Below are 1,088,577 nucleotides of genomic sequence, written 5' to 3'. Positions count from 1 at the left end.
ATGCTGTCAGGTCAGTTTAGCAAGAATCCCCCTACCCTTGAGATCTTCTCTGAGTTATTTATTTTCCATCCAATAACCGCTCATCCTTCTCATTGGCTGTAAGTCCCCAGGTGTCTTTACTGTATTCAGAGTTGAGCTTGACAAAGCTCCCCTATTGTGATTGTGTTGGCACCTATTACAATACTCCTGAATAAAGCCTGTCTTACTGTTTTAACTAGTGTCAGGATAATTTTTTTAACAATGTCTCCCTTTTTTATAAGTAAAAATATCCCAAATCCCTAAACAGACACCAGTACATCTCATTTGCCAGAACTGTTGCACAGTTATCTCTAGCTGCAAGGTAGGCTAGGATAGTAAACATTTACTTGGTGAACATATCACTGCCTTGAATAAAATTGGGTTTCTAATAGCAAGCAAAAGAGGGCAGTGGATATTTGGGATGCAGGTAACAGTGTCAGCCAGAGAGACCAGAATGCCATATAAACTAGTACAAGAGAGGATGGTAAAATGGGCATCTCCAATGTAGGGAAGCCTAAGGTGCTCCAGCAGTGGGAGTAGATAAGAGTTGCTTGGGGAATAATTTGAGATGAAAGTGTGAAAAAAGTTGTGAGTATGAACTGTCTGGAAGGGATTGAAAGGAAGAAACAGAATGAGCCAAGGCAGGAAGCAGCTAGGTGTTGGGAATGAAAAGAATCACAGGGGAGGAGTAAGAAGAAATGAAGTTGGAAAAGTTTCAGAAGATGAGAGGTGATATCAACTCAACAGGGCCACGACTGCTCTTTGAAAAGTACTTCTCATAGTAGAACGATACTAATAACAGTTTCAGAATATTTCATTAAAAATATTAGCTAAAAGGAATTATTAATAATTACCCTCAGTAGATAAAATAAGTATTAACTGAGTGAATCCTATAACCCAAACCCTATTCCAACTACTTTCTTTCCTATCATCCTAATGAGGAAACTGAAGCACACGAAAAGTAGTTTACTCAAAGGCACAGAGCCAGTAAATATCAAATCTTGGATTATAAACCCACATAGTTCCTATATTCTTTCTTTGTCCCCATATTCTTGATTCTATCTAATGCCTACTGCCTCTCTCCTCTGAAAGGAACTAATGGGAAGAGGTTGCTTGTTCAACAAGACATTCCTCTTTGTACTTCATTGAAACAAAGATTGAGTTAACTGTGGAAAAACTAGTAAACATTCACATATCAGATGCCACTGATTTGGTAGAGATTGCTAACCCCCTAGTATCCATTTTCTCCTTCCTTTTGTACTAGAATCCCTGTATTTTAGCTGGGCTCATGGCAGAGACTATTTCTCAGCTTCCCTTTAAACTGGGAATGGCCATGTGACTAAATTCAGGCCAATAGCAAGTGATCATAAGTGATGTATGCAAATTCTGGGACAACTCATAGCTGCTTGCCCTGCACTAAAGCCTTTTCCCCTCACTGCCAGCTGAAAATGAACTGCAGCTGTGGTCTTGGGCCTAGAGACAGAAGTTACACATTGAAGGCAGAGATAACTAGTTATGTAGCAGAGTCATTTACCCATCCTAGAACCTTTAAATTATTGTGTGTGTGGTAGGGGGAAGGACCTTCTATCAAATTTATTCTACAGTACTTAAGCAGTTTAGAATGAATCCTAACCACTGCATGTAGAATTTGAATTAGAAAATTGATGCAAGGCGTGTCAATAAAATTAAATCATGTTTGCAAGAACTTCTTTTTGGATTTTTGTGCCAGTAAGCTGTAGGTAGAAAATGATAAACCAACACACTTGGTATATTTTTACATATATATGAAAGAATATTTTCAGTGAGTGTTCTGTGCATTTATGTGCATGCACACGTGCATGTGTTGAAAATACTTAAGAATTACATGATGCCTTAAAAACATTTTTGAAGGCTATATTCTCCCAAAATATCTAAGGCTGATTAGATCAAATTCATGTCTTAAACCATCCAGGCCAAACATGCACATGTAAAAGTGATAGAAAATCAGGCCACGTGCAGTAGCTCACACCTGTAATCCTAGCACTTTGGGAGGCTGAGGCAGGCAGACCACCTGAGATTGGGAGTTCGAGACCAGGCTGACCAACATGGGGAAACCCCGTCTTTACTAAAAATACAAAATTAGCTGGGCGTGGTGGCACATGCCTGTAATCCCAGCTACTTGGGAGGCTGAGGCAGGAGAATCACTTAAACCCGGGAAGCAGAGGTTACGGTGAGCCGAGATTGCACCATTGCACTCCAGCCTGGGCAACAAGAGCAAAACTCCATCGCAAACAATAAATAAAATAAAAGTGATAGAAAATCAGGCCAGGTGCAGTGGCTCACGCCTGTAATCCCAGCACTTTGGGAGGCCAAGGCAGGTGGATTGCTTGAGGTGAGGAGTTCAAGGCCAGCCTGGCCAACATGGTGGAAACCCATCTCTACCAAAAATACAAAAATTAGCTGGGCATGGTGGTGGGCGCCTGTAATCCCAACTACTCGGGAGGTTGACATAAGAGAATCACTTGAACCTGGGAGGCAGAGGTTGTAGTAAGCCAAGATTGCACCACTGCACTCCAACCTGGGCAGCAAAACGAGACTTTGTCTCAAAAAAATAAGTAAATAAAAATAAATAAAAGTGATAGAAAATCAGATATGTGGATTTGATGTTGAATCTCTCACCTAGTCTAGAAAATTTTATCTGAAAATGTCTTTTAAAATAGACACAAAAATTTGACCATGTATGTAGGTAGCAGATTTTTGTGTTTTGGGGAAAGGGTATTACCCAGAATCCAATCCCCACTGCCATTTGAGGGAAGCTTCCATTGTGGGTTGTGTGGGGGAAGGTGATGCTTTTCCCACTTATAAGCCGAGAGTGCTAGACCTTGCTTCTCTTTGCTCCTTGGCAGTCAGAGGTCTCTAGCTGGCTATATCACCTCTGGACTTTGACTCTTGTTCTAGTGATGCAAAGACAAAGGATTGATAAGAATGTATTCCTGAGTCTTCACAAGATGGCTGAATAGGAGTAGCTCTGGTCTGCAGCTCCAAGCGAGACCAACGCAGAAGGTGGGTGATTTCTGCATTTCCAACTGAGGTACCTGGCTTATCTCATTGGGACTGGTTAGACGGTGGGTGTAGCCCACAGAGGGTGAGCTGAAGCAGGTTGGGGTGTCGCCTCACCCAGGAAGTGCAAGAGGTCAGGGAACTCCCTCTCCCAGCCAAGGGAAGCCATTAGGGACTGTACTGTGCACTCCAGCCCAGATTCTGCACTTTTCCCACGGTCTTGGCAACCCGCAGACCGGGAGATTCCCTTGGGTGACACCACCACCAGGGCCCTGGGTTTCAAGCACAAAACTGGGTGGCCTTTTGGGCAGACACCGAACTAGCTGCCAGGAGATTTTTTTTGTACCCCAGCAGTGCCCGGAACACCAGCGAGACAGAACTGTTCACTCCCCTGGAAAGGGTGCTGAAGCCCGGGAGCCAAGTGGTCTAGCTCAGCGGGTCCCACCTGCATGGAGCCCAGCAAGCTAAGATCCACTGGCTTGAAATTCAGACTGCTGTGCTGGCAGTGAGAAGTCTACCTGGGACACTGGAGCTTGGTGGGGGGAGGTGCACCCGCCATTACTGAGGCTTGAGTAGGGGTTTTCCCCTCACAGTGTAAATGAAGCCCCCAGGAAGTTTGAACTGGGCAGAACCCACTGCAGCACAGCAAAGCCACTGCAGCCAGACTGCCTCTCTAGATTCCTCCTCTCTAAGCAGGGCAACTCTGAAAGAAAGGCAGCAGTACCAGTCAGGGGCTTATAGATAAAACTCCCATCTCCCTAGGACAGAGCACCTGGGGGAAGGGGTGGCTGTGGGCGCAGCTTCAGCAGAGGTAAACATTCCTGCCTGCCAGCTCTGAAGAGAGCAGCAGATCTCCCAGCATGGCAATTGAGCTCTGCTAAGGGACAGACTGCCTCCTCAAGTGGGTCCCTGACCTCCATGCCTCCTGATGGGGAGACATTTCCCAGCAGGTGTCGAGAAACACCTCATATAGGAGAGCTCCGGCTGGCATCTGGCAGGTGTCCCTTTGGGACGAAGCTTCCAGAGGAAGGAGTAGGCAGCAATCTTTGCTGTTCTGCAGCTTCTGCTGGTGATACCCAGGCAAACAGGGTCTGGAGTGGATCTCCAGTGAACTCCAGTAGACCTGAAGCAGAGGGGCCTGTTAGAAGGAAAACTAACAAACAGAAAGCAATAACATCAACATCAACAAAAAGGATGCCAATGCAAAAACCCCATCCAAACGTCATCAGCATCAAAGATCAAAGGTAGATGAGGAAAAACCAGCACAAAAATGCTGACGAAAATTCCAAAAACCAAAATGCTTTTTCTCCTCCAAAAGAATCACAACTTCTTGCCAGCAAGGGAACAAAACTGGACAGGAGTATGAGTTTGATGAATTGACAGAAGTAGGCTTCAGAAAGTGGGTAACAACAAAATTCTCTGAACTAAAGGAGCATGTTCTAACCCAAAGCAAGGAAGCTAAGAACCTTGATAAAAGGTTACCAGAAATGCTAACTAAAATAACCAGTTTAGAGAACATAAATGACCTGATGGAGCTGAAAAACACATCACAAGAACTTCATGAAGCATACACAAATATTAATAGCTGAATCAATCAAGTGGAAGAAAGGATATCAGAGATTGAAGATCAACTTAATGAAATAAAGTGTGAAGACAAGATTAGAGAGAAAGGAATGAAAAGGAATGAACAAACCCTCCAAGAAATATGGGACTATGTGAAAAGACCAAATCTACATCTGATTGGTATACCTGAAAGTGATGGGGAGAATGGAACCAAGTTGGAAAACACTCTTCAGGATATTATCCAGGAGAACTTCCCCAAACTAGCAACACAGGCCAACATTCAAATTGAAGAAATACAGAGAACACCACAAAGATACTCCTTGAGAAGAGCAACTCCAAGACACATCATCATCAGATTCACCAAGGTTGAAATGAAGGAAAAAATCTTAAGGGCAGCCAGAGACAAAGGTTGGGTTGCCCACAAAGGGAAGCCCATCAGACTAACAGCAGACATCTCTGCAGAAACCCTACAAGCTATAAGAGAGTGGGGGCTAATATTCAACATTCTTAAAGAATTTTCAACCCAGAATTTCATATCCAGCCAAACTAAGTTTCATAAGCAAAGGAGAGATAAAATCCTTTACAGAGAAGCAAATGCTGAGAGATTCTGTCACCACCAGGCCTGCCTACAAGAGCACGTGAAGGAAGCATTAAATATGGAAAGGAAAAACTGGTATGAGCCACTGCAAAACCATAGCAAATTGTAAAGACCATCAACACTATTAAGAAAGTACATCAACTAATGGGCAAAATATCCAGGTAGCATCATAATGACAGGATCAAATTCACACCTAACAATATTAACCTTAAATATAAGTGGACTAAATGCCCCAATTAGAAGACACAGACTGGCAAACTGGATAAAAAGTCAAGACCCATTGGTGTGCTGTATTCAGGAGACCTATCTCATGTGCAAAGACACAGGTAGTCTCAAAATAAAGGGATGGAGGAATATTTACAAAGCAAATTAAAATGAAAAAAAAAAAAGCAGGGATTGCAATCCTAGTCTCTCATAAAACAGACTTTAAACCAACAAAGATCAAAAAAGACAAAGAAGGGCATTACATAATGGTAAAGGGATCAATGCAACAAGAAGGACTAACTATCCTAAATATATATGCATCAAATACAGGAACACCCAGATTCATAAAGCAAGTTCTTAGAGACCTACAAAGAGACTTAGACTCCCACACAATAATAGTGGGAGACTAACACCCCACTGTCAGTATCAGACAGATCAACAAGACAAAATTAACAAGGATATTCAGGACTTGAACTCAGCTCTGGACCAAGTGGACCTAACAGATATCTACAGAACTCTCCACCCCAAATCGATACATTCTTCTCAGCACCACATCACATTTATTCTAAAATTGACCACATAATTGGAAGTAAAACACTCCTCAGCAAGTGCAAAATAATGGAAATCATAACAGTCTCTCAGACCACAGTGCAATCAAAGTAGAACGCAGAATTAAGAAACTCACTCAAAACTGCACAACTACATTGAAACTGGATAACCTGCTCCTGAATGACTACTGAGTAAATAATGAAATGAAAGCACAAATAAAGATGTCCTTTGAAACCAATGAGAACAAAGACGCAACGTACCAGAATCTCTGGGACACATTTAAAGCAGTGTGTAGAGGGAAATTTGTAGCACTAAATGCCCACAGGAGAAAGTGGGAAAGATCTAAATTCAACACCCTAATTAAAAGAACTACAGAAGCAAGAGCAAACAAATTCAAAAGCTAGCAGAAGACAAGAAATCACTAAGATCAGAGCAGAACTGAGGGAGATAGAGACACAAAAAACCCTTCAAAAAATTAATGAATCCAGGGCCAGGCACGGTGCCTCACATCTGTAATCCCAGCACTTTGGGAGGCCAAGGCGGGTGGCTCACGAAGTCAGGAGATCAAGACCATTCTGGCTAACACAGTGAAACCTCAACTCTACTAAAAAATGTAAAAAATTAGTCAGGCGTGGTGGCAGGTACCCATAGTCCCAGCTACTCGGGAGGCTGAGGCAGGAGAATGGTGTGAACCCGGGAGGCAGACCTTGCAGTGAGCCGAGACCATGCCACTGCATTCCTGCCTGGGCAACAGAGTGAGACTCTGTCTCAAAAAAAAAAAAAAAAATTCATGAATCCAGGAGCTGGTTTTCTGAAAAGATTAACAAAATAGACTGCTAGCCAGACTAATGAAGAAAATAGAGAAGAATCAAATAGACACAATAAGAAATGATAAAGGGGATATCACCACCGATCCCACAGAAATACAAACTACCAGAGAATACTATAAACACCTCTATGCAATCTAGAAAATCTAGAAGAAATGAATAAATTCCTGGACACATACACCCTCCTAAGACTAAACCAGGAAGAAGTCGAATCCCTGAACAGACCAATAACAAGTTCTGAAATTGAGGCAGTAATAGCTTACCAACCTGAAAAAGCCCAGGACCAGACAGATTCCCAGCTGAATTCTACCAGAGGTTCAAAGAGGAGCTGGTACCATTCCTTCTGAAACTATTCCAAACAATAGAAAAAGAACTCCTCCCTAACTCATTTTATGAGGCCAACATCATACTGATAACAAAACCTGGCTGAGACAGTAAAAAAAAAAGAAAATTTCAGGCCATTGTCCCTAAAGAACATCGATGTGAAAATCCTCAATAAAATACTGGCAAACCAAATCAAGCAGCACATCAAAAAGCTTATCTACCATGATCTAGTCAGCTTCATCCCTGGGATGCAAGGCTGATGCAACACATGCAAATCAAGAAACGTAATGCATCACATAAACAGAACCAATGACAAAAACCACATGATTATCTCAATAGATGCAGAAAAGGCCTTTGATAAAATTCAACACCCTTCTTGCTGAAAACACTCAATAAACTAGCTATTGATGGAATGTATCTCAAAATAATAAGAGCTATTTATGACAAACCCACAGCCAATATTATATTGAATGGGCAAAAGCTGGAAGCATTCCCTTTGAAAGCTGGCACAAGACAAGGATGCCCTCTCTCACCTCTCCTATTCAACATAGCATTGGAAGTTCCAGCCAGGGCAATCAGGCAAGAGAAAGAAATAAAGCATATTCAGATAGGAAGAGAGGAAGTAAAACTGTCTCTGTTTGCAGATGACATGATTGTGTATTTAGAAAACTTCATCATCTCAGCCCAAAAACTCAAGCTGATAAGCAACTTCAGCAAAGTCTCAGGATACAAAATCAATGTGCAAAAATCACAAGCATTCCTTTACACCAATAACAGACAAACAGAGAGCCAAATCATGAGTGAACTCCCATTTACAATTGCTTCAAAGAGAATAAAATACCTAGGAATACAACTTACAAGGGATGTGAAGGACCTCTTCAAGGAGAACTACAAACCACTGCTCACAGAAATAAGAAAGGACACAAACAAATGGAAAAACATTCCATGCTCATGGATAGGAAGAATCAATATAGTGAAAATGACCATACTGCTCAAAGTAATTTATAGATTCAATGCTATTCCCATCAAGCTACCATTAACTTTCTTCACCGAATTAGAAAAAAATACTTCAAATTTTATATGGAACCAAAAAAGAGCCCATATAGCCAAAATAATCCCAAGCAAAAAGAACAAAGCTGGAGGCATCACGCTACCTGACTTCGAACTATAGTACAAGGCTACAGTAACAAAAACAGCTTGGTACTGGTACCAAAACAGATATATAGACCAATGGAACAGAACAGAGGCCTCAGAAATAACACATCTACAACCATCTGATCTTTGACAAACCTGACAAAAACAAGCAATGGGGAAACGATTCCTTATTTAATCAATGGGGTTGGGAAAACTGGCTAGCCATATGCAGAAAACAGGAACTGGACCCCTTCCTTACACCTTATACAAAAATTAACCCAAGATGGACTAAAGACTTAAACGTAAGACCTAAAACCATAAAAACCCTAGAAGAAAACCTAGGCAATACCATTCAGGACATGGGCATGTCCATGGGCAAAGACTTCATGACTAAAACACCAAAAGCAACAGCAACAAAAGCCAGAATTGACAAATGGGATCTAATTAAACTAAAGAGCTTTTGCACAGCAAAAGAAACTATCATCAGAGTGAATAGGCAACCTACAGAATGGGAGAAAATTTTTGCAATTTATCCATCTGACAAAGGGCTAATATCCAGAATCTGTAAAGAACTTAAACAAATTTACAAGAAAAACACAAACCACCCCATCAAAAATTGGGCAAAGGATATGAACAGACACTTCTCAAAAGACATTTATGTGGCCAACAAACATATGGAAAAAAGATCATCACTGGTCATTAGAGAAATGCAAATCAAAACCACAATGAGATACCATCTCATGCCATTTAGAAGGGCAATCATTAAAAAGTAAGGAAACAACAGATGCTACAGAGGATGTGGAGAAATAGGAACGCTTTTACACTGTTGGTGGGAGTGTAAATTAGTTCAACCATTGTGGAAGACAGTGTGGCAATTCCTCAAGGATCTAGAATCAGAAATACCATTTGACCCAGCAATCCCATTACTGGGTATATACCCAAAGGATTATAAATCATTCTACTATAAAGACACATGCACACGTATGTTTATTGCAGCACTATTTACAATAGCAAAGGCTTGGAACCAACCCAAATCCCCATCAATGATAGGCTGCATAAAGAAAATGTGGCACATATACACCATGGAATGCTATGCAGCCATAAGAAAGAATGAGTTCATGTCCTTTGCTGTGACATGTATGAAGCTGGAAACCATCATTCTCAGCAAAGTATCACAGGAACAGAAAACCAAACACTGCATGTTCTCACTCATAAGTGGGAGTTGAACAATGAGAACACATGGACACAGGGAGGGGAACATCACACACCGGATCCTGTCGGGGGGTGGGGGGCAAGGGGAGTAATAGCATTAGAAGAAATATCTAATGTAGATGACAGATTGATGGGTGCAGCAAACCACCATGGCACATGTATACCTGTGTAACAAACCTGCACGTTCTGCCCATGTATCCCAGAATTTAAAGTATTAAAAAAAAAAATGTATTCCCCTCCCTCGAAGTGACTCAATCTATCATACACCAGCTCCCCAACCCTTCCCTATACCTTCTCTGACTCCCAAACACTGATCACTCAACTATTCTGTCTTTAACCTCTTTTCTGAATATTCGTCTTACCTAAAAGCTCACATCCCCTGTGAACGCTTCCCATGCAAGTTGCAGCCCATTCCAATGGAGGCTGTGTTTTCTCTTAGACTCCATGTACCTCAGGTCCGAGAGTTGATTTATGTGTTCTCTTTAGGCCCTCATGATTCACTGCATTAGGAGTTCAACCCCAAAACTTTATAAATCTTCTTCCAGATCGTAAGTTACTTCCATCACCAAATTTGTCTTTGTTTCTCTGTCTTCACTTTACCCAGTCTTGCAGAATTCAAAGCAAAGTTGACCATGACACCAGAAGCACAGCAACAAAATTAAAAATAGATACCTTGCCCATCACCAAAATTAAGAACTTTTGTGCTTCAAAGTGCACCACTAAGAAAGTAAAAAGACAAGCCACAGAATGACAGAGAAATATTTGCAAATCATATCTCTGGCTAGGGACTTGAGTCTAGATTGTGTAGAGAGCTGAAAAACACACCACATAAAAACATATACACGAGCGGTCATAGCAGCATCATTTATAATAGCCCCAGAAGTAGAAACAACCCAAATGTTCACTGACTGATGAATAATAAGCAAAATGTGGTATATCTATGTAACAGAATATTATTTGGCAATAAAAGAGAAATGAAGTACGGGTAATGCTACAATACGGTAAATCTTGAAAATGTAAATGAAAGAAGCCAGCCACACAGGGCTACATATTGTATGACTTCATTTATGTGGGATATCCAGAAGAGACAAATCCACAGAGACAGAAAGTAGATTAGAGAATGCCAGGGGCTGGGGAGAGGGAGAATGGGGAAATGACTGCTAATGAATACGGGGTTTCTATTTCGACAAAGGAGGAATGCAAATGTTCTGAAATTAGATGCACAAGTCTTTGAATTCTACACTTTAAAAGGGTAAACTTTGTGGTATATGAGTTAGATTTCAATAAAGCCATCATTGAAAAGGAAAAATCACACAGTTGACAACCCCATCCTTCTTGAAGCACCCTGGCTCCCAGGATACCATACTGTCCTAGTTCTCTTTCTGGCTGCTCCTTCTCAGTCTCCTTTGTAGGTTCTATATCTTCTCCCAGGCCCCTAAGTTTGGTTTATCCAAGCTTACCCTAAACCCTCTTTTCTCTCTCCCTAGATGATCTCATCCTACTCTCGTGGTTTCTTATAGCAACTTTATGCTAACACTATTTCTTCTGAGTTCAAAATTTCATTATCAAGCAGCCAAATTGTTATCTTTGGTTGAATTTTTTTTTTTTTTTTTGAGATGGAGTCTCGCTCTGTCCCCCAGGCTGGAGTGCAGTGGTGCAATCTCGGCTCACTGCAAGCTCCACCTCCTGGGTTCACGCCATTCTCCTGCCTCAGTCTCCCAAGTAGCTGGGATTACAGGTGCCAGCCACCACGCCCAGCTAATTTTTGTATTTTTAGTAGAGATGGGGTTTCACCATGTTGGCCAGGCTGGTCTCGAACTCCTGACTTCAGATGATCCACCCTCCTCAGCCTCCCAAAGTGCTGGGATTACAAGTGTGAACCACTGTGCCCAGCCTAGTTGAATGTCTTATAAGCATCTCAATTTTAGCTTGCCCAAAACCAAACTCTTATGGTACACAAAGTAATTTGGGGGATAAACCTATAGCTTCTGAGAATAGCTAGGAGTTACAGTAGATGACCACTGTAGGGGAAGGAAATAGAAGAATGCTCCATCTAACTAGAGAAGATATGGACAGCAAGCATTGCTAAGTCAATTCAAAGTCAATTCATGCCCTGAAGCCCTTGACTGAATACATGAGTGTTTTAGGTATGTCTGATATGACAATACACACTGAAAAAGTATGTGTGAGTACTTCCAATGAAATGTAGCCTTTCCTATACTTTATCCATAATGAAGTGCGGGATAAAGCCACAGTCTCTCTCTTACTCATAGAAAAGACACATAGAAGTGTGAAATCAGTCTTAAGGCACAAAAATCAGTACAATCTTTGTTTGCAAGCAAGCTCTGTGTCATCAGTGTATGTTGTAGCTCGGGTGTCCAGGAAACAGACTCTGAGAAAGAGATTTGCTTGCAGAATGGTTCTTGGGGAACTCACAAACAGCATTTTGAGGGGTGAGGGGAAAAAAGAGTAGGTAGAGAGAAAAGGTAAATTGAGATATTCTTACCAAAGAAGCCTCAGTGATCCTGCAGCCAGCTTGGAGCACAGTTGGCCTCTCACAGTTGTCTCAGTTTGAGACAAGGGGTCAGGCCTTTCTACCCCTGCGTTGACCAATCATTAGATGGCAACTGCTGGGGCTCAGGGTGCAGCTAGGGTGATGTAGCCCAGAGTGAGGCAGCTCCCTGGGCTAAGGATAAATAATGGGGGTATGGGTGGGAGTGAGGACACATCTGTGAGTTATTTGTGCCCACACTGCCAGCAACAGATGGTTCAGTCCTGAAGGGGACCTGAGCCAGGCACAGCAGCTCCACTACTCTGCTTGTGTTTACCTGGGTCACTGGCATTATCACACCATGTCACTATAGCTGCCAACAATCATGACAGCAAAGCAAGCATTTCAGGCTCTAGACTTCCTTGATGTGAAGCCATTATTGACTGGACAAAAGAGAAAGGGGCCTAACTTTCTTTCTTTGGTTTGGAGCAAGAATGGGATTGTTTAGATCCTCAGCAACTGGTTTTGGAAAATTGTTTTTTGGTCATGGTGCTATCATGGACTATAAATAGGTACTCAACCACTGGCCATACTGACAGATGAATTGTAAGTTCTGTGCTGAGCAAATGAAAGGGGGCTGCAAGGAAGAGGACTCGTTCCTATGCAAGGAATGGAATGATCTACCCAGGAAGAGAAATAACAGCAGATGGTGAGGTCAGCTTGTTAGCTCTACTTATCTAATTAAAACCTTTGCACATATTGTCAGGTAAAAATCAGCTGTCAAAAAGTCCACCTGGTCATAATTGATCATCATTAATAAGTCTCTGCTAGCCACTGCTGCCAAAATCTTAGTTATAATCACATAATCTCAATTGATTAAGAATACAACTCCAACAACTGAACTTGGTATTCATTACTTCCCCAAAGTGAAATGCAATAATGATTGATGGCAAAGAGGGGAACAGAGCATGTTATATGAATATATCTCAACTCTAGAGCCAGGCACCACCATTATGGTTAGGCTTCTCTGTTCAGGCTGAATTTGATTATGACATATGTATCGTGGGTACAGTAAAATATTGATGAAAACAAATGAGTCTGGAATTCTTATTTGCCCTTTGAAACCAAATCCCATTTGGGACCTTCTCTTGACCTTTCCTTGAGACATCTTCATCTGAAATATCAATTTGCATAAATCTATTGAGTGAAATTAGCCTTGACTTGCCAAGAGAGAAAACCTGATTTCTGCTCATGCTTCAGAAAGGTAAGGAAGACTGGTTAAGCATTTTCATTGGAAAGGAACCAAAAGAGCTAATGGGCTGTATATCATCAATTTTTAAAAATATTAAATAATTGCTGAAGTTCTTTGGTATAGCTTCTCTACTTTTTTACATGACCCATACGCGCAATTAAAAAGTGCTTTCCTAGAGCAGCAGAGCAAAAACAATGTATGCATCTGTTCATCATGCCAGTGCTATGGACCATATACTGTCTTATAAAACACACTCCCTAGTATTTTAAATACATATTGATATATTTTTAAGATAATTATATCTATCACAATGTGCAATTTCTCAGGAGCATGCCAACATAATTTTTCTTAAAAGCTACTTAAATGACCTTGGGCAGTATGGCCATTTTCACGATATTGATTCTTCCTACCCATGAGCATGGAATGTTCTTCCAATTGTTTGTATCCTCTTTTATTTCCTTGAGCAGTGGTTTGTAGTTCTCCTTGAAGAGGTCCTTCACATCCCTTGTAAGTTGGATTCCTAGGTATTTTATTCTCTTTGAAGCAATTGTGAATGGGAGTTCACTCATGATTTGGCTCTCTGTTTGTCTGTTGTTGGTGTATAAGAATGCTTGTGATTTTTGTACATTGATTTTGTATCCTGAGACTTTGCTGAAGTTGCTTATCAGCTTAAGGAGATTTTGGGCTGAGACAATGGGGTTTTCTAGATAAACAATCATGTCGTCTGCAAACAGGGACAATTTGACTTCCTCTTTTCCTAATTGAAAACCTTTTATTTCCTTCTCCTGCCTAATTGCCCTGGCCAGAACTTCCAACACTATGTTGAATAGGAGTGGTGAGAGAGGGCATCCCTGTCTTGTGCCAGTTTTCAAAGGGAATGCTTCCAGTTTTTGCCCATTCAGTATGATATTGGCTGTGGGTTTGTCATAGATAGCTCTTATTATTTTGAAATACGTCCCATCAATATCAATGCCATCCCCATCAAGCTACCAATGACTTTCTTCACAGAATTGGAAAAAACTACTTTAAAGTTCATATGGAACCAAAAAAGAGCCCGCATCGCCAAGTCAATCCTAAGCCAAAAGAACAAAGCTGGAGGCATCACACTACCTGACTTCAAACTATACTACAAGGCTACAGTAACCAAAACAGCATGGTACTGGTACCAAAACAGAGATATAGATCAGTGGAACAGAACAGAGCCCTCAGAAATAACGCCGCATACCTACAACTATCTGATCTTTGACAAACCTGAGAAAAACAAGCAATGGGGAAAGGATTCCCTATTTAATAAATGGTGCTGGGAAAACTGGCTAGCCATATATAGAAAGCTGAAACTGGATCCCTTCCTTACACCTTATACAAAAATCAATTCAAGATGGATTAAAGATTTAAACGTTAGACCTAAAAGCATAAAAACCCTAGAAGAAAACCTAGGCATTACCATTCAGGACATAGGCGTGGGCAAGGACTTCATGTCCAAAACACCAAAAGCAATGGCAACAAAAGACAAAATTGACAAATGGGATCTAATTAAACTAAAGAGCTTCTGCACAGCAAAAGAAACTACCATCAGAGTGAACAGGCAACCTACAAAATGGGAGAAAATTTTCGCAACCTACTCATCTGACAAAGGGCTAATATCCAGAATCTACAATGAACTCAAACAAATTTACAAGAAAAAAACAAACAACCCCATCAAAAAGTGGGCGAAGGACATGAACAGACACTTCACAAAAGAAGACATTTATGCAGCCAAAAAACACATGAAAAAATGCTCATCATCACTGGCCATCAGAGAAATGCAAATCAAAACCACTATGAGATATCATCTCACACCAGTTAGAATGGCAATCATTAAAAAGTCAGGAAACAACGGGTGCTGGAGAGGATGTGGAGAAATAGGAACACTTTTACACTGTTGGTGGGACTGTAAACTAGTTCAACCATTGTGGAAGTCGGTGTGGCGATTCCTCAGGGATCTAGAACTAGAAATACCATTTGACCCAGCCATCCCATTACTGGGTATATACCCAAAGGACTATAAATCATGCTGCTATAAAGACACATGCACACGTATGTTTATTGCGGCATTATTCACAGTAGCAAAGACTTGGAACCAACCCAAATGTCCAACAATGATAGACTGGATTAAGAAAATGTGGCACATATACACCATGGAATACTATGCAGCCATAAAAAATGATGAGTTCATGTCCTTTGTAGGGACATGGATGAAATTGGAAACCATCATTCTCAGTAAACTATCACAAGAACAAAAAACCAAACACCGCATATTCTCACTCATAGGTGGGAATTGAACAATGAGATCACATGGACACAGGAAGGGGAATATCACACTCTGGGGACTGTTGTGGGGTTGGGGGAGGGGGGAGGGATAGCATTGGGAGATATACCTAATGCTAGATGACGAGTTAGTGGGTGCAGCACACCAGAATGGCACATGTATACATATGTAACTAACCTGCACAATGTGCACATGTACCCTAAAACTTAAAGTATAATAAAAAAATTAATAATAGTCAAAAAAAAAAAAAAATGTATAAAAAAAAAAAAAAAAAAAAAAAAGCTACTTAAACAGTTGAAGCGAAGGGGAGAGACATTAATGCAAACTAGCATGGAAGTCGCACCACTAATATCCATCAGAATTTTCAGACATCAAGGAACTCAAAAGTATAGAGAAAAAGGGGATCACATAAGGGTAATGTGACTAGAAACATAAACTGCTTCTAAAGGTAGGCAAAACTCCCTTTGAAGTCAAAAGAGAGTTCTCAAGGAGTATTATTTGAAATGATGTTAGTTTAAATTAGGTCTCAGTAAGTAGAGAGCAGTTATGGCTATAATTGGCTTTGTTATATAAAATCATACCAACTCAGACCTTAGAGCTCCCTAGATTATATTTTCTCATACAGCAAATTTCTCAGCCTCTGGACCCGTTTTAACTCCATTGGGATGGTTTTCACATTTCCAGTAAAGGATTTACTGAGAAGTGATGGATGATTTTAGGTAAAAATATCCAAGTTTACCTAATACTTTCCAAAAAGGGCTTCGAAGATGAAACGTGTTAAACAATTCTTTCTGTTTAAAAAAAAAAAAAATTTGTCACCATGTGGGAGCAAATTTAAAATGTTTAAGCAGCTTAGCCTATATTATTTGACCACAAATCAATGTTATATCTTGGGAACTGCATATTAAATCTTTGGCCTTTTTATTCCTTTTTTTTTTTTTAACAAGTGAGATGTTTGGGAGAGAAATATTGTGATTACAATAAAGTTCTGACATTACTGGGTTTGAAAATAATAATTTTGACTTATTGATCATGTCCCTAAAAGTTTGTGATAAAATTTGAAAGTTAGCTAAGACACAAATTTGAATTCTATGAACTTCAAGTCACCTTGCTAGCATATGAGCCTGCCACCCATCCCTAGGCAGAATGCGTATCTCGAGTCCAATATTTTGTTCTCTATAATTGTAATTAATTTAAATCTAACATTTATTTAGCAATCACTCTGTGCCAAGTAATGTGATAAAACTTACTAAGTCGGCCAGATGTGGTGGTTCATGCCTGTAATCCCAGCACTTTGAGAGGCTAAGGTGGGTGGATCACTTGAGGTCAGGAGTTCAAGACCAGCCTGGCCAACATGGTGAAATCCTGTCTCTACTGAAAATGCAAAAATTAGCCGGGTGTGGTGGCATATGCCTGTAATCCCAGCTACTGGGGAGACTGAGGCACAAGAATTGCTAGAATCTGGAAAGTGGAGGTTTCAATGGGCTGAGATTGTGCCACTGCACTCCAGCCTGGGTGACACAGTGAGGATCTTGTCTAAAAAAAAAAAACAAAACCACAAAACAAAACAAAGTCCTCTCAATAATGCCTTGAGGTAAGTTTTGTTATCCCTATTTTATAAATGAGAGAGAGGCAAGAAAAAGTCAGGGAACTTGCCCAACGTCACTAAGCTGTTAAAGAGAAAAGTCAGGATCCGATCCCAGCAACTGGCTCCAGGGCCTATGCTCTTCACCTCACCTCCACCTCCACACTACTGCATTCGGAATCACATATGACATGACTCATCCCATGCTACGAGTTGTACTTCTTTGCTCTCTCCATTATATGAGGACACAACATCAGTGAAAGTTAAAATTTGTGATAAATATAACCCATGAGAAAGTCAGGCCTCTGTCCAAACATTCCTGTAGCTTCAATCTTGAGGGCAGGCAAAGACCTCAGGAAAAGTCTTTACAAATACCAAGGGTGTGCTGTATTTAGATTAGGTTTTTTTTATTGCTTTAGATTTATGTGATACGTTTTTGAAACTGCCATCCAAAAGTAGTTAATTTTTTTCATGCCACTGAAGGAGGAAGGTGAAATTATCAGGGAAATCCACTTATGTACATTACCTCATTTCCAATAATGCCAATATAAAAACATTACTCAAGTTGTACATATTGATTAGGAATGGTAAAAAATACAGCACAGATTATGTTCATGGTTCTTGATTTTATTCAGTATTTTTATTGGGTTGAAGTCCTAGCAACTGACACTTCGGTCTGCATCTTATAATATGAATTAGTATATGTTATCAGTGTGACACTACCTGAAGACCTGAGTAGGGAGCATGTCTAATGCACACAGCTGAAGTAACAGTTTCCAGCCCCACCCCAGTTTATCTACAGAATGACTAAATAAGAAGTGGTCGGTCCAATTTAGTCATTAAGGTGGTTGAAATAGCAAAACAAGTATGATCAATTGCTTTCCAGTTGGTAGCTGATGTGAATGAAATAGCCAAAATTTCCAGAGTAGTCCTATTTGGCCATAGATATACGCACAGATGAACTTTCATTTTGTCTATTGATTTTGCTCCGTAGGTAAGGGCAAAGAAGATCAGGCAAAAAAAAAAAAAAAAAAAAAAAAAAAAACCTTTATAAATTGGACTGATTCAGACTTGAAAATTAGTAATTTGCTCTTACTAGGATCTGAACAATGACCACGCCAGACAGTGCATCTACATGATAGAAACTAGACAAACCCACAAAGGTAAGGCATGTAACAGGAGGAGACCAAAGATATGGTAGTAAAAGATCCAAGCCATCTGCCCCAGGGAACTCCAGCTGTGGATGCCTGGAGTTGCTAGAACGAAGTATAGGGAAGTAAATTATGACTCTATTTTACTTTTAAGTTTGCAAAGTCCTTTCACATATACTGATTCGGTTTGGCTCTGTATCCCCACCCAAATCTCACCTGGAATTGTAATCCCCATAATCCCCACGTGTCACAGGTGGGACCAGGAGAGGTAATTGAATCATGGGGGCAGTTTCCCCCATGCTGTTCTCATTATAGTGCGCAAGTTCTCCTGAGATCTAATGGTTTTATAAGTGTCTGGCATTTCCCCTGCTTGCACATCTCCTTCCTGCTGCCTTGTGAAGAAGGTGCCTTGCTTCCCCTTTGCCTTCCACCATGATTGTAAATTTCCTGAGGCCTCCCCAGTCATGCTGAACTGTGAGTCAATCAAACCTCTTTCCTTTACAAAATACCCAGTCTGAGGTATTTCTTCATAGCAGCAGGAGAACAGACTAATACATATACCATCTTTATGATTTTCACATACTAAATGAGTCATGATATTGTTTTCTAATTTACATAAAAAACTGAGGTTCAGAAATAAAGGAGAGGAAACTAACATTAACTGGATGTCTATGGGTCGCATGTTCTACGTACCTTACAATATGTGATCCTCATAACCCTGTGAGTTAGAGGTTTGCCTGAAAATGTTCAGAGTATCAGTTCAGTTCATTAGCTGCTCTGTTTCTCTGAGATCTACCTTCTACCTATAGAGACAAACCCTGAGACTACATTTCTACCTCCTGCCACTGGTAACTGGCCATGCACAGCAGGCATGGACACTTGATCCAAGCTCAGAGCATCAAGACACTCCACCAGGAATTTGGAAATGGCTTTAAGCATGCACATAGACCTGTGAGGCAGCACTGTATGTGGAAGAGCGAAGAAAACTCATCTGCAGAGAGAAGAATGAAGCTAATGGGCTGATTAAGAGTATTAAAAGAAACCATGTAGCCACAGAGATTGAGACATCCTGAGAGAGACAATGAGGTAGAGAGAAATCAAGAGTAGCTGCCTGATCACTTTCCCAGTCTGGATTCCATGTGGCTCGACTGTGCTTCCTGCCGTAGGATTTTGTGAAACAGCTCTGTTAAATCGTAAGATAAATTCCATAGTTTTTGCTTATTCTGGTTTGAAGTAGTTTTCTATGATTCATAGACATAAGAGCCTGGTTCTCCAAGCAGGAGGTTACATGGCCCCCGCTGCAGAGGCCAGAAAGCCGAAGTGTCAGGATACCATTTTGATTCTTACTCATAGATCTGTAAAGAAGGTTTAAATATTTTTCCCAAGTCTTGAGTCACAGCTAATATTCATCAAAGAGCAGAGAATAAATGGAGTCCTTGTTGAAGCTTCAGTGCTTAACCTAGATCACTTTAATTTAATTGATAAGCACTGTCACTGAGTCAGTGACTTTCAGAAGTGGAGGAGACTTTCCTATGACTTCCCTAGCAGATGGTCACCTTGCCACCATGTGATTCAACTCACCCCCACGTGAGACATCGTATTCTCTTCCAGAGGAGCCCTGGGATACTTTGATGGAGCCAAAGGCTTTTTTCCTGCAACATTAGCCCTCTGAAAAATCTAGCTCTTTGGAACATAATTCTCTCTCTTCCCAAGAACAACTTTTCCTATGTTTGAAGACAGCTTGGTCTGCTTTGTATCAGACTAAACATTCCTTCAAACATCCTATAGGCCACGGATTCAGGATCACTTACTACCCTGACACAGGGCATAGTAGTCGTTCTCCCCTGCAGTGTGCTCAGAACCAAAAGTGAGGCTCCAGTGTGCTGAGAGGATCCAGAGTATCTTATACAGTTGAGCACACTTTAGAGGGAGACTTATTTACAATGATCTGAACCCCAGACATACATGCAACTTATGGTGCCCTAACCACTCTTCTTTTTTTCAATGTGCTGAATTTACTGATTTATGTATTTTATTGTGTTAAAAACACATGAGATCCACCTTTTTGACAAAATGTTAAGTGTACAGTACAGTATTGTTAACTAGAAGCACAATTAGTTCTACAGCAGATCTCTAGAACTTTTTCATCTTACGCAACTGAAACTCTAGACCCGTTGAACAGCAGCTCCTCATTTCCCCCTCTCCCCCAGCAGCGGGCGACCACCATTTTCCTTTCCATTTCTAGGAGTTTGATTACTTTAGATGTATCATAGAAATGGAATCATGTGGTACATATACATGTAAGAAAATAATATTCAGCTATTTTAAAAAAGAAGGAAATCCTGTCATATGCTACAACACAGATGAAACTTGAGGGCATTATGCTAAGAAATAAGCCAGTCAAAAAAGGACAAATACTGCATGATTCCACTTAATGCACTGATTTTTAAAATTGTGAAGTAAATCCTAAATATAAAAGTGTATTTTTTATTTGCTTATTTTTAAGTTGTGAAACACATATACCAAAGAGTCTATGTTGCGTACTTTTGCTCTTATGAAATAAATAGGTTCACACTAGAATCCTCATTAACCAGCTTGTTGAGAAACAGAACACTTCTAACACCTTTGAAGCCAACTGTGAACCGCTTCCTGACTGCATCCACATTCTCCCCAGGGACACTGGGGAAGGAAGCCACTATTCTCAATTTTGTGTTTATCATTGCCTCGTGTTTGCTTACTACATAACATACATATCCTTAACAATATGTTGTATATATTATCCTGTTTTTAAACTTCCAATAAATAGACTCATGCTGTTTGTTTTCTGCTTTTTAAAGAATTCCGTGTTGTTTTAAAGATTCATTTATAACCCTGCATGTAGCTGTAGTTCATTAATTTTCACTGCTTCATTTATCCATTTCCCTGATTGAGGGTTTTTTAAGTTTGTTCTGGTTTCATGTCTTTAAGAAGTTTGTTATGGGTGGGCACGGTGGCTAACATTTGTAATCCCAGCACTGTGGGAGGCCAGGTGGGAGGATTGCATGAGCCCAGGAGTTCGAGACTAGCCTGGGCAACAAAACGAAACCCTTCCTCTACAAAAATAAAAATAAAACTAGCTGGGCATGGTGGTGCACACTGGTAGTCCTAGCTACATGGGAGGTTGAGGCAGGAGGATTGCTTGAGCCCAGGAGGTTGAGGCTACAGTGAGCCATGTTCACGCCACTGCATTCCAACCTGAGGGGCAGAGCTAGACCCTGTCTCAAAAAAAAATTTGTTATGAAGATTCTTGCACATGCCTCCTTACGCACATGTCCAAGAGTTTTTCTAAGGTGCGTACCTAAAGAGTCAGAGTATGCAGAATTTCATCTTTACTGGAAAATGCACACTTGTTTTCCAATGTCATTTTACCAGTATGCAATCTCATCAGCAGTAAGTGGTCTGTGGTTCCACATTCTTGCTATACTTAACATTGTAAGGCTAATTGATTTTTCTAGTCTAATGGGGATTAAAATGGTACCTCACTGTGATATTAATTTGTTTTTCCTTGATTACTAATGAGGCTGAACTTCATTTTATTTGTTTATTGGCTGTTCTATCTCCCCTGTGAAACTCTTCTTTATGCCTTTTCTATTGAGTTGAAATGTCTTTATTAATAAGTGGATTTATTTGCATATTCTGCGTATTAATCTGTCATTTTAATAAATTGCATATCTCTTCTTCCAGTGTGCACCTTTTATTTTTCAATCTCTTTAGGATGCTTTTGATCATTATAAATTTTAATTTCAGTATAGTCATATTTATCAGTCTTTTTCACAATGGCTTATACTTTTTAAAGTAAGTCTTTCCATATCTGTTACAGAATTATTCTTTTGTAGTGTTTCTAAAAAATTCACTTGTTTTTCACATTAAAATATTTGATCTATTTGGAATTGATTTTTCTATATAGGAGGAGGTAAGGATACATTTCCATTTTTTAATCCAGCTCACCAATTGTCCAACTAATAATGGTTTGATTTACAATTTTTCTACTTTACGATGGTGAGAAAGTGATATGCATTCAGTAGAAATCATACTTCAAGTACCCATACAACCATTCTGTTTTTCACTTTCAATAGGTTATTCAATAAATTACATTAGCTATTCAATACTTTATTATAAAATAGGCTTTGTGCTGATCTTGCCCAGCTGTATATGGGCAAACATACAGATGAGTTTGTTCTGTCTATGGATGGGCTTTTTCTGGACTGTCCAACTATTTGTCTCTCCTTGCCTATACCAATATTGTACTGTTTTGCTTAATATGGTTTTACAGTAAGTTTTTGTATCCAGTACTACAAGTAACCCCTTTCTATTTCTTCATTAATCATGTCAGGCATATATTTTTCTTGCAATTGCCTATTTTGAAAACTAAATGCAAAACTTTATCTTCATCCCTTTCAAAATTCCTTTTGTTCATTTAGACTATTACTACAGCACACTGAGAACATTTTAAATAATATTTTTGCCGTCTGATACATTATCTAGACCTCATCATTTTAATATATTCATCTCATTGATGAAAATTTGCAACAGGACAAAGTGCACTTTTCTGAGTCTCCGGTAGGGACATATCATTAAGAAATGTAATGGAAAACAAAACCATCACTAGTGAGAAACAGTAATAAAATAAGAAGACTCCTGGCTAGTGTCCAACCCTTCCAGGAACCTGTGGATGACCATTACCAGTTTAACCTCCCTGAGTTTCAGTCCCCGGTATCTAATATGAGCACTAGTGGTAATAGGAATTCAAACAAACGAAAAGGACAGAGGCAAATCTCTTGGAGAAAATAATGGGTGATGAATTTCAGGATCAAACCGAATGATTTATACAGTTTCTCATGTTTAAGGTTGATAATAAAAATAATTTTAATCTGAAAGTATAAAACAAATGAATTTATCATTGCCATAAAGGAAGAAAAGTATGTCTTGGAACTCTAAGTTTGTTGCTGGTCCTTGATGATCTTGCTCTACATTTGACAAGAAAATAGGGGCCAACCTTCAGCCCCATCCTCCTAAAGTTACCAGACCCTCTTCCCTATCTCAGTGGAAAATGTCTCTCTCCTCCTTTCAAAATCTGTTCTCTCAATTCCTTTCTTCTTAGAGACTTGCTATGTCATCAATCCCCATTTTTTCCAGAATCTTCTGTCTTTCCCATCTACTAGCCTGTTCCCATCAGCATCTAAATAAACTCAAATATTTCCCATCTTAAATAAGGAACACAAAACAAAAATGTCCTTAGCTCTTACATCAATGTGTAGCTATTAATATATTATTCAAATTGCTTTTGCATCTGATACATATTCTCAGTTTGCTTCCTGCAGTTAGAATTTCAGAATTTCAGAATAAAATGAAAGACCTCCTTTCATTTCATACTATTTCTGTCGCTTTTATTCAAAACTAATTTTTTGTTTGTTTGAGACAGTCTTACTCTGTTGCCCCGGCTCAAGTGCGGTGACATGATCTTGGCTCACTGCAACCTCTGCCTCCTGGGTTCCAACGATTCTTCTGCTTCAGCCTCCCAAGTAGTTGGGATTACAGGCATGCACCACCACACCCAGATAACTTTTGTATATTTAGTAGAGACGGGGTTTCACCAAGTTGGCCAGTCTGGTCTCAAATTCCTGACCTCAGGTGATCCGCCCACCTCAGCCTCCCAAAGTGCTGGGATTACAGGCATGAGCTACTGTGCCTTGCCAAAACTGATATAATTTTAAAAATATTATCCAAATTTAAAAAAAAAATCCAAAAAATTATAAACTTTTTTCTTTTTTTTTGAGACAGTCTTGCTCTGTTACCCAGGCTGGAGTGCAGTGATGCAGTCTCAGCTCACTGCAACCCCCGCCTCCCCAGTTCAAGTGATTCTCCTGTCTCAGCCTCCCAAGTAGCTGGGACTACAGGCGCCCACCACCACGCCAGGCTAATTTTTGTATTTTTAGTAGAGATGGGGTTTTACCATATTGGTCAGGCTAGTCTCGATCTTCTGACCTCAGGTGATCCAACCACCTCACCCTCCCAAAGTGCTGGGATTACAGATGTGAGCCACCATGCCTGGTCTATTTATGAACTTTTTATTAGACACACCTAGAAATCTCTCCTAGGAAGTCTTTCTCTCCCTTGGAACTCTTCCGAGGCTGCTATGGAACAATGCCCTTAAGGTTCTTATATTTGTTCGTTCATCTGTCTCTCTTGGAAAGCCTATGTTTAGGGCTGGCCACAGTGGCTCACGCCTGTAATCCCAGCACTTTGGGAGGCTGAGGCGGGTGGATCCCAAGGTCAGGAGATCGAGACCATCCTGGCCAACATGGTGAAACCCCATCTCTACTAAAAATACAAAAATTAGCCAGACGTGGCAGCTGGCGCCTGTAGTCCCAGCTACTTGGGAGGCTGAGGAAGGAGAATCGCTTGAACCAGGGAGGCGGAGGTTGTAGTGAACCGAGATCACGCCACTGCACTCCAGCCTGGTGACAGAGCAAGACTCCACCTCAAAAAAAGAAAAAGAAAAAAAGGCTATATTTAATGTTTAATGGAGAGTGTCTACACAGCACTTTTAAGATCCTTAGAAGACTCTCGTTTGTTTGAAGAGTCTGAGGCCCCACCTTAAAGCTTTGTGAGCTCTAAGTACAGGTTTATAAGTCACGCCCTAGACTCCATGTTTCCCTTGAGACTACATTTTCCTAACAGCAGCTAGGACTTGATCTTTACCCCAAGGTTCTTTCTTACTCTGAGATCTGTTTACTAGCTGGAAAAACTCACTTGTTCCCCCCTTTTTTTCCCCTAAGCTCTATGCTTTAGTGCCTTGCTCGCCCACATTTTATTATAGGCAGACAGAGAAAGCCGGGAGACACCTTCAATATTCTGCATAGAAATCTCTTATCTAGATCATTGAGTTCATTAGGTGTATTTCCTATTGTCCACATTATCACAGGTGACAGTGTTACCAAACTGTCCGCTAACACTAACAAGAGTCCTCTTTCCTCCAACTTCCCATAACATTTCTATTTCCTTCAGTACTTCACCTCATGTTCCCAAAGGTCCATCAGGCTCCCACCTGCTACCTGGCCCCCAAAATCAACACCACACGTTCTAGGTTATATTATGAAAGCACTCCTTTTTCAAGTGCCAAGTTATGTTCCAGGTATCTATTGCTGAATAATAAACAACTCCAAAACTGAGAAGCATGAAGCAACCACCATTTTATCATATTCATGGATTTTGTGGGTGATAAATTCAGACAGTGCATAGTGAGGATGGCTCATCTCTTCCATGATGTCTAGGGCTTCAGACATCAAGAAGTTGGGGGTGACTCAAAGGCCTCAATAATCTGATGGCATTTTATTTATGCTTGGTGCCTTGTAAGGATAGCAGGAAGCCTGACCTCAACCAGGAATGTCCACTGGACAACTTACATGGGGCCTTTCTAGCATGGTAACTTCCAGGCAGCTGAGCTTCTCACATGGTGGCTTAGGGCTCCAAGAGCAATTATTCCAGCCAACAAGCTGAGTGGTCCTTTGTGTCCTAGCATCATAGATCATTTAGCCTCACTTCTGCTAAGCCCTATTGTTGAAGGCTTCAAAACCTGCCCAGATTCAAAGGGAAGGGTAAAGACTTCACCTTTTAATGGAAAAAGTGTCAAAGAATATAAGGCCATGTTTTTCAAACAACCACACTTTTTTTTGTGTTATCAAGTTTGCCATATTCAGAAATAGAAGTCTTCTAAAATTTCTTCACTTAACTAGCACACGCTCTTCTTTTAAACCACAATATTTTAAAAAGTATATCCAGCTATGTATGAGTGGAGTAAGGCATGGTGAACTGAAATTTCAAATGAACAATAAGTATCATGTAGCTGGAGGAAACAGTTCAAATAACTTTAAGAAGCTGCTGAAATTAGATCTTGACTCAACATTAACCTCAATAAAAATGATATATAACTTGGGGAACAATTGTATTTAACCTTATGAAGTAAGATCAATGCAATTAAGATAAATATTCTCTAGAGGCTGCCATATGACTTGTGCTGTCTTATTTAATGTGCCTTAGGGTACTTGGGAGAAGTAAAATTCTGAAAGAAAATAATTTAATTTGAAGCAGGTAAATTCTGTTTCCAGAACCAACATTTTAAAATTAAGAGTCAGTATGCTAATGCTAAGCATAAAATATTCTAATTATGAATGACTCAATACATAAAATAGTTCTTAGAACTTCATCCTCTTAAGTTATTTTTTGTAGGAAAAAATTACTGTGACTTCCTTATTCTGCCTTCCTTATTCTAGAACACAATAAATCCAGAATTTTAATTATAACCTTAATACAGACGATCCCCAACTTTTTTTTTTTTTTTTTTTTTTTTGAGATGGAGTCTCACTGTCACCCAGGCTGTAGTGCAGTGGTGTGATCTCAGCTCACTGCAACCTCCACCTCCCAGGTTCAAGCAATTTTCCTGTCTCAGCCTCCCAAGTAGCTGGGACTACAGGGGTGCCCCAACACGCCCGGCTAATTTTTGTATTTTTGGTAGAGACAGGGTTTCACCATATTAGTCAGACTGATCTCCAACTCCTGACCTCAGGTGATCCACCCACCTTCGCATCCCAAAGTGTTGGGATTCGCAAGCATGAGCCACGATGCCCAGCCAACGATGGTTTGATTTACAATTTTTTGGCTTTACGATGGTGAGAAAGTGTTACCCCTTCAGTAAACACTGTACTTAAAGTACCATACAACCATTCTGTTTTTCACTTTCAACAGATTACTAAGTTACATGGAATATTCAACACTTTATCATGAAATAGCTGTGTTGATGATTTTGCCCAACTGTGGACAAGTGTAAGTATTCTCAGCATGTTTAAGGTAGGATAAGCTATGACGTTCCATAGGTTAGGTGTATTACATGCATTTTTGACTTATGATGCTTTCAACTTATGACAGGCTATCAAGACATAACCCTATCATAGGTACATAAGAGAATATGTAGGCCAGGCGCAGTGGCTCACGCCTGTAATCCAGGCACTTTGGGAGGCCAAGGCGGGCGGGATCACGAGGTCAGGAGATCAAGACCACGGTGAAACCCCGTCTCTACTAAAAATACAAAAAATTAGCCGGGCATGGTGGCAGGCGCCTGTAGTCCCAGCTACTCGGGAGGCTGAGGCAGGAGAATGGCGTGAACCCAGAAGGCGGAGCTTGCAGTAAGCCGAGATCATGCCACTGCACTCCAGCCTGGGTGACAGAGCGAGACTCCGTCTCAAAAAAAAAAAAAAAAAAAAGAATATGTACACGTTTTCACTCCTTTCTTGCTACATTCTATGCTTACATTTTTAAGTCATTTCAGGGAAAATGATTTAATAGTTTCTTTGTATAGCTATCAGAAAACATGTTCTTCTCAGAAGTCAATTTGTAAACTGGTATCTAAAGCATACGTAAATTTTAAAAAGTAACTGATTTTAGAGGGCCTGAAAGCCATAATTTTTTAAAAAATCACTTTTATTGAAATCTAGCCAATGAGTTAAACAGTGAAATTCTTATGACAAGCAACCTAGGTTGTTTTTAAACCCCTAAGCTAGTCTTCAAACTTGGGAAAATTTTACATACGAAATTGCAAATGGATTATATAACCTATTTAATATTGGACTTGTTTAGTCAGAGGCAAACAATTTCGTATTTAGCAATCACAAGCACAAAAATTGGCAAATCCTTATTGGATATCTTGTGAAATTTATTTTTAACAGATTATAAAATCTAATGCAGGGATAGTCCTACTGGTTGTTTCTGTGGAATACCTGTATTAGTTTATTTGATATCGCCTTCGGTATACAGATAATGTTTGATTACATGAAGAAGAGAAATAACTGGGTTTCCCAGTACATCCACACAATTGGATTCAAGTTTTTAAACTTGGATAGCCAAAGAAGTAATATGAAACCAAAAAGACCACTGCTAAGCCATAAATAGGAGAAAATGTAGCACATGTAAATGCTAACTGGGAAATGACTGACCCCATAAGTACAGCAGTGCTTCCTTATCCAAGAAGGATACATTCCAAGACTCCCAGTGGATGCCTGAAACCTCAGATAGTACCAAATTCTTTATATCCAATGTTTGCCCCTGTACACGTATACCTATGATAAAGTTTACTTTGTAAATTAGGCACATTAAGAAGTTAACAATAACTAATAATAAAATGGAACAATTATAATATGCCGGCATCACCACTCTTGTGCTTTAGGACCATTATTAAGTAAAATAAAGGTTACTTGAGCACAAGCACTGAAATACTGAGACAGTCGATCTGATAACCCAGACAGCTACTAAGCGACTAATGGGCAGGTAGTGTAGACAGTGTGGATACACTGGACAGAGGGATGATTCACATCCATGGAAAACAGAGTGGGACGCTGCAAGATTTCATCACACTATTCAGAATGGCATGCAACTTAAAATTTGTGAATTATTTCTTGAATTTTTTGACTTACTATTTTTGGACCACAGTTGACCATAGGTGATTAAAACCATGAATAAGTGGGGACAACTATAATTCCAGAAAAGATTACATCAAGCGTGGCAAATGTGTGATACTTGTGCTGTCACTCCCTGCTCCCGAACCTAGAGCAGACACTTCTAATTAATCACCTTTTTGTGCCAAGCCCAGAAACAGTCTCCCAGTGCAAAGGTCCAGGCAGCTTCTGCCTATTGTTTGGCATTAGAACACAGATGAAACCTATCTGCCAGCTCTGGATGAAATGGTCGTAGTGAACTGAAGATTAGTCATGGGCAGAGCTCATTTGATTTTATCACTGGGAATATAGCAAGTAAGAATTTTGAGACAATGCTGCTATGATACTCAGCCATGATGTGACAACCAAAAAAAAATTCCAGCAGATTCACGGAGCCAGCACAAAGTAGGGGTGTACAAATGAAAAATTTGAATCTTTACATCTATAACGTTAAGCAAAATTTTCACATCTGTAAAATAGGGATGATACCTATTTCTCAAGGTCGTCACAAAGATGAATACAGATAGACTGTATAAATTACCTTAAAGTAGGCGCTTGCTAAATGTCAGTTCCAAATTCTAGCTGTATGGTTTTTAAAGAGACATACAGAGGTTCCCAGAACAAAGTATCTGAGGTGGTTAAAAGGGTGGAAAAGTAAAATCAAGATGTTAATCAGAATTGTTTGTGGCATGTAAGTGAAAAATCAGGACTTCCTACTTGACAGAGGATGACCAACATAATAATAAGACACTTTTATCTATTTTGAGACTGGAAACTAGAGCAATGTTGCCCACAGTGCAGTGCAGGTATCAGTGGTGGTTCCTGGTGTTCACTACTGGGGACATATTGGCTGCCTGGCTTTAGATAGAGCTTGAATTGTACTGTAATTTCAAACACTGCCTTTCAACTCATACACAGCAGATCATCAAGAAGGAAGAGCCTCTAGAGGCCACCAGGTTCCAAAAGAACCCTTTTCAAATTCTTCTGCTCTGTAAGGGTGGGGCTGTTTTCCCGGCAGGCCAGAGGCCAAGAATTTCTCATTATTTATTTTTAAGGCAACCTTTGAAAAGTAATACTGGTTACTGCTTAAGGTAGTCATACAAAGTTTGCTTTTTGTGTACATGAATGAAAGAAACTATAAATTATATAGAACTATTAATGGTACATAGACATGGCAGGAATCATAAAAAACATCTTGTGTGGTAATGACCAAAAGTTGGGAATGAGGGAACTGAAGTGTGAAAGAAAAAGCGAAAAAGAAGGGTGGGTAACGAGGGAAAAGAAAGTAAGGAGGGATCCTTTCATTTAGGTAGCCTAAGGCTCCCTGCTCCAGGCCCTGCTTTTGCCCTTTTAATGCCTGCTCTGGGCTGTCATGCAGCATCCTATAGAGAAAGAAACTGAGGGGGATTCTAAGGATTCAGCATGGTCACTTTAAACAATTACCAGATCATATAGTTCAATTGCTCTCCTACTGTAATTAAAAGACAATTCACAGTTCACAATGTAGTCCCTTTTGACATTTAATTAGGGCTTCCAATCTGCAAAGGCTGAGTGCTTTCAATCAGATTGGAGCCAGCAGCAGCAGTGCTCGTTTCCACATAAACAGCAGAGAGGTGGTTGTTACCATACAAGGTCCCCTCTCAATCTATGATGATTAATCAGGCAGGTTTTTCCAGCAAACTTATTGAGAACCTTTTCCCCAACCACTGTGTAGCTCAGAGTCTAAAAGGGTTTTTACCTGTTTTAAGGTAAGCAGATGGGAGTTTTAACACAGTGTAGAAGCAAATAGATAACTTTTTCTCACCCATTTTGCAAGGGTCACTCCTATAAAAGAAGACAGATTAACAAGAGAAAAGCATAACAAATTGATAGATTGAGACAAGGTCTTGTTCTGTCACCCAGGCTAGAGTCCAGTGGGGTGATCATGGTTCACTGCAGCCTCAAACTCCTGGGCTCAAGCAATCCTCCCACTTCAGCCTCCCAAAGCACTGGAATAACTGGTATGAACCACCAGGCCTGGCCAACAAATTTATAATATTTAATCACAGTTTTATATGACACAGGAGTCTTCAGAAAGGAAGATCCAAACACCTAGGGAAAAATATTTTTATGCAAAATCTGATGAAGGAAGTGGATAGTTGTAGAGAAACATGATTGGACAAAAAGGTATGGTCTAATGAGGGAAAACCAAGTAAGGCTTACCTATTCAAAGGGTCTTATAACCTACTAAAGGGGAGGTAGGTCAGAGTGACCTTTCCAGGTTTTATGGTTTGCTTTAGGGGAGGAATGAGAGGAGGGAAGGAGAAAGACTTTCTTGCTTCTGAGGCCCTCTTGTCTCCTTCAGCTCAAAAATACTCAGCATACCAAGACGCCATACTTTGGGGTATCATGTTCTGACCCCCGAAAACTGTATACATAAACTGGTACAGCAAGTACTCTAATGACAGTAAACACAATGCTATGAGTCCCAGATGAGGCTGAGAAAGGCTTCCGAAAAGGGGATAGCTCAACTTAGTCTAGAAGGATGATTCAGGACTAGCTGGATAGAGAATGAGGGCAATGAGTTCTGCCCAGTGGGAGTAGCTTGTGCAAAGGCAGGGATACCCAGAAGAACTTGGAACTACTGGGGCTAGGAATACAATACCCCAAAGTACGGTACTTTGAAATGAAGGACTTTGGAAGGACTCAGAAGCAAGATCATTCTGACCACCTCCCACCCTCCTGGATCCTCCCTACTTTCTCCCCGAAAGCAAGTCATGGAAACCAGAATTTCTCTTCCCCAAAGGCAGGTCATAGACACTAGAACTCCTTTCCCCCAAAGCCAGCCATAAACCCTAGAGAAAGGTCACTCTCTGCTTTTGTCAGAGGCGTTTGAACCATACCATCTGCATCTTGAACAGGGGCTGGGCAAAATGAGGCTGAGACCTGCTGGGCCTCATTCCCAGCAAGTTAGCCATTCTTAGTCACGGGATGAGATAGGACATTGGCACAAGATACAGGTCACAAAGATCCCACTGATAAAACAATGCAGTAAAGGAGCCAGCCAAAACCTGCCAAAACCAAGATGGTGACGAAAGTGACCTCTGATTGTCCTCGCTGATCATTAAACACTAATTGTAATATGTTAGTATGCTAAAAGACACTCCCACCAGCTCCAGGATAGTTTACAAATGCTATGGCAAGGTCCAGAAGTTACCCTAGATGGTCTAAAAAGGGGAGAAATCCTCAACTCTGGGAATTGCTCATACCTTTCCCAGAAAACTCATGAATAATCCACCCCTTGTTTAGCATATCAAGAAATAACCATAAAAATATCCAACCAGCAGCCCTTGCAGCTGCTCTATGGAGTAGCCATTCTTTTATTCCTTTACTTTCTTAAAGAAACTTGCTCTCATTCTACTCTGTGGACTCACCCCAAATTCTTTCTTGCGTGAGATCTGAGAGCCATCTCTTGGTGTCTGGATTGGGACCCCTTCCAAGTAACACTTTCTCCCTTGAAGACCCTCATTCCAGCAGAGTCATGCCCTAAATTGGGGAGAAAGCAATGCTACACAGAGAGGCCAAGGAGAATCTGAACAGTCAGGCCTTGCTGGGTTTTCCCCCTCAGTTATTACCATTAGATAGTACCCTTTTGACCAATCATGTTTCTCCACAACTATTCACTTCTTTCATCAGACTTTGCATAAAAACAGTTCTCCTAGATCTTTGGGTCTTCATCTCTGAAGGCTCCCATGTCATATAAAATTGTGACTAAATAAATGTATTATGGCTTTCTCTTATGTGAAAGGAAAATAAATACTCAGGACCCCAATTCACTCTTCCGAAAGAAAAAACTAAGCTGAAAGCTGAGTCATGCAAGAAGCTGCCTTTCCTTTTGTTCCTAACTGGACAGCTACAGATAACAGGTTAAATATCTCCACAGATAGCTACTCTATGTTCTCCTTATCTTATGTAAAATGCTGCTTTACTGAACACCAGAAGAATACATAATTGGCTATTCCCCTACCTGCTCCTTTTCTCTTGCAACATGTGGATTACCATACCCTCCCACCCACTTTTCCCCTTTAAATATTGATACCCTTAAATTCATCTTTGGAGAAAGTCATAGACCACAGACTGTTTCTGTGATTTTCTATTTTTTTTTTCCATGCATTGTCCTTAACCTTGGCAAAACAAAGTTCTAAATTGAGACCTGTCTCAGATACTTTTTGGCTTATACTTGTTAATCTGTCTTTTGTCATAGGCTTGTCAGCTGAGACCTTTATGATAGGTGAGAAAAGATATCACACCTTTCCATCCTTACAGTACCAATGGTAAAATGCAAGTAGACTGTGAGGCTGGAGTACAGGGTTTGCTGGAGGGATGGCAAGAGGGTATCTGGAGATGTAGGCAGGAGTTAGACCATGATTAAATGTGTTTTTCTCAGCACACAAAAGGATCACAAAGGGTGGGATGGTACCTCTACCATTGCTGCTTTCCTTAGCTGAGATAAAGTTCAACATTCTCAGACTTTCTCGTTTGTGCCAAAGAAAACATTCAAGTTACTCATGATTTGTAAGCAGGGACAAGACCTAACCAGATGAGCACTGTAGAGCAACGGTACGTATTAGCCAGCTCCTGTCACTTGCTCCCATCCAAATAATTTGTCTCTGGGTTCTCATATGCCCCTGTTCCTTATTTCTTTGTTTCCATTCCTGGGTTCTCTGAATCCCAGTCTAAGGAACATGCCTTAGTTTGAAAATTGCAACGTCTCAAGTTTCTACCCTTTGCTCCGAGGATTGAACATAACTGAGACTGCAACTGCTAACAAGACCCCTTTTCTTGGAGAACCTTGTCTCTTTGCTCCCTTCCACCTGAGTCCTTAGATCTGACATCTGGCCACAGTCCTTAAACCACACTGAGAATGTCTGGAATGAACAGCCTTTCCTGGTAAAGAAAGTTATTGGCAAACCCTGGATTGCTGCAGCTATTACTCAATTCTCCCTACAGTCAGGTTCTGCCACAGCCTGGGCAAGGGTTGGTCCTTGTGATCTGGACTCTAGCTCCTGCAGATTAGGTGTATAACAGAACTGCTTTGGACCTGACAGCAAACTCAGCCCTGAGTTGAGCTGCTCGGCCCCCAGTTATTCAAGCCCTGAGCCACACAGTAACCCCTTGGTCAACTCTAATTGAGGTTTGCAAACCTTGGTGCCTATAAATTAGTTAGAATAATTATTCTACTTAACCCATTAGCCCTGAAATGTGGTAAGTTTAACATTGTACCAAAATATGTACTGGGAGAAAAAAAAAAAACAGTACAAATTACATGGTTATAAAATTACGTTATCAGATAAACAAGCTCAGCTCAGAAGTTCTGCTTCAGAAAAAAAAAAAACTAAGAAAATGCAAAACATTACCAATATTGCTGAAGTTTCCCAAGAAGTAATCCAACAAAGATAATATGCTGCTTTGACAAGGCATCCAAAAGCTATGGTTAAATGGAAACACCTCAAAGTAAATCCAGTTACCATCAAGGTGGCTAGGCTATCTTTTCTGGTTGAACTTCTTAGAAAACTAAGGATCCTTATATACTTGGGCTTTCTTAGGAGACAGATATACAAGCAGATTTTAGTCTCTGTAACAAATTAATGTAGTTGGTTAGGTTTGTAGTATTATGAATTCAAATGAAATTAAATTCAGCCATGAAACTTAATATCTTGAATTTATAGACCACCCAACATAACTTCCTTTATTTTTGGCACTTACAAAGTCAATTCACTTCTGTCTGATATAATTTTCAAAGTAAAGCATAAGACTTACCAATTAAATCCTCCTCCTCTCCCAGTAAGTTTTACTAGCATTTCCCTTCAATGATGTTTTGCAATTACATAGTAATTTCTATACAAGTTCCTCCACGTGTTTTGCAAACATTAATTAAGCTTTGCAATACCCCAGCAAGGGAGAAGACCAGCATTACACCCAGGAATCCTCCATGTGCTGTGATGGTGGTTGGAATGACATTTTTTCCTGTCACTCAGAATCAGCACATGGAGCTCCAACCCGTGGAAGGAGAGGATGTACTGATTCTGCCATAATTAAAAATGACACCATGATGCCTCTGATTGCTTTAAAAGAAAATGGGATGACTTTTCCTATCAAGAAGTTACTCTTTTAGAGTATGTGAAGATATTTTTATCTCTGACTCTGAATAATGGATCTGATTCTTATTAATGTTTTGAAATTAATTTAAGTTTAGTGTCCTATCTATCCAACATTCATACATGTTGTTTTAGTAACAGCTTTAAGTAACCAGTGAAAAATGAGAAATTATCATATAGAACATAGTTGGAGAGGTGTGCCCTTTTAGATACACATGGATCTCATCCCATCTTCTAAATGTACAAACATAACTTTAGCTTAACAACAGGCAAACAGAGAAATGGAGAAAAGAATGAACTAGCTGGGTAAACAGGCCATGACATATGGACTGGAAAGATCAAGATGCTTAAGGCTTAACAGATACTTAGTCTGTTAAACTAAGTTAAAACTTACATGGGATTTTTTAAAGCTCTTTCTTTAAAACATTATCTTATAAATTATGACAGCAGTCACTTCCGGCCTAGCAATGTAGGCTGCTGGCTTCTCAGCACACTGACAGCAAAGCTGGCCTAACCAAGCTACCAGCACTGTCTTAGCATTTAACCCTGAAGGAGTCTGTCACCATCCCTACCTCCTGCCCTTGCTGCCTAGTGCTGGGAGCTGTCTGCTGAGTATGATGCCTTCTTGGTTCTCAACCCTGACTACACCTCATAACTACTTGAGGAGCTATTTATTGCAGCAGGGCCCTATCCTACATGAATTAAAACACAGTTTCTGGGGATGAGGCTGGCTATGGGCATTTTAAATACCCCCAGGTGATGGCTACCTGCTGCCCTGGTTAATGCCACTCAGAGTGCAGTGGTGGAACACCCCACGAGTCAGTAAGAGCAGCCCAGCCTTTCTTGCAAGATAATGGCTGACCTCCAACTCTAAGGAAAGTCCTCCACGAAAACCTTATATGGTCTTTGTCCTTGCCATATTACCTTTTACCATTCCTATCTTTCTCATGTTGTAAGTACCTGGTTGCTGGCTTGATGCATTGGCCAGCAGTGGAGAGGGGCCAGCTGGGCGGAACTACTTCTCAACTTTGAGGTCAACGGATACTCCTACAGGGGTGTTATCGCATCTCACACTCTGCTGACCACTTCTATGATGATTTTCCATGCTTGGGTACCTAGAGCCTATGGTGAGCCAAAGTAATAGTGCAGAGGGAAATGAACTCACAATTGAAGAGAAGGCAGATGCTATACAAATATATGAGCCAGTGGGTCAAGGAATATACATCACAAATATAGTTTGCAGAAATATTGCAAAGCAGGTCAGTGGGGAGTATCCCAAAGATGTTACCTTGGTTAGCATTTAGCTTGGTTAGCATTTAGCAAAGACAGACATTTTATTTTTCATTCCTATCTTCTAACTACATTTTTTTGATAAGACAGATTTTTTTTTACATCAATCTAAAGGAAGACGACATGCAATATCAATCGTGTGGGAAAGAGAATTTATGCTTCAACTGTGTTTAATACTCTTGATGGTTTTAGGTGGTGCCACAGAAACTGCATTAAGTATATGTTGAATCACAATGAGGAAATAATTTTGTTTTTTTTAATCTTTTTTATTATACCAAGATAAAAGCCTCAGTTTGTCTTAAACACCTTTCTGGTACTTGATATCTCTTTTTAACACAGCATTTAGGGAACAATGGTAACCAGCTAGAATGTAAGAACATAGTTTAGTCTTCATTTGTATTTATTTATGTCTTATCTTTTATTCATAACAAGCAATGTTTTTTAATTTGCAGTAGTGATTTAAAGCTTCTTTTTAAATCACATTTGTTTAAAAGAACGTGAGTTGATTTAAAGAGATAATAAAACAGGTAGTGCACATATGTAGCATAAATTCTGAAGGGGATATACTATTATAGCTGAAAATTATTCCACTTTTTTTTTTAAAGATGAGCATATTCTTTAAATAGATCTCATTGCCAACTGAAGCTTAGGGCAAATGTAATAAGCATTGCGCCTGATTTTTTAAAGTGTTAATATTCTAAATCTAAATTTTTTAAAAATATTGTTTTAAATAATAAATTCTGAGGGGGATATACTACTATGCTGAAAATTATTCCACTTTTTTTTTAAGAGGTGAGCATATTCTCTAAACAGATCTCATCGCCAACTTCAGCTTAGGGCAAATGTAACAAGCATGGTGCCTAATTTTTAAAAATATTTTTAAAATAAATCTAAATGCATCTTTATTATGCACATCTATTCCTAACTTTGTTTTCAAATGGAAGTCCTTAATATGAAATTTAACCATTATCTATAATTATAATCTGTACTTTCCACTTGCTTTTAGTATTCACACTGCAACTATGAGTTTTTTAAAACTCCAAAATTGGTTTTCTAAAGCTGGTTCAGCTTTAGAAAATTGGTTTCTAATGGTAAGTGGGGAAAACTGTCTGCTTCATACCTATGTGGCACATTTGTAATTTGGGTTGTTTTGTTCTCAATTGATCCAGATGTTCTATATCTATATCATGCTTTTAGGTAACAGATTTTTGGCAGACCTGCTTGCTTCCCAAAGAAAACTGAGATTGGATAATCATCATGTAGATTTGCAAATATAGCATCTTCAACAAAGAAAAAAATAAATGTTTAGAGAAGTGGCAAGACAAAGGAGAAGGACTTTGAGTCTCTAGGGGTGGTAAATTGTAGGAAGGCAAATAAGTAGAATTTTGCTATACATGTTTCTCCGGGACTGATAAGTGTCTAAAGTTGCCTTTGGTGCTCAATCTTTGTTCTTCCTGGTAGAGAAGAGAGGAGGGACACCTTTACCTTCATAAGTTTATGCCCTGCTTTTAGACAAATGGGAGCAAGGAGAGAACATTTCTTCTATCCATTTCTTCAGTTGCCTTCAGCTCAAAATCATCCTTATGTCAAAATGGCATATTTGGGAGTGGCATATTCGGGTCTTCTACAGCACGTATTTTCCTTCTGTCTGTCCCTAACCCTCTTCCCTTCTTCTGTCATCTCTCCCATCCAATCTAATTGGCATCACACTTAAAGGTTTAGCTTAGATATCACTTTTTGTTTTCATGGTACCCATCACTCCTCTTCCCCAAAGACTGAGGAAATTGACCCCTGGTGCATTCCTACGGTGTCCTGTACTTACCCTGTGTTTCACTCCCTGTAGTGATTGTTAGTTTACCCATCTCTATCCATTCCCATCCTTTTGCCCGTAGCCCTTGGCACAGTGCTTGATAGATTTGCTGACTTAAAAACAAAACCAAAAAAAAGGTCTTAAATCACAGGGGAACACATCAAGGAAGCCTCTTGCCTTTTATTCCTGCCCCCTTTTGTCTTCCATTGCATTTCTCAGAATTCACTCCCAGGACAGTGGCTTTTTTATAATATATGTAATGTTTTTCTGCCCCTACTATGATACTTCTGCGTCCTCTTGGTAGTGAAACTTTGGAGCCAGCAGCTAAGCAGTTCACTGACAAGGGAATAACAGTAAAAAGGGGAAACTGGAGTCATAGGAAATAAGCGATGGTGAGAAAATCCATTTTCAAAATTTAAAGCTCTAGGAACGTGTCGCTATACATTGTGCCTACTTACAAAAAACTGTCCAGAACATCACTCTACAATGTGGAAGCCACTAGCCATGTGTGGCTACTAAATTAAAAATTCGGTTTCTCAGTCATACTATTTCAAGTACCTAGTAGCCACATACAGTTAGTGGGTAATACTTTACTAAACAGTGCAGATGTAGAATATTTTCATCATTACAGAAGGTTTTATCAGATAACGTGGGTTTAGAACACAGAAATTTCAACATAGTGATAAACTCCTTTCAGAAGGAATGCACATTAGAATACCTAAAGGCCGGCCAGGCGTGGTGGCTCACGCCAGGAATCCCAGCACTTTGGGAAGCCGAGGCAGTTGGGTCACCTGAGGTCAGGAGTTTGAGACCAGACTGGCCGACATGGTGATACCCCATCTCTACTAAAAATACAAAAAACCTAGTCAGGCATGGTGGTGTGTGCCTATAATCCCAGCTCCTCCGGAGTCTGAGACAGGAGAATCGCTTGAACCTGGGAGGTGAAGGTTGCAGTGAGCTGAGATCACGCCGCTGCACTCCAGCCTGGGCAATAGAGCAAGACTCCGTCTCAAAAAAAAAAAAAAAAAAAAAAAAAGAATACCTAAAGGCCAGTTCTACTAATTATTTCATAGGCACACCCTGGATTGGGGAATCAAGTTGCAACCATACTAATTGTCAGTAGTTTCTGGAAATTGCTGATTTATTCAATTTTCAAAGTCATACATAATTTTCAGAAGTTGTCAAAGGGAAGATTTACTTGGGTACTATTAGTTTTTCCTAAAGTCATTATTAATTCACTATCATAGATTGTTCACTTTTACTCTTAACTTCCTATAGTAAACTATTGATAAAACAAACCATGTTTTGACATTTTTCTTACAATTTAGTTGTATGTCATAGTTTAGATCGTATCTATGTGGAAAGGTGTCTTATTTAGAAATTTGAAAACAGCTGCTTAAATGCTTAAAATTTCAGGACTTGAGAATTAGGCAACAGGGATGAACAAGACATAGCCCTTCCTTGTGGAGGTGATAATTAGTGAGGATGACAGACTAAAAGAACAAGTAAATAAGATTTCAAGTAGTGGTATGTTCTATGAAACTGACACTTTGAGCAAAGACAACTATTGAGCAGGAAATAATGATGCAAAGATCTAGTAGCAACAAAACTCGACAGGTTAAAAAATTATAATTTTCCATTGGCACATTCATAGTCTACTATGCTAAGCACTTTATCTGCATCATCTCATTATCATTTGTGCATTTGGACGTTATTCTGATCACCCTATGCAGGCAGACTTCCTTTGTTTTGCTTAAGAATGGTTACTTTCTAACAGTAGATGTACTTGTGTGGATCAGTAACATCCAGCTACTAAAAGTGAATATTTATTGATGTATTAACAAGATTTTTTTTTGAGATGAAGTTTTACTCTTTTTGCCTAGGCTGGAGTGCAGTGGTGCAATCTCAGCTCACTGCAACCACCGCCCGCTGGGTTCAAGCAATTCTCCTGCCTCAGCCTCCTGAGCAGCTGGGATTACAGGCACCCGCCACCACACCCAGCTTATTTTTGTATTTTTAGTAGAGACGGGGTTTCACCATGTTGACCAAGCCGGTCTCAAAATCCCGACCTCAGGTGATCCACCTGTCTCAGCCTCCCAAAGTGCTAGGATTACAGGTGTGAGCCAACATTTCCGGCCAAAGTTTTTTTTTTTTTTTAAGGAAAGTTTGTTCTCATTTCTGTAGGGCAGTGTCTTAAACTTTGGCTGATGGATGACTAGATCCAAGACATCTGGGTTCTTGTTGAAAATACACCCTCCTGGACCCCATCCGTAATCAAAATCTCTTTGACACCTGGAATCTGCTATTGTAACCACCACCCTAGGTTTTTCTAATGCATACCAAAGAGTTCTGTGATGTGGAAGACATTGTTGATTGTCCACACAAGAGCCATTCTCTTCTTTGTCTTATTAATAGAATGCCGATTTTGTTGCTTTCCTGTTGGGAATGAGATGCTTAAGAAAATCGTGCTCAGGCTCAGTAAACTAATCAAGATCAATCTAAAGCAAACAAGGAAATCTCATCGTCTTTCCTGGGGCTGGTTTAGGGACTTATTTTGGCAAAAGACTTAAAAGGAGACTTCTCTGCTGGAACCAGCTGGGAAATAGTTTTCTTTCCTCCTAATAGGAGAAACACATAGCAGAAGTGGAACTTGGTTGTGTAAGGAGTGGATACCTAGAGCTATTGAAAACAAATATATAGAGGATACTGGAGCAAAAGGATAAGACTGCAGGCGTGGCTGAACCTCTCAATCCACCTGGAGTCAGCTCCCTCCAGATTTCCTGTTATGAGAGACAATAACCATCCCTATTATTTAAACCATTTTATTTGGATATTTTGATGTTTGCTGCTAAGAGAATGATAATTGCTACACTGGAGGAACACTAGGCAGAATTCTTTTTAAAAAGCATTATACCTTTGGTAGAAACTGAAGTTTAAAGTGCCAGGTTTTTGTGATATTAGACACTGAGTTGAAAAAAAAGTATACTTGACAAAAGTGTGAGAAAATCATCAACAGGCAAGGACCTGTGTTTAAAAAAAAAACTGTTTTGGGAGATGAGAAGAAAAGCCATTTTTAAGAGAGATAACAGAAATACTTGGCATGAGCATTAGGTTATAGGAGCTGGTCTCTAGTATACCTGCCACATTTGCAAAAAGGATACTTGTTACAAAAAGTTTTTGGAGAGATGAAGAAATGAAATATACACATAACATTGTTTTCAGAGAAAAATCAGTTGTCATAGGTTTCACTGCTCCTTTCTTCTGTGTAGGATACTCCTGAGGTCTGCTCCGATGGGGGTGCTACAATGTTGGCATAGGAGGGACACATTTGCCCTTTCTCCCTTGGGAAATTGACTACAATAAAAGATAAATAGGTGTCCACCACAATGAAATTTGAATCCCCTAACCCAGCGTAGCTGATTTTCCCCTCTGTGGCTTTCGTCTAATCAGCCATTCAGCATGTGCGTACTCTGAGATTGGAAATAGGCATTCCCATGCAGTGGCCCCCTCCCTCCCTTAACTCAAAGATTCTTTTCATCTAAAATCCTGGGACTTCAAACTCAGAGATCATGTCTGAAGTAGACATGACAAAGGAAGCTTAATACAAAGGCAAATTCTCATCCTCCTATGTGATGTCACTTGAAAAACAGAAGGAAGGATCTGGAAATGAGCTTTCTTCTGCAGGCTGAATAGTGCTTTGAAGGTTCTGCATTTGCCATAGCACAGGACCATCTTTGTGGTTATTATTAATACCTCCCAATACACTTGAGGGTCTAAGGGCTACCTTCACATATACATAATGAGAGAATTACAGTAAACACCTGCATAACTTGGTCTTCTCTAAACCCCTCTAATTATTTGTTCCCCTCAGGCACAGGTGGCTTGGGCTTAAACTCAATTTCCACTTCATGTATGGCTATATAAAGTAGTACTTACTTAGACTCATCTGGTATTTGAGGAACATTAGCACGTTATAAACTCCATGGTGAATACAAGTTGACCAGGAATCTCACAGACATTTTTGTGTGCAACCAGAACCATAAGTTGGGTACAGAATAACATACAGTATACTGAAGGCTCTGTGGTTGACTTGAAGGTTTTCAAAAACTTTTGGGGCCGGGTGCAGTGGCTCACGCCTGTAATCCCAGAACTTTGGGAGGCAGAGGTGGGCGGATCTCCTGAGGTTGGGAGTTTGAGACCAGTCTGACCAACATGGAGAAACCCCGTCTCTACTAAAAATAAGAACAAAAAACAAAAAAACAAATTATGTGCCACCATGCCTGGCTGTTTGTAATCCCAGCTGCTTGGGAGGCTGACGCAGAATTGCTTGAACCTGGGAGGCGGAGGTTGCGGTGAGCCAAGATTGCACCATTGCATTCCAGCCTGGGCAATAAGAGCGAAACCCCGTCCCAAAAAAAAAAACCAAAAACAAAAAAAACCAACTTTTGGTTCCCTACTTAGGCACGATCAGGAGGTAGGTTACTAGTTCTGGGATCTTTTCAAGGGCTATGCTCCCCTGACTGTTTTAATGATATCCAAGGCAAAACCTTTTTCTAGTGAAGAGGCAGAGTTATTTAAAAAAAATAAAAACAACAACAACAATGTGAAGCATCAGTCTACTCTCAAGTAACTCTGGTATGCAATTGAATAAAAAACTTCTATGCTAGAACTTGAATAGATTCAATGCTTAAAGATTGATGTTTGGAGCCTGTTGAACACTTCAGTGTCAGTCATCATATATCAAGAAATTTACATACTTAGGTGCTCTTGCCCTGAAACGAAAAGATGAAGAGGCTTGCATTCATTTTCCATTGCTACTGTAACAAACCACAACTTCAGTAGCTTAAAATAACACAAGGCCAAGTGCGGTGGCTCATGCCTGTAATCCCAGCACTTTTTTTTTTAGACGGAGTCCCGCTCTCTCACCCAGGCTGGAATGCAGTGGCGTGATCTCGGCTTACTGCAATCTCTACCTCCTGAGTTAAAGCGATTCTCCTGCCTCAGCCTCCCAAGTAGCTGAGATTACAGGAGCCCGCCATCATGCCCGACTAACTCTTTGTATTTTCAGTAGAGACGGGGTTTCGCCATGCTGACCAGGCTGATCCCAAACTCCTGACCTCAGGTGATCCACCCGCCTCGGCCTCCCAAAATCCTGGGATTACAGGTGTGAGCCACCGTGCCCGGCCTGTAATCCCAGCACTTTGTGAGGTTGAGTTGGGAGGATCGCTTGATCTCAAGAGTTCAAGACCAACCTGGGCAACACGGTGAGACCCCCATCTCTACAAAAAATACAAAAATTATCCAGGTGTGGTGGTGCATGCCAATAGTCCCAGCTCCTCAGGAGGTTGAGGTGGGAGGATCACCTGAGCCTGGGAAGGTTGAGGCTGCAATGAGCTGTGATTGCACCTCTGTACTCCAACCTGGGTGATAGAGGGAAACCCTGTCTCAAAAACAAAACAAAACAAAAAACAAAACTCACATAAATTTATTTTCTTACAGTTCTGTAGGTCAAATATCCAGCATAGGTGTCACTGGTGTGGAAGAAAGATGTTGGCAGGACTGCATTCTTTCCCAGAGGTTCTGGTGCAGAAGCTGTTTCCTTGCCTGTTCCACCTTCTAGAGGCTACTTGTATTTCCTGGCTCATGGCCTTTCTCCATCTTCAAAATCTGCTTCCATGCTGCTATATTTCCGGCTTTCTACAGCTGAGAATGGTTCTCTGCTTTTAAAGACTCATGTAGGTAGATTGGATTCACATGGGTAAACCAGCATAATCTTGCCCCATCTCAAGGCCCTTAACCTTAATCACATCTGTAGCCTTTCTTTGATCGTGTAAGGTAACATATTCACAGGCTCCAGCGATTCAGATATAGGCCTCTTTAGGAGGCCATTATTCTGCCCACCACAGGCCACTACACAGAAGTGTGCCAGACTTGTGGTATACAGCAGAATATGATCTGCTAGTGCTCCTGTTTTACCAAAACACAGATGATTGAGAGTTTAGGGGATTACTAAAGTCTGCTCTCATCAGCTCTCATTTCTCAGAGATTCACATTCTAAATTATGCACAGTCTGATGAAAGCTCTTTTGCGTCATTGACAAGGTTGTGGCCCTTCTTTCAGCATTACAACTTGGAGATTTTATGGGCTGTGTTGGGAAGCTCATGATGCACAATGGGAGGGGATGAGGGATTTACATTGATTAAGTTTCTACTCTGTGCCAGGCACTTCCACACTTCACAGTATTTGATTTTCCTGACCCCTACTCTAGTATTCCTTCCACTGTATCATGTTTATACAGCATCCCCCTTCTGTGGAAATTATCAACACACCTACCAAGGCAAGAGGATAGTGTGGTGGTCAAGGGCTTAGGCTCTGGATTCAGATGCACCTGGTATGTTGAATGGTCTGTTTCTCCTCCAGACCCACTCTCCAAACTTCTTTGTCCTACTCTGCCCAGGGAGGCTCACCTTTACAGAGTGGATCAGTCAGGCTTCTTTGCCCTCTGCCTTCTCATTGAGTTTGGTCAATAGGAGCCACTAGCAGGAGAAGAAAAGATGTGATGAGAAATTGCTCAGCAATGTAATCTGTCAGTTCTCTTTGGGCCATAGTATGGCACTGTCAGCTTTGCTCTACCTAAGACTACAGCTTCTGCCAGGCACAGTGGCTCATGCCTGTAATCCCAACACTTTGGGAGGCCAAGCAGGGTGGATCACTTGAGATCAGGAGCTTGAGAGCAGCCTGGCCAACATGGTGAGATCCCATCTCTACTAAAAATACAAAAATTAGCCAAATGGGGTGGCGCATGCCTATAATCCTATCTTCTCTGGAGGCTGAGGCAGGAGAGTCACTGGTATCCAAGAGAGGGAGGTTGCAGTGAGCTGAGATCGCGCCACTACACTCCAGCCTGGGTGACAGAGTAAGACTCTGTCTCAAACAAACAAAAAAAGATGACTACAGCTTCTGCAGGGTATCTCCTCTCCCATGGCTGCAGGTCTTTCCAGGTTCCAGTAAGTGCTCCTCCCTGTGCCCCTGGAGACCTGCTGCTAGCCCTTGTGTGTTTCACCATTCCTGGCTGATGCTACTTATTCCTTGATAAGTACTTCCTTCATTAAACTCTCCTCAGGTACCCTGTTGAAGTGTGCCAACTGTTTCTTGCCAGGCCCTATCTGATACACCTGGGTGTGCCAACATCTTGTGATCTTGGATGAGTTAGCTAACCTTAAACCTCAGTATTCTCGTATGTGAAATGGAGATAAAAATAGCTACCTCGTGGAGTCATGAGGAGGACTAAATTATTTAATTCATGTATAGCTTAACACAGTGTTTGTCACACAGTAAACACTTAAAGGAATCTTTGCCAAAATAAAGGAAATGAATTCTCTGAGATCTGATAGCTCCATCTGGATACAAATGTTCCACCAAGTAAAATGTACTTTTTGCTCCAACAAAAAAGAGTTATTTCAAACAACTATTTAATTGAGGTCTTTGGGTTTACCAATAACTAATTGTTAGTGATGTTGTTGAAGCTACCCAAATAGTCCTCACCTACTGAGGGACATTCCAATGGAAGCACCTTTAATTTAAACTTTGATGCCTCTGGAATTTTCCAACATACCTGAGACTTTACTTTCTAATTTTCTGGATATATAATAATTTAAGTAATGTAAGCAGAACATTTTTAACAATATTTTGGAATATTTTGGAAATATAAGTCTATCTATAAATCTACTTAGACACACTAATTGCTTCTTATTACAAATAACCTACACAATGATCCATTTAAATGCATAAAAATATTATGGTAGATTTTTTTTTTTTAAACAGGGTCTCACTGTTGCCCAGGCTGGAGCCAGTGGCATGATAGTGGCTCACTGCAGCCTCAACCTCCCAAGATCAAGGGATCCTCCTGCCTCACCCTCCTGAGTAGCTGGGACTTCAGGTGCACACCATCACACCCAGCTAATATTTTTATTTCTATTTTTAGTAGAGACAAGTCCTCACTATGTTGCCCAAGCTGGTCTCAAATTTCTGGCCTCAAGTAATCCTCCCACTTCAGCCTCCTAAAGTGCCAGAATTACAGGCGTGAGCCACCACACCCAGCCAATGGTAGAATTTTTAAAAGGACAGTCTTCAAAAGTGGATGCTTATGGTATCAGGGAAAAGATGAAATGCAAAAGAAAAAAAACAACAAAAAACACTACAGAAAATATTTCAGTATTTTGGTACATGAAGATCCATGTTGAGAGAGAAAGAAACAGAGAGTGAGAGAGAGACAGAGAGAGATTTGGAATAGAAACTTCCAATGTACTTTTCAGATACCAGATGAAAACACCATTTTAACAGCTGACAGTGTTGCTGTCACTGGCTTAAGTCTATACTTTGAAAGATCCCTTTCAGAGGGAAGATGAGGCCCAGAGGGTATAATCCGTAAGAAGACCACTCTTTATAAGAAATAATAGGAATTTGGTGGTGAGTTAAAGCAGAGAAGGGAAAGGAGCCATGCCATGGGTGAGGGATCCTAAAGGAAAAAGAGCTACGACAGACGGCTCCAGCCATGTATATTTAAGTTGTTTGCCTTGCTGTGATTTAACCACTCTGTTTCCCCACATCTTTTATAAAATCTGCTACACACTCAAATGCTTTATCTGCATGATTTTCCCCAGAAGGAAAGTGGACTATAGTCCATTTTGTCTGGGTCAGCACATGGCTGAGAAAAGACAAGAGCAGTGGTAAGGGTTGGGGGTGTGAGGGTTAATTTTAGTTGTCAACTTGTTCGGATTGAGGGATGCCCAGATAGCTAAGAAAGCATTATTTCTGGGCATGTCTGTGAGGGTGTCTCTGGAATAGATTAGCACTTGAATCAGTGGACTAAGTAAGGAAGTTCTACTTTCATCCAGTATGGGCAGGTACCGTCCAATCAGCTGAGGGCCTGGATAGAACAAAAAGGCAACAGAAATTGAATTCTGTCTCTCTTTTGGAGCTGGGACACTCTTCTTCTCCTGCCCTTAGACATCAGAACTCCAGGTTCTCTAGCCTTTGGGTTCCAGAACTTATACCAGCAGTCCCCATATTCTCAGGCTTTTGGCCTCAGACAGGAGGTTCCATCATTGGCTTTCCTGGTTTCTGAGGCCTTCAGACTTGAACTCAGCCATGTTACCAGCTTCCCTGGTTCTCCAGATTGCAGATAGTATATCATGGAACTTCTCAGTCTCCACAGTTGTGTGAGCCAATTTATCTAACAAATCGTGTCTCAAATATCTATATATATCCTATTAGTTCTGTCTCTCTAGAGAATCCTGTCCAGGACATCAGATGAAAGTGAACTAAGAGGTCACCAGAAGGGAGACTCTGAGCAGATATGTCCATAGAAACATGAGCTCGAAAAACTTCATGAAAATATCAGGGAGAGCATTATGCATCCCACAGGACAGAAGACAAAGAGACTGAAGCCAACTGTATTTAAATCTGAAAGGACAGGGTGACCTCAGCTGATATCTGATTTACAATTTATCAGAGATCTAAGTGAAAAGTAGAAATAGAAAATTAAAGCTACTGGTGTCAGTCTTTTAGGATAATCATGTTCTTATTGCTGGTATTTTCCTCACCCCATATTTCTATAGTTCTTGCGGAATCTACACTAAAACAGAATATTTAGTATCAACCTTTTCCTTGATAAAAGACAGCCATTGTTGAAACTCTGTATCAACTGCTGGGAAAATGCTGGCATTAGATTTTCCCACATGAGGGTTTTAAAATTTTTTATTTAGTTAGTCATTTACTGCCAGGCATTTACTGGCTTCCAAATCTATGTTGGCACATAAGTGACTATAAACCATTACCCTAGCCTATGACATCTCACCTTTTAGGGATTAGCTGCAAAATACTATGTGGTATCAAAGTTCACTATTCAAGAGCACAGTTTTCAATAAAATAGAAAGGCACATGTCCCACACACACAGACACGTATATAAATAAATACATATATCCCACATTTCCTTTTATTATGGGAATTTACATATTTTTCAATGATCTCCAAACCTATATGTTTGTATTATTGATCAGAACAGTTGCTAAACTTTCATGGTTTGCCACTGATATGGTTTGGCTGTGTCTCCACCCAAATCTCATCTTGAATCGTAATTCCCACAATTTCCTCATGCCATGGGAGGAGCCAGGTGGGAGGGGATTGAATTATGGGGGTGGGTCTTTCCTGCTCTGTTCTCGTGATAGTGAATGAGTCTCATGAGATCTGATGGTTTTAAAATGGGATGTTTCTCTGCATAAGCTCTCCTCTCTTGTCTGCTGATATGTGAGACATGACTTTCACCTTCTACTATGATTGTGAGACCTCCCCAGCCACATGGAACTGTGAGTCCAATAAACCTCTTTCTTTTGTAAATTGCCCAGTCTCAGTTATGTCTTTATCAGCAGCATGAAAACGGACTAATACAGCCATGATCACAAGACTCTTTGTAGAAGACTCTGTGTAGACTTTCTGTGAGGCTTGAGACTTTTGCCCAGTACTTACAGGTTTGTATTTTCCCCCCTGCCAAGAAAATTCATTTATAACATCAATGTTGTAGGCCATTGCCAATGCAAGTCCCCAAATTCTGTTAGGCAACCTCCAGTAAAAGTGCTATTGGAAGACCTTCCATACTCATCTCCTAGCTTATTTAAAGGGTATAAATAATCAAATATGACCCACTTTAGAAAATTAAGTAACTGAGCAATTTAGCATTTTTTTCAATATAATGGAGACCTTTAGTGGTGAGAATAATTTTTGGTTATCATGCATTATATTCCCTTGATCTTGCTATATGAAAATACGTCACATATTTACTGATCACCTACTCTCCTGCAAACCAGTGTACCCAAGGAACTTATAGATAAATAAGGAGACAAGTCAGGCAAATCCGAAATACATATTTGTAACAACCTACATGTAATAGCTCATTTTATGTGTCAACTTTGTTGAGCTATGGTGCCCAGATATTTGATCAAACATTACTCTGGATGTGTTTTTTGGATGAGATTAACATTTCAATCGGTGGACTTTGAGTGAAGTAGTTGCTCTCCATAGTGTGAGAGGGCCTCATGTAATCAGTTGTAAGCCTTAAGAGAATAAAGACTGACCACTCCCTGAGCAAAAAGGAATTCCGCCAGAGACTGCCTTTGGATTCAAATTGTAACCCTTTTCTGAGTCACCAGCTGGCCAGTCTGTACTGCAGATTTCAGACTCAGCAAGCCTCTACAATGCCATGAACCAATTCCTTAAAATAAATCTCTCTATACATACACACATCCTGTTGGTTTTGTTCTATGGAAGTCATATCCACAAAAAAAGTCTTGGTCAAGAATTTATACTTACTTTGCACATTCATTCTGTATTATTCCAGATATAAATTTGGGTGTTTTGGATTTATTTTAAAGTAATTCAAGTAATACTAGTTCCAGCTCAGTCTCCAGAAGCAAAGGTTGTAGCTCTAAGCAGTTGCAATAGGCAGCACTTATGCAACCTTCCATATCCAAAAAAAATTTTTTGAATACCTATTCTGTTCAATAAGTGCTGACATGATAAAGTGAATAAAAGAGACAACGATCCCTGCTTTCATGAAGTTTATATCCTAGTGGAAGAAGATAGACAACAAGCAAATAAACGTATGTTAGTCAGATGGTGATAAGTGCTAAGAATAAAACTAAAGCAGTTACCCTACCTTAGGATGGAGAATGATGAGATGAGGTAGATCTGAGCAATTTTATGTAGGGTGTTTGGAGTACGTAACATCTGAGCAGAGACCTAAATGAAGTGAAGTCATGCAGATTTATGAATGAAAAGAGTTCCAGGCACTCAGAGTAGCAAGGGCAAGGGTTTTGAGGCAGAAGTGTGTACAGGATGTTAGAGGAATACAAGGAGGGCAGTGTGTCTGGAGACACCAGAATGAGAGAGAGTGGTACCAGATGAAGCCAGAGATAAGTTCCCAGAACTGGACTGTGTGGATCAGGGCCTTGTGCATTAGGGAAAAGACAGAATTTTGTTCTGAATGAGATGGAAAGCAAATGGAGTGTTTTGAGCGGAAACTTTACATAATTTAACTTAAGTTTTAGTAGGTTTCCTTGGGGTACTCTGGAAACTAGAGTATGTGTGTTAGGGTTGGGGAGAGGTTGGTGCGGGGGTTAAAGAGAGAAACTGGTGGAAGACTACTGCAAAATTCTACCAGGAAATGATGATAGTGGGAGTAGTCAGGCTGGACATGTTTCAAAGGTAGAGCCGACATGGCTGAAAATAGAGAAGTCAAGGGTGACTCCATGCTTTTTTTTTTTTTTTTTTTTTGAGACAGAGTCTCGCTCTGTCACCCAGGCTGGAGTGCAGTGGCGCGATCTCGGCTCACTGCAAGCTCCGCCTCCCGGGTTCACGCCATTCTCCTGCCTCAGCCTCCTGAGTAGCTGGGACTACAGGCACCTGCCACCACGCCTGGCAATTTTTTTTTTTTTTTTTTTGGTATTTTTAGTAGAGACGGGGTTTCACCGTGTCAGCCAGGGTGGTCTCGATCTCCTGACCTCATGATCCACCCACCTCGGCCTCCCAAAGTGCTAGGATTGCAGGCGTGAGCCACCACGCCAGGCCAACTCCATGTTTTCTGACATGAACAACTAGAAGAATGAAGTTGACTTCATTGAGATGGAAAATTCTGGGAAAGAACAATTAGGGGTATGGGCCAAGGATCTAGTTCTGGACATGTTATGTTGCATGTCACTTAGACATCTAAATGGATATGTTAAGAAGGCAGTTAGATAGAGAGTTATGGAATTCAGGAGTGAGATCTGAGCTGATAATATGTATTTGGAAATTGTCAGTGAGTAGGTGGTTTATCAAATCATGAGACTGGATAAAATCCCCCAGAGGGTAATCACAGAGATTGAAAAGGAGACGTCTGAGGACAGTCTTAGGATGTACCAATGTTTAGAGGTCAAGAAGAGAAGCATCAAGCAAAGAAGACTGAGGAGGAGCTGCCAGTGAGAAAATGGGGTCTAGGAGGAAAAAAGAAGGAAGTGCTTCAAATAAGGGGAAGTGATCTATGAGCAGGTGAATTAGAACAAGGACTGAGAATCATTGGTGTTATCCATGTGGAGGTTGTTAGTATCTTGCTAATAGGAGTCTGAGTATAGCAGAGGGAAAAAAAGACTAATTACAGCACATTAAAGAGTGACACAGACAAGAGGAAATGTAGACAAAAATATAGGAAACTCAGGCCCCACATGGTGGCCCTCAGTTCTTTGGGAGGCTGAGGCAGGTGGATCACTGGAGGCCAGGAGTTTGAGACCAGCCTGGCCAATATGGCAAAACCCCATCTCTACTAAAAATACAAAAATTAGCCAGGCCTGGTGGCAGGCACCTGTAATCCCAGTGACTCCGGAGGCTGAGGCAGGAGAATCGCTTGAAATGGGGAGGTGGAGATTGCAGTGAGCCAAGATTGCACTACAGCCTGGGTGATAGAGCGAAACTCCATCTTGGGGACCATAGGCATGCGCCACCATACCTGACCAATTTTTGTGTTTTTAGTAGAGAGGGGGTTTCACCATGTTGGCCAGGCTGGTCTCCAGCTTCTGAGCTCAAGTGATCCACCCGCTTTGCTTTCCCAAAGTGCTGGGATTACAGGCGTGAGCCACCACGCCCAGCCTGGAAGCTCCCTTTTGATTAGTCAATGGGTTTCAGTGTAATAAAAGCAATAAGGTGAGTGTGAGGATGAAGGGAAAGAGTGTTAATAGGCTAGAAACTTCGTTCTCTGACTGTGGCTCTCTGTTTTCCTCAGTTCAGTTTAAGGAATTTGGAGCAGGATCCTTTTCACATCATCTTGTTCGGGCAGAAGATATTTACAACTAAGATATCTTTTAGTTTATTTTTGCAAGACATTGACCATGAACCTCAGCCAGCTTTCCCATTACTTAACCTGTCACTCTGCTGCTCCAAGTACCAGGGTCTGTCCAGTCACATTTACTAATGGGAAAACAACTTAAGACTTATCTTGCCTTTCTCTACCTAGACTTAGATAAGGACCTGTGAGTAAAACTGTGATCTAAACGTTGCACTGGCTTTTGTTTCTTGTTCTCAAAGGAATATCAAATTCCCAAAGGAGTTAAGAGCACCTGCTTTAGAGTTATTATCAAGTGCTGATACTTTTAATACATTTCTCTGACAACACACAGGGCAATAAAACAAGTAGCTATTGAGTGCCCATCATGCAGGAACTAACCTTTTTTAGGATCTACCATGTAAAAAAAGCAATAATTCTCCACCTTCTGTAATTACTGAAGGTGAACTTCTAGAAAATCTTATAACCACTAGTATAAATTTGAAATATCCTTTCAAACGTATTCTACTTGACGGTTAAACTGTTATGAATTAAGCAATAATATTTAGGTATGCCAGAGTGTGGTTTAAGGTTCAATGCCAATGTTTTTGTTTCTTTTGTTCTGTTTTTGTCTCTTTTTTTCTTTTGAATTTCTGTATTGTAGTTAGGGCTTTTTCTTCCCAGTGCTGGTCCCACTAGAACAGGGTGGGAAAATAGGGAAGAGGAAGGAAACTAACATTCAGCACTCAATATCTGTTAGGTACTTTCCAGAGATTATTTAACATTCAAAATAATATTGTGAGACAAGATTTTTGAGTCTCTACTTTGCAAATTGGGAAACTAGTATAATAAAAGTAATTCTAAACCACTTGGCATCATAGAGAATTGTTAATTAATTATAGTGCTTCAGAAAATTTTAGAAATAAAACACTGTCCAGTTTTACTGCAACATGCCATAAGTCTTCCTGCATAGAAAATCTGCCCACTGTGTCTTGGCCAGGTATCCTGGCTCTGAGACCGTCTCACTCTACCAGCCCAGCTTAATCAAGGTCATTGAAAGCTGTTCCCATCTTGCCAGGTGTAAGCAGCTGCTCCAGATTGGTGTTATCAGCAAATTTATTGAACTTGCTCTCACTTTCATCATCCTGTGGATAACTCTGGCCCACAACCAGCCCTTATGGATGGACATCCCCTGATAAATGTCCTCAGGATGACAAGAAGTCACTGATAGCTACTCTTTGATTGCAACTCTTCAGCCACTTGACAGCACTATGATCCAAGCTATGTATTACCAGCTTGTTGAAAAGAAATGTCATGTGAAATGGTTCAAAAGCCTTACTGAAGTCTGGAGATATTATATCTATTGCTTCCTCTTTGTCAGGGTGCCAAAGACAGAAATTAAATTTATTTAGCTGGATTCTTCCTCAAGGCATGTTGCTGACTTCCCAACTGCTCTTATTTTGTTAATTTTCTAATCGATGGGTCATTTGTATCTTCCCACAAGTTGAGATTTTTGCATTTCAACTAACAAGCATCCCTAACGCCATATTCTAAAAATATTAAGACACTTTTAGATTGTCTTTTCTTAGGTTCTATTCTGACTTTCTGAGGTATAGGAATATGCCTGTAGGATCTACAGTCATGGAAATATTCCCTTTTCCCATTCACAAGTACTGTATTTAAGCTCACTTCAAACAAATAACTAGATAACTAGATATATTCCAGTTCTGGCTCCAATATCTCAATGCAAATAAGTGTCATTATTCCCAGGATATCCACAGCTTTGTGTAATGAGGAGGATTGAATGTGTGACTATATGTGTATGGATGTGAAAGATGATACAGAGAAAGAGAGAGCCACTCTTTTCAAAGGTAAGGTGAGCTCTTTCCTACCACTATGCCTTCTTTCCTTCCCTTTAGTAAAGTCATACAGTTTTCTTCCAAATTTTTTTATATTCCCAATAAATATAATTCAATCCATAGAACAGAAAACTAAACTTAATATGCTTATATTTGTAATGATAGGTTTGGTTTTACAGGTTTTCAATGATTCCCAGTGACAATTCATCACTTTTCCCTGACATCACTTCCTGCATCCTTGCCACCAACTCTTTTTTTTTTTTTTTTTTTTTTTTTAAAGACAGGATCGGTCTCTCTGCCACCTAGGCTGGAGGGAAGTAGTGTGATATGATTCACTGCAGACCCAAACTCCTGGGCTCATGTAATACTTCTGCCTCAGCCTCCCAGATAGCTGCCACCAACTCTTTTGAAATACTATTCAATGTCTACTCATTCCTAGTTTTGATGCTGAATCTATTCTTTTACATCTCTATGTTCCATCATGCAGCTCTTACTTGGGGAAGGGGAAAAAGCAGGGCTGACAAATACATGGCACTCCTCCTCCATGAACATGGCAGACAGAAGAAAAATCAATCATAGCATGTGTTTTTTCTGAGATTAGTTGGGGCCTCAGCAGCCTGTCTAACCTAATATTTTAGACCTGGGGTCACAGCAAACACTTAATATAAAAAGTCAGATAGTAAACATTTTAGGCTTTGAAAACCACACAATGTTTGTTGCAACTACCCAACTGTGCTGTTACAGGGGAAGAACGGCCATAAACAATATGGAATGAATGACCATGGCTGTGTTCCAATAAAGTTTTGTTTATAGAACAAGTGACTGGCTGGATATGATCCAAAGACTTTAGTCTGTAGTTGCCTGCTGTGGATTGCAGACTCCTGCTTTAGACACGTAACCACCAATCAGAGTTGCCCTCTGAAGATGGAATCCTTCTGGAGTTCCTGGGCTAAAGAACAAGATGCAATGATGTTTCACTGTTGACTTTTAATTCACCTGTTGTTGATTTCCACCTGATAAACTGATGTAACTTAGTTTAGTGCCCTTACCTCTGGGTGTCCAGAAGAGTCACTTTGGGACCAAAGAAAGCAACTTTCAGGCCCTGCTCATTTTCATTCTCCTTAACGTTGTCCGTGGTGTGGCTAGCATGGGAACTTCACACATTCTTTTATTTGAAGATATGAAAAGAAACGGTATGAAATACCTCAAAGTCCTTGCCTGATAATAGGTACTATCAAATACAGCAATTCAATCATCAAAAACTTTTCCCTATAGGATTAAAAAGAAGCAAAGAAAAACAACCACTAAACAAACCTAAATTACATTATAATGGGATAGGATGAAATGGAATTCAACTGCAGCCTAGCGACCATCAACTGTATCTCAATTATTTATAAGATTTAAAATGCGTGAAGTAGTTTTAAATGTCCTATTCCTGATTCCTGTGGGCTGAATTCTTAGCCAAATGGACAGTTGAAGAGAAGGTAGATATTAGGCATTGAAAATGTAATGGGACACTTCAGGCTAAAATAAAACAAAATAAGAAAGGGAGAGACAGAGGTCCATTTTTCTCAGAAGAATATTGCTTGAGCAAAACTTATCTCTGTTGTCTTTGAGCAAGGATAATTAACAAACCTCTTAGGATTGTTAAATATTATTATATAATACATCTTTATACTTTCAAAAGAAAACTTCTGTGATTTAAATGATACAATGTTAACATGCACCTTCCCTTAGGAAGTTGTCCAGTGGAATCTATTCTCTTCTCTCAGCCTGGCACTATCATCTACATGCTTTTTACTATCCCTCTGATATCACTACCAGCAGAGATAATAAATGTCCTCTTCGCAGATTATTATCCAGAAGAAAAAGCACCAAATACTTTATTTGATCCTTTCAAGCCTGACTTTATATGAAATCTATTTTTATATGTAGTCATTACCTTCAAACTCTCTTTAAAGCAGCATTATCAATTTAGAAAACAAAATCTCATTAATTTGTATGTCATCACTTTAGAATTTGAGATAATTTGGGCAGGGAAAGATTAAAGATAATCAGTTCAATATATATAGGAAAATAGAATTATTCTTGATGATGATGAATGCAAACAACTTACCAAAGCAAGAGGTCACGTGGGATTATTAGAGTCTAAACTCATTGGTACACTTTTGAAGCCCTCCCTGTACTAGTGGGAACACATCTCTCCAGCTTTGTACACCAGCTACACGCAACCTCTGCCGTAGCCAAAGCCAAAGCCAAAGAACACCCTGTAGTTTCCTTTTTCTCTCCCCATTTGTACTGTTCTCTGTATTGGGAACACCCCTTTCTTCTTCCTCTAGTTCTGCCTTTCAAAATTATATTCCTTCTTGAAACGCCAAGCTGAAATGTCAACAGTGTTATGGAGCCTTCTCCAATACTGAAACCAAGACAAGCTCTTGATATGGTTTGGATGTTTGTCCCCTCCAAATCTCATGTTGAAATTTCATCCTCAGTGTTGGAAGTGGGACCTGGTGGGAAGTATTGGATCATAGGGCTAAATCACTCATGAATGTCTTAGTACCATTCCCTGGGTGATGAGTGAATTCTCACTCAGTTAATTCATGTGAGATCTGGTTCTTTAAAAGAGTCTAGGACCTCCCTCTTCTCTCTCTTACTCCCTCTCTCAACATGTGACATGCCAGCTTTCCTTTGCCTTCCACCATGAGTGGAAGGTTCCTGAGCCCCTCACCAAAAGCAGATGCCAGCACCATGCTTCCTGTAAAGGCTGCAGAACTGTTAGCCAAAATAAACCTCTTGTCTTTATAAATTACCCGGTCTCAGGTATTTCTTTATTGCAACACAAGAATGAACTAACACAGCTCTTTTCCAAGACTTTATGACATGCATTACAGAGGTGTGTTGATTTGCACCTGTGGTTGGGACACTAACAATGACTTCACATATAGGCAAACACATCTGACTTCTTCATTATGCCTTTATGTAGTCATGCCTGAACATTTATGTATTAATATATTTTGTCCTCAATTACTTTCCTTTTATTTATACTTTATCTTACTGTTGAGCTATTGTATTAAAGTTTTTAAAATATGTATACAAGTAGGTTATATTACCCATAAATTTTCACATTAGTTAAGGGAAAGTGATGATTTTTTTTGTGTGTGTAAGAGTGTTGCCTCTGATACGGTGGAGAACATCTAAAAGAGATTTTGGAAAGATCTGCTCCCCTTTCATTAATTCCTACTTCAAAGAATGATACTACCAGACATCCATTTCCCCAGTGTTGGCAATGTCATAAATTATTTCCCCCACCTCCCTTCACCATCCAATCAATGGCCAAGACGCTGTGAGTCTGCCTGTTAGGAGTCCTCTCATTTCCTGGCCTAGCCCCATAACTACTGGAGATCACCAGGTTCTCATTATCTGTGACGTAGATTATTTCAACTCCACCCAGTCTCCAGAGGGCTTTTTACAACGTGAATCTGATTATGTTAAATTTATATTCAAAATTCTTGGCTGCTCCCTATTGCTCACAGGATAAAAATCTCAGTTTTCTAGCATGCAAACGAAACCTTTCAGGATCTGGCCCTGTGTCCCTATCTAGCATCAGCTCCTGTTTAGCGACATCACCTCTCACTGCTGCAGTTCTCACCTTATGCTTTCCACTGTGGCAACACGAACTACATGTGGGCTTCTAACCCACTCTGCTCTTATATTCCTCAATGACGCAGCACATGTTACTTCTACCTTAGATGCAACTTGGAAACCCCTTCTTTGAAAACATCTTAGACTTTGTCAGGAACACTATTTTTCTGTTTTTTAAAAGCAATTGATTTTTTTTTTTGCATCTGTATTTCCATGAACAGTAAGCTCATTGAGGGTAGGAAATATGTCTTTCCTTCCCTATATCCTCAAACTTAGCACAGTGCCGAATGATAAATATTCATTGAGTAAATTAGTGCATGAACAAATGCATACACTGAATAACTTTGGTATGTTTGAAATAATCACTGCAGATTACTGTGTTGCAGATATAGTTTGGCTGTGTCCCCACCCAGATCTCATCTTGAATTCCCATGTGTTGTGGGAGGGACCCAGTGGGAAGTAATTGAATCCTGGGGGCAGGTCTTTCCCTTGCTGTTCTCATGATACTGAATAAAGTCTCCTGAGATCTGATGGTTTTTTTTTTTTTTTTTTTGAGATGGAATCTCGCTCTGTTGCCCAGGATGCAATGCAGTGGTGTGATCTCGGCTCACTGCAAGCAGGTTCAAGCGATTCTCCTGCCTCAGCCTCCCAAGTAGCTGGGACTACAGGTGTGAGCCACCACGCCCAGCTAATTTTTGTATTTTTAGTACAGGCGAGATTTCACCATGTTGGCCAGGATGGTCTTGATCTCTTGACCTCATGATCCGCCCACCTCGGCCTCTCAAAGTGCTGGGATTACAGACGTGAGCCACCACGCCTGGCTGAGATCTGATGGTTTTATAAGTGGGAATTCCCCCACACAAGCTCTCCCTTTGCCTACTGCCATCCATGTAAGATGTTACTTGCTCCTCCTTGCCTTCTGCCATGATTGCGAGGCCTCCCCAGCCATGAGGAACTGTAAGTCCATGAAACCTTTCTCTTATGTAAATTGCCCAATCTTGGGTATGTCTTTATCAGCAGCATGAAAATGAACTAGTACAGTTGCTTTTATAGTCTTCCTTCTAATAATCCTTTTTCTCAGTTAAATTTTACTTTCTGGATCTTCTCTAATCCTTTTTTTCTTAGAGTTTTGCTACATTTGCTCCATTTTCTTCCGTTTTGCCTTATTCCAATTAATTTTATTCATTCTTTTGCATTTGTAGTCCTCTTAAATTCATAAATGATAGGGTTCTCTGTGTTTCTACAATTAAGCCAACTCAAATAAAACACTAATTAGCTGCTTTAATATGAACTTTGGTAAGAAATTTTCTTTCCATTCTTGCAGAAATAAGTTTAAATGAAGGCTCTAGGCTTCTAGTAAACATAGATGTCTCTACTTAGGTAATTATAATACCCAATTCACACTTTTAAAGTGATAGCACAACCAAGAGAGATATCTATAGCTCTATATAAATATTCATGGAAACACTGTTTATAATAGTAAAAAAAAAACTGAAAGTAAGAAATAATTAAATTTTAGTACGTAGATTTAATGAAATATTATGCAGCAGTTTAAATGAATGAGTTAGGGTTTTATATGTCCTACATAGACAGATCTTGAGTCATATGTAGTAAGTTTTAAGATGCACAACAGTAAACATAGTATGATTCACTTGATACAAAGTATATCTACATAAATGCTGACATTTTCCTGGGGGGTAACAAGAAACTTAATCACAGTTATTTAGGGGTGAGGGAGATTTTGTGTGTGTGTGTGTGTGTGTGTGTGTGTGTGTGTGTGTGTTAGGATGAAGGGTGTGGCAAAGGGGGAGGCTTTACCTCTAACTTTTTGTTATACTTTAATTGTCTAATACACATTTTTATTTTTATGCCAAGAGGGGAAGCATGGGCCATTTTACTTATACTTTTCTATGTTAAAATATGTATACATTAGCTGAGTGTGGTGGCTCATGCCTGTAATCCCAGCACTTTGGGGGGCCAAGGTGGGTGAATCACCTGAGGTCAGGAGTTCGAGACCAGACCAGCCAACATGGCGAAACACCGTCTCTATCAAAAATACAAAAATTAGCTGGGTATGGTGGCACACGGCTGTAATCCCAGCTACTTGGGAGGCTAAGGCAGGAGAATTGCTTGAACCTGGGAGAAGGAGGTTGCAGTGAGCCGAGATCGTGCCACTGCACTTCAGCCTGCATGACAGAGCAAGACTCCGTTTAAAAAAAGAAAAGTATACAATTAATATTAACAATGAATATTCACAAGTGATCTCAAACTTTATTGTGTATCAGAATCACTCAAAGTGCTTCTTAAGTAAATTCCAGATTCCTACCTCAAACCTCTGAATTAGAATTTCTGAGTGTTGGGGACCTAAGAAAATGAATATCTAACAAGGGTCTCAGATGATTCTGGTGTAGGTGGTCTGAGCAATATTCACTGAGAAATACTGCAGAGTGACTCATTAGTACTTCAAATCCATACCTCTGTATGTCTTCTACATTTTCACCAGCAATAATAATAGTAAACTGTTGTAAGGATAAAACAGAACAATCTGTCTAGATCTCTTAGCATAGTGCTTTGCAGTAGAGCAAATTCTCAAATGGGGGTGGAGTCTGTCTGTCTGTTGTTTGGTTGGGTTTGGAGTTTTTGTGCTATTGTCAGCCATTATTAAATTTAGTTTAAAGATGCCTAGAAAAAGGCCAACCATAGGCCAGGCGCGGCGGCTCACACCTGTAATCCCAGCACTTTAGGAGGCCGAGGCAGGCGGATCACCTGACGTCAGGAGTTCAGGACCAGCCTGGCCAACATGGTGAAACCTCATCTCTATTAAAAATACAAAAATTAGCTGGGCGTGGTGGCAGGTGCCTATAATCCCAACTACTCGGGAGGCTGAGGCTGGAGAATTGCTTGAACCCAGGAGGCAGAGGTTGCAGTGAGCCAAGACCGCGCCATTGAACTTCAGCCTGGGGGACAAGAGCAAGACTTCGTCTCAAAAAAGAAAAGAAAAGAAAAGATAAGATAAGAAAAAAGCCAATATTTAAATAAACTGGGACAATAAATTGTACATTGAGAAAAATTGTTCTTTGAGAACATTTAAAAAACATGTGTTCTTTCCTATTCTTCACTGACAATAGCCACTTTTTCATTTGGTATAGCAATTGTGTTTTTTAAAATATTTTTAAAATATTTGCTGTTGCTGTTATTTTATTATAAAGTTTAATTTTTCTATTAAATATATAGATCTTCATAATGTTTTGAACATAAATCTCCAAGATTTATGTTGTATAGGACTATATATCTTAAAAAACCAAAAGTCAATGGCAGAATATTATTTGATTTAAAATAGTGTGGTTTTTGGAATTTTGAATGTGCCTTATTACACAAAGTAGGATACACAAGAATATGAGTTGGGCCTACCGTTGACTTTCTACATTGTGACTCATAACTGTGTTTGCCTTTTCTCTGCCAGATGTTTGTAAGTCCTGTAGTCGAAAGGAAGGCAGGAAATAACGCTGGCAAAAATGGAAGTCAGCCTTTCATGCCAGACATCTGCCAGAAAACAGACCTAGTGAAACACATCCAATAACACAAAAAGTAGCAGGCCAGATTTGTAATGAGTTATAAATCCATATCAGCTGGTTCCATTTACTCCGTCTCAGATGACTATTTTGGAGCCTCCAGGGAAAAGCAGAAAAGTCTGTCACATATAACTCAGTTAGTCCTTCAAGGCACTACACAAATGTCAAAGCTATAAAAGAAAACAAGGCACTCGCCACCCCTCTTTGGGGACTCCCCAGTCATCTTTCCATAGTTGCCTGGGACCCTCTCAGTGGTGCCTTATCTGAGGTAGCCCTCACCAAGCAGCCCTACCTGAGTTGTACCTTGGTTTTCTTTTCAAATGTGAACCGTACTAGGCATTTGGACCAATCTGATAAACATCTATAAAAGTACCAGTAGAATTACATTGAAACAGGATCCCTTTGTTGCCTTAATCCAAAGATTGAACTAATGTGGAAATGTCAGGTTCTAAAGTCAGTTAGTAGAGAGATGCTTGTCTTTTATCTTGTTTTATGTGGTGGGGGGGAGGGGATTTTGAAAAATGTATTTTATATTTAAAAAACACCTTCCTCGCCCCCACAAACCCTATCATTTTTGAAATGTAAACTACAGAAAATAAAAGCCTGGGCAACATGGTGAAATCTTGTCTCTACAAAAAAAAAAAAAATACAAAAATCAGCCAGGCATGGTGGCATGCGCCTATAGTCTCCTCTACTTGGGAGGCTGAGGTGGGAGGATCATTTGAGCCTGGGAGGTCGAGGCTGCAGTGAGCCGTGATTGCACCACTGCACTCCAGCCTGGGCAACAGAGGGAGACCCTGAAAAAAAAAAAAAGAAAAGAGAAAGAAAGAAAGAGAAAAGAAAACCAAATAAAATCCTCTCGTCTGGAAGTGACCGAAAAAAATACTTTATCTTCTTCATTTAGGAGATTCTCATTGAAAAAAGTGGAAGCTTCACCAGGTGACCAAATATTTTCATGGGAGTGGATGGGGGAGAAGATTTTAATGCTTTTTGAAAGATAGCGTGGGATTGAGGAAGTTGGCTACTCTAATTAGTTTGTATGTTGACCTAGGTGGCTGGGCTTGTCTATTGATATTCTCCTATCTTCTCTTCTTCCTCCTCCTCCTCCTAAAATGTTTAGTTCTGGTCTATAAAAATACATAAAACAAAATTTCCCAACAGAATCACCAAGCCCAGCCTGGTTAGTTGTAACCAGTGAAAACTGCCTCTGTATCCTAGGCCTTATCTCCACCCCATCCAAGTAACCCTAGAATTTTGGGATATAATATTTATATTACTCTTTTTAATAAGAATAGTCTCTGATACAAAGCTTTCTTTTCACTTTTAGAATGTTACTCAAAGGCGCCTTAACTGAGGAGATCTACTTTAAATAAAAAATAAAGCAATTTAATACACCATTTCAACTTTTCTTGGAAAAGAATCATATGCTTCTCACAAGAGAGCAATCTACTGGCTTCTTACAAGTAGGCTTTGGCTGAACTCACATTATCTTTTGAACCTGACAACCCAAAGTGAGTGATTTCTTGATTGATTTTTACACTTCTAACAATGTTCCTCAATGTTCCTGTTAACTCTCTGAAATGTCACTAACTTGTGTTCTAGGATCCTGGGGAAGTGTATTTGGAAAGGTAATCTAGAAAATAGGCTTCTCTTAGCCTAAAGGAGTTAAATTTAATTGTGTCTCATCTACAGGTGTTTTAAATTCTTAAACATTTCTCAAATTTTAGCCATCTGCCAATAAATAAAGATAGCAATAAACTAAGTAATCTGAACAATAGAGAAAATTTATTATATTATCAAGTAAAATTTATATCTTAGGATATGTATTAGATATAAAAAGGTTTAGGAAAACTTAAAAAATGATAGATAATCTAAAAGCCTTTTGCACTGACATTTTTTACCCGTTTATATATTTTACATTAGACAAGAAAATAAGTGAACAGTAATTATTTGATCATTTAGAAATGAAAGAAAACTGTTTTTTTTCTTGAACATTCTTGACAGAGTATGAAATAGTCTTGCAGAGAATAAATATTTTTTCTACCATTTCCAAAATGCATAGACAAATATAATCTAAACTTGCTCTCTAATCACTAAAATATTCTTTTTTTTTTTTTTTTTGAGACGGAGTCTTGCGCTGTTGCCCAGGCTGGAGTGCAGTAGCACGATCTTGGCTCACTGCAAGCTCCGCCTCCCGGGTTCACGCCATTCTCCTGCCTCAGCCTCCTGAGCAGCTGGGACTACAGGTGCCCACGACCACACCCGGCTAATGTTTTGTACTTTTTTATTAGAGACAGGGTTTCACTGTGTTAGCCAGGATGGTCTCGATCTCCTGACCTCATGATCTGCCTGCCTCGGCCTCCCAAAGTGCTGCGATTACAAGCGTGAGCCACCGCGCCCGGCCTAAAATATTCTTAATGTGTTTTGAGCTGCGTTGTTTCCATTAAAATGTGAAACTACACAACTGGAAGAATATGGAGTAGAATGCTTAAAAATAACTGCAGCAGAAAGTTAACCGAACACTCAGTTATGACCTCTTGATGACAGATACACAGCTTTCATATAATCAGGCACTTAAAGAAATCACTTCCCTCTTAAAATACTTCATGCAAAAAGAGATGTGATCACGTACTGCTGTGAGCACAAATGTCTGGGCATTTTCCCCCTTGGCTAAGATATTCAAGAATAAGAAACCAAAATGACATTGCAAATGAGAGCTTCTCTAACTGCTTCCAGGTGTCCAGGCCGCCCAGCATTCCTTATAGTCCAGAACCATTCTGATGCAATTTACAAACATTCCTTCCTGGGAGAAGATGAATTGAGGTTAGTATTGAGCAGCCTGAGATAAATGATAGCAATGCTGCACACCATCGTGTTTATAATGCCTTCATCTTTTCTTTTTCTTTCTTCTCTGGCATTTGGGCAAAGCTGGTGGGTGTGTTGGTAAAATATTTTGCAGATTCATTCTTTCTTTCCTTCTTTCTTTCTTTTCTTTTTTTTTCTAGAAATGGTCTCACTATGTTGCCCAGGCTGGTCTCAAATTCCTGGCCTCATGCAATCCTCCCACCTTGGCCTCCCAAAGTACTCAGATTACAGGCATTAGCCGCTGCACCTGGCCTTTTTGCAGATTTTGAACACACCATAAATGCTCTCAACAAGTCCATCACAATGTTCTAAACTGAAATTAGGGCTCTTGTCCTTAGCTGTACCTTAGTCTGCGGATACTTTTCTCCAGGTAGCCGATTCTTTCCAAGTCCCTATAAACCAGAACAGACTTTGTAAGAAGTATATCAAAAGACATATACAGAGAGCCACAAAAATATAAAGCGTTATTAAAAGAATAAATTGAAAGTCTCTAGAGAGATTGTTGATAAGAAAAAATAGTATTGTAAGTACATAATAATGAGAAAATTGCTAAGACTCAGGGATTCTTAAACTATCTTTTGAGCCACTGGTCCCTTTGGTAAAGCTTATGGACCTCCCTTCTCCAATGTAGGAAGATACAGGGTTTTTTTCTTTTTCTCCCTCATCTATGTTCACAGAACTGCTCTCTTCAGACTAAGAACACCCCTGGGAGTGAATAACACTGGCTCTTATTTAAAGTGTGAAGTGGACTGAGTTAATGTTGGATGTTCTGCAAAAGCCTTCTCTCTGCACGCACCACCCTCTCTAAGTGCCTCTCCTTTCCCAGGTGCCAGCGTTCATCAATCCCCCTTACTTCGATGTCCTGTCCAGCCTTAATGTATTTGAGCAACACCCTGTGTTAAAGCCCTTTCCCCATCTTCTCACCAACCCCAACCCACAGATTCCCCAATTCCATGTGCCCCTCTCTCAGGTTTTATTCACATAAATAGAAATTTATAAAAATGGGACCCATTTTCTGGCAAAGCATATCAGATTGGGGGCACAGCAGTTTTTTGAATCACCCATGTCACACACACGCCCATATGGTATGTCTCCATGGGAGCAGTGGAGAGAAGTGTCTTTGGCTTCCACTCCTGGCTTCCATTGAAAATTAGTGGGTACAATAAGAGTTGTGATGATTGCCTTGTGTGTGGGAACTAGGTGGAAGCAGAAACAAAGTCGTGTGGTCTTAGGAAAGTAACTGGGGCTTGTTAATGAATCAATGAATTTACACTAAGGTGTGTCCAAAGTGAAATCCATTTTACTTAAAACAGGATTACCTTTTAAAAATAAGATTTATTTCAATGTTAGGAATTAGGACAGCTTGAGTATGGTAACATTTTGAGGCACTTTTTCCATTTAATGTGAGGCATATGCCTCCTCCTGACATAAATCTGGATATTTGAATTTACCCAGTAACTATAGACTCACACGATGGACTAGGCTTCCCCTAAAGAGAAAAAAAAAAAAAAAACCCTGGAAAAGTAGGACTCACTTTTCCCCCTAAAATTATCCCACATAACAAGAAGCTCCAGAGCTGATATGTGTGCGGAGAACGTCTCTTTCCTGAAAGGAGTAGAGGTAGAATTTGGAGAGTTCCAGTCGATATGCTGATACTTACCTGCTTTAGATGCTATCCGAGGAGGAGGGAGAGGAGGGAACAGTGCAGTGATGCAACCTACTATTGACGCATCTTTGCCCTCCCCTTCCCCATCTTTCCACTCCTCAAATTGTAAACAAGGGCAATGGTTGGAAGATAAAGCTAGAAAAATAGGCTGACTCAGTTAAAACATTGTATTACTCATCTGAAATACTATGAGAAGCTATTTGAAGGATTTTAAACTATAGAGATGATATCAAGTTCAAATTTTGGAGATATCAAGATATTTAACATTCTAGTACTAACTACCAAAGTTCAAATGCTAACTGTTAAAGTTGGTCACTGGCCAGGTGCATTGGTGCCTATAATTCCAGTACTTTGGGAAGCCAGAGAGGATTATTTGAGGCCAGGAGTTTGAGACCAGCCTGGGCAACGTTAGCTGAAACACCAAAGTCTGTCAACACAATTGGATAGACTTTAGTCACAAGCCATTGTCTGCTCTGCAAACCCAACAAACTTTGTCTCAGACCATTGTATGTTCTTCAAGTTCATTGAATTCCCCTAAAAATTATTTGCTATTCTCCTAAAATTATCTATCTCCCTTCCCCTAAGAAAAACTGTATAACCATCCGTACCTCATTGTGTGATGGGGTAATCACGCTATGATTGTTCCCTCCATGCATATTAATAAATGTGTATGTCTTTTCTCCTGTTAATCTGGTTTTTGTCAGTTAATTTTTCACTGTACCTTCAGAGACCAGAGGGGAAGTTGTCCCTTGGTCCCTACACCTCTGTCACAAAATACAGATTCAGGAGAGAAATGTAGGGTCCAGCCCCACAGGGTTGGTGGGTTTTCTTCCTGTGTGCAGAGATGAGAGAGTGTAGAAATAAAGACACGAGACAAAGAGATAAAAGAAAAGACAGCTGGGCCCGGGGGACCACTACCACCAAGACGCAGAGACTGGTAGTGGCCCCGAATGCCAGGCTGCACTGATATTTAGTGGATACAAGATAAAGGGGCAGGGTAAGGAGTGTGAGCCATCTCCAATGATAGGTAAGGTCACGTGGGTCATGTGTCCATTGGACAGGGGGGCCCTTCCGTGCCTGGCAGCTGAGGCAGAGAGAGAGAGAGAGAGAGAGGAGAGAGAGACAGCTTACGCCATTATTTCTGCTTATCAGAGACTTTTAGTACTTTCACTAATTTGCTACTGCTATCTAAAAGGCAGAGCCAGGTGTACAGGATGGAACATGAAGGCGGACTAGGAGCATGACTACTGAAGCACAGCATCACAGGGAGACGGTTAGGCCTCCGGATAACTGTGGGTGGGCGGTGGAGGAGTAGAGTCTTCTCTAAACTCTCCCAGGGAAAGGGAGACTCCCTTTCCCGGTCTGCTAAGTAGTGGGTGTTTTTCCTTGACACTGACGCTACCGCTAGACCACGGTCCGCTTAGCAATGGGTGTCTTCCCAGATGCTGGCGTTACTGCTAAACCAAGGAGCCCTCTGGTGGCCCTGTCCGGGCATAACAGAAGGCTCGCACTGGTCTTCTGGTCACTTCTTACTATGTCCCCTCAGCTCCTATCTCTGTATGGCCTGGTTTTTCCTAGGTTATGATTGTAGAGCGAGGATTATTATAATATTGGAATAAAGAGTAATTGCTACAAACTAATGATTAATGATAGTCATATATAATCATATCTAAGATCTATATCTAGTATAACTTCTTATTTTATATATTTTATCATACTGGAACAGCTCGTGCCCTCGGTCTCTTGTCTCGGCACCTGAGTGGCTTGCCACCCACAGAGAAAAGCATAACAGATTTACTGTGTGCACAGGTATGCGTGGGAGTCATACAAAATATGAATTCGGGCTGGGCGCAGTAGCTCACGCCTGTAATCTCAGTACTTTGGGAGGATGAGGTATGCAGATTACCTGAGGTCAGGAGTTCGAAACCAGCCTGGCCAACATGGTGAAACCCTGTCTCTACTAAAAATACAAAAATTAGCCAGGCATGGTGGTGCATGCATGTAATCCCAGCTACTCAGGTGGCCGAGACAGGAGAGTCACTTGATCCCGGGAGGTAGAGGTTGCAGTGAACTGAGATCGCACCACTGCACTCCAGCCTGGGTGACAGGATGAGACTTTGTCTCAAAGAATTCAGAGCAGGGACAGATGTTTGATGTTTAAATATCTTCTTCACTGGGGAGAAGGGAGATGGGGAGGTATAGAAGTAAATATGATTTTGAGGGAAAATGAATGAGCCCAAAGACCAAGGGCCTGGGACCAAGTTTCTCCGGGCTCTGTGGAAGGTGGTGTCACAGGTTATGGGAGAATGAAGAGCGGAAAAGCATGTCAAGCAAAGGCTATCTTATGCAGGTGAAATATCTCAGGTAATTTTGGAGCTGCTTTCAGAAAGAATATTTGATAGCCTGTGGTTTGGTTCATCTGTCCTAGATCCTGAAAAGGGAGGGGAGCCTCGGAGAAAGCCTGGCTATTTCACCAATGTAAATTTTCTCCACAGATGCAAATCTCCTTTACAAAAGGCAGATTTCAGGTGTTAACAGAAAAACCAAAGTCTGTAAAATATTTTAAAGAGGTTTATTCTGGGCCAATAGGAATGACCATGGCCTGGGGAAAAACACAAACCCAAGAAGCTTTGAGTGAGCGGTCCTCACTCAAAGTGAGGTTACAACTCTGTTTATACATTTTAGGGAAGGAGAAGTCACAGGCAAAGTCATCAGTCCATAAATGGTTAGACACTGATTTGGCCCAAAAAGGTGGCATTATCTTGACATGGGGGTTTATAGGTCATAGGTGTGTTCAGAGAGTCTCCAATTTGCAATTGGTTAAAGAAGTAAAGTTTTGTCTAAAAATTTGGAGTCAACAGAAAGGAATATTTTAAGTTAAGATACTATTAACTGAAAGTCCATTTTGGGCTGGGTGTGGTGGCTCACGCCTGTAATCCCAGCACTTTGGGAGGCTGAGGTGGGTGGATCACGAGGTCAGGAGATCGAGACCATCTTGGCTAACACGGTGAAACCCTGTCTCTACTAAAAATGCAAAAAATCAGCCGGGCATGGTAGTGGGTGCCTGTAGTCCAAGCTACTTGGGAGGCTGAGGCAGGAGAATGGTGTGAACCCAGGAGGCAGAGTTTGCAATGAGCCGAGATCATGCCACTGCACTCCAGCCTGGGCAACAGAGTGAGACTCCGTCTCAAAAAAAAAAAAAAAAAGTCCATTTTGTTAGTGTTATAATGTCTATTTTAACACTAATGCTGCTCAGTTGTTTCTGAACTCCAAAGGAAGGAGGAGATAATGAGGCTTGCCTGACCTCTTGTTAGTGGTGGAAGAGATCTGAGTTACCCTGAGTTACCAGCAGCAAATCCCTACGCATCTGCAGCAACTTCAATTCTTGCCTCCTCAGAAGAAAGAATTCAACTGAGGGACATAAAGCAGAAAAAGAGACCAAGGCAAGTTTCAGAGCAGGAGTGGAAGTTTATTTAAAAGGCCTTAGAACAGGAAAGAAAGGAAAGTTCACTTGGAAGAGATCCAAGAGGGTGCATGAGGAGTAGAGAGAGGTCCAATGCCCTGTTTTAACTGTGATCCTAGGACTTTCATAGGCTCGCCTCTTTCTCATGATTCTTCCCTTAGGGTCGGCTGCCAGCATGTGCAGAGCCCTCCTTACCCTTGGGAAGTGAGCATGCGCAGTGTTTTTAGGAAGTTGTATGCATGCCATGTGAGGCTTTCTTCCCTTTTACAGTGAAGTGTACCCGGAAGATCATACTTCGCCATTTTTGACTCTTAATGTGCATGCCCAGGAAGTTTCTTCTCCCTGGGGTCTGCCTTTAATTAATACTTTAATGTTGACAGGTGTGGACCCTCAGGAACTAGTCAATTTATCGCTATTAGAGAGGCAATGTGATAATTGCCGAACCATCCGACATTTCTAATGGGTGCAGGGAAGAGGTCTCTCCTGCCCCACTCAGACCTAACTACCTGTAACACTCTCATCCCATTATGACCAGGAGCTCAGTTTTTCAGGCTTCTGTGGGGTCCCCTTGGCCAAGAGGTGGCCCACTCAGTCATTTGGTGAGGTTTAGGATTTTAGTTTAGTTTATGCTAGGCTATTCCTGTCTGCAGGGCCTCTGAATAACCATCTTGAAATATGTCAAAGAAGTATATTTTGGGGTAAAATGTTTTTGGTTTCCTTTACACACAAAAAATATTGTATCTTAAATAATCTTTGATCGACTAGATTGTTTCACAACCTATAGGGAAAATAGTTAAGTTGAAAAAACCTGGCGACAACCCAAATGTTTCTTGTCCGTAGTAATACAAAATATTTTTTCCATAAAAATGCAAATACACATGGCCGGGTGTGGTGGCTCACACCTGTAATCCCAGCACTTTGGAAGGCCGAGGTGGGCGGATCATGAAGTCAAGAGATCGAGACCATCTTGGTCAACCTGGTGAAACCCCGTCTCTACTAAAAATACAAAAATTAGCTGGGCATGGTGGCACGTGCCTGTAGTCCCAGCTGCTCAGGAGGCTGAGGCAGGAGAATCATTTGAACCCGGGAGGCGGAGGTTGCAGTGAGCCAAGATCGCACCAAAGCGCTCCAGCCTGGGTGACAGAGTGATACTCCGTCTCAAAAAAAAAAAAAAAAAAAATGCAAATACACTTTGGGAGGCCAAGGTGGGCAGATCACGAAGTCAGGAGATCAAGACCATCCTGGCCAACATGGTGAAACCCCATCTGCACTAAAAATACAAAACAAATTAGCCATGCGTGGTGGCGCGCGCCTGTAGTCCCAGCTATTCAGGAGACTGAGGCAGGAGAATCGCTTGAGCCCAGGAGGCAGAGGCTGCAGTGAGCCGAGATCACACCACTGCACTCCATCCTGGGCGACAGAATGAGACTCTAAGAAAAAAAAAATGCAAATAAAATTTTTTGTCTGGTAGAGTTACAATTGATTTCTACCTTTTAGAAGAGATAATCCCCAAACATGACATTTTAAGACCTATAAAATATTAACCAGTATGCACCTATTAAGTTCATTTCAGCATTTTTGGTATCCTACATACACACATACCTGTTATTCAAATTTTTATTTGAATTTTTTGTTTGTTTGTTTTTTGTTTTTTTAGACAGAGTCTCACTCTGTTGCCCTGGTTGTAGTACAGTGGTGTGATCTTGGCTCACTGCAACTTCCGCCTCCCAGGCTCAAGTGCTTCTCCTGCCTCAGCCTCCTAAGTAGCTGGGACTACAGGCAAGTGCCACCCCGGTCAGCTAATTTTTGTATTTTTAATAGAGATGGGGTACAGGGTTTTACCATGTTGGTCAGGCTGGTCTCAAACTCCTGACCTCAAGTGATCTGCCCACCTCGGCCTCCCAAAGTGTTGGGATTACAGGCGTTAAGTCATTGCACCCGGTCTGAACTGTTTTCAGTATCTTAATAGTTCTCTGATTAATTAATGAGTTAAAGGACAAAAAAGGAAATGTGTGACATGTCTATATTTTATATTTGGCAAGAGTCATAAATGTCCCTTTTTGAAAATTATAGTTTAGAAAGTATTATATAACGGTTCAGGCAAGGGGTCTTCCTGGTTTGACAATAATAAATGCAAACTTGTGATTACATTTCTGTGATCCTCCTCTATATAGCTGTCACGTGACAGGCAAATTAATCCTTTAAACTCTCACTCCAAAAATCCTGCTCCAAGAACTTTTATTAAGCTTGTTTTAATCCTAAAGAAAGTCTAAATTTAGCTTAAATCCAAGGGGGAAGGGGGACATAAACCAAAAAGAAAAAAAAAATTATGTAAAGAGACATGGAGTAAGCATAGAGGGAGGGCTTTAAACTCTCATAAATCTCAGTCAAATTTTTGCTAGGTTTGAGAGAAATTATTATTTGGCTCACTTCCCTTACATTCTCTTTCTCTCCAGGCACTTGTCCCCTGCCACAATCAACTTTTAGAATTTTAATGCAAAGCAGCTCACTGCCTGCCTTCCCCATTTGCTCGTAGCTAATTCTTCCTCTCCTGCCCTTCATGCCTTTCTGGGGTCAGATTGCATTCATGGGTTTACTCCCAATAGCATTTAAACAAAATAAAATTAAAAGGATCACTGAAAGTCCAGCCCAGTTCTGATTCATTGCTCATTGGAAGAAGATAATCTCAGCTTGTTTGTGGTTGCTCATTTTTTCATTTAATGAAAGACATCTGGATTTAAGACAAATAAAGCTGTGATGAAATACTTTGAACATCTGGAATCACAGAGAAGTTCCTGAATAGAGTGGGAAAAAAAGTAAGATAAAATATATCACTGTTGGCAAGGTGTGGCTCATGCCTGTAATCTTAGCATTTTGGGAGGCCAAGGCAGGAGGATCTCTTGAAGCCAGGAGTTCAAGACCAGCCTAGGCAACATAGTGAGATCCTGTCTCTACTAAATAAATAAAGAACACTATTGTCTTTGTCCCTGTGGGGACTTTTTATAAGGGCACTGAGTCTTATAAACAACAGAAATTTATTCTTCACAGTTCTGAAGGCTGGGTAATCCAAGATCAACATTATCAGTAGATTCAATGTCTGTGAAGTGCATTCTTCCTCTTTCAAAGATGGATGTCTTCTCACTGTGTCCTCACATGATGGAAGGGGTGAAGGATTTCTCCTGGCCTGTTTTATAGGGACACTAATCTTATTCATTAGGGCTCCCCCCTCATGACTTACTCACCTCCCAAATGCCCCACCACCTAATGCCATCACCTTGTGGGCCAGGATTTCAACATATGAATGGAGGGGGGCACAAACATTCAATCTGTAGCACCTTGTGTAAATTGTATATCTATGAACTACTTGTGTAAATAAAAAATGAAATAAAATATTAAAGGAATAAACTAGAAAAATAATGAGTAAGCATTTAAAATATTAATCAACAGTGCCCAACTTTGTTTTTTTGAGATGGGGGAGTCTCATATTTTGGGGCATCTGTTTCTGAGCACCCAAACTGGGGCATCAGCTATGATGCTTTATGATGGGGAGGAAAAGGATCACTCCTTTTCCACCTCTATGTGTGCTATCAAATGATATTATTTCATTCTGGCAGAATAAGTGTTCAAAGTGTGGCATTACTTTTTTTTTTTTTTTTTTTTTGGATGGAGTCTCGCTCTGTCACCCAGGCTGGAGTGCAGTGGTATGATCTCAGCTCACTGCAACCTCCACCTCCCAGGTTCAAGCGATTATCCTGCCTCGGCCTCCCCAGTAGCTGGGACTACAGGTACACACCACCACACCTGGCTAATTTTTGTATTTTTAGTAGAGACAGGGTTTTACCATGTTGGCCAGGCTGGTCTCAAACTCCTGATCTCGTGATCTGCCTGCCTCGGCCTCCCAAAGTGCTGGGATTACAGGCATGAGTCACTGTGCCCGGTAGCATTCCTACTTTTTAATTCTATTCCTCCCAATCTAATACCCCAAAGCTGGGACAACCGAAATGAGGCACAAATCTCAATCATCAAGGTTTATTAAGCCAGCTTTAAGCACTTCTGGGAAAAACACAAGCCACAGACACATCTGTGGCTGTTTTTTCCAAAGAGACTCTCAAGAGTTTTCGTATTTATACATTTTCTTAAAGTTGGGAAGGAGTGTAGGAAGAGGGGCAGGTAGGAGGTAGGGCAAATGGTTACATTCCCGGGGGACTTTGGTTAGTGCCTGGTCAATCTACATTTTACATAAGATAAGGTGAAGGTTTGAAGAGAAAAAGGGAGTAAAGGAAGATTCAGTTATGCAGGCATCTCTGGCTAGGTGGAGAAGTAAGTCTTGTCTTTGTTCTGCACCTGGGAAAATAAACTTGTACTACACTATCAGTGTGGAACTGAACAGACTTTTATTTTGGGAAGACCTTAAGTTAAATTGGCATGTCCTTGTTTATAGGAGACCGGCAAAGAACTTATGAATGATGTGTGGGGGCAGCCCTTCAGAGATGCTTGAGGCCTTTTATCTTTCCATGGGGATCTGGCTGATGCATGTTAGTAACAGCTGTTCATTTGGAAGAGGGTGTTGCCTAACTCAGCCTCGCAGCTTAACCTCTTTTGCAATAAGAAGTTTGGGGGTCCTGAGATTTTTTGTTTTCCTTTATACCTCAAATTATCCTTCTGTTATCTTCCTTTCTTCTTCATCAAAACTCCTATTTTTAACTTAAATAGCCCTCAAGACCACCTGGACTAGTTGAAATTCTCTCTTTAATATGCTCTCAAAACTCCTTATACTTTTCATTCTTCTCAGTTTTCATAATTTTGTTTGATAACCTTGAAGAACTATTTGTTTAATGTGAGTCTCTCCACCTAGACCCTAAGTTCCATGAGGGCAAAACTGTTGTCTGTTTTATTCATAATTATATCCTTAATAACTAGCAAAGTGCCTGGTACATAGTAGGTGCTCATTAAGTAAGTGTTGAGTGAATATATTAATTTCCTCAGTATATTGCCTCTGTTCAATGGCTTCCAAGTAGGAAGCTTACAAAGATAGCATAGCATAGGATTCTTAAAAAGGCTTTAAAGTGGCTGGGAGTGGTGGCTCATGTCTGTAATCCCAGCACTTTGGGAGGCCAAGATGGGTGGATCACTTGAGGTCAGGAGTTCGAGACCATCCTGGCCAACATGGTGAAACCCCGTCTCTACTAAAAATACAAAAGTTGGCCAGGTATGGTGGCACGTGCATGTGGTCCCAGCTATTCGGGAGGCTGAGAGGCAGGAGAATTGCTTGAACCCGGGAGGTGGAGGTGAGATCATGCCACTGTGTCCAGCCTGGGTGACAGAGCAAGACTCTGTCCCAAAAAAAAAAAAAAAAATTAAAGCTAGACTATCTTAAATCCTAACTCCACTACTTATTATCTGTTGTAAGGACAAATGCAAATTAAAAATAAGGCCAGATGCAGGGGCTCACGCCTGTAATCCCAACACTTTGGGAGGCTGAGGCAGGCAGATTGCTTGAAGCCAGGAGTTCAAGATCAGCCCGGGCAACATAGTGAGACCCTGTCTCTATGAAAAATACAAAAATTAGCTGGGTGTGGAGGCATGCACCTGTAGTCCCAGCTACTCGGGAGCCTGAGGTGGGAGAATCACTTGAATCTGAGGGGTTCGAGGCTGCTGTGAGCCATGATTGTGCCACTGTACTTCAGCCTGGGTGACAGAGTATGACCCTGTCTCAAAGAAACAAAACACACACACACACAAACACACACAGAGAGAGAAAAGAAAGAAAAAAATGAAAATAAAGGAAGAGATTTTTCATCCTCTCCTTCTTCTTAAAGCATTTATCTAAACAAAACAAAACAAAAACCCTTCTAATTGTAAGGACTTCCTCTTCTCTTTGAAATGCATAAAATTCCATTTGAAAATGATAGGCCTTTTGTCACTTTTAAGACCTAGGAATGTAAACATCAAAGGAATGTAAGACCTTTGAAATGTAAACATCAAAGGAGATAGTACCCCTATCTTCTGTGGGAAGGTAGGAGCCTAACTTTGGTAGATACCTTGCTCCAAGCTGCAAAACTACCTCCTATTATAAAGAGATGAGATGCTTGTTTTTTCTTCTGGATAAAGCCAATTAGCTAACACCACAAAATATCAAGTAAAATGAGGATAACTATGTGTGACAAATGGTGCTGACAGACCTCTTACTATAATTGTTTATCTTGAAAACATATATGTAGCTGGACGTGGTGGCTCATGCCTGTAATCCTGGCACTTTGGGAGGCCAAGGCGGGTGGATCACTTGAGGTCAGGAGTTCGAGACCAGCCTGGCCAACATGGTGAAACCCCATCTCTACTAAAAATACAAAAATTCGCTGAGTGTGGTGATGGGAGCCTGTAGTCTCAGCTACTTGAGAGGCTGAGGCAGAACAATCACTTGAACCCAGGGGGCAGAAGTTGCAGTGAGCCGAGATCGTGTCACTGCACTCCAGCCTGGACGACAGAGAGAGACTTCATCTCAAAAAAAAAAAAAAAAAAAAGAGAAAAGAAAACATGTATGTAATGGGTTGTATCTGGTATCTGCTTGGCTATGGAAAAGGCTGAGATTTCTTTCTGTCTTTGCAATCTCTTAGCATATTGCCTGTGATGGGCATCACATTCTGGTTTAGTGCTTATTCAATAATAAAACTGTTTCCTTTCTCTTCTTTCTTTGCTGAGAGATTGGGAAGAGATTTTGTTTTTAATTTCTCCAACACTATGTAACCTTAGCCAAATTACTTTTAACTGTAAAATTGGGCCTCAGTTCCCTTGTCTATAAAATAAGAATCCTAATAGGATTCTTAGAGTCCTAATGAGATTTATAGGATTGTTGTGAAGATTAAAGGAGTTAATACTACAAAGCACTTAAAACAGTGCCTGCCATAAATCAAAAACTCAGTGAGCATTGGTTATTACCATACAAAAGTGATCACCATAGCAACTTGTAGCATTGATGCTCTGAGACATATCTGCATTTGAAAATAGTATCCTGGAGGCCACAATGTTCTCGATGGAAGTATTAATGTAGGCTCTGACAGGTAGAAAGGAAAATGTTGCCACGTATCTAACATCTGTGCTTTGTTGCATGTTGGTTAACTGTCTATTTAAGGGTGAAGGGGAGTTCTGCATGATATATTCTTTACATATTCTGTAGCTTACTTTTGGTAATATTTTTAAAACTTCAAGAACAGAGTTTTTATTTTCATTTGTCTTATCAAACTCATCCAATAACTCAATATGCTCCCTGGTTTCAAATTACCCCTTTTGGTTACATACGAATTTTACATTTAGCCATTTCTGTTTCAGCTTCATTTTCAGTATTCTAGTGTGGTGTTTTTAATGATTCTCATTTCATTATGTTTCCATTTTAATTTCTTAAACTGATTTAAATTATATATATTATTAAGTAGGGGAAAAGGCAATTTGAAGGGGAAAGCAAACTATTTTACTGATAATACTATAATAATTTGGTAACAAATTATCCCTTTGGGGCATATGTTAAATTCTAAAGCAATAAAGTATGTTAGCTGCAAACATTTACAATAAAGTAATTGCCAACTGCATAGAGGTTATTTCATTTCAGAAGTTGTAGGTCAGTGTTAGGGCTGAGTTCAGTAAACTGGAGGCAAACGCTTAACATTATAGTTGAAATAGGGCCATATTAGAAGTGCTGTTGTGTGATCACATTTTAGTGTCTATTATGTCTTGATTAAGACTCCCTTGGAGATTCCTTTTTAATGGAATTTGAGGAATTAAAAATGGCTTCACAAATCACTTTTTAATCTGGTGAAGTAAGCAGGGAATGAAAAACATCATGCTGTCATCTTCAAGAGCAGGGAAAGTTGTAAATAAAGAAAACAAATTAGTGGCTACTTCACACCTCATCAGCTACCTAACAACCTGTTACCCGTTAATTACACACCTTTAAAATACATGTACAAGAGAAATTATTCAGAAATCAGTTTCTCTAAAGGGGAGGGTGGCAGACAAATAACAACTCAGAACAAGTTTCATTTAACTATTTCGATGTTATAACCAACCACGAGGGGGAAAAAATAAATTTTCTCAAGAATAGAGTCATATAAGTGCCACCTCTTAGTGTTCTAGCTTCAAGGGTATCCCTGCCTATACTTACTCTAGGTGGGTAAATCTTTGTTCAGGACCTCCTGGGAAATAGAGTCTCCTATATCTCTTTGTGAACTATTCCAATCTTTTTGGTCTCTCAGTAGCATACACTCACTGTTTATCATGTCAGAGTTCAATCCCAAGCTATTAGAGAATAATTACACCACAGAAGACAAAAGTCAAACACTACTACTCTCGAGAAGTTTGGGCCAGGTGTGGTGGCTCATGCCTGTTATCCCAGCACTGCAGGAGGCTGAGGTGGGAGGATTGCTTGAACCCAGGAGTTCAAGACCAACTTGCCTGGGCAACATAGCAAGATCCTGTCTCTATTTAAGAAAAAAAAAAAAAGAAGAAGTCTGAGCAGTGATGTTTTGAGATGACTGACTAGAGGCACAAGACACTCAGCTCCTCCACAAAGAACCAAAATAGTGAGTAGATATTCACACTTGGAACAGAACATCTAAGAGAGAAAGCTAGAATTTAACAAAGTGACAAGAAACACCTGAGGCACTGAAGGAGCCAGAGGTGAAACCGACAGCCCAGCCAGGATCAGCTGGGAGCTCAGAGAGGCTCCTCAGTGCAAGGAAAGGGGAAGTGCAAGATCCCCAGTGGTTCACATCCTTACCACAGATTCCTGTAATATTAGCCATGGGAGAGTTCCTCAAGCCCTGCAGGCCCTGAGACTGGCATGGGGAGCTCCCTAGAGTCCATGAGAGAGTTTTGCTCCAGAGAGGCAGCTCACAGTGGGTCTCACACCACCCCGTCCCCTAACTCCCAGGCAGCTGCAGCATGACACCATTTTGAGAGCCCAACCTCCACCAAGCTACATCCTGTCCCAGCGCCCCACAGCTCCTGCATCTCCACCTCCCTGGAGCCCCAGTGACATTTCCCCACATCCACCAGAAGGGCTACAGAGGTGAGATGCCAGTTGGAACCAGTAGAACAGCAGGGTCCCCAGCAATCTAGCCCATACAATGTCCTATATACTGGGGAGAGAGAGGTGCAGCACACCAGGGAGGAGGGAGCCAAAGTGCTTACGCCCCAGAGTCTGAAATCCATCTACCTTAAGCTGTGGTCACAGACAGCAACCCTAATGCTCTCCCCAGCAGCAGGGCTGCCATGCACTTGCATATGCCCAGAGTCCGGGCTATCCTTGCCAGCTGCTCCAGCCACTGCTGTTACTGGGAGCCAAAGTATATACTGTCCAGAGTCTGAACCCCACCTTCCTGGGATGGCTACCACAAATAGCACCCCCATCCCCAGCAGGGCTACTGCACACTTGCATATGCCTTCAGGATGGGTTTTTACTGCCCACTGCCACTGCTACTATCCCCGCCTGAGCACACTGCCCAAGAATTGGGGATCGACCCACAATGCTCACCACAGCCTATGGCCATACGCAACAATGGGGAGCTTAAGGATAGGCCCACCCAGACTGGAACCACACCCCCCAGTTCCCAAACCTTCCACCTGGGGACCCAGGGATTAGCCCATCCTATCAGTCACCCAGGTGAAGATGCAAACCAGCAGGGGGCCTAATAATAGCCTCAGAACACCTGCCACTGCTGGCACCCTATCATACCTTCCAGAGGTCTGGGGGCCTGCCCTGCCCCGCCCATTAAAGCCAACACTTAAGTGGACCAACAGGACACCTAAAAACAGACCCATCCTACCAGGCTTGGCCCCTCAGTGCCCCAAACACACCACCTGGGAGCCTGGGGCCACACCACCCCAACAGTTGCCCTGGGCGCACATGCACACAAGCAAAGGGCCTAACAACAGGCCTAGAAAACCAGCAACCAGCAACCAAGCATGCTGTCTGGAGGCCTGGGGATCTCCCTGCCTCATTCATAACTACTGGCATCTGGGAACTCCTCGTGGGGTCCTGAAGATGGGCCTGCCCAGCCTTCCATCACCACCACCACCAGCACACAACTGCATGTGCCACCCGGGGACCTAGGGAATGGCCTGCTTAGACCATCACAGACAAAAAAAAGAAAGAAAGAAGAAAGAAAGGAAAAGAAAGGAAGGAAGGAAGGGAAAGAAGGAAAGAGAGAAAGAGGAAGAGAAAGAAAAAGAAAGAAAGAGAAAGAAAGAAGGAAAGAAAGAAACAAAAAAGAAAAGAAAAGAAGGAAGGAAGGAAGAAAGGAAAGAAGGAAAGAAAGAAAGAAAGAAAGAAAAAGAAAGAAAGAAAGAAAGAAAGAAAGAAAGAAAGAAAGAAAGAGAAAGAAAGAGAAAGAAAGAAAGAAGCAAGACAGGCCAGCAAGTGCCACCTGGAAGCCTGAGGGTTGTCCTGTCCCCAGAAAAACCTCACCACAGCTTCCATTAACAACCAGAGCCCAAGCTACTGAGAAAATCACAAACACCACTGCCTGAGTTTATAGCCGAAGAACTCCTATGAGCCTACACTACTGCACACACCCAGAATCAAAGCAAAAGTGCCCTACCCAACCAACACCATAGATTCACCTGCAGGAAAAAGTCTTCCCCATGCAAAAGCCAATCCAAAAATAGAAGAAGAGACTGTTACACCTGATGTGCAAATGTCAATGGAAAGGAAATAGGAGGCTGGGCGTGGTGGCTTACGCCTGTGATCCCAGCACTTTGGGAAGCCGAGGCGGGTGGATCACCTGAGGTCAGGAGTTAGAGACCAGCATGGCCAACATGGTGAAACCCTGTCTGTACTAAAAATACAAAAAAATTATCCAGGTGTGGTGGTGGGCATCTGTAATTCCAGCTACTGCGGAGGCTGAGGAAGGAGAATTGCTTGAACCCGAGAGGCGGAGGTTGCAGTGAGCAGAGATCGCACCACTGTGCTCCAACCTGGGCAACAAGAGCAAGACTCCATCTAAAAAAAAAAAGGATATAGGAAACATGAAAAAGCAAGGAAATATGAAACCTCCAAAGGAACATAATAATTTTCCAACAACAGATTTCAAAAAATAGTAATTTATGAAATACTTGAGAAATTTATGAAATGCTTGAAATGCTTGAGAAATTAAAAATAACATTAAAGAAGCTCAGTGAGATACAAAAGAATGGAGATGAACAATACAAAGAAATCAAATCAGAAAAATAATTCACTATATGAATGAGAAATTCACCAAAGAGATAGACATTATAAAAAAGAACTAAACAAATCCTGGAACTGAAGAATTCAATAAATAAAATTTAAAAATATAATCAAGAGCTTCAGTGATAGACTAGATCAAGCCGAAGAAACCTGAAAAACTTGAAGAGAGGTCTTTTGAAATAATCCAATCAGACAAAAAAAAAAAAAAGAATACAAGAGAATGAGGAAAGGCTATCTGATATATGGGACATCATAAGTGACAAAATATCCAAATGTTTTGTGTCCCAGAAGGCAAGGAGAAGTTAATGCCATAGAAATGCCTATTTAACAAAATATTAGCTGAAAACTTCCCATTTCTAGCAAGAGATTTAGACATCCAAATACAGGAAGCTCAAAGATCCCCAAACAGATACAATCCAAAAAAAGGCTTTTTCCTGTCATATTGTAGCCAAACTTTTAAAAGTCAAAGACAAAGAAAGAATTTCAAAACAGCAAGAGAACAGTACCTAGTCACATATAAGAGAATCCTCATCAGACTAAAAATGGACTTCTCAGCAGAAACATGACAGGCCAAAAGAAAGCGGAATGATACATTCAAAGTGCTAAGTGAAAAAAATGGCTACTCAAGAATACTATACCCAGCTAAATTATCCTTCATAAATGAAGAAAAAGATAAAGACTTTCCCAGACAAGGAAAAGCTGAGGCAAATCATCTCTACTAGACCAGACCTACAAGAAATGCATAAAGGAGTTCTGTACTTGGAAGCAAAAAGGACCATATCTACTATCATGAAAACACATGAAAGTATAAAACTAATGAATAGAGAAAACACACACATGAGAAAGAGAAAGGACTCAAATGTTACCACTACAGAAAATCACCAAACCATAAAGATAAAAAATAAGAGAGGAAGAAAATAACAAAGGATATACAAAACAACCAGAGAACAATTAACAGAATGACAGGAATAAGTCCTCACATATCAACAGTTACCTTGAATGTAAACAAATTAAAATTTGCACTTAAAAGATATAGACTGGATGAATGGGTAAGAGAACATGACTTAACTATGTCTTATCTACAAGAAACTTATTTCACGTGTGAAGACATATATAGACTAAAAGCAAAGGGATGGAAAAAATATTCCACAAACAGAAACCAAAAATAAGCAGAATGTGCTATATTTATAGCATATAAAACAGACTTTAAGTGAAAAACAGCAAAAAGAGACAAAAGGTAATTATATAATGATAAAGATATCAATTCATTAAGAGGATATAAAAATCTTTTTTCTCTCTCTTTTTTATTTTGAGACAGAGCCTTGCTCTGTTGCTCTGTCACTCAAGCTGGAAGGCAATGGCACAACCATGGCTCACTCCAGCCTCAACCTCCTGGGCTCAAGCAATCCTCTCACCTCACCCTCAGGCACATACCCCGTACTTGGCTAATTTTTTAAAATTTTGTGTAAGATGGGGTCTCACTATGTTACTGAGGCTAGTCTGTAACTCCTAGCCTTGAGTGATCCTCTTGCCTTGGCCTCCCAAAGCTCTGGGGTTACAGGTGTGAGCCACCGTGCCTGGGCAAGAGGATTTAATAAGTCTAAATATATATGCACCCAACACAAGAGCACCTGGAAATGTAAAACAAATATTATTAGCTCTAAAGTGAGGAATAGGCTCCAATATAATAATGGTTGGGGACTTCAATACCCCATTGTCAGCAACTGATAGATTATCTACACAGAATATCAACAAAGGAATATTGGGTTTAAACTGCATATTTTAGATCGAATGGACCTAACAGACATTTACAGAACTTTTCATGTGACAGCTACAGAGTACACATTCATCAGCACATGGAATATTTTCAAAGATAGCCCATATGTTAGAATACAAAACAAGCCTCAACAAATGTTTAAACACTGAAATCATATCATGTATCTTCTCTGACCACAATGAAATAAAACTAGAAATAAAAAACAAGAGGGTTTCTGGAAACTGTACAAATACATGAAATTAAACAATATGCTCCTGAATGACCATTGGGTTAACGAAGAAATTAAGAAGCAAATCAGGCTGGGCATGGTGGCTCGTGCCTGTAATCCCAGCACTTTGGGAGGTTGAGGTGGGCAGGTCACTTGAGACCAGGAGTTCGAGACCAGCCTGGCCAACATGGTGAAACCCCATCTCTACTAAAAATACAAAAATTAGGCAGATGTGGTGATACATGACTTTAGTTTCAGCTACTCGGGAGGCTGAGACATGAGAATTGGTTGAACCTGGTAGGCGGAGGTTGCAGTGAGCCGAGATTGTGCCACTCCACTCCAGCCTGCGTAACAGAGTGAGAGTGTCTCAAAAAAAGAAAAAAGAAAGAAGGAAGGAAGGAAGGAAGGAAGGAAGGAAGGAAGGAAGGAAGGAAGGAAAGAAGCCAAAAATTTCTTGAAACAAATGAAAATGGAAACATAGCATACTAAAACCTATGGGACTAAAAATATACAAAAAAATCAGCAAACAAAAAGTGAGTTTTTTGAAAAGATAAATAATATTGGCAGACCACTAGCTAGACCAGCGAAGAAAGAGAGAAGACCCAAATAAAATTAGAAATAAAAAGGAGGCATTACAACTGATAACCACAGAAATACAAAAGATCATCAGATACTATTATGAACAACTACACACTAACAAACTGCAAAACCTAGAGAAAATGGATAAATCCCTGGAAACATGCAACCTACTAAGATCAAATCAGGAAGAAATAGAAAACCTGAACAGATCAATAAAGTGTAATGAGATTGAAAACAAATTTAAAAGTCTCCCAACAAAGAAAAGCTGAAAACATAATGGCTTTACTGCATAATTCTACCAAACTTATAAAGAAGAACTAATTTCAATTCTCCTCAAACTATTCTAAAAAAGAGAAGAGGTGGGAATTCGCCCTAACTCATTCTGTAAAACCAGTATTACCTTGGTACCAAAGCCAAACAAAAACACAACACAGAAAGAAAATGACAGGTCAATAAACTAATGAACGTAGATATAGAAATCCTCAACAAAATATTAGCAAACCAAATCTAGCAGCACCTCAAAAAGATAATATACCACAATCAAGTGGAATTTACCCCAGGATTGCAAGCATGGTTCTACATATGTAAACAGTAAATGTGATATATCACCTCAGCAGAACAAAAGACAAAAACTACATGATCATCTAATAGATGCAGAAAAAGCATTTGATAAAATTCAACATCCCTTCATGATAAACAACACTCAACAAACTCTGCACAGAAGGAACATACCTCAACATAATAAAGACCATGTATGACAAACCCACAGTTAACACACTGATGGGGAAAAGCTAAAACCCTTTCCCCTAAGAACTAAAACAAGCGAGGATGCCCACTTTTACCATTTCTATGCAACATACTACTGGAAGTCTTCGCCAGAGCAATCAAATAAGAGATTGAAATAAAAGGCATCCAAATAGAAAAAGAGGAAACCAAATTATCTCTGTTCACTGACAACATAATTCTATATCTAGAAAACCCTATAGATTCCTTCAAAAGACTCCTAGAGCAAATAAACAAATTCAGTAAAGTTTCAGAAAACAAAATCAACATATAAAAATCAGTAGCATTTCTATATACCAATAATGTCAATAATGAATTAGCTGAAAAATAAGAAAGAAATCCCATGTACAATGACAAAACAAAAAACAGAAAACAAAAAACAAAAACAAGAAAACTAGGAATAAATTTAACCAAGGAGGTGAAAGATCTCTACAAGGAAAACTACAAAACACTGGTGAAAGAAATTGCAAAGGTCACAAACAAATGTAAAGATATTCCATGTTCATGGATTGGAAGAATTAATATTGTAAAATGACCATACTACTAAAGCAATTCCTATCAAAATGCCAATGACATTCTTTACAGAAATAGAAAAAAATAAATCCTAAAATTTGTATGGAACCAAAAAAGAGGCTAAATATCCAAAGCAATTCTGAATAAAAATAACCAAGCTGGAGGCACCACACTACTTGACTTTAAAATATATTATCAGGCCATAGTAGCCAAATCAGCATGATATTGGTATAAAAAGAGAAACACAGACCAACGGAACAAAATAGAGAACAGAAATAAAGTTACATATTTATAGACAGCTGATTTTGGACAAATGTGCCAGGAACATGCACTGGGGGAAAGGACATCCTCTTCAATAAATGGTGCTGAGAAAACTGGATATTTATATGCAGAAGAATGAAATTAAATCCCTATCTCTCACCATATTCAAAAATCAAATCAAGATGGATTGAGGACTTCAACGTAAGACCCTAAACTATAAAACAACTAGAAAAAAAACATAGGGGGGAATACTCTAGCACTTTTGCCTAAGCAAAGATTTTATGGCTAAGACCCCAAAAATACAAGCAACAAAACCAAAACTTAACAAATGAAGTTATATTAAACTACAAAGCTTCCACACAGCAAAGGAAACAATCAACAGAGCAAAGAGATAACCTATTCAATGGAAGAAAATATTTGCAAGTTATTTATCTGACAAGGACTAATATCCAGAATATACAAGGAACTGAAACAACTCAACAGCAAAAACACAAACAACCCCATTTAAAAGTTGGGCAAGAATCTAAATAGACATTCCTCTAAGGAAGACCTACAAATGGCCAACAGGTATAATAAAAATGCTCAAAATCACTAATTATCAGGGAAATGCTAATCAAAACCACAATATCATCTTACCCCAGTAAAAATGACTATAAAAAGTACAAAAAATAACAGATGTTGGTGACAATGCAGAGAAAAGAAAACTCTCATACACTGTTGGTGGGAATGTAAGGTAGTACAGCCATTATGGAAAATGGTATGAAGATTATTCAAAAAACTGAAAATAGAACTACCATGTAGTCCAGCTATCCCACTACTGGCTATTTATCCAAAAGAAAGGAAATCAGCATATCAAAGGGATACATACTCCCCCGTGTTTATTGCTGCACTATTCACAATAGCAAAGATAGGGAATCAACCTAAGTGTCCACCAATGAATTAATGCATAAAGAAAATGTCATATATTTACACAGTAGTATGCTTTTCAGCCATAGAAAAGAATGAAATAATGTCATCTGCCGCAACATGGATGAAACTGGAGGTCATTATCTTAAGTTAAATAAGCCTGACACAGAAAGATAAATATGGCCAGGTGTGGTGGCTCATGCCTGTAATCCCAGCATTTTGGGAGGCCAAGGTGGGCTGATCACTTGAGCCCATGCGTTTGAGACCAGCCTGGACAACATGGCAAAACCCCATCTCTACAACAAAAATACAAAAATTAGACAGGCATGATGGCATGTGCCTGTAGCCCCAGCTAGTCAGGAGGTACAGGGGGGAAGATCACCTGAGCCCAGGGAGTTGGAAGCTGCAGTGAGCTGTGATAGTGCCACTAAACTCCAGCCTGGGCTACGGGGTGAGACCCTATCTCAAAACAAAAACAAAAACCAGAAAGACAAATATTATCACATGTACTCATATGCTCATAAAAATGTTGATTTCATGGAGGTAGTGAGTAGAATGACAGTTATCAGAGGCTGGGAACAATGTGTGAGTGTGCGTGGGGGGAAATAAAGCAGGATGGGTTAATGGGTACATACAGTTAGTTAGAATAAGTTCTAATATTTTATAGTGATATAGGTGACTATATTTAACAATTATATATCACACATTTCAAAATAGCCAGAAGTAAGGACTTGAAACATTCTCAACACATGGAAATGGTAAAATGCTGATGGTGATGGATATCCTAAATATCCTGACTTGATCATTACACATTCTATTCATGTAACAAAATATTACATGTATCCCATAAATATGTTCAAATATTACACATCAATAAAAACATTGAAAAGTAAAAATTTTAAAAAGACATTCAAACAGCTTCCTTGTGTGCTTTTTGTTCCACAATACATGTATTTCCTCTTTTAGCTTTATTGTGAATATAAATCAGAAATTATGAGGCCAGGTGCAGTGGCTCACATCTGTAATCCTAACATTTTGGGAGGCCAAGGTAGGAGAATCACTTGAGGCCAGAAGTCCAAGACCAGCCTGGACAACAAAGCAAAACCCTGTCTCCACAAAAATAAATAAATAAATAAATAAGATCCATGCACAGTGGCACATGCCTGTAGTCCCAGCTACTAAGGAGGCTGAGGTGGGAGGATCACTTGATCTCAGAAGGTCAAGGCTGCTGTGAGCTATGATTGTGCCACTGCACTCCAGCCTGGGTGACAGAGTAAGACTGTGTTTCAAAACAAAAACAAAGCTATCTATACTGGATAGCAAACAAATTTGGGATGGAAACTGTTGAATTTCTGTTATCTAGTCAATACACACAACCTCAATGAGGAATTTTGTTATGGTCTGAATATTTTTGTCCTCCCTTCCCAAATGCCTATGCAAAATTCTCACCTGAAATGTGATGGTGTTAGGAGGCAAGGTCTTTGGGATAGGACTGGGTCATGGAAATGGAATTTTCACGAATGGGATTGTACCCTTATAAAAGAGGCCCCAGAGAACTCCCTGGCCTCATTTTCTCCCTCCGTATCTTTAGTTAACTTCTGTTAAGCCAGGATAAATCATTACTTACATCACTGAGTTGCTTGGAGGCATAACTTACAGAAATTATTTCTATGCAATAAGTCTGTGGTAAATGTTAATCATTATTATTTGCCATGGTACTTACGAATAGTGACCCATGACATCGGTTTGGTTGCCCGATCAAATCTATTTCCTACAGCATTTTAGTGTAACATAAGATTTAAATTTTTAAAATCATAATATGCTACGCCCCTACTGAAGACTCTACTTCAAATCAGCCTATTTTGAAATTGGAAGTATATGCAGTTTAAAATCAATTAACTGCACAAATAGCTGTTTAAAGTAGATAAATTTCATTTGAATAATATTTATAAGTAATTATTTATATGATGTGTATCTGGATCACTTAGCATTAATTCATCATTTGGCAACTCTTCAGTGGGAACTACAGTCAAAAGACACACACATACACCTACATTCTATAGTTCATAAATTCTTCAGTCGTAGTTATTTTCCCTAAAACCTTCATTAGTTAATTGATTAGGTAAAGTGTTTCATTGGCTCAAGTAGCATGTGTGGATCTTGTTAAAATTCTTGTCTGGATATCATGCACATCCCATAGAAAATGTTCTTAGTGACTAGTGAGTAATGACTATGCCCTACTTCATGGAGGTCCAATTCAGAATGCTGTTCTACAACCCTCTCCACCTCCACTGAGAAGCTTCCATTGGTGCACTGAAAAAATGAGTTCATTTATATGATACTGTATCAAGTTTAAAAGATTGGATTCTCTTATAGGTATATTTTTACTTTTTAAAAAATAGGGCAAAAGTAATACAAACACGTAAAACAAAAAATGTGGAGTACAAAGTTTTATAGTCCCATCCCTCTAAGATGACCACTATATGCATATTTTTAAACAAAAAATGCACCATTCTAGATACAGAGTTCTGAAACAGTCCTTTATTGATGGAAATCTAGGGTGCTTCCAAGCTTTCTATTACAACAATATTGAAAATGAACATCCTTGAACATATATCATCACATACTTGTGCAAGCATTTCACCAATTAAACATCTAAAAGTAGAAATGCTGGTTTAAAGGATACCTGTATTTAAATATTATTAAATAGCCTCGTAAAGAGTGTCTCCTGCTCACTTATTCACAAAGCAGAAATGCGCCTATTCCTGCTACCTACTTACCAGCCCTGAATAGTACCACACTTCTATTTCTTTACCACTCTCTTAAATGAAAAATGATAGGTCTTTTTAAAAAAGGATTTGAGAGCATTATGGGATTGACCATTTATTCATATGTTTTGTGTCATTTTAATTTCTTTTCCATTAATTATTGTTTACCCTTCACCCTTATCTCACCCCCATTTCCTGGTTGTATCCTTCGGCAAATCAACTTCTTTGAGACTTTTGTTTCATTGTCTCTGCAGAGTCCAAATGAGGTACATCCTAAACCTATGCATTTTCATGGGTCTTTTTCTCTCTTATCTGATTTCATCTCTATCCCACTTTGTAATGTATTGTTAAAAGATAACTTTTGAAATAAAGGTAAAATCATGACTCTCATACAGACAAAAAATGAACATGTGTGAAAGATTTTACTTATTTGATGAGGGAAGCAGGCAAATGTTACACTGGATCAAAGGAAAAGTCAAAAGGTAAAGATTTATATGGAATAAAGGAGTGGAATTACAAATGGAGGCAAAGGTATTTTTTCCCTGAGAGGGGAGATAAGTTCATTGAAACCCTATCAGACAAGACAGAATGTGTAGTCTGTCTGTTTACAAAGAGTTGTAAAATAGCTCAGAGATTATAAAGGCTAAAATCTGACTGGCTGGGCACAGGGGCTCACAACCGTAATCCTAGCACTTTGGGAGGCTGAGGTGGGAGGATGAGTTGAGGCCAGGAGTTAACGACCAGCCTGGGCAACACAGAGAGGCCCCAGATCTACAAAACAAATAAACAAACACTTAGCTGGGCATAGTGACACATCCCTGTAGTCCTAGGGGAGGTGAGGTGGGAGGATCACTTGAGCCCAAGAGTTCAAGCTGCAGTGAGTGATGATCATGCCACTTGACTTCAGTCTGGGCAACAGAGCAAAGCCCTGTCTCTAAGAAAAATTAGAAAGTCTAGATTAGGTAACACAAGGTGTGTTGTATGTAGATAATCCATAGTTTTCCATTGAAACACAATTTTTTTTGTATAGTCTCTCCTCTTTTAATAAAAAATAATCCTTGAAAGATTATTCTTGATCACAAAGTAAAATACACATGGTTACAGTCTCCCCAGTGCACCACAATGTAGCAGTTTCTCATTGCCCAAAGTATCACCGGAAGTTCTTTGTGTAATGACCAAGAAAATTAAGGAGCGCAGACACCAAGGGTGAGGCTGGAGCAAAAGTTTAATAAGCGAAAAAAGAAAGCTCTCCGCTGCAGAGAGGGGGCCCGAAAGAGGATTGCTGTTTTCAAAGTTGAATACAAAGCCTTTTATAGGAACCGATGAGGGCTGGCCATTTTATTTCCATAAGGCACAAATTTCTGGTAGCCCCATTGCATCCTCCTAGTGTGCATGCGGGCCTTTAGCTTGAATTACTCCATATTGCTTTGTTCCCTTCACTGTGCATGTGTCAGAGGACGAAATTTTCCTTTGCGGGAATGTTTGGGCAAGTCACCTGTGTAGCCTTTCTTATCTGTGCAGCGGTGGGTATGTCTTAGGCAAGCCCCTGTGCAAGTTCCCTTATCTGTGCCTGCAGCTTGATTTTTCAGGCTGTTCTTTTGTTTAAAAGAATTCGACAGAGGACCCACCCTAACTGCTGCCTAACTGGTTTCTCCCTTCCTTCTCTCTCAACATTGACAGATCTGGCCTGATTATATATACAGGTGTAGCAAGAAAATTCCTTTACCATAGAGACCTTAAATTTGCTTCACTGGAAGTTTTTATAAGCAATCTCGGAATGGGCTTTTAAAACCTCTCAGTATTTACTATCATGAGGCTAAGAAACCAAGGTAAGAACTCATCATCAGATTTCCTTGCATTTCCTATAAATGAGACAAATTGCTTTCTTCTCCAGGTCCCCCAAAGATGCTAAGACTTTTGGACCTGCCAGAAAGTGACCTTCTAAACCTACCTGGAAGGCAGGGAAACCTATAAGCCAGGTACCAGGTGAGCTTACCCAACAGGACATTGCAAGCATTGGTTTCATGAAGTTTACAACCTTATTTACTTATAGGAACATGGTCATATTTGGTAAAATGAGCATCATTCTCAAATATGACAACTGGATATGCACATGCAAAAGAATAAAGATGAACTTCTTCCTCAAACCGTACACAAAAATTAACTAAAAATGGATCAGAGTCCTAAATGTAAGAGCTAAAACAATAAAACTCTTGGAATGAAATGTAGGGTATAAATCTTTGTGACCTTGGGTTAGGCAAAGCCTTTCTAGATGTAACACCAAAAACACAATTGACAAAAGAAAAGTTAGAAAATTGTGGACTTCACCACAGTCATGCTTCAAAGGACACCATCAAAAAAGTGAAGAGACAATCCACGAAATGGAGAAAATATTTGCAACTCACACATCTTATAAGGAACTTGTATCTAGTATATATAAAGAAGTCTTACAACTCAATAAAATAACCCAAGTACAAAATGGGCAAAGTATTCGAATTAACATTTCTCTAAAGAAGATACATAAATGGCCAATAAACACATGAAAAGATGTTTAACATCATTAGCTGTTAGGGAGAAAAGAAAACAAGTAAATCTCAAGGTGATAGGATAGCACTTCATACCCATTAAGATGCTGTAATCAAATAGACAGATAATAAGTGTTTTTGTTATTGGTTGTGGTGGTTTTTGGTTTTCGGTTTTTTTGAGACAGGGTCTCATTCTGTCATCCAGGCTAGAGTGCAGTGCTGTGATCACAACTCAACGTCCTGAGCTCAGGTGACCCTCCCACCTCAGCCTCCCAGGTAACTGGGACTCCAGGTGCATGACACCACACCTGGCTAGCTTTTTGTACTTTTAGTAGAAATGTGGTTTCGCCATGTTGCCCAGGCTGGTCTCAAACTCCTGTGCTCAAGAGATCCACCTGTCTCAGCCTCCCAAAGTGCTGGGATTACAGGCATGAGCCACTGTGCCTGGCCAAGTGTTGTTTAAGGTATAAAGATATTGAAACCCTCATACACTGCTAGTGGACTGAAAAATGGGGCAGCCACTTTGGAAAACAATCTGATAGTTAAACATAGGGTTGCCATAAAAATGATTAAACAAAGAATTACCATACGACCTAGAAAATCTACTTCTAAGTATATACCCAAGAGAAATGAAAACATGTTTACACAAAAACTTGTAAATGAATTTTTATAGCATCAGCATTCATAATAACCAAAGAGTGAAAACAATCTAAATGCCTATCAATTGATGAGTGGATAAATAAAAAGTTATATTTGTACAATGGAATAATATTTGCAAATAACAAGGAATGAAGTAATGATACATGGTAAAATATAAATGAACCTTAAAATGTTATGCTAAGGGAAAGAAGCCAGCTATAAAAGATCACATATGGCATGATTCCATCTATATGAAATGTCCCAAATAGGCAATTCTGGGTTGGTGTTTAGTGGGGAAATGCGGAATAACTGTTAATGGTTACAGGATTTCTTTTTGAAGTGAAGAATATGTTCTAAAATTGATTGTGGTGATGGTTGCATAACTGAATATACTAAGAACCATTGAATTATACACCTAATTATTATTATTATTATTATTTTTGAGACAAAGCCTCGATTTGTCTCCCAGGCTGGAGTGCAGTGGCATGATCATGGCTCACTTGCAGCCTTGATCTCCCAGGCTCAGGCAATCCCCCTATCAGCCTCCCAAGTAGCTGGGGCTATAGGCATGTACCACTACGCCTGGCTGATTTTTAAAAATTTTTAGTAGAGAGGAGGTCTCCCTATATTGCTTAGGCTTATGTCAAACTCCTGATCTCAAGCAATCCTCCCGCCTCAGCCTCCCAAAGTGCTGGGATTGCAGGCATGAGCCACCGTGCCTGGCTGAATTGTATAGTTTAAATGGTTAAATTGTGTTGTGTGTGAATTATATCTTAACAAAGCTGGCATGCCAAAAATAACTGAAATTATGACTGTCTACTGTATACTATTGTCTATTGTCTATTATCAGGCAGAGCTACACCTGAACTCTGATAAATAGAACAATGTCATAGGCAGTGAAGGCATTGACAAATCTCTAGGAACTTCACATATGGATTTTAGTTTGTAAAATGTTTGTGATGATTTTACCCATAAAAATTTAATCTAGGGAAGCATAAATATCTTTTTTAATTCTACAACTCTATGTAACTCATTAATAATAACACACTGTAGGGATGAAAGAAAGTTTTCTTCCACTCCCTGGGAGTTCAAGAATTTGAGCCTATAAAACAAAATGACAATAGACAGATCAACGGTAGAAAAGGCATACAAATTTATTAACGTGCAAGTGCACGGGAGTCACACAAAGTGTGATACTCAAAGAAGGGCCAGAAGGTTGAAGTTTAAATACTCTCTTCATAGGGGAGAAGGAGTGGGGGATGTATGCAATTTTAGAGGAAAAGTAAATGATTTTTAGGGGAGAAGAACAAACAACAGCCTGGGAGAAAGTCTGTCTGGGCTTTGGGTATGATGTCCAATCTAGTCATCATTCCAGCGAGTTAACCTTCTTTGTTTTCTGAGATTACAGGGAGAAGACCTAAGACAATTGCATTCTGTCTGGAGGAACTTCCTGCAGTCCCATAAATGAACTTGAGAGAAAGCCTCTCCGTGTGCTTTCAGAGAGGCAGAGGACTGAGATTGGGGGACAGAGGGTGAGGGTGGGAGAAGGTCAGAGAGACTTTGTTTCTGAGGCTGGTTTTTTAGTTCAAAGCATGTCAAGAGGCTGGGCATGGTGGGTCATGCCTATAATCCCAGCACTTTGGGAGGCCAAGTTGGGAAGATGCTTGAGCCCAGAGTTCAAGATCAGCCTGGGCAACATGGCAAAACCCCATCTCTACAAAAAATACAAAAATTAGCCAGGCATGGTGGCATGTGCCTATGGTCCCAGCTACTTGGGAGGCTGGAGTGGGAGGATGTCTTGAGCCTGGCAGGTCAGGCTGCAGTGAGCTGAGATCATGCCACTGCCCTCCAGCCTGGGTGACAGAGTGGACCTTGTCTCCAAAAAAAAAAAAAAAAAGACTTGTCAAGGCACCATATTTTACAGTATCGTTTTTTTGTTGTTAGCCCTAATAATGTTACATGAGCCTAATTATTTTTAACATCTGCCTTTTTAGAAGGTAAAAGAACAAATCTTTGTGACTTTATGGGAGTCCTTTGGGAAATCTCAAAGGCAGTTCTATTTCTTTGTGGTTCTCAATAAGCTTGAAGAGCACAAGGGGGTTTGGAGACCAAAAATACTCCACTCCTTTGGGACAAAATTACTCTTTTCCTCAAAAAATGGAAATACACAGCTGTATTTGTCAGAAACTATGGCTCCTAAATATAGCCAAAGCCACATATTTATTATAACTTTTAGCCAAAGTAACACACTTCTATTTCACAGAGAGACCTGGAGAGTGGATAATTGTTCACTGTCACACCAGCATTTTGCAGCAGACTAGCAGAACTTGTGAATACACACAATACAGCTTGCCTTAGCCACACATATCATTTTTATACACTCCCCAAAGTGGCAGAAATGAGCAGCACATTCAGTACAGACCCAAAGAGATAGTCTTATGAAAATAAGAAGTAAAGGGATATAAACTTGAAATTATGAGTAGTAATGAGTATTCTATCTTACTATCTTGAGATACTGTTTCACTGTCTATCTAATGATTCTCCATTAATTAACTCAACTTACCATTGGTCCAAGGTTTTAAGTTACTTACAGACCTTGAAAATTGTCCTGAAGCTGACATACACAAAACATAATTACTGTTGAAATAAAGTTTATCACAATAATGATTCAGTATGAGTAAATATAAATTTATATTTATAAACATCTTAAACATGAAGTAGAAGTAAGGCAAGCTTATTCAATCTATTAACCTGTTTAAGATTAGGAAAAACATATCCAAGTAGCATAGGCACCTACATTATATTATTCTCATTCTCTAGTAAATCAAAGAAGACATAGGTATTTTTTGTTAAACCAATAATATTAAGCTTGTATCATTTGCCAAAAATTTATCTAAATTATGTTAACTTGAATTCTTTTCTTTTTTTTTGAAACAGAGTTTCATTCTTGTCACCCAGGCTGGAGTGCAGTGGCCCAATCTCCATTCATTGCAACTGCTGCCTCCCAGGTTCAAGCTATTCTCCTGCATCAGCCTCCCCAGTAGCTGGGATTACAGGCACATGCCACCATGCCTGGCTAATTTTTTTTTTGTATTTTTAGTAGAGACGGGGTTTCGCCATGTTGGCCAGGATGGTCTCAAATTCCTGACCTCAGGCGATCCTCCCATCTCGGCCTCCCAAAGTGCTGGCATTACAGGCGTGAGCCACTGCACCCAGCTGAAATTGATTTCTTAAAACATTAATTTGGTTTCTGCAAGAGTTCAAAATAGAAAACAGATAAACAGAAAAGACTAACCCACTAGATTCTCTGCTATCTCTCACCTAGCAGAGATCTCTGTTAACTATTAATTCATTTACAGAGATCATCAAATAATCAGATCATAAAAGTGAATTCCCAACCATTACTTCCCGCAACGGGGAATAACTTACTGACAGTAAACAACCCAAAACCAAAAATGTAAAATTAGTATAGAGGAGAATTAGAATGAGAAAAACAGAGTGAGCAAGGTTTTCTTGCCACCTTGGATTCAATTCTGTGAGCCAAGAAAAGATCTACCTGGGCTTACACTGCCCATGAAGTGCATTTCTCTGCCTGCAAAGGTTACCTGGCTTTGGTAGGTAAATCCACTGGGCATTTCAGTGGAACTTCCAAAATTGTTAAAAGATAATTTTCTAGAAAAGGTAAGATCATGACTGTCATGTGGGCATACAAATAAGCATGTGTTAAAATGTTTATTTTACTCATTCAGTAAGGAAGGCAGGTAGATATTATAATTGGTTGAAAGGAAAATTCAAAGGCACACATTTCTATGAAGTAAAGAAATGGAATTACAAATAGAGGCAAAACTGGTTTTTTTCCCCCATAGGAGATGGGAAGGCGATTGAACTCCACTCTGTAAGACAGAATATGCATGTCTATTGTCAAAGCAAACCACAGCCAGACAGAAAGTTAAAGTGATAAAAGCAAATTTTATTCAGGAATTATTGCAATAGGGAAAAAGAGATCTCAGCATAGAATGAAATCCCATTCTTAATGCAACAAGAAAAAGTGGGGATTTATGGCCAAGGAAAAGGGCGGAGATCAGAGGATAGAAAATTACTAAGAGGAAACATCAAGACTATGGGAATTATGGCTACACTGACTTAGGATTCTTGCTGAAGGCAGCCCACTGTGATAAGATATAGAGGATGAAGGAAGAGGAACCTAATCAGTCATCAATAGTGATCACATGCCAAGGGCAGGGGATTTTTGCCATATTGATTCAACAGGATTCTTGCTAAAACTAGACTAGGTGGGGCAAGGATGAGACCAAGAGTGAGACTTAGTCAAAAAGAAGATTCAAAGGAGCCTAAGGGGAGGGTCTTTGTCACTTTTAACTTGCAAAGAGTCATAAAATAGTTCAAAGATCATGAAAGGCTAAAATCTAGTAACCCAGAGTGACCTGCTGTATGTGGATAATGCATTAAAGCACAATTTTTTTCTATAGTCTGTTATTAGGGATGTCTTTATATAGCATTTGTTCATATCTTCTGTAGACCCCATAAATGTTTAATTTCTTCTCAAATAAAACCTGGCTGTTAAGTGATTAGTTGAGAAAATATTTCCACTTATAGGGTAAATGTAAAGTGGCTTTATTAATACTGATAGATAATGCAGCAAGTGGCCCTAAGATTGTCTCTTGAGAAAAGAACTTTTATCTGAGGCCTTTTAATTATCAGGTCCTGGCCTGGTGTGATGGCCCATGCCTGTAATCCCAGCACTTTGGGAGGCTGAGGCAGGCAGATCGCTTGAGCTCAGGAGTTCAAGGCCAGCCTGAGCAACACGGGGAAACCTCATCTCTACAAAAAAATACAAAAATTTAGCACGGTATGGTAGTGCATGCCTATAGTCCCAGCTACTTGGGAGGCTGGGAGGTAGAGGTTGCAGTGAGCCGAGATGGTGCCATTGCACTCCAGTCTGGGTGACAGAGTGAGACCCTGTCTCAAAAAAGAAAAAAAAAAAAAAAGAAAAAAAAGAAGACAATACTTACCAGGCCCAAAGAGACATTAAAATGAGACTGCAATAATGTCCTATTTCCCACTTTGAGCTATATATTAATCTCTTGAAACTGCTTGCTATTGCTACAAGTAGCTATAAGTTAAGCTAATAATGCCACACCAGACACTATAACCCACACCCTATAGCCAAAAATGTATAGTCAATCACTACTCCATGTCATTTTCATGAAACAATGAGAATTCCTGACAAGCAACTTTGTATCAGCCCACTCTGTGTCTCCCCTTTTTGCCTTTAACTACTTTTTTTCACTTGTAACTACTGCTTGTTGAATTATATTCAGGGCAACTTGAATCTGTGCTCCTGTGTTGCAATCTGCAAGCTTGGCCCAAAGAAACTCTCTACATATGTTAATTTTCGTCAGCTTCTTCCTTTTAGGTTGACACTCTAAAGAAACAAAACAATAATGACAACATAAAGCTATATGTCTAATTTCAACCTGAAAAAAATTTTAAATCAAGTTAAGAAGATTTTTATATTGATGGGGTTCAGAACACGTCATCTCAAAGTGTGACTGTAAAAGACCAGAATACACCACCGCAAATAAGCCTCTTTGACATAGAATTTTTTGAATTGAATTATTTTGGGAAACATCAGACACAGGAGAAGCTCTGAAAACTAGAGTAGAAGGTACCCTTTTGTAAGAGAAATTTATGTCTATAAAGAAAATCTTTATTTGTAAGGGTGTCTCTCTCTCTCTTAGTACCAGGAAGAGAATGACTAAATCACAAGATACTCTTAATCAATGGAGAAGGGACTGACTTAAGTTTGCATAACAAACTGTTCTTGCATACTGTACTCTTCCTATCTCCCATAATCAGCCTTTCCCAATAAACTTCTCTTTTTGTTTCAACAAAGGATGGTATAAGCCTGAAGTTTAAACAACCCTTTTGAGATCTCTTGAGATTTAGCCTGGAGATTTTACTCTTTCAGATTTCGCTGAGTATGCCTTCCATGTATACTGGAGGTACACATGTTATTCAACTTTTATTTATTTTTCTCCTGTTAACCTGTCTGTTTTTTATAGAGTCTCAGCTACGAACTCTGAAGGGTAGAGAGACAATTATTTTTCCTCTTCTATGGTTTGATATTAAATTACCTGTTTAACTAATAATTTTTTTTCCTATTAGTTGTTTGGGTATCATTTATAGACAATATGCAAAAGAAAATAAATTGCCCATAGCTGGGAATAACTAAAGTTATATTCTGAGGTAGAAAGGCCAAAAGCTTATTAAAGACATTAAATAATTGATGGCTTCATTTAATAAGCATTAGGGATTATTCTCAATGTGCCAGATACCATGTGTTATCCAACCCAACTTTGGTCAGCCCACCTGGTGCAGCAAAGGCAAACATTGACACCAAGATTTGCAGTGAGAGAAAGTGAGGCATTTATGGCATGGCATTAAGCAAGGAGAATTGGGCAGCTAACACTTAAGACCCAAACTCTCCCACGGCTTACAAGCAAGAGTTTTTAAAGGGAGGGGTACATTTCAGGAAAGCAGAAGTTACAGGCAAAATCATATGTAATTCAATACATGGAGGTTACACATTGGTTTTGCCTCAAAAGGCAGAATATCTGGAAGTGGGGGCTTACAAGTCATAGAGAGGTTCACAGATTATTTGATTTACAATTGGTTAGGGAAGCAATGCTTTGTCTAAAAACTTGGGGTCAGAAGAAAGGAATGTTAAGGTTTGATCTATGGGCATGATGACCCTCTCCAGGCCCCTCATGAAGACATTTAGAACAAGGGACAACGATTAGAGTTCAGTCCTTAGCTCTCCCTTATTTGAGGTCTGTGTGACAGTGGTCAGCATTTTCCATCTTGTGGAGGTACAGGTTTCTGAAAAACAACTCAGGGAAATATGTCAAGATGTTATCTTTAGTTTTTATAGGGAACCAAATATTTTATGACTCTAGATTACTTGAGTGGCTATTGTTTAAGCTTATTATTACCTTATTGATTAGTGGGTTATTTATTTATTTCTCAAGGATAGTGGGGTGCCTGGAATTTTCCCCTAAAGGGAGTCAAGATTTTTTCTTTATTCCCATGCTCAGGGGATGGGGGAGCAGGACCCTAAGAGGGATATCATGTGCTTACAAGAAAATGCAGTTTCAGCTTTCAAGGATTTTAAATTTTTTATTTTTTATATATTTTTTGAGATGGAATCTCACTCTGTCACCCAGGCTGGAGTCTGGAGTGCAGTAGTACAATCTCAGCTCACTATAACCTCCACTCTCCCCACTACCACCCAGGGCTCAAGCAATCCTCCTACCTCAGCCTCTCAGGTAGCTGAGACCACAGACATGTGCCACCATGCCCGGCTAAGTTTTTGTATTTTTGGTAGAGATAGGGTTTAATCATGTTGCCCAGGCTAGTCTTGAACTCCTGAGCTCAAGCAATCCACCCACCTCGGCCTCCCAAAGTGCTGAGATTACAGGTGTGAGCCACCACACATGGCCAAGAAGAATTTTAAATTTATCTGCACCGGTAATCATCTGTAGATAGTGGTGAGAATATTATTATTATTATTATTATTATTAGACAAGATCTTGCTCTGTCACCCAGGCTGGAGTGCAGTGGTGCAATCACGAGTCACTGCAGCCTTGACATGCTGGGTTCAAGCGATTCTCCCATGTTAGCCTCCCAAGTAGCTGGCAGTACAGGCATGTACCACATGCCCAGCTAAGTTCTAATTTTTTGGTAGAGATGGGGTCTCACTATGTTGCCCAGGCTGTCTTGAATGCCTGGCTTCAAGCAATCCTCTTGCCTTGGCCTCCCGAAGTGCTGGGATTACAGGTGTGAGCAACCACACACAGCCAGCAGTAAAAATATTATAACGCAGGTATACAGAAGTGTCTGGGAGTTGAAGTCCTTAAGACACCTAAGCTCAGCCTTCAAGGAGTTGGCAAGGCCAAGGATGTGTGGAGAAGAGTGCTTCAAGGAGAATGAGTAACAAGTGTATGGGTTGGCTGGGCATGGTGGCTCACACCTGTAATCCCAGCACTTTGGGAGGCCAAGGCAGGCAGATTCCCTAAGATCAGGAGTTCGAGACCAGCCTGGCCAACATGGTGAGACCCCTTCTCTACTAAAACTACAAAAATTAGCCAGGTGTGGTGGTGGGTACCTGTAATCCCAGCTACTCAGGAGGCTGAGGCAGGACAATTGCTTGAACATGGGAGATGGAGGTTGTGGTGAGCCGAGATCGCGCCATTGCACTCCAGCCTGGGCGACAAGAGTGAAACTCCATCTAAGAAGAAAAAAAAAATAAGTGTATGGGTTGAAAGGCAAGGGAGCAGGTATCATTCTGGAAATTATAAGTCCTTCTATGTAGCTGAAGTATAGAATGTGAGAAGGAAGGGATGAGAAGAAATAAGGAGGGGAAGAAAGCAGGACCAGCCATAAATAAGCCTATTGTGAAAAACTAAAGAGCCAGGGCTTTCTGTTGCAGGTGAAGCCTTTTAAGCTAGGGAGCTGCAGGATCAAATTTGCATTTTTAGAAAGATGGCCCAGTAAGCAGGTTGGGGAATGGGTTGTTAACTGTGTTTCCCAATGTATATTTCAGTCATGATTTAGCACAAGTTTTAACTGATCCTCAAGTTCCCCGGAGGTATTTCTTTACAATGTTTGGTCTGTAGCTACAACTTGGCTACACTGTGAGTGCAAAGCTGTGACTCTGTGATAGAAGGTGAATGAAAGAAATGGGGGTGGGGGGGACATGATAATATGAAGTGGGGGTCAACAAACTGTGACCTGAAGCCAAAGTTTTATGCTGTTATTGTAAAGAAAATTTTATGAGAACACAGCCACCCCTATTTGTTTTTGTATTGTCTGTGGCTGCTTTTGTACTGCAACAGCAGAGTTGATTAGTTGTGTGAGAGTGTATGGAATGGAAAGCAGAACATATTTTACTCTCTGTTAATGAAAAAAGTTTGCTGACCTCTAATTTAAAGCGTTAAAATTTTGCATATTGGCCAGGCACAGTGTCTCACGCCTGTAATTCTAGCACTTTGGGAGTCCGAGGCAGGAGAATCACAAGGTCAGGGGTTCAAGACTAGCCTGGCCAACATGGTGAAACCCCATCTCTACTAAAAAATACAAAAAAATTAGCCGGGTGTGGTGGCAGGCACCTGCAATCCAGCTACTTGGGAGGCTGAGGCAAGAGAATTGCTTGAACCTGGGAGGCGGAGGTTGCAGTGAGTCAAGATGGTGCCACTGCACACCAGCCCAGGCGACAGTGTGAGACTCTGTCTCAAAAAAAAAAAATTGCATATTAACGTATTTTATTTTTAAATTTATTATTTATTCCCTATATTTAAAAAGGATTTGTCCAAATGTTAAGGCCAGCCCAATGCAAAATTTCAAACCTTGAAAGCTGTGCTGGTAATAATACTGGTAATAATATGTGAAGATGACAATATTAATGGCATGTAGATGATTGTCTCTATGACTTTAATTCTCCTAAAAATCTTCCAAGAAGGAGCAGAAAGATCTTGTTTACGTACTATTGAATTTGCTTCTTTTTTTGTTCAATGAAAGGCACCTGATAACAGATAAATTTTAAAATATGCTATATAACTTTTAGCACCTTGTATCTGAAAATCTCTAAGACAGTAAGTGAGTTGGGGGTTGGAGTACAATAAGCCTGGTTTTTACTGGATTCCTGGTTTAATGCTTAGAGGTTTAGGACAATCCCTTATTTGTGGGGAAAAATGCACAGAAGTATTTGTTTCTTTGACTTATATTAGCAGCTTCTGAGGGTCCCTATTCTAAATAAGACTGTCTTAGATTGCATCAAATAGGCACCTTACAGAGACTACAGGACTCAGAATAGGTCATTTTACTCCTGGCGTCTCCTGTAGCCTCCTATACTCCCACAAGCTGCCTGCTTAGCCACCATGAGCTAGGACACCTCCAGATATTTGAAATTTTGGTATAGAGACACAAAACCCTATTTCATGGTTCAATTTTCTGTAGTGTCTCCATACTCACCTCAGGAGACTGTGACTGGAACATACGCACCAGTAGCATTTATTTAATAAGAACCTCCTTTGACTTGTTTAAGGCCAGAGAACACTGACGCTTAAAAAGAAAAGAGTATATTTCAGTCCCTGATTGAAATTATCCAACATTTCGGGAAAAGTCAATTTGGATAACAGTTGGTGTTTCACCTCCTAGTGTTAAACCCATCTTCCCTATGCTGTCTTTTTGGATCTGTTAATCAAGTTTCCTGTCTTCTCCAGAAAGCAGCTTAATTGTTTATGTTCTGCAGAAACCCCTCACTGAGAAAGAGATTTAATTTGTATCTTAATCCAATATTTGTATGCAGTATGGTAAAACTCTATTACTTGTTACAGTATATTGTCAGCTTCATTATTAGTCTCCTGATAGAATTTCTTCCTTTGATTTTAATCTGACTTCTATTTTTCCGTTACCTCTGTCACAATTTTGGGTTATTTTTTGACCCAAAATACGCTTTTCTGCCAAAGAAAAACATCATCATCACCATAAGAACTATTGATTGCATGCCCACAGGTTGCATGTCATTGTACCTGGGGTTTTACCAGGTTTCATTAGCTTTCTTTCCTTCCTGGTGCAGCAAAATGGCACTCAAACAATAACAAAATGCAAAACCAAAAACAAACACAAAACCCACTAATCAACCTGCTTTGTGTCGTTCCTTCTGTCTGGAAGAATTGAAAACTGGTATTCTAAAGTGTGAACCAGGCACTAAGATGGATCTCAAAAATAGGTGCTTTAATTAGAAATATATTCAAGCCTATAAGGGTATTATTAGCATGACTTTGTTTGTTTCTTGCTGGAATAACTTTCTCTTCCATCCACCCTTTTCCCTTTTTGCCCCCATCTGCCCTTCTGACAGCAACAAAATGAGTGTTAGCAATGTACTATTATTTGACATCCTTCTTTTTATAAAATTGAATTTCTTTTGATAAATGTCAGAAGGGGACACACATTCTTCAGTAAAATGAGCTGAACCTAGAACAGATTTGTCACTGCCACCTCACCAGTCATCTCTTTTGCTTCTGACAAATACAGTATGTCCTGAGCTTGTCTGTCCTTGGTGACCTTAAGGAAATGGAAAAGTGATTCCATCCTTTCTAATTTCAGCAGAGTGAATTGTCACAGATGGCAAGTTAGAAATGATTAAAGTGTTTATATATTCTTTCCTTGTTGCTGTCCTCTCTGGGCAAATGTATAGAAGGATGGCAGAACAGAACAATATGAAAGACTTTATGTTAAATAGGACTATTTTGCATTTGGGTTTTGCAATGTTTAATGTTATAAAGATTATTCGTGTTCATTTCACAAATACCTTTTAGTACTCCAGTAGAGGGATCAATTTTAAAATAGCTGATTCTTCAACATTGACTCTCCCTCTTTATAAATCATATTAAAACAAAAAAGAATCACATAAAATAACCTTTAACCTGATTTCTGAGAGTGGATCAGTCTTTGTCTAAGAACATGATGTTATCATTATTATTCCAATGTCAAGACTGCCCTGAAGAGCTGACGGTATAGGAAGTCAAAGTCAGGAAAGAAGGTAGGAGATTTGAAGTTGTTACTCTCAGAAACAGGGGACAATAAAAATGAGTATATTAATGTAGTGATGCAAGGTATTATCCTATTTTCAGGTAGTTAGTCCTAGAATTAATAGGAAATCGGCCAGGTGCAGGGGCTCACGTCGGTAATCCCAGCACTTTGGGAGGCTGAGGCGGGTGGATAATGAGGTCAGGAGACCAGCCTGTCCAATATGGTGAAACCCCGTCTCTACTAAAAAATACAAAAATTAGCCAGGCGTGGTGGCACGTGCCTGTAGTCCCAGCTACTCGAGAGGCTGAGGTGGAAGAATCGCTTGAATCCGGGAGGCAGAGGTTGCAGTGAGCCGAGATTATGCCAGTGCACTGTAGCCTGGGCAACAGAGTGAGAATCTGTCTCAAAAATAAATAAATAAATAAATAAAAAATAATAGGGAATCTTTCTTTCCCAGATCTTCCTGAAACTCTGTTGTTACTGCGCCTTATCTTTTTTTTTAACTTTGAACCAGGAGGTTCAGTGTTAGCAATATAAGAAAGATTTAAATTGGTCTTTACAGAAGGTAAAAGTGGATCAATTTACTCCTTCAACAAACTGTTACTAATCTCTGCTGTGTGTAGATGCTGTGTTAGGCATGGAATGGGTAGAGAACTTCACAGAAAACGTTCTCACTCTCATGGGAGTAATTTGCCAGTAATCAAGTAAATGAATTTGTAGATTATTGTCTTAGTTCATTTATGTTGCTATAAAGGAATACCTGAGGCTGGGTAATTTAAAAATAAATTGGCTCATGGTTCTTCAGGCTGTATAGAAAGCATGGCTCCAGCATCTGTTTCTGATGAAGGCTTCAAGCTGCCTCCACTCATGGTGGAAGGCAAAGGGGAGATGGCATGTGTAGAGATCATATGGTGAAAGAGGAAGCAAGAGAGAATGCAGGGGGAGGTGCCAGGCTCTTTTTAACAACCAGCTCTCATGGGAGCTAATAGAGTTAAGACTCACTCATTACCAGAGGACAGTACCAAGATATTTGTGAGGGATCCACTCCCATGACCCAAACAGCTTTCATTAGGCCCTACCTCCAACAATGGGGATCAAATTTGAACATGAGATTTGGAGGGTCAAACAAAAAAAGCTATAGCAATTATGAAATTGCCACAAGGGAATTACACAGGAAGACATAAAATAAAATAACAATGAAGACAAAATTGAATAGCAGTAATGAATGCCAGAGGCATTATTCTATTTAATAATTCAATAACATATATGTGTGTATTGAGCACTTACTGTATGTCTAGCAATCTTCTAAGTGCTTTAAATAGATTAATTTATTTAATTATCACAACAATTTTTTGAGGAGGTTTGCTATGGACTGAATGTTTTTATGTCCTCAAAATTCAAATGCTAAAACCCTAATTTTAATGTGATGATATTTGAAGATGGATCCTCTGGAAGGTAATTAGGTCATGAGGGTGGAGCTTTCACTACGGGATTAGTGCCCTTATGAGAAGAGACACCAGAGAGATGACCTTTCTTTCTCTCAGCCATATGAGGATACAGAAAGAAGGAGGCTGTCTGCTAACCAGAAAAAGAGCCCTCACTGTATACTGAATATGCTGGCACCTTGATCTTGGACTTCCCAGCCACAGAACTACGAGAAATAAATGTTTGTTGTTTAAGCCAGTCGGTACATAATATTTTTGTTAGAACAGCCCAAATTGACCAAGACAAAGGTCTTATTATTATTTCACATTATGATGAAAAAACTGGGGCACAGAGAGGTTTAGTAATTTCACAAGGTCACAAAACAAATAAGCAGTAAAGCCAGGATTTATCCCAACTAAACTAGCTCTAGATCTGCATGCTTAACTATTATTGTTATTACAATCCATCCAGTAGTTATTACATAAATTGCTTAAGTGCTGAATATTGTGTCAAGTAATTGAAATACAAATATGAATAAAAATGGTGCATTACCTTTAAGAAGCTCACAGTCTAGTGGGGGAGACAGAACAATAACTAGAATGCAGTGAGATAAATGTAATACTAGAAATATGAAGAAATTATATTAGAAGCACTGAGGATACAACACTACCATGCATAGTGTTTACTGTTTTCTTATTAAAAAAAAAACTAATAGAGATAGTCATCCATGAGGCAGTTTAAAAAGTGCTGCTAAATTTGCTACTAAGGCAAATGGGAAATCAAAGTCCTGTTAATGACTCTTTCCAAACTTTGTTTGTAGATATTTATTATCCCTTACAGGCCAAATTCATTAACCTTCAATGATGCTGGCTTTTTCTTCTATTCCTGCCACACAGGAATAGAATTTGGAAATAAGAGGGAAAGAATTGTGTTCAAGTGGTCAATTAAATACTAACTTATACTTTATCTTATGTTATTAACTATTGCTTGGTGAAGTTTATTTTTCTTTTCCCTGCAGTTTCTTTATTCCTTACTTCATTCTTCAATTCTAAATCCGTAATCCCAATTCTTGCCTAACATCCTCATATGAATATTTCCTAAATATCTCACAGTCAACATGTTCTACTCATGGTATTAATATTGTAGGAGCAGAAAAGTGTGATACCTTCCCTCACCCATTGTAAGAGTCATGGCTGACACTCCTATAACAAAAGACACATTAACAAGATAAAAGGATAACAAACTTATTTAATCAAAGTTTTATGGTCCAGGCATGGTGGCTCATATTTGTAATCCCAGCACTTTGGGAGGCTGAGGCAGGTGGATCACCTGAGGTCGGGAGTTCGAGACCAGCCTGACCAACGTGGAGAAACCCCATCTCGACTAAAAATACAAAATTAGCCAGGTGTGGTGGTGCATACCTGTAATCCCGGCTACTTGGGAGGCTGAGGCAGGAGAATCACTTGAACCTGGGAGGCAGAGGTTGCAGTGAGCTGAGATCGTGCCATTGCACTCCAGCCCGGGCAACAAGAAATTCCGTCTCAAAGAAAAAGAAAGGTTTTACTTGACACAGGAGCCTTTAGAAATGAAGACCCAAAGACCAAGGAAAAAATTGTTTTTATGCTTGGATTCTATGAAGAATGGACAGCCATGTAGAAATGTTATTGGCCAAAAGGGTATGATGGAATGGTAATAGACTGAAGGGCAATACTCAGTAACACCTGTCTGTTTAGATTCTTCTTGGTCTCTCCATGTAGTATTCCTTCCTCCCAGAATGGAGCAAGTCCCTTGTTATCTTTCCAGGTTTTATGGCTTGTTTTGTGGGAGAGGGGTTCTAGTTTCTATGACCCATCTTGGGGAAGAGGGATTCTGATTTCTATGACTCACCTGGAGGAGAAAAAAGGATGAGAGACAGGAGAGTGAGAAATGTTTAGAGAGACTTGCTTCTGAGGACCTTCCAATGTCCTTCAGCTCAAAGTACTCAGCATCCCAGGGCGCCTTACTTTGGGGTATCATGTTCTGAACCCTGTCAATATCCTCTTCCAGGCTATTATGTTTAGATACCTCCCCCTCTCCTTCACCCCATGTAATAGATTCTTAGGGCTTCTATAACAAATTTTCATAAGCTGAGTGGCTTAAAATAGCAGAAATTTATTCTCTTACAGTTCAGGAGGCCAGAAATTAGAAATCAAGGTGCCACCAGAGCCACACTCCTTCCAAAGTTTCTAGAGGAGTATCCTTCCTTGTCTCTTCCAGCTTCTGATGACTTCTGGCATTTCTTGGTTTGTAGCAGCATAACTCCAATCTCTGCCTTCATTTTCACATAGGCTTCTTAACTTTGTCTCTTACAACAATGTCCCTCCATTCCATTCTCTCTTTCTCTCTCTCTTTTTTTTTTTTTTTTTTTGGAGATGGTGTCTCACTCTGGTACCCAGGCTGGATTGCAGTGGTGCAATCTCAGCTCACTGCAACCTCTGCCTCCCAGGTTCAAGCGATCCTCTCCTCTCAGCTTCCTGAGTAGCTGGGACCACAGGTACAGGTCATCACACCCAGCTAATTTTTATATTTTTCTTAGAGATGGGGTTTCACCATGTTGCCCATGCTGGTCTCAAACTCTTGGGCTCAAGCAATCCATCCGCCTTGGCCTCCCAAGGTGCTGGGATTACAGGTGTGAGCCTTCATGCCTGGCCTCCTCCTCCATTCTCATTAAAAGTCTGAACAAACATTAGCATAGTTTCTGACAGCTCAAGTTCCCATCCTTAGTATCACCACTCCAGTCTCTTTAAGTTCCTGCTTGGGAAAGCTCAAGGCTGCCCAAAAAACATATTGTTTGTTCTAGCCAACACCTGAAGATAGGGCCCCTGTCTTTTTGCCTCTTTGGGAGGGTAGGAGCCTAACTTTGACCAGTACCAGTTAGCAAACTCAGATGATTTTACATGGGCCAACTCACTGCTGTGGTTTAGATGTGTCCCCCAAAGTGCATGTGTTGGAAACTTAATCCCAATACAACAGTTTTGGGAGTTGGGGCCATATGGGGGTTATTTAAGTCATTGATACTCCACCTTCACTAATGGAATAATGTTGATTATTTAAATGGCTTGAAGTTGTACACAAACTCTCCTGCTTTCTTTCACCATGTGATACTTTCTACCATGTTATCATTCAGCATGAAGGCCCTTGCCAGATGCTGGCACCATGCTTTTAGACTTTTCACCTCCAGGTCACCTCCAGGACCATAAGCTAAATAAATTTCTTTTCTTTATAAATTACCTGGTCTGTGATATTTTGTTATAGCAACACAAAACAGACTAAGACACTCGTCTTCTCACTTTTTGTAAATTTCCACTCCCTGACTCTGGTCCCCACCATTCCCCTTTCCTATTCTCTCATTCTCTCTTTAAAACAAATCAAAGTTGAGTTCAGTTTATACTGGATTCTCTTCCCTTTTGCAATAGTTAATTACTAATTAAAACCTGTCTTTAGGCAGGGTGTGGTGGCTCATGCCTGTAATCCCAGCACTTTGGGAGGGTGAGACAGGTGGATCACCTGAGGTCAGGAGTTCTAGACCAGCCAGCATGACCAACATGGTGAAACCCCATCTCTACTAAAAATACAAAATTAGCCAAGTGTGGTGGTGCATGCCTGCAATCCCAGCTACTTGGGAGGCTGAGGCAGGAGAATCACTTGAACCTGGGAGGCAGAGGTTGCAGTGAGCCGAGATCGCACTATTGCACTCCAGCCTGGGCAACAAGAACAAAACTCTGTCTCAAAAAAAAAAGACAAAAAAAAAAAAAAACGAAAAAAAAAACCAAAACCTGTCTTTATCACTTTAATAGTATCTGTCTTTGTTTATCTTTGGTAATTATAAGACAGTCTTTTTGGATTTATGTTCCACCCTAATCCAGTATGATCTCATCATGATCCTTACTTTATTTGTATCTGCAACACACATTTTTAAATAATGTAGTGTTCTAATGTTCTGGGTGGACAGGAATTTTGGAAGGACACTATTCAACCCACTGCACTCCGATATCCAATTAGTTACTGTAGCAAACTCTATTAATTGTTCACCTAATATCCAATGCCCATGTACTCCATGCTAATAATGTTTTTTCAAAAGGACAGTGTGATCAGCCCATAGTTACAGACCATGATCAGTCTCAGGTGATCAAGACACTTCTATTCCCCACCTTCCTAGCCTCTACTGTAGCTAGAGGCTGCCATGTGACTCAGCTCCAGCCAATCACTCACCTAAAGTAGGCCGTGGAGGAGACTATTGTTCAACAACATGAAAGAAAAACCAAGAGAGCTGAGAAATGATGTCACTGATATTGTCAAGCCTCTGCACCAACACCAGCAGCATCTACTTGAATCTACTTGAATAAAGTAGATTCATCTGCATCTACTTAATCTATCTGCATCTATCTGCATCTACTTGAATAAAGTAAGGGTCTGTATGTTCAACTGTGTTCAAAAGAAATTCTGTTTCTTGCATCCAAAGGGATTTCTAATTGATTTATTCACCAAGCTCAGTTAATTTTTTTCAAAATGTCTCCTATTTATTGTTTCCTTGCCAGCCAATCAAGTCTTCATCTTTTCTTGCTAGACAATTATAACATCCTAATTAGCTTCCCTGCCTCATTCCAGTCTCATCTGCTCCCTATGGGCCCACCAGAGTAATTGTTCTGAAACACAAACCATGCCCTCTGCTCAAAAACTTTCCTCAGCTCTCAGTTACTTAGAGAATAAAGTCTAAATTTGTTAGTACTAATGATCTGGCCTCAATAATTTTTTCTAGTTTAATTTACTTCACTATCCCTTATGCACTCTATACTTTGCACTCCAAAATTACACTCCTAGATAGACCCTCTATTTGCACGTCTTAGCCTCTCTCCTCAGTCTGGAAAAATTTGTGGGAATCTTATTTATTCTTCAGAACCCAGCCCAATGTGTTCTCCAGGAAGGTTTCCAAAACCATCCGGTCAGAACTAATCCTTGAACTCTGATACTTTGTTATCTGTTGCTCTAGTTCAGGCAGTCCTAGGCTTTAGAATGCTTAACTTGCAAACAACTGGCACCTCCATCCAGTGTACATATACACATAACAATTTTCTTTCCTATGCTGAATTTAGACTTTCATCCTTCACCAATAACCAAGCATTTCACAGCATCACGGGGTGCTTCTGCCTGATGACCAGCTGGTTGATCTTGGCAATTTTATCATTTTTATTCCTTTGTAATGCCTGTGCAATTACTTAAATATTCTAATGCATTTTACCTGATACTTTAGACACATGAAAATGATACTACTAATGAAAATATAACTGAGACCAATATTAAAATCATGAAATAGGCTCAAATTTGCTATATCTTTAGCTTTACTTAAATTGTTCTACTGTGTTTAATTTTGAAGGAAAAGCACAAAATTAAGAATATATGTAGGGCTGGGCACGGTGGCTCACACCTGTAATTCCAACACTTTGGGAGGCTGAGGTCAGTGGATCACCTGAGGTTGGGAGTTCGAGACAAGCCTGGCCAACATGGCAAAACCCCGTCTCTACTAAAAATACAAAAATTAGCCAGGTGTGATGGTGCACATCTGTAATTCCAGCTACTTGGGAGGCTGAGGAAAGAGAATCATTTGAACAGGGGAGGTGGAGGTTGCAGTGAGCCAAGATCATGCCACTGCACTCCAGCCTGGGCAACAGAGTGAGACTCCATCTCAAAAAAAAAAAAAAAAAGGAATATATGGAGGATGCAGGAATACAGATGTACAGATGTTCATACAATGTGGGATATGTCCCAATAAATCTTCAACAGTTGAAAATATTGTAAGGCAAAAATGCATTATTATATCTAACATACCAAACATCACAATGTAGCCCAGCCTACCTTAAACATGCGCAGAACACTCACTTTAGTTTACAGTTGGGCAAAATCATCTAACACAAAGCCTGTTTTATAATACAGGATTTAATGTCTCACATAATTTACTGAATATTGTATACTAAAAGTGAAAAACAGAATGGTTGTATGGATACAACAGTATTTCTACTGAATGCATCTCACTTTTACATCATAATAATGTCAAAAAATCATAAGTCAAACCATCGTAAGTCAGGGATTGTCTGCATATTATTGTAGGTTGTGACTTAAAGTATAAGTTTAGTAATGGGAAAAATAGGGATGTTTAAACTTATGGAGTAAGAATTAACATCAAAAATCTGCAATTATGCAAAGGCAGAGAGAAAATCACAAGTCCTTAAAGCTATTGATTGGATACAATTTGGTAGGAATTCTTTTATCAAGAAAAGAATAAGGACTGGCATTATATGTTTCTTCTTATTAAAAATGCTCACAAGTTACATATCACAGTCAGCATCACAGTTTTCTGCAAAATCTCCATTAGCAAATCCTTCTCCCCAAAACAAGAATATCCCTTTTTCCAGAATAATAAATGCTATCTAAAGGAGAAAAAAAATGGTAAATTGAGGTAAGAAATTATAATGACTTTATTGTCTCTAATGTTTAATCTACATTTTTAAATTTAAAAATGCTTTTAAAATCATACTCACATTCTAGAACACATAGGGATAAAACAAAATACACATTTATACCATAATTACAGATTGTATAATACATTTAGCCCGGTATAAAAAGAATCCACTACATAGCTCAACTTCTGCAGCCACAGTACAAAGGCAGATGTTAATTAATTGGGCTCTGAGAGACAAAGAATTCTTGATTAAATAAGCTTAGGAATGCCACTTACTAAATCCAGTCTTGTAGATTCAAAAAATACATTAGCATTTTAAAGGTTATGGGAAGTCTTCACAATTAAAAAAATCCATTTAACTTTGTTTAATAATTAAACACTCATTTATTTACAAAGAGGAAAAATGTTTTTCCTTTCAGCACACCTATGAACAACCCATCCCAACAAAAAGAAACAAAACCATAAAAAAAGAAACAGCTTTCCTTAAATCCCAGTTTAGGAAGAGCTAAATGATGGACTTCAGAGAAAAAAAAGATCTTATTATTTTGAATTTTTTTGCTGTGCCTAGTACAGTGTTTAGCAAAAAAAGCTCTTAATAAATGCCTATTAATTAAATAAAATAATGAGAGAAAATTGAAATGGAAACCAGTTTGGAGTGCTTGTGTCAGAGGCATGTGAACCAGAGCAACTCCATCTTGAACAGGAGCTGGGTAAAATAAGGCTGAAACATGCTGGGCTGTATCGCAGAAAATTCAGCCAGATATTGGGCAAAATTCACCCCCAATATTTCACGTAGGTTCTTTTCTATTTTCCCTAAGTGTCAGCCAATTTGAGAAATAAAGGGACAGAGTACAAAAGAGAGAAATTTTAAAGCTGGGCATCCAGGGGAGACATCACATATTGGTGGGTTCCATGATGCCTCCTGAGCTGTAAAACCAGCAAGTTTTATTACTGATTTTCAAAGGGGAGGGAGTGTATGAATAGGGTGTGGGTCACAGAGATCACATGCTTTACAAGGTAATAGAATATCACAAGGCAAATGGAGGCAGGGCGAGATCACAGGACCACAGGACCAGGGCGAAATTAAAATTGCTAATGAAGTTTCGGGCACCATTGTCATTGATAACATCTTATCAGGAGACATGGTTTGAGAGCAACCAGTCTGACCAAAATTTATTAGGTGGGAATTTCCTCGTCCTAATAAGCCTGGGAGCGCTATGGGAGACTGGGACTTATTTCATCCCTACAGCTCGACCACAGAAGATGGCCACACCCAAGGGGGCCATTTTAGAGGCCCACCCTCAGGGGCGCGTTCTCTTTCTCAGGGATGTTCCTTGCTGAGAAAAAGAATTCAGCGATATTTCTCCCATTTGCTTTTGAAAGAAGAGAAATATGGCTCTGTTCCGCCCAGCTCACCGGTGGTGAGAGTTTAAGGTTATCTCTCTTATTCTCTGAACATTGCTGTTACCCTGTTCTTTTTTCAAGGTGCCCAGATTTCATATTGTTCAAACACACATGCTCTACAATTTGTGCAGTTAACGCAATTATCACAGGGTCCTGAGGCTACATACATCCTCCTCAGCTGACAGGATTAAGAGATTGAAGTAAAGACAAGCATAGGAAATCACAGGGTATTGACTGGGGAAGTGATAAGTGTCCATGAAATCTTCACAATTTATGTTCAGAGATTGCAGTAAAGACAGGCAAAAGAAATTACAAAAGTATTAATTTGGGGAACTAATAAATGTCCATGAAATCTTCACAATCCATGTTCTTCTGCCATGGCTTCAGCCAGTCCCTCTGTTCGGGGTCCCTGACTTCCCGCAACATCACTGCATTCCCAGATGGCTACGGCATTCTAAGTCGCAGGATAAGATAGGAGGATGGCACAGGATTGAGGTCATAAAAACCTTGCTGATAAAACAGGTTGCAGTAAAGAAGCCCACCAAAACCCACAAAAACCCACCAAAACCAAGATGGCAATGAGAGTGACCTCTGGTTGTCCTCACTGCTATACTCCCACCAGCACCATGACAGTTTACAAATACCATGGCAACATCTGGAAGTTACCCTGTATGGTCTAAAAAAGGGAGGCATGAATAATCCACTCTTTGTTTAGCATATCATCAAGAAATAATCATAAAAATGGGTAACCAGCAGCCATGGGGCTGCTCTGTCTATGGAGTAGCCATTCTTTTATTCCTCTACTTTCTTAATAAAACTTGCTTTCACTTTACTCTATGGACTCGCCCTGAATTATTTCTTGCCGGAGATCCAAGGACCCTCTCTTGGCATCTGGATCGGGATCCCTTTCCTGTAACACTTGGAGCTCTGAAAAAGCTTTAAAACATTCTTGACTTCCAACCAGTGATTTTTTTCCTCATTGTGGTAACATATACATAACATAAAATTTATCATTTTAACCTTTTTTAAGTGTACAGTTCAGTGGCATTATGTACATTTACATTGTTGTGCAACCATTACCACTCTCCATTTCCAAAACTTTTTCATCATCCCAGACAGAAACACTATGCCCATTAATCAATAACTCCCTATCCCTATTCCTCTCAGTCCCTGAAAACTTCTATTCTACTTTCTGTCTCTATGAATTTGACTATTTTAGGTACTTCATATAAGTGAAATTACACAATATTTGTCCCTTTGAGTCTGGCTTATTTCACTTAACACAATGTTTTCGTGGTTCATCCATGTTGTAGCATGTATCAAAATTTCATTCCTTTTTGAGGCTGAATAATATTTCATTATATGTATATGCCACATTTAGTTTATCCATTCATTTGTTGATGGACATTTGGGTTGTTTCTACCTGTTGCCTACTGCGATATAGGGGAAGAGAAGTATTTCCTCACTCATCCCAGGTTCATGGCTGAAATGCAGATCAACAAGAGAAAAGCATATGAATTTATTCAGTATAAGTTTTATGTGACATGGGAGCTGGCATAAGGTAATGAAGACCCAAAGAAGAAGATTAAATATGTGTACTTTTATGCCAAGTTTGATGAATAAATGGATAGATGTGGAGAAGTAGACTTGGACATAGTGGGTATAGTCTACCAGTAATGAATTTGGGGAAACTTAGCAAGGCCTGTCTGTTCAGATTCTTCGTGTCTCTGTCTTTTGCTGCTTTATCCAGGTATTAGAGAGGGCACCTCTCACATGAGGGTGCTATGACCTGCTTCAAGGGAATGTCAGAAAATCCTGCCTAAGTTTTATGACCTGCTTCAGGAAAGAAGGGTGGAGTAGAGTGAGGGTGACCTTCCTGATTCTGCTGTTTTCTCAAATTCTTTCAGCTTAAATAAGTATTTTGGGGTAGAGTGTCTTAAATTCTATAAGTGAATAATGCTGCTATGAACATTGCTGTACAAGCATCTGTTTGAGCCCCTACTTTTAATTATGTTAGGTATATACCTAGAAGTAGAATGCTAGATCATGTGGTAATTCTATGTTTAACTTTTTGAGGAGCTGCCATACTGTTTTCCATAGTGGCTGCACCATTTTACATTCTTACCAGCAATATGGGATGGTTCTAATTTTTCTACATCCTTATTGCTATGGTTTAAATGTTTTCGTCCACTCCAAAACTCATGTTGAAACTTAATCTCCAAGGCAACAGTGTTGGGAGATAGGGCGTGATGGAAGGTGTTTAAGTCACGAGGCTCCACCCTTATGAATGGATTAATGCTGCTATAAAACAGGCCTGCAGGAGTAGGTTCTCTCTCTCTCCTGCCTGTTTGTCAGTTGAGGAAACCACGTTTCTCCTCTCCAGAGAACTCAGCATTCCAGCCACTATCTTGGAAGCAGAGAGACCAGTTCCTAACTTGCCAGTCCCTCGATCATGAACTGCTCAGCCTCCAGAACTGTGAGAGAATAAATTTCTGTTCTTTATAAATTACCCAGTCTGTGGTATTTTATTACAGCAGCACAAAACGAAGTAAGACACTCACTAATGCCTAGTGTGTTCAATTTTTAAGAAACAATAGCCATTTTGATGGATGTAAAGTAGTGTCTTATTGTGATTTTGATTTGCATTTCCCTAATAACCAGTGATGTTGAACATCTATGTGCTTATTAGCCACTATTATATTTTCTTTGTCTATTTTTGAATCTCAATAAAAGATTTTTAAAAATTCTATATGACATTTTAATAGACAAGTTGCCACATTTTAAAATTACACTGATCTTTAGTCACACAGGGACTTTGGTTGGAAGAGAAGGTTATTCCTTGATTCTCAATTCTAGGATTTTCAGTGGAGAGCAATTGACTTTTAATTTCTTTTTTATGATCTCATAACAGAGTAAGGAGGATTCAGGACCTTCTGATTTGTCAATGCAGAGGACAGAGCTGACATAGAAATTCTCACCACTCTAAATACAAGGAAATGATAAATAAAATATTACTAGTTCATTCAATCAATGATTTTTTTAATTACAAATACGATCAGGGAAATTTTTTTCTTTGGCTTGTTAGCAATCATCTGAAAATATTAAGTATCATTAATTATATAACACTACTTTTAAATACAATTTTGGCAGACAAACGGGAGGGTATATTAAAAAACATTAATTTTTCCTTTTTTCAGTGTCCATCTGACCTTGTATATCATGATTAACAGTTTGTTTGAAGGATGTGACAAAAAAATTAAAAAAAAATAATTTCATGATTTTCCGGGATTATCTTTTTTCTCAAAGAGTCTCAAATAATGTGTTTTTAAAAAATTGTAAAATGTTTCAACCAGTGTACATTTTCATGTAATCAGCACTTCCCCCAGTTTTTCTCCTTGATGTTCTTCTAGAAACTTTGTCAGGAAGACTTGTGAAGAATTTTGAATGGGCACCATTCTGGGTGTTCTGGAATGTCTGACACTGTCTGGCTTATTCTCAAGGTAAGGTTATCTGATTCTGTTGGAACCTGTGCTTTGGACTGCCCTTGACTGAGCTATTTTACAACTCAGGAAGTTGTAAAAAATTGACTGACAGTAAAATGCAAATTATTCTTTTCCATAGACATGCAATGAATTTTATCATAGAGATACAATTGATTTCCTCTCTGTAGAAAAGATGATTCCAAACATTACAATTTAGTACCTATAGGATCTATTATTTTGCACATACTAGCACATTTACTTCAACATTCCTGCTTGCCTACATATGACTGTTTCTATTCTTTTTTGAATAGCTTGTAATATCTTACAGGGTCCTTCATTAATTAATGAGTTAAATAAAAATTTTCACATATGCTCATTTAATATTTGTATTTTGCCATTTTGAAAATCATCTTTTAACAAGTTTATTATCCTCAATAGGTATTATGTACTCAGTTCTCTCATCAGCTTAGGTAAACCTATAATATAAACAAAAGTTTACCTTTGAACAAATTAAATTTTTTCCAAATAGAAAGAAAGTCAACATTTACTAGGTTTTGCCTGCTTGCTTATTAATAAAATATAGGCTGATTAATTTTAAAAAGCATTATTTAATATTCCCTTACCTCCTCTCTCCCCTCTAAATTCTAATTGTCTGTTGCTTATTCAATCTAGGGCTCATTTCTTTTTTGACAAGATTACTAGGCTGATAGATAAAGGAAATGTTATAGACACAGTATATCTGGACTTAAACATTGTATTTATCCTAGGTTGGATAGTTTTCTGTATAATAGGATAGGTGCCAACTGGGTAAAACTGCAAATAATTATGGCCCTGCCTGGTTGAACATTTTATTTACGACTGTTATGCCTATTGTGGGGCTGACTTAGATTAATTTTTGTGGAACACATTCTGTTTGTCAGACACTTTTACTATATCATTTAATTTATGATTATTATCTTTATCCTGCATGTACTCAAGGGCCAAATTAAGATCAGTGATTAAAAGTTACAGAGAAAATCATTTCACTGAATATAAGAATAACTTCTTAGCAGTTAGAACTCTCTGAAAATGGAATAGTAAATTTCATGAAACAGAATATAACAGAATGGTTAAGAACATAAAGTTTAGTGTCAGGTAGACCTGCATTTGTGGGCTCCAGGTTCACCATACAGTAGCTTCTTGAGCTTGGGGAAATTCCTTCTTTGTTTCCTCATCTGTGAAATTAGGATATTAGTAGTACCTACCTCATAATGTTTTTGTGAGAAGTAAAGGAGATAACATTTTAAAGTGCTTTTAGCACATAATAAGCCTTCAACAAGCGAGAGCTTTAAAAAGTACTATTATTATTATTATTATTATTATTATTTTGTTTGTGGTTTATGGAGAATGAGAAACACATGGAACAGAATCACCCCAGATGAGCTCAGCCAACCCTTAGCTAATCTGTAGTTGCTTGAACAATAATAAATGTTTTAAACCACTGAGTTTTAGGAATGGCTTGTTATAGAGCAATAGCTTACCAATACATCAAGGTCCCTTTCACCTCCAAAATTTCATAATACTGTGGGATTATGCTATACATGTTGCCTCTTATTTGAAAGGTGAATTACAGGCACTTCTCAACCATGAAGTAAAGAGTAAAATGTATCTGTTTCTCATCACTGATGCTTGCCTAAGTTTCCACTTACCAGAGAATTGCTGTCTCAAGAAGCAATACAGGATTACTAATCATCTTTCTCATTTCTTCTACAATTCTTTCACATATTATCTCTCACTCAGAAGGATAGAAGTTGTCTGGCTTGTTACTACAAAAAAGTCCAAGTCTACATCACAAGTATAAAATGACTTATCAATTAATTTAAAAAGCATCGCTTGGTGTTTTCAAGGTATTCAAATATATATTCTTAAGCATTTAAACATTAATCTTTTATGAACTGTTCCTGACATTGCTAATGGATGAGTAGGAGAAAGAGAGTTCTAATAGCCTCATTCATGTCTTCAGAAGTCTAGGAATCCTCAGTTTATTTAAAATTCTGGTTAATTTTAGTTACTCATGCTCAAGGATACTCTCTGAGCATCATGTCCAATTTACTTTCAGTTTTTGAATTTACTCTTAGTTGTGTACAAGAAATGCAATTAGCAATTCTTATTTATTTGGGACTGATTATCCAAATTACTATTTCCGTTTCTATTTTGCTTAATTTCAAAGCTCTTTTACAGAAATTAAACAGGCCCATAAAAGGAGATAAAAACTCAAATCCCACAGTTTTTATTTTATTATGTGGTGAAAAGTATTAAAATGTTTTTGATATCATTTTCAATTAACTATGAATTTTATCAGTAATTCATTCCTCTGCCCCATCTTAGCATAGTAGTGTTTAAGATATGTTTACAAAGTTTAAGGCAATAGTGAGGTTTAATTAGGTAACCAGTTATTTTGAAAGAACCAGGTTGTTTAATTGAATTCAGCCTTTTCTTTTTTGAAATTGGTTTTTAAGTTTGGTGAAATAGCAAATTATTGAGATTGTGAAGGGCTTATGTTGGCCTTTCTATAATAACCTTAGGTATCCCCATCCATTATTAATTCAAGAATTAAAATTAATCCTTGGGACAAAGGAATAAATCCTATATTGAGTAGTGAGATGTGCAGATTCTTCTTAAAGTTCTGATATTCAGCTTTTCTATGGTCTTGGACAACTTTTCCAATATCAATGCAAAAAGACACTTATTGGGATGTCCACTGATTCTGTCTTCTCTGGGAACTGTTCTTCCTGTTCACAGGGGTAGACCTCTGACAATCAGGTTTGCTCTACAAGGCCCCTACCCACTGGTTTAGCTCATTGGAATATAGGCAAGTTCTTAGTTGTAAACAACATAAAATCATTCTGGTATATTTGAGGAAAAAAAAACAATTATTAGAAGAGTTTAGGAACGCTCACAGAATCAATGAGAAGAACTGAAGATTGGGCTTGGAAAGAAATGAGCAATAATTAAGGGAGGCCATAACTCAGGACATTTAAAATTATGCTGCAGAAAGAACCTGGTTAGGACATGACTGCTGTCTTTGCCGAGCAGTCACCACTGTATCATCAGATGCTGGAAGCCACTACTGCCACCAGAACCAGAAGCTACTGCCATTGGTGCCACAGCCATAGAAAAATTCCAAATTATGTGTATCACTTGATAAAGTTCCAGGCAAAAACATCATATTGGTGGGACTTGGGTCACATGTCTTTGTTTTAGGAACCAAAAGGTGGGGAGATGAAATATCTGCTCACCTAACTGAAGATTCTTTATAATTAGAAAGATGTTTTGATATTGAACACACACCACTGATGAAGGTTCACTATAAGGACAAACTGGTCAACTAGATTTTCTCCCTGGACATACCTGAAAAAAAACTAATAATGGTTTTAGCATACTACCCTTGGTTTCTCAAAGAAAAGACATATGAAGTTGGAAGCTGCTGAGTGACCATGATCTTACCTGGTATGTGGAAAGAGAAACAGAGAAAGCCTAACTTCAGAAAAAATAAATAAATAAAGCAAACATGCAGAGAGAAGAAGATATGAGAGATGAAGAAAGATCTGGTAACTTTTCTATCTCTTTCTTAGGCCTGAGTGCCCTTCTGAATTCTTAAATTCTTTTCTTGCTTAGGCTGGCTCGATACAGTTTCTGTTGCATACAGCTTAGGGCAACAGAGAATCTTATTTAATATACAAAGTGATACCTGTGATAGGGTTCGGAGTAACAGATTCTTATTCAGAAAATATAAAATGAGTGAAGTTAAGGCAGGTGTCAGATTGGGAGGAGCCTCACACTCCCACCTACCACCCCAATCTTAGGATAGAAATTTACAGTCTTTCTGCAATATTGAAGTAACTAAGAAAACCTGCTCATTGTCTCTTACATCTCAGATCATTCTCCACCAAGCCATGGGGGGCCTTGGTAGAAAATATTAGTATATATCTATTTTTTGTAGCTGTCAGTATAAGGTGCAGAAGAAAAAAACCAACTTAGATTTGCTTGACTGGAAGCACAGAGAGAAAATCTGAGCTTCTAAATAGATTGCTGGCCGGGTGCAGTGGCTCACGCCTGTAATCCCAGCACTTTGGGAGGCCAAGGCGGGCGGATCACTTGAGGTCAGGAGTTCAAGACCAAACTGGCCAACATGACGAAAGCCTGTCTCTCTTAAAAATACAAAAATTAGCTGGGCGTGGTGGCAGGCACCTGTAATTCCAGCTACTCGAGAGGCTGGGGAAGGGAGAATTGCTTGAACCTGGGAGGTGGAGGTTGCAGTGAGCAAAGATCATGCTACTGTACTCCAGTGAGCACAGCAAGACTGTCTCAATCAATTAATCAATCAATTGCTGAGGTACTGATGAAGAAATAAATCAAGGAAATGTGAATTGCAGTAGTCAAGTTCTGAGTTGATTCTCCTTTTTGTAGTTAAGATAAATAAATGTCTGGACCAAGAAAACGCAAGATCCTGGAAACAGGAATGGGAATATCCTGGAAGAAGCAGAAGAGTGGAGAAAGACTGACCATACTTCTACCTCCCACCCCCATCCTTCCAAAGTCCTTCTCACTAGCTAAAATAGGAGAATAGGGACAATATTTCCATAGCTGATAAGAAAGGAAGGAGTTCTGTTATGCTAGCTATCTCATATCAGGCCATAGTTTTTTTTGTTGTTGTTGTTTTAGAGATGGGGTCTTGCTATGTTGCCCAGATGGTCTTGAACTCCTGGGCTCAAGTGATCCTCCCACCTTGGCCTCCTAAAGTACTGGGATTACAGGCATGAGCCACTGCATCCGGCCAGGCTATAGTTTTTGTTTGTTTGTTTATTTTTTTGAGACAGAATCTTTCCTTGTCACCCAGGCTGGAGTGCAATGGTGCGATCTTGGCTCACTGCAACCTCCGCCTCCCAGGTTCAAAGGATTCTCCTGCCTCAGCCTCCTGAATGGCTGGGATTACAGGCCCCTGCTACCATGCCCAGCTAATTTTATAGTTTTTAATTCATGTATTAAAGAGCCATATGGATGGTGAAACCTTCGGACTTACTTCAAAAACAAACAAAACAGAACATAGGCCTGAGTAGAGTGAACAAGTCCTGGCTATTCAATTTGGAGCATGACCTAACAAGATTTGTGGTGCTGGATTTTAGCAAATGGAGTCCAAAATGGATGTGACAGCCAGCCAGAAAGGTTTTATAAGAATGAAAATGTCAGTGAAAAATACTAAATCTGGTGAAAGGGACCCATAGTTGACTCATACCAGAAGAGCCAATTCTTAGGAAATTTTCAGACACAATCCAAAGAAGAAATAACACGAACTGAAAGTTCACTATAGGGTCAAGAAACTTGCCAAACGAGTGAGTCAAAATTATGCCCAAATAAGTCACTTGTTCTTTCAAGCTTTTCAAACTGCCACTGTCCAGCAGAATAAATCACAGACCAGTGACCACTATGTGGAGCTTTCTTTCCGTCGCTATTGCTCTATATGGCCATTTCCCCAAGTGTTGTATATTAGATATATTGAGAGTGGTTAAGTTTGTAATTTAGTCTCTAAATTTTAAGAAAATGAGAACCAAATTAAAACTGGATTTGGGGAGGAAATGGACCTCATCCAGAAATTTTACACAGGAAGAGCAGTGACCTCAAGGCAACATCACTTCCGAATGTAATGGATTATCCATTCATTACTTGGGTAGTCCTCCATTGCAGAGCATGTGTGAATGAGAGTGTGTGTACTTGTGTGTATTTGCATTTGAACCTGAGGTAGCTGGATATTATGAGTCAAGAATAACTTTATAATGTAAACGAAGAAGTGTATGTGTTCTGAGTGTACTTATTCATGTATCTGTCTAGCCATCTTTTACCAAAAATTGCCTGTCCTATCTGTAATGGTTGTCCCCTGGCCATGCTGTTTATGCATCAAGAGACTCTCCTAAAACCATAATTGATTGGACGTAGATGAATAACTGGTTCAAAGTGGGCGAGTTAACTTCCCTATCTCCAGAAATAAGAATTGGTAATTGCGGGAAGGCTATTCTCTTCCCATCTGCACATTCCTACCTTAGTCCATCGGATAAAATATCTTTGAAAATGTTATGAGGAAAGTTTCTGCCCTTATCTCCATTTTTCAGCAACTCAACCCTGAGGGAGTTGGTGGAGTGACTTACTTAATTAGTAAGTTTCAGTAAAGGGTCATTGCACATGTCTGACCAGATCCTTTATTCTCCTTTTGCATATGTGCAAGTGCAATGTGCTCACCTCCTGGACGTCTTTCCCATCTGATAAGCTCGTCAGGTCAGGCCGCCAGATCAGGCCATCTCCTGAGATGCAATCTGGATATCTGCCTGGACTGGCTGAATTCAATTCAAAGGAAAGTTGCAGAAAAGTACATTTTGGCCTCAAGTTTAAGCCACATTATCCCATCCAGTTTTACTGTGGCTATTTCTTAATTGGCTTAGCATTCAGAAGGGAGAATAATGTGATTAATTGGCTGCATAAAGTCCAGAATAATTTAGGCACCCAATCATTCTGGACTGGTCCCTTGAATGATAGAGATGTAAATTGGGGATCTGCGGCATAAATATCTCCTACCCATTATGTGGTTGGGAAGCATAGAAAATACATCTGCAGAAATAGAGAACAAAGCAGTTGTTAGAGAGAAACAGGGTGAAGATACAGAGAGAGAGAGAGTTATGGCCTCAGTCCCACCCTGGAGACAGCTGCATTACACTGGCCTTAGGTTCTGTGAAATACCATTTATCCTTATACTGTATTTTGCTTTTGCTCAGGCTAGCTCAAATTGCTTTATAATTTACAAAGAATCCTAACTAATATACCCTCTGAACTTTACTATTTTCATTCATACATAGCCATTTAAATACATTTTCTATGTGTGTCACTTGGAGAACAAAATGAGATGATACACACCAAAAAAAAAAAAATCACAAACACTGAGTCTTTTTGATAATATCCCCAATAAATGGTCGTTCAGCCTTTTACCTTGACAAGAAATCACTATTGCTTGAGGGAGTCTGCTCTCATTTCAGAATTCTCTAGTTGCTAGAAAGTGGATATATATAGTAAGTCAAAATTTTCTTTCCTGTAACTTCATCTCATTTATCCTAATTCTTTCCTCTTGGGTCATACAGAGCAAATGCAGTCTCTCTTGTTCAGGAGAGCTCTCGAAGTTTATGAGGACAGCTATTAAATTCTCACCTAAGTCTTTTCTTTTATAGGCTGAATATTTTCAGGCTGTTTAGGTATAGGTCATGATTTCACTGCATCACTGTGCCTGTAATAACCAAGTAAGTCTGGACATATAAACTGAAGAGATAAAAACAATTTTGATTAAGTCTTGATCATTGAAAAAGAAAAAGGCTTTGTTAATAAGGTAATTGGGACAGTATTTGCCTTTTATAGTGTTTCTAAATCCCTGACAAATATCTTCAGGATTCAGGTTAAAAAAAAAATACAAATTCCTGGGAATTCTCAAAACAGAATTCATCCTATTTTTTTTTTTGTGATATTTACATGTTTTTATTATTTTTTTTAAAGACAGAGTCTTGCTCTGTTGCCCAGGCTGGAGCGCAGTGGCACGATCTTGCCTCACTGCAACCTCCACCTCCCAGGTTCAAGTGATTCTCCAGCCTCAGCCTCCTGAGTGGCTGGGATTACAGACAGGCACCAACGCGCCTGGCTAATTTTTGTATTTTTAGTAGACACGGGGTTTCACCATGTTGGCCAGGCTGGTCTCGAACTTCTGACGTCAAGTGATCCAGCCACCTCTGTCTCCCAAAGTGCTGGGATGACAGACGTGACCCACTGCGCTGAGCCTGTGTTTTCAAATTTTGATAAGTGACCACAGTAATAGTGGTGTGTCATTTTTGATGATAGAATTATGCTAAAAGTTTCAGAGGTTTTCTATAAAAATAAAAATACAATATTAACTGCATTTGATGAGATTATGTATTTTAATAACATGTAAAAATGATCTATACCTGATGATAGAGAAAACTAAAAAAGTATCACTAACACCAAATAAAATCAATTAAAAAATTGAAAGCTGTTGCAAATATTTAAAAGTTATTCTTAAAATAAAAATTTAAAACACACAAAACATGAATTGCCCTATCTGATAGTGTTGGTCTTTGTTTTGTGACAAATATTCCGAATGTAGAAAAATTTCTTTCCTTTTGTTTTGATGTTAGTTGAATTGAGCTCATCCAAAAGCATCTTAAAGTTGAGTATTACAGCACACATACCTTTATATAGCTCAGCTTTATTTTGTCAGCTTGCCCTGGTTTTAGAAATTGATATTCCTTTTGATAATTCAGGTTTTAGATCAGTTGCTGATTTTATGTTGGAATATTCCATAAAAATCCCTATCTTCTTTGCATTTCTTCTATTAAAGTGTTTATAAGGAGGACTTCTGGTTCTGGGCAAATGGAAGTAGCCTCATTCCTCCCAGACCCTCTTTCTTACAACTAAAAAAACCCTGCCCATAACTCAACAAACAAGCACAGGAAGACTCTAACACTGAAAAGAAGAAGGTGAACTACTTAGGAACCTGGGGACCCAAGGAATGACATGGCACTGAGTTCCCTGGATTTCCTTATTGCCTCTCATATATTCCAGACAGGGTCCTGCAGAAGCTTTCAACTTGGAGCCACTAACAAACATACACAAAAAGCCCCAAGATGAGCCTGTTCGTTCCCCGTAGCCAGAACTTTTTGGCGATACCTGCCCTACTCAGGGCAAATACCAGTGTAACAACTGCACCCTCCATTTCTCAAAGTTTGAGTAGAATAGGACAGGAGGCTGATTTTTTACTCCACTCACTGGAGACAGGCAGCAGCACTGTGATCCCACTCAGGGTGGCTTTGCCTGGCTGAGCAGGGATCTGGTTTTCTATCCCTCACCTCGTGTTGGCAGGGTGCAGCAATGAGCTGAGCTTGCACCCACAGTGAGATTCAAAGAGACGGTAGGATGCAGGGCTCATCACAGTTATGCTTCAGTCTAGTGTCAGTGGTAACCAACAGGAAGCTGAGACTCCACTCCCATCCAGCATCAACAACTGAACTCGGTCATGTGACACAAGTCTGGTCAGTACTCCACTTACCCCCACACCTCCATGTAGGCAGGGCCCAGTGGGTTGCTGAGTCTTCACTTCCACCTGGCATCAATGAGACAGAACAAAGCGGTAGAGGCAGGGATAGTTGGCACTTTGCTTGTCTCCCTCTCCTCCTCTGGCATCAGGGAGGCCCAGCAGAGAGTTGAGAACCTAATTTCCACCCCAATCCTGCTGTAATAAAATGGTGTAAATCAATCGTCTGCTTCCACCTTTCTAGTGGCACCTGAACTTAGAGGTGTGAGCGAATATGTCACTTTGACTGGGAAGGTGTCAACAGGGCAAGGGGTAGCTGAACTTCCAACTCACATGTTGTGGGCTGAATTGTGTTTCCCATCCTAAAGTCATATGTTGAAGCTCTAATCCCCAGTACCTCAGAATGTGAATGTATTTACAGATAGTTCCTAAAAGAAATATTAAATTAAAATGAGGTTATTAGGGTGGCCCTTAATCCAATCTGACTGGGGTCCTAATAAGAAGAGGAGATAAGAACACACATAGAGACACCAGTGGCATGTGTACCCAGAGGGGCAACTATGTGAGGATATGGTGAGTGGGTGGCCATCTGTAAGCCAAGGAGAGAGGCCTCAGAGGAAGCCAACCCTGTCAACACCTTGATCTTGGACTTCCAGCCTGCATAACTGTGAGAAAATAAATTTCTGCTTTTGGTTTGTTTGTTTTTGAGACGGAGTCTCACTCTGTTGCCCAGGCTGGAGGGCAGTGGCGCAATCTTGGCTCACCACAACTCTGCCTCCCGGGTTCAAGCAATTCTCCTGCTGCAGCCTCCCGAGTAGCTGGGACTACAGGCATACACCATCATGCCAGGCTAATTTTTATATTTTTAGTAGAGATGGGTTTCACTATGTTGGCCAGGCTGGTCTCAAACTCCTGAACTTGTGATCCGCCCACCTCAGCCTCACAAAGTGCTGGGATTACAGGTGTGAGCCACTGCGCCTGGTGAAATTTCTGTTTTTTAAGCCATCCAATCTGTCGCATTTTGTTATGGCAGCACTAGAAAATGAATACCCGCCCCCCCGCCCCCCCATAGACATCAAGACAGGATGAATAAGTACTCCAAGTTTGTCTGGAAGGTGTTGGTGGGCCCACTGGGAGACCAAACATACAAAATCACCTGCCTTCTTGCTACACCCCAACAGGAGGACTACCTGATTAAAAAAGATTAAATAGAATCCATAGTCTTATACTATAATATCCAAAATATCCAGAATATAATTGAACATCATTCCTCATACCAAGAACCAGGAAGATCACAATTTGAATGAGAAAAGAAAATCAACAGATGCTAAAATCAAGATGAATCAGATGTTGGAATGACCTAATATGGATTTTAAAGTAGTTATTATAAAAATGTTTTAACCAGCAATTACAAATTCTCTTGACACAAATAAAAAATAAAACATCTCAGCAAATAAATAAGTTAAAAAAGAACCAAATAGAAATTATAGAACTAAAAAATAAAGTAATGAAATAAAAAATTTGCTGGATGGGTTCAATAGTAGAGTCAAGATGACTAAAGATAGAATTGATGAACTTCAGGACACATCAATAGAATTTATCCAACCTGAGTGGGTGTGGTGGCTCATGTCTGTAATCCCAGCACTTTGGGAGGCTCAGGCAGGAGAATCCCTTGAGCCCGGGAGTTTTATACCAGCATGAGCAACATACAGAGACCCTGTCTCTACAATAATAATAACGATAATAACAATTTACCCAACCTGAACAATAGAGAAAATAGACTGGAACAAAAAATTGAACAGACTGAGGAACCTGTGGGACAATAACAAAAGAGCTAGCATTTGCATTATTGGAGTTTCAGAAGTACAGGAGAAAGAATGAGACTGAAAAGGTATTTGAAGAAATAATTTGTTAATATGTCCTAAATTTGGCAAAAGATAGAAACCTATAGATATAATGAGAGGTAACAGCGTGCTGGCAGTCCTCACGGCCCTTGCTCGCTCTCGGCACCTCCTCTGCCTGGGCTCCCACTTTGGCGGCACTTGAGGAGCCCTTCAGCCCACCGCTGCACTGTGGGAGCCCCTTTCTGGGCTGGCCAAGGCCGGAGCCCACTCCCTCAGCTTGCAGGGACGTGTGGAGGGAGAGGCGCGAGCGGGAACCGGGGCTGCATGCGGCCCTTGCGGGCCAGCTGGAGTTCCGGGTGGGCGTGGGCTTGGCGGGTCCCGCACTCGGAGCAGCCTGCCGGCCCTGCCGGCCCGGGGCAATGAGGGACTTAGCACCTGGGCCAGCGGCTGCGGAGGGTGTACTGGGTCCCCCAGCAGTGCCAGCTCACCGGCGCTGCGCTCGATTTCTCGCCGGGCCTTAGCTGCCTTCCCACTGGGCAGGCCTCGGGACTGCAGCACGCCATGCCTGAGCCTTCCCCCGCCTCCGTGGGCTCCTGTGCAGCCCCAGCCTCCCCGATGAGCACCACCCCCTGCTCCCCGGCGCCCAGTCCCATCCACCACCCAAGGGCCGAGGAGTGCTAGCGCATGGCGCGGGACTGGCAGGCAACTCCACCTGCATCCCCAGTGCGAGATCCACTGGTAAAGCCAGCTGGGCTCCTGAGTCTGGTGGGGCCTTGGAGAACCTTTATGACTAGATTAGGGATTGTAACTACACCAATCGGCACTCTGTATCTAGCTCAAGGTTTGTAAACACACCAATCAGCACCCTGTGTCTAGCTCAGGGTTTGTGAGTGCACCAATGGACACTCTGTATCTAGCTGCTCTGGTGGGGCCTTGGAGAACCTTTATGTCTAGCTCAGGGATTGTAAATACACCAATCGGCATTCTGTATCTAGCTCAAGGTTTGTAAACACACCAATCAGCACCCTGTGTCTAGCTCAGGGTTTGTGAATGCACCAATTGACACTCTGTATCTAGCTGCTCTGGTGGGGCCTTGGAGAAACTTTATGTCTAGCTCAGGGATTGTAAATACACCAATGGGCATTCTGTATCTAGCTCAAGGTTTGTAAACACACCAATCAGCACCCTGTGTCTAGCTCAGGGTTTGTGAGTGCACCAATCGACACTCTGTATCTAGCTGCTCTGGTGGGGCCTTGGAGAACTTTTGTGTGGATACTCTGTATCTAACTAATCCGATGGGTATGTGGAGAACATTTGTATCTAGCTCAGGGATTGTAAACGCACCAATCAGCGCCCTGTCAAAACAGACCACTAGGCTCTACCAATCAGCAGAATGTGGGTGGGGCCAGATAAGAGAATAAAAGCGGGCTGCCCAAGCCAGCAGTGGCAACCCGCTCAGGTCCCCTTCCACACTGTGGAAACTTTGTTCTTTTGCTTATTGCAATAAATCTTGCTACTGCTCACTCTTGGGTCCACACTGCTTTTATGAGCTGTAACACTGTGAACGTCTGCAGCTTCACTCCTGAAGCCAGCGAGACCACGAGCCCACTGGGAGAAACGAACAACTCCAGATGCGCCGCCTTAAGAGCTGTAACACTTACGGTGAAGGTCTGCAGCTTCACTCCTGAGCCAGCGAGACTACGAACCCACCAGAAGGAAGAAACTCTGAACACATCCGAACATCAGAAGGAACAAACTCCAGACACGCCACCTTAAGAGCTGTAACACTCACTGCGAGGGTCCGCGGCTTCATTCTTTGAGTCAGTAAGACCAAGAACTCACCAATTCCGGACACAATAGGAGATGGAGTGAACCCCAAATAGGAGAAATCCATGCCAAGACATTTCAATTAAACTTTCGAATAGTAAAGACAAATAAAGTACTGAAAGCATCCAGAGAGAAACAGCACATAACTTATAGAGGGGTACACCAATTTGAGTGAGAGCAGATTTCTCATCTGGAGGCCAAAAGGAAGTATTAATAACAAAACATTTTCAAGTACTGAAAGAAAAGAACTGTCAATTCTATTTCTGGTGAAAATATATTGCTTCAGAAATCAGTGGGAAATAAAGACATTCTCAGATGAATGAAAATAGAATTTGTTAACTGTAGTCAATAATATATTTTGATCATGTGCAGGCTTAGCCATTGCTTCATTATTTTGTGTTTATTATTCCAGCTAAATCTACTCTCTCAGTGTTTTGGTTTTTATAGTTATTAACAAGATATGAAGATATGAATCTTGGGTTGCTTTTTATTTCAACAAATTTTTACCATGTGTGGTTTTATTTTGAATTGTTTCTTCCATTACTAGTTACTATAAATTGCTTGTTTGTAATTGTTATCTGCCTAATTCATTAGATAATTTAAGGAATTCTTTCAGATATCTCAGGATTATCAATAAAAAGTCAATCAAAACCAATCCCCCCCGTTTTTTTCCCCCCACTGTGGAGTACCAGGAAATCCCTGGACAAAATGTGAGGCAGGCCCGGGTCTCCTACATAACTGCTTCCTTCATTCATGGATCTAAGGATTTGGTCAACTATTACTAGGATAGTCACTTAGCAAGGCTTATGTATTTCCATTACCAAGAGATAATCTACATATGTTGTGATAAAGAAAAGAAATGAAAAAGATGAGATATTCACTAGCTTTTATGTTTTGCCCTCACTTATTTTTGTTTTCTACTTTATTATAAGCTTATAAAAGAAGAGAGGAACCCTGCCTCTCAGTGTACCAAATAAGAAAGGCAAAGTTGTAATTGGTTAACATCATTATCAATCATCTTGTATATAAAAGACAGAGGCAGATCACCTACCTGTGAAAATCTGAGTAGGGCATGTCTATGGAGCTTGATCTTTGATGCGTCTCTTTTTTATTCTAGCTTTTCCTATCCTTTTTTGTTAGTTCAAAATTTGCTTTATTTATTCCTATAAACTTTTTGTATCCATCCCATCAAGTAGTTATCCTTTGAGCTACAATCTAATTATACTTTTTAAGTTACTTTAAAATATACAATTGTTTGTTATTATTGACTTAAGAGTCACTCTGTTGTGCTATCAAATAGTAGGTCTTATTCTTTTTCTTTTCTCTTTTTTTATTTTTATTTTTTATTTTATTATTATTACATTTTAAGGTTTAGGGTACTTTCTCTTTTTCTTTTTCTTTCTTTCTTTTTTTTTTTTTTTTTTTTGAGACAGAGTCTCCCTCTGTCACCAGGCTGGAATACAGTGAGTGATGCAATCTCAGTTCACTGCAACCTCCACCTCCTGGGTTCAAGTGATTCTCATGCCTCAGCCTCCTGAGTACCTGGGATTACAGTTGTGCACCACCACCCTGGCTAATTTTTGTATTTTTAGTAGAGACAGGGTTTTGCCATGATGGCCAGGCTGCTCTTGAACTCCTGGCCTCAAGTGATCTGCCCGCCTTGGCCTCCAAAAGTGCTGGGATTACAGGTGTGAGCCACTACACCCAGCCTTATTCATTCTTTCTAACTAATGTTTTTGGTACCCATTAACCATCCCCACCTCCCCCAACCCTCCCACTACACTTCCCAGCCTCTGGTAACCATCCTTCTACTCCTTATCTCCATGAGATCAATTATTTTGATTTTTAGATTCTACAAATAAGTGAGAACATGTGATGTTTGTCTTTCAGCGCCTAGCTTATTTCACTTCACATAATGATCTCCACTTCCATCCATATTGTTGCAAATGACTGGATTCCATTATTTTTTATGGCTGAATAGTATTTTCTTTATCCATTACTTGCTGATGAACACTTAAGTTGCTTCCAAATCTTAGCTGTTGTAAACAGTACTGCAACCAACATAGGAGTGCAGAGATCTCTTTGATGTATTGCTTTTCTTTCTTTTTGGTATATACCCAGCAGTGGGATTGCTGAATCACACAGTAGCTCAAGTTTTAGTTTTTTGAGGAACTTCCAAATTGTTCTCCACAGTGGTTGTACTAATTTACATTCCTAGAAACAGTGTATGAGGATTCCTATTTCTCCATATCCTCACCAGCATTTCTTATTGCCTGTCTTTTGGACGTAAGCTATTACAACTGTGATGATATTATATCTCATTGTAGTTTTGATTTCCATTTCTCTGATGATTAATTATGTTGAGCACCTTTTCATATGCCTGTTTGCTATTTGTATGTCTTCTTTTGAAAAATGTCTATTCACATTTATGCAGCTAATAGACACATGAAAAAATGCTCATCATCACTGGCCATCAGAGAAATGCAAATCAAAACCACAATGAGATACCATCTCACACCAGTTAGAATGGCAATCATTAAAAAGTCAGGAAACAACAGGTGCTGGAGAGGATGTGGAGAAATAGGAACACTTTTACACTGTTGGTGGGACTGTAAACCAGTTCAATCATTGTGGAAGACAGTGTGGCGATTCTTCAAGGATCTAGAACTAGAAATACCATTTGACCCAGCAATCCCATTACTGGGTATATACCCAAAGGATTATAAATCATACTGCTACAAAGACACATGTACACGTATGTTTATTGTGGCACTATTCACAATAGCAAAGACTTGGAGCCAACCCAAATGTCCATCAATGATAGATTGGATTAAGAAAAAGTGGCACATATACACCATGGAATACTATGCAGCCATAAAAAATGATGAGTTCATGTCCTTTGTAGGGACATGAATGAAGCTGGAAACTATCATTTTGAGCAAACTATCGCAAGGACAAAAAACCAAACACCGCATATTCTCACTCATAGGTGGGAATTGAACAATGAGAACACTTGGACATAAGAAGGGGAACACCACACACTGGGGCCTGTCGTGGTGTGGGGGGAGTGGGGAGGGTTAGCATTAGGAGATATACCTAATGTAAATGACGAGTTAATGGGTGCAGCACACCAACATGGCACATGTATACATATGTAACAAACCTGCACGTTGTACACACGTACCCTAGAACTTGAAGTATAATTTTTAAAAAAAGTAAAAAAATAAAAAATAAAGAAAAATGTCTATTCACATCTTTGGTCCATATTTTGATTGAATTATTAGATTTTTTTTTCTCCTATAGAGTTGTTGGAGGTCCTTATATATTCTGGGTACTAATCCCTTGTCAAATGGGTAGTTTGCAAATATTTATTCCCATTCTGTGGGTTGTCTCTTCACTCTGCTGATTTCCTTTGATGTGCAGAAGCTTTTTAACTTGATGTGATCCCTTTTGCCCATGTTTGCTTTGGTTGCCTGTTCTTGTGGAGTATGGCTCAAGAAATTTTTACACAACCCAATGTCCTGAAGATTTTCCCCACTGTCTTCTTGCAGTAGTTTCATAGTTTGAGGTCTTCAATTTAAGTCTTTAATCCATTTCAGTTTGATTTTTGTATACGGTGAGAGATAGGGGTCAAATTTCATTCTTCTGTATTTAAATATCCAGCTTTCCCAGTGCTATTTATCGAAGAGACTGTCTTTTCCTCAGTGTATGTTCTTGGCACCTTTGTCAAAAACGAGTTCACTGTAGATGTGTGGATTTTTTTCTAGGTTCTCTATTTTGTTCCATTGGTCTCTGTGTCTGTTTTCATGCCAGTACCATGCTGTTTTGGTTACTATAGCTCTGTAGTATAATTTGAAGTCAGGTAATGTGATTCCTCCAATTTTGTTCCTTTTGCTCAGGAGAGCTTTGGCTAACCTGGGTCTTTTGTGGTTCCATATAAATTTTAGGATTGTTTTTTCTATTTCTGTGAAGAATGCCATTGATATTTTGACAGGGATTGCATTGAACCTGTAATTCTTTGGGTAGTATGGGCCTTTTAACAATATTGATTCTTCAAATCCATGCATATGGAATATTTCTTCATTTTTTTGGTGTCCTCTTCAATTTCTTCAATCGGTGTTTTATCATTTTCATTATAGAGACTTTTCACTTCTTTGGTTAAATTAATTCCCAGGTATTTAATTTTATGTGTGGTTATTGTAAATGGGATTACTTTTTAAATTTGTTTTTCACATTGTTCACTGTTGGCATATAGAAATGCTACTGATTTTTGTATGTTGATTTTATATCCTGAAACTTCACTGAATTTGTTGATCATTTCTAATAGTTTTCTTGTGGAGTCTTTAGGTTTTTCCAAATATAATATCATCTGTAAACAAGAATAATTTGACTTCCTCCTTTCCTATTTGAATGTCCTTTACATCTTTCTCTAGCTTGATTGGTCTATCTAGGACTTCCAGTATAACTTGAATAACATTGTTGACAGCGGGTATCTTTGTCGTGTTCCAGACCTTAGAGGAGAGGCTTTCAGTTTTTCCTTATTCATTGTGATGCTTGCTGTGGGTCTGTCATATATAGCTTTTATTATGATGAGACATGTTCCTTCTATCCCCAGTTGTTTGAGGGTTTTTATCATAAAGGGATTTTGAATGTTATCAGATGCTTTCTCAACATGAATTGAAATGATCATGTGGTTTTTTTCCTTCATTCTGTTGATATGATGCATCACACTGGCTGATTTGCACATGCTGAACCATCCTTGCAACCCTGGAATAAATTCCACTTGGTCATGGAATTTATTGAGAATTTTTTCATCAATATTCATCAGATATTGGCTTATACTTATTTATTTATTTATTTATTTAAATGTGTCTTTGTCTACTTTTGGTATCAGGGTAATATTGGCCTTGTAGAATGAGGTTGGAAGTCTTCTCTCCTCCTCTATTTTATAGAATAGTTTGAGTAGGATTGGCATTAGTTCTTATTTAAAAGTTTCATAGAATTCAGTAGTGTAGCCATCAAGTCTCAGTCTTTTCTTTACTGGGAGACTTTTTATTATGGCTTCAATCTTGTTACTTGTTATTGGTCTGTTCAGGTTTTGGATGGCTTCCTGGTTCAGTCTTGGTAGGTTGTATGTATCTGGGAATTTGTTCATTTTGTCTATATTTTCCAATTCATTGACATCTGGTTGCTCATAGTAGCCACTAATGGGCCTTTGAATTTCTGTAGTATCAGTTTTAATGTCTCTTTTTTCATTTCTGATTTTATTTATTTGGATTTCTTTCTCTTTTTTTCTTAGTTTGGTTAAAGGTTTGTCGATTTTGTTAATCTTTTCAAAAAACCTACTTTTTATTTCATTGGTCTTTTGTATTTTTTTCATTTCAATTTTATTTATCTCTACTCTGATCTTTATTATTTCTTTTCTTCTACTAATTTTCTTCTACTAATTTTGGATTTGGCTTGCTTTTGCTTTTCTAGTTCTTTAAGAGGCATCCTTAGATTGCTTGTTTGAAGTTTTCCTGTTTTATGATTTAGGCACTTATAGTTATTAGGTTGGTGCAAACATAATTGTGGTTTTGCCATTACTTTTAATTACTTTTAATGGCAAAAACCACAATTACATTTGCACCAACATAAAAAAACTTCCCTCTTAGTACTGCTTTTGCTGTGTCCCATGGGTTTTGGTATGTCATATTTCCTTTATCATTTGTTTCAAGAAACTTTTCAATTTTCTTCTTAATTTCTTCATTGACCTGCTCATCATTCAGGAGCACATGCTCTAATTTCCATGTATTTGTATAGTTTTCAAAATTCTTCTTATTGATTTCTAGTTTTATTCCATTGTGGTCAGAGAAGATGCTTGATATTATTTCAATTTTTTCAATGTTTTAATATTTGTTTTATGACCTAACATATGGTCTATCTTTGAGAATGATCCATGTGCTGAGGAAATGAATGTGTATCTGCAGCTCGTGGATGGAATGGTCTGTAAATATCTATTAATCTGATGTTTCTTTGTTGATTTTTATCTGGAAGATCTGTCTTTCTGCTGAAAGTGGGGTGTAAAAGTCTTCAGCTATTATTGCCTTGGGGTCTATCTCTCTCTTTAGTGGTAATAATATTTCCTTTATGAATCTGGGTGCTCCACTGTTGGGTGCATATATATTTAAAACTGTTATGTCCTCTTGCTGAATTGACCCCTTTATGATTATATAGTGACCTTCTTTGTTTCTTCTAGGTTTTGTCTTGAAATATCCTTTGCCTGATATGAGTATAGCAACTCCTGTTCTTTTTTGGTTTTCATTGTCACAGAATATCTTTTTCCATCTCTTTATTTTTAGGCTATGTGTGTCTTTGTAGGTGAGTTGTGTTTATTGTAGGCAACAGATCAATGCGTCTTGTTTTTTCATCCATTCGGCCACTCTATGTTTTTCTATTGGAAAGTTTAGTCTATTACATACAATGTTAATTTTGATAAGTAAAGACTTACTCCTGCCCTTGTGTTATTTGTATTCTGGTGAAGGTGATTTTCTCTGGTGATATGATTTCTTGCCGTTTATTTTTTGTGTATCCATTGTATGCTTTTTGGCTTGAGGTTACTATGAGGCTTGCTAATACTATTTTATAACCCATTATGTTTAACCTGATAACAACTTAATACTATTTGCATAAACAAACAAAAAGAAAACTAATGAAAGCTCTATGACTTAACATTGTTTCGCCACTTATTAACTTTTTGCTCTTTCTATTTATATCTTATTGTACTTACTATGTCTTGAAAAGTTGTTATAGTTATTATTTTTGATTGGTTCATTGTTTAGTCTTCAATTACTTAGGGTAAGAGTAGTTTATATACCACAGTTACAGTTTTACAAAAATTTTTTTTGTGTCTGTACTTATTGTTACCAGTGAGTTTTGTATTTTCAGGTGATTATTTATTGTTCATTAATGTTCTTTCCTTTCTGATTGAAATAGTCTCTTTAGCATTTCATCTTGTCTTGTAGGACAGGGCTGGTATTGCTGAAATCCCTCAGCTTTTCTTTGTGTAGAAAAGTCTTTATTTCTCCTTCATGTTTGAAGGATATTTTCACTGAATATATTATTCTAGGTTTAAAGTTTTTTTCCTTCAGCACTTTAAATATGTCATGCCATTCTCTCCTGGCCTGCAAGGTTTCCATTGAAAAGTCTGCTGCCAGATGTATTGGAGCTCCGTCGTATGTTATTTGTTTCTTTTCTCTTGCTTTGTGTGTGTGTGTGTGTGTGTGTGTGTGTGTTTGTTTTGTTTTGAGATAGAGTCTTACTCTGTCACTCAGGCTGGAGAACAGTGGCATGATCTTGGCTCACTGCAACCTCCACTTCCGGGGTTTAAGTGATTCTTCTTGCCTTAGCCTCCCAAGTAGCTGGGATTACAGGTGCCCACCACAACGCCTGGCTAATTTTTTTTTTTTTAGTAGACACAGGGTTTCACCATATTGGCCAGGCTGATCTCAAACTCCTGACCTCAAGTGATATGCCTGCCTTGGCCTCCCAAAGTGCTGGGATTAGAGATGTGAGCCACCATGCAAAGCCACCAGTCTTTTAGGATTTGTTCTTTATCCTTGACGTTTGGGAGTTTGATTATTAAATTCCTTGAGGTAGTCTTCTTTGGGTTAAATCTGCTTAGTGTTCTATTACCTTCTTGTACATGGATGTTGTTACCTTTATCTAGGTTTGGGCTCTGTTATTATCCGTTTGAATAAGCTTTCTACGTGTATTCCCTTCTCTACCTCCTCTTTAAGAACAACAACTCTTAGAGTTGCCCTTTTGAAGCTGTTTTCTAGATCCTGTAGGCATGTTTCATTGGTTTTTCTTTTTTCTTTGGTCTCCTTTGGCTGTATTTTCAAATAGCCTGTCTTCAAGCTCCCTAAATCTTTCTTCTGCTTGATCAATTCTTGTTGCAGGAAGTCAGGGACCCCAAAAGGAGGGACCGGCTGAAGCCATGGCAGAAGAATGTGGATTGTGAAGATTTTATGGACATTTATTAGTTCCCCAAATTAATACTTTTATAATTTCTTATGCCTGTCTTTACTGCAATCTCTAAAAATAAATTGCAAAGATTTCATGGACACTTATCACTTCCCCAATCAACACCCTTGTGATTTCCTATGCCTGTCTTTACTTTAATCCCCTGATCCTGTCAGCTGAGGAGGATGTATGTCACCTCAGGACCATGTAATAATTGCATTAACTGCACAAATTGTAGAGCATGTGTGTTTGAGCAATATGAAATCTGGGCACCTTGAAAAAAGAACAAGATAACAGCAATGTTTAGGAAAAAAGAGAGATAACCTTAAATTCTGACCGCTGGTGAGCCGGGCAGAACAGAGCCATATTTCTCTTCTTTCAAAAGCAAATGGGAGAAATATCACTGAATTCTTTTTCTCAGCATGGAACATCCCTGAGAAAGAGAATACATGCCTGGAGGTGTAGGCTTATAAACAGCCCCTGCAAGGTGCACCTGTCTCTTACGGTCGAAACTGCAGAGATGAAATAAGCTCCAGTCTCCCATAGTGCTCCCAGGCTTATTAGGAAGATGAAATTCCCGCCTAATAAATTTTGGTCAGACCGGTTGATCTCAAAACCCTGTCTCCTGATAAGATGTTATCAATGACAATGGTGCCTGAAACTTCATTAGCAATTTTAATTTCACCTCGGTCCTGTGGTCCTGTGCTCTCGCCCTGCCTCCACTTGCTTTGTGACATTCTATTACCCTGTTAAGTACTTGATGTCTGTCACCCATACCTATTCGCACACTCCCTCCCCTTTCGAAAATCCCTAAAAAAAACTTGCTGGTTTTTGTGGCTTGTGGGGCATCACAGAACCTACCAACATGTGATGTCTCCCCTGGATGCCCAGCTTTACAATTTCTCTCTTTTGTACTCTGTCCCTTTATTTCTCAAACTGGCTGATACTTAGGAAAAATAGAAAAGAACCTACGTGAATATCAGGGCAAATTCCCCGATAAATTCTGCTATTAAAGTACTCTGATGGATTCTTTAGTCTGCCAATTGCATTTTTTAGTTCCAGAATTTCTGCTTGATTCCTCTTAATTATTTCAATCTTTTTCTTAAATTTATCTGATGGAATTCTGAATTCCTTCTCTGTGTTATCTTGAATGTTTTTGAGTTTCTTCAACCCAGCTATTCTGAATTCTCTGTCTGAAAGGTCACCTATCTCTGTTTCTCTAGGATTGATCCCTGGTGCATTATTCAGTTCATTTGATGAAGTCATGTTTTCCTGAATAGTGTTGATCCTAGTAGATGATCTTTGGTGTCTGGGCATTGAAGAGTGGGTATTTACTATAGTCTTCACTGTCTGGGCTTATTTATAGCCATCTTTGGGAAGGCTTTCCAGATATTTGAAAGGACTTGGGTGTTGTGATCTACAAGGACGTGAGTGTTGTGATGTACTTTAGGGAGCACCCCAAACCCAGTAATGCTATGATTCTTGAAGACTCACAGAGTACTGCTTTGATGGCCTTGGAAAAATCTGGGAGAATTCTCTAGATTACCAGGCAGAGAATCTTGTTCCTTTCTTCTTACTTTCTCCCAAACAGCCTCTGTCTTTGTTCTGAGCCACCTAAAGCTAGGGATGGAGTAACACAAACACCCCTGTGGCCACCACCACTAAGACCGTGCTGGGTTAGACCTGAAGCCAGCAGAGCACTGGTACTTGTCCAAGGCCTGCTATAACCACCCCCTGGCTACTGCCTATGTTTGCTGAAGACCCTGGGGCTCTACTATCACCAGATGGCAAAGCCAGCCAGGCCTGTGTCCTTCCCTTCAGGGAGGGAAGGTCCCCCAGCCCACCAGTGGGTACAGAAGTGCCATTGTCTAGGAGTCAGAGACTAGAGTGAAAAACCTTAGAAGTCTACCTGGTGTTCTATTGTATTGTGGCTGAGCTGGTAAACAAACCACAAGACACTGTCCTTCCCACTCTTCCCTCCTCTTTCCAAAGCAGAGGAGCCTTACCCTATAGCCACTGCCATCCCGGGCCATGAAGAGTACTGCCAGACTACCACTGATGTTCCCTTAATGCCCAACAGCTCTTAAGTCAGCTTGTCATGAATGCTGCCTGGCCTGGGACTCACCCTTCAGGGTAGTGGACACTCCTCTGGCCCAGGACAGGTCCGGAAATGCTGTTCAAGAGTAAAGTCCTGGAATCAGGGACCTCGAGAGCTTGCTTGATTTTCTACCCACTGTGGCTGGGCTGTTACCTGAAGCCATTCCCTTCTGGCCCAGGGTGTGTCTAGAAATGTTGTCTGGAAACTAGGGCCTGGAACAGGGGCCTTGCAAGTCTATCTGGTGCCCCATCCTGTTGTGGCTGAGCTTGTACCGTAGATGCAGGACAAAGTTCTCCTTGTTCTTCCCTCTCTTCTCTTCAAGTGGAAGAAGGTGTCTCTTTTGGAGCTGCAAACTGTGCAGCCTGAGGTTAGGAGAGGGGTGAGGCAAGCACTTCGTTGACTACCTATCCAGTGTCTCAGTATGTCACATGCCCCACCAGTCCACTGTCCTGGGCCTACTTCAGCACTAGGATATGCCTAAGAGTTGTAGTCCTTATGGCCTAGACTGCCTTTCAAGTTTACTTGGAGACAGAGAGCTGTAGCCCTGGGTGGCGAGGTTTGCAGGCACTCAAGTTCCCCTCTGGCTAGGGCTAGTTTAAATGCTTTCTCTGTGGGTGGACATCAGCTGAGTTTGGGGTTTCCTTTCTGCTCTAACAAGACAGCACCGAGTTCAATGCCGCACAATTGCTGTGTTCTCACTCCCCCAGCACCCAAGGACACTCTCCATACCATGCTGCTCCTGGGGTCGGGGAGGAATAGGGGGTGGCATTGGCAATTCAGTACTATTTTTTCTCTCTTTGTTGCCTCTTTCAGCACTATGAAGTTAAAGCAAGGTACTATGAGTGCTCACCTGATTTCTTGTTCTTATGAAGGTGTTTTTTTCCATGTAGATAGTTGTTAACTTGGTGTGGGTTAGTGGGAACGATCCGTGGAGCTTTGTATTTCACTATCTTGCTTCGTCTCCCTCTTTCCCAGACTTTTTGAACCCTACCAACCATAGTGTTTAAGTGTGAGTAGAAAATAAAGAGACTTTGTTGAAAATCCTTCTGGTTGGTGTTTATTTTTTAAGAGGACTGAATCTTGACCTGCCTTGTAAGAATAGCCTATTAATTAATTTGAAGGCAAGACCAGGAGAAGGAAGGCTCCTTTAACTGTTGGCCAAAAATTATCCTAAAATACTTAGAGAACAATTACTCTTTCTAAAAATGTGAATCTAAGTCTTTCATATTTTCATATCAGTTTGTATACTGGCTACTGACTTTGTAGGCTGAGCAAAATACAAAAAGGAAAGAGTAAAGGACCTCTTTAGCATTAAGCAAAGTGAAAATTTCTTGCCTAGAATTTGTCAAGGTAAGGCAAGGGTGATAGATTCAGCTAGTAAGAAAACAATGAGTTGCCATTTTTAGATTCAGACAGTTTATTACTTACTTGGACAGCAAAAGCAAGAGTAGCCAAAGATGCCAGCTCTGGTATCCCTTGCACAGGGTGACACTGATACAAAGGAGGCCAGATGACCACAACCTGGACGATAGGGCACCCTGTTCCTGAGGAACCAATGTCATGCTTCAGCTAAGCAGTTTTACAGCCTGAGGCTGTACGCTAGGGAGAATGAGGCAGAAAATCTCATAACCTCCTCAAAACACAGGAGGCAATGAGAAACTGGGAGGTGAATGAGAAATGGCCTTGGGGCAGCTCTTAACAAGCCTCTCATGATCTCATGTTGTAGGAGAATCAACAGAATTCCACCATGACTTAGATCAGCTGCAGTCAAGTCTTGCTGATGTGGCCTTTGTGGAGATGTGCAAGGGCGTATGCAAATGTTCAGGTCACTGTGGTAGAACCCTTCTCCTATATTTAGTTTCTGTAGCCATTTATGTGACTGATTTTTGTTAATCAAAAATAATGGCTTTGACCTGAATAAATTATTTACTGATGTAATAAGAAAGTCAAGCAGAATGATTATTCTAGTTCAAAAAGGCTAAAATTATAGGTAAGTCTTCACTAAACCCAAAAGTCACTGATTTGTTTAAATTCTACATTGTGAGATTAAACAAATCTCAGTCACTTCATAAAACCCATTTTCACTTCCCTGCCCCCAACCTTTTTTCCCCCACATGCTTGCCCTGCTTTACGGAACAAACATTGATGAATGAGAGACAGAAGGCAGGAAGAATCCAGTTTAAAAAAATGCCTTAACCTTTCCCCTCCTGAGGGAGGATTGTTACCCAGTGGTTTCACACAGCCTTCTTGAGATGTCCTGTGTGACTAAGCAACCAACTGCATGTACTGGGATGCTATAATCAGCTTGGAAGCATACCACTATGGATCTTCCTCCCTCTGTCCCTGCCTCTGTTCCCCCTTTTCCTTCATTATTGCTTTTCTAGTACTGCAACCCCCAAGAAAATTTTAACATGTGAGCTTGTCTCAGGCACTGTTTTCTAGAAAATCTGAGCTATGGCCGTCACTTATATTTTTAAATATTCATTATACAAAATTTCATACATATACGAAAACCATGGAAAAGTACAAAGAACTCCCCTCATCATCTAGATTCAATAATTATCCATTTTATTTTCACATTTATGCTATCTCTTTTTCTTCCTTCTTTTTTTTTTATGTTGAAGTATAAAGCAAATTCCAGAGAGTATGTCATTTAACTTCAACATACTTCAGAATGCCTCTCCAAAAATTATGGACATTTTCTTACATAATCACAATGCCATTATTACACCTAATAAAATAATATTTCTTTGGTATCATCTAACACCAGTCCATAGTTAAATGTCCGTGATTGTCTTACAAGTCTTTATAGTTGTGATGTTTCAATCAGGATCCAAATAAAGGTTCACATCTTACATTTCATGGCTGTATTTTTTTTTAACCTAGGCTTCTCCTGACCCATTCCCTCTCCTGTGTGTCCAGTTATTAACTTGTTGTAGAGACTACATCAATTGTCCTAGAGAGTGTCCTCCATTCTACTCCATTCTAGATTTACCTGTTTCCTTCTTTGTGGTGTCTTTTTTCTTTTTTTTTGAGACAGGGTCTCACCCTGTCATCCAGGCTGGAGTGCAGTGGTGCCATCTTGGCTCACTGTAACCTCCGCTTCCCGGGTTCAAGCGATTCTCCTCCCTCAGCCTCCTGAGTAGCTAGCTGGGATTATAGGCACGCACTTAATGCCTGGCTCATTGTTTATTTTTAGTAGAGACAGGGTTTCACCATGTTACCCAGGCTGGTCTTGAACTCCTGGCCCCAAGTGATCCACCTTCCTCGACCTCCCAAAGTGCTGGGATTATAGGTGCGAGCCACTGCGCCCAGCCTCTTTGTGGTGTCATTTAACTTATTCCTGTAACCCTCATGTTTTTTGTAAGCCTGTAAGTGAGAAGTCAGTTTTAAGGCTTGATTAGATTCCATTCATGTTTTTTGGGTGATAACATTTCATAGTTGTGCTGAGTGCTTCAGATGGCATTAGATCAGGAAGCACACAATGTCTGGAGTCCCACTTGTAATGACAGATTATTAGGCTGAGGTAGTGACGGTCTGATCTCCATTGTGAAGTTCCTCATGAACATTTCATCTGTTGGTTTGATCCATTGATGATGGTTGCCTGAATCATTTATTAAATGCAAGATTGCTAAATGGTGGGTTTCCAATTCTGTTGTTTCATATTTATTGTAAAAAACAACTTTCCCTCAACACCAATTTGGTTTTCTGATATATAGTTTAATCAGGAAAGATACATCAGAAAATTTGAATTATTTTCTTTTAATGGACAATTTTAGAATAAGGGCTTAGTACTAGCTACTTGCAATAGTGCCCAGTGGATTTTTATGTATTCAGTATGTTTCAAACAACTGCACCCATTAATTTTTTTGATGCTTAAATTGTCCATCTTTGGCCAAAGGAGCTATTTGATATTGGTTTCTGTGTCCCTTTGACACATTTTGTTGTTAATGGATTCCCGGCTTTGTGGGACAAGTTATCCTATGCTCATCTTGTGTATAACCTGACCCAGATCTGAAGTCAGACATTCCGTTGGTCAGCTCTAGTTTCTTTTAGTTGGAAATTGTATTAAAAAACCCCAAATTGGATGATTTACATTATTTTTATTTGTAATAAAAATGAAAGGTTATATATTTAAAATTTTATTCCAAGGTAGTAAGTTTAGAATCAAGTATTTAGTTAATAAATAAAACTGTAATTGCTTGTTTTGTTTTTGTTTTAAGCTCGCTTTTAAATTATTTTTATAAAAGGGGATATACCTTGTTATAAGCATACCTAAAATTGGATTAATAACTATATACCAATGTTACATTTTTTCCAGATGGTACAATTTATATTCAAAATTTTCCAAAAAGTTTGAGATGAAGGATATAAATGAAATCTCAAGTGTTTTCATATCAATTCAAATAATAATATCAATTTCATCAGAATTGCTATAGTAAAAGCTTTTAAAAACTTTATTGAAATGTCATGGTTTGATATGAGCTGACAAATATGAGTTTTAGCTTGAAATAAGTAAAGGGCTATAATTTCAGGTGTTAACAGAAGACTGTGTGGAAATACATGACATTCAAACAAATGAAATGCAAAATGCCATTTGGCAGTAATTCTGCAAGTGAGGTTTGAGAACACCTAGGGGCTACTGAAACCCTTCCAGGAGCTTTGTAAGGTCCTCTCTTTTTCAACTATGAATTTGTATGACAGTTAATTTTTTTCATATCTTAGGTATAACAACATATCACAACAGCCTGAATGCAGAGGCAGAATATGAGAATCCAGTGCTCTCCATTAAGCCAGATAATAAGAGATTTATAAAATGTTAAAAATGCCACTTTTCTCTAATTTTTTGGAAAAAAAGTAGTCATTATTTATAAAAATAACTTTTACAGTAACATGTAATGGGTTTAAATTAAGCAAACACATGTCTAACATTTTTCTATCTTAAATTTTAATACAGTAAATATGGACATATATAACCCACATAAACAACAGCTCTTTAAAGTTCTCAATCATTTTTAAGAACGTAAAGAGAACTTGAGACCAAAAAGAAGTTTGAGAACTGCTACTCTATGATACCTTCTATTATTTGCTTACTAATGGTAAGTATGTATAGATAGGAATAGATTTTAATATCTATATTTGTGGAATCTGTAAACTTAATTATTTTAACTTTGTTTAAATATCTCTTTGACCATTAGATTTGATGCCTAGCTATAGTTTAAATTTGTACCTTAGTTAGGACTTTATGATTCATTTTCCCCTGATGGTATTAACAACAAATAGAGGTCTGCTTTAATATATAAGGAGACAAAGCAAATCTATTCGAACTAGATACATAAAGCCAAATATTCAGCTTAGAATTTAATTGATAAATTAGAATCAAATAGGATGCTCTAACTGCTGCTTCTTTTTCTCATAAACTTTTTTCTCCCAAAGATCAGTTTCAGGTTCAGAGCAGAATTGAACAGGAAGTACAGAGTTCCTATGTATTCCTGTACCCCACATCTGCACAGCCTCCCTGACTATGAATATCCTGTACCACAGCAGTATATTTGTTACAACTGACGAACTTACATTGACATCATTATCACCCAAAGTTGAGATTTTATATTAAGGCTCCCTCTTTGGGTTGTATATTTTATGGGTTTGGACAAATGTATAATAACATGCATCACCATTATCATATCATACAGAATAGTTTCACTGCCCTAAAAATCTGTGCTTCATATCCCCCTCCTCTGTGACCTCTGGTAATCACTGATCTTTTTACTGTCTCCATATGTGATGGTTAATACTGAGTGTCAGCTTGATTGTATTGAAGGATAGAAAGTATTGATCCTGGGTGTGTCTATGAGGGTGTTGCCAAGGAGATTAACATTTGAGTCAGTGGGCTGGGAAAGGCAGACCCACCCTTAATTGGGTGGGCACCATCTAATAAGCTGCCAGTGAATATAAAGCAGGCAGAAAAACATGAAAAGGAGAGACTGGCCTAGTCTCTCAGCCTACAGCTTTCTCCTGTGCTGGACGCTTACTGCCCTCAAACATCGGATTCGAAGTTCTTCAATTTTGAGACTCTGACTGGCTCTCTTGCTCCTCAAGCTTGCAGACAGTCTATTGTGGGACTTTGTCATCATGTAAGTTAATACTTAATAAACTCCTCTTTATATTTATATGTCTATCCTATTAGTTCTGTCCCTCTAGGAAACCCTGACTAATATACCATAGTTCTGCCTTTTCCAGATATTAGCTTCTTTTTAAGTACACTTGATGAATCTTAGTGATAAAATCAGGCCGGACCTAGCAACTCTTTTTGTATGTTTATTGACTTCCCAATACAATAAAGGCCATAAACACCTGTCTTTGTTGTTTATTCACCTACATTCCATCCCAGACTGTCAGTTCCTAGTCACCAGGAGCTCCATTTAATTTGGGGTCATGGTACCAAATAGTTCTTGACTGCTATTTGATGAGGGTGGTCCTGTCACCTAAGTGCTCTTGAAATTAAGTCCTTAAGCACTGGCAGAAAAGAGCTTACTTTACAGTAATTATTTCAGTGACAAGTAAGAAAAACTGGCACATATCCCCTTCACAGGAGAGCAATTTTGCTCTCTTTAGGAGACTCTTGGAATTTTAGTTATCAGGCTATTTAAGACCCTGAGTAGATTCTTAAACCTTTAGAATAAATTTTGAACCAAGAGTGCCAGAATGTCTGTTATTTACATTAGTATTAAGTGATCTGAAAGTGCACAGAGTAGTTTGGCAGTATCTAGAAGGAGAATGGAGACAGAAATAGTGAAGATACAACTGGAGGAGTAAGAAAAGGAGAAAAAAAGTATTTTATGTCTGTTCAGTATTTCTAGGTGCCACTGCTGCTAAATGCCTGGGCTTCAGCCTAGGTTGGGTTGCTCCTAGCAAAGAAAACCAATCCCTGAGACAACGAGTATTGCCAGGGAAGACAGGCTTTAATGCAGGTGATGCTGGCAGGGAGACCAGTCTCAAACATGTCCTAGGGAGACTAAAGTTAGGGCTTTCTATAGCAGGGAATCATGGAGGGGTAAGGAAGAGGAGTTTGTGAACAGGCAGCAGATGCACCTCATTGTCCAGATGTAGTGTTCTGGAAAGTTTCAGTTCCTTGACACTATCTGGGAGGTCTGACAGTTTATCTGCTGAGAAAGGAACTCAGGTAAAATGCAAATTTCTCAAGTTTCACTTCGAAGGGAAAATTTGGCTCGTGTCGGTCTTCCCTTTGTATTTATCAATTCCTCAATCATGGGGAATCTGGTAGTTGATCTTTCTGGCTGCTTCACGTGAAGGAAGGGCATCTTGGGATGATATGGAATGAAAATATCGCACCTGTAATTGCAAGTACTTACGAGTACCTGGTTGGCATCCAGCTTGTTGGAGCACCATGATTTGGGTACTTTCATCAACATTTTAAACCACATTGAATTAGGATAATTAATAACATGGATAAGAAGGTTTCTTTGTAGGTTGTAATAACCCAGTTAAGAGTTTGTACCATTTGGCCGGGCGCAGTGGCTCACGCCTGTAATCCTAGCACTTTGGGAGGCCGAGGTGAGCGGATCACGAGGTCAGGAGACGGAGACCATCTTTGCTAACACAGTGAAATCCCGTCTCTACTAAAAATACAAAAAGATTAGCCGGGCATGGTGGCGAGGGCCTGTAGTCCCGGCTACTAGGGAGGCTGAGGCAGGAGAGTGGCGTGAACCCGGGAGGCGGAGCTTGCAGCGTCGCTCTGGCGACAGAGCGAGACTCCGTCTCAGAAAAAAAAAAAAAAGAGTTTGTACCCTTTGAGGGCAAAAGCTTCAGTATGAAATTCCCGTTTCTCTCAAGTAAACCGCCTGTTCTGTATTACTCACTTTGGTTTACCTGGAGGCAGCACAACTGAATAGTTTTCCTGAGTGCACATGAGTAGGAAAAAATGAAATGAAGAGTTGCCCAGAGATCGCTAGTGAGGTGCTTTGCCACTACTGCCCTGTACTTAAGTAACTGTGAGGGTTCTCTGTTTCCTGACTTCTAAAACAAGAGAAGAGCTGAAGACACAGTTTCATAGACTTTTCGGCTCTTTATTGTCCTCTCCCCCGTTAGTACGTTGCTGAGCTTAGGGCAAGTGCTCAATAATAGCTTGCTGAATTAGTGTTGTGTTTGATCCTTTCAGATCCACGCCGCATTTTGAGCCCGACCTGGGCGGGCGGTCCAGAGACCAGTTTTCCGCCGGGGGCGGAGCTTCGGGCGGCCAGCGCGCGCCGGGGCAGCGGGGCGGAGCTTGCCGCCGGCGGAGGGCGGGGTCTGCGCGGGGAGTTCCTCTGGGCTGAGCTGCGCAGCGGGTGCGGAGGGCGGGCGCCCGGCGTCCGGCGGCGGGTGGGGGGCTGTGAGGCTGGCAGGGGTCGGCGGGCGCGTAGCCGCCGACCCTTGGTGGTCTCTTGGGCTGGGGACCCTTCCCTGGGAGTCGGCCCCGGCCCCGGCGGGGCGGGCGTTGCCGGGAGGCGGAGGGGTGCGCGGCCGCGAGTCCTGCGTGATCGCGAGCATGTGTGCGTGCGCGTGTTTATCTGAGGCGCGTGCGGTGGCCACCCCAGCCTAGTACTCTTCTTGGTGCCACTGGCTAACTAGGTTGAGAAACCGGCGCCACAGGCGGCACACCTGGCCCGGAGCTGGCCCGCTCCTCCCCGCCGAGCCGGCGCCCCAAGAACGCGCCCTCTAGTCCGGCCCCCGGCCCTGGCCGTGAGGGAGCGCTGTGGGGGCGCGCTGCCTTCTGCCTGGAAGTGTTGGGCAGGTGGTGGGAGAGCCTCAGGCTTGAACAACATGATTTTAAAGCACGTGTCTGTCTGTCGTTTTTTACTTTTAGGGTTTTGGCCAAATTGGGCGAGGGCACAAAATAACCACTTACCCCTTCTCACCGAGGAAGAGCGGGAGAAAGGGTAAGTAAGGAATGGTCAGGGGTGGAAGGACCTAGGACTTTATCCTGAGAGCGACAGAGAGAGAGAGAAGGGCTAGATGTCCAGAACTGCTCCTGGGGAACTTGGGCCCAGATTCTACCTTTTCATCGGGAACTGGAGGACCCACCTTCAAAGTCACAGGCTCCAAGCCCCGGACTGTTTTCAGCCTCACACAGTCTATAGAGTTTAACAGCTTGGGCATATGGATCCCTTTTAGCCCCTTGACCCGACAGAAAACTGCACTTCCCTTTACCTGTTTTTACCTTGGAACACTGGTCCTCTCTAGTTGTCTGTCTCCGGCCCCTATCTTATTAGCCAGCTTTGACTAACCCCTGAGACCATAGCACTAAAGAATCCAGGTCCTGTTTGATAATGAACAGTAACCCCCCTAGGGATGTTTACATTTTAAAAGGGTACTCCTGAAAAAATCCTTTAGGACCCCAAAGCATAAAGTTAGTAACAAGATTACAAGTGTTGAAGTTCTTTGGGATCTCTCAAGCTTACAGAAAAAGATGTTTTGAGGGGAGAGAGCTGACCAGGCTGGGCCTTTTTCTCTGGACTTTCACTCTTGGTACCTCCTCGCAAGCATTCCATTCACTTTTGAAAAGTTGCCAAAAAGGACACTGAAGTTCCCTGAGGCTTACTGTGACTTTCAGTGTGATCTATTTCATTGGTTCTTCTGTGGGACTTTTCTATCACTTCTTTAATACACTGCTTCCCTCTCCCCTGTATGGTGAAATGAAACACAGCTCCTCTCACAAGGTTGGGAGCTCCTTATGCATCCTATATGTCACATATAAATAACCGTTTTAAATTAGTTGAAATTCACATTAGCTACAAGCAGGAATGTAGTAAAACTACATTTTTGGATTCTTACACAGGAAAAGTAGAATTGCCCTCTGTGATAGGCTGCCTATTCTGATACTGGCTGCCTGTGTCCTGAATGCACCTATTTGTTTGTGCTCAAGTGATAGGTGACCACATAATTTACTTTATGGAAAACCAGGAAGTGATTGTTTATTGATAATGGGTTCCTTCATTGATTCAATAGCTAATTCTCTCTTACCATGTGCTACGCACTTTTATCAGCACTTTGATAAAAGTAGGATGGTGAGAATGATGAGATTGTATTGGAGATGGCTGTTTTGGGGTAGGCCTTTCACCAGTTTTGTGGATTTTCTCAATAGTTACATGTTAATTTACAAGACTTTCCCTGTACTACTGATCATAGTGGTTTGCAGGTCTATACAGTGTTGTGGGAGAACAGAATTATTATTCCGCCTTTCTAGTACTTTCAGTAATAAACTTACAAGGATGGCTGACCTTGATGATTTGTTTCCTATAATGAATAATGTTATAGTCATTTTCCAGTGTACGAGTATAATAATTAGATGAGGATAACTTTTGTAGTTGTTCCATAAGAAGGACCTAATATTAGGAATCATGGAGAGTGTAAAGGATGATGTACTTAGAAAAATAAATTCGAAAGTAGACCATTATTAACTTGCGTGGGTTTCCGTGCATTTAGCCTCATTTAAAAGATCTAAGCTAGAATAGTTCTTTGTCTTTTTCTGGTTATAAGAGTAATAAAAAGTCAAAAAAAGTTATTTAGAATTAAATCTGGGAGGGTATAAAAGGCAATAAGTGAGTTTCCTATGAGTCCACTTTCAGATGACCACTTAACAATTTGATACTTGTTTCTTCAACTTTTTGTTCCATATATACACATACTAAATATGCAGCTTAAGTATATGTTAAACATGTATACATCTTAACTGTGTATTATATATGGAACATATGTGGAACATAATACATGTTTTATATATATATATTTCACTGTTATTTGATAAAATTATAAATTTCTTTCTTTTTCTCCTTCTTCTTGGCTATTTACCACCCCTCCTCACTCCATCCCAAAACTTCATGTAGAAGTAACATGACTTTTACAGTCTTTTGGACATGAGCTTGATTTCTGGCTCTTATTTTATTAGCTGTGTCACTTTGGGCCATTAAAATTTCTCTGCTGCTTGATTTCTTATCCATCAAAACAGAACAAAGAGTATATATAAAAGAATGTGTGAAAAAACAGTGCCTGGCATAGAAGTACTTACTTTTAAATTTCCCTCCCTGTTTTTCTATGTGGTCACCCATTACTTTCCTATGATCTTCCTTTTGATTGTGGAAAGCCAGGTAGTGCCTAACTTTCCTATAGCTGTTAAGCCTCCCTGGGATTTGCTTTTCACAGGGGTTCACCTGGTGTATCTGATCCTAGAATTTCTGGGACAAGGACTGACACCTGATGTGGCCTTATCAGATCATTCCACAGCCCTGGATAAAGAATGTCAGCTTGAAAAACGAAGGGAAAGAATTTCTATAATGTGTTTAAAAAGCCCTGACACTATTCTTAAAGTGAGAAAGACATATTACTGTATTTAGCTGAGTACTTAAACTTAGGATTTCCATTTCGGAAATGTCTTTGGTTTATAAGGATTACAATAAAAATGCTGATGCTTCATGTCCAAACTGTCATGATTTTGCCAAGTTGTGGATTTAATATACAGCTTAGCTGTGTATTTAGTATATCTGATACTGCTCTGGAAACTGAGAAAGACAAGTTCACAGACATCTGATTTCACACCAGACATCTGGTTTCACTTTACTGAGGAGTATGTTTTGTCAGTAGATTATAGGCATATTAACTGTACTGCTATAGTTTGTGGCATTTCTCTCATAAGCTGTGGTCTGTAGGGTTTAGTATGATGTTTTATTCAAATGACAGCCCACCGAAAATGAGCACCTGGTCAGATAAGCACATTTCCCATAGGTTTCTTCTAGTGTCATTGTTCTTACAAGTTAACAAGGCAAAATCATTCTATCCTTAGTGGCTTTTGTATTTTTTGTGGAAGCAAGAAAATATTCTTAAAGAAAAGCCTTACTTAAGAACCCATTGTATTCCCCAAGTTCATTTTCAAGTCTGTTGTTTGTAAAGTTAACAATGTACTTACAGGAATAAATAGCATTTAGATTTCCAGATCAGAACCCCAGGAAATCTAGTACTTACTTTCCTAAAGGTACTAAGGAAAGCTTTTTAAACTCATTGTGTGCCTATTATATATTAGTGGTACTGTAGACTCTAATCAACGTATATAATAGTGTTTTGGAGGTAAGTGTCTCCTGAGTGCCAACGTAGAATGGCTGGACCACGTCTCCCTCCATTTTGAGGTAGTGAGGGGTATAGAAAAAGCTCTGGAGGTTGTCATTCTTAGGTTTTCAGGCAGGGCCTGTTATTGCTTAACTGTTGACCTTGGACACAAATTCCTCATCTGTAAATGGGATAATTACTTATGATTACTGTGAAATTCAGTGAGTGAGTGTAATGTGGCACAGAATCTGCCGTAAAATAAATTCTCCGTAAATAGTTGTTTCATTTTTCCTCAAAGTCCTAGACACAAGAACAAAGATACCCTCCTACCCCTTGCCCTTGCATCCAGATTAAGTCACTGGCCTGGACCTGTGGCTCCATTGGAGGGGAACTACCCATGGTATTGGGGATTTGGTAGTGAGGACTCAGAAGGGGTCATGCAGAATAATGACAAAGGAGAGGGGTTGTGAACTGAGAGAAAGGTGGCAGTCTTTTGCTCAGTCCATGAATTTAGGTCAATGAATTACTTGGTTCCTAGAAAGAACCATCTTTTTCTCTGGCTTCTCTGTTGATCTTTGTCAACTGTTCCGCTGGAAACTCTTACCTTCTTAATGTCTACTTAGTCCAATAATAAGTTTTTTTCTTTGTCATCTTCATACTACCTGAATAACCATATTTTTCTATTTTTTTTAATGGTTAGGACTTAGTAATGGATATCTGTACTACAGTAACAGATGTCTGTACTAAAGATGTCTGTACGTTCTTAAGATCTGGTGTTTTTTTTTCTGTACTCAAAGTCCAGTTGATTTTCTTGTTCTTTCATTGACTCGTACCTTATTCATTAACCTCGCCCCTCCTTTTTTTAGTATATCTATCTGCATTGAACTAGTAATGTACATGGAACTAGTGACTGTGTGAATTGAACTAGTTAGGAGGATATAAAGATGAAAAGTCATCTTTGACCAAGGATCTTATAGTCTGTAGGACTACAGATATCTTGACCAATAGTTCAAATACTGTGTGCTATTTGCTATAACAGAGGTAGGTACAAGTACAAATGAAATCTAGCAAGAGCTCTTGATCTCTGCCTGGAATACCAGGTAAGGGTTTTAGTAGTGGTTGTGTTTGAGCTGAGACTTGAAAACTGAGTAGGAGTGGGCATGTTGACAAGCAACAGAAAGCATTTCTAGGTAAAGCTAACAGCATGAGTAGTTGTGTGGCATTACGAGAACATAGTGTGTACTGGGAACTATATGTAGGTCAGTTATATTAGAGTGTGAAGGACAAGGTCAGGAGTGAAAGGAGATGAAACTGGTTAGCCAGTTCAGGGTACACTTCCTAGATGAAACTGGATAGCCAGTTCAGGGTACACTTCCTATACCATGTTTAGGAGTGAGCCACTGAAGAATTGTGAGTGTCATGGAAGATCACTGAAAGCAGTGTGCTGGGTAGATTGAGGGTAGAGTGGGGTTGGGTGTGGGGTCATGGTAAGACTGGAAGCTTTCAAGGACAGTACATTAGTATGGATAAGAGAGGTTGAAAGCTTAGATAAAGGTGGAAGTAGTGGGAATAGAGAAGTGAGAATGTTTAGGAAAAGTAAGATGAGGGAGAATTTGCTGGTCTTTGTGACTGTTTGAATGTAAAAGATATGGGAGAGGGAGAATGTTAGAATGCTTCCTAGGTTTCTGGGTTGTGAGTGGGAAAAGAGAAGAGGAAGAAGGTATGAGGGAGAAGAGAATGAGTTCAACTTTGGACCTGTGTTTAACATGCTCGCAGGGCATATCATTGGCAAGTGTGAGATGTCTAGAAGGCAGTTGGATATAGGATCCTGGAACATCACAAGAGATTGCAAAGGCTGGAGAAACAGATTTGTGTGTTCTTACCATATGGAGAGTAACTGAAGTATCCATAGATACGGATAAAAGTATGTAGAGGAATTGTATAGAAAGAGAAGAGAAAAGGGCTAAAAATTAGTCTTAGAGAATGTAAAAATTTAAAGGAGAAACCATAAAAGAGAAAGATGTAAAGATGCTGAAGGAGAGCGGCCATTAAGTATGATGATGATTGTAAAGTTACAATCATCAATGACTGTTAGAAGTCACTGGTTTCATTGTAGTGGTGGAGGTAAAGCTATCGTGCTGTGGGTAAAGGACTGAATAGGAGATGAGGCTGAAGGGGGCTGGACATGAGAATAGAGAGTAGATATGCTTGGGTCCCTCTTAGGAGATAATTGTTCTTCAGTCAGAATATTTACTTAATACATTTTATTGTGTATATTTAAGGAAAATAACATGTTATGGAATACATGTAAATAGTAAAATGGTTACTGTAGTGAGACATAGTAACATCCATCATCTTACATAGTTATCCATTTTTGTGTGTATGACAAGAGTAGCTAAAATCTACTCATTTAGCAAAAGTCAGGAATACAATACAGTATTATATAGTACTGATGCTGTACGTGAGTTCCCAAACTCTTTCATTATACATGGCTGCTACTTTGTGTCCTTTGACCTACATCTCAATTTCCTTCCCCCTCCCCTGGGATCACTGTTTTATTCTCCATCTCTGTATGCACACATATTAGAATCCCCTAGAGAGCTTTTAAAAATTCCGACTGATATCTTTACAACGTTGCGGTTTCATTTTCTTTGGGTATATATATATATACACACAGAAGAGGGATGGCTAATTGGTACAAAATAGAAGTAATGGTAGTTCTATTTTTAATTTCTTTAGGAACCTCCCTACTTTTTCCATAATGGTTGTACCAATAGTATACAAGGGTTCTCTTTTCTGCACACCCTCGCCAACACTTATCTCTTGTTTTATTTGGTAGTAGCCATCTTGATGGGTGTGAATATATGGAAACAACCTAACTGTCCAACAAAAGACAACAGAAAATCAAACTGCAGTACATATATAGAATGGAATATTATTCAGCCTTAAAAAAGAAATAGATTCTGCTTTTTGCCATAAGATAGGTAAACCTAGGGGACATTATGCTAAGTGAAGTAAGCCAAATGCAGAAAGAAAAATATTGTATTATCTCACATGTGGAATCTTAAAGAAAAGTCAAATACATAGTGAAATCATATCACTGCTTCAGATTTTATTTTTTGAGAGAGAAACAACATGTCTGTATGCTGTGAGTTAGAAACACCATAGAAAGGGAGATGTTGAAAATACAGTTGCCTGTGTTCTTGATTCCTTGCTTGTCATATTTTTTTTTGTGAATGAAGATTAGGTTGTCTCTTTGTTTGCCTACTCCTTCCCGGCTTGCAAAATTCATATCTGACCCCAACTGTCAGATATGAATTTTAAATGTCCTTTCTACTCTATTCTTTCCTGCCCCACAGTTCACTGCTGTCTTGCTCTCACTACGTCTGGCCCTTTTGCATACATTATTCTCTAACCTAATCCAGCTGTGCGTAAAAACTCCATTTTCCTTTATTAAAAGTTGAAAAATTTCACAGGAGTGTCTGCTAGGAGAATGGAGGAAATAATGATAACAAACATAAAAATCATTCAGGATAGCCAACACGTATTAATATCTGCTATGGTTAAGGCCCTGGGTACAAAGATATATATGGCAGGAAGGATGAGTAACATAGGGATCTGATCTTAATGCATTTATGCCTAGTGCTCCATTATTGGAACGCTAAGCTAGTGGGAGTTATTTATATCCTACTTCTCAAGGTCATCGCCAAGGCCTGATTTTTCACAAAAAAAATTTGCAACCTCCAGTATAAATAGGTTAAGGAGCCCTCAGGGCAGTGAGAAAAATGGATATATAAATAAAGCAACACACTGGGTGCGGTGGCTCACAAAGTACTGTAATACCAGTACTTTGGGAGGCCGAGGTGGGTGGATCACCAGAGGTCAGGAGTTCGAGACTAGCCTGGCCAATATGGCAAAACCCCGTCTCTAGTAAAAATACAAAAATTAATCAGGCATACTGGCATGTACCTGTAATCCCAGAGGCTGAGGCAGGAGAATCACTTGAACCCAGGAGGTGGAGGTTGCAGTGAGCCGAGAATGTGGTACTGCACTCCAGCCTGGGTGACAGAACAAGACTCCATCTCAAATAATAATACTAATAATACTACTAATAATAAAATAAAAATAAAGCAATGCTTTGAGGGACAATATGTGCTATGATAGAGTTCAAGGTAAGATAGATGCAAAAAATGGACTTCATTATTTTTGTGATCCTGAAGGTCTCACAAAAGGTGATACCTGAGCTATAGCTTCTATAGCTTGAGATATGGCATGGTGAGGTTCGGGGAGTAAGATTAGGGGAATAAAATATTCCTTAATGGCCCCACTATAGCAGCAGAAGGGGCTTGGGTTTCTCATCTTCCCTTTCTTCTTGTTCTGCGTGATTTTATTGCAAGATATTTTTGTGTTTGAGGGAGTTCTTAGGGGGTTAATATGTTTCAGTTTACATATAGACGTATCAGCATTTTCTCCCTTGTGATATAAACTTTCTGTGAATTTACCAACACTGGTTTATTATATATTAGACAGCTAACACAAACCAGTGCAATTATATCAAGTATCTGGGGGATGAGGTCCAGGCAGTGATATTTTCAAAGCATCTTAGGTGTCCTCATGGCAGTCAGAGTGGAGAACCACTGGGCTAAAACATGGCTTAGAAGAAAAGGCTGGGATTTGGAGCTAAAAAATTGTAGATTAGATTCTTGAATTCCTTTTAATAGTTACGTATCCTTAGTTGAGTTACTGAGACTTCTCTAAGGCCATCATTGAAAAATAGGATGGTAGTATACCCATCCTGCCTACCTGTTTTGCAAAGTTATATGGCTCAAAAGAGGAGATTTTTGTGAAGGAACATTATATGCAGATGTGATTATAACAATAAAATGTTCTCTTGACCTTCTCCAGAAGTGGACAGGCTTAAGAGCTGGCTACCTTGTCCTGTAAGATAGGAACTACTTTATGGATTTTGATTTAATATTTTACCATCACGAGCATTTTGATGATATATTTTACTACATTTGTGTAATGCTACAAGGTTGAAGACCTAAAGCCAAAATGCAGAACCTTAAAGAAATAGCAGTTGAGCATTTCCTGTCTGATGTATTCTAATTGTTTAAAATTACACAGATGCTTATTGTAATTAAGATTTAAGTGTGTAGTCTCAGTGTCAGTAATATTTTAGTATTAAAATTCTCTAAATGTGTTAAGTGTTTATTTTCATGATATGCACATTAAAAATAGCCATTTTCCAGAAAATAGTAACAACTCCACAGAGCACAATGGAGCACCACAAATGGACTTATTTTGGAGATTCCCATTATATTCGTTAAGAATGCAGGGACATATACTGTGTCTCTGTACTGTAGGAAGCTTGACGTACTAGTATCAGTCATATAATCGTGTAGGAATGATCATCCTTACAGTATTATTATACCTTATTTTAGTTGAGAAGAAAGTGGTATTGTTTAATGACAAATTGAACCTAAAGCCTAAAGACTGGGTTCCAGATCTGTTTTCTCTACTCATTCCTATGTGATAATTGGTAAATTAACCTCTCTGAGCCTCATATGTAAAATTGGGTTCTCTGTTGTTTTGTAACATGAAAACCTTAGTGGCTGAAAACAACAATGATTGTTTGTTATCTCATGGTTGCTGTGGGTCAGCAATTTGAGGGTCTTTGCTTGGGTCTCTGGAGGTTGCTGTCAGATATCAGCAGGAGTGAAAGTTTTATAGGAGCATCACTGGAGCTAAAAGATTCACTTCCAAGGTGGCTTACTCACTTGGCTGGCCAGTTGGTGTTGGCAGGTTGGTTCCTTTCCACAATGGGCTTGCCGTGGGACTATTCTCATGAGATGGCAGATGACTTTCCCGAGATTCAAGCCGCCAAAGTAGAAACTGCATTGCCCTTTATGACTTACCTGTGGAAGTCATACACCATCATTTCAGATGTATTCAATTGGTTCTACAGACCAGCCCTGATTCAGTATGGGAGTGGATTACACAAGGACATGAGGCAAGGATCATTGCGGACTGTCTTGTGAGGGTAGGCTCTCTGAGAGGATAACAGTCTCTACCTGACATAGGATTGCTTTGAGTTTCATTGTAAGCATTTATGTGAGAGTCCTTTGTAAACCATTAAAGCAGCATATAAATGTGTTATAGAAGTGATGGTGGCTCACACCTGTAATCCCAGCACTTTGGGAGGCTGAGGCAGGTGGATCACTTGAGGTCAGGAGTTTGAGAACAGCCTGGCCAACATGGTGAAACTCTGTCTCTACTAAAAATACAAAAATTAGCCGGGTGTGATGATACATGCCTGTGATGCCAGTTCCTCAGGAGGCTGAGGCAGGAGGATCTCTTGAACCCTGGAGGTGGAAGTTGCAGTGGGCAGAGATTTTGCCTGTGCACTCCAGGCTGGGTGACAGAGTGAGACTCTGTCTCAAAACAAAACAAAACAAAACAAAAGTGATGCTATTCTTTTTGACCAGTAAAACTGAATGGAAGTTGAATTATTTTGCTTTGTGCCATGTTAGCATTATGACACACCTTGCTCCAAATCCTTTCCTGCTTGCTTTATCTTATATCTTACTTTATATTCAAGAATTCTCCCCCTTTAATAATCAGCTAGAACAAAATAGCCTTTTTCAAGTTTCTCACATCTCTGGTGTAGAAGTAGTACATTGAATGGGAGAAAATTATAAACGAGCAGTGGCTATAGCATGAACTTGTTGGTCATCTGAGTAATAGCCTCAGATTTCATTCTAGAGCATCTCCTTGAGGAAACCTCTGAATGCCTTCTTTGTATTTCTCTTTTAGTACTTGCTCTACCTTGCCTGGATTATAGTCTTACCATATTTTTTATTGGAAAATTCTTAAGATAGTAGGGGCTATATTTCCTCCTATTCAGTGTCTTTTATCACCTTTAACCTAATGCTTTGTACTTCACTGGTGCTTAATCAGTGTTTACTGAGCTGGACTGCTGGCAGAACTCGAGCCTTTGTGCTTCCCTGAAACTTCAGATGAAGAAGGTCGTATTTTGCTGAGGTGGTAGTGATGGTGGTGGTGGAGCCTGCCAGAACCATCTTTGAGCCTGTCTTATAGGTCCCTGATTTGCCACTGGGGCCCTTAGCCTCTCATAAATGACTCAGATATTTGGACTCTTTGTTAGTTGCTTAGCCTGGCTTCCTCACTGATGACCAAAGCAAGCAAGTGACCACACACACACACACACACCTCTAACAGTCATACCTAACATACCTAACATACTATTTGTTACTAAACATATTGTATGTTTTTGGTAATACATAGTACGTTAGGTATAACTTTCAGAGTCTCATTGAACTTTTGCCCAGTTTGGTAACACATAGTATGTTCTTGACTTCTTAGATTAAGAATACCCAGAATATAAAAGTGTACAACTTTCTTTCAGGCAATAAATCATAAAAATTTAATATTTGTACTTTTTTCCAAGTTATTCTGAGACATAGGTCTTTGTCACACACACTTTTATATATCTTTCCTTTGAAAAATGTAGCATTTACAGTCAACTTTTGAAAAATCATCTTGCTTGTCGCTGGGGGACACGTTGCAAACATTATCAAGTTCTAGTTATGGAATTGTATACAGCAAAGACTTTTTTTTAAAGAAGGGAAATGTTTGTAATGTCATCATGTTTTGTATTTTAGGATAATTTCATTTCATGTGATTTTCCCATTATGTAAACCAATAAACAAATTCGTATCAACTCAGGATTCTTTTCTCCTTGTTGCTGCAGATTTTCTCCTGCAGATTTATCTGCTGACTTCCCTCTTTAGCGGTTCTTTGCTTCCTTAGCCCCACTACCTGTCTTCTCCATCTCGTTTGTACCTGACTCCTTCCCTGTCTTTGGACTCAGTATACTGATGACCATTAGAGGATAAGCAGGCTACAGTGGGCAGAGCAGATGTTATGAGGAGCAATGTGTGTGTAAATAAGAGCTGTGCAGAAGGTTAGCATTGACAGCCAAGGATGCTTTCTACTAAATAGTTAACAGAGGACCTGTGAAGTAATAATTGATAGGAGAAGATTAAGATTGCCGCAGATATTTTGCCTTATTTAAAATAGACTTTTTTTTAGGGTCTTTTGGTTCACAGTAAAATTGAATGGAAGGTACAGAGATATCCCATTTACTCCCTGCCCTCACACATGCATAGCCTCCCCTGCATGATCAACATCCCCCACCAGAATGGTATGTTTGCTACAATTGATGAAACTACATGGACACATCATTATCCCCCAAAGTTCATTGTTTACATTAGGGTTCATTCTTGGTGTAGTGCATTTTGTGGGTTTGGACAAATGTGTAATGCCATGTATGTATGCTTATAGTATACAGAGTATTTTCACTGCCTAAAAATCTTGGGTTATGCTTATTCATCCCTCCCTTCTCCTAACCCCTGGTAACTTCTGATCTTTTCACTGTCTCCAATGTTTTTGCTTTTTCCATAATGTCATAGAGTTAGAATCATACAGTATGTAGCCTTTTTGGCCTTTATTTTTAGTTTTATTGGTATTGCAGATTATTTACTAAGGATCTTGGTATTTTCCCAGGAGCTTATTTGTTTAATAGTTGCTTGAATAAGAGTTTTTTTAGTGTCAGATTTAAATACTGAATAATTATTATTTAGTTTTGTTAAATATTAATAACTATTTAGCACTGTTATTATGTGAGGGCAGTTTGAATCAGTTTATAAATGAATTAGCTTGTGCTTTTTATGAGTCTCACTATGTTTTTTTTTTTTTTTTTTGACACGGAGTCTCGCTCTGTCATCCAGGCTGGAGTGCTACGACGTGATCTCGGCTCACCGCAACTTCTGCCTCCTAAGTTCAAGTGATTTTCGTGCCTCAGCCTCCCAAGTAGCTGGGATTACAGGCATGTGTTACCATGTCTGGCTAATTTTTGTATTTTTAGTAGAGATGGAGGTCTCACTATATTGGCCAGGCTGGTCTTGAACTCCTGACCTCAGATGATCCACCTGCCTTGGCCTCCCAAAGTGCTGGGATTACAGGTGTGAGCCACCACACGTGGCCAGAGTCTTACTATTTCTCATGTTTAAGAGACATCCTGTAGTCTGAGTATGTGGATTATGACAACATATTAGAAGATTTTTTGAGACCTGTCTGATGTATATGACTACATTATGCTAATACTCTAAACATTCAGTTAAAACTTCTATATTAAAAGTTAAAAAATAGGCTTTAAATATAAATATCCAGATGTTAAAGTGGTGATATATAGTGAAAAGGATATGTAAGATCTTTATTCAGGTGCTAGCTCTGTTATTACCTATGTGAACACGAACAAGTCACTTTTTGTCTGTGAACTTCATTTTCCTTCCGGGAAAGCAGAGATAACACATACTTCATAGGTTATTTTTGAGGACTTCATAAGCTGTTTGTAAGAATCCTATGTGAATTTAAACTCAGAGAAAAGTGGGGAATTGTTCAGTTAAAGAGTCAGACTTGGTTACTATCATAGACTTAAATTTTTTTGTTTTGAAGATTAATAGTAAAGAAGGGAAATAATGACTTGGGGCTAACAAGTCAATACTGCCAAAAAGATGGTTATTTAGGAGCATCTGAGAAAAAAATGACTGTATTTTTTGCTGAAAATGTCTCACTGATTAAGCCTTGTCTTCTTCTGAAAGGTATACCCTTTGGGATATTCTCATTGTGTGCTTGGGTCTTAATCATATTTATTACCTAGTTGTCAGCTTGAGATGTTAGTCTTCCTTCCAAAAGCATAAATTATATTGCCACATTTTTGGATAGTGTCAGAGACACATTATTTCCTGTTTGTAGGAAGAAAATGCTAGATTCTAAAGCGCTTATGACCAGTCTCTGTATGGGTTAAGCCACAAGGGCAAGGTAGAATTAGATGGAAAGATTCTTGGGAAGAGAATAGAAATAGGCTTGTAAAGTTAAATTCCTGAGGGAGGTGTTGTATTGAATACAATTCTAGTTTCAATCAAAATGTCCCTATAGTTTAAAATACTTAGAGAAAAATGGTAAGTGACATGATAATGAATTAAAATTATAAAAAAAACTATACACTTCTGAGTTTCAGAATGGTTGATGGTGATTACTTCGAGATAGAGGTGTAATTGTCATCTCCTGTTAGTACCATTGACATGCTTATTATATTGTAATATCAACTTTTTGTATTTATACTAATTTACTTTCTTCTGTTAACTTCAAAGTGTATCATATATCTAAAGACAGAACGGTGGAATATCCTATGACAAAAGATGTAAGAATGACTGTTAAACCACTAACCCCTAAAGTAGACATGGGGAATCAAAAAGGAATTGTCACCAGCAAATAAGAAATAGTACAGACAATTCCTGTTAGGTGTTACCTGATTTATGATATTGAGAATGGGGAGAAGAAAATTTTAAAAGCATTCTAGAGAAGCATGCAGTCAAACAAACTATATTTTTTGAATGTATTTGTTTGGAAGAACTTTTTTTTTTTGTAGCAAGCACATAGAAGGTCATTTTAGAGGATTGAATTGGGTGACAAGATAGATAATATTCTCTCCCTGAAACTGGTTTCTCACTACCCAGGCTAAACTTGGGGAAATTCAATGGTCATAACATCTCATGAATTCTTTCTGGACATTTAATGTCATCTGTTGAAAGCAGGATGGGCCAGGTGCAGTGGCTCACACCTGTAATCCCAGCACTTTGTGAGGCTGAGGCAGGAGGATCACTTGAGTCTGGGAGTTTGAGACCAGTGTGAACAACATGGTGAAACCCTGTGTCTCCCAAAAATACAAAAAATTAGCTGGACGTGGTGGCATGTGCCTCTGGTCCCAGCTCCTTGGGAGGCTGAGGTGGGAGGAGTGTTTGAGACTGGGAGGCAGAGGTTGCAGTAAGCCGTGATCATGCCACTGTACACCAGCCTGGGCAACACAGTGAGACCCTGTCTCAAAAAAAAAAAAAATTAGACTGGTGTGGTGGTGCCCATGGGTAGTCCCAGCTACTCAGGAGGCTGAGACAGGGGAATCTCTTGAGCCCAGGAGTTTGAGACTGCAGTGAGCCATAATCACACCACTGTACTCCAGCCTGGGTGACAGAACAAGGCCCTGTCTCCCCCAACCAAAATAAATAAATAAATAAATAAATAAATAAATAATTAAAAAAAAAAACAAGCAAAAAAGCAGGATAAAAAGGGGGGGGGGTATGACAGTTTGTTTAGCCTACAATGGAGAAGTAAGAGTACAGTTGTTGAGTGAACTGCATGAATTTGGGCCCATACTTGTCCGTTTTGGATTTTATGATAAAGTGACAATCAACTATGATTTTTTATTATTAGAGGTCTCATCTTTAACATGGTCTGATTGTCTGGTTGTTTAAATTGACTTGCAACGGTGATTGTTCCAAGCCGTCAGTTAAGGAAGTAGAGCAGCACAGTACCTTATTTCACCTTTCTGTAGCATTCTATTCCATAGTGGTTTAAAATTCACTTATTGAATAAATAAGAGTATATTTGATATTTGAATCAGTTTCAACTCTGTTCACTGAAGTGCTGGTTAAACTCAAGATTGCAGTCAGTGGTCTTTGTAAAATTCTTCTCTGACCAGCATTCTGCTGCTTAAAATGGTTCTGTGGCTTCTAGTTGCCCTTAGATTAAGAAAAACTTACTTAAATTGGCCTAAAAGACCTATCCTACCTGGCTCTGCTTGCCTCTTCAGCTTTTTCTCTTTTTCACTCCAACATTAGCATTCTGTACCCCAATGAGACTAATTTATAGACAATAAGTTCTCGTTACCTGGGCCTTTGTTTCATTTTTAAAATTTGGATCATATTTTCTCATTTTTTCAGATACAATTTAAATGTTTAGTGGCCTCTATAAATTTTCCTTGCTATGTGCTACTATATCACAAAATTCACTGGATTTACTTATTTGTAAATATAATGCAGTAGGCTCTCACTAAATAATTTTTGAATCAAGGTGATCTTGAGTGATTAGGGAGAGAGCAGAGACATCAACTTGAATTGACCTTTGAAGGAAGGGAAGAACATTCAAAATAAGGAATATAGTTGAACAAAGACATAGTGGAAGTACTTTTGTTCCTAAATTTGAGAATTAAGAAAACATAGTATATCAAAAAGCAAAGAAAAACTAGGAAAAAATGTTTGCAATTCATATCATAGGAAGACAGCTGATTTCATAAATATATAAAGAGCACGAACAACTCAATGGGAAGAAGACCAACAATTGGATAGAAAAATGGACAAAGATACAAAGAGTATTAATATTTCATAATAAGAGAAATGCAAAATTAAAACTCTAATGAGATGCCTTTTTTTAAAACCTAATTGGCAAAGAAACAAATTTTGAAAACACAAAGTGTCATTGAGGGTATAGGGAACTAGGCAAGTGTGATCATTGCTAATGGGAGTATGGATTTGTGCGATTTTCATTGAGGTCAGTTTGGAAAATTTGAAATATATATAGCATTTAAGTTTTCTATTAGATTGTATCCTATAGATCCTGTTAATTGTGTGAAATAATATATATTTAAGGATACTCTTGGCAATGACTGGAAACAAATGCCCATCCTTAGGGGACTGGATAAATAAATTATAGTATATATAATGAAATATTTATGTTGTTAAAAATAAGGCAGTTTATATATACTGAAATGTAATAATCTTCAGGATGTAGTAAGTCAAAAAGGAAAATGCAGAACAATGAATAGATTATTTTGGAGGAGACTTAAGAAATGTATTTTCTTATATATGCATAGAATATTTCTGGAGGGAATTATAAGAAGATGAAAAATGTCTCTGGGGATTGGAACTTCGTAGCTGAAGGACAGGGATGGAGGTTATTTTCCATTGTATTCCTCTTTTGAGTATTGTAAATTTTGTATTAGGTAAAACATAAAAACAAAGAAGAAATATATTCAACTCAAAATGTACTTCTGCATTACATATAGCCAACTCTGAGAAATTAGGGAATAGAGAAATGAATTTAAAAAGAATCCTGCAGTTCATGTATCTGATAAGGGGTTACTATCCACAGTATATAATTTGAGAGGCTAGGGCAGGTGGATCACCTGAGTTCAGGAGTTCAAGACTAGCCTGGCCAACATGGTGAAACCCCATCTCTACTAAAAATACAAAAAGTTAGCTGGGAATGGTGGCCTGTAATCCCAGCTACTCAGGAGGCTGAGGCAGGAGAATTGCTTGAACCTGGGAGGCAGAGGTTGCGGTGAGCTGAGATTGCGCCGCTGCACTCCAGCTGGGTGACAGAGCAAGATTCTGTCTCAAAAAACTCCGAACATCTCAACAAGAAAAATCAACAGGATTAAAACATGGGCAAATGGTTTGAATTGACATTTCTCCAAAGAAAATATACAAATGGCCAATAAGGGCATGAAAAGATACTCAACATCATTAATCATTAGGGAAATGCATATCAAAGGCCCAGTGAAATTGTGTCTCACATCCATTAGGATGACTGCTATGGAGTTTTTTGGAAGCATCTATGGGCAGAGCTGACCAACCTGTTCTTTCTCTTTTTTTTAAAAAATTAATATTTAAAAATATAATTGTACTAGTTTTATCTTAATATTGTAAAATATGTTGTCCTTTTGTTCTCCTGCTGCTCTGAGAGTATGTGTGTGTGAGTCTGACTTCTGGATGCAGATATTTTGTTCTTGATGTTGTCTTATTCTGCTTCTCTCAATGTAAGAGAGAGGATTGGGGTTTTTGTCTTAGTTTGGGTTTTGGTCTTTTTTCTACTTTGTCTCACTTTTGTTTTGTTTGGGGTATAAACCATTCTCAGGGATCCTTTAATTTTCTGCCTGTTTTGTTTCTTGCCATGCTGATTCTGCTTCATTCTTAGGGTAGCCAGTTACCTTCCTTCCCTCAGGAAAAAAAAAAGCCAATAACATTATTTTTATACATGTTGAATGTAAACCTCCCCTTCTCAGCTGCTTTTCTCTCACCTTATTTTGCTGCTCTGTTACACTAAGCCTGAGTTCTGTTTGTCCTCTGCTACAAAGGCCACCTTTTCGATTTTTCCCAGTCAATGGAATAGAACATGTCTAGAATACAAAAAGCAGATGACATATTATTCCAAAGGTAAATGTGTACATATAAATTCATTGGGCCTTATTGATTTTCTCTGTGATAGGTGAGGTATCTAATTTAGTTGCTTTGTTGATGTTTTACACTTTTATCTCTTCATTCAGTAACTTTGCTCTTTCTCTCTTTGCATTAAAGAAATATGAACTGAATTCATAGAGTCGGTAGGAGCCATACTTAATTTTTTTTATTATACTTTAAGTTCTAGGGTACATGTACACAATGTGCAGGTTTGTTACATGTGTATACATGTGCCATGTTGGTGTGCTGCACCCATTAACTCGTCATTTACATTAGGTATATCTCCTAATGCTATCCCACCCCATCCCCCCACCCCACGACAGGCCCCGGTGTGTGATGTTCCCCATCATGTGTCCAAGTGTTCTCATTGTTCAGTTCACACCTATGAGTGAGAACATGTGGTGTTTGGTTTCTGTCCTTGGGATAGTTTGCTCAGAATGATGGATTTCCAGCTTCATCCATGTCCCTACAAAGGACATAAACTCATCCTTTTTTAGAGCCATACTTAATTTTAAGTATAGAATTTGTCCTTCAGCCAGGTATTATGTTGGTCGCTTTATTTCCTTGATCTCTTTTTCTTCCTAATTTTTGGTATTAAAGCTATAAGATGGACACTGTCCACACCTTTTAATGATTCTGAGTTCATTTGTTTTGCTAATTTTTCTCTCCTGCTAGGAGATGTGCGGAAAAAAGTCTGAAGAAAAGTATTTTCTGTTCAGTTTCTTTTGGAAATACTTAAAGTAGTCAAAAGGGAATGAAAGGTATATTCTTAAGGATTGCTATTTGATTATGGAATAAAAAATATTTTGAGTAGTTTATCTGAAGTGTGATTCTCTCTTGGAAAATCTAACATCCTATTAGTGTTGTATTACATATCTTTTGCTTTTAACAAAGATGTGATTGGATCAGAAAATATAAAGGCTATACATTTGCTCTCATATAAAATTTAATTTTAGGGTAACATGATCTTCTAGCTAATTTTTATCTTTGTTTAAAGTATTTTTGACTGAGGATTCTGGTTGGTTAGAAGCCATGCTGTTGAGGCCAGTACGTTGGGGATTAATCAAGAGTGGTCTTGCTGGCTTACGGAGAAGGCTTATCTCATTTCTTTGCCCAATACATATTTTTGTTCTCAAGCAAACTAATATAGGGAAATTGGTGTCAGGGGAGGGGTTTGTTATACTAGCAGTCCCTACCAGGTACAGGAGGTGACTAGTACAGTGGTTAACATCAGCTTTGTATTTGAAAAGGAGAGCACACTAATATGGTTATGAATGTTTTAATAGATAGATAATGAACTACTGGAGAAAAAGTAGTAGTTTAAAATTAATTGTAGTTTTGGTTTAAAAATGTGGTTGACTTTGTTCTGTATTTGCTTTTATATTTGCCGAAAGTATTACACATAAAGATTATGCTTTAAATACTGTAAAATGTTTTTCTAGTATTAAGTAAATGATAGTGGAAAATGTTATATTTGAAAGGTCATGTTGATTTTCTGGCATTTCCAGTTTTACATTTTGTATATACAGTTGGATTGCTTTAGTTTCTAGTCGAGTGTTAGAAGATCCAGGTAATAAATGTAGAAGATAAATTGCAAAAGGGCAAAATTTTTTAGAATGCACATATATTTTATGTTTCTTTTGTTTCAACAGTGAAATTTCAAATTCTAAGAGGCAATTGAGAGTGCTGAAATGACAGCAAGATAATAAGGACCTTCAGTAATTGTGAAGTTTAAAGACAACCCTGATAATATTTTTTATTAATTGATGTTCCATATAGACTTTGTACTTTTCTTCCTTTTCTACCCCTTCTCCATTTGAATGAGACTTGAACATTTACCTTTTACATAGTGGATTGAATTAATTGTGTATTCAGAACACTTTTCCAAACAAGTAGTATCTGAATGCTGCAGTAGCAGTTATGAAATCAATAACTCATCGTGCCCTGTGTTTTATTGGGAGTGTTGAATATTTATTGGGAGTTATGAATAACTGGAGGCAATGTAGCATAGTGCTTAAATACCTAGTTTACAGGGTCAAATAATCTGGATTCAGCTCTGCTACTTACTGTTTCTTTGACCTTGGGAAGATTCCTTAAGCACTCTGAGCATCGGTTTATATCTTTTAAAATGGGGATAAAAATAAGGTTAATGTAGAGATTAAATGAGGTAATTAAAATAACAATTTTCAATATTACTGTGTTTAACACAGTGATATAAAATTTTAATCAACACAAAATTAATATTCTCTACTAGACTGAGGTTTTTATTTTATTAGTTTCACAATAAAAATATTTAGCTTTTTTCTTTTCCCAATTAATGCTTCATTCAGAGTTTGTATTTTTTTGTCATAATTTATGGAGGAGTAATATTGACTGATTTTTGTGAATGGCTAATCACTCTATTAAAAATGAAACAAAACCTTACTATACCATTAGCCAAATATTTTTATATTTTATATTTGATAATCTAATATTTGTACTGAGGTTAATATCCAAAATATACGAAAATGTTGATATGATTTTGGCTGAGGAAAACTAACCTTTTAAGTATTTCTTGGAGGATTCTGTTACCTACGTCTCACTTTTATTTTTAAAACTCACCTTTCATCAGGGATTTTATTATGGCTGGTTTTGCTTAACATGTATGAAGAGGTGAAATTTTCACTTTTCTTTTTAATTACTTGGATAACAGTTGGTTAGGGACAGGTCTTTTTAGGTGATATGCCTCGTCTTTTTTGCAGAAGAAAGCTACATTAGGTTCTGAGAAACTTTATTTTTCAAAACTGGTAGATATTAATTTAAATTGCATCAAATCTCTATATGGCTCATATATTTTTATCTAGCTCATATATTCCTTAAAACCTATCAAAATTGTTACTGAATTTTCTTTCTAAGCCATTTATTGTCACAGTCATTGTGAAACTCCCTAATATCATTTGATGTTGATGAGACAATAAAAATAAGTTTCTTATAAAATGGGAGAGATCAGATTTTTCTCAAGGCTACTAAGGTGCCGTTTAAGATGAAAACAACCTTCCTAGTGACCACTATAAAAATAATTTAGTTTTATTTACTATTATTGGTGCTTATTTGCAAATGGAGCCATAACTTATCTTTGCTGCTGAAAGCAGGAATGTTAGAAACTTCCCTAAATGAGTGTCTTTTCCCATGTTACCCAACTACCCACTTGTGTTTATTAAATGAACGCAGGTATGACGTAAAGATCAGACAAGAAATTTAACAGTGTTATCTTTAGAAGTGTAAATAATTTCATGAGTATGTTGACCTTGTAGCAGAAGTCAGAAATGGCCTTTGAACATGGGTGTAGTGATGATGATAATGGGACATATCATGGAAGATAAGTAATTTTAGTACTGTGAGGGAGGGGCCATTCTGATATTGGAAGGTAAAGGCCTGAAGTTAGAATCATAGAATCATAGATAATTGGAGCTAAGGCCATCTATTCAAATTGCTTACTCATTGGCATAGCTAAGACTTGAATCCAAATCTTATTTCTGACTTGGTACAAAGCATAGCAGGAACAGAAAACACTTAGCCCTAGAACAGAGTGGGCACTTGGTCTTTGGGAGGGACGCATGCATGGAGAGGTAGTATCAGATTAGTTGCATGGCTGTCAATACAGCCTGATCTGGCCGCTTATTTTCTCCATTACTCTCCTGACTGGCATTTAAAGGAGTGGAATGTCGTCTGACACAACCATATGAAACTATCAACATTGTAAACGGGTGGTAATATAAACCATATCTACAATTAAACAAACAGTCAAGATACATTTATTTAGCATCTGCAAATGCTTAGCAAAATTCTAAGAATTTTAGGATGTATAGAAAAGAGTGAGACATGACCTATGTATACCCTTTAGGGGCTTACAACTTAGTTGGGGAGTTACCTATAAAACGGTAACTAACACTCTTGGGTGCCAAATGAAGGTGTGGCTAGTGAATGCCAGAGGAGTTTGGAAGTGGAAGAGGGCCTTGTGGGTTACAGTGCTAATACAGGGTTTCCCAGAGAGATGAAAATCAAGTTTGGTTGCTTCTCACCTCGTTAGATCTTATGAATAATTTTATGTGTTCAGCTGTAAAGGTTTTGGATTCACTTAACTTGTTACAGAGCCTGGACTTGATTGCAAGTGTTTCCCTGACTTCCAGTCAAGTGCCATTCTGCAATTGCACAATGTTGTGCACAGGTTGGCAGGAGGTTTCTGTTGGAAGAAGCCCATTTTTGCTTATTAGTCTTCATTGTGTTCACCAGCAGATCAAATTCACCCCACTGGTCTTCTGGATGTTTTATGATGGAGCACTCCCAGTTTCAGTTACCCGGAGCCCCTGTTGTTTCTAGATTGTGAAAATAGCTAAAATTATTATTTAAATATGAGTTTGGTGGATCTTTTCCTTTAAGGTAATCTTTCTACTAAGAAACTATTAAAGTGAGGTGGGTATTTGTTTACGGTATATGAAACATAGCAGCAGCTGGCATTTACAGTGGGCTTCTGTTGTTCAATTAGATTATTTTGGTGTTCTGTTATGAATCATTAACTTGAAGATTGGTACATAAATAAAGCCATTAAAAATAATAAGTAAATTTAGAAATAGCTGCATCAGAGAATAAATATACTTATCAAAAACCCATTTTGTTTTCCCTCTACCTGGATATTTCTGTATTCAAATGGTATTTCTCATTTTAGCACAAAGAAAGGCCTATAAAGCTGACAGTTGAATTTAGTCTAACCAAGAAATATGAAATACATTAGAGCTTGAATTATATAGTGCAAACCTCAATCCACTGCTGATTCTTTAAGGCAGTGTTTTTTAACCTTTTTCTTTTTTTCTTTTATTCTTATTTTAATGTAGTGAACCCTTCTTCAAAGAAAATCTTGGTTGGAATTACATTATTGAAAAAAAAAAAAAGAAACAGATAAAAAGCAGAGTGGCTCTGATTGAGGCAGCTCAGAACTCTGTTCACTTAGCACCTGCTCCCCCTGGCCCTTGAGACTCCAGGGAATCATTAGGAGACCATGAAGCACAGACTGAAAAATAATTGCTTTGAAAGAAAATCTAACTAAACACTTCCTAAAAATCAGCTGTTAATTGGGAAAAAAATTCTTAATGCCTTATAGTTGGGTGGATTATGAAAGTTACTTGATCCTTCTTATCCATCTTTACTGCTTTTGGACAAGAGTGTTGTGTTATGATTTATTGAAGAAAAATACAGAAAAGTCAACTTCCTGAAGTTCAATATACAGATATATATGTAGTAATCGACGTATGTTCTTTTTCTTTTTCTTTCTTTCTTTCTTTCTTTCTTTCTTTCTTTCTTTCTTTCTTTCTTTTCTTTTCTTTCTTTCTTTCTTTCTTTCTTTCTTTCTTTCTTTCTCTTTCTTTCTCCTTCCTTCCTTCCTTCCTTCCTTCCTTCCTTCCTTCCTTCCTTCCTTCCTTCCTTCCTTCCTTCCTTCCTTCCTTCCTTTTTGTGAGATGGAGTCTTGTTCTGTCGCCAAGGCTGGAGTGCAGTGGCATGATCTGCTCACGGCAACCTCCGTCTCTCAGGTTCAAGCAATTCTGCCTTAGCCTCCCGAGTAGCTGGGACTACAGGCATGCGCCACCACACCTGGCTAATTTTTGTATTTTTAGTAGAGACGGGGTTTCACCATGTTGGCCAGGCTGGTCTTGAACATCCTGACCTTGTGATCTGCCCACCTCAGCCTCCCAAAATTCTGGGATTACAGGCGTGAGCCACTGTAGCCAGGCTTTTTTTTTTTTTTTTTTTTTTTTAAATGAGCCAGGGTCTCATTGCTCTGTCACCCAGGCTGGAGTGCAGTGGTGTGATCACAGCTCACTGCAGTCTCGATCTCCTTGGCTCAAGTGATCCTCCCACCTCAGCCTCCTGACTAGCTGGGAGCACAGGCATGTGCCACCATGACTGGCTATGTTAATTTTTTTTTTTTTTTTTTTTTGTAGAGACAGGGTCTTCCTATGCTGCTCAGGTTGGTTTCAAACTCCTGAGCTCAAGTGATCCTCCTGCCTTGGCCTCCAAAGTGCTGGGATTACAGGCATGAACCACTGTGTCCAGCCCACATATTTCTTTCTGTGTATATTTATACTTACAGCATAAGTATAATTTCTTTTAAAAACCACTTTCTCCATAAATATCTTCAGCTGTGAAGTAAAACTATCAGGTAAGAGATGGAGACAGTCATTTGTGTGTACATACACCACACACACAAACTAACACACACATACATAAAATTTATGGCATGTGGTTGTGCAGTGCTGTTCAATCAAGGCCTCCAGAACTTATATCACATTCTGAGTATGATGTAGTTTATATGGACAGCTAAGTGGTTTATTAATTTCTTCAATGAAACTGTATTGAACACTGAGCACTTAAGTGCAAAGCACTGAAGTATAGCAGTGAACAAGTGTTTCTGCTTGCACAGAACTCACAGCTGATTAGGGGTAAGGATGAGAAAATCAGGTGTGATAAATGCTGTGCTAGGGGGAGCATAGAGTTTTATGGGAACACATAGGAAGGGAATCTAAGTCAGATTTGGAGAGTCGGAGTGGACTTCCTGATAGTGACATCTAAGCTAACCTGAAGGATGGGTAAAGCTGGCCAAAACAAAGAAAGGTGGGAAGAGTGATGTAGACAGAAGGGAGAGATGTATAAGGCCCAGAGACAAGTAAAAGTGTGGCATATTCTAGAAATTGTATGGAGGTGGGTTTGGTTGAAGCATGATGTGCTGTGAAAGAGAGGAACTGGCCCAGCACGGTGGCTGGTACCTGTAATCCCAGCACTTTGGGAAGGTGGGTAGATCACTTGAGTGCAGGAGTTTGAGATTAGCCTGGGAAACATGATGAAACTCCATCTCTACAAAAAATACAAAAATTAGCCAGGTGTGGTGGCACATACCTGTGGTTCCCGCTACTTGGGAGGCTGAAGTGGGAGGATTGCTTGTGCCTGGGAGGCAGAGGTTGCAGTGAGCTGAGGTCGCACCACGGCACTCCAGCCTGGGTGACAGAGTGAGACCGTGTCTCAAAAAAAAAAAAAAAAAAAAAAAGTGGAAGTGATGAGACTAGGAATCTAATCATAATTAGCCTTATATGCTAAATCTAAGCAGCTTGATATTATCCTATAGAAAATGAGGAGTTATTGAACGATTTAAAGTAAGAGAAAGTTAGGATGATTTCTATTTTTTTCATGAATGCTCACTTTGGCTCACTGCCATGTTGACCTTTGGGCAGCTGTTTGGATGATAGAGTCATTCTCTGAAAGTAGAAGAACCAGAGAGTATAAAATGCTGTGTAGTTTGTCTTTCCATAACATCCCCAATTGCCTCTGTCCTTTATAAAATCCATCTTTCTTCATTTTATTTTTATGGCCCTTTTAGCCTTATCGCAAGGCTGGAATAATTCCAAAGAACAATGCTTAATGTTCAATATCTATATAGATACTATACAGAAACGTCTTTACTCTTTCGGTATAGAAACTGATATGATGCCTGGCACTTAGCAGATATTCAGTAAATGTTATTGATGTGAAAGGGGTAAATACCAAAAGAAGAGATGTTGATTCAATTTTTTTTTTTGGTAAGATTTCTCTGCTTTTCCTGACATGTCCTTTAGATGCAGACAATTTCAATGTCAGCTGTTTCTTAACAAACTTACAAGGGTACAACCATTGTATAATAGTACTACTAATGATAATTAATAAAACATTGTACATTTTAAATAGTCTTCAAAGTCACAAGCTTTTTTGCTTTACTAGTGGATCTCAAATTCAATTAACAGTTGGATATGCAGATATGATATTCAAAGAATAGTGAAAAGCTTTAACTCATCTCAACGATTATTCTTTGGAAATTAGTGTAGAAGGATAATTTATAAATTGAAAAATTTTTTTTTATATGTGCAAGGGAACTTCTTTTCTAACAAATTTCTTAGAATGATCATAAAGGGGACTTATTTTAAAACAATATTTTAGGCGGAGCACAGTGGCTCACGTCTGTAATCCCAGCACTTCCGGAGGCTGAGGCTGGTGGACCACTTGAATTCAGGAGTTTGTGACCAGCCTGGGCAACATGGTGAAACTCCATCTCTACAAAAAATACAAAAAATTAGCCAGGCCTGGTGGTGTGCATCTGTGGTCCTAGCTATTGGGAGGCAGAAGTGGGAGGATCACTTGAGCCTGGGAATTGAGGCTGCAGTGAGCCGTGATCATGCCACTGCACTCCGGTGTGGGCAACAGAGGGAGACCTTGTTTCAAAAAAACCCCAAAATACAACAAAAAACAACCCACCACCAATATTTCATATTGTATTTAACTTAGTAGTTTGTAACATTATTTTCATGGTATTACTTAAATAAAATGAAATTACCTGATTTACCTTTTGAAGCTAAAACCCATATTTTAAAGTATTGCTCAGATTCAGAAAATTAGCAAATTCAAAGCTGTTTTTCCAGTAGTTTAAACTCATTACTGACTTTATTTAATAAGTAATCAAATTTTTTTCGTATTTAGCCAGTGGGATCACCAGGCAAGCTCCCGTCTCCTTTTGATGTACTTCCATCTTTTTTCTAAGCACTTCTTAGTGGCCAAAGAAAATGTTTCAGGCTCATCTTAAACCTTCCCCACCACAGCCCCAGAATCAACCTTTACTCTGAAGAGTGCTGATTCTTTGGAGTAGGGAATGGTATTAGACCCTAAGAATTGAGTACTACATATACTCATTGCTACTTCTATATGGTTTTGCTTCCAGGGCCCCACAGCATTCTTCCCTGATTCCCACTGTGTATTTTTATCTCCCTTTTCCCACAGTCACCGCTGTTCTCCCAACTCATTTGCTGAGTCCTACAATGTATCTTAAGTAGTTTCACAATTGTTTCTCTCACTGTTTGCATTCCCCACCCCCCAACTTCGCAGCCCAAATACCGCCTATAGTATTTGACTCTATACCCTTGGGTTGGGTATAATTAAATAACTGTGTCCTGAAGTTAATTGGATTAGTCCCTTTTCCTGCCCCACCATAGTTGATGACTGTTTAATTCACTCCCTTGTTTAGATTTTAAGTGTCCGATGGGGCAAAGACCATTTCTTTAGATATATCTCATATAGAATCAAAATGTGTGGTATAAATCAAGAATATTAATGAGATTGTTTTGCCCTGCATTTAATATCTTTCATTAGACACTATTTTTTTTTTTTTTTTTGAGACAGAGTCTCGCGTTGTCGCTCAGGCTGGAGTGCAGTGGCGCGATCTTGGCTCACTGCAAGCTCCGCCTCCCGGGTTCATGCCATTCTCCTGCCTCAGCCTCCCGAGTAGCTGGGACTACAGGCGCCCGCCACCACGCCCGGCTAATTTTTTGTATATTTGGTAGAGATGGGGTTTCACCGTGTTAGCCAGGATGGTCTCGATCTCCTGACCACGTGATCCGCCTGCCTCGGCCTCCCAAAGTGCTGAGATTACAGGCGTGAGCCACCGCGCCCGGCTAGACACTCTCACTAAAACAAAGTGAAGTGTGCAGTTTTTTTCTTTCCTCTTGCTCTTTTTCCCCCTCTTTCTTTCCTTCCCTCCCTTCCTTCATTTCTCTTTTTTGCTTCCTTTTTTTGTTTTTTGTTTCTTTTTGATATGGAACATTTCTCTACCTTACTGCATTTTACTCAGAATAGTAGAGGCATTTCTGCTATTAATGACATACATGCATTCCTGAAAAATCTTTAATTCTGCAAAATTATACCATAAAATTTTAGGGCTTATAAAGAAAATAGGGCTAGGAACAGATCATTTGAAACCAGTGACATTTTGTAAACAGAGCTGGGAAAATAGAAGTTTTCATAAAAACAAGAGCACTATTAACTCCCTCCTTGCATTTGCACCCAGCATCACATCAGTCTTAGCTTGAAACCCTGGTTTTCTTCCTTTGTTGTAGGTCCTTAAAGTCATCTACTTCTAATAAAGACCAATTTCATCAAAGTTGAAAATCTGCTCTAGGATATTGATCTGTTGATTTTATTCTATTTTAAACACAGGGGAAAATGTCTTTGCATTTCTTCGTTGGTATGCTCAGCCTCCTTTAACAGTGGAAAGTCTTGAAGCCACCAAATGAGACTTTCACTTTAATTGGGAGAAGACTTGCTGTTGGTTGAATCAAAACCTTCATGTACTGGGGAAAATTGTGTATGAACCAGCATAGCTTTCACGTAAGACTGACGTCATTTTCCTATATATGAGCTAATTTACATTAAGAAATAGCTATTGTAGCAGAAAAGACTGTAATATTAATTTTGTTTTAGTATATAAAGATACTAAATACCTATTACTGAAGATTTAAGTAATATGGAAAAATATAAAGCATAAAGTGAAATTCCTTTCATTGCAAATAAATACTGTTATCATTTTGGTTCATATTCTTTATTATTTGACCTCTTTCTATGATGATGATAAGGATGACGATGAGGATGATGCTGTGTGTGTATAAAATTTCACATAAATGGGTTCATATTAAAAATGCAATTTTCCAACTTTTTTGGAGGAGAATCTCAAGCAATATAACGATATATTGTTCTTTTTAATGATTGCAAATTACTCTACTGTATGCATGTCATAATTTACATATTTGTGAACATTTGGTTGTTTTCATTTTTTCACTGCAATAAAAATGGTATGTTGAATATCGTTGATCATATCTTTGCATCCATAAAATAAATTCCTGGAGTGGTGTTTCTGCATCAGAAGGTATATTCATGTAACATTTTGGTACATATTACCATATTAAATCTGTCAGTTTGATAGACTAAACTAGTACTTTGTTTTTATTTATATTGATTTTATTATTAGTGTGTTTGTACATCTTTTTATGTCTTTATATACTGTCCATATTTTGTTTCAGTGAAATACCTTTCTCTCAAAATTATTGTCTTTTTTCTTATACTTTATAAGAATTGTGTAATTTTAGAGATACTGATATTATAATTTTTTATGTCCTGCTGATTGTCTTTTAACATTATTTATGGTATGTTTTGATTTTTATGTAGTGAAATCTATCAGTATTTATCTTTCATGTTTTCTGGATTTTGTAAAATGTTCAGAAAGACCTCTTTCTACCCTTAAAAGACTGTTGCCTTTATTTTCTCTTGTTATTTTTATATTTCTATTTATTACATTTAATGTTTGGCTTATCTGGAATATATTTTCTTATAATGAATTTAATAAATATCTAGCTTTGATTTTATTCTCCTTCCAAATTGTAGCTAATTGTTTCAACATAACTTGTTAATTCAACTTCTCTTCCCAATATGAATGTCGACTTTATCAAATACCAAGTTTCTTTGCGCCCTTGGGTCTTTTTGTGCATTTTGTATTTTATTAGTCATTTCTGCAAAACAAATAACCACCCAAATCAGTGGCTTAACACATTTATTATCTCACACAGTTTCCATGGATCATCAGAAATTTAGGAGCGGGTCAGCTTTGTAGTTCTGATTTAGTGTTTCTCTTAAGGTTGAAGTTAAGATTTCAACTCTAGCCACAGTTGATGAAATTTCACAGGTATCTTAAAACAATGTCTTCCAATTTATAGGCAAGTATGCAGAAATCAAAACAAGGCATATAAGAGTGGAGAATAATCTAAATGAGATCGCAGTTCCATTTGCTGTAATACCACAGGCTCGTTATAATACCTGGATTTTTTGTGCAACAGACACTTGAGTCTGGGTAATGCTGTGCTCCATCTGCTTTTATCTCCAGGCCACTCAGGATGAGCTTCTTTGTACTCTGGCCTCTTGGCTGTTTTATTTATTTATATATTTATTTTTACTTTTTCTTTTTTAACATATGCTGCTAACTTGGCCTTTGTTGCCATTTCAGCAAGTGTGCATGCATGTTTGTGGGTACACTTGCACTTATAAGCTAAAAGGACCATAAGCACTCATTCCAAGGGAGTTTATTTCTGTTGCTTTCACCTTAAATTGCATAAATCTTTTCCTCTGGCTTGCATCTTCAGTACTGAGTCTGCACTGTTGCTGTTTGAACTCCCCATGGACTTGCAGCTGCCATACATGGGCTGTGGGCACCTTTCCAAATCTTGAAGCCATAGTCTGAATGGATTTTATTTTTGACAGACTAATTGGAGCCTTAATGTGCTTTCCTGATGGGGGAGCCTGTGTTTCTAATTTTTTTGTATTTATCATTTTGTAAAGAGTAGTAATAGTCCCTGGGCTAGCTATAAGTTTGCTGGTTAAATTATATTTTTCAGTCCTACTTTTTTGTGACTTTCTCTTTCCATTTTTGTCCCTTGGGGTCTAGTGGCCTGGTTCTTTTGAGAAGCCTTCCTACTCCTTACTCCCAACCCTGATCAAAGGAAAAGCCATGTTGTAAGTATGACTTGAGTTGATATGGCATTCTAGTAAAGGCATTTGCATTCTAGTATAGATAGCAATATATTTGAGGCATGAAGAGTAGGGATCAGGATAGGATTTTCATGAGACCCAGAAACCATGTTCTTTAAAAAAGTTTTTCAATTCCGCTTATTGTTGAGCCCTAATAAGACCCTTGTACCATTCTAAAATAAGACCGAAGTAGGGCTGCAGTGTAAGAGAAGTGAATATGAAGCAGTGTCAGATAGTAGGAAAAAATGAGAGGTAGCAAAGTAGATAAGGAACAGCAAAGCTTGGTACTTGGATGACCGTGCTTTGGAAACTGGCTGTCACATGGTTTCTAGTGATACTTTTCCATTACTCATGTTATTGCCTAATGCCCACTTTCTAATATTTTGTACCCTTCTTTTTTTAGGTTCTGAGTGTTACTACCTTTTTCTTATTTCCTCTGTCTCACTTCTTCTAAGTTTTGATTTTCGAAAGGTTCTTGAGATTTTTTTTTTTCTAAAAAGAGTGCTTTTTCCATTTATAGGCCTTCTTAATTTTTTTAAAGCCAATTTTGAACACAGCCCAAATGCCAACTAATGCAGTATTTTCTTCTTAGCTATTCAGTAAGTATTCCTGATGCTGGTAATATATCCTTTTACTAACCCACTGTATTATTACTTCAAGAAAAAATGGACTTATGGTGAAAAGTAGCCTCTAATTGCTTTGCTTGGGTTATGGATAAGTAGCTGGTCTGTTTCATTTATATACATATTTAAGTCCTCACATTGTTAGCTTAAAATTCACGTTGCCTTTAGCTTCTACTTAATGATAGCAGTTATGCTTTTCTATTAAATTGGAAAAAAATAGAGTACAGTGTTGAAATCCAAATTTTGTGGTTATTAGGGTTTAAAGCTTACCAAGCTTCTCCTTGCTAATGGTTATCATTTAATAGGATTTTTCTCCTGTAAAAAGCTATTCACTGTCTTATTAATTTTTATGGTAAACTTTTTGCAGAATTTATTTCATTTTAATAACTGAAATTTGAGATTAGGCCTTGGTTGTAAATGCTGTTAAATGGTGTCTATTTGGAGTTACAGGATAAGGGTAATTTATAGGATTAGGATGGCCTGAGTCAGTTCTTAGAGAGTCCTAGATTATTGTTAAAGGATTTTGCTTTATATGGTTTCCAAAAATACTGGAGCCATGAAGATGTCCATATTGATGAGAAAAAAAAAAAAAAGAAAACAACTAAAACAAGAAAAATTCGTATTCAGGCCGGACGCAGTGGCTCATGCCTGTAATCCCAGCACTTTGGGAGGCCGAGGCAGGCGGATCACAAGGTCAGGAAATTGAGACCATCCTGGCTAACACGGTGAAACCCTGTCTCTACTAAAAATACCAAAACAAAATTAGCCGGGCGTGGTGGTGGGCGCCTGTAGTCCCAGCTACTGTGGAGGCTGAGACAGGAGGATGGCGTGAACCCGGGAGGCGGAGCTTGCAGTGAGCTGACACCACTGCACTCCAGCCTGGGCGACAGAGCAAGACTCTGCCTCAAAAAAAAAAAAATTAATATTCAGTCTTATGTCTCACTTGTCTTAATATATGTCCTGTTCGCTGATCTGGCCAGCATTCTTGCTATCTCAGATGGGCTGTATGCATCTTCATTCTAATTATATTTTTCTTTTATCTGAGTGACTTAACAGATGTAATTTATTCTTTTATTTCCAAAATTTTGAGGAAAAATTTTAAACATACAGAAACATTCTAAGAATTTTATAATGAACATTTTTAAACCCACCACCTACATTCTAATTCCTTTTTTTTTCTTTTTAGCCTTTCTCATCATGAATTTTTTTCCTGTAATTCCAGTTTTCTTCCTTTTTATTCTTTCCTCAATGAATATTATATAATCTATCCCTGTGGTCCAATTCTGGCACTAAGTCATATATTTCCTTTTATTTTGCTTTTAAAAAAATCTCAAGACACCTTAGACAGTGCTGAATACATTCTTGTTAACTGGTTAATATCAGTACATATGATTGCCCCTAACTGGTCAAATCTTAGAACAGCATGAGGTTCAAAGCAGAACAAAATGATTATGTATTAGGTGTCTTATCACCTAGAAGATGGGCTTTATTGGTTTATTGTCTGTAATGGACATCCTTAATTCTGTTATCCTTTTTTGATTTGTTATTACTAGTCCTCTTCCTTAGACATAGCTAGTGCTTTATCTGAAGAAATACCCTTTATTTGATGATCTAGTCATTTTCTTTACACAAATGCTTATGTAAACAAAACAAAACAAACACATATGAACATTTTGAACCTCTGGAAACCCTGCAAGGTTTCACAGATGAAAAATTTTGCTTACTGAGATGAAGTAATTTCCACACTGTTGAATCACGATTTGAACTGAGGTCTTGGATTCAAAGCCCACCAGGTTTTCACTGACTTTCCCTCTTTGCTGATGCTGCTTCTGAAGAGCACCTTGGATAGGATGGGGCCTGCTTTTCCACTGAATCAGAGGGAAGGGTGTGCATAAATGCATGATGTTTGCAAGTTGAAGGAGTCCTTACCAAAAATCAGGAAGCCTTTATGAATTTCTGTATCCTAGTTGTTTCCTGGTTGTATTTTCTCTCTACATCAGTTGTACTAGAGCATGACCTTCAAATTCATTTGTTTTTACATATTGCTGACTTAAAATTGAATACATCAGTTTTAACCTCTCTTCTCTTAGTATCCAGATGCTTATCAGTTTACCAACAGAAAGTCACAATTATCTCCATGAAAGAAGCAATTTTATAGGGCTTAGCTTCATCATTGTATCAGTGTTGACTTTTTTATTGGGTATCTTTGCCAAAAAATGACTAACTTTATGCCTTACATAATTACATTTCTCCTCCTTTATTATTTTTGGCTGGTTTTCCTCTTTCTTATTTCTTTTTTTGTGTATGTGCCATTTTGGTCTTTCCTGAGAATTTTCAAGTGAGAACTACTAGGTCAGACAAGACTAAAGATGAAGAATTTGATACTGGTATTCATGTTCTAAAGAGTACTAAGTGTCTGTTTATAAAATATTGTTTACTTATAATGTGAAAGGAGCAAGATAGTCCTGAAAAAATTTTTTAAATTGCTTTCTATAGATTACTTGCCAGGATCTGCTTCCAGTGGAACCAAAATTGTTGTAATTCATCAGTTTTTCTTTTTTATCCTTGTATTAGGCCACATGTATCCAAATGTCTCCTGATTTTTCACATGCTTAGGCTCTGTTTGCCGAGCCAGGTTATTGGTACCAGGGGCTGCTAGAAAGATCCATGGAGGATGATAGCTGGATTATGTATGGTCATATACTTGTTTCTTGTGATCTTGTCACAGGTCCCTCTGGGGAGGAAGTATGGCTTGGTCAATCTGGTGTCTTAACATAGTGTCTAGCACAAAGTAGGCACTTAATGTTGAAAGAATGAAAATGCAAACTCTACGTGGAGAGAGGACCATGCTGACCTTGTTCTATAACACATATTTATCTCTTAGCACAATTCCATGGTGCATGGTAGGTACACATACACTGACTGATTCAGGAATTGTGTGTCAGATTTGCTTGGATCCCTACTCTTGTGTTCTCTGATATTCATAGTTTGATGGTTTCCTCTTTATAAATAAAATCTTGATTTTGTGTAGGCTTATGATGATTGAAAGGTTACATTTTACGTAAGATACTGCTTTATAACTTATTATTTTCCTCTTACCTTCAAACCTCCCACACAACTTTTAAATAGTTTTTATAATTAGGATGACTTGTGGTGGATTTATCCACCTGGTTGCCATGGATGAGTGATTGGTGACTTTGTACAAGCTAAAATATAAGCAGGCTTAAGAACAATTTTAGACGAATTAATGCATGATCAAGCCACAAGTTGTTACGGGAAGGAGAGAAATTTACAGTGTGGGTTGTTATGTGGTTGAGGTCAGCATCACCAAGAAACTCTCACTTGTAAGTGCTGTATACCAGGTGGCAAATATGATTTCACTTGATTCTGAAAGCTTATTTAAAAAATATTCTCAGTTTAAGCACTTCAACAATGAACTGGGTGTACTTACAATTTTAAGCAATAATTTTCTCAGGAGCAGTGTTTTGAACCTCAGTGACTTCCATCGTTACAAGAAGAATGAGGTAACTGGTAACAATTATTCCCTTTTTGCTGGGGATGATTTTAGTACCTGATTGTTATTGCTTAGATGAAATTTTCCCAGAGGAAGTCAGGGCTAGGTACTTATTACTGTGGTGGTTTTAAACATTTAAGGTGTGAACAAAAGACCGGATCATCTGAATGATTCTTTGGCAATTTACATAGACAAGGAGGTGCATTAACTTTGCCAGTACGTGAATGCCATACTTTAAGAAAATTATTGGATATGACAACATAGAAATGTTGTGTTCATTTCTTCATGTATGAATGGCTTCTTTAGTATTTACATGATAGAAGCTTTTAACAGTGTTTTATTATTATGAAATATAGGTGCCCCTCACAATTCAGATAAAACAGGACTGAATTGAGCGTTTTCTTTTGAGCCTCTGAAAATAGCAACCACTTGTACCTTGTTTCCAGGGTAGCTTTTATTGCTCTTGCTTCCTTGGCTTGGAGCAGGATCAGCACATATCAGATTGAGACATCTCCCACATGCTCCTTTATAATCTCTCAGAAAAACACTTGCCCTGACTTTGTTGTGCAGGCGATGGTAGCAATGCTCTGGTCAGCAGTCAAGTTGTGGAAATGAGAAGTGAAAGAGCAACGGTGTTCAGGTCTTTATCTATATTTAAAATGTTCTTTTACATCATTTGCACTGGTTTCAGCTCCCTCACTGTTGGGTCTTTTAACCAGTTGTTTAAAAAAAGTTAATTCTTTTTTATTTTCAATACTTAAAAAAGTCTCAAACCATAAAGGCAACTCACTTTCTCTTAGTCAATAGTGATATCTGTGTTTGTTTTAGTATCTGCCAAAGTTCTTAAGAAACAGTTAAAAGACAATAAAAAGTTATAGAAATAAAGAATTCTGGCTTAGAAAGAACCTTAGATATTAAATCTACCCCCCCCCCCCTTTTTGGAGACAGGGTCTTGTTTGGTCACCTAGGCTGTAGTGTGGTGGCACAGTCATAGCTCACTGCAGTCTCAAACTCCTTAGCTCAAGCAGTCCTTCCACCTCAGCCTCCCAAGTAGATAGGACTACAGGTGTATGTTACCATGTCTGGCTAATTTTTAAATTTTTAGCAGATGGAAGTCTTGCTGTGTTGCTCAGGCTGGCCTCGAACTCCTGACCTGAAGTTACCCTCTTGCTTGGCCTCCCAAATAAGCCCCTTCTTGTTACACATGAGGAAACAGGCCAGAAGTGACTTGTTCAAAGTCATGGAGCTGGTTATAGACAGAGACAGATATCTACCTCAGGTCTCCTGAGTCTCATTACCATGTTCCTTTTTGGGGACCAGTGACTACATGGAGTAGAAGTAATGTAGGAGAGCATTACTGGAAAAGAGGAGGCTCACAATTCAGGAAATGTGAATTTAATGCAACTTTTATTAATGTTTCCCCCTTAATTTACATTTTAATCATGCATACTACCTTATAACTAAGATAGCTGTGGCATCATATTTGGAAGCATTCCGTTTCTGTCCTGCAGGTATCCTCAGCTGTTTTGTGAAGGTCCATGCATGCAGGGCATGATGAACAGCAAAGAGAAGACATGTGTCCATTCTGTGCCTCTTAAAATAAAAGTAGCGAATATTTGACAGAACTTTCCAGAAGTTTCCAGAAATATGATAGATAGCCTGCACTGGCTACATAAACAACACTATAGTCAGTTAAATATATTGATTGCTGCATAAACAGGAAAGAATCTTGCTCAGTGTTATTTGTACTACTTAGAGCAGCAGAGATTGGGGTGAGAGTGTGGTTTGTTCATTGTGATGGGATAGAGATTAACACTAGTGTTACCCCATGTTATCTGTATATCATAGTGACTTCCTAGGGCAGATACCATCTTTCTGTTTTAGAAACCAGCAAAAATTCAAAGAAGAAAATAGTAATCGTCTCCATTCCTAGCATATAGAATTAACCACTGCTAGCATTTTGATGCTGCTTTCTTCCCTCTTTTGGTATACTTTAATAATTACACAAGTAACATATGAGTGGTTATTAAACAATTAAAACAATATAAATATTCCATTTTAAATACTTTTATGTGCACATATAAATGTATGTAGAAATGTAAGGTATTGTTTAGTGAGAGTTTTTGAATGGTACTATACTGTATGCTTAGCCATCTTTATATCCTCTGTACTTAGCATTGCTGCTTGATAGCAAATAAATGCTTACTGAATTAAAAATTCACGTAATAAATTCTGTATATACTCTATCCAAACTGAACTTATTTTAGTTTCTTAAACAGCTACATTTTATTTTGCCCCTAGGCCTTCATATATGTTACTGCTTTTACCTGAAATGCCGAGGTCTTGCCTCAAATGCCATTTTTTGGGGGTGGGGGTGGAGTGGGGCAGGCCTTCCTTGATCATTTTCTGATGAATAGACAGCCTTGCTTCATGCTGTCATGCTTCAGGGCCATCGTCCCTTTTAATGCTCATCCATTGGAAATAATTGTTGAAGGGCAGTCTTCCTTGGTATATTGTAACTCCTTGAGGGCAGGGAGCACATCTGCTTGTTTGCCAAAAAAAAAGTTTGAGGAATAGAATTATGAGCATAATTTTAGTATTAAATATTTTGACATGTAATTCAAGAGAACAACAGAATAGCAGTGTTTTGACAGGCTACCACGGCCCCTTGACACTTTCTTATCTCCTTCCTTCTCCCACCATTGCCCATCTATTTCCAGATCCTGTCAGTTTAACTTCCAAAATATATACTTAAATCTGCCCATTTTAATCCATCTCCACTATCATGCTACTCCAACTATCATCTCTTGCCCTGGACCACTAGAATAATGTGGTTTCCCTATATCCATTTTTGTCCTATCCAGACTTTCAGATAGATGATTATTTCAAAATGCAGATAGGATCATTCACCTCAATTTTAGAACATTTCAGTTACTTCTCATTTGCTGCAAATCCTTACAGGGCCTGTGAGGTCTTAACTGCTCTGGGATTTACATTGCCTCCTCCCATTCATGTCCCACTGTGCTCTTCCACTTCCTGTGTGCTTTATCTGCACCAGCCTCCCTTCAGTTGTCCATCACAACATGGCCACTCCTGACCCAGGGACTTTGCATGTGACATGGCTGCTCTCTGGAATACCCTTGCCTACCCACAGTTCTTTATCTAGAGAAGTTCTCCTCATTTTTCAGTTCAGCCTCTTCCTCAAAGACCTTTCCTGACCTCTGTGTATCTCTCTCATAGCACTTATTACAACTCTTATGTATGTTTATGTGATTTTCAGATTGACCCTTATCACTCCATAGTTGATTGTAAAAACTTGATAAGATCAGGGACTGGGACTGGCCTTGTTCACTGTTTTATGATTCCCTGGTACCTAACACAGTGCTTGTGGAAGACCGTTAGTAAATACTGGTTGAAAGAATGAATGAGCCAGGTAGTAAGTGAGTGGGTAGATGAGTGGATGGATGATTGAACTGCCTTAGTGGGGCAAAGAGAAAATCCACTGGAAGTCATTTTCTGATGGAACCAGGTAGAGGTTACAAAGTAGGATCTGGTAGTGGTGTTCATTTTCTGTGCAATGTTTGTTCTGCAGATACTTTTTCTTAATCTAGTAAGGAGGTAAACTAAATGTGAGGAGACATTCAGGGTGATATTTCTTTGCTAACTTTTCCCCTGTTCTCATTTTCAGAAGGTAATAAACTTGAGGAGTGAGTAAACAGCTGACCTTTAAACACCCAAATATCAGTATTTTCCAGACTTGCTCTATTAAGGGAATCACCTGAAGTGTTTGATTTTGGAGGTCTGAGTCGGAGTGGGGATCTTCATTTTTAAGCATGTCAGTCAAGGCAAGCTTGGGGAACACTACCCTGGAATTATTATCTGGGAGTTGTATATGACTTAAACATAAGTGTAGACCACTTAAAATAACTTTGAAGCTATCAAACTGGTCAAAGAGGAATTATTTACTGTTGAGCCGTTTCCTTTCTCTTCTACATAGTAACTATTTTTTTTCCTATGTACATGGGAGCATTTTATAAATTATTTGTGGATTCAGATATTTTATAATCTGAAATCTTTGGATTTATTTATTTATTTATATATATTTTGGAAACAATAAAAAGAATAGATGTGGAGGTCATTCCGTTTTTAAATTTATTATAAGACTGATGTTTGTGTTGCTAAACCTGTGGTTAGAAGTGTTTTCAGAGAGACTGAGCTAATGAAATCTAATATTGAGGAAAATGCATCTTTTGCATCTTGAAGGTACTGATTTGATAAATATGTCAAGGTTATTCTTTTATATTAATGGAGGTAGTACATGATAAATGGGATCTTTGTAAAATAGTCCATTGGAAAAGTATATTAAATCTTTTGTAGAGATATATAAAAGGAGTTAGTAAAGGTGTTTTGATTCTAGGCAAAAGATGTCATTGAAGAGAAATTAGTTTCACTCAAGGGCTCACATTAAAGCTGGGTATGAATGAATGAAACATGTCAAGCAGGTTTACTCTTTTAGGAATATAGTGGTTAAGACTGCTCACAGAAACAATCAGTACCTTGGGCCAAACATGTTTCTTGAGTACCAGATGTGTGAACTCATAAGCAATTTAACTTAAGATTATAGTTGTTAGATGAGTTTGAATGAAAACATGTTTTTAAATTGCTTATATTCTAAAGTTAGTCTGAGTTACATTATTTTGATTAGGTATAAAAAGATTACTGGTTTGGGTGAATGTCATGTTATGTGCAATATATGTTGATAAAAGTATAAAAAACAAGAGTACTGGCCTTACTTACCATGCATACATATAGCCCTCACTGATGTCAGTTACAGTAGGTAATTCAGAATTAGCCAATTTAGATTATCATTCATCTTTTTCCTGTGACATGTTAAAGATTTGGGAGGGAATTAGTGGTTGAGTATTTTTATTTTTATTTATTTTATGAGTGAAGAGATAACATTGTGAGTTTTATTGTATACAACATAATGTTTTGAAGTACATGTACATTGTGGAATGGTTAAATCTAGCTAATTAATAAATGCATTACCTAACATATTTATCATTTTTGTGGTAAGAGCATATAACATCCACTCTGTTTACATTTTTCAAGAATACAATATCTTACCATTAACTGTACTCACCTTACTGAACAATAGATGTCCTGAAATGTATTCCTCCTAAATATAATTATATATCCTTTGAGCAACATCTCCCCAACCTCTCCTCCCCACTAACTACCCCACCTTCTGGTAACTACCCTTCTACTCTCTACTTTTATGAGTTTAACTATTTAGATTCTATATATGAGTGGTCGTGCAATATTGTCTTTCTGTGCCTGGGTTATTTTACTTAACTTAATGTCCTCCAGGTTTTTCCATGTTGTACCAGATGGCAGGATTTCATTCTTTTTTATGGCGAAATAATATACATATATATATATATATATGTATCTCACATCTTAAAGTTCATTCATCCATTGATGGACACTTAGATTAATTCCATACCTTGGCTATTGTGAATAGCGCTGTGATAAACATAAGAGTGCAAATATCTCTTCAATATACTGATTTCAGTTCCTTTGGATATATTCCTAAGAATAGGATTGCAGAATCACGTGGTAGTTCTATTTTTAACTTTTTGAGGAACATCCATACTCTTTTCAATAATGGCCATATTAATTTACATTCCCATAAACAGGTATAAGGGTTCCTTTTGCTCCACCTTTGCCAGCACTTGTTGCCTTTTGATAATGGCCATTCTAACTGGGGTGGAATGATATCCATGTGGTTTTGATTTGCATTTCCCTCATGACTGCGCATTCTTTTCATATACCTGTTGGCTATTTGTATGTCTTCTTTTGAGAAATTATTGTTAAGCTCTTTTGGCCATTTTTTAATTGGGTTATCTTTTTGCTATTGAATTGTTGGAGTTCCTTATGCGTTTTTGGATATTAGCCTCTTGTCAGAAGTATAGTTTCCGTATATTTTCTTCCATTCTGTAGGTTGTCTCTTCATTACATTGATTGTTTGCTGCACAGAAACTTTTTACCTTGATGTAATCTCCATTGTCTGTTTTTGCTATGATTGACTGTGCTTTTGAAGTCTTATCCAAAAAAGTCTTGCCAAGACTCCAGCTTGGGTGACAGAGTGAGACCCTGTCTAAAAACAACAATGACAACAACAACACCAACACCGCCACCACAAACAGCGCAAGTGATTTATCTGTGATTTAACAGTCCAAATGTAAGCAATGCAGGACAGTATGGTGCCTCCATGGTGTTGCGGACCTAGGATCCTTCCATTTTGTTGCTTTGTCATCTTTACTTGAAGCTTTTATCTCATAGTTTGAGATGGCCACCCCTGCTCCTACCACCAAATTGTTAGTATTACAGTTATAAAATGGGGAAGAAAAGGGAGGGCATCCTCCTTTTCAGGGTGCAACCAAGAATTATATCCTTTCTACTCATGCTGTTGATCAAATCCAGTGACATGGTCACAATTAGCTGCAAGGGAGGCTGGAAAACAGTCTTTAGTTGGGCAGCCACATGTTCCACTGAAACTTTTATTACTGTAGAAGAGAACAGATATCAGGGGTATAAGGAGTAACTTCATCATAATAGTCAGCAACAGAAAAGAATTTACTTCTGGAATGCTTATTTTTTTCTAACTTACTGTTTTGTTGGGAGAAATTTCCCACTGAAGTTAGCAAGTGGACTTGAGTTGTGGAAAAGCATTAACCTGAGTTCACGTATTTCACTTTAGGACTTTAAGTAAGTCAGATTTATTCTAATGGTTACAGGAATGAGTGTGTAATATATTAAGAGACAAGATTGCCCTTCGGTAACTCTTACTTTTCATGTACTGTTTTTATGTCTTCGTTTTTCACCTTTCTTGAGACTAATTTCATAGTTGTTTTCTTTGTATTTTTAGGTATGGCACAGTCACAAGGGTGGGTGAAAAGATACATCAAGGCCTTTTGTAAAGGCTTCTTTGTGGCGGTGCCTGTGGCAGTGACTTTCTTGGATCGGGTCGCCTGTGTGGCAAGAGTAGAAGGAGCATCGATGCAGGTGAAAATGATATAACTTCGTTCTTTAAAGCACATACTTCATTGTTTTTCAAGCACTGGAAATGAGAGTGCTAATTATTATTCCTATTCTGGGAACTGAAAGGTTATAAAAAGGCATTGAAATGAAATTTTACTTCACTGAATTTGTTCTTAAGGTCTTCTAATACAGTCGTATTATAATCAGAGGAGAGGTTAATAAAAGTAACTATCAGTTCTCTGGGTCTGTAGTTTAAATTTTTCTGAGAATTTTAAATGGAGATTCTTAAGAAATTATACTAAATGACACTGTTTTCTGTGAATATGGCTCTATTAGAATATCCTTTTAATGCCAAATTATTAGTGTAGTTGCAAGATGGGTTTGAGTCACAATCAGTTGCTCTCTTGTTATATAGGTATATGATTTCAGTTTGTAGAAATGTCTAGACCATTGATCCCAGATACTGTATTGTGTTCTTTAAGCATGTTGCTAATTGAAAAGATTAAGTGCAGTTTACAGTGGAAGAACTTTGGAGTGGAGATTTCCAAAAGTTTTATGCAAATAGTCTTCTGGAATAACTTAGAGAAAATTATGTTGTCCTAAAGTTGATGTGTAGAACCTAGCTTTTTTAGTAAGTTTATGCAGTTAGGCAGAATTTGCATTTTGTTATAGGATTTGGTTTCCTGTATTATCAATATGTATTAAGTTCATGCATTGTGGTAAATAGTTGTATAAAACAAATAACTAAAATGAATATATAAGCTTCTAAAAAATCAAAATTATACAGAGAATAACCAGCTTAATTTTTTTTCTTTTTGTTTTAGTTAGAACTAGTTAAGGGCATAGTTATCAGCTTTAAGGAGTTAGAATTAGTTTGCTTTATTTATTATAATTATGGTATTGAACTTCTCCCTGAGTTCTGGTAGTCAGATACAGAAGGTCAGGAAATCCTTTAGCTTCTTTGGGAAAAGCTACATTTTTAAAACAGGACTGCCTTTATATTCTACTTCCATCATTTGAGCATGGTTAGGGCCTTCTCTTGGGCAGAAGATTCTGCTCTCAACCCTGTCTTTCAGGTTCTCTCCATAGTGGATCACCAGCCCAAAGCAAACTGGTCACTTACTTTGAATGCCAAAATATCTTAATGTAGGGGTACAGTAAACATAGAAAGAAAGATTTACAGGCATATGGCTTTAAATACACTTTAATATGTTTAAGATAGAATGTATTTTACATTCGTTGCCTCTTTAATCTTGAATTCCTAGCAGTCTTGTCTTAGACTCAATCCTTAGGGAAACGTAGACTTTCTTTGCTGAGCTTTGGAGTCAGATTCTTCATTTCAGATTAAAACTGCCTTCTTCACAGCCACCCACATTCCTTTTTGGTCCCAAGGATCCCTTTGAATCCATTCACAAGCATGTATCTTTTGGTAACAAATAATCAGTTTAAGAATGATTTTTTTTCTCCCAATTTTGTTACTGCTGTCTTACTATACAACTATCACCATTCTAAGAAGGACTTTTCCAGAACACAAAATCTCCTTACTTTGGATCTGATGATATTCCAGAGGATCATGTGGCAATCATAATATCCCAATCTTCATATTTTTAGCCTAATATATTCCTACTGAACATCTATGTTCATGGCTTGTGCTGAGAGAGCAATTCATTGCAAAATATAAGATACAGGTCTTGCTCACAAGACCTTGACTGCCTTATGAAAGGACAAGGCTTATCCCCAGTGAAGAAGGCAGTGAAGAAAGTGTTAAATCATGTTATTTCTAAATGTCGGTTCATGGATTAAACCCAGGTTTGCATTAGATATATTTGAATTTGCAGAGGTATTAGGATGTCTTGCAGTATTCCTAGGCCCTACCCCTAAGAAGTCAAATGTATTATGTTAGAATTTGTTTGGTATATTGTGTAGAGTTTCCTTGGCTATTGGTAATAGGAAAATAGCTTGGTATAAAGGGGATTTATTGGAAGGCTTATTATATACACACAAGGAAGGCACGAGTGAGACAGTTGTCAGGGACAACTAGAGCCAGGACTTGAATGCCGCTGGAGTGCTCCGTCTTCTTTCTAAGTTCTTCTCTGCATCTTGGCTTAGTTCTCTCAGACCAGTTTTCTCTGCATAGCAGGGTACGTGGCTGCTGGCAGCTCGCATGCCCAGTTTCTTCACCGCCTGAGAGAGATTGCTCCTACTGCCTTGATTTCAGTGTGGAATATCTTGGGGAAGGACTGTGATGTATTCAGCTTGGGTCACATGCCCTTATCTATACAACTATACAGATCAACTTTGGCCACCAGGATGGGGAACTGTGATTGGTCCAGCTTTGAATAAGTACACACCCCAAGCCTGTGGCTAGGCCAAGTGATCTGTAAGAAAATGACGACATCTCTTTGAATCACATTGTTCTGTGGGAATTGGGGAGTGGAGTACAGGTGACATTTCCTAGAGGAAAGAGGATGCTATTTTCAGAATGAAAGTAGAATGGAATTCTAGGAAGAAAGGAAAATATGTTTTTACAATTGGGTCTATATTTCATGAATTTGAGACCAACTCTAGGTATAATAGATAATTTAATTTACAGTTTCACTAGATACCAGTAAATCATACTTTAAATTCTTTAAGAGCAGAAATTATAATAATGAGATTTAGGGATTAACTAATTCAACATATTTGAAGACATCTTTGCTACTATACAGCTTTGATCAACTAAACACTTTTATGTCATGGGGTTCAACAGAATTTTTGACAATTGGGATAAATTCTTCTCTTTAAACTTCTCTAATGACTCAAGGACTGAAATAGTTGGCATGGTGTGGAGATCTCTGGAAGTCACTGAGCATCCTGCAAGGAACACAGCTGTTTTTCTTTACTCTGGGAAAAGCCACTCTTGAAGGTCACTCAGCAACTGGTAGACACATTATTTAAGAAATATCCAAGGATTGAAAGATTAAATCTCATTAAAGGGAGGTGTAATACTAGTCTTTTGGGTTTATTGAATAAATACTGTTTTGGTAACACTGGAAATTCACTTTGAGTAACAAATTTTGCCGTAAGAATTGTTTTTCGGTCTTTCAAAAATTCTGTTGGTTTGTGATTAGGGGAAGCAAGTTTTTAAGATTCCCTCTATGAGAAATACTTATTTACTTTTTAAACACTACTCAGTGGTTCTTTTTTTAAGTTAGGATTTTCAGTATTAATTTGCAATTCATTAAGTATTTGACTAGAAAGATAAGGGTGATCAAACATGGGAAGTATCAGCTAATTAAAGGCAAGCCATAAATGAAAATAAAGTTTCTAATGATGCATTGGTAAATTCAATGGAAAATAGGATTTAGTTTATAAAATATTTGATTTTTATAAAGCCGTATAGCTACATTCATTTCATTATATGAGTTGTCCCTTTTGCAATGCTCGACACAATAAATGCTGGCACAAATTGTTGGTTAATGATTATTCATACTGACCTATTCCCCTCATGCACATGAATCACTTCTACTGGTTGCTGAAAGGTTACCTATGAAAGTAGATGTACTTCTTTTTTTAAAAAAGAAGCACCACATTACACGACATTAATTTAATTCAGGAAATGAAGACTGATATTGCATACAGTTGAAACTACAGAGGGAATTTATGTAGGTGGAATGTAATTATTCAAATTAGAACTTTAATCGCTTACAGAGGCTTTTAGCGTAAAAGGGTGCCCTAGGAATAGTTTAATGACCTCATGCCAAAGTTTTAGATTTTATTTGAGTGAGAATTCCTGCAGTGGGGTCACTGGTCCTGATAAAAGGTATATGCTTTCCACATTTAAAACTAAGATTCAAGACTTTAAAAAGTAAGTAAAAGAAATAATTTTGTGTCATTATCTTTTTTTTTTTTTTTGCAATTGATACATAATTTTTACATAGTATACCATTTTCCTTTTTTCATTTGCATGGCCAGAGGGCAAAAATACTTGAAAACACTACTACACAATACTGTCTCTCTAGGTCAGACTTCAGAGATATATGTATGCAGAATATATTAGGAAATTACAGAATATGAAGGAAAATGCAGTTTAATTAGCATTGAGGTCTTTGTTCATCAATAACATACATTTATGGGTTTGAAATTGTCTTGACTTTCAGCTACCTGTGATTATCTTGTTTCCTGCTGAGTTTGAAATTAAAAGTATCATCAAAAAGCAAGCTCTCTTTCAATCTATGTTTTTTTTTAAAAAAGTTTTAACCTACAGTCAGCTTAATAATACTCAACAGTCATTATTGGTTGTAACTTATTTTGAACTCTGAGAAGCTGGATACAGACTCTTAAGAAAAGAGATACATTGTGATTTATATACCAGCATTTAAGATAGAGTTATGGAGTTTTATGTTACCTGCTAAATTTACACTTCCAAGATACTGGGCACAAGCTGGCACACATTTCCTCCTGTGCTGACTTCTCTGTGTCGTCACTCACCTTGGTCTGCTGGGGCTGACGTCAAAGGAAGTCAGGATTTAATGTTGGAATGCTTTATTGGCTTACTTGCGTGCTTTCTGCCCAAATTACTTTTGGCTCAGAAATCTCACCTGATGTTTTACCCCTTAGGATGAGTTATGAGTTTTTACATAGTTCTGTAACCTGTCATTAATAGAGACTTTGTATTTATAGCAACAAACGTGTGATCCTGAAACAGTTGGTGAGTGATAAATTTGTAATGTCCCTTTGTGGATTTTTCTTCACTTCCCATGATAGAATAACTATGTGTTTCTGTTTTATATAGCCAGGGTTATATCTGTTATTTAAATACCAACTTTATTACACTTTTTAAAAACTTGTTGTAAATTTAGATTTACACAAAAGTTGCAAGAGTAGTGCGTAGAACTCCTATGGCTTCTCTACCCAGATACACCAGTTTCAATATTTTAGTATATTTATTTTATTATCTTTTTTCCCTCCCTCTTCTCTCTTCCTCCTCCTCCCCCTCCTCTTCCTCTCCCTCTGTATTTATGCGTGTATGAATATATACCCACAAAAAGTCTTATTAAACCATCTGAAAGTAGGTTGCATACATCATGCCCCTTTAATTCTTGATACTCTTGTACATTCTTCCTGAGTCATGATGCTTGCTGATTGGTATATTAATGCTTTTCTTTAGCTGATTTTAAAATTTAACACTTTATTCATAGTAGTATAGAGCTTTAAATACATTAAGAAATGACTCAAGTTCTAAATTTTACATTTGAAACAACTGAGGCTCAGACAGTTGAGGTACTTTACGTAAGCTCAGACAGTCATTGAATTTTGGAACTCTGGCTTGAACCAACTCTGACAGTGCTGTCCATTTCACTAAATAATAACTAATAAAAGTTGTGCCTTGTCACTGTTTTGGTGCCTGTTTATACTATTCCTTCTCACAGTGATGTTTTATTCCATTTTATTTTGGTTTATGGAATGATATACTTAGTAAGTTTTTTAATTTTGGTATGATTCTGTAGTACATTTAGGACTTAAATATAGAAATTAAGCTTTATGTTATAATGGGGGAAAAAGATTTTAAACTGTGCCGCTCAGGTTGATGGAAGATACTTTTCTCTTATAAAGTCTAAAGATTTTAAAGTTTATAAGAAGGGATTAGACTATCTGGAAATATAGCAGATGAGACATCTTGAAATATTCCCAATGAAAAACTCTTAAAAAATTAAAAACAAAACATTAAAAACTTTAAAAATGTGTAACTAACTTGCAGGGAAGCAAGGGAAATTCTCAGAGACCACAATAAGGGGGAATACATTTCCAGGGCAGTAAGTACACATTAAAGTCAGTAGCTGTCACATGGATATTTGTCAATTCCTGGTCATTTAGAGCTTTTGGTTTCGATGGCCACATGGGGATCAGAAGACAAGGCCATAGGCTCATACAAGGCAGGAAATTGGAACAGAAATTCTTAATAAAGTCAGGACCATAGAAGAGACACATCTTTAGGAAATGGGTAGACTAAAGCAAAAATCTGTTCTGTAAGAAAAATTGTCTAGGCTCTGAGAGAGAAAGCCCTGATGTGGAATTGAGGTTTGAATTCACATTCACTGCACCTGAAAAACCCTAAACTGAGATATTAATTTACAGTGGCCTGGCTTTAGAGCAGCCTCAGGCACCAAATTCCCTGGGCACATGCAGCTTGCAACAAGGCCTTATAGAATCCCAAAGATAAAGTTTGATGAACATTATATCCCAGTAAAAATATTGCATGAGAAAGTGAGCTCTGTAAGTGAGAGTCAGAAGCAACCATTAGCCGAACCAGACTTTAAAGGCTTTAGAAATTGGAGCTATCAGATATTAAATGTAGTTGAAAGAAAGAGAGGAGAATGAAAATAGCAGAAAGCAACAAGAGATTATCTAAAATGGTCAAGCAAAGCACTACTTATATCACTTGTGCTTTGATACATTGTTTTTTGGGGTGATAATGGTATTTACTGTGGTTATGTTAAAAAAACCCTTATCCTCATACTATGAATATTATAAAATTTGCAGTGAAATACATAATAGCTGAGATGTACTTTAAAATAATATAGCAAGAATAAAAGTGTAGAAGGGTTACAGATGAAACAAGATTGGCCATGAATCCATAATTGTTGGCTCTAGGTGATGGATTACATGGTGGTTCATTATGCCAGTCCATCTACTTTTTAAAACACATTTTTATTGAGGTATAATTTATATACCATTGAATTTACCCATTGTAAGTGATATAATGATGTTTACCAGCTTTATTGAGGTAAACTGGCAACAATTACATATATTTAAAGTATACATGATATATATATATATTTTTATTATACTTTAAGTTTTAGGGTACATGTGCACAATGTGCAGTTTTGTTACATATGTATACATGTGCCATGTTGGTGTGCTGCACCCATTAACTCGTCATTTACATTAGGTATATCTCCTAATGCTATCCCTCCCTCCTCCCCCAACCCCACCACAGGCCCCGGTGTGCGATGTTGCCCATTCTGTGTCCAAGTGTTCTCATTGTTCAGTTCCCACCTGTGAGTGAGAACAGTATACATGATATTTTGATATGTGTAGACATTATGAAATGATTACCACAAACTAATTAACATACCCATTACTTCATATAGTTACCTTCTTTTTGATGGTGAGAACATTTAAGATCTACTCTCTTAGTAAAATTCGAGTGTATAATACAGTATTGTTAGCTATAGTCACCTTGCTGTACATTAGACTTCCAGAAATTATTAATCCTATATAACTGAAACTTCGTATACTGTGACCAACATCTTCTCATTTTCCCTACTTCTCAGCTCTTTGCAACCACTATTCTACTCTCTGCTTCTGTGAGTCCAGCTTTTTTTGATTACCCATATAAGTGAGATCATGCAGTATTTGTCTTTCTGTGCCTGGCTTATTTCATTTAACATAATGTTCTCTAGGTTCATCCACACTGTCACAAATAACAAGATTTCCTTCTTTTTAAAAGCTGAATAATATTTCATAGTATATATACCACTGTGTGTGTGTATATATACACCTGCAGAAGAATATCCACACACACTCATATATATACAGAAACCCACACCCACACTGACCACTTTCTTTATCCCTTCATCCATTTATGAGCATTTAGGTTACTTCCATATCTTGGCTGTTTTGAATAATTCTGCAATGAAATGGGAGTGAAGATATTTCTTTGACTTACTGATTTCATTTCCTTTGGATACATATCCAGAAGTGAGAGTGGTAGATCATCTGGTAGTTCTGTTTTCAGTTCTTTGAGATATATCCCTATTTTTCATAATGGTTGAACTAATTTACATTCCTACCAATAGAGCACAAGGGTTCTCTTTTCTCCATATTCTCCCCAACACTTATCTCTTGACTTTCTGATAATAGCCTTCCTAACAGGTATGAGGTGACATCTCATTGCACATTTAATTAAATTTCCATTTCCCTGATAATTAGTGATATTGAATATTTTTTATATGCTTCTGGGCCATTTGTATGTCTTGAGAATTCTCTATACAGGTCTTTTTCCTATTTTAAAATCAAGTTGTTTTCTTGCTATAGAGTTGTGTACCTTATATTTTATATATTAACCCCTTATTAGATATATGGTTTGCAAATATTTTCTTCCATTCCATAGATTGTCTCTTTACCATGATGATTGTTTCCTTCTCTCTTCAGAAACTTTTCAGTTTGATATGAGCTCAGCTGTCTATTTTTGCTTTGTTGCTTGTGCTTTTGGGGTCATATCTAACAAATCATTGCTCAGATCAGTGTCATGGAGCTTTTCTCCCTATGTTTTCTTCTAGTAGTTTTACAGTTTCAGGTAGTTTTACAGTTTCAGGCATCATCTTTAAAAATCCATTTAGAGTTGATTTTTGTATATGGTGTGAGATAAGGGTCTGATTTTATTCTTCTTCATGTGGATATTCAGTTTTCCAAGCACCATTTATTGAAGAACCTATTCTTTCCTCATTGTATGTTCTTGGCATCTTTGTTGAAAATTGATTTTTCATAAATGTGTACATTTATTTCTGGATTCTCTATTCTATTACATTGGTCTATATGTCTGTTTTTATGCTAGTACCATACTGTTTTGATTACTATAATTTTGTATTTGAGTTAAGTAGTGTGATGCCTCCAGCTTTGTTCTTCTTGCTTAAGATTGTTTGGCTATTCAGGGTCTTTTGTGGTTCCATATGAATTTAGGATTGTGTTGTGTATTTCTGCGAAAAATGACATCAGAGTTTTAAAGATAGTGCAATTGAATCTGTAGAACGCTTTGGGATGACTTGAACATTTATTAAAAATTATGTTCTATTTTATATAATAAAATATCAATAAATAGTATTAAAAGTAATAAACTTATGGAGCCATGCAATCATTACCATAACCCAGTTTTAAAATATTTTCATCACCTGAGAAAGGGACCTTATGCTTGTTTGAAGTTAATCCTCACTCCCATCTCTTTCCTTAGGCAACTGCTGATCTGATTTATAGATTTGCCTTTTCTGAACCTTTCCTGTAAATAGAACCATACTAATCTGGTTTTTCCTGACTGGCTCTTTTACTTACTAGATTTTTTTGAGGTTTAGCCATGTTGTACTATGTATTAGCATTTTGTGTCTGTTTATTGCAAAAAGTATTCTCTGTATGAATATACCACATTTTGTTTCTCCACTCACCAGATGATAAATGTTTGGGTTTTGATATTTTCATTATCGTGAGTAATGCTGCTATAGATATTTGTGTACAGTTCCGTGTATATACATGATTTCATTTCTCTTGGGCAGATACCTAATAGTGGGGTTGCTGAGTGGCATGGTACATTTATGTTTAACTTCTAAAGAAATTGCTCAACTAACTGGGGTGGGGAAAGTGGGCTGCTGACTGGCACCACTTGCACTCTCATTCCACCTCTTTGACACCTGATACGGGGAAGTGAAGGGCCTACTTGCCCCATCTCCTTATTGCTGAGTGGGTTTAGAAGTCCAGCTCCTTGCTGGGCCTTGCTGACACCATGGTGTTGGGGGATGGGGCGGGGTAGTTTTTCCTTTGATGTTTGACTGGATTAGGATGGTTATTAGCAAAAATGTTTCTGTTCTGCTAGGTCTTCCTTTTCCTGGTCCTTTGGCTAGAGAGAGTAGGCTTTTCTTAAAGCCTTTTTTTTTTTTTTTTTGTTCGACAGAGCGAGACTCTGTTGCCCAGGCTGGAGTGCAGTGGCACGATCTCCGCTCACTGCAACCTCTGCCTCCCGGGCTTAAGACATTCTTGTGCCTCAGCCTCCTGAGTAGCTGGGATTACAGGCTTGCACCACCATGACTGGCTACTTTTATTTGGTATTTTTGGTAGAGATGGGGTTTCACCATGTTGCCCAGGCTGGTCTCAAACTCCTGAGCTCAAGCGATCTGCCCATTTCAGCCTCCCAAAGTGCTGGATTACAGGTGTTGGCCACCACGCCTTCCGGCCCTTTTTTTGCTTGGCCTGTTGGTAGCTACAGGTTGCGGGATTCTCTGGTGCCTGATCTAGGATATATGAGAAGCAAAAAGAAAGTCCAGGGGAGCGATGGTGTCATTTCTCAAGTCCTGTGGTTCCTAGCCTCTAGTTTATCTTCTTTCCACCTTGCAGATCTTCCTATATTTTTGTGTGTGGTGTTATGTTCAGGGTGTTTTAGTTGTAAGAGGGATGACTAATGATGAATGGATGAATTCTTGTCCTGTTTTTTAATCTTTCCTGATATCAGAGGTTACTGAGGTCTGGCCAGTGGAAAATGGGAGGAAGTGAAGTGCCATTTTTAGGCCTGGCCCATGAAAAATCTTTGTGATCCTCCATGCTCTCTCCTCTGTCTTCTAGCTGAAGGCAGATGTTTTGTATTCTTTTATGAGTTGGTTAGTTAGGTATGGCCACTAGAGCAGACAGAGGAGAGGCTCAGGAAAACAAAGTTTATTAGACTTACAGGTCCTAGAGACAGGAAGGTAAAGCACGGTATGTGGGGCCACATGGGAAAGACACCAGAGTGGTCAGGAAGCAGATGACAATAGCAGCTAGGCCAAAGCCTTTTTGGGGTTTCTGTGCATGAAAGGCAAGGCAAGGCATGGCAGGATGAACAGTTTAGGACTGGCTAGTTGGAATAATTTTGGCAGATTCTAAGCTGTAGGGGTGGTCCCTGGTTGCCTGGTACCTGGCCTTGGGAAGATGAAGGCAGAGGGAATTGTCTCCAGGGTTATGCTGGCTGGAGGAGGTATGGTTCTGGATTGGTTAGTTTGTATATGAAAGGCATGCTTCTGGTTGAGCTCTTGCTAGCTGGAAGAATTGGCTAGGTCTGGCAGAGGCAGTGTCTCCCCAGCTAGGAATGTTTTTTTAACGTGTCAAAACATCATAATATACAGGATATCTATACTGATTCTGATATCTGTATCAATATCTATATCTATATTTATGTATATGTATGTATATAATACAATACAGCAGAGGATCCAGTTGAGGACACGATGCCGCAGGGGATGGTAGATGTACAAGCTCGAAAAAACTGGGTTTCTGAATGATTGTGTGGAGTCAGTCCACTCACTATTGTGTTATACCACTGAGCTTTTGAAATTCTTTTTACAGGCATTTAGCCTATTCTGACTGTATAACACGACTCATTATTATACCTTTTCTCCTCTGCTTTTTCTGAAGTTCCCTTTAAGTCTAAACTCAAGCTCTATTTTCTTCATGCAACTTTCTTTAATTCTGTCATTCACTTATTAGAAATCCTACAGCATTGTAAGTTTAACGCATGATTATAAATCCTTTTGTACTGCCCTCTAATTATTAATTTCATGGGTTAATAATAACTCTACTTTGTAAGTTTCTAAAAGAAAGGGGACCATAATCCTCTCACCTGCTAGTTCAGAGGGATGCTGGAATAAATGCATATGAAATTTCTTCTTTGAAGCATTGATATGCCTGAATAATTAAACCCTACAGAAATATGATAAAATGAAATTATGATCATTAAAATTTTTTTTTTCTTAGACTTTGAGGGTGTTTCTGGTGAACTATTCTCCTAAAAAGTTTTTAGCTTCTTGACGAATTCATCATATTCTTTATGGCAGAGATTTTCAAACCTTTTTGCTCATGACTCATATTAAGTAATATATTTTGCACTATACACACATACATGCAACTGGAACAAAAGTTTCATGTAACAATACTTAAACTGTAATTACTATCATTATGTGCAATGCCCTCTGATATTTTCTGTTCTGGTCATAACCTATTAAATTGATGATTCTGACTCACTCATTGGTTGTGACCTGTAGTTTGCAAAATGCTGCTTTATTGCTGGAGGGAAGCTTACAAGGGTGAGACAGCTCAAACTGAGCTATAACTAAGGGAGTGGAGCATGTTAACTTTTGATTCTGAAATTTTAAATGTGGGCTTGTCATAAGCACTTCAAGCAATAAGTGCAACACGAAGGATAAGGAGCCCCATAGTCTGTCCCTTGTTTGAGAAAACCCTTTTGTAGCTGCTGTGGTCCTTGGGCCTTTTTTATTACATAATCTGGGGTACTTACTAATGAAGATTAATGAGCCCCATTTCAGACCTATGAAATTAGAATCGTTTTGTGAGGACCTTGGAATCTGCATTAACAAACTCTGTAAATACTAAACTTTGAGAACCGTTTTCTTAAGGAGAACTCCATGTCTTGGGTGAGGGCAAATTGTTGGGGGATTTGCTAGACATGGTAATTGCTTTTGCTTGGAAAATCCTGATTGCCTTTGTTTACTAAACTTTTGAATTCTTAGTCTTATACCTTTTAAAAAATTTGTTTTATTTCCCATCTCTTTGTCTGTTAAATTATTTATCATATATTTGTGCTAATTTTAGCTTATTGTTTCTAATATTGAGAGTGGCAGGAAGCAGCCAAATGCCTAGGCAGATAGGGCGGGTCCCCAGTGAAATCCCCCTTCCAAGCCCAAGACAGTTTAAAGCCTGAAAGCCAAGCTACAAGTTACATCCTCAGACTGGATTGAGAACTTGCCTGTTTGGCATGCTTTCCTCTGATAGATCCCCACCATTCACCTATTTTACATATACCTACCCTTTTCTAATTGGTTTTCTACTCTGTCGTGCCCACCTTTGAGTGGTGTCTTTGCTTTAACCTTTTTTGCGTACTCACAAACCAATCAACACACTCTCCCCATTCTGAATATATAAAAGGCCCTGGACCCAGCCACACTGGGGACTTTCCTGCCTTCAGATAGGGGAACCATACCCCTCCCACCCTCTGTGCCCTCTCTTTGCTGAAAGCTTTCCTTTTTCGCCTGTTAAATTCTACTTTACTGACTCTCTGGTGTCTGCATGCCTAATTCTTCCTGGTTGTGTGACAAGAACTCGGACCTAGCTGAGCTAAGGAGCAGAAAGACCGCAACAATATTATACCAATGGGTATATCATTTTATAATTATGTTCTTTTTTTAATTTTTAAGTTTTAATTAAAAATTTTTCTATTTTATGAACTTTATTTTTATTTCTTCATAAACTTTTTTAATTTTATTTTTTAAAATGCCTGTTTTATACTTTTTAGCTTGTCATTTGCTTTTAAGACTATTTAGTTTTCTTTAAAATTTTTATTTTTTTGTCAGTGAATTTTTTTCTTTCTTTTTAAAATATAAACTATCTTTTATTTCTGTAGCTTTTAAAATGATCAACAGAAAGCACAGTCACAAGATTGTCAGCTGAATGGATGGCCCATTCATTTAGCATGAGATATGTGTAGATTTTTATGGTAATGATTCCGTAGTGAATCAGGCTTCCCTCATTGATTTGTGTAGTTTCCTCCCACAATGACTCTGACCATGTGACTTGTTTTGGTCAGTAGGATATAAGCAAATACTGCTCAAGTAGGAGCTTGGTCAGTACTTGTGAGCTGGGTACATGTAAAAACTCAGGCTATCCTGATGATGGAGATTTTGAAGAATAAATGAAGCATCCTGGCCTTCCAGCCCCAGTTGAGTGCCTGACATGTCAATGAAGCCATCTTGAACTTTCCAGCTGAGGGAAGCCAAAATTGCAGGATCACAAGCAGATACATTTTGGTTGTTCTTTTTAGACATATAGTTTTGGAGTGGTTTGTTATGAAGCAAGAGATAACTGAAACAAAAATTGGTATTATTAGTGAAGTGATACTATAACAAAAACCTAAAATATGTACCATTGATTTGGGGACTGGGTGGCAGTTTGGGGCTGGTAATGTGGTGAGGGGAGTGTTGGCAGACGCTGGACAAATGGCAAACAACTGTTAATAGAAAACAGAAAGATAGTAAAGTGTCTGTTACTGGGGACTGGAATTACGATGATCTGTGTTTTATGATACTTAAACATTTTTTAAAAATGTGAACTGTAAGAACTTCAAAAATAGAAGATATACCTAATGCTCTTATAGATTTGGCTAAGGAGATTTCCAGGCAAAAATATTGAAATTGTCAGCTGGCTTCGTATAGCTTTATATAAGATATGGGAAGAGAGAAATGAACTTATAGCAGAAATTAGAGGAAATATAGGGTGCCCAGAACTTTTTTGGGTTGGAAAATAAAACTATTTTTCATTCCCAGTATCTAGCAGGCAAAAGATCCTCAAAGTAAGAAATAGCCTGGGGTAGAGATCAAATCAGGACTGGAAGACTCTTTATTAAGACCTCAGGGCTGGGTGTAGTGGCTCAGGCCTATAATCCCAGCACTTGGGGAGGCCAAGGCTTGAAGATCACTTGAGCCCAGGGGTTTGAGACCAACCTGGGCAACTGGCAAAACTCTGTCTCTACTAAAAATAGAAAACTTAGCTAGGCTTGGTGGCATGCGCCTGTAGTCCCAGCTACTTGGGAGGCTGAGGTGGGAGGATCACCAGAGCTCAGAAGGCAGAGGTTGCAATAAACCAAGATTGTGCCACTGCATTCCAGCCTGGGTGACAGAGTGAGACTCTGTCTCAAACAAAAACAAAAGCAAAAACAAAAAAAACCTCAGAAAGATATAAGGTGGTACTTAGTATATCTTTTTAATTAGACAAAATATATTGTAAACTCTTCAGGGCTTTGTGCCACAGCAGCCTGACACTTTCAAAGTAAAGAAAGATCTGGTTTGAAAAAAATTAAGGGTCGGGCATGGTGGCTCACGCCTGTAATCCCAGCACTTTGGGAGGCCAAGGCAGGTGGATCACGAGGTTAGGAGATTGAGACCATCCTGGCCAACATGGTAAAACCTGTCTCTACTAAAAATACAAAAACTAGCCTGGTGTGGTGGCGTGTGCCTGTAGTCCCAGCTACTCTGGAGGCTGAGGCAGGAGAATCGCTTGAACCTGGGAGGCGGAGGTTGCAGTGAGCCGAGATCACACCACTGCACTTCAGCCTGGGGTACAGAGCAAGAAAAAGAAAAAAGAAGGAAGTTATGGATGTAGTTTTGGGGGGAATGGAATGAGCCCCAACGAGATTAATGGGAAGTCTACAACATTTTAAGGCTGTTGAATTAACTTGTACTAAAATGGGGTCAATTTAGAAAGAGACCTCTGGGGTGTGTCCACCTTATTATGAAGGAGCATTTCTTTTTAAAAATTTATTATTTATTTTTATATTATTATTATTATTATTTTAAAGAGACAGGGTCTTGCTCTGTTGCCCAGGCTGGAGTGCGTTGGTGCAATCAGCCTTGAAGTCCTGGACAGCTAATTTTTAAAATTTTGGTGTGTGGAGACAGTCTCACTATGTTGCCCAGGTGGTCTCAAACTCTTGGCCTGGAGCCATCCTCCCGCCTCCCAAGAAGCTGGGGTTACAGCTGTGAGCCTGGCGTACTTTCTTTTTTTTTTTTAATTTTATTATTATTATACTTTAAGTTTTAGGGTACATGTGCACAATGTGCAGGTTTGTTACATATGTATACATGTGCCATGTTGGTGTGCTGCACCCATTAACTCGTCATTTAGCATTACATATATCTCCTAATGCTATCCCTCCCCCCTCCCCCCACCCCACAACTGTCCCCAGTGTGTGATGTTCCCCTTCCTGTGTCCATGTGTTCTCAATGTTCAATTCCCACCTATGAGTGAGAACATGTGGTGTTTGGTTTTTTGTCCTTGCAATAGTTTGCTGAGAATGATGGTTTCCAGTTTCATCCATGTCCCTACAAAGGACATGAACTCATCATTTTTTATGGCTGCATAGTATTCCATGGTGTATATGTGCCACATTTTCTTAATCTAGTCTATCATTGTTGGACATTTGGGTTGGTTCCAAGTCTTTGCTGTTGTGAATAGTGCCACAATAAACATACATGTTTGTGTGCCTTTACAGTAGCATGATTTATAATCCTTTGGGTATATACCCAGTAATGGGATGGCTGGGTCAAATGGTATTTCTAGTTCTAGATCCCTGAGGAATGGCCACACTGACTTCCACAATGGTTGAACTAGTTTACAGTCCCACCAACAGTGTAAAAGTGTTCCTATTTCTCCACATCCTCTCCAGCACCTGTTGTTTCCTGACTTTTTAATGATTGCCATTCTAACAGGTGTGAGATGGTATTTCATTGTGGTTTTGATTTGCATTTCTCTGATGGCCAGTGATGATGAACATTTTTTCACGTGTTTTTTGGCTGCATAAATGTCTTCTTTTGAGAAGTGTCTTTTCATATCCTTCGCCCACTTTTTGATGGGGTTGTTTTTTTCTTGTAAATTTGTTTGAGTTCATTGTAGATTCTGGATATTAGCCCTTTGTCAGATGAGTAGGTTGCAAAAATTTTCTCCCATTTTGTAGGTTGCCTGTTCACTCTGATGGTAGTTTCTTTTGCTGTGCAGAAGCTCTTTAGTTTAATTAGATCCCATTTGTCAATTTTGGCTTTTGTTGCCATTGCTTTTGGTGTTTTAGACATGAAGTCCTTGCCCATGCCTATGTCCTGAATGGTACTGCCTAGGTTTTCTTCTAGGGTTTTTATGGTTTTAGGTCTAATATGTAAGTCTTTAATCCATCTTGAATTAATTTTTGTATAAGGTGTAAGGAAGGGATCCAGTTTCAGCTTTCTACATATGGCTAGCCAGTTTTCCCAGCACCATTTATTAAATAGGAAATCCTTTCCCCATTTCTTGTTTTTGTCAGGTTTGTCAAAGATCAGATGGTTGTAGATATGCAGCATTATTTCTGAGGGCTCTGTTCTGTTCCATTGATCTATATCTCTGTTTTGGTACCAGTACCATGCTGTTTTGGTTACTGTAGCCTTGTAGTATAGTTTGAAGTCAGGTAGCATGATGCCTCCAGCTTTGTTCTTTTGGCTTAGGATTGACTTGGTGATGCAGGCTCTTTTTTGGTTCCATATGAACTTTAAAGTAGTTTTTTCCAATTCTGTGAAGAAAGTCATTGGTAGCTTGATGGGGATGGCATTGAATCTATAAATTACATTGGGCAGTATGGCCATTTTCACGATATTGATTCTTCCTACCCATGAGCATGGAATGTTCTTCCATTTGTTTGTATCCTCTTTTATTTCATTGGGCAGTGGTTTGTAGTTCTCCTTGAAGAAGTCCTTCACATCCCTTGTAAGTTGGATTCCTAGGTATTTTATTCTCTTTGAAGCAATTGTGAATGGTAGTTCTCTCATTATTTGGCTCTCTGTTTGTCTGTTATTGGTGTATAAGAATGCTTGTGATTTTTGTACATTGATTTTGTATCCTGAGACTTTGCTGATGTTGCTTATAAGCTTAAGGAGATTTTGGGCTGAGACAATAGGGTTTTCTAGATATACAATCATGTCATCTGCAAACAGGGACAATTTGACTTTCTCTTTTCCTAATTGAATACCCTTTATTTCCTTCTCCTGCCTGATTGCCCTGGCCACAACTTCCAACACTATGTTGAATAGGAGTGGTGAGAGAGGGCATCCCTGTCTTGTGCCAGTTTTCAAAGGGAATGCTTCCAGTTTTTGTCCATTCAGTATGATATTGGCTGTGGGTTTGTCATAGATAGCTCTTACTATTTTGAGATACGTCCCATCAATATCTAATTTATTGAGAGTTTTTAGCATGAAACGTTGTTGAATTTTGTCAAAGGTCTTTTCTGCATCTATTGAGATAATCATGAGGTTTTTGTCTTTGGTTCTGTTTATATGCTGGATTACATTTATTGATTTGTGTATGCTGAACTAGCCTTTCATCCCAGGGATGAAGCCCACTTGATCATGGTGGAAAACCTTTTGATGTGCTGCTGGATTTGGTTTGCCAGTATTTTATTGAGGATTTTTGCATCAATGTTCATCAAGGATATTGGTCTAAAATTCTCTTTTTTTTTTGTTGTGTCTCTGCCAGGCTTTGGTATTAGGATGATGCTGGCCTCCTAAAATGAGTTAGGGAGGATTCCCTCTTTTTCTATTGATTGGAATAGTTTCAGAAGGAATGGTACCAGCTCCTCCTTGTACCTCTGGTAGAATTCGGCTGTGAATCCATGTGGTCCTGGACTTTTTTTGGTTGGTAAGCTATTGATTATTGCCACAATTTCAGAGCCTGTTATTGTTCCATTCAGAGATTCAACTTCTTCCTGGTTTAGTCTTGGGAGGGTGTGTGTGTCGAGGAATTTATCCATTTCTTCTAGATTTTCTGGTTATTTGCGTAGCGGTGTTTATAGTATTCTCTGATGGTAGTTTGTATTTCTGTGGGATCGGTGGTGATATCCCCTTTATCATTTTTTATTGTGTCTATTTGATTCTTCTCTCTTTTTTTCTTTATTAGTCTTGCTAGTGGTCTATCGATTTTGTTGATCCTTTCAAAAAACCAGCTCCTGGATTCATTAATTTTTTGAAGGGTTTTTTGTGTCTCTATTTCCTTCAGTTCTGCTCTGATTTTAGTTATTTCTTGCCTTCTGCTAGCTTTTGAATGTGTTTGCTCTTGCTTTTCTAGTTCTTTTAATTGTGATGTTAAAGTGTCAATTTTGGATCTTTCCTGCTTTCTCTTGTGGGCATTTAGTGCTATAAATTTCCCTCTGCACACTGCTTTGAATGTGTCCCAGAGATTCTGGTATGTTGTGTCTTTGTTCTCGTTGGTTTCAGAGAACATCTTTATTTCTGCCTTCATTTCGTTATGTACCCAGTAGTCATTCAGAAGCAGGTTGTTCAGTTTCCATGTAGTTGAGCGGTTTTGAGTGAGTTTCTTAATCCTGAGTTCTAGTTTGATTGCACTGTGGTCTGAGAGACAGTTTGTTATAATTTCTGTTCTTTTACATCTGCTGAGGAGTGCTTTACTTCCAACTATGTGTTCAATTTTGGAATAGGTGTGGTGTGGTGCTGAAAAAAAATGTATATTCTGTTGATTTGGGGTGGAGAGTTCTGTAGATGTCTATTAGGTCTGCTTGGTGCAGAGCTGAGTTCAATTCCTGGGTATCCTTGTTAACTTTCTGTCTCCTTGATCTGTCTAATGTTGACAGTGGGGTGTTAAAGTCTCCCATTATTATTGTGTGGGAGTCTAAGTCTCTTTGTAGGTCACTAAGGACTTGCTTTATGAACCTGGGTGCTCCTGTATTTGGTGCATATATATTTAGGATAGTTAGCTCTTCTTGTTGAATTGATCCCTTTACCATTATGTAATGGCCTTCTTTGTCTCTTTTGATCTTTGTTGGTTTAAAGTCTGTTTTATCAGAGACTAGGATTGCAATCCCTGCCTTTTTTTGTTTTCCATTTGCTTGGTAGATCTTCCTCCATCCCTTTATTTTGTGCCTATGTGTGTCTCTGCACATGAGATGGGTTTCCTGAATACAGCACACTGATGGGTCTTGACTCTTTATCCAATTTGCCCGTCTGTGTCTTTTAATTGGAGCATTTACCCCATTTACATTTAAAGTTAATATTGTTATGTGTGAATTTGGTCCTGTTATTATGATGTTAGCTGGTTATTTTGCTCATTAGTTGATGCAGTTTCTTCCTAGCCTTGATGGTCTTTACATTTTGGCATGTTTTGCAGTGGTGGTACTGGTTGTTCCTTTCCATGTTTAGTGCTTCCTTCAGGAGCTCTTTTAGGGCAGGCCTGGTGGTGACAAAATCTCTCAGCATTTGCTTGTCTGTAAAGTATTTTATTTCTCCTTCACTTATGAAGCTTAGTTTAGCTGGATATGAAATTCCAGGTTGAAAATTCTTTTCTTTAAGAATGTTGAATATTGGCCCCCACTCTCTTCTGGCTTGTAGAGTTTCTGCTGAGAGATCCGCTGTTAGTCTAATGGGCTTCCCTTTGTGGGTAACCCGACCTTTCTCTCTGGCTGCCCTTAACATTTTTTCCTTCATTTCAACTTTGGTGAATCTGACAATTATGTGTCTTGGAGTTGCTCTTCTTGAGGAGTATCTTTGGGGCGTTCTCTGTATTTCCTGAATCTGAATGTTGGCCTGCCTTGCTAGACTGGGGAAGTTCTCCTGGATAATATCCTGCAGAGTGTTTTCCAACTTGGTTCCATTCTCCCCGTCACTTTCAGGTACACCAATCAGACGTAGATTTGGTCTTTTCACATAGTCCCATATTTCTTGGAGGCTTTGTTTGTTTCTTTTTATTCTTTTTTCTCTAAACTTCCCTTCTCGCTTCATTTCATTCATTTCGTCTTCCATCACTGATACCCTTTCTTCCAGTTGATCGCATCGGCTCCTGAGGCTTCTGCATTCTTCACGTAGTTCTCGAGCCTTGGCTTTCAGCTCCATCAGCTCCTTTAAGGACTTCTCTGCATTGGTTATTCTAGGTATCCATTCGTCTAATTTTTTTTCAAAGTTTTTAACTTCTTTGCCATTGGTTTGAATTTCCTCCTGTAGCTCGGAGTAGTTTGATCGTCTGAAGCCTTCTTCTCTCAACTCATCAAAGTCATTGTCCATCCAGCTTTGTTCCGTTGCTGGTGAGGAGCTGCGTTCCTTTGGAGGAGGAGAGGTGCTGTGCTTTTTAGAGTTTCCAGTTTTTCTGCTCTGTTTTTTCCCCATCTTTGTGGTTGTATCTACTTTTGGTCTTTGATGATGGTGACGTACAGATGGGTTTTTGTTGTGGATGTCCTTTCTTTTTGTTAGTTTTCCTTCTAACAGACAGGACCCTCAGCTGCAGGTCTGTTGGAGTTTGCTAGAGGTCCACTCCAGACCTTGTATGCCTGGGTATCAGCAGTGGTGGCTGCAGAACAGCGGTGGCTGTAGAAAAGTGGAAGTTGGTGGTTCGCAAATGCTGCTGCCTGATTGTTCCTCTGGAATTTTTGTCTCAGAGGAGTACCCGGCCATGTGAGGTGTCAGTCTGCCTGCCCTGGCGGGTGCCTCCCAGTTAGGCTGCATGGGAGTCAGGGACCCACTTGAGGAGGCAGTCTGCCTGTTCTCAGATCTCCAGCTGCATGCTGGGAGAGCCACTAGTCTCTTCAGAGCTGTCAGACAGGGACATTTAAGTCTGCAGAGGTTACTGCTGTCTTTTTGTTTGTCTGTGCCCTGACCCCAGAGGTGGAGCCTATAGAGGCAGGCAGGCCTCCTTGAGCTGTGGTGGTCTCCGCCTAGTTCGAGCTTCAGGGCTGCTTTGTTTACCTAATCGAGCCTCGGCAATGGCAGGCGTCCCTTCCCCAGCCTCGCTGCCGCCTTGCATTTTGATCTCAGACTGCTGTGCTAGCAATCAGCGAGACTCCGTGGGCATAGGACCCTCTGAGCCATGTGCGGGATATAATCTTCTGGTATGCCGTTTTTTTAAGCCTGTTGGAAAAGCGCAGTATTAGGGTGGGAGTGACCCGATTTTCCAGGTGCCGTCTGTCACCTCTTTCTTTGACTAGGAAAGGGAACTCCCTGACCCCTTGTGCTTCCCGAGTGAGGCAATGCCTCACCGTGCTTCGGCTCGTGCCCGGTGCTCTGCACCCACTGTCCTGCACCCGCTGTCTGGCACTCCCTAGTGAGATGAACCCGGTACCTCAGATGGAAATGCAGAAATCATCTGTCTTCTGTGTCGCTCATGGTGGGAGCTGTAGACCGGAGCTGTTCCTATTTGGCCATCTTCGCTCCACCGGGCCTCCTTTTTAAAAAAGAGCCCAAAGCCCAGAGGGCAGAGCTAAGAGCCATGCAGACAATAAATTAGGGAACCATTCCAGAGAACAGAAAAGAGTCTTAATTAAAGGACATTCCTCTCCATGAGATGGGAGGCCTTGACAACACATGCTGCTGGATTTTAAGCTTTCTATGGACAAGTGACTTCTATGCTTTTTTCATTGCTTTTTAAAATCCATGGTTATCTTCTTTCTGTGTTTCCATTATATGTTTGGTGTTTGGGGAACAGATAATTTATCTTTTCACTTCATAAGTCTCTGATTTGAGATGAGCTGCACCCTAGAGTCCTCATCCATACTGGGACCTGGGACCTGATGCATATCATGAATTAACAGATATGAATCCTATTGCAAACATCTGAGGAGACCTTGGGGCTCTTAGGAAGGGTTACATGTATTTTGTATATGTGAGGGATATGATTCATTGGAGCTAGAGGGCAGAGTTTTGGTAGATTATTACATTGATATTCCCTGTCTACCCCATCCCCCATGAGTCATGCTCCTCGGTACTGAGCTCTATGTCGTCCTCTCCTACGCTGATTCCTGACTTGGCCATATGACTCCTTTTGGCTGGTGGAATATCAGCAAATACGCAAACAGAGGCTTGGTAGATGCTTACACGAGGGAGTTTTTGCTCCTGGAACACTGCTGCCTCCATGGCTGCAGCTGCCTGAGTGATCACAGCCAGACAAGCTGGCTAATTGCATAGCTAAGCACAGCCTAAATTGTGGAATCATGAACCAATAAATGATTTTTGTTTTAAGTTTTGGAGTGGTTTGTTTTGTAGCAGTAGATAAATGATATAAGGTATATATCCTTTTTTCCCCCTTTTTATCTGCCAGAATGCTTTTCAGTTCCTTTTGATAAGCTGTTTCCTATGCATTTGAGCTCCTTTTTTCTTATAGCTTTGATCAATGTAATTTAGGGTACCCAGGTACCAAAATTTCTATTGATACACATTTGTAGTGTTAGGATGCTGACAGGTTCTTTTTTATTTTTTTCCTTATAATGCAGCATCAGGTTCAACAATGAAGAACTAAAGGATCTAAAATCCATGGTATTATCTTCGCAGATTTGTTCACAGATATTATATAAGCCATGTGAATAGATTGCTACACCATTGTATATGTTGGGGCATTTGGCCTCTTTGGAGTTACATGCTTCTGAGGGAATCATGTAGCCTCCTAAAATCTTTGTTATTTGTTGAATCACTTCCTTTCTGTGCTACACACCTTACTATGACCTTTTTTTTTTTAAATAGGTTAGGAGACAGAAAAGTGGTTCTGAGCAAGAAAAACTTAGCAATGAATAGGAAAGCCTTATTCAGTTTTATGAGGAAGTTAAAGATTCCTCATGTATCTTGCTGGGGTTTTTCCGTGTAGCTGGCTTATTTTATATATAGCAGTCTGTCTTCAGGTTAATATGCAGATATGTTTATATACATTTTATATTTCATTGACTATATGTGGTCTATTTCTGATATGGTTAATTAGAACTATAAATTAGAATAGCTATCTCAAAACATGTTTTATTAGCTAGGAAACACTATATACATATTTAATGGTAGTATTTTATAATTAGTGCATTGAAACAGAAACTTTGCAGATTTGAACCTTGCAATCTAGTTGTAGCGACCTGAATTAAAGAGATGCTTAAATACTGAAGAGCTTGTTTAAAGAACACAAACTTTAAAAATATTAGTAATAAGAGGATATAAAAATCAGATGCTTTCCCCTTCAAAAACAATTCATTGCTTAGTGGTCACATTAATATAAAAGCACTGCATATTGATTGGCAAAAAACTTAGAAAACATAGAAAAATGTGGAAAATAAATTATTGATACCACCTTTCAGAATTATTTATTTTAAATATATTATTATATACTAATAGTTAAAAATTATTGAATGATCACTATGTTCAAGTCATTACAGTATTGACTTTATATATATTAGTTTATTTAATATCACCCACAACTGTATGATGAAGTTACTATTGTTAGCCCACTTAACAGGTGAAGAAATACAATCAGAGAGATGGGATAACTTACTGAACATTGCATAGATTTAAACCCAGCTTCTGACTTCAAAGGTGCATTTCTAAACCATTATAAGTTACTCTCTTTCTTTTCTGCACAATTTCCTTCTTTACTTTATTCTCTTAATGTTCTTCCCTTTTTTCCTCCGTCCCATCTTTCCTGAAATTGGATCATAGCAGTTTGTTTTTTCTATGTCGCATTTTTCACTTATTTTCCAGACATATCCAAATATATATTTTTCCACAATGTAATTTTTACAATCATTTTTTATATCCATAAAGTTTAACCATTGCTAAACCAAGGTTTAATCAGTTTCCTATTATTGGTATTGAGCTTGGCTCAGTTATTCACTTGATTTTAGCTAAAAGACTGAGAAGCTATTCACTATTGTAAATAATGTATGATGAATATCTTTGTATATGTTCCTTTGCACATATGTCCAATTAGTTTCTTAGGACATCTTTTTAAATGGGACATTTTCAAGTCTAAGGACAAGATCACTTTTAAGACTTTAAATATATTTTGGCAAATTACCTTGTTGATAGTTTATAAAGATTTTCATTCCTACAGGTAGTATGTGAGCGTGCCTGTGACACTTTGATGGGGCGTTCTATAGTAGAACATGCAGTTAAGATTAGGAGAATGAAAAATTAACAACCTAGTGTAATTCTGAATTAAATCAATATGTTATTTGTTCACTTTTATTTTATTAATGTAGTTTTACAGGCTTGCTTTTAAAAGAAAAATTAAGAAATTATATTATAATTAGATCTCACCGGAGAGACAGAATGAATAGGATATTTATCTGTCTATCTATCTATCTATGTATCTATCTATCTATCTATCTATCTATCTATCTATCTATCTATCTATGTATGTATCTATCTATGAGAGGGAATTTATTAGGGGAATTGGGTCATGTGATCATGGAGGCTAAGAAGTTTCATTATAGGCTATCTGCAAGCTGGAGGTCCAGGTAGCTTGGCTCAGTCCAAGTCTGAAGGCCTCAGAACCACAGAAGCTGATGGTATAACTCTCAGTCCAAGGCCAAGGGCCTGAGACCTGGGGGCTGCTGGTTCAAGTCCCAGAGTCTAAAAGTCAGAGGACCTGGAGTTCTAAGATTTGCAATAGAAAGAGAAGAAGGTTGTCCCAGCGTCAGGAGAGAGAGAGAGAGAGAATATGAGAATGTTTACCTTTCCTCTTCCTTGTTCTTGTATCCAAGCCCTCAACTAATTGCATGGTGCCTGCCCATGTTGGGTGAGGGTGGATCTTTCTTACTCAATCCAGTGCCTCAAAGGCCAATCTCTCCTGGAAACACTCCCTCACAGATATACCCAGAATAATGCTTTCTTAGCATTCTGGGTAGCCTTAATCTAGTCAAGTTGACACCTAAAATTAACCATCAGAAGGGGTATGGGTAATAAGTACCCATGATATAAAAGGAATGTTCCATTTCTAACTTACAGCTTTGTACAGACCTGGGTACATTATAGTCTATTTTATTATGCACACCTAGTGAGACAAATCTGAGAATTCTAGAAGCCATGCAAATTATGGAGACCCCTGAATAGCAAGGGAAGAAAGATGGCATTGTAGACCATATTGTCCACATTCTTTCAAAGGTGTGACATCTAATAATTCTGTAATCAGAATGTACATTTACTTTAACTGTACTTACTTCATGCTTCTTGGCCAGTGCTGCAGTGTTAAAAAGTCGAAATCAACAGTACTATTTCAGTTTCTTCTGTTATTGCCCCCGCCTCCACAGATATGTCTTCAAAGTAATGGTTCTTCAAAAGAAGTCTGAGGGCTACTGTTGGGTCCTTGTGGCTGCAGCTGGGCTCCATCTCACTTAAAAGCACAAAGTTTGATATTTACCTGTTGTAGATTGTATGTAGCCAGTGTGAGTGGTGCTTTTTATAAGCCTGAAAAGGTTGAAAGCATTGTACCCAAAGAAGTAAGGTCAAAACCAGGCTTTCTTTATATCCTGGAGGCAGTGAATCATAGGCTGTAGATTCTTTAAAATTAAAAAATGAATAAAAAATTTATAGTAGAAAGCCAGAATAATATCATTTATTGATTGATGGCTTCAGTGAAGTCTTACAAAGCAAGAAGTGTACTGTGACTGTGCTTAATTCTCTAGGAGAATTTTATTTTCGTAAACCGAAAGATAAATTCTTCCAAACCTGTCATATGATTTGAGGTTAGACACAAGCTGAGGATTTAGGATACCTTGACAATAATGTTTGTTTGTAGGACAAATAAAAATCCTTCAGCATAGTCTTTGATCAGAGAAAAGATTAAAGCCTAACTTTTGTGTTATGCTTGTTCCAAAAGCAGATTTGATAGATATTGGCTATTTCTAGCTTTAGCATAACTTACTAACATCTGTTGAACTATGCTGACTTATATTGTATTTCTTAGAGTGAACTATATAGTACTTAGGTCAGAGCAAAGCATACAAACTAAATATGTGTTCATTATAAAAAACAATTTGTGAGATACAACTGAGCCAGAGGAAAACAAGGTGTGGGGAGGGGTAAGCAGTAGGGAAGGAGAAAATGGAAATCATTTCATCAACCAGAGCTAAGAACTGTTAGATTTTTAAATGCATATGTTTTTATATATATCTGTATGTGTGTATATGTTTTAAAAATAAGAATGTAAAACATAACGGGTGTAAAATTCTTTAGGTATTTTATAGGTATTCATAACTAATTATGCACATTAAATGTTTTTGGATTAATTTATAGAGGCAGAACAATTAAGGCCCCAAATAAAAGCATCCTAACTTTACTTGCTTTAAAAAAGTGAGGAAACAATCAACAAAGAATTTAGAAATGAGGGGTAGAATTTTCTGCCTGAATACTTTCAGTTTACTATGTAAAATGAGAAATGTGCAGGGTAATATTTAAATGTTTAATTTTTCTTAAATCTTATGGAAAGGATACTGTACCTCATATTGTTTCCCTTTATTTTGTTGTTGTTGCCATCATCATTAGTGTCCTATTTGTTGACTGCTGCTCTGTTTCATGACTGTAATGTTTTGTAGACTGTCTCATTTAATTCTTGTAGCAACCCCATGAGACCAGTGTTCCTGCAGTCAGTCCCCATTTTATAGATGAGGAAATGAGACAGGTTAAATAATCTGTTTAAAGTAATATGGTTAATAAGAAATGGAGACAAGATTTGAACATAGTTTTCTGTGTTTAGGGCAAGGACTATTCAAAACACTTCTCCAAGTTTGATTTTTAACTTTAGTGGTCCATGGTAGAAGCAGAGAAATAGATGAGTGTGAGAATGCAAGTTGTTGAGAGAGACAGAGAGAGAATATTTACCTTTCCTCTTCCTTGTTGTTGTTTCCAAGCCCTCAACTAATTGTATGGTGCCTGCCCACCTTGGGTGAGGGTGGGTCTTTCTTACTCAGTCCAGAGCAGATGTTTGGCTTTTTTTGTTCTTTGTTAGTGTTTTTCCTTTTGCTACTGGAAATCACTGTGACTACTAGCAGGAATATCTGATACAATCAAATACTTGGAGATACGTGGAAACTCCTAGATTAAATATTCTCTGAGATTTCTTCAAAAACTTTATTATTTTAAGTTAGTTATATTTTGATGTAGTCTCTTGGAATCTAGGATTTAAATATTAACAATATAACAAGAAAATACAGATTCTGTGGCCATATCAAATTATTATTTATGACTTTTAATTTCTACTTGATGTGTTTAACTTCATCGTTTTGAAAAAATTGCTTGCTCTATTTTTTTTTTTGAGACGGAGTCTTGCTCTGTCGCCCCAGGCTGGAGTGCAGTGGCGTGGTCTCGGCTCACTGCAAGCCCCGCCTCCTGGGTTCACGCCATTCTCCTGCCTCAGCCTCCCGAGTAGCTGGGACTACAGGGGCCCACCACTACACCCGGCTAATTTTTTTGGCAGAGACGGAGTTTCACCGTGTTGAGCCAGGATGGTCTCGATCTCCTGACCTCATGATCTGCCTGCCTCGGCCTCCCAAAGTGCTGGGATTACAGGCGTGAACCACCATCACCGGCCACTGTTTTTTCTTTTTTTTTTTGAGAGGGAGTCTTGCTCTGTTGCCCAGGCTGGAGTGCAGTGGCGCGTTCTCCGCTCACTGCAAGCTCCGCCTCCCGGGTTCACGCCGTTCTCCTGCCTCAGCCTCCCTAGTAGCTGGGACTACAGGCGCCCGCCCCCACGCCTGGCTAATTTTTTTTTGCATTTTTGGTAGAGACAGGGTTTCACCGTGTTAGCCAGGATGGTCTGGATCTCCTGACCTCGTGATCCACCCACCTTGGCCTCCCAAAGTGCTGGGATTACAGGCGTGAGCCACTGCGCCCGGCCTCTTTTTTTTCTTTTTAATAAAGCTTTTGTTTTTAGTGAAGTACAGAAAACTGTGGTTCTTATAGTGCCATAGGAACAACTTCCCAATTAAGGAAGGTTTTTCTTTATGATGTTTTGTTGATATTCATAAGTGTTAGATTAATAAATAAACAAGATAGTTTATTGTGTTGTGATTACCATTATTTCATTATGAATAATAAAGCCCTATTCAACTATTTCTAACTCTTAAATTGCCTAACTTGATAAGACACAAAAAATTTATTGCTATACTTATCTAGAATATGTTTTCATTGAAAGAGATGTATACATTATTTAGATAATGTATATTCTAGAAACTATCTGATTTAAATATGCTTTTAAAAACCTTTAATCTTTTAGACTTTATAGAAATATTATTTTCCAATCACTGTTCTGGGATTAGGTGTACAAAAATGGCTAAGACATGGTTTCAGCAGTTGAGAAACTTACACCTGAGTGGAAGAGTCTTATCTGTAGGCAAATACCTATTAAGTACCTGCATTGCTATGGGAGCGCACATGAGGGAGTAGCTAATTTAAACTTGTGGAGGAAAGAAAAGGTAAAAGAAAACTCTATTGCTTCCTTTATAAAATCAAGCAATGTCATTCAGGTGTTGACTGTTGATTCTAATACTTACTTCACTATTGGAAGTTAGACTTGCTTCCTTCTGTTTTCTTCCCTTGCATAAATCTTTTGTTTATAATGCTTTACCTTTTGGTTCTAACAATTACAATTAGAAAACTTGGGCATTTGAGTGATTCTATAAGGGAAAGATGAAGTTAAAATTTGGGTCAGTGGGGATTTTTCTATCCCCATTGTTGGAACACCAAGATATAATTTTCCAATTTCCTTAAGGGAACTGCAGCATGTTTTTTATTTTTTTAAAAGGCTTTACAGAGGAGTCCCCATCAGATAAGGACTTTGACAAATGACTAGAAGTTTCCAAGTGGAGAAAAAACATTCTTGACAGAGGGGAAGTCTGATAATGAGGCATCCAAAGAGCGGGTTAGAAACTGGACCTGACTTATGAGTCTTCCAGTATGGGGCACAGGGTAAATGGTACTACTGTTAAATAAGGAGGGGAAGTATATTTGGGGGCTGGAGTGGGCTGGAATAGGATCTTTGTTTTGACCTTGTTAATTTTGGAGATCTTTGGAAATTCCACTAATTGATTTTTTTAATTCTTTCCACTAAAATGTGTTAATTACCTGCAAAGTGCCCGATCTCAAAAATATAGGCATAGGAAATAATTTATTCTCAAAACTTAGAAAAAAAAAGAGCTTATAGACTCTTGGAAAGAGAGACAAGGGAGCGATTATAATGCACATTTAAATATTATTATAGAAATAATCATAGGCTGTGATGGTGAACTTGGGATTTTTGATCTTATGAGTTGTGGTCACAAACTTCAAAAAAAACACCAGTAAAAGAGACCAGGGAGAACAGTCAGAAATAATTAAATCACCTTTTGTTCCTTCACTATTATGGCAAGAAAAAAGAAAAAAAAAACCGAATGCAGTGAAAGTACAATAGGAATATTTTCTCTTTATGGTCCAGAGCCCAGATGGTCTCCCTCCAGGTCACCTTTACTGTGTCAGTTATATAGGAAAAAGAATACAAAGAAATTAGGGAAGAGGACCTGTGGATACTGAGGTCAAAGACAGAGAGGAAGAGGGAGATAGAGAATTTGAATGAGAAATATGAATGAGATAGAGAGCGTACCCTTGTGAAAGCTCACCTTTTAATAATCTGACCCACTGTTGTGATGACAAAAGCTCCATTCCCCAGCACCATGGCTCAGTAAAGCCCTTTGGACTTATGCTACCATATCAACTCTTCCTCACTAGAGATAGAGACATAGGAGGAACCTGGGGGTAGAGAGTACAGACCTGCCTAAAATTAAAATTGTGATGTAGAAATATCAATAATAGAAGTTACTGAGAGGTAACTATGGGCCAAGAACTACCATAAGCACTTTAAATGAATGATCTTACCAAATAAGGTAGTGCAGTTCACTCTTGAACAACGAGGGGGTGAGGGACCCAACTCCCATGCAGTTAAAAATTTGCATATAACTTTTGACTGCCACACACCCCACAACTTAACTACTAATAGTCTGCTCCTGACCAGAAGCCTTACTGTTAACATAAACAGTGAGATTAACACATATTTTTATATGCTATATGTATTATATACTATATTTTTACAATAAAGTAAGATAGGGAAAAGAAAATGTTATTAAGAACATCATAAGAAAGAGAAAAAGATATTTCTGTTTCTTAAGTGGAAGAGGATCATCGTAGAGGATTTCATCCTCACTGTCTTCATATTGAGTAGGCTAAGGAGGAGGAGGAGAAAGAAGAGGAGTTAGTCTTACTGTCTCAGGGGTGGCAGATGTAGAAGAGGTGGGAAAGGGAAGCAGGAGAGGCAGGCACACTCAGTGTAACTTTTATTGAAAAAAATCTGCGTATTGTTGGACCCATGCAGTTCAAACCTGTGTTATTCAAGGGTCAACTATATTTGTAAAGCTGTTAAACAGTGTCTTGCACATGGTAAGCACTTAACATGTCTGGCTATTATTATTAGACCAGGACACATGGTAAGTACTTCGTAGGTATTGGCTATTATTATTTAATTTTTAATTAGATAATAGTTATTATTCATCACCATTTTCCTAGTAATGAATGGCATAATGAAGTTAAGTAACTTGCTGAAGATCATATAACTAGAAAGAAATGGAATCATTTCTAAGTTGGAGGTGAGAGAATGATTAGTGTAGATATAGCATGAGTTACATAATGATTGGTGCTTGAAATATGATGATACTAGAGAGGAAAGAAAACGTGCCAGAAGTAGAAGACATTATGATTTAAAAAAGATCCCTTTAGCTTGCTGACTGGTTGGATGAGAAGTAAGAAGACAACTAAGATTTTTAAACTGGTCGACTGGGAAAAGGGTGACCCGGATGTAAGAAAATAAGAAAGGGCTGGGCATGGTGGCTCCTACCTGTAATCTCAGCGCTTTGGATGATAAGGCAGGAGGATTGCTTGAGGTCAGGAGTTCAAGACCATCCTGGTCAACATAGCAAGACCCTCCCATCTCTAAAAAAAAAAAAAGGAAAAAAAAAAAACCGACTTAGCTGGATGTGGTGGTATGCACTTGTAGACCTGTAGTCCTAGCTACCTGGGAACTGGGAGACTGAGCCCAGGAGTTCAAGGCTACAGTGAACTATGATCATGCCGGTGCACTCCAGCCTAAGTGACAGAGCGAGACCCTCTTAAAAAAAAAAAAAAAAAAAAAAGAGGGCAGGCGTGGTGGCTCACGTGTGTAATGCCAGCACTTTAGGAGGCTGAGGCGGGCGGATCACGAGATCAGGAGTTCGAGACCAGCCTGGCCAATATGGTGAAACCCCGTCTCTACTAAAAATACAAAATTAGCTGGGCATAGTGGCGCACACCTGTAGTCGCAGCTCTACTCAGGAGGCTGAGGCAGAAGAGCAGAAGAGACTGTCTCAAAAAAAAAATTATTTGTTGAAATGATAACAAATTCCATTTTAATCCTGTTGAATTTTTTGTCAGGTAGTTAAGTGAAATGATTAGCAGGGAATTTAAGTTAGGGATTTAGGTATTATCACTAAAGGAGTTGGTGAAAGTTCTGAAAGTGTTTGAGATGTTCAAGGATAACCAGTATTTTTCAGCTGCAAAACCCTGGATCAAAAATAGTGTCAAGATAATAGCCTCCATGCAGAATTTTGACATATTTGTCAACTCTTGCTTTGTAGAAAATCTGCAAATAATCCCAGGAATCTTTAACAAAAGGCACGTCATTACTGCTCCAGGGACTGGCTGTTGCCCTGCGTTCACTGTTTTCCTTGCTTCTGCCCTGGTTGCTGTTGTTGTGTCTCCACTGGCTGCTGTCATCAGCCCCTCAGTGAAGGCGGAGAGGAAGCTTGGCACCTTTCCTGTCACCACAGAAATGGCCACTTCCCATGGTAGCATTATTGGAGAGTCAGAACTGAAATCAGCAAGAAAGGACAACCGCAGCAAAAAGTGGGCTGAAGCCAGGCGTGGTGGCTCACGCCTGTAATCCCAGCATTTTGGGAGGCCAAGGCGGGCAGATCACAAGGTCAGGAGATCGAGACCATCCTGGCTAACACGGTGAAACCCCGTCTCTACTAAAAATACAAAAAATTAGCCGGGTGTGGTGGCAGGCACCTCTAGTCCCAGCTACTCGGGAGGCTGAGGCAGGAGAATGGCATGAACCCGGGAGGCGGAGCTTGCAGTGAGCGGAGATTGTGCCACTGCACTCCAGCCTGGGCTACGGTGTGAGACTCCATCTCAAAAAAAAAAAAAAAACGAAGTGGATTGAGGACATGAATAGACAATTCTCAAGAGAAGATACACAAATGGCCAATAAGCATATGAAAAAATCTTCAACATCTTTAATTATCAGGGAAGTGCAAATCAAAACCACAATGCAATACTACCTCACTCCTGCAAGAATGGCCATAATCAAAAAATCAAAGAATAATAGATGTTGATGTGTATGTGGTGAAAAGGAAACACTTTTACGCTGTTGGTGGCAATGTAAACTAGTACAACCACTATGGAAAACAGCATCGAGGTTCCTTAAATAATTAAAGTCGATCTACCGTTTGATCCAGCAGTCCCTAGCAATACTAGGTATCTACCCAGAGGAAAATAAACTCATTATATGAAAAAATAACTCATATATGAAAAAGTGTACTTGCACGCACGTTTATAGCAGCACAATTTACAGTTGCAAAAATATGGAACCAGCCCAAATGCCTATCAATCAACGAGTGGATAAAGAAAATGTGGTGTGTATAAATATTACTCAGCCATAAAAAGGAATGAAATAATGTTATTCACAGCAATCTGAAAGGAATTGGAGACTATTAATCTAAGTGAAGTAAGTCATGAATGGAAAACCAGACATTGTATGTTCTCACTGATATGTGGGAGCTAAGCTATGAGGGCACAAAGGCATAAGAATGACACATTAGTCTTTGGGGACTTGGGGGAAAATGTGGGTGGTGGTGAGGGATAAAAGCCTACACACTGGGTACAGTGTACGCTGCTCGGGTGATGGGTGCACCAGAATCTCAGAAATCACTGCTGAAGAACTTAACTCATGTAACCGAACACTGCCTTTTCTTACAAAACCTATTGAAATAACAAATGAAAAAAAATTTTAAAAACAGTGAAAAGGCTATCTTAGCTTTTCTAATTATTTTGTCCCCCTGTTCTTGCCTCAAGCTTGTTATTCATTGGCTTTGTCTGTACCCCTGTCCAAATGACAGGTATGCTGGTTTCATAGTTCCCCACTCAAATTTTTGTGCCTGTATGGTTCCTGACCTTTAGAAAAATTCTTATACAAAATGTTTCTCAGTTCTTGATCCATTAAGCCTCAGGCACAGTTAGACTTCTCTGAATCCTAGGATGAAAGCCCCTTATTAGGCTCAAACTGGGACCAGGACCCTTAGGACATGTGCTCTTTTGAGAAAAGAGAGGTCAAAGTGGGAAATCCATACATTTTATAATGATAATCCTATCACATCTTTCTTTTGCCCCCTTCAGTTTTTCATATGACTGTGAAGATTTGTGGACATGACTGTGATTTGGGATTATTTCTTCTTTTCCCCAGATGGAACAATGATGTGTACTACTGTGGAATTAGATCCTATCTGGATATTTTGTTAGGAGGTTTGACTCACTTCTTCCTCATGTTTTTATATTATTCTTAAGGCTTTTCATACCTCTTTATTGGAGTTTACTAAAGATTTTAATGTCTAGCACACTTTCCTATCAAATAAGCATTGGTAATTTATTTTTTTCTGGTTCATCTGTGAAGAATCCCAGTGAGCCTTTTTGAAAACTCATCATTTGCAGTTACCTTAGAACAGCAATTTATAGAAAGGTACTGTATTAGAAATGTTTTATTTCAGTCCATTCGAGCTGTGAAGTGCAAGAACCATGAAGATTGAAAAATACAAATGATAGATGTGTCTCTTTCTCCTTATTTTCTAGCCTTCTTTGAATCCTGGGGGGAGCCAGTCATCTGATGTGGTGCTTTTGAACCACTGGAAAGTGAGGAATTTTGAAGTACACCGTGGTGACATTGTATCATTGGTGTAAGTAACTCAGAAGCATACTATATTTGTATATAAAATTATTTATACTTACGCTGATTTAACTGGTAATCCACTGTTAATATCATATTGCCAATTATTAAATTGAATACATGTTAAATATAATGCATTTAAAAAAATCAATTTTGCAGTGTAACAATGCTATAAAAAGAATTTTTTGCATTTAAAATATGTTAGTTGACTAACATTTGGATTTGGTGAAATGTATTTAATGAAATGTTGATTAGAAATTATTAAAAATACATGCATTTGGTATTACTTTGGAATATTTTGAAATTTTGCATCTTGGTAAGCAACTTTTTTGTTACCCCAATGTTTTCTTGGTTTGTATGATTAAAAAGTATTCCTAGAAGGTGATAATTATGACATAAAAATCATTGACATTTATGTACATCAGGAGTTTAACTGAAAAAGGAAGTTTGAAAGACTAGTACAGGATGCTTCTGTTTGGGGCCAAAAGGTGGCACTCTTTCACTGTTATAATATGATGACTGGTCAGGATCAAAAATTTCATTCCAGTCTTAATGTAGAAAAGGAATGTCAAAGTGTGCATAACTGACACAATGATATAATACATAGTCCTAGGACAGGCTTAAATGGTTTGGAGATTTTTGTTTGTTTGCTTTAAAAGTAAATTTACACTAGGAAGACTGTAGCCAAACTTGTCTAATTTCTTCTGGTTTCAAATACTTATAAAAATGTTGTAGTATGATTCCCTGTTATGCCAGTTAGGGGTAGCAATTAAGGTAGCAGTGTTACTGCCATTTGATATGGAGACAGTTAAAAACCTGCTACTGGGTAAATACTTTTCCCATTTATATTTCTGATTCTTGAACTGGAAGGATTTTTTTCTTGTTGGATGGTAATTTATAATTGGTAGAAGCAAGACATCATCTGCTTATTTGTACTTACCTTTGGCTAGTGCTTTGTGGAAATAGATATTCTATAAATGTGTTTCTTTCAGACTATTCTACCAGTATTCATTTGAAAACATATTAACCAAATCTGGTTAGTGACTAATGAAATAAATTCAAGTGGAGTTTTTTATGGCAGACATCCAAGGAGGGGGATTAAATGCTTCTCAGGTTTTGAGTGCTTTTAAAAATATTAACCTGCTCTTTGAAGTGTACTTTTATTTTGTCATTCAGAGTACTATTTTTGCAACCTCCTAAACAACCTTTTCCATGCTGGGTTAGCCTGTCATATGCTTATTATTCTTTTGCCTTTGGTTTGACAAGGTTATATCCTCACTTAGTTGGTGATGGAAAGGATACCCACCCAAGTGAAAGAGGTCACACTATACACAGACAATTGTGCAGTATTTTTTTTTTCCCGTGAGAAACATGCTGACTATCTCTAACCAAGTGGACTTAAATAGATAATTGAAAAATAAAACAGGGCTGCTTGATATTCAGGGTTGCATGGGTCCATAAAAGTATCCTACCATATCATGGAGTATATTAAAAAGAGCACACTACTGTTTTATATAAATATTCATAGTGATTGATATTTATTATATACATTAACTTCAAAAATATTCTATTCAAATTGGGATTGATATATAAATTATAGCTATTCCAGTTGAACTGTGTTTTTTTTTTTTTTTTTTTTTGAGACAGAGTCTCGCTCTGTTGCCCAGGCTGGAGTGCAGTGGCGGGATCTCGGCTCACTGCAAGCCCCGCCTCCTGGGTTCAGGCCATTCTCCTGCCTCGGCCTCCCGAGTAGTTGGGACTACAGGCACCTGCCACCACGCCCAGCTAATTTTTTGTATTTTTAGTAGAGACGGGTTTCACCGTGTTAGCCACGATGGTCTTGATCTCCTGACCTCATAATCTATCCACCTCGGCCTCCCAAAGTGCTGGGATTACAGGCGTGAGCCACTGCGCCCGGCCTGAACTGTGTTTTTAATGACTCAGTTATGTGCTATATCTTTGTCAAGTACAAATAACACAAACTTTCATGTGCTTGTTCTTAGGAGGAGCCATTTACATAAGAGTGCTTAGTTACTAGTACTATATATTTAACAACAGATGATCGTGAAGCAATATTGTTGCTTTGAGAAAGAAACAAAAAATCTGATGCTAAATTCTTCTTTAGCATTATTTAAAGTTTTTTTTTAGGTCAGGGCCAGGTGGCTCAGGCCTGTAATCCTGGCACTTTGGGAGGGCAAGGTATGTGGATCCCTTAAGCCCAGGAGTTTGAGACCAGCCTGGGCAACACGGTGAAACCCTGTCTCTACAAAAAATACAAAAATTAGCCGGGTTTGGTGATGCGTGCCTGTAGTTCTTAGCTACCTGGGAGGCTGAGGTAGGAAGATCGATTGAGCCTGGGAGGTCGAGGCTGCAGTAATCTGTGATTGTGCCACTGCACTCCAGCCTGGGTGACAGTGAGACCCTGCCTAATAAAAAGTATCTTTTTAGTCTTATGATGAAACATGCTTTCTAGACCATATCCATGTATTTTCATACAATTTAGAAACTGCTTCATTTTAGAAGATTGATGTTGGTTTGATTGCAGTTCATAATATACATTTAATTTATATCAAATATTGAATATTTGCTTTTCTTACACAATGCATCAGTTTGTTTTTAACATAGATGATAATTTTTGTTACTACATTGGAACATCCTATTTATTTAAGAAATGTGTGACACATACAGAAGTGTATATTAAAATGTTCGATTTAAAGCTGATGATAAAATGCACTTCGTAATTTTGTTTAGAAATTGATATTAACAGTATACTTCATTGATAAATAAGTAATCTTTGAAAACAAACCAGTATAACCTTTATATTAAAAAAATCTTGAGACAATGTATTCAGAATGTGTGGTAATACACCATTTCTACTATAATATTATGTATGCTTTTCTGGAAAATTTGCAGTTTCCAAATTCTTACTTAAATCAGTAGGGCTTATTCAACTTTATAACCAGAGCACTGATGAAAACAATAACAATGTCAATAAAAATACTAACACAGTTTAAAAGACATGAAGTTTCTAATAATTAAACTGCAGTAAAAGTAGTATTTTACTTAAAACATAAAAGGTGAAGATAGCTTGGTGGTAGGTGGTATAAGGAAGGGTTGAGGCTGTCTGTGGATACAAGGGCAGAAAGACATTACCATTACAAGTCATAAATAGAGAAAAGCTTGTAAGCTTTGTACAAAATGTACTGATACCAGAGTTGTATGCTCTCCTCATTGTTTTGTGTTACTTTGTTTTATTTATTTAGTTATTTATAAACAAAGATCAGGGTTAACTTTGCAGTAGCACTTCTAAGAGAAAGGCTGAATGTATAATACTGATTCCTTCCTGGCTTGCTGCCATTAGTATACGTAGCCTTCAGTTGCCTGGACTAATAAGGCAAAACATTAATCATCTGGGAAAAAAATTACATATGAACCAATGTAACTTCTGCATTACACTGAAATCTTTTCTCCACTTACCAATTGTCTATGTTAATTCATGTTACAGAAACACATATATAGCAAAGCAGACTGTCCTTTCTATTGCAAGGGGTTTTGTTCAGAGTTGGTTGACCAGTGTTGTTTCCTAAAGCATGGGAGATCTGGCAGAGGGAGGTGGGTGCATATTATTTTTTGCATATCTTTCTTATTTTTCACTGTCTCTTTCTGTAAAAAGTTGGTCACAGTGGAGTTATTGTTTAAGTATGTTATTCAGTAGCTACATTTATTTAATAACATTATTGGTTGCACAAAATATAATTTGCTGTCATCAAGTCCTCACTATAGTATATGTAGGTGGCATCATACTCTCTTAGTGATTTACAAACTCATAGTGGTGATTAAGGTGAATTTTCTATACCTTGGAATTGACTTTTCGTTAACCTGTGTGATGGCCTTCCTGGCTTAACATAAGTTGCACTATTTCACAATAATATATCACTTAACAAGTCCGTCGGGACAGAGGTTCTTTCATAATAAAGTCCTAAATAATCACATTTAAAAGTGTTTTAACTTTATTTTACTTTTATTTGTTTTGAAGAAAAGTTGCAAAAATAGTATAGAGAGTTCCCACAAATCCCCTAATATTAACATTATATAGAACCGTAGTTCCAGTATTGAAACCAGGAAATTGACATCAGTAGAATATTATTAGATCTAATCTTATTAGACGAATAGGTCTAGACCTTATTCAAATTTCACCTGTTTTCCCACTAATGTCCTTTTTTTGGGCCAAGATCCTACTCAAGATCCCATATTTTCATTTTTTATTTTTTATGTCTGTTTAGTCACCTTCAGTATATGCCAGTTCCTTGATCTTTGTCTTTTATGCCATTGACACTTTTGAAAGGTACTGTCCAGTTATTTTGCAGAATGCTGCTCAGCCTCTTTAATGTTTGATGCCAGACTCTCTTTCAATAGAGAAGCACTAATGTTAATGGCAGTTGCTGAGGCTGAGGAAGCTGCAGCAGTGAGAACCCCTGAATAAAGGAGAAACTCTGTCTGACTAGGCAGTAGGGCCAGCTGGGGAGGTGGATACCACAGGGGCAGAGAAGAAAGAGATGGTAGGATTTCTCTTTCAGGCATGGGTTTTTTTTTTTAGTTTCTTGGAACCACATACTTGGGTCATGACTACAAGGGTTCAGGGGTTCTAGAAATAAGTCTACCGAGTCAAATTTATAGCTGCTAGGAAGCAAAGAAGGAGAGCTGTGTGAGTGGGAGAAATGGCCACAGTTTATAGAGAGCTAGAAAGGAAGGACGAAGGGGAGCTTCCTTTCTCTTCCTTTCCTCTTAATCTGGATCACAGATTTCACTGTATTGAGCCAGTGTTCAGTTCTATAGTAGAAGGTTGGTGTGAGGGAATTCTCATTGAATGAGCATGCCTGTAAGTAAGCATTGTACTAAGTGCTTTGAATATGCTGTTTTTATTTAATTCTCACAATATCTGGAGATAGTAATTTTTAACATAATGAAACAGATTTACAGCAAGTGCATGACAAGTAAAAAGCAGGGCCAGAATTTGAATCCACATTCATTTGACTCTAAGCCTGTACTGTCTAATATAGCAAGCACCTATGGTTACTGAACACTTGAAATGTGGTGATTGCTGCTTGTTAAAATCATAATAATTTGGATATATTCATGCAAATAAATATATTACTAAAATGCTACCTGTTTCTTTTTCCTCTTTTTCTTCTAGTTTTATTTTATGAGATTGGGTCTTGGTATGCTGCCCATGCTGGGCATGAACTCCTGGGCCTAAGTGATCCTCCTGCCTCAGCCTCCTGAGTGGCTGGGACTACAGGCATAAGCAGTGCATCTGGCTGATTCTTCCTTTTTAAATATGCCTAGTAGAAAATGTAAAATTACACATGTGACATACATTTTATTTCTATTTGATAACACTACGTATAAATCTTTTCCCATTGTACACTGCTGTATCCCTGGAGTATGTCTGAAGTGAACTAAGATAAAATCCCAAAGTCTGAGATGGAAAACACTAAGGTAGTTCCTATGAAGCAAAGGTAGACTTCTAAAGATAGGTAAACACCTGGTGTTGGTGAGAGTGTTGGAGTGATCAAGTCCAAAGGCAGAGAGAAAAAGACACATAATCTATGGAGAAAAAAAAAAAACATAATATTTTTAAAGTGTTTATTGACTGCTTATTTTTTTGTTAGCCACTGGGTTAGGAGTTCTAACTTCACTTTTATTTGATTCTTATTAAGAAAAACCAGTAAAGTAGGTATTGTTATCCCCGGTTTTATAGATGAGAACACTAAAGCATAGAGAGGCTAAATAACCTGCTTAAGGACATAGTAAATATTAATAAGTGGCAGAGCAAAGGCTTGAAGTGCCTCACATCAAAGCTGTGTCTTAACCATCATCCTATAATGTCTCCATATAATGTGGTACGATGCTATGGTTGAATAACATTGATTCTCACCAAAGAAGTCATTCTGGCCCTGGTATGTCTACATCTCTTATTTTACTCCCATTTCTGTAGTCGAATTTCTGGTACAGTGGTTCCTGAAATACATAGCAGTCTCTTCATTAATAGCAATATTACTGTATTATGAACATATAGTGTGCATACAGTTTCAACAGCTGGTTTTTGTCATGCTAAACTAATTGCCACTTTCTGATAGATGGCCAGTGTGGTGGCTGCTTCTCTATCGATAAGTATGAACAAAGAGTCATAAAGATTTGAGCAAGGGAAATAGATGAAATAGAATAGAGCATTTGAAAAAAGAAAAACGAAAGGTGCTTTGTGTCTTGAGTGCTTGTAAATCTTGAAAGGTTCCTTGAGCAACCAAGGAAATTAATTGGAACCTGCTAAAAATGGAATTTCATGTTTTGGCCACAGTAATAATAATACTGAATAATGACCCATAATTGTATTAAAAGCCAGTTATCAATTGAGCTGGGAAAATATAATTGTGTATACTTATCTGTTCTATCTGTACTCATTCCCAATTTTTAAAATCTATGGCCAAACATTTTTCTGAGTTTGTAGTTAATATAGTACATTTAGGAACCAAATGTAGAAAGACCATGACTTTTATGAAAGATTCTTTAGGGAGGATGAAGTACCTAGGTTTCTAGTTTTTTTTTTTTTTTTGACAGTAAAATGCTGGGGAGGGAAATCCTGTGTTGCAGTTTATTTTTGGTACTTTAAATTATCCATAGTAATTTGCAGTCATTACTAAGTATATGTACAAGTGACATTTTTAAAATAAATAAAATGAGATAGTATAGGTATTATTATTCTTATTATTTGATATAGATTAAACTGATTTTTAAATGCTGTTCCTAGCCATACAAAAAGTTGATATCCTTGGCCGGGAACAGTGGCTCATGCCTGTAATCTCAGCACTTTGGGAGGCTGAGGCGGGTGGATCACGAGGTCAGGAGATCGAGACCATCCTGGCTATGGTGAAACCCCGTCTCTACTAAAAATACAAAAAATTAGCCGGGCGTGGTGGCAGGCGCCTGTAGTCCCAGCTACTCGGCAGGCTGAGGCAGGAGAATGGCATGAACCTGGGAGGCGGAGCTTGCAGTGAGCCGAGATTGCGCCACTGCACTCCAGCCTGGGCAACAAAGTGAGACTCCATCTCAAAAAAAAAAAAAAGTTGGTATCCTTAAGACAGTCCTTAACAGCAATTTATTTTTTAAAGTAGGATAAACTGCCTTCACAATGCTTATACACTTAATTATGTAATAAGACATTTTCTTAGTTCAGAGACAAATTACATCTTAGAAATGTTTAATAAATTTCAATTTTGAATTACTGAGATTTTGTGTTAATGTAACCATAGGAGTTATACATAGCTTCTGCTCATCCTGTTTTATAAATTTTATATCCTTTGAGAGGTAACTATAAGTTTTCAAAGAACAAAATTATACAGGCAACATTCTATTAAATACTAGTGCTTATGTTTATAAATGTTTTCATTTTTACTCTGAAATAATCTAGTCTCTGAGAATGCTGTTTCTTATATTTAAAAAAATGAGTAAGTACAAGACGGCATTTACAAAGGACCTCCCAAATACACGTTAAATATTATATGTAAGTAGTCAGATTTAGCTATTGAGGAGAAGCATTTTGAATGTAAGTTTACATAATAATTACAACAAAATTAATTAGGATATTAGAGTAGTGAACAGTTTAGGTTTCAAGCAGGAAATAGAACACAAGGCAAATCAACCGTCATGTAAGTGTGTCAACTTATCTTAAATACTTTTGGAATTAATAAGATATAGAGGCATACATAAAGATAGGCCACAGATCAGTCAGTGGCTGATTTCTATTTCTGGCTGTAAATGGACTAGTTTATTTCAAACTAAGGCCTACACTGTGAATAATGAAAAAACTGGATTAGAAAAATATATATATCTAAAGGCATTGGAGCACTACCAAGAGCTAAAGATCTAAGAATGAAAGGAAACACACTGAAGTGAGCCCTGTATTTGGTGTCATTTTTCACCTTGGGTTCTGTCAATTTGCAAGCAACACAGGCCAAGCTGAGAAACCAAGCAGCAATAGCTAAGATGGTGACAGGATGAGCAGAACTTTTGGCAGTTTCACAGTGCCTGCAAGCTAAAATTCAGGAAGGAGGAAGAAGGACCCTGGTAAAACACTCTAAGCTTTTCATTGGGATCCTTGTGGGGCTATATCCTAGGAGTTAGGAAGAACTATAAATAGGCCACTACTTACAAAAATCAAAATGTATTCTTTGATAAACCCAATCTTGATTTTAAGGTGGTCTGCCTTTACTTCAACTGTCTGTCATTGCTGGAAGCAAGAGACATCATGCAGAGTTTCTATAATTTTTTTATACACAACACTTGGCATTTAATAAAAAATTATACCATGCATATTAGAAGCCAGGACCAAGAAAAACAATATAAAACAAGAAAGGATAGAAACAGTCTCACAGTAATCTAGATATTGGAATGATTAGACATGGACTATTAAATAACTGTAATTGGCCAGGTGTGGTGACTCATGTCTGTAATCCTAGCACTTTGGGAGGCCGAGGTGGGAGGATCACTTGAGCTCAGGAGTTTGAGACCAGCCTGGGTGACATAGCAAGACTTCCCTGGTCTCTACTTAACCAAAAACAAACAAACAAACAAACAAACAAACAAAAGCTGGGCATGGTGTTGCAGGCCTGTAGTCTCAGCTACTACAGAGGCTGAGATGGGAGGAAGGATAATGTGAGCCTGGGAGATCATGGCTGCAGTGAGCTGTGGTCTCACCACTGCATTCCAGTCTGGGTGACAGAGTAAGACCCTCTCTCCAAAAACAGAAAAAAATTATGATCAATATTTTTTAAAGTGATGAAAAGGTGGATAATTTCAGCACAGAATAAGAATCCATAAAAATAATTTAAAGAAATTCTAGAAATAAAAACTGTGACTGAAATAAAGAACTCAATAGATTAGTTTATTAGAAAATTAGACAGCTGAGGAAAGAATTAGTGAACTGGATGATGGGTCAATTAGAAAATATATAGAATAGTGCATGGGGGGAATAAAAGAATGGAACACACAATCAATAGTGTAAATAGTATAATAGTGAAAAAGGCTGACTACCATCTAATTGGAGTCCCAGGAGAATAGGAGAGTAGGAATTGAGGAAGAAGCATTATCTTAATAGATTCAGGCCGAGAGTTTTCTAAAATCAATGAAAGACATCAATCCACAGAATGAAAAAGCACTATTGGAATAAATACAATGAAAGCACATTTAGGGCACATGGCAGTCAAACCACTGAAAACCAAAGAAGATAAAAGTCTATTTTTTTTTGAGGCAGAATTTCACTCTTGTTGCCCAGGCTGGAGTGCAATAGCATGATCTTGGCTCACCACAACCTCCACCTCCAGCGTTCAAGCAATTCTCATGCCTCAGCCTCCCGAGTAGCTGGGATTATAGGCATGCACCACCACACTTGGTTAATTTTTTATTTTTAGTAGAGATGGGGTTTCTCTATGTTGGTCAGGCTGGTCTTGAACTCCTGCCTGCAGAGGTGATCTGCCTGCCTCGGCCTCCCATAGTGCTGAGATTACACGCATGAGCCACTGTGTCCGGCCGATAAAAGTCTTAAAAGGAAAAAAGACATTTCCTTCAAAGAAGCAAAAATATAGCCTACTTGTCGACTGATGGAAGACAGGAGATAACTGAATGACATCTCTATAAAGTGGTAAAACGAAAAAAAATGTCAATCTAGAATGTTGTACCTGTTGGAAATATTCTTAAAAAATGAAAGAGAAATGCATTCTTTTTCAGACAAACAAGCCCCTGGCACATGCTTAATTGTTCTATTGGACTTCATGTACAAAACAAATTCAAAGGGTTAAGAATTTCAAGTTGGTAGCTTCAGAGCATTAAGCCCCAAATGTGGGGTCCCTTCTGAGCCCAGGATTATGTGTGACTGCACTGGTCGCATTGCCATGAAGCCAGCCCTGGTGGTTGGTAGAGGGGTGGGCACTGGACCTAAGCAGGGCCAATCAGAGCCATTCCTGGAAATGGGTATATAAATATTAGGAATGCAAAGTTATTTATTTTGTTAGAGTTTGAACAACATGATCTGTAGAAAACCAGTCACATTTCCTTAAGGATACGTCAATAAATATGAGCTAAATGTAATAACTAGAACTTTGGTTTCCAAGCAGATTCCATGCTCTAATTCCTGGATAGTGAATATAATAAGATGATATATCCATGAATAAGTTACTTTACATTGCCAAAGGGACAGATGTAAATAAGGCTACTAATCAGTTGACCTTAAAATAAAGATTATCCTGGATTATCCATGTAGGTCCAGTGTAATCACATGAGCCCTTAGAAACAGGCAGAAGTAGTAGTTAGGGAAGTGCAGCATATAAAGTGAGAGATCCAAAGGACAAGAAGGATGCAACACATTGTTACAGCCTTTGAAGATTCAGGGGCCATGGGCAGAGGAAAGCAGGCTGCCTCTAGAAGCTAAGAATAACCTTCAATCAAAGATCAGCAAGGAAACAAGTACCTCGGTCTTACAACTACACAGAATTTTGCCAACAACTTAATGAGCCTGGAAATAGATTATCCTGGGATTTCTATAGAAGGACCTAGTCCCACTGACACCTTGATTTTGGCCTTGAAAGATCTTAAGAAGAGGATCTAGCCAAACCTACTAGGCTTCTGTCTTTGAGAGCTGTTAGATAATAAACAAATGTTATTTTAAACCGCCAAATTTGCTGTAATTTGTTACAGTGCCAATAGAAAATCATCTTAAGCAATAAAAAATACAAACAGTTCTAAAACCACCTTTACTATGTACAAGGAAATGTACTTTTACAAAAGATTATTAAGTGTTTGAAAACACCGATTTTATTTACATAATTGACTAATTTAAAAAGTATTATTTTCTTTTCTGTGAAACAAATCTGAAAGCCTCTATTTGCCAGTTCTTCAGTGCAAGACTATGGGACTAGGCTTTGGGAGATCTTGTTTCTACTTTGATTTGCATCATTTTTAATTGGCTGGGTGACCCTGGACAGGTTACTTTAACTGTTCCTTGGATCAATTGCATCATCTGCAGAATAAGAGGTACAGACTAATTGATCTTTAAGGTCTCTTTCATTTAAAAAATGCATGAAAATAGCTTTAGGGATCAAAATGGAATTGTTAGGAAGTTCAACATAAGAATTAATCCCTCAGGATATCAGAAAACTATGTTGCATAGTTTTAAAGTTGGAGTCAAAACTGACTTGAAATTTTTTAAAGAAGAGCTATATTGGCACATGAAATAGAAATTGTGGAACAGATAGGAGACTTGGAACACCAGGTCTTTATTGGTGAAAGACATCAAATGAATATATACTTATAAAGATTATGCCTGTAGTTGCAATTATTGAAAATTGCAAACATAAATGTTGGCAGGTAGACGTTTTACAGAAGGATGAGATCAAAATCCTTTCCTATTTATTTAAAATTACTCAAAATAAGATAGTGGTAGAAATCTTTGTTTCTTTGTTCCTTGTAATTTATTCTGGGAGTAGAGTTTTTAATATTCTAATGGTTAATTTTGTTCTGGTTATCTCCATATCTCTTGTCAACTTAAGATGTGTTTCCCACCGGTACACACAGTGTCCACTGGTTCTTGCTAAATAAAGATACCATAGTCTATATTCTGCTTCATATTTTAGGTCTTGGAAAAGTGGAAGAAATCTCTAAACTAAACTTAAACATAACCTTATTTGATCCAAGGTCAGTAGATACCTTTCATTTTTCTTTTCCTTTTAGGAAAAAAAAGGCACTGTTTTGGTGAGTAGCGGTGGCAAGGCTGGGAAATGTGTCGGTAGCTGATAAGAAAGGGAAAGGCCTTAAAATGACACCCACCAAATTTTATCAGTGCCTTGGAGCTCAGAAAAGTATTTCTTTCCAAGAAGAGAACAGGAATGCCTTTTAAAAAAATTGTTTATTTCCATTAAGGAGAAACCTCAAGGGCCCATGAAAGGTTATTCCTTTGCATAATCTAGTGACAGGTTTACTCATACTCAGAGGTTACATTAATATTTACTGATGGCACAAGTATAAGTTTCACTTTATTAAAAATTGTATGGATGTTGGAACTGCTGTTGAAGAAGCTGGCTTGGTTTGATTTGGCTATGGATATGATAATTATAATATGGCTTTCTGTACTTTTAGAAGTCATAAGTTATATTGCAAGGATTTGTGTATTTGGATTGCTAGAAAGTTACCGTATAGTATTATGACAGTACAGTAGGAAACATTTCAGTGTGAATAATAGTATGTCTCACATAAATTTTACCATAGAATTAAGTAAGAATCATTAAAATATTCCAAGTTTATTAAAAATTCATTATTCTACTAGATGATCTTTAAAGAGCAATAAGAACTTGAAGAAATAATAGGAAAGCTTTGGTAACAATGACACTGTGTTAATTGAGTTGCAAGAAGGTAAAGAATGTATTAACAGAATAGATCCAAATTTGGCAAAAAAGATTTGTAATAAATCAAGGGGGGAAATCAGTTAATAAAGAAAGAGGCCAATTATCAGTGAGGGGAGGGGAGTGTATTTAATGATTCTAAATGAAAGGTTAAACTGCTTGGGTGAATTTCAGTTTAACAAAAAGGAAGAAAAGCAATATGGATAATTAGGCAGTAATAAGAGCATACTGAAAAAAAAAGCGGAAAACTGCCTTAGGTGCTAGGGGAATATTGGCTGATGAACTTAACCTCCTGCAGTTATCTTTGAATATTCACTTTTGCTTTATAAATGGGAGAAGTGATGTTTTTAGTTATTTTCAAGGAGGTATGATTCCTTAGCACACTTTATCATATTGTGGACTTTAAAAAAAGTAATTTCAACTTTTATTTTAGATTCTGGGGGCACATGTGCAGTTTGTTACTTGGGTATATTGTGTGATGCTGAGGTTTAGGGTATGATTGATCCCGTCATCCAGGTAGTGAGTATAATAGCCAATAGTTAGTTTATCAACCTTTTTCCCCCTTTTTCCCTCCCCCCTCTAGTAGTCCCCAGTGTCTATTATTGCCATCTTTATGTTCATGAGTGACCAATGTTTAGCTCCCACTTTTAAGTGAGTACTTGCAATATTTGGTTCTCTGTTCCTGCATTAATTTATTCTTAGGATAATGGCCTCCATCTGCGTTCATGTTGTTGCAAAGGACATGGTTTCATCCTTTCTTATGGCTGTGTAGTACTCCATGGTGTATTTGTACCACATTTTCTTTATTCAGTCCACTGTTGATGGGCACCTAGGTTGATTCCATGTCTTGGCCATTGTGCATAGTGCTGTGATGAACATATGAGTGTGTGCATCTTTTTGGTAGAATGATTTATTTTCCTTTTGATATGTGCCCAGTAATGGGTTTGGTGGGTCAAATGATAGTTCTGTTTTAAGTTCTTTAAGAAATCTCCAAACTTCTTTCCACAGTGGCTGAACAAATGCTATTAAATGCTGCTTATTGCAAATATTCTCTAGAATATTGATATTGAATCTACCACAGATGTTTATGCAAGGTCATGACTATCAACTGTCAGTTATTCTTAACATGAAGTAGGTTGACATAAACACCAACAATGTGATTCAGTCTGCCAGTATTGAAGGAGCAGTGATTCTCTGTAGCTCCATGCTGGATTATGCCTTGCTAAGAACAGTCAACAGTGGGACACTTAGCATCTGCTATATAGTAAGCCGAAAAGGGACATACACAACCAAGGAAAACTTGAAAACTTTTAAGGATGTGGTAAAGCTCAGGTCTTAGTGACAGCTGGCTCTGTACTTTTGTATTTTTTTGTATTCTGTATTTTGGGGGAGGCTGCCACATAGGAGTCCAGATGGACACAGGAGTCCAGATGGAATAACTTTGGAATAGATGAATACACTAACTCCAGTTATGTGAAGAGGGGCCACAAACAGCCAGGCAAAGAAAAGAAGACATGCAGATCGCCATGGAAAGCTCCTCTTTGGAAGCATAGTCACCCTGTGCATAGCTAACTCTATTAGCTAGATTTTCACCATCCTTTTATCTATGTGATAACATTGAAATAACAGCAAATATTCAAGAAGTGGAGCTGATATTCTTTATTTTTATTATTTTTAATAATGTCATTTTGGAATGACAATAATAGTTTTATTTGTTAAAATAAATATAGGGTATACGTACAAAATTAAGCATGTTGCTTAATCAAATAATCTTTATTCATTTTTATCAGCACTATTTTGCATTTTTTTTCTTTTTTCTTTCTTTTTTTTTTTTTTAGTAGAGACTTGGTTTCGCCATGTTGGCCAGGCTGGTCTCGAAATCCTGGCCTCAAGTGATCCACCCACCTCAGCCTCCCAAAGTGCTGGAATTACAGGCATGAGCCACTGCACTCAGCATAGCACTATTTTTGGAACAGTATTTCTACAAAGGAAATAACTACCATGACTACAACAGTTATTAGCTTATTAAGATGTCTCATAAAATTAAGTTTTAAAGTTTCAAGTGATGTTTATTTTTCAATTTCACATGGAAAGTTAGCATGAAAAGACTAATTTTTTAAATAATTGTGTCTTTTCTTAATGAAAAGCATAGATACATTTATAGTTGTTGGAGTATTGAAGAAATTACAGCTAAATATTTTGGTTGGTTATAATTATTGGTGATTCTGGAACTGTGGTTTACCTACAACATAATGGTTGAGTGTCTTTGAAGATTTTACTGGGCAAAGCAGGATTTTAAATCTTGCCAGAATTTGAAATACAGTATATCATCATATACTATAGCTATATTTTGAATATAACTTTTAATTTTGTATGAATATTACATTAATGAGCAACATGATGCCTTAGTAAGTTACCACTATCAAATGGCAGATAATAATGGTTGAGAGTAATTTCTCTGAACTTTTCCAGATATGTTTTCTTAGAACTTTTTTTTAAAGAGATGTGTACTTGAAAGGAGGATATTCTCTTTAAAATTCACGTGGAATTGGTTGAAATAAATTCAGAGTATATATATACATGCCCAAAGTAAAACACAACAAAACTGAATCGTGAGTTGACATACCTTAACAATATTAGTTAAATTACAAGTTGACTGGTGAACAAAGGATACTCTTATGGAGATTATGATTTTAAGATTTTTTTACAAGTCATTTTATTGAATGTGGTATAGAATAAGATCGTATATAACAGTTAAATTTTCACTGACATTTCAAGTGGTGGAATAATAGAGGAAATACCCATGGCCTAGGTTCTAGTCTGGGTTTTGTTTCCAGTAGCTAGGTGACCTGAGTAAGCCACTTAATTAGTTAGGACTTTATTTTCTTAAACTATAAAGTCATGAAGTTGTCCTGGGTGTCCTCTTCATTAACTTTCACACTAATCTGATATATATAGGCTGGCTGTGATGGAACCTTTCTGAATCCTGTTCTTCCAGTTTAGTATTTATTCTAGAGGATAACATTTTGAATGTTCAGGGACGTTCAAAAGAAATATAATGTGAGCCATATATGTGATTTTAAATTGTCTACTAACACTTTGAAACAAGTGAAAAATGAAACAAGTGTAATTTTAATTTTAATATTTTCTAACCCAATAGATCTAAAATATTTCCACATGTAATTAATATTAAAGTATTAATGAGATATTTTACATTTTTCGAAATAAGGTCTTAAAAATCTGGTGTTGGTTTCATTTGGCACATCTCAGTTTGGACTAGTTGCATTTCAAGTGTTCAGCAACCACGTGTGGCTTTTGGCTACTGTATTGGACCTTGCTGCTAAAGTTATGGAATCTTTATATCTATACCCATGAATCAAATTTAGAGACTTTAGAGTCAGCTTTAATTACCTTTTGTTTTCTCCTCTCTTCTATACAATAATGACAGAGACTTGCATTCCCTAGAATCTGTCAAGATTTACAGGTAAATCAGTACATTTTGCTCTTATTTCCAAGCATCTGGAAAGAGTACTGATGTTTATTTCCAAACATCTGGAAAGAGATATTTCTGGGAAGAAATATCTGTGAGTCCTCTTCAATTCCTTAAGTCACTTACTGCCTTAGTTTAGTAAAATCAGACTTCTATCTCTAATATTCTACAAAAACTCTTTGGAAAAATTCTCAAATCTTCTCATTGCTAAATCCAATGGCCACGATACAAATGTTTCTTCATCTCTTAGCAGAAATGGACAGTATGAATACTTCCTCCTTGAAGTTTTCTGGCCCTTTGTTGTATATTACATCCTTTTTTCTTGGTTCTGTTTTAGCTTTGTATGCTTTGCTGGTTCCTTTTTTGGCCCTCTTCTCTTTATTTATTTATTTATTTATTTTATTATTATTATACTTTAAGTTTTAGGGTACATGAGCACAATGTTCAGGTTAGTTACATATGTATACATGTGCCATGCTGGTGTGCTGCACCCATTAACTCGTCATTTAGCATTAGGTATATCTCCTAATGCTATCCCTCACCCCTCCCCCCACCCCACAACAGTCCCCAGTGTGTGATGTTCCCCTTCCTGTGTCCATGTGTTCTCATTGTTCAATTCCCACCTATGAGTGAGAACATGCGGTGTTTGGTTTTTTTGTCCTTGGGATAGTTTACTGAGAATGATGATTTCCAGTTTCATCCATGTCCCTACAAAGGACATGAACTCATCATTTTTTATGGCTGCATAGTATTCCATGGTGTATATGTGCCACATTTTCTTAATCTAGTCTGTCATTGTTGGACATTTGGGTTGGTTCCAAGTCTTTGCTATTGTGAATAGTGCCACAATAAACATACGTGTGCATGTGTCTATAGCAGCATAATTTATAATCCTTTGGGTATATACCCAGTAATGGGATGGCTGGGTCAAATGGTATTTCTAGTTCTAGATCCCTGAGGAATCACCACACTGACTTCCACAATAGTTGAACTAGTTTACAGTCCCCCCAACAGTGTAAAAGTGTTCCTATTTCTCCACATCCTCTCCAGCACCTGTTGTTTCCTGACTTTTTAATCATTGCCATTCTAACTGGTGTGAGATGGTATCTCATTGTGGTTTTGATTTGCATTTCTCTGATGGCCAGTGATGATGAGCATTTTTTCATGTGTCTTTTGACTGCATAAATGTCTTCTTTTGAGAAGTGTCTGTTCATGTCCTTCGCCCACTTTTTGATGGGGTTGTTTGTTTTTTTCTTGTAAATTTGTTTGAGTTCATTGTAGATTCTGGATATTAGCCCTTTGTCAGATGAGTAGGTTGCAAAAATTTTCTCCCATTTTGTAGGTTGCCTGTTCACTCTGATGGTAGTTTCTTTTGCTGTGCAGAAGCTCTTTAGTTTAATTAGATCCCATTTGTCAATTTTGGCTTTTGTTGCCATTGCTTTTGGTGTTTTAGACATGAAGTCCTTGCCCATGCCTATGTCCTGAATTGTATTGCCTAGGTTTTCTTCTAGGGTTCTTATGGTTTTAGGTCTGACGTTTGAGTCTTTAATCCATCTTGAATTAATTTTTGTATAAGGTTTAAGGAAGGGATCCAGTTTCAGCTTTCTACATATGGCTAGCCAGTTTTCCCAGCACCATTTATTAAATAGGGAATCCTTTCCCCGTTGCTTGTTTTTGTCAGGTTTGTCAAAGATCAGATAGTTGTAGATATACACCAATAACAGACAAACAGAGAGCCAAATCATGAGTGAACTCCCATTCACAATTGCTTCAAAGAGAATAAAATACCTAGGAATCCAACTTACAAGGGACATGAAGGACCTCTTCAAGGAGAACTACAAACCACTGCTCAATGAAATAAAAGAGGATACAAAGAAATGGAAGAACATTCCATGCTCATGGGTAGGAAGAATCAATATCATGAAAACGGCCATACTGCCCAATGTAATTTGTAGATTCAATGCCATCCCCATCAAGCTACCAATGACTTTCTTCACAGAATTGGAAAAAACTACTTTAAAGTTCATATGGAACCAAAAAAGAGCCCGCATCGCCAAGTCAATCCTAAATCAAAAGAACAAAGCTGGAGGCATCACGCTACCTGACTTCAAACTATACTACAAGGCTACAGTAAACAAAACAGCATGGTACTGGTACCAAAACAGAGATATAGATCAGTGGAACAGAACAGAGCCCTCAGAAATGGCCCTCTTCTCTTTTCCCTTTGTCCACTGCTCTTGACTTCTTGCCTTCCTGATTTCTTTTTGAAGCATCATACCTGTAATTTTAGCTCTCCATTGCATATATGTGTATGATGATATTCCTCAGACTTCTCAAACCCAACCTAGCCCATACCAAACTTGTTTTCTTCTTCTGGTTACTATTTTGATTATTGCCATCATATTTAGTCACAAGTCAAAGTTAGAGTCACTTCCATCTTTAACTTCTAGGTTTTTCTTATCATCTGTATCCAGTTAGACACAGAGTCTTTTTGGGTCTACCTGAAAAATATCTATTGAATATTTTTCTTTTCTCCATTTACTAAGTCCAGGTGCCACATAGATCTCTCCTTCTTTGACTATGATATGTTTTCTCTAGTACATTTTCCACATTGCTAGCAGATTTATTTCCAACATGATTTGGATAATATCACTTTCCTGCTTAGAACTTCTGCTGATTCCATTTTATTCTTACATTGCATATGAGTCCTAGACTGCTGTTCTATCTTTAACTCTAGACATTCTCTTTTATAGTTCTCTCTCCTCTAAAAGTCAAGACTTAAAAATATTTCAAATGATGAAATTTTAGGCTTCTTGATGGCTACTGGGGGAAACTAGCCATCCAATATGGATAGTATGGCCCCTAGAGCCCTGCTATAATAATAATAAATGGGCAAATACGATGTATTTATGTGATACCCATAATTAGGTTAATAAGCATATTTCTTTTTTTTTTGTAAGTAAATCCCTGTATGGATATTTTAGTTCTTGGGAAGCAAGAGTTAATAACATCCAGATAACAATGAGGGATGTATATTTTATTTACACATATGCTTTCTATACTTGGAAAGTAATATAGCGGATTATCTTGGTTAAGCTGTACAGCTCAGCTGACTTTTATAGGAAAACAATAGATCCCCTGAGGTAATACTAATGTAAGTAAAAAGTAATTTTGGCCATTAGTATATCTAGTTGGCATGAGAAAGAATGACTTTAATTGTTACCTATTTACTAATATTTTTACAATTGGTTGTTTCCTGGCCTCTTTATTCTCCTAGCTTATTTCAGATGAGATGAGATGTTAGTTCTCTAAAGTGCAACATATTTTTCTTCTTAGCGAAATCCTGTTATTAACCTCATTTGCCTTAGCTGACAACAGGTTTCCCTTAGGCAGTGTAAGCATCGATGCTCTGAGGAAGAGGATAAATATTAATTGGAGTGTACCATTTCTTGGAGACTTTTAAGAAGTACTAAATAGTCTGAGAAAGTGATTTTTGCTTCTACTTCGGGAGTGTTTGTTTAAATACTTAATTACTTAATTTGAAAGAATACTAGAGGTCATAAACAGTAATGAATATATTGTCAACTGGAATATTTTTGCATATACTCAGAATGTTTTGTCCTTTTCTCAAAACTAAAGCAAGGTAATAAACAATGATCATAGTTAAAAGGGTAATTAACCTTACCGTCTCTGTAATCCCGAGGAAGTCTAGACATGAACTCAGGAGTTGGCATATTGTTTTCAATATACATACCAGCCATCTTTGAACATTTATTCTGTAAAATGACTTGTATTATGCTTAAGTGAGTATGAGCAGTGTGACTCACATAAGTAGGAGAAAAGAAGCCAAAAACTGCAACAAAATATTCCCTTTAAAATGAATACCATCTTTACAGAACTGAATATATTTCTGGACTGTATATAGAATTGGAAATTTTAGAACTAAAAGTTTTTAAGAGCTTACTGTGTATCAGGAATTGTTCTAAATACTTTACATATATTACCTCATTTAATCTTTCCAATAGCACTGTGAGGTAAGAACTGTTATTATACAGTGAGGAAACTGAGGCACATAGAGATTGGGTGACTTGCCCAAGGTCACCCAGTAGGTGCTGGGGTGAGGATTTACACCAGGGCCTTCTCGCCTCAGGGGCTGTGCTTTTGACCACTTGGGTCTTCTGCTAATCAGTGATTTAATCTGCTATTTGGTCAATCTGGTTTTTTACTTAAGAACTTTCCTGCTACTACTCTTAGCTCATACTTAGTACAGTTGTCCCTTCATATCCATGGGGAATTGGTTCCAGGACCTCTCAATTGTACCAAAATCCAAAGATGCTCAAGTCCCTGGTGTGAATGGTGTAGTATTTGCATATAACCTGTGGACATCATTTTGTATACTTTAAATTATCTCCAGATTACTTAGGACGCCTAATACAATGTAAATGCTGTGTAAATAGTTGTTACACTGTATTGTTTAGGGAATAATAAGAGGAAAAAAATGTCTGTACATGTTTAGTACAGACAGTTTTTTCCCAAATATGTTTGATCTGCTTTTGGCTGAATCCATGGATGTGGAACCCACAGATATGGATGGCCTACTGTACTCTTATTTCTAAGTTGAACCTTTCTTGAGATCTAGATATTTCTGATGTATTGATAAATGTACTTATATAAATACACAGATATAGTACATAACTACATCTCAGGGCCATTTTATACAGTAACAGTAATCACTTTTTGTTCATTATAGTTATCGTAACTGAGGTATATTTCTGCTAAGCCAAGTAAGGGAATTTTTTAAATAAGTTTTGTGTGTGTTTATTTTTACTTTAAAAAGATGATTTATAATTTGCAAAGATCAATGAGGATTTCTTTTCCCATGTTCTCTCCCCAACTCCTTACCCTTTCCTAAAAAGTGACTAAATTTGATAATTTCTTTTATTATACTTTAAGTTTTAGGGTACATGTGCACAATGTGCAGGTTAGTTACATATGTATACATGTGCCATGTTGGTGTGCTGCACCCATTAACTCATCATTTAACATTAGGTGTATCTCCTAATGCTATCCCTCCCCGCTCCTCCCACCCCACAACAGGCCCCAGTGTGTGATGTTCCCCTTCCTGTGTCCATGTGTTCTCATTGTTAAATTCCCACCTATGAGTGAGAACATGTGGTGTTTGGTTTTTTTGTCCTTGCGATAGTTTGCTGAGAATGGTGGTTTCCAGCTTCATCCATGTCCCTACAAAGGACACGAACTCATCATTTTTATGGCTGCATAGTATTCTATGGTGTATATGTGCCACATTTTCTTTATCCAATCTATCATTGTTGGACATTTGGCCTGGTTCCAAGTCTTTGCTATTGTGAATAGTGCCGCAATAAACATACGTGTGCATGTGTCTTTATAGCAGCATGATTTATAATCCTTTGGGTATATACCCAGTAATGGGATTGCTGGGTCAAATGGTATTTCTAGTTCTAGATCCCTGAGGAATCACCACACTGACTTCCACAATGGTTGAACTAGTTTACAGTCCCACCAACAGTGTAAAAGTGTTCCTATTTCTCCACATCCTCTCCAGCACCTGTTGTTTCCTGACTTTTTAATGATTGCCATTCTAACTGGTGTGAGATGGTACCTCATTGTGGTTTTGATTTGCATTTCTCTGATGGCCAGTGATGATGAGCATTTTTTCATGTTTCTTTTGGCTGCATAAATGTCTTCTTTTAATTTTTAATTTTTTTTTTTTTTTTTAGTGACGCCTGGTCTCAAACACTACTACCCCTCCCCATCCCCAAACAATTAAACAAAACTAAGTACACATATTTTGGGAGGAAAATCACTATTAAGGACTATTTCTTTGGCTGAAGTAGGGGTTTGAAAACTGTCTTTTAAAAGCGGGAATAGACCCCAGGAAGTGAGTGGGAGTGTAGTGTTTCACATATAGCTGAAATAGCCCAAGTAGGGGATTGATGATTTATCAGAATCTTGACTGAGAGCAGAATTATCAAAAATACGTTGTAAGCAAATAAAACACTTGAGGACTTAGGATGTACACCATATAGGGGTCAGAGAGCCCATTATGGCAGGAGTGACAGGTGTTACTGATTTTTTGGACAATGGGTAGTTTACATAGTAAAATTTAAAGAGTTGGCTGTGTTGGCCAGACGCGGTGGCTCACACCTGTAATTCCAGCACTTTGGGAGGCCAAGGCGGGTGGATCATGAGGTCAGAAGATGATCGAGACCATCCTGGCTAACACAGTGAAACCTTGTCTCTACTAAAAATACAAGAACAAAATTAGCCGGGCCTGGTGGCGGGCTCCTGTAGTCCCAGCTACTTGGGAGGCTGAGGCGAGAGAATGGCGTGAACCCGGGAGGCGGAGCTTGCAGTGAGGCGAGATCGCACCACTGCACTCCAGCCTGGGTGACAAGCTAGGCTCCGTCTCGGGAAAAAAAATAAATAAATAAAAAAGAGTTGGCTGTGTTTTTGTATATTCCCAGCATACATTTGATTGGTTGGGTAGGGTCCGTGTAAAAATGATTGAGGCTAGAGTGACTTAATGTGTAGGTCAAGGGAAAAACATCAGAGGAAAAATTAATCATAATAATAGCAGCTAATGCTCATAGAACACTTACTACAAGCCAGGTATTGTTCTAAGCACTTTATATAGATTAATTGATTTAATAGTTAAAAAATTAATGTAAGTAATTTGGCATATATTTCACATAGCTGTCCTGTGACTTGTAAACTTTACTTATTTATTTACTTATGAGGCATGGTTTTGCCGTGTTGCCCAGGCAGAGTGCAGTGGCATGGTCATAGCTCACTGTAATATTCAACTCCTGGGCTCAAGTAATCCTCCTGCCTTAGCTTCCCAAGTAGCTGTGACTGCAGGTCAACACCACCATCCATGGCTAATGTTTTCATTTTTAAATATTTTGCAGAGGCAAGGTAATTGCTATTTTTCTCAGGCTGGTCTTGAATTCCTGACTTCAAACGATTCTCCCACCTCGGCTTCCCAAAGTATTGGGATTACAGGTGTAAGCTATACCTGTAATCCTGGCCTTGTGTATTATTACCTTTATGCCCATTTTATTAGTGTACAGAGAGGTAAATTAACTGGACTTATGTAATCTAGTACGTGGTAGAGGCTAGATTCAAAGTGAAGCAGTCTGCCTTCACAATCCATGCTCCTGACCTCTGCCATATCCTTCTAGATTAAGATATAAGTGTGAAAGAGGAAAGGAGCAAAACAGTAGCAAATGTATATATGACAGAAAGTGATGTCTTTACTACCAATTATTTCAAATCTCAATTTGCGGCAGCCATGCTGAGGCTAAGCTACTTTTTAGAATTTTGATAAACAAATTAGGTAAATACTCTAAAGAATTGGCTTATCCCTGTGTACCAGATAGGGCCTTGGTGAGAAACAGACGGTACATTCAATGGGGACAGTGAAGAGAGTTTAATGAATGGACTTCATTATAGAGGGATGGGTGGTAGTGCAGAATGCAGCCATTGAACGATAGTGAAGTGCCCAGGGACTAGCAACAGTGGGATGTCATCATAGCCTGATGCCAGAAGGAAAACGAGGTGGGAATGGAATTACCCATTCTGGTGAGAGCTAGAATTATGGGAGCGGGGCTAGTGGACAGGCAATAGGACTGTGGATAGCTGAATGTAGTTGCTACCAAAAAAGTGGCCTGGTGGGGTTATGGAGTGGCAACAAATACCCTCCCTTCTCTCTTCTGTTGTCTTGTGATCTTGAACAGGTGCCTCCCATTTTCCAACCCCAACTTGAGGCTAGAAATTAAAGAAGCATGGATGGTGCAGTTCACAGAGGTTAGCCTCTGGGATATGGAGCAGAAAGGAGCAGGGAATGGATTTAGAGGGCAACAGAGATTAACCAGCATGCCACATGTTATGGGTTGAGTTGGATCCCCCCCAAAAAGGTTGAAGATCTGGGTCTTTACAGAAGTAATCAAGTTAAAATGAGGTGTCATTTGTATGGGTCCTAATCCAATATGACTGGTATCTTTATAAACAGGGGAAATTGGGACACACACACACACACGGAAGATGATGTGAAGAGATATAGGCAGAAGATGGCCATGTGCAAGTCAAGGAACACCTGAGGCTGCCAGAAACTAGGAGAAAGGCATGGAACAGATCCTTCCTTACTGCCTTCAGAGGGACATAGCCTTCCTGGCACCTCAATTTCAGATTTCTGGCCTCCGGAACTGTGAGAATACCTTTATGTTGTTGTAAGCCACCTCGTGTTTGGTATTATGTTATGGCAACCCTGCAGAATAACATACCATATGTCGTGAAAAAGTTCTTTATTGATCAGATTTGTTTTCAGTTTCTTTTTAAGTGTATATACAGCCACAGAGACACGAAGACCTTAGAAATCAACTGATGTAAAATACTGATTTTGGAGATGCATACCTTGCCGTCGGTCACACAAACTTAATGGCAGGGGCAGATCTAGGGCCCTATAGACGAACTGTATTAGAATTCTTATAGAGGTGGACATGATAGGGTTTTAGTTAGGTCCGTAAGCACATTTTGTCGTTGAACTTCTAGTTAAGAAAAGCTCTATCACACAAAGAAATGATAAATGTTTGAGATGATGGATATCCCAGTTACCCTGATTTGATGATTGCACATTGTATGCTTATATTATCACCCGTACCTCATAAATACAACTATTATGTATTCATAATAATTCAAAAAAAATTTTTAATAAAGGAAAACCATTATTTCCATATTTTCAAAGTTTTAATATCCTGATCATTAATTTCTGGATGTAATTAACTGTGTTTCATTGGTTCATTAATTTCCTAATCTCTACTTTGAACCAAAATTTTCTTGTTAATATGAGGCAGTTTTGGAAAACCATTGGGCACAAAGCTGTGTTTTGAAAATTTAGAAGAAAAATAATCTTATTCAGGTGATGATCATGTTGTCCATTACTTTGTTTAATGATTATAAATTCACTAAGATGTATCCAGTTGGGAGACTATTTATGTAAGCAAGCTGGAAATTGACATGTGTACATAATAAGTTGCTCAAACATTTACTGGTTATACTTTGAGTCTTACTTTGGTTGATGATTTAAAAATTATACATTTAGAATATTTATTATTAAAATAAAAATATATAAATAAGTATAAAGATGTTTGTAAAAATCACTTATCAACTCCCCAAGAAGATACTATAGTTCATACACATCCAGGTTTTTTTTATCTCTGTGTTTGTGCACGTGTGTGTGTATGATCTATATAAAATGGAATTGTGTCATACAAACAATCTTATAGCCTACTTTTAAAAACTCAACATTATAGTGGCAAATTATTTTTTTCCATGACAGTAAATACATTTTGAAGGAATGCTGTGACCCTGCAAGTGATACAGAAACAGTTGTTTCCAGTTTTTACTAAGCATTATGTTAAATGTATTTTTGCCTTGTAAACAATATGAAAAACATTCCTGTAGGTAAATCACTGTACTGTTATCCAACTCTTATTCTACATGGAATCAAGTTTGCATGATGAGCAAAGAGCATCATAAGAGCAATTTCCAGTCTCCAGAATAAAGTGAAAACTCAGGAACATATCTTAATAGGAAAAATTTGCAGTAGGTTGCAGAGACATGCCAAAGTCAATGTACAAAGACTTCAAAGGAAAGAGGAGTTAAAAAAGCCTTCACTGTAAACCTTAAGCTATATATTGGGAATAAAAATGATTACAACTCTTTAGGGAAGCAATTTGGCAATGTGTAACAAGAGCCATAAAAATACTTTCATCTTTGCTAGAATGTGTGTTCCTGTGCGTGTGTGTGTATGTGTGTGTGTATTTCAGGATGATTTTTTTTGCTTTTAATTTTTTGTTTGAATGTTTTATTTTGAAAAAAATTAAATGTGCTTCACTTGGAACTCCCATCTGCTTCCCCAATCTGTATTATTTTGTACCAAATCCCAGATATCATATTGGCTTTTAATTTTGATTTGATATATAGTAATTCAGTTGTGAGGAACGTATTTTAGGAAAAGAATTTGAAATATTGGAAAGGCTTATGTTTAATAAGTTCCTAACGGAATTATTTGTAATGGTACAAAAATTGAAAGCAACTATCCAACACTAAGACAAAATATAAATTGTGGAATGTACACTTGATGGAATACCATACCTAAAGTGAAGCCTGTGAAGAGTTTATGGTAACGTGGGAAAAAGATTATGCTGTTAAATAAATAAATGAATAAGATGGTTAAGCAAGTATGTAGAATCAAATAAGAAAGCAAAAACGTGGCTTGGAAACATATGAGAAGGAACTATACTAAAATGCTGATTAATGATTTACTTGTGTCATAGTCTTACAGTTTTGTGGGTGTATTTTTGCCTTTTGCCTGGTGTTCAATATAGTCCATATTTTTATATTGACCATTAATTAGTGTTATGGTAGGAAAAATGCAATAATCTTGAATTGTGATAAAAACATAGAACATCATGTTGGGCTTTAGATAATCATGCAACCTGACTGTAATCATTTTTTTTGGCAATTGTGGGAACAAATTATAAGGACAAATAATATCAAAGAAGGATTTTGATAGGATTTTCCTTGTGGAAAAATCTGCAAATAACTGCTGTCATTCCTATCTTCTCCTAGTTAACTTTTCTTCTTTAACCACTTTAAAAAAAAGACAAGGAAAACATTTATTAAAAAATCTCCCACAAATACCTTTGCTTATGAAGTATAAACAAAACAATAATAAAATAGCCTGACTCTTTTGTTCTTTCTTTCTAACTTTCTGAAAGGTTAATTTGTTGGCATTAAGTTAGCTTCTCATTTCTAATTTGTCTTCCTCTATTTTCTTTTAGTTCTTGGAATTTGCACTAAAACTCTTAAACATCAATGTGTTCAGCTGTATTTGTGAAAGAAATATTCCTTATCTAATAGCATTTAGATAATAACAGTTAAAATTTCTTAAAAAACTCAATTCTGAGTGCCCAAGTAGTTGTGTGCTTATTCTGTTTAGTTCGTTTATTGCATTTCAAATGAGTTTAAGTGTGAGTTACAATTTGTGTCTGACGCTCTGGCTACCCTCTCTCCCTGTACTCCTTTGACCCTCATGCTAAGGTGACATCTCAGCCCACACAGCTGAATTTCAAAATAAAGCATATTGCCTGGTTTTTAGTTGTCTTCTGGGGCCTCTAGAGGTGCAGTAATACAAAGAGCTACTCCATGAAGCATTTTTCTTTCATTGAAATCTAAGATAACTTTATTCAAATTCTCTGATTTTCCAAGTCAGCTTCATTTCAAAGCAGAAAGCCAAGAATGCTTTCCAGACTTTAGCAATTTCCTTTATTGCTCCATATTCTTTCTTATGAATGACAGTGCACACTTGTAATCCTCCTACCATAGGATCCCCCTGCACTGAAGAGGGAGTTCCCTGTGAATTTCTGATCAGTAAAAAGGATATGTTTTAAGGGAAAAGCTATATTTTACTATAAGAAATTATCGATGATATATAATAATACCAGAAACTTTTGCCTGTCATTTAGGTTGCTGTGACAGAGGGAAAGGACATGATAAATGGCACTTGAAACTTTTGACTAGAAGTATCACACACCACTTTTGCTTGTATTTCATTGCTTAAAGCAGTGACATGTTTACTCTTAAAGGGGGAGTAAGTAAATGTAGTATAATGATATAATAAAGATATAAAGGAATGTTTGTTTATTATTTGTAAGTACTTTCATAGATCTGATTGGTTGATTGATTAGTTTATTTAAATAAAATTTATTGAATGCTTACTGTTTATCATTGTTGTATTACTAGTGCCTATCATATGCACAAGGGACAAGATTCCTGCACTCATGGAACTAACATTGTTGTGATAATATTGTTTTGGAAATAAGCCTGTCAGTATTTATCAAGAACCTTAACAATTCTTTTATCTTTTTTCCCCATTAATTTCACTTCTGGACTGCTACACTAAGGAGATATTATTAAATATGAAAATATGTATAATGATAACAGTTTTCTTTGTAATATTGAAAAATCAGAAACAGATGTCTAGTAGGAAAACAGAGGGAACTCTATTATATTTACTCATAGAATATTATGAACTCATCAGTTTGTATTAGAAACATTTGCTACATTTTTTAGTGGCTATTTTCAGTAACATTTTAGCATCCTGTGGTGACATAAAGCAGATAACGTAGTTCATTCTGGGTGTAAGGACTAGCAAATGGTGAAGATTTTAGATTGTTAGGATTACATAGGATAATTATATGTCCCCAAGTATTGAGTTTATGTACAAGGAGATTAGGAGGATGTAGAGAAACTAGAAGTTTTGAATTCTAATAGTGTATCCAGTCATTCAAGGAGACATATCCTGAAGGAAACTGGAAATACAGAATCAGAGACTGGTTAAAAATAAAGGCTAAAAATGTTCTTTGGGGATTCATCAGTATGGAAATGTTAGTTGATCTTGTGGAAGCAGATGAGCTGTGAAGGAGTGAATCAAGATGAAGGAGAATATAGGCAGAGAATCAAAGGGGGATGCTGGTGGGATAGAAGAGGAAAAGGATCTTGAAGAGAGTGACAGAACAGAGGGATAGGAGAATCAGGAAAATTTTCTGTTTGGGGAAATTGTGGAGTAAAGAACTTTTTGAAGGAAAATAGAGCAGAGGCAGAGGAGAAAGATAGGAGGAACAATTTTATTGGTAATTTAGGGTAGTTTTCCTGGTAACTTAGGGTGGTACAATGGTAAGTTATTCATTTGTTAAAACAGAAAGCATATTATGTTTATTTTTAATAGAATGATAGCATTCCATAAGTTTTTTTTTTTCTTGAGATGGTGTCTTGTTCTGATGCCCAAGCTGGAGTGCAGTGGGATGATCTTGGCTCACTGCAACCTCTGCCTCCCAAGTTCAATTGATTCTCCTGCCTCAGCCTCCTGAGTAGCTGGGGAGTACAGGCGCATGCCACCACGCCTGGCTAAATTGTATTTTTTGGTGGAGATAGGGTTTCACCATGTTGCCCAGGCTAGTCACAAACTCCTGACCTCAAGTGACCCACCTGCCTCAGCCTCCCAGAGTGCTGGGATTACAGGCGTGAACCGCCGTGCCCTGGTGCATTCTATAAAAATTGATCAAAGTCTTTTGACTCTTTAAAAACCACTTTTAATTAAAGACTCGATAGAGTAAGCAGAAATTATTTACATTTTTAATAGAAATTTAGTCATACAATGAAAATGCACTCGAACATTTGTTGATACAAAGACAGGATTTATACTAAGAAGTAGTCAAAAATACCAATTTTATTTATTGATTTATTGGAAAAATAATGTATATCTTGGAGACTGGAGCAGGCTAAGTGACTTGAAAGCTGCAAGAGAGAAAAAAAGGTAGCACATTTAAGCTTTAAATCTTTTAGACAAAAATATCTAGATAGTATGGTTCTGTTTAGAAACTCAAAGATTTATATGCTATATCTTGAAGCAACTAAAGGACATGGTGAACATTTTTCATATGTCACAAAGTGTTTTATATTTTTGCTTTAAGGGACAAATTAGCAATATTTGGAGACTTCACAATAACTTTGTGGGGAGAGCTAGGGCATTTGTAATGAGAAAAATATAGTTTTGCCATGTATGAAAAAGTAAGTTATAGGCCAGTAAAATGTTTCAGTATCTTGTATACCTAGAAGGACTGCTGTGACAATTGTGCCTGTATAGATCTCATTTATCCTTAAAACCTTCTAGTTTTAAATTGGTACAGACAGTGTCCTTAGTCAAGTAGTATGGTTGGAATATATTTAAATTTCTGTTTATATATTCTGTTTTTGGCCCACTGCAGAATCTGACAGAGAGGTTTTTATAGTTTTCTTTCTTTTTTCAAGGCCAGTATTAAGTAAAATGTAGCAGGTGATCTGATTTGGTATAATTGATAAATATTTAGAATGTTAGGTTTTTAGTTGGGAAAAGACCTTGTTGATCATCTGCATTTCACCTGCTTTTGCAGATAAAGGACTTGAGACACAGGAAAATTAAATATTCTAGTCCCACTAGAAGTGAGCTATCTGACTGTCAATATGTGTATTTCCAATAATCTCTGCTGCACCTAATCTTACAGTATCCGTGCTAAAATGTAAATGTAACCAGGTAGAGAATTACCATTGACTCTCTGTTGATGTGGTTTCAGTAATTCAGCAAACCAGAATCCTGAGTCAAGTATCATGTAGTAGGTAAGAGAAGAGAGAGGGAAGGAAATCTAGGCATGGGATGTTCAGTCTGTTACTGTAAGAATTGCTCTGGTCTTGGAGACAAAGGGCCTGGGATTCAGTTTTGACAATGCCACTTATTAACTGTGATTTTAGAGCAAAACCCTAAATTCTCCAACCTTCAGTTTCTTTATATATGAAATGGGAATAAACATTGTTGCGGTACTTACTTCTAGGTTAACTGTGAGAATCAAGGCGACTGTGAGAGTCAATTTCTAGTTTACCAACATTTATTTGCTGTTACTATGTGCTAGGCAATATTGTAGCCTTCAACAATACAAAGACAATGGAAACTTTTATAACATATTACAAAAGGCTAAAAACTAAGAAGTAATATTTAGCAGGAAGTCTGATTGATATCGTTCATAAATATTTAGAATATTTTGTTTTTAATTTGGAAAAGACCTTAGTGTTGAAGAGAGACTTTTGTCTCCTTAGTCTTCAAAGAGATTACAACTTGGAGAGATGATCCTTTAGGCAAAAAGCCTTATGATATAGTTGATTGAGATTGTCATTATAATAACAGCAGTTTTACAAGCTGTTAACTAATCTAGGATTGAAGAGAGGAAAGGAATGTCAGCAGTACATCAAAAAGGAAGAATATAATTTTCTTAGAAGTAGAGGAATGAGTGTTTTTTCATTTTTATTATTTTGCTTTAAGCCAGCTCCATTATGCGATACCATCTTGTTTGCCCTTCTGCTAGAGACCAAACCACCCCTACCACTGTTTTAGTAAACAAGAGATAGAATAACCTTAGTTCAGTGAAGGATCTCACCTTTTCTTGCCCTAAAGAGTTAATTGGCTTCATTGAGATTTTGACTGTCAGTTTTAAGATTCATAAATTTCTAGCCATCTGTGTGGATTATTCTAGTGTTACTATTTAAGGAAATGATGACCCTCTAGTGACAGGTTTTCTGATTGTAAGCTATTTGCCATTTATAATCCTGCTATATGTTTTTGCACTTATATTTGTGGTGGTTTATGCATTCTGAGATGTCTATTTTTTCATATTTGAACATACCTGAAACTGGGATGCTTCTTTGAATTGATGGACTCAAAATCCATGTTGGGTAGGTGGTGGTTTTGATGGAGTTGTTATCTGTGCACGTGTGAATGTGGTCATAATGTCAAAGTTTAATTGAGTTATATGCACTTCAGGTATTCTGATGTGCCCAAATCCTATGATTTAGGATTGGAAGGGTAAGTTATATATACTCATCTATCTACATGAGAGGCATGGGGCAGAACAGTGGAATATATGATACAGATATCCAAAAAATGAAATCTAATTGATGAAAAAGCATTATGTCTTAGTTTAATTGGCAGCCTTTTTGCTTCTAGGGATATATAAATAGTAAACTTATCTCATATAATGATGGTGCTTTGGATTCATTCATATTTGGATTCAAAATATTGATGCTGCAGTATTTTATTTTGAGTAATTTGAATGGGATGACTTATGACTTAATGGAAATTTTAAGAAAGCCTGTTTATGGAAGGTGGATCAAAAGTCATACTTTTAATGATAGATTCTGTCAAGGGATACTTTTAAAGAAAGGTTAAAATCATGTATTTTATTCAAATGTAAAAAGAATGGGTATCAAAGACTTTATTAAGCTCATTAATTAATGAGGGGATCAGTAAGATGTTACAAATTATTCAAAGGAGAATTTTAAGAGCACACATATATGGGCAATCAAGGATGCTGAAATGAATGTGCAGCAGACGCAAAACTGGTTAATAGCCACAGGCCAATTATCCATTTCATTTCACTGGACACAATTTATTTGCATTTTTATGGAAAAGAATTGTTTGTATTATTCTGTGTCTTACAACTACATGGTTGTAAAGTAGCAGAAAGACAATGTGAGGCTCATATTCTGACTGACTCAGATAATCTGAAAGGATATACTAGATAGGACATCCACTAATATTTTGCATATTTCAGTGTTTCACAATTTTTCCTGACAAATCTTAAAGTTTAGAAGTTTTCCTGATAGACTTTGTATCAAATTTTAATTCCATGGGAAGGATTTCATTCAGACCATGCTAGAAAGATGATTACCTGATGTTTTCTTATGGTTTCTCCCTTAATCATTCATCATTCCATCTAGCTGTGTTAGAGTGTTAATGATTTTGAATTTCTCATTTATATCTTTGGGTCAGTAAATTGAATTTAATCCAGATTATATTTTTGGGTAAAGAGAAACTTAAAAAAAAGCTTTAAAACTAAGGGATCTACAAACACTTATTGATTATATACTTTATAAAAGCCCATCTAATTAAAATAAATTATCTCAATAATTCTTAATAATGAAACTATAAAAATTATAAGAGGAATCTTAGGAATATTTTTTAGTAATGTTTTTTGAAATGATACACAGGAAATATTAATGAAATTAGCTATATTTGAGTGGGTCTTTGTATTTAATTCCTTTTATACTTCCTTTAGTGAGTTGAGAATGAATAGTTTCCCATTTTTTAATGGGGTTAATCGCTTAAATATGGAGAAATGGAAAATTAAATGTATTTGATGGAGAGCAGAATCAAAGCTGTGATCACAGAATATATACTTTTTCAAAATTAAAATAAAAAATTTTAACTTTATTTTTAACCATGAATTTTGACTGAGAATAAGTTGTCACTTGATGAGCCACGTGTGGTGGCCTGCACCTGTGGTCCCAGCTATTCTGGAGGCAGAGATGGAGGATTACTTGAGACCTTCACGTTGAGGCTTCAGTTAGTTGCGATCACATCACTGCACTCCAGCCTAGCTGACAAAGCAAGACCCCGTCTCTAATAAAAAACAAAAACCAAAAATCCTCAAAAAGTCCAAAGTTTTTTATATGGTTTCAATTCACTGTTAGAAAGTTGTCTCACAATGCTTTGATGATGTATTAAATATATGAATGCATGAAGTTCTTACTGAGCCTGCAGATACAGTTATTTAAGTGTTATGTGTATCAGCTGGGTGAGGTATATTTTTGAGATGTAACCCTTTACATTTGAAAGTCTGGCATTTAATTGGGCTAAACTTCCCAAACCATAGGGAAATACTCATTGATTCATTAACTTATTCAGCAAATATTTATTGAGTGCTTATTATAAGGCAATCATTTTATAAATGCATTTTATTTTAGGGATCTTTCTCTTGCCACAAATAAAATAACAGGAAGGACTGAGTTTTGCTGTGTTAGAGTGATTCTTGGGTTGGATCAAGACATTGGTGAGGGATAACCAGACAATTACCTGGACTTCCCAAAATCATCCTTAAGTCTTTTTACTTTCCTGTCACTGACTCCCTATTAACCATAAAGATGATCTCTCAGTTTCATCCTCTTCTGTTGGTAGCATGTATCTTTACATGTGCTTAATCAGTTTAAAGCAAGATACCGATATCAAACAATGCTCCAATGATACTGATATGAAACAATGCTCCAATTTAAAATGAATGCTTTAAAAATAACACTTAAATTTGTTAAATAGCTTCACAAATGCGTCTCTCAATCTGTTTCTAACGGGCTTTTGTGAAGGTTTTTGAAGGGCTGTGCTGATCAGTGGAAAATCAGAAGAGGGAATCTGCTGTCATAGTGGGGAGAAGGCATCAAGGAAAATGTACACAGCAAAGAATTAAGGTGGTAAATGTATACAAGAGGTATTCAAGGCAGGAAACTGCGAAGACACTGCCTAAGTAAGAGTGAAGAAGCAAGCTATACGGTGGGATGCCATAAAAATGAGGTCAGCTACGAACAGAAGTATTATCTGGGTTTCATTGAAGGCTGCAGTGTGCACAGATTACTTCCAGTTGTAGCAATGGACACTTATCTATGATAATGACACGAAGATTAGAAAAATCACATGCAATTAGAATCGGAACAACATGTAGTTTAGGTAGTGCTACCTCAGGTGGGGAGTTTGATACTGGTAAAGTAATAGTTTATTTATTCAGTAGAGCTCCTACTATGTGTCAGACACTGTTCTAGGTATTTGAGACTGGCCAGTGAACAAAATGATGTAGATCCCTGCCCTTTGGAAGCTTACTTTCTAGCAACAAGTGACATAATAGGTATAGTAAATGTGTACTTTTTTTTGTTAGGAGATAAGTACTATAGAAAAGAGTACTGTAAAGAGGATCAGGAGTGTTGGAGGAGATTATAGTAGATTGCTGTATTAAATAGAGTACTAATTTGCTTTTGAATTGGAGAGTTATAGCAACCTGCTCCTTAGTTTTATTTCCTCTCCCTTGCGACTTCAGAGAATTGGAAGTTGGACCTCCCCGCAGAGATTTAGTGGCAGAGGAACAGGAAGTCAACGGATGTGTATTTTTCAAGATTGTAATAAAATTTGGATAGTTCACTCATGATCTTCTCTTTGTCCTTTAATTTCTTTTTTATTCAGCAGTAGAAAATGATAAAAACATGTTACTGGAAAATGGGCTGCAAATTATCAGAGTTCTAAAACAGAGATATGTAATTTGTTGGAAATAAATCTTACTTATGAAGGATTTTGGTAGCATTTGAGTCATATGCTTCATAGGAATCTCAGGACAATTTTGTGTAACTATGGTTTGCTTAGGGAATTCTAAGTTTTATCTACTTTTCAAAAGACCAGTGTAATCAATGTTTCTTTGGCAAAACTCTATATATCTTGACAGCTTGTTAAAATAATAGTTAGCTTCTGGCTTTCAATTTCACATATGGAGACTGTATCATAAATTGCTTTACTAAACCTGATGCATATGTATAGTCATGGTAGATTATACTAGATTGTTGCTGATAAAAACTAAAGTAAGGCTCAAAATTAGACTATAAACCTGCATCTTGATTAATATGTAACTGTTACTAGAAAAACATAAGTCTAAAGTATTTCATGTATCACTGAATAACGTAATGTCTCCAATAGATGCTACACTGAAGGACAGTAGGAAGGGAGATACCTTCCCCAGCCTTACTGCCCTTCAGTGACCGGAATTGTTTCAAGTCTGTGTGGAAAGGCACTATTAATTTTTTATTCCCTGTGACCTGTGTATCTTCTCTTATCTTCTACTTAATCCTTTCTTTTAAAAAAGTATATATTAATTTCTTGCATGTGCTTCTAGTGATATATCGAGAGAAAACGTAGGATTTCTTTGTTTGAAAGGGTTTCTTCCTTTCCTAATAAATCATTTTGCCTTGCCTTCTCTCTCCTTTTTTCCTTTATTCTCTTGTTCTTCCCTGTTCTTTAATTAATCCCATTTCCCAATCTCTGCCCTTTTAGCACTCCATAAAAGGGATCATGTAATCTGAAACCTAGAACATTAGAATATATTTGAGAATGCCCATGTCTTAGAGAACGTGCTTGAATTCTAATTCTCCATTAGTCCTTTCAAGTTTCATTATTCTCAGTCTTCACATTTATACTTCTTTATTATTCATCATGATCTTGTATGATTTTGTTCCTTTGAAGGCCAAACCAGTTTAAACTCATGTATGTATGTATTATGTATGTATGTATGTATGTTTGTGTCTATTTTTTTTTTCATTCTTCTAGGAAAGGGGGAATAAATTGCTAGGAAGGAGTAAAGATGGTAAGATGTTTTCTGACTTGGGGAGCTGGTCCTCACTTAAGCTGAGAGCACCTGTAGTGGAAAAATATATGAGATTTCATTTTTTTTTTGGCTCCCCACAGTTTGTCTGCCCAAAACAATGTCCTGTAGTATTCTTGGGGATGTGTAAGAGCACGACTTTTTTTTTTCCTATAAATCTAGAGAAGGATAATTGTGAGAAGAGAGATGGGAAAGGATATCATACTTGAGAGGCACTTTCTCACATAGGTCATTTTTAGGAAAAATTTTTATGGACGTTTAGATCTAGCAATTGATTTCCTTAAATATATTTATATGCCTAGCTGTTCCTTAGAAAAATCTTCTAAGGCTCAACATTAGACTATAAACCTGCATCTTGATTAATATATAACTGTTACTAGAAAAACGTAAGTCTAAAGTATTTCATGTATCACTGAATAATGTAATGTCTCCAATAGATATTACGCTGAAGGACAGTAGGAAGGGAGATACCTTCCCACTGTAATTAGAGGGGCATATCTACTCCAATTTGAAGACCACTGCATTATGCCATATAGTTTCTGTTCTTGCTTATCATTTTTGCTCTCTTACTTCTTTGTTTTAGGTATATTCATTATCATCAGGGTTGACAGTGTCCTGTTGTTTATTTTCTGAGTGTAGGAAGTATATAAATTTTGTCTGTATGGCTGGATTTGATGGTTAAGTACTTGATAAAGATGTAGCAGTAGAAGTGATGAGGAAAATGAAGAGAAGGAGAATGAAGAAAAGTAAAAAATAATTTAAAAAATTTCAACACTTATTTGCAGGCACTTAACAATGCTAGACGCTATTATAATCACCATAAATATTAAATCTTTATTTAGTCCTATTTGTACCCCTAGAGGCACTTACTGTTATTATCCCCATTTTATAGATAAGAAAATTATGGCACTGAGAGGTTAAGAAACTTGTCCGAGCTTGTAAGTGGTGGAAGCAGAATTTGAACCAAGCAGTCTTACTCTAGAAAGAGCCTTAACCACTGTGCCATCTTTCTTGTTATGTGCATGTGTGTGCATATACATATACATATACATCTATGTGAACATATTCACCAATGCATTAGCTGAGCTAGACCATAAATATATGTATCAGCAGATACATGAATATGCACAATATTTTAAACCATCAGAAAAAGGACAATGTAATTAATGAAGAAAAACATGAAGGATGTGAGAATGGGGAAAATAGAAAAAAAGTAACAACCTTATTTCTCTCAAGTGACAAAGTGATTTTTTAAAAATAGAAACACAACATTTAAAGATACTTGCATAGCAATTAAGCCTATACTTTTAATATTTTGTGATATTTGCAGAGAAATAATTTTAAAATCTATTTAAACATTTTTCGCCTTTTGAAATTATATACCCTGTCACGATGCACATACTGTATGCTTTACAGTTCAGTTTTCACATATAATAATGCCACCTAAACTTTTCCTTCCTTCTAATAGATAAAAAATCAAATTCTTTCTTTTTTAACTTTCCACCCCTTTAACTGTGGCTGTAGAGAAAAAAGTTGAAAATACACTAAGTTTAAAGATACTTAGTGATCCCCACATTTAAAAATAGGAAGAAGAATGAGTGGTAGCTGAACATACTTGAATTAATATAATAGTTTCCGATATTTTAATAATTGCACCTTTTCAGTGTTGTGTCAAAACATTTGAAAAAATGGATTCTGAAGTCCTTCTGGGATATTTTGAGGAGAGTTCTGTTCTGTGCAGTCTGGACTGGGAAGAAATGTAAAGCAGCACACTAGTATGTCCCCATATTTAGAACTCTTCAGAGGAGACTTGATAAATGTTTGAGCTCTTTGTGCTTAGCTGCACCAAGCTGCTTCAAGTTTACTAGGCATTCTGGAAATTAAGTTGATTTTGGGTCAAAGAGTGACTGTGATTTTATCCTCCTCTGCATCTTTAACCAGCCCACTCAGTTTTCCTTCTCTTAAGACAGTGGTCGTAGTACTCCGGTTGTCTTTAAAGTAGCAAGTTCCTTTGATAGGCTTGTAAAATAACTTATTGCATTTGAAAATTTGGATTACTGTATTGAACAGAGGTATAAGTAATTAAAAGAGAAATTATTATCTCTGATATATCATGTGGCCATGTGTGAATTACCTTTTTGGAGCTTTATTTTCTCATTTTTGAAATGAAGGGGATTGAATGAGATAACCTTAAAACCTTCATCTTAAAAAACATAAAATCAACCTATGCTATTGTGTGTGTGTATTTTTACTAATTTATCGTTGAAGTTTGTGATACATGCTCTGGAAAGAAAAACTCAAATGAAAAATCTTCAGTATGTCTGAAGCAAAGGTGAAATTGAGAGATTCTAGATGGTTGTATGAGGCCTGTGTTCCACTTTGGTGTTATCCCTGTCAACACAGAGGCTTTTGTTCTGTTCTGTTTAAATGGTATTTGTAACTAGGTCCAAACCAGCTCAATTTGGATTTTTTATTCACAGGACTTGCTGTGAAGTGGCAATGAACTATATGGGCAAATTTAATCTTAAAACCACTTACTCTCCTGTGATTTACAAAGGACCTCCTAGCAGAGAGTTGTAGAAAATTCTGTTAGTGTATGTATTTAACATTATAGTATCATGTGCTTTATTAGCTGCATCCAGTACTAGTTTATTTGTACCAGAGTGTTTTTTTTGTTAGTTGTTGTCACATTTGAGGTACCTATACAGACATATTGCAGTGGACACTTTGGCCTTCTCATTAGCACAGACCATTTTCTGAAGGTTAGAGATGTACCTTGTAGCCATCTTTGATATGATGGCTGATTTCATTCAATATTCTGGCATTGATGAAAGTTTATATAGGGAGCAAAGGGTCATGAAAGGGGTAAAATCCAGTATTTGGAAGGTCTAGAAAATCATTCAACTGTAAATGATGAAGTTCTCAAGTACATGTCTCTATAGCTACTTCCAATGATTGAAATGGCAAATAACCTGAAATAGTTTTTGGCTATAACTTCCTACAGTTCCACTAAGGAAGTAGAACTATACTTAGTGTAGTTACACTGAGACTATTGTGAGATCGATTTGTGGAGCATGGTAAGTGGCTCCCAAAAAGGAATCCCTACTTTGCAGTGAACACTTAACTGTATGGCTTTGGACATTCCTCTGATAAATATTTCAGACTATATTACCTGCAGAGCTTTTTTTTTTTTTTTTTTTTTTTTTTTTTTTTTTTTTTTGAGACGGAGTCTCGCTCTGTCAGCAGGCTGGAGTACCATTGGCATGATCTCTGCTCACTGCAATCTCCGCTTCCTGGGTTCAAGTGATTCTCCTGCCTCAGCCTCCTGAGAAGCTGGGATTACAGGGATGCACCACCACACCCAGCTAATTTTTGTATTTTTAGTAGAGACAGGGTTTCACCATGTTGGCCAGGGTGGTCTCGATCTACTGACCTTGTGATCTGCCTGCCTTGGCCTCCCAAAGTGCTGGGATTACAGGTGTGAGCCACAGTGCCCGGCCTACTTGCAGAGCTTTTCATGTGAGTTTTACACTGCCTTATTTTCCAGTTAGTTGTATACAAGAACACTTTTTTAAAAAATTGTGTTTCATCTCATCGCACTTTGCAGATACTGTGTTTTCTTTTTTCTTTTCTTTTTTTTTTTTTTTTAACAAATTGAAGGTTTGTGCCAGCTCTGTGTCAAGGAAGTCTGTTGGGACCATTTTTTCAACAGCATGTGCTCACTTCATGTCTCTGTGTTACATTGGTAATTTTCACAATATTTCAAACTTTTTTGTTATTATATCTGCTATGATTATCATAATCAGTGATTTCTGATGTCACCATTGTAACTGTTTTGAGGCACCATGACCCACACTCATATAACATGCCCGACCTAATCAGTAAGTGCTAGGTTCTGACTTGACTTCACCTCCACTGACCTGCAGTTCCTCCATCTCTCTCCCTCCCCTTGGGCTTACCTATTCCCTGAGACACAACAATATTGAAATTCGGCCAGTTAATAACCCTACAATGGCAAGTGTGCAAGTGAAAGGAAGAGTTGCATGTCTCTCACTTTAAATCAAAAGCTGGAAATTATTCAGCTTAGTGAGGAGGGCGTGTTGAAAGCCTAGATAGGCTGAAAGGTAGGCCTCTTGTGCTGAACAGTTAGCCAGGTTGTGAATGCAAAGCAAAAGTATTTGAATGAAGTGAAAAGTGCTACTCCAGTGAATAAATGGATGATGAGAAAGTGAAATAGCCTTATTGCTGTTATGGAGAAAGTTTTAGTGGTTGGATAGAAGATTAAGCCACAAAATTCTCTTAAGCCAAAGCTTAATGTAGAGCAAGGGCCTGACTTCCTTGAATTCTATGAAGGTTGAGAAAGGTGAGGAAGCTTCAGAAGAAAAGTTTGAAGCTAGCAGAGCTGAGTTCATGAGGCTTAAGGAAAGAAACCATTTTCATAACATGTAAGTACAAAGTGAAGCAGCAAGTGCTGATGTAGAAGCTGCAGCAAATTACCTAGAAGATCCAGCTAAGATAATTGACAAAGGCGCCTACACTACACAGCAGATTTTCAAGCTAGATGAAACAGCTTTATATAGGAAGAAGATACCATCTAGGAGTTATCTAGCTACAGAGGAGAAGTCAGTGCATGGCTTCAAAGTTTTGAAGGACAGTCTGACTTTGTTGTTAGGGGCTAATGTAGCTGTTCACTTTAAGTTGAAGCCAATGGTCCTTGACCACTCTGAAAATCCTAGGCCCCTTAAGCATTATGCTAAATATGCTCTGACTGTGCTCTATAAATGGAACAACAAAGCCTAGATGATAGCACATCTGTTCATAGCATAGATTGTGGAATATTTTAGGCTCATTCTTGAGACCTACTGCTCAGAAGCAAAGAATCCTTCCAAAATATTACTGCTCATTGACAATGCACCTGGTCACCCAAGAGCTCTGATGGAGATGTACAAGGCGATCAGTGTTTTCCTGCTTGCTAACAATATCCATCCTGTTGCCCAAGGATCATGGAATAATTTTGACTTTCTAGTCTTATTACTTAAGAAGTACATTTGTTAGGCTATAGCTGCCATAGATAACGATTCCTCTGATGGATCTAGTCAAATTAAGTTGAAAATTTCCTGAAAAGGATTCACCGTTCTATATGCCATTAAGAACTGATTCATGGGATTCATGATTCATGATTCATGGGAGGAGGTCAAAATACCAACATGAACAAAAGTTTGGAAGAAGTTGATTCTTTGAGGGTTTTAAGACTTCAGTGGAAGAAGTAACTGCAGATGTGGTGGAAACAGTAAAACAGTTTGAATTAGAAGTGGAGTCAGAAGATTTGATTGAATTGCTGCAATCTTGTGATAAATCTTGAGTGGATGAGGAGTTGCTTCTTATGGATCAGCAAAGAAAGTAGTTTCTTGAGATGGAATCTATGCCTGGTGAAGGTGCTATGAACATTGTTGAAACAACCACAAAGGATTTGGAATATCCCATAAACTTAGGCGGTAAAGCAGTGACAGGGTTTTAAAGGACTGACCCTAATTTTGAAAGAAGTTTTACTGTGGGTAAAATGCAGTCAAACAGCAATGCATGCTACAGAGAAATCTTTCATGAAGAGAAGAGCCAATTGATGCAGCAAGCTTCATTGTCTTAAGAAATTGCCACAACCACCTCACTCTTCAGCAACCACCACCCTGATCAGTCAGCAGCCATCAACATTAAGGCAAGACACTTCTACAGCTAAAAGATTACAACTTGCCAAAGGCTCAGATGATCATTAGCATTTTTATAGCAATGAAGTATTTTAAAAATAAAGTGTATACTTTTTTTCCATAATGCAATTGCACATCTAATAGATTACAGTTCAGTGTAAATGTAACTTTTATATACACTGTGAAACCAGAAAATTCGTGTGACTCACTTTATTGAGGTGATCTGGAACTGAACCTATGGTATCTCCACTGGTGTGTGTACCTCTGAGGTCTTTCCTTGATGTAATGTGTGAGTACCAGTTTCCCCTGCCTAGATCTTCAGGACTAGAATTGCAGCTTTGAGAAGGTATGAGAGCACTGGAGGGGAAGATGGAAGGGGAAGATGGAGGAGAAGGTATGAGAGCACTGGAGGGGAAGCTTGAGACTGGGCCACTAGAATTGTGGAGTAGAGATTGGAAGGGAGGATTGGAAAGAGCCATTTCTGAAAAGCAGAGAGGAAGGGATTAGCCGTGGAGTAGATGAGTGAAATAGCTAAGCAAGGATGTAAACTTCAGGGAGAAGCATTTCCAGAGGATAGCTGGATGCTGGGGTATAAGACAGAATGATTTGTAGTAGTCTGTCCCTGGTGTAGTCAAGGAAGGGCTGATTCTAACTGCTGGACCCCGGCTTGATTTCACATTGTGTCCACATTCTTTTGTTGCCAAGTAATGTTGTCATTTGCTTGCAAAGTTCCTCTGAGGCAAGAAGTGTTTCCTAGTCATTTTTTATCCTGCTAGTGTCTAGCACATAGTAGACAAAACTTTGTTGAATTTTAGTTCATATTTGTGAAGACCTGTGTATTTAAATTCAAGATACTTGACAAATGGAGATTGGAAGTTGTAATTTCTTTTTTAAGAGATTGTGTTGGGGTGCAGAATGAGAGGGCTATGTTTAGTAACTGATAGTCTTACTGGTCAACGTCTATCTTCTGGGAAGAAGCGTGACTAATCCTACACATTCCTTTCACATTGGCTTTCTCTGCTTTCTTTTGCCTATCAGCTTTGTCCAGATTGTAAACAATAACCTAGAAGAGAAAGGTTTTATATTTCATTATCATTTCTTCTAACAACACAGCTTTGTGTGAATAAGACAATATCAAGTAGATTGTTTACCTTGAATTAAATTTCCCAGGAAACAGTTCTAGCATTTAACTTTGATTAAAAGTGAATTTTTGTTCTCTAGAGGATTGTCAGAAGTTGTTATAAAAAGAGCTATGTTTGGAAACAGTGGGTGTGGGACTCCTGAATATAATAGTAATTTAAACTCAGAGGTTTTTCATAAAAATCTTTTTTTAATAAAAAAAGAGATGACAGTTTATAAAAAATGTAGTTCTATAATTTTAGATGTTTAAGAACATAAAAATGGATTATATTAATGATATATAGATTTACAGTATTCTTTAGACTGTCAGCATGTTATTTTAAAAATAATTGATATGTGTCTAATAGTAAACAATTTAGTATTTTTGGTGAAAAATACTTAAAAAATTTACTGCTATTATAATTCATTCATATTGGCCTTTAATAGATAACTCCGTTGAGTTGGTTTCTGCCTCAGAAATATTTTGCTGTTATAGATTTCATGGAATAGCAAAGAGCAAATAATTTGTACATGCTTATGTAACATAATGTTGAAGAATATTTAGGAATTGAAAATGTTGAGGAACAGCTTTTCCTGGCATGCATGCCTAGAGAGGGTTTGCATCACCACTAGGGATGACACAGAACTGTTAAGATCTCTGGCGTTTTATTACATGTCTGATAATTATTTGTTCACAGCCAGACCTACCATATTCAGTTCTGCAGGTTGTGCACTGCATAACTGTAATGATATTCACATGTGTAAAACCTACACATTTGTGTGTAGTGACTCTGGGTTTTGAACAAGATAAAAAAATTTCTTAAGGAGTTTACATTCCAGTGGGTCAGACAGATAATCAATAAATAAGATAGGAATATATCAGATAAAAATAAATACCATACATTGTAAGGTGAAAGCGGCCAGATGGCTGGTTTAGAAGAAATAGTAAAATGAAAAGAAGTGGTAATTTAAAAAATAAAATCTTTGGTAAATGGTATAATTAAAATTATTTTACATATATTTCTAGACATTATCGTTTTTGTGTTTTGTTGCTAAAGATAGTCTGACACAGTTATTTGTTTTCACTTTGGGTTTTTAAAAACTGTGATAGCAGTGGGATGCATTAATTTATTTTTTTTGAGACGGAGTTTCGCTCTTGTTGCCCAGGCTGTGGGGCAATGGCGTGATCTTGGCTCACTGCAACCTCTGTCTCCCGGGTTCAAGCGATTCTCTTGCCTCAGCCTCCTGAGTAGCTGGGATTACAGGCATGTGGCACCTTGCCTGGTTAATTTTGTATTTTTAGTAGAGATGGGGTTTTTCCATGTTGGTCAGGCTGGTCTCGAACTCATGACCTCAGGTGATCCACCCGCCTTGGCCTCCCAAAGTGCTGGGATTACAGGCACGAGCCACCGTGTCTGGCTGTGGATGTATTTTTTTAAAGATATATTTTGACTGATTTTCATTAAAAAAGAATAAGTGCGTTATATACAGTTTGGATGTTTGTCTGCTCCAAATCTCATGTTGAAATATAATCCCCAATGATGAAGGTAGGGGAGGTGGTTGGGTCATGGGGGTGGATCCCTAATGAAAAGCTTATTGCCTTCCTCATGATAATGAGTGAGTTCTTGCTCTAAGTTCATGCAAAATCTCTTTGTTTAAAAGAGTGTGGCGCCTCTCCACTCTTGCTTGCTCTCTTGCCATACCTGCACCCCCTTCACCTTCTGCCATGACTGGAAACTTCCTCAGGCCCTCACCAGGAGCAGATGCTAGCAATCTGCTTCCTGTACAGCCTGTAGAACTGTAAGCCAAAATAAACCTCTTCTTTATAAATTACCCAGTCTGAGGTATTGCTTTATAGCAGTGCAAACAGATTAACACAGTGCAGTTTTGTCTAATGACCTAATGTTAGATTCTTTGAGTTTAACTTAGTGACAGTATTACAAGTATAATAAAATATTTAGGGCTTAAAAATTTTTGAGTTACTTTATTTTGATTTTTTACATAATGAGAAAAAATGTTTAAAAAGTGTTCATATATGTGTGGGGTGTGTGTGTGTGTGTGTATGTGTGTGTGTAAGAAGAAAAGACTTGGGAGACAAGTCCGTACTGTCTTACTTAAGAATACATTTTTATGTAAGTTTTCTAGTTTATGAAATATTATGATGAGAAATTTTGTTTTTCTATTTGTACATTGTTTGGTTAAAAGTATACCTTTTTAGAGTGTAGTGTATTTCCTTCCAGCCCAATGTCATTTTTTTTGTAAACAAAGCTTTTCCATGTTGCCTGTTGGTTTTTATGTTTAATATCCTAATGGATTTTAAATAGAGGGCCAAGTGGATATGACATAATTTATGTAATAAATCCTTTATTTTAATATTTTTTGCTTTTTCTGGAGTTTTACTGGACAGGTTCTCCTGTCCAGCCTCCACCACTGGACTGCCCAGTACGTATGTTCCCTTAATAAACTCTGTTGTCTCTTTTACTAATTCTGGGTCTCTTCTTTGGCCTCTCAAACATAGTGCCATCTAATTGAAGTCCACAGAGGTCTGGCAGGACACCTGGTATGCATGGCAATAAGTTGAAGAAAATCCCATGAGTGCCAAGATGATGGGATTGGGAGAGAGGAAGTATGCGGAGGAAATTCTAGGCTGGCTGTCTACATCTATAGGGGGTCTGATAGCTGCTATCCTTGACGAATGGGGCCCACTGCAGGAGTATAGGGATGCCCCCAAAACACTGAAGGGTCTGGAAGAACTGTTGCCTGGGGTGGATCTAACTAAATGAAAGTGAGATGCCCAAGCTGTGGCAGCTGTGATTGGCTGGCTGCTTCTATAATTTGTAGCTCATAGTTTTTTTTCCTGTATTTTGGGATATTAAAATAGCTTGTCCAATTGTGAATTTCTTTAAAAATATATATAGTGGGGACAAGTGCAGGTTTCTTACATGTGTATATTACATAGTGGTGTAGTCTTGGCATTTAGTGTGCCCATCACCTGAATAGTGAACATTGCACCCAACAGGTAATTTTTAAACCCTTACCCGCCTCCCACCCTCCCACCTTTTGGAGTATGCAGTGTCCATTGTTCCACTCTGTATGTCCATGTGTACTCATTGTTTAGCCTCCACTTATAAGTGAGAATATGAAGTATTTGACTTTGTGGGTTATTTTACTAAGGTAATGGCCTCCAGTTCTATCCATGTTGCTGCCAAGGACATTATTTCATTCTTTTTTATGACTGCATAGTATTCTAAGTTGTATATATACCACATTTTCTTTATGAAATCCTCCATTGATGGACATTTAGGTTGATTCCATACCTTTGCTGTTGTGACTAGTGCAGAGATAAAGATATAATTTCAAGCATCTTTTTAATATGATGATTTCTTCCCTTTGGATAGATACCCAGAAGTGTGATCAGTAGATCTAATGGTAGTTTCACTTTTAATTCTTTGAGAAATCTCCATACAGTTTTCTATAGAGCTTGTACTAATTTACATTTTTACCAATAGTTTATAAGTGTTCACTTATCTGCATCCTTGCCAACATCTATTGTTTTTAGGGTTTTTAATGGTAGCCATTCTGACTGGTGAAAGATGGTATGAGAAATGTATGATTGTGCTTCTAATTTGAATTTCTCTGATGAATAGTGATGGTGAGCATTTTTCACCTTGTGTCATGACTGGCTGCTTGTTGGCTGCTTGTTTGTCTTCTTTTGAAAAATGGCTGTTCAGCCAGGCACAGTGGCTCATGCTTGTCATCCCAGCACTTTGGGAGGCCAAGGTGGGTGGATCACCGGAGGTCAAGAGTTTGAGACAAGCCTGACCAACATGGTAAAACCCTGTCTCTACTAAAAATACAAAAATTAGCTGGGCATGGTGGAAGGCACCTGTAATCCCAGCTGTAATCCTGGGTGGGAGGCTGAGGCAGGAGAATCTCTTGAATCCAAGAGGTGGAGGTTGCAGTGAGCCAAGATTGTGCCACTGCACTCCATCCTGTGCAACAGAGTGAGAGTCTGTCTCAAAAACAATAAAACAAAAAACAAAAAAACAAACAAGACAAAAAAACAAAAAGAAAAATGTTCATGTCCTTTGCCCACTTTTTAATGGGGTTGTTTTTTTTTCTTGTGGAAAACATTCTGTAGTTTGTCTGTTTACTCTGCTGATTGTGATTCTTTTGCTGTGCAGCAGCTTTTTACTGTATTTAATCCTCATTTGTCTATTTTTGTTTTTGTTGCATTGGCTTTTGAGGACTTGGTCATAAAATCATTGCCTAATCCAAAGACCAGAACATAAGACTTTGTGACAGGTATGGGTCCACTTTCATTCTTCTGCATATGGCTAGGCTATTCAGTTTTCCCAGCACTATGTATTAAATAGAATAGAACTTTTTCAGTGTATATTTTTGTTGACTTTGTTGAAGATTAGTTAGTTATATATATGTGGCATTGTTTCTGGGTTCTCTATTCTATACCGTGGACCTGTCTGTTTTTATGCCTGTACCATGCTGTTTTGGTTCCTGTAGCCTCGTAGTATAATTTAAAGTCAGGTAATGTGATGCCTCCAACATTGTTCTTTCTGCTTAGGATTGCTGTGGCTATTTGGGATCTTTTTTGGTTCCATGTGAATTTTAGGATTGTTTTCTCTAATTCTGTGAAAAATGATGTTAGTAATTTAATGGGGATTGTGTTGAACCTGTAGATTGCTCCATGTAGTATGGTCATTTTTAACAATATTTTTTCTTCCATTCCATGGTTATGGGATTTTTAAAAATTTGGTTGTGTCATCTACAGTTTCTTTCATCAGTATTTTGTAGTTCTTCTTAAAGAGATGATATGGTTTTGTTCTCTGTCCCCACCCAAATCTCACCTTGAATTATAATATCCTCACGTTTCAAGGGCAAGACCAGGTGGAGCTAATTGCATCATGGGGTCTGATATGGTTTGGCTCTGTGTCCCCACCCAAATCTCATCTTGAATTGTACTCCCATAATTCCCATGTGTTGTAGGAAGGACATGGTGGGAGACAATTGAATTATGGGAGCAGTTTCCCTCATGATTCAATTCTCATGGTAGTGAATAACTCTCACAGGATCTGATGGTTTGATAAGGGGTTTCTGCTTTTATGTCTTCCTCATCATTTCTCTCCTTGCCTGCTGCCATCCGTGTAAGATGGAACTTGTTCTTCCTTGCCTTACACCATGATTGTGAGGCTTCCCCAGCCATGTGGACCTTAAGTCCAATTAAATCTCTTTCTTTTGTAAATTGCCCAGTCTAGGGTATGTCTTTATCAGCAGCTTAAAAACGGACTAATACTGGGGTGGTTTCCCCCATTCTGTTCTCGTGATAGTGAGTGAGTTCTCATGAGATAAGCATCTGGCATTTCCCCTTCTGGCACTCATTCTGTCTCCTGCTGCCATGGGAAGAGGTGTCTTCTGCCATGATTGTAAGTATCCTGAGGCCTCCCCAGACATGCAAAACTGTGAGCCAATTGAACCTCTTTTCTTTATAAATTACCCAGTGTCAGGTTTCTTCATAGCAGCATGAGAATTGACTAATACAACACATAGTTCACCTTCTTTGCTAAATATATTCCCAGGTGTTTTTTTTTTTTTTTTTTTTTTGTGGCTGTTGGAAGTGGGATTGCCTCCTTGATTTGGTTCTTGGCTAGGTCGTTATTGGTGTATAGAAATGCTACTGATTTCTGTATATTAATTTTGTATCCTGAAACTTTACTGAATTCATTTATCAAATCTAAGGTTTTTTGGTGGAATCTTTAGGGTTCTCTAGATACTAGATCTTATCATCAGTGAAGAGGCATCCAATTTGGATGCCTTTGAATATTTTCTCTTGCCTGATTGCTCTAGTGAGAACTTCCAGTATGATATTGAGTAAGAGTGGTGAAAGTGGGAATTCTTGTCCTTTTCCAGTTCTGACAGGAAATGCTTTCAACTTTTCCATATTAAGTAAAATGTTGGCTGTGGGTTTGTCATATATGGCCTTTATTATGTTGAAGTATGTTCCTTCTATACCTAGTTTGTTGAGGATTTTTATCATGAAGCCATGCTGAATTTTACTGAAGGCATTTTCTGCATCTGTTGAGATGATCATATGGGTTTTGTCCTTAATTCTGTTTATGCAATGTATCACATTTATTAATTTGTGTCTTTTGAACCATCCTTGCTTCCCTAGGATAAATCCCACCTGATCATGGTGTTCCAGCTAATCTTGCTTCACTGACACCATTTGTTTAAGGAAAACTCTCTCTAACTGTGTTTTTCCTCTACTCTAACACCACAACAATCATCAACACAGAAGACTGCTGTGACCATATGTGTGGGTTTTTTTTCCCCCCACACTCCAAGCAGCAGACACCAGCTGGGTGTCCTCTAATTCAGTCCTGACACTACCTACCTGGAGATAGTGTCAGATCCCACAGGTTTAGGGCTTAGTTCCCAAGGCTGCACCTTTCCCTATTCCTCCTCTACCAGTCTCAAGTCTAGGTCTCTGGAACTTCTGATGAACTGGCTTCAAGTTGCAGTTCCCATGACCCCCTCTTTGGGTTCAATTAATTTACTGGAGTGGTTTACCAAATATGAATTTCTGAGTACTAACTTTTTGTTGTGCAAAGAATACAATTTTTTTTTTTAAATCTGAGGAAAGTTTGGAAAAAGTATAAATATCTTAAAATAGAAATTAGGAAAGGTTTGACTTCATTGTTTTTCCAATTATTAGACATTCAGCAAAGGTCTCAACTAGAAACAACAACAGCAGCAACAACAACAAAAGCCATTACTTCTGAAAGAGAAATTATACTTCTATGACTTTTTTATAAAGTTTAGAATTAGAGCTTTTGGTAGGGTTTTGGTAAAGTTTGATGGAGGCCACTTGAACGGTAGGAAATTGTTTCTTCTTTTGTGATCTTCAATTATTTCTACCACATTTTTGTGGCCCTAACCACCCTCTTTTTTGTTTTAATATGTATTATGGACCTATCCACCCAAATATTAGACTTAAAAAATTATGTAATTGAAGATAAAGTTGGCTGGAAAAAACCTGTGTGATCTTGCATTCTGCACATGCATATTTTTTGGCTGCCTATGTTGGGCGGGTGTTAGGGTACCATGATCCTTGCTTATAGAGTTTATAGATTGATAAAAGGAATGTGTAAAATACTTTATTATGTATGAGAAAACTGAGACCAAGCAAAGTGACTTGCTCATGAGCATACAACAATTTCTCTTTACACTGACTAGTGAAATACTGGGAAAGTCCGAAGTTCATTAATGATGGGTATTGTACCACAGGTTGCGTTTTCTCTCTGGATTTATCTGGATTTTGTTATCTAACAAAAGAGCTATAAATCCTGGGCATATGCCATGGAGGTACTGCAAGTATGATACCTGTTACTGAGATGGAGACCTTTTGTGGTCAAGATGAAAAAGGGCACAGTGTATTTAAGTTTTTGTGAGACAGAGTCTCACTCTTTGCCTAGGCTGGAGTGCAGTGGCGCGATCTTGGCTCACTGCAATCTCTGTCTCCTAGGTTCAAGCGATTCTCATGCCTCAGCCTCCCGAGTAGCTGGCCCTACAGGCTCTCACCACCACGTCTGACTAATTTTTGTATTTTTAGTAGAGATGGGGTTTTGCCATGTTGTCCAGGCTGGTCTCGAACTGCTGACCTCAAGTGATCCACCTCCCTTGGGCTTCCAAAGTTATGGGATTACAGATTTCAGCCACCATGCCCAGCCTATATTTAACTTTAATAGTGTCTTTTGTCTATTTCTCTCCCTGGGTAAAAGAGAAAACAATAAAAATATTCATGAACTGGTATAGGTTCTTATTTTGTGCACCCAGCATCCAGGACAATATTTGAGTGTACTACTTAGATCTTCTAAAAAGGCTTACTTTTAAAAAGATTAATAGTTTAAAATAGTTATCACACCACTTTTCTAAGTGATTGCTTATATTTGCTCTGCTTAATTAAGTAAGGATTTTGGTTTGAGGATGGAGAGTCTGATAAATCAAGGAAATACAGTAATTTTATTTATAATTATTTATCTCTTTTTAGGCTAACAGGATTATATAGTCTCACAACTATAGATCTATTATAAATTTAGATTTTTGAAAAGAAGTTGAAGGCTAAAAGGCATACTTGACATTTTTAGCTTTTCCTAAAAATGTATAAATTTATATGCTTTTTATTTTTTCTACCAGGAAGGAAAATAATAATATTCTGTTATTTTTAGATTCCATAGCTGTAGTTGTCAGACATATTTCAGTTAGGTTATTCAGGAGGCATATTGTAGAAATCGTGAAAAAATTCAATCGTATTTCTTTACTTTGTTATTAATTTTCAATATTCCTTACTTTATGTATTCTCTAATTTTGCTCTTTTCCCAATTTTAATATTATAATAAGAATTTCAAGTAGGACTTTGTAATTTATGAGATAAAACCAGTTGGATGAGAGGATGAGTATCTTAAGAATATGATGCATTTCCTTATGTTTGTTTTGTATACATGTGGCAATAGCCACTGAAAGAGAACTAAACTACATTATGATCATTCTTGCTCAGAAACTCATGTCTAGTTGGCTAATTTTAGAGCCAAACCCTAAGCCTTCTACTTTGATTTTTATCCAAGCATACTTGCTATATAATACTGTGTTGCCCTTTTCCAGCTCTGATTTTGATTTTTGGGTCTGCATTTGTGAAAGTACAGGCCAATATGTCCAATAAACAAACTAGTGAAATTATTTTGCCCACATGATAAGTGTTTGTAAAAATGTTCCCCAAAGGGATCTCTAGGAAGATATCATTTCTTCAAAATTCTTTTGCCTTTGAAAGGCAAAATTTAGTTGTGGGAGTCTCAATTTAAGAAACACAGGCTATTTTATCTGAGTTGGAGCTCAATTAGATGTGAATCTTTAAAATGTTTACTTAATTCTTCTGTGCTATTGTGAAAGGATGCTATTTCATAAATATGAAATCAGGAATTCTATGTTGATTTTTTTAAAGCTAACTTTTAGTGCCTTTATTACATAGTGGACAGGTATTATCCTGCTGTTGAATTCAGGAACCATGCCTAGCACCAGATGTGGGTGTGGAAGCTTCCCTGGTCTATGTGTGGAAAGCTTGTTTGTTTAGGCTGCCAAGCCAGAGGAGGCATCATACTTTTCACTTAGGCCTTGCCTCTTCTGCTGAAAGATGAAAGACTGGCAAAGTAGAGTTTTTAAAAAGAGCCGGTTAATTGTTTCTGGAGATTAGAAGAAGGGGCCTTTTTTTGTGTTGATGCCTATAGGCATGCTTACCCCCTTCCCCAGGCCCCACATGTATGTACCTATATCAACATGCATTTCCCTACATGCAGTTCCCAGAGATTCATGAAGCTGCTCTTGAAGCTCATGGGCAACACCTAGATTAATATACAAGTGTTACTTAATGAAAGAAGAAAAAAAGATTGCATGTTCTTTTATTTGATAGAAAGCACCATATTCATCCATTCATATGTCCTGAGCACCTATTCATCCAACTACTGATGTATCTATCCATCCACCCACCTCCCATCCATCTAGCCATCTAGGCTTCACTGTGTTTTATCTGATACTTTCTATTTGTCAAAACTCTGTGCATTTTATTTTTACACTTTTAAAATTGAATACTATACTGCTTTGTAAGTACTTATGGAGCTTTGTAAGTACTTATGGAAAATGAAAGAATGATTCACGGCAACTATGGAGATGTTCTAGTAGAGAGTATGTACATATTTGTTTGTGGTTGTATAATAATATAGTTTGAAGCATTAATAGGTTTGGAAAGGTGGTATAGATAGTCATTTCAGCTTTGCTTATCTTAGACTCATTTTATATTTCAGAAAGTCTTTTTGTGAACTTTTTGTACTGCTCTAGTTTTAAAATAAACTGCATTGTCAGTAAAGCAGAGTTAGATTTTTTTCGTGAAAGTAAAATTGATAGACACTTGAACATTTCTTTAGAAAGTTACTGTATCAAAGAAAATTTTAAAAGGTTTTTAAAAGATTTTACCCATTTTACTGAAAAAAGTTTCTCTTCTTTTGAATTGATTCTTAATTTATTTCACATATGAAGCATCTTGTAAAGGTTTTATTTAGGGCAGTAAGGAATCATTTTAGTATTTTTAATCATTCAATTTTTATATAGAATTTTTTTCTAGTCCTTATTACTTTAAAAAATTATGATTGAAATCCCCTATTTCTCTTGACATTTTTGGTATTCATTTTTCTACTGCTTTAGTCTTTATCATCTATATATGAAACAGAAAATATATTTTTTAGACAAAGAAGACAGAGTGACTTATTTGGAAAATAAGATTCTAATTACTCTATCATTTTCTGTAAGGGTGAAATACAATATAAGGGAACAATAAAGAAAATCACTCTCCTAGAATATTGCAAATTCTAAAAAAAGGAACATAAAGATTCAAATGCACACAATCTGCTGACAGGACTGAGCCAATGAAGTGTACGGCATGAGTGTGTTGCTACACAGACTACACTTGTATCAGGAGCATATCATGAAAGATGAAAAATTGAAAGTGGGTACTAATAGCACTCAGATTTTAAAATGAATATCATTAGTATTCCAGCAAAATTATATTCATAGCTGTATCTTAAATCCAATGTGTTTCATGGGAAGACAATGTCAGTGATATGAACTTACCTAATAGAACTGAGCCTGAGGCTCTGTATTTGCTCTTAATGACATTAAAGATGTAACTATTTTAAAATTTTTTGATATGTGGGGCTAGATTTATAATTTAATACTGTAGTAAATATTAAGAGTGCTTAATTTTTTGGCATAATGGAAACATAGCATGGAGATTAATATCTGATCGATAGTCAAGATCCTTTTCCAAGGTTGTTCCCAGATTCACACTGTTCTGGCACTCTGAATACAAACAGTCTTCTGTTTAAGGTTTATTGAGTTGGATCACTTAATTGCATCTCAAAGTTACAGCTTCAAATTCTCACTTCTTTCTATTTCAATATGGTAATGTAGTTTTCTGTTAAATAGTGACAGTCATTATTATTTGTACTAACAAATGAAATCAGGTTTTCTATTTATTTTTTGTTCTAGAAGTCTCTTTTCTCTTGGATCTCTGAATGTTCTTCATTTTCTTTTATGATGCACTGTCCAGTCCTAAGAAGTGCCCTAATATTAATCCTGCCTTTCTTAACTGATTTTTTCAGTCATTAGAACAAAGCATTTCATTTGGCTTAGGGATCATTTGATAGTACCTACAGAAAATAATTTGAAACAAATTACAAAGTATCTTGAGTCTGAACTTCTGGCCCAACTCAGTCGCTGGGAATTTTTTTAGAGGATTATTTGAGGTGAAGGTCCACTGATATTTCTATCCTCAGCCACTAACAGATAAATGATAAAAGAATTCTAAGGTCTTTGCTAGTGAACTCCGTAAAGAGTACCAGTCTTGGGTGATCAGTGAAGTAAGGAGTTTGGATCTGAAAGGGAGCAAATGAAAAATTATCATGACATTAAAGTGATCAGTAATGCAATGAGACTAAGAGTTAGGACTTTGTAACTATACTCATAAAATAAGATGAATTCTGGCTCACCTCAGTTCCTGGCTCAAATTTAAAAGCATGGTTGTACAATTGCCTGAATAGGTATATGGGTAAATATTTTTTATTATTAATTACTACTATTTGTTAAACACCAAATACTGACTTTCATTATTTAAAAAAATCTCATATAACCTTCACATTAAGCATGTGAGATACACAGTGATATCCACATCTTGCAGATCATAAAGAAATAATATTGCAGTAAACTCACATATGCCAGAATTTTGGTTAGGTTGCTTAGAAAGGCAAACTACTCATCAAAGGAAATGTGACCAGCCACATGCCTTAAAAAGGACAACATAACATATTTAAAGTCTCTAAATAGATTGTAGACAATTTACACAGTACTTTGATATTTGTCCTTTGTCAGTTTTTTGGGGGCAGAGTTGCTGTGTGAAAGATTTGCATTTTTATTTGCATCCTGGTCTAGGGAAACCTTTCTAATCCCTGAGTATGCACTCTTGGGATTTCAAGACTTTAGAGAATTGTTTCCCAAAGTGAGTTCCAGGGAAAACACGTTATTGCAAAAAACCTCTCAGTGGTAATACCATCAAATGTGAATGAACATACCTTTAATTATTATAAATGAAATACATGTTGCTGTGATTTAGTGGTGAATAAACAAAACCTAAATTATACTGGTGATTGAAAAGTTTGCAGACTCTTCTAAAATCAGTATGTAAGATACAAAAAGGAGGGATTAATGTACATATATTTATTTGAAATTATTTTGACATATTTGAGAAGCAACTACCAGAAATATATAATTTACCTTTTTTAGCTGTAAAACAAAGTGTATGTATTATAAGGTTACCTACATGATAGTCCATACCCTGGGATGAACTTTCTGCTCCCTGTACCCAATCTGGCAAAATTTTACTCACCCTTCATGGTCCCGAAAATGCCCTCCCTGTCGTATTTTTATAGCAGTTAATGTATATCACGTTGTATTACAATTCAGTTCTCTTTTTCTGTAGCATTTAGAAGAGACATCTGCTTCTTAGAGGTCTTTGACATGTATTTGTGGAATAAATGAAGGAGTAGATGAATAAACTATATGTTTGATTAATTTAGCAAGATTTTTATCGAGTCTTAATTATTTGGACCAGTTTTTCTGACTACTAAGAAATGATCTAAGAATGATCCAGCAGGTGGGTAACTAAGATTATGGTTCACAATGTTTGGGAACACTTGCTGATTCCTCTTTCTTTACTGAGTGAATTTGAAAATTAAAAGGATTTTGGAGAAATGACTTTTTAAATTTGAAAATGTATTTTATTATGGAAATTTTCAAACATAAAGAGAAGTCGAAAGACATTTACAGTGTACACCAGTATACTCACCACTCATATCTTATCACTTTTCTGTTATGTATCTATATTTGAATCCCTCTATTCGTCCATCAGTCCATCTTATTTATTTATGATGCATTTCAAAGTAAACTATAGGCACTTCCCCCTAAATACTTTCAACATGCGTATTGTTAACTAGAGTTCAAGAATAGTTTACAGTTTTTTTTTTCTTTTGAGGTAAAATTTAAATACAATAGTGTGTATAAATCTTAAGTGAACATTTGCTAGTTTTAACATATGCCTATGTTGTGTAACCCTCATCTCTATCAAGATACAGAACATCATCCCAGAAAGTCCTCTCATGGTCCTTCTCAGTCACCTTCTGCTCCCACACCTCACAGGGAACCACATTTCTCACTTTTTCCCCTTTACTATAGATTAGTTTTGCCAAAACATGTTGTGTTTAAGGAATCGAAGTATGTAAGTGTTTATGTGAAAAACAGAAAGGGGAAGCAATCCCTAAATAAACATTTACATCTATTACATTTACATTTCAGTTGAAACTAACAACTGAAATGACAGCTGGAAAACTACAGAGGGCAATTGATGAAGGAAACTTAAAATGACTTGATGTAATGACTAATGACCGGGATTTAGAGGAATGTCAGAAGTACACATGGCTAGCATTCCATTATGCCATATAATTGCTATAATGGCAGCAGACTGTGTAAACCTGAAAGTCACTTGTCAAAGAATTTTGCCTGGTAGTCAACAAATGTGCTACAATTCTGTGACCCAAATAACCACATATTTTACAAAAGTTGTAAAGTCAAAATATGGTGATTGTTTCAAATGTTTTGGTTTTGTGATAGAATTGCTTAATATTTGGCTTTTAGAATGATTTATTATAAAATGTTGAAAATACAGTTTTAATTAATGTACAATGAAGAGAAATATTTTGGAATGTATGAAATTACTCTGTGTTAAGAGTCTTCATATTTAAGATATAGTTTTAAATAGCATGGTTATACATCATGCATAGATGATTATACAGATGTAATGAATCCCAGCTGTTATTCAGGTACCTTGTGATATATGCATCACCTAATATATTTAAATGCTGAGCTTTTGTCAGTAGAGAAAAAAGTCACGAGTAATATCTAAAAATTAGCATGGCTTAGTCTGGGACACTGGCCCTCGCAGTCTGTTAATTACTTGTAGTCTCTAGCCTCTCTCTTTTATTCATACCACAGCCAAACACTGAGAATTAACGGATGAGTTTTAAGAATCTACCGAAGCCACCCATCTATCTTCCTTCTCTCCCTCATTCTCTTCTTCCTTCTCTCCTTCCTTCCTGGCTACTTAAACAGATATTTGTTGTGCACTTGCATTGTAACAGTGTTAAACGGTGGAGATACTGTGATGAGTGGAAAGTACCTTACCATAAATCAGGTTCTACAGATGCTGTTTGCATTCATAAACATTAACCTCTAATGAATCAGAATTCACTTAAAAAATCATACATCCTAGAATTTGTGAATGGATTTTGTGAAGAACAGGGCATGTTGGTATATGTGATAAGATTGATTATTCAAAGTTGATCAGATGTCTATGCTGTTCATTTAATTACGTTATCTCTACAGCTGAAACAACTACACTTGCTTTACCATTGACCATCTGCAATAATTATCATGCTCAGTGTAGCCATTAGTATAGTTAACTATCTTTTTACTTAAAAAAGTTTCACTGTCAATTTTGTTGATCTTTTCAAAAAACCAGTTCCTGGATTCATTGATATTTTTGAAGGATTTTTTGTGTCTTTCAGTTCTGCACTGATCTTAGTTATTTCTTGCCTTCTGCTGGCTTTTGAATTTGTTTGCTTTTGCTTCTCTAGTTCTTTTAATTGTGATGTTAGAGTGTTGATTTTAAATCTTTCCTGCTTTCTCTTGTGGGCATTTAGTGCTATAAATTTCCCTCTACACACTGCTTTAAATGTGTCCCAAAGATACACCTCTAGCAAGATTAATAAAGAAGAAAAGAGAGAAGAATCAAATAGACACAATAAAAAATGATAAAGGGGGTATAACCACCTATCCCACAGAAATACAAACTACCATCAGAGAATACTATAAACACCTTTACGCAAATAAACTAGAAAATCTAGAAGAAGTGGATAAGTTCCTGGACACATACAGCCTCCCAGGACTAAACCAGGAAGAAGTTGAATCTCTAAATAGACCAATAACAGGCTCTGAAATTGAGGCAATAATTAATAGCCTACCAAACAAAAAAAGTCCAGGACCAGATGGATTCACAGCCGAATTCTACCAGAGGTGCAAAGATTAGCTGGTACCATTCCTTCTGAAACTATTCCAATCAATAGAAAAAGAGGGGATCCTCCTTAACTCATTTTATGAGGCCAGCATCATCCTGATACCAAAGCCTGGCAGAGACACAACAAAAAAGAATTTTAGACCAATATCCCTGATGAAAATCGATGCAAAAATCCTCAATAAAATACTGGCAAACCAAATCCAGCAGCACATCAAGAAGCTTATCCACCATGATCAAGTGGGCTTCATCCCTGGGATGCAAGGCTGGTTCAATATATGCAAATCAATAAACGTAATCCATCACTTAAACAGAACCAATGACAAAAACCACATGATTATCTCAATAGATGCAGAAAAGGCCTTTGACAAAATTCAACACCCCTTCATGCTAAAAACTTTCAATAAACTAGGTATTGATGAAACATACCTCAAAATTAAAAGAGCTATCTATTGACAAACCCACAGCCAATATCATACTGAATGGACAAAAACTGGAAGCATTCCCTTTGAAAACCGGCACAAGACAAGGATGCCCTCTCTCACCACTCCTATTCAACGTAGTGTTGGAAGTTCTGGCCAGGGCAATCAGGCAAGAGGAAAAAATAAAGGGTATTCAGTTAGGAAAAGAGGAAGTCAAATCTTCCCTGTTTGCAGATGACATGATTGTATTTGTAGAAAAGACTATCGTCTCAACCCAAAATCTCCTTAAGCTGATAAGCAACTTCAGCAAAGTCTCAGGATGCAAAACCAATGTGCAAAAATCACAAGCATTTCTATACCCCATTAACAAACAGAGAGCCAAATCATGAATGATCTCCCATTCACAATTGCTACAAAGAGAGTAAAATACCTAGGAATCCAACTTCCAAGGGATGTGGTGACCTCTTCAAGGAGAACTACAAACCACTGCTCAATGAAATAGAAGAGGACAGAAACAAGTGGAAGAATATCTCTTGCTCATGGATAGGAAGAATCAATATCATGAAAATGGCCATACTGCCCAAAGTAATTTATTGATTCAATGCCATCCCCATCAAGCTACGAATGACTTTCTTTACAGAATTGGAAAAAGTACCTTAAAGTTCTGTGGAACCAAAAAAGAGCCCTCATTGCCAAGACACTCCTAAGCCAAAAGAACAAAGCTGGAGGCATCATGCTACCTGATTTCAAACTATACTACAATGCTACAGTAACCAAAACAGCATGGTACTGGTACCAAAACAGAGATATAGACCAATGGAACAGAACAGAGGGCTCAGAAATAACACCACACATCTACAACCATCTGTTCTTTGACAAACCTGACAAAAACAACAAGAAATGGGGAAAGGATTCTCTATTTAATAAATGGTGCTGGGAAAACTGGCTAGCTGTATGTAGAAAGCTGAAACTGGATCCCTTCCTAACCCCTTATACAAAAATTAATTCAAGATGGATTAAAGACTTATATGTTAGACCTAAAACCATAAAAACCCTAGAAGGAAACCTAGGCAATACCATTCAGGACATAGGCATGGACAAGGACTTCATGACTAAAACACCATAAGCAATGGCAACAAAAGCCAAAATTGACAAATGGGATCTAATTAAACTAAAGAGCTTCTGCACAGCAAAAGAAACTACCATCAGAGTGAACAGGCAACCTACAGAATGGGAGAAAATTTTTGCAATCTACCCGTCTGACAAAGGGCTAATATCCAGAATCTACAAAGTACTCAAACCAATTTACAAGAAGAAAACAAACAACCCCATCAAAAAGTGGGCAAAGGATATAAACAGACACTTCTCAAAAGAAGACATCTATGCAGCCAACAGACACATGAAAAAATGGTCATCATCATTGGTCATCAGAGAAATGCAAATCAAAACCACAATGAGATAACCATCTCATGCCAGTTAGAATGGCAATCATTAAAAACTCAGGGAACAACAGATGCTGGAGAGGATGTGGAGAAATAGGAATGCTTTTACACTGTTGGTGGGACTGTAAATTAGTTCTGCCATTGTGGAAGACAGTGTGGTGATTCCTCAAGGATCTAGAACTAGAATTACTGTTTGACCCAGCGATCCCATTACTGGGTATATACCCAAAGGATTATAAATCATGCTACTATAAAGGCACATGCACACGTATGTTTATTGCAGCACTATTCACAGTAGCAAAGACTTGGAACCAACCCAAATGTCCATCATTGATAGACTGGATTAAGAAAATGTGGCACTTATACACCATGGAATACTATGTAGTCATAAAAAAGGATGATTTCATGTTATTTGCAGGGATGTGGATGAAGCTGGAAACCATCATTCTCAGCAAACGATCACAAGGACAAAAAACCAGACACCGCATGTTCTCACTCATAGGTGGGAATTGAACAATGAGATCGCCTGGACACAGGTCGGGGAACATCACACACGGGGGACTATCGGGGGGTGGGGGGCTGGGGGAGGGATAGCGTTAGGAGAAATACCTAATGTAAAAGATGAGTTGATGGATGCAGCAAACCAGGATGGCACATGCATACTTATGTATCAAACCTGCAAACATTGTGCACATGTACCCTAGAACTTGAAGTTTTAAAAAAAGAAAGTTTTACCTGTACCTTTATTGTACAGATAGTTTTTTTATTTGTTTCAAAACAACTGTCCTTGGTCAGAGAAGTTTGGAATTTCTTTTGTGATCTCTCAATTTGTGTGGTAGTAAAGTGCTCACAGAGTCACAACTTAGAAAACATGATTTCTTTTCTCCATTTTATTGTGAGTTTGAATGACCAACTTAAGTATTTAATTTCTATTATTTATAATGAAGCACTTTTCAATTCAGGCTGAATCTCAGAAAAAAATGAATATAAAAATGTAAATATAATTAGAACAATTGAAACATTTTTATTGTGATAGAATATATATAACATATAATGTACCATTTTAACCATCTTTAAGTGTACAGTTCAGTGACATTAAATACATTCTTATTGTGGTGCAGGTGCAGCCATCCTCACCATCCATTTCCAGAATGTTTTCATCTTCTCAAACTGAAGCCGTGTATCCATTAAGCAATAACTATGTAACACTTCTCCACTACTTCCAGTGTCTGGGAACCACCTTATCATTTTCTTTTTCTAAGAATAGGACGATATTTTTTGAGTAAGGGCAGTAAATTATCATTTTGCTCTGTGAACCCTGAAAATCTGAGACAGGTCTCAGTTAATTTAGAAAGTTTATTTTGCCAAGGCTGAGGACACGTGCCTGTGACAAGGTCTCCGGCGGTCCTGACGATATGTGCCCAAGGTGGTCAGAACACAGTTTGGTTTCATGCATTTTAGGGAGACATGAGACATCAATCAACATATGTAAGATGAACATTGGTTCTGTCCAGAAAGGCAGAACAACTCAAAGCAGGGAGGGGACTTCCAGGTCATAGGTAGATAAGAGACAAATGATTGCCTTCTTTTGAGTTTCTGATTAGCCTCTCCAAAGGAGTCAATCAGATACACATTTATTTCAGTGAGTAGAGGAGTGACTTTGAATAGCACGGGAGACAGGTTTGTCCTAAGCAGTTCCCAGATCGACTTTTCCCTTTAGCTTAGTGATTTTGGGGCCCATTTCCTTTTACAGCTCCAAATCCTCTTAGGTAAGAAATTTTTTCTTCCTTTTAAAAAAAATCTTTAGTAAAAGTGTAACAGTCAGGGCTTAATCAGAGAAACAGAGCTACAGGAATATATGTATTCCAAGTCTAAATTCAGTTCTTTAATGTATTTAATAAAACTTCCCATTTTTAATTAATAATTCGAAATGTTTTAGTCTTGGCTGCTAATATATTCTTCATATATTGGAATAACATTATTCTACAGCTGTAGGAGGCAGCAGCAAGTAAGGCAATTATATAAATGCAATTTATTTAAAGCTTTAACCATTTATGTGAAGCTAGGCATTTGATTTCATTTCCATCTATGGCAATGGCTTTCAGAAATTTGATTTGTAATTTATTTGATGTAATTTCAGGCTGAGAATATCTTCGCAACACAATATTGAAAGAATAGTTTATTGAAGGATGGCTTAATGAAATATAAAGAGTATGAAATAAAGTGTAAATCAAATAAAACTTAGGGACTATTTGCATAAGTGGCATTTAGCTATTGGGCATTTTTATATTTGTATGTGTACAAATATAATTTTCATAGTACAAAAAGGTGGTTTTACAAATGTTTGTTTTAGGAGCAATCTCTTCAATATAATTAGATAACAGAAATTTTTGTGTATTTTTTATTTTCTTAAATTAATTGGTATTGTCAGGCTAGCATTTGATTTGATCAATATATTGTTTACTCATAGAAAAGCCTTAGTGGTTTAAATAACCATAACTGTAAATGTATTAAGAACTTCACTGGCAGTAGCACTGCAAAGCTCAAAGGCACTCAGTGTAACCTAATTACTAGGAATGACATTTGTATTAGTGCTAGTGAGATGTGAGCTTTTTGTACCGAAGGCTGAAAAGATATCAGATTAGGTCCAGAGTGAGCAGAAGGGACGTATTTCAAATTTACCCTTTTAAATCCTAGAATTCAATGACAATGATGTGACTGGGTTATTGATATTGTAGTACATCTAGGATGAAGAAAGGAATATATAGAGATTACTAATTAGTGAATATATATTTTAATCAAGACATAATTTTCTAGCATCAGGGTCAGATCAAGGTTTTATTGGGGACCTGAAAGGAGGCAGATCATTTGGAGGCAGCCCTCCTAAAAAAAATACAAAATTACAGATACAAATTTATATACAAGTCAATATGTATTTAGAATGAGAAAAGAAATCACAACTGATTACAATTTCGTAAAAGATGGTCTATGACATTATCATAATAATATTTGGAAAAATAGCTGCTGATCACACTTTTAAGCTACCTTTTCCACATCTATAGGATACATAATGTTTGAGCCCCTCTCAGATGACAATGACTTTATAATATAATTTTTTATAGATTTAGAAAGATAAATTGGATTTTCCTGTACCATGGTTAGGAAGATTTTGTTTTTATTATTGATAATTGAGCTGTATACACTGTGCAGCTTCACTCACAGACATAGTATTTATAGAACAGCTGCAGATTTGGGCTTTGCAAACGCAGTGTCTGAAAAGTTCTATTTCATTGTGAGTCCCATCAAAAAGAAAAAAGAAATGTCTGCTACATTTATAATTGTATATGCACTATCAACTATATTCCTAATAAGAGAAAACTTGACTAGGCATTGATTACAAATGGAATTATCTGCTTATTCTATTTCATGTCTCCTTATTGGAAGAATTTTCCACAGAGTAGCTTCTGGCTGTGTAAATTTCAGTCTCTGCTTCTCTCCCATTTGCCACAAATCTTTAGTTCTCGTTGCCATGGGACACATTTGTGACAGAGGTTACACACTGAGGGGTCTTCATAGACCTCTGACTACGAACCTTCATATCAGGACCCCACGTGAGTTAGCACAGTCGGGAAAGGGATGTATTCCTAGAAGCCATTCCTATACTGGAACAGATGGTAAACTAATTACACATAGAAATGACCAAGAACCACTTACATATATCCCACTAAAAACAATGTGCTACCAATTCTGAATGTATCACCCAAACTGAATATATCACCCTTTGCATGATCCCCAGGTTGCTCACTGTGACGCCCTCCACCCGACAACAGGAGATTGGTGGAGAGGAAGTGGAAGTGGAGAAAGATATTTTATTGGCAAAATATCTTACTTTTACAAATTTTGCTAAAATATATAATCATGGACACATTGCTAGGGTACCTGCAGGGACATTTTCAAATGAGGAGGCCTGAAGCTTAAGCTTTATGATGAGTTTTATGGTAAACCCACCTCTGTCAAATAAGTACTGTTTCTTCAATGATAGAAATCTTCTATATCTGTGCTACCTAATATGGTAGTTTGTTGAATACTTGAGATGTGGTGAGTGCAACTAAGAAAGTGAATCTTTAATTTTATGTACTTTAAATTATTTTCAGTTTAAATAGATACATGTAGTTTATGGTTACTGTATTGGATAGTGTATATCTAATTTATTAATATATTTATGTAAAATTAAGGCTCGTTTAATTATATTAAAGGTATTATGTATCATACCATATTCTGCTTAACTTTGGATGTTGTTTAGGGATTAAACTCTCAATTGCGGTCTAATTTTATACTACATATGATTCATGTATTGCCTACTGAGCAAGTAAGCAATTTTCTTAATTATGGACAAATATTATGCTGACAGGCCTATGCATATTAAACTGAAAAAATACTTTTAAAGTGCTTCTTCTGGTTGGGATTTTAAAAATATGATTATTAGAACCAATCATATTAAAAAACCTTATATGATGGGCTAAAATATGTGTTTTCAAAGCAGGGGTTAAAACTTTTTACATGAAGTACTTTTATTTTTCTCTTAGGAAATTTAATAAGGCATCTCCAAAGACAGAGGGAAAGTGGATTATTTGGTTGACATGCTTAATGTTTTATGTTGCTGCTTAGTTTGCTAATTCTAGTGGTTCAAACCAGATTTCAAAATCTGGGCTAAATCTCTGTCATGCTATGACATGGCATTTGACAGTAATTCCTGAATATTTAATTGATAGAAAAACAGAAAGCATGCATATTGTTTACTACAATTGTGTGAACTGCTATGACATATCATTACATACAATTTTCTGAAAGACTGCATATTTTATTCATTGTCTGCCTAGCAAGGGGAAGAAATTTTTAATGCAGTGAACAGGTGACCTTTCAAGCATTGTATATAAAGTTTCAATATGTACTTTAATGGGATAGCTGATGATTTTCTGTTTATGTGCTGTTGATTTTATTTGCATAGTTGGGTGTTGACAAAAACTGGGAATAGATGTTCTCCGTAGATCTACATGTAATAATTATAATTAATATTTAGAATGCCCAGATTAACTTTTTAAAACTGAGATGAAGTTCACATAATATTATGAACCATTTTAAAGTGTACAATTAAGGAAAATTATGCAAAATCTCTTTTCAGAAATTTAGGACTCATGTTTTATTTGATAATAAATAATAATAAATAAACTCATGTTTATTTAAAACATTAGGATATGTTTTATTTGCAGGTTTCAAAATTTTTTTTCTGTTTTTTTTTTGTTGTTGTTGTTTAAAACCTGTATATGTTTAAAAATTAAAAACATTTAATTATCACTTGGTAGCAATTTGTAAAATCCTAAGTAGAATTTTAAGTTGTTATGTAAAATTTCTTTGAAATTGAGAATTGTATTCCTAAATTACTTCCTGATAGATTTGTCATTGCATTTTATTCTCAGGTGTGTAATTTTTTTCTATAGGCTGTGGTTGCATCATATATACTAGTTATAATTTGGCTTTTCAAAATATCAAATGCCAACTATATGCAAAATAAGTAAATTTTTATGACTATGAAATTCACTTCAATTGTCAAAATGTACAAAAGTCCAAAATGTCTTCTTTTAGCCTATTTTGTTGACTTTGGTGATTTGTCAACCTGAAGGTAACAGACTGTATTAGTTTTCTATTGCTGTTTAATAAGCCACAAACTTAGTGGCTTGTAAAAATATAAATTAATTATCTCAGACTTTTTGTAGGGCAAAAGTCTGGGCATAGCTGAATTTTGTGCTCAAGTTCTTATATACTAAAGTCAAGGTCTCCCCTGGGCTATAATCTCATCTGGGATCTCATAGGATCCTTTTTCATGTTCATGTGGTTGTTGGCATAATCCAGTTTTTGGGGATTGTGTGACTGAAGTCCACATTTTCTTGCTAGCTCTTGTCTGGAGACTGCTCTCGGTCTCTAGAGGTCCCCTCCTGTAAGTCCTTGCTACATGGCTCCTATACAGGCCCCCTTCTTTAAGACCAGCAGGAAAAGCTCTCTCAAGCTTTGAGGCTTATCCTTCAAGGAGGACCCACTCCCTTTTAAGGACTCCCAGAATCATCTCTGTTTTGACAAACTCGAAGACAACTGCTTTGGGACTTTAATTATGTTAATACAATCTTTTCATCCTTGTCATATAATGTAACATCATACTGGGAGTGAAATCTGTCATACTTAAAGCCCTACCCACCCCCAAGGGGAAGGGAATCTTCAGAGTGTGTGCACCAGTGGGCAGGAATCTGGGATGCCACCTTAGAATTCTACCCACTACAGGAAGCTATGGGAAAATTTGAAAATGTGTTTTTTTTAAAAATTAATAGACTGTATTTTTTAGTGCAGTTTTATATTTGTGTAGAGAGCTCTCATATAATCCCTTTTTCCCTGTACACAGTTTCACCTATTATGATAGTCTTACATTAATGTACATTTGTTAAAACTGATGAACCAGTATTGATACAATATTATTAACTAAAGTCTATACATTAGGGTTCATTCTTTGTGTTGTACAGCTCTATGGATTTTGACAAATGCATGTCATGCATCCATCATTGTGGTATCATACAGAATAGTTTCACTTCCCTAAAAATCCCATGCTCCTACCTATTCATCTCTATCTTCCTCCTGCCCATTACTCCTACTACTGTTCTTTTTACTGTTTCTACAATTTTGTCTTTTTTAGAATGTCATTTAATTGGGATCATACAATATGTAGCTTTTTCATACTGGCTTCTTTCAGCGGTATGCTGGGTAAGACTCATGTCTTTCCATGGCTTTATAGGTTATGATTTTTTAAATCACTCACTAATATTTGATTACATGGATGCACCCTAGTTTGTTGATTCAGGAAGCTACCCTCTGGGTCTTTTTGAGACTTGCTGGGAAATTGCCTGCAGAGGTGACATTGAAATTCACTTGGAATCTTCCTGCAGGGGAACAGGAGGAAGGGGCTTCTGTTTCTGGTTCTAGTGTACTTTATTCTCTTCTTGTTTCTATGGTATGTGGTGGAAGTGAGCCAGCCCCTGAGGAGGGGGTCAAGTTCACTGCAAAGATTCTCATGGGGGTGTTTTTGAAACTTTCCGGGAAACTGCTGGTTGGAACATCTTGAGACTTGCCAGGAAACCACTTGGGATGCTAGTGGAACTGGCTGGGAAGTTGCTTATGGAGGTGCTGCTGCAACTTGCTGGGATGTGAGTATCACTGGGTATCTTTGTGATGCTGATTGCCATAAGAAAAACAAGAGAACAAAGCATATCGGAACCAGAAAGAGAAGCTCCTTCATCTTGCATTGTTCTCTCCAGCACCTTCTGCTAACAAAATTTAGTGTTACAGCAGCTGGCAAAGAAAAGATACAGGGTCTATCTCCCATATCACAAAGCAGGACAGGGAAGGGTAAATTTGGAGCTGACAGGCAAGAGGTTGATAACTGGCACACTTTCTGTTTCAACTTTGCTGAGATTTTTTTTTTTTTTTCTTAAATTAGGACTGAGGGATTATTGCCACATGCTTTTCTGTAACTATTGATATTGTCATATAGTTTTGTTTTTTAATCTGTTAATATGGTAAATTACATTGATTGGATTTTTGGATGCTAAACCCATCTCACATTCCTGGATAAGCCAAACCTCATCATGATGTATTTTTTTTTATATTGCTGGGTTTGATTTGGTAATATTTTGTTAAAGATCTTTCTTTATGTCTATATGTATGAGATACATTGGTCTGTCTGTTTTTTTTTTTTTTGTAATCTCTATCTGGATTTGGAGGCTTGGTGGCTTCATAAACAAGCTGGGAAGTATTTCTTCTTTTTTTCTTTTCTAAAAAAAGTTTGTATAGGGTTTAATTCTTCCTTAAATATTTGATAGAATTGACCAGTGAAACCATCTGGTCCAGGAATTTTCTTTTTGGGAAGATTGTTAATTATGAGTTAAACTTTTGAGATTGATGAGGGGTTTATTTTGATTCAGTTTTATAATTTGTGTCTTTTAATCAATTGGTTCATTTAATTTATCTAAGTTATGGTATAAAATTGTTCATAATAGTCCTCTGTTTTTGTTTCGATGTCTGAAGTATCTGGATAATATCTCCTTTTTTATTTTTGATATTTGTAATTTGTGTCTTTTCTATTTTATTCCTATGGTCATCTAGCTATTTATCATTTAAAAATGTTTTCCAAAAAGCAGCTTTGGGTTTGTTTTTTATTTCTTTGATTATTTGCTTGTTATTATTTCTTCCCTTCTATGTACTTTGATTTTAATTTGCTTTTCTTTTTCTACCTTGTTAACGTAGAAGTTTATTTAAAAAAAAAATTTCTTCTAAACCAGTGGCTCTCAAATTTTGTTACCAATTGGAATTGTCTGGGGAATCCTTAAAAATTAATAATTCTGTCTCCCATCCCCAGATATTTTTATTTAATTGATTAAATTGATATGAGGTACAATGGGATTTTTAAAAACTCCCTATGTGATTTTTAGTGTGTAGCACATTTGGGGAAACACTGTTCTGAGCAGTACTTTAGTTTTCTCCCACAAATTTTGATATATTGTGTTTTCATTTTATTCAAGATGTTTTTAAATTTCCCTTGTGATTTCTTTTTTTCCATTGATTATTTAGAATTATATTGTTTGACTTCCAGATATTTCAGGACTTGTTCCTTAATTGATTTCCGTTTTAACTCCTTTGTGATCAAAGAAAGTACTTTGAGTGATTTCAATCCATTTTTTTAAGGCTTGGCATATGCCCTATTTTGGTTAATTTTTTTACATGCATTAGCAAATTATGTGTATTCTGCTATTGTTGGGTGAGTGTTCTGTAAATATCAAATAGGTCAACTTGTTGATGGTGCCACTGAAGTATTTTATATCCTTGCTGTTTCTGGTCTCTTAGTTCTGTCAATTACCGAGAGAGTAGTGTTGAAATCTCCAGCTATTATTATGGGTTTCTTTTTTTTCCTTTCAGTTCTAGTTTTTGCTTCATGTGTTTTGAAGCTTCATTATTAGGTGCATAAATATTTAGAATTGTTATTTTTTTAATTGTCATTTTATAGCTCACTCCTGCATTTGTCCTCCACCCTTCCCTTTGATGACCAATTTTGCAAGCTTCAGGGAGATCAGGGAACAAAGTTGGGGCCTGGCAGCCCCACTATTCTGCCAGCCGGGGAGAACAAGTCGCAATTACAAATCGTCACAACAATTAGCACCTGTAGTTGGGAGAGCTGCAAAGTGAGGAGGCCCCAGGTCTCCATTGTACACGGGTCTATTTGACAGTGACCTTACTCTGGAAATAATGATATTCCTTCAGTCTGAGGTAATTGATGTTGATGAAACCGGTGGCATCAATTGGCTCATAATTCCCCTGCACGCTGACGCTCACCAGTTCCTCCTTGTAGAGAGAGAGTAGAGACTCCTGGCTGAGGATGTGCACCTGGCCCTTGAAGATGGGCACCTGCACTTTTCCTTCCGTTTGCTCCTGGGACTTGGTGATGCAATGGCGGACAGATTTACACTCAGGGTTGATTTTGTGCACTTCCCGATCCATGGTGAAGTCCTCGATGTCTAAATCAGCCTGGTGAAGGATGGTGCCTGCTGGGGTCTTGTAGATAACTCTGGACTTTATTCTAATGAAGCGGTTCTCCATAATGTCAATACAGCCCATGCTGTGCTTGCCCGTGACTTCGTTCAGGTACACGAAGAGCTCCAGGGAGGTCTGGTGAGGTGGTGCCATCTTGATGGTCACTTTCACGGGGACCCCTTTTTTTGAACTTGATCTTGAGAATTTCAGGGGTGTTGTGGGCTTTGGCTAGGTCCTGGGTATATCAGTAATGACATCTTTGCCTTTGTGTTCATTTTTGAAAAATATTTGATCTGGCTGTATGATTTTTAGTCTCACAGTTTTTTTCTTACAGCACTCTAAGAATGTCATTCAATTTCCTTCCAGCTTGCATAATTTCTGACAAGACATGTGTTATTATATTTACTCCTATATACATTATGTGCCTTTTTTACTGGGTACTTTTAAGATTTTTCTCTGTTACTTTTTTTTTTTTTTTTTTAGCAATTTGATTATATCATGTCATGGTTTTTCTTTATTCTTCCTGGGCTTTGTTGAACTTCTTGGATTTGTAGGCTGATATTGTTTATTAAATTCAGAAAAATTGGGGGCATGTTTTCTTTAAATATTTTCTTGACCTCTTTCCTCTTATTTTAGTGCTTGAATTATAAAAATGTTAGATTGTTGTTGCCCTCACATGTTACCAAGACTGTTTATTTTTAAAATATTTTCTTCCTTCATACTTTGTTTAAAATAATTTATGTTGCTATGTTTCCAGCTTCACTGATATTTTCTGTAGCGTCTTATCTGCAACATTTTCATATCAAAAATATTTTTAAATATTTAGACACTTAATTTGGTGATTCTCAATATGTTCTCTTTGTCTTCTCATTATGTTCATATTTCCTTTAAGTCTTTAATCTTATTGAACTTATTTTAATAGCTGTTTTAAGGCCTTTTAATGTTAATTTTGTTATCTTTGTTAATTCTGGATCTGTTTTTATTGACTGATTTTTCTCCTAGTTGTGGGCAACATTTCCCTCCCTTTTATTTGTCTGTCTCTAATTTTTTTTTCACTATTAGGCATTGAATATTAGTATTTACATTGTTCAGCTGAATTTGAACAACGTAGATGCTAATTTACATTGGTTTTTCTTTTTGGTTACTAATTTAGTACTAATTACATTTTGGTTTTTCTTTTAAATGGTCTCTCTCCCCACCACCCTCCACTTTTTTGGTAGGCATTTAAATTATTTGCAGATCAGCCTGCTCATTTCAAGGCTATTTTTATGCTTTTCAAGGATGATCTAGGGTAATCTTTAGAGCTAGTTTAGACTCACTACTAAGGCATGAGCTTTCTGGAGTCTCTACAGAATACTCTGGGTATTCAACAACAAGGGCTTTTCATTCTTGGAATTGTTCACTTTATAACTCCCCTAAAATTGATCTTTTCCTGCTATTTTTCACTTGGCTGCTTGGAGTTTCACCCTATGCAGCACAGATTCCTATTCAAAGCCTCATGAGTATTCTTATGCCAATCTCTGCGTAGCATTCTTTTTATCTTTAATATGTCCCACAAATTCCAGCCATCCCAGTGTCTTCAAACTCTAATCTGTTTCTCAACTTATTTGGACCATGAGGCTCTGAGTTCCCCATTCTTATACCACAGTTTGGACTTTGCATCTAGGTTGAAATAGAGGCAGTCTTAGATATCACCTGATTTGTTTCCCTTTTGTTAGTAATCACATGCCTCTTCTGCCATTGGTCCACTATCTGAAATAGCTTTATATATTTTGTCCACTTTTCTAGTTATGTATAGGATTTTGAGGGCAATTCTGTAGAAGTTCAGCATAATTATTTGTTTCACTTAAATTTAATAAATGTAATTTTTCTAAACCTGAATATTGAATCTGGCTACTCTTAGAAGCAAGCTTTATGTTACTGTATGTTTTTATTTTCAGAAATTTCAAATCTTTATATAGAGACCATAAGATTATTTAACCAAGGTTATACTGATGTCTTAAAAAAAACTCTCAGGTTTTTCAGAAGATACCCTTTAGGTAATTTAATTTTGCATGCATGTGTGTGCAAGTTGGTGATGTACATGTACAGCTTCTTTTAAAAATGGATTGGGACCTAACAATGAAAACATGCAGTTGTAATGGTTCTTACTGTAGTGCATTTTGAATTATGAGAGTTACTCATGGTTATATGTTACCCATGGGGACTTTTAATGTGCTTGGTTATACAGATCTGCAAATTTTTAGCTGTGGGCTGATAACCATATTGAATCATAAATTTATTACTGATGCATTGCTTTCTAGGTGGACGTTAAATTTTAAGAGAATTAAGCGTAGGAATTAGCTTTCTATTATGAAATGGTTTCTTCAACTTTAAATGGATGTGTTAAATGTAAATATTACGAGTTTGTGTAATCAATACACGAAAACATGATTTGGAACAAAAATTAATTACAAAGTTTCTTAAGAATAATAGAGGAAATGCAAAATATTTCTAAATAAAAACAATTTAACTGACAAAAGCTTGTCAGCACTTAGCAACATTTATTTTCAATTACAAATGGTACTTTTTTATCACCATTTTTATTCTAGCTTTGTATCAATATATCATCTAGACAGAAAGTGCTGATGTAGGTTTTTCAGTGCTAGCCTGCAAAGGAATTGAAGGTGAATGTGGTTTTAGTTACATATCTTGCTTCCTCTACATCTGTGCTTTGTGTTTTATTAGACTGTTTAAAATACATTGTTGTTAAATATCTAAACGTCAGGCTTGCTGATCATTTATATGCCTTCATATTTAAAAAAATTATTAACTACATACGATGTGGTTATCAGCTGTCTTTTCTAGGGGTATCTGTAAATTTGAGAGTGTTTTATTGGTAGATACATGAGAAGTTAGTATCTCCAAGTTTTTCATTCATATTGGCTTACTGCCATGTGAAATTTATTACTGAACTTTCATATGAAAAAGATAAACCACACTGTCATCTCATCTTGTCCCATTGTACATTTCAGTTACAGGAACAAAATGATATGCTTGCAGTTCTGTGACATGATGCACTAGAAAAATCTTTATTATAGAGATTGTGTGACTTAGAGTTTGTGTGTGTGTTTATGCGTGACTGTTGCAGAATAAAGTTGTATTTATGTGTACCCATAGTGATATTTCTGTGTCTGTATGAACATAGTGATTCAGTAGATTAGATCATGAGCATTCTTTATATTTGTCTACAGTAATTAAGTCTCTCACTGAATATGAACCAAGTACTGGCCAAGCTGTCTTATAATAAATATTATACTTATTACTTGTTTCAGTGGCTATACAGATAATCAGAAGTGTTGCAAGTTGGTCACTTATTGGAAAATCTTAAATATGCTACTTACAGGGAACTTACCATGTATATACACATATGGTATTATCTTCTACTTTTTTGGTTTGTTTTAGATAAGTGCTGTTGCTTAGCATTTAAGGTAGAATGTTTTATTTTTATAAGTTAATTAATATATATTTAGTTCTATGACCTTGAGCATGCTATTTAATTTTCCCACGCCTGAGTTATCTCATCTCTGAAATAGGAATAAAATAGTTCGTGCTTCATAGGATTGTGTTGAAGATTAAATGAGTTAATACATATGAAGCACTCAGAACAATTCTTGAACCTAAGCAAATTTTCAGTGAGTAGTAGTTATTGTCACCATTATTATTAGTCAATTTAAGAATCAGCCAGTAATATTTCTTTTTCTTTTTTATGTCTTTATTTATATGTAATTTACATTTCATAAAATTCACTCATGCTAAGTATAGAAATTGATGATATAGTGAATGTATAGGGTTGTACAGCCATCACTGTAATCCAATTTTGGAATGTTTTAATCATCCTGAAAATACTCCCCATGGCCATTTGCACTTACTGTTATTTCTTACCCCTACCTCCAGGCAACTAATAATCTATCTTGTATTTCTATTGATTTTCCCCTTCTGGATATTTCATTTAAAAAGAATCACACAATAAATGGTCTTTTGCATTGGCTTCTTTCCCTGAGTGTAATGTTTCTGAGGTTCATCCATGTTACAGTATGTATCTGTATTTTGTTTGTTTTTTTGCTGAATATTATTTTTTGTTTAGATGCACCTCATTTTGTTAATCCACACACCATTCGCTAGACTTTTATGTTATGTTGCTTTTAGGTATAATGAATAATACCATGAATATGCTTTTATAATTCTTTCCGTAGATATATGTTTTCATGTCTCTTAGGCAGATTTCTAGGTATGGTATTGCTGAGTTGTGTGATATATTTATGTTTAACTTTTGAAGAGACTGCCAAACCTGTTTTCTGGAGCTGCTGTGTGTAGCATGTTACATTCCCATGAGCAGTGTATGAGGGTTCTATTTTCCCCACAACCTCACCAACATTTGCTATTTTTTATCTTTTTTGATTTTAGCTATCCTAGTGTGTGTGAAGTAGTATCTTATATTGGATTTAATTTGCATTTCCCTAAAACACATATTTATGTGTCTTACTCAAGATTACACCCCAACTCTGGGGATACTGGGAATTTCATTATGTATATTTGGGCTCAAAGACCCTGTCTCTTTTCCTCATGTGGGATAATTTTCAAAAACTATACCCACTGCGGAGGTTCCTGTGGCTTAACCTCTGTTACAACCACATTGTAATTCAGCTTCTTTCTCTGCCTGTCCTGCTTCCTTCACTCCCTTTCAGATGTTGTTCCTAAGGGCACTCCCCAAAATGCATGCAAATCCCAGAATCTTAGAGCCTGTTTTCTAGGGAATCCACCTATTAACAGGGATATAGAATTGATAGGAGTCACTAATTTAGAGAGAGTGATTAAGGAAGACCTCTAACTTGAGGTAATCTTTGATCAGAGACCTGAATAACATGAGGAATTAAACCACCTAGATAAGTTGGGGGAAACTTTTCCAGACAGAAGAGCAAATGCAGAGATCTATGGCAGGACCATGCTTGACAGTAAAAGACCATGTGGGGAGTGACCAGAGTCAGTAAGAGGGAGGAAAGTTAGAATATAACAAGAGGCCACACCTTGCATGGCTTTTGAAGTGTTTTCAGTAGTGGAATTCCATGATCACTCTAGATGCTCTGTAAAAATTGAGTGTAAGGGACCAAGAACAGAAATAGGGAGCCAGTAAGGAGGCTACTACAATAGTCCAGGTGAAAATGGTTGTGGCTTGAGTTAGGGTGGTAGCATTGGAGTGGCTGAGAAGTGGCCAGATTCTGGATATATTTTAAAGATGTACTTTTTTGATGGCTGGGATATGGAGTATGAGAGAAATAGAGGAATCAAGGAGGATTCTGAAGTTTTTGGCCTAAGCAATTGGATGAATGGAAATTGTGTATTGAGATACAAGAGGCAAAGGAGTGGCAGGGGTGGTAGAAACCAAATTTTACCTTTTAGACATGTTAAATTTGTATGCCTATAAGACATCCAAATATAATGTAGAGAAGTTGTCATTCATATCTGAGTCAGGACTGGAGGTAGAATTTGGGTAATTTTCAGGATATACATTATATTTAAAGCTATGCACCTTAGTGAGATCACCTAGACAGAGATTGGCAATTTTTCTTCTGTAAAGGATCAGAAGCGCTACCTAGTCCTTGTTGCAGCTATTCAATTTTAACCTTGTATTGTGAAAGGAGCTGTAGACAATAATTAAGAAAATGGGTGTGGCCGCATTCCAATAAAACTTTATTTATAAAAATTAATAGGTGGTAAGCTACATTTGGTCTGCAGGTAGAGTTTACTGACCTGTGACCTAGACAGTGAATAGAGAAAGACAAAAGTCCTATACCCCTCCTAGGGTAGTCCAACACTTAGAGGTTAGGAATAATGGGAGTCAGGAAAATGAGAAGGAGCAGCCAGTGACCTAGGAGGGAAACTCAGAGAATGTGATTAGGTTATCATTTATGTTTTTCCTCACTTCAACTATGTTTTTCAGTGCATAAATAATTCATGTAAAAATCCAAACAGATAATACTCTAATCTTTTATAATTTTACACATATTGTTTCTCTGATATTATACTTTGATATTCTTTAGAATTTATGTGTATTACAATATAAAATGTTCATAACTTTTTAGACATTTGAGTGTGAAGTTCTAATAATTTTTTTTAGTGCATTTTTTTCAAATATGCTATTTTTAAACTATAATGTGCGGGGTTATTTGTTAAGATGTTGTAGTTGGAATTTTCTGTTCCTGAACTTTTAGCTGGTCTCTGTGTTCGTGGTGCCTGTATACTTGGGGCAGTAAAAGCAGAGAAAGAGAGTTCAGAGATAACAGATAAATCCTTTAAATTTGAGTATTTCCATTTCTTGAGACCTTTGAAATTTTTATAAAAGTACACCATTGCACATTGTCTAGTAAGTAACTAAAAATGAGCTGTGTAAGCACATGTGAAACTCACTAAACCATAGTTGGTAAAAGGAGTTATAGACTTGTAATGTCTTAGCTCAGAAAGATAACTGATTATATATTACCAGAAATCTTGGTTAAATTTGTACTGTATTTAATTTGTAGAACTGTAGTTCTAGCAATCTACACCTGGTGTAATTTTTATTTTTCTGACGTTGCTATAAGTAACAGATGCAAGGTGAAGTAGGAATTAAGGAACTACTTTAGACACATTTTTTGGGTTGCATTTTGGAGTTCAGACACCAGAAGTGATTCTGAAATTTTTGTATTGCCTGCTGACAGACATTATGTACCAAGAACTCACATTACTGTAGGTCACTGAATTAATTTAAGAAATACCAATTGACATCATTCCTTTAGGGAATTGTGGGCTACTGCTTGATATTATTGTCTTTGACAAATGTGAAAATTTAGAATAAACTTTATTTTTAGGGTGTTGGGACCTTAAGAATGAAGTGATTCCTTTCCAAATTTAAATTTTTTCAAATGGATAAAAAGTATAGTTTATAGACTTTCTTTCTACCTGTTTTCACTGAAATAGTTAAGTGGTTGAGTTTTCCGTGAACTGTTGTATGTAGTTACTTATTTCTAAATGGAAAAAGAGTTCCAGAAAGCATTTAAAAGTCTTGAGAGTTGTGCTCAGAGGTCACTTGTGATTTGTGGGAAGAAGGTAGTCAAAATTGGTATTCCTTATGTGTCTATTACATTTGAATGCATGTATATTCTGTTATGTATAATGTGTTCTAGATGAAATCCTTAGGAAGTAAAATTTTTTCATTGTAATTACAGTGACAGTTGGGAAAACCCTTTTTGCTTGAAGACTCTCAGTAATGCCCCTGAACACTCCTAATATTTCAGCTTCTTGTGGTGACCATTTTTAATTGTAGCACACTCAACCTGAATTCTTTGTATGCTAGTTATCTACTCAGTTGAATTTACATCCTTTTTACTCCAAAATATATAAAAAATAGATTGACTAGCATGAATTTCTGTGGCCATTTGTTTTGTAGCCAAGTAGATAAAGTACTGTGAGCTAGGGCTGTGTTAAATGTGATGCATATGCCAGGCCTTCATAAAGGATAAAACTCCCTGTGTGTTATGCCGCTGCTGGATTAGTTAATTAGTATATGTGTTTGTGGGGGGGTTGTTCCAAGTATGCCTCTTACAGTAATATATAGGTTAGAAAAATAAACACAAACCTTTCAAAAGACTTCCAAGTGGCATGGCTAATTTTGCCCCAGTATTATTTTATATTTAACTGATGGCATCTCTATTTAGAATTCAAGCTATCATGTAATCAAAGGATCCCAACTTTAGCAATATTACACAGAAAGGGATCCTCACTTCTACCCTTTCACAATCCTCTGCAGGATTCTTTATAACCCAAAAAATATTGGGTTTTGTGTTTGGGATGTAGCTTTCAAACTATGTAATTTGGAATAGCTGCTTAACTTTTTTCCTGTGATTCTTCATGTGTAATAAATAAAATAGTTGACTTAGACTATTTTATTGACCCCCTTTGAACAAAACATATATTTTGAATACTTACTACTTGAGGCTGCAGTGATTGTACCAACCTGGTACATTGCACCAACATTGCAGGTGTGATTGCACCAACCTGGGTGACAAAGTGAGACCCTGTTTAAAAAAAAAAAATATATATATATATATATACGTGGTTTGTATTAGTCTGTTTTTACACTGCTGTAAAGAACTACCTGAGACTCGGTAATTTATAAAGAAAAGAGGTTCAATTGACTTACAGTTCTACATGGCTGGAAAGGCCTCAGGAAACTTACAATCATGGTGGAAGGCAAAGTGGATGTCTTATGTGGTGGCAGGAGAGAGAGAGAGAGAGTGAGGGGGGAGGACCTATTAAACAATTTTAAACCATGAGATCTCGTGAGTACTCACTATCACGAGAATAGCATGGGGAAACCGCCCTGCGATACAGTCACCTCCCACCAGGTCCCTTCCTCAACATGTGGGGATTACAATTTGAGATGAGATTTGGGTGGGGACACAGAGCCAAACCATATCACGGTCATGGTAGCTTGCACCTGTAGTCCCAGCTGCCTGGGAGGCTGAGGTGGGAGGATCACCTGAGCCTGGTGGGGGTCAAGGCTGCAGTGAGCCGAGATTGCACCACGGCACTCCAAACTGGGTGACAGAGTGAAACCCTGTCTCAGAGAAAGAAAAGAAAGAATAGATGTAAATAGACATAAATATACATAATGTGTTCATGGAACTATGAAGGCAATGTGTCTGGAACAGAAAATTTCCATTGTGAAGGTATTAGGAAATAGTTTTAATATACAGATATGCAGAGTCTTGAATGCCACCTTGAGGATTTTTAATTTGATTTTATAGTAAATTGAAGCTTTTTTTGTTTTGTTTTGAGACAGAGTGTCACTCTGTCACCCAGGCTGGATTGCAGTGGCGCGATCTTGGCTCACTGTAACCTCTGCCTCCTGGTAATTCAAGTAATTCTCCTGCCTCAGCCTCTCGAATAGCTGGGACTTCTGGTGCATGCTACCGCGCCTGGCTAATTTTCGTATTTTTATTAGAGACGGGGTTTCACTGTGTTGCCTGGGCTGGTCTTGAACTCTTGACCTCAGGTGATCTGCCTGCCTCAGCCTCCCAAAGTGCTGGGATTGCATGCGTGAGCCACCGTGCCCATCTGTAAATAAAAGCTTTTAAGGTTTTTGAGCAAGTAAAGTGATAAAAGCAGCATCTTAATTCTGGAAAAGGATGATTCCATTTCATTATATGAGGTAATCTATAGAGATGAATAAGGAAACTTGATATTGCCGGGAATACAAGTTGGGCGTTTCATAGAAAGTTAGTTTCAGAACAGAAGGCTTTTGCTTGGTTTTAATTTGAATATATAGGACATGTACATTGTGAATGAATGGAGGATTGCTTTTTCCTAACTTAATATTATTATTATTATTATTATTTTTGAGATGGGGTCTTGCTATGTGGTCCAGCCTGGAGTGCAGTGGCAATTCACAAGCACAGTCGTAGCTCACTACAGCCTTGAACTCCTGGGCTCAAGCAGTCCTCTTGCCTCAGCCTCCTGAATAGATGGGACTAGAGATGCATGCCACCCTACCTGGCTTCTATTATTTTTTAAAAACCTTGAATTTATAACATGATAAACAGTCTCTCAGAGAATATTTTTATGGATTGTATTCACCAGTCTTGCATTTATCACTGTGTTTGGAATGTTGGCAGTGCTAAGTAAATAATGGTTTAATAATGAGCCTATAGTCTTCCTAATTCTATTCCTTAATAGCCTCTCAAGTTATTCCTTCCATCTGATGTTGAACCTAGCTATGCAGTCCGTGGCTTACCAGTTGAATTGCTCAGTATGACCATGACTTGCTTAACATTTTTCTCAATCAGACTTCGTGAATATTTAAAGAACCTCTTGAACAGAAGTAGTAGTCTACTACCAGTCAGAGCCTGTAATTCCAGAGTGCTACAGGATGTGTAATCTGTAGTGTTTCTTTGGAAAGGACATGGCTGGTTAATTTTTCTCTTATTCAAAGAAGTACATTGAAATTTGGAAAGGTATTAGAACTGCAGTTTTAATCCTACTTATCTATATATTATTTTAATGCTAAAATTCTTTTGCTACTACAGGATTTGTTTTTCTTTAAAGAACCATATTCTGCCTTGTGTTATTGTTAGTTAAGCACACGTCTGTCTTAATCAGAATACACTCCTTGGAGGCAGAAAATTGACTTTAATTGCCTTTGCTCCCCCATAACACTTAGAATAGGTTGGCAATCAGAAAATGTTTGAGTTAAAATACTGTCTTTAGTATTTACAGGTAAGTATTCACTAGCAAATTGGAATTGTATTTTATTTACAGATTAACCTTAACTCATGTTATAACTTATTGGATTGCATTTTAGATCAAGAGGCTGAGTTTTTGGGGTATTTCAACAAGATAAACAATCTCACAACATGCTATCAAATTCTTAAAAATAGAAGCAAATCTGTTCTGTCCAAAGTAAACTTACTCCCAACATTTATGGAAATATTTAAAACAACTAAACTAGAGCAAGGAAATGACAAAAAGCAAAAAGCAACAAAATAAACCTTTCCTCACCAGAATATATTTGGGAAGAGATTATCAGTATAATCCTTTTTTTTTTCTTTTTTGGCATGACTGCAAAATCATGTCACTTCTGTTGATCATTATGGAAACAAGAAAAGTTGTAAAATTATAAAATAATACTAATACTCTTGAGGCATTTTGTTTTAGAGTAGAATGCAGTCATTAATCTAATGTCATACGCATTTCCAAAGATAAGTCTATGGGGTAAGCAAGAGATTGAGAGCTCCTTTTTAACCTCACGCCTAAGCATTTCACATCACCGATATCTTCTGAATAAGCCATGCAGTATATCTACACACAAATTTAACATGGGGAAGGTACAGTAAAATGCACTGTTGTTCAGACTACAGATATAGATGGCTGATCCATAGAAAAGCCTTAAGGAGCACAAGGTGAGAACATTTTAAATGGACAGTGGGGTAGGCTGGAGAAGGTCAAGGAAGTCTAGAAGGGTCAGACTGGTGGGGATAGGAGAATATTACCAAGCAAGAGGTGTAGCAGCAGGGTGTGTAAAATTGGGTTCTGGGGATACAGGTCATGTCATCATAGAATTTTGAGATTGAAAAATCTTAAGAGATCTTTGTGCTAAGAAATTACTGATTTCTGAATTGTTCACCACAGTCTAAAATGTTAAGTGACTTATTCACTGTTGCAATCATTAGTCACTGGCAGGCCTGAAAGGAATTAAAAGTCTTGTAGTCTTGTACTCATTCATTTATTTAACAAATATTTACAGACTGCTTACTATGAGCTAGGTGATAGTGATAAAATATCTGAGACATAGTTCTTCTGAAATTCTTTTGGTTTAGTTGGGGGACTGACTAGTAAGTCAGAAATATAAGGTGATAAGGGCTGTGATCAGATACGTTGAGAGGTCTTGGAAAACACACAGAAGAGGTGTCACATTCAGATGGAGAGTGGGACTAAGGACTCAGAAAAGACTTCTGGGGCAAATCTTTTTCAATAGCTAGAGGAATTGAGTTACTTTTTAAATTAATACATTATAGATATAATTGATGTGTTCTACATAGAGCCAAAACGTCAAACTACTCTTTATAATGTAGAATGTTTTGTTGATTCTCTTACTTTATAGTGTTGGTAGCATGGGAAGCAAGGAGAAGGAGAACCTTGATTCTATATTAAAGGAGCCTAAAGATAGGATATGCTAGTACATGTTTAAATGATAGGATATACTACTACATGTTTAAAAGGTAGGAAATGCTAGTACATGTTAAAAACAACTTAGGTGTTGTTAGTATGAAAGGATACATTAATAATAATGCATTAATAATACATCTAGGCCGGGTGCAGAGGCTCATGCCTGTAATCCCAGCACTTTGGGAGGCCGAGGCTGATGGATAACTTGAGACCAGGAGTTGGAGACCAGCCTGGGCAATATGATGAAACCCTGTCTCTATTAAAAATAAAAAAATTAGCCAGGCATGGTGGTGCATGCCTGTAATCCCAGCCATTCAGGTGGCTGAAGCACACTTGAATCTGGGAGGTGGAGGTTGCAGTGAGCTGAGATTATGCCATTGCACTCCAGCCTGGGCAACAGAAAGAGATACTGGGTCAAAAAAAAATTAATCTGTTTGCTTTGTTGAAGATCAATTGGCTCTATGTATTTGGGTTTATTTCTGGGTTCTCTATTCTGTTCCATTGGTCTATGTGCCTATTTTTAAACCAGTACCACGCTGTTTTGATGACTATGGCCTTACAGTATAGTTTGAAATCAGGTAGTGTGATGCCTCCAGATTTGTTCTTTTTGCTTAGTCTTGCTTTGGCTATGCAGGCTCTTTTTTGGTTCCATACGAATTTTAGAATTGTTTTTTCTAATTCTGTGAAGAATAATGGTGGTATTTTGGTGGAGATTGCTTTGAATTTGTAGACTGCTTTTGGCAGTATGGTCATTTTCACAATATTGATTCTACCCATCCATGAGCATGGGATGTGTTTCTATTTGTTTGTGTCATCTGTGATTTCTTTCAGCAGCATTTTGTAGTTTTCCTTGTAGAGGTCTTTCAACTCCTTGTTTAGCTGTATTCCTAAGTTTTTTTTTTTTTTTTTTTTTTTTTTGCAGCTATTGTAAAAGGGGTTGAGTTCTTTATTTGATTCTCTGCTTGGTCACTGTTGGTGTATAGAAGAACTACTGATTTGTGTACATTAATCTTATATCTGGAAATTTTGCTGAATTCTTTTACCAGTTCTAGGAGCTTTCTGTAGGAGTCTTTAGGATTTTCAAGGTAAATGATCATGTCTTCAGCAAACAGTGACAGTTTGAATTCCTCTTTACCGATTTGGATGCCCTTTATTTCTGTCTCTTGTCTGTTTGCTCTGTCTAGGACTTCCAGTACTCTGCTGAAGAGAAGTGGTGGGAGGGGGCATCCTTGTCTTGTTCCAGTACTCAGAAGGAATGCTTTCAACTTTTCCCCATTTAGTATTATGTTGGCTGTGGGTTTGTCATAAATGGCTTTTATTACATTGAGGTATGTCCCTTGTATGCCGATTTTTGCTGAAAGTTTTAATCATAAACGAATGCTGGATTTTGTCGAATACTTCTTACCTACTGAGATGATCAGGTGATTTTTATTTTTAATTCTGTTTATATGGTGTATCACAGTCATTGACTTGTGTATGTTAAACCACTCCTGCATCCCTGGTATGAAACCCACTTGATCATGGTGGACTATCTTTTTGATATGTTGTTGGATTAGGTTAGCTATTGTTTTGTTAAGGAGTTTAGCATCTGTGTTCATCAAGGATATCAGTCAGTAGTTTTCTTTTACTCATGTAACCAAATACCACCTCCATCCCAAAAACTTATGGAAAAAAATTAATCTGAAAAGTTTTTATGGTTTAAACTTGACGTGTTAAGATAATTTTGTCTGAAAAAAACATGATTAGCTCTCTCCAATTCTGTATACAAAATGCATTTCAGATGGGTTAAATATAGAAATAATATTAAATGTAAGTCATAAAATACTTAGAAGAAAGTATAAATGAATTATTTCATAGTAGGCCCAGAAAGGCCTTCCTCAATATAAAACCAAAGGGACATATAATGAAGGAAAAGTTTAACAAATTTGATTATGCAAAATGAAAGTCTCTTATATGTCAAAAAAACATGAAATGATAAAGTGAATGAGAACCTGGAAAAGTATTTGCAACATCAAACATATCACTCCTGTATAAAAAACAGCCACAAAATAGTAATAAAAAGCAAACACATTCGAAGGATAATAGGCAAAGGTCATGAACAGATAGTTCAAAAAAGAAAATGAAAAATGAATTTATTAAAGTGATTAATCTTACTTGTAAATGAAATGGCATGAAATTAAATGAGACATACTTTTTCATCCATCATACCAGCAACACAATATTGATGGTTTCTTTAAACTGTACTCTTATGGATATTGGAGAAAGAACAGTTTGGTGGTAGGCATCAAAAGGCTTGACAATATTTACATGTCTTTACTTGGTACTTTCAACTTTTAGAATTTTTTTCCGAGACATAAATCAGAGACCAGAGCAAAGATAAAGGGATGTTTGCTACTGCATTATTATGGTAGTAACTGTCTAATAGTGGTGGGTTAGCAAAATCAACTACAATATTTACAAATGATGGAATATTCATACAGCCATTCAAAAATCATGTTTTCGAAGACTGTGAATATTGAAAGTGCTCCTATAATATTGTCAAACAAAAAAGCATGTTACAAAATGATGTATACTATAATTCCAGTATTTGAAAAATATAGTATATATGTCTAGATAAAGGACTAGAGGACTACAGAGAATGTAAATATTGGAAATATGTCTGTTATAAGTGATTTTATTTTCTTATAGTGAAAAATGTTTTCTTTTTTTTTTGAGATGGAGTCTCACTCTGTTGCCCAGGCTGGAGTGCAGTGGTGCGATCTCAGCTCACTGCAAGCTCTGCCTTCCTGGTTCATACCATTCTCCTGCGTCAGCCTCCCGAGTAGCTGGGATTACAGGCACCTGCCATGATGCCTAGCTAATTTTGTTTTTGTATTTTTAGTAGAGATGGGATTTCACTGTGTTAGCCAGGATGGTCTCAATCTCCTGACCTTGTGATCCGCCCTCCTTGGCCTCCCAAAGTGCTGGGATTACAGGCGTGAGCCACTGCACCCAGTGAAAAATGTTTTCTAAAGCTTCATTTATTTTATGAGAAAAAGTTATAAACTACAGACTAGCATTGTATATTGTTATAATAGTATTGTATATCTACATATAATTTGCTAACTATATTTATCTATTCTTTTTCATTTTTATTTTACTTTAAGTTCTGGGATACATATGCAAAACGTACAGGTTTGTTAAATAGGTATACATGTGCCATGATGGTTTGCTGCACCTGTCAACCCATCATCTAGGTTTCAAGCCCTGCATGCATTAGGTATTTGTCCTAATGCTATCTCTCCCCTTGCCCCCCAGTCTCCACAGGCCCTGGTGTGTGATGTTCCCCTCCCTGTATCCATGTGTTCTCATTGTTCAACTGCCACTTATAAGTGAGAACATGTGGTTTTCTGTTCCTTTGTTGGTTTGCTGAGAATGATGGCTTCCAGCTTTATCCATGTCCCTGCAAAGGACATGAACTCATTCTTTTTATGGCTGCATAGTATTCCGTGGTATATATGTGCCACATTTTCTTTATCCAGTCTATCATCGATGGGCATTTAGGTTGGTTCCAAGTCTTTGCTATTGTAAATAGTGCCGCAGTAAACATAACGTGTCCATGTGTCTTTATAAACATACATATCCATGTGTCTTTATAGTAAAATGATTTATAATCCTTTGGGTATGTACCCAGTAATGGGTTTGCTGGGTCAAATGGTATTTCTAGTTCTAGATCCTTGAGGAATTGCCACACTATCTTCCACAACGGTTGAACTAATTTACACTCCCACCAACACTGTAAAAGCATTCCTATTTCTCCACAGCCTCACCAGCATCTGTTGTTTCCTGACTTTTTAATAATCGCCATTCTAACTGGCATGAGATGGCATCTCATTGTGGTTTTGATTTGCATTTCTCTAATGACCAGTGATGATGAGCTTTTTCTCATATGTTTGTTTTCTCTTCTTCAGACACTCTGGGTATATGCAAATTCAGTAATATGAATTTTATAGTTTAAGTAAATTTGTTTACTAATGCTTATTTAATGGAGAGTCCAGATGGAATTAATGCCCAATAGTTTTTTTGAGAATGTTGCAGAATAATATTACTATAGATAGTTGTGTATTTTTAGTACAATAGAGATTAAATTATACTATGCTTTCAATTAACTTACTTAAATGGGCGAAAGGCAAAAACTATCAACAGCAGAATAAAGAAAGATTACATATGTAAAAGTACCAAAAAGCTGTATTGTGTTTGCTTCATTTTCTCACTTTTAGAAATTTTGTACCTGTACTATGATTTTCATTAAAATGTAGATATTTCTTATACTAGCACATTCATTTACAAGAAATAAAGAAATTTTGCTCAAATGATTATGATACAGTATAAAGTAAAACTGAGTTCATGTAGTGATGTGTGGAGACACGAACAAAATTGGACTAAAATTTTTTATTGATTGCTTTCTAATTATAGTAGAAATACATTTTAGGTTTCCATTTATGGAGAAAGAAAAAAATGGCAGAGGGTAGAAGAGTGATGTGGAAGAAAAAATAGAAAATATAACTTGATACTTTTGCTTGAAAAAAAAAGATGATTGAGGCAATTGGCCACACCTGCTCTGTCTGACCACTCTTGCCTCCTTTGGCTTCTTAGTGTTTTCACCATCCTAACCACTGCCGGCCAGTCCCGTCACAGCTGCCCTCTGCTTCCTGCTGCGCTATATGTTTGGCCACTCTCATGTTCACATGAATGGTACAAGATATTAACTCATGACGCCAAAGGATACTCCTCAGGTGGAGAGCAGCTGCACACATAATGCACGGCTCCACAGTGACATATAACAGTGTGTCCAAATACTTCAGAAAGACCCTTGCCACTTCGACGACACCAATCAAGGACCTGATCAATGGCCACCATTTCTGCATGTCGAGTAGCCTGAAAAGAGAATGGGCCTTACACTGATATTGTTTGCTTCATGTAACTACTATTTTACAAATATACAAAAAATAAGTACAAAAAGATGATCGATTAGAGTCGTCTTTTAAAACTCATAACCATGGAATTGTCTTATAGTCTGTTTTCCAATGAGATTCCTAGGTTTTTGATTTGGTAGCTAGTGACAGGGACGGATATTTAAAGTTCTTTGAGATGAAAGAACTTTATTACTTTATTTATTTACTTATTTCTTTGAGATGAAAGAACTAACTTATTTCGGCTTGAATACTCTGAGCTAAGTCATTTAGCACAACCTTACATAACCCCATCAGAGTGTTTACTGTTTTTTAATATGGGGACAAATGAAAAATTTAGAAAATTAGGACAGAAAACAAACAAACAAAAATGGCACTCAGAAAAGAAATAGAATAAGGAGAACACATCAGAACCCTAACTTGATTGTATTTGTTTGTGAGACTTTTGTTATTTGTTTAGAAATGATGATGATGTTGATGATGTTGATGTCATCAATGATGGCAGCAATGAAAATCTATTATACTATATTTAATGCTAAATGCTTTACATAGGTTATATCTGAGGTAAGCCAGAAACTGCTGAGAGAGGAACTTAATATATTTATCAAACCTAAGATTCATCTTTGTGTCATTTATTTTATCTTTGTCTTATGTATTTATGATAAAGTATTTCTTCATGTACTTTATCAAAAATATTGTCAATTAAACTATGATATTATTGACTGTAAGATATATCTTGATTCCAGATATGATAAAATATTTTAAAAATTATATTATCATCAATGAAATATGTTGATTGGTGAAAGTGAGACTAGCAGACTGATGAACAACTGTTTCCTATTTTGAAATCAGTTTTTAAAAAGTTTATCACTAATAAAGGAGGAAATTTTGAAAATGTGAGAATATGATGTTAAGAAACTGTTCCAATCCTGATCTCTTGGCTATCTTTGGGCCTCTTCTTTGTGGAAAAAACACACGTACATAAAACCCACTTATGTGAGCAGAGAATCAAAAGAAGGATTTGGAGGGGTCTGCATATCTTCAAGTAGGAGTAGCTTTTGATGTAAGTATAGGATAAACTTTAATTTCTGCTAGTTTTATACATTAGATTTCAAAGTTGTACTCTTGGGAGTGAGGGATGGTGGTAGGAAAGATTTTAAGAGTAAAACAGAAAATGAACATTGAGAAATAAATACGTTGTTCCTTGGGGAGTGTTCTTTCGAGAGACACTGAGCCTGTAAACCATTCCCTCCTACGTAAAATGTCAGGAGCAAGATTAAATAGCTCTTCCTAGCATGCAGAGTTTACAGAATGCAGATATTCCCTGAGCACAGCAGACAATAGAGTAAGTTTAATTGAAAATATGCAGTGTTCTAAATTCTGCACATTGTTTGGTGCAAAACTTGAGGAAGGAGGAAGGAAGGGAAAGAGAAATGGGACAAGTTTTTTACAAAAGGTAATGGGAGGAGAGCTGTTGCAGAGCCAGGGAACAAGTAACTGGCTATTCCCTTGTAAGATCTGTGAAAAAGTGGAAAAAAGAGATTAAAGCATTATAGTAGTGTAGAAAGATATTTCTTTTTTTGTTTCCAGTTCCCAGCAGAGAGCTTCAGAAATCCTTGGAATTTCCTGAGTCATTAGGGTGATGAGAGCATCTTTTGTTCTAGTGAGGTTATTCTTGGTGGGCCCTTAAAAAGCTTCAGGTTGCAGGCTGGTTGCCCAACAGACCAAGCCTTGATTAGCAGCTTGGGACTTTTAATCTCATGTGACAACCTCTGGGGAGGGCAAAGGGGCTGGAGATTGAGCTAATCACTGATGGCCAGTGATTTAATGAATAACGCTTATGTAATGCAGCCTCCACAAAAACCCCTAAATGCCTGGGTTCTGAGACTTTTATAATTGGCGAACACATCCACATGCGAGGTGGGTGGGACCCCCCAGCTCCATGGGGACAAAAGCTACTATGCTCTGGACCCTTCCAGACCTCACTAGATTTACCTCCTCACCTGGCTCTTCATTTGTGGTACTTTTAATGCACCAGTAATGGTAAGTAAAGTGTTTTTTGGAGTTTTATGACCACTCTAGCAAATTACTGAACCTGAAGTGAGGGGAGGACCCTCCCACTTCAGACTTTATAGCCAAGTTGGACAGAAGTGTGTGTAACCTAGGGACCTTGTTTTGTGGGACTGAGCACTAAAAAATCTGATGCTAACTCCTGGTTGTTATTATCAGAATTAATTGAATTATGGGACGTCGAGTTTGTGTCAGAATTGGTTGGTGTCAGAAGGAAAAACACTTCTCACTTGATGTCAGAGGTGGTTTGAGTAAACACAGCTCAAGCATACTTAGGAGAGGCATTGAGTTAAAGGCCAGGAAAACTGGAGGGAGGTAAAGAAGTAATAGATTGATGGGAAGTGTGTTCAGTTGTAGCTAAGGAAGTTAAGGCAATAAAATAAAAAAGTAGTCACATCAGATGCTTTAGAATCTATATCTATAAATTCTTGGCCCTGGGCAGGAAATTCTTTTTATTGTAGCTTCTGTACATTTCCAGTGGGTGGGGGCATTGATCATTTATATGTGGCTAGAATAGGAAAAAGAGACTTGACTGGTCCAGTTAATCTTTTTCCTGGTTAGACAGTATATCCATTGGAAGGGTGCTTAAAAGATTGGAAATGTGTTTGCCCATGTGACTTTGGGGCTAAAAGTATGTTCTTGTCTGAGGTCCTCCTTGGGTCGCTAATAGCCAAAGAGAAAATATAGTTTGCACATTGCTGTATGCTGGATATAAATGCAATCAAGCTGGTAATGAAGAATTTGCATATACAAAGCTAGGAGAGGCCATTGAAGCAAGGAGACACTTTCTGAACCTCCGTTGCCAACCTGGAAGAATTAGCCTAAGATTGAAGAAGTGCATATCTGAGGTCAAGGACAAGGTGGGCAGTGCTCAATGTCATCCTTTAGAACAGAGGGCAGGAATCCCATCTGGAGAGTGGAGGCAACTGAAAGAGAGGTATGGTCGTGTTGTCATATATTAAGGACCTCTATTCAGGTTTCCTTGAACTCATACTCTTATCATAGTTGTTTGTCTTTTTGCCATTTTTGTGATTGTATAAGTCTGAAGCTTTTTATTTAAAAAAATTTGCATCTTTAGATAGTCATTCTGTATAAAACGAAGGCAGTGCATTACCTATAATTTTCACGTTGGGTTATTTAAAAGTGCAGAAATTTAAGACACTTACAAAGCAATCTGAGTGTAGAATCCTAGGTTTGAATTATTTTTTCTGTAACTGTCCACAGTATAACATTGCCCGTATCTAATTTGTTCATACTTTTAGTGATTCATCTTTATCAAATCTTTGCAAAGCGTTGTACTTACTTTCTTGGATACGATAATCCTTTCTGCACTCATATTTCATCAGATTGTGAATAATATAGTTAAACTATATAATTACTATAACAGGAAAAAATGGTAATAAGTGTGGGAACAAAACAACCCCTCTTGGTGAGTGTGAAGCTCAGGGGTGGGAAGAAGAGCAGGTGCAGAGTAGAGAGTAGCCTGTACAGGGTGCTGCATGTTCCACAAGGGAGTGGAGAGCCTCGACTAATGGAGTATCAGCAAGAGATCTGCTCCTGATGCTTGCAGTCTTTCCAGTTCCTCTATTCCTGTGCTTTCTAGAGATTCTTTAGTCCTTTGAAAATCTTTCATTTACATATTAGCAATAAGCCATGTTTGTAATTATTACTAAAAATGAAAATAACAGGATATATTAGTAATTGGGACTGCTATTATAGTAGATAATAGGCTTTCAAATAAGTGTAAGAATTCTCAAATTTGTAAGGTAAGGTTTTTTATGTTAGTTGAATATATTTTAGTAGTGAAGTAAGGAGTGATATTACAGGTTGATTATTGAGGTCTCTTAAATTTATCCTATAATTAGAATTTTATTCTTCATAGTTACGTGTTAATGTGTCTGCATTTGTGCTTTTTTTGTTTTAAAATGTGATACTAAAAATACACAGAAATTGAAATTTAGCCCCACTGCAGTTCCATAACTTCTTCTTGCTTTGTTCTGTTGCTAAGTCAGAAATTTACATTTGCTAGATTATTACCTATTGCCATGGAAATCGTTTTGTTGTATTTCTATTTCACTACAGGAACAAGCAGCAGGAGCTAATGGACCATAAGAGGGAAATTTGTTGTTTAAACAATGATTATCTTTTATATTTGGCTAACATGAAAAGGGGAAAGTACACTTTTTCTGTCACACCACATGAGAAGGTAAATGGATGAGATTTAGAGACAGAATTTACCTGAAAAAAATTTATACCTGTCTTGTGAGTTGGAAATAAAGTTACCTACTCACAAGACAAAATTGTAAAATGTGCCTATATCAAGCTATGTTTTGTCAAGTCACAAAAGAGGTCCTGTGGCAGGTTGGGTTCCCTAGAAGCAGACATTGAGATGGAGTTTGGGGTGTGAGATGTATTTTAGGGATCATCCCTGGGGAAAGGAAGAAGGAAGATACAGGATTGAGCAGGGGAGGAAGCCAAACTGTGAGGCAGGCCTGACAGAACCCCAGACAAGCCAGTGGGGCCCTCAGACAGTGTGGCCTTCAGAGTTGTCTCAAGTTACCCCTGCCCTGTCTGAGGATGTCGAATACCCCAAGGGAGGGCGGTTCTCTGCAGCTGTGGCGATGTTGAAGTCTACTGACCTGGCGGCTGTCTACTGACTGCACTGCCCATATATGGGCCATGAGTGAGTGCTTCTTTGAAGGGGGATCTGGGTGATGCATATTGTTGTCTACATAGGTCTTATTTTGTGACTATCAGGGAAATTTTGCAATTTTATCCTTATATTTATAATTCCCCAATGTACATCATTTTTCTAAGCCAAGTATTCTGTAAGAATTAACATTTTACAGATTTTAGACATGTTCAAGACACCTTTTAACATCCTTATTTTATTTGTTTAGTGCCCTTAGGATTATATAGGCTGTATTAGCCTCTAGCACAAGCATACCTTTTTATATTCAAAATTCAGAGCAGATTGTGGCCCTTCATAGAGAGTTAAGGTTTTTCTTAATAGTTATATGGGCATTTAGGGCCAAACATATCTTTGTTTTTTAATCATTTGACAATGATTTCAAGCTTATAGAAACATTGCAAGAATAGTACAAAGAACTGATATGATTTTCACTCAAATTTTCAATATTAAGATTTTATTATAGTTGCTTTATCATATTCTCTCTCTCTCTCTCAATCTGTCCTCCCTCTCCTCTTACCATTACACATTATTATTATTTTGAAGTTTTTTTTTGGCTTGAGAGTACATTGGAGACATGATGCCCCAGTACTCCCTTAGTACTTCAGTGACTATTTTCTAAAAATAAGGACATTTCCCTACATAATCTCAGTATAACCACCAAAATAGGAAACTAGTATTGATACAATATTACCGTCTATTACACAGATTCAATTCATAATTCACTAACTGTCCCAATGATGTTCTTTATATGTCCAGAATCTAAGCCTTGTATTTAGCTGCCCTGGCTCTTTGCTCTCCTTCAATCTGGAATCTTCATTAATCTTGCCTTATCTTTAATGATTTTGACATTTCTGAAGAGTACAGCTATGTTTTGTTTCTCTACTTGGGTTTATCTGATGTTTCCTTATGAATAAGTTGTTATTTTGGGCATTATTACCACAAAAGCGATGCTATGTTCTCAGTTCCTCATGTTAAAAGGTGTGGTTCAAGCTTATCTTGTACTTTTCTTGCCCCAGCCCTGGCGCTACCAAAGACTTCTGGTTTCTTTTAGTGGATGCTAAGGTTGCTCTTTGCTACTGGGTCTAAGGTTGCTCTTTGCTACTGAGGTGTCTTTGCTTCTAGATCTTTTCAGTGAACAAACCTAGGAAATATAGATTTGCACATTATATGTATATATGTATGTACATATATGCATGTACATACATATATTGATATGGCTTGGCTGTGTCCCCACCCAAATCTCAACTTGAATTGTATCTCCCAGAATTCCCATGTGTTGTGGGAGGGACCCAGGGGGAGGTAATTGAATCATGGGGGCCAGTCTTTCCTGTGCTATTCTCGTGGTAGTGAATAAGTCTCACGAGATCTGATGTGTTTATCTGGGGTTTCTGCTTTTGCTTCCTCCTCATTTTTCTCTTGCCACTGCCATGTAAGAAGTACTTTTCGCTTCCTGCCGTGATACTGAGGCCTCCTCAGCCATGTGGAACTGTAAGTCCAATTAAACCTCTGTTTGTTCCCAGTTTCGGGTATGTCTTTATCAGCAGCATGAAAACGGACTAATACATATGTACATTACATGTATATATGTATGTACATATATACATATACATCTCCATCTATCTATCTATTGATCAGTGATTATCTAAAAATATATGTTCCCACTGATCTCCTCAATTCCAAACGACAGGGTTTATTCTTCCTTCCCCTTTTTGTACTTGTAGGTTCCTTCTCCAACATTAGAAAACCTGGCTCCCATTATCCTCAGTATATTTATTTGCTTGCCCAATTTCCCCTTTTTATACTTAATTTTACAGCTATATGGGTCATCTCCTTGACCTCAACCCACTATCCCCAGCCAACTGGTTGAATATTTGGTCCCGGTCTTGCTGTCTGTGCCAGCTAATTTCTCAGTCCTAACCAAGGGTAACCGGCCCAGATACTTCTTGTTTCCTAGCACTTTTATTATTTTCTTTTAGATATAAAGGGCTGTATGGACTCTAAAAGTGATTTGGCTGAGCAGCTAGCATTTAGTATGGGTTATATCATAAAACAAATTTCTATTAAAAATGGGGTTATTTAGTATTTTAGTGTTTTTTTTTTCTTTTTTAAAGACGGAGTTTTGCTCTGTCTCCAGGCTGGAGTGCAGTGGTGTGATGTTGGCTCACTGCAACCTCCGCCTCCTGGTTTCAGGTGATTCCCCTGCCTCAACCTCCTGAGTAGTTGGAACTGCAGGCACGCGCCACCATGCCTGGCTAATTTTTTGTATTTTAGTAGAGATGAGGTTTCATCATGTTGGCCAGGGTGATCTTGATCTCCTGACCTCGTTGTCTGCCCACCTTGGCCTCCCAAAGTGTTGGAATTATAGGCGTGAGCCACTGCGCCTGGCTGTATTTTAGTTTTTGTAAAAAAAATTATTATTCTAGATGTGAATGACAGAACTTTAGTGCTTAGCTTAAGATTCTGTTATGCAAGGCAATAACACTGGCATACATGCTAGCCATTTTTGATGTTAAAGATAGTTTATGAATAAGAAACCATCTATATTGTTAAGGCAGGTTTTTCTTTGGTTTCTTTTGGATTTATTTTTTGGCAGCTTGATAAGCAATAGCTAAAACGAGTTCTTGTTGAACCTTGTTTATTGGTTTGCAATAATGAGAACAGTTATTGAGTCCAATAATTTTGTGCTTTTATTTTCAAGTAACAAAGTGTTCTTATTTTGTGATGATACCACAGAAAGCTAGTTTAAAAGCTAGTTTTAAAGGATCTGTAGCTTGAGAGGTTATAATTTAGAATGGAGACATGGTGGTCAGAGGAAATCAGCCAAAGTTAAAAGCCTTTTCTGTGCCATTGCATCTGTAACCATCCTCAAAGTACTCTGCACTTTATGTCACAAAAAAGCCTCAAATCCTGTGGGTAAATGTTATCTGCAGGAACCTCATCATTTTTGAAAACAGTGCTTTTATCCTTAGAGTGTTTGAACAAGAAATACAAATAATACTATTTTCTTTTCTTTTTACAGGACAACAGATAGAAGTATTCTTCTGCTATTTTTGAATAAGTGCTATGTGATATAAGAAGCAAAATCAAATTTAAAATTAATGGATGGTGAGATAGAAACTTATGGTATTATCTTGTTCAAATCTCTTTTGCCTCTTTTGTGAAACAGTCATTCTCTTCTTTTTGTGGGGTTATTTTATGCCTAATTTTCTTTTACAAGGTAAAATATAATTGCTTGTCAGCTAATAGTTTATGGCACAGATATTTTTGCCAAACACATTAAAGGTAGATCTTGGTTATACATAACCTTTAAGGAACACAGGGAGCACACATGATATGGACAGAGCAGTTGATGGGCAGTGATTATGATTGCACAGGGAAGGGGAGTGAAGGCTCGTGTTATTCTTTTTCTTTAAATGTATTTACAGTTTATCATGAGTCTTTTATGAGTTTTCATGTCCTTGTCTGCTGTAACTTTACTTGCTTCTTATCCATTCCCTCTCTCTGTCTGCCTTTGTCTCTCACATACATTCATTCACACACACCCAAATACACATACCTTCACACTTGAATTTGAGTAGCTGGCATGCTTAGAAATATTCTCAAATGGGGGTTACATAGGGCCAATGTATATAAATTGGTGTACCTTTATGTATATATGTATTTGTATAGTCACACACTCTATTTTCAAATAGAAAACCAGTCATACAAAGTATTTGCCTTATCTTAAACATTCAGTTTATGTTTGTTAAGTGAATGAATGTATGAGTCTAAAAAGAGCAATGATATTAAGGATTGGGGAAAACTGGGCATAGGAAGGATTACTCATGGGGAAGTTATTTATTCGGCAAAGATTGACTTGTCTAGATTGTTATATCAGGTTATTTATCAATCATGTGGAGCAGGCTGGGAGTGGTGGTTTATGCCTATTATCCCACTGCTTTGGGAGGCTGTGGTGGGAGGTTTGTCTGAGGCCAGGAGTTCAAGACCAGCCTGGACAACAGAGTGAGACCCTGTCTCTTAAAAAAAAAAAAATTAGCTGGGAGTGGTGGCATGTGGTTGTAGTCCTAGCTACTCGGGAGGCTTAAGCCCAGGAGTTGGAGGCTGCAGTCCAGCCTGGGTGACAGAGTAAGACCCTGCCTCTATTAAAAAAAAAAAAATTCATGTGGAGCAATTGGTAGGTTGAGTTTATTCCTTCACCCTGCCTTACTGAACCAAATCTTATTTCTGATTAGTAGAGGGTAAGTGGATAATTAATTGAGATGTACACATATGTCATTGGAAAAGATAAATTATGCCTTAGATGAAGACAGTGACCTGGGTATGGGATCAGATATTTGTAATTTTTTTCCTTTTCCATCAGCTTTTTTTATGGCAGCTCATTTTCTGTCTTATGACAGCCAAGTAACTCAGTAGAGTAAAATGACTTTTATATGGTAGAAACCACAATGAACCACTCAGGACATTTGCCTTTAAAAACAGCAATAAAAAGATCAAACATTCTCTAGTTACAACTTTAACATTTTACCATTTGGAGTGATACTGCTAGTCCTGTCAATGAAAAGGACCACTTGGCATCTTTTTGGAGTATCCGAATGTGTGGTTGCGGACTCACTTCGGCCTAGGGTAGTGCTTTGGGTCTTGTACAGGATTTTCTGAACCACTTTTCTAATGTGCCCAAATTGTAGAGAACAGGATACTGCTTCCCCTGCTGCTTTCCTGAATGTCAGCATCTTTTTCTCTTATAAAGGGCAAATTGCTGTATTGAAAGGAGTATAAGCAATGCAAATCCAAGATTTGGTTAATAGTTCAGGTTAGGGTACCAACCACTTGACTTTCTTACCCCCTTTTTGCTTAAATGCCACTTGTCAGTGAGGCCTTCTTTGGCTATCTTATTCAAAACTGTACCCTTGCCCCCCCACCTCCACCTTGCCTTATTTTCCCAGTAGTACCATTTGACATATACATTTTATTTATTACACGTCTTCCCTATAAGACAGAGGTTCATGAGGGTAGGGCTGCTGAAATCCCAGTGCATTGCACAAAATAGGCATTTGTTCATTATTGGTTGATGAATAAGGCCTTACAGAACCCACCTAATTTTTCTAAAAATTCATTTCCTCAAGTATAAAATGGAAGTGTTAGGAAGTACTTTGTGTGCTGTAATATACTTTATAAGGTGTTTTGTCATTATTAATCAAGTTAGAAATTCTAAATTTAGTACAATTTATGTATTTCCTAACTTTATCCAGTTAAAAAAATACATAAAATGTAAATATGTAAAAAGTATGTAAAATGCTCTTTTTGAAATGAATGGGGACAACTCCAAAGCTGCCTTTTTGGCCCCAGTTCTGTTTACTGCTACGTGACTCATTTTCACTTGTTTATGAATCATATTTTTTGCTTGCTGCTTAAGAGATTCCTTAGCTAGAGGCCAAATGGAGCAGTGATTGGCTGAAGAGACAAAAGATTGTTTACCTATTATACAAAGGCCTTCAGGATCTCCTTCTTTCTGTCTTCTTTCAGTAATAGAGGGGCAGTGCTGATAGAGTGCAGCAAGGCCCAGTTTCTGCCCTACAAAGTGCTTTAGGAGTTTGGGAGAAGTAGGAATGAATTGTGACTTGGAGTGGGGACCAACCTTGACAACGTACTCAAGGCCCGAGATACAAAGCTGAATTCAGCAATCTCTACCTGATTTCCTAGTGGAGATACAATTCCCCCTCCTCCCCCTCTTCTCTTCCTCATCCTCCTCCTCCTCTTCCCTCCTCCTTCTCCTCTTCCCTCCTCCTTCTCCTCTTCCCTCCTCCTCCTCCCTCCTTTCTCTTCTCTCCTTTCTCCTCTCTCCTTTCTCCTTTCTCCTCTCTCCTTCTCTCTCCTCTCTCTTCTCTCCTTTCTCCTTTCTCCTTCTCCTTCTCCTCCTTTCTCCTCCTTCTTCTTCATCATTTAGAGATGGGGGCTCTCACTCTGCCACCCAGGCTGGAGTGCACTGGTACAGTTATGGCTCATTACAACCTCAAACTCCTGATCTCAAATGTTTCCCCCACCTCAGTGTCCTGTGTAGCTGGCGTTGAAGATGTGAGCCACCTCACCTGGCTGGGAGATACAATTAAATAACTAATTATAACCAAGTGCTTAATTGAGATATAAATAAGACACAAGAGCATAGATGAGGCAGTGATACTGAAATGTAACTGGACAGGTCAGAGAAAACTTCCTTGATAAGGTGACATATAAACTGAATATTCATGGGCTTGAACATATAAAAGTGGAAGGAGGGGGATTTCAGGAGGGGCAGAGTGAGAAAAAGGAAAATGAAAAAGAAAGAGGCAGAAAAACTTAGTGCATATTTTAGTTTGTCACTAGGGTTTTTCGAGGTTCAAGGTGAGATTTTGATTATTGAATCCTCCACCTACCCCTCCTGCCTTCTGGGATTCTGGACTGATGCATTATTTATAAAAATGTATAGAAGCCAACAGGGAAATAAAGTACTGTTTAAAAGGTGGACAAATGCTGGATAGCCCTCAATGTCTGACTTTTTCAATGAGGAGTGTTGAACCATGAGTCTTGATTTTGTAGGCTTAGATCGGTTTTCTGGTCCAGTGAAGCCCAGTACTCTTCACTCATTCAGTTGTAGGTGGAGACACTGAAGCAGAGTAGAGATGAGGATGGGCAGGCCGAGAGATTCTTTTTAGTCACACAAAATAATTATGACCACTCAGCCTGGAGGACCAGATCCTGCCTAGGCATGCCTGCCACTCCCAGAAACAGGCAGAGTAGAGGTCCGGGGAGTCTGGGCTCATTTCTTTAAAGCACAATAACTTCATCCAAAAGGTTTAAACTGTGGCAAAGTATGATAACTATGACTCTTGCCTTGGGAAGGAACTAATTAGGGTTATATAGACAGGAGAGAAACCCTCTTTATTCTCTTCAGTCTCTCTACTTCACATGTGCATAGATAGAAACCGTAGAGAGATATGTGGGTTTCCTGTCCCCAGTCACTCTAGTCTACATTTTCTTCCTCCATGACTAATGGCAATCATTTCTCACAGGTTTATTTTTTGTGTAGTAGAGTAGAGATGACTGGCCACAGAGTAGACTAAAGATGACTCTCCCCTACCTGGATGAATCTGTGTCCTTGGCTTTAGAATATTTGCTATAAATATTAAATCCTTGGAAGTATGGAACCACATTTGCAGCTACTGTTAGCCAAAGGTGCCCGGTAATTACTGTATAACCCGAGTAATATTTTAATACAGAACCTAGAGTTCTTACCTGCTTCTGAATTTATCTTTGTCTCTTGAGCCACCTTCACTTTCATTTCTGGACGAAGAGGTGTTCTTTCTTCTGTTCAGGGTTGCCTGTCCATCTGTGTTCTAGGTCTTCTCTCCCAGTTCCTCAGGCTCTTGCTCCATTAGTCATTCCATTTCTTGCCCCTTTAATCAGCTTTTCTGTACTGATTGCTTTTCTGAGCTTTTGAACATGCTTAGGTCTCTCTCATGTCCAAAATAAAAAATGACAATACCCCAAACCATCCCTTGATTCTGTGCTCACTACTTTATTATTTTTTTATTATAGTTAAGATTTTAGAAACAGTTGTTTATACTTGGTCTTTCTTGCCTCTCCTTTGCTCTTTTGCCTTTTGGAGTCTTTGGCCGTCCTGCTTGTTCCTACCATTGGGATCGCCTTCATGAAGGTCATCAGTGATCTCTGACTTGCAAAATACTTTTTGATTTTTTTTCTGGCATTTTGTATACTTTTCAATGCTTCTCTGAAATTATGTACTTTTCTTTTGTATTTGATTCTATTGAATGTTACTTCCTTAAAAAGTTCTTCTGTTTTGGTTTTTGTGATTCTACTCTTTATGAATTTTTCTTGTTCATACATGGCTATTTGTTAGTGAACTTGCTGTCTATCCTCTCTCTCCTTTTCAGAATTTTTGTGTCACTGTTCTGTCTTGGACCCTTGAGCTTATCACTCTACAACCTCCTGGAGCAAACCCTTTTACGGGTCTGCTGCTAATTCCATATTCTCTAGCTTCAGCTTAGGCATTTCTGTTACACTTCAGATCGTGACATCCAATTGCTTCCCAAACATTTCCACTTAAATAACCTACACGCACTTCATACTTGATACATTTGATGATAATAAAAGTGTTCCTCTTTCCTGTTTGCTATTTCAATGGGTGATAACAGCCTTTCCTCAGTTTCTCAAACCAGAGAGTTGGTAAGCATTTCCAACTTCCATTTAGCTCATTGTAGTATAACCAGCATGGTACCTGCATATCCTAGGCATGCAATAATGATGTGTTTGAATGAATGAATGAATGAACAAATGACTTCTCTCTTACTCCTTATACTCAGTCAGTCACCAAGTCCTGCATCTTTTCTTTCTTCTCTTGAACTTTTCTCTTTTGTTCTTCTCCATTCTTAATATTCTGGATGAGACTGTCCTCTCTCACCTTGGCGATTGCAATAGTCTATCTTGTTCTCATCATTGTTAGTGTATTTTCCTCCTCACAGTTTTTCATCTATACAAGTACTGTCCAATTGAAATGTATTATACAAGGCATATATACAGTTTTACCTATTCTAGTGGCTACATTTAAAAATAAAAATAAACAGGTGGTATTGATTATAATAATATATTTTATTTGATCTAGTTTATCCAGAATATTCTTTCAACTTGTGGTCATGGTCACATTTCAAATGCTCAGTAGACATGTGGCTAGGGGATACCATATTCACTAAAGTAGCTCTACGCTGCTAGCAGAGTAAAAATCTCATCCAGTCTCTGCTTACATTGCTCCTCTGTTTTCACTTTTTCCGTGACTCCCATGTCTTACAGGTCAAAAAAATCTCAGCTTAGTAGTATCTGCTGTAAGGTGTGATGTGGTCTGGCCCTTCTCTACTTCCCTCTCTGACCTTTGTACTTTGCACCCTACTAATACCAAACTAATGTACTTCCTAGAAATATGCTGGGTTAATCAGCTACAACAGTTCGCGTGGTGTTTCAGCACTTGTTGATGGAAATGCAGGCATCTGGGTGAAAACATGGTTTTCTTTATTCTCAGATCTATTTATTTTTAAATATGGTGCTCAGATTTGCACTCTCATTCTGGAAACATGGAAAATAGATAGTAGTGAGAATAACCTGATATTTTTCACTTAGAATCAACTCAGGTACCCTAGAGAAACAGATTCTGTTACTTTTTGTGGAGAATACTGAGGTTAAATTGTATTCTAAGGTTAGCAGTTTATGCCTGGTATTTCTTTTTACAATGTCTGATGATACAGTATGGTATCAGAGTATATCAGAGACAAGCCAGATGGCCAATTTTAGACTAGTTTTAGTGCTAACTAAAGGGCTAATTTTTCTCTCTCAAACTCAACTGTGACTGTTTATTGTGAAAATATTCAATAGCTGGACAAGCTAAATTGATCCAGGAAAACCTAATTGGGTATTTCCATCTTGCATACCTCTGCTGCTTATAATTAAGGAACCCTAGGGAATAGCTGTTAGTAAAAATATTGATTACATATCTGCTGCTTTTTTAATAGCTGCATGTTAATTCAAGAAGTTAAATTTCAAGGGACTAAAATTTTAAAGAAAAAAAATCTGAACCCTAGCACTGGTCCTTTCATGTCCATTTAGGTGAATAGTTTTGCTTCTTTTGCATTCTGAGTGTTGTTATCAGTCTGCGTGTGGAGGATCACACGATTAGCTTGCTCATATTTTGACAAAAGATCATTATCTGGCTGAAGCATGTTGTAGGAGTCAATGAATATATAATATATTTCAGATTCCTTAAAGATATTAAATATCTAACTTTGAATGTAGAGGGTATTTCTTAATAAATGTTTAAAAACTCTCATGGCGGGGCCTTCATATGACAACTAATAAATATACCATTGGATGGTGTTAACAAAAAGACATAATACTGTGAAGTGCCTTCAAATTTTTTAGATATTATAATAAAGTATTATTTTTTCCTGACAAATAAATTAGCAGTGATTTAATCATTTTATGTTAATTAATGTTGCAGAATATGCACAGAAGAGTTTTTGATGGAGGTATTTTACTATTTTCTAGTAACTTACTTTTGATTTTTATTTAGATAGTTCATAATACTGAATCGGCTATGGAGAACAGTTGCCACTTGCAATGTATACATGGATTTTATTTTTACCTAAACTTACGTGGATGTATGAAATCTGTTATTAATGTTAGAAAATAAAGTTGTTCATGAATGTTATTTCATCTAAAAATTCCAGACTCAAACTGACTTGCTAGTTTTCTTAATCTTAAAATGAGTTCTTATTTACTTGATGAGCAAATAGTAGGCAGTTACATGTTAGACAATTTTGTTATTTAGAGTTTGATAATATGTGCCATTTTATACTTCTGGAATTTTCGGATCTTGAAACTATAAGCCTTCAGATATGTATCATTATTAATAATATATTATTATTTGAGAAAATGACTGGTATTTCTATTTGACTTTCAGCCTGGTTCCTTTCCACTATATTCACTTGATAAGGGAATTATTATTATTTTTTGGCTCAGTGAAATATCAATAGTACTTTTCTGAGGTGCAGCAATCTAATGTGAGATTGTTTTAAGGTGCCATATTATGAAATTTCATTTCACCATGTAAACATCTTGACATATTTTGCAGTTTTTAAAATGGCTTTTGATTAAATGTCTGTAACAACTATTATCCTGCATAATACATATATAATTTATGTACTCTCATTGGGTACGTTCCTTGACTGGAATATAAATTTTCATTTACATATCAGTTTGAGTTATGTTGTAGAAGAGAGGAAGTGATACTGTACATGATATTTCTTATCTTTAATAGGACTTTTTTTTTTTTTTTTTTACCATAAGGGTTACTTGAAGTTTTCAATGATATTTTATTGGCAATTCTGGTCTTCTCTTACAGTGTACAAATGTCATGTATTGTGTTCTTCAATTAATAAACAGATTGTATTCTACTACTGGATTAGCCTTTCAGTAAATGTGTTTCAAAATGGTCTCATTAGCCTTTTAATAAATATTATAATTGAACATGCATAAATATGGGAAGGTCTACTGTGTAACAACATGGTTATTATATGTTTCAAATTATCTTGTATTCTTATGGAATTGTATACCTGTTTCTCATGCAGAATAACTACACCGTTAAGAGAGTATACTAACCTGTTTTTATGTTTGTAAAGACTGCAAGTCAACTAGGTGGCTTGAATTAATCTGAATTCACCTTCATGATAGAGCTGAAGAAATTGATACTGCAACTTCTCATGTAACAAGAAGATCTCAAGTTTAATAAGTCTTTGAGCTGATTCAGACAATGGATTTGTTGCTAACAGCTTTTTTGTTAATATTGATGTGAGAATGCAATTGGATATTATAAACACTCTTCAGTTCAACTGTTTAGTCATTAAAATAATTTTGATATAACAGATATTGATTAAGAAAGGGATTTTAGAGATAGAAAGACTTGACTTCAGTTCTCTGATTTGCCAGTTACAACTACAGCGGTGCCCTTGGGTGATTATAACAATACCTGCTTCATAGAATTGCTTTGAAAAATAATTTAGATAATAAGATTTAGTAGGTACTAATAAATGTGAAGTATTATTATAAAAGTCATGAACATTTTTGTCTTAAATATATTTAAATTTGCTGGAAGTTTTATCAATTTTTATATTTGTGACAATTATAAAATGTTGACTAACTGGATTATAAGTATGCTAAGCTATAAACTTTTTGGGTGGTCCTTTGAGTGCCAATACAATCCACATATCAGAAAACATTATACAGTTGACATTTAATAAAATTGAATTGAATTTTCATGGCTTCAACTGATATAAGATGATTATCATGCAATTTTGCTTACATCCTGACATATAATTGTTTTATAATTTTTCTATATTACCTGCCAAACTACATTGTAAACAAAAATTGATTAGAGATTATATTTCATTTTTTTTGTATTATCTAAAGTTGTGTTAAAAAACACGATCTTCAGCTACCAAGTCTATTCCATAAATATTTCTTGGATTTTAACATGATTTTTTTTAATGGATTCTCCGTATTCCCCTTGATTTTAAAAGAAAAATGAATAAGTAAAACTAAGTTAAGTTAGAATTATTAATGGAAGGATGCTAAAATCAATTATGGTACATTAATACTATGTATAGTATTATGATAAGATATATATGTGGATGTGTAGTTGTATATGCATAGAAAATACTGTGGTAGGATTAACAGCAAATTGTTCATAGCATTACTTTGGGTGAAGAGATTAAAACAGTTTAGAGTATACATCAAATGGAGTTTTGTAATTGCAAGCAGCCTAAACTCAGAGATTATCTAAGCAAAATAAGAAGAGGATTTATTAGATAAAATGTGGTTATATCACAGAATCAAAAGCCAAGCCGAATAAATAGGCCCCTGGAAACATGGAAATATAAACAGCTGAGACAGTTCATTGGCAGAAATTCCTGTGCAGTTTCTGTGGCAGGAGTGGGATTTGGGGATTTCATGTGACTGACAGCCATACTAGAATGACATAGAATGGAGGGAAAAGCAGTTTACCAAAGGAACAGGTGCTGGGCCTGAAGAGTACCATAGAGCTGTATTATAGAGGGATACTATACTATGGAGCTGTACTATAGAAGGATACTATACTATGGAGCTGTACTATAGACGGATGTTTTCCTCCTTTATATATATGAACGCATACACACATACACATACACATACACACATATATATATTTACATATGAAATGGAAAGGAAAGAATAACATTATAGAAGAATGACTAAGAAAAACCTATACAACTTGGTGATAAGGAGCTACTTCTAGGGGGAAAATCCAATATTAGAAGAAAATAACTATATTTTTTATTGTGCAAATATATATTACATATATTTATTTTAAAAACACCTTTACTGAAATTTAATTCATATACCATATGATTCACCCATTTGAAGTATACAATTCAATGACTTCTAGTATATTCACAGAGTTGTACATTCATCAGAATAATTTTAGAACATTTGTATTACCCTCGAAGAAAACCCCACATCCCTTAGCTGTCACCACCATACCACCTCCATTCACTCTGTCCCTAGCAACCACTAATATGCTTTATGTCTGTATAGATTTTCCTATTCTGAACATCTCATATAAATGGAATTACATGATATGTGGTTCTTTGTGACCTACTTCTTTCACTTAACATGATGTCTTCAAGGTTCATCATGTTCTATGTATCACTACTTTTTTTCCCTTTTATGTCTTAATAATATTCACTGTATGGATAGACCCCATTTTATGTGTCCAGTCATCAGTTGATGAACATTTAGATTGTTTCCACCTTTTAGCTATTATGAATAATGCTTTTATGAACATTTGTATGCAAATTTTTGAATAACTGTTTTCAATTCTCATATATATATAGCTAGGAGTAGAATTGATGGATTATATGGTAACTCTGTGTTTAAGCATTTGAGGAAATGCCAAACTGTTTTTGGAAGCTGCTGCTCCATTTCACGTTCTCACCAGCAGTGTATGGGGTTCACTTCCTCCATATCTTCATCAACACTGTTATTATCTATTTCTTTGATTGTAGCCATCCTAGAAGATGTGAGGTAGTATCTCGTGGTTTTGATTTGCATTTCCCTGATAACTAATGATGTGGAACATCTTTTTATGTGTTTATTGGCCACATATGTATTTTAAGTTAATGAGATTATGGGGCTTTTTTACTTTTGGAATTTATTTTTTTTACCAAAAAACTTGTCAGATTTGTTTAGATATTTGTACCATTACTCTTCATTGTTTATAATTTTGAGTGTGTGTTATGTAACACAGTGTTACTCTACATAATTTCTCTGTTAGCTAACTGTTGTAAGAAATTGAGACTGAGAGAAGATAAGTTATTTGTTCAAGGTCACAGAGCTAGTAAATTGTGTAGGATTTGAATCCAGGTCATTTTAAATCCAGAGCCTGAGTTCTTTAAAAATGGTACTATAACATGTCTCAAGTAATATATGTTTTTAGGTTTCTTGTATTACTATTCTTATTGTTTTTGCTCTGGTTGTTACTTTATTTTACCAAACTACATAATCTCATAGAGACAAAGACTTAAATTTCACATGACCCTCAGTTCAAAAATGTCACTTTTGGCCGGGCGTGGTGGCTCATGCCTGTAAGCCTAGCACTTTGGGAGGCCAAGGTGGATGAATCACTTGAGGTGAAGAGTTCAAGATGAGCCTGGCCAACATGGTGAAACCCCATCTCTACTAAAAATATAAAAACTAGTCAGGCATGGTGGCGCACACCTGTAATCCTAGCTACTTGGGAGGCTGAGACAGGAGAATTGCTTGACCCGGGAAGTGGAGGTTGCAGTGAGCTGAGATGGCACCACTGCACTCCATCCTGGGTGAAAGAGCAAGACTCCGTCTCGAAAAAAAAAAGTCGCTTTTACCAAATTCAGGAAATCTGTTCACAGGTTTGCTAAGGTACAGTTGCTTAGCCAGGATTACATGTTGTTTTCTACCTACATGAGAACTGTGTTTGTTGAAAATGCACATTTCCAGGCTTCACTCAGATATTATGAATGAGCCAGTTGAGTACCACACCTTGACATCATAATTTAAGCAAGTGGATTGGATTAAAAACCACTTTTTTTTTGGTGGCAGATATTTTACTGTCTCATAAGACTACTATTATTATTACTTTAGATGGTTTTTCATCTGTTTCCTGGTAGTTTTTTTCTTTTGACCTGCCTCTACTCTTTGTAGCAACACTCAACAAGCCTGTTCCTTTTAATGTTTGGCAAATATGGCATCAGTGTGTGAGTACTTTTAGTCTGTAGTTTACATCCTGAGAGTTCTGAGTTAATAATCAGTGAAGTCTCTCTTTCTGAGCACCTCCTAAATAGTGGGAGACAACACTAAAGTATAAGACCCCCCGCTATGAAGGAGCTAAAACTGTGGTAGGAACTGTAAACATTTACCAAAAATATTCAAGTCTTCTTGATAGATCATGATATCATATTTGATGCTTAAATTTCACATTTTCTTGTCTCTGAAAACAAAAGTCTAGACTTAGTGACAATAGTTTTCCCTGATTTAATGTAACTTTTCCTCAGCAATGTGATAGCTGTAGCTAACATTGAATGCAGCATCCAGTGTCTTCACACAGGCTTACATAACCCCAACACTTTGTTTTCTCACTTGGGTTGCCAAGCTAGGAGAGAATACTATTAAAGGGTCAGACTTACGTGGTCAGGCCCTATTAGCTTTTGATTTAAGGCCAAAGCCATTTTACTTACATCTTTACTTGTTTGACTCTCAGGGTCTGACTGTCTTGGGTTTAACTTTGTAAGAGCTATATGGCTTTTTCCCCTTTATACTGTGAAAAATGCAAGGAGCCTTATGATAAGTTGTTCATCAGGGTACTTGTTAGACATAAGGACAATAATAATGTGGGAGAAAGAATGGACTTTGAAAAGCTCACTTTGTGGAATTGTTGAGTCTTGTCATTTTCTTTTTCCTAATTTTGGTTTTTTTCCTCTTGAGAACTAGCTTCTTATCACTAAGTTCTATTAGGTTTTTCTTAGTTGTTCTTCTAGGATGCCAGTCTTTCCATTCATTAACTTTAAGTTACCAGCCTAGTCTAGGACTTTACTAGCTACAGAATGATCAGTACTAGGAAAGATAAAAGGCTCAGTGGTGATTTTACTACATGAATATTGACTTGATTTATGCAAATGCATTGTCAGCAGGTTACCAATTTACATTATTCAGTATGCATTTATAGACACATGACAATATCAAGCTTTAGCATGTGAGCAATTTTTGGAGACCTGCTTTGTGCTTGGATAGTTCAGAGCAGCTCCCATTATATAATCTGAAGTGACCATGATGAAGGCTTGGCTTTTTTCAGGAACTGAATGAGGTCTTTGCTGCAGAGTAAAATGGGAAGGGTCAGAGCAAGCCTACCATTAGAAATTGATGTTTGGCTTTTTTTTTTTCCTCCACGATTAAAAAAGTAGGGGAAAAAAAACCACCTCAACTTCGATTTGATTCAAAATAGTATTTCCTAAAACATAAGCCATTCTTGTCAAATATGAGTTCCTTAACTTAAAAATGCATTCATTTAAATCCCTGATGTATTTTTTCATGTTCTTCATTCATGCTTGGGGACAGAGTGAGTGGGATTTATGAGTTACTGTACTCAGCACAGGAGAAATAAATTTGGTATAAAATATGTAGAGTATAATCTTACTATTTTTGTATAATATTAGAATTTATCCTAATCTTACCAACCCGTCCTTGAAGGCATTTTCCTTCAGTTCATAATCCTCACTAACCAATTTTTCTCCAATGGGAACTTATAAGCATTAGCAAAGCTTATAACTGAAGTTGTCAAGAAAACAGACAAATTGAAATCTCTGCCCCAGAGCAGCTTTACAAGCAGCAGCTCCTGGATCATGAAAGGACCAAGAAAGAGGATCCTAACTGCATGGCCTCTTTTCCACTTCACCTTACTTAGTAGCACTGAAAAGCAGGTTTCTCTCTTTTATTCAGTGTTTTTTCTCAATTTCAATGTATTTACTGTGTGACATTTGCTGAGTATATTTGCAAACATCTCATCCAGTTTTCAAAACAATTCTGCCCAGTAGATGATACCAACCTTTATTCCTCAAATGCCGCACTGTCTTCCAGTATGTTAACCTTCTTGATCATCTCAAATTCTTTTTCCTTTTCATAGAAAATTTATTTTTTTCTTTCCTGTTATATATTTTCAGTTAAATTTAAGAAATACTCATTTAACAACTACCCTGTGGGAGGCATGTGATCTCTTTCTCTCTACAGTTTTTTTTTTTTTCACCTCTTAATGCTACTTTAAAGTGTTTTGGGGAAAGTTTCTTAATCCTCAATAATGAAAACATTGGAAGATATTGTAGGGGCAAGTCTCTTAATCCTCCGTAGTTAAAACTTTGGATAATTTTATAGGTTCCTTCCTCCAGTGGGTAACAAAACAGATTACATCAATGTTATGTTCACTTTTACCCTAATTGTTCATCTTCAATGTGTAGACTTTATGGGTATTTGCAAGAACATGATCAATGATCTACAGCACTTGAAATAGAAAAATGAAACTGATGAGGAATTATGACTGCTCATATTATTCTGTCCCTGTTTTGTTTTGCTAGTGCAAAACTAGTGTTTCTTATCATCCTTGCTCATACATTATGTTCATGGCCTTTTCGGTAGACTAGGAGGGAAAGAGATAGATTAAATACCCTTTCTTATCTGCCATCCTGTACCATGCTCATCATTTCCTTTATTTTATGAAACAGAGTTTGCTTATGTTAAAAAAAAAAAAAGAACAGAACTCATCAGAAGAAGTGACAAAGTCAGTGATCATTTGAATGTTCATAGGCAGTCAGCTCCATCTCTCTTCTCTGCCTTCCTTGGTATCTGCTTCCTTGTAAGGTGGCTCATTTTGTGGTTGTGTGATAGCAGCCAGTGGGATCTGGTGGGTGGCAGGTGGAGGGTGAAGGAATATTTATCTTGTGCCCACTGGCAGAAGGGAGGAGAACAAGAGATACGTATTCTTTTCTTTCATGTGGCTCCAGTATTTTATAGAAGTATTCAGCTTAAAGGAAGTATTATTCCAAAGTTTTCTTTGTTGTGTTTTGTATTTTTTTCAAATTTTTTATTTTAATTTTTGTGGATATATAGTAAGTGTATATATTTATGGGATACATGAGATGTTTTGATACGGGTATGCAATGTATAATAATCACATCATATAAAATGGGGTATCCATTTCCTCAAGCATTTGTCCTTTGTATTTTATATTTTGTTTGGTCATTGCTTGCAATTTTTATGCATGATGTTGGCACAGAACCTCAGACTGGCAGTTGTGTAATCCTGGCTATTTCTCCTTGATAAAATTGGAATACTGAAACTTTGGAAAATGTTTGTCAAGGTGATTGTTCTCTTACCCAAAATTGTGGCCATTTGTCAATATATTCTGAGTTTCACAGTTTGAAGAATACCAATTATGAAACTTAAGACTAACTACTTTGAAGTGCATGTTTGATGCTGACCAGCTCAGCTTTAAAAACAGTGTTTTCACAATATTTTATTTGTATGTTTGTTTTGTTTTGCTTCAAAGAATAGTTTCCTAAGCTGAGCCTATTTAAATTACATAAACATATGACTACACCCACCTCTTCACACCTTTTAGAATTTTAAATTTTTAGTATATGCTATATATATTTGCCAGTGTTTACTTTACTTTTGTGCCTTGAATGAAATGCCTTAACATTGTGGGAGTGACTTTTAAGTTCAGTCTCTGTACATACAGTCTCTATGGTGATACTGTATCATTACATGGTGAACAGTCCACAGAAAGTACTTGCATGTCTTTCTTAGAAACTTTCTGGTACTCCTATGCTATAGTCCTCTTTTGATGGATGCCTTAGGCATATGCTAACAAGATTTTGTTTTTTAAAAATCTTGTGACCGCATTATCCAAAGGCAGTCAAAAGCACACAGCCATTAAGGGGGCTGAACATGAGGACTTTATACTCCATACTGGAAAGTCACCACAACCCCAGTAAGATCTTCTTTTCTAAGAAAGGGATGCAATTAATAGAAAGATGCAAAAGTATGCAGACATTTTGAGAGAAGGCAGGCTGCAGAATCTAGGATACTGTAGCATCCATGAAGAAGACATCACCACGAGAGAATGGGAAAAGTCGTACAGAGAAATTAGTAGATTAGTGAAGAAGAGTCCAAGCATGGAAGATTGTAAGATTTGCCGTGACTCTCCTCAAGTTGCTGTGTATTTTGAGGGCAGCTATATTCTGTTCTTCCTTACCTCATCAAGTATCCTTTCTGTAGCCCCTCCATCACCTGGCATACTCTGACTGTGTTTCTGCTTTGAAGATGCCTAAGAATGGATGTCTTGCAATTGACTATTGAATAATAAATCAGTTTTCAAACAGTGATGATATATAACTCAAATAAAAATCTTATATAATAAAATAGCCTAAAATGAGGCTGAAAAACACCAGGTATGGAAGTGGAATGTCTGAAAAAGAAGTGAGATAATAGGTTTTTGTGTTAATATTTTCTCACCATGTACAGATTTTATTTATCTTTAAATAAAACTTACCTGGTTGTATCATAGTTCTTAAGAAACTATGGAATAATTTAAATGAGGAAAAAATATGGCTATATACTAAATTGGTTTAGGGGAATCTCGTTAACATGCTGCCTTTTTGTCAAGCCGCTAAGGCTCACTGACTCAGTGTGAATTTAGAGAAACGGGATTTTGATGGTAGTGCTACTAATTATGCTTCATCGCTATCTAGATTTCTTTCTCTGTGTTAATATTTATGGTTATTTGGAAATTTTCCAGTGTTAACTATTTTTAATGTCTATGTCAACTGCACAGGGAAGTTATGTTTGAACAAGGGTGCAATAAAGTATTTTAAAAGTTTTTCCATAGACGTTTTCTGTGTAATCTCCCTGAAAACAGAGATTTTTGCTTATTTTGTTCAATGATGTATTCCACTTGCTAAGCCCAGTAGTACTTAGTTGGATATTCTAGAGGTATTTGCTAAATGAACACATTCAATATCAATAGGAATTTCTCTAATTTACTATAAGGTGCAGAGTCATGTTATTACTGGAGGGGAAATTAAGGATCATAGAGAATGACTCACTGACTCTCTCCATTGAAATTGGGGCTGAGAGATGTTAAATGTTGCCTGAGGGCATGGCTCAAGAGCAGCAGAACTAGGCCTAGATTCTAGGTTTCCAAACAACTTGCTCAGTTTCGCATGACAACACAGGTTAGAGTTGGGGTTTAAACTCAGATCTGACCGACAATGAAGTCCTTTGTCTGGATAAGAGTTTTTGATATTTTTATAAAATTTTAATATGTCACCTTTTCTTTATAGGTTTTCCTCTGTCCCTAAACAGAATTAATTGCTTCCTTAACAGATTATACTAAATACCATTGTTTTCTAGCATGGACCACATTATATTGGGTTGATTTCATGGCTGTGAGTGCTTAAGACCAGGGACTAATTCATCTTCCTCTTTACCATCCAGAATTTAGCATAATGACTGCCATGATAGTTGTTCTGTGTTTTGAATTGCTGTGAGAGGTGGTAACAAATAGTATATCTAAGCCTAGGTCTAGGGAGATAAAACTTTTATGAGAAGAACAAAGTCTCATTGCTTTTTAAATCAAGCATACAGTTAATGCTTGGTAAGTGTTAAAATTAAATAATTATTGTTCTTGGAGATGTGATTTAATGATGTTAATCTTGATTGGCTTTTGAAAATGGCTTTGTTTTTTAATTTTTAAAGAATTGATAGCAATACTTTTCTATTGATATATTGGTTTCAACATTAAAACTCCTTCTGACCGTATTCTATGATTTCCTACTGGCTTTTTGGACTCTCACCAATCCATGATTAATGCCAGTTTGCAAAATTTTGCCTGACTTTGACACGAGTAATTTTAGCCCTTTCGTGAAAATTGAAATCCTAATACTATTATGAATATATTCCTTAGTAATTATACCAATGAATTTTATACAACTGTAGCAAAACATGTCTAACTAATCGTCAGTTATCTTTTAAAGGAATTTTTTATTCTTTTGAACTTGAAACTTTTATGTAAGGCTGGTACTTATACAACATTTGAAAACATGAAGGGAATTACATTTCAGGAGAATGTTGTGGTATTACAAAATGTAAAAACCTATAGAAGATGCATTGTTTTGCCTGTAGATCTTACAAACGTAATGCTATTTACTGATAGTAATATTCCAAACCAATTTTTTTCTTACTGCTCAATCTTCTAAGTTATGTAATGTCATCCCTTTAGGGAAATGGTCTGAAAGTATTTGATTCCTGTTTGTCATTGAAAAACTACTGTAACATTTTATTTCTATGAAAACAATATTATTAAAAAAGAATAGGAAATACTGTAACAGTCATTCATGTGCTAATTTCTTAAAAGAAGGTCTGTATTATTGGTATTGTCATTGAAATCTTTGGTCCTTTCTGTAAAACATAATATTTTATGAATATAACAAAACTTGAAGTTCAAACCATTTTCCTTTACATATTTAAAAAAAATGAGGACCAGAATGAATTCACACTTCAGATGTTGAAGCCAGCTGATGGAAAGCCTGGACTAGATTTTAGCTCTTTAAATACTTTGGCCAGTACTTTTTCCAGTATACTAAACCATTGGAAAAGAATAAAAGTCACCCAAAGAACTGCTAAATAAGATTATATAATTTTATCCCCTTATGCTTTTATATTTTATTTTACAGATTTGTCGTTGTTGTTACTCTTGTTGCCAGTAAAGGAAACAGATTGACTTAAAAGCAAAAAAGGAGTTTGTTAGACATATCTGGTATCTGGGATGGGGAAAGCTCACAGGATTGAAGGGAGACTAAAGAGTTATGCTTGAAACAGATAAGAATTAGGCAGATCTGGAAGGTCTTGGTAGCAAGAACTTTCAGGAACAACAACAAAAATGTTAGGCTGTGTTGCTGGCGTAAATAAACTCTAACCACGTCTTTGGTATGTGCATTGATTCTGCTTAATACACTAAGTCTTGAGAGAATGTGTCTGACTGACTGAACTTGGGTTATATGTTCACTTCCCTATACCATTGGAGTGAGCAGAGAGTTTTCTGGAAGTAGCCTTTAAAAGACGTCTTTGGTTTCCATAATGGAGAACATGTATTTGGATTTATGTTTCCACCAGGACTGCATAGTAGAGAAAATTCCTCCAAAAGAAGTAGGGGTGATGTCAGGAAAAGGGCTGGATGCTGGGCTGCCGTAAAATGACATATCCACTTAATACACCTGAGAATTCTATTGTGCTAGAAAACTCTTTTTTCCTATATCCAATATAACCAGCATTTTCCATATAAGCATATTCAATATTTTTAAAATGTGGATTACCTAGTGTATATAGATTGAGAATATTTTAAAAGTTTTTCTATCCTTTTGTCTCTGGTAGCATCTTAATTACTTAATAATACCTTTTCCTTTCTTTAATGAGTGGTCAAAAGGAAAAATGAAGAGGGGAATTCAAATCTAAGATAGTCTTTATTTTATGTACAGCATTTGTTGCTCAGTGAATGGAAATAATAGCTATCATCTATTGCTTATCCACTGGTTTTAAAGTACTATATGGGCATTTTACCTCTGTTTTCAATGTAAGAACTATTTGAGATCAGAATCTCAGGTTCAAGTGCGGTGGAGCATGTTGTTTACAAGTATGAGGTCTAGAATGAGAGTCTCTGGGTTCAAATTTGGACTCACGCTAGCTGTGTGGCTTTGGACAGGTTACTTAACCTTTCTATTTCTGTTTTTTCCCCGTGCAAAAAGAGGGAAAATAATAGGATATATATTGCTCAAGTAACTGTGAAAATTGAAAGATATAATGTATATGAAGTACTTACTAGCATAGTGCCTGGCATTTAGTAAGCAATAAATGTTAGCTATAATTCTGTGTATTAACACTTGTTAACTGTACTACATGTTGTGTTAAAAAAAAAAAAGCCTTTTTGCTGAGAGAAAAAAGTACTACCAAATTGAGGAAGAATGAAGGTAACTAAATAACTGGACCTAAATATAGTATTATGCTTTTAACCCAGTAGGAATAAAAACAAATTAATGATTGTTACTCCAGAAATACCTATTAGTGTATGTCCTTTTGTGCTTGCATTGTGAGGGCTCTTAGTATTCTTATTGTAGTTTTGAAGAAATTATTAAAACAATTTACAGAACATTATTTTTTTCTTTATTCTTCTTTCTGATGTAATATTTCCTAACGTAATATTTTATCCACACAGGAATATATGTAGCATGTAGGTAGTTATAAAGCATAACAATAAGAGGAACAGCCACAAGTGTCACCGAGAACACTGTCAGCATATTCTTCTGTGCGTTCCTCCTCTCTCCTATTCCTCTCTCTCACAGTACCTGAATTTTGTGTTTATCTTTTGCCTGCTTTTTTCCCCCTCAAGCTTTGTATTTGGAAATGATTTTAAACTTACATCAAAGTTGCAAAGATAGTACAAAGAATACCTATATTCTTTTAAAGCTAGGACTTAGCAAGTGTTAACATGCTGGTATTTTGTCCCATTGGTTTTATCATGTGATCTCTCTCCCTGTCTCTCCTCTCCACATATATACGTGTGTGTATACATATATACAGAGACAATGAATATATTTATGAAATAATATATAGAGAGAATGCATATGTATAGAGAGAATGAATATATGTTTATATTCTTCTTTTTTTAGAATCTTCCGAAAGTTTCAGATGTTATTGCCTTCCTTTACCTCTAAATATCGCAATGCAATTTCCTAAGATTAAGGCATTTTATATATATATAATCACAGTATAATATCCAGTGTCAGTAAATTTAACATTAATATATTGCCATTACCTAACTTACCATTCATATTTGAATTTTGTCAGTGTACCTAGTAATGTAGTTTATAAACATTTGCTTTTTGTTTCTCTCGAGTACAGGATCCAGCATGGAGCCGTGTATTGTACTTGGTTGTCAGGTCTCTTTAATCTCTTTTAATCTTTAATCTATAACAATTCTTCAGCTTGCTTTTTTGTCTTTTATAACACTGATATATTTGAATAATACAGCGCCCTTGCTCTTTTTTTTTTTTCTTTCTTTTATTAATAGAATGCTTCTCATTCGAGGTCTGTTTGGTGTTTTCTCATGAGTTAGGTTCAGATTTTGCATTCCTAGCCAGGATATTATATAAATGATTTTCCTTTTCCAGGCATCGCATCTGGAAGCTCTCAATGTTTATCTGGTCAAGGTACTGTCTAGTTTCTCTATTTTTTAGTTACTGCTTATCCCCTTGCTATTAATGAGCAATCCATGGGGAGATACTCAGAGACCCTGCATGTAAATTTCTCTTCTTGATTTAGCATCTACTAATAATTCTTGCCTGGACCAGGCTTTACTGTCATGGTTGCAAAATGATGATGTACCAGTGCCAGTATTTCCTCTTCATTTACTAGTCAGTCTTCAGCATCCTGCTCTACCAGTCGTCCCTTCTTCCTCATTTCCTTCTACTTTTTATTAGAAAAATTTTTTACTGGTGGTTTATAATTCTAAGTCTTTGTGATAGGTTTTAAAAAATCATTTTTGAGCATTTCCTTACTTTTTGGCATAGCAAGGTGCTCCAGGATAATTGTGTACCTTCTTTATCTAGCCCTGAAGCTAGCCATTTCTCCAGAAGCCATGATTCTTTTTGGTGAGGAATGGCATTAAAAACCAAGTTTCATAAAACCAAGTTTCATAAAAACCGGTTTCAACAAGATCTGAGTGCTAGGTTTATTTGCCGTGTAAGTTGATTAAATTGTGGTTTATAAACTAGTTGGTAATTGTTTCTCCTTTTCATCCTTCAGCTTTGGTTATGTGTTGAGTTTCTTTCAATTAAGTCAAGATGCCACCTTCAGAACCTATGATGTTTTAATTCTTGTTGCCTTATTTATAGTCCTTTATATATTTATCATAGTATTCCTCATATGAATGTCAGGATTGGCTGCCATGTTGTAGGAAATTCAATAGCTGCTCTAGCGTGGCATGAAACAAGCAGCTATATAGGATTAGTAATGATGTCTGTCACAGGCAGATGAAATAAAGCATTATGATGTGGCATTATTGAAAAGGATAAGCATGAAAATATTTTCAAGAAATGAAATATTCATGATAGCAGATTGTGTTTCAAAACCTGAACAGTTTCAAATAATCACTTATTTCTCCTACATCTTTCATGAAGTACAGGAAACTAAGGAGATATAGGATTGTGCAAAGGCCACTGCGGGGTATTAATTTTATACTGAATTCAATTTTAAAAGTTCAGCAGCAGAAAGGTTAAGACCTTCTTATTTAAAGTTTATCTTATTTCTTAAGGTATTTCCTGTTGTTTAGAGTTCTGACCACTGTACTTTTTGTTACAATGGATGATTTTAATAAAATAATCAATTTTTATTACTTACGTATATAATGTTTATAGTTTTTTTTTTTTTTTTTGACAGAGTCTCACTCTGTCGCCCAGGTTGGAGTGAAGTGGCATGATATTGGCTCACTGCAACCTCCACCTCCTGGGTTCAAACGATTCTCCTGCCTCAGCCTCCCCAGTAGCTGGGATTATAGTGCCTGCCACCACACCTGGCTGATTTTTGTATTTTTAGTAGAGGTGGGGTTTCACCATGTTGCCCAGGCTGTTCTTGATCTCCTGACCTCAAGTGATTCGCCTGCCTTGGCGTCCCAAAGTGCTGGGATTACAGGAGTGAGTCATCGTGCCTGGCCAGTGTTTATAGTTTATATAAAATATTTCACATGAATCCTTTTTTTTTTTTTTTTTTTGAGACTGAGTCTCACTCTGTAGCCCAAGCTGGAGTGCAGTGGCGCAATCTTGACTCACTGCAACCTCTGCCTCCAGGGCTCAGGTGATTCTTGTGTCTCAGCCTCCCGAGTAGCTGGGACTATAGCATCCTCATTTAATCCTACCTACTGAATATGATCCTGTAATTACCATTTTATTAACAAAGGAACTGTGACTAAGACACATTATGTAATTTCAGCAAAGTCACAGAGCTGTGCTCTATATACATATGTGTACTCTGCCTAGTTGCAAAAAAAGGAATTGAGGTAGATTTTTTTTTAAACCAAAATAAAAGTAAAATGATAACTAGCAGATGACATAAGAACACTAAAAGCATATGAATAGAGAAGTGAATATGCTAATTATAAGAGGTGGCTATTAGAATTCTTATGGTTAACAATCACGTTTTGTTTTATTCAATTTGACTTTTAATGTTTAGCACCTGCTTTGTGCTGTTAATTTTGTTAGTCCTTAGAAGAGGTTACTGTCTATATAGAGAGACAGAGATATAAATATATTATTTACATACAAAATGGTAAGTGCTGTGACAGTACAAAGAAAATAACCTTTGCCCATTGTATGTGTATGAAGGGGTAGATGTGTGTGTGGCGGGGGGAGGGGGGGATCTTACATGAAAGTTTTCTGGAAAAGAAGATTCCTGAATCGAACCTTTAGGCACAGGTAAGAATCAGCTAGGCAATAAATAGGGAATGGATATTCTGGTAAGGGACAGCATGATGGAAAGGTAATGCACAAAACCACGTGGTGTGTACAGGGAGCTAAAAGAGTAAGTACAGGAGAAAATGGGAGGTGTTTGGGAGATGAGGCTAGAGAGGTCAATAGGGGTCAGGTAATCTTGTCCTTATATGCTTGTATTTTAATTTGGAGATACCTTGAAGGTTTTAAAACAGGAGAGTCCCATGATTAGATTTGTTATATAAATTCTACTCTTGCAGCTGTGCAGAGGATGGATTGAAGGGGGGAAAGACTGTAGGCAGACAAATCAGCTAGACTAACACTCCAGAAATCCAGGATAATGAGGAAGAAATACATTTCCAATATATTTTTTACTTCAAGCCTTAACGGTCTTAGGAAATACACTGGCTGGTGCTAGTAAGATTGACAAAAATGGAAACATGAGGGTTACTTTATTATGATCAAAAAGGAGGAAATATTATTTCTACAAGAGGTATGTTTTTTACAAACTACATTTTTAAAAATTATTTCTCTGCTTCTTAGGTCCGTGCTTCTCAAACTTTTATCTGCATAGGGATCACTGGGAGATTTTGTTAAAATCAGGTTCTGATTCAGTATGTTTGGAATGGGGCCCCAAATTCCACATTTCTAACAGTGTTATGATGCTTTATGCTCTTGTCCTGAGGTCCATACTTTGAGTAGCAAGGATTTAGAGCTTATTCAGTATTGTGATTATTGTGGCACCAACAATAATTTTATAATAAATGCAAAGATGTGCCTTATATGATTGCTTTCTGTGAATGGGCTTTGGCTTGCATTCATGTGTGTATGAAAAAAAGAGACAGACAGAAGGGATTTAAAACACTTGGAGTAGCGAAGGAATAGCGTCCCTTAGATTTGAGGTCTTCAAATTTGTACATGATTGTTTGCCAAGGTTGCACACAGTTGATTTTGAAGGAATGTAAGTCCTCACTTTCCATAGTCTGTCCTAAAATTGGTCCTCCTGTGAAAGACAGTGAAAGCAGCTTTTCCTTTCCTAACTCCCCTTTCAGAATTGCTCTTGACTCATGTTACAACAAGCAAGGCAGACTTCTCGCCCCTCCCAGATCTTCTCATTGTACCCTTCTCCAGGATGGAAAATTCCCTTGCATCATGATAGCAGAGGATTAGCTAGAAGTATTGGTATTGGTATTGGTATTGGTATTGAAAAAGTGAATGACCTAAACTCAAGGTAAAAAATCCTTTTGCAACTCATATGGTTTCTAATTCTTCGGTTTCAACAGACTTAAGGAAGATGTAATTGAGTTAACAGCTGATAGTTTTCACACATCAAATATTTTTAATAAGCTATGTGATTTTGAAGGATTTAGTAACATTGCCGTAACAAAACATCCTTCTCATCTACTTAGTGAACAGTTTCAGTTCTTTCATAAACAGAGAAAACAAAAAATAGAAAAAAAATGTATGTGAAACATTATACTAGCAATGAGTAACATTCATTCAGAGGCCTATAAACTATTTAAAAAAAGAAAAAAATCTAGCCCTTCTCATTAAGAAATACATTTCCATATATTTCTTAGTTTGAACATTACAGTTTAGAAAATTAAACACAATTTAAAAGTTCAATTTTAAGGTACATTTTTATTGAAGAGAAGTATGATAGAGGATCAGTTAAAAACTTTTAGAAATAAAAACGATTACATTTGGGTAAAATCCTATGGGGAGATAACTGGAAATGAGTTTAAGCAAAAAAGTGTATATAAATTTTCTAACTCTTGAATTTTTTTTTGATAAAATGGTTGCTGGTGTTTATCAGATTACTGTGGAAGTTAGATTTCTTTGGTACTCTTAAAAGACTGGTATAACAGTTTTATATAAAAATGGCAGTATTTGTAACATGCTAGAAATTATAGCCTTTGCAATCATTTAAATTCATGATGAAAATTTTTACATGTCAACTGAAAATGTATGTTGTGTATTTTTAGAAAATTCTTTTAGGAATATGAGAGAAAAAAATGAAGACTATTGTTTTAGAGCTTCCTTTTTAGAACCTAACTTTCTTCAACAAACCATTTTGTAAAATGTAGATGAGAAAAAGAATTGAGATAATACCTACTGAAAGGTTATTATGTTGTTAGTAATGAAGAGTAGTTTCCTAGGTTTTGGATGCCTGACATACAGGTTATGATAAAGCTGAACTTCTGTTATCAAAGATGAGTGGCCTGGACAGCTCTCTTAGTTGAACACTTTTTTTATGGAAAGGTACTAGTATCCCTAGGCAGCACCAGCATTTTCCTGAAGGGAAATCTTTGGATCAGCATAGTCCCTTGAACAAGTAAGTGTTTTGTTGAGTTTCAATAGAACAAGACAGATATAATTTGGCAAGGAAAAATTTTATGTTGGAGTTTATTAATTGCTTGCTTTAAGAATACTCAGTTATGCTGCAACTGCTACTATAGAAAGTATAACTCTGAATAGTGAGTTAGCTAAAATATACTCCCAGATAATTGAATTAGTAAGTGTATATAATTATATATAAATTACTCTCTTTAATCCTGCACAATTAAATGTTCAAGAATGCTTGCAAAATGCAACAATTTTAGTTTTGATATGCATAACGTTGAGTTTGTTGTAATGGTAGCAGTGAGAATAATAGGGAACAGATGCCCACAGAGCTAATAAGTTATGAAACTGGTATTTAAACCCATGTATTCAATGTCATGTTCTTTCTACTACAGCAATAGGAAGGCTGCCTAGCATTTTGTACATGTAGAAAATTGGCTATACTTAAATATAGTTTATTGTTTACTATTAATAAAAGGAATCCTGGCATTGTTACAGGATTTCACTAATTTATTTATGGTTCATTAAACTCTTAAAAATTTAGGACCCTAAAGAGCTTCTGTTCTGTGGGTTAGTTGTATCAATATTTAGCATATTGGAAATTAAGATTGAGAAAATTTAAAATATATATTCATCATTTAAAAATAAAAGTATTATGTATCAACATAAATAAGACAGTTTTATGAAAAATAACTATATATTTCAAAACAAAACTATTTAGTGAGAAGAGGGCACTATTTTACTTTTGCTTTGTTCTTTGTTTTTTTGAAACAAGGTATCTCTCTGTCGCCCAGGCATATTATGTGCAGCAGCATAATCATAGCTCACTGCAGCCTTGACTTCCTGGGCTCGAGTGATTCTCCTGCCTCAGCATCCCAAGTAGCTGGGACTATAGATATGTGCCACCATGCTTGACTAATTTTTTTATTTTTTGTAGAGATGAGGTCTCGCTATGTTGCCCAGGCTGGTCTCAAACTCCTGGGTTCAAGCAATCCTTCTACCTCAGCTTCCAAAAGTGCTGGGATTACAGGCAAGAGCCACTGTGCCCCAGGCCTGTTTTACATTTTCATAAATCTCTTCAATATCTGGCCGAATACAAACAGGTGGATTCTCATATCTGCTTTTGCATTCAATATGTTGTGTAATGTTACTTGATTTGGAGTACGTATGAAAACAATCTTCCCTCACACAGGTGTGTACTTGGGAAAGGGAGGCCTTATGGCCTTGCAGGGGCAAGGTTCATGGGGACAATCAGAGTGGCGTCTTCAGAGCACACTATGGGGACACTGCTTTAAAATATTATCAAAAGTGTTACATTTTAATAATTAGTATGCATGTAATAAAATGGAAATCTAGTTTTTACATATGTATTATGTTGATGTCTGTATTTGATTTTAGCTTCATGTATTATGGAGGACTTTCCCTTACTTTTGGATTTGTAATTACATTATGGCGAAATTGTAATCAGAAACCAAAATCATTTTTTAAAATTTATGGAGTGGATTAGAGTATAAATTTCAACAGGATAGGAATTGTGAACAGATGTTATACTGAAAAACCAATAGAAAATAAATTCAAATAGGTTATTATTAATTTAGTAGTTATAATAGTATGAAATAATTCTGTACTCCAAGAGAATATTTATCCCATTAATTCTTTAAAAAATCAAGATCCTTAACCATCTATTTATCTTTCACCATCTTTCCCACCCTCCCTCCACCTCCTTCTTGCATTTATTTCCTCTTCTTTAACAGTCGTTCAATAAATATTTATTGGACTCTTTATCAGTTAGGGTAACCACTAGCTTATGTAACAAAGAGATTAAAAAATGCATAATGGTTCAAACACAATGAAAGTTTATTTCTTGCTTAACAACCAATGAGCATGTTTCTGCTTGGAGTAGTGGCTGCTCATTTTATAGGTGGCTAAGGAAGCTGCAATTTCTGTGGTGTTTATGAACCTGGAGAGGCCGGGCATGGTGACTTAACGTCTGTAATTCCAGCACTTTGGGAGGCTGAGGCAGGTGGATTACTTGGGGTCAGGAGTTCCAGACCAGATGGGCCAATATGGTGAAACCCTGTCTCTACTAAAAATACAAAAATTAGCCAGGAGTGGTGGCGGGCGCCTATAATCCCAGCTACTCGGGAGGCTGAGGCAGGAGAATCTGTTGAACCTGGGAGGTGGAAGTTGCAGTGAGCTGAGATTATGCCACTGCACTCCAGCCTGGGTGACAGAGAGAGACTGTGTCTCATTAAAAACAAACAAACAAACAAAAACCTGGAGAATTAGGAGGCCACCTCACATGGATGCCCTGGCCCTAGCTTTTGTTTTCATGAAAGTAGAGTTTGGACATTCAGATCTACGTTGCAGAAAAGTCAAATTTTTATATCACTGACCTTGCCAGTAAAAACAGCAGAGGCAACAGCAGCCGGCCTCTGTCTCACTGTGTTAACCTTGCCTTCCAAAGTAATGCCAGTGTATCTGCTTGGCAAGAGCTAGGTGATGTGCCAACGTCTAACTGTCAGGAAGTCTAGGAAATAAACTTTAGCTTTCTAGCTTAGCTTTTGTTCTAGCTATCTAACTTAGTGTGCATTAAAGAACACAACTGAAATGGAGTTGAGTACACTAATCTGCACACCTAGGAAAAAGATCTAAAATGAAATATAATAGTATGTCGACAATGATTATCTCTGGCTAAATCACAGCACCTTCTCCTTCCTTTACTATCTTGATTTCTGTCCCTTGTTAATTTTCGTCAGTCTAAAAGAGACTTTCTCCCATTTCCAGTTGTCTCCCTTGGTTGCTATAGCAGCATAAGATCAACAGTGAGAACGGTCATATTGGTGATTTCTAGCAGCCATGGGAAGAGTTTACTTTTAGTGCAAAAACTATAGAAATTTCACCCATGCATAGTTCTTTTGGGGGTGGGGTTATCTGGTGAATTGGTTAAGGGAGCCTTTCAGTGCAACTATATGTGTGTTGAAATATGTCAATCTTGATTATTCTTGCTTTGCTGCCTGGTGTGGATACTTTGGGGTTTCTGACTTCTAATTGAGCTTAGGCATTATGGTAACCAAAGATTATTGTGTTATGGAAGAAGCCAAGATAATCACAAGATAATGTGATTTTTTTCCTTAGGTAGGTCAGAATCAGTCACTTTTGTCTTGTTATGCATTGCTGCTTACTGAAGATTCTATATAATACATGATGGCAAAAGATGCTTTCATTAATGTTTTGGGGTTGCCTAAGTAACAAGTGGAATAAAATAATTTATCCTCAATTCCTAGTTATATCCTGGTCATTGAGGAGCTGAGAATAGAGGGTAGTAAGATAATGCATCTGAGGCTGTGGGGTAGGTGAGGAAACGTGAAAGAGTAGTCCAGAAAGGAAGGGAAATCTAAACATACTAGATGTCAACAAATCAAATAGTTCATTCTAGAGTGTGAGGCACCCGGAGGGTATAGCAAAAACAAGCCAAATGATTATGTACTCTGAATCTAAAAAGTGAATGGTTGACAGCCCAGTACGAAGATTGGGTTTCTACTCTGAGATAGGGTATCAAAAGAGTCCAGAATGCCCTAGGGTGAAAACCTTGGCTTTCTGTGGCTTGCAGAAATCAGAGTATGGGAGTGTGATGGGTGTGGTGTAGGAGGCATTATAGCAGTAATTCCAAAGCTGGCTAGTGCCCTTGGGTTACTTTCAGTTTCCATGCTCATGGGAAGATTGGCATGCCCCACATGGTTAAAAGTACCAGATAGAAATGGATAAGTATATATATATATATATATAAATAATTTCTTCATGATGACTCATGTTGCTTAGGGCTAAGAGAGTACTTCCTTTTAAAAATGCATTGCTTACTTCATTAAAACCAGTTTGATAGATTTGATTATTTTATTCTGTTTAATAAAAATATTTAGACATAATAACTGGAGCTCATGAAAGTTCCCAGCTATATAAATGAAAAAACAAAGTGTAACATTCAGACAAAACAAGTTAATTCAGTTGACACTGTTCTGAGTTGTAAAAGGACAGACCAGCATCTGAAGGGTTTTTAATGTGGCAATTAAACATGGTTGGGGGCTATGTAAATTAGCATGGTTTTAACTGCATTTATGGTCATCTTAATCTGATATGGCTGACTTAATTTCATGGTCATTTGAGGATAGTTAATTCTACTTTATAGTTGCTTACCAGGAAAGTATACCTCATGCTGTGTGGTGACGTTTTGTAAATGAATTCAAAGAAAATTGTTATTGTTGGAAAAAAAATTCATTGTTTAAGCATCATCTAAAGTTGCTGCCTCTAAGGGATCATTGCTGCATGGTATTTAAAAATAGGTTTTAAATGAGTTTTATATCTTGACGGTTTGAAAAGAACAACACAGATGTGTGTATTTAGCCAAAAAACTTTAAATGCTACAGTGGGCCAGTCTATGTCCACATTCCTTCTTGAAGTGGTTAGTGATTAATCCTAGGGCAAAGATGAGTTTGTAGTTTATAAAGTACTGTACCAGTTGATAGTAATCTTGTAGCTTGCATATATATACTTTTTTTTTGAGACGGAGTTTCACTCTTGTTGCCCAGGCTGGAGTGCAATGGCACCATCTCGGGCTCACTGCAACCTCCTGGGTTCAAGCACTTCTCCTGCCTCAGCCTCCTGAGTAGTTGGAATTACAGGCACCCACCACCATGCCTGGCTAATTTTTGTATTTTTAATGGAGATAGGGTTTCACCGAGTTGGCCAGGCTAGTCTTGAACTCTTGACCTTAGGTGATCCACCTACCTCAGCCTCCCAAAGTGCAGGGATTACAGGCATGAGCCACTGAGCCCAGCCTATATATGCTTTTAAAATCTTATGAATAAAAATAACTGTAAAATTGTCAATTCTTTCTCTCTTTTTTTAAAAACCAGTTTTATTTCAGTTTATCTGGAAAGTTAACTTTATAGCATTGTTTATATGAGAATTCTTCTAAAACTTTTCAATGCTACACTAAAAAGCGTACAATTGGGATTTAACATTGAATAAGGGGTTGCAGTCATTCCTCGGCATCTGTGAGGGACTGGTCTAGGACCTCCCTTGATACCAGAATCCGAGGATGCTCAAATCCCTGATATAACATAGTGTAGTATTTGCTTATAACCTATGTAGATCCTTTCTTATACTTAAAGTCACCTCTAGATTACATATATTTCCTAATAGAATATAAATACTATATAAATAGTTATTATACTATATTGTTTGGGGGATAATGACAAGAACAAAAAGTCTGTACATGTTAAGAGATGCAAATTTGTTTTTTGAATATTTTCAATCCTTGGTTGCTAGAATCCACAGATGAGGAACCCATGGATACAGTGGGCCAACTGCATCTGAACATGTTGAATGAGTCAAATTTACTAGCCTAAAAGGAATCTGAGTCTGTTAATCTACTTTATAGCTGATTGTATTTTATTCAATATGAAGTTTTCTGTGTATATATATATGGTGTATGTTTAATTTTCTAAATTTAAATTTAATGTTTAAATTAAATAAAATAGAAAATTAGCTTAATTTTCTAAATTCTGCCTATGTGGAATCCCATGTTGCTTAATTATTGCCCTTTGGAGTTTGTTTTTCAGATAATCATATACTCATGAAAGCAAATATTTTAAGAATCATTAAGTTTTCTAACAGAATTAGACTTTGTATTTTCAGATACATGTAATTAAAGACCTATTGGGAGGAAAATAACTTAAAGAGCACTATTAATAAAGCTTAAACACAAACCTTTGAAATATGAAGCAAAATTAAAATAGACTAATTGTATGTTCTCCTTAGTTAAAAAAATAGCTTCAAATATGTTTGGATCATTGCTCAGAGAGTAGAAAATAAATTACATTTGATATAGAGGTGAACATTTAAAAGATTACTCATGAACAACATTTCTGTACATCTTATGAATGACCAGAAGGTTTTTCTATTCTATTTTTTCCCTGTTTTTTTATTGTTTTTCTGTTTTGAGTAGAAGTTTTCAAAATTGCTTTTGAAACTGGTGGGTATTTATGAGAATAACTGAAGAAGAGAAGTTTTGAAAAAATATCTCAAATTACTAATTAAGAGGATATACACAGATTCTATACATTAAGTAATAAAGCCCAATATTACAATTTACATTGAAGAAGTTTTGAAGAGTAATAACACTTTTTATTTATACAGTATCTGGTTAAAGATTTATAGTGTATAAATTACTAATTTTCATAATTAATTTATATAAGAAAAATATTTCACCAAACTGATTTCATGCATTAGTATTATTATGTATATTATATTTTTAACTTTTAAAAATTTATTTCATTTTGATTTTTAAAAAGTTCGATGTACATTGTAAAAAATAAAGGAACTTTTAAGAAGAAAATTTCACTTTTCACAGGCAACCATTGTTCTTTATATTCAATAAAAACTGTCAGTTTTAGAGTACTGTATTATAAATTGGACATTCATAAAAGTTTTTCATGGATGCTGCTGCTAAAGATTACCTTTGGAAAAACTAAATTCATTAGTCCGTTTCCCCAGTAGTATCCTTTTTAGATCCTTCACTTTCTCTTTATTCTCTAATATTTTATTCTAGTACCTATATAGTTGTGTTTATTCTATTGAGATTGGAGTCCAGGATAGGGTAGGGATTTAACTTTTTATCGAATGAATGGCGTATCTTCATTTTTCAGAACTTGTTGTATTTCCTTTGGTTAAATTTTATAGTTGTCTTCATATAAACTTTGCACATTCCTTCTTAGGTTTATTTCTAGGTTTTCCATATTTTTTTGTTATTGTTAAAAAATATTCTTTCCAATAAGTCTTCCAGTTGCTTATTTCTGTGTATAAGAAGGCCATTAATGTTGATCTTGATTCCAACCATATTTCAAAATATTCCTATTTATATTTTTAAGTTTATTGTCTGTGTGTTTCTAGGTAGTCATATTATTCAAAATAACACATTTTCTTTCTTTTTTTTTTAAGCCTTATACATCTCAATTTTTTTTCTTTGTTGACTAGAACCTCTCCTCCCTCTTGACTTTCATGGCCATCCTTCTGATATTTATCATTTAATGTAATATTTCCCTTAGGCTCCTCATAATGTTATCAAATAAGTTTTTTCCCGTCTATTTCCAGTTGGTCAAGAGGTTTATTTTCGTTGTCGGTTGCTGTTTGTTTACCTTAGGTGGAAATTAGATTTTCAAGTACTTTGGCCTTTGATACTAGGTATCAATAAAGATGGTAATACATATGTTCTGTATTTATCTGTTAATGTGGTAAATATGTTACCTTAATAGGTATCTTTAAATTTACCTGTCTTACATTCCTGGATTAAATCTTATTTGGTCATATTTTTAACTATTCAGCTGGATTTATCAAGATTTTATTTGGAAAATTTGTACCTATATTTATAAAGTCTGTAGTTTTTTCCTGATGTCTTTTTTCATTTTTTGGTATCAGAGTTATTCTGTACCCATTTTTCCTAAATATAAAGCTCGATGTTCTACTCTTTATTGATTTTACATTCTCTCTGAGTAATATCTGTTCTTACCACTTCCATTATATGTCTCCTTATACCATTTTATCACCTAATATTCTGTCAGAGGACCCTATGTAGGCAGCTATGGTTGATATTTCAAATGTTTTCAGAAGACACAGAAGAAGGAGAAAGAAGAAATATGTGGATAAAACCAGTGTTTTCTATTCATAACTTATGTAACATATATAGCTGACTATGTTTATGGTGTCTATCATAAAAATGTATAAAGATAGTCTTTTGATATATTAAGTTGTATATTCTAAGAAAGTCCTTTTTTGTGTACGTGTATATTTATGTATATATGTAGTCTGTATATGTTTTCAATACCCATAGCCCTTTTCCCACTGAACTGGACGGAACCTTATTGCCATTACAATGTTTTTTTCAGAGAAGAGTGTTAATGCAATAAAGAAAAGTTAAGTTTCTTTTTTCTGAGTTCTAAGTAGGCTCCTGAAACTTCTAGTTGGCTTAATAATCTTGACACACAAGATAGTGTATTTCAAGCAGCTGAGCTATATGAAATAGAAAAGGGTTTTGAGTTTTTAAAATAAAGCTCTGAAGATATCAGTGCATAAATTTATTTTTATTTTAACTTTTAACAGCAGATTGGAAAGAAATTAGCCAAAGAGTGAGATGATCTCATCACATTATTAAATAAGTGTTGCCTTGGTTAGAAGGGGAGTTGAAACAAGATTCAGTAGACATGGCAGCCCTGTGTTCTGCCTTTCTTTCCTCTACAGCCTGAGGCCAGGGATAATGATAGAAGCTCCCTTTAGTTGAAGATTTGAGCATTGGAGATTTGTGCTTCACTCTCCAGGTGAAAGCCAGGGGATGGCAAGCATTATCTAAGGCCCCTGTCTGATGATAGTGTGCTGGTGGCAGAGTTGGAATGGCTGCACAGCCTGCTTCTTCTGGAATTTTGTGAAGCAACAATGTCATGGGTGTGTCCCATATTTAATGACATGGTATCACTTAGATGGAGATGGTTAACCATATGAGAGAAGTCTGTAGATAAAGCAGGTAGAAGATAGTTAGCAGGCTCCTGTGGGCCCAGGAAGGCAGTTGAGACTTCATGCACTTTTGGGCAGAACAAGGGAGCTGGATGCAAGACCAGTGCTTTAAAGGACCTCACAGTAATGTTGAGAAGAAGCCAGGAATGGTAGTATGGAATACATGATTAGAGTCTACTAAGACTACAGATAGTTCACTGAAAACCCGATTACACAAATGCTGTGACTAGAGACTTGACAGTTGCCAAATCAGAGTGCTACAGGTCCAATGCCTCTCACCAATACCATGCAGCTGCTGTGTGAACTTCCCTCACCATGTAACCCTCACCCTAGGGAAGAGAAGGATGAGAAGTCATGACTTCTTAAGATGAGCATATGCAGAAATTACTGAGGAAAATCAGAATGATGTAAGCTTATCTAGAAATGACTAGTTTATGTTTTCTGATACTTGGTGCTACAGAAGCATGAGAGAGAGGAGTAAGTTCTATTGCAGAAAACAGTATGACCAGGCACAGTGGCTCATGCCTATAATCTTAGTACTTTAGAAGGTTGAGGCACAATGATTACTCAAGGCCAGGAGTTTTAGATCAGCTTGGTCAACACAGTGATACCCCATCTCTATCAAAAAAAAAAAAAAGTTGTGCATGGTGGCATGTACCTGCATTACCCAGCTACTTGGGAGGCTAAGCCAGGGGATTGCTTGAACCCAGGAGTTCAGGGCTGCAGTGGGCTATAATTGTGTCTTTGTCATCTTTGTACTATGTTTATAAGGTTTTCTTAAAAAATACTTCTCCCATATCCTGTCAAGCATTACCATTCCTGTAGGTTTTATAATGCTTCTGATGTTTGTGTCCATGATTCCAAACATCTGGTTAATTGACTGCATTTATACCTTTTACTCATATGTCTTGGTTTTATGTATATATTCGTTGTGTTAATGGGAAGCATACTGATGTAAAATGCAACTGGAAAAAGTAGTACAGAAAAAGGAAATATTCTCTGTCAAGTGCCATTCTGTTGAAACTGATGTTTAAGTAGATGAACATCTTTTTCACTGAGAAGTTGTAACCAAATCAGATTCAGCTGCATATTAATATATCAAACAGGAAAAATTAAAGTACTGTGTAGCAGCTGTCTTGAAATATGCAGGTTGAAAAAATTTAAAGTGATATGCATTGGATATATGATACAACATTTATGAAATTGAGATGGACAATATGTCTGCACTTTCTTATTTCAAATACATTGCTTGAAGTTTAACAGAATGATCATGTAATTAGATAATAAAGTACAGTGAGTGGGTGCCTTTTGTTTTTGGAATCACATTATAGCCACTTATTTAACAATTTTTATCTGTAGCACTCATTTGAAATTTACATATGTCAGAAAGGAATAGGTTTTATCAGATATGAAAGAACTTGATGATAAAATGATGTTGGTGATGAATTGCTCCTGTAGCTGGCTATCATCAGGAATTGGGAGTTACACAGTGCAGTGTAAGTAAAAAAGATGGGCCGGGTGCGGTGGCCCACACCTGTAATCCCAGAATTTTGGGAGGCTGAGGTGGGCAGATCACGAGGTCAGGAGTTCAAGACCAGCCTGGCCAACATGGTGAAACCCCGTCTCTACTAAAAATACAAAAATTAGATGGGCGTGGTGGCGGGTGCCTGTAATCAAGAGTTCAAGACCAACCTGGCCAACTCGGTGAAACCCTATCTCCACTAAAAATACAAAAATTAGCCAGGCGTGGTGGTGGGTGCCTGTAATTCCAACTACTCAGGAGGCTGAGGCAGGAGAAGCGCTTGAACCCAGGAGGTTGCAGTGAGCCCGAGATGGTGCCATTGCACTCCAGCCTGGGTGACAGAGCAAGACTCCATCTCAAAATAAAATAAATAAATAAATAAAATAAAAATGCTCCCCTCATTCATTTTGATTTAATGGGTTGGTACAGAATGCAAGATATTTTTCCCAGTGTACACGCAATAGTGAATTGAGCAAAAAATGTATTAAGTAAGCTTTTTACTTTCACATCAAAATCAATACCAGCCTGTTGTTGAAAATTTTAAGATTATGATTTCCTCATCAATTTGCATTGTACTTTCATCTCTTACTGTGTAATAGTTGGCCATCTACCCTAATAATACTAAATGCAATGATTGAAAATGCACAGTCTATTTTTCATCTAATTCATCATCCCCAACAATTACAGTATTCACGGTTTTGGTCTAAGTGGAAACTCTGTAAGGAAATTAGGGTAATGTGGCCTCTAACACAATTGAAAATAGATATAAAAGATGAGAGGTCAAAGTCCTCATGGTGACTATGAATAAACTATTAAATGTTATGGATTATTTTTGGAAGAGGTGTTAGAGTCTCTTTTCCTATAGTATAAAATACTCTATAGAAAGGAAGTGAAAAGTTGATATTCTATGGTAAGGTCAAGCTGAAACCTTCTCCGAATCAATATGCGACTTCAGATAAAAGCTGCTATTGTGGCTATGATTATTTATGCAGAATGATCATATAAAATGCAGATAATTATTATATGCCTAGACCCCTCTATCTGAGGAAGGAATATTGTAACATTACAGTGTGTTGAACACCTCCTGTGTACTGCTTTAGGATCTGGAGACACTAAGATGGCCCTGTTCAATGAGTTCATAGCCTAACAATTTATAATAATATACACTAATATTTAAAAAATAAAGATAAGTCCAACTATATATATATATATGTATATATGCAAGCTTGATGAAATGTAATATAGTTTATTATTTTAATAGTTAACATCAGGATTCCTTTTAAGAAGGGAACATCTGGGCCAGGTGTGGTGGCTCACGCCTATAATCCCAGCACTTTGGGAGGCTGAGGCAGGTGGATCACGAGGTCAGGAGTTCGAGACCAGCCTGGCCAACATGGTGAAACCCCCTCTCTACTAAAAATACAAAAATTAGCCTGGCATGGTGGCGTGCACGTGTAATCCCAGCTACTTGGGAGGGTGAGGCAGGAGAATCCGTTGAAAGCAGAAGATGGAGGTTGCAGTGAGCTGAGATCGCGCCACTGCACTCCAGTCTAGACAATAAGAGCTAAACTCCGTCTCAAAAAAAAAAAAAGGAACATCTTTGTTTTGATAAATAAAGTAATGAGCTCACATGCAGTAGATGAGAGCCATGATATTGGGTGTGGGTCGGGGACTCTTATTCTACATCAGAGAAGAGACATTATTTTGACTAGAACAGGGAAAGGGCTCCTGAGAGACAGTAGGAGAGGAAGTCAAGCTAGAAGGCTGGATTGGGCCTCATGATTTGGCCCTACTAAGAGAAGCCATGTATTTTCTTTGGCCTCCCCTTCCTTTCCTTTCTTTCAGTGGCTGTTTTATCCAGCTCTTGTCTCTCTTTAAAGCAAGGACTTCATTCTACTCCCTTTGCTGGTACCACCTGACTACCCTTCTTCCTCTACAGGCATTCTTAGTGAATGAACTGTTGCATAGTTAAGGCTCCTAGGGCTTCATGAAAGCCAAGAAATATTTATTTGCCTTATTGAAGTTTAGAGGGAGAAGCTGACTTTTATCATTTGAAATTTAAAGAGAAAGGCACCTGATGTAAATTAACTGGGTTGCATTTGGTTAAACTTTGCTCAAAAATTTAAAACTATTTTTTGCTGTCTCATTTTTTTTTTCCATAGTGAGGTATATTGCATCCCACTTGCCTGTAAAACTCTTGGGGGAGTGGAAACAATGTTTCATGCATTTTGGTTACCATCCCAATGCCTAACATAGCAGCTGCTCAACCTAGGTGCTCCTTCATATTTGTTAAATAATTTGTTGTTATTAACATTAGCCATAATTTTATTTAATTTGTTATTTTGCCAATATTTTAGAGAAAAATGGAATTGAAGTAGCAATCCTATGTTCTGATCTGGTAATTAGAGCTCTGGGAGGCTCCTCGTAGGTAATGTAGTTTGAGCTCTGAAATCATTTTTTTCCTCATGGCAAACAATTAAAATTGCAGGAAAACTATGTCTGGAAATAAAACAGCCTCTGATGTGTTCTGCATGCAAGCTGAAGCTTATAAAGTATTAACCAGTACACACAGAACTCAGTCTACTTGGGAAGGAAATAAATACTTGAAAGGATTTTTGATGAAGAAAATATTTCTTCGCTAGTCTAAAATCTTTCCAGGAAAGTCCTTAGGAGCTTATGAGATACACATAAGACGGATAGAAGAAGTCATATTCATTGCTTTCAGATACCAGAACCCTTGGATGTCAGAGTCAGCTAATATGTAAATGGCACAGGTTCATTTTGTACCAGGAGAGCATCGAGGGACCTATGAGACATATTTTAATGCTATCTTAACAGTTTCTAAAGACTATCACACAAGTCTAGTTCTATAAATGATACTAATAATACCATTGGGGGTATTTTAAAAACGTTTGGAAGCAATGATCTTATTCGTAGGGCAGACTCATGTTAACTGTTTGCTATTAGGACAATTTTGCAAGTTTTCTTTATTTGTTATTCTCAAAAACTGCATCATTTGGTTTCTAACATACTGAAATGGAGAAGGAAGTGTATTAGAGTATAGTTAGATGGACTGAAAACTGGCTCAGTCTTTTTAAGAAAACATGAACATCTACTGTGTTTTAGGGAGTGGCTGAGAATTTAGCATTAAACAAAATGTGACCTAGTTGGAGAGACGTATTTATGAAGATAAAATCTTCTCATATAAAGATTTTATATAAGCAGTTAGAAGTATTTCGTCTTCATAAATACTTTGATAGAACTTTTTTTTATTATACTTTAAGTTCTAGGGTACATGTGCACAATGTGCAGGTTTGTTACATGTGTATACATGTGCCGTGTTGGTGTGCTGCACCCATCAACTCATCATTTACATTAGGTCTATCTCCTAATGCTATCCCTCCCCCCTCCCCCCACCCCACGACAGGCTCCGGTGTGTGATGTTCCCCACCCTGTGTCCAAGTGTTCTCATTGTTCAGTTCCCACCTATGAGTGAGAACATGCAGTATTTGGTTTTCTGTCCTTGCGATAGTTTGCTCAGAGTGATGGTTTCCAGCTGCATCCATGTCCCTACAAAGGACATGAACTCATCCTTTTTTTATGGCTGCATAGTATTCCATGGTGTATATGTGCCACATTTTCTTAATGCAGTCTTGATAGAACTTTTTTAAATAAAATTTTCTGTGAGAGATAAATTTCATTTATGAAAGAGGAAAGGTGGGGAAATATGTCACAGATGACACACAATGGAATTGGGCCTTGAAAGATGAGTAGAAGCTCATTGTAGGAATGGCTTTTCTTTGTCCCTGTCTCTCCTATTTTTTTCATATATTCTAAATCTGATAATCATACTCAAGCCCAACCCTCTACTCCCCAACCTCCTTGGAGCTGATCTCAGGTGATTGGGAAATATGAACACTGGAGAGAGGCTTCCTCTCTGTAGCCATCCTTCCCTCTTTCCTACTGTGCCTCTTAGTCCTGCTTGAAGCTTATTCTTGTGCTCTTAGCCTGTTTCTCTGGTTGTCCATTCTCTCTTCTGCCCTGGCTTGGTTTCTGCTCAAGTAGTCAGGTCAGGAGTTAGGGTAGGAGCTTTGGAGCAAAACATGAGTTTAATTCCTGACCTTGTCCCTTGGAGATTGGTTTCGTCCACTTCTTAATCGTTTTTACCTTCAACCCCTCCCTGTCTTCTGGCATTTCTCTTTCAAACTCTAACTTGCTTGTGTACCCATAAAAATAAGTCACTTCCCTCCTCTGGCCCTTACATCCTCTCTGCTTTCCTTCTTAACCAAGCTTCTTTAAAAGGCTAGACTACCCTGCTGACACTCCATATTCTTCAATCTATTGCTATCTGTATGCCTGTCACATACCTCAAGCCCATCACATTCAGAACAAAATTCTTCTTCCTCAAGCCAGCCTTTCTGCCTCTGTTCCCTCTTTGAGTTTATTCATTCACCTAAGCAGAGACTTGGCAGTCGTTCTAGACTGCCTTTTCCCACCTCTCTTCTTTTTTTTCCTTCTTCTCCTTATCAATCACATTAGTGATTAGTGAACATTTCTTATGAGACAGAGACTTTTTAAACCCTCTGCCATCTATTATCACAGTTAATTTTGCCAGCATCTCTATGAGTTAGGTGCTCTTGTGCCTATGTCACAGTTACAGAAACCAAAGTATAGCTTCATTCACACAAATTAAAGTGGTGTAGCTGGAATTTAAAGCCGAGAGTCTGACCAGAGCCACATTCTAAGTCACTGCTATACCACAGCTTACAAATCTAAGGCATCACCAAGTACTGTCAGTTCTGTTTTTAAAAATCTCTCTTGAATTCATAAATATTGTTCCATCTACACACCTGTAATCTAGTCAGCTTCTTGTCTTGGCTCACCTCAGAGCTATAAGCTCTCAGTCTCCAGTGTGGCTTTCTGTTTATCTGTCCATGTATACTTCCAGAGGGATCTTTTAAAATACCATAGTGAAAGTATAAATTTTATCACTTAAAAAACTCAGTGGGCCTGTAAGTGTGAGGTAAGTTCACACTTTTTCCTGGATCATTTGGAAGGCTCCATCCAAACTACTTGGAGAAAAATGTAGTTGGTATGTTGATTGCATAGATAGTTTGAATATATGAGTCAGAATATATGAGTCTGTTATATTGAATAACAGATTCTGGATCTAACAGATGCTCAGTAGTGTCTCTTACCCCCTTCTCTCCTCTGCTCTGCTTAGGTCTCTCCTGAAATAGCCCAGAACAAGGGTTAGGGCACAGTGGAGTCAATTCCTGACTTTGTTACTCCCAATATAGCCTCTAGCAAGTATTTCTATTTCTGTAATCCTCAGTATCTTCATTTATAAGTTGGTGATTATAATGTCTTCCATATTAGGCTTTACTGAAATAAGACATACAAAGCACTTACTACATATGATGGTTCTTATCGTTGACTTAGTGTATTTGTCTTTGATCATTGAAATATAGCAATGACAACATATTTAGAACAGAGTGGTTAGGTAATTGAAATAACCCAATGCTATGTCTTGCAGTAATGGTTGAAATTGAATAAGCTATAGCTATTTAATCTGAAGACAAGAAAACTGAGGCAAGAGGATATGCAATAGCTGCTTCCAAGTATTTGTGGAGATGTGGAAGGTGAATTCAGTTTATTCTCTTGGCTCTAAGGAGCATAGCCAAATGGGTGTATATTAAAGAGTTTAGGTAGATTTTTCACTCAATATGAAGAATTCCATAACAGAGCTGCCTTTTATAAAATGACCTGGACAGTATAGCAGCTGTTTTGGTGGAGGCCTGATGTTCACCAGTCAGGATTGTCAGATGGGACATTAGTACTTTGAATACAGAGCTAGACTTGTTAGCCACTAGCCAGAATCCCACTAGATAATCTCCATGGCACTAGCCTCCTCTGATGTTCTATGAGTCAACTCAGTTTTTGCACATCATGTTATTTTCAAGCATATTCCACCTGGACCATTTACAGATCACAGTTTCTGTGGTAACCATTTCCTGTAATATGTTGCAGTCCTCAAATAATCAAATACCATACATTATTTCTTCTTCTGTATTTGCGTGCTGTCTTTTATATTTCCCCAAAGTGTTAAATCTGGCCTTTAGGAATCAACATCCTGTAAACCCCAGGAGACAGTCCAATGTGTGCAACATAGGGCTTATTGCAAACAGCTGCTTATTGCAGAGTGGTGGGTAGCAAATTGTGCCTCAAGTGACCAAGAGGAAATGAACCTGATCATGTTGAGCTTTCTAATGAAGCACAACTAAAATAGTTTGATGTAAAAGTCTGTCTGCTTGGAATTTTTACTTGACCTCAAATTAGTAGTATTACACATTTAGTAATATTAGACTTGCCCAGGAGTGATAAAGGAATTTATTGAATCTTAAAATGTGGATAATGTTTTATGTGATATTATATGAAATTTCCAGTTTTCATTCTTAATAAATCTGTTCAATAAAACTCTAAGGAAAACTGTATGTGAGTTAATCAGGGTTTATCTTTACTACTACCTCTGCCCTGTCAGTTTTACTACTGTTATACCCGAGTTGAGTCTCTGGGTTTCTGGGACTTAAATGTTGTTTTGCCTCATATTCTCCTCCAGAGCTTTATCACTGTGGCCTCTTCCTGGTGCCTTTAGGTGCCACTTCCTTTTCAGAACTTTGTCGACTTGTTCTCTCTTATTAAAATTCTCCAGTGTTTTATTTTATTTTCCTGCATTCTCCTGTTTGTCCTTCCTAAGGTAACAGCGATCTACTTTTAAAAACTCAGCTATATTGATACATGTTAATACATGACTTAATCTCAGGTAACTTATGTATGAACGGTAGTGTTCAAAACAGAAGGCATTTATCCATCTCTACTGAAGGTGAAATTTAGAGAAAATAAGAACCTTGTGTTCACATCAAAATAGTCTGCATATATTACACCTATAGACAGCTTCCCTGCCTTTTTGCTTCCTTCCTAAATCATTTTTAGTCTTTCTACTGTACGCCAGACATGGCTCTATCTATTGGGAATATGCTGAAGAACAAAGAAGGAAAGATCAGTGAATGGGTAATAGAGAAAAACAGGAATACAGATTGAGAGTTCAGTTTAGATATGGTGTCCAAGGAAAGTCTATTTCAAGAGGTATTACATTGAAACTGAAGGAACAAAAGGAAGCAGGCATACACAAAGTGAAGGGAAGAATGTGCTAGCCAGAATGAACAGCATGTATAAAGGTTCTGAGGTGGAAAAAACTTGGCATGTTGCAAGATCTGGAGGAGGCCATGTGGCTGGAGCTTTACTAGGGCAAAGCTGGTGGAGGTATGTTTGGAGAGGTCAGTAGAAATCAGATCATTAATAGGATGGTAGGAAGTCATTGAGAGAGATTTTAAGTAAAGTGACTTCTATTTATAGTTTGACAGCTCTATATTAAAATAAATTGGATGGGGCAAGAATGGAAATAATGCATTTAGAGGTCTAAGAGAGGGGAAGTGGATTACTGTGAGTATAGAAAAAATGGAGATAAGTGGTCAGATTAAAAATATCCCTTTGCAGGTTCATACCGAGACTTTTTGGGTTGTATGGGAAATAGCATTTCAGGGAGAGAGAAGAAACAATGACCATGATCAGTTTTCTGTTTTGATCAGTAAATGATGGTTGTACCACAAAATGGGGTGGTGAAGGTTCCTCACTTTACAGAAGAGGAAAATAAAGCTTGAAGAGTTTATGGTGATCACAAGGTTACTTTCTCTTTCACCCTGCCTTTTCAAATTTAAATGAACACCTAGACCATCAAATTCTCTGTGCAGGAAATACATTTTTATTCTATGTTATGTCTCAAGGACTCAGCATGGGGCTGGCATTGATATCTTTCACTCATGTATTAAAAAGATACTGAGTTCACTAAGTGCCATTGTATATAGAGCAGGGACACAGAGAAATGGTCCCTCTCTTGCTGATAGTGGAGAAGACGGGACATTACACACTATGTGGTTGCTGAAGGAGCGAAGCACTGGGTGCGCAGGGAGCCAGGAAAGGATTCTGGGTGAATGTCATGTCTCAGCTGAATAGTGAAGGCTGAGTGGAAGTTAGAAAGGACAGGATATAGTGTGGTAGGCAGAGGTGATAGCTTGTGATTAGAGCCAGAATCTGAAAAGCTCAGAAAAGGAGTTCAAGTTGTATCCCTGTAGTTGAAGAGTTTAATTCAGAGAGACTAGAGAAAGGAAAAGTCACAGAAGTGAGCAGGGCATGTTATAATACTCCAAGAGCCATTTTAAGAACTTAGATATAATGTTGTGGTAGACAGGGGGACATTTATGATTTTTAGAAGAGGCATGACTTGATACAATTAACATTTAACAAAGACCCTTGTAATTGTAGTGTGAATAATAGATTGGAAAGGGATACAACCACTCAATAAATATTTGTTGATAATATTCTGCAAAAGTCTAGTATGCATAATAGGTAGTTGCAAGGATTTTCAGCTTGGTTAGGTTTAATCAGTGAGACTATTTGAAACTACCAGGGAGTGGTATAAACAGGTCCTCACTGAATCTTATTGCTACTTTATTCTGTTATTTAAATTTTTAGGCAGTTTGAGTTTAGCATATACATGGTTTGTTTTGGTAGTTTGCTGGGGTTTTGCATAACTTTTATGTTAGAAGGGTGTTAAATTTTAAAGAAATCATATAACTTTTTAGAGATTCGTGTATCTTTGAAAGAGGGAATACTTACTACTACAAAAATTTTAAGCTAGCTAGAATTACAGTGAAAGTTGACATATTTAAAATACTTCTAGACAATGCTCGGTGAAAAACGAACAGAAAATTATATATAATTATATTTGGGTAATTATAATAGCATTTTTAAGATCAATAAGATAATACAGAGAAATTCAAATGTCAGTTTATTACCAGTGTAAAATTGTATATGACCTTTATTCTTTTTTTTTGAGATGGAGTCTCACTCTGTCGCCAGACTGGAGTGCAGTGTTGAGATCTCGGCTCACTGCAACCTCCAACTCCCTGGTTCAAGGGATTCTCCTACCTCAGCCTCCTGAGTAGCTGGGATTACAGGCACGTGCCACCACGCCCAGCTAATTTTTGTATTTTTAGTAGAGACAGGGTTTCACCATGTTGGCCAGGATGGTCTCGATCTCCTGACCTCTTGATCTGCTCACCTCGGCCTCCCAAGGTGCTGGGATTACAGGCGTGAGTCACCGCACCCAGCCAACCTTTATTCTTTGTATTTTGTATATATGCAAAAAAGATTTTATAAAAATATAATATTTTAGTATATATCAAAAACTCCCAATTGACAAATTTAAGTTCTGGAAGTTTTCTATAAGTCAAATCTAACCTTCCTCCCAAATGCAAAAGTTATTTCTCCTCTACAATCCAGTATCAAATCTCTCTTTTAATATTGTCTTTTAAAATATTTTGGTTACTTAAAGTTCTTTCTTAAATACCTGTCTTGGCCTGTTTTGTGCCGCTATAACAGCCTACCTGAGACTGGGTAATTTATAATGAATAGAAATTTATTGGCTCATGGTTCTAGAGTCTGGGATGTCTAAGATTGAGCAGCTGGCATCTGGTGAGGGCCATCTTGCTGTTTCATCTTGTGGTGGAAGAGCAAAAAGAAGTCAAAAGAGGGTGAGAGATCAAACACACAGCCTCAGACTCTTTTGTAATTAGTGTGAATCTGCGCATAAAGGTGGAGCCTGCATGACCTAAACACCTCCCATTAGGCCTCACCTTTCAACCCTGTTGCATTGGGATTAAGTTTCTAAAACTTGCTTTTTGGAAGACACGTTCAAACCATAGCAATATTGAACTAATTTCTTCCTTTGAAAAATATGCCTTTTTGGTTCTAGCTCTATCCTCTGTGGTTTCAAGGATATGTTTAAATATTTCATATGTTATCAAGGCTAATTATTTATAAAGATTTATGCAGGAGCATTTACCATGGGAATGGTTTTACTTTAGATCATAATGAAATAGTTGTTTCAAGCCAGTTTCCTTTCTGTATTTATATGTGTTTAGGTATGTTAAGACTGGATTGAAAGTCTCATTTGGTGTATATATACACGTACAAATTCATATGTATGTAACTATGTTTTTTTAAACATTGATTGCAGTTTACATCATTTATTCATATATTCATTCATTATGTTTGCTGAGTATTTTCTGTTTCCCTCCATTAGAATGCAAGAGACAGGTGCCTAGAACAGTGGCTCACAGTAAATATTTGTTAAATGAATAAAATTGATTTAATATCTTGAGAACTTTTCTGTGTGATGTATTGGCTACCGGAATTATCACTGAGAGGTTAAGTTATATTAAAGATCGATTACACAGCTGATTAGTAGAAGAATTATTACTAGAATCCAATTGTTCTCAATATTGCTCTGCTGAATTCATTGCTGCAGAATGTCATCTTTGAAAAATTCTAACATATACTTAATATTTTTGGTGAAAATTAAAAATTGAAGTATATCATACAAACAGAAACGTGCACACATCTTGAAAGTACAGCTTGATGAACTTTTCCAGAGTATTGGTCCATGTAATTATCATACTGATCAATATCGATAAAGAACATTTCCTCCCTCATGTGACCTTCTTGTCTTTACCCAGATGACTTTTGTCTCCATAGGTTAGATTTGCCAGAAGTGTGTATTAATCAAAATCGTACTTATAGTAAGTACTCTTTTGTGCCTGACTTCTTTCACTGACCATTGTGCAGGTGAGGTTCATTCCTGCTATTTATAACAGAAGTTCAATGTTGTTTTGCTATGTAGTATTCCTTTGTAAGACTGTTCTACGATTTATGTTTCCATCCTCTTGTTAATAGACATTTGGGTTGTTTCCAGTTTTTGGCTACTACAAATGCTTGAACTTTCCTGTACATTTGTGAATTTCTCTTTGGTATAAATCTAGGAGTGGACTTCCTGGGACCTAGGATATGTACATACATGTTCTGCCCTAGGAGATACAGCTAAAGAATTCTCCAAAGTGGTTCTATTATGTTCTATATTTGAAAGTATGGTGGACATTAGAGATGTGTTTTGAGGAAATAGGGATCATATTGGCTGAAAACATACACAGTCTTAATTCTTAAAGAATCTAAATAGGATATAATTACTTTGTTTTTTAAGAACAACTAGAATAACATCTTTTATATTTTTCTGTTTATCCCAGCTTTTCCTTTGACATAGGAAAAAGTTGAATGGATGTATTATCAGGCTGTCATCTCTTTGAAGTACAAAGAAGTCTGTAACAGAACAAAAAATTTCAAATATTCAGGGATCATATTGAATTACTATAGATATATTTGTTGCCCAATAATAATGATTCTTTTTGCACTGTGTATGCTACAAAACTTGAAGTCAGGGAAAAGGAACTTTCGGATTTCAGTTCATTTGATACCCAATAACTTTTTTTTCTATTTTTTCCACATGTACTAGAGTTTCTTGATTATGTTTAATATGTTACAGTGAATTGTTTCTAGAGTATTCTGTATATAGAATGGTAGTGTCAGTGATCTACAAAGAATTGATATTTCTTTGACAACTATAATTGCCTGAGAATCCCAACTAGCACTCTGGGGGGCTATGTGCAGTTCTTAAACCATGTGTTTTGGAACATAGCATCCTTATTTGATATGGCTTTTGAATGCTATTTTAGCCTCAGTTCCTTTCAGTATGGTGTTTGGAAGGTATTTTGATATATTACAGAAGGCTAACTAGTCAATTTTCACCAAAATTCTTTTACTATGCAAGTATAGGTACAGAATTAAAAGTTGAGTTGAAGTCTTTGAATGAGATAGAGGACTGAAAACATTACTAGCTTTTGTATCTTTGTTTCATGTTCAATTGTACTGAATAGTTTTTATCTAGTTGAGAGGAGTGGTGTAGTTTGTTTAATTACTCCTCCTTACTTCCAGTTTTTTCAGTCACTATTTCTGCAATTTTGATTGGTTAAACTCTTTGCTTCACTGTGTCTTAGTTGCTTCATCTGTAAAATGCGGTGTGGGGCTAAGCTGGTTCTTCCTAGAGCTAATGTCAAGGTGTATGTTCCATATATTTATGTAGGGTATTAGGTGTATATTAATAAAGAACAATTTACATGGGCCTCTCTTTTTTTTAATTCTTCTTAATTGCAAGTGGAAGGAATTATTTCAGAGAGAAATACTCTCTCTTTTTAGAGAGAATAACTATCTTCCCTTTACTTAGCTTCATGGCTGGTGCTAAATGAACCAGGGAGGAGAGAGATCTGCTGAATCATGGCATTGAATTTGGTGTTCTAAGCATTATAATTTCTGATGAATAGTCTCAAGAGGCTTCTGCAAAATGATACATTCTGACATCCAGTGACCTTTTAAACTAATATTTCTATTATATAATTCAGTTGCTTCTGTTTCCTGAAAGTAACAACGTTAGTTTGTACTGAGGTAGATAATGATTTTGTTAGCAATTTCCTTTGTGGTAAGTGTTTTTACAGTAATTTAGTTTGAAGGAAGAATCGTTTGTACAAATAAAATCCAGAGGAGCTCACTTGTAGTGTACTGGGATCAAGAAAAAAGGTAGTTATTGACTCCTGGGACAATATTCTTGAGACTCAGGATAAATAGTTGTATTGACAGAATTTATTTTTGGTGAAGCTTGTTGCCAACTGCAAATCTTAAGCATGCGCACATGCATGCAATATTGGGGCAAAGGGACAAGAATGTGGAATTCCTGCTAATTCTTTCTATTGCTAGTTCTTTCTCATTAATGGATAAAAATTACAAACCTAGATTTCTTTATTCACAAGACAGTAATACCTCACAGAGTATATAGTAAGTGTTAGTGAAACGATAATCAGAGCCAGTGTCTGGCTAAATGATGCTAGATAAGGATCAACAATTTTTATTTCCTTCATGTGTGCTTTTTGTGCTATAAGATCCTAAACTAACTCCCAAGTAGGTAAAGCAATTTATTTTTCATAAACTTTTACTATTAAGTGTACTTATTATATATGATTGTTTGATTTATGGCATATCCATTAATTATTTTTACCAATGTAGTTTATTATTGAGAACCTAGTCCCCATTTATGCAATAACAATTTACTGTAACTAGAATGACAGGGGTGGGGGTAGATGGTTGAACTTTAATTTTATATTCTTATCTAAAATATTGAGATTCATAGCAAAAAAAGGGGGGGGAGGAACATGCTAAGGAGAAAAAAAATAGCAATAGCATTTCTTTCCTTCACAGTTTGCTTCTATTCTTTAATCACACATAACTTCTACACATCTTTCCTACAAACCCTCTCCTCTGTTAAACCGATCTCATCTTTGCCCTACAGTTATCATCTCCGCCACTGGGCATTTGATTGCAGAACTTTCTCTTCTCTACCATAGTTGAGGTCCTGCCTCCTCCATGAAGTGCTTTCACTGTGCTTCTGCCCTTGCCTTCTTCCTTTGTCTCACTCTCTTCTCTGTCTCACCTACTTGCCACCTAGCACAAGTTGCCCTGAATCGTAATCTATCCTTTTATGTGTGTTTTAACTCTCCAACTGGATTATGTGCAGAGGCAGTCCTTTTTATTTCTTTGTATCTCTGGTAAACCTCATAGAGGCCTTCACATGACAGATTTTTAGTGAATGTTTGTTGATGCTTTTGCTGGTTTTGCTTCTGCTAATGTTGATGAAAAAGAAGGAAAATCTAATCCTGAATGTATGGTACTTAGTTTTTCTGTTTGCCTTGGGTAACTAAGACACTCTAGGTTTAACTAATTTGAGGTCAGACTTGGTTCATCTTGCTGAATGGTTGATTCATTTATTTGTCAGCCTACCTGCCCATTCAACTGTCCATCCATCTGCCCATGTATGGTACTTAGTTTCTCTGTTTACCTTGGGTAACTAAGACACTCTAGGTTTAACTAATTTGAGGTCAGACTTGGTTCATCTTGCTGAATGGTTGATTCATTTATTTGTCAGCCTACCTGCCCATTCAACTGTCCATCCCTCTGCCCATTCATTGGTCCAGTTCATCCATCCATCCATCCATCCATCCATTCATCCATCCATCCATCCATCCTTCCATCCAAATAATTTAATTAATACCTTCAGTTAGATACTGCAAAATATGTGCTGGGAGCCACGGAAGATAGAAAAAAAGTAATTAACAGGGGGTGATTATGGCATAATTTCTATTATTGGCTATTCTTAAATAATTTTTATATCTTCAAATAACTTTAAAAGACAGGCAAATCAATATCTATTTGTGTTTCTAAGTTAAAATAAACTATTTAATGTATTACTTTTTATAATTCTCTGATTTTTTTTAAAAAAGAAAACCCAGACATTTCATTTAGCTGACAGCTGTGGATGTTTGTTGCATTAGATAGATTTTTTATCTTAATATAGAAATCTTACTGAACCAAGAAAGTATTGCAGAATTTCTGAAGGCCGAATATTCAGACTTAAATAATAACAATGTAGGCTTGCTTTTCATTAACTTGACTAAAATTTAAAGTTGGAGTTGAGAAAAGATTGGAACAATTGACATTAAATATATATGATGCTTATGAATCTGTGTTTGGCACTATTTTCACTTATTTTGTTTACCTTATCAAGACTAGTTTCTGTTAAGCCACTTTACCTTATTCAGTATAAATAAGACTGAGTACGAAAATTCTAAAAAAAAAAAGTCTACTTCTGAGAAACGCAACTTGATTAATCAATAATGTAAACATGAATTCATTTTGGGTAAAATTAATTTAGCAGAAAGATCTGATCAATACTATAAAATAAGTGTGCTTTATTATGAAGATAATTGAAGAGATAACTTTCATTGAGAAAGAGCAAGAAATTATATAACAAAATGGGCAGAATGAAACATGAATGCATGAATATGAAAAAGAACTTATTAGAAATTGTGGAATTGAAAAATGTGATTGAAATTAAAACACTACTGTAGACAAGATAAACTCTAGAAAATTTACTGTTAGAGATAATTTTTAAGCTGAAAGAGTATTGAGAGATCCACCCCAAATCAAAGATAGATAAAACATATAAAAATATGGTTGAGACTACAAGTTAGGTTGAAAAGTGTCATCATAACTAAAAGTATCTAAAACATTTTAAACACATAATATTTTTATTTCTTTATCTCCCATTCACTTTAAAATAAGGCCTGGTGTGGTGGCTCACACCTGTAATCCCAGCACTTTGGGAGGCTGAGGTGGGTGGGTTGCTTGAGCTCAGGAGTTCAAGACCAGCCTGGGCAACATAGTGGGACCCTGTCTCTACAAAAAACTTAAAAAAAAAAAAAAAATAGCCGGCCGGGCGGCACACACCTGTAGTCTCAGCTAGTTGGGGGGCTGAGGCAGGAGGATTTCTTCCTGGGAGGTTGAGGCTGCAGTGAGCCAACATTGTGCCTCTGCCCTCCAGCCTGGATGACACAGTGAGATCCCGTCTCAAAACAAACAACAACAAAAACTTAAGATGAAATTAAGTATACTTGAAACCATTTTTTTGACAAAACAATTTAAACATCAATTAAGTATCTATTGATGTACAAAGTACAAGAACGTTCTTACCCTTTTTAGCCAAGAGCAATTCCTACCCCATAGGTAATTATTATTCATTTGATGTATATCATCCCAGATAACTTTATTCCTGTGTATTTCCATGCAATTATATACATACATGTAGAAATATATACTTTCCTGCTGTTTTATAAGAAGGATCAAATTTGTGCATATTACACACCTTTAAACGATTTACAATAAATGTCATCATGTCACAATAAATGTTAGAGAACTTTCCATGTTGTTTATGTAGCTCAAACTCATTCTTTTAAACTGTCCTGTTGTGTACTTTGGTATGTGTATTTCCTAGTCTTTTTAGTAATTTTCTTACTGATGGACATTTAGGCTGTTTCTACTTACTGCTGCTATAAACAGCATTTCAATAAACTTTCTCGTATTTCTTAAGTTATTAGTGATCTTGGAGATCTCTTCATGTTCTCATGTTTATTTCACCTGTAAATTTCATGTTGATAACTTTTACCTATTTTTATTTTGAGTTGTTCTATATAATATTAACCTTTCATCTTTGTGCTGTAGATATTTCCTCCCTGTCCATTTGCCATTTAGCTTTGTTATATTTCCACTCTTTAGACATTTTACATTTCATGTTGTCTGGCTGACTTTTTTGGGACTCTCCAGGCTTATAATAACAGAGAGATATTTGGTAGTCATCCTCATATCTGTTACTATTTAAAGGGATGCATCCATTTCATCAAATATGGTTTTAAATATGTAAGATCTGTTCCAAAGAGAAGGTGAGGGAGGCTGAAACCTAGCTCTAGTTTGTATCTTTTCTATAAAGAAAAGTTTTTTTAGGTCTCTTTTTCTGTCTCCTCTGCTTCTTATGCCAATGCTAAGGTTTAGATTCCAGAAGAGCATCGGTAAGTGTGAATCTCAGCTAAGCTTATGGGACTTGGCCTATAAACTGCTCCTGCTACAGGTTCAAAGACCAATGAAAGCTTCTTGTTAGAGCTCTCTGTGGAATGATTAACAGTATAAGAGTGATATGCCTCAAGAAAGAAGAGATGTGTCTCAAATTTCTGAATTCCATCGTTACCTGACTGATATTACCCCAAATCAACCTTTCTCTTCTGTTTTTTTCTGTGTACTGAGAGACGTTAGGAAAAGTGAGGGAAATGGAAGAAATACAAGTGAAGGTTTAAAAAACAATAAATTTAGTAGTCTGGTATTATCTTACATACTTGGGCAATCAGTGCCATCAACCTCTAGGGAGCTAAATTCCCTGGAAGTCTTTTGCACTGCCAGGACCAAGTTGAAAAAAGGATGAGAACATAGAGCATACCTGGGCACTGTTTCTTTAGTCATGCATGTATGAAATGCCATGTTATACAAATTAGCTTATTACCCTGAATGCCTTTATGAGCTGGGAATTTAATTCTTTTTTATTTTTAAAATGTCACTGATAGAAATGTTAAGGCTATGAATTTTTCTCTGACCATTGCTTTAAAAATACTTGATCAACCTAAGTGCCAATCAACTGATGCATGCATAAAGAAAATGTGGTATATATACCCAGTGGAATATTATTCTGCCATAAAAAAGAATGAAATCCTATCATGTACAGCAACACGGATGAAACAGAAGGCCGTTTTGTTAAGTGAAATAAGCCAAGCACAGAAAGGCACATATAACATGTTCACATTCATGTGGGAGCTAAAAAAGTGAATGTCAGGAACACAGAGAGTAGATTTGTAGTTACCAGAGGCTGGGAAGTGGAAGAGGGGAGGAGGAGATGAAGGGGGGAAATATATATATATAAAATATGTATTTATTACCACCAAATTATACACTTAAAAATGGTATAGATGATAAATTACATATGTATATTTTACATCAATATAAATAAAAATATTTTGATATGTAGTGTGCTTATAATTGTTTAAAATATATTTTCTACTTTTAGCTTGTATTTACCCCTTCACCTAAGAGTTGTTTAAGAAAACGTTTTTTTCTAAAAGAAGATATACAGGTTGAAGAGTGTATTAGGGTTTTCTAGAGGGAGAGAACTAATAAGTTAGATGTGTATATAAAGGGGAGTTTATTAAGGCGTATTGACTCACATGATCACAAGGTGAGATCCCACAATAGGCCATCTGCAAGCTGCGGAGCAAGGAAGCCAGTCTGAGTTACAAAGGTGAAGAACTTGGAGTCCAATGTTCAAGGGCAGGAAGGACCCAGCACGGGAGAAAGATGTAGGCTGGGAGACTATGCCAGTCTAGTCTTTTCATGTTCTGCCTGCTTTTATTCTGGCTACACTGTCAGCTGATTAATTAGATGATGCCCACCCAGATTGAGGGTGGGTCTGTCTCTCCTTTGTCTCTCAAATGTTAATCTCCTTTGGTAGCACCCTCACAGACACACCTAGGGAGCTTTGCATCCTTCAATCCAATCAATATTACAATCCACTCAATATTTACCATCACAAGTCGACCCCTTGTCAACTTGAACCCATATACATTTCCTGAAATCATAAATAGTCTTCAAATAAAGACCATAATAAGATCATAATTATGCCTAACATAATAAAACTATCCTTCGTACAACCAGGAATGCACAAATCCCCAACCCAAATGCTATTATGTAAGGTTAACAACACTTAAATGCTGATAGCAAGTCAATGAATCTTATGTCACATTTAAAGGAAAAAGGAAATAAAATGAAGATATTTTCTTGTATAAATATGTACATGCACAAACATGTTCTTGACAAAAGAAGGAGGAATTACTCATTACAATTACAGTCCTTGTTTGTGCAACTGGTCACGTGCTGGTATTGATGACTACCTTCTTCTACTACCCATTCTGTATTCCCTTTGCCTTCAGCAAGCACCTGAGCAGGTCTTGTTTTTTTACTGGTGGAGTGACACAAACCTTCATTCCTGAAGGGTCTGGGCTATTTGTAGCCCTGACTGGATTGGGCTGTTGTAGTTTCCCATTGACCTTAATCAGAGGGCATGGTAATACTAAGAGACACCCTAAGGGATCTCCTGTATTCCAGATATCCCTTACCTCCATTGTGGAGTAGTAGACTGATTTCATTTAATCCAATCAAGTTGACAGTATTAACCATCGCAAGGAGCCTTTTTTAAAAAGTGCTTAAATAGTTTCTAGTTTTATTTTAATTTTGGTTAGAAAATATTTCTTATAGCATTACTATTTTATAGAACATACTGATATTTTCCTTATCACCTAATATATGATCAGTTTTTGTGATGCTCCACATGCATTTGAGAGAAAAGTTTATTTTTAGGGTGTAAAGTTTGACATATATTCATAAAATCTACCTTATTAGTTATATTGTAGGTGTTTTTAAATTTTCATTTTACATGTTTATTGATCTGCCTTGTTCTAAGTAGTATGCTAAAATCTCGTATTATTAGTGTTCTTTTTGTGACTTCTGGCATCTCTTATAGTTTTGTTTTACAAAAAGGTACTATATTATTTGGTACATAGATATTTATATTTAATATGTCTTTATTGTGATTTTGGCTTTAGCGTTAAAACGTGTCCTTCTTTGTTACATTTAATGCTTTTTGGCTTGCATTTGATTTTATATGATTTTCTTTCAGTTGGTAGGTTAAGTGCCTGCACAATTATTGAAAAGACTGATGTTTTGATTTTAATTTTGTCATATTATAAATATTATGCATGCTATATTATATTTGCTTGGCTTCTTTCTCTAGTAACCTTTTTTACTATTCGATTTTTGAAGTTTTTTTTTTCTAGGAAGGTTTTATTTTGGTCTAGATGATGTGTTTATACTTATTTCTTTACTAACGTCCTTATTCCCCATTTAAACATTATGACCTTTTAACATCTGGTTATTCGGCTGTTATTGATATTCTTTAGTTCCTGCCTCATGCCTATAAAACAGCCTTTTTGTCTTACTGTTTTTGTGGCATTATTTCTACTTTGAGAAAATAGCACATAATATATAGCATATAGCACATAATGTATTTTCCCATGTGTCTTACACCTACAAATAAATATATATATGTATACTATTAGTTTTTTTGCTTAACTTTCCCAGTTAATAACAAGTTGGGTTAAGGTCATCTTCTAGTAGATTCCTTAAGAACTCATGGATACAGAATTCCTTGAATTCTTGCATGTTAAAAACTTTTTTTATAGCTTTGATACTCGAAGGCAGCTTGGCTATATACAAATCCTTGGATTTCCCTTTATTTCCTGGAGCCTTATGGAAATGCTGCCCCATTGGTATCTTGCTTTGAATCTTTTTAAAATTTGTAAATTGATAATTTATAATTGTATTAATTTATGGAGTATAAAGTGATATATGATCCATGAATACAATGTGGAATAATTAAATCAAGTTAGTTAACAACATATTCAATACCTCAAATACCTTTTTTTGTGGTGAGAACATTTGAATGTTACTCTCTTAGCAATTTTAAGATGTGCAGTACTCTATTATTGACTATAATCATCATGCTGTGCAACAGAACTAAAAAAAGCATATTTCTCCTGAGATTTTATACCCTTTGATTATCATTTCCCCATTCCTTACTGCCCGAACTTCTTTAACCACCATCCTACTCTCTGCTTCTATGAGTTAGGTTATTGTAGATTTCACATGTAAGTGAGAACATGTGATATTTGTCTTTGTTTGCCTTATTTATTTCACTTAGCATAATGTTCTCCATTTTCACACATGCTGCTACAAATGACAGAATCCTTCTTTTTAAGGGCTGAATAGAATTTCACTGTGTATATTTACCACATTTTCTTTATCCATTCATCCATTGATGGGCACTTAGGTTGATTCCATAACTTAGCGATGGTGAATAGTGCTGCAATAAACATGGAATGCAGACATTTCTTCAACAAACTGATTTCAAATCTTTTAGGTGAACACCCAGAAGTGGGATTGCTGGGTCATATGCTAATTCTATTTTTAGTTTTTTGAGGAACTTCCGTACAGTTTTTTCATAATCGATATACTAATATATATTCGCACCAACAGTATACAAGGATTCCCTTTTCTCCACATCCTTGTCAATATTTGTTAACTTTTGTCTTTTTGATAATAGCCATTCTGATAAGTGTAAGATGATATCTCATTGTGGTCTTTAATTTGCATTTCTCTAATGATTAGCGATATTGAACATTTTTTCGTAGGTCTGCTGGACATTTGTATGTCTTCTTTTGAGAAATTTTTATTCAGATATCTTGACCATTTTTAAATTGGATTTTTGGTTTTCTTGCTATTGAGTCATTTGAGCTTTATGTATGTTTTGTATACTAACCTCTTGTTGGATATGAATCTTATTTTTGATAAATCTATTGCCAGTCTAATTCTTTTACTTGTGTATGTTGTTTGAATTCATTTGCCTGGATTCCCTGAGGATTTTTCGTTTATCTTGAATGTCTACTACTTTTACTAAAATATGTCTCTGAGTTGATTGTTACAAGTTTTTTTTCCCCCCCACCCCGTGGCTAGTGGGCCCTTTCAGTATATAAGTTCTGGTTGTTTGTGTTTGAATACTTTCTTGGTTAGAATTTCATTATTAGTCGTATTTTATTTTAAAAAGTCTTCTTCAGAAATTCCATTTATATATAAATTGTATCTTCTTTTTCCTGTCTTCCATTTCAACCACTTTCTCTTTGACCCTTTTTACTTTTTTCTCTATTTCATTTTATTCGTTTAGTTGATTTTCTACTATTTTTCCAGTGTCTCTTATTGCATTTTCTTTCAAGTCTGTTTTTCCTTGAGCATCTTGTAATTTACGTTCCATTTCTGATGTGATTTTGTATTTTTCTTCTCTTTTCTTTCTGTGTTCAATCAACTGGTGTTTTATTTTTTCCTTTTAAAATTTTCTGGTCATTCATTTCTCTACTTAGTTTTTAATTCTTATTTCAAGGTTGTTTTTTAAATCTACCTAATTGCAGAATTTATGGATATTTATTAGTTTTGAGTGTTATGGTTTTCTTCTGTCTTGCCACTGTCTTGCCAGTGTCTTGCCATTTGTTTGTGTTAGAGGGTGGAATTTTTTATCACCTTAATTGTTTGGGTCCTTATTTTCAATTTTCTTTTTATGCTAGGTTTTTGTTTATCTGTATGTTGGGATGGCTTAACATTTCTAGTTCAAGAGCACCCTCTCCTGTTATTGTAAGCAAAGTATTGTTTCTTTACTGGATGGCATGGTTTTCAAATGGCATATGCCTTCCAATTTTTAAATTTTCTTTTGTTTTATGTAATTCAAAATGTTCCCCCCTTTTTCTCTCTCTAATGTATAGTTTCCAAAGAAACCTCTCCTGTTGTTTTAGCTGTCTTTTCTCTCCAAAGTGACGCCTTTACAAGGTGGCTTGTCATGTCCCATGTGCCTTTTCAAGTCTCCTTTCTGTTATCAGTGTTCTGAGCTAACTGTTCACTTTTCAGTATATATAGGGCCAAGGGCTGAGTTTCTTTCTGTTTCTAGCAGTGGTTTTAAATCATGGTTCAACCTGCCCTTAACTCCTCTCTGCTCTCATTTGTGTAGTTTCTCCTGAACTGCTCTTGGTCTCCATGAAGGCTACTGGCAGGAGCACATGAGAGAGGTAGGTAGATCTTGATGTTTATATTTATATTTACAAGTACATTGAAGTTTGGAGTTTCCTTGTTTTCTAGTTATGTTGAGATAGGGTGTGTAGTTTTAATTCTTCTCCTTCTCTTTTTTTTCCTCTTCCTGTTTCTGTTTCTTTTCAGGATATTTTGGTACTTTCAAATTTATACCTCTGCCACAGCTTCAGCTGCCTAGAATCCTCTCTATTAATGCATTCTTAATAGCACTCAACATCCTGTAGCAACTTAAATGTTTCCTATCTTGGCTTATTATGAATTTAAATACTGAATAACATGATTGTACGTGAAAGCTTTTCAAAGATGTGACGATCTTTTAAATTATTGTAGGCTTTATGAGACACCTAGTCTGAGCAGGTTAGGAAAAAGTAGATTCTGAGGTCTTACCAAGGTCTTACTAATGTAAAAATCAATGGCTTTTTTTTCTCTCTGTTATTAATGGTTAGGGTCCCAATGTTTTTTTGTGAGACTAAATAATAAAATAATGATCTTTTTAAGTGTGGTGCATCATTGACTGCTGTCTTTTTATCTGAGAAAACTATGTATGTTTAGTAAGTCCAAGGGCACGTTGAAGTTTCATGTGGAATAGTTACATGGGAATTTGCTGCAGCAATTACTCTGCTGTTTAATGACAAGTAATTATCCACATCACTTCCCAAGCTATACATCTCTCTCTCTCTTGCCCTTCAGCATTATGAACATCCCACCCATGGGCATGAGCATTTATTCTACACAGTATCCAGCTGTTACCTACTCTAAGACGTAACACACCTCTAGTTTTTATAACTAATTCTAAGCCTTGCTGTATTGGGGCTTGTAAAATATAAACCCTTACTTTTTATAATTGCCATTTACTTTATATTCTTCAAACTTTGTAATGCTTTTAGAATTTGTGGGCCCTGAAATAATTTTTGTACCAATAAGGAGCAAGAAGGGATAGTTGCTTTTCTACTGGGGAAAACTCAGTAACCATGTAAATGCATTTCTAAGTATCATTCTGTGGGCTCCTATTTAGTTCTAGCTGCCATGTATTTCATTGTAATATGTCATAATTGCAGTCATATTGTTTAAATTATTTTTCCTGAATTAAATCAGTTTTTGAAACATCTTTAATATTCCTTTGTAACTTGCCACTGGGTGGAAAAGAACCCCAGCTGTATTGACAGTTTTCAGAATAACTTTTAAGAGCTTATAGGAGAATACTCTGAGAGAGCTGTTTTAATGGTGCTGTTTTCAAAAATCGTACAAGTTCTCTGAGTAAGATTGGATCTTTGTAGTTTCATTAGTTCTATTATGACTGAGAGGTCATGTGGTTTTTTAAAAATATTTTTTAGCTTAATGATGAAAAGATGGTGAAATGTGGGTGGTTATGCTGCTTTATAATACTTTATTCTCATATGTATTCTTATATATTATATATCTACTATACGTACCTATTTTCCAAACAGGTGATTCAGGTATGTAGTTAAAACCCTCATTTCCACACTGAAATCAGGAGCTTTTTGATACATAGAAATCTGGAGAATTAAGAATTTCTTGTATTATGTACACTATGTTTTCAGCTTGCATTTCTGACCTTAAGCAATTTATGGCTCTCTTTCTTTCTACTTCTGCATTTATTTTGGCCAAACCACAGGATTTGATGATGACTTTTAAATTATTAAGATACCATAAGATTACTTTCTAGCCTCTAACTTATTTCTGAAAATAGTTAAAAATATTTTTCCTTTTCATGCAGAAATAGCACATTTGTGAGCTGAATTTTCCTATATTTATTTTTATTTATTAATATATTATGTATTTGCTCATGCCAAGTGCCACAAAAGAAATAGTTCAGTCTTTTGAAGTGTAATGAAGTACATGGATGAATGAATGGTGGGTTACAGTACCTCGCAGGAACAGCTATGATAGAGACATGCAGCAAAGGGAGTTGAGTACATGTTAATGAAATTGTAGAAATTATTTAGTTACAGTGACACTTTTTATATATAATGATCTATGTGAGTGAACACTCATAAAGCAGGTTAAATGAGGCATTCTATTTTGATAATATTTTCTCTTACATGAATTTTAAGAATTATTATCTTGCTTAACTGAAACTTTATACCAGTTGGACAGCAACTTCTCATTTTTCCCTCTCCCAAGCCCCTGACCACCACCATTCCCTTTTTGCCTTTATGAATTAAACTATTTTAGATACTTCATATAAGTAGAATTTATGCAGTATTTGCGCTTCTGTGACTGGCCTATTTCACGTAGCACAGTGTTTTCCAGGTTTATCTATGCTGGCAGGATTCCCCTTTTTCCCCATCCATATGCCAGGATTCCCTTCTTTTTAGAAGCTGAATAATATTCTAGAGTATGTAAATGTACAACGTTTTCCTTATCCTTTCATCTACTGATGGACACTTAGGTTGATTCCATATCTTGGCTATTGTGAATAGTGCTGCAGTGAACATGGGAATACAAATACTTCTTTGAGATCCTGATTTCAGTTATTTTGAAATACCAAAAACCAAAATTAATTTTGGATAATACCTGAAAATGGGATTGCTCCAAGAAATGGTAGTTCTTTTTATAATTTTGGGTGGAACCTCCATACTGCTTCCAGAGCTGTTACATTTCCCACCAACAGTGCATAAGGGTTCCAGTTTTTCCAGTGTTCCCTGTACTTGTTTTTCTTTTGTTGTTGTTTGTTTGATAATAGCCATCCTAGCAGGTGTGAATTGATATATCCTTGCGGTTTTCACTGCATATTTCTGATGATTAGTGATCTTGACCATCTTTGCATATTCCTGTTGGCCATTTTTATGTCTTCTTTGGAGAAATGTTTATGAGAAGTAGGAATGTTAATGAGGAATATGTTATCAGCAGCTGAAGAAGATTTCTGAATGGAATTGTTTAAGAGACAACTGAGAATTGAGGCATTGTACAGCTTTCACTTATGGAGGGAGAATGCATGCCCATAATTTTGGAATTATTGTAACTTTAATATCTGAGATGGAAAGATATTTCAATTATAATCTTTGGTATTGATCAACAACTTTTTTGTAGTTTTGAGAAAATTTAAAAAACATTTAATCAAATTCATTATTTGCTAAGCATCTTAATTTTTATTTGGCAATCTCAGTCTTATAAATGCATAATTTATATCTCAATTGAGGTATTATGATGAACTAATTGCCTTCAAAATACCTAAAATATATAAAATTCGATTAAGTGTAATTTTCTTTATATCTTTATAGACCTGAAAGTAATAGCAAGTAAAGAGAGTAGAAATTTACTCAGGTTTGGTTTAGGAGATTTTATGAAATCTAACCATAAAAAAATACTGTACATAATTTAAACACAGCATGTTTTACAGTATGCAACTTCAAGCAATAATAAATTATAAATAGCAGTGTTGCTCACAATTCAGTTATAGGCAAAACTACATTATAATTTAAATTAAAATTCCAGAACATTATTACTACAGTAACATTTCATGAGGGGTTCAACCTCTCTAATAAAGAAATGCAAATGAATCAACTGTGAGATGCCATTTTGATCTACCACACTGATGATGCCAAAAGATAGAATGTAGTATGGACAAGGGGTCAAGGGAATAGAAGTTATATACTCGTGGTGGGAATGTAAAAAGTTTCAATATTTTTGAAAGGTATTTAGATGATATATATTAAAATTTACATCCTTTGATTCAGGAATTTCACTTCAAGGATTTTTTTGTTAAGGAAATAATCAGAGACACAAATAATTACATGAAGGGCTCGATTACAGAAGGATTTATACTATTAAAACACTAAAAAAACCTAAACTCCAAAAAATAATGGAAAGATTAAAAATATTTTGGTAGGTCCACATGATGATCTTAATATACATTCATTTAAAATTATATTTTGGAATTCATTTACTAATATGGTAAAATATCTATAGCTATATTAAGTGAAAAAAATGGAATTAAAACATTATATTTATTTTGCGTGCTTTCACATTTGTACTTATCTGCATACAAGAAGATTGAAGCAAAATATACCAAATACTGTTATTATTTATAATTTAAAGATAGCTAATCTTTAAAATGTTCTCATTTTATGTACCTTTTTGAACTTTCCAAGATTGCTACCATTAATCAGTTTTATATTAAAAGTTAAACATTATTTTAAAAAGCTCTTAGAATTAGCTCAAAGATTATACAGCTATGAAAACATATATTATTTTGTAAGTAAAATCTTATATTTCTTTTTTGTGGATTAACCTATTATTGGGTTTTATGCTAGTAAAATAACATTCACTGAACATTGCATTCTCTATGAGATGGCATTTGCAAATCTCATAAATTCAGAGAACACAATTATGTCAGTGAATTGAAATTAATGAAATGGCATCCCACACAGGCACCATAATTTGCATATTAATTTCAGTTAATGTTTTTATGGATGTGGCAGACTTAGTCATATTTGATAAAAAAAAATTAACAGATTGTGAAGCAACCAAATGTTGAGCAGTTGTTCCCCTAGATTTTCAGTATTCAAAAAAAATCTTTGGTGTGTTATTGTTTGCACTTTGAATTTTAGTTTATTTACCTTTTATTGTTTTTTAAAAACTAAAAATACATTTTGTCAATAAACAGATTGTTGTTGATATTGGTTGATATTGAATATTTATTTTTTAGCTGTAATTTATTTTTTTCTCTTTGTTAGGGAATATAGTATTGGAATTTCTCATTTGAATATATTACACTTAAACATTATATTACACATGATTTTGAATGAATTTTTTATTTGACTCTAGGAACTATTGTTAAAAATATTTACTGGTTTTCTCAAACATGCCTTCATGTTTTATAGCATCTTTTCTCTACTTGAAAAAGAGTGACTTGCCTCAACTTAATTTAAGGAACCTCTGATGAATTATGGTCTGTAGTTGACTAATTAGTTTTACTTCCTTTTTTAAGCATTTCCTTAATGCATTCTCTCTCTATTATGGTCTGTTTTGCCAAATGAAATTTTATTTTACCTATGTTTCAGATTTATTTGCATATACAATAGATTTCTTTTCCTCTTTGTGCTTCATTTTCTCTTTCAATTCATCTCTTTTGATGACTATTTCTTCTTTGTTATTTTTCACTTTGTGTTTTTGGGCTTTCACCCTAATCTCCCCCACCTTTTTATTTACTAGGTTGGCTAGTAATTTTTCTATTTTGTTGAGTGTTTCAAAGAACCAGCTTTTTTTATTTTATTGTACTTTAAGTTTTAGGGTGTATGTGCACAATTTGCAGGTTAATTACATATGTATACATGTGCCATGTTGGTGTGCTGCGCCCATTAACTCATCATTTAACATTAGGTGTATCTCCTAATGCTATCCCTCCCCCCTCCCACCACCCCACAACAGGCCCCGGTGTGTGATGTTCCCCTTCCTGTGTCCATGTGTTCTCATTGTTCGTTTCACACCTGTGAATGAGAGCATGCAGTGTTTGGTTTTTTGTCCTTGCGACAGTTTGCTGAGAATGATGGTTTCCAGCTTCATCCATGTCCCTACAAAGGACATGAACTCATCATTTTTTATGGCTGCATAGTATTCCATGGTGTATATGTGCCACATTTTCTTTATCCAGTCTATCATTGTTGGACATTTGAGTTGGTTCCACATCTTTGCTGTTGTGAATAGTGCCGCAATAAACATATGCGTGGATGTGTCTTGATAGAAGCATGTTTTATAGTCCTTTGGGTATATACCCAGGAATGGGATGGCTGGGTGAAATGGTATTTCTAGTTCTAGATCCCTGAGGAATCGCCACACTGACTTCCACAATGGTTGAACTAGTTTACAGTCCCACCAACAGTGTAAAAGTGTTCCTATTTCTCCATATTCTCTCCAGCAGCTTTTGTTTCCTGACTTTTTAACGATTGCCATTCTAACTGGTGTGAGATGGTATCTCATTGTGGTTTTGATTTGCATTTCTCTGATGGCCAGTGATGATGAGCATTTTTTCATATGTCTTTTGGCTGCATAAATATCTTCTTTTGAGAAGTGTCTGTTCATATCCTTTGCCCACTTTTTGATGGGGTTTTTTGTTTTCTTCTTGTAAATTTGTTTGAGTTCATTGTAGATTCTGGATATTAGCCCTTTGTCAGATGAGTAGATTGCAGAAATTTTCTCCTGTTCTGTAGGTTGCCTGAAAGAACCAGATTTTTGATCTGTTTATTAATTTTGCTGTTTTTCTGACTTCATTTTTATTTTTATTAATTTCCTTCTGCTTTTGTTTTCTGTTGTCAGTCTTTTTCTAGCTTTTCAAGTTAAATGTTTAAGTCATTTTATTTGCTTTCTTTTTTTGATTTTGAAGAAAGAGAGTTTATTACAGTGAAGAGTTTGCAAACGTGGGAGATGCAGCCTTCCGTGTAAAACATAGGTGCATTCACCATTTTATTTACTTTTGTAAAAAAAAAATTATGTAAGGATTTAATGCTGTGAACAAAGCTGGGAGACGTAGCCTTTGATATAAAATAAAGATGCATTCATCATTTTATTTCTTTAAAAAATATGTAAGTATTTAATGCTATGGATTTTCTTTGGAGAAGTGCTTTTACCATGACCCATAAATGTTAGCCTGCTTTTTAATTTGCAGGTGAAAAGGTCTTTTTCTCATGTAAATTATTATTCATTATTAGTAGGTTTCTTGGGGAGATTTTGCGTCGTGATCTGAGAACACCACTATTAAATGTATTTGTATATTAGTATTAATATTACTAATATTAGTATATTTCTAATTTTTAAAAAAAATTCAGTTCCTTCTACCACCCAGATATCGAGTTTCTTTCTTTTTTTTTTTTTTTTATTATACTTTAAGTTTTAGGGTACATGTGCACATTGTGCAGGTTAGTTACATATATATACATGTGCCATGCTGGTGCGCTGCACCCACTAACTCGTCATCTAGCATTAGGTATATCTCCCAATGCTATCCCTCCCCCCTCCCCCCACCCCACCACAGTCCCCAGAGTGTGATATTCCCCTTCCTGTGTCCATGTGATCTCATTGTTCAATTCCCACCTATGAGTGAGAATATGCGGTGTTTGGTTTTTTGTTCTTGTGATAGTTTACTGAGAACGATGGTTTCCAATTTCATCCATGTCCCTACAGAGGACATGAACTCATCATTTTTTATGGCTGCATAGTATTCCATGGTATATATGTGCCACATTTTCTTAATCCAGTCTATCATTGTTGGACATTTGGGTTGGTTCCAAGTCTTTGCTATTGTGAATAATGCCGCAATAAACATACGTGTGCATGTGTCTTTATAGCAGCATGATTTATAGTCCTTTGGGTATATACCCAGTAATGGGATGGCTGGGTCAAATGGTATTTCTTCTTCTAGATCCCTGAGGAATCGCCACACTGACTTCCACAATGGTTGAACTAGTTTACAGTCCCACCAACAGTGTAAAAGTGTTCCTATTTCTCCACATCCTCTCCAGCACCTGTTGTTTCCTGACTTTTTAATGACTGCCATTCTAACTGGTGTGAGATGATATCTCATAGTGGTTTTGATTTGCATTTCTCTGATGGCCAGTGATGATGAGCATTTTTTCATGTGTTTTTTTGGCTGCATAAATGTCTTCTTTTGAGAAGTGTCTGTTCATGTCCTTCGCCCACTTTTTGATGGGGTTGTTTGTTTTTTTCTTGTAAATTTGTTTGAGTTCAATGTAGATTCTGGATATTAGCCCTTTGTCAGATGAGTAGGTTGCGAAAAATTTCTCCCATTTTGTAGGTTGCCTGTTCACTCTGGTGGTAGTTTCTTTTGCTGTGCAGAAGCTCTTTAGTTTAATTAGATCCCATTTGTCAATTTTGGCTTTTGTTGCCATTGCTTTTGGTGTTTTGGACATGAAGTCCTTGCCCACGCCTATGTCCTGAATGGTAATGCCTAGGTTTTCTTCTAGGGTTTTTATGGTTTTAGGTCTAATATGTAAATCTTTAATCCATCTTGAATTGATTTTTGTATAAGGTGTAAGGAAGGGATCCAGTTTCAGCTGTCTACATATGGCTAGCCAGTTTTCCCAGCACCATTTATTAAATAGGGAATCCTTTCCCCATTGCTTGTTTTTCTCAGGTTTGTCAAAGATCAGATAGTTGTAGGTATGCGGCATTATTTCTGAGGGCTCTGTTCTGTTCCATTGATCTATATCTCTGTTTTGGTACCAGTACCATGCTGTTTTGGTTACTGTAGCCTTGTAGTATAGTTTGAAGTCAGGTAGTGTGATGCCTCCAGCTTTGTTCTTTTGGCTTAGGATTGACTTGGCGATGCGGGCTCTTTTTTGGTTCCATATGAACTTTAAAGTAGTTTTTTTCCAATTCTGTGAAGAAAGTCATTGGTAGCTTGATGGGGATGGCATTGAATCTGTAAATGACCTTGGGCAGTATGGCCATTTTCATGATATTGATTCTTCCTACCCATGAGCATGGAATGTTTTTCCATTTGTTTGTATCCTCTTTTATTTCCTTGAGCAGTGGTTTGTAGTTCTCCTTGAAGAGGTCCTTCACATCCCTTGTAAGTTGGATTCCTAGGTATTTTATTCTCTTTGAAGCAATTGTGAATGGGAGTTCACTCATGATTTGGCTCTCTGTTTATCTGTTGTTGGTGTATAAGAATGCTTGTGATTTTTGTACATTGATTTTGTATCCTGAGACTTTGCTGAAGTTGCTTATCAGCTTAAGGAGATTTTGGGCTGAGACGATGTGGTTTTCTAGATAAACAATCATGTTGTCTGCAAACAGGGACAATTTGACTTCCTCTTTTCCTAATTGAATACCCTTTATTTCCTTCTCCTGCCTGATTGCCCTGGCCAGAACTTCCAACACTATGTTGAATAGGAGTGGTGAGAGAGGGCATCCCTGTCTTGTGCCAGTTTTCAAAGGGAATGCTTCCAGTTTTTGCCCATTCAGTATGATATTGGCTGTGGGTTTGTCATAGATAGCTCTTATTATTTTGAGATACGTCCCATCAATACCTAATTTATTGAGAGTTTTTAGCATGAAGGGTTGTTGAATTTTGTCAAAGGCTTTTTCTGCATCTATTGAGATAATCATGTGGTTTTTGTCTTTGGCTCTGTTTATATGCTGGATTACATTTATTGATTTGCGTATATTGAACCAGCCTTGCATCCCAGGGATGAAGCCCACTTGATCATGGTGGATAAGCTTTTTGATGTGCTTCTGGATTCGGTTTGCCAGTATTTTATTGAGGATTTTTGCATCAATGTTCGTCAAGGATATTGGTCTAAAATTCTCTTTTTTGGTTGTGTCTCTGCCCGGCTTTGGTATCAGACTGATGCTGGCCTCATAAAATGAGTTAGGGAGGATTCCCTCTTTTTCTATTGATTGGAATAGTTTCAGAAGGAATGGTACCAGTTCCTCCTTGTACCTCTGGTAGAATTCGGCTGTGAATCCATCTGGTCCTGGACTCTTTTTGATTGGTAAACTATTGATTATTGCCACAATTTCAGCTCCTGTTATTGGTCTATTCAGAGATTCAACTTCTTCCTGGTTTAGTCTTGGGAGAGTGTATGTGTCGAGGAATGTATCCATTTCTTCTAGATTTTCTAGTTTATTTGCGCAGAGGTGTTTGTAGTATTCTCTGATGGTAGTTTGTATTTCTGTGGGATTGGTGGTGATATCCCCTTTATCATTTTTTATTGTGTCTATTTGATTCTTCTCTCTTTTTTCTTTATTAGTCTTGCTAGCGGTCTATCGATTTTGTTGATCCTTTCAAAAAACAGCTCCTGGATTCATTGATTTTTTGAAGGGTTTTTTGTGTCTCTATTTCCTTCAGTTCTGCTCCGATTTTAGTTATTTCTTGCCTTCTGCTAGCTTTTGAATGTGTTTGCTCTTGCTTTACTAGTTCTTTTAATTGTGATGTTAGGGTGTCAATTTTGGATCTTTCCTGCTTTCTCTTGTGGGCATTTAGTGCTATAAATTTCCCTCTACACACTGCTTTGAATGCGTCCCAGAGATTCTGGTATGTTGTGTCTTTGTTCTCATTGGTTTCAAAGAACATCTTTATTTCTGCCTTCATTTCGTTATGTACCCAGTAGTCATTCAGGAGCAGGTTGTTCAGTTTCCATGTAGTTGAGCGGCTTTGAGTGAGATTTTTAATCCTGAGTTCTAGTTTGATTGCACTGTGGTCTGAGAGATAGTTTGTTATAATTTCTGTTCTTTTACATTTGCTGAGGAGAGCTTTACTTCCAAGTATGTGGTCAATTTTGGAATAGGTGTGGTGTGGTGCTGAAAAAAATGTATATTCTGTTGATTTGGGGTGGAGAGTTCTGTAGATGTCTATTAGGTCCGCTTGGTGCAGAGCTGAGTTCAATTCCTGGGTATCCTTGTTGACTTTCTGTCTCGTTGATCTGTCTAATGTTGACAGTGGGGTGTTCAAGTCTCCCATTATTAATGTGTGGGAGTCTGAGTCTCTTTGTAGGTCACTCAGGACTTGCTTTATGAATATGGGTGCTCCTGTATTGGGTGCATATATATTTAGGATAGTTAGTTCTTCTTATTGAATTGATCCCTTTACCATTATGTAATGGCCTTCTTTGTCTCTTTTGATCTTTGTTGGTTTAAAGTCTGTTTTATCAGAGACTAGGATTGCAACCCCTGCCTTTTTTTGTTTTCCATTTGCTTGGTAGATCTTCCTCCATCCTTTTATTTTGAGCCTATGTGTGTCTCTGCACGTGAGATGGGTTTCCTGAATACAGCACACTGATGGGTCGTGACTCTTTATCCAACTTGCCAGTCTGTGTCTTTTAATTGGAGAATGTAGTCCATTTACATTTAAAGTTAATATTGTTATGTGTGAATTTGATCCTGTCATTATGATGTTAGCTGGTGATTTTGCTCATTAGTTGATGCAGTTTCTTCCTAGTCTCGATGGTCTTTACATTTTGGCATGATTTTGCAGTGGCTGGTACCGGTTGTTCCTTTCCATGTTTAGCGCTTCCTTCAGGAGCTCTTTTAGGGCAGGCCTGGTGGTGACAAAATCTCTCAGCATTTGCTTGTCTGTAAAGTATTTTATTTCTCCTTCACTTATGAAGCTTAGTTTGGCTTGATATGAAATTCTGGGTTGAAAATTCTTTTCTTTAAGAATGTTGAATATTGGTCCCCACTCTCTTCTGGCTTGTAGGGTTTCTGCCGAGAGATCCGCTGTTAGTCTGATGGGCTTCCCTTTGAGGGTAACCCGACCTTTCTCTCTGGCTGCCCTTAACATTTTTTCCTTCATTCCAACTTTGGTGAATCTGACAATTATGTGTCTTGGAGTTGCTTTTCTCAAGGAGTATCTTTGTGGCGTTCTCTGTATTTCCTGAATCTGAACGTTGGCCTGCCTTGCTAGATTGGGGAAGTTCTCCTGGATAATATCCTGCAGAGTGTTTTCCAACTTGGTTCCATTCTCCCCATCACTTTCAGGTACACCAATCAGACGTAGATTTGGTCTTTTCACATAGTCCCATATTTCTTGGAGGCTTTGCTCATTTCTTTTTATTCTTTTTTCTCTAAACTTCCCTTCTCGCTTCATTTCATTCATTTCATCTTCCATTGCTGATACCCTTTCTTCCAGTTGATCGCATCGGCTCCTGAGGCTTCTGCATTCTTCACGTAGTTCTCGAGCCTTGGTTTTCAGCTCCATCAGCTCCTTTAAGCACTTCTCTGTATTGGTTATTCTAGTTATACATTCTTCTAAATTTTTTTCAAAGTTTTCAACTTCTTTGCCTTTGGTTTGAATGTCCTCCCGTAGCTCAGAGTAATTTGATCGTCTGAAGCCTTCTTCTCTCAGCTCGTCAAAGTCATTCTCCATCCAGTTTTGTTCCGTTGCTGGTGAGGAACTGCGTTCCTTTGGAGGAGGAGAGGTGCTCTGCGTTTTAGAGTTTCCAGTTTTTCTGTTCTGTTTTTTCCCCATCTTTGTGGTTTTATCTACTTTTGGTCTTTGATGATGGTGATGTACAGATGGGTTTTCGGTGTGGATGTCCTTTCTGTTTGTTAGTTTTCCTTCTAACAGACAGGACCCTCAGCTGCAGGTCTGTTGGAATACCCTGCCGTGTGAGGTGTCAGTGTGCCCCTGCTGGGGGGTGCCTCCCAGTTAGGCTGCTCGGGGGTCAGGGGTCAGGGACCCACTTGAGGAGGCAGTCTGCCCGTTCTCAGATCTCCCGCTGTGTGCTGGGAGAACCACTGCTCTCTTCAAAGCTGTCAGACAGGGACATTTAAGTCTGCAGAGGTTACTGCTGTCTTTTTGTTTGTCTGTGCCCTGCCCCCAGAGGTGGAGCCTACAGAGGCAGGCAGGCCGCCTTGAGCTGTGGTGGGCTCCACCCAGTTCCAGCTTCCTGGCTGCTTTGTTTACCTAAGCAAGCCTGGGCAATGGCGGGTGCCCCTCCCCCAGCCTCGCTGCCGCGTTGCAGTTTGATCTCAGACTGCTGTGCTAGCAATCAGCGAGACTCCGTGGGCGTAGGACCCTCCGAGCCAGGTGTGGGATATAGTCTCGTGGTGCGCCGTTCTTTAAGCCGGTCTGAAAAGCGCAATATTCGGGTGGGAGTGACCCGATTTTCCAGGTGCGTGCGTCACCCCTTTCTTTGACTCGGAAAGGGAACTCCCTGATCCCTTGCGCTTCCCGAGTGAGGCAATGCCTTGCCCTGCTTCGGCTCGCGCACGGTGCGCGCACCCACTGGCCTGCGCCCACTGTCTGGCACTCCCTAGTGAGATGAACCCGGTACCTCAGATGGAAATGCAGAAATCACCCGTCTTCTGCGTCGCTCATGCTGGGGGCTGTAGACCGGAGCTGTTCCTATTCGGCCATCTTGGCTCCTCCCCCCTCGAGTTTCTTTTTCATTTTTTGGGACCTGGAGATTTCTCTACTATTGTTTCAAACTTAGCTACATAATGGAGAATTCTTATGCTGTTCCTTGTACTTCAACACTTCATTGATTTGGAGCAGAAAGTGACTCATGGTTCTGTCTGTACAATCCAGTATAATATTATGCTGATATTATGCTTGTGTTAAATTCAGTTTCAGAATGTCTATATGATGTGAACTAAAATTCTGCATCTAACTAGTCATGGGGTCAATTCGATCTCAATAAATATTTATTGAGAATCTGTTTATCTGGCACATACTATTTCCATGGGTCTGGCATAAAAGAATCTGGGGGTCAGCCTTTTATTTATTAATAATTGTTTAGTAGTTATCAAGTCTTATAGTGGCCATGTTCAAGACTAATTAAATTACCAATAACTGTAAATTCAAAGCTGTTATCTTACATTAATTACTGTAGGGATGTCTCTTGGCATTGTTTTCTCTTGCAGAAATTATAAAAGTTCAAAAATGAAAGTACTTTAAGTACTGTGAATGCAGTAGATCACATTATACACAGGGTTTTAAAATAGTTATGGGCTTTAACATAATTTGAGTTTTAACATATGGCATTTTAGGTTTAAGGATTTGTATCATAACTTAAGGTGTTTTAATGTCCATAACTTAGTCACAAGGGCAAGAATATAAGTAAAGTGTTGGAAGTTTTTTTTACAGTCCTTTGAAAAGACATGCTGACCTTTTCTATACTTATCACTCTGTAGTACCATTCCTTTTAATTAAATAAACTGCTGAGCATATAATTTTTCTTTCATTTTGGACTTTGAAGAGTGAGTCTGCTAAGAGAGTGCTTACATTGAAACCACATTCAAGTGTCTGTTTTAAAGGATTTCTGAATTTGGTGATTTAGAGCATAGCTATATAGTAAAGCAAGCTTTGGATTTAAGGCTAAAATTTTGATTTGCAGTTAAGGACTCCTTTTATATCACTCCCATGATGTACTACAAAAACCTGAGAATCTCAACCTCAAGGATAAATATTAATAATTTAGAGAAAAGAAAAGATTGTTGTAGTTTTTTTTCCATGAGAATATTTGCATTTAATTTAAGACATTGAGAATATTACCTCAAATCAGAGATCTGAGTAGTCTCTAGCTTCTCAGGAGCACTCAAAATGGATGGAGATTTTTCTTTATAATTATTGTCATTTATTTAATCAGTGTGCAATGATTAAATCATATACGGAAGCAGGATTTTGATTATAATTCTTTTATTTCAATAGAGTTGTAATCTGCTTACCCTGAGCCAATTGTGTGTTGCCTTACACTCTCACTGTATGGACAGATGCTTTTTTGGTATTATCGTAGGAGCAAATAAGGGTAAGTCAAATCAAAAGGCCATGATGTAGCCTCTTGATCAATTGACTTTCCTAGATTCATTAGGATTGCCCTGAAATTTATGACAAACTCTTAGCTGTTATTTATTTATTTTTCCATTGGGCAGATTGGAGAATACTTAGTTCATACACATTTTGGTGGCCATATTTTCTTGAAGAAAACATGGAACACGTACCGCCTTTCATTTATATCTTTATTCATTAATTCAGCAAACATTTAGTGAGTGTCTCCTTTGTTCCAAGTACTGTTCTAGTCATTATGATACAAATATGAATAAGTTGCTTGTACTTTAAGGATCTAATAATCAGTGATTGGGGGAGGAAGAACAAAGTAAACAGTACTGTATGGTATGGTAACTATAAGCATAGGGTGCTTTCAGAGCACACAGATGTGTCACCTGGACAAACTGGAGAAGTCTAACAATGTTTTCTTGAGGATTACACCTGAATCAAACTCAATTGCTTTAGTGTTCTGGATGAGGAATGGTGGTGCCTAGTGCTGAGAGAATATGAGTAACTGAGTAATTTCAAATTGTTTGGCATTGTTGGGTACCACAGTGGGAGTGGTAAGAGTTCAGTGTGAGCAGCAACCAGTCAGATTATCAAGGGCCTTGTAAACAGTGTTAAAGAGTTTGGACTTGATCTGAGGGTAGTGGGTTGTTCTAAAATGTTTTAGAAAGATTATTCAGATTGTGTTTTAGAATTTATGGGTTGTAGGCCAGAGAAAGGGAAACCAGTTAGGAAACTGATAAAATCACCTAGGTCAGAAATTATATGGGCTGAAGCAAATGCTGAGGAAGTGAGAGAGAAATGAATAGTCGCATGAGTGAACAAGAATTTGGACTGTAAGAATGGGAAGAGGCAGAGTGGCTCCTCAGCTTCTGATTTGAGTAAGAAGGTGGATGGATGGTGGTGAAGCCATTGACTGAGGTGAATGGAGAAACACAAGAAGGCGTAGTTTGGGATTTCATAGAATTAGCTTCTGTCTTGGTAGGACAGTGTGACCACATGTTCTATGACCTAACAGTGTGCAGCCTGGGTATGATCTATTGTTGAAGCCTCACTTGACTTATGGCTGGGGATCAATGACTTTTCCTCTCTTTCTGTGTATATATATCTTCCCACGATGGAGGCTGATGTGGGGATGAAGATTTTTTTTAAAGCGGTTTTAATGCACAGAAATATACAGTAATGAATAGTTAACAAGGGAAGAAAGAGCTCCAGTTAATAGTACTAAGTTAAAAATAAAAGAGAAAAATAGAAATAATTTTTATATAAAGTCATTGTTATGACCTCCCATGGAATGTGGCAGCCGAAATATTAACTATTAGTTATCCCCTAGGAGGCCTTAGGCATTACCTGGAAATAGGCCCTGAAGGTGTATTTTCAGCCAATGTTCTGGTCTTCCTTTAATCTGTTTGTTTCCTGTTTCATACTATATGTTATGCTAACATTCTAAAAAAACTTAGGTTTAAATTGCTTCTTTTCTAAAATAGAACTTATCGCTATAGAATATAGCCTTCTGTATTAAAACAGATTATAGGGTTGTTATTGAAGGCTGATCTTTGAAACAACCAAACATATAAAATTTATTTAAAGCTAAAATTTTGATTCGCAAAAATTTTGAATGATGAAAATTTTGGTAGTTCACTGATTACTATTCTCTTATGACTCTGCTTCTTCCACTTTCTACCCTAATCTCTTCCCACCATCTCACCAGCCAAAAGGAGTTCTACTTAGATCTGCTAAACTATGAATTTTTTTTACTGTTTTGGAAATAACATTATATTATATTTGGAACATATTGGAGAAATCTATAATATGTAGCACATTAGTGTAGAAGGATATTCTACTTCCTGTGCAGAGATGACTTTTAGTGCTTATGAGGACTTTAACTATGGTCTTTAAGCTATATAGAACATCAAGGTCACAGCTTTATATTGCTGAACAGTTCTCTGGATGATGTGAGGGTGAAAAAAGAATGCTCTCAGCACTTTTTTTGAGTATGACAAGATTACAAATGATTCCTCACAAAGTCTTGAAAGTGTAATCATGCCCTCAGACTTACCCTCCTACAGACATATTTGGTAACGCTTACTTAGCCTTACATTAAGCCACATGGTGATTTTCTGATTACCAGGATGGTAGGACAGGGATGTTTTCTTATTGGTCATTGTGATGTGTGGACAACATTTAAGGTAATGATAGCAAAATAGTTCACTTATCTATATAGTTGGCTAACTTGTGGCTAAATGGCAGGCTAATCTTAGAATTATTCAGCAAAGTCTGGCTAATGGTTGAATCATGAATAGACAGTATATTAGCTTGTTAATTGAAATGAAGAACTGTTACTTCCATACTTGAAATATAGATAATACCAATTATGTAATAGTCCTAATTTAGTATCTAAAATATTTTTAAAAGAATCTATTAAGTAATAGAAATTTTTCTTCATTATGGTATAGTTATTCAGTCTTCAAGTGGCTTGGTAAGGTATTGTCTTTAAAAAGTGCTGTCTTCTAGGATATCATTTGACTTACAAGTTTGCCATTGCACCTCAGTACTAGAAAATCAATTTCTCATTTGAATTGATCCATACCACTGTTTTGGAATTAATTACTTTGGTCTAGGGTTTAGTCATGTTCAGATCTGCTATAGGTTACATCTGATCTGAGGCTTCTTAATGATGATGATGATTTCTATGGTAAAATCTTTGCATGGGGAGTTGCTTCCCAGATCGTCCTTTTGCTGTTTCCTTTAGACATCTGTATGTGTCTGCAATCCGTTACTACCAGATTTCACCACCAGCCCTTGAACTCTTGAATTGTTTGTGTGCTCAACCCCTTTTCTGTTCTTTGTAAGGAACCTGAGTTCTCCATTAGCTTCCACATTTGTATTAACCAGGCATCTGGGGAAAGGATGCCATCTGCTTTGAGGAGAGAATCAATCACCCTTTCATTTACACTGATATTTGGGCTCCTTAAAGGCCCCGTGGCCCTCCTTCACTCTTTAACTTTTTAGATTCTGACCTATATTGGAAAATAAAACTGCTAAATCATAAGCTAGTGTAGTTTTTACTTCCCTAATCCTTCATGGCTTGGATAAATATAACATTATAAGGACTGCATTATAAGTAAGTGGTTATATTCTGTTAATGTTTATTTACCATACTGGTGCTCATTAAACGGCAGATTGAAAAAATGTAGATTTCAAAATATAACAGCCTATTTGATATTTTTTCTTAAGTAAAGGAAAATGAGACCATGTAGAACCTATAACAAATTTTATTGAACCTTTCCTGGAATTTTCAAAGTTTCACTTAACTCTGACAGGTTCAAGGAAATAATGAAATATTAAATTCACAGACTTTGAAAAGCTTATTATTAATATGTTTAAAGAACTTTCTTTAAGCATCTTAAATTTTTCTTAAGCAGTTCAACAACAAAATAAACACCCTCACTAACCAAGTGAAATCAAACTGACGGATTGTTTGTAGCCGCCTTATAATGGTCTCCTTGGGTTTATGATCTGGGGAACGAAGACAAATTGTTGATTTTTAAATAGAATGCCGTGTACTCTTTGCTAAGAAAATTTGCCTTTAATTTGTAGACCTTTGAATATTTTATTACTAGCTTTTTTCTGTCTCTGATTCAATATTATTATATCTTCAAAATACTGAATATCTAGGGAGTCTGACTGATAAACCTCAATTTCCAGAGAGTCATGTAGTATTTCTTTGCCCATGTAATGTTGGATCTTAATATATAAATCTTGCATTCAGCCAAACCATATTAAGCTTGGCAAAATCCTTTGTTTCTACCTTATGTCTGAATAATGATATACTGACAATTAGAATCTTCATTTATTTCTAGTTCAGAATGGCTTCAGATGTTGTTGAACTTTGTGTTGTCCTTATCTCTTGAATGAAATGAGGTAGGCCGGAGTGGGTACAGGATGTAAAGTCAGAGGCCTGGATAATAATCTGGCTCTTCCAAACTCACTTAACCACTTTGAGACACTTTCATGTCTGTACAAACGAGCCAAAAATCACGCCTGCAATCCCAGCATTTTGGGAGGCTGAGGCGGGCGGATCACGAGGTCAGGAGATCGAGACCATTCTGGCCAACATGGTGAAACCCCGTCTCTACTAAAAATACAAAAATTAGGTGGGCGTGGTTGCGTGTGCCTGTAATCCCAGCTACTTGAGAGACTGAGGCAGGAGAATCACTTGAACTCGGGAGGCGGAGCTTGCAGTGAGCCGAGATCTCGCCACTGCACTCCAGCCTGGTGACATAGTGAGACTCCGTCTCAAAAAAAAAAAAAAAAAAGACAAAAAAAGGAGCCAAGAATGTCTCTCTCATTGGATTGTTGTGAGATTTGAAAGAGATAATATATGTGAGATTCTTTACAAATGGCCTTTTTTGATTGTAAATATGAGAATTTTTTTACTGAAGCATATAAATTTATGAGATAATATATTTTGACTATCAGATGTCCTTGCATATTTCTTTATTTTCCCTTTTCTCCCTTTACTTTTTTAAAAATTTGTTTATTCTCTCTACTCCTTAATAAAGAAATGTGTGTGTTAAATTTATGGCCCTTGTAGCTTGAGTGTTCATAAGTGGCAGCCCTCTTCAAAATGGAATCTTGATGAATAAGAACCTGGATTAATTTATTCATGGCTAAATTTTTCTTTTCTCCCTAACTATGTATTCATCCCTAAATCATACATTTAGATCATAACTAAGAATTTTACTTTGTTGGCTCTTAACATAATGAAATATATTCTGGTTTTCAGGCCCTTTTTTCTACTTTTTTTTCCTGCATGTTCTTTCTTTGTCTATGAGTCTTTCACTTGGGGTGGCTGGCTTGTGCTTTGAATACATCTAACATCCTCCACTCTTTATGCTTCTTATGCCTTTCTTTATACCATCTACCCAGTTGTAATTCCTGTCTACTCTCAGATACAGCCATGTGCCACTGCATAATGTCAATGATAGACTGTGATTTTGATGGTCTTCCCATAAGAGGATAATACCATGTTTTTACTGTACCTTTTTTATGTTTAGATATGTTTAGATACACAAATATCATTGTGCTACAATTGCCTATGGAATTCAGTGCAGTTACATGCTGTACAGGATTGTAGCCTAGGAGCCATAAGCTAGGGGTAGTCGGCCATACCATCTATGTTTGTGTAAGTATACCCTGTGATGTTCGCACAATTATGAAATTGCCTATATGCTTTTCTCAGAATGTGTTTCCATCATTAAGTGATGCATAACTGTACTTTCCTGTTGTTCAGGTGTGGTTTAAGCCTTATCTCTTACATGAAGTCTTTTCAGACTTCGTAGCCAGAGTAAGTTTTTTTTTTACATTCCTATGTAGTTATTATCTGTAATACTCACCTTTTTATTAGTTGAAAAATGAAGCCTTTTTTTTTTTTTTTTTTAGGAAGCCACTAGGAAATGTTTCCTTGTGTGTTGTTTGCTTAAATGGACTTAGTCTCATTCATTACTGAAAGACTACGTGGCAGTGAGGAAGGTATTACTATGATTGGTTTACATTAAACAGAGCTTAAGTCTGAAGTTGTGGTAGAAAGGATTTGGAAGAGCAAATTGCATTGTGTGCACAGATAATTGTTCATCCTGGAAAATATCCACGTAAATTTTTAAGAAATGCAGAAGCATCAGAAATATTTTTAGAAATCCATGTCGTTTCTGTCTTCACTTTATTTATTTGTTTTTTTTTTTGAGTCATTTCCTGCCATTAAGGGACTCATAGGCTACTGAAGGATTCAGATAAATACTTTTTAGCAAAGTATCATAAATACCATATGTATAAGCAAGATCCTGAGGAAATACTTGTTTCTTCCTATTGTCTTACCACCTGTCAGGGCTAGTTTCCTGTGTTATTTGGACTTCTCTCTGCATGACTGCCCAAATTTTTCATATCAGTAAAAGAAGCTTAACACAAAATTACTGATTGCGATTAAAGAGGATATTTTTCCTGGTTGGTTGTATAAGATGGACTGTGATAGCGTCACAAATGTTTGCCTTATGATATGTTTTAAAAAGTCAACGATATTCTGGGGGAGGGCCACCTTAAAAGAAGTGAGAATTAAATCGGAATTTTTCTTTGGGTGAGATATGCAAGTATACTTTTAAAATATTTTCCTCCCGGTTTACTTTGGGTAACTTCTAGTTCTCCTAATTAATATGTGTGAATTTGGCATATTAAAAGGGTAGATTTTCTGTAAAACAGTCATGACAAAATAGCAGACAAAAAATAGAATATATTTCACAGCTTAATTTGAGTTACATTTTTACTACCCTTGCAATTATATTCCATAGGTCTCCACTATTTGTTTAGAAAAATCTGTAGGATAATTTTATTTCTTTAATCTTAGTAGAAAACACAGTTATTAAAATGGACATTGAAAACATATTAATAGTTATTAAAGTGGGCTTAACTGATAGATTTATTAGAAGCTGGGGAACTTGCATAGAGAAGGAGGAGGAGAGCTAGCTTTTTCCTAGACAAGTGGGAATTACTTCGGTTTATTGTATTACTTCAGTAGTTATTGCATTACTTCAGTTTTATTATCCTATACTAGAACAGCTTTCTAAATGATCTTATTTTCCTCATCTTATTCACTCTAGTCAATCCTCCATTCCTCTGGCAATTATCTCTCTAAAATTTAAATTAAAAAATTTAAAATGCAACATCATTCAATCAATTGTATGAGCAATATATTAATAGAATCATACTTTGCTCACCTTTTGCCTGTCTAACCTTTTCTTCGGCATATTCCTGATTATCTCCTCATTTGCTATATTTCAAATTATATACAATTCTACTTTCCAGGACATCTTATGCTTTGTCAGGTCTGTATGCCTCCATACATGCTGTTTTTCTGATCTGACATATTATTTTTTCTTGTATTCTTTAGAAGCCCTAGTTTTACCCCAAGTCACTTCCCTGAAGCCGCCTGTATTAGGCTATTCTCACATTGCTATAAAGAAATACCTGAAACTGGGCAGTTTATAAGATGAGAGGTTTAATTGGCTCAGTTCTTCAGGATGTACAGGAAGCATAGCAGCATCTGCTTCTAGGGAGGCCTCAGGGAGCTTTTACTCATGGTGGAAGGCAAAGCGGGAACAGGCACTTCACATAGCAAAAGCAGGAGCTAGACAGAGAGTGGAGGGCAGAAAGTGCCACACTGTTTCAAATGACTAGATCTTGCGAGAACTCACTATCACAAAGACAGCACCAAGCCATTAAACCATACACCCCTGGGATCCAAACACCTCCCACCAGGCCCCACCTCCAGTGCTGGGGATTGCAGTTCAACATGAAATTTGGATTGGACAAATATCCAAATTATACACCATCTATGACCCTTCTTGGCTGTTGTAGTTGGCTCTCCTGTATACCTGATACACATAGTCTAGTTATTATTTACTATATTTTGTCTGTTTCCTCTGATTCTATTTCCCGACGAGAGTAAAAACTCCTATAGTTGATTTTACATCTGTAACTCTGGGATTTGTCACAATGTCAGGAACATAGACATAGTAAGTATTTGTTGATTATTAAGAAAGTTAAGATTAGATTGAGAATGGCATTTTGAGTGCTTGTGTAGTATTTGGTTTTCTTTACAGTTATTATTATACCATAAAACATATATTTAATTTATTTTATAAATGGTTAGAAGATAAAATGCATCACATTCTGTTTTTCCATTATTGTTTGGTTTTGTGACAGTTAGTGCTGTTATCTCTTATCTATATATCTGCCCTTCCACACTCTACTGCAGAGATATAAAACCTGTGAACCACACATGCCAGATTCCATTGCTAGCAAGTTTTCTATTAGGTACAGCCAAAGCAAGGCAATCTTGAAAGATTGTAAGGTAGGAGAGAAGAAGCAGCTATTTATTTCCTTTTATTGGATGGTGTACTTCAGCATGCAGAAGAGGATACTGAAGGTGATCACTGGTGTCTGTGAGTTCCAGAAGCATTAGTGTTGGCATCTTGAATAGCAGTAGCAGTACTCCTGCTGCTGGACAGTATAGGCTCTGTTGAGCAATAACAGAGCATTCCCAGTGGCACCTGTAGAAGTTTTTCCAGGAGCTCAACAATTACTGCAGGCTTGTGGGCTCCAGCCTAGTGGGGTAGCACCCTCACTTTGGTTTGAAACCCTGTTTTTGTTTTGTGCCTTCAAGTATTTATTTCTTCCTTTTTTTTCTAACCCCTTCAACAACTGTATAATCAGTTTCTGGTATTAAATTTCCTATTCTGGAAATGTCTATAGTAGTTTCTGCTTTCTTTTGTGAACAATAACCAGGAGTGGTTTTAGGAGACAGAATTTCAAAGATGAGAATTTGAGATTGGTTATCTGACCATATTGCAATTGAACACAATAGTATATCATTGCCAGTGGAAAATTGCTGTTCCATGCAGGGTCAGCTCAGTTACTTAATGTATCACCTTTCTTATCAGAAATGAAGTGTTTACTAAAGTCAAAGTTTTGGGAAATCAAATGGAAGTTGTAATTGACTGTTATGGATTGAATAATGACTCCTGTTGGCTGTTTTTGACTACACTAGAAGGTTTATAGAAAGGAAATTATGGGTTCAGGACTTCTCTCAGTTCAAGGATAGTCAGGTAAACAGAGATCTATGATCCTCTCCCCACTCCCACTGCCAACACAAATTGTCTTGTCTTTTATCATTGCAGTAATGATGCAGCTGAAAATAAGAACCAAACTTCGGTTCTGAGAATTATAGAATCACAGTACAAGTTGAATTCACAGCCTCACTAGCTTTCTTATATGGAAGATAAGACATGAATGGTAGACATGGATCATGATAATTGAAATGAATATATTTATGTGAGTGGACTCACCTAAATCTCAGAGCCTTGAACTCCAGTTTCCTCTATGCTTCATTTGCAGTTTCCCCAATGCTTTATTGTGGAACCAACCTCTTCTTCTTTCTCTAAGGAGATTAAATTCCCTCTTCTTGAAGAGTCTGTAATGGCCATAGTGACTTCAGTCTTGCATGAAAATATCCCAAAGCCTTAGGGAGATAGGAATGTTGCAGTGGGTTTATCATGTGTGACCCACAAATGCTTTCCTCATGGAAATATTGAGAAATGCATTGGTGAAGGGAACATCAGTGTCCTTGAAGAAATCTGGGAAGGCTGTATTCTGATTGCCTTGGATGTGATATTAGGTGCCACTTTCAAAATAGACTCTCTCATTTTAATGGAATGATGGAATTCTGGAGTGGCAGAGGCTGAGTGTCCCAGTGTAATCACTGGAAGCAAAGTGAGTACAATTGCGACAATGGGTGGAAGAGCCAGAGTGACAATCAGACTATTGTGACACCAAACTTTTAATTTTTGATGGTGGCTGAAATATCACTAAAATACAGACTCTAGGGTACAGAAACATAATTGATGTTGTGAGCAGAAAACTCATTTCCTCACCCTGATACAACATCATGGCCTCTCACTCAGTTTGTAGACCGGAGCCAGTTCACAGAGCCACAGCCCTTAAATGAAATGAGGGCAACTGTATCCCTCTGAAGATAAAGCATGAGTATTGCTACAAATACATACCAAAAATCTTTCTTCAAGTTGTCCCCAATGTGATCTCAGTCATTTACCAGGATGATTGTACATTGTGGAAAGGGAAATTCTTAGTTATTTCAGGGATTACCATACATGGCCCTTACTTGACACTAATCCTTGGCAGGGTGGGGAGACCCAAAATGCTTGACCATTGTTCTTGTCAAAATGTGACCTTATGGGGACCAAATGATCCCTCCCTTCCTGCCTGCCTGCCTGCCTTTCTTCCTTCCTTCTTTCCTTCCTTCTTTCTTTCCCTTCTCTCATGTTCTTTTCCTTTTTTTTTTCTTTGTAACTTGAATTACTCTTACTGTAGTTCCAGGGAGTTTGTTTATCTACCTTGTGATCATTGTCCAGTTCTTGAATGCTTACCTTGACTAGATATCCTCTGTAGCTTGCAGAATGTCCATATTGGCTTTCTGAACCATGGAATGAAGGATATTGTGGTAGAAGGGGCCAAGTGGAAAGCCCTGGAACTGTTCTCCCATCCAGGAGAGCAAATCAAAAGCAGTAAATTCATTAGAGAAGTGTCAGAGATTACCGCTGCTATTAAATACTTAAAAATTTTAAAAGAGATTTTTAGCACATACTCATTTTACTCACCTGCTTGCCTTGCGCAAAGGAGAATAGGCGTTAGAAACCATGATGCTTTGTTTTAAATTTAATCAGGTTGCAATTCTGATTGGAGATACTCTTCTAGATGTGTTCTTTTTACTAGAGCCAGTCATTCTTGTCTCTGGCACTTGGTGTACGGCTATTGATCTTGCAAATCCTTCCCCCATTCCTATATCAATTAGCCAGGATTACAAGAAGCTCATTACATTCATCTGACCAAGAATGCAGTATACTTTACTGTCAGGGCGATGTAAAATCTGCTCTGTCATAATCTAGTACATATTGGAGTTAATTTTAAAATGGTTAAATAAGGATAAGAAATTTCATACTTTTTCCATTATTAGTGGAAAATTTTAAACCAAAGATCATTTGTTAGAACTAATAAAGGGTAGAAGAAGAAGGTGTTAATTAGTGCTTAAAGCAATATGTATTTGATTGGCTTAATTTAGGATGATTGCTCTTCCAGAATTAAAAATAAAGAGCAACAGAAACAAAACTTTAACATAAAAGTTAATTTTAAGCTATAGAGTTTCTTGTCTCCCTACGTTTCCCTTATCTTATGTGCCAAATTAAAAATCAGAGGTTCTTAATACTTTTTGTGCCATGGACCCCTTTTCCAATCTGGCGAAGTTCGTGGATCCATTCTCAGAATTAAAAAAAAAAATTTAAGCATGTGAACTCAAAAGTCTTAGATTTTTTTTTTTTTTTGAGATGGAGTCTCACTCTGTTGCCCAGGCTTGAGTGCAGTGGTGATCTCGACTCACTGCAACCTCTGCCTCCCGGGTTCAAGTGATTCTCCTGCCTCAGCCCCCCGAGTAGCTGGGATTACAGGCGCACACCACCATGCCCAGCTAGTTTTCGTATTTTTAGTAGAGTTGGGATTTCCCCGTGTTGGCCAGGATGGTCTCGAACTCCTAACCTCAGGTGATCCACCCGCCTTGGCCTCCCAAAGTGCTGGGATTACAGGTGTGAGCCACCGTGCCCGGCCAGAATGTTATTAATGCACAAAATAAATGCATAGGATTTTAAAGGAAATAAACTAAATTGAAATAGTGCCATCAAAATATTTTAAAATCTCTAAAATAGTAATACATGAATAGTAATAGTAATAGGATGCAGCATTACTTCTAACAGGTACTATAATTTTGGAGTTAGTGATGAGTGTAACAATATTTCAAAATATATATTATTTCTGTTGGTCACAAGTACAACAAATACTACTGTGATTTGTTGTCTGCATTCTTAATAAAGGGACATTTAAACTTTTAGCTAATTGTTAGTGAAAATAAGCATATGATCTTTTTTTCATCCAAATACATGAATCATATTCCCTATATTGTATCTATTGAACTTTTTGATGGGGTTTAAAACCTCTAACATAGTGGAAAGACAAGACTGAGTGAATCTATGTGAAAAAGTATCAATTCTTTGGCCAGGGAGATACCACATAGTAAATGAATACTTCTGATATACTAAATGGTTCCTTGTGGACCTTTGGGAGCAAAATTATTTTGAGCACACACTCTGTTTTCTTCCATTTTGTTAACTGGTTTGAGCTCATTTACTTATAATACTCATCCAAACTGGCCACATAACATTTAAAATTTTTGTTTATTTCCAAAAAATTGATTTCTTGCAGTCATCTTCACTAATTGCCTGGCATAGAATTCTTACTAGGGTGTTTCCACATGTACTGTTTGTTGTACATTTGTCAGCTCACTCAAATAAAACTGCAAATAATGAAAACAATTGTATTTTCTCCAGTACATCTATGAAATAATGTCTTCTTATTTTTTCTTCCTTCTCTCAAAATCTTGATCCCAAATTATGACAATTTCACAACCATTTGAAAAATTATTGTGTTTATTGGATTATATGCAGGTGCGGTTCTGTACTTTATTCTACAAATCAGTGGTTAAGTTAATGATGCACTAGTTTAAATTTAGCAAAATGAAGCATTACAAGCTCAGCTGAAAAATGATTCTTGTTTTAACCAGTATCTTCACACAGCTGTTTAAATACCATATTGTACTTTTTTCCCTTTCCTTATTTAAGATGGCACATGGTACTTGTGTAATCTTTGCTTATTTTAAGCTGGCATAAAAGAATGGTTCTCAGCAAATTGAAGGCAATTTGCAAAACTGGAGGATATTCTCATATTCTCATGAATTTAGGCCAAGTTAAATTGTTATTGAAGAATACATCTTTTTTCCCCCAAAATTTCTCCTGAGAATTTTTTATTATAATGTTATATTTGAAAGTTTATGACAAAGGTACTTTTTTTCTCATTTGTTCCATGTAATTTTCTTTCTTTTGTATGATGATGCCATTAAAGTAAGATTGGCCAGAAAGAGTCAGATGTTTTTAAATTGTAGTAGTTCACTGTCTGTACTATCAATTTTATAATATTTTTCTGCCTAGAAACTTTTTGTTCTCCATACATGGAAATAAAGGCCGACTCAAAGCATATTACATTAAGATGGCAAGTTTAAATAATTTTTTGTAACTGCTTGTTTTTTCACTCCTGCACTATCCCCACTGCCTACATCTTCAATCTCCAGATTCCTACATCACCAATAACACCCAAAGTTTCCTTTTCTTTTGTATTTTTCTCAAATGTACCAAATAAAACTTTACCTTTAGATTTTATTTGTTTACCCTTATATATTTATTTAGCTTTCATATTTTCGTGAAAGGTGTATAATATTTACAGATATTAATAGTAATATTTTGTCACAATATATCTGTGAGATAGGGTACTGCCAGTGTAGACATTATATTTACTTTTTAGCATGGGATTTTTTTCTCTATGTTGGTTGATTTAAGCAAATAATCTTATAGGCCAGAAATACAATTGAATTTGGACAGATACGCACAAGCATAGTTGTAAGTTAAGAGACTGAGTTGAACTATATCACTATAATTGTTTTAGTTTGTGAAAATCTCAATCTATATCTCTATTTCTTAAAATTTGTAGAATTGCTTGAAGTATTCAATTATATTCTGCATATGTATTCAAATCCCCTTAATATCAGGCCTGATTTTGGTTGAATTTTACTGTTTTGTATTTATGGAACTTATTTTTATTATTACTGGATTTACACCTAACAACAAGAAACAATGACCCATGAGCTATTATATCAATAAAAATTGTATTGCTATGGCCGTTTCTAAGGAAGTTGGAAACACAATTGGAACAAATAGGAAATAGTTCCAAGTAAGAAAATAATTCTCTCAAGGAATAAAAACAAACTGTAAATTATGAATATGGTAAAACTTATGGGGAACATAGTAACTTGAAAATATTTTCTTGATTTAATAAATATTGTATATATAAAATGTATGTAATTATATTTATAATGGTATGTTGTTTTTATGCAAAGTTTATATGTTATATATAGCAGATATAATTTCGGGAAGTATCACTCTGGAACCTTCTATATTTTTACCTACTGCGAGGTAGATAATCATAGTTGTTGCCTAGTTATATTTTATTATAGAATATGGTACACATAAGCATGTTTAGTGCAAAGATCAGGACTAAAATGCATAAGTGAAACTAGAAGGAGTGGAACCAAAAATCAAAACTTAGTGACTCGACAGTATTGGTAAATACTGTTAAAATAAGAATAACAAGATAAATAGTAACATTCATGTAACATTGGCCAAATATTAATCACTCTTTAGTTTCTTATTTCAAGTGCCGTTTAGAGCAAATATATAAGAAAATTAAGATCTTAAATTGTGGAGTATATCAATAAAATATTTTTTAATATTCAAAAGTAAGGTACTAAGTTTTCTAACCCAATTTAAGATTGTATAATAGATGTGCTTATTTCCTTTTTTGAGGTTCCCATCTTATTTGTGTAGAAAATGGATAGAAATGATAAACTAAGGATTATATATAGAAAATAGATAGAAAAATATATATAGAATATAATTAGAATATAATATATATAGAATATAGTTAACCAGTTCTTTAAATATCAGAGAAGCTCTTTTAATAATGAGAGATAATTTTCATAAGGATAAATTTAAAAAATATAATGCTGCTATATATTGACAATCAATATAGTCTTCCCTGCCTCCCCCATTTGCTGTGGGTAGCAGACTCTTAGTTTTGTTAATTGTTTTATTTTTCTTGATTCAGCCCAAAGGATAAAAGTCAGAAAACATCATCAAATTGAAAGAGTCTCTAAAGATTGCTTACACTGCATTACTTTATCAAGAGATCTCATCATTACAGCTTCCCAGTCAGTAACCCCTTTTCTGCTTTAAAACTGGACACACACACACACACACACACACACACACACACACAGAGTCCAGTGATAATCAATGTGATCTCATATATAAAAATGAAAGGCCTTTAAATATTTCTGAAAATTTGTTGACATAGATACCAAATAAATAAAGACAGATTTATGCTAGAATTTTTTAAATAGACATAATTTTTAGAGAAGTTTTAGTTTCACAGAGAAATTAAACGGAACATACAGAGATTTTCTATGTACCTACTCCTGTTCCCATACATTCATAGACTTCCTCATTTATCAGTATCCCCCACCAAACTGGTACATTTGTTACAGTTGAATTGACATTGACACATCATCACCCAAATTCCACATTTTACATTAGCATTCACTGTTGATGTTGTACATTCTACGGCTTTGGACAAGTTTGTAATGACATGTATCCACTGCTAGAGTATATAGGGTAGTTTCACTGCTCTAAAAATCTTCTGTGAGTTTATAAATATTTTTTGATGATTAAAATTGTATATATGTACTTTGGAAAATTTAGAAATGTAAAATAGAATGAAGAAGAGGAAAAGATAGTCATTGCACACATTTTGATATAAATTTTATTTAAACAAAGATATCAAAGTGATCCCTGCAAATTTGGGCCATCTTTTTTACATTTCATGATATTTAGAGATTTATTATAAAAATTTGTGATAGTTTCTAGAAGGTATCAGCAGCCATCCATTCCCTTGCCCTGTTCTGGCCTCCACCACTTTTCCTCAGAAGCTAGTTTACCTAATTATGAACCACTTTTTGTGTAAAGCAATGCAGACAGAGAACAATAGAATGGAGACCTCATCCAGGTTAGTGACATTCTCACAGGGAGTATGTTGGTTCTAAGACCAGGTTCTAGGATATGGTTCTTAGCTTCACAGGACCTGAAAGCTGATTCTTCATTATTTTAAAGTTTATTAGCCTTTCCAGGATAGACTCACCAAACAAATTTATAAATATATGTTATCTGGTATTACTGATATATAAATCAGAGTGCTAATTTATTAATTTGCCATTAGTCCCAGCCACTCAGGAGGCTGAGGCGGGAGAATCACTTGAACTTGGGAGGTGGAGGTTGCAGTGAGCTGAGATCGCGCCACTGCACTCCAGCCTGGGTGACAAAGTGAGACTCCATCTCAAAAAAAATATTTAGCACTCAGGGAAATGGATTTCTTTGTAAAGCCCTGAAGCCAGCTGATCCCACTGAGCTTCTACTGATCACACTACTGCTATTCTGGGTTGCTAAACAAAGTGCCATTCCTTTTCTAATAATTTAGCCCTCTCTCCAACCCTGCTCGTACTCTTCTCGGATTTTTTTTTCCTACCCAGCTTCCCACTCTTCTTAACCCTTGCAAGACTCTGGAGATGCCATTTCATAGCAAATCAAAAGAAAACAACCTACCTCATCAAAAAAACAAGACAAAGTTTCTCTATTCATACACTTGTCAAAGAGTTTTCTTATTTCACTTCCTGTCATCAACTAAAATCTGAAATCTGGAGCCACTTTCTCCAACAAAGAGCCCTCTCTCTTAGGTAGATTATACTTTCAGATTCTTATTTCTGAGACTTTCCTTTGATCAGTGTCAAGTAGATCAATTTTTTTTGAATGTGTTGGTTGTTGTTTCTTTTTTTTTGTTGAGGAAAATAGGAAAGGTAAGGTTTAAACTTTCTTAAATTTCCCTTCTAATTATATTTTTTTTAAAGCAACATGTGGGTCATCTTGATTTTGGGCACTGATAATTCAGATGGTTTAATTTCCTCTTTACAGGATACACCACACACACACACATATTATATATGTGTATATATAAACACCCATACATTATGTATGTATATACACCCATACATTATATATGTATATACACCCATATATGTGTTTTATATACACACTATACATATGTACACACACACACATATATACACACATGTTATATATATGTATATATACACATTATATATATATACACACATATGGGCTCACAATATTCTACAAATGGCTGAACATTAATTTTTACTCTTCTCAATTCATTCTCAGGGTGCTAATTTCATTTCCATTTGGGGCATGATATTTACTGTTGTCCTCTTTCTCCACCTTACCTTCATTAATATATTTTTTGCTGAGAGATAGGAAAAACCTCTCTCTGTAGATTCTGTGGCACTTATTTCCTGTTAAAGCTTTAACGGCACATTTTATTTGGACATTGATTTCTCATCTCATGACAGAAATGGCAAGGTTAGCATTTCAGAACTTCTGTTAACAATATCTTCATCCTTTCATTAGTTTAATTCATGATAATAATTCACACAAGCTTTGACCATTAAATCCTTTTAGGAAGCAGTGTTTCCCAAAGGCCAATATTCGTTATGAATAATTAGTTTCTTCAATTCATTTTAGTGTATGAAATTAACAGTATATGGAAATTCATTTTCTTTCTGATGCAATAAACTTTCCATTAATGTATGAGATAATTTTTATGTTTTTTCTTTTCCTATACAACTGATGGTTAGAGTATTCAATAGGATATTTTATTCTGTTCAGAGTAAAGTTCTTTTGGGAGGTTTGTGGTTTTAGTAGTTGTTCCCTCAACTCTGTTCCTTCCATCGCATCTTTTTTTCTTTTATTGCACATTAAATGATGAGGTCTCACCAAAAAGCATTTATGAAATCCCTGAAGAACCCTAGTAAAGGTGGTGAGATTGATTTTTGTGTTTCCTTTTTAAAAAATGTACAGAGAAATGTGTGAAGCCTATATCTTTGGGAAGCTTAATATTCAAAAACTGTCAACTCAGTTTTGAAAAATTGCCTTGTTTTTGCCATTATTATTTCTGACAAATGGATCAGGTGTAGTTTTAAAGAATGGGAGAATCAACCTTAAGTTATTTCTTCACAAATATGAAAGGAGTCCCACAAAATAAAATATAGGATGCCCTAACTTTGCATAGTCATGATCATAGAAATCAAATCCCAAAGCACTTATAGAGGTAAGTAAAAGCATTGCAGAAATAAATAATCAAGACTGATTGCTTCCAAACTGTGAGTATATGTAAATAAACAAAAAATTTGCTTTATGAGACTGAACTTTTAAATTTATTCCGCCAGAGATTCATTGTTCTGATGTCTGTGTGATTTTCTCTTTAAGGAAAGAGTGAGAACATATTCATACTTTATAAATTGCTAATACTTACTAGTTGATACAATGATGAAATGATCTGTAAAGAATACATGCTATTTTAACTTTTCAGATTTCTATAGCTCACTTAGAGAAAAAAAAATCAAAGCACTTTGAGGATACTTAGAGCAGAACAAGGCAATCTAAGGGGGGAAATGTATACTTAGAAATGCATTTGGGTTTTTAAACATTTGAGTCCTGGGTATCTTTGCAGTTTCAGAATTCCAAATGATATTTGTATGAGGCCATATTTTGCTTTCTAAAATTTCAAGGATGGGGGCAAAGTGGCAGTGTAATGTGCTGTCTTGATGCTAGTAGGATACAGTTATTTTGTGAAGAAAATTTAGTGACTTCAGTTCAGGTCACTGGACTCTAGTGTAAAACCAGGGATGTGGTAGCCCCAGAAATTATCTCACAAACGAGTCATATTAAGAAAACTCTCTTTCAGGTGTATTCTATGTCATACCCTTTCCTTATATGGCAATATTTTTCTTTGGAACTAAAACTATAAGTCACCAAATAAAATATTCTAGGTAATAAAGATTTTGATAGTTGTCATAATCTCCATAAGATAAGCCAAAGAGAAAAACAAATTCTTTATTTCATTACTTTTTTTGTGTGATGACTAATGCTCTTTTAGTAGATGTGTAACCTTCATTTGGTTATTTAACCTCTCCGTGCTTCAATTTCTTTTATTTATATAATGGGAACAGTAATAGCACCTCCTAGGGTTATCATGAAGACTGAATGAGCCCGCGTGTGCCTGCACACACACACACACACACACACACACACACACACAGTTATCGAGAGAGAGAGCTTTTAGACAAGTGCTATGTATAGATGTGTTTTTGTTATTGCTGTACTTATTATTATTCATGCCACACTTCATAAATAGGGACGTCAAGCACTATTCTATGTGCTGGTCTGCTGAACAAGGCAGACAAGGATCCTGTTAATATGAAACTTATATTTTGATTCAGGAGGTCAGGGAGACAATACAACAGGTAAATAAATGATGAAATTTTCCGGTAGTGCTAACTGATATGTAGAGGATTAAACTTGGGTGTTTGTATAGCTTGGATAGTCAAGGAAGTATTTTTTTAGGAGTTAACATTTTAGTTGAGAACTGATGACAGAGAACTACCCTTGTAGAAATCTGGGGCAAGGGCATTCCAGTGAAGTTACTAAGATGTACTCAGAGAACAAAAAGACTGGTGATGCTAATGGGTACTGACCTGGGCCTGTGCAGTGTGAGGTGTGACCTGAGAGGCTGGTGAATCTAGTCATGTACAGCTCTGTGAGCCTGGATAAGGAGTCAGGATATCATTCTAATTGTGGCAGGGAATTCTTAAGGTTTTTTTTTTTTTTTTAAGCATGAAATTGACATGGCGTAATTTACATTTAAAAACCATTTTGATAAGACCTACTGTATAGCTATAGTATTCAAGACAATGTGTTATTGGTGGAGGGATAGACACATAGATCAATGGCATAGTATATGAAACACAGAAATAGCCTACACAGATATGGCCAACTTAATTTTTGACAAAGGAGCCAAATAGTTCAATGGAGGAAGGTTAGAAATTTCAACAAATGATGCTGGAGAAACTGGACATTCACAGGTAAAATAATGAACCTTGACCTAAACCTCATACCTTCTACAAAAATTAGCTCAAAATGGATCATTGGCTTAAATACAAAATATGAAAGTATAAAACTTTTAGAAAAAAAATAGGTTAAAATCTTTAGGATCTAGGGCTAGGCAATCAGTTCTTAGACTTGACACTGAAAGCATGATCCATAGAAGGAAAGATTGATAAATTGGGCCTTATTCTGTGTAAGACTCTTGTTAAGAGAGAATGGAAAGACAAAGCTGCAGGCTTGGAGAAAATATTTGCAAACCATATCTCCTGCCAAAACAAAACAAAACAAAACAAAACAAACAAACCCCCAGTATCTAGAATATATAAATAACTCTTAAAACCTAACTGCAAAAAATAAACAATTCAATTAAGAAATGAACAAAAGACAAGAAGAAACTTTTTTTTTTTTTTTTTTTAATTTTTTTTTTTTATTATACTTTAAGTTTTAGGGTACATGTGCACATTGTGCAGGTTAGTTACATATGTATACATGTGCCATTCTGGTGTGCTGCACCCACTAACTCGTCATCTAGCATTAGGTATATCTCCCAATGCTATCCCTCCCCCCTCCCCCCACCCCACCACAGTCCCCAGAGTGTGATATTCCCCTTCCTGTGTCCATGTGATCTCATTGTTCAATTCCCACCTATGAGTGAGAATATGCGGTGTTTGGTTTTTTGTTCTTGCGATAGTTTACTGAGAATGATGGTTTCCAGTTTCATCCATGTCCCTACAAAGGACATGAACTCATCATTTTTTATGGCTGCATAGTATTCCATGGTGTATATGTGCCACATTTTCTTAATCCAGTCTATCATTGTTGGACATTTGGGTTGGTTCCAAGTCTTTGCTATTGTGAATAATGCCGCAATAAACATACGTGTGCATGTGTCTTTATAGCAGCATGATTTATAGTCCTTTGGGTATATACCCAGTAATGGGATGGCTGGGTCAAATGGTATTTCTAGTTCTAGATCCCTGAGGAATCGCCACACTGACTTCCACAATGGTTGAACTAGTTTACAGTCCCACCAACAGTGTAAAAGTGTTCCTATTTCTCCACATCCTCTCCAGCACCTGTTGTTTCCTGACTTTTTAATGATCGCCATTCTAACTGGTGTGAGATGATATCTCATAGTGGTTTTGATTTGCATTTCTCTGATGGCCAGTGATGATGAGCATTTTTTCATGTGTTTTTTGGCTGCATAAATGTCTTCTTTTGTGAAGTGTCTGTTCATGTCCTTCGCCCACTTTTTGATGGGGTTGTTTGTTTTTTTCTTGTAAATTTGTTTGAGTTCATTGTAGATTCTGGATATTAGCCCTTTGTCAGATGAGTAGGTTGCGAAAATTTTCTCCCATGTTGTAGGTTGCCTGTTCACTCTGATGGTAGTTTCTTTTGCTGTGCAGAAGCTCTTTAGTTTAATTAGATCCCATTTGTCAATTTTGTCTTTTGTTGCCATTGCTTTTGGTGTTTTGGACATGAAGTCCTTGCCCACGCCTATGTCCTGAATGGTAATGCCTAGGTTTTCTTCTAGGGTTTTTATGCTTTTAGGTCTAACGTTTAAATCTTTAATCCATCTTGAATTGATTTTTGTATAAGGTGTAAGGAAGGGATCCAGTTTCAGCTTTCTACATATGGCTAGCCAGTTTTCCCAGCACCATTTATTAAATAGGGAATCCTTTCCCCATTGCATGTTTTTCTCAGGTTTGTCAAAGATCAGATAGTTGTAGGTATGCGGCGTTATTTCTGAGGGCTCTGTTCTGTTCCATTGATCTATATCTCTGTTTTGGTACCAGTACCATGCTGTTTTGGTTACTGTAGCCTTGTAGTATAGTTTGAAGTCAGGTAGTGTGATGCCTCCAGCTTTGTTCTTTTGGCTTAGGATTGACTTGGTGATGCGGGCTCTTTTTTGGTTCCATATGAACTTTAAAGTAGTTTTTTCCAATTCTGTGAAGAAAGTCATTGGTAGCTTGATGGGGATGGCATTGAATCTGTAAATGACCTTGGGCAGTATGGCCATTTTTACGATATTGATTCTTCCTACCCATGAGCATGGAATGTTCTTCCATTTGTTTGTATCCTCTTTTATTTCCTTGAGCAGTGGTTTGTAGTTCTCCTTGAAGAGGTCCTTCACATCCCTTGTAAGTTGGATTCCTAGGTATTTTATTCTCTTTGAAGCAATTGTGAATGGGAGTTCACTCATGATTTGGCTCTCTGTTTGTCTGTTGTTGGTGTATAAGAATGCTTGTGATTTTTGTACATTGATTTTGTATTCTGAGACTTTGCTGAAGTTGCTTATCAGCTTAAGGAGATTTTGGGCTGAGACAATGGGGTTTTCTAGATAAACAATCATGTCATCTGCAAACAGGGACAATTTGACTTCCTCTTTTCCTAATTGAATACCCTTTATTTCCTTCTCCTGCCTGATTGCCCTGGCCAGAACTTCCAACACTATGTTGAATAGGAGCGGTGAGAGAGGGCATCCCTGTCTTGTGCCAGTTTTCAAAGGGAATGCTTCCAGTTTTTGCCCATTCAGTATGATATTGGCTGTGGGTTTGTCATAGATAGCTCTTATTATTTTGAAATACGTCCCATCAATACCTAATTTATTGAGAGTTTTTAGCATGAAGGGTTGTTGAATTTTGTCAAAGGCTTTTTCTGCATCTATTGAGATAATCATGTGGTTTTTGTCTTTGGCTCTGTTTATATGCTGGATTACATTTATTGATTTGCGTATATTGAACCAGCCTTGCATCCCAGGGATGAAGCCCACTTGATCATGGTGGATAAGCTTTTTGATGTGCTGCTGGATTCGTTTTGCCAGTATTTTATTGAGGATTTTTGCATCAATGTTCATCAAGGATATTGGTCTAAAATTCTCTTTTTTGGTTGTGTCTCTGCCCGGCTTTGGTATCAGAATGATGCTGGCCTCATAAAATGAGTTAGGGAGGATTCCCTCTTTTTCTATTGATTGGAATAGTTTCAGAAGGAATGGTACCAGTTCCTCCTTATACCTCTGGTAGAATTCGGCTGTGAATCCATCTGGTCCTGGACTCTTTTTGGTTGGTAAACTATTGATTATTGCCACAATTTCAGCTCCTGTTATTGGTCTATTCAGAGATTCAACTTCTTCCTGGTTTAGTCTTGGGAGAGTGTATGTGTCAAGGAATGTATCCATTTAAGAAGAAACTTTTTACCAAAGAAGATACACAGGTGACAAATAAGTACAATGAAAAGACGTACAACATCATTAGGCATTAGAGAGATGTAAATTAAAATCACAATAAGTTATTACTACACACCTATCAGAATGACTAAAATAAGAAAGTAACAACATCAAGTGCTGGTGAGGATGTGAGGAAACTGGATCACTCATAATATTGCTGATAGGATACACAAAATTGTACAGCCACTCTGGAAAAAAAACAGTGTGGCAGTTTCCTATGAACCTAAACATGCAATTACCATACGACCCAGCAATTGCACTCTTGTGTATTTATCTGAGAGAGATGAAAACTTATGTTCCAACAAAAACCTGTACATGAATGTTTGTAGCAACTTTATTGGTGGGCCCAAACTGGCAACATCCTGAATGTTCTGCAGCTGTCAATGGTTAAATTAATTGTACACATATATACCTAGAATCCTACTCAGCAATGGAAAGGTATGATGCATGAAATAATCTGGCTGAATCTCCAGGGAATTTTTCTGCATCAAAGAAAACTAATGCACATAGGTCACAAGTGAATACCTTTATATAAGATTCTTGAAATGACAAAATTATGAAATGGTTGCCCGGAGTCAGGACTTGGAGTTGGGGATGGGTGTGGAAGGAGTTTGGTTGTGTCTATGAAAGGACAACAGAAGGCATCCTTGTGGTGATGGAATTGTTTTATATTTTGACTGTGTTAATGTTAATATCCTGGTTGTGATTTTGCATCATATTTTTGCAAGATGTCACTACTAAGACAATGTGGCTAGAGAGTACATGGGATCTCTCTGTATTATTTCTTACAACTGCATGTGAATCTACAATTATCTCAAAATAAAAAAATTTAATTAAAGAAAAACCCTTTACTTATTATTTTGGCTGATTAGTAGACAACATATGACTTCCAGCCCTAGTGATTTTGATTTAACTGGTGGGGTCCGTGTCTTGTACTTTTAGAAAGATCTTCAGGTGGGTCTGCTGTGCAAACAGAATTGAGGAGCTCAGCAAAGCTGCAAACAAATCTCTGCACTTAAAAGTACAGGATGTTATCCAGGAGTGTTTTAGGTTGTGTGTGATACTTGTTACAGGCATTTGACTCTGTAAGTCTGTGACCTGATCCCAGAGGACCAGTATCACTTACTCAACTAAGAACCTCTTAACTGAGAATGTCAGAGATACTTATATGTCTATAGATGTCTTAATATTTTTTCCTTCAAAATAAGTTTTACTGTAATTCCACTCCACTTCTCTAGGGTCTAGCTTTTATTTCAGATACCTGTTGAAATAATTACTTTCCTTACTTGTAGTTACTGCAATTTCGTCAGCAAGGATGCAGCCCTTGTTCATTTGTGCTTGTAGATTGCCGTTAGTCCTTTTGTTCTCTTTTCTTTTTAAAATGGGCCCTGGCTAGACAATAAATTCTATGTGTAAACAGACCATATGCAAGTATCTTTGCATGGTAGCTGCAGAATCCTGCCTATTAAAAAAAAAAGACAAATTCACACATGAGATTCCTCTTTTGTGTGCATGTTGCTTATGATCAGGGACTACAGTAAACTGTTATCTCATTAATAAGTTTAATATTTTATTTTTCAAAAGATCCACTTTGTGTCCTTTTTAAGTAGATAATCACGCATTTCTTTTTTTTTTTCTGCTTCAGCTACCTTTAAAGAATTATCTGGGAAAACCCCACTAATAATAGTTTTGTATTTGCTTCTGAAAATGACAAACTCTTGTTTGATTTTTCTAATGGCCACTGAATTCTATGTTGCATTTTGAAGATTATTTATTTGATGAGCTCACTAGAACACCTAGCATATAGTAGGCATTCAATGATGGTTATTGAATGAGGTTAACAGCTATTTAGTGATGACTGGTGTGTACCACCACTGTTTGGTATTCTGGCCAGTTCTATGTTCATGTAGCTTTCAATTTTGTGGTACGTTATTTATGCATAGTGACAGCTGTCCAAGACTTGTTATAATATCCCACTTATGAACATGATGGAAACTCTTTCTCAAATGTATTTGGCATTTGTCTGTGTGTGTTTTTAACTGTACCCTGTCCTGGTGCCTTCTGTCTTTGCCTTTGTCTCTTTTTCTCTTTATTAAGTCTCAATGACATTGTACACCAGTTATTTATGGTTCTGGTAATTCAAGACAAATAGTGAGGTATGTAGGCTTGTCCTTAAATAAAGTTAGTCCTGATAATTGTGCCTCTTGACTGTACTTTCTCCTGTTTATGACTTCAAGTGCACAGACTATGTTTGCTTATAACAGACACTCATTACTGATCAATATTAACCCCTTTATTTTAGTTTATTACTTTTCTTTCATACTGCCTGCATTCTTCTTCTTGCATTGAATATGTATGTAAAGTATTTAATATATATCCTTACAGTTTCCTCTCCATCAGCTTATTTAGATATATGTATATCCTTGAAAAAAAGATCAGCTGCTTTTTTTTTTTTTTTTTGAGGCAGATTCTCGCTCTGTCACCCAGGCTGCTGGAGTGCAGTGGCACGATCTTGGCTCACTGTAACCTATGCCTCCCTGGTTCAAGCGATTCTCTTGTCTCAGCCTCCTGAGTACCTGGAACTACAGGCACCTGCCACCATGCCCAGCTAATTTTTTTTTTTTGTATTTTTAGTAGAGACGGGGTTTCACCATGTTGGCCAGGCTGGTCTTGAACTCCTGACCTTAGGTGATCCACCCACTTCAGTCTCCCAAAGTGCTGGGATTACAGGCGAGAGCCACCGCGCTTGGCCCAGCTGTTTTATTATATATTTTTAACAAATACTTACATAGCATTTTTCAAATCCCAGACACTGTTTTAAGCTTTTAGCAACATTAATTTATCGGATCCTCCCAACAACCCTGTGTGGCAAGTACTCCTATCCCTCTTGGCACAGAAAGATTAAGTAATTTGCCCATGGGTATGTAACTCATAAGTGTGGAGCCAGGATTTCAGCTGAGGCTGTCTGGTTCTAGAGTCCACACCTCCTTGACCAGTATAATAAGCTCCCTCTCCATTAATGCTGAAATATTGTGCTATAAATCCTGCTTGGTTCTTTCCTCCTTTTCCATGTTGCCATGTGTACATAAAATTCATAATCTTTAATTGCTACTTGATATTCTGTTTTAAGCATATGCCGCATTTTCAACTTTATTAAGTTATAATATATATAATAATATAATGTCATTTTAAATGTATAGTGAGTTTTGACAAATGAATACATTTTTGTAACCAACATCACAATCAATATATAGAATATTCCCTTCACCCCAAGATGTGAAGGAGTACCCTGGTACCCCTTACCAGTAAATCCTGCTTCTGGCTGCATGAAATCACTGATCTTTTTGTCACAGTGGATTCATTTTTCCTAAACTAGATTTTGTATAAATGGACTTATACAGTATATACTTTTTGAGTCTGGTTTCTTTTGTTCAGCTTTTTTTTGAGACTCATTTATGCTGTTGTTTGAATGACTAGTTCGTTTCTTTTTATTAATGTGTAATTTTTCATTGTGGGAATATACCACAACTTGTTTATCCATTCACCTGTTTGTGGATATTTTCGTTGTTTCTAGTTTTTGACTAGTATCATTAAAGCTGGTATATACATTTATGCACAAGTCATTGTGTTGTCATGTTTTCTTTTCTCTTGGTAAATACGTAGGAATGGAATTCCTGAGTCTTGTGATAAGTATATAACTTTATTTCTAAAACTGCCAAAATGTTTTATAAAGTGATTGTGTGACAGTCTCACCAGTAACAAATAAGAATTTGAGTTCCTTCACATTCTTGACAACACTTGGAATATTGTCAGTCTTTTATTTTTAAGCTTTTTATTTTGAAATAGAGTCATAGTTGCAAAAATAATGCTGAGAGGTCCTGTGTTTCTTTTACCCAGTTTTCTCCAGTGATAACATCTTGTGTAATTTTAGAACTGTATCAAAAGCAGGGAAGTGGTGTTGGTACAATCCACAGACCTTATTCAGATTTCACTAGTTTTATATGGATTCATTTCAGTGTACATGTATATATAGTCCTATGGAATTTGTCACATTTGTAGATTCATGCAAACACCACCATAATCAAGATGCAGAACTTTCCTGTTATCCCAAAGATTCCTCATTCTAGCCCTTTATATTCTTACGCATCCCTTTTGGCTCCCTTTTCTCCATTTCCTCTCCACTTTTGTGGGCCCTTGGCAACCACTAATCTGTTCTTCATCTCCATAATTTTGCCATTTAGAGAATATTATATAAGTGAAATCATATAGAATATAACCTTTTGAAGTTGGCTTTTTCACTCAGTGCAATGCCTTTGATATCCATCCAAGGTGTTGTGTTACATGTATTGAGAGTTCTAGTTTTTTGCATTTCATTGCTGAGTAGTATGGATATAACACAGTTTATTTAACCATTCAGCCAGTAAAAGACATTTGGATTGTTTTTAACTTTTGACTATTACAAAAAAAGTCTGTTATGAATATCTATGGGCATGCTTTCTTGTGGACAGTTCCCATTTCTCTGGGATAAATGCCTAGTATTGTGAGTGCTAAGTGTGTACTAAGTGTATGTTAAATTTTGTTTTCTATTTTTTTTTTAAAGAAAATTTCTAACTGTTCTCTGGGGTGGCTGTACCATTTTATATTCCTACCAGCAAATGTATGATTTATATAATTTCTTCATATCCTTACCAGCATTGGGATTACCATTTTTTAAAGCTATTCTAACAGTTGTGTAAAGATACCTCATTTTAGTTTTAATTTCGATTTCCTAATTACCTAGTGATGTTGAACATCTTTGTGTGTGCTTATTTGCCATTTTTATATCCTCTCTGGCGAAATGTCTGCTTGTGTCTAGTATCAGTTTTTAACTTTAGTCATTTTAATTTCATGTATTGGTATTTCACTGTGGTTTCAGTTTTTGCTTTTCAGATGAATTAGGATGTGAGCATCTTTTCAAATGCTTATTGATCATCTTCTTTTGTGAAATATCTGTTCAGATTATTTTGCCCATTTTAATGAGGGTTTATTGGTCTTATAAAGTTATGAGTTCTTCACATCTTTATATTACTCCCTTGTCAGATATACTTATTGCGAATATTTTCTCCTATTATATAGATGGCCTTTTTCATTTTTAAATGATGTATTTTTAAGAGTAGAAGCTTTTCATTTTTATGAATTTCATTGTAGCAATTTGTTTCTTTCATTTTTAGTGCTTTTTTTTAACATTCTTTCTAATAAATCCTTTCCTACTCAGAGTTCATGAACTTTTCTTCTATGTGTTCTGAAAGTTTTATAGTGGTAGGTTTTATATTTGGGTATAAAATCCATTTAGAGTTAATTTTTGTTGATATGCCACATTTTTATTATCGAACCTCCTAGTGATTGTTACTTTGTATTACTATCATAAATAACACTGACAAAATTTCATTATACATAGCTCCATGTGATATGTGGAAAAGTATCTCTAGGTGGTTTTATATATATATAAATTTTACTTGTGTATGTAAAATGGTAGTACAATGGTTGCACACATTTATACACCTGCTAGAACAGCCAGAGAGTTTTGTTGGCTTTATTTGGACTTCTTATGAATAACCGTATAATAAGATTTCTCCTTCTTTTTCACTGGCTTCCCAATTCATGTTTCATGTGTATTGTTTGCTGCATGCTTCTCTGTGACAGTCTTGTGACTCTTTTCCATTTTACTTATTCTAATCTTTTGTGGAAGGGGAAACCTGCACTCTTAATCTGTTCAACTTGTGTCTAAACTATGAGTATATAGTCTATGTGTGAAGGCTTTAGGGCTCTACCACAATTTCAGTACTTAAGCTTTGTCATATGTGTTTTGCCAACTTACCACCCTTTTATCTCCTTTTTGGTTCTTATCTGTGGTCCTTGTTTATCATGATACTGCATTGGGGACCTCAGGCAATATATCAACACATAAAATTAAGTGCCAAATTTTGTGAAGACAGTTTTCTAATATAGTTATGAATGCTATGTAATTTTAGATGAAAATACATATGAGCAGATGGTGAAGTAAGTAGTAACTTCAGTACCTTGTTACAGGTCACACCTTGAAAGTCTCCTATCTAGTAAAGGACAAAACCATCATGTTACAAATATGCTGCAAAATGCTGTAATATGCAGTTTGAAACTTCACATATTATCAGAAAAACTTGTATCGAACAGATGTTTCAAGTCATAAGGGCTGCAGTATAAGCCAGTTAAATTTACATAATGATTTCATAGGCTAAAATATTAGTTTTCTTCTCACTTATTGAAAAGTCCATTTATTGCTACATTATACTTAGCTGGGGTAAGAAATACCCATACTAATCTTCACTCTGAAATACTGACTGAGAAAATTACATATGAAAATAAAATATTTCTTTTTTTAGTTTTTGCTAAGTCCTTTGAAAATTAATATTAGTTATGAATTATATTTATAGAAACTGTCACTTGCATTACATGGCGCTTGCATCTGGTGAGCATTATTTCACAGTATCAGCAATTTAGTTTGAATCTGTCCTTGCCAGTTTTGGTATCAACACTGGAAAATACTAGGAAATCATTGTGAATCATTGACAAGGTCCTGATGGTTTTGTTGCCACGTTGCTCAAAATTTATAATCTTTTCTTCTTGTTTCACTGATAGATTTGTGTTTAAATTATGTAAACATTAAAACACGGAAAAAGAATTACAGCCTAGATATAAGGGTTATTTTTACTTCTAACTCTGTATGTAAATTAAAACTACATTGTTTTGAAAAAACTTCCATTGAACAATCATTTTTCTCACCATGTTTACTTTTGTTTGACAAGTTTTGGTTAATTTCTAGAGCTATATACTGCTCATTCTGGTTTTCCTGAGACAGTTTAGGTTTATGCCCATGTTCCTGGTGTAATTATTGAGAACAATCTGTTTAACTCAAAGTAAATTATGCCTTATAATACATCTCTCAAATCAATATACTTTTGTTAGCCCTGGGCTCTTGTTCTGATTTCGCCACCAACTAGCCATATGACTATGGGTAAAGAAAATAACCCAAACTTTCTTTAAGTTTCTTCATCTGTAAAGTGAAATGGTAAGGGTAAATGATCTCTGAATATTCTTGAATGCTTTTAAGATTAATGTTTCTTTGATGTTTAGTTGCTTCTAATATAGCAGTGGTTTAGAGCAGTGACTTTCAAAGAAGTTTATTCTGTTTTACTATTTATGGTCTTTCTCTGTTCTATTAATATCCTATTAAAATAAATGCTAGTGATGACCTACTAACTTGATTGCATGACCAGAATAGAGTTGGGTTGAAATCTATATCTTGATTTACATATTCCTGAATATCATTCTTAATATGTTACACTGAACAGTTATTTACCTTCTCTAAGCTTCAATTTCCCCATTCACTTGTGGTAAAGTGTTCTGAGGATTAAATGAGATAAGGTGTATAAGGTGTTTAGCAGAGCACCTGGTGTATGGAAGAAATTGCATGTTAGCTCTCCTCTTATTTATTCACGTTGTGAATGTGACTTCCTCTGCTAAGATTACATTACATAGAATCTAATACATGGAAAGTTTTTTGAACCACATTGTTAAAAATATTTTAAAACTACAGATAATATTATATCCTTATCCATCAGCAATTTTGAAGCATATCTGTAAGTGCTTTGTCAAACAGTAGTTATATTTTTATAGTAGTTTTGTGAAGGAGGTACGTCTTTGGTTTGCTAGCTGCGTAGACTCCCCACCAAGAGGTCAAATGTCAGGAAAGTCATTGAAAAAAATACATTATTAATTTTTTGCCCTGTTCTACTTAGTATTTTCATCTTGTTTTTCATTTGAAATAATATATAGCTTCTTTATATTGAAACATATATGCCTTTTAAAAACATTAGAATCAAAAATTGCTCTCACAAAAAGTGAAAAGGATTAATATTTTGATTATCTTTGGAGCAGTAAGCTATTCTTTTCTAAAATAAAATACTAAATTTATACCTGATCAGTCTTTTGGTCTAATGCTTAATCAATACACTGGGGAAAGAGCCGAATTCAGGGGTTTGGTTTTTAAGTTTATTTTGCTCATACTGGGTTATCATTTTTTGAGTTTCCCTGCACTTCTTAGGTGTATGCCATTGCTTATATCTCATGTCCTTGCTGCTGCTCTGACTGAAAAGCAGGATGGTGAGGTATATGCTAAGAGTTAAGTCTTTTGACTTATTATTTTGACTAGCCTTTCATCCTTCATATTGAGTTTCATTCTATAGAGGAATGAGCTCTCTTGGCCTTTACCATTGTGCTGTGAAAGTAGTTCAAAGTGGTTATAATGGTTGTTCCGTAAAGAAGATAAAATAATGAATATATATAGTATTATGCAGAGCATGTATCACTCTGCCATATTCTTTCCATTATTAACTCAATTCATTTTTCATGATAACCCTGGGAAGTAGGCATTATTATTCTCCAAAAAATGTTCAATATTTGCCACAGTCCTGAAACTAGTAAATGGCAGAGTTGAAATCTAAACCCACCTGGCCCACCCTGGGAAGTTTGTGGAAGTAGATTCTGAATAATACTCTCTAGATGACAGTCTTTAGCCTGATGTTTTTCCTTTTCATTAGTGACACATAATATGTCAATTTCTTTGAACCAGGCTAGGATGCCAGTACTCTGGAAAACAAAAAGAGGATTACAATTCAAAAAAAAAAAAATCATGGCAAGTTGGAAGGACTAGTACATGTAAACTGAGTACATTTACATCTACTGAATATAGCTCTGTAGAAATGTGTGCAGGGTAATTCACATAGGGAGGAAAAACAAACTGTACAAATGTAAGAGGATAACATTAAGAGGCTGCCAGGCAATTCCCTTTTTCTCCTGAAGCCCTGGTCATGATTTTATTATGTAGAATTTGGAGAGAATCCAGAGGAATCCAACAGAAATTATTAAAAGGTTTGAGAAATCTGCTATGTGATGAAAGTCTAAAGGATTGGGTTTATTTAGCCTAGAGAAGTGAAGTCTGAATAGGGACTTAATTACAGTCTTCAAGTTCAGTGAAATCATAGACACAGAGGCCATGAGTGGTTCCCAGGAGGATTGTCTTTTGACAGGCATTCTTGAATATGGTTGTTTTCTTGGTTTCACTGTGTGTGAAAAGATATTATATGAGTGATGATGAGCGGCTGTTCTTTCTTCACTGCAGGGGGACAGGCAAGAAAGAGCTTAAATCACCACAGTAGTGATTTAGGTAGAACTTTTCAAATATCCTTGGAAGCTTGTGGAGATTCCTTTAGCAAAGCCCTTTTGTTTTGTTTTAGTTTTATTTTCAATGGACAGATAACTGTACATATTTATGGGTATAATATTATGTTTTGATACATGTTTACAATGTGGAGTGATTAAATCTGTTAATTAACAAATCCTTCCTCTAATATACTTGTCATTTTTTTTGTGGTGAAAACATTTGAAATCTACCTTTTTAGTAATTTTGAAATATGCAATGCATTATTATTTATTATAGTCACCATTTTGCATCAGATCACTAAGGCTTATTCCCTCTAACTGGAATTTTGTACCCTTTAATCACCATTTTTCTCATCCTTTTCCCGTGGCCCCTGATAACCATCATTATATTTTGTGTGTAGACTGCCAGGTTTTGGTGGAATGGATTTTAAACTGAAGGAAGAAAAAAGGTACATTACTCCTTATACCTGGTTAAAGGTAAACATTTTTTTAGATGCTTTCACTCTAAGCTCTGTAAAAGTACAAGGACATCTGTCAAAAGTAAGACTGGATGATAGGTATTTTAATGTTGTAATTAGGAGACTCATTCAGTTTGGTAGAACTCCTTAGGGACTCTGTGAGATGTTTGTGGGCCATCGCCCAGGAGGGCCCTGCCCTTTGAAAAAGAAGACATTTAGATGATGGGAGCTGCTGCTGCAACCACTGGTCTTCTGCAAAGGCTTCTTGGTGTTTCTTGTTGAATTTTTTTTTTCCCTCAAAAGATCTTTTCTGATTGAATCACCCCAAATTGCAAGATACTATCTGTGTCTTTCCACTGCCTCTTTTTATCTAGAAATGATATCCATTTCTTAAGCAGCTGGCCTCATTTGGATTTTAAAGGAGGGAGTGGTTTCTAATTAAAGTCACATAGTAAGGTATGAAATGCACATGAAGAACTTCTATAGGATCTTTATTTGAACACACTTCCTTCTTTCCTCCCACAAATATTTACAGAAATCCTGCTAGGTGCCAGGCATTATTCTAGATATAGTAAATATAAAGCAGACAAAAATCTCTACTGTTTTGGAGCTTGCATTCTAGTTGGGAGGTGGATAGAAAATTAGATATATATATATGTGTGTGTGTGTGTTTGTATATATATATAGTGAGAGAGAGAGAGAAAGAGAGACAGAGTATTAAATAGTGATAAGTGCAATCAGAAAACATGAAGCACAAAAAGGGGATTTATACAGGGTCAAAAGTTCAATTTGCAATAGATTCGTCAGAAAGGCCTCACATATCTGTGTATCACAGATATTTCTCAGTTGCCTATTTTGGGCTTCTGCTTCTTTTCTCCCTTGCTTGACAGAAATAGGAACTGGCAGCTTGTCACACATTACTTCTACAAGGTTGCTGACCTCTGACATAAGTAGGGTCTGTAGGATTTAAATCATTCATTTTTTTTTTTAAAGAAGTCAATCATGCTTAAATAAACACAGATTATATTTTAAAATTACATCTGAAGGCATTTAAAACATTCCAACGTATATACAAATATGATCAGAATTTACCAAGTATATAGGCAGTCTATTTACCTTCTTCTATATGTTTAGAATATTTCTCCTAATTTTTCTTTTTCCTCATATTATGTGTTGCACAGTGAGGGATTTTTGTAAAGGGTGATAGGCAATGGAGTACGAAAGGATTCAACAGCCCCACTCCCAGGAAACCCACTTAATGCACATGATACCTAATGGTGGATCAATAGCATGATGTTTGTATTTGAAGAAAAACTCTTATAAAACAAAATTAAGAATGATGTGGACTTACTGCTGTGAGCATGGGAAGCAATTAAACTATGTCCTTCTTTTCTATGTGCAGTGGCAGACTGGGGAGAAGACACTACCAGATAATATGTAGGTTTGAAATTTGCAATAAGAATGTGAGTGATTTGAATAGAGTGAGACTCAATTCAAGGCTTTGCTTTTGTGGTGGGGATATTAAGAGAGTGTTAACTTCACTACTAGGTTTTATGTTCATTAATAAAATTCCAATTCAAATGGCCTTTAAATTTATGTAAAACCTGGAGCTGTGTCAACATCAAAATTTCCGTGAGGTCACAGAAGGCTTAAAACACAACAACCAAGCATAAGAACAGTAGGTATACTGAGGCTGGAGAAAAGTTTGAGCTGGGGAGGCAGAGCCGAGATCGCGCCACTGCACTCCAGCCTGGGTGGCAGAGCGAGACTCCATCTCAAAAAACAAAACAAAACAAAACAAAATAGAACAGTAGGTATAAAGTTTATTTCTGGGTCTACAAAATAGCTTGGATCTCTTTCCTAAAATTTTCAGAATTGGCCTTTTGATTTATATATCCCTTTGAAGCGACAGAAAGAATAACTTGAGATAATTTGCTCATTATAATTTCAGGTCCAGGTTCAGTTCATCATGATAACGATTACCTTACAAATTAAGCACTAAATCTTACCATAGCATTCAAGATCATTCAGAATTTGCCACCAACTTGTCTTTCCAGGCTTTTTTTTTTTTTTTAAATTATACTTTAAGTTCTGGGGTACATATGCAGAATGTGCAGGTTTGTTACCTAGGTATACACGTACCATGGTGGTTTGTTGCACACATCAACCCATCATCTATATTAGGTATTTATCCTAATGCTGTCCCTTCCCTAGCCCCCCAACCCCCTGACAAGCCCCCGTGTGTGATGTTCCCCTTCCTGTGTCCATGTGTTCTCATTGATCAGCTCCCACTTATGAGTGAGAACATGTGGTGTTTGGTTTTCCGTTCTTGTGTTAGTTTACTGAGAATTATGGTTTCCAGTGTCATCCATGTCCCTGCAAAGGACACAAACTCATCCTTTTTTATGGCTGCATAGTATTTCATGGTGTATATGTGCCACATTTTCTTTATCCAGTCTATCATTGATGGGTTTTTGGGTTGGTTCTAAGTCTTTGCTATTGTAAACAGTGCCACAATAAACATATGTGTGCATGTGTCTTTTTAGTAGAATGATTTATAATCTTTTGGGTATATGCCTAGTAATGGGATGGCTGGGTCAAATGGTATTTCTGGTTCTAGATCTTTGAGGAGTCGCCACACTGTGTTCCACAATAGTTGAACTAATTTACACTCCCACCAACAGTGTAAAAACGTTCCTATTTCTCCACATCCTCTCCAGCATCTGTTGTTTCCTGACTTTTTATTGATTGCCATTCTAACTGGAGTGAGATGGTATCTCATTGTGGTTTTCATTTTCATTTCTCTAATGACCAGTGATGATGAACTTTTTTTCACATGTTTGTTGGCTGCATAAATGTCTTCTTTTGAGAAGTGTCTGTTCATACCCTTCGCCCACTTTTTGATGGGGTTGTTTTTTCTGGTAAATTTGTTTAAGTTCTTTGTAGATTCTGGATATTAGCCCTTTGTCAGATGGATAGATTGCAGAAATTTTCTCCCATTCTGTAGGTTGCCTGTTCACTCTGATAGTTTCTTTTTCTGTGCAGAAGCTCTTTAGTTTAATCAGATCCCATTTGCCAGTTTTGGCTTTTGTTGCCATTGCTTTTGGTGTTTTAGTCATGAAGTCTTTGCCCATGCCTGTGTCCTGAATGGCATTGCCTAGATTTTCTTCTAGGGTTTTTATGGTTTTAGGTCTTAGGTTTAAGTCTTTAATCCATCTTGAGTTAATTTTATTAACAAATAACCTAAATCCACCAAATACGAATTTCTTTCATAGAATATCTCTTCCCTTTGACCACATCTTTATTCCTGCTTATGGCTGCATATCTACAATTGAATGTGATCTCTGCTGTCTTTGAAACTCTCATAGCACATTGTTTAGCGTATATCTTAGTGCATTGGAAACAACAGTAAGAACGAAAACCAGCCAAAAAAAATCTGTAATAAATTACAAGAGAATCGTCATGTGACTCTTAGAAATGTAATGTTGGTAATTTTTGATGTTTACCTATGCAAGGCATTTCATTATTGAGCTTATGGAAACCCAGATTCTCTTTGATTGGAATTTGGGTAGATTACATTTAATAGCTTAATGAAGCAAGATTAAATGCTGCAAACTTTATAGACCCCAATATTTCTTTCTGTTGGTCCAACTATCCATCATGCAGAAGGGAGTCCGCGGAAGTTCTCCTGTCTGTGAAACTGCTTGAGGGCTATTTCAAAGGGCTGTCTTTTTGGCTTTACATTTCTAGTTCTCTGTAATTAGACTTATATACATTTTTTATTGGATAATCATCAATTCCCTCCAACTCTGGGCCCAAATCAGAATTTATGGTAGTTTTTAATTTCATAACAACTTTGAACAAAACTAGCAAGCCGACATAGCCATTTTCATACTCAATACCTTGAAAAAAATATTGCCAATTTAAAGTATATTTTGTTTTTTTTTTTTTTTTTTTTGGTGTGGATTCTTGATTTTGTGGAACAAAAGACTGTAAGTTACATTTGTATCCATGATATTAGTGCCATCCTTTGCCCTCCATCCATGGTGCCTTTACAAATCAGTTACAGTGTTTAATACAAAAGCCTTTATGGTGGCTTTACATAGCAGTTATGATGCTTAATACCACAGTCAAAATCAGGGTTTGCAGATGTTTTCCTGATTGCTTAGTAAATACTTCTGAGCAGGTAAAGCAGGAATATGTACGTTTAGAGATTCATTTTGTATCGTAATGGCTTGGCACACTTAAGTGAGCAGGATATATGCTCCTTCTTATTTTTCTTCCCACGTAGAGAAAAGTAAGGTTGTTTCTTATGCTAGTATCATTAATTTATTACCACAGACAGGATTGAGGTGGACTTTAAAGAACATTGTTTCTGATATCTAATTATTGGCTGTAAGAATGGTTTCATAGCACCTTCTCTAAAATCAATTGCAGAGATCCTCTGATATTTTATTGGTTCATAGTAACAACTCCATGGAGCAAGTCATCTCACTTCTCTAGGGAGAGCACATTTTGCAGCCAGTTTGTCTTGAAACATTGCCTAATTTGAATTATTCTAAGGGTGTCTTATCAAATGTTTTCTTTTACAGCATGGTGATTGGGAATGCCTACCTTGGAAATTGTGTATCCCCAAATCATTCTGACTAGGCTCTACATCTCTGGGACCTCAGTCACCCACTGATGGGTGTGTTAAAGAGGATCCATGACCATTTTCTGAGAGAAATCATGGCCTTCCTTTGCTTAGGAGTGGGGTACTCTCCACATGCTGCTGTTTTGTTTTCATGAAGTAATGCAAACCTGGTTGTTAATCTGCTAATTCTCTAAGTTCAATATGCCCTTAATTGACAACAGAGAATATTTATATTCCTGTTTTTTCTCAGAGACCACAATCTCAAACTCTATGCCACTTTGTCCTTATCAAAACGGTCTCTATGATAATATTTGCATAATATTTCTGAGGAATATGTAATCCGTTCATTCTGCTAGGGAGTAGACCTTTTCTTTTAATTCAAGCCACATCATCGTAGAGTTTTGGCCCTTTGAGAATTGCTTTTACTGAGTGGTAGTGTGGTGTAATCATTGACAGATTGAGGGTCATTAATACGCGATCTCAGTTAAGTCATTATTGCGTTGATCGTGGTGGAATGCTTAAGGAGATAGTCCATATATTACATAGTCTTTGTCTTATGAACAACCATGGAGAAAGTTCTTAACTGTCCTGTCCCAGTGTCAGGAATAGCTAAACTTCTCCTGAGCAACTGTTGCTGAGAATCTTCTAACTGTTGGTTTTGATGCCAAGTGCATCTCTAACTGTACTTCTGTTAAACTTTTCGTGAACTGTCCTGACTCCATCTTCTTCTCTTATTATTTTTTCTTTATGTGTGTCTTCTCAATAATTAGTCTTTTTAGTGTTATACTGTATGTACTTCTGTAAGCTATCAAAAATCCTTTTGGAATCCTGTAGGTAATGAATGAAAAACAACATAACAACCTACAAGTGTAAGCTTTGATTGAACCTTCTTCCTTGGTTTTGAATTATAGTGACTGGTTTTCATACATAACCCCCCTACCAGATATGAGGACTTTCAGGGTGATTGTTGTCTCTCATTCTTTATCATGCAGAAGTATTAAGCACATTACTTTGTATTTAATAGTATCCCTGTGAATATTTTGCATTACATAAATATGCATTTATTGAATCTAGATACTGTTGGGTATACAAATATGAATTAAGTGTGGTCTCTAGCCTCAGGAAATTGATTTACAGTTGGAGAGACACAAGAAAGACTGTGTTAAGTGCTATCATATGCTGTGGAAGTCTTGAGGAGGGAGAAATGAATTCTGATTGGTGAGGGTCTAGAGGATTTGACCAGGGGAATACTGCTTTGGGGAAGTCTATTCTTAGCACTGAAAATTCAATTGCATGAGCATTTATGTAATTCTTGTATGATTCTGAATTGCTGTTTTTCTCCCTTAAGTTTCAATGATTCCCCTTTAAGCTAGTGTTCTGAAATTTAGAGAATACGCCCTTAATGATATCATGATTTCATAGACTTCAGTCCAAACTTGAAAACTTTAGTGTTGCCTCTTCCCTTCATTTTCTGATCATTTTAAAGGCTTTTCTCTGTTCAATCAGGTCTTTCCCAAGGAAACATTGCTAATGATTTTGTAAATGATGATTTCTGATTATTTTTGTTTTTGTTTTCCTCACAGGGTGTCCTGCTTAGATGATCATACGATTTTGAGGTCGTTTGTTAGGCTGTTACATTGTACTAAAAGCCCTCTGTAATTGCATCCTGATGGCCTTTCCTGCCTTGTGTTCCTTCATTTCCTCCTCATATGCCACACTGTTTCATGTCATAGGGTAAGCTATATCCTCTCTTTGCAAGGCCTTTGTTATGTGATGCTGTCGGTGCAAACTCCTTTCCATTCTCCATGATCCTCTCATTCATCTGAGAAGCTCTTCCTTACCCTCAGCACAGTCACTCCACCCTGTGGCTCATGGCTGTAGACAAACAGCCTCATCAGTCCTTGTTTCACTGATGGCACATATTAATTTGCATTTCTCTCTTTTCATTAGATTTGAGCTCCTAGGTGGCCAGATCTGCATTTTGTTCTACTTTCTCCAATGCCTGGTAGAGTGAGTGTGTTTTCCTGTATTTTCAACTTTTTGTCCACCATAAAGATGGATAGTTTTGTAGTATTCCAAAAACCCCTTGAACTTTCATTGCTCACAGAGTACATTGTCATAGCTGAGCTAGAGATTTCACTCCGGATTTCTTTCCTCTATGGCAACACTTCATCCAGTTTTCTTTTTGCTCTCAGTGCCTGCAACCTTTCTTATTTGTGAAATTTTTAAAGCCCCGGGCTTATAGTCATTCTGAACTCTACTGACCTGTCTTTCCTCTTCACTCTTGCTACCCTTAAGCAAAGTCATTGTCAGCACTACGGTTTTCCCAAACATTCCTCCCTAAACTCTTCCACTTCTAAGAATCATGGATTTCCCTTCAAGTTTCCTTTCCATGAACTAAATACATTTTTTTTTTCTTGGCCAATTTCTTAGTCCTACTCCCTCTCTCCAAATGCTGGCTTCGTTTGTCTAACTGCCACAATGAGTGGCTGTAGTAATGTAGTAATGAAGGAGAAGAGGATGTTAAGGCTTCTTTCAGTGACATTAAAGGCTATGGAAACACAAGTTATAATTTTTTCAGTTATATTGAATAGTCAGCAAGGCTAACTGAATTTGCAAACAAAAGAACAGTTCTTCAGTTTATGAGCAAAATATATCTAGAAGTTTTGTACTATTAGTGCAGTGAAAAAGTAACTGTTTTTTTAGATGGCTGCAGTGTTCCCAGCATTGAGCCCGTAACTGTGGCAGAGCCATGAGAACTACAGGGTATTTTACCTGTCTTGAAAAACTTTTGTTATATATACTGAGGAGAAAATGGTAATATACATGAGTACTGTGACATAGAATATGATATGAAATGCAAATCTGATCATGTCTCTTTTTACAACTTTAATGATGTCTTGTTACCCAAAGTAAAGCCCAGGCCCCTTGGAGTAGTGTTCTTGTTTATTAACAATCTGGCCCTAACCTCTTTTTCCAGCTCGTCTTCCTCGACTGCTATTCTCCTACCACATACCCTACATGCTAGCCACTCCTAACTGCTCATCATTTCAGATTTTATCATTCACTTCAACACCTCCCTGCTTTGGGAAGCTGCTTCCATGTTTTTCATTTTCTTTCTCCCTGTCTTTGCCACATAAATTCATATTCATCTTTCAAGACCTGCCTAAATGTTACTTCCTCTGTTCTGTAGTTTTTTTCTTTCTTGCATTTTCCTAGGTAGAATTAGTGTCAACTCTATATGCACTTTTAGCTCCTTGCTAGCTCCCATTCTTGCATTTACCACAATGTTCTGTAATTGTTTTTCTTCTGATTCCCCTTTTGATTTCTTCTTTGACCCATTGGTTACATAGGAGTAGGTTAATTTCTACCTATTTATGATTTTTCCACATTTTTCCTGTTACTGATGTGTAATTTTATTCTATTGTGATCAGAGAACATGTATTATTTTTATCCTTTTAATTCATTGAGGTTTTTTTATGGCCTAGAATATGATCTGTCCTGGAGCAGTGTTCCACATGTACTTGAAAATAATGTATATTCAGTTGTTGTGGATGGAGTATTCTATTGATGTCTGTTAGATTAGTTGTTTATAGTATTGTTCAAGTCTCCTGTTTCCTTGTTGATCTTCTGTCTAGTTAGTTGTTCTATGCAATGTTGAAAGTGAGTTATTGGCCAGGCCATGGTGTCTCATGCCTATAATCCCAGCACTTAGGGAGGCCGAGGGGGTGAATCATATTAGCCCAAGAATTTGAGACCAGCCTGGCCAACATGGTGAAACCCAGTCTCTATAAAACACACAAAAATTAGCTTAGTATTGTGGCTCACGCCTGTGGTCCCAGCTACTTGGGAGGTTGAGGTGGGAGGATTGCCTGAGCCTGGGAGGTTGAGGCTTCAGTGAGCTGAGATTGTACTACTGATCTCTAGCCTAGGTGACAGAGAGACCCTGTCTTAAAAAGAAAAAAAAAATCAAAAAAAGAGTTATTTAAATTTCCAACTATTATTGTTGAATCATCTGTTTCTCCCTTCATTTCTGTCAGTTTTTATTTCAAATATTTAAGTGCATCATTATTGGCTGCATATATGTTTATCATTTCTCTAACTTCCTGATTGATTGGCTCTTTTATCATTATAAAAGTTCCCTCTTTATTTCTGAACTGGGAATGGGGAGTAAGGGAGCAGTCTTGGTTCATATACCATAGACTCTTCCCTTTCTTACCGAATTTCCATTTTTGTAAGAACAGATATTTCTTCATTTGCTGTCTGCTCTGAAGATCATTTGCCTTAAAAAATTTGTTTAACCAGTTTCACGGGAGACCAGAACAGTGGAGATCCTCATACTGTCATGCCAGAAGTTGATCTGTCACGCTTCTTTCTATAATTTTTTTATGTGTGTGCTTGTTTTCCATCATAGCCAATTAGTCTTATAAGCTTTATGAGGCTATGTTTTATTAATGTTTATTTGTCCACTACCTAGCACAATGCTTGGAATATTGAAGGTCAGCAATTCTCAATTATTTTCTCTTTTGGACACAGCTTTGAATACTGAAATTTTTCATGGTACACTTGAATGTATTTTAAAAAAAGAAAATAATACTAAATAACTTAGCAACAATTATGATATATTTATTGCTATAGCTTAACAACATTTCATGATTTCTATAAAAACAACCTTAGTTGTCCTACCATTCCTGTGGTCTCTTTCCAGTACCCTGTCATCTTTAGAGAAGAGCTGTTTACTGCTCTGACTGATCTGTCTCTTCACTGTATGAAATCAAATTTGTTTGTTTTTGGTGCCACTTGATGTCATTTCCTATCCTTGACTTATAACAGAGTACCCCCATTTATATAATGCTGGTGTACAGAATGTTTGTACATTTTCTGATAAACATGGATGTAATAATTTAATGTCTTCTTAGTTTTGACAAAAATAACTGGTTATTTTTTGGGTCAGCTTGGGTGATGGCACCTCTGTGAGGTTTACTATGCCTCCCAAGTGTCTCTGTTGGGTACTTAGTGTTTGGTCCTGTTGGATAAAATAAAGGTTAAATTATGAAGTATATAAAGTATAGACTTCAAATGCTGTGGAAGTCTTCCATGTAACCTAAGCTGTGAGGTTTGTGACAATTTCTTGACTTGCCACATTTTTTAGTCTCTGTATCCTATGTATTTAAGGGGTTACTTAATTTTATTGCCTTTATCTTCTGCAAGTTTCTAAATTTCAGTCCTTTCTTTCTGTCTTTCTTTCTTTCTTTCTTTCCTTCCTTCCTTCCTTCTTTCTTCCCTTCTCTTTCTTTCTCTCTTTATCTCTTTCTCTTTCTCTCTCTGTTTCTCTCTCTCTTTCTCTCTCTCTCTGTCTCTCTGTTTCTCTCTCTCTTCTTCCTTCCTTTCTTTCTTTCTTTCTCTCTTTCTCTTTCCTTCTTTCTTTCTTTTCTCAGAGTCTCGCTCTGTTGCCCAGGCTGGAGTGCAGTGGCGTGATCTCCACTCACAGCAAGCTCTGCCTCCCGGGTTCACGCCATTCTCCTACCTCAGCCTCCCAAGTAGCTGGGACTACAGGCACCTGCCACCACGCCTGGCTAATTTTTTTGTATTTTTAGTAGAGACAGGGTTTCACCGTGTTAGACAGGATGGTCTCGATCTATTGACCTCGTGATCTGCCTGCCTCGGCCTCCCAAAGTCCTGGGATTACAGGCCTGAGCCACCGCGCCCGGCCAATTTCACTCCTTTCTTTGTTGTTCTTACTCAATCAGTTCTTATCCAAGCCTTTAAACACTTATTACTAAGTTTTTAGTAAGAGGCGCCTAATTTGTCTGTTTCTTTAGTCTGAGCTTTTGGGAAGTCATCCTGTACGTTACTTCCTAGACCAAGTTTCTCGGAAGACCAGTTCATCATGACATTTCCTTTTTTTGCTTGCCACTGATGTTTTCTAAATGTTTGATGTGTACCAACCACTGTTTTAGGTACAGTGGTTCTGTGGTGAACAAGCTGGACAAAGTTTCTGCCTCCTTGGGCCTTCTGTTCTGTGTTGTGATAGGCAGTAAACAAGTATATAAAGGATATTCTCACACTGTGATAAGGGCTTTGGTAGTAATAAATACAATCTTGGGATAACTTAAGAGACCACCTTAGGTAGGTGAAGAGTGAAGACATCTGAGGAGATGTTATGTGAGCTGAGACCTGAAGGATGTGAATGAGCCATGCAGGAACTGGGAAAAAAGGACTTCATGCAGAGGGAACAACAAATGTGACGTCCCGGGAATAGGGAAGAGCTTGGCATGTTTGTAAAACAGAAAGGAGGCTGTGACAGCTAAAACATAATGATGGATGAGAATAATCAGATGATGTCGAAGGGAAAGCCAGATCATTTAGGGCCTTGCTAGAGTATGGCAAGGAGTTTTATTTTGTTTCAAGAGTCCTGTGAAGTCATTGATGGTGTTAAGAGGAGTGAGTTGACTTGTTTTTAAAAGATAAATCCTGGCTTATTTGTGGAGAATAGTTTGAATAGGCAAGAGTAGAAGTAGGAGACTACTAAGAAGGCTGACACTAGTGGGTTAGTCAGCATTAAAGATGGAGAAAACTGGATAGGTCAAGATAGACGTTGGAGATGGAGTCAATGCAATGAACTGGGCAATGCATTAAAAGCCCGAAATGTTTGTTCTCTATATGCTGCATCATGGACAAAATCCTTTGTATTTTGAGGTCTCTGTAACCTGGCCTCTTTATATGTCTGTTTATTTTCCTTTACACCCCAAGGTCCACTTTGTTCTTCAAGCAAAAGAGGTTATAATATAGTAATCAAAAGCACATGTTTTTGCACCCGACTTCCTGAGTTCAGATCTTTGCTTTGTCCCTTCCTATGTGATATCAAGTCAGACAAATCTTGCCTTCGTTTCATAGATGACAAAACTGTAAAATTGAGACAATAATATTTAGAAAAAGGGTTTTCGTAGTTCACTTAGGATCTCAAGATGGCATCCTTTGGCTAGTAGAAATAGCTTTTTAGTTGCTGCCTCAGTCTTCACATGGCCTTCTCTTATGTCTTTCTGTTTGTTTTTCCTTCTCTTCAACGGACTTGTCTTTGGATTAGGGCCCATCTTAACTCACAGTACTCTTATCTCAAGATCCTAATTTCCAAATAAGGTCATATTTACAGTTTCTGGAAGTTGGCACTTCGGCATATCATTTTGGGGGTTCACTATTCAACCCATTACAGTAAGCTTTTTGTATCAGGCTAAGACCACATTAGTTCCAACTTTGTTTTTATTCTTCTGTTTTATACATTTTACCCAATTTTGAAAATCTGGCGTAAACCTTATCACTTCCCTAAAATAGCCTCTGCTGTATAAGATTTGTTATTGGGAGATAAAAAGTAAAATCAAATACAATAATGTTTTTGAATGTCTGTGATTATCAAAACTGCACAGAGGACCTGCTCTCAATAGACTACTTAGGTTAATTGATTTTTATGGATTATTTGGGTGGTTGAAATTCTTTTTTTCATGTTTCATGTCTTAAGGATTGGGAAAAATATTTCATTCTCATAGAACTGATGACTTAGAAACCATTAAAATGAATATTTCTAATTCTGTTAAGAACAAGATATCTTAAAAGTTGGATTAGAGGTAGAGTTTTAAATCTAATTTCTGGGTACAAGTTGGGTGTAGATTTCAAGGAAATAGTTTTGATCGCAGAAAACTAGATTACTTGTGTATGTGGGGAAGGTAAAGCAAGAACAATATATATGAGCTAGAAAATGATAAAACATGTTATTAACAAAAGATCATACTTTATTAGGTTTTCCTTTCTCACTTTCAGGGCTTAAAGATGAAAAAGTCTTCAGTTGGAGCGTTAATACAAATATGTGTAAATCATGCCTTATTACTGAGTTTCACAACTGGGGTGTGCAACTGATGTGTCTATGTATATGTGTAGAGAGAAACTGGAATGATGTTTTAGTGAAGCATTGACAGTGGTTATCTCTAAATGGTGACATTCATTTTTAAAACTATCTGATCTGACTGTGTTTTTTTGGCAATAAAAGTGTGTCATTTTACAAAAACAATTGTTGGGAGTGGAGAAGAGATGAAGAGTTTGAGAGTGGCTGGAGCCCCCAGGCTAGTTCACTCCAGCTGCACATACAAACCATGTTTACTCAAGTCTCATATAAAGAGTATAATTTTCTCTATATACAATAGGGCAGAAATTGTTGAGAAGCACTGTAAATGTATATGTTAAAACTTTTCAAAGAAATTATTTGTTTGTATATTTGGGGATACAAGTGCAAGTTTTTTACATATATGTGTTGTGTAGTGGTGAAGTCTGGGCTTTCAGTGTACCCATCACCCAAATATTGAGTGTTGTACTCAACAGGTGTCTTTTTAGCCCTCACCCCTCTCCCGTCCTCTCACCTTTCATAGTCTTCGGTGTCTTTTACTCCATGGTCCATATGTACCCATTGTTTAGCTCCCACTTATAAGTGAGAACATGTGGTATTTGACTTTCTAAGTTATTTCACTAAGGATAATGGCCTTCAGTTCCACCCATGTTTCTGCAAAAGACATGATTTTATTCTTCTTTATGGCTGAATAGTATAATGTAGTGTTACATATAGTACATTTTCTTTATCCAGTCTTCTGCTGATGGGCACTTAGGTCGATTCCATAGCTTTGCTATTGTGAATAGTGCTGCAATAAACACACAAATTACGGTTACCATTTTTATATAATGATTTCTTTCTCTTTGGGTAGATACCCAGTAGTGGGATTGCTGGATGGAATAGTAGTTCTATTTTTAGTTCTTTGAGTAATCTCCATTCTGTTTTCCATAAAGGTTGTACTGAAATTCCTACAAGCATTCCCTTTTCTGCTGCATCTTTGCCAACATCTGTTGTTTTCAGACTTTTTTTTTTTTTTTTTTTTTTTAAATGAGACAAGGTCCCTGTCTGTCTCAGGCTGGAGTGTGGTGGAGTAATCTCGGCTCACTGCAACCTCCGCCTCTTGGGTTCAAACAATTCTTGTGCCTCAGCCACCTGAATAGCCAGAATTACAGTGCTTTTAGACTTTTTAATAGTCATTCTGACTGGTGTAAAATGGTATCTCATTGTGGGTTTAATTTGCATTTCTCTGATGATTAGTGATATTGAGCATTTTTTTTTGTGTGTGTTTGTTGGCTGCTGGTACGTCTTTTGGAAAATGTTCATTCCTTTGCTCACTTTTTAATTTTTTTTTTTATCTTGTAGAGTTGTTTGAGTTCGTTGTAGGTTCCGGATATTAGCCCTTTGTCAAATGCAAATATTTTTTCCCATTCTATAGACTGTCTGTTTACTCTGTTGGTTGTTCCTTTTGTTGTGCAGAAGCTTTTTAGTTTAATTAAATCCTATTTGTCTATTTTTAGTTTTGTCGCTTTTGCTTTTGAGGACTTGGTCATAAGGTGTTTGCCTAGGCCAATGTCCGGAAGAGTTTTTCCCAAGTTTTCTTCTAGGATTTTCATAGTTTCAGATCTTACATTTAGGTGTTTAATGCATCTTAATTTTTGTGGATGGTGAAAGGAGGTATGGGCCCAGTCATTCTTCTGCATATGGCTATTCATTTTTTCCAGCACCATTTATTAAATAAGGTGGCATTTCCCCAGTGTATATTTTTGTTGACTTTGTTGAAAATCAGCTGGTTGTAGGTATGTGGCTTAATTTCTGGGTTCTCTATTCTGTTCCATTCATCTTGGTATCTATTTTAATATCAGTCCCATACTCTGTTGGTTGCTATAGCCTTGTAATATAATTTGAAGTCAGGTAGTGTGATGCAGCTAGCTTTTTTCCCCTTAGGATTACTTTGGCTTTTTTTTTTTTTTGGTTCCACATGAATATTAGGATTTTTTTTTTCTAATTCTGTGAAAAATGACATCGGTAAAAGCCCAGGATATGATGGGATCACAGCTGAATTCTACCAAATAATAAAGAAGAACTAATACCAATCCTCTTGGAACTATTCCAGAAAATTGAGGGGGAGGGAATTCTTCCTAACTTACTCTATGAGGCCAGCATCAACCTCATCCCAAAGCCAGATAAGGAGACAACAATAAAATAAAACTGCAGACCAAAATCTCTGATGACCATAGACACAAAATCCTCAATAAAATACTGGCAAATAGAACACAACAGCACATCAAAGAGATTAATATACCATGATCATGTGGGATTTATCTCAAGGATGCAGGGATGCTTTGATATACGTAAATTGGTAAATCTGATACATTACATACACAGAATTAAGGACAAAAACCATATGATCATCTCAATAGATGCAAAAATTTCCTTCAGTAAAATTCAGCACCCCTTCATGATAAATATCCTCAAAAGACTAGGCCTTAGAAGGACATATCTCAACATAATAAAGAAAATATAAGACAAACCCACAGCTGACATCATACTTAATGGGGAAAAGTTGAAAGTATTAAGAAATAAGAGCCATCTAAATTGGAAATGAGGAAGTCAAATTTATCCCTGTTTGCTGATGATATGATCTTATACCTAGAAAACCCGGCAGACTCCACTGAACAACTCTTAGAATTGATCAATGGATTCAGTAAAGTTTCAGGATACAAAATTAATATACAGGAATCAGTAGCATTTCTTTATACCAATAGCAATCTAGCTGAGGACCAAGTCAAGAAGACAATCCCATTTACAATCGCTATTAAAAAATGCCTAGGAATATATTTAATCAAGGAAGTGAAAGATCTCTATAAGTAGAACTACAAAACACTGATGAAAGAAATCGTAGATAACACAAACAAACGGAAAAACATTCCATTCTCACAGATTGGAAGAATCATTATCATTAAATCTACCGATTCAATGCAATCCCTATAAAATTGTATGTTAAAACTTAATTGTGTTACCTTGTGAATAACTCATACACACCTCCCAGACTGAATAAGTTGTATCTGATTTGTTAAAAGTGAATTTTGTATTATTACATTTTCAGTATAATTACTGTCTTTCCTTCACCAGTCCCCCACAACTGTTTTTGGAGTGTGAATTACTTGTAGGAAGTAGCCCAAGTATAGAAATGCTAGTTGGGGGAACAGTAATTCTGGTTCAAAACCATTAGGAATTCAATTCAGAACATAAACTTTCTTTTTAACAAGCTAATTCTCCTCGGAAATATTTGAGTTTGTTGGTAGAAATGTTTGTGTGAGAGTGCTTTACTGTTATTTGTAGAGAAGCATTTGGGCCAAGTCTCTTATCTCATTAGCATCCCTCCACCTCTTATTAGTGGGCAATGTGGTCTTATTGACTTACAGGCACTGACCTGTATTCCTTGTCTCTGTGAGCAGATCCTCTGGGAGCCTCCATGGGATTCCTATGAATATGCACAGTGCAATTGCATTTTTCTCAACATGAAAGAATTCAAATAGTCTGGAAACTTGCCAACTTTAATTCTGACACATCTCGAGATTAGAATGTCAATGTAAATGAAGAAGCAGAGTTGCGCCTTGGTGCTACTGCTTTGGGATCAGAGACTGGAAGATGTCAAGCAGACAGAGCTGTAAATGATCAAGCGTGAGTGCTTTACGTACTGATGGGGAATGCTGGTATCTTTTCATGTCTGCACTCTGTTAATTCTCTAAATCATTATACTATTACTCTTTCTGTTGGGAATAACAAGAAAAACTATTCTATCTGTGTTGCCTGCTCCTGGGACATGTGCCTGTTTGCTTAAATACGGGTCTTTGAATTTAGGATTACAAAACAGTTGTTCAGAAAACAACCACAGCAGTATACTTCAGAAAACCCTTCTCTCTTTTGAGATATAACTGGATTGGTGATTCATGTCTGTTTGTTAATTGCAATAAAGCTGCTATTGTAATTTAGTATGCTTGTTAAGAACAGTCCAACAGTCCTCTAAGGGACAATAGATAACCTGCTATGTGTCTTGCTTAAGGAGCTGGTAATTATTTTACTGTAAATGAATCTAACAATAGCCTATCAGAAAACCACAAGAGGGACAGGATTTGAGGGAGAAGTGTTAAAATTGAGGCTCTTCTGTATTGACTACATTCGTCAGCCCAAATTACTGGCAATAAGGTTTTTAGAGAGGCTGAAGTAAAGTAAAATAATTAAGATTCTCTTCAGTTACTGTAAAAAGATTCTTAATATGAGTGCATCTTATTTAAGACTCATTTTAGCCTTCCTTTTAATGGAAGTTTTAATGTTTCATATTATGTAATGATGACTTCCCATTTTGAAAAGGTGATCCTACCAGATCAGAGACTTGTAAATTTTTCCTGTAGGAATTGCTTGATTATTATCACTAATTACATTTTAGAACTATCTACTATATTTTATTTGGATTTACATTGATTTTTTCCCCCTGGGAAAAACAGGTGTAATTAAAACCCAGATGGAAGTAATAATTTTGGGTGTCATTGGCAGAGTAAATAAATAATAGGTTAGGGAAGCACATTTTCTTCCCATGAAAGACTTTCAAAATTATATGTTGACTGAAGAAACTGTAGGCAAGTTATTAGTTTCCAAAAAATTTAAGAAGTATATATAGTTCTTAATAAAAAATGGAGTTTGTTATAAATCAAACTGATGACTTTGGTATTTGCATCCTCTCAGTATTAAGATCAAACCTACTTTTATTTATATCCTTTTCATTCCTTCCCTTTATGCCACTATGCTCCAGCCAAACATAATTATTAATTCCAGAAATATTCCATGTAATATTTGTGGTTTTGGCTATGATTTTCCTTGAGCCTTGAATGTTCCTAACCCTAACCTCTGTATATCCAGAACTTAAGACCCCTTCAGACCTTGCTCCCTCGGGAAGTGTTCCTTTATCAGGTGGAATGAATGTCCCCTATCTCTGAATCCCACAATATTGCACGTGCACCTCCCTGCATCCTCAAGGTAGAAGTTTATATGCTTTGTTCATGATGACCCCATACCCATGGCAAGATAACTGTTGTTCTATATCCGGCCACTTCCTTTATTTTAGAGTTTATTATTATGTATGATGTCTAGTTTTCCATATTTTTCCTGTTAGGCTATGAGCTCATGGTAACCTCCTTATTATGTCAAATAAGGCTACCCATGATCTGATCCCTGTCTTTCTCGTGCAGCCCAAAATTTCCACTGCTTTGGGCTTTATACCTCAGTGTTCCAGTAATGTTTTGGCATTGCTGAGGTATATATATATATATTTTTTGAGATGGAGTCTTATTCTGTTGCCCAGGCTGGAATGCACTGGCATGATCTCGGCTCACTGCAACCTCCGTCTCCTGGGTACAAGCGATTCCCCTGCCTCAGCCTCCCAAGTAGCTGGGATTACAGGTGCCCGCCACCACGCCCAGCGAATTTTTGTATTTTAGTAGAGATGGGGTTTCACCATGTTGGCCAGGCTGGTCTTGAACTCCTGACCTCAAGTGGTTTGCCCGCCTCTACCTTCCAAAGTGCTGGGATTACAGGCAGGAGCCACCACACCATGATGCTGAGCTATTTTTAATTTCTGGACTTTGATCTAGGTGTTTCTTCCATTTGTAATGTTCTTTATACTCTATCAAGACTCCATTGTCACCTCCTCCAACATCTAGATCAGTTAGCTAATTTCTGTACTCTTGCTATGTACTTCTGTATTATAATCTGAGGTGATCTTACTGGGTAAATGAAAAGCTGACTTTGAAATCTCTATCTTTCTGCCAATTGCCAATTTTGGTCCTAGAGTCTGAGGTGTGTGGGCCCAAAGAAAAGGGCTAGGTGAGCCCAATTGAAAAGGTTGGTGATGTCCTGTGGGAATAAGCCCATGGCTGGACATTTCTGTGAACTTGGTCAGCCCTTTTCTACTTTTGTTTGCTCCTCTTCTCTATTAACACATAAAAATTTTTATAATAGTCTATGTATCAGCCAATCAGTGCCTAGTTTGGGACACTTACTATGTGTGAAGCACTGTACAGGCCTTGAGATTAAAATGTTGAACAAGACAGAATGGTTCCTTGTGGAGCTTAGCTAGTGAGGTAAATAGTTGTAGTATGACCAAGTAATTTTCAGTGTGTTTAATCATACTAAAGTAGCAGTGTACAGTGCCTTTTGAGAAATAGTAGTGATTTATTTATTTTGGAGAATCAGGAAAGGTTTGTATTAGACATGCCATTTAAGCTGAGATCCAAGAAATGAGGAGTTTGCTAAAAAATCAAGGTGGAGACTGTTTATAGACATTAGCATGAGCAAAAGCCCTGAGGGAGGATAAAATGAGAAGTGGTTGAAGGCCAGCACAGTTAGGTGGGAGAGTTTACAGAAGATAATCCTGAAGAGATATAGTAAGGGCTTTATCTTGGAGGTTATGGGAAGCCACATTAAGGATTTTAGACTTTGTCTAAAAGATATAAGAAGTCATTGGAGAATTTTAATGTCATCATGTTTATGTTTTATAACAGTTATTCTGTCTGCATTACAGAAAACAGATTGGGTGGGGCAAAATTAGAAATGGAGTGTTTGTATTTATCTGATTAGGAGGCTGTTGCTGTGGTCCAAGCATGAGATGACTCTGGTCTAGATTAGTGTGGTAATAGAGATGAAGTAGACAGGTTGGAAACGTGTAGGAATAGAATGTGACCAGAGAGAGAAAGTAGTTAAGAATGACTTCTAAGCTTGAACAACTTGAGCAACTTGCTTCATGGTGATGTCATTTTTTTCTGAGATAGGTTTTAGGTAATGTAGGGCATTTGTACTTTGGGACTCTCCAAGATATCCAGATGGTCAATTGGATAGATAAGCCTGATCCTGAGAGGTGGATTTGGAGTCATGGCAGGCATCTGTGTGGATGTAGTTACCTGGGCCACTGATTGTCAAAATGTGGTCCCCTGACCAGCAACATCAGCATCACTTGGATGTTTGGAATTTAGACATGGACTTACTTAGGCCCCAACCTTGACCTACTCTATATCAGAAACTCTGAATGTGAGGCCCAACAATCTGTGTTAATAAGCCTTCCCTGTGGTTCTGATGTACACTGAAGCTTGAGAACCACTGGCCAAAGCAGTGAAATATAGCATGAGGGCATAAGTGTAATTTACTTATTTTACTCCAAAAGCAGTCTTAATTTGTGATGAATTTTATGTTATTCAGCTTTTGTCCATTCTTCCATTGGGTGTGTATATTAGTCCATTCTCACAGTACTATAAAGGACTGCCCAAGACTGGGTAAATTATAAAGGAAGAGGTTTAATTAATTCACCATTCAGCATGGCTGGGGAGGCCTCAGGAAACTTACAATCATGATGGAAAGGGAAGCAAGCACGTCCTTCCTCATGTGGCAACAGGAAGGAGAAGTGCCAAGCAAAAGGGGGAAAAGCCCCTTGTAAAACCATTAGATCTCATGAGAACTCACTCACTATCATAAGAACAGCATGAGGGTAACTGTCCCCGTGATTAAATTACCTCCCACTGGGTCCCTCCCATGGCATGTGGTGATTATGGGAACTACAGTTCAATATGAGATTTGGGTGGGGACACAGCCAAACCATATCAGTATGTTAATGGAGTATGTAATAGTCTTTTAGCGGGAGTTATGTGGTCCTGAGACTGTACTTTACACTAAGATTTTGAAAAATTGTTCATGTAAGATAAGTGCTCATTTTAGAGATGCCATGTTAGTAGGCATAAACAAAATCCAATTGTTATATATTCCTAGAGGAATAAAGAAAAAATTCTATGAGTAAGAAAATAAAAACAAATAAATACTTGTGTTTTTATTAGATGGAGGTCTTTTCAGTTCAAACGTATCGTTCATAAATTATTGAAATATAGGCATCATGTAGAAATTACTTTGATTAAACTCTTTACCTTGGCAACTACTTTCCAAAGGGTAGGATGCTATTTGGTAAGCCTTTTAAAGTTGGTTTTGACAGCTAATTTGCTCACATAATAGCATAAAGTTTCTTCTTTTCTGCATCATATTTTTAAAGAAATTTTTTTCTTTATAGTGAACTCTGATAAATATATAAGATGACTGATGGACTACATCTACATAAAAAAGAATTCAAGTCACTAAATACAATACTCATGACAAATAGAATACATTTAGACTCTTCAGTCCTAGGATTGCATTCTGTCACTATGTTCAAGAATAATGCTGAACATTATTAAAAAATGAAAAGCAGATCAGTAGAAAAGGTTTCTTTAAGGCACTACTGAAGTTTATCATAATGGGAGACAGGTAATGATAACTTTCAAGTAATGGAATCTGTGCTACAGTACATTCACTTGACACATTTTCTTTGAATGAAATAGTTTTTTATTTTTTTAAATAAAAGGCAAGCCAGCTTTCTCTTCCCCCATTTAATTAGGGCAGCTACATTGTAGGCACTAGGAAAAGAAAATGGGTGATTTTCAAATCAGTGGGGAGGATACACACACACACACACACACACACACACACAGACACACATGCATGCACACACACAAAGATGGTACAATAGGAATAGGGTTTGTATAGGTTAATATAGTAACATGCAGTACCAAAGAGTGATGCCTGCCCTGAATCTTGAAAGACAAGAAGAGTTAGCCAATATTGAAAGAGGTATTCTCAAATCAGAACATGATAAGAGCTTCTCCTTAGAGCAGGTATAGATAGCCAAAAATGGTGCAACTCCAGGAAGATTTCTGAGTGGATTTTGATGATATACTTTAGGATAGCATTTCTGTGTGGTGAGTTTGCATTTGATAGGTCTTCTTTTAGATAGGATACTGGGGCTTAACTGGATTTAAACACATAATTCCATATTTTGATAACATAATTTCATAATTTGCTACATCTTCTTTCATGATGTGAACATTGTTTTTTTTAAAAAAAACTGTAATACATACTACCATTAATTAAAACTTGCATTTAACATCATATACATAGAGAAGAAAATACTGTATTCATAGTGTGTTTAATAATACTTGTCAGTGAATATGTCTTTTTATTTTTTAATTATAAGATGAAAAAAGTGGCACTGTTTCTGGAGAGTCCATAGTATGTAGCAAACACATATAATTTTTGTACTTGCCACTTTATTTTACATTTATTTGCATACTTGCATGTTTTTCAAGATGATATATACTTGATTTGGCTTAAAAATTCTATCATTTGTTCAGTCTTTCCATATGAATAATGTCTTTCTATATGGATTGCATTTATTAATGTTTATTTATATAGTGTCTTAGCATGATGAGACAATATAATAATATGAAAAAGACTGGTATTTGTTGGGACAAGGAAATGAATCAGATCAAAGTGTTTCTTAAATGAGCAGATGCTGTTTTTGATAAAAAATTTTACAGTGAAGCCTCTTATTATCGCCACAAACTCTGCCCTGCCAGCGCCCTGTCAACTCATGACTAGGTATGGATCTCAGACACTGGCAGTTGTAGGCAGAAGTAGCATAGGCAGAGCCTGAGCCCTCTCTCCCTGTATTGTCCTTACTTCTGTGCCCTATGCAGTAACTGGACCTTGCTCCACCTACTTTAGAAGTAATAAAAAATGGACAATATTTGCAGATGCCTCCAATTTACCAAGGACCAGAAAAGATAATAGTTTGTATAGAAATCTGAAGTTTGGCCAGGTGCAGTGGCTCATACCTGTAATCCCAGGTATTGGAAGGCTGAGATAGGAGGATTGCTTGAGCCCAGGGGTTTTAGACCAGCCAGGGCAACAGGGTGAGGTTGCATTTGTACATAAAATAGAAAAATTAAAATTAGCCAGGCATGGTGGTGCTCGCCTGTGGTCCCAGCTATTGGAAAGGCTGGTGGGAGGAGGATTGTTTGAGCACAGGAGGTTGAGGCTTTAGTGAGCCCTGTTCATGCCACTGCATTCCAGTCTGGGCAACAGAGCAAGACTCGGTCTCAAAAAAAAAAAAAAAAAAAAAAAAAGAGAAATGTGAAGTTTAACTCATATCTCTACCCTGGGAATGTAGTTTTCGCTTCTGGCTCCTTTTTTTTTTTTTTTTTTTTTTTTTTTTTATTATTAGATAAACGACAAAAACAAAATTTTTGAAACCCAGCAAGTTTACGTCTTTGGCATTGTTTTCCTATTGCTGCCACCACATAGCTGAAGCCTGTTCCTGGGCAAAACCATGAGCTGGGTGAAGTTTGTCTTAAGACAACTCCTGCCTCCTTTTTCTATCTCTGCTATACACAAAACATCTAATACTCTTGAGTTCCTTCCACCCTGTGAGACTTCACACGATGTTATTGATTGGTTGCATCCTAATATCCTACTCCTTTTAGGGATATCAGCTTTTTAAAAGAGAATGTCTTGGGGGGAATAATATATAACACATAGAGATAAATCTCTAATGGTAGAATTTAAAACATCATGGTGGTGCTGTGTTGATGAGTGAGAAAATTGGGGACAGAGACTTTTGTCTAATTCTAAAGTAAATGTATCAGTGACTGCTTCCTCTGTTTGTTTTGTAAAGCTGGGGTTATTATTTATAATTAGTGCCAATTAAAAAATGTCTTGAATTACCATACTTAAATAGATAGCATACAGGCATGAATGGGCCAGAATTTACTACTTCTTCTTTGAAAAAGATACTCTGTAATGATACAGAGAATGAACCGACACTATTTTTATACAATGACTCATGAACTCACAGACATGAAGGAATGATCATTGTTCCACATTTCAATTTGTGGTCTATCCTGGAATAATATTTTAATTAATCCAGCAAACACCTTTATGGATGAGAAGTAATATTACCCCTGGAGAATAGTATATAGAAAAAAAGTTAATATAATCTGAAAGCTCAAAAAAGAAAAAAAAATTACCCCTATTAAGTCTATTAAAGATTGGGTCAAAAGATAATTCAAGGTTAAGAATGTCCTCCTTAGAAGTTGCTCAGTAAATCGGTGAGAGAATTGGGAGAAGAAAATCTGAGCTTCTGGCCTCTTAGGGCACGGAGTCACTGTTCCCTTTGAGGCCATGTTTATAATCACAGTAAGTGACCTGGGGAGACCAGCGCTCCTAGCAATGAAACAGATGGCGTGAAGTTCCCATCACCCTGCAGCTCATCAGCCATAACTGACCAACTGGGAAACAAATGTTAAATAATAACAAATTAGGGTATGTTTAAATAATGACATTGAATAAATCGTAGTAATTTTACATTTTCAAAGGACTTTACAATTGTTTTTTATTACCCATTTAAATTACCTAAAATTCCCCTAACTCACTATGTTTTTTTAATGCCTCAAAAAAGGTATGTTTGAGACCATACGTATTCTGATGATGCATTTGTATTAAGAAGAAAGGAAGATTATCAACCCCACAACTTGGTAAGTTTCTATAAAAATTTATGGAAATATAGCACGTTAGCACTAAAGGGAATTTTGGACCTATGGAAGAATTGAATTTGTAATTGTGATGCTCAGACCAAACTTAAGATCAAAATCATCCCGAAGACATGTTATTGAATCAGTTAAGGGCGGCCTTTGGGGAAACAAACTTTCTGGATCATTGGAAAGCTAGGGTAGAGAAATTGATCAAAGACACCCGGGCCTTGACTTTGCTTTCTTCATCTGAATGAGGCTGTGACCTTGCTCATGCTGAGCTTGATTCAAGAAATAGGAGAGCTGCTGTTTGTAAACATTCCTTTAAATGGAAGCATGTCTATTGCATCATAAGTTCTTTCTGGCTAAGTGATTTTAACTATGTGTATAAGAGGGCAGTGGCATGACAAAAATGTGGCAATTTCACATGTCTGGCAGGAAAATGCCGTAGTCTTAGCTATTTAACTGGGGACTTAGTCTAATTTTACAGTGGGTGTATGTAAGTTCAATTAGGCCTCAATTTTATAGATGAGGGAAATGCACTTTATGGAAGAAAAGTAACTTGCCTAAACTGATGTTCTTAGTGCTAGAGCTGGAGATAGAACTTAGATCCCTTTTTTTTTTGGAGACATAGTCTTGCTCTGTTGCCAAGGCTGGAGTGCAATAGTGCGATCTTGGCTCGCTGCAACCTCTGTCTCCTGGGTTCAAGCGATTCTCCTGTCTCAGCCGCCCCAGTAGCTGGGATTACAGGCATATGCCACCATGCCTGGCTAATTACTGTATTTTTAATAGGGACAGGGTTTCACCATGTTGGCCAGGCTGGTCTTCAACTCCTGACCTCAAGTGATCCACCCACCTCAGCCTCTCAAAGTGCTGGGATTACAGGTGTGAGCCACCGTGCCTGGCTCCCTGGTTTCTTTTAATGACAGTGTTAGATTTCAGTCATTTTTATGTTCATTCATGTATTTATGCATTTAGTGAATTAGTTATTACTTATGTTTGTAGAGATACAGCAGTCACTGTTCTCATAAATATTACATTATATTCAAGGAAGACAGACAATAAACTAAATAAGTAAAATATGCTTTAATATATGTTTAAACATGTTTAAAGTATGTTAGGTTGTGGTAAGTGCTATTTCAAAAATCAACTCTAAAAGAGTCATGGGGGGTATGTGTGAGAGCAGGCTGCTGTGATTTTAGGATAGATTGGTCAGGGAAGGCCTCACTGACTTGGGTAATCAGTCATTAACCCAGTCATGTAGACTTTAATCCTGTAATGCCTACAAAAACCTATTTTCCTTTAAATTTCCCTGAATAAAAACAGAAACCCCTTCTTTTCTTGACCACAAATGCTTGTTTTCTTTCTCTTTCTTTCTCATATTTTTAGAGCTTTCATTATCCTGCCCCTAGTCTAATTTTCAAAAAATCAAACCTGGATCATCTCACTCTGCTACTCTGAAATCTTGAGCAATTTCTAAGCAGGCCTTTCTTGGGCCTGTGCAGACTCAGTGCTTCTGCCCTTCTGGGTCTTTGCACATTGTGTTTTCTTTTAGGAATGTTCTTCTACCCTTTGAAACCCTAGCCATGTTTCACAGTCCATCTCAAATAATGTCCCTTCCATGAAATTTTTTTCTGATTCCTTTGTCCTTGCTCACCCCATCCTTCAATCCTTGATGATAAGAATTGGTCTCTAAAGCATATTTTCATTAGTACAGCTCCTGACAAATTATCACTGCTCCAAAATGGTTTGTTAAATCAAATTGATATTTATCAGATTCCACTGAGAATCAGAGATCTCAACACAAAGTAGAGATTTTGATTTGGGTTCAATATACTGCTCATGAAAGTGCAGCTGAGGCCTAGGAGAAAAAGTGTTTAATAGAATACATTTCCAACAGAAAAAGGCTTTTAGTAATATAGCCTATTCTATGTTCAGAGACAGTTGGAGAGAATGTACTCACGTGAATTTATGTGGGCAGCTGGCTGTCAGCTGAACCATGTGGGAAGGAATCTGCCTTAAACTGTTTTCTGCTAAAATAAGCAACATTTTAGAAATGTTGTCTATCTCTTTAGATTAGTTCTAAATTATCCCACAGCTCTTTGAAGCTCATCAAGTTGATAATTGTTTTCAATGATCTGTAAACAAGCTTGCTTGCTTGCTTTAAACAGTTAACTCTTGCTTATTTGCAAGATGCAGGTAACAAAGATGCAGGTAAAAGATGAAGGTAACAAAGGATTGGAATTTAATAGGGGGAATTCAGTATATCAGCGTCGTTTCCCATTGGTTCCTGCCCTACAGCATATCATGCTGTACAACTGTGGGTACCAAACCTTCACTTCTGGGAGATTTAGCCCTTTATCCACCCTAAGCCACATTTACCAATATGAGAAAACTGCTTCTTCAACAGAGTCTGGAAATGGATGGCTGTTTCCATCTCTAGTATCCCTGGCATTAAGGTAGTGGGGCAGCCTCCCAGTTGGCCATGCATTTTCCCTGGATGCCAATCTCACCGTCTAATCTTCCCTGTAACTAGCCAGTCAGTGCCTGGTCTTCTCTGTTTCTGCTTTGTAATCAAGTCAAAAATAGTGCTGGTATCCAGCCTTAAATTCTCTATTCACAGATTTGATTCCTGTTGGGAGAAAACCTAAAAAAAAAAAAAAAAAAAAATCTTGCTTAGACAATTAGTTTCTGCAGGGCAAGTTTTTCAGAGATATATTTGCCAAGAGGGTATGTATAAAATAAAACAAAATTCCCATCTGCTGTTTCCAGCAGAAATGTCTGATTTGGAAATATCTTCTGTACCCAGAGGATTTGACACTGTTGGGCAAGCTTATAGACCTAAATCTGGATCTCTCCTCTTAAACAGAGGAGGCCCTTTAATCCAAGAAAATTTTGTTTGTAAATGGGCCCGTGCCCTTGTCAGGTGATGGTCATGATCTCATTTTAAGAGGAGACAGGTTAAAAATAGTAAACTGTATGATGTGAGACTTTTTTCCCTGATTTTCTGTGTTAATGTGTTTAAATTTCATTTTAAGTGTTAACACTTCATTAGTTAGAAATGTAATTGGGTGTTTTTCCTCATACTTTGAAGCTGAGTATGGAGTATTATAACTGTACTCACTAAGTCCATCTGCAGCCTATCACCTACCCATTTATCCTAGCCAGAACCTTAGGAATTATTTTTAGATATCTAAAATGGGGATGTGTTTTGCCTTTTAAATATCTCTTATTAAGGTCACCAGCAACCTGCATGTTGCAAAATCCAATGGACAAATTTTAATCCTCGTATTTCTTTACTGTTAAAAAGGCACAGATGATCATTCTTTCTTCCTTGAAATGCTTTCTTCCCCTGGCTTCCAGTAAAGCCATGCGCTCCTAGTGTTTCACTAATTTCCCTAGTCGCTACTCAGTCATCTTTGCTTACTCCTCTTCCTTTTACTGATCTCTAATAATTAGAGCACCCTAGGTATCAGTTCATGGACCTCTTCCCTAGTAACAGTGACTCTCTAGTGATTTCATCCAGGCTTGTGGTTTAAAAATACCATTGATATGCTGATGACTCCCAAATTTATCTGTCTATCCCAGACTTCTTTCCTATATATCCAGACTCATATATCCAATGGTCCCCTTCTCATCTGCATTTAGATATTTACTTAGATTTGAAACCCAGTATATCCAAAGAAGAACTCCTCCTCATTCCTATTTAAGCTGTTTCCCATGGTTCTCCTCATTCCATCAAATAGCTGTTTTATCCTTGCACATGCTCAGGGCATAAAACTTGAGGTTATCCTTGAGTCCTCTTTCTTTTGTTGTTTTCATATTTTATATCCAATCTGTTGGGAAATCCTTTTGGTTCTTTCTTCAAAATATATGCAGAATACAGGTACTTCTCACTAACTTTACCTCTCCCAGCCACCAACATCTTTAACCTACTTACTACAGCTTCCTAACTAGTCTCCTTATTTCTGTCCTTGGCACCTTATAGTATTTGTTGAAGATACCAGTAACAATTACCATGTCACTTATCTACTCCAAACCCTTCAATATTTTCCCACCTCTCTCAGAGCAGAAGTCAAAGGCCTTACAGTGTCTTACAAGGGACTATATTATCTGACTACTCGTTAACCCTCTGAAATCATTTTTTTTTATGATTCTCCTCCCATTCACAATATAACAGCCACGCTGGGCTCTTCCTCTCTGAGCAAACATACAGGATCAGACTGTCAAATCCGATAAACATGCATTAGAGATCTTGCCCAGTATCAAACTCTATTAATTAATGTCAAAGATACAGGCATTCTAACAGCTTAGACAAATGAGAGAGAGGTCCAGGATATCAAGGGCAGCTTCCAAGGTCCTTTCCACATTGGACAGGATTATCTGGCTCAGAGCAGATGAAGTCTCCATATGATGTTCATGGGATTACTTCACATAGCAGGAATATTTAAATTATGAAACATCTCCATTTAATACTCTAGACAGTTTTATCTGTTGAAAATATTATCTAGGGAGATATACCTCATAAATCTTGCGTTCTGTTTACTATAGGGAATCATTAGCTAGGGACATCTTGCTACGGGTATTTCAGAGATTGTTTCTGCCTCTTGGATAAATACTATTAGTGTACTTACTTAGAAGTCCAGAGGACAAGGGGTGTAGACATAGTCAACTGCCTTCTCTTCAACCCCCACTCCCGTTTCTTTTCTCCCACTCATGCAAGCACAGCCCTGCTGCAGGGCTGCTGTACTTGCTCTTCTCTATTATGGAAATGCTCTGGACTTAGATCTTCTCATAGCCAGCTCATTCACTTCATTCAGGCCTTTACTAGCATTCAGGCCTTTACTAACCCTCCCTGGCTACTCTGTATAAGATTTCAATCCCACTCCCTGATATATCCTCTTCCTCTTCCCAGCATTTTTCTCTTTTATACTTATCCCTATCTGAAATACTATTATTTTATTTATTTATCTTGTTTATAGATTGTTTGTGCCATTAGAATATAAGTTCCTGTGGGATGAGATTTTTGTTTACTGTTTTATTCTTAGTGCCTTGAATGATACCCAGCCATAGTAGGTTCTACTGTGTATTTATTGGTTGAATTCTTGTTTTTGCATCCCTACTACCACTACCTTGGCCGAGGACCTCATCATTTCTCACTTAAATTTCCACTGTCATCTTCTAACAGACTACTGGTATATTGTTTCCAACATGATCTTTTTAAAAGCCAAATCTGGTCATATCTCTCTCTCCAGCTTTATATTCTTCAGTCTGTCCCCATAACCTTCAGGGTAAAATCATATTTCTTAGCATGACACCCAAGTCGTTGCTTACCTTTCTGACCTCAGTGCAGTCCCTTTCTCACTTATACATATGTGTCTTTCCCCCGAAGGTCTTAATGCATTTTGTTTCTGAATTTTTATGCCTGAAATGGCCTATCTGAATCATCTGAATAACTAGCTCCTTGAGGATTTAGCCTAAAACGATTTCCTGATGTTTCACTTTATTTTCTTTAGTCTGGATTAAGAATTCTCCTGTAGAAACCAGTACCTCTGTCTGCTATATCATTTACATGTTATGTTATACTTATTCTAGAAAGTATATGTCTTATTCACTAGACACCAGCCTTCCTGAGTTCTGTTCAAGACATTGGTAATTTAGTTCATAGTAGATCTTCACAATGTGCTGAATGAATGAAGCCCTGAATCAGAGAGTAAAGGGAATTTAGATTGGTAATAGCTTTTTAAAAAATATTTCTGACTTGGTCATACAAGACAAAGAAGAATAATTCCTTAATTAGTTTTCACCAATTTCATTTGTACTATACACAAAGAACAACAACTAAGTCAGTATTTCAGTGGGATCTGGTCAGGGAGGGAAATCATGTTGTGGGGAGGTGTTGGTGAATATACGGGGAATATTATGAGGTTCAGTTACCTCAGAGAGCTAAACTATGATGAGAGAACTTTCAGGAGACTTGTTCATCTTTATCCTATACTTAAAGGCTGTGGAGAAATTAGCCATAATTAAATGCTTGTCATGTTATTAAATAGATGAATTTAAAGAAGTTAATGGAAGTTTCTTGACCTATGAACTTGTTACATTATACTGAGAGTTACGTGTTAACTAGAGAAGGGCATCTTTTTTACTGAGATTCATAGTGCTTGGCTTCCTGGAATTTTCATTCCTGATTCCAAATATCCCTCATTTCAAACATCATGTTTTTTTATCCTCATGTATTTACGCTGTAATCAAGAATAGTAAGAATTACCATTTTAAAATTATCATTTATCTACTGATTTAATTTAAGCTGCTCTGTTTTTATTAAATTCACAAATGGGAAACTTGATAGGACAATAAAAAATTCTCTATTGTCACGTATTTATAGTATAATTTTATGTCTGTAATTTTTAATACCTGTTTCGATTGTATACTCCTTTAGAGAAAGTTTCTTCCTCATATTTCACATGAAAATGACTTATTCTTACATATTTTCTAAAGTACCACAAACCATTATGATTAAATTGTTTTGCAAAATAGAATTCTGAAGTGTATAAGAATATTGTCATGAAAATATCTTTATAGGTAGAGACCTTCACATTACCTTATAGGTGCCATCCCAAAATTTTGAATCTACTTTGTTGTTTTAGTTAACATCATCTCTCTTGATTAGGTCTAAAAATGAATTACCTTGTACCATATTCTGCTCTGTAGTGAACTGGCCAAGGGGACAATGTAGCTTAATCCCACTTTTGTAGAATTCAAATTACAGTTTACATACAGTCATGAGCCACATAATGATGTTTCAGTTAACAATGAGCTGCATGTGTGATGGTGGTCCCGTAAGATTAAAATGGAGCTGAAATATTCCTATTGCCTAGTGAAGTCATAGCTGTCATGGCATTGTAGCACAATGCACTACTCGTGTGTTTGTGGCGATGCTGGTGTAAACAAACCTACTGTGCTGCCAGTTGTATAAAAGTCTAGCCCATATAATTTTGTACATTACGTAATCCTTGATCATGATAACAAATAACTGTTACTGGCTTATGTATTTACTATGCTATACTTTTAATCATTTTAGAGTGTGGTTCTTCTACTTAAACAACAACAAAAGTTAATAGTAAAACAGCCTTAGGCAGGTCCTTCAGTAGGTATTCCAGAAGAAGGCTTTGTTATGATAGGAGATGACAGCTCCATGCATGTTTTTGCCCCTGAAGACCTTCCAGTGGGACAAGATGTGGAGGTAGAAGACAGTAATATTGGTGATCCTGATCCTGTGCAGGCCTAGGCTAATTTGTGTGTTTGTGTCTTAGTTTTTAAGGAAAATATTTAAAACATTTTTTAAAAAAGAAAATATTTTTTTAAATTGAAAATGACTTATAAAGGTTTAAAGAAAAGTATTTCTCTACAGCTATATAATGTGCTTAAGCTGTGTTATTACAAAAGAGTCAAAAAATTTAAGATTTTAAAAGTTATAAAAATATGCAGTAAGTTAAGCTTAATTTATTATTATTATTATTATTGTTTTAAAAATATTTTTTAGGGACAGGGTCACTTTGCCTCCCAGGCTGGAGTGTAGTGGTGTCATTATAGCCCACTGCATCCTTGAACTCCTGGCCTCAAGAGATCCCCTGCCTCAGCATCCTGAGTAGCTAGGACTACAGGCATGTGCCACCACTCTCGGCTAATTTTAATAAATTTTTTAATTAAAATTAAACTTAAGCTGTGTTACCCAGGCTGGTCTAAAATTCCTGGCCTTGAGTGATCCTCTTGCCTTGGCTTCCCAAAGTTTTGGGATTACAGGCATGAGCCACCATGCCCAGCCTAATTTATTATTGAAGAAAAAAATTAAAGTAAATTTTGTGTAGCCTAAATGTACGGTGTTTATAAAGTCAACAGTAGTGCAGTAAAGTCCTGGGCCTTCAGGTTCACTCACCACTCACTCACTGATTGACCCAGAGCAACTTCCAGGCCTGTAAGCTCCATTCTTGGAGCTTATACACTTTATACAGGGTACCATTTTAAATCTTTTATACCAGATTTTTACTTTACCTTTTCTATGTTTAGACATGTTAGATATGTTTAGCTATGTAAATACTTATTGTGTCACAGTTGCTTACAGTATTCAGTACAGTCACATGTTGTACAGGTTTGTAGCCTAGGAGCAATAGGCTATACCTTATAACCTACATGTGTAGTAGGCTATACCATCTAGGTTTGTGTAAGTACACTTCACATAATGATTACATTGCCAAAGTTATGCATGGCTATAATTAATTATTTTATTTCCTCATTTAGTGGTCATTCAGTACTTAAGTATGAGTACTGAAAAGTGTAGTTTTAACATATTTATTTCAAAAATATGTTTTTCTGGCTAGGCACGGTGGCTCACACCTATAAGCCCAGCACTTCAGGAAGTCAAGGCGGGCAGATCGCTTGAGGTCAGGAGTTTGAGACCAGCCTGGCCAACATGGCGCAACCCCATCTCTACTAAAAATACAAATGTAGCCAGGTGTGGTTGCAGGTACCTGTAATTCCAGCTACTTGGGAGGCTGAGGTGTGAGAATCGCTTGAACCTGTTAGGTGGAGGGTGCCAGGAGCTGCAATCATGCCATTGCATTCCAGCATGGGTGACAGAGCAAGATTCTTTTTCAAAAAAATAAAAAAAGTAAAATTAAAAAATGCTTTTCTTCATAAAACCAGTATTTTAAATGGTATTAATGTATATGAGCCATCGTGTAGAAGATATATAAATATGCATGAACAATATGGATGGTAATTAGTGATTAAGGCCCTACTACCTTGTGAACATATTTTATATTTTACCCTTGATCTTCTTGTTTTCAATCAATTCACCTTTTTTTCTTCTCAAGTATGTACATTGTACTCTGTGATCACCCACACATGAGGGGTGACATGTTAACTAATCTTTTAATGTATTGCTCCAAATATCTCCATCATTGAGATTTGTGGTAGCAGGAAGCATAATGGAACAACTCTTAGTTATCATTATTTTGTTGATGTTCCAAGAGTTTCTTTATTAACCTTTATGTTAAGTTGTGGGGTTTAGTAATTACATATCATTGTGCTAGGAAAACATGCCTTGCTTAATTATTAAATCAAATATCCTTTAGAGAAAGGTGTTTTAACCATGTGTTCTCACTCATAAGTGGGAGTTGAACAATGAAAACACATAGACACAGGGAGGGGAACATCACACACCGAGGCCTGTTGGGGGCTGGGGGGCTGGGGGAGGGATAGTGTTAGAAGAAGTACCTAATGTAAATGACGAGTTGCTGGGTGCAGGAAAGCAACTGGCACATGTATACCTATGTAACAAACCTGCACTTCATGCACATGTACCCTAGAACTTAAAGTATAATAATTAAAAAAAAGAAAAAGAAAAAGGTTTTAAAGATGTATGGGTTGTGTATATTTTGTACCAGTGTAATCATTCACTGTGTTGTTTAAGCAAATAAGCTAGTTTAAGCTTATAATGAGTTTTTAATTTATAGAGAAACGAATCAGTAGGGCAAAGAAAGGTGCAAAATCTTGGAAGAATTTGCCTTGTATAATAATGGAAGACTCACATGAGTAAAATCCCTACTGAACTAGCTTTTGTTGGACTAAAGAATGCAATTATATTAAAAATTAATACTTCAGTCTAATACAAATCCAATGCTGCCTGAATTATTATGTGCCAAATTAGGTTGCTATAAACAATAACAAAATGGGTGATTGTGTAAATGAAAGCATGGAGTTATTTAAACTTGCAATAGCATGTTTAATGAGATGCAGTGAAAGCGGAAAATGTTTAATTTAGTAACGGGTGACCTGAATCAGTCTGTCCTACAGAATGATAGGCTTTTGGACTAATTTTCAGTTAAAACACAGTAATTGAATAACACCCCTATTAATATGTAATATGGACTATTTCATATTATTCATTTTTATTAAGATGGCTCTTTTAGTATGACAGCTGTCAGTGGGAATTATTATGAGTTCTGTGTGAAACACTACCAACCAAGTTAAGCCTTTGTTGGATTTTTCTCTTATAGAATCTGAGAAAACTTGTTGTTATCTTCTGGTTAGATTATATTAAGATCATAACCTGATAAATGTGAAAGAGAAAAACTTGCGCTGTGGCATTTGGCTGGAATATAATTGTGTAGGTCTACTCTACTTTTATTTATTGTAGGTAGTTTAAGGTGCTTACTTAGAAAAATGATGGACTCATCATCTTTAGAAAGATCTCTGGAGTTGATTATCTACCCAGATGTTATTTAGTCAAGTACCTGAAACTGCTTCTTGCCTTTGCGTTTTTTGTCTTTTAGAATCAGTACAATTCAGGTATTGTGAAAATGTTTTTTCTCAGAGGGTGTGAATTCACAGTATATGATAATTTAATGTGTCAGTTCAGGGCAGAGAGTTAAATTATTGAAGAGCCACCTTGATTCCCTTTGGGGTACTCAATCTTATGATAATCCTGTGGTACAGAAAAACCCTTTTACTCGATTTAAAAGAACTTTTCTCTCTAGGCAGCATGGTTCTCTATGAACAATGGACATATAGTGAAAATCTGTGGTGAGAATGAGAAGCTGCAAGCATCTTTTAACAATGAAACTGCTTATTTGTAAATGTGGAATACAGTTTACTGTGTTAATCCTTCAATGGGATATTTCACTGACATATTCTATTCATTTGGAGTTGGCTTCCAAATTGAATTAGAAGAAGAAAATAACATCTATTATCTTACACAGTGAACCACAGTTATCAGTGTTATATGTAGAAAATAATATTAGATTTAAACATTATTTTTCAAATAAAAAATTCTTATAGTTCATATGTACATCATTTGCAGATCTAGAACTTGAAATCTGTTTGGTTTAAAAGCAAAACAAAGTTTAACCTTTATGTATGCCATTTTGTAACTGTGTAACTTTGGTAAATAAATGTTTTTGTATGAATAAACCTAATTAGCATAGTACTTTAAAACAAGGAAAAAGAACATTTTTTTAAGATGGGCTTGCTAGAATACTATCTAAATCAAACAACTAATCTTTTGTTTTAAATAAAAATAATTCCCAAAGAAATAATATACAATGTATAGTATAAATCTCTATGCTTCATTTTAATTTTTTGAGAGATAATTATGATTTATTGTTTGGAATAAACTGCTCATTAAATATCTTTGAAAAGTTTTTTAAAAAGCTTTTATTGTTTTCAGAAACATTCCTTGGTAATTACAGCTTTGAACAATAGAATACAGACAAAACTACTATGTGGGAGTTATTATCTGGTTAGAAGCATTGTATAGATAGATAACCTTTTCTTGGAAATAATTATAAAGCTTTTGGTTTGGACAATAGTTATTAAAGGACACTGTACTCTGAGTGTTCCAAGAAAGCTTATGTTAACTAAAGCATGAGATTTGGAAAGAGTAAACCTCAGTTCAAGTCCTGACTCATCTATCGCTAGCTCTTTTATCTTTCAGATCCTGGATGGCTCAGTCACCTTTCCTGAACTTCATTTTCCTCTTCTGTAAACTTGTGACATAATGTGTAACTTACAGGATTTTATTAGGGTAAAATGATACATGCATATGAAAGTTTAAAATTTTATACTATAATAATTATAGTCTAATTAATTCTCTTATTATAGTGTATAATTAACAAAAACTTCCACTTGTTACTAGGTGGAGCTTCTCTTTAAAAAAAAATACTATAATGAATCATTTTAAGTGGAGCATGTTTTTGTAAAATGGATGATCATCACCCTCCTTTCTCTCACTACCTCTCCCACCATTCTTTTGTTTCACACATTTTATACTGTGAAATTTTCAAATTGCAGCTGTCAGTGTTGTGCTTGTGATGTATTTGAGAATGCATTCTATCCTCATGGAAAAGAACACATTCAATTTGAACTTCAAGTTTGTTAGTTTTCTTTAATTATGATATTTGCAGTCATTCTTAGAAGAGATATTTGTCTCCAAGGATTGGTGCACAGTTTGATTTCTGTGGGAAGATATGCTTTAAAATATGTATCGGTGGGGGTTGTTAAAATAGTGGGATTGGGGTGGAGGTGGAATTGCTATTTAACTGGCAGTTTCATCAGTATAGTATAGAAAACCTTGATGTATTCATGTAGATTATAGATTAAAAATTTAAAGTAGTTATATTTGGTTATAGGATCGTGGATAATTAAACATTTTTCTGCATTATGTTAATTACATTTGAGAGTTACATATATGTTTGCTATGCAAAAGTTAATGTTGATAAAGAGCTGAAGATTTTTCCCAGAAATAATATACAGTTGACTTTTGAACAACACAGGTTGGAACTGCACAGTTATATGTGGCTTTGTTTTCAACTAGACATGGATTTGAGGGATACAAAACTTGTGTTACAGAGGGCTGACTTTTTTTATATGAGGGTTCTGCAGGACGACTCTGGGACTTATGCTGTGCAGATTTAGTTATATGTGGGTGGTCCTGGAACCAATCTCTCATGTATACAGAGGGACAACTATACATGCTAAATAAGCACATATATGTGACTTGATTTTTTTCTTTTTACTTATAAAATGTTAATACATTGGGTTCATCAATTACCCAATAAACTAGGTATTAGATATTCTGACAGTCTGCCCCAGATTTAAAACAGCACTTTGAGTACAATATTAGGTAGCGAAATATCCTATTTCAGAGAGTTTTCATCCATGAAATAGCATTTTTGTGTTCATTTCTGTTTACCAGATGAGAGATTGATAGGTGAAAACAAAAATGTTCCATATTTCTTATTGCTCATATTTGTAAACTTTCACCTTTGCAGATTTGCATATATTCAAAGACTTTTAGGATCATTCCAGAGTGCTTAGGATCATTCATTTTACTTTGAAATCAGTAAGAACAAAACAAAACAAAACAAAAGACAAGAAACAGACTAGCAACTTTACATTTTAAGTCTTTTCTCTATCATTCATAGCCACCAAAGCAGAGTTTTTAAAGCCTTTATCACTCAGAAATCTCATTCAGCGAGGGTGTTTTGGGGAAAAAAATGCTTAGCTCAAATAAGAGGTAACTTGATGCACAAATTTTATTTCTTAGTGAATTGGTTTTAAATGGCCTTGCACTCTGTGGAGTTAGATAATTTCCACAAATATTATGTTTGGCACTTCAGTGCTTTGAAAAAGCACATTTATATAGTTGTCGTTATTGAACAATCAGTATGTTTCACCTAAGAATTCTGATATCTGGATTTGTTTAAATGTTAGATTATGCCACGCTGGCCTCACACCTCTTCCTGGCCATGGTTTTCTGGGGCTCTTCACTTACTTTCATTACTTGCCTGGCTTTTTGTAGGCATTTGACTTTGGCCTAAATAATTCTCTGACTTTAGATCAAGTTCTATGTGGCAGTCTTTGAGAGCCTTAACACATATTGATACATATTTTGTGATTTGGTAGCAAATCTTGACCTCAATTAGTTTGCATGTTCTTTCTGCAACACACACCTTATACTCTCCTGATTAAAACACTTAGAGGAATTTCCTCCTCAGACCATTGATGTTACTTTTCATGAGCTCAGCCTTGCCTCCCTCTCAAGACTTTTATTTTCTGGCAGTCTTCACAGCCAAATAGAATCACATGCAGCGTCCTTTCACCTCTGAGCCTTGTATGTCATGTTACCTGAAATTCCTTCCCATCCTGGTTCGTCTGGTTTACACATCCTCTACCTCTTCCCTGACAGCCCTCCCTAATGCTCACTCTTCTGAGGCATGCACATCCCTCCCGAATGTCAGCTCCTTGAGTCCTGGCAGCTACTGTCTTTTGCTCTGCTGTACACTTAACGCTGCACCTGTGAGTATTCACCCAGTAAATAGCCATTATGGACATTTTTTGTGTTCATCATTGATATAATTCTCTGATAACACTGAAGTTTTAGTAGTTTGTGTTTGGAGAAATATTTAATTTTAATGGAGGAATAACAGATGTTCTCCCCCTTAAATACTCCAGGTGAGACCTTTATCATGTTAAATTTTATTGGCTTACAATAAGTCTTTTCCATATTTCATTTCTCACCATATTTTATATTTATGATAAAGTTGGAAACACTTGTAGAAATTAGAAGAAGCCCAGGCAATATTGGTAAAATCTATAAACATTTTATAACTCTAATCATACCATTTTTACTTTTAAACAAATAATTTCATATAGATACAAACAGAGTCATAGTTCTTATAAATTACATTACTCTTATAAATGACATTGTCAGTTTTGGAACCATGTAACTTTTAAATGTAATGTTGAGTAAAACTCTAAGGTTTTAGAATATGCAATAGAAAATGTCATTTTCTAATATTTGGGTCTTGAAAATCAAGTTCATGCCTCTGAAACAATATCAAAAGATATGTTTGCATAATTATTTGCATATTATGCCAATGTTACTAACCTTAAGTAGACTCTTCACAAGTTCTCAAAAATAGAGTTTTAATTTAAATGCTCAAGGACCCCGATTTAGTGTTGGCTTCAAACCTAATGCAGTGTTGGAGCCGTGTATTATTCATTAGAGGCTGGTATTCTTTTTCTCCTCTGCTTCCCATTCCAAATTATTCCTTTTCACATTTCCTTTTTCCAATCACATTGTCCAGTAGACTTTCTCTTCTCCAATCATATGACAGCTATTTAAATTATACTTATGACAATATTTAGGGTACTTGTTTCTCTGCCATAATAATTTGTATCTGTTGAATCCATTTTCCAGGTCTCGTTTTATACTGCCTAATTCGGAACTTTTTCCACTGGCATATTTCTAATAGATTACTCCAATACACACTTAAACATTTGTGTGGGTGCTTGCATGTGCATGCTACGTGCATACACTTTGAGTTTGTTTCTGCTTGTTGGTTGATGATGCCTACATTTCATACATACCATCAGCTGAATACTCTGTGCATCATTTGAAATCACTCAAAAGGGAAGGTATCCTGCATGTGAACTTTGAAGAGAAAGGGACTTTTTTTTTTTTTATGCTCCCAAATGACCTATTTTGAGAAGTGACGATTTGGTAATATTCAGAGAAATGCTTTCTTTTTACTTGGTTAAAGCAAAATCTGTTTCTTTTTTTCTGTTCATGTCAATTTTCAGTGACATGAGAATTTTTTTTTCAGGAGAGAGTTTATTAGGTAAACCTTTAGACAAGTTTAATATTAGGGAATAAAACTCATGAAGATAGAGGTGACACAATGACATTATGTTTTTTTCCCCTCAACTTTTATTTTTAGTTCTGGGGGGTGTGCAGGTTTGTTACATAGATAAGGAGATAAGCTCCTTATCAGCTTAAGGAGCTTTTGGGCTGAGACGGTGGGGTTTTCTAGATACAGGATTATGTCATCTGCAAACAAAGATAATTTGACTTCTTCTCTTCCTGTTTGAATATCCTTTATTTCTTTCTCTTGCCTGATTGCCCTGGCCAGAACTTCCAATACTGTGTTGAACAGGAGTGTTGAAAGAGGTCATCCTTGTCTTGTTTTCAAAGGATATGCTTCCAACTTTTGCCCATTCAGTATCATACTGGCTGTGGGTTTATCATATATGGCTCTTGTTATTTTGAGGTATGCTCTTTCAACACCTAGTTTATTGAGAGTTTTTAACATGAAGTGATGTTGAATTTTACCAAAGGCCTTTTCTGGGTCTGTTGAGATAATCATGTGTTTTTTGCCTTTAGTTCTGTTTATGTGATGAATTACAAATATGACTTTCTCTTCTAAATGGATAGTTTTCTTTCCTTATAAGCAGTTTGTAAATATTTAGTTAAAGCAACAAGAAATATAGAGTTGAACACTTTACTTCTATAAGCATATAACTGTTAAAATTATATATGTAAAACATGAAGGACTGGAAAACCTATTGTGGAAATTACTAGTCCATGCGAGAATATAACATTTTAACAACTTGGGAATTTACTAGTACTGTGTACATTTCTGTCAACATGCCTCAGTTATGTCATAGTTTTTAATTCTACAAGAGATTTAGATAGAGAATTAGTATTTATTGAGAACTCTTTTAGCATAATAAATATTTTATAATTCAATATATAATAAATACTTCACATTCAGAATATGTATCTTGGGAATGATTGAATGGCTGGTGACCAAGGCAACGTCATGCCATACATTTAAAAATTCCTGTTGTTTCTTCTCAAAACAACTACTATTTAGTTGGCATAAAAATAATAAGAATTTTTTTTTAGTAACAATATTTTTCACCTTCAGACATGTGGTTCACAAGAAAAGTGCACAAAAAGAGATTTGTGATATGACAGAAAAAAATATTTTAAGATCTTTTTCTTCCCTGGTAAAATACAACTTAGTAAATGTAACAGATTAAGAAATACCAGTTAGAGAACAATTGGACAATAATTGTTTCTAAATAGAGTCATTATGAAAGAAAATAGTATGTCGGAGTCCAAAATCTTAATTAGTTGAGGAATATTTATACATTTATAGACAAATTCTCTGTTGTTTGTGTTTTTAGCCTCCCAGAATTTCTCTTTTTTAATCATTATCATGATCTAGTTGTACCATAGGCTTTGGTTGAATTGGAGGAGCATTTGGAGTGGTCATCTGAGATGTCCAGCATTCAGTGATGCACGAGGCCTTCAGAATGAAGAAGGATTGTAATAAAGCTCCCAGCAAGCTCATTTGTGTGCTATGAATAGCTCACTAGGTGAAATACAGCCGATGCAAAAAGTACGTGGGTGGTTCAGGTCAATGAATTTTATTTTGTAGCTCATTGGGTTTTTTTCCCCACTCCAAAAACTGCTTTCCCACTGTTCCTTTAACTGCGCCCCTGGATCGTGAAGTGTTGTGATGTAGTTCTCTTTTGTGCTCTGGAGTTGGAGCTATGAAAGGCAGATTCATTTATTGTTTAGTTGAATCAAAATGACTGCAATTCCACAAACAAATTGGACTTCAGTTAGGAGTGCTTTGTCATAAATAACGTTGGAAGAGATTGGATTTTCTCCTAGCTGATATACTTCTGCTTTACATTAAAATCGGCGTCTAAAAGGGACTGATTTATTACTGAACTGACTGATCACTGAGCAACACACACCTGTCCTTGTTCTGCTTTGTTTTTGCTATCTCTGTTTTCCTAAAGCATATTCAGGAAAAGTTTATGGTAAGGGAAACTAGTATTCTATTTTCTGAATTATTGTTTTCATTTTAACCTTCATTAAAAAAATCACTTCTATGATGCAAAACTCAGTGAATAATTTTTCATGATCTAGAAAGAAAACCTATTTCACATATTGGTTAAAGGCATTTTCCATGGTTGGGTCAGGTGAATCATATTTTTCATGTATAATGTTAGGACATTTTAAACTTTAACAACATGTTTTGCTAGAGGCTGCAAATACCGTAGCAATACCTGCAAATACCTCTTTTCATTGACTGTAAAAATTTTTTTTCCCACTGTAATGTATTTACTTCATTTTGTTTCAAGTTACTCAGTTCTATAAATCATCCAGAGACAGAGAAAATCTGGTAGTTTCTTCCTTGGTGGAAAAGTGTATATATAAAATATATATGCACACTTTATACTTATATAATATATATATACAATTTATACTTATGTATAAAAGTTACAGCACAATATACATTTGGCTAGACCCTTGGTACTTAACTACAAATGCCATAACAAGTTGCATTTTGTTTTCTTGAGTCAAACAATTCTGTGTGGCAGTTATATTATATCAGTAAGAATCATTTCATGTGTAGTGTTGTCCTTGCCAAGTAGGTTAGGTTGGCATTAATTTTGTTAAGCATTTTATTTGGTCTTGTTTTTGTAAGCTCTAGAGCCAGAATTTGCATCTCTCTCTGTCTAGTTCCAGAGCGTATGTATTTTCATCTTTGCGTATTTCTTGTTGTTGTACAAGAATAAAATTTTTACAAAGCAAATCATACTTTATGTTCAATACATAGAAGACAGTGGTGAATGTGTTTTTAAAGTGACCTTTTTTGGGTAAAGATCTATTTTAACTTCAAATTATTTTATATTATATATTCCTCAAACGAGTCACATCCATAGTGACTTGGAGTGTATTTTCAGATGCTTTAAATATATATAATCTTATTGATAATATTCAGAAGCATATGAAATTAATAGTTTTTTGAAAGTAAGATTTAAACATAAATTAAGCACAATTGAAACATAATACAATATTTACCATTCAAACAGTAACTAAGTTACTGTTATCTTAAAGGTTTTCCAAGAAGCATACGGTCATGACAGTGTAGCGTTTACATGTGTTCTGAGTGTTCATTTATTATAACTGTACCACCTGTAGTTTTAGATGCTCTGTGGTTTGCGTTTTAAAAGCATTTGGTGTTTATAGCACCTCTGTCTTTCTAAGACATGGCCTGACTAGGTCTGATGTCTAATGTGATGTTAAAAAAAAATCACATTAAGTGTGACTTAAGTATGGGGGTTGGAGTGGGAATGAAAATGAAAATGTTTAATTTTTCTGACACCAGACTAGTATGCTTCAGGGAGAAATTTAGCAAAGGTAATTGGACAGACTACCAATATAAATTAGGTCAATAGCCTAGACCTACAAGTGCTAGCCTTTATAACATACTTGACTGCAACAAAAATCTGTTAAAAGAAAATGGGACTGTCCCTAACATGAAGTAATGGGACTGTCATAGATACAACACATGGTACACTTTTTCCTTTTAATTACCGTATGAGAACAAAATCAGTTTTTGCAGCTGGTTCTTCTTCATTTTATTTGCCTTGACTACATCTCACACCGAAGGGGTTTGAAACATGACAGACAACAGGTGTGAATATGTATCTAATAATTGACTGCAGTTTCTGTTCTTCTTTTAAAAATTGACTGTGTTGTAAACATCTCTAACACTAATAAAGACAGCCTATTTTTTCTTATGTGTAAAATGCCTTCTAAGCCATGGTTAGATTGTATGTCTGAATCAAACTTAAATAAGTCAAGTTATTAAATTACTCTTTTTAGAAGAACAGTTTTTAAAGGAATGATGAGTTTCTGTCAGTTTAAGTGCAGCTGGCAAGCAGCCATTCATTATAGCCTAGTGTGACATTGATTTTTGACTAGAAGAAATGGAAACATAGCAGTAGCTATACATCCTTAAGGAAACATTCTATATTATTGATACCCTTTGTTTCCTTAAGAGCTACTACTAAAACTCTATTCAAATTGAATTTTGATTGTACAAATGAGGAAATCTATTGTCAATGTCAAAACATCCATTATTGTGAAAATAAGGTGGTAATGCCAAATTATTTAGCATCTATTTCTACCTTATTCCTTAGGGACAAAAGGTGTTTCCTTAAGGACAAAAAGTGTTTCATTATAGAACACCTTTAAAACACTTTTAAAACAAGACCTTTTAAAAAGAACAACAGGAATTACAAAATACCACTTAATTACCTTTAGCAAGAACACTTAGGCTTGCTCATTGGGCAGATTAAATAGTCTATTGAAACAAAATCAGTTGATTTGGCTCATTTTTCCCCCTATATTTTTTCCAGTGATTGCTGCTCTCATCTTTTTGCCAAATTGATCAGAGTTGGCAGTAAAACACAGGCAGTTGAAAATGTGGGAGAAGATTAAGTTTTCTGGATTGCATAAAGGATCATCAGAGATAAAGAGATTACAAAGAATTGGTCTTATCAGGTTGATACTCTGCATCATGTGTTTGTTTGTTTTCTATCATAATCAACTAGACCTAAATTAAGAACCCTTGCCTTAAGAGAGTGTTATTTTTGTTTTCCAAATTTTGGTAAATATGATAGATTGAACCAAGGAGGTGTTTATAATTTGTGCGCATTTTATCTTTGTCTTGTCATTAAGTATGAGAGCATTAAATTCAAATTTTATCGAAAGTTTGTGAAAATTAACAATGGTGTGTTGTTAATTCGTTTGAATAGACTTTGTTGAAATTAGGGCCTAGGAGATGGAATGCTGGCTTTTGAGGCTTGATCATAAAGAATATTATATGTGACATATGTGTAAGGAAAATAAGTGAAAGAGGTGATTTCAGGGAAAGTAAAGTAGTAGTTACTCATAGCGATAGTTTGGATAACAAATTAACTAATGTTGAACAGGATGTGGATTCGAACTCATTATTCAAATTGACAGAGACCTGGAATTAGTTCAGACTTACATATGAGAAAGATGGTCTGCTACAACAAAAACAATGTCCTATTCAGAGTGGGGCAGAGATATTGGAAAGGTTCCTGTTTCTTTGGGAATGGTTTTCACTATTGGTGAAATAGTGAAAGTGAAAGCTAGTATTATTGCAATTATGGCAAGAACATTACATACTTTATCATTTAATTTTCAGTATCATTCTGAAAGGCAGTTGTTGTTATGCCTGTCTTACAATTGTGAAAATTAGGGTTCAGAGGATATAATGAACTTATTCAAGGTCAAACAACTACTAAGTGGCAAAATTGAACTCAAGCTACTCAAGCTAGGTCTGTCTGATTGCAAAACTTTTACTTTTCCACACCCTATTCCAAATTATCAAAAAATATTAGAACTATTTTTCTATGTAACAAGTCTGTGTTAGGTCAGTTTTCACTTCAGCTTATGTCATAACAGCTATCCTCATGCATGGATATTTTACCTTTTGAGGGGTCTTTTATCACTCTAAAACCTTTCTTTTTCATTATTTGTGATTGGGTCTTAAAAGAGAGACAGAATTATATTAGATTGACCCTGGAATCTGCTCCTTCCCTTAATAAAAAATCCATCTCTATAACCTTGTATTTGATGCTTTTGTAACTCTCCAATCTTCCTGGCTTTTGTAATATTAACAGTTAGTGAGTGAGTGATACATCGTATTGTCAGTGAAACTTAACAATATATGTAGTAATTATTACTATTGTCTTCACTTTACAGATAGGGTCAAGTAACTTGCCCAAAGTCAAACATAAATAAACTGGTGGAGCCGAGATTTAAAACCTTACAGGTTCCATAGGGTGAATCCTTGGCTTTTCACCTTCTCTACCCTGTAATACATCATCTATTTCCAGACTTCCAGCCTGTCTTCTTCCTCATGGTACAGGATTGTTTTCTGATTACTCCAACTTTATGTGCCCTTACTTGGTCTTATGTTTCCATAAGCAATACTAATGGCAGCCTCAGAAATTACAGCTTGACATTCCAGAAGACTGACCTTAATGTTTGAGAATAGGATATAATACAATGCAGCTTTGGAGTCCATCTTCTTCACAAAAGGGCTTTACTTCTAGGCAGCATAACATTAAACTTAATAAAATAATAGCCATCTGAGTGCCAAATACCATGTTAGGTGCTCTTTGTGCATTCTTTTATTATTACAGCTACTTTATTGGATAGATACCATTATCACCATTTTACAGATCAGGAAAGTAAAGCTTAGGGAGCGTAAGTAATTTATAGAGGTGTTATTTATCTTGAAGTCTATTTTACTTTAGAGCTCATGAGCTAAGGTGACTGACCTTGCATTATTCTCTGAATAAAGCCTCTAGATCTTAAACAGCAGATTGGACTAATTGAACCCTCTGAATGATGGAAGAAATTATCCTAAAGTTTTTTTTTTTAAAGAAACAGATTATATACATTTATAAGGTGTAATTTCTATGATTATAGGTAAATATTATAGTCATAGTAATGCTTTATTTTAAATTATTTTTGCTTAATTTCTTCTATTTTGTAGTTTTTAAATCTTGCCTAAATATATGGTTATTAAAATTAATATTAACCATTAATATTAACAAGGTAATATATAGTTTATCTTAGTTATACTATGTTAAATATTGCCAAAAAATAACTTTTTGAAAGAAACAAATTATAAAATCATTCTTATTTAACTTATTTCAGATGAAGGTAAAATACATGTAAATATGGCATGCCAGTTTGTAATCTTCCAGTAAATCAGAACAGGACACAATACACAATTTTATGAATTATTCTTATAGGACATCAAATTGAATTAATTATTCAGTATCTAAGGCACAGGATAGCATTGTTTTCTTCTTCCTTTTACTGAATTATCTTTTCTAATTTTAATTAGCTTCAAAGCAAGGAATTATGAATTTAGTATTTATTTTGAGCCTTCTATGTGTGAGACATTATATCTGGGTGTGGAAATATTTATTCCATCAACTAGGATATTTAGATTTCTTCTTTTGGGTATTATTTGTTCTTTTTTGTCCGTTTGAAAATTATTATACATTCCGTGTTATGGAAACGTCACTGTTGTAGGTTCTTACTTTCTATTCCCAGAGAATGGCCATTTAATTGTATTAGAATGTTTCAGCCTAGATGGAGTTACAGGAACTTCCTACCAGAAACAAACAAAAAAGACCAGATACACCGTATGAAAGGGAGTCTTCAGACATTAAATATCAGACAGTTCAGGACAGTGATCCTTTAAGAATGGCAACAAATGAGGTAAGCCCTTCGATTGTACCAGCTGATTGCCTTGAGAGGTTTTTCCAGGGCCCAGCACAGGGAGGAGAACCCAGGTGAATGTTGGTAGTCTAGGGTTGACGAGACAGAGTTGGGAGTCTGGGGAAGTCCAGGTGGCTAGAGTTTGCAGGACAGAGTACTGACTGGAGAGAAGATGCACAGAGAGAAAACTATATAGATATGCAGAAGGTCCTCGTACAGCCCTCAGCTGAGGACCCATCAGTATGCGGGGAACCTACAAAAAGCTGGAGAAATAATCACCTCAAAAGAACACGGGGAATAATTTTCAGAATTTATACAGGGCTGGGAATTATTCATGTTCCCATATCAGCCAGAGTGGAAAACCTCATAATTCACGAAGCATCAGATAGAATAACCAGAAGAATATTGCCTAGTAGTGGAGCATATTCACCCCTAGATTAAAGGCTGTGCCAGTTTTGCCTAACAAAGTTTAAAAGCCAACTTCTAGAGGATTTGCTGTTCCCAAGTAACTTAACTGTTTTCCAAAACAAAGCTCAAGGATGTTCATCAGAACACAAGAATATTTAGCACCCCAAAAGGTGAAAATCATGTTTGGAAGCTAGTAAAAATATTACTTTTAATGCAAAGACACAGGAAACCATGACACAAAATGAGGAGAACATCAATCAGTTAAAAAAAAACACAAATGAGAGAAATAGTAGACAAAGCATTAAAATAGTTATTGTCACATTTAATTTGTTCAAAAAAGGAGAGGAAAGATTGAAGACATTAAGCACAGAAATGGAAGATATGAAAAAGACTTAAATCTATATTCTAGAGATGAATGTTACAGGACCTAAGATGAAAAAAATTTGCTGGATGGATATGTGACAGTTTAGAGACTACAAAGAAAGAAATTAATGAGGTGACATCATAGCAATAGAAACTACCCAAAATGAACCACAGAGAGACTAATGGCTAATTTAAAAAAGAGACAATCAGTGAACTGTAGAACAGTTTCAAGTGCCTCAGTATTCATGTTATTCAAGTTGCTGAAGAGGAGGAAAGTGGGAGAGTTTTAGACTGAAATATTTGAAAAAATGGTGGGAAAGAAAATTGATAAAAACTGTAAACTCAGAAGAAACTAAAAAAACCCCAAGCACAAGAAAATGATACAGAGGCATATCGTAATCAAACTAATACCAGTGATAATGAGAAAATCTTAAAAGAAGGCCAAAAAAAAGAGACGTTATCAGGTACAGAGTAACAAAGATGGTTAAGAGTCTTTGCTTTGGAAACAGTGCAACACAGAGGCAGTGGAATAACATTTTTAAACTATAGAAAGAGAGAAATTATCAATGTGGAATTTTTTTTTTTTTTTAGATGGAGTTTCGCTCTTGTTACCCAGGCTGGAATGCAATGGCATGATCTCAGCTCACCGCGACCTCTGCTTCCCAAGTTCAAGCGATTCTCCTGTCTCAGCCTCCTGAGTAGCGGGCATTACAGGTGCCCACCACCACGTTCGGCTAATTTTGTATTTTTAGTAGAGACTGGATTTCTCCATGTTGGTCAGGCTGGCCTTGAACTCCTGACCTCAGGTGATCTGCCTGCCCCAGCCTCCCAAAGTGCTGGTATTACAGGCGTGAGCCACTGTCCAAGGCCGTCAATGTGGAATTTTATACCTAGTGAAAATATCTTTCAAAAATAAAGATGAAATAAAAACTTGTTTAGATGAAGTAAAGATGAAAAAATTAATCACTGGCAGACCTGTACTGAAAGATATGCTAAAGAAAGTTCTTCAGACAGAAGAAAAATTTTATCAGTTAGAAACCTGGACTATATAAAGGAATAAAGAACACTGAAAATGGTAATTTTCTCCCCTTAGAGTCTCTTTTAAAGTTATTTGACTGTTTAAGTAAAAAATAATAAAAATATATTGTGGACTTCATGACATATATAGAAGTAAAATTATAATAGTAGTAGTGCAAAGGCTGGGAGAGGGCGAAATGTAAGAATACTGATGTAAATTTCTTATACTATATATGATGTGGTATAATATTACCTGAAGACAGTTCATGATAAATTAAAGGTATAAACTGTGAACCAACCACTAAAACAACAGTTAAAAGAATTATAGCTAATAAGTCAAGAAAGCAGATAAAGTGGAATAATATAAAATATGCAGTTAATCCAAGGGAGGCAGAAAAAGAGAGAAAAGAGGCTGAGGGCAGATAAAAGCAGTAGAAAACAAGTAGCAAAAGGGTAGATTCAAATCCAATCATGATTGTATATATCCAGGGAAAAAAGAGATTATCTCATAATGATAGAAGGGTTAGTTCATTAAGAAGGCATAAAACCCAGCATTTATGTACCTAATAACAGCATCAAAATACTTGAAGCAAAATCTGAAAGAACTTCAAGGAGCAAGACACAAATCCAGTTTTTGTTGGAGATTTAAATATTCCTTCTTAGTAATTGATGGACAGAGTAGACAGAAATAGATACAGACACAGAAGACCTGAACAACCCTATGAATCTGGCGTAACTGGCATCTGTATCATACAAAGAATATTATCTGAGTTTAATGAAATTAAATTAGGTATCTATAACAGAAAGACTTGTAGAAAATCTCCACATATTTGTCAATGAAATGACTCTCCTCTAAATAACCCATAGGTTAAGAAAGAAATAAAAGAAGAATTAAGGAAATACTGAACTGAACTGAATGAAAATGAAAACACATCAAGATTTGTGGGATGTAGCTAAAACAATACTTAAAGGGAAATTTATAGTACCATTTGTATTATAATGACCATCCAACTACATTACTTAAAGTTACCTGTTAATGGGTTGTCTTCTTGTATATTCCAAACAATTTCTGCTTGTGGGGAGAAATTTTAGCTACAGAATAAACATGATATTTACTTTGCAAGATGGTGCTACAAAACAATTGATGTGTAAAAATTATATTCTATAATTTTAATTTTTAAATTTTTACATTTGGACTTTCATTAGACATTGTTTGATAAAGGTATATAATCATTAGACTATTGTTGGTAAGTTTTTAAGTTATTTCATGTAAGTTGAATGTTGATTTCATAAGAATTATCTTCTGTTGCTAAGTTCACATTATAAGTGCTGGCACTAAATACCAATAAGCCAATAAAAGGCCAATCTGATACTATTCAAACAAATATATACTTACAAATCTGTACTTCTCAAATTTAAAATTCGTATTTTGGCAATTAATAACATTTACTCCCTGAATAAAATAATTATTGGTGACTTTTTTTCTTAGTCAAGTTTTTGAATAACCTTTCTGCGTTACAATTATCTTTTTCATTTATTTAATACCAGAAATCATCTCAGTGAAATTATTATATAGTCAGCTTGTCAAATACCACTGATTTTGTATGGCTATTTCCTCAAATTCTGATTTCCTTTTAAATGTTAGAGAGTATTTTGAACCTAACATTATTACAAAAAGCAATTTGAGGTCTTTATTTCAGGGAGTGAAATGTGACATTTTAAGAATGAGATCACATTTATTTATATACAAAAAGTATTTAACCATCAATTATATAAGGCCATTTTTACTAATAAACTATCATTTTAGAGATTGTATTTATTAATCATGCTGTAAAGGGATTACTCATTTTAAAAAGTGGCTAACTTATGTGCATGCATTGAATGTAATCTACATTCATTGGATAAAGTGTACATTCATCCAGCAGACATTTATTGAGCATCTAAGATGAGTTAGGTTCAGTGTTTTCACTGGGAATATGGAGGAATTCTGACCTGAAGCAGTTTATAGTCTAGTAGGGGTAGGTGGTAGCCTGGGAAAGCAGAAATTGCAATACAGTGAGATCGAAGCAAGATGCATTGGGAGTACATCGTACCAGTATTAATGCAGCCTGAGGAGGAAGGTAACTCCTTTCCAGAGGAGCTGACTCTGAGAAGGGGATTGCAGACACAGAGAATGGGTAAATGTTCAGAATTGTTGGCTTACAGTGTGTATGAATTAGAATGGTAGGTGGGGAGGTAAAGGTAGCAGAGATAAGCTATAGGGTTAATATTTATCTTGTAAACAAGGAGAAACTATAGAGTGAATGATCTAATCACATTTTCATTTTAATACTGTCATTCTGAAAACATCCTATGAGATGGGATGGAGAAGGAAGTGATGACTCAGAGTGTGAAGAGTGAAGAGTTCTTAGTATTTGTTATTGGTTAATTCTCTTTTCATTTCAGGGGTCAAAAATCTAATGTAACTTGGGCTAACAAAAAAGAAGTTAATAGAAGAATTTATTGGTTCAGAAAATTGAAAATTTCCATGTCAGATCTAGCTGACCTCAGGACTGGCCTTTGCAGTCCATCTGTGGTATCTGTGTTGTGTTACAGAGTTGGGTTCATTGCAGGTTATGACTCCTGAGTTCACACATACCTAAATGTTTTTCTTTAAAAAAAAAAAACCCTCCAAAATGAATCAATATAGTGAACTAATTATTAATGTCTGTGTGATTTGTGGGCTATTTTTATTGGTGTTTGTGAATTCTTTATTCTCCTAATTGAATATTCTTCATTCTATACATGAGTCTAAGCTGCTTCTGGGAGAATATTATAAATTTTTTGGGAAAAATTCTATATCCTGACTTTTCTTTAAAGTTCATAAAAATAATAATTGTGTTGAAGAATCATATGTAAATTCATGTTACTTTTCTACACTTAAAATTGTGGAGAAAATACAGAAATACTAAATATTTATTAATCTAGTACACATTTATTAAACATTTCTTTTAAATTATGAGTGATACTAAGTCTCTATGTATGAAAGTAATTTTGTTTAATAGGGCTTTTATACTTGAGAACTCCTTTCCTGTTTTCCAGTTTGAATTGTCTTAAGATTCAGATTGACTTCCTAGATAGTGCACTGAAATTTGGCGGTGATTTTTGTAGAAAAAAATTATTATACTTCACAGTTGTATCGTATGATATTCCTTGAGAAAATCTCAGAAGAGTGTTTCAGTTATATTCGAATTGCCTACACTTATAGAGGTTTTTTATGAAGATTATAATACATATTTATTCATAGTTCTCTGACTTATGTTACTTCAGTACTCAGTCATCATTTATTCATTCACTTTCAGTCAAAAAATATTTACTAAGCCCCTAACATATGTGTTGCTCTTGGTAGATAAAATAGTCATGAATATTTTATCTCATGGGATTTACATTGTGAAAGAATAAACAAGTAAACACACTAAGTTGACAACTGGTATGAGAGGGAAAAAAAACCAGGCAGCAACCTACTTTAGAATGAGCAAGCAGGGAGAAGTAACATTAAGCTGAGATCCGGTGTGTGATTAGGAATTATTTTTTCTTGTTAAGATTTGGGAGAAAGTCTAGGTAAATACCTTTAGTGGGGATAGAGCTTGCCTTTTTGGGAAAATCAAAGAAGACCTGTGGCTGTTAAGAGTGAAGGCTACAGTTGTGCAAGATGGGGTTTTGATATTATGATTTTCATTTCATAAAAAGTATTAAGTTTGTTAAGCATTAATGCATTAATTGTAGTAGCAGCAAATAGATGATGGTGTAAAATATCATAATAATTTACCTCCTGCATTTGAGAAATGGAGACAGATCCATGTTTCACTTTGTTGTCAGTTGTTAAGTACTTGCAAAGGCAGATAGATTAAGTAATTTGATTGCTGATAGGACATCTGAAAATTTATTGGTTTCAGTATTATAAAAGCTTTCTTTTTGTTTATATGTACATACACACACACACACACACACACACAGCCACTACTTATTTACCTACATCATAGGGCTTCTGTACGTTTTGTTGCCTTTGTGAGATGTCACTCCCTTCCCATTAATTTGCACCCATTCATTAGTTATCAATTCCAGCATTTCTTCTTCAAAGAAGTTTTTCACCATCCACCTTCCTCAGTAACCCTAAGCCTAAGACATGTACCTTTGTTACAAATATTCCCATATCTGTGCTTCCTTTCTTTAGATCGTATCTCAGTTTGTAATTGCACACTCATTAGTGTTTGATTACTGTTTCTTGCTCTCATACACTCTCAGTAAACTGAAAGCTCCATGAGAGCAGCTTTCAGTTTAAAATCTGCATAGCTTGGCACTGAGCCTAGCACCTGTATGGTAGTCAATAAATATTTGGTGGAAAAATATTTGGTGGAATGAATAAATAAATGTATACCACCACCTAAGCCTAAAGTTTTCTATCAGACAAAGCTGACATTTTCCCATGTTTATTTTCTTTCAGGATAAACTATGGGATTTGATTATTTAAAGTTTTTTTGAAATTACACATAAAACACTTTTATGAACATAGTAACAGTCTTAAAATTAGAAGTAAACTAAGTATTTCATCTTGTTGCACTTCTTTCTGCATTTCTTCCCTTTTGAATCTCTTTATTCCTCAAATTCCTGTGTGATCTAAAGTATGGAAGACCTTGCTAATGTTTGAATTGGTATCAGACCTCAGTAAATACTTGTGAAGTGAAGAAATGAATTATTTACAAGACAAGAAGCTGTTCTTCACATTAAGTAAATTGGCTGTAAGAATGATCTAGCAATGAAGAATGCTGAGCACTAACTTCCCCATTTTCATGATTAAAACAAATGCCCTAGGCACACATTTCTTTTTCTATGCCATCATAACAAATAAAGACCCTGTCACCCCAGCAACTCATTATTGTTTGTTTTCTATTTGGTGAAATCCAAAGAGATCTTCTGTGGTTATAGTTGGGAATTTATTAAAGCTTGCAAATCCCTGTTGTTCCATAAAGCTGAAAATAAACCATATGCTAGCCCGTACCACACTGTCCAGGGTCTTTTTTGGAATTACATTTAAGAGCTGAGAAAATGTAACACAGAGATTTTTACCAAAGCTTACATAATCTTCCGTTCTTTACACTTGGGCTTTTTTCTGAGCATTTCTCCAATGTAACATTCCCACATATTTGGGCAGAGTTTAGAATCATTTTCCAACTAAGTGAAAAAATGATTCTAATTGAACTTTATCAAACGTTTTTCTCTGAAATGGAAAAGTCTGGTGTGTACTAATGATACGAATTATTTTAATATATACGATAATTCCTTTTCTCTTTTAGTCAAATGTCCTGGAAATTCTTCACTAAATCTAATTTTATCCATTGTTGAGGTTTCTCCCAATGGTAAGTTAAGCACTTGAACCACACAATCACTTAAACCACACAATCAACCCTAGAAAGATGGAAGGAGACGGTGGGAATGTGAGTAGGGTGAGTTGGTGTGGCAACCTTTGGAACCACTTTAGCACATTCCACAGTACTTTTCCTATCAGAAACCAGGGATGATTTCAACCGTAAGGAAAAGCAATTACCTTGATCACCTGATTGTGATTTGCATACCTGAAACTGATAAAATCATTTCACATACTTTTATCATGTATCATGATACAGATTGCATCAATGGATACATACGTATCACTTACTATCCTAAGTTTCTGTTTCATGGTCAGGATACATTAAATACTCTCGGTATTTCCTTTCAAAGGGAAATTGAGGGTTATTAAATCAGTAGTTTTAAAAAAGTATTATAAAAATATTAAGAATTAATTTGTGTTTCTATTTGATTATATCTGTCATCAGTGTGGAAAGAAGTTGCTTTGTAATAAAGGCAACCGCGTAGAACTGAATGTTTTGTAAACTGTTAGTGTGTTGGTAAATTGTTGGTATGTAAAATCCAGGTTGAGTATGACATTAATAGTAAGTAGTTAAAAAAACTAGCAATTCTGAGGTTTCGGGCTGATAGACACACACACACACACACGCACACACACGCATTGCTAGTGTTTATTGAATTACCTCTTTGCACCATGTTTAACTGTTACTTCTTGGTCATTTTTGAAAGGTATAAATTATTTTACCTTTGTTTTTACATATATCCATTAATTTTTTTTATAACATTGTAAAATACCTTTCACCTAAGATGGTGGAGACCCTTTGTTAACTCCAAGAAGATGGATAGCCATAGGTTATGCTATATTTAAATGTAGTTCTTCTGCAAATAACTATAGAATATTTATGCATTTTTGACAAAGTTTCAGAGGCATAAATGATGCCATTGCCCAATAGAGGAAATTTCATACAAAACTCACCAAACTTTATGTATGGTCAGTTTCTGGGAATGGATACTTCTGCAGACTAGTTCCCCAGTCTTCTTGCACTTCTAACACACACTTGAGAGATGGGACCTGTGGGTCTGTACTGGTCTTGGCCATCTGGTCTCAAGGACCATCAGGAAGCTGTCTTGGTTCTTGTGCTTAGAACTCAGTGTTTCCTGGCTTTTGGGAGGTTATTTCCAGATTGACACCTTTGATTTTTTTTAATAAAAGTTTTTCTTTTTGAGTCTCATTTTTTTTTAATGAGAACCTATTCATCTCCTAATACAAATTGATAGAAATAGACTTGACTTTATCAAGTTAAGTACTTGAGCCAGACACATGTTGTATTCCAGCCTGTGTTCCAAGTGCTCCTGTCCCCACCTTGACAGCCTTTCAGGTTTGTGGCTTTTATTTATATGCTATTGTCTTGTGGTTAGTACCTTTTCTTGAATATAGAGGAGTAGAATTATTTTATGTTTCAGAAATGTTTGTTTTAAACATGAACATAAACATATTTCAACAGCAGATAATCTCTTAATGAGGGAATTCTTGGTTGGCCCATCTGAAGTCAATCCTGACATTATTTCTGATAGATTTCTGTGGCCTATGGCTAGGTTTCAGTGGAATCAGTTCTGAAATCACTACATGCTGTCGAAATCAAAACTTGTCATATTAGGCTCTGTAACAAATACAACTAATGAGACAACAGATTAATAGTAGAAGTGGTTTTTGAAATATATCATTCCAAGGTATTGATTTACTCAAAATGTTATAAATACCACTCTGGATTAACTTTAAAATGGGTTACTATGTGATATATATATTTTTTGTAGATGCCAGAATTCTGTTTCTAGGAATTCTTTATTGATAAAATGTTAAATGTTGAAAGATAGTACATTTGACCAACATACTTTTGACGAACATTCTGAGCATTAGATGTTTATTGTGTGGTTGCCATATTAGGAGTGGTTTATTTCTGGCTTATGCAGAGTATGGGAGCAGCTTTATTAAGTGTTTCTACTCAGTTTTTGTCTTTATAGGCTCTGAATTTTGTAGACACATATATTTCTTGGGATTCCTTTTCAACATTGTCCTTTGGGACTGGCAAAGGCAGTTTTAGATAGATCTGGTTTCATATGGAACTGCTTTCTGTGACTAGTGTTTCCTCTTGGGTGCTGTAAAAATAACTAATCCTTATAGTCGAAGCTTAAAAGAAAACAGGGAGATATCCTATAATATATTCTACTTCCATCTTTCCTTATTGATTTCTGGGAACATGTATTGATTGGAAGAAGAAGTTTGGGAATCTTTTAAAGTAATACTTTGGGTAGCAAATGAAATATAGAAAATGGAAAAGGAGATAAAAAAGTAATGGTAATGGAAGAATGCAGAATAGTGTGAGAAGTGTGTGTGGGTGTAAATGGAGCACTGTATGGCTGTTTGCAAGGTGAAACCAGGGTGGTGTGTGGCAGGTGCAGCATTCTGTGCTACCAATGCCAGAGAGTGATATCTGGAACCGTTGAAAGCCCCTTACGCAGCTTCAACCCACCCCTTCTTATTCACCTGAGCAATTTATTTGTTTTCATTCTTTCTCTTATCCATTGCCTTCTTTCTTTATCTTGTTTCCTCCTATTTCATCAGGGATGTGAATCCACCAATCACTTCCCCTTTTTACTGGCATTTCCAGTCTTGTCTTCTCCACTGATTATTATCTTGACCAATAAATTTGCTCATGTATTTTCTATGTAGCTCTCTCCATTCTGTCCCTTCGTATTATTGCTATACTACTTCCATTTCCTTCTAGTCAGTTTACCAAAAAGCATGTTACAATTATTGTAGACTCAAAGATACTGTACCTGATAATGCCCTTTTTGGGGAAATGAATCAAAGATCATAATCAACACTTTGTTTTTGTTGTTATTGTTGCCAGAGTTAAAATTTATTTCTTATTTCACTTCACAATTAGCTATAATTATGTTGCTATAAAGAGAAATTTTACATTGTCTCTCCCATTACTGTGGTAGTTGAATTGATCATCATTTAGCAGAAAATCAAAGAGCACAATGATCAAGCAGTAGAATGACCTGTTGCTAGCTCTCAGAGGTTTAATTCCCCAGAAGCAGACATTGAGATGAGGATTTGTTTGCAAGTAATTTATTAAGAAAGTGAGAAACAGCCAGGCACGGTGGCTCACACCTGTAATCCTGGTACTTTGGGAGGCTGAGGCAGGAGGATCGCTTGAGCAGAAGTTCAAGACCAGCCTGGGCAACATAGTGAGACCTTGTCTGTAAAATAAAAAAAAAAAATAGTAAAATAAAATGTAGCTGGGCATGGTGGCACATGGCTGTAGTCCAAGCTACCGAGGAGGCTGAGAAAGGAGGATTGGTTGAATCCGGGAGGTCGAGACTTCAGTGAGCCATGATTGTGCCATATTTCAGCCTCGGTAACAGAGCAAGACCCTGTCTCAGAAAACAAAACAAGACAAAAAAAGGAGTAATCAATTAGGGAGTGACAGAATGGGAAAAAAAGGGAATGGGGAAGAAGAGGTATGATTTTAGGCAAAGTCTTTTCAAGGATAGCTTTAGTCTAAACCTTCATGAGAGCTCTGGAGTATGAATTATTTGTCTGTTCAAACCCAAATTAAATGAGGTAGATGTTCATACTTCCATCCCTACCAGCCACTGCCTAAGGATGATAAAGGGGTACAGGAGGGGAGATGCTTATCCCCAGTTAGGGGGATATATAATGTGACTATAGTAGCCTGAGGGCATAAGAAAACTTAACAAGTCTTATCTTTTGGAAGCAAAATCACACTGAAACAACATGCGAGTCAGAATATGTATTGTAATGTGCACAAGTCTTCTTAGGAACCATGTGATGGAATTGGATAATTTACTTTGCACTCCATCACTCCACTTAACCACCCATTCTTTTTTTTTTTTTTTTTTTGCTCTAACTCACCATTTTGACTGGAAAAGGGATGAGTATTTTATAGCATTTTTGATGGATAATTGTGACATTCTTCTTTGATATTATATTGATATTATACCAAAACTCAACAAGTAGTACTTTCCTATAGACTATTTACAGTGTGGAATCTGATGCCATATCAATGAACTTTTTGTATTTTCTCACTCCAAAATCCATTGGTTTATCTTGCACCTTGAATAAATCTTTTACCCATGCATGTATTGGTCATTTGGAAAATATAGATTCATTGGGTTATATATCTTCCAAATGTTTATGCATTTTATTATACAGCATAAACAAATCCCATTTATTAATATTACTACTGCTGCATCGGAAAAGTCATGATATTAGTAAGCTCTTACAGTGGCAATATAAGGCTTTCTTATAACTGTCACAGTGACAGATGTAAGTTTTTCAAACTTCTACTTTTTGCTTGAAAGCTTTAATGTTATCATTGGTAATGAATACTGTCAGTTGTTTTCCTTGAAGTGACAGATTAACTTTGTCCATTTTTGTGAAAATGTCTGCCAAAAATCCAAGTCTAAATAATAATAGCTTATCTGTCAGTTGTCCCTTTAAGTAAAAAGTGTTTGGTGGAAAAAAGTGGCTAGTTCAGCTTGCAACTGAAACAACCAGGAGTGCTGTTCCTTAAACAACCATTGTACTCTAGTGTGCAGTGAGTGCTTTATGTGTATTTGCCATTTCACCACACAGAATAATAAAACACATTTAATTTGAGATATATAATGGAACTAAGATTTTTACTCCTTCATCGAAGACATTCTTAAATAAAACAGACTTTGCTTGCTTTAATGACAGTGCATGGCAGTGAAGAGTGTAATGACTCAGTAAAGTTTGGTGCCAAGGCTTTGATTTATGCTAAGCTACTAGCAGTTCTCCCACCAGTGCTTTCATATCATCTGTGAAAATATTAACATACCAAAAAGGGTAAATAACATCTTAATATCATTATGAAAATAATTTTGCCCTCATGAACTCCTGAAAGGTTCTCATGGATCTCAGGAGTCCATTGAGTTCACTTTAAGAGCCACTGCTTTAAAGAAAGCAGCAACACACAGTATTCTGCATCTTGTCACCCTCTGTCACCAAGTATCTACCTTAGTCTTTGCACACAAATTGCAATCATCATTTAGTTTACTACTTGAGTAATTTTGGAAGATGGTATTTAAAACACCTTTCTTCAACTTCCTTAGATACTTCTACTTTTAACAGGGTTCCTCTCTAAAATGTCGTTAGCAGGTGTTTATATTTTCATGGAAATTTTCCTGTGACAGACTCACACATGTACAAACCATCATTTGCTGAGGCCATTAAGTTAATTTTCCTTAATCTGTTTGTTTCAAAGAATTTTAGTATATTCATTTTACCAGTATACTCTTTAGTTCTGAAAGGGTCAGAATAATGGCATTCCCACTTGTGGTTCTGAAATGCTTTTCAGTTCACAAAGCACTTCCTCATGCATCATCTCTTTTGGCCATCACACCAGTCCTGTGAGATTTGCAGGGCAGTGTCATTATCTCCATGAGTAAACCCAGGTTGAGAGAGGGGGAAGTGGGTTGCCTAAGGTCTAAGGCCACACAGTAAGTGGCAGAACAGAATTGAGATGCTCTGTTTTCTACATTCAGTTTCCTCCTGTGTATAGTGTTCTTTCTTTTCTTGTAACAATTTAAAAGGCATTCCATATTTTTTCCCTAGTCTATGTAGCTGGTTTCTCTTATCATTTCGTATCATAAGATGCCTGCACAGGCTGTTGACTTAGATAAAAATATTGTGTAACTGAAGAAATGGAAACTACACATAGGAGCTATGGTCTCAGCGAAGGCCTGATACTGCTCACAATTCTGTTGTAACCATGAAGGTTACTTTCTTTTAAACTTAATAAATATCAGCCAACCCAGGTATGAAATTTTCAGCTGCAAGAAGAACTGCAGGAAACAGTTAAATATACCCTATAGCCAATATAAGGCAAAACAGAGAATGGAGATTTGCTGGGTAATTAAGCATGTTACAAAGTAGACTGACTAATCTATAATCATATGCTAGGATTAGTAATACAAAAGGCTGATATACGTGGTGTGAATTAATGAAAAAGGGTTTTGAAGAGTTTACAATAGCAAAGATGGTTGCATATTATAACAATTAATTAAACATTATTTTATTTCTTTGTGGTATTCCTTTCTGGCCAAGAGGATTGAACTGAGCTTCCTAGAGTTCATTGTGCTTAATTAGACTTTAAAAAATAATTTTTCTTAATTTGTTAGAAAATATTTTTAAAATACTGCAAATGATAGAGAATAATAACATATATCCATGTTTGCAGCATCCAGTTTTATCGTATTTTAAGATTTTTCTAGCTCTGCCTTTCTTAAAGAAAAAATATTACAAAAATAATTAAAACTTACTGTATACCTTGTCGTGAGGCTGTGTCCATCACTACCAAGAGTTAATTATCATTCTGAATTTACTGATCATTTTTCCATAATGCATATTTTTATATTTTGATACATACATTTGTATTGATAAATATATATAGTGTTTTTCATGTTTTAATAGTGTATAAAATTTGGTATCATTCTATGTCATTTTGCAACAGTTTTTTTTTCTTCAATGTTGCTTTTGAGATCATTCATATTTATATATGTAACTCTGATGTAGGTATACAATGTGTAGTAGTTTTTAGTGAGTATGCCATAATTCATGTATCTGTTGTACTATTGATGGCTGTGTAGGTTCTTTTCAATTCTTGCTATATGTACCGATATCAGGACATTGTTATGTATACTTCCCTATCCACATGGACAACAGATTTTTTAGGGCATATAACTAGAAGTGGAATTGCCAGGTCTTTGGTATACATTTCTTTAATTTACTAAATATTGTCAGCTTATTTTCAAAAGTAGTTTTGCTATTTTATACACTTATACATTCCTTACTCACTTACGTTCTTATATAAGAATGTTTCATTTTCAGCTCACCTCATAAAACTTGGTATTGTTTGATTGTAAATTTTAATATATCCAAATATCATCTCCTTGGAGTTTTATTGCACATCTCCCTGATAACTACTGAGGCTGAACATCTTTTCATATGCATATTGACTATTTTCCCACTGTGAAATGTTTGTTTCTATCCTACTTTCATTTTTCTTTTTGGTCGTTAAGCTTTAAAAAAAAATACTGTTGATGTGTAGGTGTCCTTTTATATTCTGGATAATAATCATCTGTTTGTCATAAGTCTTGAAAATATCTCGTCTGTGGCTTATCTTAATTTTGCTCATGTGTGTTTTTTTGTACAAAAATTTTAATTTCTATGTGGCAGAGTTTTTTTGTTTTGTTAGGCATAGGTATTTTTCTTGTTTAGGAATTTTCTTACTCTTGTGTTATAAAGATATATTTTTCTATATTTTACTTTTCACATTAGGTCTAATCAATCAGGAATTGAGGCAGGATTACAGATCAGGAATTAGAGGCGGCATTATACCTCTAATATATCTACATATCTTGCTTTTCACAGTTAGGTCTTACCTGTCAGAAATTGAGGTGGCATTATAATCAGGAATTAGTGGTGGCATTATACATCGGTGGGGGAAGACAAGAAAAAAGTAAATCCCCATTTACTTTGTAATTAGTCTTGGGTAGGGATTTACTTTTCCCCCATCATCCCCCTGCTGACTGTGATGCCATCTCTTTGATATTTCATGTCCATGCTTGCATGGATCTGTTTCTCTGCTCTTTGTTCTGTCATTTTAGTCTAGCTGCGTGTCTTTGGCCTAATGCTATGCTATTCTAATAATGATAGTTTCAGTATCTGGCAGGAGACGTTTTTCTACCTTGTACTATCTTTTCATAATTATCATTGTTATTCTTGACTCTTTGGCCTTATATGTGAATTTCAAGATTACACTATCAGCTTCTGTGAAAAACTCTATGGAATGACTTCAAATTGATCTATTAATTGCCACAAATTTGCTGTATTTATATTTTTTCCCACATGTGAACATGGAATTACTTTTCATTACATAGAGCTAAGGTTTTATAATTTTCCCCGTAATGTGATTATACACATTTTCCCCTGTGTACCGTATGTTTTTATTGTTGCTAGTGTGTATAGGCTCACGTTATCTGTCTCTCTCTTGCTCTCTCTCTCTCTGTTTCAGTATTGAAATGCTTGTTACTTGTATATAGGAAGTCTGTAGTTTTTGTTTGCTAGTCTTAAAACAAGCTACTTTTGAAATCTTCTAATAATTTGCTACAGAATCCATTAAAATTTTCTATTTTGGCAGTCATAACGTACAGATATGGGTAATGCTTTCTAATACATATTTTTAAAATTTTTCAAATAGTCTTGTGATATTGACTGTTATCTCTAGAGCAGTATGAGAGAAGCAGCGGAATAGATATATATCTTTTTGTTTTTATGTTAATGGTAATGTGACTAAAATTTTAGTTTGTGATATATGCTGTAAGCTCTTAAGAGATACTCTACATTACTCTGTATTTGGGTAGAGATGCTTCCTTTACTCCTTGTTTGTGAAGGTGTGGTGGTTAATTTTATGTGTCAACTTGACTAGGCAACAGGATGCTCAGATATCTGGTTAAACGTTATTTTAAGTTGTGTCTGTGAAGGTGTTTCTCGAAGAGATTAGCGTTTAAAATGGTGAACTCAGTAAGCAAATGGCCCTTTCCAATGTGGGTGGACATCATCCAATCTGTTGAGGGCCTGAATAGAACAAAAAGGTGGAGGAAAGCTGCCTAACTGTTGAACTGTAGCACTCATCTCTTGCCCTCGGTTCCCCTGGTTCTCAGGCCTTCAGACTCATACTGGAATCTATACCATTGGCTCTGTGGTTCTCAGGTCTTCAGACTACATCACTGTCTTTCCTGAGGCTCCAGCTTTCAGATGGAAAATTATGGGACTTTACTTCCATGATCACATGAGCCTATACCTTACAGTAAATATATGTGTGTGTATATCTATCAGTCTCTGTCTGTCTTCTCTCTCTCTCCCTCTGTATCCATCCATCCATCCATCCATCCATCCATCCATCCATCCATCCATCCATCCATCATGTTTCTCTGGAGAAGCCTGAGTAATACAGAAAACTTTTTATCTCAAATGAATGTTTAATTTAACAATTATTTTTCTTGCATTTAATATAATAAATTTTGTGATATTAAACCATCTTTGCAAATCTGCAATTAAATCTAGCTTTTATGCCTCCAAATCTTTTAAAGAAATTTATTTTACATATTCAGAAACACCATCTGATTTGTTTTAAAATCTGAACTTGCTTTATAGGATTTATTTTTTTGTCTGGTAACCAATGTTTTATTCTTCATCTTTTATATCTTATAATACCTATAAAATATTTTACTTTATAATACATGTAAAGGAATTATAAGTAGAAGCTCAGCTCTGACTTTGAAACTGATTTCATTTTTTTCCTTTGTGAGCCTATGCTGTTTTAATATGGTGGGAATAGGGTGTCGTAAGTGATTTGTTCTTTAACACTACCTGGAAAAATGTAATATTAGGTTTCAAATGGCAAAAATTGCAATTACTTTTGCACTAACCTAGTAGATAAGTGACATAATTCTATAGTGGAGCTTGGAGAAATAGTGTGAGCATAAATTCATAGTCTGAGAATTAGGTTCCAAATTTATTTTGTGAAATTTCTTTTTCCACTAGCTACTTATTGGCTTCTGATAAAAGAAGTTAAAATAATATTCCCGTTGCTTGAATCATTCTATCACTACTTTAAGATCACTTTCTTGCTTGTGGATACCTCATTTACTTCCATTAATTTATTGAAAAAGCTTTTCAGATTAAACACAATAGAAACAGGTTAACAAAGGTAAAAAAACATGATTAATTTCTTGTTTTATAGACCAAAAAAATTAGTGGTACTGTTTAATTATTGCAGTTGAATTTGATTCAACCAAACAGTGATTTGAGATCATAGAATACTGACAGCTAAGGCAAAAAAACAGCCATATTAAATTAGATGTGATTTCATTATTTCATAAGATAATGCATCCTAAGAAATCATAATAAAATATGTAAGCAAAAATAGACTCACTTAATTTGAATAATATGTGAATTTATGATATCATTAGAGCTAATTTTTATGTTTAGCTAGCCCTGTTTACTTAAAGTTTATCCACTGGCAAATACAATAGCTCAAACCAATGCGGAAATATTAATACCTGCATTATTTGTTTAAAATTTAGGGTCCTAGGCCTTATTTCCAGAGATTCTGGTTTATTAGGTCTTGGGAACAGCCTGAACATCAGCATATTGATCATCACAGGTGGTCTTAGGATTACACTTTTAGAAATAGTGCCTCAAACAAAGAAAAAAATTATGACTTTACTGTATTTGGGTCATTATTCTAGATTTCAAAAAGAGGCTTTTAAATTTTTTTAGTAATTTGGCATTTCAAAGTAGAGTAAGTTAGAAATTTCCATGTAAAAATAACTTGTGATGGTTAACAGCTAAACAGCTAAACCCAAATAGTATAACATACATCAATAGTTGATTTTGTTAGCCACGTAGTCTTTTTCTTTCTAGCTTAATACCTCTATTTCATGCCCTGTTTCACTCCTTCACAAGTTTTAGTGGCTCAACATAGATGACTTTTGATCTTGTATAGATATTCTAAGTTGTGGATGTATTTGTTATTTCATATTTTAAGCAGAACTCTGGGATTTTAAGAAAAATATTTATTATTTTGTATTAGAAGAGGCAGGCCCTCGATTTTCAAGATTTATTATACTTTTGTAATAACTGGCTCTAGTCAGGGGCTCAGATATCAGAACTGTTCATGGGGAAAGTAATTTCCACTGTTGTCATTTCTAACCAAGTGAGTGACATTGATGTACGTAGCCCTGGCCTATAACTGGTCAGCCTGAAATAATTAGTCAGAAAAAACAACTATTTTAGTACCTGACTGAATTAAAGCCTTATTGGTTATGAACTAGGTTAATTGGAGATCTCCTATCTCCAGACTTTCACAACTGTCGTTAGGTTAATGAAAATATTTTAGATCTAGCTGAGTGTATAGCCTTGGATATTTCTGTGATTTCTTTTAAGACCATATGGGGAACATTTTATTTACGTTGCCTGGGGTTTATTGGTGCATTTCTCTTTAACATTGTAATGGGAAAAAAAAACTGATAAAACTTTTGAAAATATGGTGAAAGTTTCCACTTGTGTTTTATTAAATGTAGGCGATACAACATAATACCATAGGTACATGCATTCTTTATTTGCAGCTCTTTCAGGAGGAAGCCATTAATTTTCGTAAGAAATGTGACATTTATAAGAATTGAAAAGTTTAAAAGGAAGTGCACAGAAATTGGTAAGACTTGTAAAACCTTGGTTTACCAGGTCTGGTGATGTCTTGCGTAAGAAAACTTTAGAACAGGAGCAGATACTTGGGACATTTGTTTATATTTTGCTATTTGTTTACTAAGACCATAAATGCTAAGCTAAACAATTCATACATAGGGAAAGAGTGAATAAAGAGAGAAGATTTTATTATTTTCCTTAGGATTCAAATTTTGTGTCCATCGTAGAATCCTTTGATTTTTACTTCTTATGAAAGCACAAAAAGGCAGTAGCATTTTCCGTAGCTCATCATTTTGAAAAGAAAAGTGAAGAACATGAAAATACTGCTCCTGTTGATTCTAACACCCACCTCCAGAGAGATACCGAAGACTTTCAGTTCATAGTAGAGATCTAATCTTGCCAAAAATACTAAACTTAATTTTTATATTAAAAATAAGATTTCTAGAATATATAGGGAAGATGATTGATAGTTATTTCATGTCAGGCAGTTTTTCTTCCTTGTATTAGAATTTCATTCATATTGATTATTCTTTAGTATCATAATTTTGAGGTAAAGGATTAACTGAAACTATTGTAATTTGCTTCTAATCAGGATATAAAATATACTAGTTTTGTTATTGTTTATAAAAGATAAAGTAAAGGAGATTGGATAATTCTGTCACAATTCTCATTCTGACTCAATGGACATTATTAGCTGTACTCAGCATTGATATCCCTTTATTCCTTTGCTTACAGTATATCCTAGTTTCTTCATGTAGCTACTCTGCTCTGCTGTAGGCTAAATGCTTCAGGAGAAGCTGACCCTAATCCAAGCTCCATGAGTGGGCTTTATTAGTCTAAGGTGAACACCATCTTTCTTACCACTTCTTGTTTCATGTGAAAAGGGTCAGGTACCCACTTAAGCAGACTGATATTAGGAGTAGTGCTGGTACCTCCCTGGACAGGTCTTCCTTTATTCTCACTGGGAGAGTTTCTTGAATTGATTCTCTTTCTATTCTGCTAGGCTCCTGGCCACCATTCTAACACCAAAAGGAGAGCTAGCTTTAAGATAAAGAATTACTACAGATTGCAGAACAGAGAAAAATATTCCTAACCAGGAACATTTTAACTCCACTGCATATTGTGTGTGTGTGTGTGTGTGTGTGTGTGTGAGAGAGAGAGAGAGAGACAGGGAGGGAGAGAGAGAGATCAGAAGATGAGGAATGTCTTTGATAAGAATCTACACTGGCATTTTTTTTTCCAGAAAATTCCAAAGGGAAAATTAAAATGTGCCATTTAGGGTTTTATTTCAAGTATTTACATGGGCAAAATCACTTGCATGCATTTGATAAAATGTCTTTTTTTCTTTTCCCCCACCCTTCAAAGGTGTTATTTTATCCACTGCAAGACTTCAAAATGATTATGTGGTTGACTGAATATAGTCATAAAGCCAAGCCTTCTGAAGTTGAAGGGCTTATTGCCTTAAATGATATTCTTTTGATTATATGGGTAGTCTATTTGCATTTGTTAGTGCCTCATATGATATAATTGGATGTCTCATCTTTTGCCAAAAAATGTTAGAATCTGAGAAACCATTTATTTGAAAATTCCACTTTAAGGGTACAAAATTCAGGTAGACAGGAGGAATATGGTATTTCTTTTTAGTTCTATTGCACAGTGTGGTGAATATAATTAATAATAGAGTACTGTACATTTTAAAATTGCTAAGAGAATAAATTTCAGATGTTCTCTCCACAAAACAGTGGAAGTATTTCAGGTGATGGATGTGTTAACAAGCTTGATTTTATTATTCTACATTGTATTCATAAATCATAACATCACTTTGTATGCCATAAATTTATGCAGTCATAAATTGACAATTTGTGATAAAAATATATTCCAAAAACTAAAATTCAAAGCAAGTTTAAGATGTGGAATGTATCTTGAACTATTCCCTCTTTTTCTAGGGAAGAAATAAAATACTGATATAGTTAATCCTTCATCTATTTCTTGCTATCCAGCTTGATAGGGAACATTTTAAAACAGTGCTCTTGAGAAGAGACTATCTCAGTGAACATCTACTTGGGACCTCCTCAAAGGAAAGTGAGATGACAAAATTGGTGATGTGTGTGACTCCATACTCTAGTGACAGAGAAGATAATTACGGTGAGGTACCTGGAATGATCCGAAGGCAAATTGGAATTTTCCAAGAGAGAATGAAGATGTATTTGTGAAGAGAAAGACAGTTGGAAGGAAATGTTATTTTAGTATATATTCTGGCCATACATGACTTAACAAGTATGAATTTCAAGAGGACAATAAAAGAGAAATTATAGTAATCAAGATAGGAAATGATTAAAGAATGGGAGAAAATTTTAGCTGAGAGGGAATGTGAAGATTAAATACAAATTCTAACAGCCTGGTTGACAAGTTGATGAACACATTTACAGATGAGAAATGAAGAAGGAACAAAAGAATGACTTCAACAGTTTTGTGTAAGAGCCAGCCTCAGGTTTATATTAGAAAGAATGAAAGTAGAATTTGAGCAAAGAAGTTTCTGAAAGAGGGGAAAATTAATGTTTTGCCACAGTTTCCTTCTAAAGCTTACCCAATGATTGACATACTTTTCTTTTTTAAGTGCCTATTTGTGGGTGATCTGATACTTTTTGTATCTAACCTTTCTTTTATTATTTAAAGAAATAAGATGAAATTCAGGAAGGAGAGAATGTATATCTTTTTTGAAATTAGACTAAATGGGTGCCTTCCATGTTTTGCCTGTTATGTGTAGTAAATTTGATCTTGTAATGTAAAAGTAGCTATATTCAAATAGGCTAGAATATCTTCATGATTCTTGTTTGGGAAAAGTAATTGTTACTTATTTGCTAGCTGTATTAACTGTGCAGAAGCTGGAAAAACATTGGATTTTGGGTCAGATTCAGATTCGAGTGTAATACTGTTACTTAGCAACTTTTTGATTCTGAGTAAGACACTTCTTTAGGCAGAAGGGTATGATCATAAGTATGCATGGGAGGCTCACCAATGAATAGAATGGCTCATGTAGATGATCTGGAAAGTACTTACGGTGCTTAGGAAATAGTACTTCTGTTTTTGTTTTTGTTTTTCTTGTACATATATAATGTCTCTGTGTGGTTGCAACCATTGACACTTTTAACCAATGGTAAATATAAGGAGTGATGGGTACTATGGCAAACTGGTATCTGAATTCACAGTTTAAAGTATGTAGATTGCGGTGATTGTTGATATGTGGGAATGAGGGCATAGTTTTGCCAGAACTGGTTTTTGGTTTTTGTTTTTCTTTCTAAGGAGAAGACTTAAGTTTGGATTTTTTCTGTGAAGTTTTTCATTTATACATGTAAGCATTTCATCAGAAAACAATTTTGCTGCGCTGGTATGTGTCAAACAAAACAAGTCTTTGAGCCAGATCTGGCCTGTGGCTGTATTTTGAGTGTTCTATTTTAATCTCTATCTCTCTCTTTTTTTTTTTTTACATGGTTATTGAGCTCTGGATAATCTACACAGTATGTACTAGAGTTTGTTTAAATGTTGAACAAGATGCTGAACATTCTTATTATCCTATATTTTATTTAGGTGAGATTTAACATAAATTTGAAAAAAAAAATTGGCCAGGCATGGTGGCTCACACCTGTAATCCCAGCACTTTGGGAGGCTGAGGCAGGTGGATCACCTGAGGTCAGAAGTTTGAGACCAGCCTGGCCAACATGTTGAAACCCTGTCTCTACTACATTAAAAAAAAAAAAAAAAAAAAAAAAAAAAAAAACAGATTTGGTGGCAGGTGCCTGTAATTCCAGCTACTTGGGAGGCCGAGGCAGGAGAATCGCTTGAACCCAGGAGGCGGAGCTTGTAGTGAGCAGAGATCATGCCACTGCACTCCAGCCTGGGTGACAGAGTGCGACCCTGTATCAAAAAAAAAAAAGAAGAAAAATTACTTTGTCATTCATTCACTGGATTAAAAACAAAGTTGCTAAGAGGATACATTTAATTAAAGCATAGAAGGACTCAAAAGAAAGTGACTGATTTTATTTCTCTAATTTTAGTAAGATATAACCATGAAATTTGTTTTGAGTGTTTCACACAGATTTTCTAAATAAGCAAGAAAAGATACCCTTGGAAGGGACTGGATAGTAAAAGGGAACAGATGATGAATTTTTATAATTTTTTTCAAGATAAAATCATTACCTGCCTATTTAATTGATTTATTGTGTATTAAAAATATATTTCTACCCTCAAGGTTACCAAAGTTAACCATCATATATTTTACATTAGAAATGTATGAATAGTTATAGCTCTTCACTATTCATGTGACTTGGGTCTTATTTTTTTAAATCATCTTTTATCTTAGATACAGGGGGTACATTTGTAGGACTGTCACATGAACAAGGCAAAGAGGAACTTTATTGAGCAACAGAACAGCTCCGAGTAGACCCACGTTGGATAGCTCTCCGCAGGCAGGTCATTCCTTCAAATGTTCAGCGCTCATTAGAGAGGAGACTCTGGTGTGGGTAGCTCCTCTCCACAACTGGTCATCCTGTCATCTCTTTAGCTCTCAGCAGAGACGAGAGCCTGGAGTGGGTAACTCCTCTCTGCAGCTAGTGGTTCCATCGATTTCTTGAGTCTGGGTGAGTCTGGGGTTCTTCTGGACCTCGGAGGGGAGGAAGTGTGCACCAGTTGGTCCAAGGGTGGCCATAGGCAGGGCTGGAAGGTACCACAAGTTCCCATTCTGGTTTGCACGACCAGCAGCCTGGCCCCTGGAGGGCTTCAGGCCCTCCCCAGCTTGAAGGTGGGGCTTTGCTAGGGACCCACCCCGTTCCACTCAGGAGCACGTCTGCCTCCTGCAACAGTTCATGGCACCCAGGCTGTTTGTGCTGTGGGGTGCCTGCAGGCCAGCACCAAGCTGCCTTCAGGCCCCACTCAGCCTCCCTCCCATGCTCATTGGCACCCAAAGCCTGGAGGGGGCTGAGGCAGCAGGGTGCTGGTATGTCAGTGCTGCCCTTATTGTGTGCACACCCAGCCTGATTGTGACAGCACCCGGGCTAGGCCTCAACTCCAAGATCGGAGCAAGTGCAGGGAGCAAGGAGAGGCAAGGCAGTGAGAGCAGGCACCTCTGAGCTTGCAGAGACAGGGGGCCTTTCCTGGCCTCCGAGAGTGCAGAAATGCCTGGGTTTGGAGCCGCCACTTGGGTGGCTGCAGCAGTGCCTGGAAGGGTGGGGCTTCTGGCTGCTTCCAGCTCCTGCCAGCTCTGTGGAGAGCACAGTCCTGGAAACACATCCTCCACTGAAGCTGGTGTCATGGCAGCCTCTGCTCTAGATGGGCTGCCGTCATGAGGATTGAGAACTCTACCAGAGCACATGGAATGAGACTGGTAGTCCACTCAAGGACAGAGCAGGAGATGGGAAATGCACTGGGCAGACATAAACAGCAGATGCCCCATGGAATCCACAAATCTAACATGTTGTTATTCTTTACCTTTAGAATTGCTCTTCTTTTTCAACCAGACCCCACTGTGTGTAACAATTATTTTTTAAATTGAGTTTTTAACATCATTTTATTCATCCATTATGTATATGAAAACATTTATATTTTTATGATGGTGGCAATAATTATTGTTTGCCACCCCCCCCTTTTTTTGGGTGATAGTGGACAGGGTCCCACTCTGTTGCCTAGGCTGGAGTGCAGTGGTGTGATCTCAGCTCACTGCAGCCTCCACCTCCCTGGCCTAAGTGATCCTGTCACTTCATCCTCCTGAACAGCTGGGACCACAGGTGTGCACCACCACACCTGGCTATTTTTTGTGTGTTTTTTGTAGAGACAGGCTTTTGCCACATTGCCTAGGCTGGTCATGAACTCCTGAACTCTAGCAATCCACCTGCCTCTGCCTTCCAAAGTGCTGGGATTACAGGCATGAGGCACTGCATCCGGCCGTAATTATTGTTTGCTCTTTGAAGGAAAAAGTTGTTTGCTCTTTAAAGGAAAATCTATGAACTATTATTTTATAAAATAAAATTAAGCTTCCAGATTAGGGTTCCCTGACTCTTCCTTATAATTCCCCCAGAAAGTTGAGAAAGAGAGAGAGAGAGAGGTAGAGATAGAGACAGAGAGAGAGAGAGACAGAGAGATCTGGTTTAGTAGATCAAGATGAAGACTGTCAAAATGGCAATACAAATGCTTAGGATGATTTAATGATTACCTTAGTTTCGTTTATAGTATAGAAAGAGAAGAGCAACGTTAAACAGGATTTCAATCTTCTTTTTTTTGTTTTTGAGACGGAGTCTTGCTCTGTCTCCCAGGCTGGAGTGCAGTGGCCTGATCTTGGCTCACTGCAAGCTCCGCCTCCTGGGTTCATGCCATTCTCCTGCCTCAGCCTCCCGAGTAGCTGGGACTACAGGCGCCTGCCACGATGCCCGGCTAATTTTTTTTGTATTTTTTTAGTAGAGACGGGGTTTCACCGTGTTAGCCAGGATGGTCTTGATCTCCTGACCTCGTGATCTGCCTGCCTCGGCCTCCCAAAGTGTTGGGATTACAGGCGTGAGCCACTGCTCCCGGCCAGGATTTCAGTCTTCTAATCTGAAGTTTTGAATATTCCAACCTCTTTGCACAGTCTTCTGCCTTGTTTTCTGTCTTTTTCCAGGTGATAATTTGTGTTCAAATAATCCCCAAGTTTTTCATAGTATGGCTTTACAAGTATACTACATTTATCTGTCAAGTTTCCGATCATATACCCTTGGTCAGAATCTTTCTCAGGGTCCTTGTTTCTTACAGATTAAATAGATTGGGTCTAATATTCAACAACGTTTTGACCTGGTTCAATTGTGATTCCAGCCCTATTTCCTACTCCTCCCATTGAATTGCGGCATGCTTTAAACTCAAAGTGTCTTTCTTATGTCTTTCCTTTTTTTTCTTCATTTTCGTCTCTCTTTCTCTGAATAAGCCATTGCTTTCTTCTTTCCACACTTTGCTTTTGTAGTTCCGCATAGAGTCATTTCCTCCCAGCTATTCAGGATGCCCTCCACCTTAACTCCTTTGGTGAAAATCCAATTTATGTTTTGGGGCCTATCTGAAAGGCATTCACATCTATGCAGGCTAATCATATGTGGTTTCCTTCTTCTGAACTCTTGTAGTACTCTCTGTAGTATTTCCTTGAAGTATTTATAGTTTTCTTGTATTTCTTCTTGTACTTTATGGGATTTCACAAAGTTTTATATACTGACTCAATACATATTTATTAAATGACTTGGTAGATAGAGCAACTGACTGAATATATTATTTTTTAGGAAGAAGAAGAAGAACATTTTTGCTTAAATTAAATTTCTTATTTTATTTCTCTTTCCCCTTTTATCCAGGGTAGGTCCAGGTAAAGCCAAAGGCCTTATCCTTATCTACACTGCTGGGGGACACAACACAAGAATTTCAAGTTCTAGTATTATTTCTCATTTTGAGTAATTTTGTTCTCATTTTGTTCCAGTTCTCACTCTCAGAAAAAGATTACTCTTTGTATATTAATATTTCTTAATCATGGTTCTTATTTCAATATACTAATATCATGGTATTAAGAACAGTTTTTGTTTTTTTTGAATATGTTCCCTTCAGGGCAGTCTTATGATTAAGAATATAAGTGTAGGCAGATGTAGTATTTTTTTTTCTATTAACCAGGTAGTAAAACTAGAAAAGGAAACACACTTCAAAATGTATCATACTTAAAAATATATCAAGCATAAGAAAAGAGAAATATTTCTTTCCAATGGTAGTGAGAAGATACATTAATTGGGTTATAAAATAAGTGCAGGTAGTCCTTAGAGTTTTCTAAGAATAATGAGGCACCTATCTGCCTGATTGAAAAGACTTCTACCTAGAAATAGCAAGAGTAGTTTCGAGGAATTTTGTTAGTTTTTGCAGTTCTAAGTTTACATGTGAAATAAACCCAGCTTGAAAACTTTACGCTGATGAATAAAGATAGCCACATAATTATGTTGGATGTGTGATCTATCTTTAAAAAAGATGAACTTTCTAATTATTAAGACAAATATGCCAACTAATCAATTAATTCTCTACTAATCTTCCTATCAGGGGTCTCTTCCTAGGGAATTGCTGAGGCTGGGGTAATTTTAATTAAGGTGAAGCAGAGAGTCAAGAAAGCAAAAAACAAAGTCTCCTACCAAATGGAGCTATTTGGAAAGGAGTTACTCAACCAAAAGGAGATACAAGGAGCTACTCTGAAGCAAAGGCTCAGCTAAAAGGAGAGGACACGGAGAAGAGATTGATTATTCACTCTCGGCAAAGAACACCTTGCTTGGACTCTGAGGGGACAGGAAGAGTACTGTACTTCCTTCCCATGAACTGGAACAGGGCTAATAGGCATATAGCATAGGTAGGCCTAGAAGTGGGCAAGATGAGGCCTAGAGATCAAGAATATCTGAGTCATTTTTCTTTTACTGACCCGAACCTTCAGGCCCACCTGTAAGTGTCCTGCCCACCTCTTTCTGGGCAGTTTCTTGATGATATACTTGTGAAAAAGTCATTTGCTCCTACAGGCTGATTATTATAGGAGGGCATCTTATTCTGATAAAGGTGGTAATTATTTATCTGGCTAAGCAATCTTGTTGATTGAATATAGCTAAATGTTTGGTGGCATTTAGGCTAGAGAAATACTGTATTGATATGTGAATAAATTAAATGTAAATATGAGTTTTACCACCTTAGCTGAAACTACATATTCATTTTTGAGTTTAATCTGTAATTAGTGAGTTTTTACTTTTTTTTTTTTTTTTTTTTGAGAAGGAGTATCGCTCTGTCGCCGAGGCTGGAGTGCAGTCACACGATCTCAGCTCACTGCAACCTCCGTCTCCTGGGTTCAAGCGATTCTCCTGCCTCAGCCTCGCAAGTAGCTGAAACTACAGGTGTGTGCCACCATGCCTGGCTAATTTTTTATATTTTTATTAGAGATGGAGTTTCACTGTGTTAGCCAGAATGGTCTTGATTTGCTGACCTTGTGATCGTGATCCACCCGCCTTAGCCTCCCAAAGTGCTGGGATTACAGGCGTGAGCCACCGTGCTCGGCCGTGAGTTTTTACTTTCTGAACATTACTTTCAGATTTCTGAAGAAATAAACAAATTGTGCTCTCTAAGTTGTCATCACAGATTCTTACAATGCTATCAGTTTTAAACTATAAACATGGCGGCAGCACCCATGGAAGTAAGATAGTGAATGTTTACAGCATGTGTACATAAGTTACCTCAAAGGATAATTAGATGATTATAATGACACTTTCTTTGAGATAGCTAATTTTAAAAATCTATTGCTCCGAAGTCTAATTATTTGAGTAATGATAACATATTAGCAATCATGAAACTTCAGTCACAGCCAACCCCATTGAAGAAAAAAAAGTAAATCATAGCATTTTCTATAAAGACCCAAAGGATTGCACCAGACCAATCCTTGCATTTTCTGCTGTGTATTCTATGCCCAGCCTCCCATCCGTGTGTACTCTAAACTACCTACACATGTATCATTCATGTGATTTCACTCTATTTGTTTTCATTTGTTTTATAACTCTTCCTTTGGTACCAGGGAGATAATTTTCTAGTTCTCCATCCTTTGTGAACCTCTGAAAGAAGGCTTTTATAATTAGACTTCATAGCTTTAACAAACATTTCATAACCTGCCAGTAAAAATGTCAGTTCTCTGGGCCAGGGCATAATTAAATGAGTAAGTATCAGTGTGGTAATTCAGCCACAAAATAAAATAATTTAAAGGGTCTATTAATTAAGGGCTTGCTTTGATTTTGGAATTCTAATCAATAGTAAGCTCTGTATGTTATGGGTAAAAATCTTCTTGCTTTCACCGTTCCCTTTTCTTGGCCTATTACAAATAGTAAATAAAATAATTGTATCAATGAAATTTTCACTTTGTTGTTCTTTTTTGAATGATTATGCACCTGAGAGAATATTGTTAAAATAGCAACATATTGGATATGGTCAAAATGAACGTTTTGCTATGAGCCTTTAAAACCAAACCTGAGTAATACAAGCAATATATAAACCGTATAGTAGACTCTGTTTGAGTCCATTAGGTCCTGATTGAAGGCTGAAAAAACAGTAAAAGTGGAATCCTGGAAGCTAATAATAGTTTGTTTGGTAGGGGGTCTTTTGAACTGAGAGCAGTAGGAGGAAGACAAATGTGTAAAATGATGGGCAATATAATGATAGGGTACAGCAAGGATGGATTAACTATTGGTAGCTCTTGTAACAAAGAAAGAAAAGCTAATTTTGTAGCCAAACAAAAAGGCTGGTAGAGTAAAATTAATATTTTAGAATAGAAAACCTCTATCTTTGAGCTGGGTGTGGTGGTTCATGCCTGTAATCCCAGCACTTTGGGAGGCTGAGGAGGGCAGATCACGAGATCAGGAGATTGAGACTATCCTGGCCAACATGGTGAAACCTTGTCTCTACTAAAAATATGAAAATTAGCTGGACATGGTGGCGCGCACCTGTAGTCCCAGCTACTCAGGAGGCTTAGGCAGTAGAATCGCTTGAACCCGGAAGGCTGAGGTTGCAGTGAGGGATTGTGCCACTGCACTCCAGCCTGATGACAGAGCAAGATTCTGTCTCAAAAAAAAAAAAAAAAAAGAAAAAGAAAAAGAAAGAAAGAAAGCCTCTATCTTTGCTAGGAATTAATTGGTTGTTTTTACATTTTTAAAGATGTATTTGAAGTCTGGGAATGAAAGAGTAAGCAGTTTCTTAGAAGTCAGCATAATAATGACTAACATTAATTGAGCTCTTACATTATTCTAGGAATTGCAGTAAGTGCTTTATGGCTATAATCTCAAATCTTCTCATGACCCCATGAAATAGGTTAGTTTCTATGAGGAAACTGAGGCACAAAGATTATTAGTGGCTGAGCTACTTAACCAAGACAGCCTATTTCCAAAAGTCAAGTGCTTGGCTATCACTCTGTATCCTTTCCAAGGTATATTCTATTGATAATGATGCTTTAAGTACATTTCTAACCAGGGCAGTATCTTAATGCTGATTTTAAAATGGAGACTCTGTGGAAAATTTTCTATTGTACAATATATTCCAAAAGGAGAGACACTTCCAAGGTTAAATCATTGAATAAATTTCCTTAAAAATCTTAAAAATGTTTTTTGTAAAACTTATTTTTTATTCAGAAAGACTTGAAGCGTGATAAATGGTAATTTCTGGTCTTTTTTTGGTCCACTTATTTGAAATGTATGCTGGGTGTGCTCCTCTGGAGCCTAAGAGTAACACCTAAGGAAAATCATCTCCCCTGATGAGGCTTATTGTTTGTTATTAGTTTTGTTCTGTTTGGTTTTATTGTTCTCTTGCTTGGGAGATGAAAATAAGCTTCTAAGTATATATTCTCACTTTAAAAATCTTAAGAAAGAATGAATAAGATCTAGTTGTTGATAGCACAATAGAGTGACTGTAGTTAATAATAATTCAATTGTACATTTAAAATAACTGAAAGAGTATAATTGGATTGTTTATAACACAAATGATAAATGCTTGAGGTAATTCCATTTATCCTTATGTTATTATTTTGATACATTGTATATTGTATGTCTTTATCAAAATATCTCATGTACCCCATAAATGTGTACAGCTACTATGTACCCACAAAAACTAAGAATTAAAAAAAAATCTGAAGAGCACAGTCACTTACTGGGTTGCTATACACCAAAATGCATATAAACGTAGACTTGAAATGTAGTTTGAGATGCTGATTTGGGGGAACTAATTGAAAGGCTTGAAAATTGCTTAGCAACTCTGGACTTAATGTATCTTAGTGCTGGAAAGCTAAAGTGGACTTACTGGTGAAAAGGGATATTAAAAGAAACATGTTTTTGTTTGTTTCCTCTGGGTGGATGGAGAGGAAATAAGCTTAAGTTAAAGCAAGCACTATCTAGTGTTCTAAGGGAGACGTAATGAAAAACCTCTGGTCTTTACTAATAGTGAGATCTGAAGGAGGTTATAGATTCTTTAAAATCACAGCTGTGTAAGAATAAGATAGGGTTTGAGGTGTTGTAAAGCAGTATTGTGTGCCATTAGAAAAACAGATTTGGTATCATTGGGATGTCTGTAGAGATTTAACACTGTGTTTTGTAGCATGTTTTAATTGTGTGCACTTGGGTTTGGAGCTGTGCAGGCGGTCGTCTACTTAAAGTGATTGTACTTGTAGATGATGCATAAAGGCTTCCAGCCAGTTTCTTCTATGTTATTATGTATTGGCACTTAATGCAAGCAGGTCGCAAATGAACTCACCCCAGCTAGTCTGACTCCTGATGTGAATCAAATAAGGCCCCCCTCATCAACAGCCTCAGCTTGTTCCCATGGGCTCATCTGTGGAACTCAGTATAGGATTAGACTCAGCTCTAGAGCAGCAACTGGGAGAGAGCAGAATGGGAGCAAGATGGCATGGCCTATAGTTCATGATTTAATCTTTTTTTTTTAACTGTGTAAATCTCCTTTTTTTTTTGTTATTATTAATTTTTATTTAATGTTTTTTTTTTTACTGATATGGATAGTTTGCAAATTTAATTCTTGAATTCAAAAATTCAAAGAGGTAAAGATGGAAGGAGGGAGAAAAATATATATTTGGTTAGCAGGAGACCTTTAATCTATATAAGGTCCTGTGATGTTTAATGGAACTGATTTTCCTTAGGAGTTAGGAAATTGGCTCTGTGACAATCTCCATAGAGAAGTTCTTTAGACAACTGTAGCAGTGATAATTTCCTTGAAAGAAATACACAACAAACCAAGTAAAAACACTGTGAAGGGCTTCACTTATTGGTGTATGTGATGGGCTGAATATGTCCCCCAGAATTCATATGTTGAAACTTAATCACCAATGTGACAGTATTAAGAGGTGGAGCCTTTAGGAAGTGATTAAGTCATGAGGCTAGAGCTCTCATGAATGGGATTAGTGACCTTATAAAAGAGGTGGAAATGAGGGTCTTAGGCCTGTTTTGTTTTGTTTTTGGCTTTCCACCTCTGCCACGTGAAGACACAGTGTTGTCCCTTGTGTACTTTTTGCCCCTCCTGCTATGTGAGGATACAGCAAGAAGACCCTCACCAGACACTGAATGCTGGCACCTTGGTCTTGGACTTCTCAGCCTCCAGAACTGTAAGAAGTAAATTTCTGTTCCTTATAAATTACCCAGTCTGATATTTTGTTATAGCAGGAGGAATGGACTAAGATAGTGTATGAAGTTTGATATATTGATGAAAAAGAATTCATTCTGATTACTATATTGTCACACTTTACATCCCAGTATACTCCCAACAATGTTTAAGTAATGACTACATCAGTAAAAGGAGTTTGAATTGTAGACACTTACTCTGTGATCTTCAGTAGGTCAGTTAACTTCTCTAAGCCTTAGTTTCTTTATCTTTAAACTGGGGATAGCAAAACATAAGCTCTTGTAAAGACTAAATAATTTCTTATATGAAAGTACTCAACATGTTATTTAAATGTGAAAGTACCTCAAGTATATAGGTGGTAGCCAAGAAGTTTTATTTTTTAAAAAATTTATTTTTATTCAAAATCACAAAGTATAGTACAGAATTTTTATGGGAAAAGAGAGCTGGTAGATCATTATAATATCATATATAGCTACTTTATGCTTATGTGCTAATACACATAATATAGATCAATTGGCATTATTTAATACTTAGTATGCTTAGAAAACTGTACAGCATGTTAAATTTTAATCAGATATTTTTTCATGTATGTTGTCTTGCAGAGGTGATGATATGCTCTAGGTTTTATTATAAACTAAAATGAGTTTTTTTGTTGTTGTTTTATGCCCTTGTAGTTCATATTGTAATTTACTTTTAACGGAAGCAGATCCCAAATTGCATTTTAAAGGTAGGTGCCTCTCATGAGACATTTGCATCAGTGAGCGATGTGGGCTTGTGAAAGTATTTTCAAAACTACTCACAGCAGGATTTGTCTCAGTCGTTGAAACATTCTTGGACAGAACAAGATAATTTCACATCCACTAGAGGAATGATATTATTTTAGAATAATATTTTAAAATGTAGATACTATAAAAGGTAAAAGAATATTTTTTGAATGTCAGATTTATTTCCTTTCTGAGTGTACATTGGGATGGTTAGACTTTAAAAGTATAAGTGATTTGTGAGTCCATTCAGCAGTTCTATAGTGTGAGATCTTTTGTATTATTAAAGTAACCATTTTAAACTATTCCTAAGAAAGTTCTTACAAGGGTAACCAATGTAATGGTCTTGAGACATGGAAACTGTTTCCAAGAGAAGTTTTAGGATTTAGTGATTTTTTTTCAAATATTTGAGAGCTATCTTTTCGGAATTACATCGCTTTGCTCTTTATTATACTGCATAAATACCCTGAGGCTCTTTTTTGTTTTTTTGATTCGTTGTATCAAACCTATGTCGCTTCCTCCAGAAAATGGACAAGGTGAAGGCAAAGATGAATTATTTTACCTAATGTTTGATGGTGATAGAAGCAGAACAAGTAGCATCATGAATCTAATTCCTTGGGTTTCTTTGGTCCTTCAGTTTTAATTGAAAAAAAAAAAAAGAACCAGTATAATAATGTAATATTACTCTAGCCTACTCTTTCCCAAACATTATTTCTTTTTTATTGTTTTAAAAACCTATGCCTTATATTTTCTGACTGCCTTATTTAAAATAACACCTTCCCCAATAATCTGTATCTATCTTGCCTTCATTTTCTTCAAAACACTTGTTGCCATCTGACATACTATATATTTTTCTTGATTTTTTTTTTTCTGTTTGTTTCCTTCATTAGAATAAAAACTCCATGAGAACAGGGACTGGTATCTGTTTTGTTTTTTGCTGTATCCCAGTGCCAAGATCAGCGCCTGGTATATAGGATGCCCTCAATAAATGTTTATTGAATGAATATGATAAAACAAAAAAAAACTGTCTTGCCTATTAAGGTGACTGACTTCTTTTTATGTTAGCATTTGTTTCAAGAATTAATTCATCTCAAATGACCTATCATCCCTTTGAATATCACCCTTCTTCTTTTTACTTGCATCTGTGTCTGAATAGATAGTCCTAGTTTGGGAGGTTGTAATAGTCGCTTCTCATTTTTAGATGGCCAATGGCCTATTTACAGAGGGTAGGTTACTTCCCCATAACCATTAATGTTTATAGTTTAGGGCAAGAGATCAATACTCAAGCCATCTATATTAAACTTGGTCTCTCAATATGGTGGTCACCTATGGATTTCTTTATTTGCTTGATTGTTTCTGTCCATCATTTTCCAAAATGGATTTCAAGAGGCTAGCTCTCTACAATTCCTAACATCCCCTTCACACTCATCTCTGTTTCTACTCTACTAATCAATCATTATTGGGTCAACTAGATAGAGTTCATAGTGTAAAGTTGCTTATTATTTCTTTATCTCATTTCTAAAGAGAAGTAGTTCATTTCCCCAAACTCCTTTTTTGCTTGGATAATATTTTCCTTTGATGTTATATTTTAGCACAGTTTCAGCCAGTCTCTGTGAAGAGTCAATTCTACATATCCTCTTTACTGTTGATCATTAGAGTGCAGCAACCTAGAACAAAGTGGAGGCGCTTGAATTGCTGGCTGGGTTCACGAGTGAAACTAACTGTGAGGACACTCATCTTTGCCCCATTGGGTTTATTTGGAGTAGATCAGTTTAAATGATAGGCCTCCATGGGAGAAAGAAGACGCTTCCATAACAATGAATTCTACATGACAGGAAGCTATGAGTGCATGAGAAGTACAGTTATTTTTGATTCTTGAAACTTGTTATCAGAGAATTGTTAGCATGGTGGACTTAGGGGCCAGCACTCCAGTTAACAGCTTCCTTTTCCAGACAAATTTAAGTTGCATTAATGGATTTTAGTTACACTGACTTTTTTTGCCAAGAGTGGGTGTCATGAAAATTTATAACCTGATATCAAAGGAAACGAATTCTTCATTTAACTTTTAATTGTCTCTGAAGTGACAATTACGCTTTGAATGATGGGTCAAATGATGTTATTTATTACAACACTAGGAACCTGTTTAGTCAAATGGAGAAGCTACTTTTCAAAAGATGTGCTTTGAAATTAATGTCTAGTTTTGCATGTGGCTTGGTTAATATCTTATCTATTTGGGCTGCTTTAACAAGAACTGGGTAGCTTAAAAACAACAGAACTTTATTTCTCACAGTTCTGGAGACTGGGTCCAAGATCAAGATGCCGGTATATTCAGTTTCTGGTTTGGGCTTATTCCACATAGCCAGTGTTTTCTTGCTGTGTTCCCACATGATGGAATTGGCAAACAAGCTCTTTAGCCTCTTTTATAAGGGCACTAATCTCATTCATGAGGGCGGAGCCCTCACAACCTAATCAGCTCTTAGAAGCCCCGTCTTTCTTTTTTTCTTTTTTTTTCCTTTTTTTTTTTTTGAGACAGGGTCTTGCTCTGTTGCCAAGGCTGGAGTGCAGTGGCGCAATCTCAGCTCACTGCAACCCCTGTCTCCCAGGCTCAAGCGATCTTCCCACCTCACCTACTGAGTAGCTGGGACTATAGGTACATGCCACCATGCCTAGCAAATTTTTTGTATTTTTTGTAGAGATGAGTTTTCACCAGATTGCCCAGGCTGATCTTGAACTCCTAGGCTCAAGCAGTCTGCCCCCCTTAGCCTCCCAAAGTGTTGGGACTACAGGTGTGAGCCACTGTGCCCAGAGGCTCCACCTCTTAATACTATTGCAGTGGGGATTAGGTTTCAACATAGGAATTTTGGGTGGACACCAACATTCAGACCATAGCAGTTATATTATAATTCTCAAAAAATTGTATAAAGATTACATTCCTGAAATTGACGCAGTTTTTTTTTTTTTTGGATTTGATACGTTAAATGTTGGTTGGTGATAACACGTCGATTTTCATTATATAGTAGTAGGAGGTAGGCATGCTCTGCATTTCCATTTAATGAATTGTTTGTGTTTAAAAGATGTCTTCAGATCCTCCAAGCATATGTGTTTGATACAAGCTTTTTCATATGTGTTTCTTAGAACAGATAAGAATTGTTTCCAAACATCCAAACAAGCCAAGATGGGAATCAGGATTGTATGAGTAGGATCTGATTTTGTCTTTATAGAAGACTTAATCTAAAAGAATTTTCCAAAAGAATTTTCCACAAGGAAAAGCTCTTTGGTTTTTCACTATAGTACTATAATTTTGTTCAAATTGCTATTGAATAAAATAAGCAACAATGACAATATTAGTTCTTGCAGGAGTACTAAATACTATTGGCAGTTATGTTAATGGGTTCTTCCTATTGTTTGTAATGCCTTTTTGTCTTTTATCTGTTTGTGGAATTCCTTTTATTCCTCAAGTTCTAGGTGAAATATCATCTCCGTGAACTGTTTCTTTCTCTGCCAGGGCAGAGTTGATTGCTTTTCCTCAGTGGTCCCATTATTGCTCTAAATTATCTATTATGGATATAGATATTTATTATGTCTATTATTTATTACAGCCATATAACAGTGTATTATAATGGCATATGTGTCTGTTTCTTTCTTTTTTTTTCCAGCAGATAGTGAGTTCTTCACGGGCAGAAATAATACCTTCCTCAATTTTTAAATGTAAGCTTCCAAAATAGAACCCAGTATATACCAAGTTCTTTAGTGGGGAAAGTAGACAAACAAAATACAAACAAAATGTTCTGTTGTTCATTTGTAATAATCCCTACTGTTGGGCAAACTTTGATGGTGTAAATAAAGCCAATATGTTTGAAAATTTTATATAGTTCCACTAGATGTAATAAAGAGATTGATTAAAGATCCAACAAGTTAAATTAAACAGTATTACACTTTGGACTGTGCTAATAAGACATTTTTAAAAGATTAGATTATGCTTTATTCTAAGAAAAGGCAATATCATGAATCCTGCTTTATTAATACCTAAATATGTTATATCACCTTTGGTTAGTTTTGTGTGGCAGAAAGGATATAGAAAAGTAAGAATAGAAAGAAATTTTAATATGCTGTACTTTTCCCTGTAATTTTGTAAACTCACATTCCATATGTACAATAAAAATAACTCTATACCTTTATTAAAACTTCAATATCTTCATTTATATTGAGAGTGGTAGCAACATAAAATTGAAACCTGAGAGTTGTGAAGGATATAAAGTCATGTTTTAATAGAGAAACTAAATTGCTCCTTCAAAGAACCTATAAAACTGAAAAGCATTCATTATAAATGTAATAAAAACTTATGAGTTCCATTTTATTAAAACTACACCCAGTTTCCTGGAGGGACTGGATCATTTAGAGGTAAACCACTGATGCTTTATGTCTAGCAGCATACTTTATGTGAGATAAGACATCTACTGAAATGAGGTTGATGGTTTTAACATGATCCCTAATGCACATGCACTCATAAGATTGTAATTTTAACTTTAGCAGAGTTTGCTGCTTTTGATAGTAAATTATTTACTGCTCAAAGCTCCTTCACCAAAAAACAGAATGATAGTGAAAGATAAAGCTTATGCTTCTTCTAATTGGTTTGTTATATCAGACTAACATTCTGTAAACTTCTTACTCAAATCAAATTATATAGGTTAACATTGTTACAGGAGAATAACTTTAGTGATTACCATTGGCTTTTTTTTTTCTATTCAGACATAGTACTGTTTTTAATGTGTTAAGGAGAATCATTTTTAGTTTTGGCTTCTTTTAGTGTTTTCAACTTTTACATATTTCATATTTGATGCTATTTTATATGTTCCACGTACATATTTTAATTAACTGTGGTTGTATTGCTGACAGTGTGTGAAGGTGCAAAAGGAAGTTACAGGGAACTGACAGGTTGTCCAGTTACTCTTAGTTTTAGAATCAAATAACTTTAAATAGAAATACTCGCATACTTAAATGAGAGAATTGAAATATTTGAGTTAATATACATTATATGTAGGCTGTATTTATTTATTCGGAAATGAGGCAGGTTTTTTTGTAAAATGGTGGCAGAATAAAAATGTGTTTATTTCAATCCCTTTCTTGAAACCTACTTCACAAATACATGTAAATTAATGAAAAAAAATGGACACAAATTATAACAGCCCCACTAGGAAATACAATTCGAAAACGTAGTGACTGACATAGCTATCAAGTTCAGTGGAATTTAGTCCATATGAGGGAGGACATTGGGAGCTGAAACAGTTTTCCAGATCTCTACCTGTTTGTATATATCTCTGAAAATGCATATATTCTCCACTCAAACATTCAATTCAATTGGTAGTTTTTGGTAAATATTGAAGAAGTTTATATTATTTTTGGGAACTTAGAATCTAAAGAAAGAGAAAAGTATGACAAGGACATTATAACTCTAAGGCCAGATATAAGTATTATGGAAAAACAGAGTTCCAGAATGAACGAGTTCTAATAACAGAGGAGAATTGGGAAAAATGCTTCATAAAGGAAGTAGCATTTGCAAAAGTATTGAAAGAAGGATAAGATTTTGGTAGGCAGTTATGGTGGAAAAAGGCATCATTTGTAGAAGTAGCATGAATCAAAGCAGAAATTATCAGGGCATGTTTAGGGAATAGTTATGGATTCCAGTTTGATTGCAGCATGTGATACATGCTGGAAAGTATGAATCAGTGCTTCACAAGAAGCTGTGGTTAACCAGAGTGACCTGGTACACCCATGGTAGTAGGAACTTTGAGTTCATTATGTCAGTTAATCCACACAGCAGCCCATGGGGTAATAATAACTGCTTGTACGGGTTAGGAAAATAAGACTCAGAACTTGCCTAAAGTCACTCTGCTATTGAGTAGTTGAGCCAGGGATATGACTGAGAGCCGTTCTGACCTGTGTTGTTACTCACAGTATTATATGATTCTAAGGACAGATCTGGAGCCATATTTAGAGGAATTGTCATATCAGATCAAAACTTCAGCCAGTTTATGCAGACTAGAGAGAGCATTTTTTTCTTTTTTCAAAATGAGTAAAAGAAAGTCTGTCTTCATTTTCCCATTAGTAATTGCATTCTTGTGTCCTGGAGGACAGGAAAAGAATACATGGCTTCAAAATGCCATCTTTGGAATCCTTGGTGAAAAAGTGTAATTAAAACCCAGATGTCCCTAAATTTAGATTATCTATGTACTCTTCATTCTTCTGTGCAATATTATATGTCTACTGATTTCTAAATTATATTTAATGAATGTTTTTTCCTCCTTCTTTGTTATTGTTGTTTACTGTAAGGTAGATCTTTGCTTTAAATCCCTACTAATGTGTGACAATTCTAAAGTCTGAAGGAACTTTTAATTTGAAAGTAATTGCCTAGCATCAAGAGTAATTTTCAAAGGAGCAAAATTATTTTAAACATTTTAAACTGCAATTTTAGTCTTTAGAATTAGATGGATTTGTCATTTAATAGAATGTGATAGTATTGAGTGAACACACTGAAAGCTATCACATTGTATAGTAGTTCTGCTGAGTTTTAAAATATAGTTATTTTTCCCATCCTTCCAGCTGATACTTCCTTAACTGATGACAGATGGTACTTTGGTTTGTTGAAGCCCAATTCTATGATTATTTTACTTTGATTGCCTTTTTAAAGACGTATGGAGGTATCTTCATCAAATAATTAGCTATATTACCTTGAGAATTATTTTACTATAAATACTTGGTTCATTTTTATTTTGTTCTCTTCTGTTTGTTTTGAGATGGAGTTTTGCTCTGATGCCCAGGCTGGAGCACCGTGGCGTGATCTCGGCTCACTGCAAGCTCCGTCTCCTGTGTTCACGCCATTCTCCTGCCTCAGCCTCCCGAGTAGCTGGGACTACAGGCGCCCGCCACCACGCCCGGCTAATTTTTTGTATTTTTAGTAGAGACGGGGTTTCACCTATGTTAGCCAGGATGGTATCCATCTCCTGACCTCGTGATCTGCTCACCTTGGCCTTCCAAAGTGCTGGGATTACAGGCGTGAGCCACCGAGCCCAGCCAATACTTGGTTCATTTTTAAAGGAATTTGTTGGCTTATGTGATCGCCGTAAGAGCTGGTACTTCCTCAACCTTTTCAGTATTTTCTGGGCCTCTGATTTTGTAAAATAACATAGCATTAATTCATGATGGCTTTGTGAATATAAGAGGATTCAAGAGAGTTCATGGAAGTTTAGGGAAACTTCATAAAGGAAAAACTGGAAGTAGCTCAAGTCAGCCTCAGTAAGGGCAAAATAAATTGATATACCTATTCAGTGAAATACTGCACAGCTCTGAGAACCAGTGAGTCAATTTTGTATGCCCTGTTAAAGAGTCGTGCCTAAGATATATTTTTACGTTACAAAAATGTAAAACTGCAAATAGTATGAGAGCGTTTATGTAAAGATCTTTAAAGCTATGTGGATATATCAACAACAAACGTGCAGTGAAAAATTTTGAAGGAACCATTAACAATGATTATTTATGGGGAAAGAAGCTAGGAAAAATGATTATTTAAATTTAAATCATTTAAATTCTCATATTTTCATTTCCTATTTCGTGAAAGTGCTTTATTTTTTTTCTTCCTGTTTCTCCCACACTCACAATGAGCATGTATTGCTTTTATTAACTAAATAGTTTTTTAAAAAGTCTCCTTTTATTTAGAAAATAGTGTATAGGAGACTCTTAGTGTCCTCCATAATCTTTTTGAATGAGACTTCATAATCTCCTAATTTACAATGATTGTAAGATGCTTTAGAGAAAATACCACATTGTTTTAGTTTAACACTCCTAGTGATGAATGGGTCACTTCATTGAATTATTTTTTTTTTCTAGTTTGATTTTTATCGTTTGATTCTGGAAATGATGACCCGATCTGAACTTTAGCTGGCATGGCCAGCATGGTATAAAAGGCTAGCACCGTAAAGCATTTTGTTCCTTTTAGGGAACAATATAATCTTTCACATTATTCCAAGAGATTATTTTTCATGATTTTTCCTAAGGTCCCAAATAATCTTAGTTTAAAAATTAAATTTATGGGTGTGGCCCCTTATGCCTATAATCCCAGCACTTCGGGAGGCTAATGTGGGAGGATTGCATGATCCGAGTAGTTCAAGACCAGTCTGGGCAACACAGAGAGATACTGTCTCTACCAAAAAAAAAAAAAAAACAAAACGGTGGATGTGGTGGCATACCCCACCTGTGGTACTAGCTGCCTGGAGGCTAAGGTGGGAGAATCACTTGAGCCCAGGAGTTCGAGGGTGCAGTGAGCCGTGATTGTGTTAGTGAAGTCCCGTCTTGGTGATAGAGCAAAAATAAAATAAAATGAAATGAAATGATAGAGCAAAAATGAAATGAAATGAAATAAAATAGACAATAAAAATTAAATTTGATTACACAGTCTAGCATTCTATTCATATTCATGAAAAATATGAAATTCATTAAAACCAATGCAAAAAGTTTCTCTGGAATATTTCCAGGTTTAAAGAGATTTCAGATAAATTTTTGAGTTGGTTTTAATAAATTTCATATTTTTCTGATAATTTCTAGAAGTTAAATTTATCATGCTCTGGAAAACACATGGATTTTAGAATCATCGACACTCATAAAAAGGAACGCATAGGGTAGTCAATGGAAATAAATGAGCTCACATATATAAAGCATCCTGAAGACAGACTCAGTCCATAATTAGACTTTCAATGAAAATGTATGTACATATTTGCTTTTAAAAATAAAAATTCCTTTATAATAAAGTTTCTACACAATAAAAAGATAATGTGGCAATTGATAAAGAGACATGATTGAAATTTTGCACTTTACTTTGACTTCTAGTAGTGTTACCTCCTATATTCTTCCAGTCTATCTCATTTTTATTCCTTGCAAGTTTATGTTTTCAACTTAGTCTTTAGAAGCAGCTGATAATGTCCGTCCAGTTTGTATTGAGATCATAGAAATTGGTATCAGTTGAAACAGAATGGATAAGTTTTGAAAAAAATTTGTTTCCAGCCTCTCATCTAATCTTCCAAAAATATTAATGGGATTTAGGTTTCTACTGTCCTTACTACTTTAAATTTAAATTTGTTTAAATTGAAATTATATTAATAATCCAATAAACTTAAAATCTTTGTAATTTTATGTAAATATAAATGGAAGCCAAAAATCTATTACTTCCTGCCTCTTTCATATACTTTACAATGTAAGTTTTATGTAGTACATGTTATTTCATTAAGACCTAACATATTAAATAAATATACTAAATGGTGACAGTTTTAACTGTTATTTTTCAGTAGTTTGGTTTTTAAAAACAATTCACTGAAACACATTTCTGCTTATGGAAAATCATCTATGAAAACGATAAGTAAAATTGTTTTGTTGTAATATTTTTGCATAAGTATATACATTGCAAAACTGGAAATTTAGTGTCTACATGTTAAATATGATTATAGAAGTTGATACTGGGTAGAGCTAAGTAGATATGGTCTTGGCAAGTAATTTTGTGATTTCTAATATAAGGTTAGATATAATGCCTACCTCACAGACTTGGTGAAAATAATTTATAAAGGAAATTTTATAAAGAAATACTGTTTTAGGTATTAATCTTTTATTTAGAAACAAATACTGATTATTGTTTTTATCAGCTCCATATATATTTGACTGTGAAGACATATGTACTATTCATTCACAACATCTATTGAGTACTTGTTGTGGACTGGGGATTGTGGCAGGTAGTGGCTTTTGTGATAAATAAGATGAGGTTCTTAACACCGTTGAAGCTCATAGTTATTGAAGGAGAGGAAGCATTGAAAGCAAATAATTATGGTACAAAATTACAAATGTTATAAACAGGTGTAATGGTACAAAGGAGGGGTGGATTCTGCTGGGATCTCAGGAATCTTTCTCAGAGGCTGCTCCTTAGGCAAGATAAATGAGTGTTGACATGACTAAATGGTAGACTGTCATAGGTAGATTGAACATTAAGTAAACATCTACTCCACTATTAAAAGAGTACTAAATGTAGGATGAATACTCAGTTCATCAAATGTTTATTGAAAACTCACAATAGACAGGTTCCTTTACTAGCTACAGAAGAACTATAACCCTGAAAAGATCTGGTTCTTGCTCTTCAGGGGCTCACAGTCCTACAGGAGACAGATGTGTGTTCCCAGAGGGCTGTGCCCCAAGGGGGCAGAAGTTGAGTAAAGGTGCTGTAGAAACTTTGTGCCATATGACCGGGCCATGGTATCACTGCCAAATCCCAAAGAGACAGCTGTGACTTTATAAGTAGTTTGGCCTCTGGAATACTGAGTTAAAAGTGGACTGGCCTAAAAGAGCAGAGAAATTTTAAGAAATCAGTAATATTTTACAAATGCATATATGATATAGTCTTGAGATATAAGGTCAATTGATGAGTAGGACACAGATTAAATAATGGGAAGTTGACCCATAGCCTGGTCAAAATATGTGTAAATAATAGGTAAAATAAGTAATATTAAAAGGGAATATAAATTATATCGCTACAAATACTATTAGCTAACCCAGCTAAAATATCTTAATTAGGTATATCAGTTAAAATATGTACTGGAAGATCTCCTATTGATCTTTTAGTTTTTCCCACTTAAATGAAGAGGCTCTTTCTGATTGGCCTCTGTTCTCTCTGGTCAGGATCTCTGGATATTGAGGATTTCCCATTCGGAGGACTATATTTAGCATCCCTTTTCTCCGTAATCCCAAATAATCAGTCTTGGGAGTTATAAAACCTGAGTGAAAATAAGAACTATATTTTCTTTAAAAGTCGTTGGAGATGGATGCTCAATGTTTGACTGTGTTTTAAGGATTGTTTCTGGGTCTTTCTTTTTAAATCATTACCACACTTTATCACCGTCAGTGATAAAGTGAAAAATCACCTCAATTTTATTTTTATTGCGCCTTTAAGATTGTTTATCTATTTATCCATTCTTACTTCACTGATTCTCAGAGTGGGAAGAAGCAGCATCTGAACCCACTGTCAAGAGCGTACTTTCTGCCATGCCCTTGTTCTGTTATTCCCTGCTTCCTGCAAGAGCTTGCACAGACACCCATCGACTTTCTTTTGTATTTTAATTTCTTCCCATTAGCCCTCAAAGAGGCTACATCTCCACCTACTTCACAAAAGAGAAATAAACAAAAGAGGAAATCCCTCACATTAATCTCTCCTCAATCTTTCCCTTTCTCTCTGTTCTCCCGTGTTTAAACAGTTGCTTTTACTCAATATCTCCATTTATGCATCTCTTAGTAATTCTCTGTCCACTGAAGCCTGGCTTCTGCTGGAATCATCCAGAGCTGTCTCAGGTTGCCAAGGACTTCCCAATTGCCCAACTTAAACTCTCCTCAGGGGCTTGATCACTGTACAGTCTATGTGATTAGCCATCATTTTTCTAAACTCCTCCCTTACCTCATCAGTTACCACTCTCTTCTTGCCTCTGTAATTTGTTTTTAGTCTTAGTTGTGTCTTCTGCCTTTATCCTGCTTAAAATCGTGGCTATTTGTTTTAGTTCTGCATTTGATCTTCTCTTTGTGTACTTTGCACTCTCTTGGGCAATCATCCCCTTTCTTTGATTAACCTGCCATGTGATGCCCAAATCCGGAGCTCTTGTTTGGGTTTCTCCTGAGCTCTGTTCTCTTGGCTCCATCTGGATGGACAAGGCACTTCATAATTGGTGTATTCCAAATGTCTTACTGATTTATATCTGTTGTCAATTAGAATTGAGATTGCTATCTTTCAAAATAAACAAACTCACTTAATTTTATTAAGATTATTTTACATACTAAGTTTTGTTGGAAGAAGCAAAAAGAAAAGGAGTTATGATTGCTGGCAGTTTGGATTGCTCAGTTTTCAGACTAAATACAAATTTGGGGCTTTAGAATAGCAGGAAATAAAAATAAAATTTTTTGAAACTAATTGACACATGATATTTTTAAAAGTCAAAGGAAACAAATGACTTTATTGGAGTTCCTTATACTTATATCATGGTGTAGTATTTTTATTTTAAATATTTGGCCTTGACATTAAATAATATATGGGAATATGAGCTCTCATAATCTCATAATCTTTTCAGGGCATAAAATAATCTGATCAAGGCTGATGAGGGTTATAAAAATATATTGTTATATTCCGTCTTTGATGGCTTCTGGGTGAGTTTGAGAGAAAATTCCCTCTTCCACTTGGGTACATAGTTGATCACCCAAACTCTAAGTGATACCTGATGAGTAAAGGTGTCAACCATAAGGTTGCTCTGTGCCAGTGCGACTTCTGTTTGCTCTCATTACCTTTCGCCAGATCCTGCCTGATAACCACAGATTTCCATGTGGTTCCCTCCTACTCCTGCTCCTGCTTGTCAACAAGCTCTCTTACCTGCTTCTACTACATAGTTCCTGGCTGTAGAAATGGAACCAAGTAGCTTTCTTTTGTAGAATAAATGGACTTATCCTTAACCAGCAATGGATGATTAGGATGGGAAGGTAGGGTGGAGGGATGTGTATAGAAAGAATGTGAAACTTGAAGCGCCCTTTAAAAAAATGTTTTCTTGTTTAGCTCAGAGTAGATCAACTTCTGTTTGGCCTGACTTTATTTCCTAAAGACAGTAACTGGTCTCAAGACATGTTTAAGAGTAAAAAATGCTAGAATCTTCTTACCTTAGAAGCCAGTTTGTGCTACTACTGACCCGTCAGGAGGAATACTTCCATGTCAGGAGGAAGGAATATATCAGTATTTGCCTTTAGGGAATTTGCCTGGGAGAGTACATTAAAAGTCATTCCCAGTCAAGGCAATTTGTTTAGATGTAAAAGCATATAAGTAGTGTGTGTGTGTGTGTGTGTGTGTGTATTTGAGCAGCAGCATTTTACCTTGCTACAGATTTTAACTATCTTTCTGGAAGTATTCTGTTACAGTGAATGTGACTGTAATGTAACAAACAGATTTTACATGCTTCAATGGAATTTAAATTGCTCTGTGAGGCTAAATGAAATAGTTAATCTAGACTTTTGCCTGGGTTTTCTTACCTGCATTTTGGGGGAGGAATGTTCAAAGAATATTTTTTTAAAAAAGAATATCATTCAAAATACAAAATAATATACTGCAAATGATATTAATAAAGGTCATATAACTACATTAGAATGAAGACTTGTAAGCCAGGCTGGCCTTGGAAATAGTTATGAGTCAGGCAGTATGCTTTTGTTGCTTCTCACCCTTACTATCTCTTTGATGCCTTCTTATCCGCCACTGCAGTGGTCAGTTCTTTCCTATTCCGTTTGCCCGCTCAAAGCAAAAGGAAGAAGTATTATTGATGTTTGCTATGGGTCAGGCTTTTTATTGGGTGTTTGACATATACTGTCATTTAGATGACTGTTAAATTTGTGGCACCAGCTCTCCTTTCCCAGCTGCAAACTTTGTCTATTCAAATTGCCTAGTTAAGATGTTGTAGAATTTGTTTATATCACATGATGTTATACACAAATACCTGCTTACCAGCCTACCTTCGTACATACATATTAATAATCCTGTTATATATATATAAGCAATATACTCATGTCATGTCAGTGAAAAGTGTGGCTTTTTATGCCAGACTGCTTGAAGAAACTAAGGCTCCAGAGATTGTCACCTGCCCAAGGTCACATATTGTTAGTGACATATTGTAGTAAATGGATTTCGACCTAAGTGTGGCAGACACCAACTTTCACTCTTGCAAGTATTTTTAACCACTTTTCTCTACCTTACATTCCTATTGTTCTATTGGTGCATAACAGAGTGAAATATTTCTCTTAATTTTGTATTTTTTGTGTTTTATATATACATATATTTTATGCAAAATAAAAATAGTTTTCCCTTCGGACAAATCTAAAAGTATATTTGATAATAGAGGAAGAAGCTCTGTAATATACATTTAGCATGTTGGTAATGCTAGATTTGTTTTTTAACTAAACCCTGAAGGACTAGTAGAATCAGAGAAAACCTTGTTTTTGCTTAGGTGTCATTGTTTACCTTGAGAATGAAAAACAGAGCAAGTAGTTAGAAAGCTTAGAGGAGTTAAAAATAATAACCGTCATGCTGCCCTAGAAATAAAAGGAAGTGATACCTACTAGCTCAGTGATCAGTGATTTTAGCTATTGGTGAGACATTTAATTTAGTGTAAAAAATGGTATGAGATGATGCTGTAAAATGTATATCTGCAGACAATTTTTGTTTCATTATTTATTTTTATATACTGTCAACTGGCCATGTTAATTTCCACTGATAATACAACTGAAATTATCGTATCAACCTGTATTTCAGGGACTTTCTCCAAATACACTCAGAGTTGTCTTATAAACAAAACCTTATTATAGTCACACAGAGTTTGAAATGTTAAGGCTAATTTATGAGAGCAGTTTGTCTGAATAAGCATTTAGTCTAGGAAAGGAATCTTTCCTCTTAAAGATATAGTAAGTCTTCTCTTTCCACTCCTAAGCCCTCTATTTCCCATGCCTGGGGTGGGTTGGAGGTAGAGAAAGCACCTTAAGCTAAGTCAGTTCAAGATTATAAAAGCTATGAAGACTGACAATCCTCTGAAGCTTTTCTGTATTAAAAATATCCTCCTTATTCTCTTACCCTCATCTTTGCCCTAGTTCTTTGCTGAAGAATGCCATAGTTTCTTCAGTATTTGTAGCGTTTAGGAGAATGTGGACCAATATTTATTTATTTATTTTTTCAGGACTTAGGTTATCTGTGATAGGAAAGTTAAAGTATAATCTATGAGTAGAGTGTAAAAACACTAAAGAGAAAGCTCTAGAGAAAATAACTGCCCTATTTATTAAATATTAGTGCTGTTCTTCTGGTCATTAATGTCAAGCTAATTTCCTTTCTGGCAGGCCCTTGTAGTATTTCTTTTTCTTTTTTTTTTTTTCATTAAAAAAGGTGGGTGACATGAAAGCACTGATGTCTTTTAATAGTTATCATTGATACACAGGCCTCTCAGGCTTCTGACACCACAAAGGCAAAGTTTCTGCTTTTGAGACACATCTTTCTGCCTCTTTTGTCTCCTCTAATTGATTTTGTTATTTTAATTGAAAACACTGGTTTTAAAGAATGGAATTCTATAGGGCCCTGGTTAGAGAATAGCCACAATAAAAAGTATACATGAATTATCTTATTTCTTCTGAGTGGCACTGTTTGGCTGTGGTGCCTCTCTAGACCATTCTCTACCACTTACTCCAGTTTGCACTTGAGGGCAGATTTTTCTTAACAGTGCTAGTAGGTGCAATAATGGAGCTGGCTGATGCTATTGGAATGGTGCTTGAACAGGACGAACTTTTTTATTAGCCATATCTGTAGTTCTGATCTTCCAGGAAGTTAGCTAGTTATAATAATTCCCTTGGCTTAAAAAGATCATATTAGGTAGGAAATCTTCCTATTGAAAAAGATGTTATTCTATAGGACTAATAGCTAAATAATAAGCTAATATGAGTAATGACATTACTTTGGAGAGTGTCAGTAATACCAAGTTTTTCAAGTGGCCACTCTCTGGGTCCCCTTCCATTGTGTGCAAGTGCCGATTAACAGTTTACCTGTACTAGCTACCCACTCACTAGCAAGTACAAGAAATTAGCTCCTCCCAGGACAAAACAAATTATTTCCTTAAACTGCCAGATCCAACTACTATGAGCAGAGCCCTCTAATAAGCTCTTATGGACTGAATGTCTACTCCCCAAATTCATATGTTGAAATCTTAACTCCAAATATGATGGTATTAGGAGGTGGAGCCTTTGGGAGGTAACTAGGTCACAAGGATGGAGCCCTCGTATATGAGATTAGTGCCCTTATAAAAGGGACTCCAGAACAGTCTCTTGCCCCCTTTCTGCCATATGAAGAAACAATGAGAAGAGGTCAGTCTGCAAACTGCAAGAGAGCCCTCACCAGAACTTGACCAAGCTGACATTCTGATCTCAGCCTTCCAAAACTGTGAGAAGTAAATTCCTGTTGTTCATAAGCCACCCAATTTATGGCACTTTGTTAATCGCAGCCTGTACTAAGACAGGAGCACCATGAATTGACCTGAAACGTGTGGGATGCAGCCTTTATTTAAGCCGTTATTGAAACAGCAAGAGATAACTTAAGCCACACTGTGACAGAGACTGTCACAAGCCGTGGAGGGAGCAGGAGCGGTAGACTGGCAAGCTACAAGCACTGACATCTACTTTTCCTCTCCAGAGGGGCTCTGCCAGGAAGTTCCCAACCCTTCCTACTAAAGCTTCTCCTTCTCTGACACATCCCGAATCAACTTGGACTTCTCTATCCCCATACCCTCCTTTAAAAAAAAAAAATCAGTTTAACCTTTTGGAAGCAATAGCAGCAATATGGAGGTAAATCTTACTCTAACTTGGCAGTATTTTGACTTACTTAAGGCCTCAGATTCCAGAGCCAGGTTGCCTGGATTTGATTCCCAAATCTACAGTTAATACATAAGTGATTTGGGCAGTTGAGCTCTGTGCTTCAGTTTCCTCTGTAAATAACCTGTGTGCACTTTGTCTAGAGAATTAGTTGAGTTAGTATTTGTAAAGCACTTAAAACAATACCTGCCACCTGATAAGCTCCTTTTAAGTGTTTGCCATCATAATGATTATTATTACTTGAAATGTAATTCTAATGACAACGTTCATTCCTTCAATAAATATTTAATAAGAACATACTTTGTGCTAAGCATAGTATTCTGTCTCATTTCCAACAGGCTCCATACTACGAGTAAGGCCAGACGCTAACTATAATATAGTGGTTTGAATTCTCGTTACAATACTATGTTGGAAATATAAGAGTGCAATTGGCTTTTAGCTATATATTTTAAAAGGTTAGATATGTAACTTGGCTTGGGTGGTATTGCCCTGAATATCTAGGTACTCTTTCAAAGTGCCAGCATTATATTTAGTTGATCCTAAAAGGGAGAGCCTGGTGGCCCTCTCCTTGGGTGGCAGAACTTATGTCTTGTCTATGCAGTTGCTCTGCTTCCTTGAGACCCACTGATGGAAGGGTTAAGACCTGCTTGGCCAGAAAGGGAAGGGCCTAATTTTCTTGCTGCCCACAGACTATTAGAACACCACCACCTTACCCCCATTCTCTTACACTGCTTTGCAACACACACTGTATGTTTGCAGTTGTCCTCGACGACATTAATACTTACTTTGATTTTATTTATACGTTTGCAGTCTTTTCCTCTGTGTAAAGGTGTATTCATTTATGGAAAAAAAGTGCCTATTACTAATTCTATTCCCAGAACTAAGTAGACTAATTTATACTGTATTGGGGAGACAAAAAGGTATTAAAACTTTTTTTTTTTAAAAAAAAAGCAAGGACGAGGGGGAAGTTACAGAAAATTGTAGGGAAACAGTTTTCAAAAGTAAATGTGGCCTCTTCCTGGTGTTGCCTTTGTCTCATCCCGTCCTTTATACATGAATTCCAGAGGTTCTTAAAGAACTAGGCCGTAAGACTCATTCTTAGATTTTATACTGAAATTGATTACCTCATCAGCATGCCTGATTAAAGTGGAAAGAGGCTGGGCACGGTGGCTCAGGCCTGTAATCCGAACACTTTGGGAGGCTGAGGTGGGCGGATCATCTGAGGTCAGGAGTTTGAGACCAGCCTGGCTAACAAGGTGAAACCCCGTTTCTACTAAAAATACAAAAAAATTAGCCAGGCTTGGTGGCACGTGCCTGTAATCCCAGCTACTCAGGAGGCTGAAGCAGGAGAATCGCTTGAACCCTTGAATCCAGGAGGTGGAGGCTGCAGTGAGCTGAGATCGTGCCATTGCACCCCAGCTTGGGCAACAAGAGTGAAACTCCTTCTAAAAAAAAAAAATTGAAAGATATGGTTCTAGATGCTTAAAAAAATTGAGCGGAATGATAGGCATATATTAGGCAGAAAAGAGGAACAATGAAGGCCAAAGTAGACATAAGGACATGAATAGTCCCATGGCTATAACTGTAGTTGTGACAATCACATGCCAGCAGCATATACATTGGTGTCACTGTCTGTCTGTCTGTGCGGTCTTTCGTTTAGAAAAGGTTAATTACAGCCTTTCTTTGCATCATGGACACCTTTGGTGGGAATCTGCTATACCCTATACAACTCTTCTCAGAATACATTTTTAGATGCATAAAATAAAATATATGGTATTTAAGAGGAAACCTGTTTTATTGAACTCATTTAGCAAAATACTTTAAAATTTGTGATGTTATTATATATTTGTTTCTTCATAATATATTTAAATGTATTAAGATGATCTAATAACACTGGGCCTATAAACAATCATAGTTTCAAAGAAGTGTAGTGTTGAAGGTAAAAAATATTTCAAGATATGTAAAACAATGGGAATGTGATATGAAAATAAATCAGATTTCTGTTGGTGACCAAGTCATAGAATTTAAAATAAAGCATATTTCCCTACATGTCCAGAAGCTAAGCAAGCTAATTACTCATATCTGTTTATACTTCTCATGTTATTTCATCTAAAATGCTTATATCCATTGAAATAAAGATGTAAATGAACAAAGTGGTTGGACAGTAATTCAAAAGGATCTGGCAGATAGTTTGCTCTAATCTCCTTGCTATTCTTTTCATTAGGTTACAAAAATTTTAGTTTTCTGTTACTGTTCTAATCTACAAGAATACTTGTAGGTTAAAGTGAGTTTTCAGCTTCAGTAATTTTTGTTTACTTAATATATTTTGTGGTTAATTGTTAGGTTCTTTTTATCCTTTGAGGTAATATGCTCACAACCTGTAGATTTGCTTATTTTGCCAACACTTTCAGATCTTCAGTCCTCATGCCTCCTGAGGCATTTGGAATTTCTCCGGGTATATTTTATTTCCAGTTTCTCAATGCAATGAACATATTCAGACATAGTAAGAAGGAAAAGGCCTATGAGTTATGGGTGATTGCTTTTATGTATTAATGGTGTCCATGGAGGGTCTCATTAACACACACAGCATGAGGAATTTTTGCAGCTACCACGTAGAGCTGAAAAATCCAACCACAGAGTAGATTTGATTGTTTATGTCTCAGTATTTTTGTTTGGAGTTTGTAGCTTTAGAGGACATTAACAAAACTTCTGGGGACAGGTGGAATGCCATATGGCATAGGGACTGGACCACTGCCATAGCTTTAGAGATTTATCAAAGCTTCTCCTTCTAGTGGGAATGATATGAGTCTCCTGGACTGCTTCCATTCAGTGATGACATTCATGTACAGATCAGCAACAAAGGTACTTTAAAAACAAAACAAAACAGTAACTATCTCGAAAGAGATTTCTTGCTTTTGATAGGGACTGAAGGAGAGCATCTTTATTAGCAGGATATTTATTGGATTCAAAACTTTTTTATACTTACTAACTTATTACATAAAATTCATACAAATACTGTTGTGCAGTAATTTGAGGGTGGGTTGGGTGACATAGTGGTTTCTATGCATTGAATACTCCTAAATTCAGATTTTATGCCTTCTGAACACACAAATGCACACACACACACACACACACACACTTTTTAAACATCTATGGGTAGTTCTGAATGGTGGCATTACCTTTGAGTGGCAGTGTCTGGGGTCTGCTGTAGGTAACAACGGAAGTCAGGTTTCTGTTGCACTTGTGACATTTATAGCAAACTTCCTGTCCACAGTGTTTTTTGACCAACTTTGAGGTGGGGTGGGAAGAACTGCTTTGGCAGTACTGGTTGCTACAACTGCTTCTAATGATCTCTAAGTAGTAGTGAGACCAGAAGCTCTAGAGAAGAAAAAGGCAAGGGAAGTTCCTTTCAATGCTTGAGAGAGAAAATGGATTGCATCCTTGTTTAATAGAATATGGAGAAATTGAATATAATTGTCACTGACTTCAAATTATCAATATATATGTACTTTGGAATACTACACACAATTCATTCTGTACAACATAATTGTTACAAATAATGATACCTTTCAGGGTGTCATTTTAGATGGAAATTGGCACCTTAAATATTTTAAGGTAAAGATTAAAGAATATAGAATAACATTTGCTTGTTGACTCATTTCCATTATTTTCCCCCCTATTTCTCTTTGATTCTCATGATAGAATTATAATTTTTTCTCTAGAGCACCCTAGAGTATTCTTTGATTCTTCATAGCTGCTCATATATCTCTAATAAAGTAGTGAACCATAGTATGAAAAAATTATATTGCATTGAATATAAAATATAATAACTACTACTTATGGATACTTTCTATTTCCATAAATGAGCTAGATAACTTATATTGTCCCTATTATTGTGACAACAGTGCAAACTAGGTGTTATTATTTCCATTTTATAAATGCAGAAAATGAGACCAAGAGAAATTAAATAACTTCCCAAGTTCTTACAAATGTACCTAACAACTGGCACAACTGGGTTTTAAAAAGCCGTTATCAGTTAAATTCCAGAGTGTATGTTCTTTCTTTTATGCCTGAAATATTTGTCTTTTGTTTCATGTCAGATATTTCACAGGGATTCATAGTTTCTTGATTGAGGCATTTTGCCCCTTTGAGTTAAAGGGTCTCGATGAACTACAAATATGCCTTGTGGAAGACTTAACAACAACAACAACAAAATGAGAGAAGTCACACTGCTAATGAGAAACAATGTATGATCTAGGAAAATGCCAACCCAACTTCTGACTGTAAGTCTGAGAGTGTAGCTTCTCCTTGTCCCAGTTAAGCTCTGGATACATATGCAGTCATTTCCCTTTACAACTCTCTGTGGACAGAGTTTGCAGTGTAAGATCTGAAATGATACAAGTGGCTCCCAGTAAAATGAAGCCAAGGAAGCTATGGCCTAAAATACAAACTCTTTTAAAAAGCTTGTTTCCTTACTGAGCTTGCCAATTTCCATAATTAGTCAGAGGCAATTAAGTACCTTAATTAGTTTGATCTTTATGGAATTTCCAGCATATTTTTGTTTTGTAATCAGAACTACAGTTGAATATATGACTAATATCCCTTATAAAGGCTTACATTAACATACATCAAAATGGTTTACTTCCGTTTCAAGATAGAGATATTTTATCGACATAATTTTAACATGCATTTCATAAAAACACAGTGTTTATCCATTATTACTTACTTAATTGAAACATCACATCTTCAGTTTGCAGGCATCATGGGGTTAAGCAGAACATAATGGCCTTCCTTCATTTTTTGGTTTAGACACAATCACAAAATAAACGTTTAAGATACATTTGTAAATAGTTAATATGTCTTAACCACTTTATATAAATAATACTTTAAACTTTAAAAATGATCATGAATACAAAAGCTTATGCAATCTAGCAAGGCACCAATTTAAGAGAAAACTGCCAGTCTATGTCTGTAAGATTTAGCATTCCAATGATAGTACAAATTAAGGGTTGATTTGATTAGTGAATCGCTGTCTTCCAAATTTCAATTTACATAAGCACTTGAGAGAATCCAAACTATTTAGAAACTAGCCTGAGTTCTCTTGTTTTCTTTTGCGTGTCTCTGCTTACATTGTGCTACATATCTGTAGGGTCAGATTTTTTTCTTATTTGCAACTAAATTCATTCTTGAAATCATGACTCCCTTAGATTTCACATCACATTCTTACCTCCACCTCAGAGGTATTTTCTCTGAGAAACATGATTGACTTTCTTTATTTTTTTAATACCACTTGAAAAAAATTTTGGTGGGTACTTTGTACTTTCTTTTCTAATTCTCATTTTTCAATCTTATTGTCTTCCTTTTTGTCATTTTCAGTTGATAAATAAACTGAGAAACTCTATCTTGACCCCAAGCTGAGTGCTTTCTTGAGATTTCCAAGGTCTGAGGATTCTTTTGAGTAGAATGCATCATGGAATTTTCGGGGACTGGGCTCTGAGGCAACCTGGCTTCTCTACAACCAAATTCTATTGAGACCTTGGGACAGCTTCTGCTCTTCCTAGTTTTCACAGGACCAAAGAAGTGGTAAATACCTGATGGTTATAGAAACTAGAAAACAAGCTATGGATTTAGTTTCATTAGCATTATTATTAGCCGGGTAAGTGGGAATCCTGTTCCAGAGTTCCACTGAGCATACTGAGCCATTGAGTCCTGATGATGTTAAAGTGATGGACAGTTAGATAGATTTGATTATACTAAGAATGACACTAGGAAGAAAAAGAGTAAGATTCTTCATTTTATGTATCAATTCCATGGACTTATTCCCTCTTCTGACACTTAGGAAAGATCATTTTAAAACCTCTTTTTATGTTTTTTATTTCTTTTTATGCTTAATTCTTTTTATTAAAGTAAGAAATGGCTGCATATATTGAAATGTTTATTCTTAAAGCTTTTGAAGCCCAATAATTTTATTCAACACTTGTTCTATATGTAAGCATGGTTTGAGCATATCTAAACTGACAGATGAGCTAGCTACAAAATTTATAGCTATTTATTTTAGCTGTAAGCAGTAAGCAGAAATGTGGAAACAATGATAAGAAACCCTTAGTGTACTTCATTATTGTGTTAGCTTTTATCATGCTGTTGAAAATAGTTACGGTCAACTTTTTGTTATTGTTTGTGGCATAAAACTAGATTAAATGATGCTGGTCATTTGTTTAGGTTTATATAAAACCTGCACATTTATCTTAGTATCTACTTCCAAAATTGGAAAGTTCAAGTTTTTGTATTTTAGGGCAAGAGAACCTTCACTTATTCCTCTTATTGGTCATTTGAGTTTATATTCATTGCTGTGCTTCCAACTAGTAGCTATATATGTGGGGCCAGAGCTTCTCCATCAAGCTGGGTGCTCAAATACAGGATTTACCCATTTGTTAAATTATGATTCATCTGACATTATTTAGAACATGGAGTATGTAATAATGAACAAGACAGGGAAGATCCCTATTCATGGACATTACTTACATTCTGTTAAACAAACAAATAAGAAAATAGCAGAATAGTGATAAGTAAAATGCAGATATAGGATTATTCATTAGAAGCGTGTTTCATGTTATGTGTTTGGGGAAATATTATCCATTCTTATTTTAGAAAGTCACATGAAGATATTGCTATATTTATTCTCCAGCCAGCCACACAGCAGAGGAAATTAGGCTCAGTGATGTTAAATCTTTCATATTAAGTGGCTCCTAAACATATGTGCAAGTTGCCTAGTGGCAACAAAAACAATATAGTAATAAGAACATCAGGTAATGTATACTCCTAATTATATTTAAATAGGCCTATGTATAGTGATAATAATGTAATAATGGTAAAATAACATAGTAATAATGGTATAGTAAGAGTATAGAAATATGGTATAATATTCGGTGGTTATAAAAATTAATATCATTTTCCTTGTTCCAATAGAATCAAGTAAACACTGTAATGTATGTTATTTTAATATTGCTAGATTTGCTTTAAGGAATCATATTTTTGTATCCAGGAAACAGCATAGAAACCTAATATACAGTATGTCAAATTTTTTCTCAATTTATAAAATGAAACACATATTCCATAAACAGCCAAAATGAATTTTAAAAATAGGCTTTGTCAATATATACATGTGAATGCATGAAAAGTAATTAGAAAGTACAGTCATTTCAGCACAATTTTATTGTAGGCTTATGTCATTTTATTGTGCTTCACTGTATTATGCATTAGGTTTGTAGCAACCCTGCATTGAGTAAGTCTGTCATCACCAGTTTTCCAACAGCATGTGCCCACTTCATGTTTTTGTATCACATTTTGGTAATTCTTGCAGTGTTTCAAACTTTCCTTTTTGTTACATATGTTGTAGTGATCTGTGATTAGTAATCTTTGCTGTTACTGTTGTAACTGTTTCAGGGCACCACAAACCTCACCCATGTAAGATGGCAAGTTGAATTGACAAATGTGTGGTTCTGACTACTCCACTGACTGGCAGGTTCTGGATCTCTTTTCCTCTCCTCAGGCCTCCTTATTTGCTGAGACACAACAATATTGAAATTAGGCCAACTAATGACCCTACAATGGCCTCTAAGTGTCCAAGAGAAAGAACGAGTTATGAGTCTCTCACTTTAAGTGAAAATCTAGAAATGATTAATTTTAGTGAGGAAAGCATGTAAAAAATTGAGATAGTTCATAAGCTAGGCCTCTTGTACCAGTTAGTGAAGTTGTAAATTCAAAGGATAAGTTCTTGAAGGAAATTAAAAGTGCTACTCTGGTGAACACACAAATGATAACAAACTAAAGCAGTCTTATTGCTGATATGGAGAAAGTTTGGGAGTTCTGGATAGATCAAACCAGCCCCAACATTCTCTTAAGCCAAATCCTAATCCACAGCAAAGCCCTAACTCTCTTCAATTCTGTGAAGGCCGAAAGAGGTGAGGAAGTTTCGGAAGAAAAGTTGGAAGCTAGCAAAAGTTAGTTCATACCTGACAGCTTCAGGAAATAAGCTGTTTTCGTAACATAAAAGTGTAAGGTAAAGCAGCAAGTATTGACATAGAAGTTACAGCAATTTACTCAGAAGATTTAGCTAAAATAATTGATGAAGGTGGCTTCACTAAACAACTGATTTTCAAGATAGATGAAACAGCCTTGTTTTGGAAGAAGATGCCATGTAGGACTTTGATAGCTAGAGAGAAGTCAATGCTGGCTTCAAAGCATCAAAGGACAGGCTTACTCTCTTGTTAGGAGCGAATGTAGCTGATGACTTTAAGTTGAAGCCAATGCTCGTTGCCCATTCCAAAAATCCTAGGGCCCTTAAGAATGATGCTAAATCTGTTCTACTTGTGCTCTGTAAAGGGAACAACAGAGTCTGGATGACAGCACATCTCTTCATAGCAGAAGTGTCCAATCTTTTGGTTTCCCTAGGCCACACTGGATAAAGAAGAATGGTCTTGGGCCACACGTAACATACACGAACACTACCAACAGCTGATAGGCTAAAAAAAAAAAATTGCAAAAAAATCTCATAATGTTTTAAGAAAGTTTATGAATTTGTGTTGGCCATATTCAAAGCTGTCCTGGGCTGCATGCAGCCTGTGGGCTGCAGGTTGAACAAGCTTGGTTTATAGCATGATTTACTAAATATTTTAAACCCATTGTTGAGACCTACTTCTCAGATAAAATTTTTTTTTTCAAAATATTACTGCTCATTGAAAATGCACATGGTCATCTAAGAGCTCTGAAGGAGATGTATAAAGAGATTAATGTTATTTTCATGCCTGCTAACACAACATTTATTTTGCAGGCCATGAATCAAAGAGGAATTTTTACTTTCAAGTCTTATTATTTAAGAAGTACATTTTGTAAGGCTCTAGCTATCATAAATAATGATTCTGCTGATGGCTCTGGGAAAAGTAAATTGAAAACCTGGAAGGGAGTCACCATTCTAGATGCCATTAAGAACATTTGTGATGCATGAGAACAGATCAAAATATCAACATGAACAGGAATTTGGAAGAACTTGATTCCAGTGCTCATGGATGACTTTGAGGAGTTCAAGACATAAGTGGAGAGAGTAACTACAGGTGTGGTAGAAATAGCAAGAGAACTAGAATTAGAAGTGAAACTTGAAGATGGAACTGAATTGCTACAATCTCATGATAAAACTTAACAGACGAGGAGTTGCTTTTTATGGATAAACAAAGAAAGTGGTTTCTTGAGATAGAATCTTCTAGTGAAGTTGCTGTGAACACTGCTGAAGTGACAACAAAGGACTTAGAATATTTAATAAACTTTGCTGATAAAGCAGTGACAGGGTTTGAGAGGATGGACTTCAATTTCAAAAGTTCTACTGTGGGTAAAATGCTATCAAACAGCATCATGTGCTGCAAAAAAATCTTTCATGAAACGAAGAGTTAATTAATAGGGCAGACTTTATGGTTTTCTTAAGAAAATTGTTACAGCTACCCCAGGCTTCAGCATCCATCACCCTGATTAGTCAGCAGCCATCAACATAGAGGCAAGACCCCCTAGTAGCTAAAGGATTACAACTGGCCGAACGCTCAGATGATTGTTAGCATTTTTTTAGCAACAGAGTATTTTTAAATTAAGGTATATACTTTGTTAGACATAATGCTATTACACATTTAATAAAGTACAGTATAGTGTAAACATAACTTTTATAAGGACTGGGAAAACAAAAAATTTATATGACTTGCTTTATTGCTGTATTAATTTTATTGTGGTGATCTATAACAAAATCTGTAATATCTCCAAGGTACGCCTGTATTTGGTTCTGTGATTCAGTAGAAAAATGCTTGCTGGTTCTTAAAAGTATGTATATGTCCCCGGGCTAGTAAGAAATAGTAATGTGAAAAGTAATTAGCATATTTGAGCACATGGTATTTGATATTTTCTTTTTTCAAATATCAAGTTAATCTCATTTTTATAATAAAACAAAAAATGAATACCCAGGAAAAGGTACACAGGGAATGTGGAAGCCAGGATTTAACTTCCTGCCCTCTGACAACAAGTACCTTGTAAGCTGTTCCCACTCTTTGTGACATAAAGCTGCCAACCCCATCTTCCTGTCATATTTGATGTTTCTATATGTGAATAAAAGAAATGTCACATGTACCCAACTCTAAGGGAACATTTTAGGGCAAAGGCTTGTCTTGGTAAATTAAACTTGTGTGTTATCTTCTAGGGCGTTAATAACAATGGTTCTAGTTGCTTCACGAACTAAAAGATCTATACATGTAGGTAAATATCAAAGCTGACTGTTCTTTGATTTTATATTCTATTATTCCAGTTGATACAATTTTTAAATTTGGAGATGTTTAAAGGACAGAGTTTAATCATTATAAGAGAGAAGGTCAAAGGAAAGGGAATCGATTTTTCAAAAGTGGGGAAGCCCGGGCACAATGGCTAATGCCTGTAATCATAACACTTTTGGAGCCTGAGGCAGAAGGATTGTTTGAGGCCAGCAGTTCCAGACAATCCTGAGCAACATAGCAAGACCCCATCTCTACAGAAAAAATTTAAAAAATTAGCTGGCATGCAGTATGCATCTCTGGTCTCAGCTACCCAGGACGATGAGGTAGGAGGATCACTTGAGCCTGGGAGGTCAAGGCTGCAGTGAACTGAGATAGCACCACTGCACTCTAGCCTCGATGAAAGAGCAAGACCCAGTCTTCAAAAATAAAAACAAAAATGAAAAAATAAAAGCAGGGCATTGTGAAACTCACTAATCAACTCAAGTGTTTGTTGTGCTGATTTTAAACTTTTTTGACCATTTTGTTAAGAATATTTTTGTGCAGTACATTTTCAAGTTTTCACATTTTCCCTATCTTTTTTTTCATCAGCATTTACTGGTAAACTTGAGGACTGGTATTCATCCAATGAAGTGTATATTCAGGAAGAAAAGAATTATGCAGAAAGAAAGGTATTAAGGGACACAGATTTTCCTTTCTTTCTTATACTACATGTAGAAAATAAACTAGATTAAGTAAATGGTGTTTCATACCTGGAAGATCATTGAGAAGCTATAGGTAATAAGAGAGTCCACACTGTGCACCATTTATTTTTGTTTATGGTTTGAATGGGTTTAAATGATTTTTACTCTTTTAGTTATTTTGAAATGTACAATTAATTATTGTTGATGGTAGTTACCCTTTTGTGCTATCACATACTAGATTTTATTCATTCTATTAAACTATATTTTTGTATCCATTAACCATCCTCACACTCACAGCTTCCATTACCCTTCCCAGTCTCTGATAACCATCATTCTTCTCTCTATCTCCATGAGTTCATTTGTTTTAATTTTTTTAGCTTCCACAAATAAGTGAAAACATGAGATTTGTCTTTTGGTGCCTGGCTTATTTCACTTAACATAGTGACCTCCAGGTTCATCCATGTGGTTGCAAATGACAGGATCTAATTCATCTTTATAGTCGAATAGTACTCCATTTTGTATATGTACCACATTTTCTTTATTCATTCTTCTGTTGATAGAAATCTAGGTTGCTTCCAAATGTTGATTATTGTGAATAATGTTGCAGTAAACATGGGTGTGCAGATAGATACCTCTTTGAATACTGATTTTATTTCTTTTGGGTGTATACCTTGTGTGGGAGTGCTGGATCATATGGTAGTTCTATTTTTAGTTTTATGATGGGCCTTCAAACTGTTCTACATAGTGGCATTACTAATTTACATTCCCACCAGCAGTGCACAAGGGTTCCCTTTTCTTCACATCTTTGCCAGCATTATTGTCTGTCTTTCAGATAAAGTCATTTGAACTGGAGTGAGATGTTATCTCATTGTAGTTTCGCTTTGCATTTCTCTGTTGATCAGTGATGTTGAGCACCTTTTCATCTACGTGTATGCCATTTGTATGTCTTCTTTTGAGAAATATCTATTCAGATCTTTTGCCCATTTTTAATCAGATTATTGGATTTTTTCCTATTTTTGATCACCTTATATATTCTTATTATTAATCTCTTCTCAGGTGGACACTTAGCAAATATTTTCTCCCATTCTGTGGGATGTCTGTTCACTTTGTTGATTGTTTTCTTTGCTGTGCAGGAACCTTCTAACTTGATGTGACCCCATTTGTCCATTTTTGCATGGGTTTTCTGCCATTGTAGGGTATTACTCTAGAAATCTTTGCCCATTCCTATGTCCTGGAGAGTTTCCCCAATGTTTTCTTGTAATAATTTCATAGACTGAGGTCTTAGATTTAAGTCTTTAATCCATTTTGATTTGATTTTTGTACATGGTGAGAAATAGGGGCCTGGTTTCCTTCTTATACTATTTAAAAAAAAACCTCCACATTGTAGATAAAATTTATATTTCTTGAAATAATTTCTGATCTTGTGAATCCTGTTATTTCTAATGGAATATGTATTTTTGCATAAACATAGATTTCTCTTGATAACAAACCTACAGTGGACTGTATTTATTTCTCTCCTACCCCCCATATTACATTATTACTAAAAAGTGTACATATTGTATTACTTAGAAATTAAAAGAATAGACAGTCTCGTTGAACTTCAGTGAGCTTATAGTTTATAGTTAGGAATGATGGAGGTACTTGTGTTTTCTTCTTGAATGTGGCTAAGCTAAGATGGGGAAAACGCTGCCTGTTATTGTAAGACCTTTTCCTTGGCCATCTGCTTGCCCACATTCTAAATGAGTCAGAAATGGAAGCAAGACAGTAATTAGGATGCTGTGTAATTAATCCTAATCTTCTTGCATAAAGCCGGAATACATAATGCAACGAGGACTCTGAAAACAGCAGTTTTTTCTGATTTTCCACTTAATTTCTGATACATTTCAAAAGAAATCATTTTCAGTTTAATAGAGTTCAGTATGTGCTTTCATAAAGTGTAAAGGTTTTTAATGGTACTAAGAAATTATTAAGTGCATATTGTAAGCCTAGTATTCCACCAGGGACTTATTTATGTTTGATTTATTGGCTTTATATTCTTTATTGGAAAATCTGGCCCACTTAAAGGAATTCTTTTAATGCTGAGTGTTATATGTATATCTCTTCTGCCTTGCATGTTTTTCTTCGACCATTTACTGCACAAGTATTGATTTCAGAATATCTTTCAGATTCTTTCTCAGCAATTTGAGTTTGTGCATCTGTGCCAAGAAGGGATTATATTTGTTTCCATGCACATGCTTTATGGGGCTCTGTTCCTTTTTTCAATAATTGTTTTACTAGAGTCAATAGAAGGCTGGTTAATAGTTTTTCATACGGTAATAGAATTTTTTGAAGCAGGGAGAATGTAATCATGAAATTTAAGAATAAGCAAACAAGGGCCAGAAGATTTAGGCTGTATATTTCCCGTAACCACTCTGAACTTTGAAATTCGGTAATTTTTTTTTGCATTGAGTGAGGTAGGAGCTGAAAATATAAAACATACAATAAAAATATAGACTGTGGCTCTAGGCAGAAGGCGTGTAAATATGCCTGTGTGTATGCATGGTAATATGCATTGAATTAGGAGTCAGAAGACTAGGTTTTGACACTCGCCAGCTGTAGGAAGTTATTAAACCTCTATCTGCCTCAGCTTTCTGATTTGTATTACCTGCCTTGCCTGTCTCATTTGTAAGTATGCATTGAGATTAACTATGTTACAGGACTGAAACTTTTAGAGTTGTTCAGTTGTGAAATAGTAAAAGTCTCTGTGTTTATAGCCAGTTCACTGATGATTGTAGTATTATTCTAGTGAAACTGAGACCAGGGTCCCACGGTTTTAAAAAATATTCTTATATGAGTATGTGTATGTGTATAATTTTTCTTTATGATATGGGGCAGGTAGTGAAAATTGAAGTATGCTATTCCATACAAATAGATGCCCATGAGGAGGCTCACATTTATGAGAAGGGTTGATGTTGATAATCCTTTGAAAGAGAAACTCAGTAAGCCTTGTTAATGTATTTAACTTCACTCTAGATACTTTTAGAACAACAGTTTGAAATTTTAGAACAGAACAGTGAACGACAGATATTTGCTTGTGATTTTCTTAAATGTTACAATGATGGTAAGCTTCTTTCCTCATATTTTATCTACATTTTCTAGATATGTCCTGTGACTGATTAGTTTTCATTTACAGGACTGTTATTAGCCCTGGTGTGTTTTTCTGATAATATAAGAAACACCCCAGGAGGAAGATTATATCTGCTGTTTTACTAGGGATTGGAAATGACACTGTTACTCCAGAAATGCATTCACTGTTGTTCTTTGAGTCTGGACATACAAATTATAGTTAACTGTTTACCAGACTTGAGAAAAAGAACGAGTGTATAGCCTCCAAACCACTGTGGTTGTAACCAGTAGATTCAGGCAATGTATAAAATTCATACACTCTCATAACAGTGTTTCTCCTTTATTGGGTAGACACTAACTTAACGTTCTCAGCTTCTTTAGAAAGTTTACTAAGTAGCTCACAGAACGGGTGTGAGAGGCCAAGTGTGCACAAGTGATTCAGTGATTCAGGTGATTAAAATTGTGTATTGTTAATTAATTTTTTTCAGGTAGAAAGTTGTTTTAGCAATGATTTTTTAAAGAAATCACTTTTTAGGAAATTAATTTATCAGAAAAATAGAATAATAATTTTATTTCATCTAAAGAGAGTCTGAGGTTTTAGATGTCATCATCTAATAATGTTAAATTTTGAAAAAGAAAATTCAAGTTATTAAAAATCTTCCAATGACTGCAACACTTCAGTAGTAATATTAATGTTTGAGAAAAAGCCCTACTTCTAGGAAATTAGAATCTCCTGGGGCTTTTATGACCTAAACTCTCAGTTATTCTTTGCTGGAATTCTTACTGACTTCATGTATTGTTCATTTGTCTATAGCATGTGGTGCAATAGCAGTCCCTCAGCAGGTTACAGTTCTCTCTTTGCCATACAGAAAATAGTAGTTCTATTACATAGATTATCGGCACAGTGGTTTTTCAACCATTATACCATGAGTTCTCTGCCATTTTGTCAATTTCAAGTTGATTTTAATTAATTTAATGGTAGGTTGCCTTTTAATAATGCTTTTATAATATGACATATAAAAATCCACATGAGCTTGCAACACATTAGGTTAAATGACATAAACCAGGCACAGAAGGATAAACACTGCATGTTCTCACTTATATGGGAAAGCTTAAAAGTTGATCTCATAGAAATAGAGAGTAGAATAGTGGTTACTTGAAGAGGGGAAGGAAAGGGGAAGAAGGAGATAGCCAAAGGCTGGTTAATGGATTTAAATGTACAGCTAGATAGGAGGAATAAGTTCTAGTGTTCCCTAGCACGATAGGGTGACTATAATTAGCAGCAATGTATTATATATTTTAAAATAGCTAGAAAAGCAGATTTTGAATGTTCTCAACACAAAGAAATGGTAAATGTTTGAGGCGATAGATATGCTGAATACCCTGTTTGATCATTACACATTGTATACATGTATGAAAATATAACATTGTACTCCATGAATATATATAATTATTATGTATCAATTAAAATAATAATAAAAGCAAAGAAGGAATCATAGAGTGTTCCAGTCTGTAAATTTAATAATGAATATAATATCAGTAATAAATAAAGCTCCTAAGTTTCCTTTCTTAAGTCTCGAAAGCACTCAATGTTGAGTGCAGTCTGCTTAGGAACCAGCACTGTACTGCATATTTATATTATGAAAGTCCCTTATATTTTATACCATTTAGCAAACAGGTTTAGCAACTGACAAATGTGATTTATTTATCTTCACAATGTAGTCTTGACTATACATAGATTCACAATATTGAAGAAATTCTTCTGGGCATATACTACTTTTTTGATTGAGATTAATGCTGTTTTCTGTTAAATCAGAGAATAAATTACCAAATGCCTGCACCCTATATTTCATCAAACCCATAATATTCCACTTATTCTTTTTTCAAGTTATTCCTTTCTTTACCCCTAACCACACCTTATTACTTAGCCCCTGCATTTTTAATTCTTTATTTTATCTTTTTTTTTTTTTACCTATTATACATCTACTTATATTACATATATGTAGATAGTTACAGTTCTATCTGCTTTTAGTGTAAGCTACCTGCATTTTTTTAAGCAGCAGAATTATAATTTAAAAGAAACATTCTTCACATTGCTTCTTGTCTAAGGAGCACCCTCAGATGTGTTCTAAGCAAATCCTGGTCTGATTAGGATGTTGGTAAATTTTCTTCAGGATATTCATCTTTTTTCCCTCCAGATTCTTTTACTGTATACATTATGACTATAATCTTTAAGTATCCAACTTTATGTAATACATTTTTCATAAATGTTCATTTTGCCGTGTTTTGAGGCAAAAGACACTTGATCATGGAGGTGAGAAAGCTTTAAATGATTTATATTATACAGGTTGTTCCCTAATGCTTCTTTCTCTCTCTTTGGGCTTTTAAAGTAAATATTTAAATAGTTATTGTGATATTAATAAAACTAGGAGGCTCAAATATTATTTCCCTTGTGGTCAATGATTCAAAACATTGATTTTATGCTACCCTAGTGAGTTTCTAATAATTTCAATGTAGTATAATATTGAGGCCTCATGGGAAAATTTAATTCATGATAATTTAAAATATAAATGTATGCCACATGGTGTGCGCCACATATCCTCTTTCTCTGTGTATGTCTTTGTGTGTGTGTGTATCTTGCATGCATACTTTTTCTTTTAGAAAAGGGCTCTAAGAATGCTCATGAAGAAAAGCTGATTGCCTTCATCACTTTATACTTACACAGATTTTGGATTTTTATACTGATTTCTCAGAGGTAAAAGTAAACCTATGAAATACAACCAAACACACAATCAGAGTTTTCTCTTGCCTTCTGAGCAATTAGAACTATTCATATAACCTGATTATAAGACACAAACACTGTGTTCTTATATACTATGACCACATATCTCAAGCCTCATATTTCTGTTTTAAGAATCTTTCTAAGCACAAGGAGAATGAAGGTTGAAAATTACCTTTTAGGTACTGTTGTTCACTATTGGGGTAATGGGTACACTAAAAGCCTAGGCTTTACTACTATGCAGTATTCTTATAACAAAACTGCCAATGATCCTCCTAAATCTATAAAAATTAAAAAATTTAAAAAAGAATCTTTTCAAGTATGGGGAAAACATACAGATGATGTATACCTTAGGTAAACTGGGAGCTAGGGAGATGATGATAGGAACCCTCAGACCTCATTATTTTGACATTCTAGGAGATGTGTCGATTTGTAGGATTATCTTTTCTAGGGCTACCCTGTCCTTTTGGTCACATTCTCTACCTCTCTAAGTCCACTTCCAGTGCTATCAATTTCTTCTGGAAATGACTGCCACAGGCTTTATTCCTTAAGGGTATTGGCCTAAACTATTGTATTGTGGGCTCCTATTCTGGCTACAGCCATCTTTCAAACAACTGTGTTTTTGGATTTTATGTTGCTGCCAGTTGTTCTGGACTTTTGCCCCTGCCGTGGTGATCTAGGGTCACTGCAGAAGAAATTAATTCTGCTCTTAAAATTGGCCTTTATCTTTTTGCCAATCTACTTGTTGTTTCCTGTACATCTAGATTCCCTGATTTGAAGGTTGTCTTGATTTCCCAACATAATTGTTGGATTTCCTTAGGGGAGAAAAAATAATACTAACAAGACTAACGAGAGAGAGACCTTATATTCTTTTATAAGAAAAGATTTTTAATATTGGGTTTTTTTCTTCCAAATGGCAATTCATAATATGTGCCAAAATATACTGACATAGTTTCAGCAGTTTCAACTGTTACTTGAATGTATGCGTATGTATAGACAAAACAGCTTATGAATGTATTTCATCAGCAATATAGATGTGCTATTACAAATCATTTTTATATCTACATATCTTTTGTGAAACCGGATTAACATGGGTGCTTTTAAAATCTAATATAGGAAGTTAAATAACAAAATACCACCATGAACAACAAACAAAAGGAGACAATAAAAGAAGAGAACCACTGGATCTGATAGAAATGTAGAAATACTGGTGTGCCAGTGTAGTCTGTGACATTTCTTCATGAGTGAATTTTGTTATGTGTTGAATTGTGTCTCCCCAAAACGTGAAGTCCTAATTGTCAGTACCTGTGAATGTGACATTATTGGAAAGGTCTTTGCAGATGACCAAATGAAGATGAGGTCATTAAGGCTGGCTCTAATTCAGTATGACTGTGTTCTTATAAAGCAGGGTACTCTGGACACAGAGAGAGAGTCACAGGGCAAATGCTATGGGAAGATTGGAGTTACGATACTGCAAGCCAAGGAACACCAAAGATTGTCATTGTCAGGAAACCACCAGCAAGAGAGAGGCGTGGGACATGTTCTCCCTCAGAACCCTGAATGTAACCAAACCTAGTTTCAGAAGAAACCAACCCTGAATGTAACCCAAACTCAAGTTTGGTTGTTCACTGCTCAAAAACCAAATGTGAGAGATGAGATTTGGTGGGAAGAGAAGCAGGTTTTTCAGAATCAGCCAACTGAGAAAATTTTGGATTAACGTCCTGAAGTACCATCTTAAGTCAGTACAAATTTCAGGCTATTTTTAAGTGAAGGGAAGGAGAAAGAGTTGGGAATTGGGATCAAGAGGTAACTAATGACTGCACTGCAGGCATCTGGGCTCCAGGGAGGGTCCAAGGAGGTTGGGAATGTCTTTTTCTTTGGTCAGGTCACAATGCTCCTATAAATCTTTAACAAAATATATAGTTGTATACATACTTCTCCTTTAATCTCAGCGTTACTTTTAAAAACTACATGATTGCTGTTTTTTCAAATTACCTCACTGTTCTAAAATTATCCTTGCCTATGTGTAGGAATCGGGTAAGGGCCCCTTAACAAAAAGGGAGTTAGTTATAATATTCGTAACTCTTTTGCTGTTTCACTATTACATGAAGACACCTTGTTTTTGGGGCTCCAGACTGAGACAAAAATTTTTGTTATTTAAGGCATCCAGTTTTTAGTACTTTCTTATGGTACTCCTTGCAAACTGATACCAATTTAATTTGGTAACAGATGATCTAATATCCATTTCAAAAGCCATAGCATCTTTCCATTTAGTTTCAGTTTTAAAGGCCAGATTATTTACTCATGACAAATTATTTCCTACAGAAAGAATGTAGGGAAGGGATAGAATATATTATACAGCTTTGCTTGAAAAGTATACAAGTAGAGCTTCAAGATTATCTTTAGATCTGTTTTTCAAATTAGGGAAGTCCTTGTTAAGTAAAATCTATATAGCAATATGGAAGGTGCTTCAAAGGCAGGGGTAAAAAAGCAAAATCAATTTAGCATAGGTCAATAAATGTGTATATTTGCCCAAAAAGAAATATAAACTGGCTTAGCAGCAAGACATCTTTCTTCATTAATGATGTGCTGGTTTAAAATGCACTGACCTACTCTCAACTTATAAGACTGGCTCACATCCAAACTTCCTGTTTATAGATGCTGCTAGATGGTTTGCTTAGCAACGTACATAATGGGACCACGGGGAATTTGGTTTTCCAGATAAATGAGTTTAGAATGCTCAAATAAAAGCAAAGGTTCAGGTCTGTAGAAAAAAAACAGAACTTAAAGCCCACAAGTAAAAAACAATCACAAATAATTGGATTATTTTTGCAAATAATTTTTTCAAATTGTTAAATTCATATTTATAAGTGATTTTAACACTCAAAATTAAGTCCATTTTTACAGACAACATATCCAGCAGAAAATCAAGTTTCAAATTTTGCCACAAAGCTACATACTTCCAGTGTTCTATAGACCTTAATGAAATTTATTAAGACTGAAAACTTCCTATGCAAAAATTTTACTGTTTGAATAAAGTAAGTAGAAATCTCTTAGTTTCTTTCAAGTGTAAAAACAACACCAACAACAAAACAACACCTAGATTGGTAGGCAGAGATCTGCAAAATAAAAAAAATAAGCAGAGTAGTTAATGGAAAAGGTATTATTCCGGTTCATGAAAGAATTCATATTGCATATACCCAATAGCTCAGAAGCCAAATCTTAGATGTTAACTTAAATCACTACAGCCATTCTTTCTTTCAACATTATTTTACTGAGGATTCTGAGTAAACACAACAGCCTCTTGTTGTGTTCTTAGGACCAGCTATTTTTGAGGCACATGATGTTATATCCTTAGAAGGATATTAGAGAGTAAGCCTAATACTTGATTTTCCCTTATATTATATCCCGGTGAAGATAATTTAGTCATTGGGAAGCATGTTCGTCAATACACTAAAGGTAAGGGAAACTGCAACAATCCATTTGTTTTGGGGAGTTTGGGGTAATATGATTTCAGTTAGTAACCTTCTGATATTATTTGGTTTGAAGCTGAGGGGCACCTGAGTTAGGATGTGCATATAATCTTGAGCTTGAAGTATGCTGAAAAATCAGGTAAACCAGCAAGGTTTTGTGCAAAATGGGATGTATGGTCATTTTTCCCAGAGCAGACTGCTTCTTTATAGTGAAAAAGGAATGTTTTGGATTTGTGGTTCATGAGTGGAGTCAGCAGGGAACCCATAAAAACAGTCCAGAACAGAGCATGGTGATAATCAGTTAGTTAGGGTCCAGTCAAAAGTAGCTGAAATTGTATATTACTGGACATAATCAGAGGAAAGATCTAAAGACAGGCTTTGATGAGAGCAGGTGTGGTTCATGACATGGTCAGATCAAGTCCCCTCAAATGGGAAAATAGTAAAGTGGTAAATAAGAGATCAGGCTAAATGGTAGAACATTGCCAAGTGATATGCATCATAACAGCTTCACATGGGCCTGTGATAGTGTTGGGTTTTTCTGTGGTGTAGTGGGTTGAATGGTGACCCGCCCCCACTCCGAATGATGTGTCCATTTCTCAGAACCTGTGAATTTCATCCTACTTGGAAAAGGAATCTTTGCAGATGCAATTTAAAGGACCTCAAGATGAGATTATCCTGGATTATCCAGGTGGGCTCTAAATCAAATGACAAGTATCTTTATGAAGGAGACACAGAAGAGACACACAGAGTAGAGGTGAAAGCAGTGGATAGGCAAAATAAAGGCAAAGGTTGAAGTGATGCAGCCTCAAACCATGGAATGACTGGAACCACCAGAAATTAGACAAAATAAGGAAGAATTCTTCCCCAGAGACTTTGGAGGAAATGTAGCCCCATGACACCTTGATTTCAGAGCTTTGGCCTCCATAACTGTGAGAGAGTAAATTTCTCTTGGAAGCCACCCAGTTTGTAGTGCTTTGTTTTGGCAGCCCTAGGAAACTAATACAGTATGTGTGGGGCACGAATTAACCAACTCTAATGTTCTGCAGTTGGCACTACCTTAGGGTAATGGAGGCCACTTGTGGGAAGGAAGCTCTGAAATCCCAGGTACTCCTTGATTGTTAAAGTATATTTGCTTCTCTTTTTATGTAACTTAAGACATTATTTAAAAGGATAGGAGAGAGTATAATATAATAAATTTCAAGCAGGCCAGGGTGGGAGGAATCCTAGTTTCTTAGTAAAATAATTATACTTCTGGATAAGAACTTCATAGACAGTTTAAGGACTAGATTTTGATTGTCTAGAATTTAAATCTATGTAGATACTATAGATTTCATTTATTGAATTTCCTGGGTTAGAGTCAGGCTTTGTCACTAATTAACTAGGCAAGATACCCATCTAAGCATCAATTTCTTAATCTATGAAATGGAGATAATAATCCTTCCATTATTATTAACCTCACTCATGGGGTTTAAATGAAATAATTTTAAAATATGAATTGCTACTTTTTTCTTGTCATTTTAAGATTATAATTAAGGACTAAATATTCTTAGAAATGATATGACACAATCCTAGTTAGGTTATTGAGCTCTCTTTGAGGATGAATATATCACTCACTTATGAGAGAAATTTCAGTCTTAGTCTCTGCTGATTGGCTGAGAGCAATCATTAATATTAATCAAAACCTATATTAATTGAGAATGCACTGTAATCCTGATAACTTGCCGGGGGCTTGGCCTTCAAATGGTAGAAGGCAGAGCTGCAGTTTGATCTCAAGATGCTGTCAGTCTTTTTCCTAGGAGCCAAGAGATGACCCAGAATGAGTATGGGAGATTCGTTTTGGTGCTGCGAAGGTGTTTGTAGAGTTAACCCCAGCTTCAGTCAAGGGCTTATTACAAGTCTATTATCCTTATCCTGATTGTTCCTTGTTATCACTTGAAAGAAGTAAATCACGATTTTTAAAACTGAACTTTTAAATAAAATAAGTAGATAAAAATAAGCAAAACACTAATGAAATCAGTTAAAATAGTAAAATAGCTTAAATGCATTAAAAAATAAACAGCCACTGTGGAAAATAGTATGGCATTTCCTCAAAAAGTTAAACATAAAATTACCCTGTGATCCAGCAATTCCACTTCTGGTAATTTATCCAAAAGAATTGAAAGCAGGGTCTTGAAGATGTATTTATATACTCACATTTATAGCATGTTATTCAGAATCGCCAAAATGCAGAAGCAACCCAAATATCCATTGACAGATGAATTAATAAGCAAAGTGTGGTGTATATGTACAATTGACTGTCATTCAGCTTTAAAAAAGAAGAAAGTTCAGACATATGCTACTGTATAGATGGACCCTGAGGCCATTATGCCAAGTGAAATGAGCCAGTCACAGAAAGAGAGATACAGTATGATTTTACTTGTATGAGGTACCTAGAATAGTCAAAACCTTAAAGACAGAAAGAATGGAGGTTGCCAGGGGCCTGGGATGTGGGGAGTGTGGAATGTGGAATTACTGTTTAATGGGTACAGAGTTTCTGTTTTATATGATGAAAAAAGTTCTGGAGATGAATGGTGGTGATGGTAATAGAACAATGTGAATGTACTTGATACCACTGAATGCTACACTTAAATATAATTAAGATAGTAAATATGCTATGTGTATTTCTCTACAGTAAAAAATAATTGGAAAAAAAAGAAAGCTACAAAAACCACACCCAAAACAGTAAATAACCTAGCAAAAAAAATTTTTTTTAATCAGCTCACAACAAAATGAACAAAATGTCATGTCCCTTCCAAGCTCTTTGTTTGAATTAAATGACTTCAAAACTTGACAGATGCTATGTTTGTGAGCCTGGCCTTATTCCTATAATTAATTATGCCCTTCCTTTGCTTTTCTGATTCATCTGATAGTAAAGTTCATAGATTTAAACTGGATCCAGTTTTCTGGGCCTCAGCGTTATTAGGTCACTGTGTACTGTTGTATCACTACCCTGTTCTTGATAACTGGGCTCTTTATGTCTTGCTGTGGGATCACTCCACTCTTTCATCCCATTCCTGGTAAATCCATGTGGTGTCAATCTCTGAGCTTATGGTGACTTCCCTAGTGACCCAGTGCTTCCTCACAACATGTCCTGTGAATGGGTCCCATCCACTTATTGACAGGACTCCCTCTGCTGCTTACTTGTCTTTCTAGCTGGCTTTCTGTCACTTTTCGATTTCCCAGATCTCTACCTTGTTGTCAGCACTCCCTGCAATAGGTTGGTGCAAAAGTAATTGCGCCGACCTAATACTATGTCTGAAGTTGGCCAGTTGGCCTGCCTTCTTGCCTGCCTGCCTGCCTGCCTGCCTTCCTGCATGCCTGCCTGCCTTCCTGCCTTTCTGCCTTCCTGCCTTCCTGCCTTCCTTCCTTCCTCTCTCCCTCTCCTCCCTCCCCTCCCTCCCCTTCTCCCTCCCCCCTCCTACTTTCCTTCCCTTTTTATAACTATTGTCATACTATGCCTTTACCAGTGTTCTGTTTTTAATCCTCTAAATGTTATGTTCTGCTTACTGCATAGTACTTTCTTCTTACAGCTATTTCAGATCTTTTGTGCTATAGCTTGTTCCAGTATAGTAGGAAAAGCTCCTTCTTGGTCTCCTCCCCATCTATTCTAGTCTTTACATCTGTAGTTAAGGTAACAACAGCCTAGTCTCCCCTGAGATATAGCAAAGCTGAGTTACTTTAGAACAAAGACATTCTCAATAAGAGATATCAGACTATTGGATTATAGACCAAATTCCCTAAAAAAACGTTCCCTTGGAGAGTCCCTGGGTTGGGGCATCATCCACTGCATCTCAAGTCTAGCTGGCTGCACTGCACACAAAACCTATAGAAAATCTATCAAGCCCCTTATCCCATCCTACTCTCATCTAAAGCTCATGAAACTCCACCAGCTAAGTTTCCAACTGATACCAATCCACACAAGCCACTTAGGGTTTAATTTAATGTTCTATGACAAGGCAGAGACATACACATGACAGAATTGAGACTAACTTCCAGAATATTGACAGTTAGGGGATTATCAACTTTTTTTCAGAGTGTCAAGGATAAACAAAGCTAGACACTAGTTAAAGCACTGAGGAGAGATTTGATTCAGTAATAAATAGTTGCAGTGGGGAAGTGAGTCCAGCGTGAATTGAACTCAACTTCACCAAAACAAAAAGCTGGAGACTTTTTAGAGGCCAGGGACTGGCACTGAGGGGTGTTAATAGGGGTTGGTCTATGTGATGAAGCCACGTGGGTTTGTTGATTGACGCCTCTCCAGAGGAGAAGCAATCTATCTTTATGACAGGAGGCAATGGTATTAGAGCAAGGTGCCCACTCGAAGTTGGGCCTTAACTCCCACAGGGTCTGGGAGTGAGAGTGACAGTTGTCTCCCAGGATGTTTGCATCTCATAGAGTGCTCAGGTCCTTGAGGAAACAGTTTGGGGTAGCAGATTGTCCCAAAGGGCAAAAAAGCATTCATAGTTGCAAGCTTTCTAAAGCAACTGCTCTATAAGAGCAGGGTTCAGGGGCCTATCTGGTTTGGGGCTGAAACAAACAGCAAGTTCTCCTGGCAGTATTGAGCTTTTTTCAGGCAGGCACTCTAAGGTGGGATGGGGTCATCCTAGGGCTGTGGCCTTGAGCAGTTAGAAACTATGTTAGTGTTTGTTCAAGTCTCTTAGTGTTTATGTTGGTGAGGGCGGGGGTGTCTAGACAAAATCATTTGTGCGAAGAGGTTGCAGTTTTTATCCACCAAGTTTGAGGCTTAGTCAAGCGGAGATCAGAGGATTCTGACAGGAGTTTGGTCAGGAGAAAGTCATTGGCAAGAGCATACCTTCTAGCTGGAAATTTTATCTAACATTGGGGCTTGGCAAACACAATGGGGCAAAAAAAAAAAAAAAAACTACTCGCTCAAAATCTGGAATCCTCCTTGATTCACAAACATGCCTTCTGTAAAGTTAAAATCAATTTTAAAATGGAGAATGGATGAATCCCTGTGGAGGATGTGCCCTCCCTGAGCTGAGTAGGTGACTACATTTGATGACTGTAATATATATTTTTATGAACTTTAGTATATTTGTGTTATACTTACTGTCATTTAAAAAGTCACATTTTCCCTTTTTAATCTTGCCAGACTTCTTTATCCCATATGACTCTAAGAGCGCGTGTTTACCTGAGGTCATTGCTCCTTGAGATGAGTTTAGGAATAAATTCGTACAATTCTAATCAAATTTCAGTGTTTAATAAATTTCTTCAAGATTCTTTTAAATTTCATGTCTTGGACATTTTAAAAACTCATTGGAAATACATGCATGTAATGCATTTAGGGAGATGTAAAAGACATAATTTTTAAAAACATCTTAGCAATCAATAATTTATTTATCAATAAATATAAAAACTACTGGTATGACCTTACTTTTGGTTTACAATTTAAAAATCTCACCCTTATGAATTATGTTTTTACTGTCATTAGTGTTGACTTTATTTGGTATGCAGCAGTCTTTGATGATTCTCTCTATATGTGTATCTATATCTATCTACCTATATCTACCTATAATCAGAGTACTTTGAAGAGTTGAAAATATTGGAATATATTTTCTTTGACATGTAAAAAATACTGTAATCTTATTTTACGTTTTTCTGAGTTTTTGACAAAATGTGTTTTTGCTTCTGGAATAATAAAAATATAATAAAGTATTATTTTTGTATATAGAGTATGGGATGAGAGTTTCTAGCTCACACGCTAGGAAACTGTAATAAAAATTCTGACAGAAATGTAGTGCTAATAGTAATATATTTTAATGATGTCATCGGGGCCAGATTTGTGCTGCTTGTGCAGACAACTACAGTAAGTTAATGTCATGTAATCACCAGTAATATCCAGAAAATGTGTTCACTGTTTAATTATGGTTTTCTCTTTTAATATTTATTATTTTATTTTATTTTTTAAATTGTGCTTTATAGTAGGTATATATATTTAGGGGGTACATGAGATATTTTGATATGGGTATACAGTGTGTAATAATCACATCAGGGTAAATGGGATATCGATTACCTCAAGCATTTATTCTTTCTGTGTTACAAATGCTCCAATTACACTCTTTTAGTTTTTAAATGTACAATAAATTATTGTTGACTGTAGACACAGCGTTGTACTATCATCAAATACTAAATCTTATTCATTCTATCAAACCATATTTTTGTGTCCATTAACCAACCATCCCCACTCCTTCTCCAATATGCTTCCTAGCCTCTGGTAACCATCATTCTACTCTCTACCTCTATGAGTTCCATTGTTTTTTTAGTTCTCACAAATAAGTAAGAACATGTGAAGTTTGTCTTTTCGTGCCTAGTTTATTTCACTTAACATAATGACCTCCAGAACCATCCATGTGGTTGCAAATGACAAGATCTTATTATTTTTTATGGCTGAATAGTACTCCACTGTGTATAGGTACCACATTTTCTTTATTCATTCATCAATTGATGGACACTTAGGTTGCTTCCAAATCTTGGCTATTGTGAATAATGCTGCAACAAACATGGGAATACAGATATCTCTTTGATATATTGATTTCCTTTCTGTGGGTATATACCCAGCAGTGGGAGTACTGGATCATATGGTAGTTCTATTTTTAGTTTTATGAGGAGCCTCCAAACTGTTCGCTGTAGTGGCGGTACTAATTTACATTCCCACCAACAGTGCACAGGGATTCTGTTTTCTCCACATCCTTACTAGCATTTGTTAATGCCTTATGTTTTATATGAAAGCCATTTGAACTAGAGTGTGATGTTATCTCATTGTGGTTTTGATTTGCATTTCTCTGTTGATCAGTGATATTGAACACCTTTTAAGTGCACTTGACAGATTTCTTGAAAATGACGTCTTCTCATCACTGACACATGGAGTAGTAGAAAATTTGAATAGTCATATCTGTTAAGAAAATAAACTCTATAAATAAAAATCTCCTCACAGAAAAAAAATGTCGGGCCTAGAAGACTTCACCAGTCTGGTGTTCCAAATATGTAGGAAATACTAGATACAAGCTCTGCACACAAAGTCAGTTGTATCTCTCTGTGCTAGCTTGAAAGACTTAGAAAATGAAAATTTTAAAAGACGACATTAATATTAGCATCAAAATCATCAAATACCTAAGGAAGAATAAAAGATTTGTAAAACTTGTGCACACATTTCAAAACTAAAAGAAACCTAAATAAATGGAAAGATATATCATGTGTTTATGAATTGTGTCAATGTCGACTTAGCAAACTGAGTATAGATTTAATGTAATCCCAATTAAATATTCAACAGGATTTTGTGGGAGAAATGCAAATGCCCAAGAGTAACCAGGTCAGTCTTGAAAAAGAAGAGTAAAGTTGGAGGACTAACATTAGCAGATAACAAAATGCCTGAATATTAAAATTTAATATTTAGAAAGTAAAGTAACTTAAAATACTAAGTATTGGAGAGGGAAGATGTGGAGCAACTAGAACTTTTAAGGTGCTGATGTCAATGTAAGTTGGTATAACCACTGTGAAAAACTGTTGACAGCCTAGTCTAAAGCTGAACTTAAGCATCTCCTATGACCCACCTATTCTAATCGTAAATACAGTCCAAACCAAAAAATGTGTGTAACTATACCAAAAAATCTATACAAGAGTGTCTACAACAGTATTATTTTAAATAAACTGTGAACAATGGAAATGTCTGTCAAGAATAGAAATAATAAAAATCTTGTAGATATAAAATTAAATTCTATAGAGCAATGAAAAGGCATAAACTATGACAACACAAAGAACATGGATAAATCTCACAGGTATAATCTGGAGCAAATAAGTCAAACACAAAATAGTACGTATTATATATTTTCATCTCCATGAGTTCCAAGACAGGCAAAGTTAAAATGGCAGAGTTTAAAACTTTTGTTACTTTTAAAGAGGCAAAATCACTGGGATGGGGCGTAAGGGAAGCTTCCTGGAATGGTGGACATAAATGAGTTCATTTCATGAAAATACATCGAAGCTATGCCTAAAATTTTTACACTTTACAATATCTATGTTATGCAACAATGAAAAGTTTTTAAAAGTACATATTATTTTTGTTCAGTAGAAAACATGACTGTGTGTGTGTATACATATATATAATTGCATATAAATTTCCATGACAATGCACACAAGTTTCCATTGTCATGGAAATTTATGTGCAATTATATATATACACAGACAGAGAGACAGAGGAATACAAATGCAAGACTTTCTAGTGAAAAAATTTTTATTGACCACATTGGCATTTCAAATGGCTTAGAGATTGGTTAGAAGAGAGCTTAGTTTACCTATTCTAATGTTCCAATTTATTTATTCCAGGAAGGAAAATGGCTATCCAGAGAAGATCTAAATAGTATATTTAGAGTGAATATTTCTTCGTTTCTCTCTTTCCTAGTGGATAAGCAGTTGCCAGTGACATTCTCCCCAGAAGCAGAGGCAGCCAGAGTTGAATGTTATTATCCAGCTTTGTTGCTGCTCTGGTATTCTCAAGGCTTGCATTACCAGCCCCAAAGTAACGACACACACTACGGCAATGATATCTGCATTCCACTTAAGGAAGTTTTGGAAACTTTGGGTTCTTCTCTTTCTTACAACAAATTCAGAAACAGAAAAGCCATATTCATCTTGATCCTAGGGAAGAAGGCAAAATTATTACCCATATGTCTTTGAATATATCTCTCCTCCCCAGCAGAATTTTAATAATAACTAATGATCTGGATGTGGTAGCTCATGCCTGTAATGTCAGTCTTTGGGAAGCCAAGGTGTAGGAGATCACATGAGTCCAGGAGTTCGAGACCAACCTGGGCAACATAGTGGGACCCTATCTCTACAAAAAATTAAAAAATTACCTGAGCATAGTGGGGCAGGGCTGTAGTCCCAGCTACTTGGGAGGCTGATGCAAGAGGATCACTTCAACCTGGGAAGTCAAGGCTGCAATGAACCATGGTCACACCACTGTACTCCAGCTTGGGTGACTGACAGAGTGAGACCTTGTGTCAAAAAACAACAATAACGACAAAGAAAGGAAACCGAACTAATGTACAATGATTTTTAGATCGCAGCCATCTCTTGTGTTAAATGTAAACTCGAACTGTTATTAAGAGTTTATTGATTATCCCTAGTTCACAGCAAGTAAGATTTGGAGCAATGAGGCTCTTACATTCCAAGTAAAATTCCTTCTTGTAGTTAGTTTAACCAGTATTGGTTTTCCGTCACTATTTTCTTTTTACTGAAATTAATTTGAAAGTCTGATATAACAATTGTAGTGATAAAAAGGGATGTTCTTTTCATGGTGAAGTTTGGGTTTTCTTGGTGCTATTTTTCTTATTGTATTTAAAAAATAACATTCTATTTGCTGATGTGATGCTTATAATTCTCACTGGGAAGATCCTAAAAATATGTATGTATATGGTAGATAATAATGCTAATGCCTATCTACCCTTATTATGTTTCTAGCAGGACTTTAGAAATCTAAGAAATAAATAGCTAGCCAGTTAGTAAAGATAAAGCAGTTGGGTTTTAGAAATATCTATTAAAGGTACTTTAAAGTAGTTTTAATTTTATTTTTAACGTTTTAAGCTAACTATTAAATATAATAGTGTGGTATAATAGAGCATATACTTCTTTAATTTTAATAAACAGAAACAAGATTGAGTAATAAATGAAACATTGTACTGTGAAATTAGTGGGGATCCTTTCCTTTTTCATAAAAAGAAAAAAGCAATGATACAGGAGAGCCTTGTTAGTAAAAAACTTACTGGGAGAATAATTTGATGAAATGTGAAGACTCTCAGCAGTGCAGTTTCTAGTCCAAGGAATTTGAATAAGTGTTAGGAAATATGAATTTGTTTCTGCTTCATCTAACTAGATTGGTACAATGGGGTGTGCAGTTAGGGAGAAAAAGTCTCTGGTACTTAATAAGGCAATAATTCATGCTGAATGGATATGAGCAGTCATTGAATGAAAAATTGATTTTTATAGTGTCCCAGACTTGGTAACTTTTGGAGATTTGTGTGCTTATTGTACTACTACCATAAAGAAAATATATAGTTCTCATTAAAAGGTGAGTACCTTTTTTCCTGTGTTGTATATATGTTTGTTAAGAGTTTAATCATTTTTCATTTGCAATTTTAGACACTTTTACTATGTTTCCAAGTACAGTGTAAGTAAAGAAAAATAACATGGCCTCATAGTTTACTGATTTCTGTTAGTCAGGAGTAGGTTTATACATAAACTGGTCAATTTCCATCCTTACCATGAAAAGATAGGCACAGTTTAGTTTATATTGTAAATCAAAACATCCTTTAACAATCCAGAAGGCTGCAAAGTTAAGATTACCCCTATTAACTACCAGAAAGTTATACTGTTTACTGATTATGTTGTAAGACAAACTACTGCACTGTTCTGATTCTATGTGGTAGCATAGTGTTTATTGTTAGAGTATGTCTCAATATATAAAACAAAAAATTAACTTTAGTAGGTATAAGGCCTTGCTTTGACATTTTATTGACAGTGAAGTTTGAATACCTATAAATCTTCTTTAAAATTCCCAAAGTCATGATGACTTTTAAATACTGTTCTGTTAAGAACTTTTTTTAAAAAAGAAAAATTGAGTAACTAGCTGTTTGCCATAAGGCAGTACTCCTAAACATATAAAATGCTATTTTAAAGAGATATGCTTCCTTTCCCCTCATGTATGATATATTCTATTTTGGCCTACCTAAAGGCCTTTAGAATTCTTTACAGTAAAACTGCAGGTTTTTGCATTTATATTTAACCAGAAAAATCAACAAAAATATTACTTTGAGTCTTGATATTTATCCAGCTATCCATTCATCATTCATCTATATATATTTATATACAGCTATCCACTATTTACTTGGCACTGTCCTAAGTTCTGGAATACTAAGAAGAATGGCATTTACTTCTTGTTAGCTCATAATTCAGTAGAGATAGATAATAATTTAAAAAGAGAATGTGAGAAGATGGGATTAGAAGAAAGTAAATAGACATTTTTTTTTAGTAAAACTTCGGAGAAGATGAAATAATGGCCTTTTTGTCTATTAATGAGGAGGAGCTGAGTTGGGGATAGAGTAGATACTACATCTTGCTAGCATCTGCTTTTGTTCTGGTAGAGCTTTATGGACTGAGCTGAAGCTTAAACAAGTAATGTCATTTATTAGGGAGGATGACAAAGGAATAACTTTGGGTATATGTAACTATTTTTCTATTATACTGTACTTAATAAATTAAGATTTTCTTTCTCAAAATTTGTTCTACTAAGAAGTTGCTAGTGTGAGAAATAAACAAATGCAGTGCTAAAATGTGATGTGTGTAGTAACAGAGATGTTTGCAGGATTCAGTGGGAAAAGGGAGTACTATACTGTTGGTGAATTGAGGAAGAGCCTAAGGAAAAGTTATACATAAGAGGCAAGGTGGTTTAAATAACGGTAATGCAGTGGTAACATTAAGTGCTCAAAGGGAGAGGAATGTATGGATTTTAAGCATTGAAAACTTCAAATTCATTATGATTATGTAATTAATAGCAATTAATATTACATATTAAAACTTTGAACATATACTAAATTATAGTGAAGAGTCTAGTAAAATACCATGTATGCATCTTCCAGCTTCAATAACCTCACCAATTTTCTCCCTTCTGAGATTATTTTAAAGCAAATCCCCAACACCATAGTATTTTTATCTGTAAGTATTTCCATCAATATCTATGGATAAGGTCATTCATACAGAGTTGTTATACTATTGTCACATCTAAAACTTTGACAGTACTCTCTTAATCTCAAATATTGTTTTCAGATTTTGTTTGTTTGTTTGAGACAGAGTGAAACTCTGTCACCCAGGCTGGAGTGCAATGGCGCGATCTTGGCTCACTTCAACCTCCGCCTCCCAGGTTCAAGCGATTCTTGTGCCTCAGCCTCCTGAGTAGCCGGGATTACAGGCATGCACCACCACGCCCAGCTAACTTTTGTGCTTTTAGTAGAGATGGGGTTTCACCATGTTTGCCAGGCTGGTCCCAAACTCCTGATCTCAGGTCATCTGCCCACCTCAGCCTCCTAACATGGTGGTATTAGAGGCGTGAGCCACCGCGTCTGGCCCTGTGTTCAGATTTCCGTGATTGACTCATAAATGTTATGTTTATTTTTTACATTTGGTTTTTTCGAAAGAGGAGGTCCACATGTTACGTTTTGGTAAAATTAGGAGGTCCACATTTTACATTTGGTTATGTCCCTTAAATATAGTTTCAATTCCATAGGTCAGTTTATGTCTCTGTCTCTTTCTCTCTTCCTCCCCCTCTCTCATTACAATTTATTTGATGAAGAAACCAGGTTAATTTTGCTGTAGTTTCCCACATGTTGAATTTTGGTGATTATATCCCTGTATTTTCATTGAACCTGTTTCTCTGTGCCCTGTATTTCACGTAAGCTGGTTGTTAGATCTTTCTAGACATTTTAAAGATGTGGAAAAAGAATGAAAAGTAAACTGTATGATCCCAAATGGCTATCAGTAGAACTGAGGCCTTCCCTTTCTCAATTACTATTTAAGTTCAACAAATGCTGACTGAACTTTCTTTATGCTCAGGTACACTGGCAGGTGGCCTAGATGTTATACAGATCAGTAAAATTCAAAGTCTGTTTTCAAGTGCTTATAATAGTTCACTGTTACACAGGAGTCACACTGGCCAGCTTGCTCAAGAATCCCAGGACAGTATTCTCTAGAACATTCTGACCCTAACACAGACAGACAGAGCAGTTCTCTGGTGGGAAACAGCTTTTCCTATGGAATAAAAGCCACCAGTGCTTGTAATCTCTCCAGGCATCAGGAATGGACTGTGGCTAATGAAATGGCACAGTTGGTTATATGGAAACCATGCAGAAAAGCAGGTAACCTGAAGTAATCTGCTAGGAGACCAAAGAGAAAATTAATCTCAAAAAAGATTAGTAGGGCATGCTTATTTCTCTGAGAAAAGAACAGCCAATAAGGCTTGCATTTTCTGCCATAAAGTGAATATATACATATGTATATCTGTAGACAGACTTACATATTTATATAAGAATTGTTTTTACTTCGAGAGCATAAAATTCTATAGTAATGAGTATTTTGAGTGCTTGGAGGAAAAACAAAGGACAAAACACATCTCAACCTTGCTTCTCCTTAGTTGCCTTTGTTTCATGTTTGAATTGTGAAGCCAGCTCAGTGGCAGAGCCAGTTATAGCAAAGGTCTGTCAGACTCTGTCCCAGGGACTCAGTTGGAGGTTTGGTGCAAGTTTGTACTGTCAAGATGAGTGGTTTTTTCACGATCTTTAATGTAATAGCAGGTAATGTACTCTTTAATACCAGGAAGTTCATTTGCCTGTAGTGGAAAGGGAGCAGCTATTGAGGGAAGTTTGTCAGGGAGGCAGAACCAGGACCCCCTTGACTGACAGCCTAGGAATGAGAGTAAACCCTGTGTCTTGGAGATGCTTGAGGAATAAAGATTTGAACATACGATGACAAGACTTATTTAAAAATTAAAAATAGAGAGCATGTATCTTTGGTGGGTTATGTCAACCCCTATGTCAAATTGCAATACATTGTCAAACCTACAAAGAGATCATAATATTCTATTTGGTTTTCATGTCATGGTTGAGATTTTACGTTTTCTTGCAAGTCACTGCATAATAAAGGCAGACATGACAAAGTCAAATAAAACGAAGTAGTACTGGAAATAAAATAAAAAGTAAAATGGAATTTTGTTAAGGTTTGGCTCCCTGACATATCCAAATTTGTTGGTGAACTGTCAGTGTATTACTTCATGGGGTATAAGAATAGCCAGCAGTTGTTTTTTGGATGTTTTAAATAAAAATTTGATGAGTTGCTTCTTTCTTCAAAGAAAGGTAATCTTGAACATAAAGTGATTCTCCCGCTTTTTCATATACATCATTGTAGATGACTCAAATAGCTATTTAACACTTTATTTTATTAATTTTGTTATGTAGGTTATATAAATCACATATACTTATTTAAATAAACAGTTGTTACTTGAACAATGTGGATTTGAACTGTGGGGTCCGTCTGTACATGGATTTTTTCCTATATATGTTGGAAAATTTTTTGGACATTTGCAACAATTTGAATAAACTCAGATGAACCAATTAGTCTAGCAATATCAAAAAAGTTAAGAAAAGTTAGGTATGTCATGAATGTATAAAATATGTGTAAGTACTAGTTTATTTATGTGTTAATTGACTGTTGGTGTTATCTGTAAGACTTCCAGTCAACAGTAGGCTATTAGTAGTTAATTTTTGAGGGAGTCAAAAGTTAAATGCAGATTTTCAACTGCATGGGGGTTGACACCCCTAAACCCCACATTGTTCAAGGGCCAACCATATTACTTTTTTCTGCTCTTATATTTCATGAAGAATCTTTCAGTGTTTTACATGCATCTTCAATATCAGTGTTTTTCATTATTAGATCCACTTTTTGAGTCACTCAACAGTTTCAGACCACATCTTCTTCTTTCTTTTGACTTCTGACTACTTGTTATCACTGAAATTATATCCCAAGCTGTAATAACTTATTATAAAACATGAAGGGATTGGTTTTAGTTCTGTTTTATTTTATCTTCTCTGTGTTGTGTATTTGTGATGTCTTCAACATAACTACTTACTATATTACTTTTAACGTACTCTTTAAAATTTTTTATCACAGCAGCAGCACAGCAAGTGGATAAAAGCACAGACTCTGGAGCCAGCCTGTCTAGATTCAAATTTTATTTACTCTATCTGTGATCTTGGCCTCATTAAGTTATCTCTGTTTTAGTTTTTTTCCTATGGTTAATGATAGTCCCAACCTCATAGAATAGCTTTGAACATACAGTGAGTTATTCCACATGAAGCACTTAGAGGAACTATTACTATTCAAGTGTTTCATAGCAAAGTATAATCATTTGACAATAAATAAACTAATATACTCATTTGGTAACACACACAGACCCACACACACACACACATGCAGACACACACACATACACGTATGTCATCCACTATTTGCAATTGTGAGATTATACTCCCAGAAGTAATTTTAGAATGAATAAAGGTAGAAGCAAATAAATCTGTGAAGTGTCCTCTGTGAAGCTTAAAAGACAGAAATTATTGCAATAATCTCACCTTAATATGTCTTTTTTAAATAGTATTTTTGCCCCAGGTAAAAACTGTCATCTACTGAAATGTTTTTACAACAACTTTATTGAGATATAATTCATATACTGTAGGTTTCACACTTTTAATGTACGTAATTCCACGAATGTTAATATATTTACAGAGTTGTATGTTATTACCACTATGGAACTTCAGAACATTTGTCCTTATCCCCAAAAGAAACGCACACACTCTAGCAGTCATTCCCTATTCCTTCCTCTACCCTAGGGCTAGCAAGCACTGTCTACTTCTACTTTCTGTTTCTATAGATTTGCCTGTTTTCACTATTTCATGTAATTGGAATCATACAATATTTAACTTATTGCGAGTGGATTCTTTCAGTTAGCATAATGTTTTCAAGATTCCTCAATATTTTAGCATGTATCAGAACTTCATTTATTTTTATTGCCAAATAAAATTCCATTGTATAGATGTACCACGTTTTATTATCCATTCAACAGATGATGAAAACTTGGGCTACTTCTATTTTTTGCCTGATATGAATAATGTTACTATGAACATTGGTGTAGAGGGTTTATCATAGACATATGTTTTCGGTACTCTTGGGGTGTATACCTAGGAGTTGAAATGCTGGGTCATATGGTAACTGTATTTTTAACATTTTCAGGAACTACCAAACTGTTTCCCAAAGCAGCAATTTAAAACCATAGAAAGCTCACTGTTCTTAGCAAGATTCAGCTATTTTTCTTGAATAAATTCTTCTTGGAACATTGCAAGCATTTGTTTAACTTTTGGAATTCTGAAAACGTTTATTTTGACAATTGTTTGTGTTTTGGTTGCTTTTATGGAGGAGTAGATTTTTGGAGGTCCTTACTTTACCATTCCAGAAGTGGTTGCTCCTGCCTCGCAACCACTAAAATTAAAACAGTCTGTCTATGGAGGGCTAGAGCCACTAATGTGCTTTCAGGCCCAGAGTGAAGCAGAGGACTAAGCCTAAGGAGTCTGAATCTCCATGGTGGAAAAGTAATGAGAGGAGAAAGGAGCTATGTCTCAGAGAAGAGTGCACTAAAGTGACCTACTGGATAAATCCCTTTTTATGTGGCTGCTTAGAGATATTGCCAACAGGTGTTCTCATATTTTTCCATGCATGTTGATGTAATCCTTCCAGTTTACAAGTCTCTGTTGCCTACAGACAACTTTCAGTCAATGCTCTCATTTTGGAGGGAAACCGTTGGGAAAGATAAAGAATTTCAGAAAAGTCCCATGCAAGACCTTTATATTAATTAAACCAATTTCTTATTGATTTATGTGAACCATCAATCACAAGATATTTGAGGAAGATTCAAAACAGTGAATGTATAGGACTGAATTTAAAACAACAACAACAACGGCAGCAACAACAGCCCCCTGACCTGAGAGGAAACAAAATTTAGTTAGGGAATAATGGAAAACTTATAGAAATTATAAATTCTTCCAAATAATTTGAGAGAATATTGAGTCTCTAAAACGAGATTAGCATCTAAGAAAAAGGAACAGATAATAAGAAATAGCTTTTCAAATTAAAGTGTGATTGTGAAAGTAGAAAACTAAATAGAAGAGCTCTGAAATAAAATGGAGCCACAGGAAGAACAGATTAATTATTATGAATATAAAGCCAAGACCGTAGCCAAGAAACGTATGACACAAAGATGGAGCCAATGAAAGAAATGTTAGGAGATGGAGGATACATTTAGTAGCAGCAGCATCTGTCGAACTCAGTGTTACCTCTGGCACCCAGTTAAGGCTTCTGCCTCCAGAACACATCTAATTCAATTGCAGATAGAACAATATCGATTTGTTTTTTTCAAAACGTTTCTTTCTTAATTCCCTTCTTCATCCATTAACTTAATAAATATTTTTTAAGATCTTTTTACATTCCTGTTACTGTGTTGACCCTGGGCATAGAGCAGACTTGGTTCTTGCCCTCGTGGAGTTTACAATTTAGATGATAGAGCAGGCTATAGGGGCTCTTGCTTTCTGTGCAACATTTAATATTAACTCTGCCTAGGCTGCTTGAAATGCATTTCTAAGATGTTTGACTGTTCTCCTATTAGTTTTTGAGGTCTGGTTCTAAGCTAAACAAACAGGCTATCATTTGGGTTCTAGTGGCAATTTCTGTACTCCCTATAAGTATGCTAATTTTTCTTTAGTGTTTTTCTTGGATTAGAGGGAGGATTTGAGAAGGCATTCTTGATCCAGATAAGTGAAAGGGAATTTAATATTAAAAGAAAAATAATATTTAGCTCTTTTTAAAGCTAGCAAGAAATCAGAGAAGATAATCTTCCCTCCCTCCCTCCCTTCCTCCCTTTCCTCCCCTCCCTCCCCCACCTCTTTCCTTCCTCATAAAAAAGCATGTTATATTGACAAGAACAGCACAGATCCATCTATTTTGAATTATAAGTTTTTAATTAGCATTTGTAGTCCCCTGAAAGATATTTTAGCTATTGCACTCATTTGTGGGTATATTACATTACAACTTCTCTTCACTTATTTTTATATTCCTCTGAATTCATTTTTAACCTTCAGACAAAATTTAGTTTTTGTTGGTATTCCTTTAATCTCTCCTAAGTCAGTATATGTGCATTCTAGCTTCCGTACTTTTCAATAATTACTCTGAATGGGCGTTGAATGATGAATGGAGCCAATGTATCCAGAGAATAGCTGACTTTTAGCATTTGCCTTTAACAGCACAATTTGCCAAATGCATCCTTTGGAATAGTGTTTTTATTTGTTTATTTATTTTTAACTGCTCTGAGTTATACACATTGTTTTTCTCCCAAGTTTTTGTTTCATAGAATTGTGCTTCTTAGTAACAAGTGGCTCATGATTCTAATAGTCCTTTAGTATTACTTAAGTCTTTGCAACCACCAGACTCAGCATTCACCCTGACGCGATGCTCAGTTGACACTTGAGAGCAAGTGGGAAGAGTTCACCTAACGCCTCATCTAGGGTACATGCTGTTCCTATTGTATCTTCTTACTTACTTGGCAGTCCATTGGAACAAATTGTTGATTTTATTATCAAATCCATTATCATTCTGAACTTCTTACTATCTCTGCTGCTGCTTGGCCTACCCAGACCAGAGCAATGGCCTTTTGTTTGGTCTCTGATAATTAATTCTTCCTAATAGAGCCAGTGAGTTAAATATCTAGATGACATTGTTTTCATTTAAATAGGTAATAGACATACACAGATAAAATTGAAAAGGCACAACAGCCTATACAGTGACAAGTAAGTCTCCTTCCTGCTTCTGTCCTCCAGCCACAGTTCCTCTCTACAGAGGCAACTACACATATTCCCTTTTGACATATGTGCATATGTTCACAAAGCTGCTTCTTGCTAGATGAAGATCCAAATCCTTAGTATATTTCATATACTTGCATGAATATATGTCTTCAGTTGTATTTCCCAGCATATTCTCTAGTTTCCTCTCCTCCAGCCACACCGTACCTAGACATATTCTTTTGTTGTAGATCCTACCTTGCTTTTCCCAAACTCTACACAGCATATGCACATTTCTACCCTGAAGGTTCTTCCTCCTTCTTTGCACCTATTTAGCTCAACTCTCCCAGGTTAGACAATATCTTCTCAGAGAAATCCTTCCTGAACCTACAGTTCAGATCAGGCCTCTTTAAGACAATATTCATGTTTTGCTTTCATAACATTTATCACAGTTTGTATTTATATATTTAATGATCATTTGCTTAATGTCTTTCTCCTTTGCAAGACTGTTAGTAACATTAGGGCCTGTATGTTGCTCAACATTGTTTACTCAGTACTGGCACATAAATAGTTAAGAAACATCTATTGAATAAATGCTCAAGAACCCTCATTTGCTTGTGGGAGGTATCTCTTTCATTGTAATCCATTCACTTATTTCTTGTCTACTGTTTTTTATATGGCCAGTCTCCTAGAATTTCTGTCCCCCATGGATTTAATATGTTTTAACTCAGCAACTCTTAAATAAGCATAAGTATTTTGGATAGTAAGAAAGGGGAAAAAGAAGTGAAAACTATAGGAACACAAAGGAAAGGATGATCCTGTTGCTTCTGAGATAGACACACTGTATTTGAGCTACTGTACCAATGAGCATTATGATCAGCTTCTCTATGGAAGGTATAATTTCTCCCTTAAACTCTCCAAATATATCTGACTCCCAGCTTATGTGACTTTCGAACTCTGAGATCCACAAGGGCAGAAATTATGATCTATCTTGCTCACTGCTATATTCCTAGAATTTACTACTATTCCTGTGAAGTAGACATTGACTAGATATTGTCTAACTGGAAGTTTAAATTGAATGTGGCCATATTGTGTATTTACAGAAGTATTGTAGGAAGAGGAACTTGCAGTTATTCAGGGAAACTCTGGCACATTATGTTACTAATGTCAAATACTGGGGAGACATAGAGAAGTATTATTTGTGCTCATAGTTTTGGCTCTGCTTTTCTCTAGTAAATGTAGTAGGTTTTGTCACAACATGATGGGTTTGCCTTGTAAGAAAAATAGAGATTTTGTTAGTCCAGAAACAATCATTTTATTTGACAGTGTTGCAGTGTGTCTGTGACACTGACATGGAAATAATAATTTTTAAAAAAGTTTTCCAAACAGGGTAGGGTAATGAATGAATAAGGGAAATAGAAAACTAACCATTTTAAAGCTTTGGTTAGATCATTGATTAGTGCATTTGGGCTACTTTGAATATACAGTATCTGCACTGGTTTATTTCTAATGGACAAAGAGATTACTAGTGTTATTATTTAAAATGAGAATGCATTTTCTCACGTAGATAGCACAATAAATATCGTGAGATTCATATGGCCCTGATGGAGGATCAGTCACTGACTGTGGTTTATATTTACTTTCTGTGCCTTTCCACAGTTACAGTTATCTTTTTTAAAGGTATTATTCCATTTCTTGGCTTTAGTAAGAGGTGCCTGTAAAAGAATTCTTTCATTTGAAATCAGTGAAATAGGAATTTATAAGCAAAGGAAAATGGATTGCTAAGAAATAAATATTTGTGAAATGACCCAAGGTGAGTTTTAAAAAATGTGTTTGGATAGGGCATTTCTACTTTATTTTCTTAGAAATCCAAAATTGTTGGTCTTTCACGGGGAACATCTCAGTACTTTTAGGATAACACCTGTTATGGATTTATTTTTGGAATTTTTGACCTCAAGTGTGAATGCTGCATAGCCTTGTGTCATGAGTGTTTACCTCGCTTATTTAGCCTGGCGCAGAGGTTGGGGGTTGGGGGTAGGATTCCTCAAATATGTATTCAGAAAATTAAATTACTTCTTAGTAGTTATAACATCACAATTGCATTTAATATTTATACAGTATCATAATTATCTGTCACCTCTTTGAAATCCATGCTTCTGTTTTCTTCTCATTGTGTAATAAAATGGCAGTTTCCAAAGATGGATGTCTTTAGTTTTTAAATGACATATTGATTTTTTTCATGATATCTGCAAATATTTTTGTCTTTTTTGACCTCAGAACAAATGTAAAGCATTGATTGGAGCACACACAAAAGTTAGGAAATATGCTGCTTGGCAACTGAGTAAAAGTAAATATATAGTCTCTTAAACTTCCAAAAAAGTATGCAATAGTACAGGATGGGTTCTATTCACAAGCTTTCTGTCTGTAACGTAAAAGATATCACAATCTAAAAATAAAATCAGAATGATGAATTTCAGTGACAACAATAAAAGTTTTGGGACCGTGAGAGTTGTTCATCTAATTGAGGGCACTGCCTTTTCTTGTCCTCAGGTATAGGATATTGCTCCATTTTAAGCCATTGAGGGAGAAGGGCTTTATATTTAAATTGCAAGCTAATAAATAGTCTTTTTCTCATTAACACACATGACCTTTATGATTTGTGCTCTCATGCATACTGGCCCAGTTTCTCAGTCTCTGTTAATGATGTTTGGAACCTCTGTTTAACATGAATTATTTTGTACCTGAATCCCTGTAAATTCACAATAGGTGTTAATTGTAGTGATCTGCTTGTCCTGTTCAGGAAAGAAAAATATCAAAATGAACCCTACTTGTTGCACTTTTTCTGATTACTTCAATATGTGTATAAAATGATACTATTTATGAAAGTTATGCAGGCAGCTTTGTAATACTTCTGATATTATGATATTATATATAATACATGGGTTTCTTACTTCAAATTAAGCTCTTTTCTATTCTTTCTTTCTTTTTTTTTTTTTTTTTTTTTGAGACACAGTCTCACCCTATTGCCCAGGCTGGAGCACAGTGGCGCGATCTTGGCTCACTGCAACCTCTACCTCCTGGGTTCAAGCTATTCTTGTGCCTCAGCCTTCTGAGTAGCTGGGATTACAGGCATGTGCCACCACACCCAGCTAATTTTTGTGTTTTTAGTAGAGATGAGGTTTCACCATGTTGGCCAGGCTGGTCTCGAACTCCCGATCTCAGGTCATCTGCCTACCTTGGCCTCCTAAAGTGGTGGTATTAGAGGCATGAGCCACCGTGCCTGACCCTGTGTTCAGATTTTCATGTATGCAAAATTGAATACTGATCTTTAGGCACAGTGGCTCATGCCTGTAATTCTAGCACTTTGGGAGGCTAAGGCAGGAGGATCTCTTGAGGCCAAGAGTTCGATACCAGCCTGGGCAACGTAATGAGACCCTGTCTCTACAAAAACAAAATTAAAAATTAGCCAGGCATGGTGTTGCACACCTGTAGCCCTAGGTTTTTGGGAGCCTGAGGCAGGAGGATCACTTTAGCCCAGGATTTTGAGACCAGCCTGGACTACATAGTGAGACCATTTCTTAAACAAACAAACAAACGAACATCTCTAGCTCCTGGTTAAATATGATTGATTGAGCACGTGTGTTCATCTGTTCTCATTGAAATGTCACTAAAATGCCAATGAGGAATAAAAACCCCCATAAACCCACAATGATACAGAGAATGGGAAGGATACTATAGTAGACCAGAGATGTTTGCAGATTTATAATTCTATAGAGAGTTTGGGAATAAATTATTGTCGGTAGATAGAAAATTAAGCAACCTAAAAAAAGATAAAGCTAAGGCAGTGATTATCTGTAGGGAATACAAAATTATACAAAAAAAAAAAGAAATGTAACCCTGGCATACTGTGTGGCTCAGGTCTAATAATTTATAATAATGTATATATTAATGTTGATTTAACAAAAAATTGTGATAAAATTATAATTTGAGGAAAGATTGGGAGGGGGAATGTGGAGGGGTTTAAGGGAGCTAAATTCACATTCTTTGTAGTATTATTTCAAAGGAATTAAATTGTATCAAAGACTTTAAAAGTAAACATTAGTATTATAAGTATGGAATTTGGTGGTAACACCAGAAAAAAAAAATCTGAGTTAATTTTATTGATTCTCTTTTGCTTTCTCCATCCCAAGTCACACCAGAGCCTACAGACATTAATGCATAGGGTAGAGACGATTGCAGCTGGAAGATCCGAGTGCTAGTCCTGACTCTTTCACCAACTAGCCATTCATTTTTCAATTTAAAAAGTCATATTATTTCATAATTCTTAAACCACTTCATCACCCAAGTTCTGTACTATGTCTCATAGATATTTTCCTCTATTATAAGCAGAGTATGTAAGAAGAAGCTATTTCCAGCAGCTCTCTCAAATGTATTAATTTCTTATTTGCTTTGTCACTCAGTCATTTACCTAAGTGGCTTTAGAATTACTCTTTCAGTGGAAGAATAGACTATTTTTCTTCTTAAATGGCCAAACAGTCTTAATAACTTGGGGGATAGCATGGAATTACATTTGCATGAATGAAGAGCAATAGTTTCTTTGGTTGGGGCAGATGGAAATATTTTCAGTTCTACATCCTGTGACATTTGTGAGAAGTTCAGATATTTCCAAAATTGCAAAAAGCCATCTGGCCAAAATGGCTTGGCCCTGTTAACTTGTTTAGCCCTTCCCAATTACATTTCTTAGCTTTCTCATGTCTTACGTTCTCAGTTTTTACAAAGTTTGTTCAACAGTGAATATGATATTAAATGATGCATAGTGTTTTGAAAGGCACCCAGCTATTACGTTGAATTTTATTTAGGTTTCAGAACCCTGGAGATTGAATGGGCATGCAGAAAATATCCAGTATTGATGCACCTGGGCTCAGGAAGACATGATCTTGTCCAAAGGTTCATATTAGCCAGGTCATTGCTACTTCATGTCATATCTGCCTTTGCCAACCAGTTTTTTGTTGTTATTGTTGTTTTACAGGGCAGTAAAGAGCAGCTGATAATAGACACAAGCCAACATTTAATGAAGTCAAGTAATCTAATACTTAAAGTAGACAGAAGGCTTTGTCCTCTGAAATCCCCCCTGAGTCTTGGTCTCCCTCTTTCCTTCTTGCCCGAACTCTGTCTTTTCTCTGTCCCTTTTTTCTTCCCTTGCCTTTTAGTTCTTATGTCTCACTGTTTTTAGTTGGTTTCCTTAATTTGAGTCTCTCTTCTTTCTTTTCTGATCTTTATTTTCAGTCCTATTCATTGAACTCCAAGAAAACAACATATGTAGGAAATGTAATTCTAACTGTGGTTTAGTAGATGAGACCATGGAAGGCTAGGAGGTAACTGTAGAATTAAAAATTAGAGTTTCAGTTTTAGAAGAGTGTTGCCAACAGCACAGGCAATCTTGTCAGAGAAAGAATTATCCTAGTTTTTCCTTTTGCTGGGAAATTGTGAGTTGAACTAGATTTCCAGCAAGCAAAATACATTTTAATAGGTGTTCTCTTTTCCTAGCTCAGAATAGTTTTTTTTTATTTAGAGGAAAATGTATTTTGTTTCTACTTGAGGAATTTGAGGTTTATTGCTATTTTTATAAAGTGAATAGACACTATTTTATGTGTCTTCTGTTACAAAAAAGAGCAACTTTCTAGATGGGAGAGATGATTAACTTGCATATCAGGGTTAGGCTAATTACTACTATCTGTAATTTTCCCAAAATATATCTGGAAGCTGCTTAATTGCTATAGCATTTTTAAAAAATCCCTTTCCTTTCTCATAGTTTTTCCCACCATAGATAATTCTCAATTATTTCAGGGAAGTTGCCTATCTTTGTATCCCCTGAAGCTTCTAACATTTTAGTTTCTTAGTAAATACTTGTTGAACAAAAGGAAATACCAATCTAGTCCAGTCTCTGGCCCTTGTTACCTGTTTTTTGTAGTTTGTTACCTGTTCATAGAATCATTTAGGATTTTTGCTTCTGGGTAATAGTGCCACTGTAATTCCCAGAGCTTTAAAATTGTGTCTTAATTTAGATCTTTTGTTAGCTCCGTTCCAAAATTTTTTCCTCATTGTACAATGTAAATAGGGCAAAGATAAAAAATCCAGGCTTATTCCTTTTTTTTGGTGAAATACTAGATATCAAATGGATATCACATTCATTTATTTGTTCATTATTCTCACAATAGCCAAATCGAATCTTAAATAAAGAGATCAATAGAGATGATTTAAAAGATCATGTCAACTGAAAAACATTTAGCAGTATGGCATTTTCTCCTATAGTTGTGGTCTTTGAATACATCATAATTTTCAATATTTTCCCTTCCTAGAAAATAAATACAGGCAATCTCTGTTGCCTTAAAGGGTTTTACAAGTAAGTTTTATTACTTGAGGGGGCAGAAATGCCAAGCTATTCCAGGCAAGTGACCAAATAATGTCTGGGACTCTTTTTCTGGCAAAACAACTAACTATCTTTTCAGGTTCATGAGAACCAAATAGGACTTCAGCTGAATTTTTTTCTTTTAAAATAGAATTATCTAATGGCAGGACCTTATCTCTAATCTTTTTCTAGCTTTCTGTTTTCTTGTAGGACTATTTTGATTTATTGTGAGCCATTTTGCAGGGTTTTATTTACAAGTTTTACCTAACTTGGAACAAGAAATAACATTTGTTTGTTTGCAGATGCCTAGTACAATTTAAAATAGCATAAGCGGTTATATAAGAAACAATGAATTATATTGCCTGTGTAATACAAAGTAGCTACCATAACTAAAGAGAAAGACAAGCTACTTCCTTCTTACTTTGATCTTATGGCCCCTGGAGTTAATTTAGGGCAGGAAATGCCAGTGCTGGAGGGCTGCCACGTCATTGGACAAAGTGAGAGCTTTCGGTTATTTTCTTTATGAGCTGTCACCCTAGTTTTGCTAGTGCTGAAGTGACAATAGCAGAAGAAAAGCTTTAGCTAAAGGGACCTTGTTTTTTTTCCAGTGGAACAAAAACATCAAGATTACTCTAGGCAATATGACATTATTCACATTCACTAAATCTTTTGAAAAGAATGAATGGAGTACCTTTTTGTATTTTAAAGTAGGTTTATACAAAGGTGTAGCACAAGGCTGGTCATGGTGGCTCAGGCCTGTAATCCCAGCCTTTTGGGAGGCCTAGGGCAGCAGATAGCTTTGAGCTCAGGAGCTCGAGACCAGCCTGCGCAACATGGGGAAACCCCATTTATACAAAAAAAAAAAAACCCACAAAAATTAGCTGGGTGTGGTGGCTCATGCCAGTAATCCCAGCTCCTTAGGAAGCTGAGGCTGGAGGATCACTTGAGCCTGGGAAGCAGAAGTTGCAGGGAGCTGAGATCATGTCACTGCACTCCAGGCTGGGAAACAGAGTGAGACCTGTCTAAAAACAAAAAACCAAAACCAAAAGTTGTAGCATATACATCTGTACTTTAACTGAATGAGATTTTTAAAGTATAATTTCTTAAATCATTCATATTAAAGTTCTCATAAAAATCCAAGACTAGTTTCTGTTCTCCTTTGTTAGAGCTGTTGAAATACCACTTAGTTTTTAGAAATGGACTGCTTCTGACTGTGCTTTTATCATTCAGAGCATTGAAGTAGTAATTTAATATTTTTATTCCTCAAATCAAATTAATTTTTTCCTATCTTTGCTCTGCTTCTTGGCTTATCAAGCTTGATTATTATATTTGCCTTTTCTTATTTTGAGCAATGTGGTCTGAGTGTATGAAATAGAAAAAAATGATCTTACTAAGTAGATAAAACAATTTGGTAGTGGTTTTTGCATAATGGAAAAATTGTGAATTCTGGCTTAACGTATTTTTTTTTTGCCATGATTAGGAAATGGTGAAATGAATAATTACCAACTAACACTGATTAAAATTCTTTACTTCCAATGGAAAATACCATTTTTATAAGGTATCTAGATGGCTCTTCCAGCATGCTTATTATTATAAATTGAATATAGAATGAGTCTTCTCGTAAATAAAGCTTACTTTATTTCTATTATACCACTATAAATGCTATCAAATAGCTGAGGTGGAGGAAGTTTACCACATTTCCACCAAACCTTATTGCCACTAGAAAGTGAACTAACCCACCATATTTTTGCAGCATTTCAACATGACAAAGACTATATATCGTTAGCCTCTAGATTTATGCATTTCTGTTTGTTTGTAGCGAGATTCTTAATTCTGTGCTGTTATGATTAATAACAGCAAGCTAACCACCTTTCAACAGCAAGCTAACCACCTTTCAACCTTTCAATTTGTTTAACATGGAGAACAAATCCCTGTCACTACCACCTGTAAAAACTTGCTAGTGATGTTCCTTAAAGTTCCTTACCTGAAATTTCTTACTTATAATATAAAATATGGTTGCTGAAAGAATCTTTCTCATAGAGGTTAAATGAGTTTATATGTCTGTTCATGCTTAGCATTTCCTAAGTGCTGGTGATGATGATATTGATGATGCTGTTAGCCACATCATTTGGGATCAAGTGGAATTATCTTTGTCCGTTTACAGCTGGCTTTGCTTCCATTTGAAAATAGTGCAGGAATTTGGTTAATACTACTCCAGAGATTAGAGATTAGCACACCTGGAGGACTGCATCCAATTTCTGGTACTATATTTTAAGAGAGACTTTAATGACTTGAATCATATCCAGAGAAGAGTGACCTGAATTGTTTTAAGGACATGGGTTTCTTCAGTATGGAACAAACAAAACTTAGAGAAAGGCGAGCATAATCAGTAACTTGCAGGGCTGCCCTATGGGATGTAGATTAGATTCTTTTTTTTTTTTATTTCTAAAATAGAATTGGTTAAGATTAGAAAGAAACAAATATCTCAGGCTACCATGAGATGGAAAAATCTATTTACTCCTAGGACTTTTAAAAAATGTAATAGGGTGGCTGGGCGCAGTGCCTCACGCCTGCAATCCCAACACTTTGGGAGGCCAAGGCGGGTGGATCATGAGGTCAGAAGTTCAAGACTAGCCTGGCCAAGATGGTGAGACCCTGTCTCTACTAAAAATACAAAAATTAGCCGGGCATGGTGGCGGGTGCCTGTAATCCCAGCTACTTGGGAGGCTGAGGCAGAGAATTGCATGAACCCAGGAGGCCGAGGTTGGCAGTGAGCTGAGATCATGCCACTGCACTCCAGCCTGGGCAACAGAGCAAGACTCCGTCTCAAAAAAAAAAACAAAATAGTAGGGTGACATATAAGCAACTGACCTACTATTTACTATATAATGGTAATGTCTGTCAGTCACATCATTGGGAGGTTTGAGGGCTGTAGGAGGATAAGAGGATGGGCACTGAAGCCATCTTTTATTCTGAGATAAGAGGTCTTTGATGATACCTTGAAAGTGTGGGCAGCTCTAGTCTGGATTAAGAGTGAAATAGTGGAGTCAAGAGATAATATTATAAAGTTTGTCAAAGGCAGAATGACAGGCTTTTGTAATAGTGTGTTTGGGAGACAGGGAGAATATGAGGCCTTCTTTTTTGTATGTTCTTGATTTTGTATAATAAGCATATGTTAATTCTGCAATAAACTATACTGTTATTAACATGTAAAAATTATTTCATATTTGAAATGGTGTATTTTAAAAGAATAATGTGGCATCATGATGGTAATGTTGGGATTTCAAGTCAAGAACTTTGGAAGAGGTTTAATATTAAAATTCCTTTCTGAAGCCAGAGTATTTAAAGATCACAGGGTTAGCTTTTCCCAATACAGTAAAAATCTTTATTGATAAGGCCCATCACTTCTAAGAAAGACACAGCTCTGTCACAGTGCTCACTTTGGAGGAATGGAAAGACTCAGTGGGATTGCAGATTTGTCTGAAAATATTTTTATTCAGTTTCTCCTTCCTTATGACCAATAATTCATCAAGGTAGGTTAGCATCATTGTTTTGACATCACAGAGTAGATATGGATAATAAATTAAATCCCAGGCATAATATGTAAGAGTATGTCTTATATCTCAAAAAGTACTTTATAGATATGTAATCAGTAGAGTGTTATAATATCCTCATATTTGATTTTAGTTTCAAAATCAGGGGCCATTGGTCTCATAGATATTATGGTGTTTTATATCTTCTGGTTTCAGTAAAGCTAAAACTGGATTCATTTTTTTCCAGAATGAGATGACAATTTGTGCCGAATTACTTACATGTTCTACCTGATATTCTGAGTATTCACACTGAAACAATTGGCCTGAGTAGTATAGCCTAGTATTGGGGTAGAATTTCCTTATCAATAAAATGAAAATCACTCTGTTAAATATATTTAGTAAATATTTTGTTTAAGAGGCTACCTGGCTCTTTTCTATTATTGATACCATAGTGAAATGGAACAGATACATCTGCTGTGGTGAGATGGAGTCCTCTCCACTAAATTGGGAGCTAGCATCAGGATATTAAAGAGGTCTTTTTAGAGTATATTCAGGTATGAGTATTTTAAATGTCACGGAAAGGTGGATGTGATGTGCTTTTATCCTATTTATTTTTTGTTTAAAATTTTCTCTTTGGTTTCAGGTGAAAATCTCCAAAAGGTTTTTTCAAACAAAACATTATTGAAGAATTGAAAAATAACTATTTTCATAATGCATGTATCAGAGTTCCCCAAAACACTTCTGATAAAATTTCATAGCAAAAATATCTCCAAATTTTATGTTTTTCATAACAGAAGAGATAAGTTAATACTATAAAAATGCATCCTCAAAACTGAGCTTTCAAAAATGCTGTGACATAATGCACTTTTTACTCTAATAATCCAAATTAGACTACCTTATCTTAGATAATATTAATAAAACTTTGCTTCTTAGGAGAGCACAATGATAAGAAACTGTAGAAAAACTAGAATGGATACCTGATTTATGTGGATCAGTACATCTACAAATACTCTTTCTTTAAGTTTTGAGTTCAACGTTCCAATTGGAAACATAATAGAGAAGATTTTAAAAATATTATCTGAAGAAAGTGATATAAAATCTAGGTAGTTAGAAATATGTCTGGTATTATACAAAATATAGTCTAAGGAAATTAGACACAGTACTTTTTTTGGTTTTTCCTATATCTGTTTATATACTCATTAAACTCTATGTAACATATTTGTGAAATTTCTGAAAAAGAAATACAATTGACAGTGGAAACAGAACTAGGTCAATCTTAAAATCAAAGACATCAATCACAATTTTACGTTACATTTGGGCTTCTATATACAAAATTACCCAGAATACTTAGGCTCTCTTTCCTTTATTTGTCCTTTGGGGAGACAGTAGAAAGCTGGAGTGACATTTTGGCTGTCTACGAATTTCATAGGAGATGTATTTTTAAAATATCTGAAATTAGATTTCAATCAAATACTGGACTATAATAACTGTGAAGATAAAGGGTGTTTGTTTCTGAGAGTACACTTATGAGGCTTTTGAGTATGTGTGATTTCAGATTAGGGAAGGTTTAAGAGGGTGGAGTATAGAGTGTGCCTATGTCTATTTTCTTTTGTCTTTTATTTCCCATGTCTTCTCATATTTCTACCTCTGGAGGAAGCTGGGTGCTAGACTACATAGGGAGTTAGGATTGAAATATGACAAACGAATCTTTGTACCCTTATAAATTAATTCTGGTCTTTTAAATTTGGCATAGTCATTTTTTCCTAGGATATTGGTTTCTAACATGGTTAGCACAAAATAAAGTTTGATTTTTACCCACCTCCTGATTTTTCTTTCTGAAGCCAGCTCCTGCTTTGTCCTTCAGAACTTTCTCCCAGTTGCCTAGCACTCTGTCATTACTAAAAATTTTCAGCCTATTAGTATCTTCATGCCATCCCTAATCTACCTTAACATTTCTCTGCCCTCTAATTGGGATATTGTGTAAAGATTGTCTTAGCTCTGAATTAGAAGCCTCTCTGGACTACGTTACAGTAACTGAGAATGTTGTACTCCCCCCAAATATGTGTAATCGTCCCTCTGCCTATCATACTTTTGTTTCCCTGAATTGCAATTGCCAGATTCATTTGTTGGTATTTACCTTTTCACTCTAAGTTTTAGGATGTCAGGAGATTTGTCTATTGCAGTCAATGTTGAATCTCTAGTAGCTAATATTTTGTCTGGTACACAGTAGATCTTCAATAAATGGTGTGTGAATAAAGCATGGGCCACTCCTTGCTTCCCTGCTTAGAAACCTTGCTACTATTAGACCTGATCCTTGGAAGGAGCACTAACATACAAATGACTCATTAAAATAACAACAACAGTAACAACAACTAAGCTTGGCCATATCATTTGGGATGAGAACATAGGTCAACATAGTGACTTTAGTACTCATTGAATACTGAGGAGCTTCTTTATACATGAAAATATTTCTGCATGTCAATTTAATTCCATAGAATCTCATTAACCTAAGAAAGTCTTTTAAAGAACCACCTTCTTTCTTTCACTCAGACATATAGATGATCACCTTCCTCTATGGGTAGCTATAGATTTTAATCACACAGATAAGTTTGATGGTGTCCAGTTTTTATTTAAACTTTTTGCTACCTCTTTTATCAATATGCAATCCCTGTCATCTAAACTATAATAAATAATTTTGTTCTTTTGAACTACATTATACAATTTATAAAGTAGAACTCCTAAGAACCCAAGATTTGCAATAGATTACACGTCAGTCAACAAAGCTAAGCATTATCAGCTCACAATGACATTTGACTCTCTAAGCTGTTGGTGTTGATGTGGTGTTCTGAGTTTCCCATGCCTATAGTGTCAGTACTCACAAGGATGAAAATGTTGAAGAGAAGTTTCTGTCTTCTCAAACTTCACTTTTTATGCAGGATATACCTTCTAAGATTGAGTTATTGTGCATGATAAGTGTAATCGGAGAGTTGGCAAGCAGGTTAAACATAATTGACCATTCTGTATTTCCTGTAATGGACTGAGAAAGAGAAGAGCTTTATAGATTGGGAATGTGAAGTAGATGCATGGAAATAATTGCAGAAAAATTCTTTTAAAAGTCCCTAGACTTCCATCTACTTGGAACTTCATGTATATTCCTATTTTAAAGGTTTTATTTATAAGAATATGCATAGGTTTTCTTTTCTTGATAAACTAGTGTTCTTTGTGTTTGGCAAATAAGTAGTAACTGCAATTTGACATTTATAAAGACTCTTTATCCCCATTTTCTGATGCGAAGCTGAGATAGGAATATTATAAAAGAACATACTGATGGAGAGAGTTAGAAGATAATAGGAACAATTAATGAATCTAATGTACTATTGATGGATTGTTCCCTCTCCAAAAAATCACCTATTAGTTATTGTTGTGAGTTATGGCATGCTTATAAAGTTCCTGTTATTATTTCTCTTGGTGTTGAGTCATTTGGTTTTTTATTTTTTTGCTCTATGTTATTATTTTTGTTACAGTTAATATGCATTCATATTAACTATATGAATATATAGTTTGTATGTTTTCTTGGGGAAAAATACTTAAATACTTCTCTGAGACTGATATATAAATTGGAATGTTAATGCTGAACTCAAAGAAATTTCATGAGGATCACATAAATTGGGTTGTAATTATGTAATGTATTATACACATTTATATGTAATATATATTACATTATACATGTACAGAAAGAGATTTGCAGGCCTGTCTATCAGCATGCCTGTCATATTGTAAGATGGCAAATGTTCATTTTCCCACACCTCTTCTTTAGATCTGAAGTGGATTTCCTAAGAGCACAGCAAATTGTTAATCTGGCACATATTCACAATTTAGTGAATGTTTCCTTCTTTTCTTCCTTTCCTTTTTCCTTCCTTCTTAATTTGTAATCTTTCTACTCAAGTAAATATAAATGCATGTTTATCCAAACATAATATGTTAATGATATATTTATTATTTTCTATGCATGCGTCAACAGAATATCTCAAGCGTTGCATTGTCACTTTAGGACTGAGCCTGGACTGTGGCACACATAATCCACTGGAAGGAAAACCTAATTCCCTTTAGCCTCACACAGTTATTTTTGTTGTGGTTCATTTTTTTTTTTCACTGCAATAACTTAATTCCTATTGATTTGTGTGGAAAATATATTGTTTGTAGAAAGAAATGAATCTTTTTTTTCTACTTTTAAAATACATTTTATATATGCCATATCCGTGGTTAGAAGAAATTTTTTTACACTCAAGGGTTTGAATTGACTTGTTAGCATCATATACTTACGTGAATTCATGCATTTTATATGTAAATTTTTTTAAATCTTGCAAAAATAAGTGATTTAGTATGAAAGTTCTATACTAGAATTTTGTTTCATTGATTAATTTACTAGGAAATAGGGATAGGAAGGTAAGAGCTTTAAAGTTGTTTTGGAGACATGATTTCTTGTTTTTTATTGAATAGGTGACTCTTCTCTGAAACCATTATTAAAGAGATGTTTACTAGAGGTATCTGACCTTAATCCCAGTTCTGATAATGAATTTCAATTTAATATCGTATTCTTTTGAAAGACCATTTGGGTGTGTTTAGCTATATTGCTTTAATAATGATACCTCTGTTGGTTTAAGAATTATTTCTGTCTTTACCAGCCTTGAGTCTAGTACTACAAATGACAGGGAGGTTATTTTATTACAGCCTGATTCTCTTAATGTGAGGATTAAGAGGGTTAATTTATGTTCCAAGCTCACTCCATTATTTGTTCCAGAGGCTGGTAAACATTACAAAGGAGTATCACAATTGGACTTTGAATCAATAGCTTCAGACACTGAACCATATATTTTAATGAGAAGCTGGATTTTCTTTGCAATGGTCACATAATACTATTAGTTTCTTGATGATGTAGTAGAGTTAGAAAAGGTAAATATAAACACACAAGGTACTGTGAGGTCTCCAAATGTCGTTGTAGCTCATCCTTCTAAAAGGCTTACTAAGGTCAACCACAATTCTTTTTGCTATGCTGTTACTCTGGGCCACTTCTCAATAATTTTGAAATTGTGTATGATACTACCTTTGAATTTATCACTTATTTGAATTCTTCAGTTTGCTCCTAAGAAAAAGTCCTATTGACATATCTGTGAGTTATTTACACCCTTAGTTGGTATATGCTCTATGGCTTATTTCAAAGATGAGCTAGGAGCCTTCTGAGATGTATATACAGTGAACTAGAATAGGTAACTTCAAATCTCTGTAGGCTTGTCTCTTTTTAGTATGAACAAAAAGGAATCATGTTCTGTTTCATATGATGTCTTCTCACTTGAGAATACTAAATGCATACTACTCAATTCATGAGCCTTCTGTGTATATTGTAAATGAAATGTTTAGGCCAAATTTTGGAAATAATCTATATTCTGCTGTAATATTCTTTTTCAAAGTTTTTTCTTAATAATTTTTCTTATAATTGGATATATGTTTTATGACTGTTAATATTAACTCTGATTTTGCACTTTGCTCCTCTGTAAAAATAATATTTTCCTTTTCCTTTAGAAGAATAACATAAATCTAGGCCATGGTCACTCTTAACACTCAAGTCCTTACTTTTCAAATGAACAGATAAAAGTAGTCACTATTGTGTGAAAACTGGAGTCAGTTCTGTCTTTTCCCAAAACTCCATGATACTGATTGTAGCTGTTTCTAGATGTGGCATTCCAGTACAACGCTGTAGTTCTCCCAAGCAACGACCTAGTTAGCAATGCATTCGTTAGGGTAAAAATGATATATAGAAGCAAAGCTGTAGTGAAAATATTAGCATCTGAAAGAGAAGATCATCGTAGTCTTTTCTGTTTAATTGATTGCAAAATATCCTTTTGGGACCCTTAAATATAGTAATATATGATGGTAATAATATATATAACATATAATATAGTAAATATAATGGTGACAACTATATTCTTCACAAAAATTTTTACTTATTTGCTATAATGTCGTGGGAAATTTGAGGAAAAAGGTTGGATCAAAGAAAATATAGCCACAATTTAGTTACTATTCATTACTCCCTATCTCCTAGAAAATCAGCATTGTGATGAAGCCCAAGATACTGTGAATGGTGACATATATAATTAGAATTATTTCCTCATATTTTTGATGGCTGTGAGATATGTTATTGAGATTTTTTCACTCCTTAATACATGTATACTTTTAAACTTTTTAGTTGTTTTTATTGTTTGCTTTATTAGCTTCTGACATATTTTGGATTTTTCATCTAAAACGTTAATCTCTGAAATTTTAAGACTATCCTTTATAGTTACTGGAACATCTTGTAAGGGTTAATGTGGATAGAGTAAGTTGGTTCTCCTCCTTGTAAAGATATGTAGACATTTTGTCTATGCTAGATAAACCTTTTTGAAATTCACTTCTCATTTTCTCTTTGAGTTTGAAATAGGGGTCACATAACAGGTATCCATGTTTTACGCATAGAAATAATTTATGGTAACTAAATATGCCTCTTTTTTTTGAGACGGAGTCTCACTCTGTTGCCAGTGTGGCATGCAGTGGTGTGATCTTGGCTCACTGCAACCTCCGCCTCCCAGATTTAAGCGATTCTCCTGCCTCAGGCCCCCGAGTAGCTGGGACTACAGGCATTCACCACCACACCCAGCTAAATTTTGTATTTTTAGTAGAGACGGAGTTTCACCATGTTGGCCAGGATGGTCTTGATCTCTTGACCTTGTGATCCGCTCACCTAAGCCTCCCACAGTGTTGGGATTACAGGCTTGAGCCACCACGCTCAGCCTAAATATGCCTCTTAATTTAGCCAGTCTAAAGAATACTATTAGGCTAGTTTCTGCAGATATAGTGAATAAAATCAATATTACATTTGAAGCAAGCTTTTACATCAAAATTGTGATGAGTAAAACATTTTAGACCAAGAAAAAAACCTTGTATTTTTTCTGAGCATTATCATTTTGTGAAAGTTTGAATGATTAAGGCTGGGACTTTACCAAATTACACAGTTAACATGTATTTGTGAAAACACTGATAAAGAAAATAAACCAGAATATAATCTAGTAGAATATAAGTTTTAGATGGTAGAAAATTTGTCCTATTTATTTCTCTTTTTCCTGTGACTAATAGCCATACAATAAATGTTTATTGAATATAAACAAAAGATAATTAAATGAATAAACTAAGGAATTATTTTAAACTTACGCTTGTTTTGTGTGTAGTTTTACTTAAAAGCTTTTTGTCTAATTAGAATAAAAACTTTAACACTAAAATAAGTATTAAATGACTAGTATAAGTACCATAAATCTGTTTCATTTCTTTCTTGGGGAAATGGTTAGCATATGTCTGCCAACCTGTTGCTGCTTAGCTTTACTGACAATTATATACATTATAAAATACATATTTTGTTTCGCACTGTTTTTATATATTTTTGTATTCAATTGGGTATGCTTATTGTTAGAAAATCTTAATTTTATTTTGTAGTATCAATTATAAAATATGTAATTCTTCAAAAATTATTTTTGTGCCAAGGTGTTTTTCTCCATACAAGGTGAGCAGATTAGGTAGCATTCATACAGCTATAAACCTTAGAGTTTTGTTTGTTATAGGTAAAGTTGTGTTTTGCAACAAGAACATCCATATCATATCACAAAATTGTAAGTTAAATGGTTTGAGTACTTTGACCAATGCTTAGTTTTATGTGAGGATTAAGAGGTAACAGAGAGAGTATGAAACACCATTCTCATTGAAGCAGATGTCTTTTCTCTCTCACTGAAAATTTATATTAAAATTTAAGCAAATCAGTAGGTTCATGATTTGCCTTGAGCATCTGTATATTTTTGGTTGTAACAGAAATACTTCATTTTAATGCTCACTACTAGATGTCTATTCAGAATGCATATTTCTTAACAAACTTTAAAAGAAATATGTAGATTAAAATGAATTCCCAGTGCAATGATATGTTTGTGATACTTCTTCAGGCAGATAGGTTTCAAAGAAACATACAAGGTACATGCTCAAGTTGTTACTGACCTATACTCTGCCTGCCTCCTAATAGGTTGTATTTTGGCTCCTATGTTTTTGACAAATAGCTGAGCTCTGTAAAGCTCTGTTTGTGTTGCTGAAACCTCTCATGATGTATGAGCATGTCTGGCTGATAAATTCTAACGTCAGCCTCTGTGTGATAGTGATTCATCGGGTTGTAAAATTTGTGTTTGAGAAACACGTTGAATTAGCAAGTTTCATATTTTGGTTGTGTTAAAATCAACTCAATTTACCCTTTTGTTTTAAGAAGTTCTTAACAATTGCCTTCCACATTGTCAAAAACAGCTAGGATTTAACTGGAAACTGTCAATGCTATCGCAAAATAAATGTCTAATATTAACAAATAAATTGATATGACTACAGTGCTGGAAATGTTTATAGGCCAGTGAGATGTTGATATTATGCAGAAAGCTATTGTAAGAAAAGTTAAAAGTTGCTTATGAGCAGACACAGTAGCAATTAACATGAAAGCTTTGTAACTTTGAGAGATAAACAATTTGCCTATAAAAACTGTGGTATTTTATTGTCTCAGAATGTTTGCTTTGTACAAAAATACTTCTATTTTTGCAGGACTGTGGGGGTTTGTTTGTAAAAATGACTGAAATCCTCAAAAATCTTGATTCTCTTTTTTTTTAAAGAGAAATCCGTATATTCCCTATATAAGATTTTTAAATGACTACTAATGTACTTGGCACTTCAATTCAATTATTTGTAATCTTTTAAGCTGTGGGATTCTAGTGCCTGAAATGTATTTTTAGAGGACTGGACTAAAAAATTAAATTCTTAATTGTTTCTTTTACTTTAAAATAGTTTCAGAAGCTTTTCCTTTAGTTAACATCATTCCTCTTAAATTTGTGTCAGACTCTGAAAGTATCTGAATTGTGTCATTTTTATATTGGAGTGAGCCAAATAAAAGAAATTTCAGAAAGTTGAACCTGTTAAACTTCTACTACTAATGCTATATGTTTTATGGTGTAATTTTAAAATCTTAGTGTTGGACTGAAACATGTTGTTTCCTTGCCATGTTTCAATATAGTAAATTATTAAGTTATTTGTTTGTTACTTCAGTGAAGCTCCTTAACTGTTTTGAGTCAGAGAGAGATTTGAAAATTATACCTAGAGCATAAGTCATAATGAAACTTGGCAATAGTTTCTGCAAAGCAAGCAGCCTAGACCTGGCGTGGTGGCTCATGCCTGTAATCCCAATACTTTGGGACACCGAGGTGGGCAGATCGTATGAGGCCAGGAGTTCGAGAGCAGCCTGGCCAATATGGCAAAACTTTTTCTCTACTAAAAATACAAAAATTAGCCGGAGATGTAGTCACATGCCTGTAATCCCAGCTACTTGGGAGGTTGAGGCAGGAGAATTGCTTGAACCTGGGAAGCGGAGGCTGCAGTGAGCCAAGGTTTTGCCACTGCACTCCTGCCTGAGCAACAGAGGGAGACTCCATCTCAAAAAAAAAAGCAAGCGGCCTAAAACTAAGCTACTGCTAATTATTAAAATAAGACTTTATGTTGCTCAGTTACTGAATTTATATTATCTCAACCTAATAATTTAATCTACTCCAAAAGCTACTTGTTAAAAAAATCCTTAAGTGAATACGTAATTTCCTAGAGTTTCTGTCAATAGTTAAAGGGTTAAGTACAAATTATGATTGCTATTTAATATTGATTAAATGCTTTCTGAAATCCATATTTGAGGCTTTATAAAAATGTAGGTAGTCCCATCACCCAAGAAAAGTGTCTTACTCTTAGCATTCCAAATTTCATTATAGAAAAACACCTTTTAAAAACTTTGTCATTTAAATGATATCTGATCAGATGATATTTCCCAGAAATTATTCTTTATTTAGAAACAAAACAAGACAAAAGCAATTGATTTTAATCCAAAATGTATTTTTCCTTATAAAAGAGGTCCACATACTCACTGTGTCTACTCTACAGAATTTGTCCATTTTATTACACCACGTGTCAATTCAAGTTTATCTGGTCACTGCAAAAACTCGTGGCTAATATGTGTAATACAACACAGGAGGAGGTATTGCTCAGTTCAACTACTCTTATATACTTAAAAAAAAATACAGAAATGTTTTTGTCCACTTTAACTGTAGTCCAGACATAAAAGTTACATGAAAGTTTTAGAAAATGGAGTTATTTTATTTGGTTGCCACAGTACCCCTTGAAGCCAGTTACTTAAAATGCTGAAGTTGTACCTATTTCCATTGGTCAGGAGCAGCATTGGTGAAGCTTAAACTTCTCTCTTGAAAGTAATCTTTTTTAACTTTTTGTTTTGTTTTGTTTTTAGCACAACTGCAGTCTTTTGCTTTTTTTTTTGTTCATTTTTGGAGTAGGTTTAGTTGGTGGTTTTTAGGACATATTTGTCGGTAAACCTATAACAGTTGCTTTTACTTTCAGTGATGTACTTTTTTCTTTTCCTGCTTCCCAGAGATTTATCAGAGGAGGATAAAGCTCACCTAATGCAAAGGTTGGTTTCTGTAAGTAATTCCTCACGTAGCTGTGTCCACCATCACAGTTCATTTCTGGAGAGAGGCAGCTGATAAGACATATCACACCAATAATCCCCAGAAGGCCTCCAAGACAGGCCATAAGTGTTGTGGTATTATTCTTTTCATACTCTTTTTGATCAGGGTGCAAACCTTTGGTGGTGACATTTACACATTTTTTTCTGTTTTTCTGATAGATGGTGGGAATATCAATACAAATTTTATACTCAGTTGATGGATTCAGATGAGTAAGATTATATACCTTGACATCAGATGGTATTCGAGCACTTTGCGCAGCATGAGAATTTTCAGTCTTGACAAAGGCTGTCCATTTAACACTAGATTTGAGAATTTTAGAACTTGCTTTCCAGGACACCAAAACTGAATTGGCCTGAATATCTCTTATTTTAATATTCAAAGAGCCATTGTTATCTTGTGGAAAAGATCCATCCACTTTGATCATAACAGACTTCAAGTCAGCGCCAACTAGGTTAGTTGCTATACAAGTATATAAACCCCCTTCTTTGGGAGTTACGCCATTTATATCTAGTGTTCCTTCAGAATGGACATAGAACTTGTCTGTCAGGGTATTAGGCAAGAGTTTTTGACCAGAAGGTGTTATCCAGTAGATTTCAGGCTGTGGTTCTGCAGTAGCTCTACAGTGAAAGGAAACATAGCTCCCAGCTTCTACATTTAGATTAGAAGGAAAGCTCTCAGGAGCTATAAGAGGGAGACAAATTTCCATCATGTCCCTGAAATGCACTTGCCGAACATTCTGACCTTGGAATTCAGGTGGGTCCATGCAAAACAGTGAATCTGGCTCCATGAATCGAATGTTGGTTTTGTTCATGTTAATCCAACGGATGACACAGTCACACCTGATGGGGTTACTGTGTATGCTGATTTCCTTGAGGTTTGGCAGAGACTCAATGGTACCATGGTACAGGGCACTGAGAGCATTGCTGTTCAGCATGAGTGATTCCAGCTTGGGGAGTCTGAAAAATGCATTGGGGTGAATGTAAGACAATCTAGGGTTGTTAGTAGCTTCTATTTTTCTTAAATCTGGCAGGTTATCCACAGCAAGACTATCGATGGAAATCAGCTCAGGCATATTATTTATCCCCAACTCTTTTAAGTGTAGCATATTGCTAAAATCACCCCTTCGTATTCTATTAATAGGATTTTTATTTAGATCCAAAAATTTGAGATTTACAACTTTTTGAAGAGCAACATGGGGTACTTTAATAAGCCTGTTGTCATAAAAAGAGATGCTTTCTAAGTTTTCAAGTCCAACCAAGGCATTATCTGGTATTTCTGTGAGGTTTATACCAGCTATAACCAGGCTGCGAAGATTGATAAGAGGCTTAAAGTTCATGTCTTTGATTCTGATAATTGGATTTTCCCCAATCATCAGAATCTCTAGATTTGGAAGAGCATCAAACCACTTACTGTTGATCATCTGCAATCTATTTGAATTGAGATGAAGTCGAAGAAGATTATGTAGGCCAATGAAGGCTCCAGGTGAAATTGTAGAAAGCAAGTTGTGATTAATATAGAGTTCTTGTAAGTTGCTCAGTTTGGACAGACATTTTTCAGGCAGTTCAGTAAGTTTGTTTTCCTCTAGGTACACAGAAAGGAGCTGAGGCATCTTTTTTACATTAATATTGGTGACTGAAGATAAATTGTTTTGAGATAAATCCAGGCCAGTAAGGTTTACTGGAAAGTCTGTGGAGTATTCAATTTTTGCAATATTGTTAGTCTGTAGGAGAAGAATCTGTGTGTTAGCAGGCAATCTGGCTGGGAAAGTTAAAAGACCTAAATCATTACAATCCACTGTAGATGCTTCCATATAAATGGATCTGGGTGTAAACCAAGGCCTGATTTCACACGTACATAACCGTGGACAATCCACTTTTTTATCTACAGCTTGTACTAGTGTAGTGATAGCTAGGCCAAGTAGCACATGAATTCGGAGTGGCATGTCCTTCATCTTAGCTTTCTTCTTCAGAAATGTAATGGGCCCTTAAGGATTCCACAGTCAGTGCTAGTAAGTTCAATAGGAGCTGATTGATAAGGAAGATGCTTGCATTTGTCAAATGATGAATGCCATAGAACCACAAAGTTTTTCTTCACTGAAATAAGTGCCAGTGCCACAATTGCATTGTCCAAAAATGTCATGCATATTGGAGAAGAGGTTACTATTTCCTTAATGATATAATATTGATGTACTTTTTGAAGGTGGAGTATGTATAGATGGTCATAGGAGATTGAGTAATTCATTTATTTAGAAGTAAAATATTTAAATCCCATGCTTCTTCAGTATTTGCAGGAATAGCAGCATGATGCTAAATGTAATAAAATGAAATATGAAAGAAAAAAGAGAACAATAATTAGTATAAATGAAAAATACCATAATTGATATTCATTACCTAATTATAATTATTTCATGTATAAATTATATTCTTAGAGTTTAAGTACTTCAGTATGTTTGGTGACTGTATCTTTTTCATGACTGTCCTTGATAATTCTTTTTTTTTTTTTATTATACTTTAAGTTTTAGGGTACATGTGCACAACGTGCAGGTTTGTTACATATGTATACATGTGCCATGTTGGTGTGCTGCACCCATTAACTCGTCATTTAACATTAGGTATATCTCCTAATGCTATCCCTCCCCCCACCCCACAACAGGCCCCAGTGTGTGATGTTCCCCTTCCTGTGTCCATGTGTTCTCATTGTTCAATTCCCAACTATGAATGAGAACATGTGGTGTTTGGTTTTTTTGTCCTTGCAATAGTTTGCTGAGAATGATGATTTCCAGCTTCATCCATGTCCCTACAAAGGACATGAACTCATCATTTTTTATGGCTGCATAGTATTCCATGGTGTATATTTGCCACATTTTCTTAATCCAGTCTATTATTGTTGGACATTTGGGTTGGTTCCAAGTCTTTGCTATTGTGAATACTGCGGCAATAAACATACGTGTGCATATGTCTTTATATCAGCATGTTTTAGTCCTTTGGGTATATACCCAGTAATGGGTTGGCTGGGTCAAATGGTATTTCTAGTTCTAGATCCCTGAGGAATCGCCACACTGTCTTCTACAATGGTTGAACTAGTTTACAGTCCCACCAACAGTGTAAAAGTGTTCCTATTTCTCCACATCCTCTCCAGCAGCTGTTGTTTCCTGACTTTTTAATGATTGCCATTCTAACTGGTGTGAGATGGTCTCTCATTGTGGTTTTGATTTGTATTTCCCTGATGGCCAGTGATGATGATCATTTTTTCATGTGTCTTTTGGCTGCATAAATGTCTTCTTTTGAGAATTGTCTGTTCATATCCATGTCTAAAACACCAAAAGCAATGGCAACAAAAGCCAAAATTGACAAATGGGATCTAATTAAACTAAACAGCTTCTGCACAGCAAAAGAAACTACCATCAGAGCGAACAGGCAACCTACAGAATGGGAGAAAATTTTTGCAATCTACTCATCTGACAGAGGGCTAATATCCAGAATCTACAATGAACTCAAACAAATTTACAAGAAAAAAACAAACAACCCCATCAAAAAGTGGGCGAAGGATATGTCCTTGATAATTCTTGGCTTAGGCATTGGGCAGGCTGGGAAATTTAATCTTTAAAAGGTTAAACATTTATTATTTTAATGAATGTGTTTCCAGAAGTTTTCTGTTATTTCAAATCTTTGCTTGTTTATACCTTGTAATTTTATTTGTTATATTTTCATTAGCTTTGAAATTTAGTTATAGGGAAAAAAGGAAAACAACTTTTAAATCTTTCAACTGTTGATGGCTTTTTTTTTTTTTGCCTGTTAGAGAGGCAACATAAAAGGCCAATAAATGAATAATACTGTTCACTTACAACCAAATGAGTTAGGTTGCGATTCAACAGGCTCCCAGGAGACAGGATTTAGAGACAAAAATTATAAAATGTTAAGTAAGCTAGATGTAGTGGTATTAGCTGTTTCCCATTTTCATTCATACTTCTCTCCATAGTCTCCTTTGCATAAAGTGACTTGAGTTTTGCAGTATTCAGAGAAGATTAAGTTTAACTTGCTGTAGATGTACCTGTGTGTTATCATTCTTAACTAAAGTTCACAAGATTAACATTTGGCTGTTTTATTTTTCCCTGAGAATAACTTACCTTCCATTACTAACAATGAAAAAACAATTTTATTACATCACTGATATGGTTTGGCTGTGTCCCCGCCCAAATCTCATCTTGAATTGTAGCTCCAATAATTCCCATGTGTTGTGGGAGGGACCTGGTGGGAGATAATTAAATCATGGGGGCAGTTTCCCCCATGCTCATGGTAGTGAAATAAGTCTCAGGAGATCTGATGTTTTTATAGGGGAAATGCCTTTTGCTTGAGTCTCATTCTCTCTTGGCTGCCTAAATGTAAGATGTGCCTTTTGCCATCTGCCATGATTGTGAGGCCTTTCCAGCCATGTGGACCTGTGAGTCCATTAAATCTCTTTTTCCTTGTAAATTACTCAGTCTTGGATATGTCTCTATTAGCAGCATGAGAACGGATTAATGCAATCAGTAGCACAAAGACCTAGATATTTTTCTTTTAAATCTATACCAGTGTCTTTGAAATATAATCATTTCCAACACCAAGTTGAAAATTTGATATGTGGGGATCCTTCTATGTTTACCTCACCGTCTGCCATTTTCCTGCAGGCAACCTTCTCCCTATTGATAGAGCTATGGTTGCATCACTCTGCCTGGAATACTTCTTTCTTTGTTTTAAATTATATTTTACTGTCTTTTCAAACCTCAGTTTAAGAATCTCCCTTCTGGGAAGTCTTTCATACAAGACTTTCATATAACCCCTCCCTCCAGATGTACTTAGCTGCCCCTTCACAGTGGTCCCATGGCTCCAGCACTTGTTTCTGTCAGGCATTTCCTTGATTCTTTCCTTCACCAGGCACTAACCTCCTTGAGAGCGTGAGGCCTGCCTGGCTTTGCATCCTATCTTCTGGGCATTATCATTATAATGTAGTATGTGCTCAAGAAGTGTTTTGAATGAACTGATAAATGAATTGTATTAGTAGAATCCTGTATGCATCCTTTTACATATTACTTAAGCAATTCTATCTGCTTAATTTCTAATTTCAGTAAATCTGTTTTAATGTGTATAAGTATTTACTAACATCAAATTTGTGTTACATATATTACTAAAATCCAGAGATTAAAATTCAGGCTAATACAAACGAATGTTAGACTTTAAGAGAAAAGTTAATCTATTATATCTGTGCTTTATTCTTCAATTTATCCAGTCAACGTTTATTGAGCACTTTCTACATGCCAATTACTGGGTTAATAGCTAGAGGGAAAAAAAGATGACTTAGATATGGTTGATTTCTTTAGTAAAATTTCAGTCTGGAGGGGAAACAGAAGTAAACAGATGGTTACAATTCTGTATGCATGCTCATTTGGGAGCATATACCCCTCCGAATAAAATGAAAATAGAAATCTATTGCCCCTGTATGTCCAGAATGAAGGAAAAACCTAGGTACAAAGTCCAGTTGCATTTCTGTATGTTTCCTTAAATCACTTAGCTGAGAATGGAGAAACCATTACTTCTGTCAATTAATTGGTTAGGTCTGCTTTCTCCAGCAGAGCAGAGAGGTACCTATATCCTTCTTTAAGTTAACTAGAGGTTTGGAAATATTAAAGATGAGGCATTCTTTCTGGGGGAGTCTTAATATAATGCCACTTTTTGAAATTATCCTAGTGAGTGTCTTAAAATTTATATTTGTGTTTAATTAGAAAATGTTTTCTTATTTCATCATTTACATAGCCATATGCTAGAAACAACCACATTTTGAATTAGATTTCTTCTGAAAGCTTTTGAAAATGAGAGTGTTTATAGTGGTGAGCATATTCAAATGTTGTTTCTCCTGGTCTGTAGGAAGCAATAGTATGGGAAACACAATAGAGAATATAGAAATGTATCCTCTCTTTAGCATAATATTGACTTTTTCTTAAGTCTGTGGAAATGATTATGATATTTCACTAATATGCTATTTAGTATGGGCTATTTGCAGGATAATAAGTAAGTAATAATAGTATCTTCTTAGTGCTTTATAGTTTTCAAAGCCTTTTCTTATTCATTATTAATTTAATATTAATGAACTTGTGAGATAGGTTGGTGAGGTACATTAATCTCCACTTTTTAATGTAAGGTTATTGAGACCCATCTGCCTGATACTACACAACAAATAAATGGTGGGGTGGGATTAAAACCTAGTTTAGGCCGTTAAAATCAAACAATTGTAAGAATTCTCATATCTTATATATCCAATTCCTGTGGACACTTACAATTTGAGATTTCTTTATGTGAAAATACAAATTGTTTCTTGGTATAATTTTATGTAGAAGCTTTTATGGATAAAGCTACCTTTCCTTAGTAAAGGGATCTTTATTCTTTAGCTTCTTTATCTGTTTTTCATCATTTATGAAATATTGATCCAACACCTACTTTTTGGCAGGCATTATCATAGACACTGGAAAGTCAGCAATAAATAAGATAAAATATCTGCTCACCAAGTTTTCAGTTATCAAAGGAGTAAATAGCTGAGGACAATGATGCACAGTAGATTTGATTTACAATAAAAATGTGTGCAATGCTCCGTGGATGCACAAAGGAGAGAATGCTTAATTCTGTTCCTCCAAAAGGAGCAACATGAATGTTCTATGGTCTTTTGTGATACTTATGAAAAATTAGCTGGGGTATAGTGAGGACATGTGAGTAAGAAGATTTAAACTCCACTGTCTTTTAGATGAGTTTTTGCAATGCTAAAGCTTAAGAACAAAGTGTGCCTTCTTCTTTGCACTTTATTATGTGTATTATAAAGACTACAGAGTGTGAGGAAAAGAAACATTTTGATACTTAAGTTGAAAAATTGGTGAAGAAAAAAATTGCCATGGGTACATTAAAACCCAGTTTTTCCTTTTCTTCTATAGCAAATTGCTGGCTAAGTTTCATTTGTGTAAAGAACTTAAACTCTATTCTCCCATTATCTAACTTCATATTCCCTTGTTGTAAGACTTGATCTTTCTTTAGGTTGAAGGTTCCATATCCCAGAGGTATTGTTGAATTATACTAAATGCATCCTTATAAAAGACTGTTCTATTTTCCTTGGGAAATATTTCTTTTCCAGCTTTTCAAAACGAATTATTTGAATTTATATGACAACTCTCAGGAAATGGATAATGGTAATTATTTAGAATAGCTTAATGAATGCTATCCTTAAAAACTGATGTCAATGAGAAATTGATATACCGAAAGAAAATTTGTTTTGCATTAAGAAACATGGGCCAGGTTTACTGGATGACTTTGTAACTGGGGACAGGATACCTCACTTTCTTGTACCTCAGATTATCGATCTCTATAATTTAGAAATTTGGTTGCATGAGTTGTAAGATTCTTTCACATTCCAAACTTACATGATACTGTTCTGTGAACATCAAAGATTTTTTCCAAAGGTGTCTAACAATTGAATGTGTGTAAACTCACTTATCTGATTTTAACCTTTGTGTTTTTTAATTGATTACAAGTTTATATTCAATACTCTAGTCCCATGCCATTAACAAATTAGGATCAGTGAATTTTAGTCACTATGGGGCTTTTAAAGACTATCAAATTAGTTACCTGCCATTATTTATATTTTATCTTTTTATCTATACAGTAGTAAACAAACTAGAGAGTTACTTTAATCATTAAATTAAGGCAAACTAACCAGTAGGAAGTAAATTGCCTCGATTAGAGCACTTCATCTAAATTCAGATGTGAATTCAAATTCCTTCATTTTGCCTCTAAAGCTCAGTCTTAACCACTAAGTTCTACTTTCTCTCAAATGTTTATTTTTAAAACAGCACCACACACCTTGGTATCTTTTCAGAAAGGTGTTTCCTCCAACTGTATAGGTGCACTGCCTTTTTTGTTATTATTGTTGGGTGTTTCTCTTCCTTTGATAATAAAGTTTCACTCAGATGAAATTATAAGGCAGTTGAGTATTGTGGAAGGAATAAATAAAAACTGTTTTCTAGGCCTAGTTTTGCTATGTGAGAGTAATCACATCGCTCTCTGAATCTTAGTTTCTCACAAAATATGCACTAAATTTTTACTCTTGTTTTCAAGTTGATTGTTAATGTCCTGTGAAATTGTAGAGATTTTGTATGGGATTGCCATTATAAAGAAATTTGTTTATTAGAGAAAAATTATTTTTGTTATTGTTCAAAATTTATATAGTAAAATGTATGTCATGTATACCCATATATTTAATGGATGCTGTCTTTTAGAGTGGTTTTAGAGTGGATTCTGATATTTTCAGATTCTCAAATCTGATATTTTGAGATTTTCAAACTGGCAAAAATCCTCTTATTATTATTATCATTATAGAAATAGCTATAGATTTTTTTAAAAGGAGGGGCAATTTTATATTATTTTATGTCCTTGTCATGTTTAAGAACTTTTATTTTTACCCAGCAAGCATTAATGCAGATCATAAACAAATCATGTGCTGTTTCCATTCCTCTTGATATAGGGCTCAGATGAGTCCTTTAGATGACAATATAGGCCTTGTAATAAAGTTCTCTCAGAGAAACCAGTAGTAACTTAAATAGCACAATTATCTCTCCTGAGTCTCAAGATATGCTTTGGGCAGATTTGAGAGAATCTTGGATGTTTTATCTTTTTTCTTCTCTTGTTTTTAGAATTGAGGCTTGTGCTACATGGGGATAGTTTTCTTTAAACAATAATTCCGACCGGATGTGGTGGCTCATGCCTGTAATCCCAGCCCTTTGGGAGGCTGAGTTGGGTGGATCACCTAAGGCCAGGAGTTTGAGACCAGCCTGGTCAACATAGTGAATCCCAGTCTCTAGTAAAAATACAAAAATTAGCCAGGTGTGCTAATTTTTAAATTTAATTTAAAAATTAATTTAAATTAAAATTTAATTTAAAAATTAATTTAAATTAAAATTTAATTTAAATTAATTAAAATTTAATTTAAATAAAAATTAATTTAAATTTTAAGAATTTTTTAAAAAATTAGCCAGGTGTGCTAGAGGTGGTGGTGCACATCTCTAGTCCCAGCTACTCGGGAGGCTGAGGCATGAGAATCGCTGGAACCTGGGAGGCGGTGGCTGCAGTGAGCCCAGATGGTGCCAGCTGCACTCTAGCCTGAATGACAGAGTGTGAGTCTGTCTAAGAAATATATATAAATATATAAAAATAAATAATAAAAATAAAAAATCATTGCAAATGTCTCACCCTGATACATCAAATTTGTGGAATCTGGTTATAGTACAGCTATAATTTAGAAAGGGTAGTTTACAGTACAGAAATCTCTCTTTATAATTTTCTTTTACAGAGGGGGGGATGAAATCTTAATCACAGGCACATTTCATATTGGGGTAGTCATTTCTGTATACTCATAAATTACCAGCTTGTCATGATACTGTCATTTTTTATGAAAATTCTGATTTGTAGTTATATTTAATTATTGATTTTGCTCAACTGAGCACTTCATTAATAGCATTATTTGTGAAGTTGACTTTTGTACATGATTAGTAAAACAAATGATAATTTTAAGCCATAACTTGTCTCTTGATGCTTATATTTTTTCCTATAAGCATCACACCATATACTGGGGAATTCTAATTTACAATATGGCATAACAGTACATTATTCAATATTGTTTGAGAGCCAATGGATTTTGATTGCCTGATTTGCTTTTTTAACCTCTCTTTTATTTACCTTGTTATTTAGCATTTATATGGTCCCAAATGTAGGTCTCTCTGGGAAAAACACTCATTTATTCATTATCCTTAATATTCACTCATCTTAGATTGAAGTATAATCATCTTGTTTTCCATAGTGATGGAAAATTTGCTTCAGGTTATAATTAAACTAGAGATCTCTATTTGGGTGATGCCTGTCTGTAAAATTACCAGCACTTTAACAGTAGGCTATTGTGTAAGTATGCAGACCCGGGAGTTAGGAGGAGACCTCGTGACCTTTAGTGACTTCATTTCTAAAATAAAAATTACCTTCAAATTCTATTATTATATAATTTTTGTAGTAACCCTTAAATATTCTCAAAATGGTTTCAATGTATTTCTGTTTTTTTCTTTCTTTTTATTTTTGAGATGGAGTCTCGCCTGTTGCCCAGGCTAGAGGGCAGTGGCGCGATCTCGGCTCACTCACTGCACCCTCCACCTCCTGGGTTCAAACAGTTCTCCTGCCTCAGCCTCCCAAGTGGCTGGTATTACAGGCACCTGCCACCACACCCAGCGAATGTTTGTATTTTTAGTACAGATGGGGTTTCACCATGTTGGCCAGGCTGGTCTCAAACTCCTGACCTAATGATCTGCCCTCCTTGAACTCACAAAGTGCTGGGATTACAGGTGTGGGTCACTGCGCCCAGCCAATATATTTCTTTGTGCAAACTTAATACAATGTCCTTGGATGGATACTGATAGGATTTACTCAGAGATTTTATGACATTTTTAGTTTTTCATGCTTATTCACGTTTTATGTGTCTGTCAAACAGTGGCATAGAGATAGACAAGGTGCTAATTTCATTTGCATCAGAAGTAGTCTATAAAAAGATCCTTAGGAGCTGTACAAATTCATGAAAAATTTGAAGAATTTTAAACATTTGTATGTCAGGAGTAATTTATATACACTTGTAAGAGAAATCATTGTTTTCCTGGTAAAAATGTGTGTGTGTGTGTGTGTGTGTGTGTGTGTGTGTGTAGATTTATGTGTATGTGTATGTTGAGAGACTTCAGTTCTGTTCAGAAAATTTTGAATGTGATTGACTAAATGTGTGCATTAAAATTTCCCATTTTGTCCACTCTTTATTTCTATCAATAGATATTTAGAGGGATTTAATTAGGCCTTAATTTGTATTTTACACATTTCACATAAATTGAGAGGAAAAGTCTGCCCAAATATGCTTTCCTTATTGTCTCGAAAGTTTTGGTCTCTAAAAGCTCATTCTTATGATTTAGTTCCAGTTTATTTGAGAAGTTAGTGTGGTAGTATGACTGGTAAATGATGTCATCCGTTTATCTTCAAAGGAATTTCCAACTAGATTTGGAAATTCCCCTGCTTGAATGACAGGAGACAGACTTACATTGTGCCTTGCAGTACAATGGTTTGGGAAATGTGTGTCTCATGTAGACCCGCTTTCAATTATCCTGCATTTCAGATGAAAACATTTGGGGTAATTATCCAGATAATTTAAACAATTTTTAAGTCATTTTTTTATTGGAAGATAGCCAAATATCCTGTCTTTGAAGTCTCCATTCTTTATGTCACGTGAAGACTGTCCATCTCTCTGGTATAGTTAAAAGAAAAAAATAAATGAAGTGATTGCAGCTTGAGTTGATTTTATGAACAGGCACAAGTATGCTGCCTTATGCTTTCTGATCTTGCAAGCACTACTCTCTAGGACCTTATACATGGGAGGATATGATAGGCATGTATACCAAAAAAAAAAAAAAGACTATTCTATATTGATTGCCATAAGTAAATGCTTTTATCAATCTCAGGAGGGAAGGTTTTGAAGCATAGATATGCTGTAAAAGGATGGCAGCAAAAAGGTTTTCAACTCATTTGTATTCCTTGATTAACTCAGTTTGACAGAATAGAAAGTCACTGGTTTGTAAAGAAGGTAAGGAAGCCTGTGGACAAGAGTCCAATGACCTAGTATAGATAGAGAATGAAGAACATTTTAGTTACAATATTATTACAGAAATCTTAAAATTATATTTTGGAGGGGAACATTCCTCTGAAGGAACTCAGAGTAGAAGGTTTCTGGGTAGTTCACTTTCTGTTCTGCATGTAATAAAATATTGGTTCTCATTGCTATTAAATAAAACAACACTAATATCAGTGTTTTACGTTTTTACTAAGAATTGAGAAGATAAAACATATGTTGAAAGAAAGGAAATAAAATTAGCTCCTTCAGTTTGAAAGAATTTTTTCAAATGCAATAAACAATAGACTAAATTATAGCACCACATTTTCGGGTGTGCTGGGGTTAGCTGATGCCTGCCATGAGTTCAGAGTTGGATGGTGCTTTTCTGTTACTATACCTAAGGGAGACGATAATAGCGATGTGGGCTGTATTTTTAGTGCCCTATAATAAGCATGGGATTGTTTGTCTATTTTCTTTTCAAAAGTGTGTCAGATTTCCCTCATGCTCTGTGGTTTGTTTCCTGCTTAAATTCCTGACAATCTGCTTTAAACAACATTGCTATATTTGTGTCCAGAGGATACAAAAAAGTTTTAAAAATAGAACAACATACATTCCACTGTAAGCTTTGAAAAAACTTCCTGAATTATGGCTTTGAGTTTCAACCAAGACATGGAGGCCATATTTATGGCTGTGTGCATGTTTGTGCATCTTTTTGTGAGTGGAAATTCATTACTGTACAGGACATGAGCTCTTTCCCTAACACTCGTGTTAAACGGTTAATGTGAGATGACTTGGTGGCACTCTGAAGTACGAAGTGACAGACAGAGTTAAAGTTCTTGCTGTATGCTAGGTCAGTGAAGCTTTGTCATTTATTTCCTGTGTGGAAATTAAAGGCACTATATTCAGGTTAAAGTTTTGCATTTTCAGGGCCAGGAGTGGTGGCTCATGCCTGTAATCCCAGCACTTTGGGAGGTGAAGTCAGGCGGATTACCTGAGGTCAGGAGTTCGAGACCAGCCAACATGGCGAAACCCAGTCTCTGCTAAAAATACTCCGTCTCTACTAAAAATACAAAAATTAGCCGGGTGTGGTGACATGCGCCTGTAAACCCAGCTACTCGGGAGGCTGAGACAGGAGAATCACTGGAACCCAGGAGGCAGAGGTTGCAGTGAGCCGAGATCGCACCACTGCACTCCAGCCTGGGAGACAGAGCAAGACTCCATCTCAAAAAAAAAAAAAAAATATATATATATATATATATAAAATATATAAATAAAGTTTTGCATTTCCTTTTTCCTGTCACCTAACTTAAAGGCATGTATTTTTTTCTTTTTCAGAGACAAGGTCTCCTTTTGTCACCCAGGATGGAGTTCAGTCACTTAACTTTATAGAAGCCTCACAATAACTCTTTACTTGAAGTTAATTATGTAGGACTACTTTATGTAGATGACTTTGCAAAATTTGGTTGCCTACAACCCCCTTGAATTCATTTAAAATTACTATTGACGCAGGGGGGGACATTAGTTGATTCACATTATTTCTGTTCGTAATGAGCTTTATGGTGAATTCTACTTTAATGTGTTTATAATATTTGACTACTATACCATTTAAGGACTAGTCTATATCAGGTTATGAACATTTGGGAAATATGAGATCCCCCAAAAGAGTGGCATAGTAAATGAAATACATTTTGCCTTATGTGTTGAATAGAGAGGGCTAAAATTAAGGGCGGGGGAAGTAAAAATACTAACGGGCCATTTTTTTTTTGGGGGGGGGAATGGAAAGCAGTGTAATTTGTGATGCCTACCAAATTTTAATTTTTGTTAATGGGCAATATAGGCCCTTGCTAACATTACCTTTTTTTTTTTTTTTTTTTTTTTTTTTTTTACAACTGCTGCCCATGAAGAGCATGGGCGATATGCCCACATAAGCGTCTTTTTGCAAGGTTGTACATGACTAGAGCACCAAAGGGAGTTCTAAATCTTAATGGAGAAAAAGAGTTCTTTCAAAACAGGGTTATAAATTTGCATTCATTTCATTCTTAGAAGCCCGGTGTTCATCTCATATGTGGATTAGGTGAAAGCTAAGTGACAAATCACCTGTTTGGGAAAATTTCTTAGTAGATAAACTCTTTCCAGATAATTTAGGATTATGTTTCAGACTATCAGTTTAGGCTCAGAAAAGCAAATGGTTTTATATTATGTTATAGCAGCTTCACAGGTTAGGATTTAATACATTTTTATGGATAAAATGAATAGTGTTAGATTATTGGATCTGAGTTAGGAGAAGAAATTTTCCCTTCACAGTGACATGATTTAAGATCTGGAATCCCTTAAATTTGATCTGGGACATTCACCTAACTTTACTTTTCCAATATGCCAAGACAAAATTATTTTGTGAAGGAAATTTATAATTAAATAACTGGTATTAAATTAATACCAGTAATGTCTATTGCAGTAATAGTTCACATTGCTCAGTCAAGAATTACTCAACATTAATTTCATATGTGTAAAAACATTCTTTGAACTTTAAGTTATTTGTATTCTATACTTATATGTTTGATATTTATACTTATGTTTTTATATATATTCTTCAAGACAGTTATGTAGTAAAGTTTATGCTAAACCATTTTGTGCTTGGAGCTCAACATCCAAACTGAAAAAGGAATAAAACTTTTTCATGATTTCTGTTAATTATAATTCATGACATTGGTTAGTAAGATATAATCTATATTTGTGATCATTCCTGGTATTGTTTATGTTTTCTTGGAAGATAAGATATTATTTCAGTGAATAAAAGCTATTCTAAATATATGAGAAGCATAATTAAACTTTGTCATAATAATGGATATGGACTTGAAAAACGTTAGTTTTGAGGTTTTCTTTAATGACTGATTCCTATCAATTGTGTGGAGAAACAAAGATTTGAAAAAGAATATCATTTTCCCTAATGATGTCTTCATGTCTGATATCCATGAACAGATAGGATCTTTGATGCTTTACTTATCTTTGCATATTTTAGTATAGTTCAGATCCTAAAGACTTTATTTTTTGAGACAGAGTCTCACTGTGTTGCCTAGGCTGGAGTGCAGTGGCGTGATCTCAGCTTACAGCAACCTCCACCTCCTGGGTTCAAGCGATTCTCCTGCCTCAGCCTCCTGAGTAGCTTGGACTACAGGTGTTCATCCATCATGCCTGGCTAATTTTTGCAATTTTAATAGACACAGTGTTTCACCATATTGATCAGGCCGGTCTTGAACTCCTGACCTTGTGATCCGCCCACCTTGGCCTCCCAAAGTGCTGGAATTACAGGCATGAGCCACCGCGCCCAGCCCCTGAAGACTTTTTAAGGGCCCTTTCCATTAACTTCAGTTTTCCATCATATAACAATAGCAACAAACAATGAAAACAGCGATAGTAGTCACAGTCATATTGTGCTACAATGTACAAATTCAGTTCAATTTTCATATATGACCTTATTTGATTCCCCTAATAATCCTGTCAGCATGTGCAGTTATATCCACTTTACAGGTGATAACTCAGAGAGATTTCATGAGGTGGTGAAAGTTGAAGGGGCATTATCAGTGATGGCTCCTGAACTCTATCCCAGGTCCTCGACTCCATTTTCAGGTCTCTTCCTGTGAGCTCTGTGTAATAAAGCTTTGTGTCGCAGATATATATGTACTGGATTGCCCCCTTACTAGTTGTTAATGAAACACCTTCGTGTCTAGACCTATGTCTTGCTCACTGAGTAAGCCTATACTTGTGTGCTGACTTGTCTTCTTTGCACAGTGAAATTAAATGATACTTTCTTTTAAAACTTAATTAAGATGCTTTTGTAGTTCGTAAGCATGATGATTGGGTTTTCTTGCTCTTGTATGAGATGTGCCTCCCTCATACCTTGGAAACCTGACTTGAAAAAAAAAAACTTAATTGTGGAAGGAAAGTTAATAGTTTATCACGTAGCTGGCAATGAACATGTTAAATTGTACTGAAAATGTTTTACACATTCTAGATGTTTGTTCTTTAATTTGGTCTTTAATTCTTCTTGATAATATCTTATTTACGGACCACCTTACTTAAAATATCCCCTAAAGTCATTCTCATTCTCACCATGTTGTTTTCTTTATAGATCATTTAAGACTGCTAGAAATTATTTGCGTTTTGTTTATTGCTTACTTCCCATCATCTCCACTAGAATGTTAGCTTTATTAAAGTTGTTTCTGTTTTGTTCAAAGCTATGGATCTCCAATGCCTAGCTAGAATATTGCCTGCTATTGTTGTTCAATAAATATCTACTGAATGAATGAATATCAGTTGCTTTTAATTATAAATTTCCATCTTATTATACATTTAAAAAAATTTGCTGTACAAGGTTCTCATTTGTGACCTTTGTTTTGTTGGTGAATGCTGAATTGACTCATGTGGTTTGTATGCATGAACTATTGAATGATGATGTAAGCTTGGCAAACAGAAATAAATATGTTTTTTTAAATTCAGGAGATTACAAAAGTGTAACAATATCCACTTTAGAAGGGTATAATTAAATCTGTGATTGTTTAAAAAGAATCATAAATTTCTTCTAAGCCAATGTCTACTCTCATTATATCTTGAATAAATCTGTTGTGAGGAAACTAATGGAGATATGTATGTTTTGTTCGTATATCTTTTTTACTTGAGATATGGTTTTCAATTGATTTTTATGTATTATATCTCTAGTAATAGCACAGTGTAGTGGGGGTATAAGATATACAGATTAGTTTCTTAAAATTTGTGACATTTGTATTTGGAGAACATAGAAAACCATGTAATTTAGGTTAAAATGTATTCTTAATGATTGGAAGTGCCACAGACTTTCAGAATTAATGTAAAAAGCTGTATCAACAACAAAAAGAGCAATAATAAACATTAATATAATTAAGTGTTAAGTACTGAGAAAAGTCCTCTAGAAAATTGGTTTGGTGTGGCTGCAGGCCAGACCATGCTTGTTGCCAGCTGATAGTGATCAAATGGAATACATCAGCAATCTGTGAGGTTTTTGTCTCCAAACCTAGACTGGGGTTAAGAATCTGCACTAGAAAGTGACACTTACAGAAGACACTGTACTTTAGGAGAAAACAACAACAACAGCAACAACAACAACAAAAACAGTATTGTAAAGAAAGCCATATATACTCGGTTAAGGAAAAGTTGATGCAAATCAAGACAATATCTGCTGTAAGTTGAGACTGGGAAATATTTTTCGTGCATAATTTCAGCAGAACTCTAAATCTATGCAGCACACATGAAACTAGTAAAATTTACTTAAAAGTTTAAGCTTTGCATGCTAGATTCTATAATATTATCTGCAGAATTGGAAATACTACAGCTTGACCAAGAGCTTTGAAATGGACAGCCAAATGTTGCAAATAAATCTTTGGGAGTTCATTATTAGCCAACAAAATTATTACTCACTAGATCTGAAATAACAAATCTGTGGCCTTGACATTTAATCAGAGCATGAAACGCATCTATTGAATTTCATATTTGAGATTATTACTTTACTAGTGCCCCAATTAAAGCATGTAGATTCTAAAATTCTATTCAGATAAAGTAAAATACAGAATGCTTGTTATACATGCACAGAATCTTTTTATTCATTGCTTCATGTTCCATTGCCCCTTCTTCAACATGCTTATATTGAGTTTTTAATGAACAGAAATGGCTTTAATATAAGTATACGAAGAACTATCCAGAATTTCTTTTTAGAGACAAAGGTGGTAAGAGGTTGAAACTGCCCATATTCCCCTGTGACTGATCAGTTGAATGTAAACTGTTTACAACAGAATGTTGAAAGGAATTTTCTACCTGCTGTAGGGCTGGCGTTGTAATGTAAGGCAATTTTACATGCCCATATAATTTAAATTATTAGACTTTATATAAAAACTTTTCTTCAAAGTCTGTCTAAAAAGAAAGAAAAAATGGGAGAGGAAAGAGAGAAGGAAGAAGGGAGGGAAGGAGAGACAGAGGGAAAGGGGAAAGAAGGAAGTTTCTGAATCTCTCCCACCTATCTTTTTCACATTCTAGTGAGAGAAATTCTAAGTATTGTCTATTCATGAGCATCTGCAAATCACATTGCAGCTTAACTGTCTCTTCTCTGATTTAATAGAAACTTTGATTGTTTTCTAGGATTTACATCCAGAGTAATTGTTTTTGCATTTTAATATAGAAAGAAGTAGATTGAATACATGCATAACATATTAGAAATGCTATTAAGCAAATGATTCTGTGTGGTACTATTGAATGAATGTTTTCCTTTACTCTTCTAAACAAAGCACACATTTCTCCAATTATTTTTAAATTGAGAACAGTGGAAAAGAAATCTATTTGTGTGTTGATTCCATTTTTTTTGGTATGATTAAATGGTACAGCTGAAGTCTTATACAGTATAGTCAGGTACTTTTCTCTGCAAGATCTGTAAGGGCAGTTTTTATGTGCATCCTAGATATACAGTATTTTCACACACTGAGACTTTAATTCCTGTTATCTTAATATTATTTATAAGTCCCTCACATCTCTTAGCAGCCATACTTCACCAACTCTTGCCCTATTTGAGTCTCCACCTCAAAATAGCAAGCCTTTCACTCAAGCCTAGGGCAGTGAGAAGTTCATGAGAAGTTTCCACATGGCAAAAATGGTGATGGTAGAAGACATATCTGTTTTTCATTTTATTTGTTTGTTTTTAATTGGACTGTTTTTCTTAGAGAGTTTCTCAAAACCAGTGAGTTTCCAGAGAGAAGAGATTTCTATTATTTCAAGGGCTGATAGTTAAGATCTTTCAAAAAAGTTGACCTTCCCACATCAGACCAATATCTGTAGAGTTTGAAAAGTTGTCAAACTTGCCATTAAATAAGGAGAACAATGACTTGTGCTTCAATTTTTCCACATTCAGGGCTTTGAGTGTTCCAGATACTTTGCTTCTTCTCTTAGTTCCCAATTGAGAAGTAAGTAGGTAAAGGATGAGTATTCCTCCCATTTTATTTAGCATGTAGGTGCTAATTTGTCTGCTCCAATGTGCACCAATATTGGTATTATATGTTCTAAGGTCCTCTGCTGTATCCTTGGAAAAAGACTATGTTATGTGTTACTGTCATATTACAAATACGTTTCTAAGAAAATTAACTGCCTATTATTTGTACTTGCTCTTGTTTCTGATTCAGAAAAATAAGCTTGCCCTTGCTGGTGCATTAGGAATTGAGATGTTGTGTATTCCTGGGAGTGTCATGCGTAGATTTGATACATACATCAGTGGAGTTAAACTGGCTAAAAGAGCTGTCAATGATAAAAAGTGGGGATGCTATAAAAGACAATGGCCCTATCACATTCATGTGACTAGATATAGGCAATCTATATCTATTTCTTTTATATTTTTATGGATTTTTTTCTTTTCACCTTTTGCATAAATTGGTAGTACACATAATATAAATGCAAACAACAGAGAGCAAGCCCATTTTTAAAGCTATGGGAAAATAGACCTGTCAGGAGATTTGTTCAATTTAGGGTAGGAGGAAAAACAAAAATACATGTTGTATTTGTTTCTTAGAAAGTACTCTAAGGGTGTTTTCCCCCCAGCCAGCTAAATTGCATGTGGCAGTTGCTACAGCAACCCATTTTTGTGATTTGCAGAATAAGGGAGCAAACCAGATGTAAATTGTCCGTCAGTAAGTTTCTGTTGTCATGGAAGATGGTAACGTATGCAGTCTCATTTGGTCAATTTATGTACTGTTGTGGTGTATTGATCTATCTGCTCTTTTCAACATGCTGTCATGAATTAGTATTCCATTCTTTGGATGCATAATTTCGGAGTTTGTGAGTTTTATACATGATGTTAACTGAAATAACTATATGTCAGATTCATAGAAGGTTGTTGTTGCAAAATGAAGGTTATTTGACATCTGTTTTGTAATTTTTCAGCCTATTGACATAAGAATTCTTTATTTCATGAAGAAGAATCAAATTAATTTTTAAAGGGCACTTCAAAGGTTTTGTGGTTATTTTATTTGAAAACACATATTTACAGTCTACAGAGTTAAGAATATATTTTTGTCTCAATGAGACCTTTAGTAAGGAAATAGGAAATAGCTCTGGACTGGGAGCTTCTGGAATTCTATGGTCATGCCTCTGCTCTTTGCATTCTGGCAAGTAGATTCACATTTTAGACTCAAATCACTTGTAACAGCTATTATATTTGGAACTCCCCATCTCTTCTTTTTGTTTTTCTTCCTCTTTTGTGTGAGAGACTGTCCCCTTCTCTCTGCTTTCTTTTTCTTTCTTCCCCACTGTTCTAGAAGCCATGACCCTCTCGTTCTAAATAGATTTTGCCCTGCTTCCAATGAGGCAATGAGATGCGAGGCTGGGTATTTCTATGCATATTTTTAATTTGATAGGAAGTGTAGCTTACAGCTTATTGTGAATACATTAACATCTCATCGCTTGTGACAAGTCCTTCACACTTTTCATCCCTACTATTAATTTTCCTTTTCTCCACATTTAAAAATTTTTCTTTAGCATTTGCTCCCCGAATCAAAAAGACTAGATAGGGGAATTAATGATGAGACTTTTCAATTATTTAGCATGATTTACAACTATTGCTGGCAACCATACTAAGTAGTTTCACATATAATATCCCCTCAGCCTTTTAAAAAATTGATATCAGCTTCAATAGAAGTGATGGTATTAGTTACTAAAGTGACATCATATCAAAATGTATAAACATGGAGCATTATCAACAGAAGTGAGAACAATTTCTAGAACAAAATGTAGAGTTTGGTAAATCTAAAGCAGATAACAAAATAAATTGTTTCATTCTCTACAATAAATTTGAACTGTGGATTACAGAAGTAAACATTTACAGGAAATTGGGACACAGAGGGAGTGGGAGAAAGAAAATCATATGACTTTTGTCTCTCCCCTACCTGGAGTTTCATCATTTCCAACTCTGCAAAATTGGCTCAAGATGCAAATAGTAAAGGCGTGTATGTGCATGCATGAATGAAGGAAGGTATCCTCCAGCAAATTTGCCTTTCAAAAAAGTTGCCTGAATATAGGCCCAAACTCAGAGATATGAAGAGTTGTTATTGCTGGGGAAGTGAAAATGAAAATGTAACTTTTCGTTTCACACACATATTACAGGAGTACCCCTTTTCAGTGTTCCCATTTTGTTCCACATTTAACCCTAAAATTTCTTGAATTGCCAATACAAATGCCTTATTTTGCTCTCTGGTACTCTCAAAATGGTGTTCAATAGAAGCAGCCTAGTCATTAAGGGATCAGGCATGGACTCCCGTCCTTTCTGTGCTGCTGCCATGTCATTGTTTCCTCATCTACTGAAAGGTGAGTGATAATGGTACCTACTTCAAAGGAATGTTGTGAAAATTAAATAAAATAATGCGTTAAAAATTCATAGTATAAAAAAGTTCTTCTGCACCCGACACATACAGAGTGGTTACTAAATGTTAATCACTATCATATTAAGAAGTCATCATACGGATAAGAACTCATTAGAATTTGCTGTAACTTAAACTTACAGGTGAAAATATTGGAACAGGAGAAATGACAGAACAAAATAGAACTACTTAAATGTCATTTGGCTCTGATTATCATAAAAGGTTGTAGAATTTTACTTGCCTAATAGATATTTTTCTGGTTATTTCTGTGAAAATAATTCTAAAAATGTATCACGCTATTTACCATGTTAGTTATATGACATGTCTTAGAAGAAGAAAAAATCCTTGGAAAGCAGGTGCAAATCAGTGTGGCTAGACTTAGTTAAATGTTTGTAAACTGGTAAAAACTATTAGCAGTTGGCAAATATTTGAAAAAATCCAATATTGGTCTGTGTGTGAAAGTATAAATGTATACGTGTATGCTTGTTGGCAACGGAATAGATAGAGATAAAGAAGTACAATTATTAACTATAAATCTGCAGAAATGCTAATACAGGTTTTTTGAGATGATGGAGTAATGCAGTTGTTATTTCTTGAGATATAGTTACATTTTGCAGGAAACAAAGTCTAATAGATATTGTTAAAATTTAACAACATTCATTAGTACTCACGCAAAATGCTAATTAGAGTACAAATAAGAGAGAAATGAAAACTGTGAAGTCACTATGATAAATGGACACTGTAGTCTTAAAAAAGACCATGTTATTGTCAGCAATTTTTAAACTTTAGCAACTCAAGGGCTTGAGTGCTTATTGTCCTATACTATATGGTCTTTTAAGGGGAAATTTACATTGGGGGTTTAATTAACATTTAAAAAATAAGTTTACAATGAGATTTATAATTTCAAAGATTGTAATTATTTTATACATATTATGAAGTCTTTTATGACCCTAGCAAAGAGGATTAGTGAAGAATGGTTTCGGAGCTTTTTAAATTTGAGATGGAATGTCCCAGAGTAGTGGAAGTTTCTAATAGAATAGCACGAAGAAGCTGGATTATTCTATTTATTTTTTAGATAGGTATGAAACTTCAAACTTGCTATTTCTTGGTTTCCATTCTTTTATTATACTTGTGGGCTTCCATTTAGTAATTTTTCTCTCTCTCTTTTATTTGACTGATTTAAAACAAAACAAAACAATGCTTCAGCTAAAATCACTTTAGGGCAAAAATTCAAAACTCCAGACTCAAGTAATTAACATGTTTGATGTAAAGCAGCAGCAACACATCACTGTCAATAAAATGACAATCTAAAGAGACATCTTGAAAACTGACTGGATGACAGTGAATTGTGCTTCTGCTAAACTCCAGTAGCTAAGAGGTTCCACAAATATGGGCCCTTCACAGATAAGGCACTGCTGAGTTTCTCTATAGGGTTGAGTTTGGGAAGTTTTGGTCATCATGATGCATTAAAAAAAAGAATGATTTGACAGGAGCATATGGTCCAAACTTTTTAAAACTATAATCATAGTCAATGTGCTATGAAATACCCACTGGGTAAGGATTGAATCACCTGGTTTTGGTTCTAATTATGTCTGTAAGTCACTTTGAACAAGTGACCTAAAATCTGTAAAATCTGTCCCAATATAGGGATTTTGTTATATTCTGACTCATTTTTTATTAAAGAAATTGACAGGCAGTGTAGAGTTTACTCATTAATCATATTGGCGGCAGTTTCTGTGTGACCCTCATTTGAGTTCCATATGGAGTGAGATATAGTGTATGAAAATTAGAGTTCATGAACATGTGGGCAGAAGAGGTTTGTCCATTTTTGGTAGATGTTTCTCCTAAGGATACATAACCTAGTACTCTACAGATATCACCTGACTGCCAAGAAATGACTGTGGATGGCATACCTTTTTAGATTGGGGGCAGTAGAGATAGGAACTATGTTTACCACAGCCTTACATTATTACATATTAACTGAGACCATTTACTTTGAATGTCCCAGTCAGGTCCCTTAAAATCAAACCCCTAACTCATTTAGCTATACCCTCTTCTCAGTCTTCTCAGGGAAGACACAAGACAATATACCTATTGAACCTTTATTTTTCTTGTATATTTCACAGGAAATATACAAGACAGTATACCTATTGTACCTGTTGTACCTATGTATATTCTGTATTAATTCGAACGATTGTCTCAAGTAATTTATTTTTTTTACTAAATCTACAACAAAAATGGTAGATAGTGGACAAAGGAAAAAGACTTGAATCTTAACCCAATAATTCTGTAACTTTGTACAGAAAATAAGTATGGATTCTTAGGTGTTACTCTCACAGATTCTGAGATCATACATTAAAAGTACCCAAGTGAGTTTGGTAGTACATCATCACAGACATAAATATATGATTCTGCTTGTTGTATCTTATAGACATTATTGCTTATCAGTATGCCAAGGTTCTGTTCAATGACTAGGGATGTATCTATATCATGGTCATTGATTAAATGACCATGAGATGAAATGTCTAAATGAATAAGTGGTAAGATATTATCTTAGAATATTTCTTCTTTCAAAGACATAAAAGTCTATATCAAGTAAAATCCAGAGCAGCACATTGCTTAAAAACTAAATATGATGATGTGAAAAGAAAGCACCATGCTTAAATGGGGTTGAGAATTCGATATACTGCTAGCAGGTGTGGAGGCAGAATGTGGTGATCAAGGAGGAGGAGTTACCATTCCGGACAGGAAAAATTCTTTATGGGGGAATTTTAAACTTATGAATGTTCATCATCTTTACAAAATATAGAAAGATATTTAAAAGTTTTCAAATATTTTCAAAACTGGTGAGCAACATTCAGGGCTGAAAGAATAAGGTTAAAACATTGTTCTACTTGTTCAATTTGCAAGATATTTATGGTCAATAAAACTTTCCTTGTTTCATTACTGATTTCCATTCCCTAAGAAATGATAAAGATCTTAGATGTTCATAAATCCTCCTGGAATTCAACCATGATATTTTTACATACATTACACTTCTAAAATTACAAAAACAAAAAAACCTTAATCCAATTCAGCCAGAGCCTAAATTTTTATCTTTTGGCTGTATGCATTTTCAACAGATTAATAAGAATGTTTAAGTAGAAAATCCACAAGTAATACTTTTAGATTAGTTGAATTATATTAAGTGTTCATTATCATTATATTATTTATTAAATAATATTATACTAATCAGGTTGCACCAATGTGGTAAAACTGTAAAGTTTGATGCATTTATTATATTTATTTTAAATCTATATATGTTATAAATATTTTAATATATATTTTCATTATATATATTTTATTATATATAAAGTTTAAGCATATTATTATATATATATATACTCCTGATCTTGGCTGAGAAGTTTAAAACTGTAGAAAGAGCCTGTTGTTAGATGCTTCTGCATAAAAAGTCAAATGCTTCTCTAAGGATAAATATATTATGCTTATTCTAAGAAATATGTGATAAGGCATTGGGTACAGTGTACACTGCTTGGGTGATGGGTGCACCAAAATCTCAGAAATCACCTCTAAATAATTTATTCATGTAACCAGACACCATCTGTTTCCCAAAAACCTATTGAAATTGAAAAAAAAGAAATACATGCTAAGGAAGACACCATAACATGGGCTTCAGAGTCAGACATTCAGGGTTCAAATCAGGACCTTTCCAATGAGTGAAGTTGGGCAAATGCTTCTCCATTTCAAGCCTCAGTTCCCTCATGGTATCAAAGTGAAATGAGGTGAGTTGTACAAAGAGCTTACCCAGGGTCCGGGCTGTGGAGCATGTTAAATAAATGTTGCCCAACATCTTCCTCTTCTTTCTCTTTCTCCTCCTCTTCCTCGTCTTTGTTGTATGTAAGAAGTAGCAGGAAAAAAACCCCAAAAGTTTAATTTTAAATTATACATGTCCTTCTTTATTTCTTACATGTTAGGTTATTCATGATTCACAATACTTTAACCTTTTATCACCTCAAAATTGAATTTCTTTTTTTAGTTGTCTAATTGCTTATAATTAAAAAAAAAAACTTCATTTTGAATAGAAAATATATGTTGATGTGAGCTCTCTAAACTCCATTTTTAATCACTGGAGGAATCCTCAACAACATTTTTGCTTTAATTTTACATTCAGATTTTGTTTTGTAGGACAGTCAAGTTGAAGGACTCCCCTGATAGCCCTTTCAGGAGGTGACATAGCAAGAAATGCTGAAGTTTTACAAACAGCTAGTATAGAACGCTTCTACTAAAGTTTTAGGTTTGGCTCAGCATCCTCAGTTTGAAAAGCAAATTACAGCTTTCGTCAATTAACTTTGCAGGGCTAGGAGCTTATTCATACTGAAGAAGATTGATGAATTTCATTGAAAATTGATGCTCATAGTAGCAATGAAATTGTATTCAGACTATTTTCATCTTCATCATTTAAAAGAGAATGCATGAGGGGAAAAAAGTGTCTAAAATTTGGAACTAGATACAAGGAAAGCTTATTATAAATAATGAAATTTGAGACCAATGAGCTAAGTTTTGCATTTTTCTTTTGTGTCACTTATTATACTGCATGACCTCAGGTGAAGAAGTATGTTGACTTCCACTCGATGGAAAAATGATGACAGAGGAAGTTATAAGCTGCCAGTTCACAGGTCTAGCTGTGAATTGAACTACAAAAAATCATTTTAGTTAATCTAGTGGATAGCAAAACTCAGATATAAATAATTAAAGCATCACTCCTTTCTCAGAAAGAAAAGAAGAATCCTACAAAGGTATAATATTCTAGTATGAGCAGAATGCATGATATGAAACTAGAAACAGAGTTACTGTATTTTGATAGAGAATCTGACTCTTGGAAGGCGATATCAACTAGCTATATTTAGGCAGTACCAACGGGAGGCAGTGTTGCCTCATGCACAAAGGCTTGTTCTTTCGAGCTAACTGACCTAGGTTCCTTTTCGTGTTCTTCATTAGTTATGGCAAGTTACTTTTCTTCTCTAAGCCTTATTTTTCACGTTGGTAAAATGGGTTAAACATAGTGCTTACTTAGTACGGTCGTTATGAAGATCAAATGAGAAAATGTATGTTAAGTGCTTAGCATAATGTTTGGCACAGAAAATGCTTGTATGTTGTAAATGAGATCTGCCAGTATTATTACCATTCCTTTAGCCAGTAAAGGATTGTCTAAGAGAGATGATGTGGTTTGAACGCATGAGGGCTCTGCTTACATTAATTTATGTCAGAACATTTGTTTTAATTCATCATTACTTTGATTATTTTGCCGAACAGCAGCATATTATGGTATAATTTATAGCCTAAATATAAAAATGAGACTTTGATATTTACATAAATTTTGCTTCCTCATTAAAAAGTAATTGATTGAGGAAATGGTTTGGAAAATGCCTCACTGATTTTAAAAAGTTAGCTGAACATCACCTTATGAAACTCTTTAAACAACTGTGGTGTTTGTGTAAAAAATATGTGAGTAATAAATGACAATAAGAGGAACAAATATAAACTATGTGTTTGGTAAGTGAGTCAGTTCAGCTAGTCACACAACAAATTGACTTGGATGATGTTTATATCTTATAATGGCATTTTATATATTTTTCATTCAAGAATGACTGTGAATAGAGCTTTCAAAGTTTATATGTTCTTAGAGTATGTTTATCTTTCATATATGGCAGTCACCTTGTTTCGCTCTTTCCATTCTGTTCTGTTGCACTTTCTTTTCAATGCTACAGCATTGTGACCTAGACTCAATTCTCTTTTCGCTTGCTCTATCTTTTTTGTTCTCAATGCCTTGGGCACCTGCAGTTTAAGGTCATTAACCCCTTGGCCTTTGTAGAAATCAAAATATAATCTGTGTAGATATATATTGAAATTATTTCCTGCAACTATTGAAATTTCAATAAAGGTCATTGTGGTTCCATGTATTCTACAGATGTTGAATACTTTTTGTAGAACATGTTCAGTGTTTGGTGTTTCTGAGTGACTGAGTTTTGATAAAAATAGAATTAAACTTAGACCCCATTAACACTCCATATTTCGGAGGCATATAAATATAGCGATACAGTAAACAGTCTAATGACATAAAAACATGAATTGTATGTTTGAAAAATACATGTCTATTTTTAACATTTTTTTTTTTCCTTAAGAAAGGTAAGCTGAAAGTTAGTTGACAATGTTATTTAAATGCTTTAATCTCTCAACATTATGAGACTATAAATTATAGAACAAATGTTACCCCAAGGAATGAATCCTAAAATATTTGCCTCTATTTCATTATAGTCGTTGTTAATTTGATAATTTTAGAAAAAAGTTATAAGTCCAAATCAAACCTGTTTATCACAGTGAAAATGAAGTCTCTTAAATGTCTTCTATAGTTAAAATATCTACTATTATTCATGTCACTTGTAAGTGTTGTGAGTCCCAAGCTTCACGTTAGGGGGCTTAATCCCTGGAGAACACATTCTGCTGTTCCTGAAGTCCTGTTTTGTACCAGTTGGGAAACAGTGCCTCTTCCATTGTTCCTCAGGGAATTAGATCCCAGGAGCTTCAGGCCTTTGGAAATAGAGAATGTTGCCTATTGATACTAACCTTTAACTGATTCAGTGGGCCTTTTTTATGCAAACATGCAAAAAGTGGTGATGTTTACACTCTTCCCTGAATAGAGTAGCTGATTATCTGTGGAATGCTTCACCTCCTGGAAGTAAAGCGTGAAATGACAAACTTTAAAAGATTTTTTAAAGGGATTTTTATTCATTTTAAGGTCTATATTACTTTTGACAGACACAGTCTTCCCTAGAAAGGGCTCACAGAATAATGTATGTAAGTTTGCTGTCATTTTGACTTTAGTAGTTTATAAATATACCAGTTTACTTTCAAATTAAGTAGTATTTTTATCTTATTTAGTGTGTCATTTTCAACCCAAGACAAACCAGAAAGGAGATGCTAAGGAAGTTGCTTTTATGTTGACACTTGATCCATTGGGGGTTCTTAAGTGACTTTGGAGACTTTGTTCATAATTTTTAGTAACCTGGAAAATCCCTAAATAATTTACTCATCTCATTTTATCCAGTTTTTGAGACCTTTGCCAAGTATCTGTTTATCAAAGTGCTAATGCTGTCAGACAAACATATGGATGAGTAGGTAGAACAACATACAGTCTTTTTCTCCAAGAATAGATGTTGGTTGTGGGTTTTGTTTTGTTTTTTTTTTAAATTTAACTCAGGCATAGCAATAGCTGTGATTTAAATTAAGAAATAAAGATTTTAATTTGCAAAAATCTATCCAGATATAGTGTGGTATGGTACAAAGGACATAGTTGTTGGAAGGGTAAGATCTAGAGTGGAAGTTCAATAAAAAGGGAACTAACATTTATTACTAACTTCAGAAATGCCAGGGACCAGTGCTGCACCCATATTTTCTTCTACTCTCTGGAGTCAGAGACCCTTGCACCTCAACATGCTAGCAAGTCTCTAACCTCACAGAACCTCATTCTCCTGTCTTAAAGATGTTAATCATCATCATATCTACCCTACTTCACCAGATTGTTGTGAGGAGCAAAGTAATTGTTGAAAAATTGCTCTGTAAATGGTAGAGCTTTAAACAAATATTCACAATTATTGTGTTTATATTTTGTATCCTTCTTACAAGTTGAGTCAATTAATTACTATTATGTTAAGCAAAATTTGGAGAGCACATTTAAAAACAGAGAAATTTGCCCAAAAGAAAAGAATAGGATTGTGATATTAAGGAGATATCATTGCCTACTGGAGCTCTCACTCTGACTCTAGAAATCAAAAAGTAAGTTGGGATGGAGTAGGGGAGGGAGAGAGGGAGAGGGATTGCTGTCCTGATAATATATTTATTGTTTTCCAGTGAGATGTATAAGCAAAGCATGGATCCTGAGAGTGGACACTGTATATAAAAAAAAGGGCACATGTTAAGTGCCTTAAATTATTTACAGTGAAACCAAGTAAAAACAGATGTGGAAAGCCTCTTCAGAATTCTTGGAAAACCTTAAAACTTACAGTGGATGATCAATAGCTGAGTCTCTGTAAGTGAAGGATAGCAGTATTATTATTAACATGTTTTAAAAACAGGGCAAAACTCTAATTTTTATGACTTTACAGAATATGGTAAACTATATTCAAATGATGAATTATGGGTTTGAAATATTTGGGTGTTATATACTTAATAAATCATTGCTGCTTCTATTATTGAATATTGGCTTTTCCTTTTAGAATATTTGATTATCTGAATAAATATTTCTCTTTTTTGCACATATCTGTGAATTTGGGTGGATTTTTTGCACATAGGAGGTTTTTGAGAAAACATTATTTTTGAAAGACTAAGGAGGCAGAATTTTAATGGAATTCTGGAGGAAGTATTGTAAGGAGTTCTAACCTAGGCCTCTCCAATAAATAGCTGGGTGAATACAAAGTATAATATATTACATTATAACCCTTTCAGCCTCAGTTTTTTTCACCTATCAAATGAACATATTAGACTAGCTACTAATGTCTCTTTCAGTTCAAAAATTTTATTCTATGAAAGCATGTCTCCCCTCTTTATTCCCTGTCTCCTGAAGCTGTGTCATGTGTTTTTATTAATGGCACCATAGAAAATTCTTCCCTTATTATGGCCTAAAGATGAATTAACATAATAGCAAGCAGGTGTATACAAACTTGACAATTATGCAAATATAGTAAATGGCCCTGTAGGTACTGTACTTCTTCAGAAAGATTTGAGATGGGCATTAAGTCTTCCTTGTTAATCCTGTATTTAATGACCTCTAAATAGCATCTATTGAGACCTTCCGTTCCTTTCAACAAGTTAGAAAAACATTCCGATTTATCCCTGTTCCTTTTTTCCATCCTCTGGCACCAGCTACTGTCTTTATATTAGAATTTGACTTCCTTTCCTTTCACATTGTGGCTAAAGAAATAATTGTTATCATGTTTTACTAGTGACTTTGTAGATGTCTAACAAGACATCACTTTATCAGAAGGAGAGGAGAGGAATTCCCTGAGCTCTGTGCAGGAGCTACGTTCAGTTGTTATACAGTGAAGCTTTCCTAAGTACTCATTGCATAGCCAATATCAGAGAGCTTTATCTTTGACAGCACTGACAAGATGTACTGATGTGCCTAGAGTTTACCTGCTTTATTTAGTTTCATGTACAAAAGAGTGATACATAAGTAGCTAAACTCTCAGAACCAGGTCTACATGGAACATTTTAGTGTGCTGTACACATGTCTAGTGTTTCTTCAGACTGGCTGGAGCCACATTATTTTAAATCATTTTAGAGGAGCATCCTTACTGAGGCTAGAAGTAGGAACTCATTTTTTAGTCTGCTATTAGCTTTCTTTTAATGACCTCCTTCAGATTCACCAACAGATACCTCACCTATGCCCATTTTCAGGGGCTGCTAATTAAGTAATAACATTTAACTTACATAAGTGTTTTTTTTAAAACGAAACTCCGGTTATAGAGCTTTCTGATCAACTTAGATTGTAATAAATACCATAGTGCCATGTTACACAGGAATGTTACACCCAAAAAAAATTCGGATTCGGGGGGAGGAGTGAAACATCAAACCCATCACATGGCAAAAGCAAAAGATGTTACAAAAAAGGAAAGAACAAAGAAACAGTGAAATATAGTTAGTGCATCATAAGTTGATCACCTTTTTTGTAGGTCACTAAATTGCTGGCCTGGAAGGCTGGTAGCACCGTTTATTAAGCCATTAACAACAACTACCACCACCTCCAAATAAAAAATTCCACCTACTCATCAGCATTCTAACTCAGCATGTTGCCTTTGACAAGCGACACCCTGAAAAAAATGGTCCTTTGAAGCTTGTCTTGCCAGGAAGCTGCTATTTCTGGTATAGTTACATGATTTGGGGAGACTATAGGTAAATCTTCCAGTCATACACATATGTCCATCATCTGGCATTCGTAGGTGCTGATCAAATCACCAAACTCACTGGCACACACTGAGTGGCAACACCAGGGGCCTGGAGTGTTGGTATTTCTCAGACTGAAGTGGGCACATTACTGATCTCTGTAATCCACAAAATATGTATGTGAGCTTTACTAAGGTTAAAGAGTGAATCCACTGTTCTTAGGTGTCATCGATTGCAATTTTAAAATAAGGCGGGTTAGATTTAAGAATGTGTGTCTGGCATGCAAACTTTCCCTGGAAAAGGTCTAAGAAAAACTGAAATAAATACTGCAATGCTACATTATATAGGAGTTTGAAATCAGAGGGTTGAGTATCTACTTCAAGTCTTTTCCTCTTGGTTAGGAACTTAGGAGGTACCTCAAAATATCAGATCTGGTCTGTTTCAAAAGCAGCACTTTTAATAAATAGCAGAAAAGCAAATAAAACACTTTTTCCTTTTTGTAATAAATCATTTTGGGTTTTTTATAGATTGCATGTGGCATTTGAGGCAGAGCGAGCAAAGCTGCCAATATTGCAAGCTGATGCTTCAGCACCTTTCATTTTTCTCTGAGCAGGAACCCTCTTCTTAAACTTGTTCATTTTACAGAGAGAAAATCGAAGCCACTGGCATATTGTCAGAGCTGCTTTATTGTCATCATTTACAAAGGTCACTGGAATTAATTGACTTCTCATATTACATGTTGTAAACTGACTCATTTTTTTGACACGTTTATGGGAAAGTGGCAGGATCTAAGTAGCTGGTTATTGTCTTTTTGCTTTGGCTTATATTACAAACTAGGAAACCAATAATAGCTCTGAAATCACAGTTGTGGAAAAAAATAACCCACAGTTTCAAAGAAGCTGACTCTGTTAACTGTGTGGTTAGTTGAACTAAAAGAAGGCAGGAGAGAGCTCCAGAAGATGAAATACAAATGCTAGGTTTCTTTTACTGTCTTTCCAGGACCCAGTAAAGAGGGCAGTGAATGTTTCCATGAATATCCTCAATTGGTGTTGTCTGTTTGAAAGCATATTCTAAGTAGCTGGCTTCCCTTTACAAGATGGGAAGTAAAAATTAACCCACACTGAATTCCATGAATCATCAATACATGGATGCTCATAGAGTTTACTGAGAGTAATTCTGTCTCAAAGGCATTGCTTCTGAAACTAAAGATGAGAAATATATCAGTAATATTTATGGTACCAGAGCACACTATTTTCTAGGTAGATATTTTGAACCTTTATTTCTATTTTTGTTTTCACATTATCCCCTTTTCACTAAATTAGGACGGTTCTACTCATATTCATAGCCTGCTTTCACTGAAATTAGAGGCAGAGAAACAAGGACATATTGTTAAAAATGAATAAATTAGAGCCGAATTAAGCCATCCAGCTCAACAACAGCAAAGGGAATACAGCAGTTGGTTAGAATAAACAATTTTCTTAAATAGGAAATGTACTTTAAAGCCGTCCTGCTGTGATCCTGTTAATTACCAAAGATTAGAACTCTTCTGGTTCATGGGATCCTTTCACCTAGTGTATGGCAGTTCCAGCTGCATTAGCAATCAGACATTTGCACTGTCCCTTCAGACCAGCGAGGGGATGTTATTAAAGGGAAGTCATTTACCCCAGTCCGTAAGATGTAGCCTGGCAGAAATTCAATAACTGTTTGTGATATGCTCATTCCGCTACTCTGCTTAGTGGTTTAGCTCTTAACATACAACAGCATTTGCCTTAATTTGCATCCGCTGGATGAGACAAAATAAAAATGCCCCATTTGGTGGGTTGATTTCAAAACAGAGAATAATGTGTGATCTGCTTTTCACTACAAATAATGTGAAGAAAAAGGAAAATTGCACCCCCTCACCCGTGACTCTCCTCTCCTCTCTCTCTGTCTCCTCTCTGTCTTCTCTCTTCCCCATCTCCTTCTCTCTCCCTCTCCTCCTCTCTTCTCCCCCACTGTTCCCTTCTCTTCTGTCTCCCTCCTTTTTCTCCTCCCCCCAACACTGCTTTTTCTCTCCCACTCACATCCTCTAATGGGCATTCAAGCTAGTAAAATGCATGTTGGAGAATCTCACAAACACAGCTAGGCACACACAGAGCCAGCTGGGTTTTGCATGTGAATTTCTTCTCAAAAGTGCAATAAAAGAAAAATGCTCTTAGAATTCAGACAAGAAGAAGACATCAAAGGAGGATTTAGGTGTAAAAACATGATCATCGAAGAGACAAGAAATAGAACGTATTTTAAAATATATGTGTATTTTAAACTTACCTTGAAAAGCAGTTTCAGTGCTAGCCCACCTCCGATGTCCTTGCGTGCTGGATTCCTCAGTTCCTTGGTTGAGATAATCACATGGTTGTGTTCTTGCCCGGTATAAATAGGTGCATTTGTGTGTCTGTGTAACAAAGTGTACACAAATATGTACTATAGATATGCACACATGCACGCAATCTTATCTCTCTATTTTAAAATATAAAGGAAGGCAGGAGGCTGCAGCCGGGATTCCTTCTTTTTCCTGGAACTCTTTTTCTCAGTCGGCAGGCTGAGGCTCTCAATCCAGTGAAGAGAGATCCTGTGAGCTGGCTTTATTTTTCCTTGTTTCCATGGTGGTTAGTGGTGCATCGTTCACCCGATCAGTTGTCACACTGACATGGTGCTGCCTGCTCAGCGGTCATTAATAACTGAACACCCTCCACTCCCCAGAGAGGAGCCAATCGCTTCAGACAGCCAAGATGTAGCACTCGCAGCTGCTCCAGTCTGGTTGGCTGAAACAAACTGTCTGTTCTATGACACTGCTGCTTAGGATACAAATAAATGAAACAGGCTTGCATGTTTTCCTAGGTATCATTTTCCTTCTTTTTTTTCCTTTCTGAGGGAATGTTGGGAATTTTTGACAAGTTTTCTCAATTTTAGGTTATCAGTCATTCAGAGAAATATGTTTTCAGTCTGCAAATAGAGAGGACACACTACTGATAAGGATTTCCTAAATATTAAAAACACCTGGTAGAGACTCAACCCTCCAACTCCGTCTCTGAAGTTCAGCAATGACTGCATTATTGAAGAAGAGAAGCTTGCAACTGTTTTGAGTGGCATTTGGTTCTCTATAGATCCTACTTAATTTAGCATATGTGCTTGGTGTTCAATAACACTTTTTTTTTTTTTTAGCAATGACATTTCTTGTCTGGATTGACCAGATTTTTAAAATAAAGCATATATTTGCCTCTCTGTAATTCACAACATTGGCATTTGAGGGGGTACTTTTAAAAAATATGTATTTCTAATTATACTCACTGACTTCTCTTTATATGATGTAATAAATCTAGGAGCTACATATGAATGGGTACATGTGTAGGTGGGTTTGTGTATCTGTGAGTGTGTGTGTGTATTTAGGATGTATTTTTTACCACTCTGGGGAAATATTTCGATTGTAATAAGTTAAATTATTTAAAAGACTATCTTTATTCTTAGGCCTATTAACTCTGAAAGGATATTTCCCAGGAAAATATACTATATAAGCCATACATGTAAAACATTTTTATTGATTACCAGAAATTTGGAAAACACAGAAACACATAGCAGTGCATATTTCTCAAAGAACATATATGAAAAATCGAAAAGCAGTTTTAAAAATGCATGTTTTACAACCTTAATTAGTATACTAGAGAAACATCTTGTTGAGGAGAATGGAACATGAGGATTAATATATCAACAGTTCAAAAGCAGGCTAGAGTCATGACTCCAACCCCAGTTTTGAGAGACTACCCTCTAGTGGAGTAAAGAGAAATGGCACTTATTAGATTTACTTAGGAAAAAAAAAACAAAACCTTCACATCTAATTGCTCCTTAAGTGTTTATTGACATGACATAGAGCAATAGTTTGCAGTTATTATAATAATAATAATACCAGGAAAAATTTTAAACAGTAGGCTTGTCTTTAAATACTGAATATTTTCACTCTGTAGTTTTCTAGAAACAGTTCCCAAATGTTTTTTTCTATAAGAATTTATTCAAATGAATCAAAATAAGTTCAAGATAAAAGTAGCATCTCATTTAACCTAATACTTATTTCAGAATATTATTGTAAGGTTTTATTATTTACTGGATACTCTAGTATTTACTCAGAAAGCACTGAGTCAGTTCTGTATGTTAGGGATCATGGTTGAGTGTTGGGATGTTGTGTTAGAGTATATTTACATATAATTTAATGTACTTTTAATAATAGTAATAATCATCCTTCTTACCCCTTAATTTTAATCTAGCAAATCTTAGTTTCTTTAATATTCCAAATTATTTCAGTATCTGCAGGATTTATTTCCACATATGGAAGAATAATCTTAAAATTGTGATAATTATTTGTAAAAAGAGAATTTTTATTTATGCCATGGTATCTTAAGTGATTAATTTTCATTGATTGATATTGACTGTATAATTGACAAGTCCAGTAATCAAACCAATTATAATGCACTCCCATAATGAAGGTAAGTTGTGATAGTCAGATACATGATTAAACTCCTCTCTTGGTTTTTAAATGAAACTGCAGTCATACCTAATATCTTAAATTTCTGTCTCTTTCAGAAATCAAGAAAAAATCTTTTAAGTTTTGATTCAGTTAGAATTGTTAAAGGTAGCCATTTATATGTTATCTTACATTATTTCATAGGAAGTTGTTTTAACTAAATGATCACTCTTTTGAAAGTGGGAGATCAGAGTGCTCTTCCTGCAATTGTCCTTTTAATGTAGGTACATGATAAATTTAAAATATTTTATACTCATTTTTATAAACTTAATATCATGGAGCACTAGAAATGAGATTTTAATGTGAAAGAGAAAATGACTCTGGCTTTGGATGAAAAGGATGACGATTCTGTTCTTTGACTGGAATTTCTATCTTGTTCCAAGAGCATCAGCAGCTTTATGGAATCAGTGTGTGTTTTGGGTGTTTTTTCACTTATCAGGGAGTTCAGTCCTTAACTGTAAATATGAAATGTGGCTGTCTCCAAAGATACATGAAAAAATTATTTTGGTATCACATCTGTATAATGAAGTACCATATGAAGACGTTACATTGTAATACAGTAAGGATTTTAGGGTTTTTGAATTAATACAATTGTGAGTGATCATCAAATGAGAACCATGGAATCTTAGCACACAGTTGGCACATTAAAGCCAGGATAGAGCCCCTCAGGTATTCCAGGTTTTTTCCACCATATTACCCTATCATCTACTGGATGATGGACAGGTCTCTGCTAATTCTTCTTTTCCTTCTTCTCCTTCTTTTCTTCCTTCTTCTTACTCTCCCTCCTTCTCTCCCTTCATTTTTTTTTAAGTTTCTTCCTTTAGAAGGCACTAAAGCTTCAGAGAAATTTCACATTGTAAACCACAGTATTACATGGTTGTACATGTTACCAACATTGTAGGAAATGTCTACAGGGTTTCCTAGATGAATACTGAGTTTTAATGGAAATGTATTGAAATGGTTTTAAAATATAAATGAATAATTACAACCCTTAAATTATACTGAAAGAGTTTTGCCTTCATCATCAAATAAGAAAATATTGGGTACAGTAGATATTCACTGACTTAGTGGTTGGGATTTTTAACTTGTTTATTGCTATTTCATCAAATCCTGGGCTTTATTCGCCTGTGTGCTTTTCTTAGAAAAGTAGCCTGGACAGTCGGTAGAATGTGGGTTGTAGAGCCACAATGCCTGGGTTTCAATCCTTACCTTGCCACTTCCTAGAGACTCTGAGCATCATGTTAAGTATCATCTCTGTTAAGTATCATCTGTGCATCTTGGTTTAAGTATTATCTCTGCATGTCATTTTTCTCCTAGAATTGTTATGAACATTAAAACAGTTAATATGTATACTGGGTTTAGAAAAGTGCTGAAATGTAGTAGTCTTGAACAAATGTTTGACATTATTACTGGCATTATTATGGTAGTGGTCATTGTTATAATGGTCATTGTTTTCCTCCTTTAACAAGGTATAATCTCTCATTTGACCCACAATAGCACTCTTTATCGCTCTTATTACTTACCATTTTTTTGGTATTATAATTTTTTCTGTAATTTTACCTGTTTCCCCTTTTAGCATATAAGATTCTCCTAGAGGGAGTATATGTCTTATTACGTTTTTAAGCTCCACAATGCATATAAAATGGATAAAATAACATCTGTCGAGCACTAACATATATTTGTATATTATATATATTAACTTCAAAAATATTCTATTCAAATTGGGATTGATATATAAATTATAGCTATTCCAGTTGAATTATAGCTATTCTAGTGTTTCGTTTTTTTTTTTTTTTTCTTTTTTTAAGATGGAGTCTTGCTCTGTTGCCCAAGCTGGAGTGCAGTGGCACGATCTCGGCTCACTGCAACCAACACCTTCCGGGTTCAAGTGATTCTCCTGCCTCCTCCCTGGTAGCTGGGACTATAGGCGCGTGCCACCATGCCCTGCTAATTTTTTGTATTTTTAGTAGACATGGGGTTTCACCATGCTATCCACGATGGTCTCGATCTCCTGACCTCATGATCAGCCCGCCACAGCCTCCCAAAGTGCTGAGATTACAGGCGTGAGCCACTGCGCCCGGCAAAGATAGATATTTTTACCTTCAATTGGCATTGTAGAAACATTGGGTGAAAGAAGCTAGCTTACTTGCCCAATGTCCCAAAACTATTAAATAATGAGGCTAAAATTTGAACTCAGTTCTGTCTGCTTACAGAGCCAAAGCTCTTTCTACTGCACAAGGTACTCAATATTCACTTGTAAAATAAATGAATGCTTGATGGATGGCTGAGCCAACCAATTCAATATAGTCGGCAACAAGGGATGCCAAAAATAAAATACTGTTTTTAAAAAGGAATGAGTTTTATGCACAAGACAGTGGTTGCTTTTATATAGTAGTGGTTGTTCAGGTTTGATGACAGAATTGTTATTGCTGTCGTGATTTGAGAAGTAGAGCTCTGAAGAAATGCAGTGCCTAGTGGAAAAAATGAGTCGATATGCTCAGAAAGCTAAATACATATGAATGAGTCACTGATGGTGAGGGGCTGACGTTGTGCTAGGAAGGTCTTCAATGACTTTGTCCTTTGTGGTCTAATTCTAATAACAGATTAGTTCTCAATTCAGTTAGAAACATGATGTAAGGTGAGTAGTAGTACTATTGACTGTTTGTTAGAATGTTGAACTAAAGCAAGTTGGGTCAGAGTTCTCATTTTCTTTTTCAAAGGAGTTTTGGAAAGTAGAATTGGAGAAAAAAAGAGATTCTTATTTACCTATAGGTTTTGTTTTAATTTTTTTTTCTTTATTTTTGAGACAGTTCTTGCTCTGTTGCCCAGGCTGGCGTGCAATGGCACGATCATAGTTCACTGCAATAACCTCGAAATCCTGGGCTCAAATGTTCCTCTTACCTCAGCTTCCAGAGTAGCTAGGACCACAGGCACAAGCCACCATATCCTGCTAATTTTTCTTTTTCTTTTCTTTTTTTCTTTTTTTTTTTTCTTTGAGTAGAGATGGGGTCTCTCTATGCTGCCCAGCCGGCTCTCAAGCGAACCTTCCACCTCGGCCTTCCAAATGGCTGGGATTACAGACGTGAGCCACAGTACCAGTCCACGTCTTTTTTTAAATACTTTTATTTTAAGTTCAGGGGTATATGTGCAGGTTTGTTACAAAGGTAAACATGGATCATGGGGCGGGGTTTTGTGCATGTTATTTCATCACTCACATATTAACCCTAGTAGCCATTAGTTGTTTTTTCTGATCCTCCCCCTCCTCCCACTCTTAACCCTCCAGGAGGCACCAGTGGCTGTTGATTTTTCATCACTTAGCCCCCACTTATAAGTGAGAACATGTGGTATTTGGTTTTCTGTTCCTGCATTAGTTTGCTAAGGATGGTAGCCTCCAGCTGCATCCATGTCCCTGCAACAGACATGATCTTGTTCTTTTTTTAATGGCTGCATAGTATTCCTTGGTGTTTATGTGCCACATTTTCTTTATCCAGTCTATCACTGATGGGCATTTAGGTTGGTTTCATATCTTTGCTGTTGTGAATAGTGCTGCAGTGAACATACATGTGCATGTGTCTTTATAAAAAGCGGTCAAAGGATATGAACAGACACTTCTCAAAAAAAGAAATATGTGCAGCCAACAATCATGTGAAAAATAGCTCAGCATCACTGGTCATTAGAGAAATGGAAATAGAAACCACAATGTGGTACCATCCCACATCAGTCAGAATGGCTACTATTAAAAAAGTCAAAAAACACCTTACTGAGTCCTTACTAGATTAATGGGACGCAAACCCACAAAAATTTAGTTAACAGCTAAATATCGTAATCAACTAGCTTCAATCTACTGACGAGGTTGTGGAGAAAAAGGAACACTTTTACACTGTTGTTGGGAGTGTAAATTAGTTCAACTGCTTTGGAAGACAATGATTCCACAAAGACCTAAAGGCAGAAATACCATTTGACTCAGCAATCCCATTACTGTGTATATACCCAAAGGTCTTACTTTTAATGAAAGATACGAATCATTTGAAGAACAAAAGTAATCTCACCATTCCAATAAATTCACAATCAAGGATGACATGTCAGAAATCAATGAGACAAATTTTTTTCTGTATCTCTTCCTCAGATTCCTTTATTCTTCCCTATGTTTCTCCTTATATTTCTCTGTAGATCCAAAAAGGTCTCTCATCTTGGCTTTTCTCTATGTCTCTCTCCATTCTTTTCACTCAGGGGATTGCCTTTTACTCCTTTTCTAGCGATGTGAAAACATATCTAGCAATATTTCCACAAAATCCATACATTTACTTGTTACTCATACTACAATAACAACAATCATCCCTTTAATCCTGAACCCTCGTCTATCTTTCCTTCTCTGTTCTCCTCATATTAAGTTTCTCAGAAGAGCTATCAATATTTGCTACAATCACATCATCACTTTCTACCTACTTTGTCAGTTGACTTTTCTCTGATTTCTATTCCAACCTTGTTACTGAAATTCTGCTTTGGAATCTCAACCAGTGCCCTCCCAATTTGGTTATTGCACATCAAAGCCTCCTAAGTCATCCTCATGCTTGTCTGCACATTCTGTCTCTTGTCATTGTGGGTTCATCTACCTCTTAAGTATTTATCCTAGGCTTGTTCTTTTGCCTACTGTTCTTTATATGCTCTCTTAGATAATATTGTCTCTTCTACTATGTAATTACTACTTTCAAACCTATATCAATGCTCTTGCAAGTAAAATTAATCAGTCTCTTTATCCGTGCATCCATCCATCCATCCGTCTATCTATCTTTCTACCTATCAATCCTTCCCTCCAATTGTCTGGTAAATGTCTCTACTTGCGTGATCCCCAGGCACTCTGTACTCTACGTGTCTAAAGCTGACCTCTTAAGCGCTCCCCTAAACTGGCTTTCTTCTTTTTTCCTTTCTTTTTTTTTTTTTTTTTTTTTTTTTAATTTCTGCTGCTGCCTCGTTACCTAGAGAATTGCAGGAACTTTGGATCTTGTGCCTCATATCTTGCATTTCACCACATGCAACTTGATTTTACTCTGAAGTTTTCTTAAATTATCTTCTCTGTCTGCTAGATGTTCATCGTCTCTTACCTTGGCTGCTGCAATTTCTCCTAACTTCCCTGCTTCCAGTCTCATCTTTTCTAGTTCATCTTTCTTGCTTCTAATCTCATACCTTCTAGTCCATTCTTCCCTTCCTCCACAACACAGTCAGGCTCACACTTGTGTTTAGCAAGGCTGCTTCTTACTGTTCACTCTTCATTCCTCAGTTCAATTATTTCTTGACAGCAAATTTAGTATTTTTGTTGTTATATTTATTATTGGTATTATTCAGAAAATAGAAATGATTTTCCTTGAGTTATCCACAAACCACAATGAAATAGATCAGATTTTAAAATATGCATAGCTGTACAAATGCAGAAATTATGTATGCTGAAATTAAAGTACCTAGAATAATATTAAATAGCATTTGTTGAGTTTAACTCTATGCAAGACACTGAAACTTGGTAGACCCTGCACACATATGGTTTCATTCTTACAGTACTGTGAGGCAGTCAGGGACTTTCCCCTTTTCACAGAAGAGGAAACTGGGGTTGGTGAACTTCTACAGTTATCACGCTAGTGAAGAAGGAAAGCTAGAATGCAAGTCAGACTCCAAAGCCAACAGTCTTAAAACTGTATTTTCTTCTCTTCAGTGATCTTTTGAGGCCCTCGTTCTCCTCTCCTTTGCAGGTTTTATAGCTTAACTTTTGCTTCCTGTGTTTGCTTATGTGTAACCAGATTGACAAAAAATATTCATGGTAGAAGACTAACAATTTAGCTATACCTCATGTTTTTCAACCCCAAAATGTTTGACAATATTTTTATTCTCCTAATTGGATGATTAACATAGTGTGAAGGTATCTATAAATCATTATTCCTCAAAGGCAAACATTATATCAGCTGAGATAATTTTTTATTATTTTCATGTTGGTTTTTATTTTGGATAGTTGTTGTTATTTGTCTGCCTTCAAGAGTCAATATTTAAGATGAATGACAATTGTATTACCCAGAGAAACCAGCTGTTTTTCTAATTATTGTGTCGTCCTGAAACTAAGTAACAAAATGGATCGATACACATACATAAAACTTCAACATTGGTATACATGAAACTACTTTACTATATTTTAAATATATTTGAGACTACGAAAGGCAACATTTGCACCCTGTTTTAATAGCAGAGTTTCAAAGCTTTATTGAAGATGATTGTTATGCAGAAAACTGGAAAATCAGAAGTAGTAGTCTTTAGGCATAGAAGGAACAAGAATAGGACAGGCTTAGGTTTTTAAGGTAAGGAAATGTAAAGTACAATCAAACAAAAGAGCAACACGTGTCATTTTTTTTTTGGCAAAATCACTTATCTTTCTTTCCATTCCATAGACATGATGCTGAAAATGAGCAAATTAACCCTCGCCATTAAGAGCACTTCTTACATCTTTAACCTTTTATAAAGGGTACATTTGATTAGAAATGCAATGAATATTCAGTGCTTTGGTCAGTTTAGACTTTGGGGGTGCTCCCCAGCTGTATAATGCTCACTGAGAGCCTATGTGTGAACCACAAGCCTGGGAGAAGCCTGGCTGTCTGAAGGGGCTGTGCTGAAGGCTTTCACATAGTTCCCATTACTAAGGAAACCACTCGTTTTGTCTGAACACTCTCTGAATAGATGTCTCATTTGAAGTCTAGTGCTCAAACCATGAGGATTGCATTATGGAGCTGAGAAAGAAATGAGGAGAACAAAAAATGCTTGAAAATGCCAACAAGCATTCACAAAGCGTTGTACTGTAATAACATTCCATGAGACAGAAGGTGCGTTTATTTTTGCTGCATTCCAAGTTATTTTGGTGTTATAAAAGCAAATTCCTTTGCTTGCCCACGTAATCAAAATAAGAAAAGCAGATGTTCTTCTGACCTATTCTTAATTCCTGCTCTTGTTAGGGTCTCACTGAGAAGTGTGACATATAGCAAAAGAAGGACAAAATATGGATTCTCATATTAATGTAGATTTGCTCGTTGTGCTTTATAACTAAATGGTGTAGTGCTATCCCTGTGCCAATAAACAAACACATGTTCAGAGTCAGACCTCAGGATTTGTAGCCTCCAAATGGTTACTGTTAAATTCAGAATGGCTACTGCAAACTGGTGCTTGGTGCTCATTAATGAGCATCCAATTCAGATTTGGAGTGAGAAAACACTGCTTCTAGGAGACTCCTGCTCCACTCTCCAGCTTCTGCCAACCTACAGCAAAGAAAGCAGCTCCTACTTAAAATATCAGGCAATCATTTTTTCTTCCTCACTCTGGAAAGTAGGGTTTGCGGGACTTTCATTACAGTATATTCTTTATCATCCCTCTCCCTGTTTTTGATATGGTCGATGACGTTATTTTAAAAGTATACAATTTGCTATGCAGACACCTAGTCAGAGGTTGCCACCTCTACACCCATATAGAAAGTCACGGGAGGAAGTCATTCTTACCTCTGTGTTGAGCTACTTTAATCCTTTCAGCAAACGAGAGATGTATCAACACAGTTAATCCACAAATGCAGAAATTAATAAATATGTATAGATTACTTGTTGTTTTACTTTTTGCTGACTGTCATAGCAGTTAGTGTCTTGCCTGCACAAGAGTCTATGAATGAATGAGATCTTTGGACTCATAGCCCAGAGCTTTAGCACTGCACTAAGGACAGTCCCTCTGTGCACAGGTTGGTCAAGTCTCTCTTTGGAAGACCACTGTTACAAAGAGGTGCTAGCATGTCTAAAATCTAGAAGCAGGCACAATAAGCAAGTACAAGTTTATTTCTTTCATGGATTCTTACAGATTAATACTAAAAAATTATAAATGTGAAACACTAACACAGCGTTGTCAGAAGAAAGTCTTTCGTTTGTTTGTTTTTACATGTTCTTTTTTCCTTAAATATATTGGCAGTCTCGCATTTTTAATAAACATATATTTCAAGTAATTGTCTTTTGCAGATTTCTTCCTCAACCAAATTTAAGAGATGCCAAATTCAGTAGAATTGACTAAGGATAAACTAAATAGTTTTCTAGCATTTAATGGGGCATCCCAACGCCACTAAAAAGGCCCTAAATTTGAAAGCATGAAAGAAGAAAGTTTATTCATGTGAAAGTACACAAATACTTATCCTATCAATAATATCCTCACTAGTCTGATTACAGGTCTTCAATTCATTTTGAAATGAACAGCCTGAAGCTGCCAGCTGTTTCTAATCTGATGTGCTTATAGAATATTTACTTAGGGTATATATTTAGCAGTTTAGATATCATGGCTGCTGACAAGAAAATTCTAATACTGAAACTTACTATGAAGTTTCTGTTTGTAAAATGGATATATATTTGGTCCCAGATATGTTACCTTGTCAAAATTTGGCAGTGAACAGGATGTCTGCATCTTTGTATTCCTGGTCCTCAGCACAATGCCTAGTGTATAGTAAGCATTCAGTAAGAAGAGATTGAACTGAATTGTTTGATATGAGAAAAATACAACAAAGTCAGCATTTATAAGATGATCCTTAGCCTGGCTTAACTGAGTGTAGAATGATGGAAACAGCAAATGTTTAACTGTCTTAGACAATTAGCTAAAAAGTCTAATTTTTCCATGTCCTTTCAATCACTTATAATCTTTTTTGAAATATTCTGTGTGTATACATACACACATATGTAATATATATTATACACACATATTATATATTATACACACATAATATATAATACACACATGTATATAAGAATATACATATATTTATGTATATAAGAATATACATGTGTTTATAAGTATATACCTGTGTGTGTGTGTATGTTTACATATATATGTGATAAAATTGCATTGAAAGGATTGAGTCAAATCTAACAGCCCTTGTTTTGTTTCAAGTACAGTGGTTATGTTTGTATTTTATTCTCTTAATGGAAGAGTTTTCAAAATGCCTCCAAGTACCACAGAACATCAGATATTCATTATAATTCTGTTTCTGCCAGCAGCAATAAGATCTGCAGTCCGCTGTAACAGTCCTACATTTCAATTAATACCAAGCATCATTTTATTTGGAGAAGTAAGTACTGTTTAGAAGACTTAAATTTGTTCATAGAACAAAGAAATTGTGTCTTAGTCCATTTTCTGTTGCTATAACAGAATACCATAGACTGGGTAATTTATAAAGAAATGACTTTTTTTTTTTTTGTAGTTCTGGAGGCTGCGAAGTTCAAGGTAAGGGGCTGCATCTAATAAGGACCTTATGACATCACACATGGCAGAGGGCATCACATGGTAAAAGAGCAAGAGCATACCTGCTCAGGTCTCTCTTTCTCTTCTTATAAAGCTACCAGTCTCATTATGGGAGCTCAGCTCTAATGACTTTATCTAAACCAAATTGCCTCCAAAAGGCCCCACCTCCAAGTGCCATCAGTATATGAATTTGGGGATCAAGCTTTCAACACATGAAGTTTGGGGACACATTCAAACCATAGGAGATTATAATTTGAAGACAAATGGAGACTTTAGTTATTATCCAAATTATTAGTATATATGTATAATCATAAAGTTAGGAGCTCATTTACTAATTTAAAAATGTTATGGTCTTTACTATGCATATGCAAGCATACATGTGCTTTGAATTATGAAGTACCTCATGTGCAATTTGGGACATTGTCTTAAGGCCCAGGTCAAAACTTATCTTCCTAGGGTAGATAAAATTCTAAGAATGATTAAAATACAGTGAACTTAAATATAAGTAAATGCCAATTTGTATAGTATTAGATTTAGTGAATTTAGAAAAAAATTAATGGCATATTTAATTCAATGAAACATGTATTGATTTTGATTCCTTCTATGTTATTTAACTAAATTAATGTTGGCTTTTAAAATGTTTATTTAAAAAATACCACAATGTAATCCCAGCACTTTGGGAGGTCGTGGCAGGTGGATCACCTCAGGTCAGGAGTTCGAGACCAGCCTGGCCAACATGGTGAAACCCTGTCTCTACTAAAAATAGAAGAATTAGCCATGTGTGGTGGCACATGCCTGCAGTCCCAGCTACCCAGAGGCTGAGGCAGGAGAATCACTTAAACCTGGTAGGCGGAGGTTGCAGTGAGCTGAGATCCTGCCATTGCACTTCAGTCTGGGTGACAGAGCAAGATTCCATCTTAAATAAATAAATAAATAAATAAAAATAAAAAATACCACAGCTTTATTGTAAAAAATTTTGAAAACTCAAAAAGGATAAAGAAATGGGGAAGAAAGCATTTGCACATCAAAGGATATATTGTATATACCACTTTGGTATACTTTGCTTTGGTACATTTTTCTGCCCTTGTATAGTAGAAAATATTCCATATTTTAAAAATTATGTCATAAAAATAATCTTTATTATTTTAGTGCCCATATTAATACTATATAGATACTCCATTCTCCAAATATTGGACGTTTGTTTCCTAATTTTTAAAAATGTTCTATATTGTGAATAATGCAGATAATGCAGTAGCAATAATCAGTGGACCGGATTGCTTTAAGTGACTTTCTAGACCAAAAGATTGAGGCATTCCAAGACTCCTGATATATTATACAGATTGCTTTCCTGAAAGCGCATACCAAGTTCACACAGCAAGTATGAGTCTCATTTCTATCATGCCCTTGCCAGCATTTATTTTTTCATTCATTCCTTCAGGAAATATATTTGAACAACTGTCCAGGTTTTGTCCTAGATGCTTGAGATATAAAGGTGAAAAATAAAGTCACTGTTTTCAGAAATGTTACTTGGGGTGATGTAAGAGGTAGACGATAAATAGGCAACGATAAACGTGCAAGTAAATAATTATTCCAGACATTAGTAAATACCAGTAAAAAATTAAAACAAAGTAATATTATAGTGAATAACAAAGAGGGATTATTAACATGCAGTATTAAAGAGGTTCAGCCTTAGAAGGTAACATTTGAGCACAGACATGAATGTTGAAAGAAGAGTCAGGCCAAGAAACAAAGGCAAAGTATAACGGGCAGAAGAACAGTGTGCACAAAGGTCCTTGGCATATCCTAGGTACAGAAAAAGGCCAGTGTGCATGAGTAACGAACAAAGAGGAAGTGTTAGGACGCGAGGCCTGAATGGTGACCAGGGATGAGATCTCCTATAGTCTTGCGAACCATGGAAAGGAATTATATTTTAATTGTAATGGGCAGCCATTAGACAGTTTTAAGTAGGGTGGATATATTAGTACACTTAAAATTTGTACTCACTGTTTCAAAACTCACTAGGCTGCTACATGGAGAATTGGTTAGAGGCAGGTAGGAGTTAAGGGGAGCAACAGATGCTGAATACTGGACTTCGCTGATAGCTGAAGAGATGTTAAGAGATGATAGTATTCCAGAGATATTTTAAACCCAGACCTATAAAGACTGTTAATGGATTGTGTATAAGGGATATGACAAAAGAGGATTTAAGTCAGACTTCTACATCATAGTAGACAGTGGTGCTGCTATGTGGATAATGGTGCTATAAAGTGAGAGGTGGGATTCCGAGAGAAGAGCAAGTTGCCCTCATCCCCAAACAGAATTCTGTCTTTCTCATGTAATGTAAGGGTAATGTTTTAAAATACTTAAAATGCTTTTATCTGTTGCTTAACCATGTAAAACAAAAAAACCAACCAAACAAAAAACTTTGCCCTCATCAGCCCTAGTCATTTATTTCCCTGAAGGGAGATTCAGATTTGTAACAAGAAATTCCAAGAAGTAGTCAGTATAAGATGCAGCTTTGTTTTGCAAAAATATAACTATGCAACCAGCGGAAGAAACAACTAATACAAAGGCCTTAAGGTGTGAATTTCTGGACCAAATACAGCAAGCCAGGCTTTCATCTTGAGATAAGATTTTCTTGATTCCACCTGAGCCTGAGACTCAGCTCATGCAATTTTTCCCTAGTTGGAGGAGAGACCTCATTCACTATTAAGGTCTAGCTAGAGTCAGAAAGAAGAAAAATAAAATATAGTAGAAGGAAAGTAAAAGCCTTTTATTTTGCCCTGAGGATTTTTAGGGAGAAAAGAGAGGAGAGAGATGAGAGTAAGGTAGTTAGAGAGGTGTATTCTGACGTACCCTTGTGGCTTTAGCTTGGAGATGGGTAGGTGCATTAAGTAAACAAGAACATCATTGCCCCCATCTCTGGTAAAATATCACCTCTTTGTTCTCCCATCACTTTTATACTGTGCCACAGCAAATTGACCACACTATTATGTGGACAGAGGGATTCCCTATGATTTAGCTTTCCTGAACCACAGATGCTGGGTTGAGAGACAGAAGGCTAATGGACAAAGGGTCCCAACAGCAGAGGCTGGGCTGATTCCTGAGCTACAGACTGAATGGAAGACAAATGAGTCATTCAGGAGGTTGCTGCCAGTGGAGGCTGAGGTGAGGCTGATTCAGCTACAAAGAACTATCAGGCTCTCAGCAAACCAATGGGGCCAAAAAACAAAAAATCCCCACATTAAGGCAATCAACCATCCAAACCTCCACAAAAATGTTACCAACCATAGATCACAGCTTTCAATGTCAGCAGTGCAAGTAGTACTCAGGGGCACATTGAATAGATATCAGATCTTCAGTGCTTCTCAGACTGATGAATCACCTAAGGATTTTGTTAAAATGCAGATTCTGATTCAGTAGGGCTGGAGTTTAGCCTGCATCTCCAACAGCCTGCCAGGAGACATTGGTGGTGCTGGTCCACAGATCACACTTTGAGTAGCAAAGAGCTAGCACACATACAGGATCATCATGAAGGCCAATGGACTCCTCCCCACCAATATCATGAGGGGGGCTATTTGAAGAACCAAACTTTTTTTTCCTAGAGAGAAATGAAGTATTATTGGAAGGATCTATGAAACTATTAGACTAGACCAAATTTTAACTAGATAGGATATTTAGTTCATTTGATTTTCTGGTAGCTGGCAAATGGAAGGAAGAGGTGAACAATTAAATTGGCTGTAAACAAAAGTAACACATTATGTTTTTTTCTAATAGTTCAGAATAGTGAGTTAAGCCTGGGCTACCTTTTAGCGAAATAATGGACACATCAAATTTAAAATATAAAAGCATGGAGCTCAGAGGAGAGATCGGAGTTTAAGGTGTAAATTTAGAAGTCATCAGCATGTCTATCTTTAGATGCAACAACATGGGGAAAAAGTGTACACAGAGACAAGAAGTCCTGAGAGTCTGACCTCGGGCACTCTATTATCTAATGTGAAATAAAAATGGAAAAGCCAGCAGAGGACAGTGAGAAAGAGCAACCAGCAAAAAGAAAGCCAGAAGAGCCTAGTGTTATGGAGGCTCAGAGAAAAAACATTCTCAAGAAGAAAGGAGGGACTGTTCTAAATGTTCCTGCAATTTCGAGTATTATGAAAACAGAATATTCACTATCAGATTAGGCAACTACTAATATTCATTTATGATAGATATAAATAAAACTTTTAAGTGTCTGTAAACAAGGTCGGGTGCAGTGGCTCACACCTGTAATCCCAGTACTTTGGGAGGCCAAGGCAGTTGGATCAGTTGAGTTCAGGAGTTCGAGACCAGCCTGGCCAACATGGTGAAGCCCCATCTGTACTAAAAACACAAAAAATTAGCAGTGCATGGTTGTGCATGACTGTGGTCCCAGCTACTCAGGAGGCTGAGACAGGAGAATCACTTGAACCTGGGAGGTGTAGGTTGCAGTGACCTGAGATTGTGCCACTGTGCTCCAGCCTGGGTGACAGAGAGAGATTCCATCTCAAAAAAAGAAAAAAAAAAAAAAGAGTCTGAAAACAAGCTATTTAAAATATAACAGCCAAATTTTTTTGCTCCCATTACAATCACAGTTCTTGAACCCCATTGCCTCATAGCCCTTCTCTCCACTTTCTTGCTTCCCATGATCTTTTCCGTCCACGCTGATTAGCCTTTGATCTCTGTCATTGTGTTGAATGGTTCTTATCAGTCACTTGCATGTTGCCAAAGTCTCTCAAATTTCTTTGTTCTTAAAGATTCTATGTACACATAGATTTTCTCTTGATATTTTCCGCATTTCTGTTTTTTGATCTTAGCCAAAAGTACTGCAAAACTATCCTTATTGCTAAAACCAAATACGCGATTGCAATCTTGGCCAAAACCAGAAATGAAAGGAAAAACAGGTATTGGAATGTGGAAGTTAAAAAGGCATTCGAAGAAAAATTGGGACTCTGTCACCCTTTTCTATTGTAATCAAGCCCCATTAGGAAGAACATTAGAATTTTGGTTTCCAGCCGTGTCTGTGTAGATGAAAACTCTGTGAGCCAACTTCCCTTTTCCAAAGTGATCTAAATATTGTTCAGAGAATTCTAGTTAGTTGGCAGAGAAACAAGTATTTAGGCAGAAATATGTCCAAAAATGAGAAGACTAAAGATATGCATCATGTGCCCATGTATTTTACATAGGACCAAGATTAACTGGGTTTTGCTCCGAACCTTAAGAAAGAAGGCTTTTTCAGCATTGCTAGAAATAAATTCTTGCTTTAAAAGTTTATTGCAAGTGTGGTGTTTATGAAAAGCAAATTAGTATTCTATAAATTCTCTCAAACACAAAGTGATAATCAGCTAAATGACAGTCGATGAGTCATCATGGTAGGTGGAAAGATGACAGTCAGGTCAGGAAGTGAATAAACTAGGTTTCTTATTTTTGCTCTGACTTCAATTGAACGTATTAGTTTGGGTAGGTCATTTAACCTGTCTGGACCTTATTTATTTATAAAATGAGGGTATAAACCTGGTTGTCTCTGGTGTCCCTTCCAGCTTTGATGTTTTGTGAGCCTGTAGTTCAATAGTCAAAATTACTGGGTAACAAAGCAGAGTCCAGCAAGTGTTATCTATGCAAAAGTGATTTCCATTTGAATGGTCAGATATTAGAGCTTGGACATTGTCCTGGGTTCTGTGGACAGACCAAGGGATAGAGAGGAACAGAAGACTGACCAATAACACATGCATACTTATATGCAACAATTTATCCCAAATACAACATTTCTTAAATTTCCCTGCAACAAAGACAAAGGTTAATAATTAAAGAACATTAGTGTACAGACCATTAGAAATAAGTAGTATCTTCCTGAGTGGCAGAGTTCTGCTACATAATTGGTAACACAACTAAGGAAACATTTAAGGGTGATCTCTATTTCAGGAAAAGAGAGTTAACAGAAGATGCCTCTCAAGGGAAATGGTGGAATCCCACACATTTTAGACTCCTAAAAATGGACTCAAAATTGAAGTAAAAATGATGCCACAGGGAATAATCTGGCACTGGCAAGCAGGTAGACTTGATAAGCAAATGGGATTTCTCATTTCTGTTTGCCATGTTTCTAAGAGGAAAATGGCCAGCAAGAGAGAATATGGCTGAGAACATAGTCTCAGATCTGTACAAGCATGCAGGCTTGAATGAAAAAAACTATCTCAGGGATACTACTTTTTAAACTTTTAACTTTCAATTTTGGAAAAAATTTAAACTTGTAAAAAATATGCAAGAATAGCATAATGAATCCCCAAATATTCAGCAATTTATAACATTTTGGTACATTTATGCACTTTCTCTTTCTCTCACACCCACTCTCACTCTTGCTCTCTCTCCTCTCTCTGTCTCCCCCACCACACACATATAGCTATATGGCTGTAAATGAGTGTGTTTATGTGTATATATACACTCATTGTCATTTTTATGACCATCATTTTTGTTGACTTATTTGAAAGTACATTGCAGATATAATGACCCTTTAACCCAAAATCCTTTCTAGAAGTTTTTCTCTTACATAACCACAGTACAATTATCAAATTCAGTATATTTAACATCAGTACAGTGCTATTATCTAATATATATTCCATATTCAAATTTCACCAGTTATTCCTAGAATGTTTCTTATAGCCATTTCTTTGCCTTTACCAATGATCTAATCCAGGATCATGCATTACTGTCAGATGTCATGTCTCTTTAGACTCCTTTTTTTTTTTTTTTTTGGAGACAGTCTTGCTCTGTCACCCAGGCTGGAATGCAGTGGTACAATCTTGGCTCACTGCAAGGTCCACTGCCCCGCCTCCTGGGTTCACGCTATTCTCCTGCCTCAGCCTCCGGAGTAGCTGAGACTACAGATGCCTGCCACCTCGCCCGGCTGATTTTTTGTATTTTTTAGTAGAGATGGGGTTTCACTGTGTTAGTCAGGGTGGTCTCAATCTCCTGACCTCGTGATCCGCCTGCCTCGGCCTCCCAAAGTGCTGGGATTATGGCGTGAGCCACTGCACCCAGCCTAGACTGCTTTTATCTGAAAGTTTTCAGCTTTTATTTGTCTTTTATCATGCTGACTTTTTTTTTTGAGTTTTGTGGAATGTCTTTTATTTTTGGGTTTTTCTGATATTTCCTCATGCGTGGATTGAGGTTACACATTTTGAGAATAATGCAGTTTACACTGCATTAAGTTCATCATATCAAAAGGCACAAGATACCAGTTTGCCCCAGATTCGGTGACATCAACTGTGATCTCTTTAGCAAACATAGTATCTGCCAGGTTTCTCCACTGTAGGGTGAACTTTTTCTGGTATTAAGTATTTTGTATATATATTATATTCCTCATCAACTTTTATGAAATAGTTTTGCAGTCACCAATGATTCTTGCCTGAATCAAGTACTATTATGATGTTGTAAAATGATTGTTTCTAACTCTGTCATTCCTTTTGTATTTACTAGTTGGAATTCCTTTGTAAGGAAGAGCTTTCTCTTCTCCCTTCTTGTTTAGTGCCAGTAAGGACTAATGGATTTTTTTTCCCAACAATGAGTTGTAAGCTATTAGTGTCATTATTTATTGTGATTCTTAAATTGCCCTATATTTGGCTGGTGGGTAATATTTCCTTTTAACATTTTCACTCATTTATCATGACCCCTCATTTTTTTAGTGGATGGTATCATCAACAGAGTCTTGGGAACTTTATGAAAATTTGTATTAACTTAAAAAAAATTGAAGTGAAATTCATACAACATAAAAGTAATCATTTATAAATGTACAATGTATAAATTTGCTGGCATTTAATACATTGACAGTGTTGTACAACCACCACCTATATCAAGTTACAAAGTGTTTTCACCACACCAAAAGAAAACTGTACCCATTAAGCAGTTATTTCCTGTTCTCCCTTTCCCCTTGCTCTTGGCAACTACCCATCTGCTTTTTGTCTCTGTGAATTTACCTATTCTAGAAATTTCATATAGTTGGAATTATATGATATGTGACCCATTATGTCTGGATTCTTTCACTTAGTATAATGTTTTTGAGATACATCCACATTGTAGCATGAATCAGTACTTTACTTCTTCTTATAGCTGAATAATATTGTATTATGTATATATCACATTTTGTTTCTCCATTTATCCATCGACAGATATTTGTTTCTTTTTTTCATGTTCTGACTATTATAAATAGTGCTGCTATGAACATTCATGTGCATGTATTTGCTTGAGTACCTATTTTTAGTTTCAGGGTATACGTACCTAGGAATGGAATTACTGGCTTATATGGTAATCCTATGTTTACCTTTTTGAAGCATCATCAAACTGTTTTCCAAATTGGCTGCACCAGTTTACATTCCCACCAGCTATGTATGAGGGTTACATTTCTTCTCCACTTTCTTACCAGTAGTCTTTATTTTTTATTTTTGTATGTGTGGGGATTTTAAAATTCTTATAATTTTAGTGTGTGTGAAGTAACATCTGATAGTTTTGATTTGCATTTCTCTAATGACTAATTATGTTGAAAATTTTTTTCATGTACTTGTTGGCCATTTATTTATCTTCTTTCAATAAATGTCTGTTCAAGTCCTTTACCCATTTTTAAAGTGGGTTATTTGTCTTTTTGTTATTGATTTATATAAGTTCTTTACAAGCTATAAACTTTTAGTAATATGTAACATCATGTTATTTAAAAAGTACAAATGTTTTTAAAGTCATGATTTTTCTCCTGATCCGAAATTTAAGTGAGAGACTTGAATTAATAATAGTACCAAGGAAAATATCAAATAGATAATCTTTGAAATTACCTAACTACAACTTGAAGATATGTCTACTTATATTTAAGAAGTGTAGGTTTGTTGTAATTTAAAGTATCTAAGGTTCAGTTAAAATATCATATGCTACACCTGATGTCCAAGGTGCCTTACATATTGTCCAAATATGGCCACTATGGTGCAACAGAGCATTCTGGAGTTTCTCAGTGAATTAGTGATTTCAACTCACTAGGGAAAATCCTTTTAAACTCAATTAGTATTTCTTGGATGAGGCTCAATTTGGCAAACTTATAAAGTCTCTTTTGCAGAAACAACTTACTCTAAGTTTTTATCAATCTTCCTTATTTTCTTAGTCAAAAATATCCAATCATAAGTTCCTTTCTAGACAGATAACGTTTTTATTTAACCAAAAAAAAAAAAATAAGTTTTTTCTAGCTGTTGTCTTTCTTTGTAATTTTTTCTCTGTATACCATTAATAGAATTCGTGGACTGAACACTAATCATCATTTGCCATGACAGTTAGAAGCAGTGCAGCCATACAGTATGCTACTTTAAACGTTGTGGAATGTTTTGCAGCATGTTAGACTGCTGATATTTTCAGATGCAAAGCCTACCTTGTGAGGTGAAGCCTGCAACCCTTTATAGTTTTGTGGTGCTCAGTATTTTTTCCAATTGAATTTATAACTTTCTTTTCATTATTCAAAGCTTCTTTGGACTTTATACTTTATGCTTTACGTATTTTTTTCACTATCAATTTACATCTAGTCCTACATTACTGACAAAAATGTGAACTACTTTAGCCAAAAACTGTTTTCCTTCCAACCTGTAAATCTGTGTTGTGAGGTTCTGGATAATATTTATCACCTTTCTTATGTTATATATGGACTGTCTTTGAAGGAGGGCACCCTGGATGTGAAACTTTAGGGATGCCGGTACCCAAGGCTAAAATGTGGTTTCTTTCATGATATGTTTGCGAATAGTAGAAGAACTTTTTAGTGGAACATTGTCCTGTCTTTGGCCCTGGAAACTTGCTCAATAGCATACTCTGGAAAGATCTAATGAGATCCTGGGGGTCAATTTTTTTGTATTATTTGTGTAGCTGTCATTCTACCTTAGCTTTCTCTCCAGGAAGGAGACCAGTTCCAGATCACCCCATCTTGCCTCCTCATGTGAGCCCTAAATGGTAACTGGGTGAGCAGTATTATGAGCAATACTGCAGAGAGTCTCGGACACTCATTGCTTTGTGTATCTACATGTATATCTATGTGTTTGGAATCCAAATGCTACTAAACATTTGTCATTATAGTAATCAGTCTTCATTATAATAATCTCTAAATAGCAGTAAATAAATATATTAAAATATTTTTTACCTAGAAACAGAACGTTTTACTTTTCAGAGACCCTAGGTAGTACCCACTGTAAGTTCCTAATTTGATGGATTAAAAACTCACTCAGTTTCAGTTCTCTTTATGTCCTATTGTTATAGATTGGTTCATTACTATTCCTCATTTTACCAAATGTTTGAGTTCAAAGGGCAGCTAACAATCATCTAGCCCAGATATGTCAGATAAACAACATTTCTACTGCAGCTTGCCCATGGAAGGCATTGCTAATTGATCAAAGTTTTCCTTCTCACTGAGCACAAAGCATCCTTCTTCATGCCCAGCAGTCATCACCAGTAAAACAAGTTGGTACAAAGGAAGGAATCTGTTTGCTTTAATAGACCTAGTCTCGTACCCTCAATTTAAAGATGGGGACATTACAAAATAAAATAATGAAGTTATTTGCTTAAGTTGCAAAAGGAATCATTTACCAAGCAAGCCTCTTGGCTCAGTATAGTGTCCATTCTACATTACCAGAAGTTATCCATGTGCGTAGCTAAGGAGACTGAGTGCTGAGTAAAAAGTGACTCTCTCAAAGAACTATTACTTTATTGTGTTGACAATCATTACTTTATTGTATTGGCTATCATCCCTGATAGCCCACTAACTTAGTGGACAGAACAACAAATGGGATTTGAGTTAGGCTTCTGACATGTCATTTCTAAAATTATTAGAATGATCTCATGTTTTGTTCTGGGAAGTTTAAAGTTCAGAGACTAGACAGGGTCTATTAATGTTGCTATTTTCTATATTTACATTTTAGTTGGAAATTGAAGGAGGCTTTTTAAGTGGCTTACGATATCACTGAGAGGTTGCTCTGTTGCTAAAAGCTGATACTTGTGCTATTATAAATAATAAAAACAATAAGTACTTGGAATGATTGTAATTTATTACTTGATATTCTTCCTTGAAAGCATTTCTTTTGTTTGATTGAAGAATGTTTGCTAAATTTTAAACCCCACATCTTGAGCTTTTTCTCACTTTCCCCACAGAACTGTGAAGCAGTACTGTTTTGCAAAATATTCATAAAATGACAACTTTAAGCTGCATATTGTTTTCATGAAAATATGAAGACCAATCACTTGTTTCTTGGTGGTTTTACATATTAATTTATATCAGTCTGGAACTGTGAGAAATTATTCTATACAAAATATATTTTTCTCTGTCAAAGTTTATTGTGAAATATTTATTTCTCACAAAGAAAAATGCTGCCCATCAGTCACAAATATTTTTGCAAAATTACTAGTGATACACAAAACAAATTTAGCCATCTGTCTTCTCACACTCTTTCCTTCTCTTAGTCTGTATTCTCTGTGGTCTCTTGATGTATGTATGTATGCAGGTGAGTGTGTATACATTTGCTGATACACATACACATATACTCTTCTTTACCACTGTTAATTGACCTACAGTGCATAATGGTTTATGATTTTATTTATTTATTTTTCTTTTTTATATTTAATGCTTCACACTTCAAATATCCTGGTAGCACACTGGTTTAATTGAAGGATTACTAAGCGTTAAGTCTTCTTTGAAGGATTTTATATCTTTCATACTTCTCCCCACATCCTTAATCTCTTGCTGCGATTCTCTTATCTGTTAGAGACTATGACCGTGCATATTCCTGGTTCATTCCCTATTTCTCTTGCTGTTCTTTATCTCCTTTGTCAATTTTTCTTTGGCATAAGATAATGGAAAGAGCATATACTTGGCCATTAGACAAACTTGGGTTTGAATGTCACTTTTACCACCTCTTAACCATGTAACTTTAAACAAGTCTTTTTTTTCTTTTTCCTCATAGTCTCTTTGAGCATCACTTTTCCTACGAAATAGTGCTTTTCTGTATTGGTGACCTTACCAACAGAAAAATAAATAGTCCACTCAGATTAGGAGAAGTTGCGAAATATTTATTTTTAAAGGAACTAATCTAATTACAAATGTGCTTTTCCAAAGGGAGAAGGGAAGGAGCAGTGACTTGGTATCAAAAAATGACACAGCCAATCTAAGGCAGTTCCACTGGGGGAGAAGCACATTCGTAAATGCTAGATTCTCCCTCCCGTCTCCCTCTAGCCTTCATCTGGGCTCTGCATTGGTCCCACCCAAACTTAAGGCAGAGGTTACGCCTATTTATGTCATCCATATAGGTCAGCTTCCCGGGTCGGAGACTGTGGTAGATATGAGAGTTTAAGCCAACTACAAAGTTAGAGAGAACAGTTCCCAACACTGATCTCTCCTTTGATACTGATTTCATCTGAGTAGAGGTTCCCATAACTATATTCCAATTTGATAATTTGCTTGAGGGACTCACATAACTTACTGAAAGCCGCTATACTCATGGTTGTGGTTTATGATAGGGAAAGGATACAAACTAAAATCAGCCAGTGAAAGAAGCACATAGAGCAGGTCCAGGAAAGTACCAGACATGAAGTTTCCATTGTCTTTCCCTGTGGAATCAGGACACATTCCTTTCCTAGAATAAATGTATGACAATATGGATAGAGTACTGCTGAGCAGGGGAGCTTACCTAGGTCTTGGGGTTCACAGTTTGTACTGAGGCGCCATATACAATCATAGACATGATGGATTGCCTCTGTGGTTGATCTCAGTCTCTAGGTTGACTGACACCATGTAACCCAAAACCCTTACATTAAATTGAATTATTGGTTTTACTAATGTGACCAGGCCCTACCGTAATTCATATTGGTAGACTCTCTAGCATGACCCAAGGCCTCCAGGCAATCAGACACTCCTGACATTTCGGGGGCCTAGAGATTACCCATCAGAAGCCAAGGACAAAGGCCAGATCCCATCTGGGGGAAGGTTAAATTCTGTACTACACAGTGGAAAACAATAGGGAGAGTGGATCTGGAGTTGCAAAAGTTAGCTATTTGGCCATTGCCTTTGAGAATTACTTAATTCTTAACATTAAGAGATAACCAATGTAAAGCATCTAGTGCGGTACCTGGAATACAGTTCCCGTCTATTTTAAATGTTATCTTCTGAAGCAATTTCTTTCATCCATCTCCTGTTTCCTTCACAAAAATCTTTTTTTTCCAATGCCTTCTGCTTTGTTTTTATTGTTAATATTTTCATATTTTAAAATTTCATTCCTTTAATTATTCTTTGTTCATTAAAATATTCACTCAATAGTCTTTATTGAAGGCCTGCTTTTTCCTGGTACAGATGTGGTTCCTATCCTCAGAATTTATAGCCTAGCAGCCAGGCACAGTGGCTCACACCTGTAATCCCAGCACTTTGGGAGGCCGAGTTGGGTGGATCACGAGGTCAGGAGTTCAAGACCAGCCTGGCCAATATGGAGAAGCCCCATCTCTACTTTTAAAAAATACAAAAATTTGCCAGGCGTGGTGACGTGCACCTGTAGTCCCAGCTACTCAGGAGGCTGAGGTAGGAGAATTGCTTGAACCCAGGAGGCGGAGGTTGCAGTGAGCCAAGATTGCGCCACAGCACTCAAGCCTGGGAGATTTCATCTCAAAAAAAAAAAAAAATTACAGACTAGTATGGGAGACAAACAAAAGCCAAGCCAACCAACCAAGCGTGCGCGTGCACGCACACACACACACATTGTATTAGGGTTCTCTAGAGAAACAGAACTAACAGGATAGATATGTATATAAAAGGGAGTTTATTAAGTAGTATTATCTTACAAGGTCCCACAATAGGCTGTATGCAACCTGAGGAGCAAGGAAGCTAGTCCAAGTCCCAAAGCTGAAGAACTTGGAATCCAATGTTCGAGAACAGGAGAACTTGGAGTCCGATGTTTGAGAACAGGAAGCATCCAGCACAGGAGAAAGATGTAGGCTGGGAGGCTAAGCCAGTCTAGCCTTTTCATGTTTTTCTGCCTCCTTTATATCCTGGCCACACAGGCAGCTGATTAGATGGTGCCCATCCAAATTAAGAGTGGGTCTGCCTTTCCTAGCCCACTGACCCAAATGTTAATCTCCTTTGGCAACACCCTCATAGACAGACCCAGGACCAGTACTTTGCATCCTTCAATCCAATCAAGTTGACACTCAGTATTAATCATCACAAGTCTACCCCTTGTCAACTTGAACCCATACACATCTCCTGGGATCATAGCTAATCTTCAAATAAAGACAATAATAAAGTTGTAGTTATGTCTAACATAATATAGCTATCCTTTCTACAACCGGAAATGCACCAATACCCAAACCAAATGCTATTATATAAAGTTAGCAATACTTAAATGCTGATATGAAGTCAATAAATCTTATGTCACATGATAAAGGAAAAAGGAAATAAAATGAAGATATTTTCTTAGTACAAGTGTATACATGCACAAACATGTTTTTAACAAAAGAAGGAAATACTCATGATAATTACAGTCCTCATTTCTGCAACTGGTCATGTGGTTGTAGCTGATATGGATGACTGCCTTCTTGTACTACCCATTCTGTATTCCCTTAGCCTTCAGCAAGCACCTCAGCATGCTTGGATTTTTTTTCCTGGTGGAGTGACCTAAACCTTCATTTCTGAAGGGTCTGGGCCATTTGTAGTCTGGCCTGGATTGGCCTGTTGTAGTTTCTCATTGAACTTAATCACAGGGCATGGTAATACTAAGTGATGCCCTAATTGATCTCCTGTGTTCCATGCCTACTCTTCCTCGTCTCCATTGTGGAGTAGTAGACTGCTTTCATCTTGATAGTCTGGGTCAATCACCCAAGCCAACAGTGTAACCCCCTTAGCCTGTTGACTTAAAGGTAGGAGGAGCCCAAGGTGTCTAGGTGGCAACCTTAACTTCCAGTTTAATGGAATCACTGTTGTGCCTCCTGGTGGCAGCATTTCCCCCTCTGGAATTAAGACCAGTAGGGCAGCGGAATATAATACTGTGGGAACAGGAAGCAAAAATTTTGCTATTGGATCACTAGGGATGATGGTGAATGGTGCCACTTCTACTTCCACCCTTTGATTCCTGGACCCATGAATCCTAGATATGGGAGAAACAGTATCATATTTTGGATGCTGATTCAGAGCATATACAGCCTTCTGGAGAACTTTTCCCCAGGCCTGCAAAGTATTATCACCTAGTTGGCATTGTAATTGTGACTTCAAAAAGCCATTCCACCATTCTATCAATCCAGCTCCTTCAGGATGATATGGTTTGGCCCTGTGTCCTCACCCAAATCTCATTTTGTAACTCACACAATTCCCATGTGTTGTGGAATGTGATTGAATTATGGGGGCAGGTTTTTCCTGAGCTGGTCTTATGATAGTGAAAGCATCCCATGAGATCTGATGGTTTAAAAAGTAAGAGTTTCCCTGCACAAGCTCTCTTCTCGTCTGCCGCCGTGTGATTGTGTTGTCTTCCACAGCCACGTGGAGCTGTCAGTCCAATAAACCCCTTTCTTTTATAAATTTCCCAGCCTCAGGTATGTCTTCATCAGCAGCATGGAAACTGATGAGTACAGTAAATTGGTACCAGTAGAGTGGGGTGCTGCTGAAAAGATACTAGAAAATGTGGAAGCGACTTTGGAACTGGGTAACAAGCAAAGGTTGGAACAGGTTGGAGGATTCAGAAGAAGACAGAGAAATGTGGGAAAGTTTGGAACTTCCTAGAGACTTGTAGAATGGCTTTGACAAAAATCCTGATAGTGATATGAAAAATAAGGTCCAGGCTGAGGTGGTCTCAGATAGAGATGAGGAACTTGTTGGGAACTGGAGCAGAAGTGACTCTTGTTATATTTTAGCAAAGAGACTGGTGGCATTTTGCCCTGCCTTAGAGATTTGTGGAACTCTGAACTTGAGAGAGATGATTTAAGGTATCTGGAGGAAGAAATTTTTAAGCAGCAAAGCATTCAAGAGATGATTTGGGTGCTGTTAAATGCATTCAGTTTTGTAAGGGGAGCAGAGCATAAAAGTTTGGAAAATCTGCAGCCTGACAGTGCAGTAGAAAAGAAAATCCCATTTTCTGAGGAGAAATTCAAGCCTGCTGCAGAAATTTGCATAAGTAGTGAGGAGCCAAATGTTAAGCCCCAAGAAAATAGGGACAATGTCTCCAGGGCATGTCAGAAGTCTTCGCAGCAGCCTGTCCCATCACAGGCCCAGCAGCCTAGGGGGAAAAAATGGTTTTGTGGGCTAGGCCTAGAGTCACTGTGCTGTGTGCTGTCTAGGGACTTGGTGCCCTGCATCCCAGCTGCTCCAGCCATGACTAAAAGGGGCCAAGGTACAGCGTGGGCTGTGGCTTCAGAGGGCACAAGCACCAAACCTTGGCAGCTTCCACATGGTTTTGAACCTTCATGTGCATAGAAGTCAAGAATTGAGGTTTGGCAACCTCTGCTTAGATTTCAGAGGATTTATGGAAATGCCTGGATATCCAGGCAGAAGTTTGCTGTAGAGGTGGAGCTCTCATGGAGAATCCCTGCTAGGGCAGTGCAGAAGGGAAACGTGAGGTGGGAGTCCCCACAGAGTCCCTACTGGGGCACTGCCTAGTGGAGCTGTGAGAAGTGTGCCACTGTCCCCCAGACCTCCAGAATGGTAGCACTACTGACAATTTGCACCATGTGCCTGGAAAAGCCACAGTCACTGAATTCCAGCCCATGAAAGCAGCCAGGAGGAGGGCTGTACCCTGCAAAGCCACAGGGGCAGAGCTGTCCAAGACCATGGGAACCCATGTCTTGCATCAGTGTAAACTGGTTGTGAGACATGGGGTCAAAGGAGATCATTTTGGAGCTCTAAGATTTGACTGCCCTGCTGGATTTTGAACTTGCATGAGGCCTGTATCTCCTTTGTTTTGGCCAGTTTTCCCCATTTGGAACAGCTGTATTTGCCCAATGCCTGTACCGCCATTGTATCTAGGAAGTAACAAACTTGCTTTTGATTTTACAGGCTCATAGGCAGAAGGGACTTGCCTTGTCTCAGATGAGACATTAGACTGTGGACTTTTAAGTTAGTGCTGAAATGAGTTAAGACTTTAGGGGACTGTTGGGAAGGCATGATTGGTTTTGAAATGTGAAGACATGAGAATTGGGAGGGGTAGGGGCAGAATGATACAGTTGGTTCTGTGTCCCCACCCAAATCTCCTCTTGTAACTCCCATAGTTCCCATGTGTCATGGGAGAAACTTGGTGAGAGGTGATTTAATTATAGGGTGGGTCTTTCCTGTGCTGTTCTCATGATAATGAATGAGTCTCATGAAATCTGATGGTTTTAAAAATGGGAGTTTCCCTTTACAAGCTCCCTTCTCTTGTCTGCCACCATGTGAGACATGCCTTTCACCTTCCACCATGATTGTGAGGCCTCCCCAGCCATGTGGAACTGTGAGTCCAATAAATTCCTTTCTTTTGTAAATTGCCCGATCTCAGGTGTGTCTTTACCAGCAGCATGAAAATGGACTAATACACATGTACAAAATAGAATAGCTCTAAATTACAGAAAATACTTTAAGGAAAAGAAAGGGTGCTAAGCAAGTGTGGAAGGAGATAACCATAAATCTGAGATGCTAAAGGTGGAAAGGAGCCAGCTCTGAAATGATGTTGTGGTGGTGGGAGAGCACTCTGTAAAGAAGGAATAATATTTCCTGAGGCAGGAGGAAGCTTGGTTTGAAGAGTAAATGGAAGAATATTCATGCAGCTAGACTCCTGTAAGTAAAGAAGAAGAACATAGATTTTAATGGAAGAATCATAGGAAAATCATTGAAAGGTCTTTATGTAAATCAATGAAATCATTGAGTTTACACTTTTAAATATTACTTTGGCTGAACTGTGGAGAATTGATGTGTTTTGGAAACTGGGTGGGAACAGTGCAAAGTGGAGCCCAAAAGACCTCTTAGAAGTTTGCTAAAGCAGTCGAAGACCCGAGCCTGGCATGGACAAATGAGGTGGAAGTGCTTATGGTGAAGAACCTGTGGACTTGAGATATATTTGGGGGTAGCTTTGATAGGAGGTGCAGATGAGGAATGTGAGGGAGAGAGAGGAATTGAGTATTAATTACCCCTGGCCACCCTTTAAGTCCCCCAGTTTGAGCAACTGATACCAGTCTCTGAATTCATAAATTCACCCCTTCGTCATTTCCAGCTCCTCTAAGCAGTGCTACCTGCACACTATTGAAAATGAATCCTCCTTGCCCAGAAAACGAAGTCCAGGCTCAGCGAGTCAGTCAAAGCCCTCTGTGGTTTGGTCCTAGTCTTTCCTGCTTCATTGATCACCTTCTCACTAGTATATATGGCTCACTAGCCAGTCTGATTAATCTCTGTGCTCTGAATAATGTGCCCACTTATCTTCAGTCTGTTAACGTTACTTAGCCCAGCCTGTATGCCATGTACACCACTGAAATCTTACTTGGTTTTGAAAACTAGCTGATATTCTATCTCCAGCATGAAACTCCTCCGTCTCAGGTGATTAAATAGCCAGACTTCACGCATATACATTTGTTTTAGGAATGCAACCATGAAAATAAACACTGTTCTATTCCAAGTCTAGTCTATTTTTTATATTTTATTATGCATAAAAGATTTTAGAAATGTTGACATGTTTCAAAAAGGAACATTGGGTCCTAACTTTGTCTAAATCCGAGAACCGTAATATGTAGGTTTCTTATAGTTTGTGAGGATGAAATTCATCTAAGTAAGTGAAATAGCTAAAGTTTTAGGACAGTATCTGAATCAAAACAGGGAGAGAAAGCAAGCTTTGAAAATATACACAGTATCCATTTTCCCAAGCAGCTTATTTTTAAACAAGTATCCATATTGATGCATAATAATAATTGTTATTGAGTTCTGTTGACTTTTCAGTTGCCCTAAGCACTTTACATGAATTAATGCACTTAGATCTTTTGCAAAAACACTAAGATGGATACTGAATTGTCTCCATCTTGTAGATTTAAGACTGATGCTTAGAAAGCTGAGATAACTTGCCCCAAAGTATTAACAACCAGTAAGTCCTGGAGCCAGAACTCAAACAGCTTTACTCCTGGACACGCCTGGTTCTGAGCCCCGCTATGGTGCTTATTTGTAGAATTCCCATAAAACACAGTGAATTTAAAGCCGAAGGTTATGCGCAGGCATTGCTAAGGGAGAAAAGTGGAATTCTTGAGTATTATTTCATTTTGTAGATTTATATTATTGGGTTTTCCTGAAAGGTCAGAAAATAATTAGTATGTATGTAAAATAATGTGGTTTCTTGTATAAAAGCTAAAGGAATGCAAACTTGAGTGTTTAAAAACATTTTAAAACTTGAGTGGTGGTAGTACCTGCAAATGCAATTAAGATAAATGAGTGACTATTTCACATAGTCTTTCTGAATTGTCAGTAATAGGCTTGGGTAAAAAGGTCATATCCATCTTGATAACAAATGAATATTTATTTTTTTAAAATTTGCTTTTTTGGCTTCTTTGGGTTTATTACACTGCTGCTTACAAAAATAAATCAGTGAAGACTTGGCACATTGCACACTCTGTTTTCTAGACACTGAAAGAAATGCTGGCAACATTTCCATTAGCTTACTAACTAATGAGACAGCATTGGCTACTTTCACGGGGCTTGGATTCTGGCAAGAAGAGTTCTTTTTTTTTTCACAATTAGGCATATAATTTTTAAGTTATTACCATATGCTGTAAAGTCAAAGATATATTTATATATTCATACCCTGAATGAAAAGGCAGTACCTTCTTATGGCATGTAGAGTGCCATATTTTTAGACACTTGAAGTCACCATCATGAGAAGGCAAGGATATTAAGTTTACCCTTGGGGAGAACTTACTTTGTGGTCTCCTGTTAAAATTTTGAGCAGTAGCTTATTGCCTATCCCATTTGGTCAGCAGAATATGTAAATGACAAATACTCATGCTAAAATATATAAAATTAAGTGAGCATTTGAGTGCCTTATATGTTCTAGCCACTATTTTAGTCCCTGGGAGAAGAGAGGTGATAATAACATAGACCCCTCCCCTCATGAAGTGTTAGTCTAGCAGGGGAGATAGGTCTGTAATAATTAAATATTTTAGAGAACTACAGGCTTTTGTCACTTGCTATAGAGGGGAAAATGCTTACTTTTCCCTAGAACAATCAGAAAAGGTTTATGTTTTCCACTATCCTATATGTGGATAGAGAAGTTAAAATCTTTTAAACAATACACTTAATTTCATTTTAGTTTATGGTCCTATTTTACATGGCGAAGGTACTGCCTACTTATCTACCATTGACAAGATGCGAAAAGGCTGGGCATGGTGGCTCATGCCTGTAATCCCTGTGCTTTGAGAGGCCGAGGCAGGCGGATCACAAGGTCAAGAGTTTGAGACCAGCCTGGGCAACATAGTGGAACCCTGTCTCTACTGAAAATATAAAAAATTAGCTGGATGTGGTGGCCGGTGCCTGCAATCCCAGCTACTTGGGAGGCTGAGGCAGGAGAATCACTTGAACCCGGGAGGCAAAAGTTGCAGTGAGCCGAGATTGCGCCACTGCACTCCAGCCGCAGTGACAGTGCAAGACTCCATCTCAAAATAAATAAATAAATAAATAAATAAAAAGTTAAAAAAAGATGTGAGAAAGGAGGCATAAGGAAGGAAAAAACAGTGATAAAGTCTCAAAGTGAGATAATGGAATGAATTTTTTAAAGAAAAATCAAGATAATGATTTTAGTTTTCAGCTCCATTTTCAATGGTTTTGTTTTTCAAAAGCATTAGTAGGATAGGACTCAAGTCAGTAAAGGCTGGGTCATTTGTTGGGGGTGGGTGTTTTCCTAAGACTTCTGCTAATTTCTCTAAGGGTGGAGTAGGTGGCAATAATTTGTATAAATATTCTTGGGTTTCTATATGCTGATATAATTTGTGAGTTCTTAAAGCCTTGTGTTTAAGATGAGTTAGAAGGTAGTGTGGCAAACTGAGCTGTGTAAGATTTATTCTTTCATCTCTAATCATCTCAATTCATAAATGCGCAAATTCATTTTAAAATAATAATATAAGGAACCCTGTTCTCTTTAATTGTGTTATTATTTGTGATTCTATCCTGAGTTCCTATTTAATGAGAATAGACTGTGTCCTACAAACACCAAGAATTCTTTTTAGTTTCAGCTGGTTTTTTATGAGAATTGTTTGCTCTTTTAAATCTGAAGTTTGAATTATTCCAAACAAGCTAGCCAAGACATTTTAGAAATGAGTGTAAAATACACATTATAATTTTGTAATAACAGTACAGTCTTGGTGTACATTTTTTGTAGATAATATTTTTATTAGTTGTCTTTTGTTTGAACTCATAATAATAGATTGTCTTTGAGTGGGATGACAGCCTGAGTTAGAAAAAGGATGTGGCTTTTTTTCTTTCTTTGGGGTGCCTGCATCTATGTTTATATGGGTTTGTAAAAGAAAAATAGATAAATTCGTGTGTTTGTGGAAATTTAAGGCATTGTAATTTTTAATTGAACAAAATCTGCCTTTTGCAGAAATGGAAATGTTAGCTCAGGCCTTTCTATTGTGATGGGAAGAGAGCTGCTGAAGATCCTAAAGAACAAAATGTGGATAATCTTTCATTTAATACATATAATACAGACACATATACATATGCTGTATATATGTGCAGGTATATATATATATATATATATATATACATACATACAGTTGAAGAAATTCCTCATGAGCAAGAATGTTTTATAATGGCCACATGTTTTACATTAAAGAAAGAAGTTTTTACAGTGATTATTTGATTATTTTCTTTTGATTGCCAAATAATTAGAGGTTGCATTTCATCAGGCTTGAAAGCACCACATAATACTTAATGAGCATCCAGTTGATTAGAATTTTGACAGAAGGGTTAGGCCTATTCCTCATAATATGAAAGGATATATTTATTAGATTTGAGAGTACTAGTGTCACTGATAGGTGTGATTTCACTGGCAGTTTTAACATAGGTTCCCATTTATTCAGTTGCATTTAATATGTAAGCTGCTTTCTATGAATGGTAAATATTGTTAAACCTTCTGTACAATAAATGCCCATGGCATATTAACCAAGGGATAATTTTTATTTGTCATGTTATTTTAAAAAAATTCTTACATATCTGTTCTGTAAGATTTGCAAAAGAGATTTTTTTTTTTTTTTGGTGTTAGACTATAATGAATAAGAATTACAATAGAAAAAGACTATTGTTTTAAAAACCAACTTAGTATCGTCTTCTTTTCTCTGAGATGATTAACTCAAAGCAGTCTGAGTCCCTTTCATATTCTGGAGGAATGGAGGAGGCAGATGGCTGGTGCCTACCTTATGGAAGGCATCAGCCTGCACTATGGGTGAATGCACCATGCCAATGAATCAAATGTGGGAAGCAGCCTCTAAAAAATGCAGAGAAGGAGAGAGTATGATTCGTGAGAGCATCTTAAAATTAGTTATTATCGGTGGCAACCAAAGTGTCGTGTCCTTTATGAACTCAAAAAAGAATTTTATTAACAATTTGAAAAAATCATATCTGTGAGTAAAAATGAAAGTTTCCAAGGTAATTACATCTAGAAGTGAAATCCAACTTAATATGTTAAACTGTTAAGTAAATTTGGGGTACTTGTATACAGTTGACCCTTGAGCAACACAGGGCTGAACTGCATTTATATGTGGATTTTCCTCTGTCTCTGCTACCCCTGAGACAGCAAGACCAAGCCCTCCTCTTCCTCCTCCTCAGCCTACTCAAGGTGAAGATGATTGAGGATGAAGACCTTTATGATTAATTGCTTCCACTTAATGGATAGTAAATATATTTTCTTTTCCTTATGATTTTCTTAACATTTTCTTTTCTCCAGCTTACTTTATTCTAAGAATACAGTATATAATACATGCACAAAATATGTGTTAATTGACTGCCTATTTATCAGTAAGGCTTCAGGTCAACAGTAGGCTGTTGGTAGTTAAATTTTAGAGGGAGTCAAAAGTTATACATGGATTTCTGATAGTGCAGAGTCAGCAACTCTAACCCTGTGATGTTAAAGGGTCACCTATAATTATTACGAAAGGGCTTTACCTCAAATGTTTTAAATATCTAACATAGCTACTTGAAACGATGTTGATGATGTTGATATATCAATATATTTAGAGGGATTTAATCTGATGAGTGTATTTCCAAGTAATTATTGTATGTAAATATAAGGGCTTCCTTTCTGTCTGGTTTTACATCTCAGGCTTCATCTTAACTCCAGGCCTAAGAGGCAGGAAAAAGATATCACTGAGCAAAATTGCCATGTTCTGCTATATGGTTGATAGAAGGTCATTAGTGTAGTGTTTTATGGAACTGATTATGTTATAAATGATAAAGACTGCATTTGTGTTGCTTTATTTTTACTAGATTTTCATTAATAACAATCTATTAAATGCTATGCCATGCTAAATAGATATGAATATACTCAGAGATATATTAGTTGTTTAAATAAACAGGTTATTCTTAAATGTATCTGTAAATATAAAATTAGAGATGAATTTAAAGTAACATAGCTTTTTGATATTAGGCTTTAATTGATAAAATATACAGAATATTAAAAAATAGTTCAATGTCATGAGTTTTTATTAAATATGCCAATTCTAAAAGCACTAGCCTAAGTATGTCATTGCCACACATACATCAATATGATAAATTTCTGGTATTGGCATGGCACGTATTAGCTACTAGAATTTAGCACATCAGATCCCATGATTTTAAGAATGTATGTTCAAATATATGCATATTTACTGGTTAGGCTGATGCTTATAGGCTTACAAGTCATTCTGCTGCTTCTCCTGAATTTCCTCATCCCTCTACCCATTATGTCCTTTGGAGCCTAATGGATTATTTTTCAGTCAGTTGTCATTATATATTCTTGACCAAGGACAGCAATTAAGCTTCTGCAGAGTGGCGAAGAAGTGCGGCCCAAGGATCCAGCCTACGAAAGCAGTTTGACAACAGACAGGGGTCAAAGAAAATTAGAAACCAGCACCCAGCAGAAAGGTAGATAGTGCGGAAGAGAACAGAGGCCTGAGCAAAGGTTTGCAAACGGGTTAGGAGGAGAATCCCTGTCAGGGTATCTTAGCAATGGAAACAGGCTTCCAAAGAGGAAGTAAGGGCAGCCAAGCTATGAGAGCTCTGCCTTCTGAGGTGCAGGCTTCCTGCATCAGTGTGCCAGGTGTAGAACCACGTTCGGAAACTTGCCAACTCAGCTGAGCGTGGTGGCTCACGCTTGTAATCTTAGCACTTTGGGAGGCTGAGCAAGGCAGGAACATTCCATAAAGTCGAGAGTTTGAGACCAGCGTGGTGAACGTTGCGGGACTCTGTGTCTACAAAAAAGGTGGACGGGGTGGCTCACACCTGTAGTTCCAGCTACTCGGAGGCTGAGATGGGAAGCTTGCCTGAGCCCAAGAGTTTGAGACTGCAGTGAGACGTGATTGCACCACTGCACTCCAGCCTGGGCGACAGAGTGGCACCCTGTTTCTGGAAAAAAAAGAAAGAAGAAACATGTCAAATCCATGACTAGAGAAAGGGATGGGTGGGAGGGTCAGTGCTACTAGTGGTGGTCACTTTTGAGCCAGCCCAACTATTTTGTTTCCTAATTTATTGCTGTATTTTGGTTTTCTAGTGAAGAATATATAGATTGAGCCTGTAACTTTACTAGGAATTCTCTTCTATCTTTTACTATTGTTCTTTAAATTTATCACATCGAGAAGACATATCCTGAACTGTCGAAGACTTTCCCAGTGGAGAAAGGAAGAAGTATAGAGGTTTTCCTCCTGAGATTGATTTTAGAGCAATTTGATTTTAGAACCTGGTATGGGGAATACACTTGCCAACAGAGGGAGGTGCTGGCAGAGTTTCATGTTCCTCTGACCATATTTTCCGTACTGAAGAAGGCATTTCTGATCGTTGTGTTCAGCTTGAAAATGCCTTCTCTTCTGTGGTAATTAACATGCTCCAGTGTGTGTCTGAGACAAACGGTACCTCATGGGTTTCTGCAGGGATTTATGTGCTCAGTTCCTGGGACATAGCTCATTGGTAAAGATAATTCTGCATGAGGAACCATTTGACATTTCTTGGGTACATTTAAATTGTATCTTGTAAAGACTGCAAATGGTTTAATTGGGCCATTTGGTGTGCCCTGATGCCAAGCATATGTGCCAGTTGATGTCCCTTCGATAGTTTCTTCAGAATGAAGTATTTTTAAATGTCTTCAAGTTAGGAAAGCTCTTATGGTTAAAAAAATAGCTGAGGAGAGAAAAGGACATTTAAAAAGTCAAAACAACAGAATGATTCAAAAATCTTCTGTCTCAATGGCATAGATTTTTTTGAAAATTGAGATATCAATGTATGGGTGAATTTTAAATTTCTGTATATTAAAATATATCAAATAGAAATCTTTTAAGTACACTCTTAAAAATATGTTTTCACATATTGTGGTGGTTTTAAAGATTTTAGTGCACTGATTTGCTTCTTTCCCTAGTGACCCATTTTTTTATTTTCCTGTCATTACAAATTACCAGTTCATTGATTGTTCTCATAGTAATGATTCATATAAATCTAATTTCCCTCTGAAAATGAATTGTTTTTTTATTACCTTACCTCACTACCATAAAGAACTTGGTTAATTTGAATTAAAATAATAAATATAAAATGCTTAATTTGTTTAGCAATATGGGTTTTATTATTCTGTAATCTGATATAGTTCCTTCTTGTTGAGTCTTGTGGAATTGACACAGCAGAGATACTCTTATTTATAGCAGATTATTTGGTGCATGTGGCACTGAATAGAGTTTCCTACCTGTGATGTGTTTCTTGGATTTCTTTCTCTACTATAATGTATGTCCTCTTGTTACAGTAGGTAGCTAATCAGGCATGAACAAAGCAGGAGAGGACTCTTCCCTCAGCCCCCACCACCAGGAATGTCAGGCAACCCTCAGGTGATGGTCAGGCAATTGTCACCCTGTCTCTCTAAAATAATAATTGGTCACAGCTGACACTAGGGAAAGGCAGTCTCTGTAAACACCTGAAATTGGTGATCAGCAGCTCCCTGATAAGATCTCAGGAGCTGGGTGAGTGAGCTCAAGCATGTACATTAAGAGGCAAAATGTTGGAGTTTAACTGGTATATGACCACCTAGGGCCATTTGACTGGTAAGGAAAGAACACCTCAAGTGAGCTTGCCTACAACTCTAGTAAACACACTGCACATGCTCCCCTCCCAAGCGCTAGCAGGTCACTGCACATGTGGACAGCCCACCCCAAGGGAAGAATCAGGAGGGAAGGGATGCAACACCCTGGAAGCATGCCAACATATAAACCCCAAGTCAAAAGGTCAAATCATGCACGTATCTTTCAAGCTGCTTGCTTGGCCCTCTTCCAAGTGTACTTTCCTTCCTTTTGTTCCTGCTCTAAAGCTTTTTAATAAACTTTCATTCATACTCTAAAACTTGCCTTGGTCTCTGCTTCTGCGTTATGGCCCTTAGTCAAATTCATTCTTCTGAGAAGGCAAGAATTGAGGTTCCTGTAGACCTGTATGGATTCGCTGCCGCTAACATTCTGATATAGATATAGCTAAGCTTATCTGATGCTGAATTTTTGTGGGAGAAAACAGAAACCTTTTAGGGGAGGAAAGAACAGGGGAATGACCCAACAAAGAAGCTAGTTATTAATTTAGACAGTAGAGGCAAAGAAGCACCTGTTCTGAAGGGGAAAACCACACTATAAAGTCTCTGTCTTCTTTCTTGGCAGGCTATTGATATTACTATTGATACTAGTGACCAAAAAAAAGTCAAACTCTTTTTTTTTTTTTTTTTTTCTCTCTCTTTTTTTTTTTTTTTATTGATCATTCTTGGGTGTTTCTCGCAGAGGGGGATTTGGTAGGGTTACAGGACAATAGTGGAGGGAAGGTCAGCAGATAAGCAAGTGAACAAAGTTCTCTGGTTTTCCTAGGCAGAGGACCCTGCGGCCTTCCGCAGTGTTTGTGTCCCTGGGTACTTGAGATTAGGGAGTGGTGATGGCTCTTAACGAGCATGCTGCCTTCAAGCATCTGTTTAACAAAGCACATCTTGCACCGCCCTTAATCCATTCAACCCTGAGTGGATACAGCACATGTTTCAGAGAGCACAGGGTTGGGGGTAGGGTCACAGATCAACAGGATCCCAAGGCAGAAGAATTTTTTCTTAGTACAGAACAAAATGAAAAGTCTCCCATGTCTACCTCTTTCTACACAGACACGGCAACCATCCGATTTCTCAATCTTTTCCCCACCTTTCCCCCCTTTCCATTCCACAAAACCGCCATTGTCATCATGACCCGTTCTCAATGAGCTGTTGGGTACACCTCCAAGCCGGGGTGGTGGCCGGGCAGAGGGGCTCCTCACTTCCCAGTAGGGGCGGCCGGGCAGAGGTGCCCCTCACCTCCCGGACGGGGCGGCTGGCCGGGCAGGGGGCTGTCAAACTCTATAAAACATTTGAAGATGTTTATTCTGAGCCAAATATGAGTGACTGTGGCCAGGAACACAGTCTCAAGAGGTCCTGAGAACATATGCCCAAGGTGGTTGGGTTACAGCTTGGCTTTATACGTTTTAGGGAGATAGAAGTTACAGGCAAAGACATAAATCAATACAGTAAGGTATACATTGGTTCAGCCTGGAAAAGCAGCACATCTAGAACATTGAAGGGGGAGCTTCCAGGACATAAATGGATTCAAAAATTTTCTGATTGGCAATTGGTTGAAAAAGTTAAGCTTTGCCTAAAGAGTTGAAGTTCATAGAAATAAATGCTTGAATTAAGTAAGGTAAAAGGGGATGGTGGAAGTGAAGATTCTTGTTATATAGTAATAGATCAAGGCTCCAGGTAGCAGGCTTCAAAGAGAATAGATGGTAAATGTCTCTTATCAGACCTTAAAAGGTGTCAGACTCTTAGCTACTCTCTCCTGGGTCAGGAAAAGACCTGGAAAGGGAAAGGGATTCTCTACAGAATGCATATTTCCTCCACAAGAGATGGCTTTGGAAGGCCATTTTAAAATATGTCAAAGAAATATATTTTGGGATAAAATACTTTGATTCCTTTCAGGGTCTGCCATCTTTCCTGTGATGCTATACCAGAGACAGTTTGGAGGTGGGTATTGCTACAAAGAATCTGTTTTGTCATTCTGATGACCTCTATTTTAATGTTAATGCTGGTCATTTGTGCCTAAACTCCAAAGGGAGCATGGATAACTAGGCATATCCCTCCTCCATTCCTGTCAAGGCCTAAGCTACATTTTCAGATTTCTCTGGGATCCCCCAGGCCAAAAGGAGAGGTCCATTGAGTCAGTTGGAGGCTTAAAATTTCATTTTTGGTTTACAGTATCACCAATGTTCTTGTCACCTATTCTAAAAGATAGGCTGCTTAGATAGAATCAATCATGATTCTTCAAATGGGACAACCTAAGATTTACCAAAAAAAGAATGTTTCAATGTATAAATGCTTTGACTTTTTAAAATGGTGCCTTCCATGAATAGCCACAATTAGAATGAATCCATTTTTTTGTTTGTTTTTTTAGACAACAACTTATATCTCAAAAGGTAGACATTTCTCAAATATTTTTCCCCAGGAGATTTTCAAATACGAAAGCTTGAGCTATAGTGAATTTCAGAATTTTTGAACTGACATAAGCAGCCTTCTGTTTATAAAGAGTTTTTATTAAAAGGCTTCGAAACACTTCAGAAATATATTCTGATGATAAGAATAGATGTGACTCTTCAGAGGACACAGAACAAAGACTGGTCCTCTCCTGTTTCTTTGTCCTGTGTACTGTTCACTAGATGCATTCTCTCAGGATAGTTTCCTGAAGACTTTCCTATGCTCCCCAGGGAAAATATTCAGTGGTCTCAGAAACAAAATAACTCAGTGACATAAGAGAAAAACTATGCATAGTTTTATTAAAATGCTGACAATATAGAAATAAACAGTCATACACTAGTCTCCCTTTGCCTTTGATTTTGGACTCAGGGAGATGCATAAAAATACTTAAGACCATAAAAAAAAATTATTTATTTTTAAATTTTGAGACAGAGTCTTACTCTGTTGACCAGGCTGGAGTGCAGTGGCGCACTCATAGCTCACTGCAGCCTTGACCTTCTGGGCTCAAGCAATAAGAAAACTTAAACCACATCCTACTTATGTAGGATGCTGAATATTTTCTTTTATCCTTTGTTTTCCCAGCAACTCTTAAGTCAGCTTTTTTATTTGTTAATTTCTTTTCCTGTAATTAGCTCATTCAGCTTTCACTGAAGTTTTCTAGACAAGAGGCCTGATGACTAAAACAGTTTGAATATATCCTGTGCTTTCAGCTGACCCAGTTCTGATTTCTTTTCCATTGCGCATGGATACCACAGATGTGTGTTTTTAAGGGCATAAATAAATACATAACTTTTGAAAAGATGTGGTGTGTATTGGGCACAAATATAGTTGAACCCAAAATGATATATTTTTTAGGCTGGTATTGATAAACAGGCAGCAATTAGAGTTGCATTGAGTCACCCCGAAACTGAGACTTTAAACTACTAAAATCCACACACGGTAGATAATTCACATATTGTAAGATCACTTTAAAAAGACTGTCAATCTGCCAGGCAAAAAGCAGCAAAAAGATGTCCCCTTTAAACAAGACCATTTAACATTAACATACCTAAAGAAAGAACGCGTCAATAGAAACGGGGTGAGAGAGAGTGGGCTGATATGTTTAGAACTTTTCGGTATTGTGCTGATACTTTTCAGTTGTTTTCTTTATTCATCACAACCCTCTAACTAGGTTTTATTACCTATATTTCACAGATGGAAGAACTAAGCTCCTAGAGATTGATACAATTTCTCCCAAGTTTCAGAAGGGGGAAGTGAGAGAGTTATAATTTAAATATGGTGAATTTGGCTTCAAAATCTGTAAGATTCTTTACTGTATTGCTCCCAGTGGACATCAGTTTCTATGGATTAAAACCACTTGATTGCATTAGAAAAGGTTTTCATGAAAGGACAGTATGGGATTATCCAGTGAGTGCTTATTGAATGCCTATTATATACTTCATTTTGGAGCACAATCATTTTACTTTACTAGCACTATTCCAGTGGAATAAATTTTGAAATTTGAGACTGTGCCTCCTCAAAATTGAAACCTTTGACCAAGGAGAGGAGAGTTCCCTCACAGTCCTCTTCAGCCAGCCTGTTTCTTAGATTTCTTTGGTAAGGATCAGACCAGTCTGTCCACTGTGCTCTCAGATGGCATCTCCCAGTAGCTCTTTTCATTTCTCACACTTCCCTATGGGGGCGGTGGGACTCATGGAACAGCAGTTAATTTCCCCTAAATATTTACTGTCTTCAGCCCCTTTATGGCCTCAGTGTGGGTGCTGAACTGCAAAACTTTTGACTACGTCCTTTGCAAATCCTGCAAAAATGGTCTTGCATTTTGCCTTTGCTTTGGAATTTGTTTTGGAAGTATTTGACAAATAGTTTTTTGTTCTTAACCAGTATTTCAGATGAACTAGGACAAAGAGAGCCAATTTAATATTCTGTTGCTACGTACACTTTTAAGAAAAAAGAAAATTCTCTAAGTTTGTAGAATTTAAGGGGTGGATCAAAGGGAATAGACATTCTGAAGTAATGACAACTTCCCACAAAGGGTGATCAATTATCTGGAAGTTTAAAGAAACCAAAAGGTCACTTAGCTATAGGCTGAAGTTTTAATATCCCTTAATACTTTTTAGAAGTATCATAAAAATCAATGCCCTAAGTTTAAACAGAGCAGTTTCTTTAGCATTTTAATTTTAAAAGATGCCTGGAGGTATTTGGCTATCAGATAAAATGGTATATATTTAAGTTGGTTTCTACTAATAGAGCATGGCAGTGTAACAACTCTGGGTCCACTTAATGCACACTTTTTCTTAGATTTCAAACTAATGTACATAGCATTTGGATATGTCAGAATCTCTTCTGAGGACAGCGACCAACTTCGTGTCCCTGCAGTACATGAGCATCTATCTTTGCAGAAGATAGATGCTCAGGAAATGTAAGTTATTTAAATGAATTTATTTATGGTCACTTCTTCCTAATATCCTGCTGTGACCAAGTTGTCTTTTTATAGTCTTTATGAAACACAAATATAATATTACTCAGAGTTCACGTTAATAATCACAACCTCTTGACGATGTACATAGCATTATAGTATATATTTTAAAATGTTATTTTGCTTGTTGACTTATTCAACAAATATTTATTGACTATGGTGGTATTACAGGCCTCCTTCCCCCAAAATAGCATCTAACAATAACCAGTGTTAGTATGTTAAGTACTATAATTAAGGTACAATATGTACCTCAGTGGGAAAACAGAATAGAAGCAACTATGGTGACTGATGGTGGTGGTCAGCAAAGACTTTACAAAGGTGGTATTTGAATCAGCTCCAGAAGGATTGTAACCGAGCCAAGCAGGCCCAGATGCTCACTGCTTGCAGAGTCCAATTAACAAGAGCAAGATCTGGTAGAAAGAAAGTGAATTTGTTAACCAAAACTAGTAAAGGGGAAGCAGCCAGATTTCTTTTTTTCTTTTTTCTTTTTTCTTTTTTTTTTTTTTGAGACAGAGTCTCACTCTGTCGCCCAGCTGGAGTGCAGTGGCTCGATCTCGGCTCAGTGCAAGCTCTGCCTCCCGGATTCACGCCATTCTCCTGCCTCAGCCTCCCAAGTAGCTGGGACTACAGGTGCCCGCCACCACGCCCAGCTAATTTTTTGTATTTTTTAGTAGAGACGGGGTTTCACCGTGTTAGCCAGGATGGTCTCAATCTTCTGACCTTGTGATCTGCCTGCCTCGGCCTCCCGAAGTGCTGGGATTACAAGCGTGAGCCACCACACCCGGCAGGAAGCAGCCAGATTTCTATCCAAAGTAACTGCTTCGCTTTTTGAGGGGATGGCAGGCATTTAAAAAGGGAAAACTTGATAAGGAAGGTGTGCAAGAATTGGGCTGAGTACAATACACATGTATCTTGTTTTGGTGGCTGTCTGTCTTGGGTCCCAGTCCACCTGGACCTTGGACTGATGTCTCAACAATGGCTGGGTTGTTAACTAGCCACCGCCTTAATCTCTGGGATTTTGCAGCTGGGTCTCTAGACCAAGTCTGTCTGTCTCAATATTAGCCCCTGGAATTTCTAAGAAGACACATAATTAGATATTAGCATACAGTTAGATGAGTGTGAAGGGAGTACATACGGTGAGAAAAGGAGGGCCATACAATCTATTTTAAGACTAAGGAAAAAGGCTTCTACAGTTTGCTTCAAGGTTGTATCTTGAAATCCAAGAGAAAGAAAAAAACTTTAAAATACATTTTGAAGGGCTGGGCACGGTGGCTCATGCCTGTATTCCCAGCACTTTGGGAGGCCAAGGTGGGTGGATCACCTGAGGTCAGGAGTTCGAGACCAGCCTGACCAACATGGAGAAACCTCTTCTCTACTAAAAATACAAAAATTAGCCAGGAGTGGTGGTGCCTGCCTGTAATCCCAGCTACTTGGAAGGTTGAGGCAGGAGAATCCCTTGAACCTGGGAGGCAAGGTTGTGGTGAGCCAAGATCACACCATTGCATTCCAGCTTGGGCAACAAGAGTGAAGCTCTGTCTCAAAAAAAAAAACAAAAAACAAACAAACAAAAAAGACATTTTGAAGTTAAACTGCCTGGTTAGGGGATGAGAAAAGACATTCCCAGCAGAGGTAACTACGTGTTTCCAGCATAGAGATAGGAAACAGCAAAAGTGTAAGCAAATGATTCCCTGCCACTTAGTAGCTGAGGAGCTAACGAAAGTAGCAAAGGAGATATATGATCTTGCTTTAGCAAGATCTGCTTTAGCTTTAGCTTCCATGAGCCCTAGTTTTTATTTTTATTTTTAATATAATGCCTATCTGATAAGTGCTTGGAGGATTAGCTTGTGTTAGATGTACGCTTTTGGCCCAATGCCCGAGTACTCAGTCATTGCTCCATGAATGAAAGTAGTGAATGTAGAGTCCCCAACACCAGGCTTGGCAAGTGGTAAACACCTCGAAATGTAAATTATTGTTATCATTTCATCCCTTGTTCCCTTTCTTTGGTCTATATGGACATAATTTCATTATTAAGATAAAATAGACCTTGAATGATATTCATCTTTTATGTAGCTCATTCTTGACTAATAGTTTAGCTGGTATAGAGTTCTAATTCCTTCATATTTTGAACATAGTATTTAATAGTCTTCTGTAATCTGTTGCTAATGAGAAAAGCTTTTCTTTTTATCTTCATTTATTATAGACTCCCTATCACGTTTCTACAGTTGGATTTATTTTTTGTTTTCCTTCTTGACTTTCAGTGTATACTTTTCTATATATCTTTATTCAGTTCTGGAAACTTGTTTTTCATTATTTCTCCTAATTTTGTTTCCCTTTCTCTCTTTTGTGTGACACCTACTGGATATATGTTGGAGCTTCTCAATATCTCCCTCATGTCCTTTAACTGCTCCTTTATTTTTTTAATTGCATTATCTTTCTGGGATGCATTGTGTGCCTCTTAATGCTCTTTGAAAATTTCTACTTCTTTCTTTTACTGTGGTAAGTCCACAGTTTATTTAATCTATTGGTTCTTTTTAAAATTTTAATGACTATACATATTTTATTGTTGTGTTTCTAATTGGTTCTTTTTCATTTGTACTTGGTATTGTTTAATTTGTTTGAATTATGTTTTATTTTATGGACATGTCATCTTTCATCTTTTTGAGTTTGTAAACTTTTTTCAAATTATTTAGATTATGTTAAGATTTGTATTTTTATCTAGTGAGTATTTCTCCTCAATTTTATTTTATTGGCCTTCCCTTATTGTTACCCTTTTAAAAGATGTTTCATAATTTTGTTCTGTATTTTTATCTTGAGTGGGAGGTTTTTATTCCAATCTGTATTTGTTTCAAATTGCTGTGATAGCAAATTAACACAAACTTAATGGTTTATCATAACACAAATTTATTACCTTACAATTCTGTAGGTCAGAAGTCTGATGTGTTTCACTAGGCTAAAATCAAGGCGTCAGCAAGGCTGCATTCCTTTTGGAGGCTCTAGGGGAGAATTAGTTTTCCTGCCTTTTCCAGCCTCTACAGCCTGCCTGCATCCTTGGCTCATGGCTCCATTCCACCTTCAAAGCCAGCAGTGGTTCATAGAGTCTTATATTGCATCACTCTGGCACTGACTGTTCTCCTGCCTCCTCTTTTTACTTTTAAGGATCCTAGAGATGTGTTTAGAGAGATGGTCAAGGTCTGGATCACAAAGATCATGGGAAAGAGCTTGGATTTTGTTGAAAATACAGTAGAAAGCCACAGGTAGTTGTATACAGAGGAGTGACAAGATTTGATTTGTGTTTTTAAATGATCTTACTGGTTACTATGTAGGGAATAAATTGTGCAGAGACCAGATAAGAGGCTTTTGGAATAATCCAGATGAGAAAGGGTAGTATATTGGACTAGGGTTGTGGCATTAGAAATGAAGAATGGGCATATTTTGAGGATATATTTAGGAAGTAAAGCCCATAGAATTTACTAATGGATTGAGTCTGTCTGACAGGTGAGGGAAATGGAAAAAATCAAGGATTTCTTTTGTTGTTTTGGCTGAGTAGGCTAACTAGCAAGCCAAATAGTTGTTCTTCTACAGAGATGCAGATTTTGTTTTACCTTATAGCTGTTGTAATCTTTGTGTCTGAAAGCTGAAAGTGGAATCTGTGAGTGCTTTTAGCAGTTTTGCCTAGCAGGGCTATATTGACTGGAATTTATATGTTAATCTATTATCTCTTTATTACTTTTCTATCTTTATGTTCTCTCTGCTTTATCTTTTTCATTTTAAAGTTATTTTTTTCATTATATTTTCACAGCTCTGTTAGCTGCCTTAAGTCCAGGCAGTATATAAATAAATTATAAATAAACATAAATAAATTATAATCAAATAGTCTCCAGAGTTGTCAACTACCCACTGTCTATATATGTAAACTTTAAAAAGATTGTCATTCGTTAGTTCACTTAAAGCGCACATACATATTTGTAACTTGTTGATGGGATAAAAAAAGTATCAAATTGGTTCCTTTGTTTCTTTCCATTGGTCATGCCATTTTTGTGTTAGTGTTGTGTATCTGTCACTCATCAACCAATTTTGAATAGTTAAGAAATATGACAGTAGATTGACAAATGGCTTATCTGATTTGTTCATAAAGATATCCAGAATTATAGTGTGTACAATTTTATTTTTATTTTATTTTTTTTGAGGCAGAGTTTCACTCTTGTCGCCTAGGCTGGAGTGCAGTGGTGCAATCTCGGCTCACTGCAATCTCTGCCTCCTGGGTTCAAGTGATTCTCCTGCCTCAGCCTCCCAAGTAGCTGGAATTACAGGTGCTCATCACCATGCCCAGCTAATTTTTGTATTTTTTAGTAGAGACGGGGTTTCACCATGTTGGCCAGGCTGGTCTTGAACTCCTTACCTCGGGTGATCCAGTGGCCTTGGCCTCCCAAAGCTCTGGGATTACAGGCATGAGCCACCATGCTCAGCCCAGTATGTACAATTTCAGATTCCAGGTCCTTAGAGATCAAAGGCAATGTTGATTTAATTCTCTGCATTTGGCATTTTATCCTATTCCATAGTATATGAAGGTGAGACTCTATATAATGTTTTTGATGATGCTGGTGAAGAAACATCTAAATAGATCAGAAGGCATTCAGGGAACAGTTAAGTTCACTGTACTGAAAATGGTTCAGAGAATATAGTTGCTTGACATAATGTCTTTTGATTGATACTGAAATGACAAGAATTAACTTGGTGAATGCCTCAGTGTTTTTATTATTTTTATTAAAGGGTCAGTATCTTTCGGACTATGAACTTTCTTACATACCCCTATCAAATCCCTTTACTGACAAAAGAGCTGACAAAATTATTAGTCATTCTCTTGTATTTGAAGGTCAAGTGATGATCTCTATTTAATATTCCTGTCCACAACTGTTTTTTGCTTCCTCTTTAGTAATTAAAAACATTGTCTTCTAAGCTACTTTCTTGTCTAGTACATATTAACTAAGATTTCTTCATTACACCTCTGTAGAGATGGCAGGAAGCAGGCCACTGATATAATTATTTCTGGTGTTAGCCTAAAAAACTATTATATCAAAGGTCACACAGTGATATTTGCATTTTCCAGTGTTGAAACATAGCTTTTTACTATTCTGTTTGTTCTTTTTGTATTTAATTTTTAACCCATAATATTTAGAAGGAAATGAATTTGTACCTAAAGAAAACTCTCAAATTCAGCTAAGATGGAGAAGATAAAACTGTGCAAGACTGAACTGACAGATGTCAAATTTGCATCTCATTTAAAGTTTATGTATTTTCCTATAGGCATTTTTGGGTACTGTATAAATAAACTGTTAAGATGTTAACGTTGAGAGGAAAAGGGGAGGAAGGTGGGACATTAAGTAACCATGAAATTTCAGGCTTCCTGGCTGAGTTAATTATAATACCTTATCATTATATTATATTAACATTTTAAAAATCAATTTTTTTGCCACTTAAAAAAATCAAATCATAGGATGTGCTTAATTCAAGAGACTCCTTTAGGAAAAGATCTTATGTATTTCTTTTCATATTTTAAAAATTAAAGGAGGATATAACAGATTGTCTTTGAGACTTACTACAGGTTGGGCCATTAGCAGCTACTGTTAGGAATTACAGGAGTGTGTGTGGATTGGGTGAGGTGGAGTGGGAGTGTAGTATATGGTTGTTTCTGAGGCATGTTGAGTCAGCAGTATCAGCTGTAGAAATAGAAATTTGACTTCTTTTGCCCCATCCACTTTTGACATTTATTGTTTTATTCAAGAAGTATTTATCGAATTTCAATTATAAGCCAGGCACCCTGCTTAGGTGCTGGGTTACAGTGAACAAGACATGATTTCTGCCCTTTCAAGACATATAGCCTCCTTAAATTTCTTTATTATTTTCCCTAGCCTCAGAATACCAGAGAGTGGGTCAAGAAAAGGGTATTGTGGATTAGAAGGAATGGAGAAAGGTTGAAAGTTGTAAGCTTCTTTAAAATCCTGAAATCCCAATTTAGATGTTAGTCATCTATTGTGGCAGAGCAGACCATGCTATTCACTAAGCTCTTAGGCAGAACTAAGATTTTAGGCAGAGTATAAAATAGATCAAGCATGGCCTGCTCTATATCCCTGCTTCTCTTTGCCTAACCAGGAGCCCTTTGACCTCTGCGAGCATCTAGCTTGAGCTTGAGCTTGTTGTTTATCCAAGTGCCTCAAGCTTAGATATCACCAAGTTAACCCTTGCACAAGATAAAATCTTTAAATGGTAGCTGGGATTGGTGGCTCACGCCTGTAATCCCAACACTTTGGGAGGCTAAGGCGGGTGGATCTCTTGAGGTCAGGAGTTTGAGACCAGTCTGGCCAACATGGTGAAACCCCTTCTCTAATAAAAATACAAAAATTAGCTGGGTGTGGTGGTGTGCACCTGGAATCCCAGCTACTCAGAAGGCTGAGGCAAGAGAATCACTGGAACCCGGGAGGCAGAGGTTTCAGTGAGCTGAGATTGTGCCACTGCACTCCAGCCTGGACCACGGAGCGAGACTCAGTCTCAAAAAAAAAAAAAAAACTTTAAATGGTATCTATGATGGCCATGTTAAAAATCAGGACATGCAGCTTTACAAATATGTGCATGAGGGGGATTATAAGGAATATTTTAAGAATCATAAATTATAGTGTTACTTATTTCATTTAACACACACTATGTAATACTTATTATGTGCCAGTCTCCATTCAAAGTTAATTTCACCGTTATAAAAGCCCTATAATATAGATGATTATTTTTACCTCCATTTCACAGATGAGGAAACTGAGCTACAGAAGGGTTAAACAACTTAAGTTCACACAACTGGTAGACTTAGCATTCAAACTGAGGCATTCTGGCTTCAGAGCCTATGCTCTTGACACTAACTACACTAGATTGCCTCATATCCCTATGTACTATATGCGGGACACCTGATGTCTATGCCCTAGTAGGAAGTGTGAGTCAGAAATTCAAAGGAAAGCCCTGGGCTGAAAACAAATCAGAGTCATGTGCACCTAGCAATTTTAAGCCATCAGAGTAGAAGAGTACAAATAGAAAAGGAAAGGAGATTCTCAAGGATAGGGCCCTGGGATCTAGCAACACTTAAGTGACTGGTGACAAACACACATCAGAAATGTAGACTGAGAGTGAACAGATTCAGGAAAACGCTATCTCGTAAGCCAAGGAAAGACAGAATATCAAAAAGAGTTTAACTTTACATGCGCCCCTGAGTGGTTAAAAGAATGCAAACTAGAAAAGCCACTCTATCTGGCAGTTAAGAGATCATTGCTGCCTTTTTCTAGAATTGGATATTTATAATAAAGGAGATAGAATGAGCTGCCACAAAGACACATTTTAAGAAAACAGAAGTACATGCTTAGACTTTTTATTTACACATATTTTTACTCATTTTGTGAAACAAATTTAGTTGATTTCAAGGCCTTTTTTTCTGTAAACTTATTCTTTAGACCACACCTCAGCTAAGTTTAGTTTCATACTATTTTACCTTGTAGGCACTTACATATTTTTTTAATGAAGACATTTCAAAAATTTGTGAGCCCCAGGAAAACAATAATTTAAATTTCCTTAGGTGGTACATGGTCATAAGAATTAGCCACTAATCCCTAAGCAGGATTATCTTCTAGAAGATTATCATACCAAAATACTAGCTGCGAATGATAATTCAGAACAGCTAGAATTGTATGTTGATATTGTATGTTTGTAAGTGAATGCAAGCTAAAGTTGAGTATTTTTCCTCAGTAGAATATTTGAGCCAAGTAATAGCATCAGTATTAATTTATAAACATAAATTTATAAGTGATGTAACTAAAACTTGATTTATCATACCATGCTTTACTGCCCAAGTTAAAATCTTATACATCTTTTGTTATGCATCAGTTTTAAATATCTTTTAGATTAAATATTAGATTTAATATTAGATTTTATATAGTTTTGTAAGGTTTTATAAGGTTTATAAGATTTTATATAATTATATAATATTAAATATTAGATTTATATATTTAAATCAAATTCTTACTCTCTTTCTTTGCCTTTCTAATTCTGTCATTACTTTCAGGTGGCCACAGGCTCTCCTCTTAAGTTGGGATATGCTGCTGTACCTGATATTTAAATCTAATATTTAAATATTAGATTTAAATATCTTCTGGATTAAAAGATTTTCAGGATATACAATCAAATGTTAGATAAATTTGATTAAACATTCCCTTTGCTGTAATTGTTTGGCAGAATACATTTTATTAAACTCAGGGTAGAACATCCCCTAAACTGGGTATTTGCTTCAGTAAGAATAAAAATTCAAGTTGTTTGAATTAAGTTTTCAATATCACTACTGCTATCAGTCTAGGTGACCTAACATTTCTCCACCTGTAAAATATTATTGGTCATTTTGGCAACTCCATATCTATTTAAAGAATTTAGTTATTTAATAGCAACATAAAATGCATTTCAAATAAATAATTTTTGGAAACTTTGGTTTAATTTTTTAATCACGGAAATAATTACGTAGTGTAGTGACCAGACCCTTTTTTTTGAGACAGAGTGTTGCTCTTGTCACCCAGGCTGCAGTGCAGTGGCGCAATCTCGGTTCACTGCAACCTCTGTCTGCCTCCCGGCTTCAAGTGATTCTCCTGCTCAGCGTCCTGAGTAGCTGGAATTACAGGCATGTGCCACCACGCCCAGCTAATTTTTGTATTTTTAGTAGAGACGGGTTTCACTATGTTGGCCAGGCTGGCCTTGAACTCCTGACCTCAGGTGATCCACCCGCCTCGGCCTCCCAAAGTGCTGGGATTACAGGTGTGAACCACCCTGCCCAGTCCAGACCCTTTTATAGTTGGGTCTGCATGTATGGAGTTGGGCTAATGTGCTGCTGCAATGCAGTGGTAGCCAATTAAAGGCATAGGAAGATGAGAAGATATTTCTTAGGTAAAATTTGCACACGATTAAGGGAGGAATAGAGATGCTGGAATTACTTCTTGAGTTTCATATTTTTGTGAACTTTTGATTAATGCAGTAAAACTGGATGGTTTTTGTTGTGATGGTTTTTAAAAAAACCACTACCATGTTAATACTTTATTATATGGACTAACATGCAAGCAGGGAATACAAAGGGGGGAGAGCTCACTGACCTGAATTAATGAGAATTTTTTTGAATTGCGCTATCTATACTTGATGCTAAATTTAGTTTTTTATTTTCCAGGTGGTATCTACCTACTCATAAGCTTTACCAAACATGGCATCTGAGCATATCTTCCTTAAAGTGTCATAAGTGTAATATTTATGTTAGTTTAACGGTTAATAGAGATTTGCTTATGTTTAGAAACATATATTCTGTTTTTATTAAAAATAAACTAGATGTTTTGAACATGTTTTTGACTCCCTAAATAGACCACACTATATTTTTTACACCAGTTGTCATTTGAATAACTGAGTTTTAATAAATACATTCTGAAACTTAAGCTTTTAAATTTGAGATTTTATGTTTTCCAAAATTAAAATCAAAATACATGTTTTGAATTGATGGTCGGAACAGATGCAGTGAACTCATATGTGAAAAATGATGAAAGATATGAGATCAGGCTATCTTTATGCCTCCAAAGCAGACCATTCTATTCTATACATTGTGCTTATCAAAGTTTGAAATAGAAGTTATGTACAAAAAGAAATGACCCCTGTTCCCCAAAGTTTGAAGTCTGAGATGTAAGAGAAAAAAATTCCCTGAATTCCAAGGCTTAGAAATATATTTCTATCACCTTATTTATATTAGGCCACAAGTAGAAACCTTGATTTTGATTAATGAGTTATCGTCCCCAAGTTTGATTACTTGTACTTTGAGAGAATTTCCAATCTTCAATTCCCTGGATTTTAAAATCTGTTTTCTACTAATAACTTGATTTATAAAGATTATCCCCTTTAATTTTTAACTATGCTTCATTTCAACTCATGTCAGATAAAAAATTGGCTTGAAAAATATTGAAAATGGTACTCTTCTCCATAGATTATTTAACATATGAAACAATATACTCCCTTTTCTATTCATTATATTTCCACTGAGTGCTAGAAGTTGTATAGTTTTATGCCCAAGGGTCTGTTTTACTGAACAAACCAGAACTCCTCTTCACCTCTTTACATTTTAGTTAGATGCTGGTGCCTAGGTTATTGTGACCGCTCAGTGCATACCGTTCAGGATCATAGTTGATTTTAGTGAGTTTGCTAACCTAGTTCAGGGTCTTTGAACCTAGTTGGCTTTAGCAGGTTTGAAAAGAGGACAACTTTTACTACTTCCTCTCCTCTTTCATGTATTACTAGTCATTGATGAGGACAGGATCCTCAACAGTAACTAAGTAGGCAGTGCTGTGGGCTTACTCCTTTTCCACTGTGCTTCCAATTAACTAGCCACCAACGTATTGCTTTTCCTTTCATTTTTACCACCCCCAAATTGTGAATAATTGCATTTAGATTTTATAAAAATAAAAATCAGTGTATTCTTACTCTCTTTCTTTGTCTTTTAAATTCTGTCAGTACTTTTAGGTGGCCACATGCTCTCCTCTTAAGTTAGGATATGCTGCTGTACCTACTATTGATTATGAGAAAATATTTTAACTTCAAATTAAGGTTCTTCATTGTAACATTTGCTAGTTATGGTGCGGTCAATATTTTACTATAATAGTATCTATCAATCACACACTGGCCTGTGGGACAGAGTTTTTCTGTGATGGATAGATTATTTAGACACAGATAGGATGAGAACTTTAAGATATCCCCACAACTTTTTTACCTCTTAACAAAATACAGTACATTTAAAACTGTCATCTACAAACAGATATGTGAACTTTACCATCTCTTCATCTTACTTTTGCTATTTTCTGCACGTAGTTTCTCCCTTTTCATTATGCCTTTTATTAGAAGCAATTGTACATAATTAATTACTGTAAATTGTTCTAGTAAAGTTTGCTTTATGTTCAGTGTTAACAAGGCCAATATCTATTATGCAAATCTCAATATGTAAGATAAGCTAGAAAGTAAATGCTTGAATAATAACTACCTTCTCTGAAGCAAAGACAACTGAATTTATTTATATTGTGAATCTCATTTCACAGTTCAGTCAGTTACCTTGCTGGGCAATAAAAGACCCTGAAATTAAAATGACCCCTTTTCACAAAATATAGCTGGGTGATTCATTTACTACAAAGAAGCTTGGCTTGAGAGTACTCCCTCTGAAATATAAAATGATATCCTACTAATGCATCTGAAGTGTGCTTTAAACCTATCCAAGGAGACTCATGAAATTAATGACTGCATTACATGTTGTGATTCTCTTATATTTACTTTTCCACTGTTTCTCCTCTGATTTTATATCTTATCGGTTGCATTCCCAATCTTTGGAAACCTCCACTTGAGAAATTGTATATGTTTACAGCTGCCTTGAAAACCTTTAGACCTCTACAAATTTGAAAATATAAATCTTAAGATTAATGTTCCATACTATGTATATGTTAGTTTGGTTTAAGAATCTTAGCATTTTAAGTATTGAAGCACCTGCCACCTTGTTGAAGAAAATCAGTTATAGCACAACAGTGTAATGATGACAGAATGTTAAATTTTTCCTTGTAAAAAATTTCATTTTCAGCCTGAGTGATCCTATACAGCAGTGTTACTAGCTAAGAGGGAGGGATCTGCTCAGCAGTTCTGACTGCTCATTATTGGTCCTTGACATTTCATTCATATGCTTATTTTTTTCTGTTGCAAAACATTATATCACTTGAAAACATTAATAAACAAAAATATTTCTTTTTAATTGCAAAACTCCCACATGGTGATTTCTTATGATATCATGAATAAATGTATAATCTTAATGGATTCATTAGAAAAATAAGTGACCCCAGTTTTGAACATGTTAAGCCACTTATTTACCTTTCCAAAACTCAGAAACTATAAAGTTATCTGGTTTATAAAAATACACTTTTACAAGAATATATGATAGAATTCAACAGCTTTTTAATCAAGTAATAGTATTTTAAAAAGAGATGTGTAATATCAATAAAATTCCAGTTTGCTTCTAGAAGCACTGATGACTTTATTAATACTTTAGTTTTGAGACTTTTTTTTGGCTAAACTATCTAACTTCTGAATGAAAGAGAACAAAGATCCTGCCCTAGAGGATCCTGATGCTTATAATCTAGTTAAGTGTCTAGAGATAAATTCTAAAGTGTCAAAAAGCCAAATTTATAATGTCATATTAATACATTAAAGAACCTGAAGGATTTATTGAATCAGAATATTAGGACTCAAAGGGACCTTAATAATCCTCAAATGCGAACACTTTTATTTTAAGAATGAGAAAGCTGAGGCCCCAAAGGGGAGATGACTTACTGGGGCTTGCTGGGAGGCCTAGATAGAGCTGGGACCAGAATTTTATTCACAGTGCGTCTGTTGTCATTAAGGGGCCCAGTTTATAGAGGAAGGTTTCGGAGGAAAGGTAAATCTTGCACTTAAAGGAAACAGTATTATAAGAAGCAGTGAACTAGATCTAGAGATTTGTGTTTCTTGTGTTAGTTCTAAGTTTTTACTAGTTCTAAAATGCCATATTTATTGATGTAGTTTGGTAGCAAAGAATGAATAATATGAGCAATAATAATAAAAAATAGTAATAATAATGACTAAAAGTTATAGAACTTCCTATGTGCTAGGCTCTGTTTTAAGCACATTGCATTCATTAGCTCATCTAATCCTCACAATAACTTTGTGAGGTAAGTACTGTTGTCATTCCCATTTTACAGATGAGGAAACTGAGGCACAGGGAGGTAACTTGCCCAAGTTCAAATGTGGAATGTTATACAGTGTATAGATGGAATGACCAGGCCAGTCCATATCAGATGATTCCATTTAGGAAAGGGGTTACTTTGTTGAAGAATATAGATAGTTAAGAAGCGCTCCTCCAATGATAATTTTTTAAAAATAAATAATCTAGTAATTTCTTATTGTTATCTAACGTGATGTGTAACATTTCTGGAACTTTCTTCTTATTGACAGGAGGAAATTGTCAATAATTTGAAAGTATCTAGCCATAGCTTGTGTCCATAATTCTCAAAGATATTATTGCTAGCGTTGGTATATGTCAGCATGTATACGATGATGCAAAAATTATGGCTGCACAGTCACCTGTGTGTTTGACCCTTTTCACTTGTAGTTGATCACATATGTAGAAGCAATCACTGTTTATTGCAGTATTCTTTGGTTCAAGGTCTCATTCCAACCAAGTAACCTCATCTCTGAAAGCATCTGTACTTAACTACTAGGTTATGTTGTCCATATTTGTGTTTAGAGTTATCTTCTATTTCTTGCTTGCTTTAGAAAATGTTATTTTGCTTTTCTACTTCAGTTACCCAAACATCAGTTTATGTGGAAAAGTGTAAACAGGGTTAATAGATGATACCTTTTTATTTCTGTCATTGTCTTTACACTATGGCCATCTACTAGTGTTATTGGTCAAAGTTTTGTAGAAAATGCAGAATGAAGTAGTAATAGTAAGTCTAAATAAAACTACCCACTCTTGTAAGCTTGGAGAAGCAGTTACAGTTTTGAAGCAGGGCTTTATTTGATTCTGTCTCAAAGCAGTATTGGATTCTTTAATATTCTGTTTTCTTTTAACATCCTATTATTGACTCGATTGAGAAAATGATTTAAAAAACTGTAACCGTACAGGGTCTGTAATGGAAGTACAGTTTGGTTATATGTGGAGTTTTCCTCTGTGAAGTTCAATAAAGTTGAATTAACAATCTGTCTGTTTTGGTTTTATTCAACAATATTTACTCAGCTCTTACTAAGTATTAAGTATTGTCATAGGTGCTGGAACGAGTGTCTGGTGCTGTTATGGTCATTAGCCTGTTTTAGCTCTAGGCTACCCTTTGAAGTAGATAAGTTTCTGAGAGGATCACATTTAAGTTTTTGCTGCTAAGGTAAAGTAAATATGCAGTTCTATACAGCATAAATTTATTCTAACTGCTGTGCAGAAATTATTAGACATAAAATACAAAATAACAAATTCTTATGGTACAAACTTAATCCCTAGATATTGCTATATACCGCAATATAGAATTTTCTCTACAGCCCTTCCTTTCCCTAGGCATAGATGGGTGGATAGATAGGTGGAGGGAAGGATAGATCAATGGATGAATAGATAAATATAGAGGAAAATAACTATGAAATATACCTTATGATTGGTTAGGAAACGTCACTTGCTGAAATTCTAATCACCTCTTAAGACGCAACTCATTCGTAATTCTTTGCAAGGTTTCTCTGAATCTTGTATAATTAATTTCCCCTATGCCTATAAAATTCTGTTTATAACTCCATTATTATACTTACCATAGTTATATTATACTGATTGTGTACATGTCTGTCTTTTTTACTAGACTGTAAATTCACTGCAGGGTAAGAATTTTATCTTAATTCATCTTCGTACTTCAACTCCTTTATACAACCTTGTGTCAAGGAAGAATTGAATACGTGATTGCTGCATTCCCCCTCCTCATTTTGTAACAACTTTATTTTTAATCATCATTATTGAAATATAATTTACCTACAGTGAAATTCATTAATTTTATGTGTACATTTCAATATATTATAACAAATTCAACATAAAAAGCATTCCCGTCACTTCCCATACTCCTTCTCTTCGTTTTTGCAGTTATTCTTCTCCCATCACACCTACCACCTGGCAACTACTGATGTGCTTTATGTCACTATAGTTTATTCTCAGTGATCTATTTTATTTTATAGCTGAGCAGTGTTCCATAATATGGATATTACCACTATTTATTTATCTGTTAATCTGTTGATGGGCCTTTGGGTTATTTATAGTTTGGGGCTATTGTAAATAACACTGCTATGAATATTAACTACAAGTTTTTGTATTGATATGTTTTCATGTCTCATGCGTAAATATCAGAATGTCATATAGTTGGAATTACGTAGTATGTAGCTTCCTCAGATTGCCATATTTCACTAAGCAATATACATTAATGGTTCTTCCATGATTTTTCATGACTTAATAGCTTACTTCTTTTTATTGCTGAGTAATATTCTGTTGTATGGATGTATCACAGTTTGTTTACTATTGAAGGATATCTTAGTTGTTTACAAGTTTTGGCAATTATGAATAAAGCTGCTATAAACAGTCCTGTGAGGGTTGTTGTATGGACATAAATTTTTAACTTATTTGAATAAATAACAAGGAGCACAATTGATGGATCATATGATGAGAGTCTATTTAGTTTTGTTAGAAACTGCCAAACTCTCTTTCAAAGTGGCTGTGCCACTTTGCATTCCCACCAGCAATGAGTGAGAGTTCCTATTGTTCCACATCTTTGTCAGCATTTGGTGTAGTCAGTGTTTTGGGTTTTAGTCACAGTTGAATGTGTAATAGTATCTAATTGTTTTAATTAGCAATTATCAAATGACATATGATATTGAACATTTCATATACTTGTCATATGTATTCATTTTAGATAGGGTGTCCATATCTTTTGCCCATTCTTATTTTTATTTATCTATTTACTTATTTTAATTTATTTATTATTTGAGATGGAGTTTCGCTCTGTCACCCAGGCTGGAGTGCAGTGGCACGATCTCAGCTCACTGCAGCCTCTGCCTCCCAGGTTCAAGCGATTCTCATGACTCAGCCTCCTGAGTAGCAGGGATTATAGGCACATGCCACCATGCCCAGCTAATTTTTGTATTTGTGGTAGAGACGGCGTTTCACCATGTTGGCTAGGCTAGTCTCGAACTCCGGACCTCAGGTGATCTGCCCACCTCTGCTTCCCAAAGTGCTGGAATTACAGGCATGAGCTACCACACCCGGCCTATTTATTTATTTTTTGAAGTGGAGTCTTGCTGTGTCACCCAGGCTTGAATGCAGTGGAGCAATCTTGGCTCACTGCAGCCTCCACCTCCTGGATTCAAGCAATTCTCCTGCCTCAGCCTCCTGAGTAGCTAGGATTACAGACATCCACCACTATGCCTGGCTAATTTTTGTATTTTTAGTAGGGAGGGGGTTTCACCATACTGGCGAGGTTGATGTCAAATTCCTGACTTCAAGTGATCTGCCCACCTTGACCACCCAAAGTGCTGGGATTACAGGTGTAAGCCACTGCACTCTGCCGTGTTTTGCCCATTTTTTAACTGGATTGTTTCCTTATTGTTAAATTTTAACAGCTCTTTTTATATTTTGGATATAAGTCATTTATCAGATGTGTGCTTTGAAAATATTTTCTCCCAGGCTGTGGCTTGGTTTTTCATTTTCTTAACAGTGCTTTTCATAGAGCAGAAGTTTTTAGTTTTAATGAAGTCATTTGTCAAGGATCAGTTTATCATATTTATGTAGGTCTACACATAATTCTAGGCTCTCCATTCTATTCTATTGATCTGCTTTTCCATTCTTTTGCCAGTACTAATGGTCCAGGTCAGATGCGGTGGCTCATGCCTATAATCCCAGCACTGTGGGAGGCCAAGATAGGCGGATAGCTTAAGCCCAGAAGTTTGAGATCTGCCTAGGCAACATAGCAAAACCTTGTCTCTACTAAAAATACAAAAAAATTAGCCAGGCATGGTCATGCCCACTTGTAGTTCCAGCTACTCGGGTGGCTGAGGTGGGATGACTGCTTCAGCCCAGGAGGCGGAGGTTGCAGTGAGCTGAAGTCGCACCACTGCACTCCAGCCTCAGTGACAGAGTGAGACCCTGTCTCAAAAAAAAAAAAAAAAAAAAAAAATCTCTGGTGTTTTTCATGGTCATAGCGGCATTATAGGTTTTTTCTGGAGTAAGACCACAGAGGTAGAGTGCCTTTTCATTATGTTTCAAGGGTGCATATTGTCAACATGATTTATCACCTTGATCACCTGGCTGAAATAATGTTTGCCAGGTTTCTGCACTGTAAAGTTATTATTTTTCTCTTCTTTCTATACTATAATTTTCAGAAGATAGTCACTATGAGCAGCCCACACTCAAGGAGTGGAGAGGTATTCTCTTCCTCTTTGAGGGCAGAGTATTGGCATAAATCATTTGGATTTCCTCCGTTGGATATACTTGCCTCTTTATCTTCATTCATTTATGTATTCAGTCATTTATTTATATCTGTGTAGGCTTGTGGATATTTATTTTACACTTTTTGTTATAATCCAATATGTTTTTAAAATTTTGGTCATTAAATTATTTCAGCTTTGGCCATTGGGAGCTGTTTTAGTTGGCTTTGGTGTCCCTTTGACATATCCACATCAATATAGGATTTCTCTTTCTCTCTTACACACACACACACACACACACCCACCCATCCCTACACCCCTCCTTATTTTCTAGCACTACAAAATGTTCCAGGCTCACTTTTTATATTTCCTGTTCTTGTCCTAGAAGCATTTCTTTTCTCAAGGAGCACGGATGCCTTTTATTGGGGAGTGATATTAGAAACCAAGGTCTGGGCACTAGGTATGCTCATTGCTACTGATACGTGATTGCTTCTAGGCCCTCTCAGCTGACAGAACGAAGAAATACAAGCATAGATTACTAACCTGTGTGTATACATATAACTATAAACATTACCATATGTAATTATCTGTATCTATATTAAGCTAAACATGTGTTCATACTGTGTCTCCTACCATAATTCATCACCATATGGATGATTCTAATCACTCTCCCTTGCTTACCTCTAACCTCCCACTGTAACAGTGAGAAATCTGGTTCCCATCCTGTGGCATCCACTTACTTGTCTAATTCTCGTGTATATATATTTTATATATATATACATTTTATATATATTATATATATTATATATATATACATTTTATATATATTATATATATTATATATATATTATATATATTTTATATATATATATTTTATATATATATTTTATATATATATATTTTATATATATATACACACACACATACATATGTATATACACACATACATATATACACAGACACATGTACACATATATATATGTACACACATATACACATATGTATACTTTTGCTTTTATTTATTGTCCCTACTGTATGCATTTTTGCTCTAAAGTATAGTAAATACAGTGGGTAACTATGTAGTTAATCCTGTTTTACTAATATAAATAAAGTGAATACATTTGTATTAACCTCTCATAGTTGAGAACTTCATAGCTCACCTCTACTACAAAGGAACCTCTGGAGTCTTGGGGATAGCAACTCAGTGCAATTTCTTTAGGGACTACATAGCTAAATCTTCAATCACAGTCAAATTGGCATCTTCTCTGACTTCCTCATGTTTGTTGTGTAGATCTTTTAACTGTACAGATCCCATGTGAAGGAAGAGAAAGGAATAAAAAATACTTCATAATAATAAAACTGAGTATATCATCTATTGGCATTCATTACGTGATCATATGTTTTCACATTAAATGGGAAAATAAGGAAAGAAGAGTTTGTTCAATGAAAGGAAAACAGTTTTTTTTTTAAGTAGCATCAGTTTTTAGCACATATTATGGGCTTTTTTTTCACATTTTAAAAAAATTTTAGATGATGGAGGAAGTGTAGGAAGTGACTAATATTTAAAACATTTGCCTCAGTGGTCTGATTTTCTGCTAGTGATTAGATGCAATAGGTTCAATCCTGAACTCTGCACATCTTTGTCACTGCTATTTGGCTCTTGAGATTGAGTCTCTCCTGGGGCAGAATCCAATATTCCTTTTGTGGTAATGAGCTGGAATGAGCTACAGTCTGGCTTTCTGGAAAGAATCAGGAACTTGGGAGAAGGAACAGTTGTGACCACTGGGTTTTGGGATTCTATGATTTGTGATTCTGTCACTGTCTCATTTAAGTGACTGCCTTTTTGTTCCCTTTTTACATTGCCCAAAAAGCATGATCTGGAATCCTGCCAGAAGCCACTTATGCTGTCAGTGTTTTTAAAGCTGTTCTTCCGTTTGACTAGCAATACTTTTCTTAAAAATCAGGAAGATGAGGTTGACTCCTTCAGTAGTTTCAGAAATGTGTTGCTGGATTGAAGTGGCTGAAATTATAGGTGGTATGGAAAATGATGAGCAATACATTGAAATACCCAAATACCTTGTTTTCTAACTATACCAGTCGTTTCATTTTCTTCTAACTTGGTAGGCTTACTATTTTTAGATTCATGACAAAAAAGCCAGAAGACATTTGACCATCACTAATGGACTGTAGACATTGATAGGGTAATTTAGATAGTCTGGATGACTTCAATGAAAACCTTTGGATCTTAGGTTAAAACAAATCTTTGAAAGTTGATTCCTGTCTGGTCAGAGCCACCTGATGCAAAGAAATAGCTACCTGTATCTCTTCAGCGGCTTACTAATAGTTTGATCTAAATATGTCACTTGACCTTTTTATGTTTCCATTTTTTCACCTCCAATATGGAGAGAGTACTTCCCTAGAGGGCCCAACCACCCACAAGAGCACTTTGAAAAGTGTGAAGATATTGCCGGCTCTCATCTCTGTTGCTCCCAGTGAGCTGAAACCAGATCTTTCCCTGATGTAATTCTCTGTTTGACCATCCTTGAACTATGTCCCATGAAAGTTGTTAAACTCTGTGTTGTACCTAGGTTATGCAGTGGTTTATGGAAATTGGATCAATGTCCATGACTTTTTAATCTATTGAGAACTCAAGCAATAAGTGACTATTTTATCATGACAGCTGATTTATAACTACTTAGAAGAATCATATTTGTTCCCATTAGTCATGTCTGGATAGTTTCCGCAATATTTTTAAAACAGTGTTTTTTTAGAAGGCTAATAGATATTTTATGTAAGTATAATTTTAATTGATGCACTATATATTCTAATCCATTAGATGTATTTCTGATTTTCTTAAAAGGGAGGTTCAGAGTCCAGTGACATTTGAAGAAAATCTTATTTTGCAGCTTAGTTTTCACAGTCTTGCTCATAAGATTTCTTCCTTATGTCAAATCCAATCATTTTATATGCAGATGTATGTCATTTATTCTTTTAAAATACATAACCTTTTCTTTAGCAACATAGTGTGATATTAAGAGAAAAAAAAGAATGCAAGGAAAACCATGGAATACTAACTAAAAGTTTGGTATGTTAGCATCATCTAGAAACTGTTAGGGAAATGACTTCTTAAATAATGAGGCCCATCTTGAAATTCAACATAGTTTATTTTTTTAGAGAATCTCCTTTTGATGGTGTATTTAATAACCTGTTATGCAGACAGTTGTACCATCTTCATTAGAAATAAACTACATAGCTTTTTCTTTGCATAAACATTTCCTCAGAGCTGTTTGCTGTTGTCTTTGTTTAGAAAGAAGATGATTATTAAGTATATTCAGCAGTAATGAGATTTCCCTATGCTGATTGCAAGATCTAATTTGTATAATATGTAGACTGAAGAGTGGAAGAGAGAGAATGTGGGAGAGTCCAAGGGAAAAGGTTCATGCCAAACAATATACAGTATTTGCTGTTTATCACTGACCCTGTGCTCAGTATGAGTGTGCTTAATCTCATAAAATATGACAGACTTACCAAGTTAATGGTTATTAGACTTGTCAATGTAAGTCTACTTTACCAAGCTTTGGCTAACGTTGAAAAAATCTCATTTAAATTGTTTAATTTGTGTAGGAAGGTTGATTAACAATTTTTATACTATTATTCTTTCGTTTAAATTTATTTCTTCTATTTGTTTTTGAACTTCTTAAACTTTTAACCATAGGAACCTTGAAACTATACAGTTCAAGAAAATTTATCTTAAAATGAGTTTTAAGGTAAAATATATGACTTATTTTTAACCCATGAATTTAAATTTCCTTATTAAATGTTTCATTTGCTTTTGCCTTTCATTTTTCAGGAATCATTTCTCCTAGTCTGTCTTTCTAAGTTGTGAAGCTTTTGTGGTTATAAACAATAATACCGCTTTAGTCTATGAATTTAGATTTCGTCCTATTCTGAGGCTTCTGCCCCATGAAATGTAAAGTTGAGATTTCTTTGTTCTTCATTTAGATATATCAAGATATGTGCCTGAATATTGTGTAACACATAGAGAAACAGTATTAGACTTCCCTGTACATAGTAGATACTCAATAATCTCTACCATCTATCAGTCGAAAATGAAACTTACATAGTAGTCATTTTTGCAAGCACTTCACTGTGTCTGTAGACCAAGAGCATTTCTACCCTGTGTACCTCCAGAATCCCCTCCGAGAAGAAACCAGGAAGTTCCCACTAAATGACTTTAGCCGTCCCAGTGACAGAAAATGGTCTGCAGTTTCATTCACAGAAAATTAGTGTTTCTTTTTCTCTCTGCCTCCTTCCCGCAACCACATCATTATTGAGTCATTCTAGTCATTTTAGATTGTGCCATTTTATCTGTGAAATTCAGTGAACTAAATATTTTTAGATATTCAAAGAACAAATAATTGTGATGTATTTTGTAAAATATATAACATCACTAATATTATTACAATACATAAGCAACACAAAATCAGCCTTCTTTTCTCTCGTATCTGTCTAGACCCTCAAGAGAATTCAGCAAATGAGAACTCAGCCCTTACCAGTGATATACAATATTGTTTGTTCCCTACCATACTGAGTTGTTTGTTTATACCATGTATCAAATCCATTTGAGAAACTGCAGTGGGCGTTGAAGTGGCTCTTTATAAGCAATAGATCAATAAACAGAGTGGTTAATCTGTGGTGAGTTAGCAGTTAGAGACTGCTAATGAAGTTACACTCATTCTAAGATGTCTTTCAGTGGGAGAGAATGTGACAAGGACAGAAAACTTAAACTGGATTATCCAGAGAGATAAAAGCAAGTTATGTTGAAAAAGTGTATCTGGTTTTATTTACGTCTTTTGTAAGGCCCCAGGTAGCTCAAGAGGCATCTCTGACTTACACAGAAAAAAAGAGGAAATAAAAAACCAGCATTATCTACCCCCACATTACACTACAACTGTATACAACTACTTAATCCTTTCTTCCCCTGCAAAAGAAACTAACAGCATGCCAAAAGAAATCTTGACGGGTTTAAGAGCAGTGTGGGGATAATTTCAATAATTTAAAAAGATGTTGCTTTCTGTAATAAAAATTGATTCCATTTCTTTTATTTACTTGAATGAGTGCTTGTTGTAAACACCTTAAATTGAAATGCATCTAATTTATGTTTTTCTGAACTACTTGATTCAGTGTTTTCAAGTACATTGGTGTTGGAATTTCCGAGCTATTTATATGTAAATGGAAAGTCGCCAGTAATTGGCACAGGGAGAGGCTGCTAGAAGCCCAATAATCTAATCTAAGTTGCACATTTTCCCCTCTCTGTTATACACTCATAATGGCATTTGAGGGCAAATAGTTTGATCCTTATGTCAACATCACTCTCCTCTACAATAAGGGGAAGAAAAGGGAAACTTTGTTTTAAGGATTAAATGGCGAAATTTTTCTGTGACACGCCATCTTAGATAGAGCTGCCAGGTTTTATAGGGAGCAAAAAGATATCATTAACTTCTAACTACTTGGAATAGGAATTGAAATTATTTGCTTCAGGTAGTAGAATGAAGGTAAAATTACACAATGTAGTAGAATGAAGGTAAAATTACACAATGTAGTAGAATGAAGGTAAAATTACACAATGGTTGTGACTGTTATAGACTTAGTTTTACCAAATTCTATTTTATTTTTAAAAATGTGTCCTACTTGAGAGTTTGATAACAATGACACTAAAACAGTTCTTCTGTTTTCACATTTTTCCTAATTTGTGTGTGTGTATGTGTGTTTAATATTAGCAAAAGGATCTATCAGAGAAGAACATTTAATGATGTTAAACACCCGGGGAACTTGTTATATGCCTATTATAAATCATGGACTGCTCAAACTTCAAGTAATCTGAGAAAAAGCCACCTGAATTCCAAACTCCATTCCTGAGGAAACAATGTTAAAACAGATTTAATATGAATTAGTTAAAATGAGATTCGTTATTCATACCATTCATTCCATGTATCTAGCCATCTATCCATTCATACATTTCTTCAATAAATATCATGCCCAACTAGGCTTAAGCACTTGGCTGGATGCAGGGAGTACAGTAATAAGCAGGAAACTCATATCACCCTCCCAGAGAGGACTGTCTTGTAATTAGAGGTGTAAGCCAGGTTACATGGTGGAATGAAACTACATTAAAATTTTACCTATTTTTTATTTTCAGGGGCTTCATTGCTCTGCCTTTTCTAGATGTTTAAGAATTAACCATTTAGGCGCAACCTGTTTTATTTAGATGGAAATATTTCTAATATATGACCTCTAAATAGAAATATTGGATGTAATCTTTATGCTTTCAGGATCATGGTTTTGGATATTACAATAGCTTGTTTGATTCTGATAATTCTTATTGGTAAAAATGACTTTTATTGGTGTAAAACTCTAGGATTTACCAAGATTAAACTTTTTCTCATTTAATCTTCACAACAACTCTAGGAAGTAGGTGATATGGCTAACCACATCTTATGGATAATGAAACTGAATCTCAGAGAGATTAAGTGGTGAGCCACTTTACTTGTTTACATCACCTGCCTGGTGTGTATAGGCCCCTGAGTTTCTGGTTTGTTCAAAGTTCAAAGTGCTGTGTTGGAAGCTAAGAAGTGGTATAACTGACATATTTCAGATGATATGGGGGATGAATATGGTGGGAGGAGGGAGTAGGTGAAGGAAGGAATGAAAGAGATAGATGAACCATTTCCATTCCTATTTGGAGAATCTGATAATTTGGTAATGGTTATTTGTAGGTAACCAAAATTTCAGAAGTTTTTCTCTAAAATATGCTGATTTCAATACTCCCTTAATTAAGCCTCTTATTTTCTTTTTGACAAAAAATAATCATAAACCCTGAAAATGTCTGATATGATTAAGGAAAATTTGAAAGACAAGTAAAAATATACAAGTTAAAGTCAGGGGTATCTTCTCTCTGCTATTTTTCTTTCTGCACAGGTAAATGGTGCTAAAGTTGTTTATGGATTATATGTTCTAGTTATTTGGTCAGTATTAAAGAGTAAAGGGACTTCTAGATGTATGATAGTTATTGAAAGGATAAAAGCCAGGGAGGAGTAACAGGGTCAGGATTTACCCTTCTACAAAAGCAACAACAACAATAAAAAAGGGCAAAATATATGAAACAAGACTCTGGGCATCAGGCACTTTATCAATGTGTTCCCTGGGAGATGGGAAACAAGGTGAGCCTTACCATTGTCCCAGCTTACTTTCAAGATGCAGCATAGAAAGGAGGAACCAGACAGAGCACAGAGGACTACCTGGGTTGAGGGGATGGAGCTGAGAATCTGGGAAGACCAAGGCATTTGGAGTTCCTAGGATAAAGTAGGAGAGAGAATAGAGAAAAGGGCTGCCCAGAGAGCCTCCTCTAGAGATCTGCCCCCTCAAGTAGTCAGCTGAGTCCTGATCAGCTGATGTGCCTGAGGAAACTACTCGACTCTGGAAGGAAAGAACAGGTGTTTACATAAGTCAAAACTTATCCAGTTGTACACTTTAAATATATGCTATTTATTTCATATTACAGCTTAATAAAGCTATATTTTTGAAGGGTAAAAGACGCATTGCTGAAATTTTGCCCCAAGAATTTTACCTATCTTTGCTTCAGCCTGCATTCTCTATTTCAGTTTCTTCATATGGTAAATTCTTGACTCAATTGAATGGTAGAATTCACACGGCCAATATTTCAGATCTATTCATTTGTGGGTTTAATATGGTCATCTACAAATTACTGATAATAGTTTGCTTTTTCTTACTTGTGTCATGAGATTACAGTTGAATATATACTGGACTATTCACCTATTTCTCTAAATTAGTGATTCTTAACCTTTCTGAAGTTATTTTACCTCTTGAAAATTTGATGAGAGTCATGGACTCTTCACCCATAGCAATGCATATGTGATTCTAAATGGTTTCATAACTCTCTAAAGCCCATACATTAACCACTACATCCCCGTCATTCATGAAGTTGAAGAATCCATAATTTGAATAAACTTAAAATTTTTGTTTTGTTTTGTTTTGTTTTAAGATGGAGTTTTGCTCTGGTTGCCCAGGCTGGAGTGCAATGGCATGATCTCGGCTCACTGCAACCTCTGCCTCCTAGGTTCAAGTGATTCTCTTGCTTCAGCCTCCTCAGCTAGGATTACAGTTGCCTGCTACCACATCTGGCTAATTTTTTTTTTTTTTTTTGTATTTTTAGTAGACAGGGTTTCACGATTTGGCCAGGCTGGTCTTGAACTCCTGACCTCAGGTGATCCACCCACCTTGGCCTCCCAAAGTGCTGGGACTGCAGGCATGAGCCACCGCTCCCAGCCCATAAACTTATAAATTTATATTTGTTTGAAAGGAGCATTTTGAGCCACACTAGTCTAGATGATTTGTTTATGTGTTTACCAAGATCATGAACAATTGAATATCTAAGTATTATTTAACAAGGAAATGATGGCATTTTGTGAGTGCATGTGTGTTTAGCTGATACAGAAAATGTGTGAAATCGAAAGCTTACTTTCATTAATCCCTTACATTATTTCAGATGTTAAGCAAGTACCAGAACTTGCCTTCAGGACACTGTTAAGAGAAATGCGAAATCTCATTAGGCCCTGCTTCACACATCACATCCTCATGTCCACAGCAGCAAATTCGCGGGGTCTTCTGTGACCATGGAACGCTGTCAACAGTTTTACTGCTACATTATGTATGACTTTTTTTTTACTGAGGGCATGAGCAGTTGGTATAGAGCTGCAAAGGTGAATTTGTATTGTGTCCGGTTCATGGCTCAGAAATGAGTTGCATCTGCTCTGTGTATTTGCTGTCTTTCTCATTCAATTTCACAACATTTTCCCATAAAAAAAGAAAGGTTAGCATTAATAATGAATGAAACTTATTTCTGATCAGAGTTCTAGGATTTTTTTAAGGACATGTAACGTCTGTTATGCAGTGGGTTGGTGAAAGGATCAGCAGATTGGTGATGGAGCAATTGGATGTTATGACATGAATTAGTGACCTCTCTGCTTCTGTTTTTAGTCCTGAAGCTATAGGATATAGATCATCCTTGAGAAGAGCCAAAATTTTTTGTGAGGGTAGATCAGTGTTTCTCATTTTTGTTTTTATTCCAACATTTGCAAAGTGGTATTACACATTTCCATCATAACCACAGCTACTCATTAAGATTCTTGAGGGAGCAGTGTATCTCGGAACATCTGAGCGGGAGTAGAGTTTCAAAAGTCTTCTCCTTTCCTAACACTTCTTGGGGTCTTGTTTATTTTCTTGCCCCCAGGCTGAAAAAACACTTGTAAAGATTGACTTGTAGCACTGAGTCTGTAGGAAAATCATGGCAACTTAAAGCAAGCATTAAGCTGGGGTTTTGTTTCCTTTGTTAGATTGATGGGGGCACTTCATTCTAAGGATGTCACTGATTCTGAAATTATGATGCCAGAGCTACATTTCTGCTATGCCCAGCCTGCATTCACTCACACCACCCTAGTCTTAGGAATTTTTATAGCTAAGCCCGTGACTCACCCATACTTAGGCAGGAAATATGAGATTTAGAAAATGGCTCTGGCTTCAGACTAGGATTTGTTGGCAGAACAGGGCCAGATTTGGTTCACTTGGAAGAAGGGTGGCATAATGCTCAGCATAGGTGATTCTACTTAAGAAATGTTGATTGATCAGGGTGAGTGATATGGTTTGGCTATGTCTCCACACAAATCTCATGTTAAATTGTAGCACCCATAATTCCCACATGTCATGGGAGGGACCCAGTGGGAGGTAATTGAATCATGGGGGCGGGTCTTTCCCTTGCTGTCTCAGGAGATCTGATGCTTTGTTTGTTTGTTTTGATATGGAGTCTCACTCTGTCACCCAGGCTGGAGTGCAGTGGTGAGATCTTGGCTCACTGCAACCTCTGCCTTCTGGATTCAAGCAATTCTCCTGCCTCAGCCTCCTGAGTAGCTGGGATTACAGGTGCCTGCCACCACCCCCAGCTAATTTTTGTATTTTTAGTAGAGATGGTGTTTCACCATGTTGGCCCGGCTGGCCTCGAACTCCTGACCTCAGGTGATCCTCCCACCTTGGCCTCCAAAAGTGCTGGGATTACTGGCGTCAGCCACCGTGCCCAGATGATCTGATGGTTTTATAAAGAGGTGTTCCCCTGCACAAGCTCTCTTGACTGCTGCCATGTAAGATGTGACTTTGCTACTCCTTCATCTTCTGCCATAATTGTGAGGCCTCCCTAGGCATGTAGAACTGTGAGTCCATTAAACTTCTTTCCTTTATAAATTACCCAGTCTCGGATATGCCTTTATTAGCAGCGTGAGAACAGACTAATACAGTGAGTAAGGAATCAAATTACAAAGAATGTTTTATACCTGCTTTCAATTTATACCTGCTTTCAGATGGGATTTTCTGAGGCTTATGAGAAAATAAATATTTGCTAAATATAAGAGAAAAGGAGTGAGAAGAGGGAGAAAGGGCAGAAAGATGAGCTGGATAATGGAAACTGTTTTGTCTCCCATGAGGAAATAGCTAACCTATAACTCAAGTCTCTTTTTTAGGAGTTTCCTGGTATAAGGAATAGTGTATTGTTCACCCACTCTCTATATTGAGCAGTGTTATTCTGAATAGTATGGTTACTATTTACTAATTTATTAATTATGTTGTAGCTTTCATCATTACACATTATTTTTTGGCAAATTAAAGTCAAATGAGGAAGTACTTGATCTATTTTACTTTTACTAATTGTTATATTTTGTTAAAAATGAGCAGGAATTTAAGAAATACCTCATGACACACTTTTTTAAGATCCCTTTGAAAACAATTTGAATATATGAGTCACGGAAATATTTGAAACAAAAACTGACAGAAATGAAGGGAGAAACAGACAATTCAACAATAATAGTTGGAGACTTCAATAACTCACTTTCTTTTTCTTTCTTTCTTTTTTCTTTTTCTTTTTCTTTTGAGACAGGGTCTTACTCTGTTGCCCAGGCTGGTGTGCATTAGTGCCATCTCAGCTCACTACAACCTTGCCCTTCTGGGCTCAAGTGATCCTCCCACCTCAGCCTCCTGAGTAGCTGGAACTACAGGCACATGCCACCACACCCTGCTAAATTTTGTGTTTTTGGTGGAGACAGTGTTTTACCATTTTGCCCAGGCTGGTCTTGAACTCCTATGCTCAAGCAATCCACCTGTCTCAGCATCCCAAAGTGCTGGGATTACAGGCATGAGCCACCCTGCCCTGCCAACAACTCCAATTTAATGTGCAATATGCTATAGTAGAATGTAAGTTCCCTAAATGTAGGAATTTGCATCTTGGTTTTTTCGTTTGCTTGTTTGTTTGAGATGGAGTCCCTCTCTGTCACTCAGGCTGGAGTGCAATGGTGCGATCTCAGCTCACTGCAACCTTCGCCTCCTGGGTTCAAGCAATTCTTCTTTCTCAGCCTCCTGAGTAGCTGGGATTACAGGCATGAGCCACCATGCCTGGCTAATTTTTGTATTTGTAGTAGAGGCAAGGTTTCACTATGTTGTCCAGGATGGTCTCGAACTCCTGACTTCAGATGATCCACCCACCTCAGCCTCCCAAAGTGCTGGGATTACAGGTGTGAGCCACCATGCTAGGCCTTTTTTTTTTTTTTTTAATTGTTGTATCCCTAGTGTCTAGAAAGATACCTAGCACATAGCAGACATGCAATACGTGTCTGTTGAGTAAGTGAATATACTATACAAGTGACATCTAAGAGCTATGTAGAGAAAGTATCCTGGTGATCCGGAAATGCTTCATGGAAGAGATGGCATTTTGGCTTGACATGGAGATGTTACTGTATTCCAGAAAAGTGGAAAGGTATGAATATGGAAAGCAGAGGGAAGGAGGGTCATTGAGTTGCCTTTCAATTTATGCGCTTACTTCCAATAATTTTTTTTCTGAGGATAGTAAACAGTGTCACCAGGCCAGGCTCCAGAACCCCTGGTAGTGGGTCCTTTCCAAAGGCACTGGCATTAGCTGCTGATTTATACTGGCTCTTCCAACATGTTTTTAACTCTCTAGGCAGGAGTCTGACTTTCTTTTGTGTTCCTTTTCAACCTTGTCTTTTCTTTTCTAAAGTCATTTTCAAAGGAAGACAGAAGACCTTGTGTAAGAGGAGGCTAAATCCTTTTTTCTTTCAGTGTGACTTCTTGATTCTTTGAAAAGTAGGTGGAGGCCCCCTTACTGGCTGCCTCCCCCTCTGTCTGCTTCCTGGGCACCTCACTCCTGCCAGTGCTCCCAGGAGGGTGGGGTTGTGACTCTCAGCCACTGCAGTTTCCCTGCTGTGGGGCTGCTCTGATTTCTGACTTCCCACTTTGCTCTCCCTGCCCCTTGCCCTGCTGCCTGAACTCCGTTCAAGCACAGCAAGGATACAGATCCTGGAGCTTTGCAAAAAGTAAGGAAGACCTGTAACACTGGAGCAAAGGCAGCAAAGAGCTCACAGTCACCTTTAGTTCCCCATCCTCCTCCCTCGTCAATTTTTTTTCCCTCTCAATGCCAACAGATATTTCCTTCATGTAGTGTGATTTATTTACCCTCCATCCTCATTCAACACATTTATTGACTGTTTACACTATGCTAGGTGCTCAGAATATAAAGATAGTAATCTCTGCTTTCAAGGAGCAGAATTATCTGCACAGAATCTAGGTGTGGAATAACTAGTCGTTACAGTGGATCCTCTATTTAGAAGTTATCTACACCCCAGCTAGCTTGAATATGTTCACTAACTCAGTCGACAATTTGTCTTAATTAACTGATTTAGTTTATTAGAAAGATTGAACCATTGCAAATGTAGGTGTAGCATTTTTTTTAAATCAATGCCATTGTGAAATGAGTATTCATAAAAAATACTGATGCTAATAATAATAATAATAATAATAATAATAAGACACACAATTTCCATTGGTTAAAGGTATGGACTCTAGCCAAACTATGTCATCCAAATTTTGGTTTATCCTTTTACTACCTATTTGGTATTGGGCAAATCATTTAACTCTGAGCCTCAGTTTCTTTATACGAGAAATGGGAACAATTCTGTTAGCTGTCTGTTGGCATTGTAGGGGTTGAGTATTAAATGAGTTTATGCAAAATACTTAGAACAGTGGCTGCTACACACAAAGCGCCACATGTGTTAGTTACTGTTGAAACGTTTCTACGTTTTAGATCTTAACCACAGAACAGCCGAGAGTTAAATTCTAGTTTGAACAAGGAAAATGTTTCTTTTCTTTAGAAACTGTCCTGTGTTTTAGGGCATTACTTTTCATCCACCATTTCATGCTATTTGTTAAGTGAAGGATCCAGAGGTTCCTATGTATATCATCAAGCACAATTTGCAATCAGTATTAACACTTGTGCCACAGAGCCGCTAACACTTGTCCCATTAATACTGAGTTCTATTAACACTGTGTTCCACCATGCTGCCAGGTGATTTTAATGAACACCTGGGGTGGCTCTGCCTCACTGAAACTTGTCTTGCTACCTTTCAGAACAATATATGTATAGGAAATTATTACATTCCTCCTACTTCTGAAAAATAACCTGGGTTCAAATAATAGTAGAATGATGATGCTGCCTTAGAACTGAAAAATAGAAAAGCAAACACAGTTTAAGAAGAGCTGTAACTTGCAAGTGATTGATAATGTATATTAGAGCCCAAATGCACTAAAGATATCCATTGCTTTCATTTTCCAAGATGACTAGCAGTTTGTCCAGAAAGTATTGTTAAGTAGGTTTGTTGCTTTGGGAAAGTAAGCCTATGTATATAATTCAAAATGATTTATTTTTATAAAGGCAGGAGTCTTTCTTTCTGCTGAATGGGTATTTTCTCTGACATTGTCTCTGTAGTTTCTCTTCTTCTGATGGCTCCTACCACGGTCATCTGCCTTTTAGGAGACTTGTCTGGAGCTTTGTGAGCCTGGCTTAATGAGGGCTGGGCCCTTAGCTGGGTTTCTTAGGGAGAGAGAATGACAATGAACATAACACAAAGGGTCAAAACCAAGGAAACCTCTACCTGCTGGTAAAGAAGGGATTGTGTCCCTTAAGATAAAGGCAAGTAAAAGTAAACTGAAGGGGAGTAAAAAGAAAGGACAATGAAGAGGATGTCAGACAATTTCCATATCTGGGAGTGGGGTATCTAAGCCTCCTGTTTTTCAGTCACTGATCCTGTGGTAGTTGGCTTTCAAGGCACAAGATTGTGGTACAGTATACATTACCCTCCTTCCAGCTAACCCACGTAATAATCTATTATGTTATCCTAGACTTTTGACATTACTGGAAAATAAGTAATGACCATGGAGTTAAAAATAACAAGGCTGGGTGCAGTGGCTCACATCTGTAATCCCAGCACTTTGGGAGGCCCAGGCAAGAGGATCACTTGAGCCTAGGAGTGTGAGAACAGCCTGGGCAACATGATGAGACCCCATTTCTAAAAAAACAATACGAGCCAGGCATGGTGGTATGTACCTGTGGTCCCAGCTACTCAGGCAGCTGAGGCAGGAGGATTGATGCAGCCCAGGAGGTTGAGGCTGCAGTGAGCCCTGGTCACAGCACTGCACTCCAGCAACAGAGTGAGACTCTTTCTCAATAAATAAATAAATAAATAAATAAAGGCACATATATTTAAAAAATGCAATATGAAGTTCTGTTGAGTATAATGACTATAATGATTATATATATTATATATTATATATGTTTAATATATGTATATATACACATAATATATATGCATTATATATGTATATATTATAATATATAGTACATATATACATATATGTATATGTATGTATTATAATATATAATATATATACTATATGTTATAATATATAAATATATATACTATATATTATAATATATAATATATATTATATAAAATATAATATAAAATATATATTATATAAAATATATAATATAAAATACATATATATAAATATATATGTATTATATATAATTATATAAAATATAAAATATATATTATATAAAATATAAATATATAAATATATATTTATTATATAAAATACATAAATATATAAATTTATATATAAATTATATATGTATATATTATATATTATATATATAATTACTGGACTTTTTTTTCAAGTTTGACAGGGAAGGAAGACAATATTCAAGTAACATCCATGTAGCTAATCTTCATTCTATATTCTTATCTGAGTTTAACCTAGATGAAACACAAGGCTTTTAGTGCAAATTGAAGATGTAGTTTTAATTTTAGATGTTGAGATAAGATGTCAAAACATCTTACTCAAGCTGGCTGATACATATAGTTGTTTTTTGCAATGCACACTAAATCTCAGGCAAGAGAATTTCATATTTTTATCCTTGAAATTTTCTGGCATTATGCGATTGTTCTTAGCATAACATTATTAGTGCTACATTTTAGTTTGTTGTCTGAGGATTCCTAGGGAGTTGAATGCATTGGATCTAAGAAAATAGTTGTTGAGGTGTCTGAAGGAACTACTTTATAATATTTCTTAAGAGTGTTTGAAGTGGGGATTTGCTTAAGAGTCTTTGGTGTTTGAGAGAGGCTATATAAAAGGCAACACAAGTGTGTCAATCACTAGCATCAGAAAGTTTTTTTTAATCATTCAATTCAGTGGTCTTAATATATTCACAGAGTTCTGGGACTGTCCGCAATATTTAATACAAGAATATTTTTATTACCCCCTAAAGAAACCCTCTACCTATTAGCATTCACTCTCCATTTACCACCAGTTTCCTCAGCCCTAAGCAACTGCCACTCTACTTTCTGTCTCTACTGATTTGCCTGTCTTGGACATTTCATGTAGATAGACTCAAACAATAAGTGGCCCTTTTTTCTATTGTGGTGAAAAACACAGCAAAATTTACCCTCTTAACCATTTGCAAGTATACTTTTTAGTAGTGTTAAGTATATTCACATTGTTGTAAAACAGGTCTGCAGAACTTTTTCATTTTGCAAATCTAAAACTCTGTGCCCATTTTAAAAAAGCTCCCTCTTTCCTCCTGTCTCTTGCCACTGGTAACCACCATTCTACTTGCTGTATCTATGATTTTAACTAGTTTAGATACCTCATTTAAATGGAATCATACAGTAATTGTCTTCTTGTGTCTGACTTATTTCACTCAGCATAACGTTTTCAAAGTTCATCTATGTTTTATTACATGATAGGCTATCCTTCCTTTTTAAAGCTGAATAAGATTTCATTGTATGTACATATCACATTTGTTTGTCCATTCTTCTGGTGATGGACATTTGGGTTGCTTCTGTCTCTTGGCTATTGTGACTATTGCTGCTGTGAACATGGGTGTGAAAATATCTCTTTAAGACTTTGGTTTTCATTCTTTTGTGTATATACCCAGAGATGGCATTGCTGAATCATATGGTAATTTTAATCTTAATTTTTTGAGGAACCTCCTTACTGTATTCCATAGAGGATGCACCATTTTACAGTGCCGCCAACAGGGCACCAGGGCTCCAATTCTCCACATCTTTGACAACAATTATTATTTTTGTGTTTTCTGTTGTTTGATAGGTGTGCTCCTAATGGGTGGGTGTGGGATGATATCTCACTGTGGTTTTGATTTGCATTTTCACAAGCTTGTTGGCCATTTGTATGTCATATTTGCAGAAATATCTATTCAAGTCCTTTGCCAATTTTTAGATGGCTTATTTGGTTTTTTGTTGTTGTTACATATAAGAGGTTTTTGAATATTCTTTATATTAACCCCTTATCAAATATATGATTTTTCCCCATTCCATAGATTACCTTTCACTCTGTTGACTGTGTCCTTTGATGCACAAAAGTTTTAAAGTTTGATATAGTTCCATTTGTCTATTTTTGCTTTTGTTGTCTGTGCTTTTCATTTCATATCCAAGAAATCATTCCAAAAGCCTTTTAAATAGTCAACTTATGATAAAAACAGAGTTCAGTGATTCAAAGATAAATCCAGGAGTCATTTATATTTGCATTTAAAATGTAATTTGTACATACATAAGTGTGTGTGTGTATGTGTGTGTATATATATATACACAATTTTTTTTTTTCTTTTGACAGGGAGTCTCACTCTCCTGCCAAAGCTGGAGTGCAATGATGCAATCTCGGCTCACTGCAACCTCTGCCTCCCAGGTTCAAGCAATTTTTGTGCCTCAGCCTCCTGAGTAGCTGTGATTACAGGCATGCACCACAATGCCTGGCTAATTTTTGTATTTTTGGGGTTTTGCCATGTTGTCCAGACTGGTCTCAAACTCCCGGCCTCAAGTGATCTGCCTCCCTCGGCCTCCCAAAGTGTTGGGATTATAGGCGTGAGGCACCACACCTGGCCTCTTTGTACTTATATTTGATTATGGATATGCCTACTTTTCTGAAAAGTAATTGCCAGCAAAATAATGAAGTTTTGCTGTGAATATATGACTCGAGAAGCTGGAAATATGTCCAGTTTTCCTGACTTGACCCCTAGGTCAAGACCTCCTTGATATGAGGGAACTTTTTACATGTTTGTCTTTCAAAGAATTTTCTTGGTAAGATGAAAGCTATATGAGGTGGTAAACCGGACTTGTTTTTTAAAAAAGAAAAAAAAATAAGCAGTCTACTTAATGTTTAATCAAGATATACCACTGATAAACTAAATGAATAAAAGATATACATAATTAAGATTTTACTCTATAATATTGCCTAAGTTACACAGAATCATTCTACTTCACTGTAAAATGAATGATTTTTCCACTTGTAGGCAAGGGGCATATATGGGAGTTTGTATGTGGGAGGAGTTAGTTTGGAGTGATGCCTGTGAACATAACCTGCTTGCACTCAAATCCTCCTCTTCTCCTCCTTCTGTGTTCCTTTTTATGTTGAATGGCTTCCTGTTCACCCACTTACTAAAACAGAAACTTGCACACCCTCCTTCCATTTTCATCTCCCTCACACCTCCCATCCAGGCAGTCACCCAATTCTTTCAGTCTTACCTCGAGAAGTAAGCCTGTTTCTTTCTGTCCTTATTGCTACTTTCCTTGTGCAAGACTTCATGTTCTGCCTTAAAGTGTTGTAGAAGCCTTTTCATTGGCCAGCCTGCCTGCTTTGACTTGCCTCCTTCAGTCAGAAACATATTTATAAAATATGATTTGCTCACGTCTACCTCTTACATAAAACTCTTAAGTGGTTCTCAGTTGCTCTTAGTACTAGTACTGAAGTTACTATCATGGCTCATAAGGTCTTTTGCAGTCTCACACATGTTTACCACAACAGCCTCATCTGCCCTTAGGTACTTTTCCCTTGTATAATCTTTATCTAGGGGTCTTCTAAGGCCCTCTCTCCTTGTTTGTATCTCTCAGTGGATTGTGGGGTTCATGAATTTAGGAATCATATCAATCTAGCTCACTGCTATAGTTCTTGTACCTAGTGCAATGTATAATACGTCTGGTATGCAGTACAATTGTGCTGAATGAATGAAAGCTGCAGTGCACATAAGCTATATGGAAGCCCCTCCTCTTCCTAATTGCAAATTTTCTTACAATAATTTAGGATGTTTGTTATTTTCTAACTCCCAACAAGCTTGAACAAGTTCTGAAAAAATAAGATACAGTGAACCCTCTCAGCTTTCATTTCCTCATTGGCAAGTTAGGGGCTAAAGCCTTTACTAATAAATCTGTAAGCTAAAGTGATTGGACCCATTCATCTCTGAAATTTCTGTTCTGTGATCCTATAAACATGTGTCCACCCTAACTTACCTAAAACTCCAGAATAGCTGCCACATATGTAATGTATAAATAGTCGCTCTAAATCTATATTTATTGGCCTTCTAAAACATAATTTCTGTTAAGGTTGGTTTAAATTTTTTTAAAAGTCAGGATTGTGTCTTTATCAACTATGTTTCATTTGCCCCTATGTTAATATCATATATAAATATTACTATATGTGAATTATTTCATTGTAAATTGAAAAAGTATAATGTAGAGGAAATGAATGCATTCATGTTTATTTGCCTAGGTGAAATTTATATTTGTTTTTATTTTATTGGCTGCATTACTATGAAATACTCTTCGCACTATAGTGAGGCATTTCTGAAAGTAATTGCAACATTGTATGAGGTACTCAAACTCCTTAAAGGAAGAATAACAATATAAATTCAAAATGATAATGGAAATAATTGCATTGTTACTCTGAAAACTTGTGCTTGGACATCTCATCAGAAATGGTGCATATGAAAATTAGCCATATCAAATTTTACCTGAAATAGCCATAGAAATTTATTTTATCCCTGTACCTTTGATCTGCATTACATTTCAGCTCCTCAACTAATAGAATTCTCTCTCCCTGTACCTTTTTTCCCACTCGAACTCAATAAATATCTGTTACTCAATATAGACAGGGGGATGAAAATGGACATACTTACCTTCTCTTGCCTTCCACACATGAGTAGAAATGGTTCTGGAAAAGTGGGCTCCAGTATTATGCTGCCCAGCTGTGAAGTCCCAGAGAGAAATACAGGATGGCAGGAAATGGCAATGTCATAAGAATTTTGTGCTCGCTCTCCTACCAGAGCCATACCAATTTCTAGCTTATGGCATACCCTTCCCCACCCAAGGCACATTTTCTTCCTGGTGAGAATTGATTCATAGCCTATCAAAATCACACAAGTAAATGAGTAATTTATTTGTTTTCATTTGTTTATTCACTCATATAGAGAAAACACTCACTGACACTCTTGTCAGTTGTTGCCGTCTTCAGTGCAGCATGGTTTCAGAATTCATTCCTTGCCCAGTAGCAAAGCTGCAAACTCTCACATCATATTGGCTAAGGGTATGATTACTCAGCTATAAGAAATGATCCTGGTCCAGAAAAGAAGGCCACAGGCTCTCCCTTTATTGCCTCCCTCCCTCTTAGACTTCATTTCAGGGTAATGACATAGTAAGGGGACTCTTTTCTTCAGAAAATTGTTGTTCAAATGCACTGCATTCCTGAAGGAAACTATCTGTTGTGCGTGCATTTTTGGGTACTTTTTTCTTTAATAATAACACAGCTACCTGTCCAGTTTGGGTGCATGTGGCTTTAGAATGATATGAGCAATATTTCTCTAGGTATATAGTCTGACCACTTAGTTATAAGCGTTACTGAATCAGATACTAATGAATACTGCTCTCAGCAAATGGCAGTCTGTCTAAAATTTAGTCCTCATAATTCAACATGATTAATCTAGCACACGATTTTCTCTCTTTCCACTGGCAACTAGAACCATATATTTTAAAATTTAGTGGGTACTTTTTTTCTTTCCATAATCATTGCCTGTTATCACATCTCTACCCGCTCGTCAATGCCACTCACTTCTACAGCCCTTTGCCAAGGATTACTTTCATCTACTGATCTCAGGAGTACTCTCTTGGTTTCCACAGTGATACTGGACCTGACTCATCTCATGCTGGGGACACTTTCAACACCTGGGTCTGTATCTTGACCTTTTTTTTTTGTCCAGCTCTGATGGCCTCATTAAGCAGTAAACTTTGAGGCTATACCTCGAACTTGTCTTCAGTTGAAACTTTGCCACGTTTGTAGTCTTGAGACCATGAATGTCCTTTCTCTGGCCAAAACATGGCCTATGATTGTAACTCTGTGCTTCCTTTATGCTCACTGAGCTTACCTTTCACACTAGCATGAGCTTCAGTTATCTGATTTCTTCCAAAGTACCTGGATGGAGGACCTAGCTTGTTCTTTGACCTTCAGAATCTCATCAAATGTCCACAAACCCCAGTTTCTTTCTGTGCAAAATAGTTGTTTGGCCTGGATCTATACATTCCCTGTAGCTCTACAATTTCATAAGCTGTGATCAGTAGTAAGAGGCTTTTTGAGAAAAGCATGCTAATGAGTCAAATTATAAAATCTCCATAGTTTTAATCGAAACTATCCATGTTTGCCTGCTTATACCTGTTAGGATGTACTGCTTGATTACCTGTCTTTATCTAGTCTGAAGGCATCCAAATGAATATACTAATCTGTGAATGACGAAAACCATTAAAATGATTAAACGTGATGTTAAGATCTATCTCCATGAAAATAATTGTTAAACCAAATTTTGAGTTACATTACTAAAGATGTAAGACTCTGTGACTTCTCTAAAACCTCTTATTTGGTTTCTTAACGTTTGTTAATGAAAGCATTTATATTTTAAATAGCAAGTCTTTGAAAATATGTATTAGAAATGAGATATAACTAAGAAAGGAAGCAGAATGATATGCCAAGTAGTCTACAAAATGTTATCTGCTCTAGGTTTCTCTTTACTTTTTACTTTGCCTGTAAAATCTATGGGAAATGCTTGGAATATTTATCTAAGGAACTTGCAGCTATGCTGATATAGTTGAAACCATACCTGTTCAATTAGGACTCAATTGTAAATCAGCCGATGGCTAGGTTGTTTAGTAGCAGGGACACTGACACGGAGAGTTCGTTTCTTAATTTCCTGTGTAAATGAGGGCATACATTTAAAAATAAAAATGTTGCCTTGAAGCAGTGTTACAGAACACAAACAAGGTTCAGAGCCTTTGTTGAATTTCTCTTCAGTGCTTTTGTTCTATTCTCAAAACCACAGCATTTATTTTTCAGCTTCTACTCAGAGAACCCAAAATCCATTTTCCAAAGTAGAATATGAAAATAAGTGGGAGTGGCTTTGTGAGCCTTTAGACTGTGCTTATGGTGTTGCCAAAGATTAACTTTCTTTTTTTATTCATTTTGTTGAAGACAGACTGAAAACAAAAACAAAAAATAAATGATTAAAGCCATATATAACATGTACATTTTCAATATGTCAAAATTTAAAATTTTCTCATATTAACAACTTAAAATGGGAATATTTCAACTGCAAGGTGTTCTTGTATACCTGTGCTTCATGCCATGGGTCATCATTATTAGCATTTTTTTATGTGCCTGTTATGTATGAGGGGCTATGATAGGTGACCTGAGCAATACAATTTCTGCCCTCACAGAATTTATGGTCTTAGAGAAATTGTTAAGATCAAAGCTAAAATAAAAAATACACTCAGAAAAAAATGCATATATGTTCTGAACTGAATCTACAATTAATTTGGCTTACTAATATAGTGTTGAGTGAAATCATTGCAATTATAGCTTTTACCAAATAATAGGGACATTTTGGCTTAACTGAAGAAATGGTTTGCAACAGTGAAGTTAGACGTGGGCAAAATCTTTTCTAGAACAGTCTGATAAGGCCAGAAAACCAAGTTTTAAAATCGCTTTTAGAGAGAAGATAATACCAGCATATCGTTATGGCAGCACATAGTAGAAAAACAATAAATACATATTGATTGTATTAATAGAACAGCCCCCAAAATTGTAAAATGATATGAAGCAAATACTGACTGTGACCTGTGGACCATATATGACACAAAATTTAAATATGAAAACAATCAATGTAAGTTAGTCAGGGGATGTCTTCATGAATAACTGACACTGAGATGACTCAAAGTGGCACAGAATCCGTGCATATTCCTGCTTTTGTTTAGAATTTCCTATTCAATTTCTGGAAATACCTAATTCATTCTTTATAACTCAAGACTAGCCCATATTGTATCTTTCCATTGTAACTTTGCTGAACCTTCTCACACAATTACTTCCCCCTCACTACTCATACAACAAATAGTTTTGAGTGTCGACTATGTGCCACATAATATTCTAGGCACTTAGGATACAGCAGTGAATCCATTTGACTAAGGTTCCTGTCAGCATGAAAATTACAGATTTTTTTTTTTTAATAGGGGGCAGGTAAGAGAGGAGCCAGAAGAATAAACAATAGCAGCAACATTGTGTGTGTGTGTGTGCACGTGTGTGGCCATATATATAAGTATCGTGGAGAAAGATAAGGTTAAGAGGGATAGGAGGTGGCTAGGAGCCTAGGAACAGTTTCTTTTATATAATTGTCAGGGAAGATTTTTCTAATACAACATTTGACCAGAGACTTGAAGGTAATGAGGGAGGGAACCATGAAGATATCTGGGGGAAGAGCAATCTTAGGCAGAGCAATCTTAGTACAGAGTCCCTGAGGCAGTAGCATTCTTGGTATGCTCAAAGAATAGCAAGGCAGTCAGTGTGATCAAGAGTAGAGCAGTTGAGGTAGATGGTAGGACTTTACCTCATAGAAGTATTGGGGGAGTCATAGTATGTAGGGTCTTAACATCCCTTGGTGGATGTGAGCAAAGGAGTATAACAATTTGGCATGGCAGAGGGCTCACATTGGCATCATATTGAAAATAGAGAATGGGGAGGGGCAAGAGATAAAATAGGAAAAAGCATTTGGAGGCTATTGTAGTAGTAGAAGATACATGGTTATAGCTCAGACCAGTAGTGGTGGAAATGGTGAGAAGTAGTTGGATTCTAGATATATTTTGAAGGAAGAACTAACAAGACTTGATAAATTAGATGTGGGTAAGAGATAAAGAGAGGAGTCAATAATGTTTTTAACCCGGAAGGATGGAGATACTATTAATTGCATTTGGGAAGAGTTAAAAGACGAGAAATGGTAGAAAGTGGGGAATCAGGCTTTTGGTTTGGGACGTTGTTTTAGATGCTTATGACACAGCCAAGTGGAGATAACAGGTAGGCAGTAGGATGTCAGTTTGAAATTTAGAGAAGTTCGGATTGAATACACACACACATACACACACACACACGCATATATATAAGTATGTATGCACAGACATACATGCATGTCTATATGTGTACATACATGTCTATATGTGTACATACGTACACGTCAATGGCATTCAAACACATGAGAATGGAAGAGATTTACTAGGGAGTGAGTGTACATGAAAAAAAGTGTGAGGTCTGAGCCCTGGGGAATTTCAATATTTAGATGTTCGAGAGAGGCAGAAAAATCAGTAAAGGAGACTGAGAAGGTACAGCTGATGAGGCAAGAGAATTAAGAAAGTTTTTGTATTTCCAGAGTCCGGTGACATGCACATATCAAGGAGAGAGTGATCAGCTGTGTCAAATGGTGCTGACCCTAGCAATTCTGATGGAATGGTAGGAGCAAAAACCAAAGTGGAATAGTTTAGGTCTGTGTCCCCACCCAAATTTCATCTTGAATTGTAATCCTGACATGTCCAGGAAGGAAGGTGTTTGGATAATGAGGGTGATTTCCCCCATGCTGTTCTCATGATAATGAGTGAGTTCTCACAAGTTCTGATGGTTTTATAAGTGTTTGGAAGTTTCTCCTTCGCTCTTCTCTCTCCTGCCACCATGTGAAGAAGGTGCGTGCTTCCCTTTCTGCCATGATTGTAAGCTTCTTGAGGCCTCCCCAGCCGTGTGGAACTGTGATGCATTTAAACCCCTTTCCTTGATAAATTACTCAGTCTCAGGGAAGTTCTTTATAGCAGAGTGAAAACTGACTAATACAAGTAGGTTCAAGAGAAAATGGGAGGAGGGAAAGTGGGGAAGTCAGAAATATGATAGAAATGCTCTCAAGCGAGCATATTTGTGTGCTGATATATCCAGCAGATATATGAATATATGTGAATGATTCAGCAGAGGGAAAGAAACTGATGAAGTCAGTGATGGAAAGGGAATTCTTAGAGTGGTTTGCTTGGCTAGGTAAAAGAAGGGGGACCTTCAAGTGCTTGCATGATTATAATGGAATTTTAGAAAGAGAGAGAAATGTAGACGCAAAAGGTGAGAGCCTGTTAGCAGTGGTTCAGAGAAGGAGGCAGCTGAAACAATCAGATACTGAGATCCTAGAAGCAACTGGCAACAGCAGCTTGATGTTAGCAAGGACTATGGAATTTGGGACATTAGATAAAATTGTTGCTCTTGAAAGAAATAGGAAAGCAGGGAAATATGCTTTTCCTAGTATAGTGTCTATCAAAAGATTTGAGCTTAATAGATGCCTCATGAGTGAATGAATGTTAAAATAAATAGCTATTATGGGAAAATGCTTTTGCTTCAAGGGATTAAACTAGTTGTTTCCTGGAATCACTTTTAGTGTTAAAAGTCTATGCGTCTATGAAAATAAAGCCCAATAATGCATTATAAAATACAGAGGCCAAGTAATATGATATAAATGTCATCCTTTTCCCTCTCCTATATCCTTGCCAGTTAGTGCACATCAATCACCTTACACTTTTTCACATTGAGTCAAGAGTTGTCTTCAGAATCTTTTCTGAGTCAGTCAGTCACTATCTTTGGATTGGCTTTGGCATTTAAGATCATATCTATGTATCATCACTGATATATATTTATAAGATGACAGTGACAATTAAGTCTTTCCTAAACCGCATGGGAGATGTAAGCATAATTTACCCTAAAATGTGAAAATGCCTTCTAGGCTCAGACTCGGATGAGCCCCTTGAGAATTGGCAGGAGGTTAGGTCTGTGTGGAGGGACTAGGGTAGCTAGTTACTCTTGACCAAGGGGCCCATGGCTTAAAAAAAAAAAACCTGGCCTTTCTGAAATTAGTTTCTGCTCTTTGCCTCATATTCCTTTGTTCACCAGTGTTCCAGCCACTAATTCTGTTTCCATGCATTCTGAAACAAGAAAGAATGATTGATTGTGGAGAGCAATCTTCAGCATTTAGTCTGAATTGAAGACCCATTTAGAATGGAAGATCCTCTTTTCAAAGAATAAACTTGCATTCTTTACTCTCTCCTGAAGGGGTAATTGTCATCAAAATCAAACCCTCATAAAAGGAATCAGATTCTTTCAGTAACTGTTCAATTATAGGAGACTAGACTTCCCCAGAATAGAAACTAATCTTGGTCATTTATGATTGTGACACCCTTACAGGAACACAGTAAGTGACAAACTATGTAGATTTATTATCTGCTTAATTAAGGCAGATGCAAATTCTGATTGCATGGGATCAACAGATGTTGGACTAGTTGTTACATAGATTAGTGATATATATGCTAGATTTAAGTAGTTTCCCAAACTGGCATCCTTGCAAGGTATGCTTGTGTTTGTTCTCTCTGTGTAATTAATTTGGACCTTAAGTTTACATATAGGTCAACACAAATTCCTTAATAATTTCCAAGAGCTACTTTATGTAACAATAGGAGATGTATGACTGCTAATAACAAACACCGTATATGGTTTTCTTCTGTTATTTTCTCCTATAGGAAAGATAGCATAAGGATGAAACAATTCTTCCTGGGTGTGTGTCAGACAGCCATTCTGGGTGGATCAATTTGCAGACCTGTAATAAGGCAGGGGGGAATCTTAATGGAACCACCACCTTGGAAACCAACAGAGTGAACCACTGAAGTGATGGGCTCCAAAATAGGAATATAGGCACAAGCTCTTTGAATCTGGAGCAGTAAATTCACATACTCCAGTCCTTCTGATGATAAAAGTGACTGCCTTTTGGGTGGGCTCCTGAGTAGTTCATAACTTAGTAGCTGTAACATATATTGGATCTTATAGCAACCTGGGACAGGTTGAATTAGATTTAGCTACATTTATTTAATAGCTTTGATGTGATAAGTGAGAGTAGTTTTGTTTTTCTTTGTACATCTACCCTGAGATTTCAAAATCTACCTTTTATTTTTATTCCCAAATGCTAAGTTATTTTATTAGTGGATTTATTTCTAAAAGTTAAATAAATAAACCATCCACATAGCATACAGTAACAGAAAAATCGTGCCCAGTTAGGGTCAGCCACTGAGTACACAACCAGAAGCACATGCTTCATATAGAAACTGGACAGCTTTGCCTTCCTTGAAGGGGGCTGGGTGACTGGAGACGCTATTTTATTCAGCTGTGGTCAAATTTTTTGGGCCATGATATTGCTTTAATTCTAGGGATAATGCTGAGTTTCTCAGAAGATCTATTTTGCAATGAGGTGAGAGTGGAAACTTTGGACCATAGCAATCATTGACTGACATTTATCCAGTCATTACTCAGTGATAGGCAATGACCTAAGTGCTTTATGAGAATTAAACAGGCTAGGTGTGTTGTTTCATGCCTTTAATCACAGCACTTTGCGAGGCCAAGACAGAAGGATCATTTGAGTCCAGGAGTTTCAGACCAGCCTGGGAAACACAGAAAAACCCTATTTCTACAAAAATATAAAAAATAAAAATTAGCCAGGCATGATGGTACATCTGGAGGCTGAGCAGGGGAGGATCACTTGAGCCCAGGAGTTCAAGGCTGCAGTGAGCTATGATTATGCCATTGCACTCCAAAAGAGAATTAAATAATTCTCTTGGCAACCCTATGAAGTTAGGATATTATTTTCTCTTTTATAGAAGCTTATGTGACCTGTATAAGATCACTAAGATAATACATGGTGAAACCAAGCATTCAAATCTAGACAGTGTGCCTCTAGTCTCCACTGAGCTATATTGGGATGCATCATTCTCTCTGTTTCTTGCCCTTTCATTCAGAGAATCCATGATCTTTGGCAATGATTCATTGCTTTCTTTATAAAACTTATCAATAGGTACTAGGTGAGAATATACAAAGCGGTATATCTGTCTGTTAAATAACTACTTTTTAAAAAAATTTGTTTTAAGTGAAATATCCTATGATAAAATTAGATATACATTCAATGGGGTGGAGAAAGAACACTGGATTTGGAATTAATGACGTTAAATCAGCCAGGTAGAGTGTCTCATGTCTGTAATTCCAGCACTTTGGGAGGCCAAGGTAGGAGGATTACTTGAGCCCAGGAGTTCTAGAGCAGCCTGGGCAGCATAGTGAGACCCCATTTCTACAAAAAATTTAAAAATTAGATGGGTGTGATGACACCCAACTGTAGTCCCAGCCACTCAGGAGGCTAAGGTGGGAAGGTCGTGTGAGCCCAGGAGATCGAGGCTGCAGCAAGCTGTGATCACACCACTGCACTCCAGCCTGGGCAACAGAGTGAGACCCTATCTCAAAAAAAAAAAATCGATCTGAAATTTATAATATTAAGAACACTAAAATTTTAATGGCAATTACAATTTTTATTCGTGTAGTACTTTGTAGTTTAGATAATCAAAAGATTTTTGTATGACTCCTGGCTTTATGCAGCAGGGATATTTTGATGATATTTTGATTATATAAATAAATATGTAAATAAGTCATAAACAGATAGCTTTATAATTTATATACTATGTGATAAGAAATACATTATTTGACCATTGTATGGCAAAAATCTCTAAAATTGAGAGGATATCGGTAAATATTATCTCCACTTAACAGTTAAGAAAAGTCAGGCCAAGCAAATTATTAGTAATAACAGTTTTAGAGCCAGAACACAACCAAGTTATTTTGATTAAGTGAACAATGAACTAAATGCTAACATAAACTAAGAACAGTAACAATAATAACAATAATGCTAGCGGAAAAATCCTCTCAAATGGTATTCGTGGCTTGAGGGTTCTAGTGACAATATCTGTGTCAACTAGAGGATGTTCTGGATCCTCAGAGAACATATAAGGAAGCATTACCTGCATGGCAGCATTACCATGGTCCCAGGATGTACAGTTTGAGAATTTGGTTTTACCCACATTCCCCAAGGTATTCAGTCTCATGGACACTGGCTCATCCCCACCAGACTCACAAGAGCCAATTAAAACAAAACAGAGTACAAGTGTGGTAATTCCAAAAGAAATCTTGCTTTCGAGTGACTTAAATGCTTAAGACTGTTCATCAGGATGATTTCCAGAGTCAGGATGCAGTGGAAACTGACTTAGTATCTGGCACATGTGTGGTGAACCTGTGATCAGGGTGGTGGAAACATTTCAAATAAGTCGGTAAATTTTCCATTTTAAAAATGACCCTTGATTAAGTATATAACAAATGAAAGCAAAACTACTCTAGTCTCTTCATATCCCATCCCATAACTCCCCTTCTCATTACAGCCTCTGACAGGCCTTCAAGGACTCAAAGCTTAAGATTTGAAGCACTCATCTAAGCTCTAGAGAATTCTGAAGAACCTCTGCCTTAAAACAGACAGATATTTAGTGAAAGGTGAAAGGTAGCCAAACTCTCCCAAATTCCTCATCTCTTTATTTGAGGAATTTGTTGGATAAAACTCTGGGAAACTTGGTCAGTCTGATTGTTTTCTTCGCTCTTTTTTCTGATCATCCTCATCAGTTAACACATTCGTTCTCCTGGGATCTTTACACCTTTGATTGGGTAATAGGCAGGCTTACTTATCCCTCTGGGCTGGAGAGGCTTTCTATTACCTTAGGGTAATTTTTACCTATACCTTGTGTCTTCTACTCTGTACTGATTTTATTAAACTTATTTTCAGAATTCTGCTGGTACCTCAGAGGGTCTCTTCATTTGTACTCCCTGCACTTGACTCTCATAGTATCAGGAAGTTCAGTTAATCTTGTCAAATGAGGAAAAAGGCTATAGTTATTATAGTATTATTGATGTGTTGTGTCTCAGTGGGTGCTGAAGTTTAATTTTAATTTGCTCAGTTTCCTTGTAATTTCTTGACCACATGCCTAGATGGTATTTGCATGTTGGAGGAATTTGAATGTGATCAATTTTGCAGCCTTTAACTACCTAGCTGTAGGGAGTTCTCTGTCTCTAATTGTTTCTTCCATCTCACAAACATTGCAGTGGATTGTATGTCTGTTTTTCTTGATGACTGCTTTTGAGAATGATATCAGATGAAATATTTTGATAAGAGTCCCAGCTCATTACAAATTGCAAATTATAGTTTGACCTTAGTGTACCACTAATGCTCACAATTAAATTTGTGTTTGAACTTTGCCTGACATTTAAATATCATATTAATCATATTTTAGCAGTGAAGGATTTTGACAGATTAATAGTGAGATTCTAGTAAATATTTCTTTAATTGATTCATGTAAGGTGTAATTAACTGTTTTCCAAATTTCGTAATATTCATCATTCAAATACTTAGTTGAAATGAAACCAGATCTCTTGATATAAAAACAGCTGATTTTAACTTGCCCTCTCAAAGTTTTAAAAATATCTTTAAAACTAATCTGTTCAAATGTTATGTGTGAACATATTATATTTATTTAATAATTTTGTGTTTTTGTCACACTTTCATACATGATTGAATACAATAATGTAAGATATTAAAACACGTAAGTTGAAGTTATGCTTGAATGGATTTGATTTATATTGGGACCCTCATAGAAGATTGGCTTAAAGAAAGATGTTTGTAATAATTAAACATTACATTATTTTATGAGTAAAATAATGTTTTAAAAGTACAATAACAACAGACAGGTGTTTTAGCACCTGTATAGGAGATTTAAAAATGATGTTTTCTCAAAACCTGTGTGACATTAGAGTCCTTACACTAGGATTCTACATGCAGAGGTTTACCTGTGTTGCATTGATAATGCTGTGTCTACACATTACCAACAACTTGACACAAGTGGATGAAATGGCCAATCAATATCATTGTTTGCATAGATCATCTATATGCAGTTTTGGTTCAGTGCTCTTGCTGCTAACTTTGGCTTTTCTAGCTCTTTTATTATCATTCTGGTACATTTGCAAAACAAACAAGAATGTCAAAATATTGGTGAGAATTTCCATATTTTCGGCCTACCACAGGGAATCATCCATCTGTTTTTTTTTTTTTTTTTTTTAAGATAGAGGAGTCTGGCTCTGTTGCCCAGGCTGGAGTGCAGTGGCACTATCTCAGCTCACTGCAAACTCCACCTCCCAGGTTCAAGCGATTCTTCTTCCTTAGCCTCCTGTGTAGCTGGGATTACAGGCATCCACCACCACGCCAGAATACTTTTTGTAGTTTTAATAGAGATGACTTTTCACCATGTTGGCCAGGCTGGTCTCGAACTCTTGACCTCAAGTGATCTGCCTGCCTTGGTCTCCCAAAGCACTGGGATTACAGGCGTGAGCCACTGCGCCCCATCCATCCATCTGTTGTTTTTAATGTGCAAAATGAAAAATAAGTTATAAATGCTATATGAGAAAAGGTATTTTCAAAATGAGGTTCCCCGTCACTCAAATATATTATCACCTTATTGTCATTTCTGTTACAGCACATTATCTTCTGATGATCCTTTGACATTTGTAGCTCTGAAAGCAAGGGGTGTTATCATGTCTAAGTTGAGGGTAAATATAGAAGATTATCAAGAACTTTTATTTAGAGATAGTATACTTGGAATATGTGCTTACCTTCCATCCCTTATGAGATATTTTAAATGGATAAATCCTTAACAGAGGAGAGAAATTCTGGGCTGATAGTCAGCAAGGTCCATAGAGGTATGAGTAAGAAATGTGGATGTAAACAGGGATTAATTGAGATTACCTCCATTCCTCTCCCCAATTTCTGTTCCCAGAATAGAATTATCTGGCAGGTGCCTAGGAAAACAACAACAACAAACAGCAACAACCACAACAACAAAATGGCTCTTCCATACAAAATCAGAATGGATCCACTTGGGAAAACTAAGGCTTTTAGTGTGGATGTTGATATTCCAGAGAAAAGGGAGTAGAGCTCTTCTTACTCTGCCAATTGAGGGAGTTTCTCACTCTCTCATCTTAACTTGTAAAGTTTCATCCTTTACCTTTGATTCCCTCCACCATGCTTTAGTACTCCACACAAATACCCCAGTCAAAATTCCCACTCAAGGAAAAGACTCGGTGAGGAATAAGTCCTTCTTTCTCAGCAGCAGAGGAAGCCCACAACAGCAACCCCACCCTCCTTTTGTAACTATTAATGGACCACCAGTGATTGCCAGGCCTATGGGGAGACCCAGTAACAAGAAAGTTAAAAGATCAAATAAACAAAGAAGAAACCTGATCCCAGCAGAAAGAGTAACTATTCAGAGAACATACGTATCTTGTTTTTTTTTTTTTATTCATCGAAAATATTTAGAAGTGTTTGAGAACATATTGTATCCATAAAACAAGAATTAGGAAAACTATGATAAAGGAACCATTAGTGAGCTAGAGAGTACTACTAGAGAATACAAATATGATTGTTGAAATTAAATCAATAACACTAGAAAACAACATTGAGAAAATCTTGCAGAAAATAGAGCAAGAAGACAAACAGAAAAAAATATGGGGGAGAAAAGCTATAAAGCATAGATGCCAATAAAAGAGGTACAATCCAGAATCTCAAAAAAAAAAAAACCATGGAAAATGAAAAAAAAAGAAAACAAATTAACAAGAAAATAGTAGCAGACCATTTTCAGACCTGAAGAAGGATATTTGTCATTTGATGGTTCCCATACAATAATCTAAACTCAGATACATATTTAATTTTTAGAACACCAAGGATAAAGATGAGATTATAAAAGCTTCAAGAGAAGAAAAAAATGCCTTAACAAAGGATCATAGATCTGATTTACATGGGGGCAGCACAGGACACCAAAAGATGGAGCATTGTTTTTGAGGTTATGAGAGAAAAATCTATTTTCCAACTTAAAATGGTATCTGCGCCTCCATTATGGTATATGCACCTCCAAAAAATGGCAGACTGAAGACGTTTTCAGATATGGAAGAACTCAGAATATTTCTCTCCTAATCCACCACTAAATTGTATGGTGGAATGAAGATTGCTGTAAGTTTGTTAACATTCCTCCCATTGAGAGCTGTGATCCTATATCCCCTCCTCTTGAATCTGAGGGGGCTGTACAACTGCTTTCACCAGTTGTGTACAGTGGAATTACACTGTGCCCGTTTTCTAGCCCAGGCTTTAAGAAACTATCATCATTTATTTCCTATCACTTGGAACATTCCTTCCTTGAATTGGCCCCATTTGGCACTCTAGTTGACAATCCCAGTTGAGTCCAACTTTCCAGTCATTCCCTCCAAGGGGATGTGAGGGATGCCATGTTTGAATCCAGAAAATTTTCCTAAGAAACAATTTAACCATACAAAATTCAAAAGAGCAGGGTACATATTGCCAACTTAGCAAACTTTGATTTACTTAGATAAAATGTTTACTAATTTGCAGTGATTAATTGATAGTTGCTAGAATGAGAGAGGCATTCAATTTCATAGCAAGAGAATCATGTGCCTTGTGCTAGAAAACTCTATCTTCTCTTCATTCTAGTAACAACCCCAACCTAGGAGAACAAGTATGGTCCTCATTACAGGGAAACACAAGCCTTTCTGGAGGCATATTGTAGGGTATAATGACTATGATAGAAATTTTAGAACAAAGAAAGTAAGAATTGAAAGGCCATTGGATTACCCTGTCATAACCTTAAATTCCTAGGTTGTAAAATTCATGCTTTTTGTAGGTGTTCGGAACAACTGGGTTTGAGAAGTAGAAGGAAAGAACCCTTTCAGGTCATACTGGAAGAGGGCAAAAGCCTGGTGATCTGGGAACCATCCAGCCAGATATCCTGAGAAAGGATAGTTTGGGTATGAGATATATAGTCAACTGTATTGATTCTCTATTAAGAATAACGATACATTATGGAAGGAAAGAGTCCACATAAACCGTATGCAGATATGGGAGGGGAAAGCAAAGGTTTGAGTACAATGAAGCTTCCATGTTCTATTTCTGTAGCATCTCAGAAACTAGTTTTATTCACACCATCCGGTATTAGAAGAACTTGGCAAGTTCTGAATCTTCCACATGTATATATTTTTTATTTCCTGAATTCTTCATACTGATCATTATTTATAATCACTAATAAGACAAGCTGCAGACTGGGAGAAAGTATTTGCAAACCGCATATCTGAGGAAGAATTTGTGTCTGGAATATATAAAGAACTCTCAAAACTCAGCAGTAAAGAAGCAAACAGTTAGAAAATGGGCAAAAGACACGAACAGAAAAAAAATCACTGAAAAGTATATGCAGATGGCAAATAAGCACATGAAAAGATGTTAAACATCATTAGTCATTAAGGAAACGCAAATTAAAAACACAATGAGATATCACTACACAGCTATTAGAATTACTAAAATAAATAATAGTGACAACACCAAATGCTTGTGAGGATTTAGAGACTGGATTATTCCTGCATTGCTGGTGGGGATGTAAATGGTACTGCTGCTCTGGAAAACAATTTGACCATATGACCCAGCAGTTGTCACTTGGACATTTATCCCCGAGAAATGGAAACTTAACATTGATACAAACATCTGAATATTGATGTCTACAGCATCTTTATGTGTAATATCCTAAAACTGGAAACAATCCAAATATCCTTCAACAGGTGAGTGGTTAAACAAATTCTGATACATCCATACCATGAAATACAACTCAGCAATAAAAAGGAATGAACTATTGATACATGCAACAAACTGGATGGCTCTTAAAGGGATCCTGCTGAGTAAATTTTTTTAAGTACATTCCATATGATATCACATTCTTGAAATGACAACATTATAGAGATAGAGAACAGATTAGTGGTTGCCAAGGTTAATGGAGGTGGGGGAGAGGGAAGGAGGTGGGTGTGGCTATTAAAGGGTAGCATGAATGCCCTTTGTGATTGACTATGATGGCACATGAATCTACATGTGTAATAAAATTGCACATTGGTGGTACATGAATCTACACGTGTAATAAAATTGCATAGAATTCAGCATGCACACCAACGCATACATACACACACACACTCACAACTAACTGCATGTAAACCTGTTGTAATCTGAATAAGTTCGGTGGATCTTATCAATGTCAGTATTCTGGGTGTGATGTTGTACTACAGCTAGGCAAGATGTCACCATTGGGGGAAACTGAGTGAAGGTTATACAGAATCTCTGTATCATTTCTTATGATTGCATGTGAATTTACAGTCTTAAAATAAAAAAGTTGAAAAAAAATAAGAAAAGGGCCTGTATATTTTTGTAGCTCACTCAGAAAAAAAAAGAGGATTTTAAATATCCTATTCTATCAGGAGGGATTGCTAATCTGGTTCTCTCTCATATGGTCCCTGAGTCAGTGATCACAAGGCAGGGTCTACCCAGCCCAGATGTTATTTCTTAACAGTGACAATAAAGCAAGCTAACATTTCTTAAGCCTTGCTGCTTGTCATCCTACAACTTCTTCATTGGAATGATGGCTTGTGCTGTTCTGTATTGTCTGACATAAGCATATACCTACAGCTTCCTTTTATGCCAACCCCCCTCTCGTTCTCTCTCCTCCTGCCACAGTTGCCTTCTTTCATCTCCTGAAATGTGTTGTAGTTTTTCCCTCCACAGGCCACTTTCCCATTTGCCTACAGCACTCTTTGCTGTTTAAGCCTTCTTACTCTTCATATCTTAGCTATAATATCATTTCTTCAGAGAAGACTTCCCTGATTTTCCGAACTAGGTCAGATGCCCTGTAACACACTCCAGTGGTATTTTGACTTGACATAGCACTTATAGGTGCAATTGCATATTTGTCTATGTTGTCATTTGATCTTAATTTTGTAGTAGAATAAACTGAAGCTTAGAGAGATGTTTTGTAGGTTGCCCAAAGGTAAAGTGGTAAAGCTGGGATTTAACCCAGGTCTGTTTGGCACTAAGTCTCATGCATTTATTGGTATTTCCCCAGGCATCTTATGTGTATTACATGGTGTTATTTCTTATGTCAGGATATTATGAATGCCGTAAAAGGATTTGTTGATAATGTCCTAACCTGTAGAATTATATTTCTTTACTATTCTAGTGTCCCAGGTGGATTACAGATAGATAGAAACTATACACATGCAACTTGTGATTCTTTTGGCCAAGGGTACAGAGACTAGCAGAAACTAGGGGAGAGATGTAGCATACCTTAGCCTGATTTTCCCTGGTCCAGGGTTCCTAATGGATTTCATGGCTACTTATGATGCTGCCTGTGTTTGTAAGGTCCTGCCAGATCTTGGAAACCATCTGATTCTCACAAGCTTGTACCAGAAAGAACTGAAATACAAAGTCTGTGTACCAAACAGTTTAACAACTGTTTATGGATGTTGAAGCCTCCTTCTCATTAAATCTCCTGTCATTGAACCAAACTCCATAAAAATAATGTACTTCTTATCTCCTGGAAGAAACAGAACAATTCTACTTTGTCTCTCATCACTTCGATAGCCTCTTGCTGATTAGCATCTGAGGAAAACAGTTTTCTTGCAACTACTCTTAAATATAAACACAAATATGATCAATAAATAACTATAAATATGCTTTAGTGGGGCTCAAGTATTAACTCAAGTTTTCTCCTTACTGCAGAAATCATTATAACTTTTAGCCTAAGTTCTAGCACGTGGTCTGATCCATCGTAAGTTTCCCTTCTTATGTTCTTCCAATTCTATTTCTTCACTTTAACGGAGCCCGTAAGGTTCTTACTTCATGCCAGTCTGCATTGGGATTATAGCTTCTGTTTTTCCTGATACTTATGTCTGAGTTCTTGGTCTTGGTATGAACAAATGACTAATATTCATGTTAGTTGTACTTCTATGGTGCTCTTCAGATGTCTCTTTTTCTTTCTAACAGAAATGGAGATTGCAGCAGCTCTCTAATTTTCAACGTGCCTTGAATGTACTATATAGCTGTGGGCCTTTTCTGGGAAGATTTATTTTCTTACTAGGTCCAGAACTCAAAATATGTTTATTTCTTGCCACCATGTTCCTTTCTGTGTAATATCAATTGAACCTTTCTTCTATCATTAGAAGCTCAGAAGTGTTAAAGCTTGACTCCTTCTTGCTGTACAATATCCTGTGAGTCACACCTTATCACTGTCAGCCAGTAAGAGAGGTGCTGAAGAGATTGTGCCTCTCTATTATTTAGATGGTTGCATTGGTTACTTTAACACAAGCCAAAATAACAAAGGCTTAGACAAGGTAAAAATGTATTTCTCTCACACACAGACATCTAAGCTATAAGTGGTTGTAGGAGGGGACATGGGGGAGAATGCGCTGTTCCAAAATGTTGTTCAGAAACCAGTTTCCTTTTTGGTGCTCCCCATCCCATTGGGTGTTTCTGGCATCAGTATGGTCAAAGAGAGAAAGTGAGAAAGAAGCGGAGGGCATACTTCTTTTAAAGGCATGCTCTAGAAGTGCTACGTGTGGGTTCTGCTTATAGCCCATTGGCCAAAATATAATCATATGGTCATACTTCGCAGTAAGGGAAGCTAAAATATGTAGTTGTTAGCTGGGGGCTAATTTTTTTATATTGCTAAAAAGAACACGAGAGCAGACACTCAGGAACAACATCTGATTTTGTATCCAGGCTTGAAGGGGAGAAAAGAACCCCAGGAACAGTTCAGAGTAGGCCAAGTTCTTATGGCTTGTGTGAAATCAAGAGAAAGCAAAGGAAGCAGGTTTGGGCCTAAGCAGAGATCAACCGGGGTTTGTCAATAGAAAGCCAAGTGTGTGTGGTTTCTCTAGCAAAAAAAGAAAAAAAAAGAGATAGAGTAATGAATACTTAAGGAATCAATGAATGATCAAAGCTATTTCCCAACACATTAACTTGATGCTGGCATTAGAGATGGCACAGAGAGAGACAAATAGAGCCTCTTTTTTTTCCAAGTAAGAGAAGATACGATCTAACATGGAAGTGTGGAGAGAACAAAGGGCAGAGACAAGACAGGCATGAGAGACACTGGAGAGGCAGACTCCTTCAGATGGGCAGAGGGGACCTGGAAGAAGTGAACCTCACTCTGCAGTGTCTAGCATGTTTCCCTAGGAGAGTGTGTTCATCAAGAGCGATGGGGAAGTCAGGAGGGGCTGATTTTGTTTTGTGGCCTGTCTTGTTTGGTTGTTTGGGGGTTTTGGCAGTAGGGGAGCAGGGAGAGAGGTGAATTATTTGGTTTTTGACCATTCGACTTTGAGATATCAATGCAATATCCAGTTGGACATTGACAGAAAGTCAGACTGTCGGAGGGCACATAAGGAGAGTTTTAGAACTTTAAATAGTAGAGGTTTGAGGTCTGTGTTTTTTTCATGAAATCTAATAGGTAAAGGCATGAGAATGTCATAGCAAAGAGAGAAAAGGATTGGCTTTGGGGATGACTTCTGTTTATTGAGGGATAGCAAGAAGAGCTAGAAAGGCAACTACATAGAAGAAATCCTCGTTGGTGTTGATAAGAATTTCAAGGAAAGGAGCAGCCATCAGGGTAACCTTTCTAGAAAAAACGAGAACAAGGAAAGAAGCCCAATTGATCTGTTCATTGGACAATCAATGTAACTTCTGTGAGACCTGTTTAGAGCAGAGACATAGGAACCATGATTGTACAGTTAACTTATGTACTAAGAGGGCAGCAAGGAGGAAGGAGAGGCAGGTGTGGTGATGTTACTTCTTCCCTTTCATTTCAATCATTCAAACAGCATATGTCTGTCTGTTCTTGTGGGCTGTGAGGAACTGGCATAGGTTGAAAGGCAGGAAAGCCTTAGGGAAACCTGGCCTGTTTTTTAAAAAAAAATTGATGTAGTACTACCTCTTTCTCAATTAGTTGTTTTAGTCTCCTGTGATTTTAAAGTAAGTGCAATATACATTTTGTTTTCATATAACAAGATTAGGTTGAGAGTTCAGTAAGTTTAAGTAGGTTATTATCTTTTACATTATGTACCTCTTTTGATGCAATGAATTCTCACTAAAAAAATGATCTTTTTCCCCACTAAGTGATTTGTACTTGGAGTCAAGCCAAGTTATTTTATCTCCAGGGACTGAATACAAGTGGTCTACAAGGACAAGATGAATTTATTCGCCATGAAGCTGGCAATTTGAATAAGCATTAATTATAGCATTATTTCTGAATATATTCTTAATTATAGTTGTATTGATATTGGCTAAGAGTTTTGATACATTTGGATGAACTTTCCATATCAACAAATGCTTGAGTGATCTGACTAAGCTTCCTAATGAATGTTTTGTATATTATGACTTATAATATAAATATCTTATATTTATATAAATATTTTGCCAAGACATTTAGGAACTCAGTTAAGGTATTTTTTAAAAAAGTAATACATCTTTATTTGAATTTCAAATATGGCTTAAATTCTGTTCAGAAAACAAAATTAGATTGTGATTATGATTTATCTTATTTTTAAGGACTGATAGCATTATTGATGCATTATTATTATACCTATTTCTTTGCTAATATTTATGAACTACATACTTTATGCCTAGTATGCTTGAAATTGGTATCAAATCTAGTTATGTTATGCAAATCTAGTTGTCTAGCACGTTATTTAATGTTAAATAAATAGTTGGGTATTTAAGTTACTGAAACCATAGGAGATATTTACTTTACTAAGCGTGTTGCCAAAATCTGTAGCTATTGCAATTTCTAATTAATAAATATTTATTAAATGTTTGTTATATATAATGCATTATGCTGGGGGGCACAGAAAATGTAGAGCACTGCAAGATTTTTTATACCTTCAACAGACTTATAATCTCTCAGAGAAGTAAAGAAATGTACATATAATTGTAGCATGTATTATAATTGATGCAATGAAAAACATGAAATATGGTCAAGGTTTAAATAAAAATACAACTGTCAGGTACAAGCAGTTTTTTTTTAAAGAGAGGATGCTTAAGAAAAGTCTTGGCCAATGGATATGATACGATTGGCAGAAATGGGTAGCCTTTTCCAGGCAGAGGAAACATCCTAAGTGAAAGCAAAGAGGAGAGCATGATCTAAATTTGGAGTTGAGTAGGTCAACCAGGTGCAGAAGGCAAGCCTGAAGAGTAATATTGTCAGGGGTGGACGGTTATTGTGGAAACCATGTGTGCCAGAAGAAGGTGTTTTTAAGTATTTTGATTCATAGATAATAGGAAGTCATTGTAGTAGTAGTAATAGTAACCACCACGGGGTTACTACTATTGTGGTTGTGAGAGCTGTATATTTCCTAAGCAATTAGCAGAGTCTACTAGTAGTGTGTCTTTCAAAAAGTAGATTAGTTAGTTGGTCTGGGTCTGGAGACACTTGCTATACCCTTCAGAAGGAGGGCCAGCATGGCCCTGTGGAACTAGGTTTCCCATTTAGAAAAGGCCTAAAATGAGGGTTTTTAATGTTACCATGGAGTGACAAAGACACACTGACCAGATTAAAAAAATGATGGCGTTTTGCTCCTATTACTAGACCACACCAACGTCAGTAAATTGTAAAATATTCATTATGATGATAATAAATTCTAATTATTTTATGAATGGTAGAATTATATTGCATTGCATTTTTTCAATGTTGAACATGTTAATCGGTTAAATATAAACATTTAGAATAAGCCACGCTATATGTAGTCCTGTTTTGACCTTCTTCATTTTTTAACATGGTGGGAGCCTCAAGAAACGAAGTGACATGGGCCATTTTTGACCTCAGAGATGCTTTGTCAAGGCTATAACATTTTCTTGTATGTACAGAGCATTATCATTTATTAATCTTCTGTAGACTTTGCGTTGATCATCCTAAATGATGTGGTTTGAAATACCAGTAAACTATGTAAACAGCTCATAGGATTTGTGCTAATCCAGTGTAACTCATGAAATTTACTTTTAATTATGAAACACACATTTTCATATTATTGCATGAAAATTAGAAAAGTTTTCTTTCCAAGAGAGGACAAAGAAAGGGCATTAAAATGTGCTATTAATAAAAGGTGCCAATATGAATATGAGGTTTATTCTTGGCCAGCAACACTTCAGATTTTGCCATTGTTGAGAGTATATAGCCCAGGACACTACAGTTAGGTCTAATGGGTCTAACTTTCTGTATCACACAACTGGAAAACCAAGATAGATTTTTAAGTAAGAAATGGTGTTCCCAGGTTTGTGTTTTAAAAGCCGATCCTGGTGTAAGTTAACTTAAAGTAGATTGGCACTGGCATTAGGGAGCCTGGTTAGGAGGCTTATGCAGCAACCCAGCTACCAGATAATGAAGGGTTGGATTTGGAAAGTGACAAAGAAAAGGAGAGTTTCTGAGGCAAAAATCAAAACCAGTCAGTCTGACCCCAGTGCCTATGATATTTCTACAATTTCAGCTTCCTCATGAAAAAGAAGTATGGCAAGGGCTCTGTCCTCTTGGTACTTATAATCTGGTTAGGGTATAACTAAAATAATTAAGATTAAATATTTAGAAGAATGGTGCTATCTCTGAGTACAGCAGGGGTGATAAATGTTGGTATAAAAATGTGTCCTTCTGTGATCTAAAATGTGGCCCATTTAGATTTCCTATAAATCTATTAGAATATTTAAGTTTGAATCTTTGGCTAGGATTATTTGTGAAGGTAACAGCCATGCATTTTAAGATATTCTTAAATTCACAAAGATAGTTATTTAAATGATACTTAATGTTTTCGTGCTATTGGGAGGAAATTATAAATTTATTTATAGTTACAAAGCATTAAGGATATTGTCACAGTATGTATATAATTAAATTCCTTATTTGTGTGGCTATGTAGTCATATATATTTATTTGAATCACTGATTTATACATCCTTATTTGCTGTTGCTGCTTTGTGCTTTTATTCTGATCCATACACAGAAAATAATGTATGGGCTTTTATTGAGCAAATCTCTTGATGGAAAGTAATTCCTGATGCATCAATCAACAAAGAATTGGTGGGACAAAATAGCATCGGTTTTTGTCTACATAGCTTAATATAAATACTCAGAATTTTTTTTCTTTATTGAAATTATTAAATAAAAAATATATTCCAATAAAAGTAGATGTTATTAACTTTTTCCCTGCCAACATTTCTTTTAAAAGTTTTTTTCTAATGTTTTAAAAAACATTTGCCCATCAGATATGTGAGGGAAAGAGATAAAGTACATATTTTTCATTTCGTTTTTATCTTTTATTATAAAACAGCTTTAAAATTTTGTCATTGGTGTATATTTAGTTCTATATTAATATTTTTATTTAGAAATATTTTAAGTACAATAAATATTTATTTTCAAAACTGAGAATTGCCCATAAAAATAGAAGATTAACCTATACTACCAATACTCAAATATAGCCACCAGAATAACTTTTTTTTTTTTTTTTTTGGAGACAGAGTCTTCCTCTGTTGCCCAGGCTGGAGTGCTCACTACATCCTTGACCTCCTAGGCTCAACTGATCCTCCCACCTCAGCCTCCCGAGTTGCTGGGACCACCAGTATATGTCACTGCACCCAGCTAATTTTCATTTTTTAAAAATTTTTTTGTAGAAGTGGGATCTTGCCATGTTGCCCAGGCTGGTCTCATACTTCTGGGCTTAAGGGATCCTCCCACTTCGGTCTCCTAAAATGTTGAGATTATAGGCATGAGTCACCACAGCTGGCCAGAAATAACATCTTTTTTTTTTTGAGACAGTTTCACTCTTGTTGCCCAGGCTGGAGTGCGATGGCACGATCTCGGCTCACCGCAATCTCTGCCTCCCAGTTTCAAGCGATTCTCCTGTCTCAGCCTCTCGAGTAGCTGGGATTACAGGCATGCGCCACGACACCCGGCTAATTTTGTATTTTTAGCAGAGATGAGGTTTCTCCATGTTGGTCAGGCTGGTCTCAAACTCCCAGCCTCAGGTGATCTGCCGCCTCGGCCCCCCAAAGTGCTGGCATTACAGACGTGAGCCACCGCACCTGGCAAAAGAACATATTAATGTCTATCTTTCCAGACTTTTTCTCCCACAGGATCATTTTTATGGTTTTTATAAAAATGAGATTATATTGAACATACTATATTTATGTGTCTTAAATATAATATGATAATCCTTCCAAATTATCAGACATTATTCTACAACATCATGTTTTTTGAATACATATTATTCCTTTTTAGGAATACAATAATTCACTTAACTCCTCCCTTATTTGTAATGTTTGGATTATTTTTAATCTTTTCAAAAATAGTTCCGTTTATTTTTTAATGGCACACGCAAATAGAATCTGGGCATGTATATAGACCAAGTTTTTTTTGCTGCCTTACTGTGCTTTGTGACATACTGCTATGACCTCATTTTTACCTCTTTTTCCCTGTACACATGTAGCAAAGGTTGCTATCTATTTACTAGAGTCGGTGCTTTCCTTTTCTTCCTGTGCATCAACTAGACCACATTTCACAACTTCTCTTGCAGTTACTGTGGCCACATCACAATATTCTAGCCAAAGAAATGTGACTAGAAGTCATATGCACCAATTATAGATCTGTTTCCAAGATATTTCCCATGCTTGAACCTCTACTATCTGTTTCTTTCCTACTGACTGGGATGGAGGCAACTCCTAGGCTAACCTTGGAAGCTGTGTGTTGATGATGGAAGAGCCATTGACAACCCAGCTCCTGCATAATAGAGTAAAGCTGCCTTGCCCCTATGGCTGCTACCAAACTGAAGCACTTTGGACTGTTATTTGAGCTATAAGTAAACTTTGATTGGATTTGAGCTATTGTGCATTTTTAGTGCACTTTGTTAGAGCAGTTAGTTTAGGCTGCTTTATCATATAACCCTAAATCTTACCTCCTTAATCCTCTAAATACTGAGAATTAAGGCTCTACTTTGTTCTCCATAGTCAGCTTCCCATACTATTTAGTTACCTTTTTCCTTTCTCCATTTGTTTTTCTAACATTCTCTCTTTCACTGATCTAGAACTAAGCTGTTAAAAATTGATAACGGGATAATGAGCCATCTCTCAAGGGTATTTTTATTTTAGTAGAATATTTGGGGGAGATTCAAGACCTTAAGCTGAGACAGTAACAAATGCAATTTTAATTAATATTTTTAAATGAATGTAATGGTTCTTAACTAAATCATAGAGCCATGTTGCCCATACCATCTATGATATGTTAACAGGTTTTAGGCCAAAAAGATATTCTGTTCTTAAAGACATTTTGGACACCTGCACACTGTACCCATCTGTTGGCAGTGTACAGTTCATATGAGCATATGAAAGGCTGTGAGAAACATTGCAGTAAATAAACCCATCTCCCTTCTCTATCCTAGTGTTTCCAAAGTTTAATTTCCCATAGAAGCCTTCTTAAGGTTCTACCATTAACATCTTGGAAAACTAGCATTCCTAAAACTAGTGTTCCCTGGAACGCAGTTTGGGAAATGCTATCCCAGAATATTAGAATCCAAGGAAACTTTGACATACTTGACTGAGAAAAACAAATGAGAAGGACCATTTTAAATTTTGCCTGTAGTTCAAAAGAGATAAGTGGTTCTGATTCAAATAAAGTTGTCATTGCATTTTCAGAAACAGGTTTACTGAGTGGAATGCAGTGCCTTGCCAATAGCTGTCAACTCTGATTACCCTTTCCCCTGTCAAGAGTTTAAAAATAACAAGAACACTTGCATTTGTGAGAATTCAACTATTATTTTCTTCCTTGACATCTTTATAAGTATTATATATTATTTAATTCAGTCAGGTAATTAGTTCAACCTGCTTCTTTCTTGAATTTTAAGTTAGTACCTGTCCATATACTATAGGTAAATAGAAAAGTGATGAATTCTTGAAATTGGCATTTATTCTAAGTTTATCCTGTCTATCCACTAGATTGATATATGTTTTTCCTACTCTACTATTGTCCATCAGTAAAGAATTTTTTACTATTTCGGTGACAGTTAACTGGATATTCTAATCATAACATTATATAGGACTTTATCTTACCTCAGGAAAATAGGTGACCCAAGGAGAAAAATATTTAAAAGATAAAATATGTGGAGCCCTATAGCCAATGTTTGGGGTGTTTGGGTGTTTTCTTGAAGTAGAGATTTTTTTTTTTTTTTTTTTACTAACTAAGAAGATATATTTCAATCCACCCTAGTGATAGTGTCACAACACTGGAGGGGTGTTAAAGGTCTTGTTTTACAAATAAGCCAGCTGAGGCCAAGAGAAGCTATGAGATTTGACCAACAATCAAAACTAAATTTCCCAACTCTGGAGTTTGTATTCTCTCCTCCATTTTATGCTGTTTCTCATTTATCTTTTAAAAATTCTGTTAGCTGGAAGAAGCTTCACACCAGGGATAATAGGTGACAAGCTCTAAGGCAAGATTTGTAAGAGACCTGGGAAGCCTCAAAACTGAGATTATTTTCCCCACAACCTGTCCTGTTTGATACAGTAGAGATAGACTCCTTCATATCTTAAAGATTTTTCCATTTTTAATGGCCTCTTTAAAAAATGTAAATATGCCTGGAGGAATCTCTCCTAAACTCATGCTGAGTTAAAATTTTATCTCAGATTAGCTGATCAAATTGGTTTCTAACCACGAGAGCTGAGAACAACACCCTAGGTGAGGAGGGGGCATCATGGGCCAGGGGTAGGAAGTTGGTGTAACAGGGTCCTAGAACTTTGCCTAACCAAGTGTAACCAGGAAAAGCTCAAACTTTGTTTTTTTGTTTAAGCTCGGCATATTTTAAATGAAATTAATTCTGAGCAGATAGATGGAATCATTGATACTGTATGACAGAAGTTAGAGCCAGGTGGCAACAACTTGGATTTGCCAATGCACATCTATGCTGAAAGCTTAAATTTCCCTCAAAGAGTTAATAAACTAATAAGCTAATTTTATCTGATATTGCCTTTCACTTAGTATGATAGCTGGTTATACTTGGAATAATTTTCTTTTATTTTGTATTCCTAGTGAGCTTCCTATGTTTGCTCAAGTTTGTAAGCTGTATTATTAAATTATCATTAGGTTGGTAAATGTGATTAGTTGCTTTTTGTTTTCACTTTTAAAACTTGCATTCTAATGTAATTCTTCTCCTTTGGAGATAGTATTGTTTTCATTTTTATTAATGACATTCAATTTCTGTCAATGGATATCAAATAAAATACAACTTTGTCGGCTTTGAGAAAAAGTACTTTCTGATTTTGATGCTCTAACTCAGTTGAGGGGGATAAACTGAAGAACTTCAGTATTTTCATGTTGTAAATGTTTTATTATTTCATTCTTAACAAATATGGAGTTTATTTCTATAAAAATTAAAACATTCACACACTTTTAAAAGTAGTTTTAAGCTTGACTAACATACTTTATTTATATTGTCATGGTAATATCATCAACTATAACTATGTTAAACAAAGAAAACTTGAATAGTGAAACTCTGCATCTTTGTTCCTGATTTGTGACACCAACTTACTATTTTTTAAGAACTTTTCAAATAATGTTTCTTAAATTTCATAGCAATAATCCTCATGATTTGTTGTAATATAGATTCTTGATCCTTAGAGGTCTGAGGAAGGGCCAAAGAGTCTGCATTTTTAACAAGCAAGTTACAGAAAACAATTTGAGAAAACTGGCCTATATTAGTTTTCCATTGCTGCTGTAATAGATTACTACAGACTTAGTGACTTAAAACAACAAATGTTTATTATGTTATAGTTCTGTAGTTCAGAGGTCCAACAAAGGTCTCAGTGGGCTAAATTAAAGTGTCAGTAAGGTTGAGTTCCTTTCTGGAGGCTCTAGGGGAGAATTTGTTTTCTTGCCTTTTCTAACTCCTTGCCTGCTTTTTGTAGTTCATGGTCTCCCTCTTCCATCTTCAAAGTTGGCAACAAAACATCTCTCTAACACTGTGTTGCCATCTCATCTTTTTCTCTGACTCTTTTTTTCTGCCACCTCTTTCCCCTTTTAAAGACCCTGTGATTACATTGAGCCCACTTGAATAATTGAATTATCTCTCTATTTTAAAATAGGGACCCAAAGGTCCATTGATTAGCAAACTTAATTTCCCTTTGCTATGAAAGCTCACATATTTACAGGTTCTGGGGATTTGGATGTGGCCATCTTTGAAGGGCCATTATTTTGCCTGCCAAACTAGCTTTACAAATTTAAGATGCAAGATCATACCTGAAAATACTATTGATTTTTGTTTCCTAAGTGTTTTTACTAAAATTAGGTTAAGCCCCGACTAAGAAGAAAATATTAGAAGTCTTTTATCCACAAAATATTTTTATTAAAATAAACCTAAACATTGACTATTACCACGAATTTTTGACAAGATAAAATATCACTAGTAAAAGATTTAAAGAAATATGAATACCTAAGTCAAATTATTACTATATTTTTCAAATTTAGTCCCTATTACAACTCTGCTTAGTACTGGTTTTACCTCTTATGCAACGTAAATTATTAGCTCTTGTGTAGTATATTCACACTTCTAGTGTTTTGAGACTGAATCTAAAGCACTGTATTTAAAGTATTCATGTATTTCGTTTGATAATACTAAATATTTTCGTGAATTTTATCTAGAAACTGTGGGAGTCTGCTTTTACAGATTTCCTGTCTCCTTTAAAAATCTAGGTGGTTTTTTTTTTTTTTTGGTGATAAGTAACATACCACTCAACTAGCTTAAACAAAAAGTGAATATTTAAAATTAATCTGATATCTGACGTGACCCATTTTTGTCTCTGTTTCTTTCTAAGCCAGATTTCATTGTGTCAGAGTATATGGGACCATACATGACTAACCCATGTGTCTGCATTTACATGTTCTCCATTAAACAGTAAGAGATTAAATCATATCTGAGTCCTCTGTCAATCTAAGAGATTGAATCATATCCAAATCCTTTTGGGAGAGAATCTGCTTGGTCTTGTTTTTATCAGGCTTTTGACCTTTACTCAGACATGTAATGACTGGCTGAGATAGGGCTATAGACTATAAATGTGGCATCTGGAACCCATACATGTGCTATTTTGGGGGAGATAGTGGGTGATCATGAACTAGGAAGATGAAAATCTACAGAGCTTAAAAACTAAAATCTTAATGACGAAATAAATAGCAATGGAGGAATAGCCCTTTTTCTCATTCTCTTCCCTTGACACTACCGAATGTATGTGGACAGAGGAGGGTCCTTAGAAGGGCTGGTATTCAGCCTCAATACCGAGACAGTCATTTCTAGCCCACTTTTCTTCTAATTGGACAGTGCTTCATCATAACACTTGTTAAATACTTTGAATTTCACATCCTAGTACTTTCTTCAATTTTAGCAAAACAGGTAGAATCCAATAAATATTTAAGTATCATGTAGGCATGTAGGAACTAAGAGTGATTGCAATGATATATATTAAAAGCATTTTTTATGTGACTCTTGGTGATGGTGTTACAATTTTAGATTCTGGCAACTAAATTTCTATATGATGACGAGAAGGGAAGAATATGAGGAGGCAGTGATTTCTCAAGTGAACTTTGAGAAGATTTCTGTTTTATAAAAGTGACATTACAGAAGCAATGTTTATTATCAGTCTGTCAAGTTACAGCATTAAGTCTATATGAAGTATTACTTTTAGAAAAGAGGAAAAATATTTTGTTTTATTTATATCCATGTTACCTTGAAAATTATGTTATTAGGCTTCTTTGAAGTCTAGGATCTAATAATTTACTTACTTTAATTATTCTCAGTATTTTGTTAGTTTTTGTTTGTTTTATAGATAATAATAGCCAATAACTTCTTTTTAATAACAGAACTCTTCAATGTATTTATATTTCTTTGTAAAAATGATTTACATGGAATCCATCCAACGTTTTCATTTCAGGATTTATTTGTTGATAATTGCATGACTATAAATAGAATAAAAATTATAAGTGGGATATTTAATGATGATAAGCATTTGGCCCTTAGTTGAGGGAAGGTGTGATATTAAGGGGGTTATAATTAATGATCTTTAATCTATGACTTTCTGTTTTGGGAAACTAGGAGATATAGTTAATGGTTCTATCATGTGATTTTTCAAAATTAGATGAGAAGAATTATGTGACTTAGGAAATTTACAAGCTACCATTTCCACACTAGACTTGAATTGCAAAGATCCTACTTACAAAAAATACCTTTATCCATTTGTTGTAGTTGAAAGTAGATTATTTAGTTTCTGATAATCAAGAAAACCTTAAGTTATAAGAAAAAATATGTGGTTGATATATACTGTTGATATCTTTTCAAATATACATTAGTCGTCACGAAATATACTTGTACAGTCACAGTGGAGTCTTTTTAGATAGTTCATGAACCCCGTTGTGTTAGCTCCTTCATAATGCCTACCAATTTGCTTCATTTTTGACCTAGTATGACCACCTCCAGGGATCAGAGAGTTGTTAGGTCTTCATGCCTATTCAATACCAGGATTTTCTACAGAGACTGCCAACAAAGGTGCAAATTTTGATGTTCTCTGTGTCTTTTTCCCCTTAGTATGAGCACTTATGCAACATGGACTCAGCTAAAACTACTTGACTTTGAGTAACTAGTGATATAGCTAAGGTCAAACTGTTGCCTTAAATAGAGAGTTCTGAATCAATGGAAGCCTCTTCCTGGAGGTGTGTACTTGGATATGTGACCTGATTCACTTTTATATCTTTGGCTGAATGACGCAGCAGGGTCTAGCTTTTGGAGGACAGCAGCTCAAAGGTATCTATGTTGTTTTTGAAAACATGAGAATTATACAGGGAAAATCACTGTGTTACCTCAGGTTTTCTAATAGAACCTGAAATCAGATGCATATATTAATAAATTTGCACAGTTAACACCTAACCAATTCTCATTGGAACATTTAAAAAGTCTTTGAAAAAGATCTTGCAATGTATGCTTCACTTTAAATGTCCTAATAAAATGCCCTACTATCAGTTTTGTAATTAATCCCTTTATATTTAGTTTCTTATTCCTCTTTCCAAGAAATGGCAGAATGAAGGATAAGAGAAGGTACTTATAATTCCAGGTGTTTGAAGACACTTGTCTTGACTCTTCGAAATGAGAAAGTGGCAAGTGTTGTTTTTTTGTGTTGGGCATGTCTCTGTGGAGCAAAAATAAGGAAGGCAGCAGAAGTGGAAGAGGACCAGATTTAGAGAAAGAGGTTCCATTCCCAATGCAAGAGCTTGAATAACTTAGAAAAGGTTTCTGCTTAAGTGGGCTGAAAAGGTAGATATATTTCCTCAGTCCTGGAAATGTAATTGAATCAGCACTCTAATGAATACATTTTTGAGATATTTCAAAATCTTAAAAAGGAGTCACTTCAACTCTCAAACACTACTTATCACTTCAATCTTTTTTTTTTTTCAAATAAAAAGTACTAGGTTTTTTTTTCTTTAAGTGAAAAGTTAGTGCTAACCACTCAACACAGAAATTTTATTTTAAACATTTTTTCATGCTCCAGGAGTATAGTTATAATTGTTAATTTCAGCAGGCCCATTCTTACTATAAAGTTTTAGCACGGTTTCCTATGAGCTGTATAAGGCATGACCAAATTTGTGTTATTTGCCCAGTATAAACCTAACTGTAGGCAAGAATTGTTAATTACGCAAATAATATTAACAGTGTGACTATTGCCACACCCAATAATTTTCTTTTTTTCTTTTTTTTTTTAGTTTTCAGATAATTGTCTTTTATATTTAAAGAAAAAAAGAAAAAGCAGTTGATTACATTTATATACAACTTTCTTCTTTGTCTAAAAATTTCACCTTGTCAAACACACAGTATGGAAAGTTATAGATATGGCAATAAGGCTTGTATAATTTTCTATTTTTTTAGAATTTGCAAACTTAATAATTGCAAGAAAACAGTAGCCTAAACTCTCAAAGCAGACTTAATAATAGTGTACTTTACTGAGGTCTCTTTTTGGAAGATTTTATTGCTTAAAAACAATGTAGTTCAGGACAACTACTAGAATACTAAAAACTTGATGATTTACAATTAAGTAACACTGGTTCAAATATTTTATTTCTTTTCATTTTGGATTATTTTCATCATGTTTAATAGCAACATCAGTGAAGCTGCCATGGCATAATACACAATTTATTTTGGAATAGCATAGAAGCTCATCTGTATAACAAGAGTTAATATGGTGTTTCAAACTCTACAAAGTTTACAATTTTATTATGCCAAAAATTAACATCAAATCTTTGTCAAATTTAGGGAAATTTATATTGGTGGAATGAAAGTTTTAAAAAATGGTTGATTTCTCTGCTTAATTCCATACAGTGTATACTAAATATAAATAATTTCATGTATCTAGTCATGTAAAAACTCACTGAATCCACATCATGTACAAGACAGTTTCATGTCTTTCCTCAGCTGGCTCACATTTCTAGAAAGGTGATAAGATGAAGCACAAATAGGCCGGGCGCAGTGGCTCACGCTTGTAATCCCAGCACTTTGGGAGGATGAGGCGGGCGGATCACGATGTCAGGAGATCGAGACCACGGTGAAACCCCGTCTCTACTAAAAATACAAAAAAATTAGCCAGGCGTGGTGGCGGGCGCCTGTAGTCCCAGCTACTCGGAGAGGCTGAGGCAGGAGAATGGCGTGAACCTGGGAGGCGGAGCTTGCAGTGAGCCAAGATTGCGCCACTGCACTCCAGCCTGGGCGACAGAGCGAGACTCCGTCTCAAAAAAAAAAAAAAAAGATGAAGCACAAATACAGTCATATAAGCCAGTTAATGGTATTAGAGTTCAAAGCAGGGAGTGGTCACTTTTAGATCAGCAAAGGACGGTTTCATGAAGACAGTGCTAGAGGTACAGAACCATAAATTTCCGAAATGAAAGGGCTTTTTATTGTACAGATGAGGAGACCAAGGCCAGAAAGTATAAAAACTTGTCTGAAGTCATGTTATAAAAATATGATAGCACTTGATTAGTTAGAATCCAGGTTCCATGACTTTTTGTCTAATGGATCTTTTAAAATAGTGGCTTTACTGAAGTGTAATTCACATACCATAAATTTACATTTTTAAAGTGTAAAATTAAACATTTTTTAGTATATTTATAAAGCTGTGTGACTATTAACATTATCTAACTTGAGAACTCCAAAAAGAAACTCTGTACCCTTAAGCACACTTTCCATCCTTTCCACCTTGAGGTGTCTGTTAAGGCATTTGTCCCATTTTTCAAGTGGTTGGTTTGTTTTCTTACTGTTGAGGTTTTTTTTTTTGTTTTTTGTTTTTTTTTTTTTTTAAGTTTAAACCCTGCCTTTCTGTCTCCCTTTCTTTCATTATACTTTAAGTTCTAGGGTACATGTGCACAACGTGCAGGTTGGTTACCTATGTATACATGTGCCATGTTGGTCCCACCCAATAATACTGATAGAATTCTTTAGATAATTGCGATAAGCTGTCACTTCTGATTTGCATTGGTCCTACCTGGAAGTTCTCATTCTATTGGGAGTTAACAATAGGAAAAACTAGTAATGATAGACTATTAATTAAAAAAAAATGACAAAACATCATCTGTAATTCTATTGTTTAAAAATGTGTAGAGTTAGAAAACAATGAGAAAAGATAAATACTAAAATGCTACTAACCATTATAAATGAATCAAGGGGAATTTGAGAAAAAATTTAGACATAAATAGTAAGAAAATAAAAGTACTAGGAATGTCTTCAGACAAATTTGTAGCGATAGCCAGACAACATGGTACACTCTTCCCCAGAGAAAATTAGCATATACTGTATAAATTCATGTGGATATTCATTGTTGTACATATACTCCAGAAAAGTTATATGTAAAATATATGAAGTTCAAGAAGAACACTTTACTGGAACATGGTTGGTCCAAATCATGATCATCTCTAACTGTAATACCAAGTGTCAACCTTAAAATGTTAATGATTGACCTCAAACTCCTTAATTTTCTATATAGTCCATCCCATAAATAATATAAATTTCTAATAAGAATTACTAAAAAGTATATTTATATGTTTCTAATATTTTAAAAGTCACACAAAACAAAATGATTTGAATTGAGCAGGATTGTAGCTTTTTCCATTTTTATTAAACAGGGCTTCGTGTTTTTGGTATACAACTTTGAAAGGTTTATGAAAGAATTTTAGAGATCAAAGGGTTAGAAAATTAACTGGAGGTTCTATAGGGATTTCGTGTTAATCATCAATGTATTCAAACTGGGGTTAAATACTTTTTTCTTTCTCAGATAAAAATTCAGAATGTTTAGTGTAGATGATAAACTTATTTTAAAAAGGATTTTTTAAGCAATTAATAGTTTGATCTTTTTATCTCATTTTAAAATTTATTGTGGACACACAGCCTTTTAGAAAGTGAAAATAATTTTAGAATGTCACCATCAATTTTTCTTTACTGTTACTTACCTGTTTCTTTGTATTGATTTTTTTTTAGGTGAAACCACATTGCAAATAGTAATGGGCACCACAAGGAATTACAATGTATTTTTGTGATTAATAGATGGATAGATTCCCAATCATAGTCCTGGTCTCAGTTCCAACAATCCGATTTGTGCCTTTTTGGGAAATATTCATTTGTTTATGGCATACCTTTCTTGTTGTAAAATATAGGCAAAATTGTTTCACTCTTTTAAAATATTAACATAATGAAGTCAGAGTATTTTAAAGTAGTTGGAATAAAAGCCTACAAATATACTAACAAGTGGCACAGTCCATCATCCTAAAAAGAAAACACTGAAACAGTGAATATGAGACTAAGTAGTGGACTAATATTGTTATTTTTCAACTTTCTAGTGGCTTATTCTGAATACCTGTTATGCCTCAGACTTTTTAAATTGTTTTTTCTTTCAAGGATGTTCTATGAATTATTTGCTGAATTTCTTGGGCATTTTAAATAAAATATTATTGCTTTCATTTTGTTACCTAGTTTTTCGTGAGGAACAATTAATTAAAATACACAACAGATGAAACAATTAGATTTCCTTTACTTTCCACACAAAATTGGTTTACGGAACTTCGGCATTTTACTGGAGCAATTAAATTCCCCAGTATGAATACATTTAGCTACGAATTTAACAGCTCATAAACTAATGCAAAAAATTGTCAAATTACTGGGCCTAAAAGTGGCTTAATCTATCTGTCCTATCTTTAATTATTTCAAAGGTCTTATGAAGAAGGTTCTAAGGAAGAAGAAAGGTAGAAGGAAAAAGAAAGGAAAGAAGGGAAAGAGGAAAAGAGAGAGAGAGAGAGAAAGGAAGGAAAGGAGGGAGGGAGGGAAGGAAAGAGAGAAGTCATTTGGCATTTATTTGAAAGTAGAGTCAAGCTTGCTATTTGGTGGCAGAATTGCTAACTGGGTGTAATAAACCACAACACAGACTTCACAGAAATGTTATGTAGTCATCTTAGAAGTGAGAAGTTCATTTTGTGGTTTTAGTTTGAGATTATAGCTGCTTTCCTACTTAAAGTAGGAATTAGACCCATGGAACTCTCCATTATAATTTATTATCTCATTCTGAGACTCATTCTATCTAAAGCAGATGCTCGGCCACTTATGTTTAGTAGTTCATGGGGTCTCTACAGTAATATTTGGGGATCAGCAGTAACATTTGCTGTCATCCTTTTATACTCATGAAAAAAATAGATGTTAAGATAGCTAAATGGCTTGCCCAAGGTGATATAGCTGGTATTTTGGCCTGAACCCTAAAAAACATGCATGCCATTGATTGTAATAAGATGTGTTTTGTAAGCTAGTACCATACAGAGTACCTGGCACCTGCTTGTCATTCAGCATATATTTGCTGAATGAATTAATGACCGTAAGAAATAAATTCTTCTGTACCCTAACACCACAACCTTTCTGTTAAATCACAGTTTGTCTGTCATTTTGCCTGATCCGAGGAGGTTTTTATATTCTTTAAAAAATCTTGGAAATGGGATGTCTTACTCTTTCTTATTTGAGTTATGATGCTTTATACTAGTTGTAGATTCAATTCCAGGTTTATATTAAATATGGAATTAGAATATTGAGTTTTTTCCCTGATACGAAATTTTAGATTTTTGTACATGTTTTAAAATCAGTGTTGTCATGGTCATTTTAGAAATATATTATGGCTTTTCTTTAAGGCTGGGTCTTTATTGAACATGTAGGGAGCCAGTGTGTTCAATTTCATAGAATTTTCATGTGAGCATTTCCAACTGTGCCTATCAAAGGTGGACTAGACTTCCTGCATCAGAATCACCTAGGTGCTTGTTCAAATTCAGATTCTAGATTTCCAGGGCCTAACCTTCTAGACTTTAAATTAGTTTCAGGACCACTGATTTATAAAGTAAGATCTGAGGGCTATAGACACATTTATTTTCATGTCTGTATAAATATTCTTGAAAAGAAATGAGGAGTTATAAAATTTTTTAAAATCTCAGTTGCCATTTTTATTAGATTATAAGAAACTCATACTGGAATGATAAATCAATTTGGATATTCATAAAATAATGACTAGTGTAAGTCATAAAAATGGTAACTGAGGAATGAAACTTTGATACATGCTACAACATGGGTGAGTCTTGAAGACGTTATGCTAAGTGAAATAAGCCAGGCACAAAAGGACAAATATTGTATTATTTCACTTTAATGAAATACTGAATAGCAATATCTTCGTATATGTATTATGATCTAATCATCATCAAATACTTGTTTTTTTATAAGTGCAGGTAACTGACTTGGGACTGAATATAATGAGAAGGGTAACACTACCTTCATATCATCTTATGGTCTACTTATAGCATCAGAATTAATATATAGATAAGCAAATATGTAGCAAATGAGAATTTTTAAAATGTTACATATTATCAGGGCTGAAGAAATTCAAAAGATATGAGAAAATCTTTGATGAATTTCAGACTCTGTTTTGGTGTTGTGGTTAGTTTTTCACATTTAGATAATCATTGTTATCAGTTCTACTGTGCCCATACGTTAAAAAAAAATCCATTTTCACATTTATTTCAAAGCTGTTTGCTACTTCTAGTTTAATGTTCCAATATTTGAATATGAAATTATATTACTGAGTTTAATGTGACTAAAAGTAAGTAGGAAAAACTGATACACTGTTAGTTTACATACTTTTAATTAATACTGAAAACATTCATTTTTTATGTGTGGTAAGATTTCTAAACTGTTACTATGACACTATAACCCATTGCAGTGCTAGTGTGTCTCTTGACTCATATGAAGGGAATAGCTTAGCACCAAAGCCACCATTCAGAACAAAGAGACTGTCTTGGAAGGTGATATGACACTAGGTCAATATGTTACTTCAGCTGTCTCTAGCACTAAAACATCTAGAAGCTGTGGTCCTGAAAATTAACTTTCTGGATCAAGATAGTTTATTAGTTGGCAGTTAAGAAATTCTGCATGCATTCTCCAAAGCTAAGGTTAAGGTAATAAAGCAATTGAGCTTTTCAGCACTTAAAGAAAGGTGGAGGTGAAATGAAATAGCCATTCAAAACAGCAAATAATTAATTGAGTCTCTTTGTTAACAGGCAGGAGGTCAAGTACACGTAGCCACAGCCATGATACAGTCTGCATTCTAAACAGCTGAGTCTTTGACTTGAAAGTGACTAGATTGGATTTTTGGGAACTATTTCAAATGAGATATTAATTTAGAAGGGTAGTTATACAGCTTGAAAGGTACTGTAAGAGATTCAAATGGTCATTTACCATACATTTTGTCTTCTTATTTCTATAGAGTTATAATTTTGACTTTCCTTTCTTTTCCTTTTATTTTTTAAACTCATGTTATATATCTGTTTTTAACCTATAACTAAGAATTCTACAGTAGGATAATGATCATGTGATTAGGTCAGTGTAACTATGAATAGATAGGCTTGTATATATTAAAAGTTAACAAAAATGAAATAAGATGCCCCAGGAAACATTTGAATTAACTACATATTTATCATAGGACTCCTCTGAACATTGCATTTATATTTTTAAAGACTGGAATTATAAGGACTTAAGGAATTATAATTGTAAAAGATGAGATGTTTACAAAATTTTTCTCCTATGTATAACACAAAACAAGATAGCAGTAAATAATTGTGTTTAAAATAGAGGGCCAAAAACAAACTTGCATATTTTCTAATTGACAAATAATATCTGAAAATAAGTGTCCAAAATACACAGAGGGTGGTGCTGAAGAAAATCTTTGGGAGGAAGAATAGGAAAAGACCTGGAACATTTCTTGGATGGGGATGTAAAGAATTAGAGGAAGACATCTGAGTGCCAGTGAACAGCCTGGAGGGATGGGCATTGTGCTGGAAAAAGCAAGGCAAACAGATGGCAGCGGTGAGAAAGAACTGATAAAGGGTGGGAGAGACATGGTACGCATCAGTAAGGCTTTGGGGCTCTATATTTTAAAACGAAACTGAATCAGAGGATTTTGTGAGAAGTATTTACTTGATTTCATATCTTTTTCAGAAAGGCATTTTATTTTAGGTAATACGGTTAGACTATTTAAAAGTTTTAAATAGAGTTTAACACTGTTATGTAAATCAAAATATCTATCCATGTGGTCATTCCAAAGCATGGTGCCATTGCCTACAAACCCACTCTAATGCGGATTAGATCCCACATATTTCATACTGGAGATCTTTCTTAATCACTGATGTTTGTGCCCATGTCTCTTGGCAAAGCTCCCATGTTAGTGAAACGAAATCCCCAAGTTTCTGCCATTCAGATGAAGAATGGTGGGTGGTAAGCATATGTTTCTGAGAAGTTGCTTTTATTTAAATCAAAGCCTCCTTCTTACATTTAACCCACAGGCATTTAAGACCAGTTAAAGATTATTTCCATTAATTCTTTTTGGCCTTATTTTTACTCAGTTGTAGAGGTATTTGAGGACTATTAATGGTTTTTATACCTGTGTCTGGGAGAGACTTATTAAGCTTCAGCTATGGGAACCACATAGCTATCAGGACCCATGCAAATTTCATCCACACATGAAGATGACGGTTTGGTCCCATTTTGACTTAATAATCTCCCACTCTTTCTTTAAAGAAAGCTGTTGGTCATGTTTGAGCTGCGGAATGATGGTTTCAGAGTCTGTGAAATGTACAACTCACAAAGAGCATCAACATGACAGCTGTAGAGATTAGAGTCCATTTTGTGTGTACAGAATTAGGGGACCGATGCTCTGAAAAGCAGGCAAGCCTTCTCACATTAATCAATGTCTTTCAACCTAGAATCAAAGCAGCTTCCTGCAAGGAACAACACATGTGGGCGGGCACACATGGTCTGTTTCCATTTTAAATGGGTACCTAATTATTCGGAATAAGATTTTATGAACTAGAAAAAAAGTGGCTATAGGATGTGTGTACTAAAGAATAATAGAAAAAGGTAAATCTTCGGAGAAATTATAGCCTCAACATACTCACTGTTTTTATGAAAAACACATGCCTCAATAAATTTTATAGTTATTGCTGACTGTGTGCAGTCAACTAAAAATAGCAGGTCAGAATCTTTAGCTTCTTGAAAGGATGCATCACAGGTTGAGATATGGTTGTGATTTTTGGAAAGGGATTTCTTTGGTGTTCTATGTGTAGAACACTGGCAACCAGGAATTTTTCCCCGGATTTATTAAGGTATGACCGACAACTAAAAATTATATGTTTTTACAGTATAAAATGTGATGATTTGGCATATGCACACATTGTGAGATGATTAACTCTAGCTAACATAGCCATTTCCTCATATATTTATCTTTTTGTGTATATATGGTGAGAACGTTGAAGATCTACTTTCTTAGCAATTTTCAGGTATATAATACATTATTATTGACTAGAGTCATCACACTATACAATAGATCTACCCTTTGACCAGCCACTCCCCATTTCTGCCCCCAACCTCCACCAACAATCTCTGGCAACCATCATTCTATTCTATTGACTGGGAATATTTTGACCTCTGCATTTTCTTACAAACAATAGAAGTTTTTCAGGCTAACCTAATAAGGGAAAGGACAAACATAGGAAGAGTGAGTAATAGCATGATAACCAAACTTTCCCTCATTCTGAGGTGCCTGTTAAATGAGTAGAACCCTAACATAGCAACTTTGAAGATCTGTCTTCTCCAAGTCAGTGCTTCTGTGTTCTCTTTGTGGAATCCATAGGCAGCATTCTCCCTTCTTAGTCACCTGGCTGTGTTTTTCTGTCTACTCACTGCTCTGTACCTCTCTGGCTTGGTTTACCCTAGTGAGAGAACTTCTGTTCGTCCTTGGAAGTAAATCTCCCCTGTTTTTCTTCTGTTGTTGCCAAAGTTCCCTTATGACCTTTCACAGTCTTTTTTAACCCCTGACCTAAATTTTGCCATTCTTAACTTGCCTCTATTCTCCAAAAGATATTTATTCTCAGCTGCCAAAAATCCTTTCCAAATTAAGCCTTTTCTCTAGCTCTTCCCCCCCTCTCTATAGCTCCATGTAATTTATCCAGCAGAAAGGAAAAAGGTAATACTGGAAGACTTAGAAACATATGCATAACATTAAGAATAGGAGATATTTAATTTAATTTTAGTATTATTTAGGTTAAGGCATTGACTATCATAGTACAAGTTATTGCAATATAAATAGCAGAAAATTAAATATATAGAAAAACTTTCTGATAATGTAGCAACTGGAGCTAGCTGAATGAGTGGCTGTCAAGCTGAGCAAATAAATGGTAATGCTGTTTTTAGAGGTGATCAGTTGAGTTGATTTTTTAAAATCCCAAGCATCATGTATTTTTTTTTTTCTGGAAACAATTTGCTAATACTATTCCAGTCTACAACTGGGGGCATAAAGTTGACCTTTTCAAAGGAGTAAATTGTGTGTAGTTACTGGCGCCTGAGAGCTCTTTTGCAAAACAATAGCATTATATTTCAAAAATTAATAAGTTCAACAGGGTTGGAACAGAAATGTGTCAGGATACTTCATATTCTACTTATGTTCTAACCTCCACACTGTCAGCATTCTCCAGGAGAGTGAACATTTTTGAGAAATTAGAATAGTATCATTGATTATGCGGCATCTCACCTCTCCCCACACATACACCTAACTCAGTTTTACTAGGAAATTTTGAATCCAGTAGCACAGTTTAAACATTAATAATGCATATCTCGATTGTCACTAGAAAGCATATTAATCAAAAGAGATATGCAATAAAGACAATGGAATGGATACAAATTTTCAGGCCATAAATATCAGGTATGCAAAAATATATAACTTTATTTTGCTGTTGCTGATTTTAAGTGTCCTATTGCAAGCAAGACTTAAGTGTCCTATTGCAAACAATGCTTTTCAATTCAGGATAAATATAAGAGCTTTCTGAGGCAACTTAAAACAAATTAAGTCGTTTATAGTTCTTTATCTTGTCAGAACAACATCTAAGCCCCTGAAGTTTATTGTGTGATGGCATCAGGGGAGGGACCCTGCACCTTGATGGACACCTTTCCTTGCTGGCATCCATGGGATGGCATGTTGGCCTGTCTGATTCTCAGTTGTAAAGGTTCCTTTACTAACAATCCCCAATGCTGGCAACCACTGAAGTGTCTCCGTTCCCATCTGTGTCTTTCCTGACCCTGAAAAAATATCATATGGTAACCATAAAATGCTGAAGGTAAAATGCTCAAGACTAGCCTTATGCTTACTTTCTTCACTTTTACCAAGATGCTTTCTACCCTAAGCTTGGCATCTCATACCCTACAATATCACTGATATCATGGCAAACTGGCGAGTAAGCTGTGTTGGGCACAAGCTGACTACTGTGCCATTCTTCAATAACATTCTCCAGGTGGCTACAGGTACTTCTAATATTTTGCATGGACATTGACTTAAAGGTCCCAACCTCAGTTCTTGTATACTAGTATTCATTCTGCAATTCAGTTGGTTTGCCTTCTCTGTGCCATATAGATGGCAATGGATACGGTTTGATATAGAAAATACAAATAGCTTGCTCTTTCAGGGTGTTTTGTGGTATGAATATCCTTCAAACCTACCAAAAATATGTGGTACTATTTCCCAACCTGACTGAAACCAAATATCTAAAGCTGGTTAGCTTAACTGAAGTGTTATGGTTATGAGGCTAGATTGATGGATTTATTCCTTTGAAGAGCAGTTAATTTTGTTTTATTCCATGATGTTAAGTGGTATTCCATCAAAGCCATACTCAGTGAGGTAGTTTGGATGAGGGGTTGAAACCTAGCTTGACTAAGGGGAAAGAATGCTTCTGAGTGCATGTCCATCTTTGGGAACAGAGCGGTGGTGCTTCTATATGAAGGTCTGCACTTGGGAATCTGTATTGAAAGAGTAGTCAGTATGTAAATTTATGTTAGCATTCACGTCCTTCATTTCCACAGATATGTTCAACTTTAAGCATATTCAATATATTAAAATCAAGGTTTACAAAATAAATTAGGGAATATAATTTTCACAACCAGAAGTTTCTTTATAGATCCTTTTTAAAGTTCCTTTAAAAGCCATAACTCCATGTTACATGGTAGAATACATGTGCACACACACACACATTTTACATATGTGCTGTATATTGTTTCTGTGCTGTATATATTCATTTACATACAAATTATTCTAGATGGTGAGGTAAATTGTAATTATATTAAATACTTGAAGATTGCACTATTCTGTGTTTTGAAATGCTTGAGTTAACAAACATTGTTGGAAATTAATTTATTGTTATGATTATACTAAATTCCTTAAGTTTTTCATAGTTAAATGAAGACATTTGTTTTTCAGGATCAAAAATACTCAATTACACAGCTCTTTTCAATTATAGAAGTTAGAGTCATAAATACAAATTTAATTGATTTTACATAATCCAGGCTGATTCACTAATAAGACCAGTTGTCACTATTTGCTTATTAAATTTTTCCTAATCACATTTGGTGAAAGTGAAATAACTCCTACATTTAACCAAGAACATTTTTTATCAATAAACAACAGTTCAATTCTTTAAAGTTCATTCTTTTGTTGTTTCATCAGTACTGTTAAAATACATTTTCCTGTGTAAGGAATTGTAGAAGATAAATCTGAAACATAAAGGTGATATTTCTGCTGCTGCCTTCTTAGGTCTCTAGAAACCTGACTGGAATCTCTCCAGTGTCCTGAAAGATTCTATTTCTGCTTAGTAGCCTGATTCAGGTAGGGTATGCTCTGAGAGAATGGCCAATGTAGATAAACCATACCTTTCTTATTCCATCCCCACCCCACAAAATGAGACTGTGTAAGTCACATTGCTTGAAATTTGACTCTATTTTCATTAAAGTTTTCTATACACTTAAAAATCTTCAGCCCCTGCCTGAGGTTTCCTTTCCCATGATCTTTCCTTCCCCTTCTAGAAAATAAGACAAATTTGAAACATTAACATGGGTTCTTGCCACTTCATCTGTACATCATTTTGCCAGTAATGAGGCTCTTGGTTGGGAGCATTCTCGGGGATATCAGGACAAAAGTGATTGTTAGGCATTGTATATACATACATCATTTTCTGAAACTACATCTGAAGTCATAAGCTCCGTGCTTGAGAGGCTTTCATGAATGAACCCAAAAAACAACTAAAGTCTGTAGTTTATTTTGTTTAATTTTGAAAGATTTACATGATACAAAGAGAAGTCAGCAAGGGGAAAAAGGTAGCTGAAATACTACTGACCTACATAAAAATTTTGAGAGTGCTAATTAATGAAACGGTATTGAATTTTATAAATGAATCATTAAAAATGAGGCAGTATGTACAAAGTTCACACTACTGATGGTGAAGCAAGTGTACAGAATCCAAAACTAAAAATTATTCGTTTTTATCTTGATTTTACAGATAATACCTACCTAATTTAAAATAAACCTGTGCTTTTCAATATGGATTCAGTTATATTTAGTTTTGCTGTTTCTTTAGCTAATTGTTTAATAAAATTTGACCAAACCTTTACAATGCTTTTCTTGTTCTCCCATGAAAGAGAACCTGAAAATTCTTTTATTAGAGGGCTTAAATATAGTCTATCCATGTAAGTCTTAAAAAAGGATTGTAACTCTTGTCTTAGGCCCAGTTAATTGATCTCCTTTATGAATTTATTATAGAAAGGGGTGTCTAAAATTTACTGAGTACCTACAATGTGATAGAATTCCTGCTAGACCTTTTATGCGTTTTATCTCACTAGTTACATGATGCTCTAGGTAGGAACATTTTTCAAGATTTCTAGACTCATATGCCCTCAGGTACTACACGTTTGTGAAACAAGCTGGCGGGACTGTGGCAAATCGTCTGCTTCTCAGTTCTAATGGACTTTTTTTTAAGACAAGGTCTCACTCTGTTGCCCAAGCTGGAGTGCATTGGCGTCAACATTGCTCACTGCAGCCTCCACTTCCTTGGCTCAAGCAATCCACCTAACTCAGCTTCCTGAGTAACTGGGACTACAGGCACATGTCAGCATGCCTGGCTAATTTTGTATTTTTTGTAGAGACGGGGTTTCACCATGTTGCCCAAGGCTGGTCTCGAACTTCTGGGCTCAAGCCATCCATCCTCCTCATACTTCCAAACTGCTGGGATTACAGGCACGTGCCACTGCACCCAGCCTCCAGTGGACTTTTCTCATGCAAGAATGTGCTACTAGGGTTGCCAGATCTACCTGTTTTTTCAAGAGAAATAAATTTATATGACGTCTCCTATTTGCTTAGCTAGCTCAAGATTTTTTTTTTTTAATGCATGAATCAAACAAAATATTCCTGTAAGCCAGATTTGATGGTCTGGCCACTGGTTTAGGATTTCTGATCTAATCTTACCTTCCTGAAAATGAGTCCCAGATAGGTTATGTAGCTTGCCTACAGGGAGCAGCTCACTTACAGCAGAGAGGAATGGTAACAGCAAGACTCTATTTCCATTTTTCTCCAGTCCATGGATTTGCAGGGCACAAGAGGACCATCACATGGTCACCAAGTGGAAAATTTGGGTAATAGAGAATGGGCAATATTAAAAGAAGCAGAGGAAGAGCCAGATATACTCCATAGCCTTTTAGCTCTAGCCATTGTGAAAACCATGCTAAACTCTGGCAACATTTTTTCAAATTTGACAGGGAAAGGAGGTGATAAGCTATCATTTGATAATACTTTTTATCATTGTGTTGAGTGGACTTTTCGTTCTACTTTCATGATAAAAGAATAGAAAAACATATATTTTTAAAATTATAATGATGTAAAGTTATATGGCTTAATGCATGCTTTATCCTTTAGGATAGTGAAAAACATTCTCTTGTAATAGAAGGCATCCCCAGAATATTCGTTTTTCCTTTCACCTCAAATAAAGCATTAGATTTAGGCCTCACTGGGATATATGCAATGTAAATAGTGTCCAATACATGGTAGTATTTTTAAGGGTTCAGTGATTACATTAGACTGTGGCTAAGGTTACTTTAATTCTGTGATAATCTGGGCCAATTCTGAACCGTATGAATATAAATACCCAAGTCACAGAGGGAAGTTTTAAAATTTTATCATAAATGGGAGAAGAGAATGCTTAGACCTAGGGTTAAGGTATTTATGTGACACCAGGATCAGGGTGGGGGTGGTCAGGAAAAGAGAAGGTGGGACATATGCTAATCTCTCCATCCCCACAATATAAGAGGGGTCTCTTGAGTATGCCAAAGTAGCTTTCAAGTGCTCCCAACAGGGTGAAAATTGTAACTTTTTGGGAACATAAACAAACATGAAATTAGTGACAGAGACTGGAAATTCTATTATGTCTACATTAGACCCCACTCCTTGACCTGCAACCATTCTGGTTACAGACATTCTCTGCCATACCACACAGAGCTGCTAAGACTCATGCAGTAAAGAAACAATTCTAGGCTCCTCGTCCAAGTCTCTGGAGAAATCTTGCCAAATTAAATCATAAGCATAAAACAGAATGTTTAAAATCCACATCCCAGAAACAAATATTGTAAAACATTACTTATTATGAAAACACTAAACTTACAAATTTAAATGTAAATTTTAGTATTTATTGGGGAACATCCATTGTATTCCTCAAGTAAAACATAATCCTTCACTTGTTATTCTTCACATTTTCTAGGAGATAGGAAAGTGGCCAAGAAAATTAAGACAAAGAGAAGTTTAATAAGTTTCATGATGTAAATCTGTATAACTCTCTGAGCACTTCTGCTGAGATCAAAGTAATGCATTCAACAGCCTAATGATTAAAATATAGATATAGATTTTAAGCAGTAATGGAATTAATGTTAGTAATAGCTTTTTTCATTTTGAAATTATTTGATTAGATTCTTGAGTTTAATATTACATTAAAATTTAAAGACATATTTGAAGTAGTAATTCGTAAAACTTTAATTATATAGATAGCTCCCTTTGCATACTCTATTTTGCCTCAGGATCTTAAAATATAGATTATTTTAAAATATAGAATACCTTTCAAGAATCTCAAAAGCTTAAACATTGTTGGCATAAAATATTTTTTACACTGATAGGGGTTGCTTTTTATATTATTCCATTAATGTTAATCTCACCTCAATATTAGGCAGTAAGCTTCATAATTAATTCAGGTCTTACCTCTATCTTGGAGCATGTCTTCTTGGGTAATGTCATATAACGCAAATAGTTGTCATCCGCTAAAGGAAATCCCAATAATGTGGACCAAAAATCTGGGCATGAAAGCTTTTATCCACACAGAACTTTTCCTTTTCCTTTTGTTTTAGAATCTTCTTGCTTAGTTCCCAGTAAAAATGGATGCACATTTCTCTCTCTGCTATTACAGATGTGAAGTCATGCCACAAATAATATTCTCTAACATACAGTTTCAATCCATACATTCTGCTGATATTTCCATATCACTAAATATTCTTCTATAACATCATTTTTAATGACTGTATTTTATCATGTGAGTGGGACTATGGTTTATTTAACCTGTCTGCTCTTGTTGATTTTTTTTCTTTTTTAAAATAGACGGTAATGCTTTAACTATCCATGTGACCAAAATTTGGCATACATTCGTAATCATCTCATTAGGATACATTTCTAGAAGTATGATTATTATGTTTAAAACAATATAAAATCTTGATATTGTCTTATAGAAAGGCATGTTACATGACCAAACAGTTTATATATAGAGTACCAATGTCCCTAATCCCTCAACAGCAATTTATTTTTATTATTAGTAGTACATCTTTGTCAATATAGTAAGAAAGTGTTTTCATATCCATTATTTTGATATGCAATTATTTGATGACCACTGAGGCTGAATAATATTTTATACTTTCCTAGTTTTTAAAATAGGAGACATGGGAGGGCCACTTTTCTAAAAGATCTATAAGTAACCCTGCAGAGAGTATCTTAATTTCATTAGCTTGAATATGCCCATACCCCTCACTTCAGCTGTACATTAATGACATTAAAGTTATAGAAATATAATATTTACTTGATTTAATAAAGGGATGAGGCCAATCAAAACTCTGATCAAATTTCATTTTAAAATAAAAAAGTTAGCTTAGTGAAAAACTGTGAAACTAATTGTTACAAATAAATGCAACTAGCTTACGTGATTTCATTTCCTCTGCAAGTCATATTGTGAAATATAAATCTTATTGAAAGTGCACATTTCCTTTGATGAAATGTACAGTTTGAATATATTTGATCTTTTCAGTTTTTGCACATTTACATTCCTTTTAAAAAGTACTTCAATTCAAAATGTGACTTGAATTTAAAATATTTTTATCTATGCATGATTTTGAAATACATATTAAATGATCATTTATGTGATGCATGAGATGTTTCTTGAAATGGGTCTGTTAAATCAAAAGACTTAAAATGTTATTGGCAGGAAATTGACCATATTAAGATAGAGTTACCCATTGCTACATGACAAATTACCCCAATGTCTAGCATCTTAAAACAACAAACGTTTATTATCTCACATATTTTCTGAGGGTGAGGAAACCAGAAGCATCTTAGCTGTGTGGTTCTGACTCAAGGTCTCTCACGAATTTGCAGTCAAACTGTTGACCAGAGCCACAGTCTCTGAAGACTTGACTAAGTACGTGCTTTGAAGCTCACTAATGTGACTGTTAGCCGACCTTCCTTCTTCACCACATGAGTCTCTCCTTAGGCTGCTCAGGACAGACCAGACTTCTAGAGTGATCCATGAAAGAGACGTGAGACGAAAAAATAGAAAGAGGAAGGAAGGAGGGGAGAGAGAGAAGGAGAGAAAGAGGGAGAGCCTGTAAGTCTGTTTTATAACATAATCTCAAAAGTGATGCACCATCAGTTTTACCATAAACTATTGACCTCACAGATGAATCCTATCACAGTCTGGAAAGGAACTGCACAGGATATATATACCAGGAGAGGCAGAGATTTATTTAGAGTAAAGAGTATTACTCTAAGTTAAAATTTACCATAATCAAGTAGCTTGAAATAAATGATGTCTGTATTAAGTATATCAAAACCTGTCAATTTATTTTAACTGTCAGTAGCCCTGTTTTAGCGCTCTGAATTCTATAATCATCAAATGGCTAAACCCAAATGTAGTTTCAAAGAATTCTCTAATTCTTTATTTTTTAAAGAAAATGCTTCGCATCTTCATTGTTTTTACGGGATTTAAATAAAAACTCCTTTCTTAATTTTAAATGAAATTTTAAAAAACTGAAGTATGTTATCATTTTAAAGAAATGTGTAAGCATTTTCCTATGTACTAATCCTCTTTCCTCTAAATACTTGTGTTAGTTCTCACACTGCTATAAAGATACTACCTGAGACTGGATAGTTTATAAAGAAAAGAGGTTTAATTGACTCAGTTCCACATGGCTGCGAAGTTCTCAGGAAACTTGCAATCGTAGCAGAAGGATATGGGGAAGTGAGGCACATCTTCTCATGGCAGCAGGAGAGAGAGCAAGCAAGCGAAGGGGAAGTGCCACACTCTTAAATCATAAAATCTCGTGAGAACAACATGAGGGAAACCAACCCCATAATCCAGTCACCTCCCACCAGGTCCCCTCCCTCTACACATGGGGATTACAATTTGAAATTAGACTTGGGTGGGGACACAGAGCCAAACCATATCAGAACCTATCTTTAACAACAATAATAATTTAATAATAAACTTTATTCCTTAATGAGAAAATGTTTTATTCCTCTGTATTTTTTATTTTTGTAAAGTTTTAACATGGCTTTTTTTCCCCCCAGAATTTATTTAAAATGAGAATTACTTCAGTAGTCACTTCATGTCACTTGGAACCGAAGTGAGACTGATGTCATGTCATGGGGTGCAAAGGAATCTGTAAAGACTTTAATATAGCCTATTTTGTTATAGAATTTCTTTTCATCTTCCTAAAACAACATAGACATAACTGATTGTATAATGTTATCTTCTTGTTCTAGGTCTCCTAAAAACCCAGAACAGAAGATCATTAAGAGAGTGATTGCTCTTGAAGGAGATATTGTCAGGTAAGTATTTACTGTTGTTTCTGAGTTCAAATTTTAAATATCTAGAGTTCTGTTACCTACATTACTTGGGAAATACATCTGAAGTCCATGAGGGCCAAAGTTTTGGAGACATTCCAAATGAGCTGGTACATCTTTAGTGAGCATCATTAACCTTTCAGGTTGTAAGGAATATAGATAAACTTACTGATCATATTGTTATTCTTTAATTGTGAAGTATAGGATAAATATTAATTTAAATTAACCATATAGTCTAAAATGATCATTAAATCATTATTGATCAGATATTAAAAGTAGCGTGACTATTTTAAGATTAAGATTATGATGTTAAGGTTCATTTAAAAAAATTCAAGAACATTTAACTATTTTAGAAGCAAATGCAGAAACTAAGAGGACTCTTTTGTACTCATAGAGATGGGAGAAAACTGAAAAGGATATGAAACAGAAACTTCCGAATCAGTGACAAGAATGAAAGCTTTAGATGATAAGATTGTAACAATCAGGTGTTTAAGCAGCCTTTAGTAATGTCGTATTTATTGTACTTGCTGATAAATCAAGAACAATTGTTGACATTCAGCAAGTAAATACTGTGTGGCATGATATTTCTCATTGTGATCGCTTTCTTTAAACAAGTTGTTGCCAGGCCTATACAATGTGGTAGCCAAAATGCTTTGAATACTACATTCAGGAAGTTTTCTGACCCTGTTTTCTAAAAAAACTTGATCCTAAAGTATTTGTATTAATGATAGTAAACATATTAACTAATCTCACTGAAATGAACCTCAATCAGTTTTAGAGCAGATTCTAGGCTAGCAGTTCTCACAGCATGGCCAGAGGATCCCAGGGGATCCCCACTGGGGGCCTATGAGATGAAAACTACTTTCCTAATAATACTAAGGTGTTACTTGCCGTTTTTCACTCTCATTCTCTTGTGAGTGTACAGTGGAACTTTCCAGATGTGTAATATTGGAGTTGATTGAATGCAGGAGCAGATATGAGAATCCAGCTGTTTTCTATTAAGCCAGAAACTAAAAAGATTTGCAAAAATGTAAAAAAAAAATCATTATTTTTACTATTTATTGTTTGCTTTTGGAAAAGGACTATAATTTTTATTTAAATCGTATTCTTTTTGTTAACATAAGGGTTTATTATTGGTATTTTAAATTGAATCAATAAATGAAATTTTAAAACAATTTTCTATTTTAATTTCTAATGTGATAATTACTGGTAAATAGTGGCCACATAAATAAAGGTTTTTTGAGATCCTCAATTATTTTGTAAAATGTGAAGGAGTCCTGATACCAAATAATATGAGAACTTATTGCTGTAGAAATTCGTAGCAACAATTTTCATGTCAGGATTGAGTGCTCATTAGTAGCCTACATGATATCAATGAAGTTCTTTTAAAAATTTATTGAGGTATAATTTATTTACCATACAATTCACCCATTTAAAATATACAGTTCAATGAGTTTTAGTATAAATGTATACAATTGTGCAACCCCCACAACAATCTAGTTTTTGAACACTTCTCTTACCTGTTACCTTCAAAAGTTCTCTCTTGTCCATTTGCATTAAACTCCTACTTTAACTCCCAACCCCAGACAGCCACAGGTCTGCTTTCAGTCTCTAGAGTTTAGCCTTCTCCAGAAATTTCATTTAAATGGAATTATACAATATATAGTCTTTGATGTCTGTGTTTTTTTGTTGCTGTTGCTAACAGTGTTTTTTAGGTTTCTCTATATTGTGCATGTTATTAGTTTATTTTTATTCCTGAGTATAATCTATTTTATAGACTTACCACATTTTGTTTATCCATTCACAACTTGATGCATATTAGGATTGTTTCCAGTGTGGGGATATTATGAGTAATTCTATAGGTATTGGTATAAATACTATGAACATCTGGGTCTTTTGGTGGAAACATATTCTCATTTCTATTGGGTATACAGTTGGCCCTCTGTATCCATGGGTTCTGTATCCCTGATTTCAACCAACTGAAGATGGAAAATATTCAGAGAGAGAGAAAACAAATGATAGTTGTGTCTGTACTGAAAAAAAAAAAAACACAGACTTTTTTCCTGTCATTATTCCCTAAACAATGCAGTAAAACAAATATTTACATAGCATTTATATTGTATTAGGAATAAGTAACCTAGAGATAATTTAAAGGATATTGGGGATGTGCATAGTTATATGCAAATACTACATCATTTTATGTAAAGAACTTGAGCATCTGTGGATTTTGGTATCTGTGGGGGGATTTTGGTATCTATATTTGTGGGAATGAATCTCCCACAAATACAGAGGGACAACTGTATCTGTGGGATGCTGAGTGTTATGGTAGGTTCATGTTTAACTTTGTAAGAAACTGCCAAACTTTTTAGAAAGTGGCTGTATCATTTCATGTTCTGCCAGCAATGCATAAGGAATCCAGTTTTTTTTGCATCCTTGCCAGCACTTGGTATTGTGAATATTTTTTATTATAGCCATCCTAGTGGGTGAGAAGTAGAATCTCATTGTGGTTTTGAATTGCATTTCTCTGAAGGCTAGTGATATTGAGTATCTGTCCATGTGCATACTTTCCATTCATATCTCTTTTTGGGTGAGATAACTGTTCAGATCATTTGCACATTTTGTATTGGGTTGTTTATATTTTAAGTTATAAGAGGTTCTTTGATTTTGACTATTTTAATGGAGTGAGCATTTAGGGGAGGATATATAATGCTATGATTTAGTCAGGGGTAAGTCTATTAGTATAAAATAACTTAGCTATCATTTCTTATAGAATGTACATTCTAAACTAGAAGAACTTGGTGACTGTTTTTTTTTTCAAGAGCCTGTCCAGCTTTTTGCTTTGTGGCAGAAACTGGGAAGAGCAGTACATTTAGAAAGCCATTTGATATATATCACAAATATCCAAAATACACTTTCAGTATTTGGAAAACAGTATATAGATACGATGCAAATCCCATTCAAAGAATGTCAGCAAACCTTGAAAACATTACCCTAGGTGAAGGAAGCCAGTCACAGAAGACCACATATGTATGATTCCATTTATATGAAAGGTCCAGAATAGGTGAATTCCTAGAAACAGAAATAGATTAGTGATTCCCAGAGGTATGGAAGAAGGGAAAAGAGAGTTACTGCTAATGAGTATAAGGTTTTTGTTGTGTTGGGGGAGTATGAAAATGTCCTAAAATTATATTGTGGTGATGGTTACACAACTCTGTGAATATACTGTACTAAAAACATTGAGTTGTACATTTTAAATGGATAAATTCTGTGTTATATGAATTATATCTTAATAAAGCTATTTTTAAAACCCAAAAGAATGCGGCACCAAAGCAGGCAAAAATTTCATCTACATAAAGCAATCTAACAGGATTAGGAATACCAAGGGATCCATTTTATATTATAATCCAAAGATAACACAGCTTTTAACTCAGATGGATCATCATTGGTCACTAGCTGAACAGTCAACAATGTGAAACTGCAACGCTTGATCAGACATAAAATGCTTTGTGCAATCAGAAATCCTACAACAGACCTTTCTGAGGAAAAGTACCAGTTGCTGCTTTCCTCAGCACATGTAAATATTGGGTTTACAGCAGAACCAGAGCCAGAGCAAGGGTTAATGATGCAAAGTTGGGAGTTGAGGGAACGGGAGTTGGATGATGTAAAAGGTCTGCCTCCTCTCTTTCCACTGCTGCACCCCATGTGTAAAGTCTGCGAATTGACACCAGGGTCATATGGGTCTATCTGTCCCCCTTTGGTACACCTCTATCATGGAGCAATGAAAAATGTAAATAAAGGACCTTCCAACTGTGTGGCCTCTAAAACTATTTGATAATTGATTCAAAAATAATCATTTTTCAGCATTTGATGTTTTTAAAGAAAATTAAAAACTTCTTTCCCTTTGAAACTTTGGCACCTGAAGATCCTTGGCTTCCTGGATTTTATATTAATAATTGAACACATACAGTCTGATAATGATTTTCTAACAATGTCAAATGTTAAGGGGTATGTAGGGAATAGAATATTATTTACTGATGCATGTACATCTTTTCTCTGTGACTCAATTTTTTAAAAATGCCAGAGTATATTAAAAAATTATAAAAATATGCTGTCGACTACTAGAAGCCCTTAGTCTACTGGTCCCCTGACTTGTGACAGGCAAGGTGCTTTGGTCTGTGATGTGGATTTTTCAGTCCCATCTTTCCTCTGGATATTACTGGATATTATTAGGTAAGCTAAACTAAAATATAGGTCACCAAAAATATTTTCTTGGAAAGAATTTGATATTTCATAAAATGATCAAGCAAACAGTCTTATTTTTTAGGACTTATTTATACTTACTGTAGGTTTCAGTAGTATTTGAGGTTAGACCCCTTGAAGGATTAATTGAAGGATTAATCCAATCTTCCATTTAATGTTCTGGTAGTTACACTCCTTTAGGTGGCAAAAGCAGATATGTAGTGAAATATAGCTTAAAGAGCACTTAAGGGTACCTGGGGAAGTAGGGCAGTAGGAGCCAAGGCTCAGCCTAGCTTTACTGCGGAATGGGAATGACAGTGTTGCAGGACTTCCATTTTCTGTCACTTGCATTCTCTTTTGCACATTGCTTTTGCCGATCTGTGCTTTGGTTGGCTTTTGCCCCACTGCCAACTGCTGACTTCTTGGATGTGCCTCATGTCTGAATTACCTGAGAGAAATCTGAGTATCACCCTTTGAGATACAGATCTAGGACCTATCCACATGACAGACAGCTGGTCAGCCAGCTGATCTACTGCCTTTGGGGTAGGCATCCTTCCCTGGTCCTGTCAGCTGTGGCTAGATAGACCAGTCATCTGCTGCATACCTTGTACTTATAAGGAACCTGTTGGTAAGGGCTTGTTGGTATGACAGATAAGATGAGACATCCCAGAATGGGGCATTACAATTAGCAGTCACTTTGCTCGGCATTACCTTTAAAAACATTTCAGTAAAACTGTAATCTGCTCTCCTTAGAATTGCTTTGACATTATTCTCTGGGAAAAATCAACTTCTTTTAAAGATTTGTTTGAAATTATGGAAATAACACAAGCTTGTAAAACTCGAAATGCTTTAATGAACATCCTTGCACACATACCTTTGTACACCTGTGTGTTTATTTTTGTAGAATAGATAGCTAAAAGTGGAAATATTGGGTCAAGTTTGTTATTGTTGTTATTGTGGTTGTTATTTTTAGTTCCAATATATACTGCCAAATTTTCCTCTCAAGAGGTTTGTGTACATTTATACTCTTATCAACACAGCATGAAAAACTATTTTAGAGAAAATTGATTTAAAGTTCATGTGCAATGGGGAAATTTTGGACTTTAGATTTACAGGGTAAAACATTGTAACACAAATTTTTGGGTGATCAGGTTAAATATCATTTAATCAGTTCACTGACCGTGTAGACCTTAGTGCCATTCATTTAAAAAGCACTGGTCTAGATACTGGAGAAACGTAAGTGAACAGAAGAGACAGTGTTCCTGCCCTCATGATGCTTACATTCTAGTGGTTAGAAGCAGACAATAAACAAATATATAACACATAATGCAATGTCATGGGTAAGAAGTGCTATGAAGAAAAACAAAGTAGAAAAGGGGGTAGAGAGAAATGGTAAGGGTCTGGGGCTGTAGGATGTTCACTGAAAACTTCTGTAACAAAAAGATGTTTGAAGAGACTCATAAATTAAGGAAGACAGGGAAAGAGTCATACTAATCTCTGAGGAAAGGAGAGTTCAAACCAAAGGAATAACAAATGCAAACCTAAAATGGATAGGTGAGTTCAAGGAAGTACAAGAAGCCAGCATGGTTGGGACTTTACTGAAGGAGGGAAACTGAAGTAAGATTAGATCTGAGAGGTTTTCAGAGCCTTGTGGGTCCTAGAAAGGACTTTGGATTCATTTTAGAAGGATGGCGAGCCATGGAGTAGTATGATCTGATTGGCATTGTTAAAGAATCCCTCTTTCTGCTGCTTGGAGAATAGACTAAAGGGGGATAATCTGACTCAAATCGCTGGTCAAAGTGTTTTTCTCTTGAGAAAATAATATCTAGCTTCTTGTAGAAATAGTTGTGTCCTTGTTTATGACATGCATGATAGTTTTATTTGTTATTTTAAATGACTCAGATAAAAATAGTTACATTATTTATATTACGTTACGTTATTTATAGTCACAGTCATTAAGATTATATTGACAAGGCAAAAAGTAGGCTTTCAGAGTACTTTTTCAGAGAATTCAGCTGAATTTACAAATAAATGTTGTAAAAGATGAGACTGGGGAGGGCCTGAAATTTCTACCTTGATGTCAGCATTGATTCAAATCACAAGGCAATTGGTTGATTCTCTGGATCTCATAGCTAGGAATGCAGTCATTTTCATAATGTTGACCCAAATGGGTATGCTTATCTATAACATCAAACAGTAAAAATAAGCTGATTCTACTAATACTTAGACCCATTAGTTCCACCGAAATATTATTTTTAGTTAATTGCTTTTTCTTATTAATTTGTTATGACTCAAATAGAAGCATTGTTTTAGAAAACCATAAAATGAATGCAAAGCACTAAACTCCAGCAAGTCAATGTGAGGCAACCACAAATGAAATTGTTAAGGCATCAGCATTTTTATTGGGACACTTGTATTTCTGTTTCATAGATCTTCTCTGCCCAGTCAGAAATGAAGTCCAGCATCATTTTTCCTCTGTCTTGGTGAAATACCATTTTATAGAATTTTGGAATCTCGGGCTCCATGTGGTTAGCAACCTCAATGAAGTAAGGGAATGGACTCTTTTTAGTCCCTAGTGAAGAAGATGACCATATAACTTATCATCTAAACTAGGACACTTTGAGAGTGAAAAAAGATGAATTTACTATTACATGAGGGAGTTAACGTAAACTGGGACTGCCAAAACAAGCAGAAACAAATGGTTGCCCTACTAAAGAAATGTAATCTGCTTTATAAATCACTTCACATAATTGGATTTTGTTTAGTTCATGGGCCTGACTGTTCAGGAGAATTCCAAGAAGTATTCAGAGAAAACAGAATCACTTCTTGGCTCCAGGGAGGAATCAGGCAGGGGAGGATCAATGCTGTTGTCAAGAAGTGTGTACTGCTCATGACGCAGTCATTTTGTGCTGGTGAGTACAGCACAAGGCTTTCTTTAACTAGTATTGATATTGCAGACTAATCTGAAATAGAGAATCATGAGTCTTCTCTCACTGCAAAATATTTAAATGACAATTTGTCTTTGAGTCTAAGGACTATATTGTAAAATGTCAAAATACCCTAATTTATTAAAAACAACTTTCTGGTATTAGCAAAAAAATCCATTTATCACTAGAAATTGAACATTTCAAAGCCTGTTGATTTTAAATGTACTACTGAATATGTGGAAATCAATATTAGCCTATCATAGCTGGTTGAATCATATTAGGTTCCAGCAAACAATGAATCTTTATAGGAAGAAAAACAGAACTAAATTGAGTTTTCCCCAGTAAAACTACAAATGATGCTTGTTTAATAACTTCTTTTTTTTTAATGATTGGTGCAGTAGCTCTGAATAATAGAAGCCAATGTATCCATATGGCTCTCTTCTTGAAGATCATGCATTCATTTATGTCATTTTTTGGTAGATTAATAATTAGAGATGGTTTCTGTCCTGAAAGGAGGGAGATATGAAAAGAAACTCATGTCCAGGACCCTGTTGAATATTTGATGAGTAAAATGTTTCAGAGCATGGAAGCTAAGAGTTTTATTTTATAGTTCTCAAATGAGAGTCCAGTAGGTGGTTCTTTTGAGGACATAGGGTATTTGTACACTGTTTCTGAGTTGTTGGTAGCTTGAGCAGAAGGTGTTCAGAAATCTTTGAAGCCCTTTAGCCTGGTTTAATTTGAACACTGAATTTTCCCAAATTAAAATAGTATTGTACACCTGTCTTTACTGCTTGGGGTCTGACCAATGCTGCTGTTTAATAGACAAGGGATTGAGCAGTACAATTAAATGTCTTAGGCTCTGTACAAGGGTTTAGTTGTCACCAAATAAGAGCCATTTGTGAAAAATCATCAGTATCCCTCTGATGTTACCTCTAGAAATTATTAGTGTATTATGGATATTCTTACCTTTTTCTTGTTAAAGAATTATAATTTTTCCTTACTGAAGAATCATAGATTAGTAGACAACCTATACCTTTATGGAAATATTTCTTTCTTTTCTAAAGTTGTAGGTGGATTATTTTCCATACTATTGCTGTATCAGTGAATAAAAATGGAATTGTTAATAAAAACTGTATGTCTTAGCAATAGGTATTTGTTTCTAATCACCAGAGAGATAGTCACCTTAAGTTCATATATAGTCTCTTTACATATATTTAAGTTTATATATAGAATCTTGATTTGTATCAAGATTAATAAATGTGAAAAATGTCGATTAAAAAACACATTATTTGTGTAAACAGTTTAGCAGTATAGGGAGGTTTCTGGAGGCAATACATCAAACATAGGGCATACGCTTTCATGTGTGACAGCTGTAGAAAGTCATTAGGCCATTTAGATTGAATTGCTTTTTCCAATAATGGTGACACCTATTTTTGTGATACTCTCCCCACCCCTGTCAGTGGTTTCCTTGAATGGTTTTATTTTCTACCTTAGTCCACCTATCTCTTGTGAATAGAGTTCATCTTCAGATATGAAAACTTGCATATTTATTTATTTGTGCCTAGTTATTTATTTGGGGTGATGTAGAAGCCATGAGCACAAACTATGAACTCAAACTGCCTTGGTTCAGATCCCAGCTTTGCCACTTTGGCAAATTACTTAACTCTGTAAATTAAATCTTCCTCATCAATAAAATGGAAATTATAATAGTGTATACTCCATGGTGCTTTCTTGAGAATTATGTGAAATGATGGATATAATTTGGTTAACACAGTGCCTGGCTCTTAAATGTGTTCAGTAAGTATCAGATAGCGATAGTTTTTGTTGTGATTTAAGCATGATTTATTGAGTGCCTTGAATATTTCCTGTGTGTTAAACACTGTTCCTGTCTCTGGGATTATAAATATTAAGAGCCAAAGATTAATTCTTGCCCTTTTAAAGTTTATAGTCTGGTGGAAAGACAACAAAGGCAACAAAAGAAATGGAATATAACAAGAGAATTGCCACTATGAAGATGCACTAAAACCCCTGGAGCTTAGCAGGAACATCTGGTGGGCCTGAGTGGCCCAGCTGTGTTGGAGACAAATTTTGGGTAGGAGTTTCAGATGAGAAGGAGATCTGTAGCCTCCTTCTTAATTGCAAAAATAATGTGTGCTTAGTAGGGAAAATTCAAACAACACTAAAGCATAAAACGTAAAAAGAAAAGGTCTCATTTCTCTCTCGCTAATCACACCTCCAGACATATGTCTGGTATATATTCTTCTAGTCTATGTCACACTGAAAAGATTAGGCAAACAACACCATCAAAAAGTGGGCGAAGGATATGAACAGACACTTCTCAAAAGAAGACATTTATGCAGCCAACAAACATGTGAAAAAAGCTCATCATCACTGGTCATCAGAGAAATGCAAGTCAAAACCACAATGAGATACCATCTCACGTCACTTAGAATGGCGATCATTAAAAAGTCAGGAAACAACAGATGCTGGAGAGGATGTGGAGAAATAGAAATGCTTTTACACTGTTGGTGGGAGTGTAAATTAGTTCAACCATTGTGGTAGACAGTGTGGCGATTCCTCAAGGATCTAGAACCAGAAATACTATTTGACCCAGCAATCCCATTCCTGGGTATATACCCAAAGGATTATGGATCATTCTACTGTAAAGACACATGCACATATATGTTTATTGTGGCACTATTTACAATAGCAAAGACTTGGAACCAACCTAAATGCCCATCAATGATAGACTGAATTAAGAAAATGTGGCACATATACACCATGGAATGCTATGCAGTCATAAAAAGGATGAGTTCACGTTCTTTGCAGGGACATGGATGAAGCTGGAAACCATCATTCTCAGCAAACTAACACAAGAACCGAAAACCAAACACTGCATGTTCTCACTCATTAAGTGGTGGCTGAACAATGAGAACACATGGATACAGGGGAGGGGAACATCACACACTGGGGCCTGTTGGGGGGTGGGGGACTAGGAGAGGGACAGCACTAGGAGAAATAACTAATGTAGGTGACGGGCTGATGGTTGCAGCAAACCACCATGGCATGTGTATACCTATGTAACAAAACTGCACATTCAGGACATGTACCCCAGAACTTAAAGTATATAAAAAAAGATTAGAAAAATGTTGATTTTATACCAGATTTTATCTTGAATATTCCAAAATGAAAATATGCACTTGAAATATATTTCTAAGGAATCAGATGTTTATCTGTGGGGAGTTCCCCATACCTGTTACACTAGCATACCTTTGCTAGGTAGGTATTGGAAGACATGACAATTCCAGAATTGCCTACTTAATAAGTCTTGGAATCGTACTAGCTGTAGCATACACCAAGATATCATGACTATATTATTGGGTAGCAATGATATGTGATCTAGACAAATGTATAGAAAAGTAAGGGAAGGAGAATGAATATTGAATAGTGTCCTCATTATTCAATATTTTTTACATTAAACTCACTATATCTAAAATGAAATATTAGAACCATCATGTCCTCTGTAGGTAGTCCATGGGCTAAAATAACTGAGGTACCTAAGATGGGAAACACATTGACTTAGCTTAATTAGGAAGAATCTCTTCAACACAGAGCCTAGCAGGATGACTAATCCAGCTTTATCCTTATCCACGTCTCCATGCCTCTGTCTGAAGATGGTAATCAGTTTCTAACTTTTGATACTTTTGACAAAACTTCTTTCCCACTTCTTGGACTGGCTTTGGAACATTACTCCTTAGTTCTACCATGAACCTCAGCTTTTTCCCCAATACAGATGGACATTATGAAGTTCTCCTTTGGAGTCTGGTGTTTCCTAGCAGGAAGCACATCACACTTGGAGCTGGTTAGTGCATTTGTGTATTAACCCACTTATGCCTAGTGTTCCATTATTGGAATGCTAAATGTGTGGGAGTTTTTTATGTACTACTGCTGAAGGTTATTGCCAATGTCTGGTTTTTCACTCATGCAAAAATTCAAAAAATCGCAAACTCTAGCATAAATGGGTTAATTAGCCTTCTTTACTGCTGGCTCAATTACATCTCTTAGTAGCATAACTTTCTAAAGGTATGAACTCCAAGTAAAGATATAGAGAAACAGTAACTTTTGTACCTTCCTTTGAGCTAAATGTTAATTTATGTTTTTTTCTCTGTCAATGGTAATGTAAATCTGTCAAGTATTTGGAAAGGACATATAAGTATAATTATCTCAGTAAGAAGCTTACAAATTGTCTTTTAAAATACCCACTGTTTTTAGCTGAGCTTCAGAAGTATGTCAGAAAGAGTCTTGAATATTTCAGCCTGAACAGTTACTTAATATTAAGAAACAGCTCTTCTATTTTTGTGCAACTTCAGTTAACCTTCTTTAACTTAACATTGACCAGGGTTTCTCTTTTAAGATGTTTGGAGGAAGAATTTTATGTAGGGAACAGATACATTCAAGTTATTGATTTAATTAGTTATGGATGCTTTTACATTTTTATTAAAAAAGTATATAAGATTTTTTAGCTGTTTATGGACAATGAAGAATAGCATGATATAGTAGATGGTGTTATTATGCTTGGAGTAAGGCAATAGGAAGTTCAGTCCCAGCTGTGTTCCATACAAAGCTGTGTAACCTTGGCAAAGTTATTGATTTCTGAGTTTGATGTATTTGTATCTCTCTATTTTCCGGATTATTTTGAAGACCAAATAAGATTAAATATATATACGTATACACACACACACACATACACACATACACACACATACACACACCATATATACATGCAGCAATACTTTGTGAGCTTTAACACACGATGAACATTTAATTTATTATTGACTAATTTTCTGTTTGGCTTCTTCAGAGCTTAACAGAATGCCTTGCCTATTTTAGATTATTAGATTTTTGTTATGATTGTTGAAATAATATGAATGTTCTCCCAGGTTAATGAATAGCTCTATATTTTGTAAATTGTAAAGTTGGAAGAAACAAACAAATTAAAAGTTTTTTTAATTTAATTTTTTTATTGTGATTTCAATACTTTATATGAGATCTACCCTCCTGAAAGATTTTTAAATGTGCAATACAGTATTGTTTACTATAGGCACAATGTTGTACAGAGATCTCTAGAACTTATTCATCTTGCTTAACCTAATTTTATACTCATTGATTACCAACTCCCCATCACCACCTCCCCCAGCTCCTGGTAACCCTCTTCTACTCTCTGTTTCTATGAGTTTGAGTGTTTTAGATACTTCATGTAAGTGGGATCATGCAGTGTTTGTCCCTCTGTAACTGGCTTAACTCAGCATAATACTGTTGAGGTTCATTCATGTTGTTGTATGTGACAGGATTCCCTTTTACTAATACCTGAAAAATATTTCAAGTTCATATATATATACATTTGGCATATATATACATGAACTTGGTGCATATATATATATATATATATATATATATGCCACATTTTGTGTATCCATTCATCTGTCTACGGAAATTGTTAAAAATACATCAAACTCATAGAACTCAACAACTTTGTAAGGAACAGAGCTGGGACTGCACTTCCTGTCATGCTACTCCAAGTATAACCCACCATTACTATATCATTCTACCCCTCATTGTCAGTAGGTTGATTCTATATCTTGGCTATTGTGAACAATGTTGCAAAGAACATGGGAAGGCTAATATTTCTTTGATATTCTCATTTTAATTTTTTTGGATATATGTCCAAAAGTAGAATTGCCGGATCATATGTGGTAGTTCTATTTTTAATTTTTTGAAGAACCTCCATACTGTTTTCCATAGAAGCTGAACCACTTTGCATTCTAACCAACAGTGTACCCTGAATAACCCAAACAACAGTATATCCTGTTCTTCTTGACAAGGAATAACAAAATTGGAGGCAACATATTTTCTGATTTCAAAATATGTTACAAAGCTACAGTAATTACAACAATATGGTACTGGCATAGAAACATACCTGGCATAGAAACATACTGGCATAGAAACATACCAATGAAACAGAATAGAGACACTGACAGAAACCCATGCATATACAGTCATTTGATCTTTGACAAGGGTGCCAATAATACACAATGGGGAAAAGTCAGTCTCTTTAACAAATGATGTTGAAAAAACCTGGATATCCAGATACAGAAGAATGAAATTGTACCTTTATCTTACACCACACAAAAAATCAACTCAAAGTTGATTAGATTAAAAAGTAAGACCTGAAAATGTGCAATGTCTGGAAAGAAACGTAGTGAAATAGCTTCATGACAGTGGTTTTTGCAATGATTTCATGCAGCATGCAACATAAGCAAAAGTATACAAAAACACTTTTTTCCCTCATTATTCAGGGGATTTAAAAATTTTTATTTTAGATTCATAGGGTATATGTGCTTGTTTCTTACATGGGTATATTGCATAACGGTGGGTGTTAGACTTCTAGTGCAAATACTTTTAAAACTTTCCATGGAAGTACTCAAATGCTATCTACTGTATCTTTCTAATCTTAACCTGCTTCTTCCTGCATATTGCGACCTGTTGGCAAGAAATTGCACTTACTGTTTTTCTAATATTTTTTTCTTGTCTCTGTAGCAGAGATCAGCTTACTTTTTCTTTAAAAAGACAGACAGTATATAGGCTTGGTTTTGCAGGCTATACTATCTGAGAAATCTATTCAACTCTGATATTGTAGCATGAAAACAACCATAGGCAACACATAAAATAAATAAATTCCCAATAAAAGTTTATGTACAAAAACAGATGTTGGACTAGATTTGGTCCACAGGCTGTAGTTTTGCTGACCTGTGGGCTATATTATCTACTTTCATTTCCTTAACTTGGAAATCAGTAGAAAATACAAAACTTATTTTTAGTCTTGGCCAACAGTTTAAACAGAAGAGAGGAATTAGCCTAAAAGCCATGGATTTGTTAGTTACATATTGGTTGAGGCAGAGAGCAACAAAAGAGAAAATATTGAGTTGTTAATTTAAGTGAGATTTTCCTGAATTGCTAGAAACCACATGGGTACACCTAGACAATGAAGATATATGTCTTAAGTTGGATGGATATATTAGAGTTCTTCAGAGAGACAAAACCAATACATATATATGATGTATAGATATATGAGAGGGGATTTATTAGGAGAATTGGCTCATGTGATTATGGAGGCTGAGAACTGCCATAACAGGCCACCTGCAAGCTGGAGACCCTGAAGTGCCCATAGCATGGCTCAGTCTAAGCCCAAATGTCTCAAAACAAGGGAAGCCAACAGTGTAACTCTCAATCTGAGGCCAGAGGCCTGAGAACCTGGTGGGGGCAGGGGAGCAGTGGTGTAAGTTGTGGGGTGCAAACGCCAAAGAGACTGGAGTTCTGTTGTTTAAGGACAGGAGAAGAGTATATCCTAGCTCTAGGAGAGAGAGGAAATTGCATTTGTGTTACATCCAAGCCCCTAGCTCATTGGATGATGCCCGTCCACGTTGAGGGTGGATTCACCCCACTTAGTTCACTGACTCAAAGCCAATCTCTTCTGGAAACACCTGCAGAGACACACTCAGAAATAACCCTTTACCAGTTCTCTTAGTAATTTTTAATCCAGTTAAATTGGCACCTAAAATTAATATCACAATGGGGAAGAGCTATTATACTACAAGAACACTGCATAGCACCTTAACTGGAGAGCAGTGACAAAGCTCACAAAAAAGAATCCTAAATTTCATTGCCCAAACTGTTTCTTCTTAACACAAAAGGAATAGCTGCAGTTGAGAAAATTCTGTATCAGAATACTATTCCATGTTATTTATAGCTTCTTTTATAAGCCCAGTCCAACTCCAGTTATGTTTTGGTGGCTATTTTAGCTTGCTCTGACTATGTTGGACCAAACCAATAGTAGAGAGAAAATGGAGCTAATAACTTTTAAAAAAACAATTTAATTCCTCAATTCATTCATTGTTATAGAAAATATTCAAATATTATCTAACACATTGTGAGTGATACCTATGTATGTAATAGTGTCAGGAACAAGCAGTAATTATTTCCATATTTAAATGTTGATATGAAACTAAAATCTGCTGTTTTATAGAGTTGGAAAATGTTTATTGAAAGAAATAATGATAAATTTCTATTTTTTTAAAAAAGTATCTCTAGTTTTCTTCTGCAAAGTAATCTTGCATGAGAGTCTGAATGGTTCTCCTCAGCAGAACTAATCAGATTTTGAAATTGATCATCCTCCTGGTTGGGATTCAAATGAGAATTTGAGTGAAAATGATTAAATGTTTTTCCTTATTAGGGGGCTGACAGTTGTTGATATTTTCTTTCAGAAGAGTAAATTGTGTAGTGAAACCTGTATATTTGGGGTATGGAGAGCAGCAAGTCATTAACTTTGGGCTCTGCAACTGGACATCTGGGAATCAAAGAGATTTTCTACTTTGTTTATTACACAAATAAATTATATTCCCTGACCACTGTGTGATACCTGATTTTAATATGAAGCCAGGAGCAGACAGTGAAAATTGCTGCATCCCACGCTGCTTCAGCTCTAGGTGTACTGATACTTCCAAAGAATATTTCTGAAGCCTAGATTTCAATTTTACATACATCAAAAAGTAAACGACTATTTAATCTTTTACTGTAACATGAAGAGGAGTGAGTAATACATACTGGAATGGAGTTTAGTAGGATGGAAAGCCAAAATGGAAATATTTTCTATTTGAGATGAAAGTATAATAAGCAGTAAGCTTTACAAAACCCTCGAATATGCTTTTGAGGAGGCCAATGAACAGATTAGAATTTGGTTTATGTATGGGAAAGTAAGGTGACCTTTAATGGATTTCTGGGGCCATCTTTGGAGGATTATGTAAATGAAGCCTGAATTCTAAATCTAATACAGCTATCATTAAAATCAAGAGAATGTTTACTGCATGATGGAAATTGAAGTGACTCCTAGCTTTATAATGTTCCTGAGCCCTAGTATTCTCACATGACTTTCAAAAAATAATGCCTATTTTTTATTAAAACCTGCAACATCCTTAAAAATAAAGTGGAAGGAAATCAAGGAGGTTATGATAATGAAACTTCCCCAGCGATGTACGAAAATTTCACTGTAGAGTAAGCCACTAATGAGTATTCAAATCATTTTAGTCCTTGCTAATATGAAAGGTGAAAAAAATTCTTATTGTTATTTTAGTTTGTATTATTTTCATTGCTATAAGAATGAATATTTTATGCATTTATTATCCTTTTATTTCCTTTTGTAACAGCTATTCCAGAATTGTCCATTTTAAAAAATGGTATTAGGCCAGGCGCGGTGGCTCATGCCTGTAATCCCAGCACTTTGGGAGGCCGAAGCAGGCAGATCAAGAGATCAGGGTATCGAGACCATCCTGGCTAACACGGTGAAACCCCGTCTCTACTAAAAATACAAAAAATTAGCCGGGCGTGGTGGCGGGCGCCTGTAGTCCCAGCTACTCGGGAGGCTGAGGCAGGAGAATGGTGTGAACCTGAAAGGCAGAGCCTGCAGTGAGTTGAGATTGCGCCACTGCACTCCAGCCTGGGTGACAGAGCGAGACTCAGTCTCAAAAAAAAAAAAAAAAAAAAAAGGTATTAAATGTTTTCTTAACAGTTTTAATATGTTAATGCCGTGTCATATTTAGATCAAATATATCTTCAGTTTGTGATTTGCCTTTTAGTTCTACTCATTCTCATAGATTATTTAAAGAAACAAAGGTAAAATAATTTTTAAGTTATATAATCTTATTTTTGGTGGTTTTAGATCCATGAAGTAGAATTCTAGAAATTGAAACATCTGGCATAACTTTGATACATTTACCTATTGGTTTTGTAGTTATTAGTGAGTTAATATTAATCTATTGGGTTTTAGAGATATAGAGACATGGGAGTTTACTGTAAATTTTGCAATATATTTGTCTCAATATTTTAAATTTAAAAAACCTAGAAATACTTTATTGTAGAGGACCATATATATGTCTATGTACATTCTACAGGCAACGTAACTACCACATGAAGGGTGGCATTGTTGTAGTAGATTGTTTCTCCAAGTGTGATCAGAAGCATCAGAGTCAGCAGGGAACTTGTTAGAAATGTATTTAATACATTATTGATTCTCACTCCCTCCACTTTGAATCGGAAACTTTGGAGATGGGGCCCAGAAATCTAGGTTTTAACAAGCACTCCAGGTGATTCTGATGCATGCTGAAATTTGAGAACCTGTTTTCGTATTTGGCCTCTCACCAATTAACTTCTTGAATTTGAGGTGAGTGGTTTAATTTGTTTACATTTTGGTTTAATCAGGTATAAAATGATGCTATCTTCCCACAGGATAGGTTGGAACATTCTAGATCACAAATCTCAAAGTCGTCTTCAAGTGAGCTGCCACTGTCTCTGTGCTTAAGCTTAAATTCCCAGCATTAGGATTTTGGTTGCAATGTTTGGTGGGAAAACACACCATGGTGTCAGGTCCTCCTATTCCCTTTGGGTACTTTAAAGTAAACGGTCTGATTCTGCTCACAACCTCCACCCTAATTGTTTCTTTAGGAGTTCACTTCCACTTTTTTCTCAATCTCTGACCTCTCCGTGATTACAAGGCTTTAGAAAAATGGAAAGCGGCTGGCAATAATCTGAGGACCTTTGGACTAAATGATTTCCATGTCTTCCAGCTGCTAAATTCTATAATAATTACTTTTTCTATAGAAAAAGTGGAAGCTGTCAGTACATACATTTTGGTAGAAGGAAGACTGTTCTCCCACTCCGGGGTACAGGGGTAGATCCCATAGCTGAGTCATGCTCAGTGGCAGATACTTTACCGTGAGGCATCTTAACCACTGGCCTTTGAGGTCTCCCAAAAAGGGAAAGTGCAAGAAGCAAGCGAGGTGGGTATTTTCCTTCACAGAGCCCAGGAAGATGGGTTACCAGGCCTTCATTATTTCCTCCCCGGATTACTGTGGCTGCATCCTAACTGATTTCCCTTTCTTACCCATGCCAATCCATTCTTCACACTTCCACAAGAATGCTTTTTAAAAAATGTTAATCTTATTATGCATTCCTGCTTTTTAAAAAATGTTAATCTCATTATGCCTTCCAAAAACAGGAGCCCTGCAGATGCGGCCCCTCACAATCTGGCCTCGGAGTATCCCTCCAGTCACATTCTCCCCACTGTCTCTGGCCATACCTATAGTATGCATTTTCTTGGCAGCTATGTAACGTTTTGCATACCATTGCCTTTGTAGAAAGCACCTTCCTTTTGTCTTGTTCCCTTTGTTTTGTTTTGTTTTGTTTTTGCCTGGCGAATTCCTACTCAGCATTTTCATTTCTAGTAATTTATCAGGTAGATATATTTTCACATGATTGCAAAGGAATGTGTATAAGGGAGTTAATTATAACATTCTTTATAATAGCAAAGGACAGAAAACATTCTAAATGTATGTCAGTGCAGTTAAGGACATTACAGTACATTCATAAGTTAGAATTTCTCTAGGATGGTTAAGAGAAAAGGATCTATATGTACACACATACATACACACACACACAAACACCCATACACTTGTATATGAGTAAACTGTCTCTGGAATTAGTTAACATAAAGTGTCATATTCTGACTGCCACTTCCATCCCAATCATTTTTCTAAGAGTCCACTTCCACTTTCTTTGTAATCTAAACTGGTAACTAACTGGTAGTTAGTAGTAAATGAGTAACTTCACCTTTAGAGAAGGAACTGGAGGGTCAGGAGAATGAGGGAGATTTTTCAGTGTATACTCTTTAATCCTCAGGACCCTACCTACATTCTCATTCTCTCTCTGTCTCTCTCTGTTTTACACACACACGCGTGCACACACACACACACACACACACACACTCTCTCTCTCTATGTGCTTGAGCTATAGTATTCCAGATTTAAAAAATACTTTCATGCTTATCTTCTTATGTTCATGTTTTATCCTGAATGTGGCAGATCCTTCTCCATCCCCATCCGTCTAAGAACATCCTGTATCCTTACCCTGACAGGATTGATTGTCCTCTTCTCTGATTCCATAATACTTTATTGATCTGACAGACGTAAAATACATCTGATTATATTAGAACGAGTAGTACATGTGTTTCTCTATCTGTGAGCTCCCTGAGGTCAGGAGCAATGACTTATTTTTGGAGCCCAGAACAATCCTGCCTTATGAAATCTAGCATATCAAGGGTGTGCTCACTAAGTATTTGTCAAATTTAATGACTGCAGAAAGCTCTCTGCAATATTTATAAAACTTCAATCCTGAGTATCACTCTGTGAAATGATTCTATTTATTTTGGAAATATTTCAACTTAGTCCAATTAGTATCAATCCCAACTCCTTATCTTTAAAAATGTAAACTCTCTAATTTGCTGAACATTAGTTTTTCATGTTGCTGAAGGTTAAGGAAAGCAAGTGGTAAAGAACATGAGTCTCAGCCATCTGTTTTCATTTTTCTCTCTCCAGCAGCATAAATGCTGCAGGGATTGTCCCTGCATAGCAAAGGGGATGAGGATATGCTTGTTTATTATTGAAAAGTCTTAAATGGGCCCCGTGTCAGTCAGCTTAGACTAACTTCTTCTGTGGTAACACCCTACCCCCACATCTCAATAGCCTGCAGTTAATAGAGGCTTGTTTCTTGCTCCATTATATGTTCCCTATGGGTTGCATGAGGCTCTGCTCCATATTTTTTTTTCCTGCAGGGAATAAGGCTATCAGGGTATTAATAGTCTCAGGGGAGATGGAGAACAAAAGAACAAAAGTGGAACGATGGGATGGATCTTAAGACTTCTACTCAAAAGTGGCACGTATTATTTCCACATGCATGTCATTGGCCAAAAGAAGCCGCTGCATGACCAAGTCTGAAATCAACAGGGTGGGCATGTACTCACCTATCCCTCTGTCAGGGATGGGAAACAAATATTTTGAACACGGATACACTCTACCAAAGTCTTTTTTAGAGTTCTCTTAAAAATGAATTGGTTTTGCACTTGTATCAAGGTGCATATTCAACACACATCAAATGAGCATGTACCACAAACAGACCACAGTAGGGAATGTGAGGCTAAGTCAGAAACTCTCTTTTCAAGGAGCTGACTGTCAAAAGGGCCTAAAAATACCTATGATACTTTCCTGCACAGTAGTCATGCCAGCATTGCTGGGGAAACCCTTGGAGGAGAGAAATCTGGAGTTGGGACAGCGTGAAACTGTATGCCTTAGCTAGTGATCCTGAACTAAATTTCTATTAGTATTACTTTTTAGTCTCATAAGTAAAGGTATACTGTTCAGGGATTCATCACATCCATCTGTCCTTTAATTGTTGTCTTCATTTCAGAGATTGTGTGGTCAATATATGTCATTATTTTTAAAATATTTGCATGTTTGATAATAAAGTATTACACTGACTTCACAAGTCACTGATCAAGATAGCTGGCATTGCCTTATTTATCATATTACTTGGGTGCTGGATATCTATAGCAGTATATGGAAAAGTATTACAAAAATCATTAAGTATAGTGTTTTTATAGTATTTTGTAGCCTTCTTTCTACTTAATTTTCTATTTACTCATTTGTCATTTTCTCTATGTGACATTTTATTTTTGAAGAACAAAAATCTGCTCATGCCAAATATTGGTTTTGGATTTCTTGGTGGCCTGGGAGACAATTTTCAGTCTACCCATACATGGAACTGATGAGCTAAACTGTCAGTGTTTGTCTGTTGGAAGATTATTCATTCCTCACCCCTTGCCTTTTAAATATATATTCAGAAGGATCATATTTTGAGAAAAGATTAAGTATTTCAAGGGAGAAAAAATCATTCTGCTGTTTCTAAAGCGTACACAGCTGTTAAACTTTAATTAAACAGGTTTTTAGGAAAAGGGACTGGAGACCAAGTTCGTAAAACTAGACAGATATGCTTTGTAAATGAAAAAGAAAGCTAATTAAGCCAAGCATAGCAGCCTACTATTAATTTTTAAAACACTTCCAGTGTATTTGTTGTAAATCTTAACACTGCTATTGCGTATTTCCTATTGAGTTATTCTTCAATTTAAGTTCAGCATTTGGTTGTCAAAGATTCCCAGTCAGTTGGAAAATTATAAAATCTTCCCACATTATGTTAATATTTATTGCAAGAAACTTAACTCTTGAATGAAATGTAATTAATTGACGAAAATAAGTGGTGAGCTTATACTTTAGAAGTAGAATTTATTAGGTTAGCCACCAAATAACCTAGAGCAACCACTTAACAAATTGTTTTATTACCAACAGATTCTGTACACTAAAACAAAACTGACAAAACAGATTTAATATTCAGTTGTGTTTTTTCAGCTTATTTTTCAGTCCTTTAGGGTATGATTTCTTTTTAAATGTACTAAAGGATAGCTGTTTCGTTTTAACAAAAATTGAGCTCCCCAGTACATCCATAATTCTGTGGAGGAAGAACAAAAAAGCCTAATGAATTAGAATTTGTTACCACACTGTCACAAGCTAAGAAACTTGCAGATGCATTCAGTTACTGAATTGAGTTCATGATTTTCGTTTGTGTTCTTCTGTGCATGGACTCTGTGAAGGAACATTCCTTAATATTAGATTGCACTTTCTCAATAGGGAAGACATACAGGAAAAACTTGACAAGCATAAAGGTATTTCAATTAAGTCTGCTGAGAATGAATGCAGTAAAAAAAACCAGATTGTGATTTATTTATATTACTCACAAGTTTAAACCCCTTGTCTCTCATTCGACAATAAATGTCCTGCATTATTCTCTAAATAGAACTATGAAGCATAAAGCAAGCATTGACTATATGCTTAAATGCATTAATATAATTATAAGAATTTCAAACCGTTACTTAATAACTGAAAAGATGTCTTTTGTTTGTGTAAAGCAAAAGGATCACAGATACTGTTCATTCAGAAGACCTCCAAAGAATAGGAAGATATTTGGGACCATCTATAGTTTTCCCAGACAGTCACAATAGCTGCAGATAAATGAAGATTTAGAAAGAAATTATGCTGAGCAACAGAAGTTATATGGCATGTTACTTTGTGGTGCTTCAGCTGATATATTGAATAACCATAATACTGCCATCAACAGAATATCCCTGAATATGGGATGTTTCTCCCAGTAGGTTTCTGGATAAAAATATGTTTTACTTATGCTGGAGATGCAAAATGCACAAACCACTCTTCTGAGAGATGCATTTAACCTAAAGGGGTATTGTTACTCTAGGTTCTTACTTCCATTTTAAAGAGAGTATTATCACTGATTATGCTGAGCATAACTCTCAATAGTAGTGATTTCTTCTGTCATGCTGGATGAATGTCAACAGTGATGATTGGTCCCCTAAGAATTTTATCAGGCTGTCTTCCTTCATGCAGCACACTATCAGCAAGCAATGTGGCTGTGATTAAACCACCACTTATAAGCATATTAATCATAAAGACTTTGCAAGTTCTTTCATTTTTTTTCCCCAAGCCACCTAGTAAATAAAACACAGTCTTGTGGTTTTTCTTTCCCATGACACCTCAGGTGTTTCCTGATAGCCAGGTAAATTACTTCAGGTTGTTGTTTGTTGTGTTTGTTTCATTATTGATTTACTAAAAGAGAGTGACATACATTTGCATACCTTGATGACAGAACACCAAAGCTGAGTTCAGTTCATTCGCACTCACGTTATAGATGAGGAGATTAAGGCCTGAAAAATTATGTGACTTCCCAAGTTTCCATAGCTGCCTAATGAAGTAAAACTCAGATCCCTTAACCCTTAGTCTATCTTGATGTGCCAATGCTTATTGGAAATCTATAAACTTCAGTGCAGTTATCCTTCCTTCTGTTGAGTGGCTGAGTGGCTGAATGAGATCTCTAAAGATCCTTTCTATTTCTGAGATTTTATAATTTTTTGATTACTAATGAATAACCATCAAATATGCATATTTGGAATTGTTTTTATTTGTCTATGTTATTATATAAATGTTTATTTTAACTTTTTTTTTTTGAGATGGAGTCTAGCTCTGTTACCCAGGCTGGAGTGCAGTGGTGCAATCTTGGCTCACTGCAAGCTCCAACTCCCGGGTTCAAGCAATTCTCCTGCCTCACCCTCCCAATTAGCTAGGATTACAGGCACCTGCCACCACGCCTGGCTAATTTTTTTGTATTTTTAGTAGAGATGGGGTTTCACTATGTTGGCCAGGCTGGTCTGAAACTCCTGACCTCATGATCCTCCCACCTCGGCCTCCCAAAGTGCTGGGATTACAGGAATGAGCAACATTATTTTAACTTTTTAAATGGTTATCCCACTGTGATATCTCTGGAATTAGATCTCCCTTATTTCCAGATAAGGAGACTCAGTCAATGGTGTAGTAATGTAGTACTACTGTTTTGCCCACATGAGTATAAAATGTCAGAATGTGTTTTACCTTTTAGCAAAATATAGCATTGGGTTCCCTTCTTTTGCTGTGTCAGAACTTCAACAGTCTTTTCTGTGTAAGCCCTCTTTTGCTGCACTTGGGAGCTTTTCTAACAGCCTGCTATGTTCTATTGTTGATGCAATGAATACAGCGAGATACCCACATTTTGTTTAAAGATAGTCACTGAGCTGTACCCTACTGCCAGCCTAGATGACTGCTTAATTATAGGCATGCTTTTCTAAAGGACATATATTTGTTATCTTCCATAAACAGGGAGACAGTAAAAGTCATTTGGCTTACCTTCCTAGGGATGAAGGTTCAGGAAGGGGAGCTTCATTCAGTGCTTCATGCTGTTGTCAACACTAACTTTACAGGTGACCCAGGAAATTGTGAAGTAGTTGGGTCCGTAGAACAGACTTTGTGCCACAGCACAAAAAATCTTATTACTTTTTTTTTTTATTCCCTATGTACTCGCTTTACAATTTTAGAAACAACTGATTTTTTTTTTTGCAATTTTGCATTAGATCAATGGTTTTAAAAATCTGGCCAAACATGGAAGCTCTTGGGACACTGAAAAACACAGATTTCTGGAAGTCACTTCAGAACAACTTAATTGGAAACACCCAGGAATGCAGCCCAGGGATCGGTAATTTGTAAAAGCTTCCCTGGGACACAAAAAGTCTTGGTCCCATTTCAGACCAATTAAATCAGAATCCCGGGGGTGATGCCCTAGGATCAGGCATTCTAAAAACTCTCCAGGTGACTGTCATATATAACCATGGTTGAAAACTACTTCTCTATACTTTCTTCTACCTTTAGAAGTCAGCTTTGGGAGCTCTATTTTCTGCTTTAGAGGATTTAGCAATGTAAACTTAGCTTCTCAGTGGCAAATAGAGTCTGCCTGTCATTTGTATGTTCATATGTGAAGTGGTCTGGAAGTCAGTTGCAGAATCTGTACTATTAGCAGCTTAAATTTTTGGTATATTCAAACTTCATGATAGAGTCAAGAAAAATTATTTGCATATAAAAGGATCCAATATTAATATCTTCATTCTATCTCACTCCCTGCCATCTCATCTTCTGGTAGGAACTGCATATTACATTTAACGATATTCTTCCCCTTAGGTGACCATTCAAAAAAGATCAACTATTTTTGTATTGTTTTGTAGATTTAGGGGGTAAAAGTGCAGTTTCGTTACATGGATATATTGCATGGCAGTGAAGTCTGGGCTTTTACTGTACCCATCGCCCAAATATTGAATATTGTGCACAAGATCAGTTATCTTTTTAATCAGAAACTCCATCAGTGCTTACCTTATTCAAATGCATAAGCTGTAGTGGCATACATAGATGAATAGTTTTGGAGGGTATGTTTGGATTTCTTGTTGTTTCATTTGGAGAAAGGGTAGTTATTGGAAACATATTTTCAGTGAAGAAATGTGTTTCCTGTCCAGTCTGGCTCAGAAAATGCTGTCACACTACACTTTTTCCACCATCCCTCTTGAGGCCTCAGCTCTACTTTTATGTATCCCTTAGCTGTATGGCTTTTATTATGAAATACTTGCCTCCCAACTAGACTGAATTTCTCAGCCAGGAGGCATTTGCGGACATTGTTTGATACCCCTCCCTCCCTACTAGAATCTAACATAATGCTGAACACAGATTAGTATGCCATAAATGTGTATTGAATCATTTATTGATAACCCTGACTGCCTTTTAAGGATGGTAGATCCTATTAAGTTGTTTTACCATGTACCTGACAGATGATAACACGAAAATTGGGAGTTTGGAAGCCAGGAGGAGCTGAACTGATATGCATACTGGGAGAGGAACTTAGAATGAGGCCTGGGAGGAAGGTATAAGGAGCATGAATGGGAGAGAGAAAGGTTTAGGGGGACCAAGGAGATAAAAAAGGCCACTCAGAGAACAGAGGCCACTTCATATGACTTTCAAATGTTTCAGTAAGTCTTTGAAGTTCTGTTGCTTGGTGTATGTGAAGTTCTTTTAGAAATTGGCAGTGGCTTTGTATGCATCCTTCTTAACACAGTTGAAACTGAGACAAGATTCACTGAAGGAAGATCCAGCAGAGGCTGAGATACTACTGTGAAAGCATAACATGCCTCTTCTGCCAGGACATAGTATAAGGTATAAAATGGGTTTTGTATCTTCACAAACAAGAACTTGGTGGTATAAGCCAAGCTGAACTGGCTTTGCAAAGTATAATGAGTCAAAAAGTGAACTTTCTCCTACACCCATTCTTATTTCCAGTTGTATGGGGGTTGAACCATAAAATATTGCCATCTTTTAACTCAAAAATCATGAAATATAAGCAATTTTGTGACATCTGGGGTAGAATGACTGCAGTCATCCAATAGAAACTGTTGACATTAAGTCTTAGAAGTGTGAATCCCGCCTAAGCTTGGAGTACCCGGGAGCTGCCTTCGGATGCATAAGCTCTTTGAACTAGAGTCACTTACTCTGTAAGCCTCTTCACCCCCAAACTGTGCCACCCAAACTGGGTGTACATAAACCCAGTGGCCCACGCCCACTCCTCTTAATGCCACATTCACAGCCTGAGAAGGGATCTTCACATATATTCACATCACCACCGTACCTTTATCTCTAGTCACATGACACTGTATGCACTTTTATTTTTGGCTTTTTTCACTTAGCGTAATGTTTTCTTTTCTTTTTCTATCATACTTTAATTTCTAGGATACGTGTGCAGAACATGCAGGTTTGTTACATAGATGTACACGTGCCATGGTGGTTTGCTGCACCCATCAACCTGTCATCTACATTAGATATTTCTCCTAATGCTAACCCCCGCTAGCCCTCAAACCCCCTACTGGCCCTGGTGTGTGATGTTCCCCTCCGTTTGTTCATGTGTTTTCATTGTTCAACTCCCACTTATGAGTAAGAACATGCAGTTTTCTGTTTGGTTTTCTGTTCCTGTGTTAGTTTGCTGAGAATGATGGTATCCAGCTTCATCCACGTCCCTGCACAGGACATGAAATCATCTTTTTCATGTCTGCATAGTATTCCATGGTGTTTATGTACCACATTTTCTTTATCTAGTCTATCATTGATAGGAATTTGGGTTGGTTCCAAGCCTTTGCTGTTTTAACAGTGCTGTAATATACATGTGTGTGCATGTGTCTTTATAGTAGAATGATCTATAATCCTTTGGGTATATACCCAGTAATGGGATTGCTGGGTCAAATGGCATTTCTGGTTCTAGATCCTTGAGGAATCACCACACTGTCTTCCACAATGGTTGAACTAATTTACACTCCCACCAACAGTGTAAAAGTGTTCCTATTTCTCCACATCCTCCCCAGCATCTGTTGTTTCCTGACTTTTTAATGATTGCCATTCTAACCGGTGTGAGATGGTATCTCATTGCAGTTTTGATTTGCATTTCTCTAATGACCAGTGATGATGAGCTTTTTTCCATGTGTTTGTTGGCCGCATAAATATATTCTTTTGGCAAGTGTCTATTCATATCCTTTGCCCACCTTTTGGTGGGGTCGTTTGTTTTTTTCTTGTTAATTTGTTTACATTTCTTGTAGATTCTTGATATTAGCCCTTTGTCAGATGGATAGACTGCAAAAGTTTTCTCCCATTCTGTAGGTTGCCTGTTCACTCTGATGATAGTTTCTTTTGCTGTGCAGAAGCTCTTTAGTTTAATTAGATCCCATTTGTCAATTTTGGCTTCTGTTGCCATTGCTTTTGGTGTTTTAGTCATGAAGTCTTTGCTCATGCCTATATCCTGAATAGTGTTGCCTAGGTTTTCTTCTAGGGTTTTTATGGTTTTAGGTCTGACGTTTAAGTCTTTAATCCATCTTGAGTTAATTTTTGTATAAATTGTAAGGAAGGGGTCCAGTTTCAGTTTTATGCATATGGCTAGACAGTTTTCCCATCACCATTTATTAAATAGGGAATCCTTTCCCCATTGCTTGCTTTTGTCAGGTTTGTCAAAGATCAGATGGTTGTAGATGTGTGGCATTATTTCTGAGGCCTCGGTTCTGTTCCATTGGTCTATATATCTGTTTTGGTACCAGTACCATGCTGTTTTGGTTACTGTAGCCTTGTAGTATAGTTTGAACTCAGGTAGCATGATGCTTCCAGCTTTGTTCTTTTTGCTTAGGATTGTCTTAGCTGTATGAGCCCTTTTTGGTTCCATATGAAATTTAAAGTCGCTTTTTTTCTAATTCTGTGAAGAAAGTCAACAGTAGTAGCTTGATGGGCATAGCAATTTTTTGGTGTACCCGAAAGTGGTGGGGAGAATGGAACCAAGATGGAAAACACTCTTCAGGATATTATCCAGGAAAACTTCCCCAACCTAGTAAGACAGACCAACATTCAAATTCAGGAAATACAGAGAACACCACAAAGATACTCCTCGAGAAGAGCAACTCCAAGACACGTAATTGTCAGATTCACCAAAATTGAACAAAAGGAGAAAAATGTTAAGGGCAGCTAGAGAGAAAGGTCGGGTTACTCACAAAGGGAAGCCCATCAGACTAATAGTGGATCTCTCTGCAGAAACCCTACAAGGCAGAAGAGAGTGGTGGACAATATTCAACATTCTTAAAGAAAAGAATTTTCAACCCAAAATTTCATATTCACCCAAACTAAGCTTCATAAGCAAAAGAGAATTAAAATCCTTTACAGACAAGCAAAAATGATGAGAGATTTTGTCACCACCAGGCCTGCCCTACAAGAGCTCCTGAAGGAAGCACTAAACATTTAAAGGAACAACCAGTACCAGCCACTGAAAAAACATAACAAATTGTAAAGACCATCAACACTATGAAGGAACTGCATCAACTAATGGGCAAAATAACCAGCTATTATCATAATGACAGGATCAAATTCACACATAAAAATATTAACCTTAAATGTAGATGGGCTAAATGCCCCAGTTAAAAGACACAGACTGGCAAATTGGATAAAGAGTCAAGACTTACCAGTGTGCTATATTTAGGAGACCCATCTTACATGCAAAGACACACATAGGCTCAAAATAAAGGTATGGAGGAATATTTACCAAGCAAATGGAAAGCAAAAAAAGCAGTGGTCGCAATCCTGGTCTCTGATAAAACAGACTTTAAGCCAACAAAGATAAAAAAAGACAAAGAAGGTCATTACATAATGGTAAAGGGATCAATGCAATAAGAAGAGCTAACTATCCTAAATTTATATGCATGCAATACAGGAACACCCAGATTCATAAAGCAAGTTCTTAGAGACCTACAAGGAGACTTAGACTCCCACACAATAATAGTAGAAGACTTTAGTGTTAAAGTCTTCATCATTAATTATGAAAATAAATCTGAAAGGGAAAACCTATACTTTCTTCTTATATACAAAGAGTCTCTGGGATCAGATCCAGCCTTCTAAAAAGTTAGAGCCCACAGACATTATCCATGGAGTAAGATTTGAGAGAAAATTGGAAACATCTCCCACTGTCAATATTAGATCAGTGAGACAGAAAATTAACAATGATATTCAGGACTTGAACTCAGCTCTGGACCAAGTGGACCTTATAGACATCTACAGAACTCTCCACCCCAAATCAACAAAATGTACATTCTTCTCAGCACCACATCACACTTATTCTAAAATTGACAACATAATTGGAAGTAAAACACGCCTCAGCAAATGCAAAAGAATGGAAATCATAACAAGCAGTCTCTCAGACCACAGTACAATCAAATTAGAACTCAGGATTAAGAAATTCTCTCAAAACCACCCAACTACATGGAAACTGAACAACTTGCTCCTGAATGACTACTGGGTAAATAATGAAATTACGGCAGAAATAAATAAGTTCTTTGAAACCAATAAGAACAAAGAAACAATGTACCAGAATCTCTGGACACAGCTAATGCGGTGTTTAGAGGGAAATTTATAGCACTAAATGCCCACAGGAGAAAGCAGGAAAGATCTAAAATCGACACCCTAACATCACAATTAAAAGAACTAGAGAAGCAAGAGCAGACAATTTCAAAAGCTAGCAAAAGACAAGAAGTAACTAAGATCGGTGTTTTCCATTTTTTATTGTCTTTCTTTTTCTGTGTTTGTTTTCATCATTAATAGGAAAATAAATCTGAAAAGGGAAAATCTGTGCTTTCTCCTTATATAAAAAGAGTCTCTGGGATCAGAGCCAGTTTTCTAAAAAGTTAGAGCCCACAGGCATTATCCATGGATTAAGATTTGAGAGAAAATTGGAAACATCTCCTAAACCAACAGCCTATACAGCCTGGAATAGGCTGAGCATCAATGATGAAACGCATAGAGCAACGCCAAAGAGTTTAAAGAAAATTTTCATGAGCCCTGTGTTAAAAAAGCACATACCTTTTATAAAAGCATCATATAATTTCTCTTGTTTAATATCATAAGAGGGCTTAATTTAATGCCTTCTCTGTTGTGTGCGTAGGATATTCAGAGTGAAGTGCCTGAGAGCAGGGAGAAAGAAATAGGTGAGGAGCAGAGATGGTTTCTTTAAAGAAAGTGGAAAAACAAACCTCACAAACTTAACTGAACCTTCCCTCCAGTTATATCTGCCTGGGGTAGTTCTAGATCACGTATCTCTGTTCAAGGTGGTGTTCAAGGAGCCAGAGAACCCAGTGTTTAATCACTGCCTCATTACCCCCCTCCAGTATTTGGGCATCTGGTTATTACTTTGTTCACCTCAGTCCAGCTGTGTCTCCACCAGGCTCTTCCTCTAGGTCTGTTTCTCTGTGTAGCACACTATGAAAATGAAGGAGCAGTGCTTTCAAGCGTGTTGAATACTTAACTGTACATGATAAAGTTAATATAGCTGTCGTTTCCACATGCTTCTTATTTGTGATTATGTTTCAAGTAAGCACAGTAACAGCAATCTTCAAAACCCTGTGGCAAAACTAAAGAGAGTTAGAGCTCTTTGCAATGTAATATTCTGAAATAACATTTTTGCAGGTTCACCCTCTTACTGCAGGCATGTATAGTCATATATCATGCTCGCAAATTCTATTGCATTCTCCAGAAAGGCAACATGGAATTTTTTACCCTATTCTTTCAATTATCTCTCTCATCCCCATGTTATAATTCTGAGGTTAGATTCCCATAGGGAGTACCTCAGTATTAAAACAGTGTGTACAAGGAAAAATTAGGTGACATATTTTCCCCTTTTTTTGCAAAGGCAAAAATATCAAATATTTTCTCAAATGTCACTGGAGAATGTAAAAACTGCATTCTTGAGCTGGGACCATTGGCTCACGCCTATAATCCCAGCACTTTGGGAGGCCGAGGTGGGTAGATCACGAGGTCAGGAGATCGAGACCATCCTGGCTAACATGGTGAAACCCCGTCTCTACTTAAAAATATAAAAAAATCACCCGGCATGGTAGTGGGCGCCTGTAGTCCCAGCTACTCAGGAGGCTGAGGCAGGAGAATGGCGCGAACCCGAAAGGCAGAGCTTGCAGTGAGCTGAGATCTTGCCACTGCACTCCAGCCTGGGCGACAGAGTGAGACTCCATCTCAAAAAAAGAAAAAAAAAAAACTGCATTCTCAATAAATACACACTAGGAAAGCAGATTCTGAAGCAGCGATTTCAGAAAGGGCTTAAACATCTAAGACTTCTGTTGGGATTCATTCGATCTAGAAATAGTTATTCAGCTCTTATTATGTAACTGGTGTTGTTCTAGGCAACGTGGACATCGATAAGAATCCCCACTCTCATGAGTCTGTATGCAACAGTAGTGTAGGGATGTGGAGGCCAGAAATAGGACATAAAGGCAGACCACACACATAAATAAATAAATGGTAATGGCAAGTACTCTGAAGAAAATAGAAGGGGGTGTGGGGCTAGCCATTGACTGGTTTCAGTGGGGTAGGTGTGCATGAGGGTTCAGGTAGTCAGGGAAGTCGACCCAGGCTAGAAGAAAGGAGTAGAAGAAAGATGTAGTCCTGTGAGAACATAGGGTCTGTATTTAAGGTAGCGAGAAAAGCAGGACCTTAAGGTGCTAATGAGATTCTGAGTAAGGGAAAAAAGGGTCCTCTGGTGGATATGAAGTGGAGTGTAGTGGGAGATGAGGCCAGAGAATGCACTAGGATCAGACTATGTAAATTCTAGACCATGGCAGAGCTTATATTTTGCTTTAAGTGAGATAGGAAGCCACGAGAGGGTTTAAAACAGGCAGGTGACATTATTTGATTAATATGTTTAAGTGATCATTGGCACCAGTGTGGGGGTTCTGTAGTAACCCAGGCAAGCAATGATCGTGACTCGGGCCAGGGAGATAGAATGGAAATGGAAAGAAACTACAGTAGATGGAGCCTGGATATGTTCTGAAGAACACGTCAAAATTAGCTGAGGATTAGACATACGGGCTGAAGTAAACAGAGGAATCAGAGGTGGCTCTTTGGATTTCAATCTGAACAACTGAAAAATACATGGTGAAAAAATGTTTGTGGAGATGAGGAATATAAGGTAGAGAGGAGAACAAGTTAGGCAGGAAAAATGGTCATTGACTGTGAGGGATAAATTACCTGAACACTATACTCAATGAAGAAGAGTTCCTTTTGCTGCTGCCAATAGCATCCCTTCCCATCTCAGGGTTTAATGACATCCATTTGTTTACAGGAGAGCCTGATATGTTTCAGGCCAGGGAAATCTCTGATTGTCTCCTATGTTCTCATAGAAATATTTGGAACTTTCCTGCAAAACATATAGAATGAGGTAAAGTGTATCTCTTAGGTATCTCCAATCCCTCATATGTTCTCCTTTCCACCATCCATAGTTACCACCTCTCATCCCCCACTTCAGTCATTGTCAGGGCCATTATAACTCTCACTCCTGTCCTCAGCCCGCAGAAAAATTACAATTTTACACTCACTAGATTTTAGGTACATTTTCTGGCCCGAATGGGGTATTTTAAGATCACATAATTTATTAGTGATTCAACCGTTGTATATTGATAATGTGGATAGCACTTTGCTGGATACTAAAGGATAAATTTTTAATGTGTATAAACATAGCTGTTGCTTTTCATGAACTTAGGGTATAATTGAAGCTATAAAACACATTCCCATGTAATAACTAAATAATAAAGTTAGGTAGTTAAACTTTGTGGAAACCACAGGGCTAAGTTTCTCATCTAGCTTGGTATGATAACTCCAGTATGGTTACAGTGATGTGATGGCAATTCTACCATCTTCTATGACTTCAAACTTCACTAGCAATGCAAATTATTAATGTGATAATTAAGTAGTTTGGGTTTTATGTTATAGTTTATGCCATTACTGGGCCACTTTCTGTGACCCAGGGCAAGTTCTTAACTATTCCAAACCTCACTATCTGTCCTCCTTAGTAAAGTAGAAATAATATAACCTGCCTATATAGCTATTATAATAAATGTGTGAAAAATTACCTGATGTGTGGTAAGAACCTGGTAAACATTTGCTTTCCTCCTTTTCCTCCTTCCTATATCACTATCATTTGCTTTTATGAGTGGTGTAAACAATGAGAGTTTACAGGTACAAGGCTGTCTGCTCCTTGGAGAAGCTCAAATTAGGGGGAAAAAAAAAAAACATGTTAATGAAAGGTTTACTATTGTCCAAAACCACAGGACAAAACTAAGAGGATAACCTTGGTGGAATAACTTGGTGGAGGAGCTGATCACTATCTTTCCAAATAATTGTACCAAAGGACATATGAAAAGGAAGTAAAGGCTTCAGCAGAATAATGAAGTTTCATTGTCGTGCCATGTTAAAGCACCATGTAACTATGTATTGACTTAACAAGGTTTCTGATTTACGCTGCTCAGTCTTATATATGATGAAATGATTAAGCACAGTATACTCATTAGCCTCAGAACTGATTACTTCTCCTGAGCTGAGACTAAATCTACCTCCCAAACTCTGATAAATTTGTCTCTTGACAAACGAGTATTTAATAGCAGTTATCTTCCCCCATCTACCACCTCCTTTTGTGGTCATTTGCTTATTATTGGGAACTCGATGAAATTCACAACTCAATCATTTCATGACATTTCTCTTTGTAAATGGCACCTTCTCTGTCACTTCTTGATCAGAGAAGAATTAGTAAGTGACTCATTCCTGATTTGTTAATGCAAAACCTTTTTGTTATTTAATCATTTTGAGACAGTCATGGATAGTTATTTAGCTTTGCAGATTCTTGTAAGTCATGAGCCTGCTTAGGCAGAAGATGTTGAGTACCTTGTTGAATTATGCAAAGTTAGGTTCAAAAAGTCAATCTTGATTTACAGCTGTTACGTGAACAATTCAGTGCAGGTTCAGTGAAGCACATTATCTGCAAATAATGCTCAGTACTTATATAGAAACAGCCTGAACAGAAAGCAACTTCTTTCTATATGATTAATGCACAAGTGCTTTATGAACTATAAAGCATTCTACTGTTATAAAATGGAATTCACATGCAACATTTATGTGACAGTGGGTGGAACTATCCCAAGGATAATGAGTTTCTATTGATGCCAAAGATCGTAGGAGACCTTACTTTCTCAAACGGAGGGAAATATCTTAGTGTTACTTAATTCTGTGTACTATGTTTGTTGATTATGATGAAAGCAACTTCTCATGAGCATTAAATGCCAACCATTCTACAGATACAAGAAACTAATTATGAGATACAGAACTTAAGAATTCCCAAGATTTTGTCCTACTACATTTATTCCCAGTAAACAAATAGCTTGCAAATTTGATGGGGCCGCATCATGTACACTTAAGTCTCATCTTTATTCCTTTTTTTTCTGACTTTCAGTTGACAAACAGAGTGATTTGCTTCTCCCCTTACATAAGGAAAATTTTCTGCTACTTCTTTTACCACCAAAGTAATAAAGTAAAACACAGAGATGGGCTAGTGATTTCAACAGGGTGTCCAATAGTACAAATTATAATATTGAAAGGGAGCGGAAAACTGTGGCCAGGTGGAGATCAGCACCAGGAAATCTGTGGCTAGGTCACTACATTTTGTGGCTTTGCTTAATACATAGATTTTGGAGCAGGATCCCAGCCAGTAGCACTGGGTATGTGGAAGAGACAGATGTACACATTTAATCGGTTGTTCATCCCACAAGTTGGATGGGGTTTTAGGACAGGTCTCCCAGCCTAACAGAACTGAGGCCCAGGCCTTGGTTACATGGATGTGGTCTACACCAATGGTTGCAGCCAAGTGGCAGCTAGGTGGGCAGGCAAATTTAGAAGAGTCGCCTGAAGCAACAGCAAGGATTCCAGTCGTCAGGTAGTTGCCTCTACTGTGTACCCTCTATAGTGGCTACCTCTGCTTAGGAACCTGGAGGGGCTGAGCTGCCTTCAGGGGATTTGGTTTCTGAAGCTTAGAAGACCTGAAAAAGGAAGGATTCACCAAGTTTATAGAGCAGTTGGTGAGGGATAGATTATATTCCTATTAGTGTGTTTAGAATGTTAAAATCTAGTGTAATAACAGAAATCTCCAGTGAGAATGTCTCCAAAAGGCATGTGCTGGGAGTGTTGTCATGAAAGTATCTTTGTTTTCTTTCTATGTGTGTCTGTTTCTGGATGCATTTTATGTGTATTACTGTTTGATTCTCTATCTCCTGTGTGTCTCTGTGAGGTTCTGTTATTCTGTGTGTGTATGTGTACACTGAACTTTTAAAAATCATCGTTTTCCTTTTTTTTTTTTTGTTTTTCTCTCCTAACCTCTGGTTTTCATTTCCTTTATCCTCTTATTTAACCAGATATAATAGGAAGCTGAAACTGTGTATGTGTGTGTGTGTGTGTGTGTGTGCAGGTACATATATACATATGTACCTACACACATATATTTTTAATTGTATTTTGGATAATAAATTTTTCTTTATTGTTCTTAAATTGAAAAACAGAAGAGCTAATATTTCCATATTTTTAGAAAATATCAAATTAATTAAATTATTTTTGCTTTTATCTTCAGTTGATGCCCTCCATAGTGATTTATCTGTTTTAGGGGATTGTTGTGTTTTTAATATAGGCAAGAGAAGAAACTCTTTTTTTCTTCTACTTCATTCATTCTGGTAGATCATGGCATATATATTGTTTTAGCTAATCTTATTTATTTATTTCTGGCCCTGCTCTAAAATAGATTTGAGATAGTATACAAAAATAACCCCAACACAGGAGAGGAAACATATCAAGAAAAAAGGAACAGAGTGGAGATAAGAGATACTGCAAAGTGAGCTTCCTACTAGCCAAAACTGAAATTAAGCAAGGTCACTGTTTCATTTATAAAATAATGTGTAAGAAAGCCTTCTTACATTAAAGACTTAAAACAAGGGTATATAGTTTTCTATTGCTGCTGCAACAAATTATCACAACTTTAATGACTTAATACAAATTTATTATCTTACTCTTCTGAAGGTCAGAAGTCCAGCATAGACATTATCAGGCCTCAGTGTTAGCAAAGCTGCATTCTTTTCTGGAAGTTCTAGGAGAGAACCTGTTTCCTTGCGTTTTCCAGAATCTAGAAGCTTCCCACCTTCCTTGGCTCCTTGGCTTTATATATGGCCCCTTTCCTCCATATATAAAACCAGTGAAATTCCATCTCCTTGACCATTCTTCTATAGTCATATCTTTCTACTGCTCTCTTTTTCCTCCCTCTTCCTTTTTTAAGGATTTGTGTGATTTCCTTGGAACCACCTGGATAATCCTGAGGGCAGCTAATTAGTGAACTTAATTCCATATCCAACCCTAATTTCCCTTTGCCATGTAATGTAACATATTCACCGGCTCTAGGAATCAGGTCATGGACAGCTTTGGGGAGCCATTATTATGCCTTTCGCACAAGAGTAACAAATAATCTGATATTCCTAGAGCATCTCTCTCTATGTCTATACAGCTCAGGTAGTTGAAGTTGAACTCCTTATATATGTTGGGTAAGGTCTCCAAGGCATGTTGGACAGGAGGGAGAGAGAGACGAAGAGACAGAGAGAGGGGGAAGGAAGAAAAAGATGGGCGGGAGAATAGAGGTGAAGTGGGGGTAGGAGGAGGAGAAAGGAAATCAACAGGCAGAAATAAATAGAATCTGTGTTGTTTTTTATATCCCAGCCTCCAAACATTCTGCAGCACTACTTGTATCAGTTTCTGTGCATCAGAAGTGAGTCACTAAAGTGAGACCATATTCAAGGGCAAGGAATTATATTGAAAGAGGGTCAAAGAACTTGCAGACATGTTTTAAAACCGCACAGTCACTTAAAAGATTTACAGTGTCCCCTGAACAGCTTTTCTTGGGGATAACAAGTAAATAAAACTTTTTTCATGGGTCTCATAAAAGGACACTGTGTGTGATATAAAAGATGATGGCCTCACCAATATCTGTACAAAAAAATTGTAATGATAAAATTCATAGAGATGTTTATTATAGCATTTCTAGGTGCTAGCACCAAAGTATGTTTCAGGAAAAAAATCATTCTACAAGTTGCAAAAGCCTTTATTCCAAGTATACAGGTTTCGAATGGACTAAAAAGAATATAAGCAAAAACTTAAAGATGAGAAAAATTAACGGAATATATATACATCCTTCAATTGATGTTCCATGAATATTGTATATTGTAATAAAAAATTTAAATAGACTTAGGCATGAAAGAGATGAGGATTATATTTCTTGACAAGAATAATGAATAAAAGTAAATTGCATGGCCATATAAGGGCAGATCTGTAGGCTTTTAAACCTAGTTTGGTATTTACTTCTTAGATGAAAACACTTCAGACATAAATATACAGAAACCATTTCTCTTGGTTAAATAGAAGATGAAAAGTATCAGCTTCAAAATGGTTTTTTTTTTTTTTTTTTGAGACGGAGTCTGGCTCTGTCGCCCAGGCTGGAGTGCAGTGGCGCAATCTCAGCTCACTGCAAGCTCCGCCTCCCAGATTCACGCCATTCTCCTGCCTCAGCCTCCCGAGTAGCTGGGACTACAGGCGCCCGCCACCACGCCCGGCTAATTTTTTGTATTTTTAGTAGAGACGGGGTTTCACCATGTTAGCCAGGATGGTCTCGATCTCCTGACCTCGTGATCCGCCCGCCTCGGCCTCCCAAAGTGCTGGGATTACAGGTGTGAGCCACCGCGCCCGGCCCGAAATGGTTGTTTTACAACTTGTTATATGGTCACTTCAACAGATGCAGAAGGAACATCTGATAAAATTAAATGTGAATCCTTCCTATTTAAAAATAACACCTTTATAAATAGGGATAAAGGAACTTTCTTACCTGAATAGAGGTAATATATCAGTAGTTATATACTTAAACAATTTAAATCTTTTTATTGTAGAATATGAATACTGAAAATCACCAAAAAAATTGTTGTTTTAATGTTTTAGTATCATAGCCTCTTAGAAAATATACAGAGGCTACTCTAGGGCTCCCATCCTTGCATTAATTGACTTTTCATCATTAGTATATTTTTTGCAGATGTTTAAATCTGATGTAATATATTTTTAAAAAACTTGGAGTATGAATATAGTGAGTAAGATCAAGTATGGGAGTTATCTAAATTAGGTGTTATACTATGTGTTCATAACCATGTTTTACTAAGAGGGTAGTAAATAATTTTGTTGATTATATCCTCCTATTTTTGCCTTCTTTGTATTCTCTTCATTAATATTTTCTTTTCTCGTGGATTGAGAACAGGATCATTCATTCATTTGCTTACACATTTAGTAGTTAGTGTACACATGAGCAGTCTACTCTTTTCTTTGTAATTAAGCAATATAGGACACAGAGTGTGAAATGAATGAATAAAAGATAATTACATGGACTACTTAATAGCCAAATTCACCAACTTTTTAATGTTCTTTCATTTAAGTATCTATACTTGATTATTGGTGTGTTTTTTCCTACCTAATGAAGCAGGAGATTATAAAGAAATTCTGAATGCCTGTCAAGTAGTCTCGTATCTTTTCATCTCAGACAGAATGTCAGTAGATCTACATGCAAATTGAATGCAGCATTGATCTAAAAAGTATAATTTTAAAAAGTTTATTTTTAAGTTATAAAAACAAGTGTATGTCCTGGTACAGCTATGAGAGTATCCGGGGGATGGGTTCTTTGAAGTGTTTGTTTTCATTTTTAAAGATACCTCCTCCGACATGCTTTATGCCTAGAAGGACTTTGATGTCTGTTTGTAAGGCCATACTCGTGAAGTTAGAGTTAACTTTTTAAGACCACATATCCAAATATATGTTCAACTGTTTATTTTCTGTTCACTCAACAGTATATCCGTATAGAAATATAAAAGCTATATCCATATTTCTATATCCATATAGAAAAATAAAAGCTAATATTCCTTGGTCCCTCTGTTTTAGCGCTAATATCTTTGCTATAATCTTTTCCCCCACACATTTTTTTTTTGTCTTGTTTTCTTTTCTTTTTTTTTTTTTTTGGGGGGGATTCCTCAAAATTTTTATTTATTTATTTATTTATTTATTTATTTATTTATTTTATTTTTATTTTTTTATTATACTTTAAGTTTTAGGGTACATGTGCACAATGTGCAGGTTAGTTACATATGTATACATGTGCCATTCTGGTGCGCTGCACCCACTAACTCGTCATCTAGCATTAGGTATATCTCCCAATGCTATCCCTCCCCCTCCCCCCACCCCACAACAGTCCCCAGAGTGTGATATTCCCCTTCCTGTGTCCATGTGATCTCATTGTTCAATTCCTACCTATGAGTGAGAATATGCGGTGTTTGGTTTTTTGTTCTTGCGATAGTTTACTGAGAATGATGGTTTCCAATTTCATCCATGTCCCTACAAAGGACATGAACTCATCATTTTTTATGGCTGCATAGTATTCCATGGTGTATATGTGCCACATTTTCTTAATCCAGTCTATCATTGTTGGACATTTGGGTTGGTTCCAAGTCTTTGCTATTGTGAATAATGCAGCAATAAACATACATGTGCATGTGTCTTTATAGCAGCATGATTTATAGTCCTTTGGGTATATATCCAGTAATGGGATGGCTGGGTCAAATGGTATTTCTAGTTCTAGATCCCTGAGGAATCGCCACACTGACTTCCACAATGGTTGAACTAGTTTACAGTCCCCCCAACAGTGTAAAAGTGTTCCTATTTCTCCACATCCTCTCCAGCACCTGTTGTTTCCTGACTTTTTAATGATTGCCATTCTAACTGGTGTGAGATGATATCTCATAGTGGTTTTGATTTGCATTTCTCTGATGGCCAGTGATGATGAGCGTTTTTTCATGTGTTTTTTGGCTGCATAAATGCCTTCTTTTGAGAAGTGTCTGTTCATGTCCTTCGCCCACTTTTTGATGGGGTTGTTTGTTTTTTTCTTGTAAATTTGTTTGAGTTCATTGTAGATTCTGGATATTAGCCCTTTGTCAGATGAGTAGGTTGCGAAAATTTTCTCCCATGTTGTAGGTTGCCTGTTCACTCTGATGGTAGTTTCTTTTGCTGTGCAGAAGCTCTTTAGTTTAATTAGATCCCATTTGTCAATTTTGTCTTTTGTTGCCATTGCTTTTGGTGTTTTGGACATGAAGTCCTTTCCCATGCCTATGTCCTGAATGGTAATGCCTAGGTTTTCTTCTAGGGTTTTTATGGTTTTAGGTCTAACGTTTAAATCTTTAATCCATCTTGAATTGATTTTTGTATAAGGTGTAAGGAAGGGATCCAGTTTCAGCTTTCTACATATGGCTAGCCAGTTTTCCCAGCACCATTTATTAAATAGGGAATCCTTTACCCATTGCTTGTTTTTCTCAGGTTTGTCAAAAATCAGATAGTTGTAGGTATGCGGCGTTATTTCTGAGGGCTCTGTTCTGTTCCATTGATCTATATCTCTGTTTTGGTACCAGTACCATGCTGTTTTGGTTACTGTAGCCTTGTAGTATAGTTTGAAGTCAGGTAGGGTGATGCCTCCAGCTTTGTTCTTTTGGCTTAGGATTGACTTGGTGATGCGGGCTCTTTTTTGGTTCCATATGAACTTTAAAGTAGTTTTTTCCAATTCTGTGAAGAAAGTCATTGGTAGCTTGATGGGGATGGCATTGAATCTGTAAATGACCTTGGGCAGTATGGCCATTTTCACGATATTGATTCTTCCTACCCATGAGCATGGAATGTTCTTCCATTTGTTTGTATCCTCTTTTATTTCCTTGAGCAGTGGTTTGTAGTTCTCCTTGAAGAGGTCCTTCACATCCCTTGTAAGTTGGATTCCTAGGTATTTTATTCTCTTTGAAGCAATTGTGAATGGGAGTTCACTCATGATTTGGCTCTCTGTTTGTCTGTTGTTGGTGTATAAGAATGCTTGTGATTTTTGTACATTGATTTTGTATCCTGAGACTTTGCTGAAGTCGCTTATCAGCTTAAGGAGATTTTGGGCTGAGACAATGGGGTTTTCTAGATAAACAATCATGTCGTCTGCAAACAGGGACAATTTGACTTCCTCTTTTCCTAATTGAATACCCTTTATTTCCTTCTCCTGCCTGATTGCCCTGGCCAGAACTTCCAACACTATGTTGAATAGGAGTGGTGAGAGAGGGCATCCCTGTCTTGTGCCAGTTTTCAAAGGGAATGCTTCCAGTTTTTGCCCATTCAGTATGATATTGGCTGTGGGTTTGTCATAGATAGCTCTTATTATTTTGAAATACGTCCCATCAATACCTAATTTATTGAGAGTTTTTAGCATGAAGGGTTGTTGAATTTTGTCAAAGGCTTTTTCTGCATCTATTGAGATAATCATGTGGTTTTTGTCTTTGGCTCTGTTTATATGCTGGATTACATTTATTGATTTGCGTATATTGAACCAGCCTTGCATCCCAGGGATGAAGCCCACTTGATCATGGTGGATAAGCTTTTTGATGTGCTGCTGGATTCGGTTTGCCAGTATTTTATTGAGGATTTTTGCATCAATGTTCATCAAGGATATTGGTCTAAAATTCTCTTTTTTTGTTGTGTCTCTGCCCGGCTTTGGTATCAGAATGATGCTGGCCTCATAAAATGAGTTAGGGAGGATTCCCTCTTTTTCTATTGATTGGAATAGTTTCAGAAGGAATAGTACCAGTTCCTCCTTGTACCTCTGGTAGAATTCGGCTGTGAATCCATCTGGTCCTGGACTCTTTTTGGTTGGTAAACTATTGATTATTGCCATAATTTCAGCTCCTGTTATTGGTCTATTCAGAGATTCAACTTCTTCCTGGTTTAGTCTTGGGTAGTTGGAAGTAAAGCTCTCCTCAGCAAATGTAAAAGAACAGAAATTATAACAAACTATCTCTCAGACCACAGTGCAATCAAACTAGGACTCAGGATTAAAAATCTCACTCAAAGCCGCTCAACTACATGGAAACTGAACAACCTGCTCCTGAATGACCACTGGGTACATAACGAAATGAAGGCAGAAATAAAGATGTTCTTTGAAACCAACGAGAACAAAGACACAACATACCGGAATCTCTGGGATGCATTCAAAGCAGTGTGTAGAGGGAAATTTATAGCACTAAATGCCCACAAGAGAAAGCGGGAAAGATCCAAAATTGACACCCTAACATCACAATTAAAAGAACTAGAAAAGCAAGAGCAAACACATTCAAAAGCTAGCAGAAGGCAAGAAATAACTAAAATCAGAGCAGAACTGAAGGAAATAGAGACACAAAAAACCCTTCAAAAAATCAATGAATCCAGGAGCTGGTTTTTTGAAAGGATCAACAAAATTGATAGACCACTAGCAAGACTAATAAAGAAAAAAAGAGAGAAGAATCAAATAGACACAATAAAAAATGATAAAGGGGATATCACCACCGATTCCACAGAAATACAAACTACCATCAGAGAATACTACAAACACCTCTACGCAAATAAACTAGAAAATCTAGAAGAAATGGATACATTCCTCGACACATACACTCCCCCACACATCTTATGCCACGATTCCATTTTTCACCCCAGCAATACAAGTTTCAAAAGAACATCTTTCTTCATCATACTCCTTTTTATTCCCTTATCATGCATAACTATGAATGGCTAGATGTAGTTGAAAGTTTTTAATAGCTCCTTTTGTTATCTTTCCTTAACAGAAAATAACCTTTCTTGAATATACCGTTTTCTTGAAATATAAGGCTCTAAGGCAGTGTAGTGGCAGAGGCGTGAACCAGAACATTTTTTCAAATTGTTTAATCAGCTGTGTATACCAATTCTACTTTGGAGCAATAACTAGAACACATAGATGGGATAAAAGGTGGGAAATGCTGTTCCTGTACCTTCCAAAGCACTGAAAGAAGAAATGAGGCCATTTAAATTGTTGAGTCTCAGCACTGGTGTTTAAGTATTAAAAAGAAGCTATTTGAAGAAAAAAATTAGACATCCAATTATCTACTTATTTTTTCTCTAACTTGAGAATCCTGTTTCCTAGTGAGGACATTATTATCTGCCCTTTATTTACATTATTAGAATATCTAATATTAAAACCGGCCTGCCCAGTTCCCCATAGTGAGAGAAACGTAGGATAAAACTGGTACCTGCAGCAAGAGGACCCTGTGACTGGCCAGAAGGATGGGGCCCCTTTAATGAGTCTGGTATGTCATTGCAGGACTCTGTTGGCAAAGGTACCGCTGAAATGGAACCTCCAGAGGACTTCTTAGAAGAGAAACAAAAATAAATCCCAATCCCTATCCACACCCTTTTATCTGCCTGCAGAACTACAAACATTTTCACCAGAAGCCTCTTCTCAGTTTTGCTTTAATAAAGGAAATTAAAGACACACTGGGGAGAAACAGTGCTGTCTATGTTCTTATAGGCCCAAACCTGGCTTCATGCTGATAAAGGTTCCCTATTCAAATGAATCAGTGCTCTAAGTGAAATCACAAAGTGAGGAAAAGAGCATTTTAGGTAGAAGTCAGACTTTTCAATAATCATGGGAATCATTCCTTTGTCATACATTAGACTCAGGTAAACTTGAGACTGAGCTACAAGGTGAGCTGAATGCTGCCTTAAGGGCCAAGGAAGGAGGAAGGCTTTTAATTCCCCTGTGCATCAGTAGGGGGCTATTCCTGGGCTTCTCTTGTCAATCACTAGCAATCAGGCTGTAATGTGAGATAACCTGTAGGGCATTGGGATATAACTTTCAAAAAGGTAAGTTCTGAGAAATCAGTTTTATCTACCTTGAAGGAATGCCTAAACAAAGAATAATGTCATATTTATAGGAGTAATACTCTAATTTAAAAGTGAGATCTTTTGAGTCATAATTTAGATCAAATTAAAAGTGTGTTGGCAATATATTTTAATTAAGTAATAATGAGCTGTGACCAAAATATTTGTGTATAAAGTATATTTGATAGATTTTATTTTATGAAAAAGTAATGCTTAAATATAAAAGGCTTAGTGAATTCTTTTGAAATATTCTACTAATAAAAGGTTAGAACCTCCCTTAAAAGTAAAATGTGTGTAGACATATAATAAAGCCTCCTTTCAGGGAGAATCCAATATATTTAAGAGTTCACCTTTTATGCTTCTATGAATTCACTCTCTATTTTTCTTTTAAGACTTTCTGTTTGTTTGTTTTTGGTGCTATTAATGACACCAAATGCATATATACATTGTCTTTATATAGAAGATTGGTTTGCTGGATAAGTGTCCCTATCAAATGCTTTATTTTAATTTATTCTCAAAACAATGCTTTTTACTGGAGTTTCTCTTTTTCCTGTGTTTATGGTCAAGCCATAGAAGTTCCCTTGATAGTATAAGAGTTACTTTTCTTAAGAAGGACATTAATAATCATAGTTGTATTCATTGTTTCTTCATCACTGAAAGCTGATTCATGAGTGGCAAATGACTCACTGTTTACATGTTCTTTTTCTGTTTTGTAGTCAAAGGACTAAAATTTGAAACTTGTAGTTACTGGTATGTCAGGACAGTATGTGTTTGCTTATGCCTGGGGCCTAGCCATAGGCACGATCACCACAGCAACTGCCATAGGCTTGTTTCTTTATAGGTAGAAATTCGTAATGGTGAAATAAAAGGCTTTGAAACAACCAATCTAATTGTTGACTGTGCCATGCAGCGGGGCAAATCAGAAAATCAATCAGAGTCCACCACTTCCCAGGTTTTATCTTGTTACACATCAAATGAAGGTCTTGACAATCAATCTGATGAGAAAAACATTACATCCAGACTTTAGCGAGAAACAGTTTGCTCATGATATACATTTGAAGCAACATCAGCCTCATATTCTTACAATCGGTGGTTGCAGAATTTTTCATGATTCTAAGTTCAGCGTCATGTGTATAAAACAGGACAGTGATATTGGATCAGAATCTTTCTAATCTCTGTGGTTCCTTGAGCCTAACCCAACCAGTAGATTAAGTGAAGAGAAGAAAAACAGTATTTTAAGGCTTTAAGCATTTATCATGGAATTTGAGTCACTTAATTTTTAAAATCCGTTCATGAGGAAATGATTATGTCAAGTGGATTTAGATAGTTCCAAACAAAAACCCTGCTAAAATACTATATCAAAGTATATCAAGAATAGATGGGGAGTTTTATATTTTACATGTATGTTTCCATTAGGTTTATTGAGATATAACTAATGATTTTGTCATTTATTATCTATCAGGATCCTTTGGACAGAACATAATAGACAATTGACAAACATCTTAGTATTTTTATATGCAAGGATTTGTGGAAGACATAAAGAAGTAGAATTGCACTTAAGCCTGATGTATGCATAATTCTTTACAGTTTACAAACATTGCCGTATACATTTTCTCCAGACCACTAGTCTTTCCAGTGACCTCTTAAATAGGTAACAGCTATTTCTACAGTTCTTTAAATGCTTCTATTTTCAAAGCAAAGTGGAATTTTTGTTTTTGTAGCATCTTGGCACTCTGTCATATGAGAGTTGTGAAACAGACTAGCTGAAGCTTATTCTTAATGGAAGGAAATACTGTGGCTGTTAATTTTTTTTCTAGCTAATGAACCAAATCTATAATAAGCATACAAGTTCCAGCAGTGGTGCAAGCTCTTTGCAGTACACTGACATTAGACATGACACTGCAAGAAAAGATAATTTCTGACTAATGCCAAGGACTCTGGAGAATTATTAAAATGCAAAGCTCTGAAAAGTTATCTTGGAGTAGTCTACTGTTAACTTCTAGGAGAGATAGAGTGTCCTCCTTGTGCCAGAGCAATTTATATTTCCAGTTTTCATATATATGTCAAAATAATGTTCTTTGTGGTATGCCATGGGTAGTTAAGCACATTTGTTATTCCAAGATCCAAGCTTTCACATTACTGAATAGATGAAAACATAATGTGATCCCAGCCAATGCTTCCAGTCTGAATAGGAGAACAGAAGAAACAAGCAGGGGAGTGTTATCTCAGGCATTTCTCTCCTTGGCCTGGTTTACTAGAATTCTTATGTGCACTTTACAGTGATATCCCTCAAAGGGAGGGTAATTTGAATAAAGCATCATGTCTCTATTGGCTAATTAGATAAGAAATAATGCAGAGGAATAATGAGGTATGTCCAATGATCCCTATGACAAATCACCTCTTGCTTTGATGTTAGATGGTGGAAGAGCTTTTGTTTCTAGCAGATGAACATCTCCATATAAGTGCCTGCAGCTACCACTCTCCCACTAGAGAAGGGAATTTATAGATGCCACTGTCTTGAGAAACCTCCTCAGATGGAACTGACCCTTCCATCCCCAAGGTAAGGAACCACCTTCAGTTTTAAAACAGTGAAGTGTGGAGAATTGAATCATGAAAAAATGTATTTTTGTGTAGCTACTATTTGTCAGAGTTCAGCCAATGTTATACAATGAGTAGCATATAAAACAACATTGAACAAAGCTTATCTCACTTAAATGCTTCAAAACATAAACAAAAATAAATATTATTCAACATGAATCTCTCATTTAAGAAGCTGGCAGTTCTAATTCTTATTCTTTTTTCTCTCTTAAATAACTAGTCATTCAGTAAATTATTTTTTTAAAAAGGTCATGATCTCAGAAAAGAAAAAGTACTTCACAGGAAAAACTGATGAAATCTAAATAAAGTCTGTAGTGTTAAGCCAATGTTAATTTCTTAGTTTTGACAATTGTGCTGTGGTTATATAAGATGTTAACATTAGGGAAAGCTGGGTGAAAGGTGTATGCGAACTCAACTATTTTTGTAACTCCTCTGTAAATCTAAAATTATCTCAAAATGTTTTAAAAAATTCCTGCCAGTTACTGGGGCAAAGAAGTAGTATGAATAAGAACCATAATTATTATTGGGACAAACCCCATAGTGATCATTGCTTTCTTAAAACATACAAAGATAATGATACATAGAAGCTTGGTAAAGCACATAAATATAAAAATACTGTTTCAAAAATGTAGAAACACATAAGATCAATTCTCAGCATTAGGACTTTCAAATTAACAGAAGCCTCACAATAATGTCAAAAATATAGAGCATACTAAGGGAAGCTCCTTCTGAAAAAAGCAAAAAGCCAAATCACTTTCAAAAACTTTAAAGCATTAGCTCTTCAGTGGCCTTCTATCTCAAAGACATCTGTGAAATGTTCCCTAATTCCCCAGAATAAAGCAGTAACCCTGTTCTCCATAGGCACCTGGTACATCACATTTCACTGTCACTTACCACATCTTTCTGTGTCCCTACCTAGGGTGCATACCTCTGGAAAGGAGAAACCTACTGTATTAGGGTTCCCTAGAGGGACAGAACTAATAGGATACATGTATATATAAATGGGGAGTTTATTAAGGAGTATTGACTCACACGATCACAAGGTGTGATGGACACAACAGGCCACGATAGGCTGTCTGCAAGCTGAGGAGCAAGGAAGCCAGTCTGAGTCCGAAAACCTCAAAAGTAGGGAAGCCAACAGTGCAGCCTTCAGTCTATAGCCAAAGGCCCGAGAGCCCCTGGCAAATCACTGATGTAAGTCCAAGAGTCTAAGAGCTGAAGAACTTGGAGTCTGATGTTTGAAGGCAGGAAGCATCCAGCACAGAAGATGAAGGCCAGAAGACTCAGCAAGCCAAGTCTTCACAACTTCTGCTTGCTTTATTCTAGCTAAGCTGGCAGCAATTTACATAGTACCCAGCCAGTTTGAGGATGGGTCTGCCTCTCCCAGTCCACTGACTCAAATGTTAATCTCCTTCGGCAACACCCTCACAGACACACCCAGGAACACTATTTTGCATCCTTCAATCCAATCAAGTTGACACTTGGTTAATACAATCATCACACTTTATGTTTATCTTCCCTAATGCCTTAGCTCACAATGGTACTCTTAGAATATTTTTTTTTCAAGAAATAAGTGAATTTGATTGAAGAAAATGCGCACATTTCAAAACCCTTTTTTAAAGAGAATTTCTGGTTCAATCTCCTCTCCGGTATGCAAACAAGGAACAAACAAGGAAGAAAATATTTTGCAGAAGCACTTGTCAACTTTAGGGTGCTTGAAAGCATACCCTCATTGCTCCATAGAATTAAATGTAAATGATCCTGAAAACAAGTAGAGTCTCTATGAGAAAGGTCTTGGTTGGCATAGACTCAGTATAATTTGCTGATTCTGCTCTTTCTAAGTTTCATTTGTGATTTCTAATATTGAAATCCTGGTTATTTGAAGGTTTCAGTTAGTTTGTTATACCTTAACCACAAGTTTCTACCTCTGCCAATTTCTGTCTCTTATGGCTTAATTTGGTGAGTCATATTAGGAAAAGTCAATCAGAAATTAATTACCAGGATTCAGCTTGTCATTTTGAACACTTTACTTAAAGTAGTGAAATAAAAGTTACATTTGAAAGTAAATATACTGAAAAGGGAAAGTCATGCAAAAGTCAGTATATGGAAATGGATCATCCTCAGGCGGCCCTGAATTGGTTTTGACTTCATCAAAATGTCTAGTTCATGGTTGGTACATTTAGTATGCACTGTGGCTGCTGCTGTTTGAAGGTTATTAAGTTTGACCTAGATTTTATTGGTGTTCACTCTAATCTACTCAATTATCTTTTGGGGTTTGTGTATGTCTCTGGCAAAGATGAACCATCAATTTCTATTGGCGTGTAGAGTAGTTGTGAAGATTCGATAAAATGCTAATTGATAAAAATGAAAAACTGAGTCACTATTTTGATAAAGACTTATTTTCTTAATCTTTTTAAAATTATTAGAGAAATTATTTTTAATGACAAGAAGAGTGATGTAAGGAAGAGTAATATAACAATGAATTCCTATTTCTGGGGCCAGGTGCAGTGGCTCACGCCTTTAATCTCAGCACTTTGAGAGGCCGAGGTGGGCAGATCACGAGGCAGGAGTTCAAGACCAGCCTGGCCAACATGGTGAAACCCTGTCTCTACTAAAAATACAAAAATTAGCCAACTGTGGTGGTACACGCCTGTAATTCCAGCTTCTCGGGAGGCTGAGGCAGGAGAATCGCTTGAACCCTGGAGGCAGAGGTTGCAGTGAGCCGAGATCGCGCCATTGCACTCCACCGTGGGCAACAAGAGTGAAACTCCATTTCAAAAAAAAAAAAAAAAAAAAAAGATAAGAAATTCCTATTTATTTTGGTATTTTTATAGCTCACACATCTTAAATAAGGGGATTATGGTGAAAGACGCTAAAGTTTTAGAGCTGTAAGTTCAGGAATGTCATCAGAGGTCATAATTACTTCCTTCTCCTAACTAAGTCTAAATGCAAATTACTTAAAACAAAAAAAATTCCTCATTTTCTTAAATATCATCAACAAATAAGAATTTATAGCTCCCTTGGTAATAATTTCATAATCTGTGTTTTGAGACATCTAATGGCTTACACTGTCTTAGGCTATAATATCAAATTTTGAATAACTACAGCAAATAGGAAAGGAAAGAAATTCCTGAGGGAGAGACTTGTACATTGAACATTGGGATATTTCATTAATTTCATTTACTCCTGGCCTGTTGTTGGTGGTAAAGTGGATGATTGAAAGTGAAGTCGAAGGTGGGAGACTTAGGAAATATTATAAGAAGGGACTGACTTTTATTTGAGCAGCACTCTAGTAGTACCTAATAATTTCTTGACATATTTTTCTGTGTATGATATAATTTTAGCAGTATTCTCAAAATTGTTCATTCTGCCCATAAATTTATAATATTTTCATTAATTTCTTATTATCCAATTGGGAATTTATCAGCTTCTTTTTGCCGGGCAACTGATGTTTTTCTTTTGTAATTTATTTTTGAGTAGATAATACATTAACATGGTTCAGAGATTTTTAAAAATGTAGTGCAGCAGAAGAGACCCGTCCACCTTGTTTCCTGTCTCCCTATTTTTTGCCTTCGTTCCAGGGACTTTTAGAATGTACATGCAAGCAAGGAAGGATTTATTTACTTTATATTCTTCATTCTTTCCTATTTTTGTTGGAGGAGCATGGACTGGAATCAGATCTACTTGGCATTGAATCCTAGTTCTGTTTCTTCATCAACAAATATGAGTTAATAATAATGTCATCTTCACAGAGTCCTTAAAAAGGTTGAATAAGAAGACTGTAAGAAACGTATCACTATTTTGACATGCAGATAGTGTTCGGTGGGTGTGATTATTGTTATTATTTTTAACCTTTGAATGACAGGAAAGGCATGAAAAGAAAAAAATGTAGTATTGGTTTTCTGAGGCTGTCGTAACAAATTACCACAAACTTGTTGGCTTAAAACACCAGTTATTTATTCTCTCACAGTTCTAGAGGCCACAAGTCTGGTATTGAAAGGGCTGTGCTCCCTCCAGAGATTCCCTTCCTTGCCTCCTCCAGCTTCTTGTGACCATCAGCATTCTTGAGCTTGAGGATGTATCACTCATTCTCTGCCTCCATCTTTATGTGACTTCTCTTCCCTACTTGTTTCTCCCACGTGTGTTTTTTGTCACATGGATACTAATCATTGAATGTAGGATGCACCCAGATAATCTAGGATTATCTCATCTTGAAATCCTTAATTAAGTTACACCTATAGAGGCCCTTTTTCCAAAGAACATCACCTTCGTAGGTTCTGGGGATTAGAATGTGGATTTATCTTTTGGGGGGACCACTATACCAACTGCAAACATCTTTTTTGTGATTCATTTTGTGATGACTGATCTATTAATTAGAAAATATGTTTTGAGAACCATTAATGTATCACCAACTATAATATTTCAAATATAGAAGCATTGATTGACATTTTGTTTTAGATCAGCCTTACACGTAGTAAAAGTTTACCAGTAAACTATGAAATATAAAATTAGCAAGTTGATGATAATAAAACTGCCACAAGCAAAGAAAACATACATTATTTTTGCTCATACAATTATTTGGCATTCCTGCCAGACTTTGGTTCTATATTTGCATCTGTGTGGGGATGGAGGAAGGAAGTAGTGTAGGAAAGTTAAAAAAATAAGGAATATATTAATGGTTTTGGTCCCATTTTATAACAGAACTTGAATTGGCTTTTCACATCTTCAAGGATTCACTTTTACTCTCTGTTGTAAATTTTCTATCCCAGCGATGTCCCACCTCTTTTATATAATAGTAGAATGGCTTATCTATTCTGTAGTAGCACAAAAGAGTTGGAAGACATAGAAACACCAGATGCATTTTCTCTATATCTTTTGGAACAGAAAAAGTAGACAAAATGTTAAATTTTTTCTTTGAAATCCATATGACTCTGCTTCAAAGAATCACCATTTCCAAGAGAGAAAATTAATGATTGCGTTACAAGCATTCAGACAGAAACACTTTATGTTGTCAAAAGCTGCATTTCAACTACCAATATCATCACAGTGACTGCAGTGTCCTGTTACTTTCGCATGACTAAATCATACAACGAAGCAATGAGTTTTAATTCTTTTAATTCTTTTTATTTTTTGTAACTGATTATCCCAAAAACTCTACATAACCATATCAAGGATGTAGATGTGGCCATTCAATGTGACGTGAGCCTTTTAATAAACATGTTTTCAGTTTGTGGAGTTAGAAAAGTATTGGCTGTGTTAAACACTTAACCTTACACTGGCTAAGAAATGCCTTATTAGTCTTTAATTTACTAGTCAGATTATCTGATAGGATGTCTCAGGAGATGGCATGATTTTCACAAATAGTCTACAATGTGTTGTTAAATTTTTCATCCTTATAGCTTTTCTAAAGCCTATCAACAGTTTTCTTTTCTCTCTTTCTCTTTTTTGCAGTATAATGTTTTATTTTTTAATTTTAAAACAATCGAAGTAAAAGTTATGTACATTCAAAGTGTACAGTGTGACGATTTGATATACATACATGTTGTATATTGATTGCCACAGTCAAATTAATTAACACATCTGTCACTGTCTATAGCTACTGTATGTGGGGAGATGGTCCTCAGTGAGTACACTTAAAATCTATTATCTGGATAAGTTTCAAGTAAGCAATACAAGTATTATTAACTGTAGTTGCCATGCTGTGCATAAGATCTTCAGAACGTATTTATCTTATAACTGCAACTTTGTACCCTTTGACCAGCATCTCCCCATTTCCCCCACCCTCCCAGCCCTGGAAACCACCATTCTACTCTCTTCTTCTATGAATTTGACTATTTTAGATTCCACACATAAGTGATATTATACAGTATTTGTCTTTCTGTGTCAGGCTTATTTCATGTAGCATAATGTCCTTTAGGTTCATTCATGTTCTCACAAATAGCAGGATTTCCTCCTTTTTTATGGCTGAATAATATTTGTGTGTGTGTGCGTGCACGCACGCGCGTGCACATGAGTGCATCACATTTCGTTTATCTGATAATCTATAGATGGACACTTAAGTTGTTTCAGTACCTTGGCTACTATGAATAATGCTGCAGCGAACACGGGGGAGCAGATACCTCTTAAGATACTGTTTTCATTTCCTTTGGATATATACCCAGGAATAGGATTGCTGGATTGTATGATAGTTCTGTTGTTAATTTTTTTCAGAAACGCCATTCTGTTCTCCATAATACCAGTACTAATTTACATTCCCACCAAGTGTACAAGGGTTCCCTTTTCTCCTCACCATCACCAACACTTGTTATCTTTTGTCTTTGATAAGTCATCCTAATAGGTATGAGGTGCTATGTTGTGGTTTTCATTTGCATTTTCTTGATGATTAGTGATTTTGATTGTGTTTTCATATAGGAGGTCTTCAAAAAGTTCATGGAATGTATGTATTATAAAAAAATGCACATATTTCAAAAACTTTTGTACCAAATTAAACTCATACTAAACTTGCTGTAATGTGTCTGAAAGAACTTAGTTTGAGGCATTGAGAAGAATAAGACATCACTTTGAAAAGAGCAACATGAATTTTGCTAAAATTGAAGCAGGAACAAACATCACATTTATGGTAAAGCTTGGGTGGAAGAATGATGAAATCATTGGTGCTTTTTGAAAAGTTTATGGGGACAATGTCCCAAGGAAATCAGCAATTTACAAATGGGTAACTCATTTTAAGACAGGACAAGACAATGTTGAAAGTGAAACCCACAGCAGCAGACTATCCACATGAATTTTTGAAGAAAAATTAATTTTGTTCATGCCCTAATTGAAGAGGACTGATGATTAACAGTAGAAATGGTAGTCAGCTTCATAGATGTCACATGCAATTGGTTGAGCTCACTCAATTCTGACTGAAAATTAAAGTTGAGCAAACTTTCCATTTGATGGATGCCAAAACCATTGCTCCCAGATAAACTGCAGACAACAGCAGAGCTTTCAATGGAAATTTTAAACGAGTGAGATCAGGATCCTGAAGCATTTCTTCAAAGAATTATAACAGAAGATGAAACATCACTTTACCAGTGTGACTGAAGACAAAGCACAGTCAAAGCAATGGCTACCAAGATGCGGACGTGGTCCAGGAAGAGCAAAAGCAGGCTGGTCAAGAGCAAAGATCATGGCAACAGTTTTTTTGAGTGCTCAAGACATTTTGCTGGTTGACTTTCTGGAGGGCCAAAACAATGATAATATCTGTTTATTATGAAATTGTGTTGAGAAAGTTTGCCAAATTATTAGGAAAAAAACACCTGAGAAAACTTTACCTGAGATCCCTCCTCCAACCCAACAGTGCTTCTGCTCTTTCCTCCAACAAGGGCAATTGTGAGTTTCAATGGGAAGTCATTAAGCATCTAATTTACAGTCCTCATTTTGCTCCCTCTGACTTCTTTTTGTTTCCTAATGTTAAACAATTTTAAAGGACACCCATTTTTCTTCAGTTAATAGTGTAAAAAAAGCTGCATGGACATGGTTAAATTCCCAGGACCCTCAGATCTTCAGAGACCAACTAATGGCTGGTATCATTACTTAGCAAGTTGCCTTAACCTTGATGGAGCTTATGTTGAGAAATAAGTTTGCACATTTTTAAATTTTTATCTTTTAATTCATATTTTCCATGAACTTTTTGAAGTTTCCTCATATACCTGTTGCTCGTCTGTGTATCTTCTTTGGAAAAATGTCTATGCAGGTCCTTTGTTCATTTATTAATCAGATTTTTTCTTTTTTTCTTTTTTATTTTTTTGCTGTTGAGTTGTATGAGTTCCTTATATGTTTTAGATGGTAACCCCTTTCTGCTCTTATATAGCAGAATGTCTTCATGGATGTCAATTATTTTGTGAATTCTTGAGAAAGTTCATATTTAGCTCCTTGGCATTTGCTAACCAACAGAGTATTAGTTTGCTTTTGGTCCCTTGATGTGCATCAAATCTCATTGTCATATTTTTAGCTGGGCATGTACATAGCCTCTTACCTATTGTCCAATACCCAGTGGTTATTAGTCTACTGGTACCTTCCCGGGTAGAAGGGAGAAAACTGCTCCTATTTTCCTCTTAACTAATTATAAGACTAAACATATCCTAGTAATCCTAAGTCAGACTTTATATTTTATTTGACAACAAAGCATGGAAACTACAACCTCCAAAGTTTATTGTTCCCAGGGTTCTTCTTGACTACTCTTCACTCATCTGTCTTTATCATGGGATGATCTCCACCTTCCACAATGTCGTTTGCCACTATCCATTCCCTCTCTAGCCATGTGTGTCCTTTCTGCCATTTTGCATACTGGGAGTTGTAGTTGCTGAGGAGATGCAAAATCACAAGTTCTCATAGTGTGGGTTGTGAGGGTATCTCAAGCATCAGTTCCTGAGCAGTAAGAGAGGTTGCTACTTTACTTTCAGGCTAGATGTAGACCTTGATTATCAACTTAGGAGCAAGTAGCAACTACTTTTCACAAAGCCACTGGCATTTAGTCAAACTTTGTGTTTGCTTTCTTGTTTTTACATGGGCATTGTAAATAAAAACCTAAATACTGAATTTTATAAAGATCAGGGCTTCTCTTTGTAAAATTGCCCCATTATCCTACCCCCATGAAGTAAAAAAAAAAAAACTTTAAATGTGTCTCCTTCCATAATTTTTAATGCTCACAGAAACATACATGTACCTGTATGCTTGTTTGTGTGTGTGTTTGTGTTTTTTAATCTAGAGCTTGGATTTTCTTTAATGTGTTATTTCCAGTCTGAGATCCATCACAAACATTATCACCACAATTTAACTAATTATTTATTATCTCTGCCCAGCATCCCACAGCTTGAATGTATTATAATTTTTAAGTTACTTACCTGAACACTTACATTGTGTTTACATTTTTGGCTGTATGCTCTAAGGATCATTCTCATACACATGCTCTTATGTGTTTTGCAATTATTTTTGCTGAATAGAATTCTAAATTTACTGGCTGTAAGATTCTGTTAGGTACAGCCAAATTGCCTACTAAAAAAAGGGCAATGGGGAGATAGATAACTCGCCTTCTTTCATTTACAATGTGTTTGAGAGGTTTTTTATTTTTTTTTGTCTTAGGTTTGTTTGTTTATTTGTTTCTCCTTTGACATTATAACTGGATACTGGAAAGAAGCCTCTCACTTAAGGCAAGACAGACACCTTTGAAATGTAGTTGCCTGATCAATATTTTTTTAAACATTGCATGTACTATAGGAAGTTTCTTCCTGTAGGAACTCCTTCTACCTTTTAGAAGGAGAAAATTCTCAATGCATTTACTGCAATTTCCATAGAGGAAATTATTTTGATACATATTTACTGTCCCGTCAAATGCTTGAAATACATACATGAATTTTCCAGGAAATCTTGAATAGGAATTGAAAGATTAGACAGGTTAAAGTAGATAGCAGTAATAGTTGTCTCTTTCTTCCTTGATAAATATGGGTAAAGCTAGAGAAAATATGTTGTTTGTGTTGCCAGAAGCAGAGAATAGGTATATTGCTGTCAAGATGGGAAAGGAAAAACATTTGCAATTCTGTTCAATGCCATGAGTTTGATACCTGACCCCCAGATAATTTTTCAAAACTCCTGTTTCAGCCTCTTTTTAGCCAAGTTGGATTATTAGGAGTTCTTAGCATTTACATGTGTGAGTATGAATCTTTTTATTTGTACTGTTTCAATGTACTATTTAAACAAAGACAAGCCATTTATTATTTATTCTTCTGTTTTCATGTTCATGAAGATAGAATAATTTCCACATAATTGAAATTAGAGCATGACTGCTAAAATAAAGTTTGCTGAGTATTTAGAAACCCTTGGAGGGAAAGGCAATTTTAGCATAAATTAATGCCTTTTGATTTACATTTTGTAATATATTTTTAATTTCACTTCTAAAGCTGAATTTGAATGCATGCATTTTTGTAACTTTTGTCTTTCAGATGTAAACTTCTTACTATACAAGATAGCTTAGGTAAATGGCTATGAGAGTGCACACAATTTTCAGTCGTGTAATTTCCTTTTTTTAACTGTCTACATATTCTAATTTTAATGTCTGGTTGTTCATCTTTATCATTTGTTTAAAAAGTAAAAAAGTATTCAGAAATACACATTTATATACATACATATATGTGATTATATATATTTGTAAATATGCTTCAAATATATTGAAGAGTAAATTATAATGTTCTTTTCTAAATATCTTGGTTTTTCCCACATCCTGCAACCTTCCCATTTGCTACATTCTCTGTTCAATCACAATAACATTAACATACAGGGAGAATATTTATATACAGGCTTCTCCTAGATCAACAATATCTTCCCCAATGGCTGGGCATAATATTATGTGTCGCAAATACCAGGGTTTTAGAATTATGAGTTGTCAACTAAAAATAATGAGTAAGAAGAGAGAATTATCAGGTCTCACATATGAACTTCATCTGTCCATGGTACCTTTCCACTTGACGAAATCACTTACAACTTCAAACTCAATATTTCATAGATAAGTGTCATCACCTTCCCCCCAAATACAACCCAATTTTTCATCCTGCAGACTTCAAACTGTGGAGTCAGCTTTGATGCCCTTCTTTTGACTCAGTGACTAACATATAATAATATGATAACAAAGTCAAAGTCTCTGATTCTTCCTTTCTTTTCACACTGTTGCCATCCTACATCAAAATTCAATGTTTCTATTAATGAAAATTTCCCTTCCTGGTTTTGTCTACAATGCTAGCATCTGGCACTGCATTTGACCACATGGTAGGAATTGAATCAATATTCATTGAATGAGCACATAAACACTACAAGATTCATTTTATTAATTTGATTAAAATGCAGCTCTTATCAGGTTACTTTGCTGAATGCAGATTTCTAGTTCATCTCAGCTATCAAGAGAGGAAAAATGAAACTTCTCACCTTAGTTTTTAGGGCTCTTTAAGATCTTGCGCTCTTAATTTTACTTTTATCACTGCTCTAACTGTGAATGCTCTCTGTTGCATTTATGCTACTTTAAAATTTCCCTTAGTATTTCACGCTTCATCCCAAGCCTAGCATGCATCATTCCTGTATACTGTGTTTTCATGCCTGGTTTGCTTACTCTGAAATGACCTATCATGTCTAGCCTCCCTCCCTAAGCCTAACCTTAGGCTTAACTGAAGTTCCTGTACTTAAAAGTTCCATTAGTCAACTTTAGTCCACAGTAGTATTCTATCTCCTTCCTTGGCACATTTATTGTTTTAATGGTCTCTCTCTCTGTCTCTCTCTCTCTTTCTCTCTCTCTCTCTCTCTCCTCTGTTTAACACTGATGCTTTTCTAACTCACAGAAGTAAGAATCCCTTCCCTTCTCTTGGAGAGTACAGATATACTTTAATGAATGGTGGGAAAGGTAGGTAGAGTTTATGAGCCCACTGTAGGTAGAGGATAGAGATGGATGAAATGGCTAGATGAATGGAGGGAGACTGTTGTTGTTGGATAGGGAGGTGCTCAACTCAAGAGGGCCTGAAAGTGGAGAGAGTTTTTGTTAACCCCAGAGAGTAGCCTCTGAGAGAGGGAAGTAAGTTCACAAAAAAAGACTGCAGACATGAATGTTTCCTTCTTCAAAATTTGACCTTAATATAGCCTAGCCTGATGTTTCCTGGGCAGGAGAAATAGAATAATCTCACAGCACCGTTCTCGTGCTTTCACTGCATTAGAAGTTTTCTCAAGTACCTTTAGGTGAAAGTCATGTAACTTCATTACACCCTGCCATGCTACATTGTCTGGCTTATAAGGTATTTATTTTAGGGCCATCAGTCACTGAATTTCTGTGTAAAATGAACTCATGTCTCTTGTCACAGAATAAGCAATTGTTTGAACTATCTTGACTAAACTATTTATTTAGGCACCTAACCAATTGATTAAATAATACCACTGGACTAAGATCCTTTGTTCTTCCAGCAAAGTACAGCACAGTTTGGTCCCAGCTCACCACTCCTGCCTCATTTCATACTGTGTTCCTGCTGCCTTTGCCTTTCTGCCACTCTGGCCTTTCAGTTTCTCAGATGCACTAGGTTTCTTCTGAACACGGGATCTTGGCATACGCTCTCAATCTGCCTGAAACTTTGCTTTCCTTGCCTGTGTAGCTCTCTCCACTATCTCAGACTAGGTCATATTCCCCTATTGTAAGTATTTTTGGCTTCCTGTACCTTTCTCTCATGGTCTTTACCACGGGTATGATATTACATTTTTAAATGATTACTTGATTAATGTCTATCTTTCCTACTAAATTTAAAGTTCCTTGAGAGTGTATCGGTTTTTGCACATTTTTGCATCCCAGTGCATGGCACCTACAAGGCACTCAATAAATAACTATTAAATTAAGTGAACTGGGAATTTAAATTTCATTTGTGAATCCAGTTATTTACTTCATAGATACAGATTTATTCTGTTACATTGTTATCCCTGTTATCTATACCTTCTAAAACACATCTGAAAGGGCTTCGAAGCATAAATAGTTGAAAGCATAAATATAGTTATCTGTTTAGTCAAAAATTGATGTTTGTCTTTTGTCTTTTGTACAGTAGAGACAGTTCTTTAAAGATATGGTAACTTTCTCACGCTGCATGGTTTGGTAACTTTAAATACATTTTTAGTATCATTATATACCCACTTCCAAGCAAGATTATACACAGAAAAGTCTGAAACATCCCCAAAGCCTTTTTCATTTCAATACAGGGAGCCTAATGATTTTACTAGGCAACTTTGTTATACAGAGTTTTCTCAGTAGAGTGAATGCTAAATCAGTTATCTGGCAAGTTCATGTTAAAGGAAAGATGTTCAAAGAGTTATTCCACAGGCTTCTCATACCTAGATCTTCAAAGTGTACCTGCGTGGTTTAGTGATACTAAACTATAAATAATTTGAAGGAGAGAGAGAAGTTTGATGGCTTAATAAAAAAGGGGTCAGTTTTTTTCTGGACACTGAGGTTGCTGGATGCAGAGATACTGTTTATAAAGATAAGGCTTTTCCTCCCTTTGTAGCTGATTTTGTGAATTTCTTAGAAATATCTGCTCTGGATTTCTTACTTCTTTTCTGAGTTTACCCATAAACCAAAAACTACATAATATTTGAGTGCAACTGCAGAGAAAAATGTATCCATGATGAATGTCTTTAACTCCTCCCTCTTGCTCATGAGACATATCCAGCCAAGCAGCAAGTACTGACCGTTGTGTCACGTGAGTAAGGCTTGGCTCCTACTTTTCTTCTACCTGTTCACCCTGGGAATATCCTAGCTCAGCACCAATAACTTCTGAAGCATTTCCCCTCCACCAATTGCCCCACTCACTGTTGGCATGGTTGCTTCTGAAATGCAAATCTGAGTACTCCTTCATTTAAAACATTTAAATTGCTTATGATAACAGCAACAAATGAATATAAAATTTTTACTATATAGCAAGTACTGGTCCAAGTATTTTATATATATGAACTCATGATTATGCCTTGGAACAGTAAATCTAGAAACTATTGATAGGGACAGGAGGCAGGTAAATTCTGGGCAGAAGAGGGTGGGTCCCTAGTGAGGGCCCCAAAGCCTGATACCACAGCCCAAAGTGAGAACTTACATCCCTGTTTTCCCACTTGAATGTTGCCTTTTCCAAAACCACCCATGGCCCGCCCCATCCCCCATCATGTGCCCATAAAGACCCTGGACTCAGCCGGTAGAGAGGAGGAGAAGCAGTTGGATGTTGGAGACTACAGTTTGACCATTGAAGAGAAGCAACTTGACTTCAGAGGGACAGCTTGATGGCATAGCTTCAGAGAGGAGTCTGGTCGGGGACAGCTGGACTTCAGGAAAAGATTACCTTCCTGTTCTATCCTCCTTTCAGCTCCCCTTTACACTGAGAGCTCCTACATTTACCAAATTCAGTTTATTCATCTGACCTCATTCTTCCTGGATGTTGGGCAAAAACTTGGGTGCCATAAGTGTGGGCGCAAAAGGCTGTCACACTGACCCTCCACTGAGCTGTTAACACTTAAGCCATCCACAAATGGCAAAACTAAAGTGTTACTATACGTAACACTCCTTCTGGGGCTTCAGGGGTCGTGGGCACCCCCAACCCCCATCCCCCCCACTGCCCTTGCCTAATGCTGCTGCAGGGCCTTCACGGAGTTTTGCTCCTGCTGGCACCCAAAAGTGCTCACCCAAGCTCCTGTACCTGCTCACCTGTGCTCCCCCTCCTGCAAGTGGTTGAGAGCTGTGGGCTGAGTAAGCAAGGCACCCCTGTTGCAAGGCTCGCAAAGGGGTCAGGGCAATATCTGGCTTCACTATCAGTCATCATATTAGTATAATCATAAAGCTGACATTAATTGAGTGTTTATTTTGACCAAGCGCTGTCCTAAGCACTTGACAATATTAACTCATGTATCCCTAAAAATAACCAGATAAGTCTGGTTATTTTGGTATGGTTTTTTTTTTTTTTCACAATTATAAATTAATTAAATAATTAAGTAGTGGTTAAATAACTTGCCCACCATCATATGGCTAAGCAGAGAGGTGGCATTCAAACCTAGGCAATTTACCTCCATCCAGAGTCTGCGTTCTGAAGCGCTGTTCATACTGATTTTCCAAGTAAGCTCCCTAATTTTGTAGCCTGGCACACAGTGCACATTTGGTTCTCTTTTCCAACCTCGTATTCACTAGGGTTACATTTGCCTATCTTGCATTTTATTCTGTCACATGGAACTAAACAAATGCTGTCTTAAATGGATTCTTCACCTAGACCAGCTTGACTAATTCAAGCACTCTGTTTATTCCTCTGTACAACATTTGTCTGAGGTCTGTGACCTAGAATGTTCACAACTAAAAGGTTACTCTGTAGTCATACTATGTACTTTTGTTTCCACCAGCTAAAATGTTTGCATTAAAAAATCGGTGGTGATTATTCCCAAACATGCTAGTTGTACCTATTATTGTAGCAATCTAATGTAATTAAATATATGAAACATGAGTAAGAAAAAAACAGCCAAATGTTTTGAAAGACTAACTTTTAATGAGTTTTCTTTTTTTAAATGGCTGTCAAATGTGGTGAGATAACTGTGAAAGGCTGGGGAAAAATTTGTAAAAATCTAGAATCGTTCTGTACTCAGATTTGGTCACAAATATCTTTTTCATTCCAACGTAAAGAAACTGAAACTGGCAGTGGTAAATAGTGCAGTATGGGTGTGGTGTGTGACAGAAAGATTTTTCAGAACTTCAACTTATGGATTCATACACAAAGAGAATGACTTCTTATTTCAAAAGATTGGTAAATAAATTGTGTATTTCATGTTTTATAATTCAGTGTTATGATTAAGAAGTGAGAGTATGATAAATTCCATGCCTTTACCAACTTTAAAAAAATCAAGCTGACAACTATCAGTTTGTATTGTTTTGAATGAGAGGATTTCTAATTGTTGAGGTATGGTACCATATGTGACATCACACTTACAGTCCAGCCAAAGTACAGAATTCAGGGTTCTTCTAATATTAACCTACGATGTACTTTATGATCTCTCATCTTTTGCCATTGAACATGCTTTCCTTCTGCCCAAAATGCCTTTTCCTAAACTTCTTTACCTGAAAAGTTCTATTTATCCTTTAGTTTTGGATATTACCTGCTCTAAAATTTTTGCAGACCTCCCAAGACCAGCTAGATCCTCTTATATATATTTGAAACAACTACTCAGAAAAAAAAAATGTAACAAAAAATTGAAGGGAAAGAATGAGTGTATTCATCCTTTTTATTTTTTTCTTTAATGGGGATAAGACAGTTTTCAAAAATCTAATTTTAAGGATGGTAAAAAGTTAAACTTTCCAAATCCTAGCATGTTATTCTTAATAAATCTCTAAGGCAATCACAGACTTGACAATGATTTAAACATTAATGATAATATTGTAGTGCTGAGGATGGAAGTCATATGACAAGGGAATCTTGCAAAATTTTGACTTGGAAATGATTTGACCCAAAAACTTGTTATTTTTTACATATTATGGTCAGGTCGATCATTTGTAGGAGAGAAGTCCCATCAGTAATAGATACACTACTGCAAGGCAGGTCCCTAAATGTGAACACATAACTAAGTGAGACAGCAGGTGGTAAGTAGAGTTTAGGTGATTGTAGAGGTTTCCATAGTAAGCATATTTTATCTAATCAAAGTGGTATTTTGTAACCATGAAGAGAATATAATTGTAAGCATTTATTATCTAAGTGGGATGATTTTTGATAAGGGTGAAACAGGATTGCTTTTGTTCATATGAGATAGATATCCAATCAGAAGATATAGAGATTATATTAATTATGTGGTTCCAGTGCTTAAGAAGTAAAACAGGCCTCTCTTGGACTCACCTTCACTGACAAATCACAATTTAGCCTAAGATGCACTAGAGCTGTAAAGCTGAAGTACTTACCTGCTTTGCTTTCCTAGTGATCCTTCTATGGCAAGCCCATAAAACAAGGGGATGAGTTGAATGTAATTAGGTCTCAGTAAGAAGCAAGCTATAGTAATCTGTTTTGTTTAAGGTAGTGGAATAAAAACAAGCGTATAGATAGGAATAGAACAAATCAGAACACAAACCCTGGGAATAAATCCATGCATATAACTGATCTTTGAAAAGGATGCCAAGAATACACAATGGGGAAAGGTATTCTCTTCAACAAATGGTGTTGGGAAAACTGGATATCCACATGCAAAATAATGAATGGGCCCTTATCTTGTACCATACACAAAAGTCAACTCAGAGTGGATTAAAGAATTCAATGTAAAACCCAAAACAGTAAAGTTCCTAGAAGAAAACATAGGGGAAAAACTTCATGACATTGGTCTTGGCAGTGATTTCATGGATATGACACTAAAAGTAAAGTCAATGAAAACAAAAATAAACAAGTGGCACTATGTCAACTAAAAATCTTCTACAGAGCAAAGGAAACAATCAACAGAATGAAAAGACAACCTGTGGAATGGGGGAAAATATTTATGAACTATATATCTGGGCTTAATCTATATGCAAACCACAAATGCGGGGTTAGTCTCTAAAATATGTAAGGAACTCCTACAACTCTACAGTAAAACAAACCAAAAAATTTGATCAGAAAATGGGCTAAGGACTTGAGTAGATGTTTCTCCAAAGTAGACATACACATGGCAAACCGCTTACATGAAAAAAAAATGCTTAATGTCACAAATCAGAGAAATGCAAATCAAAACCACAATGAGATACCACCTCACACTTGTGAGGATGACTATTATAAAAACAAAGGCGATGAATATTGGTGAAGGCGTGGAGAAATTGGAACCCTTGAACACTGTCGGTGGGAATCGAAAATAGTACAGCCACTATAGAAAACAGTATGGAGGTTCCTACAAAAAAAAAAAAGTGAAAACAGAGCTACTATATGATCCAGCATCAGCATCTTAAAGAAATATATGCACTCCTATGCTCATTTTAGCACTTTTCACATCAGACAGCATATAGAAACAACCCAGATGTCAATCAGCAGGTGAATGGATAAAGAAAATGTTGTGTAGACATACAATGGAATACTATTCTTAAAAAGAAGGAAATCCTGCAATATGCAACAACGTGGATGAACTTGAGGACATTATGCTAAGTGAAATAAGCTAGTCACAAAAAGACGAACCAATATTACATGATTTCACTTATATGAGGTATCTAAAATAGTCAAATCAATGGAATCAAAGGGTAGAATGGTGGTTGCCAGGAGTTTACAGAGGGGAAAATGAAGAGTTACTAATCTGCAGGCATAAAGTTTCAGATAAGCAAGATGAATAAGATCTAGAAATTCAGAAATCTGACATATAACATTGTACCTATACTCAACAATAATGTATCCTACACTTAAAAATCTGTTGAGAGAGTATATCTCATGGTAAGTGCTTTTACCACAATAAAATTTACCCAAAAGAAATACACAGCCACATACCACGTATACTCAAATATTGCCCCGTCAGTGTTAGCCTCGTGTGTGTGGCAAGCAAGGGTGCCACTCTGGGGGAACCTAATTGTATTGAATTTATTGAAGAATGGCTTTCATCAGTCGCTGGCTGTTCAGCTGAGTCCATTTGGCCCTCAGGCTGCTAGTTTCAGAAGGATAATTAAGTATAATCTTGTCACTTTTTTTATTAACACCCTTCAGATGTTCCCAATTGCCTACAAAATAGAGTCTATACTCTTTAGATTGTTATTAAAGTCTCTCTACGGTCCATCCCCAACCTACAACCTACATTTGGTGGTTTCCATTAAACCACATTTCAGACAAACCAAAGAACTCAGGGTTTTTCCAACATGAACCCTTGATACTATATATATATATATATTTTATCATTCATGACATATTTATATTTTATTTTTCTAATTTTCCAGATCAGGATCAGCCCAATCAGAATTAATCTTTTTTTTTAAAGGAGTATGGACCATTAGTTAAGTGTACAGGCTTTTAGGTATCTGGGTTTAATTATTGTTTTTTGTTTGTTTGTTTCACAAAACCTAATTTACTGTCACTTATTATTTTTTCTATAATTAATAGTAGGCTGTTAATACCATTATTATATTTTGAATCTACCATTTATCACATTTTGCTTTGTGGTGTTTTTTCTATACTTATCTCTTAAACATAAGGTTTTTGAGGTCAGAAGCTTTGTCATACTTAAAATTTTAATCCCCCTTAACCTTCCAAAATCATGTACATTTTAGATATCTCTTTTTATAAATGTAGACTGAGTTGACTTGGTAGAATTCTACCTTACTAATCATGTTAAAATTACCATAACTTGTGGCAAATCCAAATACTGTATCTTTCAATAATGTTTATCTTTCATATAGTCTTACAGCTTTGATGCAAATCAGTCTATAAAGTCTGTAAAATGAATCCATTCAGATAGTACTTCTGCCATGTATCTAATTCTGCCAAATATCTGTACTTTATATCTACTTCAGATATATCTAAAATTTCTTTGAGATATTTTAGTTTGTAATCAGAATCTAAGCCATCATTTTAAAAAAAATAATCTGGTATGTTACTGATTGAATTTCCTACTAAATATGCAAGACAAAATAGTCTTCACTTAATCAGGATAGCAACAAATAGCCTTCTTAAATAATATTACTTATATGCAATATCTGTATCCAGATTGAATTCCACTTTTTCTAAAAATGTAATTGTAAATGAAGCTTCCATCAGTATGGGTAAAATGTCCACAAGGGAGAATATAAAAAGAAGTCCTGAAATGTGTTAGTCATCGGTTTGGTTTTTAGACTTAATTTTCACAAAGTAAGTGTAGCACTGTTGACAAACTAACCTCTCCAAGCCTCAAATTTTTTATCTATAAAATGACTGTGTTACCTGAAGATATCTGAAATCCTTTTCAATTTAAGATAGTATATGAAACTGTTACCGAAATGAGGGAAATAGCAACCCTTAATTGTTTATGGTATTCTAGAGGACTACTACCAGAATCCATACTCATTCAATGAATATCCATTTAGTCAGTATATATTTATTAAGTATGTATTGAAAATACATACAGGCACAGTTTTAGGAATCAGGAAGACAGTGCTAAAATCTCTACCTTCGTGGAATTTGCAGTTAAGTGAGGAAGACAGACAAAATATCAGGTAAACAGTGGATAGATTATAAACCCAGGAGTAGTTAAATACTATGAAGAAAAGTATGCTGAGGAGTAGAGTGTGACAGGAGGAGCTATTTTAAATAGAGAGAAGATATTTAAATAGGAATATAGAACATAAATTAGGTTAGAAAATAAGTCTGAAGAAAGAGCATTCCAAGCAGAGAACAGCAAGTGAAGCAACAGCCACATTTAGAAGGGCCCTTGGTATGTCTGGAGGAACATTGAAAAGGCCAGTGTGGTTTCAGTGGAGTGAGCAAGAGGCGATGAGGCCAAAAGTGTAGCCATGGCCAGATGGTATAAGACAGTAATTCCCAGAAGGAACAATCCACACATACTGCCTCCCACCACCCCGACCCACCCTCTGGACATTTGGCAACGTTTGGAGACATTTTTAGTTGTCACAATAGCAAAATGGATGCTACCAGCTCTAGTTTCTGGAAGCCAGCGATACTACTCAACATCCTAAAATGGACAGAAGCACCTCCTAACTATTGTTTGGCTCAAAATGTCCATAATGTTAAGGTTGGGAATCTCAGATACAGGGCTTGTAAGCCAAAGTAAGCAGTTTGTATTTTATTTTAACTGTGATGGGAATCCACTGGAAAATGTTCAGTAGGGCAGAAGGATGACATGGTTGGATCTGTTGTGTGGAGAATGACTAAAGATGGAGGAGAAGAGAGACATGAAAACTAGTGAGGAGGTGACTGCAAGAGTCCAGGAAGGAGATGTTGGTGGCTTGGACCAGCATGGATGCTAAGGAGGAAAGGAGCGAGATTGTTGTTCTTCAGATATAAGTAAATTGAATCCTGGATTTTTTTTGCCTTTTTTGCTATGGTTTTCTATCTGGCTTTAAAGTTTCATGAAGTGATTTAGATCATTTAACACTTTACATTTAGAGGACAACAATTGGCCTACATGGCAGGGTGTCAAGGGGATGTATTTACGGAGGATTGACTCTTCAGTTGAGATCTTCACAACAATATGAGAAATTACATCTTTCAACGATTCACTTTATCCTCTTGAATCCAATTTCTTATGGGTCAGACATATACCATATGAACCCAGTGGAGATAGAAGTCAATTTTATGCTGTTTATTATTATTTGGGGTTACATTTAAAGTTTGAAAACATTATCAAAAATGATTTCCTGCTCTTCCTATCTGAATGGAACATTCCCTGATTTTTCTCTTTCATAAAGAAAAAGTCAGGCTTATAATTGAGCATATTTCTTGGAAGTTGAGAACTTTGTTCTCCAATTATTGTGGCTTAGGTGATTGATAGCAAACATTCAAAAACATACAAAGATATACAAAAATATTCAAAGTTCTACAAGGCACAAAATAGCCTAGAACATTTTATGTGAGCTTTATGTTTAATAGCAAACATACAGGTGCTCTGATCCATAACTCCTTTCATGCTTTGTAGCCCAGAGAATTCATAGGTTAGCACCCTGCCACCCGCCATGTACTAGTAAAACAAAAATGTCCTATATTGAGAAAGAAAAATAGATCTGACTCTAAACAATTCACTGCCCTACATTCATATGAATGCTGGTAGTCTGGGTATTGTAATATGGGTTTGTAATATAGGTTCATGTAGGCTGAAGCAATTTGGGCTTGAATTAGCAAGAATTCCTTATTTGATACTCTATAAAACTTATTTTATTCTTATTTATATTTTAATGAAGAATAATCTATAGCTGCCAAATATGGAATGTAGTATGGCAATTCTTTTAAGAAGTCATTGTATTCTCTTTCTGTAGTACTATTGTTCGTGTGAAACTGTTGGAATAATTCATATAAAGGAATATTCAGTTAGAAAAATATGTGATCATAGCAAACTAATCTTTGCTGACTTTGATAAGGTAGCTCTATTATTTTGCACCATTGGTCATGTAAAACGAAGGATTCCAATTCAAATTTAACCACATTCTAGTGGGTTCTGGTAATGCATTTGTATATAGAAATGTTATTAGTAGATAATTAAAACATAAAAAGAAGGGTTAAAAAGCCAAATGCAAAGTTCATTCAAAAGATACTGTATCATTCTATATTTTGAAGATCAAATAGTTTCATAATCATTGCAGGCAATAAATAATAAGTTAACAGAGAAATTATTAAAAAATAAAATTACAAGCTCTATAAAGATCAAAAGAAAAGAAAGCACATCAGTCAGTTCATATGTCTTGATTAAAGAGTTGTCTTTGTGGCCCCGAAGGCCTAAAAAGTTAAAAATATTATTAACTCTGAAATAGGAGCACAAAGGCAGGTTTCCTGAGCTTCCCACCTAGAAGAGGATAACAAACTTTATTGTAATGACTGTGTAGATTGGTTGCTAAGTTCTTTATTAAAAAAAAAAAAAACTCAGGAAAAAGAGCTGATTTTCTAGCTGGAGAGTACCTTCTGATTCATTATGAATTATATGACAGGAAGAGCCAGTGTAGACTCAGCCCGTCAGTATGTGCCCCAACTCTTAAATCTTTCACTCGTAATTTTACTCACAGATGGGGAGCAATCTCCAGGGAAGTAGATAATGTGTTTTATTTGTTCTGGCTTTTGGGTTTGTGTTTTTGTTTTTGTGTTTTCTTTTGCCTCCCCAATCTATGCAATAAATAGCAAACTTTTTAGACTTCTAAGTATGAAGACATTTTAGTATATTACTTAAACAAAAGTGATTATTTTAACAGGCATCCTGTTAGAACCAGCATTTGAGAAATCCTTAGCTTATCGTAGTGAGCAGCCAGTTGAGGGCCCTTAGCAACGGCAAAATGAAGGATATTTCCATGAACTTGATTCATCCTCTGTTCTTGCCCTCTAACATTTATTTACTGATGCATTCCGTCTCAGAGGGAAAAAACAAATGGGAGGATTCCTGGACATATTGCCCTTAATTAATACTCCTAGCTTTTATAAGTTAGTGTTTGTTTTCTTCTTTTTTAATTTCTGCTTATTTCACTGCTATGACACAATTATTGGTCTTTAAATCTTTATATATTGTATTTATATATGTATATATAAAATATTTTATGTCTATTGTAATTACTTTTTCTATGAATCCACATATAATTTACACAAAAGCATAAATATGGTAATATCATAATGCTTTCTTTGAAGTGTTGTATGATTGTTTCTCCCTTTTTTTTGTCTATGCTCTTCCCTTTTTTACTTTCTTTTATTCTTATTGAGTTCTTTCATCCTTCACCCATGTCAACAACCCCTTGTGTATCTTCAATATACTTTTCTTTATGCTAGGGTAATGATTCCCATATTCACATTCACATTTGCATATAGTGGCTTTTAAACCTTTCCTTTTTACAAAGGATAAATCATATCATGTGCTTTTCTGCTTTTCTATTCGATAATTTTTGAAAAATCTCTGAAGTTAATTGATGGCTCTAATTTGTTCTTTTTATGGGTTATATAGCATTCCATGGTATGGACATACCATCATTTATTAAACCATCCTGTTTTAAGTATTATCTTTGCATCCAGATTTTTTGCCACTCTGAACAGTGTTATGAAAAACATTATTGTACCTGTGTCCTTACATAGTTATGTTATGGCACTATCCCAGGAGTAGAATTGCTAGATCTTAAGGCAAATGAATTTTTAAAATGTTATGGATGCTGCCAGATTGCTTCCAAAAAGATTATAACTCTTCCTATTTCTACCAGCAACGTGAGTGTACATGTTTCCTATACCTATGCCAGCAATATGTTTCAGCTGTTGGCTATAGAGTCATGTTTACTCTAATTTGTGTTTTCCTGACTACTAGTGAATTTAAGCAGTTTTTCCTGTCTCATCTGTCACTTGCCTATTTGTATTTTTTATCCATTTTCAATTGGATTGTTTGTCTTTTTTTAAAAATCATTTCATTATATATGCAACATCTGTACAACATTTTCCCCCCATAGATAGTGTTAATCTGTTGACTTCTGTATTTGTGGCACATTTTGCCTTTCAAAAATTTTTAATTTCAAAATACTCAGGTATTTTCATATGTTATTTTACAGCATACCTTTTGCTTTTTAATCTTACTTAAAAAGGCTTTCCCCAATCCTACTTTATACATGTAGCTTCCAGATTCTTTATTTAAAATTGGCAAGAGGATCACTTGAGGCCAGGAGTTGGATGCCAGCCTTGGTAACATAGTGAGACCCTGTCAATACAAAAAAAAAAAAAATAAAAGTGAGGCATGGTGGCACATGCCTGCAGTCCTCGCAACTTGGGAGGCTGAGGTGGGAAAATTCTGCATGCCCAGGAATTTGAGACTACAGCTGCAGTGAGCTATGGTCATGCCACTGCACTCTAGCCTGAGCAACAAAGCGAGACCTTGTCTCTAAAAAAAAAAAGCAGAATGCACTGAAATGTATTTTTCCCTATATAACTATCATACTAGCATATGCAAAAGACCTACAAACTAAATGAAGATGATGCAAACACCCAGTAAATTATTTTCAGAGAAGATTTTCTAAACAAATGCAACAATACCAATTATATTAAATATTGATTTTTTTGAAAAATAAAATTATACTTTACAAGTTCACTATTGTATTTAAATTGGCTTGCCAGAAGTCATCCGTAGAATAATGATATGATTCACTATTTGTATCCATGATAAAGCCCAATTTAACAATAGGTAAACTAATTATGGTATCTACACCTTTAACATTTTATGCAATCTATCATCATTTTAGCAAAAACTAATTTTAAATATATTTTCTTTACAGTGTGGAGTTATCTTTTCTATATTCAGTCAACTTATATAATGTCTGTAATTATGCTATAATTACAATAGTATTTTTACTATTTTACTAGGTTGGTGCAAAAGTAATTGTGGTTTTTGTCATTACTTTTTAAAATGTCAAAAACCTCAACTACTTTTGCACACAAATCTCATCTAATCAGGAGGCTGAGGTGGGAGGATGATTAGAGGCTAGGAGTTCAAGAGTAGCCTGGGCAACATAGCAAGACACCATCTTTAAACATTTTTTTTAATTAGCGGGGCATGGTGGCACACACCTGTAGTCCCAGCAAAACATGATTGCGTTTGCATAAAATTCTGACAACTCTACAAAATAAAACTAGAATAAGAGAGTTTAGCAAGGCTGCAGGATAGAAGACCAATAGAGAAAAATCAACTGCATTCCTATGTAGTACAATGAAAAACTGGGAGTTACAATTTTAAAATATCTTTTAAAATAACATTAAAACAGTAAATACTTAGATATTAATTTAAGAAAATATGTGCAAGACAGTTATGCTATCAGTCTCACAACAGAACAGAAACATCTTCAAAGACCTTTAAAATTGGAAAGATATGCTATGTTCATTAATCAGAACACTCAATGTTGTTAAGATGTCATTTCTAACTAAATTGCTCTATAGATTCAGTGCAATCCCAATCAAACTCCCAGCAGGCTCCTTTGCACAGACATGGACAGGGGATTCTAAAATCTGTTTGGAAATGCAGAGGACTTAGAATAGCCAAAGGGGTTTGGAAAGGAGTATAACAAAATTGGGGGACTCATTGCACCTGATTTCAAGACCTATAAAGCCACAATTATCATGGCAGTATGATATTGCTATAAACATCAATGGAACAAAATAGAGTCTAGAAAAAGACTCATCCATATAGGGTGATATGGTTTGGCTGTGTTCCCACCCAAATCTCATCTTGAATTGCAACTCCCACAATTCCCACATGTCATGGGAGGAACCCAGTGGAAAGTGATTGAATTATGGGGGCAGATCTTTCCTGCACTGTTCTCGTGACAGTGAATGAGTCTTATGAGATCTGATGGTTTTAAAAAATGGGAGTTACCCTGCAAAAGCTCTCTTCTCTTATCTGCCACCATGTGAGATGTGCCTTTCACCTTCCTCCATGTTTGTGAGGCCTCCCGAGCCACGTGGAACTTTAAGTCCAATAAACTTCTTCCTTTTGTAAATTGCCCAGTCTTGGGTGTGTCTTTATCAGCAGCATGAAAATGGACTAATACATAGGGTAAATTAATTTTAACAAAGTTGCCAATGGTAAGTCAAGGGAGAAAGAATAGTTTTTTAAAAAAATGGTACTGGAAAAATTGGATAACCATATGTAAAAAATTGAAATTTGAACCATACCTCAGACTGCATAAAAATTATTATAAATAGCCTAAAAGTATAAAACCAGACGAAGAAAACACAGGAGAAAAATCTTTGTGATTTTTGGGTTAAGCAATAATTTCTTACGAAAAACATGTATTTTAACAGAAAAATGTTTTAAATAGACTTCATCAGAATTAAAAATGTATATTCTTTGTAGAAAAAAACTGTTAAGAAAAATTTAAAAGCACAGAGATTAGGAGAAAATATTTACAAAACATATCTAATACAAAATTTATATCCAGATTATATAAAGAATTCTTACAACTCAGTAATAAGACAAATCACTAAATTTAATTTTTAAAAGTTGAATAGATAATTCACCAAAGAAGATATGCAAATGACAGATAACATGAAAAGATGCTCAAATCATTAGTCATTAGGAAAATGCAAATTAAAACCATTCTATGCCCCTAAAATGGCTAAAATGGAAAGAATGATAATATCAAGTGCTGGTGAGATGTGGAACAACGGAAACTCTTATACATTGGTAGTCCCACTGCTTTGGAAAACAGTTCTGTAACCAAACGCAGGTCCCATCCCTCACCCCTTGCAGTATCTAATTAACAATAGTGAGATCTGATAGAAAGTAACTTTACTCCTGAGGTAGCTGAGGGGAGGTATTATAGGCTCCTGCCTTGAGGGTACCACTTCAGTCTTCAGGACAAGAAGGCAGGGGCTTTTAAAGGGGGCTTGGCATGAATGACATGTAGGGGAGGGGATGAGGAGGTACGGGGTCTTCGGATGTCTTACCTGTCAGGTGGTCTGGTTGGCACCAAGGTGGGTAGAGTCAGGTTGTAAATTGGGGCTACCTCCTGGTGGAAGAGAGTTCTGGAGGCACCTGGTTTGCTTCAAGGTAGGGTCTCTGGGACTTCTAAGTAAACTCATAGATAAGTTTGCCATGCCTGGTGGAGAGAAGGTAAAGGCTATATTTGCCTTCATTAAGAACTAAGTAGGAGGTGGGGGAAAAGAAAAAGAAAAAAAATCATTTTTTCCTTTTAAAAATAGGGTATTTGGCCACAATTTTACAGTTTAAACATTCATGTACCATGTGAGCCAACCATTTCATTTATAGAAGAGAAATGAAAATGTGTCATACTTATACTGAAATGTTCATAGCTGCTTTAGTGTTCATATTCAAGAATTTGGGGTACTGTGCTCACTATCTGGATAATGGATTCATTCACATCTCAAACCTCAGCATCATGTAATATATCCATGTAAAAAACCTGCACATGTACCCCCTGAATCTTAAATAAAATTTGAAATTATTTGTGTAAAAAGTCAAAAATTAGAAACATCTAAAGTGTTCATGAACTATTGTTTGACAAATTCTGGTACATTCATATAATAGTATACTATTTTTTAAAAAAAGTAACAAACTACTTTCGTTTGAACAATGTGAACTGATCTCAAAAGCGTTAGACTAAAGTAAGAAGCCAGAAATAAAAGAATACGTATTGTATGTTCCCATTTACAGTCATACCTTGTTTTATTGTGCTTCCCTTAATTGTACTTTGTAGATATTAAATTTTTTATAAATGTAAGGTTTGTGGCAACCTTGCATCCAGGAAGTCGATTGGCACCATTTCCCCAAAAGAATATGTTTGTTTTGTGTGTCTGTCAGCATTTTTTAGCAATAAAATATTTTTAAATTAAGGTATGTATTTTTAGATATAATGTTATTGCACACTTAATAAACTACAGTATAATGTAAACACAATTTTTGTAAGCACTAGGAAACCAAAAAAGTTGTGTGACTTTCTTTGTTGCAATATTGCTTTATTTATTTATTGAGGTGGTCTGCAATTGAACCGACAATATATTGAACGTATGCCTGTATGTAAAATTCTAGAAAAGGCAAAACCGTAGTGACAGAAAGCAGCATAACAGTGATTGCCTGAAGCCAAGGATGAGGGTGGGGTAGATTTCTCACAGAGAGACATGAAGAAACGTTTTTGGGTAACTCAAGTGTTTCATATCTTGATGTAAATAGTGATTATGTGACTGTTGATTTTTAAATTCATTGAGTTGTATAGTTAAGATTGCTGAATTCTATTTCATGTAAATTATACCCCAATAAGGGAACTCTATCGTCAATTTAATTTTATTATTTTTTTTTAAGGTAGTCCATGTTTTGTCTCTGGAAGCTTTTCAGAATTTGAGGTTGGGAGTAGTGAGACTTCAGTGTTCTACAATTTCATTACAACGTATGATAGTTTGATTTTTGCTTGTTATTTGCACTGATTCCAGAATCTGCATTTGTAGTGGTCAAAGGAAGACTTCCCTTTAGCCCTCTGAAAATTGACTGAAAAGTAACTGACAAAAGGCAGATTAATAGGAGCGAAGGCATACAAAGTGCCGTGGAGGGTTGGGTCACAGAGCGAGTACACCACGCAACGGAGTACAGACCATTTTATACCCTTCTTTTTAGGGGGAAGGGAGATGGGGAAGTGTGGATAATTTTAGGGTGGTAATAGATGATTTTTATGGGAATTCAATGGGGTTGAACATACAATGGCCTGAGACAAGTTGGACCCAGAAAGCAGACGATGGTTTGTGACCAGTCTATTCAGGTATGTTGAGACTTCAGACTTTTTTCCTGCGATATGAGTTCAGTTAATGAAAACTCAGGGAACGGACCAGAGGTAACCATTTTCTTCTGAGCCAGTCTGGACTTCAGGGAGATAAGGGAACGTCAGGGAACAGCTTCATCATGAGCTTTATTTAGGAGAGACAATGGGTTGAGAAACAGGAGGTGGAAGGAGGTCAGAGAGACCTCGAGGCTTCTTCAGTTTAGCACATCAAAGTGCTGTATTTTGGGATATCAATTTCTGAGGCCCAGCACATTTATTCATTCATCAATTCTGGAAAATCCTCTACCACTGTCTCTTCAAATATTATCTATTCCTTGTTTCTTTTTATTCTCTTTCTTTGGAACTTTGATTACACAGATGTTACATTTTCTTACAATGCTTCCCATATCTTTCTAATGTCTCTAATATTTTCCATTTCTTTAGCTCTCTGTATTGAATTCTACTCCAGTTCATTACTTCTTTCTTTAACTCATGGTAATTTGCTTTTTAACCCACTTATTTAGTTATATATTTTAATTTTTAGAATTTCTATTTGGTTCTTTTTCAAGTGTCTATCTTTAAAATATTATATTCTTCCTTACTCAAGTATTTAGTTCCCTTTATACTTTTAAAAATATTTAAATATAGCATGTATATTCATAAATCCAGTATTTGAAGTTTGCGGGAGTCTAATTTTGCTACTTATTTTCTGTCCTGACTCACTAAGGTGGGTATTTCCAAATGAGATTTGTAATTTTGGATTGTGGGTTCCTGTCAGCTGGGATTTATCTATAGAAAACCTGAAAACCACATTTGAGGGATTATTCTCTGCCAGATGCCTGGGGCCAATTAAAGTTGATTCTTAACTTTGTCAGACTACCCAAGTAGTGTGAATTCAAACCTTAGTTTCACTTGAGAGCAGAAGGTAGATTCTCAAGAGAGAGTTTTTTTCTCTTTCAGAGGCCAACACTGCATAGGCAAGTGTTCCTTTTAGTTTTCTTTCCTGATGGTGGATTTTTTTTTTTTTCTGGTTCTGTCTGTTAACAATGATAAAGAGACCTAGTTCTAACTGCTGATATTTCTGGGTCCAGAGCCCCTGACTTCTGGTCCTTCAAGACAATGAAAACCATGGATCTAGTATCCAGGGAGCAGTAAACATCCTCAGGGCAGCCACTACTTTGGAAAATGAGAAAAGCTAAGAGAATAATTTGAAAAATAAAGAAATAAGAATACCTTAAATCAATCATGAATTATTAATATAAATGACCTACTTAAGTGTGTGTGTGTGTATATGTATTTGGGAAATACTTTTAAGAAGAAATTCTTCCTTTCTTGTGGAAACAAGAATTACCTAGACAATACTTTTGTATTCACCCAATGACACTCAAAAGATTCAGAGACTTAAAAACATTGTTTTCAAGGTCAGATCAAACTGGAGGTAATGATTCTTTATTCCATTTATAAGACCTAGGTAACTTGTCTTGGTAAAGGTAGTACTAAAAATGCCTTTTCTTTTAGACAGGTAGTTAGAGTACCATACAGAGCTCATTTTTGACTGTCAAAACCAAAATTATTTGCAAGTCATAGATACATACAACCTTGTAGGCTGACACCTCAATTAACTGTTAAATCACCTAAAAGATTATCTTGTCTTTCTTTTATGTGAATTCAGGAGCACAAAGCTATTTAAAATTCTTTCTCTAGAGAAATTCTATTAGGAGTATTATATTTCTTTGGCAGTCCTAAAAGGGACCAGCCCAATATTTTAACATCATATTTTTTAAAGCTACTTTGGATTATTCTTTAAAAAGTTAGATTGAAACCCAGGAAACAGAATATGCACTAGGATATAGCGTGAATTTTACCAGGGTTCTTCTATAGCTCTAAGAGTTCTTTCAAATCTGTCTGGTATCTAGGAAACCAATCTGTATTAGCATAGCAATGTTCAAATATACAAGAGACTAGTAGGTAAAAACACAAATAGATTGTACTTTCACCTACTACTCTCTGCATATTTGAATATGCAGAACACAAATAGTGTTTTTACATGTAAGTTTTAGAGTGTCCCAGAAGGACGTAGGAGCAAAAGAAAAAAAAGATTGATTGTACCATTAAAAATAGTCTATAGTCACAGTGCAACCGTGGGGAGAGGAAATTACTGAAGCGTAGTTCAGGTAATTTTAAAAAACTGATGCTAATAGATAGCAGAGGCTGAACACATTCTGACTTATAAAATGAAAGAAAATAATGGACAAAGGAAGACAATAGCAATAATAACTACCACTTATTGGGTTCTGACTATACATCAGAACTATACTCAGTGCTTTACTTAAATTAAAAACAGTCTCAACTACAAGAGAATCCACTTATCAAGTGTTTAATATATGCCACTTTTATCTATAGAATAACTTTTTGAGTTAGGTATTGTTACTTGCCCAGTTGTGTAACTGAGGAAACTGACACAGAGTTTCATCAACTTGTGCAGATCATGTAAGCTTGAAAATGTTAAGTAAGATACAAAAGCCAAGATAGGCTGGCTCCAGAGACTATGTTGTATAACAATCTTTCCATTATATTTTCATCTAACTACTAACCTTCGTTTCAGCCCAGTTGGGGCAGGAGTCCCTAACCCCCAGGCCACGGACTGGTACTGGTCTGTGGCCTGTTAGGAACTGGGCAGCACAGCAGGAGGTGAGCAGCAAGGGAAGCTTCATCTGTATTAACAGCCACTCCCCATTGCTCTCATTACTGCCTGAGCCCCGCCTCCTGCCAAATCAGTGGTATCATTAAAGTGTCACAGGAGCATGAACCCTGTTGTGAAATGCGCATGTGAGGGATATAGGTTGCATGCTCCTTATGACACTCTTATACCTGATGATCTGTCACTATCTCCCATCACCCCCAGAGGGGACCATCTAGTTACAGGAAAACAAGCTCAGGACTCCCACTGATTCTACATTATAGTGAGTTGTATAATTGATTCATTATATATTACAATGTAATAATAATAGAAATAAAGTGCACAATAAATGTAATGTACTTGAATCATGCCAAAACCTTCCCCCATCCACCCTGGTCCATGAAAAAATTGTCTTCCATTAAATCAGTTCCTACTGCCAAAAAGGCTGGGGACTGCTGAGTTAGGGTATGTCTTGTCCCACTTTAAAGATGGGCAAATAGAGGTAGAAACTCTAAGTAACTTGCAAAAGATTACTTGTGAGTAATCGTATCAAAATTAAAACTGGTTTAGTCTGTTTCCAGAACCTATGTACTTTCCACTCTATTATTCTGCCTTTATGGCAGTATTTTTTATTCTTCAGATATTCATTCATTTGGTCATTCATTTAACAAATGTTTACTGAGCACTCTGTGTAGTCTGTTCTGGGCTCTGGGGATACTCTTATGAACAAATAAGGCAAAGTTCCAAAGACTGCATTCTAGTGGAGGGACATAAAAAATAAACAAACAAACCCATAAATGTATATCAAGTGTTAGCAGGCTCAGAAAAGAAAAACAAAGCACTGTAAGCAGCTAGAAAATAACAGGATAAAGGCTATATTTAAATTTTTCAGATAAGATGGTCAGTGCAAGGAAACGTGTAACTGTCACTGGTCTTTTATGTCACAAGTATCTTGGCTTATATGACATTAAAACTCAATCTTGGTTTCATATCACTCTTCTGGTTTCTGGAATATGCTTGATTTAAAACTCACCATGTCACTGCAGAAATGATTTTATGCTGGTTTTCCTTTGTAATTCTTGAATGGTTATTTGAAGAGACAAAATTGGTAATTGTTTTCTTTCTGAGCATTTATCCAAAATACCCAGCTTAATAAGGTGAACAAACGTTTGGACTGATTTGGAGAGTATGCCTTGCCAACAATTAAGTAAAAGGATATTCTCTTTGTCATTAACATTTCATGTAGAATATTAGTTCTTAGAGGCAATCTAATAATAAAAGCTGTAGTGATGTCAGGAACTAATTGACTGATTTTAATTGAAGAACACTTATATTGCAGAGTATATGATGGTAAGATGTGTTCAACTTGTTTTTCACTTTTCTTTAAAAAGCTGAAAACTTTCTTCCCAATAGTAATTAAAAATAAACAGCAGTCATTAACTTACTGTGGGCTTTTCTAATAGCCACAATATTGCTTCGTTGCATGAATGATTTACTGATCTAAAGTAAAGTAATTCAACACTGAAATTATCTTGAAAATTAAAAACCATCCTAGATAATGAATAGTTTCAGTTTCTGTAGCACCAATTTATGTTTAGTTTTTTTAAATATATTATTCTGCACACATACATCTTGCTAACTAATAAAAATAGTCTCAAAGGGACACCACCTCAAAGAACAGTATGTATGCCAAGCTCAGTTTCTGAACTCTGCAGCCTTGGAGGTGATATTTATTCATTCCTTCATTCAGCCAACACTTACTGAGAAGCTTCTTTAGGCCAGGCGATTTCCTGAGCTTTTTAGGGGATAAAAGAAAAAAAAAAAAAAGCAGTCTCTGCCCCAAAATAACTTCTTATTGTGGGATTAGGATAATATTTTATTGTAAGCCTGTCTCTTTCATTTAGTTGGTTGTATCATAATTTATTGAACCAATTCTGTGTTGTTGAATATTTAGGTAAATTATTATTATTTTTTGCTATAAAAAGCCTTGTTTGAACACCCCTTGTAATGAATAAATTTGTCTATATTTCCGATTTTATTTTTCAAATGTATTTCTACAAGTAGAATAACTAAGTCAAAAGGCACAAACATTTTAGTATCTTAAAACTATACCAAAAATTGGCCTAAAATGGAAATATAGGGAAAAACATTATACCATTATACATTGCTTCAAAAACTGTGTGAGATAGCCTTTTCTTAGTCCATTTCCTTGCCAACATTAATATAGAATGTTTTGCAACGTGTGTATCATCGATCTTTAGTCTTCACAATTGTTAAAAAATTTTCATTTTTAGGAATACTTTGGTGCTGGTTAAAAATTTTCAACTGATACTGATAGTTTGTATCTAACAAGAAGTTATTCAGATTATGTTCTTTATTTCTTACTTATGCTAAAATTTAGAGTATTAAGAGGTTATGAAAAGTGTTGTCTATTGGTTTGAGAAGTTTGACCGAAAAAAATGAAAACTGTAGTTGTGCATGAATCAGTTGAAAAAGTTGAATATTGACTTAAAAGCAAATGTTAAAAAAACAAATAGATCTATATTTTGTTAGGGCTTACTGGATTTCATAAATACATATTTAGAATATTGTGAATTATATTAAATAACAACACATTATATTTAGTGCCAATACATTTCATCTAAGCACAAAATTCTTACCTATAGAAATATAAAAAGAAAAAATACTATGAATAGATTCAAATTGCTCTAACCACATCTTCCTTAAAAATGAAATTATGAAGAAGCTTCATGGTTAACCTGTCTGTAACATCTATATAATATTTTCGCCATTCCTAAGTTTGTATGCTCAGCAGTTTGATCTCTTTTCTACTCATATCTGAGTGGTTACACTGTTTATTTCCAGAACCATAGGACACAAAAACCGGTATGTCAAAGTCCCCCGTGGTCACATCTGGGTTGAAGGTGATCATCATGGACACAGTTTTGACAGTAATTCTTTTGGGCCGGTAAGTCATCTTTTATCTTCTTGTTGATGTAATTGGATTTCAAAGGTGAGAACAAAACTATGTCAGATAGGTTATTCAGGTAACTCAGCCAAGACTGATCATGAAATTTATACTGGAATAGTTTATGTTTGAAAATTTCCTTTTAAGTATCATAGATAAGGCACACTATCAGAGTGTGTATGTAGGTATGTGTGTGCACGTGTGTTTCTTAGAAAAAAAACTCAGACACTTCAACAAAGTACCAAAAAATGCTTTTGGCCAACTACCTTATTCCAAATTGGAAGATCTTTTTTTTCTCCCATGGGAATACTCTGTAGCTTATATTTTCAGTTGATGTTTAGCAGACAATGTGTACAAGACCTATAGGCATCAGTTTTCTAAATCATTAGTTTAAAATGCAAGTGTAATAGAAATCATATTGGTAAATGTACAGGAAGCAAACTTTACCTCTACCCTTTTAGGGTCCCAGCTGGGCCTGAGAATTAATTTGACATAAGACAGAGTCATAGGAGAAAAGCAAACAAATTTAAAATAAGTTTTAGGTGGCGCAGGAGCCCTCATGAAGAAATGAAGACCCAACAGGTGGAAAAACGTACATACTTTTATGTTAGATTGAACAAAGAGACCTAATTGTGGAAATGTGACTAAATTATGTGGTGAGGCTAAAGGAAGATAATTATTTTAACACATTTTAACAAGGTGTGTTTGTACAGAAGCCCCTCTGCGCCCCCTGCCATGACTTCCCATGGAATAAAGTTTTTTTTTTCCTCCTGGTACAGTCAAGGCATCTTTCACATGAAAAATTGTATCTCCTGCTTTCAGGAAGAAAAGGGAAAGATTCGAATGCCCTTCTTGCATCTGCTGTTTGTCAAGTGCCTTTAGCTTAAAGTAATCCTTACGTCAAAGTGGCATATTTTGGAGTGGCATAATCTGTCACCCGTTATAAGTCGAATGTTAGAAGCACTGAGTTTATAGTAGAAATGCAGACGTTCCTTATTCCATGCTTATACTCCATAGGATTGAGACTAAACTGGTATTTTGTGGGATTTTTCATGGTGAATGTATACAGAAAGTCTGTATTTATGAATCCCTGCAATAGCTTATAATATAAAGTGAAGAATCTTTGAGTTAACTGGCACTACACCTGCTTCTCATTATCTAGTGTGTTTAAAAGCTTGGATCTTCACTCGTTAGATTTTCCTAAAGGCAGACATATCTATACTTGTTAACGTATATATAAGTTGAGCATCCCAATCCAAAAGTCTGAAATCTGAAATGCTCCAAAATTCTTAGATTGCTGAGCACCAATATGATGCTCAAAGGAAATGTTCATTGGAGTATTTTGGATTTCAAATTTGGGGATTAGATATGCTCATCCAGTAAGTATAGTGCAAATACTCCAAAATAAAAAAAAATCCAAAATTTGAAATACTTCTGGTTTCAAGTATTTTGGATAAGGGATATTCAACTTGTATAAGTTAATATTGAATACCTTTAGATATGTTTGTGAAAAAAATTTTATCCATATAGTTTTTTTCTAAAATTTAATGTTGGTGGTCTCTAATAAAACAATTTCTTTCACATAGTATGAGGGCACACTCCTGCTGTCACTAATGGAGCAGCCACTTTGACTCATCTTTGGCTGACAGTGCAGTAATAGAGCTAGAGTTGGATAAGCATATATAATTATGTGGAAGATAACTTTAGGAAACTACTCCTACTTCTTTTTTTTCTAGTTGCAATGATGATAATAAATACTACTAAGGCCTTCTCTTGCTTTTGAATAGTAATTATTACAAAAATATAATCTAATTTTTGTAAGGTATACTAAAGGTGAAATAAACAGATTGGAAATGTTTTAGGTCACTTACAGTATAGAAGTGACTCTTGTGACAAAATTTGTAGCAACTCGCAAGTGAAAAAGATTACCTAAAAGCCATTTGATGTCTCTCTCATCACAGATATGATTGGATATGAAATGTTTCCATTGTGTGTGATGTCTCTGTGAAATATCTTTATGCTAACCCTCTTGAGTATATGATCATTGCACAATGATGGAAAATGTCCTATCGTCTCATGATATGGATTTGCCAATTTACGACTTTAGTTTGCATTTCTAGTGTGATAAATATCTTTCATAAGTTTATTTTAAAATTGTGATAATTGTCTGGTAGTGTTGTTCAGTGCATATTCCTACTGGATTTTACTGGATTATATCATAAAGACATGGTGATTCTAATGTGTTACTTTATAGTTGCTTAGAATATTTTCTAAGCATTTCTCTCAGTAATTTCTTTCTCTGTGAAGGAAATTAGTGTCTTTTCCTTTACAGCACCTACTTCTGTGTAGATAAATACATTTTCTATTGTAGCCATGATGTTCTTCACCAGCACACAAAGTAACTGATTATTGCAGATAGTGACAAATTTTCTGCTTGCTTTAAAATGGAAGCACATAAAAAGTAAATTTTGTATTTGTATTTGTATGTATATGTAACTGTGACATTTCTAATAGTGATTTTTAACTACTTCACACTGACAGGCTCTTCAATTAAAAATGCCTGCAGCAATTCTTTCATTTATTATAAATATTAATTTTAGTAATTATATTTGAACTGTTCTCCTAGATAATATGTTCCATTTACTGAAAACACAAATGTGATTCTTTCTATGGCCTCCAGTTAGCTTGTACACTTTCCACTTTGAAGTTTTTCTATCATTTTTATCTAGCTTTAAATTGAGGGCAACTGAGATACTTTCACTGTTTCCTGCATAGTGAATTGTGAAATTCTAGTATCTAAAAATAAATCTAAAATAAATTATTTATTTAGCACCTAAAATATGTAATTTATTTTAGCTACTTTGACCAAAGGACATTAGAAGAAGAACTTTTGGCTTATACATTTCAAGGCAAACATAACCTTTCTAAGATGTATAAATGTATTTTGATTTTTAGGTTTGTGATCATAGTGTGACCTTGTGAACAATTTGTATGCAGGGAATATGAAGCATAACTGAATAATTCAGAGGGAGAAACTATTTATGATAGAGTGCCTCTTTCTGAGAATGGAAACTTCGAGTTATACTAAATATGAGTTCTTTTTAGTTGCAAGTCATTTGGAAAAGAGCTATTTCAATCACTTTTTTCATTGATACCTTATTAGATAAAACATTAGCCCCCTAGAGTGTTTTGTGAAGGAAATATGCCTAATAGGAGATGATAGTTTTAGCAATAAATGAGCATTAGAACTATTATTTATTAATGAAATGAACTGGTGGTCTGAAAGTGATGATAAATAGACAACTGTGGAAAATGAATATTAAAATTCCATGGAATTCCTTTTGAAGTTTATGAAGTACAAAAAATTTTTCACGTTTTAAAAACCAGTGAAAAGTGAAGTTTATGTTTTTAGAAAAGTATGGAACATGAATATTAAAATTCCATAGAATTCTTTTTGAACTTTATAAAGTGCAAAAAAATTTTCACTTTTTAAAAACCAGTGAAAAGTAAAGGAGAAAAAGTAAAGTTTATGTTTTTAAATCATGCGAAGCTTTTCATTTATACCTTCATGATGCATTTTTGAGCACCTGTGATTTGCCCACCTTGATATTGGCTTGTGGAACCTGATGGGTGGGATGCGTCAGGAGAAGTAAGAGTTAAATTTAACCAGGCAGAGATTACTAGATTCTATAATATATGTGGGAAATGGACATTTTAAGCAATTTAGTATGTAGTCATACCTGTTTTTATTTTTTCCCCTATATAATGCTTCTTTGGTTAAAAAAAAAACAAAAGAAAAAACAAAAGAAAAAACAAAAAAAAAACCAGTAGATTCTTGGAGTTGCAGGAAGGATGAAAGAATGGGACTTTTTATATTAAGAGCACTTGACAGCTGGGCGTGGTGGCTCATGGCTGTAATCCCAGCACTTTGGGAGGCCGAGGCGGGTGGATCACCTGAGGTCAGGAGTTCGAGACCAGCCTGACCAACATGGTGAAATCCCATCTCTACTAAAAACACAAAAATCAGCTGGGTGTGGTGGCACATGCCTGTAATCTCAGCTACTCGGGAGGCTGAGGCAGGAGAATCACTTGAACCTGGGAGGTAGAGGTTGCAGTGAGCTGAGATTGCACCATTACACTGGAGCCTGGGAAACAACAGAGAAACTCTGTCAAGAAAGAAAGAGAGAGAGAGAGAGGGAGAGAGAGAGAGGGAGAGAGGAAGGAGGGAAGGAAGGAAGGAAGGAAGGAAGGAAGGAAGGAAGGAAGGAAGGCAGGCAGGCACTTGACAAAGAGAGGAATTGGGACTGAGTTTTGGGAAATGTTTAAAGTAGTCAGAGATTTTAAGGACAGAGATTCAGGTCATAGATAATAATGAGTGCACTGAACCTGTGAGCCTTCTGAATTCTTTTGCCACTATCGCTAATCATTAAAACATAACCTGATGCCTAGAAGGAGCAGGTAAGAGGGTCAATAGATGCTACCAGTACTAGGGTATAATCCCCACTCTCAAGGAAGGATGGAAGGGAGGGAGACAATCAGTCCTTCACAACACGTTGTAGCAAATACTCTAGATGGGGGTATGAGAGAGCCTCTTCGAGAAGTAGAGCATTTGTGTATGAAAACCCATGAAATCTCCCAGGAGGATTTGGTAGAACAGAGTGTTCTGAAATCAGTGAAAATAACTATTTGGTAAAAATCCTGCATTACATAAAGCACTCTAGATGCTGTATGTTTTGTGAATGAAGTGATTTATGCCTAGAGTGGTTAATGGGTTTCAGCTGCATTGAAAATATTCTGCCTGTACAATACAGAATAATCTTGTGATACACGAGAATGAATTTTCATTGCATTTTTTATTGTCGAATTGTAGCATTTTCCTTGTGTAACTTCTCTAGAGCAGCTAGAATAGCTTTTATTTAAAATCAGCCATTTCAAATTTAAAAAAGGTCATTAGACAGTGTTGACAGGATCCAAATGAAGTATTCTCTTCACACTTTCTTTGAAAAAATGGTGCTTAGACTTTAATTGGTTGTATTTTCTTGTTGCTTGTAGTACATGCTTATTCTTTAGAAAATTTTGATAGGAACTAAAATAATCTGTATTTTATAGAAAAATATTGGTAACAATAGTTTTATGGTTTTTGTTAATAAGTCATAAAGCCTTACCTTGTGGTTTTTCATCAAATATTTCTCATGGTTCCCGTAAACAGTGCTGGAACCTGGCAACCTCACATGCTTTACCTAGATATAATTTTCATTTGACTGGTATAGACAAAGGCATACATCTCATAAAAAGATCAAAACCACTTAAAGGAGATACCATTATAATGAAAATATTTGTGTAACCAAAGATAACTAAGTCTCAAAAGAGAGCCCATTCTCAGAAGCTGTGTTCAACACCAAGAAATGTCCATGCAGTAAAATGAAACAGAAAGTCCCTCAAGATTAGCTTCATTGTTTGTTGGATTTGTTGCTGTAATTAAGACATGAAAAAAAATATATGATTTTAAAAAGAGAGCTTGGAAACATAATATGGTGGTGAAATAAATAATGTCACCCATCTCCCCAAGAGAAGAGGCAATCTTAGCTTCCATTCCTACCAAATCAAATTTTCTTATGTCTTAATTATTCTGCTAGTGTAGAAATCATTTTCCACATGATTTCATTTTTAGATAGAAGAATGTCAGCAGAATTGTCATTAGACTTCATTGCTATGGCAGATACTGTTCCTTTGGGCCGTTTAATTACAGAATTAAACACATTCATTTTATTAGAAATATGTATTTACTGATAATAGGTCAGGAGCCAAGATTTAGTGAAACATATGCAGGGGTTATTAATTTAGCAATTTCATAAGTGCTTAGAATTTTTTTTAAAGTGAGGTTGAAGCCTTTATTTTACTTGTAAGATGTAATTGGTGCCTACATAACTGAGTGTACATAGAAAAATAAAATGGAAAATATGAGGCGCCCATAAGACAAAAAAAGTCTACTATTGAATATATTGAGGTTCAAAGTTTGAGATTAAATTGCCTCGTTTACATGGATATATACTTATAAAATATTTGATGGGTAATTATTTACTCTCCACTTCTTTTAATAGCAAGCTATGTAAATAACTTTGCAAACACCAAACTATGTAAATAACGTTCTTTTGACTGAGCTGGAAGACAGCTTTTTTTGGAAATGTTTAATTTTCTGAAAACTTGTTGTGTAATCTTTAAAAAGACTTTGCTGTGTGTCAGTATCTTATTGGTTGTATTTGAAAAAGATCAGTTTGATTTTGAGTAACGTGGGTGATCTTTTTTGCATAATGGAGCCATAAATGGACCCTGTAGTGAATCATGATAACTACACTTTTAGACATTATTCATAGTAAGACTCATGTGAGTTTTTGGTATATTAAGATTTGTCTAACTTGGTGAATCAAGTAAGCGAAAATGCAGTTTTTTACTATAGCCGTCAGAATCAGAGCCATAATGTGTATTCTATTGATAGGTCATCACAGGCCCCATGACTTTCGCATTAAATAGAAGTTATTTTTGTAATATGACTCCTAAAGAATTCTGCTCCAACAGATATTTCTGTCACTAATGATTTTTCTGAAAAGAATCCTGATCACATTATTTTGCTTCCTAACAACAATATTATCAACCTACAGTACCTACTATATTCAATAAAGAAACAAGGCAAGAAAGCCCTCTCTTACCACTTATATTTCACATTATGCTAAAGGTCATTACCAGTGCAGATTAAGTCAAGAAAGAGAAATGAAAGATGTAGGAATGGGAAATGAAGATTCCAAACTGTTATTTTTTGTAAGTATGATATTGTCTCCTTAGAAGTCCCAAGAGGAATCTGCAGAACTATTAAGACAATTATGCAAACTTAATAGTATAATAGCTATTATATACATGATGAAACATGGCTAGATATCAAGAAATAGAAAACATACTTTTAAAGAATTTGCCGTTTAAAATAGCAGTAAAAAATCCAGGATTGGTTACCTCTGGAAAAGATGAGAATGAATGTTATTGGGGAAGAGTGAGTATACAAAGACACCAAGTTACAGTACTTATATCTGAAGCAGAGTGGGAGCATACAGATGTTCATTACATTATGCTTTATCTTTTTATGTATAAAATATAAAATAATACTTCCTTTTTTTTTTTTGAGATAGATTCTCGCTCTTTCACCCAGGCTGGAGTACAGTGGCACAATCTCAGCTCGCTGCAACCTCCGCCTCCTGGGTTCAAGTGATTCTCCTACCTCAGCCTCCCAAGTAGCTGGGATTACAGGTGCAGACCACAGCAGGCTAATTTTTGCATTTTTAGTAGAGACAGGGTTTCACCATGTTGACCAGGCTGGTCTGAAACTCCTGGCCTCAATTGATCCATCCACCTCAGCCTCTCAAGGTGCTGGGATTATAGGTATGAGCCACCGCACCTGCTATAACAGACTATTTCTCATAACTGCATAAGTGAAAATATTAGAAGTTGACATCAGTGACTTCACATTACTTATAAATATTAGATCGTCCCCTAATATATGTGAGGCCTAAGGCATGGAGGTCTAAATACTACATGTCTAAATATTTAACATTTAACTATAAATTAAGTTAGCAAACTGTTAAATGAAGTATGTTACTTTTCCTAACTTGATAAATATACCCCCATATGGCTAAAACCAGCAAAGATGACTGAATTTAATTATTACACACTTGAGTATTCTGTTGAAAGGTCTGTGATGTTTGGAAGAGTAATAAAATTAAAATATACATAAGCGTTAAATTACATATATATTCTAAATGAAAATTCCAAGCTGTTATTTTTCAGTTTTTTAAAATACATTTTTACATTTTTTTCTTGCCTCCATTTCAGCAAAATCACTATGTTGTTATAATCAAGATTTTCACATGATATGCATTCTATTGACAACAGTGAATGATATGAAGGATTAAAATAATATTTAATTGTATTTAGTATAGATAATTTAAATATATGTTAATGAAAATGTAGATGAAAATAAGTGTAAAAAATTTAAAAGTAAATTTTTTCAAGTATTTCCAAAAGATTTTTTGTAAAATGTCAAAATGTATCTTTTCAAACCAAAAGTCAAAATATAAATATTAACATAAAATTACATCAAAATTATTTAAATAGAACTGAATTTTTAAGTATTTAAAGAATTAATTACATTTTATTACATATTTTTGTAAAAGGAAATCTATTCATAGGTTTGAGGGTTCAATTTCTACGTGCTTGTCAATGTAAAGAGTATCATGCTCCATGCATTTCATACCCCCAACTACATACATATAAATTTAAGTAGTCACAAATGTTTCCTCTGTCACCATGCACAACTGTGGTGAATATTGTGTTTTCCTGAGTATCTCTAGAATTCTAGAATCACAAGTTGAAACATGAAGAGCAGAAAGAACAGGGGCACTCAGCTACTGGCAAATGATATTGAGTGTACAAGAATCTGTGGCCTCCAAGCTGAGAAAGCTTGTCAGGTCATTTAATTTCCTTCTTCTAAGCACTTCTAAGCTAAGTGCTTAGATGGCTGAAATCCTGCCTGTGATCAACTGGTGAAGTTTCATGGCATTTGGAATCAATCCATTGTGCTTTTTGTTTGTTTGTTTGTTTGTTTTTAGAGTATAAAATATATGGAAAAACATATGTCTGGGTCCTTAATGGTGTTAGTTTTTTATGAGTAAATACCTGGTGAATAATCAGAGTTAGAATGTCACACTTTGCTAGTGCTGAATGCCAGATCTTGAATGGCATAGGGACCCATGTGTTCTTTAATAAACTTAATTTTTGTAAAACTTGTGATGTGCAGGTTTCTCAAAAACACAGGCACCAAAAAAGTAGTGCCTCTTGCCGAGGCCTAAGCGCAGTCTGGCTCAAAATAGCTAGTGTAAAGTCATTAGCAGGGCAGTCAAACCCTTTTAATCCTGTCTCCCGCCAAATTTTCCAGATCCGTCTTACCTGCCTATGCCTTGATCATTCCATAAATTCACCATTTGGTTTTGCATTTTTGTATTTTGGCACAGGCTGTCATTTTTTTCTCCCTTTCATTATCTTGTGCCTGCCCACCTTAATCTGGACAATGACTACTCCCAGACCTACTCTAACATGAAGTTTTGCTTCTGACTAAGCCAGTTACCCCACACAGCATTTGCAGTATAATTGCACAGTGATTGTGTGTGTGAAAAGACTGTGAACTTTGCCAAGGCAACTATGGGAGCTAACTCATCCTTGTATCCCTGTAGCCCAGAACTGGGAACAGAGTTTAACAGCTGTTTCATGACACAGCTAATGGCCGATTTCTGCACAGCAAAGGTTCATCTAGAACAGGGTTCAGTGAAATATGGCCCTTGAACCAAATCTGGCCCATTCCTATTTCTGTATAAAAGAAGTTATGTTGGAACACAGCCACACTCTGGCTTTCATATTGACTATGGCTGCTTTCCCTCTGTAACGGCTGAGTTAAGTACTTGCAAGAGAGACTTATATCTCACAAATCCTAAAATATTTATTATCTGCTCTTTATTTAAAAAGCTTGCCAACCTCTGACCCTAGTGAATTAGTAATAGATAACTTTAGAAAGATTAGTTTAGGACTGATTATGTCTGGCTGTTAATAGGAAAGTCAGAAATTTGAACATTATCTAGAAGGGACTAAAAAGCCGTTTACATTTTGGAACAGGCGAGTGATAAGTTATGAGAGGTATCCTGGCAAGACTGGTTTGGGAAAATCATGAATGAAAGATTAGATTGGAAATAGGATATAGGTAGAAAATGCAATTATTTGATAATACTATTAGTTCAAATGGGAGACGATTAGGCATTAGGCAAAGGTGGTAGTAATAAAAATATGAAGTAGATTGACTTATAAGAGTCCTTAGGAACCGATAATTGGTTTGATGTCTGTTAGATTCTGCTCCCTCGTATTAACTCACCACATCTGTCAGAGAAATTCACCAGCTGGAATACTGAACTAACTTCATGCTTATCTCTGGTGGGTCAAACCTTAAAATTAAGCATGAGCAGCAGTCTTGGCTACCTGATGAGAATTGTGCTGCCTGGTAATGATTAGATTTTTGTGCCTGACATTGGGAGTGGCAATCCAGTCTTATTCATGACTCCTTAACCTTATAGGCAAATATTCCATCAAAGTATCAAAGTTCCATTCTGTTACACTTAGCATCCATGTCAACTAACCCCCCACTCATTTCACCAGCCTTTTCTACTCTTTTTGGTAAAGTTCTCGCATGTTTCAAAAGGTATGGACAATTCCCAGAATGTAGAGGCTAAAAGAAGGAAACATAGAAGGGCGAATATTTTGGTAAACCATCTGATAGAAAAGCATGTTTTAAAAATTTCTTTGTCATTATTATTTAAAACATACACAAATATATATTTTCAAAATTAAAATATTTTCAATACATCAACACATTGTGGGAAGTTGTAAATAAATGTTTTAATTAAAAATATTTTCAAAAAGAAATGTATCAATTTTTTTGAAGAAATGATATAGAATGTTCACACTACTTTCAAGTTACATTAATCTCCCCTTTAAATGAAGTTACTATATTAAAATAAGTATGTTGATATTGTCAATTTAAATTAGGATGTACTCAGTGGAAAGAAAGGGGAAACTATAAGGCTTCATCAAGTTGTGGATTATTGAACTTTTTTGATTACTAAGCCTGATTTTCATAAAAATAATAGTCATTAACTAGGAACTACTTAGACTGACAACTACATTAGGCTGAAGTTTTACTTAGACCTCCAGTGATTTTATTTACAGTTGAAGAGCTTCGACCAAACCATTTTCAAAGCTGCTTACATCTTCCTTTTTGTGAAATGCATCTGCCTGTTCCCCACTGAAGCTTTAAACTCTTTCTGCCTAGTATTTGCTGGGAAGCTGCAGGCAAATGAAACATTCCTCTCAAATTAGCCATGATTATATTTGGGTTGTTCATATAAATTAAGTTTCATTTCACAAAAACCTAATGAGATTATAAATTATGTCATTTCTACAAGTCATTATGGAATTATCTAGACTCTAGTCAAGGAGAAATTCTACTTCACAAAATATTTGGTACAGAGTCTTTTAAAACACTGTATTGCATTCTTCTGTCATTAAAAAATAAAAACACAAACACAAAAACAAAGCATAGTCTTTCAAACAAAGAAAATATATGTGCTGAATAGGAAATGATAATTACCATTAAATTAATGGATTCTTTAAATCTACTAGCTTGGTTTCACTGGGTCATTGTTTTTAGATTTAATGTGTTATCCTGCACTGACTGAAAAGTAATAGTGTAAAATGAGGAAGGCTATTTTAAAAGTCATTCATCAAAGTGCATGGTACTTAAATAGCTTTTTTGCCCAGATGGGCATTACTGGTTAAACCGTTATATTTTTTCAAGTAGTAGTTGTGAGTTTTTGAATCCCCTCCAAAATTCATGTTGAAATTTAAGTGCTGTTGTAACAGTATTACCAGGTCAGATGTTTAAGAGGTCATTAGGCCATGAGGATTCCACCCTCATGGCTGGGATTAATGCCTTATAAAAGGGTGACTTCAGTCCCCTTTTTCCTCTTTGCCCTTCTGCCTCCTGCTATGTGTGAAAAGTATTCTCCTCTAGAGGATGCAGTATTCAAGGTGCCATCTTGAAATCAGAATCATCAAACCTGCTGGTTCATTAATATTGGACTTCCCAGTCTCTAAAGCTGTGAGTCAATATATTTTTTATTATAAATTACCCAATCTGTGGCATTCTGTTATAGCAGCACAAGCAGACTAAGACAGTATTATACTGTTGAGTCACAGTAGTATATTTTATAAAGAACTTTAGGTACATTTTAAAGAGTAAGTTCTGATGTTATTATAGTCACATAATATTTCTCTGTATTTTAACTTAAAGAAAGCAACCACCTTAAGAAGTATTTTTTTAGATGGAAGAACATTATTTGAACTACTGTTTTATTGCAAGAAAATCTTCCTACTATTATATGTTTGGTATAATAATATTAATGTGAAATTTTATTATATTCTCCTCCACCCTATGATTACCCCTAACCATCTCACTGCTTATTCTTTTGAAGTTCATTATTCACAGTACCTTTTTTTTTGTCACATCAAAGTAAATTTGGTATTTGATCATAAGATGGATTATGAAGAGGATGCCCCATTATGGAAAGAATTTAAGTAGGATATACTTGTGTATATAGAGACTACCCAAAATTGATATATTATTCCCATCCTTTAGGTTCAGGAAGACTGCCCTCTTAATAACGTTATTTACAACATTTTCTGTTTTTAATTCCTGAAATTCCCCCAAATGGCCATGAGACTATTACCATGATCCTTTGCCTAATATGTCTGCTTTAATGTGCTTTTGTATTACTCCAATCCTGTTTAAGCCAGCCAAAAACATCACAAATCATGCAAAACAAAATCATTTATATATGCACAAAAAAATACCCTATATATTCTTTCCACTTGGTTGAAAGTGAAGTAGGCTTAGAGTAAAATACATTGTCTTCAAAACTCATCATACATTCTGTGTTCTCAGCCCCTGATTTTTTTACCCCCCTAAGTAGTAGCCCCTCCTTAAGAGGGGAGATCTCTCCTGCTCTCAAAATTATTTTTTCTACTTCTCCCCAAAAGGAGGAAATCTAGTAACCTTTCACAGAAAAAGAGAGACAGAGAGATGAATATCACCTCTTGCAAATGTTGCTTTCTTTTTTTTTTTTTTTTTTTTCCTGAGACAGTTTCACTCTTGTTGCCCATGCTGGAGTACAATGGCACCATCTCGGCTCACTGCAACCTCCGCCTCCTGGGTTCAAGGGATTCTCCTGCCTCAGCTTCCTGAGTAGCTGGGATTATAGGTGTGTGCCACCATGCCTGGCTAATTTTTTTTTTTTTTGTAATTTTAGTAAAGATGGGGTTTCACCATGTTGGCCAGGCTTGTGTCGAACTCCTGACCTCAGGTAATCTGCCTGCCTCAGCCTCCCAAAATGCTGGGATTAAAGGCGTGAGCCACCATGCCCAGCCAACAAATGCTGCTTTCTTTTAACTTTTTTTTTTTTTTTTTTTTTGAGATAGAGTCTTGCTCTATCTCCCAGGCTTGAGTGCAGTGTGGCATATTCTTGGCTCACTGCAACCTGTTCCTCCGGTTCAAAGGATTTTTGTGCCTCAGACTCCTGAGTAGCTGGAACTAGGAACTACAGGCATGCGCCACCATGCCAGCCTAATTTTTTTTGTATTTTTAGTACAGAAATGGTTTCACTATGTTGGCCAGGCTGGTCTCGAACTCCTGGCCTTCCTCAAGTGATCTACATGTCTTGGCCTCCCAAGGTGCTGGAATTTTCTTTTAACTTTTAATAAATGTAGCAGGAACATCTCTCCTCAATTCAACATCACCATGAAAAGAAAATAATAATAAAATGGAAGAAATCACCTAGCAGAGAGAGAAATTATTTTTGTGGTGGGGGCTCCCCCCAAATATCACAAGTCACTTCACTTGTCTCCAAAGACAACATTGAATAGTGCTTTGAAGGTGGTTTCAATCATGAGACTAAAGAGGTGGCATTTACCCCTACCAGATACCTGTTGTTTCCACTCCAAGGCCTTCTGAGGCTAAGGGGAAGGCTGATCCCATGGCCATGAGCATGAGCAGTTTTCCAGTGCTGCATATTTCAGTTTCAGACATGGGACAGGGAATGGTCTGACCTCTAGTTCTCAATCCAGAGAGTCAGCTTGCATCCAGTTCCAGTCCTGCACCAATTAGCTATGACCAGTGGGGCAGGATCTAGTTGAGAAATGACTATGATTGGCCTAGCTTGAGTTAAGTGCTCGTCCTGGAAGAGTCAATCATTGTCAAGGGCTGGAATATTGTGATTGTCATAGTTTGGATCAGGTATTTACCTGTAGACCAACCAATTCTGGCCTAGGGGCAGCGTTATATAAAAATTATGGCAGCTCCATGGAAACCTTATCTTGTTGATGCCAGTACAGGGAAAGGGGTTGTTGTTCCCAGATAATACAGGGTGTTAGGCAGACAAAAGAATAGACAACAATGTCATATAATAAAAGGTAAAAAGTATAAAAGCCAGAGACAGAGGTGCAATATCATGAAGTTCTTAGAAGTGATATCTAGCAAGAAAGAATTCAAAGGCATTAGTCAGTTCAACCTTGAAGAAAAGACAGGATTTCGACCTACGGACAAGTGGAAAAGTAACTTTCGAGAAGTAGAAAGCAAGGTAGCAGAGGCATGGAGGTGGAAGTGTTTAGAATATGTATTGGGTACTTGAGCAGTTTTGTTTGGCTAGATATCTGATATATTCTGTTTTAAGACTAAGTGTGATTAGTTTATGTGGCTTCAAGATTCTGTTCTCTACTTGCAACCTATGCAAATTCAAATTCAGTGCAACTAAAATGACAAAGGGTGATTTGCACTATTTAACAAACGGGAGATTGGTGTTTGGAGGCTTTGCCATGAGAGAGGGAGGACAGATAAGTGATCCTAGCAGCAGTATATAGGAGCAGTGTATTTGTAGACTTTGCTTGGCTATTCTTTGTTAAATACTTAAATATAAGTCTTTTTAAAAATCCACTATGCCTCCTCAATCAGGAGCAATAAATAGGTTATCCTGTGCTACTAAATTCTGAGGTCTTTGTTTAGATAAATTTAGTATGTGTGCCAGATAGTATTTCATACTTTAAAAAACTATATTGTATTTCATACTTTTGCAACATATATGTCTCACTGTAGTTTATCTTAGATTAAGAACTATTAAAGTTCTGAATCTGTGGTAGAATTTTCTTTGCATCCCCTTCTTTTTTCTTTTCACCTTTCTACCTTCCATAATATTTCTTTTGCAGGTCAGCTAAACACCTGGGCTTTGAAAGATTGCTCATTTATTTGGTTCTTTGTCAGCATCATGTTCATGTTGCCAAAACCTGTGATCTCTTCCAAATATCCATCTTAGCCTTTCAGCAGTATTTGATATGGTTGGCCACTTCCTTTTTAAAATATTTTGAGAATGTTCTTCTTTTAGCTTCCTTGAACCCAAATAACCAGTCCTTTTTCTAGGCGTCCTTTACATTTTCATCCTTCTCTGCCAGATTTCTAAATTTTGGCACGCCCCTGAGCTTGATCCTGAATGTTCATCCATACTTAAACCCTCCCTAAGAAAATTGATCCTGTGTTTTTAAATGCTGTCTTCATGCATCGGTGCTCAGATTCGTATCTCCAGATGGTATCACACTTGGATATTCAAGAAACATCTTGAATTTAACATGTCTAAAAGGAAATTCTTCATTCCCTTCCTTTCTCCTTCCATCTTCTTTCCTCAGATTTCTTCCATTTCAGTAGATGGCACTATCCACCCAGTTACTCAAGACAAAAAGTTAGGAGACATCCTTGGGGTCTCACTTTTTATTGCCCTCAACTGCCTGGTAAGGCCTTTTACTCTTCCACCAACGTCCTAGAGTCACGTGCTTTATTCCATCTCTACTGCTGCCTCACTGATTCAGGTCATCATCTGTGTCACTACAAGGGCCTCCTAACTGGGCTGCATGCTTCCCCTCTTCATCTTCTAAACGTCAGCGTCTTTGTGGCAGCTGCAGTTATCTTACAGTTATCCTCAAACCGGATCTCTAGCCTACATGAAACACTTCAGTGGCTTCCTGTTGCTATTAGAATTAAAAGCGTTAAGTTTTCTCTGATTCCCTTGACCATGGCCTTTAGGGCCCTCACATTGTATGGCCTCTCCATCTCTTCCCTTTCCGTGCTTGCACCTCTCTGATCTTTCAATTCTTTGAACAGGTGAAAGGCCTTTTGTCCTAGCTAGATCCTCTTCCTTGAATTCTCTTCCTTTAGGTCTTTGTGTGGTTGGCTCTTTATTTTCCCCACTTCAGGGAAGAGTTTTTTCTGTGCATCTAACAAAATGGAACACACGCAGACATGCGCGTGCACACACACTCACACACACCTGCTTCTAGCTACTATCACTATCTTATTTTATTTCTTTATTCATGTTTATATTTTTATCTCCTCCAGTAGAAAATTGAGCTTCATGAGGTCAGGAACCTTGTCCTTTTGGTTCACTGCTGTAGCACAGTGCCTGGCTGGCTCATAATAGGCACCTACTACATTTTGTTAAATAAATAAACAAATTTCTGTTCTGTGAGTGAGTTTAGCACTCGCGATGCCTTCTGGTTCAGAAATAAGAAGTCAGTGGAAAGTATACAAGAAGGACATCTGACATCTTTGGAAAAAAGAGAATAAAATGCACTTAAAATGGTTAGTGGAGATTGGAAGAAGGCTCCTGACATGATGCACTTTTCAGAAAGAGGATGATATGGATATCACCTTAAAAATAGATGGTGATTCAAGCAAAGCAAACAGAACAAGGAGAAACAGGACCAAATAAAAAGTTTCTTTTAGGCAGAGCACAGAGCTTTTGTGATAGGTCAGTTGAACAGGCTGCCTGAAACTAGGAGGAGGGGTAGAATGGTAGAAATATCTGGGGACACCAAAAGAAATTATTGTCTTATCTACAGGGCAATAGCAGGACTACAAGATATTTGTCAAGATATCAAAGAGATATTAAAAAGGCAAAGTCCATTTTAGTACGGGATGACCTGAAATCTAGTAGTAAAACTATCTCCATGGGAAGAAAGAAATCTTAAGACAGTAGAAAGAAGGATGGAGCCAAAGCTTCTCATCCCATTCTGAGTATCTAAATAGAAACTTTGTTGTCCCTGACTAAAATGTTATAGCACTGTTTCCCAAATTTTCATGTGTATTAGAATCACCTTAGGAGCTTATAAAAGATAGAGATTTTCTGGCTTCCTTGAGATTCTGATTTAGTAGAACTTGTGTGGGTTTCAGGAAGCTGTACTTTAGCAAGTATTCCCCAGATGAAACTAATACAGTTCAAATGCAAGGCCAGGCCATGCCTCAAGAAACACTGGCTTATAGGGGCCTATAGTTTTGTCTGTGTTCACATACTGTTTAAACACAGTTTAATAATGTTGTGAATGCCTGAGGAAGTGGTTTGTATGTGTATGTAAGTGCACGTATGTGTGTAATTGTTGATTAGGTGGATATAGTGGAACTAACTAAAGAGACATTTCATTCTAAAGATTAGACGTTCTCGTTTCTATTGACTTTATTTACAACTATTGCACTTATGTATAATCTGCCCTTTTATTGGTTGAGTTTTTAAAATGTAATTAGTTTCAGATGATTTTCAAATAATCTGAATTTACAGAATCAGATTTTTAATTAGAAATTGGATGGTAGAAATGAAAGAGTGTGTTAATTAAATATGTATTTTATTTTATTAGAAAGTTTCAATAGCCCCACCTGAAATTGATTCTACCCGGTTGATTTTCCTAAACTCTGGGAACAAATAATTCCTGTTTCTGTTGCGTATGACCAAGTAAAAACTGAAGAAACTATTTATATAGTAAAAATGAGCACCCTGGTAAAAGTGATAGCATTCTCTAGAGAAAAATATTCTTGTGTTAGAAAAACTTAAAGCTTCCTTTTCCAAGAGAATATTAAAATAATTGGAGTCTCCCTCTTTTTTTTTTTTTTGTTTTAATTTTTTTCAAGAAATTTTGTTCCTTTTTCAGAGGTTTCTTTTTGCATTCAGTTCAGGAACTGTTAAAACCTGGCTGTTTTCCAGAACAAGAAATTGATTAGATTGTAGAAAGAATAATGGAGACAGGCTAGTGGATTCAAGGAAAATTGTATGTGTAAAAAGCACCAGATAAAATGCTTAGTGGAGTATTCTTCCCATTGCAATTATTCATTTAAAGACAGTTGCTGGCTGACTTCTTATGTAAACAGAGCAATGCCTGCCCAATGCCAGTTCATATTTTCACTGTTAGAGATTTTCTAAAGATAGAAAATGTTTTAGTAATCTTTGTGTATGTCTCCTTTGCCTAGCCCAGGGCCTGACACTCAAAAGTTTAATGAATGTCTAGATTAGACTAGAGCAGGTTGGAATAAAATATGTGATAAATTTGCTATGATTTGAACCCCTCAGCCTCTGGGCCTGGACTTGATGATCACAATTATAAAAATATCACCTACTGTGCCACTTTACACTTGGGGTGATTGATTTTGGTTCTTATGGCTAAACTAGCTCAAAGGGTTGTCTTCATCCAACATAGTTACTATTACTGTAATTATTGAATCTATAAATTTCATGCCTCTTTTGTTTCAAACAGAAAAATGGGCTTGGGAAATAAGAAAAACGAAGAAATCCTTAGTCAAAATAATATACACCAGGTGTTCTTTGTCTCGGCTTGATTTAGTTAGTCTTGCTCATCTAATACGTCATGCTTGTCTTTCCGTATCACTGAATTTTCAGCTTGGTTACACACACACACAAACCTCACAAGAACCTGGTATTCAGAATAAAAAGAGCTACAGATAAAAACTTTTTGAAGTTTGAGTTTGTGTCTCTCTGAAGGTGAGCTGCCTTCAGTTAATTGCTGTTTTGTTGCTCCCTATGTTGATTACTTTTATCTGGAGCCCTAAAGACCTCTGGGGACCTCTGGGGGTGACAGCACCATGACTGAGCAGTGCATGGAGAGGCCGAGAAATGTCAGCATCAGAAACCTCCATGTGAGGATAATGAGTTCAGGCGTTTCAGAAATCAGCCAGCTTCAGAGAATGGCATTTGAGTGTAGTCATGCTTATTTTTGAAATATAAGAGCTTGAGGCTCCCCTACTGAAAAAAGAGTTTTCAAACAAAGGCCTAGAGGAGCTGGATTGGCAGTTGCTTTCATATCTAAGGGAATGGTGCTGCTGTTCAACCTGATCCAAGGTGAAATCTAGAGATGAGGGCAAAGAAGAGAGATGCTCAAGGGTAGTTAAATTCACAGAAACTTATCAAAAAAAAAAAATACATGGGACTTTTCTTGGTAATAGTCATGTTATTTATCATCTTTCAGCTCCCCACATACATAAAGACATTTTATTGTTCATACATTTAGTTGTTTAATTTTAAAAACTTTCTTGCTCATACATTTTATTGTAGAATTGTCTTAAGGACTTGGGGCAGCATTTTCTCACTGCTATGCACTGAATTATGTCCTTCTCAAATCCATATGTTGAAGCCCTAACCCCCAATGTAATGATATTTGGAAATGAGAACTTTGGGGGGTAATGAGGTCATGAGGGTGGAGCCCCTCATGATGAGATTAATGCCCTTATAAGATGAGGAAGAGACCCCAGAGCTCTGTGCCATATGAGAACATAGCAAGAAGGCAGCCATCAGCAAGTCAGTAAGAGAGCCCTCACCAGAACGTAACCATGCAGGCACTCTGATCTTGGACTTCCAGCATTCAGAACTGTGAGAAAATGAATTTCTGTTGTTTAAGTCACCCAGTCTGTGGTATTTTATTATGGTAGCCCAAGCAGACTAATACAAGTGCATAGTGATAATTATATGGATAAGTTATTGAGTGAAGATGGTGTGAATAAAAAAGGTTTCATCTGTGTAAAATTCCCTTTAACCAATAGTGTATATAGAGGTGTATATATATATATATTTTGTACGTGAAAATCTGCCACTATGTTTGCAATTGGTAATTATAGCTTAAGGTTCTTTTAATGTATTTTGTGTTCTTTGAACATTTTGTAAAATATAGCCATGGCAGTACTGAAGCAGAACTGAAGCTATGTGTGTATGCTTAGATTTAGGAAACGTTGGAATCTCCCACAAACAGATCACTAAATAACAAACACCCAAGATTTGGGATTTACTCCTTTGGGTTCAAGGCTTTGTGTCTCTTGGAAACCTTTGGTAAAATGTAAATATCCTTAAAAGAGTAATTAACTGAAAGTTTACTATTATTTTTCCAAGCGTGGAATACTTTTTAAGATTAACAAATTGTCATTTTAGGGAGGAGAGTTATGACTCTGAGGAAGAGCAGATTAAACTAGGGAGGCTTCACAGTGGGGAGGATGGGCCCTGACGTGCTCACAAGAGTGAAGCATTAGAGGGAAGAGCACCCCTGAGAGAGCTCAGGTGGCACAGGGAAGCTCAGGTGGCACAGGTACTGAGTTCCTGGAATACCCTGTCCTCTCTGATCTCTGTGGCTTAAAAATCTTCCTTCTGCTTGCCTCTTCCCTCTTATCTGAATGTTCTCAAACCATCGCCTTTGTGCTGTTTTAAAACTCACTCCCATCTCCACAATCAACTACCAGATTTTATGCAATTATTCCTATCTCCATTTCTCTTTCTGTCACCGAGGCTTTGTGCTGAAATTGGTAGTTCTTTTAATCTTTTCTTCTCTTCACCCCAATTATAAATTTCCTAAAGTAGAGTAACAGCAAAGAACCTGAAACCTGAGCCAAAACAACAAATGTAATAGATACTCAAGGATAAGATTTATGATCAGGCTTTGCTATGGGAAAAAAAAAAAGATGTCAATCATGTCTTTAAATTATTACTCAAAGATCATAGAAATCTGTTTGCTAGACAGAATCCTTTAGTTAATGTTATTCAGAGATACTTTTGCCTTATCTCTATCCTTTTACTCCTGTAGCTCCCAATACCTGAATGTACTTTGACATGCCTAGAGAATCTCTGAAGAAGTTCTGCTTTGTATCAATTTTTAGCCTATACTTAAGTATACTGATGCCCATGTTCTCCTCGAAAAAAAAAAATAGTTTGGAGAATAAAGGTAGGGTTCTTACGTAATTTTCCTCATTAAAAATGGAGCTGAAATCAGGTTAAATACTAAAAATGAAAAGCTGTCTTAAATGCTGCTTGATTAATGAATAGAGAAAAATACAGAAGGGGCTATCTCTAAAGTGACTTCTTTTCTCGGAGTTCATCGGTGCTGCCTACCTGATTGTTTTTTGAAGGAGGGTGTCTTTTGTGATTAAGTCACTTGTCAGATTTGTATTGATGTGCAAAGTTTTGTTTTATTTAATCTATCTCTAGAAGCTCCACCATCTGTTACTAAGATTCTTCCAGCAGGAAGTTCAAGAGAATAGCATTTGTAAGGTAAAAATATATCAGCCATAGCTAGAGCTTCAAACAATGTTTTATAATTAAGATATAGAACTCAGAGTAAATGTTGATGAAATGTAGTTGGTAAGAGCGAAATGAAGGCTAACACTGGAGAGTAGGCAAGATGGGAAAAGCTGAAAGGCAGGAAACATATTTACATTTCTTTTTGAAAATATTCAGAAAAGTCTGTCTTAATTTTATTTACTTTTAGAGGATGTTTAAAATTTAGTGTTTGTCAGAATCCATCTTTTCACCCATTCAATTAATACTTATTAAACCCAACAATGAATGAATAAGCATAGTTACAGTGTGTGTGTGCGCAAATGTATGCGCTTCCTGACAAGTATAATCTTTTACAAATAATACAGAAAATAGGTAAAGTTTATCTGTAAATATACAAATTTTAAATACTGAATTAAAAACATGTTAAAAGTGGGTAAGAATAGTTAAATATTTGAACATCCTAAATAATATTAGACAGGTAGCTAGCATGACAGTGGGGAAATATTTAGATATTTAGATAAATGTCTATGGAGTGGAGCATAGCCACTTAAAAAAGGAAGGATGTAGTCAATGGATCACAGCACATGGGATTGTTAAACTGAAGAGAAAATCAGGGAAAAAAAGACTTGTTAGAATGGAGAGTGGTTATCATAGTTTTTGGAATCCTGAAATTATGACTTCTGATTTGAAATTAGGAATATAGCATAAGTAGACAATTTTAATTGGTTCATTGGCCTCAAAGTAAAGCATGTTTATTTCATGCAGAGTGTCTAGCATATGGCAATACACAGGTAAGAAGTTCAAAGAGATTATTTGATGAAAAGATGGCTCAAAGGATGATTACATCTAAAACAATTCAAAAGAAAAAATAAGAAATAACCCTTTTTGCACTCTGTGTTTCTTCAGGTTGATTTTGATAACAACAACAGAAAACTTCAAAAGGGAACATGAAAGATGCTAAACATACTCTTTAAATAATTCTTGGAACATTAGTCGTGATTATTAAATGATGGCTTGGTCAAACCTTTGCTTTATAAATATATTTTTCTATTAATAGTAGCAGCAATAGTTCTCTTTATTACTCTTAAAAATATTCTTTTCATGCTTGTGTGTCCCTGTGTATATTTGAACACATTCATACCAACTGTACTACTACCTTTATTTCAATTGATATGTCATCTCATTGAACCCATTTCTACTGTTGTTTTAAAAAATAATCATTAGTACTAAGTTTATTTCAATTTTGTATGTCATCTCATCAAACGCATTTCTACTCTTGTTTTAAAAAGTAATCACTGAACTTTGGTATTTTTCTTTTTATCATAAGTATAATGCAAGACATTAGAAACTATTTTAAAACATGGAACGGGTCTTTCAAATTTTTGATTTTGCGCTAATACAATTAGCTATATTATTAACTAACATAACAAATCCCAAGATAACTATCTTTTTCTAAATATGTGTTGTGTGGGGTAGAATGTATTATTTCTATTATACACTCTTTTGCTTTGTAAGTATGTTATGCATCCTTACTTCTTCCTATTTGGGGTGATACTGTTTCAGTTCTCCCTGTGGGAAGAGAATATGTCTGCATCCCATTGATATTGGGCTTATCAGTGTGACTTGCTTTGGTCAGTAGAGTACAGATGCTCCTCGACTTGTGATGGAGTTACATCCCAATAAAACCATCATAAGCTGAAAATATCGTACATTGAAATACATTCAAAATACCTAGCCTACCAAACATTGAACTTAGCACTTAATATTTAAGTATTCAGAACATTTACATTAGTTGGGCAAAAATCATCTGGCCACACAGTATACTGTTGAGTACCAGTTTGTTTTAACTTCATGATCATGTGGCTGTCTGGGAGCTATGGCTCATTGCCACTATTGAGAGAGAGTGCCACCATCTTGAGAGAGTATTGATATAGCATATTGCTAGCCGGGGGAAAGATGAAAATTCAAAGTACAGTTTCTACTGAATGCATATTGCTTTCTCACCATCAGAAAGTGGAAAAATCCTGAGTCAAACCATTGTAAGTTAGGGACCTTCCATGTAAGTCTGCCAGTATGCCATGACGAAGCAAAAATGTTGAAAAATCATACTGTGGACTTTCCATTGCTCTTTTCTTTGTGTCATGAGAACAAACATGTCCCAGTGGGGGCTGCTCTTTTAACCTGGATCCCCAAAAGAAGGAGATGTGTGGAGCAGAGCTAAGCTGATCCCTCGTGACCCATGACCAACATGTAAAGTGAGTAAAATGTAAGGAAACAAGAAATAAACTGGTGTTATTATAAACCCCTGAGATTTGGAGGTTGACAAGAGCTGTGGAGGGTCTGAAATGTTACCCTGCTTGCAAACTAATGTGTAAGCCAGCCATTGGATCATGGATTCTAACAGAGGATTTAAGACTCAGGTCAGAGAAAAAGGGCAGTTTATTACTCATAGCAACAGCATTAGCCAGAGTATCAGAATTTGTGCTGGTTCTCTGATCCCCCAGTTTCCGCAGGGTAATGTGTGGAGGGCCAGGCATTATAGGAGGTGGGTCTTGAACTTCAGGAATCTGAATTTTTTATATGAGGAGGTAAGTAGGCCAGCTCTCTGCTTTTTAGGGAGAGACGTTTATTTTCTAAGGCTGTACTCAAACTTGCTCTTTGTTCTAGAGAAAGATATCTTTATCTTCCAAGGCTGTTCGCTGTACATATGTCCTTGAAAGATAGTCTAAAATAAAGTAATATGTTCACAAAAGACCTGAAGGTCTTTTCAGAGATCTTTATAGGCACTGAAATAGTGGGGAAGATTTAGTTATTTTGAGAATGCAAAAGTAAATTTATTTTTTTTCTATTAAATTTTACTTTCAGCACAGTGGCTCACACCTATAATCCCAATACTTTGGAGGCTGAGGCAGGAGGATCACTTGAGGCCAGGAGTTTGAGGCCAGCCTGCCCAACACACTGAAACCCTGTCTCTACAAAAAATTAAAAAAAAAATTAGCCAGGCCTGGGAGCACATATCTATAGACACAGCTGCTCAGAGTCTGATGTGGGAGGATCACTTGAGCCCAGGAGTTTGAGGCTGCAGTGAGCTATGATTGTGCCACGACACTCCAGCCTGGGTGACAGAGCATGACCCTGTTTCTAAAAAAAAATAAAAAATGTATAAAACAATATGACTTTAAAAATCTCCTCTAAAGACATTCTGGATCCCCACTGGAGCATTTTATAAAAGTATAAAACACAGCCCCATTTCTAAAATAAAATATATTAAAAAAATTTGACTTTAAAAATCTTCTCTAAAGACATTCTGAATCCCCACTGGGGGATTTTATAAGAGTATAAAAATCCACATGTATTTATATATGAGTGTAATATGTGTTGCTTATCCATACATGCACACAGTTTATTTAAGAAAATACAGGTATGCTAGAGATGTCAAAAACTTCTAATATACAAATTAATGTTGTACATATTAGTCACTTAAAATATATATTTTATAAATAAACCATGCAGGTCATGTGGACATAATTTATACTTGTAATATAATAGTGTTGATTGGAATTAATATGTTTTCCCATATTTTCTGAATCTGCTATAGGCATTTGGATATTATAATAGACACATATTTGGTAAACAGATTGACAAATTTCATATCTTCTGAATTATCCTTAAAATATTTTTGTAATTTGGTTAAACTTTTCAGAATTAGTTGATAAATGAGAAATGGATATTTCAGTTCTTTTTCTTTCTGGCCTGTGGTCATTAACAGGCTTTTGGGACCTTTCAGTAGTATTTTCAGAAAAATGCAAATTTAAATTCTTAGTAATTACAGTGAGAAAACTGTCATCTGGAGGTAAGGCCCCTCTCCAAAGGCCTCACAAAGTTTTGGTGTATTAAACCTTTCCGGATTAAAAAATTGTTTAAAAGGCCAGATGTGGTGGCTCACACCTATAAAACCCAGCACTTTGGGAGGCTGAGGCTGGATCACTTGAGCCTAGGAGTTGAAGACCAGCCTGGGCAACATGTGGAAATCTCATCTCTACAAAAAACATAAAAATTAGCTGGGCATGGTTGTGCATGCCTGTAGTCCCTCCTACTCAGGAGGATTACCTAAGCCTGGGGAGTTTGAGGATGCAGTGAGCCAATATTGCAACACTGCACTCTAGCCTGAGTGCAGCTGACGCAAGACCCTGTCTCCAAAAAAAAAAGTTTGTCGTCACCAAAAAGCATTATATTAATTGAAAAATGTTTCATTTTCTCCTTCTAATGGAAATTAAATTAGCAAAAATTATTTTAGCTTATTTTTCTTCTCTCTGTCTTACAGTAGATCTGTCTCTCTCTGTCTCTGCCTCTCTCTCTCTCTGTGTCTCTCTCTCTCTCTCACACACACACACACACACACACACACTGCTGGTGGTAGTCATTCTTTTACCTCTTGGCTTTGAGATAAAACAAATATCTTTGAGGAATTTTTAAATTTTTTTAATCAGTAAATAATGACAGTATTTTTGAATAGTTGGATTCATTACATACATTTTTCTCCATTATTATTTGACTAGATCCATCTAATTGTGACTACTTTGCTTTCAAAATTGAAAGGATTGCCCTGACTTTATTTTTAAAAGAAGGAAATTTAGTTAACCTTTGTTTTAGTTTTCTTAGGTTTTCTTTTTTCCAAAATGGCTTTAACACAAAAAATGCAGGTGGATTCACCTGCAAGCCTTGTGATTTGGGAGCTGTTGATGACAGATGTAAAGGGAGCTATAAATTTAAACTCTATAATTTGTGAACTATCAGTATAGTTGCAGCGTCAGTGCAGTATACATTATTGTTCTCCAATTTTGTGGAGTATGAGATGAGCAGTAATCTAGTTATATGAATCTCAAGTCCAAGATTCTGATAATACCTTTATTGTACTAACAATAAATTATAGACAAACATGCTTGCAGAGAATAAGATATTTTTTCTTCAGCTTCCTGAAAGTATAGAATTTAAGATATACTTAAGTTCTATAATTGTATCTGTCAACATTCAATTGGTCAATAAAAGGTATTACCATCAACATGACATTGCCTTTTAAGTAATCTTAAGGGCTCCAAGAATGTACTACATACACAGATATCTCTCAATAGGAGGTAATATTTTCTATGAAATTTATTACTCTAGTCATAGCATATTCACATGACTGAAATATTTTTTAAATCTTAGGATAAATGAAAAATTTGCTATTTATAAGTTAAAATTAAATTTTTAATTATCTTGTATTTTCCTCTTTTTTCCAATTCAGTTTCTTGGCTTTATATATTCCACAAAATGGAATATAATGCTGCCCCACAGTTGATTTGTTTATTCTGACCATCTAACCATTGATGTTGATCTCTACTTAATCAGTTCAGAATGAGGTGAAGCTTTGATTATAACAACAGCAAAACTAAACAATGACACATATGACAGGTTGGTTCATGAATTCCTCATATTAATGTTTTAGGTTAAAAATATAACATCAGTTTAAGTCCAGAGTAGATGAGAACAAGTTTTAAAAGTACAATTCATAATTTTTTATGAGTATGATTGTGAAGGATGGTCTGTAATAACATGAACAATTTTCCTATTCTAAGTTTAGAACTAAAAAAACTACACTTTACTCCTGACAAAAGACACAGATTTTAAATTTTTATTTGCACAACTGTATACTCCTAAACAACGTATTCTTTTTTTTTTTTGAGACAGGGTCTCACTCTGTCACCCAGGTACCCAGGCCAGGTTCAGTGGCACAATCTCAGCTCACTACAACCTCTGCCACCCAGGTACCCAGGCCAGGTTCAGTGGCACAATCTCAGCTCACTACAACCTCTGCCACCCAGGCTCAAGTGATCCTCCCACCTCAGCCTCCTGAGTGGCTGAGACTGCAGGTACACACCACCATGCCTGGCTATTTTTGTATTTTTTTTGTAGAGACGGGATTTCTCCATGTTGCCCAGGCTGGTCTCGAACTCCTGAGCTCAAGCAGTCTGCCTGCCTCGGCCTCCCAAAATTCTGGGATTACAGTCGTGAGCCACCACACACAGCCCATACTAGATTTTTATTTAACAAAAAATCAATATTTGTACTAAACTTTTTAGTCTCAAATTTTGCTCTGAAATATTTTCTAAAAACTGTCTTTATCTGAATTCCTAACATTTTTTCATTTAGGTTTTCTGGTATGGCCAAAGATACCAGACAGCACTCAAGTCAGACTTTAGTCAGACTGAAAAAATACTTCTGAAAACTCTAAATTATCCAATAATACAGATCTCTGAGTCAAAATCTTCATAGAAACATTGGAATCCTCAGAATTTTGATGAGCACTCTCACTTTTATCACAAAATGTTTGCTTGGGCCTACAGAATTCCAAGTTTACATTTTATATCAATCAAAACAACAAATCAACTATTCATTTTCAGTGAAAAAGAAAAGAAACAAGAAGTCAACCAGTTGCTTATCTGTTTGGGGTTATCTACAAACCAAAATGATTGATCCAATAATTTCAGAAAGACATGATCAGAAAGTAGAAAGAAGTGATTGGAATACTATGGAGCCATAAAAAATGATGAGTTCATGTCCTTTGTAGGGACATGGATGAAATTGGAAATCATCATTCTCAGTAAACTATCACAAGGACAAAAAACCAAACACCGCATGTTCTCACTCACAGGTGGGAATTGAACAATGAGAACACATGGACACAGGAAGGGGAACATCACACTCTGGGGACTGTTGTGGGGTGGGGGGAGGAGGGAGGGAAAGCATTAGGAGATATACCTAATGCTAAATGACAAGTTAATGGGTGCAGCACACCAGCATGGCACATGTATACATATGTAACTAACCTGCACATTGTGCATATGTACCCTAAAACTTAAAGTATAATAATAATAAAATAAAATAAAATAAAATAAAGTTCTTTAAAATTGATACTTGCTTCCAGCAGACCTACTCCAGCTAATGCTATAGGTTCTGGATATTTCTAATCTACAATGCTGAAGTCTAAGTTATCTGTCCAGATTGATAGTAAACCGTAGATTTCAAACTGGTACGTGGTTAGTTTTGATTCTCCCTGTCCCCCTCCCCCTCTGCTAGTCCAAGGAGTTTGATTAAATTAGTGTTGCAAAAACTTTAGTCTGGAAACAGAGACCATCTCCCTGCAGTTTTTAGGAACAAGGAGGATACCTTGTTACTAATCTAGACCTACTGTATTTCTGCAAGTGTATGGGGGAAAAATAGAACAAGCCCAAGCCCAAATGGATATGGATGATGACTTAAATCAACTGATAAAACCACTGTAATTGTTATTTGAGATTTTTTTTTCATACTCTGCTTCTTTCCAAGAGAACTTTGAAAGTTTGTTTTCTTGTTTAACCTACAAAAAAAGATTAATACAAATGTAATTGAAAGGAAGAAAGAAATCAAAGAGAAGGGCAGAAACAGATTTGCTTACTGTGAGATGAGTTCAGCTGTAGTTAGGCATCTGTTTGGTTATGAGCTTCCTGGCAGCCTAGTAGAAAGTGGAGTTATTATGAATAAAAGAGTTTTAGTATCAGAAAAGCGAATGTATATCATCTCTTACAAGGTGATGGAGTTAATGCTGAGTGGTGTACTAGCAGTGTCTTTTTAATATTTTTTAACAGAAGCAGAAATCACATACTTGTTTTCTGATAGTTATCAAAATAAATTAGGACTTTAAACACTGAAACACATCTTAATCAAGCAGATGCTTCAAATAGTGAAGTTGTATGAATATCCACAGAGGTTAAATGCTACCCAAATATAGAGGAGCCTCAAGTGCCTCAGGACTGACTGGATTTTGAATCCCTTAAAGTGGTATTTGAGTACTCCTAAGACTAATAAAGTTCTTTTTAAAAATACAGATTGTTGAGCTCTATTCCTGGAATTTCTGATTTAGTCAGTTTGAGATGAGATCCAGGAATCTATATTTTTAACAGGTACCTAATATGATTCTAATGCAACTAGTCTCAGTAGCATTTTGAAAATCAGTGGCTTGGGCTCTCTTTTTTCATATGTCTTTTATGTTAGTCAAATTTTTCTTAGGAATCAGATAGAATAGTTTAATAATATACAATCTGAAGACAGCCTACAGGGCAGGTGTTTTATAATGCTGATTAAGGGGAGAACTATACAGGATCACACAATTGGTAGGACTTTTATTCTATTTATGCAAATTATAGAGCCAGACTGGTATGCTAGGCTAGACAAAAGGACAGCACCCCATAGGTTTCACCTGGTCAAGACCAGATATTCCCCAAGAAAGAATTTTGAGTTTGCTCCAGTACTTGGATTACTGATGAATTCAAACATCAAGTTAGAACAAATCAGACATAGTTTTGTGTTTGAAAATCCTTAGAGAAAGTATTACCTATGGCACACAAATAGCTATCCCAAAAGCCTTAATGATGACCCTTTGCAGGTCTCCAGATATGTCTGCCAGGATAAGTGAGCTGCTAGATGTTCCCCAGACAATTGAACACATTGACCTGTTACATGGTGCTATTTAATATCGATCAGATGAATGTCAGAGAATGTCTGACAGAGACAGTGGTTTTTGTTTCATCAAGGTTAATGATGAGTCATTCATCCAAACAGCTGGCTGCTCCCAGGACTCCCTCCCTCTTAAGACCACTGCTGTTTAATGAACACCAAGCCATCTCATCAGCATTTAGGAGGCCTAAACTACTGAGTTGTTATTTCTTATTAATTAGAGGCCACTGATTTCAGCCTCTGTTGGTTAATTGGTAATAATTCAAAGCATATCTTGACGTAAATTTTCGTTAAATATAACTATTGGTTTTGTAACAGAAAGATAAAGTGGATATTCTCCCTTTTCCAGATCAATTTCCCCTACGTGCCAAATTGATCTGAGCATGTCAGATCTTGCTAGCTGCTCAAGATGCTTATATAATTTTTTATCTTTTATAAGAAAATAGCCTGATTTTCCTTTTTCATGAATTTGTATCAGATAAGATAATGTCACTTTCATTATACATCACCAGGATATGGAAGGCTGCTTTTGTCTTGCCTTAATTTCTGGGTAGCATGTTTGAGGAGATTGGTTTACCTTCTAGAAATTAACATTGCTTTCCTACTTATCTTGGCAGTGGCATTATTCTGCCCTTAACTAAATATACTTACAACGTGTGGTAATCCATATATGCCTTTAGCTGAGGATTTTTTTTAAAGTTTGACACAAAATGGACCCCTTGTCTTAAAAAAAGAATAAACTAAGAGCTTTAAACTGCCTGTCCCTTTCAACCTTACTTTAACAGACCAGACTTGATGATGAGTGTCTTTAGTAATTTTGATATAATTCTTACTGTTTTTTACTGAAAGTTTTATAAATTTGGTGGTTTTGGAAGAAAGTGCATTTAGCCAAAAGAATGATTGCTGTAGTAGATGAACGGTTCAAACATTATAAGAAGTATGCGAAAAAAGCAAATTGAAGCTTTCCATATTTTCAAAACTTATAGCTGAATTTGTTTTACTATAAGCATACAGTTTTCTATTGTTGGGTCTATCACATTATTATTTGAGTATTGAGTAGATTGATTAGTAGTGTTCCTATAGTAAGTATAATTTGTAAGGAGATTTACCCAGATAGGTGTCCATATATAAATTAAGATATAGATTGGCAAGTACCTGTCTAATTTTAAGTTTAAGGAGTGGCATATCTAATTGAAGTATTGTGGGAATGATTATAGTGATCAAATAAAGGTGAGATATGTTTGGCAAGAAATCTTGAAGAAGATGAATTTTGGCAGGGTTTTAAAAGAAAGAGAAGGGACAAATTTGGATTGGGAAAATATAAATGTCATTCACATTGAATAAATTGACAGATGGCTAAGGGTATAAGGGATATTAAACATTCTCTGCTAGGATAATGAGGAATTAGCTCTCTTTCTTTGTTGTGTCTGCTTCTGCCCAGAATGGTTTCTAGCATAGAATCAGAGAAATTTGGAAGATCATTGAATACATCCTACATATCAGTCTTATGAAATGAAGTCCTGAGAAGTGAGATGACTTCTCCAGGTCCAAACAATTGTCTGTGGTGGAGGTGGAGCCAAAATGCACACATTTCCAGCGTAGAACTTCTTACATATCATACTACACTGTACTGTCATATCACCCCATGGGCATTAGATCTCTTCATCCTGAACATTTTAGTCATACAGAAAAGATAGAAGTGTCTAACATGTAGGAATTTAGGTTGTATAACTTTGATTATCCATTCATTGTTTTTTTCTGTTAGCAGCAATTTCTTCTTGGTCAGAAAGCTTAGCAATCATTTAAGATAAATTTTTCCCCGTATATTTTCTTTTCCCTTTATTCTTCACAGCCCTGGGTCTATCTTTTTGGTGCATATTTTTTAACTGACTGAACATTTTTGGACTGTTATCTTGGTGTGTTTTCTTTTTTTTTTCTTTTTTTTTTTTTTGAGACGGAGTCTCGCTCTGTCGCCCAGGCTGGAGTGCAGTGGCGCGATCTCGGCTCACTGCAAGCTCCACCTCCCGGGTTCACGCCATTCTCCTGCCTCAGCCTCCCGCGTAGCTGGGACTACAGGCGCCCGCCACCACGCCCGGCTAATTTTTTGTATTTTTTTAGTAGAGACGGGGTTTCACTGTGTTAGCCAGGATGGTCTCGATCTCCTGACCTCGTGATCCGCCCGCCTCGGCCTCCCAAAGTGCTGGGATTACAGGCGTGAGCCACTGCGCCCGGCCTGGTGTGTTTTCTTAAATTGTGATAGAACTGGCCTTAAAAATGTGTATTATAACTGTCCTTTCATGAGTTTAATTGTTAACATGGGTTTGGGAATATGACACATCTAGAAGGAAAGACGGTTCTAGAAGATTCATTTTCCTTTCTCTTTATTCAACAGCAAATATTTTCTTTATACTTGCTGTATATTAGATGTAGTCTAGGCACTAGGCTGCATGTGGACAGTCACTGAATTCCAGAATATTATAGTCTAGTATGAGGCAGAGATGAGTAAACGAGCAGTTATTAGAGACTCAAGCAAACTATTTTATTTCAAGATGGTGATGTCTGATTTGAGGTCTGATTATTGAATGAAAACCTCTTTGTATGTATTTATTTTCAGAGTATGTTAGTTACATGTGTTTTAAGTGTTATTAATCTTGGAATATTAGTGTGCTCACATATCAATTATCTGTTAATGTTATTTCATCTGGCTAGATTGACTATTTTCATGGGATTTGAGGTCAATATGGAGTTATTCAGTAATGTTTTAAGTGCGTGTTCCAAGCTACATTATTATTATGATGGAGGAGCAAAAAGCACAGTTTTATTTTTTTGACAGAGTGAAACTTACTTAATGTGGAACACTTTAAAAGACCAGAATTTTATATTAATAAAAAAAGAATACATGTTTCTCCTGTGGATTTTCCAAAATGATTCAGTGTCTGTTCACTATTACTATTCCACAGGATTCATTCCAGAGGGATTAAGTAAGGCATAGTGGATGTAATATTTAAATGTATTCTTTATGTAAGTTTTCCACTGATATATAAAACAAGTCAGAAAAAAATTTAAACGGAAAATATAAATATGTTAAATGGAAAAGTAGGCAGTGTTATTTCTTTCTAAAACTTACGGTTGTATTATATACATGTAGAATATTGGAATGCCTATATTTAAAATATATGTGCACCTACCTAATTAACACTAATTAGTTTCAAGAATCTGGAACTATTTATTGGTGACTGTAAGACATATGCTCTTTTGTTTTCACTTTGATTTAATAATATTCTTAGTCCATACTTTAAACAGAAAAATGATTCTGTCTAAATTGAGAACAGCATTTATAATGTGTTACATTTCATAGATTGTGTGTTTATCATGTCCTATATAAACTGTCATTTCTTTGGCTATCACATATTAAAGTACATAGTCCAATGAACTATAGGTTTTCCAGGTAACCTGCATAACTAGTTATTATTGACTGTTTTGCCTTGAAACTCTCTTTGATTTTGTGAAGAAACCTACATAAAAATTATGTTTACCATTTATCTTTAACAATTGTAATTCAAAATCATGTGTTTTCAGAATGTTCTTAAATATGTTTTCACCAGGTGCTTCTAGAGAGAAAAATAGAAAAATTATAGTCAATATCAAGTTTCAAAATAATAACAAGAGGCATTATCTGACTTCATGTATAGTAAAACACTTTTTTCTTTAAAAGATCTCTAAAGGTTCTATCATCTCACAAGGTAACTAACATTATAGAAAAATGGCATCACATTTCTATTCAAAGGAAACCAGCCTCTACTGTCTGAAACCATTTCCACTGCTATCCTAATTGCTATCCTAATTACTTCACATCACAACATATGCGCTCAGTGCCTACTCTCTATAGAAAGTTGATGGAAGAATAAAAGCTCATGAGCACACAATCCAGAGATTAAGGTGTATACACATTATTTTACAAAAGCTAAGGTTTTTTTTCTGATAAAACTAATACATGTCTTTGTTTACAGAACAATACCAATGAATACATATACGTATAAAGTACAAATTTCAAGTCCCACCAGAACAAACCATTTTGGCCTAACATCATGATTTTTTGTGTGTTTGTGTATGTTTGTGTTTGTCTTATTTCTATGCCTGTATAAATGTGTTTGTGTGTGTGTGTGTACTCAGATATATGTGTGTGTGTGTGTATGCAAATGTAATCAAGTTATACATTTTGTTCAGGAACTGCTTGTGTAATTTATTATGGACATGTTCCCATGTTGTTCTAGTAATCTTTTGCTGCATAACCAACTCAAGATGTAGTTGTTTAAAACAGCAGTATCTTCAGTCTTTGGCAGGGATCACCAGGGACAGACAGCTCTGCTCCACTTTTGTATCATCTGGGATGGCTCAAAGTCTGGGAGCTGGAACCATGAAAAGACCTTTCACTCATGTATCTGACAAATTATGCTGGCTGTGGGCTTAGATCTTAGTTTAGCCTATCAATTGGAATGCCTCCACTTGGGCTCTCTATGTGGCCAGGGTTTCTATTGGAAGACAATTCTCCATGAATATTTCATGGTTCTACATGATCCAGGCCCTCTGAACAAAGGCATTTACAATAACGTTTTTATAAGGAGACATTCCAGGATAGTGAAGCTTAGAGACATCTCCCTTCCTGGAGACAGTCCAGGGTAGTAAAGATAAAAACCTGTCCTCCTCCCCAGATTTGCTTGCATTCCAGAATGAAGATAATGTTTCTCTTTCTCCTGAAGGGAGGATTGGCACATCATCAACAGCCCTATAGAAGATCAAAAATTTTCTAATTTGGGGATTTCTGTTTTATAATGCACCCCGTTGCATGTGCAGGTACCATTCTGGCCATCATGTTGCCCTGCAAGGACTTGGGCTTAGAAAACTCATGCAAGATGTTGTTCTTGCTGTGAGTAATGAACTGTATTTGTCTATGACTCAGAGGCCTCATGTTTCTTGTGTGTATGTATATGTATGTGTGTGTATCAAGCAATATTCATAATTTTAATATGGATGTTTATGGCTATATATGTGTATGCATCCATCCATCCATCCTTCCATCCTTCCATCCACCCATCCATCCTGTGGCAGTCTAAATTGTTCACTTGGAAGAAAGATAAAATCTCAGACCCTTCACAGTTTCTGATATAATAGTTTCCTCACCAAATGGTGGCTGTATTCCAAAGGCAAATCTTTTGTGAAAGAGTCAGAGTGAAGTGGAAGCTGTATCACCTTTTGTATTACAGCCTCAGCAGTCATGCAGTGTCAATTTTGCTGGATTTCATTGGTTGATCACTCACAAAGGGCTGCCCATGTTCAAGGGTAGGGATGTAGACTCCAGCTCTTAGAAGAGAAATAGAATGACTCTGAAATAAAATGTGAAACCAGAAATATTGCTAGACCACTATTAGAAAATTCCATCTGTCACATATATCAATACAAATCAATGTATCTTATCATTTTTAATTTCTGCATAAATTCCTATTGATGGACATTTAGAATTTCTGCATTTCTTTTAGCTTAGAATTTTTCAGATAACAATGTGTAAGGTAAAGGCTTTTGTGTCATAATTTTGTGAGTTAGTTCAATCCTAGGGAAATGCCTCATTTCCCTTCTCCTTTTGGAAAATGGCCTCACATTTAGGAAAAGGAAAATGAGATAAGGATGTCAGGAAAGCAAAAATGAGAATGAGGTACTGAGCTGACCACTGCTCAGTATCAAGCGTGATAGATTGCTCAGTCTTTCAGAATCATATCTTCAAAGGCAACATAAACAATGTCTCAGGACAATGAAGGAAGGGAGAGTAATTTATCTGCTGTCTCCTGTCTCCTATTGGCCAAAGTTTGCTTATGGGGCATTAATTCCTCTGTGCATCATGCACCTGCTTGAGTGGTACAACGTCTACATTAGACTTAATAAATATGAAGTGGCTTACAAGAGGTGTCTAGTGTGTTTGTATATCCTGAGTTTTTGTGTAAAGATGATCTATTTATATAAATCTTTGTGTACCTGAGAACTTATATTGCTAAAATAAGTTTTATAATAGAAATCTCACAATTTTTGAACATGTACATTTAAAATTTTGTCCATTGACAAATATTACTAATTGTCCTCCATAAAATTTATATACATTCATACTCTACCAAGTAGTCAGAAAGAATTTAACCTCATACATTAGACTTAATCAACGTCCTAATTACTGCCAATCTAACCAATGTAAATCTTTTTGTTTTCCTAGTTTCTTTGAGGTTTTTGTGATGCTGAACAAATTTTTACATGGTTATTAATCTTTTTTTTCTTTAGCAAATTGTTTTTCCATGTCTTTTTTGGCTTTTTAATTGAGGCATATTTTCTTTTTCTTATTGATATTCTGACTTGCTGTCTAGATTATGAATAGCAAGTCTGTCTACATTTATAAATATATATTCCAGTTTTAATCTTTTATATTACTTTTGTCAGCTCTTCTGTCAAACAGCACATAAAAATATATCAGTCTTTTCTTTATAGTTCCTGACTTTTGAGTATCTTTTTCTTTTTTTTTTTACTAAGAATTTTGATTTTTTACTATATTTCCTAATTTGTTATAGAGTTAGTGTTACAGGACAGGTGAGCCCTAAAACTGGGGCTTAGCCCAGGAGGGTTCTTGGCATGAGGGCGAGCCAGTGGTATTAGACAGCGGTCTTTAATTGAATGGTACCGTTCCTTGCATTGCAGGACTAACTCATAGGCAGTGCAGCCAGAATCAATGTATGGGCTGTTGGCAACTTATATTTACATATGTAAACCCACTTTCAGTTATATGTAAATCAAGGGGCAGGTCAATGCAAGTTGAGAGGCCCATCATTTCAAACTTTTAAAGAAAGGGGCAGTAACTTCCAGGTCATTGTCATGGAGAAAGGTGGTAACTTCTGGGTCATTGTCATTGCATCTGTAAACTGTCATGGCATTGGTAGGAGTGTCTTATGCCAATGAGCAATGAAGGCAGCTAGAGATCGCTGGTTCCTGCTTGGTTTTTTTGCCTTATTTTGTATGGACCAGATCCTGTTTTGATAGCAGAAAACAAGTCCTACCAGTTTCCTACCCTAATTGCTGATATATAGCTCTTTTTTCTTATTTATTTTCTGATTATGCATTATATTTTCTGACTTTAGTAGTTTTCTCACTGATTCTCTTTGAATTTCTAGGTAGACAAGTATATCATTTTAAAATTTCATTATCTTCTACATACTTTCCCTATATGCATCTTGAATTTTTCTCTATAAGAAAATATTTTTCTAAATATTATATTATGAACATTCTCTAAGACCACTTGAAACATATTTTAGTTACTGAACACTTATATGGCATAATCTAATTTTGTTTGTATTTTTTAAATTTATAAATAATTCTATGAGAATTACCTTAAATGAATCTTTTCTACCTTTCTGATAACTACCATAAAGCAGATTTCTAGAGGTAGAATTAGTGGGTTAAAAGTAGGAACATCTTCAAGGCTATTGTCATATTGTCAAATTGCTTTACAGAAAATATTTACTGCTGCAAAATCCCAATGGCAGTGTAAGGTAGCATCTATTTCACTTTTACCTTCTTAGCACTGATTTCTATCACTTATTCTAATTTTTAATTTGATACATGATAAACATCATTATTTTAATTTACACTTTGCTTTGATTACAAGGACAATGAACATTTTATCATATGTTCATTAGTGATTTGTGTATTTCATCTGTGAATTTTTCTCTCATGAACTTTGTCTTTTTTAATTGAAATTTATTTTTCAAATTGATTTATATAATATTAAGGGACTATGAGTGATATTTGGGGCAAATGTTTTTCCTATATTGTAATTCGATTTTTGATTTCATAGACATGTATTGTTTTAAAAGTACAGACAGATCTCTTGATTATTTTATGTTTTATGATTTCTGTTCATTTCTTGTAAGTTACTCTTTATCAAAAAATCAGATAGATATGTACACTGAGGTTTTTTAAAATTAGTAAACTATATTTTTAGAGCATTTTTAGGGTCACAGAAAAATGGAGCAGAAAGTACAGAGTTCTCGTATATCCTCTGTCCTCACAAACACATACCCCAGCTTCTCCCACTGTTTATATCCTGTACCAGAGTAGTGCATTTGTTACAATGATGAGCATACATTGACACATCATTATTACCCAAAGTCCATAGTTCACATTAGAGTTCGTCGTGGTTGTGTACATTTTATGGGTTTGACAAATGCATATGACATACATCCCTCATTGTAGTATCATACAGAATAGTTTCACTGCCCTAAAAATCCCTGTGCTCTGACTTTTTATCCTTTCCTCCCAACTAATTTCTGGCAACCACTGATCTTTTCACTGTCATAATAGTTTTTTTGTTTTTGTTTTTCTTCCCCAGAATGTCATATATTTGAAATCGTATAGTATGTAGCCTCTTCAGATTGGCTTCTTTCGCTTAGTAATTTGCATGTAAGTTTCCTACATGTCTTTTGATAGTTTGATAGTTTGTTTCTTTTTAGCAGTGAATAATATTCCATTGTCTGGATATACCACAGTTTACTTATCCATTTACCTACTGAAAGACATGTTGATTGCTTCCCAGTTTTGGAAGTTATGAATAAAGCTACTATAAATATTCGTGTGCAGATTTTTGTGTGCACATAAGTTTTCAGTTTATTTAGGAAAATATCAAGAAGTGTGACTGCTAGATCCTATGTTAAGAGTATGTTTAGTTTGTAAGAAACTGCCACACTGTATTCTAAAGTGACTATCATTTTACATTCCCATTAGCTATCAGTGAGATTTCCTGTTGCTCCACATCCTCACCAGAATTTGGGGTTGTCAGCATTTCAGATTTTGGCCCTCCTGATAGGCGTGTGGTGGTATCTCATTGTTGTTTTAATTTGAAATTCCCTAATGCTATATTATGTTGAATGTCTTTTCATATGCTTGCTTACCATCCGTATTTTTTCTTTGGTGAGTTGTCTGTTCAGGCTTTTTGCTCACTCTTAAAGGTGATTTATATTCTTATTGTTGAGTTTTAATTAGTTTTTGTATATTCTAGATAATAGTTCTCTATCAGACATTTCTTTTACAAATACTTTCTCACAGTCTGTGGCTTATTGTCTGATTCTCTTGGCATAATCTTTCACAGAGCAGAAGTTTTAAATTTTAATGAAGCCCAGCTTATCAATTATTTCTTTCATGGGTTGTGCCTTTGATGTTGTATCTAAAAGATCATCACCATACCCTAGGTCATTTATTTTTTTCCATGTTATCTTCTAGGGGTTTTATAACTTTGTGTTTTACATTTAGGTCTGTGATTGATTTTGAGTTAATTTTTGTAAAGGGTGTAAAGTCTGTCTAGATTTTTTATTATTATTATTTTGCAAAAGGATGTCCTGTCGTTCCAGCACTATTTTTTGAAAAGTCTGTGCTTTCTCCATTGACTTACCTTCATTCCTTTGTCAAAGATCAGTTGACTATATCCTGTGGCCCTATTTCTGGGCTCACTAGTTTGTTCTGTTAATCTCTTTGTCTATTCTTTCACTAATAACATGCTGTTTTGATTACTGTAGCTTTAAAGTCAGCTAATGTCAGTCCTCTGATGTTCTTCTTCTCCTTCAATATTGAGTGGCTATTCCAGGTTTTTTCCTTCTCCAGGTACACTTTAGAATCAGTTTGTTAATATCTACAAAACAACTTGCTTTTGATTGAGATTATGTTGAACCTACAGCTCAAGTTAGGATCAGTGATTAGCTAGACAATGTAATGCTATTTTACTTTTCACTTTATATTTTCTGTATTATCTGACTTTTTCAAATGAGCATGTATTAAATCGATTATAATCAGGCTGAAAGAAATATATTTAAGATAAAACATGTTTTATGGTAGTACAAAAGTACAAACAGAAAATCAGGTGCTTTGCATGTCTTACACTACTTTTTTTCCTTATCCATGTTGTACATCTTAAAAAGCTTTTCAGCAAACCTTTTCAATGTATTATGGTCTAAGAACTCCTAAAACTTATTGAAACAGTCCTGTAACTTTAATTTATTAGAATATGTCTAGCTTGACTTTTTTAATCAGCATAATTTAACAAACATTGCTTGAATATTTCACATGCAATATTTTTTTTGCTGTGTTGTTAGAGATAGACAAATGTAATATTTGAGAATGTGACATAACAAAATATTTCTTAACTGTGATATTGATGAATGGTTGAATAAAGAGGACATCTGGAAAACACTGAAGAAACTTTAGTTCTAGACAGTAGTTTGAGGAGACCTTTGACTCTAATAATAGCCATGGTAGGATAGAGGACAAGATAGATGTCAAAAACCAACAGGGCTTGGTGACAGAGGGATTTTAATTAGATTTGTTTATTTAAGATGGTAATTGAGGAAATTGAGTCAATGACAGAAATAGAGTAATGCCAAACACAAGGATTTGAATAACAGCTAATATATTAAGAATGTCTATGTCCTTATTTATTTTCAAGTGAAAACAGGAAATCCAGGTAAAATTTTCCCGTGGCCAGTTGGAAGCATTCAAGGTTGAATTAGAAATCAAGGTTTGAGCTAGGTGCAGTGGCTTACACCTGTAATCTCAGCATTTTGGGAGGCTGAGGCAGGTGGATAATCTGAGGTCAGGAGTTCAAGACCAGCCTGACCAACAAGGTAAAACCCCATCTCTACTAAAAATACAAAAATTAGCCAGGCGTGGTGGCAGGCGCCAGTAGTCCCAGCTACTCGGGAGGCTAAGACAGGAGAATTGCTTGAACCTGGGAGGCGGAATTTGCAGTGAGCCAAGACTGTGCCACTGCACTCCACCCTGGGTGACGAAGTGAGACTCTGTCTCAAAAAAAAGAAAAAAAAAAAAAGAAATCAGGGTTGGAGAGACGCTGTGAAGCAAGGTAGGCAGGATCCTGACCTTAGCTAAAGAAACTTGGTGTTCTTGGAAGTAACCACCCATGTTACCTTGGCCAAGGCACTTCGCTGTTCAGGTTCTCGGTTTTCTTGTGGGTTAAATGATCAGAATGAAAGGCTGTATATTTTCTAACATTACTACTAGATTATTAACAGCTGAATCTGTGATAACAAATCACCTGATTGTGGTGATCATTAGAAAAGGCCTTACCCAGAACAATGTGTGTCTCAGTCCATTTGGGCTACTATAACAAAATACCATAAACTAGGAAACGTAGAATCAACAGAAACTTACTTCTCCACAGTTCTGCAGGCTGGAAAGTACAAGATCAGTGTGCTGGCAGATTCAGTGTCTGCTGAGGGCCTGTTTCCTGGTTTATAGTTGGCACCTTTTTTCTATCCTCACATGGTGGGAAAAGGGCAAGGAAATTCTCTAGCACCTCTTTTATAAGGGCACTAGTCTCGTTCATGAGGGCTCCACTCTCATGACCTAATTACCTCCTAAATACCTCATCTCCTGATATAATCACATTGGTGCTTAAGCTTCATCATATGAATTTTGGGGGAACACAAACACTTAGACCATAGCAATGTGGAATCGTGAAGTTAAGGGAGAAGGCAGTTTGTGATGAAGTGTTAGTCTGATCAAGCACTGCAAAGAATTCAAGGAAAATTATAATAAAGAGTATATATGATCTAAGAAGAATCAGTTGGAAATAAGTTTAGCAAAGAGGTATGGATGAATGCCATAGAACAGAGAGAAACTAGTATAAATATAGCTGATAAAAATATAACAATTTGATAAAGATAAAAGTTTATTTTACCCCGGGCCCTTAAGTCATTAACAGTCAGGAGATTATAGGGCAGGAGTTCTTAATCTGGCTGCAGAGAAGACTCAGCTGGGAGCTTTTTAAAAACACCGATGAGCAGGCTCTATCCTACTCCCTTTGTCAGAATCTGGGATGTGGAGAATGGAGCTGATACTTTTCAAAAGCTCTCTCAGACAGGAACAAAAATAAATTAACATATATTTTCATTCATCAATTACTATCTTTGTAAATAAACACTAACCTAATATTAATTCAGTGTGCACTGTCTGCTAAGCACTGTACTAGATGCTGAGGGAGACAGGTATACAAATAAACATGGAACACAGTGAATGAAGGGGAAAGGGGAAAGGAAAGGTGAGAGAGAAAGCTCTGAGCATGTTCTTGCAAGGAAACTGCTGCTTTTTTGGATTTTAGGTTGAAATATTGGAGTTATGACACATGCTACTTTTTAAATCTTTCCCAGCTGATGAGAGTTTGGAAATAAAAGAGCCATCCAATTTCCTAGATAAAATGAGGAAGTAGGAAACTTTGTGCCTGGGCCTCTTTTTCTGGGCCTCCCCTTTCAATCCTCTTAATTGCACTTTGACTCCACCGACTTTTATGTTGTCCTTGGTGTACATGTAATGGAACCCTGTGACCAGTAAATTTCCTGGCCATAGGTGGTTGTGGGAGAAGCAGAGATGGAAATGTGGAGTTGGGAGAGAAACTGTCCATCCTTGCCATTTCCACGCTGTCTTTTAGGTTGTAGCTTCACCATCTCTACTTCTGGACTGCTGTAGAAGTTTCTTAACTGTCTTCCCTGCCACTAAGTGCTTTATCTGCCACTCTGTCTTCTGTGTAGGACTAGATTTATCTTTCTGAACTACAGTGTCATCTGGCTTGAATACATCTGAAAGCTCCCCTATTGATTAACCATAGGATGAAGGGCAAATACCTTAGCATGTAAAATACCCCCATCCGTTTGTCACAAGCTCACCCTTCTCTGTCTTCTTTTTTTCTGGGTGCAAAACTGCTAAACTTTTTTTGGTTTCCATTTCATACTGAACTCTTCTATGACTCCATTATTTTGCAATTGCTGCTGTCTGAAACATTTTCTCTCTTATGTCCTTACAAGATCTAGTTCCATGTTTATCTCTTTTATGAAGTTTCCTTCTAGTCTCCTTTAGCATTTTGTACATGCGTCTAAATACACATTTACCTCTGATAAACCATATTTATTTAATAATTTGTTACATTTCTTGAAAGAAAACTCTGAGCTTATTGATCTTTGCATTTCTCTTCTCCTCAGTGGAACTGGCAAATAATAGATGTTGAAAAATGTTTCTCAAATGAATACACTAGCCAGCGCACACTGGGAATCCAGAGGCTTCTCTTTTACCACACTGTTGGCTCAGCAATGACAGTGATCTTTTAAAAGTGCAAATCCTGTCATGTCACTCTTCTGCTCAAATCCATCCAAAGGCTCCAGACTTCACTTAGATCCTAAGTCTTAGCACGAAACCCAGTCTTTAACAGTCTGCAGGACCCAGCCCCTTCCTCCTATCCCAGAGATCTCTCCTGCCCTTTCACTTATGTACCCTGCCTTAGCCACCCTGGCCACCCTCTCTGCCTCCCATGCCGACACACGGACCACTTCCTTAGTCCAGAATATTCTTCCCTTGGCACTGGTTAGCCAAGAGAAGTTCCTTCCTCAGCCTTCAGGTCTTAGCTTGGATATGACTTCCTCAGCAAGGCCCTTATCCATATCACATTTTCCTGCTATCATGTCACATTGATGGCTTTATATTTTTTCTGGTGTTTATTACAATGTGTAATTTACATTTATCTGTGTTATCTCTGCTTAATGTCCATCCTGTTCACTAAGTTTTATTCTGCATTATAGCAGGGACCTTGTATATTTTGTTCTAAGATGAATCTTCAGCATGATGCCTGAGACATATTTACCCAATAATATAACCGAATAAGTGACAAGCTTTATCCAAATACGTTTGGATATTTTTCTCTTCCTGTCTACTTCCTTTATTTTTAACTCCAATGCCCCATGTTTATCTAGTAAATATACTACTTTGTTGACTGACTGGCCCCCTCCATACCCATATTGTCATCACCATTAAACCACAACAGTTTTATGCAAATGTCTAAATCTCAAATCAGTAATAAATTGGAGTATTTGGTTTGTTTCTTCATCTTTTTTTGCCAACAAAGTTGAAATTAAGCTTCTATTTGCTTACCATTTTTGGATTTCTTCAAGATAATTGGCAGTGGGCAGTTATTAAAACATCTTAAACATTTATTATAAGGCTTGGAATAAATTCAATACCATTAAAAGTTCATGTTCACTGTCTTCTTTGTCTTTTTTGTCGTTGTTGTTACTCCTCATAAAGACTGAGTTTTAGAATTACCAGCACAAAGCTATACAGACTATCTTGAGTAATCCAATAATAACCATGCGTTTTATCTCAGATTTTTAAATCTGATTTGATATAGCTAATTTCGTTTTTCTAAGCTCTGGTTTTAAATCTAATTAAGACATCTTAAATTGCCCAATTTCCATTCGGGTAGCCTGCTCTGCCCATAATTTTCAGATTTCAAGACTTCTCTAATGAATTTCTTCCATTGCTTTCCTGCAATTAAGCTTCTCTTCGATTAAGCTCTGTCAGGGTTAGTCATAAGGCAGATTGCTAACCAATCAGTCTTATTAATTAAGAACAAAAAAAGATTCCTAAGAAAATTCCTTTGTATACAAGGTAATTTAGGGGAACAGCCTATCCTTTTGCAAATGCCATCATATCCTTTCTCAGCATAGCAGGTAATAAGTATTTTGGAAACTGATTAACTTTCCCTTCTTCCTTACCTATTTTGTCTTCCTGACCTCTCACAATCTCCCCTCCATCTGCCTCCCCCAAAGGTTAAAAACACAATAAGCTGCCACGTACAACAATAGAGCCTGAGGCTTGAGGAAGATGGCATTTGGTTTGCCCTTTGGCAAAGAGCACAGTAGCACTTGCCAGCCCCAGGCCTTCCGAGTTGAATATATCACTTCCACGGTGCAATCTGCCTCTGTTGTCCTGTGGCCTGTGGACCCGAACTCAAGCCTCTGTTTCAAAGGCATTATGTTACAGCACACCATCTGGTCAGCTGGCCCAGCATCCAGAGAGATTTGGAATCACAGTGCAGAGGAGCTAATTATGTTCAGTGAGTGTTTCATGATTTGCTATTTCAGACAAATAAACAAAAATAAATTATTGAAATATTTTCTTTCTGTTCTCCCTGTTCAGCAGATTCAAAAGTGGAGAGGAAAAAAAATCCCCAAATAGTTAGGAAATTTTTGGAGAAGCTACTGAGTCCATTGTGAATAACTGAACTGCATATGTTCTAAATTGTAATCCTTTTGGGCTTGAGATTGATAAGAATATTTAATATGTTTCTGCCCCATTCTACAGTGGACAATTTTCATGCTAAGTGCTTTAATGTATGTCTGTACTGCTAATGTATCACTTGAGGCTGTACAGTTCAAAGCTTTGAGTGTACTTTATAAATTTGAGATTTATTGACCCAGTGTTTATTTTAACTTAGACATATTTATGTTTGTATCTTTTGAAACTCATCCCATTGGGACAGGGTGAAATATTTGAATTTTACATCAATTCTTAGACAATTTGATAATGTAGTCATTGATCTTTACAGTTACTTCTGCAAATATGTAAGCACTTTTTGTTTGCCAAGTCCAGATATAGTAGGTCTTATCTGAAAATTAATTTTCCTCTTAAGCCCCAGTTCTTTAAAAAAAAGTCTTCAAGCAATAGTATTTCAATATTTGTTAATTCTATAATGTATCTATTGAAGTCATGTAAAATTTGATCTGAAATGCAGTGTGAATGGCATATCTATTATGATAAAAGAAAGTGAGGAAGCTGTGAAGCAAGCATGAACATATTCATGTGGGAATATTTGTTAAACTCTAATTAAACTAAATGATTCTAGATTAGCCTTATTAGTTATCTAAAAATAAACATCTATAGAGAAATGATTCTACTTTGTCATCTATCATTAATTTTCATGCATAGATTTTTCATTAAATATTTTAAAGACAAGAATCATGTCCTTTTTTGGTCTCATCTGTTGTTTATATCCATCTCATCATATTAAAACATTTAATTGTATTAAATGTTTTGAAGTAAAGGTTCTATTTTTAAAAGGATACTATGTGAGATGATGGATATGTTAAATTGCTTACCTATAGTAATCATTTCCCTATGGGTATATATATATCAAAACATAGTGTTGTGCACCTTAGATGTATACAATAAAAAAGGAAAAAAGGAAACCGTGTGTTATACATTTGTTAATTCATCTGATATACCAGTAGGGCTTGAAAATCTAAATTTAACTGTTCATGTAAAACTTGAAAAGTGCTTTTTCAAGTTTATTGAATGGCCCCTTGAATTAAATAAACACCATTAACTAGTATCCTTTTATGAAACCCTAGTGCCTCCTCACTATTAGAATCCAGCTCATGGTTTGTTATATTACTACCAAAATTGAGTTTATCCCTACCAAATTGCCAAAATGTATAATTAATAGTTCCATTAAGAATAGAGAGCTTAAAATATTCTATGAAATAACGTTTTTTGTACTTGAGTTTGTATATAGAAGTTAAAAAAACAAATATTATATAGAAAAGAGACAAAAGTTTTTCATAAAATGAGTATGTATATGTTACAATCATTAGGAGCAAGGGCATGTAATTTTTAATTGCCCTTTCAAATATGTTACATATACACAAATTATAGGAAGGTAGATATTCTAAAATCTTGTTAAAATGTTTCTAAATACACTTTCTTACTATCATATGTAAATAAGTTATTTCAAGTCAGCATGTAGAGAACAAGTTATTCCATGTAATTTTCTACCTTTTTCCACCCCACCCTCTGCATTTATGTGACAGTACTATCACCTTCTCAATTTTAGCTAAGCAGACATTAACCAATGATATCGGTTAAACCACATTTATTTCCTTTTCCAGATTGTAAACTGTTTGAAAGCAGAATCAATTTCTAATTTATTTATTTTTATATGTTATAGAGCCTTAATAGATTATGTGTGTATAAGCGTATGGGTCAGGATTCCAGAAGGAAATCGATGGCACATTCAATTTGGTGGAATTGTAGATAGGAAACTATTTACAAAGGTATGAAAAAGGATAACAGAAAACAGGGATGGCGAAGCACTCTTGGGCTAGCAATAGTAGGAGCTATTAACGCTCCTATGTCTGAGGGTGAAAGTGGGGAGATACTACCAGGACCTACAAAGAGCTTCAGTTGAGGTTGTAGCTATAGGAGGGAACTTCTAGCAGCAGCTGTGACCGTTCAAGGAACCTGGACTTCTGCCAAACTGTAGCCCAACAGAAAGGGAATCTCATTCTCTATGTTCTGCTGTTTTCTTCTCATTGGCCCTCTGCTGGCTAATTCCAAACAAAAGCCAGACACTAGAGAAGTCTGTCAGTGTAGCCCATCAAAGACTCATCCAGGAGCACTGAGAAGGAAGGAGAAACAGTGGATAGAACCATGGGAGGGAGGGATGTGTGCAAGCAGAGTATATCAGCTTAGTTGATACTATATGAATGAAACAATGATAAAGTCTTTAAATGTTCTAATTTACTAAAATATATCTGCTTAATTAATATAAGAAGCTATTAATCAATTAATTATTTAATTGATTACTATGAATAGATATCATATATAGCTGTTATCTATTCATAACAGGTATAGCTTGGTAGATATATGTGCTTAATATAGGAACACATACATAGCCCTCATTATCCATTCATGTGTTTAATATTAATTAAAATATATGTGCACACGTTTAAGCATTTATGTGCTTAAATAAACTTCATTGCACTCTCTCAAATCAATAATCTGGAATATTCATATATATATATATATATTGAGTGCTTGGGGTAAAGGTACAGCTGTAGGAGGAGCCAGTTGTTAAGGACTACATACTCAACATTCTCTTGTAAGGACCTCTTTTGTCATAAAAATGATTTCTGATATGTCTATACCTAGGTCAAGAAAGAACGACATTTGTATTAACCTAAGTTGAAAATGAATTAGCCTTTTAGCACAGCTTGAATTAGCCTAATAGACTTTTTTTTGTTATCCAAGGAGTGTTTACAAATCCTAATGAATATCATTTGTTCATTTGATGTTTCTACTAATGTTCATTCGTAACTAATATATATTTGGCATAATTTTGCTAATAGCTAATGGAATTAGTTTTTTAAAGATATTCCAAGGTCTGTCCTTCATGTAACAATAGAAAATTTTCACTGTGAATCATCGTCTAATTTTTTCTTAAGTCTGTATTTTCATATATTAAGATGGTTCAAATGAAGAAATTTAAGGGTCAAACAATAGCACTGAAGTTTGTTGTTAAACTAACATATCCCTGATTTCTGGAGAATGCGGTGATATTAAGTATGCTGTTATTATCATATTAATAAGAACATCTACTAGATCTAAAGTCTTGAATATTCATGGAAAACAAAATCACTAGATCTTAAAACATTTAAGGCTACATTAAGATCAACAGCTGAATGGCAGTCAGAGATCATCCTTATGATATATTTTTCCTGACTCAAATAAATTAACTCTTCCATGTATATATTAGAACATATAACTGGTCTCAGTAAATAAAGTCTTAGGACCTGTTTATTAGTTTGTTTTCTGTTGCTTATAGCAGAATACCTGAAACTGGGTAATTAATTTTTTAAAAGGGAATTTATTTATTATAGTTATGAAGGCTGAGAAGGCCAAGGTTGAGGTGTCACATTTGGTTAAGCCCTTCTTGCTGATCATATGGCTTGGGGGCTGAGCATGCTCACGTCCTCATTCGGGTCTTTATCTTATAAAGCCACCAGTTCCACTCCTATGATATGCCATTAATCCATTAACCATGAATAGATTAGTCCATTCATGAGAGTAGAGCCCTCATTATCCAGTTACCTTTTGAAGGCCCCCATCTTTCAATACTGCCATACTGGATTAAGTTTCTAACACATGAAATTCGGGGAACACATTCAAACCATAGCAACCTATAAAACTGTAGACCCCCAAGAAGAGTGCACACATCACAAGAAATGCAAAGGACAAACCATTGAAGATGCATAAATACAATATAATAAAACGTCTACTTCTATTTATGTTCATAAAGCATTAAGTCAAAATATTGCTTAATAGTAGAACATGTATATTATTTATAGATAAATGTGTATTTATGTGGTGTGCATGCTAAAAAATTCTTCAGGAATATAGGATCAAAGGCCCAGATAACTACTGACTGAATATGATTATTTAGGAAGCTAAAAACTAGTCTATTATAAATTCTAACTACTATTTCTACCTATGATGTTAAATGCATGTCTTAATCCAAGGCCTTTGCTGGAACAACAGTGAGATTTAGTTATTCCTGCAATTCATTTGACCAAAACAAATTGAGTGCCCTAGTCTAGGGCCGAAAACAATATGTTCTTACATAGTCTTTGGTTTCTCAATAGAGCCATCCTCAACATATAAATTGTAATTTACAGGTAGAAATTAAAGGCTCAATTGCCAGGCCTTCTGGGCATTTTCATGTCTAAATGATGCTGGGATTCCCGGTTAGGAAGGAAAGCACCTGTTTGTCTCCACTGTCATTCAGAAATACACTTTCAGTAAACATTACCCTTCCTCCCTTCCTCCCAACCCCCATTCATCTCAAATTTTCATGAACTAAAAATTGGTTCGCTCTTAAGTAGCTTGAGGCCCCTGTATAGTTGACATCAACCTATCTTTTTCATTAAGCTATTTTTTTTTTAATGATGGTGGGCAGCAATAGTAATTCATTCTCTCTATACCAAATGGAACCCTACGGAAATAAATAAAGAAAATTTAATAATAACTTCATCTTCCCTCCTTCAGCCTCATGTCTTTGTGTAACAAGTGTTAAAATCATCTACAGCATAGTAGTCCTTCTTTATTTTAATATGAAGACAGACACATACATACATTTTTGCATATTCCCCACCCTTACCTCTTTCTTGCTCTTTCTCCCTTTCTGTCTCTTTCTCTGTCTCTCTGCCTTTTGTTTCCTTCCCCTCTTTTCTCTCTCTTTCCTCCTTACCTCCTTTCCTCCCTTCTTTACTCTTTCTCCCTCCCTTTCTTCTCTCCTAAACTGGAATACTATACACATATTCTGTAACTTGCTTCTTTTTATACAGTGTATTGTAGACATTGCCTTGATGTCAATACCTGTAGATGTAATCCATTCCTTTTAATAGCTGTATAATATTCCATAATATGAATGTATCATGTTTTATTTAATCATTTCTCTATTGATGAGCAGGTTGTTTTTAGTTTTGTGCCATTACTAACAGCAATAAACAACCTTGTACATAAATCCTTAGGTATTCTGCCTTTAATTTTTGTGAAAAATCCCTGAACTTGGGATTACTGATTCAAAAGGTATCTTCACCTTTAAATAGTAATGGACCTTGCCATATTACTTTTCAGAAAGGTCGTGGTAATTCACATGGCCATCAGCAGTGAAGCAGAATTTCTCTGCATCCTGGGGATCCTTATTAGTTCTGGATTTATCAGTCTTTAAAATTGTTTTCCAATTCAATTGGCAAAAATATAAGAGAATTTCATTAATGCTTTATGTTTCATTATACCACATCAGCCACCTAAAGCACAAGGCAAACAACCAAAAGCCTAAGGCCACAGAGGTTTCTAAAGGGATTTTTTAATAACTTATGATGCATGAGAGAATTTTGCCATGTGTGTTTATGAGGTGTATTAGTCTGTTTTCACACTGCTGATAAAGACATACCCAAGACTGGCAATTTACGAAAGAAAGAGGTTCATTGGGCTTTCAGTTCCATGTGGCTGGGGAGGCCTCACAATCATGATGGAAGGTGAAAGGCACATCTCACATGGCAGCAGGCAAGAGAAGAGAGCTTGTACAGAGAAACTCCCCTTTTAAAACCATCAGATTCGTGAGACTTATTTACTATCACAAGAACAGCACAGGAAAGACCTACCTCTATCATTCAATTACCTCCTACTGGGTCTCTTCCTCAACACATGGAAATTCCAGATGAGATTTGTGTGGGGACACAGCCAAATCATATCATGAGGACCACCCCCCCCCCCCAATTTATGACAATACTTGTAAATTCAGGTTTTACTCTCAGAGAAATTCTGGAACACAACCAGCTGGAATGTAGGAATTGAGTGGGTTGATAGAACAGCGGGAATACAGGAACCAGTATTAACCTAACCTTAACATTTCTGAATTGCTCTTACAGAGATTTCATTCCACCAGGTCACATGTTTACAAAGAACTCAGCTCCCCTTCACTCCCAATTTATGCAATACTGACTGAGATTTGTTATCTTATTAACTCACCACAGGATCTGTCATTCATTAATATATGTCATTTGTAGGTGCTTCTAGCTACAAATGACAGTGAACAATTGGGTGTTGCCCTGGGTGTAAATGTAATTACAATGTTCATTTCAGCATATGCCATGCTCTGCAAAGTCAGTGACCCATTGGGAAAAATGGGTCAAAAATTTTCTGCCCTCAAAAAATGTGAGGCATGTGAAGAAAGATTTGTTGAATGAGAAGAACAAGAGAAAACAAACAATGAGAATAACAAACAGAATTATTAAAAGAGTTCTTATCTACTGTTATTTAACATTTATTGAATACAGTGTCATATATGCAAAGATCATAGCTCTCATTTCTACCAAGTGAATTCACAGAGAAAGAAAAAGAGATTCAGGAAGAGAAAAAAAAATGCTACTGAATTTAACACAAAACTACCTTCTGGGAACAAAGGCAAGTATTTTAGTTTGGAGAAATGATTTGAAATTTATAACCAAACACTTTAATTGTCCTGGCTTTGCTACTCCTGGTTGTTTTCTCTGGTTTATAGTTGTCCTTGGTCCTGGGGCTCTCAGGATGTTTGGGGAGAGCAGGTTGATGAGCCAGAGACCTTCTTGGCAGCTTTCCAAGAGTCTTTGATCATCTGAGAGATCTGAGGACAAAACTTTCAGAGTCTATAAAAAGCACTGCCATACTGCATATTAGGTAAGTGGATCAGACCTTTGGCCTCAGATAATAAACACCTTTATTCTTTAGCATATAATGACAGTTAGAGTCATACTACCCTCTCTCCTGGCATGTTCTCTCATATTGTTCCCAGAAATAAGCCCCTGGGCAAAATCTCTTTTGATCCTTTTGCAGCAAAGTTTTTATTTTGTTCTTACTATTGTTAGGTGAAGCAAACATTTTTCCTGCTCTGAGCACTAAAGGTGATTTAGCTACCTGTTTTACATACTTATTCCTGCCTAAGCTGTTCTGGTGGTGAGATTCTAAGGCTAGGTGGCACAGGTGATGAATCTTTCTCTGGGGGAAAAAAATTTTCAGGTTAATGCTTCCATCTGGCACCTGTCCTGGCTGATGGCACTCAGTGTTTACCTGGCATCCATTCTTCTGAGAGTGATTGGTTACATGGCAGGCCTGTGGCCCCTGGCAGGTGGGAAAAAGCACCTATTTCATGAGAACCAACTTGTGCTTTACTCCACAAAGGCCAGGGTGTTTGAGAAGATCACTACTGCCAACTGTAGTCTATTCTTCCAATTCTTTCAGTTAAATTTGTCTTAATCCCTACAATTCTCTTTGTAGAAAAGTCAGCTCCCAATCTTAGTCTACTTTCATACTTTGCACTGTCACATGCTATAGTTTTCTCTTCTTCAAACTGTTTGCAACTCAAGAGTTAAGTTTTTGATTATACAACAAATACTAAACTAAAAAAGCTGTGAACTCAAAAATTTAATTCTTTGTTCTAAGATGGTATAATGGTGAGGTATATATGTTTATACATATATACTTGGAAGGACGGAGCACAAAGCTTTCTTCCTTCCAGGGGTTGTCTCCTATTTCTTCTGGTACCAGTCTCCTTGATGAATTGCTAGAACACTGATTAGCAACTTTCTTCAGTATTGAGTTGAGCTAATGTGTATATGTTACATATACACTATATATATATATAAAGTTGCATATAACACACACACACACACACACAAACACACACACACACATACACATATATGATTAAGCCACTCTTAACTTTGTGTTAATATGACCAGTAAGGCCTGATTTATGTCTAGTGACCATTTCTTACATGACAGACTGCTGTGCTGGTATGGGAAAGTGATAGTCTAAACTGAATGTGCTCCAGCAGTAACTACAGTGAATTTCTGTGGAAGTCCCAGTTTTAAAACTACATTTAAGATTTATTATTCATAAAGAATATTTGAAGAAGCTTTCAAAATAAATTACAATAAAAAACTAGAGACTTCTAAATAAACTTAGAACAACCAATGAAATTATAAGGAGAAAGACGCTAGAAGCAACTTCAAATGAATTTATTAATATAGATGAGCACTAAACTTAATTCTCAAGTTACTGGCATCTGAAGCAAAAAGGAAAATAACTTAGTTGATCTAGTTCTCATTGTCTACCTGAAGAGCACTTTCATATTCATCTCAGAGGCCTTCATGAATCAGGCTGGTAAGTAAATAAGAGAATTGACTGGGCATAAACCAAAGAGAATGGTACAGCTTGTGTTTGCCCCATTCAAAGGAGTTTGAGCTAAAGCTAAGCAGAGACCAAAAGCTTTTTCACTGACTAAATAAAACCAAAGGACTGAGATGTGCTTAGACAGCTGAGTTACCATTGAAATACAGGGGAAATTTATCCTGAATTTGTCATATTGGGCCTTCTGTAACATGAAATGTAATGTTTAATATGCAAGTTATTTTATTTAAAAAGTCATTGCTTTAAATCGTCTTCTAATATTGAACTTCTGAAAAAGCTGAAAGATTAAATTTATTGTTTTGCCTCAGTGAATGTACTATGAAGTCTCTAAAAATCAGCCATCCCCCCAGATGGTCTAAGAATGCCCCTAGGTGGCAAGACACAATTAAAAATAATTTTGTGATTAAAGCTCTCTCTCTCTTTTTTTTTTTTTTTTTTTGAGACGAAGTTTCACTCTTGTCACCCAGGCTGGAGTGAAATGGCACAATCTTGGCTCACTGCAACCTCTGCCTCCCAGGTTCAAGCGATTCTCCTGCCTCAGCTTCTTGAGTAGCTGGGATTACAGGCACCCACCACCACACCCTGCTACTTTTTGTATTTTTAGTGGAGATAGGATTTCACCATGTTGGCCAAGCTAGTGTCGAACTCCTGACCTCAGATAATCTGCCTGCCTCAGCCTCCCAAAGTGCTGGGATTACAGGCATGAGCCACCGTGCCCGACCTCATGATTAAAACTCTTCTAAGAGCTCCACTTTTTCTTGTTCTAGAATGGATATCTCCAGCAATGCAATAAATGTTCTCCCTTGCATTAAATAGGAAGCAAGGCCATAATATGACAATTAATTATATCTTATGTATGAGGTAGAATATGGCAGGGGGGAATGAGGCATTACTGATCACCAGTAGAGTTCCCAAAGGAAAACATGTCAGGAGCTTTACTGGAGGGAGCAGGGAAACCTGCCCTAATCCTTTCTCCTACTGGCCTGGTTACCTAAATCCATTCTCAGAATTAGAAAAACTCATCACGACTTCTGTGTCTATTTCTATATGTTTATGTTATTCATATGATCAGAGAAACCTGAATTCTCCCTCTGCATTCTCATACTCTTCAGTAATTTTTATCTCTGTGATCGCAGAATTCCAATGAAGAATTCTAAGTTTCTTGGTGGTACTTGTGAACAAAATAAACTTTTTATTATTATCACTATGTGCAAAATGCCTGTCCAGGGTTAAGTGGTGATCCATGTGACTTAAATTCAGTTCTGGATAGGTACATAGCTTGAGACTTGGGCTTCACAACGTTCTGAGTTCACCAATGGTCACCAGGCCAAGTAAAGCTACAGAAAAGCTAGGAAGCACGCCACCAGCAGGCCCTTTTTAGATTGTGAAAAATAGGGAAGGCAGGCTTGTCAGCTGAAGAGAGTGGTCTATGACTAGTAGCTAGAAGAGAAGGAATGTGTCACATACTGGGACGTCCTGAACTTTAGCATGGCTTACTTTGCTAAGATGTTATTTAGCAAAACCCATGAATATACCACGATAACGACAGTACAGTGCAAAACCTGGCTAAAATCAGAATGACAGAGTGGGGTTTTTTTGTTTGTTTTTTGTTTGTTTGTTTTGAGAGGAGTCTTGCTCTGTCCCCAGGCTGGAGTGCAGTGGTGCAATCTCGACTCACTGCAACCTCCACCTCCCAGTTCAAATGATTCCCCTGCCTCAGCCTCCTGAGTAGCTTGGACTACAGGCACGCGCCACCACACCCAGCTAATTTTTTGTATTTTGGTAGAGACAAGGTTTCACCATGTTGGCCAGGGTAGTCTTGATCTCCTGACCTCGTGATCTGCCCACCTCGACCTCCCAAAGTGTGGGGATTACAGGCGTGAGCCACCACACCCAGCCCTACAGAGTGGTTTTAAAGTCAAATCAGTTTGGAAGCAGTTTTAAAAAAAACCCTGCTGGGACCTTTAGCTTCAATTAGGGGCTTTCACTGAAGCCTCTAACAAGTCTGAGAGCACTGTTTGTTTTAAAGCACTAAACACTTTAGACTTCACCTGGAAAGAATACCTGGGTACCTCTGAATAAATCAGTGACCCCAAATGTCTAGAGAACAAATGAAGATTCTGCAGATTCTTTCCCTCTAGTATTTTTGTCAGGCCAGAGCATTCTTCTTTTAGTGCATGCTTATTTTTATACTTGCTATTGCAACCCTTTATGCTTTTATTGAAATATTTGTAACCTCTCATAACAGCCTCTTTTGATAAGTTTCCATTTCGGTTTTCATTTTGCAAATGAGATCTTATTTACCAAGTTGGCTGCTTGTGTCTTTTGGCTAAATATGCAGCATATTTTAGGGGCTATAACAAGATACGTTTGAAAGGCCAATAATTTGTTATTACCATATGGTAGAAAGAATAAAGAAGTTTTCTCAAGATTCCCATTCCCAAATTGTGTAATCAAACACTCACCCAGGTACTTATATGAAGGGACTTTGGAGACAGAATTAAGGTTAATAATTCTGACCTTAAATTAGATAAGGAACCTGAATGTTTCTAGGGGAGGGGGCAATATTTAATGTAATCACACGAACCCTTAAAAGCAAAGCAGGAAAACAGAAAAGTTAGAGAGAAGCTGTTGAAGATGGAGGCAGAAGAAAGATGAGGTAGAAGGGAAGGTAGAGAGATTTGAAACATGAGGATTCAACCCACTGTTTCCAACTTTAAGCGTCGAGGAATGCAAGTGGCCTCTAGAAACTGAGAACGACCCCAGTCCACAGGCAGCAAGGAAGCCAGACCTCACTCCTTCAGCTACGTGGAGCTAAATTTGTCCAGCAATCCAAATGAGCTTGGAAGTGAACTCTCCCCCAGGGCCAGGCCAGCAGACACTTTAATTTCGGCCTTGGGAAACCCAGAGCAGCCAATTCTGACTTCTGACCTACTGAACTGTGAGGTAATAGACTTGAGTTGTTCTAAGCCTGTGTTTGCTCTAAGCTGCTATACGTCTGTGGTGATTGTACATATACTGTAATGGTAGCAATGGAAAACTGGTAAGGCTCAAAATGCCTTGGAGTGTCTGAGTGTCCAGGTTTACTTGATTTCAACAACAGCTGGTCAGGAAAAGAGAGCAAGGGAGGAAGAGAGAGAAAATAAAAAGAAAAAGAGGAGAGGAGGTATCTGACATTATGAACAGTAGGGACAATTTGGTCTCCATTCCATACTATGACTCTCAAGTGGCTTCTTGCACACCTCATGGTATTAGCCTCTCACATCACTGAGTGCACTTTTAAAATTGAAATATTTTGATTTTTTTTTGTTTGCGATACAAGATGGCCTTCTTTATTATAAACTGTGTCCTACTGAGAACATTATATTTATGAATAGTTACAGTACAGGGTTGTGTAAGTAAAACTGTGCCCACTTTAAGGAAACTGTAAGAGATCTTCAAGGGTATTTTGATTTCAGGTCATTTTTCTCTTATAGATTGTTTTTTTTAGAAACAAACCCCCATGTGAAGTCCAACACCTTTGTCCTAAATGCTGTCCCTCCTAGCCACAGCCTTTGGAGAACCTGAGCTTCTAGAAGGAAGCAGTCCACAGGAAAGTGAAGGAGCCTCACTTGCTATTGCTAAAAAGGCATAAGGCCCATGTATATACTGTCAGCCCATCAATTCCCTCAACTTCTCTACGCAAGATTAGAATGTCCCTTTTTCCTTTCTAAGCACACTACAAATCATTCCTTTTTTAACCTCTTTTCTCATGCATGGTAACCTGGGATGTTAGTGATAAATAATCTGATTTAACCTAAGAAAATTTGGAAAGTTGGGAAAGGGAATGACACTAAGCACATATGTGACTTGCCCCAGCCCTGTTCCCTCATTGGTATCCTCAATGCCCAGGAAAAAAGCGCTGATTGAGATTAATTTATCAATGCATAATATCCTTTCTCTTTGGATACCTAGCTTCAATATTGCTTCTCTCTCAAATCTCTTTGTAATTTTCTATGCAGGAAACTTGGGAGGCCTCCCACAGATTGGCTCATTTTAACAAAAACACATTTCTTCTGCCCTCTACAACCTCCAGGAGCCTTCAAAGATGAAGTTAATTATACATATTTTAAAAAGAGACCAAATACAGAGTCTTGAGGATTTCAAGTTCTAAAACTAGATTTATTATGTTCAAAGTTGTGTCTGGATAAAAGAAAAGTATAACATTAAAATATTAATCTATTCATGCCATTTAGTACTTTGAATTATTCACAGATGCTTGGGGTTTTTCTCTCTTTTTGTTTTTTTGTTTTTCTAATAATAAGGCATTTATCTGAGACCAATCAAATGGAAAGGAATATTTTTTCGTTTTTAGAATTCTTCCCATTTGGGGTTGTTTTATTATAGAACACCACCCCTCAGACATTTTATGAACTATATTCATAATGCATTTACATGTGATTGAAGCACTTAACAGAAAAATTAGGTAAACTGAGCACTAACAGCTAAAGCAAAATGCTAGGCAACTATTTCCAAATGTAAAGTGCTTTGAAGCTGTTAAGCTGTTATATCCCACTCCCCCAAGCTCTCCTTCCTCTGAGAATTATAAAGGAGATGATGTTCTATAAAATATTTGGTGATGTCTGTTTTAGTCTTCCATCTACATTTTCTAACCTGATTTGGGAGTTTAGCTTTAGCACCTCCCCATTTTATGTTGTTTATTCAGTAATCTTCTAGGTACAGAATAAACTTTTTGAATTTCTGCTCTCCTATTTGTAAAAAGACAATAATAATACCATCTTTGCCAATCTCATAGGATCAGGAAGCTTGAACAATGTGATATACAAGGATATAAACTTTAAATAGCCATACATATATGAAGTATTAGAAATGATGTTACTTCTAACATTGTTATTAGCAATAAGTTTACAGACTCAAGATGCTATGAAGACTTAGAAGGTACAGAACTTATACTCATTATAGTTGAGGATTCAGAAATATTATTTAGGCCTGGAATATTTTATTTAGGTTCTAATATTTGTTTGGTTACAAGCATTTTGAAAGATAGTATTATGCTCACTAAATTTTTGCTCTCCACTCTTGCCCAGGTTTTTCAACCGTATCTCATTTACCAAAATCTTCAGAATCTTTTAGATCCCTGGTTGTTTTCCTGTGGAGAGTCTTGTTAGTGTTTTACTCATAATTGAACTTTACATGTGATAGATCTTGTGTAGAGTAGACTAGGCTTGCCCCATCTTCATTTGTCATATACATTTCTTTTAGTATCACCTAAGGTCACATTTATTTTTTGCCAGTCTCTCATATAGTGTATTCCATGTTGGAATGAATTAGGAATATCAGGGGAGGAGACATACTCTGCAGTGATTCTTTGGAATTTAGGGAGGGCCATTATTGATCATATAATCCAAAGATCCTTGATTTGACATAAGAAACAGAGTGCCAGAATGATCAAGCAGTTTGCTTAAGATCACACAGTTGGTTGTTAGCAAGGGTAGAATTAAAATTCTGATGATTCCAGACCTAGCGCTCTTACTACTGTGCAGGGGAAGGAGGGAGAACACAAGAAGAAAGATGGCTTAGTGCAGGAGTCAGCAAACTATGGCCCGTGGGCTGTATCTGGGCCTATTTTTGTAAATAAAGTTTTTTTTGGAACACAGCATGCCCATTCATTTACATATTATATATGGCTGTTTTCACACTACAAGGGCAGAGCAGAATAGTTTTCAGAGACCATCTGGCCTACAAAGCCTAAAATGTTTAGTCTGGTCATTTACATAAAAAATTTGCTGACCTCTGGCTTAGAGGAGAGATGACTAAAAAGTCTGGATAGGAGCACTTTGAGAACAGTCTTTTTAGTTTGCACACTTGTTTCTAGTTCTTATTTAGAAGAAACTGCATGGCTGTTAGGTGAACTTGTCTAACTCTCTCATGATTAACTGATGGTTTATTTAATAAATTTGCATATATCCTTGCAGAAGGATCAGTACATATTTTCCAGAGGTGTTTCTTATGTGATTTGTTTTCTATGTTCATCTTCATAATATATTCTTGATGATATTAGTATGTCTTAATTCAAAGTACTGGAAACTTACATGGGATACGCAATATCTGTATTCAAGTATGTGAAGGACTCTTTTCCTGTGAATAAAGGGATTAGATGTATTTATCCTTCAAGTCCAACTAAAATGTGCTTTTGTTGTCAAGCCCCTGATTCCAGCTACTCCCTTCTTTGGGCAGAATTAATCACCCTCTCTTCTGTGCTTCCAAAATTCTTTGTACAAAGTACTGTTATAGTATTTGTCACACAACCCTATAGGTCTTGTTTGCACATTTGTCTCCCCAGTTGATTGTGAAATCCTTGAAAGGGAAGACAATATCTTATTCATTTTGGCATCCTTATCATGGGGCTAAGGCCCTGGCTCATAGAAGCAACCTAATGCTTGATGAGTGAAGGTATATTATAATCCCAGAGGGCAAAGCAAGGACTATTGTGAAATCTCACTAAAAAGAACTCTGTGGTAGTGCTGGCAATCAATTGAAAAGTCTCCTAAGCAGTGTGCTTGGACATCAAGGACAAGAACTTGGGGTTAGAATGCCTAGGTTTGCGTTTTGACTGTCCTGTTTAATAATGGTCTTTGGGTGGGTTGCTTATCTCTGAACCTCAATTTCCTCAGCTTTGAAATGGAGAGGATATAGGGAAGCAGTTTTCTAAGTGGAGTCTATAAACCCCCGGGTATTCCCAAAACACTCTCAAGGGGTATTTGAGGTCAAAACTATTTTTATTAGAATGCTAAGAAATTTGTCATTTTTACTCTGTCAATATTGGCATTGATGGTACAAAAGCAATGGTGGGACAACTCCTGGTGTCTTTGTACAAATCAAAGCAGTAGCACCAAGTTGAACTAATAGTCATTGTTTTCATCCCCATCATATACTGTCATGAAAAAAAATACATACCAGTTTCACTTAAGAATGCCTTTGATGAAGGAGTAAAATTATTAACTTTTGTTTTTTAGTCTCTGGAATGTATTTTTATTTATTTTTTTAATATACTTTAAGTTCTAGGGTACATGTGCACAATGTGCAGGTTTGTTACATATGTATACATGTGCCATGTTGGTGTGCTGCACACATTAAGTCATCATTTACATTAGGTATATCTCCTAATGCTATCCCTCCCCACTCCCCCAACCCCATGACAGGCCCCAGTGTGTGATGTTCCCCTTCCTGTGTCCAAGTGTTCTCATTGTTCAATTCCCACCTATGAGTGAGAACCTGCGGTGTTTGGTTTTCTGTCCTTGCGATAGTTTGCTGAGAATGATGGTTTCCAGCTTCATCCATGTCCCTACAAAGGACATGAACTCATCCTTTTTTATGGCTGCATAGTATTCCATGGTGTATGTGTGCCACATTTTCTTAATCCAGTCTATCATTGATGGACATTTGGGTTGGTTCCAAGTCTTTGCTATTGTGAATAGTGCCACAGTAAACATATGTGTGCATGTGTCTTTATAGCAACATGATTTATACTCCTTTGGGTATATACCCAGTAATGGGATAGCTGGGTCAAATGTTATTTCTAGTTCTAGATCCCCGAGGAATCGCCACACTGACTTCCACAATGGTTGAATTAGTGTACAGTCCCACCAACAGTGTAAAAGTGTTCCTGTTTCTCCACATCCTCTCCAGCACCTGTTGTTTCCTGACTTTTTAATGATCACCATTCTAACTGGTGTGAGATGGTTTCTCATTGTGGTTTTGATTTGCATTTCTCTGATGGCCAGTGATGATGAGCATTTTTTCGTGTGTCTTTTGGCTGCATAAATGTCTTCTTTTGAGAAGTGTGTGTTCATATCCTTCGCCCACTTTTTGATGGGGTTGTTTGTTTTTTTCTTGTAAATTTGTTTGACTACTTTCTAGATTCTGGATATTAGCCCTTTGTCAGATGAGTAGATTGCAAAAATTTTCTCCCATTCTGTAGGTTGCCTGTTCACTCTGATGGTGGTTTCTTTTGCTGTGCAGAAGCTCTTTAGTTTAATTAGATCCCATTTGTCAATTTTGGCTTTTGTTGCCATTGCTTTTGGTGTTTTAGACATGAAGTCCTTGCCCATGTCTATGTCCTGAATGGTATTGCCTAGATTTTCTTCTAGGGTTTTTATGGTTTTAGGTCTAACATTTAAGTCTTTAATCCATCTTGAATTAATTTTTGTATAAAGTGTAAGGAAGGGATCCAGTTTCAGCTTTCTACATATGACTAGCCAGTTTTCCTAGCACCATTTATTAAATAGGGAATCCTTTCCCCATTTCTTGTTTTTCTCAGGTTTGTCAAAGATCAGATGGTTGTAGATGTGTGGTATTATTTCTGAGGGCTCTGTTCTATTCCATTGATCTATATCTCTGTTTTGGTACCAGTACCATGCTGTTTTGGTTACTGTGGCCTTGTAGTATAGTTTGAAGTCAGGTAGTATGATGCCTCCAGCTCTGTTGTTTTGGCTTAGGATTGACTTGGCAATGCAGGCTCTTTTTTGGTTCCATATGAATTTTAAAGTAGTTTTTTCCAATTCTGTGAAGAAAGTCATTGGTAGCTTGATGGGGATGGCATGGAATCTATAAATTACCTTGGGCAGTATGGCCATTTTCACGATATTGATTCTTCCTATCCATGAGCATGGAATGTTCTTCCATTTGTCTGAGTCCTCTTTTATTTCGCTAAGCAGTGGTTTTTAGTTCTCCTTGAGGAGGTCCTTCACATCCCTTGTAAGTTGGATTCCTAGGTATTTTATTCTCTTTGAAGCAATTGTGAATGAGAGTTCACTCATGATTTGGCTCTCTATTTGTTTGTTACTGGTGTATAAGAGCGCTTGTGATTTTTGCACATTGATTTTGTATCCTGAGACTTTGCTGAAGTTGCGTATCAACTTAAGGAGATTTTGGGCTGAGATGATGGGGTTTTCTAGATATACAATCATGTCATCTGCAAACAGGGACAATTTGACTTCCTCTTTTATTAAATGTCAATCTTTGAGTATAATATCCTTTTTAATATTTGGTGTGATAAAATGGGAAGTATATATAAATCACTTTTACATTTTGGAAGTACAAGGGCTGTCTTGAGGAAAAGTACTTGTGCTATTGAGTCACCAGCTGAACAAGCCACTTGAAACTAGACATGATGTTTCAAAAGCATGCACATAGGTAAAGATCCATTGAAAGTGCAATACAGGCTGGGAGCGGTGGTTCATCCCTGTAATATCAGCACTTTCAGAGGTCAGGGATGGAATATCTCTTGAGCCCAGGAGTTTGAGCCCAGCTTGGGCAACACAGGGAGAACCCATCTTTACCAAAATTAAAAAATAATAAGCCAGGCATGGTGGTGTGTGCCTGTCAGCTAGTCGGGAGGCTGACATGGGAGGATCTCTTGAGCCTGGGGAATTCATATATATTTTGCAAACATTAAAAATAGTTACTTATCTAGAACTATACAAAGAGTTCTAAGATATGTTAAGTACTAAAATAGCTGCAGAAAATTATTTTTAGTCTATCCTATTTGTGAGAATAATTAGCAGTTTTCTGTGAATAGAGACAAATGCCTAGAAACTGGAGTTACATGGGAGAAAATGATTAGGGGCTAAAGAAGGGTGAAAAGAGACATTCAGATCTCATTTCATAGTCTTTCATATTTTGTTATTTACATATCCATTTTTTGTCTTGTTTAAAAAATTAATGTAGGTGATAATACCCATAATTGTAATGTAAACTAGTTGAGCAGCGTTAAATCTCCTGGCCTATAGAGAATGTTTATAATGTAAGTATTGCATTATGTATGTAATTATTACATATGCAGTGACACTGTTGGTTGTACAAGTGAATGACCACTTCGTATGTTAGTGTGATCCCATCAGTAGAGTGTTCTCCAAGCAATTACTGAATGATAAAGAAATATCATAGATCAGACTTCTGCCTCTGAGTATATTCAACTGATCTCTCAGTTTAAATTCCGCTGTTCTTTGATACTGTTATTAATTAATGAATAGCCATAATGTTTTGAGAGTAGTTCTATACCAAAGGTCCTCCATCAAAATCTTATCTCTGAGCAACTTTAAAATCTTCAGAATTTTTTTTCATCTGTTAGTTTTGATAGCATTCACTTTTCACCTTTAATTTTGCTCTCAAAGTATGTCGGGGCTACTAGGACAAATAAGTAAATATTCACTGAGTCTTTACTGCATCACAGTAGGAAGAACTCTGATCTTTTATAAGGTTAGGAAAAGAACTTAGTACCTTAATTTCACGATTGCCAGTTCCACAAACTGAAATTTATTTAGCAGAATGCCCGTATTCTTAGGATACGCTTGTCTTTAGGATAAAGTTTTCCCGTCAGATAAATGATGGAATTTGCCATCTTTAAATAAAGAACACTCCATATATTATTATATAATTTTTTAAAATTACTTAGTGATTACCACAACTGCTTTTTGGGTCGAGTAATGTAATCTCTTTGAGTCAAGAGTCAAGTAATGTAATCACATCAACATATACAGACAAACTTGTGTCTACTGTATATGCAGCTATATTTTTATAATATGGGAGTTAGGTTTTTGTGTGAAAATAGGTGTACCTTTCTGGAAGAACAGAAATAATTTACTCCTGGCATCTTATTGAAAGAAAAAAGTCAATTCAATTTGAATAATGTTGGGAGATAAAGCATGCCAGTATTATTCTTTATTTCTTTTATTAATGAGTTAGGATACAAAAAAGTCAATAAAAATTACATTAAAAACTCATAAACATTGTTCAAATCTTCTTTCTCCATCAGTCATGTTCATAAAACTGGCATTTCCATTTAAATGGCAGTTAATAACAATAGGATTTTATTTAGTGAGCCAAACAACACACGGCCTCATTTATTTACTCATCAGATACGAGTGCCTTCTCTATGCCAGATCCCGTGCCAGGTCCTGGGGCCCCAGCCTTGAATAAGACATAGAGTAAGACATACTTCTTACATTCTATGAGTTTAGTGGCCAGTGGAGCAGAAAGATATGTAAGCAAATAATTAAAGAAGTAACATTTTGAAATAGGAAGGGCATAAGATTTGGGGAGTAAACATATTTTAAACTTGGGCTTCCTCACTTCTGAATTATAGACTTCTAACCTTTCTAAGTTTCACGGATAATAATTTCAGTGTGTGTCTTTTTTAAGGATTAGAGAAAACATTAAAAGTACAGAGCCTGGAACTAAATCTAATCAAATGAGATTTATTTATTACCCTTAAACTATAATATGAAAGGTACTATATTCAGGTATGTACAAGAAAGAATGGATAATTGGCTTGGGGATGGAGACAGGTAAGGAAAAATTTCTTAGTGGACAGGTGTTTAGGATAAGGAGATGTTTACAGCAAACAGGAATTCCAGGCAGAGAAATTTTCATTCACAGAGGCATGAATGGAACTTATGCTAAAGTATGAGGAACTACAAGTCATTTGGTAAGACTGTAGTCTCAAAAGAAATGAAAGATGGTGAATTAATGGTTGTCAATCACAGAGGATCTTTTATGTCCTGCAAATGATTCAAGACATTAAGCAGCACAATGGGGATGAAGACAGAGTTGAGCTATATTTTGAAGGTAGAATTTATAGAATGAGTTGACAATGTAAGATTGAAGGAAAGAAAGGAAGAGTTTTCCAGATTTCTGATTCAGGTAAGTAATTGTTGATGTCATTGATCAGAAGAAAGAATTTAGGAGAAAACTTAGGTTTAGGGGCAAAACAATGAATTTCATTTGGGTATATTAAATCTTACTTGTCAGGATCTCAGGCAGGAGACACACCTGGGTTGGAGAAAAGATTGGAGAGTGCTAAACATTCAGATGACTGACTAGAAGTTAGAAATCCCAAGTTTCTGACTATGTTGTTATGTTCTTCACTGGCTTTATGACTAGTGAATTTTACCTTTTTTTTGAGACAAGAGTCTTGCTCTGTCACCAGGCTGGAGTGCAGTGACGTGATCTTGGTTCACTGCAACCTCCACCTACTGGGTTCAAGCAATTCTCCTGCCTCAGCCTCCCAAGTAGCTGGGATTACAGGCATGCGCCACCACGCCCAGGTAATTTTTTTTTTTTTTTTTTTTTTTTGTAATTTGTGGTAGAGACAGAGTTTCACCATATTGGCCAGGATGTTCTCGATCTCCTGACCTCATGATCTGCCTACCTCGGCCTCCCAAAGTGCTGGGATTATGGATGTGAGCCACTGTGCCCAGCCTACCTTTCCTTTTTCTATAAGGGATTTAAAGCAGCTTGACTTTGTAATTATGACATATCATAAATGTCTAGGTCTCAGCCTCCATTTTCTCATGAGTGCAAATTTTGAAAAACTACCCAACATCCTTCAGAGAGTTGTTTTAAGGATCACATTTTTTTTATATCTGTGAAATCCCTTTAACACGTCTGATATACAAGCAGAGAATTAAATGTTTAGCAATTAAAGATTGAAATTACATTAATGCCAACAAACATGAAACTCTGAGGAAACTCATTGATAAAGACTCTGTTTATAGTTACACTGTAAAGTCTAATCATTTATTGTAGTGCAGTGTAATGGTTAGAATTGAGCCCTCTGAGCCAAACTGCCTAGATTCTAATGTCAGCCATTGACTGTCTCTTTGATTTTGGGCAAGTTATTTAACCTTTTTTATAAGACAGAAATAATCAGAGTATCTACCTCACAGGTTGTTGAGAAGAGTTAAATGAGTTAGTGTGTATAAGAGTTAAATGAGTTAACTCTTCGGAAGAGTTAAATGGGTTAGTGTATATAAAGCATACAGGACAGTGGCTGATGCATAATTTAGGTCTCAGTGTATATTAGATATTTTTACAATCATCATCAGAGACAGTAACATCATAAGCATTTGTCATTAACCAATGGAAACATTTTAGTGGAGGGAGATTGAAGATAATCATATTGGTTTTATAGATGAGGAAAAGGGAGCTCAGGAAAGTTGAAAAGATGTGTTCAAGGACGCATAAATATCTAGAGAAAGATGGCACTGAGGCCCCAACACTTCTTAGTTCGGTGTACTTCCTGCCACCCCTTATTAGGGTAGAGTCTGTGCCATCATGAGTAGGTTAACCAAAAATATAATTTGAGTTTAAAATTATGTATGCCTTGTAGACAATAACATTGCAGATATTCTCCTTTATTGATAAATTTGCTAAAGGTCAGAAGTTTCCTCTTTACAGATGTTAGATCAAATTTAGCATGAACTGTTATGGGTGAGTGGGTGGGTGGGTGGGTGTGCGTGTGTCAGATAATACTCATAATATGAAACATATATGTTCAGATAATACTTACTAGTTACTCTGTTGCAGTTGCAAACCACCCAGTATTCAATGGGAAACAAAACACCGATATTCCATAAGCTACTTTATTGATATAGCTTATTTTATAATTTTCTTTGTGATTTATTAGGTGAATTAAACACATAAGAAGAGATTTTCTTGTTTTGTAAGTTTATGATGCATATTAGATCTCAGGGTAAAGTTATTGAACATTAGCACATATGCACACAAAACACTGTGATAACATCACAGAATATTTAATGATACTTGAGTTTCACATATTTTCACCTGCAAAGCCCAGAGCATTTCATAAATATGAATGCTGTTAATCAAAAATTTGAATAAGTAGATGGATTTTGTATTGTACCCTGAAGATAAGTAGATTTAGATTCTTATTGAATTTATGTCATCTCTTTTAGGAGTTAGGTGGAGGTGATAAAACTGAGCCTAGATTTTTATCATCTGCCATAATAAGTGGTTCCAAATAAAACATTTTAGAATGTTACCAGAAATAAAGAGTTGCTAGATTGTCATACTCTAGATATGAAAAACAAGGTAAAGATGGAAAATTAAATAAAACAAAATGAACAGCAAGTAAATATTGTTTAAAAGATATAGAGAAATTAAGAAAAAAGGTATAGTCAGTTTATAAAACACACGTTTGTATTGTTTACGCACACCATGGAAATCAATAGTTGTAGTTTTACTTGAAAGATATAATTTATAATGATTATTTAACTAGGAATTTCAACTTCTTCTTCCTTTTAATTCGTATTATTATCCATTTTCCCCATTCTGAGCTCCTCTAGCTCTAAAATTCACATGATGTTCTACAGTGGGACATTTTGCTTAGTAAAATCATTGGGACCTAATTTGCTAAAAGAATTCATACTATGTGGTTTAAGAAATTCATAGTGAGTACCTAACAATTACATGTTGCTGAGGTCACGGTTTTTGTAACTTTGTGATAGTGATGGTTTGGGTTTGCACAGAAAAGTAAGTGGAAGCAGCTCTCCACCAGCACACTTATGGGGTCACTTTCATTATCCATACCCTATTTTAATTAGACATCCTGGGAGTTCTTCACAGTTTTCAAAATGGGGACATTTCTGCACTTCAGCCAAAATATATGCATCACAGTTCATGTAGGGTAATGTTCATATCATATAGAAACTGCTTGGGCTTGAAGGCCTTTCTCAGTTCCATCACAGCCTCATTCTCTCCCAGCCTCCGAACCTCCCCAAACACTAAGCTGCTTCTCTTCCGCTGTAACCTATCTTTACCTTACCATGACTTCCAACAAGGTTCCACCCAAGTTACAGTTCCAAAGGAAGTTCCAAAGGAAGTTCACAAATCCTTTGCTAACTTCTCCAGTCAGAACTGATTTTTTTTTCTTTTTTTTATTTTGTTATTATTCTACTTTAAGTTTTAGGGTACATATGCACAATGTGCAGGTTTGTTACATATGTATACATGTGCCATGTTGGTGTGCTGCACATATTAAGTCGTCATTTACATTAGGTATATCTCCTAATGCTATCCCTCCCCCCGCCCCCCACCCCACAACAGTCCCCAGAGTGTGATGTTCCCCTTCCTGTGTCCATGTGTTCTCATTGTTCAATTCCCACTTATGAGTGAGAATATGCGGTGTTTGGTTTTTTGTCCTTGCGATAGTTTGCTGAGAATGATGGTTTCCAGCTTCATCCATGTCCCTACAAAGGACATGAACTCATCATTTTTTATGGCTGCATAGTATTCCATGGTGTATATATGCCACATTTTCTTAATCCAGTCTATCGTTGTTGGACATTTGGGTTGGTTCCAAGTCTTTGCTGTTGTGAATAGTGCCACAATAAACATATGTGTGCATGTGTCTTTATAGCAGCATGATTATAACCCTTTGGGTATATACCCAGTAATGGGATGGCTGGGTCAAATGGTATTTCTAGTTCTAGATCCCTGAGGAATCGCCACACCAACTTCCACAATGGTTGAACTAGTTTACAGTCCCACCAACAGTGTAAAAGTGTTTCTGTTTCTCCACATCCTCTCCAGCACCTGTTGTTTCCTGACTTTTTAATGATTGCCATTCTAACTGATGTGAGATGGTATCTCATTGTGGTTTTGATTTGCATTTCTCTGATGGCCAGTGATGATGAGCATTTTTTCATGTGTCTGTTGGCTGCATAAATGTCTTCTTTTGAGAAGTGTGTGTTCATATCCTTCGCCCACTTTTTGATGGGATTGTTTGTTTTTTTCTTGTAAATTTGTTTGAGTTCATTGTAGATTCTGGATATTAGCCCTTTGTCAGATGAGTAGGTTGCGAAAATTTTCTCCCATTTTGTAGGTTGCCTGTTCACTCTGATGGTAGTTTCTTTTGCTGTGTAGAAACTCTTTAGTTTAATTAGATCCCATTTGTCAATTTTGGCTTTTGTTGCCATTGCTTTTGGTGTTTTAGACATGAAGTCATTGCCCATGCCTATATCCTGAATGGTATTGCCTAGGTTTTCTTCTAGGGTTTTTATGGTTTTAGGTCTAACATGTAAGTCTTTAACCCATCTTGAATTAATTTTTGTATAAGGTGTAAGGAAGGGATCCAGTTTCAGCTTTCTACATACAGCTAGCCAGTTTTCTCAGCACCATTTATTAAATAGGAAATCCATTCCCCATTGCTTATTTTTGTCAGGTTTGTCAACGATCAGATGGTTGTAGATATGTTGCATTATTTCTGAGGGCTCTGTTCTGTTCCATTGATCTATATCTTTGTTTTGGTACCAGTACCATGCTGTTTTGGTTACTGTAGCCTCGTAGTGTAGTTTGAAGTCAGGTAGCATGATGCTTCCGGCTTTGTTCTTTTGGCTTATGATTGACTTGGCAATGCAGGCTCTTTTTTGGTTCCATATGAACTTTAAAGTAGTTTTTTCCAATTCTGTGAAGAAAGTCATTGGTAGCTTGATGGGGATGGCATGGAATCTATAAATTACCTTGGGCAGTATGGCCATTTTCACGATATTGATTCTTCCTACCCGTGAGCATGGAATGTTCTTCCATTTGTTTGTATCCTCTTTTATTTCATTGAGCAGTGGTTTGTAGTTCTCCTTGAAGAGGTCCTTCACATCCCTTGTAAGTTGGATTCCTAGGTATTTTATTCTCTTTGAAGCAATTGTGAATGGGAGTTCACTCATGATTTGGCTCTCTGTTTGTCTGTTATTGGTGTATAAGAATGCTCGTGATTTTGGTACATTGATTTTGTATCCTGAGACTTTGCTGAAGTTGCTTATCAGCTTAAGGAGATTTTGGGCTAAGACAGTGAGGTTTTCTAGATATGCAATCATGTCATCTGCAAACAGGGACAATTAGACTTCCTCTTTTCCTAATTGAATACCCTTTATTTCTTTTTCCTGCCTAATTGCCCTGGCCAGAACTTCTAACACTATGTTGAATCCAAAATGTAAAGACCATCAAGGCTAGGAAGAAACTGCATCAACTAATGAGCAAAATAACCAGCTAACATCATAATGACAGGACCAAAGTCACACATAACAATATTAACTTTAAATGTAAATGGGCTAAATGCTCCAATTAAAAGACACAGTCTGGCAAATTGGATAAAGAGTCAAGACCCATCAGTGTGCTATATTCAGGAAACCCATCTCACGTGCAGAGACACACATAGGCTCAAAATAAAGGGATGGAGGAAGATCTACCAAGCAAATGGAAAACAAAAAAAGGCAGGAGTTGCAATCCTAGTCTCTGATAAAACAGACTTTAATCCAACAAAGATCAAAAGAGACAAAGAAGGCCATTACATAATGGTAAAGAGATCAATTCAACAAGAAGAGGTAACTATCCTAAATATATATGCACCCAATACAGGAGCACCCAGATTCATAAAGCAAGTCCTTAGAGACCTGCAAAGAGACTTAGACTCCCACACAATAATAATGGGAGACTTTAACACCCCACTGTCAACATTAGACAGATCAACGAGACAGAAAGTTAACAAGGATACCCAGGAATTGAACTCAGCTCTGCACCAAGCAGACCTAATAGACATCTACAGAACTCTCCACCCCAAATCAACAGAATATACATTCTTCTCAGCACCATACCACACCTATTCCAAATTTGAACACATAGTTGGAAGTAAAGCACTCCTCAGCAAATGTAAAAGAACAGAAATTATAACAAACTGTCTCTCAGACCACAGTGCAATCAAACTAAAACTCAGGATTAAGAAACTCACTCAAAACAGCTCAACTGCATGGAAACTGAACAACCTGCTCCTGAATGACTACTGGGTACATAACAGAATGAAGGCAGAAATAAAGATGTTCTTTGAAACCAACGAGAACAAAAACACAACATACCAGTATCTCTGGGACACATTCAAAGCAATGTGTAGAGGAAAATTTATAGCACTAAATGCCCACAAGAGAAAGCAGGAAAGATCTAAAATTGACACCCTAACATCACAGTTAAAAGAACTAGAAAAGCGAGAGCAAACACATTCAACAGCTAGCAGAAGGCAAGAAATAACTAAGATCAGAGCAGAACTGAAGGAAATAGAGACACAAAAAAACCCTTCAAAAATTAATGAATCCAGGAGCTGGTTTTTTGAAAAGATCAAGAAAATTGATAGACCGCTAGCAAGACTAATAAAGAAGAAAAGAGAGAAGAATCAAATAGACGGAATAAAAAATGATAAAGGGGATATCACCACCGATCCCACAGAAATACAAAGTACTGTCAGAGAATACTACAAACACCTCTACGCAAATAAACTAGAAAATCTAGAAGAAATGGATAAATTCCTCGGCACATACACCCTCCCAAGACTAAACCAGGAAGAAGTTGAATCTCTGAATAGACCAATAACAGGCTCTGAAATTGTGGCAATAATCAATAGCTTACCAACCAAAAAAAGTCCAGGACCAGATGGATTCACAGCCGAATTCTACCAGAGGTACAAGGAGGAGCTGGTACCATTCCTTCTGAAACTATTCCAATCAATAGAAAAAGAGGAAATCCTCCCTAACTCATTTTATGAGGCCAGCATCATCCTGATACCAATGCCTGGCAGAGACACAACCAAGAAAGAGAATTTTAGACCACTATCCTTGATGAACATTGATGCAAAAATCCTCAATAAAATACTGGCAAACCAAATCCAGCAGCACATCAAAAAGCTTATCCACCATGATCAAGTGGGCTTCATCCCTGGGATGCAAGGCTGGTGCAGCATACGCAAATCAATAAATGGTTCAGCATACGCAAATCAATAAATGTAAACAGAACCAAAGACAAAAACCACATGATTATCTCAATAGATGCAGAAAAGGCCTTTGACAAAATTCAACAACCCTTCATGCTAAAAACTCTCAATAAATTAGGTATTGATGGGACGTATCTCAAAATAATAAGAGCTATCTATGACAAACCCACGGCCAATATCATACTGAATGGGCAAAAACTGGAAGAACTTATTTATTATATTGTACTCCTAGAGCACTCTCTCGGCATCTCACAGTTAAGACGTTGTAGTTCAGTGTGGTTTTACGAGGCTTGCTATTGTATCAATTGTGTTTTGTTTCTAAAAGAAAACTACCATGTGTTTCATTTTTGAAACCTACATGGTCCCTGACATATTGAGGAGGAAATAGATTAAATATCATAATAAATTTCTATTAACAAGTTAAGTATTGTGATCACATCTGTCTTAAGTTTATTTTATACTTAAAATACCAATTTGTAATGAGGTTTCTTTCTGAGCAATCATTTCTAATAATGACTTTCATACAGGTAAATTTTAATTTTATATATATATATATATATATATATATATATATATATCTGTACTTGACCAATTGTTTCTGTTGAAAAAGAATACTACTCTGAGCGATAGAGTAAGTCAATTTCTCTTAAAGTAAAATAAAAGAAATGAAGAAAAAAAGAAAAAGAAATCAGGTTGTCCTGGTAAATATGAAGCATATACTTAACAGCCAAAACAGTTTATTGGTTTGTGATTTTTTTAGATATAAATGCTCCCTCTTTTAATTCTTAGCCTATTATTAATAATTAATACTCCGATAATGCTTTTTTACTATATAGTTTTTTTTTACTTTGATATTTCCTCAAGGTCATATACATTTTCATCTTAGGAGTAAATAGAGAACAATGCTCTTCAGCTATTGTTTAGTCATAATAAAATTATGTAGGTTCCAAAATAGGAAAAACTGATAACTTCAAGTAGGCCCCAGTTAATGATTTTGCTACCTTAAAATGGCAATTGCTTATAAAAACATTATACACCATTCCTGTGACATAAGAAAAATTCTCCAGAGAGGAAAACTGGGGATGGAATTTGGAATGTTGCTTGACTATGCATTTGGAACTGCTCCTGAAAAGAATACAGTAAAATGGTAATGTAGCAATTTCTAGCTGATGTTCACAAGCAGAGAGAGCCCAATCCTGCCGATCAAATCAAGAGTGTTCTCTGTTTCATTGGGAATTGATGTCTTTAGTTAATATACTCATAAGCGTTAAAAAAATAGCCTATGTTCTGAATTAAGTATGGAAAATACGTTTCTGTCCAGGAAATTAGTTGAGATGAAATTATTTTATCTGAGGAAACAGTACAGTAAAATTTCTTTCCTTTTGGTGTAATTTTAAAGTGTTCTTTCTATTTTAAACTCAGGCAAAAAATGCACTTTACAAATTGGGTGATGGAACTACTTTAGTAGAGTTAATAAATATTAAATTAGCCTAGGACAGTATTTATAGAAAGTAAAAAAAAAAAAAAAAATCCTGGTGTGTTTGCTTAGAATTTCTGATCTGTCTCTTCATAATTAAACTTCTTAGCTTTCTTATTTTTATCTGCAGTTAACATCCTTCCACCATTCCCTCTGGTAGCTTGACTTTGATTAAACAATATTTTAGGCCAGGCATGTCAGAAAAAATAGGCCAGGTGTGGTGGCATGCGTCTGTAGTCCCAGCTACTCAGGAGTCTGAAGTTGGAGGATGTTTTGAGCCTGGGAGATCAGGGCCACTGTGTGCTATGATCACACCACTGTACTCTAGCCTGGGTGACAGAGCAAGACCCTGTCTCAAAAAAAAAGAAAGAAATGTTTTAACTTTATGTTTTTAAATAATTCTTAACCCACAGACAATTAAGAATTTTCATACCCAAAACAGACCTGAAGTAATGCTGCAAAATGGTAATTTTTTTCTGTTAAAAGGACCAAATAAAAAAAGGAAAAACAGTTTGACTTCAATTTTTGCTCAAATGAATTCAATAAGAGAGGGAGTTTCAGTTTAAAATGAGAATTAGTTATTGAATAAAGTATAAAAATAAGATGATTTAGAAAGTTAGAAAAACTCTTCATGTACCTCTTTCCATTCTATATCCTTTGATTTTATGACAGCTTTTTCACAATGTCCTTAATCCTGAAGAAGGAGGTTAGTGGTAAAATATAGGGGAAAACATTTTGCTGCAAGGTGATTCCTCGTAACTCTAATTCAGCTTCATGCTGTGTCAGGTCTTCTAGGAGTTTTTATTAAGCAAACTAGTTGCCATAAAAAATGCAGTACCACTTGAAAATGCCAGTTGTGTGAGTGTATGTATATTTTAATAAAAACAGACTTGGCATTTGCTTGATTTGCCTTTTTTTTTCTTTTAAGAAGAGAGAAATACATAAAGAAGTATCATCTATACATGGAATTTTAGGTGAGGATAAATGAAAAATGAAATGAGTGTCCTGTTCTTAGTAACTTTGCAAACAATAAGATCTCATTATGAGTTCTCATTATGAGTTAATGTTCATGATTTTGAAACAAGTTTTCCCTTCTTCTCTGTCTTCATTTACCCCAGCCTCCATCTTCTGTGAGACAATTGAGACTTCAGTCCCAAACTCCCAATCCTGGTCCAGGATATGTAACTTAATTCCAAGTCTAGCCTGAGCCTGGTTTCATTAGAACCAACATATGCCTTGTCCTCCTGCTAAATGAAGAAAGCCTTCTGATGCCAGCTCCCAGAAGATAGCAGTGAGACTTGCTTCAGATTACACTGTTTCTCTCTTCTGAATTATACTGCATTTCTGTCTCCATTTTTCTTAAGCCCACCACTTCCACAGGACTTTCTCCCCCTTTATCACTGGCTCCTTCTAACTCCTGTGTCACTCCTGAGGTGCCAAATAATGATGCAGAGGGTGATCATAAATGAGATGTTGCTTCAGCTAGGGTTTTTCTACCCTCATAGTCTGCTATGGTATAGGACATCCTATTGATTAGATTGTAAATTATTTTCTCTGTATGGTAGAATACAGAGATTAAGAATTTAGGGCAGATCTGTTGCTCTGAATGGAAAGATGTAAATAATCTGAGTAAAAGAGATTCACTTCCTATATTGTACCACTCTATTTAGAAACTGCATATATAAAAATACATACATAGGTACATTTATGTATATATACATGTGTGGATATATGTATCTATAGGTTTATTCCATCACCAAATATATGTGTCAGAGAAATAAGGTTGGACGAGTACATATGAAACAGGCTATCAGTGATTATCCCTGGAGAAGAATAGAGGTAGAAGTAGCAGCAAAGTTCTAACTTGAATCTTATCGAATGGCTTAGGTCATATGCCTGTCCCTGAGCCAATCACTGTGGCCAGAGGGTTAGGATGCTCTTATTAGGTGGGCCCCCCTTAAGCCAGAGGTGGAGTCAATTCTACTTAAACTGTATGGACGAACAACTAGGGAAGGGTGGTTGCATGAAGAAAAACCAGGATGCTGTTTCCAGAAAGGGTACGAGATGCCAGGCAATAAATACAGCACATACCCATGATAATACTCTCTTGGATGTCTTCATTTGTTTACAATGTTTGCATAACACTTTACTGTATATAATAGCTCTAATTACCATAGCTTAAAAATTAAACAAAAAATACACAAACTATTTCAGTTTTAATTAAATTGCTATAGAAGCTAAACCAATACTTATGCCAAAAATTGTCTGGATAAAAATAAAAAAAGAAAAGGGAAAGTTGTTTGTACACTTACCTTCACCTGTTCCAGCTGCATTGATGAATAAGCCCAGAATGATATTTATAATAAATTGCCATCCCTTATATTTGTTTATGAATATATGACCCTTTATCACATTTCTCACCAGGCTAATGCTTGGCATTAAGGCCTTTATAGATTTGATTTTTAGGATTTTCTGTGATATCTTCTTTATTAGTCACTAAGGTCATTCTAGAATTGGTGATTTTTAAACGTTTATTAAGCCTTGTGCTTCTCAACTGTGTGAGAAAAATATTTTACAGTGTTGTAAAAATAGAGAAAATTGCTAAAAAGCAATAATATTTATTTTTTTCCTTAAGAAAAATGACTGTCAAACCAATAAAAAAAACTAATAAATTTCACTGGTTTCATTACCCGAGTACATGTCAAACAAATCAAAAATATCCAAGTACATAGGGTCTGGTATCAGAAGCCAGAGCCTGGGGAATCTTTCAGTCACCCCAGCCTTCATCTGTCCCCCATATCCTCAACATGGCCTCTCCTGTCACCCCAGGGTAGGTACACAGGGTTCTACGTTGCTGACCTGATAGAAATGGAAGTGGTTTCAGCTTTACCCATCTCAGCACATTTTCAGGGAAACAAACTTTTTATGATGTCATCATGGCACCCATAATTGAAGTTTCAAATATTTAGTCGTATTAATTTGAAGAAAAACACGTATTTGAGGCTTAAATAACATATCAGTACAAACTACTTCACAAATTCAGGTATTGTTTATTATAATTAATCACTTTCAAACTGAATTAGGCTGTGGTCTGTTTATCCCCAAGCTTCAAACTCTGCCACTGAGGATATTTGAGGCTCATTAATCCCATTTATGCCTAGTGTTCCATTATCGGAACTCTAAGCATGTGGGAGTTATTTATATCCTACTGCTCAAGGTCTGATGGCAAAGATTCAAAAAATTGCAACCTCAGGAATAAATGGGTTAAGGTTCTTACCATAACCAGAGTACTGACAAGCAGCTTAAACGTTCATTCTCATGTCAACAATTCAGCTCTTTTCTTAGGCTGTTTAATAACTGACATACCAGAAAGGGGTCTTATGCCCCCAGTATATTAAGATATTTGGAATGGGTAACATAATAGCTCCTTTAGCAACACATGCTATCTGATTATAACTATTTCTTCAGTGACTTATAGCTGAATTTTTCTCACTGAAGAATTTGAAATGTTAAGAGTCTTTTTACTCAATGGGCCAGAAATGGTATCAGCAGCCATATGTGAATTCTCTTATAGTCCTTTTTAGCTGAATATTGATAAGTGAATTAAATGCAGCCATTGTACTGTTTCACCAAGTGAAATGAAATCAAGCAAGTGAGAAGAAAGAAATTAAGAGGACTAAACAAGGGATAAGCAAAACATTTCCAGCTGAGAGTTGGGAACGAGATGGAAGCCGGCAAGGCAGAATAGTGAGGACACCGGCTCCAGATGGCAGGCATTTAGGAAGGAAGCCATTACACCAGCCACCAACCTCTTAGAATTGGCGTTGGTGTGCTTTGTCTTTCATGTTTTTCATAATGCAAAGCTACTGCTGTTTCCAAAGTGTATGTAAAGCTTATGGAACTGAAGAATGGGGGAAAGGGTGAGCAGTTGCAAAGACGAGTAATTTTTATTTTATATTCTTAGATTATTTTCGGTTTGGTGTCATTGGATAGTAGGGCTTCAGAATATATTTTGCCTAATGAATTGCTTTGTTGTTTAAAACTCATGAAGTATCCAACTGATGAAACAGATAGTTGCCCTGTTGGAGAAATGTAGTAATTGTTTATTTCAGGTTTTGAAGAACTTCATTTTAACACTACTTTCTAGGAGATTTGAGAAAACATAAAGAACTTATTATATTTATCTAGTTCATAATGTATTTTACATAAAGTAATATTACCTTTTGGTCTGGCCCATTTGTTATTAATACAGTATGTAACATAGTCTTTTAGGTAACTTTTCTTTATAAAGATAATACAATATATGTTTATTTAGGAAAAATCTGGATTGGCACCTGACCAAAAAAAGTTAAAGCAAGTTATCCATAAATACTAGTCATAATCTTTTTCATAATCTTATTCATAATTAGAACTAAAAAGGCTAATATTTTGGTCTTTCTTGCTATATATAAAATAATGTATATATGTTGATAGGCATGACAGGTATTTTGTTACTACTGCAATCGCGATGTCTAAGAGTATTTGTTTTTAGTATTTACCTGATTTGTTTTTAGTATTAATATCTTAGTCTTCTTCAGTGAGATAAATACATTATTATTTATTACCTACTGAATATTAACAGGCCAAATCTCTTCATTGATATGACTTTGCTTTTTGCCTGCCCACCAACCAGGCTCTTATTTGATGTTTTCTTTCTGCCAGTGTAGAAAAATGATGTGAAGTTGAAATTGAGCTTCACTGTGCGTTTTTATTTGGGAAAGATGACAGAGTTTTAGGTTGCCACATTAAGGAAGAAGAATGAAGGTTAACGGTGATTTTCAAGTAACTCCTATAGGAAGGGTGATTTTAGCTTTATCCATTTCAGCATATTTCCGAGGAAACCTAAACTTTTTATGATGTCGAGGATGATGAATCATGACACCCATAACTGAAGTTTCAGAGAGATTTAATTATATTATTGCTTTGACAAAAACCACATAGAACCATATTTAGGTACAATTTCAAAATCATTTCATCCAGTTTTCACGTCTCTATGTTTCCTTTAAACTATCTGGTAAACATCCAGAGATTCTGAATGCTTCCCTCTGATAGATGCAGAGAGCATTTAAGCTAACACTCAGCTGTTTGTTTATTATGTTTCCAAACTTTTTCCAGTTTCTGTTTAGTATTCAGTGAAATGGTGTAAAGAAAACCATCTGCACTGCAGCTGCAAAGGGATTACCTTCGGTTCTTCTTTTCAAAGAGAAGCCAAATGCCCCCTGTGCACAGCCCTGGACAGTTGCTTGGATCTTGTGCCATATGTTTTATACAGTACTCCTGGAGCTAAGTCAATTAATAGCTCAGAAGATACAATTAGCCTTTTAGTGACTGCATTCATTCATAAAGGGCTGCCCAAAATAAAGAAACTCTTGATTCCCTTCTCCTATTATAATTGCAGACTGAAGATTTGAAATGTTGGATGACAGCAGATATACTGAGATTGTTAGCCCATGGTGGCTGCTCTGCTTTATACTGCCTACTACCACCAAGCCAAATTCCTAGGTGTGGGCTAGGGTATTGGCACAAAGTAAAAATGAAATTATCCTTAACAGAATGCATTTAAGTTGAATTTTACAGTCCTTACCATGTCTTGAGATAGCTTTTGTCTTTATTTGAGTATGTATTTTAAGCAGACACTGAGTATTGAAATGTAATTACTAAATGTAATTATTAAAGTGAAAAACTAATATTTTTCCATGTACTTTCCTTCCATGGCAATCTTTATTTAAGGTAAAATTTTAAAACTTTGAGAATATTTTAGCAAACTCATTTGTAACTTTTTCTTAAAAACCTTCAGGCTGTGTGTAGCTCTAGAAACCATTGTAATCATAACACACAGATATTAAGCCAATTTCTGTCATCAACTAGGGCAGAAGTTATACTGATTTCTTCTGACTTGTATCTGGTTCAAGGGACAGTCCAAGAGTCAGTGGTTTAGCTGGGGGCCAGTTTTTGTGAGGATGACAAGATTTGCATACAGAATTGAAAATTTTCTGTTTCCTTGGTAGGATACCTTAAATAACTATAACATTAATGAAGTTGTATTTAAAAGGATAGATTTAAAGACTTCTTTACAAAAAGTTGTAATCATTTTCTTCCAACCTGTTTGTACACAATTATATGTGTCTTCATGTATATTTATTTAAATTTTTTTTTAAAATTAATGCTTTGGGAATATCAGTTGCTTTCATAAGAGTCTTAAGTAATTTATCTGAAATTATCAAATATTTACTTGGTTAAAATTAGACTTTGTGTTTGGGTGACTAGAGAAAAGGTACAAACGAAGGGAAGTGGTTAGGAAGAGGGATGATTTGTCACTTGTTTTGTTCAGGTTGGAGATGGATACAAGCACAATGAGATTTCTTGTTTGTATTTTTTAACACACATCAGAAAATTCAGACACGCTTTCAAACTAGGTTTTTTAATGGCCAAAGAAATGTCCTCCTGGGTTGAGAATAAGAATGAAGATACTGTATTTGACCGAAAGGAGCTAACTCTATCAGCTTTAAAATGGGGTAGACTCCATAAGGACTAGAAGAATAGGCTTGAAGAATAAAGCTTCCCATAGAGGAGAAACCAGAGTAAACACATACAAGGAATGTAGAAAATTAGAGCATATTAGGTTTTAACCTATGTTCTAGTAAGATTTTAAAACTAAGAGCCAGAACAAGTCTCTTAAACAGTGACCAAGAAATGATACAGAGATGGGGACTGACTACTTAGCATAGATTGGTCATTATGGTCCAACATCCATGGATAATCAGAACAGACATATACAAAGGTAATATTAAAGGATTTACACCTATCCTGAAACATATTAAACCTCCTCAAACCACAATCAGGTCATTTGGCTATTTCATCCTAAGGAAATATTTAACTGGTTTTCAAATGCTTTTTACTTTCTAAGAGTCCTTTGTACTTTCTGACATAATTAAGATTTTTCTCATCTTTCATATCACCTTTTCTGACTATGCCAGAAAATTTCAAAGGGGGATTTAAAAAAAGAAAGCATTTAAATTGGGTCATATTTCTAAATTGAGAAGTTGACCAGAAATTTGGCAGCCATAGATCTGAGCACAGAAATATTTTATCATTTTAATTGCTGTTTTAGTGTGCAGTATCCCTTTAGTTGGTTTCATTTTTTTGAGACCAACTATTTTTTGGGTTTTGTGGGGATTTTTCCCTTTGAAGATTGTTAAGAATTTTCATGCTTAACATATAGGAAAGAAGATTATCTGTTAAAGTGCAAGATAATAGGGAATAAGATATGGAATACTTTTGAAACTACGGATAATTCCTCTCAAATAATCAGTTTAATGCTATCTTGGATCCATAGCATATCTTCCTTCAATAGCCCTTTACTTTATTTCAATACATTTTATCATGTTAATCTATTAATGTTTCCATGAGTTAAATGGATGCCAAATAATATCTGCATTGAACATATTGAAAAATTATGGTACAATGAAGTCTAAAGTGAGTCACCCAAAATTATGCAGAAAAGAACTTCAGAGCCAGAACATGAACCAACTCTCTTGGACTTCCACTGACATTTGAGCTCGTTGCTTTAAATACATGCAATAAATAGGTTTTGTACTGATTTTTCTAGTAATTTCATGGATTTAGCTATCCATCTTATTACTCACCAGGTTCCCTCTGTGATCAATAACAAGGATTCCTAATTAAGAGTGCAGTCTTTGGCCTAAGAATGGAACAAAGATAACTGGTCCACTTATTGATTTATTGAATGAATGGCTTCCCCCACTTTAGCAAGGGTTGGTCTAACTAGAGGAGTTAACTCTTCACTGAAAATAGACTAGATAATGCCAAATATAAAGTCTTTTTGATTTTTCTACCTTGTATAAATTGTGTGCTTGGGGTATAGCATTATACCCCAAGCATTATACCACGTCATTAGGTTTTAGAAAAGTTTCAAAATATCTCTAAAACACAATTATGCAAAGTAAAAGCCACGTATAAGACAAGTCAAGATTGTAAGGCCAATGTTACTCCATTGTTAGAAGAGGATTTACTGTGTTTATTTGGCTGTGATATAATACAATTTTATGATTCTATTACATTTTTCTTAATAGGCCTGAGAGTTTATATTTTTTCCTTGACACAATTGCTCATAAATCTTGAATTTAATCAGTTAGTGTAATAGCAAAATTTTAATTATAGGATCATAGAATTTTTTAATGTTATTTTAAAAAATGACTTAATGGTGGTTTATTTTTAAGAAGATTTAACGTATTTAAAGATAGGTGCAAATCTTTCAATTCTGTATTAGTATATATCTGTTCTGATTATGCATGGATGTTGGACCATGAAAGAGATTGTATTATTCGTTCATTCTACAGCTTTACTCCATGCCTATTTTATTCCAGGAATTTTTTCCAGGTTCTGTTAATTTAACAATAAATAAGCCATAATTCATTACCCTTCAGGAGCTTACCTTCTAGCACTGACTTGTACTGTGGAACAATAGTTACCATTTTCAGACTGGTAAAGTTTGTTCTTAAAAATTTAAGTTTCTATTAAATGTTAATTTATGTTATATCAGTAATAGATGAAACACTTCTTGAGCACCTTTGTTTATTTATTCAGTAGGACTTTTGAGTCACTCATCTACCTTTTAAAACTGGTGTGACTTCTTCGTACTTTGTTCAAGATTAAGAAATAATTCAATGTAGCATCTATGGTAATATTAAAGTCAATTTTTTCCAGGCAGTTCAGCATCGTGAAGGACATCACTGGTGATTTTATTTCCTCATTTAATTTCAGGAGTTTTCCTGTAACCTAGCTGGCTATAAATGTTTAAGCTAATGTAAAGCGCTGAAACAAAAATGTTAGAGGTTTGTTTCTCTCTTACCTAACATTCTGGCCTAGACTGCAGGGTAGCCCTGAACCTTTAGATCATTCAGAGACACAAGTTCCTTACATGTTTTTCTTCCATCCTGTAAGTAGTCCTCATCTGCATGGCCGAAGCTGGATTGCTGCTACTTTGGTATTCCAGCCCCAGCGGGGAGTGGGTTTGGGAGGAAGTCCGGGGAAAGCTGATTGTCTTTAAGTTGAAAATAACTAGAAATTGCATTCCTCACTTTTCGCACATCCTATTGACCCAAACTTAGGTGTCCACCTCACACTGCAAGGAAGTCTGGGAAATGTAGTCCCTAGCTGAGCTGCTATGTGCCCAGCAAGACTAGGAGAATGCATTGAGGGGACAGCTAGTAGTGTGCCGCAGGACTCGGTGTGCATTAGAAACCAGAGTTCCAGAACACCCTGCCTTCTGATTGGTTTTAGTCAATCCCACAAGTGATAGGTGAATCACTGCTCTTTTAGACTCCAAAGACTTCCATGTAATAAAGTTTTGCTTCAGGGACACAGAACAGCCTACAGCCAAAAGTACAAAAGTACATTATGATATGAATTTTTGCCATGCAAATATTTGGTGTATAGGAGGTTCTTTTAGGAATGCCACACAGAATTTTTCATCTGGAAATAGTAATTGACATGAAAGAAGGATCTAGCATTTAAATAAATACTATGTTTCTAATACCAAGATCAGAAACACAGTGTTTACCACCCAAATCCTGGGTGTTTAGAGATGATAATAAACAAAGAGGACATCCCCTATTTCATTTCTTTTAAGAGTGTTTACATGTGGTTTCAAAGCAGCACAATTAAGAAGTTAGATGTAGAGTATTGGCAAACAAGGCTTTTTGCACTTCCTTAATTTACTCACTGATCATAAACTCATTCTCATCTTTCAAGTACCCATTTTACCAGTTGTTCTTAAACTTCAGCTTATATCATAATCACCAGGAAGACTAGGTAAACAGATTCCTGCATGGCCCCACCCCCAGACTTTGTAATTCACCAGGTCTTAGGTGGGGCAAGATAATTTGCGTGTCTAACAAGTCCCCAAGTGTTGAGATACTGATGGTTCCAGGACCATACTTTGAAAACTACTGGTAACTCTGACTCCCCAGGTGTTTCTTCAAGGAATGACTTCTCCCAATTGCTGGGAGTGCTCCCAGGGGATAGCCTGTCAGCCCATCAGGACTTGCCCTTGGCTACAGGGAGCTCCCTGGTCCAAGGTCACTCCCATTTCTGGAGCTCCCCCCATCCAATGACTAACCACAGCAGAGGTAAGAATACCCAACCCAAGACATTCTTCCAGCCCCTTTCAGTGGCAGAACTCCTAGTGGTGTCAACTGACTTCCCTCTCAGCCTCATTCTGCTTTCTCCTTCTCCCTATGTACACATTGATCCCATTGATTCCTACTCTCTATAAACATCTTAAACACTAAATTCTGTTTCAGAGTCTGCCTTTCCAGAGACCCCATACTGAAACAGTAATGATTCCACACTCAGTGTCTCTGTATGGCAGATCAAATTGAGTCCAGGTTCTGCAGTTTGATGATATTCAAAGTGGACATCAACTGGCTATCTCTAAGCTCTGCAACTCATACCTCACAGCTGCTTCCTAACCCTCTCTTCTTTGGTCTATCTGATCCTCACCATCCCCTACACAGCTCCTACTATTCATTCCTATATCAGAGATTATGTCCATTTTGTTCCCACTAGCTAATATGCCCCTCCATTACTGCTCTTTTTACCTATCCTAATCCTATACATCCTTCAAGGCTAAGACACAAACTCATCTATTTCAATAGGCATTCTCCATAAAACCACTATGGAGCTGATCTGGACAGACTTCTAGTAATTGTGTTTATAATCTCTACTTCTTTTGTATATTTCTATTTTAACATCAAGTGGTATTGAAAATGGCCATTTATTTGTGTTTATCCTTCTAGACTGTTAACTCCCTGAGGGCAGGGACCACACCTAGAGTTATCCTTAAACAGATAACTGGCCCAGAAATGAGTACTGAACCATTGCACTATATGCCCATAATGCCTTGTAATTTCTCCACCAGCCTTCCGTATGTATCTTCTTGCTTCATCCTCTGCACAGGTTCCTCAGGGTCAGGACTTTGTTTTTTGACTCTCTTATATTCTCGTGGTTCTTATAGTTGTGCTTTAAAGAGAGCAGATGTTCAATAAATACTTACTGAATGAAAGAACCTATTATAGTTAATGGTTTTTATGGCCCATAACAAAGAAGACGCTAATAATACATATTCTGAATAGAAGACCGTATCTTATGATTTTATTATATATTTCTCAATATTTGAATGCTTATTTTCCTAAGAACATGAGTTCTTCATAGTCTAAGTATTTTATAGTACATTTATAAATAAAATTACAAAATAATAATGGTATAGGATATTAATTTGACGTAAACAAAAAAATGCCACCTAACAATGTAGGGAAAAATATAATTAAAAAAAGAATATAGAGCTGTACTTACCAACACAGACACAGACACACACACACACACACACACACACACATACACACATACACATACACACATACACACTGTCTTTAAAAGAAAAATTCCTTTTAAAATATAATCCATACCACCAGGTTAACCTCAGGACCTCTAATTTCATGAAAATTCAGAAGAGAATTTTTAATAATGTAAGCTTCCTTTTAATTGTCATAATTTCTATTTCTGCTAGGCTAGACCAAGGATTCTTATCTATATTCAAAGATGACCAAGATCAATGACTTGGGTTTAGTTCAAATTTGCTTCTATTCTGGTTCATTCATAACACAGCAAAGAATATATGTTGTAAAGGGTACAGGTGTATGCTCCGGGCTCCATGTATTTCATGGAGACATACCTAAGGTTTGGTGATCTTCACTGTCATATGGAATGAGATATCTCTGTTAAATAGGAGGATCCTAAAACTGTGAGTTTGCTGCTTCTCCCACCACCTACCTCCGATAGCTGTCAGCACAGAGATAGGCATACAAGGCAATAATGCTACAACTCAGCAAGCTGTGTCACCCAGCCCAATATCTGTTACCCCATGTTCCAGACCTCGACAATTCTGTTGTGCCAGCAGTGGGAATTCATACCTTACCAGTGCCTGTGTACAGGACCTCAGTATTTTCCATTTATGTCCCTGTTAGGACTCTCTCTGTGAATGACTAACCATGACCTACTTCCTTTTTCAGTATCAGAGGGTTCACAACTGAAATGATTGAAGAGTGAAGTTGATTTCACATTCTTAAACCTATCAATTCCCAATTCTAGCTAGAATTGTAACAGCATAAATAGGAATGTCAATGTTCCTCTTACCCATCTTTTAGGATATTATTATATGGCATCACTGTTTATAGTTTTCTGGCAATCCTTATTGTTCAGCGTCTCAGTCAACTGAGTTAGTTCTCATAAGAACAATGACCAAATGAAAGTATAAGTCAAGCACATATTTGGAAAATCTAGTTTCAAGACAGAGGTCTAGAGAGTATACTTTTGTTTTTATTATGGGAAGTTCAAATAAAATTTAGACAAGCAGTATATGGGAAGGCTCAATTTGAGCAAAATATTAGATTCAAACAGCAACATGCCTCTAAAGGGACAACTACAGCAGCTAAGTAAATAACAGATAGCAGGTGCAGGCTCTATATTAGAGCATATGAGTAGTTTTGGCTTTCCAGTCAGACCTAGAAAGCTGGTGGAAACTGAGGTGTAGAAACATTTTCAACTATGTACAGCAGTCATGAGTTAAAAACAATCACAGATAACAATATGCTGCCATCCATGTATAAAAATGAATCTACTAAAACATGGGCTGTAAGTCATGCACTTTGGTTTGTTTGATTTGATTAGGGTTTTTAATTTTTTTGTTTTTAGTGCCTGATCCACATTTCTGATGAAGGTACCCATTGTGAACAGTGGCCCCCATTTATGAGATATCTGACTAAGACTTGTGGAATAGAGTAGACTCATCTTGGAGCCACTTCTTCATCCTACATTATTGGCATCTGCCCTTACTAAATGTACCCTGTAAAGAAGTTATGATTGTCTATTATATATCTAGGTATATGAACCTTAAAATAGTAACCTGAATAGGGTCAAATGATGCTAACCTGTCACTGTTTTCAAGAAAATGTGCGAATGTCCTTTGCCACAATGAATAAAAATGCTGTGATAATATATTTGTAAAACCATCATCTTAAGGAAAATTTGTTATAAGGAAAAAATAGTGTTATCTACATCCATATATTTTCATTCAAACCAGCATATTAACTTTTTGGGAAGAAACTATGATTCCTTCTTCTTATAACTTCTTGAAGAGTTGGCAGGTGTGCACATAAGGGAAGCACTTCATGAATGTTTATGGATGTGATCCTTTTGTTGTTTAATGTGTATCTGCATATTTTCTGGTTTTGTTCTCTTTTCTTGGCCATTCAAAAATTCTCTGCAGATTCATGGAAAACCCTGAAAATTAGCTTATAACAGAAGACATACATCATTAAATCTGATGGACATGCCATTCAGCTTTGGGTGGGAGGGGAGCTTGACAATTTGCTCTCTGTATTGTCATTCATTCTCAAAGTATTTCTAATACTCCAATTGTTGTATCTATTCCTGCAGACTTCCCTCTTGATACTTTCTCACACTTCCTAATGATCTTCTCTATTAGTTAAATATTTTGTTTATAGAATGTACAGCAACAACAAACTAGAAATTTATAAATGAAAAAAGAGATTAAAAAAGCTATCAATTCTTCTTTCAAGTGCATGAATTCCATTTGAACAGAATGACTTTGAAATAATGAAGAAAAGATTAATAAATATTTTACACATGCATTTAATATTTTAGCAAATCTTTAAGGTCAATTTTGTGTTAAAATTTATGGTACCACTTCAGGGAACATTTATGGAAATGAATTTCAGAATTCACCCTCATTGTCATGGAGTGATTTACAGTAGAGTTGGACAGGCCTACATCACTGCAAAACTGGTTATGTTAGAGACTCTATGGGTGAACTGAAGCAAAGCCTCAACCAGTGGAATTCGTAATTCAGACAAAACCATCGATATTGCCAGTGAATCACCCATCTGCTTGGCCTAGGCTGTCTTGACTTTGCCTGAAAAGGCTACCACTGAACATTTTCCGTCTTTATTTGAGAAATAAAATGACTAGTGGTAAATAAAAATGATAAATTGTCATCTTTGATCTTTTCTTCCAGAAATTATATACTGTAGTTCCTCGAGTAAATGTGATTCCAGTATGTTTCCCTTTACCAAAGTATATGGGCAATCGTATGTTAAATGCACAGGATGTGGTAATCTATATATTACATGACATGCTTCCAAAAACAAATTCAATGATATAAAAATAGAAGATAATTTTATCCTCTTTCTTTTAAAAACAACTTTACAATCTAAATTCATTTTATAATATACTCAGTAAATTAGTCTACAAATATGTCCTGACTTGAGTTTCAGAAAAAAGGCACATCATTCATTTAATTTTTCTTCAATTTAAAGTTCCCTTTCACTTGGTTTTAGTGAAGGAGTCACCCTTTCAAAAACTGGTTTTAGCACCCTTAAATTTAATTCTTCAGTTTTTAGTTCTAAGCTTCTAGATATACATATGGTAAGCATGCAGTTAGCAGGCGAAGGAGTCCATACTCTAGGCATTCTTTGTAAAGACCTCAATGTTAAGTTCACTACTACCCAGCTCAGGCTAGTAGTATTAAAGGGAGATAACTGGTATTTGAGATTGGCAGTGTTGACTTATTCCTTTACATTTTTTTCAAAATTTATTTATAATTCGGTAAATCACTAGAAAACCACAAGCTTAACTGACATAAAATGCCTTATTTGAGTTACAGCTTATTACCATTGTTTTAGTTTTTATCAAAAGTCAGCAAAACAAAGGACCACATGAAAAGCCTTTCTATATTATCTGCAAGAGGCTATTGATGTCATTGCCCATTAATCACAGAGTTCCTTATATATAAATTTTTTATATGTATGTTTATATATGTAAATTTCTCTTATACTTCCAGATAAAAAACGTCTGTGAAGATGTTTCCCTTTAATCAGATAATAAGAACTGAAAAAGTAATTGCTTCTCTTTTTCCTTAACTAGTAGAAAACTCAGAAATAAATATAATGTTCAATTGAAGTCACCATCTTTCCTCAGATCTTAGTATTCCCCTCTACCCCCACTTTCTTCCTATTTGGCTTTAAATTTAGTTTTCTAGCATTAATCTCAATTTTCTATTACAAATTGGTATAACGTTTTTCTAGAACTAGAATGAATATGTTACTAATATGAATGCCAAAAGTTAGAGATTCTCTCCTTCATTTGTTTATTCAATCATTCATCCGTCTAAGTTTATCTCTTTAAAAATATTAGTTGATGATCTCCTATGAGTCAGGTGGTATGGGCACTGTGGATAGAATTGTGAATGAGGTATATTCTCTTCCTTCAAAAAGCTTCCCTTTTGATTTCTTCTTTGTGCCTTTCATGATGTCAAGCACATAGTAAATGTTCCTCGGAAATGTGTTGTATGATTGCCTCTTCTCTTAGTTGATTATTTTTGAAACTTCATTTATTTGAATGTTTTGAAATAAGATGAATTTTATCTGTTTGAATTAGTTAATCACAGTGCCTAAATTTTAACATTTTGTGCTTTTCTTTTTTTTCCTGTAATTGTGTCCTAGTGTGATTAGAATCACAAAGAAGAAAATATTTTATATTTTGATAAATAAAAGTTATATGTAAACTCTATGACCTCTGTAAGAATCTTACGGCTTTGCGATTAGTTGCATGTCTCGTACCTTTTCTTATACTTTGGCATTTCTTTTGTGTTAATAACCATTGTTTGCCCTTCTGTCATTATCAGGTAGAATAGTTATTCTTTAAATCCTTCTTCTACATCATTTAATTTTTCATGGGCACAACGCAAGATCCATTTCAAAACAACTGATTTTTAGGTTATTTATCACTTCTTGATGCTGACATGACACTTATTTTATACTGTCATGCACTGCAATCCTTCATGTGTTTTCTTTCTGTTAGCAGATTTCAACTTGTAGGATATCAGGGATTAGTTTATAACTTTTCAACTCTCCTCTAGGGACTAGCAGTGTCTTCCATATAGCAGGGAACCAATAAATAGCATGTGAATAAAGTAATCAGTTCCCAGTGAATAATATACGTATTTAGACTGGCAGATATTCTTATACTAGTACCCAGTGTGCTCACACTTACAAGCATGAACTTGCTGTGGCACAACAGAAACGTGTTGTCTAATTGCCTCTTCTCTTAGTTAATTATTTTTCAGGCTTCATTTAAATGCATGTTTCAAAATAAGATGAATTTTATCTGCTGAATTGGTTAATTACATCAGGGAGAAGGGAAGATGATATTGAAAGCATGCTTTAATTCAACCTAAAAATTAAAACTTTATTCTGGAATAAAGGTAGACACTTAAAACCAATATTATTTCTTCCTTAAAGCTCCTCTACTACACATATGTTCTACTGTGTAATTTTGATGAGGAGTCAAATGGGGTGAAATGTTTCATTCAGGATTTTTATTTCACTTAGACTTTCAGTTTGTGAAATAAGGTAATAATAATTTAAATTTCATAGCATTTTTTTTTATTTTCTGAGACAGAAGCAAAGACAGAACTGTTGCTTCCTGAGGAAAAGGATCATGAAAGATCACCTTGCTCTTTACCTTTTAAATTGAGAATCAAAGTTCCATAGATCCTGCATTTTAGTACTTACATAGGAGTTGTTTACTCATAGGTAGTGAGGAAAATGAAACTGGCACTCTTCTTGGAAGTGGGGAGTTCTGATTTACTTTTTGCTGCCTTTGCTCTACCAACCAGAGGCTTACAATGAATCAACTCAATGCTTGCTGAGGTCGCAATAAGCAATAAATGGCTGGCTAATGTAGGCAAAGGCATTTAGCTATACTTTGTATGCATTGTAAATGTGATATTTTCTGGAGTGTTCGGCTAACACCTTGTAGATATCCTTGGTTAATTAACCAAATATTGAAAGAAGGAAGCCTATCTTTTCACCTGTGATCTTGCAGGTCTTGCTTTCTAGGTAAGCAGAGCTGTGGGTTGTAATACAAAGATTTTTGTTGGTATGTGAAATCCGAGTTCTTCCTTATCTAGCTTAAACTGTTTCCTCTTCCAAAAAGGAAAAACTATATTCCAGAAAAGTAGTCTATGAAATAACATAATATAGTGTATATTCTTAGTATTTGAAAGAAATTGAGATTGTGTTTTAAGTTACCATAGGATGAGAACTTGGTCCAATAATATTTAACTAGAGAGTTTTTGTTAGAAAATCTCTTTCTAAAAGTCAGAAACAAAGATTTTGAATAATGAAGACAAGAAAAGATAGTAAAATAACATACCATTTTGAATTGTTGTGTTGGAAAGGGCACTGGGCGAGGAAGCAAGAAGATAGAGTTGTATTTCTGCCTTGAACTCATTTCTTTACCTCTCTACAGTGCTTTACCTCTCTGAAGCTTGGCATCCAGGTGGAGCACTGGATGAGTTCTAAGTCCATCTGTATTAGTTCTTTCTCATGCTGCTAATAAAGACATGCCTGAGACTCGGTAATTTATAAAGGAAAGAGGTGTAATTGACTCATAGTTTAGCATGGCTGGGGAGGCCTCCGGAAGCTTACAATCATGGTGGAAGGAGAAACAAACACATCCTTCTTCACATGGTGGCAGCAGGAAGAAATGAGAGTGAAAGGGGAAAGCCCCTTATAAAATCATCAGATTTCGTGAGAACTCACTCACTATCACAAGAAGAGCATGAGAGTAACAGCCCTGATGGTTCAATTACCTTCCACCATGTCCTTCTCCCAACACATGGAGATTATGGGAACTACAGTTCAAGATCAGATTTGGGTGGGGACACAGCCAAACCATATCACCATCTATCTCTGTCCTACTGCAAGGCAAGCATTGCTTTGTATAATGCTGTCTATGAGGGTAAGAAAGTTGCCTTCTCCTTCTCTGTATCCCAGAGCCTAGGATTTAGTAGCTGGTTTCTAAATGTTGATTGATTTCTATTCAATTCCCAGATGTATGACAAAAATCTTAGTGTGATTCCCTGGTTCAGTTGTACAAGGCATCAGCTCTGGGGTTAAAAAGCAGGATATGGACCTGAATCCCAGATTGACTGTGCATCCAGTGCCATCTTCTCTTTTTGTCACAAATTTCATTTGTGTCTACATTTCTGGTTCAGCAGATGTTTCTTTATGGCTGCTATGCTTATGCTTGAGTTGGTTGTCAGGGCTGTTAAGTAAAAAGCACTGTCAGCACAGTATCTTGCCCTCAAGAGAGGATGTAACTTCAATTTTATGACAATGTTTATTATTACTGATATAGGAAAGAAAGTCCCTTGCTTGTTTCTGGCCCATTTGCTCAATACTTTATATTTAAACCATGATAGGATACTGATTTTTTTAAAAATATACCAATCTTGCTTTAGACTTTTAATCATCACTAAGTAGGAGAATCTGTAATCATGTGACAGATACTGAGTCAACAGCTGGGAAAACCATACTAGCTTGGTTTGGTAGTGGCCAGTAAAAAAACCAAGGCTGGGGTCCAAATAGAAAACTCAGGAACTCAGCCATAATCTTAAAGCTTATTTCATTTGGGGCTCCATCATAAAATTTGCAATGTTTGTCTTCAACATGTTCCAGCCACTTTTGTCCCTTTTCTTATTCTCTTTGTTTGGAAAGCACCTGGTGTCTTAAATCACCTGGTGTCTTAAATCACCCTGACTGCCCAGAGTCTTCACTGCATCTCCCCATCTGTTTCCCTCCATGTATCTGAACCAGAGGAAAGAGCAGTGAGCCAGAAGTCAAAGACTGGACCAGGCCCAATTGCTAACTAAATGTAAAACTGTGGGCAAGTCATTTGGGTATTATTTATCTTAGTTTCCCTGTATGTGTGTGTATATATCTAGTCATTATTTATTAATTAATTCATTATTATTAATGAATATATGTATTCGTTGTTTATTTATATTTAATGAAGGGGTTGGAGCTAAAAGTTTCTTTTAACTCATATGTATGATTCTACGGGGTCTTCAGCTCATAATCAAAACATTCTTATACTTTCCTTATTTTCTTCTAAGTAAACCTGGAAACTTTCTTCCAAGGTGACAATAGCAATAGTCATATACTGTGGTAGAATCCCTAGGAGGCTGCGGATTTTGTTTTGTGATGATGTTTTGTCTTATTGGTTTTTTCCAAGCTTAATATCCTAAATGTCTTAACTCAAAAATAGGAATATATGATGATCGCATTTAAGTACCATTTGATAATAATGGAAGATACATTTTTTTAAGGAATCTTTAATCAGCACTAAAACAAAACTGTCTCCGTAGTTTTGTGTATATCCAGAATGTCATATAGTTGGAATCATACAGTAGATAGCCTTTTCAGACTGGCTTCCTTCACTTAGTAATATTAAGGTTTCTCTGTGTCTTTCTATGGCTTGAAATTTCATTTCTTTTTAGTGCTGAGTAACATTTCATTGTGTGTATGTACCACAGTTTACTAAATCTATTCACCTGCTCAAGGACGTCTTGGTTACTTTCATGTTTTAGCAACTATAAATAAAGCTGCTATAAATATCTATGTGCTGGTTTTGGTGTGGACATAAGTTTCCAGTTCATTTTGTTAGATACCAAGGAGCACCATTGCTGGATCATATAGCAAGAGTATGTTTAGTTTTGAAAGAAACTGCCAAATTGTCTTCCAAAGTGGCTGTGCCATTTTGCATTTCTACCAGCAATGAATGAAACTTCCTATTGCTTTATATCCTTTCCAGCATTTTGAGTTGTCAGCTTTTTGCTATTCCAATAGTTATGTAGTGGTAACTTGTTTTCATTTCCAATTCCCTGATGACATATCATGTTGGACACCTTTTCATATGCTTATTTGCCATCTGTATATATGCATTTAAAGTTTTTATATAAATTTTTTAATAATTAAGGTATAAAACGTGATGTTTTGATATGCATATACACAGTGAATGATAACTAATTAACATATCCATCTCCTTACATAGTAATTATTTTTAAGCATGTATGTGGTGAGAACACCTAAAATCTACTCTCTCAGCAAATTTCCAGTATACAGCACTGGATTATTAACTGTGTCATGCTATACATTACATCTCTAGACTTACTCATTCTACGTAACTGCAGCTTTATACTTTTTTTTTTGTTCTAGAGAAGATACAAGTTTTTATTACTGTGGCATTGTGCATTTTTGTTGATTTTTTTTTAGTTCAAACTAATTTAAAATTTTTATTTTTATTTCAATAGGGTTTTGGGGATGAGATGGTGTTTGGTTACATGGATAACTTCTTTTAAGTTGTTTTGTTTGTTTTATTTTATTTTATTTTTTTTGAGGCAGAGTCTTGCTCTGTTGCCCAGGCTAGAGTGCAGTGGTGTGGACTTGGCTCACTGTAACCTTCACCTCCTAGATTCAAGCCATTCTCGTGCCTCAGCCTCCCAAGTAGCTGGGATTACAGGGGCATGCCACCACACCAGGCTAATTTGGAGGTTTTTAGTAGAGACGGAGTTTCACCATGTTGGGCAGGCTGGTTTGTACCTCCCGGCCTCAAGTGATCCACCCACTTCGGCCTCCCAAAGTGCTGGGATTACAGGTGTGAGCCATCAAGCTCAGCTGGATAAGTTCTTCAGGGGTGATTTCTGGATACATTTTGACCAGTTTCTCCCCATTTCCCCAACTGCCCACCCCAGTAACCACCATTCTTCTCTCTGTTTCTATGTATTCAACTTTTTTAGATTCCATGTGTAAGTGAGATCATGCAGTCTCCTTCTTTCTGTGTCTGGCTTATTGCGTATAGCACAATGCCCCCCAGTTTTATCCATGTTGCTGCAAGTGGCAGGACATTCTTTTTTAAGGCTGAATAATATTTCATTGTATGGTTGCCAGGGGCTGGGGGAGGGGGAGATGACTAGGTGGAGCACAGAGGATCTTTAAGGCACCAAAACTCCTCTGTATGATACTATAATGGTGGATACATGTCATTCATTGTATGTATGTCAATAGAATGTACCCCTAGAATGTACAACATTAAGAGCGACCTTTTTTTGTAAACTGTGGACTTTGGGAGATAATGATGTGTCAGAGAAGGTTCATGGAAGAATAATCAATGTACCACTGCAGTGCAAGCAGCGTGCAAGACATTGTTAGTGGGAGAAACTGTACTGTGGGGGAGATCGAGGTATATGAGAATTCTCTGTGTTTTCTGTCCAATTCTACTGAGAACCCAAAGCTGCTTAAAAAAATAAAGTCTACTTAAAAAAATTTTTTAAATGCCAGGAAAGCCGGGTGTTTAGTCTCAGTGACTATCAAGAGATCAACCAAGTGGCAGGGTCTGGAAAAGACTTACAGGGTTTGATTTAATACAGATTTTAATTTCTAAACTAGTACTGAGTAAGACTTAGAGAAGGGAAAAAAATGGTATCAATTCAGTACCTGTATGCCAGTCCTTTCACATTTATTTCCATTTAATTCTAACCCTAGGAGGTAAGTATGTATAATCCCTTTTCATGTAAGAAAATTAGATTCTGAGAAGTTAGATTATTTGCTAAATTCAACAAGCTAAGGGTAGAGGGTGCAGGTGTCAAACCTGGCTGCCTCTCTCTGTGCCCAGTAGCCACCAGCTACCTCATTCATGTATATAAGGAATAATGAAAAAATGAAGTGTACATAGATGATTGGTAGAAATCCAGTTCTCTGACTATAGATAAAATTAGTTCCCTTGCCCAACTTTGAAGGGCAAGATGCAAGAATATTTATTCTCAACTCCATGTTCTCATAGAGGGAGATCATTTCTGCTCTGCTCTCCAGGAGGGAAAATCATGTGCGGAAGACATGCCCCTGCTTCTCTCCACCTCACCATTTGCCCTTTCCAGGGCAGGAGGAGTGACTTCTCTGATAGTTGAGTTTCAGGGAAGGAAATGATGATGCTCAGATCATCCTTCTGGCTCCTGTCTGCTGGACACATTCTCTGCTTCTGTATTCAGTGAGCTTTCAGGCTAGGGTCTCCTCTCAGAGAGCATCTGGCAATTGTTAAATTCAGGAGTATTAGAAGGTATTAGGGGGCTTACTGTGGTGGTACCTCTGAGTCATGTTCTTTGATCAACTTTATTAGTAATAAAGCTGGCAGTTTGATCTTTTATTTATCTATCACACAGTTGGTTCCAAATTAGGAGAGAAAGAGGAATATTGTTTTGCTTACTGGTCCCTGAAAATCTCAAAAATGTGTAGGATAAAATCTAAAGGATTCATATGTTAAAATATATGTATTTCAGAATAATTATCATTAAAGATAACACAGTAATAGTTCTCATTTCTGCCCTTAGGGGAGAGGGTAAGAAAAATCCCTGGCAAAATATTTTAAAGAGACTGAGTGACAAATATGTTTAAAGGGTTATTGGCTTATGGAAGAGTAGAGACAGTCAGGTAAGCTTGCCTTTTCTGCTTGGATAGCACCAAGCCAGTGGAACCCATTTTAAAGGCTGCTCCCTAAGAGCTATACTTATGATGTTTCATTATTTTACATTCCATAATGATCCTAGTCATCAACTGTCTTACAAATTCTTTTTCTATTATGTGCATGTTGGGAGAAAGGCATGCAAGTACTTCATTCTTTACTTGAGTGGTGGTGTTTAGCCTTTCACCGTGATTTTTAGTGTGATTTTTTTCCCCCAGTATCCATAAATGTTATGAAGAGCTATGTTTTCATGGGCAGAAGTTTGTGTTTATGGAATTTTCTTGATGGTTCACCTGCCAAATACCAAGTCTGTCAGTTTTCAGGGTGCCCAGTTAGGCCATCTGTGTGTGCAGGTGTCAGGGGTGCTTCTCCAAGACAGTGGCACGCATAGTTATTTCTTATGTGAGGTGTCATTATTGGTCTCTTTGCATATTTTTATTCAGATTCAGCTACTGTGTTCAGTGCCCAGACATTCTGAGAATCAAAGAATTCACTCACTGAATTTTGGAATTTAGTTTGACTAAACCATAGTACAATTGAACATTGCTTTGGGACTTGCTTGCCGGCTCTGAATTCATCATATTAAAATAGGACCCTTGTTTAAAGTAAACCTACTTCGAAGTGGCCCCACTGTACCACTGTTTAACCATTTGCTCAGGCCAAAAATCTGGAACCCATCCTTGATTACTCTCATTGTCTTATAACCAAGCTATCATGTCTGTTCAGCTCTACTTTGAAAAGTAGATACATCCTGTATCTGACCACCTTAGGTACCTCTGTCATTACCATTGCAGTTCAAGCCACCGTGATCTCTTGTTTGTCTGAATTACTGCAAAAGCCTCTGGACTGGTCCCCTTGATGCTTCTTCCTCTCTTGCTCTTCATATAGACAATTATCCACAGAGCATTCAGAATAATCTTTTAAAAATGCCACTCAGATCACATCAAATGCCCTTCAGTTTCTTTCCATCAGTCTTTGCCTTAGCCTCTGAAGACCTACATGATCCAACCTTTGGCTACCTCTGTGACCTTGTCACATACACTCTCCCCCATTTTCATTCTGTCCCAGTTATACTGTTTCTCAAGCAAGTCAGGCTAGTTTCTGTTTCAGCCCTTTCTACTTGTTCTCCCCTCTGCTTGTGTGGCCTTTAACAATAAGGAATATTTATGGAGCTATGCACTAGAGACTACTGTAGGCCCAGTGACTAGAGCTTTCAACAAGACAAAGTTTATATCCTTAGCAAGCTTTCATCCTACAGGAAGATGACAGAACATAAATTAACAAATGTATAAGGACTCAGGTAATGGTAAGTCAAAATTGGAAGAATAAGATCCATGGGCATAAGATGTGCTACTTTATGGAAAGTGTTTAGAGAATACCTAACAAAGTGACTCATGAGTAGAAGCCTGGAGGAAATGAAAGAGTGGCCACATAAATATTTGGGGTAAGTACATTCCAGGGAGAAGGAATAGAAAATGCAAAGGCCCTGAGGTATGAGTGTGCCAGGTGTTTTTAGGGAAGAGCAAGGGTACCAGTATGCCTAGGATGTAACATGTCAGGCAGGGAGGACGGTAGGAAATAAGGTCAGTGAGGTGGTGGAGGCTCAGAGGATGAAGGGCCTTCTAGGCCATTAAGGACTTAAGCTTTTAATCTATGTCATAAAGGAAGCCATTGGACAGTTTTAAGCATTGAAGTGACATAACTGATTTATACTTTTAGAGAAGTACTCTTCCTGTTGTGTTGAGAGTAGACAATAAGGGAGGGAAGGTAAAAACATGAAGGCTAAGAGGCTACTGCAATAGTCCAGACAAAAGATATGATGGTATGAAGTCGTAGGATCCTGGATGTATTTCAAAGAAAGAGCTGGACTTCATAGGGTTTGCTAACAGATTTAAGGTGGGTATGAGAAACAGGGAGAAGCTAAAGATGAATACAAGTTGTCCTGAGCAACTGGTAAATCTGTTCCATTTACCATTATCATAACAAACTTAGTGTCATAAAACAGCCATGTTATTTTACTCACATGTTTGATAGGTTAGAAATTCAAATGGGACACAGCAGGGGCATCTTGTCTGTTCCCTCTATTCGACAATATCTAAAGCCTTGGTTGGGAAGACCCAAAGCCTGGGGTTCACTCAGTGGTGAGAGACTGGAATTATCTGGAAGTGTCTTCATTCACATGTCTGGCAATTGATGTTTGCTTTTAGTTAGGACTTCGGCTAGTTTGTCAGCTGGAACACCTACACACAGCTTCCCCAGGTCGTCTTTCCAGGCAAGTGAGTATGGACTTCCACACAGCACAGCAGCTAAGTTCCAAGACTGACTGACCCAAGAGAGCCAATTAGAATTGCATTTTCATGATCTAGTCTTAGACATCACATAACTTTACTTCCACTATTCTCTATGGAATGAGACAGTCACAAAAGTTCACACGGAATCAAGGATAGGAAACAGATGTACTACCATTTGATGGGAGACATGTCAAGGTCACATTGCAAGAAGAGCAAGCAAGATGGGAAATATTGTGGCAGCCCTCTTTGGACTACACAATCCACCATCATGGGGAAGGATGTGAGAATAGCAGGTGTGTATCGGAGCACAAAATTAATTCGATTTTGGCAGTGTTGTATTTGTGATATCTGTAAGATGACTAAGTGGAGGTGTCAAATAAACAGTTGGATATATGATTAAAGAGGGTTCTGTGCTACAGATGTATTTGGAAGCCACTTGTCTGTTTGAAAGCATGGAGCTGGATGAGGCACAGTGAGTATAAGTAAAGAAAAGAAGGTCCAAGGACAGAGCCCTGGAGCACTTCAATGTTCAGGCTCAGGAAGATGAAAAGGAGTCATCCAAAAAGACTGAGATAAGTAGCCAGTGCTACTAAGAGAGTGGTGTTCTAGAAGGCAAGAAAAGCAAGTATTTACATTAGCTGAAATCCACTGCATCACGTGCTATTATAAGATGTGGACTGAGAATTAATTGTCAGTCTGAAGGTCATTGATGACCCTTAGGAGGTACTTCCTTGTTGTGAAGCTCAAACCCAGCTTAGTGAGGGTTCAAGAACAAATGAAAGGAAAATAAAACTTTGAGTGTGAACATCTATTTCGAAGAGTTTGGCTGTAAAGGGAAGTAGATGAAAGCAATGACTTTTAGAGGAGATGTCAGGTCAATGAAAGCAATGACTTTTAGAGGAGATGTCAGGTCAAAGGAGGGTGTTATTTTTTTTTAGGCTGGAAGATTTTACAGCGTATTTGTAAACTAGTGGGGAAAAAAAGTAGAAAGTGGAGTAAATAATGATCGGGGATATCGGCAGGAGCAAAGTCCTTGAGCAGGCAGGAGGGAAAGGCATGCAGTGTAAATGATGTATGCTGGGTTCCCTCCCTTTCCTCATATAGACCTGTATTCTTCTCCTTGAAGAAACCTTCTCTAACTAATTATGTAGAAGAGCCTACTCCATTCTCTTAATCTGTTTTTTTTGTCCTTCCTGGAACTTTACCATTTATTCATTTATTTCTTATCACTGCATCAGAATGTGAACCCTATGAGGGCAAGGATTTTGCCATCTTGTTCACTGACCTATTCCTAGTACCTAGGACCTGACATATAAAGCGTATTCAGAAAAATGTTTTAAGTGAATGAATGATTGTGGAATGAATTAAATAGGAATCTTTTTGTTTTGGCTTAGCGTCCCTCAAAATTATTTTATAAATTTAATTCAAATGTGATTTTGACTTCACATTTTAATTAGGGTGTAACTTTGAGACTCCTGGGGATTAGCAGAAGACTTAATGGGAAAATAATTTGGGAGATTTTATATTTTCTAGTACCAAGATTGTCCTTGGCAACTTGATTATTTCTGAGGTGGATCCTCATTTGACAGACTCCTGAGATAAGAAATTGGCATAAAGCAACTGCGTAAGCCCTCCTCTACCCTCCACTGATCACATTGAGTAGCAGTTCAGTTGCTCAGGAGAGAGGACTGAAAATCAAGAGATAAAAGCTTCAAGAAAAGCTTTGTAAGGTTCTTTATAAAATACCTGTCCATACACTAACTCATCTTACCTATTAGGAAAATGTGCAATACAGCATGTTAATACTTCACTGGGGGTATATTGCAACATTATGAATTAAGGGTTGGGAAGCACTTTCAGATTCTCACATAAAAGACACTCTTTAAGTTCACAGTGTCATTATCATGGTAACTATGACAAATGAAAACATTCCCTTCAGTTTTCTCCCTTATAAGTCACTTCTTATTGATTTGTCATGTCAGATAAAATTGTATTTTTTTTTCTTTTTTCCTGCTTTAGAGTAAGAAAGTAATTTCACAGCAAGAAAAGAATACTATTGTGTGGAATATCATGCTATATATCCCAAGTTTCTTTTATTTGACAAGCACTCCAAATTCAACTATTGACTTACAAAACTGTGTTATTTTTCATTATGTTATGTTTTTGGCTTTCAGTGTTATGGAGAAATGCCTGATTAAAAGGAAGCCTGCAAGTTAATTCCCAACATGCCCTTTGGCAGCTTTTTCATTTCACTTAGAGGTGGGAGCAGGTGGTGTCATTTAGAATTAAATACATCATGTCTCAGTTGTCAGGAAAACAGCATTCAGTGATGAAATATCCCTGCAATGAATCTCATTAATTGTTCACCAATTTGTGGTAAGTTTATTTGTATTTGCATACTGTAACAGAAGTACAATGAAGTGTTGTATATTTAGATCATACTTAGTGTGGTTTAGCTATCAGCTGTAAAAGGCCTTTGGTGTAACAGCTCTGAAGGGCTGGTACGTGAGTGCCAGTCCATCTCCTACAGGAGGCCCCCTAAAACAGTCTTGTTTCATTTCCTCCATTTTCCAGTGAAGTGATAGCAATTTCACAAAACTGTAGCCCAAGTTTAAGCCCATGCTATTTTTAGCATCTTTACTCTGTGAAAAGATAAAACAGATCCTATTTGAACTCTCATCTGTTCTCAGTGACTTAATACTGCTGCAAATTATGTTTTTCTAGCATTCAAATGTCTCTGAGTGTCAAAGGGCAACTGAAAAACTCAACTGATATTTTCCATAGAAAGATATATATTGAGATTCAAGTAACTGTATTATATTTGATACAGCTTATTATAAAAATAATTCTGGGAACATTAGACTAAACTAATTTCTTTATATGAAGCTGTTTCTATCTTAGACTGAGAAAACATGAAAACATGTTAGTTAAAAGACTCTTTATAATATTTATTGTTAATATACAGAAGTATGGCAATCTAGTAAGCATCCTTTTTCTGAATTCATCGTTTTCATTTATAAAAGGACTTACAGTATGTCTGTTATATGCCTGGTTTGGGACTGGCTTGCAGAAAATATGAAAGATCCTTAAGATAGCCTCTCCCTTTCAAGGAATCAGAAGTCTCTTTAAAAACTAGATATAGAAATATGAAAGAGAGAGAAAAATACATACCAATGTGCAATTGACAAATTATGTGGAACAATCAGTGTTATAGATCATAGTTTCTTGAAGTTTTATTACCATATTTTCCATTATTAAAGGTTTTTACTTGTAAAATTATATGATGATATAGCCTATTGATCAGATCAAACATCACTGCAATAAAATTAAGTGGACATGGTTTATAATGCTTTCTGTTGACAAATATGCATTCCTCTCATTGGTGATGCAAGGTGGTATCCTGAAAAGACTACCATAGTAGAGGATGGAAAGACCGATTCTATCTTTGCTTCACCTCTTCCTAGATGTGTCACCTTCAAGAAGTCACTATTTTCTAATCTAATGATAAAATGGGAAAATCTATGGGAAGTCCAGTGCCTTAGGATTTATTTTTGCTCTCCAAGCTCATTGTATATAGTCCTAATACTGAAAAAGATCCTTGGGACTCTACCATCCTAGAGGGTGAGAACATCTGATTTTCAAGGTCACCAGAACCATTTTTAAATCCAGCCACACTGATGTGGAATCACCACCAACAGAATTAGAGATATTTAATAGGAAGATATTTAAAAATGACCATTACTTAAAAGTGATAATAAGCAGAAGACTGTGTTGATGCAAATTTTTAAAAGATGGCAAGCCTTGTTTCAGGGATATTTTTCTGGCTAAAACACATTTATTTTTAATCTGATTTTACCAATAGCTTTTGGTAAAAAGGACTTCAGACATAATTGAGCATTCTGACTTCTACCACCTCCTACTGTAATTTTAACACCAAAATTGACTTATCATATCTGAATCTATTCTTCTAAAAAGAATGTCATGATATTGATGAGAAGTTAAAATTAACCTTATTTCTGAGTAAAGGTAATTTCTAATACCATGTTTTAGAAAATGTTTTACAAGTGTTTCTTGTATCTTATTTTAAAATGACGTCATTTAACATGGAATTATAATTTTAAATTTTATGTCAGTGATTATAATCTCTGTGGTGAGTGGCTACCATGCTGGACAGTGCAGCTCTAGAGAACTGGCTGTCAACCCTGGTAGCACAGGGGAGCTCTAAGTAGAGCTTTGAAAAACCTGCTCTCCAGCCCCACTCCAGACCAATTACATAAACATCTCCAGGGTGGGGTCCAGGCATTAGGATTTTCAAAAGAGCTTTCCAAGTGATTTCAATGTGCAGCTAAGATGAAGACCACTGCATGAATTGGAGACCTCATTGAGAGGTTTTGTTTTTATCCTAGAACCATGATACATCTTTAAAGCTTTAAGCATGGATGACGGGTGATCACATTTACATTTTTTAAAAATCACTCTGGTGAAAGCACAGAGATCAGATTGGAGGGAAATACGATAGATGTAAATGTTGGCAGATCCTTTTAGTGGTTTGGGCAGTAGCCCAGTTCATGGATGATGGCTTCATGGTAGATGAAGATGGAATCAAGAGTTATTTGGAAGATGAAAGGTCTTGATTACAAATTGAATGTGGAAGGGGAGGGGAGGAGGTGCTGTTCAGTGTGATGGAGGATACTGCAAGTAGATGCAGTCATTACATGATTTTTTAAAGATCAAATATATGCAAAAACTTGTCATGAGTTTTGAGACCATGCAGACAGATGCATTAAAAGTAAAGTAAGGTCTTTCCATTGCTGAAGAAGTCCATAGGTTTTGCTATCGAGTATTTAAATTATTAACTGTAACACTGACGGAGGTTAGGAATTATACCAATGACGAGGAATATTACTTATTGTATTCTTGTTATCTAGAAAGTAAGTCATCCAAAGGAAGGGCAAATTGGAGAGTAATTCTTTTATAGTGGGTTCATGCATGACCCACTAAGGTCCTTCTGAAGAAAATATTTATTTGTGCCATAAAAGACATAAAATTAATAGTACTTGATTTTTAATTTTAATAGTTATAATGAACTTAATGATAGGCTAGTCCAACGTCTTTTTATGGAGGGACCAAAGCTCCATGGGGTTTAGGAATGTGTTCAGGTCACATGGTTTTCATTTCTCCACACTACAATGAACTTGTTGGATTATGTGCTAACCTGTTCTCTGTAAACCTCTGGCTCCTTAGAGAGCTTGCTTCTCCACATTTACATACATTTCTGCATTTTCTTAAACTTCTATGTATTTTTCCTCTTCTTGTATTGAAAATACAATGTAACCTGAGACAGACTTCTTCCTCTTTCAATTGTTTGATATGGAATTTTTCACAGAACCCTGATATAGTAAAATGCTGTGAAAACCCTTTACTTAAACATCACACTTCCATTGAGTAAGACTGTCTATATATACCAGGAGTAATTTTTTTACATGTTTGTTCTAATTATCAGACTGTTTAAATTTTTTCAGTTCTTTAAAATCCCATATTTCAACATGTGAACATTTGATAATGGCATTTACTGACATGATCTAGTCCTATTGTAATAGAAACAAGCTAGAAAGAACAGATTACTTAAATTGTGACTTAAGAACCAGCTCTGTGACCTCAGACAAGTAAATTATTTTTGCTGACCTTTAGTTTCCTCATTGTAATTGAGGATGTTGGTACTACTTGATAAAGCTATTATAAAATTCACAGAGATAATATTAATATTAATACTGGGCTTCAATCTCTAGCAATAAGATATAGGGCTCCACAATCACAAAACTCAGCTTATTAGCATGCTATCATTTTCCCTATTCTATATGGTCCCTGATAGCTGAGTTTAAGCTAATTAGACCCAAGATAGAGAACAAAGAATCTTGTTAACATTATACACCTCGAGATCCTGTTCCTGCTCCAACCTCAGTGTACTCAAGAACGCACATTTCCAGCTCATATCCTTTCAGGAAAAATCATAATAATCCCTTACTTATTCCTCTTCCATTGCCTCAGCCTACACACTAAAATTTATTTACTTCATTATTTTATTGGGCTTCAGGATTGTGGTCTTTTCTTCAGTTTCATTTTCAGGATCTTTTCTGATCTTTCTACATCCCTGTCCTTTGAATCTCTTTATTCTTAGTCCAAGGACACAGTAATTTCTATGCTCCTATGCCCATACTTTACCCAAGGCATGTGATAGTTTTGTACATAGCTGAAGATATAATTGACCTCTAAGCAAAGAGTTTCTGAAGGATCTGGTGGTGTAAGACAAATTGATACAGATTTATGTAGCTGAGTGCCTAGCACATAGTAAGTACCTATTAAGTGTTAGATTAAGCTTTGGGTTTATAAGCGTTCCTTATGTATTTTTTTAAGGGACCTAATATATGCAAATAAACATGCCCTGAAGAGACTACTGTGTCAAACTGCTTGACAGACCATCAAAAACAGTTACAAAAAAAGTCTTAAAAAGGACTAATGTGGTTCATAGAGGTGCCTTTCCATCTGCCCCCCACCTCTACCAATAAGGCTGCATTTATCACATTTAAGCAAACAACATATAGTCAGAAAATGAAACTGTCAAATTGACAATACTAAAGTAAGTACTAAAACTATCAGAAACACATAGCAGGTTAGATTCTTATGCTGTTTGTTTATTTTTTCCCCTACTGTTATTTTTAATTTAAAATAGTCATGTGTATTGTCTCACTTTGATAGTCTTTCTGAGGATTGGAATTGTACCATCTACCTTAGGCTTAAAATATGTTTGTTATAAGATATAAGCCTAGTGGGTATCTCAGAATCTCTTTTTTATGTGTACATCTGGATTTAAATGCTGGGGAGACATTGAAGTAAGGCTGAGAGGAGGCCAGATCTTTCTGCCGACTATAATAGCCCATTCCAGGTGTTTATTGGGCTGACTCGGCTAGCGGCTAAATTAATCTTCAGGTCTCAGCTCCTACAACCACTCCTGGGTTATAAAGAAACTAGGATAAACTTCATATTCAAAGGGAAAGGCTTTAAATTAATTGAAGAAAGTGATCATTCTCTTTCTTGGAAAAGAGAATTTGATTTCTATTGCCTATTAATTTTTCAAAGAAGTTTAAGAGCTGTATAGCATATCACCTTAGACATATAATTATAATGAAACTTTATATGTACTTTTTGTTATTAAGGTAAGTATAATTAGGTAGGCTGACTTCCCTTATAATTATCTCCTTAAAGTTTTATTTTAAGCACAGTCTGTTGTTAATAGTTTATATGGGTCTGTTTTATTTTGGATGAAGATTTTTGACAGTTCATAACATATTGTCAGATAAAATCCATTTATATCTTGCCTAAATTATATCTGAACGCAGGAAAATGAATATTTTAGTCCATTTTAGAAGCATATTCTATGCATGGTTTTCTTGGAAAAATACAAAATATCTATATCTCAGAAAAAATATACTGACTCAATATTGAGTAGATATTTGATGAAAAAAATGAGAATACCATATGGCAAATTAGAATTTGGTAGTTTATTTTTTGCCATTTAGAAATTAGAGAATATATTTTAATATTCTTAACTCAAAAAAGCATTGCATTTTATTCACCTTAAAAATTAATTTAAAAATCTGAATTGTGGAGTTTACATTTACAATATGTAGACTGAAACATGTCACACTATGCTGGGAATTTGTACTCGGTATTGTATCGTGGATATAGATGTTTTACATTACTGGAGGAAAAATAGGAACACCTTTCTTCAACTCCCAATTTAATAAATGGATGATTTTTATACCACAAGATGAATTAATTACTGTTGAAAAATATACATACTTTTTTGCTTTGCCCCATATTGCTAACAAACATAGTATGTATAACTAAAAGCCTTTTCAGTGATCTATAAATTCTTATAAACTCATGATCAATAATTATCCTTAAATATTTCAAGGTTAACAAATGGAACACATACGTAAAATCTTAACTTCTAGCATCTTCCCCATTTCCTTGAAAGATTCTATTCAAATCTCAATTAGTCCCCTAATGAAAAGCTTGCATCTGTACATAATAAGCCCACACTGGTGGAACTGCTCTCTCATGCAGCTGCTGAACTCACAAGACAGGGAGTGCAAATAATGAGACAGGCACTCTGAAGGAAAAGGCTGACACTCTGAGCCTGTTCTGTGGGGAAGTAGAGGGGTTTAGCAAAGGCACCCTCCTTTGTTAAATGAGAGATACGCTTTTAAGTTTGGGTAAGTAAAATTCATTTAAATACAGATAAGTTTGTAAGATAAGACTTCTAGATTTTTTTTTTAATCAGCTGATACTTTTCTGGAAATTAATCAGCTCCCAAATGAGAATAAGCCAGAATGGGAAGGGAACATAGAGGTGAGTTGGCAACGTGGGGAAGGGATAATAGCGAGGCAGAGAGATCAGGCAAGCAGGGTCGTGTGCTCGAAGAGTTGTGAAATGAGAGGTGAGAGGAGCCTGAAACAATAGAATCAATAGAGTTTGAAAATTTACCTCTGAATGTACTCTCAGTTTATATGTGGGAATTAGCTCTAGAATATTTGCAGAAATATAGAGACTTTGAGAAAATCTTATTTTCAAGTAATACTCTTGCCAGTGGTGAATTCTCAACTTTCTTTTCAGCACCAGTGTAAACCACAACAGTTTGTTTTTTTTAACACAAAAACCTTTTTCTATCTAGTATATAGAGAACTAATCCAGAGAGTCAGCTTCTAATTCAATTATAGGAATTGAACAGTACACTTAATTTCCTGAATACCAATTTGGATCAACCTTGTTTTTGAAGCTTTGGTGCAAGCACTCAAATCATAATGAAGCAGAAAAAGGAACCAGGATATCTCAGCCCTTCCTCAAGAGATTCTTACCTAAACGAGCCACATAAATAACTCATGTGTCAAAGATGATTTTAAAGACAGTACAAAAGGTAGAAAAATAAAATATTTTATTTAATTAACATTAGAAGATATGTTCTTGACAGTACCCGTGCTAAAAAGGTTGTAGGCAATGGTTATTTCATTTCTTTTATAGCCAATGTGTGTGTTTCCTCTTTCTTTAAATCAAATTCAAAGTCCAGATCCTTTACTAACTTCCTAGTTAGGCAGTTCCCTAGGAACTTTACTCCTGTATTTTCCTTACTATTACAATAGTAACAATTGTTATCAGCATGGCACATGGATGGCTGAGTAAGATCCTGCCAGGAAAATAAATATTAATTCTTTTAACCTGGGTAATTTTAGTTAATCCCTGGTAGAATATGCTGCGGTGTCCTAGGGCCCTGCAAGGTGATAACACCCCTCTTAAATAGTTTTTCCTTGCTTACCATAAAAGTTGGGAAGTACTAGATAAGCCATCTGTCTGTTCCTAGAAATACCACAAATCTGTGCATTGTAGACTGTTTTGCTACACATGCTGTTTGGAGTTTAAGAACTAGCTACACACAGTAGCACATCACCAAAAATTCCCCTGAGTCAGAAATGCCTTTCTCCCCCTGCCAGACCTCAGTTCAAGTCATGTTTTTCTCAATAACTAAACCTCCATTGTTCAAATTTAGTAAGAACAGTGCCTGCTGACCCAAATTTGCTTTGCCTCCATTGGTATTTTTTGATAACTTACTATATTTTTCAGGTATAGAAGATGTTTGAATGAAAAGACAATTATTTACACTCATTGCATATAAAAATAACTTTGATTTCATTTTATTTGCTTATAACAAAAGCTATAAGAATAACTAGTAGAATCTCTTCCTTTATTTGTTACTTATATATCAGACTGTTGTAAAGTGGACAAAATAAAATGACTCTTATGGCCAGTTTGTGCTGGGACTGGTTTGTATTGACTTCTGGGAGATGATTATTAAGTTTTCAGTTTTTTGATTGATTGTTAAAATGTAGCCATGATTAAAAGTCAAATTTTATAAAATCGTTACTTATAATTAAAGGTAATAAATCCTCAAGACTTCGCTTTCTATTCATGTTACTGCATTTTGCTACTCTACATGGTGGACAAAATGGTATAACACTGAGCACCACTTCCCAGCTGGATGTTCAATCATTTTAACCCGATGACTTGATTTTGGCCATGGTGAGAGAATTTGCACCACAAAATAGGCAGACACTACAAATCAGCTTCACCACACTGAAACCAAAGTGTTAAACATTTTCCAACACACCACTTATAGCTGAATAGTATTTGGAAAAAAAAATAGATGCTGTTACAGTTCTAGGGCCACATATCTAAAATGATGGTTCTTAAAGCACCTGTGTTTCTATCCTCTGCTTACCTTATTTTAAAATGTAATTTCTTTGGTTCCATCCTTATTCTTCTCAGTAAAGTTCTCTTGTCCAAGTAATTATTGTATACACTAAAATTTAAGAGCAACTGTCCTAGAGCTTTCTGAAATATGGAGGAATAAAAATAAGTTTGCTCTATTTTAGTTTATTTTTACATTGAAAAAGAAGCTAAATTCTGGTGGTAATAGTAATGCTACAGCAATGAGAATAAAATCATTCACTAACTTACAACAGAAGTAAACGACGATGAATATGTGCATCATAAGAGATTATCAGCATCTTTATATCCCAGCACTTCTTCCAATAATGACATAGATGCTAAATACATGTTCCTTAAGTTGAAGACAAAATTCTGAATTGTTTGATATCTTCTATTTCCTATATTTTGTTTAATACACTCTTTTCTTTAAGTTTTATATTTGTTCACATATGTAAAAACACAAAATTTAAAGTCTGTTTTTCTTATTAGATAGAAGTATTAAATAGAATTATTTAAAATATCTTAAAGCTTCTAGACTCTCTGTCCATTAGATTTCTTCACTGGAAAACTTTTGTATGACAAAATATTTTTCAGCTCCTATATTTTTGCCTTCATTTGGTGGCTCTAGAAGCCAGATGTTCATCTTAGTAAAGTTGACATATTCTCATCTTCTTCCTAACCCAGCACTACCTTAAAAACTGCCAAGAAATTTTAAGTGTGGGTGTTTCAGTAAAAAGGAATTCACTGCTGTCCATCAGTTAGAAAATGTTAGGTTTCCCTTTTTATACTAACAGAACAATAAATGAAAAACAAGTCAAAGCTTTAGAACAGGAAAGACTTATTTTCAGTCTCTTAAAATTAAAATAATTAATTAGATTTAAAATAAGACTGCATATATAACCACCAAACTATATCTTTTTTAACAGTTTATTTGGCATTAAGATTTTCTCCCTTGTAACTGTCAATATGGAAATTTTAATATAGTGGATCTGTAAGCCACCACTATTGCAAATCCTCAGAATAACACATATTGTAGCAAAAATAATGCAGAATGACACTTCTGCCAAACATATTTATAGAATGAAGCTTATATAACATAAGACATTCTAGAAGCAGTGTTCATTCTCCAGCTCTGCAGCTTTCTCAGCAGTATTCCTCAATATTATCTTTGGTATAGAATATTCATATTAAATTAACGGGCTAAAGAAACTTCAATGTACGGGGTCTTATTGGAACAGCAAGGTTAAAACTAGGTTGTAGGGAAAAATATTACTGTAGGAAATATGCATTAGTAGCAGGTTTGTTTTCAAATTGTCCCAGATAACTACATCTTGCTTATTAATATTGCTACAAATCTATTTCTCCCCCATGGAAACATGGCTTGTGGGGTTGTCATAGCTCAGAAGAGTTGTGTTCATATATTTATGAAGTTATTGCCTGTGTTTTCCAGATGTGGCCCAACCAGGTGATTTTCAGGCACACCTGCTGAGCTGGGCTCCTGTGATAGTTGCACAAGAATGCAGTCTTAAGAAGTATGCATCCCTGAATGGTGTGCCAATGATAAGAAGGCCCATGGGAAAGGATTTGAGACATTCTCAGGAATTTCTAGTGATACTAATTTCTTACTACTTTTATCCTCCCACACCTTCCTTATGTTTAACATAGAGCTGCTGTCAAATTCATAGCCACGAATATTAACAAACCCTGTCTTAGAAAGTTGCAGGAAGTTACCATGAAGTTTACATGGTCCCTAGTCTACACTTCAGTGTGTAAAGAAACACAAAATCAGTGGGGAAGACAAACATTTTTTAAAAAAATCAACCCTCTGCAATAAGATAGAATAAACACAATACCAGATACAGTGGGAGGTATAAAGTAAGAAATAGTCTTTTCAACTTGAGGCATAAAGAGAAAGCTTGACCAAGAAGGTGACCCATTGGCTGAGTTTTATAGTCGTTAGGCTTTCAAAAGAAATATTGGTACTTTCTAGAAATTGAGGATAAGTGGAAGATATAGATCTCTTCCCCATTTTAAAAATGAAAACAAGTTATAATCTGAATACTGCCATACATTTATAAGTATGCAAGTGCAGTTAGTCAACAACTTGTTCATTCCTACTCAATTCAACAATTAGCTTTAAGGAAAAGCTACTCCAACAATTAGCTTTAAGGAAAACTTCACTCCCTAGAAGATGCAACAGTATTATAGTGGTAGGATCAGAAAGCCTTCTGCTCTGCTCAGGTGATGGTGTCCTCAGTTAAGGGGGCCACACAGCTAAAGCAAACTCGAGACCTAGTGTGCTATTTGACTATTGGGCTGCTGGACTCTTGTTCATGGAACGTAGAGATACCTGTATCATTTTTCTGGGAAACCGCCTCTCTTAAATACCACTCATTTTTATCAAAGATTGTTTTTAACATTACTTATGCCAATTAACTCACCCTGTTGTACAGAAATAATGGTGATATTTGAGGTGCATGACAACCATCCCTGTAGTGTGGACTCTTGATTATGATCTTCTGATGCTAACCGCCCTGGAGTGGGAATTACTAATGACTTTGGTGTTCATTAAACATCCATAGGGTGTACATTAGAGATAATTTACGCACATACACAGTCACTGTTTATTATGAATTATTTTATTCAAATTACAGATTATTTATTATTGGCAGGAGTATGATGTTTTAACTATATTTTGAGGTTTATAAGTTCCTTCCTCAATAAGTTATTTTTCATGGGTATTTTTTTTACATGTGTGTATTTTGCTTATTTTGTGCATGTATTTTAAAATAGCAAGTTGACTTTGTTGCCTCTGGAGTTCCACAGAACCAGGGTAATGCGTGGGCATGGAATACTGACAAGGAGAAACAGCTTCCTGTTTAAGAACAACTCCCATGTTTTTTTTTTTTTTAGAGGAGAAAATTGAGAGCTGTTTGGTGGTTGCCATACTTTACATTTACTTTACTCTACATTTAATGTTTTGTTTTCCAAGTAAAGAAGAGTAACATTAGATGTAGCAAAAACAAAACATATTTTTATTCTTCAGAGCTTTCAATTATGAAAGAACAAAACTTGAATATGAAAAGTATTTTGAGGGTTCCTCTAGGTATGGCTTTGAACTAAAGACAAATGTGTATATTTGAAAGTTTAAAACATTCAACATTTTTTGTGTGTGTCTTGGAATACCAAAATAAAACCTCCATGGGCTGCTCTCTAGTCATGGTTTTCTCTACTAGTTTAAGTTTAGAAAACACTTCATACAAATGCCCTCTTCTTTAGGTTTCCAATTGTTATCAAGTATTTACTTGGAATTTAAATAGAATTTTTCTGTTTCGGGTGACACTACCCATAGCAATTGACTCAACTTACTATCAGTTCTATGTTTTGTAAATGTACACACTTTAAGCTACACATACAAGCTGTATTAGATCAGAACCACACACACACACACACACACACAGCTGACTTAAGCATTATGCACTCATTGTAAAATATTTGGAAAATGCAGAAAAGTAAAAGAAAACAGGCATGATCTCATTATCAAGAGTCAGTAAATTCTTGGGATGGTAATGTATTTCCTACCCGTATTTTCTATATGCATAAATTTTTATTCCAAAATTGAAACAGCATATAAAGTTTTATATCTTCCATTTTACTTGCTACAAGTATTTTCCTATATCACTAAGTAATCATTGAAGGTGTGATTTTAATTGGCTGCATGATATTCCATCCTATGGATTTGCCAGGATTGATTTATTTAACCACTTCATTATTTTTTTACACTAAGGAGTTTTGTTTACAATTTAAGGATGTGTATGTGTGTATTTCTATACATACGTACAGTCACGCATCACTAAATGAAGGGGATCATTATGAGAAATGAGTCCTTAGGCCTTTTTGTCATTGTGCAAACATTATATAGCACATGTACACAAACCTAGATGGTATACCTACTATACACCTAGGCTATACAGTATAGCCTGTTGCTCTTAGGCCACAAACCTGTATAGCATGTTACTGTTCTAAATACTGTAGGCACTTGTAACACAAGTGTAAGTACCTGTGCATCTAAACATAGAAAAGGTATAGCAAAAATGTGGTATTATAATCAATGAAAATGCTGGCATGTATGCAGTCCATCATTGACTAAAATGTCATTATGTGGCACATAACTATATTTAAATTGAACTTACTAAGGTTTTAAAACAGATTTATATTATTTCATAATATGTGAAGGGTTTTTTGTTTCCTTCTGGATAAAAGTAGTAAAAAATACTGTTAGAGATAAAGTAATATTTTTATAGATGACTATTTGCCTTGGGGCCAGGAAAAGCAGCTGGGGTTATTAACTTAGTACCATTTTTACATACTAACTTTGCCTTTTCCATGCTTGCTTGATGCGGTTTGCAGCACTGAAGAACAGTTTCAATTGCTAGTCAAGCAGAGAGCATGATCAAACCAAACAAGTTCCCTGTTTCAGGAAAAACAGGTTTTAGGTAACTGAAGGTTTACCAGTTACTGATTCCACAATCTTCTCTGTAAAATATTTTCTGCCTATTATGTAGACTGGTGGTTTTAAGTTTGGTAAAACTATAAAATACCATACAGTATTTTAATGTGGCACCCTTATAAAGTTTTTCAGCCTTCCCCCTTCCCATAGTATTGTTGGATACAAGAAACCTTAAACAGCAACAGTTCTCAAGGACAAAAAGAAAGTAATTTGATTTCTAGAGATACAGAAAGAAAATATGTCTGTTTCCAATACTACCTTCCTTTTAAATGGCTACTTATAAACATTTTTTTCTTATTTTACCCAATGTCATGATTTGGAGCTCCAGCAGAAAATAGTTTAAAGAATAGTAGTACAGAAACTAAAAAAAAAAAAAAAGAATAGACTATTAACTGCATTGAGCACTTGCCTAATTGCCCTCCTGGACAGATTAACCTCCAAGTGAAATGACTGATTTAATTCTGCCTGTCCTTTCTCACCTAAGAACTCAATTTGGATGGCCAAGTTGCTAACTCTGTTTCTAAACAACAGGTTAAGTGGCTTAAAAGTTTTAGCACAGTTGTTTTGTTGTAGTTGCATTTTTGTTTTTGTGTTTATAACTCTTCGGGAAATATAGTCCAAGGAAAATTGTTCTTATAGCTATACTCATATGTTGCCAGACAGTGTTTGGCCAGAGTTCTAAATTTAATCTGTCCCTGCACCTGATACGTAATGACTGATTTTTTAATGTTCTAGACAGGACCCACTATATGAAGTATTTCATAATATTAGATTGAGATGCTGTTTCAGGCTGTCTTCAGATAAGAGTGATCTAATGATTCATTTTTACTGTTTTCTAACACCTGAATTTTTTGTGGCTGTGTCTCAGCCAATTAGGAGGTAAATTTAGTGCTCTTTGCTTAAAGCAGTTGCAAGATTATCGCCCCAGGCGGGTTGTGAACATTTTGTCAGTATAGAGACCTTGAAACATCGAAAGGTTCAACATTTCATTTGTTTACACCCTTGAAAATCCTTGGTTTTCTAGCACACAGTGACTAAACTAATAATACCACTTTTTCTGCTTGACAGTGTCTTGTGAAACGTTGCTGCAAGATGACCAGAACCCTTTTTCAGGTCTTGTTACGTGGAATTTATACATTGCCTTGGGAATATATATCTCCTCAATGCTTTAAAGTTAAATTACTTTTTAAAAATCCATGTTTGTAATTATTTTAAGGGTAGTATACATTTGGAAGGACAAAGGGAAAAAAAAGAAATGAATATGGCCGATAGTACTTCTCGTTCGAAACTGGAGTGTTCCTTTGCACAGTTCTGAGTGCATGTCATTTACTGCACTTGGTCCTTAATATGCAGGCATAAGGCCTCCTGCCAGTAATACTGGGAAGATGGGAAGTCTGAGCTTTTCTGTCCAGTGCTCCACACCCAGGGCTTGCATAGTGCTTATAAATGACTTGAGTGGGGGAGTCAAGACCAACTTGGTCCTATCTCATTGCAGTCAAGGGGGCCTGGCTATTGAAGAGAAGTGGACCTTGTTAAGCCTTGTCTAAAGACATAATTTCTGAACAAGAGCCTCCTCCATGGTACCCACTGGTGTTAGAGAAGCATCATTCCCTTCAAGAGAGGATTTGCCCACTCCTCAGCATCACACTCATTGAAGGGGCTTGTAGCCAAGCTGGTCATAGCCAGTGTAGGGATGATAATGTGGAAACTATGGAAAAGTAAGCTATGATACGACAGAGTCCCTGGGCAGCATAGTGCTGTTCTTAAAGCAGCCGTAGGTTAAATGGGGTGACTGCTTAAAGTAATGAAGCTGTCCTTGGGGGTCCAGCAGGCAGGAGCTGAGTCTCCTGACCAGACAGCAGAGAAGAGCCTTGAGAACAAGAAGGCCGATGGTCGTACTCGGCATTACCCACAGATGTGGGACCTCATGCCATATAGACAGTTTCCAAATTCCTGAAGCTCATGGATCACCATTCCCAATGTGTAGACTCCACGAAGTCTCAAGGGAGAAGGATACTTCAGGAGCATTGGGAAGATTTGTTCCATTTTCTACCACATCAGTATTCCAGAACCACTCTCTCTCCCTTGACTCTGATGATTAAGGCCTAATTACCCTCAAGAGACCAGGCAGCTTTTGGAGGGTTTCATATGCTGCTAGATTTCCTCACTACTTTGAGTTAGACCTCAAAGAAAGCCCCGATCCCAGGATGCGATATCAAAAGATCATGACTAAGAGTTCTCTTTAATACCATAGAGGAAGTCTGGCATAGTGGTTAAGAGCATATCTTCTGTAACCAAGTGCTGGGTACATATCCTAGACTTCAAGGTTGTATAACCTTTATCTGTCTCAAGTTACTCATCTGTAAAGTGGAGGTTATAAGATTACTTACCTCATAGGGTTTTTATGAGGATTACACTTTGTAATATGTGTAAAGCCATTAGAATTATAGCTGCCATATATTCTGTGTCATAGGAGTCTTTGTTGGGTTTTGTGTTTATGTTTTTCGATAAGTGCTTTGAGTAACTCTACCCTCATATGTTTAGTTAACATTTAATACGTATCAGGCACTATTCTATGTGTGAACATATTCTAGCTCATTTAAGCTTCATGGCCAGCATGATAGATAGGTAATTGTATTTTTCTTGTTTTCTGATAAGGAACTTGAGACCTAGCTAGGTTAAGTAACTTGCCCAAGGTCACACAGCTGAAAGTGGCAAAGCTGGGAGTCAGGCAGTCTGGTGGTCCCTGCTGTCAACCACCCTGCTCCAGTAGCTCCACTGCCAAGGTCCTTTTCATTTGTTCAGCCCTGCTTTCTCCTGTTAAGATGAGCCTTGTTTTTTTCTCATTATGTCTCAAAGCTTTATTGATTAGAGGCGTCAACCTGTAGCAAGAAGGCCCTGGGCAGCTCCCTCATCCCCCTTACTAACAGCATCAACACTAATGTGTGACTTGATCCTCCTCAGTGAGATTCTCGTCCAAACCAGCAGTCTCATAGTGGCTTTCCTAACCTAGTCTCACCCCCAACTTCTAATAATTCTGCTCAAAGTCACTAAAACAGCAACCCCTTCTTTGAAGAGACTCTGGATATTTCCCGTCAGAACCTTCCGAAGGTTAATTTTCCCTTGACATTGCCATCATTGTCTTCCCCCTTTTCCTGTCAACATTTCAGTCCCCTGCCCAGGCCTTGGGCAGGTGAATTCTGAGTATCCCTGATAGACCCTATGAGTATAGCACAGGCCCCACAGAGCAAGTGCTATGTAAATCCCACCAGGAACAACACAGCTCTGTGGGAGCAATGTTCATGTTAATTACACGGTGATTTTGCCAGACAGAGATTCCTTTTGCCATGAAGTGACATGTGCTACACAGGAACCCCAAGTCTTCCTAGAATGTCATAGAAGGTCAGACGTCCCAGGAGCGCTATATCCGCCTAATGACCCGGTGCCTTCAGGAAGACTTCTTTCACTGAACACTTGCTTTTCTGTGTGCATCTTTAATGTAATAATTGCCCAAATAAGAACACAGTACAGTCTTCGATACCTTCCTGTGAAGATGCAGATCTGCTCAATAGGAACGTTTGCCGTATTGTATGTATAAAAATAACTTCAGGAACATCAACTGCCATGAAACACATCAAAAGGATTTTGACAGGGACAAGACAGTGCATGAAATGTAAAGGTCTGAACTTAGGTGAAGAAGAAGTGTGACTGGGAGGGGGAAGGTATTTCACTGTTAATTTTAATTTATTCAGAAAAGTTCATGAAATAAAATACATTTTCACTGATGTTTCCTAATTACAAACAAAGGCTAATTTCTCTTAAACCTTTTAATATATTCACAGAAATGTTTGTAATTCGCTAATGAGTGCCATTATATTGGGGGGCACATTGCACACGAAGGATTGAATTTATGCAGGAATGACCCTGCATAAATGCACATGGCTTCACATTCGTCGTAAGGGAATTAAGTATGAGCACTTCCATCCCCTGAGTTCTTTACAGAAAATAGTTTGCTATTGCTTTATTTAAGTGCCTGGGATTTTATAGCACTATTAGGTTTATCTTCTAGATTTTAAGAAAGAATTCAACTCTCTAAGTCCCTTTGGGATCAGGAAACCGTTGTAATCAGTAACATAATCGCTACTGTTGTATGTATGTGGGCATGTCTGTCTGCATGAATGCATAGGGACTGGGGACTCTTCAGTGGCTTCTATCTACTTGAACAAGGGTGACCCATTATGAAACCCAACAGTTCAGATAGTCAACCCGTTGGTTTTTTCATCCTTGGTGTGCTAAGTCAGTCAGATGAGTGGTTATTTGTTCCAAGATTCAGATTGTTTCCCCAGCAGGAGATACAGTAGAAGAAATTGATTCAAATCCGGGGCTGACTTCACTCACTTATTGGGTCAGCAGTATTGTCATGTAACGTCTATCTTACTTTTAGCTCTCTTTTCTTTCTTTTTATTTTTCACTAACTTTTATTTCTTTTTTCTTCTTCCGTCCATTTTCTTTCCAGTTATCCATGTTAAGTGGTGATCAGAATAGCATGGATAAATGACACCCATAGACAGCTTATAATTCTCAATTGAGCCAATAATTTCAACCTTGTCTTCCATCAGATCTTCTTATGAGAGCTGCTCAAAATGATCAAAATTGATTAATTTGCATTTTACTTCCTCTCTTCTCTGCATATTATCTAGCAGAATACAAAAATGCTGTGGCCAAAAGATAGCAGGAAAAGGAAGGAGGAGACCTAGATAATTTATTAACTGGACAATCAATCCCAGCATAATGAGGAATTAGTTGACTACTAAATTAAAAGCTTATATGCAAATGAATGGTGGTATAAAGCAGCAGCATGTGTGTTCTCTGTACAAGAGGTCATTCCTGTTATGCCAGATGAATGCAAAATGGCATGGAGGTGAATGTGGAAGTTTAAGAGCTAAAAAGGCTGGACATAAAGTATAAGAAGTGACCAGGAAAGAACAAATACAATTCTAGGCAGGTAACGAAAATAACAAGGAAAGAGCACTAGCATTCAAGAAAATAATTTAGAAAAGCAGCAGAAGAAATGTGCTGCGAGAATGAAAATGTATTCAAAAGACTGGACCAGAGGAATATATGAAATTGTGCTATCAGGCAAAAACGTACCAGAACATTTACATGGACTTTAGCAGCATACTCTGTTTATTTTCATTAACAAAAAATTTAAGCACACCTAATTCTGTGCATGTTTCCATTAAGCCATCTCTACCCTGTAAGCAATCAATAGTCATTATTACTTTTAAAAAACTCCTTCATTTATTCAGTAAATATGTTTTGATTGCCTGCTGTACATCAGGGCTCTGAGCTAGTGCTGGGTAAACAGGAACAGACTAGACAACATGGGTTTTGAAGTAGCTGATGATCCAGTGAGAGAGATAGGAAAGTAAGCAATCACAACATGTTGCTATAAGGGCTATGATACTAAAGCTTAAAACGAGAAAGGAGGGATGTCTATTTCAGCTTGGAGAATAGATTTCCTTCCTGCAGTGATGTCTGCCCTGAGAGGTCCGTAGGATAAGCGGAAGCTGGCCCAGGAGGGAGGGAGGCATTGAAGATATACCAAGCTGAAGGAATAACATGTATACAATCCTGGAGAAAGAGTATGGAAATTTGTGGGGCCAAAAGTAGTTCATTATGGCTAAAGCCTAGCATCAGGAGAGAGTGGGAAGTGAAGAAAGCTGAAGGAAGCTTTTAATGTGAAAATCAGGTCACTCCTCTCTCTACTTAAAACCCTCCAGTGGCTTCCCATAGTGCACAGAATGGAACTGAAATTGCATAGTGGCCTGCAGAGCCCTGTGCATCTGGCCACTTCTTATCACTCCAGCCTTATATCCTTTACTGTGGTCATTCTTTTTTTTTTTTTCCTTTCTTTTCTTTTCCCTTCCTTAAACATATCAAGGTCATTCCAGTCCCAGGCTCTTTAAAGGCAGGGTCTTCTTTCCGTTTTTCACATGTTTCTGCTTATTATTCTAGATCCAGTCAAATGTCACCCCTTCCTGGAGGCCTTCCCCAATCGCTGTAGAATTAAAGCAGCATCCCAAGTCACTTTCTGTAAAGCTCTCTTATCTGTTTTAGTTACAGCACCTATTAGTCCTGAAACTCTTAAGTATGCGTTTATCTGTTTTCTACTTTTCTGTATTAACAGACCTCATGGGCAGGGATTTTGCACACTAGTTTACTGCTATATTACCAGCATCTGGAACGGTGCTTGGCACATAATAGACAATCAATAAAATTCTCTTCAATCACTGATAAACAGATTAAGCAGAGGACCAGTTCCAAAAAAATGTCTTAAGTGCCGTGCCAGGGGCTTTATGACAAAAGCAATGGGTTTTAACAAAGTAGGGACATTACCAGGATTCTGTGCTTTAGAAAAACCATCCTGGTTGTAGCATGAAGCATAGATTTAGTAGGGCTTGATGGGAGCAGGAAGACTAGTTAGGAAACTATTGAGATTGTTCCAGTCCTTCCCCTGCTTAGTGCTGACTTGCATCAAGAGAATAACATTGGAAATAGAGGTAGAGACTGAATATATGGTATGTGATGATTAATTGATAGGCATAAGATAGAGAATGAAGAATCAAGATTATATCTAAGTATCGTTCTTGTATAACTGAGTGTAGGAGAGAGATGTGTGCAGGAGAAGTGGATTTGCAAGTCATCAGCAAATAGTTTGGTAAAGGACACTGTTACAGTGGATGAGCTTAGCCTGAGGAAAGGGTGGAGAGTGACACTAGGAGAGAGTTAACGTTAAAATCCTAAGGTATACAGATCAATTGAAAATCAATTATTTAAAAATGAACCAGTTTAAACCCATACTGAAAGTAAATTAAAGTAATTAAAAACTTGGTTTAGGAACATCGTTTCTCCCATGTATGAAGTCTCTTTCTGGTTCTGTTTGCTTGTGTCTGTCATCAATCTTTTCCATTTTGCAAAAACACAAACTGGTTCTTTTGTAGGTAAGGTTATCTTTGGGCAAGTCTGTCCAACTCATAAGCAACAGCAATATGGCTTAATAGGATAAATAAATTATATGACAGACTGAAAGGTCAGTTTGGCATCTTGCAAAATAAATACTAGACCAAGAAAAACAGGAAATGCTGATAGCATTGTAATGACTCTGAAGTTAATGCTTCCACGTAATCGTTAATGAAGTCATTTTAAATGCCAAACAAGGAGGACCTTGTTTTTCTCCCCTCACGCAGACAGGATCCAATGGCCCAATTAAGCATGAAAATTGCCGTAAGTTTCCTCAGAAGCCCTGGGAACCCAAACACCAGGTTCTACCCTTGAATACTTAATTGTCTGAAGTTTCTGATTACAACTGCTCTGAATTCATTAGAATCTCTAATCAGTTATGTTTCTGCCTTCTGTGTAGAGAGACCAAAAAGCAAGATATTAAGCATTTTCTCTTAATGAAATAAAAAGGACAAATGTAAATTCTCAGTTTTCATAAAGGAAACCGTTCAAAAAGGATTAAAAATGGCAAATTAATGTGATTTTATTTCTTCCCCCGACTCCCACCATGAAAATTTCCTATTCCCAAATAAGAAATGAAATTTTTTTTTTTTTTTTTTTTTTAAATGAAGTCTCACACTGTCACACAGGCTGGAGTGCAGTGGTACGATTTCGGCTTATGGCAACCTCCGCCTCCTGGGTTCAAGCGATTCTCCTGCCTCAGCCTCCCGAGTAGCTGGGATTACAAGCGCACACCACCACGCCCAGCTAATATATGTATTTTTTAGTAGAGACGGGACTTCGCCATGTGGGCCAAGTTGGTCTTCGACTCCTGACCTCAAGTGATCTGCCTGCCTTAGACTCCCAAAGTGCTGGGATTACAGGCCTGAGCCACTGCGCCCGGCCACATTTACTGTTTAATTTTTGACAAGTTAAAGCCTTTCCAGATTGGAGTCAAATACAAGTTTATTAAGAGCCAGAAATTAGTCGGAAATAGTCTATCTTTAGATTGTATTTCACCAATTAAACTATTTAAATAAATCTCTCCTATGTTACTTGGAAATGTGTAATTTATTCTATTTGTAGATAACTCAATAACCAATACAGTCGCAACAAATTCTATTTAATTAAATCATTAGAACTAATAATTATGTGGTCAATAAATTATAGCCACATGATGCAGAATTTCTGCTGTAACATGATATATGTGGTCCTGAAAACACCCACAATGTGCACAACCACACGCTGCAAATCAAGTATATTTTTAAAAAATAGGATGAGGCACACCACTCAAAACTTATACAGCTTTGTAACTACAGCACTAGCAAAAACAGTTTTTAAAAATCTAATGAAAATACTAGCCTACTTTAAAAAAGACGTGTTAAATTTCTATTTAATAAATAGATGGCTATTATAGTAAATAAAGTATTAAAAGCTAAGTGTTTGAGGTTATTGATAAGCTAATTACCCCAGTTTGATCATTTCACAATGTATAGATGTATCTAAACAGACAGCGCACTGCACAATGTTTAGATGTAAATTAAAAATAAAAGAAATTTTAAGATTTCTCAAATGAGTGAATGGTTTCCAGTAGTTATGACCTAGCCATTACTCCATCTACTAGCAGCATACCCTAACTATAGGCAAAATACTGAATACTGAATATAGAATCCTAAATATAAAGTGGTTGTGGTAATGTCATATCGAAGAAAAAAAATATTTTGAAAACATTGATGATTCTCTTCAGTCCATACTGTGTCCCCCCCAATATGATATTTAATGGGCATATCTTGAGAGTCATGATAACTTCTTCAGCCCAGCCACAATTTTTGCAAACTTGGAATCTCATTAGTAATCTTGTCTTCTCTTCTGGGATATAAATATGTCTATAACTTTCCTCTGTGAGTATTTAATTTCCTATGATAATGTTTATGGTTAGAAACTTCTATTCACCATTAACCTTAGCAATCTAATTTATTATAGGCATAGAATATTTTATGAGGAGAAATGAAAACTGTTCCTCTTATCCTACCTGCTTTTGCATAGTAGATGTGTACTCTTCAAATCTACAAGATATCTTTTATCTTGATTTTGCTATCTATTCTACAGGTTAATTAAGCTTTTCTTTTCAGATTGCTGAATAAGAATATAGCGGCAAAATATCTAGGTCAGCAGTATTTCTTCATTTTATAGATGTAAAAATTGAGGTTTGGGATTCAAGTTCAAGCCTGTTACTGGATCGGTATAGTTTTCAGTAGCTCTTCCCTTCATCATCTTCAATCAATACAAGAAACCACAAAGACATTAACTAGTTTTTAATGTTTTTAATAACATCTTGGTTGCCTAGAAGATTAGAAGTAAAAGAATAATAGTAGCATTTATTTTGAGCTTGATGGATTTATGAGTAATTCTTTCAGGAGTAATGATACTGCACTTAAATACTAACATTTTCTCCCTGAGTAATTTAGTAACAAAAAAGGAGCTACATATTCTTTTTCGCACTTTGAAGTCATAATTTTCTTTCATTGACGTATTCATTCTCCTACATTTGGATTTTTATTATAATTAGGTGCTACCTTATGAGCAAATATTTCAAAATGTTTGTTGATTTGTCAGGTTCACAATTTTTTAATACAGGATTTGTTGATATTAATTGTGCCTTATACAGAGAATTCTTAATACCAGTGAGTTATTTAAAAGCTCAATCGTGATATACTGATGTAGAAAATATTACATGTGATGATATTCTTTCATCTATTCACTTTATTTTTGGCTGAATAGTGCAAATAGGAATATTTGCCTTTTTTGAGTGGGGGGACTCATATATTGCTTTATGATTAAATGAATTAAAAAACTTGAAAATCAGAAACCCCCTTTAGTTTATTGTTAATGTGCCATATGATTTTATGTATTTATGACATATTGTGAGACTCACTGCACCCAAGAAAAGATTGTAAGTACTTTTTTTGTTCATCTTTAAGTGGTTATATAGTTGGCATTGTCAGTAGGTGGTCAGAGCCCTTTCATTTGCCAGAAGGCATACTTTGAAGATGATTTCAATGTTGGCAGGTAGTTATCCAGTTCTGTTACCTTGTATTCAAGTCAGTTTTCATTTCTTTATTATTTTCATTAAATGGAAACAAGGATGTATCGCTTCATTTAAGGCTTCTGTGAATTAAAGCCTTTGAGTAAAACCTCATTAATCTGCACCCCATTTGTTCAGAGAATGTAATAATTTAGCAAAGAGCTGGGCTGAAGTTTACTGTCCTGCTATCTATAAAGAAAGGATTACTAACCCATTAACCAAATTAATAGTGCAAACAAGATTGGAAGAACAAATGATATTAAACACTCTTAAGCACTTTAGAAGCACCCATAAACCTACAGAATATCTAAGCTCCATATATAAAATATTCGCAGTTTTCTTTAAGGAGGATTTCTGTCCAACAACATGATGATAGTTTAAATGGCCCTTATTTGAAATACTTCCCTAATTTACTATTACCCTGCTTTAAATCAAGTTACTCCAATTTGTGAGGTTTGGCTGAACTTGGCAGGCAAATTATGAAGTTTTTATAAAGATTTAAGTGGTTTGTCAGTGTTATACGGTAACTATTAGAAAAGTGTATAAAAGACCTTCCCATTTAGTAGTGTTCAGGTGGGATTTTGATGTCTAGCTTCTAGTATAGCCAGATATTTGAGATGGAAACATTTAATTTGTTGTGTATATAACACTCTTTCACAAAGATTTATCCTATTAAAAACTAATGAACCTGGACCCTAGTACACTACCCAAGTAGGGCTTTGCTTGCTCGAGTAGGCACTCAATGAATGTTGAATAAGTGAATGAATGAATCAAATTCAGTATATGCTGGAAAGTGTGTTGTCAGGGTTGAAAGTTATTTTCTTCTCCATTGAATAGAAAGTGTATTTTTCATTTCTTCAGGAAGCTAAAACAAAGGAAATTCCATAACTAGCTTATTGAAATGTTAAGCTTGTTCTATCACTTGACTCCATGTTCCTTCCCCCACTCTCAGTAACCTCTCAAGATTTCTGATTTCTTTTTCTCAGGATGTTATCCCAAAGAAGGAAAGAAACCCAATGTGGATTTCTTCATTTTCCTCCTCCTCCTCCTTTGCTGAACTGTGATCACACACTAAAAGCTCCATCCTGTGTTGATGTTTGAGAATCTGTTACCATGGAGCTATTCCCCAGCTCCAAGGATGGTTTTATTGCATATAGTGTTACAGGAAAAGAGAATGGTTAAAATTAAACTTTAAACAAATCCTGATTAATAATAATAGAAAACGGGAGAAATGCTTTCAAAAACAAATGCAGGGTGGAGTATATTGTTATGGTTGCCCTTGCTCTTGCTCTCCGAACATTATCTTTTATTTTTTGCTTTCGGTTTTTGGGAATTGTATTGCTTATAAAAGACCCTGCTATCCACTAGCTTCTGGGCATGTGTCCAAAATACAAGTGGACATTAACTCAGTTCAGCAGATAAGATTTCCTTAGAGACCTCCATAGGATTTCACTAGTTCATTCCTAGCAGCCTGCCTCTGACCTCTGCCCTCCCAGACAAAGCTACTTAAAGAAAAAATAATAAGATTTGGTGCTTGTGAAGAGGTCAAGAAGGATACAAAAGAGTGAAGGATAAATACAAGATTTTGAAGCAAAGGTGACTTGGAGAATGACACCGAGGCAGGCCTAGACGGGGATTGATGTTCAGGCAATGTGATAAGCTCTTCAAATGAACATGTTCGTTATACACAGAACGTGCCATTTTGCAGCCAGTAGTGGTCTTACCATGAAGGCCATAAGCTTGTTTTCTTACATAGATTGATTGATTAGGATTTATAGTTTTTGTGGACCCACAATTTTAGAAATTTAAAATTTTGTAGTTATAATTCAAGTATTGTATACATTTTTGAGCACTCTGAAGCACCTTGCCGATGGGGGAAAAAAAAAGTGATACATTTACCAGAAGTCTCTTTCCCAGATAAAACCTCTAAGAAGTTATTTTATATAACTTTTGGGAGAAATAAAATTTGGAAATACATTAGGAGGCAAATGTAATAAGTTGCAATTAAATCTTTTAAATGCCTTAAAATAGCTATGAAAATATTTGCCAAGTTCCGTGATTCTTTGGAAAGGAAGGGATGATGGCTGTTAGAGAAAGAATTCAAAGCATTATCTGCTTTTAGGACCCCAGTCTAGGTAGAAGCTAGGAGTGGGACAGGGGCAGAGGTACGGACCCCGTGTTGACCAGGGAGCTATGCTGGCAGTGTTTAGCTTTGGTACAAACAGAACATTTAAGGTATGTTATGTAGACCTGACAATTGTCATGATGACACTAGAGGTCAGAAGTTAGAGAAATGAATAAGCTGTGATTTATACTCAGCATGGCATAGATGTTAAGGGCTCAAGCTGCCAATTAACAGCTAAGTGTTTGTTTAAACTCTTTAAGCCCCAGGTTCCTCATCTGTGAAATTGGATTTGTAATCATATTTGCTTCACAAGATAGTTGTAAGGATTACATTAGACAATACATGTCAATGAGGTTAGCCTTTACACATAGTAAGTTCCCAGCCTACAGTAAGCATCTGATAACTATAAATGGTTATTTTTATAAAAATTTAAAATCTCCTGAGAGGTACTTGATTGATGCATATCTACTTCAATTTTATGGCACTGTGAATCCTTTCTGTAGGATATGTTGACTTTTGGAGATCATTAGGAAGGACTTCAGCATAGTGTTCTTGATTTCTTATAACCAGCCTAAATAGAGATGACATTAATTCCACCCTAGTACTATATCGAATCTAGGTTGATGAGTTCAAGATTCTTCTGTCATGGAAAGGACATCATTGATCATTGGAAAGCTTTGTTTGCTAAATAGTCAGCAGGGCTTGATGTGAGGTAGATAAAGAGGAATGGCTATATTTTCGTTTTTTACCATCCCCATCGTCAAGAAGTCATTATTTCCCATTTGTTTTTCTAGTGGAGTGCTCATACTCTACAGACTGAGAAACCACTTAGTCACCTTCTGGAATCCCACTATGTTAGAGATATTTGCTGACACCAAAAGTTTAAAATTTGACTGGCTGAAAGGTGGACTAGCTTTGAATCTCAGCCATCCATAGGAAGAACTACTCTGATATACCAACAGCTCTCATTCTCCCTTACTTATCAGCAAGCCCTGTATTTGGTAGCAGATGCTTTTAAAATTCACCGATATTGCTGCATTGCAATGTTTGCTTTCTCTATACTCCAGCCCACTTATGTCACTTATACATCTGGTTTGACTTCTCTGGCTCCTGTGGCTTGTTGGGCCATAATTTCCTCTAAGGTCTGCATGACCTTTGTGAGGTGCCTACTGTGATGATGCTATCTGGCATTCTACACTTGTAGTAAGAAATAGGTGTTTAGTCAGAGCTGTTAACAATAGTCAGCAAACCTTTTGAGATATTCGAGGTATTGAAGTGCTATGAGAGATTTTGAAATAAATATATTGTAGAACAAAAAGAAAGCACAGACCAAAAGAGATTCAATTCTGTGATATGTTGGAAGGAAAACGTAACCAACACTTTGCTCCCTTTCAATATGGATTGGTATCTTCTAGGCACTTCATTCCTTCCCAGCAGTTGCCCTCCTGGGAGTTGGGGAAAACAAAAACTCTTTTATATAAGCTGACAGCAGTGAGTAATAGACCACTTCTCAGTCTAGTTGTTGGTATGGGCATTTCATTTCTGACCTTTAATGTAATTTACCTAAACAAACAACTGATAATGGAAAACATCAGCTTCAGAGCCCTTCACAGTTTTAAAACATTTTCATCTATTGCTGAATTATTGTAGTTTCCTGAACACTATACAGATTATCTCTATTAGAAAAAGAAGTTTCCAATTTAAACTTAATGTGCAGGGTAGTCCAATATTGGATGTAAACAACTTCTCTAAGGCAGATGCAGATAAACACTAATAGAAAGGGAATGATACTATCTTAGGCCTGGACGTGGAGAATTGAGACTGAATTCTCAAGGTGGCACAAAAGCAAGTGAATTCTCAACCCAAGGCTGATAAGTAGATAATAATTAGAAAAATAAAACGGTTTTCTTTTGTGATGACAAAGCACAGATGTCTCCACTTGATTTCATATTAAATGGAAGGCTTAACTGGCATTGTGGGGAGAAAAGGAAGCTTTTTTTCCCCTCGGAAAGTGCTGAAGCAGATTGTCTGTTAAAAAGCTTAATAAAGAATTCAAAGACAGAGACCTCACAGCAGGGGAAAAAGGAGTAACTGGCTTGGGAAAGAATGAATCTAATAATAATAAGCAACTTTGCTTCTGCCAGGAAGTTCAATTCTGAAAATTCACACAACATAAACTCAATTCATTTGTATCCTCTCTTATTTGAAATTATTGAAGCTATAACTTCAGTAGTTCATTGATGTCAGGATTCCCCTAGAAATAAAAGTTGAACAAGGGCATGTATATACTTTCTTAAGGAAACAAGTAAATCCCTAAGTCTGTCTGTACATACATGTTACCAAGAAAGGAAATAAAGCAGCTCCAAAATCTGTTTTTAATATTAAAGCCTAGTCAAGAATGTGTTCCCTGACTCTTTTTTACTGTAGCCATTTTTGAAAATAGGGCCTCTTTATAAAATACTTAGAATTCATAAGAATATGCATCATGAACCTCCTTTTCTCATGAACACTTATACAAACCTTCTGCCTTAGTATCCATTTACTCCATTTCTTTCCTCGCATATCATGCTATTTTATTTGACCAGCCTCCTTTCAGAAATTTATATTTAAATTCATTCATTCAGCAAATGTTTATCTCACATCTACTCTGTGCAAGTCACTGAGGACTCAGAGGAAGGTAAGATAAGGTGCTCATGGTCTGGAAGAGATAGAAATGTAAACAGATCGTTACAAGGCAGCTTGTTCAGTGTCATAGCACAGGTATGAACAGAGTACAATAGGAACAAGAAGGAGATGTTCTCCCTGGGGGTGACTCAGGAATGTCTTCCAGTGGCAGTGACATTTGAGCTGTGTCTCCAAGGATGATGAATCTGTGGTCAAGTGTCACATGCAAGATTCTCATGGAAATAATGGCAAGTAGAATACTAAACGTGCATTTATACAAAACAGTTTTCTCAGAAATGAAAATTACAGTGAGTATTAAGGCATAGAGACTAAATACCTTTCATCTGGAGGAAATTTAAGGTTAACAAAATCGGGTAACAGACTGTGAAAAGATCTCCACTGGTTATTGCTAGACGTCTGTGTCTATAAGCACTTTTCATTTTTTTTTTCTCTATGAAGTTCTGTAGCAGCAATATCAGAGAGATTTGGCACCTGGGAAGGTTTACTTATATAACTCATTAATTTTCCAGGCACTGCAATGACCAGTAGTTACTACGTTTTATAATTAAAGGCAAACTAAGTCTCACAAAGGTTGGATGTTTTGTCTGGGGTCTTGGAGCTCATCAGTGACAAAACAGTGAGTTAAACTCCAAGATCTTGATTATATACTAACGTCCTAACTGCTCACAAAGTATTGGAAGATTGTACTGTAGGAAGACTGAAAGTCAATATTGATTGATTATTATCTACTAAATAGCTCAATGTCACATGCCCTGAGACCTCTTCTTGCTCATAGCCAGGCCTGCACTCTACTTATTTACTAGACTCATCCCCTTTCACCTACAAGGACATGGCTTTAGCAATTCTTATGCTCTCTCCTGAGTCATCAATATTATCCTGTCTATAAGATCTTTCCCAATAGCATGCTAACGTGCTGTTTGTTTTTCTATATATTTTTTAAAATCTCTGTTTCTCTGCTTCTGCCTTCAGTGACTTCCTATTTCTCTCCTTTTCTTCACTGTGAAACTCTTTCAAAAAGTTGTCTTTACTCACAACCGGTGTTTTCTCTCCTCCCATTCTCTTAAGTCCACTCCAGACAGATTTTCATCCACACCACTGTACAGAAACCAGTCTTCTCAGTGTTAATAATGACTCCAAGAGGCTAACTTCACTTATCCATTATTCATCCTCATCTTATTTGACCTTTAGCTACATTGACATACTAGCTCCATCCTTCCTTCAGCTCCGTGAAACATTTTCTTCCCTAACTCCTAGGGCAATATATTCTTCTAGTTTTTCTTCCTATCTCATATTTACTTGGTGGTTAGTAGAAATTTCAAGATTTTAATGAATGAAACTGAACTCATTTACTACATCACTCCTACTTCTACCCAAGAATTCCCAATTCCACTTCCTTCTACCACCTTCCCCTCCCCCTCGGCTATTTCCAGTGCCTGAAATTCTCTTCCTCCAAACAGCTGCATGGCTTCCCCTCCCCACTTTCAGGAGTCTACTCCAGTGCTGCCTTCCTAATGAGGCTTTTTCTGTCAGAATGCTGGCAAAACACAGATGACATACTCAAAGTAGAAAAATTTAAGAAAGATTTAACAAAGGTATGGGCAGGGAGCAGAGGGAGTCTAGGAAGGATATGCATGTCCCAGGCCTGATAAAGCAGAGCTGTTACCACTGCTGGACAAGGGCTGGGAGCACTTATAGAACCCGATATGTGAGATATGGCTAGACAGGCCTCCCTTGAGAAAAGCAGTGACCTTTGAACTTCAACTGGGGATCCTCATTATTTGTACCAAATCAGAAGCCAGAGGGCAAAGGAGCCCACTAATACAATCCACATAACCTCCTGGGACAAAGAGTTCAAGAGAAATATGGAGAGCGTATCTGGTGAGCCAAATAAAAGACATCACATACAGGCCTCCCTTGCCCCCCATATTTAAAATTACAACCAGAATCAACTGCATCATTTGAGGGGTACAGTGCAAAACGAAAATGCAGAATAGCTTGTTAAAAAATTATTAAGCTGTAGATGGTGATGGTGAGTATTAAACCAAACACGAAGCCCTTCTGAACGTGGTTCCCTCGGTGACTCCCCAGGTTGCACACACGTGAAGCCAGCCCTGATTTCACCCCTTGCCTCCAACACTGGATTCCCTCCCTATGCCTCTTTCTGACTTTATTTTTCTCCATTATGCCTATTTCAATCTAACTAACGTGCTATATCATTTAACTTATTTATTTGGTTTGTTATTTATCTGACCCACTTGAATTTAAGCTCCCCAGGGCAGGAATTTCAGTATCTTTCATTACATACTGTATATAATGCCTCAGACACTCCCTGGCACATAGTAAATACAATAAATATGTATAAATACATACAAATAAAATGTGTAAACCATTCTCTTAAAAAATGGAAGAAGAAAGGCTACAGGAAGAGATCAAACCCTTACTGATTGGGTTCCCTTTCCACAGCCTGACCTCCTCTCTTCATTAGCCATAACTGAAAGCTAAGTGCAAGCCAGTATCTTTCATTGGAAAGGATAATTTTTAAAACTCTCAGTATTTAAGATCATCTTTCTTAACAATTTTCTATGTAAAGGCAGTAATCAAAACAAGTCCTGTAACTTAAATTAACAGTTGGCATGTAGAATAGAAATGTATGCATGAGTATAATTTTAAAGTTTTGTAAGGTTTATTTCCCTGACATGAACCTATCTAATATTCTTTATGGCCTGCCCATTCCAGAATCAGTCATTCTTAGGGTTCGGTGCTTGGCCTACTTCTTTCCTGACAATTCAGACTCTGCAGTATACTCTAGCCATGGGTTCAAAATAACATTTTAAGCAGCTGAGGCACAAACACTATTTCCATCCTATATCTTCCATCTGGGCTTCAAAATATATATGCTACATTCCACTGCCTACTAAATATCATCACTTGTAAATATAGGGATCTAGAGCTTACTCAGAATGGATGTAACTGCACCTCCTTCTACTCCAGCCACTAGCCTATTTCTGCTTTGTCTCTAAAGACAAACCTCTTTATTCTCCATGATCCAGGATAGAACCTGGGCATCACTGGTGGCTTCTCTCTTTTCCTCATGCACCATCTAATTAATCAGAGCAGACTATTTGTTTTCCACCTCCTAAATATGTCTCATGTCTGCATCTTCCTTCTTATCGCCACATCTGCTATCCTAATTCACGTGTTCATCATTTCTAGTCTAGATTTTAACAGTGGTTCCTTCAGTAGTCTTCTTGCCTTTAACTGTGCTGTTAAATCTGTCATCCACAAAGCTGCTAATAAGGTTATCTTACATGCAAATCTTACCACATCTTTTTTGCATAAAGTTTGTTAAATGGCTCCTCATAACCTATAGCATGAATGACCTCCTTTAAAATGGCAATATAGAATACTTCCAGATATTCTCTCCTTCCATTCTTTTCCATTCTTGCTCCAGAAATACCAAACTACAGTACTAGTGCTTATTCAACCAAATATTTTGCATGGCCTCTAATCCCTCCAGGCTGTAGCACCTAATGTCGTTTCCTACAGCACCTACCAGGTATGCTTGTCCCAGTCTTATCAACCCAGCAAACTTCCGCTTCTCTTCTAAGATCCATCTTCTTCTCCTCAGTTCCACTACACCTTTTAACAACTCCACTATAGCCTTACATAGAACATTGTAAGGATCTGTTTAAATATCTTTCACACCACTATACTCTAAAACTCATTCAGAGAAGAGACATTTTTTAAATCTCTGTATCCCTATGCCTTGTACAGTGCTCAGCCCACATTAGGTGCTCTATAAATACGTGATGCTATATTTAGATTGTGGCTATCACACAATATGCATATCTGTGTAAAAACTTAAACTACAGGTGCAGAACTACAGAACTACAATTGTAAATAAGTACTTAAGTTTTCAAAAGTATTTTAAACAGTATTTTAAATAACCAGTCTGTTAACTTTTCTCTATTTTTGTCTAGAAATTACTAATGGCAGCTAGTTTTATTTTTCTAATGATTGTGAAAAAAGTTACTTTTGAATAAAAAAGTAGTAGTTTGTAATTGTTGTATTTATTTAAAAGCTTTAGAAAGAAAACTAAATGTACCTAAATGAATATATACAAACATGCAGTAAACATATCTATGAACAAAATATTTAAGAGTTTCTTTAAAAACTATAGTTTTATGGTCTAAAGTGAGGATTGACCATATGTAATTAAAAGTTAATATTTTAGGCCCATAGCTTATGTTGCAGATATTGTTATTTATGCCTTAATCCATTGCCTGTATCATTCTGCATCAAATAATAACCTCTTTCAGTTCAAGCATATACTAATTGGAGTATGTGTTATCAGGGCCTGATGGTCAGATTAAAATTTGTCATTTGAATTTAATTTCAAATGTAATATTTGAAAAAAAAAATAGAACATGCTGTAACCCTGCTGTGTTCCCTGGTTCTCTGAGGGCCACGTTAAGAGCATAATGTTCTTGTTGGAGGAATATATAGGGCAATAAACAGTTTTGTGGGCGATTAAACAGTGAAGTAAAGCTGAATCTTCCAATTACCAGCAAAAGGCTCTTATGGCAAATATATTACAGTACCTTGAAAATTTGCTTTTGTATATTAGTTTTTCTAACATTATTTTATGAGTTTGATTATAATTAGATTTATACTAAGCAGTAAGCAGATGTGTATCTGTTCACTTAAAAAATTCTAACAAGAATTCCCAAAATTCAAAATCCAAGTTAATATCCCTAGACCCAAGTTAATATCCCTAGACCCAAAAATAACTTCTTTTTCTATAAACTATTTCTGTACCCATAGAAAAGGAGGAAGAAGAGAAGAGAAGACTGACATTTAATCCAGAACAGATATGCCTCTAGGTAGAGATAGCTGCTGAGTAAAGCTGACAGATTTCTACAAAAAGTACAATTCATAGATAGAAAAACTGTACTCTACTTCTACAGGCTATTAAATCTGGACTTTCTGAACAAGGACCATTAGTTAACCCCGGTCATCTATGAAATAAGGTATTATTCATCTTGTTGTAGCATCCATATTCACTGATTATATTAATTGGGACACCATTATTTTTACAATACCAGTAAAACACAGAAAAAGAGCTGGTAAACCATTACCTTACTTTTTCTTCCTGTGGCACTATGACTTGAATGTTGATTATCTTTTACCTTTTGACCCATTTTTAAGGGCAGCCTCCCAAAATAGATAGATTATTTGATGGAAATGTATAATCTTGAAAAGAGGATAGGAAAAATGATAATCAAAGAATTTCTTTGATAGTGAAATAAATGTGATGATGGTTTCAAACTATGCAGATTTTGTAGAAAGAAACTTAAGACCCATTTACTGGGATGCTTAGATGGTGCCCCAAAACCTTTATGTCAAGAAGTAAAGATAGCTGGGCCCCCATTTGTCCTTCTATTTTTATAATGATTCCTGAACAAAGAATAAGTTAATTATAGTGGTGTTTAGACACAATTTTCCTCCGCTGTCTATATTCCCGCCCTATTTTGTCTTTTTTCCTCTTCTACTAACCACACACACACACATACACACACACCACACTCACACACACACTTTCAAATGAAAGCCTCTTACCTTTTTGGCCATTTCTCTTTGGCTGCTTTTCTTTTGAAAAATCAGACATGATGTACTATCTTGTGTTCTTGGTATCTACCAATATGAGTGTCCACTTCAGGGCCACAAGTAATGAATACATTTGCAATTCCTGCATGTGGTTGTTAGAAAATTGAGGTATCATGATATTGCTGTAATAGTTTAGAATTCAACATTTCATTGAAATGTGAGCTTCTTTATACACAAATCCTATATAACACTATATGGGATTTTGGTCATAAAAGTTAAATGTCAGAAGGCATTATGCCCATTTGCAGGGATCAGTAATGAAAGTAAACCTGGTCTCCACTTCTTGGCTATGAATTAGCAAATGAAAAGAAGTATTCTGATCAAAGGAAGCCACCGTGGGTCATCCATACTTTCCTCTATTCCCTTTTCTAATATCTAAGATCATGTTGAGTAGTCTTCTATTTAAGTAGGTAGTTTGAAAGCACATTGGACTAACTAGATTATTTGAGGTAGAAGGATTCCAGGTGATTTAAAAACTAATTGTTGATTTACAAAAAAGCAATGGAGTTTGGAAATATTTGTAGTGATTTCTTTCATTCTCCTTACCTTCTGCTCCCCCAGCATCAACCAAGCATTTCCCATAAAGCATAACTGCTACAAAGGAAAAGCTTATACTCCATACTCCATTATGAGCTAAAGCAACTTCATGGAAACCATGATAAACAAGTGTTAGCGTGGTGACCTATGAGATTCTTTCCTTTAAAGGACTTAGCAATCTACTTAACCTCTTCTTGTATTTACTTCTTCATTGGTAAAATGAAAGGCCTTATTTATTTGTTCCCTCAAATCTGTTCCAGCTGTAATATTCGATAATCTGTGATGTTTGTCTTACTACAAATTCAGGTTTCCTTCTATTTCCCGCTGACCATCAAGATGTATTGTCAACCCAACCTCTTCTTTTAGGCAGGCTGTTTTCTCTTCTCTTCCCCACATCCCTTCAGAGTTTGGGTGTTTCTTCTTTGATTGGCTGAAAGTGGGCCTGCCTGCCTCTACCAGTTTGTCCCTGAAGCAGTAGGAGATGTGTATCAGAGGATCTTCATGATGTCAGAACAACCCTGCTGCCGTAGTAATGGAGGGCCAGAGAATCTAAAGACCCTGGAATACTAGACTTGAAAACAATAGAATGAGTGTCCCAGTGACTTTGTATTGTTTAATATAATCATAACCAGGATTTTTAAACACAGCAAGTAAAAACATTAGATATATAAATGTGTATATATAAATAGAAAAGTTGGTAATTATAGTGTCTCATAATCTAGGACACAGAAATATTTTTAAAAGACAAAACCAAAAATTCTATGATCATTGGTTAGACAGTTTAAGATCAAGACAATAAAGGCATCAAAACATACTTTTAAATTTTTTTCTACAGTAATGGCCAATTATGCATCCCAAGAAATCTATTGTAATTACCATCAGTAATAAGACTGAACCAGAAGAGATTACATATCCTATATAATGCTTTGTAGCTGACCGTTTCTATAGCACTAAACCTCAAAATCCATCCCAGGAGCTATTTTCTTCATGCCTATTTCTAAAAGCCTGGGTTAAAATTCTATATTAAGCAGTGGTTCTCAAACTTGGACATACATGTAAGTATCACAGGGGTTTTTTTCCTAAAAGTGCCATTTATGAGGTGCTAACCCTAGAGATAATGATTTAGAAAATCTTAGTGTGCGACTTAGGATCAGCAATTTCAATAATCTTTCCCGCCAAGTGGGATGAGAATTTTATGGGTTCTAAATTCTAAAACCACTCGGAAGTTAAAGGTTTTGGGATGCATGTGATTATATAAGGTCATAATCCATGTATTCTTTCATTTTGTTTGAAAATATTATTAGGATTTTTAAAAATCTTATGACATTTAATATGAATGAATATAAAATATTTTAATGTTACACATGATCACAAAGCCATTAATTTAGAAGTATTTATTTTCATTCATAAAATGCAATCTAGGCTTAAACAAACCTATCTTTAGTCATTAAATATTAGAATTTCCTGTTTACTAACTTGCTGTGTTACAGCTGTGAGGCAGCTACCTTCTTTACCTTATTACAATTTATTATGTTACAGCTAGATCTTGTTTCAGTGTTCCAAAGAAAATTTCCTAGAGCATTGGCTGCTTATCAGGGTTATTCTTTTTTTCTCTTTAGTGCTCTTGTTTTTGTTTCTTATGAATGTTTCATCTTATTTCCTCAAGGCCTCTTAGAGTTGCTTGAATGTTGGCTTTCTAAAAGATTGTTTGTAAAAGACTTAGAAAAATCAGTTGAAACATCTAGACAATGGAAAAAACAGGAAAACAGGAGGTTAGCCAAATATTAAGTATGTTTCTAAAGGAGTATTATCATGATATTTTTCTTTTTAAAATTTTTTTTCTGGTTCTAACCATCTATCATATATAATGAGATTTGCTTTGTAAATACTAATGCACTGTCTTTCCATAATGACTCTCTCCTAAAGATCCCTGTGACTTACACATGATTTTTTTTTTTAAGTCTCTTAGTGAGGGACGAAGTGGAAAGATTCTGGATGTTGTTTTCCCATTATGTTCTCAAGAGAGTATTCGTTAAGGAAAATCTGAAAGTATTGAAAGAAACAAGACATTCTACTGAAAAGGTTTATCTTCTTTTCACTCTGAAAACATTTTTAGATGTGAAATTGCTTTTATCATTTCCACTTGAACCAAGTAGTATTTTGTATATGATTTCTGATAGACACTTATTAAAATTTCAATATTTTGTTCATCATGGATTTTCTGCTTTTTGATTTTAAAAATATTTCATTAAAATATTGTTTGTTTGGATTACTAAGGGGATTTTTGTGTGTATGTGCCTCCTTAAATTTGGTGCCCAAATTAAACACCTCACTAGTTTCACCCTTGTCCTGGCCTTGTTCCCTATCATTAATGTGGCCTGTGTACAGAAAATACAGTATTTGGGAAGCATTAACAGTAATCTCAGCAACCTACAGTGTCTAGCATGGGGCAGGCCCTCATTACAATTACAATTTTGTCAGCATTTAATTGTTGTAAGTTTTTCTTATTTATCTTGATTTTGCAGAGTGAGTCACCATAATTGCTATTAATTTATTATTTTCTTGGTATTTATGTTCCTTTCCATTGCTTTGAAATAAGGAGTAAAGGCATTTAGTTTAAAATATATAAAGATAAATGCAAACAATTTTATTCAAATATACTCTTTGCTTCTATTTACAACGCAATCCAAGAATATCCCAATAGATATTCAGGGTTTTACTAAAGCTGTCTGTTTTTCCAGGGGTTTCAATGCTTCTCGGAATTATTCTTTTAGAATCTGCCCTTGAACAATCCCGTTATGGAAGTGAAATAAACAGAGTGCTGAGTCTTTCTATAATGCAGTGACCTTGCTTTGTATTGACAAAAAAACTCTTACAGCTGGTTCTTATGTACTATGTGTATTGATGTGTTTCTGAAGGCCCAGATCAGTGAGTAGAAGCTGTAACTGTTCACTCTCTTTGTAGAAGTTTAAAAAAATTCCTTAAGACCACAGAGATTTTTAGCTATATCATTTCAAATTGAATTTACACTTGGAAACTTAAACCAGGTAATCCTTACAGTGTTTGTCTATTGAAAAGTTTTTATTTTAGTGACATATTTATGCTGTTAGAGTTTAGTCCTGGCAGCTTGTCTAAGTAAAAGCATTACTTTCTGGGAGCTAAATGTTAGCTGCAAAAGGTTTGCTCTAATCTGAATTTTAACATAATGGCAATTGTTTTTATTATTATTATTATACTTTAAGTTCTGAAGTACATGTACAGAATGTGCAGGTTTGTTACATAGGTATACATGTGCCATGGTGGTTTGCTGCACCCATCAACCCATCATCTACGTTAGATATTTTTCCTAATGCTATCCCTCCCCTGGGCCCCCAACCCCTGACAGGCCCTAGTGTGTGATGTTCCCCTCCCTGTGTACATGTGTTCTCATTGTTCAACTCCCACTTATGAGTGAGAACGTGCAAGTTTGGGTTTTCTGTTCTTGTGTTAGTTTGCTGAGAATGTTGGTTTCCAGCATCATCCATGTCCCTGCAAAGGACAGGAACTCATCCTTTTTTATGGATGCATAGTATTCCATGGTCTATATGTGCCACATTTTCTTGATCCAGTCTATCATTGATGGGCATTTGGGTTGGTTCCAACTCTTTGCTATTGTGAACAGTGCCACAATAAACATAACGTTTGCATGTGTCTTTATAGTATAATGATTTATAGTCCTTTGGGTATATACCCAGTAATGAGATTGCTGGGTCAAATGGTATTTCTAGTTCTAGATCCTTGAGGAATCGCCACACTGTCTTCCACAATGGTTGAACTAATTTACACTCCCACCAACAGTGTAAAAGCGTTCCTGTTTCTCCACATCCTCTCCAACATCTGTTGTTCCTGACTTTTTAATGATTGCCATTCTAACTGGCATGAGATGGTATCTCATTGTGGTTTTGATTTGCATTTCTCTAATGACCAGTGATGATGAGCTCTGTTCATATCCTTTGCCCACTTTTTGATGGGGTTGTTTTTTTCTTGTAAATCTGTTTAAGTTCTTTGTAGATTCTGGATATTAGCCCTTTGTCAGATGGATAGATTGCAAAAATTTTCTCCCATTCCGTAGGTCGGCTGTTCACGCTGATGATAGTTTCTATTGCTGTGCAAAAGCTCTTTAGTTTAATCAGATCCCATTTGTCTGTTTCGCCATTTGATGCCATTGCTTTTGGTGTTTCAGTCATGAAGTCTTTGCCCATGCCAATGTCCTGAATGGTATTGGCTAGGTTTTCTTCTAGGGTTTTTATGGTTTTAGGTCTTAGGTTTAAGTCTTTAATCCATCTTGAGTTAATTTTTGTATAAGGTGTAAGGAAAGGATCTAGTTTCAGTTTTCTACATATGGCTAGCCAGTTTTCCCAACACCATTTATTAAATAGGGAATCCTTTCCTCATTGCTTGTTTTTGTCAGGTTTGTCAAAGATCAGATGATTGTGTATGTGTGGCATTATTTCTGAGGCCTCTCTTCTGTTCCGTTGGTCTATATATCTGTTTTGATACCAGTACCATGCTGTTTTTGTTACTGTAGCCTTGTAATGTAGTTTGAAGTCAGGTAGCGTGATGCCTCCAGGTTTTTTCTTTCTGCTTAGCATTGTCTTGGCTATGCAGGCTCTTTTTTGGTTCCATATGAAATTTAAAGTAGTTTTTTTCTAGTTCTGTGAAGAAAGTCAATGGTAGCTTGATCAGGATAGCATTAAATCTATAAATTACTTAGGGCAGTATGGCCATTTTGATGATATTGATTCTTCCTATCCATGAGCATGGAATGTTCTTCCATTTGTTTGTGTCCTCTCTTATTTCTTTGAGCAGTGGTTTATAGTTCTCCTTGAAGAGGTCCTTCACATCCGTTATAAGTTGGATTCCTAGGTATTTTATTCTCTTTGTAACAATTGTGAATGGGAGTTACTTGTGATTTGGCTCTCTGTTTGTCTGTTATTGGTGTACAGGAATGCTTTGGATTTTTGCAGATTGATTTTGTATCCTGAGACTTTGCTGAAGTTGCTTATCAGCTTAAGGAGATTTTGGGCTGAGATGATGAGGTTTTCTGAATATACAATCATGTCATCTTCAAACAGAGACAATTTGACTTCCTCTTTTCCTAATTGAATACCCTTTATTTCTTTCTCTTGCCTGATTGCCCTGGCCAGAACTTCCAATACTGTGTTCAATGGTGTGGTGAGAGAGGGTATCCTGGTCTTGTGCTGGTTTTCAAAGGGAACGCTTCCAGTTTTTGCCCATTCAATATGATATTGGCTGTCAGTTTGTCATAAATAGTGTTTATTATTTTGAGATATGTTCCATCAATGCCTAGTTTCTCAAGAGTTTTTAGCATGAAGGGCTGTTGAATTTTGTCGAAGGCTTTTTCTGCATCTATTGATATAATCATGTGGTTTTTGTCAGTGGTTCTGTTTATGTCATGGATTACGTTTATTGATTTGCATATGTTGAACCAGCCTTGCATCCCAGGGATGAAGCCACCTTGATCGTGGTGGATAAGCCTTTTGATGTGCTGCTGGATTTGATTTGCTAATATTTTATTGAGGATTTTGACATCGATGTTCATCAGGAATATTGGCCTGAAATTTCCTTTTTTGTTGTGTCTCTGCCAGGTTTTGGTATCAGGATGGTGCTTGCCTCATAAATGAGTTAGGAAGGATTCCCTCTTTTTCTGTTGTTTGGAATAGTTTCAGGAGGAATGGTACCAGCTCCTCTTTGTACCTCTGGTAGAATTTGGCTATGAATCCATCAGTTCCCGGACTTTTTTTGGTTGATAGGCTATTAATTGTTGCCTCAGTTTCAGAACTTGTTATTGGTGTATTCAGGGATTCCACTTCTTCCTGGTTTAGTCTTAGGAGGGTGTATGTGTCCAGGAATTTACCTATTTCTTCTAGATTTTCTATTTGTTTGTGTAGAGGTGTTTATAGTATTTTCTGATGGTAGTTTATATTTCTGTGGGATTGGTGGTATCCCCTTTATCATTTTTTATTGCATCTATTTGATTCTTCTCTTTTCTTTATTAGTCTTGCTAGTGGTCTATCAATTTTGTTGATCTTTTCAAAAACCAGCTCCTGGATTCACTGATTTTTTTGAAGGGTTTTTTGTGTCTCTGTCTCCTTCAGTTCTGCACTGATCTTAGTTATTTTTTGTCTTCTGCTAGCTTTTGAATTTGTTTGCTCTTGCTTCTCTAGTTCTTTCAATTGTGATGTCAGGATGTCGATTTTAGATCTTTCCTGCTTTCTCTTGTAGGCATTTAGTGCTATAAATTTCCCTCTACACACTGCTTTACATGTGTCCCAGAGATTCTGGTACATTGTGTCTTTGTTCTTACTGGTTTCAAAGAACATGTTTATTTCTGCCTTCATTTTGTTATGTACCCAGTAGTCATTCAGGAGCAGGTTATTCAGTTTCTATATAGTTGTGCAGTTTTGAGTGAGTTTCTTAATCCTGAGTTCTAATTTGATTGCACTGTGGTCTGAGAGACTGTTATGATTTGCATTATTTTGCATTTGCTGTGGCGTGTTTTACTTCCAATTATGTGGTAAATTTTAGAATAAGTACAATGTGGTGCTGAGAAGAATGTATATTCTGTTGATTTGAGGTGCAGAGTTCTGTAGATGTCTACTAGGTTTGCTTGGTCCAGAGCTGAGTTCAAGTCCTGAATATCCTTGTTAATTTTCTGTCTCATGTATCTGTCTAATGTTGACAGTGGGGTATTAAAGTCTCCCACTATTATTATGTGGGAGTCTAAGTCTCTAGATAGGTCTCTAAGAACTTGCTTCATGAATCTGGGTGCTCTTGTATTGGGTGCATATATATTTATGATACTTAGCTCTTCTTGTTGCATTGATCCCTTTCCCATTATGTAATGTCCTTCTTTGTCTCTTTTGATCTTTGTTGGCTTAAAGTCTATTTTATCAGAGACTAGGATTGCAAACCCTGCTTTTTTTTTTTCTTTCTTTCCATTTGCTTGGTAAATATTCCTCCATCCTTTATTTTGAGCCTATGTGTGTCTTTGCATGTGGGATGGGTCTCCTGAATACAGCACACCATTGGGTCTTGACTCTTCATCCAATTTGCCAGTCTGTGTCTTTTAATTGGAGCATTTAGCCCATTTACATTTAAGGTTAATATTGTTATGTGTGAATTTGATCCTGCCATTATGATGCTAGCTGGTTATTTTGCCCATTAGTTTATGCAGTTTCTTCATAGTGTCGATGGTCTTTACAATTTGGTATGTTTTTGCAGTGGCTGGTGCCCGTTGTTCCTTTCCATGTTTAGTGCTTCCTTGAGGAGTTCTTGTAGGGCAGGCCTGGTGGTGACAAAATCTCTCAGCATTTACTTGTCTGTAAAGGATTTTATTTCTCCTTCACTTATGAAGCTTAGTTTGGCTGGATATGAAATTCTGGTTTGAAAATTCTTTTCTTTAAGAATGTTGAATATTGGCCCCCACTCTCTTCTGGCTTGTAGGGTTTCTGCAGAGAGATCCACTGTTAGTCTGATGGGCTTCCCTTTGTGGGTAACCTGACCTTTCTCTCTGGCTGCCCTTAACATTTTTTCCTTCATTTCAACCTTGGTGAATCTCACAATTATGTGTCTTGGGGTTGCTCTTCTCGAGGAGTATCTTTGTGGTGTTTTCTGTATTTCCTGAATTTGAATGTTGGCCTGCCTTGCTAGGTTGGGGAAGTTCTCCTGGATAGTATCCTGGGAGTGTTTTCCAACTTGATTCCATTCTCCCCATCACTTTCAGGTACACCAATCAAACGTAGATTTGGTCTTTTCACATAGTCCCATACTTCTTGGAGGCTTTGTTCATTTCTTTTCAATCTTGTTTCTCTAATCTTGTTTGCTTGCTTTATTTCATTGAGTTGATCTTCTGTCTCTGATATCCTTTCTTCCTCTTGATCAATTCAGCTATTGATACTTGTGTATGCGTCACGAAATTCTCGTGCTATGTTTTTCAGCTCCATCAGGTCATTTGTGTTCTTCACTAAACTGGTTATTCTAGTTAGCAATTCGTTTAACCTTTTTTCAAGGTTTTTAACTTCCTTGCATTGGGTTAGGACATGCTCCTTTAGCTCAGAGGAGTTTGTTATTACCCATCTTCTGGAGCTTAACGTCTGTCAATTTGTCAAACTCATTCTCTATCCAGTTTTGTTCCCTTGCTGGCGAGGAGTTGTGATCCTTTGGAGGAGAAGAAGCATTCTGGTTTTTGGAATTTTCAGCCTTTTTGCACTGGTTTCTCCCCACCTTCATGGATTTATCTACCTTTGGTCTTTGAAGTCGATGACCTTCAGATGGGGTCTCTGAGTGGACATCCTTTTTGTTGATGTTGATACTATTCCTGTCTGTTTGTTAGTTTTCCTTCTAACAGTCAGGCCTCTCTGCTGCAGGTCTGCTGGAGTTTGCTGGAGATCCACTCCAGACCCTCTTTGCCTGGGTAGCACCAGCGGAGGCTGCAGAGCAGCAAAGATTGCTGCCTATTCTATCCTCTGGAAGCTTCAACCCAGAGGGGCACCCACCAGATGCCAGCCAGAGCTCTCCTGTATGAGGTGTCTGTTGGCTCCTACTGGGAGGTGTCTCCTAGTCAGGATACACAGGGGTCAGGGACCTACTTGAGGAGGCAGTCTGTCCCTTATCAGAGCTCAAACGCTGTGCTGGTAGACCCACTGCTCTCTTCAGAGCTGCCAGGTAGGGACGCTTAAGTCTGCTGAAGCTGCGCCTACAACCACCACTTTCCCCAGGTGCTCTGTCCCAGGGAGGTGGGGGTTATATCTATAAGTCCCTGACTGGGGCTGCTGACTTTTTTTCAGAGATTCCCTGCCCAGAGAGGAGACAGTCTGGCTGCAGCAGCCTTTCTGAGCTGGGGTGGGCTCCACCCAGTTTGAATGTCCTGGTGGCTTTGTTTACACTGTGAGGGTGAAACCACCTACTTAAGCCTCAGCAATGGTGGACTCCCCACCACCCACCAAGCTCAGGTGTCCCAGGTCGAACTCAGACTGCTGCTGTGCTGGCAGCAAGAATTTCAACAAGTGGATCTTAGCTTGCTGAGCTCCATCTGGGCTCCGACGATCCAGACTACTTGGCTCCCTGGCTTCAGCCCCCTTTGCAGGGGGAGTGAACGGTTCTGTTTCACTGGTGTTCCAGGCGCCACTGGGACATGAAAAAAAAAAACTCCTCCAGCTAGCTCAGTGTCTGCCCAAATGGCCTCCCAGTTTTGGGCTGGAAACCCAGGGCTCTGGTGGTGTAGGCACCAGAAGGAATCACCGTGGGGAAAGCACCGTGGGGAAGCCACAGTCCCTGATGGCTTCCCTTGGCTGGGAGAGGGAGTTCCCCGACTCCTTGCAGTTCCCGGATGAGGTGATGCCCCACCCTGCTTCGGCTCGCCCTCCTTGGGCTGCACCCACTGACCAACGAGTCCCATTGAGATGAACTGGGTACCTCAGTTGGAAATGCAGAAATCACCTGCCTTCTGTGTCGATCTCGCTGGAAACTACAGACCAGAGCTGTTCCTATTCGGCCATCTTGCCAGCAACTGGAAATTATTTTTTTTTAAAAAAAAACATTTTAAATAATAGCACATCTTATTTTTATTAACTTTCATTTAATACTTGAGAGTTTTATCTAAGTAATGCCAATATTAATTCTGCAAATTCAGATTCAGATGAAAGATTTGATAACGCATTATTACTATAATGTGAATAATTACTATCTAAAATATAATTTAGACATTTTCTGCCACATGAAGTCAAATTGACTATCTAAATTTCCTTCAAACTACCTTTTCTCAGACCTAGAGACCACATAGCTCTCCACTGCCCAACACTAGACCTATAAAACTATTTAACGTATTTTTTAATTTTGAGAACCTACATTAATATATTTTCTTTCAAGATGACTTTCAGTAAGCTTTTCAGTAGCATTGAGTTCTAATTATATGAATATTACATGTATTTGTGCTAGGAAATTTAGAAAATACAGAAAACATTAAAGAATATGATAAAAATCACCACTAATATAATTCCCTAGATAGCATTAAAATTCAGGTGGTTTTTCCTTTTAGGGATTTATCAGCTTAATGTACGTAGGAATGTCCATGTGTGTGAAAGAGGGGGAGAGAAAGGTTTGTAAGGAGATATGTGACTTACTTTGTTATATTGCATCCCCTACTTAATGTTGGGCATTTTATGATGTCAGCACATAGTCTTTGAAAGTATAAATTTTTTTTTTTTTTTTTTTTTTTTGAGACGGAGTTTAGCTCTTGTTGTCCATGCTGGAGTGCCGTGGTGTGATCTCCGGCGCATTGCAACCTCTGCCTCCCAGTTCAAGTGATTCCTCTGCCTTAGCCTCCTGAGTAGCTGGGATTACAGGTGCCCACCACTCTGCCCAGCCAATTTTTTGTATTTTTAGTAGAGATGGGGTTTCAGCGTGTTAGCCAGAATGGTCTCAATCTCCTGACCTTGTGATCCACTTGCCTCGGTTTCCCAAAGTGCTGGAATTACAAGTGTGAGCCACCATGCCCAGCGGTTGAAAGTATAATTTTTAATAGTTGCATAATGTTTCATTGCATGGCTGTATTATAATTTGTTTAACCATTTTTGCCTATTTCTAATAATGAATATCATTGGAATATCTTTATTTATAAAATTTTCATGATATCATAGTTTCTTTCCCTGGGCTCTTAGAAGTGTAAGAAGTTTACTTACGATATATAAACATTTTTAAGCCTTTTGGTTATGTTATTGCCATTGTGCTTTTCAGAAATGTTGCTATAAACACATTTTTAGAAAAAAGTTACCATTTGAAGCAAATATACAAAAATAACCTCAAAGTCTTCATGTAACTAATACTTACTAATTTATATTGTCACTCTATTTTCATGTTTTTATTTTATAATACTGTTGTTCTCACATGCTAGTGTTGTAATTCTTGAGGCTACGTTAAGCGTCTGGGCTTGCCATTACTCAATATTAGTCCAGCTTTCTGAGTAGTAACCTAAGTGGACATAGACTTTTCCTCAATAGACTAGGGAATACCTCACACCCCTAAGACTTTCTAGATTCTATGATTATTTTCTTGCCAATTTGAAGAAGTAGAATCTAAATGTTTATACTTATTGCCTCCTAGAGCAGCAGTCTCCAAATTGATTTATACATTACAATCCCCTGAAATTGGAAAGACAATATAAACATTTTATTTATGTTTAATTTTTATTTTATTCTTTAACAAAATTATTTGTTCATATTTTGTAATTTCCATAAAATAATAGCATAATGGAGTATGTCTATAATTTATAAATAAATATATTGAGGTTACATACTGTCTTAATTCATTCTGGCTGCTGCAACAAAATACCTTATACTAGGTAATTCATAAACAATAGACATTTATTGCTTACAATTCTAAGTCTGGCAAGTCCAAGATCATGGCACCAACAGATTCAGTGTCTGATGAGGGCTTGCTTTCTGCTCCAAAGATGGTGCCTTCTTGCTGTGTGTCCTCACGTGGAAAAAGGGCAAAAAGGGACAAATAAATTCCCTTGGATCTTCTATAAGGGCACTAATCATATTAATGAGGGCTCTGCCCTCATGGCATAATTACCTCCTAAAGGCCCACTTCTTGCTACAATCACACTGGAAATTAAGCTTCAGTATGAATTTTATTTTGGTTGGTTTTATTCATCAATTTATTTGTATTTTATTTTATTATTTTTTATTTCAATGGGTTTTGGGGGAACAAGTTGTGTCCATATATGAGTGAGAACATACAATGTTTGGTTTTCCATTCCTGAATTACTTAGAATAATAGTCTCAAAGTTTATCCAGGTTGCTGCAAATGCCATTATTTCAATCCTTATTATGGCTGAGTAGTATTCCATGGTATATATAAACATTTTCTTTATCCAGTGGTTGATTGATGGTCATCTGGACTGGTTCCATATTTTTGCAACTGCAAATTGTGCTGCTATAAACATGCATGTGCAAGTATCTTTTTCATATAATGACTTCTTTTCCTCTGGGTAGATACCTGGTAGTGGGATTGCTGGATCAAAGAGTAGATCTACCTTTAGTTCTTTTTTTTTTTTTAATATACAGTAACTTTTTTATTATTATACTGTAAGTTCTGGGTTACATGTACAGAATGTGCAGTTCTTTAAGGAATCACCACACTATTTTCTATAGTGTTTGTACTAGTTTACATTCCCACCAGCAGTATAAAAGTGTTCCCTTTTCACAAGCATCCATGCCAACTCTATTATTTTTTTATTTTTAAAATTATGGCCATTCTTGCAGGAGTGAGGTGGTGTTGCATTGTGATTTTGATTTGCATTTCCCTGATAATTAGTGTCAATAGGATTGGCACCAAGACTTCTTTGAATGTCTGATAGAATTCAGCTGTGAATCCATCTGGTCCCAGACTTTTTTTGTTAGCAGTTTTTTAAATTACCATTTCAATCTCACTGCTTATTATTGGTCTGTTCAGATTTTATGCTTTCCTGGTTTAATCTAGGAGGGTTGTATATTTCCAGGAATTTATCTGTCTCCTCTAGGTTTTCTAGTTTATGCACATAAACGTGTTCATAGTAGCCTTGAATAATCTTTTGTATTTCTGTAGCATCAGTTGTAATATCTCTGATTTTGTTTCTAATCGGGCTTATTTGGATCTCTGTCTTCTTGGTTAATCTCGCTAATGGTCTATCAATTTTATTTATCATTTCAAAGAACCAGCTTTTTGTTTCGTTTATCTTTTGTGGGTTTTGTTTGTTTTTTGTTTGTTTCAATTTCATTTAGTTCTGCTCAGATCTTTGTTATGTTTCTTCTTCTGATGGGTTTGGGTTTGGATTGTTTTTGTTTCTACAGTTTTGTGAGGTGTGACCTTAGATTGTCTATTTGTGCTCTGTCAGACTTTTCGATGTAGGGATTTAATGCTATGAACTTTCCTCTTAGCATTGCTTTTGCTGTATCCCAGAGGTTTTGATAGGTTGTGTCACTATTATCGTTCAGTTCAAAGAACTTTTAAATTTCCATCTTGATTCCATTGTTAACCCAACAATCATTCTGGAGCAGGTTACTTAATTTCTTTGTGTTTGCATGATTTTGAGGGTTCCTTTTGGAGTGGATTTCCAATTTTATTCCACTGTGGTCTCAGAAAGTACTTGATATAATTTTGATTTTCTTAAATTTCATGAGACTTGTTCTGTGGCCTGTGATATGGTCTATCCTGGAGAATGTTTCATTTGCTGATGAATAGAATGTATATTCTGCAGTTGTTGGGTAGAATGTTCTGTAAATATCTGTTAAGTTCATTTTTCGTAGGGACTAGTTTAAGTCCACTGTTTCTCTGTTGACTTTCTGTCTTGATGACCTGTCTAGTGCTGTCAGTGGAGTATTAAAGACCCCCACAATTACTGTGTTGCCATCTATCTCATTTCTTAGGTCTAGTAGTAATTGTTTTATAAATTTGGGAGCTCCAGTATTAGGTGCATATATATTTAGAAATGTGATATTTTCCTATGGGACTAGTTCTTTTATCATTATGTAATGTCCTTTGTCTTTTTTAACTGCTGTTGCTTTAAAATTTGTTTTGTTTGATATAAGAATAGCTACTCCTGCTTGCTTTGGGTGTCCATTTGCATGGAATGTCTTTTTCCGCCCCTTTACCTTAAGTTTATGTGAATCCTTGTGTGTTAGGTGAGTCTCCTGAAGACAGCAGAAACTTGGTTGGTGAATTCTTATACATTCTGCTATTCTGTATCTTTTAAGTAGAACATTTAGGCCATTTACATTCAATGTTAGTATTGAGATGTGAGGTACTATTCTACTCATTGTGCTATTTGTTGCCTGAATACCTTGATATTTTTCATTGTCTTATTGTTATATAGATCCTGTGAGATTTATGCTTTAAGAAGTTTCAATTTTGGTGTATTTCAAGGATTTGTTTCAAGATTTAGAGCTCCTTTTAGCAGTTCTTGTAGTGCTGGCTTGGTAGTGGCAAATTCTCTCAGCATTTATTTGTCTGGAAAAGACTATCTTTCCTTCATTTATGAAGCTTAGTTTCACTAGATACAAAATTCTTGGCGATAATTGTTTTGTTTAACGAGGCTAAAAATAGGACCTCAATCCCTTCTAGTTCGTAGAGTTTCTGCTGAGAAATCTGCTGTTAATCTGATAGGTTTTCCATTACAGAACCTGATGCTTTTGCCTCACAGATCTTCAGATTCTTTCCTTTGTCTTTACATAACCTGATGACTATGTGCCTAGGCAAGGATCTTTTTGTGATGAATTTCCCAGGTGTTCTTTGAGCTTCTTGTATTTGGATGTCTAGATCTCTAGCAAGGCTGGGGAAGTTTTCTTCGACTATTTCCTCAAATGTGTTTTCCAAACTTTTAGACTTCTCTTCTTCCGTGGCAACACCAATTATTCTTAGGTTTGGACGTTTAACATAGTCCCGAACTTCTTGGAGGCTTTGTTCATTTTTTAAAATTCTTTTTTCTTTGTATTTGACATATTGGGTAAATTCGAAAGTCTTGTTTCCGAGTTCTCAAGTTCTTTCTTTCTGCTTGTTTGATGGATGAGACTATTGCTGAGACTTTCCAGTGCATTTTGCATTTCTCTAAGTGTGCCCTTGATTTTCAGAAGTTGTGATTGTTTTTTATTTATGCTATCTATTTCACTGAAGAATTTTACTTTCATATCCTGTATCATGTGTTTGATTTCTTTAATTTGGACTTCAGCTTTCTCTGGTGCCTCCTTGATTAGCTTAATAATCAACCTTTTGAATTCTTTTTCTAACAATTCAGAGATTTTTGTCTTGGTTTGGATCCATTGCTGGTGAGCTGGTGTGATCTTTTGGGCATGTTAAAGAACCTTGTTTTATCATATTAGCAGAATTGTTTTTCTGCTTTCTTCTCATTTGGGTAGACTACGTCAGAGGGAAGATCTGGGACTCAGGGGCTGCTGTGCAGATTTTTTGTCCCACAGGGTGCTTCATTGATGGGGTGTTCTCCCCCTTCCCCTATGAATGGGGATTCCTGAGAGCTGAACTGTAGTGACTATTTCTGCTCTTCTGGGTCTAGCCATGCAGCAGAGCTACCAGGTTCCAGGCTAGTACTAGGGAGGGTCTAGAAAGACTCCTGTGATGTAATCTGTCTTCAGGTCTTGCAGCTGTGGATACCAGCACCTGCTCTCGGGGAGTTAGCAGGGGAATGGAGTGGACTCTGTGAGGGTCCTTGGCTGTGTTTTTGTTTAGTGCACTGGTTTTTGTTGGTTGGCCTTCAGCCAGGAGGTGGTACTTTCAAGAGCACATCAGCTGTGGTCCTATATGGAGGATGCAAACTTGCTCTAGGGACATCTGATTAAGTATTCAGGTTTCTCAAGTGGTGGGCAGGGCCATAGAGTTCCCAAGGGATTATGACCTTTTTCTTCAGCTACCAGGGCAGGTAGAGAAAGACCACCAGGTGGGAGCAGAGACAGGCATGTCTGAGCTCAACCTCTTCTTGGGGTGGGCTTGCTGCGACTGCTGTGGCAGATGGGGGTATGGTTCCCAGTCCAGTGGAGTTATATTCCCAGAGGGATTAAGGTTTCCTCTGCTGAGTTGCCAGGGAAGTGGAGGAAAGCCAGCAGTCACAGGCCTCACCCTGCTCCCATAAAGCCCATAGTCCTAAAGGCTGGTCTCATTCCCACTGTGCCCCACCAATGGCACTGAGTCTGTTTCCAGGCAGCCAGTGACCAGGGCTGAAAACTTGCCCCAGACCACAAACCTCCCCATTGAGAAATTAAGCAGACTCACAGTTTTTTTGGCATCTCAGGGAGCCTGCTGTGGTGATCCAGTTCCTCCAAAGGGTCTGTGGATTATCTTGGCTTTCTGGTGTGTTCCTGCTGTAGTTCCTGGAGCAAAAGTTCACGATGTGAGTCTCTACAGGCTGTTCTGTCCATCCAAGTGGCAGCTGCAAGCTAGTCCTGCCTCCTATCTGCCATCTTAAACCCTCAATTTCTCAATATGAATTTTGGACTGCCACAAACATTCAAACCGTAGCATTCCGCCCCGATCCCCCAAAATTCATGACCTTCTCACATACGAATACATTCATTCCATTCCAAAATCCCCCAAATTTTTTACTTATTTCAGCACCAACTCAGAAGTTTGAAGTCCAGAGTCTCATCTAAATATCATTTAAATCAGATATGGATGAGACTCAAGGTATGATTTATCCTGAGACAAATTGCTTTCCACCTGTGAATCTGTGAAATCAAACAAGTTTTTGCTTCCAAAATGCAACAGTAGGACAGGCATAGAATAGATGTTCCCATTTCAAAAGGGAGAAATAGGAAAGAAGAAATGGGAACAGGTGGCAAGTAAGTACAAATCTCACCAAGGCAAAGAACATTAAATCTTGAGGCTTGAGAATGATCTTTGACTCTATGTCTGCTTTCTGGATATACTGGGGTGGAAGTTGGGTCCGCAAAGCTCAGAATAGTCCTGCCCCCTAGCTTTGCTGGGCACAGCCCACACAGCAGCTTTCATGGCATTGCAGTGGTACTCCTGCAGCTCTCCTGGGCTGAAATTACATGCTGGTGGCTCTGCTGGTCCAGGGTCTTGGAAGTAGTCCTGCCCACACAGCTTTACTGGATATTTGCCCTAGTGGAAGTTCTTTTCGGCATCCCCAACCCTATAGCTCCCCTGAGCATTGCCCCAATGGGGACTCTGCAGTGACCCTGAGCCTGACCCCATGGATCTGCTGGGTGTTACCTTACTAGGGACTTTCTGTGATAGCCCTGCCTGTGCCTGGACCCTGAGGCTTTTGGGGTTATCCTCTGAAATCTAGGTGGAGGTAGCCAAGCCCCCATAGCTCTTGTACTCTGCATGCCTGCAGAGTTGTCACTATGTTCCAGCAGGGTGGCCCAAGCTGCACCTGGGCCTACTTGAGCCACAGCTGGTGCAGCTGAGGAGCACCGCACCTGAATTTTGGGAGCAGAGACTTGAGGTGGTGCTGGGAAGGAACCCCTGAGCGCTTTTTGAAATTTTTCACACAGGAGCCCTGGGCTGTTTTTTGAAACTTTTCTGCCCTCAAGGCCCTGGCAGTTTGGGCCTATGATGAGAGTGGCAGCCCCAACAATCTCTGAAATGCTTTTAGGGTCATTATTTCATTCTTTTTTTTTTTTTTTTTTTTTTTTTGAGGCAGAGTGAGACTCTGTCACCCAGGCTGGAGTGCAGTGGTACAATCTTGGCTCATTGCAACCTTCATCTGCCAGGCTCAAGCTGGGACTACAGGCACACGTTACCATGTCTGCCTAATTTTCGTGTGTGTGTGTGTGTGTGTATTTGTCTACTATATATATATATATATATTTGTCTAATATATATGTATTTGTAGACACAGAGTTTTGCCATGTTGCCCAGGCTGTCCTCAAACTCCTCAGCTCAAACAATCCACCCACCTCAACCTCACAAATTGCTGGGATTAAAGGCACAAGCCACCACACCCAGCCTCTTTCATTGTCTTGATGAATAGCATCTGGCTTCCTTTTGAAGTGGCCTCATTGTCTGGGGTAACACCTGAAGTTGGTTGTTTCAGGGCCACAGAGATCAAGGATGTGGACACACAAAGAATGAGGTTAAGAGTGGAAGTTAAATTGGTGAAAGAAAGAGAATAGCTCTCTGCTACAGAGAGGGGTCCTGGAAAAATGGGTTGCTGATTCACAGTTTGGATACAGAGGTTTTTATAAGAAACTGATAAGGGGCTGGGCATCTCATTTGCATAAGGTGTGCATTTTTGGTAGTTCCACCGCATATTCCTAGTGCACATGCAGGCTCAGCTTGAGTTACTCCATTTTGCTTTGTTCCCCTTACTGCGCACGTGTCAGGAGATGGAATTTTCTGTTGCAGGCATGTCGGTTATTTCCATTGCAGGCATGATGGTTATTATTCCCAAGCTGGCTATGTAAGTGTCAGTTATCACATGTAGAATTTATGCAGTAAGATGGATGAAGAGTTGAGGAAAACATGCCCTCTCCCTGTCAAGGGAACCTCTGCAAGTCTGTACATAGTTCTGCTTACATATTATTAGCCAAAATTTAGTCACAACACTCGACTTAACTGACAAGAGAGCCAAGGAGTATTTTTTTTATATAGGTTGCAAACAGCCCCGTCTTCTGTATAGCCTTTCTTACCTATGCAGCTGAGAGCATGTCTCAGGCAAGTCCCCTGGGCAAGTTCCCTTATTTGTGCCTGCAACTTGATTTTTTAGGCTGGTTTTTTGTTTGTTTGTTTGTTTGTTTGTTTGAAACAATTTAACTGAGGACCCACCCTAACTGTCTGCCTGACTGGTTTCTTCCTTTCTCCTCTCTCACTTTCATCCATCCTGATTTTCTAATCAAATGGTCATTGGGCCACACTCTTAGTGTTTTCTTCTGAACATGCTTTTTTCTTCTGAGAATTTTCCAAACCTTTAAGTTCTGCTTCCCTTTAGATTATAAATTGCATCTCTAATTTATTATCCCTTCCTGCATTTTACTATAAGCAGTCAAAAGAAGCCATGTCACATTCTCAAAACTTTGATTAGAGATTTCTTCTGCCAAATACCCTATTTCATTGCTGTTAAGTTCTTACTTGAATGAAACACTAGGACACAAACAGTTCAGCCAAGGTCTTTGCATGCTATCACAAGAATGGCTGTTCCTCCAGTTTCCAATAAGTTGTTTCTCATTTCTGTCTAAGATGTCATCAGGATGGCCTTTACTGTCTATTTCTACCAGCATTCTGTTAAAAACCACTTAGATAATCTCTAAGAAGATCAACACTCTGTTTACAGCTCTCTTCTTCTTTGAGCTCTCACCAGTATTGCCCTCAATGCCCCTCTGTTCATGGCAATGCACTTTAAAATTCTTCCAGCTTCTACTCATTACCCAGTTCCAAAGCTGCTTCCACATTTTTAGGTATTTGCTGCAGCAGCACCCCATTTCTGGTGCAAATTTTTGTCTCAGTCTATTCATGCTACTATAACAAAATTCTTTAGATTGGGTAATTTCTACATAGTAGAAATTTAATTCTCACTGTTCAGGAGGCTGGGAAGTTAAAGGTCAGGGTGCTGGCAGAGTCAGTGTCTGATGAAAGCTTGCCCTCTGCTTCATAGATGGTACCTGGATGCTGTATCCTCACATGATGGAATGGATGAATGCATTGCCCTCATATAATGGAGGAAGGGCCAGAGGGGGAAGAAGGGCCAAACAGCCTTGTTTGGCCCATTTCTAAGTACACTAATCCCCTTAATGTATAGAGCCCTTACAATTTAATCACATACTAAAGGCCTTGCCTCTTAATACTGTTGCATTGGAGATTAAGTTTCAACATGAAATTTGGAGGTACACAAACATACAAACCACAGCACACATTCACATTTTTAAGTTTATATGAATATATGTTTATGGCAGAGATTGAGAATTGGCTTCTAAAATCTGTCCTTCTCTCTTTCTCTTCCTTCCTCTTTTCTAGAAATACACACATGTTTAGCTGGGCTCTTTGCAACCTATCTAAAAAAAAAAAAAAAAAAACACTCCTTTGCTCTCTTGTCGGTGAAGTAGAGTGTTGCAACTAAATTTTGGCTAATAAAATGTAAGCAGAACTATGTACAGACTCGCAGAGGTTCCCCTGACAGGGAGAGGGCATGCTTTCCTCAATTCTTCATCCATCTTACTGCATAAATTCTACATGTGATAACTGACACTTACATAGCTAGCTTGGGGATAATAACCATCATAGTAGAAAGTTAAGATAGAAGGAGACCAGTCCCTGACAACCCTGTAGAGCTGTCCTACTAGCACCAGACAGCATAACTATGACTTGTATCTTGTTTAAATCACTGTTTTAGGATTCTCTATTTTTTGCAACTAATCAAATCTTAACTGATAAGGTATCAAAGCAATTGAAGGCCAGGTGCAGTGGCTCACACCTGTAATCTTAGCACTTTCAAAGGCTAAAGTATCACTTGAGGCCAGGAGTTTGAGATCAGCCTGGGAATCATAGTGAGACCCCCTCTCTACAGAATATTTTTAAAAATTAGCCAGATGTGGTGGTAGGTGCCTATAGTCCTAGCTGTTTGGGAAGCTGAGGGAGGAGGATCTCTTGAGCCCTGAAGTTTGAGGCTGCGGTGAACTGTGAACATGCCACTATACCCCAGCCTGAGTGACAGAGACCCTATCTCAAAAAAAAAAAAATGAAATTCATTGTGCTTGAGCCTTCATCTTTTCCATTCATCAACTTTTACCACATATCAGGATCATTTACGAAGCATATGTAGTAGCTTGTTCTGCACCTAGGAAATAACTTTCTGTCAGAAAAATTGAAGACATTTTCCTAAAAAAACCAGTTGTTTTGCTTAGGGAGTATTAATTTTCCCATGAGTTCCAAATGTTTGTGGACAAGGTGCAAAATCCTTATAAAAGCAAACTGGTATAAGCCTAGAGGAAAAGACTTCTTTCTATCTGTGTCTATTCTTCCTCAGAGCAAATGAATTCAGTACCATATCTATTTCAAGCTCTCAAATCATAATTCACATGCCAAATTAGGGAGAGGCAGTTCCAAAGACCTCTTTGTTTGTAATTAGAAAAAGATTATAGAGAGTTGTTTTAGGTCTTTGTATTCTTCCTGTTTTGATTAAATTCTGAAGCTTCTTTGAAAGCAGCTAGCTATTACTAATAATCAATGGAAGAAATAAAATGAATATGCTTGACATATAGGGAAATATTTTCATTCAGTGTTATTACCTGAGGAGTATTAGCTCATAAGTCCTTTTATGAATTGTCCCTTGTTGCCTCTTCAGCTCCCTCTCTACCCACTACCCCCTTCCCCAGGATACTGAATTCTTCATGCTCTCCAGCCCCTTGAACTTCACCGTCATACATGTTCTCCCAGTACAGTTTCTCCAGCCCCGCCCCACCCAGTCTCAGCTTTGACATCACTATGCCTGGAGAACTCTTCTGAAAAATCCCTCTTGTGTGCTCTTATAGTCTTCATTAATTCCCCATTTGTAGCAGACATGCTGTTTTCTAATTGCTGGTGAGTTGTTTGTGTCTCTAACTAGTCTAAGAACTCTACAAAGAGACTACTTTTTTTTGTTCAGCACCTAGTTCAGTAGCTGGCACCTAGTAGGTGCTCAGTAAGTATGGAATGATTAATAGATTATAATAATTAGTTAAGTCCCTTTTATCGACTTCATCCTGAAGTCAACGGAGAAAACAGGCTTTATAATCTCATACTTATGACATAAATAATTACTATAAAATTTGAGCATGTCAAGAATTCTTCACCTAATTATTGCAAGGTATTATATTTAATGGCATTTTTTCATGGTTGTATTAGTATGTTTGCCTACATATTTGGGGGAAGAAAAGCTACAAAAACAGAGACGCCAGTTTGAATTCAGGATTCAGGACCATTGCGTGTATAGTGTGTCTTTGTGAGCTCCCTCTCCTTTGTCACCCCCAAATTACAGAGGCTGCTGGTACAGTTCATTATTGCAATGACAAACAGATAAGGGCACTATCCTCCACTATTATTATGATGGGGGGAATAATAACAATAATAAATACTAAATACATTCTTGCTGTTAGCAAGGAACTTAGAGCATCTGTATTCATTCATTTAACATTTATTGAGCACCTTCTATAGATCAAGCACTATACACACTTGGGCAGCTAGATATTTATATTTTTTATGATATTCTATATTCTAAAATACAGTAAGATTTCTTATAAACATAATAAGTGTTAACATTTTATAGGTTTCTCTAGATTAAAAAAGTAGTTTTTACATATGTATGTGTAATTTCCTTTAATTCTGATGGCAAATTTTTATTTTAGATACTAGGGACCTGAGTCTAGGAGAAGTTAAACGAAGATATAAAGTAAAATATGACATTCAGAAGAGTTCAGCTGATTGGATATTGTGTTTTAAATTTCCTTAAATTGATACCTCTTTCTAGTCACACCCATCAGCTGCAACATGTGTTTAATTATGATTTAGTTTTGTATATACTCATATTAGTCAGGGTTCTCTGGAGGGACAGAACTAATAGAATACATGTAAATTTAAAGGGGAGTTTATTAAGGAGTATTGACTCACACGATCACAAGGTGAAGTCCCATAATAGGGTGTCTGCAAACTGAGGAGCAAGAAAGCCAGTCCAGGCCGGGCGCGGTGGCTCACGCCTGTAATCCCAGCACTTTGGGAGGCCGAGGCAGCTGGATCACGAGGTTAGGAGATCAAGAACATCCTGGCTAAAACGGTGAAACCCCGTCTCTACTGAAAATACGAAAAAATTAGCTGGGCGTGGTGGCTGGCGCCTGTAATCCCAGCTGCTGGGGAGGCTGAAGCAGGAGAATGGCGTGAACCCGGGAGGCGGAGCTTGCAGTGAGCCGAGATGGCATGCACTACAGCCTGGGCGACAGAGCGAGACTCCGTCTCAAAAAAAAAAAAAGAAAAAAGAAAAGGAAAGAAAGCCAGTCCAACTCCCAAAACCTCAAAAGTCGGGAAGCTGACAGTGCAGCCTTCAGTCTGTGGCTGAAAGCCTGAAAGTCCCTGGCAAACCACTGGTGTAAGTCCAAGGGTCCAAAAGCTGAAGAATGTGAAGTCTGATGTTCGAGGGCAGGAAACATCCACCACGGGAGAAAGATGAAGGCCGGGAGACTCAGCGAGTCTGCTCTTTCCATTGTCTTCTGCCTGCTTTATTCTAGCCACGTTGGCAGCTGATTAGCTGGTGCCCACCCAGATTGAGGGTGGGTCTTCTCCCAGTCCACTGACTCAAATGTTAATTTCCTTTGGCAGCACCCTCATAGACGCACCCAGGAACAATAATTAGCATCCTGCAATCCAATCAGGTTGACACTGGATATTAGCCATCACAATACTCTTAACATGAAAATCTTTCATGTTTAATCTTTCATGTTTTCATGTTTAATCTTTTTGAAATTAAAAGCCAACCTCTTTGATTTTACCTCATAATGTTCAATAGATTCCCAAAACTAAAGAAGAATTGCTTCTTCATAAAAGATGCGTTGCTTTTTTTTAAAAAAAAAAAATCAACTTTTATTTTAAGTTCTGGGGTACATGTGCAGGATGTGCAGATTTGTTACATAGGTAGATGTGTGCCACGGTGGTTTGTTGCACAGATCATCCCATCACCCAGGTATTAAGCCCAGCACCCATTAGCTGTTCTTCCTGATGCTCTCTCTCCCCCTGACCCACTGACAGGCCCCAGTGTGGGTTGTTGCCCCCACCCATGTGTCCATGTGTTTTCATCGTTCAGCTCCCAGTTATAAGTAAGAACAGATACATTGCTTTAATTTGAGTTACTAGTGACCTTTAGTGAAGTCCCTATGACAGAGAGTATATTAAAGACTTCACCCCAAAATGAAAATAACTTTGATTATCATAAATTAGCAGAAATGTTGACAATGACTGTTAGTATGGTTTGGTTCTGTGTCCCACCCAAATCTCATCTCCAATTCCAATCTCCATGTGTCGAGGGAGGGACCCAGTGGGAGGTGACTGAATTATGGGGGCAGTTTCCCCCATGCTATTCTCGTGATAGTGAGTGAGTTCTCGTGAGATCTGATGGTTTTAAAAAGTGTTTGGCAGTTTCTCCATGCGCTCTCTGTCTCCTGCCACCATCTAAGATATGCTTTGATTCTCCTTCGCCTTCCACCAGGATTATAAGTTTCTTGAGGCCTCCCCAGCCATGCAGAACTGTGAGTCAATTAGACTTCTTTTATTTATAAATTACCCAGTCTCCGGTAGTATCTTTATGGCAGTGTAAAAACAGACTAATATGGCTGGGCATGGTGGCTCATGCATGTAATCCCAGCACTTTGGGAGGCTGAGGAGGGCAGATCACGGGGTCAGGAGTTCGAGACAAGCCTGACCAACATGGTGAAACCCCATCTATACTAAAAATGCAAAAATTAGCCAGGCATGGTGGCATGTGCCTGTAATCACTCAGGGGGCTGAGGCTGGAGAATCTCTTGAACCTGGGAGACGGAAGTTGCAGTGAGCTGAGATCGCGCCATTGCAGTCCAGCCTGGGTGAAAACAAAACAAAACAGACTAATACAACTGTTTATCCCAATTCTACCGTATACTATTTGTAATACCATGGACAAGGACCTTAAGTCCTAGTTTTTCATCATTTAATGGGGGTAATGATTGTAGCCACCTCACAGAATATGGTGAGAAACAAATGAGATAATATGCACAGAACCCATAGTACAGTGCATGGAGATAGGCATTCAATACAAACAATACTTTTTTGAGACTGGACTTATTACTGTCCTTTGCATAGGAGGGGGATCAGTGGCAATATTTGGGTTTGTTGGTTTGAAAGCAGTTAGGAGGTGATTAGATAAAACATGATAATGGTGAGCCTTCTGCCCTGATTATTCTTTGCAGGTAAGGTGGGTCAAAAGGGGCCTTTAATATTGTTATTTTATTTTATTTTATTTTATTTTATTTTATTTTATTTATTTTTTTGAGACAGAGTCTCACTCTGTTGCCCAGGCTGGAGTACAGTGATGTGATATTGGCTCACTGCAACCTCTGCCTCCCAGGTTCAAGCGATTCTTGTGCCTCAGCCTCCCGAGTAGCTGGGTTTACAGGCACACACCACTATGCCCAGCTAATTTTTATATATTTTGTAGATAATGGGTTTTGCCATGTTGCCCAGGCTGGTTTCAAACTCCTGAGCTCAAGCCATCTGCCTGCCTTGGCTTCCCAACCTGCTGGGATTACAGGCGTGAACCACCACTCCCAGTCGCCTTTAAGATTATTAATAATATTGATAACAACAACAACAAGCATGGCAGATATTATGTATGAATGCTTACTATTGGCCAAGCATTAAATTAAATGCCTTTGCATATTATTTAATCTTCCCATCAACATTATGAAGTATATATTGTTGGTACCCCTGTTCTTCAGAAGAAGAAACTGAGGCAAGCTCAGGTAAACTGGCTCCAGAGCCAGACTCAAGCTTCCTGTGTTACCTTTTACAATGTTAACAGAAGTGAACAGAATTACATGTGTGTGGGTATGCAATGCAGAGCTTGTTATGTATGTAGCTGTTATGTTGACTTAGCACAACTTGTTAGATGTAATTATTTGTAAAAATTTACCTCATATCTGTTTAAATCCACTCGGTGAAGCAGTTCTTTTCTTACGCCTTGATATAAGTTCAGGCAAGTCCCATGACTTTCCCAGACTCTCTTAGATAATAATACTCTCTACAGTAGCTTTGGAGGTAAGAATACAGATTCAATTTAATAATTTAAATAGCCAGCTCATGTTATATTTAATATTCTAATATTTTTTAAAGTTCAAGCTTCTCTCCTTGAGTCAGGAAACCTGCAGTGGGGAAAGGATACTTGGTCTCCTCTCTCTTTCCCTACCTTGTCTTCTCCTCTACCTTCAATTTGCTAACATCAGTTTCTGACTCTTACTGGTTTGGAGCAATGGGAGGGAGAGGAGGAAATAGTGATAGGAAAGTTCTTCCTTGATAAGTTCCATAATGTTAGTCTAGCATTGGTGCTGTCTGAACTTGGAGGATTTTTAATATTTATTTATTTATTTATTTAGAGACAGAGTCTCACTCTGTCATCCAGGCTGGAGTGCTGTGGCACAGTCTCGGCTCACTGCAACTTCCACCTCCTGGGTTCAAGTGATTCTCCTGCCTCAGCCTCCTGAGTAGCTGGGATTTCAGGCGTGCGCCACCCTGCCCAACTACATTTTTTTGTATTTTTAGTAGAGACGTGGTTTCACCATGTTGGTCAGGCAGGTCTCAAACTCCTGACCTCAGGTGATCCACCCACCTCAGCCTCTCAAAGTTCTGGAATTATAGGCGTGAGCCATTGCGCCCAGCCTGGACTTGGAGGATTTTAAAGCTCACTGACTTCTGAATGCTTTTATTGACTCTGCCGTCTGCAATTATTTAATGCCTAAGGAAGCATTTCCATTCTTGCTAAGAAAGCCAATGGTCCCTCCTGTGTTTTTTGTTGAGATCTTGACCCTTTCCAGATGATCTTCTTTGACATGACCAGATGTGACCCCATTCTGACTCCTTCTTACAAAATGCCCACAACTGGTCCGTAGGGAAACACTCACATATTATGAACCCCAGAGTAATTTGGGCATTGGTGATTCCCCACTCAGCAAATTTCTCTTTGCTCCAGCATACGTAGAGCTAGACAGTCACTTGGACTTTAGGTTTCTCATATACATGGGTCAGACACCAGTCTATATGCACATCAAAATGCAGGGGACACATATTAGGGTTTCTAAAGAGGCTCTGTTGAAGTTTCTTTCCCCATGCTGAGGTGAGGAAAGAGATCTCCTATTCTTCAGAGCCAAAATCACAGCTTATCAATAACTTTTTCCAAATAAGTTCCCCTTTTTAATTTCAGATACTAGGACTTTGATGTAGGTATAGCATTTTAGAATTGTGTAACTGGTTTCTCAGAATCCTCCTTTGGAAATTCAACATATGGCCTTACACCTCTTTGGGAATGTGCTAATTATTGTCTTGGGGCTACAGCCAAAACTTCCATTTTAATATTCCATTATATATAATTATTACTTCTGGATAAAATCGATTTCCATGCTTTTGTGCACTTTATTTTCTTCTCTTTCTCTCTTATCAGAACAACTGAATTGGAGCCATATGGTGGGAAGAAAGGAGTGTTATATATTTCACGTACCTATTTAGATGGTGAGGGAGATGTTCAAGGAGCCCAGTGTTTGAAGATAGCACAATCATTTATCTCATAACTCTTGATATGCTATTATTCCCTCCATTTGGGTTGGCCTGTTAATGGTCTTCCTTGGTGAATTTCTATATGAGAAGCAGTTTGATATAGGAGTTATGCACAGAGTCCGGGGTTAGACCATTTGGATCAAATTCCAGCTCCACAATTTATTAGTTGTGTGTCTTTGGGCAAGTTATTTAATCTCTGTGAACCTCAATTTTCTTATCTGTAGAATGGGAGTAATAGTACTTGCCTCTCAGAGTTGTGAGAATTAGATGAGTTAATATATATAAGACTTTTAGAACAATGCTTGGTATATAGCAAGTGCTATGTAAGTAGTAGCAGCAGTAGCAGTACTTGTGATTACTAATACTACTGGTATTCATTCTTTAAGTTTCAGTTTAAATGTTACGTAGTTTGTGAAGCCTTTTGCAATTCTCCCAATCAGAATAAACCAGCCTCTAATCCATGGACTCAGAACGAATGAATGGTCTACTGCCACCCTTGTCACAGGGGACCAAGGTTAGTGTTAGCTATCTACCTTCTCCATTAGCAAGTGATTATTTCAAGGCTATTGTATTTCTTGCTGAACACAGTGCTTAAACATAGTAGACATGATCAGCAAATGTTAGTTCTTTCCCCTCTTATTTTTGTTGAATGGTTGAATCTAACTCTTCAAATCTAAAAATGAATATATAGTATTTTTACAATATTATAAAATAAGAATATTCTTTTAAAAATTTGGATGTCGAAGGAAAATACCATGGAAATTAAAAGAATTTTAAAATAATTATTAATAAAATCTTTCATCTGTTTCCAAAGGATATGAGGCCAAGAAAACATATTTCATTTTGTACAGCTTGTAACAAAAGCCAAAATTTACCAAAATACTGATTTATTTAAGTAAAGAGCAAAATATTTAGAACAAGAATTTCTTTAGTAACTAAAATCATATTAATGCCAAATGAAAGCCTGGATTCCACTTTTCATACAAATTGTCATTTCTGGTTTCCTGTCTGTAAAATCAAGATGGGCAAGTGTGATCCGTGTCTGAAATGCCTTTGTGGCATCAGTGATAAGGTGAACTCTGGCATAATCAGTGTAGTTTCCAGAGTAAAGACTTTGAGGATACCATACCTAGTTATAACAAATCTGTTGTTTAGACAGGTACAGCTTCATTTTATCTGTCTATCCCAATGGACTTAAAGCTTTGCTATTCTCATACTCCCTCGGTCTCAGCCCTGTCATCCAGTATAATGGTGTAGTTAAATGAATTGTACTTGGAAATGTTTTTACTTTAGTCAGGGTCGTGCAGGTTTTAACATCTCACAGCCAATTCTTGATACGCCACTCACAGGTGTATGATACCCTTAATAGCAGTGATTCTTGGATGAAAAGGAGTTGACAGGTGATTATTGATGAGGGGAGGTTTAGTTTAGTTCTTGTGAACTTAAATAGTCATTTTTGTTTTAAACTGAGGAGCTGAGGAGCTAAGAACCATATTTATAAGAACAAATTTACAAAACTATTGGAATTATTGGAATGCCATTTTCTTTACTAAATCTGATTTTTAAAATATCTCTTTCCTGATGCAAAAAAAAAAAAATGCTGAAGACATTTTCTCTTATCCTTAGCAACCTTGGAGAATCCACCTGCAACATTCCTCAGAGAAGCTGCACCATTACTTTAAAAGAAGTTACAGCAGTGCATACTATTGTTGCTTTCCTACAATGTAGCAAACAGAAACTTTGGTTCCAGAATGTTCCTCAATGTAACACAGTAAAATTTCTTGATAGGAGTGCTTTACAAAAGATGTCATTGAAGATACCCAGTTTGGAAGTTAAGGCATTGGCTCTGACATTAGTTTTGCCCCATCTAAGCTTAGTTTGATAGAGTCATATATAGGGCAGGATGTAGCTAATAATTGTCCTTAACTCAAAAGCCTAATCTTATTTCAGGTAGAAAGCCACACTAACTTAATTGCCAACCAGATAAATGGTGATCACTTGAAATCTGTTTTATACTTATAAATAAATCTTGAAATATTAATTATCCGTGCTTAAAAGATGAAATGATATTTTGACAACAGCCACAACTTGGTTCAAATGTCCCAAATGTTCTACAATATTTTGAGAGGTTGTTGGTAAGCAGAATTACTTAAGGAACAGAAAATAACTAGAAATGATATTGAAGCAACATAACAAAATTTAGCATAAACCTTTACTTTTATAATTCATATAAATTACTTATAAGCTCTTTCTATTAAGCATTTACAAACGTTTCTGCTAAATATTTTCTTAGCAATATTTCCCTTCTAAGTTCCTTGTGATTACTGTTCCGAGACATCTGTTCTTTTTTTTTTTTTTTTCCTTTCCCTCTAGGTAAGTCAACCAGAGCAAAATATCTATTCTTAAGTGTGGGGATCATTTGAGATTGTAGTTGAAGGTTACATGGCATATCTATATCATTACCTCTGTTTTCTAATTCATTTGGCTCCATGGCCATAACCAGAGGATATAAAATAAAGGTTCCAGTAAATATCTCTTGAAACTGTGGATGTTTTTATTTTCTTTACAAACAGCATTTTATTAAGATATCTTACCACACATATGGCCTGTGTCTTTTTTCCATCAATCAATTTTTAGAACTACTAAAATTGCTAATCAGTGAAGATTTATTTAGAGGATTAAAAAAAATCAAGCCTAAAGAATGGATCACTACCAGTTAGCTACCTTTTATTCCCTTTAGTAGGAGAAAATTATATTGATTTCAAAAAATTAAAAACCAGACACTCGCAGGCATGTAGGTTTCTGTTTGCTTATGAGCAAGATTGCCATGTGGCAGCTGCATCTCAACTGTAGGATCAAAAGCTTGGGTCAGGATTTTGCATCAAACTGGTGGTAGTTTATTCTGTTAGCTGGTGTGGCAGTGACTTCTAGTCATCATCTTTGCTTGGAGGGGAATGTTTACACACATGCATAACTTCTGTCCCTATTGGAGAAGACTTCAAAATCCCAATCATAATACAATTTGGCATCCCCATTTATGGTCCAGTGACCAAAGTTTTAGGCTATAGGTTGATGGCCATTTCATTATTCTTTATTACTTACACAAGAGTGTTTTTCATCTTATAGTCGGTATGTCTGTGTTTTATGAAATGCACTGCAATATCTTAGGTACAAGGGAATCTGCCTATTAAGGAAGACTTGATGATTGGTACATAGAACTAAAGACAAGTTTGCCGTGGTTGCCTGCTTCACAGCTTGAGTTTTTCCCTGCACAAATTGTAACCAATTCCAGATCCTCATGGTCTGAGAAGCATGAAAATGGAGAATAAAGAGCTTTTATTTTCACAAACTTGCTTCACACACACATTTCTCTGCTTCACACCCCTACCCCATCCTTCTAGCATCTATATTCTCTGGTAATTATAGGAATGGTGGGGCTGAGTTATAATCCCTTGTTATTCTAAGAAGGGCCTCTAAACCAGGGTTTGATTTCCTCACTGGAAATAATGGTATATGTTATGTTTCAAGGATGTCATTTAAACTCCTAATAACATTTACCATAGAAACAAAAATCGGCATATATTTTCACATTGAGTACAATGTATGCTATCTATTTGCTAAAAAGGAAATACACTGGATCCAACTTTTATGTGGAGAAAATAGATTGTATTATTTCTTAGTTTTCATATGAAAGAAATAATATTCATAGTAATATTAGCTAGTGTGACAGTGACTTTTAGCTCTGGACATTAGATGGGTTTTGAATCCTCACTTTGTCTCTTACTACCTAGGTGTGCACTGGCAACTTTTTTAACCTCCCTGTGCCTCTAAAAAAGGCAGAGATGGTACATCTCTTAAAGAGTGGTGGTTTTTGAGAATTGAATGAGATAAAAGTACTAAGTATGTATTAACTACTTAATGAATTCTACTATTAGTAATATAACCCTCAGTACTGTTCCCACTGCTATTATTATTAATATTGTTATTATTACATCCCATTACTCAACACCTTTCAGGTTTTTCATTGCTCCATCCCCACCCTATTCTGCTTTTTTGACTGTTGTCCTTATGTTTTCCAAATATTCCAAAATATTTTGATCCTATAGTTCATCCTGGAAATGTCTTCTTTCACAGCTATTGACATCCTATTCATCTTTTAAATGCCAGCTCAAATGAACCCTCTCACTAAATCTTCATCAGTCTTGCCAGTTAAAATCAATCCTTCACACAGCTGTGCTTTCAAATCCTTAGATTTTCACCTTTATTACAGCACTGCAATTCTGTCTTATCTTATGATCGTTTACAACTTTGTTCTTTCTCTCTCTTTCTTCTCTCTCTTGTTCTTATCCCTCCTCCTTATATTGCAAAGTATTTGAAACACTTTCTTACTTATCTTTATCCAGTCCCCCTACATACAGTCCCCTCCGGTAAGCACACGAGTTTTCTATATGATCACCATTCTGTCAATACTTGTTGAATTACATTGTCATTCAGCATTCTTTAGTAGCAAAGATTTCCATTCTTTGCTAGAAAAATGAAAATTGATGGTTATACTGATAGTTCTGAGGTAATTGAAGAGACTGAAATGTTCTCTAAATAATCAAATCACAGTCAACATATTTTAGAATTGTGTTTTTTTGTTTGTGTTTTTTTGTTTTTTGTTTGTTTGTCATAGTCTGTTCTTTTGCTTTTTGTCATCCAAGAAAACCTATATGATATTTTCATTTCCTATACATCTCCATGGTTCTTAGCTTGGATGTTTTCACTGGATAAACCATTTGCAAGGGAAAATTGCAATAAGCAGTAATAAGAACAATAACAATAATATTAAAAATGTCTGGCCTTAATTGAGCTCTTACTATTTGCCATATACTGGCCAAACACTTCACAATGCATTATTTCATTTTAGTCCTTGCAACAACCCTGAACAATGTGAGACTTGGGGAGGTTAAAAGTTTCCCAGAGTCTTACACATAAAGATGGTATCTGTCCCTTCCAGCTTGTCCCTGGAATGGGTCAGTGTCTGTCCATGCATTTGGTCAGTATACAAAGCTACTCTCAGTGATGATACTAGATGTAGGATGGGTGTAGGATGGTAATTTCACTGGAAGGGAAGCAAGATAACTCTTCCTGAAGCTTATTTTTGTATAACAGGCATATACTATTTTTATATATTGAATATTAATCTTGATGCTGACTGGGGAGGGGGTGGGGAGAAGCTGAAAGAAAGATGGAAGGTTAAGCCTTCCCAAAGCACCACTTGGTACTGCAGTTGCTATCAATCCAGAGGCATGGAGGAGAAATATGTGTTCCTAGATACCTGTGAATGAAAATTCACTTTTAAATTCTGCCTATACTGGAAAAACAGGTTGGCAAGAATCCCAAAGTATTTCCTTGCTATTTTAAAAGCATAGGCAGAACCACTAAGAGAAGTGCACTTAAACGATTTCAGAAATATTCGACATAGAATACTGAGTCTCCAAGGGTTATATTCCAATGAATAGAGACAGCTAATATAAGAACAGAAGGGCCCCAGCCAGTATCATATTCCCCAGCAATTAGTAGTAGAGCAAAGACTAGATTACATGTTATTTTCCAAAATTTAAATTGTTTTATTGTATGTACATGAGACATCCTGTGGCTTCATTAAATTATTTTAAGATAATAATACTGACATAGCCGTTTTTACTTACAAACCTCACACAACTATGACAATATTCCCCTGGGGTGGTGAACAGTTTCATTTTTGTTTATATTGTTGCTTCAGCTCATCCTTTAGTCCTCTTTTATTTCTTTCGCTAATTGTTACAACAGCCTTGAAGAAGAGCGATTACTTTCTACATAAATGTTTTGTTAGAATAATTACCAGGCTCAACCAGGGGCTCTGACTCTTTATCCTTTAGCTGACTTTCTAGAATAAATAGAATTATACCTCTACGTGTTATAAGCCTCTTAACAGCCACACCTTAATTCCAATTTGGGTACCTCTTAAATTTTGTTGTTCATGATCTCTTGCTTTTTGGCTTTCTAGTTAATGGCCCCTTACTGTGATTCTCCTGTAAGTTTCATCCAGTAACGATGATCTGTCCATGCTCCTCTCAGCTAATTTCCCAGACATTATGAGATTTCCAGGATTTTAGTTGGAATACATCAGGTCATCCCAAATTGTGGTTTTTAGACTTCAAACACTAAGATGTAAAATAACTCTTGAGTTTTACAGCTGTCAGGAGCAAGAACATATTGGATCGGTTTAAGCCAAAAATATTTCATCTCCAATTTGATTTACTTGATATTTTGGCTAGAAGTACAGAAATGTTATAAATAGTGGGTGGTGATTTACGATGTAACTACATAAAAGAGTGCTATAATTCAGAACCACAGGATAAAGCATGTGATGAACTCTCATTATTGTAACAGGGCCTGAATTGACAGCTTCTTCTCATTTAAAGCTGTTTATTTTCTGCGAAGATCACAGAGCAAGGTCACTTGACAATGCAGATGACATTTTGCTTCTTTGATGATTCCTTCAAAGATGTTCAAGAAGAATAAAGCATCTTATATTCTATTGAGACACAAAGCTGTTATTTTATAAACATTTCAAACTTAAGAGAACTTCCAATTTGTACAGTGCTAAACAGGAAAATATTAGGATATATTTTGAGAAGTACATTTTTGTATTTTAATAATGAGGTGTTTTTCCAGAGCACAATAACTTCATTTGACTCTACAGCTTTTTAATTGCCTGTTAAAAAAAAATCCTGATCAATTTTCTATGGTACCCTTGGTTGTGTATTACATGAGTAACTAAAATTAAAATTAGTGAAAAAGGCCTTTTTTCTTTTCACCTTGAAATACCTTTTCCTGAAATTATGGACTCTAAATTTTACCTTCATGTTTGCTTCTGCATTGACTCATCCATATACCACAAGGCCTATGTCAGATGGTGCATGAGACCAATTTGTAACAACAGTCATTGACTTTTCCTTTATTCCTATCATTTCTGTTTTCACTCATATTCAGTCCAGTGTTTGCCTGGATTCAGATCTGATTATCTTTGTTTTGAATGTCTCACCTTAACTTTCTGAGCTACATCATTTATCACCCAATTTTCCTTATTTCAACCTTCAGTGTTTCCTAAAGGCAGAGTTTTCCTAAGTTGTGTGTTCTGGAGCACAGGCAGGGAATAGGTTGGAGGGGGTTACATGCGTGTCTGGAATATTATGTCATTCCAGCAGGAGGACCCCTTGATCTAGTCATCTGCAGCTTCAGCCAGCCTCATTTGTGTATTCCAGTGTGCCAGACAAATATTAGCATTTTTAATTTGTGCCCTGAGTGCTCAAAGGTATCTTCTAGCTCTTGCTGCTTCTGGCTATTTCAGGTAAGCACCTGAACCAACCTCTATCTGCATCTGAGGCTCCCACCTCAGTTGGGAACCACACCCAGCTAAATCTGCCTTTTATGATTCAAAACCATGATCTCTTATCCTTGAGGCTCCCATACTCCTTTCGTCCCTCTGATTCCCCTTGCTGTTCAAATGCTAAAGCGCTTCAGTTACCTCCACCAACTTAAACGATTGCCAGCCTCCTCCCAGGCTAGCTTCCAAGTGCTTTTAACTCCCTGGTTTTTATCCATTCTATCATACTTCTCTGCCAACAGCTAGCCTTAGACTAAGTCTGCTATTTATTTTTTGGTTTTTATACTAAAAACACTGAATGCCACCGAAGAAAACTCAATCATTGAGCAGATTAGTGCAAGCAACTAGAATTTATTATTTACTCTTCCATTGGATAGCAGTAGCTCTTTTCACATATTCTTGTTAAACTCCATAATCTAGTGCCAGGGTTTGCTCCAAATATCTACCACTCTCTTCAGAATTCCTACTTCACTTCTAACCCTTTTAAAAAGATAGCAGCATTGCTACATATTGAGAATAAGTGTTCTCAAACTTTCTACTTTTACACCAGAAATCATGCCTATATTTCCTCTTATTCTTACCTCCTTACAAATGTAAAAGAGAGAGATCACCACCTTATATCATAAATCTGGGGGTTATCATCTCTTCATTTACCTTCACTGCCCCAATTTAACACTCTATAGATAGAGAAGTCCCATTTTTGATCCTAAACTAATTCCTCCATTTCTGGTTTAAAACTCATCTCCTCCATGTCCCAGGGACCATACCTTATCAGTCATGCCCTTTTTTGCTTCTTGAATTTCTTCCTTCCTTTGGCTTCCTTCCCTACATATAAACCTGCTTACATCTCTCCTAACTTACAAAAAGTGTTCTCAATAATACTTCCTCCTCTAGTTTTATCTATTAATAATTCCTGCTCTTTGACAGTATTTTTGAAGGTGAAAGCAGTTTTCAACATCTCCACTGCTTCATTATCCATTTGCTCCTCTATCCATCTCAATCTGGGTTCTACCAACAAAACTCCACAGCAGCTATTCATCATGAGGTTTTTAATGACTTTCTAATTGCCTAATCCAAGGACGTCTCAATGCCACTATAAGTGATTCCTTCTTCTTGAAACTCCCTTTGCATTTGGTTTTCATAACATCACTATCTTGGTTTGTTTGTTCATTTATTTAACAAATGGCCATGTACTGTGTTCCAAGTAGAGTAATGGGTGCTATGGATATATACAATGGCAAGCAATACAAGTACCTTCCCTTTGGATGCTTACACTTTGAGTTGTTTTTGTTTTTGTTTTTGTTTTGTTTTGTTTTGTTTTGAGACGTAGTCTTGCTCTGTTGTCCAGGCTGGAGTGCAGTGGCGCAATCTCAGCTCACTGCAAGCTCTGCCTCCTGGGTTCATGCCTTTCTCCTGCCTCAGCCTCCCAAGTAGCTGGGACTACAGACACCCGCTAATTTTTTTTGTATTTTTAGTAGAGACGGGGTTTCGCCGTATTAGCCAGGATGGTCTCCATCTCCTGACCTCATGATCCGCCCGCCTCGGCCTCCCAAAGTGCTGGGATTACAGCCATGTGCCACCACGCCCGGCTTGAGTTGTGTTTTAAACTGAGCCTTTATAGTCTACTTGGATGCTCTTGATTGTTAAAATAAACCCTTAGTTGATGCCAGACAGTAATACTCTATCCGCTACCTTCTTCTTCATTCCAAGTTGTCTCCTAGGTAGACTTACCCAAATCCTCTAATTATCTTATTCCTCATATTCTTATAACATTCAGATATTTCTTCATTCCAGACATCTATCATGAAATGTAATTCCACATTTCTAAATGCTTACTTCTTCTTTTAGGTTTCCAGTTTCAGTGACTAACACTATCATTTTTTATTAGAAACCTGAGAATTTCTTTGACTTTATTTTTCCTTCTCACTTTCAATCACATATAGGAAGTCCATATTTAATTAGTCAAAACCTTTGACAGACTATATATCCTTTATCCATAATATTTCTGACAACCCTTCACTCTTTTCAGAGTTCACCATTCCTTTCTTTACCAGAAATACTGGGATTAAGCAGTGACTATCTGATCACATGCAAAGAGAACCTCATCAGGCTAACAGCAAACTTCTCAGCAGAAATCTTACAAGACAAGAGAGATTAAGTGCCTATTTTCAGCATTCTTAAAGAAAAGAAATTCCAAACAAGAATTTCATATCCTGCCAAACTAAGCTTCATAAGTGAAGAAGAAATAAAATCTTTTCAGAAAAGCAAGTGCAAGGGAATTAGTTACTATTACACCAGTCTTACAAGAGACCCTTCAGCAGGTTCTAAACTTGGAAACAAAAAGAAAGATACCTGCTGCCACAAAAACACACTTACATACATAGCCCTCAGACCCTATAAAGCAACCACACAATAGCAACTACAAAGCAACCAACCAACAAACTTCATTATAGGATCAAAACCTCACATATCAATATTAACCTTGAATGTAAACAGTTTATGCACCCCACTTAAAAGGCACAGAGTTGCAAGGTTGAACTAGAAAAGAAAAACCATCCATCCCCTCTCTTCAAGAGACCCATCTCACCTCTAAGGATATCCATAGTCCTTTCATTTGCACGACAGACAGATCTTTTCCCAACCCTTTATTTTGGGGGTTGGGAAAAGATCTGTCGTGCAAATGGAAAACAAAAAAAAGCAGGGGTCACTATTCTTGTATCAGATAAAACAGACTTTAAATGAACAACAGGAAAAAAGGAAAAAGAAGGGCATTACATAATGATGAAGGGTTCAATTCAGCAAGAAGACTTCACTATCCTAAATATATAAGCACCCAACATTGGAGCACCCAGATTCATAAAACAACTACTTCTAGACTTAGGAAAATACTTAGATAGCTACTCAGTAATAGTGGGAGACTTTAACATCCCATTGACAGTATTAGACAGATCATTGAGGTTAGGTTAGAAAACTAACCAAGAAACTTTAAACTTAAGTTTGATACTTGACCAATTGGACCTAACAAACATCTACAGAGCACTCAACCCATCGATCGCAGCCTACACATTCTCCTCATCTACACCCCGAACATGCTCAAAGACAGACCACAAAAAAGTCTTAATAAATTCAAAAAAGCTGAAATCATATGAACATACTCTCAGACCGTAGTGGAATACAAATAGAAATCAGTACCAAGAAGATCTCCCAAAATGACAAAATTACCTGGAAATTAAACAATTTGCTCCTGAATGATTTTTGGGAAAAGAATGAAATTAAGGCAGAAATCAAAATATTATTTGAAATAAATGAAAACCAGATACAACATACCAAAATCTCTGGGATGTATCAAAAGCAGTGTTAAGAGGAAAGTTTATAGCACTAAATGCCTACCTCAGAAAGTAAAAAATAATTTCAAATTAATGATATAACATCACACCTACAGGAACTAGAAAAATAAGAACAAACGAACCCCAAAGCTAGCAAAAGAAAAGAAATAACTAAAATCAGAGTGAAAGTGAAAGCAATTGAAACCCCCAAATCCAAAGAATTCACAAAACCAAAAGTTGGTTCTTTAAAAGGATGAACAAGAGCAATACACTGTTAGCTAAATTAACAAAGAAAAAAAGAGAGAAGATCCAAATAAGCACAATCAGAAACAACAAAAGTGCCATTACAACACATCCCACAGAAACATAAAGCATCCTCAGAGACAAATATGAACACCTATATGCACACAAACTAGAAAATCTGTAGGAAGTATATAAATTCCTGGAAACACACAACCTCCCGAAATTGAAAACAGGAAGAAATTGAAACCCTGAACAGACCAATATCAAGTTCCAAAATTGAATCAGTAACAAAAAATTGGCCAATTAAAAAAAGCCCCAGAGGCTGGATGCAGTGGTTCACGCCTGTAATCCCAGCACTTTGGGAGGCTGAGGCAGGCAGATCACTTAAGGTCGAGTTCGAGACCTGCCTGACCAACATGGCGAAACCCTGTCCCTACTAAAAATACAAAAATTAGCCAGGCATGGTGGCAGGTACCTGTAATCCCAGCTATGTGGGAGACTGAGGCAGGAGAATCGCTTGAGCCTGGGAGGTGGAGGTTACAGTGAGCCGAGATCGCACCGCTGCACTCCAGCCTGGGTGACAGAGCAAGACTCTGCCTAAACAAACAAGCAAACAAACAAACAAACAAAGCTCTGTACCAGATGGACTCACAGCCAAATTCTATCAGTCATACAAGTAAGACCTGGTACCAATTGTACTGAAACGATTAAAAAAAAAAGTTGAGGAGGAGGAATTCTTCCCTAACTCATTCTATGAAACCAGCATCATCCTGATACCAAAACCTGGTAAAGACCCAATGAAAAAAGAAAACTTTAGGCCATTATCCCTGAGAAACTCATTACCTATGCTTATCTATGTTTTGTTAAGGTGGAAAATCCTCAACAAAATACTAGCGAACAAAATCCAACAGTGTATCAAAAAGTTAATTCACCACAATCAAGTAGGCTTCATTCCTAGGATGCAAGTTTGGTTCAACATACGCAAGTCAATAAATGTGATTCACCACATCAACAGAATTAAAAAGAACCATGTGATCATCTCAATAGATTTGGAAAAAGCCTTCAATAAAATCCAACATTTCTTCATGAGAAAAACCCTGAAGAAACTAGGCATTAAAGGAAAATACATCAAAATAATATGAGCCATCTATGACAGACCCACAGACAGCATCATACTGAATGAGTAAAAACAGGAGGCATTCCCCTTGAGAAATGGAACAAGACAAGGATGCCCATTCTCACTACTCCTGTTCAACATGGTACTGGAATTCCTAGCCAGAGCCATCAGGCAAAAGAAAGAAATAAAAGTCATCCAAAATAGGAAAAGAAGAAGTCGAACTTCTCTTTTCACTGATGATATGATTGTATACCTAGAAAACCCTAAAGCCTCCTGGAACTGATAAATGACTTCCATAAAATTTCAGAGTACAAAATCAATGTCCAAAAATCAGTAACATTTCTGTGCACCAGTAATATTCAAGCTGAGGGCCCAAGCAAGAACACAGTCCCCTTTACAATAGCCACACACCAAAACAAAAACAAACAAAAACTAAAAAAAAAAAAAAAAAACACCTAAAAATACACCCAACCAAGGCGATAGAAGATCTCTACAAGGAGAACTATAAAACACTGCTAAAAGAAATGAGAGATGACACAAACAAATGGAAAAACATCCTATGCTCATTGATTGGAAGAATTAATATCCTGAAAATACCGTACTGCCCAAAGCAATTTACAGATTCAGTATTATTCCTATCAAACTACCAATATCATTTTTCACAGAATCAGAAAAATCTATTTTAAAATTCATATGGAAACAGAAAAAGAGCCCGAATAGCCAAAACAATCCCAAGCTGTGAGAACAAAGTCAGACGCATCACATTACCTGACTTCAAACTAGTAATGTAAGTCCACAGTAACCAAAAGAGCATGGTACTAGTACAAAAACAGACATGTAGACCAATGGAACAGAATAGAGAACCCAGAAATCAAACTGTATACCTACAGCCATCTGATCTTTGACAAAGCCAACAAAAATAAGCAATGGGGAAAGGACTCCCTATTAAATAAATGGTGCTGGGATAACTGGCTAGACATATGCAAAAGAAAGAAACTGAACCCTTACCTTTCACCATATACAAAATCAACTCAAGATGGATTAAAAATTTAAGTGTAACACCTCAAACTGTAAAAATCCTAGAAGAAAGCCAAGGAAACATCATTCTGGGTATCAACCTTGGGAAAGAATTTATGACCAAGTCCTCAAAAAAATTACAGCAAAAACAAAAATTGACGAGTGGGACCTAATTAAACTAAAGAGCATCTGCACAGCAAAAGAAACTATCAATAGAGTAAGCAGGCAACCTACAGAATAAGAGAAAATATTCACAACCTATGCATCTGACAAAGATCTAATATTCAGAATCTATAAGGAACTTAAAGAAATCAACAAGCAAAAACAACCCCATTAAAAAGTGGGCAAAAGACATGGACACTTCTTGAAAGAAGACATACAAGTAGCCAACAAGCATGAAAAAATGCTCAGCATCACCAGTCATCAGAGAAATGCACATCAAAACCACAGTGAGATATCATCTCACACCAGTCAAAATGGTTATTATTGTGAAGTCAATCAACAGATGCTGGTGAGGCTGCAGAGTAAAGGCAATGCTTATACACTGTTGGTGGTAATGTAAATGAGTTCAGCTACTGTGGAAAGCAGTTTGGATATTTCTCAAAGAACTTAGAACTACTGCTGGACATAGTGGCTCATACCTGTAATCCCAGCACTTTGGGAAACCAAGGTGGAAGGATTGCTGGGGCCCTGGAGTTCAAGACCAGCCTTGGCAAGATGGCTAGACCTCATCTCTACAACATAATAAGGAAATTAGCTGGGCATGGTGGCACATGCCCATAGTCCCAGCTACTTGGGAGGCTGAGGCAGAGGGATCCCTTGAGCCCAGGGGTTCAAAGCTGCAGTGAGCCAGGATTGCACCACTGCACTCCAGCTTAAATGACAGAGTAAGACCCCATCTCTAAAATACAGTACTACCATTTGACCCAGTAATCCTATTACTGGGTATATATCTAGAAGAAAATAAATCATTCTACCAAAAAGACATGTGCACTTGTATGTTCATCACAGTGCTATTCACAATAGCAAAGAGAAGGAATCAACCTAGGTGCCCATCAGTGGTGCATAGGATAAAGAAAATGTAGTACATGTACACCATGGAATACTACGCAGCCATAGAAAGAATGAAATCATGTCCTTTGCAGCAACATGGATGCAGCTGGAGGCCATTATTCTAAGCAAATTAATACAGGAACAGAAAACCAAATATCGCCTGTTCTCACTTATAAGTGACATAAAGATGGCAAGAATAGACACTGGGGACTAATAGAAGGGGGAAAGGGAGGGGAAGGAAGGGTTGAAAAACTAACTTTTGGGTACTATGCACCCAGATAGTGTTATCTGGGTGACAGGTCATTCATAACCCAAACCTCAGCATCATGCATTACACCCATGTAAGAAGCATTTATATGTACCACCTGAATCTAAAATAAAAGTTGAAATTATTTAAAAAAATGACTGCACTGACATAAAAGTTAAAACTTATGAGATGAAATATTTTGACCTGCTTTATCCTTTGGATTAATTTCAAGACGTTTCATATAATCTTTTATTATGTTGGCAAAATTCATTACCTGGGGGACTACCTCTTAGGGGTTGGACAAATCAGTTCACAGCAAGCAGATATGTTTCATAGTAAATAAGGAAAGTGCTATGCAGTAAATTTAAAGTTGCACATTGTTTTTTGGTCTGAGACATAATCATGTGTTTACTCTTTGTTCACCTAAAACATCCTAGTATACTAGAAACTATCAGTCTCTTTCCTCTAATATAACTGTTTGATGAGGTTTTGGAGGTATTTTAGCCAACTCTTGATTATCTTTGGTAATGGATCATCATGAATGAAAGACATTTATAGATCATTTTAAACTCTCTTCTTAGTAGCTATAAATTCCTCCATCACTAAATCTCTTATGACATTGATAGTAAGCTTCCAGTTTAATCTCCTTTTAATTTTCTATGATTATTTCTGGTGGAAATAATAATAATGAGCTGATCATATATAAAAATGATGACTAACTTTTTATCATTCAGTTATATAATATGAATTGACTTTTTTCAAACAGAGGTGATTTCATCTGGTCTAAGAAAATGCTTTGCTGGAAAGTTTTCTTAGATTTGGCATATGCTGTGGGATGAGGGTAAGTAGCCAAGTTTAAAATGAGGGGTAGTATTAGACAAACAGGATGAAGAAAGAGTCTCACTAACCTCCCAACTGGGTAATTAAGATGATTCTCACCAGTACTTAATTTTTCCCCCAAGAGACTTCTGAGTTTACTTTTCCTGATAGTCTTACTTTCTTCTCTTTTCTTTGGAAAGGTAATTTCTTATTAGTCTAGCAAAACCAGGTGAGTAGGAATTGACATTTAGAACACAAACACTTGACAAACTGGGTCAGACAAAGTTAACAGTCTAATGAATAGCTTACCATGCAGTCTAATGTTCCATATTGTCACCTGACTTCTGGCAGGGCAGTTTGAGGCAGCACTGCCACAGAAGTGCTTCTCCTTGATGCAGAATTCACCACATAACAAAATGGTTACGATAGAGTTTCAGCAATTAAGACAAGAGAACTACAAATATTGCTCAGAATAGCTTATAGTTACATCATGCATTGGAAAGTTGCATTGTTTAATAGGTGTGACAGTATTGTAAGAGAAATTTGGAAATGTTAGGAAGGAGTGATATTCCTAAGGGAAATTATTCAACCTAAAGTAACTTAGGCTCAATTTTTCTTATTCAGCAGTCTGGAGGTTGTTATTCACACATTAAATTGGCGATTTTTTCCCACTGTGCATGGTTAACAAATATAGTTATGTTGACAATTTTCCTTAGAAATTATAAAATCAATTGAGAATATTAGGAATTTGGTAAGTAACTCGTAAAGCCTTAAAAATCCCCTCTTGCCAGCACTTTGGGAGGCCAAGGCGGGTGGATCACGAGGTCAGGAGATCAAGACCATCCTGGCTAACACGGTGAAACCCTGTCTCTACTAAAAATACAAAAAAAATTAGCCGGGTGTGGTGGCAGGCTCCTGTAGTCCCAGCTACTCGGGAGGCTGAGGCAGAAGAATGACATGAACCCGGGAGGTGGAGCTTGCAGTGAGCCTAGATCACCCCACTGCACTCCAGCCTGGGTGACAGAGCAAGACTCCATCTCAAAAAAAAAAAAAAAAATTATTCTCTTAAGAGCAATTAGAAAACTATTATTTTCTATATAATTACAATTCCGTAAGATTTTGAATATGTTGCACATTTTATTTTGAAACCTAGTCATTATATAAGCAATATTCTTCATCACACAGAGACCTATTTGCAAACATCAATGTTTTGTTTTCTGAACACAGTATTCTGCTTCCAATGATATTGTGAATTTCTTTGTTCCCCATTGCTTTTCATAGCTCATACTTCTACAACATTATTTCTACAAGGCAAACTGATTTTGTATAGTCATCTATTTTAAAATATAAATGAGCTACAAACTGAGGTTTTGAAAAACTGAGTAAAAGGAATTATCTCTGAGAGATGAGTATGTAGGGAAATAAAGTAGAAATTGTGGAGCACTCCCTAACTCATTTGATAAGCCAAGAATTGGCTTGACATCTGAACTAAACAAAAGCAATACAAGAAAAAAAAACTACATACCAATACTCCAGTGAAGGTAGACACAAAGATCCTTATGAAAATATTAGCAGGTTGATTCCAACAATACATTAAAAAAAAGGATAATATGTTGTTACCAAATGGGGATTATCTCTGGAATGCAAGGGTGTTTAACTTTCAAAAGTCAGTGTAACTTATATTAACATAATGAGAAAGCAAAACCATAAGATAATTTCAACTGATGCGGAAAAAGCATTTGAAAAAACTCAATATTTATTCATAATAAAAATTCTGAGAAAACTGGGCATATAAGGGAACTTCCGCATTCTGAAAAAAGGTACCTATAAAAACCTACAGCAACATTATAGTTAATCATGATGCTTTCATAAATTATAAAGGACTTCATGGCTATAAAGCATCATAAATGATTTCTTTCTGAAACAGAAAACCAGGTAAAGCTATCTGATCTCATTACTTTAATTCAGTGTTGTACTGAAGGTTTTAGACCATACAGTACAACAAGAAAAAGAAATGAGAGAAAATACAGATTAGGAAGTGAAAAGTAAAAGTTTTAAAAACATGATTGTACATGTAGAAAATATTAAGGAATTTATTAAAAAAATACTAGAACTAATAAGTAAGTTTAGTAAAGTTGAAGAGTACAGGTCAATATACAAAAAAATTAGTTTGTTTCTCTATACTAGCAATAAACAATTGAAAATTGAAAATGTTAAATCATATTATTTATAATAGCATTAAAACCTTGAAAAACTAAGGGATGAATTTAACAAAATATATGCAATACATTCTGAGAGCTAAAAACATTGTTGAAAGAAATTAAAGACCTAAATAAATTGGAAAATATACCGTGTTCTTGGATAGCAAAGCTCCATATTGTTAAGATGTCAGTTATCCATGATTTGGTTTACAAATTCAGTGTAATTCCAGGCACTAAGATCTTAATATTAATATTCATGGTTAATGTTAGCCATTGCCCTGAAAGTATTGTCTATTTTATATTTAGTTTTTCTTTTTGTTCATAAGTAACCACTTATTCAAAAATTTCTGTGAACATGTATATGTATATACATTAAAGCCAAATAATATATGAGCCAAAAGAAAATCCAAATTTGTATTCCAAATTTGTCCCAAGTGCGACCTTTTAACAAGATTTTAGAAACCATTCAGAGGCCAAGTGTAGTGGCCCACACTTATAATCCCAGCACTTTGGGAGGCCTAAGCAGGTGGATCACTTGAGTCCAGGAGTTCGAGATCAGCCTGGGCAACACGGTGAAAACCTGTCTCTACAAAACATACAAAAAAAAAAAATTAGCTGGGATAGTGGCATGCACCTGTAGTCCTACCGGCTAGGGAGGCTGAGGTAGAAGGATTGCTTGAGCCTGGGAGGTCGAGGCTGCAGTGAGCATGTCACTGCACTCCAGTCTAGATGACAGAGTGAGACACTGTCTCAAGAAAAAATAAAAAATTAAAAAAAGGAAACCATTCAGCAACACAATTTATTTGACTATACACATATAGAAATCAAATTAGAGCTAATATACCATAATAGGATAGGAAATCTGGTGTTAGAACAGCCTGAGTTTAAATCCTGGTTTGCAATTTTGTGATCTTTAAAAATTTATCTAGTGTCTTTAATCTAGTTTCTCATCTTTAAAATGGGATTAATAATTCTTTTGTCGTCTGGGCACGGTGGCTCACACCTGTAATTCCAGCATTTTGGGAGGCCAAGGCAGGCGGATCACCTGAGGTCAGGAGTTTGAGACCAGCCTGGCCAACATGGCGAAACCCTGTCTCTACCAATAAAATATAAAAAAATTAGCTGGGCTTGGTGGTGCACACCTATAACCCCAGCTACTCAGGAGGCTGAGGCAGGAGAATCGCTCGAACCTGGGAGGCAGAGATTGTAGTGAGCCGAGATTGCGTCATTGTATTCCAGCCTGGGCAACAAGAAACTCCATCTAAAAAAACAAAAATTAAAAAAAAAAAAATTCTTTTGTCATGTTTCCCAAGATTTAATGAGATAATATATGTAAAGCATTTAAAATAATGCCTGACACTTAGTAAGCACTAAATAGTTGGTAGATGCTAGCTATTATTGCTAAAAGTGACAGTAATTTGCTATTAGGGGCAGTAAATGCTATAATATATACTGCATTATATATGATATAGTAAATATTCCATTTTCACTGCAGTTCATTTCTAAAAACTACACTGTGATAGGTTAGGGTGAATAATATTTTTTCTGTATGAATTTTGTAATAAATGGTCATTTCAGAATGGCCTATTCAAGATCGCCTCATGTATAACAGAAGTGTGATATGTGTAAAATATGTGTACAACATGTCATAAAACAAAACAGATTCCTTAACTGTAACCCTTCATAATAATTTAGGTCTGTTAAAAATAATTTATATCTGTTTTTGAAAAAGCTGTTGCAAAATCTATAAAATGGATATAAATATACTGCAAATATTCATTTGATGTTATAGTGCATTCCAGTTTCCCCAAAATTGAACACATACAAAATTAAATTATACATACTATATCAGTACATAGGAATACTAGTATCATGGCCACATTAATAAGCATTTAATACTGAATTTGCTTTTATTTCTTAGAATTAATGAGTGGAGTTCTGTTTTGGTTTTGAAATGTATAAGAAAGGCAAAATTGAAGGAAATGACCAGGTAAGAAAGTCCAATATCTAACAGACGCTAACCTCAAGTTAGAGTTCAGGTAAACCCATGAACACTGGAGAGCTTCTGATAAGGTGAGAGGTAGTGATGCAAAGCACTGGAGATGCTAGAGTGTTGGGAAATATTTTGGGGAATCCAGGCTGGCAGGTGGTTATTGACCAGGAGACCTGGCTATGGGTAATATCTGACTACTGGTCAAACAGTATTTGTGCCAGTCTTTGTGAGGACTACGGGGACTGCAGTAGTTATGGCCTGAATATTTGGAAAAATGAGATTCACCAAAGCAAGGTAAAATCTACAAGGCAGTATATGTGGGTTTGGGATGGTGGCAAGTAGTGGTGCTTTGAAAGAAAAATGACCAAAGCTGCTTCAGTGCTGTGGACTAGAGCTCCTGAGATTCAGAATGGCTTCAATTAAGTGAAAAAACCAACACTGGGGCAGTGGGTCCCAGATCAGGTGAAAGCAAGGGAGGCTTACGGGGTGTTAGTTTTTTTGTGATGCCTCACAAATTACCACAAACGTAGTGGCTTGAAACAAGCCGTATTTACTATCTCACAATTCTGTGGGTCAGGAATCATGGCTGACTTAGTTGGGTCCTCTCCTCAGTGTCTCACAAGGCTGTAATCAAAGTGTCAGCTGGGCTGTGTTGTTATCCAGAGGCTTGACCAGGGAAGAATCCATTTCCAAGCTTATTTAGGTTATTGGAAGAATTCATTTCTTAGGGGCTATGGACTGTATAAGAGAGGGCCCTGGCTTTTTACAGTCTGGGGACTTAGAGACTGCCTTTAGGTCTTTACCATGTGATGCTTTCTGTAGGCTGTTTATAACATGGTTTTTTTCTTCTTCAAGGCCCTCACACTCAGTCTGCTAAGACAGACTCACATAATTTAACAATATAATCATGAGAGGGATATTCTTTCACCTGTTTTTTTTTTTGAGGTAGAGTCTCAGTCACCCAGACTGAAGTGCAGTGGTGCAATCTCAGCTCACTGCAACCTTCGCCTCCTGGGTTCAAGTGATTCTTCTGCCTCAGCCTCCCCAGCTGGGATTACAGGTGCGCACCACCATGCCCAGCTAATTTTTGTATTTTTAGTAGAGACGAGGTTTCTCCATGTTGACCAGGCTGGACTCGAACTCCTGACCTCAGATGATCCACCCGCCTCGGCCTCCCAAAGTGCTGGAATTAAGGCGTGAGCCACTGCTCCCGGCCTCCTTCACCATTTCTGTCTTCTATTGGTTAGAATCAAGTCACAGGTTCTACCTGTACTCAAGGAGAGGGGAGCTATATTCAGTGGGTGGAAATCATAGGGACCATCTCAGAATTCCTTCAACCACACCGAGCAAGCCCAGTAACTTCCTAGGCATCATAGGCTCTTTGTCCTAATATGACTTAATATTCTGGGTACCATTAAATGAGATATTAGAAAGGATAGGTACTTAGAGATTCAGTTGAGGTTGTCACATAGTCTAGGGCAGCATCATTTCTTAAACTGGGGCCAACTCTGAACACAACTGAGAGAAGCTTGGGAAATCTGAGGCAGGGAAGAAAGAATAGGTAGAGGAGTTATGGGGAAGAATAACACTTTTCCTCAGTGGATGCCAAGTTTTAGCTACTTAGTATCAGATGAAATTAAGGCCACTAAGAATAAAGGCTTTTAAATCTCCTCATCTTTCACTGCCACGGTCTGTTTGACACTCTGCTGACAGCTGTCAAAGCACCTCACCCTTCATTGGAAATCTATAAAAACGATTACCATGTCGTTAGCATTTACTTAAAAAATAAGAATTCAAAATATTTCTTAAAGCATCCAGATGGACACAAGGCCATAGACTATCAAGGCATGTGTTGATGTCTTTCTGTACTTTAATATTTATGAAAACTTTTGAAAGACTTGCAAGTGATGACTCAAATGATGTGGTGGAAAGATAAGGTGAATACTGGACACATAGTGTGTATTGGTTGGGGCTAAATTTAACTGCATGTAACGAAATCCATTTGGCTTTCTCCCACTCTTAAGAGGCCCAGAGCTCCTCCTGTCTTCCAGCCCTGCCATCCTTGGAGCATGAACTTTTAGTCCTAAAGGCTTCTAAAGTTTATATGCCAGTTTCTATGGCTGCTGCTGAGCTCCAGCCATCACTTCTGAATTCTAGAAAGGATGAAAGAGGAAGGCAGTGGTAGGTAGAGGGGAGGGTATTCTCTCATCGCTCCATTCATCCATCCATCTGTCCTTTTACAATTCTGGATGCTACTGGTTGAATTACAATGAAATAATAAGGCTCATATATGCACGGGCAACTACTTAAGTATTATTATTAAGGGATAATATTAAATTACATTGTATACTGAGATATCATTAAGATCTGAGTAGTGACTAAGCCTATTTATTCCAGTAGGTAACAGTTATACATGATTGATTTCTCTTTTCAGAGAACACATTATCTTAGGCACTTTTCAAACACTGTAATTTCAGTGTATTTTACAATTCCATATAGACTCTTTCTGCTAGTACATAGTCAGTGACTATGGTGGAGAGTTTGGGTAGAAATGCAGTCTGTGGCATCTTGTACCACATTTAATTCCCAGGCCCTGCTGCCTCCCCATGAAATTTTAATGATAAATTCTTCAAATGGAAATTGGTGATACCTTAAAATGTCAAAAGACAATTTTTTATAATGAATGTTTTGACAGATATTAGCATTTAGTGACATGTATATTTAACCATAGTATTTTAGCAATAAAATATTTGTCTCCCAAATTATTAAATAGGGAATCTTACATATATACATTACACAAAGACAACATGCCATCTTTAGCCATTTCCTTCCAAATAATGTGCACAAGTAATTCTAGCTTATTCTTTTGAGATAATGTCTTAAGAATTATTTTTTTATTTTTATTTCTTAGAGATAGGGTCTCACTCTGTTGCCAAGGCTGGGGTGCAGTGGCATGATCACAGCTAACTGCTGCCTTGAACTTCTGGGCTTAAGTGATCCTCCCAAATCAGCCTCCCAAATAACTGGGACTACAGCCCGCACCACCACAGCCAGCTAATTTTTTGTAGAGACAGGATCTCACTATGTTGTGCAGGCTGGTCTCAAACTCCTGGCTCAAGTAATCCTCCCATCTCAGCCTCCCAAAGTGCTGGGATAACAGGCGTGTGCCACCATGACAAGCCAAGAATTCTTTCTGTGGTCACTGTTAAAATTCCAAACCATGAATAACACTGTAAACCAACAAAATAATTTGTTGTGATTCTACTGGAGATTCCTTCAACTACTCAGTGAGGTAAATAAGCCGTTCTTTTTAAGGGTATAAACATTTGAGTATAGAGTTAATATTTTTTAGGTTCTCCTGTATTTGTGTTCAGGTCAGCAATGCTGTGGTAATCAATGTGCTTCAGCTATGATTAGTCAATTAACTCTGAATCCATCTATATCTGTTTTTGTACCCAGCATGCTTCCATTTTAGTCATAAGGATATCATGAGATACTGTCACATGTTTAGCTGAAATCAAGATATGCCATGTCAAAACACTTCCCTGATTGTGAGTCTAGTTACCTCATCACAAAGGAATTGAGGTTAATTTGGCATAACTAGTTGGCAGCAAACTCAGGTTTGCTTCTGGTTGATTTCTCTTCATTTCCCCAAGTGCTCACAGACCATCTGCATAACAAACTTGAATCGAATTTCGACCCTCATACCTTTAAGGATGTCTCCTGCACTTCTTATCTCTCCTCAGGCTTTATTGCTGTTTATTGAGCCCTCCACCTGGATCTTCCTGCCCATTTGAAACACAATATATGTCAAATGGAACTCATCTGTGCTACTTTTTTTAACTAATGACATAATTACCCATCCGTCCCCCCAATCAAATTCTTATTCTCTTTGTCTTCTACTTCCAGTCAGCTTTCCGATACCCGTTTTATCTGTCCCTTTACTCTCATACCACAGAAATGTCTCAATGCAAGCCTGGGTGCAGTGGCTCATGCCTATAATCCTAGCATTTTGGGAGGCTGAGGTTTGCAGATTACCTGAGGTCAGGAGTTTGAGACCAGCCTGGCCAACATGGTGAAACCCGTCTCTACTAAAAATACAAAAATCAGCCAGGCATGGTGGCAGGTGCCTGTAACCCCCACCTACTCAGGAGGCTGAGGCAGGAGAATCACTTGAACCTGGGAGGCCGAGATTGCGGTGGGCCGAGATCGTACCATTACATTCCAGCCTGGGCAACAGAGCAAGACTCTGTCTCAAAAAAGAAAAAAAAAAAAAGAGAGAAAAGGGAATATCTCAGTGCAGATACTTATTCCCTCTTACCTGGAATACTAGAGTCTATTTCTAAGTGCTCTCCCTGCTGGTAGTCCATTTTTCTTCTTATACATACCTGCCAGAATAATTTTCCCAAAGCAAAGCTCATGTCACTCACTACTTAGAAACCTCCATGCTTCACTATTAGCTGATAAATACAGTCCAGATTTGTTAGCCTGGCATTCAGGTACCAGTCTGGACAGAGTCCTCCTTGCCAGCCTTACTGCTTATGGAACCCCTTCATGCATGTGACATGCCCTGTGTCTTCATGTGCTTTTCCCTCTTTTCATTCACCCCACTCTGCAATCACTCAGTAAGAGATGGTGCAAATGTTTATGGAGCTTTTACTGTTTCCACTTTTGAAAAGTGGTTTCTCTTTCTTCTGAATGATCCTGACATGTACATTTACCTCTATCATGGCAAAAGGCCTTCCTCTGAAAGTCACAGCTGTATTAGAGTGTTAGCTTTTGGAGACAAAGACTTCAGTTTATTAACCTGTGCAGTTCCCACAGCATATGTCCTCTGTGGAATCTGCCATTCATCTTTTGTCTCTGTGCTCTGCCTCCTTAATTGGAGACTATCATTCTTAATGGTCTGTCGGACTAGGCTGTCTGAGTCTTCCTTTCAGAATTCTGTTGCTTTGGTGTCTCTCTACACTATTAGTCTCAGGAAGCACCCTACGTTACGCTGCTGCCCTGAGGTTTGGGCTGTTCTAGAAGCGTATCCTTTTCTATCAGGGACTGCCGCTCCCTCCTCTACTCTCCCCTTCCCTGCCCTCCCGCTTCTATCTTTTTAAAAATTCAATTAATTTTTTTAACCTTTGAGACTATCTTTATTATTCTCATTATTGAGGGGAAATTCAAATAACATAAAATTATCCACTTTCAGTGAACATTTCTGGCTGGGCACAGTGGATTGCATGCCTGTAATCCCAGCACTTTGGGAGGCTGAGGTGGGAGGATTGCTTGAGCCCAGGAGTCCGAGACTAGCCTGGGAAACATGGCAAGACCCTGTCTCTACAAAAAATTTAAAAATTAGCTGGGGGTGGTGGCATTCACATATGATCCCAGCCACTTGGGAGGCTAAGGCGGGGGGACAGCTTGAACCCAGAAGGTTGAGACTGCAGTGAGCCACAATTGTGCCACTGTACTACAGCCTGGGCAACAGAGCAAGACCCTGTCTCAATAAACAGACAAACAAATAAAAGTGAACAATTCTGTGTCATCAAACATTTTTATGATGCAGTACAACCACTATGTCTACTTCCAAAATGTTTTCATTACCCCAAAGGAAACCTCTTATCTGTTAACAAATTACTCCCCATTTCCCTATCCTCACACCCCCTGGCAATGACCAATGTACATTCTATCTCTGTGGATTTACCTATTATGGATATTTCATATCAATGGAATCATACAATATATGACCTTTTGTGTCCAGCTTCTTTCACTTAACATGATGCTTTCAAGGTTTATCCATGTTCATTTATCAGTATTTCATTTCTTTTTATAGATGAATAGTCTTTTGCATATATAGATATAGATAGATATATATCACATTTCAGTTATCCACCCATCCAGTCACTTTTAACTATTGTAAACAGTGCTACTATGAACATGCAGTTTCAAGTATTTGTTTGAGTCTGTTTTCAATTCTTGATATATACCTAGGAGTGAAATTGCTCGATCATATATAAATTCTATGTTTAACTTTTTGAGGAACCACCAAATTCGCTCTATCTCTGTCTCTCTCCTCCTCTTTCTCTCGCTCTCTCTGTTTCACTATGCCTCAGTCAATTGCATCTTCAGACCTGAGTACCTTCTCAGAAAGCCTTAATAATTGCCAAGAAATCACATTTACTCCTTTGTGTCAGAACTTAGACTGTGTCTCAAAGGCAATTAAGGACCTAAATATTACTTTTTCTTTTCCTTAATTTTCCCCTGAGACTTACTGGACTCTATTAGAGTTCTTTTTCTGTGTCATGTATATTGTTCTTTTTTTGTATCTGATTTCATTTAGGTTTACAACATCTTCATCTGGTGGGCACAGATGCCAAACACTTTCTTCCTCATCTCCTTAAGATTGTGCTCTATCCCTGTCAGGATCCAATTGTTCTAAGATCATAAGTCATCGCCCAGAACAATAAATTCTAGTCTATTCTTTTTTAGCCAACTGTTCACTTGTATGTGATTTTTTTTCTTTTTTCAAAGGCAATAACTTGAATTGGAAAAAGAAATAAAAAGACTTAATCCTTATGTATCCCAGAGTTTCACAAGTCTATTTCACAGGAAGATTGCTTTATTTTTTACGACTTTATCATTCTTCCAAGTCATCAGAAATGGTAGTATCTGCAATCTCTTGTATTTGGGATACTCATTCCAGGTGGGAAACATAGAACCTCATTAAGATGAGGGTCCCCTCTGTTCCCCAAGAAGGGAAGCATCCATCACCAACACATGGCCTCCCACTTGCGAGGGTCTCTATAGCCTCCCTTGCATTGTTGCTACCACAAGTACCCCAGAAAGACTAGCTTGACCTTATATTAACAACAACAACAACAAAACAAAACTGATTTCAGTGCAAGAGTTCCAGGGGCTTTGAAATTCTTTCTTTCTCTTTGTGTGAGGTTCTTCCCTACATCAAACTCATGACACTGGTTTGGTTTGCCCTGTACTCAGAACACATCTTATTTTCTGGTGTCTATGGATTTTTTTCCTATTCCCTCTAGGAAAGCTTCATCCTCTCTAATAATCCAGAAGGAGGAGAGGCCTTCCTTAAGCACTTTCACTTATTTATTCAGGAAGTGTTTGTTGAGCCTTTACAGGTGCAAGACAGTCCTCTAGGCACTCAGGATACAGCAATTAACAAAGCAAAGTCCTGTTCCCATAGTTTCATAGCCTAGTGAGTAAATACAGATAGAGAACAAATGAATAAGTCTATATTGTGTAATGTGTCACCTGGAGAAAAGTGCTATAAAGACTAGATGGCACTATTTTAAATGTGAAGGATATAGAAGGCTTTTCCATTGTGACATTTGAAACCATTTAGGGGGCTAATGAAATAGTCCTGGTATAAGATGATAGTGTCTCAGATCAGAGTGCTTGAGACAGATGTGATTTTCCTATATGGTGTTCTCTTAGAGCTGGGAGATCACTCAGCATTAGAGTACACAAAACCCCTGCCCTTCTTAAGAAGTAGACAATTTAGTATATATCTGTAACTCATATAAGATGTACTTGATTTTCATTCTTTGTCTCAAATGGAACTTCAGTTCTTTGTTATATGATTTGTATTTTGTTACCAAAATGCTTGCTTTTATGCACTTAACCAGTTGATCTCAAACTTGAATATGGAGATGCATCACCAGGAAGAATTGTTTAAAATGAAGATTCAAAGGAGCACCCTGGGAGATTCATGTGCAGATGGCTTGGGCTGCATTTTCACAAACACTGCACTTAGCCCTCTTCTTAAACTGGGCTGGTTCCTCTGTACCACATTGCTGAACAGTTGAAGATTTTTTGCAGCTAATAAAGTGATAACTAGTGTTCTAGTTAGCAGTCACATTGGGCCTAACAGTATCTAATAGAATCTCCTGCCTTTCATGAGAATAAACAATATTTTGATTTCCTGCTTCTAGCAGTTTTCACACTGGTTCAGACTGCTCTGAATAGTAATTCCTCCTAGAAAGAGCTATTTTTCCCCAGAGCTATAATCTATACCAAAAATAAATAAATAACAAATTGTAAATAATCAGTGAAGTTTGAAACTTATTTTCTTTAGTAAAAGATTATTTTCAGTGAAATCAAATGCAACTGTTATGGTTAACAATCTGTAGATTTGAATCTGAGATATTATATTTAGCAGAGCCCATTTTTACCAAGCAAAGTTTTTTTTTTTTATTTCAATAGCTTTAGGGGTACAAGTGGCTTTTGATTACGTCAATGAATTATGTAGTTGTGAAGTCTAGTGTACCTGTCACCCACATAGTATATATTGTACCTAACATGTAGTTTTTTATCCATCACCCTCCTCCCACTTATTCCCCCTCCTGAGTCTCCAGCATCCATTATACCATTCTATATGCCTTTGCATACCCATAGCTTAGCTCTCACTTATGAGTGAGAACGTATGGTATTTGGTTTTCCATTCCTGAGATACAGAGTTACTTCACTTCACATAATGACCTTCAGCTTCATCCAAGTTGCTGCAAAAGATATTATTTTGTTCCTTTTTATGGCTGAGTAGTATTCCATGGTGTGTGTGTTGTGGGGGGAGTGTGTATGTTTACACACACCGCATTTTCTTTATCCACTCAGTGTTGAATGAGCATTTAGGTTGGTTCCATTTCTTTGCAATTGTGAATTGTGTTGTGGTAAACATTTGTATGCAGATGTCTTTTTGAGATAATGACTTCTTTTCCTTTGAATAGATACCCAGTAATGGGGCTGCTGGATTGAATGGTAAATCTACTTTTAATTTCTTTGAGAAATCTTCATACTGCTTTCCACAGAGGTTGCACTAATTTACATTCCCACTATCAGTTTATAAGCATTCTCTTTTACCACATCTATGCCAAGATTTATTGTTTTTTGACTTTTTAATAATGGCCATTTTGGCTGGGGTAAGGTGATATCTCATTGTGGTTTTAATTTTCATTTCCCTGATGATTAGTGATGTGCATTTTTTCATGTTTGTCAGCCATTTGTTTATCTTTTTTTGAGATAGTCTATCCATGTCCTTTGCCCACTTTTTGGATAGGATTTTTTATTTTTTTCTTGCTAATTTGTTTGAGTTTCTTGTAGATTATGGATATTAGCCCTTTATCAGATGTGTAGTTTGCAAATATTTTCTTATTCTGTGGTTTGTCTGTTTAGTCTAATGATTATTTCTTTTGCTGTGCAGAAGCTGTTTAGTTTAATTAGGTTTCATTTATTTATGTTTGTTTTATCTCCTTTAGGTGTCTTAGTCATAAATTCTTTGCCTAGGCCAATGTCCAGAGAGTTTTTCCTGGGTTTTCTTCTAGAATTTTTATTGTTTTAGGTCTTAGACTAAGTCTTTAGTCCATCTTGAGTTTATTTTTGTGTATGGTGAGAGATAGGGATCCAGTTTCATTCTTCTACAGGTGACTGTACAATTTTCTTAGCACCACTTATGACATAGGGTGTCCTTTCCCCAATTTATGTTTTTCTATGCTTTGTCAAGGACCAGTTTGATGGGTGCATTTGGCTTTATTTCTGGGTTCTCTATTCTAATCCATTGGTCTATGTATCTACTTTTATACAAGTACCTACTACAAGGTTACTATAGCCTTGTAGTATAATTTGAAGTTGGGTAATGTGATGCCTCCAGATTTTTTCTTTTTGTTTAGGATTGTTATGGCTATTTGGGCTCTTTTTTGGTTCCATATTAATTTGGGGACTGTTTTTTCTAATTCTGTGAAAAATGATGTTGGTATTTTGATGTGGATTGCATTCAATCTGTAGATTGCTTTGGGCGGTATGGTCACTTACACCATATTGATTCTTCCAATCCATGATCATGAAATGTATTTCCATTTGTTTGTGTTATCTATTTTTTTTTTAGCAGTGTTTTATAGTTCTCCTTGTAGAGATCTTTCACCTTCTTGGTAAAGTATATTCCTAGGTTTTTAAAATTCGTTTATTGGTTTGTTTTTACAGCTATTATAAAAGTGATTGAGTTCTTCATTTGATTCTCGGCTAGGTCATTGTTTGTATATAACAGTGGTACCAATTTGTGTATATTGATTTTGTAACCTGAGACTTTCCCGAATTTATTTATCAAATGTAGGAGTCTTTTGGAGGAGTCTTTAGGATTTTCTAGGTATATGATCATATCATCGGCAAATAGAGATAGTCTGACTTTCCCTTTTTCAATTCGGATGCCCTTTATCTCTTTCTCTTGCCTGATTGCTCTAGCTGGAACTTCCAACAACCAAGGTTTTTTAAAAAATTAATTGCAAGAGCAAGATAACAACATTAAAGGAAATGTGGAGGTTCCATCAGTATGGCAGACTGAACTAAAGTGAAATTTCCTCCTTCCATAAACTCTTAAAAATGCTGAACAAAATACAAAGATGAACCTGAAGGAAAAGAAAGTTCATCTGGAGGAAGCAAAAAGAAGACATGAAGCTAAGAACAATGCACTCAAAATGTGAAGCTGTCACAGTTTGGGAGATTCTTAGACTGGATACAGGTCCCAGCGTCATAGGACAGGAATTGTGGCATTGTCTGAGCTGGGGGGTGAGTGGGTGCCACGATAGAAGCCTGGCCTGGACTCTGAAAGTCCTGACCCCTCAGTGAAAGGCTAAGCAGCAAACTTTCCCCAAGATACAAGGAAACTTTATCCTATGTACAACAAAACTAGTTTTTTCGTCTCAGGACTTTGAATGACAATAATACAAAAGCCTCCCATGAGAAAAGATATATACTGTGAATTTACACTACATGCATTGTGGTTGAAGTTCTAAACCGAGAAATTAGAGCACAAACTGCTCTATACCAGAGAAACTCCTGTTACCTGGCAAAAATAAGTACAAATCTGCTATGTTGAAATACTTCCACAACCTCTCTTGAGACATCTACAGATAAAACAATTCTCTGAAGAGCAGTTTAAAATAAAACACTGCAAACAAAATGGTGAAAACATCTATCATAAAACAGGGGCAGCAGATAAGACAAGCATAACAATTAGGATACAGAAAACTTGGGTTTTGAGGATGATCTCAAAGATACTAATTAAAAAGTGCCTTTACAATTATTGAGGAGAAGGTATACACCCTACAGTAAAAAGAGGTAACTATGAAAATAAAGTAGATTTGAAAAAGAAAAAAGCTGACTTTTAGAAATGAAAAATATAGCAGTTTGAAATTAAAACTCAATGGACAGTTTAAACAGGCAGATTAGACAGAAGTAAAAAGACAGTCTACAAACTGGGAATAAGTACAGAGAGATAAAGAGTTTAAAAATATCTAATAGCAGCTAAAACATATGGAGAATAGAATAAAAAAATGGAAAATAGATGGAAAAAATAACATGTGCATACTACTCTAATCATCTCTTTGCTCCTTTTAAAAAATTCCCATTAAAAATCTTTATAAAGGAAACACACTCACTTTTTTAACTGAGAAAATACCATATTTCCTTTTTAAAAATTACAAAATTCAGTGGTGAAGCCATTGTTTGCAAGCTTTAGCATACGTCAGTGTTGCCTTGGAGGCCTGTTTGAACCACAGAATGCAGGGTTCCACACCCAGCGTTTCTGATCAGTAGGCCCAGGATGACACCCACAAATTTGCATTTCTAGCAAGTTGTCAGATGATGTTGATTTTGTTGGTTGCAGGACCACACTTTGAGAATCACTGCCTTAATGTCTTAAGAAGAAAACAGAGATGACCTGTAATTCCACCCCCTAAAGATAATGAAATGTTGATGTACATCTTTTCAGACCTCTTTTTGATAGAAAAAAAGTATGTGTATATATATATGTACACATGTTATATGTATGTGTATATAACATACATACATACAGAGAGAGAGAGACAGAGAGAAAGGACAAATACATATCCTTTTAAAAGCAGTCCCAAATAAGATTTCACTATTCACAGTTTTGTAATTGGCTCCTTACATTTAATATACTATATATATCTTTATTGTCAGTATAGCTACATCATCATTTTTAATGGCTACATAGAATTTCAGTATTAGAATACATCATAATTTATGTAAACTAATAATGGACATTGCCAGAATACATTTTTGCAAACTTGTCCTAGTTTTTTTTTAACTTATGTTTCTTTGGTAGTTTTCAGCCTATTTTATAACTTAGTCTTATGCGTTTGTGGTGGAGGCTTGACTTGGAAAATATTAAATATATTTAATCCATTTTTATATTGATTAATTTTTTGCTAAAGAAAGGACTAAAGGAATTAGTAAATTGGCCAGTATTTGGTTTTGTTTAGAACACTTAAATCACAAACATAGCAGTTTGTTGTTCCTAGCTGTCTGTTTTGTAGTCATACCATTTTTATTTTTGTGTGAACATAGTTGTACAGGTTCAAATTGGTGATGAGTAGTGTTTCCATGATCTATTTCTATGTAACAAGCTACACCAAACTTAGTGGTATAAAGCAACACTTTTGTTTTGCTTACGATTTTACAAATCAGGAATTTCAGAAGGGCTCAGCTGGGAGGTTTGTGTCTAATTCACATGGCATAAACTGGAGTGGCTCATGATAGAGGATCCACTTCCAACATGGCTTCTTTACTCAGATGTTTGGTACCACGGTGTTCTTTCACCTTTCCGTCTCTCGATTTCCATGTGACATTTCTTCTCCAGGGACTCTCAGTGTGGCTTGGGCTTCTCACAGTATGATGATTTCATAGACATACTTCTTATATGATGGCTCTTTTCCAAGAGCCAAAGAGCAAAAGCTGCCAGGCCAGTTAAGTATTATGCCCAGAATTGGACAACGCGGTCACACCGACCCATCCCCAGCCAGATACAAGCAGATGAAGAAATAGACTCCACCTCTTGAGATGAGTGGGTGGAAAGATTACATCACAGAAAAGTGTGTGAGTAGGGATATATTTTTGTGGCCCTCTTTGAAAAATGTAATCTGCCACAGATAGCTTATTGACATAAAGAAATAAGTAGAATTATTTACGTACACATGCTTTGGCTATTTCATCAAAAAGTGTAACATTTTTAATTTATTCTTTTAAAAGTGTATTTCTAATCATTAAGATCTAAATTTTAAAGTAATTTGTTATAAAATATATTTAATGCCAAAATTAATTCATAGGTCCCTTTTGTCAGCCATGCAGATTTTGAAGTTCCCTCCTGAACTTCCTAAGTATTGTCTAAGGGAATGTCATTATTTATAACCTTTTATTAGTTTATGAATAAAGTATTCATTGAGTGTCTACTATGGATAATATGTTATGTTGAGTACTTTAAAAAACAAAAAAGATGACTTAGACATGGATTCTGCATTTGAGGCCCTTATAGACATCTCAGAAGATAGCACATATAAATAACGATAAATAAGCTGATGAGAGAGACATAGATAGAAGTGGGGGTAGAAGAGACTCATTTTTTAAAAGCTTTATGAAAAAGCTTTATGGACAATGTTCCTGGATGTTGAGAGATGGGTAGAAGGAGGTGGTGGAGGTGGTGATGAAGAATAATACTTAACAGGAATAGTGGGCAAAATGTCATGAATACAGAGTAACCATGCTGGTTACACTGTGACCATTTCAGTTTGTTTGTATTTTAGCGAAGAAGTTCTCAAGATTGGATGGGCACTGAATTCACCCTGAAGAACTTGTATGGAGCTTGTTCAGGGTATGTGGTAGAGGAATATCAAGAGAGAAGAAAGAAAAAGTGGACAGATGGGCATAATACTGTGATGGTTCCTGAATGCCAGGCTATGCATCTTTTCTTTATATTAGTAGAAAGTGAAGAATGATTGAAGTGTGTTAATCGTGGGAATGATCTGATTGAAGCCAAATTTTAGAAAATTAATCTGGTACCAGTGTGCATAGCAGTTGGGGAAAAACAAGGTTGAAATTGGAGAGTTTTGTATTGAGGTTACTGTGTTCGTTCAGGGAAGAGGAAATCAGAACCTGTTCCTTGATGAGGGCAGTGAGGATGGAAGGAGCAGATGGATTCAAGCAAGAAAAAATCTGTAAACTAATTAGAAATGAGGGTGGTGAAGCAAAGACAGAACTCTAATTATGGCTCTGAGGTTACAGTTGAAGCAGGCAATAGGGAGATCCCAAAATCGAGACACCAGGGCATGATACTCAGTTGAGACAACTGAATATGATCTGGTGTGATACCTGCATTTTGTTTGTATACTGAGGGGGATACCCTGTTGGGATTGTCCAGCTGGCCACAGAGAAGATAATCAGGTCTGGAGATCAGGAGAAAGGATAGGACTGGAAATACGAATTTGAGGGTTATTGACAGTGTGGTAGGTGTTGAAACTATGGTGTGGATGAGTTTACCAAGAGAAAGAATATAAAGAGAGCAAAAAAACAGAGAAGACAAACCTCAAGAAATAGGTACATTCAGGAAACAGGGGGATAATTATAAATCAGCAAAATTGTATAATGTGCTCAGAGTGCTAGGAAGATAAATAGGGTAGCTACTTATCTTTTGCAGAGAAGACTTTTTAGCAGGTACTGATCAGCAGGGTTAAAGATTGCAGAGGGAGATGGAGACTAAAGACAAGCCATGGAAGGTGTTGGTGACTTTTAAGAATGCAGTTCTGTCACATAGTGAAAACAGAAGCCAGCAAGGTTTAAGGAATGAGTCAGTGATCAGAAACTGGCAACATTTATAATGCAGTGTTATTTTGCTAGGAAAATTCATACTTCCAATGGACCTTTTAACTGCTATTGAAGAGCTGAGAGAAAACCAAGAAAATATTGCTCATTTAACTAAAAGCAATTTCTTTGTGATCTGTCACACATGTAATTTAAAGCAGCAATGGAAGTCTTCCATTCTTCTTTTGTTCATTACTGCAAATGCCTCTACCAGAGGCAAAGGTCTCATAGGGATGTTACCTTAATCCAAAGGATTTTATTTTTATTGAGCTCATCTTAGTACATAGAAAAGCTCCTTCAAAGCCCAGCTTTGTGTCAAAAAAAAAAAAATGAAACATAACAGCAACCACATTTTATTGCTATTAGAGATAGATTTTCTAAGAAGAAAATTGGTTGGGACAAAATTTTGCAATCATTTTATACTTACAATAAACCGTCATAAACTAGTATCACCAGCTAACCAAATACAATTTTTCTCAAGTGCATAACTCCTAGTTCAGTACCATTAACTGTTAATAATGGGATATGATATAATGCAGCTATTTTCAACACCTTATTTCTTGTTATTATTGTTGTGCAGTACATCAGGCTTAATCTGTACCTGACTTTCTATGGGGCTGCCATAGCGGTTACTATGTAGCAGAGCACTGAGCTAGTGATTTGCAAATTATACCATCTAATTCTTGTGGCAGTCTTGCAGAGTTGATATTGTTATTCCCATTGGACAATGAGAAAAGGAAGAATGAAAGAAGTTAAGTTACTTACCAAAGATGACGCAGCTATTAATTTTCTGGATCCTAACCTGGTTTTCTGACTCCAAAGCTTGCGCTCTTTGTGCTCCGTGACTGATGCTCACTCCACTCCTGTTTCTTGGACCGTCTTTACATTATGGTGCTCCAGGAGCATGGATGCTGCACTATTGATGCTGAACTATCAGGATTTTTTTACGATTAGAGACGATATTCTCTATCTGACCGATGGATTAGTTTGGGTTGAGACATCCCCTTCCCTCCCAACCCTTAATGAAAATTGATTTAAGATAATGAAGAAGTTGTCTTTTCAGCTTTAAGGAGATGTAGAAAAGCAAACTGGAAAAAAAATTAAAAATCACTTGAAGGAAAAGGAAAATTTGGAACTGTTGTTTCAAATGCCAGGTAGCACTGGATACAGTAGGTTGAGCATGGCCAGAAGTGTTTGTGAAAAGACTTCATCCATAGGCAGGGCAGGTTCTACTCCTGTTGCTGCACGCATATCTTGTTCCATTCCACTTTGGTAGGGAAATGGATTGGTGACAGTTTCTTAGCACCGGGAGAGGGCACAGAACATGCACGAGGACAGCAGTGCCAAATAAAGTGAAACCTTCATCATCAGCCCAAATTTCCACAAGGCAATGAGCATTTCATTTACACAGGGGCTAACACACCTCACTCTTCAGACTGAACCCTTGACAATTTAACATGATCCCTAGGTGTATAAAGCATCAAGAGTTTTAACAGTCAACCTCATCTGCTTGCCTGACCAAGATCAATCAAAATTTATCACACAACGGAATTGTGTGATATATTGTAAATTAAGAAAATTTACAAATTAGAGCTAGCACTGAACTATCTGAGTCAGTGGAGTAAAGTTATATATAATCCATACCAGTGGGTAATCTCAAGGTAATTTATAACATTGCTCTAAAAAAATTAATTTGTCTCTGTCATTATACTTGCCTTAGGCTACCATTAAAATGATCAACCTTTTCTCTGGCATATACATAACCAACATACGAAAAAGAATTAAGACTTATTGCTGTTCAGTCTACTTTAGGAAATAACAGCTTGGAATATAAAAATTTTTGTAAATAAACTACTCTCAAGTAGTCAGTCCATAGTTAGCCATGAGGAATTTCTTCTGGTTTATGGTAGCTCTACCAGTTTCATTTTATTGCTACTATGTTATATTTGACATGGCTCATCTGTCATTTTATAAATTTCAACTTTAAATAATCTACTATTAACTTTCAGACAATAACTGTGCACATTCAAAATCAAAAGACTACATGTTATTTACTCTTAGCAATTTCAGTATATGGAAATTCGAATGTCTTACAAAACATCCCAGCCATGGCCTTCTGCCAGCATGTTTATTGATTGAATGTTGAATGACCCTAAACAGATTTCTCTGAATTAACTACTGTAATCAAAGTAGAAAAGCAAGATAACTATTATTTGTAGGAACTCAAATCTGAAAAAGAAAAAAATCACAGAGTCAATAGAAAGTATACAAAGCTGGAATGACTCCATTAACTTAATTTTTCCTAATGTAACAACAATGAAGTCTATATATTCAGGGACTAAACGTCAATACTAGGACTGACATTGGACCAATATGCCTTTAACATGATCACAGTAACATTACTTTTTACTCATTCAAACTATGCTTTATTAACAAGATGATTTCTCAAGAGGACAGATTGAGTCTTTACAAAAAATAAAAGTAGCAAAAATCTGTATGATAGTTTAAATTTCTTGTCTTTTGCTTTAATTCGCTTAGTAGTTGACCTGATAAAAAGTGAACAGATAGATCATAGTATTTAAAGTAAAAGCTTTACAATTATTTGTCAGAAATGATACATATTAGCCACTTTTGGTAGCATCTTTGTTTCACTAAACAAAAGTTTCTTTCTGACCAAAGTGGTATTAAAAGCTTGTGAAATTCATTTAAAAGTCAGCTAAAAATTATATAAAGTATTGCATTTACCCTTCTGAAAGCAAAATGTTCATAAAGTAACAACGTTTATTTCCATTAGAGGAGATATTTTAATTAAGCTACTGAGAGGTTTTACATTATATATTTAATGTATATGAGTCATATGCATATAAACAGATGTATAACTGCACTACCTGAACATAATTTTCAGGATTTTAAGAGGTATTATCTAGAACTTTATATGTTCTATAAATTCAGCAATTAAAAAACCCAAATAGCTGCAGTTTTAAAGGTGATGTTAGAAGTATTTCCCCCACTCATCTTATCTGATGTATTTTGTTGTGCGCTAATCTCAATGGCCCCCTTTTTATAAGCAGAGCAATGCTTCTCTACTTGTGCATAAGTCTCATGAGCTCTGATTTAAGGGTGGATGTGTTACTCAAGCAAGTTTATTGATTCTTGCATATAGTCGGTAGCTTTCTAGCATTGCCTCCGAAACGCTGTGTTCCCCAGGTATCTGCCCTTAGTGCTCTTGCTTTCTTCTCTTTCCCTCTGTGAGCACTGTGTTCCCATGGGTGCAACTGGGTAACTCCTGAATCTCTAAGTTCTACTTCACACCCTTGCCTGAACTCTTGCACAGAATTTTCAACCACATGCAAGGTATCTTCTGTGGCATTCAATAGGACTCTCAGATTCAATAATACAAAACTGAATTCATCATTTCCCATATCTGCTCCTTGTACTGTGATCCCGTGACTGTTCATGGCATTACCATCTTTCCAGGCAGGTGAGAAGCAATGATCATCCCCCCATCACCTTGTTCTTTTCTCAGCTCCCATATCCAATCAGTTGCTGAGTTGTGTCTAATCTACATTTTCTCCAGTTTCATTTATTCATCTAATCAACTGACAAACTTTTTTGAGCTTCTTTCCATTTTATATCATGTATTTGGAATACGAGACAGTGCCTGCTTCAAGAAGCTCACAAGTGGTAGAGAGAAAGAACTAAATAGACCATCACTGCCCAGTATGATAATTATTAGTTAGAATTATTCACAAGCTGTTGAAACTGGGAAGAGGTCATGGAAGCCTTCCAGAAGGAGGTGGCATGTAGGCACTGTGTGGAAAGGTGAAGAGGAGTTATCAAGGTAAAGAGCAAGAGAAAGCCTTCCGGGAGGCAGAAACAAAAGTATGTACAAATGTCCAGAGCTATGAGAGATCAGAGTGTGCTGTGAGAGATCTGAGAGTTTTCAAGGAGGCATAAGAGTGATTCAGACTACAAGCTGATGAGTGCTGAGAAATGAAACAGAACAGAGGAACATTTATGAAGGGCCTGGATGCCATACTAGGAAAGTTGGATTTCAATCTCAACACATTTTTCTTTCTTCTTTTCCTATGCATGATTATATCTTTTGTGAGCAACATCACAAAAACTCCTGACTGTTCTCTTGCTGACCACTCTCTTGCCATTTTTTTTTCTTCAGATTGCGGTCAGAGGTCGTTTCCCCAGTGAGAACCTGTCTCTCTTCCTGATCCTTCAATGGCTTGAATTACTCACTAGATTACTCTCAATTCCTACAACCTCTTCTCCACTTCTGCCAAACACATTGCATGGGTCAAGCTTATGACAACCATCCTCCTCTGTGAATTATAAGCCTTTTAAGGCCTGATTCTGTGTCTCACACAGCTTGGTACATTTATGAAATAGAACACCTTGCAGTGTGCTTTGCATGTCGTAGGCCTTTGCATATCTGTTGTGTTGAGTAAAAAGAGTCTAACCACATTTCTTTATTTTTCAGGGCCTTTTATGCACATTGATACAGCCAAGTTACTGTAATAATCACTAGTTTTCTTGTTGCCCTCAGCAAGTGTTCCTTACAGCCCAGTGGCTTGTAACATGCCCTGCTGCTGCAAGTCAGAACAATTCCAAAACAGAGTGGCATGGCTGTGTACAAACCTTCATGTGCAATGTTTGGTTTTTTCTGCAGAAAATGAAAGACCTCACTTTTCCCTAGGGTAAAAGCAGGTGTAGAAAGCATGGATGCAGGGCCCTTAACAAAATTACAATTTCTAGGGTTCTATACCTCATTTCACTGATCGGTATAGTGAAAAGGGCTTCAAATTAAGAGCCAGTAATAGGTTTTGAAGTTCCATCTCTAGCTAACTGAGTGATCTGGGTAGCATTTCTGGGCCTGTTTTCCCACCTGTGGAATTGGGAATTAGAGTTAATTTCTAATCTCCTTATAAACATTATTCTTTCACCAGTATTTCCACATCAGCCTACCAACCCAAACCCATTCTCACTTTGTTTTGTTTTTTTTAATCCTTACTAATTTTAGAAGAAAAGATGCAATTAGAAGAATATTGGCTAGCTTACAGAAAAATTGCAACAAAAACTAGGCTTGGGAATTTCACAGCTAGCAACACAGCACACCCCTATGCCACTCCACAAGAGCAAGGCAGGGAGGATGGCGATTGGTGTTTCTGGACACTTTCTGGCACTCATGTCTCTGCCAGTAATCTCTGTTTCTGTGTCTTCGCATCACTCCTTTCATGTTCATGGTCCTAGGTGTGGGCATCTGATTGGCTGGGCCCAGGTCAGGTGCTTCCGCCTAGCTGCTGGGAGTGGAGAAAAGGAATATCTGGATCATTTTGCTGGAGGAGTAGGCAATAGAAGAAGACATTTATTTTCACAGACACTTGGACAGACATGCAGCCATTATTAAGACTGGTGTTGCCAATTGTGCCATGCCCACACCTGTAATGATCTCAGTGAGGTAAATCTTGCATCACCATGTGCACATTTAAAACTTCAAGCACATGCTAGATCTGTTTCTTCTTGAGAAGCCAGTTTTTCTCGGGTTTAGACCACTTTTTCCATTACCTTTTATTATGCTTTCTTTTGTCTTCAACAACACAATTTTCTGGATTTTCTGGTGTAAATTAAGAACGGCAGTTATAGCTCTGACCACTCGAAGTGTCATTCTAGGGTGAGGAGACAGGCAGAGTGGAGTGGATCACTCATCTAGCTCATCATTCACTTGCAGACAGGTAGCGATAGCTTGGAATCAGGAATTGTCTCTGGCCACAAACAACTTAGATCTTATATATGAAAAACACAGTTGAGAAAAATTATAATGAACAAAAGATAATTTTAAGGGCGTCCTACCTATCTAAACCTCTGTGTAATCTGAGTTCTTATCATTGGAATAAATTAGGTGTCTAGAAGATTATGTAGAAGACCAAGTCACCTTAGTCTCATGCAAAATAATATTCACCAAATTGCCAGCAACTTGAACTCTGTTTCTGCCTTTTTTGGGGAAACCTAATGTGTGAATATTGTTCGTTATAATACTTAGAGTGTCCTGTACTAGACCCTATGTTAGAATTGTATTGCAAAAATTAAATCAGAGAAATTGTTAGTCTCTCTTTAAAAATGTGAAGTGTCCTCTCATATGAGAGCTGTGTAAGTTAGCCTGTTGTCTTCTTCACATAGCACCAGATATGGTGCTAGTCACAGCAACTATCTTGGTCTTTGTAGTTGTTACTTTTATTTATCTTCTTTCATTTCTGGTTGTTTATTTTCTAAGCCTCTCTCCTTTTATTTTGAAAGTAGAGACAAAAGAGGAAAGGGAAGTAGAGGGAGATGTTTACATAGAGGCTGGAAGCCAGATAGCCACCCAGATGAACAGAGGTAACCCCAGCAGAGGAATAGCTGCATTCACCACAGCAGCGGGATTGGCAATGGGTACCAGATACGTTGTCATCCCAAATCCTCTCTTAACCAATGGCAATCTAGTCTGTCTCAGTGGCTGCCTGCCCAGTTGGTCTAAATGTGGTTTAAAACAACATCATCAATATTAAAGCCTTTCACACCTCTCCACTCATGTATTTATATGAACTGTTTTATCTCCAACATAAAAATAACATGTGGGACATCAGCTACTAGAAGGAAAACAAGCAAACAATGAGACATTGGTTGGTAATGTCATCCATCCACCTTGGATTATTGTTGAATAGTGTGAGCTGTTAACTATCCAAATTATATTCAAGTATTTCATCACCTGCTTAATCAAGCTGAAAAATAAGGAGTTAGACCACTTCAACTCCAGTGATTTGATTATGTGGTAAAGAGACTGGTGCATAAACATCAATCCTGGGAAATTAATTCATGAAAATTAGCTGGAGATACCCCCAGAGGCCTGTTTTGTATCTATTTTTTGCATAAAATGTTGAACTGACTACTTACTGAGGGTGTCTTGGGGGGACTAGAATGATTATGCATGATTCTGTAGTTATCTAGAGAGAAGCATGAAGAGGCTATGGAGTGACCTGAAAATGCATTCTGATTAAAGCTGAGTCTTGAACAGGAAAATTGCTTTGAAATGATTAAAGTTAAAATTGTTGGTAATGAAGGAAAACACTTGTCCTAGAATGAGGCCTTTGAAAGAGAGAGTCTCATTTCGAATCTCTTCCAAACCATAGGGCTTTGCTTTCAAATTGCAAAATATTGCATTGTATCAACCTATCACATTATCTCACCTTTGAAATTAATGAAAGATTAGGAGAATGTTCTAGATAAAAATCTGGCAAGGGATATCATGGGTGAAGATCTGCCCTTAGGAGAGTGAAGTCAGCAGCATCCTTTAGAGCTAACTTCGATGAATCTGCTCAGTGGAGCCTTTCCAAGGCTTGGCCACAACCTCTACTCTAGGGGTACTTGGCTCCTTTGTATGTCTAGCATGCCAGGTTGTAGTTCAAAACTTTGTTTAAACATCTGTCTTTCCCACCAGATCATGAGGTCCTAAGGGACAGGGATCATGTTCATTACCTTCTGTATATTTCCAGCATCTAGTAGGGTGCCAGTCCCACCTAGGATTGAGCCTATATCTCTGATTACATTTATTCTCTTTGGTAAATATTCACCTTTTCTTATATTTAAAGATGTTAATATTGCATCTGAAACTAGGAAACTTATAGTACAGAATTCAGACTTTTTAGCTGTTGGAAAGGTGATATCAGTATCTATAAACAGCATATTTAAACTATGTCTATGCCATATGTAACATAATACCCCCAGCAGAGACTGGGGCAGCTTCTAGAATCAAGCACATTAATATTTCTGCAGCCAGAAGTATGAATTGGCATACTCCGTGGGATAAATAGACTATAATTTTATAGCAGCTCAGGTCAGGTCAGATTTTGCTACCAGAGGGTTACAGAAAACTTCATATTTTTGGAACTCTTTCGATTTTAGAATTGCTAGTAAGGTACTGTGGACCTGTATTATATCTTCAGGAAGGAAAGAGTTCTTGTCTACAGGAAATATTCCTAGGTGCAAGGGCCATTACTCTTGTGAGTTCAGGGAGGATGAAGAAAATGATGCTGGGTCTTTTTGCACAGTAGCGTGCTTCCAGAACTATCACTACTGCTAGGGTCTCACAGGATGGTGATACCAGAGGGGGCAATCTGAGTAGCTCATTTCCCACAAAGAAAGCTCACCCATTGTGCCACCCCTGACTCTGTGCCTTTTAGCTTATCTGCTGCTCCTTCCTCCCTGTACTAACCTATCTATCCATTTTTTTCCAGAGCCTCCCTTCTCCACTCCTCCATTGCTTTCTATCTATTTTTTTTCTTTTATCCTTTTTGGCTCACCAAAGCTTAGATCTTAGGAGTTTCGAGGCTCTTCTTGTTTGCCTTCAGCATAGTTCTTTGGCACGTGATGCTCACATACCTCATTCACCTAAACAAGCAAAGCTTTGCTCTTATCAGGTTGTCTTTGAGTGCACATCAGTCAGTGCTTACATGGAATGGAAGCATTCTGTGTGCATGCCTTTGTTTTATTAGGAGTTGTGTTTATCTGTTCTGTATGCTGTGTAGATAAGCATTGTGGGAATGTGTAAGTGGATAATAGGCTAATACTGTTCTCTGTACGAACCTAGTCTCCTGTATCCAAAAATGTTGGTGAAAAAATTCAAATATGGATATGTTAATACATGTTTAAAAATAAAATAGGGAGCATCATTTATATGCTTTAATCTTTTTAAAAAATATCTTTTTGATAATTTTTAACAGTGCAATTGCTCATTTTTCCATGTGACATTTGGTTTTACCTGCCTTTATTTCTAATTCTGTTTGATTTACTTAAACCATGCATCTGTTTCGCTGGTATCCACAAGAAATCTCAATGTTACGCTATTTATTAAAGGAATCATTTTGTTCTTCTCACTTTTTCTTAGTCTCTTAGATTGCTTTTAAAGTTGTGCCTTTATTATGGTTGTTATTGTTCATGTGTAGTATTGACATGAGCAAAAAATGGTGACCAGAGAGGTGGGATCAGGAAAGCAGTGTCTCTGTACTGTCAAGACATCCCTCCACTTGTTGTATCATGTTGAATGCATGACATCACAGTAGAAGCTGCAAGTGAAGTCCTGTGCTTCTTGTTAGTGACCTTGCTCTCTCTTTGACACTCACAGATCTGGTCTCAGCAGTGATTATAAGGGCAACATCCTCCTTTGTGGTACCCAATCCAGAAAGAATTGGGGCATGTTGTCAGTGCGGTACCAGGAAGTGTACTAGGGAATTCCATATTCTACCTTTTAAAAATACTTTTGAGACTGTCTCACAGTTCTTTGTAGGGATAGATTGCTGTCAATCCATTGTGGTATATCGTCAGTGATTATGGAAACCCTCCTGTTACTTAACACTGTTTTCTGAAGAACTATAGATGTTTCCGTTAATGTAGGTTAAGGAATTTCCTTGATTCCCAGATAATAAAGTACAGCATTTCCAAACAAGCTTTCGTCCTTAATTCACTCATTCAGTAAATGCTTATTGCTGACAGGTAGTTCCCAATCTTGTTCAAAACACCGTGCTAATTTATAATATAGAAAAGGTGAGCTAGAACCTCTGCCTGTCCCATCAGAGACATTATAGGGTCTAGAGTATAGATCAGGGGTTGCTGAACAATGGCCCTCAGGCCAAATACAGCTCGCTGCCTGTTTTTGTAAATCAAGTTTCATTGGAACAAATGTTATATTCGCTAACATATTGTCCATGCCTGTTTTGTGCTGCAAGTACAGAGTTGAATAGTCGCAACAGAGATCATATGGCCTGTAAGCCTAAACTATTTACTGTCTGACCCTTTAGAGAAAATGTTTGCTGACCCTTGCTATAGAGATGGAAACATAGATTATTACATAACATCACAGAAGAAACAGTACCTTATTGTGGGAGCAGCATGAATTTTGAACCATGCCTATTTCAAATCTTGCTTCTATCATTTACTAGCCTTACAGCCTTCATCATGTTACTTAGTAATTCTGAGCTTTATTTTTTTTTCTTTTGCAAAATGCAATTAGTAATATCTATACTGCAGGTTTAATTTTAGTAGTAGGAGAGGTTATTTATATGTAAGGCCCTCAGAGTATAACAATAGTCAATAAATGTTCACTTGTCAAAATAATAGGATGACACATAAGTAGGATGACTATATATCCTAGAGCCACCTTGGTTTACACCTACTGTCCCAGTTTAATTATTAATAACCCCCTTCACTCTTAAGTGTCCTAATTTGGGTAATAGATTGCATGGTCACACTATGCTTAGGGAATTTCTTAAAGTTTCATTTGTGATTATCTTATTTTGATGAGGCACCAAATTTATTTTAAAACTGTAAGTTTTATTTAAAACTTATTTTAAAGCTGTAAGTACTATGATAAGAAAGTAAATTACTTTGTATTGGTCATTGCTGACCTAACCACACAAACGTTTTGGTTCCTATATTATTAAACTTTGTTCCTTTAAGCAAGAAACATTTATTAACCCAATAATAATGTTTTCAAAATCTCATTACGGAGACTTAGAAATAACTAAACCAGTGAGAAGAAAATTGGTTTTCTGATGTGACAACCTTGCAGTAAGAGGCCCAGGAGGAGTGGGTTCTGCCTTTGATGAAATACGGTTGCATTTGGGGGGAGAAAAACTATGGGAGAACTGAGCCTGTTTTTTTTTGAGCCTGACAAAGGTTGTAGCCACTACTGTGCTCATTTTGTTTATTTGAATTAAGTTGGGGCCTGAACCATTGGTTTCCCCTTTAAACAAGGGCCTGAAGGTAGGGATCACTGGCAGATAAGTTATGGTCCAAAAGGGGTCACCACTTTTGATGATACCTCACTAGCCTTATACTCACCACTAGCCTTATACATTCTAAGAGAAAACACTGAATGATAGCTGTGTAATCCTCTGGATCCGAAGGTGGGAGGTCAAGAAAATAAGAGTTGTGCTACTTTATAAAAAATATATTTAACTCAAATATATTGATCTTTATATTGGGAAGAACTGGATATTGGGGAGACCCTTTGCCAGGCCTTGATTCCTTGGTCAGGAACAAATGGATATGAATTGGAGTGGCTGGGAGGGACTCCGTGGAAGAGTCAGGACTGAATTGGGTCTTACAAGAGAGATCCAGGGATCTAAGGAAGAGGATTACAAACTGGAAGGACAACAGTAATCAGAAGCAGGCAGATAGATATGGTATGTCCTGTTGTAGGTGCTCTGGAGAGGCCCTGAGAGTAAAGTACTTGTACTGAGAAATCATGAAGATGAGTTTGGAAGGTTGTGACTGTGAAGGACCTTTGATATCAGATTGGAGAGCTGACATTTCTTTAAGCATTGAGAAATCAGTACTTATTTTAGAACAACATTTCAAATTTTGGATATTGTTTCAGTTCGTTTTGACTTTCAAACATAATTGTAGGTAATTTAATATTGTAGAATAAATATCATCTGACTGCTGCTTTGTTTATTTGGAAATTTCTCTCTCTTCTTATGCTGCTAAGTAAAATTCATCAAAATATTTTATTTGCTAAAATTGCAGGTTGTTTCTCCTGCTTACAAAATATTTTAATCAAATGGATTTAAAAGTGTTGTGCTTCACCTCATTCCTCACACCTGACATTGATCATCTTCTGACCCTGCCTCTAGTTCTGACATGGTTTGACTGTGTCCCCACCCAAATCATATCTTGAATTATAGTTCCCATAATCTCCATGTGTCATGGGAGGGACCTGGTGGGAGGTATTTGAATCATGGAGGCAGTTTCCCTCATGCTATTCTCATGATAGTGACTGAGTTCTCATGGGATCTGGTGGTTTTATAAAGAGCTTTCCCCCTTTTGCTTGAAACTTCTCCTTGCTGCTGCCATGTGGAGAAGGACATGCTTGCTTCCCCTTCTGCCATGATTGTAAGTTTCCTGAGGCCTCTCCAGCCATGCTGAACTGTGAGTCAATTAAACCTCTATCCTTTGTAAATACGGTCTCAAGTAGGTCTTTATTAGCAGCGTGAGAATGGACTAATACAGTAAGTTGGTACTGGGAGTGGGGTTCTGCTTAAAGATACCCCAAAAAGTAGAAGCAACTTTGGAACTGGGTAACAGGCAAAGGTTGGAACAGTTTGGAGGGATCAGAAAAAGACAGGAAAGTGTGAGAAAGTTTGGAACTTCCTAGAGACTTGGAGGGCTCAGAAGACAAGAAGATATGGGGAAGTTTGGAACTTCCTAGAGACTTGTTTAATAGCTTTGAGCAAAATACTGTTAGTGATATGGACAATAAAATCTAGGCTGAGGTGGTCTCAGATGGAGATGAGGAACTTTTTTGGGAACTGGAGCAAAGATGACTTTTGTTATGCTTTAGCAAAGAGACTGGTGGCATTTTCCCCCTGCCCTAGAGATCTGTGGAACTTTAAACTTGAGAGAGATGATTTAGGATATCTGCTGGAAGAAATTTCTAAGCAGCAAAGCATTCAAGAGGTAACAGAGTAGAAAGTTTGGAGAATTTGCAGCCTAATGATGCGGTAGAAAAGAAAAACTCATTTTCTTGGGAAAAATTGAACCCAGCTGCAGAAATTTGTGTAAGTAATGAGGAGCCCAATGTTAATTGCCAAAACAATGAGGAAAATGTCTCCAGGGCATGTCAGAGACCGTCATGGCAGCCCCTCCCATCACAGGCCTGGAGGCCTAGGAGGGAAAAATGGTTTCATGGACTGGGCCCAGGACCTGCCTGCTCTAAGCAGCCTCAGGACATGGTGCCCTGAGTCCCAGATGCTTTGGATTCAGCCGTGGCTAAAAGGGGCCAAGGTACAGCTCAGACCATTGCTTCAGAGGGTACAAGCCCCAAGCCTTGGCAGCTACCATGTGGTTGGGCCTGCAGATGCATAGAAGTCAAGAATTGAGGTTTGGGAACCTCCATCTAGACTTTAGAGGATATATGGAAATGCCTGGATGTCCAGGAAGGAGTCTACTGCAGATGGGGAGCTCTCATGAAGAGCCTCTACTAGGGCAGTGTGGAAGGGAAATGTGGGATTGGAGCCCTCACACGGAGTCCCCACTGGGGCACTGCCTAGTGGAACTGTGAGAAGAGGGCCACCGTCCTCCAGACCCCAAAATGGTAGATCCACTGACAGCTTGCATTGTGCACCTGGAAAAGCTGCAGACACTCAACACCACCCCATGAAAGTAGCCAGAAGGGGAGGTGTTCCCTGCAAAGCCACAGGGACGGAGCTGCCCAAGGCCATTGGAGCTCACCTCTTGCATCAGCGTGACCTGGATATGAGACATGGAGTCAAAGGAGAATCATTTTGGAACTGTAAGGTTTAATGACTACCCTACTGGATTTCAGACTTGCATGGGGCCTGTAGTCCCTTTGTATTGTCCAGTTTCTCCCATTGGAATGGGTGTATTTACCCAATGCCTGTACCCTCATTGCATCTAGGACGTAACTAACTTGCTTATGATTTTACAGGCTCATAGGCGGAAGGGACTTGCCTTGTCTCAGATGAGACTTTGGACTTAGACTTTTGGGTTAATGGTGGAATGAGTTAAGAATTTGGGGGACTGTTGGAAAGACACGATTGTGTTTTGAAATGAGAGGACATGAGATTTGGGAGGGGCTGGGTGTGGAATGATATGGTTTGGTTGTGTCCCCACTTTAATCTCATCCTGAATTGTAATTTCCACAATCCCCACATGTCATGGGAGGGACCTAGTAGGAGGCAATTGAATCATGGGGTCAATCACCCTCATGTTTTTGTTGTGATAGTGATTGAGTCTCATGAGATCTGATGGTTTTATAAAGGGCTTTTCCCCCTTTTGCTCAGCACTTCTGCTTGCTGCCACCATGTGAAGAAGGATATGTTTGCTTCCCCTTCTGCTATGATTGTAAGTTTCCTCACAGTAACTGTGAGTCAATTAAACCTCTTTCTTTTATAAATTACCCAGTCTTGGGTATGTCTTTATTAGTTATTAGCAGCATGATAATGGAATAATACGAGTTCTGAAAATCTTTTTTTGTTTTTGTTTTTGTTTTGTTTTTTTTAGCTTCTAAACAGAAATATATTGCTCACAGTTCTGGAGGTTAGGAAATCCAAGATTAAGGGGCTAGCAAATTCAGTGTCTGGTGAGGGCCCCTCACATGGTAGGAGTGCCTGAACATCTTTTTAAAAATGTCTTTCCTCCCGCTAATAGTCTTGTGCTTCCTGATTTTCTTTCCTGTGTTTTGTCCTCTATCCCAACTCAAGGCTCTTTTGCATTTGCTTGTCCTTATCTTGTCCTTGCAAGCCTTTCCCTCAAGAGAGGGTGAAACTACCTGAAGCCAAGAAATGAAAGAGTGTTAGGTAGACTATAGGTTTGTGGAAAGGGAGGGGAGGGAACAAAAGCCACACACACCTGTCCCCCTGGCATCTGAAGGAAAGGCTGGGCTCATGAAGACTGTGTCTACCAGATGCCAAAATAACTTCTCAGTGGAGCCAACTCAATCAAAGACAGGCAATTCAGTGCAAATTTAGTCCATGTGGTTCGTTGGCATTGTGTGGGCAAAACAAACCCATTGACTGATATCCCAGATCACTTTCCAGCCAGTAATTTTGGTGTTTCCTAAAACAGAGATTCCTAAAGTGGGAAGCAGGAATATTCAAGTAGTGAATACAATGATCCATGGGAGGCAAGAAAAAAAATTAGAACTTCTATTTGTATCTAAAGTAAGAATCTAAGCCATATTAACATTTGATTTTATGGATTGTTAATAGCATATATGTAATTTTAACATAAATAATTGGGATGAATCCTCAAATTTTCTGCTGATGCATAATCAAAACAGTTTGGTGACTACTATTCTAGATTATGAATTTCCAATCTGTGGGCTCAGTGCCCTCCCACTCTACCATAGGGGCAAGTTATTACAAGAGTTCTATTAAGACACGTAGGTGAACTTATCTTCACATTCAGTAGATACTGAAAATGCAATGATCTGCTCAAGGTTTCAGGGTTCATTTAATATGCTTTTGCTATTGTGTTTTGAAATTTACTGTAAAAGTAACTTTCTTATACCTGAAAATGTGAATCCATTGAAGGAGACACAGTTACACATGGGACACAAATAAGTAAGGAAAGGGGAGAATCAAGTTCCAATAAGATGTTAGGTTGGTTGTTCAAAGTATTTAACCTACTGGAAGAGTTATTTATACTTAAGCATCTCTCTCTTTTTCTTCAAAGCAAAAATTGTTTTGTTTTTCTCTCAACATATTTCTTTGTTCCCCTATTTTGAGGAGTAAGTATTAGGACATTTCATGGACCTGACTTCTAGCACTGTGTTGTTTAGGGTTTTTTTGTTTTTGTTTTTGTTTTTTTTTTTTTTGTGATGGAGTCTTGCTCTGTCACCAAGGCTGCAGTGCAGTGGCATGATCTCGGCTCACTGCAACCTCTGACTCCTGGGTTCAAGCAATTCTTCTGCCTCAGCCTGGCGAGTAGCTGGGATTACAGGCAGGCGCCACTGCATCTGGCTAATTTTTGTATTTTTAGTAGAGACAGGGTTTTGCCATGTTGGCCAGGCTGGTCTTGAACTCCTGACCTCAAGTGATCTGTCCACCTCGGCCTCCCAAAGTGCTGGGATTACAGGCATGAGCCACCACACCCGGCTGCGTAGCGTTTTTTTAATTCATGTGTGTATTAGTTTGCTAGGACTGTTATAAGAAAATACCACAGATTGTGGCTTAAACAACAGAAATTTATTTTCTGACAATTCTGGAACTAGAAGTCCAAGATCAAGGGTTCAGTATATGTTTGGTTTTTTTCTGTAGTCCCCCTCCTTGGCTGTTGATGGCCACCTTCTTGCCATGTTCTCACATGACCTTCTCTGTGTGCACATGTGCTTCTGGTGTTTCTCTGTGTGTCATAATCTCCTCTTCTCATAAGGTCACTAATCTGGTTGCCTTCAGGCCTCATTTTAACTTAATCATCCCTTTAAAGTTTCCATATCCAAATACAGTCACATTCTGAGGTATCAGGAGTTAAGACTTCAACATATAAAGTTGAGGGAACACAATTTAGCACATAACAATGTGTACTTACTTATTGATGAGTCTATTTTTTCAGGAAAGAACGTGGGACCTAGCAGTATTGAGAAGCAACTATATTAGGGCAACTATATTCTTATTTGTCAAGGACAGTCCTGATTTATTTTTATTATCCTGACTTAATAAAAATAGCACCCCCTTGGACTGCCAGAAGTGTTTCATTTGGATGATGAATGATATGGTGATCCTGATAGAAAGCTTCTAGAACCAGAGTTCATGTATTTGAGTCTCAGCTCGAAAAATACATTGCTGCACCTAGACTACCTCGGCTATGAAATAGAGGCAGTAACAGTACTTACCCCATGGCTTATTGTAAGAATTAAATGAGTCAGTATGTGTAAGTCATTCAGAACACTGCCCTCCATAGAGTAAGCCCTGAGTGTAACACTGAGTAAGCAAAGAGCAGGAGGATTGTATATGTCAAGTGTGATGGTGAATTTTATGTGTCAGCTTGGCTGTGCCAGTGTGCTCAGATCTTTGGTCGAACATTATTCCGGATGTTTCTTTGAGGGTGCTTTTGAATGAGATTTACATTTAAATTGATCGACTTTGAGTAAAGCAGATTACTGTCTGTAATGTGGGTAAGCCTCTTCAATCAGTTGAAGGCCTGAATAGAACAACAGGATGACTTCCCCTGAATAAGAAGGAACACACCAGCAGATCGTCTTCAGACCTCACCTGCAACATTGACTCTTCCTGGTTCACCAGCAGTCTGCCTTTGGACTCGAACTGCAACGAACTGCAACTTTTTCCTGGGTCTCCAATCAGCTGACCTCCCTTGTCAGATTTTGGACTTGCCAAGCCTCCACAATCACATGTGCTGATTCCTTAAAGATAAATCTCTCTCTCTCTCTCTCTCTCTCTCTCTCTCTCTCTCTCTCTCTCTATGTATATATATATATATATATATATATATACACACACACATACTGTTGGTTCAGTTTCTCTGGAGAACCTAGCTAATACAGCCAGTATGCAAGTCAAAACTGTACCTGAAGGATAATTTTTAATTTTTACAAAGTTCATATATTTCTGGATTTTTATCTTTCTGTATTCACTATACTCTTTGCCTGCCTATAGACATATCAATTTTAAAAAATGGAGATCCATGACAAGACACTATGGAGGATGAATAGACACACACTCTCTCTCTATTATTCTCAGCATTAAAAAAAAGAAACCCTGAAATTTGCATTCCCATACCATGTTTTGAAGCAATATTGATGTTATCTGATAGAATTCTCATCATTCATCATTGTGAAGATGAATTATTTTTTTCAGGAAGCAAGAGTAGTAGCCTTAATAAATGTTTAAAATAAAAGAATTCTAAGATTGGTTTTGGTAAAATGAGTGTTGATTAAAAAAAAATTGAATCACTATGCCCAAAACTGAGTCCAAAGCTAAGCAAGCAAGCAGATATATTGGCAAGAGTTCAGCCAAGTTAGAAGACTGGCAAATCACCCTTATGAAAAAGAAGTTAAACATCTTGAAGAGCAAATAAAGGCTTGAGGTACATCTGAGTAGCAGCTATCAAATTTTAAAAAGGGTTATTGTAGAAGAGACGGAGACCAGCTGTTTTCCAACTCTGCTGAGCTCAGATAAGAACAAAACTGGATAAAAACTGCAATATGACAGATCATTTAGGTCTAGGGAAGTATTTCCTGGAAGTTAACATAGATGGAGTGGTTTTTTAGGATGTTCTGGAATACATTCAAGGGATTCTTTAAAGTTGATTAGGTTTTCCTTTTCCAGACGTGAAACAAAGTGGAAACTACAGATTTAGGTTCCCCAACTGAATAATCAGCAGAATCACTAGGGTCAGGTGGGGTGAGGAGACTTTAAAAAAAAAACAGAGACTTCATTTCTATGAAGTAATAGAGGTAGCTTACAGGATATATTGTTGAGAGTAAAAGCAAGGTGCACAAGAGAATATAGCATGTTACCTTTGGTATAAGTCTAAAAGGGAAAAAGGAATATGTATGTATCCTTATTTGCTTTTTTTCCGCTTCAAAAAGGAAACACAGAAACAACAAACCAGAAACTAATAAAATTAGTTACCTATTGCGGATGGGGTGGAAGATGGGAATGGGATTTCTCTTTGTATACTTTTTGTTTCAGTTTCCTATTGCTGATCTAATAAATTCCCATAAATGTATCTCCTTACAACAACACAAATGTACTATTTTACAGTTCTGGATGTCAAAAGTCCAATATGGGTCTCACTGGGCTAAAGTTAAGATGTCAGCAGGGCTGCATTCCTTCTGAAAGTTCTAGAGGATAATTCATCTCCTTCCTTTCTCTAGCTTCGAGAGGCCGCCTGCATTCCTTGGCTCATGGTCCTTTTCTCCACCTACAAAGCCAGCAGCACTGCATTTTCAAATCTCTTTGAATCTGACCCTTCTGCCTCCTGCTTTCACTGTTTAGGACCCTTGTGATTACATTCAGGCCCATAAAATAATAGAGAATATTCTTGTTATCTTAAGGTCAACTGGTTAGCATCTTAATTCTTCTTTATTCTCTAACATATTCACAGCTTCTGGCAATTAAGATGTGGACATCTTTTGCCAGGACAGTGGCGGGGAGGCATCATTCTGCCTACCACATCTTTAAAAAATAATCTTAACTTTTGAATGATGTAAATCTATATATATTCAAAAATAAAATGGAATCAAAAATGGGTAATAAAAGCAAACTCTAAAACTGAGTATAAATAGAAACAAATAAGCCTACCTCTATATCAAATGGTAACATAACTATACTGGGGAGAAAAAAAAGAATTTATTCCAGGCCAGGCGCAGTGGCTCACGCCTGTAATCCCAGCACTTTGGGAGGCTGAGGCAGATGGATCACTAGGTCAGAAGATCGAGACCATCTTGGCTAACACGGTGAAACCCCCTCTCTACTAAAAATACAAAAAATTAGCTGGGCGTGGTGGCTTGTGCCTGTAGTCTCAGCTACTCAGGAGGCTGAGGCAGGAGAATGGCATGAACCTGGGAGGCGGACCTTGCAGTGAGCCAAGATCATGCCACTGCACTCCAGCCTACAAGTCCACCCTTAAACTGAGATATATTTTAAGGACTAAAATAATTACATAGACATCTTAATTTGTACTCAGCAGATTTATTGTTGGTAATGGTTGTAGTGTAGTCACCTTGAAACTATTTTGAGTATATTTTAGGAAAGTATAAATGAATAAATGTGTTAATGTTGTGGGGAAGAGGGAGATAAAATATGGAGTGCAGAAGGTGAGGGAGAACTTTGTGGTATTGGATTTTTTATGTGTATTCCCTGAAATGGCATAGAATATTGACACCCCAGGAGCACTGAGCACACCTAGTACTAAACCTTGGTTTCTAAATAATGGCCAGGCACAGTGGCTCACACCTGTAATCCCAGCACTTTGGGAGGCTGAGGCGGGTGGATCACGAGGTCAAGAGATCGAGACCATCCTGGCCAACATGGTGAAACCCTGTCTCTACTAAAAATACAAAAAATTAGCTGGGCGTGGTGGCGGGCACCTGTAGTCCCAGCTACTCAGGAGGCTGAGGCAGGAGAATGGCGTGAACCCAGGAGGCGGAGCTTGCAGTGAGCCGAGATCATGCCACTGCACTCCAGCCTGGGTGACAGAGTGAGACTCCGTCTCAAAAGCAAACAAACAAACAAACAAGAAACCAAGGCACTTTAAAGAAATGTCTGATCTCAGGGGGAGAAGGTATTAGGTGCAAGGTAAGCCTGTAACAACTAATAGTGCCAAAAAGTAAGGTAGCACTAAAATACTGATGGAGATGTATCCAAAGGACACATAGAGCTCCCACTGGCCAAACTTAAGACATTTGAGCATCAAACAGATAAATAAAAAGTAGTCACAGATTTTGACTTAAAAAAAGGACTTCTTGATATTACAATAGAGGCAGTTAGGGTGAAAGGGAAAGCACTTTTTTTTTTAGAGAACGATGCCAACTAATAAATGCAAAAGAAGGAATAGATTTGGAAAATCATTATTTTTGTAATCCCTAATGTAATAAGTGATTCAGACAGGATCATCAATGAATGTTAACACAATTAGATGAAATATAGCTGGCATATAGGATATTTACATTATTACAAAATATCTCACAGAGTTATTAATTACAGAAGGAAAAAGATTTATTTATGATGGAGAAATCTAGTCAATATTGCCTTAAGTGATCAAACTTGGCATCACAACAATGAGACGCACCGATATTTTGTGCCTCCTGATTTGATGGAACTTGACTCTAGTCATGAGGGAAAAAAAATCAAGCAATTCCAGATATAGGACATTTTACAAGGCAGCTTGCTGGGACTCCAGATTAAAAGAAATTAAATGTAAACCGAAGCAAAGTAATGACCACCAAATGCAATTTGTGACCCTTGATTAGACCTTGAATTTTTAAATAATGGCTATAAAAGACATCACTGGGACAATTGGAAAATTTTGAATATGGACTATGTAATAAGTAATATTGTATCTACATTAAATATCTTGTGTATAATAATGGTATCATGTTCATATATGAAACGGTCTTCATTCTCAAGAGATATATGTTGAAGTATTCAGGGATAAATTTAGCATGATGTCAACAACTATCAAACAGTTTAGAAGAAGTAGCTGTGTACATGTCACATATATGTACATACACATAAAATGAGAAAAAAATGAATGCAGCAAAATGTAAATGCTTACTTTTGATGGAGCTGTTTTCTGTACCACACTTTCAAATTTTTTACAGGTCTGATTTTCAAAATAACAAGTAGAAGAAAAAAAAAACCCTTTATTGAGCCCAAGGGCTTCTTGCTACCCTTCGTGCATATTTAGTTTGTATTTCAAGTTGTTGTTAAAAGATTTTTCTTCTTCTTCTTCTGTGTAAACAATGTGTTTTTGATTATCTTTTTGGAAGCCTTCCCTGACATCCAGTTCCGTCTTCGAGTCTCTAGACAATGTGATTTTTTTTGAATACGTACGATAGCAAATAGAAGAGATTTCCTGAATTCATGTGATAGCAAATAGAAGAGCTTCAGTGAAAGGAATGTTTTATGTTAATCTCTGTGGAAGTCCAGTTTATAGGAAAAACATTTGAAAATAAAATGGTAAATAAAGTGTACATATAGTATTACTTTATAACTGGCACTCAGTAAATATGTGCTAAATCTGAGTGTATTTTGTAAGCTTCTAAATACCATTAAAATGTCACCTGATAGTAACTATAACAACAATTTTTTTAAAAACACAGATTTCCAGGCCCTCCTTCAGACCTGTTGAAGGGTAATCTCTTAAGATAAGACCCTGATCTGCCTTTTAAACAAGTTTACTATGTTCTCCTGTTCACTGAAATTGATGTCTTTAAGATTTAAGATGTTTAAGGGCTCCCTTCCTGTCTTTGGGCTCAGCCTTAAGTCCTCCCCCTCACCTCCTCTTCCATCCTCGCCAATCTCTGCTCGCCTCTGCTGATGGGGATTCTTTACCATCTGCCATGATCTGTATACTTTATTATTTTTCCTCGCTACCCATCCCACCTTGTTTGCTTTCTCTTTGTTTTCCACCTCTCTCCATGAGTACTAGATCCGTGTTACTCAGTGTACTCTCCATGGAGACAGCCCACCCAGTCTCACACCTAACTCCTGCTGCTCATCTAGTAGGTGGGACAATGTTTTTCACAAAATATATATATTTTTTAGGACTCTGTGATTTTTCCATAAAGAAAGTCTCTCTAGGATACCAGTGACTCTGCGGGAAACTCTGAGAATATACGCCAGATTTATGCTTCCTGGGTCTATGCAAATAGGCTCTTGAGGCTAATGGTTAAGATGGTGGACTCTGGAGTCAAACTGCTTGGTTCTAAAGACAGACTAACTGCTTGGTAGCTGTATGACTTTTGGCAAATTTTTTAACCTCTTGGAGCGTTGCTTTCTCATTTGTAAAAGGGAAATACTAACAGAACCTACTTCAAATGGTTTTTGTGAGGATTAAAGGAGTTTACATACAATAGCACCTAGAAAAATGCTATATAGGTGCTTACTGTTTTTTTCTTTGTATTTCAATAGCTACAAAAGGTGTTTACTATTTTTTTTATTCATCATCACTTCTCCCTGGAATGTTAAACCTGGATTAAATTCTGCTTTCAAGCTGTTAATAATGATTCTTATAAAATGATCTCTTTATTGCTTTCTTTCTGTTTCTCATGAATTAAGGTTTCCCTAGGACTTCTGCATGCCCATGCCACACATATCCTGTGGCCCCCAGAGCGCTGGCAGAAATTGGAATCTGTTCTTCCTCCAGAGCGCTTACCAGTACAGAGAGAAGAGGAATGACTGCATGAATCTACCTGAGTTGCTGGCATTGGGAGGCCAGTTACTGGAAAGGAATGGAAAAAAGAAGCCTCCAAAAGGGAAAAACTTCTGACAATATGATGCTGTGCGAGAAATATTTACAGCACATTAAGACGATCTGTATTATTAAATAAATAATTTTCAAATGTTAAACAGTATTAAATGGCACCTGATTTTGTGTTAAATTTTAGTTCCCTGTTGTTTAATGCCCCCAAAATATGCAGACCTTTGGGAATATAAAAATATTGCACCCACATGTCTTAATGGGGCTAAATTTCAGATTATTTGTTACATATACTTATTATATTGATTGTTGGGTTTTGATTTTGGTGCTTGCTGCTGAAATAAATTGAAAATTAATATTCAATAAAAATGATGTATTTGCCACTTACTGTTAAGGTAGAACAAGAAGGAACACATAGTATACACATAATGATGGGAATTACATTGTGATTTGTAGTATCTACAAAGCAGTAACTGCCAGTTAGGAAGAACAGTAAACAGTGATGTTAAAATAAAACAATGATTTGCTAAGGTCCTGTTTTGAGTATTTAATTCTCACTGAGTACATCAATTAATGAGGAATTTCTTATCTTTTCTGAAAATAAGGAATTAAAGTAATGGAGAACCCATTCTATCGATACTTGCATACAGTCAAGCCTTTCTTATTGGCCCTTTTTAATCCAACATTTCTGAGTGATCTCATGCCGATTCACAATGATGGGTAAACCCCTTTATCCGCCTTTAGTCATACTATGTGTTTAAAAGTTCTGAGTGAAACAGAAGAAAAAACAGTCCAGATCAGCCACGTTTGATTTTCTTCCCCTAATTATTTCTCAGTATTCACGTCTGTAATACTGAAATCACCAATTGCAAAGTTATAGTAGAATCATAGCGTCTGTAATTTGTATGGATAATGGAATAAATTCCCTGCATCTAAGTCTGTGTTTATGAAAGCTTCTTTTTCTCCCATTGGTTAGAGGTTTGTGTAAATTAGTATTAGCATAATCATATTCAATAAATATTAATGAGCACTTATATACTAATGTTGGACAGGATTTTTTTTAAAAAACAGATCTGCTTACAATTTTTCTGTGGCTCTTCATTGCCCTTCTCAATTCTTCAGTTCCATTTTCTCTTTTCCCCAACTCGAACTTCATACCCTGGCTTTTAACTGCAGTTTACCAAATACTGCTATTTCAAAGCTTGTAATTTTTTTCTTTCTTGGCAAAGTGCGTCCCTTGGAATTATGTGTAAAATGTTTAGTGCATAAGGGTATTGACCTTTACTTGCTGGAACACAGGAGGGTCTATGGGTCATATAGGAGGGGATTGGGAGTACTGAGGGGAGGTAGAGTAAAGAACAAATAGACAGGTGCTGGTAGTGGCTGCTATTTACCACTGGTATAGAAGAGTTCAATATTTTAAGTTTACCCCATTGGCTATCAGCCTTGCTACCTTGTTGACTACCCGTGCCATTGTTACTCGAACTATTCATTCAAGATTGTATATCTTTGGAGGGAAGGTAAATGCTCTTTCTATTCAATTTTCTATTCACTAGCCATCCAGCACATCACCAGCAGAGTTAATGCCTAATGCTTGTTGAACAGCTCAGCTGACTAGTTACTTCCTCAGGAATACATCCCCAGGCAAAGTCACTGCTCTACCTGGTATATACATTCATTAATGTATCAGTCTGCATGTTAATGATTCGTGTACATACTTTCTCCCCTACTAGACTGTGAACTAGTAGTCTAATCTAGAGCAGGGTTTATCTTGCTCAACTTGGTCATACGATTGCTCATAATTGGCAATAAAATCCTGTCCAATCAATGTATGAATCCTAGGCACTGGGTTAAGGACAGGAAAATCAAAGTAGATAAAACAAAGGTTCTTATAGTTGACTGGTGGGGGCAGGAGGAACTGTAAAGAGGCAAAGAGTTAACATACAATTGAGCAGTAGGTATAGAGCATGGAATAGGTGCAATGGGAGCAGAAAGGGCTGTAAATCTGATTGTGCCTGGGGAAATAGGGATGGAAGAAACCATCACAGGAGGGGTGCCATGGGCTGAGCCTTCTAGGATGAATGGAGTTCCCCTCCTGTGAATTATAAATTTAATCTGTATAAACGATTTCAGTTACTTAAATAGTTTCATCTCAAACATTACTGCTAATTTACGGTTCAGGGTGTAGTGTGTGTATTATGTTTTATACATTTAATTTGTAAAATGTGAAATAATGATTGTACCTCAGGAACATTGAGATTTGTAATTAATTTTTTTTCACTTTTTACAACAGTCATTTCAAACACTTTTACCAAGTAACTTATAAAAATGTGTTATATATCGGATGTTCCAAGATGGCCAAATAAGAACAGTTGCAGTCTACAGCTCCCAGCATGAGCAATGCAGAAGATGGGTGATTTCTGCATTTCCAACTGAAGTACCGGGTTTGTCTCACTGGGACTTGTCGGACAGTGGGTGCAGCCAACAGAGCAGGGCGGGGCATCGCCTCACCCAGGAAGTGCAAGGAGTCAGGGAATTCCCTTTCCTAGCCAAGGGAAGCCATGACAGATGGTACCTGGAAAATTGGGACACTCCCACCGTAATACTACACTTTTCCAATGGTCTTAGCAAATGGCACACCAGGAGATTATATCCTGCGCCTGGCTCACAGGGTCCCATGCCCACGGAGCCTCGCTCACTGCTAGCACGGCAGTCTGAGATCGAACTGCAAGGTGGCAGCAAGGCTAGGGGAGGGGCGTCCACAATTGCTGAGGCTTGAGTAGGCAAACAAAGCAGCTGAGAAGCTCGAACTGGGTGGAGCCCACTGCAGCTCAAGGAGGCCTGCCTGCCTCTGTAGACTCCACATCTGGGGGCAGGGCATAGCTGAACAACAGGCAGCAAAAACTTCTGCTGGCTTAAACATCCCTATCTGACAGCTTTGAAGAGAGTAGTGGTTCTCCCAGCACAGAGGTTGAGATCTGAGAACGGACAGACTGCCTCCTCAAATGGGTCCCTGACCTCCGAGTAGCCTAACTGGAGACACCTCCCAGTAGGGGCCGACTGACACCTCCTACAGCTGGGTGCCCCTCTGAGATGAAGCTTCCAGAGGAAGGATCAGGCAGCAACATTTGCCGTTCTGCAATATTTGCTGTTCTATAGCCTCCACTGGCGATACCCAGGCAAACAGGGTCTGAAGTGGACTTCCAGTGAACTCCAACAGACCTGTAGCTGACGGTCCTGACTGTTAGAAGGAAAACTAACAAACAGAAAGGAAATCCACACCAAAACCCCATCTGCACGTCACCATCATCAAAGACCAAAGGTAGATAAAACCAAAAAGATGGGGAGAAACCAGAGCAGAAAAGCTGAAAATTCTAAACATCAGAGCACCTCTTCTCCTCCAAAGGAACACAGCTCCTCGCCAGCAATGGAACAAAGCTGGACGGAGAATGACTTTGATGAGTTGAGAGAAGAAAGCTTCAGACGATTGGTAATAACAAACTTCTCTGAGCTAAAGGAGGATGTTCAAGCCCATCGCAAAGAAGCTAAAAACCTTGAAAAAAGATTAGACAGATGGCTAACTAGAATAAATAGTGTAGAGAAGACCTTAAATGACTGGATGGAGCTGAAAACCATGGCACGAGAAATAACGTAATTCATGCACAAGCTTCAGTAGCCGATTTGATCAAGTGGAAGAAAGGGTATCAGTGATTGAAGATCAAATGAATGAAATGAAGTGAGAAGTTTAGAGAAAAAAGAGTAAGAAGAAATAAACAAAGCCTCCAAGAAATATGGAACTATGTGAAAAGACCAAATCTACGTTTGATTGGTGTACCTGAAAGTGATGGGGAGAATGGAACCAAGTTGGAAAACACTCTGCAGGATATTATCCAGGAGAAAACTTCCCCAGCCTAGCAAGGCAGGCCAACATTCAAATTCAGGAAATACAGAGAATGCCACAAAGATACTCCCCGAGAAGAGCAACTCCAAGACACATAATTGTCAGATTCACCAAAGTTGAAATGAAGGAAAAAATATTAAGGGCAGCCAGAGAGAAAAGTCAGGTTACTCACAAAGGGAAGCCCATCAGACTAACAGCAGATCTCTCAGCAGAAACTCTACAAGCCTGAGAGAGTGGGGGCCAATATTCAACATTCTTAAAGAAAAGAATTTTCAACCCAGAATTTCATATCCAGCCAAACTAAGCTTCATAAGTGAAGGAGAAATAAAATCCTTTACAGACAAGCAAATGCTGAGAGATTTTGTCACCACCAGGCCTTCCCTACAAGAGCTCCTGAAGGAAGCACTAAACATGGAAAGGAACAACCAGTACCAGCCACTGCAAAATCATGCCAAATTGTAAAGACCATCAAGGCTAGGAAGAAACTGCATCAACTAACAAGCAAAATAACCAGCTAACATCGTAATGACAGGATCAAATTCACATATAACAATATTAACCTTAAATGTAAATGGGCTAAATGCTCCAATTGAGAAACACAGACTGGCAAATTGGACAAAGAGTCAAGACCCAATGGTGTGCTGTATTCAGGAGACCCATCTCGTGTGCAGTGACACACATAGGCTCAAAAAAAGGGATGGAGAAAGATCTACCAAGCAAATGGAAAACAAAAAAAGCAGGGTTTGCAATCCTAGTCTCTGATAAAACAGACTTTAAACCAACAAAGATCAAAAGAGACAAAGAAGGCCATTACATAATGGTAAAGGGATCAATTCAACCACAAGAGCTAATTTTCCTAAATATATATGCACCCAATACAGGAAAACCCAGATTCATAAAGCAAGTCCTTAGAGACCTACAAAGTGACTTAGACTCCCACACAATAATAATGGGAGACTTTAACACCCCAAGGTCAACATTAAACAGATCAACGAGACAGAAAGTTAACAAGGATATCCAGGAATTGAACTCAGCTCTGCACCAAGCGGACCTAATAGACATCTACAGAACTCTACACCCCAAATCAACAGAATATACATTCTTCTCAGCACCACATCACACATATTCCAAAATTGAACACACAGTTGGAAGTAAAGCACTCCTCAGCAAATGTAAAAGAACAGAAATTTTAACAAACTGTCTCTCAGACCACAGTGCAATCAAACTAGAACTCAGGATTAAGAAACTCACTCAAAACAGCTCAACTGCATGGAAACTGAACAACCTGCTCCTGAATGACTACTGGGTACATAACGAAATGAAGGCAGAAATAAAGATGTCCTTTGAAACCAATGAGAACAAAGACACAGTATACCAGAATCTCTGGGACACATTTAAAGCAGTGTAGAGGGAAATTTATAGCACTAAATGCCCACAAGAGAAAGCAGGAAAGATCTAAAATTGACACCCTAACATCACAATTAAAAGCACTAGAGAAGGAAGAGCAAACACATTCAAAAGCTAGCAGAAAGCAAGAAATAACTAAGATCAGAGCAGAACTGAAGGAAATAGAGACACAAAAAACCCTTCAAAAAATCAATGAATCCAGGAGCTGGTGTTTTGAAAAGATCAACAAAATCGATAGACCACTAGCAAGACTAATAAAGAAGAAAAGAGAGAAGAATCAAATAGATGCAATAAAAAATGATAAAGGAGATATCACCACCAATCCCACAGAAATACAAACTACCATCAGAGAATACCGTAAACACCTCTACACAAACAGACTAGAAAATCTAGAAGAAATGGATAAATTCCTGGACGCATACACCCTCACAAGACTAAACCAGGAATAAGTTGAATCCCTGAATAGACCAATAACAGGCTCTGAAATTGAGGCAATAATTAATAGCCTACCAAACAAAAAAAGTCCAGGACCAGATGGATTCAAAGCTGAATTCTACCAGAGGTACAAGGAGGAGCTGGTACCATTCCTTCTGAAACTATTCCAATCAATAGAAAAAGAGGGAATCCTCCCTAACTCATTTTATGAGGCCGGTATCATCCTGATACCAAAGCCTGGCAGAGACACTACAAAAAAAGAGAATTTTAGACCAATATTCCTGATGAACATTGATGCAAATATCCTCAATAAAATACTGGCAAACCGAATCCAGCAGCACATCAAAAAGCTTGTCAACCACGATCAGGTTGGATTCATCGCTGGGATGCAAGTCTGGTTCAACAAACACAAATCAATAAATGTAATCCATCATATAAACAGAACCAAAGACAAAAACCACATGATTTTCTCAGTAGATGAAGAAAAGGCCATCGACAAAATTCAACAGCCCTTCATGCTAAAAAGTCTCAATAAACTAGGTATTGATGGGACATATCTCAAAATAATAAGAGCTATTTATGACAAACCTATAGCCAATATCATACTGAATGGGCAGAAACTGGAATCATTCCCTTTGAAAACTGGCACAAGACAGGGATGCCCTCTCTAACCACTCCTATTCAACATAGTGTTGGAAGTTCTGGCCAGGGCAATCAGGCAGGAGAAAGAAAGAAAAGGTATTCAATTAGGAAAAGCGGAAGTCAAATTGTCCCTGTTTGCAGATAACATGATTGTATATTTAGAAAACCCCATCGTCTGAGCCCAAAATCTCCTTAAGCTGATAAGCAACTTCAGCAAATTCTCAGGATACAAAATCAATGTGCAAAAATCACAAGCATTCCTCTACACCAATAACAGACAAACAGAGAGACAAATCATGATTGAACTCCCATTCACAATTGCTTCAAAGAGAATAAAATACCTAGGAATCCAACTTACAAGGGATGTGAAGGACCTCTTCAAGGAGAACTACAAATCACTGCTCAACAAAATAAAAGAGGACACAAACAAATGGAAGAACATTACATGCTCATGGATAGGAAGAATCAATATTGTGAAAATGGCCATACTGCCCAAGGTAATTTATAGACTCAATGCCATCCCCATCAAGCTACCAATGACTTTCTTCACAGAATTGGAAAAAACTACTTTAAAGTTCATATGGAACCAAAAAGAGCCTGCATTGCCAAGACAATCCTAAACAAAAAGAATGAAGCAGGAGGCATCATGCTACCTGACTTCAAACAATACTATAAGGCTACAATAACCAAAACAGCATGGTACTGGTACCGAAACAGAGATATAGATCAATGGAACAGAACACAGCCCTCAGAAATAGTACCACACATCTACAACCATCTGATCTTTGACAAACCTGACAAAAACAAGCAATGGGGAAAGGATTCCCTATTTAACAAATGGTGCTGGGAAAACTGGCTAGCCATATGTAGAAAGCTGAAACTGGATCCCTTCCTTACACCTTATACAAAAATTAATTTAAGATGGATTAAAGGCTTAAATGTTAGACCTAAAACCATAAAAACCCTAGAAGAAAATCTAGGCAATACCATTCAGGACATAGGCAAGGGCAAGGACTTCATGACTAAAACACCAAAAGCAGTGGCAACAAAGCCAAAATTGACAAATGGGATCTGATTAAACTAAAGAGCTTCTGCACAGCAAAAGAAACTACCATCATTGTCAACAGGGAACTTACACAATGCAAGGAAATTTTTACGATCTACCCATCTGACAAAGGACTAATATCCAGAATCTACAATGAACTCAAACAAATTTACAAGAAAAAATCAAACAACCCCATCAAAAAGTGGGCAAAAGATATAAACAGACACTTCTCAAAAGAAGACATTTATGCAGCCAAAAGACACATGAAAAAATGCTCATCATCACTGGCCATCAGAGAAATGCAAATCAAAACCACAATGAGAAACCATCTCACACCAGTTAGAATGGCAATCATTAAAAAGTCAGGAAACAACAGGTGCTGGAGAGGATGTGGAGAAATAGGAACACTTTTACACTGTTGGTGGGACTGTAAACTAGTTCAACCATTGTGGAAGTCAGTGTGGCAATTCCTCAGGGATCTAGAACTAGAAATAACATTTGACCCAGCTATCCCATTACTGGGTATATAAACAAAGGAGTATAAATCATGCTGCTATAAAGACACATGCACACATGTTTATTGCGGCACTATTCACAATAGCAAAGACTTGGAACTAACCCAAATGTCCATCAATGATAGACTGGATTAAGAAAATGTGGCACATATACACCATGGAATACTATGCAGCCATAAAAAGCGATGAGTTCATGACCTTCGTAGGGGCATGGATGAAGCTGGAAACCATCATTCTCAGCAAACTATCGCAAGGACAGGAAAACAAACACCGCATGTTCTCACTCATAGGTGGGAATTGAACAATGAGAACACTTGGTCACAGGAAGGGGAACATCACACACCGGGCCTGTCGTGGGGTGGGGGAGTGGGGAGGGATAGCATTAGGAGATATACCTAATGTAAATGAGGAGTTAACGGGTGCAGCACACCAACATGGCACATGTATACATATGTAACAAACCTGCACGTTGTGCACATGTACCCTAGAACTTAAAGTATAATAATAAATAAAATTTTAAAAAATGTGTTATATATCAAAGAACTTTTAAATTTAAATGAATGTTAAACTACCAAATTAGCATGCTCACTTTTGCCTTGCACATACAGTTTCTGAATTCAGATGGTCAGAAAAAAAGGAAATTTAAAATAATTTTAAAGTTATCTATGCTACAGTTATAAAACTTCACTGGCATACATTTTTGTGAGAGAGAGTGGAGACTGGCCTTTGGAAATGGAACTTGGAAAGTATTTTAATATTCTTTAAGTTACAGTTTACATAATCAACTATAGTCACAATTGGAATTTTTTTGAAGTTTTACCCTCAATAATATTAGTCTACAGCATAAAAATATTTTCTCTATTCCTTCCTAAACCATATTCACCTCTATATACCCGGTGATTTCCTCCTGAACCTTTCTCAGGTCTACTCAAAATTGCCTCCTCATGGAACCTCTCTGGTCATCCTGTCTAAAGCTGCCGCTTTGTCACTTTCTATCCACCTAGGCTGTTGCGTTTCCTTGATAGCCCTTTCACTGTTGTGATATTATGTTATTTGTTGATACTGTGCCAACTGGAATGTAAAATGCATGTAATTTGTGTTGTTCAGCACTATATTCCAATTACTATGAAAGTGATGTGTCTTCATCAATACTATCACACTCAGATCATATTATCTTTCTTGTATTACTGTTGTTTTGTTACTGTCATTGAACTTTTCTTACTATTCTGATTTTTGGATTTACATTTCTGTTTTTTTGTTTTCCTTTGGAGACAGAGACTCGCTCTGTTGCCCAGGCTGGAGTGCAGTGGCGCGATCTCAGCTCACTGCAACTTCTGCCTCCTTGGTTTCCAGATTCAAGAGGTTCTCATGCCTCAGGCTCCCGAGTAGCTGGGACTACAGGCCGTGCGCCACCACGCCCAGCGAATTTTGTTTTTGTATTTTTAGTAGAGATGGGGTTTCACTGTGTTGGCTAGGCTGCTCTCAAACTCCTGAGCTCAGTCAATCCACCCACCTCGGCCTTCCAAAGTGCTAAGATTACAGGCGTGAGCCACTGCACCCAGCCTTTTCCGGTTCTTTAATCCATGTCTGTAATATTCTTTTAAATTATTTTTGTTTCTTGTTTCATAATTTATTCTGCATTCTGGATATGTTTGTCAAATTTATCTTTCCTATCACTAATTTAGTTTTCTGATATATGAATATGCATTTTGCTATTTCCAACATTAATTTTATTTTCTTGCATATTTCATTTACTTTTATTCTTTTTATTTTGCCCTCTCTTACACGGTAGATGTAACATACACATGCACAATGAGGAGAGAAAATATTTGGTTTCTAAAATTCTCTTTTTTTAAAGTAGTGACCTTACTTTATGGAAAAAATTATTTCAAGCCCTTTTGGCATGATTTTTAAAAATATGTTACAGAAATTTTTGAGTGTCTTACATTGCATTTTTTTTTATCATCACTTGACTGATTGCTGATCTATCTGTGCTGCTCTTCAGAAGCCAGGTGTCTCTGTAAACATCAAGTTCTACCCATTCTGGAGCTGGGGAGTTTCAAGCTGGTAGCATAGCTTTTTAACTGCAGTGGCCATAACTCAAGTGCTGGTAGATATCTTTCCCTGAATCTAGAACTGAAGCACTGGCTAACCGTAGAGTCAGGGCTTATATCTCATCTCTACAAAACACCTCTGATTGGAACCAGAGTGGACTTGGTTGTTCCTAAAAATATACTCTATCTTGAATGATTTCTTTAATGTTTTTATTTTTATTTTTAATAAGCAACAATCGACCAAAATTAGAGATCTGCCAGGGAAAATTCATAATGAGACAAGCTCACTAATATGTCCTAAACTCCTTACAAACTCCCCACTCTTAAACAAAAATTATTTATATAAATATGTGTACATATATATTACATGTATATTACTAAGAGGACTAAAAGAGACCTGCCAGGGAAAAATCATGAGACAAGCTTACTAAGATGTCCTAAATTCCTTACACCCCACCCTTAAAGAAAAATTATTTATATAAATATGTGTACATGTGTATTAAATGTATATTACTAAGAGGACCAAAAAGGTAAAAATAGCATACTACACATAAACAAATGATATCTACAATGTTACATATTTACAAGAGTCTATTGAATATTAAGCTAAGTATAAAATCCTAATTTTAATCAAAATAGAAGTCTACATTTTCTAACCATAGTTTAATGAAAATAAATAATTCTGATTTTGTCCATTCAGGCTGCTACAGTAAAATGGATTAGATAACTTATAAATGACAAGTTAATTTCTCACAGTTTTAGAACTTAGGAAGTCCAAGTTCAAGGTGCCAGAAGATTTGCTCTCTGACGAGGCCCCTCTTCCTTCCTAGATGTCTTCTTCACCTTACATGGAAGAAGGGGCAAGCAAGCTCCTTCAGGTCTGTTTATAGGGCATTAATCCTGTTCAACAGGCCTCCACCCCTGATCTAATGACCTGCCACACTCCTCACTTCCTAATACTATTGCACTGGGGAGTCAGGATTTCAACTTACGAATTTTAGAGGAGAAGAACATTCAGACCATAGCATATTCCTAATACAGACAACGTTAGGACCTTTAAGTCTATTTAATAGATCACTTTAAGTCACTTTAAGTCTATTTAATAACCTTTGCCTTTTGTGCCTTCTTTGTCATTTAAAAAAATTGCATATATTTTAAACATCACAATATATTGTTTAATATGTCAATATTTTAAAAATTTACTCACATATTTACTATTTTTTCCTGCATTTCCATGCAATTGTGTCTAAATGGTTGTTAAATCACCCAATTGAGTTCCTAAGTTCAACTATTATATTTTTCATTCCTAGAATTTCCATTCGATTCTCTTTATAGTTCCTATTTTTCTGCCTAAATTCCTAATTTTATTATCTATTTCATAAATATATTAATAATTATTATCTTAAACTACATGATCACTTTGATTTTTGAATTTCTCGTATGTTTGTTTCTATTGTCTGTTTTTTTTTTCCTGGAGTTTGATCAGTTCTTGCAATTTTGTATGCTTATACATTTTTAATTCATTTTGAAAAATCACATTTGAAAAATTTTAGAGATAATTAGAAACTATTTAGAGATAATATTTGAAGTAATTCAATAAATATTAACTTCTACCAATGAGGATTTTTATTTTGTCCTCACCCTCCCAAGATGTAACCATTTGGGGTCTCATGCTATAATGTTTACCAGAGATCCTCCTCCTTTTTAAGCCTGCCAAACTTATTATTAGTTTTTAAGCCTCTTTGCTGCTGCATTCACATGGGCAAATACCTTAAGAGAAACAGTGAGCTGACTGCGATACACATCTCAATTTCTCTTATGTCTAGAATCTTGATCTTAGACGTTATTGGTAAGACTCACTCAGATAAATTGTCCAGATTTCTAGTTGTAATAAGCAGGAAAGTCGGTCCAAAGATGATTCTCTACTATTGTAAGATCTAGAATCTTGTATGATTTATATAGGCATTATGTGGGCTATGGAAAAAGGTGGAAGGGGTAAATGTTTTGGCATGACATTTTAGAACTTCTTTTTAGAATTGTCCATTTCAGAAGAATATTTTGGGATCTTATCTTTAATACATGTTACTTGTTACATTATAAGAACAATATAAACTTAGATGTAATTTGGTGTTCAAATTACCAGATGTCTATATATTTTTTATATCACATCAGATAACAGAATCATATTTGCCAGATACCCATTTGAAGTTTGTACTTGATTCTGGTCCACATCTCTTTGGTTTTATGTGAAATTAGATCAAGCGGTCATTTATTCAACTTACATGTGAATCCTTATTATATACCAGAAACTCTACTAGATAGTGGATGGTTAAAACCGCTGGGAGAAATGTTCAGGAGAGATGAGGTGGAGGCTAAAATTAATATTTAATATTTTAAATTTGCATTGTAAATAGCAGTTCTTATCTGTTATTTCTTTTTACCACATTCCTACTAAGTGTAGAGTGGACATAGTGGGGAGACGAGACTGGGTTCAAAGGGTTGAGTAATTATTTATTTATAAACCAGCTTCACCTTTTATGTTGCTTATCCCCATTTGTTAATTCTTTTCTAATAGTAAACAGAGAATCACGTATATCATTTACTAAATGAAAATCTTAGAACACAGTTTCCGGGTTTTTGTTTTGTTTTGTTTTGTTTTTGTAGTGGGGGGGAATGTGGAAGTTACTGCTTTCAGACTACGCTCAATGGGAAAATACAAATATTAAATAATAGTGTATGCAATTTTGCATTTCCATGAACAGATACCAAATGGTATTTTTAAATTTTTATTTTATTTTAAAATGACCAACATTTCTTAGATTCTATAAATTGAACATCAAACTTCTTACAAATTAAATAAATAAATGTAACATAAATTGAGATAAATCACAGAGAATCTGTTAATAAAAAGGGAATGTGTTCTGGAATCTATTGGTTTTTAGAAAAAATAATGCTGAGCATAACACTAGTTGGACAGCATTCCTGACACTTTCACTTCAGCCCCTTCCCAGCAATCCTCGCAAATGTAATTCATTTCAATACACGTAGGTTCACAAGAACACTTAGAGGTAAGCTGCTTTTCTCTCCCTGTTTTTGTTATACGATGAACCATTGTACTTGCATCATCTTGCCTCATGTTGCACTCCACGTTATTATTATTCACCTAGTCTGCTTCCATTTATTTTCAGAGATTGCTACATTATCAATTCCATTCTCATCATGTTAAGTAGGCTTCGTGCCAATTTATAGTATTTTCCTTTTTTTTTTTACAAGTCTAAATGTCCATAGTTTGAAGCCTAAAGAAAAGCTAGGCCACAGTTTTTTGTACATTTTTAATTGCAGTAAAATACTTACATAAAGTTTGTGTCAGAACCTACTCTGATACTTGTATTACAGTCTAAGCTACATAACATTGTGTGTAGTCTTTATATTTCTGATAATATTATTTCAACTAAATCCACTAAAGAAAGAATTTTTAATAGAGATTGTCTACCATAAAAGTTAGATAAACTTTTTGGGGACTTACTAAGGGCTCCTGCTTAATAAGTTACTCTTCCTTGACAGTATATTGCAAAAATAAAGTAACTGGCAGAAGTATGGACTAATAATACATATACATTTACTCTGGGTTATATATCATGACAGAATACACTTGACAGTCATTTATTCTTGATTTTATATTTTAGAATATGAAAATTCAAACATCAGCTAACTTATGTTTGCTCACTTATCTTCATATTCTCATCACCAAATTGTAAAACACGGGTGCTTCAGAGATTTCCGTTTTGATTTTCAAGCTTAAACCACTGAAAGGTTGTGTTATGGTGTGTTCTTCTCTGAAGCCTTCACTGCCAGTCGGTCTGCAATTTCTCTTTTAAATCTCTGGTTGTTTAGTTTCTAATTGAATGACAGTTAAACATTTTGAATCCAACTGAAATTTACATTTTAGGGGATTACTTTGCATGATCATCTGAATATTCAATATCCTTATATTAATAATAAATGAAACAAATGACAGGTGGATTTTACTTTTCCCTTCAAAAAATTCTTTGTAGCTCTTGTTTGATCACCAGTGGATATTGTATTCACACAAGTTGTTACTCAAGAATCCTGTGATTATATGTATTAATCCTGTATTTTGGCATTTATAGATCTAAATCCTTCATGTATCACTATCATTTGATTAACATACTTTTGATGAGGTTATAATTAAAGAAATGGATTTCCCTTAGCTCTCATTTAGTCTCTGAATTTAAGTGCATAGCTCTTTTTAAGATCAAGAGGTTTTTTACGTCTTCTCCATTTTCCTGTGGCAGCCACATATACTTTAAATCAAATTTGGAGATCTTTACAACTAAACCTAATTTTTCTCATTAAGTTAGGTAGATATGAGTATACATTGATTTTTATTTAATTTAATTTTCATATGATTTTTAAAGTAAGGTCATTAAACCTCCTAAATGAGATCAAATTGCTGAAATTATATGATGGCCTGACATATGTCTAATGGATAATTTAAATATTTTTGAGTTTTAACATCTGAATTTTTGGTTTCTCATTGCTTCTCATTTTCCCTTTGAGAAAAAAAAGTACTGAGATTTGCTGAAGTGTTGCTTTGTCTTCTACAGAATTCTCTTATAGTCACCCAATCAGTCTGGCTTTCCCAATTATCTCAGTAGTGGAGCATAATGAACAGGAGTTGGGCCTCTAATATTTGTTCATTCTGCATGACATTACAGTGCTCTGTAGTGGCAACTTCCAGGGAGCAACTCTGGGCAATAAAGTTCTGATAATGACAATGACTATAGCTGTTATTTACTGAATACCTCCCATGTATCAGACACTTTGCTAAGTGATTTGCAAATATCATATTTAATCATATTTAGTCTTCCCAACAATATTTACTTGAACGTAGATGGTATTCCTAATATAAAGTTGGGAAGGCTGAGTATCCAAGACGTTAAATGATTTGCCCAGGGTCACATAGCTAGTAAGTGGTAGGAGTAAGATGAGAATCCAGTGTCTATCTGGTTCTAAAAGTATTAGTTTGGTGCAGAAGTAATTGAGATTTTTGCCATTAGTTTTAAGTGCAAAGCTGCAATTACTTTTGTACCAACCTAATAGATTGTCTTTTCTTTATCTTAATGGTTTGTCAACTTGAATCATTGTGACAGGCTCCTGACTGTCAGAGATAATTTTCTAAAAATATAGATGATCATGGGATTCTTATTCTTATTGGCTAAAGAGGATTCAAATCCCAGGTCAACCACTCGCTAGCAATGTAAATCTGGGGGCAAATTACATTATCTCGCTAAAACTATCATTTCATCTGTAAAATGACTATAATAGAAATAATGGCTAATATTGAATAATTATCATTTAGTGGATATGTATATTAATTATTTAATCACAACAACAACTCAATGAGATTATGTCATTGTCCTCATTCTACAGTTGGAGAAACCAAGGTAAACAAAAGTTAACTGACCTTGGGTGGGGTGAGTGTCACTTAACTAAAGACTAATGGAACCAGGATTTTAACCTATGCCTGTCAAACTCTCAATCTCTGAGAGCCTATGCTCTTAACCACTTGGATATTCTATTTTCAGTATAATACACACTTTGCAGAGTTGAAGTGAAGATCAATTTAAAAAATAAAAGAAAGTATGAATGCATTTATCTTTTCATGTGAGCAAGTTGCATACAGAAATGAACATATCTAAGCTCTGTCACTTAATCATATTTTTCATAATTCAAAAAGGTAAGCAGGCTTGGTAAAAAAGTACACAAATGTTCATGTGTCATTACTACTGTTACAAGATTATTCTACTGTTATGGTAAGCGATCAATGAAGATTTGGTTACCATTCTTTTTCTTTCTTATCCTACTCCTTTTCCAAGATACATGATGACATTTTATCATATTCCTTAAGAAATATCTCAAATACACTAGCATTAGCTTGTGGTTTTAAAGAAATCACTTAGCAACGCTAAAATTCGTTATAGAATCATCCATGCAGAGCAAAGTGTGACAGACAATGCCGCAGTAGCAGTGGTGATTATAAATGATTCATCAACAAAATGTGACTCTGCAACCTTGAAACGGTGCCACCGGGGTATATTATGCATATGGCACTGATGCCCATGCAAAGATTTGTAATTACAAAGCACATGTTACAGGATATAATTTCTTGCTATGGGAGAAATCAAAACTCATGTGTCTCTTAGCTCAAGCATGGTTCACATCACTTTAATGTGTGACAGAGATACCATATACCCAATTTTACATGTTACCTCTGAATGTCAAACAATGCCCTGGAAATGTCCAGTAGAATCTGTGTGCAAACCCCAAACAGGAGATATATCACTCAGGACAAATGTTTCTAGGTTTCCTTCCCAGGAAAAAGGCTGTTACATTTCCTTGGGGAATGAGCTAAACTTTTTAGTTGCAAGAAGCAAAGCTAAAAATAAAAATGCTCCTGGAGAATAAATCAGGAATAGGCAGCACTTAAGGACTTTGGATAAGCTTAAAGACAAGGCACTGCTTCAAAAGATAATGAGATTTCCTTATCATTGATAGTCTGAGAACTAATGGAAAAGATAACCACAGTCTTCAAAAATCTGGGGCTCTAGAACCCCTATCGGCAGGGACTCACGTCATTGTGTTCAGACATCAACTGAATATGTGACTCTTATTCCTTAGTGCCTGCCTCATAAAGGTGCCCTGTAAGGATAAAGAGTTAAGCCTCTCAAGTGCTGGATTTAGTAAAATGGGTTCAATTTCTGTCCCAGCAATGCTCAGGCTTATTTTAGAGTAAGCATATGTTCCTAAACTATTACAATCTACACAATCAGAATAGCTCAACTTTACATAAATTTATATACCCTTGTCAACATGAATATTGTCATTATATATCACAGGTGATCTTCACAATCGTCCCATATGGATAAACTAGTTTTCTGCTCTTTTTTTTTTTCTTTTTTGAGATGGAGTCTCGCTCTGTCACCCAGGCTGGTGCGATCTCAGCTCACTGCAACCTCTGCCTCCCGGGTTCTAGGGTTCTAGCAATTTTCCTGCCTCAGCCTCCCAAGTAGCTGGGACTACAGGTGCATGCCACCACGCCTGGCTAATTTTTTGTATTTTTAGTAGAGACAGGGTTGCCCAAGCTGGTCTCCTCTTTTCTGAGCTTTAACGCCAATCCAAGAGCATGACCCAATTATACATGCTAGAAGAATCCTTGTTTCCAAACATGAATGATGTTAGCATTTCTACAAGTGCATATTAATTACCTCCTTTTTCTCCTCTGTTGACCAAGGCTTTAGTTTTCTCTTTCTCCTCTTTGTGGAGATCTATGGTCTCTTTGTGAAGTCAATTTCAAGGCCACTGTTTTCTGCTTTATATGTGAGGGTGGAAATATATCAGCCTGGAGGGAAAAGATAAAGCACGAAAAAAGAGACCCTGAAGCTATAAACCAGAACTACAGAACTGTTACTACAGAGTCTTCACCAGAAAGCCAACTGAAGAGTGTTTTATGGTGAAGAAAGTCATTTTGGTTTGTGGTACATTGTTAGATATTTGGATAATGAACTCTTATTCTGCTTTTGTACTTGACACTCAAATGTTTATGCTTTAAAATTACTTTAACCTTTAAGACAGAAATAGCCTAATGCCCTTCAAAAGAAATTACATTACCACAAATATGCATTTACAACATCTGTTTTCTTCTTTCATTCTCTATCAGATTAAGTCAAGTCTTTAAAAGGTGACACTATCCAGAACCTTATAAAAATGTACACAGTGATGCTAAACCTTAGGCTGCCCTCTGTGATCAGAAGGACAAAGCAGCCATAGGCTGAGCAGAACAGCCTCCAAATGACGATGCCTCTAAATATGTCCCCTTTTCTAGGTGAGGACCCGAATCAGTGTAAGCCTTTTGATTTCTTATTTTGGAACATATGCAGTACTAGTCCATAAATGTACCTCATTTTCTTAACTACATTACTTATAGAAACATCATAAACGCTTTTGGAAATAATATTTTTCCCTAAATGTTTAGATTTAATGGAAATTTTAGAATAGAAGAAAATTGAAACTTCAAGTTGTATCCTTAGTGGACCTTTCTCACTTTAATGAAAATGTACTCTATAAAGCTAATGTTTTTCTATTGCCAATTACAGTTCGTTCCCTTATTCTATATCTAAAACTTCTAGGTTACAGAGTTGCAATATAATAGAAATGGCACCCAACTGGGAGCCCTGCTCTCATGCTGGTAACACCACTACTGATTGGTAAGACACTGACCACATCCTATGAAACTGAGAGACTCTGAGAGACGCTTTGCTCCTCACAGGCTCGTTGCAGAAGCATGAATGAATAAATATTTTGTTCTTTTAAGGTATCTCCCAGCAGTGTGTCTGATTGGATATGGTTTATACTCTCTGATATTCTGCACGTGGTTGTGCTGTTCTTTTTATGCTTGGCTGTTCATGCTCATCCCACCAACCAAAACATAGCTTGTCCACAGCCAGTTCTTCAGGTTGGCTATCCTCAATGGCAACATTTTTCTTTAATTCTTCACAACAAACAACACATGGCCTATCATATGACAGTTGCTTAATAAATAAATTGAATTCAAATACAATAACGGTTTAATACTTCTGCTTTACAGCATAACATTTGCTAATTAGAAGAAAGATAATGTATTGTTATAGATATGTTAACTGACCTAGCCTAATCATCTCTCTCCATCCATCTATCCAGTGCTGAACAATAGAACTTTATGCTGTACGGAGATGTTCTATATCCGCACTGTTCAATACTGTAATCACTAACCTTGTGTGGTCACTGAGCACTTAAAATGTGGCTGGTGCAACTGAGGAACTAAATGCTTGATTTTCCTTAATTTTAATTAATTAAAATTTAAGTAGTAGTGGCTAGTGGTTCTTGGTACTAGACAGCACAGACCAATGCCGACCAAAATATTTCCTAGGGACAAGAGAAAGTTTTCATGGCCACTAGGATGCTTAGAACAGTTTTGACAGACAATCTGTCAGCCTATATAAGTTGTAAAATTAACTTCAGGTTAAACTCTATCCACAGTCATTAATTTTTTTTAATAGTCTACGTGGAGCTGACTAACACACCTGGTAATAGGTTTCAACCACTTTCCCATGAAGGTTAGCAAAGGCGAGGTATCGGGTGTGGATTCGTCCTCCTATGACTCAAGCTTCCATTTTCAGGGGAGACATTTTGAGCATCTTAATGATCACTGATTCTCAGATATGGCTTCAAAGAATACTTGGAGATGATTCTTAAACACAGCCATAAGGGAAGAGAAGTTAAATGATTTTAATTCCACAGAGGTCAATGCTCTTATAAAAAATGAGGAAGAAATATTTCAGCCTAGAAGTTAGACTGTATTTTCAAGAGAATTCTATTTTTATCTTCATTGGGAGAAAGTCATACATGGAGAACATTCAGATACAAATCTTTGTGAGGTAATTTTCCCAAAAACAGAGTCAAAATTCAAAAGCTGTGGTCTTTTAGCAAAGGCTGCTTCAGAATATAAAACAAAAATCATGATTAAAAACAACAAAGATGAATCAAATACCCTGAGGCTCAGCGAGAAACTCTAAAACTGACAAAAAAAGAAGAGTCTGGTCTGACAAAAGCAAATACAATAAATTTAAGATCAATTATGCAAATCATGGCCATATAATAGATTCTCTAAATCAGGACATTTCATCATGAAAAGGGGCACTCTTTATAATTTTGCTGGGAGTATAGGTGGAAATTTGCACCTCTTCTGAGTTAATACAGATGTATAATCACATTAACTTTTTGGAAAAATGTGTTGTGAGTTAGCATTAACTGTTTGACAGCAATGGTTAGGACATTTCTGCTCTGCACAACATACCCTGGCTCTTTTCAAAGGCTCACATTTTCAGAATTTTCAGGAACTGGGTTTTTAAAGGTTGGTAGCAGTTTCAAAAGTCTCCCTATGCAGCTGCCTTTCAAGGAGTGCCCTTCATTATGCCAAAGCTCTGTATCCAAATTAGTGGTGAAGTCTTCTGTTATTATAAATCATTCCTTAAATGCATCCTTTAGGGCAGGCCAGAGCTATGTGGAATATTTAGATAGGCAGTTGGCAAACATTTTTTTTTTTTTTGTAGAGGGCTAGATAGTAAATATTTTAAGTTTGGTGGCTGTATGATCTCTTTCACAGCTACTCAACTCTTGGAGCTCTGGTTATAGCATGAAAGCAGCCATATACAGTACATAACTGAATAGATGTGGCTGTGTTCGAATAAAGCCTTATTTACAAAAACAGGTGGTGGGCCAATTGATGTAGATAGACCCAAGCATGAAAGACACAGAAGTCAGAAAAACATTAAAGAAGTCAGACAAACATTAAAGTTACCTATATTCCCATAGGGCTCTTTGTTACACAGATACAGCCTCCTTCCTTCCTTTCTTCCCTCTATCCCTCTTTCTTTCCTTCCTTTCTTCCTTCCTTTATTCCTTTTTCATTTACTAAGCAAATGTATACTGGAAACCAACTCTGCACCATCAACTGGGGTTACAAAGATTAATAAGATAGATATCTTCATAATTTTTTCTCTGAATAATCTTCTATCATGCTGCCCAAAGGTGTGTGATATGGCTTAGTGTTAGAGAAACTGGGGCCCGAGGCCGTAGGATGGCTGAAGCAGAGCCACACTCGACCTCACTGGCCTGACTCGGTGCACTGCTGCTTTCTTCACCCCTGCAGCTTGGAAAGAGGAAGAACAAGAGAAGCAGTAAACCAACATCAATCCATTTTTGAAGATCCTTTTATAACTTACATTCTATATATAGCTGCATTTCTCCAAGTTCCTAAGGAAAATTTTTATTTTTAATAACCCACTCATAAAATGAATAATAAATATGTTTTTCTTTATGGTATTATATTTTCATCAGAAACCACTGGAAATATGTAAAGCAATATAATGGCAAAGCAATTAGCACTTCTAACATTTCTATTAGACTCAACTAAATATTCTGCCATATAATAAGTATATACTAATTAGCAGAAACAGTAATGTAAAAGTGCTTTGTCTTTCTGTCATTCTATAACTTTTTTTTCTTAAAAGATATTTATCTTAGAGTTGCATGTTTTCGTTAGATCTAATTACCAAAAATAAAACAAACTCTATTTAGATGTAATGTTTAGATTGGTCTTAATAGAAATGACCCAATTTCTTACATTTGCAGTTGCGTTAACCACATTCAGATCACCAAGAGCACCCTTGTGATTTAACCTCACGGAGCAAGTGAAATGCACTATGGTAGCTTCAACATGTTAAGTCAGAGATAGGGCACCTCTAGCCCAATGTGTCTCATTAACTTGTACATAATTTCTTAAAGAAATACAGTGTAACATCTAGGTCAGGGCACTATCTTTTTAAGTCTTCAAGATAGCCTCCAAGAATATTACATCATTGTCTTGACTTTCCTGGAATACCTATTATATAAAAGACAGACAATATTTGTTCTACTTACCCTTACTACAAGATTAATTAGAATATCATATAGAATAAAATGCACCAGACTTTGCGTTAATATCTTCCATAATTCTCATTTAATGCTCACTAAAACCATGTTAAGTGTGGGAAAAGAAAACTTCCCTGGGTCTCCTGGTGCTTTTGTAAAAAGCCCTAGCTTCCTGAAACGTCTTTCCCTTTATAAGCAGAGAAAAATCATTTATCTTCATCCCTTACCTATGGAGCATCCAGCTACTCATGAAGGGCAATTGACCTGGCTCTCATTGCCTGGTTCCAGGAGTAAAGACTGGGGAAAAAGGCAGGCAATGCAGTTAGTATTTACTGTGAGGTAATAAGAAACCCGTCTCTGACCCAGAATAAATACCTCCTGTGTGCATTCGGAATAAAAGTAATAAAGATGACTATGAAAAACCTGACAGTGAGATAAATAGATTTTATAGACGAAAAGATAGATGTTTACTAGCATATAAGGGTGTCTAAGTTAACAGATCAAATAGGGATACTGAAATTTCTCCTGTCACTAGGATTACAGTTTTAAAATTGTCCCTTTTCTTTTTCCTGGTTGTGGAAGTGGCGGGAGAGTTTCTGGACCAGCTTCCTCTTGGCTGCAGTTGCCTGTCCTTGACGCAGGGCTTAAATTTCCCCACCCCCAACCGCCCCCACCCTCTCCTCCAGCACTCTAGGGCCCTAGGCCGCTCTTCAGTCTCCAGGGCCTCTGCATCCGTGTCCTTCCTGCCTGACATAATACCTGCCCGTGTGTGGATGAAACAGCCCCGCTATGTGTGATGCCCTCCTCCTTGCCTTACTGCACTTTTCTCTTTCACGTGGATGATGATCATTCAATCGTTCATTCTTCATGCAACCGGCGCCTTTGCTAGCTTTGTTTCTGTTTGCTTCTCTTATTTTTTGTAAGAACCTTTTCCTGCCTCTCTGTATATTACCCTCTTTATGCTGCTGGTTCTCAATGTCTTATCCACAGTTCTGAAATCCAAAATGTCCTGAAAATTGAGAGGTTTCTTGTTTGTTTGCTTGGTTGGTTGGTTGATTTTTTTACCTGCCTATTTGGCAGTAAAGCTCTCCCGGCCTGACCTGAACACATTTGAGGGCAAAACCTGGCTTGAATTGATAGAAGACTATTTAGAGACTTTATTTCTTCAACTTAGTGTGAATCTTATATGTTTCGTGATAGCACCTTAGTGCACTTCTAGAATACTGCTTTTGATCCCCTGGAGGTGAGAGGGGGATTCTGTAATATGTACTATAAGCTTCATACTACTCTATTTTGAGATTTTAGATTCTAAAAAATATTTTTTACTTCCTAAATATACCCAGCCTGAGGGGTTCAGAGAAGGAATTAGGCTTTTCATTTTCTGAGCTGACACAACAAGGAGATGAGTTGTGTTTCAAGACTGTTTACTCCCTGTGCCATGCCTACTCAACTGAGCAGGGAAACGCTATGAGGTCTTCTTACCCCTTATATTAAAATTAATAAAATCAATTTTCTGCTCATCTGAGGAGAGTTCTGGAGCTAAGACAATGATGGAAATACTTAACAGAGGAGTCTCTCCATTCAAAGGCAGGGAAACACAGTACTTTCCATAGGGAGAGGGCAGAGCTTGGGATTAAGTTCTAGATAGTGATGCTGATTTTGAGTGTAGACTCCAGACTTTATGAGCATGGAGGATGGGGCACTTGTGGGCCTTTGAGTAGGCTAAACTCAAGACAGGATGAGGAAAAGATCTAGAAGGGAGAATTTTGGCAGGTCACTCAAAATTGGAAAGGACATTAAGACTTTTGTTTTTAACCATTTGTTTATCTAGCAGTGGGGCTCCTAGGAGGCAGAGACTCTGCAGACAGGAGTTGAAAAGAAAGATAGGGATTGCTTCAGGAGAGCAAGATCCTTAGAAACTGAAATTTCCTAAAACAAGAATTTGAGGCAAGTTGCCTTGGCAAACTACAGGGAGGGTGGTGATTTGGGGATTGATTGACGCAAGCAGAAGCCTGGAGAAGGAGTAGTAACTAGGGCTGTGGTCTCTGCCCTGTAATATCAAGATTCGAACCTGAGACCTCTATTCTAGGAGAAATCCAATACCCTTTTTTAATTCCTCCTAAAATTTTAGATGCTAAGACGTGCTTAGGCTAGTGGTGAACTGGGGAAGAAATGCTGAATCTAACGGTATTCAAATCCAGTTAAAAAATATAAACACCCTTATGATGCCAAATTGGTGAATGAGCTACCACTTTGTGAACCTGCCTGAAGGAATCACTCATAACAGCTGGTAATCATTTGTTTTTTATGTCATTATGGCCAGTAGAAGATGTTGATCTTCTTGTTCCCTCATGCTATTCTTTTTTTCATTGGCACAGCTGTCTTGCTTTTCTCAGAAATGTAGTTCTTCCTCTTTTTCAACCTCCTTCCTCACTCCTTTATTCTCTTTAACCCCAGAGCATAGCACTATCCTGTCCTGCACACCTCCCTGTCCTCCATGTGTCTCTCTCTTTGCCCCTGTGTGTTTACATATCCCTCCCTGCCCTTGTAATAATGAACATATACATGCATTTTTAAAGTTTATTAAGTAATAATAACAAACAATTCTGATGGTAATTTTTTAACATGAAACTGAAAGGAAAGATTTGTTTTCCTCAAAAAATCTTGTCCCTCTCTTGCCCCCTTACCTTCATTAAATATAACCTTTAAACTTGGGTCCAGCTCATGAGTATGTATTTTTTCTATTGGTCACTTATTCTGAATCAATTTATAGAAATAACTGTGTGCTATTATTTAAAAGTTCATATTAAAGCTTTTCTTTTAAAGAGAAGAAATTCTCCTGTTCTAAAGAGTTAATTATAATTTGTAGTGAGTGATCATTACATTTTTACCGTAATGAAGAATGTAATTGAAATGTGTCTCTTTGGGAGAGTGCATATAGTATATGACTTCTTTCTGACCATGAATTTCCCTGAAACAAAATTCTAGCATAGTCAAATTTACTTCTCTATACCTATTTAGCAATCAAGAGAATTTTGTTCTGAGAATAAGCAAATATTAACTGCCCACTATGGGAAATAATAGAAAAGGGAGGATTGGGGATTTGGGAGAAGAAAATGGGGATTGAGCACATGGAAAACTACGAGTAGAGGTTTATTGCAGTGGTTTTCAGAGAGGAAAAGGAAGGCAGAAGGTGAGTAATTTGGGTCTCAGAATGGCCTTCCTGTATAGTGAGAGGAGCAGAAGTCAGGAAGGAGTCCTCAAAAACAGGCTGGGGAGCCAAGTCCAAGTATCCTGCCACATTCTAGAATCTCCTGGTGAATATCCTGTGTTTAGAGATTTGAAAACACTCATTTGCTGCTAGAGCAGATATGCTGAATAAGGCAACAGTAGCATGTTATTTGAAGTGTTCGTCATCCTGCAGCCATGCAGTAGAGTTGGACTTGGGAGTCCAAGCTCATAACTCTGATTCATAAAATCCAAAAGGCATTGACCTCTTGGAGGGAAGAAAAGATGGGAGAGGGTAAGGTGAGGGAAAATGCCTCTCACAATGCAATGCTTTCCTCAAACAGAGCACAATTGATTTTAAGCATGTCTTTGACAATGAATAAAAAGGGAGATCCTGAGGAATGGATGGTCTGAAAATTTCGTCTCAGAACCCATTCTTACTATTTAAGTTATATAAAAATTAAAGATAACATCTTTATTTGCTTTGTATGTTGGTCTTTATTGTCTCAGTTTTTGCTGATATTTAAAATATTTTAAGATTCCCTTTTATGCCCTTAGTTCTTCTAACATTATTTATCTCATAAAGGTTTTTAGTCCTTCAACTTAAAATTCTGTTGCTATGAGGGATTGCAGAAAGGTCGTCTTTGCAGTTATTGCAATTGAGGGGAAGAATACCGGACATTTGATTTAAGGAATTTAGAAGGTCTTTATCAATATATATCATCCCTGAGAAGTAATTATCTAAGCTTTGTTTAAATGCCCAAGTGATGGAAAATGTGTTGTCATATAGACAGCCCATTAAATTTAAGATACGATTATTTGTTTGACAATTTTCCTTACATTGATCTAAAATTTTTCTCTCTGCAATTTCTTCTGCCCTCTGAAATAAAGAAATATGATCTATTTCTTTTTCTAAGAGGTGTAGACAATTTTTTTTACGTGTAGTTCAAGTTCTTTCCTTTAGTAGCAAGTTTCCTGTATATTCCTATACATTGTGGGTTTTTAAAATTATCACATATGATACTTTTATGACTGTAATTCCTTATATCTGACTTCGGTTGGTGGCTTCATTTAATCTCAGTTGGTCTCTCTAATGCTTCCCCCTTTTCCTTCCCTGCCTACTGCTCTTACCATCCGCTGTCCCAGACCTTTCTACTCCTACAGCTCCCACCTTTTCTTGTCCCCATTTGCACCTTCTCTGCAAACAAACAAGAGCCTGGGCCTGACAGGTAGCTCCTCTGAGGCTGGTGGATATGTCATGGGGACAAGTGGGCATCGGGCCAAGTGTTAGCCACCTTCCATGTGAGGGAGAGAAATCAAAACTGCTGTGTCTTAGGGCCGCCAGCCGCAGTGAGAGCAGAGGAGCTTCCCAGAGGCAGTGGCTCTAAAGGCTCCCTTGATGGAGCTATGCTTGGCAGGAAGGGGCTGGCGTCCCATGGGACCAGCTGCCTTGGAGCCTGTAGCTTAGAAGCCCGTGGGAACTGGGTACCAAAGTCACAGGAGCCAGTGGAGGCCAGAGGGATGTCTGACAGAGTTCATACATTTCATATTTGAAATGCCTTAAGAACATGGATTCTCTGATTTTTACAAAAATAAATTCTGACACTTAAAAATCATAAAATGCTAGTGGTAATACTGGTAGATCAGTCTTACAAGAAATAATGTCAAAATGCAGTGATGCTATTTCCTCCTGCATTGCAGCCAGTCCACCGCCAGCGAACCTTCACTCCTCTACCAGTTCCCTCCTCTGTTCCTAAATGACAAGATTTCAGCCCCATTTCCTGGATACTTTCTTCTTTTAATGCATAGTAAGTTTATGTGACTGATTTTGGCATTCATCTAATAATAATGGCTATTAGGTATGCATTCAATGCACACTTAGTGAAGCCAACTCTTGGGCTCTGGGCTGAGCACTAGGGATTTAGCAGTGAATGAGACAGAGGGTTGAGATGGAGCTCTGGGGCCAGGCTACTTTCATTCATCCCCAGCCCTGTCTCTTACTAGTTCCTCTAGCCATTATTTAATATTTCTGTTACAGTTTCCCCATCTATCAAACAAGAATAATAATGGTAACAATTAATTGATAGTCTAATTTTCAATTAAAAATCTAATGGAGTTGTCAGGATTAAATGACTTTATACATGCAAATCACTTAGAACAACACTTTGCAGCCACTAAATATTAAATAACTGGCATATGTTATTACATTAGATGGGTCATACCCTCAAATGCCTTATAGTTTAGTAGACAGAAAAATAAGTCTCTTTCAATTGACACAGGTGAACTGATCACAAACTTTGGTTAAGGCTATTTGATTATCTAAGTCTCTACCAACAGCACAGTTTTTCAGCCCTTATTTTTAAACTTTTTTTTTCCTAATCTATAAAGATATCTCAAGATAGGCCAATGACCTTCAGATGCCATTGCCTAGTGCATTATGGTTAACCAATATGGTATGTGGAACATAAAGCAGTGTGGTACTTTTGAACTGGTGTATATTTGCTGTTAAAGAGCCTGGCTACTAGTTAAGTTCTGGAAAAAGTTGAGCAATGTCTTGGCTCAGGATGCTATAATAAAATAACATAGACTGGGTGGCTTAAACAACAAGTAGTTCTGGAGGCTGGGAAGTCCAAGATCAAGTTGCTAGCACAGGCCCTGGTGAGGGCCTGCTTCCTGGCTTGCAGACAGCAGTGGACATCTTGCTGTGTGCTCTCTGTCTTCCCCTTAGAAGGGCACTAATCCCATCATAAGGGACCCACCCTCATATTAACCTCATCTAAACCTAATTACCTCCTAAAGGCTCACCTCTAAATACCATCACATTAGGGGTTAGGGGCCCATAACCAGTAAGTTACAAAACTTACCTACAACTCAGATTCTTCACTCTGCAGTAAAAACAACAATACCAACACCAACACTCCCTCAGGGCTATGAATTTGCAATGAGAAGTTTTATATAGAGCCCATTGCTCAGCATTTCAGAAGTCCTTCTGTCCGGCAGTTAATAATAATGAATTTCTAAAAATACATAATGGAGGTAGAAACATGTATCCTATATTACAGTAATTTGCAGTTGATAGATAATTAAAATTAACCCCCTTCCTGGTACTGTCTATCCACATGATTTTTGCAAGTGTGTCAAAATATTATTCCAGTCTTCTAAATGGAGGACCACGTACATATCTTTTGAGAGCACAATTCTAATTAAAAGATGGCAGCTGAGAAGTAGTAAAGTCTTTGTTATAATTCAAACCTTGTCAGACAGAATTTGAATTGAATTTGAACATGATCTTCCACTGGAATTTTGTTTTTCTACTCCCAGGAAATGTATCCTTTGCCTTTATTTTTTCAGACAAAATATACCCTTTTGTCTAAAAAAATGTTTAGACTTTTTTTTTTTTAAACTTCAGGCAGGGATCCTGTGACTGTTGGGAGCCAAGAAAATACGTATTCTCAAAAATATTGGCCTGGCTCAGTGGCTTCCGTGTGGGATCCAGGGGTTCTCAACAACAGTCATGATAATTCCTTGGAAGCTGCACACCAGTGGTAGCCTGAAGCTCGGGAAGAGAGTGTTTGTGAGTGGCAGGCAGCTGTGGGCACGTAGGTAGGATGGTAGTTATGGGGCTGACTTATGAGAAGCAGTCCTGCTTTTATTGCAAACTTCTAGAAGACAAGAATGAGCTGGATACGGACTGCCAGGACAGACTGAGCAACATTCAGGGGCTCTGCATGCCTCTGGCAGACACTTGTTTGGTCTTTGTTAAAATATTGGCCTGTGGAAAACAGGTTTGCAGTACTATTTTGGCCATTTTATACCCATCAAGAAAACTTTTGGTTTATTTGGAAGCAAATGGTTTATGAGAGAAGGTCAGGCTCTGAGTCAGGCAGCCTTGGGTTCCCAGTGAGTCCATTTCCAAGCTGTGTTGTTTCGAGCAAGTTACTCAATCACTTTGTTGCTGAGTTTCCTTGTACATTAAATACCTGGTGTCAGAGGGCTCTTGCGAAGATGGAAAGTGGGAGGGTAGCTGTATACCTGGAGCATCGTAGGTGCTCTAGAAATGTTCCTTTAAATCACATTCTAGAAGTACAGCCACAATATTATTTCTGTTCGGTTTGAATTTAACTTGTATTTTTTAAAAGCAAATGCCTTTGTATTAATTAGAGAGATTTAAGCTGCAAGTAAAGGAAAGCCACACTGAAAGTGTTTTAAATAAAAAGCAATTTATTATCCTACATAATAAGAAATCTAGAGGCATTTCAGGGATCAGTTAATTCAGCAATGCAATGATGTCATCAAGGACTTGTTTTCGTTCCATTTTTCTACTCTGTGACCACTAGTGTGATGATTAATACTGAGTGTCAACTTGATTAGATTGAAGGATTCAAAGTATTGATCCTGGGTGTGCCTGTGAGGGTGTTGTCAAAAGAGATTAACATTTGAGTCAGTGGGCTGGGAAAGGCAGATCCACCCTTAATCTGGGTGGGCACCATCTGATCAGCTGCCAGCATGGCTAGAAAAATGTGAAAAATGTGAAAAGAGAGATGGGCCTAGCCTCCCAGCCTGCATCTTTCTCCTGTGCTGGATGCTTCCTGCTCTCGAACATCCAACTCCAAGTTCTCTTCAATTTTGGAACTCACACTGGCTCTCCTTGCTCGTCAGCCTGCAGGTGGCCTATTGTGGGACCTTGTGATCATGTGAGTTAATACTTATTAAACTCCCCTTTATATATATATATTCCATTATTGCTGCCCCTCTAGAGAACCCTAATACAACTAGCATGTTAAATTCGGTGTGTGTCATCTCGAGATGACACCAGTATATAATTCCACCAAGGAGCAGAAGGGCACATTCAGTATATGAATCTCTCTCTCTCATTAAACCTAGGATGGAAATCTATCCCTGAGTCCCCACAGAACTCTTCCCCTTCTGTTTCATTGGTGAAAGATGTGTCACATACCCATGCTAGACCAGTCATTGGCAGGGAGACTAGAAGAAGATCTATGATATAACCACAATGAGCATTCATCTTCTGTGTCTGAGGACAGGCCTATAAAATGGGCCTCCAGGAATCTAAACAGTTGTGCAAATTTTGGTAGCAAAGAGGGAGTAAATCGCTTTGTAATAGACAGTAAATGGCTGTTGAATAGGCAGCCAATACAAACTCTATAGTAGACTATTACTAGTTAACAAGTCAGAGTCAGACTATTGTGAGACAAACTCTTTCAGAAAGAAACTGAAAGAGGAAAACCTTAAACAATGGAGGTGGCTAAAGCCAACCTCAGCTGTCAAGAAACGTGATGGATTTACATATTGGTAACAGCTACAGTGGCCAGAAGTTGGTGGTTGGAATAACTTTTGGAAAGCTGCTGTTTTCTCTCTTCCTTAGAACAAAGTGGACACTTTTTCCCCTCTGACTGGGAAAAATATAACTATGTGGAATGCATATTCACTTCCTTACAAATGTTCTATATGCTTCTGTTTGAGATGTTTCAGCTCCTGCTCTGTGAAAGGAAACACAGGGAAGTAGGATAAGGAGACTACTATCTTCAACCATTCTCAAATGCCCACATGAGGAGAGATACAAGAATAACAGTATTTATCAATGAGATGAGAGGAAGCTACAGGGATGCTGACTTTAAGAAAAGCCAGGAGTAGGGGAGAAAGATCCAATGCCAAATGTCTGACAGATAAGAGCCTACAAAATATTCCAGTATTTTTAGAACTGTCCAGAAGATGAGGCAAAGTCGCCCCTTTAAAGAGGAACATTTATTATTTATAGGAGAAAAAGTCACTGGCCAATAGGGAATTTGTTAACAGTTTGAGCAGGGTCTGATTGTTTTTATTCCACACTTAAGTCCCGAGTGGAACTTGAGTTGACATTAAGGTATGAAGGTTTGGAAAGAGTTACAGAGGAGAATTTCTTGAGCATTTGTGTTATCACAAATGAGAATGATTTGCTAGTGGAGGCTGTGCCCTATTTCTTTGCCAGTCTCTGTCAAAGAATAACTTCTTATCTGCTATGGTTTAAGCATGATTCAAGAAGGTTGGATCTGATTATATTTCAAGTTTCCTTCTAGTCCTTTAAAATGATTCTTAGCCATTTTAAGGCCACTGGGGGAAGTGTTGGTGTTCAAGTTTCCGCTGTGAAAAGCAATGGTGTATGAATGGTGGCTGTTGGCAAAACAATGGCCAGAAGTGGGTGGGTTTTTTGCATTCAGACACCCTTGTGAAGGCAGATAGTTTCCACACAGTTTTATTTATCTTATCCATTCAACTGCTGTGTCTGCAGAAGAATCAGTGTTCATATGTGTGTATGTATATATGTGTGTGTATATACATATATACGTGTGTGTATATCTATATACATACACACATATGAATTCTTTTGAAAGATAGATAAATAGGTGCTGAGTGTAAAGAGATGTCAGGGGAAAAAGCAATGAGATTCCATGTCTTGGGATACATGACAGATACTGAACGCACTGCTGACCACCCTGGCAGTTTCTTTTAGTTTCTAGGTATACATATTATTTTTATTTAATAATCATATTCTAAAAAAGGAAAATGGAAACTGACAAATAAGAATGGAGTATAATTCAGTGAATCTAGTTCATGTCAGAATTTAGATTCAAAACATTTTTAAAGAGATGGAAGAAATAAACTTTCAGAGGGATATGCTTCTACCTCTTCATCTAATATTCCATTAAAAGAACCCAGAAAATAATGTCTTTACAGGAAGCCCTTACCCTGCGCTTACATAGGTTCAAACACATTTCCTTTCTTTTTTAGTTTCGTGAATGAAATTTGAATAAAACTAATTAGCTACCAGGGGAAAACCATAGCCTTTCATTACAATCAAAGTTGATAGGAGTTCATCCAGAGGTTTAGTATATTTCAGGCCTTGTCAATGCTTAGGAAGGAATTGGATAATTCCCATAATTAATACAGAAACTAGATTTGATTTTCTGCTTTGAAATTATATATTAAATTTAAAAAGTGAGACTGGCATAGTAATGAAAGTTTAGATATATAAATGAGGTAAACAAATTATGATATACAGTCAGGAGAATGATGCTTAAATATTGCGATCTAGCAAGTTATGATCTGAAGGGACCATATATATAAATGAGATTGTCATAGCTTCAAATAATTCATTGTTTAAATCTAAAATCAAATAATGTGGTACTTTTAGTGTCTCTAGCCTCTGAACTTCGTTGTTAAAGAGAAGCTCTAATTATAAATCCTACTATGCCTTTGGGTAGTTAATCCAGTAGTGACACTGTTTATTCATTATATACACTATGATGTTTTATTGCATAGTATATTCTGAAAAATTAATTTTGCTAGTAGAAGAAAACCAGGTTTCAAAATAGTAGGCCACCTTTAGGTCTTTTGAAGTGGGGTGTTGTTATTTTAGATTTTCATCAAGTTCATCTCCTATGTAGATAAACTGAAAGCCCCAAAACCAAGTCCTCTACATTCTAAATATATGAAACATTTATGACCCATAAACATTTAAACAGTTGTTCAAGAGTCGAATATTTCCATTGTCACCCTCTCTCCTTACTTTAGTTTTGGAGATAAAATAGCTGGTTGTGTAGGAATTGGTCAAATTTATTTGTTCTAGGTATCATGTAAGTAGAGTCTTGTTGCTATACCTTCCTTTAAATGCATCCTTATCTCCTCTGAATATCAGAAAGGTGAGGAAAGATGAGAAGAAGGGAAGGAGGGAGAGAGAGAGGAATGAAATTGACTTTGTGTGAGGAAGGGAGGGAGAGAGAGAGAGGAATGAGATTGACTCTGTGTGCACCCCTGTCCCAAACCTTTCCTAGCCTATTCTTGCTGGCGTCACTGACGATTTTGCCTGCAGCTGCTGCCTCAATTGAGCCCATGCTTATTGAGGCAGGACAGCGAGGTAGCAGGTGTAGTTGGTAGTTTTTCTTATTTCTATAGAACCAGTATCCAAGCAATTGTGGTAGGCCCTGGGCATGTGAATGTTCACTGAAAGGCAGCCTGCATTACTCATGACCTGTCTGTGGTCCAGTCCACATAACTGAGTCTTAACCTCAGTTTCCCTGCCTAGCCCTCTTCAACTTTGCGGGCCTGCCACACTGCATGGGCTTGTGAACCCTCTCTCCTGGACAGAATGGGGAAGAGCTCTTCTGATGAAGGACATCCAGCTGCCCTAACCCAACACCCATTGTGCTACATGCTGGAGAAGTAGTGATAAAAGGTGCCATTCCTGTCTCACGAAGGTTAGAGACCAGTAAGGAAGACAGACATTAAACTAACGCCAAGCCAATTAATTGCCATATGCTAATTAGTATCAGTGGAGAAGCTATGGGAGACTGAATTGGGCCTGCGTCTTAATTTATAATGGTAGCTGAGCAATGATATCGAGAAAGTTTTTAATACGGTTCTCTCAGAAATGAAAGGCACAGCACACCACACAGGGCCACATGCCTGGGTGTCACACTCAGGGGCTGGAAGCAGAAAGAGAAACTGGGATAGTGCCTTTATGATCGTAGTGGTGGGAAGCAACTAGGTAGAGACATCCCTACTTTCTGCCCCACTCCTTGGTATAAATTTTCTGTATTAGTCCATTCTTGCACTGCTATAAAGTAATACCTGAGACTGGGTAATGTATAAAGAAAAGAGGCTTAATTAGCTCACCAATCCAGAGGCTGTACAGGAAGTATAATGCTGGCATCTGAGGAGGCCTCAGGAAACTTACAATTATGATGGAAGGTGAAGAGGGAGCCAGCACTTCACATGGCTGAAGAAGGAGAAGAAGAGAGAGCTGGGGAGATGCTACACACTTTTAAACAACCAGATCTCATGAGAACTCTATCTGAGAACAGCAAGGGGGAAATTCACCCCCATGATCTAATCACCTCCCACCAGGCCCCTCCTCCAACAGTGGAGGTTACAATTCCACATGAGATTTGGGCAGGAACATAAATCCAAACCATATCAGGTACTAAGGGGAAACAGGTCATGGTGAATGGTTGGGGGAATTGTAACATGCTTTTTGCGAACCCATGAAAGTTAGCTTTCAGTGAAGACGTGAACAACTCAGGTTGTTAGTCTGGTCCTGTGATGCAGCATACTCATGGAAAGATTAGGAATAAGGGATGTCAAATAGTCAATACAGAATCCAAAAACATGGTTAATACAGAAGCCAGAGGAGAGGGACATGACTTGGGTTGTGTAGCTGGTGTGGTAGGGTCATAAAGAAGGGGCCTGATAAAAGTGATGTGAATTTGCTGAAGTCCTCTCTCTGGCTTCTAACTGCATCTGGCATACAATCTCAACCCCTTGCGTGACTCTTGAGGCCCCCTACAGTCTTTCCTCCTCTGGCGCATCCCTGCCTGGCCAGTCCTCTCCCAGTTTCTCTGATTCACTGAGCTCTTTCCTATCTCAGGGCTGTTGCACATGCTGCTCCCTCAGCAGAGAAAATTCTGGGGGCAGGGAGGTCAGACAGGGAAATGTCTGAGAAAGTAACTTCAGCTGAGAACCAAAGGATGAGGAAGGAAGGATTCCCAAAGCCAAAGTGGAAGGGACAAGAAAGATCATTCCTGTGAGAGGAGGGAAGGAACAGAGCACATTGAAGGAGCCCAGACATGGTCGTGTGACTAGGGCATCTCCTGGAAGAACAACGCAAAATGAGGCTGTGGAGAGAACTTTCGGGGCTGGACCACGCTGGCCCCGTAGGATGTTAGTCTTTCTTCTAAAAGCAATGGGGAGGTGCCTACTCCACCAGCTTAATGTTCAGCCATTCTTGAGGTTTCAGCTGGAGTGTTATTTTCAAAAGGAGCTCTGCTCTCTCTCTCTCCAGTTTATATTCACTTCCCCTACCTTTATAATCTCTGGCCTTGACCTCCCGAGGACTTAGCCCAGGTTGTAATTATGTATTACTTTGTCTAGGGCTATGCTGTCCAGTCTGGTTGCCACTAGCCACTTGAGCACTTGAAGTGTGGCTGGTCTGAATTGAAATGTGCAGTAACTGTAAAATATAAATTCAAAGACATAGTGCAAAAAATGTATAAAACATCTCATTAATGATTTTGAGTACTGAATGCATGTAGAAATAATGCCATTTTGGATCTAGAGGGTTAAACAAAATATATCATTAAATTAATTTGACCTATCTCTTTTTGTTTTTTAAATGTAGTTACTAAAAAAATGTAAAATTACATATGCAACTTGAATTTATATTTCATATTACATTTCTCTTGTACCATGCTGGTCTAGACTGTAAGCCCATGTGAAGGGAAGAGCTGGTTAACTCTGCTCACAATAGAATCACCACACACATAAGGAGCACCCTTACTATTTGCTCAATAAATGACTGTGAGAACCTGAGTGGAGTTGTGAAGGTCACCTGGGAGTTAACCATGTGAGGGTGTGTGTTTGTTTTACGTGGGGAGAGAATCTGGGCCGGCAGCACCTTTCTAACAGAGAAAACAGAAAAGCAAATGTGTGGAGGCATGGACTAGTATGGAGGTTTTAGGGAACTGATATTTTAGCAGAGTAAACATGGGCAGGATCACCACGGAGATGCGTGTGCCATAATAAGGTATTTGAACTTTGCTGAACGCAAGGGGAACCAGACTCAATGAAGAATTTTAAGCAGGGAAGCAACTTGATCAGATTTATGTTAAAGAACTAACAAAGAAGTCAGGCAGAAGCTGAGCTGAAGGCAGGGATGCCACTTTGGAAGCATTTTTGTAATCCAGGCAAGAAGGAATGAGGTCATGAGCAAAGGAGAATTGGGTACCGAGGAAGAACAGTGGACTAACTCCAACTTTCTGGAAGATAGACTCCAAAGCTAGGGAGTCCAAAGGTGAAGGTTGGAGGTGATTTTCAGCTTCTGAGTTGGGTAGCAGGATGTATGGGGCATCTGTTAATAATTGAAAAGTACTGAGGAGGCAACCAAAGTCACTTTATTTCAAAATGCACATCTAATCGTGTTGCCATTCTCCATCCCTCTCTCACCTCCATCCCCATCTTGAAAGGCTCGAACAGCTTCCCCTTGCTCTTAGAACGAAGATTAAAATCTTACAGAACCAGTGTGGTCCAACCCTGGAAGCTCTCTCCATATTCTCATTTAACATTGTTCTTCCCAGGGGATGCCATAGTCACACTGGTGGCATCTGGACTCCCTCAAAGTGCTCTGTTCTCTCTTTCCTCTCACAAGAGTGATCTTTCTTTTCCCTCCCACTTAGCTTTGGGAATTCTTCCTCATCTTTTGGTTCTCAGCTGAAATCCCTTCTCAGGGATGCTTTCCTTGTCTGGCCACTCTGCCCAGGTGCTTTTGTTCAGTGCTCCCTCACTATCCCATTTTGTTTTGTTTTGTTGTTTTTCTTCAGAGCCCTTCTGACGTTTATGTGACTATTTTGATTCATCTATCTTGCTCCTGCTAGACCCTCAGCATCCTGTGGGTCTGTTTTCTTCACCCTCACGTCCTCTTGGCACATTGCTCGTCATCAGTACATACTTGTTGAAAGAAGCAAGCAGTTGAATCAATGAGCCTGGAACTTGGGAGGCAAGTTGCAGCTGTAAGTTCAAATTCACATTTGGATAGCATCTTCCTGGGCCAAACCTGTGTGTGGTACCCCATGTTCCCTTGCATCATGAGCTTGCATGATTACCTGCACTTCCAAAACATCCCTGTAGCTGGGGAGGAGAATCAAGACTCACTTCCCTTCCCTGAAACCTGACCCAACTCCAGATACCTCCTCTTTCTTTCTAGCTTGATTTTCTAAGGAGCCAGCTTAGTTTTGCACATATCACATGTTTTGACGAAGAGAAACAGGTGATATGGCAGATTTAGTGAAGGACGAAATAGAGTATTTTAGCATCTTAAGGATCTAAATTTTGAATTGTTTTTTACTCTTCCTTTTCACATAATTTTACAAACTGATATGTCAGTGGATTCAAGAATTATTGCAGAATCCATCCACCCAGAAAGTTTGCATTAGAAAAATCAGCATTAGAAATGCTAAGATGTAGAAATACAGTGAAAGCAGAGTCTACTTTTTATCATGAATAATTTATGCATTTCTTCTATTAACTATTCAATGAAATAGCATCCTCAATGAAATAGCACGCCTCAAGCTGACTGTTTGCCTGAGTATGTTATATTCATTTCAAGCTCTTTGATGTTTAATTTGGTTTACTTTCTCTTTAAATACTAAACAGCTGGTTTTGAAAGCTGAATTTAACACTCAACAACCAGACAGAAGAGGTGACTGCTGTTTGCTATGCATGGGATATCTACACTCAATGATAAATCTTGGTTTAAACTTTAATGTGACACTTCATAAATAAATAGGGAAAACGGCATAATTATCCCAAACACGTGTTACTTGCCTGAGCAGTAGTTTAATGCATGCAACCTGGCTACAATCTGTACAAAGAATATCTTTAAAATTTTAATGTGGCATCCCATGGATGGAAAATAACCATTATGAAGTTGTTAAGATGGTAGTTTTCCCTTGTTGGTTGGAAAATAATTCTAATTAGGACAACAGTAATCTCGAATACACATTACGTTCAAAAAGGAAAAACTGAAGATCCTATATTCATTTAGCTTACCTAAAAGTAGTGTCCCTCACTTAAGATAGGCAACAATGAACTTGTAAATCACTCAACTCAATCTAACATAAGCACCAACAAAGAAAAATAAAGCCTATTACTATATCAAAAAATTTGTTCAGCATGATCATAAGCAATATGGCAAGATGGTAAGATTTTTTTTTTTTTTTTGCACTGCCTCAATCATCTTTATTCTTGTTTTGTCTATCCAGACCTCTCTCTGTTCTGACAACAGAAACTGTTTTCCTAGCTACTGGTGGTGGGAAGGGTCTACATAAATTTTTAGTCCTTGTTCTTGTGACTGATCTATGTGATGGGCAGGTCATCCAACCCAGGACAATCCAATTCCTATGTGGGGACTTTTCAAATTCAAGATGTGAAAAGAGAGCCTTTTTTCTTCTCTGGTCATACGTCCTAGGGGTATGAACCCAGATAAACCCAGAATGATGTCTTTTGCTACATGGAGAATATGATCTGAGGAAAGGAAGCTGACGAGAAAATGCAAGAGGTCGAGCGTTCAGATAAAGGGGTTTGAGTCCTTGGTTTCAGCCCCAGAGGTCAGGTCCACTTCTGCCTTTTCAGCAGATGGGTTATATGAGCCAATAAATTTCCCATTGTCTACTTTAGTTCATTCACTTGGGGATTCAGTCACTTGAAACAGGAAGAGACATGATAGATACATCCCGTTAATGAGGCAACAACTCAATAAAATAATGAAGTGGCTACCACTTTCAGGTATCCTTAAATCCAAAAAGACAACATGTCTTTCACTATCATTCTACTTCTTTCAAATCAACTTACTTTCCTTAAAAAAAACTTCCACAAAACTTCAATGAAGTAATCAAGTAACTGCTGCCATTCCTAATGATTAATATTTTAATTTAAAAGCCAGCATTTTATTCAACCTAATCTCTAAAAAGGACCTCCCTAGTAGGCAATCAGGGCTGTCAAATATAAATATGACACTGTTGATGTAAAGTGGAATTTACATCTGAATATTCTGCTGTTGAGTTGCCAGAAGCATTTGTCATGATATTTTTCAAATCCTATCACCCTAAAGCAGCAGTGTCATCTGTCTTTGCTTGTAGCCATTTCCATGCAGCAACATTAAGAACAAACTTAATTGACAGTCACTAGGAACCCAAGGGCAGCACACATGATCAATTATCTAAATATGCTGGCGGTTATCAAAGAGAATGGGGTTCATGATCTCATATAACAAGGTTTTTATGTAAAAAAAAGTTCGTTCTTTGGTAGCATGGAGCTATCACCTGAACCTGATTTATTTTTATTTAAAATATATATTAAATGAAAGTTCAATAAGCTTTTCCCAGTTTGAAGTCTTGAGAACTTTATGGGTGCAAACTAATCCTAAAGAGGATTACCAATATTAAGAATGATAGGTAGTTCTTATCTGTCAGCTCTTTTCTATATTACTCTTTTGATAGAAGATTCTTGAAGGCCCAGTCCTTCTCACTGGGTCTGTCAGTGCACTGTCACAATTACATTTTGGGAGAGAGAAGGGATTCTATTATGGAGATTGGCTTCTAGAATTCTTTTCCTGAATTCAGAAATTATTGGATATCAAGTCTTTGTTTTAAGAAGTCATTTGTATTAGAGATAATTAATTTGGTTTGTCATTGTAGGTCATTTTGAAAAAAAAAAAGACTGATAAGTTGTTCAGAAGAGCTTGTGTTTCACATGAAGAATTTTGAACATCCAGGAGCATTTTCTGGTGGAGAAAGTAGGGTTTGGGTTTTGGAATCAGACAGACTTGGGTTTGAATCCCAAGTCTGCCATTTACCGTGTAACCCTATGCACCTTTCTCATCTTTTCAATTTCCCCATTTGTAAACCAAGTGATGATGTTACATCCCTCATAGGATTGTTCTGAGAATTAAATGAGACAATGTTTGAATGGGATTTGCAAAGAACTGAACACAGAGTGAATATTTAATGCTTTGTGTTTCTTTAAGAATCTTTGGATTAAAAAAACTATGTTTAGATGGATATACTGATGAGAATTGGTTCTTATGGTTTGAAGTTAGAAGTCCTTTTGGATCTATGGATTCTATTGAGTGTGACAACAGTTAAGCAAGGTTTAATTTGTATATATCAGCAAAGTCCCTTTCATCATTATTATTCTTTAGTGAGGTCCCAGAGGTGGTGACAAATTATTTTGAATTTCTGACAGTCTGACAAAACATTGCATGGTACAAAGTGTACATCTTTATTCTATTATTGGAAAGTATTATTTTATTTTAAATATTTCTGTGTTTTTGTACTTACGTTTTCATGAATTGATTTTTATTACCTACTATATGCTCGACCATGTGGTATGTAATATCGCAGGGACCTTGTCCCCAAAGAATTTGCATACAATCTGGGAACATTGTTGAGTGAGGCACACATGTAACTACAACAGAAGTCAGTAAGAGACAGTGATGCAAATGCTGCAGAGGCGTAAGAGCAGAAGAGATTTACCTTCAGCTGTGTGTGTGAGAGGATGAGTCATTGTTCTGGAGCAGTAGTCCTCAATCCTGGCTGAACATTAGAATCACCTTGAGAGGTTTAAATCAAAAACCAAAATTTAAAAACTCAAAACACAACAAAACAAACAAAAAATAGTGTCTTTGCCCTTCCCCAGATCAATTAAATCAGAAACTCTGTGGATCCCAGGCATAGGTAATTTTTAAAAATCTCCCAGGTGATCATAATATCTAGCTAATTTTGAGAGCTACTGCCATAGATGTATAAGCAATAGCTTAGCTGATGGAAACAAGGGTTGGTGGAAATCCCCAAAGGAAATATTAATGTCCACAAAACCAAGAACATGAGATGGAGTGCAGCATTATTAGAGGAATGGTGAATGGCCTGGACTGTCTGGAGTATAAGGAATATTCATGCTTTAAGGTTGTGTTAGGACCAGAGTATAAAGGAAATGTATATTCAGTATAAAATCATTTTAACTGTTGTTTATAAGACAACAAAGAATCATAGTGACATTATCAGATTTGCACTTTAGGGAGATAATGTGAGGTCAATCTGACTATGATATCTGTCATCCTGTTGATCATTCTGGTTGAGTTGGGATCCATTCACATCTTCTTCCTCATAGAAGCATGACTGTATTTAGGCATCCAAGTGTCTCTTACACAGCCTGGGGAGAATATGACTCTACCTGTCTTCTCCTGGGATGGATTCTCATTAGTTTAAGTAAATCACTGCATAGCCTTTACCTGAAAACTCTTTAGAATTCATAGGCAGTCTTGCAAGCAAAATTGGCCCAGTCAGATGGAAGGGAAGAATTTATAATCCAATGGGAACATGATTTCTTCCTCCAGCTGGAACTAGGAGTGTTGTCCTAATTGTTACTTGAAGCATTATGTGACCATAAAGAGACCTAGACTTAGGCTGAAACAGCAGAGCACAGGGGTTGAAATAACCCAAGCCATAGTTGACGGCATTGGTCTGTTGATTAGAAACTCCTCCTTCCTTCTTCTCTCTTAGCTTCCATACTGCCTCTGGACTTGCAGTTAGGCAAGATAAAAATTTCCTATGGTTTGAGTCCATTTTGGATACAGTTTCTGTTCCTAACAGCCAGAATCACCCTTATGTATCCAAGGGAGTTTGGGTAGAAAGGGAGTTGTAATAGGTTAAAATTTTAAAACTGACTAGGAGAGTAAACGTATTATTAATAGAAATAAAAATGTTAGGAAGAGAAGCAAATATTGATTCTTGTCATGTGTTTGAGGGGCCACTAGGAAGTAGACACAAATGTTCAGCTTTTTAACATGCTGCTCTGAGGATTAGAAGACAGACTAAGACTAAAGATATGTATTCAAAAGTCACCTGTATACATATGGTCTGGAATTTTACAAAGTAAATGAGAGTCCCAAGACAGAGATTGGTAGCTTGACCTCACCTACCTGAGCCTACAAAATCAATTCACATTTACATTTATGTCTTTGTTACAGAGACTCATCTCTTCCTCTTAAATGGGGATCACTATGGGAGTGTTTTCTGGGAGTCTCTGAAGGAGGAATCGCACAGAATACCAAATGTTCTGATCCTAGAGGCTCAGAGACTGGAGTGGCCCTAGTTCCACAGGTGAGAGCCAGTTTTATGTCAAACTTCTGCTATTCTTTGTCCTCCAGACCTTAACGCATTTCTTCTTTTGTATGGAATTTCACAAAGGGGCTAGACATTCTTTCAGCTTCTAGGCTGAACTACACAAAGATTTTCTCAAAACTGGGTTCTTCCATTGTGTGAAATTGTGTCCTATGTGTGAAATTCCATCCTAGTGACCCACATTCAGTCCAGGACTCTAGATCGACCAAAGAACCAAAGTTTTTCTTCCAGTCTCCTCATCTCTTTCCTCCCTCTGCCTCATCAAAAAGAAAAAAATTCCCTTTTCTTTCCAGTGATTAAACCAATATCCATTCTCATCAGTTACTGCACATGGATTCAGGGTGCTATGTATAAGTGAGGAGGAAGAAAGAGTCCAATATTAATAGCTTATTGTTCCAAGGTAGCCAGCCTCACAGGTGATCCCCAGTGATCCTGGCTTCCTGTAGCTCCCCCACCCCCAGTTGTATCAAGGTTGATCTGTGTGACCAATGGCATATGGTGAAAGTGGCGGGATGCCAGTTCTAAGATTACATTATAAAAAAATGTGGCTTCCATCTTAGGTGCTAAAGGTTGAGATGAGTGGGGAGTAAAGATATGGAAGTAATACACGCAATCTGTCTTTTGAATTGTTTGTTAGTTGTAGTTTGGAGGAGAGAATTAAGTTTGGGGAAAATATATGATAGGGTGGAATAAAAGATATATATAATTAATATTTTTATTATATTATTGAATATTATATTGTTGAAATGTTATATTATTTATGTTGTGTTGAGATCAAACTACACATGATATTTTATTTGGCTTTTGAAAGCAGAAACAAAGTAGTCCTACCCCAAAACACACATAAGTATAAATTATGTATGTTACATGGGTGTGAATGTTTGTATGTATTAGTGAGGTCCAAATCAACAAGACTTTAAGATATTAAGTATAGTATTTTCAATACATCTTTCAATTTTCACTATAACTAAGCCTTCATTACATTCTCACTGTTTTTAAGGAATAAAATAGGAACTATTATTGCAAAAATATTTAGATCATTAATTTGGGAGAAGTGCTGCTCAAGTATTTTGTAGAATATCCTCCAAACTGGGCATGTATGATGTTTTTCCCATGATTAGACTGGGGTTGCAGGTTTGGGGGAGAAAGACCACATGAGTAAATTACCATTCTCATGACCTCCTACCAAGGGTATATGCTATTAACAAGACATAACTGATGATATTAACTTTAAGCATTCATTTTTGAGGGATTTCTATTTGTTCAAACCTCGGGGCTATGTACTCAGATACTCATTTACTCATGGGGATACCAGAGCCTAGAAACTGGGACAATTTAGCTGGAGCTTCACCCACAGTAAGGGCTGTCTGGAAGGTGCTTAGCCATGCAGGGAGGGAGAAGCCATCTGACTAATTGCGTGACCGCAGAGAAGATGCTGCTGCTGTGGAGCTTGCCGCCCTGCCTTGAGGCAGAGCAAGGGAGAAAGCAGTGCCCTGGCTTCTCCCCTCTCCCACACTCCAGTCATTCTCCAGTGTCTCCCACTAGCTGAGCCTACCTGGAAGCCAGTTAACAAGGAACTGGGGGCAATGCAGTGTCCCTGCTTGGCAGGGCAGAGCTGGGGAATGACAGAGTATAAGTATGAGCCTCAAGCAGGCAAGTGATGGATACTGCATGTAAAGGGATGTGGGTGTGCCAGAAAATGAGAATGAGCAATTGATGAGGGAGCCAGAGGGAAAGACCCGTTTTTGCCAGAGTGAGAGTGCAGCTGATAAAGACCCACAGAGGACAACCTCTTTACTGATGAATGAGGGCTGATTCGGGAACAAAGAGAGCAAAATTGATTATAACTATAGCTGTTACTAAATTTTAAGTAGTTTGCTTGTCTTGCAGAATCTAAAACTCAAATATTTAGACTTTGAAGGAGATTGTAAAGTCTATAATTGTAATTTATGTATGAAGAAGTGTATGGAAGTTATAATATGGAAAGTATTAATGAACTGAACCAAGATTTGCAAATATTCAAAAGAAAATGGCTTTAGGAAGTGACTTCTGATTTCCGGTTCTGTGACCTGGCTTTGAGTGTGAGCTCACTTTCAAGAGAAGTTCCACAACCAAACCTGAAACTTTTGTTTCTGTACTTGGAAAATAGAGATTATATAACCTTCATATAGCTCACTGGCATTGAGAAATTACAGGCGCACTTCAAACAACAAGTAACATAAGACCAAACTCACTGCTAATGCCAGACCTCAGATTATGGACCATAATACTAGCTCTAAAACTATTATATAACCTTAAATATGAAATCAAATTCATCTCTATAAATAAATACCAACTTCATTCACCTTGAATTCATCTAACCTATCTTCGGCTGCTAGTACCTAGGGGAAAATGTGCCTTTTTCTTTAGGTATTATATTTTAATTTGATTTTAAGTCATGAGACATATGACTTCAATTATCTAAATATAGAAGATATGCACATCAATGACCCTTTTTCTGACCATATATTTTTACGTGATAATTGAGTGAATCTGGCTTATACATGATTCTAATAAAATGCTGCTTGCAATTCATTGTGTTTTTTACATGTATAAAGAGGTAAATTGCTCATATAATTATAATCTCAGATCCCATGAAAGAGTGGTACCTTGCCCAAAAAATGCCAAACACTCTGCAGCCAATTCTACACAATTATCCTTTAAAAATATAGATGGGACCTGTCACACCTTAAATAATTGTTACCCTTCCTTACCTGAGACATGAAAGACTCAGTTAAACATTTCTGAGAAAAATAATGAGAGTTAAGAAATGCACATAGATTAGAAGGGAATGGAAATATACCTGGAAAAAGGAAAGAGGCTATGCTTTGTAAGTAAAAGGGCAAAGAACTTCAAATCCTTCTATTTGGCTCAAGGCTGTTTTGAATATGTTTCTAGGGAACGTTATTATATAATTTCTAACTCTGAATTGCATTAACATCCTACGGTAACAATTGAAATTTAAAAATAGTTATTTTCTTAATAGCTGGTACCAGAATTCTCTTAGGAGGAAATTGTCTTTACTAGAAAAATTCCTCAATCTATGCCTGTGGTAGGAGAAAGGTCCACAGACCTCGGCATGTGTGAGTCTCGAGGCTTCTGAGGGAGAATTATTCTACCTAGAAAAGAAGTTTTTGGAGCTGCCAGAACCGTACAGCAAGGAGAAAGTATGAGGTGCAGATAGACGACAAAGGCTTTATGGTCTGTAAAGTAATTGCTGTGATTGACCTTCAATTCTTCAATAAGAGCTACGAAACTCATGACCTATAGATCTATGTCTTTAGTAGAAACCAGTGATGGGACTTTAATGTCTCAAGAGATGTCGTTATAAACAGAAACACTACATCCACTTGCCAGGGTCCAGAAGCCGGGGGAGCCCATGAGCATGGATTTTGTGGGAGAATTTACAAAAGTCTTGATGAGTGCTCTGAATTTGTATCAGCCAGAGAACTGTTGAAAGAGCAGGTGTCTTCAGCTAAACTGACTTGGCTCAGGGTAGTAGGGAGGACCATGGAGGCCACTTGGGTTTCACTGCTTATTTGTCATAACTGTCTTGGCCACTCCTTCTATACACTTCTCCTGGGAGAAAGACAAGAGAAATGAAATAAATAAAAGTGCAGTTTATGTTTGAATCGAAATGAGCTAAGGTGGCAAGGACTAATGTTGGCAGTTGAGGACAGAAAATCACTAATATGAGTCAAAGGTTGGTGGGGTAACTGGCTCTCTTCAGAATTCAAGTGTGCCAAACTGAATTCTCTGCTTCTCAGGCCTTTTACATTTTTCCACATGCCTCTTTTCCACCAGAAATCACTGATTTGCTCGTTGATCATCTAGGGTTTTTGAAATTAATAATAACCATGTCAACAGAAATAGTATATTTTGTATGGATGGCTCTTTGCAATTTGAAAATCATTTTAAAATCATCTCAGTTGATCCCTCTAGTAACCTTAAGGGTACATGGGACTCAATTATTATTGTCATTCACAAATAAAGAAAGTAAATTCCAGAGAGCCCAAGTACTCTCAGTTACAATTAGTAAAAGGTGAACTTACCTTTATTTAAATAGCTTTATTGAGGTATAATTGACATATAATAAACTGTACATATGTAGAGTCTACAATTTGATGAATTTTGACACATGTGTAAATCAGTGAAACAATTACCTTGATAAGGGTAGTGAACATATCCATTACTCCCCAAAGTTTCCTTGTTCCCCTTCATAATCCCCCCCACCGGACCCTCCTATACAACCCCAACACCCATCTCCATGTAACCACTGATTACCTCCTGTACCACCCCTTCACCCATGTCCAGGTAACTACTGATCTGATTTCTGTCATTGTATATTAGTTCACATTTCCCAAAATTTTCCATAAAAAGAAGAAGAAAAATAGAACAGACCAGTTACTGATAATGAGATTCAATCAGTAACGGAAAGCCTCCTTATAGTTGATGGCTTCATTGCTGAATTCTACCAAACATTTAAGAAACTAGTATTAGTACTTTGCAAACTTTACCAGAAAATTAAAAAGGAGAGAATTCTTCCAAACTCATATGAGGCTAGCAATACCCTGCTATCAAAACTAGAGAAGAGAACACACACACAAAAGAAAACAACAGGTTAATATCCCTGATGAACACAAAAATTCTCAACAGAATACTAGCAAATCAAATCCACTAGTACATTAAAAATGTCCTTCAAGGCCAGGCCCAGTGGCTCATGCCTGTAATCTCAGCACTTTAGGAGGCCAAGGCAGGCAGATCACGTGAGGTCATGAGCTCGAGACCAGCCTGGCCAACATGGTGAAACCGCATCTCTATGAAAAATAAAGAAATGAGCCAGGTGTGGTGGCACATACCTGCATTCCCAGCTACTGGGGAGGCTGAGGCAGGAGAATCACTTGAACCCTGGAAGCAGAGGTTGCAGTGAGCTGAGATAGCACCACTGAACTCCACTCTGGGCAACAGAGCGAAACTCCATCTCAAATAAATAAATAAATAAATAAAATAAGATAAGTCGTTCACTGTGCTTAAGTAGGATTTGGCCCAGGGATACAAGGATAGTTCAACATAAGCAAATCAAAAAATGGGATAAATCATATCAACAGAATGAAGGACAAAATCTATGTGATCATCCCAATAGATGCAGGAAAAACATTTGATAAAATTTAACTTCCCTTCATGATAAAAGCTCTCAACAAAGTAAGTACAGAAAGAACATACCTCAACACAATAAAGTAAGTATCATACTGAATGGCAAAAAGGTGAGTTTTACCTTTAAGAACTGAAACAAGACAAGGCAATCATTCTCACTGCTCTTACTCAACATAGTACTGGAAGTCCTAGCCAGAGCAATTAGGCAAAAGAAAGAAAGAAAGGACATCTAATTTGGAAAGGAGGAAGTCAAATTGTCCCACTTTTAAGATAACATAATCAGATATAGAGAAAACCCTGAAAGCTCTATCAAAAAAGTCTTAGAATTGATAAATTCAGTAAAGTTGTGGGATGCAAAATCAACATACAAAAATCAGTAGCATTTCTAGGCACCAATAATGAACTCACTGAAAAAGAAATCAAGAAAGCAATCCCATTTACAATTGCTACAAAAAAATCCTAGGAATAAATTTACCAAGGAGGTAAAAGATTTCTATGAGAAAAATGACAAAACAGTGACGAAAGAAATTGAAGAGGTCACAAACAAATGGAAATACACCTAATGTTCATGAATTGGAGAATTTAATATTGTGAAAATGACTGTACTACCAAAAGTGATCTATAGATTCAGTGCAATTCCTATCAAAATACAAAATACGATTCTTCACAAAAAAGGATAAAAAATCCTAAAATTCATATGCAATAACAAAAGACCCTGAATATCCAAGGTAATCCAGAGCAAAAAGGACAAAGCTATAGACATCACACTCTCTGACTTCAAAATATATTACAAAGCTATGGAACCAAAACAACATGGTACTGGCATAAAAACAGACACATAGACCAATGGTACAGAGTACAGAACCCAGAAATAAATTTACCTATTTATAGGGAACTGATATTTAACAAAGACACCCAAGAGTACTCACTGGGGAAAAGACAGTCTCTTCAATAAATGGTGCTGGGAAAACTGGATATACATACACAAAAGAATGAAACTAGACCCCTTTCTCTCACCATGTACAAAAATCAACTCAGAGTGAATTAGACTAAAATGGAAGACTTGAAACTATAAAACTGCCAGAAGAACACAGGGGAGAAAGTCTTCAGGATATTGTTCTGGGTAAAAGATTTTATGTATAAAATATCAAAAGCACAGGCACCAAAAGCAAAACTAAACAAACAGGATTACATCAAACTAAAAACTTCTGCACAGGAAAGGGAACAATCAACAGAATGAAAAGACAGCCAGTAGAATAAGAGAAAATATTTGCAAACTATTCATCCAACAAGGGATTAATATCCCGAGTATACAGGGAACTCAAACAACAACAAAACAACAACAAAACAACAACAACAACAACAAATCAAATAATCCAGTTTTTAAAAAATGGGCAAATGAGATGAATATACATTTTGCAAAAGAAGACATAGGAATGGCCAACAGGTTCATGCAAAAGTGCTTGCCATCACTAATCATCAGGGAAATAAATGCAAATCGAAACCACAATGAGATATCATAGCATCCAGGTAGACTGCCTATTATCAAAAAGACAAAAAATAACAAATCCTGCTCAGCATGCAGAAAAAGGGGAACTCTTTTACACTGTTAGTGGAAATTTAAATTAATATAGCTATTATGGAAAACAGTATGGAGTTTCCTCAAAACACAAAAAATAGAATTATCACATGACCCCTCAAGCCCCCTACTAGGTTTATATCCAAAGGAAATAAAATCGGTATGTCAAAAAGGTATCTGCACTCCCATGTTTATTGCGGCACTATTCACAATAGCTAGGATATGGAATTCAACTAAGTGTTCATCAATGGATAAAGAAAATGTGGTATATATACACAATATAATACTGTTCTGCTATAAAAAGATGAGATTCTGTCATTTGCAGGCATGAATGAGCTTAGAGGATTTTTTTCAATTTTTTTTTTTTGTTTGTTTTGAGAGTTTCACTCTGTCGCCCAGGCTGGAGTGCAGTGGTGCAATCTTGGCTCACTGCAACCTCTGCCTCTCGGGTTCAAGCGATTCTCCTGCCTCAGCCTCCCCAGTTGCTGGGATTACAGGCACCAGCCACCACACCCAGCTAATTTTTGTATTTTTTTGTTTTTTTTTTTTTTTGGTAGAGATGGGGTTTCACTGTGTTGGTCAGGCTGGTCTCGAACTCCTGACCTCATGATCTGCCTGCCTCAGCCTCCAAAACTGCTGGGATTACAAGCCTGAGCCACTGTGCCTGGCCGAGCATTTTATGTTAAGTGAAATAAGCCAGGCACATAAAGTACTGAGTGTTCTCACTCATATGTGCAAGCTACCAATGTTGTTCTCAGAGAAGTAGAGAGTAGAAGAGTGTTTACTAAAGGCTGGGAATCATAGAGTGGAGGAGGGGATTGTGAGAGGTTGATTAATGGATACAAAATTACAGCTAGATAGAATAGTATTTTATAGAACTGTAGGGTGACTATAATTAACAACAATTTATTATGTATTTTCAAATAGCTAGAAGATTTTGAATGTTCCCAACACAAAATGTGGTAAACGTTTGCAGTGATGAATATGCTAATTACCCTGATTTGATTATTACACATTGTATACATGTATCAAAATATCACACTGTACCCCATAAATATGTACAATTATCATGTCAATTAAAAATCATAATTAAAAACTAACTGTTGAGTTGTATTCCATTGTGTATATGTATATATATATACACACACCATAGTTTGTTTATTCATGTACTTGTTGACAGACATTTGTGTTGTTAACAGGTTTTGGCTCTTACAAGTAAATCTGCCATGAACATTCATGTATAAGTCTTTGTAAAGACTTATGCTTTCTTTTCTCTTAGGTAAATACCTAGGAGGGGAATAGCTATGGTAGGTGTATGGTTAAATTTTAGGAAACTATAGACTGTTTTCTAACGTGGCTATTCCATGACACACTCCCACCAGCAGTGTATCAGACGGCCAATTTCTCTGCATTCTTACTAAAACTTCTTATGGTCAATCTTTTTACTTTTAGCCACTCTAGTGTATGTACAATTGTATCTTATTGTGGTTCTAACTTACGTTTCTCTAATGAACAACGATGTTGAGCATTTTTTTCATGTGTTTCTCCACCATCCATATACCTTCTTTGTTGAAATACCGGTTGAAATCCTTTGCCTATATTTAAACTAGGATTTTCCCCATGTTATTATTGAGTTGCCGGAGTTCATCATATATTCTATATACGAGTTCTTTGATGGAGATGTTTTGAAAATATTTTTTCCAGTTGGTGGCTTGCAGTTTTATTTTCTCAACAATGATTTTTAAGACACAGAAGTTTTTATTTTTAAGCCCAATTTATCAATTTATTTCTTTATGGATTATGGTTTTCATGTTGTATCTAAGAAAGCTCTGCCTAAAGTAGCAATATTTTTTCTTTGTTTTCTTCTGGAAGTTTATAGTTTTAGGTATTGCATTTTGGTCTATGGTCTATTTTTTAGTTAATTTTTATATGGCGTGAGGTATGGACTGATGTACATTTTTTTTTTTTGTATATGAATTTCCATTCGTTCCAGCACCGTTTCTTGAAAAAACGATCCTTTCTCCGCTAAATTGCCTTTGCAATACCCAGCTGGTTTAACAGCTTTCAGGCCCAGAGTGGGAAATAAAAGCTTAAAAATCTGTGATTTGAGATTCTTGGGTAGAAGGATTTAGGGCTTTTACATGACTTCCCCATTTCTAATAAGAAGTGCCATGACTCAAAGAGTCTCCTTACTCTAAGACTAAGAATCTCCCATCAACGTTTAGTATAGTCATCAACTTTAGGGCATAGTTTCCAAAGCACTTGTGAGTAACTGTGCTAATTAACATGTCTATTTCCTCTTAAGAACATGCCAAACTTTCATCTGTCAGTCAGGCAGATCCAGGAGGCATTATGCCCTCAGCTGAGGAAGCCCTATTATTATATATGAAAAGGATTCATTGAGAGCATCACTGTCAGAGAAGTCAAAGGAGAGTATATAAATGGGAGAATGTAATGCGTGATCTGATCCAAAGCAATTAATATAATTTTCTGTTTAAGTTAAAATTGCTGATATGACAGTGGGTCAGGGTGTGATTCATGAGGAGTTGATTTAGACCCTAAGAGAAAAAAGGAAATTAATCTAGAAAAGAATAAGATTTAGAAACATTTTATGGTACATGTCGTTATCATTGTTAATTATCATTAATATAACAATGTTAATTATAATGTTGGTAATATAGTCATTATTAATATGCTGAGGAGACTAAGATCTATTATATATCAACTTTTGATTTGAAAGGAGGTTATTGGCTGAGACCTTGGTTATCGGTCATTTATTATTTCCCATTTGGAATAGAAGAATAGGTCATTTTTGTTTAACCTATATAGTCAGAAAAACTTTGTTTCAGTGCTTCTATGGTGAACAAGAAGTAATGTGTTCTCAGTGTTTTATGACAGTGTTCTCTGTCTCTAGGAGGAGAAAGACTTTCCCTTTTTAAAACCGGAAATATATCCTGCCTGAAATAATTTGGAAAACTCCTCGTTGTGAAGTCTACAGGGACATCAAAAAAACACAGCTATCTGTTCCCCAGCTATATCTTCTTCTTTATCCCTTGGAACATTTGTAGCTGCACTTCCTACAAGAAGGAACCATTTGTAATCATGAGCAAAGGTTGATTCAAGATTTTATTGGAGGTATTTAAATATTCTTCATTTGAAGAGTAGTTATGTGCTTCTACGGGCAGAGGCCAATCTAATTTTTCTTAATGTCCCCAGAGCCTACCATGTTGCCTGACAAGGTAGAGATGCTTGCTCAACATTTACTGAAAATGGAGGCTAATATCACAGAAATAACTAATCCCTCTCAAATCTGGGGATTTAGTTTTCTTTCACTCTGTCCCACCCCCCACTAAATATCCACAGTTTCCATTCCTCCGTCCTTTTGAGTTAGGTATATTTTAATTTTGATTATATCAATTTAATATTTCTATTATGATGATTATATAAACACCTTTTTTTTTTTTTTTTTTTTTAAATTTTTTTTTTATTATACTTTAAGTTTTAGGGTACATGTGCACATTGTGCAGGTTAGTTACATATGTATACATGTGCCATTCTGGTGTGCTGCACCCACTAACTCGTCATCTAGCATTAGGTATATCTCCCAATGCTATCCCTCCCCCCTCCCCCCACCCCACAACAGTCCCCAGAGTGTGATATTCCCCTTCCTGTGTCCATGTGATCTCATTGTTCAATTCCCACCTATGAGTGAGAATATGCGGTGTTTGGTTTTTTGTTCTTGCGATAGTTTACTGAGAATGATGGTTTCCAGTTTCATCCATGTCCCTACAAAGGACATGAACTCATCATTTTTTATGGCTGCATAGTATTCCATGGTGTATATGTGCCACATTTTCTTAATCCAGTCTATCATTGTTGGACATTTGGGTTGGTTCCAAGTCTTTGCTATTGTGAATAGTGCCGCAATAAACATACGTGTGCATGTGTCTTTATAGCAGCATGATTTATAGTCCTTTGGGTATATACCCAGTAATGGGATGGCTGGGTCAAATGGTATTTCTAGTTCTAGATCCCTGAGGAATCGCCACACCGACTTCCACAATGGTTGAACTAGTTTACAGTCCCACCAACAGTGTAAAAGTGTTCCTATTTCTCCACATCCTCTCCAGCACCTGTTGTTTCCTGACTTTTTAATGATCGCCATTCTAACTGGTGTGAGATGATATCTCATAGTGGTTTTGATTTGCATTTCTCTGATGGCCAGTGATGATGAGCATTTTTTCATGTGTTTTTTGGCTGCATAAATGTCTTCTTTTGTGAAGTGTCTGTTCATGTCCTTCGCCCACTTTTTGATGGGGTTGTTTGTTTTTTTCTTGTAAATTTGTTTGAGTTCATTGTAGATTCTGGATATTAGCCCTTTGTCAGATGAGTAGGTTGCGAAAATTTTCTCCCATGTTGTAGGTTGCCTGTTCACTCTGATGGTAGTTTCTTTTGCTGTGCAGAAGCTCTTTAGTTTAATTAGATCCCATTTGTCAATTTTGTCTTTTGTTGCCATTGCTTTTGGTGTTTTGGACATGAAGTCCTTGCCCACGCCTATGTCCTGAATGGTAATGCCTAGGTTTTCTTGTAGGGTTTTTATGCTTTTAGGTCTAATGTTTAAATCTTTAATCCATCTTGAATTGATTTTTGTATAAGGTGTAAGGAAGGGATCCAGTTTCAGCTTTCTACATATGGCTAGCCAGTTTTCCCAGCACCATTTATTAAATAGGGAATCCTTTCCCCATTGCATGTTTTTCTCAGGTTTGTCAAAGATCAGATAGTTGTAGGTATGCAGCATTATTTCTGAGGGCTCTGTTCTGTTCCATTGATCTATATCTCTGTTTTGGTACCAGTACCATGCTGTTTTGGTTACTGTAGCCTTGTAGTATAGTTTGAAGTCAGGTAGTGTGATGCCTCCAGCTTTGTTCTTTTGGCTTAGGATTGACTTGGCGATGCGGGCTCTTTTTTGGTTCCATATGAACTTTAAAGTAGTTTTTTCCAATTCTGTGAAGAAAGTCATTGGTAGCTTGATGGGGATGGCATTGAATCTGTAAATGACCTTGGGCAGTATGGCCATTTTCACGATATTGATTCTTCCTACCCATGAGCATGGAATGTTCTTCCAATTGTTTGTATCCTCTTTTATTTCACTGAGCAGTGGTTTGTAGTTCTCCTTGAAGAGGTCCTTCACATCCCTTGTAAGTTGGATTCCTAGGTATTTTATTCTCTTTGAAGCAATTGTGAATGGGAGTTCACTCATGATTTGGCTCTCTGTTTGTCTGTTGTTGGTGTATAAGAATGCTTGTGATTTTTGTACATTGATTTTGTATCCTGAGACTTTGCTGAAGTTGCTTATCAGCTTAAGGAGATTTTGGGCTGAGACAATGGGGTTTTCTAGATAAACAATCATGTCGTCTGCAAACAGGGACAATTTGACTTCCTCTTTTCCTAATTGAATACCCTTTATTTCCTTCTCCTGCCTGATTGCCCTGGCCAGAACTTCCAACACTATGTTGAATAGGAGCGGTGAGAGAGGGCATCCCTGTCTTGTGCCAGTTTTCAAAGGGAATGCTTCCAGTTTTTGCCCATTCAGTATGATATTGGCTGTGGGTTTGTCATAGATAGCTCTTATTATTTTGAAATACGTCCCATCAATACCTAATTTATTGAGAGTTTTTAGCATGAAGGGTTGTTGAATTTTGTCAAAGGCTTTTTCTGCATCTATTGAGATAATCATGTGGTTTTTGTCTTTGGCTCTGTTTATATGCTGGATTACATTTATTGATTTGCGTATATTGAACCAGCCTTGCATCCCAGGGATGAAGCCCACTTGATCGTGGTGGATAAGCTTTTTGATGTGCTGCTGGATTCGTTTTGCCAGTATTTTATTGAGGATTTTTGCATCAATGTTCATCAAGGATATTGGTCTAAAATTCTCTTTTTTGGTTGTGTCTCTGCCCGGCTTTGGTATCAGAATGATGCTGGCCTCATAAAATGAGTTAGGGAGGATTCCCTCTTTTTCTATTGATTGGAATAGTTTCAGAAGGAATGGTACCAGTTCCTCCTTATACCTCTGGTAGAATTCGGCTGTGAATCCATCTGGTCCTGGACTCTTTTTGGTTGGTAAACTATTGATTATTGCCACAATTTCAGAGCCTGTTATTGGTCTATTCAGAGATTCAACTTCTTCCTGGTTTAGTCTTGGGAGGGTGTATGTGTCAAGGAATGTATCCATTTCTTCTAGATTTTCTAGTTTATTTGCGTAGAGGTGTTTGTAGTATT

The 1,088,577-nt window shown here is 36.6% G+C and overlaps 2 protein-coding genes, 1 long non-coding RNA gene and 1 pseudogene across 15 annotated transcripts; 2 read left to right on the top strand and 2 right to left on the bottom strand.

Annotated features, from left to right (window-relative positions):
- Positions 1-146,678: 146,678 nt before the first annotated feature.
- Positions 146,679-1,034,970, top strand: IMMP2L (inner mitochondrial membrane peptidase subunit 2). 11 transcript variants are annotated; one of them, XM_031013153.3, is made up of 7 exons: positions 146,679-146,771; positions 147,290-147,362; positions 188,152-188,288; positions 222,281-222,384; positions 736,333-736,398; positions 816,715-816,817; positions 1,033,893-1,034,970. In XM_031013153.3, the coding sequence occupies exons 3-7, from the start codon at positions 188,154-188,156 to the stop codon at positions 1,034,010-1,034,012; spliced, it is 528 nt and encodes a 175-aa protein (XP_030869013.1). In that variant the 5' UTR covers positions 146,679-146,771; positions 147,290-147,362; positions 188,152-188,153; the 3' UTR covers positions 1,034,013-1,034,970. The 11 variants fall into 11 exon arrangements, 6 of the variants coding, with proteins under 6 accessions (XP_030869013.1, XP_063564798.1, XP_055203217.1 ...); XM_063708728.1 differs by lacking the exon at positions 188,152-188,288 and adding an exon at positions 174,726-174,896 and having other exon boundaries at positions 146,713-146,771; XM_063708727.1 differs by having other exon boundaries at positions 146,743-146,975.
- On the bottom strand, positions 509,636-526,569 carry LOC129523732 (uncharacterized). 2 transcript variants are annotated; one of them, XR_008667327.2, is made up of 4 exons: positions 521,082-526,569; positions 520,581-520,645; positions 519,034-519,232; positions 509,636-509,775 (listed from the first exon to the last, which is right to left on the bottom strand). It is a non-coding gene; the product is annotated as an uncharacterized lncRNA (long non-coding RNA). The 2 variants fall into 2 exon arrangements; XR_008667326.2 differs by lacking the exon at positions 521,082-526,569 and having other exon boundaries at positions 520,581-520,776.
- LRRN3 (leucine rich repeat neuronal 3) lies at positions 574,526-609,201 on the bottom strand. 2 transcript variants are annotated; one of them, XM_004046055.4, is made up of 3 exons: positions 608,610-609,201; positions 600,168-600,249; positions 574,526-577,547 (listed from the first exon to the last, which is right to left on the bottom strand). In XM_004046055.4, the coding sequence occupies exon 3, from the start codon at positions 577,190-577,192 to the stop codon at positions 575,066-575,068; it is 2,127 nt and encodes a 708-aa protein (XP_004046103.1). In that variant the 5' UTR covers positions 577,193-577,547; positions 600,168-600,249; positions 608,610-609,201; the 3' UTR covers positions 574,526-575,065. The 2 variants fall into 2 exon arrangements, with proteins under 2 accessions (XP_004046103.1, XP_004046104.1); XM_004046056.4 differs by lacking the exon at positions 600,168-600,249 and having other exon boundaries at positions 608,610-609,108.
- LOC115935520 (uncharacterized) lies at positions 590,769-590,858 on the top strand (annotated as a pseudogene).
- Positions 1,034,971-1,088,577: the final 53,607 nt, after the last annotated feature.

Source organism: Gorilla gorilla, chromosome 6 (assembly GCF_029281585.2).
Source record: "Gorilla gorilla gorilla isolate KB3781 chromosome 6, NHGRI_mGorGor1-v2.1_pri, whole genome shotgun sequence".
Classification (NCBI taxonomy): domain Eukaryota; kingdom Metazoa; phylum Chordata; class Mammalia; order Primates; family Hominidae; genus Gorilla; species Gorilla gorilla.
This window is presented reverse-complemented; position numbering and strand designations above follow the sequence as displayed.

Excerpts from the sequence above, each read along its gene's own strand:
- IMMP2L (XM_031013153.3), top strand. The coding sequence starts at position 188,154 with ATGGCACAGTCACAAGGGTGGGTGAAAAGATACATCAAGGCCTTTTGT. Across the intron at positions 222,385-736,332 it reads GGTGACATTGTATCATTGGT|GTCTCCTAAAAACCCAGAAC; the intron begins GTAAGTAACTCA and ends TTCTTGTTCTAG. Across the intron at positions 816,818-1,033,892 it reads ACAGTAATTCTTTTGGGCCG|GTTTCCCTAGGACTTCTGCA; the intron begins GTAAGTCATCTT and ends TCATGAATTAAG.
- LRRN3 (XM_004046055.4), bottom strand. The coding sequence starts at position 577,192 with ATGAAGGACATGCCACTCCGAATTCATGTGCTACTTGGCCTAGCTATC.